Raw genomic sequence first — 934664 nt, 5'->3', positions numbered from 1 at the left:
ATTTTTGTAAAAAAAATATAAATCAAAATATTTTTTGTTGACGCGCCGAACAAGTGAGAGCATTCGTGCGACCGCGAGAGATTTCGCTCACACACCACAATATCGCCTTGACACGAAGTACATCAGTCTCATACAAGCCAACAGTAAGCCGGCCTAACGAACCGTTCGAGACGAGTGCTTTCGAGCCAAACCAACTGTAACGGCATATACGACCGCATCAGCGCAACAAAACACACTGGCGCACACACTCAGGCGCTCACACGCTTTAGCTAAACGAATTTTTCAGCATATAACTGTTAAAGCCGACAAGTGCTCCTACATGTAGCGCATATAAAACGTACATATGCCTAGGGCTCACAAGCAATTTCCAATGTCTTCCTCTGCTCGCTCCCTCAAAACGAATGGTTGTGATGTTTTTTGCTTGCTACTGAAATAAAAGCGCAAATAAGATTCAAATAAGAAGAATCAAATAAAAAACTGAGATGCCGTATGTGTATATGTATTGGGATTGGAATTTTATACCTAATAGATAAATTTAATGGTAGAATTTTTTAATACGTGGAAACAATGTATAGACACGGAAGCCGTTTTGAGTCTTGACGGTTTATTAAACTTTGCTTTGTAGTTCTGCAGATTTAAGTTTAAACTCAATCAGTGCCATTAACCTAAAATGATTCGCAGTAATATTCAACTCAAGACCCTGAAGACCATACTTTTGTTATTATTGTTGTGACAGAAAATGTTCTTCAAACAATCCGGAAGAATGATGCCGAGTTAACTGTCCTTAAACGAATCAAAAATCCGGGTCCGTTCCGGTTATGTAGACCGACCGGACTTTCGCTGGAACGTGGGACAAGTATGCGAAAGAGAAATACTTCCTTCGAGGTAGGGTTGTTAGGTGGAAGCGAGATTGTAAGAGCTCTTGTTTCGAAAGCCGACAAAGTTCTCACGTTAGTGGGGTCTAGGAAAATGTAACGGGCCCGGTTAATATCTGATCAAATACTGTCGCAGTGTCGGGTCCGTTCCATTTATGTAGCCAGTATCGGGTCTATTCCGTTTACGTAGGCCGATCCGACTTTCGCTGGAACGTGGAACAAGTATGCGAAAGAGGAATACTTCCTTCGTGGTAAGGTAATTAGGTGGAAGCGAGACCGTAAGAGCTCGTGTGTCGAAACCCGACAAAATGTTCACATCAGGGGAGTCTAGAAAAATGGAAAGGGCCGGTTAATATCTGATCAGACACTGTACCCGTGTCGGGTCTATTCCGGTTACGTAGACCGACCCGACTGTCGCTGGAGCGTAGAACAGTATGCGAAAGAGGAATACTACCTTCGAGGTAAGGTAATTAGGTGGAAGCGAGATCGAAAGAGCTCTTGTGTCGAAACCCGACAAAAGTTACCCCACTAACTAGGAAAATAGAACGGCCCGGTTAATATCTGGTCAAACACTGTCGCAGTGTCGGGTCTATTCCGGTTACGTAGACCGACCCGACTGTCGCTGGAACTTAGAACAAGTATGCGAAAGAGGAATACTACCTTCGAGGTAGGGTTCTAAGGTGGAAGCGCGATCGTAAGAGCTCTTGTGCCGAAAACCGACAAAGTTCTCACGTTAGTGGGGTCTAGGAAAATAGAACGGGCCCGGTTAATATCTGATCAAACACTGTCGCAGTGTCAGGCCCGTTCCATTTATGTAGACCGACCCGACTTTCGTTGAAACGTGGAATAAGTATGCGAAAAAGAAATACTACCTTCGAGGTAGGGTTGCTAGGTGGAAGCGAGATCGTAGAAACCCGACAAAGAAATGGATCGGGCTCGGTTAATATCTGGTCAAATACTGTCGCAGTGTTGTCTCTTAGGGTTATAGGGGGACAGTTTTTAGCAGAATATTTAAGAAACCTCATTATTTTACGAGTAAGGTTAAAAATTAGGATGAATCAGAGCCAAGTACAGTTTTTATACCCGAATCAAATAGCACCTTTCATAAACCGTATCACTTAACTACTATTTTATCCATTGGTTAGATGACTACCAACAAAATAAGAGCATGTCTGTATATGTATATTCCCGCGACGAGAATGGCTCCATAGTAGCAAAAAAATCAACGAATAAAAGAAACGGAAATACGCTGAAACAGAGCAATTGCCAAAAAAAAACAAAAATAAGTATGAGTAATAAAAAAATTAAGAGGAAAACTTGCAGAAGCATAGACATAGCAGAGCTGGCAAAAGACAACAAGTCTGCTGCTTCAAAATTAAGAGGAATCTTGCAAACTGTCTGCGAATACTTACGCCTGACTGACTGGCGGTGTGAGTACACAAACTGGTGGCTGGATGACTTGCTGGCTGTATGGCAGCTTGATTGGCGAAAAAATAGTAAATTACAATGTAAGTCCATATATAAGTGGCAGACAGTGACTATGCAGAGAAAATCTTAAATTGGTTGAACTATTTATATAACAGTGTATATAGTATTTGACAATTGTCACTCAATCCAGGAGAAACGAAGAAAGCATTTCTTGGTATTGGCGAGTTCAAAAAGACGTTGCCGTAGATACTACCGTGCGCTAATTGATGATTTCGATAGCTTGATTGTATTGCTTATAATGACGCAATGCGAATCGAACAACGCCATTCGTACATATTTAGATATGTATGTATGTAGGAAGTAAGAGAAGCAAGTGAGAATTTAAAGAATATTTATGATACTTTCGCAATTATCTGTTTCAACACTAAATTGTAGAGTTTTTTTCGCGTCAAAGCTGTTTACGTCTTTCGAATTCGATTTGAAAACATCCGTAATGTTTTGTCTTGTGATTGACATAGGCACCTGGTCCTTGCAACGGAGGTCTTCCGCTTCCTCGGCTTTCACCAGCGGGTACTGCATCAAACACTTTCAAAACTGTCGGACTTTTATCCATTCGAGTTATATATATATAACATTCGAGTATATGAGTTAACCAGTCGCTGTCTTTTTTTTTTTTTGCTGAACTATGTCAATGGTGGGGTTATACATATGTAGAAGTTCAGGCAAGTGAGGAAAGTTTCTGATTACCATTCAGTTGGGAGTGGCCAGGAACGACTCTTTTGCATATGGCTCAAGCATCTCCCGACTTCCGGTTTTAGACCAAATATCCTCTGGGTAGCCATGAGACACCCATTTGGAGGAAAACTAAAGTGAGAGGGCAAAGCCCGCTTTTGCTGTTATGTGTAGGGTTTGAGACCGACTACATAAAAACGAAGTACCAATGAAAAATCGACGGAAGCCTCGGGTGAGAAACCACCCTTTTGATAACGACGCCTGCAAACGTTTCAAGGATCATAAATTGAGGGCAAGTACCTGGAATGTCCGGACCTTTAATTGGGAAGGTGCCTCTGCCCAGCTGGTTGATGTCCTAATACGACTAAACACTGACATCACCGCCATCCCAGAAGTGCGATGGATGGGACAAGGACGGCAGAAGACATCTACTGTGACATCTAAAGGAGCGCAAATTTGTTGTTGGATTTGTGGTGGGAGAAAGACTCCGTCGCCGAGTCTTAGCATTCACCCCAGTGGATGAACGTCTTGCCACAATTCACATCAAAGCGAAGTTCTTGAAGATATCGCTGATTTTTGTCGTCGTATAACTCATCGTTTCATCTTCTGTAGCATTCGCCCATTTCAAATGTTCAAAGGAACATGAATCTTTTGCAAAACCTTTCTCTCGAAAAATGCTAGTCCCGTCTCATCGGATGCCGACATCGTTCATGCTTCTGCACCATACATCAGGACGAGAAAAATAACATGTGGAGTTTGATTTTGGTTCGTCGAGAGACCAAAATAGCCCCTGTTGTCAAGAGTGATTCTGTGTTGAATTTCGAAGCTGATGTTGTTGTTATTGTTGGTTCCCAAGTCGACGAAATTACCCACAACTTCAAAGTTATGAATGCCAACAGTGACGTCGGAATCAAGACGCGAGTGCGCTGACTGTTTGTTTAATGACAGGAGGTATTTCGTCTGGTCCTCATTGTGTTTCTTTTCTGGAGAAACGCCGCATCTGTTAAGGCCAAAGATGATCCATATTGTAAGCTCGAATAATCCGATTTTTAGAATGTCTCTACAATAATCCAAATGTTAAAATCTTTCTAAAGGGTTCTGAAATCTTCTTAAATACCCTTCAATATTTTAACGGTACATCTTTTTTCCAGTGAATCTCACTAGTATTAATACGGCACTCACCCCACTAATTGATCAAAGTGACATCTTTTACCAAAGCATATGTGTTTAAAGTCTTATTAAGTGCACACACACACACACACACACACTGATATAGCTAATTTATGACTTAATCAGGTTAATAAAATTTTATTTTGTCATACATTACGTATTTTAAGCACGAAAGGAGGCTTCAGCTCTTCTTTAATGCTCACCTATGTATGTGTGTGCGAAGGACTAATAAGTTTTCGACAAGTAATTTACCTTCAATTTCCATTTCCGCTTGCAATTACTCTACCTTTACATTTACACATACACATATATGCGTGTGTATTAATGTACCGTATGTAACAAAGGCAAGCCACCTGCTACACGACGCCGTTACACAAAAATCAACATGTGATTCCAGTCAATTAGATTGCGTGCCTGAGTGGCTAGAGCCCACCGGCACTTTCGAGTAGACGCTTCGCACCTATTTCTCCGCAGCACACACGCACACACACACATCTAAGCTTGATGGCAAGTGAAGAAAAACATGAAAATATTATCAAATACAATTACGAGTAGAATACACCTTATAAATAATAAATTATCAACACTCATACGACCGGGTGCACCCACTAACTAGCTGCCGTCGGTTTGGGTTTGTAAGTGAGTGAATGCGAACGGGTAGGTGGTGAGTGTGGGTTGCGTAGACTTTGGCAACATATCATAAACACAAAGCACTCAGACTTTCATGAACTCATGAACACAGCGCGAGCGGCAGCGGCGGCAACACGCCTTTGTGGTAAATCGCCGTAACAGCCGAAAATGGTCGAAAACAAACCTTGGCGCACCTTCGTTCCAACTATATGTACATATATACGCATATTTATGGCATGACACCGTTCATAATAGAAAGCAACGTTTCGTTTGTGCCACTCCCAGCTCATTCTACGCTCAATTATCGTTCGTTCGCCTTTATTGCTACCATTTATCTGCTACTTCTCCACTGCTATTAGCAGCAACTCTCCTAGTGCTCTCTTTCACCTTCACGTGCCAAAATCTAATAAAGTCAAATGCCTGCAAATGGTTCAAGCACTCGCCTAGTCCAAAAAACTCGCAAAATGGCACTCCGAAAAGCTCAAAAGGCCAGCGAAATAGCAAAAAGTATTGAGTACTCGAAATAAGGAAAAAGTACGCTAATGAATCCACTAAGACTGAAGTCATGCGTTCATTAGCACACACACACACACGCTAACCTTGTGTAAATTGACCAGCGTTCTCGAGAGAGAGAGACGTGGGGGCACATGCAACAATTTTAACACTTCTATGCCAGACCCAAACTTCGAGCACTACAGTTCTAGTGTCGCGGCGCCTTAAAGTAGTCTAAAGCAAGTTGCATGCTGCCACAAAAAATGTCATCGATTAAGCAAAAACTGCTAGCACTTTAATGCTTTCTTTTCCATTCTTTTTTCGCTTTTTTTTTGCTGAAATGGTTGCTCTCTTTCCTCTCCATCCACTTCTGAAACTACTACCAATGGCTAGTGGCTACACACAGGCGGCGTGGTCATAAATTGCTATTTCCGGAGTGCGCTTTTTGCGCCGCAGTTTTTGTTGTAGCCATCATGGCAGGCAAAGTGTGAAAATTGTGCTTGAAATGTAAATGTTTCAACATTTTTTATTGGACAGCATTATTTACGAAAAGTGTGAAGCATATTTCGTATACGTTGATCGAAGTTTGATGGAATTTTAACTGCTTGAAGGGAGCTCTGAAACATATACACACATACTATATTCTTCGAAAATTTTAAACACGAGTAATCAGAAAATAAATAAATGATGTAATCTCTTTCTCGAAAAAATCCAGTTCAGTTCAGTGCTGACCATGTGCTTGTGATTTCGACATATCAAATGTTATATATATGAATATAGAGTCCTATAGCTCCACATGGGAAGCAAAGGACCACAATGAGGTCCTCCATTTATCACGATTTCATGCTAGTCTAGATTTGACTCCAATTTTTTTGGACCTTAGATATATCGATGTCCAAATTTCTACTCCAAGTTAGAGTGGGTCGGCCTTTTCTTCGGCTACCTTGTGGATTCCAGTCGATCGCGTTCTGGATGATTGTATCTGGGTCTCGTCTCAGAACATGTCCGAGCCAGCTCCATTTTCTTTTGAGGATTTCGGCCCATAGGGGTGTTTGGTTTGTGTGTGACTATAAGTCCGTACTAGATTCTGCGAAATTCCATTTTTCGCCACCATATAGAAGGGTTTACTTAACGTTGAAATTGGCATTTTGGTACACGCATAATGATGGATGAGCTTCCAATTTGGGGTGTCAAAAGCTTGCTTGGCCTTTTTATATGGTTGGTGATGTCTTCCTTTAATCCTCTGATTCTCTGTTTGCAGATATAATACTACCCAAGTAACAAACAGATTTCACGTTTTTCAGTTTAATGCCATCGACTTGAAAGTGCTGTACGCTTGATACACATTCTTTGGTTTTGTCTATAGCGACGGCCTTCGAGCCGTTTATTTAGACCCCGACTAATTCCTTTCGTTTCGCGTGTAGTCTTTTCCATTACGGTATCCAATACGATGTTCAATAGAAGCGGTAACAGAACGCAGCCCTGGCCCTCTACTTTCAAATGATAACTGAGCTCTTTCTTGTACAAAATGCGACAAGAGTATAACGCTAATTCTTATTAATTTCCTATACAGAATAAACGATTCCAGATTTCATGATGTTGAAGTGTATCGGACGACTTTTGGAAGACGATAAAGATGTGATAGAGAGTTGAGCGCCATTCAACTGATTGCTCCACTATAACACGTAGGCTATTTATCTGTTCTATGCAGGAGCATCCTGGACGAAATCTTGCTTGTTCTCTGCTCAATCTCCTTGACCTTAAACTTTGGCCCACCGTCCGCAACTATGGGACCGATCAGACGAACTGTGGTTTCATAGTCCGCCTTTAAAAGTTCGGATGAGATGTTGTCTGGTCCAGCTGCTCTATTATTTTTTAATGCTTTTAATGCTTTAAGTGCGACCAAATGCCCCTGTACCCAGACCTGGTATTGGACAATAATTCGGACCACTCGCTGGTGAGTGGATAACCTTAAACCAGGTAATACAGTTTCTTGAACTTACTGGTTGAAAATTCGGAAAAGGATTTTCTCCTCGATTGGACAGTCAGTTGAGATTTGCTCATCTACAAAGTGCGCTGGTTCAGGGTATTCATTGGAGTATTATTAAAAAAAATGTCAGTGCAAAAGTGAGGTTAAATTGAATGTATTCCGACAGAATTTCTATGAGCAACTCCATTCGAAGCAGCCACTGCAACACAGCGTAAATCATCAAAGATCTAAAACTATTTTTATAACCACATTTTAACGTGACAATTTTGCATTTTACACGCACACAGTCATACTGTGAACAAAACATTTAGAACGTTCCATGCATGCCACATTGCTGGCGTATAGCTGTGGGCATACAAAAAATGCCAACTATTCAACACAACAACACAACGCCAAAGGCAACTGCGTACAACTAGAAGTGAGCAACTACAACACCAGTTTAATTTAATTGCAAACCAATGCAGCAAAGTGGGCGGTTAGTAGTGGCGTTGCGAGTATCCGGTCAGAGGCAGTTGCAACACGCAATTATCAGGCAGCCAGACAGACAGACAGACAGAGTCAGTTTGTCGCGACAGTGACGATGGCTGTAATGGAAATTCCGAAAAATTCAATTGCAACGCTCCAAAACTAACAGTTTTCGCAGAACTCGTTTGCTCACTGAAAGCGCCTTCGGTGTCTGCCACAACATGCACGCCGCTCACCGACTGCCACCAACTACTGCCGCAGTCTCCGCATGTCTGTCGGTCTATTTGTCCAAGCGTCTCGCAGCTGTCTGTTCATGCAGCCTGTCTGGCATTTTCGGTGCTCGAAATGTTCAACCGTCCACACAGTCATGGGCATAAATATAGAAACACATATGTATATATGTCTGTGTGCACCCACGTTCTCAGCCATATGTAAGTGTGTGTGTTTTACATATTGTCACTCACATACTTATATATGCTTGTGTGTATGTGTATATATTGGATTGTTGACGCTGTTAAGGTTACATGAATGCCATGCACCAGACATTGCCACAGACAGCACAGCCTCGTTCCGCATTTTCGTCCATTCGCCTATTTGCCTTGCAGTCTGCTGGTATATACATATGTAAGTACATGTGTGCTTTGGTTTGGCTTGCTCGTCTGCCACGAATTTGTTTGTTTATTTTATATATGGATGTATGTATATGTATCTCTATATATGAGTGCTCTCAGGCACATAGACACATATGTAAGTACCCTAGCATATTTGTTTGTAATACTCATTTGCATGAATTTAACCAGAGCATACATTTAGGCGCACGAACTTGGAAGCGCGCAACAATTGCATGCTCAGCCACGCTCATGCAATCAAAATAACGGTACATTGCGAATTTAATGCAAATATTTAAATATACAAATGTATTTGCATGGATTTACACACACACTCCACCAGCTCACAAATGTACATATCTATGTATGTATGTGTGTACATATATACCAAATATACATACATATATGTATGAAGTAATGTGTATTCTGCTTCGCTTCCATATGTTTGTGCATTTAATGCCTAGGTTTATGTTTCGCTTGTCATATTCGCAATGAATGTAATGGCCTTTTCCATTAGTCCAACTACTTGTAATTCTGTGGGTGCCAATTTAATGTAGATATTGCATTTCAGGAATTGCCACTGATATTTGAGCTATTTGAAGATTTCAAAATATTTTGCTTCTCTAACCCGCAAATACTTATTTACATTCCTACAGAATATGTCTTTTTACGAGAAAGACGGAAATCCCACAATTCAATCCCATATATCCAAAAGGTAAAACCATTAAGCTATGTAGCTCCGTTAAATTTCTTGGGATTATCCTGGATAAATAACTAAACTGGAGAGAACACATTGAGTGCAGGGCTTCCAAAGCTCTCCGAATATGGAACTCCTGCAGAAGAGCTATTGCCTTAAAGTGGGGCCCCTTATCTCCAAGGGGTAAAACTCTCTAAGCTCCGTTAAATATCTTGGGATTATCCCGGATAAATCACTAAGCTGGAGAGAACACATTGAGTGCAGGGATTCCAAAGCTCTCCAAATATGAAACTCCTGCAGAAGAGCTATTGCCTTAAAGTGGGGCTCCTTATCTCCAAGGGGTAAAACTCTCTAAGCTCCCTTAAATATCTTGGGATTATCCTGGATAAATAACTAAGCTGGAGAGAACACATTGAGTGCAGGGCTTCCAAAGCTCTCCGAGTGTGGAACTCCTGCAGAAAAGCTATTGCCTTAAAGTGGGACCCCTTATCTCCAAGGGATAAAACTCTCTAAGCTCCGTTAAATATCTTGGGACTATGCTGGATAAATAACTAAGCTGGAGAGAACACATTGAGTGCAGGGCTTTCAAAGCACTCCAAATATGGAACTCCTGCAGAAGAGCTATTGCCTTAAAGTAGAGCCTTCGGCGCCAAAGGCTCTAGAGCTTATTCTAGATATCAGGCCAATACACATTCAAGTGAAGTATGATGCAGCGCTCACAGCATGTTGGCTAAAGGTCTTGGGCTACTGGACACAAACACTGCACCAATGGGGCCATGGTATCATACTAAATCTTACTGAACTCGGATTAGATTGGTCGTGTGACCGGGTAACTGAGACTGTTAGAGAGGTAAATTAAACGTTTTCTTTCCCCAGCAAGGAAGAATGGACCAACGATGCAATAATCGATAGTACCAATGGTGAAATATATATTCACCGATGGATCGAAAGATACAGGAGCCTTCTTCTTCTGTAAAAACTCACATACAGAAACAGCTTATCCGAGATTGTCGGATTAAGGAAAGGCAAAGAGGCAATTAATAGACTAGCAGGAGAACTCTCAGTTAATATCACCTGGGTACCTGATCATATAGGTACAGAAGGAAATGAAAAGGCGGACGAGTTGGCCCACTCAGGAGTAATGTTGACAGTGGACAAACCAAAAACCTTCTTATTTTGAGCAAAAGAGAACTAAGCTGTATCACCGGGGTTATGACGGAGCACTTATCTCTAAGAGGCCACATGCAGAAACTTGGTATAGTAGAATAGGCAGAATGTAGGGCGTGCGCAGAGAATGACGAGACGCTAGAGCATTATCTTTGCGAATGCCCAGTCTTCTGTCGGCTAAGAAGGGACGCTTTCCATGGCTCCCAATACTCAAATATAAGAAAAATTGGGCAGCTCTGATGGAAAAAATTTAGAAGCTTCGTTAAATCGACCTAGTTGTTTAAGTGATGCTTATCAGGGGAGCACAATGGGCCTAATGATAGCCTAAGTGCGGCCGCTTGCGGCAGGCTCTCTTTGCTTCCCTTTTCAACCAACCAACAGTTTGTAACATCTAAAACTAATCGAGATATAATAGATAAAGACTTAGACCGGTTCAAAAACTCAATATGGCTTAGCGTTAAGTACAAATTAAATCGATCCAGAGTTGGTTGAGATTTTATCGCATATATCTCGATTGAAGGTGTTGTAGGTAGCTGAGGCTATAGACATATCATATAAGTATACGCTCGCAGCAAGCTGCACAAGAGTAAACAATAAGGGCACTTTGCAATTGATCGGAATCGGAGAATCGGAGCCCACAAGAAAAGCTGCCTTTGTTCACTCCGGGCAGCAAGGGCAATAGTCAAACCATTTCATAACAGTTGTAATGCTGTTGAAACTCTGTCCGAAAGCGTTTCAGTGTCGTTTCGTAACCGTCCACGAAACATGGATTCACTGGTACACTACAGACTCCTAACAGTCGAAAAACTGGCCTTCACGAGGAGATCCTATCCATACTATCGGTGGGAAAGTTGATGGCCACTATCTTCTGGAATTCACAAACTGTCGACTCTTTCTTCTCTTTCTCTCTTTCTTTCTTCGACTACCTGGACAAGGGAAAACCGATCCGAAGTCGAATTACAGAAAAGACGTGCCATTTAACCGAGAAAAAAATGCTCTTCCACTATGACAACATATCGGCTCACATTGCCCCGTCGCCTTCGGTTAATGTATTCACAACAAACATAATTTTTCTCTAAATTATTACACAAGGGCAGAGGTGACAATCTAACCAAAGCGTTATCGGTCAATCTGCATTTTTTTTTAATCCGAACTGACAACATTTAAAGTTTTTATAGCTGTTATACACTATTTCCCCTGCTATTACATCTTAAACACTTGACATTTATTATGTTATAAATAGCGCGCTTTAAGTTGAAAAAGTTCAGAAACTGAGATTTGATCTTTTCACACATGGCCGCTTGGTGGAATCAAATTTTAGTACATCGTTACGTCTATAAAAAATAAACAAGCAATAAATGCCTCCAGCTGGTTGCAATTAATTGTAATTGCTGGAAATGTAAACACTAGGTCTAAGCAATAAAATAATTAATATAAATACTACAAAATATGTTACTTACTATTATGTATTAATTGTCATTACTTCTCGGAACTAATTTGACAATTTTTCATAATTATTTAGCAATTTTACGCTTTAACTAGATATTTAGCGACAACTAATTACATTTTCAGTGTACCAACAACAACTCGACAGACTCAAAAAGGTTAATGTAATTTAGCTTATTAATTACTTTACACGTCACTTTGACTAATAGCAGAACGTTTTTTTTTTTAATTTAGTAGCAGATAAAATTGTTATAAAAATGAGAGCGTATAGTGGAGAAGAGAGAAAAACATAGAACATATGTTTAATCAATTAAAAGCAAGAATCACGGCTCGGTCGTTACTAATCACTGGATACTATCGGGCATTTAGTAAAATATAGCTGATTTAAAGGGTGTTCTTTAATGATTCAGCACCCTTTTTTTGAAATCAAACACAGAAAAATAAATTACTTGAACAATATTTGTGCGTGAAGGATTTTTTTAAGATTTTTAAGATTTTTTTTTAAGTAAGTTTTTTGTTAAAATTTTGTAAGAAATAAAAATTTTAATATTTTTTTCTTTGTTCACTAGATTTATCCATTTTCTATCGAAATATTTTTGGTTTATTAATTTTAAATATTTTTTTTAAATATCCGCGGCAAGAGCGTTTTTTTGACAATTCATGGGATATGAGGTACTAAAGAATGAGTTTAAATAAATTGTTTACATAACCTGTTAAAAAAAATAAAAATAAATTTTCCTCTTTAAAAAAAAAGAATTATTATTCATTAGTCCACATTATTGTTGTCGCCTTAAAATAGTCCCCATCCGATATGAGGCACTTATACCAGCGCTTCTTCGAATCGTCGAAACACTTCTCAATCTCGATTTTTGGAATAGCCTTTGGCTCTTTTAGTGATTTCTCGTTTGCTTGTAAAACGACGGCCCTTTAAGGCATTCTTTATTTTAGAAAATAGGAAAAAGTCACACGGAGTCTGGTCTGGTAAATATGGACGCTGTGGCATCGTTACAGTATTGTTTTTCACGAAAAAGCAACGAACCATAGTTTAGTTTGAGCTTTTAACAAAGAAATATTCTAACGGTGTCAAATCGCTCAACCGAAGCGGCCATTTCGTGAGATAACATGTTCACCAAACTTGGTTTTCAATAAACCGATTGTGACATTCGCCACACAGCTTGTGGCGCCGTTCTATTGGAACCACATATTGTCCAAGTCCATATCATCCAATTCAGGCCAAAAATATTCGGTTATCATTGAGCGGTAGCAATTTCCATTCACAGTAACTTGCCGTTACCGTAATATACCTAATCCGTAATTTTGTCAGGATGCAATGGTATTTTGCTTATTGACGAAGCCATTCATAACGACCATAAATTGGACGTAGCGCTCTTAAAGTTGAGGCCACTAACTCCGACTTTCGGTAGTAAATTTTAATAATTCCGACTCGTTGTTGGATCGTATATCTTTCCATGATGAAATGGCAAACCTTACTGAAGAGAAATGTCAAAAGAGCGGGAAAAATATGGCGACGTTTGCTGTCCCTATCGGTTTACTTTTGTAGCGTCCCTTTTGAAAATCCCTTTAAAATCGAGTAGCTCATAAAAACACGTCTAACATTAGCGGCTGTTACAGACAACATAATAAAAAAAAAATGTTTTGACATTTTGACTCTTCAAACTAGAGCTCTTGGTATTCGACTAATCGAATTAACCGAATAGGCAATTATTCGAATAATAACATTCGGTTTGCACTATTCGGATAGTCGTCAGTCATCGACATTTCGGGCATTTTGGGCAAAACTTCGACGAGTGGGTAGTCGGTTTTCTGTGAAGAACCGTTTTTTTTTGTCGGTCAGTGGTCGGTTTTGCTCGTGCCCTTCTGCCCGAACACTTCTCAACCGATTTATACCGCACATTGTATATATCTGGAAAATACGGACATATATCTGGAAAATCAAAGGCTTTTAGACTTCAAACAATTTTTATTTATTTGAATAGTGACAGTTCGTACGAACGGTTACAAACCGGATGTTCGAATAATCGATTTTCAGGTTAATCGAATAATTTTAAGAGTCCTACTTCAAACCCTTTGTGAAAATAATTGCTATAAATCACCAAAATTTTATAGCAAGAAGATTCCATCAAAACTTAGTCAATCTTTCGACGAAAATCTTTCCAAAAAAATTACATCACAACCATTTTTTAAAGAAGCGATATCTTTCTGTATAACTAGGATCTAAGTTGTTCCCAACATTTTCATCGATTCTCTTTCAATAACACAGTACAACAAACTCTCAAGAGAAAGACAGAGAGAAGACTCCCTGCTGTATATATTTAGTTAAATTTATATTTGCATTTTGTACTTTTCGCAAACAACCAAATTACTTTAAGTGTTATTAAGTATTATTGTTTTAATTATGTTAATAATAAATAATATTGCTCGTAACAAGGTTGAATGCGTACTTAAATGTTTACGTTCTTATGTACTTGCTGGAATTTACATATTTCAAACGTCGAAAAGTGGAGACATATACATCCGTAAGAATGTACATAAAAAAATTTTATTGTATTTTATATACTTGTTTTGTCAAAACAATTTCTACTGAAATTTCTTTCGCATTTTTATACCCGCACAGCATGCGGCACAAGAGCATAAACGTAGTGTGAGTGGTTTTAAAAAAACTGCTTTCATATTTGACACGGACGTAATTGAATCGGAGCATTGTCACCACACCCACAAAACAAATACATTTCAACTAAACAATATAACCAAATAACCAGAGAAACTCAAGTTCGGCTCGAAAGACTCTAAATTCAACGGATAACTCAAATATAAGAAAAAATAATAACGGGTAATCCAACTAGAAGTACTTCTTTCAATAGCCTTTCAATTTCACGTTCTACAAATAATGAGTTTCGCTCGGGCTGGCGTATGGAACGACTTGGCACATTTCACGTCGAGATATGAAAGCGTACAAAATACAGCTTGTGTAAGAACTGAAGCCGCGGGACCTTCCCAAGCGACATCGCTTCGCTCTGTGGGCTCTTGAAAAGTTCCAAGAAGATCAAGAACGTTTTCGTGCCAAATTCTGTAAAGCGATGAGACCCATTTCTAGCTCAATGGATATCTAAGCAAGTAAAATTGCCGCATTTGGGACGAAGACCAACTTGAAGAGATTCAAGAGCTGCCATTTCATCCCGAAAAAAACAACGATTTGGTGTGGTTTGTGAGTCGATGAAATCATCGGTCCATACTTCCTCAATAATGATGCCGGTGAGAACTTAACCGTCAATGGCGATCGTTATTACGCCATGACAACCGACTATTTGATGCCTGAAATAGAAGTTCGTGATTTCGGCTACATTTGCTTTCAACAAGAGGGCGTCACTTCCCACACTTCGCATCAATCAATAGATTTATTGATAGAACACTTCGGTGAGCAGATAATTTCAGGTTTTGGGCCGGTCGATTGGTCACCAAGATCTATCACACTATCTCTCACATCGTTAGATTTTTTCCTGTGGGGATATGAAAAGTCTATGCCGAGAATTCCGCTTCGATTCAGGCCTTATAGCAAAACATCACGTGTATCATTCGACAGTAGTGTCCGACCGATACCAAATTCTTGGCCGATGCCGATGCCGATGCCGATTAATCGGCCAGTTGGCAAAGAATCGGCCGATGCCGATGCCGATTCTTTCATCAATAACTTTAATTAGTAAATTAGTATAGTAACAAAAGAAAAACAAATACAAATAACATCACAAAATAAGTAAACAACTCAGTTCATATGTAAATATGAAGTTGTTTATTCATTTAATTAATATTCGAAACTAAATAAATTATTATTATAATATATACATATATAAAAATAAATAACATGTATAATATAAATACATATAGAAAAAATAAGTCATTCACGTTTTTCAAAGCAAATCAGCAATATAGCTTTTTTCCTTTAAGGGGTGACATGAGTTTCGTGGATTCAAAAATTCTTTTTTTTTTTGTTTTTTGCTTATTAATTTCTACAGCATCTCAAGAATATTATCCTAAATTTTCAAGTCTATCCGAATAATAGTTTCGGAGATATAGCCTTTGGAAGGTGTGCGCTCCACGTCAGTTATTATTGCTCCTCGAAACGTTTAACGCGTTTTTCTCGGAACCATGCTTTCAAAGTCGGTTGTCAAATCTTTTAGAAAACTACTCAACCGATCTTGATGAAATTTTGCATAGGTGTTCGAGATAAAATTTACTCGTGCTTGAATGAGTTCTTTTTTCAATTACAACTATTTAAAAAAAAATCAATCAAATTTGACCGAAATTTGTATTTTTAATTTTTTTGTTGTTTTTCTGTCTTTCCTTTGTTCAAGCACGAGTTTATGGTCTTACCTAGAACACTTATTTTTTTTTTCATTTTGAATGATCCTGGCAAGAGTTGTGCTGACGACGCGGATGCACCTTTTCTCCGAGGGGTCACCGCAAATGACGACTCAATGAAGGAGTTTTAATTTTTTTTTTAATTTCAGAAATTATTCTTTAAATATGTATATATAAGACAGAAAAAAGTGTTTACTAGAAAAAAATTATTGAAAATAGGACATTTAATTCCTTAAATAAAATAAAAATGAGCATTAAGGCCAATATTTGAAAATAGTATAATAGGTCTAGTAAAAATAATCCGTTATTTTCAAAGAGATGACTTTTGTCATTTATATCTCGCATTGTGAAAGGCGTCATATAGTGATAGTGACTCGATAGAAACTTTAGAATCTTGTTTGGCAGGCTCTTTTGCAGACACCTTATAGTCCAGGACAGCACCAAGTGATTATTACGTGATCCTGTCTATGGCGAACTTTTAAAAATAGACTCTCCTAGTTACGAATGCTTCTATAATAGTGGCTTTATGACATTATCTTCAAAATCTCAACCAGTTGTTAAACAAAACTGTGAATATTTGACATAAATCGAATCTTTCTAGCAGTGCTAAATAAAACCTTCAATTTAATGAATTATTATTGAATTTCTTTATACTAGACTTAAATTATCATCGTGGAATTTATTAGTTTAGTCAAATGTGAATCACTGTGTTTTATATGGTAAACAGTAGAATTCAAATTTTATGTTTTAAAGAAATCAAAAAAGTAAGAAAAATGTATTTTAGTGTAATCCGAAAGAAGTAGAAAGAATCGGCTAAGAATCGGCCAAATATGGCCGATGCCGATGCCGATGCCGATACCAAGGCCGATTAATCGGTCGGTCTCTATTCGACAGTTACCAGTCGAAATGCTCGAACGAATCATCAAAAATTGGACTCAACGGTTGGACCATCTGAGTCGCAGCCGCGGCCAACATTTGAAAGAGATAATCTTTAAAAACTAAATTGCCAAGAATCTTCTTTCGAATCATAATAAACACTTCCCATTAAATTTGAAATTTCTGTAATTTTTTCTCGATATGGAGGAAATCATATATGTAAAACACTTGTTTATAATGAAGCTTTTCGCAAGCGTAACTAACGTACGATAGCGCCCGCACTTTACACTTCCTTACTTATTCTATTCTATTTGTTTTGTTTTGTTCGCAGATTACGCTCAGCGTACAAAATCCGATTTAATTACTCAATAAAGCATTTCTCAATTCCACAGCAGTGCTCATATTTCAACGCATATAACAATGAATGAATAGACGCTGAACTGTTTATTAGTTACGCTGAAACCGTTCGGAGTGTTTAAAAAATATATTTGAGTTCCGAAAAATCGTTAAGCGTAAAATGTCGTTAGTTTTGGAAAATATATTTCACGAACGCGGTAATATAAAATGAAATTTAGTTTCAAATATTATTTTTAACATGTCTACCTAAATTCTATACCGTACAGATCCTGTGGCCGAGCAATTGCCGCTTCTCGGTTCACCTATACCCATCATCGCGCTTACGTTGGCCTACCTCGCCATCGTGCTGGTCATCGGACCGGCTTTCATGCGCAACCGTAAGCCGTATAATTTGAAAAAAGTGATTTTGGTGTACAATTTCCTGCAAGTAATCGCCAATTGCTGGCTGAGCTATAGTGTGAGTTGAGCGACAAAGCAGCGTTTAGAGATCCTTTGAGAAAACATATATTTATACCACTTAACTTCATTGTCACTCTTACAGTTCATCGTCTCATTCTATGCGCATCGCGCGGAAGTGCCCGATTTCGGTTGTCTTTCGAAGTACGCACACTCGCCGACGCTGCAAAAGCTCAACATTAACGGACTCTACGCCTTCTACCTGTTCAAAGTGATCGACTATGTGGAGACGGTCTTCTTCGTGCTGCGCAAAAGTTTCAAGCAGGTGTCATTCCTGCATGTTTACCATCACATCATGATGAGCACGTTCGTCTACTATCTGGGCTCGTATTATGGCGGCGCGGGTCAATACGCCAGTGTCGTCATTCTGAATTGTGCGGTGCATGGCTTCATGTATACATATTACTTTGTGTCGGCTCTGCGTCCGAATATGAAAATGGGTTTGTGGTGGAAGAAGTACATAACAAGATTACAGTTAACGCACTTCGTACTGGTACTCCTACATCACTCCTATCCGTTGATCTTCCGGCCGCAGTGTGACTTTCCCAAAGGTTTGCTGTGGTTTGCTGTCTGTCAGTCCATCATAATGTTGTGGCTGTTTGGCAATTTCTATGTGCGCACATATTTACGGAAGAGCAACAAAGTGAGCGTATCTGATGCCAAAGATAAAACGGTTAAAACTGAATAGTATAACGAATTCTATCTATAAAAAATGGATCGAATATATAAAAAAGAGCAATTCAGTTAAAAGTGTTAATTTATTTCAATCTATGAAGGTTCCAAAAAGTATTCCTAATATAATCTTCAGTGTTGACTGCCTTCGGATAAGCCTTTCTATTGCAAAAAATACATGTCTAAGTGTCGTTCTTTCCTCTCTACGTCAACTGCATTGATGAATATATGTGCTGTCTGTAGCAAATCATTTATCTAATTTATAATTAATTATTTGCGTCATAAAGCTTATTGTTGCTGTAGCTACGATCTAAGCCACCTTTGATGACCTGGTAATGTCATCGACGTCATCTAACGAGTTTCATATTAGTTGTAATGTAATTAGAATGAAACCTGCAAGTGATTTGTCAGTTGACATTGTTGCTCTAGGTTCTCTTTCTGTAGCTGCCTTTACTGCCGACTCTCTTCTCAGAGGTCTGTAAGCAATGCGCATACGTCGAGTGTATAGTCAATATTTTTAAAAATTTTTCCTAAATTATACTACTGACCTCTATTTTTTTAAATGATTTTTTTTCTCTTCTTCTTCTTCTTCTTCTTCTTTGGCACTACAATCGTTAGTCGGTCTGCGCCGAGAACACAAAACATCGCCAGTTGCCTCTATCATTTGCGAAGCCACGCCAGTTGTACATTCCAAGTTCAGACAGGTTCCTATGAACTTCTCCGTTGGTCCTTCCATTGTATACGTGGGCGCTCTTGCTTCCGTTGTCCACGCATGTGTCTCAAATCGAAAAGGCTTTTCACTGGAACATCGTCTTCCATACGACGACCAGCGACTTCGCTGGATTAATATGCTCTTAACTATATCCACGTCGCCATAGAGCTCATACAATTCATGGTTCCAACTTCTTCCGTACTACTCGCTCACGCGGACGGCTCGAAAGATCTTGCGGAGCACAGTTTTCTCAATCGTTCCAAGTATTCTTTTACCTCATGTTGTCATCGTCCATATTTCTGCGCCGTATATTAGGACTGGAGTGATGAGAGACTTATAGAACGTAATTTTTGCTCGTCGAGAGAGGGATCGGCTTCTCAATTGCCTACCGATCCGAAAGTAGCATCTGTTGACAAGAGTTATTCTCCAGGCTTCGATTGTTGGTTGTATTTATGCTGGTTCCAAGATATACAAAGGCCTTCACATTTTCAAATGTATAGCTCATAGCCCGTCTCACTCTGCAGAAACCTACCACCACTTCCTCATCTGTAAACAGAGAACGGTATTTGGAGCCCTACTGTTTGTATATGTCCTCGCGATGGGAGTGGCTTTGATTAAGTAGATTGGAGAGTCGAGTATAATCTAACTTCTCTGTGAACTTGTTTAGAACTGGGTTCATTAATATTCAAAATACATACATATAAAGTAATTTCTGAAATTAGAAATCTGAAAAATATTCTTTATACTTACAATTTGCTATTTTGTAGTAGATATATGTCCGTTGACGGTTACTGTCAAAATTCTATCGGTATGAAAGTCGTAGTTTTTGTCACAGAGGCCGTGAAGTGAAAACGCGAAATGAAATCAAAGAACGCTGATCGTTATACCCACGCTCCGCTGCCATGAAAACGGGTGCCACGGAGAATAAAGCTGAGACAGTAGACATCTCGAAAATCCTCGTGGAACCGTGATATATGTTCGTGTCTACATGGAATATTGGGCTTGAGAAGTTGTCTGCGTAATGGATGCGATGGATTGCAACCGCGATACGAAAGTATTTCGTCGTCCATTCGTCGAAGAAACTTGGAACCAGAGACCAAAAAAAGCATCGAAACCTGCACTGAGAAGACGAAGAGTATCTTATCGATGTCAACATGAATTGGAATTGGTCAGATTAGGCTGCAAGCTGCTGTCTTATTCCGTCATATTCTCCAGATTTTGGTCTTGCGCAACAGCTTTTTTATTTCCAGGTTTAAAAAATTCACACACCGTGCAGAAATATGAGTTGAATAAGAAACTTATTACCACCACAGACCTTTGCCACTTTTGCAGACATCCACAAAACTTATCTTTTAGACGGTTTAGAGAATTTGAAGCATCGATGGATCAAGGGTATCAAGCCAAAACACGACTATGTTAGGTTAGGTTAGGTTAGGTTATACTGGTAGGCCAATACGCCACACATAGACCTATTTAGGTCCTTTGCGATACCAGATGGAGTGCCGTCACGTTGTCCACGAGGAGTAGTCATCCTTTAGGATGCCTGCGCTTGACCCGAATTTTTAAATTTTTTGTGCCTTCACTTTCACACCTCTTCTAGATTCTCATATTGTGAGGCACCCAAGTAGCGAAGCCGTTGTCTTGACAATGCAGGGCAGGTGCACAGAAGATGCTTCATTGTTTCTATTGCACCTTGCTCTTAACATTTCCTGCAGTCATCTCGATCTGTAAGTCACATTTTGTAGGCATGTGTCGCCACCAGACAGTGGCCTGTGAGTATTCCCACCAAACCAGTCTGCAGTCCCTTCTATAGAGTGACAGAATGAGTTTGGTGTACTTTTGGTCTACGGTTTTACACCCCGGTATATGTGTCCAACGTGTTAGGATTTTTCTTTTCATGCCCTTGTCCAGATCATCGTACAGACAGTGCATAGGTTTGCCAATATCGGTCGCGTTTCCGGAAGACGGTTTTACACTATTCTTGGCAATTTCGTCTACAATCTCGTTGCCTTCAATGCCCATATGTCCTGGCACGTGTTCCTAACAACTCTCTCCACTGCCACCCTGGTATCCAAAACACTTTTGCCCGAAATGCAAACCGAGGTTGTTGCCTTGATTGCTGCTTGACTGTCTACGTAGATATTGACTTTGGAGTAGCCGGCTGCTATATTCAATGTGCTGCGTGAGGTTATCATTCCCTTACGCCAGCGAGTTCACTCGGAATCTTCTTTTCCAGTTCATGAGTGGGGTTAAGTAGTCGGTACTTGCCAAAACTCCCCTACCCACCGAGCTGTGCCCAAAAGTTCTATACCAAAATTCTCCTACCACCAGTAGTCGCCCCGCAGATTTTGCCGCATAGGTTTCGGCAAAAAGATCCATCGGCGGCAGGTTAAGTATCCATTCAAGAGCTGCCGTAGGGGTGGTTCTTAGAGCTCCCGTTATACAGAGCGCTGTGAGTCGCTGAAACCCTAACGACTACATTAATAAAAACCGATTTTTGTTTTTTTTTTTAATCTAAAAAATAAAAATTATTATACAAGCTTAGACCTTTACCTGTTTTTTATACTGCACATACATTGCATATATAAATTGCGGTTAACAATAATACGAAAACTCGAACTTGTTTGAGTTATTCAAATCCCAAAGGATAAATAAAAAGTTATAGTATAAACTAACAAGTACAATTGAAGGCCAATATAAGTGGCAATGAATTCATATATACCAACAATACACCAAAGTAGTTATTGGCGAGTTGGTATGGTGGCAAAGCAAGGTTGCATATCGGTTCTAATAAATCGTTTATTGTATTTGTATTAGGGTGTCCGTGGGATATCAATTGAATGAGTTCAAGTCTAGTACTAACTGCTTGCTTATAGCATACTGAATACTGCATTCAACAAGAACTTGATTCCTTCGTTTAAAATGTGTGTCGCTTGAAAGTTAATGTAACATTTTCTTTACCAAGTTTATTTAACAATTCCCAAAATTAGTTGCACTTGAGTAAGGCACACCTTAATGTAAGTTGTCTTACATACATATGTAGTTCTAAGGAAGAAATTACTCATACGCCACAGTGGCCGGCACAGCAACATCATCAACTTTAATGAGGGTAATAGCAATAGTAATAAAGTCGATGGACCAAAAAGCACTACCCACTACAACTTGAAAAGCCAAGCAAAGCATGAATGAGTGCCCAGTTGGAAACAGGTGCTATAAGAGTCTGAAATATTTTTTTTATCAAGTAGTGAAAATATTTTTCATAGTTTTGGTTTTCAGCATGTGGTGTACACTTGAAACTCTCGCTTTACATATTTTAAAAAAAAAAAAAAAACTCCTCATGTTACTATTTTTTTTATATGATTATTATTACGAGCCACCCTGTAGCCACATGTAAGTGTGTCTCAATGGGAGCTCTGAAAAGTTTCGAAAATCCAAGCAAGTGGCTGAACGAAGGTGAATTTCGTGTATAGGCTTCTATCTATTTATAAGCTTATAAGGAAGCAAAAAAGGCATAACTACATATAACTGTACATGCAATATGATAACGGAGTGTACTCAATAAAAATTCGTTTGCGCCCAAAAGGCAAGAAAATTGGCAGACAACAAAATTCTGAGGAATTTTTATTATTTTTCTATTATACATACGAGTGCGTCTATCAGGCATATATGTGAGTGCTCATACATACATATATACATACATACGTATATATGTCCAAGAAAGAAACTGATACTACCACTAGCGTATATATATATGTATATACAAGTAGATATGTATATCTGAAGTAAATGTAGTCTAATAAGCAGGAAAATGCGAGAAATCGAATTGAACGTTGAAAATTCATAACAATAACAACAACTAACTAACAATAGAAATCTCTAACGCCCTTAACAAAGGACATGCACATAAATGATTACAAACAAGAAAAAACGTTAACTTCGGCTGTACCGAAGCTAATATACCCTTCACAGGTGCATTTCTTTTAGTAACTATGTGTTTAAGCAAATCTAAAGACGTATGAAAAAGTAAGTAAAAAAAAAATAAAACATTTTACTAATTCTTTTTAGCCGGGTCGTTTGCTAGAAACATTAAGGTTATATAGTTAACCGATCTGAACAATTTCTTCGGAGATTATATTATTATCTTAAGCAGTAATCCATGTCAAATTTCGTGAAGATACCACGTCAAATGCGAAAATTTTCCATACAAGCCCTTGATTCCGATCGTTCAGTTTGTATGGCAGCTATATGCTATAGTGAACCGATCTGAACAATTTTTTTGGAGATTAAATTATTTCTATGAACAATAACTCACACCAAATTTCGTGAAGATATGTAGTAAAATGCGGAAGTTTTCCATACAAGCCCTTGATTCCGATCGTTCAGTTTGTATGGCAGCTATATGCTATAGTGAACCGATCTGAACAATTTTTTCAGAGATTAAATTACTTCTATGGGCAATAACTCACACCAAATTTCGTGAAGATATGTTGTAAAATACGAAATTTTTCCATACAAGCCCTTGATTCCGATCGTTCAGTTTGTATGGCAGCTAAATGATATAGTGAACCGATCTGAACAATTTTTTTCGGAGATTAAATTATTTCTATGAACAATAACTCACACCAAATTTCTTGATTCCGATCGTTCAGTTTGTATGACAGCTATATGATATAGTGAACCGATCTGAGCAATTTTTTTCGGAGATTAAATTATTTCTATGGGCAATAACTCACACCAAATTTCGTGAAGATATGTTGTAAAATACGAAATTTTTCCATACAAGCCCTTGATTCCGATCGTTCAGTTTGTATGGCAGCTATATGCTATAGTGAACCGATCTGAACAATTTTTTTCGGAGATTAAATTATTTCTATGAAAAATAACTGACACCAAATTTCGTGAAGATATGTAGTAAAATGCGGAAGTTTTCCATACAAGCCCTTGATTCCGATCGTTCAGTTTGTATGGCAGCTATAAGCTATAATGAACAGATCTGAACAATTTTTTCGGAGATTAAATAATTTCTATGAACAATAACTCACACCAAATTTCGTGAAGATATGTTGTAAAATACGAAATTTTTCCATACAAGCCCTTGATTCCGATCGTTCAGCTTGTATGGCAGCTAAATGATATAGTGAACCGATCTGAACAATTTTTTTCGGAGATTAAATTATTTCTATGAACAATAACTCACACCAAATTTCGTGAAGATATGTAGTAAAATACGAAATTTTTCCATACAAGCCCTTGATTCCGATCGTTCAGTTTGTATGGCAGCTAAATGATATAGTGAACCGATCTGAACAATTTTTTTCGGAGATTAAATTATTTCTATGAACAATAACTCACACCAAATTTCGTGAAGATATGTAGTAAAATGCGAAAGTTTTCCATACAAGCCCTTGATTCCGATCGTTCAGTTTGTATGACAGCTATATGATATAGTGAACCGATCTGAGCAATTTTTTTCGGAGATTAAATTATTTCTATGGGCAATAACTCACACCAAATTTCGTGAAGATATGTTGTAAAATACGAAATTTTTCCATACAAGCCCTTGATTCCGATCGTTCAGTTTGTATGGCAGCTATATGCTATAGTGAACCGATCTGAACAATTTTTTTCGGAGATTAAATTATTTCTATGAAAAATAACTGACACCAAATTTCGTGAAGATATGTAGTAAAATGCGGAAGTTTTCCATACAAGCCCTTGATTCCGATCGTTCAGTTTGTATGGCAGCTATAAGCTATAATGAACAGATCTGAACAATTTTTTCGGAGATTAAATAATTTCTATGAACAATAACTCACACCAAATTTCGTGAAGATATGTTGTAAAATACGAAATTTTTCCATACAAGCCCTTGATTCCGATCGTTCAGTTTGTATGGCAGCTAAATGATATAGTGAACCGATCTGAACAATTTTTTTCGGAGATTAAATTATTTCTATGAACAATAACTCACACCAAATTTCGTGAAGATATGTAGTAAAATACGAAATTTTTCCATACAAGCCCTTGATTCCGATCGTTCAGTTTGTATGGCAGCTATATGATATAGTGAACCGATCTGAGCAATTTTTTTCGGAGATTAAATTATTTCTATGGGCAATAACTCACACCAAATTTCGTGAAGATATGTTGTAAAATACGAAATTTTTCCATACAAGCCCTTGATTCCGATCGTTCAGTTTGTATGGCAGCTAAATGATATAGTGAACCGATCTGAACAATTTTTTTCGGAGATTAAATTATTTCTATGAACAATAACTCACACCAAATTTCGTGAAGATATGTAGTAAAATGCGAAAGTTTTCCATACAAGCCTTAATTCCGATCGTTCAGTTTGTATGACAGCTATATGATATAGTGGTCCGATATCGGCAGTTCCGACAAATGAGCAGATTCTTGAAAAGAAAATAACATTTGCAAAATTTCAAAACGATATCTTACAAACTGAAGGACTAGTTCGTATATATACAGACAGACAGACGGACGGACAGACATGGCTAAATCGACTCAGCTCAACATACTGATCATTTATATATGTACTCCGACGCTTCCTTCTTAATATAGCCTGTTCAGGGTATAAAAATGGAAGGAAGTGACTCCCACTCACACACACACACACCAAAATATCACTTGAAATATAAGCATTCAATTTATAGGCTGTAGTTGCCATTCTACGCACACACATACATGCTTATAGTTACTACTATAGCACTAGTAAGCTCTAAGCGCCACTACAACTACAACTTTAATGTGATGTAGTAGAAAACACCGGAAGCCGGTAGAAAATCAAACAACAAACTAAACAAATACATAAAACGACACAGAGCATAACTTAACTTCTGCCTTTGGAAATGAAGATGCTCTGCTGTGCATGACGAAGAAGAAGAAGCATGCAGAAGAACACTACCGTAGGCTGAAGTTTTGTACGCAGACCGCTTATCACAGCTCAACGCTAGAGCGAGCGATTATCCACCGACACACGGAAGTAGGCAGTCTTGTGCCGTTATAGGCTGATGCTTCCATTCACCGTTGTAAATAATAATAATAATAAGCACAAAATACAATAAAAAATGGCGTAGAAGAGAGACTTGGCTGAAATATTAGACTTATCGATTGACGAGGTTTGTGGAGCGCTGGTATATTGGGATATTGAATATATTTATTTGTATATTAACATGACCATTTAAACTATCAATTACCTATTTCACTGGAAGACTTTGATAATAAATTGTTTGCAAATATTTGCGGTCAAATTGTATATAGAAGTGAAATAATTCAGAATTGTATTTGCCATTATTGCGAGAGTTGCTTAGTATAATACATCTACAATTCGGAATGCGATTGATTCTAATATTGCTCGTCCCGAAAAAGGGTGGGGTTAACAAAACTCTTTCTTTATGGTTTAGTCAAGTATCGTAGGCAGCCCAAAAACGAGATGTTATTCTGAATTTGGCGCCAATTGGTAATAAAAAGCGAAACCTGATCATTCCAATGCAGTGGAGGTCTTCCGTTTCCTCTACTTCCCCCGGCGGATACTGCATAGAACACATTACCGGCTGGAGCGCTTTCGTCCATTCGACCTTGGACTTGACCTAATCAGCGTAGCTGCTGTCTTTTTTTCGCTGAACTATGTCAATCTCGTCGTATAACTCAAACAGCTTATCGTTCCAACGTCTGTGGTATTCGCCGTTGCCAATGCTCAAAAGACCATAAATCTTCCGCGAAACTCTTCTCTCAAAAACATCGTCGACATCGTCAACGCTTATACATACGCCATAAATAAGAATAGAGATAATGAGCGACTTCAAGAGTTTGGTTTTGATTCGTCAGGAGAAGGACTTTACTATTCAATTGCCTACTCAGTGCAAAGTAGCACCTAATGGCAAAAATGGTTCTCGGTTTAATTTCAAGGCTAACATTGTTGGTCTTGTTGATGCTGATTCTAAGTTAGAAGAAATTATTTAGAACTTCAAAGTTATGACTGTCAACAGTGACGTAGGATACATGAGCCGACGACACTTTGGAAATCATTTCTTTGTTGGTTGTTGTTGTAGCGGTTACCCAGGCCTGCCTGAAACGTCAAGCCTAGCCTAATTGTCATCGAATTTATCTAACGGGAGGCCCAGGAAACGAGCTGTTTCGATAGGATCGGAGCAAAGGGAAATGGGTGTTAGATGAGTTGGGTTTGTTGAGCATACAAAGAGATAGTTAGTGTTATGCGGGGACTCTTTGCATGCAGGACATATGTTGAGTATGTCAGGATCTAGTCTGGATAGGTAGGAGTTTAGTCTGCTACAATATCCAGAACGAAGTTGCGCGAGGGTCTCTAGTTTCGCGAGGCAACTCGAGCTCTGTGTCGGCAACGGTGGGTGTTTTTACTCCAAGTACGCCATTCACGGGTAGGGAGTCTATGAAGGTGTTAATAGCTCCTCTGTGAATGGCGTTCAGTGCTTGTCTATAGTTAGTCGCGTCCGAAGTCCTGTCGGTAGAGTCTTTTCAGTCGTCGACATATTTCAGAAAGGTACTCTTGATGGCTCTGGGAGTCGGCTCGCTTGGTAAGCATTATGCTATGTTCCTTAACAGGTAGCATGTGGGCCTTATTGTGAAGGTGCGCGACCATAGACATCAGGAAGCAACTTGTTGCTGTTCGGAGGGCGGTATTTTGACAAATCTGAAGCTTCCCCATCTGCGTCCTACTGCATCCAGGCGACCCCACAACAGCCGGTTCTACGTCACACCGGGATTGACTCGGATTTTCGGATCCGACCAAACGCTTTTATTTCGGCGACCCAGACCTGTCTGGATCGTTCTATTTCTTTGTTGGTCCTCTAAATCCACGCTTATCTTAAAGCAGAATCTTTGGATATATTTGGATATACATATTCTTTAATTTTGATTCTTAACTGTAATATTTTCGAACAATCACATTGATAGTAATAGGGCACGAAAACTACGTACTCTAGTAAGAATTCTAGTAAGAATAAACCAATATTAAAGCTTAACTATGAAAAAAATTAAATAAAAAATTTGAATAATTTAAAAATAATAATTATTTGAAAATACCATTTTGAATTCCTTAAGTTATAATTATTTAATTCTCTGTGTCACCCTATATTTAACGCATGCTTACGTGATTGCGTCAAATTATTTGCCAACAACGTAACTAAACTTCAATCAGTTTTTGGACGGTCGTGGGGATTACATTTTTCGATTGTGGAAAACATAAAAATACGTGTTGTTTTCTGATTATTCCATGCTAAGCTTAATTAGCATAACTTCAAACGCTAAAAATTTGCATTTACGATAACGAAAACCGGAAAGTATAACAGTCTGGTTTAACTAGTGACTGATAACAGTCGAAGAATTCAGTGTACATTAGCAAAAAATACCAATACACAAAGTGGTGGTGGGGCAGAAGCCGATGACAGGGAGTTGCAGTAACTGGTAACACTCACCTGTGCCTGGTTTGTGAAATGTAACTGACGGATGTGGCAATTGATTTACACAACATTATTACTGCACTCAATTACGTATAAAAGTCTAGAAACGGCAGCATTGAAAAATGTTTGCTTCTTTAAAAAATAAAATCAAAGAAGAGACAGGTTCAGACGTGGCCACGACAGCCACAAATACAAGGCACATCAACCATAACAACAATCGAATACGTAGCCGTTTCTCATCAACATTAAGTGTAAATTCCACTAATGAAGACACCGGCGGTGGCGGCGGCAGTGTGGACTCCCAGAGTTATGGGGTAAGCGTATAAAACAAGATCAATAATAAAAAATACAATTGTAATTTTTAAATTTTTTGTAGGCGGAACAGCTCTCCACATTACGTAGTCAATGTAATGAGCTGACCACCAAAATGACAGATCTAACTACACGTTTGCAAACAATGCAAGAGGAGAAGACGCGCATTGAAAAAACAAACGAAATCCTGCTAGAGACAGTGAAAGTCGCGCAAACGCAAAAGGATATCTACTGTGAAGAACAGGAGAAGATACAAAATCTACAACAAAGTGAAATCGAAAAATTGAAAAATTTATTATCATTCCGTGAACAAGAAGCAGTTGATCGGCTGGCAGCTATGCGACAAAATCAACAGCAAATTGAGAACTTAACCACAGAACTTGAACGACTGAAGCAATATGAGCCCATGGTCGAGGATTTACAGGTGAATAAGTGTGATTGTGATTGTGATTGTTTGCAAGCAAATCGTATGTATGTTTCAGCTGCGTACTTGTGCTTTTAGATATATGCTTATAAACATGTGTATCAACACGCACACATTTCATTTTTTTAATACCACTGTGCTTATCTATCGCTTCAATATTTTGTTCATTGTTTATTTAGGTAATACACATTGACTTAAATAGTAAATTATTTGCTTCATATTTCTAATTATAAGCTGTACATACATTTTTTATTTTTAGTTACGTAGTTACGTGTTAGTTACGTTCTGTATTATTTAAAAAAAAACTTTTTCACATTAAAAAATAATCACATAATTTTAGTTTGCAACACCGTTATCTACTTTTTTCCATTTATGTTATTTCGTCAAATTAAAAGAAAACTCACTGTGCTATATACATTTCGGTGTACAGTTAGAAGTGACGCTGACTCATGCTAGGTACGTATATAATTGTTAAGTCGGTGCGTGGGTATGTGTATAACTACGTTAGCACAACTACACCTTAAGCTATTACAAAGCAAATACAAGCGTTTGAAAATAATTATTTTTTCTCTTACAGGATGAACTGGAACGTCTGCGGCATTCTTCCCAACTGGGAAAAAACAACTTAACAACTACATTGGCTGCTATGGAGGAAGACAACCGGCATTTAAAGATGCGTCTGCAAATCATGGAAAAGGCACGTTTGGATGCGATCAATACATTTAGTACCGACGAGAAAATGCAAGCGCTTGTGCAGGAACGTAAAATGCTCGAGCAGCATTTAGAAGAGGCACATCTACAGCTGTCAGATATAAAGAGTACATGGAGTGGCCAGAATTTGTCGCTGGAGACGCAAGTCAGTCGTCTGTCAAAGCAAGTTGCCGAGGAGACCACTGAAAAACGCAAGGCGCTGAAGGCACGCGACGATTTAAATGAAAAAGTCAAACAATTAGAATTCGAAATGTTGAAACTAAAGGACGATATGAAACAGCGCGAAGATAAGGTAAGTTACAGTATGCAGCATTTGCTCGCCGCTTTATAAGACCGTGCACTTTAACTGGGTTGTGTTTAAAAATGCTGCGAATGCGAATTTAATTTAGATAAACATGTGTGCGTGTGTGTTTGTTTACATAGATATTTTTAATAAAATGACAGAAAGGAAGGACGCATTAAAAAAACGTAATATCAAGTTATTTATGCTTTTATATTGGTGTTTATAACAATTATATTTGCAGATAAAACTGCTCGAGGAGGAGATAGACGAATTGAACATGGCGCTAAAAGAGTGTCGTGAGGAGAATGAGCAACAAATTATTTACGAACGCAATAAGGCTGTGAGTATAACCGCCGATGTTGATGATTTACAATGGGATAGCATGTAACTAACCAAGCAAAAATGTTTTAAAAATTGTTTAATACAATCAAACACAATTGAAACGCTTAAATTAACCCAAGCACGCCTCACTAAACCAAATGTATTTTTTATTTTGGCGCCATATACATTTAAATTAATTAAAAAGGCCAACTAACGCATATTGTTTTTATTATTAATTTTATATTTTTGTTAAGTTTAATATATGTTATATACGTATTTGTTAAAAATTGTAACATTATTAATTTTGAATAAAGATTTATTTTTTGACAAAAATTGTGATTTTAATTGCAATACAAGTATTATATTTCGTATTATAATATTATTATCAGTTTATATTATTTTTCAAATTTATATTCACACATTATTAACTCTTTGTTTTTTTTTTTCTTTATTCAAATATTTTTTTTTTATTAAAATAATTTATTTTTTTTATTAAGATATTTTTTTTTTTTTGTTTTATTAAAATAATTTATTTTTTTTTCTCAAAATATTTTTTTTTGTTTTATTAAAATAATTTATTTATTTATTTTTTTCTCAAAATATTTCACACTAAAATCATTGTCTATTAACCATTTAGGAGACATTAGAAAATGAAACGAAAGATCTGAAGTTGCGCATTAGCACGGCCGACGAACGTTTTAGTGAATATGCCACCAATGCGGAACATGTGGCGCTAACGCTCCGGCAGCAAAATTCCCAATTGCAAGAACAGCTAAACGAAGCGCAGAACCTACTTGAAACCGAAAAGGAGGAAAAACTCACTGCATTGCTGCGTAATGCGGAAATATCTCAGAGCGAGGAGATACTGCGTAAAGAGTTGCGCATGGAACGAGTTGAAGCCAACGAGCTGCACGAAAAGAACGAGCAACTGACAAGTGAAATGGCGACCAAAACGCAAGAAATTAAACAATGTAAAATCGAAATGGAGGAACTAAAGACTGTGATGTTTAAGAATGATGAGAAGCTGAAGGAGATCGATGAAATGCAACGCGAAATCAGCGAGAAAAATAAGGTAGTTATTGGCGAAATGTGTTAATATTTGTACTTTTGTTATACTTTTTTTTTAATTTTTACTCACACACACCTTAGACAATAAAAATCTTAAATCAACGTTTGGCTGATCTCAAGAAGACACTGCAGAAAGAGTTTCAGTGCGCCAAATCATTTGAAGCTGAGAAAGAGCGCAACGGTAACTGTATTGCTGTGAAACCGCCAACTACGACACAAATGGTTGCCGCCAGTGTAACGGTTGCGACTGATACGTTGGCCTGTGACCACTGTGGCATGAGTGCCGCCTCAAGCAGTAGTATAGTTATGGACGAAGTGAATTTTAAGTATTTAAAGCACGTCATTGTGAAATTTCTAACCAGTCGTGAGGTCAGTGCAACAGCATAAGTAATACGTATTTAATGGACTTAAAATGAAATTGTTTTATACACAGGTGGAAGCGCGTCACTTGATACGTGCCGTTGCAACTTTACTGAAGCTTACCAAAGATGAGGAGAAACTGCTGCAGGACACGCTGAATTGGAAAATGAGTTGGTTCGGCTCGAAACCAAATCATGGTAGGGGTCAACATTCCTTCTCTATACCACCGAGTTAATACTAAAAAACCGCCTACACACTTCATATGCTATACTATTGTACTTACATATACTAGTATAATTTAAAATCCAATTGTTGCTGGTTAGAGGAAACTAGCCAAACGACAAATAGACTTTTGAAACTTCTGCAGCCACGAACGCGTTATTGCTCATATGCAGCGTATAATATAGGTAACCTATTGACTTCAATTATTTTATAGGCCACAAATTGGAATTCGATTCAACACTACCAGCACCCTATCTTACCTAGAAAACGAAAGGAATTTATAAAAATTTAATTATATGCTAATATTAGTTGAAATTCGCCAAATAACTCTCTATTTACATTTGTTTATTTAAAAGTACGCGGAAGAAGTTTAATGAGTTACGCATGTTGTCCATTAACAAAATCCAAATTGTATTATTTTTATTAAAAGACTATGTAATTTTCGGTTATTTATGTTTAAGTGAAAATCCTTAGTAGGTTTTAATGTTGATTTATTTAACGTGAAATGTTTTTTTTCCTGTTAGCTTATCATTCCATTTTGTATGTATAAGCATTTTGATACATATTTATTTATATATATGTATATATTTTGTAAAATTTGTTAATTTATTTTGTTGTAAAATTTTATATATTAAAAGAAGTTAAACACAAAAAGCATTAAACGCGTTTGTCTTTCTATGGATTTGAACATAAGTAATGTAAGTTTTGAGAATTTTCATAAAAAATGTTAACGGTATATAATTAATTACATATATTTTTTATATTATACACGTGAGGGGTATAAGCATTGTTTAATAATCTCGCCAGAATATATTATTTTCTGCTTTGCAATAAGTGTGGCAACGTATTTTCGGCTTAGCAGCTGTCAGCGACAAAAATATTGAGGTTATGTCAAAACCAGCTGAGATTACATCGTTGCTTCATAGAAATTTCATGAGGGTCATGTCTTTGGGTTCATTTGGAAAAATTGCAATTTGTTGGTAAGTAAAATATGGAATAGTTATGCTATTAAAATACAATAATAATAATATAATTTTGTTTTGTTTTTTTATTCAAAAATCAAAGGGGTGTCATTACATTTGTTGGTGTGTCTGGATTTATTTTGTCGAAGAATTCTGTAGATAAGCGCCGTTATCAGGACATGCAAATACGTGAACGCATGCGAAAATCGAATACTGGTGAATACGAAAAAGTCGGTGATAGAAGCTTCACTGGTTAAGTTAAATAGCCAACCATTTGCAATACAACTTTGTTGCCCGGCAACTACCAGCTCCTTGAAACTAGCACGTATAGTGTGTAATTAACAACAAACTCTCCCTAATATAAACAAGTTCCGCATAATGGCCATGCCACAGATCAGCCAAGCCGACCAGGCTAAATTGCAGCTAATGCAAGAAATGGAAATTGAAATGATGTCTGACTTATATAATCGTATGACAAATGCCTGCCACAAGAAATGTATACCACCACGTTATGGTGAAGCTGAATTAGGTAAGTGATAGTGAAAAATTGCTAAATGGACAACTATTTGAAAGAAGCGAGTACAATAAAAGTTAATGAGAATTGTATTTGTAATTCGGCATAAATTGTACTGAATAACAAAACGATATGGTAGTGATAAAAGATAGATTCATATCTTATTCTTCTAAAGATTCAGTAGTGTGATCTCTCTAACGATTTAGTATAACTCACGGATTTCTAAATCATGGATTTAGGCGCAAGTATGAGTTAAAAAATGCACTATCAGGATAGTAGTAAACTCATGTCCTGTTATGGCTTCAGATTAGTGATAATGGTTTCGAAATAAGCCTTGTAATAAAAGAAAATCAAAATTAACGTGATTCACTCCTTGTTTATAGTAAATATTTCTATATTACTGCGAGAAAATAAAAGTACCCAAATATTTTACTTTAGATAAGTAATAATAAAGCCTTATTAATAATAACATTTTCTCACAGGTAAAGGTGAGATGGTCTGTATTGATCGCTGTGTGGCCAAGTACTTGGATATACATGAAAAAATTGGCAAAAAGCTAACCGCTATGTCTATACAAGATGAGGAGCTAATGAAAAAGATGTCTGGCTAAGCTTCACAAAAAAAAGCCAACAACAACTCAGGCCGCAAAACCAATTTAAAAACAAACAAACCAATAATTTTTACTGAAGTAGTTTTAAGTTTGCTGGCATTAAGCGCCAGCAGTACGCTGTTTCCAACTTCCTTTTGTTGACGTTTTCCTCAGTATGACTGTCGATGGTGCAACTTTTGACAGAGCATCATTGCAAAGTTTTGCTGTGCAAAAATAACAATATGTGAATGTAAATGTAAATGTAAATGTGATTGCATTTCATATGAGTACGCATCCTACTCTTCTTATAGTTCAATAAAAAAACATTTTGTTTTTTAAAATAAAGTTAAAATGTTTTTTTTTTGTTTGTATAGTTTTAAAATTGTAGAAGTTATCACATAATTTCAATACCAACATTGAGTCATATGAATATATTTTTTAGATATGTATGTATATATGTACGTTTGTGAGTACAGCGCGTCTAACAAAAGTACGCTTAAGTCCTTTAAGATATACACGATTCATGTGAAATTTGTTATGTACCGTGAAAGTTCAGGTATTAGCATGGAAATATCCTGCAAATAATGAAGACGTTTTCAGTTATAACATATTATATAAATTTACCAGCATATTTACATACCTCAAAGTCATTTTCGGGACCACTCTCATCTGTTGTATCCAAATCACTAGTTGCTATACTATTCTCCCAATCGGAGTTCATATCACCATCATCCTCGTCGTCATCTTCACTTTGCTCACGCGTTGCCAGACGCTGTTGCTCGCCTACATCTAAATACTCTTCACAATGCACATGCATATGCTCCTATAAGAAATGGTATATATATATAAAGTAAAAACATTTTCCAAACTTTCTACAATTGCAAACTTACCCTAAGCTGTTGGCGTGCTTCCGCTGAGTTGCATATTGGATTTTCACTAAGATTCAGCATACGCACAAAACGTGTGCTAAACAGATCTTCCTCAGCGGGCATTGTCTCTATGCGATTTTTATTGAGAAAAACATATTGCAATTTATGCATATGTGACAGGCAAGCGGGCACGGTGGTGAGCAAGTTATTCTTGAAATTCAGATGCACCAGCTTGGAGAGTGCACCCAATGTGGCGGGTACATCAGTCAGTTCATTGGATTCGAAAGTCAACCAACGCAAATTCGTTAGCAAACCCATACTGTTTGGTAAACACTTTAACTTATTGCCACGTGCCCCGAACGTCTCTAGGCGATGGCAATTGCCGATTTCCTCGGGAATTTCTAAAAGACCCGTATTATTGCACCAAAATACTTGCAGCTGTGTTAGATGTCCGATTTCTGGTGGCAGTTTGTCTATTTCATTACAACTAAGATTTAAACTATGCAGGTTTGTCAGTTGACAGATTACCACGGGGAAGCTATCCAAACGATTGTAGTCCAATGTTAGCACCTGCAGCCGTGACAAATTGGCAATAATGGGAGGCAACTGTAATCAGAGAGAGTTTACATTGTATTAGAGAGTTAATCAAATTAATAAATTTCTTATCGCTGATAGCGTAAAAATTTTAAATAAATAAATTCATAAATGTTAATGCATATATACGAAAATAGACAGAAATAAATGTTACAAGCTATATAAGCTGTACTATCGGTATAATAATAATTTGAACTCTGGCTTCAGATTAAATATGCTGCATTTAATTAGCAGATGATTTTAAAATTTTAACGTATAAGCATATGCAAAAAAAAAATAAATAAATAAAAAATAAGGTATGTATATTTTATTTATGTTTTATAAATTTCACATATTTTTTCAATATTTGCATTTCATATAGTACACCATTTTATTATTCAATTTTAGGTAACCAAACTATAAACCCCCGAGTTAGCTTTGTATTTTGGTCCAGCGTATTATTCAATTTTTACTACGTTAGATAAACTAAGTTTCACATCTTTGTTTACTTTCCGTTTCGTTTCCAATCCATTCTATAAGCCGTGACCGTGACCTTCTCAACAAAAAGATAATTGAAATAGAACTCACCCTCTTAAGAAGATTTGAACTGCACTAAAGGTTTTGAAGCCACTAAATGTAATAGCGTTTGTTATCTATCGCGCATGAAGAACTACATATGTAGCCATTACATATAACAACGTAAGACACATAGAAATTGCATTTGAAATGCACGTAACTTTTCAGTTTTCATATTACGAATTATAATGGCGGATTTTTTAAAACTTCTAGTAAATATTTTATTATATTAAAGCACACGGAAATGTTCTTAAATAACTTTTACAAAAATTCACACTAAATTAAATTTACACAATTTTATAAACACCAACAGACCTTTACACAGGTGTGCTGTTATATTCACCATTCATCACGTAAACAAATCAACATTACGCATAATGTTATTATGCTGTCAGACAAATCAAAATGTCTACTTTTTCCACGCGTATGTTAATTAAGCACTGTTATATATGTATATATATAAATATTTGCATACAATAATGTTTAATATTATTAGCATACTAAGCATACGCACCTTGGTCAAATAATTATTATTGAGGAAGAGTTTCAGCAGTATTGGACACTTTGCCACCAAATCAGGCACATCAGGCATCTCGAAACGTGACAAATTCAACGTAAACGATTTGTTGTCAATGGCATCCTCGCATATGGCCAGGACGTGATTGTGACGAAAGAACTGGTAAATTCTATTCATGATTAACATTTGCGAAAATTATGCCAATTGTTTATGAGTACGTAGTATGGTTATATAAATTTTTGTACGTCTATTTTGTAATTTGGCCTTTGTTTTGTTTTTTAAAAGAAATTGCTGTTATGTATGTTTCCCCTTTCCGCTTCCCAAGCGATTTGTCGCGCTGCAACTTACGTATGTATATATGTATTTGTTTTCGCTTTCTAGTAACGTACGAAGAAATGTTTCAGTCACACACGTCAATACTTTTTGATTACTTTTGATTAAGTTTTATTAAGAAATTCCATGACATTCACAAACGTACAACAGTTGTGTAAAAACAATTGTAGAAATGTATTATTATGTTTTTTTTTTTTGCCCATAAGTACGTACGTAAGCCAAAAACAGACTACGTATTTATAGCCACCAACGAACTTTGCCGGGTGAAAAGTCAGCCGCACAACACACGAGCGCAGGTATTCTACTGTAACAAAAGCAATAGCAGATCTGGGCAGGCAGTGCAGCTATGAAACAGCTGGTCGTTGAAGCACAGATTATGCGAGCACACTAACAAAATATGCACCGAAATCGGCAAACAACTGCTGAAATATCTTATGCATAAGAGTGTACATATGAAGTACAAATGTATGCCGTGTCACTTGTATGTGTTAACTTGATTTATTTTTTTGTGAATCGTGTTGCTTCGTCTGCATTTTTAGCAAATACTCGTATTCTCTCCCAGCAGCATGCATTGATTATTGTAAATCTTGTAGTTTTATTTTAAAAATAGTTTCAGATATTATATGCATTTGTATATATGTTTATATGTAATTTTTGCGTAAAACACACGCGTTCACTTCAGCTGCTCGCACAGGTGTAAATGAAATTTCAAACTGTTTCACTTCATAACTACTATATGTACATATGTGTAGGTACGCTATTTACTAGCACGCAACGCGACTACTTGGCATGTGCGTGTTTACATTTATTACGGCGTCGAACGACAAAAAGGCACGTCGTTTCAGTTTCAGTAGCGAAATAGCACACTAGCGCCTACGAGAACTCATTTTATACCTTCTAAAAATATAAGTAAGCTCACAGCGCTTCACCAACACGTCACTAACCACTAGACACCTCTAGACACATACCACAAACATGCACACTCAAATACTACGACTACCGACACATTCGCTGTGTCTTATGAATTTCGCGAGCGTTGCTGTTATCATTCTCCCTCCTTTTACTTATTTTTTCATAATTTTGTATTTTTAATTTTTACGCAAATTCATTTTCGCGACTTTCAGCTGCGATTATGATTCACAAACTAACAAAACAATAAAAAAACCGCTTGTGAATTGACACTCTCCAGCTATTTTTGAAACAAACTCAAAACGTGATGTTTCTGCTCTCCAACCGGTTTGTGATCGCTCTCTATTTTAAGTGCTAACGCACGTGAACAACGGTATTACTAGCACAACTCGTGGCTGTTCGATGGATTTTCCATTCAAACTTATAATCAGTGTGTATAGAAATATTGGGGGAGTTCATGGTCTGCAGTATAGACTCAGCACGATCGTGTGCACACACACACACAAACAAATATGCATGAGTACAACAATGTAATGGGTTGTCCAAATCATGTTTATTTTTACAACTAAACAGTGTACTTTTCTTTCTCGCAGTAAACGAATGATTATATTGAATCGAAAAGAAAATAAACCCGACATAGACTTACTGCCATAAAGAATCGTTCGGGAGCTGCCTTAACTTGCAGGCATTACTACAAAGCTGTTAATATCGAGAATATAGAAATCTACGGCCTAAGCATAAGAGAGCTTTTAAGTATTTCATCTCCACCGAGGGTTCAAGAATCTCTGAGCTATTAGAAACTCGTGTTTGTGAAATCTTTGGATTACGCTTTATAACCAATAATTCCAAAAGTATGTTTGTTACCTTGTGTTTCGTTCTATGTTTCCGGAAGAACGATCCTACCAACAACACGCCTCCTAAAAATGTGTCAAACCACCCTGTTTATATAGGTACAGTATCAATACAGATGCATACATACACACATACACCATGCAGCCACAGTTGGTAAAAAATCTCGTGCACGAAACATGCTTTCGATTACATCAATATGTACTTGACTTATTGTCGTTGATCTGCCATGTCCGCTTATCACCGAACAGACCCCGATTCTGCTGACCACATTATGCACACAAGCAAGTGTAAAATCCCGACTTTGGACAGCGTCAATAATAAAGCGACTTCGCGACGATTGACTTAATCAGAGTTTTACTTATAACGGTCCAAGCACTCGAATGCTGATTGTAGCCGCGGCGCGTAAATAATATGTACATATGTGGATGTGTATGTGTTTCGGGTAGCGATAATATTTGAGGGAATCTCATTGTTTTTAGTATATTAATTATATTTATAGTTTTCTGTTCTATGTATTTTTGGCATTTCATTCTGTACAGTTATTTGGGGGGTTCAATTGGAGGTCGTTGCTACTCATGATAATTTTGATAATTTTTAATTAAGCTGATATTTTCAAGAACGCAAACCATCTTAATTAATCTAAGAAGACGCTTGGTTTCCGCTTCCTCTCCATTTAATTACATATAAACCTCTTTGGTAGTGTAATGTCTTCAAAAATGTAAAAAAGCAGGTCAAAGGTCACAGTCTAAAGACTGGAATATAATTGAATTATAAGCATAAATTTGTATATAAAATACATGCATATGAGTGGCACTAACTCGTGTTAAGAGTTCATAAAATAACAGTAATTATTTATCCCCGCTTTATAATTACAGGCCTAAGCCCTTTGTTGTGCTAAAAACATAACGACCTTATCGGAAATGTCGTTCGAAAACATGTTTTGAAAATGTGATCAATTCTACATGTGAAGTACGAACAGCGTGAATACAAAGTTATAGTAGTATACAGTATGACACAAAATGCTGCACTACAAAAGAGTTTGTTCAAAACACAACACAATTTGGATTTTCTACAAAGTAAATACTAGAACTGATAAGGTGTATGTATCAGCTTCTTATGGTCGGACGAAAGCTTGCCCGACGATTGGAATTTAAGCGCACTATGCCCAACCCACAAGAAGAGGGAACCCCACCATCACCGTCAATTATCATGAGATAAGTCTCCTCAATATCGCATATAAGGTTCTGTCGAGCGTATTGTGTGAAAGACTAAAGCCCACCGTCAACAAACTGATTGGATCTTATCAGTGTGGCTTTAGAAATTGAAACTCTATAACTGACCAGATCTTCACCATGCGCCAAATCTTGGAAAAGACCCGTGAAAAGAGGATCGACACACACCATCTCCTTGTCGATTTTAAAGCCGTTTTTGACAGCACGAAAAGGAGTTGACTCTATGCCGCTATGTCTGAATTTGGTATCACCGCAAAACTAATACGGCTGTGTAAACTGACGTTGAGCAACACAAGCTTTTGGTGTCAGAATAGGGAAGGACCTCTCCGAGCAGTTCGATACCAAACGAGGTTTCAGACAAGGTGACTCGCTATCGTGTTACTTGTTTAACCTGATGCTGGAAAACATAGTTCGAGCCGCAGAGCTAAACAGAGAATGTACAATTTTTTATAAGAGTGTACACCTGCTGGCGTACGCCGATGATATCGATATCATTGGAAGCAATACCCGTGCCCTTTGGTCTGCTTTTTTCCAGACTGGATGAGGAATCGAAGCGAATATGTCTGATGGTGAGTGAGGACAAGATGAAATATCTCCTGTCACCAAACAAAGAGTCGGCGCATTCGCGACTTGGCTACCACGACACTGTTGACAGTCATAACTTTGAAGTTCTAGATAATTACGTCTATCTTGAAACCAATATTAACAGCAAGAACAATGTCAGCCTGGAAATCCAACGCAGAATCATCCTTTTCAAAAGGTAAAGGCATTGGAAAAATAAAGTCCTCTCTCGACGAACAAAAGCCACACTCTACAAGTCCCTCATTATTCGCATCCTGATTTATGGTGCGGAAGCGTGGACGATGTCAAGATCCGATGAGACGACTCTTGGGGTTTTCGAGAGAAAGGTTTTGCGCAAGATTTATGGACATTTGAACATTGGCAACGGCGAATACCGCAGACGATGGAACGATGAGCTGTCGACGACATCGACATAGTTCAGCGGATAAAAAGACAGTGACTGCGCTGGTTAGGTCTTGTTGTTCGAAAGGACGATGCTTCCAGCTTTGAAAGTATTCGATTCAATAGCCGCTGGTGGAAACCGAAGAAGAGGAACCGCTCCACCCCTCCGTTGGAAAGACCTGGCTACACTTGGTATTGCCAATTGACGCCAAACTGCGAGAAGGAAAGCGGTGTCTACGCCAATTAAGAAGAAAATAATCTACAAACTTTTGACAGATACTGTTTGCACGTAAATCATCCAACACAATTGTTTCAAATCTAATCTCATAATTATATTATTGAATTATACAATTGTGACAAAGGTATGTGCATCTTTGGCACGCATGTGTCCAGATGTACTACGTTCTACTAAGGCCAAGCATTCACATGTGGATCTAGATGAAACTAAATATTCACTTGTCTGTAAGTACTCGTGCTTATGTATGTAGAATTAATTGCTTAGCTGGACAACGTGCTGACTATTAACACTCCTCAAACACTAAACAGCACGGGCAAGAGATAATTAAGCAGCGCTTTGGATGGCAGTGTGATTGAGTAGACAGCGACCACATGCGCTAGATGTGATAAGCCGGTGCGAAATCTGCCGGGGCCTTATAATGGACCGGCGCTTAAGCCACTTATGAAAATAATAAGCAAAATCTGTGTATAATTCACGATTTGTATTCACGTTAAAGCTTTTATTTTATTGTATTGCATTTTATAAATATTATTATTAGTTTTAGATTAACGCATATTACAAGAGCATCGAATTTGTAATTTATGCTAAAAAATACTTCTGTAAGCATTTTCGGTTTTTTTTAGTATTTCAAAATTTATATTTAAGTAATTCATATTGTAAGATTCAAGTGCAAGTGGTATTAAATATATGGATATACTTATGTTTAGAAGAGCTTTTTAAAGTTCACCTTAAAGGATGTAAAGCTGTAGTGTTCAATCAGACGCATTAGCAGATAACTATTGATTAAAAAGAATAAAACGCCTTGCGCGCCAATCCAATAGAATGTATTCCATGTCTTGAATTCCAACAGATAGGCGGGCAGCAGCCATAGCGCTTGCCCCAACAACCATATACTGAAGTAGATGACGGCACGCAACAACGAAATCGCTTGTAGATTGTTGAGGCAAAGCGGTAGCAGCGCCAAATACCAAACGAAGTATTGCGACGTCACCACCGTATTGAAAGTGACCATAACGAAGGCCAAGGCAAACACACAGAACGTTAAGGTCTGACGAAACTGTCCAAAACTGAAGCTCAAATAGAGCAGTAAGCACAATTGTGGCGCCAAGATGAGCAGCTTCTCTACCAGCGAGGTCTCCGTCGCATTGCCACTTAGGTATTGCAATAGGAAGTATAGCGAAAAATTATGTCGCACATCGCGTCGCACAAAATGATATAAATACGCTTCGTATATGTACTGCCAACCGTAGAGCGAGTAGAAGAAACCGGTGACTGCAAAGAGCGCAATACACGTGCCCATAACTAATAACAACTGTCTGTATGAGGGAAACAGTAGTTGTCGCAGCAGATCGCGTGCGCTGCGTGTTAGGCTCATCGACAGACAGAGGTAGTAGGCGAGACTGAAGAGTAGCGGATAGAGGCGCAAATGTATGGCAAAGCCATGTGTCAAGCCGGCTGCGAAAATTAACCAATTTGCACCGCGTTTCGTATCCTCGGATTTGACGAGCAGATACACTGTTAAGATGACAAAGAAACTGGAGAAGCTATCACCATTACCTCTGGTCGATATGATCGCCGTTAGTGGATTGTAAAGCCAAAAGCAAGCGGATGCACGTGCGATATTCTCTGGACGATTGCGTGCATCGGTTTCATTGTACTGCTGCGCCGATCTGATTTTCCCGAACTTGCTCAACAGCGCATGCACCGCTTTGCGGCATTGCACTTGTAATTGCAGACGTACCAATAAGTATATCAATAACGCCACGAATATATCGAATGCCGCATAGATCACTTTGCCGACGGCTGGATGTAATAGCACATTTGGTATTTGCATGTACGCCAAAATGGGACTGTAGCGGTAGGTGTGCCTGTTGAAGGGGCTGCCGGCTTGCAGCACATGTCGCGCGCCATCAGTGACCACTTTGTAGTCAATGTCTGTGTAAGGCAACTCAGAGTGTGCGTCATGCCAATGGCCGTAGGTGATAAGCAGCAGACGCAGCAATATGGATATGAAGATATGTGTGCGAAAGCTAAGCTCTTGTAGCAGCGTGCCACAGCGGCATACAAACGTTTTCGTTGGTTGTATGTTGTTCTTCGCTGCAGTGTTAGACATGGACATGTTACAGTTGATTTTTGGTTAGATTTATGTACAAATATATGTAATTTATGGTTAATTCAAGTATATGTTATTATTTTATATTTTATGTTTGTGTTTGTTTATATTTTTGCATCAACTATTTTCTCGGATTTTTACTAACCCGTTCAGTTATTTCCATTGCACATGCCAAAAGCAATAAATAGATCAACAGTTTATATGAAAATTTTCCATTTATAACAATCCAGCAACAATAAAAAAAAACGGTTTACAATTTAGTTTTCATTTCTTTTGCTGCTTTCTGTAAACATTCATTGAACTGTTTGAATTCCTTATCGCAAATATGATGCTGCACATTTAAATCTCGTGTCACACATGCCGCGTAAACAGCTGCCTTATCAGCGCATTTGCCCAGTAGCACGGGATAATTGCGTAGTCTTTGCTTAGCTTTGCGCACTGATTCCATTCCTTTAATTATATTACACAAACTGCTGACTTTATTCGTTGATAATATTTGGAATTATACTGCTTCTTAGTTGCTTACTTAACGTTTATGACCTGGAGGTGCGCCGCCTATTGGTGGCGGTACTGGATCCGCAATGAAGGCGTCGTACAAAGGCCGCGAGAAAAGTACCAACAAAGATGTGGTGATAAAGGTTATTTGGAAAAGACGTGGATTGCGTTGAATCCAAGTGCGTTTTGGCAGCACCGCTGTACGACGACGTTGTCCACTTTCTTGTTGTGCTTGTTGTTGTAGCTGTTGTATTCTTTCTTGTATTTCGGGTGACAATTTGTAGGGTGGAATAGAAGGTTTTTGCATCATTCACTGAAATGGAAATACCTGCAAATAAATTTTTGGGTTAGAATTAATTCTGACAAATTATATTATACACAGCCAAATTAAAAGATAATACAAAAATTGATGTAGATTTTTATTTTATATAGTCAATCGCTCTTAATCAGCGTTTTAATCGAGCAGAGTCCGGTTTATTGATCAATTAGTTCTTATGTAAAAACGCTATTAGACATTCATTATATTATATCCTAAGAGTTATTCGTAAGAAGAAAACACATTGCTATGAATGAGTCTGTTGGAATTTGAATCTTAAATCCTAAAATCTTAATATTTTGATTTAGCTGTTATTCGGCTAATATTTAGTGGTAGGTTTCTCAAGCTACCGGATTTTATACTGCCAAGGGATGTTATTTCGGTGAACTGAATCTGATTGTATCGCCAATTCATAAGTCAGGAATACATTTTAGATTTAATATCGCTTTTACAATTATAACTAATGGGATCGGTTGCACATAGTGCTCGAAAGTCGTTTATATGTCACCGGAAAAAAAGTTTATAATACCTCACCTTAACCTTAATCCAATAATGCATGCCCTTACACGCCCCTACACATACATGACTTCTTAAACGTCTAATTAAGTATATTCTACTTTAATTACAAATCATATAAACTTCAACAAAATTATAATCTTTATTTAAACTAATATTTGGTAAACATACCTTTTATTACAGTAAATTTGGAAACTGGTTCTTATGACTTCTGTTTCTGTTCCTCTTTGTCGACGAGGTAACTTCTTTCTAATATGATTCCTGAACAGCAATTGGATTCCTTATGCCACTTTAGGCAGCATAGACGCATTTGCTCCAAGACCTCCAAACACTTGCTCTCTTGATAGTGGTTTTCTTTGGAAGACAAACATAATTATATAATTAGTTTAGTACTCGTATGTACATGCTTTAAAAATCAAATTATGCTCACCGCTTAAGCAGGCCTGTATTTTACATGCGTTTGCCTTACAAGGATCTTTGCGCTTACTGGACATCAAAGAAGAAAATATTTTTAATATTTAAAGTTCATTTATATTTTTTATTTACAATTTTTATTCTACTGTCGGCTTTTTTGCGGTGCGCCCTAACAAGGATGCCAGGTGTTAATATTAAATAATTAGATTTTCAAAATTGTGACATTTGAGAGAGTTTGAATATTTATGTGCATTTCAAAGCAAATCTAAACAGTTTTTTTAATCAAGGCTTAGCTTATAAGCAATAATGCAATTAATTAGTGTAATTTACTGTGAAAAAGCAAAAACACAATACATAGCTACTAATGCTTCTCATGGCGCTCATAATTTCCAAGTAAATTTAAAATTTTCAATAATTTTGCTGGTTATTTGCTTTATATTTTTTATCTGGGTGAAGATGAGGTTTTCTTTAAATTAATGTGCGCTTTTCGAATTTCGCATTGACAGTTTTAATTCCTTCATAGAGATTATTTTAATGTAATAACGTTAATCGTTTAACGTCAACATAACGTTTACATATTTTATTGGCGTTGTACTAAAAAGTTCCTCAATACAACTCTGTTAGGCAGTTTGACAGCTGCTTTGGTCGTCATATCAAATAGAGGAAAATCTAAGCCGTGTCAATTTTTCTTGTCTAGAATTTTTAACTATTGAGAAAAACAATATCCTAAGTTACAGTTTTGCACAATTGTGCGTTTTAATTTCGATTAAGTGTCGGGGAAAATAGTTAGTTTATTCGTTAGAACAAAGTGGTGTATTTTTTCAGTAACACAGTATAAACATCAACCCCTCCATTTAGAATTAGAACAACAAAACCAAAAAAAAAAATACACAAGCAAAAAGCTGCTGTCGACGCTAACGCCAACGTTGTCATCGGTAACGACTGTATTGAGGAAGTAGTTAACGCAGATATTGACGAAAACTAGCTATAACGGCAGTAAAGATAAAACAAAGCACAACAGGGACCAATTGGAAATATTAATAAAAATAAACGCATAAAAAAGTGTTTGTTTTTAATAAATATTATAAAATTTGCGAAGCCAATAAATTCATCGCTGCAGCATGCCTTCAAAGAAGAAGAAATACAATGCGCGTTTTCCGGCGGTGAGTGCTTTATTGTGAAAGTGAATGGAAGTGCGAGTGTGTTGCAAAAGAAACCGCGGTATCTATCAAACAGTAAATACGATTGTTTCTGTTAATGTGTTCCCAAAGCGTCGTTGATTCTCAACGCCCCTTGCGTTTGATTCGTACGAAAGTAGCGCGAACAAAACTTACACACACACACACACACTCGCATTCGCTTTCGTTTCGAACAGCGGAAATATCTGATAAGATTTGTTTTTGTGTTGCAGGGTCGCATCAAGAAAATAATGCAGAGTGACGAAGAAATCGGAAAGGTCGCCCAAGCTGTTCCCGTCATAATTTATATCCTTTTGAAAATACAAAGCATATTTACATGAAAATATGTAGCGTTTATGTTACACTTCGTGAAAATTTTGAATTTCAATATTTATCATATTTAAGAGCATATTATTTTCTGTGATTTTCAATGATAAGCGCTTAAAATTAACTTAAAATATTTAACATAATTAATCCATCTCAATGCACGCAAATAGTTCGCAATTATTGACATTAATTTTTCGAATTTACTGTACTTCATAACACTTTATTACTACTCCGCGTATTTTTCTAGTGATCATATTTTGTAATATACAATATGTATGTGTATAACAATATTTCAAATAAGCAAACGTGACTAGGAATTATATCTTTTGGAATGACTTATATTCACCGAGCATACATTGTATGTACATATATAAATCATTTTTAGCGAATAATAATTCGTACTTGCATATACATGTGTAAATCACAGTATATGTATATATATATGAACTTTTTTTAGTAGCGATTTTTACGTTATCTAACGTTATGTAACAAAAGCGAGGGCGAATTTTCTTAACTGGTACAATGTATATTTTTAATTTCCTTATATATACCTAGGACATTGGAACTCTTTGTGGAATCACTTTTAACGAAAACATTGAGAATTACAAATTCGCGAAATGCAAAAACCCTATCCACTTCCCACATGAAGCAATGCATCATGTCGGAGCAGCGTTTTGATTTCCTGCGTGAATTGGTAAAGAATGTGCCCGATATAAGCGTGGCAGAAGAGGCAGCCAACTATAACGAAGAGGACGGTCAGAGTTCACCGGATGATGTTTATCCCGATTCGGATACACCATACGATCTGAGTATGCCATCCACATCAGGCGCACGCAACCAATGTCGCATGATTCCCACGCCAAAGGTCAATGGCGGACAAACACATTTCCAGTACAAACAGCAGCAACAATACCAATTATCACCGCAAAATGGCAGTGTTATTGACAACACAGCAGCCACTGAAGCAGACTTAAGGCAACGCATACGTCAGCGCCTCACACCAAGTGTTATCGTGCACACGGCATCTGTGGCACATGCTGCAGCAGCAGCCGCAAGGCCACCACCATCCTCACCTGCAGCGTCAACAGCAACCACAGCGCCATCGACACCAAGAGGTGCCTATGGCAATTATGTGCAACCCTTGAAATTAATGCGTTCCGAATCGTCGCCTGCCAGTGCAGCGCAGCATATGTGGCAAGTATCGCCTCCAAATATAGCTACACATCAGCAACTGGGACATAAACGTCTACGACATCAGGCGCAGTCAATGCCGAGCAGCAACAACAATAATGACAATTGTACCGGCACATCGCCCACCAAGCGACAAAAGCCCGAATCACACATAACACAACAAACACATTCACAAACTGCCATACCCGCGCCTGTTTTCAGCTATGATCTCTGCAATAAGCCCGTCGTCAAGATCGATTACAGCAATCTGCCGCTAACACCTGCCGCCATGGGTACCAATGAACAGCTTAACACAAAAGCTGGCATGAGCAGCAGCTTACCGTTGAGTGCGCCTGTAACAAATGCGAACTTCAATTTCACTGCCGCATCGCCCATTATCAACATTGATTTGTCCAATATTGTGACGAATAGCGGTGGCGGTGGCAGTGGCGATGGTAAATCGTTGAATACAGGCAATAATGCGCCTATGCCTGCTGTTGCTACCATAAGCATTGGCGCCTTGCCGGCTGAAATGGCCAATGTGATTACAACACCACCGGCCAGTGTGTGCAGCAGCAATATTGGTGCGGTGGCGGCGAAAGCGTCAAAGGCGTCAACTACGTTCAGTACTCCGCCCACAAATCAACTATCTGACTGTAAAATAGACTCCAATACCATAGTCGTTGAGTCCACATCATCCTCATCGTCGTCGTCCAGTTGCTCACCATCGTCATCATTCGCATCGACGTCGGCTAACAACCAGTATGGTAGCGGCAGCAAGAGCATGTTGAAAGCTTCAAGCGAGATTATGGCAAAAATGACTGCACCAGAAACAAAAACACTCGCTGCAACGCGTAAAAGTTTGAGTACATTTTTCGAATTAGACGAAGACTATGACAATATTTGAATTTAATTTTTTAAGTTTTAAATCTTAACATAACTGTTAAGGATAATTTCCTTTTTTTTTAATAAATCAGACTACACCAAAAAAACCGATTTGTTATTGTTTATGCAAAACTAACGGAAAACAAGCACCGTCGGATTGACTCGTGGCAGTTAGAACAACTATTTACAAAGGCACATACAGTTTCAACAAACAAGCATTTGTCTAACATTTTCGTCTGGAGTTTACGATGGCTTTGCGACTCCATGCCACATATCTAGTCTAGCATTCGGACATTTGGAAAATATATACGCTACTATTCATCATCCTCTCCATTATCGAATTGACAACATTGTAAACATTATTCAGACAGTTCCGTGAAACTAGCAAAAGTTTCGACATTTGATACTTCCGTGTATAAATATAACCGGGTGATCGCGAAATTTATAAATTTCTGAACAAACGTATCGACAGTGTACGAATATATGGAAAGTGGCATCTAAGAGGAGTAACTAAACTGTAATTTCAACCACTAGATATGGAATAAAGTTTTCAGCTAACTTCTTGATGGTAGCCAAAATTCAATAAAACTGCTTATTGAGCTCACTGGCAATATATAGAAGCTATGTATATCCTTATCCACATATAGCCCACTCACAAAACCTTGAGCCTGTATAATTTACGGAACACTCTCACGAATCGAATAAAAAGGGTCAATTAAATGTGAAACCCTGTGTAAACTTAAATATGGCTGTCTACAACTCCAATAATATGTTTTACATAATTGAAGAGAAAATAAAAATATGTCCACCAAAATTGTTTTAAAATTTTGCATAAATTATTAATGAATTGCCTGTTGTATCCAACCTTTCGGAAAACATGAAACATAAGTCGAAAATAAAATTAGTTATTCCTAAGAAGTGTCCGTTTTGTTTTTGCATTGAACCAATTCGATTATTGTGTGGTTATGTAAGTAAAAGTCGTGTTATTTCCTTGTCAGTAGAGTCAATTGCGGATGTCCAGGATGCAAACATGCTTTTTGTTCAAACTTATTGAGACGAGAAAATCGGATCGTTTTGCATGGAGATGGGAAGTAGTTTGCTGTGTTTGAAAGTCCGCTTCAAACTCATATAGAGACCGAAAAGTAAGGTACTCCGAAATCAATTTAAATGCACCAAATGTTGCTACCAAGCTTGATAAGTGATATTACAATGGCAATTACATAAAAACTCCTTTAAGGGGTTAGGTGGGTTTCAGAGGTTGTAAACAAGAGAATTTTTAATTTTTTTTTGAATAAATACAATCACATATTTCATTTAAACAATTCAGCATATCAAAGATATATATTTAAGTCGTATTTTGTGAAGTTTTTATTGAAAAATTCCGAAAACTCAGCCGTTGGTACCTCATCTCCTACTAATCCAGACTGAACCCCGACATACAAAATACATGTGCTGCATGCAACGAGTCCCCGCATGACACTAATCACCACTTTACATGCCCAACGAGCCCAACTCCCCTAACACCCCTTTCACTTTGGTCCGACCCCATCGAAACAGCATTTTTCCTAGGCCTCTCGTTAAACGACCTCGACGTCAACTAGACTCACGCTTTCTGTTCCGGCAGTGCTGGATAATCGTTACTACAACAACAACATCTGCATTACGTGTCCAAAAAAAAGGAGTTGCCGTGGACAGCAACATTATGACCAGCCTACTCAATACTGTCCAAAATTGGGCAACACAAGCAGGTCTAGGGTTGAATGCTGAAAAAACTTATCTGCTTGTTTTTATAAGGAAATACAAAATCCCTCAATGGAGGTTCCCCTCGCTAAACGGAACAGAAATATCACCAAAGGATCGCACTAAGTACCTAGGAGTCGTCTTGGACAGTAAGTTGCTGTGGAAGCACAATGTGGAAGAAAGGGTAAGAAAGGCCAGTAATGTGCTTTATGGGGGCTTTCTCCCTCTCATGCACTGGTGCTACACAGCAATAGTGAGACCAATTCTGCTCTATGGTGCTATTGTGTGGTGGACAGGCATAAAGAAATCAACTTACCGAAAGCCAATGGAAAGGGTTCAGCGACTCGCAGAGCTCTGTATAACGGGAGCTGTAAGAACCACCCCTACAGCAGCTCTTGAATGGATACTTAACCTGCCGCCGATAGATCTCTTTGCCGAAACCTATGCGGCAAAATCTGCGGGGCGACTACTGGCGGTAGGAGAATTTACGTATAGAACTTTTGGGCACAGCTCGGTGGGTAGGGGAGTTTTGGCAAGTACCGACTACTTAACCCCACTCATGAACTGTGAAAGAAGATTCCGAGTGAACCTGGAAAAGGACGGCTGGCGTAAGGGAATAATAACCTCACACAGCACTTTGAATATCTACACGGATGGTTCGAAAATGGAGGACGGGGTTGGTGCGGGAATACACTGTCAGGAGTTAGGTGTAAGGCAGCCTTTTAAACTTCCGAACCACTGCAGTATCTTTCAAGCGGAGTTGCTTGCTATTGGGAAAGTCGCAGAGCTAGCCCTCAATACAGCAGCCGGCTACTCCAAAGTCAATATCTACGTAGACAGTCAAGCAGCAATCAAGGCGACAACCTCGGTTTGCATTTCGGCCAAAAGTGTTTTGGACACCAGGGTGGCAGTGGAGAGAGTTGCTACGAACACGTGTCTTCACTTCTACTGGGTGCCAGGACATAAAGGCATTGAATGCAACGAGATTGTGGACGAAATTGCCAATAATGGTGTAAAACTGTTTCAGGAAACGTGACCGACATTGGCAAACCCATGCACTGTCTGTACGATGATCCGCACAGGGGCATGAAAAGAAAAATCCTAACACGTTGGACAAATATACTGGGGTGTAAAACCGTTAAAGCCATGTGCCGTTGACCAGACGTACACCAAACTCATTCTGTCACTCGATAGAAGGGACTGCAGAAGTTTGGTGGGAATACTCACAGGCCTCTGTCTGGTGGCCGCACATGCCTACAAAATAGGACTTACAGATCGAGATTACTGCAGGAAATGTCAAGAGCAAGGTGCAATAGAAACAATGAAGCATCTTCTGTGCACCTGCCCTGCATTGTCAACGACTTCGCTACTTGGGGGCCTCACAATATGAGAATCTGGAAGAGGTATCAAAAGTGAAGCCACAAAAAAAATTAAAAAAAGGACCTAAATCGGCCTATGTGTGGCGTATTGGCCTACCAGTGTAACCTAACTCATTATGGGTTCATCTAAAATCAATAAACCAAAAGTATTTCGATAGTATATGGATATATCTCGTTAATGAACGAAGGAAAAAAGAAAATATTGAAATTTGAATTTTTGGCATATTTTTTTTGGCCAAATTTTCGTTTGCTCGAAAAAATATTTGTAATAAAAATAAAAAAAAAAAAATACTTCGTTCCTTAACTAGATAATGTTATTTCAACTTTTTTTCACTTCATAACTTTTCGAAAAATCGTGTTCACCGACTTAAAAAATCGAGTTTTGTGATAAACACGTTTAAAGTTTTACGTACAAACTGACGTGGCCTAATCGACGGAACTTCCAAAGGTTCTATCTCATTGCATTTTACTCGGATCGATTTGAAATTTACAGAGAATATTTAAAACATATTGTACAGTGTGATATTAAACATTTTTTTAAGTTATACTTCTTATAAGACTTCGGAAAAGGTTGCGATAATTGTTTAACGCTTCAGTGGAGAGGGAATAGCGTTGAACAATTAACGCGAGAGAGAGAGAGAGGGAGAGTGAATGAGAGTAAAGCAGAGAACTTAAAGCACTTGCCATGCTTATGCTATTTGAGCAATTCTTGTTTTTGTAGAACAATTGTTTAAATTTTTGGTTGGTGACATATTCACATGTTTACGCATATGTATGATTGTATGCTTGCGCATTATTTTTCTTTCGTTTCTGTTTCATTTCGGCGAATTCTCAACTATTTTGTGTGACTTTTGGTTGAAATACTCTGCGTTGGCCGTTGAAAAGTTAAGACTAAACTTCACAGGATCATTTCTGTAGTGAGTCTTCATTTACTTTCTTTGCAAATCGAAAGTATTAGGACCCGCGATTAGGCGATGTACATCGTTTTATCTGACAGCGTGAGGTTTATGAACTTCATTTCTAATTTTGTCTTGTGGCATATTAGAACTGATGTTTCTTCGATGATCGCTCGGTTACAACGGATAAAACGATTTCTGAGTGGTGATTTTAATGAATAAAATCCAAGGTTTTATACAAATAATTATATATAATAATGCGGTAATAATTGATGCGGTATTCGCGAGAAATATAGATAAAATAGATGTAAGACATTTCATATCGTATTTTAGTTATCATAATCCAATTATAAATATTATAGATATCAAACCGTCAGAACCCAGAAATGATAATTGATTTGGACTTTACTTTAGAAAATGTGCATAATAAATTTATAAAATGTGAATTAAAGAAAGTGTCTCTCGCTAGTTTTCTTTCATACAAAATGATATGCATTCCTTGGAATATCACTAAGAAGTATAACTTCTTCCGCGCGTAGGGACTCCACGTATCTTTTTTTTTTAATTTTGAAATTTTAAAACCCACCTCACTCGGTATATTTCAGAGTAACTTCGCGATTTAAAATAAAAAGAAAATATATTCCTAACTTTGTAAGGTTATGTCCTCAAAATCGTGAATTCGAAATTGTTAGTATGGTCGCATTGTAACCGCTTACTTTAAAATAAAAAACAAATTGAAAAACCACTGTTTGCAATATATATATAAAAAGATTTTATTTAACTTTTCAAAAATATAATTTGATTTTTTTTTCCTTTCGTCATCTGGTGATTTTCTCGCATTTTATACTAAAAATAAATATTGTTGCAAATTTCAAAAATAAGTGTCGTCTGCACATGTGGTCGTCGATAATATTATAATGTTGTGATTGTATTGGGTGTAGTTTATTGAAGACATAGTAGTTGAGTTTACAAAATGGACAAGAGCGTGTGATTGCTTGTTATGCTGCTTATGGGCTACTACAACTGTCGGACTGTACACGAATTTGCATAGAATTGCAGGGAAAATAATAATGTTTTTTTTTTGTGTGTTTTTCTTTTTTAAATATTTAACAATTTCTTTCACAGTGTTTTCATGATAGTGTATATATTATTGTTTAAAAACAAACATATGTAAGTATGTATGTATGTATGTATGACAAAATAGTGTGTACATTCTTTAAAAATCTTAATCTTCTTCTTTACACGTTACACATGCGCATTACGCATTAATATTATTATCTCTTTTTTGTTTAAATTTCTTAAGATCATCTCTTTTAGTTTAAAAAATGGAATAACAAAGTAGTTGTTGGTTTTTTTTTGTTTTCTTTTTTTTTTTTGTAATTTCTCCTTTTTGCATTTGCATTTTTGTTGTTGCTCACGGTTCGGTGTCGTTTTTGTACTTTTTGCCGCAGTATTCTTAATGAGTATGAGTTTGTTTTTTTTTTTTCATGTTTGTACGCATACACACAATTTGTGGAGTGTTTGTGTGTGTGTGTGTCTGTGCAAGTAAAGTTCTTTTTTTTGTGCATTTCATTTACATTAATGAGCATGAAATCAAATGAAAATTTTCTGCACTTTGCTGCTTCATATACTTAGATCAAACACCAAATCACCCACACACCAATCATGAAATCATGCCTATCCTTACAAACAGTCCATACACACATCCACACACAATCGTTTGTCAGTCGTCGTTCGCGCACGCGTCGATAACGCGCCCACTCGTAATCACTCGTTTTCAGGCACTTTCCATTGCAACTGCTTGCCGCGATCGTACAGATTCTTCAGTGCGCCAGTGAACTTCTGCTCCGCCATCAATTTCAGGTAATGCTTGTATAGTTGCAATGTGGTGCGCGCATCCTCGACGGAGTCGTGTGTTTCCGATTGGATTTTCGTACCTGAAAAATATGAAAAAATTAATTTCTATAAATGAACGCGCTGAAAATATGCAAGTGTGTGTTTATGTTTACCCAAAAAGTGCCAGGCGAGAAATCTCAGCGAGACCATGCGATGATGTGGCAGATGGAATAAATGCACCGTGTCGATTATTTGCTCTGACGGCACGTAAATATTTATAACTCTGAAAAGACAAAAACAAAAAACAACAAAAGCAAATATTACGCATTGTATACACATAATATTGAATGTCCATAGTTGCACAGAGGCTACTGCAAACGCCACTCCGGTGAAAGGTAGACAGTAATTGGCCACAAATCAGCAAATGTTTGGTGGATGCCAACTCAAAGAGCGTCCAACCGCAGCAGCTACAAACTACATACATATATATTTTTCAAGCTATTCGCGAGCTAATAATGTTAATATGAAATTATGCAAACGTAACGTTATTGAAACACATTAAACGGCAGTAAAAAAACATATAGAAAATACAAAATTTTTAAGCGAACCAGCAATTTGGCACACCTGAAGTCATTCTTCAATCCATGTCCCACAAAAATCACACCAATGTCCACTAAATATTTCAACTTTTGATATGAGTTTTTCAGCGCGGTCAGTCGTTTGCTGCTAAAGTTCGCATCCAGATCGCCCGGTTTTATGCCCGAAAATTGCGTTAGATAATCGACCACTTTCTCTTGTGTTGATATGTAATCGTCCATGAAGGGTACACCCTCATCGGGACCTTGGCTGGTGGCAACAAAAAATATGCAAAACGGTTTTTAACAAGATATATGTAAACATACATATAAACAAAATGGTTGCAATTGAAATTTCAACATAAATGGAAATAAAATTAATTATTTACAATTACAAATAAAAATTCATTAATTAAAAAAACTAAATTAAATTAAAAAAAAAATAATAGTTAAAAAATAAAAAATTTAATATAAAAAAATGAATTAAAAAAGAATAAAATTAAATTTATAAAAAAAAATAATTAATGAAAAAAAATTATTAAAAAAAAATGAAAAAAAAAAAATTTTAACAAAAACATAAAATATTGTTGCAGCAATTTTGTAGCTGCTAGCGCATATCACATAGTTGTTGTGTGTATTAGGGTTTGGTTTTTAGCCAATTGTAATGATTTCAACGTTTTACTTCCAAGCACACCCGCACACAACAACTACATTGCCAGCAACTTCACATTTGCTTTGCACGCTGGTGCATACATATATTTTATGGTTTTCGTGACGACAGCGCTGCTTTATCCGCTTACCCGCGTATGCATGAAATACGCGCCACACTCATGTGACATGGTTTTATGGTTGCTGTTTTGCCATCCGGACGTATTTCGTTCTCTTCGGGATTCAATGTGACAAATTCAGCATCCATAGCGACCAAATCACCTGCCTGTGGCATTTCATTCGCTTGCAATGGCTTAAATATAACATCGCCCATGCTGCTTGACGCTGGCGCTGGCGCTAGCTGTACAGGATTTGTTATATCCTGCAATAAGGGTATAAGGTAATAATAATCATAAATAGTAATTTCAAAATGCTTTTGCTTTTGCTTTGGCAATTACTACTAACAAAACAACAACAACAAAAAACATTTTTTTCAACTTTTGGATTATTGAAGTAAAATTAAAAAAAAGGCAAATCACACTTATGTAGTTTACTTGTATGAATGGGTTATGATGGCGCATTTCCGCTTCCGTGCTGTTTGCGGGCATATCACCTTTGGCAGCTGCACCAGCAGCCGACGTCGCCGCTATTGTGTCCATATTTATGCTGCTGTAGAAGAGTACGCACGGCACTTTCCAGTCCAGTGTGAACCAGACGGACTCCTGTATCGAAACTGGTGAAATGCTGTGGTGAAAACAAACAACAAAAAACAGAATTGATTAACGCTTCATGAATTGCGTAAGTTGTTATTCACTTGCCTGAAATCATTAAAAATGTACCACTGTTGTTGCTCTTCACCACTGCTGCCACTAGACGCCATTTTCTGTATATGATATTTTTTACTTACATTAATCAGCGAGACCAAGTTCTTTTGGTTGCCATCGTCGATTTGACAGACCACCGCGTGTAGCGCATATTCACGGTACGATTCGTGGCAAGTTGCTGTAGAAGCGAATAATGAGAGAAAACACAAATTCGATCAGAATATGTATGCAAGTTTGGAAAAATTTAAAAAATAAAAATTTAAAATATCGCTGAGATTCTAAAAAAAAAAAAACAAAATATAGAAATAATCTAAAAGGCTTAACGGTAAAGTTTTAAATACCATTGAGTTAAGACGAAAAATATGACAGTTGTTATAAGGGGTCCAATTTTTTTCGATTTAAAAATATTTAATTTTTTTCGAAGATCAAACTTTGACCTTTCTGTCATACAAGCTCGACAAAAAAGTTTGATCCTCCATTGAATTAAGAGGAAAATGTAGATTATATCCATATTTTATATAAAAAACAAAATGTGTAATTAATAATATTTATTAAATGTCCTTTTTTCGAACTTCGAATCCAAATATTACGACTTTGGAGACTAGCTTCGAAAATCGGAGAATATAACTTCTTTGAGTCAATCTCCTAGAAAAAATTAATTTAAATAAATGTGCTTTTTTCGAACTTCGAATCCAAATATTTCGACTTTGGAGACTAGATTCGAAAATCGGAGAATATAATTTCTTTGACTCAATCTACTAGAAAAATTAATTAAAATAAATGTCTTTTTTCGAACTTCGAATCCAAATATTTCGACTTGGAGACTAGATTCGAAAATCGGAGAATATAATTTCTTTGACTCAATCTACTCAATCTACTAGAAAAAATTAATTAAAATAAATGTCCTTTTCTCGAACTTCCAATCCAAAGATTCGAAAATCGGAGAATATAATTTCATTGACACAGTCTCCTAGAAAAAATTTGATTGGTCTAATAGCCAGAAATAAATCGATTTTGTCGTATACTCCTGTTATTTATACTTTTTTTAATGTCCTTTTTTCGAACTTCGAATCCAAATATTTCGATTTTGGAGAGGCTAACTTCGAAAATCGGAGAATACATTTTATTAACTTATGACTCAAACTCCTAAAAAAATTAGATTGGACCAATAGCCACAAAAAAAATCGATTTTGTCGTATAATCCTGTAATTTATAATATTTTTTAATGTACTTTTTCGAACTTCGAATGTAAATATTTCAATTTTGAAGACTAACTTCGAAAATCGAAGAATACAATTTCCTTACTTGTGACTCAATCTAATGGAAAAAATTAGATTGGTTTAACAGCCAAAAAAAATTCAATTTCGTAGTACAGGTTATGTACCACATTTGATTGAAATTGGAAAAAATTACATCTGATCTAAGGAAATGACTTATATGAGAATTATAGAAATTTAGGTATTTTTCTAAGAACTTCTATGAAGTCATGAAGGTCTTAAGGGGTAGGTGGGTTTTAAAATGTTAAAATTTTCAAGCCACGTCAGTTTCAATTTAAAACTTTAAACTTGTTTATCTCAAAACTCAATTTTTGAAGTCAGTGAACACGATATCTCGAAAACTTATGAAGCGATTTTGATCAAATTTTGCACACATCATTGAAATAATCTATTGATGAACAACACTATCTAAATGTAAAAATGAACGAAGTATTTTTTCTTATTTTTATTACAACTATTTTTTCGAAAAAGTAATTTTTTTGATTAAAAGTCTGCCAAAAATAGAAAATTTAATATTTTCTCGGTCATTAACTATATTTATCCACGTACTATTGAAATATTTTTGGTTTAAAGTTTTTACATCAACCAATAATGAGCTCTTGCATGCCTTTTTTTGGACACGTCGTGGGAGATGAGATACTAACGACTGAGTTTTCGGAATATTTTAATAAAAATTTCAGAAAATACTCTTTAGATTTATATGTTTGATATGCTGAATAGTTTAAATGAAATTTAAGAATTATATATTTTAAAAAATACCCTTGTCTTAAACCACTGAAATGCACCCAACCCCTTAATATAAATTACTTACAATTCGCAAATCGTTTCTTCTCATATTCTGTAGAACGACCGACTGCATCGCTCGTCTCATTAATGCTTCTGCGATTCTCCTTATTTTCCGTGTAATTGTGCTGAAAATATATAGAAGATCAACTCTACAATGTCGACTCCACAATAGTAGCATTCAGCTGACAATTACTTACCTCTTCCGTTTTCGTATTACTCTGCTCGGTTTGCACACTAAGCTCACCTTGTTGGCTGATGGACATTGAAAAGCTCAAAGGAAACCATGAATTCTGACGCCCATTTGGCGAATTGTTGGTTTGGAAGGTGATGTTGTTGGAAGCGGGCGATTTCCTAATTGCCATTGAGTTAATACAACTCTACTTTATACAAACTGCAAGCCAACTCACCTATCGGGATGCACAAAATGACAGTCGCTGCGCGAGCAGTTAAGACCATAGCGACAGGGTTTACTTGTATTCAATATTGCTGGACTCTCGGATGGTGTGTTTAAATTACGATTCAATTGTCTGCGTAGGAATCCCAAATCTTTATCATTGCTTAGACCGCAATTGATTGCCAGTATTTGTGGAAGACAAGTAACCTGAAATTGCGTTGCATATATGTATTTGTCACTTTATATTGTATATAAAAATATAACGGGTAATTCACCTTAACACTTTGCTTGGTAGGTGAGAACTTTTTGCAACTTTCACAAAATGCTTGTATATGCTTTTCCGTGCTAAGTGAGGCTTTGAGTATGGAACCAAAATGAAATTGCTCTCCTTCTTTCACTTGTAGTGGATAAGTGAGGTTACACGCTAATAATATGTTCTGTTTGGTTTTCTGGATAAATAAAAATAAAAATAGAAATTTCATTTTTTATTATTAAAAAAAAAATAATTTTCTTATTAAAATTTTTTTAAATTATTTTTTTAGAATTTTTTTTATTAAAATTTTTTTTTTCAACTTTTTTATATTTTGTTTTTATAATTGTTTTATTATTAAAAAAAAGTATTAATTACCTCATCATTACATTTGAGACAACGATTAATGCAATCTTGTCTTGTGCCAAACAGACGACTAACTTCCGTTTCTTCGTTGATTTTACTACGTTCGCGATCATCGTCTGTTAAATATTTTTTCGCATAATAAACAAAGTACACTTAAGTGGCTGATTAATGTTAACTTACTATCTTTCATGTCAATTGTTTGAAATATTTCGCCTGCTTTGTTGTTGATGTCCACGGCAGGTTTGTCATTGCCAGCTGAATTTTCATCTATAAAAAAATAATTTTTTGTTGCACATAGTATATAATATATAAAGTATATTTAATAATATAACAACAATAATAAAATAAAAAGAAAAAAATACTAAAAAGAAAAGAACAAAAATAAAAAGATGAAAAAGAAAAAAAAAACGAGAAAAACAAAAAAATTAAAAATTATCAAAAATATTATTAAATTAACAATAAAAATAAATAAATATTAAAGAAATAAAAAATAACAACAAAATATGAAAAAAAAAATTAATAATAACAAGTAAGGAAGGGCTATGTTCGGGTGTAACCGAATATTTTATACTCTCGCAATATATTTATTAAACTTTATTAATATTATATAATACACAATCATATATATTGTATAAAGTCCTTTCAAAGTTGGAAACCCTAATATTAGGTTAGAAGCACCGAGGTCCTCATGTTCGATATATGGGGCCTTGAAAACCTATGGTCCGATTTCGGCGATTTTTAGAATGGGGCTGCCACACTATAAACGTAGTATTTGTGCAAAGTTCTGCACCGATAGTGCTTACTTTATATATTGTAAAGTAAACGATTCAGATAGTCTCCAAAGTTCTGATATATAGGAAGTAAGCGTGATTGTGAAGCGATTTGGCCTATTTTCACAACATATCATTGGGATGTAAGGAAACTATTACAAACCAAGTTTCATTGAAATCGATCGAGTAGTCCCTAAGATATGGTTTTTGACTCATTAGAGTGCGCGGCGCCACGCCCATTTTCCATTTTGTAAAAAAAATCTAAGTGCAGCTTACATCTGCCATTTCTTATGTGAAATTTAGTGTTTCTGACGTTTTTCGTTAGTGAGTTAACCCACTTTTAGTAATTTTCAACCTAACCTTTGTATGAGAGGTGGGCGTGGTTATTATCCGATTTCAACCATTTTCATGGTGTGTAGTGCGGTACATAAGAGAACCGACTGCAGAAAGTTTGGTTTATAAAACTTCATTGGTTTGCAAGATATATACAAATAACCGATTTGGGGAGCGGGGCCCCGCCTGGTGCGATCCCCTCTTCCAAATTTTACTTTTAATACTTTATTTATGACTTAGTTATGACACTTTATGTGTCATTTCGTGGCCCGCCTGGTGCGATCCCCTCTTCCAAATTTTACTTTTAATACTTTATTTATGACTTAGTTATGACACTTTATGTGTCATTTCGTGGCTGTGGCAGTAGTCCGATTTTGCCCATTTTCGTAAGCAACCTTCATATGGTGCCAAGAAATAAGTGTGCCAAGTTTCATCAAGATATCTTAGTTTTTACTCAAGTTACAGCTTGCACAGACGGACGGACAGACAGACATTCGGATTTGAACTCCACTCTTCACCGTGATCACTTTTGTATATATAACCCTATATCTAACTCGTTTAGTTTCAGGCGTTACAAACAACCGTTATGTGAACAAAACTATAATACTCTCTTAGCAACTTTTTTGCTAGCAACTTTGTTGCGAGAGTATAATATTTAAAATTCGTAAAATATGCGTATTTTAACAAAATTCCAGTTATATACTCAGTAGCCAAATCAGAAATTTTTGCTGATTTTTCTAATTGGAAAAGATTCTCACTAACAGCAAAATCAAATGTCACTTGTCAGCTTACTATTTCCATTTCTCCTATTTTGTCTAAGCGTACAAAAACAAAACCGAAAACTGTTAATTTCTGTTATCCACAATTGCTGACTCATTAAAATTAGAATTTAAGCAAGATGACATGTTTGTAAAGTAAAGGGTTAATTATTTAAGCTAGCCTCATACCATTCACACACCTCTACTAAGCTCTAAATAACAAAGTAAACCATACCAGAACTACTTGTGCTTGTGGCGCTGTTCAAGCGACTTTTCTTCTCCGAATCCACCATCTCATAATGCATCTGATGTAGAATAAAACGGTTCCAATTCTAGAAAATGTTATATTTGCAGTTAAATTATTTTTTTATGATTCATAATTTATGTATTACTGACCTGTATAAGACTTATTAAATTAACATGGGACGAACGATCGGACAGTATAAGACCCAGGGCTGAAGCTTCAGGCACAGTACGAAATGAACGTAGAAAATTGCTAGCTTGGCATGGGGAGGCAGCTGACAATAAGTGCGAAGAAAAGGTTATTTGAATGTTTTAGATATATAGCAAGATTTATATATGTATGCATACCGGAGCTTTTGTCCAACATATTGAAGAGAAAACCGAGTTCACAGGACAAACAAAACTCTTTCTTGCAAGAATGTTCAATTAACTTTTGACGCAGTGGCTCAATAAAATATAAAATCTGTGAAATAAAAATAAAAGTGTTGTTTTTGAAACTATCGATAACATTTTAAATGCATACGTGCAAGTTCGTATTTACCTGTAACATGGAATTACAATAGGAATTTGGTAATGTTGCTTCCAGACCAGCGAATATTGTCTGATTGTGTTGCTCGAAGTCGAAATCTTGCGTACCCAATTTGGAATATTTCAGTTCCACTTTGCGATAACGTCGCGGTATGATTTTCACGCCACTATCCGTTGTTTTCGTCGAATTACTCATGCCATTGCTGTTTGACGCCAAATTATTGGGTGAGTCCATTATGTATGGAATTTGATTGCGTCGTGCAGTGCGTGGATTTGGTGAATAACCGATGGGCCCTTGCATTTTCATATTATTCAGCACTTCTGCTTCGATAGGCTTCGGTCGTCGATATTGGTAACGCAAGAGTTCGGCTGGCCAGTCGGAAAACCAATGTGCGCCTGTCACCAAATGCGGCAAGACGATCGATGACAGCGGAAATGTGGTGTCTGTGATGGGTACGAAAGGCAACTGCGGACCTGGATCAGCGAACTCTGTATTCCGTGAGAAGGCATTGAATTGTGGTTGCGGTGTATTGACAGCAGCGATAACACTAATATGTCCAGATTGTGCGCCAAATGCCATTGCCTGCGATGAGGAGCACACATCGAAACTCAAACACTGACTGCCAGTTGTGTTGATCTGGTACATGGACACCCGCGGTTCGCTCAACTCAACCGTGTCTACCAACTGTATTTGGCCATAACTAGAGACCACTGCCAAACGTGACGTTTGGGATGGTAGGAATTTTAACAGCTGTGGATCAATGAGTACTTGTATTGGCGATATGGAACGTAACATACGTAGATCGTACACCATGAGAAAACGATCGGCGGCCAAGGTGCCTTGTCGGCCGCTATAACCACATGAGATGAGATAATTGCCTTGTACATCGAAATCGGATAAGCTGCCAGTATGAGTTTTGATGGTGTGCTCAACATGTAACGTATTCAAGTCACGCAACGTCACCATACCGAATGGATCACCAGCGAATAGAAAACGCGAATTTTTACGTAGAACTGTACAACCTGTTGAACCGACACGCTCCTGAAACATATATAGGAAATATTATTATTCATTTCGTGAATACCATAAAAATGACAGATCTTACCACTTTCGTTTCTTTCAATGTACGCAAGTCAAATTCTATCATTTCATCTTGTAGACCAGCCATGACCAGACGATGTGGAGTCAGCAGTTGCATACACACCATTTCTGACATGCTCTTTGATCGATGCGTGAATTTCGGTATGCCACGACGTATTTGATGTCGCAACGATGTTTGCGTTAGTACTAAGATACCAGCGTCGATACTTATAATCTGACGCACAATATCGCTGGCATGCACCTGAAAAGAAGTGTACTTTTGCATTGTGCCGCTGTAGTACGAGGTGACGTGGCCCTATAAGACACAAAAAAAAACATTTAAATATATTTAATCGATGAAACTTGTACAATTTTATTGTTTACCCCTTGATTACCCATCCAGAGCAACTCCTCATAATCATCAAATGCTAGTGCTGATACACCAAAATTTTCTCCGCCATCTGCCAAAATGGGTACCAGTTCCATGTAGCCTGGGTCCCCGGAGCTAATATTGAAACCATTAAAATTTGGCGAAAAGTGACCCGTGGCGCGTTGGCCGCCGCCATCATAGACATCTACGTAAGAGCAAGAACAAAATCGTATATAAAATTCAGGAGGCTATGTAGCGTTATCCGCAAAAGCGGTGAAAGCTACTTCTTTTTCACAACAACAATTTAATTGTATATTTTCCCCCCAACACTTACTTAAAATGTCCTCTGGCGGTTCAGCGCCACAATAAACATAATCCATAAATTTTCTAACTCACGCAAAAACACTGTTGAATACAAGTTTTGTACCCACACTAATCGTTCTTATATGTATAACTGCGGTATTATTAGTAGAAATTTCTTAAATTTAAAGTGAATTTGTAAAAATAAAAAGTTGCCCGTCTTTTGTCGCATCCGTGAACCCGAAACCAGAGAATTATTTTAAGCCTACGTTCTCCGCCGAAACTTTCTCAACAAATTTTCTTTGATTTCCCTTTTTTACTGTCTTTCAAATTGGGTTCATTGTTTTTCCAAAGATTTTAGTGCTGCCACACTCAAGAACTAAAACAGTCGTATTTGTTAATAAGAGTTTAGCGAAATTATTTATATTTCACAAAAGCAAAACATATGTTTTAATATTTATAAAGAAGTTAATTGGTGAGTATTAAAAACATTGCGTTAGTAATAATATACCAATTAACGTAATTGCGTGTTTACGTTGCGCACATATTTGGCTTTCTTGATAGGTATGGCAAGGCAATGACTCAGAGATAGAACAAATGAAAACAAATTGGAGAAGTTAATCAAATAGGTGTGAATTTTCAATTCTTTGAATATTTTTGTTGTCATCGAATACGAAACGAGAAATAAATTTCTTATTGTTGAAGATTAACTAACATTAGGAACCAACGAAGTAAATTTAGCATATAAAATTTCAGTCACTAATGCCAGTCAAGGTTTTCCGAAATATGTCGCTGAACGATGAAGTTAATCCTGGACAGGGAGAGCAAAATCCAGTTATTATTGCCGGTACACAAAATGAAACAAATGACGTACGTGATGCTGCGCAGGAATCGCAAGTAACCCGAGAACTGACACAAACAGATCGCATAAATAAGCATTTGCTAAAATCATTTCTCGATCGTATAAATGCTAGTGGTCAAATGATCGAACAGTTTTCAACAAATACATCCCAAACAACACCAGGTCCAAACGAACATGATGACTTTGAGGAACAATTATTCATTGGTACTCAAATTATGTAGTTTTGCAAAATGTTTTGTATATTACCATCGATGTAAAAATTCCAATTATTTTTTGTTTTGTTAAATAAATTGCTTATGTGCAATTTCGCAACATGTGGTTTATTTTATCTTATGCTTTTGAATTGTTTTCATACTACAAACAATTGATTTGGTAAGCTCTTGAGTATAACTTAATATCGTAAAACAGTGAACAGTGTAAGTATTAATATGAGATTAAATTAGGATGAACTTAGGAACTACACATAAAAAACTTATGCAAATATATTTAAACGTAAATATTTCAAAGGATAAATTCCAGTAGTTGCTGATTTCTCCAACACTAATCTAAGTATAATTGTTATGCTAACACAATTTTTGATTAATATGCTTAAAAACTATTTTTGTTTTTGGTATTTATATGCGCCGCCTTTTATTGCTTTGCACCGGTGGCGGTGTTGTGGATGGACTGCTATTAGATTCTAAAGACATTGAACCACGCGTACGTTTTGGTGCACGTTTCGGTATATCAGTCAGCTTTGCTGTTATCTTTTTGTCCATCTCCTTTGTATTGTGACTACTCGCATTAGCTTTGTGTGTTGTAGTTTTGTCTGCATGTAAAATATATGTTTTTTCTTAACACAATCAGTTCATAAATGTATGTAAAGGCAAAATATACCTGAACTACCGCTCTTTGTGGTATTATCAGTAGCAACAGCGATAATAGAGGGCGGACCACCACTAGAATCCACACTACTAAGCCTCTGCTTCTCTTCGCTCTCAGCACGCTTTTTTGAAAGCAGTGCTGAGAATTCGGTCTCCGGCAGTGAAAATTCCCTTTCTTCATTAGGGAATGGCAGCGGTTCCAATTCGTCTAATACATCCAAATTGTACATGGTACGTAAATGCGCCCATATTGCTTCTGCTGGTACCTCGCGTTGTAGATTTTTCGACAAGCGATCAGCAATACAAGCCATATAGAAATGTTTATTTATACCTACAGGCTTCAAACCTTCCAATGCAAAAAACAATTGTATTTCTTCTTCGGCCGACCATTCGATTTGTTCACTATCGCTGGGAGGCACCACAGCTATGGAAGCCTTTTCCCGCGAAACTGTCATATTGGAAAATATTTAAGAATTTCACAATATTTCACACAAACACGTTTCCGATTATATTGATCTAAATTCTTTCAGCAGGCGAATAGATGCCGGCCGAATTGACAAAAACTTGAGAAATTCTCACTCGAACTCGTGTTTTTTTCTATTTGCAATAAAAAATGTGCACAAAAGCACAGAGTCGCATTCAGCTGTTGTGAAGGCAATGTGTTCAATTACAACCAATAACTTGTGTTTACAGTGGCTGTCAAATGTTTTTGCACCTTTTTAAATAATTGAATTATTGCAGTATTGTTGAAAGGTGATGCATTTTCAAAAAAAAAAAAGAAAAATAAATAAAAACAAGTGGTTAAATCACATTGAAATATTTCAAGTTTTTTCTGAATATCGTAATGAAACGTAATAGAAATAGAATATAATTGGTATTCGATATGTTAAATGTTAGATGACATGCCAAGGACATGAAGACCATCAGGAATCAAGGTATTATTAAATGGCTTTGATTAAAACACATACCCAAACCTGCTTAAACCGGCAAGCCTTAATTAATTGTCATCAAAGTCATCTAACGGGAGGCCCAGCAAAAGAGCTGTTTCGATAGGGTCGGACCAAAGGGAAAGGGGGTGTTAGAAGATTGGGGATTAGGGGGCATTCAGAATAATGATAATCGAAAACTGTTATAGCACAAGTCAGCCAGTGTATCTAATATTTTTCCCGTGCCGTACCTAGTGTGAATGCAGATGTAAGAGTAAATGTTGGAGCTGTTTGGAAAATGTGCACAAAAACAAGGACGGACTAAAAGTATGGAGCAAAACAAAAACATGGAAATAAGGTAGGTATGTACATAAATGGGCTTTCATACACAAATTTGATTACATGTACATATATAAATACGTCTCTACTGCGCAGATGTCGCATATGGCACGTTCCGTTCCCTGCCGCACTGATTAATTGAACATTTCGCGACACCAATTCTCATCTATACTGGAGCACAGACAAAGGACACGAACAGATGATACCCATTCGTGGCGTTTTGTCTATCTGCCGAATGCGCTGGGTGCAGTTGAGTATTGAGTTTTTCCCGTGTCGGACGCATTGAAACCGTGAAGCGCATCAATCAGCGGCGTTGCAAAAAAAAATCAGCAATTACACAAGAGTCCTTCTGGTTGGATAAAAAAGGCAGCACATTTATTAATATCGTTTTTTATACAATATATTGCATGTTTTGCAAAATCAAGAGTATAAATAATTTATAAAACAAGAGAGCATAGCAAAAAATCGATGACTACAGGCTTTTTGCCGTTTGTGGCAAATATTTGAAGGGATTTAAAAGAGCATTGCACAATACAATTACCCACAAGCAGCGCTGGGAAGAGCGAAATCACATGAAATTTCACGTATTCAAAGAAAAAACTATGCAAATTATTGTATACTTATAGGAAAATATTCAAGCAAACAAAGAAATTGATGCCAATTTGACACTGTATCAGCAAATTAATTTCATAACGTGCCGTGCGTGGAGTGCGGCAGAAGGGAAAATATCGATTTGTAACATAAAACACATTCGTTGGCAGATAGCAGAACAAAGAACTAGGCATCTATACGGCTAGAAAGGATCGGGAACATCAGCGAACCCTTTACGAGTTGTCACGAATGGACCCAGCTGAACGGTGAAGTGAACTGGAACGACAAACAGTCGGAAAAAGCAAATACAGTGAACTTTAACTATTTATTTAAAAAAGGCGATAAACACAGCTGTTGAAACAGTGGAGAGTTGCGTACTCAGTGCTTCCGGTAAAGCGTTGACCAGGCACGAGAAACACCGTTACTTAAAGCGAAAAAACGACATTTAAGTAGAAAGAGTGCGGAAATAGCAAAGTAAACGTTAGAGTGCAACTGAGAGAGTGATAATACAGAGAGATAGAGAGAAAGAGCACAACTACTAAGGCAACATTGCATTGGAGCGCATCCTCAATCGAGCGCAGAAAATACAGATTTTTGTACCGTTAATTAGTGCAACAACTATCCTACAACTTACTAGTGCACTTTGTGTGTACGCCGCTGTGATAGTATACGCTCACCTTGACTCAAATTCAACTAACGTGTTACTGTTCGTCGATTCCAAACATACATAAATTCTATGCCAAAACCAGCAAAATGTTGCCATAAATCAAACGCACAACGGTTAACTTGGCCAAGCGCAAGTTGAATTTCCTCGACGATATTCTTCAATTTTTTTTAATCCTTACAAATTTACATGCAATCAACTGCGAAACAAGAAAAATAAATAACCACGTTCTATAAAAGTAATTAAATTAGCGTGAAAATTTTGTGCCAAAGGCTGTGCCTAAAACGTAAATATTTTATTAATATACAAACGTTTTTTTTCTAATAGTGTTACTCACATTGTCTTTTTTGTTTTGTTCTTTCATTTCTTTTATAAATTTGAATTTTTCAATTTTTGCTGGGTAAAAATTAACGGTAAGACCGCACATCAGCAATTGCAATAGCAGCTGTAGCAACAACTACAACACTAGCAGCACATTTTCGCCGTTGCCGTTGTTGTTGTCGGTGTCGGTGTCGGCATCGTACGCTGCTTGGTGCCGTCGCTCGCTTCGTAAGTCAAAGTAAAAATTCCGCCGACGTTGGTACTGTCGCCACTATTCGCTTGCATCAAAAAAAGCCGATTTAAACCAATGCATTTAGGTTTCAAACGTGCAAAACGCCAAAACCAAAAACGTTTTTCGATTAGTAAAAAATGTCTTTGCCCCGAGAATGGAATTTTCCGGTGAGTACAAGTAAAGCAGTTACATTTTTTTTTTTTATTTTAAATAATTTGAAGATTATTTGAAGTTACAATATTAAATAGAAATAAAAATTTATAATAATGCTACAAAATTACAAAAAAGAAAACTTTATGTTGCATATAATCCAATTAATTTAAGTACGATTGAGATTAAAATTTTATTTAAAGAAAGCTTTACATTCACTAATCTCAGTTTTACAAAAGCAAGTTTCTTCTAATATTAATGATTTGGGTTTAGGGGTGTGAATTTTTGATTCAAGCTGAATTTTTGCTTGCTTTATAAACAGATCCACTAAATATTATCGAAATGGTTTAAAATTTATAAGGTTGACAACTTTATGTCACTTTCCTGGTTTCCCGGAGGGTTGTAAGTAGCTAAATCTCGATTTAGTAATTAGATTTGTTTGCCAACAGATGCAACTCCTCTGAAAGTATTTTTCAAAATATTTTTTTTTTGAAAATCGTAAAATATTAACGACCTGTTCGAAAATTGTAATTTTTCTTATTTTACTTTGAAATTAAACGAAAATTATTTTAAGTATTTTTAAAAACACTGAATTTTTAAATAAAAAAAATAATAATAAATGTGTCGTTGGAATGAATCATAGCAAGAATGTCTAAATAGTTTTGTGCATAAATACGTGAGCGTGCAGAAATCTGTGTTAAGGTCCTTACAGTCATGCAGTCCCAATTTGCGATGACTAAGCGTTCTTTTCGCATGCAGTTCTTATATTTGAATGTTTGTATTTGCACAAAAAGCAGTAATTCGCAGAAATATTTGGCTTACTTCAATTAACTTTTTATGTTGCGAACATTTACGTGGAAAACATTTAGTGGCAACAAATTGCTTGGCTATTATCCAGCGTATTTTTTAGTTCGTTGTTTAAACACGAACTTTTAAAACGATTAACATTTCCAAGGCGAAGTTTAATAATTACTAGTTGCAAGAATTTTTGAAATACGGTGGAACTTCCATAACTCGAATTTCTATAACTCGAAGATCTCTATAACTCGAACTTTTGAATTGGCAATAGCGTTTAGATATCAAATTTAATACAAATTCTCTTCCATAACTAAAACTGTGGGTATATCTATATTTTACCGCTTTTTGAAAAATTGTATGTTTTAATGAAAATTCTATAATTCGAAGTCTCTCTAACACGAAGTTTTTTTGTGGATGATGGTGATTCGAGTTAAAGAAGTTCCACTGTAATTGTATTTAAATTATTTGACATTGGTTTGCGGTGATATGTTATATGTGGAAGGATATTGATACTATTTCATGGTATATTATTTAAAGAAGATAGAGCTCAGATATGTATACGGCTTAAATAGATTAGGCGAGGGTTTATAGGTACATACATATATGTATGTTTTGGATAAAGAATCGATATAATACATTTAAAATCTATTTTAGAATTTTTAAGTCCATAAAAGCGATTGAAGAATTAATATCTTTCTTGATATTATTACACTATACAACAATCGGCTGGGTATTATATCAAACTTACTTTTTCCGGGAGATTGAGTCATAAGTTAAAAACGTGTGTTCTTCGATTTTCGAAGTTAGCCTCCAAAATCGAAATATTTGCCTTTTGGAGGCTAACTTCGAAAACGGAGAACAAACTTTTTTACTTACATACATATGTATGTATGACTCAAATCACGGACAATTTGTATTCGATTTGGTCGTATAGTGAGTGTTAAGATAGAATAATCTATCTAAAATAAATTAATGAAAATATATTACTTTATATTAATATAGGTGAAATTACATTAAAGTTATTTCTCTATCGCATAAAAATGCGATATATTTGTTTTACCGAAATGTAATTCCATTTGTCAGTTTAGAAAACGTTAAAATATAACTTAATGTTTTTAGAATACTAGTATATTAGTTTTAGTATTTGAATCGTTATTTAGAGGTTATGTTTTAATTAAAGAAATAAAATCTTTCGAAAATTGATAATGTTACTAAAACGGTTTGTTACATTGTATTTTATGCCAGCAAATCTCGGCTCTGCTTCTTTGAGATATATTTAAATTTTCCGCATCAGGAAAGCTCTTAAAACGGAAACTCAAATTATTTTCTCCTCATTCTGATTTTATTTAAGTTGGTCATCCCATCTCACAGTTTGTTGGAATTATTTAGAATTTTTTTCTACGACCAGTAAATAGTTAGAGCTTTAAGTTTATTATCTTTTATTAACGTATATTTCGGCAGTATAAATATAAATTTTAAGTTAAAAATATTGTGTAGAACATGAGTTACAGCGTTCTGAACACCTTCGTCTCGAAAAAATGGGATCGCACTTCCTCCGCGACTGATTGGGTTACCAAAACAAAAAATTGCAGGCCTTTTAATTTGTAAGCTCAAATGCATGGACTCGACTATTAGCTAATGAATATATAGTAGAATCCCGATTATCCGTATCAAATAAAACCAGGAGTATGCCGGATAATCGAAAATCCGATTAATCAATCTCAAAGCAAAACAATATTTTATTTTAATACATTTTTGTTATGTAAGGGATTTTACATGCGTCGTTTAGATAATACGATATATAAAACACGAGCTATAACGATACGTGTTAGGTCTACAACCTTGCTTCCGCCGTTTTCCAATAGATATCTCTAGGGTCAAGCACTGGTAGATTAAATCGATTTTTTTTATATCGATCTTGGACATTTGCGTCAACATTAACCCAACAAAATATTTGTAGAGATCTGTTTACATCCCAAACTTATTCTCAACTGAAAATGTCACTTTTTGAGCCGAATTCTCGACATTTGCGGGAAATTTTGCTTTTCTTTTTTAATTCCAAGAAAAGTGCGGCTGAGGATCATCGACATTTGTAACCGTTTTTATAAAAAAAACTTAAATTTACAAAAAAAAAAAACGGCGGAAGCAAAGTTGTAGACCTAATAATTTAAAATATTGGTTGAAAATAACTTGTGGTTGATCTTTTGACGTAATTAATCACATTTCATTACGGCTGTGCTTCAACTGTAACAACTGTATAGGATCTGATTTGTCTTGCGTTTCTAATCACTTAAAAATAACATCTAGAGCTCCAAAAGCTTCTGCCTGAGATAACATACATTCCAAGTTTCAGTCTATTCATCATCTTCTCTCTCCTTACTGTTCCAATCGTCAATGATTTCTTCATCAGTTAATATTTGGAATGCAGAGCCTTCATTATCGTAGTTCAGCCACTCCCTAATATTCTATCATCATCACACCTTTCACCAATGCTAAAAACTTCCATTGCTTCTGTTATTTCTTGAAACTCGTCGTACGGTTCAATTGAAGAATTTGATAAAGTTAATTTTAATAATTTATTCCATGCCGTTTGAATGCCCAAATTCGTATAGATGTTCGGATAATCGGATAATTTGGAAAACATTGTGAATTTTTCGTATTGTTTGTTGCCATTTTGAAAATAATTGATAGATAATAGTCCATTCTATGCGTTTTCGCGTGTTGAGTGTACCCTATAAATTGCAAGTCATTCGGTCAAGTCGTTTTTGAGATGGAGGAGAGATTGAGAAGAACACGCTCAAAATTTCCAAAACTCAACTCACTCAAAATTTCCAAATTGCCAACGCAGCGCTTCGAACAGATCCTTCTTCTAAATGCTGTATCTTTAATACGACTTCGAATTTTTAAAAATCTCCTTACTACCCTATTATAGACAGGTTAATAAAGCCATTTGTGAAAGAAACAAATATCGATTTTTTTTAGCCCATCACATGGGGTGACCCCTCTAAATTTTTTGTAATGACAAAATTGAAAAACAATAAAACTCAATTGTGAAAATTGTCCTGAAGTTCTTTCTGTTGTTCATTTCAAAAAGTTAGACTTCCAAAAACCCCTTATTTTTTAATTTTGATCATAATTCTATTAGCATGTCCTAAAGAAAATTTGTTTTTTAAAGTATATCTATCTTTTCTATGCCAGTAACGATATCCAACGTTAACCAAAATTTATTAATACGAGTTTAGGAAATAATAAGGCCCTAGCTCTTCTATCTGCATTTTATTATAACTAACACTTCCTCCCAAGTGAAAATAATAAAAACATCAATATACGTACGAAACGAACAACCAAACAGACATTAATAATTATACCCTGATCAGGGTATATTAAGTTTGTCACGAAGTTTGTAACAGCCAGAAGAAAGCGTCGGAGGCCCTATAAAGTATATACAACTGAGTCGATTTAGTCATGCCCGTCTGTCTGGATATATATATAGATATCGTTTTGAAATTTCGCAGATGTTATTTTCTCTTCAAGATGCTGCTCATTTGTCGGAATTGCCGATATCGGACCACTATATCATATAGCTGCCATACAAACTGAACGATCGGAATCAAGGGCTTGTATGGAAAACTTTCGCATTTTACTACATATCTTCACGAAATTTGGTGTGAGTTATTGTTCATAGAAGTAATTTAATCCCCGAAAAAATTGTTCAGATGGGTTCACTATAGCATATAGCTGCCATACAAACCGAACGATCGGAACCAATGGGTTGTATGGAAAACTTTCGCATTTTACTACATATCTTCACGAAATTTGGTGTGAGTTATTGCTCATAGAAATAATTTAATCCCCGAAAAAATTATTCAGATCGGTTCACTATAGCATATAGCTGCCATACAAACTGAACGATCGGAATCAAGGGCTTGTATGGAAAACTTCCGCATTTTACTACATATCTTCACGAAATTTGACATGGATTACTGCTTAAGGTAGTAATATAATCTCCGAAGAAATTGTTCAGATCGGTTAACTATATAACCTTAATGTTTCTAGCAAACAACCCGGCTAAAAAGAATTAGTAAAAAGTTTTCTTTTTTTTACTTACTTTTTCTTACGTCTTTAGATTTGCTTAAACACATAGTTACTAAAAGAAATGCATCTGTGAAGGGTATATTAGCTTCGGTACAGCCGAAGTTAACGTTTTTTCTTGTTTTATATTAAGATAACACCTTCTTGGTATAATATAAAAATAGAATTTATTAAGCTGAAATACCAAGAAAAGGAAGAAAATTAATAGTTAACGTTTTTAACAGTAAAATGATATATTATTTGATTCTAGAAACCCAGGAAACATCATTATTCGTCAACATTGAACATTGTCAAGTTGCATGATTCATGAGGATGTGAGTGATAGATGACGTCAGTGATTGCTAAGTGCAGCACTTATTATTACACTATATAATTATATTTTCGTGTATTCAGAAGTAATAATGATTAATATAAGCAGTTGATAGTTGTTGTGTTTCATGTGATATTCCATTGTATGAGAATTATCACGTATACGCCCTGTAGTACCCTTATCACTACTTAAAGCGAGCATTCATAAGCCTTGCAAATTTATTTTCTATCGAAAATTCATGAACAATGAAAGCGCTTTAACAAAAATAACAACAAATAGAGTCTTATTCAGTATACATACATCCCGACACGCACACACATAGTGAGTCGCACAAAACAGTTTTACTTTCAATACGAAGCCATTGCGTCTAAGAGAAGCCAACATGCACGTATTTGGAGCACGAAACAGATGTTCTTGAACTTTTACAGCTTCCTGCATGCCAATAATAGTAACAACTATACATACATACAGAGTAAAAGAATAAAAATAAAACAGTTTATTCACAATGGCACCCTCAATACATATGTATGAAGGCATTTGCGCGTCGGCCGGCAGATTACCTCACACAACTACAATATGGTTAACCAGGTTTACTTTGTAACAGTTGCTATTTTATTACTATGCATTTCTCTCTCGAAATGCTCTCTTTGAAACACATTTAGGGCGCATGTTCAATGCATGATGCTCTGCTTTGTAAATCGTTCTATTTTCGTTTTTCATATTTATTTATTTCCTCCCTTTGTTAATGGCCTGACGTTCAGGTCCATTGACACCGCACAACGACGGCATTACCGCAATGGCTTATACATATGTACATATATCTACTAATGCTTTCTTCTTGACCTTAAGGTGTCATGGGGCTGTGCGTACCATTTTGAGGTTATGTTTTATTTGCGTACGCCAAATGCATATATTACTACATAAGTACATGTGCAAGAATACGGTTACTCTTATTATTTATATATCGCTTATGCATTTACATACATAAGTACATATGAAGTCCAAATATATAATATACAAACAGTTTACACTTAACCCCAAAAGTGTAAATAAATCAAGTGTGAAGTTCAGTACATGGCAAATGGATTCAACGGTGTCAGTTGGAGTTCATGTGACCTCAAATACCGAATACTACCTTACACAGTCCAAAAATGGAGGAAATCGGATTATAACCACGCCCACCTCCCATACAAAGGTTATGTTAAAAACTACTAAAAATGCTTTAATTCAGTAAGGGAAACCACCGGAAACCTTAAATTTTATTATAAACATGGTACAGAAGAGGTGCACTCAAAATGGTATACAAAATTTTAAATGGGCGTTGTTCCGCCCACTTATGGATCAAAAACCATATCTCAGGAACTACTCGACCAATGATTCCTAATGATATGTTGTGAAAATAGTCCAAATCGGTTCACAACCACGCCTACTTCCTATATACCAGAACGTTGAGGTCGACCTGAATAGTTTACTTTACAATATGCCAAGTAAGCACTAGTGAAGATATCGGAACAGAACTTTGCAAAAATACTACATTTTAAGAAAAGCATCGTCCTTCTAAAAATCGTTGAAATTGGTCCATAAGTTTTCAAGACTCTATATATCGAATAACATTTTTTTCTTTTTTCAAAACTATAGGTAAGCCTCTCAGATATTTTGAAGAAATTCAGAGGGAATATGCTTCTTCTAATAATATGTCTCCGTGCCTAAAATGTGTGAAATCGTGTCTAACTTCACCTAACTTCCATATACATAATATTATGGTTTCCAACATTTAATGGACTTTATACCATGTGGGTCAAATTGTTTGTAATATTAATAAAAGTCAATAAATAAATTGCGAGAGTATAAAATATTCGGTGACACCCAAACTTAGCCCATCCTTACTTGTTTTATACAGAGTTCAGTCGAATTTTGAGAAAAATCTGTTTATAATTTTGAGTGAGAATATCAACTATGTTAGTGAGAATTTATATTATTTTTATATTATTTCAGTGAGAATTTAGCTATTATTTATTAAAATTTTAGGACAATATTCCAGAGAATGTACAATGTATTATGATAATAAAAAATACGTGAATCTCAGGTAATCCCATAAAACAAAAACTGTCGATCTTTGATCTTAGTTAAAAGTAAAAAAAAACTGCAATATAATTCCTCTTACTCTAACTACTGGTTGCCAGGCCATAAAGACATCGAGGACAACGAAATCGTAGACGGGATTGCCAAGAGCGGTCTCCCGAAAACGGGATCGACATTGGTAAACTTATGCATTGTTTGTACAATGACATAGACAGGTGCATGATAAGGAAAATCAAAGCGTGTTGGATTGATCTACCGGGTTGTAAAAACGCAAAGGTCATGTGCAAAGCGTTAGATCAGAAATATACAAGTTTCCTACTGGCACTCGATAGAAATGGCTGTAGGACCATGGTTGGCATTCTTACTGGTCACAGCCTAGTAGCAGCGCACGTCTATAAGATGGAGCTGTTAGATCGGGGTGAATACAGTAAGTGTCAAGAGCAGGGCACCAAGGAAACAGTGGAGCATCTCTTGTGCGTTTGCCCTGCGTTAACAAGGCAACACTTCAATTTGTTAGGGACCTCACGGTACAATAAGTTGGAGGAGATATTGTTAGTGAGGCCTTATAATCGCTTAAAATTCGCGTCTAGCGCTGCCAACCTAAACGGTGACTACTACTCAGGGAATACGAGAAGGCACTCCATCTGGTATCGTAAAGGACCATAATTAGTTTATGCATGGCCTGCTAGCCTACCAGACTAACCTAACCTAAGAACACACTCACTATTCATAACATAACGGTAGTAGAAGTAGTTTTTATGAAAGTTCATACTCAATTATTAATTATTGAGTAACTTCGTCGAATTAAGTGTCACTTTAAAAGTAAGTGTTAGTTGCTAAACATTCTCTCCGTTATTTAGCTTATTTTATAAGATGAATTCGTTGATGAATTTTACTGTTTGAAATTTCGCTTGAAAATACGAGTTAAAATCACAAAACCTTGCATCTGAAATATTCTCAGTTATTGTTAAAACTGAAAGTCTCTTAGAATGTTGTAGAATTATTTGTAAGACTTGACTTCGCTTACCACTAAAAAGTAGTTTTGCTCGACATTTGTTCATATACGATTATTTTATTGTTCTCTTACTGCAACTCTGTATACTTGTACAATACTTGTGTCCTTGAATAGCGAGTTCTATACGTTGACCTTGACTACTATTTTATAGAGATTGTATTTGGCGGGTGCGAAGGGGTTACACTTAAGTTCATGGAATCTTCCTGAACGCCGTCATTTGCCTGTATTTATTTACTTTTTCTCCATTTGATGAGTTCATTTATTTATTTGTTGATTCGCCGAGTTGCACTGGCGGCGCTTGTTATTAAATCGATTAAACAAGTAAGGTAAATTGTAGTTGCAATTTAAGTAATTGATTGAGTGCGGAAAACTATTTATGAGACGATTTCTTGTATATATAGACATAAATGGTGCATTTATGTAGATATGTAACATACATTATGAAGAAGTAGTGTGCTTTTAAAGCAATAAATTGCTTTATGAAGAAAACCAGCTATACCTATGTCTATATGTATATCGGTATAACGGTGAAAACAATAAATGGAAATATTACTTTGCGTGTTGTTCGCGCTTTCCAATTTATTTATGTGTAATAAATAGCAGACTACTTGAAATAATTAAAAGCTTATTGGCATTATAACTTGTGCTTTGTTGTCTGTGTAATAAATCTGGATGCGAAGTAAAAGTTATATCTTCTTTAAACAATCAGTTTGTTATTACACCAATAAAGATCTGGGCGATTTTTACTGTCAGTTAATGGAGTGTAATTATAATTGGTACTAGGCACTAATCTAAAAAGCCGTTTCACAATTTTAACTTCATATCTAAATATTAGTTTTCGATTATCATGATTTTAGTCACACAGAAACCTTCAATTAAACATATAGTTGAATGAGAAAAAATACAAAAAATTATAATAAAGATATATTTTAGTGTCGACCTTTCTATGAAATATTTCTTAATACTTAATTCTACTAATTAATATTTCCTAAAATAATTTAGGTCTGGTATGGTAGATATCGTATAACCATAACTATTTTATATTGAGTTATAATATCCCACAATCATATTTGGAATTCTGGAATAATTTGTATAAACTCTTGGACACTTTCAGAATTCACGGGGACCGTTATACGGCACGAGTGAATCGTACCCAACTGGTGGAGTCCAGCACCAGTCGGGAGGGCTCATTCGCACATCGACGGACAGCGATGGAAATTGTGGCGTTTACATTACCGATCGGCATAATCATCACGCCGCCACCGATATACCACCATCGCCGCCTCCATCACTTGTCGGCACATCGTGTGAACTGCCGACAACGGTTGCTTGTTCTCAACCTGCCCCACCATCATTGCTCACCGAGTGTCAACAGTCGACGGGTTCGCTCTTCTCAGTCGTGTCGGCGCCACCAGTACAGCTCGCTGAACTTGACGTCAAGCAAGCGGATGCGTTCAATAGCGGTGGCTTCGCAAAAGTCATGGGCATTGCCGGAGGTGTTGGACTGCAAGCAGGCGTCGGTATGGGTTTATCAACGATGGGTGGGAGTGCGCAAAATGCCTATTCGACCACATCAATGGATGCAACAGCTACCGCGACAGCTATGGCTGCAGGCACCGCGATCAATTGCGCAATGGACGGTACGGCCACGATCGCTGGCACCACCACACATGGCATACAACGTCGTCCGGCAACGTTGCCCATTAATACGCCATACTGTCCGGCACCGGTCAGTCGCACTTTGCACTCCAGCCTCTTGGAACATCAAATTACCGAAATTGAGGAAGAGGATAATGAAAATCTGTTGACTGTCTCCAGTATTACAGCGCGTCCATTAATCGCCAAATCGCGTGAGATACGTTCGAATCGACAGCTACAGCTGATCGAACAATCCGCGAAACGTGGAGCTAAACAAACGCGACGCGCTAATGTGTCCGCACACGCCGCCGACGGCCGGTCAGCCGATACGGATCAGTGTGTAGTGGGCAAGCGTACAACCTCTGCTTCATCACGTTCCTCAGTTAATGCTGATCCACCGGACGGTGGTTATGGCTGGTTGATTGTTTTTGGCGCATTTTCAGTGCAATTTTGGGTTGCCGGCTTGGTGAAGTCCTATGGCGTATTGTATGTGGAAATTATGGAAACCTTTCCGAGTTCAACTGCAACCGTTGCCTCTTGGATACCCGCCATACTATCAGCGCTCTGCTTAGTTTTAGCGCCCGTCTCCAGTGCGTTATGTCAGCGGTTTTCTTGCCGTTCGGTGGTGTTCGTTGGTGGCATATTTTGTGCGTTAGGTCTTACGCTGAGCTACTTTGCAACTAGTCTGCTACATTTACTCATCACCTTTGGAGTGTTGACAGGTAAGATTTTTGCACCTTTCTCTATTCTATCCCACTAAAATTAACTCATTCACACAGGCATCGGTGGCGGCCTCTCTACAACACCCGGCATCGTTATTGTGTCGCAATATTTCGACAAACATCGTGCGCTAGCCAATGGCATCTGTGTTTCGGGTACCGCTGCTGGCAGTTTTATATTGCCAGTGCTTATAAAACATCTGGCGGAAAAGTTCGGCTTTCACGGCACTATTTTAATTTTGGGCGGTTGCATGTTTCATGTTTGCATCTCAGCCACACTTTATAGACCCATAGAGGATTACAATAGTGAAAGCGGCAAGTTAAACGAAGAGGAGGAAGAATCGGCGAAACCGCTGAATGACATCAACCCCAGTACAACGGGTATGCTTACTGGCTCTACATACTTGGACACATGCGGTTCTACGCTCAATAATAAGTTCATAGAGCATCTGTTCCTTGAGGAATCGAAAAATCGTCTCAATGATCTATACTCTGGCAAGCAAAGTGGTAAGTAGCGTCAAAAAATCTATTTGAAAACTTTGACTAATATGACAACATTAGCAAACGAAAAGCAAGCCGCTGCCGGCCAAGAAAGTGATGATGAGGTAAAGGATGTTATTGGTGAAACTACATTTATCAAGCCAATGAAGAAGGTGCGCAGTTCGGGTATTATGCATTCCGTTGAGGATCTCAGCACCGACTCCACTTGGGTGTATCGCAAGAATTCCGGCACGGATTCAAACCGTGGTAGCCGACGACGTCGTAACGTCTTCGCGAATGACGAAATCATCTCGAAAATACAAGCACATCTGGAGAAACCACTTTCGCCACCCGCCGTGGTGACACGTGGCCTCAGCAAAAGCATGGAAATACCCACACCAGTTAGTAATTTTACCGATTTGAACAAACGTGGCGAGCTGCATGATCTCAGTGGTGCCATAGTAGCGCAACCACCCATAGACGCTGGTGCCAGTGATGGTGAAGATGATGATGATGACGATGTCCCACGCACCTGTTGTGAGCGCATCGAAATGTACTTGGATATTAGTTTATTGAAAGATACTACATTCATATTGATGTGTTTGTCGGTGACATTAATGTCGGTTGGTTGTCCTTATATGCTTTACTATCTTCCGGCACATGTCATTTCAATTGGTGAGTAAAAAAAATTCGAAAATACTGGAAGTTTTGGTATACAAATTTATTTTAATTTAGGCAACAACAAAAGTCAAGCTGGTTATCTAGTGGCCGTGAGCGCTGTGTTGGATTTATGCGGGCGTTTAGGACTTGGCTGGTTGTCCGATTTGCAGCTTTTTGATCGCAAAAAGACCTATATATTTTGGTGAGCATTCATCTTTCAATCAATTAACTCTATACTTTTATGATGCTAAATGTATAAACACTTCCATTTTAGTATACTAGGCGCTGGCATAGCCGTACTCACAATACCGTCAGAGGACACGCTTTATTTAATTGGACTCTCCGCTGCCGTTTATGGTTTCTGCTTGGGCAGCTGGTATGTTTTGATGCCGGTGCTGTTGGCCGATATCTTCGGCACAGATCGTATTAGTTCCAGCTATGGTTTGGTGCGTATGTTTCAAAGTATTGGCGCAATTTCGGTGCCACCGTTAGCGGGTTTTCTACGTGATCTTTCTGGTAGCTACGAGATCTGCTTCTATTGTATGGGCGCTTGCATGGTGTTGGGCAGCATACCGTTACTAGTTTCGGCATTGCTTGAGAGTCGCGAACGAGATCCGTTCGAACAACCCGATGAAAGTGATGAGAATTCCACAGTATCTTAAGCGGTTTTGGAAGAAATATCTCTTGATTGCAATCCCTTAATGACATTGTGGTTTAAATAGCACATAACGTTTACGATAGATTGGTATCCCTGTGCTAATACTATCCACTAGTAGTTATTGTACACTGTGTTGATGTTGTTGATTTAGTATTCCAATGTGTTTTGAAATTCCTGTTCGAATATATAGTACACAATTTACTCAGTAAAGTAGTAACACAATCCATAGTAATTACATATTTACACACATACATAAAGGTATGTATTCCAATATACACTAAGTTGCTGTACTAGTACTAGTAGAACGTAGATTTCTGAAACATTGCCAATCAAAGTTTTCTGACAAAGATCATTTGCATATTATAGTAGTCTTTAGGAAACGCGTTCCTGACTCAACTGAAGTAAAACGAATTTATTTTGAAAAAATAAAGTTTAAGGCAGTACACACACAATTATCACTGTTCATACTATTAAACTGTTAAAGTTCAATAACTGCTTTAAACTTAGTTTTTAGTGGCTATGTTCTTCTGTATGCGAGCGGCAAACGTATACACGCTACCTAACAAACCTTGCAATCCGCTTACAAAAATCCGCTATCTATATAAGTTGAAATAAAAACGGTCTAACCGTCGATTATCTGAAATTTCATTAAATTCTGCGGAAACGTTTATTTAATCATATAAAGTTTTGATAGAATGTACTCGTATGAGGAAATTTTAAGAGAAAATTTTGATATCTCCCTTTCACATACTATATTTTTTTATTATATACAGTTTCGAGCAAAGTAATAGCAGTTCATTGAAGAACATTTTATCTAACAATTTAGTTTTGATATTTTTGATTTTTATATATATTTCATTTGTACTTACTTTTATGAACTACAAGAATGAATATTAAGTTTCGTATTGTTTTTGACCCTATTGACATCATGAACCAAACGAGAGAAAATAGGTTTTCTTTTTACTATATCTATCAACCCTATTGCGTATCTGTAATAGACCGAATATAGTCGACAGATAACTGTAGACCAAAGAATACATTACGAGTTAGTATCTGAGAATATGACAGACGACTGAATCGCTAGTGATCATTTTATATTATATATTTTAGTATAAAGAAATGTCAAATTCAGACAACTGCTTCAGACCAGTTGCCAACAGTATTTTACGACTTTGAAGTTTGGCACGAAGAGTTTTATACTTGAATGCATATTAATTAAGTAATATATGATTTTTAAATACATAGTTAAGTTGAAAATGTTTAAATATAATTCTTGGTACAACATTTACCCAAAGTATATGTTGTAGAATGTGTATGAATGAATCTAGCGTGTGGTTTTACGCTTTCCAGCTTCACAATTTTGACAACGAACAGGGTGCATAGGTTCAAAGTCGTTAGAAATATCAGGCAAGTGGTTCGCAGTAGTACCGGAAACAAGAGAACTACCGAGTGCCGTTTCAATAGGATTTTCAGAGCGCTGTTCAATTGCTGGCATGAAAAGCTGTTTTGCAAGGCATCGCAGGAACTTTCGTCGTTTGTCTGTTTGTTGGATATGGTCGTTGTTTTCGGAGTATTTAATGAATCCGGCTAGAGCGCTTATATATAGCCATTGCATCAACGCCTCCTTTGGTAGCGTTGTAGTCAAGGATATACTGTGGCTTGTTTTTCTTCTCAGGTACAATAGCATTTGTCAAGAGCGTACTGGATAGATAGATAGTATAACAGCTCTTCCCTTTTTTTTTGATTCGAGAAAGTCAAAAATTGTTGACAGTTCTGCTCGTTTGCGGTCTGATTTCATTTCATTTGGCACAAATGTTTTGTTTTGACGAACAGTACCAAGAAGAGAGAGTCCTTTCGACATCAAATGCCTAGCCAGATTCAATGAAGTAAAAAAGTTATCACCGATTATGGTTCTTCCGGTGTTTTGCCAAGGGTAAACCAGTCTTTGCACGACATTCTCTCCAAGCAATACGCCTTCTATTTGCTCATCGAATCGAATATCGTCTTCTTCCAGTATCATTTCGTTTTCAACATCAGATTCTTCGGGATTTATACCAGGTGGTACGTAATCATCAGTAGAATCATCAAAATCTAGGCCCTCTTCTGCTTCTTCATCAACCTCACTCAATGGATTCTCAATATGGTTTTGAAGCTCTTCGTACCCTAGCCTGTGTTTACAATTTTCTTTTATATCATCCATATCATGGAAAAAAATACTCTTACCGTTTAACGAGTCGGTTTGAGGCATGCCCAGACATATTTATTGTTGTTTTTCCAAAAAATTACGAGTTGAGTGAAAGAGTGATGTGAATTTTCATACATTTTATATGTTGTCTACATTTGTAAACTAACCGCCAGGAGATGATCATTTTGAAAAATAGGGTCTGGGGGGTGCTGTAAACTATTTTTTTTACGTGTTAGTGACCAAAGCTGCTTAGTCTTGATTTTTAGGAAGCTACTGAACATTTCGGACCATGTTGTTATGAAAAAAAATTTTTATTCAACTTTTTCTGCAAAAATGCTACAAATGTAGACTACCGAGCACATAAAGTTTAAAAAATACGATCTCATAGAGTATTTAATGAACATCGTTCGTTTTGGATATCATTCGTAATAATTGTCAATAGATTAATTCACGAGTTCTTTCACAAATCTGTGCAATATTTCGTCATAGCTTTCCAAAAATGTAAATACAGAATTGTCATCTGTGTATTTTTGTATACTGAGTAAAGTAGCCTAACGTAATGTGAAATCCTGTTGCAGCAGCCGGTCAATTATATTGTCGACTATACTACCGCGGCCTTACAAAATTGAGATGTCATAAAGTTTAATAAGTGGTTTCCTTTATGACTTTATGAGGATTGTAATATTTTCTGCATCATTTCAATATATTTAAATCAAATAGCTCTAGTAAATACAACAGACCTCCACATAAATAAATATGACTTTAAGCTCAGTAGCTCATATATTATGGTTGGAGCTTAAGCTTTTCCATGCGGAGCTATTCCGAATAAGGAATGACACTCAAATGAATAATACAAGAAGAAAACTAGTTGAAAACTAGTTCCAAATTTTGGCCGATGCCGATTAATCGGCCAGTTGGCAAAACTGAAGGTAACAATTGCTCAGAGACGGTCAGTTTGGTACTATAGGAGAAGACCTGTGTACCATCAGGACAATGACAGGCCTCACATATTGATAGTGACTTGATAGAAACTTCGGAAGCTTGTTTGGGATCTTCCTTTGCATGCACCTTATAGTAAAGACCAGCATCAAGTGATTATTACCAGTACCTGTCTTTGGCAAATAATGTTAATTGTAAAAATCAACGACTGTTTCAGTGTTTGTCAATAGCAACAAGGGCTTCTATAAGAGTTGTTTTTAAGACATTATTTTTATTATTTGACCGATACTGACCGATGCCGATTCTAAGGCCAGACTCTATTAAAATGTCATAGTAATTGGGAGAAGCATGGTAGAATACGCAATCCCATTGATAACTTGTCCTCTTATTACTAAAAAACGGTTCGTGAGGCAAGAAGAAACAGCAAGTAATTAAATGTTATCAAAAATTAGATTAATAATTCAAAGCAATGATTTTTGTACTCCTACTAACGTTTACTGATTAAAATTTAAATTAAATATTTACGTTCAAATTGAATTTAATTGGAAACGAGCACTGCTATTATTTTGTTTAATTTTTATGTAATCCAGCAAATTAATTCTTAAAGAAAAATATTTAAAATTAATTAAAAATATTTTACTTAAACTGTTGTAATATGTACTGTGTCAGCTGCTATAAAAAATCACGCAGCTGTATAAACTTATTCATTATCGTAACTCTGGGTTATGATTCACGATGAATAATTTGCACTCTGTTTTGATAAATACTTTGCTATTTTTTACCATAAGCGCACTAGTTCCAAACTAGTTCACTTTTATGCGTTAATAGAGCATTCAAACTTTACATTAAATAAATTTAAATAATTATTTATTTTTCAAAAACATAATGTTTAGTTGATTACATAATTTTTAAGAAATATATAATATTTATTTATACATAAAGTACATAAATATATTTAATTTCAATAATTGTAGATTGTTTTTAATGCATAAACAATAAACAAATGCATGTAAAGAGTAAACTGAATGCAAATCGAGTTTTCAAAACTCCGCATAAAAAATAGTCAAACACCATTGTTGTATTTGTATTTAGAATTAGACCATATTGTGTAATTGTTATCATCGCTCTTGGCAAAATATTTGTACCCACTAAACACTAAATGCTTTTGAAGCAAAAATGTTGTAAAACTAACTGAATTGAGGCATTAAATGTAATTTAAAATAATTAATAACTCAAAAACAATTTATTTGCAACTCAAATTTGGAAAAAAAAATCTTTTAAACATTTTTCTCATTCACTAAAATTTATAAAAACAACTTTTATACAGACTTGAACGCAACACTGAAAAAAAAAATATCGAAAGTCTACACTTACAACATCAATATTCGACCATTTAGCTCAAGTAAACTATGAGTTTTTGTTGAAAAATAATCTTAACTTAAAACACAGAAATTAGTTATGTTACAGACGCTTCCTGGGTTATTAGAAAGTCATACCGGGTAGGTAGGTAGTAGTGCTGCCCTGTTATAGTTCGGGCTCAATTAGCACTATCTGTGCCATTTTGATGCACTAGTCGTTGACCTTTTTTATTTGCTATCAAGTTTAACCTACTCGTTCAAACCATTTTGTGGTTTCGATGAAGCTGCTAATATCTGTTATGCTTTTTGTAGACATCCATTCGAGGTTTGATGCTTGATGGATTCCCAGTGTTCTGTGTCGGATCTGCAATAGGACTGGGCAATCACAGCGGAAGTGGAAAATTGTTTGCTTATTCCCTGTTAGTTCGCAACTTCGGCATATGTTATTGTAGGGCATACCCATTTTCGACGCATGTTCTCCAAATGGCCAATGCCCTGTTATGGTAGCAGTTAGTCTGAAGATACTGTTCCTTGACTTATTTAATAAGTCGTTAGTTCTCTTCATGCCGTATTTTGGCCATATCTGTTTGGTTATTTTGCATTTAGTTGTATTTTTCCATCTGTTGTTTGCTAATTGTTGAAATTGTAAATTAAGCTCTCTTCTGATCGAGCCTAGTGGGCTTGGTATTAATTCTGCCTCCGATTTGTTCAGATAAGCTCCTGTCTTAGGCAGCTCGTCTGCTTTTTCGTTGCCGAAAATGTTCCTGTGGCCGGGAACCCAGATCAAGTTTAGGATGAGTTGAACCCTAGGGTAACTTTCCAACTTGCGCTTCTGTGACATGGAGGCGGAAACTCCTATACATCTGTTATTAGGGGCAGGTGCAGAAGTTGTATTTTGTCGTCAGAGAGCTGGGACTTCTGGTAACCACTTTCAGCTTTTTATATTAGTATCGAGTTCAGAATTACAAAAGGAACGTATCAACTTTTTTAATACTAATCTGTAGACCTGCTTCGATCGCAAATGTATTCCCGTTCTTAATCTTATTATCTTCCGCAGACACTGATTAATATAAATGTGTAAATAGTACTCGAAGCGTATCATAAGCCTCCAAAGTACCAATATTGGATGTGTAATGTTGATAAAAGTTTCTGTAATTTACCATTACGACACACGACTAGAGTTCCACCTTCGTTTCGCGCAAACTTCGATACATTTTTTTAATAGTGGCCGACTCATGGCATGGTTTTTGTTACAGAAACAAAGCTTCTCATAGAATTTATTCAATAATAATCTAGAAACTTACTAAAATGAATCGGTTTACACTTAGGTTTACACTTACATGCAGGTCTTAATTTTAATCCGACCATCATTTGTCCAAGATGGCTTTGACATCGTCCAATTTTGAGATGTCATCAAAAAACTAAAACTAATGACCATCGTGATTCCTTGTCTCCAAATAAAAAACATTGGACTCAAATGTTGAGAGCTCATTTCTGCATATTTCTGCAACTCACTACTATGGCTCTTTCCCTTTCTTTTGACTCTAGCATTTAAAATGTCTCGCAATCTCTGGCAAATAGTTTGCACACTTGATCTACTTTTAGTTCTTTCCCCAATTTCCAATTTGTAAATAAACAAGTAAGAAAGGTCCAACTTCGGGTGTCACCGAACATTTTATACTCTCGCAATTTATTTATTTAATTTTATTAATATAATAAACAATTTGACTCACATATTCGGCATATATATGGTATAAAGTCCATTGAAAGTTTGAATACCCTAATATTAGTTATATGGGACATAAGGAAGTTATGTCCCGATTTCACTAATTGTTGTCACGGAGACATATAATTAAAAGAAACATATTCCCTTAAAATTTCTTCAACATATCTGGGAGTCTTAACTATAATTTCGGTAAATAATTAGTTAGAAGTACTGAGGTCCTTACTTTCGGTATATAGGGTATTGAAAACTTATGAACCAATTTCGACGATTTTTAGAAGGGCGATGCCACTCTTTAAATACAGTATTTTTTTAAAGTTCTGTGCCGATATCTTCACTAGCACTATCTTTATATATTATAAAGTAAACTATTCAGACCGACTTCAGAGTTCTGGTATATGGGAAGTAGGCGTGGTTGTGAACCGATTTGGACAATTTTCACAACATATCATTTGGAAGCTTGGAAGATTTATGAACCGAATTTCATTGAAATTGGTCGAGTAGTTTCGGAGATATGGTTTTTGACCCATAAGTGACCTTTATATGGGATGTGGGCGTGGTTATAATCCGATTTTCTCCATTTTTTGACTGTATAAGTGCGATCATTCATACCAAATTTTACCTCAATAGCTTAATTTATGGCTGAGTTATAGCTTTTTATACTCTCGCAACAAATGTTGCTGAAGAGAGTATTATAGTTTTGTTCGCATAACGGTTGTTTGTAACACCCAAAACTAAACGAGTTAGATATAGGGTTATATATACCAAAGTGATCAGGGTGAAGAGTGGAGTTCAATTCCGAATGTCTGTCTGTCCGTCCGTCCGTCCGTCTGTGCAAGCTGTAACTTGAGTAAAAATTAAGATATCTTGATGAAACTTGGCACACATATTTCTTGGCACCATAGGAAGGTTGCTTTCGATTTCGGTTATTGCCATTTTGTAGGCGTTGCAGTGGTCCGATTACGCCCATCTTCGAACTTTACCTTCTTATGGTGATAAGAAATACGTTCCAAGTTTTATCAAGATATGTCAGTTTTTATTCAAGTTAAAGCTTGCACGGACGGACAGACAGACATCCGGATTTGAACTTTACTCGTCACCCTGATCATTTTGATATATATAACCCTATATCTAACTCGTTAGCACTCTTCGTAGCAACTTTGTTGCGAGAGTATAAAAATGTCTGAAGGAGAATAAATCTGCAAACAAAATTTTTTATAGTTGGAGTCCAAAGAAAAGTACAATCCATATTAATATTATAAATGCGAAAGTAACTCTGTCTGTCTGTTACTCTTTCACGCCTAAACAGCTGAAGGGATTTTGATGAAATTTGGTACGGTGATAGATGATAACCTAGAAATGGTCATAGGCTATAAATAATCACGCCATCGTTCTTAGGGGGTAGGCAGTAGGCAGATAATTGAATTGAGTTAGTGATTTTCAGTCGTTTTTCTTGGGACTTTTGCTCTTTCATGTCGGCTGAACGGATTTTGATGAAAGTTTGTAAGGTAATAGATGGTTACCTGAAAATGAATATAACATCAAAATTATTACGTCATCGTACTTAGGGGTTAGGAAGTAGGCAGAAAACTGAATTGAGTAAGTGATTTTTTATGGTTTTTGCTGGGAGTTTTGCTCTATTATGTTCCGGACGAAGTCGCGGGTAAAAGCTAGTATTTATATATTTTTTATGAATAAAAATGGATTTCAACGTTGGTGCTATTTTTATAAGAGGCACTGTACTTCATCAATAACTTCCGAAATTTATTTATTTAATTCATAATTTTTGTAACTGCATTCAAATATGTATATACGTACATATATTATATTTATGTACATATATACGAGTATATGTACATATACTGAATGTTTGAATGCGAATATTGATGCAATTTAAATATTATTATCATCGTAAATCAATATTGGTTCAATTTCGAGACGTGACCAGATTTCCAATGCAGCAAGTGCGGGAGCACAGCAAACAAGATTATGTCATAATTGTACGCGTACGACGTCGAATTTGTTAATGCAAAACAAAAAAAAAAAAAAAAAAAAAAAAAAATGATTCGAAACCCATTATTTTTAGTAGTTAAATGCAGTTGTTTCATATTATGTAAATCGACTGTTTTTATACAAATGTATACATATGTGCTTACAAGTAAGTGGCAAATACAATTGCTCATCTGAAATACTCGTACAGTTATACTCGTACATACATATATAATTGTAATATGCATATAGTATTTATTACTAGCTCATTCTCATTCTTCATCAAAACGTTTAAGCCTATTTTGAATATAAAATATAACAGAACTGTGCGAAGCAAACTATTTAATTTTGTACCTACAAACATACCGATGTATGTTTATTTGTATACGTGCCGATTTGTATGCATGTATGTATGTGCGTATGTACTGTTAGACATCTTCTGAATTTTAAACATGAATTAATGCAATTTAATTTGTATTAACTCATTATTACATATTTATTTACTTACATACATGCGCATACATACATACATATATACATGCGCACTGCAATACACATGCTAATGATATTTTATAAAAAATAATAATATTAAATTAAGTTGTAAATATTTACTTACAAATGCAATATTAAGATATACAAACAAACCAAAGCGATAAACCATATTACACTATACAATATTATAAACTACATACATACATACATACATACATATATGTAACTATATATTACGTAAATTTATGATATCAGTAACTGAGCTAGCGCAGCTAATTAAATAAAATTTAATGTCGAAATGTTAAATTTGTTATTTCATTTACCTATTTTTAATACATTTAGTTGGTAAATATGAGCATATCTAAGTTTCTTTGTTTCATACAAAAAATGTGTCATACATTAATTGTATCAATAGGCAAAACCACATTTTATACTCTCGCAAGATATTTATGTATTTTTATTACGACCACACACAATTTTACCCACATAGTCGGCATAAAGTCCAACAAAATAGCGTAAAGCATTATATATAATATATGGAAGCTGGAGGAAATCCGCGGCTGTTTTCATTCATTTTTCGTCACTAAACTACAACATAAATCGACTTTAAAGCTGCTTTCGACAGCACGAAAAGGAGCTGCCTTTATGCCGCGATGTCTGAATTTGGTATCCCCGCAAAATTAATACGGCTGTGTAAGCTGACGTTGAGCAACACCAAAAGCTCCGTCAGGATCGGGAAGAACCTCTCCCAGTCGTTCGATACCAGACGAGGTTTCAGACAAGATGACTCACTATCGTGCGACTTCTTTAACCTGATGCTGGAAAAAATTATAAGAGCTGCAGAGCTAAACAGAGAAGGTACAATCTTCTACAAGAGTGTACAGCTCCTGGCGTACGCCGATGATATTGATATCAGCGGAAGCAACAACCACGCCGTTTGTTCTGCTTTTTCCCGCATGGATAAGAAGGCGAAGCGAATGGGTCTGGAGGTGAATGAGGACAAGACGAAATATCACCTGTCATCAAGCAAACAGTCGGCGGATTCGCGTCTTGGCTCCCACGTCACTGTTGACAGTCATAACTTTGAAGTTGTAGATAATTTCGTATACCTAGGCTCCAGCATCAGCATAATGTCAGCCTTGAAATCCAACGCAGAATCACTCTTGCTAACAGGTGCTACTATGGACTGAGTAGGCAATTGAAAAGTAAAGTCCTCTCTCGACGAACAAAAACCAAACTCTACAAGTCTCTCATCATTCCCGTCCTACTTTACGGTGCAGAAGCGTGGACGATGTCAACATCCGATAAGACGGCACTAGGAGTTTTCGAGAGAAAGGAAGATTTATGGTCCCTTAAGAATTGGCAACGGCAAATACCGCAGACGATGGAACGATGAGCTGTATGTGTTATTCGACGACATAGACATAGTCCAGCGAGTAAAAAAACAGCGGCTACGCTGGCTAGGTCATATTGTTCGAATGGATGAAAGTGCTCCAGCTCTGAAAGTATTCGATGCAGTACCCGCTGGTGGAAGCCGGGGAAGAGGGAGGCCTCCACTCCGATGGAAGGACCTGTATTCACTTGGTATTTCCAATTGGCGCCAAACTGCCAAAACGAGAGATGTGTGGCGCGCTGTTGTGGACTCGGCTATAACCGCGTAAGCGGTGTCTACGCCAGTCAAGAAACTACATCATAATCAAGCATAAAGTTTATGGTCTATGCCAACAAGCCAGCGACGATTGATGACCTGCGTTCGGATATCGAACGTGAAAATGCAGCAGTATCGGCCGATTTATGCTGGAAAACCGTGGAAAATTGGATTCATCGTCTGGACTTCTGCAAGCGTGCCCGTGGTGGCCATGCAAAAGAAATCGAATAATATCAAAACTTTAAGTCCAGACAACGATCAAGTATTAGGTTGGCAAATATCTCCCTTCCGCTTTTTTGCTCTTTATTCAATGCCTTTATTCAATACTTTATAAAATTGTTACAGTGATCGGATTGAGTTCAAATATGTGCCGTTTCGTTCGATAATCTGTTTCCATCTAGACGGCAACTTCATAATACCCCCCCTCCTTATTTGCGAAGAACTCGGACAGCCACTTTTCACAAGCCTCTTTTGTGTTCAACATTACGCCACCAAAGGCGTTCGCAATGGACAGGAACTGGTGGTAATCACTTCACGCTATGTCCGGGCTATATGGTGGATGCGATAAAACCTCCCATCCGAGATTCTGACGAGTCATCAAAGAAGTGTATGGTCTGTCGTTGTCCTGGTGGAACACTACTTCCTGGCCAATTCTGGACGCTTCTGGTCGATCGGCTGCTTCAAGCGGTCCAGTTGTTCGCAGTAGATGGTAGAATTAAGCGTCTGGCCATATGCGAGCAACTCATAGTGGATTATTCCCTTCCAATCCCACCAAACACACAACAAAACCTTCCTGGCCGCCAATCCAGGCTTGGCCTCTGTTTGGGACGATTCACCGGCCTTCGACCACGACCGTTTTCGCTTGATATTGTCATATGTGATCCCCTTTTCGTCGCCGTACTTATGTTTACTTAATTGTTTGCACCATTTTTGTTTTTATCCTCCCTTCCTCCCTCCCCCTTGTTAAAAAATGTTGAATCTTTTAAATGGAATCATAATTTAATGGGACATTTAGTACAACAAAACAAAAAATAACAGAAATCAACAAATAATGAAATATAAAAAGAGTTTGTCTGAAATAAGAAGCTTAATACATAAACTATAAATGTATGTATGTATGAATACATCCGTCTAACGGAGTGCATTAAAAATTGTACTAATTCGAAGCACTAAGTACTGGTAGGAGGATTGATGAAACCTATTTACAATAGCGAGCGCACTGATAGTAGCGCCACGTCATCCACACTAACTAAGCCACATGAAAGTGCTAGTTTAAAATTTCTCCGCCGCTGGTGGACCATACTCGGCGGCTGGTGCCGGTGGTGGACCGTATTGTGTGGCTGGCTTTTGTTGTTGCTTGTATTTGATGAAGTAAACCTCTGGCTTGCTGGGCTCAGTTGGCGCTGGTGATGGCAATATCAATGGCTGCTGTTCCTCTGGTTTCTTCACCAACACATAGACGAGTGTCTTGTGTTCATCCTGCACTGGAGGTGGCAACACCTGTTGTACGGGTGCAGGTGGGTTTGGTGCCTTGATGAAGATAATCTTGTAATGCTTCTTTGGCACAGCGGTTTGGATGGGCTCGGCTGGCTGGTAGACTTCTGGCTCCTCTGGTGGGACATGGACGTACACATTCTTGGTGACAATCGTCTCAGGCGCTGGTGGACCATAGAAGGGTGCGGGTGGACCATAAACTGGCAATGGCTGAGGTGGCTGTGTGGGTGGTGGGCCATATTGTTCCGCTGGCGCCGATGGTGGTGGGCCGTACTGCTTTTGTGGCACTGGTGGTGGTCCATAGCGGGATGATGGTGGCTCTGGCATGGCCATAGCCATGGCGATGGTGCAGGCGATCACAAATACACAACGCATTTTGCTATTATTTTTGTTTTTATTGTGGTTATACTAGTTGTAGTACGCGGCGTCTGATGTATTAAGCTTTAACGTTGCTTTGTGTTACGCGTTCGGGGAATCGGTTTGAATTGACATAATGTTTTGGGTCAGAAAATGCTTTTATATGCATGCAAAATGTGGCACTCGCAAATAATGTGTGCGACGGCGGCACTCGGAATTTCAATTTCATTCGTTTAAAGATGGCGTAATTTTGCCAGAATGGCTGGTGCGTTGTAGACTTCGTTTTTCGGCTTTTGCATGATTTTATTTCATTTTACTTTGTCCACACGGTGTGCCCAATTAATTTTATTGATATCTACCTGTGTGTGTGTGTGTGCATTTAATTTTTGGCATAGATTTACAAATCGTTACGATGCGCGTACGCACGCCCGCAATTCGACTGCGTCAACGAACGCGGTGCGCCAACGCCGCTGCGCGAATTACGCGATTCAAGACAGCCAGCCAGCTAGCCAGCTCGTCGTACGCTTCGCGCATACGCAATGCGATTTCCGAGTTGCGCCGCGCGTCAAAACAATAATAAGAATAACCACAGTCACAATGCAACCGACGACAATTAATGAGCGCACACGAACACACACATACTTATAGAGGTGTGGGGAGTACATTTAGTGGTAATCGAAGTACCAACTTCCATTACAAAACCTATTTCACTTACACTTGATTCGCAATTTTTTCGCAGCTAACATATGTATGTATGTATTGGCTTTAGTCGCTGCGTACTGTACACGGTAGCACTTGTTCGCCCGCTCAGTCACTTTCGTGTCGACACCTTTTTGGGCTTCCCGGCTGTAAAGCCTACGAACCGCCAAAATCGCCAGTACTTTTGGTCACATTACGTAGCTGTATGCATTCTCTTGCTTTTGCTGCGCGTGTGTCTGTCTGTGCGTTCACTAGTCTTACGGGGGTCCGGCTTCGGTCAATGCATTACACAAAGTTATGTAATTATGCAAAGTAAGGTGGCGGTGTTTGATTGTATGCGCACATACATGTATATATGTATGTACTTACTTCGGTCAGGGCTATTAAATACGTGCTGAAATGACGTGCTAATTTTTTATTACACATTCCGTTGAACATTCACCAAAATACATAAATATATATTTGTTTATTATTGATCACGTCCCTAGCCTCAAGGACGAAAAAAGTAAAAATGTCCTCGACGATATCAATTTACAACCACTTGCGATGCATGGAAGCATTAACTTACTTCCGATCACTCGACGAAATATTATATACAGCTACTGGCGTCCGCCGATGATATCGATATCATTGGAAACAACACCCGCGACGTTGGTTCTGCCTTTTCCCGCCTGGATAAGGAAGCGAAGCGAATGGGTCTGGTGGTGAACGAGGACAAGACGAAATATCTCCTGTCATCAAACAAACAGTCAGCGCATTCGCGTCTTGGCTCCCACGTCATTGTTGACAGTCATAACTTTGAAGTTGTAGAAAATTTCGTATACCTGGGAACCATTATTAACACCGATAATAATGTCAGCCTTGAAATCCAACGCAGAATCACTCTTGCCAACAGGTGCTACTATGGACTAAGTAGGCAATTGAAAAGTAAAGTCCTCTCTCGACGAACAAAAACCAAACTCTACAAGTCTCTCATCATTCCCGTCCTACTTTACGGTGCAGAAGCGTGGACGATGTCAACATCCGCTGAGACGGCACTAGGAGTTTTCGAGAGAAAGGTTTTGCGGAAGATTTATGGTCGCTTAAACATTGACAACGGCAAATACCGCAGAAAATGGAATGATGAGCGGTATGTGTTGTTTGACGACATAGACATAGTCCAGCGTATAAAAAGACAGCGGCTACGCTGGGTCATGTTGTTCGAATGGACGAAAGTGCCTCAGCTCTGAAAGTTTTCGATGCAGTACCCGCTGGTGGAAGCCGAGGAAGAGAGAGACCTCCACTCCGATGGAAGGACCAGGTGGAGAAGGACCTGTCTTCACTTGGTATTACCAATTGGCGCCAAACTGCCAAAAGGAGAGATGCGTGGCGCGCTGTTGTGGACTCGGCTATAGCCGCATAAGCGGTTTCTACGCCAGTCAAGAAGAAGAAGAATTATGATTAAAATTGGTCATATATGTCCTGAGTAGACTAGATAACATTCAACTAGTCCGTCATTCCGCGTATAAAAGTATTCTGTCACTGGAGGTAGAGGCGATGACGATGGCGATGCTTTTGCAAAATGACCAATTTTTGTACGGCATACTTATCGAAAGCATATGTATGTCACTCACTTCAGCTCTTCGAACAAATCACGATATATTGTTTAGATAATTCTATTGAAACACCACAGTACCTTAGGCTACTGGCTACCGCTTTTTCATTCAGGTTTGTAATACGAATACAATACTACTAGGGCTCTTAAAATTATTCGATTAACCTGAAAACCGATTATTCGAATATCCGGTTTGTAACCGCTCGTACGAATATTAACCGGTTAGCACTATTCGATTAGTCGCAATGTTACGACTATTCGAATAGTTAATCTACTGCGGTTATTCGAATAGTTATACTGTCACTATTCGAATAAATGAAAATTGTTTGAAATCCAAGCAGCCTTTGATTTTTGTTTGCTTTTACTTATGAAAATGTCAATTGTGCACATTTTTCCTGTGTTTCACATTTTTCAATAAAAATAGAAATTTAATGAACTTACACTATTCGAATAGTCGACAACGAACGGTTAACCGAATAGTCGGACGTGAGCGGTTAATCGAATAGTCGATGACTGACGACTATCCGAATAGTGCAAACCGAATATTATTATTCGAATAATGCCCTATTCGGTTAATTCGGTTAGTCGATTAGTCGAATACCAAGAGCGCTAATACCTACATGAAATTTTAATTATTTGAAATTGACTATAAATGGACTTTGGGCATTACTTGCCGTATTACTTGAATGAAAGATATATAACTGGAATACCAATCATACGGTCTATATTCGTGCATAACCCCATGGGTCCGTTGTGGCATATTTGGATGTATTTTTTTTCACTGGGCGTGGCCCCGTCCCCAAATAGGTTTTTTGTATGTGTATATCTCGCAAACCAACTCACTAACGCACAATATTAGAAACACTAAATTTTTTAAAATTTTTCCATTAAAAAAATGGAAAATGGGAGTGGTGTCGCCCACTTATGGGCCAAAACCCATATCTCAGAAACTACTCGACAAATTTCAATGAAATTCGGTATATAATATTTTCTTGACACACTGATAACACGGACAAAAAATGGGCGAAATCGGTTCACAACCACGATTACTTTCCTTTTAACTCAATTTTGAATTCCATCTCATTCGTTCGCTTTATAATATATACATTAGGCACCAATGATGATAGCGGAATAAAACTTTTAAAAAATACTGTATTTGTGTAGGTGTGGCATCACTTGTGGAAAAATTGTCGTGATCGGACTATAAATTTTCAACGAACATGAAGAACTCAGTGCCTAAGGATAATTTTACCTGAGATATTTAAATTTAATTATTTTTCTCTAATAGCATGTCCTGTATCAAAAATGGTTAAAATTGGCTCTCATATACCTAATTATATGTTTTTCAAAAAAATGAGCCTAATACCTTATAAATCGGTAAATATGTAAATATCCAAATTAAGTGAGGATATGTTTTGGCCGAATATATGGGTCAAATTGTGTGTTATTTTAATAAAACGGTATCAAGTTGTGAGAGTATAAAATGTTCGGTTGCACCCGAACTTAGCTTTTCCTTACTGGTTACCATTGTGAATAGTCTAAATGTGGAAAACAAAATTTGGTAGCACTAACGCAAGCGGCGATAGAATTGTATGTGAGGAATCGGCGTTTTCTCTTGTGCGAATTCAACTAGATAACATTGTTGTTGCTTTCACATGTAAATTTTATTGATAAACGAGCAGCGCACAATCGAATTTCATCAAACAAGCCAAATGCAATAGGTCGCTCATTGCTGTGGTAATTCAGTTTGCACTTTCTCGTTTTACTACGTTTTTAGTTTAATGTTGTGCTCATTTGGAATTCAGAGAATTCTGATCGTCATTGATTCACCATTTCTTCGCTCTCGTAATCATTGAGCGCTATTTTGTATACACTCGCAACATGTTGCACAGAGTATAATAGTTTTGTTCACATAACATGTTGTAACATATACAACTAAACGAGAAAATTTTATATACCAAAGTGATTAGGGTGACGAGTAGATTTTAGAGTAATATCCTAATATATTTGACAACCACGCCTAATTCGTCTATAACCATCGTTCACTTTACAATATATAAATCACGAATCCAAAAAGCTATCGGAATAATACTCTGCACTAATAATGCATTGGAAGTGTGGCAATGCTCATCTAAAACATGTCTAAATTGGAACAAGGCCAGAGATACTGAACATGAGCACCTCAACAAATTAGCCACATGCACCTTTTTAACAAAAATATCGGTAAAATTCTTGCATAATTTATTGAAATTACCTTTAAATCATTAACTACCCTAGTTCCCATATAGGTCGTTGCTTCCGCCGTTTGTTTTTTTTTTTTTTGGTAATTTAAGGCTTTTTTTGTATAAAAACGGTTACAAAAATGCTATTCAAAATATTGGCCGTCGCTAGCTACTACATTTGACCATCTTTCTGGCAGCATGCGTATTCCGTGCAAATGTCGAGAATTTGGCTCAAAAAGTGACATTTCTTCAGTTGAGAATAAGTTTGGGATGCAAACAGATCTCTACATATATTTTGTTGGTTAATGTTGACACAAATGTCCAAGATCGATACAAAACGATTTAATCGATTTAATCGACCATTACTGGACACTAGAGACATTTATTGGAAAACGGTTGTTGTAGACCTGTATTAAAAAACTTCCGCTGGGTTATGCCGTCTATGTCAGTTAATGTTTGAGATTTTTTAATAAAATTAAGTGAGCGTATTGTCGTGGATATAATGTAACATGGAGGTACAAATGGTTGAGATCGGTCCAGGAATTATACCAGCACTCTTATAATATAAATATATTGTATAATGATTTTCGCTACTCCAGTGGACTTTATGTCGAATATAAAATAAATATATAAATAAATAAGTAATGAGTATAACATTTTCGGTTGCACCCGAACTTAGCTCTTCCTTACTTCTTTAAAAAATTTACTCTTATAGCAGCAACTCTCTCACTCACTTCAAGCAAAGCATTTCACTGTAAATACTCAGCTGATCGGTGACTAATAAATATCCATAAACAAGAGCTGATTAATAAAAGCGCAAACGGCTTTAGAATTTTCTTTTTATAAAAATCGCCGCAGTCAGTAGAGAGGAACAACACGTTGAAGTTCACAAAATTACTAGATATAAAGGTGATATAGTCTAAGATAAATACAATCCACAAATTTAAAAACACGTGAATTATTATTTATGTGAATATGTAAGTATAAGTATGTAAAAAAACAGTTAATCAGTTAGAGTGTGCGCGTACTTGCTTATGCGAATAAAACGGAAATGCTCACTGGAAATTACGGTCAACTTACAAAAGCAAAAATAAGTCTATGTTCATACGGTTTTCCGTACTTTTTTCTTGTTTATTAACGGTAACTTATCCTTGGTGTTAGCTATTCCGTTCAACTGGACAAACTTTTTTCTCTCATATATGTAATATTTTCAAATTTTGTTATGAAAATGAACACAAAGTGTGTTGCCCGAGCACAAGCAACTCGGAGCACTTGCCTTTGCCCTTTCCGCGTCGCTCTTTCTAAACATTTTAGAGACTCAGATAAACAAATAAGCAGAAACTGTACATATCTACACAAACGAGTAAATAAGTAACAATTAAAAATACATATACGGTAAATAACAGCTGTTTCGCCAAGCGTTGACGCTGAAGAGTAAGAAATCATGCAAACTTTTATTGTTGACAGCATTTTCAACCATTCACAATAGAATTGTTATAACAATCCACAACTGGCTAACTTTGTTGTTGCTTTTACATGTAAATACCAATAGTAAGATACGCAAATATAAATAGCTGTCATCGATTGGCTAACTGCTATAGACAAGCCAATCGAACAAACTTTCCAAATTTTCATACAAACTGGCAGCACTGAAATCGAATTGTATATACTTGGTCGCATTGAACTCTTCAACCATCTTCTATCTCTAACGTTTTCTGCAACAAATTTAATTTTTATTAAAGTTTTTTATTCAATAAATTCAATACAAAAATACTAACGATTTATCTTCGACTGCCCTTTTCAATTTCAAATTTGTGTATAACAATTTTTATTATTTTGACATTATTTTGTCCTTTGAGCCGTTCACAATAGTAAAATGGTTCTAAAATGAGTAAAACAAAACTTGGTAGCACTCAGCAAGCGACTATTGAAATTTTAATGAGGTATTCGCATACTCTCCAGCACGAATTCAACTAGATATCTTTGTTGTTGCTTTCACATGTAAAATTTTTGACAGGCGATCAGCGCCCAAAGATAGCGAGCAGAGAAGTGACCAATCGATGTATAAGTACATAGAAATTAGAGCTCTTGGTATTCGACTAATCGGAAATCGGTGTTAGATTAACCGGATAGGGCATTATTCAAATAATAATTTTCGGTTCACAGTATCCGGATAGTCGTAAGTTGTCGTCTTTTCGATTAACCGCTTATGTTCGATTATCCGCTTAACAGTTCGTTCTATCGTCGACTATTCGGTTAGGGAAAGTTCATTAAATTTCTATTTTTATTGAAAAAAGTGAAGCTCCCAAGCATAATTGACATTTTCACAAATAAAAAACAAACAATAATCAAAGGCTGCTTGGATTTCAAACAATTTTCATTTATGTATTCAAATGCTCGCAGCAGAGCAACAATTCGAATAGTTGCAGCAGAACTATTATTCAAATAATCGTAGTAGATCGACTATTCGAATAGTCGCAATGTTACGACTATTAAGGGACCTTGTGTAATGGCCTAAAAAAAGGTGATGGGATTGGGAATTTTTTATTAAAAAAAAAATACTTTATCAATTATTTCAATTAATAAAATTTAAAAAAATTTTAAGAATATATTTATACATGTTTAAAGAAAAAAATTAAATATTTTTTAAGTTATAGTCGATCTCCAACGGCGCGAAAAAAAGGTCCTTCACTGCTGCAGTGATTCCGGCCTTCTCCGTGGATGAAATCTAAAAAAAAAAAATCTCGTTAAACTAGATAATATTGTCTTTACAATGACCTACGATAAAATTGACAATATCCGTTTTAAAAAAAATTCTTGAATTTTACCCAAAATTTTTTGATCAGATCAAAAATCGATAGGTCATTGCACGGAGAACTATATATATATAAAACATGTAAAACAAATTCGATAGTGATCGGATCATTTGTTTTTGAGTAATCACTGCAGCAAATTCTGAAAATGCTGTTTCGAGAAAAACGCGTTTAAAGATAAAATTATCGTTTTCACTGTTATAAGTGGATAGTGAAAAATTTCTAGAAATTATTATAATGATATATTTTAGTATACCTGAGAGCCAACAATAGAAACCGGAATCGTGTTATAGGGGCTGGAAGGGACAGTAGACTCTGAACAATACCTCAGGTACGTCTCGTAGCTAATGAGACTCTCTAGCTGACGAGCGGCTGCTCTTTAAATTGCTATAACGCAAAAACTATTTGAAATATCGATTTGAAATTTTAATATGTTATTTTTAAAGGTGTAATCTACCGAAACATTTTTTTTTTTTTTTGAAATTTCACACTTGGTGTGCCCCTTAATAGTATTAATCGGTTAATATTCATCCGAACGGTTACAAACTGGATATTCGAATAATCGGGTTTCGGGTTATTCGAATAATTTTAAGAGCAAATAGATATTTGTACTTTAACAGTTTGTTCTTAACGGTTCACTAGTTCTTATTTGAAAAAAAAAAAAATAATTGAACACATTTTCATGAAATTGATGACTAATTCATTTCAAAAGTATAACAAAAGTGATAATGTGTTAGCAATATATATATAAGGAAGAGACCATAGCGTTAAAGAATTAATAAGATACTAACGGATATATTTTTTTAGACGTGTGGTTTTCAATGAAGCAAAGCCTTTTTCGTAGTTGGTCTTTTTGACAGCTGTTACTTGATTTATACTCAGTTTGGTTTGATTTTCAATTTCATAATTTCAATATGTGTTGTTAATATAGGGTGCCAATTACGGCAAAAAATAGACGAAATTTTGGCTTTCTGGGTTGGAATTCGAGTCAGCCGCGACCGAAGTTATTTTTAAAACATAATGGCAAGCCCTTATCTTTATAATAAACTTAATTCTTGGCTAAAACATTAAATTATATTCGTTTGTTTGTGTTCTTTAAAATCACATGTCTAAAAAAAGCACCCTTTATTTAGCCTATACTTAAAATGAACAAATTTTCAAATATATTAGGTCTACAACTTTCCTTCCGCCGTTTTTTTTTTTTTGTAAATTTAAGTTATTTTTTGTATAAAAACGGTTACAAATGTCGATGAGCCTCAGCTGCACTTTTCTTGGAATTAAAAAAAGAAAAACAAAATTTCCCGCAAATGTCAAGAATTCGGCTCAAAAAGTGACATTTTCAGTTGAGAATATGTTTGGGATGCAAACAGATCTCTACAAATATTTTGTTGGGTTTATGTTGACACAAATGTCCAAGACCGATATAAAAAATCGATTTAATCGACCAGTGATTGACCCTAGAGACATATATTGGAAAACGGCGGAAGCAATTGTATGTACAGTTGAACTTCGCTAGTTCTATTCATGTGATTGATCCACAACAAAACTTAGAACTTTTAGAAGTTCGAGTTATGGAAGTTCAACTGTATATAGAATTTTATAATAACTTGATATTTAAATACATTTTATAAAATCATTAATCATTTCTTTGAAAAATTTTGAAATTTACACCAATTTTGACCTTTATAACATAACTTATAATGAGGTTAGGTGATACCTTATTTTTTTCTTGATAAAAAATGCTAAACAAAACAGAACATTTTTCTAATATTGTATTGCTATCGAAATGTAGTGTATCAATACACCGAATACGCTTCTTTTATGCTTATAGATAACATGAGCTCTTATCTTTTCTTATCTTTCAGTACTTTTGTGTTGTGTATAAATAGTTAGTTAGTGAATTGAAGTCATTCCTTTGCAACAGCTGTGAAAAATGTTTAAAAAGAGTGCAAAAAACGAAAAAAACAATTCCAAAGAAGCAAATAACAATGCACTGGTGCGTCAGGATCCACGCTTGAAAGTGCGTACCGCCACTGCGCATTCGGAGACAACAAATACGACCGAAAAAAGTGCAACAATTTTCGACAATGAAAGAGGCAAAGTGACTCATCAAACGGTAAGGCAAACGGTGACGAATCAAAAGACCGCTCGCATCACTGAGACTTTAATACGTCGCACGCCCACAAAAGAAGAATTGGAGGAATTGTTAATGACGTCTGGTTCCTTTACAAATTTTACCAAACCCTCATCGCAGTGGACCAAACAGGAGACTACAGTTACGCAAACAAATGGCCGCACGCAAACCTCATTTGTACAACATCAAAAACCGACATTTCCACAGCCGACAACAACGACGATGGGGTCGGGGTCGTCATGGAAAGGCATCACTAATAGTAAGCCATCATCAACGTTAGTTGTACATGCCGACAACTATGACCCAAAGTCAATGCTTAGGGCTCTGCCACCACTTACCACCTCTACGCCAGTAACTACCTCCTCACTATTAAATAAACCAATTCGCAATACAACAAGCATCTCTAGCGGAAGTAAGATTACGGCCTCAAAATTAGGTACGAGCTCTAGTGACAATAGTATTGCCAGCAAGAGAGCAGCATTTTTTAATGTAAAACCAACAACAACACCTACCACTTCAACGTCTATAACTAGCTCATCACTATTGAATAAACCAATACGCGCTACAACAACAATAGGCGTCTCTCCTCTGCTAAGCAGTTATAGTTGCAGTCAAAATGGTAGCGGAAGTAAAACGACTCTCCCAAAATTAGGTTCGAGCTCTAGTGACAATAATATTACAAGCAAGAAAACATCATTTTATAATGCAAAACCAACGACAACAATCACACCATTGTCCAACACAGCCACCGGTTATGTTTCACCATATGCCAACAGGCAATATAGATCACAAGATGCGGTTGGTTACTTCTCAAGTACGAAACCCACAAACTCAGCCAGTTCAACATATCTCTCAACGGGTTTGATCACTACAATCCCGCCAACAACAAAGACTTTGCAGCAAAGCAGCAGCTCTATACTACCGAGCAAACCACCGATACCAACTCTGTTTCAGCCTCAAAAGTCACTAAGTGCAAGTGAGGTCAAAATCAAGTCTAATCTAAATCCAGGTTACGCTGTGATTTTCAATACTGTGGACTTTCAGGATAAAGAGAGATTTGGCAAGCGTGATGGCAGCGATTATGACGCGAAACTTCTAAAAGAAACGTTGGAGAAGTACAAATTGAATGTGAACACTAAAAAGAATCCCACTGTGAATAATATTAAGGATACTATTAAGAAATGTGAGTAATTGCAAAAACTTTAAAGATATAATTAATTTAAATTCTTTGTGGAGCACAACTGACTTCACTGACTCTAATACAACCCCATAGTTGAGCTCCATAGTCCCAAATTGGCTTTAGTACTTGATTATATATAAACAGCTTGTTTTCCATTGGAAGCGTGGATCTACTACCGACTAGATGGTAAAACTTAGCAAATTTCCTGATTTGAGGTGAAGAAAGAAAAAATTTGTTGAGACCCGAACAAGTAATGGTTCGAACGTGCGAAGTCTGGAGATTATGGTGGGTGTGGTATGACATTCCATTTAAGCTGCAAAAGCTTTTGTCGAGTCATCAATCTTGTATGAGGTCTCGCATTATTCTGGTGGAACACTACACCTTTTATATTGATCAATTCTGTCCGCTTCTGTTTGAGTACATCATTCAATTTGTCCAGCCATCACAATACAATACAGAATTAATCTTGGTATTGTCAAGCTAAAGTTAAAAATAAACTTCTTCTTCTTGGCTGGCGTAGACACCGCTTACGCGGTTATAGAGGAGTCCACAACAGCGCGCCACGCGACTCTCCTTCTGGCAGTTTGGCGCCAAATGGTTATACCAAGCGATGCCAAGTCCCTCTCCACCTGGTCCTTCCATCGGAATGGAGGTCTACCTCTTCCTCGGCTTCCACCAGCGCATAAACTATCCCTTTGAAATCTCACCAAACAGACCACATAACCATTTATTTAGGTGACTATCGACCTTCGAAATGGTTTGAGCTGGTTCATCCCTTTAAGACCATGATTTCTTGCGATTTACAACATACTTCGGCAGTAACAATGCGCGAAATCAATCCTAGACGACCGTTACCTAGACGGTCGCGTCAGACAAATTTATTATTTTAGCAATCTCTTAGGTTATTATTCGACAATTTGCAGCGATCAACGATTTTATTTTATCCAGGACATCTTGATTGAAATTGCCGGAACGAAACGAACAGAAGGGGACGATTTCGTCACCCCAGGTGCCAAGCTCCGACCCGAGACCGGGATGGATCCAGGTGTCGGTTCCGACTTCCTTTCACCTTCCATTGTACTGCTGTCGTGTTTGTTCTCGTTCGTTTTATTGTTTTTGTTGTTAGATTTAGTGTTCATGTTAAATGGGTTCCCACTCAGAGCCGGTATCCACTCTCCGAGAGGTAGTCGCCTTTGATGGCCCCAATGTTATCTCGTAAACGAGACCAAAGCGAGGGTTGACGCACTTCCTTATGAGGCTATGCATTCAAAGCCGACCAGCGTAAAGAGAGAGTCTTCTCAACCAACACCTACCACACCAACTGAATGGTCACGGGTCACGGTCACGACATTAGCCCGTCAGCCATTTCTGATGTGTGTCACCACATCATACTCAGGTGACAGAATGCCGCACCCACCAGCCCAGGGTTTAACCAATTCATACTAGGTGTTCCTACTCGTTGTCCGAATTCGTGCCTAAGGTAGTTAATCAAGGGGGGTTTGTTAAGGCCATGAAGGCCGCAGGTCATTTAGCGTTACCCAGGGTGCACCACACGGAGGCGACCTGCATTACACCCCTATAGGTACATATGAATATCTAAATAATTTTTAAAAAATTTACTTCGAAATATTTTATGGGTCTATGTCGATAAAATGGCTTCATAAGCAGAAACTGGTACTTTCAATAATTTTCAGTGAGAATCATAATAACATTGTAAATTTTTTTTCATTCATTTCTAGTGACAACTAAGAATTTCAGCAAATATTCTTGCCTAGTAATTGTTATACTAAGCCATGGAAGTGCAAATGATTTGATTGCGGCCACCGATGGAGTATACAATATGAACGAAGTCATACTTTATCCAATACTAGATATACCAACTTTGAAGGATAAACCGAAAATATTCATTATACAAGCCTGTAAAGGCGACCTAGTACCAGGTGAATACAAAACGGATGCGTATACGACACGGGGACCACCCACTGAAATACTAAAATGCTACAGTACTTTTGAAGGTATCACAGTCATAACTGAAATTGCGAATCAACAAATCAATTTATATATCCATATTAAATATTTTTTTAAGGTTATGTCTCATACCGCGGTGAAACTGGCAGCCCATTCGTCCAAGCCTTATGCGATGAAGTAAAGCTTAAAGGAGATAATACAGATATAGAACAGCTCATGAAGAACGCCATAGAAACTGTGAAGACTAAAACTAGGTAAGTAATCTTTTATCGTCGTGAATTTGCGACATTCAAGTTACGATTTTTGTGGGAGCTTCACTTTAATTTGTAATATACAACAAGTCACCTGTGAATTGTGTAAATGTCAAAATTAAGACATTTACAACCTTTCTGAATGTTTGTCTTGAGTTTTCCTCCAATTAGTTGTTTATTTGTTGTAAAAGTTCAAAGCGGTCTGAAATCCATTTTTGTTTTTGTGTGGGATCCCCATCTGTTAATATCATATTTCAAACAATAACATTAATAATGTAGATTGCCTATTAAACTGAAGCCAGAATTTTTATATTCTTAATTTTTTGAGTAAAAATAAACTAACTTTCGTTTTTTTTCTTTAACAGTTCAAAACAAGTTCCGTGCATGACTACTAACCTCACAAAACCATTTGTTTTTGGACATTATGTATAATTAAAATGTAATCTAATTTATATAATATACATATGTATGTAAGAGTATATAGTATAGATATATCAGTAAATTCGTCTTTAAACACATTGTATTTGTATCTGTTAAAAAGGCTGTTACTATTTTTAAACATTGACTGCTGGCAACACTGCCTTCTCTAACAAATAATATTGTTCAATATAATCCCATTTATACTTACAAATATTTCTATAAGAAAAACAATAAATGTACTTGTTTTACTGAAATGATAAAAAATATCTCTTAAAACATTGGAAATACACGCCTTTCATCAGCATCCACAATAATTAGAAGAGTTTGAAATACTACTAGCCGTGTCTTCTTTCAAAAATATGTAAAGACTGGGTCTATAAAACGCAAAGCTGGTTCCGGACGCCTGAAGAAGACTACCGTCAAGGATGACCATTCGGAACACATCCAAAACAGTTGAAGACATTGGAATCGAAGTTCGGTAACTGAATGGAACCGAAATCAGCATGCGGATTGTACGACGGTGCCTCCAAACAACCGGACTAACTGCCCGTCGGCCAGCCAAAAATCCACTATTGTCGGTAAAACTGCGAAAAACACCTCCAGTGGGCTAAATTGCACAAAACTTGAACCAAAGAGGATTGGAGAAAAGTCATATTTTCAGATGAATCCAAAATTAACCACTTCGGTTCAGACAAAATGTCGCACGTTCGCCGAAAAGTTGGTAAACGTTTCTATAATGCGTGTGTCAGACATACCGTTAGGCAGGGGGGGAGCCTAATGATGTGTGGTGGTGTTTTTCTCAACGTGGTGCTGGAAAGTTATATGGACAACGTAATTTTTCTGCACCATGCTATCGAGCGAAATCTGTAAGTAATATTTCAATATGATTAATTCACAATATATGGTTAATTTAGATAAAAATAATATTTAGCAGAATTTGGTGTTTTATCACTGGACTGACCCGGGAAAAGTGCTAATATAAAACTAATAGATAACCTCTGGCACATCATGAAAGTGGGGATAACAAAGAAGAGACCAAGGACTTTTCCAGAACTTGATCGAATAATTGAAAACGTTTGGTATCACTGTTTACCGGTACAAATTGTGCAGGACATGCCTGAACGAATAAAAGCCGTTAGAAAAAATTAAGGAAGCTACGAAATATTAAATGCAGACATTTTGATATCTCTATCAATATTACTGATTTTGAAAAAAAAAAAACAATTTTTTCATGAAACTAGATAAATAAATATACATATTTTTTTAAGCTCCCAAGAGTACATGGGGCGTAAACTCAACACAGTGCTTTAAAACTGAAACTTACTACCGACGGTGAAATACGGAGGTGGACATATTATGGTGTGGGGGTACATATCATCCAAAAGCGTCGGAAATTTTATTTTTTGTTGATAGGATTATGAACCAGACCACTTTTCTGTAAATTTTGAGAGATAGTTTGGAAGAATCCGCCACCAAAATTGGTCCAAAATAAAAAGCCTATATCGTAAGGTCTTGGTTGCTTGAAAATTGTTCCAAAGTTATAGAAACGCCGACTCAATATCCTGACATAAATCCAATAAAAAAATTATGAAGTTAATTGGACAGCCGTTGCGTCAAACCCCGGTTTCATCTCTCACCGCACTAAAAACACGGCACCAGAAAGAATGGTATAAATAGGCGATAATTACATTCTGAAAATTATATCGAATTTGTCAAATCGCTTTAGCGAAGTTATAAAAAACCAACTTAATAACACAAAGTACTTAAAACTGAAAAAAGTTAGTTTTTGAAACGCTTTTCTATTAATTTATCAAAAAAACCGAATATTAAAGTTACTCACTGTATAAGTTTTAACATATCATAACAAGAAATATCCACACATTTACGCTGAAACTTAATCTACTTGCTTGAGTATACATACATACATACATATATGTACATAGATGGAAATTGATCAAAATATCTTCAAAAGAATACTGGTTTGATTCTGATAAAGCTATGCGGAAAATATCAGCAAACACGGTTCTATACTGCATGTTCTGAAAAGTCTAAGGTCGACAGAAGCTGATGAGAAAAACACAGATAATTCAGCTTGTGATACGACCGATAAATTATTCATTCAAACGCAAAGAAAAATACTAGATTCAGGACGGTTAATTGGCGCGAGATTTCACTCAAATGAGTAAGTCAAGATCGGTTGTACTGTCTCACTTTAACAAATAAGTCACAAATCCATTAAAATGCATTCACAAACAATATCTCAAGAATCAACTATGTATGCAGAATTGATTTTTTTCTTGAACTTATGGTTTTCATATTGGTTATAGTTATACACATAACATAAAAATTTTATAAATACATAAATATAAATAGAAAGGAAGCAACTTCAACCAAGTTGTGGATATTGCAACATTCTAATCTTCGAGTGGAAAAAGACTAATGAGATTTAGAAAACAAAGAAACCAAAAGCTTTGAATATACGTAAGTTTATAATTTATACAGTATGTCGATTGCTCCAAATTATTATTAGTATACTCATATTATTTTTAGTCATGTACTATATAGTTATATAATAAATATTAGCCATATTTTCCAAAAGTCACACGGGTTATTTATGTATATCGATTAATTCACCCACCGAATGGTCAGTTAAAATTCATGACCGTGGGTACAAAAACACCTGTTTGACACAAATAGAAATGTATACATATGATGATAATATATGGAGGATGGGATCATGTGTAGAAGTTCACGCAAGTGAGAAAAGTTTTTGATTGTCACTCACTTGGGAGTGGCCAGAAACGATTCTTCTCCACATGGTTCAAGCAGCTCACGACTTCCGGTTTTAGACCAAGTATCCTCTGGGTAGCCAACAGACATCCGTTTGAAGGCGAGCTAAAGTGAGAAGGCGAAGCCCGCTTATGCGGTTGTGCGTAGGGTTTGGGACCCACCACATAAAAACACCCCCCAATGAAAAATCTACGAAAGCCTCGGATGAGACACCCCCCTTTTGATGACGACCTCTGCAAACGTTTTAAGGATAATGATATAAGGGCATGCACCTGGAATGTCCGGACCCTTAATTGGGAAGGTGCCTCTGCCCAGCTGGTTGATGTCCTCATACGACTTAAGGCTGACATCACCGCCATCCAAGAAGTGCGATGGACGGGACAAGGACGGAAGAAGGTGGGTCCTTGTGACATCTACTACAGCGGCCATATAAAGGAGCGCAAATTTGGTGTTGGATTTGTGGTGGGAGAGAGACTCCGTCGCAGAGTCCTGGCATTCACCCCGGTGAATGAACGTCTAGCCACAATCCGCATCAAAGCGAGGTTCTTCAACATATCGCTGATTTGCGCCCACGCCCCAACGGAAGAGAAGGACGATGTGACCAAAGATGCTTTCTATGAGCGCCTAGAACGCACCTATGAGCGCTGCCCCCGCCACGATGTAAAAGTCGTGCTTGGTGATTTTAACGCCAGGGTGGGTAAAGAAGGTGTCTTTGGCACAACAGTCGGAAAATTCAGCCTCCATGACGAAACATCGCCAAACGGCCTGAGGCTGATCGACTTCGCTGGGGCCCGAAATATGGTCGTCTGTAGTACCAGATTCCAGCATAAGAAAATACATCAAGCTACTTGGCTGTCTCCTGATCGAAACACGCGGAACCAAATCGATCACGTTGTGATAGACGGAAGACATGTCTCCTGTGTTTTAGACGTGCGTACGCTCCGAGGACCAAATATAGACTCGGACCATTATCTGGTCGCAGCGAAGATACGCACCCGCCTCTGTGCAGCAAAGAATGCCCGTCAACAAACACAAGGAAGGTTCGACGTCGAAAAGCTGCAATCGCAACAGACAGCCACGAAATACTCTACTCGACTTGCACTCCTGCTCTCTGAGAGCACTCATCAGCATCTCGGTATAAGGGAACTGTGGAACGGCATCTCAAACTCACTGCGTACCGCTGCAGCCGAAACAATTGGTTTTCGGCAACGACAAAAAACAAGCTGGTACGATGAGGAGTGCCGTCTCGCAGCGGAGAGAAAACAGACTGCCTACCTCGCAACATTGCATACGACCACAACACGTGCGGGATGGGATAGATACCGAGAGCTGAAGAGGGAAGCGAGACGCATTTGCAGACAAAAAAAGAAAGAGGCCGAAATGCGTGAGTACGAAGAGCTTGAGAAGCTGGCAGACAGAGGGAATGCTCGAAAATTTTATGAAAAAATGAAGCGACTTAACGAAGGTTTCAAGACCGGAGCATCCTCATGTAGAGACCAAGGTGGTAATCTGGTAACCGATGTCCAGGGCATACTGGGATTATGGAGGGAACACTTCTCCGACCTGCTGAATGGCAGTGAGAGTACAACACCAGGAGATGACGAACCCGATCCCCCAATCGATGACGATGGAACAGATGTTCCATTACCCGACCATGAAGAAATTCGAATAGCAATTACCCGCTTGAAGAACAACAAAGCAGCGGGGGCCGATAGATTACCGGCAGAACTATTCAAATACGGCGGCGAAGAACTGATAAGGTGCATGCATCAGCTTCTTTGCAGAATATGGTCGGAAGAAAGCATGCCTGACGATTGGAATCTCAGTGTGCTCTGCCCAATCCATAAAAAGGGAGATCCCACAATCTGCGCCAATTACCGTGGGATCAGCCTCCTAAATATCGCATACAAGGTTCTATCGAGCGTATTGTGTGAAAGACTAAAGCCCACCGTCAACAAACTGATTGGACCTTATCAGTGTGGCTTTAGACCTGGAAAATCGACAACTGACCAGATATTTACCATGCGCCAAATCTTGGAAAAGACCCGAGAAAAGAGGATCGACACACACCACCTTTTTGTCGATTTTAAAGCTGCTTTCGACAGCACGAAAAGGAGTTGCCTTTACGCCGCGATGTCTGAATTTGGTATCCCCGCAAAACTAATACGGCTGTGTAAATTGACGTTGAGCAACACCAAAAGCTCCGTCATGATTGGGAAGGACCTCTCCGAGCCGTTCGATACCAAACGAGGTTTCAGACAAGGTGACTCACTATCGTGCGACTTCTTTAACCTGATGCTGGAAAAAATTATAAGAGCTGCAGAGCTAAACCGAGAAGGTACAATCTTCTACAAGAGTGTACAGCTCCTGGCGTACGCCGATGATATTGATATCATCGGAAGCAACAACCGCGCCGTTTGTTCTGCTTTTTCCCGCATGGATAAGGAGGCGAAGCGAATGGGTCTGGAGGTGAATGAGGACAAGACGAAATATCTCCTGTCATCAAACAAACAGTCGGCGCATTCGCGTCTTGGCTCCCACGTCACTGTTGACAGTCATAACTTCGAGGTCGTAGATAATTTCGTATACCTGGGAACCAGCATCAACAACACGAACAATGTCAGCCTCGAAATCCAGCGCAGAATAACTCTTGCCAACAGGTGCTACTTTGGACTGAGTAGGCAATTGAACAGTAAAGTCCTCTCTCGACGAACCAAAATCAAGCTCTACAAGTCGCTTATCATTCCCGTCCTGCTTTACGGTGCAGAAGCTTGGACGATGTCAACATCAGATGAGACGACACTAGGAGTTTTCGAGAGGAAAATTTTGCGCAAGATTTATGGTCCTCAGAACATTGGCAACGGCGAATACCGCAGACGATGGAACGATGAGCTGTACGAGTTATACGACGACATTGACATAGTTCAGCGAATAAAAAGACAGCGGCTACGCTGGCTAGGTCATGTTGTCCGAATGGACGAAAACACTCTAGCCCTGAAAGTGTTCGATGCAGTACCCGCCGGAGGAAGCCGAGGAAGGGGAAGACCTCCACTCCGTTGGAGGGACCAGGTGGAGAGCGACCTGGTTACACTTGGGATCTCCAACTGGCGCCGAACTGCGAAGGAGAGAGACAGGTGGCGCACTATCGTCGATTCGGCTATAACCGGCTAAACGGTTGCAACGCCAATCACATACATACATGTGATGTATATGCAACCGTTTAACCAGTTATAGCCGAATCGATTATAGTGCGCCACTTCTCTCTTTCCTTCGCAGTTCGGCGTCAGTTGGAGATCCCAATTGTAACCAGGTCGCTCTCCACCTGGTCCCTCCAACGGAGTGGAGGCCTTCTCCTTCCTCGGCTTCCACCGGCGGGTACTGTATCGAACACTTTCAGAGCGGGAGTGTTTTCGTCCATTCGAACAACATGACCTAGCCAGCGTAGCCGCTGTCTTTTTATTCGCTGAACTATGTCAATGTCGTCGTATAACTCGTACAGCTCATCATTCCATCGTCTGCGGTATTCGCCGTTGCCGATGTTCCGAGGACCAAAAATCTTGCTAAATCTAGTGTCATCTCATCTGATTTTGACAGCGTCCAAGCTTCTGCACCATAAAGCAGGACGGGAATGATAAGCGACTTGTAGAGTTTGTTCATTAAAACATACATAAAATATAGATTTACCCACAGTTTTAGTTATTTATTTCGCAACAAGTTGTATTTAAATACATTAAAACATGTAATTTGTAATTTTGTTTGTTGCAGTTTGCTATTATTTGGCTCTTGACGTCTATATCTCATGCCTTTGTTACACGATTTAGGAAATCTATAAGTATAAAATCATATTTTTTGTGTGCCTCCATACGATATAGAAAGACTCTTTTAAAATTGTTCCCTGATAGTAAAATTTTAAATTTTGTATAATGTCCTGGTCGAAAAGTTCGATTTATGGAAGGAAATTTGTATGAAATTTGGCTTCTAAACGCTATTGCCAATTCAAGTGTTCGAGTTATGGAGATCTTCGACTTATAGATGGTTCGAGTTATGGAAGTTCCACTGTATATACAAATTCATTATAATACATAGATGTATATATATATATTTTTTATTTTAAGCAAAATGTAGAGTGTCATTGATTTAGTTTCGGACGAAACAGCTGACACTCTGAACATATTAAAGTTATTGAATTTCTTTTAATACACAAATATCGCCGAAAAATTGGTAAGTAATCGATGGATTATAAAATTATCTTTTGCCAAAAACTATGACTTTATTTAAAACAACATGCCCTTTTGTAGATACCTGTTATGTCTTAATGTTCAAGATTAGAAAGAAACTGTTTGTGGACGAGACAACTGATCACTCCTGCCTAAAACCATTCGTCTCTTCATCCTAAACAAAATCGCAACCTTACTTTTGATTTGCGTCTTACTCAGCCAGTATCGCAGGATTACAACAAGCTTAAATACTGCTTTTATATGGAAACAAATGGTGTTTACTAATTGCAAATTCTCATTTCACAATTTATATAATTTTGTGAAAATCTGCATATTCGGTATATGGTCAATAGGTATACGTAATTTGGATACTAACTTATGTGGGACTTTTTTTTGTTGATTTATCTTCTAATTTCCGCGTCAAATAGTTCAATGATCACTTGACATTTTTATCTTGAATTTTCCAAGCATCTGGAAACTACAAAGCGCGCATACAAACTATTGCATTCACACATGTATGATTGCAGATTGCAGTGTTTGTATATCTAAGCTCAACTGTTGAATTGTGATTGACATCAACATGCACATTTCTATTAAACATCATCATCAATAACAATTTGTGCAATTACAAATGAATTAAATACTTACGACCTCAAATATTTGCCATTGCACATGCATATAGACTTAGATATGTATATTCATATGCAGTATATATGTACATCGTTGATGGATGAGTTATGCTCGTCAACTTTGACATGTCTAAGAACAATTTGTTGCACGCAAAACACTTTACATTTAATTTAACTGCATTGACATACATTGACGCATTTATTCATACATATAGACACACATCAGAGTCGACACTATAGAAGCGCGTCATTGAAGAATTATTCCACTTGAATTGCGGTTTTTAGAATTGTTGATTTTATATCTGCCATAAAAAACACAGTGCCTCTAACTTAACAGAACTATCAAAGAAATGTGAAGTTGAAACCTATTGCAATTCACTCGACGGAGTTTATGTGAGCCTTATGTGTCTAACAGTAGACCAAAAATGTAACACGTGAGAACTTTGCCAAAAGTTAAATTAGTGACATTACAACTTACAAAGTTTTAGAAAATTATCTCCTGATCTCCTTAAAGACCTACTTTGTATTGAGCCCCTTGAAGTTGATTATATCAACTAATTTCCGATCACAAATGGGTTTCAAACACGCCGATCCCGCAGACACCGGATATCCGCCGAAATGAAAAAAAGCTTCCTAGGAAAGCTTTCGTTTCGTCTGCAATAGTAAACGAGTAAGAAAAGGCTAAGTTCGGGTGTAGCCAAACATTTTATACTCTCGTGATTTTTTTATTTAGCTTTATTAAGATAACACTCCCATAAATTCGGCATTAAGTCCACTGGAATAGCGAAAATCATTACTCAATATACAGTGGAACTTCTCTAACTCGAATCACCATAATCCACATAAAACCTTCGAGTTAGAGATACTTAGAGTTATAGAGTTTTCATTAAAACATAGAATTTATCAAAAAGCTGTAAAATATAAATTTATAAACAGTTTTATTTAGAGAATGCTTCAGCATTTGGGGGCTACACATTAAGTTAATCTGGAAGAGATTTCGTTGGTGAAGCCACAAAGCCTTTTGAAATTCGCAACAAACGCTGGCAACCTAAAGGTTGACTACTCCTCATTAACCAAGTGGCGGCACTCCATCTGGTTTCACAAAGCACCAAAACTGGTCTATGTGTGGCGTTGTAGCCTGCCAGAGTAACCTAACCTAACATAACCTTCATTTAGAGGGACTCTTTGAAAATTCTGCCTCAATAGCAACATTTTAATTTTTGAGCTTTGAGTTATAGAAGTTCGACTTATGGCAGGAAATTTGTATGAAATTTGATTTCTAAACGCTATTACCAATTCAAAAGTTCGAGTTATGGCGATCTTCGACTTATAAAAGTTCGAGTTATGAAGTTCCACTGTATATTATAAAGGGCTGGGGTAATTTCTGGACGTTAAAACATATTTTCCACAAAGCTACATCATAACCAGAATTACACGCTCACTTAATTTTTCTCTGATTTCTCACATAATAACCGATATGTATGTTATAAAGCCCACCGGAAGTTTGAAAATTCTAATATTAGGTATATGGGAGCTAGGCGAAATTTTGACTTTACCCATTTTAGGCACAAGGGCCCAATATTATAAGAAAATATATAAGAAACATTTTCCCTCGAATTTTTATAAAATATCCGAGATACTGAGGTATTCATGTGCTTTGTGTGGGGGCCTTGAAATGCTATAGTCAAATAAATTCACAAATTTTCATTGAACGATGCCATTAAATGCAGTATTTTTACAAAGTTTAATACCGATATCAACCAAAGATCTACAATACCAACCCTATCATGGTGCCAAGTTTCATCAAGGTATCCCCAATTTTACTGAAGTTATCGCTTGCACGTACAGACGTATAGGACGACATCCGGACTTCAACTCGTCTCGTAATCCTGATTTTTTGATTTACATAACCCTATGTCTAACTCTTTTAATTTTAGGACTTACAAACAACCGTTATGCGAAAAAAAACTATAATACTCTTTGAAACATGTGGCGAGTGTATAAAAAACGAATGAGGAAATATAAAGTACATGGCAATACAATATGAATTTTATTGAAGGTCTAGGTGCATTTTAATAAAGCTGTTACCACTTGTTCTTATCACAGATTTATATTTTTGCTGCTTTCTTTGTTAATCAAAACAGGTGTTTAGTGAATTTAATTTACCCGACTGTTTGCCGTGGATTACTTCACGGAAAAGTGTGGGATTTTTAATCTTTGCAATATATATCCGAGTACTATCGGAACAGCTTCGTTATTTTGGCGTGTTCGATAGTAAAGTTCAAACATCAAATCTTCACAAACTATCAATCCATAAGTGTAAGGATGATGAGCAAACAACTAAATAACAGTATACTCAATCAATTCATAAATTTTGTCATCCATTAGTCTTTCATCAAAATCATTCGCTTATTATTCTCCTAATTTCTGCTACATCTATTAATATTTGTATGCGCGCACAGGTAATACGATAATTTGTGATCTTTATCAATAATTATCACCCTTGCAAATGCAATTATTAATGACTGATTCAATTTTTTTTCATTTCAAGCATAAAGCTGTGACACTTTTGCACCTATTGCCACAGTGGTTCGGCTTGTATGAAGGCGCGGTCATAAATACTTCCCGTTGAGATATCGTTATGAAATTTTCACCAAAAATCTAGAAAAATATTCTAAATATATATTAAAAAAATTGGCCCCATCGGACTACTAGGTCCTATAGCTCCCATAGAACAGTAATTGCCATTATATGGCAATGATGCGCAAAATACTTCTCATGGTCCTAGTTGGAGCGTCAAAACTTTCAGTAAGGCTTTGTAAAAAAATATAAGAAAGCGATACACAAGCTGAACATGATTTGTCGTTATAGTTTCCCTTATCCAACCCCCACATTCAACCTTTTCCAAGAATATCATGTAGGAAAAAAGCAAATTATCAACCAATTTAATACAGTTCATTTTTTCACTGCCATTCAACAGCCATTATAATTAGAACAAAAACTTAAAATGTCTCATCTAGTAAACGGATTTAAATAATGACGATTTATCCTTCTTACCAAGCTTTTTTAGCCCAATTAAAATGAGTTAGAACTTAAAAATAGTTAATTCAAAGGGCATTATTATTTTGACGATTGCAACAACAACTTTCCGCACCCAACTTTAACACTTTTATTACCTTAAGACTTTGCTAAATACTATATAAAATATAATTAAAGGAGGATCGCGGGGGAACACGATTAAAACTTTATGTAAACCAATAGAAGACCCAACAAAAAAGTTAAAAAAATAATTGATATAAAACACTTATTTCACTAAAAATACAAATCACGTTAGACTTAATTAATTTCACAAGTTCAAATATATACCTTTAACTTCAAAATCCATTAAAAATAATTCTGATTCGTTACCCTGATCAATTATCAGAACAAATTGAAGTTCGTTGTTGCTGCGATATTAAAAAAAATTTTTTTTGCTGTGCTTTAAAAAATACAGGTATTCATGCGTTTAACTCTGTTTTTAGAAAGTACCGTTAGATTTTTAGGAAAACCCGGTTTGCAAATATGAAGTTTGGACAATTGATAAGACATCTGTATACATTTAGACAAAAAATCGTGAGATTAATTTTTTGATTTTCGGCCTATGGCGGAACCACTGTGTATTGTCGCTTTGCTCTTTCAATTTTTCAGCGATAAATATTTTTTATGGAACTTTCGAAAATTATGAGAGATTTTTTAATAAAAGGAAATTCGTATTAGACTCAGAGGTACTTATTACTTACTCGATCCTGAGTAGCAAGGATCTCTAAGTCTAATACGGACTTGATTTTATTTAAACGAATCCTAGCCAATTTTCGAAACTTTAATCTGATCTTCGTCCTTGACTTTGAATACTAACCTTAAAAAATACTACAATAACAATCCAATATCCATTCCCAAAGTTATTGATGTCATAGTGACGCTAACTCGACCATTTTATTAAAATTTATTTGGTGACCGTTAAATGAAATTGCTGTGTGTCCCGTTTGTACATCTTCGGGTTGTGATATTACTACTAAGTTGTAGGAATTACGCGATGAAATAGTCTCTCATCAACATCAATCGCTGTATTTTGCATTCAGAATTCTTAAAACTCAGAATGTGACTCGCTGGAAAAAAAAAATAAATTAATAGAGTTAGTTGAGTTGGAAGCTAATAGTATCTATTGCGAGTGACATCAAACTGGTTTGGAAATGTTGGAGAATCGCTTCAACAAAATAGTGGAAGTAATTAGTATGTCAAAGAAAAAATACAAGTCAATAATAAAGAAAATTCATTAAATTTGGTCTTTAGTAGAGCAGAAGGCATTTGAATTCTTAATAGTTTCGTAGGAAAATGTTGATTTTAACACGACCTATAAAAAAACTTTTTTATTAATTATTATTATTCATATGAAATGGTGAAACGTAGCCTCGTTCCGCTCTTGAGTAGTCAACAAAATATACGTGGCGTAAACGTACTCACTGCTTAGTTAATGACGATTTCTTCTATACACTATTACTTACAGATAATATAATTGAAAACTAAAGTGCAATTCTTAAAACTAATATAATTCCAGATAAAATGTTGAGTGTGGTAAATGCGAAAAACATAGAGGCAGGTCATGAATTGGTATTCAAGTTCAATTTAACCCATTTTATAGGGTAAACCAATTAGAATGCAACAGAAAAGGGTGTACATAAACAAAAAATACTTTTTAAAAGGACAAGCTAGTCAAAAGTATTAGGTAAGATTAGGTTTGGTCAAGGGGTAGATCTCCGCAAAAGCAAAGAGTCTCAATTATACAGCTGCGACTGTCCTTTGTGCCAACCAAAGATCAAACGTAGTACTAAACTTAACACTAAATTTTACAGAAGAAATCGCAGAAGGAAGCTGCACTCAGATTTTTTTACAAAATGGCATAGTCCTGGCATAATACTGTCCATGATCCGTGGCATCATTTTTGAAAAAATTGTTTAAATCTTTTCAATGTCCCAGATATCGAATATGAAGAACTCAGTGCCTAAGGGTAAATTTAAACCGAAAATGTGGGTAAATCTCTTAGATAATTTAATGTAATTCAGAGGAAATTGTTTTCTTCTAATAGTGTTCTGTTCCAAAAATTATTAAAATCGGGTCATAAAATCTCCTAGCTCCCATATACCTAATTATAGGTTTTTCAAAAATACGGTGAGCTTTATTCCGCATATATGTATTGATTAATATGTGAGATATCTTAGCAAAATTAAGTGAGCGTATAGTCTTGGATAAAGTGCACCTTGCTGGTGAAAATGAATGAAATCGGTTCAGGAATTACCTCAGCCCTCATATACTATATATGACGATTTCGTTATTCTATTAAACTTTATGCCGAATTTATGGGTAAATTTGTGTGTTATCTTAATAAAATTTCTTCAACAAATTGCGAGTGAATAAAATGTTCGGTTGCATCCAAACTTAGCTCTTCCTTACTTGTTTTCTTTACAGATATAATGATGTCCGTTGTTAGTTGAGGCGTATACATATCTTTTATTAACTGCAGGCAACACTAAATTTATGAGTGCCTGTTGGAACACCCGTTAATTTTTTTAATGAGAAAATGTGTAAGGCTGCATTTAATCGGAAAGCAGCGTTTTAAATTGCAATTTAATTAAATAAGGGTCTTCGAACAAATTGTATAAACACTCATATAAACATTTCATTGGCATACATATGTACATGTGTATGTGTGTTTGTACAGTTTAGAAAATATCTAGGTATTTACGCTTATTGCACTTTAATAACTGAACGACTGTCTAGAATTTCCTTTTATCTTATCCGGGTTGCACTTTAAAGTGCAAATTATTCACTCATACTCAAGCAAACATTGTGAGACAACAAAAGAAAAGAATAACAAGTAAGGAAAGGCTAGGTTCGGGTGCAAACGAACATTTTATTCACTCGCAATTTGTTGAAGAAATTTTATTAAGATAACACACAGATTTACCCATAAATTCGGCATAAATTTGAATAGAATAACGAAAATCGTCATATATAGTATATGAGGGCTGAGGTAATTCCTGAACCGATTTCATAAATTTTCACCAGCAAGGTACACTATATCCACCACTATACACTCACTTAATTTTGCTAATAGATTTCACATATTAACCAATACGGAATAAAGCCCACACTATTAGAATAAAATAATTTCCTCTGAATTAAATTGAGATATCTAAGAGATTTACCCATATTTTCGGTTAAAATTTACCGTTAGGCGCTGAGTTCAACATGTTCGATAGCTGGTTCCTTGAAAAGTTATAGTCTGTTTTCGACATTTTTTTTCACAAATGAAGCCAGAGATGATATACACTATTTGTGTAAAGTTTTATTCCGCTATCTTCATTGGTTTCTTATGTATATATTATAAAGTGAAGGAATAAGATAGAATTAAAAATTGAGTTATAAGGAAAGTAGTCGTGGTTGTGAACCGATTTCGCCCATTTTTTGTCCGTGTTATCAGGGTGTCAAGAAAATATTATATACCGAATTTCATTGAAATCTGTCGAGTAGTTCCTGCGATATGGTTTTTGACCCATAAGTGGGCGATGCCACGCCCATTTTTCATTTTGTAAAAAATTCTGAGTGCAGCTTTCTTCTGCTATTTCTTCTGTAAAATTTAGTATTTCTGACGTTTTTCGTTAGTGAGTTAACCCACTTTAAGCCATTTTCAACCTAACCTTTGTATGGCAGGTGGACGTGGTTATTATCCGATTTCAACTATTTTCATGGTGTGTGGTGGTGTACGTAAGAGAACCGACTGCAGAAAGTTTGGTTTATATAGCTTTATTGGTTTGCGAGTTAAATACAAATAACAGATTTGTGGGCAGGGCTACGCCCAATTCCCCAAAAAAATTACACTCAAATATTCCCCTTCCTAGTGCGATCCTTTATTCCAAATTTAACTTCATTTATGGCTTAGTTATGACACTTTATGTGTTTTTGGTTTTCGCCATTTTGTGGGTGTGGCAATGGTGCGATTCCGCCCATTTTCGAAAGCAACCCTCTCACGGTCCCAAGGAATATTTGTGCACAGACGGACAGACATCCGGATTTCAAATCTACTCGTCACCCTGATCACTTTGGTATATATGACTCTATATCTCACTCTTTTAGTTTTAGGTGTTACAAACAACCGTTATGTGAACAAAACTATAATACTCTCTAGCAACTTTGTTGCGAGAGTATAACAAATGTTTCTACTATAATTTTTTACCGGGTAAAAAACCAATTGTATATCTATCGCAAACACATCGTGTGTTACCTGAGCTCCAAGCAAGCTGTTGACCATTTGCGCTGGGATTTTCGCTTGAAAATGCACGTGTAACCAATCAAACGACTATTTTTGTAAACAATTGCAAATGACTGTGCTACAAATAAAAATAGAACGAGCGAGTATGGAAAAAGAAGGAAGATTGACCGCTGACATACACACAAGTATTAAGAATTGCAAAAACAACAAACAAATTAGGAGCACTTCAGCTTCTGCACAGCACAAACAAAGAGAGGGTGCATTGAGTAGCACTGCAACAACACAGTGGATCAGCTGACTGGGGACCATTTGTACATTGCCACGCTCAACGTCGCTATTTACCTAGAAAGTTCACACTTGTCTCTTTGTGTGGGAGCATGCATTCTTACTCTCTTGTGCTCAACGCGCGCTGCAATGAAGATTTGCTCCATAAATTGACATTCAGTGTGGCTCTTCGAGACGAAACTTTCAATTTCATTCATGCACAAAGCATATTTTCTCCAACATTATTCGCATTTTCCGCAACGAAAAGATTTTTCACATTTCATTTGTCAGTTGAATACACGCTGCCATTGCGTTAAAACGTAGACGACTTGCATACTAGTAGCGCACCGGTGCGACGGACCGGTTAAAGAAAACACAGTGAGTGTACGAAAGCAGGCAGAACAGCCGCGGTTGGACTTGTCGCGACGCGTTAATCATCAGCAAAACAAAACAAAAAAAAACAAAGAAATTTTGAAAAATAAAAAATTAAAATAAAACAATTCAAAAGATAATGTAAAGCTTTTAAAAATGTGTTAGTGTTTTATTAATTTTTAATTAATGTCAAGTATGTTTTGAGGAAGCTAAAAATAGCTGATTGTTAAGTAAATAAACATAAGTGTCGCTGTAGTGATAAACAGTGAATTTTAATAACAATACAAACAACAATGGATTTCGACCAAATATTGGAGGAAATCGGCGAGTTCGGTCGCTATCAAAAGACCAACTATCTGCTCATATGTTTGCCGGTAATGTTTGCCGCAGCGAACAGTTTATCTTATGTGTTTACTGCTGGTACGCCGGCCTACAGGTTAGCGGTCATAAGCAATTAACTTATATTTTTAGAATTATTTATTTTCCCTGAAAGTATGTATGTTTAATACGGGGTTGACAGGAATGCAAGTCGGAAACTCGATTTTCTTACTAAACACTACTAACAAAACCCATACACCGATTTGGGCGATATTTAAATTTTCAAACTCATATTTATTGTACGGTTGGTATTTTGCTCTCGTCGCGACTTCCTTCCAACCAGCATTCTTTTGAGGTCTGATAATTGATAATAGAAAATTGTGGATACGGAAGCACTTCATATAATTAAGCCATCACGATGGCATCGTTTTCAGTGATTTGTGACACGGTGAATCGCTCAATTGTGAATTCGAAGGAAACTCACTTACACACAATTACTCATAAAAACCACATCCTTATAGTTAGTTACTCCAATCAACTTCATTTGACGGTCATAATTTTGATAATTTGTTTAAGCTTTCGTTCACTATATTCGTCGTTTCCGGTACTCATAACATTGTACAACACTCGGCTGGGTATTGAACCAAACTTACTTTTTCCCGGAGATTGAGTCATATGTAAAAAAAAGTCTTCTCTTTTCAAAGTTTCAAATCCAAAATCGAAATATTTGTTTTCGAAGGTCGAAAAAGGGTTCTTAAAAAATAATTAATATTAATTACAGGTTACAAAAACAATCCAAAACATGGATACAATCTAAATTTTCTTCTTAATTCAAAGTTTTATAAAATGTTTCGGTCAAGCTTATATGACAGATGTTATTAGAGGTTATAGTTGGATGTTCGAAAAAACTTAACATTTCAAAAAATGCTGATCCATTTTTTTGACAATTTTTCGGTATAATACTTCCGGGAAAAAACACTTAAATAAACATGTAAGGAAAGGCTAAGTTCGGATGCATTTTATACTCTCGCAATTTATTGAAGAAATTTTATTAAATTCGGCATAAAGTTGAATAGAATAACGAAAATCGTTACATATAGTATATGAGGGCTGAGGTAATTCCTGAACTGATTTCATTCATTTTCACCAGCAAGGTACACTATATCCAAGACTATACACTCACTTAATTTTGCTAAGATATCTCACATATTAACCTTAACATATAAGCGGAATACGTATTTTTGAAAAACCTATAATTAGATATATGGAAAGTTATTACCCGATTTTAATAATTTTTGGAGACACACTATTAGACGAAAACACTTTCCTCTGAGTTACATTAAATTATCTGAGAGATTTACCCATATTTTCGGTTAAAATTTACCCTTAGGCGCTGAGTTCAACATATTCGATATCTGGGACCTTAAAAAGTTATAGTTCGTTTTCGACATTTTTTTCACAAGCGAAGCCAGAGATGATATGCCCTATTTGTGTAAAGTTTTATTCCGCTATCTTCATTGGTTTCTTATGTATATATTATAAAATGAAGGAATCATATGGATTTCAAAATTGAGTTATAAGGAAAGTAGTAGTGGTTGTGAACCGATTTCGCCCATTTTTTGTCCGTGTTATCAGGGTGTCAAGAAAATATTATATACCGAATTTCATTGAAATCTGTCGAGTAGTTCCTGAGATATGGTTTTTGACCCTCAAGTTACAGCTTGCACGAACGGACAGACAGACATCCGGATTTAAACTCCACTCTTCACCGTAATCACTTTGGTATATATAACCCTATATCTAACTCGTTTAGTTTTGGGCGTTACAAACAACCGTTATGTGAACAAAACTATAATACTCTCGTAGCAACTTTTGTTGCGAGAGTATAAAAATTATATATATTAGAAACAGTATGCATACAAACAAAAGGGTAAAATACCAAATTCTCATAAATTATGGTAGTATTTTTAGAAATACAATTTTTTAAATTTTTTTGTTCAAAGATCCAACTGAAAACTGTTATACTAGCATTGAAATAAGAAGAAAATGTTGATTATGCCTTTGTGTTTACTTTTTTGCGATTATACGATAATTAATAATAGCGTTTCCAGTAAGCTAAATTTCGAAATTCGAAAGCGAATATTTTGATTTTGAATGTAACTTCTAAAACTTCGATTATGACTAAATCTCTAAAAAAAGAAACATTTTATTTGGTCCAATGCTCAGAAAAAAGTCGATTTTTCCGTATAGTGTTAGGAACGGAAATTTCGCTTGACTCCAAGCACTTTTTATCATCGGCTGTATTTGCTATCGCAATACACAGAATTCTATATCTCAAGAGGCTTTTGAAGGTTAAGTCTAACAACAAAACATACATACATACATATGTATTCAATTCTGATGGCGCCTGGTACATTTGTGTTAGGATTCGATTCTTTTCGAATACCACAAATGTAAGATAAGCGAACATAGTCGATCAAGTACTGTCTGTCTAACTGTTTGCTTCCTTCTTACGCTATGACTTTCTAAGATATTAAGCTGTAAATTTTGACTAATGGATTTTCCGATTGCAAAATAAAATGAAAGATTGTAATGAAAAAAAATTCCATGTCAGAAATGTTCGTCATAAATAGTGTAGCACTTAAATATTTGTAAGTTCACTTCTAGTGCAATAATTCCATCCTCATCCTCATAATTTCACTACATTCTCGCAAACTATTTAAGACACCTCTTAAACTCACGCAATCTTCATGAATCACAATTGCGATTTGTATTACGTACATCAATTATTATATCATGTGTAGTACATACATATCTATGTGTTTGTTATTTCACGAAGATGTCTGATACCACAGTGTGATTATCCAATCGCACCGCAACTACACGCACATTGGTTGGCCAATGCAACACCGGGCTCATATGATAAACGGGGACATTTCACACCGGAAAATTGCTATCGTTATAAAGCTATCGAGAGCAATGCATCCGATGAAAGGCATGTCAACGAATGCCCGAAAGATGCCTTCAATCATAATATACGCGAGCGTTGTAACGCGTGGGTGTATGACGACGAGGAGCGAACCATTGTGCAAGAAGTAAGTCAAAGTTGAAATACGAATATTATTCGATTTGTTATAACATTGTAAGAATACAGAAAAAAAAATAAAAACATTCAAAAATTTGGAAATCTGGAAAAATGGGGGTCTCCAAAAATTGGCACGTGACAATACCCACAATTCCAAACCACCTAGTAAATTGACAAAAAAAAAATATTAATCTAGAGTAATGTCGTAATGGCTGGGACTACGGAAAAGTTGAAAAAAATTCACAACTGCCTGAAAAAAAGAAAAAAAAGTAAGGAAGGGCTAAGTTCGGGCGTCACCGAACATTTTATACTCTCGCAATTTATTGCTATATTTTTATTAATATAACAAACAATTTGACCCACATATTCGGCATATATATGGTATAAAGTCCATTGAAAGTTGGAAACCCTAATATTAATTATATGAGAGATAGGGAAGTTATGTCCCGATTTCACTAATTGTTGGCACGGAGGCATATAATTAAAAGAAACATATTCCCTTAAAATTTCTTCAACATATCTGGGAGACTTAACTATAATTTCGGTAAAAAATTAGTTAGAAGTACTGAGGTCCTCATATTCGATATATAGGGTCTTGAAAACTTATGTACCGATTTCGACGATTTTTAGAAGGGCGATGCCACTCTTAAATACAGTATTTTTGCAAAGTTCTGTGCCGATATCTTCACTAGTACTAACTTTATATATTGTAAAGTAAACTATTCAGACCGACTTCAGAGTTCTGGTATATGGGAAGTAGGCGTGGTTGCGAACCGATTTGGGCTATTTTCACAACATATCATTGGGAAGCTAGGAAGATATTATGAACCGAATTTCATTGAAATTGGTCGAGTAGTTTCCGAGATATGGTTTTTGACCCATAAGTGGGCGGAACTATGCCCATTTAAAATTTTGTATACCATTTCGAGTGCAGCACTTCTGTGCCATCTTTATAATGCAATTTAAGGCTTCTGGTATTTTTCTTACTGAATTAAAGCATTTTTAGTAGTTTTCAACACAATCTTTGTATGGGAGGTGGGCGTGGTTATAATCCGATTTCCTCCATTTTTGGACTGTATAAGGTAGTACCTAAAAGAAATGACTCTAGGATATAGCTTTAATAGTTTGCGAAATGTCTACAAAAAAACTTAGTAGGGACGGGGTCACGCCCATATCCCCAAATATTACATCCCCATATGCCCCTTCATAGTGCGGTCCTTCATTCCAAATTTTACTTCAATAAGCTTAATTTATGGCTTAGTTATATGTTTTCGGTTATTGCCATTTTGTGAGCGTGGCAGTGGTCCGATTTTGCTCATCTTCGAAAGCAACCTTCCTATGGTGCCAAGAAATATGTCTTCCAAGTTTCATCAAGATATCTAAATTTTTACGGACGGACAGACAGACATCCGGATTTGAACTTTACTCGTAACCAGATCATTTTGATATATGTAACCATATAACTAACTCGTTTAGTTTTATGACTTACTGCAAACAACCGTTATGTGAACAAAACTATAATACTCTCTTAGCAGCAAAAAATCGATATCATTTACAGAAGTTATAATAGAATGGGTGTTCATTTTATCAATTTCTATGGAATTTATTCATAAATTTTAAACATTTTTGGAGATATTCACCAGAAACCTACGAACAAACGCACTATAGACCTCGACAGCCACTTCCAGGTGCTCCCCTTTATTTCGTCTTGAAAAACATATATCCATTCATTTTTGTACTTATATAGATACACATCCTCTATATTCTATATTCTCAAATATATCTAACAAATAATATTCCCCACAGTGGCAGCTGACTTGTAAGGAAAACGTTTGGAAGCTCGCGTTTGTAGGCACTATGCATTTTGCGGGACTCGTGGTTGGGACAGCAATCTCCGGATATCTTGCCGATCGGTATAGTAACAAAAAAATATAAATTTGGCATTGCATTAGAATTAAAATACATACACCCTACAGTTTTGGGCGTAAAAACATTTTCATAATCTGTAGCGTCTTCATGGCCGTCACAGGCATTGCTCAGGGACTCGCATGGGACTATAATAGCTTTTTGATTTTCGCATTTCTCAATGCGGTGGGTACCTCCGGCGTATACCCGTTAGCGTTCATTATAGGCGTGGAAATGGTGGGACCCAGCATGCGCGAGATGTCCTCGATAGTGCTCAACTACTTTTACGCCGTTGGTGAAGCGTTGGTGGGTGCAACCGCTTGGCTACTGCAAGACTGGCAGCTGCTACAATACGCACTCTCGGTGCCGCCGCTCTTCTTCATTGCCTACTATTGGTTCGTGCCGGAATCGGTGCGTTGGCTGATTGCACGGAATGAGCGTGAAAAGGCCGGGGTTATCATAAAACGCGCTGCCGCGATTAATAAACGCGAACTCTCGCTGCAACTGCTGGCCAGCTTCAAGACCGAGAATTGTGTGCCACCGCCAACACCAACTAAAGCGAGCGATAACTGTGCGAATGCGTTGGCAAATGGAGATGGAGGCAAAAATGAGATCTGGCGAGCTGTCTGCGATATATTCAAGTCCAAAACTTTACTAATACGTTACGCAATCATGCTGTACATTTGGTATGTAAGCAGTGAAATTGATTTATTTTATTTTATTAAATGAGGTGTCATTTTTCTCTTTCATTGATATTGTAGGGCTATAAATGCGGTCGTTTTCTACGGACTCTCATTGAACTCAACAAATCTGAGTGGGAATAAATACTTGAATTTCGTTTTAGTCTGCCTGATCGAAATTCCCGGTTACACGCTAGCTTGGGTGAGTTTGAGTTAATTAAAGTACAGTTAAATTGAATTTTTTTCGAAAACTCAAATTTTAATAATAAATTATTGTTGCAAACATTTAGATATCATTGCGCAAGTTTGGTCGCCGATACGCGCTGTCCGGTTCGCTCTTTCTTTGTGCCGCCACTTGCATAGCAGGTGGTTACATAACAAAAGGTAGGCAGTCGTCGTTTTATTTAAATATAATAAAAAACTGACAAAATGTTGAATTTTTCTCTAAATTTAAGCGCTTAGTTGAAAGAAGTATAATGAAATCGGGAAAGTCATTCAATACTCATATATTATCGCACTTATAGTCTTTTTTGAAAATACTCAATATGTTCAAAATTTTGTCAGTTTATGTTATCTTACATCAGTATAATGAGTACGCCTTATTAATATATTTGTGTATATATTATATATCTGCTCGTTGTTTTTTCTTCAAAATCTGCTTTCCAAATGTAGTGCAAACTAACTTGGAGACACGTAATGCAATGATATTTCAATCAGCTCAGTAGTTGATTTATTGCCTAATTTGAATTGTTTATTAATTTTTGCGAAATTTTTTAAAGGTTCAACTGGCGCTATAGTGACACTTTTCCTAATCGGAAAGCTGGGGATCACGTCTTCATTTGCTGTGATTTACACATATACGGCCGAAATGATGCCTACGGTGAGTTGAACACTGAGTAATTATTGTATAAATTATCACTTGAAATAGATTTGATTACTTTATTTAATTTAATTTAATTTTACTATATTTTATTTTATTTTATTAATTTAATTTAATTAATTTTTTTATTTTACTTTATTTAATTTAATTTTACTTAATTTTATTTTATTTTATTTTACTTTATTTGATTTAATTTAATTTTACTCTATTTTATTTTATTTTATTTTAGTTTATTTATTTAATTTAATTTATTTTTTTTATTTTACTTTATTTTATTTTATTTTATTTTATTTTATTTTATTTTATTTATTTAATTTAATTTATTTTTATTTTACTTTATTTAATTTAATTTTACTTTATTTTATTTTATTTTATTTATTTAATTTAATTTATTTTTATTTTACTTTATTTTGTTTTATTTTACTTAATTTTATTTTATTTTATTTTACTTTATTTGATTTAATTTAATTTTACTCTATTTTATTTTATTTTATTTTATTTTATTTTAGTTTATTTATTTAATTTAATTTATTTTTTTTATTTTACTTTATTTAATTTTACTTTATTTTATTTTATTTTATTTATTTAATTTAATTTATTTTTTATTTTACTTTATTTAATTTAATTTTACTTAATTTTATTTTATTTTATTTCACTTTATTTGATTTAATTTAATTTTACTCTATTTTATTTTATTTTATTTTATTTTAGTTTAGTTTATTTATTTAATTTAATTTATTTTTTTTTATTTTACTTTATTTTATTTTACTTTATTTAATTTAATTTATTTTTTTTTATTTTACTTTATTTAATTTTACTTTATTTTATTTTATTTTATTTATTTTATTTTATTTATTTTTATTTTACTTTATTTAATTTAATTTTACTTAATTTTATTTTATTTTATTTATTTAATTTAATTTATTTTTATTTTACTTTATTTTATTTAATTTAACTTAATTTTATTTTACTTTATTTGATTTAATTTAATTTTACTCTATTTTATTTTATTTTATTTTATTTTATTTTAGTTTATTTATTTAAATTAATTTATTTTTTTTTATTTTACTTTATTTTATTTTACTTTATTTAATTTAATTTATTTTTTTTTTTTTATTTTACTTTATTTAATTTTACTTTATTTTATTTTATTTTATTTATTTTATTTTATTTATTTATATTTTACTTTATTTAATTTAATTTTACTCTATTTTATTTTATTTTATTTTAGTTTATTTATTTAAATTAATTTATTTTTTTTTTATTTTACTTTATTTTATTTTATTTTATTTTATTTTATTCTATTTTATTTTGTTCTATTTTATTTTATTTTACTTTATTTTATTTTATTTTATTTTACTTTATTTAATTTAATTTAAATTTACTTTATTTTATTTTATTTATTTAATTTAATTTATTTTTTTTTTATTTTACTTTAATTTATTTTATTTTATTTTATTTTATTTTTTTTATTTTACTTTATTTTATTAAATTGAATTGAATTTTATTTTATTTCATTTTTTATATTTTTATAAAAGGTATCTCGTATTTTTTATTTATTTTATATGATTAATTTGTTTTTTATAGCGACTGAATATTTTTTTATCTTAAATTTTTTCTATTTTAAAAAATAATTTTTTTTTATTTAATATTATTAATCTATTTAATTAAATAATTTAATATGCTTTGGAATTATTATTTTTTATTATTTTTTCTTCATTCAAATTCATCTTAAACCTATTTGTAAATAAAAATATCAATATTCGTAACGGGTAAATGTATGTACATACATTGTATGCTATAATTTTCTAGGTTACAGTTAAATAACCGTTCGCCATAACATACATATGTCAACACATACATATATACAATAAGAGTTAAAATTACATATTTTCCAATTATTGCCTTTTTACAATTTTAAAATGGTTTTCTTATATTCTGAAAGTACTAAACAGCTGTTAATTATTAATTTCTACGCCGTCTATTTACAGTTAATACGCAGTGGCGGAGTCGGTGTTATGTCTACGTTTGCTCGTTTTGGTGCTATGCTCGCACCTTTTGTGCCACTCTTGGTAATGCACAACCAACTATATACTTACATACAAATAATCGTACTTAAAAATATATATATAAACTAATTTTCCTTGTATATTCTTCCATAAAGGGTACATATTACGAAGCCTTACCGCTATTGCTTTTTGGAGCTGCATCCTTCTCAGCAGGTATCTTGGGGCTGTTGTTACCAGAAACATTTCGTAAGAAACTGCCTGACACAGTGAGTATGCAACTCTACTTACATATATATTTATGTACATACAACTGTATATAATCAATATTTTACAAATTCACTGACACGTTGTAGTGCAACAAGTGTTTTTAGCAGTAATTTCTGTTAAATACAAACATTTATCACCTTACGCATTTCAATTGCAGGTCGCTGAGGCAAAACAACTGGGTAAAGATAAGTCCAATAAAAAACCAGCCAGTGCAGATGCGTTGGAGGAGCCAGCCACTGTGTGTATTAATGCTGACGTAGATGGAGCCAACAGTGGCGATGAAATGCAGCCCAAGTATATAGCGCGACAAGCCGATCCATAAATGTGTTTTTTTATTACTTTATTTATAGGAAGAGTCTTTATATAACTTAGAATTTATACAATGCCAGTACATAATATATGTATGTATGTTTTATGTGTAGATATAGATTGTTACGTTATATTTTGCACTACATATGCAATGGCGCAAATATTGTTATTAAATGTTATTTTATAAGCACTTTATATGTAAGTAAATAGAAAAAGTTACCTATTTATATGTGACGAGAGTAAAATCATATTTTTAATACAACTATGTATATTTTTTCGGCAAACTAGAATGTGATAGCAATGTTTACAAAATTACGCATGTAATTTGAAATTAAACTAATTATAGATATTTCTTTTATTTTAATGAGTTTATTATCAAGAATTTAAATCGATTTAGAGGGGGATGTGTTATGACAACAATAACAACAAATACATGATGCTATATCAGAAAATATGCTTATTTGACAGTAACCTTAATTACGCGTTCTACATACAAAGCCTTTTAGAAGCTTATATGTAGATTTTATAACTTATGCTACCGCTTTTTACACATATGATCACACAAACTGCGCTGTTCATTCTCCAAATATGCCTGCAAAAGTTTCCGGCTCCACAATAACACCATAATTAAGCATCAACTTAAATGCCTTTGTTTTGTCACTGTACAAACGTATCTTCTGATAGAGATTAAATGCAGTGGGTCGCAGTTTTGCCCAATCAACGTTCAAATCATCAATATCCACAATGGCATCAGTACGTTTGCCCCAGAAATCAACATAAGCCAACTTCACTTTGTTAAGCTCATCATTAACATAAATGAAACCGACCACATTTCGCACAAGTAAGCTAAATAGTGTTAATGTCATAAGTCCCGACACGCCAATGACTCCAACAATAGCAACAGAATTTGGTGTAATCGTGCCAAATTGTGATAGTGTAAAACTAATTGGTAATGCCAGCGTTGTCAACAATCCTTGATAGATTTTCAAACGTTGAAAACCGGCAGCAAGGCGTATAAGTGGCAGACGGTATATAGTTGTCCATTGCGGCGTGACGCCTGCAGCGCTTGTTGTGGCAGTTGTGGCGTAATTTAAAGATGCAGGTGTAGATTTACGCGCAAATGTGGTTGATTGCGCAAGTAGCGCTGTGCTGGCGCAAGAGGAGTATGTGCAGGAGAAATTAATTTGCTTCGTTATATGGATGAGCGATTTTCCTATCGCGTGTGTACGCTTTAATAAGCTTATACTCATCTGTAAGAAAATATACAATATATGATTTATGCAAATATAAGCCAACACACAGCACTTACTTTTAATTATTTGCTAAAATTTGTAAATAATACGCACACCGGCACTACAACAGCTGATTAAGTTCGAAAACACGCATGTAAACAAATACAGCTGTTTATTTTGACAGTTGTTACGAGTAGATGACGATTTTCGTTGATCGAATATAAGCGGATATCAGACTGCCGTTGGCACATTTAAATTTCAAATGTGTTTTGAAGATATTAAGTAATAATAATAATTAAAGAATTTAAAATGTAGTATAAAGTGGGTTTCCAACATTCTAGGAGATTACATGTGAGCGTTTGAGCAATGTTTAGTGGATAACCTAGAAATATCGAAAGTAATAATTATTTCAGTCGTCTCTTTGTTGCAGATGAAGAACAGAAAAAAAACTGACATTTTCATGCCGAAGTAATAGTAATACTTAAGCCTTAGTTTTTTAGTTTGTAGCGCCTATGCATACGAATATGGTCAAACAACACTTTAACCGGCCCCATCAGACTTTACTGACCTTACTGCAGATAAGGCAAATTTAATGTAATTATGTTAATTACGTGAGAATTATGTTTTCTATCATAACATATTTTAGCAGTGTTTACCATCCGTTAAACAACAAAAAATTATGAGTTAAAGCAATATAATTGGTTATAACATCGTTTATATAAAAGAGCATTGGCTCTTGTACCTCAATTTTTTCCATTTTCTTTCAGGTCCTCTATGTTCAGCCTTTATTTGTGTGAATAATAACAAAAACAAATAGCTAGCCTCGGAAAACAACATAATTCTCAAACGATGATGCGGTGAGTGTGCCAAAAGCAGAGTTGTCGTCAGATCGGCAGGCGACCAATAGTCATCTCTCGTCCAACGGCGCGGTCACAACAGTTCTAACGGGTAAATTTGAGTACAAATTATAAAAGTGTATAGTATTTTTTTTGATGAACTACACCTGCATACATTATTCATTGATTATGCTATGCTGATCAAGCTCAAGATCAAAGATTTACGTCGCGATCGTATTGTTAATTGATGTTACAAGTGCTAGTTGTAGTCAATTTGTTGTTGCATAAAATGTGTTAATTGCAGTAAAATATTTTGCAAATATTTAGTAGAGACCAATAATAATGTGTTAGATATACATCGGCGATCTTGGCGATGTGAAAATTCAAATGTCATACTATTTTTAGTATCGCCAGCAAACTGAACTAATTCTCTCAGCAATGAGTGATGAGCAGCTGAAAATCCTCAAATACGGGGCATGTGTAGACAAGAGACATGTAATTTTGTGCATTCTCAACAAAAGCGTGTGATTGAATATGATTATTATATGATTACATTGCGAATACAACAACTGTAGTAATTTTAATATGAATGAGAGAAATGGATAAAAATTAGTAAAATCGTAATAACATACATACAAGCATGCATAGTAAAAAATAATAAATAAACAAATTTTAAGTGAAATTTTGGGGATTATGACGTATTATTGTGTAGAACATTATACGATAAATACTTATTTGCGGTACAGCTCTTTAAGATGGTGCCTTAATATTATTGCCGACCTTACTAGTTAGCCTTTAGTATAGTTTATGGAATCTATATCTTGTTCGAAAACGTTTTGTAAAGTCTGAATAGTTAGTTAGACCTTTTGGTTAACGCAACCGTTCGATATTTAATATTAAATACCAATGAACCAGTTGTTCGATGAACATATATCTCATTTCTTATCTCATAAAAAAATATTTTTGAATAAGTACAATATTCAATTTTACCTTAAAAATAGAAGCTTTAACATAATGTAGCCACTGAATCCCACACTGTAGAAATTTCAAACAAAATAAACTACAAAATTCTCATATAAAGATATTTCATAATTTGATATTTTATTTTTTACATTTAGGACATCTATCTCTGGAGGTACTCCAGTACAACCAAACCAATCTAGTCGTAGATTTAAGGATAATAGTTTAAGTAAAATCGTATACCAAATCGAAAATGTCCATGACATCGCTGGGTATCAGTACCGGTTTCATGATCGGCTACTGTGCGCTTGCCCAAACAGCACGACGTCTCGCCAAGCGTTTTGTCGATCGCGAAGGCATAGTGCCAGTGCTCGTCAATGAAGCGATCGCTGCCGCTGAATTGTGTGCTTGCTGCTTCGAGTTAATTATTGGTAAGTGTTTAACTATATAAATTAATTTGGAATTTCATGATAGAAATATTAAACATACTCTCTCCTTTGTCCACTTAGTGGCTGACAACTTCGGCGTTGCTGCTTACGCAATCTTTCTATTTATGTTAACCGTTTGGTGGGGCAAGGTATGGGGTGATGCTTCCGCGTGCCCATACACACATATGGAAGACTTGGTGGAAGGCAAGACATCGTTCAAGGAAGTAGCATTGCGTACATGGGCCGAATTAATGGGTGGTTGCTGTGTTTATCGCATTGTTCAGGTTTTCTGGTGGTTCGAATTTGCCGAAACACATAAGGGACGTGCCTTTGAGGAGTGCAATGCGGATTTACAGGTGAGGAGTCGTTTTTTACAATTTCTTCGGATGGAATTTCTTAGAATGGGAGGACAACAACGTCAAAAATACTAGAATATCACTAAGCTTAGGGGAGATAAACTAAATTTTTTGAAAATCTTTATTTTGAAAGAATATATGCGATGTGTCGATCAAGTTGAGAAAAACTCGCACTTGTACTTGATAGAAGGAAAATTTGTATTCTATTTGAAACGCTTTCTATTTTGATCGACCCGTCTTTCCCCTCCTTTTCTCCTCTGATATTTCCTTACTAAAAAAATCATTTTAACTTCTTACTTTTGCGGAATTTCATGAGGAGTCAGGTTTTACATTAGAATTTACGGAGACTACTTGTAATTTAGAGGTTAAATTTTCCGTCGTGGAGATTTGTGATTCAAACGAGCAATCAATAAAATGTAATTTTCTTTCACCTCTCGATTTTACTTTGCCAGGTACACCCCTATCTGGGCGCCGCTATCGAAGGATTCGCCACACTACTTTGCCGTCTCGCCTCGAAAGCGCTCAGCGAGAAAGATCCGAAATTCTGCAGCTTTATTGATTCGTTCATCGGCACCAGTTTAGTGGTAGCAGGTATGTTGTAGAGTATCAAACAGTTGACACAATTAGAGATTAGCTCAGTCCATACATAATCATGGAACACGTGAGATCCGTCTCAAGAAAAGTTTACGCTTTTAATTATGTGATGTTTTCAGCGTTCAACTACTCAGGTGGCTACTTCAATCCTGTGCTGGCAACCGCACTCAAATGGGGCTGCCGTGGACACACCAATGTGGAGCACATAATTGTCTATTGGATTGGTGCATGCGTTGGCGCGCTGTTGTCGGTGCCGATATATAGGCTACCAGTGGTGAGGCGATACTTGGTGGGTGAACGTAAGGAAAAGGAGGAGTAAGACAGTCTCGAAGACACGACGGAAAATTACGGACCAAGCGTATATGCCGTTAAGTATATACTTGTGCTCATCGAAAAATACTCACACAAACTTTATAATTTTAAGAATATTTACTGCTGAAGCAGAATGATTGGCTCTTTTCATTTTTAGCGCAAAAAGCATTTTTAAAGACAACTAAATGTGCACTTTGTTATTGTTATTGTGTTAATTATTTTATAAAAAATTTATCTTACAAATATATATTGTAAATACGTTAAATAAGTACAAGCGTATGCGAAATTATAGATAAAAAAAAGAAAAAAAAAAACAAATACAAATCTCTTTTATAATTACATAGTATATATTCGAATATACAAGATTCGTGTTGTGCTTACTAGCTAAGTTGCCGATACTGTATTTGTTGTTATTGTGGCAGTCGACTTTCGCTTGCCACGTCGTTTACGCGTTATAAATAAATTCACAACATTCTCCGAAACCTTTTCAAACCGATAATCACTTGAGCCGAGTGAAATATGCTTCGTGCTCACATTACTGTCGCTGAACGACGAATTCGCATTCACGCCGCTGTGATTGGTTTCATTAATAGTCACATTCATATCGGACGCGAGGTAAGAGTTGGCGCTGATGTCGCTGAGGAATGTGTCTGTAACGCTAAAATCAGCCGGTGGTTTGGCGTCGTCAACTGGTGCCTTAGTGACAGGTAAACCAATTTCGGCAGGCACATCGTTGTCAGTTACGTCTATTGCTACTGCACTAGTTTCCAAAGTTGGCTGCAGTAGTTGGACCTTCACTTGGCTGGCGACCGAAAGCGAACTGTTAGTCGAAGTTTTGTCTGCAGGTTTGGGCGAAGCGAACATCAATTGTAATCGTGTATCGATCTCCTCATATGCTGCATCGTGACTGATATTAGCCGGTAATGATGTCGGTGTTTGAGGTGCAGGAAGATTATCGTTCGATTCATTAGGTCGGTCATTCTGCAGTATATCGATAATATCTTCATTTTTTCGTTCTGCATCAACGTGATTAATAGCTGGCGGATGTGGCATTGTGGTGGGCACCGTGAAGGATACACACTCATCGTCATCATTTTCTTCAACACACATTTTACAGTGTTTGCGTCTGCGCGGCTTAGACATAACTTCCGAATCATCGCTGCTCGTATCCCCAGCGGTTCTTCGACGTTTCGGTGTTTGCGCAAATGTTGCAGGATTATATTTCGTTGTTGCCGTGTTAGAACCACTTGCAATTGTGATGTCTTCCAGCATATCATGTGCTGCGGTAGCAACTTCCGTTATTTCAGTAGACGAAACTTCGTTTACCGTTACTTTTTGTACAATACAATTTTTACCTACATCTACATCAGATTTAGCTCTCTTTTCATGGTTATCAGTCTGCGCTTCGTCCTTCTCGATTGATTTTCTCTTCGAAACAAAACCATTTCCATCGCATTCTTTCTTTTGATTTGAAGTGTCTGCTGACTCTTTTGAACACTCACTTTTTACTTTCGTTATTTTCGAGGAAATTGTACCGTCAACCAGTGATTTAGTGGTTATGTTTTCCGTGTTGGAAGATTTCTTAGACTTGTCCTCCAACTCACGAATCTCAACCTCTTTCTTAACGTTATTATTTTCATTTTCAATATTCGTGTGGAAAATTTTCTTGGATTTTTCTCCTAACTCTCCACTCACAGGCGATTTCTTAACGGTATTATTTCCATTTTCACCATTTCCTACCTTTCGTGTTTGTACTTCACCACACTGAGTCTTTGTAGCAACCGTTTCTTCACATTTATCATTGTTTCCTCCATTCGTTCGACTCTTTTCTTTATGAGTTTCATCAGTAGATTTTACATCTCGGTGTTTCGAGCCATGAGTGTGATCCACGTCTTCAACTTTTGAATGACTCTTTCGGCGTTCTTGAATTTTTGTATTCTGCCCCTTCGTATGTGTTTTATCGCCTTTATTACAAGGACTTGTCTGTTTTTTTGGTGACTTCTTGCATTCCTGTCGATTTTCGGGAACACATTTTGAGTCATTTGAAGAGCATTCAGTGTTTGTATCTCTATGGGCCTTCTGTTTATCACTCTTTTGTTTTATATGTGTGTTCAACACTTTCAAGTCCGTTGGTATTTCCGCTTTACCATTCATATTTGTTGGAACTTCAGCTTTACCATTCATATTTGACATAATTTCATGTTGGCTTGAAGACTTCTTATGCGTTTGCGCAGTTTCTATTTGAATTTCAGTTTCTAAAATTTCCGCTTTTTCCCCCACCTTCCTTCTTGCCCAATTATCAATTTCTTTTATAATACGCTCACTTTTCTTTTGATCCTCGAACAATGTTTCAAGCACCTTTTTTTCTTCTGACTTTTGTTTTGATAGTAACATTGTACTCTTTTTCTTCTTATGTGGATTTAACGGTGTTTCTGCATTATTACAAAGTTTCTCTCTTTTAACTGCCTCGCTCTCTGTGTTCTTACTCTCTTTGGAGCTTGGACTATCGACGCTCTCTTCTCTTTTTCTTTTAGCAGAAATTTTAGGTATTTTAAATTTCCACAAAACTTCAGCACGCTTCATATTCTCAACAATTACATTCCGTTCGGCTGAAATATTGATGGTTTTTGAAAGTTCCTTCGGTTTACTTTTTATATTTTTGCTCATACATGTTGTCTTAGTATGTAACTTAATTTCTTTTGATTCCGCCACACTTATTGGCTCTGTCTTGGGCACATTTTGTACTGCAGGTATTGTTTCCTTTTCCTCTAAACAGTTTTCTATCGGCGTGTCCTTGTTATTAATTAAATAAGGCACCGCAACTTCACTCTCATGCAGCTCATTTTCGTTCCTCCCCGCAATTTCCGTTACAGCACAAATAACTTTATGTATCCTACTCACTGATTCCTCAATAGCAACGGTATTTGTATCATTTTCTGTTATTGCAGAAAGATCCTTTGCAATGATAATCGAGTTATTGTCATTTGACAGTGCTACATTTGTGCTACATTCACTACTTCTTTCTGTGTTACTTGACGTCATGGAGTCAGGTATCACAATATCATTGCTCTCCGCAATGCAATTTTCAATTACACCAGTTTTTGCAATGCTAGCTTCTGCAGTTTCAAGTAGTTCTTCTGATTTATCTACTGCTGATTCAATGACCTCCTTCGTTTCAGTAATTTCAACCTCAGTTTGCTCGAGAGTTTTTTGCTCACTAACAACGACGTGCTTTTCAAGTGTACTTTCTTCACTCAACACCATGTCACACTTGCTCTCAGTATTCTCCGGAACAACTTGTGTTTTGGTCATAGTTTCATTCGCAGTTTTTAGCGGTTCAATGCGTTTTTTACATGCCTGGCTATCCGCTTCCGGTGTAAGAACTACTTTTTGCTCATCCACTTTTTGAAGTTTAGCACTTGATCCTTGAGTGTCAACATTTTGCTCACACGATTTTTCTGACTCTTCTGCTACAGCCGCGATGACGGTGTTATTTTCAGCCTTTTCGCTGCACTGCGAATCTTCGTCTTTACTCTCATCAGGGTCCTGTGATTTTAGTATATTTTCTTTTGACTCTACTATTGATTTCAGCTGTTCACTATCATCTGGTAATACCTTCGTCAACAAATTGCTATCTGGCATATCCTTGTTTATCAATGTTTGTCCACCTTCAGTAGTAGAGTTTAATGTTGGAATGTTTTCTTTTGACTCTATCGATGTGTCCTTCCTTTCACTATCATCTGACATTACTTTTGTCACCAAATTACCATCTGGCATATCCTTCTTTGCGTAAGTTTTTCCAACCTCAGTACAGACTTCTTCAGTTTGATTCTCTTCACTTCGGCTATCAGGTGTTGGACTAGTAGCTGATTTTATATTAATTTCAATTGAAGTTTGTTCATATTTCGCTTCATTTTGGATATTCTTCTCTTCTGCAACAATTTTACGAGTATTGTTGACATCTGTATTAACTTCATTTGAGTTGGTTTCCTCAGTTTCCTTTTGGCAATGATCATCAACTTGCTTTAATTGAATATCTTTAACTTCCACTGCATTTGGTATCGCTTCGGAGTTTTCAATATTATTTGAGCTTATAGCTACCACAGATTCAGTTTGTTGATTAGTGCAAATTGCATCAGATTTCATTTGCTTCAATACGGCATCGTCTGCAGCAGTGTTGCTATTTACACATTTTTCTGCATTTTCTATAATTGCAGCAGCTGCCAAAAGTGACGAAATATTTTGATCAGATAACGTCACGTTTCCAATGCTTTGCTGCACTGCGGTGTTAGATGTCTCTGTTCCATTTTCTTCCATCGTTTTTTCGTTATTGAATGTAATAGTATTCAAATCAGCACTAACACTAACATTTAGCTGTGGTGAGTTACCAAGTGAACATTCTTCATCCTGTTTGTTTTTTGTTTCGACACATCCATCTTGTAGACCAACACCTAATACATTAATTATAATTTTTAAATTATTTATTTTTCTTTTAAATTGATATAACTTGATTACCTTTATTATTTTCCGTGGCGGTAGTTGGTGTTTTCTCTAGATCTTTACTGGTGTCTTCTGGAACTGGAACCATCTTAGTTGTGTTTGCATTTTTTTGTATATCTTTTGCTTTTGCAGTCAAAGCTCGTTTGGCTTTTTTAGCAGCTATGGCTTCAAGCAGCCGTCTTTGTTGTGCGCGTATTTCATATATATTGGGTAAGCGTATGTTCTGCAAAATTTGTATGCCACCTAAAACATAAATTTTAATAGTACATATTTATCAACTAAATTGTAGCTCAAATTTACCCTTATTTTTATTGCCATTCGTTTTTTGTTCGTTATAAATCGCTGCATCATTATAGGTACTAACAGTTTCAACTGCTTGTTCAACTTCAGTCTCGTCTTCTTCTTCTTCTTCTTCTGATAGCATACTTGTTGCTAACTTAGCATAATCTAACGTTTCTTCACTTGTTTTCACACTATTCCCGAACTTCGTAAATGTACTTTCATCTGCAGTTTGATTTTTACTCGTGACACTGGAAATAAGTTCCTCAGATTTCGCCTCAACGGTCAAATCACTATTAGTTGCTGTATTATCGTTTTTTACGACGACACGTATATCATTTTTATTATGGTTGTTTTGGTCTCCGTTTATTGGCAGATAATCTTCATCAGACTCAGTATTCTTCCGATTGTTTGTGTAAGCTATAGTAGTTGACTCGCTGGTATCGGTATAATTGCTTGGAGAGGTTGTTACTGAACTGTTGTTACTTTTTAGAAAACCAATCGCATTACTCAATGTATTACTATTGATATCGCGCTCATTGGTAGGTGTGCTTCCGAAGAGTTTGTCAAGCATAGCAGTTTTCTTTGGCGTTGTCATGCCGTTTGCAGGCATCAAACAATTTGCATTTGTATCAGTTCTCGTACGAGTACTATCACTTTCTGCAGATAGCAATTTTTCCTTGTTCAACTTTTCTTCTGCCAGTACTTTTTCAAGATTTTTTGGGTCTTTGGTAGCTGGCAGATTTTTGCCTAAAAAAGCAAGATCCTCAACAGTTTCAGTACGCTTGGCTTCTGTATGACTTCCTTTACTTAGTTTGTGTGATTCATTAAATTTATTTTCTCTATTGCTTTCCGAAGGTTTCGATGATTTTCCACGTATATCATCATGTCTTTTACGGGCATCTGAGTTCTTTGCATAAGTTGCAACTTCATTTTTATTGATATTATTCACTTCCTCACAAGCTTTTTCATTTTTTTCTTTAGATTTTTTATTAGTATCTTCGTGATATTTTTTGAAATCGCTTCGCCTGTCATGACGACTGTCGTAGCTTTCAGACTTGGTTTTTTCCTCTTTGCGATCGCTCCGCCTGTCATAACGACTGTCCTCTTTGCTGTGATGCCTAAATTAAGTAAAGAAGTGTAATCCTTCATTTTATAAATAAACAATTCTGAAACATACCTTGAACGATCACTCAATCTATCATAGGAACGTTGTCGTCTACCATTATCTGTGTTGTTGTACGACTCTTTTTCCTTTTCGGTCGTATAAAGCTTATTTTTATGTCTAATGTCGCGTTCGTCCCTACGACTTCGATCGGCTGTTCTGCTATCATAACTGCGACTATAATCTCTTCTAGCGCTACTATCTTTGCTATGCGCTCTTTGCCTCGACTCATGCTGATCCCTCTGGCTATTAGCTCTGTTGTATTTTTCACGCTGGGGATCACAATCGTACTTACGCTCAGACCTTTCATCGCGAAGTTCAGCCTTTTTATATTCATCGCGCATTTGTACAAATTCACACAGACTTTTAGTATACGATGTTGTGCACGGTTGTTCATTGTTCATGGTTTCAACCGATTCTTTGCCTCTTTGTGCATTTGCATTAGTATTTGCTTCAAAATCATGTGCAGGTAAAACTGATTCGTCTCTAAACCATGAATTTGTATTTTGCGACGAGCTTGCGAAATCTGTATATTCCCGTCGTGGTTGCTTACGTCTGAAGCATATATCATCCTTCCTGTTGTATGAAAATTAAATCATATAATTTATGCGAAGTTAAGCTTTCTCTACACAAACTTACTCTTTGCGTATTTGGTCGATCTGTTTGTCCTTGCGTTTAATCTCTGCTTTTGCTGTGTCCAGCAGGTTTTGAAAATTTATACCTATGCGTCTTATTTGCTTTTTCAACTCAGCATTTTCCACCTGTAAAGTTTCAATCGTTTTCTGGGAATCATTGTACTTGGCTTCAAGCGAAAGAAGTTCTGCTGTTTTCTATGAAATAAATGTTTATTGTTATTGGAATGGATATACATGGAAGCTTAAACCGTAAATATAACTCACCTTTTCCTCCTCTTTTTGGAATGTGTCCAAATCTTCGTAGATATCCAAATCATTTAAATCCATTTGAATATATTTTAAACACCTCTCTAATATTTTAATCACTGCAGAAAATAATAATTTGCTTATTGAAAAGTTTGTGGAAAATGTACTCTGTCACTAATCTAACAAAAGTAAATTGTTTTCGCTTTATGACAGAGTTGCTGCAAATATGCTATTATGCATTGTACCTGCCGCAATAAAGTAGTGAATGAAGAAATGGCAGTAACAATTTTAATGCAGATATTACAGATTGGAAAGAATTATGTTATGAAATTTAAATGATTTCATATTAAACAAAATATATTTTCAAAAGTTTTCTTTTATTAATTTAATTTAGGCTTCATTTTAGAAAATACAAATTAAAAATTTGCAGTAGACATTTAAATACGCAGTAAGAACTCCTCGGCAACACCGGCATCAGCTGATCAATTGGCGCGTAAAATCAGATTCGAAACTTCAGTTGTCAGGGCAGCTGTTTATTTATTGTATTTATCGCATGCGATTTATTTTAAACAACAATTTCATGCCGCATTGATTGCACTTTTTATGATTCTTGTAAAGTGAATAAACTATTTGTGGGTCGGTGCAATCGTAAGCATAAATTTTCAACAGCTCATTTACAATTCAGACAAAAAAGACTCAACACAACTATTCATTATGGCAGACGTGATGGATCCAACTATTTCAGTGTCCAAGGTTTGTTTGCTTATATTTCGTTATTCCATCATAAATAAAAATATTTTACTCTCCTTTAGGGATGTTTTGTTTTCAAAGGCGCTGCTGTCGCCAAAACCAGTGGAGCTGCGAAACGGAAGCACAGCGACGATAATGTAAGTGCTTTGAGGAAACAAATGAATAGTCAGCCTTTCTACTCAACTTATGCTGACACTTGGCAAAAATTAGAAAGTCATATTGAAGAACTACAGTCAGAAAGCTATGCTAAAACTCTCGAAGATGTGGTAAATTATGTGAAAAATGAATGTAGTACAGGTGGCAGTATGGATACATATGACATGGAAGAAATAGTACCTGCGGCAGCGCTTTTAACTGGTGAGTTAAGTTATGTTTTAAAATTATAGGAATACTGAAATTTGCTTGATATTATTCATTTTAAAGGCGTAAACCAACCGGATCATTTGGAACAATTCTCCACACTAACACAGCGCCTTCTGCAAAAAATGTCGGCTTCGGTTTGTATGCTGCAATCTCGAGATTGCGCTTCACTGAAATCCGCTGTGGAGACAATGGTGTATAGTTTTATAGAATCATCGGAACGTGCACCTTCAACAGGACTGCCAGATGAAGACACGGAACAGCGTGAAAAGAAGCGTCTACGACGCACACAATGCAACATGCGACAATTGTTACATTGGTATCGTCGCAAATACATAAGACCACAGTTGGATGCGGATAGTGAGTTAGACGATGAAGATGATGAAGTCTTAGAAGAGTGTGGTTCACCAACCAAATGTATTTCAAAGCGCCCACATGCTTTGGTTGTTATATTGCCAGATTTCGAATGCTTTAATACAACGATACTTCAAGACTTTATACTAATGCTGAGCGCTTACTACACACATTTACCATTTGTATTAGTCTTCGGTGTAGCGACAGCTGTCTCTGCTGTGCATAACGCATTGCCCTATCACGTAACAAGCAAGATAAAACTTTGCGTGTTCAAAACACAAACGGCGCCAGTTTGCCTAAATGAGGTAATGAGTCTATACAAGGTCTTCATGTACATTTTTCTATTACTAATTTCACTTTTAATTTTAGATTCTGGAACACGTTATACTTTCGCCTCGATATGCATTCCACCTTTCCGGCAAGGCTTTCAAGTTCCTTACACACATTTTTCTTTATTACGATTTTTCCATTCACGGTTTCATACAAGCCTATAAATATTGTCTAATGGAACACTTCTTTCAAGGCAACGCGTACGCGCTGTGTGCTAATTACAACACTTCTTTGAGCCGCATCAAAGCGCTTACACATGAAGATGTTGAAAGCATACGTCGTCTGCTTTCTTTTCGTCCGTATGTGGAGAACATCAATGATTGCAAGCGTATTATCGCCATACTCACCGACGATAGCTACTTAAAAAAGAAGCTGCCACAATTACTGCGGGACTGTCATATACATTTTATGCTATTACGAATATTTCTGGAATTTGTCACTGTATTAGTTGGTGATTTACCAAAATGTCCGCTGGGTAAGCAGCGTCGTGAACTCTACGCATTTTGTCTCTCGAAAGAGCTGCGCGACCAGCCGGAATTTAAGGAATGTTGGCAGATGCTTGGTTTTATGTCAAAAGATGAATTTGTCTCAAAAATCTCCAAAGCAATTTCGGTGACAGAGGTATTTATGCACACCGAAATCGTTGATTTAGAACTAGGTGATGATTGCATGACCATCGTCAATTCCAAGTTGCAAGCGGTGAAAGATCTTTTAACCAAGGTTGTAATGGCTGGTACGGAGGATAAATCACCGACCAGCGCTGCCGCAAACAACATGCAGACCACTACACCAGCTACTCCAGAAACCAACAAACAGAAATTCACATCTCGTCAAGATCTGAAAGAGCATTTATTGCAAATGTCCAAACAGCAAAATAAACCGACTTCGGAATATGCACAAGCTGTTGCACAAACGTTGTTGCATATACAAAATGAAATTGTAGTAACACATTTGGCGCCGCTTATGCGAGCGCCGCCCCTACATGAGCTCTTTGTTTTCAGCGATGTGTCCACAGTGCGTCGTAATATTATTGGCGCGCCACGTGCGGCACTCCATATGGCACTCAACAATCCCAACTACTACTTACAATGCAAATGTTGCCAATTGTCTGAGTCCAATCAGCTACTGGCCACGCTCCCCGATTTATCAGTTGCGTATAAATTGCATCTGGAATGTGGCCGCATGATTAATCTCTTCGATTGGTTACAAGCTTTTCGATCCGTCGTGGACGATATCGATAACGAGCAGGAACAGGTGGATCCACAGATTCAGTAAGTGCATTAAAATTAAGGCTTATGATACATATTCACATATTTATATACAGTTAAACTTCCCTAACTCGTATCACCATAATCCACAAGAAAACTTCGAGTTAGAGAGACTTCCGAGTTACGGAAGGTAATTTGTATGAAATTTGCCTTCTATTGCCAATTCAAGAGTTCGAGTTGTGGAGAATTTCGAGTTATAGAAGTTCGAGTTATGGAAGTTTCGCTATATTTTATAAAAAAAATTTTGTCTATATAGTTTATGCACACCTTTTCTTATTTACCTATTGCACTTACTTTATTACAGAGCTCGTTTTACTCGTGCTGTAGCCGAACTCCAATTTCTGGGTTATATTAAGATGTCCAAACGCAAAACGGATCATGCTACGCGATTGACATGGTAGTCAATCAAGGTAGTTAGTATTGTTATGTTTTGGACTAGAAATAAGGTTTAAAGATTAAATAAACTTTGTAAGATAAAAAACTAAAAAAATAATAATTTAATTATATTTTTGTGGTTTATTTTGTTCTCAATGATTAAGAGGTTATTTAACTGATGGTTAACTCAAGTTTTTAAATTTATAAATTATAACAAAACTTCAAACAGTTTCTGCAGTCATTTACTGGAAATCGACCCCCACCCATCGCAGGCTCAGCGCTCGAGTTGCCTCGGGAAACTAGAGTGACTCTCGCGCAACTTCGTTATGGAGACTGCAGCAGGTTAAACTCCTACTTACAATGACAATATACATACATATGTATCGCATGCAAAGAGTCCGCGCATGACACTAACCAACTCTTTGCATGCCCCAAAAACCAAACTCATTTCACACACCTTTCCCTTTGGTCCGGCCCTGTCGAAACAGCTCGTTTCTGAGCCCCCGTTAGATGACTTCGATGACAATTAATTTAGGCTTGTCGGTTCAGATAGGTTTAGGTAACCACTACAACAAAAACAACATGGAACTATGAACTGTATGAAAACTACGAAGACATGTATATAGTTAAGCGCAAAAAAATCCAATGAATGCGCTGGTTGGACTATGTCGTACTTATGGAAAACGAAGAAACAATGGAAGGAACCACGGTTGTGGTGCCAAAGATGAAGAAGAAAAAGTTAGCAGCAGAACATATTACCCAAAACAGCCGTATCGACAGTACTGGTCAGGCCGGACGAAACCAACTTTGAAAAAGAAGGTGAAAAGAACAGCCATTTGAAGGTTAAGTGCATGTAACACAGTAATTAACAAACACTTTTGTTGTATTTTCTCACTTGTTTTTGCATTTTATTAATAATTTAGTTATTTTCATATGTTTATCATTACAATATACACAAATCTATTTGCATTGTGCTTTGTATGCAATTATAGTATAACATTTATACTTTGTATGTATGTACAGTGCATGCTTGTATACGTATGTATTTATGTACTGTTATATTATATATAAATAAATTACTAATTGTATGTATGTAATATGTAAACGCCAGTTAGTTTATATTATATTGTCTTAAATAACTACGCGAAACAATATTGTTTATTACAGGTTTTGGTTTCGAAGTAACCTCAATCTTTCTTATAATGCACTTTTGTTTAGTATTCTACAAATATACATATATAGTATATTTGAAATCAAGGCAAGTTTTGCGTTGTATGTAAACAATAAGTCTTTCGTTGTACATCTACTTGCTAATAGTTTATGCTTTTATTCATTTTGTTAATACATTTGTATGGACCTTAGGCGTTTATGCATTCAAGTATACATACATATATTTCTGCACATTTGACGCTATAATATTTGATAAATAATGCACATTGTAGTAGTTATATTTCAGTTCTTGCTTAAGATTTTTAAGTATGCAAAATTGTGTTTTTGTTTTTGATGAAATTTTGTAAGAAAAGAAATTTGAAAAAAGAAAAAGAAAATTGTTATTGAGCATCACCCAATTGAAGTTCCGCGAACTAGTTAGATAACTGTTTATATGATTACTAAAAGCTGATTGATATTACAAAATGACTTAATATAGTTCAATAAAATTTTTAGTAAAGAAGAAACAAATATGAATAAATTTAATATTTAATGAACAAGCAAAAAATATAAAAAAATTAAATGTATTTTCTCTAATTTGAATAAAGATCACTAGACACTTTTGTTAAGATTTCTTTGAAAAGATATGGAGTAAAAAAAATTAAATATTTAAGTATTTGATTTCAATAATTTTTCATGTCTCAAATTCAATTTTATAGGCTAATTCAACGCTCAGTTTTGTTTTAAAATTAAAAATGAAATGAAAAAAAAATATAAAACAACCTAAACAAATATGTAAGAAACAGAACAGAACTATTACAATTTCTTTCATAAAAACTAACCTCAAATTTTTAAATTGTACCTTCGGTAATTCGGAAATTTGTTGAAGTCGAAGTTTTTTTGTGGATTATCGTGTTTTGAGTTAGAGAATATTCAGCTGTATTTCATTGCAAAAAGTTTTTTTTATTCATTTTTTTCGAACACTAACTAAATGCATACTTCTTTTATTTTAATTAATTTCAATTACAATATATTATATAATGGTAGGCACAATTCCAGACATTTTTAATAAATAACATTCATATAGTATAGCTTAGAAGAAAAAACGCTTGCTGTCTTTATGATAGTTAAGCTAGGCACGCAATTTATAATTCTTGGAAGCTTGACTTCTTTGGCTGCTTATGTAAATATATTTTTTTTTTATATAAAAAGGCAGCTTACGACAAAGCACTTGTGCATTTTATATTTTTCATATACTTTCCATATATAACTAAGCATTAGTCATTATTGTTTATAAAGTATTTATGTAATTCGCTGTGTATAAATATCGGAGGGTTTGCAAAATAATACATTTTGTTTTTCGTTTACTAATAGTGTGCGGGGTGAGTGATTTAACTTTCTTGAATAGAAGATGGTTTGGCATAACATTTAACTTAATACAAGGTGGGCCGATTTGTTTTTTCTTTTTGCTTTTGACAAATTAATTTTGGATTAATTCATTTTCGAATATTTTTTCACGAACGCATTTTAAGTCATATAAAATCTAGTAGTTTTCAACCAAAACAAAAAAATAAAAATAAAAAAAATTCAATATTTAATTATTAAATTGCGCTTTTAGTAGTTATAAATAGCGCTACAGCAATAACAAATACTGTTTAGTATGAATATATGTATTAAAAAATCTTAGTTTATTTGTCAACAAAATCCCATTGTATACATGTGCATTTAAGAGGCTAGGGGTAGTCACGATTTTCAAAAAATCAATTTTCAAATTTTTTTGCATTTCCGTTTAAGGTAATATCTTCAAAATATTCTCTGAAAATTTGCAGTTGATCCGATAATTACTTTTCGAGTTATTCGACAAATAACAAAGAGCGCTCGGGCACACCAAAACGCTAGTGTGAAACTTTAAATGCGTTTTTCTCAAAACTATGTTTTTTTGTACTGCTGACAACTGTAAATCGAAAACCGCTCAGTAGATTTTAATGAAATTTATACAGCGGATTCTGGGCCTGATCAAAGCTTTTTCTTTTTTCAAAAATTTCGATTTTTTAAGACCAATTGATTTTTTCTCGAAAATTTAGAAAAAAACAAAAATGCTTCGACCAGTCTCAGGATTATTTATTTATAAAACAAATTTTTGTTATTCGATTGATTTTATATCGATTAAGCTTCGATCAGTCTCAGGATTATTTGTATATAAAACTATTTTTTTTTTATACGATCGATTTTAGATTTTTTGGAACTTTGAATATTATTAGGTCTACAACTTTGCCTCCGCCGTTTTCCAATAGATGTCTGTAGGGTCAAGCACAGGTCGATTAAATCGATTTTTTTTATATCGATCTTGAACATTTGTGTCAACATAAACCCAACAAAATATTTGTAGAGATCTGTTTGCATCCCAAACTTATTCTCAACTGAAAATGTCACTTTTTGAGCCGAATTTTCGACATTTGCGAGAATGTCTCTAGGGTCAAGCACAGGTCGATTAAATCGATTTTTTTTATATCGATCTTGAACATTTGTGTCAACATAAACCCAACAAAATATTTGTAGAGATCTGTTTGCATCCCAAACTTATTCGCAACTGAAAATGTCACTTTTTGAGCCGAATTTTCGACATTTGCGGAAAATTTTGCTTTTCTTTTTTAATTCCACGAAAAGTGCGGCTGAGGTTCATCGAATGCTTTCGGATACGTACGGTGAGGCTGTCCTAAGTGAAAAAGGCCTTAAATTTACAACAAAAAAAAAACGGCGGAAGCAAAGATGTAGACTTAATGCAATTTTTTTTTTCAAATTTTCGTGACTTCAATTCACAAAGTAATAATGCCATATTACAAACAAAAAAAAATTACTGAAAATTCGCATTTTTTTGTGTCTCTGACTACCTCTAACCCTTTAATAAGTTGTAAATCAACTCTTCGCACACTATTTAATTTTAAATTTTTCGCTGGCGCAAAAATACTAGTATTGTAGTGTAATTCAAAGCTTGCTTGCATATAAATAGTTAAACTGTAGTTAGGTGGTTCGCTTAGACATATGTGCTACTCCGCCTAAAATTATGTTTACTTTCTTAAAGCAATGCATACAATGCGTGCAATTAATTAGGTGGTTTGGCATAACTTTCAACTTAACAAACTAGTTTCTATACGTTTATGCTTAAAATTAACTATGCTAGCTACTAATAGTAAGTATTAGCGTTATTTTATTGTTGTAATAGTGATTTGCATACAATGTCTATAGCCATTTTTTTTCATAGTATATAGTATATAAGTTATTTAATATGTAATTATGCAAAGAATAATTTAAATTAGCGTAATAAATAATATCACAATGAAATGTTTAGCTGTAACTTATTTATGTATATAAAAATTGCTATTAATTTAGCGTAAAAATAAAAAAAGAACAAACAAAACACTTAGACAAAAACAAAAACGTCACAACTGTCGGCATTTTCAAATATACCACTTGCCTAGTTGGCGACTTTTACACTGTTGTGCACTACTTCCTGGCAACACAGCGGCATATCGACGTGCTTACTTATTTAGTTTCGATAGAAATTTGTACTACTCGCATAACGCAACACAATGCGGCGAACGTTTACGCTTATGACACTTTGTGAGCACACTCGACCACTTCACTTGGGAGTGCACAGTATATATATTTCTGGTATCAATATGATACTTTGCTAGACAATGCACTACATCCAACCATTTGCAACTTTCCCAACAAACACTATGACTACATGTATGTATATATTTGTTATGGTTGTATGTGTGTGTGTGTACTATAAATTTTATGGACTACAGTCTTATTTTTTGGTGTACTCATCACTGGTTGAACATATACGCTGGCGTGTATATGCAACAACTTTTCGCTTTTTCGTTTCAGTTGCGTAAGTTAAATATCAACGGTTTGCGCATGCGCCGCCGTGCTTGTGGCATTTGCTGTAGTCAAATTCTTTTTGCAATTGCCACTGTACGCATTTCGACTATTTGGCACTTCGCCTCCGCCATCAAAATTATTGCCATTGTAGATGGCAGGAAAGTGCAACTTCGTTGGTAAACGTGCGCAGCGCTGCTGCTCGCATGCATTGTCATTGTTTGCATTATTGGTACGGTGTAGAAACTGTGTAAGCTCACTGGTCGTGTCAGTGTCCGCGTCTGGATCGGTTTCGATTTCGCCGCGTACGGCCTGGTCGTCGATGCGCATCGTAGCTGCTCGGTGTCTTTCGAAATCCAGCAACTCAACATCACACTCTGAAACGCCCAGTGCATGTGTCGCCGCGTAAAGCAAGTCCGCGTCGTCCAAATCGCCGCCATCGTCCGTTGGATAGGAATCGCCTAAACCGTCGTCTTGGTAAACATTGACTCGCCGCACGAGTTGTGGCTTGTCGCCATTGAGCGGTGTTGTGGCGCAATCAGTCGTGCGTTGTAAGCTTCCTGTTGCCGTTGGCGCTAAACCGGTCATTGTGAAATCATCGATGCTACGTTTAACCGCCGTGTCAGAGCCAGTGCCGGAATCCTTACTAGACAGATGATCTTGATTGTGGTCAGCGGCAACGCCAGCGTTGTCGGCCAACGAGATGCGTTTCAAGTACGACAAGGTAAAGTGCTCGGCATCGTTGTCAATATCATCCGCAGCTTGTTGCTGCAATAGCTGTTGATAATTGGGTGTGTGTGTGATAATCAAATTTTGGTGTTGTTGTTGTCGCTCATTACCATCTGCCTCAAAATCACCCAGACTGTTTGGCCGCTGTCGCTGTGCGTCCATTTGCGTCTTATGCAATAATGTGCGATTCAGTGTGGTGAGTTGCGTTTGATCTAAGGCGCTACCACGACTGCCGCTCAGCAGCTGAGTGCTGGTCGAGGCGATACGCGTGCCACCAACTATCAGACCCGCACTATCCGAAAGCAAACCGCTTGGCGCGCCACTTGTGCTATTAGCGTTTTGGCAAGCCGCTCGCTGCCGCCGTTTGAATGCTTTACGACGCTGGTGCAGACACAATGCAAATATTACCAAAGCAATAATTAGCACGCAGAGCGCGGCAACCAGGACCACACCGAAAAATATCATATTTTGACTTAGTTCTTCCTTCACCACAATCAGCTCTGTTTGCACGGTGTACGTCTTCGAGTTGTCACTAATCTCGCAGCGATAATGTCCGGCGTCTGTCGACTCCGTATTGACAATGACCAATAGTTCATGCTCGGAGGTGAAAAAGTAACGCTCCGTATCGGCGCTCAGTGTGCCCAGATGGAAAGGTTTGTTGTCCTTGAACCATTCACGATGTGGCTGACTTAAATCGGCTGCCAGTTCGCTCAGGCATTGCAGGACACTGGACTCACCCACCACAGTCTCTTTTCGCACAATCGGTATAACAGGTTGCGGTTTGTCTGTGTTGAGAGAAAAGCCCATTGAGAAAAAAGTATGCAATAACGGTAATTACTAAGCTCACCATTAACAATTAAGGTGGCATTGACCTTAATTTCACCCGCTGCGCTTTCAGCTGTGCATGTATAAATGCCGGTGTCAATCGGTTTCGCATTGGTGATTACGAATGCATTCTCTTCGCGTATGACTTGCAAACGACGCTCCGTTGCGGCAGGAAAGTCACTGCCACCGAACTTTTGTAAGGCAATTTCCGGCACTGGGTCACCGGTCGCTGAGCAAACCAAACGTGCTGTTTCACCCGAATCTATGGTGAGATTTGAGGGAACTTGCAGAAAGGTTGGATGAACTGGAAGTAAAAAAATATTTCATTTAATAAAAAATACTTAGAAATAAAAAAAATAATCAAAAAAAATTTTTTTAATTGAAATTGTTTTTTTTTATTTATTTATAAACCAGCGAAATTGTGCTGCACTTTGTACGTCACTTACTTCCAATGGAAATTTTGAATCTTTGCGAGTAAGTAGTGCCAAAAGCATTGGAGACAACACATTGATAGCGCCCTGCATTCGCATAACTGACATTGTACAGCCGCAAATAACCGATAACTGTGGTCTCATTGGTGCCTTCCTCTTGGCGTATGCGCGTTTCCGTTGTGCTGTAACTGCCGCTATTTCCGCCCGCACCATTGTGTTGAACTGCGAATGCGTGTCCACGTTCGCGTTCACGTATATTTTGGTTGTCGTGCCGCCATTTAATTTTCAGCTCATCTGCGGCCGCTAAGGATGCCGCCGTTGGTGAAATGGCAATGCATTCCATGGTTATGTTCGCGCCGCGCACAGTGAGTTGGCTAGTTGGTTCCTGTATGATGGTGGGCTTTGGCGAGTTCACTAGATATTAAACAAAAAAATATTATTATTGTGCCGTTATATGGCATGAAATTGCAAAACTCACCGCACGCCAAGTCGTTGTTGTTCACAGCTAACAGCTGATGATCGAACAATTCCTCCGGATAGCCGCAAACTGCATTTTCCAATTGCACTTGTGCGCCGTTACTCGTTTGCTTGTAGCGGCGCAACCAACGTTGGAACCACGTCAACTCACAGTCACATATGAAGTTCAACGACTTAAAGCTCAGCTTTTGCAAGTGTGGCATATGATCGAATGCGCCAGACTGTATGGTGGCCAAGGCATTGCCGCCCAAGTTGAGTGACTCTAAACTACCTAGACCGCTTAGCGATTTACTCATGATCTGCTTCAAGTTGTTGCCATACAGATCCAATTTCTTTAGCTTGCGCAGCACCTTGAAGGCCGGTGTTGCGCCCGGATCCTCGATGATCCAAGCGAGTTTGTTGCGCCGTAAATTCAGATCCTCTAAATTTTTCACACAATCAAAAGTATTATCGGCCAGATATTGTATTTTGTTATGACCCAAATTCAAGTGACGCAAGCGCTTGAGACAATCCAAATGCTGCGGTTTGAATTCACTGATGTTATTGTGCGACAAATCAAGCGAAATGAGCGATTGCGTAAACTCCCAGGTGTCCGACTCAATGCGCGAAATGGAGTTATTCGATAAACTCAGATGATGTAATTTGGTGAGATTGTAGAGGCCATGACGGCTAAGCGAGGTGATGCCATTGTGATCCAATTCGATAGTTTCTATCGCATGCATCACATAGAAAACGCCATCTTGCAGTGTGCGTATATTATTAGATTTGAGGAACAGCTTTTGCAGCGCTGAGAGTCCACGAAATGTGGACCAATTGATTTCTAAATGGTTGTTGTTCAAAGAGCTGCAAAATAAAAATTAGGAAAATTAGAAATTAGTCATTGAAAAGTTAGAAAAGTTGATTTCTGTTGTTATGCCTAAATGTACTCACAGCTTTCGCAATTTTTGCAATGTACGGAAAACCCCACCGGGCAAGCTCACTAAGTGATTGTTATTCAATTCCAAGTCTAATAAGTCACCAAGTTGTTGAAAAGCGTTCTCATCAATACTGCTAATCTCGTTTGAGTTAAGTATGCTTAAAAGTAAAGAAAATATTAGTCATTAATTGTTAAGTCATCATTCATTATTCATATGCGCAATCATACGCTCAATGATGCATACTACTGTTCTTAATAAATAAAATTGTGATATGAGTTTTCATGAAATTAATTTTTATACTCTCGCAAAAAAGTTGCTAAGAGAGTATTATAGTTTTGTTCACATAAAGGTTGTTTGTAACACCCAAAACTAAACGAGTTAGATATAGGGTTATATATACCAAAGTGATCAAGGTGAAGAGTGGAGTTCAAATCCGAATGTCTGTCTGTCCGTCTGTGCAAGCTGTAACTTGAGTAAAAATTAAGATATCTTGATGAAACTTGGCACACTTATTTCTTGGCACCATAGGAAGGTTGCTTTCGAAAGATCGGACCACTGCCATGCCCACAAAATGGCGAAAACCGAAAACACATAAAGTGTCATAACTAAGCCATAAATAAAACTATGGAAATAAAATTTGGTATGAAGGATCGCACTATGAAGGGGCATATTTGGATGTAATTTTTTTGGGGAGGTGGGCGTGGCCCCGTCCCCAAATAGGTTTTTTGTACATATCTCGGAAACCAATAGAGCTATATAGACTAAACTTTCTGCAGTCGTGTCGAAAGAAATCGGGTAATAACCACGCCCACCTCCCATACAAAGGTTAGGTTGAAAATTACTAAAAGTGGGTTAACTCACTAACGAAAAACGTCAAAAACACTAAATTTCACATAAGAAATGGCAGATGGAAGCTGCACTCAGATTTTTTACAAAATGGAAAATGGCGTCGCCCACTTATGGGTCAAAAACCATATCTCAGGAACTACTCGACCGATTTCAATGAAACTTGGTTTGTAATAGTTTCCTTACATCCCAATGATATGATGTGAAAATAGGCTAAATCGCTTTACAACCACGCCTACTTCCTATATACCAGAACTTTGAAGACGATCTGAATCGTTTACATTACAATATATAAAGTAAGCACTAGTGAAGATATCGGTGCAGAACTTTGCACAAATACTATGTTAATAGTGTGGTAGCCCCATTCTAAAAATCGAAATCGGACCATAGGTTTTTAATGCCCCATATATCGAACACGAGGACCTCGGTGCTTCTAACCTAATATTATGGTTTCCAACTTTCAATGGAATTTATACAATATATATGACGAATATGTGTGTATAATTGTGTATTATATAATATAAATAAAGTTAAATAAATAAATTGCGAGAGTATAAAATGTTCAGTTACACCCGAACTTAGCTCTTCCTTACTTCTTTTTTTTGTTTTTTTAGAATATTACAAATTATAATTATTTTTAATATAATTATTATTAATATAATTTATGAACAAGATGATTACATTTCATTTTATATGTAAGACCTCTAGTTATCATATTAAGAGTATTTTATGGATTTACTTAAAAATCTATAAATCACATTTAATTATACAACTAAATTAAAATTCAAAAAAAGAAGAAAAAAATTTTGTAAGCAAATAAAAAAATTGCCACTTACAGATGCGCCAAACGATTGTTGTTTGGAAAATAACTGGACTCCACGGCATGCAAAAAGTTTCTGGACAAATCTAATGTCTTCAACTTCGGTAAGGCTTCCAATGCCGCGCTGCTGATGCGCTGTATGCGATTATTAGCTAAATTGAGCTGCTTCAAAGCGGTGAGTCCAACGAATACGGGAACACTTTCCAGTTGGTTGCGTTTCAATGTGCTAAGTAGGTAAGTAAGTAGATAGATGAGCGTGAAATGATAATGTACGAGTTGAGCAGTGTGGGGAAAAATAAGTAAAGAAATATAGAATAGGTAATTGCATTAATACTAAATTATTATATATTGTATTCATAGTGTTCGTGAAAGAAATACGTGATCAAATACGTGACTATGATATCGTAGTGATATATATAATTTAAGTTTTTGTGGCCAGACAATTTATTAGGGTGCAATTTAATGCGCATTTCATAATACTTACAGTTGTATTAATTCCGTTAGATTATTTATTTGCAACACACTCGTATTGTTTAGTTTATTGCCCACTAAATCGCTGAAAAGAAAATAAAAAAAGATATATTTTTTTAATTTCTTATATTGTTTTTTTTTTATAAAATATTTTAATTGCAAATTAGTAAAAAAAATTATATATTTTTTTGCACAATTCGTGTCAAAATTATTATAATTTATTAGACACTATTTAAACTGCATGTTTTCATTTATTTGCATATTTATTACGCTATTTTTTATATTAGTATACTAATTTTTATGATGTGAGCAAAGCGATAAATAAATTAATTAATTCAACTATAATAACAGTTGCAATAAGGTTGGCATTTCCTATTATCACAGCAAGATAATGTTTTCACATATTGTTGTATTTAACACTTACAGTCTTTGCACGTAGCCCGGCAAAGCAGGCACACGATCCAGCTGCTTATCATCACAATCGAAATATGCATCCAGGCATTTGCATTCTTTTGGACATGCGGATGTTGCGGCTACGCCAAATAAACGCCCACCACCGTTACTATCATTGCCCAAACCACCAACGGATCTGCTATTGACCGCAGTCGCCTGTGCTTTCACTGCCTTCTCATAGCGTTGACCATCATCGGCCACGAAGCCAGCTGTTTCCAATGACGTGTCGGCTTGATCCACCTCAACGTCGGCTAGAAAATGGTTGGGCACTAATCCTGCAGTTAAAGCGGTTGCAATTGTGGCATCATCGCCACCGCCACCGCCACCGTCGCCACCACTAGTCATTACCTCATTGCCAGCTTTGCCTGGACGATTTTTTGTTAGCATCGCAAATAATTGCTGCTGTTGTAATTGTAGTTGTTGCTGCTGCGCGGATAGCGGCAATGAAGCGGGCACGGCGGCTGCTGCTGCGACTATGCTTTGCATGTGACCAATTAGCGACACGGGTGATAGCAACACAAACATTGTTATTGTCATGCTGTTGCTGCTGCCTAATATGCTTGTCGTTGTTGTTGTCGCTGTTGTTAAAGCGCCTATCATTATTGCCTTGCTAGTAGTGAGCGTTGTACTTGTAGTTGTTGTCACAGTCGCTGCCGCTAGCGTTATCAACAAACCGACGGCAGCGACAATTAGTAGTAGTCGATTGATTTTATGCAAATTACAATAATTAGTACTGTTATTTTCTTGTTTTATTTGCGCTGCAATTGGCATTTTGCTCCTTCGCCGCTGTTTTGCGAATTTTGCTTGCCAATCAATACAGCTGCACGCAGTGCTGCTATCGCCATTGCTGTTGTTATTGTTATGTTTATTGTAGTTGTTGGTAGTCACGGTATTCGCATCCGTTGTGCACCAATGCACCGACAAATGCGTCTGCTCCGATCGGCGTTGAATTTGTACATTCTGATACTGTTGTTGTTTTTGTTGCTTTTGGTGCAGTTGCATTTCTGTGCAATCACAATCAAATGCGTTGGTTCGCATTTTTCTGTTTATATAGAAATGACTTCGCCAATTTGTTTTGCTTAATTCAAGGAAAGATTTTAGTAGCCCATATCGCAAGGCTTAAAATCTCTCACAGTGGTTGAAGTGAGTGAATTATGACATATTTCTTCAATCATTTACAAACGGGATGTGGATGACATTTCTTTAGCTTTTAGCTGTTCAGTAAGCTGCAATGAAAGAAAACACGTATTATTGAGTTGAAATTAAAATTTTATTTTATATTTTATTATTTTTAATTTATTAACTCTCACACGGATGTGTTTTTCAATAATTTTAAAATAATCAGTAAGGCAACTTCGTCATTAATCTTTTTAAGTATCCTTCTATTTTATTATTTCTTAACATTCCCCAAATGGTTGTACAAACAATAATAAAGCTAAAGTAGCAATGTATCAGCAATAACAATACACATAAGACCGCCCAAATGGATCAAAGCAAATTAAGTCGAGCTTGAGAGATCATTGTAGAAGTCAATAAAATAATGAGAGATCAAATTCAGTTCGATGGAAGTACAACAAATAAATGAATATGCAAACACATACAAATACAACACATTTAGCAACAATAAAAAAATAATAAAAATAAACAATAGCAAGTGCAAAAGTCCATGGAACTAAGTGGCCGCAAGCAATCAGCAGTAGAGCACGTTAGAAGAATAAACAACGAAAACAATCAAAATAAATAAGATCAATGCACTTGACGCGATCGAAGTAATTGGCGAATTAAGAGCTTAATGTCATGTGAGTACATTCTAAAATATCTACAAATGTTGATATGTATGTATATATGGGATTTGAGTGTAGAACGATGGTCATTCAAACAATGTAAAATTATTTTTTAAATTTTCCCTATTAGATATTGTAAGCGTGTAAAATGTTTAACAAAATTTTTTTATGCTTTTCTATTAAATTCGTATTGAAGTCAATGCAACATTGCATTTCCAAAATGCACAACAAGTAGAATGCAAGCATTCATACAACTCAACTAAGAAAACTCATTATTTACTAACGCTTACATACGTTTTTTTTTTTTTTGCTGGCGTAAATCAATTATGGTGTTTCTAATTATTTGCTAAAACATTGTTGTAATTGTATTTGAAGTTTTTCCCATATCCACTATATCCACTGTTGAAGCCGATTTGGTTTTCTTCTCTTCATTTTTGCTACATACATGTTTCGCAGCATCCATTTAGGGCAATGCCTACTTGCGGCGACTGTTCACTGTGCGGTCACAGCCTTTCTAAAAAAGGTAAAAACTTATTTTACACTGCTCTGCTGCTGGTTCGCTTAATTTGGCGATTTGCTCAGCATTCTTGTCGACTGACTTGCGTCTTCTATGGACCGCCCGTCTTTGTCGTGGCATATTTCCGCGTGTCAGCCACCTTTGTACGTTTAGCTAACTACTACTATCGCTTTGTACTTTTCTTGTTGCCACTAGCTTACTAATAATTTTTATTTGAGCAGTTTGGTCTGTGAACTTGTTGCCGATGATTGGCATTTATAATTTATAATGCCAATTTTAATTTGCTTCGTGTTGCTTAACTTAATTATATAAGATCGAATATCTATGTATATGTGCATATCTGCAATCTATGTATGCATTAGAGCTCTTGGTATTCGACTAATCGACTAACCGAATTAACCGAATAGGGCATTATTCGAATAATAATATTCGGTTTGCACTATTCGGATAGTCGTCAGTCATCGACTATTCGATTAACCGCTCACGTCCGACTATTCGGTTAACCGTTCGTTGTCGACTATTCGAAGTGTAAGTTCATTAAATTTCTATTTTTATTGAAAAATGTGAAACACAGGAAAAATGCGCACAATTGACATTTTCACAAGTAAAAACAAACAAAAATCAAAGGCTGCTTGGATTTCAAACAATTTTCATTTATTCGAATAGTGACAGTATAACTATTCGAATAACCCCAGTAGAACGACTATTCGAATAGTCGTAACATTGCGACTAATCGAATAGTGCTAACCGCTTAATATTTGTACGAGCGTTTACAAACCGGATATTCGAATAATCGGTTTTCAGGTTAATCGAATAATTTTAAGAGCCCTAGTATGTATGTATACAGTGTCGCAAATTAAACATAAGTTTAACTAATTAAATACTTATTTATGTGGATTACAAGCTTGTATTTCTCGAGTGGGTGATTGCATCGCGAAAAATTATTATGGAAAGGGAAAGACTATTGGAAAGGCTTCTCTTATATTTTCAACAATATTTCGAAGGTATCTTTCCCTGATTTTTAGAAAGAGAATTTAGGCCCTAGCTTTGTAAACATGCAGCTTCCACATTATTATTATAATTAGAGGGAAACATTCTCAATATATTTGAAGCTCTTATTTCTTATAAATTTTAAAGTAAAAGTTATTATTGCTATGAAGTTAAATCGATACAAAATAGTATGACAATATGTAATTAAATTTGCGCAACTTCCGTCAATCCTTCGCAAAATGATTTACGGTTGGTTATGCTATTCACCACACTTCAAAATAATATTGTATAAATGTATGTACGTCAATATTTTATTGAAATATTTTTGGAGCAATAATTGGCGATATATTTATAATGACATCGAGCAACTCAACTGCATTGCAGCAATTTACTTTCGTTCCTTAAGTTTGAGCTTTATAATTAATCTTTGACTTAGAATCCGCAAAATCCTTACTATTCACATTAATGATGGAGTAAAATCCATGTATTGGAGTGTATTGAGTGTTCTCAATAAAAGAAATATTGTCCACCGCTTTACAGCCAAAAATAATATACTTTTTTACAGTTGTGCCTTTTGCTCACGTCACATTCTGTTTCATTATTATACTTTCAATTTATTTTTATATTTTGCTTGCTTAACCAAAAATTCAGCCCACCACACTTTCATCTGCGCGACACTTTTGTTTGATTTTTGTTCTTGTTTGCTACGCTTCCATTTACTTAGCACATTTCGATATTCTAACTTTCGCTTGTTGAATTGAATGCTTTAAAAAATATATTTTCTTTTGAGTTCGCGCAGTAAAATAAATTGAGAGCTAATACATATACATACATAATGTATGTAAGTATGTACATACAGGAATACAATTCTCAAATTGCGAACAGCACTAACAGGAGACCAACCCCACCTCCTCTTTCACCCGTGACCTTTTAATATCCACTGACTAAAGAGAATAAAAACTGCGAAAGCAAACGTGTGAACGAACCAAATGGCGGTAAGTGGGGACAAAAGCAGCAGCCGTAGCGACGTAAGCAGCAACGTAAACCTGTGGCATTTTTTTCTCTACAACTAAATATAAACAACGCGTGTGTATGTATTTACTATATATGTATATACATTGTTTTGTTCTTGTTTTTATTACGATTTTGTTTCATTATTTTTTTTTTTTTATTTTGCATTTATTTCTCGCGCCTTCAATATGTTTGGTTATACGCGTGTTGTTGCATTTGTTGTTGGTCGATGTTTTTATTATTATTCATTTCGTTTTTTGTCGTTTTGTGGCGAGTTTTGCCTCGGCTTGCCCCGCATTGGTGCTACGTTGTCTGCGACGACTAATTAGGTAACCGAGTATTTACAAGAACAACTGCAATGTGTACAATAATAGCAACAATAATAAAAGCAACAACGTCATAACATAAACTAGCTCATGATAGCCACAACGACGACGACGACAACAACAACAACAGCAGCAACGAGAACAACTGCAACAACAGAGCATTCTACGTAATACCACTTTATTTGCTTAACGTTTGTACCTCTATGCATACATACATATGTATACGTATTTAGAATTGAGTGAAGCATACGAACAGTTGCGTTCGTAAAACGGACAGCGACTTGGCCTTATCTTATAGTGTAGATAGATGCGAGCATGGTATGTTAAGTTCTTATCAAAAAATGTTTAATGACAGACAAATGCATACGCAAGTACATATGAAGAAACATACATTTTCATCTTCTAAGTTGTTAATTACCATAATTGAGTTAGCTGTTCAATTGATTTTTTTAAGTTGAAATATACAACATGTTTCGTATCTACTATCTGATCTAATCAATCAATGAATTTATAGAATTTTATGAACAAGTCAATTATTTGAAAACATTTCTCTTATTAGTTCCATATAGAATTCATACATGCATACAGTTAAACTTCCATAACTCGTACTTCTATAACTCGAAGATCTCCAAAACTCGAATTCTTGAATTAGCTACAACGGTTAGAAATCAAATTATATATAGGGTTATAACTTAAACTTCCATAACTTGAACTCTTGAATTGGCTAGAGAAGTAAAATTTCATACAAATTTCCTTCAATAACTTCCAAACTTTTCTACCAGGCCATAATACAAGATTTTAAATATTACTATCGAGGCAGAATTTTAAAAATAGTCCCTCAATATTGAATATTCCATAACTCGATGACATTCTAACTTGAAGTTTTTTTGTGGATTATGGTAATTCGAGTTAGAAAAGTTCAACTGTACATATGTAACGAATATACTGTCGTTAAATTTACTATAATGATTTAAAATAACACTCCTCCAAAATGTACTTTTAAAACTTTTTGGTATTTCTTGTCTTATTTTTAAACATATTCAACCATTCAAACGTGAATTTTAATTGAAAATGTTAAATTTTAATGGATTCAAAACATTGTAAGGTTCCTTTTAAGAAAGCATTGTGCAAAAATTATTTTATATGATTTCTTAGGATTATTCTAATATTAAGAATTTTATGTATTGAATTCTCAAATTTTAGATTTTCATGAAAAGTATCACAACACAAAGTTTAATATGAATTTCTAATTTTATATATTTATGATACTGTCATACAGCATACTCTCGAAAAGTAAATCGATTGGTATTTTAGGTAATTTAGTTTTTCGAATAATTTACTTTTCCAAATATATACATAAATTATCTGTTTTTATAATATTGAATGAATTTTTAAACTTAAAAAATTCATTAATTTATTTGCTTCAATAAAACATATGGATTTACATGAAAAACATATTTACATTTACATACATACATATGTATTTACTATGAAGAGAAAAAATCTTGATATTCTTTTGTTTTTTTTTTTCTTTTGTAATATATTTTCTGACCATTTTGTACGACAATTCAAAAAGTCTGACACCTGATTTGCATCGTTTTCATTTTTAAACCAGTGGATTAAGTAGGAGAGTTTATTTACTAAAAAGACGCGATAAACAAGAGAGTAAGTGTTTTTGCAACATCGTAAAAAACGCTGCTTGCTTCGTTTCGAATTTTTTATCACACTCTCTGAAAAGTAAATTAAAAAATTTACTTTTTCGAGGTGATTAACTTTTCCGCGATTATTTACTTTCTGAGAATTTACTTTTCGAGAGTATACTGTATTTCTATGTAATATGTTACAACACTCTGCATTTTTTATTAACGTCACTGTACCTATATACGTAGTAGCTTAAATAAAAGAAAAAGCCATAAAAGTAAATAACAAAACAAAATAAAACTGAATTGAAGGGAAATTAATACGAAGAGACAGGCATTTTAGATACAGAGATATAATATTTTAAATACACACACATTCATTTGAGCATATGCACGTACATAAAAAATGAAGAATAGTTGCTGTCAAACAGAAAAACCTATAAAAATAATTGTATCCTAAGCAATGAACAATTCAAACAATATCTATTATAAAGTTTAATTTTTACCAAATATAAAATCAAAAACATTTTATAAAAAAATCTTAAATGGCATGCCGAATCGCATTGGGAGTGGACAAAAAAAAAAGAACACCACAAATAATTGATATATATAATTAAAACGGATTGTTTATAATTAAAGCCAAGCACAACTTGGCTGGCTTGACTCTGCTAGGACCGCACAAGTAGTCTGGGTTATGGAATATCAAGATTCTGGGACATTTTTTTACAATTCTTCTTGTCGCAATATTTTTACATTTATCGACCCATTCCATTCGGCATGCATTTTAGTGAAATCGATGCGACCGCCTCGATATTTCTGTATCAACACCGGCGCTTTTCGAACTGTTCTTCAATAGAGTTTATTTAAAACCAGACTAATCACTTGCTTACTGCAACAGTTGGCTTGAATGTACGAAGCACCAATACGAATCTGAAGAAAATATCATCTGCGATTGTAGTTTAGCGAAGCCTACCCTCTTTGAAATGAGTTTTTTGGGTAATAGGAATTGGTGCACAATTGTGGAACAGATGCTAATATGGAGAAGCTGCTAAGGTTATACGTGTTTTTATGAGATTGGAGATTTTCGTTTGATTGACTGAATTTATTTGATTTCACTGAATTCTTGGCCAAAAAATATTGTAACGATTCCCTAGCCTCCATATTCGCCAGACAAAACTCCGCATGACCTTTTTCTATTTCCAAAAATAAGAAAAAGAGCCGTCAATTAAAAGCAAACGGGAAATCGCAGAAAGAACGGAGTTCTTAGTGGTAGCTCGACGTATTGCCTGTCATCTGTATCATGAGTATCTTCACAAACCGGCGGTTCGCATTAAAGTTGACGATAAAACTGTCTAGTTTCACGCTGCCCGAAGGTCAAAATGAAAACCCATGATTAAGTTGTATAGAAAATATCACGTAGAAATGTTGAAAAGTTGTATCAAAATAGCTTCTCCGGCATACGATACATTTAACAATCAGCCAACAAAATTACACATACACAAGCGCACTTTCTCATAGCTATTTATATATGTATATATGTATATCTGTGCATTTATATAGATAATTCGACTAAATAAAGACTGCCGTGTATGTGTTTTTTTCGCAAATGTCACATGCTGCACACCGACAACTCGAACTATCTGTAGACAGGGAGGCAAAACTGGCACAGACGACACGCCGTCAGACATGACATATACGAGGTACACGCTTGTGTAGAAGTGTTCAAATATTTGGATATCCGTGTGCATCGACACTTTTCGACTGGGCGGCACTAGCTAGCACAAGACGACAGACGGCAGTTGTGCCAAAAGGCAGCCAGACGAAAATGTCGTCAATCAAAAGTGAGCGCGTGAAAGTGTTTTATTTATAAAGTTAAATGAAATTTGCGCACATTTCAATTTCGTAAAAAATCAAACGCATGAGACAAATCTTAATTTAACTTTCGCTTTCGCATACTTCCTACGGTTGTCTTTTATATTCTTGATTTTATTTTTATATTTATTTTTGATTTTATATTTATTTTTTTTTTTTTTGTATTTTCTAAGCACATGCCTGGTTGAGAATTTTTAAAACACACGCGTATTCTACTTTGTATGAATGTATGCATATATGAGTACATTTTATATGCTTTCTATTTTCGAAACTCGCGCTACAACATTGCGACGCGACGAGGTGCCCAGAATAGGCGTTTGAAAAAACAACGAAACTTTTATGAATCAGTTGCAATTATACTGCAATTACATTATTCGCTAATTACAACCCGTTTTGTTGTGCCACAGCCAATGAACATGTATATAAAAGTACGTGCGGACCTTTGTTCGATTAAACGCAAACATATGTACATATATACAGGCAATTTATTCATGCGAATCTCCAGTGATTCAGTCACAAGCTTTTATCGTGGATCTAAAAAATCCCAATTTCCTGTCGTGATTTACTTGCTTTACACACATATACATACAAATGTACTTATAGAAAAACACATGCGGATAATTAGAAAACCGATTCTACAGTTTGCAATATTTTAAGACCCATTAGAACACGTGCTCTGCGAGAAGGAAAGTTTCTTAATTATAGTTGCATTATATTCATGAAAAAGTGTGTTGTAACGGATTAGATGACATCGTGACACATACATACTTATAGAATTAACAGCAAAAAGTCTGAGAATTAATAGTTTTTAGAAGAATATAGTTAGATAGATAACCCTTTATAAGTACAGAATTTCCAGAGTGAACGAAACTGGTTTGCAGTGATCGTGAGGCTGGGTTTTCTTGCAAGCAATTAGTACAAGAAATCTCGTTCACTCGGATTCATATTGTTTTGTTGTTGCTTTTACTTGTATATTTCCAAATCTTTATCACATACTACAGTTACAAAAACAGTTTGAAAACATTGAAACATCGACAGTGTGGTGTCCCATCCCCTCTACTATTCAACTCCTATATCTCGAAACTCCCTCAAACACCAGAGGGACTTTCTACTATTAAACTCCTCTAACTCAAAACTCCCTCAAAGGGAATCTCAGTCACCTCTTACGCCGATGATGGTACGATAATGACGTCGGTCTCAATGGAATCAAAGGTATGTGTTCGAAATTAAACACCTACCACCTCAACGTTGCTCGCTTCTTTACTGCTAGGAGCCTAACACTCTCCCATACCAAATCTACATCGACCATATACACAAATGGGGCCAAGGAGTATAGTCTGGACCTAAATATTTCTTTCGATGATATCAAAATTCCGACTGTAAACAACCCAAAACATTTGGATGTTACACCCCACACACCGCGATTGTTACCAAGATACAGAGCCGCAACAAAATTCTCAAGTCGCTAGCCGGCAGCACTTGGTGTAAAGACAAAGAAATGTTGTTGACAACTTATCAGGCTATCGGTCGGCCGGTCATAAACTACGCAGCTCGTAGGACGCAGCTAGGGAAGTTTCAGACATTTCAGCGAACATCGGATGCGACAGACTTTCGACAAGCACTGAACACCATTCACAGAGGAGCCATTAATACCTGCATCGCCGACCTCCCCGCCGATGGCGTACTTGGAGATAAAACACCACCCATCGCAGACACAGAGCTCGAGTTGACTCGCGAAACTAGAGCGATCCTCGCGCAACTTCGTTATGGATACTGCACCTCTTTGCATTTCCACTAAACCTCACTCATCTAACATCCCTTACCCTTTGGTCCGATTCTGTTGAAACAGTTCGTTTTCTGGACCTCCCGTTAGCTGATTTCGATTACAATTGATTTAGGCGTGTTGTTTCAGGCAGGTTTGGGCAACCGCTCACTATTGGATCGAATTTGAAACAGTTTTATTTGTCAACACTTCCATACAACTCATCAATTTGACATTTTTATTTTCAATATCCAAGACAGTTTGATTCAGTATGTAACGGTAATGGGGCATAATCACATCTAAGGACTTACCAACACTAAATGCTGGCATAAAAACAACAACAACACATGTCTATCAAGTTTGTAAGTACCACATAAGATTTCAATAGTACAAATGTAATTCGCAGTGCTACCCTAATGCGAGTATAAACACACATATATGTATATGTTTGCGCGTACGAATTCAATTGTTTTTACCTTAACTAATTAGTTATAATTACACTTAATGCAATTTAGTTGACGTTTTTTACTTATTTGCATTTATTTGTGCCATGATAAACACAAAAAGTCACTGCTATACAAACCCACACACACCAACACAAACTTACACATACATACATACATATGTACTTCATTTACAAACACATCAATATTGTTTATGAAAACGTTTTGGAGATGAAAATATTTGTATTTGTTTAGTGTGCACTTAGATATGACAATGCATACAAACATACATACATGCATTTGTACGTGGGCAGATAGCTATCTGGGTGACAAACAATTCGTTCTCATTTCATTGGTTTTGCATTTTCACTTAGAGCATTAGAGCCACTCATTCTTTCCACCATACTTGTCATCTGTTACAAGGGCCTTTCGGTGCACAAAGGCACTAGGCAGATACATACATAAATCAACATATATATATGTACATATGTTTCCATGTATGTATGTATGTACTATGTAAGGTTGGGTATTGAAATATGTTTTAAGTGCTAGCCATAAAAGTTAATAGGATTGAGTTTTGCCCTGATTTATATTAGCATTATTGTTTGCTCGCATATTTCTAATGTTGAGTAAAACGAAATGGGAAAAAAGTGGAATGGTATTACAAAAAAAACATAAAAAATAAAATTGCTTGAAAATCAGTGATACCGGGTGCTTGGGTTTTTAAAAAAATCAGCCCGCTAAGCGAATTTCCAACCATAAATCATTAAAAATTATTAGTGGATTTTATCGATTTGAAATGGTATACCGTTTAACATTGCTGGTGGTATAGCATGTCTAAAATATATATTAAAATATATATTTGGTTTCGATCTATGATCTCTTGAAAAATTGCAAGAAGATCTGACCTTTTCGAGCCAAATTCTGTTCAGCGTTGAGGCCCATTTCGGGCTCAATGGGTTGTGGCATTTGGGATGAAGAGCAAAAAACAACGGTTAGGTGTTGTTTGTGGACCGCTAGAATCATCGACGCCACTGCCACTGCCCACACATCGCAACAATCAATGGATTTATTGAGAGAAGACTGTGATAAGCAGATAATTTCACGTTTTTTTGTCCGTCAATTGGCCACCAAGATCGTGTGATATCTCATCGTTAGACTTTTTCCTGTGGGTATATGTAAAGACTACAGAAAGTCTATGCGAACAATCCCGCTTCGATGCAGGCTTCGGAGGAAAACATCACGCGTGTTATTCGCCAGTTACCAACCGAAGTACACGAACGTGTAATCGAAAAAAATCCTTGCGCAACTTCGATCTGGATATTGTAGCAGGTTAAACTCTTACTTATCCAGACTGAACCTCGACATACAAAATACATGTCCTACATGTTATGAGTCCCCGCATGACACTAACCACCTTTTTGCATGCCCAACGAACCCTACTCATCTAACACCCATTTCCCTTTGGTCCAACCCGTCGAAACAGCATGTTTCCTCGGCCTCCCGTTAGATGACCTCGACGACAACTAGATTTATGATTTCCGTTCCGGCAGGGATAGATAATCGTTACAACAACAACGAGTCATCGAAAACTGGTCTCAAGGGATCGACCGCGGCCAACATTTGAATGAGATAATCTTTAAAAAATAAATGCCAAAGAATGTTCTTTCGAATGATAATAAACATTCCCCATTAAATTTTAATTGTCTGTGTTTTTTCTCGAAACCCCTTTAGAAGATATAATGAAATAGAATTTCTTAAGAACATAAAACAAGTACAAATATTAATTTTCGGAATATTGAAAGTGAAGAGGAAAATATTTTGTCTAAATACAAATAAATCCCGTTACAATTTGAGGACATATTATTTGTCAATACTACTTATATATAGTATACCAACCACACCCAGCGTAAAGCAGAAAAACAATATTCTTATCAATTTATGAGATTTTTTTTTTGGCGTTCCAATATTTTGCGCAATCCAATAAGTAGATAAGATAATAAATATTTATTTTCGTAAACAAACTGTTCGAACTTGCGCGATGAGCGACTAGAAGCATATTTGAGAGAAGGACGCGAGAGAACGGGCCGATAAAATAGCTAATATTAGGACAATATCTAAGAAAGTGCGACAGTACGACACCTTATTGTTGTTTTTTAATATGAAACATAAAATATTAGTAAATATATGCAACAGTTAGATTAGGTAAGTGGATTTAATAAATGGCATAGGAGAAATGCGAGTATCTTATCACTTATCAGTCGAGCACAACCAAGTCACAAATACTTGCGCCATTTCGTTATCATTGTTGGCCAACACTCGAAAGAGGTGTGATTCTTGAAAATCGACAACAACAAAAATAAAAAAATATAATAATAAATACAACACTTACTCCACTTATGTCGCTCTATTTACGACTCATATCGATATTTTATATTTGCGAGCAATTGCCGGTGTGTTATGTCGAAAAACACTAACTTTGAACTAACCGTAGACGCTAATCAAACGAAGCGTTTGTAAATAGACGTAAAATAAAGATGTGTAACACAGTAAAATTTTATTGAGGTTATAACCGTTCTTCTTCTATGAAATTCAATAAAATAGTTTGTATGTTTCTATACCCATTTTAATATCTAATATATATTTATGTATGTGAGTGTGTATAACTTAATTACGCGATTGTACATACTTTTTCAATTTACTGCTGTTTGCTTGATAAAAAAGTTTGCGAGTATTGATAAAGCGCCATCGATTACGAATTGCTTTTAATTCAATAAATATTGGAACGCAAAATGTTTATGCGTTTTGAAAACAGAAAATACTTTATGCAACAATTTATTGAGGTTAGGCCAGACAGAGTACGAGTATTCGTGGCAAAAAACATTTGTGGCCTTGAAATTTTAATTCAAAAAGGTTTAAATTTTAATAAAAACAAAAAAACCTTAACTTCGGCTGTACCGAAGCTAATATACCTTTCACAGGGAAGCTACCCTTCTTTCCATACAAGCCATTGATTCAGTTTGTATGGCAGCTATATGATATAGTGAACCGATCTGAACAATTTTTTCGGAGATTAAATTCTTTCTATGTACAATAACTCACACCAAATTTCGTGAAGATATGTAGTAAAATGCGGAAGTTTTCCATACAAGCCCTTGATTCCGATCGTTCAGTTTGTATGGCAGCTATATGCTATAGTGAACCGATCTGAACAATTTTTTCGGAGATTAAATTACTTCTATGAACAATAACTCACACCAAATTTCGTGAAGATATGTAGCAAAATGCGGAAGTTTTCCATAGAAGCCATTGATTCCAATCGTTCAGTTTGTATGCTATAGTGAACCGATCTGAACAAGTTTTTCGGAGATTAAATTACTTCTATGAGCAATAACTCACACCAAATTTCGTGAATATATGTAGTAAAATGCGGAAGTTTTCCATACAAGCCCTTGATTCCGATCGTTCAGTTTGTATGCTAGCTATATGATATAGCGGTCCGATATCGGCAGCTCCGACAAATGAGAAGCTTCTTGAAGAGAAAATAACATCTGCATAATTTCAAAACGATATCTTAAAAACTAAAGGACTAGTTCGTATATATACAGACAGACGGACGGACAGACAGACAGGCGGACATGGCTAAATCGACACAGTTCAACATATTGATAATTTATATATATACTTTATAGGGCCTCCGACGCTTCCTTCTGGGTGTTACAAACTTCGCGACAAACTTAATATACCCTGTTCAGGGTATAAAAAAGCTTCCAAAAATCCTAGGAATGCTCTTTCTGTATTATATATACATATATGAATTTGTTTCTCAAATTTACATATATTAGAGGAGACCCAACTAAGGTTTTTGTTGCTGTTGTAACGGTTACCCAAGCCTGACTGAACTAATTATCATCGAAGTGATCTAACGAGTGGCCCAGGAAACGAACTCGATAGGGTCGGACCAAAGGGAAAGGAGTGTTAGATGAGTAGGGTTTAGGGGGCATGCAAAGAGGTCGTTAGTGTCATGCGGGGACTCTTTGCATGCAGAACATATGTATGTCGAGTATGCCACGGGGTCTAGTCTGGATTAGTAGGACTTCAACCTGCTACAGTATCCAGAACGAAGTTCCGCGAGAGTCACTCTATTTTCACGAGGCAACTCGAGCTCTGCGTCTGCGTTGAGTGGTGCTGTATCTCAAAGTACGCCATTCGCGGGGAGCGAGTCGTTGGAGGTGTTAATGGTTCTTCTGTGATTGGCGTTCAGTCTTTGTCGAAAGTTAGTCGCATCCGAAGTTCTGTCGATATAGTCGTGTAAGTCGTCGAAGGATTTCAGTAAGGTCAGGAAGAGACATCAAGAGGCAACCTGTGGCTGTCCGGAGAGCGGTATTTTGACAAGTCTGTAGCTTTGCTATCTGCGTCCTACTGCATCCAGGCGACCATTTTTACAAACCCCCTTGTAGAGGTTATAGATTTCATTAATTGATAGCCACCTTAGTGTCAATTAAAACGAAGACCCACAGAAAGCAGTCTGAAAGCTCAAGTTGTCGTATTTTGATGTTACTATCGACTTGAACCAATTTTCTGTTCTGTTGGGTAGATTTAAGTTCCAGTTTGGAACCGTCATTAGAAAAAACTTTTAAATATTGGTCGGAACTAGAACTGTAACCATATTTTGCACACTTATAGTACATAATATGACGAATTCTCCACATTTAAATTAAAATCTATTTCATTCCAGTTAAATTTGTTATTTCGCAAATATGTACTGCCTTACTGCTTTGAATTCTAAAGCCAACATTGAATTCCCTTACTACAGTGATTCTACGCATATTTCTAGCCGTAGAAGAATGTCTATGGTACTACTACAACAACAACTATGCGATTTGTGGAAAATACCAAAAGGAAATGATGCGTACAGTAAGAAAATGGCAAATATTGTGGACTTAAATATCTTTAAGCCTTTCCATAGCCATACAAAGCAAGCGGTTATGAGCAAAAAAGGCAATGCGATAAATTATCGGCTGGCATGCGAGTGTGGCAAACGGTCGTTAAATGTTGTCCGCAAAGCGGTAATGATCACCGCCTTACCAAGAACTGAAAAATGGTCAAGAGTTGTGGTGGTGATGCTGGCTGTTGTTGGGGCACACAGCCAACGCTGCGCAACGATGACAAGGCGTATATGATGTACATATGTATGTATGTTTGTGAGGCGGCAGAAAAGTACCGACCCAACTGAACGATTGCGCGGCAGTATGAGTATCCAATTATAATTTTTTTATACCGAAGTCAATGCAGAATCACGTCGCATCAAGATTAAGAATTCTTTTCTTCACACCTTCAAGTGACGCTTACCAATAACAAGCAGCGCACACACCGCCAACCAAACACAACCATCAGCTGCTGGGGCATCGAAATAAAAAGCGTAGCTAAAAAAAAAATAAAAATCAAAGAAAAAGAATTTATAAAGAAGGTATCAAGATCCAGCACGGAAAAGAAGTTAAGCACTTCGGCAATAACAAAAACCAACAACAACAATGCCAACAAAATATAACCAGATCTGAAAGGAGCCAAATAAAGCTGACAGCTAACAAAAGGTATAGTGAAAAAGTTGAGAAAAGAATTCGTTCGAAACGAATGCAAAGAAAATGTGATCAGACACACAACCAACACTCCAGCAGTCAGTCTCATTGTCCGCCATACCATTGTATAGCACATATTCACATATGTTTGTGTGTATACATATGTATGCCTGCACACATGTAAGCGAAGGTTGAAGGCATTGTGGATCCATTGGTCACGGAACAAATCAAACCGAACCACACTTAAATCCAACGCACAACAAATGGTCAAAATATGCTCATGTTATGTGCCCGTATGCAGCTACAACAACAAAATGCAATAACAAAACAAAAATACTGGATTATATTGTCTTTTATTGGGACATCGGTACGTAGGCAAGGAAGCGGCGACACAGCTGAACAGCTGAAACTACAGCCATCAGGCCAAGTATTCTAGTACTATACAATGTAACACCAAAAATCTGGCGGCACAATGAAATGCAATTTATAAGTGAACGTATGTATTTCTGTGTGTTTGTAGGTGTGTAGATTGTATGTATGTATGTTGTTATAAGACGCTTGGTATAAGTTGACATTGATTGTGATACATAGACAATTAGAGATTATGCCGACCCAACAGATACAAATAATAAATAGTATTCATTGTCAATGAAGAAGATTATCAAGCAAAATAAAAAAAAATCATGCTACTAGAATGCCCTAATGACTCTGAAGTTTACAAAAGACTCTCTTTAATTTTTCAGGCATTTTTAAAGAGAAAAGTCATATATGTTCAGTACAGTGTTCTCGTGAAAACTCGAACTAATAAAAACCGTACTAGTTCGAATTAACTAATTAATCCAGTCTTCGAATATTATGAATTTTAATTTATTTATTCGTTTTTACACTTACAATTGTTCAGGATTGGTATTTCAAAAGGTAAAATGGTCGCGCACTCGCCTACTAATTGATCAAAAACCATAACTCAGGAACTACTCGACCAATTTCATTGGTATCTCAATAGTACAGTTTAAAAATGGACGAAATCGATTAACAACCATATCAACTTTCCTTACAAAACATTTTGAAGTCCATCAGATTCTTTCACTTTACAATATAGCTAAGAAACAGTGAAGATATCTGTTATTTCAGGTGCATCAAGAGGTCAATCCTACAACACGCCGACGAACTTGAACAATACACCGACAAGACCGCGGACGCAGACAGTTTTAGACAAGCTCTAAACGCCATTCACAATGGAGCTATTAACACATTTCCTTTAGCAAACGAAGACCAGCAGGTTAAACTCCTACTTATCCAGACTGAACCTCGACATACAAAATATATGTCCTGCATGCAATGAGTCCCCGGATGACACTAATCTCCTTTTTGCTTGCCCAACGAACCCTACTCATCTACAGCATTTTCCCTTTGGTCCAACCCCGTCGAAACAGCATGTTTCCTGGGCCTCCCGTTAGATGACCTCGACGACAACTAGATTTATGATTTCCGTTCCGGCAGGAATAGATAATCGTTACAACAACAACAATAATATCTGTTATTTTTGTTTAAACATTTTTGTTGGCTTTTCGCGCAATGATTGAAGCACATTCATTTTTTTGTTTGGTAACTCTTCAGCAGTTGCCCATTGTATAGCTTTGCTAAAAATTTATACCGCTTCGGATGAACTTACGCATTCTCGTCTTTTTAAACAGAGATTTATTCTCTTCTTATAATATTCTCAAGCAAATATTGACAATCGAGTTTTTGTTAATAACTATAAATTTGATGATTTGGGCTATAGTCCTTGTATTAACAGTGAAATAATAGCAAATATTTATAATTTTGAAAATCAAATATTTTAGATTTATGAGAATGTATCTAATTTGTGGGTTCTTTTCGAATACGGGACGGGATATAAAGTGTGTATGGCCTTTTGAAACACTACATCTTGTTGAAACACATAGATACAAGACTCGGCCGCTTATGGCGGCTTGCGTTAAACAACTTTTTATTCAATTTTTTCTAAATATTATAGTAGACAAATCCGTCACAGCTGCAGGCGGGTGACGGGAATCCAGTTTGACCGCTCCTCGTACCCGCAGAGGATTCGTTTCTATTAATTTTGTAGTATCTACCTACATACAAACATTCATATGTAACATGCGGGTTTCTTAAGCCAAGAACATATAGACAAACATGTGTGCTACAAAATAATGTGTTTGCCGGCCAGCAGAACTCCGCACATCACACCACACACACGACAAGCCGCTCTTCAATGCTCTTCCCACAGCAATCCCGCTGTTCTGAACTCGCAACTCGTACTTTTATTCTTATTGCCGTGAACTCCGTTGTTTTGCTTTCTTTTGTTGCTTCGCACCTTTCAAAAGTCTTTTACCAAGGTTTTTATTGAGCTACCTTCTTTGGTTGTCTTTTTTTTTTTTTTGTTTTTATATGTGCAACGTGTAGGTACAATCGCACATTCGAACTTATTTTGGTGTTTTCTTCACACCTCCATTGCAATTCACTGGAAAAGACCACTATGGAGAAGTTCTTTTTGTATGCCTATTTGTATTGTAGTCATTGTTAAACTTGTTGTTGTTGTTTTTAGTTTTCTTGAAGCTCGGAATAAGTTTTAAAGGTACGAACTTAAAGCTAAGTCTACTTGATAGTTATGTATTTACCATATTTATATATATGTATGTGTGCAATATGTTCATACATATGTAAGTATGTTTCCACGTGCTTTATATTAAGCTTCATATGAAGTTCAGCGCTGAACCCAACTCCACACAGATAGAAACGAGCTGAATGGCTCTCGGCTTCTGGTCGGATGTCTTTGGCGTTTCACACTTTAAATTTCCGTTGTTTAACTTGTCTGTGTTGTAGATGCTGTAGTGAGCTTCAACCTACAGACCATTGAATACAACTTTACACTAACAATTTTCATGTAGGAAGGTACATGATATGAAGATATGTACACGCAAAGATAGGAGTTCCGTAAGCACAATTATTTAAATGGAATATATTTTATGGACCCGTTATATGTATATATCATGGACCAGTTATAATCTCAAAATATTCATTTGCTATTTTATATCAATTTTTTACATTTTTTAAATAAATAATTGCTTGGCTTCTTTGTCTAACACTTTATTCGTGGTTTTGTTTTATTCAACAGTTCCCAAATTCAAATAATTACAGATAAAACAGTTGTCAAGACTGTATAACTTAGTTTCTGAACTAGATATTTATAAAATATACGAAACCGGGATTAATTCTGTAACTAACTTTAAACTCTCTACTTTTCATTTAATATATACACATTTCATCGTAATTCAAGAAGTAATAATCGCATCACTCTGAGGAAATAAATATGTATACTCAAATACTATTGTATTTTTGAATGTACCATTACTGATTTTCCCTAAACTTCAAAGCACATAAGGATGTATGTGCTAAAAACTTGGATTATGTATGGGTATACCGTTTTGGGGTGGTTCCACCCCCATATCTATCAACCATATCACTTTTCACAAACTAGCAAGCTATATATTTAGCATAAAACATATTTGCCAAATATTTTATGTACAAATATATGTATATATGGTACTCACCATCTATCCAATAGCGGCACCACTTAATTGTTGGCTCCTATAATTGCTTTGCCTCTAAGGAAATAAAATACTTATTGCACACTTTAAACGGCAAAACGATTCAGTTATCAAGTTAAAGCTGCTCACTGATTGTTTATTATTTTCAGTATAATGTATTATATTCACAATTTCTTCGCTTTTGTATATTTCTTTTATAACAATTTTAGCACAAATTTCACATTAATTTAAAGCACTTTTCATTTAATATTTCCATAAATTTTATCCGTTTCTCACACAACACTTAAGCATAGTTTGTGGTGATTTCTATGCGCAAGAAATTACATTTGCGCCCAATTCGTTATAACGATATTAATGTATTAAACAACAACGCCACACTGACTGCCGCAGCCTCAGTGTCGTCGACAGTGTTTGCCCGCCCGCTTCGTAATCATTTTCATTTGCCTGATTTTCAGCTCGCTGCTGCTGCACACACACACATACTCCCACCGAGTTTGTACACTCAAAGCAAAAAAGAATAAAGAATAGCAAACTGCTATTCTCTCACTACACACCACTTAATAGTATGTGTTGTTGTGTCGTTGTTGCTATTGATGCCACTGCCGCTACTTTTATTCTACACAGCAGTTGCACACCCAAAGTGTGAATGCACCACAGACGAGTACAACAAAAATAGCACCTCACATTCAACCATTTAATTTGATTTGATTTCGTATTTTCTTCTTTTCTTACACAAGTGTGTGTGTGTATGTGCACTTATGTGTGTGTATTTTTGTTCTCCTCTTTTGGGCACTTTCTCGTTTAAATCTGCTTGTTCGGTATTGCTGCCGAGGTATTGTATTTGCTAGCTGCCCACCGCATCCGCTTGGTGCGAAAACAAAAACAACAATACAACATAAAACGAAAAACAATACGTGACGTTGACGCCGATGCCGACGTAAGCAACACTGCGAGATTCCGTTTTTCTTACTACGTTGGGATTGCGTTCTTTTTTTACTTGCTTTTGCTTTTGCACTGATTTTGTTTTTTTATAAATTGCTTTTGCCTGTACACTTTTTGCTTTACTTTTCTCAATACACAGACGTAGACAAATCTTGGCTAATTTTATTGAAGATTTCACTTCTTTATACTTTCTATTCTTAAACACTTACAAAAGAATCAAATAATTTTCATTTATTTTGTATATTTAGACACTTTTATTAGTTTATTTCTCATTGAAATATTCTATAATCAACAAAATAGAGGGCAGCAAACTTTTCACGTAAATCTAAAATCAAAGAACGAAAATTACTAACTGTAGTTGCCACGTTGTTGAGTTCAATAAAATATAACACATTGTTTAAATTTAGGTCTATGTTGTAAAAGTAGCAATGTTTATCAGTTTAAATTGTTAACAAACTATATTTTCTGGAAAAGTTTTAATAATCTTTAAAATTAAATTTGTTTTCAACTTCACGACGGCAAATGTTATGTACTAATAGTTGCGCAAATACGGCAATGTTGATAAATCAGTGTTGTCTTATTTACAATTAGCTGCTTTTAAAAGTTTCTTATTGGATGGGGAACTATAATTTAAATTCTTAGATATAATATAAACATTTTAGCAGACAATCTAAACACTTTTTTGATTTAATTCAAAACACTTAGTGCGAATTTAAACTAAATTATATTCCTTAGAGTTGAAACAAGTTTGTATCACATATGAATGCACAGTTCTTATAGTTGGTAATGCAATAGAATCAAAACAAACAAAAATAAACTTATGCCATATGATTTTGACAATCAAGTTACAAACATATATGTTCATATTGCATCAGTTATTCAGACAAAATGTTTATTTTTCAAACAATTTCCAAACCACAATTAATTATTCAAACTCAACGTGCGTTTAATAGTTTTTCCGCAATCAGAAGCAATAATTTACTAAACAAACTTAAAACCGCCAATTTGCAGAAACGTGCGTTATGGGGTTACGTAGCGATTGCGTTCAACAAAGTTGACAGTGAACGGCTATCCAAAGTTGGACCGGATCGACTGTGCGCAGAATGGATGCTGAAAAATGGTGGTGCAGTTGGATTAGTAGGCATGCAAAATAGAGTGCTTAAGGACTATAATAGCCTACCACCAGAGTCGGTAAAATTCAATTTGCAAGTCATTGATGCCACAAATGCATCCATTATGAAGATGGGACTTGATCATTTTGCCGGTTGTCGCCATATAGATACTGTTGTATTTCACAACTGTAAACATCTGGAAGATGGAGGTCTTGCAGGTCTAGTACATTTAAAGAGCACACTTAAAAGACTACAAATTTCCGGTTGCTATAATCTGAGAGATAGTTGCTTTGATGTAGTGGCACAGTTGAGCGCACTAGAACAGTTACGTTTGTTCGATTTGATATACGTGAAGGATATACAAGGTGTGGCTACTAAACTACGACAAGCGCTACCAAATTGCAAAATTGAAGTGAGAACATCACAATAGATCGTTTTTCAAAAAGTTCAACACTTGAAAATGTACATAGTACTACATACATTTAATAGTTTGAGAAATAAAATTGTCTTAAACATTATGTTTGAAAAAATTGAATATTTTCCAGTATATTTACTGCACTTACTCTCACAATTTGTGTAAATAATTATCTTTCTGAGGACTAAACGTCAATAAGGATATACTTACAATATAATTCATGCAAACATATGAAATTATTTAAAACTGTTATTATTTATTTTCGACATTTCTGTATTTGTATGTTAAGTTTTTAATAAAGTCAACATTGAGTAATAGCGATTGCTCTAAAAATTATCATTCATTGAAAGCACCAACAATCTCCTACACCAATCATTACAATTTATGTAAAAAATAAATAAAACAAAAAAAAACATAAATGTAGGAAATAAAGGCGAAGATATCTCTAAGCGGTAAGCATAAATGCATAGTGCCAAGAACGTACTTATGTGCAGCGGCAATACGAGCAATAATGCAAATTTACATTAATTTCAAGGTTTCAATTGCGGCAATGATTCGTTGAACTTCACCCTCGGATTGTTGAAGTTTCTCCGTATTGGCTGATTGCACTTCAGCCGGCACTTTTGTTGCATAATCAGCAGCCTGCATGGCTTGCTTCAATTTATTCACAGTTTGATCTAATTGTTCCTTGCGCTTTTGCAATTTCGTAATTTCCTTCTCAGATTCAATGAGACCCTTAAGTAACAAGTGCACCTCGCATTGTGCACTAACCGTGAGTATGGCGCAACCCGCCGGCGGTTGAGTGTCAAATTCGAGCTTGGAACAGTAAGCAATTGTGGTCAAATCGCTTGCATATTTCTTAAGCGTTGCGTTGGGCTGCTCATCGGTGCAAACAATGTACGCCTCGGTCTTCACTTTATTGGGCAGATTGTAGTCGGAACGTGCTGAGCGTATGATGCGTGCGGCCTTTTGCATGAACTCAACATCTTTCTCCACCTTCTCATCGTGCCAAGTAACGTTATCTACAATAGCATATAATCAAAATAAAATTTAAGCTGGAAGCAGACATTTCAACTTACCAGGATATGCGGCCACAGAAATACTGGGTATAGTATCGGCACGTGGTAGCCGTTGGAATAATTCCTCGGTGATGAATGGCATAAATGGCGAAAGTATGCGCAAACCCAAATCTAAACATGTGAATAACGTACGGCGCGCGGCAGCCTTCTGTTCGTCAGTGCCATTTTGGAAAATCGGCTTCACACACTCCAGATACACATCACACAAGTCGTACAACCAAAAGCTGTAGCAAGCGCTGGTCGCAGCTGCGAAGTCATACTGCGCAAAACCACTGTTACATGTCTCAATAGCGGTGGCAAGCCGCGATAACACCCACAAGTCCATATTGTTTTCGTTGCCACTGAGCGGCAGTTCCGATGTATAACGTTCGTCGCCGCTGAAGTACATCAAAGCGAATTTCGTTGCATTCCACAATTTGTTGCAGAAGAAACGATAGCCTTGCACACGATTAATATCCAGATTAATATCGCGCGCTTGTGTGATATAAGCGCAGAGTGCAAAACGCAGCGCATCGGAACCACATTCTGGTATGCCATTGGGGAAATCTTGCTTTTGGCCAGCCTTGGCCTTTTCAATTTCACGTGGATCCAAATTGGAATCGTAGAGCAGCTTATGTAAGTCCTCAAGTGCAATTCCGCGAATAACATCCATGGGATCGATAACATTACCCAAGGATTTGGACATTTTTCGGCCATGTGCATCACGCACCATTGGATGCAAATACACCTCCTTGAACGGCAGCTTGCCGAGCAGCTTTTGGCCAAAGAATACCATACGCGCAACCCAGAAGAAGAGTATATCATGTCCAGTTTCGAGCAATGTTGTGGGATAGAAGGCTTGCAAGTCTTCGGTGTTGTCTGGCCAACCAAAGACAGAGAAGGGGAAAAGACCGGAACTGAACCACGTGTCCAGCACATCTTCATCTTGATGTAGCACGATTTTGCTGGGATCCACATTGAATTTCTCAGCGGCTTTTTTAAGCGCCTCTGCCTCTGATCTAGCAACGATCCAGTAAGCCTCGTCGTCGGCCTGTAAGGCAACACAAATAATTTATATATTTTTATTTTAGAAATTTTTAATAATTTCTTTCAGTTTACCAGGCCATCCGCATTGGTAAGCTTTCATTAGTAAATGAAAATCGATAAATAATACTGAGATAATACTAAACTCATTAAAGTACTAACCGTGCCGCCTTTAATGCTGTCATCATTGAAGCTCACGTGATAGGCTGGAATACGATGTCCCCACCACAGCTGGCGTGAGACACACCAATCGCGTATGCCCTCCATCCAGTGATACCAGATTTTAGTATGATGTTCTGGTATGATTTTTAACTCGCCCTTGCGCACAGCTTCGGTTGCGTCAGCGGCCAATTGGTCGCACTTGACATACCTACATACGCAACAAAAGCGAAAAATAAATAAAATTTCATTGTACTCAGCGTCATATGTTTGCAACATACCATTGTGGCTTAATCATGGGTTCAACTACGTCTTTAGAGCGACTGCAAAACGGCACGACCATTGGATTATTGACGGTCTCGCGATAAAGCCCCAATTCCTTCAGTTTTTCTAGTATACGCTTGCGACAATCGAAACGTTTCATACCCTTAAATTCGCCATAATCGCCGATAATGTAACCATCGTCATTGAAAATTGTGATAAATGGTAAATTGCAGCGTTTGCCAACTTCATAATCATTAGGATCGTGCGCGGGTGTAATTTTCACGGCGCCAGTACCGAAATTCATATCAACAAAGTCATCCACAACGATTGGTATACGACGATCACAGAATGGATGTTGCACGAATTTGCCATGCAAGTGCTTGTAGCGTTCATCTTGCGGATGCACAGCCACGGCAGTATCGCCCAGCATGGTTTCAATACGTGTGGTAGCCACTACAACTTCTTCATTGGAGTTCTCAATTTTATAGGCAAATTTGATTAGCACACCAAATTCAATCTGTAATGAAATATAATGTTTAGTTTTTGTAACGTCTTCTGATTTACAATAACTATACCTTTTCTTCATAGCCGGGTATAGAGAAGAATGTTCTACCAGGTATGTCTATTTTGTCGACTTCAATGTCCGATATAGCTGAACGTAGCGCACAAGACCAGTTAACAAGACGCGCGCTGCGGTAGATACTGCCATCCTCATGTAGACGCACGAAAGCCTCTGTTACAGCTTTACATAACTTCGGATCCATGGTAAACGCCACACGTGTCCAGTCATAAGACGAACCCAAACACTTGAGTTGATCGTAGATGCGCACACCCTTTTCACGACGCCAATCCCATATTTTTTCAATGAACTTCTCACGTCCCAAATCGTGGCGCGTCAACTTTTCCTCGCGCCAAAGTTTCTTTTCCACAACTACTTGCGTAGCAATGCCTGCGTGATCACAGCCTGGCACCCATAGTGTAGTGAAACCCTTCATACGATGATACCGCGTAATAGCATCTTCAATAGCATTGGTTAGGGCATGACCCAAATGTAGTGACCCCGTCACATTTGGTGGTGGAATTACCATAACAAATTTGCCTTTGGGATTCGGTTCGGATATGCTTGCACGCTTTAGGAAGATAAACAATAAAAGTTAATTTAATAAAATAAAAATATTGACGTAGCACGAACGTGCATATAAATGATAAAATTTCAACTCTAATTTCATCAGCAGTAATGGTAGGCTAGCGTTCGGCGCCTATATAAAGCTGACTCACAGTCTCTATTTCTAACATCTATGTGTTTGTAAGATAAGTAGCTAATAAATTATATGTATTTTAGAGACTACTTACACCATATTCTGGTGTGAAAAATCCTTCTTTCTCCCACCAACTATACCACTGAGCTTCAACATAACGTGGACTGTAGGCGTCTGGTAGTGCGCCTGTAATATCTTTTTTCTCGCCAGGTGCAGTATTTGCCGTATATATAGCAACCTCTTTGGTCTCCTTAACTTTTTTCTGCAATATTGAAGAAATTTTAATCGGTAAATAACGTACAACTCCTAATTCAAAGCACAATAACAAAGGGCCACACAGTAATTGTTGATTTTACTTTCACTTCTATGCCAACATTGCAATTGAAATATGTATGTACATACATATGTACGTATTTACTTCTTTCACATTTGGTAGGTTATTGTTTTGTGCACTTACCTCTGGTTTGTCTTTTTTCTCCGTTGCTGCGGGAGCCGCTGCTTTTTTGTCCAATTTTGCTTGCAATTTGGCCAACTTTTCTGCCTTTTTGGCCTCTTTTTCCAATTGCTTGGCTGTTTTTGGTGGACCAGCAGCAGCATCGTCGCCGGCTACAGCTCCCGATTGTGTCACAATTTCAGCATTTGTATTGGCCTGAGACATCTTAATGTAGCACGTAACTTCAATTGAGTATTTAGAAGTACCGACCTATGTAATTATTATGTTTGCGGACGCAAATTTGTGTGATTTATATAGGTTTGAGTGCCACGAGGTACTTCTGCAATACCATGCAATGTTCCACCAAGTATTGAAATTCGTTCAAAAATGACAATTAAAGTGAATGCAGTGTTGTTGTATTATGCCGACCATAAACCATAATTGGCTGTGCTATAAAGTTGTAGCAATACAAATTGCGAGCTCTATTGACGTGTTGAATGTTAATTTAGCGTTTCCAAGCTGTTTCAATATTTACAACTTTTTATTGTAATATTTACAGCTATTTATTTTAAATATGTCTAATGGCAAGACATATGGTTAAAGTTTTCAGATTATTTGTCATGCTAATTGCTGTTCGATATTTTTACAATCGATTACATGCACTTGCGGCAAAGTCAATAACTGCCATCTTTATCTTAGAATATTCACTTTTCTTTATCATTTTCGTTCTTTCTGTTTGTAGATTTTTCACTTTTATGGCAAATAAGTAGCATTTAAATCATTAAAATGTGCATGAACGTTTAGAAAATACCAGGTGGTGTAAAAAAATAAAAAACCCAAACAGAAAAAGTCGTGAATTAAACAAATTGCAAAAACCAAACTAAGCAGTTGCCAAGAAGCTGAATTTTACCCCCCCGTCCGGTGTTCGATTATAAGGAAATGTCTTCCGAGTTGAAAAAACTTTCAGAGGAATCCCTTCTGCAACCGCCAGAGAAGGTTTTCGACATTATGTGCAAACTTGGTGAAGGTAGCTATGGGTCCGTTTACAAAGCATTGCATAAAGAGAGTAGCTCAATAGTGGCTATCAAATTGGTGCCTGTAGCGTCCGATCTCCATGAGATTATTAAGGAGATCTCCATAATGCAGCAATGCGATTCGCCGTATGTGGTGCGCTACTATGGTTCCTATTTTAAGCAATATGATCTGTGGATATGTATGGAGTATTGTGGTGCTGGAAGTGTTTCCGATATTATGCGCCTACGTAAGAAAACGCTAACCGAAGATGAAATAGCAACGATACTCTCCGATACATTACAGGGTTTAGTGTATTTGCATCTGCGTCGTAAAATACATCGGGATATAAAGGCTGGAAATATATTGCTCAACACAGAGGGCTATGCCAAACTGGCGGACTTCGGAGTAGCAGGCCAACTCACAGATACGATGGCTAAACGAAACACAGTGATTGGCACACCATTTTGGATGGCTCCCGAAGTAATCGAAGAAATTGGTTATGACTGTGTCGCCGACATTTGGTCATTGGGCATAACAGCTTTAGAAATGGCAGAAGGTAAACCACCATACGGTGACATACATCCGATGCGTGCCATTTTCATGATCCCACAAAAACCACCACCGTCTTTTCGCGAACCCGACCGTTGGAGTGCTGAGTTTATTGATTTCGTTAGTTTGTGCCTAGTAAAAAATCCCGATGAGCGTGCTACTGCTTCTGATCTGCTCAACCATGAATTTATACGCAACGCAAAGCCGCGTAGTATACTCAAACAAATGATTGAAGAAACTTGTGCAATACGTGAGCAACAACGAGCAAGTAGAACCGGTGGCATGAGCCAGGCTAAAAATTTGCCAACACAGCAAGAGGAGTTGCTGCACGAAGAGGAACACGAATTTCAAGCGGAGACTGTTAAAACATTTATTGATGATCCGGGCACTTTAGTGCCGGAAAAATTTGGCGAATATCAACAGGCGTCTGGCAGTGATGCCACTATGATAGCACATACAGAAGACAGTGGCACACTGGGACCTGGTAATCGAGCAATGGGTGTAGCAAGTGGCGCAGACAATGCAGGCGGCAGAGCCGATGTGAGTGCCGCCGCAGATTCTGGCACACTCATAGAATTGGAATCGAATTTGGGTAAGTCAAGTGGTAAACGCAATAGCAATCAATATTTTCATTATTTGCTTATAGGTACAATGGTCATCAAGACAGATTCGGATGACTCGACCACAAACAACAAGCGCAGCGAATTTAACAAACCACGCTATCGCCCCAAATTTCTCGATCACTTCGAACGCAAAACGCCTGGTGATGCGGGTGTGCCAACACGATCTGGTGACGATTTGGAAAAATCTACAAATTTTGGTGCTAATACCGAACAGTATCAATCAAATACACCACAACAACAGCAACAGCAGCAACAACAACAACTAATGCAGTCACAACAGAATCATACCAATTCGAATGACACGAACTGGGAGAACAATATGGAAATGCAATTTCAGCAAATCTCTGCTATCAACCAGTATGGCCTTCAACAGCATCAGCATCATTTGCAACAGCAGCAACAACAACAGCAACAGGCTGCCGCTGCAGCAGCTGCATATTATGGTCATCCGCTAGTTAGTGATCATCACTTGTTGGCAATAAATAATCAACAAAATCTATTGCGTAATCAACAACAGCAACAACAACAACAACCACAACCACCTGCCTATCAGCAACATCACCTGCACACACAATCGCACAGCTATGTGGATGGTGAATTTGAATTCTTGAAATTCCTCACATTCGACGATCTTAACCAGCGTTTGAATAACATTGACTCTGAAATGGAGAAGGAGATCGAAGAGTTGAACAAGAAATACAATGCCAAACGTCAGCCAATTGTCGACGCTATGAATGCAAAACGAAAGCGCCAACAAAATATTAACAATAATCTCATTAAAATTTAAATACACAACACAAGTGGTATGTTACACAGAGATAGAGAGAGAGCGAAAGAACAAAAATTGTTACACAAATGTGGTAACAACAACAACAACAACTGCACATGCGATTATGTAAACCAATAATATTAACAATTAGATTGATTCTCTGCTGTTTGTGTTTAAGGTGCAACAAATTGACAATTTGTTTATCGAATTGATTTATGAATGTTTATTTGTAATTTAGTTTAGCAATAGATTCATTTTTTGAATTTTTAAATTGTAATAAAACTCGAATTGCTATTAGTATAATAATAATAATAGAAGCAACGCAATTATGTGGTCATTTAGTAATACAACAGTAAAACAAACCGAACAACCAACATAACGCCTACGATTACGATTATGAGGCGACATTAGCTTTACAATTGATTATTCAATACAATGTTATAAATTATAGCAATGAGCGAATGTGGAGCAACAAATTATTTAATGGGTGTAGCAAAAATTGGTATTTGTAAACGAATGCAGCAAAGTTGTAAGGTGCTGGCGCAAATGCATTGCATATCACAGCAAATGGTATAGCCATATATATATACAATACATATGTATGTAGAATTTATATTGAGAAACATGAAGAAAGCTCACATTTAGCATAGGTTAAAAAAAGTTTAATTTTTGGCAAACTGTATGAAATTGTATGCAAATGTGCATTACAATTCTTCTTTAATGCCATAACACTCTGCCCTCCTCCTGTTAACAATAACAATAAGACCGAATTGTATTCTAATTATGTATTCAAGAAGCAAACAACAACAAATTTGGTAAGAACGCATATACCCAGTTGGAATAGTACAGCATAATATAAGTTGTACGCCAAAAGTAAATTCTCAAAAATATCATTAATATATATAATATTTTCGTTTTCCAATTTAAGTTTTTTTGTTTTGTGACTTTGTGTAATGAGGCTAGTAAAAACCAACTCGCGTTAAAATATTGTTCATTTACGCTTTAATCACAAATTATTTACTTTAAATAATTTCAAATATTATATTTCATAATATTGTTTTTTAAATTTATGTTTTTTTCATAATTTCTTCTCATTGTTTGCGTAGTCCGACTGGGTGTTGCGTCTAAATAATATATATATATATATAAATTTTTTTTTAGTTCATAAGCAGTGGTTCAACGACATTAAGCTTTGTAGTTTTCTTCTCACTTGTTCTTCCGTTTTTTGTGCTCAACTCGCGTGACTAAAATTCTTTGTCAGCGTAAAAGCATTTCATAAATTTTGTATACACTGCGTGAAAACAGCTCATTACAGTCATATACACACGACTACATAAGTATATATATACACATATAGTATATATAAATATACAAAATTAAATATACATATACATATATGCAACATTTTTTAAATAAAGAAAAAATGTAAATAAGATTTTTAAACTTATTTTGGCAGCTTATTATTTTATGCGAAGGAATTTAAATTTACAGCAATGCGAATAATATTTCCTTTTTACATGACATTCTGCAGGTTTCGATCACGTATTTTAGCGGATTTAAAATGTTCAATTTCTTCAAGTAAATATACCAATCCAAAAAATTTTCATGACATTTAGCGAATTTGGTTAAAAATCGGGCGAACGCCTTAATTTAAATACTTAGAGACGTTTTTTAGAAATAAAAGATGCGCAAAACATTCGTTGTGGTGCATAATTTTAATTTTATGTGCGTGTCTGAACATTTCGTAAAAAAATTATACAAAGCAAATAAGTATACATTTCTTCATGAATGCGTTTGCCATAAGCATTACTTAAATTAACGTTTAAATAACTACATATATGTTATCGTGAACGCGCTATATTTTATATTATACTTTAAAATTGTATGTTATCGTTGAGGCATTCCTTTGCACTCTCTCTTTTTGCGCGTGTCTTTTAATCCGCATCCATTTCTTGTGTTTCCGTGTCTTCTAGAGCTCGTTCACCAGGTAGCGTTGCATCTTCTGCGTCTTCAATGTCCATATTCTCCGCTGAGTTTTCCAACTCACGTAATTGTTCACGCAAATCATCGGGCAAACTGTTTTCACTCAGCGCACGCGGATCTTCGCCCTCAATCACAATTTCTTCTGGATCGGGTGCGCGTGGTAGGAATTCCGCATCTTCGTACAATTTAGCGAAGATCTCACGCGCATTTATTATTGATTTATCATAGTCCAATTCATAATGGGGCGCGCTGGTGCAAAATATCGGCGTTGCGGCATCTACGTTCGGTGTAGTCGCACCACTTCTTCGTCCCATAATTGTGAAGTAAGCCGAGTACAATAGCTTTGGTGCATTTTCGGTTTCTGGGTTGAATACTTGTGCAACAAAAGGCGCCAGATCTTGCTCAGGTTGATCGCTTTGCGCAGTAGTTGTGATGTGAAAGAGAACTGAAAATTAAGACAATGTTAATTTATAATTTTGTATGCTATGATTTTCCACTTACACACTCCTTTGGGACAGGTGCCTGAGAAATGTGATAGCTGTATGAGTATAGCTTCATGCGTGCCGTATAAAAGCCTAAGTAGATTTACGCCTCCACCACCGGCATTCAACTCTTCTGAGCCCAGTGGCGTAGAAGTCAAGAAAATGCCTCTAGAAAGTGAATTCACTAAATCGCCTTGTCCGTACACACCCACATTTCGTTGTAGGAACGCATTCGGTAAATGCCCTGGCGCACTAACTACATATTGTGCTTTTATGGTTTTACCTTCCAGTACAACACTCGCAATATTAGTATCCGCTTCCAAGGTTATATCGTCGATTTGCCGCTTTAAACAGTAAATGCCACCAAACACAGCACAGAGTCGGCAAAAACATTGTGGTATTTCACCACAACCATACATGGGAAATAGAAACGGCGTATTACCGTAACGGCCGAGGCTATTGAGAAACTGTTGCGTGCGGGCCATGCCCTCCTCGAAGGCAGTTTCATCGGTGCACATTGCAATAGCTTGCATTACACAAGTACTTATTTTTTCAGTAACCTTCTGCTCTTGCAAATATTCTCGGAATGTTTTGCCACGAAATATTAAGGAATCTTCATCGGTTTTATCTTCACCATAGGTCATGCAGAGTGTTAAGAATTTCATGAGCAAACGTTTTTCCACAATATTCAAGTCCTTAGTGTTGAACACATCGCTGCGTGAGCAAGGCACATTGATTATATTATTTTGAAATCGTGTGCATACACGGTCCACTGCACGAAACTCGGCGTAGCGACAAATATTCGAAGAAACAAGCAATTGCACCAAACGACCAGCCGAATACAGAATCTTTGGACTTAAATCTAAATTGAAACGTCGCGATTGTTTTAGCAATGTTTCACGTGACCAATCTTGAGTATTTTGTTTGGTCGCATCAGCCTTTGTGTCGGTCTCGTCTGCTACCTCAGAATTGACAGTATCCAATTCCACTTCCTCTCGTTTAAGTGTCTCAGCCACGTGCCATTTCTGACTAGCATTGCGTAGTTCACTGTTACTACCTTGCTCCAGCAGTGTACAAAACGATTCCAAATTAAAAGATGACCAAACACCGCCATAATATTCATTAGGATCGATATGTAACACAGTTTTTCCTACACGACTTGCAGCCGCAGCCACACAACTTTCCGGAAATCCAGTGCCAATAACGATCAGATCGAACTTGTCTGGTAGATCGTCAGACATTTTTACAACTAATTTAATTTTTATTTATTGGAGAATTAAATATACAATATTTTCGCGAAAAATAATTTTCAATGCAAATTGTACGCTGACGTATGAGTAATGGTCGCAACAGCTGTTCCAAGTAAGAAAGATGAGAGAAAAACAAAAGTAAAAAGTTGCATGTTTTGTGTTTTGTCGACATTCGCAAACAGTGTAAACAGAATTTTCAAGGGATGACAGAGGTATTTAATTCAAATGATTTTAGTGCTTCTGAAATATATTTAATTAAAATATTTCATGATAATGTGGGTGGTGATAATCATGAAATTTAATCAATATTTCCATTTGCAAAAAAAATATTAATCATTGCTTTGTGTAAAAAAAAATAAATAAAAATTATAATTTGTAATACATATTTAGGCCTCATCATTTAGTTATTAATAATAAAATTGTTTAAAACATATAATGTTATTACTAATAATTCAGTTTTAATAATTAAATTGTTTGTAAATGAATAATGATAAGGCGTTATAGGGTTAATGAATTCACATTTTTTTCTTGTTTCTGTTCTCAACATTTCTTATAAAAAATAACTTGTTGCTTAGCAACCTCAGCGTCAACAGAATGCGCGAACAAAACAAACGAAAAAAATTTATTTAGCACTGTGTATTTGCGAACTATGGGGGAGTTAAATTCAGTATATAACTAATATTATTAAAATAAATATAATAAGTATAAGTTGTAATAAAAATACATAAATAAATACAATAATTGTGCAGCTTTATTCCATCGTGTAATATGCATGAAATAAATAGAAACAATTTTTAATTAGAAGATGCTATACATACATACATACATATATCTAATAAGAAAATTTAAGTGCTGCAATTGACAAAAATGTTTAATTACACTCGAAAGGAGCAAACGTAAAATGTAAGTAATGTATATATGTATGTAATGTAATATACATATCACTTTAATATTTCTCAGAAGCCTTCAATAGGAGAGTAAATCTTTTCGGAACACGGCTTGCCTAACATTATATACCATTTTAAGGACATTCGGCGATAAAGCGCTTTGTAATGTCATTCGACAAATTGCTGTATAAATATGATGACCCACATGGACCTGGCGACGTCTATTTTATTTGGCAAAAGGGTACGCTGGGTGGTCTATTGGCCACCACTGGTTCGGATGGCTCAGTGGCGATATTCAATCGTCAAGGACAATTAGTTGAACGTTTATTATTGGCTGGGTAATAATGCTAACGTTTTGTTTATTAAATAATAAATAATATTTCTCCACCACTGCAGTTTATGCTCTGGTTTTGCTTGGGATAATTGCGGCGATTTGTTGGGTATTATTAACGCCACAACACCAGTGATCACTATATGGGATGCTAGCACACAATTGAAAACGACCATCGAATCGGGCCTACGTGATCCGCTAACTTGCATTGTATGGTCCAAACAAGAACAAGTGCTAGCTGTGGGCACAGCGCGTGGCAATTTGGCTATTTATAATCATCGTTCTGGCAAGCGTACACCGATTTTGGGTAAACACAATAAGCGTATCACGTGTGGCGCTTGGTCGGCACAAAATTTATTAGCGCTCGGCTCAGATGATAAAAGCTTCTCCTTGAGTAATGAGGCTGGCGATACGGTGCGTGTGGTGCAATTGCGTGATGCACCCACTGATATGTATTTCGCACAAATGGCTAGTGAAGAGCGTGTCAGTGGCAGTAATGGTAGCCTGGGCGATGCTACTAGTGCTAGTGTAGGTGGTGGTGGTGGTGAAAATACCGTTAGCATGATTATCGGCAAGCGTACTTTGTTTCTGTACTATTTACCCGAACCTGATGCGCCTACGGAGCTGGGATTTCAAAGCCGTTATGGTTCGTTGTTGCAGCACAAATGGTTTGGTGATGGTTATATTTTGTTGGGTTTCTCGAATGGTCACGTTGTGGCCATATCAACGCATCCACGCGATGTCGGACAAGAATTGTGGCAGGTAAAAAATCATAAAGAAGAACTCACTGGATTGGCATACTGTCCAACATTGGATATAGTAGCTTCATGCGGCGACGATACGTGAGTTAATTGGTTGTCAATTTTGTAGGAACGCATTTAAGTGTTTTTTTTTTTAATGTTTCTTTTAGCATAAAAATCCATTCCATTACCAACTTGCAAGAAACCGAAAAAATCATAACCGTACCCGACCATTCGGGTGTGCAAATGATAGACTGGTCCAGTGATGGACAGTTACTAGCTGTTACCTCTATGGCTGGCTCAGTTTATATATATGTGACCAAGCTTTCGGTGCTATACGCCGTATCACCGCCGCGCATTGCCATTTTGAGCAGCTTATCGGAGGTATCCATATACGTTTACTCACCGGAGAAGGTATGTGTCTCTTTTTTAAATATGCTACCTTAATTTTTAAACGAAAAATATATTTTAAGTCGTCCAAACCCATACCTTATCGGCTGAGTCTAGTTGACGAACCAAGCTTCTTGGCAATCGGTCCATTTCATCTTGCAACAGGACTCGACAATCATGTTTGGTTTTACGATCTGGGCAAGACGTTGGGTGATCAGCCGCAATTACTCAGTGAGCGTGATTTCCCTGCGCCAATTGTGGATTTTAAACTGAACGCCGATTACTGCGCGGCACTATGTGGTCCACGGCTCTGCTTGCAAGCAGTTGCAACGGATAATCCAAATGTAAAGGATAAACTCTCGCAAACATTCCCAACCGCGTTGGCGGCGCTCAACGAAGCAGTGATAACGTGCTTCTGTTTGACGCAAGAATTCCTAATATTCGCTACAGATGTGAGTACAAATAAGCAGGTTATGTTATGTTTTAATCCTTTTTTACATATAGCTCGGCCATCTTATATATTTTTCACTGGATAAATGGGATGTATGCACGAAATATTGTCACAATATGGGCATACGAAAGCTATATTCCGATACGGAGGGCACAAAATTAATATTTGTGGATGAACATTCTCAAGGATATGTATTTCTGCCGGTAATTATTGGCTGTACACACAGGGTTATAATAATTAATAATCTCACATTTCTAGGCTTTAGAGGAAGCTATCATCATAACAGATTTTCCTAAAAAATGTGAGGGCTGCCTATGGGATGTGGCACAGCAACACATATTTATTACGTTCGACACTAAATTAGTGACTACACACGTCTTCGTGCGTTACTCGGTGAAAGGTAAACTACAGCATATTATATATCATATATCCCTCCTCAACTTCCCCACCTTTCGTTAGGTAAACATACGTTGAAGATTGGCGAAAGCAAATTGAATTCTGTTCAATTGCCGTTGATGTTGTGCGACGGTGAAATGGTGCTACACATAGACGGTGGTCAATACGCCACCCAAACGCTATCCACACACCTAGTTACACCGAGCATAAGTCCCAGTGTAAACCTAAAAACACTTTTAAATCTCAAAAACTACGTAGAGGCATACAAGACTTGCGAGCGTATGAATGCGCGTACCGGTTGGTTGGAATTCGGTGAGCAGGCGATAGCCGATTTGGAGCCGGAGATCGGTAAGTTGTACTCGGTAACTCGTCTTAACTGTGTTGCCCACTTATCGTTTACATTTCAGCACTGCGCGCTTATCGTCATATCGGCGATGCTGCCATGGTCAGCGCTTTAGAGAATATGCGTTACATTGAGGATGTCACAATGCTGACCGGCTTCTGTTGTCTGCTTTTGGGGAAATATGACGAGGCGAAAGATAACTTTTTACGTGGCTCATACACCAAAGAAGCGCTCGAAATTTGCCGTGATTTGTTGCAGTGGGAGCAGGCATTATTGTTGGCGCATAAATTCGAACCGGATGAGGTGCCGTTTATTGCTAGGGAATATGCTCAGCAATTGGAATTCACGTAAGTCGGTAGTTGTTGTTAATGTTACCCAAACCTGCTTGAACTGGCAAGCCTAAATTAATTATCATCGAAGTCAGCGGTAGGCCCAGGAAACGCGCTGTTTCGACAGGTTCCGACCAGAGGGAAAGGGGATGAGAGTAGTTTAGGAGTCATGCAAAGAGATAATTAGAGTCATGCCGGGTCTCTTTGAATAATGGACACATATTGAGTATGTCGGGGTCTGGTCTGGATTGGTAGTGGTTTAATCTAATACAAAATCTAGAACAAAGTTGCGAGATGGGCACCTCGAGCTCGGTCTCTGCAATAGGTGGTGTTTTATCTCCAAGCATGCCATTCACGGGGAGGGAGTCGATGAAGGTTTTAATGGCTCCTCTGTGAAAGGCGTCGAAAGTCTTTCGCATCCGAAATCCGGTCGGTATAGTCGACGTATTTCAGGAAGGTGCTCTTGCATCGCTAGCTGAGTTCTACTGCATCCAGGCCCATATAGGGACTGTGCAGTTTTTATTTATATATAACCAGCATTGATACACTCCAACTCAAACATTACTTAATTTTAGCCGTTGTTTTTTTCTAGTGGCAACTACGCCGACGCATTGTATCATTATGAAAAGGGCTACAAAGAGGATTTGATTAATGACAATGACGAAGAGCTGCTGAACGCGTCGCCGGAATATGAGGAGCATGTACGCCAATGTAAAATGGGCATATCGCGCACTTCTATACGTGCTGGCGACTTCCGACGCGGTGTAATTATTTGCAAAACACCCACCACAATTCTAACTGCACACTTCATTTCATACAATTTCTTTATTGTTCCACAGATACAATATGCCGTTGAACTGAATGACAAACAATTGCTATTTGATTGCGCCGAGCTGCTAGCCACCGTGGGTCACTACACCGAGGCTGCTGGTCTGTATGAGCGCGGCGAATACTACGATGAGGCCTGCAACCATTATATCAATCTGAAAATGTGGCACAAAGCAAACCAGATATTGCCACAAGTGCAGAGCACGAAACTGCACGCCGCCTATGCCAAGGCTAAGGAGGCGGACGGGCAATTTGAAGAGGCTATCAATAGCTATCGCATAGCTGGCGATTTGGACGCATGCGTGCGCATCTATCTGGATCACTTGTGTGATCCGCATGCGGCCTCCGAAATTGTGCTTGAGTCACGCTCCATGGAGGCGGCAAAGATGTTGGCGAAATTTTATCAGAAAATCGGCGATATTGAGCAGGCGCTACAGTTTCTAGTCATTTGCGGTTGTTTGGAGGAGGCGTTCGCACTGGCGCAGCGCCACAACAAGCTCAAACAGCATGGTGAACTGTTGCAACGCTACGAGAATGCCAAGTCTAGTGATTATCTTGCGCTTGCGCATTACTTTGAGGCGGAGAAGTATACGCTGTTGGCTGGCAAGTATTATTTTTTGGCGCGCGAGTTCAGCAAGGCGCTGCGTTTCTTGCTTAAAGCGTCCGCCTTCAGCAACGAAGAGACGCAGGCACTGTCACTGGCCATCGACTGCGTGGCCACATCGAATAACGAACAGTTGGCCACACAGTTGATTGAATTCCTGCTCGGCGAAGTGGATGGCGTGCCCAAAGATCCGCGCTATCTCTTCCGCTTGTATATGGCGCGCAAGCATTACAAGGACGCTGCCAAGACCGCGGTCATTGTGGCGAGTCAAGAGCAAATTGCCGGTAATTATAAGACGGCGCGCGATATGCTCTTCTCCATGTACCAGGAGCTGCGTCGCAACAATTTGGCGGTATCGGCTGACATGCGCCACAACCTCATACTGCTGCATCGCTACACTTTAGTGCGCATACATGTGAAGCTCGGCAACCATCTGCTGGCCGCCAAGTTGTTGGTGCAGGTCGCCGCTAACATCTCACAGTTTCCGGAACGTAAGTGTAGCGCTTAAATCAATATGTGTTGTTGGTATTAATTAAGTTCTTACAGATATTGTGCCCATTCTCACCTCGACCGTTATCGAATGTCATCGCGCTGGCCTAAAGAAGTCCGCCTTCCTGTACGCTTCGATGTTGATGCGTCCCGATTATCGGCACCAGTTGGATGCGCGTTATGCAAAGAAAATCGAGTCCATCGTACGCAAAGCACCGAAGGGCATCAAAATGCTGAGCGATGACATCGAGGCCGAGACAATGGAATGCCCGATTTGTGGTGCCAACTTGCCGAATATGGAGGTTACTTGCCACAGCTGCAAGACGACGCTGCCCATTTGCATAGCAACGGGTCAACATATTATCAAACAGCAAATGACTTCGTGTCCGGAATGCGATTTCCTTTGTTTTCGCGCCGAAATGGAGAAGTACGTAACACTTTGTAAACCAGTTGAAAGCTATACTTATTATTCTAATATTTATTTAGAATACTTTCTGAGCTGAACGCATGCCCGATGTGCGGAGAACACGTTGCGCCCGAGCAGTTGCTCGATGTCGAGGACATACGTCCGTATATATTGGCCTCGTCCTAGTGACACCTGTTGGTTGTATTGTGTCTTATTTTAAAGTTAAATTGGATTAGTCATTGTATATAGTAATAAGCATGCACGTTTATTTGCACCGTTATATCTATTTATGTAGAGATACAAAGAGATTTTGTACATACAGATTTAATAAAATCGCTCACCTGCAAGGATTCAGAATTTTATATTTGAACGTTGTAAGATCGGGTTTGAATCCTGCTGTGGCAGTAGTTCTTGGCCGACGTCAAGTCTGTTAGTATGTAATTAGCGTAGAAACCGTTATCCGATATTAGCGTGCCATTATTCTCTTTTCCTCGCAATTCGGCGGCAGTTGGAAATCGCAAGTGAAACCAGGTTACTCTCCACCTGATCTTTCCAACGTAGTGGAGGTCTTCCTCTTCCTCCTCCTAGTGTCGTCTCATCGGATGTTGACATCATCCATGCTTCTGTATCATAAAGCAGGACGAGAATGATAAGCGACTTGTAGAGTTTGATTTTGGTTCTTCGAGAGAGGTCATACTTTTAAATTGCCTACTCAGTTCATAGTAGCACCTGTTGGCAAGAGTGATTCTGCGTTGGATTTCAAGGCTGACATTTGACTCTTGAAGAAGATTGTATCTTCTCTATTTAGCTTTGCAGCTCGTATTATTTTTTCCAACATCAAGTTAGAGAAGTCGCATGATAGTGAGTCACCTTGTCTGAAACCTCGTTTCGTATCGAACGGCTCGGAGAGGTCCTTCCCAATCATGACGGAGCTTTTGGTGTTGCTCAACGTCAACTTACACAGACGTATTAGTTTTGCGGGGTACCAAATTCAGACATCGCGGCATAAAGGCAGCTCCTATTCGTGCTGTCGAAAGCAGCTTTAAAATCGATGAAAAGGTTGTGTGTCGATGCTCTTTTCACGGGTCTTCTACAAGACTTGGCGCATGGTGAATATCTGTTCCATGGTGGATTTCCAGGTCTAAAGCCACACTGATAAGGTCCAATCAGTTTGTTGACGGTGAGCATTAGTCTTTCTCAAAATACGCTCAATAGAACCGTATACCCGATATTTAAGAGGTAATTGACACAAATTGTGGGTTCTCCCTTTTCATGGATTGGGCAGAGCACACTGAGTTTCCAATCGTCGGTCATGCTTTCGTGCGACCATAGTTCTGCAAAGAAGCTGATGTATGCACATTATCAGCTCTTCGCCGCCGTATTTGAATAGCTCGGCCGGCATTCTATCGGCCCCCGCCGTTTTTTGTTCTTCAAGCGGGTAAGCTATTCGAATTTCTTCATGGTCGGGCAATGGTACAGCTGTTCCATCGTCATCGATGGGATAATCGGGTGCGTCTTCTCCTGGTGTTGTACTTTCACTACCAAGTCTTTCAGCAGGTCAAAGAAGTGTTCCCTACAGCATCTCAATATGAACAGGTTACCACTTGGGTCTCTACTTTCACATCTGCAGTTCAGTAATCATAATTTCCATATCCTTAAAGAAGTTACACAAAGGTTACAGGTTGCATCAAAGAGGTAAACTCATAGCAAAAGTTGAAATTTTATTATTTTAGTCGTAATAAAACTTGAACTAAAATGCTTCTTAGTCGAGTCCCAATCAAATTTGATTTGAATTTCGATTCTTCAGATTTTGAAATTTTCTGATTTACAAATATAATTAATACCCAAAATGTACCAATTCCCTTTGAATTAAATGCAAAAGACCGTTATATTTTTTGTTTGATTATTATTTGTTTAATTGTTTTTCCACTTTATTTTCATGTTTAGTTTTATTATTTATTAATTACAAATATATAATATATATATGCATGTATATATAAATGTTTTGAATTGTATTTGTAATTTACGTTTGTGTATGTGTGTGTGTGTGTGTGTGTTGCTTTTATCGACTAAATTGGTACATACATTAAACATATCTTTTTGCCTTTTCTCTAATTTTATTTAATTTTTTTTTAATTTTTTTTAATTTTTTTTCTTTGATTTTTTTTATGTTATACTCTCTTGCTTAAACGCTTATATACGTTTGTATATATAACTGCATTTTCCTTGCGTTCTTCAATAATGATAATATTTATAATAATAATAACATAATAATTGTATTACTAATAATAAAAATAATAAGGGGTGTATACTATGTGTTTTTTTTTTAATTTTTTATTATATATAATTTGTCACAAACATATCCATCTGCATAATCATTAATAGAAAATGGTCACAAAAGAAAAAAGAATAAAGAAAATTCGTATTTTTATTTTTTTTTTATTTGTTTCACAAAAGTTTGCCAAATCGCGAATTGTAAGTATGTATTTACATTGAAATAAACTGGTTTTTAAATGTCTTGCTATTTTAGTAAATTTTGTCGGGAATTTCACTTTTTGCTTGCATAAAAAATTTGTGTAATTAAAATGGGATTGTAAAAAGGCCTCCAAACTTATTAGCATTAGCTTTCAATAATTTCCCAATAATGCTTGCGGCGTTTTAATTGAATTTATTTTTATTTTTTATATTTGTATTTTAATTTTTTATTTTTATTTTAATTTTTAATTGTTTATTTTTATTTAATTTCAATTTTAATTTTTTTTTAATTTTAATTTTATTTTTTTTTTTTAATTTTAATTTTACTTTTTTTAATTTTTCTAACCATCCCGCCCGTTTATTTGTTAAAGCGTTCGCTTCTAATACCTTTATGTTGTTTAGTACTTTACGTGAGCGCAATAATTTAATTGAAGTTTATTGTTAAGTGAGTTGTTGTTGTTGGCTGCGCGTAAAGTGTGTGTGTGTGTTTTATGTGAAACCATTTTGAAATATGGAAGCAGCATATCATACTTATATTTTAATATTTCTTTAAGCGTATGCATTATTAAAAATGTCATTTCAATTATATTTTTATTTTATATTTTATTTTATTTTTTTATAATTTTGTTATAATTAATTTCATGAAATTTTTATTATCAAAAATTTAATATTTCTTTAAGTGTATGCATTATCAAAAATGTCATTTCAATTATATTTTTGTTTTATATTTTATTTTATTTTTTTATAATTTTGTTATAATTAATTTCATGAAATTTTCATTATCAAAAATTTAATATTTCTTTAAGTGTTTGCATTATCAAAAATGTCATTTCAATTATATTTTTATTTCGTTATAATTAATTTCATGAAATTTTAATTATCAAAAATTTTATTTGAATTATTATTTTGTTCTATATTTTATTTTTTTGTTTTTTTTTTATTTTATAATTTTTGTATAACACGTTTCTTGAAATAATTTAGAGAAAAATTGTTAATATGAAATTTTAAGTTAAGCAATATGTGACGTAATTTTAAGCAAATATGTATATTGATAATTTGTTAAAAACAAATTATAAATTATTTAATTTTTAGTGTTTACTTTGAAAATTTTATATTTTGGAATTGGTAACGCAATTTGGTTTGAAATATTATTTGCTTTTAAAGTGGAGGGTATAAAAAAGTTATATCATGAAAACTAGATACAGATTTGAATTCAGCGCACTCAAATTAACTAGAATCAGTTGTTAGATTCAAAGAAGCAAATTGAGTGTTGGCCTGTGTTATTTGAAGAAACTATACAATTTTATTTTATTAAACTGTCTTTTATTTAACAAGTTATGTTTGCATTTAAATTAATTTAAGTTAACATTTTTGATGGTTTTTGTGATTAGTTTAATTACCAATTTAAAGAAATTCATTGTTATTGTGGCATCAGAAACAAACGAAGAGCCGCAGTTCTGACAGATTTGAAGTTTGTGTTCAAATTTATTTTGATTTACCGTTAAAGCGCCATGCACAAACCTTTAATTATTATTAAAAGAGAATATACGAACGCTAAATGACGTGTAATTATTGAATTTAATGAAAAAAAATCAAAATATTCTAAGAAGTTCACAAAATAGATAATTCAGTATAGATCGTTGATTTATCTAACTTTTTACATAAAAATCGAATTATTGTGATTCGTTAAAATTTTATTTTATTTTTTTTTCATTTCCGCTAATTTCATTTTCTAATAAAATAAAAGCTGAAATAACTTCTCATTTTAACTTCATATTTTACGGGTTTAAAAAATATTTTGTAATATAATAATTGTTTGATAAAAATTCCAAAAATTGTCTTTGTTAATTTTGCCCGATGAAAAAATAGTGTAATAATGATTCGAAAATTGGTTTTGTTTATTTTCAAAAAGATGAAAATCCAATCAGATTCCGTGACACCATGGAAAATCAAAAAAAAAAAAACAAAATTGGTTCGTCATTTTGACATGCAGCAAAGTCTTGGATTACACAACACACTTGATTGAAAAAACATTCTCTATTTAATTGTTTATTAATTATTTCTTTCTTTGGACAAAAAAAAATATAATTGCCTTATTTATAATTTATTTTTATATTTTAGTACCAATTTATTGTTAAATAATAATTGCTTACTGAAATTGAAGAAAATTATATATTTAGTTAAATTACAATAAAATTTTAAATTTAATTTAATTTAATTATTAAAATGGTTGTCATACTTTTTTGTCATTCTTTTGTATAAACGTGCATATTTATTTGTGTTTTTTTTATTTATTTGTGTTTTTTTATTTATTTGGTTTTTTTTTTAATTTGCTCAATTTTATTTTTAATGTTTTAAGAGCAGTTTTCTACACAGCTATTTGTTTTTTAACTTACTTTGTTATTGTAAATTTATTTAATTTTTTTATGATCCGAATTTCGCAGTGCTTATTATAATATTTATCATATTTTTATTTATATATTTAATTTTATTAATCGTTTTTATAAAATAATTTTAATTTAATTTTATTTTTTCTTTAATTCAGCTACTTAAAGTCTTTATTAAATTATTATTTTTATTATTATATTATATTTATATTTTTGAATTATTTCAATTTGAAAAAACACACACTCAAATTTGCGCCATGTGCTCACTTAACAATCGCTTTCAAATCGTTTGGATATTACGCGCTCAACAAATCAAAAAATAAAAAATATAAAATCGCATTTAACAGCTACGCTATAAAAAAGCTGCATTTTAAATTTACATTTATATATTTCCAACTACCCAAAGTAGTTTACAAAAAAACACACACAAAAATTGTTTAAGTGCGCAGTCTAGTAGTGCAAAAGTCCACCGAATTCAAAATTACAAAAATTTACCTAACCGCATGTTTACTACGTAAACACCATTTCAACGACTTTACTGGCTTTATAAGGACGCTATAAAATTTCCAACAGCGCCAATCCAGTACTTTTTTCTACGAAATTCGACATTTTTTTCAGCTTTCTAGTACATTTCAAATATTGTACAAGCGTTCAAGAGCGCTTCAATCTTTCGAAAACACCCGCTACTTTTGTGCTATATATGTATACCCATATCAAAGAAGTACCACATTGTTGTTGTGTTTGTTTTTTAGCTTGTATTTCACTCAAATAAACATATCACTTCATGCTAAGCTCTCTTCTATCATATATTAATTTACAATTCATTTTAGCTACAAAAATTCACTTGGATAAGCGTGACCATCATTAGCACTTAGCCTACTAAACATATACATACATATGCAGGTATTTTTGTATGTTTCATCGACGAAAACTTACAGCAGTTTAGTATTTCATTTAATTTTGCGCTTTTTTTTGTTTTTGTTGTTTGTGAATTTTATTGCAACTCACATTTGCTATAATTGTGTAAAAGTACATGTTTGTATGTATGTGTATATAACGCCTTGCTGTCACAACGTTATATGATTTTTGTAAAAAGCTTGTGTGTTGTGTGTGTATAAATTCAAAAATACTGCCACGTAGAAATGCTGCTCTGTCCCGGTGGTGGGGTGGTCCGTTGATCGCGCCAAGATTTCATACCGGCATCATCGGCTGTGAGCTGCCGCACATGCGTTTGGTCAGCCTTTCAAAAAAAAAAAAAACACCAATATCAAAATTGTATAGTAAAATGCTACGGCGACAATTCAATTGTCGGCTAAATGTGGCGGCTTCAATTACAAAAGTAAACAAAGCACGTAAATTCGCGTCATTTCATAATTTCCTTTAATATGCACTAGATGTACTATTATATGATGTATGTATGTATTATATTTATATACATAAATGTATTGTAAAAAGTTGTTGTTGTCATGGGCGGCGGTTGTTGGCCAATTACATAAACACACCGTCGAGAAAGAAATACTTTTCCGTTTAAACTGAAGTAGTCTTCAGAGTTGTTGTTGTTGTTGGTACAATACCGTTATTAAGCTCACATTGCAATGACGACTGCAAGCCTGTGTATTTATGTACATATATATATGAAACACATTTGTATTTTGTATAATAATTTTGTGCCACTTTACTTAATAAACAATTTATACGCGTGTTCACATACATAATGCCTGCTTGCTTGCTTGCTTTTGCTAGTAAAGCAGAGTTTACTTCTTGCGTACATAGAATATTTATTTTTTTTTTCTTTATTAATATAGTGTGTGTGTATATATATAGATATAATTGTTATCATTATTGTTATTGTTGCTGTTGTTGTTGTATAATTTACTTTTACAAAATGCATTGTCATGTCCTATTCAACCAAGTAGGTACATATATACGAATGCGCACGCATGTGCTTACGAATGGGCATTGAAGGCCACGACACGAATACAATATTATATGATTAACAAAATCAGCTTACTATATATGCATATATGAAATAACATCGAGTAATTGAAATCGTGCAACAACTATTACACATGCATACATCCATTGGTATATGTATATTTTTTATATATATAATGTATGTATGTATATCTACAAAATTTTCTTTATACTTATTTAGTCAATACTCTAATTGCTTTTGCTTTTGCATTTGCTTTTGCGTTCACTTTGCGCCGCTTTCCATCCTTCAATTGTCACACTCAGCGCTTGTTGCAGTTGTTGCCTTTGTGGTTGTGTCTGCTGTAACTGTTGTTGCTGGTGTTGCTATGTTGTTAACTGCTATTTTCGGTGGCTCACCGCTAACGCCTTCGTGTGCTGCTGCACTGCTGACACCTGTTGAGGCGTTGGTCGTCGCCGCTGCATCTGCTGGGGGGTTGGACTGCATTTGTGGGGTTGAGGAGTTGCTGTTATTGACGCCATCCGTTTCATCGGCTGTTGCTGCATCGCCGCTGCTGATAACTGCCGTCGCATCAGTTGGAGTTTCCTGCATAGATGAAAACAAGTTGGTGAAAAGTGAGGTTAGAAAATGCAATGTAATTTAGAAACTTTTAACAAAATCTGAGCAAATAGTTTATAAATATTGTATAATGGACTGTGAAAAAAATAAAGTAAATTATATTATAAAAAAATAAGTGAAAATCATAAAATTAAAAAAAAAATTATAAATATTTTATGGGTGATTTTTTCCTTATTATTTTTTTACTTTAAATTTTCAAAAAAATAAAAAATAAAAAACAAGCCAGGAAGGGATAAGTTCGGGTGCAATCGAACATTTTATACTCTCGCAATAATTTATCGCAATTTTTTTTATAAGAATAACACACAGTATGACACATATATTCGGCATAAAGTTCTATAGAAAATCATATATAGTAAATGAAACCTAACGTAATTCTTGAACCGATTTCACTCATTTTCACCACCAAGGTACACTATATCCAAGACTATACGCTTACCTAATTTGGCTAATATATTTCACATATTTAACCGATTTATAAGTTATTAAGGCCATCATAATAATGTCAGCCTTGAAATCCAACGCAGAATCACTCTTGCCAACAGGTGCTACTATGGACTGAGTAGGCAATTGAAAAGTAAAGTCCTCTCTCGACGAATAAAAACTAAACTCTACAAGTCCCTCATCATTCCCGTCCTACTTTATGGTGCAGAAGCGTGGACGGTGTCAACATCCGATGAGACGGCACTAGGAGTTTTCGAGAGAAAGGTTTTGCGGAAGATTTACGGTCCCTTAAACATTGGCAACGGCGAATACCGCAGAAGATGGAATGATGAGCTGTATGTGTTGTTCGACGACATAGACATAGTCCAGCGAATAAAAAGACAGCGGCTACGCTGGCTGGGTCATGTTGTTCGAATGGATGAAAGTGCCCCAGCTCTGAAAGTTTTCGATGCAGTACCCGCTGGTGGAAGCCGAGGAAGAGGGAGACCTCCACTCCGGTGGAAGGACCAGGTGGAGAAGGACCTGTCTTCACTTGGTATTACCAATTGGCGCCAAACCGCCAAAAAGAGAGATGCGTGGCGCACTGTTGTGGACTCGGCTATAACCGCGTAAGCGGTTTCTACGCCAGTTAAGAAGAAGAAGGCCATCATACTTTTGAAAAACCCATAATTAGGTCGGCATTATGACCCGATTTCACCAATTTTTGGCTCGGAGACATATTGTTAGAAGAAACAAATTTCCTCTAAATTAAATTAAGATATCTGAGAGATTTACCGATATTTTCGTTGAAAAATTACCCTAAAGCACTGAGTTCTTCATATTCGATATTCGGGGCATTGAAAAGTTATTGCCCGATTTCGACAATTTTTTCACAAGTGATGCCACAGATCATATACAGTATTTGTGTTAAGTTTTACTCCGCTATCTTCATCGGTTCCTGATGTATACATTACAAAGTGAAGGAAACAGATGGAATCCAAAATGGAGTTATATGGGAAGTAGGCGTGGTTGTGAACCGATTTCACATATTTTCCCTACGTGTCATCAGGGTGTCAAGAAAATAGCATGTACATAATTTCAATCAAATCGGTTGAGTAGTTTCTGAGATATGATTTTTGATCCATAAGTGGGTGACGCCTCGCCCATTTTGCATTTTTTATAAAAATCTGAGTGCAGCTTATTTTTGCTATTTTTACTGTAAAATTTAGTTTTTCTGACATAAGTAATTTTCAACATAACCTTTGTATGGGAAGTGGGCGTGATTATAATCCGATTTCAACTATTTTTATGGTGTATAATGGGGTACATAAGGGAAGTGACTGCTGTTTGGTTTTTATATAGCTTTATTGATTTGCAAGAAATATATAAAAAACTTAGTTGGGGGCTATTTTCAATGGCAACCCTTCCACAGTCCCAAGGAACATTTGTACCAAGTTTCGTAAAGATATCATATTTTTTACTCAAGTTATCCGTTGCACGGACGGACGGACAGACATCCTGATCAAATTTGATAAATATAACAATCGTTTAGTTTTATGACTTACAAACAACCGTTATGTGAACAAAACTATAATACTCTCTTAGCGACTTTGTTGCGAGAGTATAAAAAGTGATTATGAGTATTTTAAGACTTTAAAGTAAAAAAATATAAGAAAAAATCGGTTTAGTATATATGTACATATACCCCACCACAGCTCTCAAAATAAAATTGCGTTAAAAAAACAGAACTTAAAAAATAAAAGATAAACAACAATAACAACAAAAACAACTGTCAAATCATGCTCACCAATTTTGCTTCAACTCGCTGACGTTCATGCATCGCATTTAATAATTCACGCAAATGCTGATTCTCCTTGCGTAGGCGTTCACGTTCCATGTCGCGTTCATTGATCTTTGGCTAAACGGAAGAGAGGAGAGGAGAGGAAATGAGTTGCGGTACAAATCGAATTGTCATTTAGAAAATGTGGCAATTTGCGTTTAACTGCCTGTCAAAGCATCGTTATATACGCGTGCTCATTAGCCACACACACACACATGCACACGTGTACACTTACCAAAAGTAGTGAAATTTGCGAATTCAACGAGCTGACAATCGCATTCAGCGCATGACATGGCACGCTTGGCTCCAGCGAGTTGGCGTGCTGTATGCGATTCGGTCCACAGTGTACCACAGTGGGGGAATTGGCGCTCGTGTTTGTGATTGCGGCATTTGTGGTGAGATTGGTGAGGGTGGTGGCTAAACTCATTGCCATTGGTGTGGTTTGCGTGGAGTTGTCGACCATGGCCAAAACGCTGTTGAGCTTGCTGTTCAATGTTGACTGTGAAGAAAGTAGAAAAACAAATGTTTTAAAGATTGATATACAAGATAGTGAGAGCTTTGATTTTTGTAGGAAAATCGCTTAATCATACCAGTGTTTCGTAGGCGTCATTGACTTCCATGTGCTCATCGGGGTTATTGGTATCGTTGGTGCTTGTTGTTTCTGCTGTTTCTGGTGCAGTTGTTGTTGTTAGTGTTGTAGCTATTTCTTGTTCACCACATATTGTGTTTGGATCCTCTGCTGTTGTCTTGTCAACCGTTTCTTCCGATTTTTCCGATACGCTCTGCTCTTTTTGCGGCTGTGCGGTGCTCACTGTATTGACTGCAGTTGTGTCTGTTGTTGCATCGCTGGCGCTTGTTGTTGCTGTTGTTGTCTCGGCTACATTCTCAACTATTTTGCTTTCACTCGTCTCCTTGTTATCACCTTCGCTAGCCTTCTCTTCATTCAGCTCTAATTTAACTTTATCCTGTTCCGTCTCCGTCTCCGTCTCCGCTGCAACCTTCTCCTCAATTTGTGGTTGCGCTGATTCGTTATCATTCGTGTTTACAGTTTCTTCATTATGCTTAACATCCAGCTGCTCGGCAGTCACCGGCTCGCTAACGTGATCTTCATTAAGCGCCTGGGTTACCTCATCGGCAGATTCTTCCGGAATGCTATCAGCGCTAATGGTACTCTGACGTTTCACCAACTCTGCCATGCTCGCTTGGGCCACAGCAGAAGTGGCGATCTCCTCTGGAGCTGTCGTATTTGTAGTCGTTGCCGGGAGTGCACTCTTTTCCTCCTCCTGTTGTTGTTGTTGTTGTTGCTGCTGTTGTTGAAGAATTGCGGCCGGCGGTGGCGGTAGTGGTGGTGCTTTAAAACTGCCAGCCGGTGGTGGCAAAGGCGGTGGTGGGGTTGAAGCTTTTGGGGTTTTCGAAGCGAGTGTCGGTGGTAGCGACGGCAGTCGCAGTTCGTCGATCTCACAATAGCCATCGTCATCTTCATGTATATCCTCGTCGACCAACGCATTTTGCAGTACGGCGCGAACGCTGGTCGCCGTTTTGGCGGTGGGTGTCTGCTGTTGTGCAATCTGCTTGTTAGGCGGCGGTAGTGGTGGCGGTACATCCGCAGCTGATACGCTACCGTTTGCTGCTATTTGTGTTGTGGTCGAAGAGCCGGTTGAATTCATGGTTGACGTTGAAGATGAGTTCGACGAAGCGGCCGTCAACGGCGTCAACGGTCGTTGGCTGTGGTGATGGTGATGCTGCTGTTGCTTCTCATGACATTGATCGCAAACAGCTGTTGACACAGCGGATATCTCCTGTTCGGGCGTCACATGCATGTACTCATTGAGTACCTCAGTTAGCGATTGCACCTGTGCGTACGCAGCCAATGCAATGTCGGCGCTGTCTTTAGGCGCTTCGGGCATCGCCGCAATGTCGACGATCTCATGGAAGTGCTCCACCGGCAGCCGGAACATATCACAAATTATCTTCTGCTTCTCCAACAGGCCGTCGCGTATGGATGCGTCCAAACGACGCAACCGCTCGGCTGGGGTGAGTACCGGTTCGGCGGTATGCGCCGGACTAATGCTGATCTGTATGGCGGTGGGTTCGACCAATGGCGGCGACGACTGCATTAGCGTGCGCGTATTGTTCGAATTGTTTGAGTAGACAATGCTGGCACTGTCACGCTTCGATCCGCTGCCAACACCACTGGCATTTGAGCCGAACTCATCAGCGCCGGCGCCCGCATTATGACCGTTGGCTTGACGTGCGGACTGTGTGTGACGTAGGGTTACGCTTGCATTCTCATAACCACCGTTATTGTTGTTCGGCTCACCACAACTGCGCGTCGACATGGTGCGGTTAACGGCAGCCGATGATGACGATAGTGATGCTGTGGAGGCGGACGATATGGCGGCCGACGATGAGCCAATCGAAGGTGACAGCTCATTGTGACTGAGACGCATTTTGTGGTCGGCACTGCCTGCGGTTGATGTACTCTCACGACGTCCATTGCGTAACTGTACATTGTGATGATCGTTATTATTATTATTGTTGTTGTTGACATTCACCGAAGTCGCTGTAGCGACAGGCATCATTGGCGCCAACGGTGTGGTCGTGACGGTGGCGATAGCCGAGGCGGGCGGCGGTCGCTCCGGTGTGAGTTCAAGTGACTCCTTTGTATTGGAATGCGGTAGGGTGACGATCGCTGGGTCATCGACTGGCTCATGGTTGGCGTTCTTCGAACGTGGTTTGTACTGTTCAGCGGCGTCGGAAATGTGTTTGAACCACCTGCAGGGGAGAAAAAAAACGGTAGAGTTGAATTAGTGAAAGTTAAAGTAAGTTGTGGGAGTAAAATTTACAAGTTCTTTGGGAAGGCTTCAAAAGTAGCAGAGCTATGTAATCGTGTAATTATATTTTGGGATTACTTAAAATAATTTTAGATTGTCTTATGTATAAGAATAAAATTTAAAATGGTTTTTCACGTTGTTCATTTGCTCTACCTCGACACCAACGACGCACGTCGTCCGCCGCCTGTGCCACTGGTGTTGCTGCCGCCATTGTTGGTGGCCTCATTGAAGCTGCCACGTCGGCGCTCCTTCTTGCTTTGTCCCTTGCTCGGCGTCACATTGAGACTGTTGTTGTCGCCGTTGTGATGACTGTTATTTTTATTGCTGGATAGTTGCAGCAATGAACCGTTACAGAGGCTCTTGCGACGTACACCGCTGAAAATGTCATCGGGCGAGAGGAAATTCATTTTCATCCGTGCTGCGGTCTAATAGCGGTGCAGAGTTTTCGTTTACCGAAGTTATTTGCTTTTCCAGAGAAAAGCGTATAATGACGAAATCTACAGCGAGTGCTGTTTTCTTTTTCACTTTAAAACACTTTTAGCGCGCATATTTTACGGCATTTTTATTATTTTTTTTATTTTTTAATTGTAATTTAAAAAGTTCTCTTGTTTTTAAAACACGGTTGTATATCTGTAGTGATTTGAGGGGGTTTAGAAAGTTTAGAAAGTTAATTTTTCTTTTGTTGCAATTAATAGAAATTAAGCGAATTAGCGAAAGTTCGTGAGTAAGTTCTCAAGTATTTTTTTAGTATGACTTTCTTGTTGATTATCGAGAATATACTTCTTATACAATAATATCTCGTCACTTGTCTAAAAACACCATTAAATAATCAAATACTTTCAAGAAAAAAAAATCTACTTTCTTAACCACTCGAGTTTTGTTTTACTATTAACTTTCGTTGAAAATTTAAGACCCAAAAATTAAGCACATCTCGTATATCAAAATTGTATCCAAATTGTTGCCTACATTTTGGCGCTTTCTAAAAAAAAATTCGGCTTACTCTCTGTAGAGTTAATTTTAGTATGAATTTTTCAACAATTCATTCTTTACAGCAACAATTTGTGCCTTTTAAACCAAACGAAAGCTATTTGAATTCAATCGGAGATGGATTAGTTTAAAGCTGGTTTAATTCAATTCGGGAAATAAAAAGTATTGCCTACATCCCGGGGTTTTCAGAACAGATTCGGACTATCTCTTAAATACTACAATTATGTATGGATTAATGTACATTCCTCAAGTGCAAATGGGCGTAAAACGAACACTTTGGGATAATAAAATGCAAAATTAATTTAAACTTTCTGTTCGAGTAAAAAATAGGTAAAATTTCTAAAAGGAACCTCATAGAAAATGAGAACATAAATATTAGTCCAGACAAAGCAAAGCGTAGTGACATTAGTCACGTGTTACCAAGCGATTAATCCTGGGCAGGTGCCGGAAGTTGTTTCAATAGAGAATGTAGACCCCAATGAATTATTTTTATTGCTTCATATGCAGAGCTTCTTTCACACCAATGCCTTCAAAGTTCTTCAAAATAAATACATTTTCTGTCAACTCCAATAGTATAAATATTGAGTTTGGAACACTATACAATCCACAAACCCACAAAAGCACCAAATATACCCAACATAACAGCCAACCGATATCCACTTCAAATGCCTTTTAAATTAAATGTGTGCAAGGTTGCCAGCTGTTCCAGCAGCTATTACACAGCTCAGTCGCCGCGCGCGCTCTCTCCCGCTGCGTGTGAAAGTGCCAAAGCCAGCGCATCGATGAATGCGTCCGTTGAACTGCGACATCGCTAGTCAATAAATGAATGAATGGACGAATGAATACGTGAATTAAGACATCTGCGACATAATTCGCGCGTTAAATTGCTATTTATGCATTTATAATTCGCAAACAAATTAACGCAAATAGCCGAGAAAGTAAAACGCATATATAATAACTGTATAGAGTATCTAGTATTTATAAAGATATAAAATATTATTATAGCAATTAAAGCCATGTGCTGTGTGGGTGAATTACGTGTGCATTGCATTTCGAACACTTCATTCTTCATTCTTGCGAGTGCCAGCAGCAAAACAGCCAAATATTCAGCGATTCTTTTGGAATTAAATTAAATATTCTTTTTGTTGTTAGTGTTTTATTAAACACATTTTCCATATTTCACAGAAAATTACTAAAATTATTTATTTATGTTTCCATAAATGAATTTTTCCGTAAAGAATATTTGATTCTGTGGCAATGGCTCGATATAGAGCAACGAAGAAGGAAGTAAGAAAAGTACTTGCGTGTAATTTTAATTTTGGTTAAGAAAATAGTCCGTAAAGGACCTGATTTCTGGGAATTAATGAATTATTCTTTTGTATTTAATTTTCACTATTTTTATACTCTCGCAACAAAAGTTGCTAAGACAGTATTATAGTTTTGTTCACATAACGGTTGTCAGTAAAGTCATAAAACTAAACGAGTTAGATGTAGGGTTATACATATCAAAATGATCAGGGTGCCGAGACGAGTCAAAATCCGAATGTCTGTCTGTCCGTCCGTCCGTGCAACGGATAACTTGAGTAAAAATTGAGATATCTTAATGAAACTTGGAACACATGTTCCTTGGGACCGTGAGAGGTTTGCTTTCGAAAAATCGAACCACTGCCACGCCCGCAAAATGGCGAAAACCGAAAACACATAAAGTGTCATAAATAATCCATAAATAAAGTTATAAAAGGAAATCGGACTATAACTTTTCGAAGCCCCGAATATCGAATATGAATAATTCAGTGCGCCATGGTAATTCTTCACCGAAAATTTCGGTAAATCTCTCAGGTATTTTAATTTAATTCAGAGGAAATATTTTTCTTCTAATAGTGTGTCTCTGTACCAGAAATGGTTAAAGTCGGGTCATAACTTCCCCTAGCTCTCATATACCTAATCATAGGATTTTCAAATTGGGTCTAATTGTGTGTTATCTTAATAAAAATATATCAATAAATTGCGAGAGTATAAAATGTTCGGTTGCAACCAAACTTAGCCTTTTCTTACTTATTTTTATTTCAAACTATACTTTTAAGAATAACTTTCAATTACACTATACGGCAAGATCGACTTTTTTCTGAGTTTATGAAATCGGATGATAATAATTTCTATTTTAAACAAACTTCCTTTGATTCTGAATCCATTAAAATTAAAGCAAAAATCACCGAGCGACATTTGCCAATAATGTTTATTATGTTTGAGGCCACTCAGTGTAAACTACAATAGTAATTGAATTGCATTCCTGTAAATACATTAAATATATGCATTTCACACAATATAATTTAACACAAATAAGGCAAATGGCTGCAAATGCAAAAACAAACAAAAGCAAATGAATGCCATGTGTCGGAAGCACTCATACAATTAAAATGCAAATGTAATGAGTACAAGTGCGCAAGCACGCTTCTACGATGAGTCTTTCTGTGCCACCAATTACTATACTAGCTGCATACATACAAACATTCGAGTGTGTGAGTGTGCGTATTCACGTTTATGCGAAGTGAAAGCAATATCTGTGTGTAAATAATTTTGCGTTCGCTTCCTTAATTAAACATGAAAAGGACAACGCTCAATAATAATTGCACAATATGCAAGAGAAATAAAATCAATACGGCAACACTGCATGAATGTTAAACGTTAATGCATACAATATTGTGCTTTGCAGTTGTTGTTAGAGAGAGTTAGCGATATATGGAGACTAAAATGAAAGAGTCGATGAAAAAAGGATCTTCCTCTTCTAGACTTTAAACAGCGAACGAGAAGCAACTGTATAGAAATTGATTTATTTTTTTAATGTTGCCAATTATACGAGGGTTGCTATATATATTTCTGACCAAGGCTACACTAAGTGTTGCCAGGTGCAATCTGATATTTCCATTGGAAAGTTTCACATTTTTTAGCATAACATCACTCAGAACGTTTTGTCATTTAATCGTGAATTGTTTTATTTACAGGTAATTAAAAAATCATCTCGGCCAAAAAATGGAATTAACTCGTGAACATTTTCGTGCGATCATTTTTCACAACTTTCGACGAGGATTATCGCGACAAGAGTGCATCGATGTACTAAAATCTTTGTATGGCTATGAAGCACCATCCTATAGCATTGTGAAAAACTGGTACAACGAATTCAATCGTGGCCGACGCTCGCTCAAAGCCGAATTCCGTGAAGGTCGTTCAAAAACAGCCGTTATGCCAGAAAATATCGATGCCGTACGTGAACTGATAATGCAAGACCGTCATGTAACATACCTTCAGTTAGAGGCATGCCTATGCATTTCTCCCACCAGCATACATTCGATATTGCATGAACACCTGGCCGTAAAAAAGGTTTGTTCTCGTTGGATCCCGCACAATTTGACAATCGCTCAAAAAAAGGCTCAAAAAAAGTGCTTCGAAAATTGGTTTCAGCGCATGCAAAAGTGTATAAATCTTGATGGAGAATATTTTGAAAAACAATAAAACCATTTTCGTTGATAAATATTCCTATTTTCATTATTAGGCCAGAAATATATATAGCAGCTCTCGTACTAGAATTTTTGGGCAAGATTTATGGTCCTCAGAACATTGGCAACGGCGAATACCGCAGACGATGGAACGATGAGCTGTACGAGTTATACAACGACGCTGGCTAGTTCATGTTGTCCGAATGGTCGAAAACACTCCAGCCCTGAAAGTGTTCGATACAGTACCCGCCGGTGGAAGCCGAGGAAGGGGAAGGCCTCCACTCCGTTGGAGGGACCTGGTTACACTTACAATCTCCAACTGAAGCCGAACTGCGAATGAAAGAGAGGAGTGGTGCGCTCTCATCGATTCGGCTATAACCGGCTAAACGGTTCAACGCCAATTACATACAATTATACTAGAATTACATATGATCATATGCAATACTGTAGGTATTAATTCAATCCAATAAAATAAAAATTGAAGCGCAGAACGCCTCTGTTGAGCGAAATTACGGCTCTTATATACGTTTCTGACATACCGTTAATGCAGTCAATTAACAAATTATAACCAACATTAATTTAGCCAGTTTAGTGAATTCATTTATCGATATGAACAACATTTTTATAAGCGGTTTTAAGGAGAACAGCGGTTCTGTGGCACGTTTATAAATCCACGCCGTCATTTGCGTGTCTTACATGTCATTAACGTAGTCAATTAGTAAATACCTTTTCGATTAAAGCGCTGATTTAGATCGCTTTATCATACAAAAGAAAAATCTGATTTTTCTACATTAATTTTTAATCGAATACGAATCGAGTTGAAAGTGGAATGCAAATATGCGAGTTGTTGTCCACGCTTTAAATTTGGCTGTATTTATTGATAAAATACCAATCAGCTGATGAAACTTGCCAACTTATTCTGAACAGCAAAAACAGTAATGTATAACAGCTGATCGTTAATCGAGTAGCCGGTAGTGCGAAAGGCAAAAACTTGCTTGTCAATTATGATCTTAAGTACTCAATTAATTTGTGTGTGCGAAAAGGCTGGAATGCAATATGAGGAAAAGTCTAATTGAGTCAATTAGCAGTCTGCCGGAAACTCAAATGAAAAGTCAATATCAAATATCATAATTTTATGCCACCATTTCGAACTGAACGCCTCTCTACTATTAATAAATCTTGTGAATACGATTTATTTTAGATTCGCAGACATTTGATATTCCCTTGGAAATTTTAATTGAGTGCTGTGTAAATGTTTCGACAAACTTTCTTATACTACATGATTGCAAGTTTCGCAAGCTTTAAAAGTGCACTTGCAACTTGCAGTTTTCATTTCAAAATTAAATTCCTTCATTGCGGGAGAAAGTTTTAAAGTGTGAAGGAACTGTATGCACTTTTTTAATTATTGAAGGTTATGTGTGCGTTAACAGTTATGTGCGATGTGTTGATTGCGCCTGCGGACCAGAAGAAGGTCAATTCGACATTTGATTGTCTGAACTAATAAATTATATAACATTGCTCGTCAAATAACTGTCAAAAGTTGCTGTGAGTTGCGAAGGCCACAGTGGATTATTGATAAGACATGTCTACGTGCCTGCAATTTTAATGAAATTAATTCGCAGAGACAGTTTCGCTGTTGCAGTTTCGAGTTTGTAGAGATTCATTTGCCATTTACGCAAAACTTGCACTGACCTAATACAAATCTATATATGTATTTTTGCAGCAATTCAGTTCAATCTTCAGCGTTGAAATTTGGTATTTTCGCGCAAACAGAGCTCCAGCAGCGTAATCAAAATACAAATCAAAACCATTATTTCAATGATATTCGCATTTTACATTGTATTTGTATTTATTTGTACGAATTGATCTAGCTAATGGGGCGCGAATCAGGTCAAATAATTTGCACTGGTGTTTCAACATTTCAATCAAATTTCAAAAATATCCGAATGCATGAAAATATTTACAATTCGAGTCTACAAAAGACGTGGAATTTCCAAATTATTTGCTTAAAAAATGCGCACACCACATGCTAGAATTTGCTCAAAAACACTATACACAGTCAATCAACTTGATACAGGATTTGACGATAAAACGGAAAAATTAAAATTATGAATATTTAAAAATACTGCAAATCGACAAAGGCGTTGAAAAAACAACAAAAAAATATAATTTCATTTCATAATATTTTGAAGTTCAAGTGGAAGCAAAATCAAAATCATCAGCGACAAGAACGGGCGATAAACTGCCACAACTACCGATGGGTGGTGTTGAAAGCGAAATGTGGGCGTCAATGTTGCTGCTGGAGGAGCGCGCAGGTTATTATTATTATTATTAACCCAAACGATTACCCTCCTCCCGCCCAACCGACGCGTGGGGCGCAGCCCGCATACGAGCGGAATTTGCCGAGTCTAGAAAGGCAAGAGATTTTTAAGCGTCCGGTTCTCAAACTGCTCAGCTACAGAAAGAAACATTTCAACAGCTGAGATTTAAAAATTTATAAAAACAAAAAGTTAAAAATTTCTGAATATTATTTATTAAGAGAAGACAAAATAGTTTTTTTGATGCTAAATATTGAGTCAGATGGATCAAATGTGCTGGAATGCGAATTAAAATCATGACATATTCGGCAGAATGGTTCATTTAACTCAAAATTTGTTCTAGAAGATTTTAGAAATAATGGTCTAAACTGCCTGGATGAACGCAATGGGACATTAAACTTAATATCAGACAAAAGGAATGAACTACAAACTAAACCATTCAGAAGTTTTACTAGAAAAATTATACCTAGCATTTCTCTGCGACTAGTGAGTGTGGGAAGATTTATAAGTTTTAAACGACTAGTATACGGGGGAAGATTCAATCTTGAATCCCAATGTAAGTGGCCTAAAGCAAAAAGTAAAAATTGTTTTTGAACGGACTCAAGCTTATCAGAATGGGATTGATAGCTAGGATTCCATACCACAGAACCATACTCCAATATAGGCTTTACCAATGTTGTAAAAAGAATTTTAGTAATATACGGATCACTAAATTCTTTAGACCAACGTTTAACAAAGCTAAGAGCACCTTTAGCTTTTAAGACAATTGAATTTACATGAGAATTAAAATTTAGTTTAGGGTCCATATTAACTCCTAAATCAACAAAGCTAAAAACTTGCTCTAAACTGAAGTTATTTATTACATAGGGGGAAAGATCAACAGTTCTACGGGAAAAGCACATCGTTTTACATTTTTTAAGATTCAGTGGCATATCATTTTTGTGACACCAAGTAACTAAATTATTTAAATCCGATTGCAACTCAGTCCTTTCGTTATGAGAAGTATATGATTTAAAAAGTTTTACATCATCCGCATATAATAAAATTTCTGAAAACTTAATTACTGAAGGTATATCATTGATGAACAACAAGAACAGAATCGGGCCGAGATGACTACCCTGTGGAACCCCTGAAGTGACACTAATTGAATCGGATAAAGTATTATTAAATAAAACTTGTTGTTTTCTGTTAGTAAGATATGAGGATACCCATTCAAGAAGTCTTGGTTGAAAACCAAGAAGATTCAATTTTTGCAAAAGAATTGATTGGTTTACTCTATCGAATGCTTTACTAAAGTCTGTATATATAACATCAGTATTCTTATTATCCCTAAAACCCATTGACACATGGTTTACAAATTCAAGCAAGTTAGTTACTGTAGATTTCCCTTTACAAAATCCATGCTGAGAGAATGAAATTAAAGGAGAGATTAAGAAAGTTATTTGGTCAGTGACAATAGCTTCAAAAAGTTTGGGTATAGCTGACATTTTAGCTATCCCCCTATAGTTCTCAACAGATGATCTAACTCCACTTTTATGCAAAGGTAATATAAAAGAGTTTTTCCACATTGACGGAAAAATACCTTGTTTAAGAGATAGGTTAAAAAGCTTAGTTAAGGGCAGATAGATATATTTTGCGCAATTTTTAAGAAAGCTTGAGGGAATCATATCAGGGCCATATTTAAACGAATCTTTTAACGTAACTAAATAATTTAAGACATCTGTTTCAGAAATAATTGGTGTATTAATTACAGTACTCGGACATAACACTTGATGATATGGCACATTCATAGGGTAGTTTGAACAATAATTGGATTTGAAGAATTCTGCAAACATATTAGAAATAATATAATTGTCACATGACATTGTTGATTTATATTTCATCGCGGACGGAAAATTTGAAATCCTGCGTTTGGAGTTAACGAAACCATAAAACAATTTCGGATTACGAATAATATTATTTTTTACTTTGATTATGTAGTTTTTATAACATTTTTTGTTAAGTTCCTCAAACTGACGACGCAATTTAGAATATTTTAAATAATCAACAAGAGCTCCAGTTCTTTTATAAAGTTTAAAAGCACGAGCTTTTTTATTTTTTAATTTACATAGCTCATTCGAATACCACAAATTTGAACTTTTTCTTTTGATAATAAAACATTTCGGAACAAATCTTTCAAAAATATTAAAAATTGTTTCATTAAAATGTGATACATTTAATTCAATATTACCACTATAATCAGGCCAAGTCAATTTAGAAAGTTCACAATTAATCTTTTTGAAGTTAGCTTTCGCAAAGTTGAACCGAGAACAAAGGTCCTGTTTGTTGCATACAAGTAATTCGTCTATGATTTCGATATTAATTTCCAAGGCAGGGTGATAAGAGTCCTCTGGCAAAACTAAAGGATCAGATCGGACCACAGAAACTGTTGAAGTATTATCAACATAGACCAAATCCAAGAATTTACCAAACTTGTTCGGTATTAAGTTAATTTGGTTAAGACCCATCCCAGACATTTCTTCCAAAAACTCATTAAAGCTTAAACGAGTGCAAAAAGGGGTAATGCAATCGTCAACAGATTTCCAAGATACACACGGTAAATTGAAATCGCCTAGAACAATTATGTAATCAGTATTCTTAGCAATTGAAAAAACATTATTTATTAAAGAAACATGCTGCGTATATACAGATAAGTCCGATTGAGGCGGAATATAAGATAAAGTTAGATAAATAGAACATTTATTAATACAAATTCGTATGCACTTAAATTCAATAAAGTCCGCATGAGGAACTTCTACTTCTTCAGATGGAATTGAAGAATGCACAGCAAATAATACACCCCCCCCCGACTCTGTTCAGTCGATCGCATCTAAAGATTTGAAATTCACTATTTAATATTTCGTTATCAAAGATATGAGGTTTAAGCCAAGTTTCAGTAAAAGCGATGACTTTAAAATTACAATTAGTGCTGTTCAAATACAATTCTTTTAATTTTGTATTTAAACCCCTTACATTTTGATAGTGAATTTGTAATGAATTTTTTATAATTAGTTTTTTGAATCCGCGGCATTTTTTGGAATATGAGCAATTACAGTTTGTTTTTGTTGCTTTTGCTCGAATTCGCGCACGAAAGCACCAGGTGGCCAAAATGATTCATCAAGTAGCAATTGAAAATTAACAGCTGAAACGCCAATCTTGAAAGAAGATATGTTTCTTTCGTATTTAAAGTTAAATTTTCTCACATCAATATCAATATCGTTAATTTTTAATTTCGACGAGATGTAAAACTTTATATCTTCGATTGTGGTATCCGAAGCGAATCTCGAAACGAAAATAGATTTTCGTTGAGGTATTACTACCAAATTTTTTGCCACAAACTCAGAGTTAATAGGAGGCGGATCCTGAATAGTTTTCCGCTTAAGGTTATCGTTAATTGTTTTCGGAGGATTAAGCACTTTTGAAGAGGAAGGCTTCTCTCCTTGAGGGCAAGGAGATGAGAGATTAATAAGGTCTAATTTCACCGGTGACATACTTTTCACGGACAAAGTGGCAGGTTCCTCATTAGACGGACGTTTACGTTTTGATGAAGGCTTAGCATTATCATCTTGATCATTTAGGCATTTAAATGATTGAAACAACACTTCATAATGCTTAAATTTTTCTGTAAGGTTTTGAAGTTCTCGACCGATTTCTTTAAAATTATTGCGCGCCTGTTTAAAAACTTTAAATAATTCAATATCTGTCGGTCTACACTTTAAGCACGACCAGCGCAGACCCTTTCCATCGAGAATAGAATCTAAGATTCTACCTGTCAATCCAGCACATTTAAGATGGGCAAGCCCGTCACAAAGCCAACAAGAAACAAAACGATCAGAATCGCCTTTAATAGTACAATTCGGAAAATTGCAAGTCATTATGAAAAAAAAAATTTAAATTGAAGGAAAAAACAGAATAGTAAATAATAATAAAAATTAAAATATGATATAATAGTAAATAGAAAAACAATAATAGTTATGCTGAATTAGCCGAGATCACAACCAATATAATAGTGAGCAGTTTGAGAAGCACTGAGCCACTTAAAAATAACACGCAAACAGCTGTGAGCAAAAATGAAAGAAAAAAAGACGAATCAAAAGAAAAAGAGCAAATTAAAACAAAAACAATATGCAATCGCACAAACAATTGCAAAGTAGGAAATAAAATTGATAATTGATAACAACAACAAATGATTTAAAAGACTCGGCACCAGAATTTAAGAAAATAGTTAAAATACAATTAAAATTTAAATATAACACAAAAGCAAATTAGCACAAATACTTAGCTTTAGATTACACTTATTAAAAGTAAACTTTCTTTAATTATATTAATAAATTTAAGCACAAATTCAAGAACCGAGAAAAAATTAAACTTCACAGTTTGACGTGTGCCAGATTTATAGCAATAATATCGCAAAAGAAAATAATAATATGATACAGTGGAAATCAGAAGAAATTGTGGGAAATAAAAAAAATAAGCAAACAAATTCGCGGCTATTTGTTTTTAGGTTAGGGTGGTTCTTAAATAATGAAATCAACTTTTTCCAGCAAAATTAATATTAATATGGCCAAATATATATGGCCATTTTCCATCACGATACTTTGTATTATTAAACAATTAAATTACTTCTTTCCCCGAAGTTTAAATACTCTTTTCCAACCTAATGCCCATATACAACGACGAAAGAAAACCTTATTTTGGCAAAGTGTTGACTACTGGTGACGTACGCCAAAGTGGAAATGCGTCACTGAGGTTAGATGCGGCAGCAAATAGCTGGAGCAAAATAAGTTGAGGCTGACGGAATTCTAAAAAGTCTAAATTAAATGAAAAGATAAATAAATATGCGAATTTGTTGAAAAATATCTAGTTATAACTGCAGTAATGTGTGAATGGCAGAATTGTATGATAAACAATTGATTGTGCATTCGCATCCTCTTCTTTCAAGTAATGTAAATTCTTGGCGCTTGGCAAATACTGATTGGTCACGTACCTACTTACTTTATTTACTATGTCGCAAATCAATGTGGCTAATATGCTGTGAAGAATTTTAACTTTTTGAGGACACTCTCTGCTTCTTACGTTTTTTCTTCTGATTGCTAGGACCACCGAAAATCGACGGTCAGAACTTGCAATAATAACCGAGAGTAGGGTATACTTTACTACTAAATATTAAATACATAGTTGCTAAATCCAAGATTGCTTTGAAGAAAATTAAATATTTTACATCACTTTAATAGTCACTTCCGTTCAACAAGGACTACCACAAACAAAAATGTTGCCTACTTTTAGGCAGAACGCTTAATTATTAATTACTCTATCGAAGACGCGCACCCAATGTGGTATTGAAATAAATTTGAAATTTATGAAAGCAGCGAAGTTTTTATAATAATTTTTTTTTTACAAATTTGTATTTTTTTTATTTATTTTTTAAATTACTTTTGAGAAATTGACTGTAAAAGCAAATAATATTTACTTATGATGAGGAATGAAATTATTTTGGAGAAGCATCTTATTTAATATTCTCTTTCAATTGAATTAGTGAATCTTGAATAATTTGTATGGTTTGTGGATCTATTCAAAATTCTATAATTTACTGACTTTTTCGAAAATTAAATACAGAAACAAACAAAATTAGTTCAAAAGCAATAAAAAAAATTAAAATTAAAAAATACATATACTTTTTTTTGCATTTGATTTTTTGCATTTTATTTTACTTTATTTTATTTTATTTTATTAATTTTTTATTTTTTTATTTAATTTAATTTAATTTAATTTTATTTATTTTATTTTATTTTATTTTATTTTATTTTATTTCATTTTATTTTTTATTTTATTTTATTTTATTTTATTTTATTTTATTTTATTTTATTTTATTTTATTTTATTTTATTTTTTAATTTTTTTTTATTTTATTTCATTTGATTTGATTTCATTTTTATTTTATTTTATTTTATTTTATTTTATTTTATTTTATTTTCTTTTATTTTATTTTTTAATTTTTTTTATTTTATTTTATTTTATTTTATTTTCTTTTATTTTATTTTTTAATTTTTTTTATTTTATTTCATTTGATTTGATTTCATTTTTATTTTATTTTATTTTATTTTATTTTATTTTATTTTATTTTATTTTATTTTATATTTTGTTTTATTTTACTTTATTTTATTTTATTTTATTTTATTTTATTTTATTTTATTTTGTTTTATTTTATTTTATTTTATTTTTTTTTGTTTTATTTTATTTTATTTATTTTATTTTATTATTTATTTTATTTTTTATTTTATTTTATTTTATATATTTTTATTATACCTTTTTTTATTGGAAACTGAGGCAAACATCTGCTTTGGAAAGCAAATAAAAAAATATAATTTTAAACTTCTGCGTAATTGAAATGATGTCCCAAATAAATAAGCTTAATTAATAAGCAAACAAAATTTCGTCAAATTAGAAGCTACCATATATCAATAATTACTAAGCGAATACACAGCAAATTATTGCAGGATGTGTGCATATGTGTTTCACGCCGAATGTGAACGGCCACATGGCCGTCTTGGCAGTCACAAATTATGAAAATGCCGTCATGGCTGTCACGCCAACGCTTTAGTCATGCACGCACTCACACAAGCAAACTTATAGGCGAAAGCTTGTGCTGCGCAGCTCGCCAGCACATAAAATAAATTTCTTTTAAATATTTTTCAAATAACAATTAGTTATGCCAAAGAAAATATAAATAAAACACTTGCTTATAAATATATAAGTATTTATATATATATACATATGTATATGAATATATGTATGTATAAGTATATATGTACGACATGATGCAGAAAATATTTGAGACTTCCGCTAATTGGACCCTGAACACGTTCAAAGCGTAATATGCAATTTGCCGGCACAGCGAACAATCCAATGCTTATGAATATGCGGTGGGTCGTATGCGCTGGGTACATGGCGTATGAGTAATCTTTGATTTTTTGGGTTTGACTGAAGCGGCCACCAACGTACATGTGTATCAGGAAAATAATTAAGAGCGCACTATATTTATTAAATATTAAATATTTAACAACGCAGCGTGTACTTAAATACTACACACACACATGCTATTGTATATATGAGGTCGTGTGAGCTTTTTTTGATTTATTTGCATAGTTGAGTGTGCCTTTAAGCAGGCAAATGTCGTGCCATCTGTGAGAGTGTGCGTGTGCTGCTTTGTTGTTTTTTGGCCAACGAATTCACAACAATTTAGCAAACATACATACATACTTATATACTCGTTTTCATGTATTTCTATATTATCGTTTTTTGTGGTTTTTATGTGTATATAAATATGTCACATACGCTTTATCGCTATTTGTTATAATTTTTTGCGCGTATTCCACTTATTTTGTTTTGCTAAAACTTAGAATATATTAAGTGCTTTCCTTTTGGTTTTGAACGCGCCCAAATTTGACGGACTGGCCTTCAAGTAACAAGCGACAGAACACTTTACACAACATAAATAAACATATGTTTGCGTTTTGATGTATCTACTCATGTTTTATTTACTTATTTCTTTTGTGAATTGTTATGTGTATGTACTTTAAGCGATAAAATTTGAAAGTATTCAAAGTGACAAGGGTGCCGCACAACAAAGCAAAAATAAAAAATATAAAAAAAGAATATATATAAAATTTAGCTATTTCGACGGCAGGTGTTGGAGGTTAATGGACCGGAAGAAAGTGTGACTACCGAAGGGTGTTATGGTGGAATCTCAGCGGTTGTTGGTTATTATATGGATATTAAAAAAATCTATACGAAGTACTTGAAGCATATGATATATAAGAAGCTGACACATTAAATATATTAAAAAAAGTGGGATTTCTGTGGAATTTATTTGAATTTTATATGTATTAAATTTATGCGAAACTTTGAAACCGCAAATTTCAAGTTAATCTGGTTATTTTTGAAGTTACACGCATAATTGTAACGACGCGTCAGAGCATTTGAAAGTAGTAGGCCGGTGTGGCGCTTTGTTTCTTACAAAACTGTGTTTTGAAAGCCAAAATTATGGCAAAACATCTATTTTTTTCGAAGCCACCGTTTTGTCAAACAAAAAATATTTTGCGTATTCCTTCGATTATTTACAAGATTATGCATTACTTTCACGAAATCCATTTGATTTTTATACCCTGAACGGGGTATATTAAGTTTGTCACGAAGTTGGTAACACTCAGAAGAAAGCGTCGGAGGCCCTACAAAGTATATATATAAATGATCGGTATGTTGAACTGAGTCGATTTAGCCATGTCCGTCTGCCTGTATATATACGAACTAGTCCTTCAATTTTTAAGATATCGTTTTGAAATTTTCCAGATGTTATTTTCTCTTCAAGAAGCTGCTCATTTATCGGAACTGCCGATATCGGACCACTATATCATTTAGCTGCCATACAAACTGAACGATTGGAATCAATGGCTTCTATGGAAAACTTCCGCATTTTGCTACATATCTTCACGAAATTTGGTGTAAGTTATTGTTCATAGAAATAATTTAATCTCCGAAAAAATTGTTCAGATCTGTTCATTATAGCTTATAGCTGCCATACAAACTGAACGATCGGAATCAAGGGCTTGTATCGAAAATTTTCGCATTTGACGTGATATCTTCACGAAAATTGACATGGATTACTGCTTAAGGTAATAATATAATCTCCGAAAAATTGTTCAAATCGGTTCACTATATAACCTTAATGTTTCTAGCAAACAACCTGGCTAAAAAGAATTAGTAAAATTTTTTCTTTTGTTTTTACTTACTTTTTCTTACGTCTTTAGATTTGCTTAAACACATAGTTACTAAAATAAATGCACCTGTGAAGGGTATATTTGCTTCGGTATAGCCGAAGTTAACGTTTTTTCTTGTTTTCATTTCAGATGATCCACTTCAGAGTTATAGTGGTCACCGCAAAACGCGTTTTTTGGGAGTGGTTTCTGTTATTTTCACAAATAAAAAATTATTCAATACTCTTCAAAATTACCATAATATGCGTACAAATTCTTAGAATAATAAAATTAGAAGTTTTCTCAAGAAAAATATTTGAAAAATCTAATTTTTATCGCTCTTAACTAGATGTAACCTCTAAAAATATAGTTACTAAATAGCATGCTTCTTCTATTCATAACTCACTACTAGTTTTCTTAGTGCTATAGAACTATACCAAAAAATCCTGCCAAAGTAGACAACATCTCATCAGACGACTTTATATTATCGCCAACACTTCATACGAAACAATTTCTGACTTCCACCAATTGCACAATATGCCACAAGAAATGCAGGCAAAAATGCAAATTTCACACTAAAAAATTAGCACTGCCAACGCAGAAGCGCCATGTGTCTACGCATCACTCGTTGGCGGCTCAATTCACCTAAAGCTCCGTCAATTTTCGCATGAATGCGGTCAATAATGCGCCTTGGCGCCGCAAACAAAACAATAACAAGCTAGCAAATGTGCTCCGGCCAAGATAAACTAGACGCTACAGAAAGTAGTGCCAGTGTGGATGATCCATATTTCATAGCGCACAAATTAGTTCTTCGCTTGTCTTCTTGCCTCCTTTTTTGATAATTGCATGCGAGAAGCTATAAATATCTAATAAATGAAAGCGCGAGTGCAAACTGGAGGCAACTCGTATATATGTATGTATGTATGTTTGTGCCTGTTTATAAGCGCTGTGCGAATACTTATGCAGACAACAGATTTTACTAATCACCTTGACATCAATTTCTCATAATTAAGTTGTCGTGAATTTCATATATAAAATGAGAACTTATTAATACATATATATATATAGTATGTATATACACAAGTGTGTAGAGATAAATATATATGTATATATCAATAACTGAAGAATTTACGAGAGCGTGAACATGCTTCTAGCAGGCACGCGTAATAATAGTCGCAGATTAAACTAAAAATTTTGTCTGGCAGTATGGAAAAATATATGTGTATGTAGATACAATATAAAACAGCAGAAAATATCATGAAATAAAAAAAATATATCATGAGATTTAATAAATAGTGCAGAGTCTAGTCTATTAGGGTGAATATTTTGTGGATATTTTCCAAATCAGCAAATCAGGCACATGAAATATATGTTCATAAATACATATCGTATATATAGACACGAAAGGAACTTAAAATTTAAGATTTAATTTAAGCACACTTTTGCTACTCCTCTCTAGGTTTGTTGTCACATTTTAATGACTTGCTACTTTTTAATAATATTTTTTTTTAATGATTTCAAATAATTTTATATATTTTCACAGTAGACAGTTTGGTTGCGTGGGTGTTTATTTATATATAAAAAAAAATTACGATACAACTAGCTATTAAAAATGCTGAACATTTGTGCGAGAAATATTTCTTTCTAAAATATATAAATTTTTGATGCTAGGCGCCATAAAATGTATTTTCTATGAGTCATGATTCTTGAAGCAACAAATTTGCAGAGGGAATGGGTGAAACGAGATGATAGTGAAATTTAGTAAATTTCAAAGGAAAAGCGATATAAATAAACTAAAGCTTGTCTGCGTTTAAAGAAAGCTACAAAATGTAATAAAGTAGCCACGTATAATTCTGCCAATGCCCATGGTAAACTTTCCCAGTATCTTTCAGGCTGAGGTCTATGCTATTAGCAAATGCGCTGAAATAATATCAGACAGGAACCAGGCGGCTCTCCAGGCACTATCATCCTTCGAAATAAACCTGGTGTTGGTCCTGGACTGCATTGGAAAACTCAATAGAGTGTGCAGCAACAACAAACTGACACTGTTCTGGGTACCGGGACACAGAGGTATACAAGGCAACGAACTCGCAGACCAGCTAGCTAGAAAAGCCGCGACCACCAGACCGGTGGGGCCGGAGCCCTTCATTGCCGTTGGTCCGCAAGCTCTGAGAAATGGACTACTCGAAGGCGAATTAGAAAGTAGAAATCGCTACAGGATGCGGCTGCAGGGACTTCGCCACTCGAAACTGTTCCTAGGGGGGTACAACCGCAAAAGATTCAAGCAACTTATTGCGCTCCCAAGAAACAAAATGAGACAACTAGTGGCACTCTACACTGGCCACTGCAGACTAAGGTGTCATCTGAACAAACTCGGGATCTGCTCTACGGACCTGTGCAGATTCTGTGATTTGAAAGCGGAAACACCTGAGCACCTACTCCTGAAATATCACGCGATTGCGAGTTTAAGGAGGAAGGAAATGGGGTCTCTATATCCCCAAAGGGAAAGTATCGCGACCACCAGCCCTGCTGCGTTGCTAAGTTTTCTTAGAGCTACAGGACTGGACGGTATTCTGTGATAAATAGGAGAGGGCACAATAGACCGTGGGTCGCAGTGCGATCCTCTAATAAATCTAATCTAATCTAAAAGTGAAAAGAAAATGCAAAAATTTTAAATGGACCCCATGCGAGCAAAAAAAAAAAACAAAATCACTAAATACCGATGTATTCTTATTACAACGAAAAAATAAAAATTACAATCTACAACTTTGCTTCCGCCGTTTTCCAATAGATGTCTCTAGGGTCAAGCATTGGTCCATTAAATCGATTAAATCGTTTTATTTACTATCTTGGACATTTGTGTCAACATTAACCCAACAAAATATTTGTAGAGATCTGTTTGCATCCCAAACTTATTCTCAACTCAAAATGTCACTTTGTGAGCCGAATTCTCGACATTTGCGGGAAATTCTGCTTTTCTTTTTTAATTCCAAGAAAAGTGCGGCTGAGGCTCATCGAATGCTTTCGGATAGGAACGGTGAGGCTGTCCTAAGTGAAAAAAGCCTTAAATTTCCAACAAAAAAAAAACGGCGGAAGCAAAGTTGTTATCAAATAGATGGGTTTCAAAATTTCAAAATTGGAAAATTTTTGTTTGTCTTTTTTTGTAGTAAAATATGTTTGAAATATTATCCAAAAGTGTCGATCACTGTAAAATTATAATAGATAGATACTTTGAAAGTGCCGCCCATCAAGCCAAGTCAATTCGAATGTGAAACTTTAAAATCTCAAAACTCGATTTTTCAAGGCGGTGCTCACGATTTCTCGAAAAGTTATGAAGCGATCTTGTATAAATTTTGCACTCATCTTTGAAATTACATTATCTATGGCATGAACGCAGAATTTGTTTTTAATTTTTATTACAATTATTTTTTCAAGCCCATATAAGGCGAAAAATTTACCAAAAAAAAGTCAGTTTTTTCTTAAAAAATCTGTAAAAAATCAAAATTTTAATATTTTAATATTTCATTTCCTTCGTTCATTAACTAGATTAAACCATGTACTAACGAAATATTTTTTTTTTTTTGATGAGCCAATAATGTGTTATGCTGTCCACATTTTTTTTAGACATCATGGGAGTTGAGGTACCAACGGCTGAGTTTTCGAAATTTTTAAATAAAATTTCACAATATACTGTGTAAATATGTAACTTTGATATGCTTAATTGTTTAAATGAAATAAAATGTAGAAAAAAATTAAAAAAATAAATATAAATAAAAAAATAAAATAAATAAATAAATAAAATAATAAAATTAAAAATATAAAAAAATGTAGAAATACGCCTGTTTTCAACCTCTGAAATCCATCTAACCCCTTTAATGGAAAATGTATAATTCAAATATAGGGTTTAACTAATGAAACATTTAAGCCATAAATTTTAAGAATATTTAACAAAAATGCCTTTGTATTAATAATTTAATTTAATTTCGTTTTTATATAATAATATTTCAATTTTATTAATATATAAAGTTTATGTTTCACTAAAGTGTTTAACCATTTTTTTCTTAAATAATTATTTTTTTTTATTCTAGGAGACAAGTTAAAATCGCAGTGAAAACAACAACATAAATTATGCTCAACAGTGAACAATAAGTAAAGAGTAAAGGGACCGTCCTTGTGACCGCTTTAATAATTTGGGATGCCAGTGCGTATGATTAATCTCATTACGAGCCAGCAATCAATGGCTGAAAGCAACATACATAATTCGATTTGCAATAAATGTCAAAAGCCAACTCTTGAATGTAACAACAGCAACAAAGCAATTCCACGAAGTAGCAATAAAAATCAGCAGAAAGTGAATTACACAACTGTGGGACGACGAGAGTACTTTGTTGGCGCACACTCTATGTATATACTTTGCTGCTGTATATAACATATATACATATAAGTCAGTAAAAATTTATGTATATTACCATTAAAAAGATTTCACTTTCCTGCCACTATCGTTGTAATTCACAGAGCAAATCATCACAAGACTTAAGTGCCACATACAGATTTCGATTTCCAGCATTTTGTATAATTTCCTTTCAACGGAACTCGAATTCAATAAAGTCGAATGCGGGCGCAGGCCATGTGAACGGAAGGAGGCGGGTGTTGGCAGGTGCTTCCTGCTACACTCTATACTTATATATATATGTATGTATGTATATATGTATTTGCGTGCGCGTGACAATCTATTTATGTAAGCAGCAGCTCAACCAGTTCAGTGCACATTACTAAAGCACTTAGCACGTTTGGCAGCAGGCAGAATTGTGTAAAATAAAAATATACATATGTACATATATTAAAAGGGTGAAAAACGCCTTCAAGCAAGTTAGGCAAGGCAAGGAGTTTTATGATTGAGTAAGTATAATATGGATGTATGGATACAAATCCAAAGGTCGCCGGCGAGTGAAGCGCGCTGAACTACTCGTAAGCATAATTCGATTCAAAGCCATACTCTTTGTTGTTAGACACTCTACTACTTCCATTATACACTTCTCTACTTCTACTTTCATCCACACACAATTCCCAACATCCATTACGTTGCAGCAACTGCTTTAATTTTATTGAATTTGATTTTTTGAGGTTCCATTGACATAGTGGCAGCCATGTTGACACAGGCACATAGTAGTTGTTATGCCAAATGTGGCGACGACGCGCCTCAATGGATGCGTTCAACCTTTTCAACATCTCTTTAGTAGACAGCCAACGCACACACAAGCTACCAGCTTTTGCAGGGATTCGTGTTGAATTCGAATTCATTGACAGTGCCTCAGGCAGCAACGGCACGAAATGGGTCAATTTCATTGGAGCCCACATGGCTTGCTTCGTGGCTCCACATTTTCCTTCCATTTACCTATACCTACACCCCCATATATATATATATCGATTATGACTTTACGACCCTGCCTGCTTCATATAATCGCACACTATCTCTTGATTCTGCATGTGGCAGCAGGTTATGCAAAGCCAAGTCTTTTGTGGTTGACTATACGGCTATTGGTTGTTACTGTTGTTACTGTTGTTGGTATTGTTGTTGCTGCTGCTGTTGTTGTTGTTGATAATGTTGCCGATGAGTAGTCGGTGAAGTGAATCGAAGCGCTTACTCGCTTTATTTACTACACTTACAATGGCCGCTGTGATTGCGATTGTGTATGCCAGCTTTATTTATTGCTTTATTATTATTGCTACAGTGCATTGTTGCTGTTGTAAATTTGGGTTTTGTATGCTTATCCTTGTATGTTAATGCGCGTCCTTGTTATTTGCCTTTTCTTTGAGTTACAATTTTATTGTTCAACGCATGGCTTTGACTAGGTTAGGCACATACATATATGTATGTGTGTCTGCCTGCCTGTGTAGTAGAAGTACAAAATGCGTGTGTGTACATTTCTTTATTGTTATATAAGTGGCTGTATGTATTTCGTCGACATTGCCAAAGCGACCCTGACAACAATGGAGTATTCATAAAAGTAAGTCAGCAAGGTCTAACTGGGAGAGAGAGAGAAAATGGAGGAAGGGAGGCGTATGAGAGTTGCAGAAAGGTCACACAATAATTGCTTAGTAGTCAATAGTTCAAGCGAAGGCTGGAGTTGTGTGAAAAGCTGGTGAGTCTTAGATAAGTGCAGTGTAATTGAACAGCTCAAATGAATTGCGAAAGGATAAATAAAGATTTTATTTGTTTCGTGAATGTGATGATTAACTGTTTTTTGTTATTGTAACGATTTTCATGTTATTCATTTATTATTATAATTTTATTGAAGACTAAATTGCAATATTTCTATTATTTTTAGTGAGAATTGAGTATAAAATCATTCTTATTTGACAGCGCAGTTTAATTTTTTTCATTTTTTTATTAATCTTAATTAATTAATTATAAATCTTTTAAATTAATTTTTATTAATTTATTTTTTTAATAATTTTAATTTTTTTTATTAATTTTTATAAATTTTTTAAATTAATTTTTATTTTTTTTATTAATTTATTTTTTTAAAAATTGATTTTTTTTATTAATTTTTATTAATATTTCTAATTAATTTTTATTTTTTTTATTAATTTATTTTTTTTTAAATTGATTTTTTTTTATTAATTTTATAAATTTTTTAAATTAGTTTTAATTTTTTTTAATAAAATTTTTAAATTAATTTTTATATTTTTTATTACATTTTTTTATAATTTTAATTTTTTTTATTAATTTATTTTTTTATTAATTTAAATATTTTTTGTTAATTTTATTTATTTTTTATTATCAATTTAATTTTTTATAATTTTTTTAAATTAATTTTTTTGTTCATTAGATTTTTTTTTTATAATAATTAATTTTTAGCTATTTATATTTTATTAATTTATTTTTTTAATAATTTTAATTTTTTTAATTAATTTTTATAAATTTTTCTAATTAATTTTTATTTTTTTTTATTAATTTATTTTTTTAATAATTTTAATTTTTTTTATTAATTTTTATAAATATTTCTAATTAATTTTTATTTTTTTTTATTAATTTATTTTTTTAATAATTTTAATTTTTTTTTATTAATTTTTATACATTTTTCTAATTAATTTTTATTTTTTTTTTATTAATTTATTTTTTTATTAATTTATTTTTTTATTAATTTATTTTTTTTTTTAATAATTTTAATTTTTTTATTAATTTATTTTTTAATAATTTTAATTTTTTTGTTAATTTTATTTATTTTTTATCATCAATTTATTTTTTTAATTTTTTTTATATTTATTTTTTATAATTTTTTATAATTAATTTTTTTTGTTTATTAGTTTTATTTTTTTATAATAATTAATTTTTTTTATTAATTTTAATTTTTTTTAACATATAATTTATTTTTCACTTTGGTTGGGATTTTTCCTCCATTGTATGATTTTCAAAATTTTTTTTATTTAATATTATTTTATTGTTAAGTAGCTTAGGTCGACTTAAGTTAATAGAAAAATTAATTTTTGTTGCTTTGATCAACTTCTTTGGTAGTTGAAATTGTCTTCAATTCTAAATAATATTTTAGAAAAAACATTTAAATATCCCTTGAATAAGTGAAAATGGATATACTCTGCTTTTTACCAGAAATAAAAATACAAATCTTCATTTAAGTCGACTTAAGCGGTTTTACATTTATTTTTATTTCTAAATAAAAAATTAAAACCATTCCGCCGTTATGAATCTATGTAAAAGTTTTAATCAACCGTTAAACGTTTGTCATTTAGTAAACTGAACAGTTTATTATTATTGACGTATGCAAAAGCAACGTCAACTATGCGTCTAATTTATTAAGTGAGCTGTCAGAAAAATGATAAAAACGCTCGCCAATGTTAACATTTTGATTTACAGGTAGAGTTATACATACAAACATACATATACATGTGTCAGCCAAACAACAACAGCTTAGCAAAACAAAAACCAAAAACGTAAATAAACAATTTCAACAAATTACGCATTTTCGAAGTCTGCTTTTAGGCGCTTTGCATAAATATACACGTTTATGTATGCTTGCTGTCAACGTTTGGCACTGACTCATTCATTACTTTGATAACCACTCACATTTATATACATATATGCAGATTAATTGAGGCACAAGCAAATATTCCCGCAAACTATTATCTAATCAGTCAAATGACAATGGCGCTGCAGTGGAGTTAAGCGTTAATTTATATATAATTTAGTTGTAAAATTTACATGTTCAGTGTTATAGTCTTTTCGCACAGCTAAATTAATTAAAATTATAATTGAGAAATCATTTCATAAACACCTTTCACACAGCCCGCTACTCGATTAACGATCTGTTATACATTTTTGTTATTTGTTACTCTTTATAAAAAATTGGTAAGCTTCATCAGCTGCTTGCTATTTTATCAATTAACGCATCTAAATTTGTAACGTAGATACCAACCCGCAGAGCTGCATTCCAGTTTCAACTCGATTTGTATTCGATTAAGAATTAATGTATAAAAAACAAGATTTTTCTTTTGTATGGTAAATCGATCTAAATCAGCGCGTTAAGCGAGCAAAGGCTGGTTAATTGATCAATTAGCTCCTGTGCGAATAGGTTATTAGGGTTTTACGAGGGCTGCTATATATATTTCTGCCCTAGGCAACACCAAGTTTTGCCAGGTGCAATCTGCCATTTCCATTGGAAAGTTTGACATTTTTAGCATAACATCACTCAGAACGTTTTGTCATTTAATCGTGAATTGTTTTATTTACAGGGAATTAAAAAATTCGTCTCGTGAACATTTTCGTGCGATCATTTTTCACAACTTTCGACGTGGATTATCGCGACAAGAGTGCATCGATGTACTAAAATCTTTGTATGGCTATGAAGCACCATCCTATAGCACTGTGAAAAACTGGTACAACGAATTCAATCGTGGCCGACGCTCGCTCAAAGACGAATTCCGTGAAGGTCGTCCAAAAACAGCCGTTGTGCCAGAAAACATCGATGCCTTCAGATACCTTCAGATAGCGGCATGCCTATGCATTTCTCCCACCAGCATACATTCGATATTGCATGAACACCTGGCCGTAAAAAAGGTTTGTTCTCGTTGGATCCCGCACAATTTGACAATCGCTCAAAAAAAGGCTCAAAAAAAGTGCTTCGAAAATTGGTTTGAGCGCATGCAAAAGTGTATAAATCTTGATGGAGAATATTTTGAAAAACAATAAAACCATTTTCGTTGATAAATATTCCTATTTTCATTATTAGGCCAGAAATTTATATAGCAGCCCTCGTATACACATACATAATTTCCAATTTAGAGGAGAAATTTCAAAAATAAATCAAGGAGGTAATCGGGCATTGCATTTGGAAATTGCTTGCGAAAAAAATTTTATTTGATAAATTGTAACGTACATACATAGGGAAGGTGAAGTGAGTATGTTTGAGTTTATGGGATCTCATAGTTAGGGAAACTTTCTTACTAAGAGTCTAACAATTAAACGCTTACATATATAGATAATTCATAGAAATGCTAATGTTGTTCAATTTTTACGATCCTGAAATATTCGAGGCTTCATTGTGATAATCTGAGAATCATAAGTACCGGTCAGGATTATGAAGATCAGGATCATAGTAATAATAGTATTCTTGACTTCAATGTTTCACATATTTCGCAAAAATACTGAAAATTCTTCAAAATAACGATATTAACATCTCCACTACTAGATGTCTATATATGCGCCGGAAAATTACATTATATAGGAATGTATGTATGAAGAAAAAAGGCGAATTTATATAAATGGATAAAATGTGCACCATAAAGTACAGTATGTTATTGTTGTTGCTGGATGCTGCACTTGTAAATGCAACCAACCACCTGTCACTAATTCAATGCACAATTCTTCAAGCGACTTTTTATTTAAAGAAAATAACATATTATATGTGGGTATATGTGTATGCATGTATTTAAATGCATTTATGTGTGCATTAATGATGTTATTAATAAAAATGCCGCTGCGCAATTTGCATGCTTCTATATTAAATTACCGCATTACAATGAGATATCGCTTTCATTATGCGATGCGATGCACTCAATATCGGGACTGCATATATAGCATTTCATATATAATACATATGTATATAACTTTACATATCTACATGTATGTATATAAATAAGTGTAAGTGTGTGCGCACAGTTATTGGTGTCACAGTATTAGTGAAAGTATAAATAGCGTACATTGTGCCACTTGAGGCATGTCGTTCTTCATTTTATGCACACAATAAGGGTAACTGTACAATAACGGTAAAATTGTGCTTCAAATGTAACTGTTGTTAGCACAAAATCTGTGTAAAAAGCAAGTGACCATAATGTAATTATGCTCAAGTATACTGCCGTAGGGCTAATGATTCGATCTATTTTCTATACAATCTATATTTAGTCAAGCATTTGCTGGAGTCAATCAAACTCAACTCAACTCAAAAGGGATAAATGAACGCTTATAAATAGCCACAATGAATCGCCTGGCTTCAGGCGCAATGCAGCTGTAATTAATACCGTTATTACCGTTAATATTACGTCAATGACACAAAACGGTGTGAGTATTGAACAGGAGAGAGTTGCGATTTGGTAGAGTAGAGTAGTGAGAGGGGTGTGTGTGTTCTGAATTATATATCGCATAGATATGTATATGTGTGAATTGTTGTATATTTGTATGTGTGTGTGTGTGTGTGTGAAATTTATTATACATTCATAGCATGCAGTTATGATGATAATAATAACAACAACACAAATGTAAAACTATGCAACGGATTTTCCTACGCATTCATCATATTTTCAAAGCAGCAGCTGCTGCCCGTGCAAAGCTTAGCTAATGCTAAACTTTAGTATAGCACCCTCAAATGGGGATGCATAGAATAGATAATAGGATAGACAAACACTCACACACACACAATCATACTTATATAGCCAGTAAAAGTTTAACAGGCATTATGCATTATCTGCTGCTGCTGCTTGCCACCAATGAGTGCTGCAGGTAACTGCAAGCGATGGAGATAAATATTTCAGCTCAGCTGAGCAAACGAATTGACTGACTGCCACATGATGAACTCTGGTAGTCAGTCAGACACATACACACTTGCACATACGTAAATAAATGCATATATAAGCACCTTTACTAGTATGTGCATGTATGGATATATGTACTCCTGTGTGGCACTTGCATACAGTTAATTGAATATTTATGCATGTTTGTGCATGCGGCGCCGGAGGATATGCAAAGCCTTTGCATGCTTGCATAATTGAGCGCCTTTGGTGTATATATGTGTACATATGCAAGTGTGTAAGTAAATAGTGCACAGCATAGCAGATAGCTGGCGTTGGCAATTGTTTTATGTAAACAGTGTATAGCTCGCATGTATGTGCATATGTGTGTGTGGCTGAGTAATTGGGGGAAGCCATGTTAAGCTCTCGCCCAGCTGTTAAGTAGATATGCCAGTGAAATATGGCGGAAGTCGAGGGATGACAAATAATAAATAAAGCTACACTGATTTAATCAATAATACATATGTTGTTAACAAACGATTAAATGCGATAAATGCAAATTTAATTAAAATTAATGAAATGCAAATAAAGATACAAATGTGATTAAAAGAAATGGATGAAAATATATAAAATAAAGAAAGTAATGCATAAAGAACAAGATAAGAAAGGGCAATGAGAATAAAATAAAATTAAATTAAATAAAATACAATAAAATGAAATAAAATAAAATAAAAATAAAATAAATTAAAATAAAATGAAATGAAATAAAATAAAATAAAATAAAAAAAAATTAAAAAATTAAATTAAATTAAATAAAATAAAATTAAATAAAATAAAATAAAATACAATAAATATAATAAAATAAAATAAAATAAAATGAATTGAAATGAAATGAAATAAAATAAAATAAAATAAAATATAATATAATAAAATAAAATAAAAGAAAATAAAATAAAATAAAATACAATAAAATGAAATAAAATAAAATGAAATAAAATAAAATAAAAATAAAATAAATTAAAATAAAATGAAATGAAATAAAATAAAATAAAATAAAAAAAAATTAAAAAATTAAATAAAATTAAATAAAATAAAATAAAATAAAATAAAATACAATAAAATGAAATAAAATAAAATAAAAATAAAATAAATTAAAATAAAATGAAATGAAATGAAATAAAATAAATTAAAATAAAATAAAATTAAATAAATTAAAATGAAATAAAATAAAATTAAATAAAATACAATAAAATGAAATAAAATAAAATAAAAATAAAATAAATTAAAATAAAATGAAATGAAATGAAATAAAATAAATTAAAATAAAATAAAAAAAATTAAAAAAAAAATTAAATAAAATAAAATAAAATTAAATAAAATACAATAAAATGAAATAAAATAAAATAAAATAAAATAAAATAAAATAAAATAAAATAAAATAATGTAAAATAAATAAATAAATGAAATAGTTAACCTAAAATATTTACCATTCGACGGTTCAGAAAGGGTTTGTTTTCGAAAGTAGAACATTTGATTTATTCTTTTATTATTTTTAAGTTTTTTATTTTTTTTTTGTTAATTTTTATTTTTTTATTATTAAATTTTATTTTTAAATAAATTAAAATAAAATGAAATAAAATAAAATAAAAAAAATTAAAAAAAAAATAAAATTAAATAAAATAATATTAAAATAAAATAATGTAAAATAAATAAATAAATGAAATAGATAACCTAAAATATTTACCATTCGACGGTTCAGAAAGGGTTTGTTTTCGAAAGTAGAACATTTGAACAAAATTATCAATGAACTAACATGAAAGTAATATATAAACTTAATTTTGATACAAAGCGTGGGACCGATAACGATGCATAAACATCAGCCTAACACAATACGCCGAATCTTTGCCAACTCATCATATTTAAGTATACACATATGTATGTATTTATATAAAAAAAAATCAGCATGCGACGACATTGATGGATTAAAAAGCCCAGAAGGTTGTAATGGCGAAGGCACCGACTGGCACCACACAAAAAAAAAATGTTATAAAAATAGCAATCATAATAAAAGTTATATAGAAAATTGTTGCCGACCACAGACAAATGACAAAAGCTTAAGAAAGGAATTTAGTTGCCGGGTCGCTACAATTGTGAGTAACCCACAATAGATTGGAAATACTGCGGTTGCATGCCACACTTGCAACAACAATACTGTCTGCAAACGCCGTCGCTATAGAGTGTGGCAGAGAGGTACAACATATGAATGCAGCAGCCAATGAAGAAGCTGCACCGCACGGCTATTAATGCTGTGACTTGCAATGACGGTGCCGGGAACTTACTTTGAATATACATATGTACTTACAAACATACAAGTGAGTAAATGCAAGAAACAACTCATCTTGTGGTAAACGCGACCGAATTGAGCAGCTTTGCGCATAGACAAATGAATATCACAAGTAATAATGCAACAATGTGCGAAAAGTGGCAGTCACCGGCATAGCGCTGCTGAAGACCCGCAACTGAAGTGCAAAAACACAGAGTGAAGTGTGGTGTGGTGCCCACATTGTCATTGTCATTGTCATTGCCACCGATGGCTCGCATGCTAACCACAAAATAGTAATGCAGCAAGCAAGCAATGGCAACACAGCAACAACGGTAATAAGAGCAATGCAAGTTGGCAACAACAACAGCAGCAGCAATACTACCACAATAATTGGCGACAACGGCACCAGCAACGGCACTGTGAAGTGGCACACACCGAAACAATAGTAATTGCAATGTCGGCTAGCATGTTGTTGTTGTTGTTGCTTGCTGCCTGTTGGTGCTGCTGCATCATTGAGTGCCTACAATGTGTGACAATGAAATGGAGAAATGTCAATAAACGTCTGAGCAGCAACAACAGCAGCAGCCGCAGCCTTTGTGGAGGAAAGTTATTAAAAGCTAAACAAAAAAATCTGTTTATAATAAAAACAATGGCCAAGAATAACAACAACAATAGCAGCAACGTTGTATATTTTCTTTCGTGGCAAGAAAACAAACACATGCCATCACAATTAAGGCGACACAAAGATTTTTAATACTGTTGCAACAATGAAAAGTGCTTGCAAACTGTGTGAAAGTGTATGGGTACTTTCATTGAATTATCACACATGCGCACACACATACATACTATACCTATACATATGCATGTACTCATTATTTGAGTGATTATACAAGAAATAAAAATTAATAAAAAATAAATAAATAAAAATAAAATTTAAAAAAATATAATAAAAAAATCAAAAAAAAAATTTAATAAAAAATAAATAAATAAAAATAAAATTAAAAAAAATATAATAAAAAAAAAATCAAAAAAAAATATATAAGAAAAAAAAAATTAAATAAAATCAAAAAAAAAAAATTTAAAACTACATAATTTTCATTGGATGATATTTTTTTGCAAAATAAATATTAGCTCGCACCAAATAGCAAAATATTTATTTAAGTTTGTTGAATTTCACATATTGCCGGTGGCAATCGAGCCACTTAAGTAAGGTGCAGGCGAGACGAATGTCACATTTCAAGAGATCAAGTCGAATCAACTTAAAGAAGTATTCCACGTTGAAAATTAAAAAGAGCTATCATCTGAAGTTCTGGTGCGTCTAAACTCACTCTCTGTTGGCCTTAGTCGGACGTAATATCGGTACGTTCTTAGACCCCCCCCCTTCTCCAATTATAGGATCAAATTAAAGTAAAGAAGGCTTATAGTTAAAAATGTTTCTGAAACAGTGTTGCCAACTGTTTAGATATTTTATTCACAGACAACTAAAGAAATGATCAATTGTAACATTAATCAAACTGAATTAGTTTCAGCAGGTGGAATTTAAGTTCGAGTGGAGTTGCCAGCTATTTCAAATATTTATTAAATAAAATTATTAAAATATATTATAAATAATTAAATAAAATTTTCTTCAAAAATATTCATGTCGAGCATTGACATCACAAATTTATTTACCCAACCGTACACATAAATTTGCGAGCCTAGCCCCAAAAACTCGCCTTCAGTGTCACATTCACTCCACTGAACTTTCTATCACCTTTACGAGTTCACTAATTTCAACATTTTGCAATACTAATGAGTGCCAGTGATCTGCTTTATACCGTTCAGAAAACTTGTTTACAACGCGTACCAAATAGGCATAAATTAAATGAGTTGTCGATGCACTGCTTTAGAACGCTAAAGCTACAACGAGTATTTACAATATATTTTATCGCCGTAAAATTATTACGAACATTCAATTGGAAAACAATAACAACAAAAAACAAGTTCAAATTCACTAAATGCAATGCCGAATGCAAACAGCAAATGGCGTTTAACGCTTAATAACTTGCCAAAAACGTATAAATATCTCATATACTAATATACTTGTATGTATATACATATATGCTTTTTGTTTGCTGCAAATTTTCAAATGAACAATGAATTTTTGTTGCAAAATAAATATTAGCTCGCAGCAAATAGCAAAATATTTATTTAAGTTTGTTGAATTTCACATATTGCCGGTGGCAATCGAGCCACTTAAGTAAGGTGCAGGCGAGACGAATGTCCAAGGAAGTGGCTGGCAGATTTTCGAAAACAACAACAATAACAACAAAAAACTACATACTAGTGAAAACTGTGAAAGAAGCTGGAGCAGTTGCTCGCGCAAGTGGCGAAAGGCGAACGCATATTTTTATTTAAAACAATATTTAAATATATACAGAGGTGTGTGCGTACAATAACAAATATATATAAAACTAGGTAAGTAGTTTAATATATATACAAGTATACAGTTAAACAGGCCTCTCTCGCTCTGTGTTTTAAGCATTCTTCAATGAAGCAGAAATAAAAATTTGAATTTATGATGCTGCCACATTTGTATATTATTTCTACTGCAGATATGTTACATATACAAATGTATGTCTGTATGTGCATGTGTCTGTGTTTTAAGCAAACAATAGTTGTACAAATAAATTGTGTGTGCTTTCGTGTTCTGTTTAGCCGCAGCGCAACAACAGCAATTGGACTGATATGGCTTTCATTTGGTTTATGTTATTTTCTAAATACAGACTTACATACATACAGAATTATATATATTGACATATACATATATATATATGTATATATATCAACTTGTAAGCACATTTTAAAATTTGCTATTTGTTTTTCGAGAATTCTTCCAGTCTCAAGCGGCGCGATTTGCGGCACATGTAGCGTTATACCACACAGATAAGCGCACTATTGAAATATGCATACGAAGTTCGCTTGCTGCTGCTTATAAATCTGCTCAAATTGATATTTCATTATTTCATGTCCAATGTTTGCTTGTTTTTACACACTTTAACTGATTTAGTTGTATTACAAGGGCGTGAGACTTGACTTTATTGTTGTTATTAGTGTAATTATTTTAATTTTATTTCTTATTTCAGTTATTACTTGGCGTACAAAATTCACTTTATCCGTAATTATTTGGTTTTGTAAAATTGTTGTTGTACAACAAATACGCTTTACACACTCTTTCACTTGAATTTAGTAGCGCACAAACACTATATAATTTTCTTGAATATTTATTTTTATGTACGGGCTCAGTAATGATATGGTAATTGCTGATTTGTTTTTTTTTTTTTTGGCAATTACTGGCGCGACGGCGACAATAATGAGGCTAGCGGGCGGCAAACACGCATTAAAATATAGAGACACGGAGTGGAATGTGAAAAGGGTTAAAAAAAAAAACTTTTTAGAAAATTATGTGTAAATTTGAGATATTTTAATTTCAAATTTTTAAAATCAAAATTTTTTCAATTTGGTTTTTATTACATTATTTTATGTCCAATTTATGCGATTTTTTATATATAGTACATTTATTTTTTATGGCATTAATTATTTCACTTTTTAATATTTTTACTGTTTTTTTTTTTTAATTTAATAATTTTTTTAATTAAAATTTTTTAAATAAATTTTTTTAAATTATTATTTTTAATTAATTTTTTTTTAATTAAAAATTTTGAAATAAATTTTTTAAAATTATTTTTAATTAATTTTTTAATTAATTATTATTTTTTAAATAATTTTTTTTTTAATTCAAATTTTTTAAATAAATTGTTTTTTTATTACAATATTTCATGTCAAATTTATGCGATTTTTTATGTGTAGTACATTTATTTTTTATGGCATTAAATTATTATTTCACTTTTTAATATTTTTACTAAGTTTTTTTTTTAATTTAATAATTTTTTTTAATTAAAATTTTTTAAATACATTTTTTTAAATTATTATTTTTAATTAATTTTTTTTTAATTAAAAATTTTGAAATTAATTTTTTAAAATTATTTTTAATTAATTTTTTTTAACTATTATTTTTTAAATAAATTTTTTTAATTCAAATTTTTTAAATAAATTTTTTTTTTATTACAATATTTCATGTCAAATTTATGCGATTTTTTATATACATTTATTTTTTATGGCTTTAAATTATTATTTCACTTTTTAATATTTTTACCAAGTTTTTTGTTGTTTTTTTAGTTCTAATTAATTTTTTTAATTAAAATTTTTTAAATAAATTTTTTTAAATTATTATTTTTTAATTAAATTTTTTTTAATTATTATTTTTTAAATAAATGTTTTTTAATTACAATTTTTTAAATAAATTTTTTTAAATTATTATTTTTTAATTAAATTTTTTTTAAGTAATATTTTTTAAATAAATTTTTTTAATTAAAATTTTTTAAATACATTTTTTTTAAGTAATATTTTTTAAATAAATTTTTTTAATTAAAATTTTTTAAATAAATTTTTTTAATTATTTTTTTTTAATTTACATTTTTTTTCTTTTAATTATTATATTTTTATGAAAATTTTTTTAATCTTTTTTGTTTTGAGTTAATTACAATTTTTTATTTTTATCAGCTGATTCAAAAAACCTGTTTCATAATTTCATAATTTTACATTATATTTTCACTATACAATATTCTTGTAGCAAAAATATTTTTATTTTCCATAAATAAAAGCCACCTTTTCACCACATTTCTCGCATAATTTACATACTTTTACTTTTTTAGTAAAATAATTTCACTAAAACCCGAAAAAAGGATTCTGTTATCACTTCATTAATGCGCGTAGTTAATTGTGCAAACTCTACCGCGTAATATGCTCCGCAATTGCTCTCGTGTACGCACAGCGAATGGCGCGACAACACTGAGTTGAGGCAAGCTTTTGACAGTTGCTTTTACAGCGACGCTGCCTCCAGCAACGCCAACGTCAACGCCAACACCGACGCCACAGTCGCAGCCGAAGTCAATGTCGGCGACTGGCAAGGTCGATACGACAACGGTAACGAGCGGCACAACAACAGCGTACGACGAGAGTCGACTGCACGCCACATGCGTCTTCCTAAAGCAACACAGCTCAGAGAGGGGTGGGAGGAAGTGCTGGTGGGTGGTTGGTGGGTTGTTTGGGGCAGTCAGCGAAGCATCCTAAATGTAAACAAACAACAACGGCTGCAGCACTCGGGCGGCAGCAAAGCGCAAAGCGTCGTGAAATGAGCAATCATTGTGGCGAAGCGACGACGACGAGCTATAGGCAGAGAGCAGCACATAGAGCGGCGTTAGTCGCGTCTAACCGAAACGTCCGACAGACTGTGCTGTTTCGCCGACGTTGAGAAGGTTAAGTTGCTCGCTTGCTGCGTTGCGGTTATGAAAAATTGAGCTCCATCAACTGGCGACTACCAGCGTTTGCCAAATGCGGCGAATTTCGTGTGAGCTGCAGCATTGTTTGCGGTCGCGTAGCAATTGTGTTATTGTTGTCATTTGTTTTTTTGCTCATTCTAAGTGTTGCGTTGGGTAAATAAACAAAAAGTAACAAATAAATAAACAGAAGAGAGGAACAAAATTAGCAATTGCAAGTTCATGCCTCTTTTTTTTGCTTTTTTGCTGATTGTTTGCAGTTGTGTTTGTAGTTGTTGATGTTGGTTAAAGAAAACACTTTGCTTTGACGAAGCTTATCGCACTTTTGGAGATGTATTCATATATATATATATATGTATATAAATACATACAATAAAAAAAATAAAATAAAATAAAAAAATTAAATAAAATAAATAAAATAAAATAAAATAAAATAAAATAAAATAAAATAAAAAATTAAATAAAATTAAATTAAATTAAATTAGATAAATTACAATAAAATAAAATAAAATTAAATAAAAAATTAAATGAAATGAAATTAAATTAAATAAATAAAATAAAATAAAATAAAAATAAAATAAAATTAAATTAAATAAATTACAATAAAAAAAATTTAATTTATTCATGCCAATTCTCAAAAAATATGTGAAAGAAATTTTGCTTGAAAGGCAATTGGAAAAGCTAGTAAGTGTTTACCCTTTTGTATCCCCAAAATTCCCAATCAATAATCTTCCATTATATAAAATAATTTGGAAATTTAAGCAAAACCCGCTTCTATGCTTTCACAGTCTCTCTGTGAAACCTTATCATACCATATTCAAGGCAATTTGCACGTACATGTCGTATGAGTAACATTTCGTTATAACTAAAGTAGTGAATACATACAAATGTTACGTATACGCACTGCCTTACACTGCTTGTGAAAATCAAACTATGCATTGTATGGAAAGCATGCAATTATATTGAACACAATAGCAATGAGTTTATATAAACAAACAATAAACTCATTTCACTGCTCAATATAAGTAATTATCAAAGAGAAATTATAGTTTTCGTGAAAAATATATATATTAGTAACAGTAACAGCCTACTTGCCGTCAACTCCCACTAATTCCAGCAATCGCCCACGAGATTATAGTATTTTGGGCATTTAATTGCACGCTAAACTCAAAAGCACCGATTGCTGTGTGTGCACACTGAGGTACAGGCGGCAGAAGCAGAGGTGAAAAAGTACACGAAATTTGTTGGTGGAGGGTAAAGGCAAGGCAACGGGCGAGAATTGTAATTATTTCTGCCACATTTCATTGCTCGTTTAATATCACCTGCAAAGTTACAACATTTTCTTCCAGAATTTTTCTTCTACGCAAAAAAAAATCCCCACAAAGCAAGGACGCAAAGTGGCAGATATAAAGAAGAAGTAACAGAAAACAATTTCAATTATTATTGTTTTAGGCCCGTAGGCGCATTCAATGGAAAGTCTGACTAAGTCGCTGCCATTGTGATTGTTTTTCAGGCACACATACACACATACATGCACGTGGGCGAGTTAAACGAACGATTTCGTTGATGCTGCTGGACTGCTGCTCTGTTTGCGGAGGAGCGACTGGGCAGAAGCTAATTATTTTCCACTTAAAACACTTGAACGCTTGCGATGGGGTGACTAGCGGTAATACAAAAATAAAAAATAATAATAAAAAACAACAACAAAAACAAACACATTGGTGGAAAAGTTACAGATACAGACACACATACATACAGGTGTATCTAAGCCCGTGCACGTGTACTCAGCAAAGTTGTGCAAATACAACGGTTGAGCAGAATTACCGTTAGCAAATATTATTTTGACAGCGTTCAGTGCTGCGCTTCGCATTAAAAGGAAATCTAAAGTTGCGTAAGAGCTGACGAAATATTTAAAATAAATAAAAAACTGGCGGCGCTCGCATGTAATCGTTGTTATGCAAATGAGTTGCAGCTACGACGTTTTAAAAGGAATAAAACAAACTTAAACAGAATTAGATTGCTTGGAGACATTTTTTTTGTTTGTCGAAAATGTGCGGTAACTTTTGCGTGAGTTTTTAGACTGAGAGTTGAGAAATAAAAAAAGCAAATATATTCATTTAGTGGATGTAGTGTTAGTTAGGGGAAGTGATTAGGAATAATTTTAAAGCTTTCTTGAAAAAATTTAATAACATTTACTTTTTCAAAAAAATTATAAAGATGTAGATCTAACCACGTAAAATATTTTAGATTATTTAAATTATTAACTATACGGACGATTCGAAATTTTAATTAAAATTTTCGCAAAAAAATTAAATAATTTGTATTCAATTATATTTCAATAACCTTAATATATATGTTAGAATCCCAAAATAACTTGATTTAAATTATTTTAAACTAGTTGAGAATTCAACGTCAAGTATAATGGCCTTTTCGCATAGCCAACTTAATTTAATACATTAAAATTATAATTGAGAAAGCAATTTTGGCCTTTCACACAGCCGGCTACTCAATTAACGTTCAGTTGTTATAATTTGTATTCAATTAAATTTCAAAAACCTTAATAGATATGTTAGAATCCCAAAATAACTTGATTTAAATTATTTTAAACTATTTGAGAATTCCACGTCTTTGCCTTTTCGCACAGCCAAATTAATTTAATACATTAAAATTATAATTGAGAAAGCAATTTTGGCCTTTCACACAGCCGGCTACTCAATTAACGATCAATTGTTATACATCTTTGCTGTTCATAAGTTTCATCAACTGATTGCATTTTATCAATAACCACAACCAAATTTCTAGCGTGGATAACTGGAACTCTATTTTCAACTCGATTTGTATTCGATCAAAAATTAATGTAGTAGAAAGCCACTTTTCTTTTGCATGGTAAATCGATCTAAATCAGGACTTTAATTGAACAAAGGCCAGTTAATTGTACAATTAACTCCTGTGCGATAAGTCTATAAGAGATTAACGTAACATTTAGTTAAAAAGCATAAACTAGCAAATTCATAGTTTATATTACTCCAGAAGGTACTTTAGAACACCCTGTTGTTTGAGATTTTGCTGAGCTTCTAAAAGCTTTAAAGATGTTGAGAGTGTTTGAAAAAATAATAATTTAAATTTAAGGATTGCAACATTTCACACATAAAAATATAAAATGTTTTGCAATTTAAGCTACAAAATTACAAAATTGAAAATTAAAAAAAAAATAAAAAATTGCAAAATTGAATAAATATCATTCATCCCACAAATATGCAAGAAATATAGCACAAATGAAAGTCAACAAAAAAGGAAATAAATTGGCAACAAAAGCACACATACACGCATAATTAGCCCACATATTGAACGCTGTCTTGGTAAAACGGATATGGGGAACGTGGGAGAATGCTCAAACATACAAAGAGTGTGGCATTAGCCAATGAGTGGGTTCATTGAATGGCGTGCGAGCGTTCCAGGTGGTGGTGGCACGCAACAACAAAGCATAAAATGCGAAGTACAAAATATTTGTAAACAAATTACTGTAGAGCAATTGATGATTGAGTGTAGCTTATTGGCTATGAAATGGCAGATTGCGATATCATAGCTATTTAATAGTTGCAATAAAGTGCAAGAATGGACAATTAAAAGCGTGATATTCAATGATGAAAATTATATACAAACTGAGTGTGTGCAGCACCAAAGCAAAATCAATTTGTCTGTGCTCAATCCTCAACAGTCTTCTACTTACACTAGCCACTATGCACTAAGCTTTAGATCTTGTATATATATAGTCATATAGACATATAATATACTTGTTGTATTTATTGCCTTAACCCTCGCTGGCTGCTGAGTTCAATGTGTCATCAGCATCGTTCAATATTTTTATTACTTTTCGTTAGTATTTATTTGGTTCGAATATTTATTTGCATTGGCGCAAGAGAAGAATTCATGACTAATCTCAAACCTTTGCTGCTACGTGACACTGGCCAAATGTAAGGGCTAATAAAATTTGTAATGCAAATATACAAAGGAAACGGCTACGTGTGGCGGAAATAACGTCAAATTACTGACTGTGCGATTTATATTTGTGTATTACCAATTTTTTGAATTTTCTTATTTATTTTAAAATGGCATGATGCTATACAGTAATCAATGACTACTTATTTACATGCGCTTTTCATTAATTAATTTGCAATTAATATAATATTTCTTGTGGGATAAATTAATACTTTAATTTAAATTTATTTAATTAGTCAGTTGAAAATATAGATTTGTGTTTTCACTCATAACATTGTAAACAACTCGGCTGGATATTAAACCTAAAACTAACTTTTTCCGGGAGATTGTGTCTTAAGGCGAATATTTTCGATTTTCGAAAAACGGAGAACATACATATGACTCAATCTCCCGGAAAAATTTTTGCTTCCGCCGTTTTCCAATAGATGTCTCTAGGGTCAAGCACTGGTCGATTAAATCGATTAAATCGTTTTATATCGATCTTGGACATTTGTGTCAACATTAACCCAACAAAATATTTGTAGAGATCTGTTTGCATCCCAAACTTATTCTCAACTGAAAATGTCACTTTTTGAGCCGAATTCTCGAAGTTTGTGGGAATATCTCTAGGGTCAAGCACTGGTCGATTAAATCGATGAAATCGTTTTATATCGATCTTGGACATTTGTGTCAACATTAAACCAACAAAATATTTGTAGAGATCTGTTTGCATCCCAAACTTATTCTCAACTGAAAATGTCACTTTTTGAGCCGAATTCTCGACATTTGCGGGAAATTTTGCTTTTCTTTTTTAATTCCAAGAAAAGTGCGGCTGAGGCCCATCGACATTTGTAAACGTTTATATTAAAAAAAAAAAAAATGGCGGAAGCAAAGTTGTAGACCTAATATTTGGTCCAATACCCAGAAAAAAGTTGATTTTGCCGTATAGTGTAAGACATCAGCCCTTTTGGTGGCAACTCTTTCTAAAATAACTAAACTCATCAACTATTACAAAAATGTTGCTCAGTGGTTTCGTGGTCTTCAGGAAGCATATATACATAAATATTTATATCCACTTTTATACATGTTTTTATATGTATATACATAGTTATATAGATAAAAGATCTAACATAATAAAATATGTCATAATGTTATATATACGAATATAACCGTAATTATAATTTGTATGAAACAAGCTACTCATCTACTCATCAACAACAAACAGTTACAAGTGTGTATATATGTAAATTGTTTCGTCAAGGAGTAAGCACTACAACGTTCGAGCGCCGACAGTGGTAATGGCGCGTGAAATTAGAAAATTAATTTGTCAATATTTATACATACAAACATACATTTTGGGGCATGTCTTACAATTTCAAAGGAATTATAAAAATAAATACGTGTGTAACCACAAAGGCAACGGGGAAATATTTCAAAGAACGCATAGCCTAGAAATGTGCCGCGTTATTTAAATACTCAACGCTTAGAATTCACTCAGCTTAAATAAGTTTAAGAAAACGGAAATTAATATGTCTACTTTTAGGCGCAGCAACCAGCATGAAATTCATTTAAGTAGCGTTAAAAGATTATATCCAACATCAAAACGTGCGAAACCAACTTTTTCACAGCAGCTCTACTGTTAAAAATAAATCAATAAAGAAATATTGAATAAAATCTCTGTTGCGAGAGTTAATCGATGAAGTTTGAGCGCAATGTGACAATAGAGTACGCTGAAGACACGTTTCTTAACCTTTGAAGGCGATAAGCGAATGACCAAAATGGAATAAACAGTTAAATATCGAAAAAGTTATTGAACTTGAAATAGTGTGCGACTGAGAGAAGCGTATACGTGACACATGAATAAATGTTTTGGCAGAAATGCGGTTGCATACGTGAATTGGCTACTTAAATAGTGCGGACTATCACTAAATCACAGGCTGAGAGCAACAGCCTCTGTTAATTCGCTAAAGTTTTAATCATGGAACTTTAACCCTTTAAGGCACACATATATATCTATTCAGGAGATCTACGTAAATATGTGCAAGAACAGGTTCATAGTTTTCTATATGAGCATTAGAAATTTGTGTTCGAAAAGCGAAAATCTCTAATTTATGCTGGAGAAATATACATTTTACTGTAGACATATGGTTGACACACTTTTCGGGTCTCCCATTCGTTTGAATTATGGAAATCTTCTTGCTCCTCAGCTATACAGTTATCGTATTTTTCATCAGCATCATTTAAAAGCAACAATATCTAAATATCAATGACTTTGGGGAGCACAACAAGTAACTTTGAGATTACAATCTCGTGCTGAGGCCGGAAGCAATGCAATAAAATGAAATTCCACTTAAATATGACAAAAAGGGAAGATTTTTATCAAGCTAACAAGTTTGAATGCGGGGAATAATAAAGATTAAGAAAAAGCATGAAACAAAATAAAAAATATAAATCAAAAAAAAATAATAAAATAAAATAAAAATAAATAAAAATTAAATTAAAAAAAATGAAATGAAATGAAATGAAATAAAATAAAACAAAACAAAACAAAATAAAATAAAATAAAATAAAATAAAATAAAATAAAATAAAATAAAATAAAATAAAATAAAATAAAATAAAATAAAATAAAATAAAATAAAATAAAATAAAATAAAATAAAATAAAATAAAATAAAATAAAATAAAATAAAATAAAATAAAATAAAATAAAATAAAATAAAGTAAAATAAAATAAAATAAAATAAAAAATAAACAAAAAAGTAATATAAAAAAATAAATAAAATAAAATAAAATAAAGTAAAAAAAAAATAAAATAAAATAAAATAAAGTAAAAAAAAAAATAAAATAAAATAAAATAAAAAAAAAAATAAATAAAATAAAATAAAATAAAATAAAATAAAATAAAATACAATAAAATAAAATAAAATAAAATAAAATATAATGTAATAAAATAAAATAAAATAAAATAAAATAAAATAAAATAAAGTAAAATAAAATAAAATAAAATAAAATAAAGTAAAATAAAATAAAATAAAAAATAAACAAAAAATTAATATAAAAAAATAAATAAAATAAAATAAAATAAAATAAAATAAAGTAAAAAAATAAAATAAAATAAAATAAAATAAAGTAAAATAAAATAAAATAAAATAAAATAAAATAAAATAAAATAAAGTAAAATAAAATAAAATAAAATAAAAAAAAAAAATAAACAAAAAATTACTATAAAAAAATAAATAATAACAAAATTAAAAAAAAATAAAATAATTAAAAATTTAAAATAATAACATATATATTAAAAATTAAAAAAAAAAAATACAAAAAAAAATGTTTAAACTCAACAAAATACAAGGCACTTAAGTAACTGTCAACGATTTACAAATTCATACAAATAATTTGTTGGTATTTTTTTTGCGGCACAACACACGTGAGGGCGTCAAAAAGTCCGGCGAATACATTTCAAGTGGAAGTGTCAGTGTTTATTTAGAGAAACAAAAAAAGATTTTTCGTTAGCTTTTTCTTGTCTTAAAATACCCAAAGCATTTCTTTGTCAGCCTAAAGCACACGTTTTCGACGAGCAAATAAATATTGTGCAAACATACATACATACATATGAATATATGCAGATATATATTTATAAATACTCAAGTGCATATGTCTTATTTACGATGCTGTGCGACAATCAATCATTAGTGCCGTTAAATAAATGTGCATTCATATATTTCAAGTGTCGCTTTAAAGGCAATTTAACCTTAAATTTGATTTGTTTTGTAAATTACAAATGAACGTACGACTCTTTAGGCTGTGCGGCGGCACTGCTGCACAGCACCCGCTAGTCAACCGCCGCTGTCGACAAGTGAGCGGCATGACAAATGATTCTCACGTCAGCATACGCAGTAGTGCAACACATGCCAACCCTGTAGGAAATGTAGCGCACAGCAAGTTGCGAATAAAAAAATCTTTGGGAGCGAGTGGTTGTCAAGAGAATGGAAAATTTGTACGCTTTTAAATTGTATTATAAAAAATAAAAATCTGATTACAACAATTCAATTGCACAACAAATTTGCTACGATAAGTAACTCAAGCTAACATTGATTTGTATATAAAACAATAATCTAAATTAGAATCAGCGTATTTTGTAATATAGTATTTTATACATATAATCTATATTAACTAAGCATAACCTTTTTGCACAGATAATTTCCACTGCATTATTGAGTAGTTGTCAGCGCTTTGTTTTGCGATTTGAAATTCAATTAATTTTTTATTTGAGCTTTATTTATGTTTTTTCATTTTATTTTTGCCATATGTCATCTCTAGAAAAAACAACAAAGCTGTGAGGGATGCTGTATAAGGAAATTATTACACATGTACTTGGCATTGTTTTTTGTTTTATAAAAAAAAAAAAATCATTTAATTTCATTACCAAATTAGGAAAAGTACAAAGTTGATTTGTAACCGCATTCGAATGCGTGAGGAAAATAGCGTTTACATTCGATTTGTGATTAGATTAGTTGTGCGCACAAAGTGGGTAAGACAGTTAAAACTTGCGTAAATAGAAAATTAGTAATAGTAATTTAGTTATTTTTTAGCTTCGCGTCAATATCTTTAGCAAAAAGAATAAATGTTCTCATATTTTATTTAATTAAAATTTCAAAATAAATATTTATTAGAATACAAGAAACGAGAACAATAAGCTCTTTTTTGTAACGATGTAATACAATATTATTTTCCTTTGATTTTGAAAATTGTTAATTCTTCATACATACATTGATATATAATTTTTTAATTTTTTCAATAATTCCATTTTAATTTTTACAATATTTTATTAAATTGTAATAATTTTTTTTTTACTATTAATATTTAGCAAAATTTATTATCAATATTACTCGTTCTCTTTCATTTAATTTATAGAACTTCAAGTATAAAATTTATTTGTGTTATGCTATTTTTCAGCTTTTTGAACTTTATAAAGTAAATTATTTTATATTGTTTTTTTTTTCAGATTTTTCCACTTTATAAATAAAATTATTTTATATTTTTTTTTATAAATTATTGAATGTTATTAAAATTTATTAAGGATATTTTATATAATTTTTTCAGATTTTCCAACTTTATAGATAAAATTATTTTTTTTAATTATATGAAATTTATTAAAATTTATTTATGATACTTTATATTATTTTTTCCGATTTTTCAAATTTATATATAAAATTATTTTATATTTTTTTTATAAATTATTGAAAAAAAAAATAAAAATGTCATAAATAAATTTTATATAATTTTTTCAACTTTTACAAATTTTTATGTTCATTAAAAATATTTTATGGTTATTTTATTAATCATTGAAATTGATATGTTTATATTTTTTTTTTTATTTTTTTTTATAAGTTATTGAATTTTATTAAAATTTATTTTTAATAGTTTATAAAATTTTTCTAACTTTTAATTTTTTTTTTTTGGTTATTTTATTAATTATTGAAATTGATATTTTATATATTTTTATTTCGCTATTTTTCTTTATTATACTCTCGCAACAAATGTTGCTAAAGAGAGTATTATAGTTTTGTTCACATAACGGTTGTTTGTAACACCCAAAACTAAACGAGTTGGATATAGGGTTATATATACCAAAGTGATCAGGGTGAAGAGTGGAGTTCAAATCCGAATGTCTGTCTGTCCGTCCGTCCGTCTGTGCAAGCTGTAACTTGAGTAAAAATTAAGATATCTTGATGAAACTTGGCACACTTATTTCTTGGCACCATAGGAAGGTTGCTTTCGAAAATGAGCAAAATCGGACCACTGCCACGCCCACAAAATGGCGAAAACCTAAAACACATAAAGTGCCATAACTAAGCCATAAATAAAGCTATGGAAATAAAATTTGGTATGACGGATCGCACTATGAAGGGGCATATGTGGATGTAATTTTTTTGGGGAAGTAGGCGTGGCCCCGCCCCCTACTAAGTTTTTTATACATATCTCGCAAACCAATAAAGCTATATAAACCAAACTTTCTGCAGTCGTTTCTTTTAGCCGTTTCCTAATACAGTCCAAAAATGAAAGAAATCGGATGATAACCACGCCCACCTCCCATACAAAAGTTAGGTTGAAAATTACTAAAAGTGGGTTAACTCACTAACGAAAAACGTCAGAAACACTAAATTTCACATAAGCAATGGCAGATGAAAGCTGCACTCAGGTTTTTTTACAAAATGGAAAATGGGCGTGGCGTCGCCCACTTATGGGTCAAAAACCATATCTCAGGAACTACTCGACCGATTTCAATGAAACTTGGTTTGTAATAGTTTCCTTACATCCCAATGATATGTTGTGAAAATAGGCCAAATCGCTTCACAACCACGCCTACTTCCTATATACCAGAACTTTGAAGACGATCTGAATCGTTTACTTTACAAAATATAAAGTAAGTACTAGTGAAGATATCGGTGCAGAACTTTGCACAAATACTATGTTAATAGTGTGGTAGCCCCATTCTAAAAATCGCCGAAATCGGACCATAGATTTTTAAGGCCCCATTAATCGAACATGAGGGCCTCGGTGCTTCTAACCTAATATTATGATTTCCAAATTTCAATGGACCTTATACAATATATATGACGAATATGTGGGTCAAATTGTGTATTATATAATATTAATAAAGTTTAATAAATATATTGCGAGAGTATAAAATGTTCGGTTACACCCGAACTTAGCCCTTCCTTACTTGTTTATGTTAAATATTTATTTATAATTTTTAATTGTAATTTCTGAAACTAAAATTCATTTCTATAATATTTTGAGGTTATCTTTTAATTTAATTATGTTATAGCATAAATAGTTGAGTTATGGAGTGTTTTAAGATGATTGCGAACAATTTGAATCATTTACTTTTAATTTATTAATAAATTACTTTTAATTTATATAAATAATTTAATGAAACTAAATGATCGGAAATCATCATCAGATAAAAAATATATAGATATATATATCGCAATAATATTATAAAAATCTTCATCTTCTTATATACCAATATATATATATATACTACTTAACAACAGTTTAGAATAATTATCAAATACAATTTCAAGTAATCGGCATATAAAATTATGCACAACATTCCAAAAGTTATGTATAAGCAGTCATACGGTTATCACAACGCCAGATCAGTGCGCTAAGCACAATGCCCTGAAACTCGGCGACCAAATATGAATGAATGAATGAATGAATGAAAAGCTTAATGTGTTTACAAAAAAATGCTACACCGTAGAACTTTGACCCTGTGACAATTAGCATACAAATATATTTTCTAGAGCAATGAATGACAAAGGTAGCACATAACAATAGGCAGCAAATGAAACGGAGAAACTGACGCGACACTAAAAGAACGGGAACAAGGAAAAGCAAAAGCGCACATATTTGTACTAAAATCAAAAAATATGTAAATAGCGGCAGGTCCAGCGCAAATGGCAAGACATACATACAGACGCAATACATCATAAGTATGTAGCACAACAACAAACACTACAAAAGCGCTGTCAACCGCGCACTTTGCTGCTTAAATAAGCGAGATACGAATTATTGTCACCAACAGAGTAGCCTTCAAAGCTGCTGCTGATATATGAGTGCAACAGTGCGTTATAAATGTTGCATACATACAAATAGACAGACAGACATATGTAAATATTTAATTGTTAATGACTTTTGTAGTGGAAATCGAAATTCCTAAAAGCAATTACATACATAAATACATAATTTACCGTTATAAAATATTTTAATATACGCTAATGACAACAGGAAAATTTAAACAAAAATAGAGGAAAATCTGGTCGCACTTTAATTTGAACCCAGCAACTATGATATTATGCCGTCAACTTATTTGCCGGAAAAAATCATAAGACATAAAAATTTGTTATGGCTAGTTTGCTGGTAATGGCGTGTGACACCGCCTTTGATAGCGGAAAACAAGCACGATTCGTTGGCGTGCCACCACTGCGTATGAGTAATGCTGAATGGAGGTGGGTATTCAGAGGTAACTCATACGCCATGTGGCACCACGGGCAGAAAGGGTGGAGAATAGCATTCCAATAAAGGTATGTATGACGACATAGAATAAAAAATATAATTTGCAATGCATGCGAAGGTCAATGTGAAGCGCATTATTAAGTCACTTTGTCTTAACAATAATCGTTGGATAATTCGATGGGAGTAGCATGCAATAATGGCAATGCACACAATTGCAATTATTTGCATGAGTTAAACGGTGGAAATATAGAGAATTTGTAGGCAAACAAATATATTTATATACATACATACATATATGAGGTACATATGTATATTGCAGGAATTTAATTCAATGCAAAACTGTCTACTCATACTATATACAGACCAGTAGACTCACATAAATTAAATATTCACATAAATAAGTATATTATATGACCGCACAGAATTTATTTTATGCTCATAATTATTTTCGTTTTAGTCTCTTACAATAAATACCACATTCATGTCTCTCATTTCGACACTTCAATGTTACAAAAACAAGAAAATCATAAATAATACTAACTAGAAACTAAAAATAAAATATTAAAATGAAAAAATAAAAATAAAAGAATGAAAATAAAAAACATTTAACTAAAAATATGCGCGTAAATAAAACTAGGCGATAACAATAACAATAACAATTGCATTTGAAAATATTTCGCATTTATATGCCAGCACATAAATAATACCGTTCACAATCCGTTATTTACATGCAACCGCAATGATTCCACGGAAAGTGCGTAAATTATATGAATGCTTAGCTGTTTGCGGTAATAAAGAAAATAACCATTGTTGTGACGTACTTAATTGCGACGCTGACAGGTGAATTGTCTGGCGTGTATGGCGAATGCGCACGCAAGGAAAATGAGAAAACAGGTATTCATAAATACATTTGTATGGAAGAGCGACAATGCCAATTGCAGTGATGTGCAACGAAATTGCATTTTTGAACATTAAGTCGAGGGAATTTAAAAAATAAAAACTAGTTGACTCACTATTACTATTTAAAGCTATATATCCAAAAACATATTTAAATTCAGAAATAAAAAAAAATATTCTAAACCTTTGTATTACAAAAACAAAAAAAAAATATAACACCGTTAACATAAATTGATTTTTTTTTTGCAAATTATGAATCATAATTTTGGCTTCATATAAAATATAGTTTGCTTTTATGTTTTTTTCTCTAATACAAATATTGTTGCAAAATCTTGATAAATAAAAATAAATCTTGAAATCGCTTGATAATTACACTACACGGCAAATTTTTATTTTTTTCTATGAAGGTTCAAAGTTTGATCTTCGAACAAAAAAATAAAATTTTTTATATCGAAAAATTCTGGACAAAAAGTTTTATATATCATTGAATTTGAGAAGAAAATTTAAATTTTATCTATATTTTGGATTTTTTAGTAGCAATATCCTGTAATTAATATTTTTTTAATCCCTTTTTCGAACTTCGAATTCAAATATTTCGATTTTAGAGGCTAACTTCGAAAATCTCTGAATAATTTTTTTTACTTAGAACTGAATATTTCGGGAAAAAAAAGTTTGGTAGAATACCCAGAAAATTTTGGTGTTTAGTGTTCTGAATGACTGAGTGATTCAAATTTAGTGAAAAATAAAGATATTTTTCCGTTGCAACATCTTCTATGTGGATACAAGGCACGATTTTTTTGACGATGTCTTCGAAATTACACTTATTAAACTTTATCAAGACCATAGCATGGTCTGAGAGGACATGGGGGGATTCTAGTCTTGGTGGAGTCACAATGGGCATTCTAAAGGCCTAAGGCGTCGTATGACATACACTTTACCTACTTACCTAACCTAAGTAAGGTTTAATCAAGGCACATTACGTTACGTTAGGTTAAATTAAGTTAAGTGAAGTTAAGTTAAAAAGTTAAGATCAATTCAATCCATACGATGAGATGACATAAAAAATAATTTATGAATTAATAATGAATTGTAATAAATTATATCAATTTATTAAATAAATGTATTACCCAAAATCCAAGAAAATTTTTGAAAAATGTTTTTTTTGTCAAAACTACTTAGACTCTTATTTTGCTGTTTTCTTAGCAAAAATAAGTCAAAGAATTTGACAGTATTCTCTATTGAAGATCATTGTAATAATCAATTCTCCAAATTTTTCAACTCAAAAATAACTGTTGACTTCATTAAAAAATCAACTGTACGACAACTTTAAGGCAAAATTTTAACTTTTCCTCAGTATTGGTTAGCTAAGAGAGAGTTTGGTTAGGTTAGGTTAGACTGGTGGGACAACAGGTCACGCATAGACTAGTTATGGTACTTAGCGATACCAGAGATAAGAGAAAGTTAATGCAATTGGATGGTATAGGTTCTTCAAACACTAAATTGAAAAAATATTTCATCGAAAGCTTACGATGTAGTAAGCTCCGCTACTTTTGAATACCTTCGTAGCTTAAATAAAACCATTTTTGTTTAAATAAAAATGCTCTGAGTACTCACGTTTTACACTCGGAACTGCTGGGTGCGCGCAATTCCAACATTTGTGATGTTTTTGTCTTAATCAAAAAAAATGAATTCTTGTCGGCTGCCTCTTGTCGTACCAGCGTCTCTGAATCGATGCTCATGATGGGGCTGACGGGCTTATTATTCACCTCCGTGTTGCGTGTGGCGTGCAAATATTTCAATGAATATTTATCGTCCTATATAGTGGAGTAGCAAAGCAGTGGCGATAATTGTTATAAATGAAAAAAAATATATATGGAATGAGTCAAAAGTACCTGTTTGGTTAACAACACAATCATATCTTCAAAGAGTAGACCGTGCAATTGTATGCTGGGATTCTTTTTCATTGTCAAGCTACCGTCATGTATGAGACGGTACTGCGTTAAGTCCAAATTCTGTGCACAAAAAACAAAAAAAAAGAAACACATTATAGAATTCATAACACGGATTGTAGAGTGCCGAGTCACCTTAAATTCATCCTTATCAAAAGTTGACTTGTCTAGCTTCCGCTGAATGTTTTGCAATCTACAAGAGAGAGGTAAGAGATAGAAGATTTATTTACATGAGACATGTGTTCAATAGTTGTAAAATCGCGTTACTCACTTGTGCGTGTCTTCGGCGGTCTTTACAGCCTGATTTACATCGACGAGTATCTTCTTCGACGACTCGAGCGCACGCTGTATAGCCTCCGCTTCGGACGGGTCATCGGGCACCACGCGTATCGTCACTTTGTATAGATTTTCGAAGAGCAGCGGATACTTGGTTAGGCGCTGCAGCACCGCCGGCAGCAAGTCCTTCAACTGTAGACGTCGGCAAGCCTTATGCGATTCGGCCTTATTCAATAGCTTCTGCAACTGTTCGTCCTTGCGACGTTTCTCCTTCAGCGCCTCCAAAGCGATTTGTTGACGCGCACAAAATTGTTGCGCATACTGGCACAGCTCATCGCCCGACTTGCCAAAGAACATGCCGGAGAGCAGATCGCCAATATGTGTGACCACATGATTGTGTTCGACGCGACGTTGCTTCAATTGTTGTTCGAACGTTGTGTGGATTTCGCGCAGCGAGAGTAATGCAGGCGGGAAGAGGAGCATTAAATGTTCGGCCGTAAGTAGATTGCTATCCTGCAGCGGTAGGAGGAAGAGACGCTCCAATAGTTTGAGAATGCGCACGTGACTGCGCTCGGTTTGGTAAATTTCTGCAAAACAATTGAAAATTGTATTATAATTGTGCAACGTGCTTATGTGTTGAGCTGTACTCACCATTTATAATCTCCTGTCGCTTCTTCTCCGCATCGGTGAGCGCGGCCAATAGCTCCGCTGTAACATTTGAACTCCAATCGGCCTCGTTGAGATCATCCTCCTCGTCACTCTCGAAATTCCACTGTCGCTGACCGGGTTGTCCGGTGCCGACACCACCAAAACTGCTGCCCCAAAAACTGGTATTCATCGAGCCGCCACCCATGCTGCCATGGAACGAGTCCTGATGGCTGTGCTGGTGCATGTGATGATGCGGTGTGGTGTGGTGGGCGTGCATGCTGTGGTGATGTGTAATCGGATGGCCAGTGGCGGTGGCAGTTGCACCACCGGCGCCACCCATTTGTTCCATTGAGGTGCTGGGACTCTCAGAGCCGCCACCCGAGGAAAGACTAGAATTGGAACTTGCGGTAAAGTTGGAATTGGACAGTCCAACATCGGCTTGCTCATCGCTATAATGGGAGGGACGGGAAAATAAAAGGAGAGTAATTAGTAAAATTATAATTATTTTTTGATGACAGTAGAGGTTTATATATGTAAATGTATATATATCGATGATCAGAAAATATTTTGGAATTCTTATTTTTTGTTTGAAAATTAAATGGATAATTTATTTAAATGATCTAATAAATATTGACTATACTATATAAAATACAAATATTTCCTCTTTATAATAGTAGTATAGATGTATTTTAATTTAATGAACTAAAGTAAATAAAGTTAAATAAATTAATTTTAATATTTGTTATAGTATTTTCGCACTGCTAAATTAATTTAATACATTAATAATATAATTGAAAAAACAGTTTTTGCTTTTCGGTTAACGATCAGCTGTTAGAAATTTTTATTTTTATTGTTTATAACTAACCACAACTAAATTTCCAGCGTTGACAACTATCGTAGATTTGCATTCCATTTTCAACTCGATTTGTATTCGATTAAAAATTAATGTAGTACAATAGTTGTCTCTTATGTATGGTCAATCGACCTCAATCAGCGCCTTAATCGAGCAAAGGCAGGTTTATTGATCAATTAAAGCCTGTGCGGAAAGGCTAATTGGCTGACTAAATTAATTAATCAAAGACAATTCAATTGAAGTTTAATGGGATTAATATTCATTCGATGAAAGGCCGGTTAATTAATCGCCTGTGCGAAACTACTAATAAGCTGACTAAATTAATTAATAAAGACAATTAAATTAAATTTAAATGGGATTAATTTTCATTCGATTAAAGTTTAGTTAGTTAATAAAATATTGTGTGAATTCAAATATACTAAATTGGATTAATGCAATTAATCGAAATCACTATATTAACAAAATGTATAAAAAATTATGTTACAACAATAAAATTAGAAGGTATTGTCTGAAATTAATAAAAATAATTAAATGAATTAATATAATTAATTAATTAATGTAATAAATTAACTCTCTTAAATTATAATGAATTCACAAATTAAACGATATAGCACTTATTTAATTTTTTTAATTGATCTTAATTAACTAATTTAATTCACATTTATGAATAATATTATATTAATTGGAGTAAAGTTGTTAAAGAAAAGTTAATAAATCTCACATAAGCCTGATCTAAATTAAGCTAATTAACTAATTAAATTAAAATATTTGAAATTTTCCATTACACAGTGTTTCGCTGCTTTTGAATCGTTCATTGCTGCGCCAAACTTACTTGTCATAATTATAGCCGAGTATTTCCTTAAAGCTTTTGCTACGTGTATAACGGATTTTACTCTTCATTTTGGCGTTGGTTGATTTTACACTTCACGCGGGCACATTGAGTTCGCTTTGAAAAGCTACAGTCTTTTTTTACAGTTCTAACACTATTTTGTTTGTGTTTATTAGCACTTTGTTGTACTACACTGTTTACTTAATTTCATAATTGCGCTGTTTTCATAATTTCAATACCAAATTGCACTTAATATTTTGCTCTCCTAAAGTATAATTCGAAAAAAGTTATTATGTGACCTTGTCTAGAATCAAACAAAAAATATATTGCACAACCGCTATATTACTACGAGAAGTATTACCGTTACTAGCTTTACACGGCACGTCGGTAACCTGTTGCTAACAATATGCGATAAGACACTGCCAGCAGAAGGCGCTTGCATAAACCTGTCAGTGGCTGTGGTCGATCGAATTGAGGACTTCGCACAGCACGGCGCAAGCCAGTAGCCAATGACGCTGCGAGACTGCGCCTGTTTTGATGTGAACTTGTCAGTGACAACAACAACAATAGCAACACAAGCACACAAATTACATGGAATTTATGCTCTATAATCGTTGCAGCTACCGCAGGTGGCGAACCGGTGACCCCGCTATGTCTGCGACGGACAACTGTCGCCATGTCTGCTCTGACCCAACGCACCTAGGTCACACACACACACATACACACACACTGTTACTCGACATACATAGTATAGCACACATACATACAGACTCTCATACACTTGGCACTGGGTGGCTCTGTGACTCTAATGCGCCGTGCAATAATAAGTGTCAGTAACAAACGTAATGCAAACATAAGCTTGGCATTTATACAACAAGTCTGCAAGTCTGACTAACTGACTGACTGCTTTGCTTTCGCCATGTGTTTGTATGTAAATCTATACATATACATATGCATAGGTATTGTTGGTAATTCAAGACTGTTGGCCTACTTAGTGGCGCTAGAGCAGACGGCGCACTGTTACTTTAACATTTATTGGTTTGAGTATGTATGTGTGAGTGTATACATACATATAAATGAGAATTGGCAAGCGCAAATAATATGATATGTGGTTTATAAGGATAGAGCAACACACACGCGCAGCTTGACAAACGCACACACACACAAACACCATTGGCGCTAAGGTTATAATGTCAAGTGTATTGGCTTAGCTGCTTTCGTAATGAAATGCATACGAAGGAAGCTGAAAGTGATATAAATTATTATGTGACAAACACACAGACACACGCACGATCTACCCTGTAGATTTCCATACTTTTCAAAGCGCGCACACTCCTACCTAAACTCCCTGCCCACCACTGCCTTCCACAACTTCGTGTGCAATAATTGCCTGAGCGTTTGTGTAATGCAATCAGTTGCCTGGCACATTATTATTGAAAGCGTTTATTGTGTTATTGTTGCTACTGTTGTTGTTGTTTTTTTGCATGCATATACATATTACTCTTCAGTGGCATAATTCCGGTTAAGGTCAACTGCGCAAGAGTAGCGCACCTATAAGCGCTTTCCTTCCGCTGAATTGCAGTTGAGTCAACATTCGCACTTTCCTTTTCGCCATTTTTACTCGCGAACTCACTAGTATTACGAAAATAGTTTTACGCCAATAATGTCAACTACTTGTTGCATTTATGCTAATTGGACACAGTGAAGTAAGTTTTGTTTCAATGCGAAACTGAAGTGTGTTTGCTAGAGACATTATTTTTGAAGCGAAAGAAGAAGAGGAAGACAGGATTTGATTTTATGAACTATAACTCATAGTTGCAAGAAATTCAATAAAAAAATGGCTTTACTCTCATGCGATTTAATGCAATTAAATTAAATTTAATTAAATTAAAAAAAAATAAATAAATTTCTTGTGTGAATTAGGGTAATTTTTACCATCTATGGGTATCAAATTGATTGTTGATAGAATTATAGACACTACTAGCCTTTTCATACAGGAACTAATTGATCAATTAACCGATTAAAACGCTGACTAAGATCGATTTACCATACAAAATAAAAATCTACATTTATTTTTAATTAAATTTTAATCGACTTGAAAATGAAATGCAACTCTGCGACAAATACCGTATTTGTAATTATATGTACGCGCTTCATCTGCGAGTTGTTGAACAACACTAAGTGTTGCCAGGTGCGAGTTGTTGAACAACACTAAGTGTTGCCAGGTGCAATCTGACATTTCCATTGGAATGTTTGACATTTTTTAGCATAACATCACTCAGAACGTTTTGTCATTTAATCGTGAATTGTTTTATTTACAGGGAATTAAAAAATTCATCTCGTGAACATTTTCGTGCGATCATTTTTCACAACTTTCGACGTGGATTATCGCGACAAGAGTGCATCGATGAACTAAAATCTTTGTATGGCTATGAAGCACCATCCTATAGCGCTGTAAAAAACTGGTACAACGAATTCAATCGTGGCCGACGCTCGCTCAAAGACGAATTCCGTGAAGGTCGTTCAAAAACAGCCGTTATGCCAGAAAACATCGATGCCGTACGTGAACTGATAATGCAAGACCGTCATGTAACAGACCTTCAGATAGAGGCATGCCTATGCATTTCTCCCACCAGCATACATTCGATATTGCATGAACACCTGGCCGTAAAAAATGTTTGTTCTGGTTGGATCCCGCACAATTTGACAATCGCTCAAAAAAAGGCTCAAAAAAAGTGCTTCGAAAATTGGTTTGAGCGCATGCAAAAGTGTATAAATCTTGATGGAGAATATTTTGAAAAACAATAAAACCATTTTCGTTTATAAATATTCCTATTTTCATTATTAGGCCAGAAATATATATAGCAGCCCTCGTAGTTATTTCTATACTCTCGCAACAACGTTGCTAATAGAGTCGGTGGACACGATTTCTCGCAAAGTTATGCAGCGATTTTCCTCAAAATTTACATAATTCTTTGAACTAACATTATCTAGTTAATCAAGGAAGGGTTTTTTTGTTTTATTGAGTTTTTAACAACTACTTTTTTCGTGGCGTTTTTTATGGCGAAAACTTGACAAAAAAAGTGAGTTTTTTGATTAAAATTTTGTCAAAAACACAAATTTTGGTATTTTCTTTTGTTCTTTAGTTAAATCACGAGATTTAACCATATGCTATCGAAATATTTTTAGTTTATTGATTTTGGATACAACAGTACTAAGTTATGCTGTTCACGGCAAGCGCATTTTTTTTTTAGAAATCATGGGAGTTGAGCTACCAACACTGAGTTTTTGGAATTTTTAAATAAAAATTTGTACCTTTGAGAATTGTTTAAATGAAATACGGCTGAATTTCCCTAACTCGAATCACCATAATCCACAAAAAAGATTTGAGTTAGAGAGACTTTTATGGAAGTTATGGAAGGTAATTTGTATGCAATTTGACTTCTATTGCCAATTCAAGAGTTCCGAGTTATAGAAGTTGAACTGTATATTACTGTATGTATACATATATATAAAAAATGTAAAATACGCCTGATTTCCACATCAGAAACCCACATAACCGCTTAAATATAATAATTTTGTACGACTGGCAACTCTTTTATTATAATTCATCCATGGTTTTCCACTGATTACAAAAAACTATGTGTTAAAGACACAAGCTAAGCAAATAGTTGAAAAGTGTTTAGCAGAAACTCCAAAATAACACACTGTTCTTGAGTCTTCCCATTCTGAAGTAACAAAAATCAAGTGAAACAGTTGTTCTTCTTGTCAATTTTTGTTAACAGCAGTAGAGCAACAAAAGTTTTGCGAATTTTCTGTCAACAATGACCGAACAACGCGAGCAAACATACACAAACAAACAACAACAAATAACATTTTTTTTCGTGCTCAACGATAGGCCGGCTATTACTTACTTGTACTTATGTATTGTTATTCTTTTTTTTTTTTTTGTTCTCATTGCTGTTGTTTTTGCTATTGACTGTCTCTCTCTTGTGCGTATTTGTATTTGTCTCTAGCAATATTTGCTACAAATGCAGTTTAAGGCTTTAGAGTGTTGTGTGCCCTCTGGCTGTTGTAACTAATATCCGGTCAATAGCATTTAGTGTTGAACAAAATAAAGAAAAAGCGAAGTAAATGACATTGAAGCGCTTAGCTAGGGAGCGCCCACAGCGCAATGATAACAACAAGAAGCAAGAGAAGTTGAGCAGAAAAACACTAACAATAACAACAAGCGCTGCTAATGTGGTGATGAGCTGAGTACTAATTGTACGCGTGGCTGTTGGGAAATTTTTGCAGTGTCTACCTTTGCCTTTGTTTTTTTTTCACTTTTCATGCTTGCCACATTAGATTTTTTTTAGTTTTATTACAAAACGTTTGCAGTAAAATGAAAATGGAAAAGTTTTCATAATTTTCCATTGCGGTGACGTGACATTGGCACTATGTACGCTTTGTGGATCTAGGTCTCGATATACATATGTATATACATATATATGTGTCGGTTTGAGTGTATGCGTGTATGAGTAACAGCAGTTCTTGCTGTCTGTGGCTTTGCTAATAATTTAATTACTATGTTACTTGATTAGATAAGCTGCTAATGCGCCATAAGGTATGCTACATATTTCTAAAAAAAAAATCAAGCACACAAACACAACAACAAACATACCTAGGCCTGCCACTGTGTCATTGACCTAATTTGCGGCGCGAATGTAGACAATTAAATTTTTACCGCGATTTTTGCAATTGACAGCACATACACCTGTGTTTATATGTATTTATATATGTATATGGGTAGGCGCCAAAAATCATGCCTCAGAGTCAGCGAACCGTATCTCGACTGTCTGTCTGTCTGCTGAGCGCACTCAACTCCACTCAATCTGTTTATACAGTGCAAAAATCGCACAGCAGACCACACCAGACATGTTTGGTGTGAGTGTTGCCTACCAATAGGCGCTTAGCGTATGTTGCATAAATTATGGCCTTATTATGGATGATGACCACGTTGATAATGGAATTATTTTGTTCAAATAATCGCTTTGATTTTTGCTACTTTGCTGCTATGGCGCTTGTGTATGTGATTGTAGCTGTTGGTGTTGGCGCGCCTAAAAGCATGCCTTGCCCTCTCATCTTATACATTTGTATGCAGTTTAATTTATGCGCGCTTTTGGCAGCAACATAATTTGCGCGTTGAAATATTGTAAATAAACAGAATAAAATGATATTTAAGTGTGTTAGAGGTTGTTACTAAGAGCTGGAGAGAGTGGTAGAAGGAGAAATGGAAGTGTTTGGTTGTAGTGCCTTGGCATATGCTTGTCTATATATTGGGTTGATTGTGCCACAAATTTAGGCGTGCGAAAATTGTTTTCTACAAATGACCTGGTAACAATTGTAGCATTGCGTTACTAAGTAGCTTTATTGCTGGAATATTTACACTGCTGAAACCGTGAGTATACCTTTTGAGGCATGTGTTTGACCAGTAAAGACTAAAGGGCTTAGAAGACGGTTGCATGACGACAAAAGAAAGCTTTTGGTATTGTACTGCTGGGCAAACGGAGGATAAAATATATTGCACGACTTTTCTGGTGAACCATAAGTTAAGGCATTTCCTATTTGAATAGCTTTATTACTTCTTGACTTGATAGTCCGAAGTAAGTCCGAAGAATATGCTAGGGTCTTCTAACATTTATTTTTAGTTTTTTTTTTCTTCTAGAAAATCATACATCTTATCTTATCTTATTGTTTACAGTGAATCGAGTAGCCGGTGCCAATTTTTTTGTATTATGTAATAATACTATTCGTTTTTATAGTATACAGAAATATTAAGTTCAGCACTATATTGCCTGTTTTGTTGATTGTATACGTTTTCTCTAAAGAAAGTAAGAATGTACACTTTATTGAAGTTATACTTCTTATACGACTTCGGAAAAGGTTGCGATAATTGTTTAACGCTTCAGTGGAGAGAGAATAGCGTTGAACAATTAACGCGAGAGAGAGAGAGAGAGAGAGTGAATGAGAGTAAAGCAGAGAACTTAAAGCACTTGCCATGCTTATGCTATTTGAGCAATTCTTGTTTTTGTAGAACAATGTTTAAATTTTTGGTTGGTGACATATTCACATGTGTACGCATATGTATGTTTGTATGCTAGTGCATTATTTGTTTTTCTTTCGTTTCTGTTTCATTTCTGCGAATTCTCAACTATTTTGTGTGACTTTTGGTTGAAATACTCTGCGTTGGCCGTTGAAAAGTTAAGACTATACTTCATAGGATCATTTCTGTATTCAGTCTTCATTTACCCAGAACCCAGAAATAATAATTGATTTGGACTTTGCTTTATAAAATGTGCATAAAATTTATAAAATGTGAATTTAAGAAAGTGTGGGTCACTCCACCATATTTGTATCCCTTCCCTCTCGCTAGTTTACTTTTATACAAAATGATATGCATTTCTTGGAATATCACTAAGAAGTATAACTTCTTCCACGCGTAGGGACTCCACGCACCTTTTTTTTCATTAATGAATGACTGGATGAAAAAGTCTTGTTATAGTAGTGAGTGTGACTAGTAGTCTGGCAACTATACGAGAGTACATAATATGGTTGCGAGTAAATTTTTTTTAAATTATGTTATGCATAGATTTAACTGTACTTTCTGATTTAAATGTACAAAATCTCAGTACCGTGTATATAGTATGCAATATCAAAAATATGGACATGAACATATAATTTTTAGCCTAAAAATTTAATGCGGTTACTATAATATTTGTTATTCGAAAATATTACAGACGGGCGATGAAATTTTTAGAGGGAAAATTTTTTTTCTTTTCAGGAGAAATTCAAATAAATATGCTTTTTAAAATATTACTTAAGGGGGGAGCCTGCTTTAAAGGCTTCAAAAAATCGATTTTTTTTTTGCGAGCAATTGGCCGAAAACCAATATTTTTAAAAGTCCGAAGGGCAGTTATATGGAGCAGGAATCGCTGATTAGCATATTAATAGGGTAAGTTCAAGAAATTTACGATTTTTTGTGAACGAAACGAAAAAGTAAACGTCTAATCGAAACAAATCAAAATGCGTTGTATTTGGAATTAAATTTTCTTCTAATCTAAATTAATCCGGTTTTTAAACGATTTAAAGTAAATTTTTTTTAAATGCATTTTTTTTTATCTGCGAAAAATTGCCGAATTTTCCACTTTTTGTTGAATTTTCTTGGTTCACCTAGGAATTACACTATTGAAAATTAAAAATTTCGGATGAAAATTGCGACCTTCATCTTGCTCGCCACACAGAAATTGCACACTCGAGGCGCCTCCGTAAATTTCTTCAAACATGAAGAATATCTAATGTATAATTATAAAAAAAATTTTGAGAATACTCTTCAAATATATAAGAATAAATCCTAAAAGTTTCATTTCAATCAGACATTTCTTTCCTTTCCAAAAAAATCCTTGAAAATATAGATTTTTTGAAGCCTCTAAAGCAGGCTCCAAAAATATAAAGCGCCGAAGTCAAGTTTTAAAAGCCGTGAAGAATATATATACAGTTTGATAAACTTAAACATTAGAGAAGACATATTCCTTCCAAAAAAGATGAAACTGTTATATTTTTTCAAATTCAGTCATTGTTGTTTGTGCAAAATCCCCATCAGTTTTAAGTAATATTTTTTTGCTCTCTGTTATATCTATTGAAAACCTTAATCCTGTGGATTTCCCATAAGCTTTTATTTCGGAAGTTGTCGCTCGTGGCAACCGCATTAAAAGACATGGCCAACGCCAAAAACAACATTTCACACAGGCAAGTGAACTCAAAATACAAACATACGCTTTAACGGAATAAAGGAGGAAAATCGAATTTTTCGGTGGAAATTGAAAGCAGAGTACTTTTTTTCCGCAATGAGATAAAAATTAAAACATAAAACGAAACAGTGCTTTTATAAATGTGTATTTTTCCAAATTCGTTGCGCATATAACGGTACATAAATGCCGCTGCATTATATGGTCACACATGCCATATAACAGTTTATAAAAGCAAATAAGTTCAACTCACAGGACATGACACACAAGTGAAGATGCAACGTTAAAACGGGAAACAGGAGAGTAAAATAAAAAAACAAATGCTCCTGAATTTCCAGCAGCAAATGCCAGAGTTGCAGTGCTTTTAGTTGAGTTTAGTGACAAAATTTTTATTCCATTAGATCTTTTTTTTCCGTTTTTATTTTGCACTTTTCTGCTTCAACGCAATAAAATACGAAATCTTACCATTCGCTTAGAGATGGAGGCGGGGATTTTTATGAGCCACTTTGCTTTGGTGTGACATTCTCTTAAAGTTTTGCCATCATAAGACAGTGTGAGCTTCAAAGCAGCCTTTTAAGAGCATTTACGATTGTCACTGAAAGCGGATGAGGAAGTGTGGTGCAAATAATATTTTAAAGAAAACATAAAAAAGTTTCAATTATTGGCGCGCACTTAAGAGATGGTGTGCCAGAGATTGTAGTAGAGCACAGACTAGGGGGTGTAGAGTGGCGCTTATTTATTGCTAGTTATACAACTCATTTTGTCTTTAAGTTCAATAGGGGAGAAAATAATTTAAAATCTTTAGAAAAGAGTATTTCAGCAGGAAGTAAAAAGCATGACAAGTGAGAGTAAGTGCTTGAACTTATTGCAAATACATTTTGTAGACTTTATCATATTGTATGTTTTGAAATTTGGTTACCAAGGTTGCCACTTAACTGAAAATTTAAAATTACAAAGAAATATATTTGAGATAATTAAACAATAAATATTGAAGACGTTTTGGTAGGATTGTAATGGAAAATAATTTTTTGAAAGTGTTGCCACCTATTTAAGTCTATATAAGGGTTGCCACCAGTTAAAAAATAAAAAAAATCAAACAAAAATATAAATTAATCATTACGAAATGAGAATACAACTAGAAATAATTAAACGGTGATCTTTCGAAAATTGTATCACATTTTGAAAAATTTTGTATAATTCAAACAAATTGATTAAAATCAGAGCAATATTATAGCCTTTTCACACTGCTATTAAATTAATTATACATTGACTTTATAATTGAGAAGTCAGTTTTTGCTTTTCGCACAGCCGACTACTCGATTAACGATCATCGTTATTTGGCTGTTCATAAGAAGTTATAAGTTTCTTCAGCTGCTTGCTATTTTATAAATAAATAAAGCCAAGTTTACAGCGTGGACAACAATCCACATAGTTGCATTCCATTTTCAACTCAATTTGTATTCGATTAAAAATTAATTTAGTAAAATAAGTTTTTATTTTTGTATGGTAAATCGATCGCAATCAGCGCTTAATCGAGCAAAGGTCGGTTAATTGATCAATTAACTCCTGTCCGAAAATGCTATTACATTTTTAATGCCACGAGAAAGATATTTTTGAATTATTTTTTGGTCGACTTATCAATAATTTCGTTGCATTTCCTTATTAAAATTGCTATTCATATTACGAAAAGTAGTTGAGCTTGCTGACCTAACAACTCGGTATGACAAATGCAACTTCTTCCAAACAAATTGAGTAATTTGCTCTATTCGGTCCAATAAACTATTTATGCATTTCCACTTTAACGTTTTGACAGTTTTAGCACAAATCTTTGCTTAGAGCACGCACTCTTTTTATAAGTAAATATGTATGTACCGTTACGAGAGTGTATAGACTTCCAGTAATGCTTGAATATTTATCACTTATCAGGTCTTCACATACAAAACTTGGTTTTGAAATTCCTTCTTTCGAAGTTCCACAACTCTATAAATGTATATTTTGCCGAATGAATGTCTCTGTTTCTGTTTCTGTTTATATTTCTGTTTCTGTTTCTAATAGTCACGAGGCAAAGGAAAGCACTTGCCAAACTATTTATGCCACAAGTGCGGAAATTCGTCCTCAATAAAAAGTGCTGCACCACTTTTAGAAACCAATACATACAATCATTCAAGTGCCTGAAAGAATTGTGGTCATGTTGAAATGGAAATTATTGGAAGATCTACATGTTACCACAATTCGTTTGAGGTGTTGCAAACCGACTAATCGAACGTCGAAATTTATGTACAATTTAGTTTAATTAAAGCGCTTAATTGGGCACTTGTGTTAAGTGGGTGAGTAGGTTGTGTAATAACACATAATTTTCGGAACTACCGCAAGTTGAGAATTACGCCGAAGAGTCAAACATTAAAAACCAATGAAATGTATGCATAAAATAGTGGGAGTGAAATTAAAGAACGAAACACAAAATAAATCATGAAGAAACACTAAGAACATATTTGTTTGTTGTATGAGACCAAAGGAGCCCCAAATTCATAGTATTAGCGAAGAGCACATGTGTATGAATAAACAAAAAAATGATCGAGTGTAAATCAAAATCAAACAGAATTCAGACAGGTAGGCGAACTAGTTGTAATGTAGAAGAAACAAAACAATGAAAAAATTAAAAACACTAACAATTAAAAACAACTAACAAATAGCAAACGAATCGCGCGAGAGCTGAGCAAATCAAACAAAAAAATAATGCAGAAACAATAGAAAACAATGTTTACAAAGTGAGCGGTGAGCCAAAGTGTGAAGGCTGTGCAGCAGCTGTGCCGGGTCTGCGTGAGGTACATAAGTAAGTGTAGCTGCGTTGCGGCAACGAATTATGGGGGCTGTGAGACAATCCAGCCGGGTTGTTCTGCAACATGTCCAGCAAGAGCAGACGCACGCCGCAGCGCAACAATGTCGAAATCGAAATCTAAAAACACACATATGGCCACAGGTACATGTGTGGAGAAAAAAATAGAATTCAGCGGAAAAAATCTTCAAATAAACAATGTGCTACTGAGTTATTATACATCTTCAAATGTATGTATATATGCTTGAGCAATTGTGTCTGTGCTAATGCAAAGTAATGTTTTCCCAAATGGCGATGAAGAATGTGGCAAGCACAATAATAAAGGTAGCTCATTCATATGCAAAACTAAAGCGGCAAATTGCAAACGACAGAAACAGAAAAGTAAAAACAGAAAAGCAAAGCGAAAAGCAACATTACAAAAACTAAATGAAAGGAAAAACTGACATGAAAAATCAGCTGGAAAAAAATAATAAAAAAATATAAAGAAAATTCAAGGTTAATGGGCATTATATATATAAATGATTCCCATTGGAAAATAGTACGATGCCATGTTGTTGAATGCAATAAATTATAGCGATCGAGTTTCAGCGACCGTGTCTCGTCACGCGTTAGTGACCCATATTGAGCTAGCAAGTAGACGCTATTTCAAACTTTTATTTCGAAAATATTTTTGAAAAACTTTAATCGAGTCACTTTTTCTTTTAAGCGAGTGCCAAAAGAACAGCCGCTAAATAACAGAGTTCATAAAAAAGACAGCAAAAAACTGTTATTTGTTTGGAATTGAGATTGAGAATAGTTAAATATCACTTTCGAGGCACAAGATGTGTTTCATTATCTATTGGGTTCCCGTCTAAACATATTTACATCCACATGGGACGTATGCTCGTTTGATAATGTCACGGCTGAGTTAATTTGATGTGTGCGATTTGTCATTAAATAAATATAAAAAATAACAAATAAAAAATTAAAAAAAAAATAAAAAATAACAAATAAAAAAATTAATTAAAAATAAAATAAAATATAAAAAATAATAAAAATAAAACAGTGAAAACAGTCAAGCGTTGTTAATGAGCAAGTTGACAGTTGCTTTTTCAATAAAATAAGGCTTGCGTGAATAACGGTATTTAAATACAATAACAATACAATACAGATTGGACATTTCGTGGGAAATTGAAACACTTAAAAATAATACTATTAAAAAAACATAAAAAAGAAACCAGAAATTTGAGTGACAACAAATTGTTGACAAACAACTTGAGTACATTGCGAATTCTTGGTTGAGGAATCATTAGAATATGTTTCGAGTATTTTTAGAAAAAAAGCACAATAAGAAAGGTAGCTCATTCATATGCAAAACTAAAGCGCCAAATGGCAAACGGCAGAAACAGAAAAGTAAAGCGAAAAGCAACATTACAAAAACTAAATGAAAGGAAAAACTAACATGAAAAATCAGCTGGAAAGAAATAATAAAAAAATATAAGGAAGATTCAAGGTTAATTGGCATTATATACATATATAGACGATTCCCATTGGAAAATATTAATTATTTAATTATTTCTTTAAGAATTTCTTGAAAATGAGAAATACATATTAATGCGGAGTACCATAATAAACAATAAACTCGAGTTTTTGAACAATATTTTCAATTGAGTATCAAAATTTGGTTTTATAACAGAGTTGCATTTCCTTATTCACGACACTCAGAAATAGATTTTTAGTATAGTGAACTTAAATTTCATGTTTAAATGTTAAACTTCAAAATGGATAATTTTCCAATTTTCATAATAACTTATATAATACAACTCTTTCTGAAAGCCAGTATATTGTTAATTTATAGAACGGCAACGTTTTGGATTCGAATATTACCGAACAGATGTTGAGTTAGGCTCTACTTCTTAGGTTGTTGTGTGTCTCCACTTGGAGACTCCTTAGGGGTAGGTATAGTGGATGTCGAACACACACACTTAGGCTTTAGGCGGCATATTGTGATATCACCGGGACTGGAATCACCTCGCACTGCTATGTCCTCATTAAACCACTCAGTGGTCTTGATGAAATTAATTAATTCAAAAAGTTTTAACTGTGTAACTTCTGAGATATCGTCGTGGAAACCGCGATTGATAGTTACCATTCTTTTGCTATAAAACGCTTTGCATCCGCGTAGCAAATTTTCCACAGTTTCTGCTTCTTCTATTTCCCTATAGCTTCTGCAGTAATCATTCTATGTTATACCCAACCTGTAGGCATGTCTACCAATCAAACAGTGTACCGTTAGAACTCCTACATACTCCTACCAGAGTTCTTATGTCGTTCGTTTTAAATTTCACCAATCGGTCACCAGCGGTCTATATTCCATTCAGGCTTCCACTGATACTCAGCCAACTCTATGGCATATTCGTCGAATAGCTGTTTCCAAATGGCCAACGGGATTTAGTATGTATACTCCTTCTTTATCGGGTTCTAATTGTAACGTGGTGCCTAATCTGGCAAGTGCATCTGCTTTACAGTTACCTGGAATATCGCGGTGTCCTGGTACACATTGGACATTTTTTTATAGTAAAATAGGAAGTTAGTTCTACTAACAGCTCAAGGCATTCTTTCACGAACTTCAAAGAAACCCTTAGAGACTTTAGTGATTTCAAAGCCATTTGGCTGTCTGTGAATATAAATTTGCTTCTTGTTGTAAGCACCTACTTTGTCAGAACCAGAAGGACTTCTTTAATTCCAGTAACTTCCGCTCGAAAGACACTACAATGAGCTGGTAGTCGGAAGGCGATTCTGTTATCCACCTTTGGTGGAAAAAATATGGAAATTTATCCAATTTGGATACTCCCTACATATCTTATAGAGCTTTAAGGATTTCAGAGCTTTTACAGGCAATTTCAACCACTGTCAGTTATTAAAACACCCTGTAAATTGTTGTTATTGTGTATATTCGTGGCACACTGTGTAAATGTAAGCACATGTAGAAACCTATATGCCGCATACTACAAGGACTGAAGCGCTCCGTCAACACCTGATCATTTACTTGTGACAGTGAAATAGTAAAAATTTCGGCGATTGCAATTTTTCGAAACAATGCGAATCACCTTGGCCTCACTTGCAATGGCGCACAAGCACACATTTCAGTCTCAGAAGCGCAGTTGCAGAAGCGTTTGCAATTTTTTCTCCTCAACCAATTTGCTGTCAACACTATGGTCATAAACCAAGCAGCCATAAATGGATTGTAGGACAACCAAGGCGCGAAATCGCACAATGAATTCTTATAATTATTTTCATTTTAGTTTTGTTTTTGTTTTTGTTTTGTCGATTACTTTGCCAACAAGTTCATTGCTTTATTACTTGCATTTGTGTACAATAACAATTGTTTATTTGCCTGCACACCGCCGCCTTGTATCAACAAACATATGAGAAATTCAATATTTTGCAGAAAATCAATTAAATATTTTTATTATTATTATATGTATAAAATGATGGAATATTATTTTTCCCCATACACACGGTATGTTGTTGTTTTTAAGCAAATACACGTGTAACAATAATAAAAACATCCTGGTGGCAAAGTAAGTACTTGTGCATTTAATTCATCATTCATTTGTACATCGTAGGATAATGGCTTGCTGCCAGTCAGAGCGCTGCAGATTTATTACAAATAATATTGCGGATGCTTTGTGCGCGCGTTTGTGGGCAAGCGATAAATAAAAATTTAATATATTATTTGTGGAAAATTCTTCGATTAACATAATTACTTTTTGGCGTCTTCGATTCGTCACTGGCCTACACGTAATAAGCTCTGCTCGCTTACCAATTACAACAAACAAGTTCAGTTGAATTTATGCCAATCGCATGGATAACTCATTAAAGTGGAGCAAAATCTTTCTATTGGAATATTATACCAATCAATTGAATTTATACCAGTTGTGTGCTCGATTCCCCTCTCTCTAAACGCTATACAATATAAGATAGTTATATTAATCAATTCTCCACTCTCTAATGGCTATATAATCTAAGAGAGTTATAGCAATCAATTGTATTTATACCAGGTGTTTGCTCGATTCCACACTTTATTGGCTATATAATCTATGAGAGTTATACAAATCAATTGAATTTATACCAGTTGTTTGTTCGATTCCACACTCTAATGGCTATACAATCTAAGAGAGTAATACCAATCAATTGAATTTATAACAGTTGTTTGCTCGATTCTCTACTCTCTATTGGCTTTACAATCTAAGTTATGCCAATCAATTATCAATTTATACCAGTTGTGTGCTCGATTCCTTACTCTCTAATTGCTACACAATCTAAGAGAGTTATAACAATCAATTGAATTTATGCCTTTACTCGTTTTCCAACTCTCTAATGCCTATATAATCTATGAGAGTTATACAAATCTATTGAATTTATACCAGTTGTTTACTCGGTTCCCAACTCTCTAATGACTATTCAATCTAAGAGAGTTATACCAATCTATTGAATTTATACCAGTTGGTTGCTCGATTCCCAACGCTCTAATGGATTTACAATCTAAGAGAGTTATACCAATCAATTTAATTTATACCAGCTGTGTGCTCTCCTCCCTTCCTCTCTCTAATCGCTATGCAATCTATGAAGTTATAAAGTTAATTGAATTTATACCAGTTGTGTTCTTGATTCCCTACACTCTAATGATTTTACAAGCTAAGAGAGTTATAACAATCAATTGAGTTTATACCAGTTGTTTACTCAATTCTCCACTCTCGAAGGGCCTTTCAATCTAAGAGAATTTCTAAAGATTTGTTTTATATATTCGACACAGTTACATAGGACATAAAATCGATTTCTGATTAAATGATGCACAGAACTTTCCATCGTTCCTGTGATATTGCTAGTTCTATAAGTTCCAACCAGACTAAGTTGAGCATCAATATATTTTCCTTTGTATTTCCTCTAGATTTCTGAAACATGTTCGATGTTTCCGAAACAGAATTAAATACAAAACTACGGTTATGTACACAGATGGTATGTACCTAAATTATTAGTTTCACCTGATTTTAATGTACACCCCCACACGGGAAGCAAGCTAAATTATTACGTTTCGAAAACTTTCGCATTTTGAATTTGAAAAATTGCACAATGATATTTCCTCTTATTGCCAATCAAGTGAAACAAATGGTCGGCGTGTATTGTTTACCAATTGACCAGTGGACTGAAAGGAAAGGAGAGAGGGCATGAGAGCGACAGTGGGAAGCTGAAGAGGAAGGCAACAAAAGCGTGTAGAACATGCAAGATTTCTCGTTTGAAATTTGGAAAATAATAACAGTAAAGACACTAACGCTAAATGCGTAGAAAATTCAATTCAAAGAAGATACAAAAAAAAAGAAAATTTTGGAAAAAAAATTTAAAATTTTCAAAAAAAAAAAAAAGTATTTACAAGAAAAAGCAAGAAATAATATTTTTGCCATTTCGGAAACGTTTGTTTACACAAACCAACATTAGCCAATCGGTACTCTTCCAGCAAATCATTCATAATTTTCCGCGCCACAAATTGTTTGAAAATTTCATTCATTTTTCGAAATTTTGTGGTTTGAGCTTTCGCTAATGATCTTTAATGCAAAGAGAGGTGAGAAGAGCAAGGAAGTGTAGCAAAAAAAAGTAAGGCATATAAATTTTAATTTTTACGATGCTGTTTAAATAATAATTAAAAAGAGTAAAAAAAATTAAAAAAAAAAAAACAGAATAAAAAAAATTTGAAAAAATATTAAAACATAAATCAAGATTTGCTTTCAATATTGAAATAATTAAAATATAGACAAAAATTTCGTTTGGAAAATTAGAAGAAAAAAAGCAAAAAAACCTAAGTAAATAAATCACGCCGAAAACAATTTAGCAAATGTGCACAATGGCTGCAGGCTTTTAAAGTAAAAATTTCAGTTTCAGTTGGGAAAGTGGGCGTTGACAGCGTAAAAATTTGCGTTTATTAATGCGGAATGCGTTGTCATTATTGTATATATTAAAAAAAAAAATAGCAGGAAAAATTCGAATTATTTTTTCATGTTTTTTATTCACTACAGCATAATAGTTTTCGAATCAAATACAATTATTATACGTATTCTGCAAGTGGGGATAGTTACTTTTTATTGAGGGAGAGAGAATTTGACGTTACTTTTTAAAAATTCAAAAAGGCGAACCAATATTGGGGACATTTTTAAAAAATTCGACATATTGCATTCCGGCATTTTGAATTTTGATAAACAGACACCGGATTCGTAATTAGCGAACCCGGAAACCTCCGAGTTACGATATTCAACCGATTCCGATGAATTTTTTATAAAAGCGCCAATCATATTGCATCCGACATTTTGAATTTTGAAAAACCTATACCGGATTCGTAAACAGCGACCCCGAAAACTCCCGAGTAGCGAGTTTCAAGCGAATCCGATGAATTTTTCATAAAAGCGACCGCCATATTGGATCCGCCATTTTTAATTTTGAAAAACCAATACAGGATTTCTAATCAGCGACCCCGAAAACCCCCGAGTAGAGAGTTTCAAGCGAATTCGGTGAATTTTAATCTCGAATTCGGAGAAATCTCTAAACGCCGATCTGATGGGTATGATAAATGGACCTCGGATTCGGATTCAGCGACCCGTAAAACATGTAGCATACATAGTAAGACCCCAGGACATAACAAATTTTTTTTGTGTTGTTGCAAGTTGTTGTCGGATTAATAGATCGGATTCTAAAATTATAGAAAGTCAACACCAAATTAGCTAACAAGATGTCAAAATATATATATGAATTTGTACAGTGGAGGTTCTCAGCAGTATCTCAACTAAAGAAGGATTTCTTTATAAATCAATAACAACTTTTCTTAAGTTGAAAGTATTTTATGTCATTTTTCAAATATTACAGACAGTTTAAGTATAATTTTGGATACAATTTTGAGATTAAAATTTTTTAAAATTTTAGTAAAGCGGTTTTTGCCTTTTTAATGATTTTCTATGATATTTCCCCTCAGAAATACCGGTATGACCATATTGAATATTTCAGTATTAACTTCTCTTCAAATAAATTCCCTCAAATGATCCATCTTTGCTCTTCGACATAAAGGATTATAGTGTATATTTCAGACTATAATGTAAATGGCTAACTGAAGAATAATGATATAAAATACCGAAAATATCTCAAATGGGTTTGAAAAATCGACTGCAATTTCTTCTGTAAATTAGCAGGACTCCGAGCAGAACAGAGTAAATTACTTCAAAATAACGTTATTCGCACACTTTAAGCTTCGAAGAAACTTAGAATACTATGTTTATAAACATTACTTTTAAGCACTACTGAGACAGGTTTCAATTATAATTCCCCACAGCATAGAAAGCATTCTGCCTTACTTGCTTGGCTATCAACAATTTATTTGCACCCTTCTGCTGCCCAGCAGCGTCGCCTGTCTCCAACGGAAATGAAAAATTTTCTTATATCATGTTCACCAACACCTATACACACACGCATATTTATTTTATTTGCATATCAACACATTTTAATTACTAGCAAATTCCAACGCCCTAAGGCCTCACATGCGCTATGTGCATAGCCATAGCTGAATGGAGTGACCGATCAGTACGATTCTCAGTTAAAAGTACAATTGCAGTCATTTGCAGACGAATTATAAGGGTATTATAAGGCGAATTGAAAATTGTTTACAGGAAAATATTCCTATCCGACAACAACAAAAAGAACAACAGCAACATCATGGCATACAGGCGGCTGTCATCCGGCTGTCAGTCAGACCAGCGCTCATGTATACAAACTTTAAACACACACATGTGTTAATGTTAATGTGTGTGTGCTTGCGTATGTATCTGTATCTGTATCTGTAAGTCAGTGAGTCTTGGCGCAGGTGAAAACTAACACCTCACCCTCCCGCCACCACACACCAACAGCTGTGTCTTCTGTGCCATTTAATTTATTTGATTGATGCACCGTTAGTGGGCAGACTCACACACACACACACACACACAAGCACACAATTATAGTGAAGGAGGGAGGCGGTGGGAGACTGTGGACATAGCTTAAATTGATGGCGGCGGCTGTGTGGTGGTAGGTCGATTGATTTTGCCTAAAGCAGGTGATGAAATTTTATTTCCATTAATTTGTGGCTTTTTTATGTTATTCGCCAAACACACTCGCACACACACATTCACATACAAGCAGTAGTAACTGTGTAATCCTTTTAGCGTCGCATATAAAAAGAAATCGAATTGTTTATTTATTGCCTAGACATTTGCGCTGAGAGAGTTGAGTTCGTATATGTTGCTGGTTGCGTTTCTTCACTCTTTTATTATTTCGTCTATAAAGTAAACATTTAGAGGTGTCGAATAACTGTGTTCAATGCGAGAGATGAATAAGAAGCTGTCGACTTTACGAGTTCACAGCCATTACACATTCAACTTGGCCTTGGCTTTGAAAGTCGGCGGATGATGCATTGGCCGATGGCACGTTGAAGTGCTCTTGAGCACAACGGAATGATGTGTTGCTGTTGAGTGACGGAAGAGGAATTTGTGGAATGCACTACTAAGGGTAGGCCACTTGGTTGGAATTAGTGAAGATATAGAAAAGCAATTGCAGTGAAATTCATAAATATTATATGAGGCCTGAGGTAATTCTTGAACCGATTTCACTAATTTTCACCACCAAGATATACTATATCCAAGACTATACGCTCACTTAATTTGGCTAAGATATCTCGTACATCAATCGAAAGCCCGCCGTATTTTTGAAAAACCTATGATTAGGTATATGGAAGCTAGGGGAAGTTATGGCCCGATTTTAACCATTTTTGGTACAGAGACTCAATATTAGAAGAAAAATATTTCTGAATTCTCTGAATTACATCAAAATATCGGAGAAATTTACCGACATTTTCGATGAAAAATTAGCCTCAGGCACTGAGTTCTTTATGTACGATATCAGGGACCTTGAAAAGTTATAGTCTGATCTCGAAAATTTTTCCACAAGTGTTACCTCAGACCAATAGATTATTTGTGTTAAGTTTTATTGTGCTATCTTCATTGCATCATTATATATTATAAAGTGAAGGAATCAGGTGGAATTCAAAATTGAGTTATATGGGAAGTAGACGTGCTTGTGAACCGATTTCGCCAATTTTCATGTTATCAGGATGTCAGGAAAGTATTATGTACCGAATTTCATTGAAATCGCTCGAGTAGTTTCTAAGATATGGTTTTTGGTCCATAAGTGGGCAAAGCCACGCCCATTTCCAATTTTTTTTTTAATCTGAGTGTAGCTTCTTTCTACTATAAAATCTAGTGTTTCCGACGTTTTCCGTTAGTGAGTTAACGCACTTTTAGTAATTTCCAGTCTAACCTTTGTATGGCAGGTGAGTGTGGTTATTATCCGATTTCACCTAATTTATGGTAAGCAAGATGACAAGATGCACTCAACCGTAATTTCCATGAAAACAAGTTTGAAATCTCACATAACTTGAAGATAATAAAAACTGCTTGAAACGTGTGCACCAAATGGACTCACAGCCGCTGCCAATCACCTCTCATCTCTTACAATTCCTAATTGCGAAATCTAAACTAACCGCACTTTGTGTAAACTCAACACGCACAAAGCACAACGCCAGTGCAAAGTTTTTCGATCAAACTTTGCCCGCACACAATTGCATTGTTGCCTAGAATTGCACAATTGAATTGAATGATAGCGGCTTTAAGAATAGCGAGTAGAGTCACAGTCACGCCGCAATTAAGAGAGTGGCAGGCAACTTTGGCGCAAGGTGAATCCTTTTTCACTTCCAACGAAATTCAACTAAATCCCAAGTTACACTGATGCACACAGACACAAGCACTGAAGCTAGAAGCAGCTCTACAAGTTGAAGACTTGCGCTGAGTTAAATTTTTGCTTCATTTTAAGCGCTATTCCGAAGAGGTTATGAATTACTTTGTTGCTATTATTGTTGTTGTCATTATTCTATAACTGCGTGCCAAATTGAATGAAAATCAAGAAAACAAAAAGGAATAAAGGAAGAACATATAATATTTCCGCTTTATTACAGCCATTTCCTCCACGTGCTCATCTAACTGTCATGCAGCAATAATATTTTTAAATTGAAAGCGAAGTGCCAAGCCGAGCGGAGGGTGTGGTGTGTGGAGTACTCGTACTGGCAGGAAGCGTGGAAAAGGTGGATTGTGCGAGTGATGAAATGTGGGTCGCACAGGATACATACATAGATACATATAGTCAGATGACAAATTTGTTGTTGTGTAACGGACATGTGGAAGCAGTGAATGTGAATTGCAATGACAGGACACGGCACAATAGTTGAGGCGCCAACTCCTTGTTAAGTGTTGCGGAGGAAGCGTCACAGACGACTACTTTAATTGTTGCCAACACCATGGAAATATAATAAAAGCTGAAATCCATTAAGTTACTGTGTATAATTTTGTTGCTTTCGAGATTTCAAAAGCGTCGTATTTAATTTTGACAGTTACAAATTATAGCTGACAGCTATTTCGAGTGAACAGTGTTGTATTTTGACAGCTGTCAATTGAAGTGCTGATATTTAGACAATATTTGACATTTGGGAACCCAGTTTAAGATAATTTGAAGGGGTACCTACTATTTAGAAACAGTTTTCAGACAAAAAATGGTAGCCTTCAAAAAATTTGAGATTCGACGAAATATTGAAGCTTTTTGTGACCGAGGAACTTAGAAAAACTGCAAATTTATATAAAGTGGAAAATCCTAGAAGTGGATCTCCTTTCAAATATATCATAAGCCGGAAACCGGTATTATATAAAGGTTTTCCAATAGACAGACAGGGACAGCAAACGACCCCATATTTTTTCCAGCTCTTTTGACATTGTTTTTCAGTAAGGTTTGCCATTTAATCATGGAAAGATATACGATCCAACAAGGAGTCGAAATTATTAAAATTTACTACCGAATTTCAGAGTTAGTGGCCTCAACTTTAAGAGCGCCAATTTATTGTCGTCTCATTTCTGGCTGAATTGCTTCGTCAATTAACGTTATTGGTCAGACAGCAATCCACACGTACTCCATGAGTGGTTTGTTGCGGTTTATAGGTCGGCGGCGTCTTTGAGTCGTACTTCTTTCGTGATGATCAAGACCGGCACGTTAATGTGAATGGAAATCGCTACCGCTCAAGGATAACCGAATATTTTTGGCCCGAATTGGACGATATGGACGTGGAGAATATGTGGTTCCAACAGGATGGCACCACAAGCCACACAGCGAATGTAATAAACGATTTATTGAAAACCAAGTTTGGTGAACGTGTTTGCTCACGAAATGACCCAGTCAATTGGCCGTCTCGGTCGTACGTTTTGACGTCATTAGACTATTTAGTGGGGTTACGTCAACGTCTATGGTCTATGCCAACAAGGCAGCGACGATTGATGAACTTCGTACGAATATCGAACGTTAAATGGCAGCAGTATCGGCCGATTTATGCTTGAAAACCGTCGAAAATTGGGTTCAGCGTCTGAACTTCTGCAAGCATGCCCGTGGTGGCCAGGCTAAAGAGAACAGAGTTGCATACATAATGGCATCGAATTGTTTTTTTAATAAAACTTGTGTAGTGCTCTTATTGAAAACCACTTTATGTATATAATAATTATTATAATCTCTATTTTACTTTCCGCTGGCAACTCTATTCGCATGTATGCCGTTTGCTGAATGCACCGGCTCGATATATAAACTATATGTCGCCATATAATAATAGTAGAGATATTCTCACGTTGTCTTTGATGTTGGCATACATACTTACACACACACACAGTCACCAACCCCACATATAATACATATACTGCCGTAGACATCAAACAGATACGCATTTTGGTGCGTTAAAGTTTGTTTGTCCCACTTTGGACGCAGGAGTTAAAAGGAATGACAGTAGTGGCAATATGCCTGCGCCAACAGATAGATAACGGGCAACACACAAACACAGGCCGACAATAGTGAGCTGTCATTTCTATTTTTAAATGCGCTCCATAGACTTCCACAACCCCACCGGGCAACCATCAACGCGTTTGTTCAAAAGGAGTAGAAAATGAAGCGCTGGAAAGTTATAGTTATATGCAAAACGCGGAGAATAAAGCCAGCCAAGCAGGCAGGCAGGAAAGGTAAAAATGACAGCGGAGATGGGCCAACAATGACGTCGAACTTTGTGATTGTGCATGAATAGAAAAGCAAAGTGAAGGCTTGCATAAAACGGTTAACTGCAAATAATAAAAAGAAAAGAAGATCGGAAAGGAAAAGAATGGAGTGCGGAGCCAAAGGAGGAAAGGAATGCAGTGGAAACGAAAGTACAATTGGTGTAAAGTATTGCATTTTAACACGTTCTCAGTATTATGTACTATACATTTTTGTATGTTTGAGGGTAATAGTTTAAAGAGAACATTATTTGAATAGTATAACTCAAGGAGTGGTTTTTTAAGTCCTAGTGTTCTCAAGATCGTTTTGAAGTTAAAAAAGAGTCTTATTATTTCTTCCTTACCATTTTATAATGTTAAAAAAACAAAAAAGGGGAAAAAACAGCTGATGAAATGATTTTGACCTTTGACCCGACTTTACAATTGGGTTAACTAAACATGCGTATATTATCTCAGCTACGACGGGAGTGTACACGAAGACCTTCGAGAGAAGGTCGTAGCCACTCGCACTGACATATGAAATAACTTGGCGCATTTTACGTCGAAATCTTAAATTGAAAGCGTACAAAATTCAGCTTGTACAAGAACTGAAGCCGTTCAACCTCCGCAAGTGATAACACTTCGCTCTATCGGCTCTTGAAAACTTCCAAGAAAATCAGACGTTTTCGAGCCAAATTCAGTTCAGCGATGAGGCCCATTTCTGGCTCAATGGATATGTTAACAAGCAAAATTGCCGCATTTGGGACGAAGAGCAACCTGAAGAGATTCAAGCGCTGACATTTTATCAAGAAAACACAACGGTTTAATATGGTTTGTGTGCCTTTGGAATCATCGGTCTATATTTCTTCCAAAATGATGACGATGAGAACGTAACCGTAGCACGTGGTCTCGGCGACATTTGGTTTCAACAAGACGGCGTCACTTCCCAAACATTGCATCAATCAATGGATTTATTGAGAGAACACTTTAGTGTGCAGATAATGTCGGGTTTTTGGCTGATCGATTGGCCACCAAGATCGTGTGACTTTTTACTGTGGGAATATGTACGTAAAGTCTAAAGTCTACGCGGACAATCCCGCTTCGATGCAGGCCTTGGAGCAAAACATCGCGCGTGTCATTCGTCAATTACCAGTCAAAATGCTCAACTAGTCATCGAAAATGGGACTCAACGGATGGACCAACTTAGACGTAGCCGCGGCCATTCTTTAAAAATATAAATTCCAAAGAATTTTCTTCTTTCGAATGTTAAAAATATTCCACAATAAATTTTAATTTTCTGTATTTTTTTACATTAAAAAACTAGGGAACCTTGAAATGGATCACCCTTCATAATACGACAAATCTTGTGTTTGTTTTCCCAACTTTTCGGGGTTCGGCGAAATCAAGAAAGTTTCACAGAATAGCGCAATCAATAGCTTATGCAAAATCATTGTCATTAAGACACACCCATATTCACCTGCCACCCTGTCTCCTACTACTTTTTCTTTCTATTTTATATATACTCTATGTATATTTGCTAGTTCTGGCAACGCTTTCAATGTCATAAGACAATTTACGCATTTCTCGCCACATTCAATAACTAAATTTATCTATTTGTAACTTCATTACAACGCAGTAGCCTCTATATTTTTTTGTAGTTTTTGGCGCTACCTTTGCGTTTTCCAAATGGTCACCACTCCCTAAACGTTGGAGTTGGCCGTCCATCTGCGGTCTGCCTGCATGTCTACGGCGAATTTGAACTGTAATATTGGTATTGGTTCCTACATTTCGCGCTTTCGTTTATTTTTGGCCGACCTTTCGATTATGACTTTTATTGCTGTTGTTGTTGTTTTTGTTGTGATCGATGTTTTTATTTTGGTTACAGTGACATGCTTTATTTGCCATTGTGTCAACAAACTAATCTTACTGCGCTTTGTCGATCAGCCAAGACCAACCAACCACCCATACAACGGTGCTTGCTCACTCACTCACCGACTGACCCACCGCGCTTTGTTTTCATAGACATTTTAATGGTTTGCCGTATTTTAGGCGCAGTTTTCTAATTTATTACAATTTCGTTCAGTTGGCTTCAGTTTCCAAATCAATTTCAATATTTAGCGTTGTCGAAATAACGGTATTTATTTGTACGATTTCATGTGTTTCGCTCGTAAAAAATTGCAATTTCTTTCGTAATTTCCATAACGCTCGCAATTTGCCTGTTACACGCCTGCACGAGGTGCACTGAGGCGCGCACACATTACAGCAATTCGTATACGGTTCGCAATCAAAATACAGTAATTAAATATTACATAAATATCAAAATTTGGTATTTGCAAAATGCGAAATGTGCGAGAATTTCAATGCTCACGAATTGCAGAATTCTGTGGAATTGCAGCGGTGAAAATGAATGTGAAATTATTTGAGTATTGGTGGGATGGCTGATGACGTAAGTGTGTTGCTTTCAATTTGCTTTAAATTTCTTTTGTCATATTGGACGAAGCCAGCTGTCTAATAGAGGTTTTGATTTCCAAAAAAAAAGTTAAAGTCGAATTAGAAACTTTTTGAAGTGTTGTTTAGCCTAAGCCTTGGAAGTAAGATGCGGATATGCTATAATTCTAGTGTTAAAGCCATATTGCAGACTTTCTGCCTTGTATATCTAATCTCCGAACCTTCAATAGTAGCCTCATAGTCTTTTCGCACAACCAAATTAATTTAATAAATTAAGTTTATAATTGAGAAACCAGTTTTTGCCTTTCGCACTGCCGGCTACTCGATTAACGAGCAGCTGTTACACATTTTAGTTTTGCCCTTCGTAAGAAGTTGGCAAGTTTCATCAGCTGATTGCTATTTTATCAGTAAACACAGCCAAATTTACAGCGCGGGCAACAACCCGCATAGCATAGTTGCAATCCATTTTCAGCTCAATTTGTATTCAATTAAAAATTAATGTGGTAAAATAATAATATTTTTCCTTTGTGTGATAAATCGATCTAAATCAGTGCTTTAATCGAGCAAAACTTGGTTAATTGTTCAATTAACTCCTGTGCGAAAAGGCTATAAAATATTATATTTAACTTTATTTACGTTTCCAGCGAAAAGTGGAGCCTATAATCGCATTCTTCTTGATAATATGTGCTGTACATTTTAGAGTATTATTTTTTAATGTTTCTTCGATGAAATTTAAGATTGAACTGCGGTTTAGGAAATGCGACATCATAGTATTTCGTCTGAAGAGAACTTCTATAATATTCCCAAAAATCGAGAATCGTTAAAGGGTATAGAACAAAGCATAGTCGTTCTCCTACGAAGTCTGTCAATAATTATTCTATGATATATGATATATAGTAACTGTGAGTGAAAAGAAACATATACTATATATACATATATACTATATTATCACAAAGCAGTCACTTTCAATTGCCTCTCTCTATCTCTCTCATGTTAAAAATTTAGATTTTAACCCAAGAGGTGGTTGGATCTCATTCATACTATTCAATCTCTTTTTTATGATTCACTCAATTGGATTTTTGTCAGTTGTCTGTTGGATTCGTCAATCTAAAATATCTATATCTATTACCTGAGCGCTTTTACAAAAGTATTTATTATAATAACAAATTGCTTGTTATCTTCCTCTATTCAATTGTGTGGGATGTTTTGATAACAAAGTTCTGTGTGAATTGTTTATTTGCGCTTAGTGAATGGTTTTTGTTTTTGTTTTCCTATTTAGGTATATAGAATCTCTGCAGAACATATGTTTAGTTTGTAATTGCTAAGGCTTGCAATATAATTGCTGATAAGGTAATTGAAAATGGAATTTCTTTGATAAGTGATTACCGGGAAAATTGCAAGCGGTTTTATTGATGGGAAATATTTGTAAAATCGGCAAAGTAAGAGTGATGTGTGGATGGAAAATGTACTCAAAAACATATAGAAAAAGTACGAAGAATTTTAATATACAGGGAATCAGTTTATTGGGAACCAAAAAATATTTTTATAGCAAAAATAAAACATAATATGTTTATTGGGACCGGAAAAATATTTTTTTAATAATAAAAATAAAAAATAATAAAAAAGAAAAATAAAAAATAAATAACTAGAAAAAATGAAAAAAAATATATATATTCAATAAAATTCAATATATATTCATAAAAATATTCAGAGTTGTTGTGGAATCAGAATTGAAACCGAAAAATAAATTAAAATAAGCGATTACTATATCCTGTGTAAAATCAGATTTCAAGCGAAACTCCTTTCTTTTGTCAATAGATGTAACAAAATTTCCTATTTAACCTAGCAAAATTAAATTCGAAGTTTTTATATATAACACTAAACGACACAATCGAATTTTTTTCTAGACATTGGACCAAACTAATTTTTTCCAGAATTGATAGAGTCATAAGTAGAAAAATTGTATTCTCCTATCCTCGGAGTTAGCCTCCAAAATGGAAATCTTTGGATTCGAAGTTCGAAAAAAGGACTTTTTCTAAAAATTATTAATAATTACAGGATATAGCAACTAAAAAATCCAAAATATGGAAAATTATACATTTTTCCTTAATTCAATGGTGTATAAAACTTTTTCAAGTTTCTATGACAGTTGTTATAAGTGGTCCAATATTTTTCGATATAATACTTTTTTAAAAATTTTTTTTTCGAGGATCTAACTTTGACCGAACCGTATACAAAAAAAAATATGTAAACTAAAGTATCATTAAACGCAACCAAAATATTTAAAAATATTAATTTCCATAAAATAAAAAAATACCTCATTTTTATTATAAATAAAATATATAAAAATTATCTAATTTAGAGTTAAAAAAAAATTATAAAAACAAAATGTATTATTTCAAAATATTTTTGTTATAAAAAATTTTGAATTTTTTTTAATAAAATTTTTTTTGAATTTTTTTCAAATAATATTTTTTTATTTATTTTTTTAGTTTTATTATAAATAAAATATATAAAAATTATCTAATTTGGAATTAAAAAATTATAAAAACAAAAGGAATTATTTCAAAATATTTTTTATTTGTTTTATTTTGAAAAAAAATATATTTTTTTTTGGAATTTTTTTGAATTAAAAAAAATTTTGTTTTGAATTAAAAAATTTATTTGATTTGATTTTTTTTTAATTAAAAAATTGTTTTATTTTTTTTTTTAATACATGAAACATATAAACATTATCTCAATTATAATTAAATAATATTTAAACAAATTTTAAATATAAACTGAATTATATTTGAAATATTTCATAATAATTTTGTTTTTCATTTTATTTAAAAAAAAAAAAAATTCCAATGAAAAGCACACAACAAATACTTAGAATAAGAAAATCTACAAAAAAACAGCAATTAGTTATTAATTCGCGAGCAGACGCTGAAGGGTGAACATGGCTGAATTTGTAGCACCAGCGCCAGTGCCAGTGCCAGCGTAAAGAATGCTAAACGCTAAAAATTGGAAATGTCTATTTTTCATTGGTATGAAGCGATGAAGCGCCAGCGATTATGCTTTTCTTTTACTTTTTGATTTTTCTAAACAAATAAAATTTAGGGCAAGCAAATACAGACATGCATACGCACATGGACACATACATTTGTATGTAAATATATGTTTGTATGTAAGCTTAGGCACATGCTGCATAGTGGCATAATAGAATACGCATGTATAATGGCAAGAATATGCACTGAATCTGTGTGGGTTGCTAGGCGCGTGTATGCAAGCCACAAACACACACACGCAGAGAGAGATACCAGTCAAACATAGATTTTATGTGCGTTGCAGCAGATTTATGACAGCAACAAATTTCGCTGGCATTCACAGCAACAAAAAGAAAGGAACAAATTTTGAAAACGAAGCTAATATATGTATGTATAGCAACAACAATAAAAAACACAAGCAAAATGCCAAAACATGCACACGGTTATAGACCTTTAACCCACTTCCGTGTCAATTAAAAATTTATGCGTTGGAATAGAGTGCGAAATTGTCGAAATCCATGGATTTTCGCAAGTCTCCCACCAACCAAAGCAATTGTGCAATATTTTTTTTTTGTTTTGTAAGTCAATATGTATTTATTGCTGCATACTGCATATACAGATGTACATATGTGTATATATTTGATTAAGGAAAAAGCAGTCCTGTGGTCACATTTCGCTCACCAAATGCGCTGCAAAGTCCATTAATTGTGTATTAAAGAAAATTTATTAAGCGAAAATAATTATTTTTCACACACACACACGCGCACACGAGTTTAATAATTCAAATTTATGTTAACTGAATTTTCCACATATCAACTCTGCGTCGTCTATAGTATAACAGCACATTCCACAGGCGACAGCGATTTTAAAATTCGCGCTGACACATCATTTATTAAGAATTTGCAAAAAGACAATGGCGACAACAAAACACCGGCTACGGCTAATCTTCGCAGATAGCAGCACAAGTATATTGACAGCAATGGCACTTGAAAATCCTTAATTTTTCAGCACCAATTTGCCTGGTGAATTTAACGAAAAACTCACTTCACAGCAGCACGCAAATTTGAAATGCACTCTATTTTTGTATATGAAAATATGCAATATTTGTATTTGTTGTTGTTTTATTTTGTTTCGCGAAATTCAAATCACACGCGAGCACACGCCAGCGAATAATACGTACGTTTACGGTTAGATGCTAAAGCAAAACAGCAGCGTTTGAGTGAACGCCAGATTTGTAACTGAAGAATTTTTGGAGGACGGCTGGCTGAGTTTTCGGCCAAAAAAAGCGGCTACAACACAAAACCAATACAATCACACAAGCACACACAAACATACACAGTGTGAAATAAAAATCCCTGTATACAATAACCCAGTATTTTCAAGGAAGCTGGAAAAGCGTGAAAGTACGCAAAAAGCTTTAGCAGATGTGCTAGAGTAAAAAGCATGCGTGGAAAAGCTTTAAAAAATTAAAAAGCTTTTTGGACCTCGTATGTGGGTGGTTAGTGGAACGTAAGTTATGTGGACGTGCATAAAGCTTTTTGGTTGTTGAAAGCTCTGCGAGAACTGTAGCGAAAGCTTTGAAGCAGGTATAAGTTAATATATGATGAGGTTGACAAAGAAGGACAAATAAAATATTTTTTTTTATTTTTATTTTTTTTTTATATTTTAAATTTAAATGAAACGTGTCGAACCAAGATCTGCCATCTTCTAATCCACGGTGTTATGCAACCTCCCACGGATGATAAGACAGCCAGGAAAAAAATCAGGCTATATTCGAACAGAGTCTTCCCAACACAGAGCCCACTTGGGAAGTAATGCCGGCCTTATAACGTCATTGGGCTCTGGTGTGGAGAACTTATTGCTTCCCTACAGTAAATTTTTACCAGGAGACTTCACTTTTCGAGACAAATGGTCGTACGACACAGATGGACAAGAATACAAATAAAAACAACAACAAAAACAATAGAGCTGGGGTTACGCTCAGGAAGAGTGAGAACACGCTTCCTAGATGCCCTAACGGCAGTGCAGCGTTCGATGTTCGAGGAGTTAGCAAGAGACGTACACTCAACGAGCAGCGACATCCCAGACAGGGGACAAAATCCTAAAGGAGGATCGGGCAAAGACGTACTCCACAAAAGTACCCGTCAGGAAGGACAGCGGCGAAGAGTCTGAGAGGCAACGGTCAGTGCAGGGGCTCACAGGAAAAAGAGGCACTGGAGTGGTAAATATCCTCCACTACCTGAGACAGGCTGACCAGGTGGCACCAACGATCCCCGAAGGGTAGGGATGAACCACTATAAAGTAGTACCTCAGGCATCTGGACGAAGAGAAGTCGTTCGCAGAAGCCAAATAGCTTGTTGTTGACAAAATAAGAGGAGATAGCGGTACCAAAGAGCCTGCAACGAATGTACCAAGGAAGAGGCGTACCGCTGACACAAAGCGGCAGTATAGAGGGGACAGAGCTGGTAAAAGAAACAGCAGTCAGATAACGCCACAGCAACTGCCAAACTCCAAACGGACTTCAGGAGAAGAGCGGACAAGCACGAGACTTTCTATGCATTTTGAGAGTTCTTCTGAAATAGAAACCAGCATAGTACTCGATCACTTGTACTAGATTAGCTAGTGCTTTCGACACTTAGACACTAAAGATTGAAAGTCTCCAGATCTGTTCCGAAAATTCAGCATATCTTGGCATTTTGAGGTTATTAATTTCATTTTTTGTCAACATCTAATAATTAACCGTATTTTATTGTTGTTGTTTGCTTACGCATTTCCTTGAATATCAACTATGCCACATGTCACAAGTAATACAGGGAAATTTCAGTGCCTCAACGCCTCCAATGCCTACCCTTTGTATGAAGAAGCGCATTGTTTACCGGAAACTTATTTGTTTACATTGCGAGGCATTACAATTACGAATACGCACACACACACACCTCAACGCATAAATAGTATATTTTACGCGTTTCTGCGCACACTGTGTTATGAGGGAGTGACAAATTTTCCAGCAAATTATTAAAGCTGCGGCACAGTGTGGCAGCACCAAAGCAGCAGCAGCAGCAGAAAATGCAAAAATATCAATTTTACCGTTACAGTGTGTGTGTGGGTGCACCGGCGTTTATTAGATTTTGTGGTTAAACGGCAGCAGCAACAATAACAAAAAACGGCAAAAGTGCAAAACAATCAGTGCGCAGGCAGGCAATAGCTCAATGCATTCGACGGCGTTGCAAAATGTGTGTGTCTGCTTTGGCTTCTTTCGCTTCCGACTGGTGAGCTTGGCGCATAAACTGCTGCAGCTTGTCTTCCATCATAAAGCGACAGCTCACAGCAGCCGCCCGCGTCGTTGCCTTGGCATTGTGCCGCCGTTGCGGTTGTTGCCACGTTCGAAGTGGAAGACGAAGACGAAGAGTCTGCAAAACAGCGGCATATACGACGCAAGCACTTGTGGTTTATGGCGGAAGCAAAAAGTCTGTTTATGATGCGGCACATATGCTTTTGTGGCTGCGAATTGAGGTGCCAAAGCTGGCAAAGAGATTTTGTCTTTCACAAAAATTGCGATAATGCCATGAATAGTTTTTGAATGCACCTCTGTATATGTGGGTGTGTGTGTGTGTGTTGAACTGGAGCAGTAACTTTGCATACAAAAGCAACAAATTACTGTTGGTTTGGTATTTGGGGCGAATATGAACTTAGAAGAGCTCATAAAAAACTATTTATTTTTAATAATTTTTCTTTTGTCACACATTTTTAGTGCTTTCAATTACTATCAGTCCAGTATTTCACTCTTCTTGCATTGTAGGAGAGAGTATATTCATCTACATATCCATTATACTGTGCAACACAATACCCAACAGATTGGACCAAACTAATTTTTCCAGAGAGAGTGAGTCATAAGTAAAAAAAAAATGTATTTTTCGATTTTCGAAGATAGCCTCCAAAATCGAAATAAATGGATTCGAAGTTCGAAAAAGTGCAAAAACAGTGTGTTTTTCGATTTTCGAAGTTAACCTCCAAAATGGAAATATTTGGATTCGAAGTTCGAAAAAAATTATTAAATATTTATTACTATAAAATTATTATTAATTATAGGAGCAATTAGCTTTCAAATTAGAAATATTTGGATTCGATGTTCGAAAATAAATATTATTAATTACAGGATATAGTGACTAAAAATCCAAAAAAATTATATAATCTACATTTTCCTCTTAATTCAATGATGTATAAAACTTTTCGGTCAAGTTATATAGTGAAAAGTTTGATCTTCGAAAATAATAAAAAAGTTGAGAATCGAAACATACTGCACAGCTTAAGTTAGATTACATTTTAGTATAGGTGTTGCTTAAAAATACCCACTTTAATTTACTATACTCTCTCTCTCTATCTCTATGCCATTCTCGTTCTTTATCGCCCTCTCACTATATCGTGCTGTTTCTTTTTCTCTTTTCATATATTCGGTTTTTATCGAAGTACCGTTAGATTTCGAGATTGCTTAAAAATATCCACTATAAGTTACTATACTCTATCTCTTTATGCCTCTCTCGTTCTTCTCTCCCCCTCCCTCTACATCGTTCTGTTTCTGAACTTTAAATATATTTCGATATTAAAACCGAATCAAAAGCTCGTAAATTGTCAGTTCTCTCATCAAGAAAACATCTCGTCGTTCAAGATCAATTCAATTCATATAAAACAAGTATGAATCTCTTTCAGACGGAGGAACACTCGCAATATGAATTTTGAATATACACCAATCATCTAACCTTTAAAATCAACAAATTTATCTTTGGTTGAATACAGTTATGGCTTTACCTGGAGATATTTGTCACCTCAGTCTCAGCTCAAAAATTTCACTCTCCACGGAAACTTAGAAATAATCCTTCTGATATCTAGAGCACTGTTAAGTTCAACGGCTAGAGAGCTCATGAATGCTCGAAACACTTCCATGGAGTAATATAAGGAGTCATGTTCTATAACAGCGCTTAAGTTTGGTTAGATCTTTTGTGCTCTTTGTCGCTTCCTTTTTCCTTATAATCCTTCTAGTATCTATAGCAATGCTAAGTCCCTTTCAAATTCACTCAAAAATATAAGAATTCTCACAATTCACTTCTCGTATGAATGGCTATTTATTGCAAGTAAACAGTAAGTAAACTCGCAATAACAAACATTTTCTGATCATCGATATCTTTTGTTTATAGGTCTATATATGTAAATATGTACAAACGGTACTCACTTTGGCCTTGACGTCAGACTAGGATCTGATGTTTTGCGTCGACTATTGCGATTGCGTTTTTGCGATAAACGCTCCTTATACGATTCGGAGCGATTTACTGAGACGGGAGCGCTTTTATTTTGATGATGTTGATGTAAACTGCGCACACGTCGCAATCAAAACAAATGCAATTTGTTTGGATTTCGATTTCCGAAGATGTGATGTAAATTTTTGCATGCCGAGTAGCGCAGTTTGTGTTGTTGTGTATGAGGGAACAGAACATAAAAGAAAATCATTATTACAAAACAAAAAAAAAAATGCATCAACCGAATGCAACTCACCGTTCTCGTCGTGCATCTTTCCCTTCTGCTGCGTCCTGCGCACTCGTATCGGCAGCAGCTGTACCACCCAAGTCGCCTGTGGCATCGCCCGACAGCGGCACGTTCGATTCGCGTGTGCCGCCGCGTCCTCCCGATGCGCCCTTGCCGACAATGCCAGCGCCGGTTTCGCCCGACCCGCCAGCTGGGTATGCACCGCTCGTTGGCAAACGTAGCTGTACGTCGTCTGTGTTGTCGGCGGACGTTGCGGCTGTGCCGTTGGAGCGCAGCGCTTGGTTGGCCGCATCCGGTCTGCGATCGGAGGGTTGCCGTACTATGGATGATGTGTGCAAGCGTTCTGTAAATGAAAAAGGTAGAAAGAACAAATTAGTAATGGATCTAAGATGTAAAATGCAAAAATATTTCAAAAAAAGATATTTCTATTCGGAAAAGTCTTAAAATTTCAGCTCCACCGAGCTCTCCCTTAAAAATTGTCTAATGGGTTTGAATCCCCAATTTCATAACCGAGTAGATTTAAATGACATAAATCTCAATAGTCTCTACTAGAGTAAAGAGATCGATCCATATCCGAGGGAAACTGGACTAAGATCTGGAACATCTATTCCATAAGAAAAGTAGTCCCGGACGAAAAATACTATAAAGAGAACAGAGAACAGACCGTGATATGTTTAGAAAAATGTGTCCCTTTTCTGTCGAGATGAAGATGGAGACTTATTTGGAACGACACTTTAGTTTAGCTAGATCTTATGTGTTCTCTGAGCTCAGTATTTCTCGACCTAAACTAATTTTTCCACACAAGTTCTAATATAATTATCGCTCTTTTCCGGCTTATCTGCCGAGTTCTTTTTTTTTTTTGGACTTTTGCTCACCAACACTTAATTGTTTGTAGTATTCTGCACGCTTTCCAGCGCCAGCGCCTGCAGCTACATTAACACCTCCGATGGCTGTCGTCAACGACACTTGCCCTTTGCGTTGCTTCTTGGCCACTTTATTGGCTGCCGCAGCCGCAGCAGCTGCGACCGCTCTCCGATTACGATAGTTATTCGTCTTCTCGTTAATCTTGGCCGCAACTCTCGATGTGAGAGATGGGGAAGATGTTTTACGCTTGATAATTGTACTTGTTGTTGCTGTTGTTTGCGTCCCCGTCTCATCAGTCGTTACAAAAATCGTCGGCGACAAGGTGTTCGATGTGGATGAAATCGAGCCAGACGTATTGGAGTTGGGTGATGTTTCCACGCCACTTACACTGCCACCGCGACTACTGGCACTACCAACACCGCCAGCACGATTATTTCGCGCACGCTCCTCACGTTCCAACTCGTCGCAAGAGTAGAAGGCTTCATCTTCAAAGTTGCCGCTACTTTTACTACTCTTCGAACTGTTTGAGCTGTTGCGCTTCACTTTGGCATCCAGCGCTTTCTGTGTGTCCTCCTCCGAAATGTATTTGTAGATTTCACGATTGGCGCACTCCTCTAGCTCAACTGATTTCTTCTTTTGTTTCTTCAGTTTCTTCTTTTTATCCTTATCACTAAGCTGCATGCATTCGTCATGACTTTGGCACTCATTGTTATTGTTGTTATTAAAGTGATCGCAAAATGAGTTCTTGAGGTTTTGTTTCTTCACCAACACCACATTGCGCTCCGCTTTGGCATCGTGCTCTTTCGGCGCATCAGCGACCACACTTTCGGGCGCATACTTCAACGCAATCGGCATGGGTTTGCATGTGGCCGCCACAGTGACAATCGTTGTGGCGGCCTCTGAGATTGACTTGCGACGCGTCAGCGTAAATTCTTCACTATTTAAAAACTTCTTATTACTCATCACGAATTTGACAAGCGCATGCAAATTAAGATTATTATGGCCACGTGTATGTTTCTTGGACGCCTCCTTCTCCGCGCGTTTATCCTTACTCTTCAGCGGGCTAGTACCCGCTTCCTCAGCACTCGGCATTGCCATAGCGCCCGCCTTTGCCGCTGCAGCGGCAGCCACACGCTCAGCTGCTGCCAGTTTGCGTGCACTACGCGAACGCTTCAAGCTTTCACGTTTCTCCAGATCACTCATCTTCGTTTTGGATGAACTCTTCTCGATGCGGTTATGCTTATACTTCGGATCGGTGAGCAGTATCTTCTTCTCCTTACCATTGCCACGTTTGGGCGATAAATTGTCAGCGTCAGCATCACTGCTCTCGTCATCCGTATCGGTAGAGTCGGTGTCCAAGTCATCATCGTAGTCCTCATCATCGCTGTACTTTCTAGCAGCTGCAACCGACGCGACGCTACGTTGCTTCTTAGCGCTTTTCGGTGTGAACTCACCCAAGGAGGAAAGTGCCGGTGGCACTTCGGCGCTCTCCAATGAACCCTGCCGACGCGCCGTTGATGAGGTGAAGTGTTTATAAAACTTGCGTTTGGGTGGATCCGTTTTAATGGACTTAAGTGTCGCTTTCTTATGCTCCGGCTTAGGATCGCTAAGTACAAGCAGTGTGGACGTTGCGCCCTCTGGACCATTCAACACTATATCCACATCATTGCTGTGATCCAAGGCTTTGGTCGTTGCATTCTCGTTTGGCGACGTTAAGCGTTCTTGCGCCGACTCTGCATTGCGTTCCCTCTCCGCATCCTCGTCCGCTTCCTCCAATGATGTGGATTTGTCCGCTTGTAATATGAAATGTGGTGATTTGGAACGCTTGCGTGTCGGCATTTGACCGGTGGATTTGCGTCGAAAGCTGGCACGTCGAAACTTCTCAAAACGCGATGGCTCACTGCCGCCTGTCGAACTGGGCACCGCCAGCGTGTGGTTGCTGTTTTGTGTGGGTGATGCATCATCGGTGGAATCTGCACCGCTGCCAGCACTAGTGCCGCCACCGCCACTACTCCCGCCACCCGAGAGGCGGAACCACATTTTATCGCGCAGCTTTTCCAGCGTGAGTTATGCTTTTTCAAAGTAACTGCAAGTAACCACTGTTCTTATGCTTCTCTTTTTATTTTTATCAACTTTTTTTAAGGCAACAACTCTTTCTTATATGTATATATGTATGTATATAAGTCACGCGTACGAATATATGATTTTAACGCTTCGGTAAATGTTTTGTTTTTGGTTGACACTTCACTACTCTTATTGCTATTGCACGCATTCCATTGGCGGCTGTGTTAAACTGTAAGTAATTTTATCAACTTCAAATTCATATATTTCTTGTCGTTGTTGTTGTTTAGTCGCGATCTTTGTGAATTTTGCGATATTCGTCGTATTGTTTCTGTGTGATCGGTTCGTTTTGATTTTCGTTTCAATTCTAAGTTCGTTGCAATTGCGCGCGGCCAAATGCATTTCCTAAACACAAACATTTTATAATTTAAGGAATACAGTTGATCTTGTATAGGAACAGATCTTGTATGGAGCACTCGCGTTTAGTCGCGTCGCGTCGTTTCGCTTTGTCGGCGCGTTCGGTGTGTGCGTTGTTCTTGGCAATTTCAGCTGCACTGAACAACACATTTGGCAAGCCAATTTTATTTTGGTAGCGAGTATGTCTCTAAATTGCAGTTGTCATTTTTGAAATTGAAAAAAAGAAAACAATAACAAAACAAAACAAAAATATTAAAAACATAAAAATACCTCGAGCAATGCGGGAAGCAAGGAAAGCTTGGCAGGAAAATTGGCAAAGCCCAAAAAGCATGTGTCATAACTGTAAGCAACAAAATGCTCAGAGTGAACTCACTGAATAAGAGAAGAACTCTGCTGGCAAAGAGAGTGAAAACCACAAAAAGAGCGTGATTTATCCAGAGCCCACTCTGCAGAAATATATGGATACAATGCTGACTGATAATTATTAATGTGGAAGGTCAAGGTTAAATAAAATAAAATGCTATAGGGGCACTGGAGCACTGGTAATGACCTTAAATTTTTTTCGAAATGAAAGCTTTATAAAGTAATATAATATATTGGAATCATCAAATAGTGCGTAAGTTTACGTTCGATCAGTAACTTGAAAGATTCTTAGACTCTCCGATTCATTGTAGGCTAAGGATATGTAGACTATAGAGAGGAGGTGCTGTGAGTTGTTTCATTGATACATAAAAGGTCAGTGGGAAGGTGGGTGAGCGAGTTTTCTGTCGGAAGCTCTCAATCAACTCCAGCATTAGGCAACCAGACCACTGCTGTGTCTTTCAAGCAGCGGTCGCTGCGATCAAGGTAGCAGTGGACACACTGTTCCGTAGGGTGGGATCCTTTAGAGTGGAAGCATTCACTCCGACAGCAGAGCGACAAGACTAGCATTGAAATTCTAGGCTAGTTAAGGAGTGCCTAACATCCTTATCAATATAGTTGTTTTGCTGTCCGGCTTGTGTGAGTATCTGGTAAACACGGAAACGGTGATAACTGACTGAAAGCGAACAAGCTTGCAAGAGAGGGTACTCTAGCAACTTTGACGTCGGAATGGAAGCGGGTTGGCAGTCCATGGTCCACTTGCGCAAGAGCGTTGGACATACAGACATCGCTTGAGCTCGCTAAGTGCTGGACAACAACCAGCATCTGTGCAGTTCGAGGTCTTTGGGCCTGCAGTGGCGCGTAAAAGGTTCTTCGAACTGTTTTCTCGCAGCAAGGTACATCTCGACGCAATCATTGGTGAGTTTGCTGGATATTGTTCGATAGGCATGTATGTATTGTTACTAGTGATCCTGGCAGATGCAAGTTGCTAAAACTGTTTGGAGAAAGGCGAGCTGGAATCATTTAAGCACTTTTTCTTTTAATGTCTAGCTTTTGACAGACTGAGGTTGAAACCCACATTGGAAAGCGAATTGACTATAATAGACATTAGCCGACTCAAGAACTTTGTAACAGATTCCAAGCGTTTTGCCGAACTATAAGGGTCTTTTTGAGCCATTAGGAGTTTATTGGTATAACAAAAGGACAGTATTCAAAACTATCTAAGTAAGATCTCTCTGCATATGCAGAGATCTGCCTACTAGCCTAACCTAACATAACCAAGGGTATGAAAAGCCTTTAAAAGAGACTTAAAAAAAACCTCGGGAAGCTGTATAACCACTGTATCAGTTGAATAGATCTTATATTCTGTAAGAGAAAGCGCATTTGCGTTATTTAAAGCGAATTTTGTTTCTTGTACAGCTCGAGCAGACTATGCAATCTCACTAGATTCACGTAGACACTTTTTTCAATGACGTTTGGTCAACAGCTGCACTATTCCAATTGATATTGATTCAAAAATAATGATTTATTACACAAAAATATTGCACTTCATATATGTATAGACATTTATTTGCCATAGATCATTAGTGATCTGCAGAACACTACAGGCGAACTTTGCACTTCGTTGCAGATGAATAAGTTTTGCTTTCTCACAAGCGTAGCGCGCTTTAATATTGACACTATTCTCTGCTCTCTTGGTTTTCCAAACTTTCGTTAGAAAAATTAATAATTAAACAAATTTAATTGCCAAAAATCACACGCACACACACGAAATCAGTTGATTAATAAACTTTATTCGACTAAACATACGTTATTCGTTTCGTTGTTTCGTGAAGACTGAAACGATTGCGCACTCACTATATTTAACATGAAAAATTGCTTTTACACAAAATTACTAATAAGCATTTTAATATGGAAAAAAGCACTTTCGTTATTCAATTACTGCTCGACTCGCAGTGGCGATAAGGTGGACACAACAAAAACAAAATACAAAAATAATTGAAAAAAAAAAACGCGAATGCGTTATCTCTACACGAAGTGTCACAATCAACACACACGAGAGTGCACGGGCAAGAGTTAAAAATACAACTAATTGATACAAATAAAACCCAGAAAAGCGCATGAAAATCGGTGCAATCGGTGAAAACAAATGTGTCGCAAGCAAATGCAACAAACAGACAGCTGACTTTGAACGGTACATGGAAATTATGACAGTTGGCGACTGAGCTTTGTTTCGGCTGCGCGGAATGCGAATGGCTGGGCAAAAACAGAAACTAACGAAATTGAGGAGGAAGAAAAATTATAAAAAAAATAAAAATAAAAATGAAGAAGCAAGCAATAGACAAAATTCGCTAGCAAGCAATATATATACATATATAAATCAATATGTAAGAGAATTTATGTAAGAATCTATGCGCATGATTTAATGGCCCGCGACTCAATGCTTGGCAGCTCGAAGCGATCAGTCATGTGCAGCCATTAATATATAAGTGCATGTGTGTAGTAAGGCACTGTGTTTGCCGTTCAAGTGGAGGTGTAGTTTTTGAGCAGCAAAAAAAATCAAAAAATACGGTAAATAACTACACAGGTATGCATTGAGCCGAGCTCTGCTCACTACTTACTCTTTGTACATACGTATAAACACAAGTATTTGTAGTTTTTGCAATGATGTCATCAATATTCGTTTTGATAAATATTTATGACAAAGATAGTTTATAAATCAGCAAGAACGAAACGAAAACGTTTTAGCGGAAACACAAAAGCAATCGAATTACAACAACAACACACAATGTAAGGTAGGATAAAAAAAGTTATCGAAGGTGTCGCATAGTTCAGCAGGCGATTCACGTTAGAGTTTGGCACTCCAAGGTGAAGTGGCAAAATAAAGAGAGAAAAAAAAGTGTAAAGAACAATAAATTTCGGAAGAAAAAGTATGCGTAAGTGGTGTAAAATGAAGAGGGGGGGATAAGTTTGTAGGCTTATGTAAATATGTTGTTGAATAGTGGACTTTGCTTAATTTCTGTCAATATTAACTCCAGTATAGGACTTTCTGTTTAAGAACTACGGTTAAGTGTTTTCATCAGACTGTTTCGAAAGAATATTTCTCCAAAGATTATACACGGTACAGCAGAACACTTACTTAATAATTACTTAATAGTTTGGAGAATAAGAAGTAGTGTTGTGCAATTTTCCTAGACATTCAGCAAGCTTTTGACAGAGTCTAGAACTCGGCTCAGCTGTATAAAATCAAAATTCAAGATGAAATTTCAGGCATATAGGAAATGAGGGCTGGATCGAGTCCCACAAGGTAGTGTCCTTGGACCAACTCTCTATAAATTTTTCACGGCAGAGGAAAATTTTGCGCAAGATTTATGGTCCTCAGAACATTGGCAACGGCGAATACCGCAGACGATAGAACGATGAGCTGTACGAGTTATACGACGACATTGACATAGTTCAGTGAATAAAAAGACAGCGGCTACGCTGGCTAGGTCATGTTGTCCGAATGGACGAAAACCCTCCAGCTCTGAAAGTGTTCGATGCAGTACCCGCCGGAGGAAGCCGAGGAAGGGGAAGGCCTCCACTCCGTTGGAGGGACCAGGTGGAGAGCGACCTGGCTACACTTGGAATCTCCAACTGGCGCCGAACTGCGAAGGAAAGAGAGGAGTGGCACGCTCTCATCGATTCGGCTATAACCGGCTAAACGGTTGAACGCCAATCACATACATACATAAATGGTCATACCATAAAATCCAATAGAGATGTGATTCAAATGTATCAGTCAAAAACACTCAAGGTGCACATCAAGTTTAATTTTAATCATCCCAAAAACACACGCTATAGATCGTAAGAATTATCTAAATATAGTATCAAATGGAATAATGATAATAAACGTAATTTTGAAAATCAGAACTATATTTATCTACATACATCTATACAAACTCGAGTTTAAGGTTTTAAGATTAATAACAAGAAGTATTCTCACACAAAATTTTCTTGAAACTCGATCCATAAACTCCAAAAAGTGAAATTTAAAGCGAGTTACGATTAATAGGTAAATTATGAAAGCGTTAGGTGGATGAAGATCCATTCATTTAACCTTAATTTCTACTACTATTAAGGGGTTAAATACAAGCAACAGTTCATTCAGTATTGTTTGATCAATAGAAGATTGTAGAATTGGATCAACAGAAACAAGAAAAAAAGAAACAAAGTCGGGTCTATATGACAGAAAAGAAGATTGAGAATTTAATTAAAATTAATCAGTTCAAAGCAGGTGTCAGAGTACATAAAATAAACAAAATCTTCAGGTTTTAAATTGTGTTTGAGTCTATATAGACTTGAAGCACTTATTCATGAATTAACCCCATTAACAGATGATAAGACAGTTTGGAGTTCAAAAGAAGCATTTGTGCATGTATTAATACGAGTGATAATGTACAAATCCGACAAGAGTTATTACCTTCTTGAGCGCTTATCACTGATTGGAAAATTGCAAAGAAAATTAACAAGAAATTACTCAGAGAACAACAATTATTGATAAAATAACAGCACATTATATATTAAATAATATTTACAAAAAATAAAATAAAAAAACCTCTACAAATTCTACAGCTCATACACGGCTTTGTTCCAACTGATGTCATGTCATTGAAATAGAGTTAAAACAATTCAATCAAGCGATATCATCCACCTACCAACTACCCGCACACCACCTTGCCGCTGTAACAAAAATTGTTACACACACCAATAAAAACAAAAGCAAAAAAAATATTAATAATAAATAATTGAACGATAACAATAAATAGAGTGCAAACACAAAAGCGAAACGAAAAAAAAAAACAAAAATTGAAGCCATGAACTTCCGCGTGAATTCACGAACACGCTCGTACTCTATTACGACAAAGTAAAGCGCCACATGGGCTGCTGGTGGGGTGGTAATGGCGCACAAATTGAAATGCCAAGCATTTAACATGACAAATTTTGAGGGTAAGAGGTGCGGAGATAAGAGGCAGCATGGAAGGAAAAACGAATATAACGCTTTAATAACGGGTGATTTTTTTGAGGTTAGGATTTTCATGCATTAGTATTTGACAGATCACGTGGGATTTCAGACATGGTGTCAAAGAGAAAGATGCTCAGTATGCTTTGACATTTCATCATGAATAGACTTACTAACGAGCAACGCTTGCAAATCATTGAATTTTATTACCAAAATCAGTGTTCGGTTCGAAATTTTTTATCGACAAATTTTGTTCAGCGATGAGGCTCATTTCTGGTTGAATGGCTACGTAAATAAGCAAAATTGCCGCATTTGGGGTGAAGAGCAACCAGAAGCCGTTCAAGAACTGCCCATGCATCCCGAAAAATGCACTGTTTGGTGTGGTTTGTACGCTGGTGGAATCATTGGACCGTATTTTTTCAAAGATGCTGTTGGACGCAACGTTACGGTGAATGGCGATCGCTATCGTTCGATGCTAACAAACTTTTTGTTGCCAAAAATGGAAGAACTGAACTTGGTTGACATGTGGTTTCAACAAGATGGCGCTACATGCCACACAGCTCGCGATTCTATGGCCATTTTGAGGGAAAACTTCGGAGAACAATTCATCTCAAGAAATGGACCCGTAAGTTGGCCACCAAGATCATGCGATTTAACGCCTTTAGACTATTTTTTGTGGGGCTACGTCAAGTCTAAAGTCTACAGAAATAAGCCAGCAACTATTCCAGCTTTGGAAGACAACATTTCCGAAGAAATTCGGGCTATTCCGGCCGAAATGCTCGAAAAAGTTGCCCAAAATTGGACTTTCCGAATGGACCACCTAAGACGCAGCCGCGGTCAACATTTAAATGAAATTATCTTCAAAAAGTAAATGTCATGAACCAATCTAACGTTTCAAATAAAGAACCGATGATGCAAATTTTATGCGTTTTTTTTTTAAAAAAAGTTATCAAGCTCTTAAAAAATCACCCTTTATTTGATGTTGACTAATTGACAATGGCTGGCAACTAAGCTCACTAATGTATGACATTTATAGACAAGTATGTGGCCGACTTGTGTGCGTGAATGGAAAAAGTATAATAATTAAAAGCGTTGTTGTGGAAAAAGAAGAAATCGTATTCAGTGAAATTAAAAAAATAATAATAATACAAAAATTAAAAAAAAAAAATATATAAAAAAATATTAAAATAAAAATTTAAAAAATTAAAAAAAATAAAAATTAAAATTAAAAAAATAATAATAATAAAATAAAAATTAAAAAAAAATATATAAAAAATAATAATAATAAAATAAAAATTAAAAAAAAATTAAAAAATAAAAATTAAAATAAAAATTAAAAAAAAATATAATAAAAATTAAAAAAAAAGAAAAAAAAATTAAAATAAAAAAAAATTTAAAATAAATTTAAATAAAAATAATAAAAAAATTAAAATTAAAATTAAAAAAAAAATAATAATAAAATAGAAATTAAAAAAAAAAATTATAAAAAAATTAAAAAAAAAAATTAAAAAATTTTAAAATAAAAATTAAAAAAAATTAAAATAAAAATTTAATAAAAATTAAAATAAAAATTAAAAAAAATATAATAAAAATTAAAAAAAAAATAAAAAAAAATTAAAATAAAAATTAAAAAATAAATTTAAAAAAAATAAAAAAAAAAGAAAATTTTAAATAAAAATTAAATAAAAATTAAAAAAAAATTAAAATTGAAATTAAAAAAATTAAAAAATAAAATAAAATAATGACCGAACGAAATTTTGATTATATACAAAAAATCATACATACACACTGAAAAATTAATGAAACAATAAATTTTTTTCTTCCAACACTTTTTGAAGAGCAAATTGCCCCGAAAAGGTCTCATAAAAATTTTAACGGTATTATTCATAAAACTATTTATTAGGCATTTAAATATGAAAATGACTAAATATGCGCCTTAAAAGCACACATTAATATTAAAAAAAAAACTATAGAAAATTCTTGGACAGCTTCCAGGCATCGTGGAATTTTACATCCCCCAATGTTTTGAAAGACACAAAATGTAAGACAAAATAATGTAATCTAAAAACTGTGCATAGCCACACGAAAAGTAAACATTTTACGACGGCAAAACTAAAAACAAAACATCGCTGAGTCATGGGGACGCATACTAGCAGCCTTCGCGCAGAATAGAATATACTAATGCTTGAAGAAAGAAAAAAAAATACACTCGCAAAGAATTTGCGCAATATGCGCTGAGAGGAAAAGAGTATTTGTCGTAGTATATTTTGTTATTTTTTTGTTTTTATTATAATTTTTGCGGGCGGTGTATGTGAAGCGGTGTTGCCACTTTGACCTTTGACACTAAAAAAACAAAATTATATTAAATTATTTTCTAAAATAAAAAAAAAACTGAAATTGGTTTTGCTAATAATTTCGTAGAATTCTTTGGGATCTAAAAGAATTTAAACGAAATTAATTTTTTGACTTTGAAAATATTTTTTTTTTTTTTTTTTCAAAACGATCGTGCAGTGATTATTTTCTTATACCGTATAATCACTTTGCTTATATTGAAATAAGAAATATTTTAAAATTGATTGTATTATTTTTAAGTGGCAACATCGTCGCACTGTAGTAAGAGTATTGAAATATACAAAAGCGCCCATCGAGAAATGTGCTTGACGCATTGAATTCGTGTTGGCTGTAGAAGATGACAGAACAGCTGTGCATATTTTTCGCAGAATACTAAGCTATAATAAAAACAGACGACAAGCCGAAAATAGAAAGACGCAACTAAACGTTGCTAATAAAATTACAAAGAATAAATAAAGAGCGAAAGTCGGTTGAAATTAATTGCAAACGGAAGGGTTCAAAGTTTGGATATGATAATATTTATATTTCTACAGTATTGTATATATATGTATCATACAATAATTAACATATACAGAAGGTAAATACAGGCAGCACAACAAAGCATGCCTCCGCATGGTTCGGGCTAGCAGCTCATGACTCTATGGCGCATATCAATTAGCTCTTTAAAAACTTAGGTAGAAATCACAGCGTTAAATGACCGTTAAATTTGAATGAAAATCTTGCCAACATTAGCTAAAATTGTTGTTATTATTATTACTATTGTTGGTTTTGTTTTTGCTCATCACTCTCGTGCGTGAGGCGTTACTAAGCCGCTACGGCTCAAGGTAGTCAGAAGACGGAATGAAAAACAAACAAAAACTAACAAATAACTAAAATAATTTTGAGTACCGACACATGTCGGCTGATTGGCGGGTAGTTTTGTACGTCATTTTTTAAACACAAGTGCATACATACATACCTACACACTTATACTACAAGGAAGAAATAAGAAATTCTTGTTAACATTTTGCAAATCATACAACCTTCACAGTCTACAGTTTCAAGAATTGTTTGTAATAATTTTAATGAGCTTAATTTTTTTGTACACATTAATCGCGTGACGTAAAGCGACAATTACGTAATTGTTATAAAAGATGAGAAATGTGCATATAAAAAGCAGAAGTAGAGTTTGATTTTTAAAAATAATGTGAAATGCATACAAAACGATTTAAAAAAAAATTATTAAAATATGTAATGCAAATGATTTTTACAAAAAAATAAAATAAATTAAATTAAATTAAAATAAAATAAAATAAAATAAAATAAAATAAAAATAAATAAAATAAAATAAAAATAAAATAAATTAAAATAACATAAAATAAAAGAAAATTAAATTAAAATAAATAAAATAAAAATAAAATAAAAAATAAAATAAAAAAATAAAATAAAAAATAAAATAAATTAAAATAACATAAATAATAAATAAAATAAAATAAAATAAAAATAAATAAAATAAAATAAAAAAATAAAAATAAATAAAAATAAAATGAAATAAAAAATAAATTAAAATAAAATAATAATAAATAAATAAAATAAAATAAATAAAAATAAAATAAAATAAATAAAAATAACATAAAATAAAATAAAAACAAAAATAAAATAAAATAATAATAAATAAATAAAATAAAATAAAAATAAATAAATAAAATAAAATAAAAATAAAATAAAAAAATAAAATAAAAAATAAAATAAAATAAATAAAAATAAAATGAAATAAATTAAAATAACATAAAATAAAATAAAAAATAAAATAAATTAAAATAAAATAATATTAAATAAATAAAATAAAACAAATAAAAATAAAATAAAATAAATAAAAATAACATAAAATAAAATAAAAACAAAAATAAAATAAAATAAAAAATACAATAAATTAAAGTAACATAAATAATAAATAAAATAAAATAAAAATAAATAAATAAAATAAAATAAAAAATAAAATACAATAAATTAAACTAACATAAATAATAAATAAAATAAAATAAAAAATAAAATAAAATAAATTAAAATAACATAAATAATAAATAAAATAAAATAAAAATAAATAAATAAAATAAAATAAAAAATAAAATAAATTAAAATAAAATAGATAAAAATAACATAAAATAAAATAAAAACAAAAATAAAATAAAATAAAAAATACAATAAATTAAACTAACATAAATAATAAATAAAATAAAATAAAAATAAATAAATAAAATAAAATAAAAAATAAAATACAATAAATTAAACTAACATAAATAATAAATAAAATAAAATAAAAATAAATAAATAAAATAAAATAAAAAATAAAATGAAATAAATTAAAATAACATAAAATAAAATAAAAAATAAATAAAATAAAATAATAATAAATAAATAAAATAAAATAAATTAAAATAACATAAATAATAAATAAAATAAAATAAAAAAATAAAAATAAAATAAAATAAATAAAAATAAAATGAAATAAATTAAAATAACATAAAATGAAAAAAAAATAAAATAATAATAAATAAATAAAATAAAATAAAAAATAAAATAAAAAATAAAATAAATTAAAATAACATAAATAAATAAAATAAAATAAAATAAAATAAAAATAAATAAAATAAAATAAAAAATAAAATAAAATAAAAATAAATAAATAAAATAAAAAAAAATTAAAACATAAAATAAAATAAAATAAGTGAAATAAAAATAATTGAAATAAAATAAAATCAAATCAAATCAATTAAAAAATAAAATAGAATAAAAAAACAACAAAATATCAAAAGAAATACTGACTTTAAAGGGTTAGTTGGGTTTCAGTGATTGAAAACAAGCTTATTTTTAATTTTTTTTTTAATGTATATACAATTATGTATTTCATTTAAAGAATTCAGCATTTTGTATTTTATCAAATTTTTATTTACAAATTTCGAAAACTCTCCTTGGTACCTCTTCTCCCATAGAGTTTCCTAAAAATGAGCTCTTGACGTGGACTTGTCATTAGTTCAACCAAAATCAATAAACCAAATATATTTCGATAGTAAATGGATAAATCTAGTTAATGAACGAAGCAAAAAAGAAAATATTAAAATTTGAAACAGATTTGACAAAATTTTAACATAAACCTCAATTTTTGAGTAAAATTTTCGCCACATATTTTGTCAAAAAAAAATAGTTGAAAAAAATCCTTCGTTCATTAACTAAATAATGTTATTTCAAAGATGTGTGCAAAATTTGAAAAAAAAAAAATAAATTCATAATTTTTCGAGAGATTTGAAAAATTTATTTTTGAGATAAACGCGTTTAAAGTTTTGAATTCAAACTGGCGTGACCTGTTGCGGCAGAACTTCCAAAGTGTATGTTTCTTAGAATTATACTTGGATCGATTTGATATTTTTAGACAATAGTATTTTAAACATATTGTAGAATTAAAAAACGCATTTTTTTTTCAAAATTTTAAATCTAGAAACCCACCTAACCTTATCATATGTTTAAATATTAATAAAACATAAATTTAAACAGCGAATTAGGACAAGGCAAGTTATTTTCGAATCCCCCAAAAACACCCAACCCAAAGTCATAATTTTTAAAGCAATTCTCCATATTTACAAAATAACGCTATATTAATTTAAAAAAATATTCTTCTAATTGCTGTAAATGATTCACAGTCGGAAATCTATAAAAGAAAATATGCAACTCATTTGCACGACAAAAATTCAATTTGAATTATTTACTTTAATTTTAAGTAAAAAGTGTTTATTTTAACAAACGTAGGTGTAAGTAAATAAACAGAATACATACCTATACAATTATATATGAATGTATATACATTTCTATATTACAGATGCCAACAAAGCACTCGCAATAAAGTATAAATGTGAGATAATAAAGCAGCGGCAATAGCAAATGAGCTCATATTTTAAAAGCAATAAACGAAAATTATTGCAAAGAAAATATAAAAAATTATTTTTAAACCTTTTATTTGCATATATGTACATACATATTTATCGCAGAATTATAAATATTGTTTACAACTGACTTTGAAGCAAATTTCCACTAAAAGTGAGCGCACAATAGATCAGAGGTCGGTCGCAGTGCAAACTTCATTTTTAAATTATTTCGAAAAAATGTTTTCGAATAAAACTCAGAGTAGTGTCACTACACTATTGGCTATGGACTACTTGACAGCATCAGCTGTTTACTATTTACATTTTGTTTGACATTTTGACCGTACTCAATTCTTCAAAAATTAAAATTTTTCACTGTACCCGGCTTTTGGCTTTTCACCCAGCCAAATTAATTGCTAAATTAAAATTTTAATTAAGAAACCAGGTTTTGCCTTTCACACTGCCGGCTACTCGATAATCGATCAGCTGTTATTTTTATTTTTGCTTTTCATAAGAAGTTGTAAGTTTCATTATCAAAAAGAGATTTTTATTTTGTATTGTAAATCGATCCAAATCAGCGTTTTAATTGAACAGAGGTCGGTTAATTGATCAATTAGCGCGTGTGTGAAAAGGCTTTATGTTTTCATTTAAAAAAAATCAATAAGCGATCTCGGTTTAGAGAGAAATTGAGCGCTGAAACTTATATACTTTAAGTATGAACTGAAGTACCAACGAGATTTGCTGCTAGTTTAAGAGTTTCTCGGAAGCTTTCTCTTTAATAAGTAAGTAATGGGTGTCATATTTTTTTTTCAAATTTCAACTATGAGATAATGAAAACACAGATTTTTTTTGCGAAGAAAGCCACTCAAGCCAATATTGAAACAGAAGTGATAAGATATACAAAATAAATAGCCATAATTGCAGCCATTTTATGTGGCCACAAAGCTTTTCCTGGGAATGGGGGAATTTTCACAAGTGCTCGTGCTCGTGCTCGTAAAAGACAATTACTTATAGAAAGTAAAATATGTTTTCACATAAATTTCCATGTAAATGCAATATTTTGTTGGCACCTATTTATGTACATATGTTTGTGTTATACATATGTACCACATACTAGCGAAGGGGTGTGTAGGCCTTCTTAATGGTAGCGATTCTTCGTCTGTTTAGTTTTCAATCACCCACACATAATTACTTGGAATTTTACACATGTTAAAGGGTGTTTGAATATGTAAAACTAAGATATATGACGGTATAAAACGAAGCATTGGAGATTTGTTTGTTGAAAGAAGAGATCGATCCCACAAATGAATGTATGTATATGGACTTTTGCATTATGCGCGTAACATTCTAAATAAATATGAAAGAATAAATGTTTGAAGCCACAAGGAAATACATCCAAGTAAATGCCGCGAAGTTCAAGTGTTACTTCGAAAGTTTTGAACTCTAACAGCATATGTATTTCTTTTACGAAAGATTTTTCACTCAAAAAATTTTTAAAGTATAATCGTAATGCGAATTTAAATAATAATTTTTTAAATAATATATATATACGTATATATAATATAAATATAACAAATTTAATGGTACTTTTTCATGAAAATATTTTGTTGCAATTAAAAAAAATATAAAAAATGATGTTGATAAAAAAACAAACAAAAAAATATACATATAAATGAAAAACAAAAAAACACAAATAAAAAAACAATTTTATTATAAAACCAAATAATAATATTTAAATAATAATAATAAAATATTAAAATAATATAACAAATAATAAAAAATTATATAAAAAATAATAAAATATATTATAAATAAAATATTATTTTTTTTATAATAAAGCAAAATAATAATTTTAAAGAAATAATATTAAAAATCATAAAAAATAATATTAAAAAAATAAAAATAAAAAAAAAATATATATATAAATAAATAATATATTATAAATAAAATATTTTTTTTTATAATAAAACAAAATAATAATATTAAATTAATAATAATAAAAAAATATAAAAAATTTAAAAAACATATTAAAAACAAAAAAAAAATACAAAAATAATATTAAAAAAAAAAACAAATAAATAAATTATATTAAAAAAAAAACAAAAAAAAATATTTAAAATCCTTAATTTTTTAAAAATCCTTCAATTAGAAAAAATTTATTCTAAATATTAGAAAATGTTACATTAGAAGATCGGTAATTTTTTTTCAACATAACCTAAAAACATACTATACAACATTTTTAATACAACAAACCATAATTAGCGAAATTTGTGCATTATCATTTTTAATTTGGTGAAATGAGTACACACACGACAATTTTCATATGCATTGAAAGTAGTTTCTTATTAAATATAAGTACACAAGTTTTAAAGAGATTTGACAGCTAATGCTGCTCTAAGAAAATAAGCAAACGTAAGATTTGTTGTTACTAATGTGGAGCTTTAAAATTTTAGAAATTTTTTAATATTTACTTGTAGTAATAAAAATATTAAAATTAAAAAAATGTTTTCAAATATTAAATTTACTTTTAAGAATATTGAAGTCACCACTAAATGCATGAAAGCAAATATTAATTATACGCTCCAAATACGAGTTAAATGTTTTTCGTTTATGAACAGATCTACAGTGTTCTCAATGAGGTTTTTCAGGAACTCTGTTTAAAAAAAAAAATTCTGAAATTTTGAATTTTCAAAATATTTTTTTTTTAACTATATTTGGCCTTTTAAAACCTTTGTCTATCATAAATTGCGAATTTTGGCACTCCGCTTGTTTATTTTCATTTGAATTGTCATAAAAAAGATATTAATTAAACAATATTCCCTCAAGCAATAGCAAACTAGCAAAAATAAACAAAAACAAAGAAAACAAAAATATAATTAAATTAATCAAAATTCGGCGTTTTTGCAGAGAGATAAAAAAAATAGATAAAATTTGACATACATATACTTATATATGTAGATAGATATGTATATGTATTTATGTTTACAACTAGATACATTAGTATTTAAATCTATAAATAAAACGACGCACTAAATACCGCACCGAAAATCGCTTGACCACCCTCCCCACGTCGCCCACTCGCCGCTCCGCCGAAGCGAATTTGTGCCAACTAAAGCAAACAAAATTTGCAACCAGACAAACTGGCCATTCCGCGGGGCGGCTGTGGGCACGTGTGTGTATAACAAATGGGCGGACCGACGGACGACTGGCGGCTAGCGGCTAAAGCGGCATACAGTTTAATGAAACGACAGCGACGAAAGACGCCGGCATTAGTAAGCAAATAAATCCATATCAATACATTTGTCTGCTTGTCTGTATGTATGTGTCTGTATGTGGTAATAGTCTACAAGTGTAAGAAATGCCAGCGAAAAAATTCAAATTTCAATTTTTTAATTGAATCTAATAAATGCCGCGAAGGCACGAACAAGTGATATTTTTGCTGGAGGCAAAAGTAAACGAAATCGGTGGGTTTTGAAATTTCAAAAAAAAAAAAAATATAACATGCCTCAATACATATATGTATATACATAGGTGTTTAGGTGTGTGTGAAACCGGCAGTTAATCAACTAGCCGCATTGACACACAGCCATACATATGTATCTGGCACATATTTTCCTGTCTGTGTAAATCGACTTAAAGAGTTCGAAATATTTTCAAGTACTTAATATTGGGAAATGGCATTTTAATTGTTGTTGTGCGAAGAAAAATTTTCGATAAATATTTGAAAAATAGAAAATTTGGAATTTATGCAGAAGAGCAAAACTTCCGGTGAGCTGATTTTATTTGCTACTCAAGCAAATTGGCACACAAAAGAAGGAACTGTAAGAGATGTTAGGTTAAGTTTAAAATTTAAGATTTGAATTCAATTTTTGAATTTTCGAGTGAGAAATTTCGAAATAATTAAAAAATAATTAAATTAAATTTTAATGAATTCTATAAAATAAAAAAAAAATTAAAGAAAAATTAAAAAAAATTAAATTAAATTTAGCATGAATATATGAATCCACATAGAAAATTTAAAATTTAAAACAGTAAAGCAGAGATCAGTACAGTTTTTTCATATAAAAAAGAAATTGATATTTTTTCGGTTAGTTAGGTTCAAAATTAAAAAAAAAAATGTAAATAATGCAAAATGTTTAAAATATTATTATTATTAAATATTAAAATATTAAAAAAATTTCAATTTCAAAAATTTTTAATTTAATTTTCAAGTTTTGAGAAATGCTCAAAAATACTTTACAGTAAATGTTTAACTAAAAGAAATTTTAAAATTTTAAATTTCGAAAATTTTTTAATTTAATTTTCAAATTTTGAAAAATGAGAAATATTTAACAGTAAGTGTTTGACTAAAAAAAATTTAAGCTATTTAATTTCAGAATTTTTTAATTTAATTATGAAAATTTTAAAAATTTTAATGTTTGACTAAAAAAAATCAGTTTTTTAATTTATTTTCTAAATTTTGAAAAAATGCTCTGTAATACTCTACTTACATTTTTAATTAAAAAAAAAACAATTTTAATTTAATTTTCACATTTTTAAAAATGCTCAGAAATACTTCACAGTAAACGTTTCACTAAAAAAATTTAAGTTTTTTTAATTTCAAAATTTTTTGAATTTAATTGTGAAAATTTTAAAAATACTCCGAAATACTTTACAGTAAAAGTTTGACTAAAAAAAATTCAGTTTTTTAATTTAATTTTCAAATTTTGAAAAATACCCTGAAATGCTGTACTTACATTTTTAATTCTTTTAATTAAAAAAAATTTAATTTAATTTTCACATTTCGAAAAATGCTCAGAAATAATTTACAGTAAATATTTGACTAAAAAATAGAAGTTTTTTAATTTCAAAATTTTTTTTTAATTTAATTTTTAAATTTTGAAAAATGCTCAGAAATACCTTACAGTAAATGTTTGACTAAAAAAATTTAAGTTTTTTAAATTCAAAATTTTTTAAATTTAATTTTCAAATTTTGAAAAAGGCTCAGAAATACCTTACAGTAAATGTTTGACCAAAAAAAAATTTAATTATTTTAATTTTATTTTCAAATTTTGAAAAATACTCAGAAACAGTAAGTGCTTGACTAAAAAAAATTAAAATTTTTTCATATCCAAAAGTTTTTAATTAATTAATTTTTTTTTTAATTTGAGAAATGCTCAGAAATATTTTACATTTAATGTTTGACTTAAAATTAAATTAACTTTTTTAATATCAAAAATCGTTTAATTTAATTTTCATATTTTCAAATATTTAAAAAAGATTAAATTTCAAAAAATTTTTATTTCATTTTCAAAATTTCCATTTTCCAAAAAAAAAATATTATTTTTGTGCAGTATAAAAGTTATAAAAATATTAAATTGACATGAAATTGTTGTTAGGTCTTTTCCAATAGATGTCTCTAGGGTCAAGCACTGGTCGATTAAATCGATTTTTTTTATATCGATCTTGGACATTTGTGTCAACATTAACCCAACAAAAATGTTTAGAGTTTCAACGTTTTAAGAAAGGTGATTATGAAGTCGAAGACCGGCATGGTGGTGGAAGGGAGAAGATTTTCGAGAAGATGCTGAATTGGAAGCATTAAGACATCACAGGAGATCGATACCGAACGCAATTGATGCGTTTGCGAAAGACATGATAAAGTCATTCTCCAGCATGACAATGCTCGGCCTCACGTCGCAAAGGTGATCAAAAAATATTTGGAGACGCTGAAATGGGAAATCTTACCCCATTCTAGACGTTGCTCCATCTGACTACCACTTGTTCCGATCGATGGCACACGGTCTAGCTAACGAGCACTTCAGTTCTTATGAAGAAGTCAAAAATTGGATTGATACTTGGATCGACTCGAAAGATGAGGAGTTCTTTCGTCACGGAATACGCATGCTGCCAGAAAGATGGTCAAAAGTCGTAGCTAGCGACGGCCAATATTTTGAATAGCATTTTTGTAACCGTTTTATATACCATATAAAGCCTTAAATTTACAAAAGAAACGGCGGAAGCAAAGTTGTAGACCAATATATACTCAAATAAAATAAATTTTGAAAAAATTTCGAAAATCGAATTTCTTTTGGGTTTTAGAAATTCAATTTTCGAAATTTTAAATTTACAAACTTTGTACAAAAAGTTGTGTATACCTCAATTGAGCTCTAACTACAAGTTTAATTCAATATTTTAGGGTTTCAGCACAATTTATTGGAATCCAAAAATTATATTTTAAACGGTATGTTTATAAACACAGAAATAATAATAATAATAATAACTCAGTAAAAAATGCAAAATATTTGTTCAAAAAAAAAAAAAATAAAAAAAATAGTTTCCCTTATATTTTTCTTTTCAACTTTGTTTACTTCCATGCTCTAGTTGTACATAGCACTTCGCCAACACTTCTGATGGCCAGCAATTAAAGCGAATTCCAGATTCCACACATGGCAACATGGCTGCAATGCAGTAAACATTCAAATATATCATAAAAATTTTTAAACGCCGCCACAAAAAGCATGCACCAGTCGAAAAAAAAAATGCACTGCCATACCATACAACAAGAACAACAAACAAAAATGAAAAAAAAAATAAATAAAAAACAAAACATCCTTTAGCGCTTGAATGCACAGAAGCTGTTAGCAAATTGCGTTCCTGTTAAAAAACAACAACAAATAATAACAAAAAATATACATAAATTCAAAATGCCAATTGCAGCAAATGAGCGCAGAGGGGGCAGGCAGGTGGAGATCAACGCCACAATGGATAAGCTGCAGCAGGCAGGCAGGCGAGTGAGTGCATTGAGTACATTGAGCAATGATCGGCGCAAAAGTCAACGCCAAATGCAGATTCCTGCGAGGAGAACAGTGCTGGCCAGAATGTGTTTGTGTGTTTGTATGTATAGTGTCCAATTAACAGTTGCGTAACTTACCAACAGCAACATGAAACAGGCTGCGCGCCAAGTCATTTTGTGCCATAGCAGCTGCAGCTGCATCAGCTTGCCGCCGACGGGTGGTGTTGGCAGAGTGTGTTGAAGCGGATGAAAAGAAAAATGGGCCAATAAAATGCGTTAAGCAAATATACGAAGAATTTCGGCATTTCTGGGAGTATTGTTGAAGTGAAATTAGGGAAAAGGAAAAATATTGCAACATTACTTTACAACAAAAAAAAAATAAAAAAATAACAACAAAGCGAGCGAATGATGCAACATGCTCAATAAAGATGCAGTGCAATTAAGCGCAGCAGCACTACAATAACAATAGCAATAACAATAACAATTACAAAGGCGGGTGGTCCGCACACACAAGCGACGCCAACCAGTCAGCGTGTTAAGTAGCACATTGCTGAATGCGTTGCTGCAACTTGCAACACGTACGCGCCATTTGCATTTTATTCGTTTGTAATTAGGGCCAAATTGAAATATGCCAATTTTTCGAATTAACACAAACAAAAAAAAATTATTTGTGCTCGTTACAATTAAGGCGGAAAAGGAAAGGAGCAATTGCAACAACAACACAAGCAATAAGCGCATGCCACAGACAGCATCAAAGCGCACAATAATGGCCAGAGTGCGAACTGCGTAAGGCTGCCGGCAACGCCACTTGACTTTTTAATGCCGCGATATTTGCTTCATTTGTTTTTTTTTTTTCTTCAACTGAAGAATTTGAATAAATAGCTAAGCGGCGTCGCCCGACAAAACAAGTGCATTGTGCTGCGGGAGGCACATTTTCCACGGCATCAGCGTGCTGTTGAGGCGTTTTTGGAGGTGGCGTGTGCCAAGGATTTTTGCATTTTTTTGTTCTATAAAATTACCGAGCGGACAAGTAGTGTGTAGAAGGCAAGAATTTGATGTGTTGTGTTGCTTTTATTGTATTTTTATCGAAATTCTTGATTTATTGAGGCATAAAGAGGAGCATATTTCAGTGAAGTAAATTAGTGGCTAGTTTGTAAGGAATGCAAGATTTTCTTCTTTAATTTTCAATTTGTTTGGTAAAAATATGAGAAGATATGTTGAAACTACTCATTATCACAAATTCATTCCAAAACGCATCAACACTTACTAGTTCTCTACAACTTTACATCATTCAAAACTTAATCCTCGCATAAGGAATAGAAAATTGTTTTCACAAAAGATCATTACAATTTATTCAAAAACTGTAGCAACCGATTAAAAAAGTCACTTTAAAAAATAACTTTAAATTGAGATCTTAGATTAGCATTCATATAATCATTACACTGTACAACACTCGGCTGAGTATGGGACCAAACTTGTATTTTCCGGGAGATTAAGCCATAAATAAAATAAATGTATGCTCCGATTTTCGAAGTTAGCCTACAAAACGAAATATTTAGATTCGAAGATCGAAAAAAACTCCAAAATATGGATATAATTTACATTTTCCTATTAATTCAATGGTGTATACAACTTTTCAGTCAAGCTTATATGACAGATGCAATGAAGGCTTGAGTCAAAGTTTGATCTTCGAAAAAAAAAAATAGAACAAATTTATGTCTTTATAAAAATTTATATGAAAATTTTCTGTTTTTTAGGGATTTTTTAGAATTTTTTTCTACGACCAATAAATAGATAGAGTTTTATGTTTATTATTATTTATTAACATATATTTTGACAAATTTTAAGCTAAAAACATTGTATAGAACATGAATTACATGCCTATGAACACCCCCGCCTCGAAAAAATGGACACACACTTCCTCGACAATTCCGGCTGATTGGCTTATCGAAAGCAAAAAAATAGCGCCGTTTTGATCTGTAAGTTTAAATGCATGGAATGAACTATTATCAAATGAATATAAATACATAAAAAAATGGAATTTTGGTAGAATTTTGAAAAAAAAAATCGATTTTTTGCGTTTTTTTTTCTTGATTTTTTGGCTATAATAATTTTGGAAGTTATAGATAAATAGTAGTTCATTCAATGCGTTTACGAGTGCTGAGTGTACACTACAAATTTCAAGTCATTCGGTCGAATTGTTTTTGAGGTACATACAATGGAGGAACGGTTGAAAATGCGTTCAAAGCTCCAGTTGCCAACTCAGCGCTTCGAACAGCTCCTTCTTCTAACTGCTGTATCTTTAAAATGACTTCGTATTTCTGAAAATCACTTTATCACCGTATTCTTGACATGTTAAGAAAGCAATTTATGAAAAAAAAAAATAATAGATATTTTGCATATTATATCACATGGGATAATCCCCTAAATACTTGCACTATTGTTTGAAGATAAAAATATGTGCACGAACTGGCTCAAGATTTTATGGAATGCTGAAACAGTTGTTGAAACACATAAGGAGTGGAAATGATATCAAAATAATTGAGTGTAAATACAGATCGTTTTTAATTGACCGTTTCTAAGTCATCACCCTAATATCGAGCGCTGTGAGACTAGATCAGTAAACGGAAGGGTCTTAATACTAACACCACTGTGAAGATTCAAGTATTTATAAGAGCTTCTACTTTTAAAAATCTCTCTACAAAACAACTTTATAAAACGAGTTTTATTTGGATGTTACTTTTTCAAAGTCCAACTCAAAAAACCCTAAGTTGTACTTCAAATAATGAGGAATTTTATTGCTTTTACAATAAGTAATATTTTGATAATGTTGATCAGGCAGTACATATTGACATTTCGTGGAACAATTAGTTTTTACAGAGCTGATTTCGATCGATTTATAGCTTATAACCGGTTTACACAATAAAGATTTTCAAACCGTTTATAGAGTGGTTACAGTGTGATATTATTAATTTAACAGTATTAAAAATAATTACATTTTGTAAAATATACATTGAAAGAAATATTTTATTGAACAATTAATTTGTGAGTTCCCCTCATAATTAATATGAAAATATATATGTATGTATATATTAATAAACACAATAGCAAACTTGGGCCGCCACATTTACGGCTTCACAGCTGCACATTTTTGCTTCGATAGACAATTACCAAAATATTTCAGAATTCAGATGGTTTAAAACAAAAATGTTGGTCTAGAAGAAAACTGCCAAATTAAAAGAGAATTTATGGAAAAATTTTGTCTGGCAACAGCAGAAAAGTGTAGAGAGTAAATTAGAAAAAGTAAAATGATAAGTGGTAGGAAAGCAAAAAAAAATTATAATTGTAGTCACTTTAGCTGTGTTGTGCTGTTAAATAAACAATAAATTTGAGGCCACACGATAAACAAAATTTTTTTATTATGTTAATACAAACAAAGAAGCAAAAGCGCATAAAAAGGTGAATAATTGAAATATGGAAATTTGAAAATGAGCAAAAGTGAAAAAAATAAATTTAAAAAAAAATATGGATAATAGATAAAACAATTGCCATATGTCTTGCTTTATTATTTTTTTTTTTTTATTTTTTACTTAATTTTTGCCACGGAAATTTACGATCAACGCAATTACGATACATGAGCATGACAATGATGGATCATGTAGCAAAGAACAACAGCAACAAAATAAAAACCTGATAGCAAATTAGCAACAATGTGCGAATAAGCAAAGCGGCACAAAAGAAGAAGAAGCACAACAACATATTGTGGGAGGAGAAGTGAATGAATGAATGAATAACAAACAACGAAAGTGCGTTAGATGAACTGCGCTGAACAAGTGGGGAGAAGAAGTGGAATGTTGAGTGTGAACACATTTTTTTGGGCGGAACTATTAAGCACGTATTGAACACGCAACTTAATAGCTGCTGGACGTTGGTTATGTGCATATTAAAACCTTTTTTATAGATATGTGTGTTTGGCTCTAGGCAAATATTTGCTTAAGAAACGAAAGCAGGCATACAAAAAAAAAAAAAAATTAAAAAAAAATAAAGAAAGAAAGACAGTAAAAATGGAAGCTGCTACTGGAATTATGAAATCTGAATTTCCACGCTTTACATTTGATTATCTTTCCTTTTAATGCCTTTGCTTAGCATATGGCAACTTTAATGTGCGCCATTAAGCAACGGCAAAAAGAACTAATGCGAAAGCGTAAACTTGGAAGATAAAGTCTATGGACGGCTTTTAAAGACAATTCAAGTTTAATATCCATAAAACAGACAAGCGAACACAATTATTTTTCATTTACGTACAATTGTGGCTAAAATGGCAAAAAAAATTGACGTTTGAATTGCACAACAGCCATGTGTGTTTAAAAATAAAAATGAATTCATTCAACTACCAAAGTAGACAGACACACACACACACACAGAAATGTACAAAAAAGCAAATATGCACATGCGAGTATAGTGGAATTACTGCAATTATACTCGTAATGTAGACTTGTAGCATTGTACTTTTCTGTTTAATCTTTTTTTTTTTTTTTTATTCACAACAATAACAACTGGTTATGCCAAAATAAGTAAAATCTTCTAAGCGAACGCGAAGGTGTCACTTTAAGTACTTTTGCGAGTAGCAGCGCGCCGCTGTGGGCTGAAAGCTCATTAGAAACGGAGAAATTAGAATCCGTATGCTATTTAGAAGCGTTGTAGGCACAGGCGAGTCAAAAAAATATAATAAAAACACGCCACTGCCATTACAAATTCATGCAAATGAGCACATTACACGCGGTTAAGGCAAATGACGCCAATGAGTTTTACAACTATCTTCCATTTTCGTACGAAACAGTTATAAAAATTATGCATTTTTGCATGCAATTGTAACGTTTAAGAGATAAAAACTGCAATAAAATAAATTGCATATAAAAATAAAACTTGACAAGTTCTCAATGGATGAGCTCAGCGAGTCGATAACAATGAAAATCGATAACTGACAAATACAAGTAGCAGCTATTAAGCAATGTACACACGTTGCTTGATATAAATTTTAATTTAAATATGAAACATTTTTAAGTAGTTATTATCCTTTTTTATTCTTATTTTATTATTGTAATTTTATTTTATTTATTTTTATATTTTTTTTATTTTTATTTTTTTGTTTTTTTTATTTTATTTTATTTTATTTTTTTAATATTTTTTTATTTTTTTTTTTTATTTTATTATTTTATTATTTTAATATTTTTTTTATATTTTTTATTTTATTATTTTTATTTCTTTTTCATTTTATTATTTTAATATTATTTTTATTTTATTATTTTTATTTTTTTTTTATTTTATTATTTTAATATTATTTTTATTTTATTATTTTTATTTATTTTTATTATTTTTATTTTTTTTTATTATCTTAATGTTTTTTTTTTGTTTTTTTATTTTATATTAATTTTTATTTTTTTTTTACTTCAATTACAACTAAACTTCCCCCCACTCCAACAACCAACAATTAATGAGTTGTTAAATCAATCGCTTTAGAAACTCGTAAATATCTCAAAAATTTAATTCCTAATTACGGCGCTGAATTATGCACTTTTTGTAGCAATTTTCATTAAATTCGTTTATTTTGTTAATTCGTCTGTTTGGAAATTTGCATGCAATTAACCGAAAATGAAGACAATGAACTTTTTGTGCTCGTTTTAAACGCTTTTAAGCGTAAAAATGTCATAAATTTTGCGGGAAAAAATTTATAACGCAACAGGTTTGGAAAAAAAATTAATAAAATAAAAAATTAATAAAATAAAAAATTAATAAAATAAAAAATTAAAAAATAAATAAATAAATAAAATAAAGAAAAAATAAATGAAAAAATAAATGAAAAAATAAATGAAAAGATAATAAATAATAAAATAAAGAAAAATAAATAAAGAAAAAAAATTAAGAAAAATTAATAAAAAAATTTTGCGTGAAAAAATTTATAACGCAACAGGTTTGGAAAAAAATTAAAAAAAAAAATTTTTTTTTAAATATTAATAAAAAAAAAAATAAATAAAGAAAAAAAATAAGAAAAATTAATAAAGAAAAAAATAAAAGAAATATATCAGAGCGTGAAAATGTTATTTGCATATATTCGTACAAAATGAAAATTGCTTTGGAGTATGAAAATAGCAACAATATGAAAGAGAAAAGCATATTAGAGATCTAAGAGAAAGTATATTTTAAATTAGTATGAATATGGAGGGTGTATTTTAGGGAATAATACTTGCTTGAGAGACGGAAGGTAATTTGTATGAAATTTGACTTCTATTGCAAATTCAAGAATTCGAGTTACGGTGAATTTCGAGTTATAGCAGTTCAACTGTATGTTTGTATAGTAATTATAAAAAGTATTGAACAGATTGTTTGAATTTGGAACACGAAACACCTGTGGACATAGTCACGTAACAGATATAACAGTTCTCTTGAAACATGTTTCACCATATTCAACAAAAGTGTCAAATCAATCAGAGTACAATTCTAAGAAATAGACTCTTTGGAAGTTCCGCCCATCAGGCCACGTCACTTACAATATAAAACTTTAAACGAGTTTAACTTAAAACTCAATTTTTTAAGTCGGTGTACGATTTCTCGATTAGTTATTAAGCGATTTTGTTCAAATTTTGCACACATCATTGAAATAACATTATCTAGTTAATGAAAGAAGGATTTTTTTTATTTTTATTACAACTATATTTTTCGAGCCAATTTATGGCGAAAATTTGACCAAAAAAGTGAGTTTTTTCGTTAAAATTATGTCAAAAATTCAAAAATTAATATTTTTTCCCTCGTTCATTAACTAGATTTGTAAAATATAATTTTTTTATAGAAATAACCCTTTAATTTATTCAGAATTGTTTTATACTGACTGTTACCGACTACTTGGAGAAAGCTTTTTTTTTAACTTGAAGCCAAAAATTATCGATAATTAATTAACACACATCACAAACAAGTGCAAATAGTAAAAAACCCAGGAACTCAAGAAGGAGCCCAATGAAAGTTAGGATACGCAGTGGTTTAGAAATCTATTTGAGAGTAGGATATCCAGGAAACCAGAAAAAAAGGGACAAGAAATAGGGTTTATACCTCGAATTGATTTTATGCTAGAATAAGGAAATCGCAAAGGTCACGATGAACACTCTGATGACAATCATAAAATTGGACCGATAACAAAATTGCTTCCCTTTACACACTTTTACCACCAATAACAACAACAACAACCAATAATGTAGGGGAAATTGAAAAGTTAATTGCATTGGCTGAGCTTTAAAAGATTGCTACTGCGTCAGCAAGCAGCAAGTGAATGCAGCAAGAAAGTAATCAGTAAATATAACCTCAATTTGGCATTACCTAACCTCACTTAACTTCAATGCACACATTTTTATATACATACGAATAGGTATTATACACAAGTGAGACACAGTGAATTGTGCGCATTGGACAACCCTTGCCAATAACTTTTGATATTTTATATGCGCAACATGTGTCATGGGTGTTACATACGCTTATATATCAATTTGTATATACATCGTATATACTGGTTCCAGTAGTACTGGTCTTATTACTGGTTATATACATATATTAATGTGCACATGTGCCAGCCAGTATGTGGAAGTCATGCCACAGCAAGTGTGAAGGCTGTAGAAAGCAACAAGCGGCAAATGACAAAATAGCATAACAACAATAACAACAACACATTGGCAGTCAGTCAGCACAGGCGAACACAAAACAAATTGGCATTTTGACCCATTGCGAAAATGCAATAAGCACGCACGGCACACATACACAGACATCACACATACAGCGAAAGAAAAACACCTACACACACACACGGTGAACATTCGTCAAAGTTTATGTGCATGAAATAAGAACGTTGCAACGCCTCGAAGCGTGAATTTGCTTATTCTCCTAGTATGTGTGTGTGTGTGAAATAATGAAGCACACATACAGATACAATTTTATATATGTATGTAGTTGTGATTTTTGTATAAGGAGCAACGTCATTAGGGTTTCCTGCTATTACAATATACAAACAGACAAACATACATATATGTATGGAGGGACTTACTTATATGTACGGGGATTGCAGCAAAAAACGAAAAATAAAATAAAAGAAAAAAAATTAAAAAAAAATAAAAAAATAATACAAAAATATAAAAATTATTAATAAAATTATAAAAAATAATTAAAAAAAAATTATAAAAAATAACAAAAACAAAATTATAAAAAAATATAAAAAATAATACAAAAAATATAAAAAAAAATAAAAGTAAAAAATAATGAAAAAAAAATATAAAAAAATAAGGAAAAAATTATAAAAAACTAAATAAATAAATATAAAAAATAATAATAAAAAAAATTAAATTAAAATAAAATATAAAAAATATATAAAAAAATATATAAAAATTATTAATAAAATTATAAAAAATAATTTAAAAAAAAATATAAAAAGTAACAAAAACAAAATTATAAAAAAAAATATAAAAAATAATACAAAAAATATAAAAAAAAAATAAAAGTAAAAAATAATGAAAAAAATATAAAAAATAATGAAAAAAATATAAAAAAATAATGAAAAACATAAAAAAAAATTAAATTAAAATAAAATATAAAAAATATATAAAAAAATATATAAAAATTATTAATAAAATTATAAAAAATAATTTAAAAAAAAATATAAAAAGTAACAAAAACAAAATTATAAAAAAAAATATAAAAAATAATACAAAAAATATAAAAAAAAATAAAAGTAAAAAATAATGAAAAAAATATAAAAAATAATGAAAAAAATATAAAAAAATAATGAAAAACATATAAAAAATAATTTTAAAAATTATAAAAAATAATAAACAAAAATTATAAAAATAATAAAAAAAATTATAAAAAATAATAAAAAAATTATAAAAAACTAAATAAATAAATATAAAAAATAATAATAAAAAAATTAAATTAAAATAAAATATAAAAAATAATAAAAAAAATATATAAAAATGAAATGAAGCGAAATGAAGTAAAGCGCAAAAATGCTGAGCGCCTTCACAAAAGCGTTGTTTTGCTGCTGTTCGCGTTCAGCACAGAGTCGAGACACGTGAGTTGGAGAGACACAGTTATGCGCGTGCAAAACAAAAAAATGCGCACGAAATCACGTTGAACTTAAATCGACGAAAATCGCAAAATTCACAAAATGAAACACCCTTTGCAGTGTATGATATTCAATTTTAGCACTTACGCCTGTGTTGGCTTTTCATTTAATTAAATATTAAATACTTTGCTTTATTAACACTTTGACACTAAGACACAGAAAAAAATATCAAAAGCCGTCCAGCGACTTTATCGTTTGGTTAAATAAATATTTATTTTCTTTTTTTTTTTTGTGGGGTTTTTGTTACTCAAAGCAACGCTGCTTTTTTTCATTTGCTATTTACAATGCGATTTGCACTGGCATCTTGACTGGTTGCGCTTTAACAACTCATTTTGGTTTAACTAAATTTTATTTTTATTTTTATTCATTTTATTTTTTTAATTTAATTTTTTTTTTAATTTTATTTAATTTATTTTTTTAATTTAATTTTTTTTAATTTTATTTATTTTATTTTTTTAATTTTAATAAATATTTTTTGCTAATTTCGCACACATTTTTCACTAATTACTTTTGCATTTGCTCCACAAACACATGCAAATGTACAGTTATGGCTAAGAAGACACTGCCGTTAAAGGTTTAGTGAGTGGCTGAGCAGCCAGCAGGCAGCTAGAAATTTTGATTTTTTTTGTTAGAACTTTACAAACATTTGGAAAAAATTATATTTTTTTTTTGTAATTTTCACTTTCCACTTCACTTCAAACCAAACAACCCTTCTTCCTTCCTCTCTTTCACTAACTTCCGTGTTGTTTTTGTTATTGCGCTGTTAATCACACTCGCGCGCCGCACGGCAATTTCGAAAGAGTCACAAACTAATATTTATTTTATTTGCCAGCAAAAGTAAAATTTGGTCTCTGTGACAAGACAATTTCCGTCTTTAAACAAATATCATGCAATACAACAGCTTGGTGCACGCTTAATTAAAGAGCTTTTGATCACCGCGCACGATCGCTGTGCAATCCGAACTGAACGGAACGGCCTACAAGTGGATCCACAGACCGATCGGCTGGCAAGCTGCAAAGCACAACAACAATAGCAACAGCCGCACGCATATAATCCGGCTGGGGTTGTTAGGCAGTCATACGGACAGGCACACATAGGGCGAGATCAGAGCATGCGGACCTTTAGCGACATCAAATGAGGCCGAGAAGAGTCACATATACAACAACATTTGAATTATATTTGTATTGGCTGTTGATCACTTGAAAAAATAAGTCGAAAGTAAAGGGTTGGTAACGGGGTAGAGGGTCGAGTCCAAACAATAGAGAGTCAGACAAACGAGCACATTTGTGGGATGTATGCGATTAGCGTGCTAAACCAGCTGCAAACCAGAGAGCGCGTGTAAGTGAGAGCGAGCGAATTGAAGTTAAAAAAGTCACAGAAAGCTAACACCAAAATTGAAATTAATCACACGCACTTTAATTATTTAAAATACAACAACTTTATTTTGGCTCACTGTTAAAGAGCTTTTCGAGGTTTCTCGAAAGCTTTTCACCAAATTGTATGCTTTAGTAAAATTGTGTTGAAAATACCGATTTATCATTTGTACAGCCGTTCGGGATTGGATAATGCACATGTATTTCCATTACATTACATTTATAGAGTCCAACTTAATAAACTTAAGACATCAAGACTTAATTGTTAGAGGTCCCCAAATAGATAATCGCTTAATGGGATAAGGAGTTTGTCAAATCAATTTCTACGATTTTTGAATTTAACTTAACATAACTTGACTGCCGATACACTTGATCTGACTTTCAATACAGAAGTACTATACTACCTTATTCGTTCTTATCGGATTATATAATATCTAAAATATCCAAAAACATTTTATTTTACCCACATTTATTTGTTCACTATCTTCGGTTCTATATGTTTGAGGTGTATCTTGTTTATGAATACCAATACCAATATTCCATACTTAGTGTTGAGTACTTCTGATTTCGAACATTGTTTTTTAAGCTTTGAGTTTTTTTTTTGAGTACTGAGAAAATTAAAATTCTGAGTTTCAAGTCCTTGGAATATTTCGAATGAAGTCTACATTATTTTAAGAAAATGAAATTAAGAAATATACATATATTTGTATGTAGCATATACAGTCTAGAGTCTAGACAGATACCACTGAGAATTTAAGAAAATGAAATTAAGAAATATACATATATTTGTATGTAGCATATACAGTCTAGAGTCTAGACAGATACCACTGAGCTTCCTTTGCAATATGAGTCGAAAATGCGCATAAGAATTTTAGCTGATTTTAACGAAACACAAAATGGAAAGAAAGGAAAAATATATACAGTCTTTATTGGCTAAATCCAACTAACTCGTTAAGGGAACAATACAGTCTTTTTGGTGGTCCAATCCCGAAAAAATGTTCAAACAAAATAACTAATGAAATCGGTTTTCAACACTACGCTTTCAGAGAGTTTAATATCACCATACTACAGATTCACCAATTAAAAGTGCTTAAAGAAGAATCCATTTTCACCACTCGAACCATTAAAATTTCACCAACGCCAACCTACACTAGTGTTGAACTTATCTTCACAACAACAGAACAAAATTTACCACAAGCGAATGATGTAACTTTTCATCAATTCACCCACAAATAATTATGGGTTTGTGTCTCTACTGATGTTGAATATAAGTGAGGTGAGAATTTCAGACTGAGTTGGGTTTCTGATAAATAAATTTTAGTCACCACGAATTATACACTGCAAAAAATTTAAATTTAGAATTTTTTTTTACGGTTATTTTTGAAGTTACACGGATAATATATATAACATATAATTTCTCAAAACTGTGTTTTGAAACTCGATGTCCAAGATTTCTCGGAAATGGCAGAAGCGATTAGTTTCAAAGTTTTATACAGGCTTCTGCACTATATTTTCTAGTATTTAATCGATTTTATTACCGATAAAAAATGTTAAATTATACACAAATTAAGGCCAAAATTATGGCAAAATATCGATTTTTTAGAATCTGTCATTTTGTCAAAAAAATGTTTGGCGTATTCATTCGATTAATCACAAGATTATACATTACTTTAACGAAATCCGTTTGATTTTTTTCATTTCAGAAGATCCACTTCAGTGATATTGTGGTCACTAAAAAACGCCTTTTATAAGAGGGATTCCTGAGATCTGCAGTAGCAGCTTCAAAATTGTTATTTTAACTAATAGGTTAGGTTATACTGGTAGGCCAATACGCCACACATAGACCTATTTAGGTCCTTCGCGATACCAGATGCAGTGCCGTCACATTGTCCACGAGGAGTAGTCATCCTTTAGGATGCCTGCGCTTGACGCGAATGTTAAAAGTTTTTGTGGCTTCACTTTCGATACCTCTTCCAGATTCTCATATTGTGAGGCCCCTAAGTAGCGAAGTCGTTGTCTTGACAATGCAGGGCAGGTGCACAGAAGATGCTTCATTGTTTCTATTGCACCTTGCTCTTGACATTTCCTGCAGTCATCTCGATCTGTAAGTCCCATTTTGTAGGCATGTGCCGCCACCAGACAGTGGCCTTTGAGTATTCCCACCAAACTCCTGCAGTCCCTTCTATCGAGTGACATAATGTGTTTGGTGTACAAATAAAAAATTCTTAAATAATAAATATAGAAGGAAAAATGTTTAAAAAAACCTTATTTTTAGGGCTCCTAACAAGACCATATATTAACAATGACAATATAATGAAGCAAATCAAATATATTTTTTTTACAAAAAAAAACTAAATAATTTGTATTGATCATAATTTTTTTGTTCGAAAATTCGCGTAAAACACTGTATTCACTTTCGGCTCATTTTTCTAGTTTTTAGTTTAAACATATTTGTGCATACATATGTCTAATAGCCCATTTTACATATACTCTTATGTACAAATCCATATAGGCATAGCACAATGTTTTGTTTATATTCGAATTAAGTTCGCCCATCAATTGTGCTTACATTAGGCCGCGCCATTAAAATATGTATGCCGAAATGAGTTAATTTTTTCTTGAATTTTTTTTCTTTAAACATGAAAGGAAATTGCGAAAAATATTTATTATTGAAGGAAGGGCTGCAATTTGCAAATAAAAAAAATTGAAAATAAAATAGTAAAAATGAAAATTAACAGTATTGGAAATTTCTTATAAACACAGAGCTTGAGAAGAGGTGTAATAATAAAAACAAAGAAATGAACAAATAAATAATGAAGGAAAATAATCAGATGATGTTTGGGTGGGTTGGAGATTTTTTAGAATTTCAAAAACAGAAAAAAAATTAGTAACAAATAAGTAAGGAAATAAACAAAAGAATATGTGTGGAGGTCAAAAAATGTTATGGTATTTAATTTAGAAAAATAACATTTTAAGTTTTATGTTTAATAATTTTTTTTTTTTTATTTTTTTAAATTGTTAATTGAATAATTTTAATTTCTTCATTTAATAATTTAATTTTTTTGCATACAAATAAAACCCTAGAATGTCAACAGCTAACCAATAGCATTTTCGCACAGCCAAATTAATTTAGTGCATTAACATTATAATTGAGTAACCAGTTTCTACCTTTCGCACAGCCGATTACTCAATTAACGATCAACTGTTATAAAATATAGTTTTTGTTGTTCATAAGAAGCTGGTAAGTTTCAACAGTGGATTGCTATTTTATCAATAAACACAGCGAAATAGCCTGGATAAAAACCCACAGAGTTACATTCCAATCTCAACTCGATTTGTATTCCATTAATAATTAATGTAGTAAAATTAGATTTCACTTTTATATGTTAAATCGAACTCAATCAGCGCTTTAATCGAACAAAGGTCGGTTAATTGAACAATTAACTGCTCTCAGTTAAGGCTTTAATCGGTTATGGTTATTCGGGCACACTATTATGATTATTAGCAGTTCTATCGTCAAAATAAACTGGCTTTCAAACTAACAACTAGCAATGATAGACAAATAATACAGTAATTCCCGCTTAAGTGCCCCCACTGAACATGCAAGACTTTTGAGACACTTAAGCGGGAAAGGCACTTAAGCGGACGCTCTTAAGCGGGTAATTTTATATGTAAATTTAGAGAAACGATGCCGCAAAATATGGTCACTTAAGCGGGATACGCACTTAAAGGAGGATCACTGTATATCTGCGTCTCCGCTTTCTACAACTCATTCTATATGCCTTCCAGCACTTCCACAGAATTCAATCCATCAATTTCCAAGTGCCCAAATTGAAACACAAATCTATCAAAATTTGCAACCAAATTAACCTCAATTTCGAGAATAAACAACAACAACAACTATAAAGCAAAAGTTTGCTACGGAAATCCGGTGAATTGAAGATTTACGAGCATCAATGCGAGATTCGCCAAAAAAATTTCGAAAACAAAAACTTCAACACTTCTTCACTCCTTTCGGTGGAAATTTTAATGGCGTTGCTAAAAAATCTCGCGGCTGGTTCCAATGTACTGGTGAATACATACACACATACAATTGTAGATGTGCAAAAAATTCTGTACAATTTTTTAGCGATCGTGCGAGAGATTTTCCATTCATACAAACATAGTACATAGCATCTGCTTTCCAACTTTCCTGCTTCCCACCACACCACCGCCAAAGGAGAACCGCAAAAATTTGGTTAATGACGTCTCTAAATTGTGGACCGCTTCTTGTTGTGGTGGCCTTCTGGCAGTGGCCATGTGTGCGTTCACTGGCTGTCTACAATTCTGCGTATGTATGGATTAGTTTGGGAGCCCCAGACGCACCATAGGCGGTGAGGCCACTTGGTGGCTTTTTTGCTTCTGGTTTCCGTTCAGCAGCGATTTTCTTGAGTTTTTCCATGCTCGGCATGTATGTATGTATGTCTCTTTGTTTTTGTTTTTGTTATTGTTGTTGCCCATTGATTGGATCTGCTGGCGAATTCACCAGGTTATTACGTCGCACCACATGCGAAGATCACGCGCAATTAGGCAACAGTAACAACAAAAATAACAACAACTACAATAATAATTGTGTAGTTGTTGTAGTGTGCAGTAGCAAATTAATTTTCGTAACTAAATTAATTTTTATTCGTATTTTTGATTTTGTTTAAATTTCAATTGCGTCTGGTATTGTAAATTGACGCGCAACAAATCGAACTGCTGGTGTGGGTTCCGCTGTGCTTTCTGCCATTTTGGCAGTGCCTTAGTGCTTACTCTTATCATTTGCGGTAGTACATACGAGTGTGTGTGTGCGTGGGCATGTTTATCAAGTCAATTATTGGTAAAATTTTGCAGTGAAAAGTCGGCGGGCGGTCTCAGTTGGGGGAAGTGAAATGTACAATATTGATTAAAAGACTAATTTGTAATTTTCTATCAGTTGGCAATGAAACTAGCCAAAGTTTCGAGATTAACAAATATACATACATACATTTCAAACGGTTGTTCCAAGAGACAATATGTTTTCCGTTGCTGGTAAAAAAAAAAAACAAAAAAATATAGTAAATTTAAGACTCTGAAGATACAGTTGAACTTCCATAACTCGAACTCTTGAATTGACAATAGAAGACCAACTTTCATACAAATAACCTTTCATAACTCGAAGTCTCTCCAACTCGTCTTTTTGTATTCGATTGAAAATCGGACAATTGCCACACCTACAAAATAACTATAACTATATAACTATAACTATGCCATAAATAAGGTTATGAAAGTAGTATTTGATATAGAGAATCGAAAGAAGGGGCAAGTGTGCGTGGCCCCGCCCCAAATAGGTTTTGTGTATGTATCTCGCAAACCAATAATACTATATAAACCAAACTTACTAGTTACACCCCATTACATATCATGAAAATAGTTGAAATCGAATAATAACCACGCCCATCCCCCATACAAGGTTATGTTCGAAAATACTAAAAATAACGTGAACTCATTAACAAAAAACAAGAGAAAACACTACATTTTACAGAAGAAATGGCAGAAAAAGCTGCACTCAGTTAAAAAAAAAAAGCAAAATGGGCGTGGCGTCGCCCATTTATGGGTCAAAAACCATATCTCAGAAACTACTCGACCCATTTCAATGAAATTTTGTGCATACAGTATTTTTTAGACATCCTGACATTACTGATAGAAAATGAGCGAAATCGGTTTAAAACCACGCCTACTTCTCATATAATATAATACAATTTTGATTTTCATCTGATTCCTCTACTTTATAATATATATACATTAGAAACCAATTACGATAGCGGAATAAAAACTTACACAAATACTGTATTTCAGGTGCGGCATCACTTGTGGAAAAATTGTTGAAATCGGATTATAACTTTTCAAGACCACAGATATCGAATATGGAGAACTCAGTACCTAGGGGTAATTTTTCACCGAAAATATCGGTAAATCTCTCAGATATTTAAAAAAAAATCAGAAGGAATCTTTATCTTCTAATAATTTGTCTCTGTATCAAAAATGGTTAAAAGCGGGTCATAACTTCTCCTAGCTCTCATACATATATCTAATTATAGGTTTTTCAAAAATACGGTGGGCTTTATACCTACATATAAATCGGTTAATATGTGAAATATCTTAACCAAATTAAGTGAACGTATAGTCTGGGATATAGCGTACCTTGGTGGTGAAAATAAGTGAAATCGGTTCCGGAATTATACTATGTGATGATTTTCGTTATTCTAGTGAACTTCATGCCCAATATGTGGGTCAAATTATGTGTTATCTTAATAAAATGACATCAATAAATTGCGAGAGTATAAGCTGTTCGGTTACACCCGAACTTAGGCCTTCCTTACTTTTTACTAAAGGGTGATTTTTTAAGAGCTTGATAACTTTTTTAAAAAAAAAACGCATAAAATTTGCAAAATCTCATCGGTTCTTTATTTGAAACGTTAGATTGGTTCATGACATTTACTTTTTGAAGATAATTTCATTTAAATGTTGACCGCGGCTGCGTCTTAGGTGGTCCATTCGGAAAGTCCAATTTTGGGCAACTTTTTCGAGCATTTCGGCCGGAATAGCCCGAATTTCTTCGGAAATGTTGTCTTCCAAAGCTGGAATAGTTGCTGGCTTATTTCTGTAGACTTTAGACTTGACGTAGCCCCACAAAAAATAGTCTAAAGGCGTTAAATCGCATGATCTTGGTGGCCAACTTACGGGTCCATTTCTTGAGATGAATTGTTCTCCGAAGTTTTCCCTCAAAATGGCCATAGAATCGCGAGCTGTGTGGCATGTAGCGCCATCTTGTTGAAACCACATGTCAACCAAGTTCAGTTCTTCCATTTTTGGCAACAAAAAGTTTGTTAGCATCGAACGATAGCGATCGCCATTCACCGTAACGTTGCGTCCAACAGCATCTTTGAAAAAATACGGTCCAATGATTCCACCAGCGTACAAACCACACCAAACAGTGCATTTTTCGGGATGCATGGGCAGTTCTTGAACGGCTTCTGGTTGCTCTTCACCCCAAATGCGGCAATTTTGCTTATTTACGTAGCCATTCAACCAGAAATGAGCCTCATCGCTGAACAAAATTTGTCGATAAAAAAGCGGATTTTCACATTTCGAACCGAACACTGATTTTGGTAATAAAATTCAATGATTTGCAAGCGTTGCTCGTTAGTAAGTCTATTCATGATGAAATGTCAAAGCATACTGAGCATCTTTCTCTTTGACACCATGTCTGAAATCCCACGTGATCTGTCAAATACTAATGCATGAAAATCCTAACCTCAAAAAAATCACCCGTTATTTACTATTTACTTTTTTCAATGAATAGATTGGATAGATAGATTATTCTTATTGTCTTCAGACTTCGGTTTTTATTTACTAAACATTTCTTAAGAATCAAAAAAAGCCTAGAACCGGCTTATGAGAAAGTAATAGTAGAGAAGCCAAAGAAGAAGACTAGAGAAGCACACGTGATAAATATAAACTAAAATTAAAAAAAATCGATTTTTCTTTAAAAATTATTACACGCTCTTATTTATGCCTCCCAACTCCGCTGCACTTGTGCGACAAAGCAACTCATGAGTCTTACATCATCTTTCAAATTCTATGCTGCAAAAGTTCGCAAGTACTTAAATCTTGAAGCATAACTTTTTAAGCTCCGTGAAACACACGAAAGCGCATTTGCTTTTCAATTAGCGTGTTGTTTTTTGTCTTTCTGGTCCACAAAACCAGCGCAGCCAATATCCGCAAATAGAAATTAAATAAGGAGGAAATGGAAATATTTAAGATAAATTTATTTGAACGTTCTTTCCGCAGCTCAAAATAATGTACGCGCCCACAACGAGGCTAAAGCAGTCGCCTTTAAACCGACTTGTTGTGGGTCGGCAGTAGGACCCTGTGCGGCGCACGTAATTTATGCAACAACTCAAAGCTGTCATGCGCCTAATTTTCACAACTGACTGTGTGCTGGCTGAGATTTTCTACGGCTAACTGTAAATGTGGGCTTGTTTTTGCCTTTTCAAGTGATTTCATTGACCTCTGTGTGCTGTGGCGACCACAAATCCGTTGCACGGTCAAAGCGGTAATCTTGCCAATTTTGAGATGGTTGGAAAAACTGAAAGGGCTGCTACTAAGCAGGGACACACATTCTACAGCTGCTCACACATATACTCGCACAAGAGTTGATGTAAAGCTATGCTTGTTCTTTTAAAGGATGTCCGTCCTTTCTATGCAGAATCCGTCTATAGTTTCTCTTTTATATTTATTTTTTGTTTGTTTTTGTAGCCAGTGGCGCTCAACTATGTCTTGAATGGCTATATTATTGTACACACATTTTTTTCTGATCCCCATCCTGAATCAGTTTTATTCTCTTTTAAACTTCACACGCATATCCGTATCCGCATACGCCGAGTTTACCAACTCATTTCCTCACATTTGCAACCACATTGAGGCTCCTCGTCATTCATGTAAATTGTCCTAAATTGACGGCTGTTGACTTTAATGCTGAGCTCCGTGAAAAAAATCTTCTTCTTGCTTTTATTACTTTTTCTTTTTTTCTACTCCTACTTTTTCCACCATTTAATGGCTTGACATTTTTCTTTGCTGCTCATGAATGCTTCGCATACAAATGTAAATATGTAAATGTATTAGGCCTTATATAGCTATATATATATATATATATATATATATATTTATGTACATGTGGCAGCATATTTGAGACATTGATTGGTCGGATGCTTGTGAGGTAGACAACGCCTCAAAGCGTCGTCTTTTATTCAACTTCCGTGTGACAGCGCTCACAGCCACACCACAAATGCGGCGCACGAACCACACACCGTTCGCTGTGTAAAGCCTGTTCGATATGTTTGTAGTCTTAAATGATCTTACAGTTACTTCACAGTAACTTTTAAGTAAATTGAGCAAGTACGTGATGAAAGAAAGAAAGTTACGTGTCACACAAGGGATGGGGGAGCAGGCGGTTTTGCACATACAAACATACTTCGCACAGCAGTTAGAAGGGTCGGGGGGAGGCTGTGTATAAACAGAGCGGATGTCCTGACTTATGTTTGTATGTATGATATGTATCCAGTCTCTTATCCACCTCACAAGCTTGCTAATTCTGGCGTGTCTAAATTGAGTTATACTTCTAAGTAAATAGCAGCAGGCGAGTTAAGCTGGTTTATTGTTAATGGTTCAATAGCTTAACTTTTTGGTGTTTCGTATCTATTTAGACCTTAGAACCGCCTAACGCTACAAGAATGGAGCACATCTCCTGATTTTTATGACATCTAAGACCCGGGTTCTTACATTTTTCTTTAGAACACCACTCTTCAGATTCCATATTAGCAAACGAATTCATTCGATATATGTGGATTGTTTGCGTTCGTTGATCTTTATATCGTGTAATCGCCTTTTCGCACAGCCAAATTACTTTAATGCATTAAGATTTTAATTGGGAGATCAGTTTTTGGCTTTCGCACAGCGGCTACTCGATCAGCTGTTATACATTTTTTTGCTTTTGATGGGTATTCATCAGCTGATTGCTATTTTATCAATAAACACAGTTTCAAACACAGGGCAGTTTCAGCTCAATTTGTATTCAAGATTTTTCTTTTGTATTTTAAATCCATCTAAATTATCGTTTTAATTGAGCAACGGTCGGTTAATTGCTCAATTAACTCCTGTACGAAAAGGCTATGAGAAATCGTTAAGTTAATAGTCCCACTTTATTCGGCACCATCATTTCCCATTCTGATGTTCGTTGTAACAAACTCGATGAGACCCTGCAGATACAAATTTTGAATACAAAAAGTACGCAATCCATTTCATATCAGTTCGACTTGAGTCGAATGAAGTGAAGACACATAGTAAACACATGCTTTCATGATGAAGTTGAGATTTGAGGCGAAACGTTTGTTATCAAGAGAGATAAGATAGATAGAGAGAAATAGAGTCAATAAGACTACTTACATATAAACAGAGCCATAGTTACATAACTTCGGAAATAGTTCAAAATGTGCCGTTTCGATCAAATTTGATTTTAACTCTCAAAGTACGGATACTATAGATTATAGCTCTGTACAGATTTCCAGCACATCACATATATAAAAAGTATGTTCAAAGAATTTAAAACAAATTTTCAAAAGCTGGTACAAAAAATTATTTATACATATACCATAGTTATGAACCGATAAAAACTGCTTCAAAGGCAACTTGATTCTTGAAATTGGATCACTTGATAAATCGATTTCTAGATGAGAAAAGAGGGTTCATACAGTGCTCTATTAGAACTCCTCATACAAGATCTTCTTCTCTTCAGTAACATAGAGGATTTTTAATTTTTTTCTATTTATTACGCGTCTGAATTTCATGTTCACCATCATTTTATTTCCCAATTTATGTCGGTATTTTGAGAATGTTTATTTAACTTACCTTCGTTAGGAAATCGATTATCTATATATATCTATGCGTAAATAATTGAAATAGTAAGACTCACCTGAAAAAAGACAAAATTTAAGAAACATTATTAGACAAGCTTAGATATTAAAACTCTTGAAGTAAATATTCATTATTTTTCTTATATCTAAAATTAAAATTAAAATAAGATAATAATTCTAAAATAATAAAAAAAAATATAAATTTGAGTGGAACTCGGTCTCGGTCGAAACCGTTCTTTATATAAAAGATTTACACAACAATGTTTGTAAAATGACGGCAAATTAGCAAAGTTCTGAGAGAGAAAAATAGAGAGAAGAAATTTGTCTACCACTGAAGATATATACACTCAATATGATGGCGTTTCAATAGTCTATTTATTCCAACAGGTACTGGGATTGGATCACACCAAGTACTGTCCGCTCAACAACGCTACTCTAAACTATTTTGGAGATTTAATATCAATAATGTTGTGGTATAGTATATTATATCACAAATGGAGTTGGGGGTCAACTGATAATTACCGACTAAATATAATACAGAGAATTCGGTAGTGGATACCGCGGTTTCAAAGATACAACGGACGAATTTCAAATTTGTGAAGTCGTACAACTTGAGCCACAATGTCTATTAGAAGGTGAGATCACTATGTAACTTATTCCACCGATTTAAATAAAAAACTGTATGGTGAACCTGTAGATCTATTGCAATATTGTAATGTCATGGTTTCATTTCGAAACAACTTTAATTATTTCAGTACCAATTTGAGCGCAAACACCCTCACCTTTCCCCGTCGTTGACGCCTTCGTCGTGGTTGTCGTCGTTGTGGTCGTTATTGCATCGGCACGTCGCCGCCGACTACTGTAACGACGCACAAAAGTCACCACATCACTAAATATCTTCTTCTTCTTCACAATCGTATGCGACCGCGTATTTTCCGCCAATTTTTTGCAATTTATTTCAACTTGACTATGTTTAGTATAGAAGGTATATGTATAGCAGATATTGGAAGACCCAAAACAATGCGCGCCAAACTAAAGGCAATTCTAAATTCTCACTAAGGGAAAATAAAACTAAAATGCATGGAAAATGTGTTCGTGTCGATTAAGAGCTTTTGATGGTGCAATGAAAACGCGATTATCTACATACATACATACATTTTCATTTCGTGTATATGAATTTCTTCTGCCAATAACACAGCGAGCTACTGCTCAGCGTGCATTTCTATGTCTATATCCCTATATATGTATGTGAGTATGTGGGTGTGGAGCTGTGCATGAAAATAAATCGTTTGGCTGAAAGTAATTAGCGATGGCATGCCAAAATTTGGAGGCATAGTTTAAATACATGAGATGGAGAATAAAATACAATAAGCGACAGCTCATAATAGTGGCTAGCGCGTTACAGTGTGTCGAGTTTGGTAAAAATCATATACATTTTTGATCGCCAGTTTTATAATAGCATAAAAATTTTTTGTTGTTTTCAGATCCCTGACATTTGCAAAAAGAAATGTTGATCTTTACATAGTGAAAGAAATCGTACGTTTCCACAATTTTCGGAATAGTTCTCTTAAATAATTTTTTTTTAATTAAGTTACAACGAATGAATCCCTATAGATACTTCTCGAGACAGTGTAAAGGCTCTAAAGTACGAATTTCGAACACAAAAAGTCCGTAATCCGATTAATCGCAAGAAGTACATTTTGTCTAATAAAGTAAAGACGCATAGTATAGTTAAAATAGTTCCGAGAACTTGATATTTTTTCCTCGTCTTTTGTAATCATGCTATTTTAGAGTGCAACCTTTGTACTCAAGAGGAACAAGGTCAAAAAGACTTACAACTGAGTCATACTTAGCTTCGGAAACTATTTAGAAATGTCCAATTTCGATCAAATCTGATTTTGTCACTCAAAGTGCGGATATAAGTTGTGTGAGTCCTGTGTTTCAACCGACCAATTCCGTAAATATCGTTCAAAATGAATGTGATAGCCAATTTGAACATTTTCTAAGCAATAAAACACTGTTTGAGTGATCGTGTATTTAACCATTTGCAATCTGCTACAGATAGGGAACGGTTTTCCACCAAATATAGCACAGATTAAAGAGTCACCCGATTCTTTTTTATGCTAAGCGGTTACATCTAGTAAGAATCGATTTTCTTTTATTTTATTTTAGTACATGTATTCAAGTAATCAAGCATTTGAAAGTAGTAGGCCGGTATGGCGCCTTGTTTTTTCTCAAAACTGTGTTTTGAAAGTCGAAGACCAAGATTTTTCGGAAATCGCTGAACCGATTATTTTCAAAGTTTTATACAGGCTTCTGAACTATATTTTCGAGTACATAATCGTAGCTTTTTTATTACCGATTTTTATTACCGAATTAAGGCCAAAATTATGGCAAAAAATCGATTTTTTAGAAGCTGTAAAAAAAATGTAATGATTAATCACAAGATCATACATTGCTTTAACGAAATCCGTTTGATTTTTCAGTTCAGTTGAGCCACTTCAGAGATATAGTGGTCACCGCAAAACGGCTTTTTTGGCAGGGGTTCCTGGAGGTCTGCTGTAGCAGCTTCAAAAGCTGTTTTTACAAATAGAAAATTATTCAGTACTCTTCAAAGTTACCATAAGATATGTACAAATCCTGAGAATAATAAATATGGAAGTTTTCTCAGGAAAAATGTTTGAAACCTCTGATTTTTTAGAGCACCTAACTAGATGTAACCACATAAATCAACTACTTCATTTATTTCATAGTTTTATGTTAATAAAAGTAAATGTATAGGTAACATTGGGCATGAAAGGGTTAACACATTTTTATAATATACAAATTTAATTCTTGAATTGATTTACACACTAAACAGTTTTCTTAAAATTTGTATATAAAAAAATGTCTGAAGTTGTACCACTGTGCGCAGTAGCAGTCGTTTTAAGAAGATTATACTTACAAGCAAACGTCGAAAGTTTAAGTACTGCAAAATATAAATTCGAAAATATTATCACTGGTTTTCTAAAAGCGAAAATGAAGAAACTTGAGTAAGTGAGTGACAGTGTGGCCATATAATTTTATATATGAATTAGCAAAGCAGTAGATGCATAAGAACAGAAGTATTATAATATTAGATCTACAACTTTGCTTCCTCCGTTTTCTAATAGATGTCTCTAGGGTCAAGCACTGGTCGATTAAATCGTTTTAAAGGGTGATTTTTTAAGAGCTTGATAACTTTTTTAAAAAAAAAAAAAACGCATAAAATTTGCAAAATCTCATCGGTTCTTTATTTGAAACGTTAGATTGGTTCATGACATTTACTTTTTGAAGATAATTTCATTTAAATGTTGACCGCGGCTGCGTCTTAGGTGGTCCATTCGGAAAGTCCAATTTTGGGCAACTTTTTCGAGCATTTCGGCCGGAATAGCCCGAATTTCTTCGGAAATGTTGTCTTCCAAAGCTGGAATAGTTGCTGGCTTATTTCTGTAGACTTTAGACTTGACGTAGCCCCACAAAAAATAGTCTAAAGGCGTTAAATCGCATGATCTTGGTGGCCAACTTACGGGTCCATTTCTTGAGATGAATTGTTCTCCGAAGTTTTCCCTCAAAATGGCCATAGAATCGCGAGCTGTGTGGCATGTAGCGCCATCTTGTTGAAACCACATGTCAACCAAGTTCAGTTCTTCCATTTTTGGCAACAAAAAGTTTGTTAGCATCGAACGATAGCGATCGCCATTCACCGTAACGTTGCGTCCAACAGCATCTTTGAAAAAATACGGTCCAATGATTCCACCAGCGTACAAACCACACCAAACAGTGCATTTTTCGGGATGCATGGGCAGTTCTTGAACGGCTTCTGGTTGCTCTTCACCCCAAATGCGGCAATTTTGCTTATTTACGTAGCCATTCAACCAGAAATGAGCCTCATCGCTGAACAAAATTTGTCGATAAAAAAGCGGATTTTCTGCCAACTTTTCTAGGGCCCATTCACTGAAAATTCGACGTTGTGGCAGATCGTTCGGCTTCAGTTCTTGAAATGTCAAAGCATACTGAGCATCTTTCTCTTTGACACCATGTCTGAAATCCCACGTGATCTGTCAAATACTAATGCATGAAAATCCTAACCTCAAAAAAATCACCCGTTATATCGATCATGGACATTCGTGTCAACATTAACCCAACAAAATATTTGTAGAGATCTGTTTGCATCCCAAATTTATTCTCAAATGAAAATGTCACTTTTTGAGCCGAATTCTTGACATTTGCGGGAATGCCTCTAGGGTCAAGCACTGGTCAATGAAATCGATAAAATCGACTAGAGATCTGTTTGCATCCCAAATTTATTCTCAACTGAAAATGTCACTTTTTGAGCCGAATTCTCGGCATTTGCGGGAAATTTTGCTTTTTTAATTTAATTTAATTCCAAGAAAAGTGTGGCTGAGGCTCATCGACATTTTATATACCAAAAAAACTTAAATTAAAAAAAAAACAGCGGAAGCAAAGTTGTAGACCTAATAGTATAAAATCGTAAAATTTAGTGGAGAGAATCGGAAATTTTTGAAAGGATTTCAACGATTTCTGTTTGAGATTTACATACAAATCGTCCAAAGAAAAAGATAAAATTATTTTCAGACATAGGAAATACATATAATAACCTATGTACCCAGTAAAGTGAGCCAAAAACAATTGGGTATTACCAACAATAACAATGAATCCATCCATGAATGAAACATTTTCACATTTGCATTTTCACGGCCAATGTCACGGGTATTTTCAAGTATGCGCTGCATAAAGCAACAGCAACAGGGGAAAAAGCGACATGAATGACAGCTCAAAGCGCGCCGATTTCGTCGTTGACACAACATAAACGACAATTATGCACAGCGCCAAGAAAAGCGAAAAAAACAGTTAAAAGCAAAACAAAAAGTGCAATTAGAGAAGCGAAAAGCAAAACGGAGTAAAAAAATAAAGAAAGAGCAAATAATTTTCAAGTGAAGTTATGTATGCTCGAGCGGTTGGCGTGACAAATGACAATGACGCGATGCATGTGAACACGCGAAAAACATAAACAAAGCGCAATGAAAATATGAGGTAAATAAAACAAAAAAAAAATATAATAATAAAATATAAGTAAAGGCAAGAAAGCAGCAACTTGTTACCATTGAGAAATAATGGAAAATGAAACCGAGCGCTGACGACATTTTCCACAAGCAAAATGGGGTGTGTGTGTGTAATGGGCAAGCGGTCAGACTGACTAGACAACTGACAGCTCGCAAAAAAAAGAGTCAACGAGACAGTCATTAACTCAGTTCGGCACGGTTCGACGGACGTATACTTAATTGTGCTGAAATCGTTGTGAATATGTCGTGTGGCTACGCAGTTTGCATGAAAGTTGATTACAATCAAAAGCGTACAATGCGAGCTTACGTATTTGCTTAGAGCTTATGTGCTTGACGCTCAATGATTATGTTAAACAAATGCCATCATCGCTGTCAGCGCCGTGCGGAGGTTAGCAGGCACACACATGCGTCTCTGTTTACATGCACAGGAGCTGTGGCAAACGAAGTGTAAGTCGAGTGTTCGGCAAACATATAGAGACCTCTGGCTGACAGCGGAGTGACATAAACAAACTTGCTTTCACTAAGAAACTGAGACTAGTCAATCAGCTGAGCGGCTAACTGACACTAATGAATTTGCGCTGAGTGATGTAATGCGAAGATGCGAAGATGAGTAGACGAGAAAAGGCATAATGAAGATATAGTCAGATGAAAACAAAGAACTGCTCGAAAAGTGACATTCTGATGCTGGCAGGTATTCAATGGTCTCCAAAATAGTATATATAATCTAGCTGACTAAGAAATATGAGTCAATGATGTAATTAAATAACAATCAATGACGTAAGATAAATATGAATAAATGAATTTGACAGAAGAGAACATATTTTTTTTTTTGCTGCGGTAAACACAGCATTCTATTCTTTAGCTCAAACAGATCAAAGAATGAAGTTATTTATATAACTTAACTCACGAGAAACTGAGAATGAGAAATATTGGGTAATTCCAGTCGAGGTAATTTTTTCAATAGCCTTTTTTACTTGTTACTTTTGTTCAGTCTTAATTGGCATTCCATCAGGGAAATCACCATCACCCATCTTGAGACCCAACATTAATTATTGGATAATATTCGACCGAGATGGACGTGGTCTACCAGCACGCAGTGAAGAAAATATAGCAGCCGAGAGCTGCGAGTGTACACGTGGACCGTGGAGAGTGGGAACTGACGTATCGACTTGGCGCATTTTATGTTGAGATCTTAAATTGATAGCATACAAAATAAAGCTTGTGCAAGAGCAGAAGCCGATCGACCTTCCCAAGCGACATCGCTTCGTTCTATGGGCTTTTGAAAAGTTCCAAGAAGATCTAACCTTTTCGAGCCGAATTCAGTTCAGCGATGAGGCCCATTTCTGGCTCAATGGGTATGTTAACAAGCAAAATTACCAAATTTGGGACGAAGAGTAACCTGAAGAGATTCAAGCGCATCGGTCTATATTTCTTCAAAAATGATGACGATGAGAACGTAACCGAAGCTCGAGATCACGGCGAGATTTGATTTCAACAAGACGGCGTCACTTGCCACACCTCGCATCAATCAATGGATTTATTGAGAGAGCCACCAATGTTGTGTGACTTTTTCCTGTGGGAATATGTAAGTAAAGTCTAAAGTCTACGCGGACAATCCCGTTTCGATTCAGGCCTTGGAGCAAAACATCACGCGTGTCATTCGCCAGTTACCAGTCGAAATGCTCGTTTAGCCGGTTATAGCCGAATCGATGAGAGCGCACCACTCCTCTCTTTTCTTCGCGGTTCGGCGCCAGTTAGAGATTACAAGTGTAACCAGGTCGCTTTCCACCTGGTCCCTCCAACGGAGTGGAGGCCTTCTCCTTCCTCGGCTTCCTCCGGTGGGTACTGCATCGAACACTTTCAGAGCTGGAGTGTTTTCGTCCATTCGGACAATATGACCTAGCCAGCGTAGCCGCTGTCTTTTTTTCGCTGAACTATGTCAATGTCGTCGTATAACTCGTACAGTTCATCGTTCCATCGTCTGCGGTATTCGCCGTTGCCAATGTTCTGAGGACCATAAATCTTGCGCAAAATTTTCCTCTCGAAAACTCCTAGTGTCCTCTCATCTGATGTTGACATCGTCCAAGCTTCTGCACCATAAAGCAGGACGGGAATGATAAGCGATTTGTAGAGTTTGATTTTGGTTCGCCGAGAGAGGACTTTACTTTTTAACTGCCTACTCAGTCCAAAGTAGCACCTGTTGGCAAGAGTGATTCTGCGCTGCATTTCGAGGCTGACATTGTTGGTGTTGTTGATACTGGTTCGCAGGTATACGAAATTATCTACGACCTCGAAATGGATTATCCTTTATTAAACTCCTCTCGAAAACTCCTAGTGTCCTCTCATCTGATGTTGACATCGTCCAAGCTTCTGCACCATAAAGCAGGACGGGAATGATAAGCGATTTGTAGAGTTTGATTTTGGTTCGCCGAGAGAGGACTTTACTTTTCAACTGCCTACTCAGTCCAAAGTAGCACCTGTTGGCAAGAGTGATTCTGCGCTGCATTTCGAGGCTGACATTGTTGGTGTTGTTGATACTGGTTCGCAGGTATACGAAATTATCTACGACCTCGAAATGGATTATCCTTTATTAATGGGTTATAAATGAACTGCGACTACTAATTATTGAAATTGCAAATTGTATACTACTTACTGCTAGGAAACAAACTGGACAAACTGGAACTGGACTGGAAAATATGTATGTAAACATAATTATTTTTACCAAAATCCTCATTTAACGAAAGCATAAGCGCCAACTGAACTCACTGTCAAAAATTTTCTAACAGCAATGACAAATACAAAACTTGTCAGTTGTCAAGAAGAAGTCAGACAACGGATGACAGCCTCAAAAAAGTTTGTTCTACATGCAACAACAAATTCTAAGTAACTGTAACAGTGTGAGTGCACACACATATGACTTAGTAATGAGACTTAGTAAAAACAGGAATGGCAAATCAATATGACGTGCGGCGAAAACGCAACGCATACACGCAAGCAATAACGTAAACTGTAAACTGCTGTCATAAAACGTAAAGACAAAGCAAACGGAAAGCAAACGGAAAGCAAATAAACAATGCATTTACGAGAATGAATAACACAGAAATTACAATACAGTGATTGTGCGAAAATGTGAAACATTAAAAACGCATTTAATTTAATTTGTTTTAACTGCTCAACTACTTAATAAGCGTACGCGATTTGTGAATGCAAACGCATAAAACAATAAATAAAATGTGCAAATAATTTAAATTAATAGTTATATATGTATGTATCGGCGCGATTTGCTGGAGAGTAGAGAACTCCATTATTTGATACATATATGACAATTTGTATGCGCTTTCCGGTTTTCGCGCTTTTTACCAAATCCGGCTTGAGTCATACATCACAAACATGAAATGAGCAATTCAACTTGAAAAATTGAACTTATGTTTGTTTGTATATTTTGGGGGTTATTTACGGGATTAATTCTATATTGTCATTATTATTATTTTTAAATACCATATACGTTATGTTTATGCGTCAACGTGGGATGCTGGTTATTTTTTTGGTAGTAATAAACACATTTAAAAAAAAATAAAAAAAAATAAATAAAATTAAAAAAAAAAAATAAAATAAAATTAAAAATTAAAAAAAAAATAAATAAAATTAAAAATTAAAAAAAATCAAGAAAACAATCTTTAGCAAAATCCCATTTCAAACGCTTACTTTGCGGTTTTATTTACACAGTTTCGTTTTCAACAAAAATCACAATAGTGCTCAAAATATATAAATGTGATAGAAGACATATTTGCGCTTAACTAAAGATTTACAATCGCCGCATTAGCGTGGAATAACCAATTCTAATTTTACCTGTCAAATATACCAACAGGCATTATGTGGCTTGTAAATCTTTTAAATGCAGAAATCCCCAGTCGTTTAGTGAACTGAGTTCAAAGCGCGTGGGCGTTGTATACTAAGAGTGTGTTGCCAAGTATTCAACAAGCGAACGAAGAATTCATCGTAATTTAATTAGTTTTGTTGTAGCAATTTGTTGAATATTTCGCTGACAAATAGACAGTAGTTTTTGTTATAATTTCAATTAATTATGATTTGATTTCTAATTTTTTTTTTATTTTATTTTATTTTATTTTATTTTATTTTAATTTAATTTAATTTAATTTTATTTTTATTTTATTTTATCTTATTTAATTTAATTTAAATTAATTTCATTTCATTTAATCCATTTTAATTTAATTTTTTTTAAATTAATTTAATTTTATTTTTATTGTATTTAATTTTATTTTTATTTTATTTTTATTTTATTATAATTTTATCTATTTTTTTATTTTTATTTCTTACATTATTATTTTATTTTATTTTATTTTTATTTTACTTTTATTTTATCTATTTTTTTATTTTTTCCATTATTATTTTATTTTATTTTTTATTTAATTTAATTTAATTTTTATTTATTTTATTTATTTTTTGTTTTACTTTAATTTTTTATTTTTTATTTTTAATTATTTTAATTTAATTTAATTTTTTTTTAATTATTTTAATTTAATTTAAATTTTTTTTTTACTTTTTTATTTTATTTTATATTAACTTATTTTATTTTGTTTTATTTAATTTTAATTTATTTTATTTTACTTAATTTAATTTAATTTAATTTAACTTTATTTTATTTTATATTATTTTATTTTATGTTAATTTATTTTATTTTACTTTATTTATTTTATTTTACTATATTTTATTTTATTTTATTTTATTTTATTTTATTTTACTTTATTTAATTTAATTTAATTTCACTTTATTTATTTTATTTTATTGTATTTTATTTCATTTCATTTCATTTCATTTCATTTTATATCATTTCATTTCATTTCATTTCATTTAATTTCATTTCATTTCATTTTATTTTATTTTATTTTATTTTATTTTGTTTTATTTTATTTTATTTTATTTTATTTTATTTTGTTTTATTTTATTTATTTCACTTCATTTTATTTATTTATTTTATTTTATTTCATTTTTAATTTATTTTATTCATTTACCTTATTTAATTTAATTTAATTTTTATTTAATTTCATTTAATTTTATTTAATTTTATTTAATTTAATTTTATTTTATTTTATTCTTATTTTTATTTTTATTTTTATTTTTATTTTTATTTTTATTTTTATTTTATTTTAATTCATTTTTAATTTATTTTATTCATTTACCTTATTTAATTTTCGTTTAATTTAAATTAATTTCATTTAATTAATTTTTATTTTATTTAATTTTATTTTATTCCATTAAAAATTTAAATAATAATATTTTCCAGTTTTCAATTTTTTACAAATATTTTATAGTCTTACCTTGCCCACCCCATGGGAATTTCAGCAAACGTTTTATGCTCGGATTGCGACGTACTGTGGGCGCCACTATCGGTTCGCCATCCATTTTATGTTTATGCTATTACTTTGGGTTGTGTTGTTGCTGCTTATATTTTGTATGAACCTTCGTTAAACACTTTTTTCATGTAATTTCAAGGCAAACACAGTATTACATGTTAGTCGTATTTTTTGTGTTGTTGTGGTTTTTTTTTAATAATTTATATTTTTGTTATAAACAAATCACTTTTTTCACATGTTTCCTTTGTGTATATATATTTTTTTTTTACTTATTTTGTTCTTTGGTGATAAGATTTGGTTGTTATTATTGTACAAAAACTGTAAGATGAAACAAAAATATTTAATATCGTTGCAGAGTAGTATTTCGAAACACAAATCACTTGTGGCACTGAAAACTACTTTTAAAATTGCGTCTCTGCTAAGTTCAAGTACGAAAAATTGTTATCGGTGTTTCAAATTTTTTTTTTTAATTTTTTTATATATTTTTTTATTTTTCTTATTAATTTTTATTTAATTTTTTTTTTTAATTTTTTTTGTGTGTTCTCATTTTTTTTTTGGATTTATCACATTTGTATGATTGTGTATATGTAGGTATGTATGTTCATTCGCGTTTTAAGTCGCTGCTGCCATAGTACAACTACCGCAATCTCTTTACGCCTTTGGGGGCACATAACCCCCCCACAAGGTCAGGGTTAATGTGTGCAAGTGTTAGTGGCGACAAGCATTACTGATAACTTTTTTTATGTTTTTTTTTTTGTACTCCGGACCGCTTGCAAGTTTGCCTTTTAAAAAGTGAAGTAAACAAAAAAACTAAAATTGATTGCGCGCACAGTAAGAATTGAGCTTATAACACAACTCACTGCCTGTGGCATCACACAGAAGCGATTTTTCTTTACCGCCAATTTGTTTACATTTAGTGGCATGCGGCCTTTTCGAGAATACCCACAAACTGCTTCTTAGTTGATTTCAGTGAGCACAAGTACTCGACCTTTATCGATAAATTTAATTAGTGGCAATGGTCGCTGAATGAGCACAAACGAATGATGTGTATAAGATCAATACAGCAATGACTGACAATTTGAGAAACAATAAACCCAGAAGGTGGAAAACTTCATGAAACCACACAGTTGTCAGCCAATCTGAAGCTTAACTGTGACAATTACAACAGGACAATAAAAATCCTTATGCTAACAACTTTTTTATTTGATAGAAAAGGCATATGAATAGCATAAATTTTAAAGATAGGCGTTAAGAAGTCAATTTGTCTAATTATGAGAGTATCGAGCTTAAAAAGCCTCTGATTGGGTCTTCTAAAATTCTAAGAACTAGAAATCCGCGATAGTAAGCTATCTCGACTATCGATTACCCATGAAAGTGGGTACTCAATGGGACTATACACCAGGAATGGAGCCAAATATCACTCATTCATTAAATGTCGACAACTTATGCCTTCATGGATGGGGTCATGTGTAGAAGTTCACGTAAGTGAGGAAAGTTCCTGACTGCCACTCACTTGGTGGTCAGGAGTGATTATTTTACATGCGCCTGAAGCGGCTCACTTCCGGTCTTAGACCAAATATCCTCTAGATTGCCAACGGACATTCGTTTGGAGGCGAGCTAAAGTGAGAAGGCAATGTGGACAAATAAGATATCCTCGGCACAACTGTTGATAAATTCAGCCTCAATGACGAAACATCACCAAATGGGTTGATGCTGATCGACTTCACAGGGAACCGAAATATGGTTGTCTGTAGTACTATTTCAGCATAAGAAAGTTCCTTAAGCTACTTGGCTGTCCGCAGATCGAAAAACCAACAACCTGATCGATCTGGTTGTGGTGGAAGATTACTTAAAAAAAGAAGAGTAAATAATAAGTCCATTACGGACAAACGACCACATCATTTATGAAATGTCGGCAACTTCATGTTCCCACTTTTTAAGAACAAAATGTTTTGTACGTGGTTTTGAACCTGAAGCTACCTATTAGAAAATGAATATTTAAGACGATGGCTGTAAGAAACATACTTACAAAATATATTTTATACAAGTCAAGCGTACTTCTGGCGACTCTTCAACCTTAGAGTCACAGCACTCATAGATTTGAACCAAACTAGATCTATCTTGGTATTCCTCTGAATAGCTGCCGGTTTTTTTGGTAGGCTACTTAATAGTTCTTAGAATAACGCCAAGTCAAGCACTAAATGTTGTTCTTTATTTACTGAGTATAAACTTATTTTGTAAATAAGTGGCAGCAAAGTCGACACTTAGACTGAGGGAATACTAACTACTAGTTACCTGTAATGAGGGACATTCGAGTATACTTAGTAAGTTTGAGTTCATAACTGATAATACGGATTTTCATAATCCAGTAGAATTAAATCTTAATTTAGCTCTCAATATTGCGTTCCTCTCTAGAGAGGAATAGGATAGGAGCGAGTTGGATAAAGACGGAGGTTACTGCAATTAAAAAAGGCCTTATTGTTCTGACAAAGAAGGTGCTTACAAAAAGAAAAATATTTATATTCACAGGGAGCCAAACAACAAGGGTTTCATCGAAATTGGTAAAGGAATGCCTTGAGCTGTTAGTAGAACTAGCTTTCCTGGGTTCCCGGACACAGCGATATTCCAGGTAACTGCGAGGCACATATACCTGCCAGATTGGGCATCACGTTACAATTAGAACCCGATAAAGAGGGAATATACATGCCTTTAGCCACTTGTAAACAACTAAGCGGCAAACCGGCCGCACTTGCCGATTGTTGAAATTCAAAAGGAACGAAATAAGAACTCTGGTAGGAGACGGGACACTGCTTGATTTATTAGCATGCCTGCATATTGGGTATACCACACAATGATTTAATTTATATGTTACCCAATTCGAATGAAGCTTTAGACCTGGTTTTTTTGTGAGTAAAAATTATTTTTCTGAGAACTTCAACACCTCTATTCGGTCGAAAAATTCTTTCGTATTTTATTTCATATGGAAAAAACGTATGTATTTATTTAAAATGATTTTCTTGCTACAATTTATTTGTAAAAAAAATTTGCTTCTAATTATTACAGAAGTAATACTAATAATGGCAGATTCCAAATTCCAAAGGGTATTGTATGTACATACTACATAATAAAATCTAAATTCCTATCTATTGTTATTAATAAATCTGCTCGTGTGTACATATGTATGTATGTAGGTATGTACATTTGCGTTATCAACAAATTAAATAGTCTTGTTTCCCCAATATAGACAATAATTTGCAATAAACTCAAATAGACTACAATAGAAATATTGATTTTCGATTACATAGAGGTATATACTTACAAACATATGTACATATATTTGTAAAATAGTATGTAACCTTGATTATGTAATCAGACTTTGTGCTGCTGACATACAAAGCTAATTAATGTTTTGCAGTCGGATTTCCTCACATTATTTATTACATTTAAACAAAAATGAAAATAATTTTTCTGCGGCTTTTATAGGTTATGTTATGGAAATTTACACAAATATTGCATTTAAGCAAAAGTAATAAATGGCAGCACAGAAAAGCATATATTACAAGCATATATTAGAAATATACACATATTAAGAGAAAGATAGTCGGATTAAAAACATAATTTGTCGAAATTGCCGTAGTGGCGCCATGTGCCCAAAAATATTTTAAACGCACAATTTGCGAACTGTCAACTTTATGTGGCCACTACAGCGACGGCACATGCAAAAATATTTGAAACAAGTAAGGAAGGGCTAAGTTCGGGTGTAACCGAACATTTTATACTCTCGCAATTTATTGATGTAATTTTATAAAGATAACACAAGTCGACCCATATATTCGGTATAAAGTTCAATAGAATAACGAAAATCATCATAAATAGTATATGGGGACTGAGGTAATTCCTAAACCGAATTCACTCGTTTTCACCACCAAGATACAATATATCGAAGACTATACGCTCACTTAATTTAATATTACTTATAATTAGGTATATGGGATCTGGGGGAAGTTATGACCCGATTTTTACCATTTCAGGTACAGAGAGAAACTGTTATAAGAAAAAAATTCAGAGAGAATGAATTACATTAAAATATCTGAGGGATTTACCTATATTTTCGGTGAAAAATTAACCTTAGGCACTGAGTTCTTCCTGTTCGATATCAGGGGCCTTGAAAAGTCATGGTCCGATTTTGACAATTTTCCCACAAGTGATGTCACAGCTCAAATACAGTATTTGTGTAAAGTTTTATTCCGCTAGCTTCATTGGTTCCTTAGGGAATACATTATAAAGTGAACGAATCAGATGGAATTCAAAATTGAGTTATATGGGAAGTAGACGTAGTTGTGAACCGATTTCGCCCATATTCCACCCGTGTCATCAGGGTGTCAAGAAAGTGTTATGTACCGAATTTCATTGAAATCGGTCGAATAGTTCTTGAGATATGGTTTTTGACCCATAAGTGGGCGACGCCACTCCCATTTTCCATTTTGTAAAAAAATCGGAGTGCAGCTTCCATCTGCCATTTCTTATGTGAAATTTAGTGTTTCTGACGTTTTTCGTTAGTGAGTTAATGCACTTTAAGTAATTTTCAACCTAACCTTTGTATGGGAGGTGGGCGTGGTTATTATCCTATTTCTTTCATTTTTGGACTGTATAAAGAAATGGCTAAAAGAAACGACTGCAGAAAGTTTGGCTTATATAGCTTTATTGGTTTGCGAGTTATATACAAAAAACCTATTTGGGGGCGGGGTCACGCCCACTTTTCCAAAAAAATTACATTTTGAGAGCGTGGCAGTGGACCGATTTTGCCCATTTTCGAAAGCAACATCCTCAGGGTGTCAAGGAACATGTGTTCCAAGTTTCATTAAGATATCTTAATTTTTACTCAATTTATCGCTTTAACGGACAGACGGACAGACAGACGGACGGACAGACATCCGGATTTCAAATCTACTCGTCATCCTGATCATTTATGTATATATAACCCCATATCTAACTCTTATATTTCTTGGTGACACAAACAACCGTTATGTGAACAAAACTATTATACTCTGTGCAACAGGTTGCGAGAGTATAAACAAACTTATATTTATTTTTAATACTTTAGCATAAGACAAAAATGTCAGTTGGCCGGTACATGTGCACCAAACGACTCTGATATGAGCTTATTATTAATTTTTTTTATGTATGAACAAATATGTGTAAATATGTATAGAGCACAACATTAATGTGTGTATATGACGCGTTGGTTTGTGTAAATTTCCATTTTATTTCTATTGCTAAAAAAATAATCACGAAATTCGGCTAAAAAATCTGGCAATGGCCACTCTGTGCAAGTATTCATTCATTCATAACAAATTAATTTTAAACACATTCTTTTGCCTCATATAAATCTAATTTGGTTTAATTGTTCTTCGCACGGATTTTTAATGTTGTTTACTGTTTGCCTTTAATTTGTTGGTTGCTAATTTTTAAGCAATGATTTTTAAGTGAATTTCCTCTGCTGCCGCCGGGATTTTATGTTATTTAAGAAATGCTTTTTCATTTCATTTAATATGTACTTATGTAAAACGATTATACATAAATGTGTATATACGATTTCTGTATATAGTATATGCATAGCAATATACAGAAAAAAAAGATCCAAAAAGATAACATATACTTTGGATATACAAAGCTGTTTCTTAGTGAGAATCTTCTTCCTTAAGGGGTTAGGGGTAGTGAGGATTTTCAAAAAATCAATTTTTTTTTCGTTAAGAGTAAAATCTTAAAAATATTCTCTGAAAATTTGAAGTTGATCCGATAATTACTTTTCGAGTTATTCGACAAATAACACAGAGCGCTCAGGCACTCCAACACACTAGTGTCAAACTTTAAATGCCTTTATCTCAAAACTATGTTTTTTGAACTGGTGACAACTGTAACTCGGTAACCGCTCAGTAGATTTTAAAGAAATTCATACAGCTTTTAGAATACATAATAAACTCAGGCCTGATCCGAAGGATTTTTTCTTTCAAAAATTTTGATTTTTACTTTACCAATTAACTGTCGTTTTTCCCCGAAAATCTAAAAAAAAATTTCCTGGGACCGCCATTTTGTTAATTTTTGAAAAAAAAAGTCCGGATCAGGCCCAGGATTATCTATTTATAAAACTAATTTTTTTTTATCCGATTGATTTTAGATGAATCTCCAAGGACTTATGATTGTTACCGCAAGGACCTTTTTTGAAACTGGGTCAACACTGACAGCTTATGGAAATTATAATTTTTTTTTAAATTTTCGTGACTTTAAGTCAAAACATTGTGTGGTAATAATGCCATATTATTACTTTTGTAAAATAAATTGATTTCATAGCAAAAAAAAAAAATTACTAAAAATTCTCATCTTTTCGTGTCTCTGACTACCCCTAACCCTACATGAGAGTTAAGTGGATACATCTTCCTTAATAGTCTAAATCGTCTATAGAATATTGTAGATATAAACCTGAAGAAGTTCCGGGCTCTATTATAGTCACTCAAAACTATAAACGCGTCTTTCTCAAAATTGTATTTCAAAATTTGACAAGATTTCTTGAGGTTTCTTGATTTCAACCGATCTATATGAAATTTTAGACAAGTCTTCGGTATACAATTAACAAGGATATGAACGGTCAAAGTTAGATCATCGAAAAAAATAAAAATTTTATATATCGAAAAATACTGTACACCTTATAGCATCATATAAGCTATGCGGAAAAATTTTACCATTGAAGAAGAAAATGTAGTAAACCCTTATTTTAGATTTTTTAGAAGCCATATCCTGTAATTAATAATTATTATTTAAAAAAAAAACTTTTTTTCGAACATCGAAACCAAAAATTTCGATTTTGGAAGCTAACTTCAAAAATCGGAAAATGCAATTTTTTCACTTATGGGCGTATCCATATCTCAAAAACTATTTGATCAATTTTAATGAAATTCGGTATATAAAATGTTTTTAACATTCTGAGATTGCCGATGAAAAGTGGGCGAAATCGGTTAGCAACCATGCCTACTTCCCATATAAAAAATTTTGGAATTCCATCTCGTTCCTTCAATTTATAATATATACATTAGGAACCAATGAAGATAGTAGAATAAAACTTTACACAAATACTGTATTTACGCTGTGGCGCCACATGTGGAAAAAATGTCGAAATCGAACTATAACTTTTCAAGGCCCCGGATATCTAACATGAAGAACCCAGTGTCTAAGGGTAATTTTTTAGTTGATAGTTTATGTAATTCCGAGGGAATCTTTTTCTAGTGTGTCTTTGTATCAAAAATTATTAAAATTTGCTCATAAATTCCCCTCGGTCACATATACCTAATTATAGGTTTTTCGGAAATACGCTGGGCTTTATACGTTATAAAACGGTTAATATGTGTGATATCTTAGCAAAAATTAAGTCAGCATGTAGTCTTGGATGGTGAAAATGAGTGAAATCGGTCCAGGAATTACCTCAGTCCTCATATACTACATATGATTATTTTCTATTGGACTTTATGCCGAATATGTGGGATTTCAAATTTTTTTACTTTCACTTTTCTCACAATTTTCAATACCAAGTTTATGCTAAAAAAAACGTTATGCATTTATAAATACAAATTGCAAATAGTAACGGTAATGCCTTATTTACAATCCCCATACAAACATTGCTTCATTATGCCACACACAAATGTCTATAATTGTCGATTGGCCTCAAAATAGACGCCATTTGTCGTCCATATTTATTATTTGTGCGCGCTTTTATTATTATTATTCTATTCTATCGATGACGTAGGTATTGGAATTGAAATTGCTTTCGTTGTTTGACAAGCTGCCGCAAGTCTTCAACGCTCTATTTACATACCTATTGTCATGTTCGGTTAATATTTTTACTTGTAAACACAGTAGAACATTTGTATATTTCCTTCCTTCACTACACTTCACTTCACTTCACTGCCCTCACCTGACTGCCCCCCACACCACTACACTGTTGACTGACTGCATTGATTGTCTAATTTTAGACTGGCCAGTGTTGTATAGGTATAGGTTGCTCGGGATTCCAGCGGAAAATGTCGATTTCAGTTTACACAATTTGTTGGTGGTTAAATGTTTATTGAAGATTGTAGGAACATTTGAGATGCTTTGGAAAACCGTTCGATAGAAAAAATGCAGTAATGAAATTATTAAATTTTGAGATAGAGTGCAGGGTCTACTTTCAAAATACTACCGAAAGTTAACAAATTGTTCAACTTTATTATGAAAATTCACGTTCTGTAAAGTATGTGTTTCGCGTGCTTCTCTCAACTTATTATCAACATAATCGGCCTCTGAGCGTACTATTCGCAATACCATCACTATCTTGAGTCCCAGCATTCATTATTGGATAATGTTCGACCGAATAGACCACGTCCAAGTAAACAAAAAGTAGCAACTCTACCTGAAAGTGTACAAAAAGGCCGTGAGGAGTCGATTCGGCGCCATTCGCGGCAACTCGGACTGACGTATAGAACGACTTGGCGCATTTTACGTCGAAATCTTAAATTGAAAGCGTACAAAATTCAGCTTGTCTGAATCCGATCGACCTTCCCAAGCGGCATCGTTTCTCTTAGCGGGCACTTGAAAAGTTCCAAGATGATCCGACGTTTTCGAGCCAAATTCTATTCAGCGATGAGGCCCATTTCTGGTTCAACGGATATGTAAACAATCAAAATTGTCGCATTTGAGATGAAAAGCGACCTGAAGAGATTCAAGAGCCGATATTTCATACAGAAAAACAACGGTTTGATGTGGTTTGTGGACCTGTGGAATCATCGGTCCATATTTCTTCAAAAATGATGCAGGTGAGAACGTAACCGTCAATGGCGACCGTTAGCACGATAGGATAGCCGACTATTTGATGGCTGAAATTGAAGCTGATGATCTCGGCGACATTTGGTCTCAAAAAGACGGCGCCACTTTCCACACATCACATCAATCAATGTCTTTATTGGGAGAACACTTCGGTGAGCAAATAATTTCACGTTTTGGGCCGGTCGATTGGCCACCAAGATCGTGTGATATTACACCGTTAGACTTTTTTCCTGTGTAGATTTGAAAAGTCTAAAGTCTATGCGGACAACACCCCACTTTGACTGAGACCTTGGAGCAAAACATCACATCATTCGCCAGTTACCAGTCGAAATGCTCGAACTAGTCATCGAAAACTGGACTCAACGGATGGACTATCTGATACGTAGCCGCGGCCAACATTTGGAAAAGATCTGAACAGTTTTTTCAAGCCTCTTCAGTTACCAACTTCAAGTTATTAACACCTAAAAAATCCACAAAAAAAAAACATTCATCAAAAAATGGAGTCAAGGCATGGAAGCAGGGGTTTATTCTAGCATTAAAGTAACACTGAATTCTGTTCTCTATACGACTCCACATATGGTTCCATACGGAAAGCTATAGCACGTAACACGTAGATATGCCAGATAAACACACCGATATCCAGCATGCCATGAGTGTATCGCCCGTCGGACACATAGTATCCATTTATTTTGATCAAAACAAATTGACATTTAATTAAATTTCCATTAAAAAAGGCAATCGACAAACGACAATCGATGGAAGCTGATAAGCAAAGTGATGACTGAATCACGTTCAAACTGACTGAGTGACTGATTGAATGGCTGACTGCCGTCATAGCTTTTCGACGCTTGGAATGTGGTTTTGTAGTGTAGAAAAGCGCTGTGTAAGCTTTCGATATTTAAATATAATAGCGGTGGAATATTAGCGAGGGGTGAAGGCTGGAGGTCGTTCAGTCATACAACCACAAAAAGTATATTTGACCAAATAATTGTTTTCCGACTCAACCCCAGCTCAACTTGTAGTATATATGAAAATATACGAAATTATTGAATCGCGTGTGTCGGCGTATTTGAGAAAATCAATTTCGACGATTTGAGGCGCCAGCGCGACAATAACAATTAAAACTTTTTTTGTTTTATTGATTTTCAATATAATATTTGTGGCACGACGCTTCATCTTTTTTTTAACTTGCATAAAGTCAGTCAAATGGTTTTCAAGTGAGAATTTATTTATGTGTATATGGTCACTAATGAAGATTGCAGTAGTGCGCGACTGCAAAATGTATACTTTATGAGCGTCAAGGACATGCAATATACGTCAACTAATGGCGCTGCTGATGTACGCTAATCCAATGAGACAATCAATTCATGGTAACCGTAACAGTAGCCATGAAGCTATTGCAAGAGTTATTTCTATATATTGTGCTAGCTAAAAGCTTCGAGGGAATGAAAGCGCGCACATGAAAGCGATTTATGAAATTGTCTTGATAACTTTGAAATGAAATGTGTGGCATTCGAAGGAAATGCATAAATCGAAAATGAAATGGAATTATGGTAAAGTGGTTAATGCTGGAGTGAAGAAACGATACACATACATATGGAGGTCCATATATACAGTTATATATAGCTATATACGTTCGCAAATTTATACACATGAGCGATGGGAAGCGCTAAGACACAGCAGGTGTTGGGCAATAGCATACAATACATATGAAGTATATACATACATACATATATATGCATCCCACACATTGTACATAGGAAAATTATGAGCTTCTAGTAGCATTTATTAAAGCTATAGCCGCTGGAAATACTCGCTTTTGGTACAACATACCTTTATTATTAATTATATATATATATACACAAGTACTATGCGCATCTGTATGCGTGTTATGGCAACAAAAACAAAAAAAAAAAACAACAATTTTATTGCCCTGCTGAATATTGGAAAACGTATTGACTATGAGTGACGACAAGGCGGAAAATTATGGCGATTGCGTGTACAAGCTATATGATGGTAGGTATGTGGGGTAATCAATTTGGACAGCTGATTGACGGCAGCAAAAATAAAAAAAAAAAAACAAAAAAAGAATACCAAAAGAAGCACGAAAATAAATATGTGTGGAGCGGTGGAGGTGGGCTAACTATGTTTGTTTATGTTTATTAGCACGCAAAGCTAGTGAAAGTTTATAGATAAGAATCGGTAGCGGCAAGATGGGCGCAAGAATGTTGGTAAGTAAATAAATCGAAATAGAAAACAACAACTACAAATATAGAGTTATGCGAAAAGACTAAGGCGAAAATATTTTGGCTAAAAATAAAAAAAAAGAAGAAAAACAACGGAGCAACAGGCAGATATTAATGCAGAAAGAGGCGTTAATGTACATATTCCTCAGTACATATGTATGTATATATTAAATGCCAAAAATTTGATGGATTAGTGCAATAAATAATAGAATTAATAATATTTAGTAAGATATTTGCAACGATTAATGGCAAAATAGACGGCAGACTTCATAAAAACATTTTTTTTTTTAATTACTCGTCAAACATATTGAGCTTAACTTAAGGAGTTAGATGGGTTTCAGAGGTTGAAAACAAGGAAAGAAATTTTTATAATTTTTTTTTTTTAATATATACAATCATATATTTCATTCAACCAATTCAGCATATCGAAAATACAAATTTAAATAGTATGTATGTATGTGATTGGCGTTGAACCGTTTAGCCGCAGCCTCTCTTTCCTTCGCAGTTCGCCGCCAGTTGGAGATTCCAAGTGTAACGAGGTCGCTCATCACCTGGTCCCTCCAACGGAGCGGAGGCCTTCCCTTTCCTCGGCTTCCTCCGGCGGGTACTGCATCGAACACTTTCAGAGCTGGAGTGTTTTCATCCATTCGGACAACATGACCTAGCCAGCGTAGCCGCTGTCTTTTTATTCGCTGAACTATGTCAACGTCGTCGTATAAATTTAAATAGTATTTTGTGAAATTTTTATTTAAAAATTCCGAAAACTCAGACGTTGGTACCTCATCCCCCATGACGTGTTCAAAAAAATGTACTTACTGTGGACAGCATAGCTTATTATTGGTTCATTTTAAAATCAATAAACCAAAAATATTTCGATAGTATATGGCTAAATCTAGTTAATGAACGAAAGTAAAAATAAAATATAAAAATTTAATTTTTTGACAGAATTTTAGCGAAAAAAAAATCACTTTTTAAGTAAAATTTAAATTTTTATATTGGTTCGAAAAAAAAAATTTTAAATATTATTTATTAAAAATTAAAAAAATCCTTCGTTCATTAGGTAGGTAATGTTATTTCAAAGATTTCCGCAAAATTTGAACAGAATTGCTTCAATAACTTTTCGCGAAATCGTGTCCATCGACTTGAAAATTTGAGTTTTGAGATAAACGCGTTTAAAGTTAGTTTTATATTGAAACTGACATGACCTGATAGACAGAGTCATCCAAAGTGTCTATCTATTAGAATTTCACGCGAATCGATTTGATATGTTTGAATAATATTTTAAACTTAATTTAATAATATTTTTTTAATTTTGAATAATATTTTTTTAATTTAATAGTACAAACTATTTAATAAGTCAAAAAAATTAAATTTTCATATTTCTGTAATATTTTCTATTTCGATTTTTTCAAAATATGGCAACTCCATTTCATAGTTTGTACAAAAAAGATTTATCAGTTGTCAGTTGTCAGTTTTTGAAGTATTTTCATAAATCTATATAAAAATAAATATTTTCAGTTTTATTTATTTTTTGATAAGTGGCAACTCTAACCCAAAATAATTAATAATAAGTTAAACATTGTCCAGAATACTTTTCGTTGTGAGCAAATATGGAATTATTTTTTCTTTAAACTGTTCGAAAACTGTCATTTTCATTCCAAAGATCGCATTTAGTCCATAACTTGAAAAAGCTATAGTTGACTATATCTCGAAATATACTATATAATATAAACCTATATACTAACTTAAAAGTAAAAATTCAATAAACTTATGCATCGGGGGATTGGAAAACCGTTTAACCTATGAAGTTAAGGGAGGGGTCTGGGTTTCAGCGCAAAAAAAAACACTTTTTTTGTGATTTTTTATCTCAAATAACGATTAAGCAATTTTATTCAAACCTTCTATACAATATTAAGCCTAGTTTTGACTATGTTCTGTAAATTTTTCATGCAAAAATATTAAACCATTAGCTCTAGGACGTCTTGAAAAAAAAACGATTTGCGGTGTTCACTGTAACTCGGCCGGAAATTATCCGTAAATGAAAAACCATAACAATTCAGTTAAATTTTAAACAAATCTTCCCCCCAACGTTCTCTGATTATTATTTTTTTATTTAAAAACTTTTGGCGGCCATCTAAAGTGTGAACCGTTATTTTCGACTAAAATTTCCGCCATTTTCAGGGCGGGAAACACCCTTAATGTTAAAAAAAAAAATTTTACTAAACGTAGGAGGAGAAAATGTGTACCAAGTTTGAAATGAATCGGTCGAGTAGTTTTCAAATGGCGGTGAACACGGACTTCAAAAAAGTAGTTTTGAGAAAAACGCGTTTAAAGCTGCACTGCAATCCCAACCGCCCGTAGCGGTTCGAGTTAGAGCGTTAAAGGCCCCGAGACTAATTAAACAATAACTTCAAGAATATTGCTTAGATCGGATTAAAAGTTTGAGGACATATTCTTGAAATGTTAAACAAAAAGATAAAACAAAAAAAAATTAGATTTTTCGAAAGTGAAAATCCAGACCCCTCCCTTAAGCACACAACATGCATCCATGTGCTGCTTTGGCATCACAATAGATTGGCACCCTCAACTGCCCATGTGGGACCAAGAGCGACTCCTGTCGCGAGGTTCCGTCTTTGAACCTAACCTAATGTTTGCACTTAGACCTCATATTATCTGTCTAACAATGTCCAATTTTCCTGAAGACTTATGAACAACAATAAAAACTGAATCATCGAGAAGTCAATGCAATTTGAGAACTTTTGATTGGTACGTAATTGCAGTCCATTTTGCTTTTAAAAGGCTGCTGGGAACCACAGCAACTCGGCCGGCAAAATCTCGACATGAAAGACACTTGGAATTGAAGACGTGATTTTGATGACCATGCGACCTTCTTTATTGGATTCAGTTAAGTCTTAATGTTATCTCAATTGTATAATGATTGGAACAATATCACGAAGCTGTCAATAATATCAAGGACAATTTAGTTATAAAACAAGCGAATAAAAAATGATTATTGTTGAGGTTTCGAGTTAAAAAATACCAAATTTTTTAACGAATTTACCAATCTATACATGGTCGTCGCTGCGTTTGACAGATGATTGCTACCACTTTACTTTTTGAAAAACTCCGAATTGTGTAAAATAAATAAGAAGAAGCATCAGCAGCAATACAAAAGCATATAAAAAATAATAGACTCGTATTGTAACCCGAATTTCCGTTGATTTTCATACATGTCAGAGCAGAACAGTTATTGACGCACTTTTTCGCATATACTCGTACACTAGAAAAGACTCAACATCTGTCAGCATTTCACTCATAATTGTAATGGCGATAAATGCAATGGCAAAACATATGCAATAATTACATAAGCGCTTCATAAACGCCTATTATGGCAAGGATTTGCCAGACAAATCAGTTGGTATCGATAACAATAACAACACCAACACACACACTCCAATGCCGAAATGGAAGAAGGTAGCAAATTCTGGCAAATAATGGCAGCAAATCAATGGCGGTACGGAAGTAGCGGATAACGGTGCTTATGATGTGAATGGGAACGACAGCGTATGAGGCACGTGCCCACACTCCATCCATGACACAAACGACTACTTTCCGTAAATTTCGAACACACACACCGATCTATGAATTTGATTGTGTATGTGACATTTTTCGATGTCAACAACAACATTTTGGCAACGATATTTGAGTATCCATTGCGGTTATGACTATCAATGCAAACCCCCCACTCTCTCCCTGCCTCCTGCTCCCTGTGAACTTATGGTTAGAAAAGAAATAACGAAATGAAAATGCAAATAGACGAGCGAATGTGTAAGTACATAAATATTTAACGGTAAAACGAGTGAGGGAAAGTCATTGTCGGAATGCCGAATGTGGCGCATGTGGCCATAAAGAGTAAAATTGTAAAAGTTTATTTACAAAGAACTTTTTTCGTTTCTTCTTTCTTTTTTCTACTTGTTGTGCCCATTAAGCGTTGATTGTTGGCGAAAATTTTGGCACTAAACAAACTTGAATAGAAATGACACAATTGGCGGTTATGTTATGGCGCGTGTGGGTCCAAGGCGTTCGAAGGTTGGCGCTTCAAATGACATGAAAATATTGAAATTGATTTTAGAAAGTAATGGTTTAGCGAAAATGTGGCTGCTAGAGCGTTGTCTAGAGTGTAAATAGAACTAACTTAAATTTTACAATTCGCTAAATCTAAGACACAAAAAGATCAGAGTAGATAATAAAATGAAATGGATTATGTAAACCATCTTGATACCCAGCATTCATTATTGGATAATATTCGACCGAGATGGACGTGGTCTACCAGCACGTAGTGAAGAAAATATAGCAGCCGTAGCTGAGAGTGCACACGAAGACCGTGGTGAGTCGATTCGGTGACGTCGCAGCAACTCGAACTGATGTGTGGAACGACTTGGCCGAGATCTTAAATTGGAAGCGTACAGCTTGGGCAAGAACTGACGCCGCTCAACCTTCCCTGGCGACATCGCTACACTCTATGGTTGCTTGGAAAGTTCCTCGAAGATCCGACGCTTTCTAGCCAAATTCTGTTCAGCGATGAGGCATGGGCTCATTGGGTATGTAAACAAGCAAAATTACCAAATTTGGAACGAAGAGTAACCTGAAGAGATTCAAGCGCATCGGTATATATTTCTTCAAAAATGATGACGATGAGAACGTAACCCAAGCTCGAGATCACGGCGACATTTGGTTTCAACAAGTCGGCGTCACTTCACACACATCGCATCAATCAATGGATTTATTGAGAGAACACTTCAGTGAGCAGATAATTTCAGGTTTTGGGCCGATAGACTGGCCACCAAGATTGTGTGACTTTTTACTGTGCTTCGATGCAGGCCTTGGAGCAAAACATCACGCGTGTCATTCGTCAATTACCAGTCGAAATGCTCAAACGAGTCATCGAAAATTGGACTCAGCGGCTCAACTTTGAGACGTAGCCGCAACCAACATTTGGTAGAGGTAATCTTTAAAAAATAAATGGCAAAGACAGTGCTTTCGAATGAGAATAAACATTCTCCATTAAATTTGAATTTCCTGTGTTATTTTTTTCTTTAGAAAAGTAGCGAACCTCGAAATAGATCACTCCTTAGGGTCCCATATTTTTTCAATCCCGAAATGATTAAAGACTTTATATTTTCTATGTTTTTTATGGTAGAAATACACTTGGTAGTTTATCAATGCTTGAAAGGGAATATGTTTATTAAAAAACTTGTCGATGTTGGTGAGAAGAGGCAGTGAATCCAAGTTCTGCATATTTCTACCCACCACACCATGGTGAATACGATTGTAAAATACGTATAGAAATACATTGCACCATGTTCCTTAATTGCGAGTACTCGGATTTCGAGAAATTTCAGTCAAATACACTACTAATAAGGACCAAAATCCTCAATTCTCTCAAGTGACAAGGCTGAAGGACAATCAGCCGAAAAGTATATGCGTGAAATCTAGCAGCACCACTAATAACGCTAACTCATTACTTTTGAAACGCTCATCTGAAACGCTCAGCAGATTTTATGAACGATTTTCTACTCGACTTGCACTCCTGCTCTCTGAGAGCACTCATCAGCATCTCGGTATAAGGGAGCTGTGGGACTTCATATCAAACTCCTTACGTACAGCTGCAACCGAAACCATTGGTTTTCGGAAAAGTCAAAAAAAACAGCTGGTATGATGAGGATTGTCGTCTCGCAGTGGAGAGAAAACAGACTGCCTACCTCGCGATCGACCGCAACACGAGCGGGATGGGAAAGATACCGAGAGCTGAAGAGGGAAGCGAGAGGCATTTGCAGACAAAAAAAGATAGAGGCCGAAATGCGTGAGTATGAAGAGCTTGACAAGCTGGCCGACAGGGGTAATGCTCGAAAATTTTACGAAAAGATCCGGCGACTAACTGAAGGTTTCAAGACCGGAGCACACTCCTGTAGGACCCCCAGAGGTGATCTAGTTATTGATGACCAGAGTATACTGAGTTTGTGGAGGGAACACTTCTCCAGCCTGCTGAATGGCAGTGAAAGTACAACACTAGGTGATGGCGAACCCGATTCCCCAATCGACGACGATGGAGCAGATGTTCCATTGCCCGACCGTGAAGAAATTCGAATAGCAATTACCCGCTTGAAGAACAATAAGGCGGCGGGTACCGATGGATTACCGGCCGAGCTATTCAAATACGGGGGCGAAGAGCTGATAAGGTGCTTGCATCAGCTTCTTTGCAGAATATAGTCGGAAGAAAGCATGCCTGACGATTGCAATCTCAGTGTACTCTGCCCAATACACAAAAAGGGAGACCCCACAATTTGCGCCAATTACCGTGGGATAAGCCTCCTCAACATCGCGTATAAGGTTCTGTCGAGCGTATTGTGTGAAAGACTAAAGCCCACCGTCAACAAACTGATTGGACCTTATCAGTGTGGCTTTAGACCTGGAATATCAACAACGGACCACATATTCACCATGCGCCAAATTTTGGAGAAGACCCGTGAAAATAGGATCGACACACACCATCTCTTTGTCGACTTTAAAGCTGCTTTCGACAGCACGAAAAGGAGTTGCCTTTATGCCGCGATGTCTGAATTTGGTATCCCCGCAAAACTAATACGGCTGTGTAAGCTGACGTTGAGCAACACCAAAAGCTCCGTCAGGATCGGGAAGGACCTCTCCGAGCCGTTCGATACCAGACGAGGTTTCAGACAAGGTGACTCACTCTCGTATGATTTCTTTAACTTGATGCTGGAGAAAATAATACGAGCTGCAGAGCTAAATAGAGAAGGTACAATTTTCAATAAGAGTGTACAGCTACTGGCGTACGCCGATGATATCGATATCATTGGAAACAACACCCGCTCCGTTAGTTCTGCTTTTTCCAGACTGGATAAGGAAGCGAAGCGTATGGGTCTGGTGGTGAACGAGGACAAGACGAAATATCTCCTGTCGTCAAACAAACAGTCAGCGCATTCGCGTCTTGGCTCCCACGTCACTGTTGACAGTCATAACTTTGAAGTTGTAGATAATTTCGTCTACCTGGGAACCAGCATTAACAGCAATAATAATGTCAGCCTGGAAATCCAACGCAGAATCACTCTTGCCAACAGGTGCTACTATGGACTAAGTAGGCAATTGAAAAGTAAAGTCCTCTCTCGACGAACAAAAACCAAACTCTACAAGTCTCTCATCATTCCCGTCCTACTTTACGGTGCAGAAGCGTGGACGATGTCAACATCCGATGAGACGGCACTAGGAGTTTTCGAGAGAAAGGTTTTGCGGAAGATTTATGGTCCCTTAAGAATTGGCAACGGCGAATACCCCAGCGATGGAAAGATGAGCTGTATGTGTTATTCGACGACATAGACATCCAGCGAATAAAAAAACAGCGGCTACGCTGGCTAGGACATGTTGTTCGAATGGATGAAGGTGCTCCAGCTCTGAAAGTATTCGATGCAGTACCCGCTGGTGGAAGCAGAGGAAGAGGGAGACATCCACTCCGATGGAAGGACCAGGTGGAGAGGGACCTGGCTTCGCTTGGAATAACCAATTGGCGCCAAACTGCCAGAAGGAGAAATGCGTGGCGCGCTGTTTTGGACTCGGCTATAACCGCGTAAGCGGTGTCTACGCCAGTCAAGAAAAAGAAGAATTAATTTGAACTGCCAATAAAAAATCATAAACAAAACGCAAACTAATAACAACAAAATGAAATAAATTTCACAAAACTGGTGCAATAAACCGTTAAATTATAGTTTAAATGAAAAACACACAGATAAATTTAATAATTTAATTTAATTTAAGTTAATTTAGATTGGCATAACGCATACGCCGTGGAGGACAATGAACGCTTAATGCAAGAGGCGGCGCTGAAAGCAGGTATTAGTGAGTGAAACATATTTAAATAAGGGGAAGGTGACATATGCATATACTAAGTAGGCGTACATACAGAAATATAGTTGAAAATGCGCTTCCTGAAAAGCGTGACAGTGAAATGTCATGCGATTAACGAAATTGAGTGAAACCAGGCTGACAACAGACAATTGACAGTGTGTGTGTCACTAACATTTTATGAACATTATGATATTAAATAACCAAGGCAAGAGTAAATGAAGGCAAAATTTGATGAAGAAAAGTAAAATTTGTTGAAAAAAAAAGACAAAGTGGGCCACACCTTGGCCTAAACAATGAAAAGGAGCAACAACGCAAAACAATTGAGAGCGCTAAGAAACCACTGTTACAATGGGAGGAAAATACGCAAAAAAAAAGTTGAAAACAAAGGTAAGCGCACGCATAATAACTGTAATAATAATGATAACGCTAACAAGTGTAGCTGCACGTAGATAATCTATGTAGATGTAACGGTAAGCGGCAGAATGACAAAATTAAATTAATGTTGTTATTGTTGTGAGAAAGCCAATGACACGAAAGTGCGCAAGCAAACAACAGTAAGCAAAACACTTGCAAATTTAAGTGTATATATATATATATAGTGTGTGTTTGTAGATCTGGAAAGCATACCAACAGGCGCAACAACAGCAAATGCGCTTACTTTCACAGCAATCACTAGGCAATAGTCAACCCACTCAAGCGCTGGAATCAGTTTTCAATGTCTAACTATGCCAGGAACTGGTTGGGGGCAACAGAACAACAAAAGGATGGTTAGCCAAACACACCACACACACACCTTACAGAGCAAATTGGCAAAGAAAGAAGGAAAAAAACTTGTAGGCAAACTACAATAAGAAATAAGAAATGCAAAAAGGATGTCATGAACCCGCTTAATGTGTACAAATAAGGTTAATGAGTAAACCAAGTGCTCGCACAATGGAAACTGCAAACACAAACAGGAGCGCGGCGGAAAGCTTTCGGATAGCGAAGCGTGTAATTTAGCTGGGTTGACGGGTAGTATGAAGATGATAGTGGTTACCAAGCAGAAAGCAGCGCAAAAGTGAGGTTGCCAAAGAGAGTAAAGGAAAAAAGGTTTTTAGAAAAGTAAAATAATGCGTTGTTGGGGTAGCAGAGCTAAAGAAAGCCACAAGGAAGTCGGGAAAACAGCGAAAAGGTATAAACGCAATCAATTTCTAATGCCAAGTACTGTTAAAAAGCGGTAAATGAAGTGGTCGTGACTGAAGTACCTCAAATACAGTAGAACAACTGAAGAGTTTTACTTTTGTAGTTGATTTCAAAATTTGATAACGGAAGCTGAAATCAAAAAAAATTGTATTTAAAATTTCAAAACATCTCCATCTCCATTCACTTTCCCACGAGGGAAGTCCTCACTATACTTCACGAAGTCGCTGGAGAAGAGGCCCAGCTAGCTTTTTCACGGATGAATCGAAAAGTGAGTGGAAGATTGGAAGAGGAGTATTCTACAAGGAGCTGAGTCTTCTGTAAAGAGCATTCAATAAAACTTAGTTTTAGGTTACCAGACTATTGTAGTGTCTTTCAAGCAGAGGTATCTGTATACGAGATGCTCCGAAGTGCAGCCTCCTTCATCGAGGTGAGCATACACTCTGATAGTAGAATGGCAATTATGGCGCTGAGCTCGTTGAATGAGTGGGTCAGGCTATTTCACAATCAGACTCGTGTGGGCGGAATCCCTGGGAACTGCAGAGCGGATGAGCTCGCAAAAAGGGGCACCAGTCGTCGGGTTTCAGCTCATGCTGGGAACGAGTCAGGGCCTCGTTGTCCTCGTGTACTCTAGCACTGGATGACTGGACCCCACGCGTGTTTAGTAAGCGCTGGTTAACAAACTAAACCCTGTTCGCTCGCTAGATCTTTTTGGCGCAAAATAGAGCGCAAGATCGGCGGAACTGCGTGCACTTAAGAAAGGTTCAACTTGCCGCAACGGTGGAACTACATGCCATGAGGCTTGGAATTCGGCCGGACGCAAACAACCATAACTGTTTGGAGGAAAGCCAAGTCATTTCCTGCGGCACTGTCCAGCGTGCGCAAAAGTGTAATTGGAACATCTCTGCAGCTGTACTTTAGGCGAATAATTGAACTTGCCGGATTAGACATTCATCATAATATTTGGGATAAAATAAAATTTGGGATAAGCTCAGAGCGCTTCGGCGATTCGTAAGGATCTTCTTGGCGATGTATACCTATGAGTCTACTGGTATCACAACGGACTGTCCCTTTTAAGCTGTCCAAGTGGAATTTATCGCCAAACCTTTCCCGACCTTTTTTTATTTAGACCTTTTTAACCTATTCTTAGTGAGAACTACCGGTTGATATGCTACCAGCTTAATGCTTTCATTTTGTATCACTCAAAATTAAACTGGGAATTTTCTTATATCCTCTCAACTATTTATAATTTAAAAGTTATACAAATACAATTTCATCAAGCTTTCATTCATCATTCTCTATATCTCTTGAAAACCATTTAACCCTGAAAGCCATTTCTCACTAACCGATTGCTCATATCAAGTGGTCTACTTATTCATGCGACAATAAGACAATTAATGCGCTGCCAAATGACCACTCATTCGACTAATTATCAGGAGCTGCAATCAAATTGTGGTGGCATAAGTTTCATGCATAGTTAAACCGCGTTGACCACAAGCCGATGACCAGCGGCAAGGATAGCTGGCAGACAAATACAACGTTTGCGGCAAAGCGCCTACACAATGATGCGCATATTAGAAAACGGGGATGGATATACATACATACATATATATATGTATCAATCCATGTATGAGCACAAATACATAGTAGGTAAGCAAACTGTACTTAGTAGCCATGCAGCACTCATATATGCATATAATTTGTATTTACATATATATATTATGTGTGTATGTCTACACGTGTTCATTTGAAATTTCAGTGAAAATCATCACTGCGGACGCAAAATGTCAACTCTCTGCCAATATTCTGGAAAATTAATTACACTGATGCTGATAGGTCGACACACAATTCTGGAAGTGGGTCATGGCAGTGGTCAGCAGCAAACATGCATACTTATATAAATACATAAATATATTGATATGCATAGATACCCTGTAGGAAAAATTAGAAACATTTTCAGTTCAAAAAAAAATTTTTTTTTCAGTTTTCAGTAGGACATTTTAACGCGATTTCTTACAAATTTGTCCAAAATGACATACAAAAAAATATTTAAAATCCTGAATGCATTCACATCCCTACAGGGTCTCTGTGGAGGCTTGTATCCTAACCTATTTATAATACGGCACAAGTTTGACTGGTAGCGGTTAGATTGGGTTAGTTGACCGCACAGCGTCCTCAATGCAATCAGCAGTGGTGTTGCACAAAATACCGTTAACTCAATTGCAACTGAGTTTAATGAAAAGTCAATTAGTTGCGCACATGTTATGCATTTAAGACTCGTTTCACACGCTGAAATGTCAAATGACGCGGGCATTAATGATAATGATATTATGTGCAAAATTGCTGTTATAAAATCGCATTGAAAATTCCAGTGTGCTCTTTGTGACTATTTCGTATATTTATCTATCCATTTATATAGGAGTTCTCAGCGATATCATCGAATGATACCTTACGTATCTCGGTGGTACCTTCAATACCTTGGTATATCAGAGTCTAGGTTAGGTTAGATTTGGTGATTGTTTGTCGAAACACCTAGGCTTTTGGGAGACCCATAATGATACCAGCGGCACTGGAATACCCTAATATCAGAGTCTCATATAGAGCAATAGTATTTAAGATTTCATCCTGTGGGGACTGAAATATCATAGGTTAAACTAGACTTCGATATAGTAGAGGAGAGATTTTGCATGATTACAGAAAATAAGCGATAATGATAGGACTACTACTCAGAGTCTCATATAGAGCATTAGTATTTAAGATTTCATCCTGTGGAGACTGAAATATAATAGGTTAAACTAGACTTCGATATAGTGGAGGATACACGTAGCATAATTGCAGAAAAGAAGCGATAATGATAGGACTACTACTCTTTTGGTTTAGTAGTAGTGAGGTCTCTCTAGGCCGCGGTGGAACGAGAACTTTACTTCCAGCTGCTGTCGCTTAAGAAGGCTCATCTCGCCGCAATCTATTACTGCTCACTGTCCAATGGGTTCACATGCGATGAGATTAGGGATCAAGCCAGACGCTAGTTCGAGGAAGGTGAAGAGGAATCATTCAAACACTTCCTCCTTCAATTTCCAGCATTTGCCAGACTAAGGTTAAAACACCATTGTAGGCACAGCTTCGGCGAACCCAGCGAAGTGACTAGAATCGGTTTTAGCCGACTTAAGAACTTTACCTTCTCTCTTTAGTCCATGCGCTTTGTCGAATCGTAAGGGTCTTGGTGATCCGTCGGGAGTATTTGGGTGTCACAAAGGACAGTCGATGATGTCTAATAGCGTTTTTAGACAGGAGACAATTGATCAATTAACCAGCCTCTGCTCGATTAAAACTCTTATTAAAATCGATTTACCGTACAATATAAAATCTACATTTATTTTTAATTGAATTTTAATCGACTTCAAAATCAAATGCAACTCTGCGACAAAGACCTAAGAGGTTTCTCAATAAAAATTTTAATTGATCAATTAGTTTGGCTATGTAAAAACGTTATAAGCGTCAAAATGAGATTCGCTGTAGTTTCTGAGATATATTTGGTTTCTATTTTCAAAATTTACATACGAAATTTATTGAAATAATATAATAATAATTTTTTTTTAATTTTTTTTTTTTTTTAATTTCCAAAAAACACTTTTAACTTTTTCGAATTTTTATTTAGAGTTTTGAGCGAAGTTGGTTACTTTGAATTATATGATTATTAAACAATAGTTAAAAATTCGAAATCGAAATTTGCATTTATTTGGCCAGTGTTATACATAGGAGTATATATATATATATTTATTTATCAAAAATTGAGGGGAGAAATTTTAATTAATAAGAAAACACAATTATCTTTATGGAGATCTACAAAATGTTGTACGTGGCAAAAAGTATGTCTTTCTTCTATATGATTAGATATTGATTTTGTACTCGAGTATGTGTGAGTAAAAAAGTATAAATTATTGGCAAAACTAAGAGTAAATAAATATCGCAATTTATTAACAAGAATTATTATTTCCAGGAATCGGAAAATATTAAAACACATATGAGTTGGTATGTATGAGTGTTTAAATAAATTTATGACTGAACCTAATTCCGGCAAAGAGCAGTAAAATGTGCAACGGAAACTACTCGTATACTATTTTTATTTTTATTTTTGTATATATGTAGTATCTTTAAGCCTTATAAAAACATAAAACGGCAGTTGAAAAAGTCTATATCGCAAGCGAAATTCAAATATATACCAATTTTACTTGTTTTATTCCATTCAAATACATATATATCTTATGTATGTACACTGTATTAACGAGGCACGTGCTACAAAGGGGATTTTCAACTGCAGCAGCAACACTTCTCCATTTAAACATTTTCAACTTGAAAGTTTTGTGCAAATATGTATAATTGAGTCTTCAGCTGCGCAAAATGCAAATAATATCAAAATTTATTGCTAAAAATGATGATGACAATTTGATGGCCATCAATTCATTGTTAAATGCAAAAGAAATATTTTTTGAGGATTGGTAGAACTGCTGCAAATCAAAGTCAAACACAATTGTGATAAGATTAAATTTGCACTCGAGATATTGACAAACAAGGTATAATGAAAATATACGCACTTGATAAAAAAACACAACAAGACAAGAAAAAAGAGACAAAAAAAAACATAAATAAATGCAAATAACGGTAACTTTTTATTATATCGATTTTTCGTTGATAACTCAAGATGAGTGGATAACAAACACAAGTTCAAGTCGAGAGGGTTAGCGTTAAATCTTACTTTAAATACATATATTTTTGACAATGAAGGTGTGTTCAAAAAATAACAGTAATTTTCTTTTTTTGAAAAACAAAATTTTTTATTAATTTGTCTACACTAATGTTATCGGCTTTCTTCTAATCGTCGAAACATTGTTCCAACTCGATTTTTGAGATAGCTCTAAATTAGCTCTTTCAGCGATTTCATCTATATTATATATTGTAAAACAACGGCTTTAAGGTTCTTTTTATTTTTTTAAGTAAATCAACAAAATAAAAATTTTTTAAAAAATCCCGTTATTTTTTTCAAATTAATTGGGAAAGAGGAAAATGTTTCACTCTCCAGATATTGTTTTATTGGAATCTCATACAACGAACGGAACTCCATAATAATAAGTTAACATGCAGTTGAAACTTTACAGATCATAATATTCTTATCCGAAGAACTCAAAGCCATCATATGAAGAAAATATAACAGGCGTAGCTGAGAGTGTACACAAGAACTTTATGGAAATCAACATCACTCATCTTGAGACACAGCATTCATTATTAGTATTCGACCGAATAGACCACATCCAGCATGCAGTGAAGAAAATATAGTACCCGATAGCTGAGAGTGTACACAAAGACCGTGGGGAGTCGTTTCGGTGCCGTTCACAGCGACTCGGACTAACGTATGAAACGACTTGCCACATTTTACGTCGAGATCTTCAATTGAAAGAGTACAAAATGCAGCTTGTGCAAGAACTGTAGCCGCTCAACCTTTTCCAGCGACATCGCTTCGCTCTATGGGTTCTTGAAAAGTTCCAAAAAAAAACCCGACGTTTTCGATCCAAATTCTAGTCAGCGATCAGGCCAATTTATGGCTTAATGGGTATGTAAAGAAGGAGAGATTCAAGAGCTGACATTTCATTCAGAAAAAAGCGTTTTTTTTGTGGTTTGTAGGCCGGTGGAATCATTGGTCCATATTTCTTCAACAATTATGCCGTTGAGAATGTAACCGTCAAAGATAACCGACTATAACCGATAACCGTCATGATTGATGCCTGAAATTGAAGCTCATGATCACGACGACATTTAGTTTCAAGAAGAAGGCGAAGGTGGACAATCTCGCTTCGATTTAGACCCTGGAGCAAAAAATCACGCGTGTCATTGTTAGCAGTCGAAATGCTCGAGCGAGTCATTGAAAATTGGACTCAACGGATGGAGAAAGAGATAATCTTTAAAAAATAAATGCCAAAGAATGTTCTTTCGAATGTTAATAAAAATTCTCGATTAAATTTGAATTTTTCGTATTTCTTTCTTTAAAAAAGTAGGGAACCTCAAAATAGATCATTCTTTATAATAACATCAATTACAACAAACTTCCTGCCTTCAAAAGCCTAACAATTTGCGGTCTGGAAGCGAGGGGATTGTGATTTTATTTATAATCACATCTATTTATTTTCAAACTTTTTCGTTTTCGTTTTTCCTTTTGTGTTTTATTTTTATCTTTGATTTTATTTTATTTTACTTCTTTTAATTTCATTCTTTTATCACTTGGATGCCTTAATCTCTGGCCAAATTTATTTGCTCCCACTACAATATTTCAAATTCAATATTTTTTTCAAGGTTATTTTCTGTACTCCCCGACCAACTCCAAAGTCATAAATATTCAAAAGTATCACAAATAAGCCACCAAAAGGTCTGCCCTTCAACGACGGTGTATGCAACAATTGACGCCCTTGTCAGGTTAGACGTGTAAATTTAAGCAAATATATGCGTTCGCTCGCTTGCGCTGAGCAGTTGTTGTTTGTTTTTATTTTTATTTTCGTTCTTATTTTTTATTTTTATATTTTATTCCTCGTTTTTTTATGCATATTCCCCCACATTTCACGTATGTTTGTTGTTTTAATTTGTTTTTGTAGTGGCAACATGCGTGCGACATTTATGTGGAGCCTGTCTCCTCTCATGAGTGATTCCCCCTCAATGTCGATGTATATATTTCAGCAGCTTGCAGCCATCAAATGGGGCCGCTATTATCCAGCTTCCCTCGGACATAAACTCACGGCCTTTGTCTAAACTTTTTATAGTTTTCTTGTTGTTGTTGTTTGTAGAAACATATGTTGTTTTCTTTGAGATTTTTGTTGTTGCGTTTGGAGGGGGTTTGTGTTGCTTTTGCGCCCAAGTTCATTCCCCTCAATTTTGCTGTATTCTCTCCCTCTATCTCTTTCTCACTCCCTCTTACTCTCTGTGTGTGTGTTTAATGCATTTATTCTTGCTTTGCTGTTGAAAAGTGTGTACTTCCGGAGATTTGAGGACAGTTGTTGATGCTGCCGTCAATTTAAATATATGAGCGCAGCAGTTGCGTATGTTTAGCTTTGCAAGCTTTGCTTATACATATATGGAACGATGTATGTAACTCTGTGCCTATTTCTTTTATCGTATATCTCACACATCACCCAACCAAATTGGGGTAGGACAGCGGCAATCGGCGCTGGGTTTATCACAAGCTGGTACATGGCGCTGCATGCCGATACCACAGTGATATTCAAACATACAGACCCTAGTGTATTTGTTGTAAACTACAACAATGCATGTACTTTGTATATTTATCTAGCTGCCACGGCCGCCTGTCTTTATCTGTTTGGGTCGAACTGCGCCCTACCACACACCTACTTTACACTCCCCAACAAACGCAACAGCAAGAAAAATAACCGCAACAACAATAACTACAACAGAAACAACAACATAGAACAGCAGCAGACAACAGCCAACAGACATTGACATTCAACTTATCTCGCAATTCCGCTTTGAATAAATAATCGCAGCGAAGTTTTGAAGATGCGGCACAAGCGCTTGGCTCCAATAACAAAAAAGAAAGTCTTCTTTGATAGTTACGAGTTGTAAGAGATGCTGTAACAACAACAGATAACAACGCTGGCATAGATAGATAGAGGCTTACACAAATGCATATAAGAGTCTTACAGAGAGTCTTTATATAACATTGAATATACATAGATATGTATGTATGTATATATACTTTTATATATATTTATGTATGGATCTTAGTTGTTGAAAAGCTGCAAGCAGCTGATGCAACGCTCAGCTGTGTCTAGCTGTGACTGCTCAGTCAAATAAATACATATAGGCATGTACTTTTACAAGCTACATACATAAATATGTTTATGCAAATTGAACGCTCTGTTATAAGTGGATTTACTTGCAATTCGTTTATGCATGGCTTTCTCTGATGCAGTACTTTGATATAACGGTAATTTTTTTGCATTTATTGCTTGTGTTACCTCCAGTCAACTGCAGGGTTGTGTTTGCAAAATGTGAAAGTGTGATTTATTGATTTTTAAATTTTTGAATTGTTATAATTTTTATTATTATTTTTATTAATTTTGTTATTAAAATTTATTATTTTTTTTTATTTTTTTATTAATTTTTATTTATGTTTTATTTATTTTTTTTATTAATTTTTATTATTTTTTATTTATTTTTTATTAATTTTTAGTATTGATTATTTATTTTTTTTTTATTTTTTATTTATTTTTTATTAATTTTTATTTATTTTTATTTATTTTTTATTTGCTTTTATTATTTTTCATTTATTTATTTTATTTATTTATTTTTATTTAGTTTTTATTATTTTTTATTTATTTTTATTTATTTTTATTTATTTTTATTATTTTTTTATTTTTTTTTATTTATTTTCATTTAGTTTTTATTATTTTTTATTTATTTTTATTATTTTTTATTTATTTTTATTACTTTTTATTTATTTTTATTTAGTTTTTATTATTTTTAACTTATTTTTTATTATTATTTATTTATTTTTTATTACTTTTTATTTATTTTTTATTTATTTTTATTTAGTTTTTATTAATTTTTATTATTATTTATTTATTTTTTTTAATTTTTTATTATTATTATTTATTATTATTTATTATTTTTTATTAATTTTTATTATTTTTTATTATTTTTTATTAATTTTTAATTATTTTTAATTATTTTTAATTAATTTTTAATTAATTTTTAATTAATTTTTATTTATTTTTTTGTCAATTTTTAAATTTATTATTTTAATTTATTTTTACCGAAAAATTTATTTATTATATATTTATTTATTTTTTTTTTACATTTTTGATATATTTGTTCATATTTTTTTTTATAAAATTTAATTTATTGTTTTTGTTATTTTTAGTTTCTCACACGTCTTTATAATAATAGTAAATTACTTAGGTTAGATTAGGTTGTAAGGCTGTTCCCCGAGAGAAACACACGTAGATTGTGAAATACAGTTGAACTTCCCCAACTCGAATCACCATAATCCACAAAAAACTTCAAGTTAGAGAGACTTGCCGAGTTACGGAAGGTAATTTGTATGAAATTTGACTTCTATTGCCAATTCAAAAGTTCGAGTTATGGAAGTTCAACTGTACAATCCTTTGTGAAGCCAAGATCCCCCACTGGATTAGGCATTAGGATTCGACAAATCGCCTTGAACCTACTACAAAAAGAGATTTTTCACTTCTATATCCGTTATTTCACGCGGTTGTACGAGAAAGTGAGATACAAGAAATTTTATCTGATGATCTCGCAAAGGCCGGACAATCCAGAAGAAATTTATGAGATTATTGTCATCCTCCTCATCCCCCTCCATGTAATATTTTTAACCTTACAGCGTGAATCCCGATGGCACAATGGCCAGTTGAAAGGATTCTAACTAAGATGAGGTAAACTTTAATGAGAGAGAAGAGATCGGTAGACCTCCTGCGATTCACTTGAGGCCAGAAGTATATGGCGACTGCCCAAGTGATAGTGGCTGACCAGCGCATGCATAGCTTGGCCGAAGTCCATCTGTCCTGTAGTAAACCTCTATAGGACAACAGTACTCTTATAAGTTTTCATGCTACTAATAGTGAGACTGACGTTCCTGACCTTGCAAGCTCATTAGCCTTATAATTTCGCGTGATTCCGCTGTAGCCAAGAACCGATGCCACTGATATTGAAGATAAGCATTCCTTAACCAGCCTTGAGCCCATAGCCACTGAACCGAATTTTTAACCTCAACTCGAGCCAAGATTTGGAGAATAGATTATAAATCATCACCACTGAAAAGAATATAGCACTATCTATCAAAAGACACTTTGCCGCACTTTTCTCAACGTGTCTCAATGGGTCTTCATTACATAAAGATAAAGAATTACTGAATAGTACGAGCAAATATGCTTGTTGTAGCCTCGTCTTCATTATCAGTTTCCGCATTATCATTGAACAGTACAAAAGTACGAGTACTAAAGACCAACAGCAAACAACAGAAATACTAAAACAATGGAGCACACGCACTGATTATCACTTTTTATAGCAATTCTTCAACAACGTTCCAATTCCAGCGACAGCGATGCAGCAGTATATTCATTGAAAAAGAAAGATTACAAGATTCAACTATATGAGTGTGTCTTTGTATGTGTGTGAAACAAGCAAAAATATGATTTTATGTGGTCGGTAATAACTTTAACTTGCACTTGATGTAAAAAAATCCGGAAAAATAACAAAACAAAGTGAAAATAATGCGAAGAAAAATCGTTTAGAGGACGAACCAAACAGTCGAGGACGTACAAATGTGAGGTTATGTATAAACATTTATGTATGGAGAGAGGGAGGGGACCAAAATGCTGGTTTGGTGTAAAGTTCAAACTTTTATCGCCCACAAGGGGTTGACTGTAAACGAGTATGGAACTGCGCTTGTGTGTGACATAATTGCGAAGGACAATGAGATCTGCAAAGATTTCTTGTGAATTTCGAATGCTTTAACAAGCTTTCAATTTTGCTTTAAGTGAAGTTAAACTGTGAAGACTCAGAAGTATATAGATGAGTTCGCTCATATATAGACCGATGCATTAAAGACATATGTATTAAATTATGAAGGTTGAACCAGTACTTTTCCCTTACCTGACAGATCACACGTAATCCGTGTTAAGCTGTTATGTAATTTTTATTCAGGACTGTTTGGCATTTCATAATGGAAATCACCATCACCCATCTTAAGACCCAACAGTCATAATTGGATAATATTCGCCCAAATAGATCAACTCCAGCACACAGTGAAGAAACCAAGAAGCCGCCGTAGCAGGGTGTACACGAAGACCATGGAGAGGCGATTCGTCGCCGATCACAGCAACTCGGACTGACTTATGGAAGGACCTGGCGCATTTTACGTCGATATCTTAAATTGAAAGCGTACAAATAGCAAGAGCAGAGCAGAGCCGCTCGACCTACCCAAGCGACATCGCTTCGCTCTATGGGTTCTTGAAAAGTTATATGAAGATCCGACTTTTTCAAGCCAAATTCTGTTCAGCGATGAGGCCCATTTAAGGCTTAATGGGTATGTAGACAAGCTACATTTTATCATTTGGGACGGGGAGCAACCTGAAGAGATTCAAGAGCTGACATTTCATTAAGGAAAAACAACGGTTTAGTGTGGTTTATGGGCCGGTGGAATCATCGGTCCATATTTCTTCAAAAATGATGTCGATGAAAACATAACCGTCTAAGAAGACCGTTATCGCGCCATGATAACCGACTATTTGATGGCTGAAATTAAAGCTCGAGATCTCGGCGACATTTGGCTTCAACAAGACGGCGCAACTTCCCACATATCACATCAATCAATGGATTTATTGAGAGAACACTTCGTTTAGCAGATAATTTCATGTTTTGGGTCACCAAGATCGTGTGATGTCACACCGTAAGACTTTTTCCTGTGGGGATATGTAAATTCTAAAGTCTATGCGGACAATCCCGCTTCGATTCAGGCCTTGGAGCAAAACATCACGCATGCCATCGTCAGATACTAGTCGAAATGCTCGAACGAGTCATCGGAAATTGGTCTCAACGGATGGACCATCTGAGACGTAGCCGCGGCCAACATTTGAAATAGATTATCTCTGCGAGATAATAAACATTTCTCATTAAATTTGAATTTTCTGTATTTTTTTTCATTCACAATTAAATTTCAAGATTTCTCCATTTAATTGAAAAGCTTTTAAATACCGAACAACAGTAGAGTTTTCCATTGTTCACAGTTCACTCTTCACTCTTCGAGAATACACTTCCTTTTAGGCAGAAATATTCGATTGCCAATCAATATTATTTATTTTATAATTTGTCGAGCTTTAAAGCTTTTAAGCTGCTTTTAAAGTGCGTCTTTTACAAATAAAATTTTCTACACACAATTTCAAGCGAACAAAAGCGTCGAACAATCACTTATGGGACCGCACTCACCGCCAATTTATACCAGGTTTTACACTGCACTCATCATAACCAGACCGTTGGAAGTCCTTTTTTTTAATGGAACCCGCCACGCACACAAGTCTTAACAAACAGCAAACAAATGACAAATTTTAATTGGTTTTAGAAAAAGCAGAGCGAAAGGAAATACAACAAATAAACCGAATGAAACGAATAAAACGAACGACTGACTGCGCGTATGTGCCTAGGTCCGACTGCTGTAACTGTTGAATAACGGTATTAACTGTAATTTTATTACACCACTTTCGAGTAGGAAGAAGAAAACGGTTGGCTAATTTTTGCCACGAGCCAATACAAATCAAAACAAATTCAATCAATTGCCTGTTGGGAGAGTGAAGGCAGAATGAAGCATACCTATGGGCGTAGTGAATTTAATTGAATTGAACAGTGTTGGTAAAGGGAAAAAATAGAAAATGTTAGAAGAGCGAAAAGGTGACATAGAGAAGGTAAAAGGCTGCTTAATGACATTTGAAAATGGTAAATAGAGTAAAAATTAAGAGAAAAAAACAACAACAACAACAACTGATTGTTTGTGTTACCACATATAAGAATGTACGCATTGGAGTCGGCTTGCAACACTAAATGCAATCATTTCAAATTTCATTGCAACTAAGAGCTCTCTTTACAGAATGGCAGGCACTCAATGCGAATTGAATGAAGGTAATCAAATGAAAAAACAATATCTATGTGGTTGTATTTGAATTTTTGCAATCTTAATAAAAGGTGGTTTTTAAAAGGTTGCCAGCAAACAAACGAATTCAATTATGGCCACACATAATAACCAATCGAGCGGAATGGAAGGCAAGGAGCAGCAGAATCTAATACTAGCGACCACACAGCTTCAAAGACACACACACACAACACATTCGCACTAATGACGAGCACCAGTCGCTGCTCGACTAGGCTGAGGCAACATAATTGAGTGAGCAGTTTTCTTCCTACAGAGCGCCAGAGCCAGAAAAGGTCAAGGAGTAGGCAAAACCAACGTAAGAAAGGACCAGATGATGATGGCAAAAGATAAATGCGAAGGATGCACACGGCATAGACAACAACAACAGTAGCGCCGAGCGTAGATACAGCAGATAGCAGTATACATATAAATGTAAATGTGTGCAACTCTTGACAGCAGGTACCGTTGCGTGCCGAAACCTTTCTGCGAACCACTTTGCCCCGGCTTGCTTGCTTCCTTGCTTTCCACATTTATGGCTGCAGAAATACAATCAACGCAATGCAGTTAGAACGTTCGAGCGGCAAACGCAATTGAGTCCACAGGCAAGCACGGCACAGCACAAACAGCCTACCACAGGACATGCCGAGCATTCGCTCTTGGCGTACGAGTGTGCGTGAGTACCTAAAAGCAATTGAGGCCTGATAGTGCAGCATTGCAATTTTCTCCAAGTATAAATGTGTGTATATGAGTGTGCGACTGTGATTTTATTTTGCTGCTCTATTGCTGTCTGCCTGCCTTCCTGGCGTGCTAGCATAAATAATTAAATTACAATAACAACAAATGCATTAATATTCGGTTGTGCAACAAGTTTTACTCTCCAACTCAATATTATTGAAAATAATCGTAGAGTTTCTCAGAATTCCGGTGGGACTTTCCAAAACCACAGACGATAGATTGATGAGCGATGAGTGTTTTTAAGACGGAAGTGGCGGATTACGTACACACATAAAATAGCATACCGGTACTTTTTGCAAATCTAAAAATTTTGTATGTGAGTTTTGGTTGAAATTTTAATGTTTTAGTGTGAAAAATTATATAAAAAAATTATATATTTAACATGAAAAAAAAAAATAATTTTTATTTTCAAGGCAAATGTTTGTAAACAATTTGAATAGTCTAGTTTGAACACTATCTATTCATTTATTAGAAGTATTATACGAAGGTGGCATTTTAAGGGAGCAAATTTTACCCTTTCACTACCAAAACTATATTTTTGAGTTTTTTTTTCAAGAATTTTCGAGAATTTAAGTTGTAACCAATTTTTAAAATATCCAACAACTATTCTTAGCAAAATCCAAAAACAAATTTAAAATGTATAGAAATAATGTCGAAAATAAATATGTGTCAACATTTTGATTTAATTTTTAATAGACTGTATCGCAGCAAAAGTCATAAGTAGCCTGAAAGATCTAAATATAAAAATGGCACTTAGAAAGAATCAGTAGTGGATGAGACTAGATCTTCAACAATTTTTTAGGAGCATATGTGAATCGTCTACCAATAAGAACGACGTAATTTTAGAGGCTTTGAAACGCATGAACTTGCATTTGACTGGGTCATTTCGAGTCCCCAAACTTTGCTCGTCCAGTGTCTATGTTTAAACGTGACATATGAGATACTTAGGCGTGAGACGGTGCGCCGCGTCTTTATCCGCGATTTTATCAAATACCGGCTGCAAAAAGTCGGTCAATATCGTGTCGTGTTATAACGCTCGCCTTTGATGGTCCTGTCTCATTTCGAACGAAATAAGGGCCGCCATACCACAATCCGCACCAAACGGTAAATTTTTGGGGATGCAATTTCGTGTCCTGAATCACACGAATTGACTCACCCCAATAGTGACAATTTGACGAAGCCACTAAGCCAGAAATGGACCTCAATGTCTTTTGCGTAAAGAACTCTTATAGTAGCCACCGGAGAACTTGAATTGCTATAATTTGATAATTTATTAGCTTTTAGCCTTTTGTTAAAATTTAGAAGAAGGCATTCGACAGAAATCGACTATTTAACAGGGACGAAATCATGTATAAAATATTTGGAGAGCAGAGTCAATAGACAATTGTGTAGTGTCACAATTGGATACGAGCACTTGAATACTTGAATACTCCGTTCCCACGACAGTCGGTTCTACGTAACCCGAACGGACCCGGATTTTTATCCGGCCAAGGACTGTCAAATCGGCAGCATTCCTCAAAATTATTTGGGGAATGTTTTGTGCCGCTACAACAACAACAACAACAACAGCACTTGAATACTAAAATCTATTAAGGGATTACATCTAGTTAGAATTTTCAAAAAATCGATTTTGTATTTATTTCATATTCGTAATGTACATACATATATTCAAGTAAACACTCTGAAAATTTCAAGTCAATCCGAAGGTTATTTTTGAAGTTACGCGCCAGAGCATTGGAAGGCAGTAGGCCGGTGTGGCGCATTGATTTTCTCAAAACACAGTTTTGAAAGTCGGTGACCAAGATTTCTCGGAAAGAGCTAAACCGATTAGTCTCAAGATTTTGTACAGACATCTGAACTATATTTTATAGCACTTAATCGAAGCTTTTTTATTACAGAACAGAATTGTTTTTATATACAATTTAATGCCAAAATGATGGCAAAAAATCCATTTTTTAGAAGCTCCCATTTTGTCAAAAAATAGTTTTGCGTATTCCTTCGATTTATTAGTAGATTATACATTACATGAACGAAATCCGTTTGATTTTTCATTTCAGATGATCTACTTCATATATATAGTGGTCATCGCAAAACGCCTTTTTGGGAGGGATTACTGGAGGTCTGCTGTAACAGCTTCAAAAACTGTTATTTTTACAAATAAAAAACTATTCAATACTCTTCAAAGTTACTACAATATGTGTACAAATTCTTAGTGTAATAAATTCAGTAATTTTCTCTGGAAAAATGTTTGAAAAATCTCATTATTTAGGGTTCCTAACTAGATGTAACCACTTAAATAACCGCACAAATTGTAACAGTAAATTGGAGATTCGTTTGGAATCAAACCAAAAATGTCATAACTGAGACTGTTATTGCTTTTTAGCTAAATTATTTCATCGAAATTTATTCAGAGTGGATTTTTATTTCTCCTTCAACAAAACACTTGCTTTGATTAAAAACCGCACAAGAGCTTAAAGAGCGTTTTCTTATCTAAGCGCAAAATTGCAAATCCACACTTACACAGCCGAGCTACGCGAGAAGTAACTGTGTTTTAGGGTTATTTTACGCTGAATAGAGGAAATATGATTTTGCACGCGATTTATAAAGTAATTAAGGAGAAATATATGTATGAAGACGAAGTAACCAACAAAAAAAAATTAATAAAAAAAAATTAAATACAAAAATAAAAATAAAAAAATCAAAAAAAAAAAAATAAAAAAGAAATTAAAAAAAAAAAAAAGAAATTAAAAAAAAAATAAAAATAACAAAGTTTGAAAAAAAAATTTTAATAAAAAATATAAAAAAATAATTAATAAAAAATATAAAAAAAAAATTAATAAAAAAATAAAATAGTTGTATAAATATAGAAATTAAAATCAAAACTAATTTGTGCAAACATTGTAAAAGCGTGAAGCAGAAAAAGAAGAGTGTGTATAGAAGGCAATTGCCAACAGCTGAGGTGGGTGCAATACATTGAACTCGCGCATACAGTTAACGCTTACGGCATTTGAGGTGTGAAGACGACGAGGCAGATAAGATGCCTGCTGGTGCAGATTGGAGGTGATGCCTGGCTACAGCGCGCAAAGAAAACTAAACTATAAGGAATTGGAAGTAGAAAATATGCAAAAAAAAAAAAAATAATAAAAACTAAACTGCTGACACCATTAATCCACTTGAGAGCACAAATTAAACCAAAGCGCAGCTAAAGATGCACTGCACCAATGTTTCAATAATTCACGCCACCATAGCCAACGACCGATGCACAGTTACATTAACGGGCAGCACAATCACACACATACATATATACATATATATAGAGGCACACAGTTGCATACAAATTGCAAGCGGAGAGCAGGAGCAGTGGCAGGGAAGTTGGTGTAAGTGGAGAAGCCGCGCCGCGCTGTGTGGCAGCCTGACTGGATAGTCAGTCAGTAAGCAGTGGAGTCGGTGCATGAGCTATATGTTTATGTATGTATGTATGTAGCGATTGGGATACACAGATGCTGGAGACTGACTGATTCACTGGCGCTGCGCTGCAGCGTGCAAATTTCGCTCAGCTGTGTGCATTTCAAAGCGCAATTATGCACATACATACATGTACATATCTGTGTTTGTATGTAAGGTTATGTTTGCGTGTGTTATTGTAGGTGCATTTCTTTCGTGACGCTGAAGGCGAAGGCAAACGAGATGACTTTATGTGCATGATATGCTCGGCATGTATCTGCTGCAGCAGCTATACTTCACTATACGCTGACTGTGTATACAATTTATGATATGTTATTGTTGTTGTTGTAACACTGATATTTTTATTAACATTGTATGATTGTTGTTGTTGTAAATGTTTGCAACTTTTCTATTTAATTTGGCAGGAAGGAAACGGGTGCGGCAACAGGAGAGCTCAACGCTGCTGGCGTTAGCAACAATAATAATAACAACAATAACAAGGAAACATAAAATATATGAACTCTGCACTGTAAGCAACACTGTAACACTGTATAATTCATTTTTTATTTTATTATTATTTTTTTTTGATTTATGTGAGCAGCACTAACAACAAGCGCCGCTTTCACATGCAGCCACATATACACAATCACACACAAATGCACTAAAATGTATTTTTATTTAAAAAATGCAGAAAATATTTGCATTTAATTTTAGCAATTTTAGCAAACACTTGAAAGCACTTTAAAAATATATTTTTTTTATTTTTATTGAATTTCGTTTAACGGTAGTTTTTTTATTACATTCCCCACTTTATAGTTGCACTTGAAGTGAAGCAGAAAGCATTCACTGATTGGAATACATTTTTTTATTTACAACAAAATTTCGTTTTTAAAATTTATATTTTTTAATTTTTTTTTTTTTAAAAATATAATAAATTAAACAAAATTTTTTTTCAAAAAATTTTATTAAAAAAATAAAATTAATTTTCTTTATAAAAATCACCAATTACATTTTTGCAAAGCACACAAACTAAGTTAACACTCTCAACAAATATATTTCTTTTAAATAATTACTTCAAATTTTTTTGTATATTCTTAAAACACTTCTTCTGCACCAAGTCTGACGTACGTCGCGTCGCGCGCACCCTTTCTTTACGGCAGTGCTACAACTCAAACCGTCGAAGACGCAAGCCACCGTCTCACCAAGCGTGCAAATAAAGAACTAAACCGCTGCGAATGAATGGACTCGCCTCGCAAACAACAACGTACAACTACCAGCTTCGTCGCCGTTTTGGAAAACACTATTTTAGCGCTTCTGACATTTGTGCCTCCATTCGCTTTGCTGTTGCGATTTTGCTACTTTGCCGGCAAGCAAATCAGCTCGCTCACCAGCTGTTCGCTCACTCGTTGGAGCACCCATTTGAGCGAAATGACTGAGTGAGCGTGTGCTGTGCTGAGTGCGTTGGGAATGTTTTGGTAAAGAAACAAGAGCGCAATTGGAGTAAAAAAATTTGTCTGCACTCAAAATACTAATGTAGAGGACAGCCTAGTAGGAACTGCAACTGGTATATGGATATGTTATTGTATTTAAGTGAATGAAATATTTCAGCATAGACCACTGCTGTTTTCCAATTCGAATCTTTTTAAAACAAAAATTAGGTGTTTAGTATCAATATCAAGCCGTGGAACCGTCTCCCAGCGGATTCTTTACTGCGCACATCCCTTAAAGAGTTATATGGCAGAGGAGAAGGCGATGAGGAGATGAAGAGACGCAGTGAGCCTTTTCACGGATGCATAGGAGCTCAGGGGGAAGGAGGGAAGGGGAGTCTTCTGTCGGAAACTCTCAATTAAATCCAGTTTCGGCTGCCAGACCATTATTAGATTAGGTAGCAGTAGGCATACTGCTCCGAAGTGCAACATCCTTCAGAGATGTGTGTATACAATACTGATCTTGGATTCGTCGACAGTGAGATCTAAACTAGTAAGCGGGTGTCTAACATCGTTATCAGTAGCTGCGAACTACTTTGAATTCCGACTTGTGTGAGCTCGCCAAGCGCTGGGCAACAACCATTACCTGTACAGAAGAAAGGTTTTTCTGGTCGCGGTGGCTCGAAAACGGCTGGAAGGTCCGTCGCTTAGGAGGTCTCATCTCGTCGCAATTAGTGATATGCTTACTTGGCGAGCTCACACTGTCCAATAGGCAAACATGTGCTGAGGTTAGGGATCAAGCCAGATGTTAGTTGCCAAAGATGCTTAGAGGAAAGCGAAAGGAATCATCCAAGCACTTCCTTCTTCAATTTCCAGCATTTGTCAGACTTAGGTTAAAACACCTCGGCGAACAGAGCGAAGTAACTGGTATCGACATTAGCAGACTTAAGAACTTTATCTTATCTCAGTAGTCTAAGCGCTTTGTCAAACAAACAGGTCTTGGCGATGCGTCAGCAGTATCTGGGTGTCACAAAATACAGTCGAAGATGAACAAGTGAAGGTTAAAACACTACGGCGAACCCAGCGTATCAACTGGAAACGACATTAGCCGACTTAAGAACTTTATTTAGTAGAGTCCAAGCGCTTTGTCGAATCACAAGAGTCTTTAGCGATACGTCAAGAGTATCTGGGTGTCACAAAATACAGTCGAAGATGAACAAGTGAAGGTTAAAACACCTCGGCGAACCCGGAACTAGGAACTGTTGAACATTTCATTAAAATTTTCATTTTTGTAGTATTTTATTTTCAAACTTTTCTCATATAGTCCAAGATGGAATATCTATATAATAAAATTATTTTATAATTTATTTTCTTTATAATTGTCTTGTAATATATTAAAATTGTATGTGTTAGAAGGATCTCACAATGATCTTAGGCAAATAGATTGACATGGAACTGGAATGGAGACCAAACGAGATAACACTGTGATAGGCGCCAAGACACTATAATTTCGAAAGTAATGGGACCGTGAAGAAATTATGGTGAATTTATAGATAATAGAGGCGTATGCTCATCGTCCAACTTTAAAAGAGCGAGTCAGTAGGAATATTACTCAACTATCGATTCTTAATTTGATAGCCATGAAGGGTAATAGATATCGGGGGTACAGAATCAATACAAATGAATCCCGTTTCCATAAAAGTCAGACGCGAACATTATTCAGCTTCAAGTTATCGTATATCGATTATTTATTTTACACATAACAAATTGAGTAACTGTTTAAAAAACTGAGTAGAAACTGTCGTGTGAATCAACTCAAATCGGGTATATGCAACAAACACAGTAGGAATTTTTGGCACAACAGAAGATAAGTGGAAGAAAATTATTATACAACAACCACAGAAAATCAAAACGAACAACAAATAAGAGAGCGCACGTGGCAACAACGCCAATATGATATGAGAAAATTGAGACGCAGCTTATAAAGCGAGCTACCGCAATCAAGTAAAATCACACTCATCGGAAATAAACAACGAAAAAGTATACACGCATGCGACACAAAATAAAAACAACACAAACGTTGACAACAAGCAAGGGCTAAACAGGAAAATGCAGTCCGGTCCTTACCTATTAAGGTATGACGCAGCCAACGACTGCTGCAACTGTGACGGCGACTGCGAACAAGAACGCAACGCGAACGACAGCCAATGCGTCAACTGGTGAACCCAAGTGCCGAAATGCCAAACACGTCACGCCAGAGCGTAACCAAATGTGTGCAGCAAACCTGTTTAAGGCCAAATAATGTGTCGAAGAAAACAATGGACAAATTGCATAGCGCGAAAAGGGCAAGGAGAGCGCACGAAGACGGCGGTAATAACAAAAGCAAGGAGCAGTGGCAGGAATCGCGTAAAACCAAAAAAAAAAAATAGCAAAATATTCAAGTGGAAATGCTTGCATTCATCAAAGCATTTCTGGCGGCAAGGTAAGTCGCAACGCACGAGGCAGACTTACAGGCTGTCAGCGCGACAAGCAGGCAGGCAATGTAGTGTAGACAGCGACTAGTCGTTGCAGCGGCTGCTGATGAGAAAGGTGGCAAAACGGGCGCGGTTGTTAAACCGCCACCACTGGCACAGCGCGCAACTTTCGACATTCGACAACTTCGGAACGACGACAGTGTCTAGACCAAGAAGTAGCTAACTTTTATTTTCTTTTTTGTTTTTGGAAAAGGGTACTTTCTTCGCTGCCTTTTCGTTGACTGGGAATGAGTGATGGAGTAGTTTTTTTTGCTTATAAGAACGAAAGCAAAAAAGCGTTTGCATTAAAGTTACCTTTAAAGTGAGTATACAGTTGATAGAATAAGAGAGCAGAAGCTTTAAAGTAAGAAGGCGCTTCGTTTTAAACTTTTAGAGCAATCAAAAATCATTAAAGCATTTTAAATTGAATCAATAAAGACGAAAGATATCTTAAAAAGGAATTTAGAAAATACATTTGCATAACACCATAAAATAAGCCAACTTCTTATCCAGCTTGCTACCTTCGAAAAGTTTTACCATTCACAAAAAAAAATCAAAAATTTTTCCTGCGAAATCAGCATTTAATCCTTTTCATTAACAAGTAATGCATTGCGCTGCAGCGTCCTTGCCCATCTACATTTTTATTCATTAAAGTTAACAATAACAAGAATCCAGCAAAAAAAAATCAACAACTTTTGGGGTTGTTATTGACGCCACTTAAAAAGCCGGTAAATCATATGATGCACACCCATTTAGTGTTGTAATAAATGACGTTGCGAGAGCGCCCATTTGGGTGCGTGAGCGAAATAACGATGCAAGAGATATAGAGAGCGTCATTTGTTCGTGAGCGTGCGCCTATCTAGTGAAAATACTCAGCTTGAGTGCGTAAGGTGAGAGAATATCAACTACTTCAAAAACACTCAACACTAGTTGCGGCAGTGTGAGAAAACTCGCTTAGTGACTACGTATAAGGAAAATGATTGAGTTCTTCAAGCACTCCAATAATGCCAGATTGTTTAATAATAGCATAAAAATTAAAAAATTTAAATTTTTATATCATGTTTGGTTTGATAAAAAAAATAATATTATCATAAAAATTAAAAAAAAAAAATTGAAAACTAAAAAACAAATATTGAAAAATATAAAACAAATATTAAAAAATAAAAAAAATATTAAAAAAAATATTAAAAAAAAAAATATTAAAAAATAAAAAAAAAATATTTAAAATAAAAAAATATTGAAAAATAAAAAAAAATATTGAAAATTAAAAAAAATATTGAAAATTAAAAAAAAATATTGAAGATTTAAAAAAAATTTGAAGATTCAAAAAAAGTATTGAAAAATAAAAAAAAAATATTTAAATAAAAAATATAATTTTTAATTTCATATTTTGTATAATTTGGTATCATAAAAATTAAAAAAAAAATATTGAAATCTAAAAAAAATATTGAAAAATAAAAAATATATATAAAAATAAAAAAATATTAAAAAAAAAAAACAAAAAAATATTGAAAAAAATAATATTGAAAATAAAAAAATATTGAATAATAAAAAAAATATTGAAAAATATACAAAACATTGAAAATTAAAAACAATATAGAAAAATAAAAAAGTATAAACAATAATTTTAATTGCTCTGGAGCTCATTTTCAGCAACGCACATGGAAAAAAAATACTACTAAGCACTAAATTGTTATATTATTTTCGATAAAAAAATGTTTATCTCTACGGAAATTGTATAACCATTTTACACTCTCGTAAAAAAAAATTAACAAAACCGTTACTTGAGTCCGCTGATTCATAAATGAAAGGCTTGCTATTTTCTGGATACAGGAAAGAAAACTTTTCACGTCTTTTCAAATTACTGTACCACACTCAAATTATGTAGGGATTAATTCAAAAGTACAAAAAAAAAATACTATTGCGATACCCCCATTTAGAATATATTGAAATCTAATATTTATATTATTATAAATCCGAAAAATATTATAAATAAATATATAAATCGATGAAAATTTGAAATATTAAGAAATATATAATATATATCAATCAAATAAAACTTACCACTTGAAAAATCTGGATCAAAGTCTTCCTCATGACGTGCACGTTTCTCCGCTGAAAATAATATATAAAAAATTAGTATTTTATTATAACACATTGCACAAAATAGTGATTTTATTAACTTTTGAAAGAATTTAAATTGAAAACACTGTCTTCATCCAAAATGTAGGCAACAATTTTTTTTGTGATATTTAATATAATATAATGCGAAGATGAGCTTACTGTAAACAATCGACATCAAAATGCATATAAAGGGTTTTTCAAAAGGGACGCTGCAATAGTAGACAGATAGGAACAGCAAACGACGCCATATTTTTCCCGCTCTTTTGACATTTCTCTTCAGTAAGGTTTGACATTTAATCATGGAAAGATATACGATCCAACAACCAGTCGAAATTATTAAAAATAACTACCGAAATCCGGAGAAATCGAGTTTCATGCATAATGGCATCGAATGTACTTTCACAGGAATAAAGAATTTCATTGAAATCCCGCGCAGCGCTCTAATTGAAAAACCCTTTACTATGAATCAAATTTATATAATTCAAACGTTTCTTGGTCAAATCGTTGTAGTACTATTAAAGATATGCTAAAATCTGAAACTTTTTCTAGACTCTAAAAAAGGCTGTCATACATCTAATATGTCCAATTACTTTAAAATAACCCGATAAATTTAGGCTGCAGTTACTTCGTACAGGCCCTCTGTTAGCGTGAAGTTCATACGGCAATATCGACTTATTTGCAGGACATTGGAGCAAATAAATATTTTGCAGGAGATTGGGTCATAAGAAAAAAAAAGTATGTAACCTGTTTTTCGAAGTTAGCCTTCAAATTCGAAATACTCGCCTTCGAATTTCGAAATTTAGCTTACTGCTCACAAAATTTTAAAAAATTGGACAAGAATTTTTCGAAATATAAAACTTTAATTTTTTTCGAACATCCAACTTTAAGCCCTGATAACATCTGTCGTATAAGCTTGCCCGAAATATTGTACACCATTGAATTAAGAATATAATTCGAATATTTTTAGTAACAAAATTACGTAATTAATTATATTTTCTTAATAAACGTTTTTTCGAACTTCGAAGGCAAATGTTTCGTTTTTGAAAGCTAACTTCGAAAATCGAATAAAACACGTTTTTGACGTTTGGCACAAGCTCGCGGAGAATGTTAGTTTGGTTCAATATCCAGTGTAATTAATAAATTGTATCGGTTTTTGGACTAGCTCAGTTTTTTCGGAATTTCGAAGATTTTTCGAAAATGCTCGAAATAAAATTTATTTACAATTCTTCACAAAACTCACATGAAATAAAATCACTCGAGGTCCGTGGACGTATTTTCCCCATAAATTTGCTGATTTTGTTATCGTTGTGCGGCTCTTTTCGTTTCGACTGCGGCAACGGGCCGGGGCAATTCTCATCTAACACTTTCGAACAAGGACGGTGAATATTTAATTTACAGTCTGCAAAAGAAAATGAATAATTAGTAATGGAAATAAGAGCAAAACATAGATATAGATCAATACCTGTACAATGGTAACCTTGTGGACTGACACCCCAGATTATTGTCTGACAATGATTACAGTGGGTCACTTCGTAGTATTGACGTAATACCAATGGATGACCACGAACAATCATCTACAAAATAAGAATACGTCATTTAAATCAGCCTTTTACATTTGAAAATCCATTTTAATGCGACTTACTTTCCGATTTTTGCCCATCAAACGCGACTTAAAACTCTTTTCACGACTCACAAAGTGATGCACACGATCAACCATACTGTTTGGATGCGAACGCGTTATGAATATGCGATGTATAACGGTTGATAAGGCCGAGCAAAGCGCTAATTTCTTGGGATCCTCCAAAGGTGAGTCTTTTTCATACTCCTCACTGCAATAATAAAAGCAGATAAGTAAAGACTTAAATAACACAATTAAATATTCATTTCACTCACATCAACACCTGCAACTTGCGCATCAGTGTATCCTCGAAGATGTGCTGTTCTCGTTGCTTGTCGCCACGAGCCTCTGCCAATTGCGCATCGGTCGGTCCATAAATTGTGCCCAGACCTTCGGTGCGCGTCTGCTGGAATTCACGCAATTGCGCGCAGATCGTGTATCGTGCGCATTTTCTGCTCTTCCAGAAGACTTTACGCAGAATTTCCACTTTATCAAATTCGCTTTGCAGCACATTGTCTACTTCACGCGCCAAGGACTCATCCTTGCGATACCAGGAGAGTGGCGCACGTGGCACCAGGAATGTCGAGTGTATCTCATAGGCCCACTTACGCATATCCTTCGCAGTGCCCTCCTTATACAGGCCAGTGATTAGGTAGAAGAGTAGCGGTGCCGGCTCCGAGTTCGATAGCACATAATTGAGAAAGACAGCCAAGAAGGCGACATTTTCCGGCTCCAGCAGGCGTTGCAAATGATTGAAGGGACCATTTTCGTCAATGAACGGGCCCTCCTGATCGGACGCATCTTCGTCCTCCATGGAGATGATCTCCTTCTGGGTGATATTGGCTTGTGCGGCTAAAATGCGACTGGAATGTGTAGTGGGATTGTTGGTGATGCCGGCGTTTGCAGTGAGTGGTGGGGTTGGTGTGGGTGAAGCTGCGCTTGCTAGTGGTGTAAAGTGATGTGATTCAATGAAAATACCACCACCGCCGCCACTAATGACACTATCATTTGCCAACTGTGATTGCTCTTCAGCACCAGACATGGTTAGGTAGGGCGGCGGCGGTGTGCCGGGTGGTGTTATTTCGCCATCCTTCTCAACGAGCTCCCAGGAACCAGAGGTTGTTTTATTAATACGATCTGGAAAATTTGAGAAAGAAAATTAAACGGTAAATATGTAAGCTGTACTAATAAAGGGTGATTTTTTAAGAGCTTGATAACTTTTAAAAAAAAAAAACGCATAAAATCTCATCGGTTCTTTATTTGAAACGTTAGATTGGTTCATGACATTTACTTTTTGAAGATAATTTCATTTAAATGTTGACCGCGGCTGCGTCTTAGGTGGTCCATTCGGAAAGTCCAATTTTGGGCAACTTTTTCGAGCATTTCGGCCGGAATAGCCCGAATTTCTTCGGAAATGTTGTCTTCCAAAGCTGGAATAGTTGCTGGCTTATTTCTGTAGACTTTAGACTTGACGTAGCCCCACAAAAAATAGTCTAAAGGCGTTAAATCGCATGATCTTGGTGGCCAACTTACGGGTCCATTTCTTGAGATGAATTGTTCTCCGAAGTTTTCCCTCAAAATGGCCATAGAATCGCGAGCTGTGTGGCATGTAGCGCCATCTTGTTGAAACCACATGTCAACCAAGTTCAGTTCTTCCATTTTTGGCAACAAAAAGTTTGTTAGCATCGAACGATAGCGATCGCCATTCACCGTAACGTTGCGTCCAACAGCATCTTTGAAAAAATACGGTCCAATGATAGAGTCTACGATCATCGTTGTAATAAATATAGTATAATACTTCTTTAAGGACGATATTGAGCTTTCAACAAAGGCTGAACAGATTCGACAAATTCACTAGTTGGAGGATGGAGTCCTGTGTAGAACTGAAGGAGGGAGTAGAAGTTCCCATATGGGAGCTCCTCGCTGTCATTCACTTAGGAGTGGCCAGTTTAAAGCCGGTTTTAAACCAAGTATCCTCTGGGTAGCCAACAGATATCCGTTTGGAGGCGAACTAAAATGAGTGAGGGGAACCCGCTTCTGCGGTTGTTTGTAATTTTGATGACGACCACTACAAACGAACAAATGATTTAAGGGCATGCAACTGGAATATACGGTCCCTTAATTGGGGAGGTGCATCTACCCAGCTGGTTGATGTCCTCGTAAAAGTAAAGGCTGGCATTACCGCAGGCCGTTACTGCGACGGACGGGCCAAGGACTGAGAGGAGTAGGTCCTTGTGGCATTTACTACAGCGGCCATATAAAGGAGCGCAAATTCAGTGTGGGATTCGTGGTGGGAGAGAGACTCAGTTGTCGAGTCCTGGCATTCACTCCGGCGTATGAACGTCTAGTCATAATCAACATATCGCTTGAGACTGTTCGATTTGGCTGGGGCCAGTATAAGAAAATATATTAAGCTACTTGGATGTCCCCAGACCGAATAACTAAAAACCAGATCGATGTTGTGATAGATGTCCGAAGTCCTGACATCGACTCGAACCAAACGGATATCGAAAACAAGATTATACCCACACAACTTAAATGATCAAACGAAACGAAATCCCACAATGCCAAAATACACTACGAAATAAAAAAAAGCTTACAATCACAACAAATCTTCGTCCAAACTGTAACAACCAATAAAAAACTGAATGTAAATTTTTGGAGTGCAATAACTTTGCAAATTATTAAAATAAAGCAAATCCACAACACAAACCGCCTAATTCGTACAAAATCAATGGGAAAACTAAAAGCGAAAACACCACAAAGTGGAGAGAACAGACATTTGGAGATTTCAATAAGAGTGCTTATTACAATGCATTCAAGTATTTTTTCCACGCGTATGGGAGAGTATAAGTATGCTGGAGCAATAAGAAAAACAATTGGCCGCAAAAGTAAGCAGATGAAAAAATATCACTTTGAATGCGAGAAAAGCATATTTGCAAAAACAAAAACAAAGCAAATAAGCAGAATCCGTTGACTTGCATATTTTATAGTGGAAAATGATCAGTGAATAGAGCAGCCGCTTGAGCAATGACACAATGTGGACAAAACACACAAGTGGTTCTAAAGCACACAGTCGGTATTCATTCATCAAATTCTAGAATAGATATCGAGTTACACTTGTTGGACCAGAATTACGCTAAGTCATTTATGTGTGCTATCCTAGGGTGCAACGAAAATTGCTGCAGCGATTTAATTATCATCTCGTACCGACATTATCTTGAGACAACTACAATTTGCCTTCTAAAGTAGATCCTGATCTAAGTAGAGATACTTTTTTCAATAGCCCGTGGAGAGTCGAGTCGAGTCGGCGCCGTTCGCAGCAACTCGGACTGACGTATGGAACGACTTGCGCATTTCACGTCGTGATCTTAAATTGAAAGCGTACAAAATTCTGCTTTTTGTAAACGACATCGCTCCGCTCAATGGGCTCTTGAAAAGTTCCAAGATGATCCGATGTTTTTGAGCCAAATTCGGTTCAGCGATGAGGCCCATTTCTGGCTCAATGGTTATGTAAACAAGCAAAATTGTCGCATTTCGGACGAAGAGCAACCTGAAGAGATTAAAGAGCTGCCATTTCATACAGAAAAAACAACGGTTTGATGTGGTTTGTGGGTCGGTGGAATCAGCGATCCAAACCTGAGGCCAGTGAAAACGTAATCGTCAATGGCGACTGTTATCGCGCCATGATAACCGATTATTTGATGTCTGGAATTGAAGCTCGTAATCTCGGCGGCATTTGGTTTCAACAAGACGGCGCCACTTCTCAATTGATTTATTGAGAGAACACTTCGGTGACCAGATAATTTCACGTTTTGGACTAGTCGATTGACCACCAATATCGTGGAATATCACACCGTTAGACTTTTCCCTTGGAGGATATGAAAAGTCTAAAATCTATCTGGACCGACAATCCCGCTTTGATTCAGTCCTTAGAGGAAAACATCACGCGCCAGTTACCAGTTGAAATGCTCGAACGAGTTATCGAAAATTGGACTCAACGGTTGCACCATCAGAGACGATGCCATTTTTTTAATTATTTTTTAAGTAGGGAACCTCGAAATGGATCACCCTTTTATAAAGCTATATAGTTTAGTAGTTTAGTTTAGTCTTGCTGGGTTCATGAACCACAGCCCTATGGTTTAGTGAGAGATTTTCTATGAAAATACATATCTAAGATTATATATTTGTTTCACGAATCTGTTCAGATTTAAGTACTGAAGCTCTAAGGGCGATGTTACGTTCCTAAGATATGGATGCTTAAAAATGCTTACTTCTACAAAACACTCGCGCACGTGCAACTTATGTACATATTTACATATTTTCACTGCAATATTATTCCGCAACCGCACAGATTTCAATAAACTTGCACACCGACTGGATTTACTATGACCACTGACAAAGTAGCAAAACAGATGGCGCCTCACTTTAGTCTGCAACTACCACCGGGACTCCCAGCCGATCAGAGAATGCACGAATTGTGTGCTGATCGGTCAGTTTCATGTCGCATTTGTTTGCTTTTACATGCGGTGGAGAGTGATTTGCTTTGCTTTGCTTTGGAATGCACAGATAAGTTGGTTGTATCAAGAACATTTGTGTGTTTAATTATTGCCAAATGGAAACGAAGTGAAGCTCAAAAAAGTGACAACAACAAATTAAGTTGATTTTAAAGAATTCATAATGCATTTTTATCGCGCCAAACGCATTATAGTTGTAAATAGAGGCAGATAGTAAATAATTGAGGGCGGAGGTTCGCAACCACGCCTACTCCTAATATAACTCAATTTTGAGTTCCATCTGATTCGTTCTCTTTATAATATATGTATACATCGGGAAGCAATGAAGATAGCGGAATAAAAATTTCAGTGTTTGAGCTGTAGGATCACTTATCGAAAAATTGTCGAAATCGGACTATAACTTCTCAAGGCCACCGATATCGAACAAGGAGAACTCAGTGTCTAAGGGTAATTTGTAAACCGAAAATATCGGTAAATCTTTCAGATATTTTAATGTAATTCAGAGTGAATCTGATTAAATTGTATGTTATCTTAAAAAAACAAGTAAGGAGAGGATAAGTTCGGGTGCAACCTAACATTTTATACTCTCGCAATTTATTTAGAGATTTACCTATATTTTCGGTGAAAAATTACCCTTAGGCACTGAGTTCTTCATGTTTAATATCAGGGACCTTGAAAAGTCATGGTTCGATCTTGACAAGTGATGTCACAGCTCAAATACAGTATTTGTGTAAAGTTTTATTTCGCTATCTTTATCGGTTTCTTATGTATATATTATAAAGTGAACGAATCAGAAGGATTCAAAATTGAGTTATATGAGAAGTAGGCGTAGTTGTGAAGCGATTTCGCCCATATTCCACCAGTGTCATCAGGGTGTCAAGAAAATATAATATACCGAATTTCATTGAAATCTGTCGAGTAGTTCCTGAGATATGGTTTTTGACCCATAAGTGGGCGACGCCACGCCCATTTTCCATTTTGTAAAAAAATCTCAGTGCAGCTTCCTTCTGCCATTCCTTATGTAAAATTTGGTGTTTCTGACGTTTCTCGTTAGTGAGTTAACGCACTTTTAGTCATTTTCAACCTAACCTTTGTATGGGAGGTGGGCGTGGTTATTATCCTATTTCTTTCATTTTTGGACTGTATAAGGAAACGGCTAAAAGAAACGACTGCTGAAAGTTTGGTTTATATAGCTATATTGGTTTGCAAGATATATACAAAAAACCTATTTGGGGGCGGGGTCACGCCCACTTTTACAAAAAAATTACATTCAAATGTGCCCCTCCCTAATGGGATCCTATGATCCAAATTTCATTTTCATAACTTTATTTATGGCTTAGTTATTGCTCTTTATGTGTTTTTGGTTATCGCCATTTTGTGGGCGTGGCAGTGGTCCGATTCCGCCCTACTTCGAACTTAACCTTCTTATGGTGCCAAAGAATACGTGTTCCAAGTTTCATTAAGATATCTCAATTTTTACTCAAGTTACAGCTTGCACGGACGGACAGACGGACGGACGGACGGACAGACAGACAGACATGTGGATTTGAACTTTACTCGTCACACTGATCACTTTGGTATATATAACCTTATATCTAACTCGTTTAGTTTTAGGACATACAAACAACCGTTATGTGGACAAAACTATAATACTCTCTTAGCAACTTTTGTTGCGAGAGTATAAATATAGCAATAAATTGCGAGAGTATAAAATGTTACACTCGAACTTAGCCCTTCCTTAACTGTAATACCCAACTCTATTTAATACTTAAAATAGTAAATATTTATCGAATAAAGCTCTCAAATTACCTGGATGCCTGGAATGCATATGCTCGGAGACTACACGTCGATGCTTGTTGAGGTGATTAGGCGGCGTTTGTCCCAAAGCCTAGAATGTGTATGGAGAAACGCAAATAAAATTAGAAATACATTAGAGATTATTATTCAATGAGAAAAAAACTATTTAAGCGCCAATTACCCAAAATACAATTACAAAAACAAGAAATGTATAATATATATACAGTGCATGCAATTAAAAGCTAAGTAACAAACACTAAATAATAAAGGATAATGGAATTAAGGAGGTGCAGAAGGGAATTCCTGCTGGGGATCCAGGAACAGTGTGGTGCAAAGTGCCGATTGGAATTGGAACATGCAGTCGGTTTTGATTTTGTGCTCGTGCTAAAGATTCATTTAATAACTGTGCATAGGGTTTTTTCTGATTTTCGTTACTTCTATGCAGTAAATATGGTTTGATGCACTCGTAACTATGTAAACATGCCAAACGAATACAACTCTTAAGTGCAATTATAAAATTTTGTATACTAAGTAGCGGTGACGATGCACGACGAAAGGGGTTCCAAAGTTTTTGGGGGCTATAAATTAATAATTTCTTATCAAAGCAGTACATTTAATGCAAGAATATGAGAACTAGGAATTCATAAGGTGCAGAATTGTGGGAAAATTTGTGGTTTTAATGAATTTTGCTTGTCCATTATAAAATTTGTGGAGTGTGTGTGAAAAAGGATGTTGTGTGGATGGGTGTGAGGATGGTTTGGCGTGCTCAATGTGTCCATATATGCTAGGGTGTGTATGAATAAGCTTTACGAGTTTAAGTAATCTATTTCGTATTAGTAATGTTTATTATGGTTTTGTTATTATTTTTTTGTATTCCCATCGATTTTTTAATGTATTAAAGGGTTATCTCGTGAATAGAAAGTTGTATTTTTCAATAAAAAAAAAATACTTCCTTCTTTGTTATGTTTTCAAATCGGTTAGGTTATGAACCGCTCATTTCATCGAAGTTCGAATTCGGTAAAAATTAGTGATTGTGAAAAGTTTGAAATTCGAATTTGATAAAAATGGTGTGAGACCTCACATTTGAATTGTGAAAAGACTTCACATTTAATTTGATCGAAGTTCGAAATTCGAATTTGATAAAAATTGAATTTGAAATTCGAATTTGTTAAAAATGGTGTGAGACCCGCCATTTGATTTTTGAAAAGTTCGAAATTCGAATATGTTAAAAATGGTGTGAGACCTACCATTTGATTTGTGAAAAGTTCGAAATTCGAATTTGATAAAAATGGTGTGAGACCTACCATTTGATTTGTGAACAGTTCGAAATTCGAATTTGATAAAAATTGAATTTGAAATTTGTTTTGGTTAAAGATTAGCGATCTTTGATTTGATTTGTGAAAAGTTCGAAATTCAAATTTGATAAAAATGGTGTGAGGTCTGACATTTGATTTGTGAAAAGTTCGAAATGCGAATTTGTTAAAAAAGGTGTGAGACTTCGCATTTTATTTATTCAAAGTTCGAAATTCGAATTTGATAAAAATGGTGTGAGACCACCCACTTGAATTGTAAAAAGTTCGAAATTCGAATTTGATAAAAATTGTGTGAAACCTCACATTTGATTTGTGAAAAATTCGAAAGTGGAATAAAAATAATGTGAGATCTCACATATGATTTGTGAAAAGTACGAAATTAAATTTTGATAAATATGGTGTGAGACCTCCCATTTAATTTGATCGAAGTTCGAAATTCGAATTTGATAAAAATTGAATTTGAAATTTGTTTTGGTTAAAAATTAGTGAGACTTTCCATTTGATTTATGAAAAGTTCGAAATTCGAATTTGTTAAAAAAGATCTGAGACCTCGCATTTGATTTGTGGAAAGTTCGAAATTCGAATTTCGAATAAAAATGGTGAGATATCCCATTTGATTTGTTAAAAGCTCGACATTCGAAAATTTGATAAAAATTGTGTGAGATCTATCATTTGAAAAGTTCGAAATTCGAAAATTTGATAAAAATTGTGTGAGACCCCCTTGATTTGTGAAAAGTTCGAAATTTTATAAAAATTGTGTGAGACCTAACATTTGATTTGTGAAAAGTTTAAAATTGGAATTCGTCCAAATAGTGTGAGACGTCCATTTGGTTTTTGAAAAGTTCGAAATTCGAATTTCGAACAAAAATGGTGAGACATTCCATTTGATTTGTTAAAAGCTCAACATTCGAAAATTTGATAAAAATTGTGTGAGATCTACCATTTGAAAAGTTCGAAATTCGAAAATTTGATAAAAATTGTGTGAGACCTCACATTTGGTTTGTGAAAAGTTCGAAATTAGAAAAAATGGTGTGAGACCTCTCATATTATTTGTGAAAAAAAAAATTTATTGTTAAAATTGGAATTCGTCAAAATAGTGTGAGACGTCCCATTTGATTTTTGAAAAGTTCGAAATTCGATTTTCGAATAAAAATGAGCGAAACTTTAATGCATTACCTCTATGTGACAAATATTAGTGTTTTGTTAGTAAAAAAATATCCCGATGTATAATATTATACAACATGTATGTAATATGTATGTTATAGATGGGTTTTAAGGTTATATTCTTTTATCAATTGTAAACTACTGAGTGTTATTTAGTTAACTACATTACGTACAAATGTTTGCCAATCTGCATTGCTGATTAAACAACGCTACGAGTAGATACAAAATATTTCAAAAAACCCCAAGTTAGTGTTTCAAAACTACAGCCAACAAATACGATTATTCAACAACTGCTTGTTGTTGTTGTAAGTTACAAAAACTACATTCAAAAAATTCAAAAGAAAAGTCCACCAAAGCCGCAGTTGCTGTTGTTGTTGTAGTAATAGTAGTAGCAATATAGTAGTAGTGATAGCAGAGTATCAGGCCGCAGAAGCACACAGCCGCTTTTAAAGCAGTGTAAACAGGTATGCGTGAGTTAGAACATAAACCGAGTAGCAAGAGGCGGTTGTGTTGTTGTACTTAAGCTACGAGTACCATCCCAAATCAAACCAAAACAAAACAAAGGTCCCAGTGACCTGACTACGTGCAGCTTTCTTTCGGCATTTGGTTCTAGGCTTTTACTTTCGAGTTTATTTACGCTACGAGTACTTTGCTTGTGCGCATGCGCCGCTGCGCATGACTACTTACAGCTGCTGTGGACGCCGTTCCCGTGCAGCTGTTGCTGTGCTGCAATTGTTGCTGCTGCTGCTGTTGTTGTTGGTGTTGCTGCAGTTGTTGCACGATGTTGGGGCGCTGCGAGAGCGGGAATGCCGCCGCCATGTTGTCGCGATGCACGGGCGTGCAAGTGGACACGAGCGGATAGTTGAGCAGCGTGTCGATGCTGTTGGGCGGCGGACGCGCCCCCTGTGCGGACGCATTCAAATTTGAGAAACTGCCTCTGTGCGGCGACTCCTCCAGCATGCCAGGTTGCCGTGGCGGCAAAGGCGGTGGTATGCAATCGGTTTCACAGCTACCGCCATCAGCGGCTGCATCCGTCGCATTCGCACCCACCGCCGACGACGACGTCTCCATTTGTAGAAACATTTGCGTTGACATCTTGGGGTCGGAAAGCGCTTTCGTCTTGGTCTTAGAGCGTTTCTTTTGCGCTGATGATGCGCCGCTGGTGGGGGTCGCGCACGACGGCGGTGGCGGCAAAGTGGGTTGTGGTGATTTGCCGCGCGGACTACTGGCGCCCATGTCCAAATCGGAGATTGGTGCGAATAAAGACGCATTGTTGTTGCCGCTTGTGCTCATGACACCTGCGGCATTGCCGTTATTGTCCAGCTGCAACTGACGCGGCGGATTGCGTTGCGGCAGCGGCGGCGGTGTATCCTCTTGTATGCTCTGAGTTTTCGTTTGCGCGCCGAACTTGTTTTTACCCTTGGAGTTCGATGATTTCGGCGTCTCTTTGAGACGCGCCTGCTGTTGTTGTTGTTGCGGCTGATAGAAAAGCGCCTGTTGCATGGAGTTGCGATGCTGTTGCTGCTGCTGCTGCGTCTGTGGTTGATGTAACGATTGTGACATATTGTATGGCGGCAGCGCATTGTTGTTCGCATTGTGTTGTTGTTGTTGTTGTTGCAAATGATGATGATGTAGAAAATCCGTTGTATTATTCAATGGCGCAGTAATTAAATCTTTATCAATCTTATTTTTACGCGTGCCCAACGACAGCGAGGACAGCGAACGAGGCAATAGAGAGAGGAAAGCTGGAGAGGATTGTACTTGTGGCTGTGGTATTATGGTTGGTTGTTGTAGTTGTGTTTGCTGATGTGGGTGTAGGTGTTGGTGATGGGACGTTACTGATAGATGGTGTAATTGAGCGGGCGAGAGCATTGCGTTATTCTTATTGTTGTTGGCAGTTGGTTGTAATTTGATTGTTGGTGCATCCTGTTGAGAGTGGTGAGACAGTAGAGACAGGCAGTTGTTGTAGTAGTTGTTTGTTTTTTGTTGTGTTTTTGTTTTATTATTGGAAGTTGTGTGAGACTCGATTCTCGTTAAAATTTGGACTAAAGTTTATTCGTGTGTGGAAACGTGTTAAATATTTTTGTTGTTTTTTATAAATTAGTTTCGGAAAGAGAATTAGGAGTAGTGAAACTTGAAAGTTTATCAAATCAGTAGTATTTTTACTCAGTTTTAAATATGTTTGAACAAATTGGTTTATCAATTTCAAATTAATTTTTGACAATATCTCCAAGTAGCCTTTTCGCACAGCTAAATTAATTGATCAATTAAAACTTTAATTAAGGTTATACGTTTATACATTTTTGTTTTTGCTTTTCATAAGAAGTTGGTAAGTTTCAACAGCTGATTGCTATTTTTTCAATAACACAACCATTATTTCCCACAGCGACATCTACCGTCGAATAGTATCACTAACAAATACGTTCTTTGTCGCAGATTTGCATTTAATTTTCATTTCGATTAAAATTCGATTAAAAATAAATGCAGATAATTGAGATTTTTATTTTGTATGGTAAATCGATCTCAATCGGCGTTTTAATCGAACAAAGGCCGGTTAATTGATCAATTAGCGCTTGTGTGAAAAGGCTATAAAGTCAAATAGAGTTAATGGGATAATTTGGTTTATTGTGGCTATCTCATTCGATAATCAATATTGTGTTTTATCATAAAAAATGTTTTACGAATTGAAAGCAGCGAATTGTGATAAATTACGACATTCGTACCACTTCAAAATCATGCCCAGATTTTTATTTTAAATAAATAACTTTCTTTTAGTCGAAATCGATTTAAGCTACTTAAACATATTGCCAAAAATTGGTTTGTTTTAATTCACTGCAAGTAATTACATATTTGCATATATTTATGTTTTATTAGTACATATTTAATATTATTAAACGTTTTAGTTCATAATTGTGCCTATTTTATATTTTAAATATAGCAAAAGCATTATTATATTTTATTTTATTTTTTTTTTCATTTCAGAAAGTCTTTTTATAGGTTTATATATACACTCGCGCTCACTGAATTAAGCCACTGCATTTCAAAATTAATTTCGGAAAAAAAGCTATCGAAATAGCTTTAAAATCTTATAATGGTATGAAAAAACATCCGTTATGTGTCGAAATTACAAAGAGCATTTTCAGAAAAATTAAAATGTGGTTTTCAAAAAAAAAAAAAACAAACACCACGATCTGAGCGAAGAAATGAATTATGAGAAATGACCGAGAGAAAAAAATTATTGAAATGTAAAAAACGGTATTGACTTATGTAATTTAAAAACATTTTCTGAAAGTTTTTTTTTACCCTGGACAAAAATAAGACCTCTGCTCCTTTTGAAGGAAAAATCACCTTTAATCTAAAAATTCAAAAACATTGTGAAAGTAATGGAATATTTGCCTTTTCTAGGGGAACTGGATACTTTATGCTTTACCATATTTTAGGAAACATTGGAAAGGTACACCGAAAAAACCGACAAAGACAATACCTTGCGACGATAGGTAATTACCATGAATGAACAAGATGTATAATTTTTTTACTTCACCTGAAATTAGAGCTCAAATGGAGCATAGACAAGGTGTAAGTGCATTAACACACAGTATCCGCCATAGATTGCATGAAAATTTCCTAAATAGGTCAATTGCATGACGCTGACCAAGCGTATTAAAGTAGAACATCAAACGAAGCATATCATTTGCAGGGGTGTACCAGTGAAAGGACTCCAAATTCTGAGATCTAGTGGTATGCAGTGAACAATTCATGTTTAATCACTTCGAGAATGATGGTAAACCCTATGTCAGACAACAAGAATAACAAGAATTATGCCCACGATATGCAAAAAATAATATTAACTGGTGGCTAGAAGCTTTCAGCAAAATAATGACCTGAAGGACTGAGTTTGTTCCTAAAAATGTCATTCTTCGTTGTCATTTATGGAAATTATGGTTTTAGTACATTATTTATTACTTTGTAATTATTATATTTTTTATTCATATTATATATTTTTTTTACTCTAATTAATTTTCCTACTTCTGTTTTTTTTATATAGCCTTTCGTGATTTTTTCACCTCATTTTTTATTATACATATATGATTATTAACCTTTTCATTTAGTATATTTATGAATGTGTACATAAATTATTTATTTATTTTATTCTTCAATTATTTATTTGATAATTTAATACATTTTTATCTGAGTAAATTTTTCATTAACACTTTATTATAATTTATTTCATCTGTTTATAAATTATGTTTCCATTACATTTTTTATTTTATTTAATCATATTTTTCGTCGATAGTGTTTTTTATAAATTTTTAATTAATTAATATTTTTAATTTTCATTCTTCTTCTCCAAGCTATTTTATCAATAAATTTTTATGTGTGACAACTTTTGCTACGCTTTGCAGTTAAATCACAACAAGGATAGTCGATTAGGCACGAATGGAGACTATTTTGTAAACTCAAAACACGCGCCAATAAAATTCGAAATTTTGTAAGTATAAGTTTCGAAAACAAAAAGAAAAAAATTATAATTTTAGTTCAGGTTAAAACATTTACAATTTTTAATTTGAATTTTTAGCAAATGCACAATGAAAATTATCAAATGTACGAGCGAGCGAGCAGCGGAATGGGACGGCAAGCAGAGCAATATTTAGTAACGATAATTTATGAGCAGTCTTTTATTATTATTACAAATTATTAAATATTATTCGCTTTAGTTTCGTGTATAAAATAAAATAGTTTTATTAGGTGCTGCGGTAGCATCATTAGAATTGTGTATTTTAGCGCGCTTGTGTGAGTGTGTGTATGTATATATATGTATATGTAACTGTGAATTTTATGACAATGCAAAAATGCCACAATAACTGCAGTTCATAAAAATGCCGTCATTCTCAATCTGTTTGCGATTGCTCAATCAATCTGACATATTTTTACAACAAAAAGTGTATTAGACCATTTCATTTGTTGGTCTTCAAGTTGGAAATCAGGGTATTTTCAGTTTTGGATGTGTAGATGTACCGCATTTATGTATGTATGTATGTATATGTTGAGTACAAAATGTTCAGGATTTTTAAAATATTAAATACAGTGTTGTGGTTTCTTAGAAATGTGTGTTTCGAAGGTGAAGAAGACGAGGTACACAATTTATATATAAGTAATATATTATGCAAATTTAATTCTTTAAATTAATTAAAAGAAGGGTGGCGGCATAGATATGATGCCTAGCAAATGATTCCATTTAATATTTAATCATTTAAAAAAAATTATATTTTTTTTTAGAAAAAAAATATATTTTGGGTTAAGTTTTTAGGTTAGGATCGAGCTACGGTATGGAAATTTGATCATAAAACTCAAAAAAAAAATTGGCAAAATTATAAGTACATAAATTAAATTCAGAAATTTGTAAAAAATGCTGTAACCAATGAAAGAACTATTCACACATTAAAAATTAATAAGATGCATACTATGGAATCAGTTGCCAGAATTTAAAATATGTATATGTATGGGACAAAAACTCATAAAAAAAATTGAATACGAAATGTTTCGCAAAAAATATTCGACAAAACTTGTACGGACAACTCACAAACAACAAATTTGCAAGGGAGAATAATAGTTAAATCGAACAAAAAAGTATAATTCACATACTTGATATTGCTCAATATGAACAATATATTTTTTAAAAGAGAATACAAACATACATACATACGTACATATGTATATGAATGTGCATACATATGTAAGTTTATATATATGTATGTATGCAAAAGGGAACACCGGCGGAACATCGGCGATTCCCACAATTTCCCCCCACGCACATACCTCGGCACCGATTTTTCGCAACTGTTCGCGCAGCTTTCGTATATTCGCTTCGGAGAGTTTGTAGCTCGGATCGTTGGTGTCACCTTTCAGACGTTCCAAATTCAGTTTTTCCTGTTCCAACATCTTTTGTAGCGTTTGTATTTTATACGTTTCCATTTCACGGCGTTTAATACTCTGCAAGTAAGCGATTTTTAGTTAAGCGATTTGCGAAAAATAAAATAAATAAGTTTATTTGCAAATTTTCAATTTACATCAACCGGTTGTGGGCCCGTTATGGATGCAGTACGATCCCGCCCAGATAGTATGGGTGTAGAAGGCACAATGCCCACTGATGTGGGGCGTGTTAACTTCTGGCTGCGTTTCACCGCCAATTCGACAATTGTAGAAGCTGCAAGAGAAGCAATATTCTATTAGTAAAGGCAGCAAAATATTAATATATTTATTTATAAAAAAAAATGTATAAAAAATAATAAATTAATAATAAAATGGCTAACTAACTAGTTGGTTCACAGTCAACTGACTATATAAGAATAAAAAGCATAACTCTCAATTTAAATATGTATATATCGTCAATTAGTTAATTGCCTCATTTTATGGTAAATTGAGAGCAATAAGAAGTTAATTGATCAATTAACCTCACTTTGCTCGATTAAACCGCTGATTTAGATCGATTTACCATTGAAAATAAAAAGCTTATTTTAATCATTAATGCTTAATCGAATAAAAATCGAGTCAGAACTGGAATGCAACTCTGCGGAATGATGTCCACGAAGTAAATTTGGTTGTGTTTATTGATAAATAAAATAAAATCAGTTGATGAACTACAGATCGTTAATCGAGTAGCTGGCTGTGCGAAAGGCAAACACTGATTTCTCAATTAAAATTTTAATGTACTAAATTTATTTTGCTGTGCGAAAAAGTTAACATTATAAACAATTAAGGCTATATTTGAAGATGGTATAAACCAATTGACAAATAGTCTTTGCATATACGCTTCAATTAAAAATGTTAATTGACTAAACTAAGAGACTGTTTGAAATATTAAATGAGTGAATTAAGAGACCGTTTCAAATATTAATTGACTAAACTAAGAGACTGTTTGAAATATTAAATGAGTGAATTAAGAGACCGTTTGAAATATTAATTTACTAAATTAAGAGACTGTTTGAAATATTAATTGATTAAATTAAGAGATTGTCTGAAATATTGACTAAATTAAGAGAATGTCTGAAATGTTAATTGACTAAATTAAAAGATTGTTTGAAATATTAATTGACCAAATTAAGAGATTGTCTGAAATATTAATTGACTGAATTAAGAGACTGTTTGCAATATTAATTAACTAAATTAAGAGACTATCTGAAATATTAATTGACTAAATTAAAAGACTGTTTGAAATATTAATTGACTAAATAAAGAGACTGCTTGAAATATTAATTGACTAAATTCAGAGACTGTCTGAAATATTAATTGACTAAATAAACAAATGTTTGAAATATTAATTGACTAAATTAAAAAATTGTCTGAAATATTAATTGACTAAATTAACAGACTGTTTGAAATATTAATTGACTAAATTAAGATACTGTTTGAAATATTAATTGACTCAATTAAGAGAATGTCTGAAATGTTAATTGACTAAATTAAAAGATTGTCTGAAATATTAATTAACTAAATTAATAGACTGTTTGAAATATTAATTGACTAAATTAAGAGACTGTCTGAAATATTAATTGACTAAATAAATGAATGTTTGAAATATTAATTGACTAAATTAAGAGATTGTCTCAAATATTAATTGACTAATTAGGAGGCTGTCTGAAATATTAATTGACTAAATTAAAATATTGTTTGAAATATTAATTGACTAAATTAACAGACTGTTTGAAATATTAATTGACTAAATTAAGATACTGTTTGAAATATTAATTGACTAAATAAACAAATGTTTGAAATATTAATTGACTAAATTAAAAAATTGTCTGAAATATTAATTGACTAAATTAACAGACTGTTTGAAATATTAATTGACTAAATTAAGATACTGTTTGAAATATTAATTGACTCAATTAAGAAACTATCTGAAATATTAATTGACTAAATTAAAAGACTGTTTGAAATATTAATTGACTAAATAAAGAGACTGCTTGAAATATTAATTGACTAAATGAAGAGACTGTTTGATATATTAGTTGACTAAATTAAGAGACTGTCTGAAAGGTTTGTAATTTTAAATTCATTAAAAAGGGGTGTCAACGAACATAACAAGCAATTTCCTAATGGAGTTAATTCAATAAAAAGTGAATTAAAAAATTAAAGAAAAACTGTTTATTGATTGCATTTCATGTGGCAAGGAATTTGAGTCAAAACTGCATACCACTTGTGCGAGTGTAAGCTACTTGAAAACCATATGCATTTCTGAAGACACTATTCAAAAGCACTTCCCGCCACACCCGTTCGTTGCCGCGCATTGTAGCCACTGCGGAATGAATTGTGCGAACTAATTAGTTGGATTTCAGAGCCCATCATTCAAGTCATTCAAGAGCTTTGTCGGCGCACTTGTATGCACACAATACAAATCTACATGTTTCATATACATTTATCTGTGTGTGTATGTAGTGCACGTAAATGCATTTTATGACTCTATTGGCGTTACAAATTTCTCAATAAAACAGCAATTTACAATTATAATCATTCATTTCGCCCAAACATACATATACACACTGAAGTTGTATGTATGCAGCATATGCTGTAATGTAAATATGTTTGTGTAGGCGAAACATAAAAAAGCATACCGCCACATTTTCTTCAAAGTCTATAAATTTCCCGTTCAACAGACACTATCTAATACTAATGAGTAGAAACGGTCGCTTTTAAATGCAAAACTTCATCAAGAAACACTTGCTGGCTGACACAGACGACAAATGATTACATAATTATCAATAAAACAGATAACAGCTGAATAATTTAATTGAGTTAAACGCTCAGAAAATGGAATTTATTAGCGCGATGAATGAGGGGAATCAATCTAGCCTCAGAAGCGCAGTAATCAAAATGCAATCTTCACACTTTGCTTCTGAATACAAAACAGAAGTAAAATGGGAGCAATGAAATGGAATTAAAGGGGGACCGAAGTGGAGTCGGAACCGAATGGAAAATGTTATGGAAATACTTATTTGTCGGGTAAAAACAGTTATATTGTTTGACGTGAATGCGATGAGACAGACACTGAGAGTCCAACTATCTATCGGAAGCCATGAGTTTGCTCCCACAATAATCAGGTATGAATTACAGTAACAGTCTCAGATTTATATCCGGGCAATAATATAAAAATCAGCAGTATCCCAAAAATTAATTGGACGGTTGGTATTATAACCACTACAGTACGACTAATCCAATGTTTTAAGAGCTCAAAATGTCAATAGACAGATAATCTGAATTGTCCAATATACTAACTGAGACGATAAACTCGAATCTATATTTCAAAATTATGTAGCTTAATATTCTATTATAAAGGGTTTTTCAAAAGCGACGCTACAAAGGTAGACCGATAAGAATAGCAAACGACGCACCATTTTTTCCCGCTCTTTTGACATTTCTCTTCAGTAAGGTTTGTCAAATCAAACTCTACAATTCGCTTATCATCCCTGTCCTGATTTATGGTGCAGAAGCGTGGACGACGTCAAAATCAGATGAGACGACACTAGGAGTTTTCGAGAGGAAAATTTTGCGCAAGATTTATGATCCTCAGAACGTTGGCAACGGCGAATACCGCAGACGATGGAACGATGAGCTGTACGAGTTATACGACAACATTGACATAGTTCAGCGAATAAAAAGACAGCGGCTACGCTGTCTAGGTCATTTTGTCCGAATGGTCGAAAACACACCAGCTCATGAAAGTGTTCGATGCAGTACCCGCTGGAGGAAGGCGAGGAAGGAGAAGGCCTTCACTCCGTTGGAGGGACCAGGTGGAGAGCGACCTGGTTACACTTGGGATCTCCAACTGGCGCCGAAATGCGAGGGAAAGAGAGGAGTGGCGCGCTATTATCGATTCGGCTATAACTGGCTAAACGGTTTCAAGGCCAATCACACACATACAAGGCTTGTCATTTTATCATTTCATGGAAAGATATACCATCCAACAACGAGTCGAAATTATTAAAATTTACTACCGAATTTCAGAGTCAGAGTTAAGAGCGCTACGTCCAATTTATAATGAGTCTGGCTGAATGACTTCGTCAATAAACAAATTATGCGTTATTGGTTAGGCAACAATCCACACGTACTCCATTGCGTCCCGAAAAATTACGGTTTGGTGCGGTTTAGAGGACGGCGACGTCATTGGGCCGTACTTCTTCCGTAAGCCACGTTACTGTAAATGCGAATAGCTACCGCTCAATGATAACCAAATATTTTTGGGCCGAATTGGATGATATTAACTTGGAAAATATGTGGTTCCAACAGCACGGCGCCACAAGTCACAATCGATTTATTGAGAACCAAGTTTGGTGAACGTGTTATCTCACGAAAAGACCTAGTCAACTGGCCGCATCGGTCGTGTGATTTGGCAACGTTAGAATATTTCCTGTAAGGCTACGTCAAGTCTATGGTCTATACCAACAAATCAGCGACGTTTGGTGAACTTCGTACGAATATCGAACGTGAAATGGCAGCAGTATCGGTCGATTTATACTTGAAAACCGTCGTCAAATTGGATTCAGCGTCTGGACTTCTGTAAGCGTGCCCGTGGTGGTCATGAAATCGAGTTCCATACATAATGGCATCACAGGAATAAAGAATTTTATAGATATCCCAAACCGTTTAAAAAAAAAACTTTTCTGCCGCTCTTATTGAAAAACCCTTTATATATGCATATGTATATTGCAAGCTGTTTATAAAATTGAATTCAAGCAAATCAGAAAGTATCCATATACCCATTCAAAACAAATCCATAATACTCTTGTGCGTAACATTATTTTGCGCGGCTATTGGCAACGCTGCAAGTGTCTCCACATTAGCTACATTGTATCACAATAAGTTTTGCATTATTTATTTGCCCACTTGTCTAATTAGCAAAACAGCAAATGGCCTGCATTGAATGGATAATTCGAAAAAAAATCGAGTAGAATATATAAAAAAAAAACTTTACAACAACACAAAGCAAGACTAAAACAATAATAAAATCGCCAGTGAAATGGCAGACAAAGAGACGACAGAACGCGCTGGAATGCTGATAGATACAAAATGTGGCGAATAGAACATATACATACATATGTATATATATGTATGTTGTGTGTATTGTTGCAATGAGTAATGAAAAGAGGCAAACAACAGACAAACCTAGGTTGTTGGGTAGTGTCGGCAGTGAAGCGCTGATTGTTGAGCCTAGTTGGAATGAGTGCAAGACAGCGCGTCGCACGCAGCAGTCCGTCGGTCAATCGAGGCAGAGCGCAGAGTGCAGGCATTGCAACAAACAAGAGTACATCTGTATGTGTGCGTGTGTGATATTTTGCACAACACCCGATTTTATTGAGTGGCCGATTTGCATGCTGTCGCGCCGGCCCAATCAAAGGCATAAAAGCACGCGGACGGACAGTCGAACTGCCGGACAGCGAGCGGTGATATGAAAGTAGTAAAGCAGCGATAGCCAACACATACACTCGCAGAACAATAATCTTGCGCTCGTTTGATGGGTGTTGTGGCATATATTTGCACGGAAAGATTGCGACACGCATCCGAGACAAATAAGACAAACAAACGGAACGGAATGGAATGGACGAGCGGATGAACGAACAACAGACGTGGCGGGTCACTCAACTGGACTGGACTGGCACTTACCACTGTACAAATGTATATACATATATACAGACAGCACAGAGGAATGTGTCTCCATTCAAGTAGGAACTGCAGGAGGATTGGCCGGCTTGGTTGCTGGGTCGTTTGCTTTCTAGGTGATTGCTGGTAGCTTAAGTAGTAAAAATTGATTTATGTCGCGCATATACAGTTATTAAAATATAGCGATGTTTTGGAGACGGGGAACGCAAAAAAGAAATCATTGACCACTACCAAAGGAAAATGGAAAACAAATGGAATAAAACAATATACTTATGAAAATAAAAAAAAAGTGAAATAACATCTATGCAAAATAATAATAATAAAGTAAGGAAGGACTAAGTTCGGGTATAACTCAAAGTAATTCCTGGACAGATTTCAAACATTTCTGCCATCAAGCTATATTATATACCCGATTATACATTAATTTAACTCTGCTAACATATATCAACTGATATATATGGTATTAAGATCACCGGAAGTTCGAAACTCTTAATATTAGCTACATATATGGGAGCTAGGGATCATTAACAAAAGGGGGTCCAAAGCATCATCACTCTTGCCAACAAGTGTAGCACCTTTGAACTAAGTAGGCATTTGAAAAGTAAACTCCCATCTCAACAAACCTAAACCGAACTCTATAAGTCACTCATTATTCCCGCCCTGATGTATGCTGCAGAAGCGTGGACGATGCGACATCCGATGAGACCACACTAGGAGTTTTCGAGAGAAAGGTTTTGCGAAAGAATTTAAAATATTGTCCTTTGAATATTATTGGCAGACGATAGAATGATGAGTTGTAAGAGCTATACACGACATTGACATAGTTCAGCGAATAAAAAGACAGCGGCTACGGTGGCTCGGTAATGTTTTTCGAATGGATGGTAGCACTCCAGCCCTGAAAGTGTTCGATGCAGTACCCGCTGGTGGAAGCAGAACCACTCTATTACAAAGATCAGGTGAAGAGCCACATGGTTTTGCTTGGTACTTCCAATTGGCGCCAGATTGCTAGAAAAAGCGACGAATGGCGCCCTATTATTGATACGGCTATAATAATTATAAGGAAAACATTCCTACTGACTTTCAATAGAATTCACATATGAAAGATTTAGAGATATTGTCGATAGAAAATTAGCCACAAGCACTGAGGTCCTCATGCTCGATATCACTAGGTCTTGAAAAGTCAAAAAATCCGAGTACGAGAACTTTTAGAAGAGCACTTCCAACGCTTGATTCATAAATTGCAAAGTGAACGAATAAGACGGAATGTGTTATATAGAAAATACAAGCACTGAGGTCCTCATGCTCGATATCACTAGGTCTTGAAAAGTCAAAAAATCCGAGTACGAGAACTTTTAGAAGAGCACTTCCAACGCTTGATTCATAAATTGCAAAGTGAACGAATAAGACGGAATGTGTTATATAGAAAATAGGCATGGTTGTGAACCGATTTCGCCCATCTTCAAGAAATAATCAGTGTGTCAAGGGAATAATATGTACCAAATTTGGTTGAAATTGGTCAAGTAGTTCCCGAGATATGGTTTTTAACCCATAGGTGGGCGGTGCCACCCCATGGTCCATTTTTTATAACAATCTAATCACAATCACACTAACTGAACGTAATATGCTCAAATTTCATTATTTACTCCGGTGTGACCTAAAGTCCCAGGAGAGTAGAAATAGGAGGCCAAAAATATAAAAGCGATCAAATGTTGGTAAAAGGCAAGACCAATTTGAGTGAAATTTTTTATGTGTCTTCAGGTGGAATCGAGATTGGTTAGTAGTCACCATTCCTGTCCTGTCCATTCTGTCGGTTCCGATAGTATTATAAAGGGTGATTTTTTAAGAGCTTGATAACTTTTTAAAAAAAAAAACGCATAAAATTTCATCTCTCATCGGTTCTTTATTTGAAACGTTAGATTGGTTCATGACATTTACTTTTTGAAGATAATTTCATTTAAATGTTGACCGCGGCTGCGTCTTAGGTGGTCCATTCGGAAAGTCCAATTTTGGGCAACTTTTTCGAGCATTTCGGCCGGAATAGCCCGAATTTCTTCGGAAATGTTGTCTTCCAAAGCTGGAATAGTTGCTGGCTTATTTCTGTAGACTTTAGACTTGACGTAGCCCCACAAAAAATAGTCTAAAGGCGTTAAATCGCATGATCTTGGTGGCCAACTTACGGGTCCATTTCTTGAGATGAATTGTTCTCCGAAGTTTTCCCTCAAAATGGCCATAGAATCGCGAGCTGTGTGGCATGTAGCGCCATCTTGTTGAAACCACATGTCAACCAAGTTCAGTTCTTCCATTTTTGGCAACAAAAAGTTTGTTAGCATCGAACGATAGCGATCGCCATTCACCGTAACGTTGCGTCCAACAGCATCTTTGAAAAAATACGGTCCAATGATTCCACCAGCGTACAAACCACACCAAACAGTGCATTTTTCGGGATGCATGGGCAGTTCTTGAACGGCTTCTGGTTGCTCTTCACCCCAAATGCGGCAATTTTGCTTATTTACGTAGCCATTCAACCAGAAATGAGCCTCATCGCTGAACAAAATTTGTCGATAAACACATTTCGAACCGAACACTGATTTTGGTAATAAAATTCAATGATTTGCAAGCGTTGCTCGTTAGTAAGTCTATTCATGATGAAATGTCAAAGCATACTGAGCATCTTTCTCTTTGACACCATGTCTGAAATCCCACGTGATCTGTCAAATACTAATGCATGAAAATCCTAACCTCAAAAAAATCACCCGTTATAGCAAAAAATGTATTTACATCGGACAAATAATTGTGAGGGGTTTGTCAGAGGTTAGCGAGGACCACCACAAGAAAGTTCCAAAAAAAAATATAAGACAATGAAATACAAATATAAAAAGGTTTAGCCAAATTTATATTTGTCAATTTTATCATTTTATAATGTCACTTCTAATGGTCAACTCACAAGGTTCGTTTTGATAAGGTTCTTGGTTTGATAAATACTGTATCGGTTTTTGAGCAAGATTTCCAGTGATAGCGACAAGTTTATCAAAAACACGGGCAAAAAACGATTAAAATATTTTCTACTCCAATGGTCTACACATATTATACATAAGTATGAACCATAAAATAGCAACTATCGAACTTCGACCAACACATTGAACCTAATGAAGTGGCAAACTTTTGACTCTTACTCATAAATGACACTTTACACTAGCGCAATTGCTGCATAGAATGCTACGAGAGTACACAATACTCGTTTAATCCACTTTATGGTGGCCATACAAGTATATAAACACAATCTTATATATTATATACATGTATATAATTGTGTGTGTGTGTAAATTTATAAGTACCCGACGCGACTTGACTCGATTTGTTTGCTTGAATTGCGGTGCATTGCCACACCCACCACACAGCAACAGTCAAGATTGAGTACAGCGGGAAAAAATGTAATCATGCACATATGTAAGTATGTATGTATGTCTATCAAAACTACAACAACAACAAGAGTAACAACATACCTTTTATTAAGCCAACCACAGTTGGATGCTTCTCCATACGCACTTCTTGTCCATTGACCTAAAAAAGCGAAATAACAACAGAGAAAACGGTGAATGGCACAGTTGGCGAAAAAACAACAACAACAAGTATAATAATAATAATAAAATAACAAAAAAATAAAAATAGTAGATAATGCAAAAGCGAAAATAAAAGCAATGAAGAAATAAATTATAAATAAAAGAATATAAATAATTATAAGAATGTGTATGTGTGTGTCTGGAGAAAAAGCTGCGCGTACACATTATTATTATTATATTATTGCCCATCAAGTGTGACTTGTCTGTAAAAGCAGCAACAAAAGTAACAAAATCAGCCCAACATCAACATGAAAGGGCAAAGAACTGGGGCCGCGAGACGCTAGAGGGGCGCGTGTGATATTTTTCGCTTTTTAGTTTTCACAGTCATATTCATACATATGTATGTATGTGTACTTATGTATTTTATTGCTTACGCGCAAAATTTAAAAAAAATATAAGTATAGAAAACAACAACAATATAATATACAATAATAATAATAACAGTGTTTGCGCGGTCGGCCTTTTTTCTCTCGCTTTTGCATTGTTGTCTACAATAATAATAAGAACAAGCATAAACTTAAGTATTACAAAAAAAAAAAAACAAAAAACGACACAAATAAGTAAGAATGCCAAAACAACAAACCTTTAAGATCATATCGCCGGCAACTAAGCCAGCAATTTGTGCCGCTCCACCTGGTTTAACGCTTTCAACAAAAACTGGATTGTCGCCGGAGACCTGCAATGAAGGAGAGTTAATAAGTAAAAAAATGGTCTAAATGACTATAATTTCAAAAGAAACATTTGCAAAAAATAACCTACTTTTATAAAGTCAAATGAAAAAAAGCGAAGAAAAATCAAGCGCAAAATATTTAGTTAAAAAGAAATAAAATAGAAACAGAAAATATTAAAAGTAACACTGTTACTTAGACATAGTAGCTCTAACTTTCTTTGAAAACATTGTTTTAAAAAGCTTCTTTACAACTACATATATCGGATGAATTTGTAAAATATGTTACGGATGTTCTATCCGCTCTTATAAACAAAACTCATGCCTAAGTACTGAAGACTAGGACTGGGTAGGTATGTAAATATAGTGGACGCCGCGCCTAGGCCTTAGGAGGCCCATAGTTAAACCATCAGGACAGGAATCCACACGCGCATTGAAGACAATCTCTTCTTCTTCTACTTCTTGGCGGCTTCTGCAATAATCATTGTATGGTATCCCCAATCTGCTGGCATGTCTACGAATCAGACAATGTCCCGTTAGTAATCATACACGAGTTCATATAACATTCCTTTTAAATTTCATTAATCGACATGTGCGGCCCATATTCCAATCAGCCCATGTTTGTATGCTTGTTGAGCAAGTCAGGGATTGTTTCCAACGAATCGCTCAGTTATTCATGAAATTATCTCATATTTGTCTCAGGATTTTTATAATCTTCAAAAAGTCCTTAACTTCTTGGCGGAATAAGATCAGACAAAAGCATGCGCAACGATTGGAACCTCAGTGTGCTCTGCTCCATCCATAAAAAGGAAGAACCCACAACGTGTGCCAATTTCCGTGGGATAAGTCTCCTCAATATCACATTTAAGGTCCTGTCGAGCGTATTTTGTGAAAGAATAAAGCCCACCGTCAACGAACTATGTAATTGGAACTTATCAGTGTGTCTTTAGACCTGGAAAATCTACTATGCGCCAAATCTTGGAAAAGACCCGATAGAAATAAATCGATACACACCACGTTTTAATCGATTTAAAAGCTGCCTTCGATAGCACGAAAAGGGGCTTTATGCCGCTATAACTGAATTTGGTATCACCGCAAAACTACGGCTATGTAAACTGACGTTGAACAACACCAAAAGCTCCATCAGGATCGGGAAGGACCTCTATAAAAGTGTACAGCTGCTAACGTACGCCGATGGATACAACAACTGCGTCGTTAGTTCTACTTTTCTAGACTGAATGAGGAAGCAAAGCTAATGGGTTTGGTGGTGAATGAAGACAAGACGAATTATCTACTGTCATCAAACAAACAGTCAGCGCATTCGCGTCTTGGCTCCCACGTCAAAGTTGACAGTCATAACTTGGAATTTGTAGATAATTTCGTCTATCTCGGAACCGGTATCTTCAACCCCAACAATGTCAGCCTCAAAATCCAACGAAGATCACTCTTGTCCACAGGTGCTACTTTGGACTGAGTAGGCAATTGAAAAGTAAAGTCCTCACTCGACGAACCAAAAGTGAACTCTATAATTATGTGTGATTAGAAGTGTGAATTTTAACGAACCGAAATGGTCAAAATTGTCAGGAACTGATCAAATTAGAATCATCTCAACCGTTTCTCCTCGCTTGGAGGTCATAGCTTTAGTAATTTCGGTAAAATCTTCGAAATTTTTGATCTGCTGGCGGCTGCGAAAATGGATCTATAAGGTAAAATCATCAATGCTGAAATCAATTACCCTTCCAAAATTTCAAGCGATAGTTGAAAGAAAACGGTGTTAAAAATAAAATTCAAAAAGTCCCGGAAGGTCTATTATTTCTCGTGACTTGTTTTATGCGAACGATTATACAAAAGTATAGATCGAAACAAGCGGACTCGTCTATATTGTGTAGAAATTCTAATTACAACTGAGAGATATAAGAAGCTAAGGTGAAAACTTTGGAACTCTTCGTTCCCACGACAGTAATTGCAAGGTAACCGAAGCATACCCTTTTTTATCCTCTTTGGGGAATGTTGTTTATACCGCTTCGATAGCAACTTCGACTCTCTATAGAGTATGGTTTTAAATAAAACAAATGTTCCAACAAATTCTTAAAAATGCAGCGTTTCCAAGACCACACTCTAACAGCTGCCTGAGTAAGAACGCACATGTTCAAGAAGCACAGAAACTTATAATACATCATCACCGTCATCAGCAATAATCCACACAGTCTTTATTAGCTGCAAGACGGTACGAAATTTCACAGTTATGACTAATGCAACAAAGCTAGAAATTAACAAAATTTATTTGTTTATATTTATACGCCAACAGCAACACCACCACAAACCGCAAAAGAATACGCACACACAGCCGCACATCCGCACGGTGGAGCTGCGGCAAATGCTGGACAAATGCCAACAAAAACCGAAAAGTGAAAACCAACGAACGACGAATGTACAAATGTATATATGTATGTATTTGTGGAAAAATTGCACATACTGACATCTCATGTTTTCGAAAACTTTTCTAAGCGACGACAGCAAGGCGTGTATTATTTTTAAACTAAGCAATGACAGGCTGTCATCCGCGCGTACGCGAGACCATAAAAAATCTTCGATGCTCATGAGTAAATATTGATGGGCTCCGCCGCAGCAGCAGCAGCAGGAGGCGGGCATCACTGACGTGTGCTGAGCTAAATGCCAGCTAAACGGTTTGTACTACTGGCGGCGGAGACTTCGTGGATCACCGATTGTTGTTCGTGTACTGCATTTCTAATGGTAGCACATGCGGGTATGTTTGTCTGTTCCTCTTGTTAAACAGAGAACTCATGCGCTTTTATTTTGCCCCAAACGCATATGTATCGCACACAAGGCGCTGAATATTGGCCATCGACGACTTATTGACAGTGTGGCAAGTTCAAGTGCAAGTGTAATGGCGCATCTTCGCCGCGCATACACTGCCTACATTGTTTCTTGTTAATAATTAGCCAACGCACCTCTGCGCCGTGTGATGCTAAATTTAAATTTACTTTTTATTGTTTTTGTTTTTGTTTTGTTTTCAATTTATTTCTCAATTTCAATACAATTTTTTGTTTAATGGAGTCAAGCGGGTGGGCGTCTGAGTATTTTATTACCAGTTTATTTACATGCAGCACATTGTTATTGTTTGTGTAATGAACTTGAATATGTACATACATATGTACACACAAGTTTATGTAAAACGCCACGATAATACGGACTCACCTCGAACTATACCTCAGAGAACCACTCACTCTACTAGTACTGGTCTCTATCTTATCATTTCTATGTGGATTAGTTTAAGATGTTGAGCATCGCACTGCAACCTATGGTCTATTGTTACCTCTTCTTTTATCACAGTATATCATTTAACCCCATCGCGTCAATAAAGCTTAACAGTGTACCACGGCTGATGGACGTGATACTGTCTCTTTGCAGATACAAAACCCCCATTACATGACTCTTTTTGCTCGCGATCGCGGAACAGTAGTAGATCCTCAGGAGTCTCCGCTTCTAGGACACAGAGTCGACATTGACCCGACGAGCAGTTTCCTAGTTTATGCAGATGGCTCTTTAGTCTGCTGTGTCCAGTATATAGTGCCACTAGTTGTTTCAGTTTGTTTCTCAGGAGTTCCATATCGTGGGAGTTCGATTCCTCACTTCTTTGCTCGCCGACAAAGCAATTAGAACCTATCACAAATCTGTCTAAGCATTTAATTTCCATTCCAGCTGGGTCATCATCTTGATTGACGATTTCAGATCTAAAGTATCTTGGTCTAGGTACCGGAAAAACGTAACATTCAATAAGGGTATGATGTGAAATGATTATAACTCGTCTTCTTCCAAAACTTGTATTCAATGGCTACGCGGAAGAGCAAAGAGCCACAATGAGATTCCTTCATTTATTACGATCTTGTCTTAGTCTCTTGATTTGACTCCAACTTTATTGGACCTTATATATTTCGATGTCAAAATTTCTTCTCCCGGTTAGAGCGCGTCGACCTTTGCTTCGGCTACCTTGTGGATTCCAGCCCATAACGTTCCTGGTGATTGTAGGATGATCTCATCCCAGAACATGTCCGAGCCAGCCACATTTTCTTTTTAGGATATCGGGCCTTAGGGGCGTCTTCTTCCACAAACTTCTACAACTTTACGAGCAGTTGTTGATATTACTATGGTATTGAATACGAAATAAAGCAATTTGCTATTTAAGTATTTCCGATATTAAAAATAGCAAAATTTCATTGCTTGTTTAGCCAGTCTTTATGGAGAATTGTTCGACAGGACTATGTAAATATACATTTCTATTTTGATGTACCTTTGTATGTACATTTTTGACGATCAGCACCCAAACCCCTAAATGCATCAACGGAAGTTGCTTTTAGTCTCACAATGCACAATATTTTCAAGCAAATTCATAATTGTGTTTACAACAAAATTAGACAGACAGCTTGAGTAATAATCAAAAGATTTATTGTATTTTTATCGCAAAAATAACATCAACTAGATATGAAATTCGATTTATACATCGCTTTGTGAACTAATAAATCTATTCTAGTTTTCCTTTGATGATTAATGGATGCAGAGATTTCAGTTTATAGGTTATGTTGGGTATCATTTTCAATACAGATAGGCTTGAACTTGAATTGGGAAAATATTTAATATAAACAAACCCGAAAAATCGTCTGCAAAATAGTCGAAAATATATACTCGTATATTTACTTTTTTCTGATCTCAAATTTGCAACCTATCTTTGGTCGATCAAGAGTTCCAAAACGAGAATTGTTGTATTAAGTACCTTTGTCTGTGTTTCCCCGAGCAGAAGAAGAACATGGTTTTAAAGAAAAATCTCATCATTTAACACATTGCATCATTAGCAAATCGTTTATGTGGAACTGTCACATTTTCCAAGCAATTTTAGCATGTCTTACGAAGATTACATAAGACAAATATGACACATGAAAATATTTGTCCAAAAATCAGAAAAATCAAATTTGAGTTGACATTGACGCTGCGACACATAATAATTTATCATTTTTAATTACTTGCGACGATCAGTTACATCAGCTAGCGAAATGAGCGTAAAATACCAGCTGATTGGCGGTGAGATAATTTGCCAACAGTACTCGCATACGTATGACATGTACAATTGTGCGGTTATGTGAGAGTATTCTGAGGATCTGAGATCTTACTCAGCATACTCTGATCGTGTGGATTGCAGAAGAAGACGATCGGTAAAGAGAAACATGTATTCAAATGGTATAAAAATGTGATGTATGGTCAAAACTAAAAATATTGACATTTCGCTAATGTTTGGACTGTTGTAAAATTGTTGGACATTTATGAAAAATTATAAAGTATAGTCTTAAACTTGCAATAGATATTCTTCGACAGAACTAACTAATTAACTTGACACAGATAGCACAAATATAAACGATTTATATTGATCTCCATTCATTCGTGGAGGTGAGTATCCACTCCGATAGCAGAGCGACCGCTGAGCTCGATGAATGTGTGCTCAAAGCTAATTAAGGCATGTCTTAGGTCAATATCGATAGCGTCCAGCTAATTCACTATCAGACTCGTCGGGGGCACCCGTCGTCCTCTTTCACCCCGAATAAATTGTCAAAGGTGTGGCTTTTTCTAGATTGCATGTGACTAAGTAGCTCACGACTTCCGGCCTTAAACCAAGTATCCTCTGGGCAGCCAATAGAAATCCAGAGGTTAGAGGTTGTGCGTAGGGTTTAGGACTCACCACATAAAAACGAATTACCAATGAACATGAAGCAACAGCTTCGGATGAGAAACCCCATTTTTGATGAAGACCACTACAAACGTATTAGGGACTACGATTTAAGGACATGCACCTGGAATGTCCGTACTCTTAATTGAGAAGGTGCCTCTGCCCAGCTGGCAAGGACGGAAAAAAGTGGGTCCTTGTGACATCTACTACAGCGGCCATATAAAGAAGCGCAAATTCAGTGTGGGATTCGTGGTAGGAGAGAGACTCCGTCGTCGAGTCCTGGCATTCACTCCGGCGGATGAACGTCTAGCCACAATCCACATCAAAGCGAGGTGCTTCAATATATCGCTTATTTGCGCCCACGCCCCGACGAAAGAGAAATACGATGTGATCAAAAATACCTTCTATGAGCGCCTAGAACATACCTCAGTACTCAAAACGTTCAGTTTACCGATCGGAAGCTACACAATAAAGCCCAGTAGGTCATACTTGGTGCAAAATCAATTTAATCAATTACGCACTTCAAAAAGTGTGTCGCGGTACACTGACCAAACAACAGGTGACTACCATACAACAGTATGATGAAGTACGAAATGACATGGGGACAAATGCAAATGCAATTCATTTCTCGTAAATATGTATAAAAAAAGCGCAATCTGCATTCTCGGCCGACACCATCATCGTCAAAACACACACGAACACAAACACACACCAACAACGACACTCCCCCGATCGTGTCGATATTTGCAAAGTTGCATGTTCGTTATATTAGTGCGAACGAGTTTATTTTGGCGACTAGTCGAAGAGCGACAAAACGAACGATGACTTCATTTTCAATTTATAAACAAATATCTCAACTAAACGCTGACTTAATCGCCATCGTCACAACAAACCAAATGTAAATAGAAAATAACAAAATCACAAAAGAACGCAAACAAAACACGTTACGAAAACAATAATGCAAATGAAAACGAAACGAAAATAATGACCAAAAAACGAAGCAAATAAAACAATCATCATCGGCGTAAATAGTGAGTGGGTAAAAACGATTTAACTTCATACATACAGATAGTATGCTATATGTAAGTAGATATACATATACAACTATATGACTGAAGTTAGAAATAAATGTGTACGATCAGCTCTCATCTCTTACAGCAGACTAATGACAATAATTAAATTTAAGAAAAAATAAAAACGAAAACCTTATAAAATTACATGTCGTAAAATCGCATGCGATCATTTTGTACACGAAATCGCAGCGGCAACGCTTCGTAACTTTCCATTGAATATAGTAGTTGTATTTGTACAACAATTATAGCTTTAGCTTAGAAAATTTTGGACGGCGAAACAAGCTTCGTCCCTAGGTGCGCCGATGAAAATTGTTTCAACATATTTTTTCTAGTTTGAATACTCTACAACCCCCGAGACCTGAAGCAGAAATCTGCGAACACCAAATTCTGTATATACAGGAACTCAGATCGGGAATTACAATCTGAAGATAACACAAGGCAGAACTTAGGACCCTACGATGTTGGCAAAAATCCCGCGCTGAATCCTCCCCGACTGAGCAGGCTGGTAATAGATACCACAGAGTCTCGACTGGGGTATGAACGGACTGTAAGCAGTTCGCCCATGTTGCAGTTGGGAGCTTTCTAGCTACAGTTTGGCTCTATCATTGTATCATCAAAAGTGTAGTCTTACTATGATGGGCCTGGAGCAAGGTATCATGTGACCCGTTCCGATGATTAACCTGGCTGGGGACCGTTAAATAGATCAGTCGCGTACGGAGCTTACGGATACCTGACGCCTTCCGTAATAAGATAGCCTTATTTGCGCAGCGAGGGATATCTGCAAGTGTACCTACTTTACCCCACACTCTTCGGTCCAAAATATGAACCAAAATATTAAAATAAATAAAAAATCAGATGAGTCCGGCGCTCTTTCGAAAAAGCTGGAAGGAACGAGTAGTTCAGTTAAAAGAGCAGCGTTTTTAACGAGCTCTAAGAATATCGCAAGGACAGGGGTTAAGCTTGGTCTGGAGACAAAGGCAAGCACTAATACTGGCGCTTCAGCTAACCCTAGTTCCAGTAAGGCGACAACATCAACGGAATCAAGCCGAGTATCCAGAGTTTAGGAGAGGAAAGGAGATGCCAAAGATGATGTTGCAGATGTTTCCTATGCCAAAGAATGGCCGATGTTCAAGGTGGAAGACACAACAAAGGCTAGATATACAGAGAAGCATCGTGCTTTCTATTTAATTAGTAGGGTAGAAACGCAACTCCGGAATGAACTCCCGAGTTCAATCGATTGTGCTAAATCGGTTCTACCAAAATTCAGACTGTAACCACCGATAGTAGCAAAGAGACAGAGGTCAACTGAAGAGGCTAAACCGTCAGCGAAAAGACCATAGGCAAAGGGATATACCGAAGAAATTGTTTGCCGACGTGGCCCGGAATCGCATCATCATTGGTGTCCTGGATGTGATAGATCCCGAAGGAAAAATCCACAGGACCCAATGGAAGTGAGGTCACCCTGTCACTCGCTAAATATTTATGATTACAGTCAGTTCACTTCTTTGACAGACTGTACGTTTTTCTCATTTGATTTTTATGTTTCGTTTTTCATAAATTTTTTTAGGTTGCATGACAAATTTGTCACAGTTTCTGCGTATGTAAATCTTTGCGCTGCGGAGCATGAAATTTCAGCGTTTAAGTTGAAATAAATTTCAATAGTTGATTTTAATCTACGATTTGCGAAACCTGTAAGGCGGCATTGCAAAATGATTTCTTGTGGAAAATTTACGACGGAATATGCTCAATTTTTATAACTCATAAGTGCACAGATAAAAGTGTAAAGTGTGGAGAGGTACGAATTTAAGAATTTGGTGCATTTTGCATAACATTTTAGAAAAGCTTACAGTGAAGGTACAAATAATTTGGAACCCGATAATTGAAAACCGGTTTAACTGAATATAAATATATAGCACAATCCAATTATTTTAGAAGAGTCGGACCTGGAGTTGAATGAAATATTAATATACGGACGATGTTTATTAACGTAGGGAACCACCCATAATAGTCGGGTCAGTCTAACTGGAACAAGCTTGATTTCTAGTTCGTCCAGAAAATATGTATGTATGTAGGATACACCATCAGTGATAATGCAATTTGCTAATACAAAACAAAAAGTCAACATCAAATACTCACCTTCATGCCATAGCCATTCTCGTCCTTACGCACCGTCAAGGTCAAATACTGAAAATTTTTTGGTGATTCCGGTATCGGAGAGATTTGCAATTGAGGACGTCGAGCTGAGGCCATATTAACGCTGCCACGTTGATTACCCGTACCAGCCACACCTACACCGCTACCCGCGCTCGTGCCGTTAGCACCGACAACACCACCACTAAGTGGCACACTACCGCCACCCATCACTGCGACTGCACCAACACTACCACCGGTCGGTGTGCTAGCAAAAGCAACATTATTGCCACCAACACTATTGGACACCAGTATTGTTGGTGTTGTTGGCGTTACTGGTGAGAAACCGGCACCGAAGTTAGCTAGTGGTGTTGTGGGTGTTCCAGTCGGTGTGATATTGCCACCATTCATATGTTTCAGTTTACTTTGTTGGTAATTGAGTGGCAGCGGTGGTGTCTGTGGTGGAATAGGTGAATACGAAATTCCACTACCAAAATTACCGTTGTTATTACTTATATTTAGATTACTACTGTTGCCGGCGTTACTGGTAGCGGCGAGTGAGGGTGAACGTGGAATTTTCGATTTTGATTTATTTTTCTTGGAATTTTTCAGTTTGTTTTGTTTTGGTGGTGGCAATTCGGGTGGTAGATCCGTTGTGTTTGTGTTGTTATTGTTGGCGTTGGTGTTGTGTAAAAGTGGTTGCTGTTGTTGTTGTAGGTGTAAATCTGTTGTTGTGGTTGCAATTTGTGGATTAATATTTGATTCGTCTGGTAATTCCTGAACCTCGTCATACTCATGTTCATCGATACCAAAATCAATTAATCTGTAAAAAAATGAGAAAACAAATTTGTAATTTTGATTTTTAAATAAATTAAGAGATATTAATTAATTGAAGATGTTAAATAATTAAAGATAATATATTGAACCTATAATACATATGTAATGATCTATGTCATACGAGCTTCAACCGCGCCACTGAGCGCAAATTAATGATTTATACAACAAAAAGATTAGCTTAAAGTCAGACACAACAAACTAACGCCTTTTCAGACACTCAGACTCCCGCAAGTTTCAATTATCGAACCTAGACTAAATTTTTATTAAAACTTACTAATAATTTGTGGAAGCTAAGACATACTACTAGCAATCCCGGTGTCTTCACTATAATCAGTCTGGATTTGGCTAAGGTGAAGAATGAGCCTCAACTGAATTAAATTTCATCTTCCTAACAAGTAAATGAGTTGTCGTCTTACTTCTTTGGAATAACCAATTGTATTTGCGGAACAACTTTTCGACAAACAACCCACATTCCAAGATACACATATATTATGTAAATGATGATAGCTGCTCAGAAAGGTCTTCAATCTCTACTTAAAGCTGCCTTGACTAAGACAAGAACCAATCTAAATCGATTAACAGGTGATGATATAATGGTTATAAGCCTTAGAGTACTCAGCAGACATGGCACTATTACCTTACACAAATCCTAGATTCGATCGCAGTTCCGAACAACAAAAGGCTTGATTATAGCATAAAATCAATGTTAAGAATGTTGTTGAAGGAGTTGACAGTTCTTAGCGTGGGTAGGTTTTGGCTACATACTCGTAGACCGGGCAATTCTCGGTAGAAAATTTTCGGTCGGGAATTCTTTTAAAATCGGAAAATAATCCTCGACAAATATGCAAAGCTTAGATAGTATTTCTATCAATTAAGATCTTCAGATTTGAGCAATTTTAAAATGATAAAAAGGATGATCCATTCCAAGGTTCCCTACCTTTTTACAGAAAAAAACACACAGAACTTTAAACTTTACATATCCCCACAGAAGCAACAACCGCCGTTTGTTCTGCTTTTTCCCGCATGGATAAGGAGGCGAAGCGAATGGATCTGGAGGTGAATTAGGACAAAACGAAATATCTCCTGTCATCAAGCAAACAGTCGGCGCACTCGCGTCTTGGCTCCCATGTCACTGTTGACAGTCATAACTTCGAAGTTGTAGATAATTTCGTATACCTGGGAACCAGTATCAACAACACCAACAATGTCAGCCTCGAAATCCAGCGCAGAATCACTCTTGCCAACAGGTGCTACTTTATACTGAGTAGGCAAATGAATAGTAAAGTCCTCTCTCGACGAACCAAAATCAAACTCTATAAGTCGCTTATCATTTCCGTCCTGCTTTATGGTGCAGAAGCTTGGACGATGTCAACTCAGATGAGACGACACTAGGAGTTTTCGAGAGGAAAATTTTGCGCAAGATTTATGGTCCTCAGAACATTGGCAACGGCGAATACCACAGACGATGTAACGATGATCTGTACGAGTTATACGACAACATTGACATAGTTCAGCGAATAAAAAGACAGCGGCTACGCTGGCTAAGTCATGTTGTCCGAATGGACGAAAACACTCCAGCCCTGAAAGTGTTCGATGCAGTACCCGCCGGAGGAAGCCGAGGAAGGGGAAGGCCTCCACTCCGTTGGCGCCGAATTGCGAAGGAAAGAGAGGAGTGACGCGCGTGTGATATCACACGGATCTGGATGGCAAATCGACCGGCCCAAAACGTGAAATTCACTGTTCACTAAAGTGTTCTCTCAATAAATCCATTGATTGATGTGATGTATGGGAAGTGGCGTCTTGTTGAAACCAAATGTGACCGAGATCACGAACTTCAATTTCAGGCATCAAATAATCGGTTATCATGGCGCGATAGCGGTCGCCATTGACGGTTACGTTCTCACCGGCATCACTTTTGAAGAAATATGGACCAATGATTCCACCGGATCACAAACCACACCAAACCGTTGTTTTTTCTGGATGAAATGACAGCTCTTAATCTTATCAGGTTGCTCATCCTCCTAAATGCAGCAATTATGCTTGTTTACATACCCATTGAGCCAGAAGGTCTCATTTCTGAACAGAACTTGGCTCGAAAGCGTCAGATACCTCTACTTGGATCACCCGATATATCCATTTTTTAAGCATATCTTAACTCGAATCAGAAGGGAACTATCACATCATTGAATAGACTATATTTATCTCATCGAGTTGTTTCTTATTATTTTATTGGTTACTCTCATTCACTGTGTCCAACAATGTAGTAGAACATAGTGAATACCACAACTAACTGCTTTCGGACTAATTACATTTTAAGACTCATCTAACAAATGCTGTAATGTAAAATTGCAATATAACATTTCTACAACAACAAAAACTAAAAGTTATAATTTCATTAGGCGGTTTATGATTATAGTTTTTATAGTTGTTTCACATACGAAACTTTTCACATAATTCACATTTCACATAACTTTTTCCTACTCATTTCGCCCATTAAGGGTAGTTTCGCTCATTAAAAATGCCAGCACATATTTTTACAATTATTCATATACATCAGTACATATATATTTACTCACAAATAGCTATGTGACTTTGCAATTATTTAGCCAACAAATCCGTGTGCCGCCGCTTTGGGTGCCATATTGAGTTCAACCGGCAGCACGCTTAGCGCTTAACTCATCATTTGCTCATGAAATTTCGTTCAAGTATTGTATATATGTATTCATGTAATAATATAAATGTGTGTTTGTGTTATAGTTGTTGTTGTATGTGTGCATTTAATCATATTCAACGAATGCATATGCGAGTGGTTTGCCATTTTCTTCCTCTTCCGTTGATTTCACTAATGTGGGAACTTTGCGATTTCACTACTTGCCAGCGCGAACTGCCAGCCTCCTTGCTTGACTCGCCTTGCCGCCTAATTAATCCAATTGATTATGAACATTTTGATGGGCACAATCTTTTCCGGATTTAGGCATCACAGAATACATTTTCAAAGTTAACATAAAATTTTTAATTTTGAAATTTTCTATAGCGACCTGAGAGTAGTGCAATTCCTATTCCGAGTGCTTCGATCATCAAGGATATATTATAGGTTAGGTGGTACCGATTAGATAAACGCCTACCTCCTCGACCTTTCTCGCTTCTTTACTGCTAGGGGCCTTACAATCTCCCCTACTAAATCTGCAGCGATCATATTTATCAATTGGACGAAGGAGTATAATATATACCAAAATATTTCTTTCGATGGCATCAAAATTCCGACTGTTAACAACCGCAAACATTTGGTTGTTTCTTTGCATAGCCTGTACTCTTCACTCTATATATGGTCAACTGGTTGCAGTAGGACCCAGCTAGAGAAGCTACAGACTTGTCAAAATACCGCTCTCCGGACAGCCACAGGTTTTCTCTTGCAGTTTCCGGTCGGTACACAATGAGGCCCGTATGTTACCTGCGAAGTAGCATAACGAAATGCTTTCCAAACAGTTTCTTTTGGGCTGTTTTTGTAGAAGCCATCACACTGGTCACTTGCTGGCATAACAGAGCCATCAAGAGTACCCTCATAAAATACGTCGCCGACTTACAGAACTACGCCGACCGAACTTCGCATGCTACAGAATTTCGACAAGCTCGACAGCTCGTTTCCTGGGCCTCCCGTTAGATGACTTCGATGACAATTGACAAAATTGCCACATTTGGGACGAAGAGCAACCTGGAGAGATTCAAGAGTTGCCTTTTCATCCAGAAAAAACAACGGTTTGGTGTGGTTTGTGGGCCAGTAGAGTCATCGGTCCATATTTCTTCAAAAATGATGCCGGTGAGAACGTAAGTGTCAAGGGCGACCGTTATCGTGCCATGATAACCGACCATTTAAAGCCTGAAATTGAAATTCGTGATCTAGACGACTTTGGTTTCAACAAGACGGCGCCATAGCAGAGCAAATAATTTCACGTTTTGGGCCAATCGATTGTTCACCAATATCGTGTGATATCACAATGTTAGACTTTCGGCTGTGGAGATATGCAATGTCTAAAGTCTATGCTGACGATACCGCTTCAATTCAGGGCTTGGAGCATAATATCACGCGTGTCATTCGCTAGTTACCAGTCGAAATGCTCGAACGAGTCATCGAAAATTGGACTCAACGGATGGACCATCTGAGACGTAGCCGCGGCCAACATTTGAAAGATATAATCTTAATAAATAAATGCCAAAGAATGTTCTTTCGAATGATAATAAACATTCGCCATTCAAATTGATTTTATTTTTTAATCGAGAACCTCGAAATGGCTTACCCTTTAAAATAAATTAGTACTCAGCTATAACTAGCAAATAAAACTCATCCATTTTTAATTTTGTTAATTTCATAAGTTTACCACTTCGTACTCAATTATTTAAAACTTCTGTCCGAAATGAAATACACAAATCAGCGTAATAATTACTAACTGTATATGCACATATAATACGCCTTCAGCGAACCTGAGCGTAGTGCATTTTATATGCACATGAGTATATATATGTATGTAAGTTGAACTAAATCACTTAACGGATTTACGAGTTGGCCGAGAAATGTTGCAACAATGCAAATGCAACCACAATAATCAACAAAACAAAATGAGAACAATGGTTATAAAAACAGAAGGAAAGCTTAAATTTAAACGAGAAATAGCAACGCAACCACATTTATGTGACTATTTGCCGCCTACGCAAAAAATGCAGTATTTACTTACAGTGAAGGGCATATAATTGGGACAGTGTGTGTTCAGTTTGTCAATTAAATGCAAAGAACATTTTGAACTTTACCATGTTACCAGTTACCAACCAGTTACCAACCGACAGTTACCGAGTGACATGCCACATTTGAACGAAGACGTTAGCGGAATAAACCTGTATTTTCATCATGCCACGAATAGACAACTCCGATAAAATAATTTCCCAAAAACTATTTAACATTATTTACAGTTTGAATGGAAGAAAACATAATTCTTATGTCTCACAACTTCAGTTCCAAAGCAACTCTCAAGAGACTAAGACTACCAAATTAATGCGACACCACTGTACGCGTGTCCAATGGAATTAGTGGAAACTTGCCGTAAAATCAAATTGCTTGCAGTTGACTGCCGACGTTGTTTACTGACTTTGCTGCATTGCAAGACTGGCGGCGCACATTTTTTCTCTCCATTCTATTCACAATGATTACGGGCGGCTCAATATGATGTGGACGTTATGGCATATTTCAGTGGCTTTGCTTTTAAAATTCATACACAATTTTGAACATTTCATTTATTATCAACTCAGCCACATTTGTTACCCTTAAAACGCATAGGCAGCGAAGCTCAACACAAAAAAGGCGACACAAAAGGCAACCGAGAAGCAGCGGTATGAGCGCTAAGCGTGGGGTAAAAGTAAAAGCTAAGAGTGGAGTGCGCACCACTCACCACTGTGTTTTTTGTAGATCCATGTTTGATGGGATGGGGGTATACTTTGGGGTTGTAGTTTCTGACGGACGAGGTCATTTGTTTGAGCTCTTATCCGGCAGTCCAACAACGGGCACCCTCAACATTGTGGCGCAACGGTGGCGTTGGCCACAGTGACGACGTCATCGACAACGATTCCTCCGGCCAGTCCAGTTCTACTGTCGGTTGCAATAAAGCACGCGTCACTATTAACGGGTTTTATGCCGCCTTTATACATAATTTAATACATACATATGTCTGTGTACCAGAGTTTTATGGCTTTTAGACGGACGACTGACTGACTTTGTGGCGGTTAAAACGCGTCAAAAACAAAGCACCGCCAACATGGCCACCGCGGCGCAACCATAAAAACAAAGCAAACCACCACCAGCACCAGATCAGTTAGCATTCCAATATCTATGGTGGGGAAGTTCAAAATTTACTGCCGAAGGCTCATAATGAAATGCACGCGAATGCAATGAACGCGGCAGCAACGCAGCCGTATTTATGTTGGGGAACGAAAACAGTTATGGAACGGGTAAAGTTGCATGGGCTATTTGATGTCGCTTTGGTCAGTTTTTGATGGAGTTGTTAGCGATAATGAACTGAGTTATTCCCTAGGTTGGCTAGTAAGTAGTGGTAAGAGTGGCATGTTTCTTGAATTTGAATTTGAAAGCACATGCTATTCCAACACGGATATAGATATGCACGGATATATGCATTAATATAAGGGAGGAATTGCGAAGTCCAGACGCTAAGTTTTGAACTTTGAGGTTTGTAATTCATGACATAAAATAGCCGTACGTAACTGCGGCCGATTATTCGACGTTTGGATAGGATGGGAAAGTATCATGCCTATTATGGTTATAATAAATCCAAGGAATTTTTGGACGGAAGAATTTAAATTAAAATTCAGAAGACCGAATGAGACCTATCCTCTACTGTGCTCTCGTCGCTTATCACAATATCTTATTTGACGGGGTTATCAAGTCAATAAAACTGAAGAAATGTTTGTTTGACAACACCAACAATGACAGCCTCGAAATCAAACGCAGGATCACTCTTGCCAACAGGTGCTACTTTTGGACTGAGTAGGCAATTGCAAAGTAAAGTCTTCTCTCGACAAACCAAAATCAAACTCTACAAGTCCCACATTATTCCCGTCCTGATGTATGCTGCAGAAGCGTGGACGATTACGACCTCTCATGAGACGGCACTAGTAGTTTACGAGGGAAAGGTTTTCCAGAACATTTACGGTCCCTTAAACATTGGCAACGGCGAATACCGCAGACGATGGAACGATGAGTTGTACGAATTATACATATACATAATCAAGCGAATATAATAACAGCGGCTACATTGGCTAGGACATGTTGTTCGAATGGACGAAAGGGCTCCAGCTTTGAAAGTGTTCGATGCAGTACCCGCTGTGAAAGCAGAGGAAGAGTAAGACCTCCATACCATTGTAAAGACCAGGTGGAAAGCGTACTGATTTCATTGATTGATTGATTTTATTTGTATGATTTTGGTTCTTGCGAGCATGGTGATACATATACATAAATATGTATTCTTTTTACTCCAAGAAGATAAGATAATGGGCTGATAAGCCTTTGCCCTAACAATAAACGAACTGTTTTTAAATAAAAATATGACTTAATTCGTGCGTATAGTTTGTTGTTCGATACTGGTTCGATAGTGCTAATTTTTGAGGCCTTCAAAGTAGGCTTCTAAGGGTCTTAATCCCTCCTTTTGAGTGGGATCTTTTTCTTTCGTGTTTCAAGTCTGGAAAAAAGTTGTTGGTGGGGACTTGTTACTCTCGAACTCTCGATAAAGAAAATGTATTTCACTTATGTTATGAACTGACTTTCACCAAATACAAATAATTTAAATTGGATATTTGATTTTTTGTTTGTAATTCAAGTAGCCACTGACTCTTCCCACCCATTAATCATTTCGTAAATTCTTCATAAATGCACTTCGCAATTTCATCGTAAATGTGAGTTAATCATCTAATTTGCATGCTAAAATTCACTTTTCAAGTTTTTACTTTTTCTTTTATTCATGATGTGAAATATGAAACTTTTAAACGCCGAGTCTTGATGCAAAGAAAAAAAGATGAATTTGCAATAAAGCAAAAAATGTGTGTGTTCCGTTTTTTATGTAAAATGTGCACGTACTTAAATATGAATATAATGAATATATGAGTGAAAATACGGGACTGTTTCTGAACCCTGTTGGAATTGCTTTCTTTGAAGAAACAGTTTGTTTGCCAAAAAAAAAATTGAAAATACCCTCGAACTATTTCTTCTAAATATAGAGATCTCTTTTGCTTATACCTCATCCCTTATGATGTCAGGTGATCCAAGTAGAGGGTATTTTTCAAATAGCCTCGGGTGACTCGTGTCAAGCTGTCATGTTATTTTTGTTCAGTTACTAATTGTTCAAGTTTATTACGAAAATTCACGCTTTGTAAAGAAGGGTCAGCATAATCGGCCTACTCAGCTTACTATTCGTAAGACCCAAAATTTATTATCGGATAAAATCCGACCGAGTAGAACACGTCCAGAAAATATTGTCGCCGAGAGCTGAGAGTGTACACGAAGACCGTGGAAAGTCGATTCAACGCCGTTCGCAGCTACTCGGACTGGCATATGGAACGACTTGGCGCATTTTACGTCGAGATCTTCAATTGAAAGCGAATACAAAATACAGCTTGTGCAAGAACTGAAGCCGTTCGACCTTCCTAAGCGACATCACTTCGCTCTATGGACTCTTGAAAAGTTCCAAGAAGACCCGACGTTTTCGAGCCAAATTCAGTTCAGCAATGAGGTCCATTTCAGGGTCAATTGATATATCGTCCCGATTTGGGACGAAGAGCAACCTGAAGAGATTCAACAGCTGACATTTCATCTAGTCTGAGGGTCGCTGGAATCATCGGTCTATATTTCTTCAAAACTAATGCCGATGAGAACGTAACCGTCAATGACTACCGTTATCGAGCCATGACAACGGACTATTTAATACCTGAAATTGAAGCTCGTGATCTCGGTGACATTTGGTTTCAATAACTTCGATCGCCACTTCGATGAGCAGATAATTTCACGTTTTGGGGTTTTGGTCAGGGCTAGGTCGGTGATCCTCAACATTGTTGATTGGATTATTTGGAGAAATATTTATTAGTAGGGCATGTGGAAGCATACAAACAAATTAGAGACTAATATATTGTTATTCTTCATAAACCTTGTCGCGAGAAACAGCCTAAGCTAACCCAAACTAGTTAAAAAAAACCGTGTTCATCGTACGCCGAGTAATTCCAACTGGTCAACAAATTCTATACACGATACATACACACCTCACATATGTAGCTGTAAAAGCTGTGCACAAATCGGTAACAATGAATTTCACTTGCGTCCGCTTGTCCGGTTAGGCTGGGGAGCTGGTACGATGGCACCCCACCAATGACCGACGTTGACGTTCCATACAATACGCCGGTTTCTACAAGTTTTTTGAACTTATGTAATCGACCACAGTACGTGCCTACCTTCGGTTTCTATACATTTTTTCTGATTTTATTTTCGTGTGTTTTCTTCTGAGTGCGGCGCAGCTGCCACAACGCCAATGTTTGCACATTTTCGTTGCATTTTTAACAGTAATATTTCAGCATTGTATTTATTGTTGTTGTTGTTATTATCTTAAAAGTGTTCGCTTTTCATTTTGCATCATCATAACAATAACTGTACTTGGTTTACTTGCGTACACAGCTGCTGCTGCTGTTGATGTTGTTGCGATTTTTTTGATATTTAATATTCGCCAAGTTAATGAAGTGCGCGTTGTTATTATTGTTGTTGTGGGTACATTGCCATAGCACAAATGCGCATTCAAATCGGCCGTTTCAGAGCTTTGTGGCCTCCTCATTTAACTATTTATATATTTTATATTACAGTTTATTTTTTTTTCTGTTTTTGTTGTTTTTATCTACAAGTAGCTGGCTGTGAATAGTCGTCTCCGATCTCCAGTTGTAAAAAGTTACATACATTGTAGTACTTCTGACGCATCAAAGAAAGTATTTTATTTATACACACACACACACACACACATACATTCCAACGAGTAAATGTATCTCCACCTTTATACATATCTTTCTCTTTATAAATCTACTCATACATAACTGTAAACTTTTCCAAACATCTTTGCTTCACATGACTTTCTTTCACGCTTCTTAAGCCCATATGATTACCCCACCACATTTATTGCGTGTGTGTGTATGTATGTATATGCGAGATGGCGCTACCACTCTTCACAGCTTATTATTTCGCAATAGAAAATGTTGCACAAACAGATTATCTGTTTTCAGATATATCCGAGTTTTAATTATTACTATTTTGGCATTATTCATGAAGTTGCCTAGACAGAAGAAAACACTCTTAAATCGTCGAAAAGCTGTTATGACATTCTCGCCTTCCTGCTTAAACCCATTTTTGATATTGGTTGTGTATCGGCAGAAAATATATAATTTTGAGGTATGCTACCGAATTAAAAGCCTTAGCTTTGTATTCAATAACACAGCACTAACATCGGTTCCTCTCTCTGGTGATACGTGCACGTGTGCAACTACAGCATTGGAGGCAATCCTGAACTTAACTTCACTTCATATGTTGGTACGCATTATGGTCAATAAAATTTTACTGGCCTTGGCGAGACGAGGACTTGGAAACAACAGGGTGCTATGCGCCCGGGAATTGGGGATCATCGGGGGAAAACTTCAAATGACTCTCCTTCCAAGGGACGATATTATCAAACGGGTACACTTTGAGAGACGATTCAGAACAACTCTGGGCAATAAGCGGGAATAGGAGGATTCCTCTCTTAAGAAATTCCTAAGCAGAAGCACCCAGCAATTGTAAACGAACGGGTCATCGGATGGTATAAGTGCTGGGATAACGGGACTACTCCTCAAGTTGTCTGTGGCCATGGAACAATTCCCCAGTTTATTTCAAGCTGAGATCTTTACCATTGGCAAATGTGCTGAGGTCATATTGGACAGGAACTACCACGATGAACGGATAGCCATCATTAGTGATAGTCAAGCTACTCACCATTTGAAATGGATTTGGGAGTGGTTGTGGACTTCACTGAAAAACTTAACAGGGTCTGCAACCTGGATACCAGGACAAAAGGAATGCGCTAGTAGAAATCGCTGCTGGCTGCACTTGCAGTGATTTCGCCACTCTAAACTGTATCTCAGGGGTATAACCAGGAAAAGATTTGAACAACTAATAGCGATCCCAAGGAACAAACTGAGATAACTAGTGGCACTTCACATTGGCCACTACAGGCTTAGGTGCCATCTGCGCAAACTAGGAATTTGCTTGTCGGATCAGTGCCTATTCTGTGATCTACTACCGGAGAAATCTAAGCATCTACTCCTTGACTGTCCGGCGATAGCGAGGAAAAGGAGTCTTTCTTAACGCGACGAGGTTGGATGGTATATAATAGGAGAGGGTACAACAGACCTTACAAAACATATTATATACATCCAATGAAGACGCCAAACAAAATCAGCTCGGCATCCCAATTATTTTAACGAACCAAGCACAAATACATACATACATATTGTACTTGGCTATTAAGAACCCACACCTTAAATTGCAAGCTGGAAAAATATATAGAATAATTTTCACAAGGAAAAAGTGCAGAAACGAAAAATTAATGCGAACATTCGTTTGTAAACAACACGGCGGCGGAAAACCTGAAACTGAAAGTGTCTTCAACGCATACACACTCCGCACAGGCAAGTACACCAAGGCACGAGTACACGATATGTATGCAATGCATGGCTTTCGTCATGGCATGCTCGTCTAGCATACACACGAGGTTGCTGCTGCAGTTATTGTTGTTTTGCAAGTTATAACGGTTGTTGTCGTTTGAACCACATTTGAAAGCCACAACACTGCAGCAAAGCCGTCAACTGAAACAACACTCGACAGTAGTGTGCTCGGTGTCAACGTGCTCCGCAACAGGCGCTGCTGCAACTGTGGCATATTTACCTAGGTGGCAACGCAGTGGTGTATTTATTCCATCCAGGTGGTGTATTCAGTGACTTAAATATGGGAAATTGAAATGATTCCATACATCGCTTTAAGTGAAAAATGTTAAGATTCTCGAGTTGTTGACCGACAAGTGGTTCTACTTTCTAAAATTATCAGGTCTACTTACATAACTGTAACAAAACTATTCAATGATCTTCCAATTTTCACGGAATATGATCAAGACGAATTTAATCCATTGATTCCCGAGCGAGTTAGAGAAGTTTCCAAAGGTGTTGCTGAGGGATGCATTTTAGTTTGATTTGACCCACCAACTTGTTCTCGCCCTAGATCAGCACCGATGGGTCCCGGGTTCATCTTTTAACAAGACAACAAGCATTCTCATTCATCTCGTGATACGACCGATGAATTGAAGGAATTAAGCCACGAACTAGCTCCAGGCTCAAAAAACTAATCGATCTACTTTAAAAACCTTGAAGTTTCAAACTATCGAACTTTTGGAGAGCAAAACAACAAATGCATTACCCTAGATGAAGATTATATCAAATAATGAACCCACATTTTCATTCCAGAAAACAAAAAAGTTCCTCATTGTTAGGTGAAAAACTGTATCTCACACAATTCTAGTGGCTTGGTAAGAGAACCCATTTACTTTGGAGAGACTACAAAATCGATTACAAAATTAGAGCGGAGAGAAGATATAAACTGTATTTCAAGACGTTAGAGGTTTAGAGGCGACATATGCAGGGCTACTTATAAACTAATTACTATGACAGTTGATACAATATGCTTTGGGAAATCCGAAAAGCTCCACTCAAGCCACGAATTATAATGTATCTCTCCAATATTGTCCTTTAAAGGGACAATTCTACAAGTACTTCAAGTGTGGCGCATAAAAAAATACAAATAGCAGCAACAAAAACAATATGCAAAACAAATAAACAAACAAATTTACAAAAACAACAACAACAACTTATTGTAATAACCCCAACAAAATTGTAACGTCAAATTTTAAAGCCACTGAAAAATGCTAGAAACCGTAAACCACAAAAAAACTGACCGCTGACAGTGCATGAAGTGGGGGGAAAAACAAAGACACCTCATTGGAGCGATAGAAAAGAAAAGCCATAGAAGTTATGTAGTGCCAACAAACAAAAGAAAACACAATATTATTTTCATTTTGTTTTTTTTTTTTTGTCTTTCACTCGACCCACGCAAAATTGTGGACTTTATGGCTTTGGCCGCATAACTAACTGTTGGAGCTTTGAAGAGAAAGCAGCAAAAACAGCGGAGAATGGAAAGTGTATGAGCTTACAAAACAAAGACACATATGTTTGCCTTCATATATACATACATACATATAGAAGACAGACATAAGTAAATACAGCCAAAAATATTAAAAACTATCAAGTCTCCAAAAGCGGCTTTCGCCAGCAGAAGTGGCTGGACGAAATTGGTATAACCTAAACCAACGACTTAGAAAAATATATAATTATAAACTACAACCAGGTTGGTTAAACGATTTAGGTGGAGTATCTCACAAGCTTAATGTCACCACGAAACAGCGGAAAGCGTATTTGTTAGCCTGAAAACTATTAAAACAAACCTTACTCCAGACACTCTATTTAGAATATAATACAAATATGTTATATAGTTTACTTCACAAGATGATCTCCAGAAAATAAATTGATGCAGCTATTGTTGAGGCCGAGATGGAGTCTTATGACTTACCAAACCAAACAGATTCAGATCGCCCAGATAACAGCCCTTGGTCGGCTAAAATCCGGGTCAATTCCGGTACCGCAGAATCGACTGCTGTGGAAAGAGTCCTTTATGAAATACTTCGATGCCCTACAGTACTATACCGACCGAACTTCGAACGCGACTGACTTCCGATAAGCGCTGAACGCTTTTCTTAGTGGAGCTATTAACATATTTCTTGACTCCCCTCCCCGTAAATGGCGTACTTGGAGTCAAATCACCACCAATTGCAAACACCGAGCTCCAATTGCCTCGCGAAACTAGAGTGACCCTCGTTCTACTTCGTTCTGGATACTGTACTAGATTAAACTTATACCTATCTATACTAAACTCTAACATACATGACTCCTTTGGTCCGACCCTGTCGAAACAGCTCATTTCCTGGGCCTCGCGTTAGTTGACTTCTATAACAACTGTCTTGTGTTTACCGGTGCAGGCAGGTTTAGGTATCCGTTACAACAACAACATGGGGATGGAATATATCTATGGGAATTATATTATCCTTACATTCTCCGATCTATGGACGAAGTATACATACATAAGTCGTAAAACATAAAAGACATTTCTAAAGATGCTAAGTAATCTCATCAGATAAGGTCAAATAAATAACAAAAGATATACAGTCAGAAGAGCGATTTGAATTCTTTGAACTTAAGCTTGTGCCCACCATCGGAATATGGGCACGATCTGACGTTAGATTAGTGCACCTTTTTCGATATTTTGACTTCTACACTTTCCTTATAGAGATGACATTATTTTCTAGAAAGAAATAGTATAAGTTGTTGTTGTAGCGGCATAAAACACTCCCCAAATAATTTTGAAGAATGCTGCTGATTTGACAGTCCTTTGGCGGATAAAAATCCGGGACCGTTCCGGTTACATAGAACCAACTGTCGTGGGAAAGGAATGAATGAAGAGCGAATAGTTCGGAATGATTGACATATTAAACAATTAGCGTTCCCATGCTTTATATGAGGACTTTTCGTTCACGAAGTACTTATCCAATCTTGTTCCTCTATGCATCTAGTAAGGTTTACACCTTTCGTTTCGTTAGCGATCGCTTCTACCTAACCTAATCTGCATTATTTCAAGGTAATCAACATTTCAAAACCCCATTTATTAAATGACTAATTGACAGTGGAAGTGCTGAGCTCCATTAAGCGGTAAATTGCTCTATGCACGAGTGTGTGTATGTATATCTATTTATAAACAGTTTGAAATAGTTTGATTCTAAAAGAATTACATTCAGTGCTCATTTATATAAATACAGTGCTGAGCTGCTACTTACAATTGGTGTTCTTCAGCGGTTACCGTATACCCGCCCGCTTAAATTTAAATGTTACTCATAATTCTTAGTTTATATGGGTGTGTATGTATCTGTATAAATGTCTACATACATATGTATGTACATAGTAATAATAACGAAACAAGTGTACATACAATTGTTCAATAAGAGCAATCTAAATTTAAGTACTCATATCATGTTTGCAGATAAAATACCGTTATCGTTAATGGAGTTGCTAAAAGCGTACACTCAAAAGCTGTCGGATTCCCATACAAACCGTTGTCCGATATACACACAAATGCACAAAGATTTCACTTTATCTAACCTCAAATAGCATGTTTATATGTAAGTTTATTAATAAAAACAACAGCAATAATACAAAACCTAGACAACGAAAGAAAAAAACGAACGGCATTTTAACAAATGTAAAAAATATACATAATTGTTGATATAGCCAATTAAGAGACGGCAGAAAAAATTAAAAAAACAATAGTGTGTACATACAGTAGAAACTTGGAAACCCAATTCTAGCTCAGTTGTAAAGGGTTTTTCCATAGGACGCTACAAAAGTAGACCGTCAGGAACAGCAAACGACGCCATATTCTATCCCGATCTTTTGTTATTGCTATTCAGTAAGGTTTGGTATTTCAATTATTAAAATTTACTGCCAAAATTCGGACTCAGTGACCTCAACTTTAAAAGCGCTACGTCCAATTGATGGTCGTCATAATCGTCCTGTCAGATCAACAATTGAGTCTAGTGGAAAAATTTGAGTCCACAGGTACGGTACAAAATGTTCCCGTGCCAGTGAGACAAAGAAGCTCCCATAGTGTCGAGAATATTGCTGCCGCTAGCGCATCAATTGAGGAAGATCCAAATCATTCTCTCACACGTCGTCCTCAAGCGTTGGGCATCTCTGTGACGTCGTTGTGGCGAATTTTACGAAAAGATCTGGGCCTACATCCTTACAAGATCAAATTGACGCAAGAACTGAATCCCCTTGACCGCCAGAACCGTCGTATGTTCTTGAAATTGAACTGAACAACAACTTGAAAATGATCCGGATTTTCTTCGACAAATCATCTTCAGCGATGAGACTCATTTCTGGTTCAATAGCTTCGTCAAGAAGCAAAATATACGTTATTGGTCAGGCAGCAATCCACACGTACTCCATGAGTACAGCCGGCGGCGTCACGCTTCTTGCGTGATGATCAAGACCGGCACGTTACTGTGAATGGGAATCGCTACCGCTTAATGATAACCGAATATTTTTGGCCCGAATTGGATATAGAATAGGACAATATGTGGTTTCAGCAGGACTGCGCCACTAGGCACACAGCGAATGTCACCATCGATTTTTTGAAAACCAAGTTTGGCGAACGTATTATCTCACGAAATGGCGCAGTCAATTGGCCGGCTCGGTCCGATTTGACGCCGTTAAACTATTTCCTATAGGGCAACGTCAAGTCTATGGTCTATGCCAACAAGCCAGCGACGATTGATGAACTTCGTACGAATATCGAACGTGAAACTGCAGCAGTTTTGGCTAATTTATGCTTGAAAACCGTAGAAAATTGGGTTTCTGCAAGCGTGCCCGTGGTGGCCATGCAGAAGAAATCGAGTTCCATACATAATGACTTCGAATGTACTTTTACAGGAATAAATAATTTCATTGACATCCCAAACCGATTTTTTTTTTCGTTTGTAGCACTCTTACTGAAAAACCCTCTATTAAAATTCTTTGACATGCCGTAAAACGCAAGCATTTTGCTTGATAGAACTCATTTCGTGGTTCTACTGTACGTATATGAGCATACTAAATGTGTTAATTGACTACGTCAGTACAACAACAATGTACGTAGGCGCAATGTGCTCTTAGCAATATGGAGCTAAATGCAAAATCAACAAAACAAAGTGAAATAGCATAACAAAAACAACTAACTCAATTTCACAAATATTATTCACATAATATAAACAACAACAATTGTTGTAGATCGTAATAATTTACTGAGTAGAGCGGAGCAGCAGCAATCGCAACGATAAAAATAATCAATCCATCGATAAGTGCGCGAATATTTGAGTGAATCAAAAAAATTCTGTATTATTGGCAAAAAACCATTGTTTTTGGAATAATGAAAAAAAAATAATAATTTTTGTATTATTTATATGTGTGTATGTATGCATATAAGTTAATATAAATGTCAATTTCTACGTAGAGCGCCCAAGTCTAGCAGCCTATTGATTAAGTGCGTTTGTTTTTTCGCAGACAGTCAGTCTTTTATGGCTGTAGGTATGAATTTGTTAGTGTTTTTTGTCTTCTGACTTGATAACACAAAACTTAAACACATGGAAACAACATGGAAGAAATCACATGCCTGCAATTATCGAAGTAGATTCGAATGCATAACCGTATTTTGTGGCAAGAACTAGAAAACTAACTAAAACAGAAAACAAAGTTACCTTGATAATTCTGAAAAATAAATTTTCTCTATAAAGGCTATTGGCTTTTAGTGAATTGCTAAAGTGACGTCACACTAAAATTACCCTCTACAGTTTCCCGTTCAATCATTTGTCGTTATAACAATTAAAATACACAGTTTTTATATACAATGTCCACAGTTGAACATACATACATACATTTGTACTATTTAACCAATGCACAATAAAACATACACAAACAATAATAGAGTAAACAATGAAGTAAATATTTTTCAGTTTAATCAGTCGAACCCCGGAAAATACACGCACACGCATTCATGCATTTTTTCCTTTCATTCGTAAGTAATTGTGCTAAATTGTCAGCAGACCGACGATAGAAATGTGTACGCCGTGATCCACGCGATCGTCAAACAATCACACACACACAAATACATACATGTACCGAATTTCATAAATAAGCAAACTGACTGACAGTTTTCTGACGTTTAACCACCATTATGCCTCTTATACTCTGTTTCGCATTTACACATTTCCTTTATTGCTCTTCGTTGTCTCCCTTTTGCAGTAAACGCCACTTCTCCATAGACGTCGTTGTCTTCCTGCCTTTATAGCAGCGTCTTCTCTGGTGCTATGCCTCATCTTTTGACTTCAGCTTTCTTTGCACATTTGTGTTTAGCGCAGTTTCTAGCCTCAAACACTCATTGCGGTGATTCTTTTCTTTTTATACATTTTCTAGTTTCTGCTCGTTGATACGATGAGCTGATGACCTCACCTTGATTCTTGTTTACATTTCGCTTTCCTTTTGCCGTCTCTTCTGCATTATTCGTTGTTTTGTATTACCTAGTGCCGTGTTTGTCACAATGTCTATGCATATGCGGATATGGGTGTATGATTGCTTTTGTTGGTATCAAATTTGAGAATTTTGAGATTTTGTTGTTGTTGATTAAAATAATTCATAGACTGATAAATAGAGGAAAACACTGCGACTTGTGGTCTTCTGTGCTCTCACAATGTCTACATCAACTCCATAAGTTTCAGCATCTAATGTTGGGAGTAAGGAAGTCGGTGCGCTCCTCAGTTGGGATGGTATCTCACAAAATTCTGCTCCTGCTTCTCAGAAGTGCTACACATTCTAATTATAGGTATAGTCTCCATGTCACAGAAACGGGTTTGCTTACAGTGGCCCGTATATAGTCCCACCAGTACCCTTAGTTTGCTTCTTGGGAGGTTTGTTAGAAACTTGAATATTTTGGTGTTGTCGCCACCTCTTTTCATTCGGCCGGAACATCTCCCGGATTGAATTGGGACCCACTGCCAAAAAAAAAGGTTGGGCCCGCGATGGCTGCACCAATACCAGACGGTTGAGAGCCATCCGTGTTCCAGTGCAGCGAGTACCCCTTGTAAAATTTATCCCTTTAGTGGTATCGTCCCTAGGAAGGAGATCTAGAGGAAGATTCTCATTGATCTTCATCATGTTTTGGCATAATATCACTTCTTCCCTACCACAACCATCTGCAGAATGGTTTGGTTGGCACAGTGCTTAATCACTATATGCAGTGGTTGAGGTCCAGTATTGCCTCCATCACCGCAGTGGGTGATTATAGGTATCACTATCATGGTGAACATTCATCTAATGATGTGAGGGCTACATCCCCATTTCATGTCCGCCAGACGTTTGTACACCATGAGTGTCTTGGTAACCTTCGCAAGGTGAATCATCTCGTCCTCCAGAGATTTCCGGACTTCAGTCGCCAACTGCTACAGGCAATTAATGAAGAGTATAAAAAAATATATTGTAAAGGGTTTTTCAAAAGCGTAGCTACAAAAGTAGACCGATAGGCAGAGCAAACGACGCCATATTTTCTCTTTGCTCTATTAACATTTCTCTTCAGTAAGGTTTGCCATTTCATCATGGCAAGATATACGAAAAACGAGTCGAAATTATTAAAATTTACTACCCAAATTCGGAGTCAGTGGCCTGAACTTTAAGAGCGCAACATTCAATTTATGATCATTTCTGGCTGAATGACTTCTTAAGCAAAATATGCTTTATTGGTCAAGCAGCAATCCACAAGTACTCCATGAGTCACCATTGCATCCCGAAAAAATTACGGTTTGGTGCGGTTTATGGACCGCCAGCGTCATTGGGGCCTACTTCTTCCGTAATGATCAAGACCGACACGTTACTGTGAATAGGAATCGCTACCGCTCAATGATAACCAAATATTTTTGGCCCGAATTGGATGATATGGACTTGGACAATATGTGGTTCCAACAGGACGGCGCCACAAGTCACAATCGATTGTTGAACTTTGTACGAATATTGAACGTGAAATTGCAGCAGTATCCCGATTTATGCTTGAAAACCGTCGAAAATTGGGTTCAGCGTCTGGACTTCTGTAAACGTGCCCGTGGCGGTTATGCAAAAGAAATCGAGTTCCATACATAATGGCATGAAACCCTTTACTAATTGTTTGTTCGATTCGCCCCAATCAAAGATTCGCGAACGAAACCAACTATCTATCTATGAATCCACAATATTAACAGTTAGCTATTTTCAGTATATTTCAATTTGATTTCATCATCAGTCCCGAAGTTCATTACTCTAACACTTGACAGTAAACAAATTTTATAGTAAAATGCCAGACAAATGGTCCATTTCGTAGCCATTCAATAAGGCAACGAACCAATTGGCAGTGCATAAAAAGACAACAGCTCATCACACCATAATAATAACAGAGAGCCAATATTGAGAGAAAGGTACTGCTGCTCCACTATGTTATTGACATTCAAAGCACAGAACCGCGACGTTCTGGCTGCAGAAGTAGATATGTTTATATATATTTTTCGCCAGCGAATTTTATTATGGAACAGCATTTAAATTTACTCGTGTGAAACGAAAAGGTCCATTATTATTGCTACTGAAGCTGGAGCTAGAACTGGAGCTGTCAAGAATGCGGCAGACAACGATGTGCTGCGGCTGAGGAACAACTTCCACCAACTGCGTATACTTGGCTGCGTCATTTTTAGCTAACAAAAGAAAAACTAAACATTTTATGTTGGAATTCTCTTCATTTTAGCACACTCAGTGTGATTGGAATGCGTGCGCTTCCATTAAGAGGAGGCGGCTACTGTCTACGTGGTATGTATGCTTGTGCGTCTGTATGAATCTTTTGTACAGTGCACAAAACAAGATCACAGCATGATTTTTGAAAATTTTATTTTATTTTTTGTTTTTAATTTGAATACAATTTTTTACACAAGAAGTAAGTAATTAATTAGCTTACCTGGTAACCTGGAGACATAGTAAGAATCCGGGTAGTAATGGTGGTGCACTAACCGATACTATGGGGACTAACTATAGAGTATGATTAATTACCAAGATGTCTCGGGTTGAGCAGAGCTATGCTATCGCATATTAGACCTAGAGGGCAAGGTAAACAGTTCATGACAACCACATGCCGAAAAATTATTATTACATGTCTTCAATGTCAAAGAAAATTTTCTTTGCTACGCCTCACAACAAAGTGCAGAGATTTTAATTTAATTCAAAATTTATTTACGGGACATAAAGGGATAGCAGGAAACGAACTTGTGGACGAATTAGCTCGTACAGCAGCTGAAACAAAACTGTTAAGCCCAGAACCTTTATGGACTGTGGGCCCCCATGCAATCCGGGAAATGTTCTGGACGGAAGAAAAGAGGGACAGAGAGGAGTGCTGGCAGAAGACAGCGGAATTACGCCAATCAAAATGCCTTTTGAGTGGCTATAACACCAAAAGATTCAAGTGTCTAATAAACCTCCCAAAAAGCAAAGCTAAGGGTAGTGATGGGAATATACACGGGCCACTGTAAGCTCGGGAAACACCTACACAATCTGGGCTTGGTCTCGTCGCAAAACTGCCGTTTCTGTGACATGGAGACTGAAACATCCCGTCTCCCTTACTCCCATTAAGAGTGCTGGGACTAATAGTTGTAGACATTGAGAGAGCACTAAAGACGACAGGTCGCAGTGTATTCCTCTATTTATCATTATATTCTATTCTATAACTTATTAACAAATTTCTTTTCCTTTCCGATACACTGTGCTTTAGCGTGGTTTTTACTGAGAGCAGCAGTACAACAACGCATTGGCATGACTTGATGGTATTGTTTGATCTGCATTTGCTACGTTCTTGTGAGATGCGTCATTTTAAGTTTAATATCACATAACCTTAATTGTATGCAACAACAAAGATCTTTGATGTACATATATAAATGCATATACATATATATAGTTGCACTATATGTAAGTATATCGGATCAGATGATGTGATAGCATGTACTGTAATATTAACAACTAAAAACTATTGCATATTTTACAATATTCAACTTTTTTTAATTTAATAAAAGAAATAGTTTATTCCACTGATAAATTTACAGCAGCTTACCGTTACGGGTGAGAGAACACAGTTGAAGTTTTGCAATCAATAAAATGTCAAGCATTTTCCGAGATGGCGTCACCACACTGTGTTGTTGTTTGTTTAACAGAGTAATATTGGAGAGGAATGGCTGCAACAGCTGTTTCTTTAAGTAACTTTAACTCCATATGGTCTGTATTTAAAAGAAAGTTCAACACAGATCTTTTGCAGTTACCGTAACTGTTTAGTTACGGCCAGATAAATTCCATTGGGATTATAGAGTTTATTTTTAAAGAAATGAGAGTAAAAGCATATCTCCCAGGTCTCAATATCTCCAAATATATTCTATCAAAATCAACTATCAAAACAATTTATTCTAATAGACACTGTTCTTGTTGTGGGCAAGCGTTAAACGTAAAATTAAAAACCGCTTAATTTGCCAATATTTTTTGTTAAAATCTAACACTAGACACGCTTATCAGCAAATTGCTTATAAAATAATAAACGTTACACTCGTAAATGTTTTAATTCTGCGAAGCGATATCTGCTGTCATGCTGAGTTTCAATATGCAAGTAATATGTATTGAGTGCCCAGCCCTATTGTATTTTTGCAGCCGTCTCAGCCTCGTTTATCGTTTGCTACTCGTTGATTGTTTGTTTTTGTTGCTGTTACTGTTCTGTTGATAACAACCCCCCGATATGGGCTGTGACATGACCTGCTGTAGATTGCGACTGCAGCGATTGCAAACGTTGATCGTAGTCACAATTAAATGCGGGCGGGTGTTTCACTACACTCATCTGTACATATGTACATACATACATTTATACTACGTGCTTACTACACATTGTGGCCGATGAATATGTATACCCACTGTAACCCCATTATCCCAGTGTTGGAATCCTGCTTGGCGTTGATATTCATGCTTGTAGCATGCCTTGCTGCATAACACATTCTTCGCTTGACGTTAGCTCAATTTCCGTAGACAAACTGCGACCATGCAACGGACGCATAGCGGGAGAGAGTGTGAGTGGGGTGTTATTTGCATTACTGTTGCCGCCGTTATTGCATGTTTTATAGAGTTTGCCAGCAAATGGGGTTATTCACGCTGTATACCCACGTTGCCATGCATAATGAACGAATGCACATATGTTTACTTGTAATGTACAGTTTTAGTCTAAGAAACGTTAATTATTTTATTTCTCCTTCATATTTGTAAGCAAATTTACACTTTTACTAATTGCATTTCATTTAATTAATGTAAATTTGATTTGAAATCATATGAGGCCAGACGATTATTGGGTCTGTATCGCAAAATTCAGCAAATTAAAGTACAAGGAGACCAACTTTGCCAAAATACCAAAGGAAACCTTACAAAAAACACAAACAAAAGGTCATAAGTGATAGCATGAGGTATTGATTTTCAATTAAATATATTTTTTATATTTTTTTCACATACACACATCCATACAAATGTCAAATATTGTATATGATATGTGTTTGCGAAAGCCCTTCCCATAAAAGCGCACAGAAGAAATCGCTGGCGTGAATGGATACGATTTACTTTGATTTTTTTTTCGATTTGGAACGATTCAAGCGATGAATGAAACGATTCGAATAAAACAGTCGAAAATCGGCAACTAAATAAGGCCACAAGCCACAATGAAATGCCGCAAGTATAAAGTGGAAAACAAAGTGGCCAAAATCAAAGTGAAAACGAAGGCACTTCCATACATATATTGAACATATGTATATACATGTGTATGTACATCCATATATGTGTGCGCATACAAGTCAAACCAACCGCTCCCAACTTTGAATTTATTAAGTCATCAGTTAAGGCTGAAATTTTTGCGAGCGATTAAAATTTGTATGGTAAGCGTGTGTATTAGGTATAGACAAATATTTACTAGCTCAAAAACAAAGCCAATTCAGTGCATAATTACATGTAGCAGGCATGTCAAAAAATATAAAAACAATTTCTAAGTTGTAAAATATCACTGTTCGTCGATGACTAAGCGCAGTCCAGCAAAGCGATCACACCCTTTTACCTTGACAATGAATTGATTTGAAGTGATATACCTAATGAATGTTTGTTTTTGGTTTTGAAATCATACATTCATACTCATTTATTTATTTAGCGGATTGTGAATTGGAATTCATTCGAAAAAAACCGCCCACGTCAGATTACCCATCATGTCAACATATTCGATTTCTATGGTTTATTTGACTCGAATTCGAATATGGACGGTAACAGTTATGCGAAAAAATTTAAATTTCTGTCATGGAGAACATTTTTTTCCTTTCGCATAATACTTCTATCGGAATAGAATATAAAGAAGATTTAACAGAATCAGAATTAATAGAAAGAACACATTAAAAAAGGAATTTTGGAATTTTTAAACTGTGTTGTTGGAAATGGACTCTGATATCTGAAGGTTAGAGATAGAAGTAAGAAATTTGAAATTTTCATAGAATCCTCCTAAGCCGTGGACCTTAAGACCAAAAAATTCAATGCTACCGAAGAGAGTTCAATATTTTCATATTGAGACACAATATACTATATCATTATTATCCACATATCCACTTTAAAAGATCGCCTTATCACCATATATACATATTTAGATTTTTTATATACATATTATGCTATTTCAGTCCTTTCGTGCTGATTTTAGCGAATTCAGTATTACATTACAGAGAAACCGTTTTATCTTTGAATCATTTGTAGCTTAAAATCGTATACGATACTTAGTTTCTTAAAGATGGCATGCAAAGTCACACAACACAACCCATTTCGATGCTAGGGGCACAATTAATTCACAATTCAGTTCGATTAACAAAAATTATTGCAATTTTTACAAAATAATCAAAAAAAATTGTCATATTGCAAAACCAGTCAGTCACGTATTTTAACACAATTTAACACACAGGTCATAGCCGATACAAATTCACAAAGGAAAGTAGTCACAAACCGCAGAATCTTCCAGATCTTCGCATTGACGGAAAGGCCATGTATTTATGTATGTTGTTGTTGTTATTGTATATTCCCCAAATAATTTGGAGAAATGCTGCCGATTTGACAGTCCTTGGCCGGATAAAAATCCGGATCCGTTCCGGCTACGTAAAGGGTGATTTTTTAAGAGCTTGATAACTTTTTAAAAAAAAAAAACGCATAAAATTTGCAAAATCTCATCGGTTCTTTATTTGAAACGTTAGATTGGTTCATGACATTTACTTTTTGAAGATAATTTCATTTAAATGTTGACCGCGGCTGCGTCTTAGGTGGTCCATTCGGAAAGTCCAATTTTGGGCAACTTTTTCGAGCATTTCGGCCGGAATAGCCCGAATTTCTTCGGAAATGTTGTCTTCCAAAGCTGGAATAGTTGCTGGCTTATTTCTGTAGACTTTAGACTTGACGTAGCCCCACAAAAAATAGTCTAAAGGCGTTAAATCGCATGATCTTGGTGGCCAACTTACGGGTCCATTTCTTGAGATGAATTGTTCTCCGAAGTTTTCCCTCAAAATGGCCATAGAATCGCGAGCTGTGTGGCATGTAGCGCCATCTTGTTGAAACCACATGTCAACCAAGTTCAGTTCTTCCATTTTTGGCAACAAAAAGTTTGTTAGCATCGAACGATAGCGATCGCCATTCACCGTAACGTTGCGTCCAACAGCATCTTTGAAAAAATACGGTCCAATGATTCCACCAGCGTACAAACCACACCAAACAGTGCATTTTTCGGGATGCATGGGCAGTTCTTGAACGGCTTCTGGTTGCTCTTCACCCCAAATGCGGCAATTTTGCTTATTTACGTAGCCATTCAACCAGAAATGAGCCTCATCGCTGAACAAAATTTGTCGATAAACACATTTCGAACCGAACACTGATTTTGGTAATAAAATTCAATGATTTGCAAGCGTTGCTCGTTAGTAAGTCTATTCATGATGAAATGTCAAAGCATACTGAGCATCTTTCTCTTTGACACCATGTCTGAAATCCCACGTGATCTGTCAAATACTAATGCATGAAAATCCTAACCTCAAAAAAATCACCCGTTAGAACCAACTGTCGTGGAAACATCTGAATTTATATATATCCAAGAATGGTCATCTTGACAGAAATCAGCAAACCTATCTGGGGAATTTTTTTATTTACTACAGTGACAGACAAAAAGGGAGACCCCACAACATCGTATTGTGTGAAAGACTAAAGCCCACCGTCAACAAACTGATTGGACCTTATCAGTGTGGCTTTAGAACCTGGAAAATCAACAGCAGACCAGATATTCACCATGCGCCAAATTTTGGAGAAGACCCGTGAAAATAGGATCGACAGCACGAAAAGGAGCTGCCTTTATGCCGTGATGTCTGAATTTGGTATCCCCGCAAAACTAATACGGCTGTGTAAGCTGGCGTTGAGCAACACCAAAAGCTCCGTCAGGATCGGGAAGGACCTCTCCGAGCCGTTCGATACCAGACGAGGTTTCAGACAAGGTGACTCACTCTCGTATGATTTCTTTAACTTGATGCTGGAGAAAATAATACGAGCTGCAGAGCTAAATAGAGAAGGTACAATCTTCAATAAGAGTGTACAGCTACTGGCGTACGCCGATGATATCGATATCATTGGAAACAACACCCGCGATTATCCAGACTGGATAAGGAAGCGAAGCGTATGGGTCTGGTGGTGAACGAGGACAAGACGAAATATCTCCTGTCGGCAAGCAAACAGTCAGCGCATTCGCGTCTTGGCTCCCACGTCACTGTTGACACTCATAACTTTGAAGTTGTAGATAATTTCGTCTACCTGGGAACTAGCATAAACAGCAATAACAATGTCAGCCTGGAAATCCAACGCAGAATCACTCTTGCCAACAGGTGCTACTTTGGACTAAGTAGGCAATTGAAAAGTAAAGTCCTCTTTCGACGAACAAAAACCAAACTCTACAAGTCTCTCATCATTCCCGTCCTACTTTACGGTGCAGAAGCGTGGACGATGTCAACATCCGATGAGACGGCACTAGGAGTTTTCGAGAGAAAGGTTTTGCGGAAGATTTATGGTCCATTAAGCATTGGCAACGGCGAATACCGCTGACGATGAGCTGTATGTGTTATTCGACGACATAGACATAGTCCAGCGAATAAAAAGACAGCGGCTACGCTGGCTAGGTCATGTTGTTCGAATGGATGAAAGTGCTCCAGCTCTGAAAGTATTCTATGCAGTACCCGCTGGTGGAAGCCGAGGAAGAGGGAGACCTCCACTCCGATGGAAGGACCAGGTGGAGAGGGACCTTGCTTCGCTTGGTATAACCAATTGACGCCAAACTGCCAGAAGGAGGGATACGTGGCGCGCTGTTTTGGACTCGGCTATAACCGCGTAAGTGGTGTCTACGCCAGTCAAGAAGAAGAAGAAGGTGACAAGATCAAAAACAACAACAACAATCATGAGTTGTCAAATTAATACATTATAATATTACTATATTCAGACCTACACATTTCGAAACTGTAATTTCCCTAATAAAATTGTAAATAGTAATATTTTTGCATTAGTTTGAGTGAGTATTAGAAGTTCTTAAAAGAGTGTTTATAAAAGTTCTAATAAAATTTATTAATTAACCTCACTTTTGTGTACATGAATACCAAATGTAGTGAACCCCTACAATTTATGTTGAACTTCTTGCATCCGCACACATTTGCACCAACATAATTAAGTCTACAAATGTATATGTATATATGTGTGTGTATATTGTTTACATTTTATCATTACATACATTGTACAATACCACACCCGCTCCTTCTTTTTATAAATTTAAGCAACTTCATTTTTGCTGCCCTTTTATGTACATATATAAGTACATTTCTGTACAATTTCCCTCTCTGCCCGCTTCCGTTTGAATGGATACTGAATACTGCACTCTTTGGATTAATGCATTCAATTGCATTCAAAGCAACGTACATACATATATAAGTGCGTGCACAGGCACACTCGTTCGTATATACATATGTACAAACTTATATGTATGCATAATTCTGATAACTGAAACAAGCGTGCAATCGAAAAAGCGCAAAACAATTGACAGTGAAGTTAGATAAAATAAACAATAGCGCCCAACAACATATGAACGCAATAGAGAGAAAAAAATTATCTTTTCCTTTTAACATTATCTTTCCTTGTTTACACTAGAACCATATGCGCATAAGTTAATGCGTTTGCAAGTCCGTTTTCTTTGCTTGCTGTCGCTATGTACTAAATGTCAGCAAAGCAGGCAAATTGATGGCGTAAAAGTCAACATTTTCATTATAAATATGAAATTTAATGTGTGCCAGAAGCAATTTTGAACTTTGCGGGATATAAAGATTGATTGCGAGAAAAATAATTAATGCTTCAACAATATTCTTGCAAATTAGCCATTTGTTACCCCCCTGAGCGCAAATTCTTTCGAAATTTAAAAGATGTTGGATATTTCTCTTGAAGTAATGAAAATAAAGGATAAAGGATATTTCCTTGATCGAAAAGTTAGGGAAATTTTAATTTTTTTTCTTGAATTAAATAAAATTTTTGCTTCATTGCTGCAAATATGTAAATATATGACAAGATAAACAGAGTTTTACATAAAAACAATGCATATAAGTGTATTTTTAAGAATTTGCATTTATAACATACAACTTTCTTTCCGTACAATAGCAGTATATTATTAATATTTTTAAACTTGTGCAACTAATTTTTGGCTATCAACACATATGTAAAATTCGTAAAAAAGAATGAGAATAATAAAAATGTATTCCGTAAAGAGTTTTACTTAAACTTACCGCTTTTTGATTGACGGGTCTTCCATAGGTTTTCAAGCGAATGGCGAAAATTCCGATTGCAATAGAAGTAGTTAGAATTGTATGGAGCCACACATTAATAATTTTATTTCTCACTTTTAAGTCACTTTTCGGAGAATTAGTGTAGGTATGTATGCATATAATTTAAGATTACAATTTTATTTAAAAAGCTACAAGACACTGCACATTATGATTAGGTAGCTCTTCAATGTTTATCAATTAATAAATCATATATATTTCACTGATATTGAACGTTGTTAACAATTTTATTTCAATTATTACACAATATACACACACAGCTGAATAACTTTTTACACTGAATTCTTACGGTTGGATTTCACGTTTTCTTTAGAATGCTCTGTCAATTAAGTTGTCTAAATTTGAAATCGTATATTGAGTAAAAATGCGGAAACCGTGAACGATAACTATAAGAAGATAATAAATATATATTTTTTTATATTATGTTGCACATGTTTAAAATTTGATGTTTTGAAATTTTCTTTAGCATACATATATTTTCTTATATTTTATATAAACAATTATGCACATATGTATGTACGTATTTTATTATAATTTGCAATTGATTGTTGCACTTTTATTAAATTAATTGATTGATTTTTACAAGCTTTCTCACTTTTTCACATGAAGCTGTTGCTATGTAACTGCAAGCGAATAATTTGTTTAATAGTACGAGTTGTAGATATTATTTATGTGCACATATACATATATTTATTTATTTTATACATAAATAACATATGTACATTAGGTTTAACGAAATTATACAATTTTATTAAATTGTCTTAATTGGAAACACATATGACCTTTATTAATTATTGAATATTTTAAATGTGTGAAGTAAATATATATACATATAAACAAACTGCAAAACTAAATCATTGTAAACATTAGATATTTAATCATCATGCACTGGTCATCATCAGTGATTGATACTGAACTTTTTTCTAATGGCAAACATATATTGTACATACTTTTTCGTTTATATCTAGTAAAAAATATTAAAACAAGCAATATTTTAACAGCGCAAACTTTTGAAAAATACACTTTATCTGCATTTTGTGCATAGTTATTGTGCTACTCATGATCACGATTGTTCTCATTTCTGCCAAAGCGCAACCAGTCTGCTACCCCAGCCCCTATGCTGTACCCGAGCGAGCCAATGTGTTACCGTAAGACTACGTCTTTTCTCATATTTCTTCTTTTCTGGTCTCCTTCATGAGCAGGTTTCAACCGCCGTTTTCTGTTGGTTTTGTACTATATGAATGCTTGCGCGCTTGCCCACCTCATATATACTGACAGTAGAAATATTAAAAGATAGGTGTGTGTAAAAACACAAAAAGGTAGGGAGGAAATATGTACTTAAAAAACTGGTCCCCGAAATACAAACGATGTAGAAGAAACACTGGTGGACAAAATGTTTGGTACACCCACTCAATTAGACTAGAATAAGTTTCTAATGAAATGACTAAGAACTTTTTTACGATGAATCTCAACAAATTTACACAATTTTATGCATTTTAGTTGAATAAAAGCTGAAAGTCTAAATATTTTAATGATCTTGCAATATTAAAAATTGTCATAAACATATGTGCACACACATATAAGTTATATTAATCCTAATAGAGCATTAGCTGTACAATGCAATCATAAAACTTTTGTTCCACCAATGAATTCAACCTATTTTAATTATTTTCAGTAATTGCTGTGCAAGTACAAACTAATTATATGTACGTTTTATACCGGCGATTTAAAGTGAACACAATTCAATAATGCCACACACGAATATAAAATAGAAAGCAAATCACCCACAACAAAAAAAAAAACTGAAAACTGACTGACGAAAATCAACACGGTGTACAGGACGGAAAGCAATTCGCGCAGATCACCTAACAGCACGCAGCAAAAACGCCAAAGTTGAACTTTTCACTCTTTTTTTCTATCTCCCTTTTACTTCTCGTTTATGGTTATCTGCGCACCTTTTTCATAGCTTCGATTGTGTTTTATCTACAATCGTTTTTAACACACTTTGCACATTTATTTTTCAACACTCTTCTATATTAATAATTTTCTATTTAATTTAACACAAACTCTCTGCACTTGCGCGTTTCCTTCTTTTCCTACTTTCGCACTTATTTTCTTTCTAGTTTTACATTATTCATTCTGTGATCTTCCATATTTTCGTTGTGCACTTTGAATTATCCATTCATTTTTTCACTCTTTGGGTTTTATTTTTTTGAAAGAAAACTCATATTTTATTGTATTAACTTATTTAAACCTTTCTAATTGTACACACATTATCATTTACCAACGCACTAACGAATTTTTACATACTTTTCTCACTTTCCGTTCATCAAACAATCTTCATCATCCAACAAGTGGCGGCCATATTTGCTTTTTTGTGCTCACAGATCACAACCGATCAATATTCTTTATTGTTGCTTTTTATATGTAAATGGCAATTACTGTTGCTGTACTACAGTAGGCACTGTGTTCAATGTATAGCGTCCAAATACCGCACAAATTCACTTCACGAACGAACGAACGTATGTTTATTCTGACGACCGAATGAATACTGGCAACTACTGTCCACTGGCCAATACAATGCAATTGGATTACAAGCACCGATTTCGTATTGGGTGCACAGAGTTGTATTTGTATTGCATGTGTATTAATTCAACTAATAAAATTATATATAATCACATATAGGATATATTGCATAAATTCCAAACTAATTGATTGTGCAGTTTTTATTTTATATTTATAAGTTATTATATAATTATTAAGAAAAGTTCAAAAAACTCTAATTCTGTCGTTATATCTCTACAATTGATGAGCGTTGAATGCAGCCCTAATTGTAGAAATGATTTTGACGTTTAATCCAAATTTACGTCAAATAAGTTTTTGATATTTCTTGCATGTTCGTAATAAAATAATCTTTCTAAAACTGCGACATATAAAGATATTAAAAAGTGTATTATAATAAAAAAAATTGCATGAACCATGAGTTCGGGTTTCGTGACAGAATCTGAAGCTGCAGAAGCACGTAAACGGCGTCAAGAAGAATGGGAAAAAGTACGCACACCCGATCAGCCTTTGGGTACGCACATTGCAATGATTATATACAAATGCGTTTATTTTTAAATAAATAAATTTTAAATAATAAATCTTAGAACGTCCTGAGGAACCATATGACGGGCGATCGCTTTTTGAGCGCTTAAAGGAACAGAAAATGAAAAAGGACTTGGAATATGAGGAAGCACACAAATTAAGTTAGTGCAAAATGATCACAATAAAAATTACTGTACATAGATTAATCCTTTAAAACTTTTAGAAAACTTAATACGTGGTTTGGATGACGATGAAGTACAATTCCTGGAATTGGTTGATCAAAACAAAATTGATGCTGAAAAGAAGCAGATACAAGAGGAACGAAAAGAATTGCAAGATTTCCGCGATCGTGTAGCAACCTTGCAAGAAGAAACTGCTGATAAAGTATTTACAATTATACACATATATATGTTTATTAAAAATTACTATATTTATTATTTCCTTTAGAAACTACAGTCGGAAATTAAAACAGGAAAATTGACGAAAATTTCAACAGCTGCAACTAGCGCAAGACCCACACAAAAGTCTTTACTTGGTCTTGGTATTAAGCGAAAAAATGGTGAAATTGCCGGTTCTTCTAACGCAATCAGTGCCAAAGTAGTCAAAGATTGCCCTACAACAGATGCTATCAAATTGAATGCACTAACCAGCATTAATACAGATCAATTCAACAAAGGGCAACTGAAATGTGTCGCGATACTTCCAGGTATTGGACCATATACTGAGTCCAGTGATTCTGAAATAAGTAGTGGCAGTGAAGATGAGCCTGATAATTACAATAATGGCAATTACGATTTGATGGGACGTAAAAAACAAAAGAAGAAGGGTTGCCAAGACGATGATTGATTAAAATATTGCTAGAATTAAGTAGTAAGAGTATGTTTAATCTGGCTTATGCTATCATTGTGTTATACAAACTTATTACGCAAATATGTAGTTGCTATCATATCATTTTAATGAATTCACACTTAATTTTCGCAATGTTTTGGAACTTTTTTGTAACAGCAACGACGTGTTTACTTCACATTAAAATATTTTATTTTATTAGCAGTAATAAAAGGAAGTGGCACTTGCTTAAGCCATTTATGAAAGTAAAAAACCAATATACATGATAAAATAAAATTTATTCTGTATTTTGTAGATTTTAATAATATGTTACAGGCGTAATCAAAACTTGCACATTTCACTCATATCATGGTTCATGTTTCTTATTTCTATTACGATTCTTCACATTGGATACTTCATAGAAATTACTGCCGATCTTTTTGCGTTTCAAACTGCGCTCCAAAGCACGTTTCTCTTTGGCGGTTAAACGCTTTTTAGCTGCAGGTTGTTTGCCTTCACTATCACTTTCATCGCCCATATCAGGTTCGACTTTAAACTTTCCAGACGCCGTTATCGCCACACTGGCTTTACGTTTGATGCTGGCTTTTTTGTGCACCACACGTCCCAGATCCTCAACGTATTCATCTTCAGAGTAGAACTCGCTAGCGCCGTCGCTTGACTCTTCCTCGTCATCGGGATTTTGTGAACGTTGCTTTTTACGTTCCAAACGCTCGGCTTTCTGTTTTTCAAGTAATTCCAAATCGATTTTGTCCAGCTCACGTACATCGTCTGCTTCGAAATCAATGCCAACTTTAATTTTGCGGAAATCTTGTAGCTGTTTGAACTCTCTCGCCTTTTTAACCGACTCGCTAACGAATGTAGGTGCCTCCGATTTGGCATCATCGCCATCTTGAACGGCTTCGGCGGCGGTGGTTTCTGTTTCGTTGGTGGTTTGTGGCTTATTAGCTTGGGATCTTGGCATTTCATAACCTTCGGGTGCGACATAAAATGGTAACTTTCCACGCTGCCAGTCATTCAGTACCATACGTGAAGTGACAGTTATATCAGGCTCGCCACCTTTTAATAATTTTCCGGATTTTTTAGCTAATTGCTCCAAAAAGTCCATTGACGAAGTCCAGCTTTCCACTTTATATGTTTTCTGTATATATTCCCTACGCACACGTTGTAGAACCGTTTCTGCATAATCTTCAGGATTTGTCACCAATTCCACACGTACCACACCTTTCAAAACCTTTTCGGTGTCGGTTTCGGCTGAGGGATAAACCACACCGGGACAATCGATGAGGAAAATACGTTTCATCAACGTAATATACTGCCAAACTTTTGTCTCTCCAGCGATGGGTGCAACGTTGCACACTTTTTTGGAACGCAATGCGTTAATAACGGAAGATTTGCCTACATTCGGATAACCAATGAAACCAACACTGATTTGTTTTTTGTCCATATGCAGTTTGCCCAACTGGCGGAAAAGATTTATAAGCGCACCTATTGGAAAACAAAAACAAAGGTAAAGTTAATAATAAATAAAATATTATAAATATATATAAATAAAATAAAAGTTAATACTAACCTTTGCCGAAAGGATGCTGCATTGAAGCGTGGAAGGCAATCGTTGGATATTCTGCACTTAATATAGCCACCCAGCGTTGCGTCACCCACACAGGCACCAAATCTACTTTGTTCAAAATGAAGAACAAGTGCTTGTGCGGTTTTTCTTTGCGTAAAAATTGTTCAATGTATTTCGAACGTGTGCCCATGGGATCGCGCGCATCAAGTACTTGGAGTAAAACATCAGAAGCATCAACTACTTTATGCAATTCATTCCAGATACGACGACTCTGTCCGGCAGCAAATATCCAATCGCGTTGCGCAGCTTTTTCGCCTGTGTCTTCACGTATCAAATCAACATCTTTGGTTTCATCATAATTATCGGCTTGTGCCTCTGCGCTACGTGTCAAATCTTCTAAATCGCGTACTTTCAAATTGACACGTTTTCGTTGTTTTTTGGGGCCGAATGTGCTATCGAAACTTTCTGTATCTAATAAATGTACGCGTTTATACTTGCTGGACTCATTGAGCAGTGTAATTGGCAATTGTGACGGCTTCATTATCACTTGATATGGATCTTTTACTGCTTTACCAATCTCATCCTGGAACTTTTGCAAAGCACTTTGCGATATCACCCTGGAATTACTAAACCATTTTGGTGAAGGCTCCACTCGTGCCATTGTGCCAGATGGCAAACGTCCCTATAAAGAAATGTGTGAGCAATTGTTTAAAACAATATATAGGATTTAATTTACCTGGAATGGCGCTGGTGTTATAATTTTTCCTCTGCGATCACGCTTTGCCTTGAAATTGCGATACATTTGCAATCGCTTTATTGTTGCCTGAGTACGAGGATTGGCTACCCCTTTCAGGCCAGATTTGGGTCGCTCTGGGTTCATCGAGTGATTGGAGTGATTAAAGCCCTGCTTTCGCGGTGGCCCGGTGGCGCTTCGAACTTTCGGCATGTTTCTGCTTTTTTATGCCTTAAATATTTGCTAAAATATGATTTTTAAACTGGATATTTTGGAAAATAAACAAAAAATTAAGAGCGCACTAGAAACACAAACACGACGCAGCGTGTGTAATATTTTAAAGGAAACTTCTAGGTTATGTTTTGATCGCAGCTGATTTTGAAGCTATGCTGCTTTGGAGACTTTTCCCAATTCTCTTTTGATATATACAACGTAAACAGAAATCAGTGATGCAAGAATCATTGACTTTTGTTTTAAATCTATAAAATATTCTATACAGAATTTCAATAATATATATTTTATAATTTTACTACAATCATTTGCATGTTTTATTGTTGTGCTTATCATTTCGAAATGTAAATGCATAAGTTATTTTTTTTAAATTCACAATGTGCATTGGTTTTCCATTTCATTATTAAACAGCTTTCACTGAACATACCCCGATTTGCATAAATTCCAATAGTTTTCCTATTTGACATTTGCATCATGGCTTGAAAACTGAATTGTGACTGAATTTTGCTTATTAGATTAGTGAGAAAATGTATTTTATGTAAAAAAATGAACGAATTGGTAAACTAAATGTAGTTGTAATTTAAAAAATATTTTATTTGCAAATAGTTTCTTTGAATTGTTGCGCATCAGAAGTAATGCAATAAGCTAACAAAGTTGGCTGAAGTAATTTCACAAGTGTGTGTATATTTTCCGCCCATTCACTTGACTCGATGTCGCGGAATGCATTTTTTCAATATGTGGATATTTTGGTATAGGGCAATTTGTGAAGTGCTAGGTGTCAAACGAAAACAGCAATAATGTTGCGCATCGGAATGCGCTGCGATCAGTTAAATTTCTTACAATGCAACGAAATGTACTTACACCTACTATCCTTGAAATAGTTGCTTAAATATACATATATGTAAATGTATTCATATGCATACGCTTTGGTAAATACATACATAAATTAATGAAATCATATTTGTTAAATATGGAAACATTGCACAGTTTTAATTATTTGATAAAAGTTTAAATATAATAATAACAAACAGTGCCTAAAATGGATGAACATACACTTAATGACTTGTTGGAGTGTTCTGTGTGTTTGGAACGTTTGGATACTTCATCGAAGGTGTTACCCTGCCAACACACGTTTTGTCGAAAATGCTTAGAGGTAATATGAAGATAGTATTATTTTAATATTTAACAAATACTTCTTAGTATGTATTCATATAAAAATGAATTGCTACAATTTCGCAGGTGATCATGTCCAGTCGGCAAGAGTTGCGCTGTCCGGAATGTCGTGTATTAGTTGAGGTAAAAATAGATGATTTGCCACCAAACGTTCTCTTGATGCGGATACTAGAAGGTGGGTAGAAATACATACATATATGCTTTGCATTCAATTCTTGTAATATGTATAAATATATGCACACTTTATAGTGTAAGTATGCATGTTAGGGCGCTCATTTTAGAAAAGTATCGCAATATCTGCATGTTAAAATCAACCCACGCACAACCAAATTAGATTGGTAGTAACAACAAAATATAATGTGTAAGAGTTTGTATAATTAATATGTCTTATATTCAGTGTGCATAGCTGAAGTATGTTGTTTGCATTAATTGACTTATAAAGTAATAGAAAGCTAATGGACGTATGCATATGCATTATTAAGAAATTAGTACCCAGTAACAAACATTTAGTAACATAAATTCATTTGATTTTACTGTAGAGCTATGCAAAAACCAAAATTAATTTATATTACTATTTTTTTATTAAAATAATAATAATTTATAAGTAAATCATTTATGAGTATATATTATTATATATATTTATTATTTATAACTATATTTATCCGTATTATACATTTTTCTATTAAAGATTAAAATATTTTAAGTTACTTGTCAAATCTGAAAATATAATATATCACTTATAACCTCAATAAATTGCAGGTATGAAAAATGCAGCTGCCAGTAAGACACAACAACAACAGAAATCGCACACCTCTAAATCTAGCCCGGATATTCGAAATATCAACGATTATGAGCAGCAACACCAGACAAATGCACCAACTCAAACCCAACAACAACAACAAAATATACTGCCCATCAGTAACAATATAAGTGCTGGTGTCCAACAACTGCCACAACAGTTTTTGCAACAACGCCGTTGCTTGTTGCCACACGCTTACGCACTTTATGATTTCGAGTCAGCCGAACCGTCCGATTTGCATTTTAAGAAGGGCGATTTGGTGTTGCTTAAGCGTAAAATCGATAGCAATTGGTACGTGGGGCAGCTCAACAACGGCAACGGCTTCATTTCGGAGGGTACTTTCCCCATAAACCACGTGCAAGTTGTTGTACCGTTGCCAACACCGCAATGCATTGCGTTGTATGATTTTAAAATGCCGCCGAATGAGGAGCAAGGTTGTCTCACTTTCAAAAAAGGTACCATTATACATGTTTTGCGACGCGTGGATCATAATTGGGCTGAAGGTTGCATTGGCAGTGCAATTGGTATTTTTCCAATCGCTTTTGTAGAATTGAATGCACTCGCCAAACAGGTGCTCGAAACAACTTACGTAGTTAACAATATGTCAACGGCAACAACGTCTGCCCCGCCAGTTGTAGATCTAGCCACATTGGCCGCGAACTATCCTGCAGCAGCTGCAGGCAGTGCTAAGCAAGCAGTACCGCAACAGTTACGCAATCCACCGCCAATGCCACAAATCGATACAAACAATAGTGAATCCAATACTTCATCGACAACTGCATCGAATTCCTCATCAAGTGCCACTAGCCCACATTCGATTAGCACCACAACAACAACGACAGCGTCTAATAGTGGCATAGCTTGTGTTGTTAATTCAACATCGATGCCGAGCAGTCCGAACCAGTCACTGCCCGCATCGCCACAGCATGAAAGTGCAAACCTCAATATAGTTAGTGGCTCCAGCTCGGTGCGTTTCCGCGATAAACGTGAAAAGCGCCATTCCCTAAATGCTCTACTCTCCGCTGGCAACTTGCACACAGGCTTGGGCACAGGTGCAATGCTAAGCATTTTGCAATCGAATCGTCATTCAGCGGAAATCCTAAGCGTGCCAGCAGACACCAATTCTGCAGATATTGTACGTCATACTTCGTGTGGCAATGGTGTGGAAGTGGAAGAGAGCAGCAATGCTGCTAACGTGGCGGTGCCGCAAAGCACAATGGCACGTGAACAGCAGCAACAACAAATGCATCCACAACAGATCCAACAAAAGCAACAACTGAATGCGCAACAGGCGCAGCAACGCGTCAACGTTTTGAAAACCAGTGTTGTGGGGCAACATGTGCCACCAAGTTTACCTTGGGGTTATCTCGCACTTTATCCATACAAGCCACGCAAAAGCGATGAGTTAGAGCTGAAAAAAGGTATGCGTTTTTAGTTTTAATAAATATTTCGAAAATAAAATATTTTCATTTTTTTTACCAAATTACAGGTTGTGTTTACATCGTAACGGAGCGCTGTCTGGACGGTTGGTTCAAGGGTAAAAACTGGCAAGATATTACCGGCGTTTTTCCAGGCAACTATGTGACGCCACTAAGAAGCCGCGATCAACAACAATTGATGCATCAATGGAAGTATGTGCCATTGCAGAGCGCGCCACACGCCAATCAAAACACTGCAAAAGCCGGCCAAAACCTTATTCCCATTGTGCCGTCACAGCCAGTTGTTACTTCAACATCACAGAGAATACAAAGTTTACATCAACCGCCTGATTTGCCGCCGCGTCAGGTGAGCAGTGCACCCGTACCAGTGTCGTCAGTTTGGACAAAACCTCTCGGTCACACAGTCGAGGCGTTTTTCAACCGCTACAGTAAGACGCATGATAATACGAAAGAGCACAGCGTTAAGGAGAAGGATAGTGGCAAGCAGAAGGAAAATATAGCGCATACAAGCGCGCCAGCAGCTTCTTCCTCCACCACATCCAGTGCGGTGCAGTTAATGAAGCGGTTAGCGCACATCAAATCACGTTCGAAATCACCGAGCAGTGCAAACGCACGCCAACAACAGAAAAGTCCACACTCACAAGCCGCACATGACACGACGGCATCGCCACCAGATGACTCCACCCATAATATGAGCAAAAATACCGTATGCAACGCCATACAGAAAACCAACCCACATTTTGCAGCAGCCAATGCACATGCGCAAATGCATCCGGTACATGTACGGTGAGTATTCAATGCAAACGGAATGTGAACAGACAATTACTGTCTGTTGTGAGAACAATCCCGTTTTGGATAGTGACATTGATTGAACTTCTATTAATTAAAATCACCGTGTACCAATCATATTTCCCTATTTTGTCGATGACTACTCTTAACATACACGACACGTTGAAAACCGGAAGAGTGGTACACTGCTGAAACTAGGGAAGCCAGTCTTATCGTCCGATAACTCTCCTTTCCCCAGTAGTGAAAACACTTGGGGGGCTTCCTTGCTCAGTCACCTCTTACGTCGATGATTGTACGATAATGACGTCGGGCAAGGTATTCGATGACATGTGTTTGAAATTGAACCCCTATCCTCGACATTTCTCGTTTCTTCACTACTAAGAGCCTAACCCTTTCCCTATCAATCAAATCCACAGCTACCTTATTCACCAATTGAACGAAAGAGTACAGTCTAGATCTTAATATATCTGCCGATGGCACTAAAATTCCGTCAATAACCCCAAAAATTTGGGGGTTACACTGAATAGCCTGTACTCTTTCACTCCCCATACGACCGCGATTGTTACCAAGGTACAGATCCACAACAAGATCCCGAAGTCGCTAGTCGCTAGTCGGCAGCACATGCGGTAAAGACAAAGAAACATTGTTGGAAACATACCAGGTTATCGGCCGACCGGTTATAAAATACGCAGCCTGTATATGGTCACTTGAGTGCAGTAGGCTCCCAGAGCTATCAAGAGTATATTCCTGAAATACGTCGGGGACTTACAGAACTATACCGACCGGACTTCGGATGTGACAGACTTCCGATAAGCACTGAACGCCACTCATAGCACCTCTGCGCCATTAACACCTTCTTCTGGATATTGTAGCAGGTTAAACTCCTATCTATTCAGACTGAACCCCGACTCAATATATGTCCTGCATGCAAAGAGTGTTGGCATTACAATAACCACCCTTTTTCATGCCTCTAAACCCAACTCATGCAATACCCCTTTCCCTTTAGTCCGACCCTGTCGAAACAGCCCGATTCCTGGGCCTTCCGTTAGATGACTTTGATAACAATTAATTTAGGCTTGCCGTCAACCTGGATGCATTCCTTAAATTATATGAGGAAGACACTTTTTGATTGTTTTGAGTTTTATGCCATGGCAACATTTCCTTCTACTAGCTGCTCTCACCAGATGTAATCTGTATATTGTATAAACGCAAAATAATATATGTATTTCCACTAATAAAATTTTCCGCACAGTTCTGGCTCCTGCCCTAGCCAATTGTTGCAGAGTCTGCCAAATGATCCAACAGCGGTCGCTGCATCGGCTGCAAATACACCAGCAATGGCACAAATTCAAGAGAATATGCTCAAGGCACAGCCACATTCCACGCAACAAAAACATCAACAACAACAAACACATATGCAACAAGTCACTGCACAAGCAGCTGTGGGCTATGGATCACAGCAATTGAGAGGCCCAAAAGAACGTCCACACTTGCATAAGTAAAACACCAATTCAGATAAAACTTGATATTGCATATTTATTATAATTAATTTAATTTATTATTTTTTTTTATTTAATTAATTAATTTATTTTTATTTAATTAATTAATTTTATTTTTTTATTTAATTAATTAATTCTTTTTTTTCCTTTGTTTTCAGCGCACGCCAATCTATGGATAATGCTACCTTGCGCAGCATTTATAACTCAGTGGTGCCACAACAACAACAACAACAGACACTCTCTAATACGCCTAAAAGTGCTGGCGAACAACAACAAATAATTCCAACAAACACAATTCTGTCGAATCACCGCAAATCCCATAGTTTGGATGCAGCAGCCGCTCTATCTAGCTCCGCCAACGATTATGGCGCAGTTAGCGGCAGCAATAGTGGTCTCACAGCATTGCTCGCGCCCTGCAATATAACAGCAGCCGCAGTTGCGGCAAGTGCCACCACCAAGTCAACACAGTGCTCACGCGAAAGGTACAGCCAGTTACATGTTTTTTTTTTGTTGTTTCTGTGGTGTATGATTTATATATATATCGTATATCTTTTTGACAGCCGTTTCAGGTGTGTAGTGCCATATCCGCCTAATAGTGATATAGAGCTGGAACTACAAGTAGGCGATATCATTTATGTGCAACGTCGTCAGAAAAATGGCTGGTATAAGGGCACGCATGCGCGTTCCAATAAGACCGGTCTGTTTCCAGCATCATTCGTTGAGCCAGATATATAGAATGGTGTAAGGAAAAGTGGAAATCAAGGTTATTCGAATTGTTAATGTTTTCATCGAAATGACATTACCTTTATACTGCGGTATATTGTTAAAAATAACATTAGCGTGTATGTATGTTGATTCAGGAAGTTTAAAGTTAGTCTCCCATATTTCGATTATACTTTCTTGTCCAATATGTAAATACGAGTGCTACCTTTTTGAAACGCAATCAAAACTTTTCATTACTTATTTCAAACTATTACCTTTACGCTTTAAACGATTGCAGTACTTTTACGTTTTTCTTGTTTGATCCCAGTTAGTTTGGAGATATAGTGCAAACTCATTGATTGCAAGTATGTACTAGTACATACGGTTTACCTTATTTACATTAATTGTTGTTTTATCAATTGTCTTCGAAAATTAGTATTTAATCGCTGGTCGATGACCGCAGCATTCATTATGCATAGTTTTAGTTTTTTGTTAAAAACCAAAATTGCAATAAACTTTTCAAAAGTGAATTATTAAAGCGACATAAAAGACATACGCGCGCACTTTTGATATTGTTAGTATTTACGCAATAAAGTAAAAAAAAATTAGTAGTGGAAGAAAAAATTATGAAATGCAATCAAATTGTTCAAACAACAAAGTTATTTTCCATACATTTTTTCTTAACAAATATCGTGAAAACTCTAAAACAATTTATAGGTTATAATTTATACATTACATGTATGCATAAGCAACTAATGAATCTGATTAGAATAAGTAAGAAATTATGCAGTTTTTGTAGAACTACATTTATTAGATACCAACTTGGTACACATTGCACAAACTAAAAATTCAAATCGCACAATTTTAGTTAATAATAAGCGTAATTTAAGCGAAATGTAGGTGACATACATGCACAACATGAACATTTTTTATCATTTAAGCCACTTCAAGCAGGAATAAATTCAATACAGATTTCAAAAACAAAATATTTTGAAAGCACATGCACAAATCCGTTGGAACTTGTTTAACTAAGTGATCAAACAAAATTGTACTTTAAAGAACTAACACACTCGAATAAGAAAGTATCCTGCCATTTTTATACTTTTTTATGTAATTTTATACAAACGAATGCATACGTTACACATACATATGTATGTGTGTTTATATGTATGCAAATACAAATACATAATGCTTTTACATCACGTATTAGCTTAAATTACAATTTTTATGTAAAATAGTTAGTTAGAATTTTTATTACAGATATTCCTGTTGTAGGAAAAATAAAAGATTTACTAACAACGAGCATTGTTTCATTTACAACTTGGAATGCTATATTTGCAAATATCAAATGTAGGCAGGAATAAACTCTTACGAATGGGAACGCATTTTCTTTCGGTTGCAGAAACTGTCAAGTATACTCATAAGTGCTTTCCAAAGTGAGATTTTTTTTTTTAAATTGAGAGCTGGATAATACAATTAAGGTTAAGTGGTTCTCTATCGACGCACGCAGGCCTTTGGTAGACCAATTGTGACTTGTAATACGGTAATATAGTTCTTATTTTTAGAACTGTAACAACCACAGATAAGAATCGTGTTTATTAAATCGAATTATCCATTAGAAATCGGTACAAAAATCTCACCACTTCAGTGTTCCTTTTTATTTATTTGCGCCAATGTTGAAGTAGGTACAACAGATGCCAGGATTAACTAGCTGAATTTAAGCTGTGGCACTTTTACTGTCATTTTTTGCAGACAAACACATGCTTAAGCAAATAAATAATAATAAAAAAACATTTTTGCTCTTTCGTTGAAATTTTCACACTACTTTTATTTAGAACACATTAAGTGTAAGCAAAGTAACTTTAAATTTATGAACAACATGAGGATAGAGCGAAAAATGTAAATGTTTTTCCCCAACGTATCGAGCAAATCATTCGGATTTGTCAAATTTCGTGTTGTAGATTGGCATGTATTGCAGCACCAATTTCCAATCTGTCAAGTAGAGTAGAGCAAGCCCCGCTGCGCCGCCAAATCCTGCCGCTGATGAGACACTAAAATAGGTAAAATTAAAATTGTTATAATTTAATACATTTTTGTCGTATTGATTATGCAATGTGCAGACAAAACTGGATTGTGGCACAAAATTATATGGCAAAAATTTTATTTCCATAAAAATAAATGTCTTATGTGATACTTACAAGGAAGTGGCAATTTCAGCATGCTTTTTACCAAATGGAATCCTCATTTTGTTAATGTTGAATTTAAAGGAGTCAAAAACTATAAATTTTTAGATCACGAAAATCTACGACTGAACAGATGTTCAGTCAAATGTAATGTCATACATAAATTGTGATTATTGACATCTATTGTGAATTTTAATGTTGTGAACGGGTAACAATAGAACTAACAATAACACCTAAATAGTTTAATTAATTTTGTATAAGTTACAAGTTCGCTAAAATTTTATATAAATTTAATCATATTGAAAAACTAAATGAAATAAATCGTTATTTAAAATTATATTTTTTTATGACACATTCATTTTACTATTGTGATCGGTCGCTTTTATGGCAATCAGCTGAGTGATGACACATTTCATACAAATTTAATCTGTCCTCCCCCTCAAAAGAAGTTACACATATACTAATTGAATTGAAATTGTAAGTGTACCTAATAACATACATTTACTTAACTAAGCAGCAAAATGTTGAAAACATTCACCAATTTTGAATTCGCGCTCGTTGTCAGCGTTTTACCTGCTGCTTTCATGTATTTGTGGACATTAATAGCCGGTGATTTAATTGTAAGCACACAATATTATTGAAATATTTTAAAATACTAAAATACATGATTTTCCATAGAATTTTCCCGGTAGTCGCAAGAAGCTACTCAGTTACACGGCGAAAGATATGGTGAACTGTTATCAAAATTACGCTGCAGACACAAATGGAGATGTGAAAAAAGTTAACTAACTAACAAGCAACAATATTAGTTAAACTTTTTATACAGTATTTGTACAATTAGGTGCTGCTTCGCACACATTTACCTAGCTTTTGAAATATATACAAACTATTTTTAAAATCGAAAAGTAAGTGTAATATTTTCATTGCAATGGATTCAAATCAACATTACCAAAGAAATAAATAAATTCCATAACTCTATATAAACTATATATTTCTAAAGTATGGCAACAAAATCCTCGAGTAAACAAAATAATTTTACTTTGTCCAGGTTTGGCCATAATTTCAATTTCGTTTATTCATGAAGAATTTGTATAATTTTTCTTATTTACAAAAAGTTTACTTAATTTTCTATTTTCTTAACATTATACAGTTGTATATGTGCAATTAGTGTATAAATTATAATAACAAACCAATATATAAAACAAAGAACTGTCGTGAGATTCCGAATTTTTAATTGGCATAAAACTGAGTAAATCGGGAAATCAATAAGTGTCTTTCTAAATCCGATTATATAATATCAAATTAATCGAGTTTTTGTAAAAATTTTGAAAATAGGCAAGCAATGCACTTCTCAAACACGGAATGATTGTTGTTTTAATTGTTAAAGTATAAAAATTTACCATAAACGAAAGTATAACAGTGAGCATTCAAATGAACGGTTATTATACATACTTTTCGCTTAGCTTACAATGCATATATAATACAAATGTATATAATGCTTACACCTTCCGCTAACTTATTATATACGTTTAAGTTTTACACTTGTTTTCAACTCTTACACGTTCTACATATAATAAAGTTTTAATATGAGATTATGTAGATAATTTTACGTTGATCACGAACATCCAATTAGACACGGCAACCACAATCTGGTTTACTAATGCTGCGCTGTCTTGTTTGTAGATTTCGTAGCGCGGCGCCACCATATTGTATGCCACTGCCTATACGTTCAGGATCTAATTCACCACTCTCGATCTTTGCTAAAATAGTTTTTGAACATTTCAAAAAAGCCTCTTCGACATTTTCACCCGTTTTAGCGCTTGTCTCAAGGAATATTAATTCTGTAAAAAAAAAGAACTTTGCTGCATACAAATATAGATATTTATTTAAGTTGCCATACCATTCTCCTGTGCAAAAGTGCTTGCTTCTAAGAATGTAACATCGCGCTCATCTTCCAAGTCTTTTTTATTGCCCACCAGCAGTATAACAATATTCGGACTGGCCAAGGTGCGCGCATCGTTTAACCAATTGCTGAGCGCATTAAAGGAGTCACGCGATGTGGTGTCGTACACTAGTAGTGCGCCGGCGGCACCACGATAGTACGAACGTGTCACCGAACGGAAACGTTCTTGACCCGCTGTATCCCATATTTGCAGCTTCACTGATTTACCACCAACATTCACAATGCGTGAGCCAAATTCAACACCAATCGTATGCGAACTGTCATCTTTAACTGGAATCATGAATAATTTTGCATATATTATACAAGTGTACAAAAATTAACACAGTCATGCATGTAAATATAGGTTCAGTTTTAAACTAAATTAACGATCAACTTAGCAATCGCAAAACCTTACACTTATTCTCGATGAAATGATGTAGCAAGCAACTTTTGCCACTTCCCGCACTACCGATAATCAAGAATTTGAAAAGATAATCTGTAATACACGTAAATTAAGCATTGTATTTACATATGTTTATATATATATTTTTGTATATGTACACATATATACCACATTGAAGTACATATATGCATGAACTTCACAATTAGAAATTCAATGCCAAACAACATACCATAAGATTCAGACATTTTGTTTTTCGTTTAGTTTGTATAATATTCTATGCAAATAGTTTTATTTCCACTTTTACACCAAAAAATGTTTCGTTACACTTGATTTTCTTGCTATTGTTGTCGCTGCATGTGTTAATAACTTCGATTAAACAACTACTACGTTGCAACTGCACTGCATGCAACTATATCATATTTTAATTAGAGTATAGCTGTTACTTATAACATTTAAACAAATAGAAATTTATTAACAACTTAATTTGTATGATAATTATATAGGTACTAAAAATAATGCCAATATTCAGCAAACAACAAAAAACGAAACTTTTTTCACACAAAAACTTGTAAATCTAGCAGTGAGACTAATTGGTTGGAGACTTCATTCATTTCACATTGACGTCTACGAAAGTCTACAAAACGCGATAGTTCACAATGAATACTGTTGGCTTAAAATTTTCTTATTCAAAGGAAGGAAGACACTTAAATTAATGAAAGTAGTTTTATATTTTCCAATTTTTGTCCCATCTATAAACTAAAAAAAACAAGTGACAACTAATGCTCACGGGTTAAGTTATTTAATCGAGTAATAATTAAATACTTTCACTAGAAGTTTCTTTGATTAATAAAATCTTACAAATATATTTTCGTGAAACATGAATATTTATTTTCATAAAATTTTATTTCTATAAATATAAGATTCAACAATTTTACACAATCCGGTGATTTCTATGTTTGTATGAGAATATCGCCAAATTGAAATCAAAATCGAATTGCTTTCATAAAACTCTCCAATAACCAATTTTCAGCGCAAACGGAAGTTGTACAATTAATTACGCAAAAAAATTACTAAATAAATTTAAAATGGTTCACTGCAATAAACATAACTGAACATGTCTGCTTAACTAAATAAAATATGTCTTCATAACTCAATTATTATTTCGCAAAAAAATGTCTTTATTAACTCAATTATTGTAGTTATTTTTATATTTCTTAAACCGCATTTTTCCGAACCGTATTCATACCTGATATATACTTATGTATGTATGGCCGCAAAAATTACACGAAATTTAATTTTACCACTCAAGTAATATTATATTTGTTAAAATATTGCTGTGATTTCTTAAGAGTATTGTGAAACAAGTTTATTTTGTAGCAACAGTTATGTTTTATAAAGGCCAAATAATTTATAATTACCAAATAATAAAAATATGTAAAAAAAGGGAAATTCAAAATCAGTTCCATTAAGCTGTTAATAATACAATTATACAAAAAAAAATTTTGCACATCAAATATGTAAAAAAAAAATTAACGTAGTATAATTTTTACAATTCGATTAATACACCAGCTATTTCACAATAACCGTATCACCATCCTGCACACTGTAGAAATCTAATGTTTTGGCGCTGTTGTCCATTGGTACCATTAGTTCGGGATATTTAGCATCAATGTAGGTAAGTTGCGGCAAACTGCCATTCGCATTCATTACCGTTTGAAAACGTTTCGCCACTAGACCCTGTAAGGTTTGTACTGTAATCATGCGCGGTACACGTTTCTCCCACACTTCGCCGGTTTGTTGGTTGAGTACACGTATCTTAATTAAATTTGATTGCTTAACACTAGGACGCACAACAAACTCTGCTGGTGAACCATACTCTGTAAATATTGAGGTTTAAGTTTAATTGTTGTATGTATAAGTATATATATACCGCGCTTACTTTGTATTATACCCGCGTACGAACGGTGTTTTTTATAGAAATCATGCAAAAGTTCCGGCTTATCAGCTGCCTGCAGCCATTCCACGGCATAACGCTTCCAAATATCATAGCCGGCATCTCGGCGTGCCTCAGCGGTTACTTCAATTTTATTAAGCATTTCTAAATTGGTAATCATGCCGACAGCTTTAGAAAACATTTCATCGAAATCCGATTTTAAATGTGGTGTTTTATTCAGACGCTTCAAACAAGGCAACTTATCCAACTCATTAAATGTTTCTGCCTCATTCCATATGGGATTATAGAGTAAATTGAGCTGTTCTAAAGCTGCAAAAATATGCAGTTTTGCATTCGGTTCACATTCAGGTAGCTTAATTTCTTCAATGCCATTCTCCATAAGATTTAGTGTTTTCAGTGTTGCGATATTTCCTAATTTGCATACTTGGTCAAAATCCATAATTTTTGTACGGTGTAAATCCAGTTCTCTATAAAATTGATTTTTTTTTTTAATTATAAAGGTAAATGTGGGACTTAAGCTTGTTTACTATTGTCATACGGTGCATGAATAATTCCGTTAAAATTTACCTTAAGTTTTTGAAGACTTCGTTGCAGTTAACCTCAGCTAGTTCGGTTAAAGGATTCTCTTGAAGTGCCAAAACTTCTATTTGTGGCCACAACTTAGCAGTCTGTATCACTTTAGTCCAGTCATTGTAGCCACAATTGCGTAGATTAATGCATTTCAAATTTCTGAAGGTAGGTTCTAGTTCTTTAATTTGTGCATCCAACGGCAACACGAGGCGATTGCAACTGTTAATTAATAAATGCGTATATAATATAAAAAACATTTTCAATAACATTATTTTTTAGAAATACCTTAAATTCAAATCGATTAAAGTCGGTACTTGTTTGCAAATATCAGCAATAATTTTCCAATTCCAAATTAGTGTCGAACTGACATTTAATGTGGTGAGCACGTTAAAGTCTTTTAAGTAGCCGGCTTCATTAATCGGACAATTGTCTACACTGACTTCCGACAGTTGTTCAAATTTACTTTGCTTACGCGCTATCTTATCCATGCCCACTACTTCAAAGAAACTAGCTTGCATTTTTTGCTGTGCTTCACGTATCAACGACAAATCTACGCTACTTTCAGCTGAGTAATCTAAATAACGTTCTCTAGCTGCTTCTTCAAGTGATTCGAAAGGTCCCACTTTACCGGGACGCACGAAGCTACCAGCATTTGGGTACTGTGTATGGAAGTAGTGCCTGTCATTGACACTGCCATTGTGCTTGCCGCGTTGAGGATCATCCCATTCTACTCCCAACCATAAACCATTGTAGCCTGTTACCTGAAAAAAAAAAATCAATTTGTGAGCGCAGTGCATATAAATTATATAAATATTACACTTACTTCACCAACATATCTAATTGTGCCATAATTTTCACCAACTTTAATACGACTGCCAATGGGATAGTGCAAATAGGTATCGTCAATAATTCCAACCATTGCGGAAAAAGTTGTACGGGGTATACGCCCTCTTATACTCCACTCTGCTGCTCAATTTGATTTTTCGAACTGCTGTTTACAAAACCTTGCACACTTCTAAAGAAATGGTAATTATTTTGCCTCTGTAACTTAGTTTGTAAATATTTTCGTATTACACAATTTTGCGTCACTGAAATGATATATTTGTTAGTTTTCAGTGATTTATATTGTCTAATTTAGTTTAATTTTATATAAAAACATTAACTTTGTGGATTGTTTTTGTCTCTTACCTTATTCTCACGATATCGTAAATAAGTCACTTTACATGACTGAACACCGCGATGACTGTCAATCAACGATATTAGTCAATAACAGAGTTGCATTCGGTAGAAAACTAAGGTTAAAACATTACCTAATATGTACTGCTTGAATAAATTTATAAGAAATTAACAATTTTATTATGTAACAATTATTTTAGTTTGGATTCAATGATTTTGAGCGAAAATTGTAAACTTGCTATATATACATATATATCAGCTGTGACTTTTTCATTTGATTTCCGCAAACACATTGAAGCAGTAAGCACTGGATACTGTTGTTAACAAAATCTATATTTTAATATACATAGAATTTATTGTATTTTTTATTTTTTTATACTATTTCGTCAGAAGACTCTGTTCAAATGACAGTGAATATTTCGTTTATTCGAATTTTATCCCAACCTGGTGATCAGCTGTTAATTGAAAAATATTGTTTACAGAAACAACCGTCTGGTAACATAAATTTTCCGACTTGTCAAAGTATCAGATTTTCTATTAGCAAATTTTTGTAAATAGGGAATTCACCAAACACTTTAATTTATATATTTACATTAAAGCAGTGAGAATGCCTAATACAAAGGCAATCCCATAAACACAATCAGTCGTCCTCCCAGTTCGTAAACGCCACGTAAGTCGATCAAGTTACTAAGCTTCAGCTTCGGCGTTTTGTATGCTGTATCAGAAACGCAATTTCACAATATATGCGGTATCAGCAGTATCAGAGCCGATTATTGGGTCGTGAAAAAATATATTGAAACAGTTAAAGAAAGTTAAATAATAATTTTGGAAAATAAAAATGGCTAATCTCAATGATAGCGTAAGTACTTTATCAGTTGAAAAGCAAAAACAAACATTTAAAGCAAGAAAAAATCTTTTCACAGGCTAGCGAAGATAACGTAATGGAGCCCCGGCGCTACCAAATGGAACTCCTAAATTATGTAATGCAACGTAATGCTATAATCTATCTTCCCACTGGGGCGGGTAAAACTTACATTGCGATAATGGCGCTGAAACGTTTTTCGCATCAAATGCAAGAGTGAGTCATTTGTAATATATATGTAATTGTATTTTCTATAAACAAAGCTAATTGACAATACATTTGCCCATGTATGTTTGTGCCATAGAACAATTGAAAATGGTGGGAAAAGGGCGATATTTATGTGCAATACTGTTGAATTAGCACGTCAACAAGCTATTGAGCTGAAACGATGCACTAACCTAAGAATTGGCTTCTATGTAGGAGAGCGCAATGTAGATGAATGGTCCTCAAGGAAGTGGGATGAAGAAATCAAGACCAATCAAGTATGTTAGCTGACTTTTAAGAAATCTATTTAAATACAAATAATAACATTATCAATATTTAGGTACTTTGTGGCACAGCGCAAATTTTTGTGGATATAGTTTCACAAAATTATCTGAAAATTTCTGACTTAAGTGTTGTTATAATTGATGAGTGCCACCATGCCAGAAATAATCATCCTATGCATGAGTTCATGCGACATTATAGAAAGGTGGTTGACAAAACGCAATTACCGCGTGTGATTGGCTTGACAGGAGTCTTATTAAAGGGTAACAAACTTAACAACATTCGTGAGGAACTTGAAAGTTTAGAAGCAATTTTCCATGGTAATATCGTTACGGTCAACTCAATAGAAGAATATCATAACGTAATGACGTAAGTAGCACATATGAATGTAAGTATAATTATTTAAAATTTTAATTACGTAACAGATATTCAACAAAACCCACTGAACAACTTGTAAAATATGGCAGGCAAACTCATAATTTTAAATTAGTTGATATTATCACGACGACTATCACTGAATGTTGTGCCGTTGTCAAACAATGGGATTTAGGTGCAATAAAAGAAAAACAATCAAAAAATTTGGCCGTTATGCGACAACCCAACAAAAAGGTTTTTATAAATAATCTCTTGACTGATTTCTTATATCAAATGAATGAATTCGGTTTATACGCATCGGCTATAGCCATAATGTCGCCTGTAATTGAATTTGAACTTAAAAAACGTGCCGCCGAAACTATGGCTTTGCGTAATCTCTACCGTTATGTAATCAGTGTATGCGAAAAAATACGTCATATGATTATAAATGAAATAAAGGAAGAAACTACTGATCCAGATGACGCATGTCACACCATAGATATTATACTCAACTATTCAACACCTAAAATGCGTTCACTACTGCTTTTAATTAAAGAATTATTCGCTAATAAAAATCCAGCTGACATACGTTGTTTGATATTCGTCGAGCGACGTTACACAGCCAAATGTGTATATTATGTGTTGCAACAATTTGTGAATTTAGAGCCAGTTCTAGCTAAAACTTTACGGCCACAATTTATGGTAGGACGAAACTCGATTGTACCAAGCATAGAAAGTCTGCTTTATCAGAAATGGAATAAAACGGTAAGTTTATAATTATGCATTCAAAATATATATATATAAATATTAATTATAATAATATTTTAAATATTATTTCAAAAGAAATTGCTTTGAGCTAATAGTATGTTTACAAATTAAAAAATTAAAAAAAAAAAAAACAAAAACAAATTACATGATAAATTCTACATTCTATTCACAGGCTATCGAAAGCTTTCGCTGTGGCGAATGCAATTTACTCGTTTGTTCGAATGTGCTTGAAGAGGGTATTGACGTGCAGGCGTGTAACTACGTTTTCTCTTATGACCCATTAAAGACTTTCAATTCCTATGTGCAGACCAAAGGTCGGGCTCGTTCAAGTGACGCCATATATGCTATATTCGCAGAGCAAGCTAATGAAGCAAGTGTGATACAAAAAATCAAAGGATATCAAGCAGCCCATAGAATTATACAAGAATTTTTGATTGGACGTATTTTGGATCGCGATGAACCAAAAGAAACAGCAATCGCTGTACAATTTGAAGATCTGATACCACCATTCAAATCGCGTACAGGCGCGGTACTATTGGCTTCGAATGCGCTTCAACTATTACATCGTTACTGTGTGCTATTACCAACAGATGCATTTGGCTTGGCCGCGCCGTGGTTTACTAAAAAACCAATTGACGCCAATAAGATCCGTGTCGAATTGCAGATGCCGTTACAATCCTCACTAAAAGAGACAATAATTGTGCGTAGACAATGTATACATACATATACAAACAAACAGTTATTCTTAAAGCTATTGATTTTATCTTATATTTCATCTTGTTACTTTTTATATTATAGTTATTTTATTTTTGTTTTAATTTATATATTTATTTATTTTTTTGATATGTTGTATATAGAGCGACGTATTTCCTACGACCAAACAGGCAAAAATTTCAGCAGCTTTTAAAGCATGCAAGATATTGTACGAGCAAGGCGAACTTAATGAACGGTTATTGCCGGTGACCAAGATTGAATGCGTTGCAAAAGTCTCCGAAGAACTCTTCAATCATTGGAAGAAATTTAATGACAATAGTAAGTGAAATCTATAACACTGTATAACACTCGGCTGGGTTTTGGGCCAAACTTGTTTTTTTCCGGGAAACTGAGTCATAAGTAAAGAGATAGTATTCTTTGATTTTCGAAGTTCGAAGCCTCCAAAATCGAAATATTTGGGTTCGAACTTCGAAAAATTTTGATTTTTAAAAACTGGTACATACAACTGTATATACCATCCTGCAATTAATAGTAATTTTTACAAAAAGTACTATTTTCGAACTTCGAATTCGAATATTTACATCATTCGGCTGGGTATTGGACCAAACTATTTTTTTCCGTGAGACCGAGTCTTAAGTAAATAAATAGTATTCTTGGATTTTCGAAGTTAGCCTCGAAAATGGAAATATTTGGATTCGAACTTCGAAAAAATTTGAGTTTTAAAAACTGATACATAAAACATTTTCGTCAAGCTAATATGTATGACAGATGTATTTTGCGATACATTTTTTTTTTTTCGAAGTTCAAACTTTGACCTTTCATAGCATCTGTCATAGAAGCTTCACCGAAGAGTTTTATATACCATTGAATTAAGAGGAAAATATAGATTATATCCATATTTGGGATTTAGTAGCTTTATTTTGTAATTAATAATAAATTTTGTTCAAAAAGTACTATTTTCGAACTTCGAATTCAAATATTTACAACATTGGGCTGGGTTTTGGGCCAAACTTGTTTTTTTCCGGGAAACTGAGTCATAAGTAAAGAGATAGTATTCTTTGATTTTCGAAGTTCGAAGCCTCCAAAATCGAAATATTTGGGTTCGAACTTCGAAAAATTTTGATTTTTAAAAACTGGTACATACAACTGTATATACCATGCTGCAATTAATAGTAATTTTTACAAAAAGTACTATTTTCGAACTTCGAATTCGAATATTTACAACACTCGGCTGGGTATTGGACCAAACTATTTTTTCCGTTAGACCGAGTCTTAAGTAAATAAATAGTATTCTTTGATTTTCGAAGTTCGAAGCCTCCAGAATCGAAATATTTGGATTCGAACATCGAAAATATTGATGTTTTAAAACTGGTACATAAAACATCTTCGTCAATCTAATATGTATGACAGATGTATTTTGCGATAAATTTTTTTTTTTCGAAGTTCAAACTTTGACCTTTCATAGCATCTGTCATAGAAACTTCACCGAAGAGTTTTATATACCATTGAATTAAGAGGAAAATATAGATTATATCCATATTTGGGATTTAGTAGCTTTATTTTGTAATTAATAATAAATTTTGTTCAAAAAGTACTATTTTCGAACTTCGAATTCAAATATTTACAACATTGGGCTGGATATTGGACCAAACTATTTTTTTCCGTGAGACTGAGTCTTAAGTAAAAAATAATATTCTTTGATTTTCGAAGTTAGCCTGCAAAATCGAAATATTTGGATTCGAACTTCGAAAAATTTGATGTTTAAAAACTGATGCATTGAACTTTTTCGTCAAGCTTATATGTATTACAGATATATTTTTTTATATAATTTTTTATTTTTTTCGAAGATCAAACTTTGACCTTTCATAGCATATGTCATAGATGCTTGACCGAAGAGTTTTATATAGCATGGAGTTAAGAGAAAAATGTATATTAAATCTTTTTTTGTTTTTTGGTAGCTATATTCTGTAATTATTAATATTTTTTTTTCAAAAAGTACTGTTTTCGAACTTCGAATTCAATTCGGCTGGGTATGGGACCAAACAAATTTTTTTCCGGGAGACTTAGTCATAAGTAAAAAAATAGTATTCTTTGATTTTCGAAGTTTGAAGTCTCCAAAGTCGATCCAATCCAATTCGTTGTCGAACAACTGGTACATACAGTTTAATAATTTAATTCTGTAATTAATAATATTTTATTAAAAAAATATTTTTATTCGAACTTCGATTATTTCTCAAACATACTTAATATCTAGCATATTTAAATTATGACATTTTTAATAAAATAAATTATTTCATATCTTCAACTACAGTCACTGCTAAAACTGCGGGAAAACAACAACGACGTCTGTACAATCACAAATATCCGGATGAACTGCACAATGCTATGCCACAGATCAACGAACTTTGCTATGCGTACGAGATACGCGTTTGTCCCCAATTTGAAACCGATAGCTATACAGAGCATATCGTAACGCTCTTGAATACGAATTGTAACTACGCAATTTTGACACGTAAAGGCATGCCGGCGCTTGCTGAAATGCCGCTCTTCATGAATCAGGGTAAAGTCTCCGTACAAATAGCCGCACAACCGATCATATTGAGCATTACCAGTGAGCAGCAATTAAAGCAATTGTCGAAATTCCATTTCACTATATTCCGTGATATACTGGAGTGCTGGAAAAATTTCCTGGTACTGGATCAGCGCAATCAAGAGAATTCATACCTTATAGCACCATTGAATAACGGCAAAATCGATTGGGAGTTGGTGCAAAATTTCCAACGCCTCTTGCCACAACGTAGATACAGTGTGAGCGAAAGGCAAAAAAAGGTGCATAAACCTGAGGATTATATGGGCAAAGTGGTTAATAAATGGTACTCAGGCAGAGATAACCAAAGATTTGTTGTAACCAAAGTTCTAACACATTTAACGCCACAGAGTCCATTCGATAACAATCAATATTCGAGTTACAATGAATTTATCGATTGCAAATATAAGAATGAGGTGGATTATGTAGTACAACAGAATCAATTTATGCTGGAGGTACGTGCGCTAACTTCACGCAGAAACTTTTTTGTAAATGCGATTGGAAAATCAGCAAAATCGCATCACAACAGTTCAAATATACGCCTCATCCCAGAACTCTGTCACAACTTTATGTTTCCCGGCGACATGTGGCTGAAAGCTTTGCTGCTGCCGAGTATTTTGCATCGCGTTCATTTCATGCTGCATGCGGAAAATTTGCGACTACGCGTTAATACATTCCTGGGGATAGCATGTAATGCGGCTTATCAGCCGAAGAAATTAATGATCGACGAGTCGTTATCGCGTGCTATTGACAATGATGGCAATGCTATGGAAGAGCCGCAGGTGAGTGTATTTAACAGTTAATTTTCAAAAAATCACTTTAACATTACTGGAGTTGAGGAGACCTTCAACAAGGCTAAAAGGTTCGATAGCGCAAAATGTTGAGACGAATACCAGACCCCATTTCGTAAATATAAATACAAACTCAGAACAGCAAAACCTAACTCGTGGCGCTTGTTATGTGAACAAGTCGATAATGTGAGCGGCACAACAAAAATTAAAAGATTTTTTTTTGAATCAAAGAACCACATGCAGACCCCACTATTGGTTGATAGATAGCCTATGTCGCAGGGCATTAGACAGAAACACATTACCCACAGTCCATCGCGGAAGTTCCGCAACCTTTCGTTCAATCTACTCAGGTTGAAGACCTTGTGTTTACTCTTGGGGCTTTTAGAAGTTTCAAACCCTTCAAAGCAGCAGGTACCAATGGGATATTCCCTGCGCTTTTAAAAAATGGGACAGACCTACTATAAATCCGCATGGCTATACACATATACACCGCTTGTGTCCGTCTAGCGTACACCCCATGCAAATGGCAGGAAGGTTATCTTCATCCCCAAACCGAGAAAAGAAAATTATTCCTTGCCAAAACGTTACAAACCAATCAGTCCAATATTCTTCCTACTAAAAGGTACGGAAAGAATCTGTGCCGATTTAATCAAACCACAAATTCCATCCAAGCGTCTAGCGTTCAAACAGCACGCGTAGGTCCAAAGTAAATCGGTTGATACCAGAACAAACTGGCTTGATTGAGTCATATGTTAAGCAACAGACACGCCATATATGATGGGGAAGGAATAAAAATCTCTCATCAGATTACTTGTGGAGGAATGCTGTCCCCCTTGCTCTGGATCACTCTGTTCAACAAATTAATACTCCTACTTCACCGGGAGAACTTTAATGTTGTCTGCTATGCGGACGTTCAGGGAAAAATCTCACTCGTTTATCCCGGCTCTTAGATAATGCCTTTGAAATCTCCTCTATTGGGGCGGAGAGACACGAGATAAGTAACTAAACTGGAGAGAACACATTGAGTGCAGGGCTTCCAAAGCTCTCCGAGCATCACAGTACCCCTGAAGAGCACAATGGCCCTCCCATTTCTATTCAACCAAACCAAGTCTTTTCTCATTTCATTTATTGACTTACTCATAGTTTCATTTCAAGTTATTAGAAGGGAAAATAATACAATGATTCTTAATAATTATCTAGATGCCGAAGAAGGTGCTTCCCGCGCTCCCCACTCTGGCCAATGAAACAGTTTTTACGGTGACTAATTTAAATGATGTGATGTGGAAGGATTACCTGGAACCCGAAGATATATCTCGAAAGGAACAATCAATGTTTCCCGTTGAATTGGACTATTACTACAAATTTGTAAACGGCACAATATTGAACAATCTGACACTGAGCGATGAGGAGTGGTCAGAGTCACAGTTGGATATGCCCAAGCCAGATGTGATTGAACCATCTGGAAGCACTCCGAATATCGACCGCTTGAAATTGTGTGATGTTTCTTCGACTGAAAAGCGTCATTTAAATATATTGGAGCTAACGTTAAGCGGCCAAATCTTGCAATCTGCCGAACAGGCCGATTTTTTGGCAGCCATCACAACAGCCGGCGCTAATGACGTTTTCGATATGGAGCGATTTGAGTTTTTGGGTGATTCATTTTTAAAATTTTCCGTTTCTCTATATTTGGTACATAAATATCCGAAATGGCACGAGGGATTTCTAACCGAAATCAAGGGAAAAATGGTCTCGAATCGTAATCTTATCTATTGCTTGCTCGACACAGATATACCGGAAAGAATTTGTGGCTATCTATTTAAGCCGCCACATGAATGGTTGCCACCGTTAGTCAGCTTACCGAGTAATCTACTAGAACTCATTTGCAACAATGAAAAAATTCTGCAAACACTAACACCGAGCGATCTATATACAATCGAATTAGATGATGATGAGATTATGAGTGGTGCTTGTACGAGTGAACATCTAAGCCAAGTCGCTAGTAGTGGCCAAAGACATAGCCTTGACGTTGGACCAGCCGCAGATGAAAGACGATTCGACAACGAACTAAATTTGTTTATTTACAAAGAGGCATTGCGCGATAAAGTCGTGGCCGATACATTGGAAGCTATACTTGGTGTTTGTGTGAAGAATTATGGTATATATAATACCTTCCGCATGCTGGAATTCTTCGGCATATGCAAACCTGAACCAGGTAAATCTTTCTCAAATTTGATGGATCTAAAGTTCACCAGCGCACTGCTGCAAACGAATATTTCATCTAAGGAAGTCGATAGTTTTCTTATAAATCATAAACAATTGGAGAAGAATTTGGGTTACCAATTCCGCGATCGCGCATTTCTCTTGCAGGTAATACATCTGATATCACATAAACTCAATGATAATAAAATAGGGTTACACATACATACATACATACATATTAAAGTGTTAATGCCATCAAGAGACGACCATCTGCCCATAATTATCTCGATTGAGGAACCTCCTGACTTTATTTCTGCGGTCAACCGCACCTATGTTAACTTTAACAAAATTAACTGGCACGGCTTCGCCGAATTCACTGAGAATGCCTTCACCGCGCTACCTGTTCCTACTGACGTAATTGTTGGCAAGCATCAATTCCGCAAGCGGTGATAAGACGACCGAGTTAAATTCGATAGCCAAGCCTCGCCGGACCCGGAGAGGTACGCGAGCTATTTTAGCCGTCAATTCATACTGTACCCTCCGGTTGACAAGGCTAAAAGGCGTGTCACCAGACGGCTCCGCAAAATGACGAACAATTGTGTGCCACTTACTTTCACCAGCGGGAATGTTCAGGAAGGCCAAGTCCTCCAAAGCCATTGGTTCTGACGGAATTAATTCTTTCATGTTACAACAGCTACGTCCAACGGGAGTAGAATTCCTCAACAAGGTACTCAATCTGTTGCTGAACACTGTTTAAATACCCGAAATGTGGAAAATCGGAAGAGTGGTCATACCGCTGAGGCTTGGAAAACGCGCCAACCAAGGGGAGTCTAATCGCCTGATAATTCTCCTTTCCCCAGTAGTGAAGACACCTGAGGCCTTGCTACTACCGACATTAACGTATCACCTGAACTTAGCGGAACATCAGCACGGCTTCCGTAAATTGCACATTACCACCACGCTCGAATAGTTCATGGCCTTAATCAGAAACCACTCTGTAAGAGACCGTCCGGAGTTGGACATGTCAAAAGCTTTTCACACGGTCAACCTTACAACGCTACTAGAAGACATAGAGCAAACAAGACTTTCTCCGGTGCTGAAGAGATGGCCCATGAACTGCTTGAGCGGTCGGCAATCGAGGTAAAACGTCGAAGCCTAGGAAAATTTAACAGGGGGCTTCACAGGGAGGAGTCCTCTTCCCGCTACTATTTAATTTCCTTATCTTTAGGCACGTCTGTTCGTCTTTGCTAGTTTAAAGCTAGCTGATACTGTTTTTCGTTGTAAGATTTTCGTCGTCGTAGTTTTGTTGTAGATTTTGTTTTTATTACTTTTAGGCATTAACTCATCCCTCCTATCCGACCAATCGCATTACGGGCTGTTATCAGGAACTCGAATTCATCGGAGACGCCATACTGGACTTTCTGATTTCATGCTATATATACGAACGCTGTCAACATATGACACCCGGCAAGCTGACGGACTTACGTTCGGCTTTGGTTAATAATGTTACACTGGGCGGTGTGTGTGTACGTCATCGCTTCCATTTATTTTTACTCGCGGAAAATAGCGCATTGGCTGAGAAAATCAAAGAATTTGCAAAATATCAAGAGAAAAACAAGTACATCATCACCGACGAAGTGCAAATATTAATGGAAGAGACTGCAGTGCCTGAAAACGAAGAAGCGAACGGCAGTACTTTCAATATGGCGGCCAATGTTGAAGTGCCCAAAGCGCTAGGTGACATACTGGAAGCACTCATCGCGGCCGTCTATCTCGACAGTCGGGACTTGCGTACAACTTGGCATGTAATTTACGGTTTGCTGGAACAGGAAATCAATCAGTTCACTCAGAACATACCGCTTGATGCTGTACGCCAATTGATTGAACATAAGCATGCTAAACCGACATTCGGCGATCCGGTCTTTGACGAGGGCGTGTACATGGTGAAATGTCAGTTCACATGCCTAGATCGCACCATGGAGGTAAATGGCTTTGGTGCTAATGGGAAAATGGCGAAAAAAGCGGCAGCCAAGCATGCTCTGCAAATATTGTCGAAACGTTCCACTTAAAATACTTCCAAATATTTTTTTGTATTCAATGCATATTTCAACATACATACATACATCCATACAATGTTACGACTATTCGAATAGTATTAATCGGTTAATATTCATATGAACGATTACAAACCGGATATACGATTAATCGGTTTTCGGGTTATTCGAGTAATTTTAAGTGTCCTAGTGTATACATATATACATGCATACATACAGACATACATACACACATGCATACATACATACATTCAAGCATGTTGCATAGAGTATAATAGTTTTGTTCACATAACGGTTGTTTGATTGTGTTAGGAAACTCAAAATTTTATTTTTAGCGAAATTGTGATTTTGTGAAAAAGAAAAACCAAAAAGAAAAATATTTTAATTTGTCAGCATCCTAAAATCTGTTCTATGAGTTAACGTTTGCTTGTAGAGCTATGGTTCAGTACAGCTGTTTTAATCATTAGATAAAGTTTTTAAAACGAGTTCGAAACACTTCAGCTTTTATTAGTACACATATTGCACTCCATATAAACATTGAAACATATAAAATATTAAGTATTTTTGATATCGCGTGGCGTTCCATATCTGTTACTTATACTCATATGTACATGTATTATGTATGTACATACGTAAGTAAAACTTTATTTTATCCAAAATGGTAAAATATACGCAATGAAGTTAAAAAAAATATTGTTATTGTTCTAGTAGAGTTGTGTATATGGAGGTTTCGTCGTGAGTAGAGGTTTTCAAAAGACAAGTTCGTGACAATAGGATTATGGTGTGTAAGTGGGAAGATTTGATGTAGAATCCGCAGGCAAGGGAGTTGTTTGTAATGCCTTCAGACAGTGACGCTGTCGAATTATCTATTCTGTTCATGTTGACTTCGATAATTTGATAACCTAAGGTTCTTGGGTTAGGATGATGCTCAGATTATCCGATGTGAATCTCCGCATGATGCAGGTTCAACGCTATACTAGAACCCCATCACGTGGGAAGAATACCTTAACTTCGCAAGGCGGTCCACTATTGAGAATGCTACGTTCGAATACAACCGGATTTAACTTCTGCCTGCAAATCATCTAATGGGCACAGGCGTCGCATAACACTCTAGATTAGGAGGTGGGACCTCGCACGGCCAATGTTAGAACCACCAGAGCGTACCTACTGGCCGTATAACTCGTACAGCTCATATCGTTCCATCTCGGTCTGCGGTATTCGCCGTTGCCAATATAAAAAGGACCATAAATCTTCCGCCGTCTCATCGGATGTTGATATCGTTCAAGATTCTGCACCCAAAAGCAGGACGGGGATAATGAGCGCCTTGTAGAGTTTGGTTTTGATTCGTCGAGAGAGGACTTTACTTTTCAATTGAATTCTGTGGTGTGTATCGATTATTTTCTCTCTGATCTTTTTCAAGATTCTGCACATAGTAAATAACTGGTCCATTGTGGCTTTGCCAGGTCTAAAGCCACACTGATAAGGTAGTCAGTACGTTGACAGTGGCATTTAGTCATTCACATACAAACGAGTATGGACATCCTTGGTTCCTACATGAGAATGCCCCAATATTTAAACTTTCTGTAATTGTGATTGGAGCTTTTCAACGTCGAATCTTCCTTGTGTTTTTGGACGGACGTTATTCGCTACACAAAGGTGTATGAGTATCTTCGCTGCTACCAGATAGTGATCCGAGTCTATATTTGGTCCTTCGAACGCACGCACGTCTAGAACACTTAATGAATATCTTCCATCTATCACAACGTGATCGATTTGGTCTCGCGATTTACAATTAGCGGACTGCCATGTAGCTTGATGAATTTTCCTGTGTCGGAATGGTACTAGAAACAACCATATTTCGAGCACCGGCGAAGTCGACCAACTTCATGCCGTTTGGCGAAGTTTCGTCAAGGAAGCTGAAGGCTTCGTAGCATTCAAATCGCTAAGCACGATTTACACATCATGCCGGGGCAACGCTCTTGAGTTGTGAGCACAAATCAGTTCCAAAGCTTTGCTTTCATGCGGATTGTGGCTAGACGTTCATACACCGGAGTGATTGCCAGAACTCGGCGACGCAGTCTCTGTATATAGTCCACAAATCCAACACTAAATTTGCGCTCCTTTATATGGCCGCTGTAGTAGATGTCACAAGAGCTCATCTTCTTCCGTCCCTCGTTCCGTCCATCGTACTTCTTGGATGTCGATAATGTCGGCCTTTAGTGTTATGAGTGACCATATTCAGAAACTGAAGAAAAGAGCATGGACTTAACCTCAACATATCAGTCGATAGCCACAAAATTCCGACTGTTAGTAATCTACTCCGCATATAATTGCGATACAAAACGAGACCCTTCGACAGATTTACTATATAAGTCTGATATTAGACTGATATATAAATTATGCAGATCGTGCGTTTTTGTAGTTCTTTTAGCTCTAACGGTAATTTAATTAAACTGAAATGTGCTTAAATTTGGTTCCCAATTTCTTAGATTGTACTGTAATCACATGGTACATATGGAACGAATGAGCTTAAAAGGAATCAAAAAACAGCTGATTGCAGTAGAATGAAATTTGCCTGCAGCAATTTACTGAAACTTCGTTATATCACTTAAATGATAACTAATTAATTAAAACAAACAGTATATTAGCTGTAACTTATTTCCGAAAATAATGTCGTCAGTCCCTGCCACCGCTGCGCTGGAAACTGAAGATCCCGTAGAGCTGATGCTTAAGAAAACTGGGTGTATACAATTGCATTACAAAGTACAAGAGTGTATTTCCGAAACAGGCGATTGGCGCCGCTGCCAAGAGGTGGTAAAAGAGTTCAAGCAGTGTATGCAAAAATATACGGAATCACAAATGAAAAAATACGCACAAACAAAATAAATCATACATACTGTATACAATTATTTTTATAGTAAAAAATGTTTAAACAATTCTTCAGTGTCGTGACTGCACCGCGTACCAAACTGGTATTAGTAGTGCGTGGCGATTTAAAAATGTCTAAAGGAAAAACTGCGGCACAATGTGCACACGCCGCTGTACTTTGCTACCAACAATCCCAAAAGGATAACGAGAAGAAGAAAATAGCAGAAAATTGGTCAATTATGGGACAACCAAAAATCGTATTGCGTGCGAATAAATTAGAAGAAATTACAAATCTACAAAATCGTGCGAAAAACGCAGGTGTAGTTGCAGAATTAGTAAGAGATGCAGGACGCACGCAATTGGAAGCTGGTACGGCAACGGTTTTGGGTATTGGACCGGACATTGAAAAAAATGTAGATGAATTGGTATCCAATTTTAAACTACTCTAGTTTAACAACTTAAAACATAAAAATAATTTCTTACCGAAAAAAATAAATATTTTATTATTATTAATATATTCAAAGTTGTAAACAATTATTAATCAGTTTTCTTACTTCGTGTAGCAATGGTTAAGGATATTGGTTTGCCAAATGTCTCTACTAAATCAGATGTTACACGCTCTGTAATTTGTCTTAATTTTCCATTCGATTCGCCACAAATTAAACGTTCAATACGGGATGAGGGACAAGTCACCTCTACTGACGCATAAATGGTACCTGTTTGTATATAAAAATATTGATTCAACGAGTATTATTATAAAATTATATTTATGTTATACCATTCTCTTCGGAGAAGTATTCAATTGCACTATGCAAATTGTATGGTATTTCTTGTGGTAAGTAATCTAAGAGCCTGGCGCGTACGCTCTCTACAATAAGTACCTCGGGTTTCTCATCAGTAAAGGAGCCTTTTGTATATTCCCAAGCTCTTTCTTTAGCGGTTCTTACGAGATAATCCTAGATAATAGGCCAATGAAATAATGTTAATTATATAGTCTTGATTTTACTTTAATTAATTTAGTTGATATTGCTACACTTACTTGTATATCATTTAGACCACTACCAGTAATGGATGAAACTAGAAAAACTTCCTGAAAGTTACTCCAACTGACATCTTTCTTCTCCGCTGGATTTTCTATCGCTTTAACATGTGATTCTTCGATTCGCTTGGACTGTTGTCGTTTCTGCATTTTATTCCAAAGCGATTGTGTAGTGCCAATAGTAGCATTGGTTAGAACGCGTATCAATTCAAGCAGTACACGTTTTGATTTTAACGCATCAATCTTATTCAAAATCAAAAAACTTGGTAAATGTTTGTATTCCATCAAGGTTTCGATGACAGTGGAATGTAAAGCGTTACGCGTCCATGAATTGGATACATCATGCATACAGGCGATAATATCCGCATGTTGTATCGCATGTTTGTAGGCGCTTTTGAAATTTTGCTCTAAATTATGTCGTTTCACTTCACGTGGTGTCACTAAACCTGGTGTGTCATAGAAGACGAGTTGTGTTTGCCCCGTTGTATATATTGCTTTACTGGATTTTCGTGTTGTGTGTACTTTAGAGGATGTAGGACATACCTACATATGAAGTAAAAATTAATTACAAAATTCAATTACATTTGTTTCTTTACAACACTCACCCGATGATTAATTAAATTGTTAATGAATGTACTCTTCCCCGCATTTGGTACACCAATCACAGCTATATGCAATGAGTTCTGCGTGCGCTTGTGTTGTGTTTTCTGACCCTGGCTAGCAAGTTCTTTTGCCGTATCGGATGAGACAGGCGACTTCCCAGTAGTCGAGTTTTCATGATTTGTTGCTAAACAATAGCTACGTATATTTCCGATTCGAACTTCATGGATTTTGCTGAACCTCAGCAAATTTTTTGTCACACCTCCAAAGTTACTCAACAATAATTCCATGATCTTATTAGAACTGTATGGTTGGTTACAAAATATTCGTCAGATTAATTGCGAAGAGTGAAGCAAAACAAAATAAAAGAAAATGCCAGATGATTAAAGTGATTACCGAATACATTCGATAGTGTACATTCCTGTTTATGATATCGATACTTATTGTGTTGAGAATATTGTTGCAGTGAAAAATTCCAACATTTTGTATATAATACTTATATTCATAAATACATATTCCTTCAAAATTGTATACATAATTTTTTGAATAATTAGTTATAAATTCCGCTGATTCATAAAAATTGTTTTTTTTTTCAGAAAAAATATTCGTTACATTATTATCGGTAAGAATAGCATAATCGTGCATATCATCGGTTCTATTAGCTGGTATCGGTCGTTTTCAGATAGTGTTTTGCATTCAATTTCGTTCATTTTTGCTTTAGCTTCCTTTCGTTTGTCTGTCACAAACAGCTGAACTGAATCAACGTACTTCTCCTCATTAATAATACTTATATCAACAAGAGAACTTATTAAAAATTTACAGTATTTTCTGTGTTAATAATTAATTCTATTGTTAAAAACAGTAACTAAAACTTAGATATGTCGGAAGTAGAAGCAGTGCAGATAATTGCGGAGTCTCTAAAGGAGCAGGTAAAGTATTTAGAAAAGGCTAGATCTTATTGTGTTTTAAATTGCCGAAAGATTTGAATAATTAAAATTTTAGTTTTTTAAAGTAAAAATGCATATTATTTCATGCTAATATGACAATCATACGATGTTCCCGTTATATTTTTTACACGATATTTTTTCATGGCACCCTAGGTACTTTTTTTTATCAGCAACAAAGTTCGTTGTTCAAAGTGCACCTGAAAAATATTGGTAATCACATAAGAAAATATCAATATATACTTGATCTTTGTGATCTGGATTAATATGGCATATATGTGTAATTGAATCACATACAATCAGATTAAGTTTATTTAATCTTCGCACTGCAGTGGTTATCAAAAAATTCGATGATAAAAATTGAAGATAATTACACTGAAAAATATTTCTAGTCACACATGTAATAAAAAATGTTATGAGCCGAAACGAAATAGTGGTAAAATTCCAAATTCTGCTATTTGAATGAGTTGCAATTTCGAGTGTTTCAGCAAGGTGTAAACACCATTAGCGTTTCTAACATTATTTATTCTCTTTACAGGGTGTAGAATATGTATTCGGTATTATCGGCATACCCGTTATTGAACTGTCGATGGCTTTTCAAGTTGCTGGCCTTAAGTATATTGGCATGCGTAACGAGCAGTCGGCTTGCTATGCCGCACAGGCAATTGGCTTTTTAACTGGCAAACCTGCTGTATGTCTTGTTGTTTCCGGACCAGGATTGCTTCATGTAACCGGTATGTTATAGTGCAATATATTTTGGTATTATAATAGATATTTTGGTACTATAACAAAAAATATTCTTTCCCATATAGGTGGTATGGCTAATGCGCAAGTCAATTGTTGGCCGCTGTTGGTTATTGCTGGTTCGACCAGTCAGGATCATGAAGGTATCGGCGGTTTTCAGGAGTATCCACAAGTGGAAATTTCGCGTCCCTACTGCAAGTATGCGGCTCGCCCACCTACCGCAGCGCTGATACCATTACACGTGGAGAAGGCTGTACGTTATGCGACTTACGGACGTCCGGGTGTCTCTTATCTTGACTTCCCCGGCAATTTGTTGCAATCACGTGTGCAGGAAGATAAGATTTACAAAACGCTACCACAACCAGTAGCGCCACTAGTATATCCAGCTCATGACGATGTTATAAGAGCCGCCAATTTGTTGAGATCGGCAAAGCGTCCACTTGTAATCATTGGTAAAGGTGCCGCCTACGGACATGCCGAAAATATTTTACGACATTTCATTGAGAACACCAATCTACCTTTCTTGCCAACACCAATGGGCAAAGGAGTTGTCTCGGATACGGCGCCACAATGTGTCTCCTCTGCGCGCTCATTGGCATTGCAAAACGCAGATGTCGTCTTATTGTTGGGTGCACGTCTAAATTGGATACTGCATTTTGGCAAGCCGCCACGCTACAATGCCGATGTCAAATTTATACAAGTATGTACTTTTTTTAATGTAATCTGCGTTTTTTCTAAATGCTTTTTGTTTCCTGCAGGTGGACATTTGCCCCGAAGAATTGCATAATTCCGTGCAAGCCGCTATCGCCATACAATCGGACATTAAGCCATTTGCTGAGCAAATTTTCGAGCAAATGAACGCTGTCAATTTCGAGTTCCCAAGTGAGAACCCCTGGTGGGAGGAGTTAACCAACAAATGCAAACATAATCGTGAGCAAGTGCGTAGCATGGCAATGGATACTACCGCGCCGCTCAACTACTATACCGTTTTTCACCATCTACGCGAGTTGATACCACGCGATGCGATTATTGTCAGCGAGGGCGCCAACACCATGGATATTGGACGTTCGATGCTTTTCAACATACTGCCACGTCATCGTTTGGATGCTGGCACTTTCGGCACAATGGGTGTGGGACCCGGTTTCGCCATTGCAGCCGCGCTCTATTGTCGCGATCGTTACCCGGGCAAGCGTGTTATATGCGTGGAAGGTGATAGCGCTTTTGGATTTTCCGGCATGGAATTGGAAACCATGGTGCGCTATAAGCTGCCAATTACTATTGTTATTGTGAATAACAACGGTATATATGGTGGTTTCGATCAGGAAACATTCGATGCCATAAGAAATGGTGGCGATTTGTCGCAAGTGTAAGTTGGCTGAGCGCCTTTTTCTTTTTTAACATATATATGTATATGTTTGTTTACACTTTCAGCACACCACCATCCGCTTTGGGCGTACAAGTGCACTATGAGGAAATGATGAAAATGTTCGGCCTGAACGGTTACTTCTGCAAGGAGATACCAGAACTACAAGCCGCGCTGAAGGATGCGCAAAAGCTCACGGATAAGCCAACCATCATCAATGTCGCAATTAATCCCTCATCGGACCGCAAGCCACAGACTTTCAACTGGTTGACTGAGTCGAAATTGTAATTTGTAGTTTGTGTAAATGCGTTTTGCCCGTATATTAGTTCGATCAGCGACTTGTACTGCACAATTGCTTTCATAACGCACTATATATATATAAATTTTTTTTTTAAAGAGCATTGTTACCAAAAGTCGTGTAAATTAACGAGTTTTAAAGTGACATAATTTCGTGTAATTGCTAATCACAGGAATGTAATTCCTTTTTGTTTAAGAAAAATCCGTTTTATATATTATATTTGTGTGTGTATACTTGTAGTAATGTGAAAATATTGGTTGTGGTCACTGTGGTAACAATGCTCAAGTATTGCATTTTATAGTAAAGTTAAAAGTTTTTCTTTTTTCGCGCACATTCCAACTCTTTAAACAACACTTCGGTGTGCTCTTAATGTATGTTTCTTAATATGAATTTGTCTTTTTATGTACGCTATGGCTTTAAGTGAAAATCACATGAAATTTTTGAAAAACTGTTTTTGGCAGAATTTATGAATTTATATACATACATATTTATATGCTTATTAAACTTTATATAAACGCTTTGAAACAGCAATTTTATTTAATTTAATTTACTTGAATATTCTGCGCAATATTCGTGTCTATATGTATGCGCACACAATAAGCAGTGATACGATATTTTTAAAGAAGCTTTTATATAGTATTTTCGTTGAAGTTATGTTCAAAAGGATTTATTTGTAACGAGAAGCGTTTATTTGATTTATTTTTTGTGGTGGTGTAAGTGTGAGACAGTTTAAAATAAAAATGTATTGACAGAAAATTTGAGTCTTATTAATATTACAGTGCACGTCTTGCTAAGTAAGTTCTATCCTGCTCCTCGATTAACTCGCCAGCTCTTCTTTCGGTTTTGCCTCCTCATCTAAGCCCATGTATTGCAGGAAACAGCTGATATTCACCAAACGTCCCTTATGTAGGAACGGTATCTTGGGGCATAGTTCGAAATTGATATTCATTGGCGCTATGTCCGGCACTTTGCCGCAACCCATGTCGATAAAGTTGAGGAAATCGCATACCTCCACCTCGCCACAGTCATTGTGATTGAGTACGCTGAGTAGATCATCAATTAGTTCCGGTATGAAGGGCAGGCGACAACCCTTCATTGTGGAGCGCAGTTTTGCCTCGGAGAGGAAAGGCTTGTTTAGCGGATTGATGTGATGCAAATGTTCCTTGAGCTCGTCCATTGCATTCCACAGCGAACGTTTCAACTCCAAGTGCACGGCAGCGCGCACCGTCTCGCGATTGCATGCCTGTGGTGGCGCCTTCTCGGCCGAGAAGTAGCGACAGACAGTGATGATTTCATGATTGGTGATATCGTCACCGAGTAGATTGATAAGTGCACGCTTCAGTGAATCGAAACCAATGAATTGCACATCTTTGACGGCATCCGCGCCCTCGGGTAGGCAACGGCAGAGGAAGCCCTTGTAATCAGTCTTCGCCGCCTCGCGTACTTTCTGCATAATTATCTTGATGTCGGCCATTGGATACTGCAACAAACAAAAATTTATATATAAAAAAATATTTATATACCGTTATATTGCCGCTGAAAGCTACCTCATATGGATGATGCTCCATGTAAATAAGTGTATACTCATCGGCGGAAACAATGTGAAAGATGTGATCCTTAAGACTCATGGTGGCGCCAATATAAAAATTGTACGGCTGATAGTATTGTGGGCGTTTCGAGGTGAATTTCTCTTGACCCGGCAGTGGTATGCGCGTACGTTTCATAAATTCGCCACCCAAGAAACCGGAATTGCGTTCCGCAATCTCGAAAATTTGTATGGTGTCATCGGAAAGGTAGTAAGAGATGATAAAAATGCGTTCGCAGTTCTCGCGTATTGTCGATAAAAGTTTCGCACCAAACCTTAGCACGTAGCGATCAAGTTTGATGAATTTCTTAAAGTCTGTTTGCGGTGGCTTGGGCTCGACTGAGATGCAATTACCCTCAGAATCCTCATATGAACCCCAGCCATTGTAGGGTGGCAGTATGCGTTCCTTTTGTTTGATCGGCGCACATTCGTCGCCACGTGACGGTATCGGCGCGGCGGTAAAGTTCTCGATACCATACTGAAATCAAAGCGTTATAGAATAGAAAGTGAAGTGAGCAAATGCATTCCAAGTGTTACAAACCCGTTTTCTATAATATTCCTGTGTGTATTCATCACAATCCGTGAGCACAACAGCACGTCCGTATACATTGAGCACGGTACCGATTTGTAGATCACGATCGGCATAGTAGAGCACCTCTTTTTCGCCGATATTCAGTGGATCAATGGTGTAGCGTACGTTTCGCATGCTTGTGCCGAGCACATTTAACAATGTTTGTGGTGTTTCTTGTCCAGGTAGCGGAAGTCCACTGAATTCCTTTTAAGTAAAATTTGTCATGAAGTCGAGGTTGTATTTAATCTTGTTTCAGAAAACTATATAAGATATATTATCTGCCACAATGTCATCTAGACATCTCCGACCTTCTTTGAGGACTAACCTGAGCTTTCGAACTGTATAAAAATCTAGTTAATGATGTTGGAAATGTCTGTGTCTGGAATATGGTACATATTGTGTTATTCTCCGGCTTCTGTCTTAAACATTAGACTTTAAATGGACTAAATCGATTAACAACGGACTGATCTATCTAAATATAGCGCATAGAGCCTCGTAGAAGGCATGTTGAATACCTCCAATTAGACAATACTTGCAGACATCTAGACGAAGCATGAATATACGAAGTATATCTCGGTAACGAAATGAAACGAACTTATAAATCTGACTATGGATTTAGTCTTTACATGTCTATCATTCGCCAAGTGGAAGCAGGTGGTCCCCTTATAGATTTCTACATACGAGTATATTCTCATAATCAAACCTAATGAGTATGGTTAATACACAAGGAAACGTGGACAATATTCACTATTGAACTCTACCTCTATCACAACTGATTTCTATCCATTACTTACCCTTGGTAGTTTACCCCGTTTAAGGAATAGCGATGGACCTTCACGTCCTGAGTTTCGTGGGAAATTTTCCTTTATATCTATTGTGTCGTCAGCCAAATAGTAACATATCTCTAAACGACGCACATCACCAAACTCCGAACGGTCATCCCAATAGCCATGGAATTTCAACACTTTCCGATCGAACGCTAAAAATTGTGCGAAGGAATGCTTTTTTGGTGGTTGATTGTGTATTTTCCGCGCAGATCTCTTGCGCATTTCTGTTGTGGGATCACTGAAAAATAGAATTTAAAAACTTTAAGCGGCGATCACAACACATAGACCAGTAACATACACTGGCATATCGACCGGATCTGGCACGGCTATGCCCGAGCGATTTAGGAAATGTCGCGTAAAAAGGTCACAATTTGTAATGTGATAAATGCGATCGAATACTTGTATGCTCGTATCGACGTTGAGGTCCAATATCGAGATGAATTCATTTTGGCACGGCGGTGGTTTCGGTATACGTTGACGATGCACCAGACAACCTTGTGGTATGCCAGAGTTGTCCACTTTCGGTTCGGTGATTTGCATGGTACCATCTTCCAGGTAATACATAATCTTAACTTTACGCACTTGATATGGCGCATTGTAGACCTCGTGTAGTGTCTCCTTGAAGAATGCATCAAAACCAAGTACTTTCTTGTCGTAAGCAATCCATGGCGGCAGTCTGGGTCCAGTCTTTGGCGGATACAGTGAAGGTGTGGCCGTCGGTGGGCAATTGATGTCAATGCACATGCCGCCAATGTCCACCAAGGCGGGTGGTTGCCGATCATTTAACATACTGATGCCCTGGAAATTCATAAGGCTCTGCGGCTTGGGGAAATTAGTGCGAGACATCTGAAAATGTAAATATGTATATGTATTGCTTTGTATATGTATATGTTGGGTACCGTTAAACGTAACACTTACGTCCCGGAAGGTGGTGCCTGGCAGAAACGGCATTCCTGGTATGCGCAGCATCTTTCTTTTGTTTTATTGAGCACTTTCGGAATGAAAATTGTATAAATTGTATAAAAATATGTGGCTTTTCTGTAAAAATCAATACAAAATAAATGCGTATGTTTAAAATTTCTTTCTTTACAAATTTCGTAAAATTTCACAAAAAACAACGAGCAAAATTCTGTAGTTTTAGTAAATATTTTTTCGAAAAATTTTCCGTGTGTTTTTTATTATTTTAAAACGCTTTGTGTGTCACTTATTTGTATTGCTTTTTGTGCTACTTTTTTCCCCAAGTGTTTACTAGGGTTTTGCAACGACAAACTGCATAAACAGAAATATGTATGGCGCGTATGTAGTGAAAAAAATATGGACTAAACAATCCGGCAGACACTATAGCAATGGAAGTGCTGCAAACAGACATACATCCTTACATATATGTTACTACTTGTATGAGCTAAGCGCGGCTGGTTGCTAAGGTCTGTTTTGGTTGGTCGGACGAGCAATATAAACATTCCTCTACCTCATTAAACATAATGACCGGTATATTTAACGAGGTTATTATGGAATTCTTAAAAGGTTCCTTAGTTAGAGGTGAATCGTTGTTGCATGTTTTTAAAGCCGTCCTTTCGGATGTTCGGAGTTCTAGTAAAGGATGATCCAATTCGAGGTTCAATACTTTTTAAAGAAAAAACACAGAAAATTCAAATTTAATGGGGAATGTTTATTATCATGCGAAAGAACATTATTTTTCATTTATTTTTTTAAAGCTTATCTCTTTCAAATGTTGGGCGCGACTATGTCTCAGATGGTCAATCCGCTGAGTCCAATTTTCGATGACTCGTTTCGAACATTTCGACTGACAACTGGCAAATGACACGCGTGATATTTTGCTCCGACTCCTGAATCGAAGCGGGAATCTCCACATATACTTTAGACTTTACATATCCCACAGGAAAAAGGCTAACGGTGTGATACGACTAATGGTGCGTGACACGATCTTGGTGGCCAATCGACCGGCTGACCGAAGTATTCTCTCAATAAATCCATTGATTGATGCGATGTGTGGAAAGTGGCGCCGTCTTGTTGAAACCAAATGTCGTCGAGATCACGAACTTCAATTTCAGGCATTAAATAGCCGTTTATCATGGCACGATAACAGTCGACGGTTACGTTCTCACCAGCATCATTTTTTAAGAAATACGGACCCCTAATTCCACCGACCCACCAACACAGCAAACCATTGTTTTTCCTGGATGAAATGGCAGATCTTGAATCTCTTCAGGTTGCACTTCGTCCCAAATGCGGCAATTTTGCTTGTTTACATACCCATTGAGCCAGAAATGGGACTCATCGCCGAACAGAATTTGGCTCGAAACGTCGGATCTTCTTGGTAACTTTTCAAGAGTGCAAGAGTCACTTGGGACGGCTTCGGTTATTGCAAAAGGTGTGTTTAAGATCTCGACGTCAGATGCGCCAAATCGTTCCATACGAACGGCGCCGAATCAACTCACTGACCTCTAAAACTACTACTACTGCCGCTCTAAAAAGTACCTTTCAGAAATCGGAATCATTCCCATTCAGGTTCAGATTTTTCTTATTCGTTGAAGAAGTTCCTTAGATTCGCTTCCCGATCATACTATTTTTGGATCAAATTTTTGACATTTAAAGTCCCTCAAAAAAACAAGGGTCAGACCACAGTTGAATTTTGGAGAGTCATAAGTGAGTATAAGTATCTTTGACCTGAAGACGAATTTTCCTTTTTACTAATGAAAAATGAATAAACATGTGAGAGAAGGTTAGACTATTGGGAACCGTGGAAATTATCTATTAATCTTAATCTACTGAAGGAGATGGGGTTAGAAATGATTTTTTGAGCATTTGAGAAAAGCAAAATCTATATTGCGTAATTGGTACAAGCGACTACTACTCTCATCTGATATCCTTTCAAATTGAAATTGATAAAATTCTCTTTTAGAGTACCAAAATATATTTCAACCAAAATTATCAAATTCATATATGCATGTATATTTGCAATAATAATATTTATTCTTCTAAATTTGCTTTCGTAGATATCAACTTGTACGTGTTCACAATTTCGATTCAATATGTATAGCCAACATGCCATCTTCTTCATTTTGGCCGATCGATATGTTAGCGCGTCCATCCGAGTCGACAACTACACGCTTACCGGTGCAACTCGAACCAGATTTTTCACCGGAAATGATGTCACAGTAGGTGCCAGCTGACAAGCAGGTCTGTAGCGAGTTATTAAGGTCATAAGAATCACCATTAATTGCCACGAAAGCTTTGTTGCCGCGACAGAAGGCGATTTGGTTGCTGCCATTGTCCCACCAGTGCTGCAAATTTGTACCGGACGCGATGTTCCTGAAGCCAACCATATTGTAAATTTGACGCCAACGATGTTCACAAACCCAACCACCACTGCAGGAATTATCAGCATTGAATATGGGTGTGGCAATGTTGTTACCATCCGTTGTTGGTGGACCTTGATCGGAGTTGTCGAATGCAAACGAAGAAATGACGCGCGTGATACCGAATGGATGCGCCAACATGAAAGCGCTGGCCATTTTATATTGCTTCGATGTCTTATAGTTGAGAATATCAGCACCACCAGCACCATGTCCACGTTGATTATCGTGGTTGTCTACGAAAATCAATGCACGATCCGAGTTGAGGAAATTCCACTGTGGACCCCAGTTGACTAGCCAACGCATTTGATCCTTGCCACGAAATACTTTACCTATAGAGTTCGAGTGTGCGAATTCGGTGACCACACCCATGTGTGTGTACTCATTTTTGGATACAGCCTCACCGCCCAAATCTATAACTTCTTGGAATATGAAAGGACGTGCACCTGAGGGGAAGCCATGTGTAGTGCTTAAATTACTAACACGATTGTAGATTATCTACCATAAATGTGAAAATTAATATGTGACAATAAGCTTCACCAGTCCAATTACCTCTAAATCAGCCGGCCACATGTGCTTGGCAGCATCGACACGGAAGCCAGCAACACCCAGACTAACCAGTTTGTTGAGAAAGTCAACAACGCGATCTTGCACCCACGACTTGCTTTGATCCAAGTCCTTCAAACCGGCGAGTTCGCAATTACGCACCTGATACTTATCATTATAGCTGTTAATAGTGCATGTGGCGTGGAAATCTGTGTACGAATAAGGCACGGCCGGGAAGCTTTTGTTACTAGGATCGGCTGTTGAACCACCGGTACCACGCGCATTAGCATTATCGGCAGCCATATGATTGAATACGACATCCACAAAGATGCGTACCCCCGCGTTGTTACAGCGCCTCACCATATCCGCAAACTGTTGCTCGTTGCCCGAACGTGTGGTCAGCAGGTATGAAATTGGTTGATAACGTTCCCACCACGGACGATTGCCGACAACGACATTCTCGTTTACAGGAGAAACCTATTGTATAGGGTTTTGTAAATGAAAAATATATTTAAACACGACGAAGCTTAAAGCTACGCTGTAAGAACGTCATTTGATGTCTATGGACTTACTTGTACACCCGCATAGCCTTTAGGACCCAGAAAGTTTTCGCATTCCGCGGCGATATCATCCCACTTCCACTCAAAAAGATGAACCATAGTCGTCCTTCCTGCCACATAGTTCGGATCGAATTGCGCATTGATGTTTTGAAACGATATTGCTAAGATTAGCGCCAAGCAGAAATGCGCTTTGCTCCGATACATTATTTTAGTTGATAGCTTCTATTAGACGGTATTAAATTATTCAAAAATTCTCGTAGCCCTCTTATATAGACTATGAAGTGAACGACTATGTAGCATCGCTTTCGACGAGGTCTCTTTTATAGAAACACATTCAGTTGGAAATGTTTGCAAATTGTTGTGAGTTTGTTTGATTAATGAACTGGTGAATGCTGTAACTTTGGTTGAACGGGTTTGCCTAAACGGTTATCAGTTGCTGAAAAGAAATCTATGAGGTCCATTGAGAACTCATTAAAATTTTCCAGATAGATTTGTGGGTGAATCTTAAAATAGACAGCACCTAAGTTGATTTGTTCAGTTTTGAGAACTCTTAAGCATAAAAAACCGAACTCAATCTGTTGTTTTTAATATACTCTTCAATTAAATTCATTCATTCGTTAATTGAGTTACCATATCTCTTCACCTGGGTACTAGTTAACCAAAATGTATCACTAATGAATACTCAGAAACACTTGTGTATGCATATAGCTTTTGAGTAGTAATAATTTGCACCTGAGTTTATCGATTTGATTGTTAGTTTCGAAAATAGGCATTATTCATTTGTATTAATTTGTTTAGAAAACTCATCACAATGCAACAGTTGACACTAAAAATTTCCGTAAATGAACAACAACGTAACATAGCTGTAAATGTTGTAATTGATAAACAACAGTGAAATATATAAGTGACTAACTTTTTTTCAAAAACAAATTTTATTTCTCGATATATGATATATGAATATATAAATGAATTAAAAAATATATCAAGTAGGTCCTTAGGGCCAGATCAAGATTTGCGATACAAAAGGATTTATGTATACAGCATTACGTATGTTACTAGAATATGGTGCAAAATAGGAAAATATCGTGGAATTGGTATCTGAGTCGATCTCTGTAAAGAACATTAAACTTAATTTCATTAACTTGACAATTAACAAGCCTAAGGACGGTTCTGGTGTCTGTGAAGCAATGATCAATAGCGATTATGATAACGGTTGGACCGATATTTGAGTATGATTCAGTAATTACAAAGCCAAAGTACCAAATTTACTAAGTCAGCATAGAGATCGTGAAACACAAGACAAGAGCCTCGACAGATCACTATTTTGATGACGACCACTACAAACGTATTAAGGACTATGTTTCAAGGACATGCTCCTGATATGTCCGTTCCCTTAATTGGGAAGGTGCCGCTGCCCAGTTGGATGATGTCCTCGTTAGAGTAAAGGCTGACATCACCGTCGTCTAAGAAATGCGATGAACGGAACAAGGACTGAGACGAGTAGGCCCTTATGGGATTTACTACAGCGCCCATATAAAGGAGCAAAAATTCGGTGTGGGGTTCCTGATGGGAGAGAGACTCAGTCGTCGAGTCCTGGAATTCATTCTGGTGGATGAACCACAATACAATACGCTTGAAAGCGAAGTTGTTGTATATATCGCTTCGTACGTACAGCTGCAAACGAAACTATTGGCTTTCGAAAAAGTCAAATGAACAGCTGGTATGACGAGAACTGTCGAGAAAAAAGACCTCTCACCTCGCAACGTTGCGAGTGGGATGAGATAGATAGCGAGAGTTGAAGAGGGAGGCGAGACGCATGTACACACAAAAAAGAAAGATGTCGAAATGTGTGAGTATGAAGAGCTTGAGAAGCTGGCCGATAGGGGTAATCTCGAAAATTCTATGAAAAGTTTCAACGAATAACGGAAAGTTTCAAGAAAATGGTACAAGAAAATAGGATCCCCAGAGGTGATCTAGTGGTTGATTGAAGCCCAGAGTATACGGAATTTGTGGAGGTAACACTACTCTAACCTGCTAAAAGGCAGTGAAAGTATACCACCTGGAGATGACGAACCTGATAACCCAATCGACGATATTGGAACCGATGTTCCATTGTCCGACTATGAAGAAATTCGAAGAGCAATTACCCGCTTGAAAAACAACAAAGCAGTATAAGACATATATGGTCCTATCGAGCGCACTGTGTGAAAGGTTAAAGCCCACCGTCAACAAACTGATTGGACCTTACCAGTATGATATTCACCATGCGCGAAATCTTCGAAAAGACCCATGAAAAGACGATCAACACACACCACATTTTCCTCGATTTAAAGCTGCTTCGACAGCACGAAAAGGATATGCCTCTATGTCGGAATTTGTCAACCCCGCAAAACTCATCAATAAGCTTTTTCCTTTAAGGGGTTACATGTGTTTCGTGGATTAAAAAATTTTTTTTTTTTTGTTTTTTGCTTATTAATTATATCCTAAATTTTCAAGTCGATCCCTATAATAGTTTCGGAGATATAGCCGCTCCAAGTCAGTTATTATTGTTCCTCAAAACTTTAAACGCGTGTTTCTCGGAACCATGTTTTCATGGAATGTTCTCGAAAACTACTCAACCGATCTTGATGAAATTTTGCATAATGTGTTCCAGATACAATTTACTCGTGCTTGAACGAAGGATTTCTTCTTTTTTCAATTACAACTATTAAAAAAAAAAAAATGTCAATCAAAACAAAATTTTTATTTTTTTGGAAAAATGTTTTTAGTTTTTTGTCTTTCCTTCGTTCAAGCACGAGTTAATGATCTTACCTAGAACATTTATTTTTTTTTTTTCATTTTGGATGATTCTGTCAGGAGTTATGCTGACAACGCGGGCGCAACATTTTTCCGAGGGGTCACCGGAAATGATGTCTCAATGGAGGAGTTTTAATTTTTTTTTGAGAATTTCTGAAATTATTCTTTAAATATGACAAACAGAAAAAAGTTTGAATTATATAAATAATTGTTTACATAGAAAAAAAATTATTGAAAATAGGCCATTTAATCCCTTAAGGACAAATATGACCATTAAACAAATATTCGAAAATAATAGGTCTAGTAAAAATAATACTTTATTTTCAAAGAGATGACTTTAGTCATTTATATCTCGCATTGTGAAAGGCGTCACATAGTGATGAGTCGATAGAAACTTGTTTGGAAGCTTGATTGCCAGGTTTTTTTGCATGCACCTTATATTCCAGGACAGCACCAAGTGTTTATTATGTGATATTGTCTATGGTGAACTTTTAAAAATAGACTTTCCTAGTTACGCATGCTTCTATAATAGTAGCTTTATGACATTATCTTCAAAATCTCAACAAGTTGTTAAACAAAACTGTGAATATTTGACATACATAAATCTAATCTTTCTAGCAGTCCTAAATAAAACCTTCAATTTACCGCAAACTTATTGAATTTCTTTATACTAGACTTAAATTATCATCGTGGTGATTTATTAGTTTAGTCAAATGTGAATCAATGTGTTTTATGTATATGGTAAACATAAGAATTCAAATTGTATGCTTTAAAGAAATCAAAAAAGTAAAAAATGTATTTTAGTATAATCCGAAAGAAGGAGAAAGAATCGGCCAAATATGGCCAATGCCGATGCTGAATTTTGTGGCCGATACCGATACCAAGGCCGATTAATCGGTCGGTCTTTACTTGATACCCGCTTCATTGGAACTAAAACCAAACTCCACAAGTGAGCTAAATCGATTCGATCAAGTATTGTTGATAGCTACGATACCTTTTGTATGTTAAATATTGTTCTTTAAGTGTTGTTAGCACCTAATTAAGACCACAGTGACTGCACTTATCTAAAAATTGAGAAAAATATTTTATATTTGGAGTGCTTCTTCTTCTTCTTAACTGGCGTAGAAACCGCTTACGCGGTTATAGCCGAGTCCACAACAGTGCGCCACGCATCTCTCCTTTTGGCGGTTTGGCGCCAATTGGTAATACCAAGTGAAGACAGGTCCTTCTCCACCTGGTCCTTCCACCGGAGTGGAGGTCTCCCTCTTCCTCGGCTTCCACCAGCGGGTACTGCATCGAAAACTTTCAGAGCTGGGGCACTTTCATCCATTCGAACAACATGACCCAGCCAGCGTAGCCGCTGTCTTTTTATTCGCTGGACTATGTCTATGTCGTCGAACAACACATACAGCTCATCATTCCATCTTCTGCGGTATTCGCCGTTGCCAATGTTTAAGGGACCGTAAATCTTCCGCAAAACCTTTCTCTCGAAAACTCCTAGTGCCGTCTCATCGGATGTTGACACCGTCCACGCTTCTGCACCATAAAGTAGGACGGGAATGATGAGGGACTTGTAGAGTTTAGTTTTTGTTCGTCGAGAGAGGACTTTACTTTTCAATTGCCTACTCAGTCCATAGTAGCACCTGTTGGCAAGAGTGATTCTGCGTTGTATTTCAAGGCTGACATTATTATCGGTGTTAATGTTGGTTCCTAGGTATACGAAATTATCTACAACTTCAAAGTTATGACTGTCAACAGTGACGTGGGAGCCAAGACGCGAATGCGCTGACTGTTTGTTTGATGACAGGAGATATTTCGTCTTGTCCTCGTTCACCACCAGACCCATTCGCTTCGCTTCCTTATCCAGGCGGGAAAAAGCAGAACTAACGGCGCGGGTGTTGTTTCCGATGATATCAATATCATCGGCGTACGCCAGGAGCTGTACACTCTTGTAGAAGATTGTACCTTCTCTATTTAGCTCTGCAGCTCTTATAATTTTCTCCAGCATCAAGTTAAAGAAGTCGCACGATAGCGAGTCACCTTGTCTGAAACCTCGTTTGGTATCGAACGGCTCGGAGAGGTCCTTCCCGATCCTGACGGAGCTTTTGGTGTTGCTCAACGTCAACTTACACAGCCGTATTAGTTTTGCGGGGATACCAAATTCAGACATCGCGGCATAAAGGCAGCTCCTTTTCGTGCTGTCGAAAGCAGCTTTAAAGTCGACAAATAGATGGTGTGTGTCGATCCTTTTTTCACGGGTCTTCTCCAAGATTTGGCGCATGGTGAATATTTGGTCAGTTGTTGATTTTCCAGGTCTAAAGCCACACTGATAAGGTCCAATCAGTTTGTTGACGGTGGGCTTTAGTCTTTCACACAGTACGCTCGATAGAACCTTATAAGCGATGTTAAGGAGGCTTATCCCACGATAGTTGGCGCAGATTGTGGGGTCTCCCTTTTTGTGGATTGGGCAGAGTACACTGAGATTCCAATCGTCGGGCATGCTTTCTTCCGACCATATTTCGCAAAGAAGCTGATGCATGCACCTTATCAGCTCTTCGCCGCCGTATTTGAATAGCTCGGCCGGCAATCCATCGGCCCCCGCCGCCTTGTTGTTCTTCAAGCGGGTAATTGCTATTCTAATTTCTTCACGGTCGGGCAATGGAACATCTGTTCCATCGTCGTCGATTGGAGTGCTTGGCTCAAAGTAATTACCGGTGCCGTTTGTGGTGCTGGTCTTATTGGTAACAAAATTGATTTAAAATAGTTTAACAATACAATATGTCAAATATTTGCTTATTTATAACACATTAAGTGCCTAATTGCTGGCAACTATATATCATTGTCTTAATTCCCTTCGGACGCTTGCTTGTTTATAACTCTAAGATATTATTATTTGATTTTATTGCAAGTATATATACATATGTATATGTATATATATAATGACATTTGTAAAAATATCACACTCTTGAGCAAAAGGCAGAGCAATAAATACTCGCTAGAGATAACAGCGCATGCTCTCTAAATGAATCGGTTGCTGTCAAAACGTATGAGTACCTTTGTATCACCTACAAACTGCAGACTCACGCCGCCACTAGCACTTTCATCAACTATATATAAATGAATGTGAGTGCGTGTTAGTATTACGTCAGTGAGTATAATACAGGAGTAGTGAACGCTTATCAATTGACTTAAAAAGTCCCCAGTAGCTGCTCAACGCAGAGAATGGTATACCGCGTTATCATTAGATATTGCTACGTAATAAATTAAGACATAATCATTGTGCTAACCAGGGAGTCCGGTGTGGTAAACCAAGTTATCAGAAAACATAAATATCTAGACCTACGCATATAAAGCGTCTAATTGAATATATGAGCGCTGATAAAATTATTCGCGTATATACATATGTATGTATGAACGTTTGTTGTGTTTCTTCTTTTCGCTCAATGGAAATTCCGTTTCGAAAATGTTTCATTAATTTCACTAAAAATACGATTCTCTCGCGCACTGCTTCGCTACGACACCGCACAGACTCTACTGATCTAAATTGCTGACTGCATTTAATGTCAATATAAATATATGCATATACACCATATAGTATATATATATGTATATATACTCGCATATAAACAAAAGTGAACTGGCAGTGATTTCGGGAAAACTTTCGTACTAGCCCCGTAGGAAATTGAGTGTAATAAATTCTTCTCAAAACCTTCAATATTTATAGTAAAAATAAATAAATTGCTTGGTCCGTCTGAAAAATCGGATGATAACTATTATTGACGTAACGGTGTATTTTTAAAGAATTGAACAGAAACGGTAAGCCCTATATCCAAATACAATTGATTTCGACAGATTTCTTGACTTGTAATGGGGCAGAAATGTCTATTTGAAGACTTAACTTGCGCAGGTCTAAAATTCGTTTATCGATTATTAGCTCAGTTGTAAATGATATGGATGCATTTGGAAATGAACGAATTTGAAATTATGTGACCCCGTAGGGCAAAGCCCCGTTACAAAGGCAACCAGTAAGATCAATTGGTATACCAAAGTCTACACAGAGATATTAGGGGTATACTTGGGAATGAGAAATATATCAAGATAAGAATAATAACCATAAATGCAATAAGAATAATTAGAAGAATTCGAATTCCCACAACACATGCGGTATTCGCATAACCGCATTTCCCTACATACTTGTGTATATTTTCAATCAAAGAAAGTATTTTCCTTTCTAGTGTATAAGTGAATATATGCAGTATATTAGTTGACGAGTATTTTATTTTATAACAGTTCTTTATGGTCGTTTACAATTTGGATCCAACGTGAATGGCCAGCACTCCATCATCCTCATTACGACGAATTGAAATATGGGCACGTCCATCGGAGCCCACCACAACTGATTTTCCTGTACAAGATGAACCAGACTTTTCACCGGAGATGATGTCACAGTAGGTGCCGGCCGATAAGCAGGTCTGCAGGGAGGTGTTCAAATCGTAGTTATCATTGTTGAACGCTACGAAGCCCTTATTGCCACGACAGAATGCGACTTGGTTGCTACCATTGTCCCACCAATTCTGCAAATTTGTACCGGACGCGATGTTTCTGAAGCCAACCATGTTGTAAATTTGACGCCAACGATGTTCACAAACCCAACCACCGCTGCAGGAATTATCAGCGTTGATACGAGGACTAGCAATGTTGTTACCATCGGTTGTTGGTGGACCTTGATCGGAGTCGTCGAATGCAAACGAAGACATGACACGCGGAATACCGAATGGATGAGCCAACATGAAGGCATTGGCCATTTTGTATTGTTTCGCATTTTTGTAGGTGAGTATGTTACTACCGCCGGCACCATGTCCACGTTGGTTATCGTGGTTGTCGACAAACACAAATGCACTAGTCGAGGGTAACAAGCCCCATGCCGGACCCCAATTGGTTAGCCAGCGTAGTTGATCATGACCTCTGAACACCTTGCCAATAGAGGCGGAATGCAGAAATTCGGTTACCACACCCAGGTCGGTATATTCGTATTTGGAGATTGCTTCACCACCCAAATCTATGACTTCTTGGAAAATAAATGGACGAGAACCAGCGGCGAAACCGTGTTGAGTGTTCAGGTTATTCAAACGATTGTAGATTTTCTGAAATTATTCTGATTTAGATCGACTGCGTAGCCTTTGAGGTTTCCAATTTGTAAATACCTTTAAATCAGATGGCCACATGTGTTTGGCGGCATCAACTCGGAAACCAGCAACACCCAAATTGGTAAGTTTGTTGAGGAAGTCAACAATCCGATCTTGCACCCAAGATTTACTTTGATCAAGATCTTTCAAACCAACCAACTCGCAGTTGCGAACTTCATTAACATTGTTATAGTTGTTGATGCCACAGGTGGCATGGAAATCAGTGCTGGAATAGGGTACCGCAGGATAACTCTTACTACCGGGATTAGCTGTTGAGCCTGCAGTTCCACGAATGTTGGAATGATCCGCGGCCATATGGTTGAAAACCACATCCACATAGATACGAACCCCGGCGTTGTTACAACGTCTCACCATATTAGCAAACTGTTGCTCGTTACCCGAACGAGTGGTCAATAAGTAGGAGATCGGTTGGTAACGTTCCCACCATGGACGATTGCCCACTACAACATTCTCGTTTACAGGAGAAACCTGAATAGTTTTAGTAGTATGTTTTAAAACACTGTTAAAATATATGTAAAATATAACCTAATTTCATTCAACTTACTTGAACACCAGCATAACCTTTGGGCCCAAGGAAATTCTCACACTCGGCAGCTATATCGTCCCACTTCCACTCGAAGAGATGCACCATTGTCGTACGTCCCGATGCATAATTGGTATTGAATTGGGCGTAAGCTTGTTGACTCGAGCCGAAGATGATCAGAAGTACACAGAAACTGATTTTCGTCAGAATCATGTTTGCGATTTGTATGTCAGTTGGAACTTGGTAGTAGAGCGCGTTAAAGTGTTCTTGGGGGTGTTAAATAAAAACTGATTGTGTCGCTATAATACAACTCTTTATATACGAATTCGGTATGGGTAAGTATCCCCGCTTGTGGTACTTTATCTGCAAATGCATTCATAAATTAATTAATTTGCCACTGAGGGTGGCGGAAGATTGTGATTAGCGATATCGATGAATTTAAAGCATTTTTGCCACGTTATGATTTGTGGTGTTTTTAACCATGCATGATAGTAAAAAGTTAATATAATCGAAAATTTGACTCAGAAGTCATTGTGATAACAGATAAGCGTTTTTAATTTCATTAACAGTTTACAGTTTGGTGAGAAAGTTTTACAGTTACGAGCACCTCTAATGTGGTATACTATGGACAGTAAATGTTGTAAAAGAAAACCAATTATAATCCGGTACTTCAGTTTTAGCCATCGAAGTTCGTCTTTAGCTCTAAATTTAATATTTGATGAACAATGATTATGATCGAAAAACTGTCCAATGAACAAGTGATTTGTGATGTTTTTACAGTTTTATTGTTATCATTTATTTTGGGATCAAATCCACGACGAATACCTGCAGTTTCAGTTTAGTTTAACGGTTGTGAAAAGCTCACATGACAAATTTCGGTCAACAATTAAGGTTAGTCCGGGCGTCCGCAAAGCCAGCCATAGACCAGTTTTGGGCTTAGCGTTGCCAGGTGGAGTTCCGTCACGGAGTCAATGATGAGTAGTATCCTTTAGCATGCCAGCGCTTAACGCGAATTTAAAAGGTTATTTTGCCACACTTCCGATACATCGTTCAGTTTTTCATACTATGGGGCCCCAAAATGGATAAAAAGTTGTCCTGCTACTGCTGGACTTGCACACAAGGGATGATCCATGGTTTCTTTGGCGTCTTGTTTTTGACATTTACTGCAATCATCCCGATCCGACAGCCCCATCTTAAAGGCGTGCGCCGCTACCAGACTGTAGACACCCAATGCATCTGCCTTCGTTTGACCATACATAAGTAAAGTTTCTGGCCGTTATTAGTTAGAAGCAAACATCAAATGAAGAAAATTTAATATAAGGAAAAAGGTGGCCAATAACAAAGATCTGGAAGTCCTGCGACTCTATGAAATATAACAATAATGTTTATTTGTAGATATAAAGAAAACGTTAACCAAATAATTTAAATTTTTTCACAATATTTATTTAAACTGGCCATTTATAACCACAATTCTGATTACAATTTTGATTCCACATGGATAGCTAGAACTCCATCATCCTCATTTTGACGAATCGAAATATGGGCACGTCCATCGGAGCCCACCACAACTGACTTTCCTGTACATGATGAACCAGACTTTTCTCCGGAGATGATGTCACAGTAGGTGCCGGCCGGTAGGCAGGTCTGCAAGGAGGTGTTCAAATCGTAGTTATCATTGTTGAACGCTATGAAGGCCTTATTGCCACGACAGAAGGCGATTTGACTGCTGCCATTGTCCCACCAGTTCTGCAAATTTGTACCGGAGGCGATGTTTCTGAAGCCTGCCATGTTGGCAATTTGCCGCCAACGATGTTCACAAACCCAACCACCACTGCAGGAATTATCAGCGTTGATACGAGGGCTAGCAATGTTGTTACCATCGGTTGTTGGTGGACCTTGATCGGAGTTATCGAATGCAAACGAAGACATGACACGAGGAATACCGAATGGATGAGCCAACATGAAGGCATTGGCCATTTTGTATTGTTTGCCATTTTTGTAGGTGAGAATATCACCACCTCCGGCACCATGTCCACGTTGATTATCGTGATTGTCCACAAACACAAATGCACTGGTCGAGGAGAGGAAACCCCATTCCGGGCCCCAATTGGTTAGCCAGCGTAGTTGATCGTGACCTCTGAAGGATCTACCAATTGCAGCGGAATGACGGAATTCGGTTACCACACCCAAGTCGGTGTATTCGTATTTGGATATTGCTTCGCCACCCAAATCTATGACCTCTTGGTAAATAAATGGACGAGAACCACCAGCGAAACCGTGTTCTGTATTCAAGTTATTCAAACGGTTGTAGATGTTCTGAAATTGTTCGGAATTAGACCTACTGTATACCATTTGATGATTTCATGTTCTAATTACCTTTAAATCGGATGGCCACATGTGTTTGGCGGCATCAACTCGGAAACCAGCAACACCCAAATTGATCAGTTTGTTGAGGAAATCAAGAATCCGATCTTGCACCCACGATTTACTTTGATCAAGATCTTTCAAACCTACCAACTCGCAGTTACGGACTTGATTAGCATCGTTGTAGTTGTTGATGGCACAGGTGGCATGGAAATCAGTGCTGGAGAAGGGAACCGCGGGATAACTCTTGCTACCGGGATTAGCTGTTGAGCCTGCAGTTCCACGGACGTTGGAATGATCAGCGGCCATATGGTTGAAAACCACATCCACATAGATACGAACTCCGGCGTTGTTACAACGTCTCACCATATTAGCAAACTGTTGCTCGTTACCCGAACGAGTGGTCAATAGATAGGAGATCGGTTGGTAACGTTCCCACCACGGACGATTGCCCACCACAACATTCTCGTTTACAGGAGAAACCTGAAAAGAGTCAGTAGTAGGATTTGAAACACTCTAACAAACAAAACAATTAATAAATTCCTTCAACTTACTTGAATACCTCCATATCCTTTGGGTCCAAGGAAATTCTCACACTCGGCAGCTATATCGTCCCACTTCCACTCAAAGAGATGCACCATTGTCGTACGTCCCGATGCATAATTGGGATTGAATTGGGCGTAAGCTTGTTGGCTCGAGCCGAAGAGGATCAAAAGAACACAGAAACTGATTTTAGTCAGCAACATTATTTGGCCTTTCTTTTATTGAACTACAATTGACAAGCTTCCTTTAGATTCGGAAATTCAAAACTGAATGAAATACCTCAGAATTCTAGCGCTTTTATATCAAATTCACGCTTACCAAAACAAGAGCAATTTTCTGTGAATGAGTCCCATACTCAAGGAGGTATATAAATAGCTCAGTAGGTGCGGGTGGCGGAAATACAGGTACTTCGATCAAGAATGTTGATAATGCAGCGAAAAGAATGCATGAATGATTTGTGATGTTTTTACTAATTTTCGTCTCTTATCATTTATTTTGGAAACAAATCAGTGTGAGTTTCATTGAAGATATGTGTTATCAGCGATTCATGGGTGGTTTAACAACTCAGAGAACATTCTTCATACGAATAATCGGATTTTAATATATATAAGTCTTCGGATTAGATTAGATTAATGTATTTTGGAATGTTAGACAAATGAGTGGCACGAACTTCCTTGATGATCAAAAAGGAATTTTCTTTGATATGAATCGATTTAACGGAAAACGATTTGCTTATGATAACGGTTGAACTTTTTTAGAAAAAACAATAATAAAACTGAGAAGGATTCCCTTGGATCATAGTATAGATTTTTTTCTGATGGCAGTATGGTACATTGAAGCTAATTTTAAAGGTAATTGACCAACAATTGCGGATACCACGTCAGATCGAGATGAGTTTATGATTTTTGTAAGTATTACGTTCGCAAATATCTCCTTTACTTGGAAGCGGAAGCACCTGAGCATCTACTTCTTTATTACCTTGCGATTGCGAGTAATAGCAGTCAGGCCATGGGGCTCTTTATCCCTTGAGAAAACGTGTCAAGTCCATTAGCCCGGGAACACTAGTATATATTAGATTGTCAAATATTCGCCTCTTTGTCTTTTCTATTTCGCGGCTATGTATAAAGCGTGAGATTAATGGTGTTTTAGGGAATGGTACTTCGAACTGTAGAGGAATGGTTTCGACGATTCAGAGCGGGTGAAAACGACACCATTAGTCACCTAACCATTTTAAACCATCTGCAAAAGGCTGGATACACAAAAAAGCTTGATGTTTGAGTGCCGCAAAATTTGATTTAACGCATACAACAGTATCAAGCGAAAACGGTCATTGTCGAAGGCCGGTGAAGCGTCCCAAACAGTGAATCCGGGATTGACGGCCAGGAAGGTTTTGCTGTGTGTTTGGTGGGATTGGAAGGCAACCATCCACTATGAGCTGCTCTCATATGGCCAGACGCTTAATTCTACCATCTACTGCGAACAACTGGACCGCTTGAAGCAGGCGCTCGTTCAGAAGCGTCCAGAATTGGCCAACAGGAAGGGTGTAGTGTTCCACCAAGACAACGCCAGACCACACACTTCGTTGATGACTCGTCAGAAGCTACGGGAGCTCGGTTGGGAGGACCCCCGGACATAACGCCAAGTGATTACCACCTGCTCCTGTCCATGGCGAACGCCCTCGATGGCGTAAAGTTGAACTCAAAAGTGGTTAGTGAAAAGTGGCTGTCCAAGTTCTTCGCAATTAAGTAGCGGGCTTCTACGAGGGGGTATTATGAATTTGCCGTCTAGATGGAAACGAAACGGCGAATATTTGAATTAAATCCGATCACTGTAATAAAGAGCAAAAATGCGGACCTAATATAAACATTCATTTAGCCGTTAGTTAAATTTTAAAAAAAGGTCGCAAGCGTAAATGTTTTTTGTTTTAGGTTACGTTGAAGGTGGTTCTTGGATAAGTTGAATTTAGTTGAGCAGTTTTATAGGACTAATTTCTGGAATATGAAAAACAAAAATGATTAGAGAAAAGAGAGAAATATGTACATAACTAATGTTGGTAAGGGAGGATATTGATTAAAAAAAAAATCAGAAATTCACTCACCATTAGAACAGCCAAAGTTAATTCTACTAAGTTTTGACCTGTGTCAGACTTAAACAGTTCATAGGAATATTTCACAACAATTTTATAAAATACCGGAATATTACTACGTATATTAATCATGAAAGAAACACGTGCTATAGATAGGTATAACATTCTTAAAATCGCTTAATCTTATCTATATCTTGTATTAAAAATCGATTATACCTATAAATAAATAAATCTTCGCCTCTTAAGTGGTTAGACCACCAACGAATCGCTGATAACTAAAATGAAAGTCATTCTGATTTGGTCCCAAAATAAATGATAAGAGACGAAAATTAGTAAAAACATCACAAATCATTCATACATTCTTTTCGCTGCATTATCAACATTCGTGATCGAAGCACCTGTATTTCTGCCACCCGCACCTACTGAGCTATTTATATACCTCCTTGAGTATGGGACTCATTCACAGAATGAATTCATTGCTCTTGTTTTGGTAAGCGTGAATTTCATATAAAAGCGGTAGAATTCTGAGGTATTTCATTCAGTTTTGAATTTCCGAATCTAAAGGAAGCTTGTCAATTGTAGTTCAATAAAAGAAAGGCCAAATAATGTTGCTGACTAAAATCAGTTTCTGTGTTCTTCTGATCATCTTCGGCTCGAGCCAACAAGCTTACGCCCAATTCAACCCCAATTATGCATCGGGACGTACGACAATGGTGCATCTCTTCGAGTGGAAGTGGGACGATATAGCTGCCGAGTGTGAGAATTTCCTTGGACCCAAAGGATATGGAGGTATTCAAGTAAGTTGAAGAGATTTATTAATTGTTTTGTTTGTTAGAATGCCTCAAATCCTACTACTAACTCTTTTCAGGTTTCTCCTGTAAACGAGAATGTTGTAGTGGGCAATCGTCCGTGGTGGGAACGTTACCAACCGATCTCCTACCTATTGACCACTCGTTCGGGAAACGAGCAACAGTTTGCTAATATGGTGAGACGTTGTAACAACGCCGGAGTTCGTATCTATGTGGATGTGGTTTTCAACCATATGGCCGCTGATCATTCCAACGTCCGTGGAACTGCAGGCTCAACAGCTAATCCCGGTAGCAAGAGTTATCCCGCGGTTCCCTTCTCCAGCACTGATTTCCATGCCACCTGTGCCATCAACAACTACAACGATGCTAATCAAGTTCGTAACTGCGAGTTGGTTGGTTTGAAAGATCTTGATCAAAGTAAATCTTGGGTGCAAGACCGGATTCTTGATTTCCTCAACAAACTGATCAATCTGGGTGTTGCTGGTTTCCGAGTTGATGCCGCCAAACACATGTGGCCATCCGATTTAAAGGTAATTAGAACATGAAATCATCAAATGGTATACAGTAGGTCTAATTCCGAACAATTTCAGAACATCTACAACCGTTTGAATAACTTGAATACAGAACACGGTTTCGCTGGTGGTTCGCGTCCATTTATTTACCAAGAGGTCATAGATTTGGGTGGCGAAGCAATCTCCAAATACGAATACACCGACTTGGGTGTGGTAACCGAATTCCGTCATTCCGCAGCAATTGGTAGATCCTTCAGAGGTCACGACCAACTACGCTGGCTAACCAATTGGGGCCCGGAATGGGGTTTCCTCTCCTCGACCAGTGCATTTGTGTTTGTGGACAATCACGATAATCAACGTGGACATGGTGCCGGAGGTGGTGATATTCTCACCTATAAAAATGGCAAACAATACAAAATGGCCAATGCCTTCATGTTGGCTCATCCATTCGGTATTCCTCGTGTCATGTCTTCGTTTGCTTTCGACAACTCCGATCAAGGTCCACCAACAACCGATGGTAATAACATTGCTAGTCCTCGTATCAACGCTGATAATTCCTGCAGTGGTGGTTGGGTTTGTGAACATCGTTGGCGGCAAATTGCCAACATGGCAGGCTTCAGAAACATCGCCTCCGGTACAAATTTGCAGAACTGGTGGGACAATGGCAGCAGTCAAATCGCCTTCTGTCGTGGCAATAAGGCCTTCATAGCGTTCAACAATGATAACTACGATTTGAACACCTCCCTGCAGACCTGCCTACCGGCCGGCACCTACTGTGACATCATCTCCGGAGAAAAGTCTGGTTCATCATGTACAGGAAAGTCAGTTGTGGTGGGCTCCGATGGACGTGCCCATATTTCGATTCGTCAAAATGAGGACGATGGAGTTTTAGCTATCCATGTGGAATCAAAATTGTAAACAGAATTGTGGTGGTTCTATTTGGCCAGTTTAAATAAATATCGCAAAGAAAATTGAAATATTTGGTTTACGTTTTCTGCATATCTATAAATAAACTTTATTGTTATATTTCATAGAGTCGACGATATTTTAGAAAGTCGATTTTTGAAAGATGCCCTTTCCCCAATATGGCATCTAAAAAATGATCCACTAATTGAATATAATTCTCTCATTGCCGCTTTTTTTATACGATAACTTTAAACATGCTTTTGTATATAAAAATAATAATCAGGATGAAATTAATTGATTTCCGATTCCTAACACGGGACAAACCTAATATTAGTGTGCTAAGAAGTTTTTATATTCGATAGTGATGAAATAAATGGGATTTTCGAGGGAAATAACCAAACATTTTGAAGGTTTGATAATGCAGTTTTAAAAAAGTTAAAAACCAATTGAATACTTAATTTTACGACATAGACATGGTTGAAGTATATCCGTCTTCTGGAAATTGCAAATGTGTTATAATAATCTTTTTTTGATGTTTAGGTGACATCCTTCCTTTCCTTGCGTATACTTTTTCACAGTTTTATTTTTATTCAGCAAGGGCGAATATGTTACCAGCCAACCATTGTCAATGTCTGTGATATTGACATTTTTAACGAACGATTGTCCGCCGTATCGCGGATTCAGCGATCCCAAAAACATATAGCACACATAGGAAGACCCTCAGGTCATGACAAAAATATTATTTGAGGGACCTAGAAATTCTGTAGAAATTTTTCGCCGTGATGAACAACATATCTCGACTGCTTCATTTGTAAATGTATGTGCACAACATGTTACTTTGACCAATAAAAAATATAAACAAACAAGTAAGGAAAGGCTAAGTTCGGGTGCAACCGAACATTTCATACTCTCGCAATTTATTGATGTAATTTTATAAAGATAACACAAGTCGACCCATATATTCGGCATAAAGTTCAATAGAATAACTCAAATCATTATAAATAGTATAAGGGGACTGAGGTAATTGCTGAACCGATTTCACTCGCTTTCACCACCAAGATACACTATATCGAAGACTATACGCTCACTAAATTTTTATTACCTATAATTAGGTATGTAAAGGGTGATTTTTTAAGAGCTTGATAACTTTTTTTAAAAAAAAAACGCATAAAATTCAAAATCTCATCGGTTCTTTATTTGAAACGTTAGATTGGTTCATGACATTTACTTTTTGAAGATAATTTCATTTAAATGTTGACCGCGGCTGCGTCTTAGGTGGTCCATTCGGAAAGTCCAATTTTGGGCAACTTTTTCGAGCATTTCGGCCGGAATAGCCCGAATTTCTTCGGAAATGTTGTCTTCCAAAGCTGGAATAGTTGCTGGCTTATTTCTGTAGACTTTAGACTTGACGTAGCCCCACAAAAAATAGTCTAAAGGCGTTAAATCGCATGATCTTGGTGGCCAACTTACGGGTCCATTTCTTGAGATGAATTGTTCTCCGAAGTTTTCCCTCAAAATGGCCATAGAATCGCGAGCTGTGTGGCATGTAGCGCCATCTTGTTGAAACCACATGTCAACCAAGTTCAGTTCTTCCATTTTTGGCAACAAAAAGTTTGTTAGCATCGAACGATAGCGATCGCCATTCACCGTAACGTTGCGTCCAACAGCATCTTTGAAAAAATACGGTCCAATGATTCCACCAGCGTACAAACCACACCAAACAGTGCATTTTTCGGGATGCATGGGCAGTTCTTGAACGGCTTCTGGTTGCTCTTCACCCCAAATGCGGCAATTTTGCTTATTTACGTAGCCATTCAACCAGAAATGAGCCTCATCGCTGAACAAAATTTGTCGATAAAAAAGCGGATTTCACATTTCGAACCGAACACTGATTTTGGTAATAAAATTCAATGATTTGCAAGCGTTGCTCGTTAGTAAGTCTATTCATGATGAAATGTCAAAGCATACTGAGCATCTTTCTCTTTGACACCATGTCTGAAATCCCACGTGATCTGTCAAATACTAATGCATGAAAATCCTAACCTCAAAAAAATCACCCGTTATATGGGATCTGGGGGATGTTATGACCCGATTTTAACCATTTTTAGTACAGAGTCAAACTGTTCAGAGGGAATGAATTATATTAAAATATCTGAGAGATTTAGCTATATTTTCGGTGAAAATTACCCTTAGGCACTGAGTTCTTCATGTTCGATCTCAGGGGCCTTGAAATGTCATGGTCCGATTTTGACAATTTTTCCACAAGTGATGTCACAGCTCAAATACAGTATTTGTGTAAAGTTTTATTCCGCTATCTACATTGGTTCCTAATGTATATATTATAAATTAAACGAATCAGAAGAATTCAAAATTGAGTTATATGTGAAGTAGGCGTGGTTGTGAACCGATTTCGCTAATATTCCACTCGTGTCATCAGGGTGCTAAGAAAGTGTTATATACCGAATTTCATTGAAATAGGTCGACTAGTTCTTTAGATACGGTTTTTGACCCATAAGTGGGCGATATTTCTTTTGTAAAATTTAGGGTTTCTGACGTTTTTCGTTAGTGAGTTAACGCACTTTTAGTAATTTTCAACACCAAAGGTTGAGAGGTGGGCGTGGTTATTATCCGATTTCTTTCATTTTTGGTCTGTATAAGGAAATGGCTAAAAGAAACGACTGCAGAAAGTTTGGTTTATCCCGCTTTTTTGGTTTGCAAGATATATACAAAAACGCCCCCTTTTTTGGGGGAGGGGGGGTGGCACGGCCAGTTAACAAAGAAAAATTACTTTCAAATGTGCCTCTCCCAAATGCGTTCCTATGTTCCAAGTTTCATTTTCATAACTTTATTTATGGCACTGTATAGGTTTTCGGTGTTGGTCATTTTGTGGGCGTGGCAGTGGACTCATGTTATCGTTTGCACGGACAGACGGCCGGACAGACATCCGGATTTCAACTCCACTCGTCATCATATCTAATTCTTTTATTTATTGGTGACACAAACAACCGTTATGTCAACAAAACTATAACACTCTCTTAGCAACTTTTGTTGCGAGAGTATAAAATTGTGGCGCGTGGCTGATACATAAGTACTTCGATCAGGAATGTTGATAAATGCAGCAAAAAATTCATTTAATGATTTGTGATGTTTTTGCTAAATGTCGATCATTATCATTTATTTTGGATTGTATCAGAGTTGTCAGAATCAGAGCTGAAAAAAATGGATGAAAATTCCTTTCCGAGTATTATGGAATTTTAATTCAATATTTTAGATTAGATTAAACTATTTTCGGAGTATTGAAGCGATCGCTGACACGTATTTTCTTCATGACTAAAGAGGAATTTTGTTTGATATGAAGCGATTTAACAGGAACCGATTAATTTTTGATAACGGCTAATGCGCTTTAGTTATACCAAAGCAAATCAAAATTTTATAGCTCAAGGCTGAAAGAACATAAAGTGAGTTATAAAAATATAATGCAAGGTACATACATATGATCAGTATAATAAATGTATATAGGCGATCGGGAATATGAAAAAAAAAGAAATTAGATTACTCGGCTTTTAGAATTGCCTTTCATTTGATACCAGTATTGTAATATTGAATAAATATGTTTAAACTAAATTTTTAAAGACCTTCTTTCTTCATAAATATTTAACGCAGGCTTTACTGTTTTTCCTTATTTCGAGTTCCGTTGCCAATGTAGTTCGCAACGCCCCACAGATGCTAATGGAAGCTCCACTCTTTCCTCTCTCCAAACCTCTGGAGCATGAGGCAATCTAACAAGTTTGCGAAAACCAACCAGCTGCATGAACCGGACACTAACGTAAGATGAAGGACTTACACCTATCAGTAATCACAAAAGTGGGGAAACTCTCCTGATTTGAAATTCATAGATGGTTTCTCTTGACCATCGTCATGAAGGTTGTGGAAATGGCTACATCAAGACGTTTTCATTCTTCAGGGATTTTACCAAAGAAGTTACTCCTTCATGCTATCTCTGCCGCTTAATCGAGTGCTGGGACTTAGCTGATCCCGCACTTTCGGCGTCACCGCCGCACAGTACTCTGTTGTCATATTCTATTAGATACCACTCAGATTCCGATTTCAGCTACTGAGCTGCTGTCACAATTCTTTCTATCGGAATTTGTGTTGATTTTCGAAGTTCTTGATCCACCGGGCATATCTCATTTCAGTCCCTTATGAAGCCGTACGTTCAGAGCCGAACATACATATATAGAGAGAGAGTAGTTTCAACTTACGGGACGGGCCGGAGACATTCACAGCATTAACCCTTCAGCTATTTCTGCAATTTGTGTCCTACATATACCGGGGTCGGAATACTTGAACCCCCAACTCAGTGTTAAACCAAAATCATCTAGATAGTCTCGTGCACAGTTCGTGTCGATTCAATTATCCTGCTAACCTTTCTTTCGAAAACTCATAGCGCCGTCTCATCGGAGGTAGACATCGTCCACGCTTTTCCACCATAAAGTAGGACGGGAATTGTAGAGTTTGTTCTCTGTTCTGACTTTTCCCTAATTCAAAGAATAAAGAAAACCTTAAAGGGCCGTCGTTCACAAGCATAGGTGAAATCACTGAAATTTTGAACATCTGGACAGTCCAATTTTATGGGAACTACTGGCAAGGATTTTACAATCCTCGCCATAAAATTACACCTTTTAAATTTGTAATTATTAAGATTTTTTCTACAAATACATTGCGTATACTTAAATTTATTTTCCTAGGAGTTTACAGTTTAAATTACATAATTCTTTGACCATTATATGTACATATGTATTTACAGGTTTACAGCAGTTTCACTGCGAACACATTAGTCCTCACACACCTCCCACTCCAGCTGATAGTATTTCTTGCCATTGCTCATCAGCCATAAATTCGCACAGTGATTCGAACAAAAGTAACAGGTGAAAATTTGTTTCGACGAGCTGCCACGCCTATGCAAAGAGTGAAGTGAAGGAGTGAGAATATAAGAAAATGGTGAGCAAACATTTACATACCGTTTGACAGCCATGAAATAGTAAGTCGTGTACAACGGATTCGAGCAATGTAATAGTGTACAGCGGGCGGTTGGACCATTCACGATGTGATCGTAGATGAACTTTTCCGGTAACATTTGCTTGAGCGCCACATTCTCCCATAGTGGCATGTAGCGACTGAGATATTGCACCGCTCTTAGACAGTCGTCGTACAGTGTGACTTGGTTGTCTAACGAGGGTACACAAAATATGCGACGCGTTCCGAAAGGCAGTAGTAGTCTGGTATTAGTCTCCTTTTCTAACACCCAGAAGAAACTCTGATGAGACACAGCCCTAGAATTATAGAATTATATATAGAATTATATTATGTATATATTTGTAAATAAGTCATTCTTAAAGCTACGCGGACTTACAGGGGTGTTGCTTTCGAGCGATTGTCATAGAAAGTTTGGAAGGCCTTCTCATAGATCATGGGCACGTGCGTTATGGATGTATTGTGAAATATGCGTACGTGATTTATGAACTTAGAAAGTGCCACAGGCAGGTAAAAGAGTGCGCAACCTAGCGAAAATTTAGCAGAAAATATAGCGAAATTAAGCTTGTTAGAAAGTCAAATGAGTGAATGAATGATAAAAGATAGTTACGTACGATCCGCTGAGAGTGATTGTAGTGATGGTAAGTTAGAGATTCGCTCTGGTATATGCCAGATGTTGGCATTGTCACTGAGGTTAAGCACGTTTAAGCGCTGGCACTCGCTTAACTGTATAGGCAGTCGTTGAATGTGATTCTTGGATATGTTGAGCTCTTCGAGCTGTTTCAATGCACCAATTTCTGAAATATGAAAAGAAAATAATATGAAAGAAAAATAATATTGTAATTAATTAATATCTAATGTTGTTAAGTGAGAATATTAGTTCTCGCCACGATACTATCCGAAAAGGGATTTTAGTGTAAACTTCTGAGTTTAATAGTTCAAAGAAATATTTCACAATAATTTCATAAAATACCTCAATATTACTACGCTTATTAATCATGAAAGGAACACGTGCTGTGTATAGGTATAACATTCCTAAAATCGCTTAATCTTATCTAAATCTTGTATTAAAAATCGATTATACGTATTACGAAATAAATCATCGCCTCTTAAGTGGTTAGACCACCAACGAATCGCTGATAACTAAAATGAAAGTCATTCTGATTTGGTCCCAAAATAAATGATAAGAGTACAAAATTAGTAAAAACATCACAAATCATTCATACATTCTTTTCGCTGCATTATCAACATTCTTGATCGAAGTACCTCTATTTACGCCACCCGCAGTAACTGAGCTATTTATATACCTCCTTGAGTATGGGACTCATTCACAGAGAATTGCTCTTGTTTTGGTAAGCGTGAATTTGATATAAAAGCGGTAGAATTCTGAGGTATTTCATTCAGTTTTGAATTTCCGAATCTAAAGGAAGCTCATCAATTGTAGTTCAATAAAAGAAAGGCCATATAATGTTGCTGACCAAAATCAGTTTCTGTGTTCTTTTGATCCTCTTCGGCTCGAGCCAACAAGCTTACGCTCAATTCAATCCTAATTATGCATCGGGACGTACGACAATGGTGCATCTCTTTGAGTGGAAGTGGGACGATATAGCTGCCGAGTGTGAGAATTTCCTTGGACCCAAAGGATATGGAGGTATTCAAGTAAGTTGAAGAAATATAATAATTCTTTTGTTTGTTAGAATGCCTCAAATCCTACTACTAACTCTTTTCAGGTTTCTCCTGTAAACGAGAATGTTGTAGTGGGCAATCGTCCGTGGTGGGAACGTTACCAACCGATCTCCTACCTGTTGACTACTCGTTCGGGTAACGAGCAACAGTTTGCTAATATGGTGAGACGTTGTAACAACGCCGGAGTTCGTATCTATGTGGATGTGGTTTTCAACCATATGGCCGCTGATCATTCCAACGTCCGTGGAACTGCAGGCTCAACAGCTAATCCCGGTAGCAAGAGTTATCCCGCGGTTCCCTTCTCCAGCACTGATTTCCATGCCACCTGTGCCATCAACAACTACAACGATGCTAATCAAGTCCGTAACTGCGAGTTGGTTGGTTTGAAAGATCTTGATCAAAGTAAATCGTGGGTGCAAGATCGGATTCTTGATTTCCTCAACAAACTGATCAATTTGGGTGTTGCTGGTTTCCGAGTTGATGCCGCCAAACACATGTGGCCATCCGATTTAAAGGTAATTAGAACATGAAAACCTGAAATGGTATACAGTTGGTCTAAAACAGAATAATTTCAGAACATCTATAACCGTTTGAATAACTTGAATACGGAACACGGTTTCGCTGGTGGTTCTCGTCCATTTATTTACCAAGAGGTCATAGATTTGGGTGGCGAAGCAATATCCAAATACGAATACACTGACTTGGGTGTGGTAACCGAATTCCGTCATTCCGCTGCAATTGGTAGATCCTTCAGAGGTCACGATCAACTACGCTGGCTAACCAATTGGGGTCCGGAATGGGGTTTCCTCTCCTCGACCAGTGCATTTGTGTTTGTGGACAATCACGATAATCAACGTGGACATGGTGCCGGAGGTGGTGATATTCTCACCTACAAAAATGGCAAACAATACAAAATGGCCAATGCCTTCATGTTGGCTCATCCATTCGGTATTCCTCGTGTCATGTCTTCGTTTGCTTTCGACAACTCCGATCAAGGTCCACCAACAACCGATGGTAACAACATTGCTAGTCCTCGTATCAACGCTGATAATTCCTGCAGTGGTGGTTGGGTTTGTGAACATCGTTGGCGGCAAATTGCCAACATGGCTGGCTTCAGAAACATCGCCTCCGGTACAAATTTGCAGAACTGGTGGGACAATGGCAGCAGTCAAATCGCCTTCTGTCGTGGCAATAAGGCCTTCATAGCGTTCAACAATGATAACTACGATTTGAACACCTCCTTGCAGACCTGCCTACCGGCCGGCACCTACTGTGACATCATCTCCGGAGAAAAGTCTGGTTCATCATGTACAGGAAAATCAGTTGTGGTGGGCTCCGATGGACGTGCCCATATTTCGATTCGTCAAAATGAGGACGATGGAGTTTTAGCTATCCATGTGGAATCAAAATTGTAAACAGAATTGTGGTGGTTCTATCTGGCCAGTTTAAATAAATAAAATGAAAAATATCAATATGGTTTTATGCATCTCTGCCGAGACAAAAGGTTTCGCTTAAAAAAAGAACTACTCGACTTTTGCCGTGAAAACCTTTTCTCTTATTTTAGTGTTATGGAATTAAATTAAAACAGATTTCCAGATTTGTCACATTTTTTATTTGATTTCATTACCTAATATAACTTCATTCCAACATATTCCATTCCCATAGTTTGTGGGACGGTGAGACTAAAATTTTCTAAATTAATTTCATTTATGTATTGATAAATAGGCTGGTGGTCCTTGTTCCAATAGTGGAATTTCGACGAAATGGTTATATTTCCCTTATCCATAACTTTTGTAAAGTATATCATTTTGTACTGTAGTTCTACTGACTAACTGATGGTGGTTTCTCTGTTGGCTCAGTTGGAGGGTCTTCCTTTCCTTCAGGTGCGGGAGCGGCCTCGTCTATCTCAGTTATAGCTCCTAGCGCCAATACGGTTTCATCCGTTTTAATTGCTGCGATTGTGACAACTACGGCTGACTCTCCAGTTGCAACAGGTACTGGCATCATATCGTTCGGCGTTAGATTGGGGGGTCGACATATTTCATCATATCTAACACAATCATCTGGTAGCGGATCAGGTTTCGTTTTCAAAGCTTTAAAAACTTTTTTACAGTAACACTGATCGGCTAGAGATTTCATCGAACCGGGTACATAAGCGCCTTGGGCAGCCTTGGAGAATGCTTCCAGCATTTTTAGAAACTCTTGCTGTGCCTTCTGCGTGTTCTTGGTTTGACCTCCCCAAGCCATCATAATTGATGACTGTAATATGCCATCGAAGCTGTATATTATGGGCCACGGTTTCGGCGATGGGTCACTTACTATGGTGTTTAGCAGACACAGACTCTTATCTTCCGTCTTGCCATCAACATGCAAAATTATACCTTCAAATCGATAATATTTAGTTGCAACAACGAAATATGTTTGTTTTTTAAAGAAAGTTGAATAAACTCACCACTGACCGAAGCAGGCACGACGTGTCTCAGTAAGCGTAATGTTGCTTTTGAAATCTGACCCGGCGAGTATCGTTTGGCGCACTTTGGACCCGGATTTAATGCTGGGAATTTTAGTAAAGTGCCCTCAAGATTGACATGATGATCGCAAAGTGACTTATAAATAAATATTAAAATTGTCTCCGCGACTTTTTCGGCACGTTCCATATCATTGTCATCCGAGGGCACTACATCCACTTCTAAGATCGGCAGCATGCGTTTCGATTGTGAGATGGCGGCGAATTTGGCCAAGTTACTTGCATTATCCATTATGGCCTGGTAGGAAGGCGAATACTCGCCAATATTGAACTGTGCGCGCCACATGGTGAAATCACAACCGCAATCCTTATATTCGGCACACCGGTCAGCCAAACCATCTAGTCCCTGCGTGGTGTACTCTCCATAGGTACATAGTAACGGCACAAGCCCTCTATCCACCGTGACACCAACCAGTACATTCTTACGCCGCAACTGACAGTGTAGTGCACAACCGTTGGCTGTGGTTTGATCCAATACCTCCGGGTGCACAGCCACACCAGACACGTACTCGTCGAATTCTCCCTTAACGGAGAATAATAGGCTACGGTACTGTATGCGCATATCTTTTGAGGAATTCATACCAAATAATTCCATTAAACGATCCAACTGTGATGGAGATTCGTCGGTGACGACTATGCCATGGCCCGGTTTCATAAGATCTGAAGCTATACGACGTAGTTCATCAATTAAGCACCGAGAAAGATAATTAAAATACGTGGACATTGCGGATTTCGAGGAGTTTGCAGTGAAATGACAGTAGATTTGTGAGATTTGACTTTTTATAAGAAAATTTAAAGAAAAGTTCCAAATAAGAATTTTGTTTTGTATTTTTATCGAATGTCTTTTTATATTTTTGAACTTTTTATTACAAATTCATATTTGATCATCCACAAATTCCAAAGTATACTGACTTGAAAGCATTGATAAATTCTTATTAGAAACAGTTATAGTCATATAAGTAAGCCCTCTGGATCTAAAAAAAAACACGTCTTGTTGAAACCGAATGTTGCCGAGATCACAAGCTTCAATTTCAGACATCAAATAGTCGGTTATCATGGCAAGAGAACGGTCGCCATTGACGGCTAAGTTCTCACTGGCATCTGTTTGGAAGAAATATGGAGTGATGATTATACCGGCCCACAAACCACACCAAACCGTTGATTTTTCTGGATCAAATGGCAGCTCTTGAATCTCTTCACGTTGCCAAATGCGGCGATTTAGCCGGAAATGGGCCTCATCGCGGAACATAGTAGTTTGGCTCGAAAACGTAGGAACTTCTTGGAACTTTTCAAGATCCCCTAGAGCAAAGCGATATCGTTTGAGAAGGTCGAGGGGCTTCAGCTCTCGCTCAAGGTGTTTTTGTACGCTTTCAATTCAAGATCTCGACGTAAGATGCAGCTAGTCGTTCCTTACGCCGGGACGAGTTGCTAACGGCGTCGAATCGACTCTACACGGCCATCGTGTAGATTCTCAACTGTATGTATGTGATTGGCGTTGCAACCATTTAGCCGGTTATAGCCGAATCGACGATAGTGCGCCACCTCTCTCTCTCCTTCGCAGTTCGGCGCCAGTTGGAGATCCCAAGCTTAACCAGGTCGCTCTCCACCTGGTCCCTCCAACGGAGTGGAGGCCTTCCCCTTCCTCGGCTTCCTCCGGCGGGTACTGCATCGAACACTTTCAGTGCTAGAGTGTTTTCGTCCATTCGGACAACATGACCTAGCCAGCATAGCCGCTGTCTTTTTATTCGCTGAACTATGTCAATGTCGTCGTATAACTCGTACAGCTCATCGTTCCATCGTCTGCGGTATTCGCCGTTGCCAATGTTCTGAGGACCATAAATCTTGCGCAAAATTTTCCTCTCGAAAACTCCTAGTGTCGTCTCATCTGATGTTGACATCGTCCAAGCTTCTGCACCGTAGAGCAGGACGGGAATGATAAGCGACTTGTAGAGCTTAATTTTGGTTCGTCGAGAGAGGACTTTACTGTTCAATTGTCTACTCAGTCCAAAGTAGCACCTGTTGGCAAGAGTTATTCTGCGCTGGATTTCGAGGCTGACATTGTTCATGTTGTTGATGCTGGTTCCCAGGTATACGAAATTATCTACGACCTCGAAGTTATGACTGTCAACAGTGACGTGGGAGCCAAGACGCGAATGCGCCGACTGTTTGCTTGATGACAGGAGATATTTCGTCTTGTCCTCATTCACCTCCAGACCCATTCGCTTCGCCTCCTTATCCATGCGGGAAAAAGCAGAACAAACGGCGCGGTTGTTGCTTCCGATGTTATCAATATCATCGGCGTACGCCAGGAGCTGTACACTCTTGTAGAAGATTGTACCTTCTCGGTTTAGTTCTGCAGCTCTTATAATTTTTTCCAGCATCAGGTTAAAGAAGTCGCACGATAGTGAGTCACCTTGTCTGAAACCTCGTTTGGTATCGAACGGCTCGGAGAGGTCCTTTCCAATCATGACGGAGCTTTTGGTGTTGCTCAGCGTCAATTTACACAGCCGCATTAGTTTTGCGGGGATACCAAATTCAGACATCGCGGCGTAAAGGCAGCTCCTTTTCGTGCTGTCGAAAGCAGCTTTAAATTCGACAAAAAGGTGGTGTGTGTCGATCCTCTTTTCACGGGTCTTCTCCAAAATTTGGCGCATGGTGAATATCTGGTCAGTTGTCGATTTTCCCGGTCTAAAGCCACACTGATAAGGTCCAATCAGTTTGTTGACGGTAGGCTTTAGTCTTTCACACAGTACGCTCGATAGAACCTTGTATGCGATATTTAGGAGGCTCATCCCACGGTAATTGGCGCAGATTGTGGGATCTCCCTTTTTATGGATTGGGCAGAGCACACTGACTTTCCAATCGTCAGGCATGCTTTCTTCCGACCATATTCTGCAAAGAAGCTGATGCATGCACCTTATCAGTTCTTCGCCGCCGTATTTGAATAGTTCTGCCGGTAATCTATCGGCCCCCGCTGCTTTGTTGTTCTTCAAGCGGGTAATTGCTATTCGAATTTCTTCATGGTCGGGTAATGGAACATCTGTTCCATCGTCATCGATTGGGGGATCGGGTTCGCCATCTCCTGGTGTTGTACTCTCACTGCCATTCAGCAGGTCGGAGAAGTGTTCCCTCCATAATCCCAGTATGCCCTGGACATCGGTTACCAGATTACCACCTTGGTCTCTACATGAGGATGCTCCGGTCTTGAAACCTTCGTTAAGTCGCTTCATTTTTTCATAAAATTTTCGAGCATTACCTCTGTCTGCCAGCTTCTCAAGCTCTTCGTACTCACGCATTTCGGCCTCTTTCTTTTTTTGTCTGCAGATGCGTCTCGCTTCCCTCTTCAGCTCTCGGTATCTATCCCATCCCGCACGTGTTGTGGTCGTTTGCAACGTTGCGAGGTAAGCAGTCTGTTTTCTCTCCGCTGCGAGACGGCACTCCTCATCGTACCAGCTTGTTTTTTGTCGTTGCCGTTGCGTATCTTCGCTGCGACCAGATAATGGTCCGAGTCTATATTTGGTCCTCGGAGCGTACGCACATCTAAAACACAGGAGACATGTCTTCCGTCTATCACAACGTGATCGATTTGGTTCCGCGTGTTTCGATCAGGAGACAGCCAAGTAGCTTGATGTATTTTCTTATGCTGGAATCTGGTACTACAGACGACCATATTTCGGGCCCCAGCGAAGTCGATCAGCCTCAGGCCGTTTGGCGATGTTTCGTCATGGAGGCTGAATTTTCCGACTGTTGTGCCAAAGACACCTTCTTTACCCACCCTGGCGTTAAAATCGCCAAGCACGACTTTTACATCGTGGCGGGGGCAACGCTCATAGGTACGTTCTAGGCGCTCATAGAAAGCATCTTTGGTCACATCGTCCTTCTCTTCCGTTGGGGCGTGGGCGCAAATCAGCGATATGTTGAAGAACCTCGCTTTGATGCGGATTGTGGCTAGACGTTCATCCACCGGGGTGAATGCCAGGACTCTGCGACGGAGTCTCTCTCCCACCACAAATCCAACACCAAATTTGCGCTCCTTTATATGGCCGCTGAAGTAGATGTCACAAGGACCCACCTTCTTCTGTCCTTGTCCCGTCCATCGCACTTCTTGGATGGCGGTGATGTCAGCCTTGAGTCGTATGAGGACATCAACCAGCTGGGCAGTGGCACCTTCCCAATTAAGGGTCCGGACATTCCAGGTGCATGCCCTTATATCATTGTCCTTAAAACGTTTGCAGGGGTCGTCATCAAAAGGGGGGTGTCTCATCCGAGGCTTTCGTAGATTTTTCATTGGGGGGTGTTTTTATGTGGTGGGTCCCAAACCCTACGCACAACCGCATAAGCGGGCTTCGCCTTCTCACTTTAGCTCGCCTTCAAACGGATGTCTGTTGGCTACCCAGAGGATACTTGGTCTAAAACCGGAAGTCGTGAGCTGCTTGAACCATGTGGAGAAGAATCGTTTCTGGCCACTCCCAAGTGAATGACAATCAAAAACTTTCCTCACTTGATTGAACTTCTACACATGATCCCATCCTCCAACTACGGCTGCAATATTTTCTTCCCTCCTTGCTGGATTTGGTCTATTCGGTCGAATATTATCCAATAATACTGGGTCTCAAGATGGGTGATGGTTTTGCGAATAGTACGCTCAGTAGGCCGATTATGTTCACCATAAGTTGAGCGAAGCGCGGAACATATTCTTTACAGAACGTGAAATTTCGTAATAAAGTTGAACAATTTGTAAACGTTGTTCAGGCGTAAGTCTTTCCATGATGAAATGCCAAACAATACTGAACAAAAATGACATGACTCTCGCGTGATCTGTCAAAAAACGGCTATTGAAAAAAGTAACTCTACTTGGATTACCCGTTGTATTTACGAAAGAGGTCACACACTTCGTCGAATCAATAAGACCTTTAGCGGCTTTATATCATTGAGACTTTTACTAAAAGCTTGGCCGAGCTTTATATCCTATTTCACATATTTTATATAACAGTAAATAACGAAAGTCTATTCAAATAATTAGTCGATACTACTGCATCTAAGAGATTGAACTCACCGGCGGGCAACTCTGTCAGCTCGTTGCCACTCACATTCAAACGTTGCAAACGGTCCATCAGTCCAACAGTTTTCGGAAGTTCGCGTATTTGATTATTTGAGACATCGAGAAATTCCAGATTTTCCAGCAGATACATCTCCTCGGGTATAGCGCTCAAATTATTACCAGCCAAGTGTATGAACTTGAGAGTTGTTACATTCAGCAGCCATTTGGGAATTGTGGTGATGAAGTTCTCCTTCAAGTACACCTTTAATACAATGAATTGTTTATGTCTAAAGTGGTTTTATGAAGCAAAAAATCGTTTACCTCTTCGAGGTCCTCATAGAGGTAGAGATCCATAGGCACATCTTTGAAGTTGAGATAACTCCAGTGTAGAGTCGTCTTGTTCATGGTGGTGTACCGTGGTATGGGAAAGGGTAGACGCGTCTTTTCTTGAGCAATTTTCGTTGTTGTAAGGCCACGGAAGGGCGACGAGTGTGAGCAAAAAAAAGAAACGATAAGTGCCGTCACTTTGGTGACGTTTACTATACACTATTATGCTATATAGAGCGCTCAATATCACGATATATACTATTTATGGCTATTTATTACACAATTTTTATTATAGCACTGGATTAGTATTATTTTAATTTTTGCACTAAAAAACTACACTTTCTTCAAATTTGTTAAATTATATCACAGCTGAGCCTTCGTGTGTACTACCGATACTACAAGAAGACGAAGATCAACAAAAAATTTTCTAAAAAACGCAGCCGAAACAGTATCTGTTGACGTCTTATCGAAACGCGAGCGCGGCAAAGCGATCCAAAGTACTAAACAGACTGATGCGGCGCTGTCGATTCGGTGGTTTTTGCAACACTGTGGCACTAAAACAGGGAATGATGCCTTCACCTGCGCACCGATGTGCATGCTAATCGAACATGAAAGTTACACGAAATCTAAAATGCGACAACTCAGTGAATATACACAATCTCACGTTGCACTCTCTTCGAAAAGGTTCCAATAAACACAATAAATTTTGAAAATTGAAATTTCGTTAAAAAAAAATTGAGTTTTTTTCTTCGTTTGTATTTACATTTTTTGCAAAATCTATTTATTCTTCGAAGAGACTATTTTTATTCTAATAAATATTATTTTGGCACACGGACAACAATTTTTTTTATATTAGTTCAAGTACGATTAGCGAAAAGCGATTTGCTTTGCGATCTCACTGTGTAAATTTCGTATACAAAATTTCACGCAAATAAACAGAAAACGTTCAAAAAACGAAGCGAAACAAACACAGTGAGAAAAACATGCGACAATTTTTGAAAAGAAAATGAGCGACGCACGCAAAAAAAATAATAAAATTAATTTGTGTTAATGACAAGTTTTGATTTTGGATTTTGTGTGTTTACGAAGACTACAGTGTGTTCAAAAAGAAAGTAAAAAAGAAAGTTGAGATGCTCGTTTTTGAGAGCTATATTTATTGTCATCGTTCTGGTCTCTCATTGATAAGAAAAGAAATGCAAAAACAAACCAAGAACAACAAAAAACAAGTATCATTCAATTCTGTTAGCGTCAAGAAACTCTTTACACAATTCTTTTTTTTTATTTCTTTAGCAGTACTTTACCGTTACGATACGAATATGCGTATATTTGCATATAAATATAAATTGAAAAATTAAAATTAGTATTAGAATTTCAATTACAATTACAATTAGAATTACAATTACCATTACCATTACCATTACAATTAGAATTACAATTAAAATTAGAATTACAATTAAATTACAATTACAATTAGAATTAAAATTACAATTACAATTACAATTGCAACTACAACTACAGTTACAATTACAATTATAATAAAAAAAAAAAAAAATTAGAATTATAATTGAAATTAAAAATGAAAATTAAATACAAAATATATAAATTTTTTTTATTTTTTTCTCACAAACGATTCCAATTACAATTACAACTACAAGTACAATTACAACTACAATTACAATTACAATTACAACTGCAATTACAATTACAATTACAATTACAAATACAATTATAATTAAAAACAATAAAAATTAGAATTTTAATTAAAATCAAAAATGAAAACTAAATACAAAATATATAAATTTTTTTTTAATTTTTTTCTCACACACAATTACAATTACAATTACAACTACAACTACAAGTACAATTACAACTACAATTACAATTACAATTACAATTACAAATACAATTACAACTACAATTACAATAACAATTACAATTACAATTACAAATACAATTAAAATTAAAAACAATAAAAATTAGAATTTTAATTAAAACTAAAAATGAAAATTAAATAGAAAATATATAATTTTTTTTTTATTTTTTTCTCACACACAATTCCAATTACAATTACAACTACAACTACAAGTACAATTACAACTACAATTACAATTACAATTACAATTACAATTACAATTACAATTACAATTACAATTACAATTACAATTACAATTACAGTTACAATTACAAATACAATTATAATTAAAAACATTAAAAATTAGAATTTTAATTAAAATTAAAAATTAAAATTAAATACAAAATATATAAATTTTTTTTATTTTTCTCACACACAATTCCAATTACAATTACAACTACAACTACAAGTACAATTACAATTACAATTACAATTACAATTACAATTACAATTACAATTACAATTGGAATTACAATTACAATTACAATTGCAATTACAATTACAATTACAATTACAATTACAATTACAATTACAATTACAATTACAATTACAACTACAACTACAGTTACAATTACAATAACATTAAAAAAAAAAATTAAAATTAGAATTCTAATTAATTTTAGAAATGAAAATTAAATTTAACTACGTCATTACAAAATATATTAAATCGTTCTGAATTTTTTCTCACACACTGTACGAGTATTATGAAATTTTGGACACCCAAGCGCTCACTCTCTGTTATTATTTTCATTTTGTTTGACACACTAGTATTATTTTGTGCATTTTCGTATTTTGCATGCAAAAAAATGCGTATAACTGCACATTCAAAGAATCCGTAAACATAGATTTTCAATGCCAAACGCCGCAGCGTTTTACGTCACAAAAAGAAATGCACGAAAAAGAACACACAATATTATCGAAAGAGAAAACCGTCTACGCTGACGCGACCTTGACACACACGAGGCGCTCTCATAACAATGCGTTGCATACTTTGCGGCGGCGACAAATGTTCTTCATACGCATCAGCATACAGTGGGACACACAGCAATGAACCGGCTATTTTTTCACTTCCGTTTTCGTTTAAAATTCATTTATTTTCAAAAGTTATCACATTTCTATTTTTTAAAGCTTACATAAAAAGCATTTACATGCCAACGCTACTTGGACGAACTGTTCACACGCGATAATCAGCTGCAATGAGTGTGGTGAATTTAAGGCGCCGCAGCGCTGCTTTGCACGCCATTGGCATTGACATTGCAATTTGGCTGACACGCAGTCGCTGCATTTGGCTTTTGTTTATGTGTTTTGCACGATTTGATCGATTTTCTTCTCGCTGAGAGCTTTGTAAGTGCATGTGGCGGCACACGCTCCCACATATATACATGTATTCACCATATTCTTGCATACTTGTTTCTCTTCTCTTACATTTTCACGGTCAAATTGCAACCTGTTGGCTGCATGCAGTTGTTGTTTTTGTTCTGGAAAATTTTTGGTGGGAGCGTGCATTTCGATGTCCATGCACTTTGTGAGCTTTTTGTAGAACTTTCGAAAGCTTCGTGGACTTAAAACTTTCTCTGCTGAAAGTGAGAGTGTGCAACTGCACTTCTTTGCACACATGCTTTTGTGTATAGCGATTATGTGATGGTTAGAGAATAATATAAAATATAATGTACAGTTGCGGCCACTGAGATGGTTCACTTCGGTTTAAATATCTATAAATTAGTCGTAAATTAGCGCTTGGAATCTATTACAAATTTCTTGAGTCGGCTAATGTCGATTCTAGTCTGTAAGGAGGCCACACAATGGGTCAGTATGAATACTGCTACCTTGAACGCAGATACTTCTACCTGGAAGACACTGCAGTGGTCTGGTAGTCTAAAGGTGGTTGATTGAGAGCTTCCGACAGAAGATTCACCCCCACCTTCGCTCTGATTATCGATCCATCCGAGCAGTGATAGCCAGGCGGCTCTCCAGGCACTACCATCCTTCGATATAAACTCGGGGTTGGTCCTGGACTGCATTGGAAAACTCAATAGAGTGTGCAGCAACAACAAACTAGCACTGTTCTGGGTACCGGGAGACAGAGGTATACAAAGCGACGAACTCGCAGACCAGTTAGCTAGAAGGGCTGCGGCTACCAGACCGGTGGGGCCAGAGCCCTTCATTGCCGTTGGTCCGCAAGCTCTGAGAAATGTACTACTCGAAGGCGAATTAGAAAGTAGGTATCGCTACTGGCTGCAAGAAACAAAATGAGACAACCAGTGGCATTTTACACTGACCACTGCAGACCAAGGTGTCATCTGAACAAACTAGGGAGGGATCTGCTCTACGGTCCTGTGCAGATTCTGTGATTTGGAAGCGGAAACACCTGAGCACCTACTCCTGGAATGTCACGCGATTGCGGGATTAAGGAGGCAGGCAATGGGGTCTCTATATCCCCAAAGGGAAAGTATCGCGACCACCAGCCCTGCTGCGTTGCTAAGTTTTCTTAGAGCTACAGGACTGGACGGTATTCTGTGATAAATAGGAGAGGGCACAATACACCGTAGGTGCGATCCTCTAATAAAATCTAATCTAATCTACTGTATGTATGTATGTAGTATGGTCTCATAAAGCCATAAAACCACTTTTGGTGAGAGACTTTATCTTTTCCCAATAGCTCCACTGCAGCATTATAGAGCTACCGAAGCTCTTTGCACTTTCTCCTCAATGTATGGCTTTCACGAGAGCTTTTTATCTAGGACATTTCACTTTGTCCACTTAAATAGGGAACACCGCAAGTGGTGAACGACCTACTGAAGGAACTGGAAAATCAAGGCTGCCGAGTGATAGCCTATGCTGACGATGTAGTCCTTAAAGTAAAGGCCAAAACTCCTAAACACCGTCTATGAGTTGATCCAGGAATACTTAAATGTGGTAACCTGCTGAGCGCACAGAAGTGGCTTACCTATAAACCTAAGTAAACAGGACAGGACAAGGAAGTATTAAATTCCTAACGCCACCCTTTCTTCATTGGGAGGCTGCAGTCTGCAACCCGGTCTGAAGTGCACATGTACTACCCAACTCCGCAACGAAAGTTCTATGACAAAGCAGACTGTAGATGAGATGTTTGCTGAGTTTGTAACTGCAGTCAACCTCAACATTATTTAAGATGAATAGTCCTAGTCCTTGTCCGACTGCCAGGTCCCCTACTACTGTCAATTACCACAGTTTAGTTTGCACTGAGTTGTCGTAATATCGGTTCGGTGCCACCTTAGAAGGCATTGTCCCACTTAATTGGATATGTCTTACCGGTCAATTCCAAAAAAGTAATACCGGATTATATGTAAATGTCTTCGATGACAGCACTATATATTACATCTAACTAAGTAGAATTTTACACACAAAACCATAAGACCTTATTCAACAGACACAATAGTTTGTGCTGTAAGGTTAGGTTAAGTTAGGTTGGTCTGGTAGGCCTGCAGGCCACACATAGACCATTTATGGTCCTTTGCGATACCAGAATGGAGTGCCTTCACATGTTCCCTGAGTAGTAGTCATCGTTTAGGATGCCTGCGCCTGACGTGAATTTTAATAATTTTTGAGGCTTCACTAACGATATCTCCTCTAACTTATCGTATTGTGGGGCCCCTAAGTACCTAAAACGCTGTCTCGCTAACGCAGGACAAACGCACAAGAGATGATCCACTGTTTCCTTGGTGCCCCGTTCTTGACATTTTCTGCATTCCTCCCGATTTGACAGCCCCATCTTATAAGCATGTGCCGCTACTAGACTGTGACCGGTAAGAATGCCAACCATGGTCCTACAGCATATCGAGCTCCAGTAGGAACCTTGTATATTTTTTATCTGCCGCTTTACACATAACCTTTGCAGTTTTACACCCCGGTAGATCCTTCCAGCAAGATATGAATTTTCTTGCCATGCACCTGTCTATGTCGTCGTACAGAATGACCAGGGGTTTACCGATGTTGATTATGTTTCCGGGTGACAGCTGTACACCACTCTTGGCAGTCCCGTCTACGATTTCGTTGCCCTCGTGGCCTGGCACCCAATGGATGTGTAGCCTATTCCTGGCGACCCTGTCCACCGCTGCCCTGCTGCTCAAGACACTTTTGGCCGATATTCGACACGAGGTTACTGCCTTGATTGCTGCTTGGCTGTCTACTGTACTGTTAGGTACTTCAGACGTATTTTTACTAGATGAAGCGAGTTCAATTGAGCGGTATTTTGGTAACTAAGAATTCACTTAACATATTTTGAGAACATATTTTTCAAATACAAGTATATTTATTTTTCTTCATCTAAATTAGAATAATGACAGTAATTAAAACCTTCCATCTCACAAATAACAAATGAGATTCTTGACATAATACTTAACTAGTAGCACTTAATAGTGATATCCGCCATAACCTCCCCAATAGCCGCCATAACCGCCGTGATGATGATGATGGTGGTGGTGATGACCGTGATGGTAATAAGGTATCGGTGGTGCTGGTATGGCGTAGTAGCCCACCCACACTGATGGCAACGAAATCGACATTCCAACGAACGCGACAAGCAGAAGGATCACAAGTGCGACGAACGACTTCATTTCCCACTTAATTTTATACGAGTCTGTTTGTAGATTGTATGAAAATTCCCGAATTGTGTGCTCAACTCTGGCTAGGTTGTTTGCTAATAGTATGCGAATCAAGTGATTGCAGCATTTTATAGAAATTTTGAAATTTATATGCTTAGGAAAACTGGTATTAAATGCTTGTTGTTGTTGCGCGTTGATAACTAAATACATCAGTACAGACAGTAGTACGTGGGTAATCGCTTATTGACTGTTCTGTCGATAACGCTAACAAATGATATAAACAAAGTACGTTGGCGGTGATTTTTCGTAGATTTGCGGAAAATATGAAATAAGAGTATACTTAACGTTGGTTAGGTACGAAGGATGTTTCCTTAGAAAGGGAAACCCACTTAGACTATCAAAAGCAGTCCTTTCTGATGCCATAAAATTCAACACCCTTACTTATTTATGAATCGACAAAGCGCTTAGAGCCTATCACAAATTTGCAGAGGTTTTAACTTCTGTATCCGCTAATTCGCGGGGCGCCCAAAAAAGTGAGATCCAAGGATTTTTTGTCTAGATCTCACAAAGCCGGGACATTCCAAAAGGAAATGTTGGGTGGATTCTATCTCACCTTCTGCTTGGCAGCTTTTGCAGCTTGCATCCGGTAAAATTTTTAATTTGACCGCGTGAATCCCGATGGGACAATCGCCAGTTAGAACACCTATAACTTGGGAAAGATTGACACTGTTTAGGGCAAAGAGTTCCCTTGACCTCTTGCGATTTACTTTGAGCCAGAATAATCTTGCGTCAGAACAGGTGCTAGTCACTGTCCAGCGCCTGATCAGTTCAGTTGAGAGCCATTCATCCAGAAGCAAGTTGCAAGCGAACAGCGGCGCTCCTATTTGTTGCCATTCCACTGTAAGTGAGACCGAAGTGCCTAGCCTAGCTAGCTCATCAGTCTTGCAGTTTCCTGCAATTCCGCTGTGGCCAGGCACCCAAACTAGTATGATTGCGAAGTGTTCCGATGCAACCGATAGCGAGGACTGGCAATTCTTTACCAGCCTGGAGCTCACAGTCATTGAGCTTAAGGCTAATATTGCGGCCCTACTATCAGAGTGCATCGTCACCCCTCTGAAAGCAGCTGCACTCCGCAGCTGTGAATCCGCTGTAACCTTTATGGCCGCCACTTCTGCTTGAAACACGCTACTTAACGTTTGGCACAAGCACACATCGGATACAATGACCGAAAACGGCGAGTGATTTTGATGACTGAAGTTAGTCCTAGACAAGAGTATAACTACTACTAGTATAAATAGTTTCGAATCGGCCCATCTTAAAAAAAAATTAAACCAAATATTCATCTTTAAAAATGAAGCTTTATTTCTAAAAAGTATAATTGAACGCTGAACCAATTCAACACCTTTACTCCTATGAGCATCGTTAAAGGTACTGAATGCTTTCCAACAAAATAATTTTCCAAATTATAATATACTTATATGCCACTTATAAACTATGAACCATAAATTACGAGCACTACGAGTTATTTTCCAACATTTTGATCATTGATCCGTCACCGTCAAAAATGTGGATAGGAGCGATAGCCATTGAAGCCACCATAGTATCCGTAAGGGTAGCCTGAATAGTGTCGATGATAGTACGGAGCGCCATAGTAGATCGGTACAGAACGCACAACTGGAACACCAACACCGACGCCAACGCCAACTCCCACACCAACTCCACCAATTCCAATAATCGGCGACGTGTACACTTGCTGCAGCACAAGTGCGAAACACACAAAAATTGCCAAAAGAAACTTCATTTCACTGCTGAGACACAACTAAACGTCGTTCGATGGACACACTTTGGACAGCGTCTGAAAAGCGATTATGATTGCGAAGAATATGGGTAAAGCTATTTATACAAACCATCTTAGACATTATTGTGAATCACTTCCAATTACCTTATGTTGATCTAGAAACTTGAAACTTGGCTTAAATGAAATGCAAATAAACATAAACACGACTTAAAGGGGAGTTAGCAGGGAGCTAAGCAGAAGGGAAGGGTGGTGAAAGAATATTTACACATAATGTTTGTCTTTTAATTTTTATTGACTTTATTGATTTATAATTATTTATGTATGTATGAATTTATAGGGGGATTATTCGGTGTGAAAAGGTGCGCACTGATAGTCATAATTGGCGGAAAGAGTAAGCCAAAACAAATTAATGGGGTTATGAATAACCACTTACTTCTTAAATGATACACCTTTTTTCTGAATATATATTTTGAAATTACACTTACAACATATTTTGGATTTACCGCGAATTTTCAATAACAGCTTGTAACTCTTTGCTCAAACCTTCAAATTTCTTCACGAAATTTTTATCCGGATTTTGTTCTTATTGTTGCTGTTAAATATCTATTTACCACCCTGTAATTTCTTTTATCGAATTGTCACTATGGTTTGGGTAAATCAATAAAAGGGGGTCATCTCAAGTGACAGCCTCTTTTTTGGGGATTTTTATAGTCTCGCAACAAAAGTTGCTAAAGAGAGTATTATAGTTTTGTTCACATAACGGTTGTTTGTAACATCCAAAACTAAACGAATTAGATATAGGGTTATATATACCAAAGTGATCAGGGTGAAGAGTGGAGTTCAAATCCGAATGTCTGTCCGTCCGTCTGTGCAAGCTGTAACTTGAGTAAAAATTAAGATATCTTGATGAAACTTGGCGCACTTATTTCTTGGCACCATAGGAAGGTTGCTTTCGAAAATGAGACCACTGCCACGCCCACAAAATGGCGAAAACCGAAAACACATAAAGTGCCATAACTAAGCCATAAATAAAGCTATGGAAATAAAATTTGGTACGAAGGATCGCACTATGAAGGGGCATATTTGGATGTAATTTTTTTGGGGAAATGGGCGTGGCCCCGCGCCCTACTAAGTTTTTTGTACATATCTCGCAAACCAATAGAGCTATAGAAACCAAACTTTCAGTCCAAAAATGAAAGAAATCGGATCATAACCACGCCCACTTCCCATACAAAAGTTAGGTTGGAAATTACTAAAAGTGCGTTAACTCACTAACGAAAAATGTCAGAAACACTAAATTTCACATAAGAAATGACAGATGAAAGCTGCACTCAGATTTTTTTTACAAAATGGAAAATGGGCGTGGCGTCGCCCACTTATGGCTCAAAAACCATATCTCAGGAACAACTCGACCGATTTCAATGAAACTTGGTTTGTAATAGTTTCCTTACATCCCAATGATATGTTGTGAAAATAGGCCAAATCGCTTCACAACCACGCCTACTTCCCATATACCAGAACTTTGAAGACAATCTGAATCGCTTACTTTACAATATATAAATTAAGCACTAGTGAAGATATCGATGCATAACTTTGCACAAATACTACGTTTATAGTGTGGCAGCCCCATTCTAAAAATCGCCGAAATCGGACCATAGGTTGTCAAGTCCCCATATATCGAATATGAGGACCTCGGTGCTTCTAATCTAATATTAGGGTTTCCAACTTTCAATGGACTTTATACAATATATATGACGAATATGTGGGTCAAATTGTGTATTACAGAATATAAATAAAATTAAATAAATAAATTGCGAGAGTATAAAATGTTCGGTTACACCCGAACTTAGCCCTTGCTTACTTGTTTAGAATCATTTTTCTACGACCAGTAAATAGATAGAGCTTTAAGTTAATTATCATTTATTAAGATGTATTTCGACAGTATAAATGTAATTTTTTAGCTAAAAATATTGCGGAGAACACAAGTTACAGCGTTCTGTACACCCCCATCTCGAAAAAATTGTATCGCACGATCCTTCACGATTCCAGCAGATTGGCTTATCTGAAACCCAAAAAACTAGCAGCGTGTTGAACTGCCAAATGAATATACCCAGAATTGATTATTGGATAATATTCGAACTATAGCAGCCGTAGCTGAGAGTTCATATTTCTTTAAACATGATGTCAAACATGAGAACACCACCGTCAATGGCAACGCCGTGATAACCAACTATTTGATGCCTGAAATTGAAGTACGTGATCTTGGCGATATTTGGTTTCAACAAGACGACACCACATCCCACATATAGCATTCAATGAATTTGTTGAGAGAACACTTCTGTGAGCAGATAATCTCACGTTTTTGGCCAGTCGATGGGCCACCAAGATCGTGTGATATCACACCGTTAGACCTTTTCCTGTGGAGATATGTAAAGTCTATGCGACAATTCCGCTTCGATTCAGGCCTTGGAGCAAAACAACACACGTATCATTCGCCAGTTACAAGTTAAAATGTTCGAACGAGTCATCGAAAATTGGACTCAGTGGATGGACCATCGAGACGTAAAATAAATACCAAAGAATGTTCTTTCGAATGATAAGAAAAAATCCTCATTAAATTTGAATTTTCTTGTCCTTTGGTAGACATTTGTGACAATTTTGATCTCTGATATGATCTCTTCATCAAGTGTCCCTTTGAAGACCATACTGGAGCCATTTGGAGGCGGCTCAGGTTATGTAGAGTCACAATTTGTAGAGGAACCTCTTGAAGTATAAACTTACCCATAGAAATCTTACAAGGTTCCGTTTGGAAAGCTATATGTAAATTAATTTTCTATACCTAACTATTAATTAGTTCGAAAAAAAAAAATATTACAATCGATTTGGGGAGTTAACTAACCGTTTTAGGCAAAAACTACTAGTAACAAGTGAAGAAGTAAATCGAAAACTTCTTCTATTGGCTCGAAATTATTACAAGATTATTCAATGTATTTGCTGGTGGACCCTTTTTAAATCATATATCTATCTTCTTTTCATTCTAAATAGATGAGAGAAGAAAGATTCGATTGCCACTACTAAAACCAGATGACCGGCCCTTTGAATCTATATAACTATACTAGTTCTCGAAATTGAAACCCTTGGATTTGCTTATTTGCATTGTCAGAACGGGTACCGATTCCCTAGATAGACAGTTTTTCGGTTAAGTTGGTCTTGATATTAAGTAATTCTTGACCATTATTGTCAAATAAAATAATTGACCAATAATTAAACAGATATTAATACGATCAGAGCGGTAGCATAACTCTTAAAAGTACGCATCTTTTGGAGAAGAAATTTAATTTTTTAGTGATTGCAATTATGAAGCTTTTTTTAATTGTAAAAAAGTGTCTTTTCGGTCTAGTTTTGTTTGCTATTAATTTGAAACACAATAGAGCTGCTGAATTAACAGTTTTATGGAAGTAAATAATTATCGGGAAATTATGAGAGAGAAAATTGTTTACTATATCAATCAGAGAATGTGAAAGTTTTCTGTTTTTTGGTTTGCAGCCTCTGGTGTGTTTCAGTACGGTACAAATATATGCAACACCCTTTAAAAATTCATTATTAATACTATTTTGAGCTTGTGATGTGTCATAAACATATTCGAAAGACCAGCTAAAGTGATTCCCCGACACAAATTTACCGAATTTGAGCAAATATTTAGCAAGTAATGTTTACTTATGTCGAATACTGTAACGCTGACAACGAAAATATTATTTGAGATGTGAGATGCGAGATTTATTTGCACATTTAATTTAATGAATTCATTAGTAGGTTGTAGGCTTATCGACTACGTCATTTAATAAACAAATATATACAAATAAATATTTTAGAAGTGAAGTTGGTTAGTAAATAGTTTGAGTTTATTTGTCATTAATCACTATTTAATTAATTTATATGATTGAGGGAAAACCCCTCATCTATTGACAAAAAGTCATTGACTAGGGCACTTGATGTCACTAGTAATTAATTTGCATCACAGCGTTAATTGCTGAAAATCACATGGTATTCTTTAACGGGAAAATTTTTCGCAAGATCATGCACCTTTAAAAACAACAAATATGTCGAAGTGAAGTCCCACTCTTTACTATATAAAAACGCAACTTAAGTTTTCAACAATTTTATTGTTGTATTTTTTTTGTTAATAAATTAATAAATAGAAAACAATTAACAGCTATGCGTATGCATTTGAGCAAGCACTTCGGCACAAACACACACATACACATGTATGTATGTAACTATGTACATATGTATTTAATATCACACTTTCTCACGTCTCGCAACTCACGCCGCTCTTTGTACATCCACCTGCAGCTGCTTGTAGTCGCTGTCGCTTAGGAAATGCCACTCGTAGCCGAGCATTTGCGACACTTCACGTTCCACCGCCTCATAGGAACGTGACGTGTGCCGCAGCCATAAATAGAACTCATCGGTCCATTCGGGATGTCGTGGCCAATCGCAGCGTATGATGACCGCAAAGCGACGCACATGGAGGCGACGCAGATTCTTGGCGGTGCGCGCGATCAACAGCACAGTGGAGGTGGACACTTTCTCGCGTACGTACTGTGGAGAAGATAGACATACATATGAAGGATAAGTTATTGCAATACCGTTATTTGCTTAGTATTGTGCGAGAAACTCACCAGTGTATGCAGATTGAAACACTGACGAGCGATCAGCAGCATCAGACTGTCGACACGATTGTGAAATGGTTTGGGGCAGGTAAAACGCGGTAGCATTTCGTATCCGTAAACGCTGAGCTTGTTTTTATAGTGGTCCACCATGCGTAGTACGAAATCGGTTTTGATCTAAAACAGAATAGAAATAAATCATTTAAGTATAGCTTGGTAGGTTGGTTTAGGTTATTAGGCTAGTCCAAACTTATATCTTATATCAGAGTTTCTGTTCAGTTGACCATGTAACATGAGGAGACCGAAAACTTAAGCTATCTCTCTCTTCAGTTTCATTGCAGTATGTTCTTATATCGGGTGATCCAAGTAGAGGTACTTTTTTCAATAGCCGTACGCAGCAACTCGAACTGATGTATGAAGGACTTGGTGCATTTTACGTCGAGATCTCAATTTGAAAGCGCAAAGAATACAGCTTGTTTGAGAACTGAACCCGATTGACCAAGTGACATCGCATCGATCTATGGGCTCTTGAAAAGTTCCAAGAAGAACTGACGTTTTCGAGCCAAATTCTGTTCAGCGATGAGGCCCATGATAACCGACTACTTGCTGCCTGAAATTGAAGCTTGTGAACTCGGCGACATTTGATCACAACAAAACGGCGCCACCTCCTATACATTGCATCAATCAATGGATTTATTAAATACCAAAGAATGTTCTTTCGAATGATTATAAACATTCTCCATTCAATTTAAATTGTCTGTGTTTTTTTCTTAAAAAAAGTAGGAAACCTCGAAACCCGCTTTACCACTTATATTCTCCTTGAGTATAGTTAATACTGGAGAGCAACTAACCTTTGATTTTGGCGATTCGTAGGTGACACTGTGTACTGGCGCTTCTGGCTGGAACACAACTTCGCCTTCGCCCATTGATTCTACGCGCAGATGCACCTTTAGCCGCGGATTGTCACGTTTCAGCTGTCGCCACGCCTTCACGCTACAGGGCGAAATCGAGAGGTAAGTGGAAGTATAACGGTTTTGTAGCAAATGTAAATGTTTCAATTTCGTATCGGCTAAAAGCAACAGCGCATCATCATCGATGTTTTGCGGCGAAATCGTCAGAATCTGTAGATGAAATAAAGTATATGTATTTCTTTCGCAAAAATGGTAAAATATTTTCACGACTCACCTGCAGATTGATAAACAGCCCCACGTGCATTATGGGACAGTGTGTGGTTGTGACATTCACCAGATTCAGTACACGCATTTTCGTGCAGCAAGCTTCCAGCACCTCATCGAGTAAATGTTTCGCCTCGAAACGTTCCAGCACAAAATCGATTAATTTCAAGGTACGCAGATTACGCAATTTGGACAGGAGTTCCTTGAGACCTTTGAGCAGTTGACCGCCAGTACCGAACAGCTTAATGCCCTCCGGATCGTTGGCTTGCGACATATTGCAGGGGAATACGTAGACAAGTGAGCGTATGCGCGAGCCAACATTCTTGAGATCCGTTGGCGCTTTCAACTCAGAGCCCTTTTAAGAAATGTGATTGAAAATATAATTCAATTAAATAATAGTAATAAGGCCGGTTCTCACCTTGTCCATACTCCATGAAAGCATTGTCATAAATTGAAAGATATTATTGAAGCTATGCTCCGGTCTGAATTCCAAACCGCGCAGATATTTACCAACTCGTGACAGACAATTCTGCGTACGTATATGGTCCAAACAATATTGCCAGCCCGAGTAGTAGTTGTATTTGGCGCGGGTGAGTGTACGATCGTCTACCAGAAAGTTGTGCCACACCAGGGGTAGATAGAAAGCATTGTACCATTGTTTACACACCTGAGGCGAGGGTTAAGAGAATAATAGTTATTCAGAAATGAAATTATGATAATAAAGGGTGTCTCAATAACTAAAATAATATGAGTTTTCGAGTGATTTCGAAAAGTTTGGTTTTGAGTTCTATTTCTAGTTAGTATACTCACCAAACTAGCATAGTACCGTTCTCTGTAGGTTAAATATGAAAAAATTTCCTCCAGCAGTATATCCGGTAAAGTGTGCCATTTCGAAAAGTTATTGTCATTTTCAGTCAATTCTTCATCTTCACTTTCATCTATGTCTATATAGCAAGCTAAGAGCGGAATATGATGATTAATATTGATCATAACAAGAATAAAATGTTGCTACATCTATGCTGCTGATGTGGCTTTATCGGTTAGAGGTAAATTCCCAAATACCCTCTCCAACCTTAAACAAACATTATTAAATGATATAAATCGATGGAGGAATCATGGAAATGAAAAAGAAGCAGTATACATATAGATCCAGTGAAGCTTTTAGAATGACTTCAGACCACTTTTATTTAATGCCTTCAGACCACTTGGACTGTAAAACACTTCCCTACTAGTTGGTTGCAATAAGGGGTTTCTAATATACTTAGCAAGTTACCGTTTCTACCAAATATCATGGACTATGGTAGCCCTTTTAGAAGTAAATCTAAATTCACCATTCAACATTGTCTTTCCCTCTAGAGTGTAGTGGGATTAGGGCGAGGTGGACAAAGATTCAGAGATAATTATCTATACAAACGGATCCAGAATCACCTTCCGGCTACCGAATCACTGCAGTGCCGCTCGAAACATGTTGTAGATATAGCTGAGTCTTGGAGAAAACAATCCCCGATTTGATCAACAACGTTTGAATGGAATAAGTGCCGCACATGCCGAATTGAATTAAAAAAGAAAGATATTTAAAACTCTAGTAGGGGTGTTATTGGAAGATACGCCAGGAGACTAGGACTGATTACAATAGAAGTTGCCAAGAAGTAGAAGAAGCAGAAGAAACTATAGCAAATCTTCTATGCTGGTGCAAGGCTTTTTATAGTAAAAGAATGACAACTATCGGTCGTGGTTTCGGAAGTTGTACACTCAAACTTTGTGAATTATATATCAAGACCCTAGGATGGTTCAGATAGAAGATAATAGTACAAAGGCTTCCCAAAGACGTAGTCGTCGGCAGATTACCACTGTACTTAATGGATTAATTTAAATAGGAAAAACTGAAGGTGGTCTGTCTACCTTATGTAATATTACGTTCACAAAATGAATAAAGAGCACACTGACAAGATACATACTTAACTGTGGATAAAACTACGGCGTGAAAGCACAATACAATTATCCGACTCTGGACGAAGTGAATTGAGGATGATGAATTACTCTTATAATAGATTAATTACGCGAACGACCAATTAATTAATTTTCTTCAAAATGCGAAATGAACTAGTTCCATTGTAAACAAAATTATCAAAGTTAGCGTCACTTTGAGAGCAATATATTTAGAATGATTGGATAAAATGACATAAAAGTATTTAAGTACTTGAATACAATTATCGAGATCGATAGATTTTTTGTTTCTGGCGCAATATTTCGGCCAAGTCAAAGATTTTTTTTAGCCCATTTAGCATGTACATAAGGTAACGAGATAGTGGACGAGATTGCCAAACGAGGCGTAAAGCTGTCATCCGAAAATATGATGAACGTAGATAGACCTATACACTGTCTATATGATGATCTAGACAGAAACTTGGTAAAAAAGTTGGAAGAATATGCCGGGATGCAAAACCGCAAAAGTTATGTGCAAGGCGGTAGATAAGAAGTACACGAAAATTCTATTGCGCTCGATAGAAGCAAATGTAGGAATATGGTCGGCATACTCACTGGTCACTGTCTCGTGGCGGTGCACGCCTACAAGATGGGGCTGATAGATCGTGACGACTGCAGGAAATGTCAAGAGCAAGGCACCAGAGACACAATGGAGCCCCTCTTCTGTGAATGTCTTGCATTATCAAGACAACGGCTTCAGCAATCTGGAAAAGATTTCGTTGGCAAAGCCACAAAGCCTTTTGAAATTCGCAACAAGCGCTGGCATCCTAAACGATGACTACTCCTCATTAACCAAGTGATGGCACTCTATCTGATTTCACAAAGGACCAAAACTGGTCTATGTGTGGCGTTGTAGCCTGCCAGAGTAACCTAACCTAGCATGTACATATATCCACAAGTATTATGAAAATAAAATTCTTATGTAGGATATTCTCTTATCCCGAGTTTTACGAATCACTCAGGAAGTTATAATAATATTGCCCAAAGTTCTATGCAAATAAAATACTAAAATATTCTCTGTAACAACAACAAACGAAGCAATATACATGTATAAGGTTACAAAAGGAGTAGAGTGGGTACCTCTAGTGGCTTGCAATGTGTAAAAAGATATATTAATATTATTTGTAAAATAACATGAAGTACGATTTCGCTAAATAATTTATTTTTAATTGTTTGTACAATATAACATAAATGTACAGATGTAAATACATATATGTATGTATGTACATGTTATAATTTAAATCAAAAATAGCTACAAAATTGCGCGTCCGAAAAGACAAGTGAAAATCAACAATAGAAAATTGAATAAAACAAATAAAACACAGCAGATGTACACAAATATAAGTATATACAAGTTTTAATAATATTCATTTACATACATACATACCAATAATCATATGCACGTACATACATATATACCATATGGATATTTCAAGATTTGGTTAAATCTTTGCTCAAAATTATTTATTAATATTCAAAATACAATTATTGCCTATAAATGTGTATAATTTCTAGAAAGTGTTGAAAATATAAATAAAATGAGAACTTAAATGGCGAAGTAGAAATTAATAACATTTCGTACGTGCATTTCAATGTGTCCAAATATCTATGAGTATATTATATACGCTGTACAGTGGTGCACAGAAATATTTCACAACACAGCTTGCATATACAAATGCCAAAATTTTGATAAACACAATCTGGGAACATGCTTTTTCAATATTTCTATTTACTATGTTTGAACATATTTTAAAGAAATCGAAATTGTACCGTTATATTACACTGTACAACTCTCGGCTGTGTATTGCACCAAACTTTTTTCCGGGAGAAATCCGGGAGATTGAGTATCACGTAAAAATATTATACTCTTCGAAGTGAGCTCCCAGAATCGAAATATTTGGTTTCCAAGTTCGAAAAAAAGACTTTTTAAAATAAAGTATTACTAATTACAGGATATAGCTACTAAAAAAATGAAAAATATATATATAATCTAGATTTTCTTCTTAATTCAATTATAGCTTATATGACTGATGTTATAAGGGGTCCAGTATTTTTCGATAGAATTTTTTTTTTCGAAGATTTCGAAGATATAACTTTGAGCCTTCATAACATCTGTCATATAAGCTTGACCGAATTTTATATACCATTTAATTAAGAAGAAAATTAATATTATATCCCGGAAAAAAATTAGTTTGGTCCAATACCCAGAAAAAAAGTAGATTTTGCCGTATAATAATATAATTACTGATATGACAAGCTAAAGAGGAATAAAAAATCTCAAATCAACGTTAAAGTACCCTCCGCTGTATTATTATTGTTAGAGTCACCACTGCACCACCACCGTTTCGAAAAATCTTACTTAGTTTAAAAGTTATTAATTAATAAATACCATGAAATCGGCCAAATTCCCCATAGTGCACTGCTTTTACTCAATGCCTATAAACCGCGCTTTTCATTTCAGCACTATTAGAACTCGAAACCTAGAAGGCATGAAATGTTCATACAATTCATCTTAAATAATATATGGCGGTGGATTAAAATAACATTGAATACAAATTCTTTGGACCTACCACAACGATAGAATGTAGGAAAACAAGTAATCTATAAAAAGATTTTCTCCAAGAGTGGACCAACACAGAACAGAAGTTTGTGAGTAAAAAATCGAGATGTAGCCGCCATGATTTGTTGAGTTTTATGTTATTGATTTGAGTAAATCATATTGTATACCAATAAGTTAGAAAACAATTAATTAATTAAGCAAAGAAATGACATGTCTCCTTTTATTCATGACATCATTAAATATGTCACTTTCTTCCTGTCAAATGAACTCCAGTAATGTAACGAGATAAGTGTAATTGGCAAAATTCAATATAAGAAACACTGTCTGACGAAACAGAAAACGTTCCAAAAATACTTATGAAGAATGCGTTGTAACCTTACCCAGGTCGGATACAAATCCAATTCAGTTCGGGTTACATATACCCTACTTTTTTTCGAAAGGGAACATGTAATTTTGACTTGTAGGTTGGGTAGTAGAAAACCATTAATTATTTTCTGAAACTTAATATGCCTCATCCGGTATATAAATTGAATCTGGAAGTGTACTTGAATATACAGTGGAACTTCTCTAACTCGAATCACCATAATCCACAAAAAAATTCGAATTAGAGAGACTTCGAGTTATAGAACATTATAGAACATTAAAACATACATTTTTCAAAAAGCTGTAAAATATAGATTTACCCACAGTTTTACTTATTTACTTCGCAACAAGTTGTATTTAAATATATTAAAACATGTATTTTGTAATTTTGTTTGTTGCACTATGCTATTGTTTGGCACTTGTCGTCTATATCTCATGCCTTTGTTACACGATTTAGGAAATCTATAAGTATAAAATCATATTCTTTGTTTGCCCCCATACGATATAGAAAGACACTTTTAAAATTGTTTCCTAATAGTTAAATTTTAAATTTTGTATTATGCCCTTGTCGAAAATTTCAATTTATAGAAGGAAATTTTTATGAAATTTGCCTTCTATTGCCAATTCAAGTGTTCGAGTTATGGAGATCTTCGACTTATAGAAGGTTCGAGTTATGGAAGTTCCACTGTATTTATTAAAATCGCTCCTTTGACAGTTCAAGGGTAATGTTTTAGGAGCTTTTCATATGTAAATACGTTTATTAAATGGTAAGAAGTAGTCAGAATTTTCAAAAAATCAATTTTCTTTTTTGCATTTTCGTTATTATATTCTCTGAAAATTTGAATTTGATCCGGTAATTATTTTTCCGAGTTATTCGACAAATAAAAAAGTGCTCGGGCACTCCAAAACGCAAGTGTGAAACTTTAAATTCTGGGCCTGATCAAAGATTTTTTTCAAAATTTCGATTTTTTAAGACCATTGATTTTGTTTTCCCCGAAAATCTAGAAAAAATTGCCTAAGGTCGCCATTTTGTTGATTTTTGAAAAAAATGCTTCGATTAGGTCCAGGATTATCTATTTAAAAAACTAATTTTTCTTATCCTATTGATTTTAGATGAATCTCCAAGGACTTATGATTTTCACCGCAAGGACTTTTTTTTGGAACTGGGTCACCACAAACAGCAATAACTTTGGAAATTCAATTTTTTTTTTTTTAATTTTCGTGACTTCAAGTCAAAATATTGTGTACTAATGCCATATTATTATTTTTGTAAAACAACATGATACTGAAAATTCTAATTTATTCATGGCTCTGGCTACTCCTAACCCCTTAAACAATTCTAAGAAGATTATTTTGTACTTTTCGTGTCACATTATTTTTGGAACAATGTAAAATATTTTTTTGGATCTCACAGTATACAGTTGTATAAATCTTGTCTCAATTAACCCTAAATACCAGAGCTAAATTGAAACTCTTTTTAAACATGTTGGAAAATAAAACTTATATAGGAGGCACCCTAATGTACAAACATACAGATATATATAATATAGATATAAATATGTATATATGTAAATATTTATTTTACACACTACCGTTATTGGTTACTATTCGCTGCTGCCTTACCCTCATCGTTTTGGTCGATCTTCCAACCGGCTTTTTGCATCACCTCCCTACGTCGGGATACCGTTAGCGCGGCCATTTTGTCAGTGCCGCACTATAACTTATGTGTAGTATATGCAATATTTTTTGGTTTATTTAATAAATATCACATCACCAAAGTATCAGAGTATAAACACGTATATAATGACCACGAAAGTAATATAACGTTGAAACACGAGTAGTTTGAAGAAGTCGCAGCAATTTTCACTTGCTTGTCCTATTTTCTTACGAATTTTTTTTTTTTAAATTTTGTATAAATATTCAATCGAGAAATTGCACAATTGGGTCGACAAATAGTTTGCTTTCAATATTACCAAACAGTTTCGCGACGTATTTTCGACTAGAACAACTCGGTTGCGAACCGAGTGCCGATGGCACAGGTACACACGAATGGCAAAGAAGTGCGCGCGATTTGTATTTTCGAAATTGTAGCAAATTTTTGAAATCTCTATTTTCTAGTTTTCGTTGTACGCCACAGCCGTTGCTGCTGCTCACACATAAACACACAACTTTATGTTTGCGGAAAATAGAATCGAATTAAATAACAAAAAAGAATTATTTAATCGTTACGTTCTCTGTTTATTTTTAAAAACAGCAGCAAAAAAGATTATTTAATCTTCGTGTTTTCTTTCAATGTTTCACATTTCTATTTTTTATTTTTGTTTTTGTTTGTGTTCGTTGCTTTTTGGCGTTTGTTTTTTTAGTGATTTGTTCGTAAACGTCCGTGCGACCACTGACACATTTCACTTTTTGAAAAACGACGCACGAGTGTTTGCCGATTGGTCCTCTCCCAGTGATTCGAAATCGTATAATTGCTTCGCCGAATTTTTAACTTCCTTTTTTGTTATTTTTTAGTTGTTTCATCGCATTGCTTATGCTTTCTGATTCTAAACACTATTTTGATAGCGATTTTTTTATATATTCTTAACGATTTATATATACATATATCGGAGGTACTTATACGTCTGGGTATCGCATTTGCCTTTGCCCATACACACAGTTTTGTTTTGCTTTGCGGTTTTTGGTTTTCACGTGTCGTTTCATCCGTAATTTAAATCGACAAATTATTATATTTACAATAAGAATAACGAGGAACAATAGGAAATTCGACAAGTGCGACGAAAGGTGCGCGCCCCGCTTTGGTGCATATTATCTGCCACAGATGTTGAGCAGATTGATTGTCGCCACAAAAAATAATGTTTCTAATATAAATAAATATTTACATACAATATATGTGTATATATAAACCTGATTCTGCACATAAGCAACAATTTGTTTATGCAAATGATCTGCTCTGATATTAATGTGAATAGTTCGTTGTTTAGTTGGGCACGCGACTAATTGTGTAATTATGGATATGAAAAGATAATGTTGACTTTAGTATGTGTTGGGTCTGAGGGGCGTATTTTCTAAACAGCTGTGATATCCAATAGTTACGAGTGCAGTTTGATAAGTACATAAGTCGACTTTTAAATTTGTCTGTCTTTCATTAGCTCAACGTTAGAGAGTAACGAATAGAACAAGCTGCACCAAATATTTAAACAAACGAAAAAATATATACAGAGAAAGAAAGTAAAAATCTGTAGAAGCTTGAAGGCAGTTGAACTTATTAAGGGATTAGGGGTAGTTAGGATTTTCAAAAAGTATTAGGTCTACAACTTCGTTTTCCAATAGATGTCTCTAGGGTCAAGCACTGGTCGATTAAATCGATTTTTTTTATATCGATCTTGGACATTTGTGTCAACATTAACCCAACAAAATATTTGTAAAGATCTGTTTGCATCCCAAACTTATGCTCAATTGAAAATGTCACTTTTTCAGCCGAATTCGCGACATTTGCGGGAAATTTAGGTTTTCATTTTTAATTCCAAGAAAAGTGCGGCTGAGGCTCATCGAATGCTTTCGAATATGTACCGTGAGTAAAGAGCGCTCGAGCACTCTGAAACTTTAAGTGCGGCTGAGGCTCATCGAATGCTTTCGAATATGTACGGTGAGTAAAGAGCGCTCGAGCACTCCGAAACTTTAAATGCGTTTTTCTTAAAACTATGTTTTTTCAACTGGTGACAATTGTAACTAGAAACCCGCTCTGTAGATTTTAATGAAATTTATACAGCTTTTAGAAAACATAATAATCCTGGGTCTGATCGAAACTTTTTTGTTTTTCAAAAATTTCGATTATTTATTGTTTTTTTTCCGAAAAAAATGTCTGATGCCAAAATTGTGAAAAAAAAAAACAAAAAAACTTCGATTAAGCCCAGGATTATCTATTTATAAAACTAATTTTTCCTATCCGATTGATTTTAGATGAATCTCCAAGGACTTATGATTGTCACCGACCTTTTGGACCTTTTTTTGGAACTGGGTCAACAGAAACAGCTATAACTTTGGAAATTATATATTTTTTTTTTAATTTTCGCGACTTCAAGTCAAAATATTGTGTACTAATGCCATATTATTATTTTTATAAAATAACATGTTTTAATAGCAAAAACAAAAAAACTGAAAATTCTCATTTTTTCGTGTCTCTGTCTACCCCTAATGGGGGTTTCTGAGGTTAAAAACAAGGTTATTTATAAAAAAAATTAAATATATACAATCATAAATTTCACTTCTACAATTCAGCATATACAATATAGAAACTTATTTAAACAGTATTTGGTGAAATTTTTATTTAAAAATTCCTAAAAATCCGTCGTTGGTACCGCCGGACGTGTCGAACACCTCTTGCCGTCGACAGCATAACTCATGATTGGTTCTTCCAAAATCTTCAAATCAAATATATTTCGATAGTAAATGGATAAATCTAGTTAGAAAACGAAGGAAAAAATAAAATATTAAAACTTGAATTTTTGTCAGAATTTTAACGAAAAAACTCACTTTTTTGGTAAAATTTTCGCCATAAATGGAATCGAAAAAAAAGTTGGAATAAAACAAAAACAAGTAAGGAAAGGCTAAGTTCGGGTGCGACCGAACATTTTATACTCTCGCAATTTATTTAGAGATTTACCTTTATTTTCGTTGACAAATTACCCTTAGGCACTGAGTTCTTCATGTTTGATATCAGGGGCCTGGAAAAGTCATGGTCCGATTTTGACAATTTTTCCTCAAGTGATGTCACAGCTCAAAAAAAGTGTAAAGTTTTATTTCGCTATCTGTTGCTTATGTATACATTATACAGTGAACGAATCAGAAGGATTCAAAATTGAGTTATGTGGGAAGTAGACGTAGTTGTGAACCGATTTCGCATATTCCACCCGTGTCATCAGGGTGTCAAGAAAGTGTTATATACCAAATTTCATTGAAATCGGTTGAATAGTTCTTGAGATATGGTTTTTGGCCCATAAGTGGGCGACGCCACGCCCATTTTCCATTTTGTAAAAAAATCTCAGTGCAGCTTCTTTCTGCCATTTCTTATGTAAAATTTGGTGTTTCAGACGTTTTTCGTTAGGGAGTTAACCCACTTTTAGTAATTTTCAACTTAACCTTTGTAAAGGAGGTGGGCGTGGTTATCATCCGATTTCTTTCATTTTTGGACTGTATAAAGAAATGGCTAAAAGAAACGACTGCAGAAGGTTTGGCTTATATAGCTTTATTGGTTTGCAAGATATATACAAAAAACCTATTTGGGGGAGGGGCCACGCCCACTTTTATTTTCATAACTATATTTATGGCTTAGTTATGACACTGTATAGTTTTTCGGTTTCCTCCATTTTGTGGGCGTGGCAATGGACCGATTCCGCCCATTTTCGAACTTAATCTTCATATGGTGCCAAGGAATGCGTGTTCCAAGTTTCATTAAGATATCTCAATTTTTACTCAAGTTACAGCTTGCACGGACGGACAGACAGACATCCGGATTTGAACTTTACTCGTCACCCTGATCACTTTGGTATAACCCCATATCTAACTCGTTTAGTTTTAGAACTTACAAACAACCGTTATGTGAACGAAACTATAATACTCTATTTAGCAACTTTTGTTGCGAGAGTATAAAAATCGCTAGTTCATGAACTAGACAACGTTATTTCAAAGATGAGTGCAAAATTTGAATAAAATCGCGTAATAAATTTTCGAGATATCGTGTCCAACGACTAAAAAAATTGAGCTTTGTGATAATCACGTTTAATTAGTTACAATTACGTTCAAACTGAAGTGGCCTGATGGTCGGGGGTCTATATGATGCCCAAATGGCCTATCTCTTAGAATTTTACTCGAATCGATTTGATATTTTTGGTTAATATTTTAAACATATTGACTATTTAATAGGATCAAAAAAAATTTAATTTTGAAATTTTGAAACCCACCTAACCCATTAACTAACTAACTTATCTTCTCATAAATATTTTTTGAACTTGTCCGGACCCTGACAAGGAATCTCTTAAATATTTAAATATTTTGTTGGGTCTTTTTATTATCCGAAGACAAGTAGACACATTGACTACAACTAAAAAGCTTCGCCAAAGTTCATGTTTGTATAGTATTTTGAGCCAGCTGCGATCACTCCAGCAACAGTGTAAATGCGCTTGGCACAGTGCCCTGAACTCATGTGGTCGTATTTTTAGAGCTACTAAAGAAAACTCATTTTCTAATATTATCCACGTCTATAGACAAAATGTTGTATATTGGTAAGCATGTATTTATGTGCAATCATTACACGGGTATTTATAGAGGGAAGCAGTTTTTTGCGCCTCCTCATAGTCTACAGCATACATACAGACATGTTGAAATTACGTGCAAGACTCCTATAATAATGTATGTATATATTTTGTAAATATCATGTGGAGCAATTCCAAAATACACAATGATTTATTATTACAGCTTATGACGTCACGATATGTTCTAAACGCATTCTTTGATTTGTAAACAAACAAAAATGGTTTAAGGCCAAATCGATAAAATCCATAAACAATTAGTGTTTTTTAAAAGTAAAAAGAAATTAAAAACTTATTGTTGGTTCGTTGATTTGTTGGTGTTTGGGATTCATTTGATTTATACTATAAAAGACAATGATTAGTCTTTACGGGAATATATCTTGAAACACTTGGAATATGCTGACAAGTGGTGATTCTATATTTTAGAAGCAAGCTTGGCGGTTTCTCTACCATTGTTATCTTTAAAGCAGCAGTCGTCAACCTAGTCTTCCTGACCAATGGCTAATCTTAGATTGATTAAACTAAAAAATATGTAAGGAAGGGATAAGGTCGGGTGTAACCGGCCATACTTTCAAAATGTATTTATTTCATTTTATCAGATTACTAGCTGACTCCGCAGTCGTTGCACTGCGTGAAATTATTTGTTTTGAAAACAAAGTGGAATTTGTATAGTGTTGGAAAACATTTATTTGCGATTTTTCTAAATTTTTTTTCAATGTAACTCAGCTTAATAAACAACATTTTTTGTTTTCTCTTCCGGTGCGTAAATGTACAGAGAAGATGGTTTTTCAACTCGTGAATAAAATTTATGCCACACTCCTCCAGCGACTGTCTTTGAGACCTGTTGATTGTCATCCCAAATGCAAGTCTCGTTGGGAACTGAATACGTTTGAACTGAAATGGGAAATCGTTGGAACTCAAAGAAATTCATGGAATCAAGCATTCTGCCCCCATGTAAGTCCCTTTAAAAAATTCTTGCAACTATTATATTATTCGATAGCTGCTTGAAGATTGCGAAGCATAATAAATGACAAAGCATTATAATGACAAAGCATTTAGAAATTTCACTGGATAATTCACAGCTTCGTCTTCATTTTCAACATGATCGATCGATGTGTATGAACACAAATCTCCCGGAAGTTGACTTTAAGTCGTATAGATTAAATAATCGACATCGGTATTTTTGACATTTAAAAATCTGCGTGCACTCAACCAATCGTAGTTACGATAAATTTGGCTACTGTTCGGATTGATATCAAACCATTAGAAGTATTAACCAGAATTTGCCCAGTTCTTTGCAAATCTTCTGCGGTGCTTACCTGTTGCAGGAAGACCCGCATATTCATAGTCAATCATATGGTTTTCGCGTGACGCCACAAGTACGATGACTTGAGACATGCGTTCAATTCCAAAGTAGAGGACAGCAGATTGAAATATATATCTAAACTCCGTGGTCACCCAAACCCATTGGCTAATGCTTTAGTACATTCCTGCGATCAAACACGCCTAAAAAGAAGGGATATGCCTGCGTACTAAAGAGCAACGTTTCACCAATACAGCTCAATCACTTGGTTGAGCTTGTCTAGCTTTTAAATAGATTTAAGATTTTATAACTTGTTGTTAGGCTTAAAAACAAGCAGATTCAATAAATAAGGAAATATTGAAAAAAAAAAAAAAAATTCCTCCGCCGTTGTTGATTTCGAAATAACAGAATGTGTTTGTCAATAACAGTATCATTACGCCACCAAAGCGACGATTATTATTCCACAGATCTTTCATTGTTCTGTCAAGTGCTTCTAGAAAATTGGGCTCATCTCATAGATGTTTCATAGATTTGCATGTTTAACTGATTCGACATTGTAGAATGTGCCGTTCTTCCAACTTCAAGTAGCGTTGCTGCAATTCCAGTAGATGCGAGAGCCAACGTAATGCCATTTTGAGATCGTATTGTTGCCAAAATCAATGATATCAGAATCAATCAGGATTCCCAGTTCCACTGTGTGTATCAAGAAATAAAAGTCCACCATTTCCATCATGGACAGCCTTAATCAATTCATCATAGGTTGTCTTTTGCTGCTCATTAAATAATGGAACATTTCTTTATACTTGTTGTTCCAAAGTTATTCTGTCGTATGCACATCTCTAATTTGACGATTTGGTGATGGCATATGAATTTCAATGCTTCATTGTAGATGTCACCGTTCATTTGCAAATCTGAATTCTCTGTTGCCACTTGCCAATTTACGACTTTTCTGAAATGTTTTTTTTTATAGATAGATTGAAAAAAAAAATGTATGGAAAAAAGTCACTTTTTTGGAATTTTACAATTTTCCGACTAAACCTTCCAAGATCCACAACGAACAACCCCTCAACATTTCATCAAGAATGGTCCAATCGTTCTCTCAAAGATAAATAATTTCCCTCGTTTTTTACACATTTACCACTGTTTCTTCGCTTCTGATGCTATATAGCCTATAGCCTTCCTCGATAAATGGACTATCCAACACAAAAAGAATTATTCAATTCGAACCAGTAGTTTCGGAGATTAGCGCGTTCAAACAAACAAACAAACTCTTCAGCTTTATAATATTAGTATAGAAAAGGTAACGAAAATTGTTGTATTTAACGTATGAGAGATCGGGTTTTCCAGGACTAATTTTAACTATTTTCACCACCAGCCTACAGTATATGCACGACTATAATATATACGGTAGAATGCTCACCGAAAGTTTAAAAATCCTTAAACGCGGCATATGAGGTCTAGGCGAACGTAATTACCAGATTTTAGAAATTTTTGACATAGAGTGACACTATGATAAGGATAATATGATATTCCCTCTTAATTTACTTCTAACATTTTAGAGATTTCTTAATGTTTTCGGTAAAAAATAGCTACATGTACTGGGTTCATATGCTCAGTATCTGGGGCCTTGACAAGTTATACATATTTCAATTTCAACAATCTTTCGATGAGAAACACCGGATCTCCAATGCAGTATTTGTGTAACGTTTTACTCCAATATCTTCATGGGTATTTGATTATATACAATGTAAAACAGTAGGATATGGTAAGTAGGTGAGATTGTGAACCGTAATATCATAATGTCAAGTTAATATCATGATCATTCGTTTCGCGTTCGGTATAATCCGTGTGTTCTATTCCTTTGCAAAATTTGATCTCAACTTACAGTGATTTATCACTATATTTCACTTTTGAGGTATGCATAACGTGGCTCAATCATCAAGCCATATAAAATAGACTTAATGTAAAATATTACCATAAAATTAAATTTGAAATTAATTTGAAAATAATATTACACATATGTACCGGAACTTTCCGCTTGGCAGAATCGCACCAGCAACCTAATGCGTAAGCCTAAAAGTATGCTCCCCGTTTTCAGTTCAGAAAAATTTGTCGTATTTTTCTAATTTTATTTTAAGATTAAACATTAAAAAAATGTTGGGTTTACTTATTTTGCATAATTGCTGGTCCATCTCCAACAAGACCATGCACCTGCCTTTACCAAAGATTCATATCATATGCCATTCATTTTCTATTCGCTGTCAAAGGCAAATTTTGGTCTTCGTTAATATTTTTCACAGTTTCATGTTCACGATTTATCTCAAATTTTCAATCGACTTGAGATCAAGACTCTTTTTGGATAAGCAGTTTCAAGTGGTTTGTTCTCAAAAATGATTTATGCACTTTTTTAGATATCAAGAGTATAGGGTATGGATCAGGAGAGCCGTACTTAATAGTAGTAGAAGACTGGCAGAATCAACTTATACATATATCAATGGAGATTTGGTACAGAACTTAGTGGTATAACCATGAATCTGCTGAATGTAGAAATGAACGATAACTATACCCCGATGAAATTATCAAGATACATATGTATAAATTATATTCGATTTACTACAGGATTTATTTTGACGGGAAGATGGCACACTGTCCTGGATGTTATAGGGTGGATTAAGATCTTTCACATTAGCCACCGGTGAACATGAATTTGCGTAATAATCTTGGACAATTTCCAAGCGTTGTACCAAAGGGTAATATGACATGATGAAATGACAAATCTTACTAAAGAATTTGCCACAAAACCGTGAACAAAGAAGGCCGCCACGAGCAGTCAAAATCACGTCATCCCTACTTGTAGTTGCTGTATATAAGTGGTCGTCAATCATCCATAATATTTCAAGGTAAAATATCCAAATTAAAAATAGTTAAATATGATGTTCCGTCTACTACTGTTTAACTTCTATATCTCGAAACTCCCTCAATCACCAGCGGGTGTTTGAGTCATCTCTTACGCTGTTAATTGTACGGGCCAATGGAATCGAATTTGTACTCAAACTGTACTCCAATGAATTCAAATCTGGACTTACAGGCGACCAATCTTTTGCAGCTATGAAACCAGTAACTTAATTTTATATTACCTATAATTAGGTATATGGGATCTGGGGGAAGTTATGAACCGATTTTAACCATTTTTGGCACAGAGAAAAACTGTTATAAGAAGAGAGGGAATGAATTACATTAAAATATCTGAGAGATTTACCTATATTTTCGGTGAAATATTACCCTTAGACACTGAGTTCTTCATGTTCTATAACAGGGGCCATGAAAAGTCATGGTCAAATTTTGATAATTTTTCACAACTGATGTCACAGCTCAAATACAATATTTCTGTAAAGTTTTATTCCGCTATCTACCGCTACTGAATTTCATAGAAATCGGTCGAGTAGTCCTTGAGATATGGTTTTTGGCCCATAAGTGGGCGACGTCACGCCAATTTTCCATTTTGTAAAAAATCTCACTGCAGCTTCTTTCTGTTATTTCTTCTGTAAAATTTAGTGTTTCTGACGTTTTTCGTTAGTGAGTTAACGCACTTTTAGTCATTTTCAACATAACCTTTGTATGGGAGGTGGGCGTGGTTATTATCCGATTTCTTTAATTTCTAGGAAATGGCTAAAAGAAACGACTGCAGAAAGTTTAGTTTTTATAGCTTTATTGGTTTGCGAGCGTGGGGGCGGGGCAACGCACACTTTCCCAAAAAAATTGTATGTATGTAGGTGATTGGCGTTCAACAGTTTAGCCGGTTATAGCCGAATCGATGAGAGCGCGCCACTCCTCTCTTTCCTTCGCAGTTCGGCGCCAGTTGGAGATTCCAAGTGTAACCTGGTCGCTCTCCACCTGGTCCCTCCAACGGAGGGGAGGCCTTCCCCTTCCTCGGCTTCCTCCGGCGGGTACTGCATCGAACACTTTTAGGGTTGGATTCTTGTCGTCCATACGTACAACATGACCTAGCCAGCGTAGCCGCTGTCTTTTTATTCGCTGAACTATGTCAATGTCGTCTTATAACTCGTACAGCTCATCGTTCCATCGTTCCATCGTCTGCGGTATTCGGCGTTGCCAATGTTCTGAGGACCATAAATCTTGCGCAAAATTTTCCTCTCGAAAACTCCTAGTGTCGTCTCATCTGATGTTGACATCGTCCAAGCTTCTGCACCAAAAAACAGGACCAAAAAAATTACATCCAAATAAGCCCCTTCATAGTGGCTCTTTTGTGGGCGTTGCAGTGGACCGATTATGTCCATCTTCGAAAGCAACCTCCTCAGAGTGCCAAGATGATCCAAGTTTCATTAAGATATCTTAATTTTTACTGATATCCGGATTTCAACTCCACTCGTCATCCTGATCACTTTGGTTTATATAACCCCATATCTAACTCTTTTATTTCTTGGTGACACAAACAACCGTTATTTGAACAAAACCACTACTCTGTACTACATGTTGCGAGTGTATAACAACAACAATGGTTTTCCAAGGTTATCCAAGCTTCATATAAACATAATGAGGAATTAAATAAAAATGCCTTTTGCTTTAATTTTATTACACTCCCAACTCACTTCCTTTATTTCGCAAGAATTATACAGTTTACAAGAGTCCATTATAAAGATGGCATGTAAATTATGTGTATTAGATACGCATTAAATACGATTTATTAGTAGTATTGTAGTTATGTTTGTTTTAATATTAACTGGCACTTAAATTCTAAACAAATCATTAATTAAATTAGCTTGACAATTTCAGTGAACACACTACATACATACATACATAGATGCAATCGAGTACTAGACAGAGATACAGAGGGTACGCATGTATTAATAGCATTAGTAGTTGTTTAATTAATACATTCGATAAAGTAACGATATCTCGTATTTACATATCTAAGTTTATAATATGCAACTCTGCAATTACTCGTCTATCTGTATGCATGTATGTATGTGTGTGTGATTTATTGGCCACTGTATCGTATATATTGCATAGATTAACTTGTGTGCGCACTCATTTACATATTTGTGCTTAAAAGCTATGTAATAAGCTTTCATTGTTAAGCATAATGATGATTAGGGTTTTTAGAAGAAGAAGTCACTTAAAACAACTAAAAATATTAGAATTATGCGCGCTTCTCGCTTAAGCTCTTTGACATGCGCGCTTTTGTTAAACGAAGAGCACCAATTGCTACGTACGGCACACAACGGAAAGCTTTTAAGCGCTCTCTCTTACATTGCAAGAACATTTCATTATGTGTGTGTGTGTGTGTGTGTGCGTGGATTATTTCAATTGAACGTTTCGCAACATTTCAACTCAAAGCTAAAATATTTCCTGCAGTTAAATAATTCTAGTTTGGTTAATAATACGCCCTCGCGCTCGTACTATCGCTCTTCACCAAGCGACACATGTGAGTCGCTCCTCAACTACGCCGCACATTGATGTGCTTTATTTGAGCTTTCGTCGTCCATCGCCGCTGCGTATGTTTGACGAAAGCGCCGACTTCGAGGCGCTTGTGGTGGATGAGTGTCGCAATGAAGACTGATCGTCCTTGAGATGATCGTGTCGCCGTAGTGTGCGCGTAGTGGGCGTCTCTGATTTTTTACTGGTACGTGTGAGCGTGCTCGTGCTGCTCATGTGTGGCTTTCGGGGCATTGTTGCCATCTGTAATGAGTCGACAAATGCATAAATAGTTTGCACTCTCTTAAAGATAACTAGTAAATAAAACTCACTCGTTTATTTTGCTCTTGCGAGTAATTGATTTCGTAACCCTCGCTAATGAGCTTCGGTTTCCATGGCGCCAACATCGACACCGAGCGTGAGACGGTGCGCGTCATCGGCTGTAACGGCTGAGGTTTGCTCTTGTTCGAGCGCAGATCGTCACGTGATATCGAACGACGTCTCAAGTGATATGGCTGTGGTATGGCACCGACTGTTGTGGCATGCAAATAGACAACGCTGCGCTGACTGTGTAAACTGGACTCGCCTTCAGTACCTGAACTCTCGGCCGGAAAGCGATCACGTTCTCTGTGTTGGTACACATATTAAATTACATACTTGCAACCTATATATATTGTTAACTCACCTCGAGTAAGCAGATGTGCCACGGCGTTCAGCACTACGTGCCGGTTTTGGTGGTCCCATCAAGTGGTGATGATGAGTTCGTCTGACTTCTCTATCATTGCCACCCGCATCAATGCCATTCGGCGTTGAAGTGGACATTGCCGACGGCGTGCCGTGGCGATCGTTGCTACGTCGATAAGTGTGATCATCATACCGATGCGAACGATCCAAGCGCTCACGTGATAAGGTGCGCGCACCACCTACGCCACCGTTTGGACGTTTGTGTTGATCTTCGGTTTCGGAGCCACTCTCAGATATGTCATCCAGATCACGTGAGCGCGAGTAGTGTCGACGTTTGCGAAAATCGACTTCATCGCCACCCACCTCACCACCATTCTCCAAGTTATGCATCGAAGAGCTTTTGTGGCGCGAACCGCCAACACCGCTCGTGGTTTGTGTGGCGGCAGAGAGGTTGCGGCGGTAGTCGCTTTGTGTCGGATTCGCATTGAGGCGGTCCAAGTGATAAGCGCTCTGTGAGTATTTTTGCGAACGATTCAATGTGGATGCTATTGAGGGGCGTTGTCTACAACAAAAAACAAATACAGATAAGTTAGAAAAATTGTAGAGTTGCGGTTTCTAATAAGGTACTTACTTGAGTGTAGTATTGGCTTTGGTTATAGTCGGCGGATTCGAGTCTATATCCGTATCGCCAAAGAAACGCAAATTTTTGGGTGGTATCGGTGGTGGCGCTGTGGTAGTGCGTGCCGAGTTTTTAGTACGTTTCATTGTTGAGGACTCGCTCTGGCCGTTAACCGAAACATCAAGCTGTAGGGAAGAGGAAATTATGGTCAATATAACTTATGTATAGTATAGTAAATAGTAAATCAAAATAACGGTTCAGAAACCGTCCAAGAACATATCACTTCTGTTGTGTCTGATATTAAATAGTTTCTTAATTTAACCCTACTTTATTTGCCGTATATCACTGCCGCAACTGGGATTGCCTGACAATGGACTCATATACAATAATTTCTATCAATATAGCAAAAGAGACGAGTTTTCTTGTAAAGCTCGCAAAAAGTTTGGTTAACAACCAGCACCTACGCAGTAGCGAGGTCCTTCTGGCCCGCGGTGGACCGAAAACGGTCCTTCCAGCTGCTGTCACTGTCCAACAGGCACACATGTTATTAGGAAGTTATTGCTTATAGGAAGGCGAAGAGGAATCATCTAAGCACTTCTCCTGCAATGTCCAGCATTCACCAAATTAAGGTTAAAACACCTCAGTAGGCACTTCGTCGAACCCAACGAAGTGACGGAATCGAGATTATCCGACTTAAGAGCTTTATAACAGAGTCCAAGCGATTTGTCGAATTCTGAGGGCCTTGGTGATCCGTTAGGTTGTCACAAAGTACAGGCTTTGCTGTCTAAGTGAGATTCTCTGTAGATGTGTAGATCTATCCCTCGACCTAACCTAACCTATTAAGATACTCTTGAGTAATAACATTATATCTAGGTCCCGATGCTGGAATGATCGGGATCTGAGGCCGAATATATGATGTCGAGTAGAATCAGTGTTTCTTTATCATTCAGTACCAATGTCAACCCCATCTCAGATCCTCCTTTGTGAAGGATGTACAAATTCCTAAAAGCGCGTACTTAGCAAAGGAAGAATCTAAGCTCGGATATATTTGGGAGCATTTCTTAGGCGACAATTGGTTTATCAAAAAGTGTTGTTGTTGTGGCAACAGTGCCGAGTTATCCATTAATTTTACCTAGACTCAACTGTAGGAGGACTGAAGCTCGGGTTTTATCTTTTGCAAAAAACCTCTACTTACTAAGACCTCTAAATACATCTATAATTTTCATATTTTTTCCGAGTTATGTACATCTTTTTATCGGGGAACCCAGTCCTACAAATTAGAAACCCATTACCGATGTAAAAATGTTTCTAGTTCTTAGAGTTATAAAGTGAACTGAACACATGGGGTCTCGATATCAGAAGACCTTTTCGATGTTTTGATGTAGAGAATTTACTTTTAGGACTACCCATCAAGTAACGAATTAAACTCGGCAAATCGTGGTTAGGCACTTTCAACGGTACTTATAGATATGCATTTGATTCGCCAACTCACCTTTTCTTTTGATTTGCTCTTCGCACGCCTATCCAGTGACTTGAACCAGCTGACCTTTTCGGGCTTTGCCAGTGGTGACTCCTTCTTCGGCTTGTCGGATGAGGTACGCTTAAGCAGCAATGGACTAGCTTTGGGTGTAGACAAACGTCGACGCATCGAGATATCGGTGGCCTAAATAAACGAAACGAGCCAATTAAGTAATATGTTAATTACAAATAGAATATAAATTATATATTAAAAGCGCTAGAACTAGTTCTTAATTGACTGTGTGGCTGGCGACGCGTGGCACAATTCCACGCCCATAAAAAGGAGTGACATACATCTATGTAACCGCATATAAAGTAAGAAAATAATGGCTTGCAGCGACGGTGGAAATATGTAGCAACCTGTTACCTAGTCAACAACAACAACAATAGTAATTCTGGTTGGCACACAGGTGCCAAAAGCTGAAATGGAATACTGAAATATGTCTGCATTTGCTAAAACTACACAATGAACCCATAGATCCATATATGTAAGCATATGTGTGACTTGGTCAACAACAACAATAACAACCGTTTCTATGCTCTCTCGGTTACTGTGCCACACCAACAACAACAACAGCAAAGACAACAAAGCAAAGCTATAGACACGCTTAAACCAATTGGCGCACCTCCACCAGCTCCCTTCGCTCAATGCGTATGTGTGTGTGTTTGCATAGCTGCTGTTGGTGTCCCTTGCCTGTGGCCTAATAAGCGAAACGTGAGTTCACATGCTAACAATACCTGTTCGCTGCACACAGCCCCACAGACGGCCAACAACCACAACCATAACCACCACCATCACAAGCGCAACTGCAAAGGCACAGCCGCACAGTGTGCGGTTAACCAAAAGTACCGTAAATGCACTGCAACAACGACAACAACCAGCCATGGTCGCAACTGTCGTTGGTGCAATAATCTGTATAACAAGTGCAACTTGCGGTTTACGTCTGAAGGCAGCATGCCATAATACACCACCAACAACAACAACCCCGCATAGCGGCAACGCCGTATATGTTGCATGCAACAACATCGTTCACCACAAACCGGCGGTTGACCACACGAGCTCGGCGCATTGGCAATTGATTTCTTCAGGCTGCAAATTCGGCTTTATATAACCCACTGTGTGCGGCGCCCGCCAATTGCACGCCCTGTTACACTTTTGTTGTAGCCAGCGAGCGACCGCAGTGAAGTTGCAAGCAAACGTGTTTGCCTAGTTTGCGGTGGTGGCAGTGTTTTTGTTGTTGCTTTTTGCAGTATTTTTTCTTTTTGGTCTTTTTGTTGTGTGCCGCTGTTATTAGACCTGCTTGTTGAGGTGTTTTGTTGTTGTTGTTGTGGTTACATTTGTTGTTGTTGTTGTAACTTTTTGCTCCAATTGCGGTTTGTATCGATTTAAAAACAAGCTACATTTGGGCGCCGTGACTTACTTTCATTTCAAGCATTTTGTTCCCCCAACCATCTGCTCCACCCCCTTCGCATTGGTGGCACCTTGCATTTGGCGCATTTGCAGCCTGTTGCACCCATACTACTCGTGTGTGTGTGTGTGTGCATTTTCCTCGAATCAGCTTTCAATTAGTGTAAATATTTATGCAGACAAGCGCCAAATTTAACTTGTCACCCCCTCACCCTAGTCTCCGTGCAAGCATTACAGTTGTGAATTGCAAGCCAAGCGCTGAGACTGCGACTCGTAGAAGCGCTAGCATCTCCTCGTCTAACAACCTTACTGGCAACAGCGTCGCCTACCTGCACCCTCACCGATTGAGCCCAGTCGTACAAATTCTCAAAAACAGAAAAGCGTTAAGTCGGCACTGCACTGCTCTCCCACCATTTACTTCTTTTATTTCTCATTTTATGTACTAATGAATTTGTTAAAAAGGTCAGAGGCTCCGACAGCGTCTCGCTACAAGTTTCGTTCAGCCTTTATGCTTGTTGTTGCAATGCAACGCTTCGAGGAACACACTCCTCTAACAACTAATTCAATTAGCTACAAATATTTACAATAATACAACAGTAAAACTGCGAACCATACAACCAATTTAATGTACGAGTATAGTTTCCGAATCTTTACGGGATCTCCTTGTAAGCGGGATCTCGCGAAAACAAATGTCGGGATTTGTAAGTAATTCCGAAGTGTAGATCCAGAGTAGAGGTACTTCTTTCAATAGCCATTGTCATCTCAAGTTGTCATTTTATTTTTGTTCAGTATTTGGCATTTGGCAGTTATTTGACATTTCATCGTGGAAAGACGCCTGAACAACGTTTACAAATTGTTTAACTGTATTACGATTCATATTCACGTTCGCAAACCCATAATATTCGACTGAATAGACCACGTCCAGAACGCAGTGAAGAAAATATAGAAGCCGTAGGTGAGAGTGCACATGAAGATCGTGGAGAGTCGATTCGGTGCCGTTCGCGACTATTTGATTCCTGAAATTGTAGTTCGTGATCTCGGCGACCTTTAGTTTCAAAAGACGGCGCCACTTCCCACACATCGCATCAATAAATGGATTTATTGAGAGAACACTTCGGCGAGCAGATAATTTCACGTTTTCGGCCGGTCGATTGACCAACAAGATCATGTGATATCACATTGTTATACTTTTTCCTGAGGGGATGTGTAAAGTATAAATTTTATGTGGACAATCCTGCTTCGAGTCCTGACTCTTGGGTCAAGGTTACTAGTCGAAATGCTCGAACGAGTCATCGAAAATTGGATTGGGCCTGCGGTCATCATTTGAAAGAAAGAGTGTTTAAAGATAATAAATATTCCCCTTTTTTCTTTAAAAAAGTAGAAAACATCGAAATTAACTATTTCGGGATTCCGGTATTAACATCACAGTAATATTGTATAAATATAAGATTGCTAGTAAGCATAAATAGTGTACCGATTGAAGTGAGTGAATTTTTTCGCTCGAGTGAGGTCAAAAAGTTAATTGATTTTCTCAACTATTCAGTGCAATTTTCCAAGGAATTATAGGCGCAGGCAATGGCAAATTGACTATGTATATTGAAATATGAAAAATATGTCGAAATCAGAGCGAGTATGCTAATTAGGGGTTTCTTGACATCGCTGCGTTGTTAAGAGACTTTAAAAATTGTCTGCTGAAATTTTTTAGATGGCGGAGTAGTTGCTATTGAACCAATAAGACGAAATGTCAGTCTTCAGATCTATTCAATTTATGGCGCTAATTATCACTACTCAGTCAGAGAAAACAGGGAATGGCTACTTTTGGACACCTGCCAATTTATATTGTTCTGTCCTCAGATCACTTTTAGTGATATGGTATCTTTCCAAGAGTATAAAACCTTCTCTATAACAGCTGGGCGTCAATTTCATAGCCCTTTCATTTATGTATTCTTCTGTAATGTGTCCGTGATCGTGAGAAACTCTGTTGAGCTTTGAGAACTATTGTAGAAAATATTTTGTGAATGTCAAACGTAAAACTTTAGTTAAGAATTAGAATATTTACATGCGTTTCTTTTTTTAATTATTTCTGAAGACCAATCATATGTAGGGAGTTTTGAATTTTAATGCTAGTATATTAAAGCTTTTTGGAAGGTACTATAATGTAGCCTAACACTCCGTAGAGGTTTAGTTCTCGCTTTAAGAGCCAGTCTGGAATTAATCCTTCCAGATGATCATTTAATAATCAATAAATATTCGCTATATTTGTGGTGGCACTGCCAGAGTACTATCTACTGTGAGCAGCTCTACCACTGAGCTCTTAATTCGGACCGGTATTGTTAACAATTGAGCCGCCTGAGAGAAGCAAACGACCAGAAGTGGTCAGCTTTGGCCAAAAGGAGATTAACTGTGGTTCATTAGGACAATGCACATCGATAATGATTCGCCAGAAACTCCGAACCTCCAGGAGATTGATGACAGGTTATTATGCTACTACCTTATAGACCGTACCTATACCAGGTGATTAGTACCTGTTTCTTTCTATAGCGATTGATGTTGCTTGTGAAAAATTCACCTCAAGAGACACTTGGGTCAAATTTTTTTTTGAAATAGGGATAAGGGTTCCTTTTAGAAGGGCATTATGAGAAGACCTTTAAAATGACAATAAGTTATCGAACAAAACAGTGCATATTTGACTTAAAACGGATCTGTCTAGCTAAGCTTAATATAACCTTAATATAGGTCCTCACCTATCTTATGAGTATTTGCATTGCAAACTAATTTTTATGTGGTTGTGGAAGAGCCAATTCAGCGTCGCTAGAGATAAAAACTCAGAAACAATAAATTGTAGGTAAATCTTTATGGACTTAAAATATTTTTTTATAATGAAAGAAGTAATAAATTATGAATTGCTTGGTATTCTATTGCAGTTATTTTTAGGCTGTATTCCTGAAATTACACATACACTCTAACTTGTACAATTCTAACGAATTCCAAAGGAGAATTTATGGACGAGGGCGCGGCACACCCTTGTAGGTAAGGTATTTGTAATATTCACGTTCGAAGTGTGTCGCTTTAGTTTCAGCTTATTTTAGCATTTAGGTTTTTGTGACACAACGCGAGGTGATAAATATCTAGATGACACCGATACAATGACCAACAACAACAACATGAGGAATTTTAACGCAGCCACGAGTGTGGCAAAAACAGAAAACGATTAAATTCATCTGCTTTCTTTTTTGCCTTTTAGTAATTTTCGCCACTTTGGAGATTTTTATCACTGAGACGGCCAAGAGTCGAAAGAACTGTAGAAACATGCTCGCCAAATATGGACGGCGATCTTATTACGCGCTTTTTTTGGAGTTATTCTCATTTATTCTCATTTTTTGTGTTCATGCTAAGCACTGTCGCTGCGCTGTTTACATAATACTCGGCGTGTATTTGCATATTTTAATTAGAAGCCAATAAATTTGTTTAATGGCTCGGCCATTTCATGTTGGCAGTTGGTTAAGGTAGCCGATACGATCGTCGTCTTTCTACGCATTATGCCTCTTTCTTTTCGTGCTTCATTTCTGTTTGGGGTGTGTCAGGTCCAAATGACGATACGTTGAGTGGTTGGCCGCCTTGTGGAATTTCAATCAAATCAGATTTAAGCTGCTTTGTCACCTACACACACTTGCCACCTGGCGCGCACCAGTCGGCACATAAAACTAATTGACCGCTGTCCGATGACACATAAATAATAATACATTTCGTAGAAAACATAAAAACGAAATGAGTGGAGGTGAAAGAATCAGAAATGTGAAGTATTCAAGCGATCGCTGAAGAAGTGTAGGAGTTGCATGCCTTGGAATGGTTTATAGACCCCGGTAGTTAGTTTGAAGTTTTTGAAAAAAGAAGAACAGCGGTCGATAGTGACAGCAGAACTTTTTAGTAGCGGCATCACAATTGGTATACGACTGGTAACGACAGTTCTTTGTGTAGTCTTCTAGTTGGATATTTGATCTTCACAAAGCTACTTGAATCCAACACAAATCTACTTCAGTTTTTTATTTTTATTCCCGCTCGTTCATATTCATGTCTGAAGGAGATATTGCGATGTTTCTACCTCGACTTCTTCCAAGCAATTTCTACAACTATCATGCGACAAATGGAATCAAATGTTGGCCGCGGCTACGTCTCAGATGGTCCATCCATGAGTCCAATTTTCGATGACTCGTTCGAGCATTTCTACTGGTAACTGTCGAATGACACACGTTATGTTTTGCTTCAAAACCTGAATTGAAGCGGGATTGCCCGCATAGACTTTAGACTTTACATATCTCCTTAGGAAAAAGTCTAACAGTGTGATATCACACGATCTTGGTGGCCCATCGACCGGCTCAAAACGTAAAGTTATCTGCTCACAGAGGTGTTCTCTCAATAAATTTATTGACGCGATGTGTGGGAAGTGGCGCCGTCTTGTTGAAACCAAATGTCGCCGAGATCAAGAGCTTCAATTTTAGGCATCGAATAGTCGGTTATCAGGGCCCGACAACGGTGGTCATTGACGGTTGCGTTCTCACCGTCATCATTTTTGAATGAATATGGAACGATAATTCCTAAATACGGCATTTTTGCTTGTTTACATACCCATTGAGCCAGAAATGGGTCTCATCGCTGAGCAGAATTTGGTTCGAAAACGTCGGATCTTCTTGGAACTTTTCAAGAGCCCATAGAGCGAAGCAATGCCGCTTGGGACGGTCGAGCGGCTTCAGTTCTTGCGTAAGCTGTATTTTGTACGATTTCAAATGAAGATCTCGACGTAAAATGCGCCAAGTCGTTTCATACGTCAGTCGGAATTTCTGCGAACGGCGCCGAATCGACTCTTCACGGTCTTCGTGTACACTCTCAGCTACGGTTGCTTTATTCTCTTCCCTGCGCGCTGGACGTGGTCTATTCGGTCGGTCAAGATGGGTGATGGTGTGGTGAAGAGTACGCTCAGTAGGCCAATTATGTTGATCATAAGTTGAGCGAAGCACGCGAAACACATCCTTTACAGAACGCGAAATTTCGTAGTAAAGTTGAACAATCTTTAAACATTGTTCAGAGGCTTAAATCTTTCCAGCAGCGCAATAATGATGTAATAAGCATAAAGGGACAACCGTTATGGCAGGTCTGTTTATTCGTTTTAACTCTTTGATACATAATTCATGCTTTCTCAAATACTTTAGAAATCAGCACAAACCTTTTCTTATTTATAAGAGAAGAAAAAAGAAATGTATCTAATTGTAGTTTCTCATTAGCAATTCCAGCCCGTTTTTATAATTCAATATGAGTACTTTATTTTGACACCTTTTCGGTCATTAGGTGCGGCCGGTAAGCTTAATTGGCTCTTACAAAGGCCGAATAAAATTATGCTGACTCGCAAATTGTTTTGTTTGCACAATTCCAGTTGAGATTTCTGCGCATTCAAAAGGCGTACTCCCCCGCCGCTTACCGGCGCTCTTCGTGGTGCGTCTACAAGGCGTACATCAAAGCGATTATCGGGCAATCAAGCATTGCAATGCAATTTTCACGCTCAACCGAGCAGCAACGCGCATGCGCGCCGTGTCCGCAGCGTAATGCAACATCCGCCGCCAATTGCGAAATCCGACAACGCCGCAACTACTTGATATGCGAATGCCAACAATTGGCGAAGAAACTGAGCGCGAAGATGTGAAAGAGGAGAGTACGGTGTGGTAGAAGACGGCACGTTCTAGTGCATTATAATACCAAGGCCGAATGCCAAATGCCTACAAATGCATGAACCAGCCGAACAAGCAGTGTAACTGACACTCGCTCAAGAACAGCGCCGCCATCGCAGTGACTGGCAGACGTGTTGGCTTCAATAGCTATGTATGTATGTACGTCTGTAAGGTGGCGGCAGCAGTGGTGCCAAAAGTGAAGGAAGTGGTAGACGTTGGGTAAAAAGTAGAAAAAGCGCAACGCCAGTCTTGTAGACGCGCGCGTTAGAAACTTCACGTGTTGCAGTCGAACGCAACCGTGTGGCATACATGGGTAGGAGACATGCAAGTAGGTATGTGCAGCGACATTCTAACGAATGCGTTGCAACGCCTCGTCTCAGTTACAGTGGCGCATCCAACCGACCGTCGCTAATTATGCGCCAGCAGACGCCGCAGACAAAGACGCGCCTCGGCACAGCAGACAGCAGTGTTTAGTGCCACCGTCGCTGCATACCGAAACGGTAAGAAATGTCGTTCGGTGTGGCGTTGTGTGGCAAGTAATGCGAGTAAGTGCCGCCTATGCGTCTCTTCGGGCTGCAATGCATTTGCAATTTTCTACGGCGCCGCTAATCGCCGCTTCCAGTTGTGGCTTCCGTTGCCGTTGTCTGCAGCAACCTGCCCACTGCTATTTTTCTCTTCTTTTTTTTGCTTTGAAGCTAACGGTGTTCGTTTGTGTGGCACCGCCTCAACTGGCTGAAGTGTGGACTTCGCGCTTTTGAACAGTGGCTTGTGGCATTGGCTTGTTAACATTTAAAGTAGTTTGATAATTTGGTATTTCCGCTTTCGTAGTCAATGTGTAAAACGCCTGAGGCTTTGAAAAATCTATGTGTAACTAATGTACTCGTACACAAATGTTCTCGGTCACTGCATAACTGCCGTTCGAACGTGCCACTTTGTATTCGCGCGCGTGCGCAATCACACTGCATTAGTGGAAATCAATCACACTGTGCGCTAAAAGTGTGTTATATTATACTAGCTACTTAATAATTGCTTACACTTTAAAGTGTTACTTATTAACGGAGACCTCTATAAAAATTTAATCAAACACCGCATTCCCAGTTAGAGAGTGTCTAACACCTTTATCAGTAACTTCGAACTACCGACTTGTTCCCCAGATTCGCTGGAAACTGCAAAGCGGACGAGCTTGCAAGAGTGAGTACCCTAGCAACAATGACGTGGGAGTGGAAGCGGGTAGGTAATTCGTGGTCCACTTGCGCTAGAGCGCTGGACACACAGACTTTGAATGAGCTCGCCAAACGCTGGACAACAACCAGCATCTGCGCAGTAGCGAGTAGTCCTTCTGGCCTGCGGTGGACCGAAAACAGTCCTTCCAGCCGCTGTCATTTAGGAAGGCTCAACTCGACGCAATCATTGAGGTTTGTGACAGGCCAGCTGATAGTTGCCAAAGCTACCTAGAGGAAGGCGAAGAGGAATCATCCAATAATTTCCTCCTTCAATGTCCAGTATTTGCCAGACTAAAGTTAATACACCTCGGTAGGCACACCTTCGTCGAACTCAGCGAAGTGTCTGTAATCGAAATTAGCTGACTTAAGGACTTTATTACAGAGTTCTCGCCACTGAAAAGGACTATGAGGTTATCAAGACATACCAAGAAATGTACCATTAAATTCAAGTTGGCAGAAGTCGGTTTATGAGGAAATCGAGTTTCAAATGGGATCCCAAGGAGGATATTAGAAGAACAAAAATGAAAAAGCTTTTCACATGTTTCATTTTAATATAAAGCTGTGAGATTTAAACTAGAGAATGACCTATGTCTACTCTTTTTCAGCCATTTTAAGATTCCAGAATTGGTCGATCATTGATCAGGGCAGAGCATAGACTCCGCATTGTTAACGAGCTCATCCATTTCATGGTCTTATGGTAGTAACGATCTTCCTTAATCAAGAAGGGTATTAGAAGAACAGAACTGAAAAAGTGTTTCACATGTTCCATCCGAAGAAAAGGCTGTGAGAACTACCTGAGCAAAAGCGAAAGGTCGAATCAGAGAAGATCGAATCAGAGCTGATTATAGACTCCGCGTTGTCAACGAGCTCATCATGATCTTACACAGTAGTATAGATCCTCCTTAATCTTTTTGTCCAGAATAGTGTGTTTCTTTCTCATTTTGTCCGTCAGACATTATATTTGTGTTCTCGCATGTATGCGGCCAATTCAGTTGGGTTGGCATTTTGCAGCAGTTCAATAGCCACCGTCCGAAGACTTTGGCCTACTCTGTGGGCGTTTTGGCATAATACTCGTATTACAGCAGTGTTATGCAGCGCAGTTTAAAAGACATTCGATGTGAGTATGTCTGTCTGTTTATTCTTAGCACTTCACGCCAACTTAGCGATTTTTATTTAAATTGATTTTTTACGGATTCACCTATGTAGAGTACACTGTACATTGGGCGAATAAAAACGGCAACTCACTTCCAGTTATTCATACCACATTTGCTTTTGTTGTTATTACAAATGTAGATATAATCGATACCACGCATTATTGATACTTTACATAAATTTATATCACAAAAAAACAAAAATAGAAACTGAGTAATGTTGTATGTCTGCGGAGGCTGAGACTTGTACAAAGAATTGTTTTGTGTGTGATTGATTTTTTTTTCCGTGGGACTGTTAATTCTTTTTTGCTATTTCATCTCATCATATAACCATTTCGCATTCTAAATTCTATGCGAGAACTAAGTGTAGACTTATGGAAATTTAATTATGATGATCTGGAATTCTCCCACGCTTTTTTGTTTCTTTATGTGTTTCTAAGTCCCTTTTTTCACTTAATTTCACAGCGAAAAAATGTGCTTGGAGTTGTCTATGTGCTCATCAGGAATGTAGAGCGAGAGTTTGTGATCTTGAGTTGAGGAGATTTCAAGATTGGGCTAATAACTGTTTACAATAATATACTTGAAAGCCTTTACGAGTACTTATTCTGGTTTACAACACTAGAGCGGAAACACTCGTAGACTTTTGAAGCCAAGTTCCCCCTACTTGGTTAGGTATTAAGTTTCGACAAAGCGCTCTACTACAAAACTGCAGTGGGTTTTCATTTCTATATTCGCGCGGTTGCTCGAGAAAGTGAGATCCAATAAATATTTTTCTTGGTCTCGTAAAGGCTGGCCATTCCAGACGAAAATGTTGAGGTAATTCCACCTTGTGTTATTCCATGAAGCTTATACAGCTCTCATCCGGTAAGATTTTTAACCTTACAGCGTGGATCCTGATGGAACAGTGGCCTGTTAGAACCCCTACGACTAAGGAGAGCTGAACTTTACTGAGTGCGAAGAGCTCGATAGTTCACCATAGGCCAGAAGGATCTGGCAACTACGCTAGTGCTAGTGGCCAGCGCTTGCCCAGCTCAGCCGAGGCCCACGTCTCCAGTGGTATACTTGTATAAATGTGGGTCGCAGTAGGATAACGACCCACATTTCCCACTACATGTTCCCATGCCACTATTAATGAGACAGACGTACTTGAACATACAAACTCATCAGCCTTAAAATTTCTCGCGATTCCGCCAGGAATCCATACCAGTCTAGTCGAGGATAACGGTGCCACTGCCTTAATGGCGTAAACAACATTTGGAGGTTCTTGAGTAAGAGCTATCGTCCGACTGAACTGAGGCTCGATGACCGAACTTTTAAACTCATCTTGTATTACTAAGAATTCGGTTAAGGCTTTACATAGAGAAGTACATCTCCAATTAGTGAAGAGGCCTTGCCAAACAATAATTGAGGTTATGAAATTTGAATATTGAAGAGCATTGTCTATGAAAGGCAGCAATATAAGTTGTCGAGCTCCCAAACACATCATGATACAAATTGAAGTCAGACATTTCCAAATTCAAATTCAATAAGAAACGAATTGATTGAAAATATTTGATGTCATCACTTCCAACAACAATTCGTTCACATGCTAGGCATCAATTGCATTCACATATCATTGCCCAAGATACATAACTACATATGCAGCGCCGCATAACCGTTATACTCTTCTTTTTCATCAAAAGCCTAAGAAAAAAAACGAATCAACCACTTGCGTAATAGTGGTGTCTTCGTTAGTTATGAGTGTACAGTAATAGTTGTGGCACAATAAGTTGACCGCAACGACCTTTCCCAAACAATTCACGGCTCACAACGAGCGTCTACTAAGCGCACAACCAACTGTATTTAAATGTCGAAGCCCTTAACTAGACAAAAGAAAAATTGCATACAAATGGTAAAGTAAAAAAGAAAAAAGGAGATAAGAAGATGCAGTAATGTTGGAAAACTGTAGTGGAAACGGTGATGCTTTGCTTTGTATTGTTTTGCGCGTTGTTTGGTTAGGTTAGTTGGTTGGGTTGTAGGTGCGACATGCAACATGCGGCAGGCAGCGCCACCTACATACAACCGCACAATCATCATGCCGCACGGCATTGCAACACGCTACCAGCTAGCAATTTGCATGCCACTTTATAATAGGCTGCGGAAGTGCGATAGGCGGCAGGCGGTGAACAGCAAAAGTCTGGCGCACAACAATGCCAATGCATCGTCGTGTCGCAAGTAGCACCTCACATCAAGTGCTGTCGGTCAACACACAACGGAGGCTGTCTGCCCAGCCAATGTGATGTGCGTCCAGAGCGCCAACACGGCATGAGGAAGCAATTTGCCGCTATTTCATCTCTCTGCTAGCTGCTTACATACAGTGGTGGACATGTAAATGGGTAAGGGCGGACTTAAGGGGAAGTTGAGTACCTAGTAGTACTATATAAATGGTTTTTCAATAGGGCTGCTACAAAAGTAGACCGATGACGCTAGCGGCGCCGTCGGCGTCTTTGGACCGTACTTCTTCCGTGATGATCAAGACCGACACGCTACTGTGAATGGCAATCGCTACCGTTCAATGATAATCGATTATTTTTTTGGCCCGAACCGGATGATATGGACTTGGACAATATGCAGTTCCAACGGTACGGCATCGATTTATTGAAAACCAAGTTTGGTGAACGTGTTATCTCACGAAATGGCCCAGTCAATCGGCCGCCTCGGTCGTGCGATTTGAAGCCGTCGGACTATTTCATGTGGGGCTACGCCAAGTCTATGGTCTATGCCAATAAGCCAGCGAAAGTTGATGAACTTCGTACGATTTCGTACAGCGTCTGGACTTCTGTAAGCGTGCCCGTGGTGGCTATGCAAAAGAAATCGAGTACCATACATAGTAGTATTGAAGAACCCTTTGTAAAAATGTAATTGAGGAGTGCCTTTGATATGGATCACTATCACTTGAAGGCTTATTGATCTCAAGAGTTCTGTAGTAAAGGTCAAAGATTTAGAAAATGATTTAAAGACATAAACTATTGAGGTTTGTAAGTTAAGATTAACACAACCATTTCAAATCTTCTGGCAATATCCAGCAAGTGTCCGAGATCTATGATTTCATTACACTTTGGTTCCACAAAGTAGACTCAAGTAAAAAGCTGTAAACATTTTGGTGTCCACAACTGTACCCAAATATTCATGTTTACTTGTAGTCGTCCGACTATTGTCTGGCGCTCACATTCATGTTGCATGTTTGCGTTGCCCGCCAACAGCATGAGCAGTCAATGTGTAGCCGTCGAAGAAGCGATGGCTGTTACGTCATCCAAAACACTTGAATTGCTTGAATAGTTTCAAAAGTAAACTTCATTATGACTACGAGTATTACGCAAGTTACAGGAATTCACACATTGACAGTTGTAAAAAAAAGACAGACATGCGAGTTGTTATTTTCATTGAATAGGCCAAATAAAAAATGGCCAAACAATAGAATTCAACACACGCAGGCGGGCTTTGTATCGAGTCTGCGGCACTGTTATAAATGAACGCTCGTATTTAATGTAAGCGGAGTTGATAGCTCCGCAGATATTCACAATTCCCAAGTGTTCCATTGAATTAAAAATCAATAAGATAATAATTACAAGCTACGCATATTGGTGCGGACAGTGAACTTGCCGCCACAGTCGTCGGTGTAAATGATTTTCTAATTAGGCATACACGTTTTTTCACCAACTTAGTTTGTTTGCTACTCACCTTTGGTTCGCGCAACGCGTCTTCGTGCAGCATTGCTGCTAACGCTGTGGCGCCACCACTTCCGCGATGCTCACTGTAACGCGAACGCATCTCCGCCTCCTTCACCATGTAACGTTCGCGTTCCTTCTCACCGCCGCTGCTGTCTTTGTCTTTGGCTGTGCCCGTTCTTGTGGTCTGCACGCTGCTGCTGGTGGCGGTGCTGCTGTTGCCACGCGCTTGCCGGTCGCCATCCTTTTTGCCCGACTTGCCACCCTCGCTACCGCTGCCGCTACCGCCACCGCCGCCACTGCCGCCGGTGAAGAGCTGTTTCACCTTCTCGAAACCGCCGAGCTTTTTGTTGCGCTTCAGCGTTTCAGTGCCGGCCGTCTGTGACTGCTGATCCTTGCGTCGCAGCGTGCTCGTTGCCGCAGGGTACTTGTCTAAGTGTGGGTCGTAATGTGAGCCATCGTCGATGGAGCGTTCACGGTAGACGTAACTATCTCTGCGTCGCGCCACATGCAGCTGTTCGATGTGGCGACGCTCCTTGCGCAGGAACGCCTCGCATGCTTTTATGTCGTCGGCAATGGTGCGTTTGCGCCATCTGTATGCAAGGTAGGAATATGTTGAAGATAGCTTTGTATCGATAAAACATTTGTAACTTACCTGGATGTGAGCTCGCCATTGAAGGATTCCTTGCGAAAGTCATTCTCAATACCGGAGTCACCCTTGTCGAAGCTACGCTGTTGTAGCTTGTCGCGCTTCAAACTGCTGCCATGCCAATCCTGTGTGTGTGCTGTGCTCATTTCATAACGTTTCATATTCTCAGGTGAGGAGCGATATTGATCCGTGCTCGTTAGTTGTGAGTCTAAGCTTTTCGGCTCATAGTCCTGCAGTTGCTGACGTTCCAAGGAGCCGTCCATGCGTTCGCGATGTCGTGTCTCGCGCACATGTGGTTTACCGTCAGCGTCCAAGTGCGTCTCCCGTTCATATACTTCCTTTACCCCGCCACGTCCGTCGTCATAGTATTTCGTGTGCTTATACCGCGACGTTTTCTCCATCATTGGTGTTGTAATTGGCACGGTTGTTGGTGCAATAATATCCAGATGTGAGCGTTCTGGTGAATATTTATTTAGTATTTCGGACGTTTCCATTTTATGAAAGCGCGGTTCATATGACTCTCGCTCGCGTTCGGGACTGAGGTAGCGCTGATATGCGGACTGCTCGCGTACTTCCCTATTACGTTCGGGTGATGCGCCCGCTTCACGTTGATATCCATTGCGTTCGAAACGTTCCGGTGAGTTTTCCACTTCACGGTGGTAACCGTTGCGTTCCAATGTCGTCGGCTCACCGAAACGTCGTGTTAGTATGCGCGACTCAAGACGTGCACGTCTGTAACCAATGTCATTCATCGGCTCATCTCGAGTTGGCGATTGATAGCCACGCGTGTCATAGCCGTTTTCGATTGTTGGCGTAATGCTACGTATGACTGGTACAATTGGCGGCTCAGCGGGAGACTTGCTGCTGCGTGATTGTGTCAACGCTGGTGACTCATCTTCGTAGTACTTACGTGTTTCAACACCCAAACCCTCGTCCTCATCGCTCAAATTACGTGGACTGAGTTGCTGCCACGGCGATGGCGAGTGCGAGTTTGTGATGCGTATGGTAGTAGGACCTACTTGGCCGTTAGGCGAACCATATGTCCCTGGTGAACCACGCGTTGTCGATTGCTCAATAATAACGCGACTGCCGTTACCGTTTCCGATACGTCCATTGTGCGTATTGTAGTTGTAGGCGTTCTTTATGTTGTTTTGACTAGTAGTGAAGTCAGTGCGATCGACTGACTGGCGGCCCAGTGTCATTGTAGATGGTGGTAGCTCACGTTCCGGTGAGCGCATCTCACGTATATCGCGTGCTGGTGAACGGTATTCACGTAAGGGTGTACGTAACTCCCTGTTGGGTGAGTGTATGTACTCGCGACGATAGCGATTTTCATCGTCATTGTGTTCCAACTGCGCATACATGATACCTTCGTTGGGGCGTATATATGAGAAGGCTGGACCGGATAGCGGCGGCGGTGGCGAGAAGCGTTCCATAGACAAACGCTTCGCTAGGCCATTCACGGTGACACCTTTGGTAAGCGGCAACTTCTGTGCCGGTAACTGTGAGCTATGCATATTCTCTTGTGATTTCGACTGGAGGCTGATTATTTTATCACGTATCGCGTGTGAAATATGGCCTTTGCCTAAAATATTACCGTCCTCTTCAGCTTGTAAGCGACTGCGTTCGAGCAGCTCACTCAGACCACTCTCATGCTTTTCACGCTCGGTTATCGCCTCCGATTTGCGTCGCTCCCTATTGAATTGCTCTGCAAAATAATCCTCCTTTTGTGCGTTCTCAATTATAGGACTCAGTGGTGTATTGATCAACTGTTGCTTGCTTGAACTATTTAGTGTTTGCAGTCCACCGGGAGTAGCAGTCGCTTTTGGTTCCTTTAAAGATTTCTTGTATTTACGCTCTTCCTTGTTATATGAGCCAACATCACTTTTGCTGCGTACTAAACGTCGACCGCCGCTGTCTTCAAAACGTGGATCGCGGTCCACCTGATTCACGTTCGTGTCGCTACGTCGACTAAAGATATTGAAAATCGATGGGCGCTTTGTATTCTTCTTGGCGGCTGCGTCACTTACACTGCGCGAAACCGGTTTGGCGGGCGACTTCTTTTTGCGTGTGGGCAATGAATGGAACTTCTTTGGGTTCGGTTCACCGCTACGTTTGGTGCGTACCTTAAATGTGGGTATATTATCGCCGTTCTCGGCTTTGCTCTTGTGACGCTCGGCTTGTGCTAGTACCAAAGCGGCTTCTTTGCGTATGCTCTCTGCGGAGAGGTCGGCGGGCAGTTGGTGATATGATGGTACGGTCTTTTGTGGTGGTTGCAAATTAGTTGTTTCGTAATTCGTTAATTCGTTTGGATGTTTTCCTGTAATTGAAAGAGAGAAGAGAGAAATGTTACGATTTTATTACTTAGTTATAAAATTCAAGGGTTTCTGTTCTTAAATAAATATATTTCGGTTTATCGTGAAACATGTCATGCAAGTCTCAGTCTGTTATAATGGATTTATTGAGAGAACACTTGGTTGAGCAGATAATTTCACGTTTGGGCCGGTCGATTGACCAACAAGATTATGTGATATCACACCTTTAGGCTTTTGCCTGTGGGGATATGTGAAGTCCGAAGTTTATGCCGACAAGCCCGCTTCGATTCAGGCTTTGTAGTAAAACGTCACGTGTATCAGTCGCCAGTTACCAGTCGAAATGCTCGAACAAGTCATCGAAAATTGGACTCGACGGATGGACCATCTGAGACATAGACGTGGGCAACATTTGAAAGTGATAATCTTTAAAAAGTAAATGCCAAAGAATGTTCCTTCGATTGATAATAAAGATTCTCCATGACATAAATTTTAATTTTCTGTGGTTTTTGTTCTTTAAAAAAGTAAGGAGCCTCGAAATAGATCACCATTTATTAAAAAAAACACACAGGTAAATACAACTCTGATCTAAGTAAATTGTGCTATAAGAGAGTTGATATAGATCCCGATCGCTTTTTAGATAATCTAATTAATTTTTTGTGTGATAAGTGTCATCGCACTACCGCCTTATCCTTGTCACCCTGTGACCACCCTCAGCTAACGAAAGAGCGTTACAAAATTGCTGGAAAGGTGTTATAAGTCCAAGCTAAGTAGAATAATAGGAGTAACAGGTAATTTATTGCACAGTCTCTGTTGACCCTAAATGAGATTTATGTATTTTTTCAACAGACTGGGTTAAATGTTTGCTATTTCTACATACTGACATGATTGTATTATAGAGGTTCATAAGCTCTATTTTTTATCCAATTAACAAGCTTTGATCATTGGAAGAAGCTGTCAGAACATGATTTATAGGAATTAATTATATAATTATTGTATTTAATGCTAACCAATGCTAGTTGCAAATGTCAAATATCAGCGAGTCAGTAATTTGCTCGGTGACATAAGACAAAATTGCGAACACTCATTGGCAGTAATTTTTTCCGCAGTTTTTACCTTTTGAAAACACGTAATTCACTTGCAATCAACTTTTTTTTCCTTTTTAATAAACCAAATGATGCAAATTAACTGCGCAAATTCATATAAGTAAATACGTTTAAAAGTATGTATGTATGTACATATGTTTTAAATCTAATTAAGATAAATTTTCAGGAAATAAAATATTGCACTTAATTGAATAATACTCGAATACACGTACATACAATACATACACATTCATACTACACACTCGTACTCATACATATATCGTACTACATTTATAAACAATTAATTTGCGTTGGCACATAACAAGTGGACGTAGCGACATTTACGCTGAAACATGAGCAAAAAAGCGCGTAAAAAGCTGAAGATTATACGAAATTAAGGCAGCAAGCGAGAGAGAGCAACATACCGAAAATCGCCATGCACGATTTCAAGGTTACAAGGTGTCGGCGAGAGGCTTGAACGACTACAAGTGAGGAAGCGCGTAAATAAAAGTAACAAACAACAACAAAAAAAAAAAATAAATAAAAAAAAACCAAAAACAAAAAAAAAAAAACAAAAAATAAATAAAAATACGCAAAAAACTAAATTATAGTTAATATAAAGCAAACATGATTTCCAGCGGTCGCAGTGAAGGCAAATCTCGCTGGTAGTGGCGTCTAGTTGGATAATAAAATGTAGCGCATTTTCTATGCCATAATTCAGTATAAACATGAAATCTAAAATAACCGTGTAAATTTGTATTAAAACTAAAAAGTTAAAACTAAAAACAACAGCAATAAAAATAATCGCGTTAAAATTAAATTATAACAATGAACTAAGGCAGGCAGCAGCAAATTAGCCAAAGCTGAAGATTCTAAGCAGCGATTAGCAGCGAAGTGCCCTCGAGAGTTGACGTAGAAAAAAACAAAACAACACGTAAAATTAGCGGTTAATAATGCGGAGCAACAATTTTAATTTATTTATTATTAATATAATAAAATCATTATATAATAACGTGTAGCAAGTTCAGCTAGATGAATGATTTTATTGCCGCATTCGTGTGGAGATAATCTTTCGGTGTACCACATACAGCTGTGGTTATCTTTCAGCTATAAAATTTCAAGAGATTTTGTTTTATAATGTAAAATGAACAAGAGATCTTAGAATGTCAATAGTTGTTAGAAGCATTTGAATATATTGTACCAAATTTTAAATGTCTTTAGAGTGTCAAGTAAGTTATCTGAGCTAGAGGGTGATCGAGAGAGAAAGAGAGAGAAAAAGAGAGAAAGAGATAGAAATAGAGAGAGAGAGGTGCTACAAGAACCAAAAAAGTTCGGCTTTAGCCCAGAGAATTAGGATCATTTGTTGGCCCTGCCTAGTTAACAATACTATATCATCAATCCCATAGAGAATCTGTCCACATCATCTGGATTGATGAAGTAACTTATCAGAGAGAGAGGGAGATGGAGAGAGAAAGAGAGAGAGGGAAAGAGAGAGGTGCTACAAGAACTAAAAAAGTTCAACTTTAGCCCATAGAATTAGGATCATGTGTTGGCCCTGCGTAGTTAACAATACGTTATCATCAATCCCATGGAGAATCTGTCCACATCATCTGGATTGATGAAGTAACTTATCCGAGAGAAAGGGAGAGAGAGAGAAAGAGAGAGAGGTGCTACAAGAACCAAAAAAGTTCGGCTTTAGCCCAGAGAATAAGGATCATTTGTTGGCTCTGCCTAGTTAACAATACTATATCATCAATCCCATAGAGAATCTGTCCACATCATCTGGATTGATGAAGTAACTTATCCGAGAGAAAGGGAGATAGAGAGAGAAAGAGAGAGTTAGAGAAAGAAGTGCTACGGAAACTAAAAAAGTTCGGTTCTAGCCAACTTTAATTGCCATCATGTGTTGGCCCTACCTGGCTACCTATTTTCAATCTCATAGAAAATCTGTCCACAAGCATAAAAAAGGAATTATGGTTTATATTTTTTTAAATATTTTATCTTATTTAATAATTGAACTAAACTTAACTTGTGACCCCTTTGAGTCAACAAGGATCTCTACAATTATATATACTTAATTGGATCCACCACAGTGGATCTTATTATCAAATATACAACTTACGATCTCATCCATTAAATCTATTATATGATTTAAGACTCGAGTAGCATATTCTGCAGTTGGTAAAAGCTCAACTGAGATCAGCTTCAAGAAAGTGTGATGTATCCAGATTCATTCGAGGATTTTAATAAGCGTCTCTTAATATTCATTTCTTTTTTAATTTAATTTTCGTTTTTAAAGTTAGATCAAAATGAGACTAAATTATACGCATATTATCACATAACACTGTCTGTTTGTTTAAGTGAAAGGCGAATACAAGTATACATAGTAAGAAGACGGTAGAACATTTTCTTCGATATCGAATTAATTAACGACAAGCAAAAAACTGATTCAGACCAGAGAACTGCAATTATTCCCTTTTTTGAGTCATTGGTTGAGTAACACAAAAAATAGTATTAGTACATATAAGTCAAAAATCATCAAACACAAAGATCCAATAAAACACATTTACGCACAGCACACAAAGCGAGAGAATGAAAAATGAGTAAGTTTCTCTTCATACGTATCGTTGAAGTGCTCAATTGTCTCATGAGCCAATAATTTAGTCAAGTTAAACAAAAATGAGCCATACCACCAAAATAACACCAATAGTATAGCTAAATAAATAAAGTGATACGAATAGGATCAAAGTAAAACTGACGAAGGCTGTGCCGCCGCTAGGCAAAAGTGCCCTGCGGGAAATGACTAACGATGTGTTTTGTTCTTTGATGTCGTGTATTACATTTGATGTTTTAAGTTAATTAATGACAGTAAAGTTACTTTTAGGTTCTAATATATTTTTTTTAATAGTAATGTATTGAAAATAAATAAAGACGCACGAAAATGCATGTTCAATGAAATAATGAAACATGTAATGTGACGAAGTTCTCACTGGGTATCTTGACTTTCGTGCTCAGCTACGAAGTCACAATTCCACTCATGCCGATCAGTGTAGCGAGATCATTCAAGTTTATTTTCATCGTGACCAATGAACAAGTGAGTAAAATGAAATTTTTAATATACGCTCGTTTGAGTCATAAATTGACGGCACATATAAGTGTAGAATTACTATGAGTTTTTTTTGGTTTGGTGGAAATGAGTCTTTGTCATTTTTGATATTTGTATTAGTACTCATTTACACCAATTTGTTTGGCTCATGAGTTTGTGCACTAATTTCATTATTACTCAATGCAGATCTCTGATTCAGACTGAGTCGCTGAGGACAGTGAATAAGAAGCAGTGCGAGGAGTATTCAGGGGATACTTGAAGTTTAAGTTGAAGCTGAATTAATTTCAGTTTCTTGTTTGAATAATGATTGTGAGGCTGATGAGTGGAACACCAGTACAAAATATATTTGAAAAAAATATTTGTAAAACATGTTGAAATGACTGAAGGAAGGAGGGAGGGTGAAGCGTGAATATTGAGCTAACTACCAGATTAGGTGTTAAAAACTAATTGAAATACCACACCTATATAAGGATGGTTCGAAAGGCATTAATATTTTTGCATTTCCTTACGTCTAAATTTTTTTTTTTAATATATAGAATATATAGTAAAGCTTTCTTATTATTACTATGAATTCCTATTATTTGATGAAAGCTTCAATGCAAAAAAGAAAAATCTTCAACGGTTCCTAAGTAGTCAAAACTATTTTCAAACCAAACTAATACAGGAATACTCGTACGAAAGTAAGAACAAACTGCCTTTTTTGTCGTCTCAAAGTCATTATTCGCTCATTATTGTGTAGCTCTGAATTTTTCACTTTTTCCACTTTTTTTAATTTTGTAAAATAATTTCGACTGTGTGCACGAGTATATTCGCTGTTGAAGTGTGGTAATTAAGGCTCCATCCACATTACCTTTGAACTGTATGTTTGTGTGCTTGTGCACTCATTAGTGTTGAGTTGCGCGATTTGTAGGTTTTTTGGAATTTTGAGAGTGTAAATTTTGGCTCATCAACAATTTGAGATAATTAATTACCATGGAGACGAGAAAAGGTGAACACGTGTTTGAAAGATTCAGTCATAGTCATGGATGTACTTGTAGGTATGGGTTCAAAATAAATATTGGTGTTTAATATTAGTATTGGTAATGTAATTGGAATTGGTAATCTTTTTAGTATTTGTATATTGCTGTTACTCTTTGTATTGTAGTAATTTAAAGTGATTATTGATATTTGTAATGTAATTTGTTTATTGGTAATGGTAATTGTAGAAGTATTGATATCTTTAGTATTGGTGAGGGTAATTGTAGAAATATTAATATTATTAGTATTGGTAATGGTAATAGTAAAAGTATTGATACCATTAGTATTGGAAATGGTAATTGTAGAAGCATTGTTACTATTAGTAGTCGTAATTGTAATTATATAAGTATTGATATCACTAGTACGGGTAATGGTATTTGTAGAAGTATTGATATCATTAGTACTGGTAATGGTAATTGTAGAAGTATTGATATTATTAGTACTGGTAATGATAATTATAGAAATATTGTTAATATTAGTATTTGTAATGGTAATTGTAGAAGTACGGATATCTTAGTACTTGCAATGGTAATTGTAGAAATATTGATATTATTAGTATTGGTAATGGTAATTGTAGAAGTATTGATATTATTAGTACTGGTAATGGTAATTATAGAAATATTGTTATTATTAGTATTTGTAATGGTAATTGTAGAAGTACGGATATCTTTGTACTTGCAATGGTAATTGTAGAAATATTGATATTATTAATATTGGTATTGGTAATTGTAGAAGTATTGATATCATTAGTACTGGTAATGGTAATTATAAAAATATTGTTATTATTAGTATTTGTAATGGTAATTATAGAAATATTGTTATTATTAGTATTTGTAATGGTAATTGTAGAAGTACGGATATCTTAGTACTTGCAATGGTAATTGTAGAAATATTGATATAATTAGTATTGGTAATGGTAATTGTAGAAGTATTGATATCATTAGTACTGGTAATGGTAATTGTAGAAATATTGATATTATTAGTATTGGTAATGGTAATTGTAGAAGTATTGTTACTATTAGTAGTGGTAATTGTAATTATAGAAGTATTGATATCACTAGTACTGGTAATGGTAATTTCATTGGTACTGGTAATGAAAGCGGTATTTTTTTGTTTCTGACAATGACATTGCTCTTGACATTAGTAGTAATTGTGGTAGTGGTAATGGTATTGATACTGGTAATTGAAGTTTGGTTTTAGTACTAGTTTTGTCACTAGTGTTATATATAAATTTACGGTTGTAAGTCAATTAGTGACAGCATTTATATACACTTTTTTTGTCTAAATTTATTTTACAATGAAGCTCCGATAAATTAAGCGAGATACACACTTAAAAAGGCGATAACCAGACATTGGTAAAAAAAGAAGAACCATTTGAGGTGCTAATTGATACGACCCTAATTTATGCACAACTCAAATGCTTATAAATGTCTACATAGAAAGACGACACATTTGCCCTTAGGGTGCTGGAAGCACTGAAGTAGCGCTTGCGTTCGACGCCTTCTAATAAGAGCATTCGTGTTCAACTTACAGCAACTTACATGCTGTACTAACTGAAGATTTATGTTAATCTAAAACAACAACACTAACAAACATAAGTAATATGAGATGTGTAAACAAGTTTGTATTTGCGCCTAATCCACCGCGACGCCCTACGAATTTCACAGCGCCAAGTAAATGAAAAAAAGTGCAAAATGGCAAAAGAAAGCCGTGAGGAGGCGTTGCTGGAAGAATCGCTTATAAATAAGCGCACATATGCGCGCGTACGCATAAATTAGGCTGCTCAAGCGCCGGCGGTGCAAATTTATCAACTTGTTGAGAAACGCCGCCGATGGCGCGGTGACGTATGTGAGACGGCGCGTTCAATTGTTTGATATATGAGCGACAATATTGTTTATCGCATGAGCCCTTGCTAACGCAGCGCACTATTAACAACAATAGCAATAACAACAACAGCACACAATTTATTTAACTGTCAGCGATCGTTGATAAGAATAAATGAGCGCGCGTGTGCGCATGCGCGGCGCACACAGTTGAATGCGCTACCGTCCCGCGTCGGCCACATGACAAAGCCAATCAACGGCTACAAAGTACATGTAAAATAAACAAAACAGAACAAACGGCTCAAACAATAAAAGGCGCTAACAAACACGACTACTGCAGAAATCAGCAAATCATTTTTTATACAACAATTGCGAAAACAAAACGCGCTGAGCTCATAGTGAAAGTCTTCAATTTCAGCTGGCGGCGCACATAAGCGAATGACCGGCATTAGCGGTGTATGTGTATGTGTAGCCATACAGTAGCGTTGCCGCCTCCCACTGCTACGTGATCTTGCGGTGCTTTCGACCCATTGGCATTGGCGATTTCGTGCATGTAGAATAGCTTCCGCTTTGCGGCGCGATAGAAAAACAATTTCGGCAATGCGAACTAGAAAATCATAAATTCATATATGTATGATGACAGCATGAAATCGCACAAAACTCGTTGTTGGCGTTAATAGCAAATGCGGCCAATGGAAATCTATTGGATATGCGGTTGACCGAAGGAGGGAGTGCGTTTACTCTTGAAAATAAATCTCTTGAAGAGATTTTCATAAATTAGCGTTTTGTTTTGTTATTACTAAGGCCATTCATGCATGGAGAACGATAAGCGTCTAGCATCGTGTACAACTAACTGTGCTGCGGCTTAAACATCTCATTTTGTATAATTTAATACAAATAATCAATGGGTGAGCTACTTGTACAGCTCGTGTAAGTGTAAGTGTTTGTGACCACCGATGATAACACTTTTCGGCGAGAAGGAAAATGAAGTTGATTACTTAAATTTTTTTGAGTGATTAAGAGAAGTCTTCAATTTTAATTTAGATGCACAAAAGTTTTAGAAAATATTGGGTTAGTATTGTCGTATAGTCGTTAGCTTATGATGCTCAACATCGATACCTCGATTACGATTACTTTGTATTATTTTCTGAAATATATTACTTTGTTCGCCCCTTGTCATAAACTCGAGTTTATGGAATAGTTCGGTGTTTAAGATTAAACACTACTTTAAACAAAGAGTTTATTATACTGTGCAACACTCGGCTGGGTATTGGACTAAACAAAGTTTTTTCAGTCATAAGTAAATAAAGTGTATTTTTCAATTTTCGAACTTAGCTTCGAAAATCGAAATTTTTGGATTCGATGTCCGAAAATAGGACAAGTTTATATGGCAGATGTTGTAAGGGGCCCAGTATTTTTCGGTATTTAAATTTTTATTTTGTTCGAAGAATAAACTTTGACCTTTCATAGCATCTGTCATATAAGCTTGACCGAAAAGTTTTATACACCGTTGAATTAAAAAAATTATTATTACTAAATCCTGTAATTAAAAATAACTCGAATAATCGAATATCGAACTTCGAATTTCGATTTTGGAGGCTAACTTCGAAAATTGAAGAAAACAATTTGTTTACTTATAACTCAATCTCCTGGAAAAATATTAGTTTGGTCCAATACCAAGAAAAAAATCGATTTGCTCGTATAGTGTTACACAAAATTTTGTTGTTAGATACTTTTAAACACAATTTTGAAGGGTTGATTGAGACAAAATAATGTTTTGCAATATAATTTTAAACTTCTTTGCTTTTTCAAGTTCAAAATTTGGAGTTTCTTAAACATCGGAATTAATACACTTAACATTTGTTAAGAAGCGAAATACCTACAGCTCAAGTTTGTGAGTTTACATAGACGATTATAATATACGGTTTCAATAGATAACGAGACTGCGCTTTTGTTATTTAATTAAGTCAATTGATTTTATAATTTTATGAGGCCTAACAAATGACTAACCATTATATTAATTACCATTCCATTGAAATTTACTTTCAACTGAAATATTCTTGTTCCGAAATATTTTTTTAGCAAATCTAACGTTGCTAAGCCTTTTTGCACAGCCAAATTAATTTAATTAAATTAAGTTTATACTTGAGAAACCAGTTTTTGCTTTTCGCACAGCCAAATTAATTTAATTAAATTAAGTTTATAATTGAGAAACCAGTTTTTGCTTTTCGCACAGCCAAATTAATTTAATTAAATTAAGTTTATAATTGAGAAAACAGTTTTTGCTTTTCGCACAGCCAAATTAATTTAATTAAATTAAGTTTATACTTGAGAAACCAGTTTTTGCTTTTCGCACAGCCAAATTAATTTAATTAAATTAAGTTTATAATTGAGAAACCAGTTTTTGCTTTTCGCACAGCCAAATTAATTTAATTAAATTAAGTTTATAATTGAGAAAACAGTTTTTGCTTTTCGCACAGCCAAATTAATTTAATTAAATTAAGTTTATAATTGAGAAACCAGTTTTTGCTTTTCGCACAGCCAAATTAATTTAATGAAATTAAGTTTACAATTAAGAAACCTGTTTTTGCTTTTCTCACAGCCAAATTAATTTAATTAAATTAAGTTTATAATTGAGAAACCAGTTTTTGCTTTTCGCACAGTCAAATTAATTTAATTTAATTAAGTTTATAATTGAGAAACAAGTTTGTGCCTTTCGCACAGTCGGCTACTCGATTAACGATAAGCTGTTATACATTTTTGTTTTTGCTTTTCATAGGAAGTTGGTAAGCTTCATTTGCTGATTGATATTTTATTAATAAATACAAGCAAATTTACAACGTAGACAACAACACACATAGCTATACTCCATTTTCAACTCGATTTGTATTTGATTAAAAATTAATGTAGTATAATACGATTTTTATTTTCTTATACATATTAAATCGATTGACATAAGCACTTTAATTGAGCAAAGACCGATTCAATTCATTATCAATTAATCAATTGATCAATTAATTCCTTTGCGAAAAGGCTGTAAGCGCTTACTCCATCTTAAATGAACTCAATTAATTAATTAATCAATTTAAAATTTCCAGTGAATTTTGCACGCAATTGGTAAATTTTTTGAATGAAGTAAAGTCACACTTGCCACATAAAAAAGGTATAATATTATGCAAGGCGTTGCAAGTGTGTGTGTGCATGCGAGTGTGCCTTAGATTGAGCACAAAACGACCACGCCTGCAATTTGTTAAAATGCCATCAAGTGGCTGGCTGTCAGCGTGCAGCTTGCAACGCTTGTGAATTGCAAACGTAAATAAAAAAATCGCAATTTCCCTTTATTTATTTCAGCCAAATGGGCGATGAACTGCTTGGCACTGCTTATAGCGGCTTAACCACAGCGCCCAAATGATGACTGCATATGAATTGAGTGCGAATTTGATAAATGTACGAATTTCGAATTTCGAGCGCGTTAAATGGCCAAAAAGTGTATATAAATATTCTTAAATGACGCGCAGACGAGTCACGAACAAAAGACTTAAGCAACGAACTTGGCCGCTGACTAAGCCGAGTGACACCACTACTGCTGCTGCTGCTATGCGTTATTGTACATATAATTAAGCAGCCACGCAGCAGTAGAAACGATTTTTAGTTAAACAAATATACAAATACAAATATATACAAACACAACAACTCGTTTAAAATCAATTACTTCGATAACTAGTTTCTTTCAATACCATTCATGTGTGAAATAGTCAGAAAAAAAATCAAAAAACGCGTTTAAAATAAATAAATGTTCGAATACACACACACACACGCAACATTTTAAACATACACGCTTAACAATCACTAAGCTGCTCAACAGCTCGCCTGCTCTCCTATCCGCTTGTTTGGCAATTTGTTGTAGCCATTGATCAGCAGCGTGCGCAGAAAAAATAAAAGTTGGTCAAAAGTGTAATAACTGTCGAAAATTTGCGTCAAGTCGCGTCAATTCATAAATAAATTTTTAAATTTGGTGTCAATTTGCACCAGGCAATCATTAAACTGCAAAATTTGTTGTACAACAAAATAACAAATGGCAAAACAAAACGCAGAAAATGAAAGAAAGGCGAAATTGAGCGTTGGCATGCATTTAGTTTGGCTTACATGTTCATTTGAAAGGCGGAAAAAATAAAAAAAAAATAAAAAAAAAATTAAAAAAATTAAAAAATACCAAAAAAGAAATGACTCGCCAGCCAAAGCACACGTACAACTCACCCGCTTTTTAATTGCGCTTTTACACCATTTTCGCCGCACTATTATTGATACAATGCGCTGATAACGGCTTTATTGCCGCCGTCGCAGGCTTGCTTTGTTTCCTGGTGTTTTGCTTTTGCTTTTGCTCAAACTCAAATCTGCGCACTTAAGCGGCTTTATTGGCGTGTACAACAGCGCCGATAAGCGATCTTTGCTCCAGTTTCCCTACAATCCGCTATTTTTTTCTATTTCTCATTTGGGCTTTATTTTTTTATTTTTTTTATTTTTCACTAACAAGTTTCTGCTTTGTAATACACGAATGGGCCACGGCGCCGCTGGGTTCGCAAATCGGTTAGATCGCTGAGGTATTATATGAAGCTTAACACCTTTTTATACTCAAATCAAGTATTCAAATACGTCATCGTAATGCTAGCCTAGTCCACAAATGTAGTAATTCCAAAGAAAATTTGTTGAAGAAGACAGTAAAAGCCTGTTTTTATCACTCATAGTAACGAGTAGTAATAAAGACAGAGGCTATTAAAGAGCACGTGCCGGGTCTTTAAAAAAGTGAAGTCATTCTAAATATACATTTAATAACACAGGTGTTTACGAAAAAATAAAAAAAAAACTAAAATACTTAAATTGTTGGCAATATGAACGACAACGAAAGCTACTAGCGCTCTTACAGATCCTTAAGAACTGAAATGCTTTATGCGCGAACTTATCTTTTATGGAATTGAGACACAGACAATGAATGGTGAACCATATGAAAAATTAACGTTTTTCTGCGAATCATGGTCACCACAGAAGCCTGCGAATATCTGTGAGTATGGCTGCCACTGCTGTCCTATGCCATTTTAGAAGACAGAGAAGTGAAGAGTAGTTCTGTTTCTCTCTTCTAGTCAACTGTAAAAAGAAACACGCTCTAATATACTTAGCTAGTTCCCATTCCTACCTCAATCAATATCTCCACCAAAGGGGAGTGGAATAGAGACAAGGTTGATAAGAACATATACAGTTGGATCGAAACTAGTGGAACAAATGGGAGTTGGTGTCTTTTCGGAAAAATTAGACAACAAAATCGCCTTTCGACTATCAGATCACTGCAGTGTTTTTCAAGCAGAGATTACTGCAACCAACGAAGGCCTACTCTCTCTAACAAAATCAAATCTCTTGAAATCACGAAAATCTTTTAGAGTCTTATTGAAGATGAAGATGAAGTGAAAGAATGCCATGAGCTGCCAATGGGTTCCAGCACTATCTTACTACATCACGCTAAACCTACAATGTGTTCCAGTAAATAATGTCATTCCGGGAAACTGTGTAGCGGTTGAAATCGCCAGACTACTTTAAAAACTTTAGCAAGACCACAGGATAATTCAGAGCGGACATGAAGTGTGGTAATATACGGGACTAGTATCCCGCCTGGATAAGGAAGCGAAGCGAATGGGTCTGGTGGTGAACGAGGACAAGACGAAATATCTCCTGTCATCAAACAAACAGTCAGCGCATTCGCGTCTTGGCTCCCACGTCACTGTTGATAGTCATAACTTTGAAGTTGTAGATAATTTCGTATACCTAGGAACCAACATTAACACCGATAATAATGTCAGCCTTGAAATCCAACGCAGAATCACTCTTGCCAACAGGTGCTACTATGGACTGAGTAGGCAATTGAAAAGTAAAGTCCTCTCTCGACGAACAAAAACTAAACTCTACAAGTCCCTCATCATTCCCGTCCTACTTTATGGTGCAGAAGCGTGGACGGTGTCAACATCCGATGAGACGGCACTAGGAGTTTTCGAGAGAAAGGTTTTGCGGAAGATTTACGGTCCCTTAAACATTGGCAACGGCGAATACCGCAGAAGATGGAATGATGAGCTGTATGTGTTGTTCGACGACATAGACATAGTCCAGCGAATAAAAAGACAGCGGCTACGCTGGCTGGGTCATGTTGTTCGAATGGATGAAAGTGCCCCAGCTCTGAAAGTTTTCGATGCAGTACCCGCTGGTGGAAGCCGAGGAAGAGGGAGACCTCCACTCCGGTGGAAGGACCAGGTGGAGAAGGACCTGTCTTCACTTGGTATTACCAATTGGCGCCAAACCGCCAAAAGGAGAGATGCGTGGCGCACTGTTGTGGACTCGGCTATAACCGCGTAAGCGGTTTCTACGCCTGTTAAGAAGAAGAAGAAGTAGTAGTGTAGTCACAATGGGTCTCCTAAAGGCCTAAATGCGCCCTTCGTACGACTGCTATTTCTTAGTAGTGGTTTTAGCCATTTGCCTGTACCCAAATATCAAATGAGAAATTCAACGAGTCTAAGAGAGGCATTTCTAATAGGTACTTTTATTATCTACCAATTGTCCTTTTTGTCAGAAATACAATATAATTATAATCCTACAACAACTTTTTGCTCGCTCCTTTGGGATCTTGTTTTGAAGAGGGCCTTTCTATACATACATAGGTGAAACTCAATATCGAATTAGAACAATCCCAAAGAATTTCCCAACATGTTTCGAGAGATTCTCAAGGCTCAGTACAAAGGTACTTTTATTTCAAGCTAAAAATGAATTCTATGCTATTTTATTGATCGTGAATGCGGGAATAAATATATTATTATTACATTTGGTCGGTTATCTGCATAAAGCGCTTGACCCAGTTATCTGAAAATGACCTAGGCACCAGAGAGTTATCCCACGTTAACTATGAAATAAATGATTACTTAGTGCTCCTTCTATACTATTGAGATACTCTCTATATACACCAACATATATGTATATTCTCTCAGCTCACATTTCATTTAAGACTTTATAACTCAGACACCACGCTCACTCCCGTATGCCCTCACACCCTCTATATGGCACGATTCATGACACCCAGCGCAACGAAGACAATTCTATTTAATTTTATTAAGTGTTGAAAAACGACAGGCAGCAACTACAACAAAAACAACAAGAGCAATAGTAGGCAACAGTGATTGCGAAAAAACGCAACATTCCAGCGAGGCACATTACATTTACCGTTATTTAGCATATAAATTTCAGTTTCACTTCGCCAGATCGCTTTGGCAAAGAACTGCAGATAATGCAACAATGCAAACAACAACAAAAGCAGCTGCAATGGTAGCAGCAGCTAGAAACAACTGTTAGCGGCAAGCTGTCGCTTCTTTGATGGATTTATGTTTTCCTGCTTCCACATTTAACTTTTTCACCCAACGATGACGATGACAATGACGTTGGCGGCGGCGACGCGTGTATGCCACGTTTTGCTCTGCAACTTTCTTGCAATTCTCGATTGTTGCAAGAAGACGTGTGCGGCACACCAACGCGCTAGAATGGCTGCGCGGCAGCAAACGCTCACACAAGCGCTATACTAGCGAGCATCGAGCGGAAATCTGTGCGCGCATGTCAGCAATAGCAATAACAAAAACAATAGTAACAGACAACAACAATAGTAACAGCAACAGCAACAACAACTGCTGTCAAAGCCAAGCAACAGCAAAGCTTCGCCTTCGCGGCCACAAGCAGCTACAATGACATTGCAACAACAATGCACACGCGCATCAATGATCGGCAACAACAACAGCAGCAATGAAGTTAGTGGCAACAGCAACATGACACGCATAGACTCTAGCATCCGTCTGTCATTCAGTCACTCAGTCAGTGAGTTAATGTGCGCGACAGGCGAGAACAAATGGGGCAGCGGTGGCGCAACAGCAACAGCTACAACAACAACAGCAGTAGCAACATTCAAGTCTAAAGATGAATTGTCAGCAATGTTATGCATGAATGTCAGCCCGTTGCCTTCGCACTGTTACTTTTCTTGTTGTTGTTGCTGCTATTTTTCTTTCTTGCATTGTTGCTATTGTTGCTGCTCACATCCGCTTACCTTGTGTGCATTTTGCACCACCACGCGCTCGCTCTTCTATCGCATTCCGCTTTCCCACATTGTCTTCCGCCAGCCACCACCAGCGCTTCGTTGTGTTGGCTCGTGGATGCCGTTGCATGTCAACAGTTCGCCTTGACACATTTCCCGACATTTTTTGCCATTTTAACCACTTTATTTATGTCTCTTCATCTACTATCTTCTATTTTATTTTTAGCTGACGTTCGGTGTTTTTCGTTAACGGCGTCGCGGTTGTACGTTGCATCAATATATTAGGTACCGTTAGAGTGCATTATCAACTATATCTAGTATTCCATATAATTTTTCAAAGCGTGAAATTTATTGCTCTACTCCCTTTATTTATCGTTACAGTTATGAAGTGTTTGTTTTATTATGAAATATGTTTTGTTGTTGTTGTGATCGCCGGTTTCTCAGCATTACTTAACAGCCCACTAGGTCAGTGTATGGTTCAATGCTGACCTAGTGCGTAAACTAATATGAGATTGGCTTGTGAAGAGCGTCCGTTTAGCATAAATGTCACATCGCTGTGACTGTTAATCAAATTTGACTGCGGTTATTGGATGGTATCTGGTTGATGCAACTTTTTTTGACATTTTTCAAGAGTTTGTGTGAAATGTGATAAATAATGTGGCTTGACCCTCATTTGTTCATATTACGATTTGTGGTCTAACGAGTTTTGCAATTGATCAAAATGATTTTATCAAGTTCTAGTGGAATTTTTGCTCTGGAATCATTGAATATATTATTAGAGGGATATAAAACACTCGTTGAAGATGGCAAACTTATATAAGCAATCCACTCCCCAAATTCTCACTATCTTTATAAAGGGTGTTTCAATAAGAGCGCTTTAACTAAATAAAAAAAACGGTTTGGGAAATCAATGAAATTCTTTATTCCTGTGAAAATACATTCGATGCCATTATGTATGGAATTCGATTTCTTTTTTGTGACTACCACAGGTAAGCTTGTAGAAGTCCAGACGCTGAACCAATTTTTTGACGGCTTTCAAGCATAAATCAGCCGATACTGCTGCAATTTCACGTTCGATAATCGCACGAAGTTCATCAATCGTCGCTGGCTTGTTGGCATAGACCATAGACTTGACGTAGCCTCACAGGAAATAGTCTAACGGTGTCAAATCGCACGATCGTGGCGGCCGATTGATTGGACCATTTCGTGAGATAACACGTTCACCAAACTTGGTTTTCAATAAATCGATTATAACATTCGCTGTGTGGCTTGTGACGCCGTCCCGTTGGAATCACATATTGTCCAATTCCATATCATCCAATTCGGGTCAAAAATATTCGGTTATCCTTGAGCGGTAGCAATTCCCATTCACAGTATTGTGCCGGTCTTGACCATTACGGAAGAAGTACGACCTAATGATGCCGCCGGCTCATAAATCACACCAAACCGTAATTTTTTTCGGGATGCAATGGTGACTCATGGAGTACATGTGGATTGCTGCCTGACTAATAACGCATATCTTGCTTATGGACGAAGTCATTCAGCCAGAAATAAGCCGACCATAAATTGGACGTAGCGCTCTTAAAGTTGAGGCCACTGACTCCGTATTTCGGTAGTAAATTTTAATAATTTCAATTCTTAGATCGTATATTTTTCCATGATGACATGGCAAACCTTACTGAAGAAAAATGTCTAAAGAGAGGGGAAAAAATAAGGGGTCGTTTACTGTCCCTATCAGTCTACCTTTAGCGTCCCTACTGAAAAACCCCTTATTATAAAATTCTTCTGTACGTGTTTATGCCACTGAACTCCTCTTAAACAGCTGAACTGTTGTCAATGAAATGTTTTGCGTGTCTTCGGCTAGATTTGAGAATCGTTTTAATTTTAATTTCATAATTTTTTTTTATGTTTTATATTTTTTAAAAATAGATGGCGCCATTGTTACTTTATAGAAACCGCCAAAAGGTATATACAATTGATGCTGGGAAAATTTGTTTGGGAAATGTTTTTTAATAATATGTCGCTACTGTCGTTGTACCAAATCTTCTATCCAATTATATGTACATATATTAATTGCAATTATTTTATATCTCTGTGTAGGCTCAAAGTCCTTCCGTTCTGAGGTAAAACGCCAGACATCTAATTAACTCTTCACTCTATGAAAGTGTTGCCTTTAACTGGGCATTGTCTCAATTAAACTGAAATCATAAAAACCTTTTCGGATATCTGTTCTTGTTGCAAGTGATAAAACACCTATACAGCAAATTAAAGCTAAAATACATTGGATCTCACTCCTTCATCCATATAGACATTCATATAGAAATAACCTAAAATGTATACTTGTGATGGGTACACGGCTGGCATCAAACTAAACTGTCTATATCCACAATCAGCCATAAAACTTAACCTGTCACACCCACAAAGTGTAACTTAAGTAAGAAAATCAAACAGTTATGAAATATATTATACACTAAATTATAAAAGAATCCAACAATGATTTGTGGTTCGGAATTCTCAAACAGACTATTTGTTGTTCTCATTAAAAATAAAAAAATTTCTAACTTCTATTGTTTATCTATGCAGTTAAACAGAATATACCTATATATTCCCAAGCGAGTGTAAGCAACATGTCAAACTCTTTAAATAACTATGAACTCCAAACCCAAATGCGACGCGTGCGCAACAAAAGACTTAAGCAACAAACCCAAAACAAGTGTAGCGCTGTGAGATATGTGGGCGCGCAATGTGTCAATTCGCAATAATTGTGCTTTGTCTGCTGAAATGTTCTGTTCTGTTCAGCAACACAACAGCGCATAAAGCATTTCTTTCCAAAACTATTAAAATTTGCGTGTTTTTTTGTCTATGCCACAGCGTTGAAGACAAAGCAAATTAGCGCAGTGAGCAGCGCACAGCAAAGATAAATCGTTTAGAATGGCGAAATATAAGTTATGACAACGACAAGCGAGCGAGCAACGCCCTAAATGCTTGCCGAATGATTTGTAAACAAAATTAACAAATTTACTAAATTTGCGCGATTTGGCCGCGGGCCACGGGCCGCAGTCGCACTGACAGCCGAAAATTCTAATTTGAAATTGAGCACGAAAAACAGCTAAACGCAATTGAAATGATTAGTGGCAAGAATAGAATAAGCGGCAAAATATATCTAACGACGGCCCACCTGATTTGCGCGGCGCACACTGAGCGGCGCTGTGGCATGAATGGTGGCGCATGCGCTCGATTGTTACATGTGGAGTTTACATGTTTGAGTGGCTGAGACTGAGCTTTGCTGATGGAATTTTACCAAACGACTTAATCGTGTGATTTCGTCTTTTGCGTTTTATTTTTGTTAAATGATTTGCGCTCTAAAATTTGAGTTTTCAACTTGTGAGTGACTGACTGACATGCCACGAGGACCAAGTGTGTGAGTGTTGTAGTATTGAGTTGCTCATTTGGACGCGCAAAAGCAATAATAAATGTCAGACGGAATGACAAATCAATTACTTCAAAAGCAGGGGCGCTTCAGAGACGCACACGGCCAAACACGCAGACGCATTCCCGCGGCATATAACTCACGCATTCATGCAAATGTTGTAAATTATCTGCTGCGTTTAATTGTTCGTCTTTAATTGTTCCATTCATTTGGCAACACGCACGCCATTGCTTTTGGCGACACATCGTAAATTCTTACCCGCATTTATAGTTGTTGTATGCCGTTTGCTTTATTGTTTTACTTAGAGTCTACAAAAGTATCTTTTTTGTTGTTGTTGCTGGGGTTGTTTAGTTGCTGTCAGTTGGCTCATGACGCAGATCACCCACACATACATATTTGCATATATTGTATAGACTCTTTTGTAGATTCTTGCCTTGAGTGACAAAAACGAAAAAGCCTTCTTGATTGAATGTGCCTTGTGCGCGATTTACGTCTTTAATTATTACTCTTCAATTTTTAATTTTTAATTTTTTTTTTTTTTAATTGCCCACATTCCAGTGTTTGGAGTTCATAGCTTCAGTTTACACAAATACATATATCTACATATTATATATCATTTTGAAAAATTCGATTTACAATTTTATTGTCACAATTAAATATCCACTTGATTAACGGCAGATCCGAAATATATTTTTTTTATTTGTTGAATTCTGAGTTGCTCAAAACGAACGGCCCTATTCCCTCGCCTCAATAAAAATTTTAGCGCTTTCTGACAACTCTTAATCACATATACTGGCTTTGGAGTAATCTTTACGTGGTATTTCTTCAAGTATTATTAATTAATAAAATCTGATTCTGAATAAAGCACATTTACTTAAATTGTATTGATAAAATCATAATTATGCAAGCACTTGTTAAAATTATCTGTTTTTAGTACAGACTAAAGGGACGCTACCGAAGACCGATAGGGACAGCAAACGACGCCATATTTGTTCTTGGCATTTCTCTTCATGGAATTATTAAAATTTATTACCGAAATTCGGAGTAAGTGGCCTCAACTTTAAGAGCGCTACATCTAATTTATGGTCATCATAATCATCCTGTCAGATCAAAGTTGAAAAATTTGAAACCACAGGCACAGTACAAAATGTTTCCGGTTTCAGTGAGACAAAGAAGTGCCCGCAGAGTCGAGAATATCAATTGAGGAAGACCCAAATCAGTCTGTCACACATCGTTCTCAAGGGTTGGGCATTTCTGTCACGTTGTTGTGATGAATTTTACGAAAAGATTTTGGCCTACATCCTTACAAAATCAAATTGACGCAAGAACTGAAGCCGCTTGACCACCAGAATCGTCGTATGTTCGTGAATTTGGCTGAGTAACAACTTGAAAATGTTCCGGATTTTCATCGAAAAATTATCTTCAGCGATTAGGCTCATTTCTGGCTGAACGGCTGCACGTACTCAATGAGTCACCATTGCATCACGAAATAATTACGGTTTGGTGCGGTTTATGAGCCCTTGGAGTTATTGAGCCGTACTTCTTGAATAGGAATCACTACCGCTCAGTGATAACCGAAGATTTTGGGCCCGAATTGGATCATGTGGACTTAGACAATGTTGGCCGCCTCGGACGTGCAATTTGACGTCGTTAGACTATTTCCTGTGGGGCTACATCAAGTCTATGGTCGAGGAACTTGAGGAGCTTTGTTCGAATATCGAACGTGAAATTGGAGCAGTATCGGTATTTATTTATGCTTAAAAATGGCCATGCAAAATAAATCGAGTGCCAAACATAATGACATCGAATTTACTTTCACAGGAATAAAGAGTTTCATTGATTTCCCAAACCGATTTTGTTCGTTTGTAGCGCTCTTATTGAAAAAGTTTTGAGTTGTTTGCAATACATTTTCAGTACTGCGAATCACTCTTGGGCCATTTCTAGATGTTTTTAATGAAAGCTCATTTTTATAACAGCTTTAAAATTTGACCACAAAGCTTAATTTAATAGGAAATCGAAGATGTATAGCTTATTTATATAGATTTGCGCTATAAATCTCACACATCTCATTATATTCAAAAATAAGTTCAAGGTGATCGAAGGCATAAATTTCCGTCTGCATATCGGCGGAGATATGTTATTAAAACTGGCGCAGATGCAATAACAGTAATCTAGCACACATGGGAAACACGGAAAGCCATGCAAAGCGTTGAACAAACATATATACACATGTATATATGTATATAATCGAGTGAATCTATATTAAATATGGCAAAATAAACTCATAAATTGCGGGTTTGCAGATTTCAATAAAAAAAAATCGACTATTTATTAAAAATCGCAAAATCCAAGCGAAACCAGTGATTTTAAAAGTGTTGCGTTGATTACAGTTATTTTGCCGTTAACTACAGCAATGAGGTGAGCAACACGTACAACAAATGATGCGGTGCAACAACAACAATATTTATGTTTAATAAAAAACAAGAAAACACGTTTACTTCGGCTGTGCTAATATACCCCTCACAGGTGCATTTCTTTTAGTAACTATGTGTTCAATCAAATCTAAAGATGTAAGAAAAAGTAAGTAAAAACAAGTAAGGAAAGGCTAAGTTCGGGTGCAACGGAACATTTTATACTCTCGCAATTTATTTGGAGATTTACCTATATTTTCGGTGAAAAATTACCCTTAGGCAATGAGTTCTTCATGTTTGCTATCAGGGGCCTTGAAAAGTCTTGGTTCGATTTTGACAATTTTTCCACAAGTGATGTCACAGCTCAAATACAGTATTTGTGTAAAGTTTTATTTCGCTATCTTTATCGGTTCCTTATGTATACATTATAAAGTGAAGTTATATGAGAAGTAGGCGTACTTGTGAACCGATTTCGCCCATATTTCACCAGTGTCATCAGGGTGTCAAGAACGTGTTATATACCGAATTTCATTGAAATCTGTCGAGTAGTTCTTGAGATATGGTTTTTGACCCATAAGTGGGCGACGCCACGCCCATTTTCCATTTTGTAAAAAAATCTCAGTGCAGCTTCCTTCTGCCATTTCTTATGTAAAATTTGGTGTTTCTGACGTTTCTCGTTAGTGAGTTAACGCACTTTTAGTCATTTTCAACCTAACCTTTGTATGGGAGGTGGGCGTGGTTATTATCCCATTTCTTTCATTTTTGGACTGTATAAGGAAACGGCTAAAAGAAACGACTGCAAAAAGTTTGGTTTATATAGCTTTATTGGTTTGCAAGATATATACAAAAAAACCTATTTGGAGGCGGGGTCACGCCCACTTTTCCAAAAAAATTACATTCAAATGTGCCCCTCCCTAATGCGAGCCTATGTTCCATATTTTATTTTCATAACTTTATTTATGGCTTAGTTATAGCTCTTTATGTGTTTTTGGTTATCGCCAATTTGTGGGCTTGGCAGTGGTCCGATTCCACCCATCTTCGAACTTAACCTTCTTATGGCGCCAAGTAACACGTGTTCCAAGTTTCGTTAAGATATCTCAATTTTTACTCAAGTTACAGCTTGCACGGACGGACGGACAGACAGACATCCGGATTTGAACTTTACTCGTCACCCTGATCACTTTGGTATATACAACCCTATGTCTAACTCGTTTAGTTTTGGGACTTACAAACAACCGTTATGTGAACAAAACTATATATAATACTCTCTTAGCAACTTTTGTTGCGAGAGTATAAAAAAGAAAACATTTTACTAATTCTTTCTAGCCGGGTTGTTTGCTAGAAACATTAAGGTTATATAGTTAACCGACCTGAACAATTTCTTCGGAGATTATATTATTACCTTAAGCAGTAATCCATGTCAAATTTCGTGGAGATACCACGTCAAATGCGAAAATTTTCCATACAAGCCATTGATTCCGATCGTTCGGTTTGTATGGCAGCCATATGCTATAGTGAAACGATCTGCACAATTTTTTCGGAGATTAAATTATTTCTATCAACAATAACTCACACCAAATTTCGTGGAGATATGTTTTAAAATGCGGAAGTTTTCCATACAAGCCCTTGATTCAGATCGTTCAGTTTGTATGTCAGCTATATAATATAGTGGTCCGATGTCGGCAGTTCCGACAAATGCAGCTTCTTGAAGAAAAAATAACATCTGCAAAATTTCAAAACGATATCTTAAAAACTGAAGGACTAGTTCGTATATATACAGACAGACAGACAGACGGACATGGCTAAATCGACTCAGTTCAACATACTGATCATTTATATATATACTTTATAGGGCCTGCGACACTTCCTTCTGGGTATTACAAACTTCGTGACAAACTTAATATACCCTGTTCAGGGTATAAAAACACCTGCAGCCAAAGAGAACGTAGCAAACGATTTTGCTTTTGATATCAAATTGCATTTTCTGAAATCAGAAATAAGCCATAATTATTTGTGGGAAACGCCAAGCGATTTATTATTTTCATAAATGGTAATTTTGGTTACGAATATGAATTTTGGTGACATCATCATTCATTTGAAGCAAGAAAATAATAGCTATTAAATATTTTAATTATGATTTTGTTTTTATTGTTTTTTTTTTTTTGTACTCATGTTAGCCACTGCCCGCTGAGACGCTGTCATTTCATTTGATAAGTTAATTGGTCAGCGCAACATTGACAGCGCGCTTTTTGCTGTTGTTTTTGTTTTTTTTCATATTGTTTTGCTTTTGTTTTAGAAAATCAAATAGCTGAACGCTTAGGTTCGTAAGTAGAAGTTGAAGAAAAGAAAGGTGAAAGAAAGAAGAAATTATGCGAAACCCAGCCAATTATTAGTTGTAAACAAATTGGATGGCGAAAGAAACAAAAATGAAAAAAAAAAAACAAAAACAACGCGAAATCAAATATATGACACACAGCTGTGGGTTACCGGTGAAACCAGACACCGAAAATAGATTTCCAGCAAACTGTTGACACCATTTTTGCATAATAAGCGAAGAAAGAAAGTCCGTTAGAAATACAAAAGGCAAATATATATTTCAAACATAGTCTGCCGGCGCTGCGCCCCCCGCAACGCGGCGGTCACTGTGGCGCGCTTCAATCGAGCCAAACAAGCAAACGCGTTGTACAAAATATTTACTTTAGTTTAGTGCGCGCTGGCTTACTAAATATTTACACAGCGCTTTGCCACATAGCGCTGGCAGCACAGCATGCCACACGCTTTTGTCAAATAAATTAAACAAGTTGGGAAATTGTGCGCCGCTTAAGCGTTTTCTCTCCAGACTGCTTTAAATGAATCAATGAATTAAGGCGCGAATTAACGGTTGTGTTGCATGCAACCATTTCGGTGCTGTGGCACGCATCGCAGTTGCTACACACAGCTTGTCGGAGTTTCACTTTCCAACTTTTCCTTTATGGGCAACGCCGTATTTGGCGCGACCCAGCATGTACCATTCCGCACAGTTGCAACAGTTGCAGCATGGCGCGCCGCTTAGCCGCTAGACAGTCAAGCGGCCAGGCGACCAAGCGACCTACTAACCAGTCCGACGCGTTTGTGTCCCGTTTTGGTCGTCTGCGTGAATCACAGACGCAATCTCGTCCAGCTATGGCGATTGCACAAGCGCGCTTTGCATTTGGCTGCCAGCGCCGCGATTGCCACCAACTGCTGCCTGTCGCATAAATCAGTCAGCAACATGTTGCAGCGCAGCTAGCTAGTAGCAGCACAATAACAAAAAGTTGATTTATTTTTGTGAGTATTTTGGACAATTCCGTTTTGGCGTATTTATGCCTGCGGTTTGGTTTGTTGCCGTTGGTGAGCTCATCTTCAACTTTAACATCTCTCTTTCGCTAATCATAATTTGATGGGTTTTTATGGGAGTTTCGCGTGCTAAACTCAGTCAGCAGTGTCTGACGTGTTCTGTGCATTTTGCATGCGATCGTTCATTATATGGAGTCATGGTTTTGATTTTAGATGGAATATGACACTTAACACCTTCATGCTTTTCGGTCGCATATCTGTTTATGTGAATAATATATATCGAAACTTTGGCACAGATATGTTTTTAGACAAGTTTCTCAGAAATTTTGTGTGCTCGTTGATGATAATCGAGAAAATAAGTAATCCACATACAAGTTAAAAGCTGACTTAGCAAAGAAGCTACAGTCATTCTAATTTTGGAAAATATATACGTAGGTATGTATATTGAAGTACATACATTTCTATAGAAGTAGATGGTTATATATAAAATAAAAGCACTAAATCTCATCAAGCACCGCGAACTAATGAAATTGAAAGTAAACCAAATTGCGCATTGAGCACATTCCGCGAACCGCGCCCAACACGATTTAACAGAATGACACCCAAGGGGGCTGGATGGTAGCTAAAGCGAGGCGAATACCATGGTATGCGAGAGGAGAGAGAGAAGCCATAAATGAGTTTGCCTCAAAAACAGTCATTAAAATTGTTGAAATACGTGGACAACGGACAGACACACTTAGCTAGACTTGCAGACTGATCAAAACAAGTAGAGAACAAAAGGAATTGAATGAAAAAAATTAATCGCATAGCAAACAGTGGTTCTTAGAACACAAACAACGCCTCAATCATGGAAAATTGTCAAGCAAACGAAATCAAAAGCACTGACAGAAAATGTCACGATTTTTCTTATTTTGTGCTGTGACACAGGAGCCTGTCCGTTACAAAAACATATATAGATTTCCAAGTGACACTCTTTTTGAGTGATTTCATGTGGGTTTTGTCATAAAATGAGTTCGCTGTTGGCTACAAGAACGGGTGTGAAAAGCGAAAGTCAATGTGCTTTCAAAAAGCATTTCGAATTAAAAAATTTACTGTTGGTAATAACATTCAAATAACTTTACTCAAGGTTACGAAAAGCAAAAATTCAAAACGGAGCTTAAAGCTCAGTGAAGAAAATGGCATATTCTTTATGGAAGTATGGCTACAGTTTAGAATAGTTTTTCAAGCGAAGGTTGGAAATATATTTTAACGCATATTTCATAACTTTTTCCAAAAAAAAAATGTTGATTAAAGTCTTATTATTCTTTTGTATACCGGGGGTCGTGTGTAGAAGCTCCTGGCGTATGCCGATGATATTGATATCATTGACCTCAACAAACTTTTTCGAGACTAGATAAAGAAGCGAAGCGTATGGGTCTGGTTATGAATGAGAAAAAGACGAAATATCACCTGTCATCAAACAAACAGTCAGCGTATTCGCGGCTTGTCTTTCACGAACTCAGTTATAACTTCGAAGTTATAGATAGTGTCATCTTTCTTGGAACCATTATTAACAGCAATAACAATATCAGCCTAGAAATACAACGCAGAATCATTCTTGCCATTAGGTGCTACTTTGAACTGGGTAGGTAATTGAAAAGTAAATTCATCTCACGATGAACTAAAATCAAACTCAACAAGTCACTCATCATTCCCATCCTGCTTTATGGAGCAGAAGGGTGGACGATGTCAACGTCCAATGAGACGGCGCTAGGAGGTTTCAAGAGAAAGGAAGGAGGACGAAATATTTATGGTTCTTTGAACATTCAATACCACAGACTAATAAAAAGACGGCTGCTGCGCTGGTTAGGGGACCTGACTGGACTTGGGATTTCCAAGACATCAATTCCGTTGGAAAGACCAAGTGGAGAAGGACCTGGCCGGACATGGGGTTTCCAACTGCCGCCAAACAGCGAGAAGTAAGAACGAATGACGCGCTGTTGTTAACTCAGCTATAACCGCGTAAGCTGTGTCTACTCCAGTTAAAAAGAAGAAATCGATGAAAGCTTGTTGTTGAAAATACAGTTTGAGGAGTATAATGGAATGATTATCAAATATTCGTTTACTGTCTGGTCAGTTATTTATCATTTTAATACAAAAGTAATATGATGTGGTTTTATTGAAAACTCATTTTGAATAAACTTCATTGAGCATTAGTTCAATTGTAGACAATACGCAGGCAAATATTGCGTGGAGTAAACAAATAATGGCAAACAATCATTGCCTTCATTTTCCATTTCATTTATTAGCTCATCCATTCAAGGCGCACACAAACAACCTACTCAACGGTGTGTTTCGAAATTTCGCACAACGCGAGTTCACAGCGAATTGGCTTTCAGAGTTGCACAGAGCTGCATACACTGGCGCTGAGTTTCATTTTGTTTATACACAAAGTCAGCAAACAAATCAACTCAGCCAAACGCAAAGGCGAACACAGTGAATGAACAATCGATCGAGTGGTCAACCAGTCAAACGACCGCAGACGGTCAAACCAACGAGCGCCCCACCGCCCGACCTAGACGGTGCTGCGACCGGCCAGTGAGCACAGGTTGAGGCGCTGCGCTATCGCGACGGCCACTAAAACGCATGTCACATGTGCGCCTGTCAAAGTTGATGACATCTCTGTATGTGTGACCAAACGCATTGCAAAAGCAAACGCAAAAAAAAAAAAACAAATAAAAATAGTGGTCTGCAAGCGCAAGCGCAGCAATAACAAGCCCAGTTGCTTTGATCGCGACGCAACAGCGCGACGAGTAAGACAGACACGCGACACGCAATTATTATTGGAGGCCTGATGTCTAGCGCTGGCGGCATGTGACTAGCTGGCTGAAGGCGGCTTGCAGCAACCGTGTGTCGCGCTAATCAGCTGCAACCACTTGGCATATCAGCCAAAACGTTTTAGCCATTAAGAACGGCGGCGCAACGGCGCTGTGACGGCACAAACCATTGTCAAGTCTATGCAACCACGCACACACACATACATACTAATATGCAACAACTCAGTTGGTCGTCAGCAAAAGTTGCGCTGCGTAATTGTGGCCCAGCTTGAAAAACGAGAGTTGCGCGTTGCGCTTGTAAGCGCATTGAAGCGTCGCATATGCCATGTGCGGCTGTGTGTGTTCGTGCATGGAAATGAAGTGGAAAAGTCACAGCAGCTTAATGGATAAATCGATTAGGGTCTCCAGTGACAGATTGTGGGAGCCGTGCAGCGCAGACAATGTGGCATGCAAGAAATATCGCAATGCAGACTGAAACTGGAAATTCAATTTGGAATTCCATATGACCACATATAAGTTCATGCATGTATATACATATAATCGTATATATAAAGTGTGGCTGTGAACAAAAATATGAGAAATTGCAAAGTAATAAATGAAGTCCCCATTATTCAAATATCGATTAATTGTTTGAATATAATAAATTTATAGAAAATAAAAGAGAGTGCATAATTAAAAAAAATAATCAGAATATTACAATTCTGAAATCCCGAAAATTTCGTTACAAATTATTTTCATTTCCATTCGTTGGCTAACACGAAGTTGGACTATGCAGAATCCAAAAAAAAAGCTATTCAGAACAGCTTAATATCCTTTTCGCACAGAAGTTAATTGATCAATTAACCGGTTCGATTCGATTCAAATCAATTCGATTGAAGTGCTAATTTAGATCGATTAAGCAAAAAAAAAAAGGAAAATCTTATTTTACATTAATCTACATTAATTTTTAATCGAATACAAATCGAGTTGAAAGTGGCATACGGCTGTCTAAGCTAAGAATTTGGCTACGTTTATTGATAAAATATCTATCAGCTGATGAAGCTTACCAACTTCTTATGAACAGCAAAAACAAAAATGTTTAACAGCTGATTGTTAATCGAGTAGCCGGCTGTGTGAAAGGCAGATATTGGTTTCTTAATAATAAACTTAATGTAGCTAAATTAAATTTGGCTGTGCGAAAAGGCCATAAGGAAGTTAAGAGATGCTTTTCATCATTGAAATTTTGATAGTAATTTGACTGGAAGCAGGCCTATATATGATTGAAGCATAATGTGAATCTCTACCCTCGACAACACAGCAGTTTGGCAGCATAATAATCCACTTTGTACATTTCTTTCAAATAAGAACTCTCTAATCAATTTGTGTTCAAATAAAGTTTCTAAAGCTACTCTCAGATGAAGCGGTAGGGGATGCGTGTTACTTTTGATAAATATATAGCTATACTAGACTGGTTAAGGACTCAGGCAAGCATAACTTAGTATAAACGATTTATTGGCATGAAGCATTCTCTGATATGGAACTGTGTAGAGAGTAAATATTACTGAATTAAATTATAATTATTTGAGCTGTTCTATTTTTTATTATAGATGACAACCATTAAATATTTTTATATTAATCCCTTAGTACATCTTGGGAGGTATTTTTATATTTCATGTTTAGGTTAGGTTAGGTTGTAAGGCTGTTTCCCAAAGGAAAAACACACGTAGACTTTGAAATATAGTCCTTTGTGAAGCTGGTTCCCCCCTAGATTAACAATTAGGAGTCGACAAAGCGACCTGAACCTACTACAAATCTGCAGAGATTTTTAATTTCTATATTCGCTATCTCTTTCTTGATCTCGCAAAGGCGGCACATTCCAGAATAAAGTGATGAGACGATTCCACCTCACCCTCTTCCATGCAGCTTCTACAGCTAGCATCCGGTAAGATTCTTAACCTTACAGCGTGTAACCCAATGGGGAAATGGACAGTAAAAACCCCTACGATTAAGGAGAGGTAAGGTTTACTGAGGGCGAAAAGTAGTAGACCTACCGCGGTTTACCTTAGGCCAGAAGGATCTTCCGACTAAGCATGTGTTGGTAACTGACCAGCGCCTACCCAGCTCAGCCGAAGCCCTTCTGTCCAATAGCAGACCACAGTAGGACAATCGAGCTCCTACATGATTCCATGCTTCTAATAGTGGGTCCGTCGTTCCTCACCTTACAAGCTCATCAGCCTTACAATTCCCAGCGATTCCGCAGTGGCCAGGAACCCAGACTAATCTAATTGAAATGTATAACGATGCCACCGACAGTGAGGATAGGCATTCCTTAACCAACCTTGAGCGCATGGTCAATGAACTCAGGGCTAGTATCGCCGCTCTACTAGCCGAGTGGATCGCCAATTCATGTTTGGCAGGGCATTGTAAACATTTATTCTGTTGGATATGTGGCAACTCTGTTCAAATATTTATAAGTAAAAGTATTCTTAATACGTTTCTGAAGGCTTTCATATTTCATATTTATTTGAGATTATATTTTTTGATTTTTGATTTTGATTTACTCAGTTTAAATTTTTTTCGATATATGGCAACTCTATATTATAAAAAAAATTAACTGAAGACTTCCCTACTTCGTAGCAGTAAGCTTAATTGGAAGTCTCAAATGTCACTTTGGTTAAATTTTGATTGGTTTTACTATGTTTATAGGTGGCAACGCTAATTTTAATGTTTGTAAATTATTATTAATATTTATTTATTGTTAATTATTTACCAGATACCGTTATTTAATTATATGTTCAATACCATATTTCTTTCAATAATGATTTATTATGTGCTACTCCATTCGATAAGTGGCAACACTTTTCCAAATCTTATTGAATTCTAAACTTTTTTCTTCTTTTAAGAAAGTCTCGCCATTTAAATAAAAGTAAATAATTTGACTTTTTTAATTATTACTGCAAATATAAATTGTAACTGCCATCGAATTAATCACTCCGTATGCACTTTTCCACAACAATGTCACTGAGCATGCGTGCGCTTGTGTGTATTTGTGCGCGACGTTAATGCAGCGTGACATTTTCGTTACGCAAATATGCAATCGAGCAAATGGGTACGCCGCCGCGACGTACGTTAAGCCGCCATTGTGGTCAGAGAAATCTAAATATTTGCGCTCATTGCGAATTGTTTATTGCCGCTGTGCCGACGCACCGCAGCATACGCTTGCCGATCAGTGGCTACTCAAAGCTGACACAACGCCGCCACAACTGCCTGCCACAACCTTGACTTAAGGTCGCGGCGCTTTGCGGTCGCCGACTTGCTCGCGATCTTGCCCAAACGCCGTTCCCCTCCTCTCTCTATAAGTAGCAAAAACAAAATACTCTAGTAAGTAGCGCTAGTCTTTAGGTAAAAATAAAAAGGTTTGAAATTTCAATACAATTTCGAGCGGAATGAGGCGGCTTCTGTCGCGCCGGTGATAATCCTAATCACAGCATGTGCGCGTCCGTCCCGCAACTGATGCCATGTCAGTGGGGTGGCTGTCGATAGCGGTGTTAATGGCTGTAAGTGCAGCCGCGGCTTATTATCAGCCGCGCCAGTTGCACGCATGCGCACGCGTTGCCAACGAGTGGCATGCGAAAGGCGCGCGCGCATGCGGCACGCTTTGAAACCTCGCACAGTGACAACCGCTGTTTTGCATCCCGTAATGAGCTTATAGCCGCTACATGGCACGCCAAGCGATTTGCAACATTGTATCAGTAAGTTGTCCGCGCTTTTGTTGCAAATGTCCTTGGCCATTTAAATATGTGCTATGTGCAATACGTGTGTGAAGGACCTTGAAGGTTGTTTAGCTACTGCCAGAAGCAGCAGCGGCGAAAACAATAAGATATAAATAATAGCCAAGCGCATGCAAATATTTATGCTCATAGTTGGTATTTTCATTATGCACAGTGGGAGATCACCGTACTGATCATTTAGAAAACTTAAAGGAGCGATGTAGTATAGATGTAAATATTCTACATTATATGAGTATAAAGGTGGTTTATCAGATAGTAGAGACTTGGATGGAAAGGATGCAAATTTTTAAAACTATAGACTCTTTTTAAGCTCAACAATAAAATATTCCATTTCTCCGTATAATCTAACTAGAACGTAGAAAACCTTAAGTTCCGACATTTCTGCAAATCGAATATCTTCTAGTAATATGAATAATATATAGAAATATAGAGTGTTGGAGGAAGGGAGAGGGTAAGAGAAAAGGCGTGAGCGAAAAAAAAACTCAGAGATAAAAGTATTTAAATTGTTCGAAGAAATATTCCTCTCTTAGAATTGGAAGGATTTTAGAGTTGCTTATAAATCGGAATGATTTAAGATCATTATATTGAATAAGTAGAGAATGTGTAATTTGGACAAAATATTCAGCAAGATCTAATATGAAACAAAACTGTTAGCAAGTAAAGTAGTCAAGGAGAAGTAATAAAAAAACTGAACTCCCTTTGATTTTCAGGAGTTAAATACGGTTAGTTTTCAACTACTTTGAGTAGCGATAAACTAAGGTTTAAGTTATGGATTTAATTTATATTGGATAAGGAAGTGTTCTAAAACGCCATTAGTTTATTAGAACGGTTATATGAAAACGTGTGAGCAGCTTACATAGTAACAATAATTCAGCAACTCAATCCTAAGCGAAGAATTACTAAGAAAAACGATGATATTGATTAGGGCGCATTTTCTAAAGGAATATTAAATTTTATAAGGTTCCCGTTGGGTGGTACCATAATGGACTAAATTATACAGGTGTCTAAATTAGGTTAGGTTTAGTCAAGGAGTAGATCTCCGCAACTGCAATGAGATTCACTTATATAGCATAGACTGTCTTTTGTGACACCCAGATATTCTTGTCGGATCGCCAAGGCCCATATACTTCGACAAAGCTCTTGGACTCTATAATTGGACTCTTTAAATTGAGTCGGCCTAAGTTGTGCCTAAGTCTGGCAAATGCTGGACATTGAAGTAGGAAGTGATTGTATGATTCCTCTTCGCTTTCCTCCAAGCAGCTTTGGGAACCAGCGTCTGGCCTGATCCCTAGCCTCAACATATGCGTGCCTATTGGACATTGACCAGTAATCACACCAAATATTGCGGCGAGTTGAGCCTTCCTAGACGATAGCAGCTGGAAGGATCGTTTTCAAACCACCCCGTGACAGAGAGACCACTTTACTGTACAAGTGCTGGTTGTTGTTCAGTATTTGGCGAGCTCCCGCGAAGTCAGCGTGTTCAGGGCTCTAGCACAAGTGGACCACGGAGTACGCACCTGATTCCATTACGACGTCAATGTTGCTAGACAGGGTACCCACACAAGTCGGATTAGAAAGTAGTAGTACAGGTGTCTAACTTAACCTAAAAATTATTCCAGTAGATAAAAAAAATATGTGTAATACAAAGACCACTCTACTGCTATAATCGATACATTAATTTGTTGGAATTGAACACTGACCACAATTTAGAATTGGTTTTAATCTGAAAATCATTAACAAGTGGTTAAATCGTTATACACCTTAGTTTCATTAAAAAAATGTTAAAAGTTTCTAGTTGAAAATCAAGCATAGAATCTTCTGAAGGCCTTATATGTATAAAGTAATAAAATATTTTATTAATTTTAATGGATTACTGATTTTCATTATGTTTAAGTCACAAATTTAATAAACTTTGTTGATACAACCTTCGCCAAAACTGGCCAACGCTTCTTCCTAAACTATCTCCGCGATGTGGGTGTGCACCTTTTAGTTCAACAGAATTTCATAAATATTATTTATTTCTAATTTTTATTTCTAATTCTCGTGAGCGCCATTTGTGGTAAATTCTAAAGATGCGCACCATAAGTGGCTATGCGTGAGTCGGCCAACGCGCTGGAGCTAGAAGACGGCATTCAAAAAATGCCAAAATGTTGTACTGCCAATAGCTAAATGGCTAATATAAATGTGTTGTTTTGCCTACGATGCTGTGTTTGGCGACAAACTTGTTCTTGCAAATCACAATACAGCTACAAGCGCGCACACATACACATATATAATAATTGTATATGAGCAAGCGTACAATCGCGCTCCACACCAAGCAAAGCCAGCAGTTCGCGCGCACGCAATTCGAAAACAAATCGAGTATCAATAAATGACGCAATCATTTAAAAATTACCAAAGACTCAGCGACGCTGGCGATTACAAGGAAATTTAAAACAACGCAAGACTTAAGCCACAAACCTGCTAACCGGTGTGTGAACTTCGCAATCAGCACGGCGATTGTGACTAAAGCGTTGAACAAAACGCAGATAAATGTAAATGATAGAAATGAATTTGCTAAATGCGGCAAACGTTTCTTTTTAAGCTGATTAAAGTGTCTTAAGCTGTTTGAATGCAAAATTGCGCAGCGCCGTGCAGCACAGCGACAATCGAGACGCTCGGTCATTTCGGCATGAATGCCGCTTGTGTTGACAACAGAGTTGCTCAGTGTGTGTGTGTGTGTGTGTGTAATTATGCGAGAAAGCCTTCGTGGCAGCTGCGAAGAGAGATAGTGACAAATATCTGGCCAATTAGGCGATAAAACGGCATATAAAGCCGGGAAACTATATATACATACATATATACTTATAAGATAAAAATAAGAAAATAAAGATAAATTGTTGTAAATGAGAGATATGTATATGCACATCACGGCAGACATTTAACGGTAAATCAAAAGCATAATTTATATGCTTGTCGCGGCATACCTGTTGTTTAACTATTACACAGACAGCACTGTTGTTGTTATTATTGTTGTTGTTATTATTGTTGTTGTTACAGCTGGCTGTCATCACTTCTGGTTGCTGTTATGCAAACGCGTAGGAAACACACATTAAAATGACGCCCCTCAACGCGCAGAGATGTTGAAAGGTAGTTGGTGTACAAGATGGCACTGCAACTGCAGCAAAGGTTCGCGGCGATTTTGGTATGAGCGTTTATGCGTTTTATGATTTATTGTCGGCTGTCAGCGCTTCAAAAATTTTGTTGTTTCTATATTTTTAGAAGCTAACACCGTTCAGTTGTTTCACTTTTTCTCCGACGTTTCCGCTAAGCACGATTTTGTTGCTGTACCCACTCACTATATACTCTTCTGTATGTATGTAAGTAAGCGTCTGTGTGTGTGTGCTCTCAAGCGCATCTGTATTTAATGACTTGTGTTTTGTACTGGGAAAAGTGAAAAGTTCAAGGTCATATATTTCACACTCACTTGCCGCTTTGATATCAGCACGCAAAGACAGGTTATAAAATTATAGTGTATAACGGCGTTTATTCCACACTATACATGCACGCCGTTATGCATATGTATGTACGAATATTTAAATTTTCTGAAAGTGAATGCTGACGTTGAATTTATTTTGCACAAATCGCAATTACTTGATGCCGATACGTATTTAAACCGGATATATATTTATATAGTACACACTGTAGATCTGAAAATTTATATATTTTTTTAGTTTATTTTTGATATTCAACGTTATATTGGGGGATTTTTATTTATTTTAGTCATTTAATTTTGCTGAAAGATTTTATTTTTTTTATGTTTACTATTTTTTTTAATTTTTTAATTATTTAGTATAAAATATAAAATATCTTAAGAAATAAATTATTTAAAAATATTCTCATTGTTCAAATTATATGTTTAATTTACAAATCAAATATTTCCTTAAATACTTTCTTCTGATGTTAAATAATAATATGTATAAGAGGTACAGCTATATTTAATGAATACATTATATATGAATGTACATATAGTTATATGAATATTAATTTTCAAGACACTCCTGATTAAACCACTGAAGTATAATCACGTTGCTTTCTTTATTCTGTCGGTTCATTCGCGTAAGTACTCATTACAAATTATGACAACACTCATAGCAAAACAAGATTTAACTTGTTTTTTTTTTGTATTATTTTTCAGTATTTTGCTTATTTTTCTCACAATATTATTACCCTGATTTTAGAAATATTTTTTTCCAAACTTGCACAAAAATGTTTGCTCAAAAATAATATATTTTAAATAAAAAATATTAAATTTAAAAACTAATTTTTAAATATTTTATTTTTGAAATATTTTTTTTAAGTTTTCAATTTAATTTTGAATTAAAAATTCTAAAAAGAAACTGGCGGAATTTGGTTTTACTTGCACTATATGTGACGCAAGTTTCTATTTTCATATTTTTTTTTTCTTAAAATTAGAAAAATGTTTGCCCAAATATAATATTTTTTAAATATTTTTTTTAAGTTTAAATTTAATTTTGAATTAAAAATTCTAAAAAAACTAGCTGAATTTTGGTTGATGTGCCACACATTTCTCTGCATATACATATATTTAAAGATGTATGCAAGGAGAAAATACCAATTAAATTAAATTAATAATACCAATTATTTTAATCAAATATTGAATTTTCACTTATAAGTTGCTTTAATTTTAGTGAACTTGTTAATAAAATCCTTATTTTTATTCATGTTTACTAACAACTTAGTTTCATTGTTTAATTAAATTAAATTAATTTTATTTTATTTTTTTGTTTTTTTATTTTTTTTTATTTTAGTTTCTTTTATTTTAATTTATTTTATTTATTTTTATTTATTTTAATTTAATTTAATTTAATTTAATTTAATTTAATTTAATTTAATTTTATTTTATTTTATTTTATTTTATTTTATTTTATTTCATTTCATTTCATTTCATTTCATTTCATTTCATTTCATTTCATTTCATTTCATTTCATTTCATTTTATTTTATTTTATTTTATTTTATTTTATTTTATTTTATTTTATTTTATTTTATTTTATTTTATTTTATTTTATTTTATTTTATGTTATTTTACTTTATTTTACTTTATTTTATTTTATTTTATTTTAATTTTTTTAAATTATTTTATTTTATTTTATTTTATTTTTTTTATTTTATTTTATTTTTTTGTTTTTTTATTTATTTTTTTATTTTAGTTTCTTTTATTTTAATTTATTTTATTTATGTTTATTTATTTTAATTTAATTTAATTTAATTTAATTTTATTTTATTTTATTTCATTTCATTTCATTTCATTTCATTTCATTTCATTTCATTTCATTTCATTTCATTTCATTTCATTTCATTTCATTTCATTTCATTTTATTTTATTTTATTTTATTTTATTTTATTTTATTTTATTTTATTTTATTTTATTTTATTAGGTCTACAACTTTGCTCCCGCCGTTTTCCATTAGATGTCTCTAGGGTCAAGCACTGGTCGATTAAATCGATTAAATCGTTTTATATCGATCTTGGACATTTGTGTCAACATTAACCCAACAAAATATTTGTAGAGATCTGTTTGCATCCGAAACTTATTCTCAACTGAAAATGTCACTTTTTGAGCCGAAATCTCGACACTTGCGGGAAATTTTTCTTTTCTAATTCCAAGAAAAGTGCGGCTGAGGCTCATGGAATGCTTTCGAACGATTCGGATAGTTCGTACGGTTACAAAAAAAAACGACGGAAGCAAAGTTGTAGAACTAACATTTTATTTTATTTTATTTTATTTTGTTTTATTTTATTTTATATTATTTTATTTTATTTTATTTTATTTTATTTTATTTTATTTCATTTTATTTTATTTTATTTTATTTTATTTTATTTTATTTCATTTAATTATATTTTTATTTTATTTTATTTCATTTTATTTAATTTAATTTAATTTAATTTTATTTAATTTAATTTAATTTTATTTAATTTAATTTAATTTAATTTAATTTAATTTAATTTAATTTAATTTTATTTTATTTTATTTTATTTTATTTTATTTTATTTTATTTCATTTGATTTAATTTAATTTTATTTTATTTTATTTTATTGAAAATTAATAAAAATTAATTCTTGAAAAAAAAGTTTTAATTTTGTTATTTGGTTTTATAAAATACATACTTGTTACTTAACAAATTTTGTTAAATACATTTTTACAAATATATATTATTATACTTCATTTATTATTATTTATTTTCTGTGTATTTTTTTTTGTATTTTTTTAAATTTTAAAGGAATTTTTATAATTTTTTCCTCCATTCATTTACTTTAATGCTTTCAACTTTATTATAATTTATTTACTTTTTTCTCAGTTTTCATTTATCTTTTATCTTTATTATTTTTTATACACGCACTCAGTACCGATTTAATAACTTAATTAATTAAATTAAATTAGTTTGCAAATTAAAAATTTATTTTTCGCCGCACTCAAAGTCTAATTCGTTTAACACAACTCGCGCACTACACAAATATACGCGTATATACCACGACTCGATTTTTACTTTCGAAAATCAAGCGTAAACTCTATTGAAGCGTACGCGTTCAGAAGCCACCCAAAAAGCCGTCAGCTCAAAAGAACCTGACTTAAGCAACTGAAAGCCGCTGAGATTTCAGCCGGAGTGGCGTTATTATTTGCGCTGCGGCCTTTAGACAACGTCCAGCAATAAAGTCAACAATGAATATAAAACTTGTATAAAACAACAATAGCAACAACAACATGCACGTATGTATGTGCATACATAAAAAACTGAGCTGTGAATAACAAGCCACTAAGCTAGATATAGCGCTCGTATTTAGCTAGCAGTCAGTCGACCACAGGCAGCCTCCGTTGGAGACGTATTAGGCCGCGCTCTGTCACAACCGCAGAGCACCAAATCCAAGTACGAGCTCATATATGTATGTATGAATCTACTGAATGTAAGCAAGTGTGTACTCTCATTTAAATAGATACACACACACACACACACACACATGCGCATGCGCACATAATTTGCATGCTGAATTCGCGAGACGCTGCGCGGCACAGCAGTACTTGCTCTACGCTTTGAGCGCTTAGAGGCTGGAAACGCGCGTAGTCGCGACAGCAGCAGCAGCTGCTTAACACCCAAATGAATTGTGCCAAAGGCAAGAAAATAACACCGCAGCAACATTTTATGAGCCACTGACATCTATACTGGCCACAAAAATAGTCATTTGCAGTAGTCATCATAATAAAAATAGTCAAATTAAATGGCTGAGCCGATGCGTCGACAGCGACGCGCCAGCAACAGCAGCTGTTGAAACGGGGCGGTGGCGTGTAGACGCGAGCGCGGAAGGTGCGTACGCTGGGAGGAGCAGCTTGAGCTGAGCTGTGAGCGCTGGGTGTCTGCGGCCTCTGAGGTGGTAGAACCAGATGAAGGCAAAGCTGGCAAAGGCCGTCGCGCACAATGGCAAACGGCGGCGGCAGTGAAGTGGAAGAATGAAGCACGAGAAGAGGCAACGCAGAGTGTGAACGCAAACAAACAAAGGTGGAAGTTAATGAAAAGCACAGAAACACAGCGGTAAATACATGTAGTATATTAATACAAATCGTGGCAAAGCAAAAGAATATTTTAGCACAACAACAAAAACGCACATAAACTTAATTAATTATAAACAGAAATACATAAACACATATATATTGTGAGTGTGTGCTTGTGTGTTGTGTGTATTTGCGAAATCGAGCAATAAATATGAATATTCAAATGTGTTTGACTTTCTAAGCTAATAGAAGCGACTGCATTAGACTGCGACTACGACTGAGACTGCGGCTGCGCTAAGCGCGTTGGTGGCGCGCACGAATAAATCAAAGCATTTAAGGCTAAGTCAAATTACGATTTAATTAAAGCACAGCTCTTGGCTGAGATTTGCCAAATGAATGTGGAATGAAACGTTGCAATAGGAAGTGTTGGCGGGCAGCTATGTAGACTAGCAGCGCTGAACGAGTAAAATTGGCATGTAATATAACATTAGGGTGGTCCATTTGCTATATTTTATATATTTTATTAGGGTGTGTATACTAGACATCAAGTTTATATTCACTGCTATTGTGAGTGTCGACTGACAATAGATAATCGACTACTGAGCGATTGTCGTTTACATGTTCTATTGTAAGTGTCGATAAGTTGCTCAACCATCGACTGTGAATGCTTTTTAATCGCTTATTTGTCGACAAAAATTTTTCAATCACTAGAAATTTTAGAATTTTGTCGATCAAGTTACACACCAGCAAAATAAAATACAATCGACTCAATCGACTGGAGTCTATTCTACTCCCAGTCGACACTCTCAATAGAGGGGATTGACTTTAATTTAGAAAAGTAAGAATTAAAATTTGAGTCTTTTTACCATTCGAACGTTTTCTTAATATAGGAAAGTCCTTCAGTGGGAATCAATTCTTTTCGGTTATAAATTTATTAAGAAATTTTAAGAAATTTCGAAAAATCAATTCGTATTATAACACTGTACAACATTCGACTGGGTATTAAACCAACCCAATTTTTTTCCAGGAGATTAAGTCGTAAGTAAGATTTTCGAAGTTATCCTCTAAAATCGAAATATTCGATTCGAAATTCGAAAAAATGACAAGCTTATACGTTAGATGTTATAAGGGGTCCAGTATTTTTCAATAAATTTTTTTATATTTATTTCGAAGATCAAACTTTGACCTTTTGACAGATGCTATGTCATATAAGTTTGATCGAAAAGTTTTATACACAATTAAATTAAGAGGAAAATGTAGAGTATATCCACATTTTTTTAGTAGCTACATTCTGTAATTAAAAATTTTTGTTCGAATATAAATTTTTCTATTTTGAAGGCTAACTTCGAAATTCGCAGAATACAATTTGTTTACTTATGACTCAGTTTTATGAAAAAAAAATAGTTGTGTACCAAACTCTGAACTTCGAATCCAATTTTTTCGAACTTCGAATCCAAATTTTACGATTTTGGAGGCTAACTTCGAAAATCGAAGAACACAATTTGTTTACTTATGACTCAGTTTTCTGGAAAAAATAGTTGTGTACAAACACAGAACTTCGAATCCGATTTTTCGAACTTCGAATCCAAATATTACGATTTTGGAGACTAATTTCGAAAATCTTAGAATATATTTTTTACTTATGACTCAATTTTCTGAAAAAAAAATTAGTTTGGTACAAAACTCAGAAAAAAAACATCGATTTTGCCGTATAGTGATATTATTGCAATTTTTTTAAGAAAAAGAATTTTCAATAAAAATAATTATTTAATTTAATTATCATTCGATGTTTATTTTTAAAACTAGGGAACTTAACAAAAGTTTGATCAAAAAGTTTTATACACCATTGAATTAAGAGGAAATTTTTTAGTAGCTATATTCTGTAATTAAAACAATTTTCGAATCCAAATTTTTCGATTTTGGAGGCTAATTTCGAAAATCGAAGAATACAATTTATTTACTTATGACTCAGTTTTCTGGAAAAAATTAGTTGGGTCCAAAACACAAAACTTCGAATCGGATTGTTTCGAACTTCGAATACAAATATTACGTGATTCGAGGCTAACTTCGAAAATCATAAAATACATTTTTTACTTATGACTCAATTTTCTGAAAAAAAATTAGTTTGGTACAAAACTCAGAAAAAAACATCGATTTTGCCGTATAGTCATATTATTGCAATTTTTTAATAAAAATAAATTGAAATAAAAATAATTATTTAATTTAATTATAATTCGAAGCTTATTTTAAAAACTAGTGAACTTAACGATATTAATGTGGAGTTCATTACCTGCATAATTAGATCATTTATGTAGTATTATAGATTTCGAAAATTCTGACACTATTAAAATAAAAAGAGACAACCCTAAATAAGCAATAGTGTTCGCCTGCACATATACTCAAACAAATTTTCACAGATCAAGATATCGTCAATTTAAGCTGCTAATTTTAAATCTGTATGTGTGTGTAAATGCTCCCTCACCGCATATTAAATTAAAATGTTGCATTTATTATTTAGTATTATTTTTTTGTTGTTGTTGTGATTTCATTGTGATCTCTCGCCTTAATTACCAAACGTGTAGCTACGATCGCATGAATGGCGAAAAATCGCTTGGCCAATTATTGTCATCAAAAATGACGACATTTCCTTGTGAGGCGACGCCGCGCTGCGTGAATGTCTCGAAACACGGATGATCTCATTCATGAAATGGCAATAAAACGGAGCTGCTTTAGTAAAGGCGCCTTCGCGACATCTTGCAATAGTCAAACACCCACTAGTTTAGCCAAAAGATGGCAGTAATTAATTTGGTTTTTTCAGTAAATTTCTTCAATCGCGTTTCATAACCCATATTTTCGCACAGCTGGAAATGTATTTTTTTGTGTGAGCTTGTACTTAAAAACATTTTCGCAGAATTGATTGATTTGCACAAGTTGTTAGAAGATACACAACTCTCGTTTTGTTTCTCACACCTTTGTTGGCCATAAAAGGCAATCAAGTTAATGCTATCGTCGGAATTAGCGTGTTGTTGGTTAATGGCGGTGCGATATGCTCTTAGAGTGGGTGATAAAATTTTATTTGGTACTTCGATACTTATGTTCAACTAATTCTAAGTAAAGACAGTAAAAGAAGTATTGATGGAATTTTGTAGAGGTGGCAAATATATTTTAAATTCGAAGAATAAAGCTACTTTCACTAACACAGAGATTTCGATAGTCATCCAAACAACAAACTTGTTTTTTTTTTCATATATAAAATTAATATTAATTTGATCCGAAGAGAACCTAAGAGCAAAGCTTTGGTTAGAATCGTATCAACCATGATGGATTAAAGAACTTTACATTTACTTGCAATAAAAGAAAGTTTCTTCTTGTTGACAAAGGGGACGCTTGCGACGAGAAACATATGTATATTTTTTTACAGACAGTCAAGCGACTTTGAAATCACTATGAAAATAGACATGGGCTATTAATGGAACTGACTTCTTACTACACGACAAACCTGCAGTAGGTTCCTGGTCACAATGATATTGCAGGTAACTGCGAAGCAGATGGACTAAACAGATTAAACACAACCTTACAATTGGATCCTCGTAAAGGGGTAATATGCATGGAGTTGGCCACTTGTAGATACTGAGTTATTAAACAGGTCATAGATTGAAAGAATCTATGCCTTGCTCAACAAACATGCAAACGTGGGCGGATTGGAATAAAGGCCGTACGTTCTGGCTATAGAAATTTAAAAGGAAGGACATAAGAACTCTAGTAGGTGTGCAAACAGGTCTGATAGGAAGGCATGCCGCCAAACTGGGGATACCATTCAATGACTACTGTAGAAGCTGCCAAGAAGTAGAAGAAGGAGACTGTTGTATATCTTCTATGCGAATGCAAAGCTTTGTTCTGTGCTCGACAGCATCTCGGAGGTTCTACACATTAAACTTTTTGAGTTGTTCAGCTTCATAAGGGTTCCAGTTATCCCAAACTACACCTATGATTTGTACAATAAGCAATCCTAATATATAGCGCGCTGTGTTCAAATGTTTAAGACGAAAGGGGATAGAGAAGAGTCGCTTCTAGGCTTACAGAAGCCTAATTCTATATCTTATACCTTTAAAAAAAAATTATAAAATTTGGAGCCAAGTGTCAGAAACACTTTTTAACGGCAATTACCAAAAAAAATCTAATTTTTGTCAGTCTCGAGAGGGTCGTTATAAAAGATCTCCACCCCTCGCCGCTAAAACTCTTATATAATTTATTGATGAAAAACGTAATTTGATTAATTTTTTTATTAATATTTTCAAGAGAAGAGAAAGAAAACATTGCCTCCTGCATTTCTCACCAAAGCATCTCAGTTCCAGCATTTCTTTAACCATACTGACCTTCATAAGCCAACCAACTGCTCAACTAACTCAGCTGTGATTGCAAAAGATATTACACAACGCCAAGTTTGCGGTATTTTCCCACGCAGGTGTTTATTATTATCAACCGTCACACAAACATACGAACATACGAACATACGAACAGACAGACAGACAAGACATGCATATTTCACATTGCGCACAGGAATTTATATCCTGTTATACCACGGTTGCACCACAAAAACAATAATAACCAACGGTTTTAATGCAATTAAGCATAATGCATAGCAACAACAAGCACAATAAACTCAAATGATAATTTCTTAGATTAGACACATTCACAAGATTTGCGCTTGGAAATTTATGCAAAACACCTGCAGCACAGCGCTGAAAAAGCATTGCACTTGCAGTTGCATAAAAACCATTGCATTGCATTACATTATATTACACTGCATTGCATAGCTTAGCATGACATAGCATAGCGATTGCAGCGATTATGCCCCACTTCTGTGCAGTTCGCCAGTGGTGCCATGGCTGCTTGTGCTGGACAGCGGAAGAAAGTTGAACGAGACAACTATTTCGGCATGCACAGCGTGCAGACATACATACGGCGGTATGTTTGCAGATAACAGTACTTTTTTGGTGATTTTAAAAAGGCATGATATTGCAGGGTTGCATTTCGAATATATATTTTTGTACAGAAAAAGAATCGCAACTATTGGACGCGGTTTTCTCGAGGATGTGGGCGAAGTTGCTCATGTCAATTTGTGTGAACTCTTTCACTTTATCAGGACCACAGCGTGGTTCAATGATGACTCGATAGTGTGAGGGATCCCAGTGGTATCACAACGGGCCTCCCAAAGGCCGTCGTTTGACAGCCACTTAACCTAACCTAACCTAAGGAGTTTTTATCATGCTCCATTTCATAAACAATAGTCAGTTTCGGCTATTCGGTAAAATTCCAATATTAAATAACCAAAGCGGTATAAGAAGGGTTATAAGTAGTGTCTGAATGATACCCAAAAAACAAAAGAAGTTAATCGCATTCTCTCCAAGCAAGTTGCTAAGGACAAATAAGAGCTTTGAGGCCAATATTCGAAAATAGTAGGTCTAGTAAAAAGTAATTCGTTATTTTTCGAACAGAGGACTTCGGTAATTTGTATCTCGCGTTGTATGAGTGCGTTCAGTATTTTTGATGATGGAGCTAGACATATGGCTGTCACACGAGTTTACCCCTAAAACTCAAAAACCGATTTTTCAACTGGGAATAACATTTTTTATTTCTTAAGTGGAAAGTTACTGTTGATGAAAGGCGGTTCAGTAACGAAAAAGTCAAGTGAAAACTGTCGTAGTGGTATCGCGGTGAAACGGCACAAACGGAAGCCAAGCAATGATTTGTTTGGTGGATTTTGCAGAGAAAAATTAAGTTTGAGCTACCACTCTACCTTCAAACTGAATTCGAACCTGTACTGAAAACAATGAGACCGTCTGAAGGCCGCAATTGAACAGAAGCGGTCAGTTAATAGGAGAAAAGTTGTATTCCATCAGTACAACGACAGGGCACACATATTGATTGTTATTGAAGCTTCGAGAATTTGTTTTGGAGGTTTTTTTGCATCAAAAAAGTGTAAACCAAAACATTGATTTAAGTGACAATCTAGAGCAGTTTGTTAATGCCCCTGACAGACAGCGGCGTTAACTCGGAATAACTGCTTTAATCGGGGTTAATTTGAGAGTTATCTCAGTTAACTCCGTTTGCTCAAAATTTCCTCAAAATTTTAGAGAGTTAGTGGGAGTTCTTGGCATTTTCGTTGGCAACATTGTTACATGGCCTCTTTTTATCTATTGTGAATGAAAATATGCAATACTGACAGATGTTTTTCAATTAAATATAAACAAAAACATACGCATGCTAATTTTTTCTAAAATGGAAGTAATAATAATAACGTATTTATATCTATTTTTTTTAATAATTAGTGATTTTGTACTATTTGTGCGGCTAACAACCGCAATAATTGCTTTCTATCCAATTTAATCGGGGTTAACTTTGCCGTCTGTCTAGCGTATAATATACCCGATGTCGATGCTTGTGGCCGATACTGACCTATGCCAAGCTGAATTAATCGGTCTGACTCTAATTACAAATGAGCAAGTTATTGAGAAACGTTGCACATATTTCAAAACTGTATATAAATAAAGCCATAGAGCAAATTTCTATAGTATGAAATGAATATTTGAGACAATCTATATATGTAAGTACATGTGTCGACTGACAGTAGAATAGACTCCAGTCGATTGAGTCGATTATATTTGAATTTGCTATTCTGTAACTTGATCGATAAAATCCAAAAATCTCAACCGACTGAAAAATGTTTGTCGACAAATAAGCTAGTAAAGAGCATACACAGTCGATGGTTGAGCGATTGACCTACACATACAATAGGACCTGTAGTCGATAATCGCTCAGTAGTCGATTATCTACTGCCAGTCGACACTCGCAATAGGGGTGATATTTAAAGTTAAACACCAAAGTAACCAATGAGCTCGAGTTTATGACTGCGGCGTAATTTTCAGAATTCGTTTAATAGCAATTCTGACCTTTTTCTGTCGTTAAAATTACAATAAGCAAATATTTCTTGCTTGAAATTGTTAATTGTGCTTCAGTATCCAGCAAGATAGAAATTTTTGCGTCGCAATAAATGCAAATTTTCACTGTTTAATGAAAGTTAAGCACAACAAACGCATCTCTAAATCGCATTACAGGCTTACAGTTACTTACGGACAACAACAACAAAGTTTAAAGACAACTCATATAATTTAAGACGGTGTAGAAAGGAAAAAAAAAATATTGAGTGCAGTGCAAACAAATGCCAGAAACGTCATAAACAGATTAATGGATACATTTAGGGACTGAAATAAATTTATATACATACATATACATGTGTATTTGATATATGTAAATTATATGCATATTATTTCAAATCATTTTTGATTGCAATATACACGGGGAGTGTGTTTAAATTGCCGCTTATTGTTGTTGTTGTTATTATATATATATATATATGTAACTGTGTCGAGTGCTGGAGTGCAGATGATTTACATAACGTATTGAATTGTGGCAGCAGACACTTGTGTCTGTTGCTAGCGGTGCAATAACTGGTTCAACAATTGCATCAGCCGCTTATGCCCCACTCGCTTGTCAGCCGGTATGCATTCGCCAGCCGCGTTGCTATGCACTTGCACAAATGCATACATAAATCAGAAGGCATAAAAGCGGTGGTATAATAGCAACAAAAAAAAAAAAACGATCGTTAACAGCCCATTGCAACGTTTTTACTACATAATTTGAAATAGTTTTTCATAAAATCTATATAAAAAGTGTATAAAACAGACATAATGGTTATCAAATAAGTTATACAAAAAGATTATTACTTTTTGTTTAATTGTAATATGTGCATTTTTGTTATAAGGTGTGAATAGCTTGCGTAATTAAAATTTTGCGTAATCTATTATAAGTAAGTATGCAGATATTTAATAGCGGTACATTTATATCTTATTATGTGACAAAGTTTTTTTTTATCTCTATTGAAAATAATTAAAATAAAATAAAATGGCCGGAAACTAAAAAAGTATAAATGCATCCAAAGGTAATCTCATAATAAGTAGGGAAAGGAAACGTAAGAAAACTCTAAATAGTAGAGCAGGATTTATGAAAAATATTATAGTATCCGCGACCGCAAGAAGCCACGAATAACGAGTTTCAAGTGATTCCGGTGAATTTTTCAAAACAGCGTCCGCCATATTGGGTCCGTCAATTTGTACTTTAAAAAATCGACACCGGATTCGTAATCAAAGACTCCGAAAACCCCCGAGTAACGAGTTTCCAACTAATCCGATGAAGTTTAAAAAACGCTATTGGTTTTGGGGGATTATGTCAAAACCCTGATCTGATGGGGTTAAATAAACCTCGGATTCTGATTCAACCCCAAAAACACATGGCACACAGAGTAAGATCTCCATGTCATGACAAAATTTTCTATTTGTGCGTCTGTGTTATTTATTATAACATTGGATACAAAACCTATACTGAGCGGACGCGACCATCTTATCAATGAACAGAGAGATTATTTTTCAGAAGATATCCAACCAAAACCTATGTCCACCTCACCGTTCAACCTGAAACCTTAAAAAATTTTTTAAAAAATCAGGATTTGACAAAGCTATCAATCAAACACCTGAATTCGAGCCCGAAGATGATTTGCTTCAATTTTTACAATATCCAAAAACTTCGGAGAGTTTAGTTTGGATGACCGAATGCCCTGAAAACGTAGACTTCGAGCTAGATGTTGTAATCGAAGAATATTTAGAAACTGTTGACGATAATAGTACAAAGAAAGTAAAGAAATTTCCTCTAACGAAACAGCTTTTAATTGCTGTTTCCAATTTAAAAGATTTTGAACCATCGATCCATTGAAAAAGTTGGAAAAGCAAAAAATCTTACTGCAATTGACATTTTTCGAATTTTTTGAGTAATAAATCCAATAATTTTGGTTTTACGTTATTTATAGTTTGAACTGGAATTTTTTTTCGCGAAAAAAAAATCGCACGACCGTGAGTGTCCTTCAAAGAGAGGTTTTTATGGACTTTATATTCATGTTGTCTCCAGGAAAATTCAAAATCTTCTCAATGTATAGAGGGATATCCCTGTAATAAAATATATTACCGGATATGGTACTACTTTAATAATTCAAGATCGAAGCAGAAGAAGAGTTTAATATGCAGCTCAGAGGTGAAAAGCGAGTTCCTTAGAAACCCGTTCAAGGTCTGAAATTGAAACGTGCTGATTCCTATAAAGAACCTGAACTCAGATTTAGAATGTATATACTACTCAAATACTAAATTAGTATTGTCATTTAATATGAAAAATTTGAATAAAATCACAATTACTGTTATTCAAATACTTTATGCCACAACATTTATACCAGTTGAATGGAGTTCAATGATCAGCACATTCACAGAGTGAAATTTGAAATATTGCACTCTTTGTAATTCCAGGTGATTGTAATTCAAAAAACCCGATTTTTTACTACGCATCCGACTTGTTTTGCGTTCGCGTAAAAATGTAAATTAAATTATTGCTGGGGATTTCTTAAAAACGTAATTTTTTTTTAGATTTTAATTTTTTGATTTTCGAAATTTTACAAAAAATTTCAGTAACACAATATTTTATAAATAATCAGATAGGCTTTTTATTAAATTTTTATACTTATTTATATAATAATTAGTAATTTTTTTATTATTTTAATGGTATTGCTTGGAGTAGAATTATTTACTTCTTGGAAATATCATGCCCGATAATTAAATGTCACGAAAATAGACTTACAAAGCAATGTGATTATTGCTCACTAGTTCTACCTAGTATCATTGGCTTGAATCTGCAACGACCGAAATATGAAGATCATGTGCTTTCCCGTCGCCCATGACTAATTCAAGAATTGTCCTAAATTGCAAGAAAGCACTGAAGTCGCTAGATCTTGATCTGGGTTCCCGACCACAGGCACATTTTCGGCAACGAAAAAGCAGACGAGCTGGCAAAGACAGGAGCTTATCTAAACGAATCGGAAGCAGAATTAATACCAAACCCGCTAGGCTCGATCAGAAGAGAGCTTAATTTACAATTTCAACAATTAGCAAACAACAGATGGAAAAATACAACTAAATGCAAAATAACCAAACAGATATGGCTAAAATACGACATGAAGAGAACTAACGACTTATTAAATAAGTCAAGAAACAGTATCTTCAGACTGACCGCTACCATAACAGGGCATTGGCCATTTGAAGAACATGCATCGAAAATGGGTATGCCCTACAATAACATATGCCGAAGCTGCGAACTAACAGGGAATAAGAAAACAATTTTCCACTTCCTCTGTGAATGCCCAGCCCTATCGCAGATCCGACAAAAGAACACTGGGGATCCATCAAGTATCAAACCTCGAATGGATGTCTACAAAAAGCATAACGGATATTACTAGCTTCATCGAAACCACAAAATGTTTTGAACGAGAAGCTTAAACTTGATAGCAAATAAAAAGGTCAACGTCTAGTGCATCAAATTGGCACAGATAGTGCTAATTGAGGACGAACTATAACAGGGCTGCACTCCTAACTACCTACCTACCTCCCGAGGCTATAGCTGGTCTCAGCAGCTACTACCACGGACTGGTACGAAGTTGATGAATCTTTTCATGTTTGGTGAGAGAAAATTGTTCTTGTTTTGATTATAATGTGGTTATACTTTCAGAATTTTGAAATTGTATATCGTTTAAATATTTTTCGAAAATCGAGTAAAAAGTAATAGGTCAAACCCCTACATAAAGGTAAAAGTATTTACAAATATAATCAAATTCTCGTCAACGGCGTCAAGCAAAGGGATTAACCTGCTTTTGTAGTACTGATCATATACATAAAGGGGTTTTCAATAGGGACGCTACAAAAGTAGACCGAGAGGTACAGCAAACGACGTCATATTTTTTCCGCTCTTTTGACATTTCGCTTCATCAAGGTTTGCCACTTCATCATGGAAAGATATACCATCCAAAAACGAGTAGAAATTATTAAAATTAACTACCGAAATTCGTAGTTAGTGGACTCAACTTTAAGAGCGCCACATCCAATTTATGGACGGTTTATTTTTGACTGAATGGCTTCGTTAATATGCAAAATATGCATTATTGGTCAGGCAGCACACCACACGTACTCCATGAGTGACCATTGCATTCCGAAAAAATTACGGTTTGGTGTGGTTTATGGGCCGGCGGCGTTATTGAGCCGTACTTCTTTCGTGATGATCAAGGCCGATACGTTACTATGAATGGGAATCGCTACAGCTCAATGATAACCGAATATTTTTGGCCCAAATTGGATGATATGGACTTGGAAAATATGTGGTTCCAACAGGACGCCGCCACAAGCCACACAGCGAATGTCACAATCGATTTATTGAAAACCAAGTTTGGTGAACGTGTTTGCTCACGAAATGACCCAGTCAATTGGCCGCCTCGGTCGTGCGATTTGACGCCGTTAGACTATTTCCTGTGGGGCTACTTCAAGTCTATGGTCTATGCCAACAAGCCAGCGAGTATTGATGTACTTCATACGAATATCGAATGTGAAATTGCAGCAATATCGGCCGATTGATGCTTGAAAACCGTCGAAAATTGTGCTTAGGGCCTGGACTTCTGTAAGCGTGCCCATGGTGGCCCATGGTGGAGAAATTGAGTTCCATACATAATAGCATTAAATGTACTTTGTACTTTGTACAGGAATAAAAAAATTCAATGCTATCCCAAACCCTTTTTGGATTTGTTTTTTATATATATGTACTTTCTTCTGCTCTTATTGAAACCCCCTTTACATAGAGTACTCTTATTTGTTTTAGTTCACCGCAGCAGGTGCTCGGCGAAACTATTGCGTCATCGTGTAGCAAATATCTTTCGTCCACTTTCATGTAGGCGTTGTCGCTAATTATTTTACATTTCACATTTTTCTGTTTTTGCGAGTGAATGTGTATATGACTGTGTGTATGTCTATGCATACAAATGGCACTGGAGATTGTGGCTTAGAATTGCAATGAACAGCGGTTGGTGGTTGGCGATTAGAAAAGCTTTGCATCATTTGCAGTCAAACGAGTTTGTTTACCTTACTGTTGTTGCTGCTGTTGTAATGTCTAAGTTGCAGTTGAAGCGATAGACACTGCTGGACGTCGGCACATCGCAAACCAAAAGCTGTGGGAAGCGCTGCTATCTTCAGCGGCCGCCACCGAAGGCAAATGAACGAAAAGAAATGCGGCAGGGGATTTCGTCAGAGATTATGAAATGAAAATCTCGTCGAAAAATGTCCCGAGGTTGAAGCCAACACGGAGCCGGCTAATAAAGTTGTCGCGCCAGACAGCGATGTTGTTTGCGCTGATTGTGTGATATTGTCAACATTATAGCGACCACGCGGCTGACAAGCATTACTCTCTGTGTATATATACATATATGTATGTGTGATTGTGTGTGTCCAAAAGTAGCATTGTGCATACAAATTGTATTGAGAAATGCTCTGGAAACGCGCTTGCGCCAACAAATTAGCAAATTTATGCAATCACAATCGCCACACAGCGGAGATGCCATTTTTGCCAATTGCTGTAAGTAGCACTGTTGTTGTTGTTGTTGCGCGTGTGTTTGTTGTAATGTCAGCTACCCACTTATGTACGAGTCATTACGCATGACTCTCACGGCGCCCGATTGCATGACGCAACTCCAATTCATTTCACTTTATTGAGTTGATGTTTTTCTACTTTTTCCCTTCATTTCTTCTGCACCTAAGTCTTTTTTTCTCTTGCTGTCCGCAGAATGCCAAAAACCTTTCATAAATTGGTAAGAAATTGAGAAGAGTGAACACTGATTGCTCAATACCATAAAATAGGAAAGAGACTGTCTGCATAAAGTAATCAAGCGATCGAACGAGCCGAATTCAGTGCTATCTTGTATGTACATATATACGAGATGTGCAGGTGTATGCATGTATGCCTGAGTGGGCGACTTGCTGTTTGCTGTACAAGGCGGTACGACAGGTGTTTTGGTCTGTTGTGCAAAAAAAAAAGGCAGACAATGTTGTCATTCTGTTGTCTTAGATATATTTGATGCAATGCTTTCAACTTTGAGGCTTTGATGTAGACCTTTCCCAGTTATTTTGAAAGGGTTTACTTAGAAAATAATAAAAATTTAACTTTTGGATCTGTATTTGTAGTTTTAAGACCTTTGTCCATTAATCATAAGCTTTAGAAGTTAGAACAAAGAGCTGCTCTCATAAGCATATGCGTTGCACTAAGGACTACACCGGCACTGACACTCAATGCCATTCAATGTAAAATTTCCAATTCTCGACCACTTGGACTGCATCTCTGGAGATCTGATCTATCCTCTGTATTTCTATAGAGGCGCGGTGACCTTGTTCAAAGATGGATCTAAGTTCAGAGGGAAAGTTAGAGAAGGGGTCTTCTGCAAGGAGCTTGGCGGCAAGTACAGCTTTAGGCTGCCAGACCACTACAGCGTTTTTTAAGCGGAGGTGGCTGTCATAAAGGCAAAAGTGCTACCTTTGTCAGGGAGGTAAGCATTCACTCGGATAATAGAGCGGCTATCCTGACCATTTTCTCGCTGACTCTTCGCTCAAAGCAAGTCAAGGAGTGCTTATGCTCGCTATCAATATCTTCAAGCTACTTTAATATAAGATACGTTTGGGTTCCAGGTCAAAGTGGTATCGCTGGGAACTGCAAAACCGTTAAGTTTGCGCATAAGGACACCCAAGCTGCAATCTCATCAGATTGGGATCAAGCTAGTGCTCCACTATCCTCCTGTCTCACCGCGTTGGATCAGTGCTCGTCACGGAAATGCAAATGAACACGGAAGGCATTGGACAACGAACAGTACTTGTGCGACAGCGAGATCATTTTGGCCTAAGTGGATCGCAGGAGATCCTGACCGAGTTATATACTCTTAGTATGGTTCAGCTCGTAATGAATAATAATAAGAGTCCTTACTGGACACTGCCAGAAGGGACTACATGCTGTTGGACTAAATACCCTGACGCATGCAAATTGGCAAAGTTGCATGGAAGAAGGGGAGATTGAAACATTGAGACACTTGCTCCTGCATTGTACAGCTTTCGCGGCTGAAACAACTTGTCAAAACGTGCTTCGGAGAACTAATTGAACTATCCCGATTACAAATTTGTTGCCTGTACGAATGCGTAAAATGCTCAAAGCACTTTTTCTTCACTTGAGTTTGTCAGGCATCCAATTTGTGGAGTTTTCAACATCACAAAGGACTGCCTCTAGCTGTTTCAGGCCTATAATCTAACCCAAGTATTATTAAATAGTTTAGTATCTTCTTAGGTAAGGAGCTTGACATACTGTTAGACCATAAGTAGAAAAACTATTGGAGCTAAATATTGATTTCCGAATTAGCAAATGGGTCAGAAATGCATATCGATTTATTTAGCGTTTGTAAAGGCATTATTATTATTGTCGCTGATTGATATAAACGAGAATAATGTTTTTCAGTCCTGGTGTGTCATTTGTAGCGCTAGAACATTGTTGCCAAGAATTCAGTATTATTAGAGTGAGCTAAAGTCTTGATATAATAATTCCATGGAGGCAACAAAAAATAAAGAAAAATGAAATAATAAAAACGTCTCGGGATCTCCTAATTGATATATGCATTTCGAGAATGGCAATATTTCTTTATTGAGCTTCCAGTAGAATATTAGGTTAGGTAAGGTATAGGAGTAGATCTTCGTAAATGCAGAGAGTCTCACTTAGAAAGCTACGACTATTCTTTGTGACACCCAAATATGCCTGACGGATCACCAAAATCCTTTTGATTCAACAGGGGGGATGTCAGGCGGGTCGCCGCCGCGTGGTGCATCCTGGGTAACGCTAAATAACCTGCGGCTTTCACGGACTTTCACGTTACAGTAGATTGTACTTCATTTCGAATATATGTTGTTGAAGGTTTCAAACTTTAAGACCTTGATATTCACAGATATATGACGTGATTCTAAAACTATATCTCCCCTTCTTAAATACACTATATAAAACGTCTTTTAGTAAAAAAAAATTATTTTTTATATAATGTATGTATATATGAATGATTCAACGCAATTTTAGACAAATCCACCAAATGAGGTTCCGCAAATATTATACTTCTGCGATAAATCATTCTTTTTATAACACAACTTTGTCGAATAAATTACAACGCCGACCACCACCTTGTACTTGACCCCATACATTCATTCACTCATTCGCTCAGCATACAGCTTTCAGTATTCGCGTGAAATGAAATTCGCACACTCGTCATTCTCCGCATTGGCATCAGAAGTCGCATTGCCAAGGCGATATTTTGCCGCCCATTGTTAACAAAGACCGCTGAATGTGAAGTAATAAAAATAATTAGAAAAGTAACAAGTGCAAGTTAATTCAACACACATGTGTGAGTACGTGTGTCTGTGTGTGTGTGGCATGATGGAGGGCATGCATGCAACGAAGACGCAACCAACAAGGCCTTTCAAGGTGGCACGCAATGTGGTAGAAGACAAAAGACGCCAAGCGACAGACATCAGGCAGAAACAAAAGACTTAAGCAACGAACTTGTTACTTGCATTTCACTAAATATGCTATGCTTGACACGCAATAAAACAATAAAATGCTGTCATGCAACAACAACAATAAGTTGAGGCTTTTGATTGTCGATGTAGCTGTAGTTGTAGCTGAGGTTGTGTTTGCTGTTTGTTGTTGTTGGTTATTCTTGTTGTTGCCGCTGCAACTTGGCAATGTGTGAAGTGTGTAAGTGATGCTGGGAACGCGCGCACCGCCATCAAACGCCACATTTACTCCTATTTCATTTGCGGCGAAAATTATGTCATCATCAACTGGCAGGCAGCGGCTCAGCAATGCTGCGGTTGCATGCAACACACATGAGTACGTCGCTCAGCCCCACCCAATAGACACAAATCGCATTTTAATAATCACTTTGGCGCACACATGCGAGTGGCATATGCACTTGCACTCCTGCGTGCGTGCGTGTGTGAGTGTTGCTTAGGCAATTAGCGAGCGTGCAACATGCCAAGAAACCAGTTATAAATAGTGCCAAGCCATAAAAAAAGCTTAAAATATGACGCATGCCTGCATGTTACGTGTGGCTTCTGCGGCTTTTGTTTTCATTTTTCTTCAGCTGCTATTATAGCATAAACTTGTCAATTTTCAGCACATATGTACAAGCATGCAACATTTAGCAGCTGATTGCAAGTATGTCTGTATGTATGTGTGTGAGGTGTAATGCGCGAATTGTAGTATTTCCGAATTTGTCGTTGGCAAGGTTGACAGGTGGCACAATGCAAGCAAGACGAATACGAAACTGAATTTTTATTTTTATTTTTTAATTTTTTTTGTTGTTTTTGTTTTTAGTGTTTTTAGTGTTTTTTCTGTATTTTAAGTATTTTTTTATTTTTTGTTGTTGTTGTTGTGTTTTCGAAATGACATTGAACCGCTTGTATTTCGCACCAGCCAACACAACAATACATTATTCATATAATTGGCAGTTCAATTTGATGTAATTTCAGCTAACTCCTCCCACTCCTCAGTCACTTGCTGCAAGCCATTTTCCATGCCACCTTCAATGTGCTCTTAATTGCCTAATTTGTTGTTCTAACGGGTGATTTTTTTGAGGTTAGGATTTTCATGCATTAGTATTTGACAGATCACGTGGGATTTCAGACATGGTGTCAAAGAGAAAGATGCTCAGTATGCTTTGACATTTCATCATGAATAGACTTACTAACGAGCAACGCTTGCAAATCATTGAATTTTATTACCAAAATCAGTGTTCGGTTCGAAATGTGTTTCGCGCTTTACGTCCGATTTATGGTCTACATAATCGACCAAGTGAGCAAACAATTAATGCGATTGTGACCAAGTTTCGCACTCAGTTTACTTTATTGGACATTAAACCAACCACACGAATGCGTACAGTGCGTACAGAAGAGAATATTGCGTCTGTTTCTGAGAGTGTGGCTGAAGACCGTGAAATGTCGATTCGTCGCCGTTCGCAGCAATTGGGTTTGTGTTATTCGACCACATGGAAGATTTTACGCAAAGATCTTGGTGTAAAACCGTATAAAATACAGCTCGTGCAAGAACTGAAGCCGAACGATCTGCCACAACGTCGAATTTTCAGTGAATGGGCCCTAGAAAAGTTGGCAGAAAATCCGCTTTTTTATCGACAAATTTTGTTCAGCGATGAGGCTCATTTCTGGTTGAATGGCTACGTAAATAAGCAAAATTGCCGCATTTGGGGTGAAGAGCAACCAGAAGCCGTTCAAGAACTGCCCATGCATCCCGAAAAATGCACTGTTTGGTGTGGTTTGTACGCTGGTGGAATCATTGGACCGTATTTTTTCAAAGATGCTGTTGGACGCAACGTTACGGTGAATGGCGATCGCTATCGTTCGATGCTAACAAACTTTTTGTTGCCAAAAATGGAAGAACTGAACTTGGTTGACATGTGGTTTCAACAAGATGGCGCTACATGCCACACAGCTCGCGATTCTATGGCCATTTTGAGGGAAAACTTCGGAGAACAATTCATCTCAAGAAATGGACCCGTAAGTTGGCCACCAAGATCATGCGATTTAACGCCTTTAGACTATTTTTTGTGGGGCTACGTCAAGTCTAAAGTCTACAGAAATAAGCCAGCAACTATTCCAGCTTTGGAAGACAACATTTCCGAAGAAATTCGGGCTATTCCGGCCGAAATGCTCGAAAAAGTTGCCCAAAATTGGACTTTCCGAATGGACCACCTAAGACGCAGCCGCGGTCAACATTTAAATGAAATTATCTTCAAAAAGTAAATGTCATGAACCAATCTAACGTTTCAAATAAAGAACCGATGAGATTTTGCAAATTTTATGCGTTTTTTTTTTTAAAAAAGTTATCAAGCTCTTAAAAAATCACCCTTTACATACTAGTTGAAGATGCTACAAGATGTTGCTATGCATTTAGCAGTGTGTGCAATTTATTGTTGTTGTTGTTGTTATTGTGTTTAGTTGTTGTATTGTATGTGATGTGATTTGGCGGTTGGCTTGCAATCAGCGACTGGTGTTGAAGTGGTGATTTATTTGATGCTGCAGCAATTCCACGCTAATGATAATGTCACAAACACATAAACACTCACATAAATACATACAAATCTGCCATCACGAATATGTAATTATTAGAGACTACCGTAATATTAGTGCAGTTTTTCAGAGCCACAATGATTACCAACACTTGTTAATGACGCTGACTTTTTGCCATGGCATCCGCTGTCGATGATGCACGCTTGTGGATTATTTCATTAACTACTTAATATAAATGCCAAACATAATACATAGCAATTTGATTTGGCGTACTTGAGATTGTCTTCGGAGGGTTGGAATGCTTTCGCGTAAATTTCGAAGCAACATGAAAGCGTTTAAAAGCGTAAGTACACATATAAATGTAAATACACTAATTCCGAGCACACGCAATTTGGCGATTACTTTTCTTACCCGCGTCTGCCGATAGGATTCTAGGTTATTCTTCAACAATGTACATACCTAAAAATAAAAAAAAAATTTGAAATAAGTTTTGTGAATGAAGAATTTATTGTATTATTAAGAAATTAATAGTTTTCGAAGAAAAAAAAATCACTTTGAAAACAAGAAACTGATCATACATTAAGGTATTAAGGAATGAATTAGTCCAAATTTACTAGTTCAGTGGATTCAAGAAGCTTCTAAAGTCTTAAATAAAATAAAATAAAATTAAATTAAATTCAACGAAATTAAATTAAATTAAAGAAAATTAAATTAAATTAAATTAAATAAAAGAAAATTAAATAAAATAAAATAAAATAAAATAAAATAAAATAAAATAAAATAAAATAAAATAAAATAAAATAAAATAAAATAAAATAAAATAAAATAAAATAAAATAAAATAAAATAAAATAAAATAAAATAAAATAAAATAAAATAAAATAAAATAAAATAAAATAAAATAAAATAAAATAAAATAAAATAAAATAAAATAAAATAAAATAAAATAAAATAAAATAAAATAAAATAAAATAAAATAAAATAAAATAAAATAAAATAAAATAAAATAAAATAAAATAAAATTAAATAAAAAATAAAATAAAATAAAATAAAATAAAATAAAATAAAATAAAATAAAATAAAATAAAATAAAATAAAATAAAATAAAATTAAATTAAATTAAATAAAAAATAAAATAAAATAAAATAAAATAAAATAAAATAAAATTAAATTAAATAAAAAATAAAATAAAATAAAAAATAAAATAAAATAAAATAAAATAAAATAAAATTAAAATTAAAATTAAAATTAAAATTAAAATTAAAATTAAAATTAAAATTAAAATTAAAATTAAAATTAAAATTAAAATAAAAATTAAAATTAAAATTAAAATTAAAATTAAAATTAAAATTAAAATTAAAATTAATATTAAAATTAAAATTAAAATTAAAATTAAAATTAAAATTAAAATTAAAATTAAAATTAAAATTAAAATTAAAATTAAAATTAAAATTAAAATTAAAATTAAAATTAAAATTAAAATTAAAATTAAAATTAAAATTAAAATTAAAATTAAAATTAAAATTAAAATTAAAATTAAAATTAAAATTAAAATTAAAATTAAAATTAAAATTAAAATTAAAATTAAAATTAAAATTAAAATTAATTTTAAAATTAAAATTAAAATTAACATTAAAATTAAAATTAAAATTAAATGGCGCCAATTTGCTAAACTGATAAATTAATGGCGCGCTCTGATGTATTCGGCCATAACCGGCTAAACGATTTCTACGCCAATAACATACATACATACATACAATTATTCTGAGTCGAATCAAGGCTTTTTATTAAAAAATTTTGTTTTTTTAAGACCAATTAACTGTCGATTTCTTGAGGCCACCATTTTGTGAAAAAAAGAATGAAGCTTCGATCCGGCCCAGTATTATCTATTTATAAAAGTAATTTTTCTTATTCGATTGATTTTAGATGAATCTACAAGGACTTAGGATCGTCAGCGCAAGGACCTTTTTTGGAGCTGGGTCAACACAATCAGCTATAACTTTGGGAATCACAATTTGTTTCAAATTTTCGTGCCTTCAAGCCAAAACAATGTGTTATAATGCCATATTATTACTTTTGTAAAATAACACGATTTAATAGCAAAAAATTACTGAAAATTGACATTTTTTCGTGTCTCTGACTACCCCTAACCGCTTAAATTAACTATTACATTTGATTTCGAAAAACTTTTATTTTGCATACAACATTTTAAGAACGGGGTTTTTGAAGCCCATCTCCGTCCTCTTCCTCTACCCTCCTCCATCCGCACTAATAAATGTATGCAATCTTTAAACCCAAGTACTAATTACATGTGGGTAACAAATTTAATACAGTCGCTATAAATTAAACGGCATTTAACGCCATCAGCGCTGCCACCAACAACCATGAGCGTCAAGCAACGTCGACGGAGCATAACGAACAGCGCAGAATGCCAACGAAACAGCTGTTATTAACCCATTAGCAGCATTTACATGTGTAGGTACCCACACATGCCGCACCGTTGCACATGCATACATACGTACACACAAATGCAAAGACTTCAACTAACAACAACAATAACAAATTCGCCTATTGAGTCTATGCTTATGACAGCCAAATTAATTGTCGTTTTGCCAATTTAATGGTGTTTAATGACTTCACAGAGGTAATCCATACACTTCACTCCTCTAAACGACGCGGTCATACGTACATTTGTATTCACATAATATATATGTTTATATGAGGGTACATAGACTAGCTCTACGCACACATTCAATTGTCGGTGGATTTGAAAAGCGTTTGCTTCGTTAATTCACCGACACTTGACACGCAATGTCACATCGTTGTTGTTGTTGTTATGTGTAAATTCCAAATATTATTGAATCTGTTTGCTTAGCTCTCTGGGTAGGTGTGACCGTGTGTAAAACAGAGTGTACAAATATTTATAAGCAAACAGTATGGAAAAAATAAATATTTGAAAAAAGCCGAGCCGCCTCCCAGAGCCAATAATGAAGTACGTCGACAATATTCAGGATTATACCGACCGGAGTTCGCTTGTGATAAACCTTTGGATAAGGACTGAACACCATTAACACCTACATCGGCTCCCTCTTCGTGAATGGTGTATGTGGAGATAAAACACCTCACATCGAAGACACAAAGTTTGAGTTGCCTCTCGAAACTAGAGTGAACAGCGCGCAACTTCGTTCTAGATACATCAGCAGGTTAAACTCCTACCTATCCAGACTAAACCCCGACATAATTCTACATGCAAAGAGTCCCGCATGACACTAACCACATCTTCGAATGTGGCCTAAACCATAATCATCTAACACACCTTCCCTTTGGTCCGACCCTATTGTAAGAGCTCGTTTCCTGGGGCTCCCGTTAAATGACTTCAATGACAACTAATTTAGGCTTGCCGGTTCAGGCAGGTTTGGGTAAGCGTTACAACAAAAACCCCGGCCATACTTTGTCTCTAACATATCGCTTTACTCTGCGAAACCCCCGAATTTCGTCGACATATTGCCTCAATTTCTTAAGCTTTAAATAAATTAACAAATATAAAATACACTTGAACCTTTTAAACACAGCGGTGTGTTTCGCACGCCACAAAGACGCCAAACAAAAGGTGAGGAAATCATGTTATAGTGTTATGTTGGCTTTACAAGGCGATTGTGTTCGCTGGACTAAAACAAAGAGCGAAGTATTTTAAATAATTTATATTACCGTGCGCATTTGTCATATTCAATTTTAATTTCTTTTGCTATTGTCTGCCATTGCAGATGCAGTCAACTGAAACAGCAGGCACAAAAGCAAGACAGTGCAAGAGGTCGTTCGCAGCGAACGAATTGGACAGTTTGCTTAGAAACGGAGATTTGTTGATGATTTAAGACCAAACATGACATAAATATCATCATCCAATCCAGTGTCCAATCAAGGGCTTTGAGGATATTCTTGTAAAAAGAAATCTCTGAAAAATTATGTTTTGTAGAGAGAAATATTATAGATCCATTCGTGAAATGCGGGTTTGATGAGGGTTTTATAGTATTGGGGGGATCAAATTCCCTGTTGTTTGGGAACGAGTCGCGTACCTTGAGCCCAGAGCTACAAAAATATTTCGATATTCTACAGCTGATTTCATTATTAACAGTTAGACAAATCTAACTAGCACATTGAGTGCAACAATTTAGAATAGTGTAAAATATATTTAATTATTCGCTAACAACAGTTGATGCGACACGGTTTAGATTGTCTTCGCTGCAAGGACATTCCACATACGCACCGCATTCCAACAAACAAATCAACGAAACGTTACCGATATGTCGGTGTTTTTAGTGCTGTAGTTAATCAAGCTCGACTGAAGAATGTACGCGTGTAGCAGCTCAGCCGTTCAGCCGCTCAAGGTGAACTTCATTCTATGTTATGTGTGATGTACCCCGCTTCATTAGCGCTATCAAGATATGTTGACAAACGTTGCGCCTTCAGCTCATGTTGTGGCATTATTTACTTATGTAATCGACTACTAATGCGTAAGTAGCGCAAACAGTTTAATTGACAGCTCAGTTAGCATAATGATATCATTATACAGTATTAGTAAGTAAAGCAGGTCCAAGCGAATGTGTGTTAAGCAAACAAAACAATTGAAGTATTTATGGAAATTGATATAAATAAATAATATCTGAAGCCGATGGAAAACGGCGGTGTGAGCTTTTTCACGGATGAATCGAAGCTTAGGGGGTAAGTGGGTGGGGGAGTCTTCTGTAGGAAGCTGGAAAATAAATCCAGTTTTCGTCTGCCATTAACGTAGCAGTAGACTAAAGTTCGGAACAGCAGCCTTCTTCAAAGAGGTGTGTATTCAAGCTAGTTAGTTACATACGAAGTGTCTAACGTCTTTATCAGTAGCTTCGAACTACTTTGCAATCCGACTTGTGTGGGTAGCCGGTCACACCGGAATCGCTGGAAACTGCAAAGCGGGCCCGCTGCAAGAGAGGCAGTGGAGTGGAAGCGGTTAGGTAGTCAACTTGCGCTAGAGCGCATTCATTTGATGCACACACTGACTTCGAATGAGCTCGCCTAAGGCTGGACAACAAGCAGCACCTCCGCGGTGGACCGAAAACAGTCCTTCCAGCTGTTGTCGCTTAGGAAGTCTCATCTCGCCGCAATCATTGGTATGCTTCCTGGTCACTGTCCAATAGACACATATGCATAGGTGAGGTTAGAGATCAAACAGACAGACGCTAGTGGCCAAAGTTGCTTAGAGGAAAGCGAAGAGGAATCCTCCAATCATTTCCTCTTTCACTGTCCAGCATTTTCTAGACTTAGTTTAAAGCACATCGGTAGGCACATCTTCGGCGAACCCAGCGAAGCGACTGGAATTGACATTAGCCGACTTAAGAACTTTTTAACAGAGTCCAAACCCTTTGTTGAATCATAAGGGTCTTGGAGATCGGTCAGTAGTATCTTGGTGTCATAAAGCACAGTCCAAGTGAGATTCATCGGAGTTGCCCAAACTATCATTTTTAAAGATATCTCTTGGACTTCTTCCATCATAACAGCCTAATTTCATTTAGAATGGCACATTTGTCAAGGAATTTCAATCGCAGAACCAATGGTTTAATGTTTCTGAATTCATATTCTACTATATCTCTTTAATTTAAGTTCCTGAGATGGAATCTCAGCGACATTTTTTCTAACAATAGCAGTTTTATCGCCTGTTCGCTATCCACTCTAAATCAGGGATCGCTGCTTAAGAATATTTGTTCGAGTAAAATCAGATATTTCCAAAATAGTTCAAACACAAAGCGGTTTATTTCGATTCCTAGACACAATTTTGAATTTGAGTTCAGGTTTTAAGTGGTTAAAGCTGACTTGTCAATTAAGCAAATAGTGACATGGACAGAACTGTTTCCATGACAGAAGTGTCTGCATAACTGTTACGAATCTGGAACTTTTTCGATCGAAGGACTGTGAGCGTATTTCAAGATATTATTTTCTACGTTACAACAACAATAGCAACAAAAGAGATGTTACAAATACTTAATTAGAATTCCTCAACTTTTCTTTCAAATATGGAATATTCAGTAAGTCACGTCAACATTTTTCCAAATAGTCAAGTAAAGCAAAGCAAATGCCTTAGAAAACATTTATACTCTTGAGTGCAACAACACACTCGTCGCAATAAAATGGCATTTAATTAAATTGTAATTGCAAATTATTTGCACATTCCGCACTAATCAATAGTCACGTTTTAATTTTCGAATTTTCGAACTTCCCTTGCACTTCAAATCGCGCATAATGAACTCCAACCAACCAACAAATGGCGCACTAGAAATCTGCCGACAAAAAAAGCAAAAATTGCAAAGAAATAGAGTTAATCAATGCTGTGTGACCTTCAAACAATCAACAATTTTGCAAAGAGTAGCAACGTCTCGAGTGGTGACTAAAGAGGATGCCACACTACTACAAAATCATAATAAATCAACGAACTTTTATGTGCGCCAAAAACTAGTTGAACTTAATTTACATAAAACACAAATTAATTTCGCAAATTAACAACGGTATTAATGGAATTAAATGAAATTCGAAAATAAAAGTTATTTACGGTCACTTGAACTCACGGTGTTTACACTCGTGTGTTTGCGTGTGTGTGTGCCATTGAGTAGACCAGTTCGACTGCTGACCACTTGACTTGTTGCCTGACTTCCTAAGTAGGCGTCGATATTCGATTTCCAGAATAAAAAAAAAAATCATTCCGCGAAATAATAAAACAAACAAATGACAAGTAAGGAAGGGCTAATTTCGGGTGTCACCGAACATTTTAAGCTCTCGCACTTTATCTATTTACTTTTTTTTAATATAACAAACAATTTGACTCACATATTCCACATATATATGGTATAAAGTGCATTGAAAGTTTGAAAACCCTAATATTAAGTATATGGGAGATAGATGAAGTTATGACCCAATTTAACTAATTGTTGGCACGGAGACATATTATTAGAAGAAACAAATTCCTTCTGAATTTCTTCAAAATATCTGAGCGACTTACCTATATTTTCGGTAAAAAATTTCTTAGAAGCACCGAGGTCCTCATATTCGATTTATAGGGTCTTGAAAACTATTTCGACGATTTTTAGAAGGGCGATAACACTCTTTAAATACAGTATTTTTGCAAAATTCTGTTCCGATATAATCACTAGCTCCAGCTTTATATATTGTAAAGTAAACTATTCAGATCGACTTCAAAGTTCTGGTATATGGGAAGTTGGCGTAGTTGTGAACCGATTTGGGCTATTTTCACAACATATCATTGGAAAGCTAGCAAGATATTATGAATCAAATTTTATTGAAATTGGTCGAGTAGTTTCGGAGATATGGTTTTTGACCCATAAGTGACCCATTTAAAATTTTGTATACCTTTTGGAGTGCAGCACTTCTGTACCATCTTTATAATGAAATTTAATGGTTTTCCTTACTGAATTAAAGTATTTTTAGTAGATTTCATCATAACCTTTGTATGCGAGGTGGGCGTGGTTATATGGTTATAACCCGATATCCTCCATTTTTGAACGGTATAAGGTAGTACCTAAAAGAAACGACTCTAAAAAGCTGCCTTGATATAGTTTTAGTAGTTTGCGAGATATGTACAAAAAACTTATTTACTTACAGCTTGTACGGACGGACGGACAGACAGACATCCGGATTTGAACAATACTCTTCACCCTATCATTTTGATATACATAACCCTATATCTAACTCGTTTAGTTTTAGGACATACAACCAACCGTTATGTGAACAAAACTATAATACTCTCTTAGCAACTTTGTTGCGAGAGTATAAAAATAACAACAACAACAACAACAACAAGTAATACAACAATCTAATTTCTATTTGGCGTCAAATTAAAAAAAAAACATTCAGCGATAAAATAAACAAATTGAAAGCACTTAAAATCGGCCACATACATAATGCCACTAGAGACAAGTGGTTGGTGAAATAATAACAACAACAACAACAACAGCATACAATAATAAAGAAATAACAATAAACAATTCAAGAACACAATAACAGTGCGAGCGCAGGCAGTAGTAAACACATAGAAAAAAATGCACAAAAACAAAATATTGGTTACATTCACAGTAATCATGTGTGTGTGTGTGTGTGTGTGTGTGTGTGTTAAAAGTCGTTTACGAATTGGCATGCCAAATGTGGGGGCTTCAAGGCTGCGTGCAATACCAACAAGTATCGGCGAAAAGTAGACTCAACTCAAATGGCATGAAGCCAACACAAATGAATGACAATAAAAGCACACACACACACACACTCATACTTCAATTATAGTTGCAAAAAACGGCATAAACAAAACACATGCATATATACATACATACCAAAGTCGGTTGATATTTGATCGCGAAATTTTTAATGAACGCCTAACTTTATGGTTTCAAGTTTGATTTTTTTTTTCGCACAAAAACACTTCTTTTCAACACCAACTCGTAATACAACAACGACAAGAGTCGACATACATACATAATTACAAAATACTTAATTATTACTGCTTGCGTTTAATTGCGAATACTAGTTGCGATAATTATTTAGCCATAAAGTGCCGTTAAGTGTTTTGAAAATACTCCAGCATTTGTAGTTTACTATGTTATCAAGGTTGGCTAAGAATAATAAGATATAACGGTATTATATTCTAAGTATTTTATAAATACCAAGCGGCTTTTTGTAGTTAAACTCATTATTCTTTCATTACCAAGAAATAATTATTGTTAAACTGCTAACTTTGTGGTTAAGAAGTGTTTTGAACTTGTTGAGCTTCTATAAGGAAGTATTTCATTTGTCCATACTTTAAGGGATTACGAAAAATCGATCATTTCTTGTCTTATTAGATTCTACAGAATTTCTAGAATATTGTGCTAAAATTTTTGGTCGATCCAATTAATTATTGTAAGAAAGTTAGCACTGCAGACTAGCTATACTGTCACTTAAAAACTTAAGCGCCTTTTTTTCTTCAAATTCGGTTGTCAAGATTTCTCGAGAACTCCAAACCGATCTGGATAAAATTTTTGACAAACCTTCGAGATACAATTTATAAAGATGGATTGGAGGATGAAGGATTTTGTTCAGTTGCAACTATTACAAAAAAAAAATCCCGCGAAAATTTAGTCAGTTTTTGTTCGGAAAAACGTCTGCAAAAAAAATTAATTTCTTTCTTCGTCCATGTTCCAGTTTATGCCTTCAACTGAACTTTTTTGCATGTAACCACTTAAGCGTGTCCGATCGAGTCTTAATAACTGTGACTATAATGATATTCATATAAATAGAAACAGAAGTTTATCATAAGAAGTATCTTTTCGAATTCTGTATACAAACTAAGTATACTTGAAATCTTAATCTCTCCGCGATCATTGGTGTGCTTACTGGTCATTGCCGAATAGGTAGACGCTAGTTGTCAAAGCTGTTTGGAGGAGGACGAAGAGGAATCATCCAAGCAGTTCCTTCGCCAATGTCCATCATTCGCCCGACTAAGGCTAAAACATCTCGGTAGGCACATCTTCGTCGAACCCAGTGAAGTGACTGGAATCGACATTAACCGACTTAAGATCTTTATAATAGAGTCCAAGCGCTTTGTCGTATCATAAGGGTCTTAGAGATCCGTCACGAGGACAGTCGATTCTGTCTTGGTGAGATTCTCAGCAGGTGCGGCGATCTACCACTTAACCTAACCTCACACAAAATTTCATGTTAATCCGAATAATTGTTGTGGGAAAGTCAAATACAGTGTAGCTTTATTGTCACTCAAAAATTTAAACGGATTTTTTCTCAAAGCTATGTTCATCAAAGTCTGTTGTCAAGATTTCTCGCATTTTCGAAAATGCTCAACCAATCTTGAAATTTTGTTCAAATTTTAAACAGGTCTAGAGATACCGTTTACAAGTACTTGGACGAAGGATTTTTTTCAGTTGCAAAAGAAAGAAATTGAAGAAATTCCTCCAAAATTTAGCTAATGTTTTTCGTAAAAACTTCTGCCAAAAATCCAATTTCAGTTTTTCTTTCGTCTAGTTTAAAATCTTCATTGAACATGTATTTTACCCGAACATAACCCATAGTAGCCACTTAAGTGTCTCCGATCGATACTAACAGCCCTATTGCGAGTGTGGACTGGCAGTAGATAATCGACTACTGAGTCGACCAAAGATGCTATTGTAAGTGTCGATCAGTCAACCTCAGCTCAACCATTGATTATGAATGCTTTTAAATCGCTCATTTGACGACAAACAGTTTTCAGTCGTTCGAAAGTATAATCGGCTCAATCGGCTGGAGTCTGCCAGTCGACACTCGTAACAGGGGGGTAAGTTTTAATTGAAATAGCTAATTTTTACTGCTGCTGGCCATAGTTTAAGAGAAATACTCGTAATAACATCCATATCTCTGCTTTTTTGTCTAAAATATTTAAATATAGAGGTTGTCATTTTAGAAGTAAACTAGCCCTTTGTAGAAAAGTTGTCAAAGCAATTTCAAGATTATATGTTTACTTAATTTTGTTAAGATATCTCACATATTATATATAAGTATATGGTATCATGTCCACCGGAAGTTCCGTTTGAAAATCCGTATATCAGGTATATGGGGGCTTGAGGACGTATTGACCCGATTTTGTCTAATTGTGAGACAGAGGCTATCTCCTCTGAATTTCTTTAGAATATCTGAAAGATTTACCGATATTTTCGGTAAACAAAAAATTAGCCCCAAGCACGGAGGTCCTCACGTTCTATATCTGGGTGCTTGAAAAGCCCGATTTCGGAAATTTTCATATTTAAATTCAGTATTTGTAAAAAGTTATATGCAATATCTTCATTGACATTAAATTTATATAAATTAGAGTGAACGAATTATATGGACTTCAAAGTTATGGTTTATGGGATTAAACTGTAGCATTCCGATGCAAAAACAAGGGTTATGAACCGAATTTTGACGAAATTAAGTGGGTGTCGTCGCGCCGTTTGTCCATTTTCTGTAGCAGTCTGAACGCAGCTCTTGTATGCTATTTTTATTATAAAAGTTGGGATTTCTTATATTTTTCTAAAGATTTATAGGTTTTCTGTCATGGCCGGCTCCATCCATCTACAATACCAAACATCTTATGGGACACTTTTTCTTAAAATCGTACAGCATGCTCTAGCCATTATAAGCAATTAATCAAAAGTAAGTATTTAAGCCTACTAACCGATTCGTTTAACATGCACATCCCGATTGAATGACACGCGCGGACCACCATTCGGGACTGCCGCCGGCGTCGTTGCTCCCGCTGGCGATGGCATCATCGTAGAAGCAGCGCCGCCCGCACCACCCGTTATTTGTGTATTATAACCCAATTCGTTGGTGGCTCCAGTTGTTGTTGCTGCTGCTGTTGCGGCTTGACCGAATTTCGTGCGTGTTTTCGCCAACGGTTGTGTGGCGTTCGAATTTGTTGTTTTTGTTGTTGCGCTTGCTGTTTTTGTGGCTGAATACGGTGATTTTGGTGGCAAGTTCTGATTCTGCACAGCCATTATAAATTTGATTGTTTTCTTATTGATGTTTTTGTTGTAATTGTTGCTGTTGCTGCCACTTTTGCGCGTATTTTCGTTTTAGTGTTGCGATTTATTTGACACTGCGCATGCGCACAAACACAACACAAAATCGCCACTTTCGCACCGAGCGCGTGTAGTCGTCGTAATTACCGCTTGTTGCTGGCTCAATAGCAGCGCTTGCGCGAAATGGCTGGGTGGCACGCAATCTGCCAACTCGTTCGGTTGATTGGGCGGAAGGTACTAAATGCGAATTTCGCCCGGTCGACGCACGCGAAAGTGTAGCTATCTAGGTACTAGGTACTGGTTACTGGCAAGATTGTGCGGCTGAGTTTTTGCCTCTGGTTTTTTTGTCGTTTTTGTTTTCGTTTATTTGTTATTTTGTTTTGTGTTTGTCGTTCGTTTACCCTTTCAGTTGCGTGCTTTTGGGGCCAGCGCATCCGTTTCCTACTTTTTTCTAATCTGCAGTCGTTTTCGCGCGCACTTCTTAGTAGCCCACTCGTGTTTTTGTCGCCACTCGTTTATGCGTAATCACCGGCAACTGTCTATTCATCTATTGCTGCGCTCAATTACACTTCACTCTCACTCATCTCATCGGCGCATATTCGTATGCAAGTCGGGTCATTACAGTGTCGACTGCTTTGTTTTCTGAATTTTTTCCTTATTTAACTGCAGTCAATTTGACTTTTTTTTAGTTTTTTGGTCTCTGTTAGCAATGGTGCACCTTGTCATGTCATCATTACAACTTATTGGTCATTTTGACAGCGTTCAATTGCCGCTTTGTAGTGGGTCGTTATTGCTCGTGTGGCCAAATGTCGTCGGGCGCTGAAATTTAGAGAATAAATTTCAACTTTGAGTTGCTGACATTCTCTCGTATTATTGGTTATTAGCGGTTTTTAGTAAGTGATGCGTTAAGTCGGTGAGTAGTACAGTTACTTTGCTTCACTTTTTCTCTCAATTATTACTTTTTTACTTTCGTTATTGTTATTGCTATTGTTTGCTTGTTGGTGAGTAATTAGTTGACTGAGTGAGTGGGTGAGCGTTGCCATGTTGTTATTAAAATTCGCTTAATCAAAGCGTTTGTGTTCAGCAGCTGATTGCATTAGCTGAGTATTGAATTGCAAATGAGGCGGTGAAGTGTAATGATATGAATTAGTCTTGAAAACTTAATTAAAGTTTTTGTCATTTCCGGTGTTTACGAATATTTGGACAACGTTTCCGTTTACGTCTTAATTGCAATGATTTCTTGATTTTAAGAGTTTCATTGATATTGTTTTTATTTAACTTTCATAAAGCGTAAAAAGCAAGAGTAAACACTTGTTGGCGATTTGTATGAGACTTTCATTGCATTTTCATTAAGTTTTAAAAATATATTTTATTGATAAATTATTATAACGATTTTTTTAAATGCAGCCAAGTAGTTTTGTATTTTTCCATAAAATTTATTTTTTTATTTTTTTTTTAATTTTTTTTTAATTTATTTTTGTATTTTTTTTGTATATTTTTCAATTTTTTTGTTGTTAGCTTTTGATTATTTTATGTATTATTAGATGTGATGTTTGCTTAGCGATAGATAGACTCTTGCAAATTCATGTAGATTAGTGCATAAACTATTGAAATATTTGCTCATAACTAGAAGAATAGCGCATAGAAAGAAAGTTACCAGGCGTAGACGAAAGAAGAGATTTGTTAGCTATTGTAAAGATATTGGTTATAAGTTGTGAATAGCATAGAGGACTGCCGAAAATATTTAGAAGAAAAATATATGGGTACTCATTATATAATGAGAATTTTAAACAAGTTATGTTAATTTATGTTTATTTTTAAGAATAAAATTCTTATATAAATTAAAATATATTTATTTAAAGAACATAAAATCATAAAAATATAAAATAGTTATTAAAACTATAACGTTGGAAAAAATTTGTATACTCAATCTCATATATATTTAGTGGCTGCGACATTTTTGCTATCAGTTAACTAGAAAATATTTTTTTTAAGGCAGTAGCCTGCTTTACAGGCTTCAAATAATCGATTTTTTTGTTTTGTTTTAAATCTCTTCCAAAACTATCCAAGAATATGTCTTTAAAATTCCAGAGGACAATTCGACATATTTTCAAAGCTAGAGCAGTTTTAGTGGCCGAGCGTCGAGCAGGTGCGAATGCTCAGGCAGACCCGACCCGAACTTCAAAGCGCGTTTTCTCGAGTTTTCATTTTCACTAGAGTTAGAAAACGGTGCCGGCGATAGCAAAAAGAATATATGTCCGATGGAAAAAAACCAAAGTGATCTAGCTTCAGTATTAAATTATCTTCTATTTGAATTAGACAAAAGTAGTTGAAGAGTTAAAGAAAATAAACTTATAAAAAATATAAAAAAAATCGGTTCGACTGTTTCAGATGCATCGCACGATCTCCATCACCGGCACCGATTTACAAGTGCAGACTCCAGGCGCTCCAGAAAAATACTTACAACTTTGAAAATATTTCAATATTTTTTAATAATAAATATTGGTTTTTAAGTCTTAAATATAGTACACTATCGTCTTAAAATTCCGTTTACCGCAATCATTTGCTTCCGTTTCAAAAAAAATTGCAACAAAAACGCTTTTTTCGACTTCTAAAGCAGACTACTGCCTTAAACATATATCTTGTAAATATGACCTTTTAACCTTTTGCCAAAATGTTTGTGAAACTTTATTAAAGGGAAGTAAAAAGGAGCTAGGTGCTGAGTTCACTAATTTTTATTACCAAAACTGCTTATACTAAACCCAACCAAGAGACGAAATGGTGGGTATACGAGGACTTGGAAAAATACTTCACCAATATTACACCTTCTTTGTCCCAAATTATATACAAATGTCTCGAAAAAATCTCCACTTTATTTCATTATTATGCCTTGCTTATCGGTGGGCCCATACAGTTAATACCAAAAATGGGCAAATGGGGTTGCTGAAGAGAAAATATAACTTATCCTTTCCAAATCTTAACCTCACCTTTGCGCGGTACCCACTATTCACTGCGGACAAGGCTCTAACGACCGAGTAAAGGTGGTATAACCTTAGTATCTGCAAGGAGGAAACACATACGCCATTGCCCGTCTAGAGTCAAAACCGATAGCACCGGAACTAGGCTCGGATGCTCGGACCTACTCACCTTAGTAAACACTCTGATTACCGAAACCGGAAAGCCCTATGTTCCACCTAGGAACTATGGGAAAAAATACACAAATGTATTAACCGATATATATTTATAATGAGTATAAAAGCCCATCCGGTTGTCGAATATCAAATATTGGATTTAAGGAACTGAATCAACTTTACTATTTCTTATTAAAATACGACATTATATCCTGGAGAATATGTACAATAAGTTTCTATAATATTACTTACAAATCAATCAATATTTCGGTATAAACCCAATCGCTGTCGGAAAGGCTCTAATCTCCCGAACTTAAAGTAAGTTATATTTATTAGATTAACGCCGAATTATGATAATCCAGTTAGTGGTTGCACAGGCGATCGAACGGACAAACAAATATTCTAAAATGATCGTCTCTTAAAACTGATCACTGAGAGCTTATAGCCACTCCATTTATTTTTAGGTGTTACAACCACCAGTTAAGTGAACAAAACGGAACTATGTACGTTCGGAGATTTGCAATTATCTGTCGAGAGTCGACTTAAAACTATTTTTTAGGTTAGTTAATTCTAGACAAAATTAATGTTAGTGATCAATGCTAACACCCTTACAACAGAGTTTACTTAATATAGTGAATAATATTATTGCTTGATCGATGTCCAACCTAAGTTTACGTGATCAATCTATTTCTAATCGCTTTATAATATTAAAAAAAATATATTATATATCTAATAAAATCTATATACTATAGGTATATGTATAACTTTATACACAAAAATCCAGTTTTTCGCTTATTCATCCATAATTTATCTCGGCATTATGCAAAACTACCTGTCTTTAATAACCGAATTTCAGCATTATTTTGTCTGCTCTGCTCGTGCGGCTAGTTCCTGTTCTGTATGCGGACAATTCTCACTATAAAAATTATTTGATAAATTGCGTCGCAAACAGATTAATGAAATGACTACCCAGTGGGAACGTTAATGCCCAATTTTAACTGGCAATTAAATTATTTTTGCCATTTTGCGATTATTATTGACAATTAGAGATACAAAGTTCACAAATGTTATACCGATGGGACTTGAGGAAGCTTATACATTTGTACGTACATAAATTTCGTCATTAAATTCAAATTGTATAATACTTAATCGGTGTGGTTGAAGAGCAACTAAGAACTTTATAATAAAAATTAATTGCCAAAAGAGTTTAAAAATAAGCAAAAAATTCTAGAATAAAACAAAAAAAGTAAAAAAAGTAAAAAAAAAAATGGATTATTTCGCATAAAAGTAAGCACAAACGCCATTAATCGAATTAAGTAGTATAAATGGGAAATCACGTTTCAGTATAGAATTAACCAAACAGAGCGACTGTGAGTGTTGGCGTTGTTGAATTGTTTTGCCAGTGAATATAAACAATAACAATTTCGAAACGCCAACACCCCCGTTTTTATTGCCACAGGTGTGCTGTTGGTCGCCTCATTAGCTATGCTTGTTATGGCTAAGACAGCTATGTATGCGAGTGTGCGCATATGTATGTATTCGGGGCCATTGAGTGGATTTCTAGGAACACTATTTTATGTTTTCAAGCGAATAGTTCAATATGACGCAGATTTCGTTTGTCAATTTTCTCCACTTTTTCTCTCGGGATTGCGTTTTAAAAAATCGGATTCCGGGATTTGGATTTTTACTATTTTTTTCCCGGACCAAACTAAATTTTTCCTGGAGATCGAGTCCATAAGTAAAAAAATGATTTTCCAATTTTCGAAGTTAGCATTAAAAATCGAAATATTGGTATTCGAAGTTCGAAAAAGATACTTCTTAAAAAAATATTATTAATTACAAAATATAGCTACTAAATAATATAGGCAAAATCTAAATTTTCTTCTTAATTCAAAGGTATATAAAACTTTTTCGTCAAGCTTATACGACAGATGCTATGAAGGGTCAAAGTTTGATCTTCGAAAAAAGGTCTACAACTGTGCTACCGCCGTTTCCAATATCCAATAGATGTCTCTAGGGTCAAGCACTGGTCGATTAAATCGATTAAATCGTTTTATATCGATCTTGGACATTTGTGTCAACATTAAGCCAACAAAATATTTGTAGAGATCTGTTTGCATCCCAAACTTAATCTCAACTGAAAATGTCACTTGTTCAAGGTATACAAAATTATTCGTGGCGGAAATATAAAGCCAAATAACCAGACCTTCAAGCCTTGTTGAAGAAATAATAATCCCGAAGATTTTTCGAGTCTCAATAAACATTGAAGTCAAGAGACTAACCAACATCCCTAATGTATGTATAAACAACAATTTGCTGACGACTTTGTATAGTCTAACAAAACACATTCTTACTATTATGATCTCAGTTTCGAATTCGAATTAATGCAGACAGACATACCTATAAAAGTCGACATGACATGCCGGGTAATAGAACTTGAATTAATTATATTAATGACTCCGTCATGCATGTAATATAAACGATCAGATGAGTTAGGAATATTCTATCGAAACAAAAAAAAAAAACAAAAATAGCAAACAATTAAAAAACTTTAATTTGTAATGCAATACCCAATTCACAGCGAAACTATTTAGTTCAATTAATATCGGCACTTCTAAAGCATTTCACAAATTACTCACCATCGCAATGTGTGAGTAGTCACTCAAGGTCGTTGCTTTAGATTTGTTTGTATACATTTATTTGTACATATGTATAGCTCAACGCAAATGCCACCCAACCGTGAAAGCGTAAATTACCTTCGATTCATGAAAGCAATCAAATTAAATTAAGTACGAATTGAAATCAATTAGCAACCCAACGGCATAGCAACCAGTCATTCTACAAGTGAATAACACCTTTCATTTCGAAAAACAAATTTCAAATGCAACTATTTGTTTGTTTATGGATATAAAATTAAATCACAAGTGAGAAAGTTTCAAAAATGTTTTTCACAAATTCATACTTTTTAATCTAACTTTTCAGAAAGTAGGAAAAACATTGAAACTCATTACAAATGAGCGTTGAAATTAGGAACGCAAATATGCGTACTCGGAGGTAAAAAATAATTTCGAATGGACGAAGTGAAAAATGTACAAAAATCACATAAATCACGACAAATAAATACTCCTGTCAATTACTTTTGCTGTACTTCATTTTTTGACAGATGTCAATGCTCGCCGCTGTCAATGGATCAAATGTGAGGCTAATACAGAAATCTTAATTGAATCATTTAAAACATTCGTAAAGAGGTATATTCCTATAATATTGATGTTTTCGTGATCCAAATATAGATAAATTGCACTTATAAACTTCATCAACGTCAACTGATATCAAAACAATTTATTTCGTTTTTTGATGAGATTTGAACCTAAAAACTCTTCATTAATAGATAGTTTTCTAAAAATGTGTTGTCAAAAGTCAATCATTGATTCCTATACACATCAACACTAAAAGTTTGAAATCATACAACCGCAAGGGTGCGCTGGGATCGAGATATTTAGAAATATTGAATTTAGGGTTTCTTTTGGATTAATTTGTGAACTGATAATAATGAAGAGTTTAGCATAAAATATTTGTTTATAACACTAATGTGAAGATCAGTGTTATAAATGTGATAAATCGATTATGTCTCAAAAGCATTAAATAAATCATGATTGATAGATGATGTACTTCAAAATTTTCTGTATCATACCTTTGAGTCCAACCATGATATAGCTTCTTCAAATTGGTTTCCCAGACACAAATCTAAGTCTGGTGCGTTATTAGCTAAATTGACCATTTATGAAAAGTAGTAGTATTAGATCTATACCCGTTTATTTGGAACGAATTTTATTTCATTTTGTATTTTATACTTTCGCGATTTATTTACCTAATTTTATTATGATAACACATAATTCAAGCTGTATACTCAACATTAAATTCACTAGATTAACGTTAGATTTTTATCAATTTATATAGTATATGAGGGATGGAGGTTTCCCGGACTTATATCTTTGCTTAAAAATGAATTGTATTGGCAATGCGGCCCCGAACTCTCAGCAGAAATGTAATTTATTTTAATAAAAATGGTTGAATTTATAAATCAATTTAAAAAATCTACAATCTTTATTTGATCCGGGTTGGTCAAAATAAATATGGATAAAGTTTTTATTTGCCATTTTTCATATCGATAGAATTTAAAATTTTGGTTTGTTTACATTTTTTTCTGTCAAAATTGAGTTTCCCGCTATTGCCAACTACTTTTTTTTGGAAAAAACCTAACTATTGTGAATGAAAAAAACGCGATGAACTGACAATGCCTATAGTTCAATATGCAAGCTATTGTAGCTTATGACAAGCCAACATATTTATGTTGACTAAGTCTGCCATACAAAATAAGCTAATAGTTTAATTTGCTGGTCAAATAAAACACGTCTAATATATACGGCACAAATCTCACCGAAAATTTGAAAATCCTTAAATTAGGTATATTAGGGCTTAGGGAAGTAATTACTCGATTTTATGAATTTTTGACATAGAGCCCCACTATTTTAAGGAAAACATTTTTTTGTTTTTTTAGGACATTTAATAGATTTACCGATATTTTCATTTAAAAATATGCCAGAAGCAATGAGATCCTCATGTTCGATATCTGGGGCCTTGAAAAATTATAATCCGATTTTTAGATGGGCGATTTTTAGACGGTTAGAATAGTTATCTTTACTGGTGCTTAACTTATACAAGTAATTATTTATTACTGAAAAGTTAACGAATCAGTTGGACTTCAAAATTGTGGTAAAGTGAAAGTAGGCGTGGTTGTAAATCGATTTTGCCCATTTTTATATTCTAGCTTTGGAATGCCAAAGGAATATTATGACCTGAATTTCGTTGAAATTGGTCGAATAGTTTCGGAGATATGATTTTTGACCCTTAAGTGAGCGGCGCCAGGCCTATTTTCCATTCTTGTACCAATCTGAATGCTGCTTTTTTGTACCATATTTACCATAAAATTTATGGTTGTTGGTATTTTTCCTTACTGAATTAAAGAACTCTTAGTAGTTTTCAACATAACCTTTGTATGGAAGGTAGGCGTGGTTATAATCCGATGCCATTCATTTTCGTATTAAAAAATTGTAAAATGCATTAAGTAAAAGCAACTTGAGATCGGTTGATGTGAGATCGAAGTTTGCGTTTAAGACTAAGACTAAGCTCTTCACTCTCTTAAAAAGGCAATAACACATTTTTTAGTTGAAGTTAATATATGTAAGCGATATACCGGCCGACTTATAGAGTATTTGATTTCAGACCAGTTTTTTCTTCGATTCGCCAATCTGCATGGTTTAGCAAATCGATCTTTACTTATATACGATTATATATGTAGGATTCTCTGCATATTAGCACGAAGTTTGAAATGACATTTCGTTGGATAACATGATTCAATATTAAATAATTTGAAAGTTGTCAACGCCATCATTCAGCAAGCAAATGCTAATCAGGTTAGCCACTATACGCATAACGATATATGAATAAGTACATACCTCCACCCTCTAATATATTATTCGCAAACTAATAAATCGTGCTCCCAGTCACGTTTGCAATATTAAATATTGGACGATGGTTTCTAAGACTTTCTACCGGCTTTTTATGAAATTGAGTATGTGATCAATTAAAATTCAGCGCAGCAAAGGCGCTTGGGCGCAAACACACCCAAAGCACGCAGGACACATGCAGACCAACCGTCGCTCCTTAGCGTTCGTTTTGGACACATTTCGAAGAAAAAATAAATAAAATATGGTTTGAAGCAATAAAAGCGACAATTTGGCGTACGCAAGTTCATACAAATGTATTAATATATAAGTAGTACGACTGTGCTCTACAGCGAATTATTTTTACGAGCTCATGTCCAAGTGAAAGAGTCGCTCGTCATAAAAATCAAAAGTTTATGCAGCAAATCAAAATGTAAAGTTCAAGCGAACCTCAAGAAGGCAACGCTTTCGGCGTTATTAAACGAAACCACCATATATACATATCTAAATATGTATGCAAATTCCTTAATGCCAGGCGTTGGCCTTTAGTAAGTGATTTCGCGGTTTTTGACGGAGTGAAAAATTACAATTCACTTAACATTTTATGATCCCTTACTTCGCGCAAGCATAAAGTGTAAACATTCGATTAAATGGGAAATGAAACTACATCTTAAACAGCACTGAAGACAAGTAGGAGATGGCGACATTTTTATGGGTTCGGTTGGTAACCGAGTATAAGCGTTAATTAGTTTGTCGAAATTGAAGCAATTAACTTCCTTGTTTGTTGCGTGTAAGAATATAAAGCGACTTTTAGTGAGTTGTGATAAGAAGACACGCCTTGATGCATTAAAAAGAGATCGCATCTTCAATAATGAATAAAAATTTTATGAAAACCGAATTTTAACCAAAATAAAGAGTTGACAAATCCGACATATCCATCTTACAAACATTTTGAACGATCGATACGGTTCTACAAAGCCACGAAATTAGTGAACAACATCACCATATTACGTAATGTGAAATGGAAATATGCTTAGGCATAAGTATACTTTAAATCTAAATGATTTTGTATGATTATCTTGTGACAAAAAATATATCCATAGAATTCAAGAAAAGTACTTTACGAAGATTGACGGAAAAGATCGATCTACACATCAAAATTTACGATAATTTTCTAAGGTATTAAATAAAAAAACCGTTTGAAGGCAATAAGGATACTCATAGATCCGAACTGGCTCAAAGATTCGGTTTTCTTGTGAGTTTAAACAGAGTTGAAACCTATTTCCGACAACAAATGAAACAATCTGAAGGACAGGGACATTTTTTTAGAAGGAGAATTAATAGAACATAGCATAAGCAACTCAGCTATAAGCGGCCAACGCCAGCTAAGAAGAAGAAGTATAAGCATAAAGAGATACAACAAGCATACTATTAAAAATCTAGAGGTTCCTTCAGCAATAAGACATGTTCCTCACAGCTCTAGGTTCCCCAGCAAATGAGGAAGAAGATTTGGGGTATGATGATGTAGGAGAACTAAATAGTACAGAAAAAAATGAACCACATTTAATCGCACAAGCTGAATTAAACGACTTAGTAAGAGGAATTCAATTGTTCAGTACCATGCGGAGCTTTTTTTTCCTAAGCTAAGCGATGCCAATGTTAAAGAAGGCATATTTGTTGGACGTCAAATTAGAAAGAGATGAGAAATTCCATAAAACATTAAATAATGTTGAGTTAGCTGCGTGGAAGGAGTTTTTAGGAAGCAAAAAAATATAAAAACCTACGTAAAACTTGTTAAAGAATTTCTCGAGCACTATTAAACAATGGGCTGTAGCATGTCCCTTAAAATCCACTTCCTCCACTCACATTTTAACTACTCTCCCGAAAATGTGGGTGTGGTTAGCGATGAGCAAGGAGAAAGGTTCCACCAAGACCTCTCTACAATGGAAAAACGATACCAAGACAGATGAGAACCGGCAATGATGGCAGATTACTGTTGGTTTCTTATGAGGGAAAGCGATCAGCAGTATATAAGTCAGCATTTGCGATAAAAATCTCTACAAAAGATTTAGTATTAATGTATTTTGGATCCGTTGTAGTAAATAACGGGTGATCCAAGTAGAGGTACTTTATTACGAAAATTCACATTTTCTCAAGAATGTACTATTCGCAACACCATCACCCATCTTGAGACCCAGCATTCATTATTGCATAATATTTGACCGAATAGACCACGTCCAGCACGGTTTGTGGGCCGGTAGAATCATTGGTTCATTTTTCTTCAAAAATGATGCCGGTGAGAACGTAAAAGACAATGGCGACCGATATCGAACCGAGATCTCGGTGACATTTGATTACAACAAGACAGCGCCTCTTCCCACACATCCCATCAATTTATGGAGCAAAAGTACATTGCGGACAATACCGATTCGATTCAGGCTTTGAAGCAAACCATCACGCAAGTCATTCGACAGTTACCAGTTGGAATGCTCGAACGAGTCATCGTAAATTGGACTCAACGTATGGACCCTCTAAGACGTAGCCGCGGCCAACATTTGAAAGAGTTGATCTTTAAAAAATAAATGCCACAAAATTTTAGTGAACAGAAAAGTTGCGAGTCGACTGATTGACATATACCAGGAACACAAATATATTTATCTTGATTAAGAGCTTAAAATCGACATTAATGATGGAAGTTTTTGTAGTATATAAAAGGACATATGTTATGAATATCTATCAAAAAATTGGATAATGAATGATCTGCAAAATCTAGTAAAAACACATGTCTCAAAGTCTTGCAATATTTGAAGTGCCTCAAGAGTAGCAAATGAAATAACAAATGGATTAATAATTGAGTATACAAAATTTCCATTACAACTAATACACCAATTTTGGAAATGTCTTTATACATATATAGTGGACCTCTCATAAATATTTACTTTACTGCGCATAAAAATAACAATTCACCAGAATTAGAGTTCAGGTATTGTCGCGGCAAGTGGCATGTTCTTATTAGAATAACATAGGTATATAGGTATGTATGTATATCTAAACACTTGTGCGCCTAAGAAAACAAGCGACTTACACTAATTCCCCGCGGAGTTGGGGCGTCTAACCTTTTGTGGTGCGCATGGGGACACAGTCAATGAAACGAAACAAAATCATATGAAATAAATTGAATTGAAATGAAAAATTCAAATCACGCGACGGCGGCGGCGGCGGCGGCGTTAAAAAGTACTTTTGCTTTGGCAATAACAAAACACGTAACACGAAAATATAAGTCGGCAAGTAAATGAAATCAGCAAAAATGCAAAGTAAAAAGTACAGAATCTGGCAAAAACTTGTCAATTGTATACAATCCCCGGTGGCAGTTAGGAACAACAATAACCACACTCAACTGTTATAGAGTTGTTGGGCAACTACTGAACTTTGGAGATCGCGCCGCCAGCTTTTCAAGTACTTGGACGCATACAAACATATATATACAAAAACAAAATATATTATATATATATATATATAACAACAACTCGCTTGTTTTGGCTTATTTTCGTCAACGCAGTGCGGCCGCTTCGTTTGAAGTGGTTTAGAATGCTGGACGATTTTGAAATGAAAACCAGCAGCCAGCAGCGACTCATTCCCCTCATTTCTACTCCTATTTATTTAGGTAGTTATTTATTTATTTATTTAACTCTTTTACTCTTTATGCTTTGGCATTATTATTGTTATTGGTATCGCGCCTTGTTATGACTCCTATGGCTTACAAGTCGCCACTCCGCCTGCTTGTTGTTGCTGCTGTTGCGTGCTGCCCATACACCGCGTTTGAGGCGTTGTATTTTCGCCATGTCCAAATTAAAAAAAAAAAAATATGGAAATGTCGTGCCTCGGCCACCGAGAGATGATTTATTGTAGGCAAATGCGCAAAGTGGACAAACCAACTTTGATTGATATGCCACAGCGGCGGCGGTGCTGTCTTCAAATCGCCGCCGAGCAACGAGTGATTGGGAAATAATGCGCGCGGCCATAAATAAGTATAAATAAACAAACAAACAAACAACAGGTTGGTGCGCTTAGCAATACAGAAGCGTCAAAAGCGTCTTGTTGATTTGTGATTGAAAATCGGCTTTGCTTTTCAAACACAGAGAGACACACATACACACTATCTTCTCTTAGTTGGCTTAATATTATGCTAATTCGTGTTATGCACGGCAAATGTAAATTAAAAGATTTGTGTGCTAAGCGATAGCCTCGTCTAAGCCGGGATCTTGAGCTAGGCAAAACACCGCCGTGGGTGCAAATTACAGCTAAAATGCGATTAATTCTCTTAATTTACATAAGTGTAATTAGGCGATTGGCCAACGCTGCTGAAAGCCTTTAAAACGCGTTAACGAAGACAACAACAACAGATCAGTATTATTGCGTAGAAAATGCCCAATGAAATAAGCATTAATAATAAAATACAATTATAATAAAACCAATGAGCCAGCAGTAAGGAGGAACGAAGCTCGTGCGGTACAGCGTTACGAATGATTGTCTGTATATCAATGTAAATGCATAAAGCTTAGAGAAAAGTGAGCTTGAACCGGTAAAATCTATCTTTCCAATTATCAAAGCACTGTTTCTTTGGCGCAAATTATCAAATATTAGTTGTCTTTGATTCGCCAAGTGTTAAGAGAGTAGCGTATCGAACACATTATACTCGTACTAGTTGTTCAAACAGACTGACTGAAAAAAAATAAAGCCGAATATGGTCAAGTGTTTGGAAGCATTCAGCTATTTGATAGCTCAGAAAATAAGAAAGCTTCAGAGAGAACCCTTACATGGAAAGTTAGTGTAACCGTTGGTTAAACACAGAGCTGCATATTCAATATCTTCATATATCTCCAATACTCTCAGAGTATTTTTGTAATTTTGTAATAATTTATATCATACTCAAGTTTCTTGTTAGTCTTTCTTTTGCAAATATTTTAGAAATAGTTGCAATGTAAAATAAACAATAAAAAAAAAAAATAAAATAAAATATATCGGGTGATCCAAATAGAGGTACTTTTTCATTCATTATTGTATGATATTCGACCGAATAGACCACGCAGTGAAGAAAATATAGCAGCCTTAGCTGAGGATATACACGAAAACCGTGGAGAGTCGAGCAGACGCCGTTCACAGCAACTCAAAATACAGATTTTGCAAGAACTAAAGTCGCTCGAACTTTCCGAGCGACATCGCTTTGCTCTATGGAACCTTGAAAAGTTTCAAGAAGATCGGACGTTTACGAGCCAAATTCTGTTCGGGGATGAGGCCCATTTTTGGCTCAATGAGTATGTAAACAAGTCAAATTCTCGCATTTGGGACAAAGATTCGAAGTTTCCGAGCCAAATTCTGTTCAGGGGATGTGACCCATTTCTGGCTCAATGAGTATGTAAACATTGCAAAATTATAAAAGCTATGCAGACAATCCCACTTCAATTCAGGCCTTGGAGCGAAACAACACGCGTGTCATTCGCCAGATATCAGTCGAAAATTGAACTCAACGGATGGACGGCGAAGTCAAAAGAAAGCCTGACCCGTAGTGCCGCGGTATTTTTTATTCCAAAATATTAAACCCAAGAAACCCAGCAAAAGCTCGATTGGATTGATAAAGAAGACTAGGCATTCGCGAGGAGTAAATTTCTAATGTTTCATCAGATTATTCTACATTACAAAGTTTACACGTATTACTACTTCCCAATATTCTAAAGTATCAGCTTTTTGATTTGCCTACCTTTCACGCCGTCTCAAAATAGGTTTGTGCTACGCCAGATATTAGTGGTAAATGAGGAAAATGAGATTCAATACTTTCATATCCAGTCCTAAGCCACAATTACTTAACACTTTGAGGTACGAAAGACCTAAGCTTGGAAGCCATTTACCGAGTACAGTGAAACCTCTCTTAGATGGACACTCACCGTCGAGCGACTTTTGTCTGCCCAAGAGAAGTGTCCGCCTAAGAGAGGGTTATTTGTTAAACAAATTGTTCTAAATTCTTAACTCGAGTAAACATTGGAACTATCATTACATACAATAAGCGATTTCTTTACCTCATCTCACTGAATTCAAATTCGGAAAAAATCTGGTTCAGCAATAGCTAATTTTAGATAAACTTGCTGCTGCTTGCAAGCTTTTTTCTAATGCATAGATGAAAACTCTACAGTACCCAGCGCCTGCTGGACTCCTCAAAATGAAGGGAAACTAAGTAGATAATGTCGTGACTTAAGTGCGTAAAGCTAAAGCTACTACTAGTGCGTTCTTTTTTATTTGGGTCTGCAATAATTAAGAATTTTCCAAATAGATGATAATTTCAACTGTTTTTTAGTAAAATAATGGAGTCGGTGAAATCAGCATTATTTCAAATTCATAAGAAACATTGCACTGTCATTTCATAGAAAATTGAAAAGAAGAAATTAAAAGCTTTTTGCAACGTCAACTACAACAATAACAATAATTAAACAGCGAGACGAGTGGAAAGTAAAGAAAAATGCTTTAAACTCCGGCGAGACCTACAATTAGTCGATTCTATGTAAACATAAGCGCAGCAAGCAGAAATGTCGAAAAAAACAACTACAACAACGCCTCGACACAGCGGGAGTAGACGTAGCGGAGGCTGCCACCATGGCGCGACAACGCAAACGAAGAGAAATGAGTCTGCAATCGATTTGTAACCAACCGAAAGCCGCCTCTTTTGTCCATGTCGACTCCAAGTGGCGTTAGCGGCTTTGATGGCGCTGGTGGCCGAGCAACCGCAGCCATGTGACGGTGCAGAAGGTGGCGACCGGCAAACCGGCAAACTGGCGAATGTGCGCACATTGAGATGCCTCCACATTGATAGCGAAAATGCAATTAACCGTTTGTATGTACGCGCATATATCTACATACTCGCGCATGCGCAAGTGCGCATCGCAGTTGTACGCTGCATTGGCAGTGAGTTCGTTCTGCAAGAACGGCAATATTTTCAAATCGATATAAAAAGCGGAAAATAGCGAAAATGCCATCGTCGGTTTGCTAGACAAGACAAGTGCGCACATGCGCACACTCCCATAGCGGCGAGCAGGTATGTATGTCGTTGCATGCGCTCAGTGGTCATCAAGGAGACCGCCGCCGCTACGGCCAACGGCAGACTGCGAGCGCATTCCAAAAACGATGCAGCGTCGGCAATCGAATGCAAAAAGTAATGAAGTGCACTGCGCTTTTGAATGACTAAATATGCGATCGCGAAGCTGTGAACTCTCCGCCCTATATTGGCGTGCCGGTCTCTGTACAGTGGCGCGGAAAGCGCGAGCATTTGTTTTGTGTCTGGATTTGCGATCGAAAAGAAACTCAAAGCGTTACAATTATTTCATGGCGAAATATAATTAATTAAAATCCATAAAGTATTAATTAAAAGTAATAAATAAATAAGAACTAGAAACAGCTCGCCAGGCTGCAGTTTTCGCAGGGAGGTTTCTAGCTAATAGGTATGACTCTATCGTTGAATGTTCGTTGCTCTTCAATAAAACAGAGTACAAAAATGTAGTCACACATACCATGGTAGGGGGTAAGGGCTGGATCAAAGTGTCATGTGATCAACCTGGCTGGGGGCCGTTAAATAGTCCAGTCTCGAACGGAGCTTACTGATACCTGGCGCCTTTCGTAATAATATAGCTTTATTTGCATTTCGGGGGTTATACCCACACTCGTGGGTCCATTATATATAAAAGCGAATAAAATAAAAACAAAAACACCAGCGGAGTCCGGCTCTCCTTCAAAAACGCCGCAAGGCAACAGTTGTTCCGTGAAGAGGGTAGCGTTTGTAACGAGCTGTAGAACGGGGAAGTCAAAGACAGAAGCTAAGCTTACTTAAAAGGGTAAATTTGGTGTCAAAGCAAGGAGGAGCTCACAAAGGAGTCAATCGACGGCGGTGTTAACAAATTTCAAACTGGAACCGCCAGAAACAGCGGTAAAAAGACAAAGGTCTACTAAAGAGGCCAAGCCGTCAGCTAAAAGGCCGAAGACGAAAGGCGAGCTACCGTAGGTACCGAAAAAGTCTTTCGCTGATCTGCTGGTCCGTAACCAAATAATCATGTCCTGGTGTCCTGGATGTGGGTGATCCCGAAGAAAAAACACCAGGCCCAAATGGAGAAACTTCCAACATCTTCTAGCACACCATTCCTCTTGGGTGGCAAATTTATTTTTGAGATTCTTTAGCGTGTTACTCAGCTAAGACCCAACTATTTCTTTACTTCTTTTAGTCTAACTGTAAGCAGTGTACATATGTCCAGTCGAAAGTAAGCGAGCAGGCACTTTAAACGACCAATTTACAAATTGAACTGCACCCACCAAAGCAGCACCAAGTTGTGGCTGCTGTCCACCACCATTGTATGCCACCATGTGAGCAGTGGTGACCTCTAAGGTCAGCAAAGTTAGAATTCGCCCAAAGCCAGTGCAAAGCCAGAAAGGGAGTGTGCACTCACCTTAGCGCAACACAATTCAATTGATCTGACGACGGCAGCGAGACGTCGAGCCGCTTTAGTTCGAGTGCCATGGCGTACGGAGCGCCACTACACGCACCACACACAGTGTATATTGCCACCAGCAATGCTAACAACAACTTGCAATCGCAAAAAATAAATAGACAAATGTGTAAACATTTATTAATACATAATACTCTTACTTCTAAGCAGTTTGAAGTTGTTTTTTGAGACAGAGACTCTTCCTGCTACTCATTATGTAAGGAAGTAAAAGTAAGATATCAGAATATTTGGCAATTTTTTCAGCTGCAATGTAGGCACATTTGGAACTCACTTAAATTTTATAAGTTTGGAGCACCTTACATAAGATCAATATATAGACATTTCTCTCATTGTAAATACTTCACCTCGAAACAACAACTCAGTAATACTTAGTTTATTGGACTACCGAATATTATACATTTTATAGTTAAAACCTTTCTAGTCTTAATAAAGTACACTCTCTTCTTCTCCTTTACTTCTGGAGATACTTTACTTCGAGTAATTTCAGTCCTTAAATGGCCATTCTGGCTTATGTGAGGTCACTACCGGGTGGATAGCCAAGCATTAAGACTAATCTAATCTAATAAAGAGAGTGAAATTGAAGCACTTGAGTTCTCACTTATACTGGGATTATATCAACACCAGGAAGCAGAGCAAAATAACTCAAACTGAACAGTCCTAAGAATCGTTATTATTTGCATTATTAATATAACAACTTTGCGGGAGCACTAGAACTACACTGGTAAACACAAACTACGTGTTGATTTTTTATTTATTTATGTTGTTGTACTTGTCACTATTGGATTTCCTGTGAAGAATCGAGATAAATCTTGGGTTCCTCATAAATGTTGTATAACGCGCCTGAGAGTGATAATAAGTTGGGCAAAACAAGAACCCAGTTTGATGCAAACAAAAGGCCTTACAACCGAGTCCAAACACACTACTCAATATCCATCTCTTCGGCCAACAGAACCATACTACATAGTGCCGATCTGCCTGAGCCAAAGCCTCCAAATCGTTTAGAAAATCTGTTTCATTCCGGAACTTGTTCTGAGTCAGCACTTTGAGATATCTGAAGATCTGAATTTGAAGATCAGGAAAATTCGGCTGAATTTGTTTCCCCACAGAAACCATTGACCACGATTCTTGAGCCAACAAAAACAAACAGCAGCGGCAAGGGTACCCTCAGCTTCATGGATGTCTTAACAGCAGAGGAACGTACGTTGTTTAAGGAGTACGCGAGATACGATAACGTGCCTTCTACGAGCAGCGACAGGGTAGTCAAGCCACTACCTCTGGCATCTCAGACAGGGACAAAAGAGGAGTTCGGGCAGAATCGAACCCTACTAGAGTAACCGAAAAGAGAGATAGCGCAACAGAGCCCGATCAACAGGCCCACCACAGAGACCCACAGAAGCAGGAGGCAGTAATATCCCCAACTTGAGGCGAGTTGCCCATGTGGTCCTGACGACCACCGAATATGTATGTGTACTTTTTAAGAAAATATACGTTTTGATGTCATAAGAAAAACTGACGTGTTTATTTTTTTTTCATTCAGGTGACAAAAAAGTTAAAATTTTCTTGAACAGAGAAATTTTGTTAGCAGAGATGATCTGTTGTAAAAGTATTTTGAGGTGCTTAAAGAGTGACTCTTCTAGAAAAACAGATCTGGTCAACTTGGTTTGAATAAAAACAGATTAGAAATTTATTTTTTTCCTTCTGCCTATCTTTGGACCTTTACCTTAAAAACTTTTTGGGCAACTTAAATATCTTGCCTGATATTTTTAATACTTTTAATATAGCTAAGGAAGTATAGTAACACTCATGTATGTCCGCTGAGCATTTGCTGACCAAGGCTTTTAACGCTTTCCTTAAAATAAAAATAGATTTTATTATACATTTGGCTTTTATCTAAACTATTTTTTTATTGGCCACAACATTTCTTTCGAAAAACATTCGATTTACTCAAACAGATCGCCAGTAAAATTGGGTGTGCCCAGGCCAAAAACAGCAACAAATAATAGTTAAAGACCCAACCTACCACAGACCGGCTTAAAACGAAACGCAAGAAAACAAAAAAAACACAAACAAATACACCATATATGGACAGCACATATCTATGCGCAACTGCGTGTGCATAGAGCAAAAATATTTGACTATGAAATTTGCAATAAAAATATTTTATGAGCAACAACGAGTTACAAAAACAAAAATAAAATTATGATTAAGATTAAACAAACGCGATAATATGTATATTTGAATGGTCATTAAGTCTATATAAACAATGCAGTGCACCGCAGGCTAAGTCCGTGGCATGCAACAAACAAACAAAAGTTGCAATAAAAAGCAAAACAACAACAACAACGTTTACTGCATTTGTGTGGTTTGTGTGGTCAGTGGAGACGGCAAATCTTTGCAGCCTCACCGACTAACTCACTGACTGACTAACTGAAGTGTCGCAAAACAGGCAACGGACGGGCGGGTGGGCAGGCGGTAAGCTGGTTTGCGCTGCGTTAATAGTACATTGGTAAATCCAAAGAAATTTAAGCAAATAAAGTGGAGAAAGAGCGCACAATTTGGGTGACCAGGTGGCTGTGACAATTTCAAAATTTATTTGAAAAATTCGTTAACGGTACTTTAGTGAAATTTGACGGAATTTCATGCTTCACAGTGTTGGGTGATGAGAAAAAAATATATTTAATTATTTTCCAGAGCAAATCCTTTCAACTGGGCACTCTAACCCGCACAGCACTCACCCACCCAAACACATGTGGCGATTGTCCGTCCTTAGTATAGAGTATAGTATAGAGTCTCCATACATACTACGAATAATCACATGTTGTCATGTAAATATGTATGTTGCAAGTACATTTTATAAGTGCACCAATATAACCGCTTCACTGGATTTGCACTTTTGCGCCATAATGTGGCACAAAGTGATCTGCTATTATGGCACCTCTTGCCCGGAGTCCATCACACAGTGACCGGCAGTTTATTCGCCTTTAATTCGCTATACTTGAGTCTCTTTTCTGCTTTCATAAACCCTAGAACTGCCAATACAATGTAACGCCTTATTGGCATCATTGTTGGCATCAATAGCCCAGCAAACATTTCGTGTTGAACTTAGTGGTAGACAAGTCGATCTACTTTTATTTGTATTGATTAATTGAGGATGAAAAAAACATCTTATCTTGACATCTTATCTTGACGTAAAAAGTTTCCCAATCTACATATGTTCAAAACATTGAGATTATATTACACTCGACTCGACCGGATTTATGGCAAATCATTAAGGTTAAAACTCATGAAGGGTAAAGTTATGAAGAAATCGAAACAGTTATAGTACTTGAGCTAAGAATTTACCTCATCTTAGGTTGAAATTCGCCGAACTATGTGATCCACTTCTCCAACCTGCTAAATGGCAGTGAATGTAAAACATCAGAAGATGACGATCCCGATTCCCCAATCAATGACGATGGATCCATGATGCATTGCCCGATCATGCAGAAACTCGAATAGTAATTACCGCTTGAATTGCCGGCCGAACTATTCAAATAGGGCGGGGAAGAAGTGAAAAGGTGCGTGCATCATCTTCTTTGCAGAATATGGTCGGACCAAAGCGTGCTCTGCCCAATCCACAAAAAGGGAGTCCCCATAATCAGTGCCGTCTGAAAAGTCTCCTTAAAATGTGTGAAAAACTAAAGGCCGCCGTCTACGAACTGATTGGATCTTATCAGTATGGCTTTAAACCTGAAAAATCAACCATGGACCAGTTATTCACCTTGCGCCAATTATTAGAAAAGATCCGAGAGAAAATAATCGATACACATCACCTTTTCATCTATTTTAAAGCTGCTTTCGATAACACGAAAAGGAACTGCCTCTACACCGCTATGTCTGAATTTGGTATCCCTGCAAAGCTTAGTATTCGGCTATGTAAACTGACGCTGGCTAATATCAAAAGCGCAATTAAAATTGGGAGAAACCCCGCCGAGCCCAAACGAGGTTTCAGACAGGGTGACTAATTATCGTGCGACTTCTTCAATCTATTGCTGGAGAAAATAGTAAGAGCCGCCGAACTTAATAGAGATGGCACAATTTTCTATAAGAGTGTACAGCGCCGTTAGTACTGCTTTCTTCAGACTAGATAAGGAAGCTAAGCGAATGGGTCTGGTGGTGAATGAGGACAAGACGAAATATATTCTGTCGTCAAACAAACAGTCAGCGCATTCGCGCTTTGGCTCCCACGTCACTGTTGACAGTTATAACTTTGAAGTCCTAGTTAATTTTGTCTATCTTGGAACCAACACCAACATTGTCACCCTCGAAATCCAACGCAGAAAAGTAAATGCTCATTATTTCCGTCCTTCTTTATGGTGCAGAACCGTGGACGATGTCGACCTCCCATGAACCGCCACTGGGAGTTTTCGGTAGAAAGGTTTTGCGGGTATTTATGGGTCTTTGAACATTGGAACGGCGAATACCACAGATGATGGAACGATGAGCTGTACTAGTTATACGACGACATTGACGCTCTGATGGATTGGGCGGCGTTCTTCTCCTCTTGGTTGGCGTAGACACTAAGTTCAAGAGTAGATCCATTCCATTTAGCATCACTTTTGCTTATCATTAAGAATTTTGGTACTCACTGGGTATTAGTTCATAATTGCTCGAGAAACTCCTATATTGCTTCTACTTATTTATTAGAATCGCATTTCTCGGCAACGCACTGCTGGTTAAACGAAAAGTGAATCCAATGAACGCAATAATAACTGTTAAAAGGTCTCCAGAATACTCTACATGGAACATATCTTTTTTTGAAAAATATTTGTGGTTCAGGATTCAAGCTTTCTTCGATCTCCTAATATGTTCTTCAGGGATATGAAGACCTATCAACCAACATAAAGATGGAAGTTCTATTTAAGCACGTTGTGTTGCCCGCTGCAGTGGCGCTCTGCAGTAGACAAAGAATGTTGAAGAAGAAGCCTAGAAATGCATAGAGCAACGCCGCCAGCTGCCAATATACAATAAAATCCAGCCACTTTCTGCACACTTATTGCGCACATCAACCTATAATTTGTTTTTGTGTAACGCGTGCGCGTGCGCATGCGCAGACACAGCCGCAGACGCAATGCCATTATAGCCAACACGCAGACGCAGCCACCAGGCGCAGGCGCAGTCTCAGTCGCAAATTATTGGCGCACAAAGTGCCAAAACAGCAGACGCAGCGCCAATGATTGTCGGCCACTGATTGTGTAGACGGCGCGCGTGAAACAGTGCAACAAGTGGGGGCGCAGCGGCGCGGTTGACCAGCGCGAAGGTAGAAAGTGAAAAGGGTAGCGTGACCGGCATGCCGCAGTGGAGATGGACGGACATGGACGCGTTTTGTTTGTAAACACGCGTTATTAAGGCGCAATAAACATAAAATTTGTAGCGCGCACGCTTTATACGCTTTATTGTTGTGTTGTTGCAGCGCTTCATTGCCGCTGCGCTCCCTAAGCTTCATATTCGAACGCCTAGAGTTACAACTAAATGCGGCTATGAATGTACATAGCTGTATGTGTGTTTATGCAAAGGCCTGGTGTTATTATTATTGGGCTTATCGCTCACTCGCTCGCGGCGCGGCGTCTGTGTACACACAGGGCAGGGCTCCTTGGAACGCTTTGCCGCATGCGCCCATTGTTGCAGTTGTTATTGCTGTTGTAAACCGATAATTTTCACATCAGAGATTAGCTGCGCCACTTATCGCCAACCATATTGGCGCAGATGGACAACGTCAAATTACGCCAGGCGAATGGCAAAAAATAAGAGAAACAAGCGCGCTAATAATGGACGAATGAGGCAAAGTGAAACGCCGAGTGGCCGCGACGCGCAAAGTCTTCAATGAATTTATGTAGTACGGTGTCTCTACATATGTACATATGTATATGTATGAAGCAACAATAATAAGTGTCTAAATAGCAAAAGCACAACAAGCACACACACAGTGTCGTGGCGTGGCTTGGTTGTCTCCCCGCTTATGTTGCTGTATATGTGCGGGAGATGCTGCGATATCGCAGGATCGCACAAGTGAAACTCGCTGCCTTATTTAAGTAGTTAAAAATATGTGAACAACTGGGCAACTGGTGCAGCAAATCGTGTTTCGTGCCGGAGCTGGTTAAACTGGAAAGGGAAAATTCATGACCACTTCGTGTTGCAATTGCCCGCAATTTCAGGTGAAAACTTGTCAGCGCTCGAAATTAATGAAACTTACCTGATTTTGGTGCAAGTATATAAGATAATGCAGGCAACAACAAAAATATATGAAATTGTTTAAGTAGTTGTTGTTAGAAAGTTATGAAAATTGTAGAAGACATATTTGATAGAAAACAAATACTTGCTGGTGAAACCAAAAAATATTAGGACTGATTTGCTTCCGCCGTTTTCCAATAGACATCTCTAGGGTCAAACACTGGTCGATTAAATCGATAAAATCGTTTTATATCGATCTTGGACATTTGTGTCAACATTAACCCAACAAAATTTTGTAGAGATCTGTTTGCATCCCAAACTTTTTCTCAACTGAAAATGTCACTTTTTGAGCCGAATTCTCGTAATTTGCGGGAAATTTTGCTTTTCTTTTTTTAATTACAAGAAAAGGGCGGCTGAGGCTCATTGAATGCTTTCGGATACGTACGGTGAGACTGTCCTAAGTGAAAGAACATGTCGCGAATGGTTTCAACATTTTAAGAATGGTGATTATGAAGTCGAAGATGCTGAATTGGAAGCATTACCCAAGTGAAACCATCACAGGGGATCGATACCGAACGCAATTGATGCGTTTGAGCCGAGCACTAAAAGAAAAACAGCCACAGTACGTGGAAAGACACGATAAAGTCATTCTCCAGCATGACAATGCTCGGCCTCACGTCGCAAAGGTGTTAAAAAAATATTTTTAGTTGCTGAAATGGGAGATCTTACCCCACCCGCCGTATTCTCCACACCTTGCTATATCTGACTACCACTTGTTCCGATCTATGGCACACGGTCTAGTTAACGAGCACTTCAGTTCTTATGAAGAAGTCAAAAATTTGATTGATACTTGGATCGACTCGAAAGATGAGGAGTTCTTTCGTCACGAAATACACATTCTGCCAGAAAGATGGTCAAAAGTAGTAGCTAGCGACAGCCAATATTTTGAATAACATTTTTGTAACCGCTTTTATACAATAAAGACCATTTACAAAAAGAACGGCGGAAGCAAAGTTGTAGACCTAATAATAATTTCTTTCCAAGAGCAAAATATATTTAGGACACTGCTTAAGCTTCTAGGATCATCTTCAATATATACAGACGAGAATGTATATTATTTTGAAAAATCTAATGTCGCTTATCAGCTTCTTTGTAAAATATGGTCGGAGCCTGCCCGATGATTGGAATCGAAGTGTACTCTGCCCAATCCACAAAAGGGAGACCCCACAATCAGCGCCAATTACCGTGGGATAAGTCTCCTCAATATCGCATATAAGGTTCTGTCGAGTGTATTGTGTGAAATACTAAAGCCCACCGTCAACAAACTGATTGGACCTGATCAGTGTGGCTTTAGACCTGGAAAATCTACAACAGACCAGATGTTCACCATGCGCCAAATTTTGAAAAATACCGTGAAAAGAGGACCGATACACACCATATCTTTATCGATTTTAAGGCTGTTTTTGACAACACGAAAAGGAGCTGCCTTTATGCCGCGATGTCTGAATTTGGTATCCCCGCAAAACTAATACGGCTGTGTAAGTTGACGTTGAACAACACCAAAAGCTCCGTCAAGATCGGGAAGGACAAAGGCTGAGTAGGCAATTGTAAAGTAAAGTCCTCTCTCGACGAACCAAAATCTAACTCTACAAGTCGCTTATCATTCCCGTACTGCTTTATGGTGCAGAAGCTTGGACGATGTCAACATCAGATGAGACGACACTAGGAGTTATCGAGAGGAAAATTTTGCGCAAGATTTATGGTCCTCAGAACATTGGCAACGGCGAATACCGCAGACGATGGAACGATGAGCTGTACAAGTTATAGGACGACATTGACATAGTTCAGCGAATAAAAAGACAGTGCCTACGTAGGATAGGTCATGTTGTTCGGATGGACGAAAACACTCCAGCTTTGAAAAATGCAGTACCCGCTGTTAGAAGCAGAAGGAAGACCTCCACTACGTTGGGAAAGCACTTGTTATCACCGATTGGCGTCACTTGGTACTGGTAATTGATAAATGGAGCTCTGAGAAGGCTAACAGCATACCGAAAAAAATTCAGAACTCCAAAAAAGTATCTCCTGGCGAAATCCAGCTACTTGTAACCAGTAACGAACCCTTTTAAATTTGTTCCTCCATTCGGAGCTTCACTTTGTTGCTGTATTTACCCACTGCAAATATGGGTCCTAAGTTCTTGGTACCCACCACGGACCCACCTTATTGGTCAAACTTATTGGAATCTGTACGGTATTCCATGATTGTCGAAATAATTTTAATATAACATTGGTAAACTCAAAAAGATACACCACATAAAAAATTTGAATAGACTAAAGTCCTTCAGAGAAAGTTCTAGTTTCATTACATCTTAATAGCCTTTCTGCACAGCCAAATTGATTTAATACATTAAGATTATAATTTAGAAACCAGTTTTTGCCCTTCGCACTGCCGGGTACTCGATTAATTTCTCAATTAACTCCTATCCCATAAGGCTTTTATGTGCTATTGTCGTTTAACATATAATTTTTATACTTAAGATCTATAAAGGACCATTTTTTTTTGTAAGCGAACGCCAACAAAATACTGGCTAAAATGACAAAGTGTTTATATTATATTAGCGAGAAAACAAAATCGGCTAGTTTCCCTTTCTGAAAGAATTTTCAAACTCACTTTGTGTTTATTTACTTTTGAAATACTAATGCATTCGATTGAATATTCTATTAAGCACAAATTGTATCGACCTTGACAAATCACGAACCGAAATCATCACTATAAAAACACAACTACGTACTATCCGATTTCATTTTTTATAAACGACTAAAATATAAAGCAAGCTTGTTGCAGGTTTAAATACAAATACTGATGCTTTTCTTTTCCTCTATACCTATATATCATATGCATGTCTGAACTGCTGATGCCGTCGCATTAGATAACCATTGATATAGTGGCCACATTAAATAAGAGTACATTAAAGAACATTATAGACATTTAAGCGATTCCTGGCTAATTAAATCGCCGAGACAGAAAACTGAAAAATTTTATTTTATAGCTGAAACATTTTAAATTATTTCGCGAAAAACAATTAATTTGCCGGCATTTTGGAAAGTCGCTGCGCTTAGAATTCAGCTAAGATTTAGTGCTCGTTAAAACTAATTATTGCATAATGGCTAATAAGTGCATGAAAATTCCAATACTTGAAGAAAAAGTAAGAATTTAAAATTAATACCTACTAATGCTTGATAAAATTGAAGACAATCCATAAATTAATGCAAATACAAAGATTTATGGTTTTTCAATAACTTTTGTAGTGCATTTGTATAAGGAACTAAATAAGCGCATTTTAAATCAGTATACATACCATATTATAGCGTTAAATCAAATAAAATCCCATAATGAAACTTATTAAATAGTTTAGCGTAGTTCATGCCGCACTTTACCAGCCATCAACATGTTGCGCAACAATGTTGCAGAACGAAAACTTCTGATTTCTATGTACATAGTTATTTGACAACACTGGTAGAATATCTTGTCACTAAATTTGACAGAAAAATTACAAACAAAAGCAGCACTCAGATTTAAAAAAAAATGGAAAATAGGAGTGACATCGCCCACTTTTGGGTCAAAAACGAAAAATCAGCAACTACTTGAGCAATTAAAATGAAATTCGGTACATAATATTTTTTTGTCTTCCTGATATTAAATATGAAAAATGGGCGAAATCAGTTCACAACAACGCCTACTTCCCATATAATACAATTTTAAATTTCATCTGATTCATTCACTTTATAATATATACATAAGGAACCATAGAAGATAGCAGAATAACACTTAACATAAATATTTTTCGTATTTTCGGTGTGGCATCACGAATGAAAAATTGTCAAAAGCTAACTATAACTTTTCAACGCCCCGGATATCGAACATAAAGAACCCAGTATCTAGGCGTAACTTTTTTTACCGAAAATATCGGTAAATCTCTTAGAAATTTTAATATATTGGTCTACAACTTTGCATCAGCCGTTTTCCAATAGATGTATCTAGGATCAAGCACTGGTCGATTAAATCGATTAAATCGTTTTATATCGATCTTGGACATTTGTGTCAACATTAACCCAATAAAATATTTGTAGAGATCTGTTTGCATCCCATACTTACTCTCAACTGAAAATGTCACTTTTTGAGCCGAATTCTCGACGTTTGCGGGAATGTCTTTAGGGTCAAGCACTGGTCGATTAAATCGATTAAAACGTTTTTTATCGATATTGGACATTTGTGTCAACATTCTCGATATTTGCGGCAAATTTTGCTTTTCTTTTTTAATTCAAACAAAAGTGCGACTGAGACTCATCGACATTTGTAACCGTTTTTATATAAAAAAAAACTTAAATTTACAAAAAAACGGCGGAAGCAAAGTTGTAGACCTAATAATTCAGAGGGTATATTTTCCTTCTAATAGTGTGTCTCTGTACCAAAAATTGTTAAAATCGGGTCATAATTTCCCCTAATTCGGTACAGGTTTTTCAAAAATTCGGTAGGCTTTATATCTTATAGTTAAATGCGAAATATCTTAGCCAAATTAATGGTGCGTATATTCTTGGATATAGTGGTGAAAATGAGTGAAATTGGTTCAGAAATTACCTCAGCTCTCATATACTATTTATGATGATTTTCGTTATTCCATTGGACGACCTTATAGGTAAAATTGTTAGTTATCTTAATAAAATTAAATAAATAAATTGCGAGAGTATGAATTGTTCGGTTACACCCGAATTTATTTGTTATATAAGGAAATTTTTTAAGTATCTATAATATGAATTTCTTATTTCTTAACCCACGAATCTAGCAAATAAATTCTAAACACTCAACAAATTATAATTTTAGTCATTAGATTATTTAAGCACACAAAATTTACATTACTTTACTGCTACTTTAGTCATTCGACACGCTCATTTGGCGCGGCGCTAATAAATTCATGTTACTTAACCTTCTAGCACAATGAATTACTTGAACAATTCAAAAGCATTTACCTCTTGTAAGCTGATTATGCTGCGTCTTTCTCCTCGTCTCCTCGTTTCACTTTGTTTTGCTCGAAGCGCCAAGTAACGCCTTCTCTACTTGAACGCTTTAGTGGCTGAAATGAGTAAAGAGCGTTCTTTTTTTATTAACAATAACAAAGCATAAAACTGTCGTTCAATTATAACAATAAATAAAGTTTACAATGAAAATGCAAAGGCAGGAAAACTGCGAATAAAAACTGTGAAAAATGCAGCATCATGTTTCCGCAAACAACCGAACAATTGAGAAGGCGACTGGAGGCAAGGAAAGAAGAAGCGAAAATAAATACATTGTACTGCTGTATGCGGTGCATTGCCACTCAGAGAAACAATCTGTCAGTCGATTATTGCTTACAATTTAAGAACCAAGCTCTTCAGTGAAGTCAACTTTTGTAGAGTTTCTCTCAGTTTCAAAGTGTTTGTCATTGTGCGCTTAATTATCTTATAAACACTTCATTAATATAATGTAGTTGTTGTTACTATTTGAAAATCCATTGTTTTCGCTTGAGAATCTGCAACAAGGAATTTTCTTCCAATGACCTTGCCAACTCACATAGCGTTACTCTTTTAGACATAAATAAATGCCTCGGTTTGTTGTCTATACATTTGCAGCACTTCAGCGGTGTCTCATAAAACCTTTATATAAAGAAACACAACAACAAAAGCAAACCGCAATATCTATTGTGAACTGTCATTGAACGTCACTAAAAAGTGGAACATTCTCAGCATAAATATGGGTATGTATGTATGTATATAGAGAATATCACTGTAGTGCACATTAAACTAGTCAAAAACGTACTAATTGATCACTGAAATGGGACTAGTAAGTATAATAACACTGTATAACAGTCGGCTGGGTATTGGACTAAATTATTTATTTCCGAGAGATTGAGTCATAAGTAAAAAAAACTGTATTCTTCGATTTTCGAAATTTGCCTCCAAAATCGAAATATTTGGATTCAAATTCTAAAACAGAAATTTTTCAAAAAAAATATTAATTAGAGGATATAGCTACTAAAAAATCCAAAATATGGATATGACCAGAATTTTCGTCTTAATTCAATGGTCAAGCTTATATCAAGATATTATAGGGGTCCAGAATTTTTCGATATATTATACAATTTTTTTATTTTTTTCGAAGATCAAACATTGACATTTCATAGCATCTGACATAGAAGCTTCACCGAGAAGATTTATACACCATTGCATTAAGAAGAAAATGTAGATTTTAAATATTTTGGATTGGATTTTAGTAGCTATATTCTGTAATTAATATTAATTAATATTAAAATTAATTTTCAAAAAGTATCGAATTTCGAATCCAAATATTTCGATTTTGCAGGCTAACTTCAAAATCGGAGAATATTTTTTTTGTACTTATAACACAATCTCTTGAAAAAAATATTTTGGTTCAATACAAGTTATATGGAGTTATAAAATACAGTTGAACTTCCATAACTCAAACTTCTATAACTCGAAGTACTCCATAAATCGAACTCTTGAATTGGCAATAGAAGTCAAATTTCATACAAATTACCTTCTATAACTCTAAGTCTTTCTAACTCGAAGTATTTTTGTGGATTATGGTGATTCCAGTTTGAGAAGTTCAACTGTATGCCAAAACGACGACAAATTATTGTTGCATTTAGCGCAGCAGAATCAAAGCTCTTAGTGAATATCGAGCTTTGTGGGTCACAGCAAAACTACAGTAGCAGATTACGTAAAAAAAATCGGGAGACGGGTTGTTTTGCACGGAAAAAAGATCTGGAAGAGTCCCAAAGACGACAATTGCCCAAGACAAGCTCATCTGAAGGTTTTGTCTATTGGATCGCTTTAAATACTGGACAGATATTAAAAAGAATCTTAGTGATGCGATAGAAGTGGTAGTGAAGGCATAAACAATTCTGCAGAGACTCTGAGAGGCAGGATTTAACAGTCGACATCGTTCAAAAACCGTTTTTGAGCCAACGAATGTAGAAATAGCAATATGTATAGGCGAAAGAGCAGGAAATTGGTCGGTGGATCAGTGGCAGACCGTAATTTTCTCGGATGAATATAAGTTTAACATATTTGGATCAGTTGGTATCCACCTTGTATGGAGAAAGTCAGGCGAACGGTTCAGTGGAGAATGCCTACAAATTGAGATATTTCCCAATAGATAGTGTCAAATTATGAAATAAAAAAAAAAAACAATTATTGTGATAGTACTAATTTAATGAATTTTGTGATTTTTTTATACTCTCGCAACCTGTTGCACAGAGAATTATAGTTTTGTTCACATAACGGTTGTTTGTGTTACCAAGAAATAAAAGAGTTATATATAAATGATCAGGATGACGAGTGGAGTTGAAATCCGGATGTCTGTCTGTCCGTCCGTCCGTGCAAGCTGTAACTTGAGTAAAAATTGAGATATTTTAATGAAACTTGGAACACATGTTCCTTGGGACCATGAGAGGGTTGCTTTCGAAATCGGTCCACTGCCACTCCCACAAAATGGCGAAAACCAAAAACACATAAAGTGTCATAACTTAGCCATAAATAACAGTAAAATTTGGAATAAAGGATCGCATTAGGAAGGGGCATATTTGGATGTAATTTTTTGTACACTTCTCGCAAACCAATAGAGCTATATAAACCAAACTTTCTACAGTCGATTCTCTTACGTACCTCACCACACACCATGAAAATAGTTGAAATCGGATAATAACCACGCCAACCTCCCATATAAAGGTTAGGTTGAAAATTACTAAAAGTGGGTTAACTCATTAACGAAAAACGTCAGAAACACTAAATTTCACATAAGAAATGGCAGATGGAAGCTGCACTCAGATTTTTTTACAAAATTGAAAATGGGCGTGGCGTCACCCACCTATGGGTCAAAAAACATATTTCAGGAACTACTCGACCGATTTCAATGAAACTTGGTTTGTAATAGTTTCCTTACATTCCAATGATATGTTGTGCCAAATCGCTTCACAACCACGCCTACTTCCTATATACCAGAACATGGAAGACAATCTGAATCGTTTACTTTACAATATATAAAGTAAGTATTAGTGAAGATATCGGTGCAGAACTTTGCACAAATACTACGTTTATAGTGTGGCAGCCCCATTCTAAAAATCGCCAAAATCGTACCATATGTTTTCAAGGCCCCATATATCGAACATGAGGACCTCGGTGCTTCTAACCTAATATTAGGGTTTCCAACTTTCAATGGACTTTATACAATATAAATGACGAATATGTAGGTCAAATTGTGTATTATATAATATTAATTAAGTTAAATAAATAAATTGCGAGAGTATAAAATGTTCGGTTACACCCGAACTTAGCCCTTCCTTACTTGTTTTTAAATTAATGTGTCGGGTATTCCTAATTGTAATATTTTAACCAAATTTGAGAAATTAATTATAAAAATATTATAACGGTTTCTTTTCGTTTACTGCTTTCATTTAATTAGTATTCTGAAAGAGTCTTTCCAAATTGAAATATTTAAACCTTTTCTACACATGTCTATTTTTCGAATTAATGCATTCTATGTTCTAACAAGCCATATGTACATGTCTAACATTTTCAAAGTCACACTTTTATATATAAATTATAGTGTATATGTATACACAAATGTGTGGGTGGGTGCATATCTCATATGTTAGCAATACGTTGAAATGCAAATAAAAGCTTGTTTTTAAGTTCCCTGGCGGCATTTTATAGTGAAAATATTAGATTTTTACAGAAAGTTGAAAGAAAATATTTTTTGTTTTCATAATTTATCGTAAATTCTCTTTATGTCACTATTCGGTTTACTAACTCTCAAGGTGGTGTTGATTTGATGTCTAACATTTTGATATTATAATATTGAAACTACCTTGAAAATTTGTATTGAACTTATATTTGATATGAATTTTAGTAGATTGTTTTGAATAACAGTGTGAAGAATTTGAAGAACTCTCTAAAGCGAAAACATGAAACTTCTGCCATACGAAATTACGAATAAATATATATAGTATATAGTCTTGATTGAACAATTAACCGACCTTTGGTCGATCAAAGTGCAGATTTAGATCGATTAACCATAAAAAAGAAACATTTAATTTAATTAATCTACATTAATTTGTATTCGATTAAAAATTAATGTAGATTAATTGCGGTTTGTTGTCAACGAGTGGAAATTTGGCTGTGTTTATCGATAAAATATCAATCAGCTGATGAAGCTTACCAACTTCTAATGAACCACAAAAAAAAATTATAACAGCTGATCGTTAATTGAGTAATCGGCTGTGCGAAAGGCAAACAACTTCTCAATTATAAATTTAAAATATTAAATTAATTTGGCTGTGCGAAAAATATCCTCTGTATTACAGATAATATGTTGTACACGCCACAAATTAGAAGGAAGCTCGGACAACTTAGTCCGACTTGATCTATATATTGAGCCTCTGCCAAATAGGTTAATCGACTCCATGAACATATAATATTTAAGTTCAGTCGTAAATATATAAATATATTGAAAACAAAAACAAAAAAGTGTGAAAGCAAGAAGATAAAGCCCCGTGTCTGACCGTTCTTGGAGATACCATCTTTGAATTCACCAGTACCAACGACGACAATCAACACAGCACAATCTGTCTCTGAGGTGCCAGTGATCATGTTCCTGATGAAATCTCTGTGGCCACGGCCGTCGATGGTGTTGACGTAGGATTTGGAGGTTTCAAACTTTCACAGGGCAATATCGATCAATATCGGCGTTGGGGATACCACGCTCGGCCTTAAATTTATCCAAAGTCGGGGCGTATTTGAAGGAACCCTTACCCATTTATTGAGCTTTCATATCGAACTTCTCAATTGTAGATCAGGTGATGGTGGTGATGGACAAAAAACAGAAAAATAATTTTCATTAATTAATTAATATTCGTAATATGTATTTTGTATATTCTTTCCCGCATGGATGAGGAGGCGATGCGAATGGGTCTGGAGGTGAATGAGGACAAGACGAAATATCTCCTGTCATCGAGCAAACAGTCGGCGCATTCGCGTCTTGGCTCCCACGTCACTGTTGACAGTCATAACTTCGAAGTTGTAGATAATTTCCTATACTGGAAACCAGTATCAACACCGATAATAATGTCAGCCTTGAAATCCAACGCAGAATCACTCTTGACAACAGGTGCTACTATGGATTGAGTAGGCAATTGAAAAGTAAAGTCCTCTCTGGACGAACAAAAACTAAACTCCACAAGTCCCTCATCATTCCCGTCCTAATTTATGGTGCAGAAGCGTGGACGATGTCAACATCCGATGAGACGGCACTAGGAGTTTTCGACAGAAAGGTTTTGCGGAAGAATTATGGTCCTCAGAACATTGGCAACTGCGAATACCGCAGGAGATGGAATGATGAGCTGTATGTGTTACTCGACGACATAGACATAGTCCAGCGAATAAAAAGACAGCGGCTACGCTGGCTAGGTCATGTTGTTCGATTGGACGAAACTGCCCCAGCTCTGAAAGTTTTCGATGCAGTGCCCGCTGGTGGAAGCCGAGGAAGAGGGAGACCTCCACTCCGATGGAAGGACCAGATGGAGAAGCACCTGTCTTCACTTGGTATTACCAATTGGCGCCAAACTGCCAAAAGGAGAGAGGCGTGGCGCTCTGTTGTGGACTCAGCTATAACCACGTAAGCGGTGTCTACGCCAGTCAAGAAGAAGAAGATAATCCACAAAAAACTTCGACTTAGAGACTTTCGAGTTACTAAAGGTAATTTTGAGGAAATTTGAATTTTATTGCCAACTCAAGAGTTCGAGTTATGGAGAATTTCGAGTTCTTGAATATTCGTCAAAATAAAGAAAACTAAAAAATGCAAATAGCCACTATAAATCGTGTCACCCTTTGGCCAAACAAGTACATTTTTCCTACAAGGTCGCTTGATCGCAGCACTTTAATAAGTAACTCAAGTGTACTCGTATTGTTATGTTTCACGACTTTGCATTTCTGCATAATTTACACCCTCACGCGCGTGCGCCACGTAAACTCATGTTGCTTTTGTTGCTATTATTATTATCTCATGTAAAACCCATTTGTGTTAGAATTATGGGTTTATTTAGTTGCGAGGCGAACGTTTTGAAAGGTGCGCGTGTACACAATGGCCCTGTCACTTCTGACAACTGAATGATGTAAACGCAAGTAAAATGTCAACAATTCAATAATACTAAACTATTGCGCTGTGTGGTGGTTTTCTAATTTTTTCGAATTGTCATTAAGGTGTTGGGCCACGAAAAGAATGGCATGCTAGGCAGCTAAAGCAATATTATGCTTATAGGCGTCAACTTGCAGGAATGCGAACACATAATTTCTAGAAATAACTTTAAAAATATTTGTGCGTGTTTGTAATCGCATAGCTAACGGTAAATTGTCGAAAAAATACCATTTTTAGTCAACGAAATGCAATTGACTTCATTTCACACCAAGTAATCAATATTTCTGCACTCATTACCGTTACGCGTATTGCCATTACGCAAGTCAATGCTTGTAAATATGTGTTTCATGCGTTACATAATCTTCAAATTGCAACGCTCACTTTTATTCTGCCGTTAAGGAAAGCGCGCTGGCGACTGCATGGCTTGATTGGTTGCCATAAGCGTTACAGAAAGCGTTTATGGCCACAAATATTTCACTTGCCAAGTCAAAAACTGCATACTGCACACACAAACACCTGCGTTTGCATGTTGCTATATGGTGTAATGCGCCATAGTCCACTGCCTTTGGGCAGCGTGCGCTCATTTTACATGCGTCTTGCACCGAATTGCGTGTTGCAAGCAAATTGCCCAACTCACTGCTCCTTGTAGCGCTAAATGTATTAGTTGCACTTTTGAATTTCATGCGAATTATATCACCCATCGATTAGTTAATTTAATGCAGCACTGTTTTGTGAGGCATTTGAAAGCGTGCTGCAGCTTTTCTTCTGCAGTTATGTCATCAGTTGTATGTAAGCGTGAAATTCCAGTGGGAAATCACACAACAGCTTTACTTGTTTTTCGAAAATAATAACGAGAGTATTCTGTGAGAGCGAATTATGACTTCATTATTAAGGGGTTATATACAGTTAGAATTTTCAAAAAATCGATTTTTTTTATTTCATTTTCTTAATTTACATATACTTAAGAATACACACAGAAAATTTCATATCGTTCCGGTGAATATTTTCAAAGTTACAAGCAAATTTGAAAAGGCGTTTCAGAGTGCTTGGAAGTACAAGGTCCGAGCGGCAGCGCGTTTTTCTCAAAATGGTGTTTTCAAAGTCGGTGACCTACATTACTCGAAAACGGCTAGACCGATTAGTCTCAAATTTTAACACGACCTTCTTAAATATATTTTTTAGTACTTAATCGAAGATTTTTTCTCTCCGATAAATATTTTTTTTTATAAACAATTTAAGGCCGAAATTTCGGTGAAGAATCGATTTTTTTTTTGAGAAACCGCCATTTTGTCAAAAAAATTAATTTTGCTTATTCCTTCTATTAATTACTAAATTTAACATTATTTTAACGAAATCTGTTTGGTTTTTAAATTTCGGATGATCCAGTTCCGAGATATAGTGGTCACCGCAAAACGTCTTTTTTGAGACGAGCTCCTGGAGATCAGCTGTAGCTCTTTTTCAAATAAATATTTTTACCAGTACTAGGTCTTAAAATACAGTTAAAATATACCATAATATGTGTATAAATTTTTGGATCAATAAATTAAAAAGTTTTCTCAGAAAAAATTCTGGAAAATTCACTTTTTTTCGGCCGTCTAACTGTATATAACCCCTTAATACTTCATAACAAATAGTAAATATGCTGAATTTGAAGGTGCTGCAGGATCTTATAAAGTGGGCGTGGTCCCTCCTCCAAATAGGTTTTTTGTATATATCTCGCAAACCACTAAAGCTTTGTACTGCACATTCTGCAGTAATTTATCTTACCTTTCTCCTCGCCCAAAATGAAAATAAATGAAACAGGATAATAACCACGCCCACCTCCCAAACGAAGATTATGTTGAAAACTACTAAAAGAGCGTTAACTCACTAAAGGAAAACATCAACATTAAATTTTACCAAGGAAATGGCAGAAGAAAGCTGCACTAACATTTTTTTAATGATAAATGGGCGTGGTGTCGCCCACTTTTGGTGTCAAAAACTATATCTCAGGAACTACTTGACCGATTTCAATGAAATACGGTACATAATATTTGTTTGGCATCCTGGTATTAACGATTGAAAATGGGCGGAATCGGTTCACAGCCACGCCTACATCCCATAGAACTCAATTTTGAATTCCATTTGACACATTCACTTTATAATATATATGTTTGGAACCAATGAAGATAGCGGAAAAAAACTTTACACAAATACTGTATATCATCTGTAGCTTCATTGTGAAAATTTTGTCCAAATCGGACTATAACTTTTCAAGGCCCCGGATATCGAACATGAAGAACTCAGTGCCTAAGCGTAATTTTTCACCGAAAATATCGGTAAATCTCTCAAATACTTTAATGTAATTCAATTCAGAGGGAATCTTTTTCATCTAATACTGTGTCTCTGTACCAAAAAAGGGTTAAAATCGGCTCATAAAATCTCTAGTTCCCATAGATCTATTTATAGGTTTTACAAAATTACGGTGGGCTTTATACCTTATAAATCGGTTAATATGTGAAATACCTTAGTCAAATTAAGTGAGTATATAGACTTGGATATAGTGTACCTTGGTGGTGAAAATGAATGAAATCGGTTTAGGAATTACCTCAGCCCTCATATACTATATATGATAATTTTCGTTATTCTAGTAGACTTTATAAGGGATATAAGGGTCAAATTGTGTGTTATCTTAAAAAAAATTTCATTAATAAATTGCGAGAGCAAAAAATGTTCGGTTACAACTGAACTTAGCCCTTTCTTACTTGTTTTTCATTTAACTACAGAAACTAACTGTCATTATTTTAAGCCTCTTTAATGTGAAATTGGCACGTTTCTTCCCATTTCCTTGAGATGCTAATTGAAGTTATTTGAAAAATGGTGCTTAACTGCCTTCGAGCTAAATCGGCTGGTGGGAGATAGTTTTGTTAAATGGCATATTTTTTTCTATAATTTGTGAAAAGATTTTTAATATTATATGAAATATTTGTAAAAGTTCGCCACTGTGAAATATATAGAGCTAAAGCTAAATTTGAAGTTCTATATTCATAAATCTTAGTTAAAAGTCAATCAAATTAATAATGCTTTTGAAGCTGTTTTCTTTCCTTCTTAATGGCAGCTGGAAAATAAGCTTATCAATTGATGTTATTACCAGCTCAAACACGTGGCAGAAATGTGGGAGATTATATTACCAGTCATTTCTGATTAGGTTTGGTTAGTCTGGTAGGTCTGTGAGCCACACATAGACCAGTTATGGTCCTTTGCGATACCAGATGGAGTGCCAACACGTAGTCAATGAGGAGTAGTCATCCTTTATGATGTCAGCGCTTAATGCGAATTTCAAAAGGTTCAGAGATTTCACTAACGATACCTCTTCCAGATTATCGTGCCCAAAGGCTGAAACCGTTGCCTTGACAATGCAGAACAAGCATACAATATATACTCCATTGTTTCTTTCATTTGATTGTGGCAAATTGAACGCATTAATTCCCTGTACATTATATTATATCAATTTTCCACTTATTGTTATTGTAATTTTATTTAAATGAATAATTAAATATAAACCAGCATGTATCATCTTCTCAAACGCTTACTATTATCTGCCATTATTTTCTCTACCGAAGTGATGTTACCTGCCGTAATACATATAATTACCACAAGCAGGTGTAAGAAGTGGTTTAACAAAAAATTCTAAATGCTAAAAAATCCATTAAGACCCCACCAACAGCCTGCTCGCTTACACAAAACTTTATGCATATTATATGCCATTCAATTTCAATTCATTTAAATATTTCATATTTTTGCGGGAATCATTAAAAAGTCATTGGCACATTTGCATATCATTTTTTTCTTTCTGTATATTTGAAATCATTAAGCGAAGACTTCTATGCGTTCGCATTTGCCGACTGCAAAAGGCGATCAGTCAACGATCTTTATCTGCGCCGCTGACACATTCAAGTTCGTCGCTTCAGTCTTTTGTTGCGCTGACACATTTCGCGCGCATACGAGCATACTGGTATTTAAATTATATTATGAGTGTCTCCCTAGCATGTCATCTTGTTTATGACACCCACATTTAAGCGCGCAAATTTATTGATATGTGGAAAAATGAGAAATAATAAAACTGAAATTCCCGGCGTTGAGGCGGTCAGTTGACGGTGACGTTTACGCCTCGAATTGATTTGTTCTCAACGCCTCGTCGTCCGCGCACTTAACACAACTCAGCTGAGTTGAGCGCCTTATTAGGTAGCCGCAATGTCAAGACAAAAGGCAAGAACAACAACACCAACACAATTAAAGAAATTCATTTGCATCAGAGTTACCTGAATACATATAATATATATGTTATATATAATATATATGTTATATATAATATATATGTTATAAATAATATATGTATATGTGTCATAAATATATTAATAAAGCAACAGCACTGTAAAGCATATTAGCCGCTATGAGATTATCAAGAAGCAACGCTCCAACTAAATGGCTTGAAAGCTGCTAACTTGCAAATTGACGTCAACAATGCTGCTGACGCTCGTCAAACGTGATGATATTGCCAGCGTTGAAACAAAAACAAAAAGACAACAACAAAAAAACAGTACCAAAGCATTCATCATTTATGGCTGTGGCACGCCAACGCGCCAGAATGGGACGAGGCACTATTCGCTGTCATTTGTTTTCCATTACTCAAAAGTAGATTTTATTTATGACATTGCGTTTCGAAATGTTATTGTGTTTCGAAATCATTTTCAAGCTATTCTAAATTTAAATATATGCATATCTCTTGCTGATATTGTTGTTGTGCTGCATTTTATTTTTAACACCACATAAAGCAGCCGTGACAGCCAACGGCCAGCAGCAGCGCGCACTTATTTATTGCTTGAAATAAATTATGACATTTGCCAGCGCTATTGAATATTGAATATTTCATGCCTGGCAACTTCAGAAAGTGCTCGCAATCAACGGCGTTCAGAATGAAGATCGTCAAGAATTAAATAAAAATTGACGGCAATTACACCGCTACCCACTACAGCTTGTGCTTAAGTTTGTAGAGAGCAGTGGTTCCCAAATTGTATTAGTTCTCAGATCCATTATTTTGGAATTCCAAATAAAACAAAATGGACCTGGTTCTATTTAACCGTCAATATAAATGTCAATATTAAAAATATTAATTTACTTTATTTAATAAATTTGATTAGGGCAGTAGTCTGCTTTACAGACTTCAAAAAATCGATTTTTATACTCTCGCAACAAAAGTTGCTAAAGTGAGTATTATAGTTTTGTTCACATAACGGTTGTTTGTAACACCTAAAACTTAAAGAGTTAGATATAGAGCCATATATACCAAAGTGATCAGGGTGACGAGTAGATTTGAAATCCGGATGTCTGTCCGTCCGTCCGTCTGTCCGTCTGTTCAAGCTGTAACTTGAGTAAAAATTAAGATATCTTGACGAAACTTGGCACAAATATTCTTTGGCACCATAAGAAGATCAAGTTCGAAAATGGGCAGAATCGGACCATTGCCACGCCCACAAAATGGCAAAAACCAAAAACACATAAAGTGTCATAACTACGCCATAAATAAAGTTATAACAGTAAAATTTGGAATAAAGGATCGATTCGAATGAAATTCGGTATATAATATTTTCTTGACACCCTGATAACACGCACAAAAAATGGGCGAAATCGGTTCACAACCACTACTACTTTGCTTATAACTCAATTTTGAAATCCATCTTATTCCTTCACTTTATAATGTAAACATAAGGAACCAATGAAGATAACGGAATAAAACTTTACACAATTAGTGCATATTTTCGAAAACGGACCATAACTTTTCAAGGCCCCAGATATCGAACATGTTGAACTTAGCGTCTAAGGATAAATTTTAACCGTAAATATGGGTAAATCTCTCAGATATCTCAACTTAATTCAGAGGAAATTGTTTTCTTCTAATAGTGTGCCTCTGTTTCAAAAATTATTAAAATCGGGTCATAACATTTCCATATACCTCAGTGTAGGTTTTTCAAAAGTATCTTCTCCTAGCTCCCATATACCTAATTATAGGTTTTTCAAAAATGCGGGGAGCTTTATTCCGCATATATGTATTGGTTAAATTTCTTCAATAAATTGCGAGAGTATAAAATGTTCGGCTGCACCCGAACTTAGCCTTTCCTTACTTGTTTTGTTTTGTTTTAAATCTCTTCCAAAATTATCCAAGAATATGTTTTTAAAATTCTAGTGGTCAATTCGACATATTTTCGAAGCTAGAGCAGTTTAAGTGGCCGAGCGTCGAGCAGGTGCGAATGCTCAGACAGACTTTAAAGCGCGTTTTCTCGAGTTTTCATTTTCACAAGTGTTAGAAAACGGTGCCGGCGATAGCAAAAAGAATATATGTATGTCCGATCGAAAAAAGCCAAAGTGATCTAGCTTCAGTATTAAATTATCTTCTATTTGAACTAAAAAAGTTGGACAAAAGTATTATTTAAACTCCTTGTTTTGCAACTTAAAATCAATTTTTATGCTTAAAAAAGTGAATTTTTTGGATTTGGAATTTTATAACTTCTTCGGTATTTTTTTAGTTCATAAAGAAAAGAAACTAATAAAATTAAAAAAAAAAAAATTTGGTTCGACTGTTTCAGATGCATCGCACGATCTCCATCACCGGCACCGATTTACAAGTGCAGACTGCAGGCGCTCCAGAAAAATACTTACAACTTTGAAAAAATTTCAATATTTTTTAATAATAAATATTGTTTTTTAAGCCTTAAATATAGTACACTATCGCCTTAAAATTCCGTTTACCTCAATCATTTCCTTCCCTTCAAAAAAAAATTGCTAAAAAACGCTTTTTTTCGGCTTCTAAAACAGACTACTGCCTTAATTAAATTTAGTTTTAAACAGATGACAAGGTAGGTAGTAGGTAAAGTGGATGTTGTACGACGCACTTAGGCCTTTAGGAGGCCAATTGTGACTCCAACGAAACTAGAATAGCCTCACACTACCTCTCTGAAATATCAATAATCCTACCAATCAGAAAATGAACAGTTAACAATTCTACTAGAGTTCTTAAGTCGTTTCTTTTACAATTCAAAAAACGGCATGTGCGGCCCTTATTCCATTCAGATCACGTTTGTCTTCTTGTTGAGCAAGCCAGAGATAGTTTGCGCCGAGTCTCGGCTATGTCTATTAAATATCTACAATATTCCCTCTTTACCTAGTCTGGCTATTTCATCTGCTTCACAGTTTCCTGGAATCATTGTGTCCTGAACACACATCGTAGGTTTATCGTAAAATAGTCAGATTGTCCCATTAAAAACTCAAGGCATTCCTTCACTATCTTCGAGGAGACTCAAAGAAATTTTATTGATTTCAAGACCGCCTGGCTGTAAAAAGAAATACATTTCTTGTTGTTAGCACCCCCTTTCTTAGAGAGAGTAGGCCTTCTTTGTTTGCAGTAATCTCTACTTGAAAAACAATGCAAACAGGTGGCAACCATTTGTATAATTTTAAAGTGTTTCTTTATTTTATCAATTTGTCTAATACATGTCCATAACAGATATTTTCATATATATATCTCAAGTCCAAAATTTTTTCTTGATTCGAGATCTACTCAGAAAACACTATCACTCTAACCGCTTATGCTTCGTTCGGAATTAGCCTATTTTAGTTAGAAATGATTTTGTCTCTCATGCGCCAACCTACTAGAATAACTTCATTCCACCATCTTAAACTTTAAGAGGACAAACATTTAGCCTTTCAAGATTAGACATCTGCCATATATGTACATATATTGCTCGCGGAACATTTATCTCAAATAAAGTTATTCGAAGTTAACAAATTTCATGGTGTCTTTTTTTCTTAAGGTACGAGTCTCAAAAGATCTCAAAACAAAGTGAACTACTGCCTGTTGTCTCCATTGTTTTTAACAAAAATAATAAACAAAAAAATGCTGTAGGAAACACCACGGCATATTTCCACGCTCAAAAAACGCCTCAATAACACTTAAGCGAGTAACTTCGTGCGCTTGTAAGCAAATTTTTAATTCATTTTATGACCGTACTGCATTCGCATCAAGGCAAAGCTAAAAGCGTTTTGGATGTGCAATGAATTTTAAATAATCATTTTTCCTATTACTTTATACACTTGTTCTTTAACAATAAATTTCAATTACTAACAATTTTCGTAGTTAATTTCTAAATCTGCATTTATAATTTTGAGCACAGCAAGTAGCAATGGGCAATAAGTCTTCGGAATATGATGGGTTACAAGTAGTCGCATGAAGAAATATGTAAGCATCTAAGACAAGGCAATTAAAATGAAGCTTAATGTATTTTTCTTAGAACAACCAAGACTGCTGGCAATGTGATGACGATGTGATGACGATTAATAAAAAAATCGATTTTATTCGATTGCTTTCTTGTGTTTAATAGATTGATTATTGTAATGTTTTTCAATTTCGAAATGATTTTCGAAAAAAATGGTAATCTAAAATGTTCACTCTTAATATCTAATTATATTAATAACCTTGAAGAAGGTTTAGTACAAGTATATTAAAAATTAAAAATATGTAATTACCCTAAATGCTCTCAATTATATCCATTTCACACAGCCAAATTAATTGAATTAAGTTTACAATTGGGAAACCAGTTTTTACAGTTCACACAGTGGCTACTCCATTAACGATCAACTGTTGTACATTTTTGTTTTTGCTGTTTATAAGCAGTTGGTAAATTTCATCATCTGATTTCTATTTGATCAATAAACACATCCAAATATATAGCGCGGATAATAACCCAGAGAGTAGCATTCCAGTTTCAACTCGATTTGTATTCGATTAAAAATTAATTTAATTAAATAAAATGTTTCTTTTGTATAGTAAATCCATTTAAATCACTGTTTTAATTGAGTAAAGGTCGGTTAATTGATCAATTAACTGCTGTGCGAAAATCACTAACCGCGTTGAGTTGAATTCCAGTTTTAACTCGATTTGTATTCGATTAAAAAATTATTGTAGAATAATTAAATAAAATATTTCTTTTGTATGGTAAATCGATCTAATTCACTGCTTTAATCGAGTAAATGTCGGTTAATTAATGTATCAATTAACTCCTGTGTGAAAAGACTATTAATCACTAACCATGTAGTAAATTAATCAACTATTTTCAATTTTAGTTGCTGGCATACTCTCGTTGTCCGTTAGTCGTTTTCCTTCTCAATTAAATCGAATTCATCCGATTAATTATAATTAAAGTTTATTCATTTCATTTCTTGTCACTAATTTAGATACTAATCAAAGTCGGCAGGTCACATTAATAGGGTAAATCGTTATGATACCTTGGAAGCAAGAAACTATTTCTTTAATTGATTAATTTGATTACAATTATTTGATTAATCGGTAATTTAACTAATTTACAACTAATTTAGAGAGTGGTTATATAGTTGTATTTATTTATGATAATTTTTTAGACTTCATTAAGGAAACATTTAATTAGCTTTAAAGGCTTAATCGAGCATTGCATTTCGGATTATTATTTTTCGCTCGTTCAATATCATCCAGAACTAGTAAGAAGGCTTCTGCGTTATTTTTTTTTTAATCTTCAATGAAACAATTTTTAAGCGCTTAAACGAAATGCTACTTAAAATCTCAACTACTTCAGCTAGTAATTTAATCAGTTCATCGTTCAAGTTCCCAAGTTAATTATTTGGCATAACAAAATTAAACTGATTTCTCATTTAAATATATATTTTTTATCTTTACATATGAGAGCTTAAGAAATTTGCCTATAAGAACGCCTTTCATTCAACTATTTCTTGTTGTTTATTGCCTATTCTTGACTCCATCTGTTGGCGGCTGAGCAGTGTGTGGGCTGTGCTGGTTGGTGATGTCATTTCTAATGTCAAGCATTAGATTCATACTTGAAAGTGTATTTATATGGAATATATGTGATAAATAATAAACAAAATGTAATAAATAACAAGTGAGACATCTACATATCTAAATATAAAAGCCGCATAAGATGAATATGTAAATATGTAAGTAATTCTACAGAATGATGCCCACGTGGTTTTGGACAAAGCTTTGCAATGGAAATGGATATTGTTTGTTAGAACTTACTTACTTAGTTACTTAGTGGGGAAGACGGAATGGATTTATAAGTGAATTTCAAAGATAAATATAAACAGTTTTTAAATTGTTGTATAATAGGTTGGGAGAATTATGAACAAATTACTCGAAACATTCGACGGTCTCATAAGTTTACTATATGTCATTCAGTCCCTATCTAGTAGGCTTCAAATCGATGCCATAAACACAGAGACAACAGAGATACAAAAACTATATGCAGAGAACCTTTGGTTAGGTTAGGTCACGGTGTTGAAACCACGACGGAGGTCATGAGAATTCCACTTGGACAGTTCAGGCACCAATGCCATGAGCTCCTAAGTAGAAATAAATATTTACCCGTATACTGCGAGGTGCTTTGTCCTTATGAAATATTCGTCGTTTCTAGTGACTTACCCGGATCACCGAAGGAGTGTTATCGGATTATTTCAACTTCTATCAACCGAAGACTGAACAAACGAGGAGAAAGGATTTATAAATTTCCACCTCATTTCTATTCTACAGAGAACTTCAAAAGTTTATAAAAATAGAGGCTTAGAACTTTATCAATACTCTCTCGCTTCTCTAGACTTTACAGAACATTTTGGCACTAAATTCAAAACGAATTCCAAGTTAGGTATCTAAAATTTAAACAAGAAATATCTGACTGAGCGAATAACCGATCGAGTGGACTAACGAAGTACGTTAACACTGAGAATTCAAGAGCTCACAATGGATCAGGGTCCGATATTTTTTACCAGAGGCAGCTTTTCTTCACGGCTCCTATTAGAAATCGTATCTCTATTCAATAAGACCTAGCGACCAAACAAATCGAACCGGAAGCATGCTACTACTTCATTTTAGCAATCCGCAAAACCAAACCGTCACAAATGGGGTCAAATGGTAAAGAAAGAAATATCAGCAATAAATTGTGCAAAATAAACGCCAAAGTGATGTTCAAAATGAACCACTTTTTTTTGGATTTTTTTTAACAGCAAAAACGAAGCGCTTCAAATTATGAATAAAACATGAAATTGAAAATGTTCAGCTACCAAAACTGAAAGATGACTGCAGTCAGGCCAATAACATTAAAATTAATTATGAAAACGTTGTAAAGCGGAGTGCAGTCATATTTTGTAAAGTGAAAAATTTGAAAAAAAAAAACAGCTACAATCCACTCGAACAATCAATCATAATGCTAACGATCGACACGAATTCGCCAAACTGAAAACTGGAGACTGAAGAAGTGGCTAAAAGCTGCTTAGCGAGTGAAAAACCGAAATGCCGAAAAATTTGTGTTGTTGTAGCAGCAGGCAAGATGTGAGACACTTAAATTGATTACAGCTCAATAATGGGTGAATTACAAATAGCAACAACAGCGAATAGTGATTTCATAATATTGTTGTTGTTGTAAATAGTTATTAGTACAGCAAACATATGTAAATAGTTGTAATGTTGTTGTACAACTCTATGTGATTATTTATGAAATTAATTAATAATAAATTTACTTGGCAGTGCATTGTAGATACATATTCCCACGATTAGTTACGCTGCAAGTGAAATTCCGGCAGGCGCTTACTTAAGGCATGACTGCGGCATTGATGAGCTATGCGTTTCTATTTTTTGTAGACCCGAAGCATTCGATTCGCCAATTAACTGGATTTTATGGTAATTGAAATTTGCGGGCTAAACTTTGAAGAAGTCGCTAAGCAATTAGTTAGTTTTGTTAGTCTAGACAGAGATTAGTCTGATCCTTAGTGTTCTGTTATCTATAGAAATTTCAATAATCAAAAAATTAAGAATTTTGGGGAACCATGACCTCAGTATTACTAGGATGTCATAACAGAGGGTTCATGTCAACCAATGTCACAAGAGGCTAACTAAAAATTAGTTGGAAAGCATTTTTTCAAGTAGTCGTTAATAATAATTTTAATAATATCCGTTATAGCCTTTTCACACAGGAGCTAATTGCTCAATTAAACGGCCTTTGCTCGATTAAAGCGCTGATTTAGTTGGATTTACCATACAAAATAAAAATCTAATTTTTCGACAATAATTTTTAATTGAATCTTAATCGATTAAAAATGAAATGCAACTCTGCGACTAAGACCGTATTTGTAAATATATATAAACGTTATTTATCTGCATCAAAACATTAAGAATTTTGGGAAACCATGACCTGTGATCAGGTTGTTTAGGTAAAAAGACAATGTTTCATTATTTTATTCACAAATTGAAGTCTAATCTTCTTTTATTTTGGGCCATAACATTTAAAAACTCTTCCTCCGTCACGTATACAGTTAGAATTTTCAAAAAATCGATTTTTTTATTTCATTTTCTTAATGTACATATATTTAAGAATACACACAGAAAATTGCATATCGTTCCGGTGAATATTTTCAAAGTTACAAGCAAATGAAAAATTTGAAAAGGCGTTTCAGAGTGCTTGGAAGTACAAGGTCCAAACTTTAAACGCGTTTTTCTCAAAATTGTGTTTTCAAAGTCGGTGACCAACATTACTCGAAAACGGCTGGACCGATTAGTCTCAAATTTTAACACGACCTCCTTAAATATATTTTTTAGTAATTAATCGTAGATTTTTTCTCTCCGATAAATATTTTTTTTATAAACAATTTAAGGCCGAAATTTGGGTGAATAATCGATTTTTTTTTGAGAAACCGCCATTTTGACAAAAAATTTTATTTTGCTTATTCCTTCGATTAATTACTAGATTTAACATTATTTTAACGAAATCTGTTTGGTTTTTTAATTTCGGATGATCCAGTTGCGAGATATAGTGGTCACCGCAAAACGTCTTTTTTGAGACGAGCTCCTGGAGATCAGCTGTAGCTCTTTTTCAAATAAATATTTTTACTAGTACTAAGTCTTAAAATACAGTTAAAAGATACCATAATATGTGTATAAATTTTTTTTTTGGATCAATAAATTAAAAAGTTTTCTCAGAAAAAATTCTGGAAAATTCACTTTTTTCCGGCCGTCTAACTGTATATAACCCCTTAAATATGTTTTAAGCCTGCGAAGTGAGGAAAACGAGCGTTCACTTGAAGCGACAGATATAGGGATTGTTGCTCCAATCTTTAAAAAACGATGCACTGTTTTGAAAATTTTTGCATCGCAACAATTCAACGCGTCTAAAAAAGTTTTCTCTTTGTTTGATTTAATCAGTTCCTGAAAATATATTCAAAATTTTAGTTAGAAAATATAATCTGAAGAAAAGATTTTTAACATTTTTCACATTCTAAATTCAGCAACGAAATCATCGGGATCTTCTACATCAGCGGACCATTGCTTTTCTAAAACACGAACAGTCTCCTGCATCTCAATAACGTCAAGATTTATGCATTTATTTGGCAAAATGTTTTCAATTTTGGAAAGCAGCTTTCGATGTTTTAAAAATCGTTCATTGATTTGGTCCAAAAAATGATCTAAAAACGGTATATAAATTGATCTGCGGTAATATTCTACCGGTTCGCCTTCGAATGCAAAAATATAAGGAAAATGCAAAAACGGCACAAGAACAAAACACACGTACGCACATAATTCATTTGTTCTATTCTCATTCACGCTCTAATCATTAGTGACAAGTGTTGCCGCGAGCTAAAAAAATTAAGTATATGTTACCAAGCAAAAAAGTATCAAAAAGTATCAAAAGCACAACCGTTGTTTTAAAAATTTTCATTTGAAAAACAAATAATAAGTAAAGTTGTGTATCTAATTCAGACCATTTTTTTCTGGTTGTTTTTATTAAAAATGTAGATATTTTAGTTAAGGCACTCAAGTATTTTTTTGCAATTAGCATAATTTTTTTTAATTTAATTTATTTCACAACAGTTTGCTCATGGAACGAAAACTGAAAGTCATAATAAATGAGTTTTTATTTTTCCTGTATTATGATTAACAATAAACTCTAAAAAAATAATAGAAACCTTATTGGTGACTCTTCAGTTCAGAACTAATTTTCAAAAGAAGTCCATTTTCGACTCACAATTCCCCTTAAATCTAAAAAAATCCAGTTCAGCAGCCACAGAGTTATAAAGCAAACTCATTACTTTGAAGCAAATTAAAAAAATGTCTCTGTCCGGTTTATATTTTTCTGGGTTTTTAATTGGCCTACATTCCCACAACTTTTTAATACTATCCAGATACAATAGGTTTGTTTTTAGTTTAACATTTTCATAGTTTCAAAAAATTAAATTCTATCAGCAGAAAAGTATCAAATCACAAAATTTAGAAAAAAAGTATCAAAAAAAGATAAATTGTATCAAAACGGCAACGCTGTTAGTGACTAATATATTCATTTATTTTACATATTCATACATCGTCGGCAGAAAGATTGCTTTGAAAACAACAAATTACAATTTTTCAAATGACTATGTAGAATTAAATTCTATTATTTAAAAATTTAATTACTTTGGGGGGGGGGGGATTTTAACACCCCAAAACCCCCCCTGCGTTCGCCCCTGAATTAGGCTGTGTGAAAAGGTTATTATAATTTCAGAATCTTTCGAAATAACAAACTTTGTAATTTTTTATAACAATAATAAATGTTTCTAACTCATCAAAGTAACTGAGACACCTGTATTTTATACAGCGAATTCTTCCCATATACCAACAGCCTCATGCCAGTAGCCATAACAACAAAATTGATCGTCACTAGTCTTACAGACTATTGCCTCTTAATTCTCTTAATCATTCTCTCTCCTCTAACGCCTCTTCCAAAACCCAAAATCAATTTACATCTACATATTTCACACTGTTGATTAGTGCAAGAAGACGAAGTTCACTTTAAATTGAATTCTATCGAGTCAAAAAAAAAATAATTTGCATAAATTTTCGGTTCTTAGTAAAATTTAATTAGAAGTCGTTCTGCGCCATTATCGTGCGTTATTATGTGTTGGTATTTATGTTTATCGCATACTTTTCCACACATAAGCTCGAAGAAGTCACTCCCTGCACAACAATAACCACAATAGCAACAATAAGCGCTTTATGAAAAAAGGTGTTAGGCCAAGTTGAGAGAGAGTGCAAAAAACCAACACGATTAGCTGCGATCTATCTAATGTGTACTTCAACGGCGTATCGATCACCGGCCTGACCAATCGATTCATCAATCGCGCATGCGCCACATGCCGCAACGAATTGTATAAGTACAAGTATATGTGCTCGGACACGCATCCGCGCTTCATGCGCACTACTGAAATGCCGTATACGCGTCTTTATATACTACATATATGCTATTAGTCCAGCTTCTAGCGCTTTATTGCTGCACATTGTGATAACCCTCAGGTAAAAATCGCCAGCATACATTTGAGTCTGTTAGAATATTGTTTGCTTTCACCTTTTTGACATCGGATTGCGTGTGTGGCTGTGTGTGTTCGTGTTGCCACGACATCGTCTGCCAATTTATCAATTTAATGACTTTATTGAAAAGCCGTATTGCCAATAAAGCTTTAGCTTGCCCATAAAAGACGCACACACATTTCAGTGGCTTCGCCGCATTTCACTTTATTCCCACATCTTTTGTTGTGAAATTAGTGGCTCTGCAGCGTATAATTTAGTTCATCCGCCGCTCGGCTGTTCTTCATCTCTGTGTTGAGATATTAATTATTGGTTTTGTCGAAACAAGTCCTTTGGTTGCGGCGAGCCGCACAAAAACACAATCACAAGACTAATTTGACTGCGCCATTTCTTTATTTTCACCCAGCAACATTTAATTGGTAGGCATAGAGGACTGTTGAAAGGTGAATTTGACAGCGTTTAGTTGTGTAAAATCAAAGTTATATTTTACATTATCTAAAATACAACAAATATATATAGGTATTTATCAAATTCATATATCTACCTGTACCGCTTGCTCTCGAGAAAAGAAATGGTCAGTAATACCCTCGAAGAGCTTATCAAAATCGAAGCAATCAGAGGCTGATTTGCAAAGCAATTTATGGAAATGATACTTAATTGTGTTAAAGTATGCATTTATAGATCAAAATGAAATAAAATTGTTTACAAATTTCATCGAAAAAAATGAAATCATAAAATTTTCATAAAAATGATCTATAGAAGGTTTAAAACCCAGAGGGCGAAAAGTAAAGTGGAATTATGGAGGCTTTTTAATTAGTAGAGCACTTAATTTATTTTATGTGCTAAATTTAGTATATTAAAACATCAAATTTGTTGACTCAATTAACTGCTTAATTACCGCGTTAATTAAATAATTCAAACGGAGCTTACGAAGTACTATATAGACTTGTTTTGTAAGCAAATTATATTAAGGGAATCTTTCCTACTAGTCACTTATAACCAGGGGTATTCTAATATCCTTAGTAAATTCCTGTTACTACCAAACACCACGGATTTCCGAATTAAATCTCTCTCGAACGTCTCTCAATATTCCTTTCCGCACAAGAGAGATGTGGGACAGGAGCGAGGTAGACAAGGAAACAGAAATAAGCATCTATACGGACGGATCTAAATTAGATAAACGAGTGAGAGGTGGTGTCTTTTCAGAAAAATTAGATACCATAATCGCCTTCAGATTAGTGGAATAAAAGAAAGTCTTCTCGCGTTGTCAAAGAGGGTGCTTATAACGAGAAACATACAGATTTTTACAGACAGCCCAGCGGCTTTGAAATCAATCACGATAAACCTGCAATGGGTTCCTGGACACAGTGATATTCCACGTAACTGCGAAGCAGATGAACTAGCCGGGCACAACCTTACAATTGAATCCGTACGTGCCGGATAATGAAATTTAAAAGGAAGGACGTAAGAACTCTAGTAAGAGTGCTAACAGAGTAAGAGTGCCAGATAATGAAATTTAAAAGGAAGGACATAAGAACTCTAATAAGAGTGCTAACAGAGTAAGAGTCTGATAGGAAGACACGCCAACAGACTGGGGATATGATACAATGACTACTGGTGGCTACCAAGCTACCAAGAAGTAGAAGAAGAAGAGTAGACTATCGTACATCCTCTATGCGAATGCAAAGCTTTGTTCAGGAAACGAATCGCAACAATCGGTCACTGTTTTCTCGGAGACATCTCGGAGGTTATACACATTAAACTTTTTGAGTTATTAAACTTCATAAAGGCCACAGAGTGTTTCAAATAGAACACTGTAGTATAAGGGGATTCAAGTATCGGTGGTTTCACAATGAGCCTCCTAAAGGTCTAAGTACGTTATCAGACATCCATTATACTTATGAAGTACTATATTGAGAAAAAAAAAATGGGTAGAGGGAGATTTTGGGTTCTCTTTCGGTAAAAAATCGAAAAATATTGATACGAAATACATAAACTATGATCAGCGAAGCCCTGTCGTTCAGAAATGTGTTTTAACATAGACAGTTCAGCTACCAATTCAACAATATTTTGTAGTCTACGAATTTTCTATTAGTATTTTTTGAGATATTAAGTGGCTTCGGATAGCTCTTGAGCCAGTGGAAATACTTTATCTGGATCTTGTTCTTCTTTAAGGTCATGTTTTCGAATTTCGAAATCGAATTTTCGTTTTATTTTTTCGAATTGAGAAATCTTGAAGCATTTAATATGTCATCAATTAGTCCAAAAGGTAATGGTAATATGGAATAAATAATTACTTCAATTAAAGTAAAATTTAGGAGAGTGAAGATCTCCATTAGAATATATGTATGTCTTTTAAGCATTTATGATTTTTCTTTTAATAGTACTGAAACCGATGGACCATCAATTGTCGACTTTATATGTGAGGCTTGAACTTTAAAGCCGATAACTAAGATAAGTCTAGTGCAACGACGCCGGGAAGTCTTTGATGTACTCTAAATGGTAGTTACGCCTGCGCACGCAGCTTTTCATGGAATAACTTATCTACCAAAAATTTTTTTTAAGCAACAACAAACGTCATATCAAACAATAAAATTTAAATTATGCAAAAATTCACAAAAATATATTATATATTTTATTTTTATGTAAATTGAGTTGTAAAAAATAATTTTTTATTACACGTACGCCAATGATATGTGCAATGAATGAAATATTGAGATACACATATGAGTACAAATGTAAATATGTATGTGTGTGTGTGCATTTGCGCTCACGCGTAGGTATGAACTACGGCTGCCCTGACCAAATTTGTCCAGAGCCATTGACGACTGACACACTTGACTTGTACCCACTGTTGGCTTGTTGGACCTTGCAGTCGTTCCACTTCCGACATGTTCTGACCGCTCAAAAAGGAAAGGCGGTTGAACAAAAGTAAAATATGTAAATGCAAATAAAGCAAAATACTGACAGCTGAGTTTAGTATAGAAAAAAAAACTGGCTTACTTACAATAACATTAAAATGGTATTAAAATAGCGAAACTTGGCTTGGCTCGACTATATGGAGATATGTATGTATGTAACTATATATGAATAGCACTACCTCGACGCGCCCATGGTAGCAAATGTAAGACGGGGTATGAAAATGTACAACGAAATTTATATATCTACATTATGACATGAAATTCAATACAATCATATATTACACAACAATAACATTACACATATGAGCCAATGTAATGATATTTTACTGTGTACGAGTATGTATGTATGTATGTATGCACAGCTAGAACCTTTTTGTTTTTGTTTTAAGCTTTTTAGTGCGATAAAGTTTAAAATGTGTTTATGTGCTTAGAATGGAAATAAATTTACGACAAATTAACAGCTGCACACAAGCACAGACACACACATAAATACTTAAATATATATATATATATATATAAGTAAGCCGATATGCAGCAGCTCCTGAAGAGTTTTAAGACATAAATCACAACAACAAAGAATGCATTGCTCACATACACTGCATGTGTCGTCTGTTAGCGAAGCAAAATAACAACAATAAATACAAAAACAACAACAAATACAAATAAACAGCAACAAAATCAAATGCAATCGAAAGACACGAATAAGTAGCACACAGACATCATAGAAAAAACAACAACAAAAAAATATATATTTTTTTCAAATCATTATCCTACACTTTTGCCAAAATTTATATATGCACAAGGTATAACCTTGAACCTGGCCCCATCGCACGCAGCCGTAATATACCTTCACACCAACACAGCAATACATTGTGCGCAATGACGTCAGCCAACGCCACAGCGGCTATTTAAGGATCAAACCGCTTGCGAAAGGAGACAGACAATTAGGTCGACTATTCGACTGTCGACCGGCATCAGCCACAGCTCCTCTGCTTCTCTGCTTGTTGTTGACTGAGATTCGGCTTTTTTTCAATTCAAGTTTGACTGACCTTTTTCACAGAGGACAGCCAGACAGCCAAATTGAACGCAAAATGCCCAAATTTGTGGCTCATTAAAAACGAAAAAGCAATGCGGTTTGAGGCCATATTGCGATGCAAAACGAATGTATAGAATGATGCGTAAATACGCTGCAGGAATTGTTTATTATATAGGTTAGGTTAGGTTGTTTCCCAAAGGGAAATATACGTAGACTTTAAAAATATAGTCCTTCGTGAAGCCTGGACCCCCCTAGATTAACAATTCGGAGTCGAAAAAGCGCCCTGAACCTACTACAAATCTGCAGAGATTTTTAACTTCTATATTCGCTATATCGCGAACCTGTTCTAAAAAGTGAGATCCAAGAAATCTCTTTCTTGATCTCGCAAAGACGGGACATTCCAGAAGAAAGTGATGAGACGATTCCACCTCATCCTCCTCTATGCATCCGGTAAGATTTTTAACCTTACAGCGTGGATTCCAATGACGCAATGGCAAGTAAGAACCCCTACGACTAAGAACGAGCGAAAAGTTCGGTAGACCTACCGCCGTTTACCTTAGGCCAGAAGGATCTTGCGACTAAGCATGTGTTGGTAACTGACAAGCGCCTACCCAGCTCAGCCGAAGCCCATCTGTCCAATAGCAGACCGCAGTAGGACAATGGAGCGCCTACATGATTTCATGCTTCTAATAGTGAGTCCGTCGTTTCTGACCTTGCAAGCTCATCAGCCTTACAATTCCCCGCGATTCTGCAGTGGCCAAGAACCCAGACTAATCCAATTGAAAAGTATAACGGTGCACCTGATAGTGAGGATAGGCTAGGAGAACTCAGGGCTAGTATCGCCGTTCTACTATCCGAGTGGATCGCCACCTCCCCTAAAGGTTTATTATATAATATTCACAATAATTATATATATTTTGAGACAGTCTATAATAGCACCTTTGGACAAAAATTTTAGTCAGTTCCACATCCATAATGAAGCTTGCATTAGTAGTGTAGTTAGAGCATACTCATCCCAGTCTAATCACCTAACTGGTGGTGATAGTCCATAGTAAAAACTTCTCTACATTTCTCTCTCAGTCCATCTCCCGAACACAACCAGCTTTTTGAACAGAAGCTTTAAGAAACCAGGAGCTTTTAACCAGGTCAAAGTCCTTTTTAAAATAAGAGAAAACAATTTTTCTTAAAAAAGTTATTTTTAAGAATGTCTTTTAATTATTTACATAAGAGACATACCTTCTTCTTGTTGGCGACTACCCTAGCCTCTAATAATCCACTGATAAAAACACTGGAAGGTTATAAACTTCTTCATAAATCTTTCAGTCTAGTAAAAGACCTTACTGTAGACCTAGCATATCCGTAGCCTTATAAAAGTTTAGTAAAAAGCATAAATTCATTCTCAAATAATATTAAACCCTCAAATCAAACCCTCGAAAGTCGTTGAAAAATCCAGAACAACTAGTAGACACCATTACTTCGATGATTACATCCGCCAAATTTCCCACTGGGTCCGTTAAAGTTTTGTACACCTCTCAATCCAGTGGACAGGAGTACATAAATTGAACGAAAAAAAAAAATATTTTTTAATATTTTCAGTTATTCTTTTTTACACTATAGTCAGCAATCGGAGATAACACTTATAAGCTCCTTTTAAGGCGGCACATATTAATATATTAAATTGAAGCACTTAAATCGCAATAAAATGCTAAAATGTGTGGTCAGGCAAGGCCGACGACATGCGTGTATTAAAACGTTAAGTAACCAAAATTGGAGTTCGACCGCGCTAAAGGTTGTCGACTTACAAAGAAACAGACATTTCAGAATGGATGTGCAAAATATTTTTGGTGTTTTAATGAGTTAAGCATTTCACGCTTTACAAATAATTCTGAGATTGTCGACTTGAAACTATTTGTCAATATACAATTGACGAATCGAATGTAATACGGTTTATGAGCACAACTTCACCGAGTTAATATGGATTAAGGGAGCGTCATATAATGTTTAAGCTGCTTTCAAAGTCTTCAAAGATTTTTATTACAAATTGGTTTGAGCTATTCATGACTTTAACAGCTTCAAGTTTGCTGCCCAGGACCCACCTCTTCCTTGACTTCGGAATAGAAACTACAACTCCCTGAACCGTGAGTTCCGAATCAAGAAAACTAATTCCAAGTTAATTAATTTTGTGGTATCCTTAAATTGCAGCTTTAAGAACTTGATACTATTTTTTTAGGCTTTAGAAGGCAACCGATGATTGTTCTAAGATTTTGATTTACTAGAAAATAGATGTGTATAACTCACTAAGTATTAGGTGGATATCGGAGGATAGGAAATGACCTAGTAGTAGTAACCTATAACTCTCCAATTTCATATGTCTATAACTGACTGTCTACATGTGACGTGGCTTCGGGCACTATTCGAGCAAAATAAGCCTCATCAGCCTCTTATATTTTCATATCAATTCCAGTTCTGGTACCACCAGTGCGAATCGCTTAAGCATATTTTTATCTTCTCATAACATAGCGAAATTCCTAAGAAATATTTACCTAATACCAAGAAATGAACCGCAGCACATAAAACCACGGACGTATATGACTCAGGTCCCTTGAGGCAAAGAAAACATACACTTTCGCAATCGATAAGCGATAAATATTTACTTTATGATTGCGGTACTAAGTCGCTTTACTATGATCGCATAAGTATTCCTAGAAATTTTCACACTTAACAAATCAGAATGATTTTCGCTTAAACTCACTATCTCAAATAAAGCTCCGCGTGGTAGTTGGGTACTTAGTATTCATACTAGAAGCGGTCACTTAAAAAGCAATTGACGTTTACGAATAATTTCTAAAGGCTGTCGCAAAACATTAAGGCGCATGTACATATGTATGTATTTAGTGGCAAAGAAAGACAATAACGCGCGTCTCGGTAACGATTCACCGCACTCAATTAACAAATCGTGTTCACAGAACAATTAAACCGAGCCGTAAGTACATAAATGAATAATTGTACATTTGCGATAACAACAGTTAACTACGACGACGTTGCAATAGATGATTATTTCATTTCTGAAGTGCCAACAAGAAATGTTTCGAAAAATTTTCGAAAAATATTAATTTTTTAACGGTGAGAAACCAGCCAGCATTAATCGAAATTCGAGAGAAAAAAGATAGAAGAAAATTAGACCGATAGAGAAGAAAAGTAGACCGCTCTTTTGACATTTCTCTTCAGCAAAGTTGGCTGTTTCATCATGGAAAGATATACGATCCAACAATGAGTCGAAATAATTAAATATTACAACCGAAATTCGGAGTCAGTTGAAGCCACTTTAAAAGCGATTGAATGGCTTCGGCAGTAAGCAACACATCCGTTATTGGTTAGGCAGCAATCCACACGTACTCCATGAATCACTGAGTCTCATGAGTTCTTTCATGATGTTCAAGACCGGTAAGTTACTGTGAATGGCAATCGCTACCGCTCAATGATAACCGAATATTTTTGGACAGAATTGCATGATATGGACTTGGACAATATGTGATTCCAACAGGACGACGCCACAAGCCACACAGCGAAGGTCACAATCGATTTATTGAAAACCAAATTTGGTGAACGTGTTGAATGGCCCAGTCAGTTGGCCGCTTCGGTCGTGCAATTTGACTCCGTTAAACTATTTCCTGTGTGGCTACGTCAAGTCTATGGTCTATGCCAACAAACTACCGAAGATCGATGAACTTCTTACGAATATCGAACGTAATATTGCAGCAGTATCGGCCGATTTATGCTTGAAAACCGTCGAAAATTGTGTTTACGGTCTGGACTTCTGTAAACGTGCCCGTGGTGGCCATGCAAAAGAAATCGAGTTCTATACATAATGACATCGAATGTACTTTCACAGGAATAAAGAGTTTCATTGATATCTCAAACCGTTTTTGTTATATTTAAAAACTATTGTAGTTGTCCAAGATTTCTAGGTTTTAAAAGTTGTTTTTTAGACGATCTAACCTTGCTTGGATTGATAAGTTGTAAGATCTCTGGAACTATGCATGAAAGCGGTACAAAAAGGTAGAAGAGACTTTTGAAGAACCCTAGGATATATGTCAGAACGACTAAAAGAATATAGAGTCTTCCAAAAACAGGTGTCACATGTTCTTAAGATCCACAATACGAAGTATATACGAGTTTACACGAGTACAGCATTACATTATGTTCGGCGAGTAAATCTGCGCTGCGCTTTCGTTTCACTGCATTACGCAATAACTAAACTTCTTCTTGAATTACGAACAATGGTGTTCTCAGCGTATACAATTACAATAAAAGACAACTCTTCGGTATACTTACGATGAATATTTTAGCAGCAGAATTGCAGCAAAAACATGGGTGAAAAGCGTATTGTAAATCTGAAATTTAGTGGAGTCTCCGCGCACAAGTAACATTCAAAGCTGAGCGCGTCGCTTGTGTGCTCTTTCAAGTTCAAGTTTAAGTGTACCGTTGTTGCGCAAAGCTAATGAGGCGTTAAAATGTCATTCGATACCCGATAGTCGCACAGCGCTCGCAAACAAAACACCTACAAATACAAAGCGGGCAACAATAACAAAGCGGAATGCGTCTCTACCAGAACATGAGTATGTGTGTGTATGTGTCTGCAAGTGTATAAAAAAAAACGAAAAACAACAAGTGACGTGAAATGATTTTCAAAAAGTGCCAAGTTCAATTTATAAATACAATTTGCTCGATGATTTGCACATAAATAAACTGACTTATAACACGGATATATTTGTATGTGTGTCTCTTGAAATTTCATACAAATTTGTCATAAGGACAAACACGCATACTTTTTAGCTGTTCCACAAGTTCACTTCTGGTGTTTGTTTGCCATGTCAACAAACAAATTATGTGCAAAATGAGGCGAATAGTTCAAAAAGAATCGAAATTAATTGCAAAGCTATTAAGCAAAAAAAAAAAATACACTGTAGCATAATACAAAGTAAACTGTGGCCACATTAAACGTTAAACAGCAACACACTTCCCCAAAGTAAACAAAATAAAAATCGGTGCGACTGCAAAATCAATGTCAACCTTCAGCAAGGTGAGCCAGTCAGCCGACGAGCAGCAGTTCGCACAGTTTAAGACAGTAAGCTTGGGGAGCTTTAGAGAAAATACGAGTGCAGCGCGTCGAACTGCGTTTGTAGCTTCGTCAAAATTATAGAGATTTATAACTAAAATTAAATGGTACTTAATCAGCAGCATTATTTAACACTATCCCTATAAATTTCCTGGATCAACTCCGAGATATATACTTTGATTTTAATCATAATCTCAAGGAATATATCGTATATGTATATATTCTCAAATGGGATGCTCAAGGGTCTATAGATCCCCAAGGTTATCCTCCCCGTCTTATGAAACATGGAGTCAATATAATAATCGTAATTCGAAGCTCGTTCTCAATGTAATATACTCTCAAGAGATATATTGTATATGAATATATTCTCAAATGGGATGATCAAGGTTCTATAGATCCTCAAGGTTATACTCCCTGTCTTATGAAACATGGAATCAATATAATAATTGTAATTCGAAGCTCGTTCTCAATGAAATATACTCTCAAAAGATATATTGTATATTCTTAAATGGGGGGCTCCAGGGTCTATAAATCCTCAAGGTTATTCCCAGTCTTATGAAACGTTTTCAATGTAATATACTCTCAAGAATTATATCGTATACGTACTATATATATTCTCAAATGGGATGCTCAAAGCCCTATAGATCGTTAAGGTTATTTCTCCAATCTTGTAAAACGGAAAATCATTTAGTTATAGTCTATCACCATCTATTTGTTAATGTAGATTAACTCCGATATTGTTTCAGTATAGGAGAAAACATGGGGACTGCCATGAGTTGGATTCATGATAATTGAAATTTGATCAAATTTCTTTATATATTATTATATTAAGAGAGATCTACACATTAAACTTATTCATATCCGCTTACACTTTAAAATACTCTATTTGATTTAAATTCATATTTATTCGCATTTAAATAGCTTGCGACAATTTTTATAATTTTCGACGATTTTTTCGATAATTTTGTCTAGTCGAAAATCATAAAAGCTGTCGCAAGCTATTTAAATGCGAATAAAAATCCTCGATTAATTATAAACAATTGATAAGAGTTGTCCATAAACTGCATAATTACCTAATAAAATATATAAATTAAGTGATTTATATGCAAGCAAAACTCATTAAACAGACTCTTGCATATTCATGAAATCATACATATTTATAAACTTATTTTTCAACTTCCCAATAAGGTTTTTTTTTGTAAAAAATTAACACATTAAAGCTATAATCAATATAAATACATATGTAATACAAAAATTGCGGGGAGTAAAGTTTCATATAAACTGCCTTTGATTCGCCACTACTCCATTGACGCTTTTCAAGCACTGATATCTTGTCAATATATGAAAGCAACCAGATAGATATTCGCTATATTTGATATGGAAGATTATGCCACTCTATTTCATTTATGACAGTTGCTTCTTCGATTCGCTACTATACACGATTTGGCGAATTAAAAACATATCTTGGCGAATTAAAGACATATCTTGGCATTCCAGTAGTATAGTTTGATAATGGGCGAAATTGGTTTACAACCACGCCTACTTTCCTAATAACACAATTTTGAAGTCCATCTGATTCGTTTACTTAGCAATCTATAAATCAAGCACCAGTGAAGATATCGAAAAAAAACTTTGCACAACTATTGCGTTTCTAGTATGACATCACCCATCTTAAAATCACAGAAATCGTCCTATAACAATTCAAGGTCTCAGGAACCAAACATGAGGACTTCTGAGGTTTTGAACTATTTTTTACCGAAAATATACTTAAATCTCTTAGATATTCTAAAGAAATTGAAAGGAGATGAGTTTTTACTAGTTACTAGTGTGCCTCTGTAAGAAAATTGGGCAAAATCGTGTCAATACTACATGTAGCCCCCATATACATACCTCATATAAGGATTTTCAAACTTACGGCGGACTTTTTATCGTTTTTATCGGATAATATGTGAGATGTCTTAGCAAAATGAAGTTAACATATAACCTTGGATATGATGTAGGAGGATGGTGAAAAATTGTAAAAACGGTCTAGGAATTACCTCAGCCCCCATATAGTACTACATATATGTATATGTACATATAGTGATTATAATTATTCTAGTGGACTTTACGCCGAATTGTGTATTATTTTATTAACAATAAATAAATAACTTGCGTAAGTATAAAATATTTATTCCAAATACTTCTAAATCGAATTTTACTGAAATACATATTGGACGTCTTTCTAAAATCACTGCACGGATTTTTTAATATTTTCACACAATGAGATTCTTCAATATAATACGATCTTGCCCTAGCCTCTTGATTAGACTCCAACTTTTTTGTACCTTCGATATTTCAATGTCCAAATGTCTTCTCCAGGTTAGAGAGGGTCGGACTTTTCTTCGACTACCTTGTGGATTCCAGTCGTCTCAGAACATGAGCGAGCAAGCTCCTTTTTCTTTTGAGGATTTCGGTCCATAGCGGTGTTTGATTTGTGCGTGACTATAAGTCCGTCAACCGTTGCTTGAGTCCTAAATATTATTAGATAAATTTTAAAATATTCAATTCACAATAGCAATCAATTTAGTTTCATTATCTGGTGTTACTCCGTCTTGACTTTCTTGATTTCGAATTTTAAATTGAAATGAAATTTAGAGTTTCCAATGCATTACATAATCAATCCCGTGAAATATGCCAATGATTTGCTAATCAAAGAAACTTTCAAAATTCAATTCTCGCATTTTAATGTAATTAAGAAACCCGATTAACCAAAATAAATCAATAAATCAAGCGATCCACCAAAGCGCTCTAAGCGCCAAGAAAGCAAAATTATTTTAATCAACACTTTGCAAGATTTCTGTGTAACGGTGTGTGTATTCGACACACGTGTATGGAACGTGGAACGGGGTTTGGCGCATAATTCGCAACACTCACTGAAATCGTGCCAACACATTTGAATTGCTAATTGGCGAAAGAACAAACTAAACGGACAATCGCTTTTGATAGCGCTAGAATATCTAGAAAATGTATTTTCCATATTATTTAAATTATGCTAATACCTGGAACTAAATTAAAGGCAAAAAGCATACCTTTATTTTTAAATTCAAAAACACAGAAAAAAAGGTTCAAATTTTGAAGCTTAACTTCCAACTCGTGTCTGTAGTATTTCTATTTGTGTGTGCGTAAATAAATATTGTCACATATTTGCAAAAATAATTAACAAGAGCTTTGAAGGCCACCGCGCCTCTGACTTAGAGCGATGAGTTATGTTCGCTTCTTGTTTAAACTTTCAAACTTAAATTAGTAGACGCTAATGATTGTACGCTGAAAATGAACAATGACAAAGCAAAGCACTCATTTTTCAAAAATTCTGTGCTTAATATACGAGTTGAGTGTATTTGTTTAGAAAATATTTAAATATATCGGTTTGCTTGTGAAGTTCTGCTGGAAACACTTATTCTCAAAATCTAGTAAGTCGCTGAATTTACGGTTTAATGTCGCTCGTGAGTCAATTGAACTTCTAAATCGACTGAAACGAACCAGATAAATACCAAATTACTCATTCTGAGATTTGATCTTAACAGTGTTACATCTAGCATTGTGATATCACAACCTAAAATACTCGCTGAGTTAATATGTAGTTGATCTATAACATCTGTAGAGGCCTTTTCGCACAGCTACATTAAATTATTATATTAAGTTAATGATTGAGAAAACAGTTTTTGTCTTTCGCACAACCAGCTACTCGATGAACGATCCGCTGTTCATAAGTAGTTGGTAAGTTTCATCAGCAGATTGCTATTTATCAATAAACACAGCCAAATTTACAGCGTAGACAACAATAACCCGCTGAGCTGCATTCCAATTTCAACTCGATTTGTATTCGATTAAAAATTCATTTAGTAAAATAAGATTTTTATTTTGTCTGGTAAATCGATCTAAATCAACTCTTTAATCGAGCAAACACTCCCTAATTGATCAATTAACTCCTGTGCGAAAAGGTCGAATAGCTTTTATAAATCACATTATGAGATTTCTCCCTCTTCGTCTTTCACTTTCTTCATTCAAAGTGTACTTCTTTTGATTGTATTAGCCAAAAAATAGTCCTTAAATTTTAAAATTTTCGGATTTTTTCGGTATCGAAGGAGCACGATTACAAGTCAAGACAAGACAAGTTTTTGAATTCGGTCCAGTTACTAAGCAAAGAATTTTAAGAGTGAAAGGGAAAAGAAGACTCCTAATGAGTCACTATAAGAAAATTACAAACTAATCAGCGTCTTTTTGTTTCAACAAATCCAAAATCTAAATATTTGTGCCAACAACCCTCCTGTAATATTTTCACTTGGTTCATCGGTCATTTAAAGTTCTTTCGAATGCCTGGGCAAACTATATTTATCATGTGGATATTTCTACACCAGACTGCAGAGATCGTGTCAGCTTTCACACCACTATTAAATCATCTAATAGTTGAATCTAAAAACATTAATATTTTGCTTCACACCCCTTATATTTAATGAAGAAGTGTTTAAATTTAGAAACAACTCCATCAATACTTCAGAAAGAACACAGATTTATGAATTTGTGTGTAGATTTGTGAGTATGATATATCAACCTTAATTATTACCCAAACCCGAAACACCGAACCCAAACTGATTTTAATTAATTAATCGAGCCTTAGCAGCTGTCAGCCAAGAGCCAACGGCCAATGGCCAACAGTAGCCGAATTGAGGACGCGCAGACGGTCTAATGTGATGTGAGCAAGCTATGATATTAAGTTTCCCCAAAATGAAACCCGTGTGATATTTTTTGCTTCGAAATCATGATAACTTTAACAAAACGGTACACATTTGTATGCACAACAACAAAAACAAAATATACATAATTATCATAACATTTTGTTATCTCTCTCAAGAGTACAGTAACAGTAACTGAGACCGTTGAATGATTGTTTGTGTAATAATTTATGGGTTGTGGATTCAAGGAGAGTACAAAATTTTCTCTTAGCATTTGATATATGATTTCAACAAGATTAAACTAATACTAGTAATTACAGGTGCACATCCATAAATGCTATAGTTATAGGACTCTTTCGATATTACTTTTATACAAAACTGCTAATAGCACTAGCTTCCTTAGTTGTAGATACTCCTTTATTAGAAGATTATTAATATTCTTTCATTTAACGAGTAATGGAAACTTTAGCACGTCTTCACAATTACTCAGGCTAGTAATCAAAATGTAATCAGGATTTCAAATTCTTTACAAATTATTAAATATACAGTAATCAGAAATGGAATGTAATTGTACTTCTTGATAATCAAAATATAATCAGAATTTTAATCTACAGTAATCACATTACCTAGTAATCAAAATGTAATCAGGATTGCAAATTCTTTACAAAAAATGAATAAATATACAGTAATCATAAATGGAATGTAATTGTTATTCTTGATAATCAAAATATAATCAAAATTTTAATCTACTGTAATCAGAATTGTAATGTAATTGTACTGATTGACAAACGAAATGCAACGGATTTCTAAATGACTATTTCTAATAAGCATAAAAAAATTTTAATAATACTCTTTTATTCTTTTTTCAACTAAGTCAATCTCTTCTTCAAATATTGCTTTCACTTTTTACACCACACAAAAAAGTGAAGATTTCATCCCATCCAATCTTCATCCAATCACTTCATTTTATTAATCTTCAATTTCCGTTGGTCACCGGATTTGAAAACGCACAAAAAAAACACACGATTTCCTCAAGTGCACAGTGAAAGTATGGATGATCCCAAGTATGATTTGTGTTAAAAGCTTTTGTTTTGTTAATTACTTTTTGCCCACTATTCTCCCGCAAAGAGTCAAATTGAAAACGAAACGCGTTAAATCGACGTTTAAATAGAAATCTCTTACAAATCACGCTCAATTATGAAATGCAACGCAGGCAGCCGGTCAAAAAAAAAACTATAACAACCAAAAAACACATAGATATTTCTGTTCTTTGAGCTTTATTAAGCGATTACACGATTACTGTTATGCGTTGTACGAATAAAAAATTCAAGGCATACTGTAAATCAATAAACTCTTAAAGTAACTCAAGACTCAAGAAAGCCTAAAAATTAATTTGATAAAAGGCAAAAGAGAAAAATTGAAATGCTCAACGCTACAATTTAATTAGTGGCACACAAAAAAAATAAAAAATAAAAAAAAAAACAAAAAACATTTTCATTCAATATCCACAAAAGTTGAACAAATCGAAGCTGAAGTGCTGCCTTAGACCCACCACTCAGCCAGTCAAACAAAGCTGGTCGCACAAAAAGCCAAAAAAAAAATTATATGGAAAACGCTAAATAAGGCAAGCGCACGAAGCGTCAGCGGCTAGTGAGTTGTTAAGACAATAAGTATGTACAAGAACAACAACAAGAAGCCCCAAAAAAGCAACACAAATAATCAATGGCGGGAAACAGTAGACCATTTCGACAAGAGGTTGGCAATTTGGAGCGCTGAGTGGGCTAACAAAAGAATAAACGCTACAAAATTTGGCAAAAACTTGTTAATATAATGCAACACACACAAACACTTAATTTAAGACTTTGTGCTAGCTTTCTATATGCATAATTTTGAGCTTGTTTTTGGTTTGAAGAAGCGCGACTTGAGAGTGAATTATATATATATATATATATATATATATATATCTAGGCAACTATATGTATATAATATAGAAAAAAAAAATATATATATGTGTACATATGTGTGTGTGAAAAGTAGGTGAATGTAGCAGATGGTCAAGCCAGGTTCGTTGCTTAAGTCTTTTGTTTGCTAGTTGATATTATTATATTTGGCATTTGAATGTCTAAAACAGAATTAAATCAGTAAATCATAGCACTCTATTTTGCTAAAGCTTTACGTTGTGTTTAACTGCAAAAATTGTCACAAATATTTGCCACAGTATTTGGCGCTCAATGTGTGAGAAAGCGTTCGATTGAATATCAAATGACATAAATTATTGTTTTCAAAGACTTTCGGAATTCTTTCGAATTTAACAAAATCTAGTGCTTGTGCTTTTCTTATGGAAATCAAACGCATTTTGAGCATTGAACTCAAAAAGTGTTGCCCATAAAGATTTATAAACAAACACATTTAAACTTTTGTAACTATGTGCTGCCAACACAGCCTGCCCTTCACCAGCGCAACGCCATTCATTTGCTTTGTTATAAATATTATGGAGTTGCGTTAATTTGCTATTAATTAGCATTTCAATTGATACACAGCGTAAACAAAACGTGCTACGCATAAATTAAGCATATGCATATCGCGTAGAATGAATTTGGTGATATGACCTGGGGAATGCTTTTGTTCGTGCGCTCATGTGTAGGTATAACCATGTACATATACAACAAGTTAGATGTATGTATGTAGTTATAAATAAATTAGAAGATACTTGGTTTCATATATTCATCAACCGACTAGACAAATCACTTAAATTTGTATAATTGAAAAATAGTCCTCAGTAAGAAAATATTTTTTTATTCCAATAAAAGCCTTTTGAATGTCCTTTTGATGTACAATATTGAATAAATTGAAATATTATTATACCATGAACAGTTTGTCACAAAGTTTGTAACACCCAGAAAGAAGCGTCGGAGACCCTATAAAGCATATATATATAAATGATCAGTATGTTGAACTGAGTCGATTTAGTCCTGTCCGTCTGTCTGTATATATACGAACTAGTCCTTCAGTTTTTAAGATATCGGTTTGAAATTTTGCAGATGTTATTTTCTCTTCAAGAAGCTGCTCATTTGTCGAAACTGCCGATATCGGACCACTATAGCATATAGCTGTCATACAAACTGAACGATCGGAATCAATGGCTTGTATGGAAAACTTCCGCATTTTACTACATATCTTTACGAAATTTGGTGTGAGTTATTGCTCATAGAAATAATTTAATCTCCGAAAAAATTGTTCAGATCGGTTCACTATAGCATATAGCTGTCATACAAACCGAACGATCGGAATCAAGGGCTTGTATGGAAAATTTTCGCATTTGACGTGGTATCTTCACGAAATTTGACATGGATTACTGTTAAGGTAATAATATAATCTCCGAATAAATATTTCAAATCGGTTAAGTATATAACTTTAATGTTTCTAGCAAACAACACGGCTAAAAATAATTGGTAAAATGTTTTCTTTTTTTTACTTACTTTTTCTTACATCTTTAGATTTGCCTAAACACATAGTTAGTAAAAGAAATGCACCTGTGAAGGGTATATTAGTTTCGGTACAGCCGAAGTTAACGTTTTTTCTTGTTTTTAATTGTTTCTTGGTTTTTTTTTCAGCCACAATCTAAAATTACGCCATAACTGGCACTGTTAAATGCACTAGTTGCTAACGAGTTCCACAAGCTGCATGATTCATTTCCTCCCCCGATTGCAAATTAATTAATTTTGGTATTTTTTTATGTATTAACAACCTAACTTAGTGTTCACTGAAGCCAGCAAATATACAAAAACATTTGAACGGGTTGAAATGTGGATCAAAAATATGTGGAACTATTGCTAGGAGCATCGAGTGGAATTGTTATAAATACTACTCGTATGTTAGAAGTGCTTTACGTTCTTAGGCTATTAGGTCTACAACTTTGCTTCCGCCGTTTTCCAATAAATGTCTCTAGGATCAAGCACTGGTCGATTAAATCGATTAAATCGTTTTATATCGATCTTGGACATTTGTGTCAACATTATATATATATATATATATATATATATATATATATTTGGCGTAGGAACCGCTTTAAGTCAACATTAACCCAACAAAGTATTTGTAGAGATCTGTTTGCATCCCAAACTTATTCTTAACTAAAAATATCACTATTTGAGCCGAATTCTTGACATTTGCGGGAATGTCTCTAGGGTCAAGCACTGGTCGATTAAATCGATTAAATCGTTTTATATCGATCTTGGACATTTGTGTAATATTAAAAACTTATATAACGAAGTTTTTGAAAAAGAGAAAAGTAGGATTTGAAGTCCAATAAATTAAATAACTATATACGTAAAGAAATTGGGATAAAATAATATTTGAAGAAACATAACTAATATAGATGGAGAAATCGTAAATATTCAGCTTGGTTAATTTAAGGGTTTTAAGGATTAGGGGGTTCTAACACTAAAATATTAGTTGTAGGAAGTACTTATGTAAATTAGAAGAATTTTTCAATGACACGAGCAGTGATATTATTTTCGAACATATGAAAGTATTCGAAAATATAGAATAATGGCAAAATCTTTCCATTCCAATGAAATTTTAATAATCGATGCTAGTCTAGTCTAGATTCAAAGTAGTGCTAGACTAAAATCTTAAAAACTCGCCAAATGGCGCTTTAATCAAATTATATGTAAAAATTAGAACGATGAACAAATTTGAACGAAATTGAAAATGACTTAAAACACTTTACAACTGCTGTACCGAGTTCAATATTACAGAAGTCATTTTGAATAATTTTAGATTTGACAACAGGTTGTAGTAAACTCGAAGAAACTTCTAAAATAAAATGTTCCTAAATATTTAAGTAACTGTTGTCTAATCCCTATTCGATAAACACATTGCATTCCCGGAAACATAATTTTTTATTAATTTTTAAAGTTAATAATTTAACCCTTTCCCTATGGACTTTTTTTTAAGCAAAAATCTTTTTTTCCATGTAGATTGGGTCATTATGGCCCAAGTAGTGTACCATAGGGTGGGTTTGGGAAAAGGATAACCAGGACATAAGAAGAGTCATGGGACAAGAATATCTCATCAGTAACTGGTATTGGAACATATGCGTTTCATTATTAGCATAAATTTAAGGAAACAAACTAAAAATATTTGGAATTTTTTTTTTGTATTTTTTATATTTTGTTATGAATTATAAAAGTTAAAAGTAGTTTAATGAAAACAATATGTGGGACACATGCGTCCTGCCAGTATTGAAAGGGTTAAGCGCAACCACACAAAAGAAGAAGTGTTACTTAGAATTGAGCAGCTAACTATTTTAAGGGGTTAGGAGTAGTCAAGATTTTCAAAACTTCAATTTTTTGTTTTTCGCATTTTCGTAAAGCGTAATATCTTATAAATATTCTTTGAAATTTTGAAGATGATCCGATGATTACTTTTCGAGTTATTCGACAAACAACAAAGAGCGCTTGGGCACTCCAAAGCGCTAGTTAGAAACTTTAAATAGGATTTCTCAAAACTATGTTTTTTGAACTGTAACTCGAAAACCGCACAGTAGATTTTAATGAAATTTATACTGCTTTAGAATATATAATAATCCTGGGACTGATAGAAGCTTTTTTGTTTTTCAATTTCGATTTTCTAAGACCAATACAGAAAAAAATTTCCTGAGGTCGCCATTTTGTTAATTAAAAAAAAAAGCGTGGATCAGGCCCAGGATTATCTATTTATAAAAATAATTTTTCTTATCCGATTGATTTTAGATTAATCACCAAGGACTTATGATTGTCATCGACCTTTTGCACTTTTTTTCGAACTAGGTCAACACAAACAGCTGTAACTTTGGAAATTATAATATATATTTTTTTTTCAAAATTTCGTGACTTCAAGTCAAAACATTGTGTAATATTGCCATATTATTAATTTTAGTAAAATAACATGATTTAATAGCAAAAAAAAATACTGAAAATTTTAATTAATGCAAAAAGTTTTTTAACTAACATAGATACTTTTTGAACTATAATACCTAATATAACCTCGAAAATACAAAGCTTAAGCTTATAAGTCAATAAACAAAACGCAAAATCATTAAATACAAAATTTTCTTAAAAACTGGTGATTCACACAATAACTTTTATGAAAACAATTACGGAACATGAAGTTTTTCCAATTTGCATATACATATGTACATATATACTCATCATTTCTACTCACCTTTTAGTAATTAGTTCGGTAAACACACACACGCAAACACCTGCATACAAGTCAACAAACTGACACTAGCACTTGTGTATGTATGTTATTATAATATTGTTGTTGTTGTTGTCAAAAAAAATGTTTCACTTTGCACAGAAATTGCACGGAGACCAGTATATCTGCGCTTATTTGTTTACAACAACACACAATTGCGCTTCAGAATATTTCAAATATAAACTAAAGATATTTATTGATTATTATAAAACTAGCGCTGTCGTTAATCCATAGAACAAAAATATTATTTGAAGCACTTTTGTTTTTTTTTTAATTGAAAATATTCAACATCAGTTTTTACAATAATTATGCAATAAAAACACAATTTTTTTAATTAACTTTTTTTTTATTTTTTATTATTTTTTTTATTTATTTATTTTTATTTTTAATTTCGTTTCGTTTAATTATAAATATTTCAATTTTTATTTAATTTAATTTTATAACTTTTTTTCGCAATTTTATTTCGCAAATGCAATTATTATTTTATCTTTTTTTCTGAAAAAGACTTTCGAATGATTTGTTTACATTTATTTCACACTTTTCGATTTTTTATATATTTCTTACTTCATTATTTTGTACACATTTGCAATCATCTTACACTTCGCAATCCACGAGATGAGCTATTTAATTGCGCTTGTGATCGACGATAACTGCAATTGGCCGCCTGGCGTTGTGCAATATTTGTTCACTTGTTACGTTAAAAGCGATAATGCACGAATAGCTGCACACAACACTGTTGTTGATTTTGTTTTTATTTTTTTATTTTATTTTATTTTTCGAAAACTCGTCAATTTTTTTTTAAAACACCGTTATTATATCAGATAATATTATTTTTTTTATATTTTATAACGTTCGTTTGTTCGTTTTGTTGTTGTAATGTATTTTAAGTTTTAATTGCATGAATTGTTGTTACTATTTAGTTATTTGCTGCAGCTTAGCTAGAGTTGGTTTGGCAACACCACACGCAACCCACAATTCAACCGCAACGGGCAAGATCGAGCGAGCATACTATATCACGTCTGAGCTGAGACTGTCGCCAGCAATATCAAATCGCCGCAAAACTCACCATGCAAACAATTTGAATTTGCTTAGCCTCTCGCTGCCGCCGAGCTTAACTAATACTCACCACGACGGCCGCGCACACACAACCTGCTGTAGCAATGCCTCATAGCAGTGCAAAATTTTTCCAACACAGACACACACACACACTCTACCTACTTATAATAACAACACCCAAAAGCCGGCCTTTGCATTCATCGATTCTCCTACATTCGATTTGAGAATGAATTTCGCTTCGAGCCTCGTTAATGAAGCGGTCAGTTGGTATGTACTGTATATGTATATAAGATAGATATGTATTTAGCTAAACCCTGCAGTAAATTGTGCTTGCGCATAGACTAGCGCTGATGTCACCCATAGGAATGACGTACTGGTACACTTTTAAGAATCTCTTTTAAGGGGCTATATCAGTGTGACATTTTCAAAAAATCGATTTTTGTATTTTTTGCTTATTCGATAGTTTATACATACTTTCAAAAATATCCTGTAAAAGCGGTAGCCGTAGTATCTTGAAAAGTTTTTGAATGACAGCGTTCTAAAGAGCCACCGCAAGCAGGTATAACCCGCTATAGTCGAAACTATAAAAGCAAATTTTCTCGAAACGGCATATCTCAAAATGGCTTACATCATAAATCAACGAGAAATTGACTGATCGACTTCCAATTTAAACTGAGTATTTTTGGATATATTTACTATCTACGATCTTTTTGATTGGTTGATAAATGTAAATTTGTAATTAAAAACTACAATTTTTTTAATCTAAAAACACGATTTTTTTTCAGAATTACGCCATTTTGTTAATTTTTGATCTTTTTCAAAAATCGTAGGTCATATAGAAAACATCTTCAACTTTAATAACCTTTTTGAACTTTTTTTTCAGCTATTCATTCGGCCGGAATCATGTCAGCAGTTGGGAAACTTTTTGGCACCTCCCAAGATAGCACATAACTACTTTATTTTTCAATAATTTTGTTAAAAAAATCTTAAAATATGTCCAAAAAACTGCGAAACTCGTACGAGGGCTGCTATATATATTTCTAGCCTAGGCAACACTAAGTGTTGCCAGGTGCAATCTGACATTTCCATTGGAAAGTTTGACATTTTTTAGCATAACATCACTCAGAACGTTTTGTCATTTAATCGTGAATTGTTTTATTTACAGGGAATTAAAAAATTCATCTCGGCCAAAAAATGGAATTAACTCGTGAACATTTTCGTGCGATCATTTTTCACAATTTTCGATGTGGATTATCGCGACAAGAGTGCATCGATGAACTAAAATCTTTGTATGGCTATGAAGCACCATCCTATAGCACTGTGAAAAACTGGTACAACGAATTCAATCGTGGCCGCCGCTCGCTCAAAGACGAATTCCGTGAAAGTCGTCCAAAAACAGCCGTTGTGCCAGAAAACATCTTTGCGGTACGTGAACTGATAATGCAAGACCGTCATGTAACAGACCTTCAGATAGAGGCATGGCTATGCATTTCTCCCACCAGCATACATTCGATATTGCATGAACACCTGGCCGTAAAAAAGGTTTGTTCTGGTTGGATCCCGCACAATTTGACAATCGCTCAAAAAAAAGGCTCAAAAAAGTGCTTCGAAAATTGGTTTGAGCGCATGCAAAAGTGTATAAATCTTGATGGAGAATATTTTGAAAAACAATAAAACCATTTTCGTTGATAAATATTCCTATTTTCATTATTAGACCAGAAATATATATAGCAGCCCTCGTAATTCAAGTAGTAGAACAATAAAAAATACCCTGTCTAATCCTCTGCAGTATCAAAGCATTAGGATCAGTCAGCTTAAACACTTAAAACTTTAAAGGCATTTTTCTGGAATTAATATTTCAAATCGGGATGGTTACTTCACGTCGTCTCCTAATTTTTTTACAAAATTTAACATTTTTTATACGTATTTGTGGAGTGAAAAAGGTCCTTCGAACTGTTTTTTCTCAGCAAGGTCTATTTCAACGCGATCATAGCTGGGCTTACTGAACATTTTCTGAGAGGTTGAAATATCTTGGTACGCTCACCTTCAGCGAAGCTATCGAATTTGCTAGAATTAATATTAGCCAACTTAAGAAGTTTGTAACAGATTCCAAGCGGTTTGCCGAATCATAAAGGTATCTCTTATCACAAAGTACAGAACTCAAAACTGTTCACATGAGAACTTCCTGTGCCTTCCTGTGACCTATATACATGCCTGCTATTTTGAGAAAAATTGATGTATAACCGAAAACAGACTACAAAGTTTTAAGTAGAATAAAATCGCGGTTTTTATTTTATTTTAGATAGCAAGAGTCTCCATTTAATTATAATATGAATATACAATTTTTTTTATACACAAGGACTAAACTGACATAAACCCCTTAAAAACCTAAAAAAAGCTACGAAATTCAGTTATAACCTTTTTTGGAAATGTGGGCGTCTCACCACCCCTAGTAAGGTTTTTGCACATTTCTTGTAAACTGCTAAAGCTATATCCACCAAACTCGGAAGAGTCCTTTCTATAGGCACTTCCTTATACAGTCCATATATGGAGGAAATCGGATTATAACCACGCCTACCTCCCATACAAAATGCTTTAATGCAGTAAGACAAAACACAAAAATATGGTACAGAAGGGCTGCACTCATATTGGTATGAAATAAATTTTGAAATGGGTGTGGCTCCGCCTACTTATGGTCAAAAAACCATTTCTCACAAACTATACGACGAATTTCAACAAAATTCGGTTCGTAACATTTTCTTGGTATCCCAATAGCATAGTTATAAAATGAGAGAAATCGGTGCACAGCCACGCCTACTTTCCTTAACCACAATTTTGAAGCCCATCTGATTCGTTCACTTAGCAATCTAGAAATTAAGCACCAGTGAAGATATCGGAATAAAAATGTGCACAAATATTGCGTTTCTAGTGTGAAATTAGCCATCTTAAAATTACCGAAATAGGATTATAATTTTTCAAGGCTGTAAAGCCAGATACCGAACATGAGGACCTCGGTGCTTTTATCCTATTTTTTACATAAAATATACTTAAATCTCTCAGATATTCTAAAGTAATTCAAAAATTATCTGTTTTTTTCTACTAATGTGCCTCTGTGTCAAAATTGGGCAAAATCAGGTCAATAGTTTCTGTAGCTCCATATAGGTAATATACGATTTTCAAACTTACGGTGGAGTTTATACCATATATATCGGTTAATATGTGATAGCAAAATTAAGTGAGTGTATAATATTGGATAAGGTGTAGGTGGTTGGCAAAAAATGACTGAAAACGGTTCGGGGATTATCCGAGCACCAATATACTATATAGACCTAAAACACCCCGCTGCTTACAATATACTAATATGACTGTACCAATACGCATCCGTTTCAGACCAGTCCTCAAATAGTTACGAAATCCGTTGTACTGTTGATAGTGTGGAGCAATCGTTTGGCGTTGGTTCACGTGTTACCAACACCAATTGCTGGTGGTGTTGTTTGGGGGAAAAGGTGAAATGTACATTGTGTGGTGAGTTGTGTGAAAACCTGCTCGCCCAAACATTCTTCAAATTTTTTGCTCTTCACCGTATACACCACGAATTTATGCATTAACGAATTTCTGACGTTAAAGCTTGTTTATCTATTATAACTAACTGCCTTTGTACGAAGTCAATTCTTTCTTAGCCAACCAAAGGTGAACTCGTTTTATTACACAAATCCACACCGCTTTTGTGGTATGCTCAGTTATGTATGATGTATGTTTGTGTAGCTATGTATGTAAATAATATAAACGATTCATATATTTAACTAATGCGATTCTGAGTGTTCTGTGCGCATGTGTGTGTGTGATTGTTTTTCAACTTCGGAAATCGCAATAACTCAATGAAGTAATGCGCAGGTGGACTAGTTTGGCTTCTATGTACATATATGCATATAACAGAGATATGTTTGTTTGTATACAAGTGTACGTGTACAGAACATGCTTTGAAAATCTAACCATATTATTGATTTATGCTTTGTTTCTTAGCAATTAATTAAGTTATTTCAAGTAATTTGTGAGTGTTTTGATTGCAAAATATGTTTTATTAAGTTTTATTTTCATCTCTCTAATTAAGATATCTTATTTATTTATATTAAGATATTTACCGCATAAAGTCAACCGGAAATATAAAAATTATTATATTAGGTACTAATGTATATAGGGATGCCGGGAAAGTCGCTAATCGATTTTATCCATTTTTAACACCATGCGAGATAATTATAAGATAAAGTCCATTTCAATTCATTAAGATGTCTCACAATTTATTGATATTTACGGTATAAAGCCAGCCTTGGAACCGGAGCTTCTGGATCTTTAAGGGGATATATAATTACAAAAAATAGATTTTTTTTGTTTTGCTTATTCGACAGTTATTCTTAAAAAATATCATGTGAAAGCGGTAAGGTCGTATCTTGAATAGTTTTTTAATGACAGCCTTCTAAAGAGCGACCGCTCTCAGGTATACAACGCTATAGTCAAAACTTTAAACGCGTTTTTCTCGAAATGACATTTCTCAAAATTGCTAACATCATAACTCAACGAGAAATTGACCGATTGATTCAAATTGAAACTGAGTATTCTTTAATATATTTGCTATACAATGACCTACGATCTTTGGTTTAACCTACGATCGATTGGTTGAAAATTGTCAAATTGGCATTAAAAAAACGATACGTTTTTCTCAACTTCGCCATTTTGTTAAAATTTGATATTTTTTAAAAAAATCTTAGGTCATTGCATAGGAAATACCTTCCACTTTAATAACCTTTATGAATTTTTTGTTCCAACTACTCATTTGGCCGGAATCATGTCAGCAGTTGGGGAACTTTTTTTGGCACCTCCGAAAACGGCACATAACTTCGTTATTTTTTCAATGTTTTTGTAAAAAAAAAATCTTAATATATATCGATTGGTTGAAAATTGTCAAATTGGCATTAAAAAAACGATACTTTTTTCTCAACTTCGCCATTTTGTTAATATTTGATATTTTTTAAAAAATCTTAGGTCATTGCATAGGAAATACCTTCCACTTTAATAACCTTTATGAATTTTTTGTTCCAACTACTCATTTGGCCGGAATCATGTCAGCAGTTGGGGAACTTTTTTTTGACACCTCCGAAAACGGCACATAACTTCGTTATTTTTTCAATGTTTTTGTAAAAAAAAAATCTTAAAATATATCTTAAACTGGTATACCCCCTTAAGAGTTTTTGGCCAATATCGATTAAGTTTAGAATAATCAAGTACTTGATTTAGGCTAAATATTAAAATTTGTAGATACTCGCAAGGTTGGAAAGTTAGGTGCTTCCCGGTCCCAAATCACAACTCTACCCAAAGCACATATGGTATTTTTGTTATTTTTTCTTTTTATATATTTATGTGTTTTTCTTTTCCTCGTATATTTCAAAAGGTGATTTAACTGACGTATCTTTACCCAATTTAACTAAAATCACAACCAATCTCAAGCATATATACTTTTAAGAATAACACTTCAGTGTTAGTTCTGAGAATAATAAAGATTACCTGAATATGGCCAAAATAATATCACTTAGGAATCGAAATAAACTAAAAATTCTTATTTTTTGATAAATCACCAACTCACTATCTTTGTGAGACAAATCAATCACTAACATAAATATTTGTATATTGATTTAATCAATATATGTGACTGATCTACGGAAAGGGGGCTTAGGTGTCAAAAAATCAATTTTCACTTTTTAGTTGATTCGGATGGAAGATGAGATGCTTTTTTTAACAGTTTACTGTAATAATTTTTTAAATTGCTGTGGTTCCAACATTGATTTTGCAAATATAACATTTCATTCGAGGATTTATCATAGGAGGCAACTAGCTCCTAGACCAAAAATTCAATATCACTTGCTTTGGTTTTATACCCTGAACAGGGTATATTAAGTTTGTCACGATGTTTGTAACACCCAGAAGGAAGCGTCGGTGGCCCTATAAAGTATATATATAAATGATCAGTATGTTGAACTGAGTCGATTTAGCCATGTCCGTCTGTCTGTCCGTCCGTCCGTCTGTCTGAATATATACGAACTAGCCCTTCAGTTTTTAAGATATCATTTTGAAATTTTGCAGATGTTATTTTCTCTTCAAGAAGCTGCTCATTTGTCGGAACTGCCGATATCGGACCACTATAGCATATAGCTGTCATACAAACTGAACGATCTGAATCAAGGGCTTGTATGGAAAACTTCCGCATTTTACTACATATCTTCTCGAAATTTGGTGTGAGTTATTGTTTATAGAAATAATTTAATCTCCAAAAAAATTGTTCAGATCGGTTCACTATATTATATAGTTGCCATACAAACCGAACGATCGGAATCAATAGCTTGTATGGAAAATTTTCGCATTTGACGTGGTATCTTCACGAAATTTGACATGGATTACTACTTAAGGTAATAATATAATCTCCGAAGAAATGGTTCAGATCGGTTAACTATATAACCTTAATGTTTCTAGCAAACAACCCGGCTAAAAAGAATTAGTAAAATGTTTTCTTTTTTTTTACTTACTTTTTCTTACGTCTTTAGATTTGCTTAAACACATAGTTACTAAAAGAAATGCACCTGTGAAGGGTATATTAGCTCGGTACAGCCGAAGTTAACGTTTTTTCTTGTTTTTTTTTTATTATTTGCATTTTTGTTAAGTGTAATATCTTAAAAATATTCTCTAAAAATTTTAAGTTAATCCGATAAATACTTTTCGAGTTATTGGACAAATAACAAAGAGCGCTCGAGCACTCCAAAACGCTAGTGTGAAACTTTAAATGCATTTTTCTCAAAACTATATTTTTTGAACTGGTGGCAACTGTAATTCGAAACAGCTTTTAGAATACATAATAATCCTGGGACTGATCGAAGCTTTTTTTTCAAAAATTTCGATTTTTTAAAACCAATTAACTCTGGATAATTTTCTAAAAATTTAGAAAAAAAAAATTTAGATTTTTAGAGCCGCCATTTTGTTAATTTAAAAAAAAAATAAAAAAGCTGCAATCAGGCCCAGGATTATCTATTTATAAAACTAATTTTTCTTATCCGATTGATTTTAGATGAAGCTCCAAGGAATTATGATTGTCACCGCAAGGACCTTTTTTTGGCACTGTGTGAAAAAAACAAAAATTATACATTTTTTTTTTTTTAATTTCGTGACTTCAAGTCAAAACTTTGTGTAATAATGCCATATTATTACTTTTGAAAAAAACATGGTTTAATAGCAAAAAAAATACTGCAAATTTTCATTTTTTCGTGCCTCTGACTACCCCTAACCCCTTAATCGATATATTGAATACAACATGGATTTTAACCTTTTACTCATATTCCAAGAGACGGACTTAGAGAGCCGTGACTTGCTATAATTTTTTTACCTCTCCTTATAACAGCAAGTCAAAAGAAGAAATTAGCTACTTAGTAGTCATTCATCAAACCTTCTACATCTTACAATATAAAAATCTCAGTATTTCTATCTGAGAAAATTGATTTTGATTCCAGTAGTCAGTCCAACAGTAGCGACGGGGACGAATAACATGACAAACATCCGGTTGATACCACCTATTGGTGATGATGACTGATGTTGATCTCAAGTATATTAAGAACGAACTTATTAGAAGTATTTGAATTAGAATAGAATATGATACACTTAAACTTTCCAAAGAGAAATTATTTAACGAAATCATTGCATAGCCGAATTATTTTTTAATAATAATTTAAGGTTTCTCTTGAATAGATCTACATAGCTTTATAAAGCTCTGATAGATGGCCGCAGAATAATATAGAGTTCTCGACCTAACAGTATTAGTTGGGGAAGAAACTCGGTATTTAATTTGAAATTTTTAATGATGGTGAACTGTGAAACCGCTCAGCGGTCAGACCAATCTTCTTATAAAAAAACTGAAATGTGTGAAACTTTGATGATAACTGGTGGATAAGTGCCTCATGCCCAAAAGTTCGACCACATCTATCCAATCCGAATTAATACTCTAATAAGTAATACTTAGTTGTTTAGTGTAAACTGAATTCCGTACTCAAAATTCTAAATCGAAATTGTACCTTCCAAATAATGGCCTAGAGTTATTGGAAGCAAAATTTTGGTAGTTGGCGGTCATGGTTTTGAGAATGTAGTCACCAATCGCCCACATATTGTGAAGTGATGTGAATCGAAGAATTTATTAGTTGAGACGAAGGCAACAGGTGTTCAAACGAAACAATTTTGTATGTGCTTAAATGTACATATACATATATATGTACATAAGCTGAGCTTTGAATTCATTGATATAAACAAAAGGAGCTTTTCACCACATTTGAGACACCACAGACCACATCGTGTGTACATGTGTATGTATTAGTAAGCATGAATTCAACAAAACTTGAGCACGAGATGAAAGCTCGAGGAGAGTAAAATGTATGCGCTTGCGAACACTAGTCGTCAACAAAATGACTGCAGCCGCGAGTATACTTATATCAAAAATAGGTTACTAATTAATTATTTATATCAGAATTAAATTTTCGGAGTTCAATTTCGACAGCGTGTGCAGTAATACACCTAAAACTCGAATCTCGAGGGAGTTTTAGATGCAGCGACGCTAAGTTCTCCAAAGTACTCATAATGCGAAAACCTGGAGTACATTCGAGTTTTCAAAAAAGGACCCCATGATTATTGAAAAAAATTCTGATCCACAAGCGCAGTACAAAATGTGACCGTGTCAGTGAGACAAAGAAGTGCCCGCAGTGTTGAGAATATTGCTGCCGCTAGCGCATCAATTGAGGAAGACGCAAATCAGTCTCTCACATGTTATAATTCAGGGCAGGACACCTCTGTGACGTCGTTGTGGCGAAGTCACAAGTCACACAGCGAATGTCACAATCGAATTATTGAAAACCAAGTTTGGTGGAAGTGTTATCTCACGAAATGGTCCAGTCAATTGGTCGCCTCGTTCGTGCGATTTGACGCCATTAGACTATTTGCTGTGGCGCAACGTCCAGTCTGTGGTCTATGCCAACAAGCCAGCGACGATTGATGAACTTCATACGAATATCGAACGTGAAATTGCAGCAGATTCGGCCGAATTATGCTTGAAAACCGTCGAAAATTAGGTTCTGCGTTGCAAAAGAAATCGTGTTCCATATAGCTCTTATTGAAAACCCCTTACCATTTCGTCGAATAACGAATATGGAATTTGTTATCAATATTTTTATACTCTTGTAACAAAGTTGCTAAGTTTGTTCACATAACGGTTGTTTGTAACACCCAAAACTAAACGAGTTAGATATAGGGTTATATATACCAAAGTGATCAGGGTGAAGAGTGGAGTTCAAATCCGAATGTCTGTCTGTCCGTCTGTCTGTGCAAGCTGTAATTTGAGTAAAAAATAGGATCTCTTAACGAAACTTGGCACTTGGATGTAATTTTTTTGGAGAATTAGGCGTGGCCCCGCCCCCTACTAAGTTTGTTGTACATATGTCGTAAACTATTTGAGCAATATCAACCAAACTTTATGGAATCGTTTCTTTTAGGTACTACCTTATACAGTCCAAAAATGAAAGAAATCGGATAATAACCACGCGCACCTCCCATACAAAGGTTAGGTGGAAAATTACTAAAAGTGCTTTAACTCACTAACGAAACACGTCAGAAATAATAAATTTTACAGAATAATTACCAGAAAGAAGCTGCACTCAGATTTTTTACAAAATGGAAAATGGGCGTGGCATCGCCCACTTATGGGTCAAAAACCATATCTCAGGAACTACTCGACAGATTTCAATGAAATTCTGCATATAATATTTTTTTGACACCCTGATGACACGTGTGGATAATGGACGAAATCGGTTCACGCTTAGCCTTTCCTTACTTGTTCAAATAAAGTTTTGTCACAATATCTCTCAGATAAAATATCCGAAATATAACGTTAATTCTGAGTTGATATGTTTGATCATTTGCGCTTCTTGCCATGATAAATTTACTTTCCAATTTTATTTTTATATTTGAAAAACACATTATCCTTCTCACGCTCTATCCAAAAGTTCTCTGGCTGTTTGACGAGTATTCAGTCAGCCAGCTGGAATCAATAGGCTTCGACACTTTGTAGAATCACTGGAGATTACACACACCATTATAAGACACTAAAATTGACAGTATATTAGAATAATTGAGAGCTTATTTTATTGTCTAACTATATATGTATAACATATCAATTAAATTTACATTTTCGCCATTACGCCAAACACCACCGAGTTAAGCGCCTCCAATGTTAGTTTGATGTACCTAAGCAAAAGAAGAGCATATATTTACTATAGTCGAACACATGTACATAGTAGAGATATTTACTGTTATATACTCATATTATATGTAACTTACGCATCCTCGTCAATTAGAGCAAATTTTTTCAATTTTATCGCCAAGTACATTAGAACTTGATTGAAGTGTTGAGGCTGTGCATAAGCGTAAATCAGCATGCGCTTCAGCCTATTAATTTTTAAGCCCTCATAGGGATTTCGTGGATAAATGCCGTTCACTAAGCGTTTGTAGCGCGGTTGGAAAATATGCCTCAACTTCATTTGTGGCGAACTTTAAGTTGTAAGACTTCAAATTCAACTGAACTGAAAGTGAGTTTCAGTTTGAGTTAGCTCTGTTGGCGCACTTGTAAGGAGGTGCTTAGGCCGAGCGCAACCGAACTTTACTTACGCACTTATCAATTCACGAGAGCGGTTCGATGCAGCAATATCGCAACAGATCCAGATCGCAGATTAAATGCAAAATAAAATCGGACTCGTAGTAAACAAAAAGCACAACCCTTTCTGCGCCATTTCGTGGCCATCGATGAAGCTTAGACCCATTGGTCCAGAGATCACAGGTCACTGACATCAAGGAGCAATTGAAACAGGGGAACCCCGCGAACTTACACTGAAACATGCACAGAAAAAGGCGAGTAGTGTTGTATCTGAAGCGTTTTCCGGGAATCGTAAGTTGTGATCTACATCAAATATGTGGAGAAAGAGGTCACAAGGCTTTACTAGGCCTACGGACTAATAACCGTTTCTAAGAGACTATGAAATAATTCACTGTTTTATTTCTAGATTTTTACATAAATAAATTAGCTCAGTTTTCATTATCGTCGAATTTTTGGGATTTCAACGACAATTTATACAACTATTGTAGATTATAGATATTTTAAGAAGTTTTTTTATAACAGAAATACCTTCGGCGTTTTGCCCTTGTCTATCAAGAAGCTGATCACTATTTGAAAAAAATAATTAAATTTTTACCAGCACTGGCTCAGAACCCGTGACCAGCGTAGTGATATTGCACACTCCTAAAATGACACCACAGTGAATACGACACACATCTGTAATCTATACAAACATAGCATATAGAATATAACTGTATGAGAAGTTTATTATTTAAGAGTGTTTAATTACATCATAAACGAAGACTTAGTATATGAATGAAAACATATGTAAGGAAGAGTCAAGTTTCTATGGAACAGTAAGTTCTATACACAGCATACATATTAATATACCGCACCCACAAAATGTCGTTAGTCCATAATAACAATATATAATCTCGAGAACACTGAATCGATTTCGTTAATTTGATTTTTTAGAATATTCCTTGAAGTACAAGGGACGGTTACAAAACTCCCTCCCATGCAAACAATTTGTAATCTATATATCTAAAAGAAAGTCGTGTTGTAACTAACGACATATTTATAACTCAGAAACTTACGAAGTCTCAATGCATCAGATCATGCAAAGAGGCAATTAATAGACTAGCGGGAGAAAACTCATTTATAATTATCTGGGTACCCGGTCATATAGGAATAGAAGGAAATGACGGAAGATGACGAGACACTAGAACATTATCTCTGCGAATGCCCGGCCTTCTGTCGGTTATGAAGAGATATCTTCCAAGGCTCCCATTACTCTAATCTGAGAGAAATTATGCAGCATAGGGGATGGTATAAACTCAGTAGCTTCGTTAAATCGACAGAGTTGTTCAGTTGATGCTTATCAGGGTACCTTCGGGGAGCACTATGCGCTTAATAATGGCCTAAGTGCGGCCTCTTGCGGTCAGGCTCTCTTCGTCTCCCTTTTCAACCAACCAGCCTTAGGACCGTGAAAAGGATATGGGATACTTTTTATCACGTTCCCGTAAGACATATACAGGTAGAAATTTCTAAATTTTTATACGATGGCGAATGGCGAAAACCGGCATTTCCTTATACAGTCTAAAAATGGAGGAAATCGGATTATAACCACACCCATTATTATATTATATTGAAAATTACGAAAAGTGCGTTAATTCAATAATGGAAAACATCAGAAACACTAAATTTTACAGAAGAACTGGTAGAAGGAAGCTGCACTCAGTTAAAAAAAAAATGAAAAATGGACGTGACGTCACCCATTTATGGGCCAAAAACCATATCTCAGGAACTACTCGACCGATTTTAATGAAACTAGGTATATAATATTTTCATGACACCCTAAAGACACGTGTGGAAAATGGATGAAATCGGTTCACAACCACGCCTACTTCCCATAGAACCCAATTTTGAATTGAAGGAACCAATGAAGATCTCGGAATAAAACTTTACACAAATACTGTATTTGAGCTGTGACATCACTTGTGGAAAAATTGTCGAAACCGGACTATAACTTTTCAATGCCCCGGTTATCGAACATGAAGAACTCAGCGCTTAAGGGTAATTTTTTACCGAAAATAACGGTAAATCTCTCAGATATTTTAATGTAATTTAGAGGGAATCTTTTTCTTCTAATAGCGTGTCTCTGAATCAAAATTGGTTAAAACGAGTCATAATTTCCCCAAGCTTCCATATACCTAATTATGGGTTTTTCAAAAATACGATGGGCTTAGTACCTTGTAAACCGGTTAATATGTGAAATATCTTAGTCAAAGTAAATGAGCGTATAGTCTTAGTCAGTGTACCTTGTTGGTGAAAATGCGTGAAATCGGTTTATGAATTACCGCAGTCCCCATATAATATATAGGATGATATTCGTTATTCCTTTTGACATTATGTCGAATTATGGGTCAAATCTTAATAAAATTAAATAAATAAATTGCGAGAGTATGAAATGTTCGGTTACACCCGAACTTAGTCCTTCCTTGCTTGTTATATTATAGATATAACTCTTCCATCCTTTAATTTTCATAAATTCCAGCTAAAAGGTTTACTGGGTAAATACACACACAAGCACACACATTCTCTCCATACAAGAATCTCCATATTTTGCCAGCTGACTTCCAGAGCTTTAACCATATGACCTCTAAAGCTTTTGTTATAGAAACCGAAGCCTTAAAAATACCGTAGAGCTTTGGTGCAAACTGCATTTAGGCGTTCAGTCCTTATTGAGTGTCGTGAAAAATCGGTAATCAAACCCTAATAAAAAGCGAAAAAAGTGAGAAATTATTGTGGAAATTTTGTAAAAATTAACTGTTTATTGCTTAAGTGGCACATGTCATTCAAAGAAGCATTCTCCAATGCTATTACACATGTGCTGGTGTCTGTGAGAAGGGGGTGAGAGTGAAGTGTATAAAAACGTGCACTCCACACTTGTGAGATTTGAGAAAGTGCCACCAAAACAAAAGCAATTACATAAATAACAAATATTTTAAGGTGACCGGCGTAAAGTTTGGCAATAAAATATATAATTATCGGAGAAATTAACTGACGGAAAACTGTATATTCCAGGTATATAGAGGTGGTGTGGAGAGGTAATGACGGGTTTGTAGAAATTTTGGTATAGTTGGAGGAGTTTCTTAGAAAGTGCTTTCTTATAATTGGATAGATCCATTGCAAACAGACGACACACATTTATACTCACGTTCTATGGAGATAGGGAGAGACCTAGCCTTAGAAACAACTAAAAGTAGACGAGAAAGAATATCCTTCATCATGCCCTTAGGCCAACGTGTTGCTAAAATCGAATATGCTAATATTCATGTCCTCACACTTGATGAAAAACTGTATAACGGTTTTATGAACAGTTGAACTGCTATAACTCTGTAACCAATAAAGCTTCAAAATTAAAATGTGGTTCAGAGTTCCACTGGGGGAAAAATATGACATGTTAGGATAGTATCTTAGACATAGTCCTGCTTTAAAATTTATATTTCAGATCCTTCATTAGCTATTAGAACTATCTGAGAAACTCGTTGAACATTGAATGTCTTTCCCATACGACTCGAGAGGAAGAAAAATAAAAAAAATTAATAATAACAATATCCACCTCTCGGTATTATTGGGAACCACTTTAAGGGCGATGACTCTGTAAGGAATTAGAACAGAAACGCAGACTTTTATGAAGGATATATCTCAAGGAGATTATAAATATCATCACAGTTCTCAAAAATATAATTTTTTTAAATTTTGAATGCTGACTTATTGGGAACCACTTTAAGGGCTATGACTCTGTAAGGAATTAGGATAGAAACGCATACTTTTTTGAGGGAAAAATTTCAAGAATATTATAAATATCATTGTAGTTCTCATAAATATAATTTTTGAAGATGCTGAAGTAAAGCTCAAAAGAAAAATATAGAGTCCATTGAGTATCTCGTCTTTCTACCTACGTTGAATTTATTCAAACTCAATTTGGTTAGCGATCGATTTGTCTTACAATGTGAAATCGTAATTCCAGAATAATCCATTGTCATTAATTCAAACACATCTTGGAGACTATAACGGACATCGTTCCGTCTCCGGAAAGGTAAAACGAATGGCGTTAATACGTTGCTGTTTCGAACCAGTTGAATTACCGGAATTTTTCGATACTTTTGTGCAGAAATGCACAGATCCAACATGTAAGTAACAAGTTTTCTTCTACTTTAAGCCAAAAATATTATATATAAAAATATTAAACATCAATATGGTATATTCCATATAGAAAACAGCAAAAAAACAAGTAAGGAAAGGATAAGTTCGGGTGCAACCGAACATTTTATACTCTCGCAATTTATTTAGAGATTTACCTATATTTTCGGTGAAAAATTACCCTTAGGCACAGGAGTTCTTCGTGTTTGATATCAGGGGCCTTGAAAAGTGATTCAAAATTGAGTTATATGGGAAGTAGGCGTAGTTGTGAACCGATTTCGCCCATATCCCACCAGTGTCATCAGGGTGTTAAGAAAATATTATATACCGAATTTCATTGAAATCTGTCGAGTAGTTCCTGAGATATGGTTTTTGATCCATAAGTGAGCGACGCCACGCCCATTTTCCATTTTGTAAAAAAATCTCAGTGCAGCTTCCTTCTGCCATTTTTTATGTTAAATTTGGTGTTTCTGACGTTTCTCGTTAGTGAGTTAACGCACTTTTAGTCATTTTCAACCTAACCTTTGTATGGGAGGTGGGCGTGGTTATTATCCGATTTCTTTCATTTTTGGACTGTATAAGAAAACAGCTAAAAGAAACGATTGCAGAAAGTTTGGTTTATATAGCTTTACTGGTTTGCAAGATATATACAATAAACCTATTTGGGGGCGGGGCCACGCCCACTTTTCCAAAAAAAATTACTATTATAATGCGATCCTATATGCCAAATTTTATTTTCATAGTTTTATTTATGGCTTAGTTATAGCTCTTTATGTGTTTTTGGTTGTCGCCATTTTGTGGGCGTGCCAGTGGTCCGATTCCGCCCATCTTCGAACTTAACCTTCTTATGGTGCCAAGGAACACGTGTTCCAAGTTTCATTAGGATATCTCAATTTTTACTCAAGTTACAGCTTGCACGGACGGACAGACGGACGGACGGACAGACAGACATCCGGATTTGAACTTTACTCGTCACCCTGATCACTTTGGTATATATAACCCTATATCGAACTCGTTTAGTTTTAGGACTTACAAACAACCGTTTTGTGGACAAAACTATAATACTCTCTTAGCAACTTTTGTTGCGAGAGAGTATAAAAATAATTACACCAAATGGCCTTGCCAGTAACTTTTTGAATGTAAATCACTCTTAGAAGTTACTTCGTTAACGAACTGCTTCAACAATCGTTTTTCTAAATTTCTCTCGTATAATATATGATATGCCAATAAAAAAAAAATATTTATTTAAAAATTGCAATATTGCTAAAATTTTATATTATACTTTTCATAATATTTGAATCACCCGTTGCTTTTCGTATAATGAAACAGAGTGGCAACTTTTAATTGTGGATACAAATTCGTCATTCTTCACACCAGCTGATTCGTTTGGATTTATCGAATAAACATTGTGAAGAAATTGTAAATTAGTGAAGTGAACTTTGGAAAAATATAAGCGAATTTGTGTGTTTTTGAATATATATATATATACTAACGTTGAGCACAAAATGCCTGGTAAGCAATCTTATTACAAACTGCTGGAAACACAATTTTAAGAGAGAAAATTATATTGAGTCATGGCAAGATTGCGATAAAATATTTGCAAAACAATCACAAACATACCGACTGCTCATAGCTGTTACTACATACGTCTATACATTTGTGATTTTGTTAGAACTATTCCTACGATTCACAACTAAAGAGCAATTGTTAAAAATTGCAAAGTCTAATTGGAATACATATACACTTACTTACATATAACGATAGTTAATTTAGTGCACTGAAATGTTTCGTAAGTTTTGTTATTTATTTGAAGCTCAAAAAATAAGCTTGAATTATTTGCACATTTAATTTAACTGTTTCAACAATTTTCTTCTAGGTTGTTGTGGTTGTTGCTCAGCACTACGGCCGCGCTACAAGCGCCTGGTGGACAACATTTTTCCCGTAAATCCTGAAGATGGTCTAGTCAAATCAAACATGGAGAAATTAACATTTTATTCGCTCAGTTCACCAGATAAGCTGGATCGAATTGGTGAATATTTGTATCAAAAGGCTAGTAAGGACATCAATCGTAAACGTTACAAGTGAGTATTTTAAAGACAATATAAGTAGAAGTTATTAATACTTTTTTTACACAAATAGGTTTGTAGAAATCGCCATGGAAGCAATGGACTTACTACTGCAAGCTTGTCATGCACAGACTACATTGAATTTATTCGTTGAGTCTTTTTTGCGTATGGTACAGAAATTATTGGAAGACACTAATCCCAATCTACAAATTATGGCTACCAATTCGGTAAGATAAGTCACAAATACTAGTATAAATTAGTGCTTATCTTGATATTCTACAGTAGTTTTATTGATATTGATATACAAATAAATATTGTGTGCACAACATAACACTACGTAAGTTTAATAGACGTGAGCCGTACGATAGCAATAGCAGTGTTTAATATTATGCTTTCAAAGATCGGTTCAGTATTCTTGTAAAAAATTAAGTGTAAAAAGTGCAGTTTTAATACAAAAAACTTCTAATTTTAAAGTTCAATATTTTTTAAAAAATTAAGTGTAAAAAGTGCCAATATTTTTTTATTACAATTATTTTCAAATTTTAAAGTTTCAAAAATTGTGAATTTTCGTATTAATTCCGTTACAGTTCGTTAAGTTTGCAAATATTAATGAGGACACGCCTTCTTATCATCGCCGTTATGATTTCTTTATATCGAAATTCTCTGCTATGTGTCACGGCAACCATGACAATGTCGAATTCCGCGATAGCATACGCCTAGCCGGTATTAAGGGTCTGCAGGGTGTCATACGTAAGACGGTCTCCGATGATTTGGTTGAGAACATATGGGACAAAGTGCATATGGAAAAAATAGTACCGTCATTGCTGTTCAACATGCAGGTGAGTTTAATGTCAATATTTGATAATTAAAAAAGGCGTTAATTTATGTTGTTAATATGTTTTAATGAAAAAATATGTTTTCTTAATTTCGAAAATTGCATGCCGCTGAAAAAGTTTTGCGTGAACGTTTTGTTTGTGAAGAAAAATTTAATAGCGGTAAAATTTATTTTGTTAATATGAATCATGGTATTTATTCGCCAAGACTTAGTTTGTTGTTGTAGAAAAAATATTTAGTTTTTTTGTTGTTTAGAATAAAATTACTAATATTAACATTTCCGCAGTCCGGTGACTTAACACCCGTTGAAGACGCAACACATGTCACACCACCAGTGCTGGCCGAAGAAGTGCTACGCGAACTTGTTGGACGCGCCTCATTTGGTCATATACGCAGTGTCTTGAAGCCACTTCTCACGTGAGTAAATTCCTACAAAAGTCGGAAAGTACTTCTAAATAACACATTCTCTGCCAACAGTCATTTGGATCGTCACGAATTATGGGTGCCGAACACATTCGCTATACACACCTTTCGCATTGTTATGATCTCCATACAGCCGCAGTATTCATACACAGTTGTGGAGACTTTAATGCAACATTTGGATAACAATTTCAAGTCATCACCGAAGACGCGCACATCTTTAGCTGTTGTACTCTCGAAGATAATCGCAATCGCCGCTGGCGAAAGTGTTGGTCCCTCCGCCTTGGACATTATTAATAATTTGCTTACACATTTGCGCACCAGCGTCAGCACAACAACAGAAATCACCGCCGAAGAATCTCAATATCAAGAGGCACTCATTAATGCGCTTGGCGAATTCGCCAATCATCATCCGGATTATCAGAAAATTGAAATAATGTTATTCATTATGAATACTGTACCCGATCTGTCGAAGAAAAGCAAAAGCGATCAAATGCTACAGAATATACTTTTGAAATCCCTTTTGAAAGTTGGCACACAGTACAGCACAGTTTCATTTGAGAAGGCCTTCCCGGCATCCTTCTTACAGCCCTTATTGAAGATGGCACGCGCACCACACGACCCTACACGTGTCATCGTTATGCAGATCTTCCAGGCCTTGCTCGATCGCCACCAGAACGAAAAAGTGCTCAGTCATGTGACTGTGAAGCCCTATGCAGCATTGTCGCAAGAGCCACCATCGCGCTCTGACATAATATTCACGCATAAATATGGCGCCAATATAATGCAGGCGCTGATCGATAGTATGGCGCTGTCGGATCGCATTGACTCGCTTATATCCAGCTACAATACGGCAGCTTTACTGATTGTCGAAATGGCTTGTGGCGAAACCGTACAAGAATTCTTGCTATTCATTTTGGGGTGAGTATCTCGTATTTATATATGTGCTTTATAAGAAATCTTCAATTACAAATTGTGTAACGGTGAAGGTGACTTCTCAGTCCCCTCTTACGTCGATGATTGCACGGTAATGTCATCGGGCAATTCAATCAATGACATGTGTTCGAACGGCTGCTTCCTCGACTTTTCTCTCTTCTTCACTGCTAGGAGCCTAACAGTCTCCTCTACCAAATCCACAGCGTCTTTTTTGACCAACGGGTCGAAAGAGTACAGTCTGGACCTGAACGTTTTTGTCGATGGCATCCGACTGTTAAAAACCCCAAAATTTTGGGTGTTACGCTGGATAGCCTGTACTCTTTCACTTCCCATATGACCGCGTTTGTTACCAAGGAGCAGAGGCGCAACAAAATCCGCAAGTCGCTAGCCGGCAGCATATGGGATAAAGCTAAGAAACGTTACTGGCAACTTACCAGGCTACGGGCCGGCTGGTCATGAACTACGCAGCTCCTATATGGTCGCCTGGATGCATTAAGGCGCAGCTGGGGAAGCTTCAGACTTGCTACCTTCCTGAAATACGTCGACGATATACAGGACTATACCGACCGGACTTCGGATGGAAGAGACTTTCGACAAGCACTGAACGCCATTCACAGAGGAGCCATTAACACCTTCATCGACTCCCTCACCGAGAATGGCGTACTTGGAGATAAAACACCACCCATCGCAAACACAGAATTCGAGTTGCCTCGCGCAACTTCATTCTTGATACTGTAGCAGTTTATACTCCTACCTATCCAGACTGAACACCAACATACACAATATATATCCTGCATGCAAAGAGTCTCCGCATGACACTAACTTCCTTTATGCATGCCCCCTAAACCCCACTCATCTAACACTCATTTACCTGTCGATATAGCTCTTTTCCTGGGTCTCCTGTTAGATTACTTCGATTTCAATTAATTTAGGCTTGCTGGTTCAGAACTTTTATCGTATTTGGTTTAGGAGGGAGTGAGTCTCATGCCTTAACAAGAGGGCCGACGTTATGTTCTCACTATGGTCAGACACTCGATAAACGAAACCCCTTTCTTAATTTTCTAATACTACAGTCATTCTACAAAATTTGATTTTTGTTTCCCGCAGCATTCAACAGATCGCACTCACAGCCGATTTGGAATTGGAAGCCGTGCATAAGTGCAATTTACATTGCATTGCCATCGCATTGATGTCGTTGATTTCACGCGTCACTGGCGTAAATAACTTGCTTGAATATGCGCAGAAGATAATCGACGCAAGAAAAGAGGAGGCACCATATTTTCTACCACCACTTTTGGATCCGAAAAAGACGACAACTTCGAAAATGAACCTAGGCTTACCACATCTGACCATCGATAAAATCGCACTGGCCGAAAATCTACAAAATGCCGGCATGGACTCGAACCGTTTGCAAACCGGTACACCATATGCACTAAATCAAACCGATAACCCGGCACACCGCCACTCCTGGGTGGACACAGTGAGCAATCCACAGTTACCGCAGCGTAATAGTTCAGCAGATTTGACGGCATATAATGCCGATGGCGATAGTGTTACGAGTTCACCAGGCGTTTCGAAGGTTGTAACAGAAACAGAAATTCAAAGAGGTCAACATTTGATGTTTCTAAATTCTTAATTGCTTTTGCAGAAAATCCTTGCACCCGAATACAATTTTGAGGCCATGAAACGTGCCTTAGCTGAACCCTCCGAGGCGATGAAGCGTGAACAGCGCGAAAAGCAATTGCAGATAGTGCGCACCTTCCGTGAGGGTAATTTTGAGGACTTGGTACGACGCACAGAGCCCAAAGTAAGTGTCTTTCTAGGAAATATGCAGAAAATATTAATAAATAATTTAAAATTCTGTCTTCATAGCATGATCTTATACAAAATCGCCTAAATGACCTATTCAATTCGCTGGCAGTGGAGCGTCAGATAACCCAAAGCGATATTAAAACGCAGCAGCTGCAAGCAGAAAAACCGATTTACGAGACGAATTTCCCCGAATTGTTCTATTATTAATTAATTATTTGTAATCAAGTCCATTACACTCGAATGGCAATTTGCTAATCGCTAACGCTGGGCAGCTTCAAAATGCTCCTATTGAATATGTATGTAATAAATATGTCTTCTTGCTTGCAAAAAACGTTGTAAACACAAAAAAATGTTCGATGTTGTTATTGCAATATATACAGTTAAACACAGTTTTAATTATTAAACAAGTTTGTAAAAGTATTGGCATAGTTTAGATATTGAAAATATTCAAAATGTTTGCTTATAATATAGATATTTATATTGTATTTTAGTTTTTGGCATTCCATTATTACAAATAGTAATTATTTTAATGGAATGTAGTTATAAAGAAACTGTGTGGAATTAAATTGGAATATTAAAATGTTGCAGAACCCCATGGAACTTTCTTTGACTTCGAAAATATTTCTAGAAAAACCAATATATAACCGAAATTGATTAAACAACGCTCCCCGTTATTGTTAAATTTAAATACTTCGTAATTCTGTTGTGTTGTAGCGGGTCCGGGTCCGTTCTGGTTACGTAGAACCGACTGTCGTGGAAACGGATTTCGAAATTCTCTTAACCAACACTGGGATTACATTAATCGCTTTAAAACCAGAGATAGGAAATGAGCCAAGTAAAAAACGACCTCCTAATCTTTTCTTGCTTGCACTGCCTTCACAATAACAAATCCATGCGATCTGGTTCACTCAAACTTCACTTTTCAACCCTACTCCATTTCAGTTGAAATTCGCTTTCTCGATATTATCGATAACAACTTAACCTGTCAAACGAATGATGACTACTACTCAGAGAGACTTAGTCTGGGTTCCCGGCCATAGGAACATCTTCGGTAACGAAAGGGCAGACGAGTTGGCAAAAGCAGGAGCCGTTCTAGACGAATCCGAAGCTGAGCCAATTCTATGCCCTCTAGGAACGATCAAAAGAGAGCTCAACATTTAATTGGAACAATTAGCAGAGAACAGATGGAAGAATACAACAAAATATAAAATAGCTAAACAGACATGGCCAAAATATGATAAGACTAGATCTACGGTATTATTAAATAGGTCCAGGAAAAGTATTTTCAGACTTACAGCTACTCTAACAGGTCATTGGCCATTTGGAGAACATGCAATGAAAATGGGTATACCCTATAATAACATTTGTCGAGGCTGTGAACTGGAGGGAAATAAGGAAACAATTTTCCATTTTCTCTGTGAATGTCCAGCCCTATCGCAGATACGACACAAGACACTAGGAAGCCTTCAGGCATTAAGCCTTGAATGGATATCAACTAAAAACATATCGGATATAAGTAGTTTCATCGAAAACACAAAGTGGTTTGAACGGAAAGATGAAACGGGACAACAGTAAATTATAAGGTCTGCGAACAGTGTATCAAAATGGCACATCTAGTGCTAATTGGGCCATAAAATGATATGGCAGCACTCATACCTACCTACCTACTACTCAGAGAATGCGTGAAGGCACTCCATCTGTATCACTGGTATATATATATATATATAACATAATCTAACCTAACCTGTCAAACAATATTAAATTTAACAGTTTTCACCCGCCCCCTATTCAGTTTTTTGTACCTATTTCGTAAACTATTAGAGCTATATCAAGCAATCTTTCTACTGTCATTTCCCTTACGTACCCCATTACACCCCATAAAAATAGGTGAAATCGGTTAAAAACCGATAACCACGCCCACCCCCCATACAAAGGTTATGTTGAAAATTACTAAAAGTGCATTAACTCACTAACAAAAAACATCAGAAACATTAAATTTTGCAGAAAAAAGCTGCCCACAGATTTTTTTTTAATGGAAAATGGGCGTGGCGTCGCCCACTTATGAGTAAAAAACTATATCTCAGAAACTACTCGACCAAATATCTCCCTTTTTTATCTTTATGTAATCTGTTTCCATCTAGACGGTATCTTCATAATACCCCCCTCGTAGAAGCCCCCCTCCTTATTTGCGAAGAACTCTGACAGCCACTTTTCACAAGCCTCTTTTGAGTTCAACTTTACACCACCAAGGGCGTTCGCCATGGACAGGAACAAGTGGTAATCACTTGGCGCTATGCCCGGGCTATATGGTGGATGCGATAAAACCTCCCATCCGAGCTCCCGTAGCTTCTGACGAGTCATCAACGAAGTGTGTGGTCTGGCGTTGTCCTGGTGGAACGCTGCACTCTTCCTGTTGGCCAATTGTGGAATCTTGTGGTCGATCGCCTGCTTCAAGCGGTACAGTTGTTCGCTGTAGATGGCAGAATTGGATGATTCCCTTCCAATCCCACCAAACACATAGCATAACCTTCCTGGCCGTCAATCCCGGCTTGGCCACTGTTTGAGACGATTCAGCGGCCTTCGACCACGACCGTTTTCGCTTGATTTTGTCGTATGTGATCCATTTTTCGTCGCCAGTCACCACTTGCTTCAAAAATGGGTCCAGTTCGTTCCGTTTCAGCAGCATATCGCAGGCGTTGATTGGGTCCAGAAAGTTTTTTTGCGTCAAATCATGCGGCACCCAAACATCAAGCCTTCTGCAGATGGTTTAAAATGGTTTGTTGACTAACTCCCATCTCCTGAGCGATGTCATCTAACTGGTTGTTTTCCATGATTTGATCGGTATTCCTCGTCACAGGTCTTTCATCGGCTGGCTTATTCATGGTGTCGTTTTCACTCGCTCTGAATCGGCGAAACCATTCCTCCACAGTTCGAAGTGATAGAGTACCAACCCCCAAAAAGCAATTAATCTCATTTGCCTTTAACGAAGGAAATCTTTAAAATAACGCGAACTTCCGCGTTAGTGAACTCCATGTTTACACGTCTCTTGACTCTTGAACGCAATATCCAAACTAAACATGCATAGCGTCGTTTTGTAGGTTATGTCAAGACCTTTTAAAGATGTATAGTATTGCCAGATAAGAACGCTGGAGCGCTTTTTACAAAGCCGCGAAATTCAAAAGACAACAAGGCGGAAGGGAGGTACTTGCCAATATAATATTTTTTCGGCATCCGGATATTACCGATAAACAAGAAAAAACGTTAACTTTGGCTGTATCGAAGCTAATATACCCTTCACAGGTGCATTTCTTTTAGTAACTATGTGTTTAAGCAAATCTAAAGACGTAAGAAAAAGTAAGTAAAAAACAAGCCCTTGATTTCGATCGTTCAGTTTGTATGGCAGCTATATGCTATAGTGAACCGATATGAACAATTTTTTCGGAGATTAAATTATTTCTATGAGCAATAACTCACACCAAATTTCGTAAAGATATGTAGTAAAATGCGGAAGTTTTCCATACAAGCCCTTGATTTCGATCGTTCAGTTTGTATGGCAGCTATATGATATAGTGGTCCGATATCGGCAGTTCCGACAAATGAGCAGCTTCTTGAAGAGAAAATAACATCTGCAAAATTTCAAAACGATATCTTAAAAACTGAAGGACTAGTTCGTATATATACAGACAGAAAAGACGGTCATGGCTAAATCGACTCAATTCAACTTATTGATCATTTATATATATACTTTATAGGACCTCCGACGCTTCTTTCTGGGTGTTACAAACTTCGTGACAAACTTAATATACCCTGTTCAGGGTATAAAAATGGTAACGAAATCGGTTCACAACCAAGCATACTTCCCATATAATATTATACTATTTAGAATTCCATTCCATTCAAAATGCAGTTAGAATTGATTTGTTAACGCAGTTAGTTGTATATTATTTGTGCGACACCATTCATGATTATACATAATATAGTATGTATGTATGTACAGAGTAAAAAAAAAAACAAGATAGTATATAAGTATAAAAAAGTTTGGTATACAACTATATATAAATTTTAATTCAATACAAATATATTTACATAGCGATATTTTATATGTATGTTTCCATGTACGTATTGCGAGAATTTGACATTCTAATACGATATTATCTTTTGTAAAATCATGATTTATAAATTGTGAAAGCTGCAAAGCGAGTATTACTAATGTAAATAACTTCAAATTTCATTTGTTATTGAACTTAAACGAAAATGCAAACTCAGCAGTACAGTGTAAACTCTCGTTCCAGATCGTATGCTTTCTTAAAATCAACATACATATTTTAAGCATAATTTGGTTTCTACATAATATTTATATGGATACGATATTGCAATGCATAGCCTGAGCGGAATTCACTTTTCATTTTTCCCCCACAATGTACAAACAAATATTTAGACAATTGAGAATTCTTCTTAATGGATGAAAGCATTTTCCATTTTTGCTGTTTGTGCGCGTTTGTGGCAGAATTTATATTGCAAAAGTATTAAAAAATAATATTCAAATGTATGAAAAATATGAACACGATTTCGTTAGTAAAATAATCACAAAATATATGGAACGTCTCCATATTATACCTATGGCATTTAGCTAATCTACTTTATACAAAGTCGGACGCCGACGAGGAGACCGACACCGCCGAACCAACGGATGAAGCCGTCGACACTGTAGACGTTGTGGAGGCAGCGCGATGTGTGGGCGGCGGTGTTAGCGGCATTGACGGTACATTTGGCGGTGAAGGCGGCACTACACACACCGCCGAGTCATCGGCCGACAACATTAGACGCTCAGCGGCTGCAATGCTGTTTGTTGGCGTGCCTGGCCGCTGTACGGACGCCGCATCGCCGGCCGGATTGCAATTGGCACCGATTTCTGATATAGGAACTGTCGCCGTATTTAGTGTGTCTTCATTGCTGTACACATGTTGCTTAAAGTGCTGTGACGCCGGCGGCACAACCAACAGATTCACCGATATGAGCAGTGGATGCACCAGCATGGTGTCCATAAGCATTATCGTCACTTCCTGATTCTTTTCCAGACTGAGCGAAGTTATTTCGGTCTTTTGCGTGAACGTTGGTTGACGTTGTGAATTGATCGAGGTCACCGAAGTGCTGTTGGATTATGAAAATATATTATATTCCATTAAACTAAGTAACGCGCAAATCTAGTTAGATTTAGTTTTTCCCCTCACCGTATCATAAACTGCCTTTTCGTTTGTAGACTCAATAAACGCTCATGCTCATTACGATGGTGACGACGTATGCTAAGTAGCCGTGAATCAGCGACCAGCACAAGATCTAAGCCGAAGTTGAAACCTGTCCAACGCCACTTCTGATAGCCGGGCTCGAGTAGTACGCGACCACAGCGCATACAATTCTTATAAAAGACATCGGCATCGAGGTTTTGCGGTCTGCGAAAAAAAATGTGCAAAGAAGATTTTTACTAACTACAAATTTATGTTCTCGAATTTGGAAGTAGTCTTTTTATAGTTCTCAATTTTACCTCGGCTGGTATAAAAATATAATTATTTTCAAAAAAGAATAATTTTTTTTTGGTTCGTTTCGTAAAGTGTAATATCTAAAAAATATACTCTGAAACTTTGATACGATCCGAAATTGATCTGATAATTACATTTCGAGTTATTCGACAAATAACAAAGAGCGTTCGGGCACCCCAAAACGCTAGTATGAAACTTTAAATGTGTTTTTCTCAAAACTATATTTTTTGAACTGGATGACAACTCGAAAGCCGCTCAGTAGATTTTATTGAAATCTATACAGCTTTTGGAATACATAATAATCCTGGGCCTAATCGAAGCCTTTTTTATTATCAAAAATTTCGATTTTTTAAGGCCAATTAACCGTTGATTTTCCCGAAAAACTAGAAAAAATGTAACGGGGCCGACATTTTAATTTTTGAAGAAAAAAAAAACAAAAAAGCTTCGATCAGGCCCAGGATTATATATTTAAAAACTAATTTTCCTTATCCGATAGATTTTAGATTAATCTTCAAAAAAAAAGCCTGATCAAAACTTTTTTGTTTTTAAAAAATTTCGATTTTTTAAGACCAATTAACTTTTGATTTTTCCCGAAAATCTATGAAGAATTCCTGAGACCACCATTTTGTTGAATTTTGAAAAAAGGCTTCGATCAGGCCCAGGATTATCTATTTATAAAACTGATTTTTCTTATCCCATTGATTTTCAATGAATCTGAAGACATATGATTGTCACCGTAAGGAACTTTTTTTTTGGAACTGGGTCTCATTTTTTCGTGTCACTGACTACCCCGAACCCCTTAATATGGAATCGGCCATAAATATAGCCTAACCTGCAAACTCATACTATACGTATACATATCTACTTCAAAATGTATTGTAATAAGAAAGTTATGCACCCAACCAATTGGAATAGTGTGTTGATATATTGTTTATGATAAACATACAAACTACATAAAAGATCTGACTAATTTGTTGCAGTTCCCCCGTTGCATGCAAACTGCACTTACCCCTCCTCCGGCAGGTGGTCAACCTTTAAAATAGAATGCCAATGCGTCAATACATGACTATGCAGCCAATCCTTTGGTATAACATTGTCATTAAGTACGATTTTCAAATCCGTATGATGATTGGTTAAGTACTGCGTGCGTAACGCTTGGAATGCCGGCACAAATTGTTGACCCTCAGCTGTGGCCAGGAATGAACGTTTCTCACTGCGATTTGCAAAGTAATCTTTCACCAGTTCTGCAAGACACTGACTAACGCTGTTGCTGTTATTGCTGTTGGCATTGCCGGCAACGCCACTTCTACTGCCATCGCCCTCACCGGCTGTAGGCGGTATATCCGCAGTGTTTTCGGCATCGTAAAGTGGATGCAGACGCAGATACATCCAAGTACGCAGTAATGTGTATAAGGAAAACTCCGTCTGCATAACGTATAAATCGGGGCTGGCTACCAGTTTTGTCATTAACTCTACGCTGATCTGTCGCAGCAGTTGTTCGTCTTTGGGATAAATGCAGAGTAAATTTGTTTCCAAAAACACCATTGCGGCTTTCTTAACATTCACGCTGCCATAGAGACAAGCAGCTTCGTAGTAACTAATGGCAGTCTGCAAATAAGTTGAAGAATTATACGAACACCAAAAAAAAGTTCTATAAATGAGACACACACCTCCGCGTTAATGGTTTCAATCATCACTTCAGCGCATTTGTCAATAATGCCCTCTAAATGGAAGAGTGTCGCGGTGGCCAATACCGAAATCACTGCCTTTGGATCAATTTCTATCTCATCGGAGTACATGGAACCAAAAACGGCATCCAGCGCTAAAAACACGTTATGAAATCAAGATTTTTTATATTATTAGAAATTTTTATATTATTCTAATTTTTTTTTATTATTTTACATTATTTATGCTTACCTTCCAGCGTTATGTGTTCATCTAAAATTTTAATGTGCACAAAATCCTGACAGGATTCCTTCCACGAACCATTGAACATGCTGTAAAAGTACGGGCTCTGACATAGATACACCTTGTGTAGATTCCACACCTTGCCCAGCGCCATAACGGCAATATCGGAATTTTTCTGCTCCTTAAAAAGCGCCTGGTAAATGTATTGTGTGGTGGTGAGTAGTCTTTTTCTGTGGGCGGAAAACGGGAAATGTATAATTGAAAATTGAAAGTTGAAGCACCAAACTGGCATACATACTTCTTTGGCGATTGCGTTTCGCTATTCTGTAGCTCATCTGAAGTGCTGCTAGAGTCTAGCGAACGTTTTCGTTTGCGGCGTCCAGCTAATATATTGACGACATTGTCGCTGCAGTGCTGTAGCGGTACGGCCAATTTTGCCATAAGCTGACCCATTGCTGAGGGTTGTGGACTTTTTCAAAAATATTAGTTTAGTAGCAACTTTGGAACTGTTGTCGGCAGCTTTTGTCTCTTGCCGCCTTTTCAGCACAACGTTTTGTTTATCTATAAATAAAACAGTAAACACATGAGAAATGTCAAGTTTCGCACACTAGTCACCTACACTAGCTGTTCGCTTTGTTCTTTAGGCATTGTGTTTGCATTGAGAAATTCCATTAATCTTATCAACTTACTTAAACACGGACACATATGAACGTGTATTTGCAAATATAGCCACATATATACACATGAATACAGTAAAACTTATAAATTTAATTAAACAACATCAGATTGCTGTTTTAATTGCGACTCACACACTCACAATGTTAACTCTTCGATTGATACTCGGATATGTTGCAGAGAAAATCAACAATCAGTGCAGAAAAAGGAGAGAAATATTAAAAATTTATGCTTGACAAGATTTATTTTTATTTATGTTTTTCAAACGTTTCAAAGTAAGGAAATGCGAAGTTCGGGTGCAACCGAACATTTTATACTCTCGCAATTTATTGATGAAATTTTATTAAGATAACACAATTTGACCTATAAATTGGTCCAATGGAATAACGAAAACCTTCATATATAGTATATGAGGACTGAGGTAATTCCTAAACCGATTTCACTCATTTTTACCACCAAGGTATGCTATATCCAAGACTACACGCTCACTTCTTTTTGCTAAGATATCTCACATATTAACCGATATACGCGGAATTAAGCCCACAGTGCTTTTGAAAAAACTATTATTAGGTATATGGGAGCTAGGGGTAGTTATGACCCGATTTTAACCATTCTTGGTACAGAGACATACTATTCGAAGAAAAATATTCACTCTGAATTAAATTAAAATATCTGAGTGTTTAACCCATATTTTCGGTGTAAAATTACCCATAGGCACTGAGTTCTTCATGTCCGATAACCGGGGCCTTGAAAAGTTATAGTCCGATTTCGACAATTTCGCCACAAGTGATGCCACATCTCAAATACAGTATTTGTGTAAAGTTTTAATCCGCTATCTTCTATGATTCATTATGTATACATTATAAAGTGAAGAATAGATGATGGAATTCAAAATAAACTTATATGGGAAGTAACCGTGGTTGTGAACCGATTTTGCCCATTTTTCATCCGTGTTATCAAGATGTCAAGAAAGTATTATGTACCGAATTTCATTGAAATCTGTGGAGTAGTTTTTGAGATATGGTTTTTGACCCATAAGTGAGCGAAGTCACGCTCATTTTCCATTTTTTTTTTTCATTTTCATTTTAATCTGCAGGTCCCCTCTGCCATTACTTTTGTAAAATTTAGTTTTTCTGACTTTTTCCGTTAGTGAATTAAATGCTCTTTTAGCAATTTTTAACCTAACCTTTGTATGGGATGTGGGAATGGCTATTATCCCATTATAAATATAAATTTTTATGGTGTGTAATGTGGTACGTAAGAGAAATGACTGCAGAAAGTTTGGTTGATATGGCTTTATTGGTTTGCGAGATATTTACAAAAAACGTAATAATGGGCAAAGCCACGCCCACCTTAAAAAAATTACATCCGGATATGCCTCTTCCTAGTGCGACTCTTTATAACAAATTTTAATTTTCTAGCTTTATTTATGGCTTCGTTATGACATTTTATAGGTTTTCGGTTTTCGCCATTTTGTGGGCGTGGCACTGGTCCGATTTCGCCGAATTTTAAATACCCAAAGAACATATGTACCAAGTTTCGTCAAAATATATTATTTTTTTCTCAAGTTATCCGTTGCACGGACGGTCCAACAGACAGACAGACATCGGACGTAACTCGTCTGGTCATCCTGAACATTTTGATATATATAACCATATATCTAACTCGTTACAAACAACCGCTATGTGAACAAAACTATTATACTCCCTTAGCAACTTTTCTTGCCAGAGTATAAAAATTACTGCTACTAACACATTGTTTCCAATTGAAAGGCTGTATATACTATAGGCAGATATACATATGTATACATAGATATGTACATAATAAACAATTGAAAATGATATCAAAGCGCAACAAAATTAAACCTGTTATGCTGTAATATTGTTAAGGTAAATATGTCAAGGTCGGACGCTATGTTTGGTGGAAATATGCGAAAGAGGAGATTGAAAAACATGTTTAATGCTCACAAAGAAAATGCTTAGACGCTCAAAATGGAAATGCTACTACTTACTATATAGGTACTTAAATTGTATTGTGTTTAATTGTGCTAGGAGGCATCTCCACACAGAGGAAGCTAAATATAAAAATAGCAACAATGACGAAAGCAAAATGAATGTTGAGAAATTACGGTATATTTTTGGAGTTCACACTCAATGAAAAACAAGCTGCCATGTAAACTTTTTTACATTGACGACTGGCACTGATTTTCATTATTTTCTCGGTTTTATAGAAAGTCATTAAGTATTCTTAGATAAAAGTACCATTACTTGTTAAAAAAAAATAAATACTAATTTTCCAGCCAGAATTTACATAAAAAGTATTTGAATTTTTTAATGATTTACGCGCTCAGTGGATTCGTGAGTCATCAGACATGCACTTGGAGTCGCAGCACGTTTTAAACCCTTTTCACTACTTCCGTTTTTATAAGAATGCACGAAAAAAGCTATTTCGTATAATGTGGCACAGGAATCGAATTTACTATAAGATCACAAATTTAAATTGCATGTCTTCAACTTCCGGCTTTAAAGAAATTTATGACGCCTCAAATTTAATTGGCGATAAACTGGAACTGTTGTGTTGCAATAAAGTACAACTCCCACTTTTTTCGTTTTTCATTTTTTATTTTCTTTTGATAACTGCATTGCGTGGGCTAATACGAATACCAACCGACTTTAAAAGTGCGGTATTTCAAAGCGCTTAAAAAATAACACGAACTGATTTACACTTTTCTTAGCAGACGGCATACAAAGCATGTTTAATACACGATTTTTAGCGCTGAGCATGACATAAACGTTCGGGGAATATTAATTAGAAATTCCTTTTAAACTAGTTTAAACAAAATGCAACGAATATTTGAGCACATCACATTTGAGCTGATCACAATAAATGAAACAACAGACAAATGTCTGGATAGAGAATTCATTAGTAGCAAATCATATGGTCCATTCGATTTGTAATCATTTTTAATTTTGTTAAAACCATATTTCTTTGTCCTGTGCATTTATATTTGTTTATATAGACAAATAATAAATTGAGCTTATGCACCGTGGTGGTCTATTGTGCCCTGTGCTGTACCTACAGCGATTTAAGCATTCGCAATTTTTTTATAATTTAAAATTATTTTTAAAATTTTGCGTTAAACCAATATTAGTGCAGGAACCACAAAATACTTATAAGTATCGTTCTTTTTGATTGACGTTTGACATAAAGTGAAGTCATGAAGGAACGAAAAACTGAACAAAACAAATTAAGAAATAAATATGTTTGTATTTGGAGTTTCGCAGAATTATCATTAAAAAATATTAATTTTATCTACATATGCAAGCACCTACATATATAAATGAATCGAACAGCGAATAATATGCATATGAAAGCTTTAAATTACAAACACGAAACTAAACGGCTTTTACTTATATCTTTTACATATCTCTTCCACTTATAGACGGTAACTATTTTTCCACTATTAACAACAATAATTTCAATTTTTACTTGTTAAAGATTACATCATTGTTATTATGGTTTATTTTTACACATCATTCATCGTTAGCACTTTTTAATTGTTTCCTATTGTTGAACTTCATTCATTACATTACTGCCGATGCCGCGGCGTGTTTTTGCCACCAAGCTATTAGTGCCTCTTTAACATACATAATATTTGCGCTAAAGTCATTAATGTGTGCACACTTAATTTGTAATAATTACTGAAATCCATGTATTTTAAGAATTGTACAAAATATTGTAACTCAGGGAGTTTAGACTACATAACTACATAAATTCAATAACGTTACAAACCTACAAGCCTGAGCCGAATTGCATTTAATTTCACAGCCAAAGCTAATGCTAAACAACGTGGATGAATGTTATAAAGTTTAACCAAAACCCACAGTTGATAGGCTGTTCACAGAAGTAAGCCGAAAATTCCATAAATAATTATTATATTACAAATTAAATATAGTAAACAAGTGAGCAATTATAATGAATAAATGGTAAGCAGACACAACTTAACGCCGTCAGGTTTTGAACCGCCGAACATTTGTTGGCCCAAGCTAAGAATATATGAAGAAACGAAGCATAAACGCGCTACACCACGCCGGCAGCCCATAATAGATGGAATAAATGTGTAAGACAAGCAACAAATTCAATAAACATTTGCGGAGAAAAGCAAAACATAATGGAATGAGTGGCGTACATTCATGGGTACCTACAAACCTACATATATTTGAGTCTTTGTGCGCACATACGGACCGACGACCATGTGTAGAATGTGAGTAGAAAATGTTTACCAAAACAAAAACAAGATGTTGCGGTAGGGTAGTAAGGATCAGTTCGACAAGAAGAAACTACATACATACATAAAAAAATAATAAAAAGAAATATCTCACACAAATGTATGTGCAAGATTGTTAGAGACACGTTCAAAATAACAGGTGAATAAACTTTTTGAAATTGAAAATATAATGTAAACACTGCAATTGTTAAACTATATATTTCGCAGCATTAAAAAGATAATTAAAGAGTTATAAACTTATTTAAACATTTTATGAATGTTATGAAATATTAATTGTGTTTTGAAATATGAGTTATATGAATACACAATTAGGAATTAGGAATTCCAAAGTGACAGTGAACTTATTATTTCGCCCAACGTTTTACTTGCACTCGCGCAGTGCAGAATGCCCCATTGATGTTAAAGCAATGATGTCATTGCTTCTGAAGTAAAAATAGTCAAAGACGTTTGTACAATAGATATATACACACTATAGAAATATCATTATGAATGTATATGTATGTACAACAGCATGCAGATAATATGTATGGCAAAATCAACTGAAATTCATAATTAATTCAAACATACATAAGTATGACTAATTCAAAACAGACGTAGTTATTAGATACATTTTATCGCACATACTTTAGCCCATTCGTATATTGGGTAACATTAATAAACATTGTGGTGAACATATGTTGACCATAAATAATCTAACTGCAATGTTCGCAAAAGATTTGGAGTTCCAATAATATGGATATAATAAGATCCATGGTATAGGTAATATGCTTTTTTAATTTTCCTGCGTTGTGTGTGTTGGGAGCGTTGAGCACAGACTTCTTAATAAGCTAAGGTGATATGTGATATTTGTGGATCGCTCAGTATCTCCATTCAGTTCGCCGATTTCTTTACTAATGCCGCGTGCATCAGATAATACAAGTGTTATTTAGAAGTAGTAAGGAAACCAGTGACGTTATATTTGCGTTTATTTAAAGCTGCAAGTGTACAGATAAGCGATGCATTGTTTACCAAGATGATGACTTTGTAAGTAGGAAGATGTGATTTTTCAATGACGAATGTTCTGTCGACGAGTTAAGTTAAACAATCTTGTAAATTTGCAATTTGAACACATATAGTTTACGGGAGTTGTTATGAATACATATGAAACACATAATATTTGGTTTTGTCCATGTTGATTATTCTCATCTGCAACATGCAAACGTTTTGTGAAAAATAAGACAATATTGAAAAACCAGAAAATCTCATATACTCTGCTCTACAAATCATGCTTGTACTCTAATTGGATTTTTTTAAGGAAAACCAAGCGAAACATACAAACGTAGTAGAGAGTGGGTGGTAATTGCTTGTATGCTGTGTATAAAATCAATGAAATGTAAAGCTTAAATTTATACTTAAAACAAAACAATTGACTACCTATTTTATTTCCACAACTTTTTATGTTGATAATAATTTAAGAAAATGCAATAATAATACACTTACTATTCCTTAAATAGATTATAATTTTACACTTACTTAATACGGGGAAACTTTAGTATAGTATCCCCCGATTTCAGGGTTAAAATAGGTATGGTTGGAAAGAGGACGATCTCCAGATTACGAATATATATAATAGTTGCCGCAGGAGACTTATAGTTTTCGAGATATTCGCATTTAAAGTTGAAAATTTCACAAATTTTATGTGGCGATATTTCGATTATTACTTAACTTTTAATTTATATAATACGCTTATTATACACTAACACTTCACTAAATTGTTTCCACATGCTTATTTTATATCAATTGGTTTAATATTTGCTTTAAATAAGCATTTTAATTTTTAAACAATTTTGTTTATATGCACAATAACCAGGTTGACAGATATCAAGTATTGCCATAACCAAACAAATGAAAATAAAAATAATAATCTTTCGCGTATTTCTTTTTTCTGCAATTGCGGCCTTCGGCCGCGCTTTTGAAAAATAACTCTGGTCCACCCAATATCATGGGTTTTCAAGAAACAGGAATAAATGTATTATAAATCATGTAATTTTTTTATTAACTTTTATTCGTTTGTAAAATATGTAGATTTGGCAACACTTGATATCTGTCAACATGGTTATTGTGCATATAAACAAAATTGTTTAAAAATTAAAATGCTTATTTAAAGCAAATATTAAACCAATTGATATAAAATAAGTATGTGGAAACAATTTAGTGAAGTGTTAGTGTATAATAAGCGTATTATATAAATTAAAAGTTAAGTAATAATCGAAATATCGCCACATAAAATTTGTGAAATTTTCAACTTGAAATGCGAATATCTCGAAAACTATAAGTCTCCTGCGGCAACTATTATATATATTCGTAATCTGGAGATCGTCCTCTTTCCAACCATACCCATTTTAACTCTGAAATCGGGGGATACTATACTAAAGCCGACCCCTTAATACTCTCTGGATATGGATATTACAGAAATTTTCGAAATTACCAATAATTTCTTATAAATTTTAGTAATTCTTGACGGAATTTGTTTGTGATATGCAGTCAATTGCAATTCGTAATAAGTAAACACCCGCTTCAAGTTATCTACGCATTTATCAGGACATTTAACTAGCTTATAAAAACACTATTTTTCACTTCTCACCATAATATTTTACGTTTTATGATTTTTTTTCTAGAATTGTAAATTGTTTTAAAACCAAAATTTTTCAATGCGAATGAAATTCAACAATTTTATTATATATTTTATTATTTTGATCACAAATTCATTAAAACCCGTGAATATGAACGAATGCACAAAACTTCATATACGGATGAAAGTAAACAGCGAAATAAACAAAATAAAGTTAACAAGTCGATTTTTTTAGCCGTGGGCAATGTTGCCAGATGTTTACTTTTTCAAATCGCCATAACGCATTTGAACGGTTCGTGCGTTTGACAGCAAAGCGTCACGCATGAAAATAAATACATCAAATTACCGATTCATTTTGATATTTATATTTCGAATACAAATACAAACATTTTTAAGTAAGATTTGAATATCATTTCCCATTCTTATACTATTTCAAAGAGGAGGCAGTGTTTTTGTAGTTTTTGAAGGGCTTAAACCATACAGGGTACTTCATATAATTGAAATTTAGCATCGTTACATCTCATTTTATGAATATGTGTCATTAGAGAACAAAAAAAGTTATACAACTCCTATAACTATGCTTCGAAAACTTTAAGTTAACTTTGATTAATTAAATTCATATTTATGAATGAACGTTGAAAAAATGAAAAGGAAAATCCCTTGACCGGATAAAACACGCGACTATTTTGAAATTTGGTCGCCTGGATGCAATAGAACGCAATTAAGGAAGCTTCAGACTTGCCAGACACCGCCACCGTCACAGTTTTCCTCTTGATGTTTCCGGACCAAACCTCTTTCGCAGAAACCATTACCGCAGTCAATTGCTGGAAGACCGCTGGAAGAGCTATCAAAAGTAGTTTCTGAAATATGTCGTCGACATACAACACTTTATCGACCACTGTATTGCACTGTAGTGGATTAAAGTTCTACTTATCCACCATATGTCCTACATGCAAAGAGTCCTGCTCGACACTAGCTACATGCGTGCTCAATTAACACTACTCATCTAACAGCCCTTTCCCTATGCTCCAACCTTATCGAAACAGCTCGTTTTCTGGGTCTCCCGTTTGATGACCTCGATGACAACTAAATATAGGCTTCCCGTTTCAACCAGTCTGTAAAATCAGTAGAACAACAACAACAGTATACATAAACCATTAGACCATCATACCCGTTACTATAGACAATCTCTGGTGGTTAAGACGATCGCGGAAGAACTATGAACAAGAGAAACTTCTTCCTATACCCCATACATCTCCAATTTTGTTAAGTTTTTTAAATTCAATATTTTATTAAATTCAAATTCATATTTACATGTTATTGATTAAAACACACACATATACAATATAATTTATAAAATTCTAATTATATTAGTGTTTAGGGCTTGAAGAGTTGTTGTAAGATTAAATGGTTGAGTTCGTAACGTTTCTGGTAACTACCAGTCTGTTTTAGCCAACTTGATTTGAGATTTCTCCACTTAATCAAATGATCCGAGAGTAGTTCATTCTTGTTCAACGTATTACTGCCAAAAACAACTTCATCAATTTCTTTTGTACTCGAAATATCACGATCCAGTACCGGTATTTTTGGGGCATCAGTGCGTTTGGGTGCCGGCATTGACGTTACATTTCGTATATCACCTCTTTGCAACTGTTCAAGCATCTCAGCGGCATTACTTTTCCTTTCGACTGGCGAGGGTGATCTCCTATCTCGATAACTGCGAATATTTGGATTACGTGGTTGATTAGACATCCACGCACGACAAATCGGATATAATGCTGTTTGTTCCGTATACTTGGAAAGATCAAGGCTACGATCAAATAATTTCATAACAAAACTCTCTGCTTGTATTTTTTGTGTTGGTTGTGCCGCTGACTTATCGTCAGTTGGTTGCTCCTCACGCTTACGTCGTTTAGTTGGTGTAATGTATTTGCCAGGTGAGAGGCTGTTATGACGAGAACTACGTGGTGACTGGATTTCACGTTGCATTGTATTAGCTAAATGTTTGGGTGGACGTCCACGATGTGGTAAATCTTCCTCACTAGCGTTCTCATCATCATCATCTGAATCGGCCATAGTATCATTTAGTACATTCCTAAAACGTCCGCGGGCTTGTTGAATATCATTGTGGCCTTTTCTACGTTGTGGCGGAGTCTTCATGCTGTTGCAGCTAACAAATTAAATTTATTCGCGTATAAATTCTTTAAAGTTTAAAGAAACTTTCAAATTTGTTTGGCAAAGAACGAAATACTAGTAAATTTTTAATTTGACACAAACGCACCAGTGTTGCCAGTATTTACAAATAATGTAGTAAAAAAATACAGAACGTAACGTAACCATAACACAAATAATTGTATGCTACGGAATTACCTGACATAACCTTAGCATCCGAAGTTGAAAGCAAAAGACCACAGAAATATCTAACGTTACTAACTCCTATAGATATCAAAGGATCTGGTTACATCTAAGATTTTACTGTAATTTAAGAAAAAGTGTATATTAATGTAGTTGACCATAATTTCCTGTTCTTGGAAACTGTTGTGTTTTAAGTGGTATTCAGCACTAATGAGAAGGTTTTCCAAAATTTTTATTAATTCAAATTATTTTTTATTCATCGCATATATAGAAAAATAAAGCATATGTTAAATTCCACATATATATTCATTCCAGTGATTCATTTATTTTCAGCTTTTATATTATACCAAGTATTACAGACATGCTTGTCTGCCTAGACAGGCGAAAGGAAGTGTCGAATTGGCATTTGCAAAGTGTATTTAAAAATTGATAATTTAATTGATATTTACAAGTTTTTATTTTGTGTTAATTTTTATTAATTTTTTATTGAAATATTAGCTTTAGTGATTTTCTGGCAGCATTTTTTTGTGCTTAGCCTAATATATACTTTAGTTAATTCTTTTAATTATTTAACGCTAAAACAGTGAGAAGAGAATAAAACAATTTGTTGCCTTTATTAATTAATGCTTTTCAGATAAACACACTGTAAAATTGTGTAGAAGAAATGAAGAGAAGTTCAAAGAAGACATTCAATTTAATGTTTGACAATGTATGCACATTAAGTCAATATATTAAATAAAAATTATAATAAGACCATACACACTTATGTATTACAATATTCTAACCATACAATCGAGTTATTTTCGCATAAATGTATGTTTATATATATATATAATTAGCTTTATTTCATAAATATACCATATTTACCTTTAGGATAACAACTTAAATTATTTCGCGCGGCGCGCTTAGGAAATGGACCGAGTTCGAAACTTGATGCGTTATCTCACCAAGAGTTTCTTTATGTACACCTCCGAATAATATCAATTCACCGTGTCCCGCAACCATAGTAGAGAGTATCAATCTTTCCGGAGCTCCAGGTATAACACCATAATTCTTGTACTCCACCCATTGTAAGTGAGGATCATCTTTATCCATTGCTGCCGAGAGATCACATACGAATAAGGATAGCACGTTCCGTTTAATACGCTTAGGAGATGGCTCTTTGATGGCTTTAGGTTCTCCCACCATTGCGCTACGCCTTGAATTTCTTAAAGCATTCATCTTTTCCTCCATTCGACGTATACGTTCATTATGATCCTTTGAAACGCTACGAGGACGGCTTTGCACATTAAACGCTGCCATACGAAATGGGTCCTGCAAATTGCAAAGATTGAATTATGTTCCATTGTTATATAAACCAAAGTTTTGTTTTTATATTATACATGAACGATCACATTCATACTCACTTCATACAATTCGTCGAAACGTTTGGGCAATAACGGTTCGTTGTCCCTACAACGTAATGCTAAATTTCGCTGCAAACGGTTCGCAGCTTCAATATCGTTAGAGTTGTTACCGCCGGCAATAACTTCATTACCGTTACGTGGCGGCGCAGTACCATTTGTACGAGAACTGGATGAGCTTGACGCTGACGCTGATGATGACGTTGACGGCGACGGCGACGGCGAGCGTACAGTAGGAGCAGCATTTGAACAAGATGGACGGTTTTGGTTACACTCCTCTGCAGCATTTGCATGCAAGTTACCGAGACGACCACGTCTTGGTTGAAGATTGTTGTTATGGCTACCATTAATATTGTTATTATATATATTATTAACTTGTTGCTGTTGATTTTGTTGTAGTATTGCACGTCGATTGGCAAAATATTGTTCATCGGGTCCGCCTAAACGAGCATTGTCAAGTCGCTGCTGTGGTTGTTGTTGTTGTTGTCTTTGCATAGGTGGTTGAGGATTTGGCGGAACTGCAGCCATTTGCACGCCACCGCCCAAAAGTCGCTGTCTATCAAAGAGATTATTTTGATTTTGTTGTTGTACTGCACCATAGCGTGGTGCAGGCATTTCGGCAGCTGCAGCGCCTATGCCATCATCTGCTTGTGCTCCACCTGGACGTCGATATAGCCTAACAGGCACTCGCATCTGCTTCATCATTTGAAAGTCTTGTGGCATATTTGGCGTGGGGCCAAGCACAACCAATTTAGAGCCAATCTTACATGCAGGATTACACCACATATGTGTCGCACCGTATTTTTTATTACGTATTGGTATTGCATGCCAAGACCATAAATCTTGCGACATATCCAAGAGCCAAGCATCCGAGTATACACTATTGGGGCCACCACAGCCCCCCACTATCAACAGGTGATGCTCGTCCAATACCAATTGAAATTGCCCATACCGCGGAGGAGGTTTCGTATTACCCATAAATCGTGGTTGCCACCACTTCAACTCTTTAAGATTTAAGCACCATGTTTCATTTGAGTTACTATTCACACCGTCTGCGATTTGATATCCACCAAATATAACCATACGATCGCCATGCACACTAGCTGAGTGTCCAGCCATAGGAGGGGGACTTGGCAAAGTAATACGTAATGTCCAGCGATTACTGTTCAAGTCATAGAAATGGAGTTCGTCGAACAGGCACCATGGTTGATATGGTGGATGCAGTGATGGGTATCGCCATCCTCCAAATAATACCAGTTGATCTCCCCAGCAGACAATAGAAGCACTTCCTTTTGGTGACGGATAGGAACCCATTGACAATGGTCGCTCCCAACTCATTTCGGATAAGTCGAAGCGCCACAAGTCATTGAACGTAGTATCAGAGGATGAACCCCCACCAAAAACATACATCGAATTTCCATGTCTTACAGCTGAATGAGAAAATCGTCCAGCGATAACTGGTGGTGGACTGGGAGGTGTTGCTAAATTTGTTGTTACATTTTTACATTCTGCTACATTCGCAGCGGTCTGCTGTGAAAATATTTCCCATCTTAATCGATAATCAATTAATCCTTTATGTAAGTTTAATTTCGAACGCCGAATTAAATCTTGAATAGAAAAATAAATTGTTAAAAATGTCTATGCATATGAATATGTAGCATGACACACACACAAATTTTGCCACTTACTTTTTACTACCGAATTCCAACGTTTACAAACTAGTCTACAGCTTTCCAAATCTCTATAAGGTGGTAAATAGGTAAGTATGAACTCTAATATCTCATCAGGTAAAGCGTCCAGTTGGACAGCACGTATTTCGTCACGAGTGGCATTAAATTCTGTCATTGAATCATTGTTATCCCTCTGCACTTTATGTTCGCCAATGAAGGTGTCCTTGGTGACTAAATACACATCCTTGACTACGTCACTTTTTATTGCTGGCATTCGCGATTCAGTTGAAGCCGCCACTTCATTTGCAACACCTTCCATAACCCGCCTTACCTTGGCGAAATTCCGATTAATGGTCCAGTGTTAGTTTTTATATTAGAGCATATATTTATATCCTGCTACTTTTTTACATTAACATGTGCTCTACAAACTTTTAGCAAACTTTCTCATGCCAATACAAATGTTATATTGTAAATTTAATATACTTCAATACTTGTTTTGTTATTTTTAACCATCAGCAAATCTGAAAATTTATAAACTCAAAAAGCTTGAAAACGAATGAAAGTGTAAACTACAAAAACGCAAAAAAAAACCTTCACTCTATTTCACCACATTCTATTCGACATATGTTTAGTGTTGCCACTTTATTCAGTGGTTAATACGAAAATAAACGGAAAATTGCTTAAAGTACTTAAAAAAAAAAAATATTGCGTTCAAAGCAAAATAAAACAATATCAGAAAAAAAATTAAATATGTCCTCAATGAAAAAAAAACAAAATTTATACAATTTCCAATAATTAATCGTTTTCAAGGCAGTCAATAAATTGCGCATAACGGGAACGGACCCAAATATTTATCCGGCCAGATTGCCCTGCCGAAATCTGAGTTGACCTTGATACTTCAATTTTTTTACAATGTTGACGATGATAACAGATTTCCATATTTGGTATTAAACTTCATTAGAAAGTCGATGTTTATAATGAACTACATTAAACCAGTTAAAGGGGTAAATTTGTAAACTTCTAAACCAAAATTCTTTTTAGCTTACAACTATTTTTACTTCTTATCAATTTTGGTAGCAATAGAAGAAAGTTTAACCAAGATTTCTTAACTAATGGAACGAGATCAAAAAAGGTTCAACGAAATCAAGTTGTCTTGAGAATCGTGATATGTTAATACAGTTAAATACACAAAATTCTTTTTAGCTTACAACTATTTTTACTTCTTATCAATTTTGGTAGCAATAGAAGAAAGTTTAACCAAGATTTCTTAACAAATGGAACGAGATCAAAAAGGGTTCAACGAAATCAAGTTGTCTTGAGAATCGTGATATCTTAATACAGTAAAATATACAAAAAAAACTTCGAGTTATAGAGTCTTCCGAGTTACGGGAGATAATTTGTATGAAATTTGACCTCTATTGCCAATTCAAGATTTCGAGTTATGGAATTTCTACTGTATATGTTTCTCAACTTTTCCCAAGTTTTTATAATGTTTAACAAAACACGAAATTGATAAGGAAATATAAAGCTTTCGATGATTAATAATAATTTTTTTATATGATATATGTAAGGAGGAATACACATGGATGACCTTGTTGCTGTACCCCAAATAAAATACCTTGCTCCAATATTATGTACATACAAATAAATGCACACACCCTTATTGTTTTATAGATAAAACATTCCACAAATATTTTGGGGATGCTGCCGTAGTGATAACATTGATGAATACAATACACTGTCCGCTTAAATTACCCAGTCCGGCTGTGGTGAGAATGGTATACATGCCATTTACAAATTCCAAATAGTTGCTTTTAATTAATTTATTTAAGTTTCTACAATTATTTTTATTCAATTCATCGAAATAATTTCATTAAGTAATATTGAATGCAGATTTAATAACACTACAAGTATGAGAACATTTAATAAATAGTAAAATTCAATTCTGGTGCGTTAAATGCATTTTAACAGATTTCTTCACATTTTCTCCCGACTGTGAGTAATTACAATGGAATGCACTAATTTAGATGTCACTTTAATACGAGTCTTTTGTAATCGAACTTATATATTTATCAATTGTGCAACGCATGTCCATACTTTTGTGATATTTCATACTACAACTCTATTTTGTGTCTAATTTGTTTGAGATAAAATTCTTGTTTTACTATTTCTAACTAGCATTTTTTGGGATGATTATAATCTTTTTTTGTTCTTACTTGTTTATTGTATTTATAATTTTAGCGTACTTAGTTACTGGACCTGTTTACTCGACCTTCAATAACTCTACATCGAAAGTTAAAGTAGCATTTGGTGGAATAACGCCTGGGTGTCCCCGACTACCGTAGGCATAATCCGGCGAGCAGATGAGTTTAGCGCGTTGGCCGACAGAAAGCTGTGCAACTCCTTCATCCCAACCACGAATGACTTCGCCTCTGCCAAGTGTAAACTTGAAAGGCTTATTGCGATCACGTGAAGAATCGAACTTAGTGCCATTATCTAAGGTTCCAGTGTAATGGACAGACACCACCTGTCCAGTTTTAGGGAATGTACTACCTATTTTAGTATATATATATAGTTACACATATACAATGTATTAATAATCGCATAAAACAGGTTAGAATTACAAGTGTTTTTTTTTTATTTGCATTATGCTTACCATCACCGGGAGAAATTGGTACTACTTGCACGCCCATTTTACTTAATAAATTTCTTTTTTTCAATGAGCTAAATTCCCACTTCTATTAAAAACACTCAATTTGCGTCTAACACCGGCGGTGAAAAAATGAGAATGCGGAAAATTCTTGTAGAGAAATTACGGAAACCATCAATATGGCGTTCGACCACAATATTGCCAGATGTAAGAAAATCGCACATTTGCAACAGGGTGCAACTGTGCGAGAAAAGTGATTTTCATCAATTCGTGCTTAAATTTTGTATAAATTCAAAGTGTTTTTACAATTTTGTGAACGTATATAACGCGCCAGTATATAGAATATATTATCAGTGGTTCGTGACATTTTGTACTCCAATATTTGATCTGAAGGTGAAGCTACTAATTATGTTTAAAATTCGAATTTATTATTTTTTTCCCTGATAATAAAAATTCCACTTTCACAAACCAATAGTTTGTTAAGCCTTACGGCAAATCTGCCCCAAAGGTCAAAAACTGGTTCGCTGAGTTTTGTAGTAACTCTATTTCCACAAATAATGTAGCTCGCTTATTGGGGAACCATAAAATGCATGCATAGGTCATATCGTTTAACAATTTGTACAGAAAAAGCACGCATCTGCCGGATCTGAAACCCATCAAAGACGTTTGAGCCCATATATTATAACTTTCCAGTAGTAATCTCATCATATATCATATCATATTTCCCTGTCTGGTTAATTATAGTTACTGGGATCAAGTGTTAATATTAGTTAGCGTTTGTAATAAGTAATTAAATTTTACCGCTTCACAGTACAAAATTATATAGACTAGAAGGAAGGATTTAATTCACATATATATTTATTATACACACTTTTTTTAAATAACCTAAATATAAAATTCATAATTTCATTATATTTAATGAAAAGCGTAGTTATTTTTCTTTACTTTTAATGACACTGGTTGCACGAATCTCGCAAATAGTATGAACACAACAACTACAACATAGTACAAAATATTGGTTTACATTAACAGCTGGATTTGTTTAAATTTTTCAATTTTCTACATTAAGTGATGGTATATATATATATACATATTCATAAAATACACTAATCTCTAACTTTATTTAACTACAATTATTTGAAAACATACACTTACATATATGTAACCTTTGAAAATTAAGGTTGCACATTTCAGACTTATTGAACTCGATCTCAACTCTTATTGGTCCAATAACCACATGCGACAGTTCAGTTAAAATAAGTCGAAGTATTTTTCACAATAAATTAAGTAATTTGGTGGTAAAGTTGAATTGACACCACACGCGCTGTCAATATGTTTAATGTACAAAAATTTGCTAAATTGATTTAAAACCACTGAAATTCAAGTCCAAAAGAATTTGCACAAAATTATAATTTAACTATATGCTTTAATAACATAAATAACAATATTCAATTTGAAATTGACTTTAGCAAACATTACTGCGAAATTATTTCAAATATGTTAATAAATAAGTTCAGAAAGAAAATAAAGGAAAGTTACACAATAGTTGTGCAACGAAAACTCTTTGTACCGTAATTTATTTGGTTTATTTTATGTACTCGCGTGTTTTGTCGATTTCCCATTGACATATCACAGGAGAAACGCAAAACAATTGAACATTGCTCCCACGCGTGTCGGCACTATTTACAACTACAACAGTTTGGATTACGCTCATTTTCGAATTCTATAACACCAATACGACGGCGGTATGGCTTATGACCCGGTAATTCTAACGGACGTTTTGAAGGCATATACGGTAGCCGCATATTGAGTATTTTAACGGTGTACTTTTTACGTTGTCCACCATTCAAGGACTCGATTTCGTTGTTCGGCCGCGTTGATGCGAATGTAGCCTTACTTTGTATACGTATTACATGTTTTTCGGTTTCATTACTGTGTTCCAGCTTCATATGCTGAAACAATTTCTCTTCCGTTAGAAATTCACATTTACATTTATCACACATATGATTCAACTGTTTTGAGTGGTATATTAGATGTAAATCCAACTGATGTTGAAACATAAATTGTTCATTGCACTTGTAACAAATGAATCTGCCTCCATTCTGGCGGTCCAAGTGGTAATCCAAAAACACTCTGAAATGTAATACGGTAAACCAATGTGTATTAAATAAAGAAAAATCGCAACGCACAAAAAACACTTGACACTTACTTGCTTGTGAAGACGCTGCCACATTTTGGACAGTAGAACCATGAGCTTTTAAAATGATGTACATAATCGTGCAACATTAAATTCAATAGCGTGTCAGTGAAGAAATCACAGTCGTCGGCTAAGCATGTAAACTCTTGTGCTTTGATCTGCGCCTTCAGTCTTTCCAATAGGTAAAGATCTAGAAGAAGAAATGTGGGAAATGTGAGAAATGCAGCAATACTAAATAGAAAATGCGTTTTCAGCTACATACCATATTCTTTTCGACTATCAATTTGTATATCGGGCAGTTCGTAAACCTCACTATCATTCCGTCTATCTAGCCAATCACCAGTGTATACTCTACGCCTCGAATCCATCGAATCCGCAACTGAAACTTCATCGTCCTCATCATCCATATCACTATCTTCACTATTGCTGTGTTCGTGCACATATTGTGAGACGCTGGTTAAAACAGTTAGACGACGTCTTACTGTGGGTTTTTCCACGACATCGGTTCGCACTCGACTTTGAGCACGTGTCACGCGACGACTAATTGTAGATTTTGCGGCTGAACGTTCGGACCTAACCACCGATTTCTTGTCATCATTCACTGTATCTACTCCGTGCTCACCAACAAGTTTTTGCTCTTGGCAAGCTTCTTTTTCGGCCAAACAAACAATGCGATGAAAATCGTGTTCATACAAAGTGTTAAATTTTTTATAGCACATATCGCATTTGTATTCGCGCAGATGCGTTGCACGGTGCTCTCGCAAAAGTGTGACACTATCCATTGTTGCTTGACATTCGGTGCAATGAAACTGACGCGTGCGCTTCGAGGGTTCAACAGTTGTGGGGCTTGCACATTTGGTTACACCATTCACTCGACTGCGTTTGGCACTTGCACTTGGCACTGATGTCTCCAGATTATTCGTAACATTGGCACTCAATGATGGTAAACTCCGGGAATATTGATTGCGACAGCGTCGTATATGTTTATTATAGTGATCTTTTCGTACATAATTATTACCACAATATCGACAAACTCTTTGTGGCTGTGCACGTGAAGAACTTTTATAGTTGTTGATTTTCCCACCTGATTCTGTTATTAAAACTGATTCAGAACGTTCACGTATAACCTGTAACATTGATTGATTCATACCGATATGTGAATGGGTTGAATTTGAACACGATGATGGCAATTCAGGCACATTTGTTAATGACAATAATTCTATTCTTTCTGTGGATAAGAGCGAACTGTGTACGGTGGGATTTACTTCCGATCTCTTCGCTTCCAGTTGTTGAATTGATTTCGTATCTGTTATTTCGGTCAATCTATATTCTGTAAATTGTAGTGCATTTTTATTGTCTGCTTCGCCTATTGAGTTATCGAGCACAGTATTTATACCTATGCATTTACTGAGTGATGTGTATTGAAGATGATTAAAAGTTGCATTATTTGTTTCAGTTGATTCAACGGACGCCGTAAGTGTAGCAGTAGGCAGGCGTGAACTCGTATCACTTGTTCTTTTTGGCTCTGGAGACGATTGCATAAATTCACGTACACCATTAGTACGTGTTTTAATTAGACGGTTTTGTCTTTCCTTTCTAAGCGTATTTGCTGCTATATCAATATCTCCGTTATATTCTTCTCTATCGTAATTCACTTCTTTTTTGGTAGGACAGGGGGACGTTTTTAAAATTTGCCCATTTCCAAGGCTTTGCAAGCGCACTTTGATATTGTTCTGTACTTCTCGTACAGCTCTCGATTTAAATACGCAAGTGATGCAGAGTGATGATAAACAATCATCCAAATTCTGTAAAAAATAAATTAAAGGTTTTTAATTTAATATTTATACACAATTTAAATTCATAAGGCCAGCTTTGAAAACTTAATACACCATTCAACTTTTTAATCTGTATTTAACTGCTTAGTATATATATAAGCGATCTGATAAATTAAAATTATTTTAATATAAACATAATTAATAAATATTTTACAAGTATATGTAATTTAATTAAGAAACAGCTATATTCCCTTGTAACGAATACTAGGTTTACGTGAAAATGGAGGGGAAATAAAAGTAAAAGAGATTCCGTTATGCAGAAAAAATCGCAATATGCCGCATAGTATCAACAAAAATTTATGCATTGATGTATTTGGACTTGCTCAATGGTGTAGGGGATAATTGGATTTTCCAGCAAAGCAATGCTCCGATTTTATAAATTTATGAATTTACATTTATTTCAATGATTTTATGCTTCAAAGTCATGCATATATGTTTTCTTTACTAAGGTATATAATGTATTAAACAAATTTATGCTATTTTTAAATTTAATACTAATAGCAATTGCGATCTCATTACTCACCACACTATCGTCTTCACAGTAGGAGGCCATTGTCTTCTTCATTATCGGATTAGCTGATAAATCTACTATTTCTTGACTATTTCCACAAATTAAACATAATTTTTTATTGTTTAATGTGTGTTGTTCCTCAGCCACATCCTCTTCAACGCTTTCTGAACGTCGTTTCTTCCGTCGCGCCAATCCTTTTCTTATCCTAGAGCTACCAGCTGATTTGTTACCATTTTGTCCTGTGTTAAACACGAAATTTACCAATATAGTTTACAATTGCAGATATATTATTTTATTAAAAGATTATACTAGGATCGAGGACAAAGAAAGGTAATTCTATTTTTTCTTACGATGGGTGCTACGAGTTTGATCGCCACCGGGAAATTTGTATACAGTACCAGAAGCATCGTCTGCTTCCAATACATTCACTTTGTTACTCTTCTGCATCATTGTTGTGACGTTTTCGAGCTAATATTAAATTGTTATGTGTTTGTTAATTCAAAGATGGTATAAGCTATCACTTTTTATTAAAATATATTAATGTTGTGGCACTGTTTTTTATTTGCAATTTTCCTTGCATTTGTATTATAATTTATAGTTGGTATTATTCGGTGTGTTTATTAAGAGTTGCCACATTAATTTCGAAATTTTGTTATATAAAACTTTACAATTGCGAAAATTAAATTTAGAAAAGACAATAATGCATTTTATTTAATTTAACTATATTATTATATTGTTCTGATTATTAAAATAATTAAATTATTTTATTTTCTTTTTCAATTTGAAATTCAAAGAAAATTAGGTAGGTAATTCAAAAAAAAAAATTGTGGCGTTGCTTTGATCCATACTCAACACGAATAATAGTTATCATAATAAAACTCTAACAAAATAATAAAACACATGGATATTTTCTGAAAAAAAAAAAAATTGTATACAACTGGCAGCAATTTTGTGTACAAAACTTTGACACCTTCAATAGAAATTCGAAAAGGTGGTGACACAGCTTTCAAGTGAATCATGGTAATACCAGATGTCACAATTTATTGCTGGTTATTTAATTGTTTTTTACTTAAATTAGGAGGATTGAATGTTAAAGTATCCTTGTTTCGAGATTGGCATAAATACATTTACCATAAATATATGTATCGAGTCAATGGTATTTCAAACGTCAAAATATTTCGAAGTTAACCTCAATAAATTCATGCAATTTACATTCTGCAAAATATGGCAACCTTTTACAGTGCTATATAGTAGGGTATTTTAATATACTGCGTTTAGAATGAATTTCCCAGGTTTTGTTCATTAATAACTGCTAGGGCTTTTTAAAAAATCCGTTCTTTTATATGTTCATCTTCTATTGCAGCTATTTTTTTCATCATCATCGTCCAATGAGTCAGAAATTTAACGCTTTTTAATTTTATTTAACTTATGGCAAATCGTGAGAAGAGGAACTTTGAGATTTTAGCGGACAGGAACATGACCCGAGACTTTTATTGGAAGATCTCACGCCTAACTAAAGTATTTAAATCTACGCATAGTCCTTGCAAAGACAATCAGGGCAATATGGTGATAGATGCCCAGAGTCTACTGAAGATATGGAGGGAACACTTCTTGCTTGGAAATAGATCTCGAATCTGCAGTCGTTGACGACAACGCTGTCGTAGCACCACCTGACCCTAACGAAGTTCGAATAGCAACTGCTCGACTTAAAACAACAAAGCCGGCGACGACGGCCTACCGGCTGAGCTTTTTAAACATGGCGTCATGCATCAATGCCTCCGCCAAATATAGCCAACGCCTCAAAAGGGAATATGCTCATCCCAACCCACAAGAAAGGTGATCCCGTAATCTGCGCCAAAATCAGTCTTCTCAATATCGCGTATAAAGTCTTATCGAGTGTTCTATGTGAAATATTGAATCCAATCGTCAACAAATTGATTGGATTTTATCACTGTCGATTCCGACCTGACAAATCAAGAATTGACCCGATAAAAAAAACGATCATACAACTTTGTAAAATAACATTGAGTGTTACCACCAGCTCCGTCAGAATAGAGAAGGAACTCTTCGAGCCGATTGATATCAAGAGAGGTTTCGGACAAGGACAAGGTGACACCATATCGAGCGATTTCTTTAATCGTAAACCGTGCAGAGTCGATGTCCTTCGCAGCAACTCGGACTGACGTAAATTCGACATCGAGATCTTAAATTGAAAGCGTACAAAATATAGCTTTAGCAAGCACTGAAGCCGCTCGACCATCCCAAGCGGCATCGTTTCGCTCTATAGACTTTTGAAAAGTTCCAAGAAGATTCGACATTTTCGGGCTAAATTCTGTTAATTTCTGGCTCAATGGATATGTAAAAAATCAAAATTGCCCCATTTGGAACGAAGAGTAACCTGAAGAGATTGAAGTGCTGCCATTTCATCCAGAAAAAAACAACGGTTTGGTGTAGTTTGTGGGTCGGTGGAATTATCGGTACATATTTATTAAAAAATGATACCGGTGAGAACGTAACCGTCAATGGCGACTGATATCGTCTCATGATAACCGACTATTTGATGATTCAAATTGAAGCTCGTGATCTCGGCGACATTTGGTTTCAACAAGACGGCGACACTTCCCACACATCGCATTAATCAATGGATTTATTGAGAGAACACTTCTGTGAGCAGACAATTTCATATTTTGGGTCGGTCGATTGGCCACTTAGATCGTGTGATATCACATCGTTAGACTTTTTCCTGTGTGGCTTTGTGCAGTCTAAAGTCTATGCGGATAGACAGCTTCTTCAGGCCTTTGGAGCAAAATATCACATGTGTCATTTGCCAGTTACCAGTCGAAATGCTCGAATGCAGTGTCAACGATAATTGGACTCAATCGATGGATCATGTGAGAAGTAGCTGCGTCCAACATTTGAAAGAGATAATCTTTAATCGAGCGTACTGTGTGAAAGACAAAAGCGCACCGTAAACAAACTGATTGGACCTTATCAGTGTGGCTTTAGACGTGGAAAATCAACAACTGACCAGATATTCACCATGCGCCAAATTTTGGAGAAGACCTGTGAAAAGAGGATCAGCGTACGCCGATGATATTGATATCATCGGAAGCAACAACCGCGCCGTTTGTTCTGCTTTTCCCGTATGGATAAGGAGGCGAAGCGAATTGGTCTGGAGGTGAATGAGGACAAGACGAAATATCTCCTGTCATCAAGCAAACAGTCGGCGCATTCGCGTCTTGGCTCCCACGTCACTGTTGACAGTCATAACTTTGTAGTTGTAGATAATTTCGTATACCTACGCACCAGCATCAACACCGATAATAATGTCAGCCTTGAAATTCAACGCAGAATCACTCTTGCCAACAGGTGCTACTATGGACTGAGTAAGCAATTGAAAAGTAAAGTCCTCTCTCGTCGAACAAAAACTAAACTCTACAAGTCCCTCATCATTCCCGGTGCAGAAGCGTGGACGATGTCAACATCCGAAGAGACGGCGCTAGGAGTTTTCGAGAGAAAGGTTTTGCGGAAGATGTATGGTCCCTTAAACAATGGCAACGGCGAATACTGCTAAAGATGGATTGATGAGCTGTATGTGTTACTAGACGACATAGACATAGTTCAGCGAATAAAAAGACAGCGGCTACGCTGGCTAGGTCATGTTGTTCGAATGGACGAAAGTGCTCCAGCTCTGAAAGTGTTCGATGCAGTACCCGCCGGTGGATGCAGAGCAAGAGGGAGACCTCCACTCCGATTAAGGTGGATAGCGACCTGGTTTCGCTTTTTATTTCCAATTGGTGCCAAACTGTCATTAGCTTTTAAGTTAATAAAAAATCGCTTTTTTTTATTTTGTAGAATTGAATTTTTTTTTATTTGAATTTGTGTGTGTTTGTTTCTTTTGAAATTTTCAGTCAAAAATTGTACTAAACTTATATTTCGAATTACGAAACATTACAAACTATAAACTATCAAGTGCTTACACGAATTTTTCTTCTCTTTGCAAGCAATGAAATATTACAATTAATGGAATTAACACTTTTACTTGAGTACACTAACAAAATACATAAATTTAATAATAAAAAAAAAACATAAGAAACATAATAATATTTAAAACTAAACTTTGTTTAAACTACTTACGCACACTTGCAAAAAAAAAACAAAACACATACGAATTTGTATAAATTTTAAACTTAGCGCTTATGCCTGGTAATTTACTAAATTAAATTTAAATTTTATTTACAATTACATTAATTAATTCCACTTATTTGAACTTTTGTTGTATGCTAACAACGATCCATAGTTTAATTGCATTGCCCCCAGCATGTTTTCTATTACGTCTATTACATCTAAACTTATGTTTAAAATTACAGCTTATTTATGGTTTTTCAGATTTTTGTTTGCTTTTTTCTGTTTCTTTTACATTGCATGTTGTTGTGTTTTTTTCAAAATTATTGAAGTGTGTGAATTTTTAAATTTTTTTATTCATTAATATTTTTTTTATTAATATATTTTTTTATTAAAATTTTTTTCATTAATATTATTTTTTATTAATTTTTTTTTATTAATATTTTTTTATTATTATTATTTTTTTCATTAATATATTTTTTTATTAATTTTTTTTTTTTTTTTTAATTTTGTTTGTCATATTTTTATTTATTTAATTTATTATTATTTTTTAATTTATAATTATATAATTTATACATTTTTATTTTTCATTATTATATTTTTTTTTATTTTGCATGTTGTTGTGTTTTTTTCAAAATTATTTAAGTGTGTGAATTTTTAAACTTTTTTATTCATTAATATTTTTTTTTATTAATATTTTTTTTATTATTATTATTTTTTTCATTAATATATTTTTTTATTAAATTTTGTTTCATTAATATTTTTTTTATTAATATTTTTTTCATTAATAGGTATATTTTTTTTTTAATTTTGTTTTCATTAAATTTTTTTTAATTCAATTTTTTTTTGTTAATATTTTTATTTATTTAATTTATTATTGTTTTTTTAGGTTAAAGTTTTTTTTCATTAATTTTATTATTAATAATAATAATTTATAATTAATTTCATTATTATTTTTTTTATTAAATTTTTTTTTAAATTAAATTTTTTTATTAATATTTTTTTTATTAATATTTTTATTTATTATTTTTTTTTAAGTTAAAGTATTTTTCATTAAAATTTTTTTCATTCATATTTTTTTTCATTAATATATTTTTTTATTAATTTTTTTTTATAAAAATTTATTTTATTAATATTTTTTTTTATTAATATTTTTATTTATTTAATTTATTATTTTTTAATTTATTATTATTTTTTTTAATTTATTATTATTTTTTTTTAATTTGCTATTATTTTGCATTTCAGTGTCAGTCTTATAAAATTGAACTTATTTTGTGGCGAATTTCGAAAATAATAATAATACATAAAAATCAATAAATTTATATGAATTACAAATATAATGTCTATAATGCGCACACAACTGCAGTACAACATACACACACACACACTCAACCATGTGTGCATACATGTCTGTCTGTCTGTTTTGAGGTAGTACTGTTTCAATTGTTATTGTTTGGTATGAATCCTCTCCATACTTGAGCCATACACACATACATATTTACATATGTATATATATACATATATATTTATATACATATGCGTTATTTGTTATTTATGTATTAAGTCTAAATTAAAAGTAGACAGCTAAATAGTGCTTTATCGCTTTTAAGCTTAATTAGTAAACTGTGTTTAATTTTTTTTTATAAACAAATCACTGGCATACAAATGTAGTTAAGTTGTACGAATACATTTTAGTTTTAGTTTTGAAAACTATTTTTTTCTCAATTTTTTTGTGGTTTTTTCTCCATTTTTTGTTGTTGTTCTTTTCTAAATTTTTTTTTTTGTGACATACTCATTACATTCTAAAAAAAGTTATATGACAATTAGTAGCTTCTAAAGTTAATTGATGGCCTTTAATTTTGAAATTTTCTCAAATGCATTGTTTGTTGTTGCTCTCACTGAACATTTTTAGGACAAAATTCAGCACTCTTGAGTTGCCCTTTGCACTTTCACATATGTCATCTGAATATTTTGTTGCTTTCTAATGCACTCGTTTATCAGTTCTGCATTCCATCCCATCAGTCTTGTGTTTGGACAGTTATTTTTGTTTTTGTTTTTATGTTTTTTTGTCTACAAATACACCCACCGCACAGCTGTGAGCTAGCATAGTGTGATCATTGTGATCCACATACAAATTGCTGCGTTTAACTGTGGGTTTATTTATCAACTATAGTAGATACATGTATGGACTCTCTTAGCTAACTATTTGTTACAACTAATTTCATAGCTTTCTTTTTTTTTATTACTAAATTTAACTTATTTGTAGTATTTCACTCTACATTTAGGCACAGGGTGATTCTGACAACAGTAACTGCCGCTTGTTGCTCCTTCCTCCTTTCACAGACTACCGTTTTTCGTAGCAAAACAAGCGCATATCAAGGAAAATTATTTTGCATATTATTATTATTTTTTGTTAATTAAACCAATATTAATGTTGTATACAATTAGTGCGAATTGTCACATTTAAAGAATTTACAACAATAACAAGTAATATTTAATACATATATTCACTGAGTTCACTGAGTAGACCGACTGCGACACCGGCTTGTCTAGTCTACATTAATTACTATGCGGCGCTTAAGGCTGCCACTGAGACGCTATAAAATCAACAACATTAGAGCACTCAATTAAAGCTAGTTTTAGTGCCGCCCCCCACGCTGATACGCCTATTTCACCGTTGCACATATATACTATATACATATATATAGATATCAAATACGCATGCGTTCTTACAAAATTTTAGCCGCAACTTGCGCACTGCAGTTATGTTGACAGCCTTATTGTAAGCGTCGTAAAATGGCACGCATAACGGACAACAGTCAACGGCCCCAAAACAACGAATCGTAACAGGTATCGGTTGCGTAGTGCCACGCCATGGAGAGCATTAATCAGTCGTTGCGTCCGTCGTCGCTGCTAATGATTTCACGCTTGATCGCTGTCATTGTTGTTGCGGCTTCTAAGGTGGCGCTCGTTTCGTTGTACTCGTCGTTGCTGATGTTGGTATCAGCCATGGTTAAACCGTTACTGCTGCGGCTCGAACAGCGACTAATGTCGGCTGGATTGATGGCAACCGCGGCGGTGGTTGCGAGTTTTATGACGCCACTGCCGCAATCGAGCGCTGCCGGTTGTGTTGCTGGTGGTGCTGGTGGCGGTGAGTAGGATGGTGAACGCGTTCGCCTGTGTGGTGACACTGAGTTGGGTGCTGGCGATATGCATTGGCGGCGCGCTACAGACAGATCTTCAACTTGGCCGTTAGTTTCCTCATCGTCGTGCGAGCGTCGTCGGCTGGCACGTTTACGACTACGTGCATGCTCGCGGTCCATGTCACGCTCATGTTCGCGCTCGTATTCGCGCGCACGCTTCCTTTCACTTTCGCGTTCTTCGCGCTGTTCACGCTCATACTCGCGTTCGCGTTCGCTTTCACTCGCCAGCTCACGCTCATGTTCTAACTCATGCTCCAGCATGCGTCGTTCATTTTCCCGACTGCCATCCATATCGCGTTCTCTGCCGCGTTCACGTCTGCGTCCGTCCCGTTCCATGGCGTAATCTTGCTCACTTCCACCACGTCCGTATTTACGACCATAATTCGGTGGACTGGGCGAACGCATGGCGCTGGAACCGTTAGGTCCGGGGCTGGTTGAGATACGGTTGGCGGCGGCGTGCGCTGCAGCTGCTAGCAATAGTGCACCGCGTCCTGCAATGTCTCCGCCACGACTCTCCAACGCCTGCTGTAGCAATGCGTGATCCAGCAGCGAATGCGGCAATTGTGGTGGCATGTGATGATGTTCGGTGCGGTGGTGGTCTTTTGGCTCGCGTTCATCACTGCGTCCTTCATGCATTGATGACATTAAGGGCTCGGCGCCATAACCGTGTGGATAGGAGAAGGCAGCGGTTGAGTCCACATTACTCGGACTACGTTTCATGGTGCGATTCATGGGACGACCGGTGGTTATACCCAACTTCTTGACTTTGTCGTAGAGTGTGCGTGACGGTACACCGAATTTTCGTGAGGCTTGCAGTGCGCTCATACCTTCCCGTACACATTGAATGGCGGACATGATATCGCTGCGTGTGTATTGTTTATAGCGTTTCCATTCGGGTTTCTGGTTCGCGTTAGAGCTGAATCCGCCACCATAATTTCCCTTGGCATCATAACCGTCGTCATCAAACGAGCGATCTGTGTAAGGCGAATGTGGTTCATCGTGATATTTCTGTAAAAGTGAATTAATTATGAGTTCCATGTACAGTTACAAATAGGGCTATTTTAACCACTTTTATTGCATTATTTCAGTATTAATATATAACGGTGTTTTATACTGACCTTATCACTGCCATATTCGGTGCCGTTAAAATGTTGACCATGATTATTGTTATGTCCGCCATGTGGTGAGTTTTTGTCGGTATTCGATTTGTTGTCGGCTTTGCTGGCAGCGGGCATTGAGAATGATATTGGCTGAGATGAGTCGGCGGGATTAGCTTGGGCCAAGACGTTGCGTAAAATGGGGGTGTCGCGATTCATTAGCATTGAAGTCATTGACGAGAGCTTTTTACGTTTGAGTGGATTGTCGGGGACAGAGTCATAGACTGAACCCAACATACCGACAGCTGCCGACGGCGATAACGGCCATTGTGCATGATCTGCATTTGGCGCCTGAGCTTGTGAATGTGTTGGTGTCTGTGGTGTATTGGCAGATTTTGTTTGTCCTAAGCCAGATCCATTCCCAGTGGGTGCACCACCATTGGAGGGACCGGGGGATTTGGAATACAGATTGGTATATGGCGATTTATAATTTGTGTAGGGTGGCGAGGACGTGCTCGTAGCTGCAGCTGATGGTGATATGTGCGATGACGTTGAGATCACGGATGAGGAATTGTGTTGTGAAGGTATTGGTAAATCGGCGGCATGGTGATCCTTGCCATTGTGTACACCCTGTGCAGAGGACGAACTTGTAGCCATGGCATACGGTGCTGTTAGACTCGAAGTACTGGCTGCTGCATACGGGTAACCGTGACTGGCACGATCCGCATGTTCTTCGCTCAGTTTGTTGAATTTCTCCTTCAGATCGGCCATATCGAACAGTCCTTTCACCTCCAGCTCCTCGGCAATACGCATTATAGTCGGTATCTGACTCTGCGTTACATTCACTTCACCGGTGTACATGTAATCCAGTAGTGCACGCATTTCGAACGCCTTGACACCGGGAAATATAATGCTGCAATGATCCATGGGTACATCCTGCAGTATGGCCTGGAAATATGGCGAGTTGGCGGCTAGAACAACCCTGTGCGCTTTGAAATGCACCTGGTCATCCACAACAATTGTGCAGTCCACATAGCTCTCGACCTTAATTAGAGCATCAAGAATCTCGACAAGATTTGATTTGTGATTATTCCAACGTAAACAATATGTCTGACCCTCGATGGTCGGCAATGGCGGGTGTGGGCCACCCATGGCTGTGTGCGTTGGAACTGTTGTGTGTGGACTGGAATCGGCACTGCTAATACCAGTGTTGGGGCCGCAGCTCGAAGTCGCTGGCGTCGTTGGCAGTGACGACAGTGACGATGTTGGTGGCAAGGGCGGCGGTGGTGGTGGCAGCAGATTATGCGGTCCCGGCGCTATGCCTGCAATGGCGTATGGTATGAGATTCTGAAATGTCGTACTCAGCAATGATGCCGGTAAGAGGGCAGATGATAAGGATGATAGGGTGATTTCAGGATCACTAGCCGATGTGGTTGCGTGAGCGATGTTTGATGGGGTGGATGATGAGGATGTGGATGAGTTATAGGTGAGATTCTTGCGTATTTTGAGAGCCAGCTTAAAGCTTTACAAACGTCTATGGGACCTGCGGAGAGTACAGATAAGTAGGGATATAAGCTTTGATTTAAAACGAATTACTATTGAATGCAATATTTCAATTTATTTCGGACGTGTTGATATTGCGAATATTCTTTTGTTTTGTGGAAAATTGAACTGATTTTTTTGATTCGAATTTGAAAATTTCTACATCATTGCGAATATACAATCCAGGTTGCCTGCAGTTTTCATAATGGAAAAAATAAACAATAACAAGTGCGCAAATTGCACAGTTTTTTGTTCGACTCTAATTCACATACATACATGCATATATGTATTTGTGTGGCTGTATGTATTTTCTCTTTATGTGTATGTGTGTATTTTATTATATATTTATGCAAATCTATGTATAATTGATGCTTCAACTTGACTGTTAACGGTATATAACGCACTCATACCATTATGTTAAACGTTAATAAGATTTACAGTTACCTGTGGACACACACACAATCATAAAAGCTTGTGGGTTCATTGGAATTTTTTATATTTTTTTATCAAATTGTATAGAAAATTCTAAAAAATTATTTGCATATACATACATACTATATGCATACAAAATATATAAGATTGTATAAATTTACAGCGGAGGGATGTAGATAGCCAAGCAACATATGTATGCATGTGTACATACACATATGCAAATTGATCTCCTTTTTTTGTATATTTTGTCTTAAATGTCAGTTTTAACGCTTGCTTTGCTATATTTAGTTGCTGTTTTTTGTTGTTTTTTTTTGTTGCTTGCCATTTTATGCACTCAAAAACGGTGGTGGAAATGAGAGTCACCGAATTATGTTCATCAGATATGTATGCGCTTCTAATTTTTTTGCTAAAAGTGCCGCTTTTTGGGGGTGGACATTTTTAATTCTCTCTTTATTTTGTAACTGTATATATGTACATATACACACATAGCTATGCCTTTATGCATTACATACTGCATGTATATAATTTTTTTTTGTTACGTATGTATATATGTACATATGTATCTGAGTTATTGACTTAAACGTATAAAAATTTTACAAAATTTTAATAAAAAACTTATTTAAATTAAAAATTTCGGTGAAAATCAATAGAGAATAAAAATAAAAAGAATTAAATTACAAAATTAAAAAAAAATAATAAAATTTAATTTCAAATAAAACAAATCAAAAATGTAAAAAAAATTAAATTACCAAATTTATAGAAAATATTTTAATTAAAATTTAGTTTCAAATAAAAAAATAAAACAGAAAATAAAATTACATTATTAAAAAAAATTAATTTAATTAAAATTTAAATAAATAAAATCAAGAACTAAAAAACATAAAATTACAAAATTCAAAAAAAATATATAATTTATTTAAAATTTAGTTTCAAAATTTCAAATCAATCAAATCAAAAATTAAATTACAATATTAAAAGAATTTATTTTAATTAAAATTAAGTTTCAATTAAATCAAATCAAAAATTAAAAAAATAAATAAAAAGAATTAAATTACAAAATTAAAAAAAAAAAAAAAAAAAAATTTTAATTAAAATTTAGTCAAATCAATCAAATCAAAGATTAAAAAAAAAAATTAAATTACAAAATTAAAAGAAAAATATCAAAATTTAGTTTCAAATCAAAAATTAAAAAAAAATACAAGATCAAAAAAAAATATATATATTTTTATTAAATTTAGTTTCAAATAAATCAAATTAAAAATTCAAAAAAATTAAAAAAAAAAATTATTAAAATTTAGCATTTGAAACTAAATTAAAATTAAAAAAAAAAATACAAAATCCAAAAAATATATGTATATATTGTTTTTTTTTATTAAATTTACTTTCAAATAATTCAAATCAATAAATAAAAAAAAAATTATTAAAATTTGGTTTCAAATCAATCAAATCAAAAAATATTGGCGAAATACAAAAAACTCTTAATTTGCTTGAGGTGGCTATGATACTTCAATAGTGATGTGTTCACTCTCAACATAAGCTGACTAAAGTCTAAAGGTTTTTTTTTTGTACAATTTTTTTGTGAATTTTTTTTTGTAATTTTTCTTTGTATTTTCTTATCCTGCGCCACTTTTGTATGCATTGCATGCACACATGTGTGGAGCGAGGCATGCAATTAAAACTGTTATAATACATATTTCAAATGCAACATGTGTCCAACTACTTGACAGTTTCAAGTACGCGCATACAAACATACATATAAACATGCTGGCTTGTGAGTGCAACTGCCAAGCAATCGAAGAACGCCACATGTGAAAGTCATGATAGCCAAAGCAAGGACTAGAGTAAGGAGCATCATTTATTACCGAGGTACAGTTTATACTTGTTAAGTTTATTTAAAAATACGCATGTGTAAGTGTATGTGTTTTTCAAAATTTTTGAAAACTGTTTTGAAGTACAAGCTGATCCCTTGAGAATGCAACTGTGAGTACGTCAATTGATTTCGAACAATTTTGAGTCCAAAAATAGAATTTTTTTTTCTTATATAGTTGCAGTTATTCTGAAAATATTTAGTTTAGAAATTGGCAGCATAAAGCAAAAGTCAAAAACGAGTTGTTAGGCGATAGCAAAGTCAGTAGAGAGTTTTAGTTGATTTATGCCAGCAACTGCTGTTAGCGACCACTTCATTTTTGCTGTAAATTTCTAAACGAACTGTTGAACTCTTAAATATTTTCATATATACTTATTTACTATATGTTGTATATATATATTTTGGTATATATGTACTGGTTGAAGATAGCCTTAGCAATTCTAAAACTGCATTTAATTTCTTATCGCTTAGCGTTTACTCTTTGTAGATATGTACCAAAAGCGGCAGGCAGGCAGTCAGTCAGCAAATCCCATTACATCTGGTAGTGCGCCTGAAGGAAGGCTTCGATAATCGTTGCTTATCGCATGCGACAGTGAAATACTGCGCTCATATGCGTGTGTGTGGGTGTGCAAAAAGGCATAAAAAAGTAGAAAGAAAAATATCTGCTTTCGAAGGCGTACATATTGTGGAAGCGCACAGCAATTTTGTGGAATCCACACATATATACATATGTGTGAATGCATTACTGCAGTGCATGACCGGAGAAGCGAGCTCAACTTGAGCGGCGATCCGATCTTATCACACAATATGAACAATAAGCAAATATGGATTGCTGTCACGCGGTTCTCCATACGCGAGTTGATATTGAGACGTCTGTGAGGGGCGCAGACGTGATTGTGGCAAGCAAATGCGCGTGGTTTTCCACAAAAGAAATTTGAGAAATTGCACGTAATATGCGGCGTTTGTATTTGGCAAACAATTAAACTTCAATTCGCATAGCGCTTTTGTTGAATGCAAAGGAAATGCATTTAAAAATGTCAGAAACTCAAAGAATACGTCAAGCAAAGATATTTATAAGAATGCGCAAATATTCAATGTACTAGACATGCTTCCAAATCGGCAATTCGGTGTGTGTATGTTACTACGTTTTTCATTTTTCATTTTTCATTTCTCTACTCTTCTTTTTGATTGCGATTTTCACCTACTTTTTCGTTGTTTGATAGCTATTGTGCGTGTGCATGGCAATAATTGATGGAGGGTGCAAATAAAGAAAAGACGGACGCCAGCAAAATGAAAAATGACAAAAGGAGCATACAAAGGAATACACGCACTTGCAACAGCACACACAGCGACGAGTGTGCTGTCAGGTTGTCAGTTTATCAGGTTGACTGTTCCCAAGGATCTGCTCACACACAAAAAAAGACGAAAAAAAAAATTGAAATAGAAATAAAAAATTATAGAAAAATGTGCAAGATCTCCTTTTGTCTTTGTGGCGTAATGCAATTTTCTTTGTCTGCATTGTTGGCATTTTTGCGCAATAAATTGCAGTAGCGCATTGGCATTGTTCTGCTTGGCAGTGACCTGCTGCGAGCGATAGTTTTCGTATTGCGCATGCGTCTCGGCCGTTGCACAGTGTGTTCGTTGCAAACGTTCAGCGTTTAAAGCGGATTAACTTTTGCGTGTTACTGATCGAATTATATATAGTTTTGAGCGATTTTCGGCGCTGAGAGACAATAGCAACGATTATGTGTGTTAACACATTAAACGTTACGTACATATGTGTTATTAATAACGGTATGCTTGTATATGTTGGACTGACAACAGCAGGTAATTGTATATTATGTATAAATTTAATTAAAAAATTAAAAAAACATTTACAAAAATTAAAAAGAAAAATAAATATAAAAAAAATGAATTAAAAAAATTAATGCAGAACTAAATTGATTTGAGTAAATAACGCTATTATTAAATAATTATAATTAAATCATATAATATTGTTTTGATTCTATATAACTGTGTGTTTAAAAGAAGTGAGTTTGCGATCAGCAAAAGCTACAAGCGCAAGCTCGCCTCGCTGTATGTGTTGGTTGCTTATCATTTACGTTTCCGGTTTGCGTATAAGCTTGTTGTATGTATGTAAGTATATGTGTGACAGAGAAAAGCTGCAGCAAATGAGCTTTTTTACATTTTATAGCAACACCAAATAAACAATTAGACAAAAATTTGCAGAAATAAATAATAGTTGTATGCATGCATGTATGTATGTATGTATGTAGGTATTTGTAGTTATCATCAATTTCAAGTAATTACGATATCACCGAAATTAATTGTGTAAAGCGCTAATGTTATTTTACAAACAATAAAATTGTATTAAAAGAAATTACGTATGCAACTCATATACTTGTAGCCCTTGAAGGTCTAAACGCGCGATATGCTATTATATTTCGGTTGTATATAAGCGCGTATAAACATGAACGCGAAAATTTGTTTATTTTTTTAATATAATTGTACAAAATATTTATTTCTAAAATTTTTTAAAGTATATAAGGGGATTTTTAATAAAAAAAAATATTTTTTTTTTTAATTTTTATAAGTAAAAAAAAAATTATTTTTGTTTTTAATTTTTATAAATAAGAAAATAATTTTTTTTTAATTTTTTTTAAATAAAAAAAATGATTTTTTAATTTTTATAGATAAAAAAATGATTTTGGATTGAAAAAAGCTGACAATTATTATTTTTTTTCTTTTTAATTTTTATCTATTGAAGCTTAAGAAACGTTGGTATGTTAAAAAAACCAATAAAACAAATACGGATTATTAGAAATCACAAATAAATATATTTTGAATTTTTCAAGTTGAAAATAATAGCGAAAATATGGCGCTTTGCTATACATAATATAAACGCAGTAAATATATAATAATATAAGCGTTATATATCTATGTAAATACATGGGGAAGCACATGTAAGCCGCTATGTGCACAAGTGTGTATTTGCAAATTTTCCTGATGCTCACTTTGCAGGTAATATTTAATGGAAAGCGCAAAAGCGCGGTGAATCCTTGAGCGATGGCCGAGTGGTTGGGTGGTTTTCGCGCAAAACATTATTTTAGGGGGATGGTTAATGTTTTGAAAGAGCGAGAGAAAGAGTGTTGTGACGAAAAAATGTATGCGCGTTGGTGGGCGGCCATACAAAGTGGTAGGGGGGCGTAAGCTGTGCGTAAAAAAATTATTGCGTTGCGTAGATTTTCGCAACATTGTTTTGGTGAAAATATTTGCTATTGGAAGCTAGTTTTTAACTGTATATAACACTAATATAAGTTGCTGGCGGTTATATACATGCATACACACATACACAATTGTTTGTAACTAATTGTTGGCTACTTGAAAATTTGTATGATTTTGCACTGTTTTTAATAATTTTCTAAAAATTAAAATGTCACTTCGCTTTTGCATAAGTTCGTTTGTAATGCATTATTAAAATTGCACTTCACACTTGCACTGAGCGCCTGTATACCACGCTCATACTGTTTGTGTTGTGTAGGTGCTGCTGTTCAATTGTTCAATTCAAAGCATATTATATATAGTTCACAAATCAGGAGTTTCTCATTTTTTTTTTGCATAAAATGTCAAGCAACACTGTGTTTGTTTTTGTTGTACAATAAATCGCATTAATGCCACTGCAATCATAATCAGTTCAAGGTGTATGTACATATGTACTTGTATGTACTTAAGCTTAAGTATATGCTTATATGCAAACACTAAGTCGCTTGGACCAAGATATAACTTGTAGCCACGTACACTTCTTCTTGTATATACGTAGCACAAATAACTGTATATTTTGAATTTTCCAAAAAAAAATATTTTCGCATTTGTCAAAAAAAAGCAGTAAAATTTTCCAAAACCAAAAAAAATATATATTTTTCTAATTAACAATAGTAGTACACAAGTATAAAAAAGAATTTTGCTCACTTTAAAAATGTAGTTTATTTCGTTCCGTATTTGTTGTACACACTGCAATTTTCACTCAACGCAAACGCATCAAGTTTATTGCAATTATTTTGCAATTGGTTTTATTATTGTATTTAGTTATTTTTAAAATTTGTTGTTATTTTTTTATTTATGTCACAGTTAAGTTTCTAGTTGTATTATTATAGTCTTGTGCGGAATTTTGTGTTTTTCCCAATTTTTTTTTTTTAATTTTTCTGCGTCACGTTGCGTTGTTGCAGATCCGAGTGCTCAAACTTGAATAAAAATGCGCTGTCGGTGCACGCGGCAAGTCAATCCAAAATTTTCATACTTTGCTTCGTTTTCCCCGCTCTCAAAATATGGCAAACACACACACACGCTACGCGCAAACACCCTCCCTCCGATCCGCACAGTCAAGCCAAATAGGACAAACCAAGCGTTTGATATGAGAAAAGCGGCGCCTCAGCTAGCGACCGACCGACTTCAGCATTACCCCTGCGTGTTGGCTGTCCAAAGGGACAGCGTTAGATACTCTCTGCTCGCTGCAGGAGAAATGACTGTGAAAACGCAAGCAAAGAAAATTCACTAACCCACGCTCTCACACACACACACACACACATTTGTGTATGCTTGTGTGTGGTGGTGACCGTCGGCAGTAGAAAATGCATTGATTGTGTGTGTCTCAGACCCTTTTCAAATGCGTGCGCATTGTGCGGCGGGGAAATTCTGTGCTATTAGACTGTTATAAAGTAACAAAAACACCAACAACAACAACAAATTAGAGCTCAGCCCTTTTTAAACAACGCTCACAGCGTTTCTGCATTGCAACGCATCGCCTGCACTTTCCCCTTACTGCACTCACTCGCTGTGTCTCTGCAGCAGACAATCGCACCGCATTTTTATTTGCCAATGTCGCGCTCTCCTGTTCGCGTATAACACTTATTTACTGCATTGCACATTGGCACTTGTATGCTCGCATTCGCTGTACATTCGCACGCGAGTGTGAGTGAGTGGGAAGACAAACGTTACAATGCGTTGTGTGTGTTGCACTGGCGACAGCGATCATTGGCATTGGCAAATGAATATATGATAGACAACAACAACAACACCAAGCGTGCATTTCTGTTGCGTTTTGTTGTTCTTGTTTTGTGTAGTTCGTTCAATTGTGCCATCGGAATGCATGATGGCAAAATGCGAGCGAATGAGCGAGTTCGCGATTGAAGGGACTGCCGCGAGTGTGCGATCGTCGTTGGATCATTACGCGGCCATTTACACATTTCGCTGTGTATTTGTTGTTTGGATTATTTGATTATATTTCTTTTCATTTCTCATTTTTGTTGTTGCATGCACTTTTTTGCGGCTGCAATTGCATTTTCCACGTATTTTGGTGGGTGCGTTTACGCAAAAGAGACGTTTGCATTCGCCATCGCATACGCCATTTTCGCGTTCATGTTGCCGTTGGCGCTCGCAGTGCGGACTGGTTTGCAGCTAAATGCGTGTGCATGTGTATGTATGTGGGTGCAAGCCCAATTGACTTTTTGTAGTAGAAATGCATGCATTTAAGATTGTATGTATGCGTGTGTGAAGCGTGAAACTTCTGTAACTGCATTCGACAAAAAGGGCAAAAATTGAAATCGAATAAGAAATTACATTAGAAATTTGAAAATATTTTGCAATGGGCGCATACATATATAAATTAAAAACTGAATTTAAATTTCAATTAAATTATTAAAAATAAAATAAGAAATGAATACCATGTATTCCAGAATACATGTTTTAACGTATTTAAATAAATTTTTTAACATATTTAAATAAATAACGTATGCGAAGTAAATAAATAAAACTGTGTATAAATCTATATTTTACAGCTTTTTGAAAAATGTATGATTTATTGTAAATTTTTATCACTCGAAGCCTCTCTAACTCGAAGTTTTTTTGTGGATTATGGTGATTCGAGTTAGAGAAGTTCAACTGTATATGAAAACATATAGGGTAAAGTAGGCAAATATGGACCACGTGAGTAAAATGGACCACCCAGTTATCTTAAATTCCAGTTGTTAAATCCTACGTTATTGTCGTTTGATTTTTTCATATATTCGCACAAACTTCGTCAGTTTATATTAATCGTTCAGCCAGTGTTGATACTCAAGCAATTGTGATTTTTGTAAAATCGCGGTTGCTGATAATTTGTGAATTTAGTTTTTATTTAAAATGTAATGGACAATGAATAAATATGAATAAATGACAAATAGCGTGTGTTAAATAAATATTTTTTTGCTAATTTTTAATGAATAGAGTTTAAAGAATATAGTTGAGATTGGAATTAAACTCATACCCATTATATACCCAGCACATGTTGAGTCTAATATGGACTACCACGGTAAAGGCTAATATGGATTAGTGGATATTAGGTACTTAGCCTATCAACTGGCAGAAAAAATTAATATTATGCACCCATTGGATGGGTTTCTTTTTAAAGAGGAACCCAAATTTGGCTTTCCGCTCCCCAATGGGAGCTTCATTGGCAAGAGCACGAGGTTTCACAAAATATTACATATGTGAATATCATTTTTGATATCTTTGAAAAGGAAATCAAACATTTTAGTTATTCAGCCAACAAAGTTTTCCTTCAAAACCAACCCAAGTATTGTCAAGGGAGCGTAAAAGGAAAATTGGGAGCCCTACAACTAAATGATCCATATTACTCTCCAATATGTTTTTTCGTCTTTCTGGGTATTTTTATGGTTTTCCACTTTATAATATATTTGCGTTTGTAGTTATGGTTTCACAAAATAAATATAAACTAATTGTTTTTTAAGTTATTCAAATTAATTTTATTGTATTATTGCATTATTTGGTGAACTATATACCAAAAAAGATTGGTGGTCCATATTTGCCTACTTCCCTACATGTATGTATATACAGTTAATTATGTGCCGAAGAAACTCATATATCTTTAATTTATTGTCTTCTACATATTTATAGAGAGTTAATCACGTGACGAAAAAACTCGTATCATATAGTAGAATATCTATAATTGACTGCCTTCAACATCAGCTTTGATCTTGTCAACTTTTTTATATAAATAATTAGAAATCTTTTTAATTTTTTTTTGCATTTACATGATAATTTTTTCAATCCAAAGCCAAGCAAAGTATTGAACATGGGACTTGAGAACATTTATGCAGAATTAAATCTATGAGTATTATTATGAAGTGGTTGCTTATGACCCTTTTTAAACAAAAATATAATTGGAATATCGTTAGGTAAGCTAAAAGTGCTACTAAGTTTTACTCGAAAATGTCTCATATAAAAATTAAAAAAAAAAATTACAAAATAAATTATTAAATTTAATTATTATATATTTAACTGAATTATATTAATGTATTTTTCAATATATAGATATACATATGTATATGCCAATTCATATAAATATATTTAATTTATTTCAAAATTTTCTTCTTTAAATGTAATAAAATTAAAAATGCATATTCAATGTTAATCCTCAATGTTTGACGAAGTCCTGCCATATATATTTGTGTAAAAATAAGTATATGAGGTTGTACATATGTATGTATCTGTAATATTATGTGTCAATATGTCCTTACATAAATCTCTGTTTGTCAATTAAATGTTTCACTTTACAATATTGCTCATAAGTAAAAATTCATTGAATAATAAAAGGCGCCAGAAAATTAGCGCATATGCATTAGTAGGAACATACTTACATACACATGTGAGGTCAGGTATATTGCATACATATGTACATATGCATGTTAATTTCTTTACGTCCCGTTGCAAGTATGCAATGAAGGGTAAGGGAAAATGAGGTGTTAGAAAAATTTGCATAAAGTAAATTGGAAATGAACATTACAACAGTTCTTATGCAAATTTCTTTTAAGAAATCTTACAGTTTCTTGAATGCAGCCGTTACTTTAACATCCCAAAAGTAGATTTCTAGCAATAATTTTACCTTTTATGTTTTCGTTATACCTTTTAAGCGTTATTATAAAGCAACCACTTATATGTATATGTTTGTGTGTGTGCGTAAATCAAATAAACGAAATGAAATTACTTTTTGATTTTATTATTATTTCTTTTTTTTTGATATGCACTATGTATATATGTATGTACTATGTGTTTTGCTGTTGCTAATTCCAAGTATAGAATATCCAATCAAAAATTGATTCCCTTTGATTTTGATATCAAACAAATGTTGTTGTTGGTATTTTAGTATGGCATTAATTTCCCCTCTTTTACCAAAGGCTCTGTCGTAGGCTCTCATCTGTGCACGCACGCATGTGTACATATGTCTGTGAGACCACGAATGCAATTGTGTGTGTTTGTGTAAATTTTATGATTTCTTATACAATTCACTCTTCACTTATTTTCTTCCATGCTGTTACACTGTTCATGAAATTGTTGCATTGTCAGCGTTCTTGGAGCGGTGCATATAAATATTTATGCAAATATAATTTGTGTAAAAATAATAAAATTATATTAATAATTAAAAAAAAAAAATAATTTGATTTTAAAATTTATTTTTTGGAGTTTTAAATATTATTTATTTATTTAATTTTTTTATTTTTTGTAATTAATTTTTTTTTTATTAAATTAATGTATCAAAACTATATAAATGTTTAAATATTTTTTTAATTATTATATGTAGAAATATATTTTTAAAATTTCTTTAAATATTTTAAATTAAAGTTTTTTTTAAATAATAAAAATTTCTTAAAAAAAAATATCTTAAAAACCAAGCACGTGAGCACTTCAAATATTATCGCTGACATAGAAATTTTCATGAGTATTCATCGGATTTCTCTTCAACAGCTTCACTTTTTAGTAATTTATTAACTATTGTATGTTCAATTGCATACAGTTTTGGACTCTACTACATACTTATAGTGCACTTTCAAACATTGACATATCAATTAATCATGCCACAAATTGTAGCATGTTTTATAGCATAGAATTGGTAGGCACAAACGCCAACTGACCGAGACGTCAGCTGGTGAGACAAGTACCATACCAGAGCCAGAGAGAGGACGGCCATGCGAGCAATATTTTGTTCAATAAAATTGTAGTTTTTATTGTAAAATTCAGCATTTGTACTGCACATGTACTTAAGAATATACGTATGGATGTATGTGCATATGTATGTATTCACATTAATGCATATGTTCGCATATGTAGAACGTGTGGCTGCCCACACAGGGTTGCTGGGCTACGTGTGGCATGTTCTTTTTATAGTGAGTGTAGTGTGCAGTGAAAATCTAAGAAAAGCAGACTGAAATATAAAATTCTAACAAAATTTTAGCAACATATGTATGTCTAAGAGTGTGCAATTCATAAGCGTACTAACATTTCAACTGATATTCATAAAATTTCCTTGAACTCCATATGGATGTATGTCAGTGTGTGTGCAATCTGCATACATACATACACATGCAACAAACAGTGAAGATAAGCACTTATTGCATTGTTGCCAATTTTCATACGCATTCGCATTACCTTGTCAAATTAACCCTTTGCCGACGCTTCTTCACAGATAAGCAAAGATTTTCCTTAAGGAAGTGGCACTTTTTCCAAAGAAGTTTTTTCTTATGCATATATTAGGCTCATAAAAAGACAAAGAGTCACAACCCTTTTAATTGGCAAGGAAATTGTGCTCGGAGAATGGTAATGCAACCTAGAAAAAGTGCGAATTGTTAGTAAAATATTAGAAGCAGTGTAAAGAATGGTATTCGGCCTTGAAACTGTAAATAGCGTGAAAACTCAGGTAATTTGGCTGCCGAGTTCGTGTCGTTTGACGAAACAATCAAAAGGGTTAATGGCGTGCATGCAGTGCAAATTTTTGCGAAATGTCCGGAAGACCACGATCATTAAATTTTATTGAACTTCGTAAACTTATTAACTAAACAATAGTGAAAGGAACTAAGTGTAATATTTGTCAAAGGTTTGACATGCTGGAAATAACTGAAATACGTATGTATACTATAATACAAATTTGACAGCTAGCTATTTAGGCAAGGTTTTTGGTTTTTTGTATGTACATATGTATTCTTTTCTTTGCTTTAAGCAAGATTTTGAATTCTTTAAGGAAATTAGTATTTGCGTCTAGTTGAAACAACAAGAATTAAATTCATATATTTTATAATAAATAATAATCTTTTTTTCTTTAAATTTTATTTCTTTGTTCTCGAATTTGTCGGAGATAATTCTTAAAAAAAAAACGAAAAATTAATCTTTTACAAAAACAAAATATAGAAGATCTTAAAAAACAACAAATTCATATAAGAAAATTAAAAAAAAAAAAATTTACAAAAAAAAATAAAATATATATTTTTATATTTATTTTCTCCTTATAAAATCTTATATATTTATTTTTTACAAAATTTTTATCCTTTTATTTATGTATGATTTTTGGCTGATTTTTTTTATTTGAAATATATTTTGAAAAAAAAAAATATTAAACTTATTTTTTAATTCAAGTTTGTTTTATTAACCTCCACAAATAAAAAAAAATCAATTATATAATTTTTATATTTATTTTCTCAATGTTATTGAATTTTTTTAAGAAAATTCCAAACAACTAATTTATTTTTTACAAAAAAATATTTTTTTCCTATATATTATCGGTTGATTTTTATTTTAACATAAATAAATTTTGAAATAAAACTTATTTTTTTATTCCTTCACCAATGAAAAAAAAGCAGTTATATAATTTTTATATTTATTTTCACAATGGTATCGAATTTGTCTGAGTAAATTCTTAAAAAAAAAAACAAATAATTTATTTTTTACAAAAAAAAAAAAATAAAATATATATATTTGTATATTTAAAGATTTGTCTGAGAAAATTCTTTAAAAAAATTTTATATATATTTTTTACAAAAAGATACTATTTTTTAAATACATATATTTAGTCTATGTAACCGGTTGATTTCTATTTACTTTCCGTCAATATAGTTTAATACACTTTGAAGAATAAAAAATTAGACTTGTTTTTATAGTCAAATTTTTTTTATTATCCTTTTCAAATATCTCTTTTAAAACTTATCTCTTTAAAAACTTATACGAAAATTCACAAATGCACTAACATTACACATCTATTAATATTACAGTGCATTTCTTATCTCCTATTTGCAATAGCACGAAATGAGTGCATAAATATTCCATAATCAAATTTTTGCAGATAGCAAATAATCAAGTTACTTAGACGAGCATACATATGTATGTATGTACGTGTTTACAGGCAAAAATAAAATCTTGCAGCGACAGTACAAGTAAATATGCAAATATTTATAGTTTTGATTTGCGAATGTTTTTGTAGTCAAAATAAAATATTTCACTTTGAAACGGTGATAAAATAACATTTGTCTATGTGTCTAGTGATTTTTGCTATGAGTCAACATACTGGTACATACTCATTAGCTGAGTTTTGAGATTGCAAAAAGTTCACTGTACGCACTAAGTAATCCCTTATATACATAAGCGCAAATAAACACACATACACATATATAATTATCATCATTTATATATATAAATATGCATTTCTATGCACAAGTAAGAAAATAAGATTGCAGTTTTCAATCGCGATTGCTAATAAACAGATAATCGCTCAAACAAATGTCTGTATTTATGCATGAATATACCTATTTATATACATATGTATGCTTGTGTATAATATTTTAAGTGGCAGAGGTATCTTTGAAATATTCCATGCACATAATTGCCGGCAAACAGCTCAATTTTCGCACAGACGACAGCCAGACAGCGGGCACGATTTGCATAGCTGCATTTGGCATGCAGGTAGCGGTGCACACAAAGGTGAGCGTAGCAGCATCGTAGGAGTGTCGGTAATAAGTGAGTATGAGGATTTGCGGTTTTGCGGCACCAGCAACATAAGTCACTCTAATGACTTTACATATCGGATTATAATTCTGTAGTTATTTGCGAAAAATCGTCAAATGCCAAAGTAGTGGATTATCCGGATGGGAAAGTCAAAAAGTCAACACTCGTTTGTTGTTTTCAAATTGGATTTATTTGATGGAAAAGGAAGTGAATTCGACGTAGAAGTACGAAAACGCAGCGGGGAACTGAGGGTTTCAATGTATGCTTCAGTTGCTTTTGGCAGACTATGACTTAATTGAAATTTGATGGCATAGAGATTGTGGTACCGTTATTTTTTCGTTGTACTCTTCTGCAAAATGTTCTTGAAAACTAAAGTAGATCGATTGTTTTTTATTTTTTCAAATTTGAGCCTAATGACGTAATTATAATATTTTGGAATATGTATGTATATGTATTTTATTTTATTTTATTTTATTTTATTTTATTTTATTTTATTTTATTTTATTTTATTTTATTTTATTTTATTTTATTTTATTTTATTTTATTTTATTTTATTTTATTTTATTTTATTTTATTTTATTTTATTTTATTTTATGCTGTTATTATCACCGTCAAATTCCGCCATTTTTAATAAGTCTTCACTACTTTAAAGTGCATGAACCAAACTGTAAACTGAGGGGGGAAAGTGGCGCGGTCGCCAAACGCTGATTAGAAGAACGATGGGGTTTTCACAAATATACGCATAAATTATTATATATAACTGTATGTACGTGTATAGATGCACGCAAGTGTACTTAAGAAATGTGACAAATAATGAAAAGTAAATAAAAAATTTTATTTTGTAATTTACTTAGTCTGCTCTTTATGCACTAAAAAATACATATAGTGAATGTGCAGTGTAGTAAACAATGTGTGTATGTCTGTAAGTATATTTTGCTGCTGATAAGATTAGAGAATTATTTTTTATGTTTTCATTTGTTTTACATGCGCTGGTTGATGGTTGCAACATGCAACACAAAGTTGTGCCATGCGAAACACAGTAGTGGAGCAAAGGGTGAAGGTGGTGCTGAAAAAATAGAGTTCATTGTACTTTATATTAATTTAAAGATTTGTACTACGCGCATTTTTGTGTATAGAGCAATGCGATAAGGGTGCAATAAATCAGAAGCTCCAAATTAAATCGCTGTACAAATACAAATGTGTTTAAAATTGAGATTGTGAACTATTTTTTCAATGTTTTTTTTTTTTGTTTTTTTGCATTTGTGTATGTATATTGTGATTATAGCAGATCGGTAGAAAAAACAGCGATTTCGGTATCATTGAAATATTTAATATTTTCTGGAAATATTTAAAAAAATATTTTTGATTCAGTATTTAAATTTAGCTTTCAATATTATAATCAATAAATTTAGTATACCATATGTTGCTATAGCTATTTACCATTACATAATTAATTTTTTTTTTTCAGAATTTTAAACCAAATTATTATGTGCATATGTACTACTTACAAATGCATTTAATATTATATGATTTCAATAAACGCAAAGAGAAAATTAAATTTCTGCTATGAAAGTTTCTTTGCCATCAATCTCACTGAATAAGTATAGAGACATATGAAAGTATGTAGATAATTAAAAACCCACATACACCATCACAAAGGCGTCACAAATTGCACTAGATTGCGCCATTTTGTTGTCTCCCATAAGCTGTGTACGGGCGTTGCAGCAAAACAGCAAAAAAGGGAAAAGACAAAAATAGACACAAATATATGTACATAGTTGCAACCGCAAAATGCACATTTATGCTTTGCTTTTAGTTTTTGTACATTATAACAACAACCATTGCCACTTCTATGCATATGTGTATGTATGTTTCACGTATCTATATTGCATAAACGTGGTTGTATTAAATAATTGCAGTCGTAACTACAAACATATGTGTGTTTTGAGCGTATAAATGCATGCAATTGAATATTCCCCTTCACCTACACACACCGTTTTCGCTGCAGATAAGCATTTAGATATTTGTAGATACGTATGTATGTATGTTCATACAAGAGTACAGATACAAGCGTGTAGTTTGGCAAGCGTCTATTTTGTAATATTTGGACAATAATATATGTACATACACTTCAAATGCATATAAAGTACAGAGTGAGCTCATTCAAAGTGGACAGACTAATTAATATTCGCAGAATACAAAATTATATGTGGAGATCACTTATAAAGGAAAATATAATATATTTCTCATTTTTCGGTGAGACTCAATTTAATATAAATGTCATAAATTCGTCACTCTCTGCTCGATTATTACAAATGTGTACCTAAAATAAAAACAACAACAAAATTAAATAGTTTAATCCAATATAAGAGTACATGTGTATGACTCGCAAAAATGGTTGTTTGTTCGATTCGTTCTCACAAAGATTTGAAAAACCGACTAAAGTTGTTTAAAACTGAAACTACTAAAAAATTAAGGGGCTAGGGGTAGTCAGATACTCGACAAAATGAGAATTTTCAGTAATTTTTTTTTGCTATTAAATCATATTATTTTCAAAAGTAATAATATGGCATTATTACACAATGTTTTGACTTGAAGTCACGAAAATTTAAAAAAATAAAAAAGTTATAGCTGTTTGTGTTGACCCAGTTCCAAAAAAAGGTTCTTTCAGTGACAGTCATAAGTCCTCTAAAATCAATTGGATAAGACAAATTAGTTTTATAAATAGATAATACTGGGCCTGATCGAAGCTTTTTTGTTTTTTTTTTAATCAACAAAATGGCGACCTCAGGAAATTTTTTTCTAGATTTTCGGGGAAAAAACAACAGTCTTAAAAAATCGAAATTTTGAAAAAAAAAAAACAAAAAGCATTGATCAGGCCCAGGATTATTATGTACCCTAAAAACTGTAAAAATGTCATTAAAATCTACTGAGCGGTTTTCGAGTACAACTGTAACTCGTTCCAGTTCAAAAAACATAGTTTTGAGAAAAACGCATTTAAAGTTTCACACTAGCATTTTGGAGTGCACGAGCGCCCTTTGTTATTTGTCGAATAACTTGCGAAGTAAATATCGGATCAACTTCAAATTTTCAGATACTATTTTTAAGATCTTACACTTTACGAAGATATAAATACGAAACATTTATGTTTTGAAAATCCTCACTTAAATACAGACTTAATTTTCTATTAATTAATTGCATGTGTGTTTGTTTATTTACATTTATATACATACATATATGTATATATATATATATATACATAGATACATACGTGGTCCATAAATGATAAATTTATAAAGGACTCTTCAAGCAAAAATAGTTATTATGAAATTATATTGGCAAAGTAAAAATATTTTAATCTTTAAGAACATCCTTATGGTGACCATGCACTAAAATTCATATGTACTCATACTTATGTATATACATAATTTCTTATCTACTTATATTTCTCTCGCTAGTGTCAAACTGCTAATAATATGTTCGCATTTCATTCGCAACCGGCTACAGTGGCCAAACTGCATTATGTGTGTATCAGTATCAAAATATAGCTGATTTTTGTTTTTGCTGTACTTTCTCAATTTTAACGCAGGTTTTTCACTGTTTTATGCCGCTTTCCCCTTTATATGCAGTTTTGCAGCACCAACAACACCTTTACTTTTAATTTATCAAAATATTGGCTTGCACAACAACTTGCTTTGAAACTTTTTTTCGGCTGAAATGTGTTACATATACAAACATACATACTCTATACATATATACATTTGTATAACAATGAGTGCGCTTGTGTTGGTGTTGCATTCGGTTGGTGCGTTGTTGGCTGTGTGTGTGTTGCCAAAGTGCAATGACCCATCGAAAGTCGCTAACACCAAATAAATGCCACACACATATACACACGCACACATAGCCACATGCACATGTATGGGCGTTTAGACCCATACATACACATACTTACATACAATCAAAATACATTTTCATAGTTATAAATGTATTTTTTTCGTAAATATTCGTATTTATGTTTGTCTGTATGTGTGTTTGTGCGTGCAACGCAACACACGAGCATTACTATTTGTTCAGACAGCAGCGCATTCGTCCAACCAAGTGGCAGTAAAGCTAAAACGCACACCAAAACGTCGCGACTCGCCACTAGCGACGTGCCACTTTCCACTCGGTTTGGGCTCACACTGTGTTAACTGCAATAACACACACAAGCAACAACAACAGCAATAACAGCGATAGCGAATAGAGAAAGACTTGCTCGCTAATAAAGGCAACAAAAATTCTAGACTTGCACAATGCTAACTAGAAATTTCTCTTCAACAAATTGTTGTTGTAATTTCTGTTTTGACGCATTTGTTTGCTTGCTATTTAAATGTTTGATAACAATTATTGCTTTTTAACAAGTAAGCAAGGCATTTATATATTTTTATGTGTAATACCTTGAAAATATTCTTTGAAAATTGGAAGTTCATCCGATAATTACTTTTCGAGTTATTTGAAAAATAGCAAAGAGCGCTCGGGCACTCCAAAACGCTAGTTTAAAACTTTAAATGGGTTTTTTTTTAAACTATATTTTTGAACTGGTAACAACTGTAACTCGAAAGCCGCTCAGTTGATTTTAATGAAATTTATACAGCTTCTGGAGTAGATAATAATCTTGGTGCTGTTAGAAGCTTTTCTTTTCAAAAATTTCGATTTTTAAGATCAATTAACTGTTGATTTTTTTTCCGAAAATTTAGAAAAAATTTCCTGAATTTTGAAAAAAAAAGCTTCGATCAGGCCTAGGATTATCTATTAATAAAACTAATTTTTCTTATCCGTTTATTTGCGATGGATCTCCAAGGACTTAGGATTGAAAATACTTCGGAACGATGTTGAGTTCTTGCCATTAGAGACTATTTTAAATAAAAAAAAACGCGTTTCAAAGATATTATATTGGATATAAGTCTGCTCTCGACGTTTTCCGACTCATAATAGTGACAGATTTTCTTCAAAAAACTTTGTTGCAACCCGAAAGGTATGCTTCGAATTATTATATGAAGATGGAATTCTTACTTAATTTGTTTTAATATTTAAAAATTAATATAAAAATATTTTTCATTTCCATAAATTAAAACAAAAAAAAATATTATAAAAAAAATATAAAAAAATTTAATTTTTCATTAAAAGAAGGTACTCAGAATTCCACTAAAGTTCATTAGAAGAACGATTAGTTCCTTGCAATTTTCAGAAAAATTTGTCTATATGTTTGACAATATTTTGGCATTACGCCTTCTGCACTAAATACATTTTTATTATTCAAGGACAAAAGCAAAAACAAATTGTCTTGGTCTACTGTAAATATGTAAGTAATTCTTGGCACTGCGTCGTTTACAGCTAAGCGAATTATTGGTGTTGTTATTGCTGTATATGCGAACGGTATTGTTCAATTGTACAAATTGGGTCATTATGAGCACAGGGGTGCACAAGGCAATAACGGCGACTACTGTCAAAAATATGCATACAAATTTATGCGTGCTATACATATATACATATATATGTTTGTGTAAGTGCGAAATCGCAATACGTGAAATACACATACATGAATACATACATATATCCTTATATACACAAGGACTGCAAAATGCCACCAACGAGCACAGCACAATGCCGTGCTTTCTAAGCAACAAGAAGAACAACTCCATTGAAACGTTCGCATAAACGCCGGCTAAGGACTCGAAATTTGGTCCATAAAATCTCCCTAGTCTATTGAGCGGCGGCGGCGGCTCCTTTCATTTCCACACACACTTTTTGCATTGCAATTGTTATGGCACACAAAGAGCGAAATCTAATTTGTGGTGGTAAGAGCCACTCTCAGCATTGAATGGGTCAGCATGCGGTGGTAGCCGGTGAAAATTGAGTTACCTGCTGCGTTTATTTTGACACCTCGCTAGGTGCCATTTCTCGGCCAAAGATCTACCCTTTACCATGGCTGTTATTCATGTCGTTTTCATTGCATTCGAATCCTTTCGTTTAAGCACGTCCTGTCGACGTGCCGCCATTTGAATGTGTCGGCCAAAATGCACTTTGATTACTGTTTATTGTTTTTTTTTTTTATTTTTGTTTTTGTTATTTTTTGTTGGTATGTACATATGTATGTATTCATGTAAATGCAATAAATAACAGTAATGTGCTAATGCAGCAGCAATTCGTAACTGAAATGCCGAAAATTTGCAAATTGCATGCGAGTATGTAAATATGCATTATCAACAGAAATGAGCGGCAAATAAATACAGTGAAACCTCTCTTGGACGGACACTCATCGTCGTGCGATTTCTGTGCGCCCAACGGAGGTGTCCGTTATAGAGCACCAACGGTAGAAATTGTCAAAAATCATTTAAGAGAAATATTACTGTGTTGGAGGATTTCTCAGAAGAAGCCACTGCGGCCTGAGCGAAATCGTAAACAACGAATTCAATTCACAAATACCGTCATTGGACTCTAAAGGAGTGGAAAAGAGTCCTATTTTCGGATGGAACTAAAATAAATCACCAGATGGAAAAACTTCCGTTTGGCGTCCACCAAGTAAAGGGTTTTACCACAAGGACAGTCGCCCCACGCTGCAGTACGGCTGGGGTACTATAATGATATGTGATGTTGTGTCATGACGGGGTGTTGGGCCTATAACAAAAATTGAGGGTCATATGGATCAATATTTCTATACTGAGAGATGTAATATTTCGACGACGATATACGTGTTACTTGGCTGTTACAGCAAGATAACGACACCAAACATACCGCGGGGTCAACTAAACGATGGATGGACGAAAATATAAGAGGCCAGACCTGAACTCTATTAAGAATCTCTGGTGGCAATAAAAGACGAAGGTTCGATTGAACAAAATCGGAAATTTCATCCATCAATTAGGAAGGGTAAAGATAGAATGGAGAGCAATTTCCAGAAGCATATGTGAGAATTTAATTGAATCAATGCCTCGCAGATGTCAAGCCTTTATTAAAATAACGGTTTTTCCACAAAATATTAACTTTTCAATAACGAACAAAAATTTTTTTTAACAAAATATCAAGGTTTTAGTAGATATTATTATTTAATTACATATAATTAAAAAAAGCAACGAAATATCGCTTAATTAAACTCAAAAAGTCTCAATTATTCTAGTCAACTTTTCGACATATGAATGATTACATGACTCAAACAGCAGCGTTGCTAATTAGTTGACCGTAGCTGAATGTAACTCGAGTAATCGTTTAATTAATTGAATTTATTAATTCGGATTATAATCGCGGTAATTTGTAAAATAACTGTAAAAAAATCTCTTACTTTTAATATTATTTTTCATCCAAACAAAGCACGTCCTTACTCAATATAAATTAGCCTATTACTATTTGTAAATATGTATATGTATATGTAGGTGTGTATATACATATGATACGCGCTAGCAATATTTAGGTATGTGCATATATAATCCATTATTCGAAGCTCAAACGCTGCTATCAGTCATCTATCAACTATTAACATAAATGCTGCTTATGACCCATTTTATCTGTATATAAATATGTCAGCGGAAGAAATTTAATTTTTGTAAAAATATGTCCTTGTCAACCACAACACTTTGACTACATACTCGTCTGTAGGTTCCATCAAAGGTACTCTTGAGACTTCGCAATTTTCTTTCAAAGGGTGAAAGCAAAGATAAATCAAAAATAAATAAAAAATCTGCATAAATTGCTGCATTTAAATTTACATGACAAATGTAAGAACAAACACTTTTTTCATATTTGAATTTTCGCAAGGGAGTTGTAATTAGGCACACACACACACATGTCTGAGATTTATTCCCCTACAACTCGGCAACTTCTTGATTTGAACACACATTTATCACTTTCGGCCGTATTGGCATTTAACTACAAACTTAGATAAATACGCACATATGTATGTGTATGCTTGTTAATGCGCTCCCTCCCAGCAGTACATTAACCCCTTTCCCTCGGAGACAAACCGTGTGAGGCATTTTTCGTCTTCGCTTCTCTACGCTCTTTATTATCGTGTACCTGTCGTCTTGTCATTCTGTCCAATCAACCTTTTTTGTTGTCTGTCAGCCGTTCTGCTTTGCATATTAATAGCATTTTTTTATCCGATTTTCTACAATCAAATTTATCAAGTCGGTTTGCCGGCTTCATCGCCGTCGTTTTGGCAATGAAACGGAAGTTTGGTTTGGTTGAGTCCTTTCGTATTTATCGCGTGTGTGTGTATGTGTTAAAGTTGGAAAATATGGTTAAAAGATACTACTGAGTATTGCAATAAGTAATGAAGTTTTATTTTGGCAACAGAGAATAATGCTTTTAAAGCTTCTTCTTCTGCTTGATTATCCTATTACAACTCATTTCGCCCTGACAATACGCAGAATCTCATAAGTTTTGGAAATCGGAAAATTTGGTTTAATTAACATGATTGTGTAGTTTATGTGTGAATATACTATGTATAGTGATATGTAATGATTATGGATGGGATTATGGTTTATGAAATGGAAAAAATGCGCATTTTATATAAAAAAAAATATTTACTTACTTATTTCGATTTCCGCCATGTTGAAATTTATTATTTTTGTTTCCATATTCAAGTCTTAATTTTTTTTTAAATAAACAAAGATTTTTAGAAAATAATTTTGCAAAAAATTTATTTATTTTTTTTTTTTTTTAACAGAAAGTACACGATGGTTCTTATAATTTTGGTAGATTTGTTGAAAATGTAATTTTGTAATAATTCGACATTTATAAACTTAAAGTTTTTTGTAATATTTAGAACAAACAAATTGTTTTTGTGTTTTTTCGTTAATTTTAGTACATTTCTCGTTTTTTTTATGGAATTACACTTTGCTAATTTACGCTATTTATATGTATATAAGAAGTCTTATTATTTTTTTTGTTATTTTTATGTGATGAAAATTTTGTTTAAAAGAAATTATACACTTTAAAATAAAGTAATTAAAATTATTAAGAATTCGTAAGTGAACAGTCTTCCAAGTTTTATTTTCAAACTTATTTTATTTTTAAAAATATTTGTTGTTGCAATTCATTTATTTTTTTATTATTTAATTCTGCAATTTTTGTTAAACTACATATTTATATAAGAATTACACTTCCATCTGGTGTACTACTTGCGGCACTTTTTGTTAATAATATTAAGTAAAAATACACAGATTCTTTATGCATTTTGAATCACACTATTATTAGTGCAAAAGGAGTGTCAAATTTTTACAACGGTTGACTTAAACATTTTCACAAAAATATGTATGTATATACCAATACATCATACAGTTTTAAATTATAAATAAATTTTAATGTTTTATTAATTAATATTTATGTTTTATTTTTTACATTTTTTTTTAATAAATCATATAGTTTTAAAGTGTAAATAAATCATTTTTCATATTTTCGGTTTATTTTTTTATAAAATTAATTTAAAAAAAATTTAAATTTTTTTATTTTATATTTTTAGTTTTTAATATTTTCAGCTTGCCACATATTATGCCTCTCCAACTCACTTATTACAATTCTTCGCAACACTAGAACAACGTTTTTGCAAATTTTTTGACTCGTCAGACTTTTTTGTAGTTGTAGTATGCTTCGCCATTTTGCACACTCTACATGTTTTGCTTACGAACTACATTACTTTTCACACGTTAAGGGCATTTAACAAACAATAGTTTTAATTCATTTAATTTTATTTAACTTTTAATTATTTTTTTTTAATTTCTAAAGTACAACATTTAAATATATTATTGTTATTAATAATTTCTAGTATTTTTTTCCGAATTCCAAAAAAACTAAGAACTCATACGCGCGTTCGTCGTTGCGTTTCGTCAGCTTGTCAGCGGTAGACTTGGATGCCCAACGCAAAGCGAAAACTTTTTGCCCGACGCTTATGCTTTTTTCAACTACATACATAAGTGAATTTGCCAAACCGCCGCTCCCCACACACTCCTAGAACGCGCCAACAGCGTTTCATATCTCCACAATTGTGCATGGCAAAGCCCTTCAGATGCTTACACAATATACATACATACATATATATGTATGTCTGTGTGTAAAAAGGTAGTTCGATTTGGTGGACAGCATATTTCCGGGGGGCGCGAAACGTTCAGCAAAATTGCGAAAGATCGGCAAAAATGCTCAAAAAAATAACAGTTCTAAGGCATATTTGTTGTAATGGCGCGCAATGGAGCTAATCGGCAGCTGTTACAACATGAAAAAGCGAAAAGAATACGAAAAGTACGCATAAATAAGTGGAAGAGAACCAATGCTGTGTAAGCTTTTTTAAGCTGTAAACAAATGGCAGACAAAAGCAAAATGGGGAAAACATGATGTTGTAATACACAATGGAATAGCGGTGTGTGTACGTGCAACTGCTAAAGCAAAGAGAGTGTGGGGGAGAGAGAGATAAGGAGTGAGTGAACAATAAAAAATATGCCAAATTTTAATAATAAATAAAATTAATTTATATGAAATTGAAATAAGAACGAAGTATGCAAGTATGGAAAAACAAAAGCAATGCTACAACAAATTTTTCGATATTTTTTATTGCTGCCACAAAAACATTAGCTACAAACATACATACAGACATATGTACTACATAAAAAGCTGGCTTTTAGCGCGCTGACCTTGAATATACCCGCCTATGCTCACCGAGTCAACCACACTGACTTACAAAAATAAATGCAGACACACATACGCATTTACATATCTACAAGCTGAACTATTTTTTACTTCATTGTCAGTGGATTTCTACAATCTGTTGTAGTTTCAACGGTATTTTAATATTTTTGCTGAAATTATAGAATATTCTAAATTCAATTTTGCTTGCAATTCGTCTATATCAATGCGTATTTTCCAATTCAAAAAACGTGGACGCAGAGCGAAAATGTCAAAAACAACAAAAAAACTAATACAAAGATAATTTTTAGTTTTCATTAAATTAACAGCAAAAAGTCAACAAGAACTAAAAGCAAAAAAAAAAAGAAATACAAACGAACATGCATTCATATACATATATATATATGCACATATGTATGTATGTATATTTCTCTATATATATATATATGTATGTACATCTCAAGGCACTGAAATTCAAAATCACAAAATTAGAACAAATGTAATGAAATTTATTTGTGCAAACACTATGATTTTACAAGCATTGTGAGCATAAATATATATCTACATATGTATGTAAGAATGTATGTATATATAATATGTGTCTATGTATGTCAGAGAAAAAGCTTGTCTTTTCTATATATGTATGTATGTATATGTTAGAATTTATTATGGTTATGCTCTATGCTCTTTTATTTTGTTGTTGTAAGTTTTGATTAGCTTGATTAGAGTATGCGCTATATGTATGTATGTATTTTATATATAAAAAAGTAAGAAAATGCTTAATTCGAGTGCAACCGAACATTTTATACTCTCGAAAATTTATTTGTGTAATTTTTTAAAGAAAAAAATTTTACCCATATATTCGGCATAAAGTGCAATAGAATAACGAAAATCATCATATATATAGTATTTAAGGGCTGAGGTAAATTCTAAACCGATTTCACTCATTTTCAACACCAAGTTACGCTATATCCAAGACTATATGCTCCCTTAATTTTGCTAAGATATCTCACAAATTAACCGTTATATGCGAAATAAACATCAATGTATTTGAAAAAAACCTATAATGAGGTATATGGTAGATAGGGGATGTTATGATCCAATTTTAAAAATTTTTGGTATAGAGACAGACAATTGGAAGAAAAAGATTTCCTCTAAATTAAATTAAAATATTTGAGACATTTACCGATATTTTCGGTGATAAATTACCCTTGGGCACAGAGTTCTTCATGCTTGATATCCGGGGCCTTGAAAAGTTATAGTCCGATTTTGACAAATTTTCCACAAGTGATGCCACATCTCAAATGCAGTATTTCTTTGCTTACTTATGTAACCATTATAATGTGAAGGCATCGGATGGAATTCTAAATTGAGTTATATGGGAAGTAGGCGTGGTTGTGAAGCGATTTCATCCATTCTCCACACGTGTCATCAGGGTGTCAAGAAAATATTATATATCATTAAAATTGGTCGAGTAGTTTCTGAGATAGGGGTTTTGACTCATAAGTGGGCGGCGCCACGCCATTTGCCATTTTGTAAAAAATCTGTGTGCAGCTTTCTGCTATTTCTTCTGCAAAATTTAGTGTTTCTGATGTTTTTTCAGTGAGTTAACGCACTTTTAGTAATTTTCAACTTAACCTTTGTATGGGAGATGGGCGTGGTTATTATGCGTTTTCAACTATTTTCATGGTGAATGGTAGGGTACGGAAGGAAATTGACGGCAGAAAGTTTGGTTTATATAGCTTTATTGGTTTGCGAGTTATATACAAAAAATCTATTTGGGGTCGGGGCCACACCCACTTCCCCAAAAAAATTAAATTTTATTGTTTTACAACTTGAATATTTGACTTTACGACAACCATTTTCTTTATTATATTTTTTTTATATTAGCATAATAATCGTTACTGGAATTTTATACAAAAATTTTAATATATTTTTGATAAACTTAAAATAAATCGTAGCTCTAAGATACACTTTCACAAGTACCTGCATTTAACGCGAATAATACTGCATATTATAATTTTACTTACACAGCAAATATATATGCTATGTATTCTATTTGTATCTTAGCGCTAATTGACTGCTGCAAAGCACAAAATGACGAAGTCAAGTGTAGCGTTTTTGTTATTTATTTATTTTTATTTCGACATTTATATCTATCCATCATATGTACGTATAGTTCGCATTTACATAAGTAAATACTGTCATACATACATACACATGTTGATACCGGAAAAGTTGTTTATTTGTTTACAACCGAAATTGTAATCTCGTTACATACTGCTCATATCAATTCCAATACAATATTCGCCAGTTCGCCAAGAATTCGTTGTTGTTTTGTGTTGATTTTTGCGCTGACACACATTTTTTTGCCCACGTTGCTGTAAGTGATTACATATGTACATATATATATGTACATATATATGTTTTATATTATATTAGTGTGCTTCGGAGCACAAACATACTTACATATATATGTATATATATATTTGTAAGTCCGCCCGAAGTGTTTGGGGCTGCTACTTTAACGCTGAAGGTCGCTAGTAAAAATATTACAATTGCTGCGCATACACACAGTTGCTGTACATACATTAACAGCTGTATATATTTACATAAACACATGTATGTATGTACATTTGTGCAAATATAGTTGCCAATATGAAAATGTTCTACGTGAATTTTATTAGTGAAAAAAATATAAATTTCAACTTCAAGGTTTTCGCTTAATAAAATCATGCAAAACAACAAAAACACAAATATTTGTAAGTATTGTAAATATTTTTGTAAACTTTATGCTAAAGCAACAACAATGTGGTACGCTAAAATTTGGCAATGAAACTTAGATACTAGTGTAGATAAGAATTTCTGTAAGTTTGTAGACTTACTTTGGTATACCTAGAGGTACATATGCACTTGTATGTCTATTGTAGAAATATTTTTTTTTGTAATTTGATAATTGTATACAGGGATTTTTTTTATATAGTTTTCAAGGGCGCATGCATACATACTAATATATGTGCGTCTGTAGATACATATGTACTCAGAATCCAACATATTAAGCAACAATTTTAGCATAATTTAAGAATATTTTTTGCTATTAATATTGTTTTCTATTTAATAATAGCTATATATAACAGTAATTTATGAATTTCTGAAAAAAATGTCGGACTATAATATATTTATTATAATGTTATATATTTAATATATAATCAACCAATTTTGGAACTAAAATACTTGCAATTCATATATTCCGTGTACATAAAGTTGAATTTCCATAACTTGAACTTCTATAACTCGAAGTTCTCCATAACTCGAACTCTTGAATTGGCAATATAACTCAAATTTCATACAATTTCAAATTGTACAAATTTCCTTCCGTAACTCTGAAGCCTCTCTAACTTGAAGTTTTTTTTTGTGGATTATGGTGACTTAAGTTAGGGAAGTTCAATTGCATTTTCAGTCTTCTAAAAACTTTTTTCCTTCTTCGGTTAAAAAATATAAAAACTTTAAATTATATTTTAAAAAATTAATTTATTTAAATTTGAATAGCTTCAATAAGCTCCTAGTTTTTGTAATCATAAAAATAGCAGTTCTTTCGAATTTGTGACATAATTAATATTTATAAATTTATTAAAAGAATATACATATGTAAATACATAAATATTCCCGTTACAAAAAGTACTCCGAATTAAACGCTAAAAATTATGTCGATGCCTCCAAAGCTGTTCCAAAATGTGCATACTTTCCAACGGAATTTAGTTCACATTCTTAAATTAATGCTACAAATTGACTTAGAAGTGTGAGCTATTTAACATCAATTTTTGATTTGCCTTATTGAGTACCTAAAAAAAAAAATAAAATAAAATTTAAACAATTAAAAGAAGATAATTTATTGCAACTTAATTTTAATTTCATATGCCTAAATATAGAACATATAAATATAAATATTCATAAATATAATGGTGTACGTGCGCTTTCTATCTTTCTATTTAAGCCAGGTTCCAGTTAGAATCAGGTTGCCGAATACATTTTAGCAAAAATGTTTCTTATTCTTCTTTTAAAGATGGTTCAGCGCATACGTAGCTTCCAGCCTATTTTAGCATTGAATAAATTTTACATACAGACATACACATATGTATGCAAAATTTCTCTCCCAAATGGCCTGCTATTATCTTTCCCTCTTAATGAATAATTCCAACTAATTACCTGTTTCGGATTTTTTCTGCAAATTTGTCATCTTGCGTGCCAACTCTTTATGGTTTCTGCATAAAATGTATATATTTACTGGAATACAAGCGGTTCCCGGCCTTAGAGACAAACGCTAAAGAAGTTAAAATTAACATCCAGACAGAAGCCAATATTCGTAACAGATATTTATGGATGTTGAATTCAATTACACACTTACATATATACATATGTGAAGAACTGTGTGTCTAATAAGTTGTCGCCGTGCGACCGGTCAGCCAGCTCCACGTGTGCCCCAAGTTTTGTTACTCGTCATGTATTTAATTCTAATTTTGCTGGCGTACATCGGTATACATATGTATCTGTGTGTATGTGTAAGAGCTTGTGAAGTTTTGCAAAAAGTCACTCACCACGCCTTGCCTCCGGCTCAGTATGCAAAAACCAGTCAGAGCCTACCAAGATGGCGTAGCTGCCTCCCATTACCAAGCACGATTTGTGCAAAACCAAAAAACAAAAATAAAAAACAATAAAAGTTCTAAGAACTAAATAAAATAATCATAAATTAAGCCGTTGAATGCTGAAAACGATTTGGCGAAGAAGAGGTCGTAAAGAACATTTACATAAATTTCTTACATGCATGTAAGCGCCGATACGAAAACAAAGATAGCAGAAAAGCGCATAAATTTTTGCTAAAAGTTCTATGACAATTACATATACATATATACTGATGTAGATACATATATATGTTTGCATGTATGTATGCGTGAGCGTTAGTTACTTGCGTTAACAACAAAATGATTAATTCTGTACCAAATGGACAAGCAGAATATAGCGGACTGCGGCTGGGCGGAGCGGGTTCCGCTGGATCGGTGGCGGTGAAGAAATGGCGAACACAAAATGAACTTTACAAAAATAGAACAGCCATCATGAAAAAGCACTGACTACATATATATATATGTACATGTGTGCGAAGACGGTGCGAAGCGTATGGATGAAGAGCAAATGAAAAAGCACAAATAAATGTGATAATTGTGCAAAGCCGAGAACAGCAGAAACAGCAAAAATTTTCGACATAATATTATTTTTATATAAAATTAACTAACTAGTATTTATTAAGTAGAAAGGGCTTAAATAATGCATAAATCCCATATTAAATAACTACTTAGTAACTCCACAGTATTAGAAATAACAAAAACAAACAATTTCTTACAAATATAATTCGCCATCGCAATCGTAAAAAATAGCGAACCAAATCGCTACGCAAAAAAACAATGCGCGAATTCAAAGCCACGGCCACTTTACTGCCGCGTCCATAAACTTGAACTTGAAAACGCAATTTCAAGAGCAACAACAACGTAATCGCACGAAAACAAATGCCGAAAACAGCAAATAGTAGATAGGCAAAAATACTGAAAATACAAAAAAAAATCGCAACAACAGCACACATACGAGCAAACACTTACGCACATACATACATACGCAAGTAACTATTGCTCCACCAGTTGCGTGAGAGTGAGTGCGTGAGTAAAAATCAACAGACAAAATAGCAAATAGTTGGCAAAAAAATTAAATAATAAAAAAAAAATTAGCACACTTGCGCGCAAAATGTTTGCATAACGGTGGTGGCTTCAAATCAAATTAACCCTTTGTGGGAAGTAGTGGTTATAAGGATTTTATGAGAAAATTTTTTATTATAAAAATATTTGGTTAACAATTTGTTTTAATCAGTAGCTGACTAAATTACCATTTACTCAAAAATCGAAATTAATACGTTATATTTCAATCCAAAAGTATTTCATAAATTAGTTTATACTTAAAAGTAAACTCTAGCACTTCAAAAGCTTCGAAGTTAGATTGTACTTGACATACATCCTCAGTTTCAGTCCCTTCATCATCTTCTCTCTGCTTACTGTTCAAATCGTCAATGATTTCTTCAACAATTAAGTTAAAGTAGGCAAATATGGACCATGTGGGTAATATAGACCACCCAGTTATCTTGAATTACAGTTGATAAATCTTCCATTCATTGTAGTTTGAGGTTTCACAAAATATTATGTGAATACCTTTTTTTGATATTCATGAAAATGAAATGGACCGCTTTAATTATTCAGCCAACAATGTTTTTAACGTTGATGAAACAATTATTGTCAAGGAAGGGTAAAAGGCAGATGGGGATCTGGGTATTTTTATATTTTTTTCGGTTTATAATATATTTTGCGTGTGGAGTTATTGTTTCACAAAAATAATTAATTAATAAAAATTAATTGTTGGTTTTCAACTTAATCAAATAAATTAGATTGTATTATTGCATATATTCGGTGAATTATATACCAAAAAAAAAGATGGCGGTCCATATTTGCTTACATTACTATAACGAGGAAAAATATTTTTACCTTTTTTTATTAAAAAAATTGGTGGCTATACTCTCAGTGTATTACTTCGAATTTTCTAATAATATCCTATATTGGCTAAATTTATATAATATATTTTTTATTTATTATACGATTTGGCAAAACATTAAATATATTGTTAACTATGCGGTCACCAATAGGTTAACGAATAACCCACAAAAAAGCATTTAAACACGTAAGCTGAAGTGTCGTCCAACAGATAAATATACGCACTTATGCACATACGTACATACATTTGTATAGTCAGAACGCCACATCGGGAGCACTTCCAAAAACGAACCAACGGGTAACTAACAAACCAACACGCAGCGCTCTCCTAAAAAACTCAGCATAAAATAGAAAAATATATGCACACATATCCACATACAAACCTATTCGCACACGCAAAAAATACAAAAAAAAAACAACTTTTGCGCTTCGTTGCCGGGTTCCTAACCTACCTCATACAACTACAAGCGGCGCGCCGTGCGGGAGGCAAACAACGATTCGCGAACAAAGCCAACGGCCACCTATCAGCAAGCGGCGTCACATCGCCCGAACTTTTGGCACGCTGTCACGAAGTTTGTGACAAAGGCGAAGCTGTCTGAACTACGACACGATGCCGCTACGAAGTGCTGTGCAAAAATTTTATTCGCTTTGAGCTTTCGCAAATTTTTGCCGAAGTTTGCACGAGCTGTGCGATTTTGCACAAACGACCAATCAGCAGTTTGCCAAATGCGAAGTGCGGCGATAGGGAAACAAGCGAATAACAGCAACACACAAACGTGCGTAGGAGCTGAGCGAAGTGATAGTAGCGTATGTTTGTATGAGTGTATGTGCTTTTATGCGCGTCGTGCAAAAATAAAACAAGCAAACATGTGGTTGATTTGCTTTGCGGAGAGTGGTCATATACATATTTACATGTATACAGGTACAGTGGCTTCAAATCATATGCGAGCACATTTGTGTATGGGATTTCGTCTGATTTCACGTGTATTTATTTTTAGTTCTTGCTTGCTTGGTTTAGTAAAATAGGTGAAAATACTTAAGTTTAAATAAATTATATATACTTATTCCTGATTTAAACACTTTTAAAGCCTCATGGTTAAATTTTTTATCACAGTTTTGTATTTAATGATTATTTATATATATAGAAGTGGTAAATAAATAATATATTGAATAAAAACTAAAGCATTTGGTTTGATTTTGTTAGGTTATGAAAATATTATTTTCTTAAAGTGTTGAAATTTAGCAAATGTGGTTATAACAAATAAGCAAATGATCGAAATATATACGGTATGTGATGCCATACATATGTACATACATATGTATATACAATTATTTGGCACATTATATTTTGCTTAACAGACATTTAACATTTTCTCATATTCTTTCATTATAGGCATTTCAACCTTTTGCTGATCAAAAGCTTTTGTTTTTAAGCTTAAATGATAAAAATTGTATTTTGCACAGATAAAGCTTTTCAAGCTTTCCGGTTTGCGAATTTATTATATTTTTGCTAGCTGCTTAGTAATGGCTTTTGCATTTGGTATCTGACATTATGCTACATGTTGGTAATGTCTTAATAGAAGATTCGATTAATATTTGACACACTAAGTGCTGTATATATATTTAACTTCTAACTGAGTAATAAATGGAGTAAGAGCGGTGATGGTTAAGTATTTAAGCCCTGTTTTTGAGCTTCGTATTCGTGTAAAATTGATTGATTGACACGTTTCTTGTGAAAACGTGGTTCTTAGAAATTTTATGTTCTCAAGAATATATATAGTTCTAAGAGATAGCCTCTTTTTAAGTCATCCGTAATTGCAATCATTCAAACATCAGCAATGGTGGTCCTCAGTCTTCTATGCAATTTCTTAAAAAAATTGCCAGAAAATTGACAACAAGTAAACTGGATTGACAAATATTATTTATTACCATTTGACGAAGGCACTAAATAACGCAACCGTCCGTTCAGTGCCGAATTAAGCCAGCGCGGGGCCTAGAGCAAATACTGTCAAGAGGTTCTTGGTTTGCTCAAGTTAAGATTATTAAATAAAACAAAACTTTTACAAATAAAATTTTTAATATCGTAAATAATTTGGTCCAGTAAATAGTTGCCATTGTGGGGAACCACCGAATTCGTTAGTACTCCGAAAAGATTATGTGAGAAAAAACATTTCAGGAGTAGCTTCCAATTTTTGCGATAAATTGAAATTTTTTTCGATCGATATTAGGTGTTGGATCGCGGGACCTTCTGTCGTGGGGCCCGTAGCATTTGCTACTTTTGTTACGTGACTAGTCCGGCACTGTGTCCTTTCGGTGACGGTATCAATAACTCGATTATATAGTTGTACAATCTTAAGAGAACTTAAGTAACTTACCATGGCAAAATGCTCAAATTGGTCATATGAGAGAATCTTTAAGTAAAAAAGCATCTGAAAATACGAAACACACATGTACTTACATAATATACAATTTGTCTTTAGTTTTTCAAAAAGAGAACTGCTTGTTAACTTTTTTGAGAACTACAACAAAAATAAAAATGCATCAAACTCCTCTACATCTTGTTCTTATTATCAAATATGTGCTTATATAAATAATGATCAAATATTTTAGTATTTATAGCGTCTTAAGTACAACTTAACCCATTAACAACATATAAAATCCATAAAACCGAAATTTTATTTAATCTCTTAAAGGCTTACCTAAAGACGCTTTGTATGCCAGCAACCACAAGAGTCACAAAAGCAAAAAAGCGAAAAAAGGACTAGCAATACTATAAATTGCCTTTTCCCACTTCCCTCCAACATTCGTAATTTTGGTGCCAATAAAAGATTTGACTGTGACGCAAAAAAACACCTGCAAATAAAAAAAATCCAACCAAGTCGATGGGAAAATTGCTGAGAATAGTATTAACAAAACAATGCACCATACAAACGCAACGTAACGAGGTAAACATTGAAAGGAAAGGGCGAAAAAAATACAAAAGGTAAAAATCAAAGATCAACAGTTCAATAACCCAACTTAATAGCAATGTTGCAACACCTCCAGCATGCCACAAACGGCAGTGCAACATTAAATACAACGACAAGTGAGGGGAATACGGCAGGTCGCAATGCAGGACCTTCTTCGGTGTATTGCGTGTTGCTTGCTACCAATTCAGGTGCATAAATGTATAGGTGATATTGTGTGTGTGTCATTTACTCACATACATATATATTTAATTATTGATAGCTCCAGTTGAATAATAAGCATTATATGCATGTAATTCTATAAAAGGGAAATTGGAAATCATTAAAAGGGAAATATAAACAAAATATATCTTGTACATATATATACATATATGTATGTATGCATGTACTAAGCTTGTGCACATGTTTTGCTGAGAGAAAAAAAACGGTTTTTAATCGAAGTTAAAAATTATTAATTTATATGTAGTTTAATCAAATTTAATCCAAAACGCTGGAAAAAAGACGGCGTTTCAATAAATTCTATTTTTTTTTGTGTTGTTGCATGCAACATTTTTTCTCTTTCCTTTTTTTGCAATTAGAAATTTATTTCCTCGACATTCTTTCCCATGACTTTTTGTGCCGTCATGCTGGATACATCTGCGCTTCCTTTCTTTCAGATACAGACATGACAAGATACACATGTGTTTATATATTACATTAAGGTTTTGGCAATATTTTACCTGATGCGCCGGAGAGTGTGGGAGAACTTAAACGCATTGTAAGGAGCAGTTGGTTGACATAACAAAAAAAACATTTTTATCACAAAATAATGCTATATTTTATTGGTAGATATTGCACTACTTTTTTCGTTTGCACATATATATATATATATATACATATATATTTCTACATATGCATATATATATACTCACACATGTACAGCTTACAGCTTTTCCCACTATTTTCTCAAGTGCAACATAGAAGCTTTGTTAATTCTCGCTTACTGTTTGCTCAACTTGTTTACTACTTGCTTCCGAGACGTGTTGGATGCTGTTTGCGCTGCCGGTAAGTCAATTGTATCTCGTACGAAGAAGTGAGTTTTGACGATTTTCTACTTGCCAAGATGTGACAATTGTCATTTTGACAGCGTCATTTGTTTTGACAAGTGGTTAGTGTGTGTGTGTGTGTACGCGAAGAATGGTAAAAGTTGAGGTTTAAAGACAGTGAAACTCGTTTGTAGTAAATAGAAGCGTGTGTTTTTCTTCTTTCTTCACTACTTACTACACTCGTATATGTTGTTGTTATTTTTGCTTTTTGCATTCACTTCTCATTTTTTTACTGTTTCTACTGATTAATTTGACACTCTTGACAATTGAGTAAATGTCATTAGGGGTTGACAATTGTTCGATACTTAATTGCCGCGTATTGTCGAGCACAACTTCGGGTTGATTTAACTGTATTATCTAAATGTTTCAATAGACACAATAAAGCAGCGAAATAAATTGCAGCTCATTAATTAGAAATTGGTTAGAGCTCTAAGAGGTCAAAAGTTATTGTAACTGCAAGCATATATGTATGTATGTATGTACATGTTTAGTTCAAGAACTCTTCAACTTTCAAAGGCAAAGGAAAGTTGGTTTCTTGTGAATATAATAAATATTTGATGTATTGTTTTTTATAGATGAGAAATTGTCTGTTTGGATTCGACCTTGTCTTTATAGGGCTATTCAACAGAATTATCACAGAATTTTTTTTCAGTGTTTCACTGCTCTTGTTGCTTCTTTTGCGTGGGATCCACATAAACTCTGAAAACAGTATCATGCTTGAAATCCTATTTAGAATCTACTTTTAACTAGAGATAACGATGTGTACAACTTGTTTTGGACGTTGAAAGCGTAACCTTACTTCAACGACTGGATCAGCTAGGTTTGACGTTTCGTAACTGAATATACCATAATCCTGCTAAATCCTGTCCGCTTGATCAGACCATATAAAACATTAAAAACATGTTTTTAATAAGACATGTTTTGTGAACTGTAGTTTCGGAGTAAAAAATAGATACCTGTAAAATAGGTAATACATAATTTTTATTTGATGAAAATGCTGAAAAAAGAAGTAATTCCTTGGAAGAGAGAAAAAGATCTAGATATAATTATCAGGCATAGTGTGATAGGTTTGGTTAGGTCAAGTGGTAGATCTGCACGACTACAAGAGAATCTCACTAAGGCAGTCTCAAACATGCTTTGTGACACATGAATATTACTAAAGGATCAAAAGACCCTAGCAACTCGACAAAACGATTGGACTCTTAATCTTGGATATACATACATATCGCCGAAGGTATGCTTAACGAGGTGTTTTAGTTCAATATGGCGAATGCAGGACATCGAAGGAGGAAGAGAGATAATTTCTGCTCGCATTTCTCACAACAGCTTTGGCTACTTGGGTCTGGCAGTATCCATAATGTCACCGCATGTGTACACATTGGACGGTTAGACCATAATTGCGCCGAGTTGAACCTTCCTAAGAGGAAGCAGGGTGAAGGTCTATTTTCGGTTCGCTGCTACTGCGGAGATCAACACCTGTTATCCAACGTTTGGCAAGCTCACATAAAGTTTGTATGTCCAGCGCTCGAGTGTTAGTAGATGACGGACTGCCAACGCGCTTCCACTCCGAAGTCAATGTTAGCAGGGTACCCTCTCTTGCAAGCTTGTCCGCTCTGCAGTTTCTAGCGATTTCGCGGTGACCGGGTACCAACACAAATTGCATATCAAAGATGAGCGTACTAGAGCGTACTGCCATGAAATGTAAGGCCAGTGTTGCTGCTCTGCTTCGGACTGAATACACACCTCTCTGAGGGAGTACATACATATGAACATAGTTTGATTGTAAAAGCTTAAAAAATAATACTGAAATATAAACATACATTTACAGATTTGCTAAACTGTATCCAATTCGAACCCCATTTTATTACTAATAATTATGTAAAATTTACCAGAAAGCATTGGTTTCTTCGAATCGCGCATGGGGGCGCATCATCACGCTCTTTTTACTGGCTGCAGCGATATGTGTGGCGTATATGAATTATATATATCCAATCCACAAATACAACAATGCAATTGTATATGTATGTGTGCTGAACCAGTATGCGCTGTAACAACGCGAACCGCTGCAATCAACTCGCCAATCGAGTTTCCTGTACAGATTTTCCAAAAATTCTATTCTCCACACATAATTTCGTTTTGCCACTCTTTTCGGCGTGAAAATGCATTTCTGCGTGGGGGTCATTAACCCGCCGCCGCAGCCGCCACCCGAGTGGAGTGAAGAATACACAGCAGTGTAGACGAAAATTCATGGTCACATTGCCACATTGCATGTGCAACAAGCCGGCACGCACAAAAATGGGCAAAATAGCGTAGCGGCGCAACAAGACGAAGACGGCGCACAAATTGTTGTAGTCGACATAGACGGGAAAGATACATAGAAAAAGCAAAAATGCATACAAATTACCGAAAATAGTCAACAATCGCGCATATCTATGTAATAATGTAAACACTCGTGGCGTGCCACGGTGCGGAGCGGAGCATGCAGGAGCGCAAAACTATGCTGGAATTGCGCCTATACAAATATCAAGTGCTCAAGAACTCACGTATGAATGTATGTATGTATGTGAGTATAGCTATTTGTACCCTTGTAGATAAGTATGGAGGTATATGCGTGGATACTTCACATTGGATGCACACGTACGCATTTCCCAACGCAGGAGGAGTAGGAGGAGGGGCAGTGGGGAGAAGGCTAATGATTTTTGAGAAAATCATAAAGTCAAATGTTGGCCGCCTGTTGCTCGGCATTTCGACGCACGGTTGTCAGGATGAAATTACAAGGGGACAAACGCTGAAATGCGCCGTTGCAATGTGAATGTCCTATTTGGTTATTTATATTTGTGCGAGTGCACACGCAAACACACATACATATGTGTAGATGACTACATTTGAAACTGACATCTGCAAGCGTTTTTCGAATTTTCAGTTTTTTCTGTGAATTTCCTCGAGTTTGGTGTAGTGAAATTTTATGCTAATGCAAAGAACAAGCATAGCGATACACGCACATACATACATACGGACATACATGCATACATACAGACATACATACATATATTCTTCTTTATGCTTCAGTATATATGCACACGTGCACTTTTCTTGGGAGCAATTGCAGCGAATTTCGTCCTGATTAGCAGCAAATATGTAACGTATACACAACTGCTTGCGCTTGTTTACATACAGACATTTATACTTATGTACTCGTACAGTACATTTGCTTGTGTCAGCCAATAGGGTGCTGTCTAGTATGCATGCGGCAGAGGAAGTGAAGATTATGCAACAGATACGTTAGCTTATCTTTGTCCTCGATTTGTGCGTAGAAGTCAAGGTTGCATTGGACGGAGGACGATATGTGCAACAGTTGCATTATGTGACACTAGCGTCTGCGTTTCTGAGGCCTACATGCATATGTAAACTATTATCTAAATTTGTAAATATGCAGCGTGATAGAAAATTCGCTCTAATGTAATGTATGAAACGTGTACATCGATTGCGATTGAATACTTAGAGGGTGTGTTTTTGAGAGATACAGACATTTTAGTTCAAATAAAACATTAGACCTCATGTATTGTAATATATTTGAGAGTTTTCTATGATAAAATGCTAGAGTGTATGGAATTCCATAATCGGTACAAACTCTTTAGAGTTATAAATCTGTAGGTTTTGTGCTGTTAATGGGGAATAGAATCTTAATTCCATTGGATTCCAATGGCTGACCTATAAATAGAAAACAAGAAGCCACAAATAAAGCAAATATCCTATTTATGATCCTAGTCTGAATCAAGCGTTTAGTGTGTTCCTAATTATTTTTTGAAGATCTGATAACATGTTTTTGTATTAATGGGAGTTAAGGATTTCTCACATTTCAATAAGTCAACCAACACCTTGCCGCTTTGATTATTGTATGTGATTGGCTTAGAAACCGTTTAACCGGTTATACCGCGCCACTCCTCTATTTCACTCGCAGTTCAGCGCCAGTTGGAGATCTCAAGTGCAACCAGGTCGCTCTCCACATTGGTCCCACCAACGGAGTGGAGGCCTTTTCCTCCATCGGCGTACGCCAGCAGCTGTACGCTCTTATAGAAGATTGTATCTTCTCTATTTAGTTCTGCAGCTCGTATTATTTTTTCCAGCAATATATTGAAGAAGTCGCACGATAGTGAGTCGCCTTGTCTGAAGCCTCGTTTGTTATCGAACGGCTCGGAGAGGTCCTTCCTGATTCTGACCGAGCTTTTGGTGTTGCTCAACGTCGGCTTACACAGCCGTATTAGTTTTGCGGCGATATCAAATTCAGACATCGCGACATAGAGTTAGCTCCTTTTCGTGCTGTGGAAGGCAGCTTTAAAATCGATGAAAAGGTGGTGTGTATCAATGCTTCTCACTCGGGTCTTTTCCAATATTTGACGCATAGTGACAGGACATTATATGCGACATTGAGGAGACTTATACCACAGTAATTGGCGCAAATTGTGGGGTTTCCCTTTTTACGGAGGATTTAATTGATTATGAAGAAGTAATCATTTGGTAGTACATTTTTACGGCTGATATACCTTTGTAAAAAAAAAATTGAAAATTTGCGAAAGCAATTACAAACTTCATTAATCTTCTTAGTTGATAGAATAATAATCGATTATATAAGAATACAGCAAGAACGTTTATCTTAAATAATTTATTATTCGAAATTGTAAACTTAAGATACCTATATCTGTATGTATATATACGCAAACCAATACAAATGCAATTAGAATAAACCGAATCCCCATTTGCCTTCTAATTTCCAGCATCGACAAAGAAGACTTCACAATGCGTTTCTGAAGATTGCATACAATAGTAAGAGGTCAAGTGCGGGTCACAAGTCGTATAATTCTAAAAGAATCGAAATGTAAGCGACAAATAAAACAATAACAACAACAACAAGAATGCTGTATGACAAAAGAATTATAGCCACACACACAGCAGGAATTTAATTAGCATTCCCGATTGCCCGATTGCTATTCAATGCAGAACGAACCAAAAACCAACAACAAGAAGGTGGACAAGACAACATGGAGAGGTACAATGTTGTCATGACAAGAATAAAAGACACAAAAGGCACAAAATTTGTTTGAAAATGGTAAGAACCTCAAATGGCAATCAGATTTTCCATTTTCAGCTAATAAAACAAAAAAAAAAAAAAATAAGTGGTAAAACAAGAAAATTTGTTAAAGGAGTAGGCGACACAAAGTGACAACACAATAGACAAAGGAAGAAGACGAGAATGCAATGGATGGAAATGCAGTCGCATACAAATGATCAACGAACACAACAAACACACATACATACATATATATATATATATATATATATATATATATGCATATACCACGACAAAGCCGAGAGGGTAGTAAATGAGGAGGAATCACATTAAAAAGTCTCATATACAAAATAATAAAAAAACGACGTTGATTCGCTTGCGATGCGCTCGTCCTGGTCTGCCGCATGTGGCGTACTTCGTATGCTCTCTTATGTACTCGTTTGTATGTCTATTCGTCTTTGCTGGATCGCTATTTGGCGACATTGGCGCGAGTTGAACGTGTGTTCGCGTCGCATTTGCCTTGAGGGTTTCGATTCCATACGCTTCGAATTGGTTGTGAATCATTTGTTTTGAACTCTGTAAATAAAATGCATTGTTGCGGGGGGAAATTCGAGATGTTTTTCAGACAATGCAATAAAAATTCGTGTCAATAAAAAAGTGCCAAAAACTGAAATTATTTACAAAGTACTCGCGTTGTTGTGGTTGGTAATTTGAGCTGAGAAAAATAGACATAGATATACAATCATAAGAAGGCATTAAGCAATTCTATTGAGCGCTGAAGTTGCGTGAGTTACCTACACGTCCACCACTTAAGTGGTTTCGAGTCCTAAATCCAACATCGCGAAATTTTGAAAACAAAAGCATTTGTCTCCGAATCTCCAAATATGTGCGATGATTCTAAGCCTCGTTTAATTTATTAAAAAATATTAAACAATAAATTTTAAACCTTAGATTTCGAACTATATTTCAAAACTTTTCAAATAATTTTATATTCATATAATTATTTCCAGGCGAACATCGACGAATCCATTGTTATGGTGCAATTGAGGGTTGCAAAATTTTTATTTCAACTGCTCTATAGGTTCCCAAGAATTTTGAAATCTTTATATTAATCCTGGAAAATACTTCCTTTAAACCTTTGTCCAAAGTTAGAGCTGAGGGTTACATTTTCAGAAGATAAAATAAGAAATATAAAATAAGATGTACAAAATAAGTGCTACAGAGCTAATAGATAGGGTGCATTTTTTTACAAAGTGCACAACTGCTGACGTATGCGGATGATATCGATATCATTGGAAACAACAACCGCGCCGTTATTTCTGTTTTCTCCAGGTTTGACAAAGAAGCGAAGAGAATGGGTCTGGTGGAGAATGGGGACAAGACATATCGATATATCTTCTGTCCTCAAACAAAAAGTCAGCGCATTCTCGCATTGGTTCCCGCGTCATAATTTCTTATACCTAAGAACCAGCATTAACAACAACTGAAGTCCTCTCTTGACGAACAAAAACCAAACTCTGTAAGTCGCTCATTATTCCCCTCCTGATTTAGGGCGTAGAAGCGTGGACAATATCGACATCCACTGAGACGGCACTAGGAGTTTTCGAGAAAAAGGTTTTGCGGAAGGTCCTTTAAACATTGACAAAGGCGAATACCGCAGACGATGGAACGATCAGCTGAATGAGTTATACGACGAAATTGGCATAATTCAGCGAAACCCCTCCTGCTTTGAAAGTGTTCGATGCAGTACCCGCTGGTGGTACCAGAGGAAGTGGAAGACCTCCACTCCGGTCGAAAGATCAGGTGGAGAGCGACCTGGTTTCGCTTGTTATTTCCAATTGGCGCTGAATTACGAGAAAAAGATACCAATGACTATACAATTGCCTACACCAATTACATATGAACAAGAGTAGGCTTACTACTTGCTTAGAGTGCAACTCCTAATCGGACCTTCGGTGCATTGTCAAGTAAGTACATTAAATAATATGCATGTATTATTCACATAAGCTAAATAAGGTGCTGAAAGCTCCATTTGGGGAAATGAGGCAAACGGAACCGCAAATTGGGCATCCCGCAACCGGAATGAGTTAACTGGAACCAGATATGGGAATGATGTTCCCGGAACCGGAAATGAGATACCCGGAACCGGATATGGGTAATGCTGTTACTGGAACCGGAAATGATGTTACCTGAACAGGAAATGAGGAATCAGGAACCGGATATGCTGTTAACCGAACAGGAACCGGTAGTAACTGAACCGGAAATGAGGTAACTGTGACGGGATATTGGGTTATGTATGATGATATCGGAACAGGAACCGGAACTGGGGGATTCGGAACCCGTGTTAACTGAACCGAAATGAGGCAACTAGAACCGGAGATGGGGCTACTTGTGAGTTAGGTAAAAGTCGGTGACACTCCTGAGATTTTCATGTTATTCTACTTATTCCACACTTGAAGACAGTTCGTATGCAATGCAGTAGGCCAATGCAACTTCTCTTCCAGTAGTGCAAGTAGACGGAATATAACTCAGAGACTGTTATAGACTCTTCGAGCACCTGTCGGCTGGCAGTGGAAACTTGCTAAGGTAAGCTTAAAAACCTCTAAACCGTTTTACTTATATCCTCATTCAAAAATAAGATGAAGAACAAGAAATTTTTTCATTTATTAAAGGATAAGAAAATAAATGACTTGAAGGTTAAGGAGGTAATGAGAAGGAAAATACGTTACAAATTGTGCGCTACAAAAGTTTCGTTTTTTAATTTCGGTCCAATAAAATAATTTGCATTTCAATGACAAGCATATAAATCTTGGAGAACATTAAGAAACGCAAACGCTTAAACTCTTGCCATAACCCATTTTCAATTGCAAGCTGCAGTGCGAAATTGGTGCTCAATACAAATGATTAAAAATCGATCGAGATTTATTGGCAGCACAGCTGATGCACAGTTGGATCGGCGGCTGATCAAAACACAAACCAACGCAGTGGAGAAATGCAACCAAAACAACGCATGTAAATGGAATAAATTAACATTAAAGAGGCCACAGCGATCAGCTCAGGAAGGATGCGTGCAGCTAAGAAAGCGTGAGAAAGTGTGAGAAAGTTTCCCACTGTCTGTGCGAAGACAAATAGTGAGCATTCGCAACTAATTTGCATAAGAAAATTGCACTGTGGAAATTTGCATATTATCAGGCGTTGAAGACCGCAGCGTGATTACGACAATGACAGCGCACAACAGCAGCGACCGTAGGGGTCAGATGCTGGGTAAGAAAATTGCTATGCAAATTTTTTATTATTTTCTTACGGTCGACAAGCCGCCGAGTGCATCTTTGGGTGAGCGTAAGTGAAGGGTGAGCCTCTTTGAATGCGTGCGCTCAAAGACAACTTGCGCTTGTTGCTCACATAAGGGTTAATTGGAAGTTTGTTTGGAAAGTAGGTCCGAAGATGATACTCTCGCGCTCTCATTTGCGAAAATACTCAGCATAAATGCATGCAATTCCAAGAGAGCGAATTGCATTTACCTTTTATACAAAAGTCAGCTTCCTAAATTCTCAAGGCATATTAATTAACCCCCGACGGCGTCTTGGCTCACTTTCGCTGAGCAAAAAATTCGCTTTCACGGCAAAGTAGCGTCGATCAACGCCTCTCACCCATTGCGAACCTCTTGCACTTTCACTTTCTTTGCATTTGCCAAATCGTAGTCAAAGGATCAGAATACTACAGAGAGTTGTAGAGAGAGAGAGCGAAAGGAAGCGAAGGAAAGAAAAAGGGGTGAGAGTGAGAAGCTAATAGCATGCATTAATATTCACATGCAACTTTTTTTTCTAAGGATTTTCGTACGCGCATATGCAAATGAGCTTCGCACATTAACCCTTCTGCATACATACATACACACACACACACCAACTGGCCGAAGGGTTGTCTGTGTAAAAGGGAAAATTATGCAAATTTGATAGAAAATTTTCACGATCTGTCGCTTTGTGAGGGCAACTTTGCGCATCGCTATCTTGCAATGCGTGCAGATCGTCGCATAGCTCGGATGGCATTAATAAACACACACACACAGATGCGCACCTATCTTTGTTTGCGCTTGGATTTCCGTCTGAATTTTCTTTATTGTTTGCTGTAGGTTTTTTGCATATGAAATTCGCTTGCCTCATTAAAAGGGAAAATCTTGCACTCGCTTCTTCGCTTTAGAGGCATTAATACTCGTATGACAGGTCGCAGGGAAATGTCTTCGGTGTAGCGTCGTGAGAAAATTTTCAAATTTGCATAATTTTCGTTTGCACAGATCAACTTTGCACTCTTTTTTTTTTTGTTTCCTTTATTTTAAGTTTTGATGAAGATCATAAAAATTGATCCTTTGTCTGGTATTGCGGAAATGTTATGCCTCTGTATATGTTTTGTTATCTTCGCTTATCCTTTTGTCACATGTTAGGGACATTTACTGTCGTCATTAGAAAGCATTCGCATTTATAAGAATACCCAAAATTCAATTGAAGACTTTTTAACGGCTAAAATTTTGCAGACACTCCTTTTGGAGATGGAAAAATGTAAATGATTCAGTCCCTTCATTTGCATTTGGCTTAGAGTTTCAATGATTAACCTGTTCAAAATCGAAAAACATTGCTACATATTGTTTTTTCCACACTTATTCCATCGAAGGGCAAAATCTAACAGATTCAATTCACAAGGAAGCAAAACAAGTGTGACTTTATGATACCACTTGATTTTTCAAATAACGCCTGGATTTTTGAACCACCTACGTGGACGTAAATGCAAAATGTGAGCAATCCGATAACGAGCTGCGGTGACGGATTAGAGTGGCACCTTAAGACAAGACTGAAAAATGTCTTACAGCTTCCCTGAAATCGGTCATCCGTGAATCGTACGTCTTTAATCCAAATGATCATAAAATTTGATGCTCGTGCTGATGAAATAGAACTTTAATTTTGACGGATTGTTGATGTTTTCTGGCTGACGTCACAGCCATGCAAGAGGATCCCACACCATTCGAGGATCCTAAAAGGATCCACAAAACCTGTGTTGTATATTTTCTGTCACTGCAACAACAACAAAGTAAGAAATGATGAATGGTACTTAAAAGGCCTAATTAAATCATCTTGAATGAATACAAGGTGTTGGATAAATACTTGACGGAGAACCCGAGAGATAAAAGATAAACAATCTCTAGATACCAACTGTTTCTGGGTTAGCGTATAGTACATTATGAATCTCATGTAGAAGATAAATCAGAAATAATAACCAGACCAACGTTACTTAATCCGAAAAGAATCAGTACCAAGTTTTTATTTATTGATCAAGTAGCTGTACATCTCAAGTGCAGTTATGTAGGTCTCTATGCACATGGCCCTTCCATTGAATGCGGTGCCCTTGCTTCCGCTGTCCGCCCATGTGTCCCGAATCGAAATAGCTTTTCAATGGAGCATCGTCTTCCATACGTACGACATGACGCGACCAACGTAATCGGTGGATTTGTATGCGTTTAACAATATCCATGGCTCATTCCGTTTATGATGCTATATTCTTCGGTACTCCTCGCTCACGCGGACGGCTCCAAAGAACTTGCGAAGAACAGTTCGCTCGAATGCTCCAAGTGCTTTCTCATCTCGGTTTGTCAGCGTCCATGTTTCTGCACAGCATAACAGGACGGGATGATGATGAGAGCATATTTTTTTCCGTCGAGAGAAGGTATTTCTTCTCAATTGCTTACCGATCTCAAAGCACCTATTGACAAGAGTTAATCTGCGCTAGATCTCCAGGCTTCCATTGTTAATGGTATTTTTGCTGGTAAAGTACTTCACTTTTTTCAAATTTATTGCTGCCAACTGTGAAGGAGTTCTTAAGGCTCCTCTCTTTGTATATGGCTTCTAGGCTCTCATTCACCATAAGACTAGAAAAGATTGCACTGACGGCTCTGTTAGTAAGACCTAAGAGGTCAATGTCATCATTTAGTATTCATATTTCTAAAATCTCGTCTGGTATCAAACGGATCTGCGTTATCTTACACTAATGTAATTCTGGTAAGACGTTTTATATGCGAAGAACACGTTATTTTATACATGCTAAGTCTAAATTGCAAATGGAAAATTTCATATAGGCTCTATATCAAACCTTTTCCAACAAGCTGTATAACGTCTTGTAGTGTATATAATACAATAATGAGGAGAATTAGAGTTCAGGGCCTGATTTTCGCACCAATTATCTATGGTTATTGATTTTATTGATACTAACCTTTATCTCTGTCTGGTTCACTTGATTGGTTTAAATAAAATGGTCTGAAGAAAGCACTTATTGATTTGGATAAGCTCATGAATTAATTTTTGATGCCAACGTCAATATTGGCTCTATGTACAAGTTTATGTAGTTACACACTACCAAAGACGACTCTACTATCAAACTCAGTTTCATCGCCATCTTTCCATACACAAAAATGTATATATTTTCAAGTATATAACAGCATCATACATTCATATGTAGTTTGCCAAAAAAAAAATATTCGCAAATCCACCCCATGATATAGCGAATCACAACTGAATAATCGAAGGAAACAAAATAGTTGCGAAAAGATCGATGCTTATTGCTCCTCCTTCGCGGGGACGGAGGCGCCAGACTAGCAAAAAGTTGCATTAGCAACCCCTCGTACAACACACACGTTTCCAATAAAATGGAGAATGCCAACCCTGCTCACTTACAGTTCCCTGATTTTGGCATAGTGGTGGCCATTTGACAGTAGCAAATTCGCTGTGATTGCAGAATCGCCAAGCCAAAAGCAGTCGGCACAAAAGTGAAACGAGCATTGTATGCCTGAGTATACGCCATAAATTGCAAAGTACCCACCAATCTGAAGTCTAATGCCAGTCGAACGGTGCATTTTCAATGAGTTACGCTTATGTGCTGCATGTCACAGCCGCATGCCACATGCCACGCACGTAACGCTATGCGGTTGAACAACCCTCGCGAATGAAGTTGACGAAAAAATCCGCAATGTTGCCGCAGGCTTTGGGGGTTGGCATTCGGGGGTTGGAAACTGTCTCGCTTTGACAGTTCGCCCCTCATACTTTGCCGCGGCCGTTGCATGCGCATGTATCTCTTTGGCTTTTTGCTTATGCGTATGTATGTATGTACGAGTATGTGCGGCGGTGAGTGCTTCCTCGATTCGCATGTTTCCCTGCATGCGATGCAAATTTTCCTTCACCAAACCCATTTCTGTGCCGGAGGGTTGAAATAATTTCATTTATCGCCGTTTTTTTCTGTTGTTGCTATTGTTGATATTTATGCTAAAAACGCGTCTGGCAGAAATTATGCAGTATATACACGCATATCTGCTATTACCATATGAGTGTGCGTACGAGTGTGTATGTTTTTTTATGAATAAACACAAACAACTTTTTTCACTTTCTCTTACTGCCTCCATCCCTCTGCTGTTTTGCATGTGAGGGATGGATTTTTTTGTTCCAAACAACAACAAAGCCCGTTATTTTTTCTCAACTGTCTAGCTTTTTTGCTGCAAGTGAGTTTGACAGGCGAAAGCGTAGGACAGGGGCAACGGCAACGACAACCAGACGAAGCCACTTCAAATGTGGACCACTTTTGGCATTTTGCATAACACGCGGCTTTGCTCAGCAGCCCCCTTTCAGGTTAGAGTGTGTGTTATTAAATTTAGTCCTACGCTGGTCTGGAAAGTTCACTTTGGCAGCAGTGAAACCTGATAGCAAAGTGTTTGGCTTTATAAACTACCCTTCGAAAGCATCAAATTGCTTGTTTTGGTGGAAATAATAGTTCAGTTGAAAAGTAATCGGTTCCAAAGAATGACTCACGCTATTGCTAGACAGAAGAAAACACACGTAGACTATGAAATATAGTCCTTTGTGAAACCAGGATCCCCCCTTAATTAGGTATTAAGATTAGACAAATCACACCGAACCTAATACAAATCGCAGAGCTATTCGAAAAAGTGATCTCGCAAAGGCGGGATATTCCAGAAGAAAGTGATGAGATGATTCTACCTGGTCCTCCTCCAGGCAGCTTCTACAGCTCTAGATTTTTAACCTTACAGCGTGGGTCCCGATGGGACAATGGCCAGTTATAACCACTACGACTAAGGCGAGGTGGACTTTACTGAGTGCTCTGTAGACCTCCTGCTATTTGTTTTAGGCAGAATGATCTGGCAATTGCGCAAGTGCTAGTGATCAGCACAGCCGCGGCCCACTTGTTCAATAATAGACAGATCATAAAGGACAAGTTTGTTTCCAAGCTACTAGAGAGACGTACCCAACCTTGCAAGGTCATCGGCTTTACAAGACCAGTCTAATCGAAAGGTATAACGATGTCACTGATGTCCATAACCATGTCCTAGCAATATATCCGCTTAAAAAACACTGCAATAAATGGGAAGCAAGAAACTAAGGTTGATGCGAAGTTCCTGACAGTAAAATCCCCCACCTACCTTTCCCGGCATCTTTGACTCATCCGTGAAGAAGCGAGGCAAATTTGTATTTTTAGTCCATTCCACAAAATCGTCTGCCCTTTATTCCTAACTACAAATTGATCTGAGTGTTGATTTTACCAGCAATAATATTCTGCGCTCCCGAAATTGTTAATTGAAGCTTTAATTCTTCAGTTGTATCCTACACAACCGATCCATGATAGAATATTTATTAAAGGTATAGTCCCAAAGATCATAAGAGCCCAAAAATCATTTTTTTCAAAATTTCTTTCTAAATCATTTAATAATTCACAAAATAGAGAATAGGTAACATATATATAATAATAACTATGTGTGTTTAGTCCATCAGTTTTACGGATCTACCATCATCTGAGCAAGAAGTCTCTAATGAGATCGCACCCGAATCTAGTTCCAAACCATGTCTTTACGAGTACAAGCAGGTATTAATTTAGTTCGGTTATTGTCAAATATAGTATAATAGTTCTTATAGAACACAATTCTAAATCTAATATCTTATTTAAGTGGTTTCAATAGATATCTAGATAATAATTGAACCAATATTTGTTAGGTTATTTACTCGCGTGGAGTTTCTAAAAAAATTTGGGATTCGAAGTAAATTATTGCATTAGTATACCTTATAAAGTAACCGGTTTTATGTAAATTCAAGCACATCACTAGCCAATGCTGTCCCACTTGAGGCAAAGGTAAAAAATGTGTTTATAGTTTTTTTCATTGAAAATTCATTTGTGTGTGAAATCAATTTTGGTTCAATACTTGTACAACAACAATGAAGTGTCCTGCTACTGCTATATATATGTACATAGGTATACCTGGGTTCATTTGTGTACATAAAAGGATCTAGTTGTTATAGAACACCAGAGATGGGGAGATGAATATGACAGTTTTGGGCCCTGATTTTCGCCAATTTTTACACTTTATTAACAAATATTATATTTTGTTCTAGAAGAATTTTTCGAATTTACTAAGTAGATCATACTGTCTTCAATAAGAAGCTCTCTTAGGACAAATTGGAAATCGGAGGGATTAGTAGTCACTTGAGTCTGAATTCTTAACTAGGAATAATGAACTTTTTGGTATTTTGCAGAGTTTGAAATTTGAACTGCTAAACATGAGACTCCGGCAATGAACTGATATTTGCACATAGATACTCATCTGTGTTTAGTATGGACGTATGCGAAGTGGGTACGCAAATTTGTATGTGTGTGTGAGTCGCGTTCTGTCTATTTAGATTACACACTACAAGCAGAATACACATTTATTTCGTTTTTTTTTATCCTTGTACGTGTTGTATTTGATCTAAGGACGCACGTTGGTGGAAACGGCAGACTCTGCAACAGCCTCCCCCCACACTATGTCAATCACAAAGGTGTTTTTCATCACCTCGCGGGAATATTTTAAGTTCATTTCTGTGTAGGTACGAGTGTCAGCTAGCAGAATTACGCAATTTTTCCACCACCACCATCAGCTTGCCCCATGCACGGATGCGGTTGATGGGCAGGTGAGCAATTATACTCACACATATACACACACAGACAAACGTAAACGCATGCAGACACATAAATATTTGTTGCTAAAATCACAGAGCTTGCGAAATGGTTGTAAATTGAGTGTGTGTCTGTTTGAGTTGGTGTTGGGTGTGGGTGTGTGAGCCTGTATGGGACATGGCGCTACACAAAATGGTTGGTGGGTGGAGTTGATGTAGTTGTATGTTAAAGTGAAATGAAGTGTAGTGTTCGAGGCGAATGCTTGAGCAGGCGAGTGTGGGGATTCGTTAAGAGGCAAACTGGTATTTAGTGACGAGTGTCTGCACCGGGTAAGGGTGTGTGACTGAGGCTACATACATACATGCGTAAGTGTGACACCTTCATAAAGCATACTTCATTTGCACATACTCATGAAAATGGTCGCATATGTGTGCCCATAGATACATTATAAACGGTTATATATGTATATATATGTAGGTGTTAACCCTCAAACCCTTTTAGTTATGCCCTATTAGACGCTGTGTTGCTTGTTTTTCGTCAACAACAACAACAATGTAATTCGCATTTTAACACCACATTTGGTGTCTTATAAATAAACAAATTATTTTATGAAAGCGCTTATATGTAGATACATTGTACTCGTATATATACCTAGCTACATGTGAGTGATGTGCGAGGTGGCATTTCTAATGGTGGGGCAACAGTTGTGTTTATAATACCACTTTTAAAAAATGTTAAATCTCTTTTGTCTTGTTTATACCTCAGTCCCAAATTTCTTTAGTCACATTTAAAATGGATATGCTGATTTGCATATTTCATGTTTGCGAAAATATTTTTTTCCACACTGGTGTGTTTTTCCACTTTATAAGGTGTTTTATTCACCAAACGATTATTTTTATACTCTCGCAACAAAAGTTGCTAAGAGAGTATTATATTATAGTTTTGTTCACTTAACGGTTGTTTGTAAGTCATATAAAACTAAACGAGTTAGATGTAGAGTTATACATATGTATATATAAAAATAATCAGGATGACGAGACAAGTTGAAATCCGGATGTCTGTCTCTCTGTCCGTCCAACCGTCCGTCCGTCTGTCCGTGCCACGGATAACTTCAGTAAAAATTTAGTTATCTTGACGAAACTTGGTACACATGTTCCTTGGGACCGCTTTACTTGCTATTGAAAATGGGCGAAATCGGACAATTACCACGCCCACAAAATGGCGAAACCCGAAAACCTGTAGAGGAAGAGTGTTATAACTAAGCCATAAATAAAGCTATACTAGTAAAATTTGGCAATTTTGCACTAGGAAGAAGCATATCTGGATGCAAAAATCTTTCCCATTTCCGGTAACATCATATGCGGTTACCCCATATCCGGTTCCGGTTGCCCCGTATCCGGTAACATCATTTCCCTTTCCGGTAACCCGACAGAGCAGGGCAGAGCTTCAGTGTGCAGCGCCACAACACTTTGACTAGTCATAACACCAATTTGATAATCTTGGTGTTATATGAAAGTGAATTTTCATAAGTATAACATTAGCGTATTAATTTTAAAGTAAATTTCGCTCTACTGTGTTGAAAGTGGATTTATAGTTAGCGTTAATTCACTAACGGAAAACGTTATCTCTCAAATTTAAACAAAAATAGAAAATGGGCGTGGCGTCGCCCTCTTATGGGTCAAAAATCAAAAACTGCTCGACCGATTTCAATGAAATTCGGCACATAATACTTTCTTGACACTCTGATGACACGAATGGAAAATGAGCGAAACCGGTTCACAACCACGACTACTTTCTATATAACTCAATTTTGAATTCCATCAGATTCCTTCACTTTATAATTACACATTAGTAACCGATGAAGATAGCGGAATAAAACTTGACACAAATACTGTATATGATACGTGGCATCACTTGTGAAAAAATTATCGAAAACGGACTATAACTTTTGAAGGACCCGTATATCGAACATGAAGAACTCAGTGCCTAAGTGTAATTTTTCACCGGTATTTCACCAAATCGGTAAATATCCAAGATATTTTAATGTAATTCAATGGAAAGATTTTCCTTCTAATAGTGTGTCTCTGTACCAAAAATGGTTAAAATCGGATCATAACTTCTCCAAGCTCCCATATAGCTAATTGTAGGTTTTTCAAAAACACGGTTGGCTTTATATCGCATATATCGGTTAATATGTGAGATATCTTAGCAAAATTAAGTTTAGTCTTGGATATAGGTATTTAGGTGGTGAAAATGAGTGAAATCGGTTTAGGAATTCTATTGGCCTATGCCGACTATATGGGTCAAATTGTGTGTTATCTTAAATAAAACTACTACTAGGACCCCCAGAGGTGATCTAGTTATTGATGACCAGAGTATACTGAGTTTGTGGAGGGAACACTTCTCCAGCCTGTTGAATGGCAGTGAAAGTACAACAACAGGAGATGGCGAACCCGATTCCCCAATCGACGACGATGGAGCAGATGTTCCATTGACCGGCCGTGAAGAAATTCGAATAGCAATTACCCGCTTGAAGAACAATAAGGCTGCGGGGGCCGATGGATTACCGGCCGAGCTATTCAAATACGGCGGCGAAGAGCTGATAAGGTGCTTGCATCAGCTTCTTTGCAAAATATGGTCGGAAGAAAGCATGCCTGACGATTGGAATCTCAGTGTACTCTGCCCAATACACAAAAAGGGAGACCCCACAATTTGCGCCAATTACCGTGGGATAAGCCTCCTCAACATCGCGTATAAGGTTCTGTCGAGCGTATTGTGTGAAAGACTAAAGCCCACCGTCAACAAACTGATTGGACCTTATCAGTGTGGCTTTAGACCTGGAAAATCAACAACAAACTAGATATTCACCATGCGCCAAATTTTGGAGAAGACCCGTGAAAATAGGATCGACGCATACCATCTCTTTGTCGACTTTAAAGCTGCTTTCGACAGCACGAAAAGGAGTTGCCTTTATGCCGCGATGTCTGAATTTGGTATCCCCGCAAAACTAATACGGCTGTGTAAGCTGACGTTGAGCGACACCAAAAGCTCCGTCAGGATCGGGAAGGACCTCTCCGAGCCGTTCGATACCAGACGAGGTTTCAGACAAAGTGACTCACTATCGTGCGACTTCTTTAACTTGATGCTGGAAAAAATTATAGAGCTGCAGAGCTAAATAGAGAAGGAACAATCTTCTACAAGAGTGTACAGCTACTGGCGTACGCCGATGATATCGATATCATTGGAAACAACACCCGCGCCGTTAGTTCTGCTTTTTCCAGACTGGATAAGGAAGCGAAGCGTATGGGTCTGGTGGTGAACGAGGACAAGACGAAATATCTCCTGTCATCAAACAAACAGTCAGCGCATTCGCGTCTTGGCTCCCACGTCACTGTTGACAGTCATAACTTTGAAGTTGTAGATAATTTCGTCTACCTGGGAACCAGCATTAACAGCAATAACAATGTCAGCCTGGAAATCCAACGCAGAATCACTCTTGCCAACAGGTGCTACTATGGACTAAGTAGGCAATTGAAAAGTAAAGTCCTCTCTCGACGAACAAAAACCAAACTCTACAAGTCCCTCATCATTCCCGTCCTACTTTACGGTGCAGAAGCGTGGACGATGTCAACATCCGATGAGACGGCACTAGGAGTTTTCGAGAGAAATGTTTTGCGGAAGATTTATGGTCCCTTAAACATTGGCTACCGCGAATACCGCAGACGATGGAACGAAGAGCTGTATGTGTTATTCGACGACATAGACATAGTCCAGCGAATAAAAAAACAGCGGCTACGCTGGCTAGGTCATGTTGTTCGAATGGATGAAAGTGCTCCAGCTCTGAAAGTATTCGATGCAGTACCCACTGGTGGAAGCCGAGGAAGAGGGAGACCTCCACTCCGATGGAAGGACCAGGTGGAGAGGGACCTGGCTTCGCTTGGTATAACCATTTGGCGCCAAACTGCCAGAAGGAGGGATACGTGGCGCGCTGTTTTGGACTCGGCTATAACCGCGTAAGCGGTGTCTACGCCAGTCAAGAAGAAGAATAAATTGTGAGAGTATAAAATGTTCTGTTGCAGCCGAACTTAGCCTTTCCTTACTTGTTTTCAATATAAGTTCGACATATGAGTTTTTGCAATATTTATTGCTTCGGCACCGCTTATATTGGCTATGAAATAAACTTATATATTTTTTGCATAATTAATTTAATTTAATAATAATTTCTATTTTCATTGCAAAGTGAAATTCTACAAAATGCATTTGAAACTTTCATGGAGGAAAACAAAAAAATATTTCGTTTAAGCGTTCAAATGTACAAACATAAATGTATTTGTATATACATATGTACATATGTATACGTCTTTTAAAAACTCAACTTCATTAAAGCTAGTCAATTTTGCATTTGTATATTTTTTCTTTCACACCAAACAGGAAATTGCCACTAACCACAGGCGACTGCGAATAATATATGTATGTATGTAATACGTAACATAAATGTGTATGTGTGCGTGGCAAACATTCGCTGAAGCTGCATTATGCCGCGCTGTAAGCTTGCGAGCGTCTAACTTGTTTTGTGAAAACCACCATTAACCCAATATGGTAGATAACATTTTCCACACATACAAACACAAATATGTACATATCTGTACTTGTACAGTTTGCACTCGCATTTATATAATGACATACATACATACGCATACATTTTTGGAAATTTTTGAATGCATGTATGTATGTATGTATGTTTTCAGCTAAATTATTGCGCATAACTTGCGTTTCCCGCCTTCGTGCTTCCTCTGCTATGATTAAATTATGTTTTTTTTATTTTTCATTTTCCCGGCTTTTTCACTTTTTCACAGACCGAAAAAAACAAGAACAACACAATGAAAAAATTGATACTAAAAACTGCGCTCTCGTTTTCCGCTTTACTCTGTGTCATTTACCCAAAAATTAGGCAGCAAAAAAAAATTCACGCACTCTGGCCTCGGACCCACCGGATATGCGGCGTGCTCGCCTGCATTGTGCGTGCAGCGCTTGAGGGTTGGGTTGGCTGGCTAGCTCGCTGGCGAAAAGCGCGGGTGAAGCAAAACAAATGCCATTCGCTTGCGCGTTCAAGTGCAACATCAACAACAAACTGCCATGTAGATATGAATATTCGAATGTACAAGTATTGTTGTACTCGTATGCAAAAAAGGGCAGATAAAGCAACTGACGAAAAGCCTATTTTCAGGCCACTACTAGATTTTCATTAGAAAAAAAAGCGACTGAATGGTGACAAAAGTGCCCGAAAACTGCTCTACTTTCCGCTGCTGCTGCTGCTGTTTGCCATGTTTTGACAGTCAACGACCGCGCGGGCCGCGCCGAGCCGCGCCGAGCCGCAGTGCACAAACGCTGCCGGAAGTTCGCACGCAGCGGCGACTGCATTTTCCCCTCGGCTCGTCACTTCGCTCGTTTGCATTTTCAATGAATAATGAACAGCGCGCTTCACTATTTCATTTCATTTCATTAACATGCGTATAGGCACATGTGTGCGTGTGTGTGTGTGCAGCTCTGTATGAAGTATGTAGTTCATTTGGCTTCCCCTTTCCACGTTTCGCGACCCATGCAGCGCGACAGCGTTTTTATTGTGATGCCTCATAAACTGCCAAAATGTCATTAGGGAAAACTCAGCAAAGCAGGTCGCACAAAATGCCGAACAATGCAGAATAGAGCGTAGCGCGAAGAAAACTCAACGAAAGAAACGCTATAATAGGCATACATACAAACACACATACACTTACATGTACAACTGTAATAAAATTTTAAATTGTTGTATTTAATTAAATGAATTAAATGTTATTTCGTGAAATTAGAGCAACGCGCGATTCTCGATGAAAATTAGCATATTGATATTTATTATTAATTTACACACATACATACATGCTTTGTGCAGTGAAGCAGACAGCAATACGCTGGCGCAACAATTTTTCTGATCAGCGACTGTTGATAAGATTACATACATAATTACAAATTCTATTAGACTTATCTAGACTTTTTTAATAAATATCTCTAAAAATTCCGCAGGTTTGAAAATTTTCTTAGATCTCTAAAAGGCTTTTGTTCGGTTTATTATATTCCACTTGTGGTAATCGGCCATTCTTCTAGATGTTCCCAACCTGTATAATATTCTCGAGAAAAATACTATCATGAAACTGAAATTAAAGTCATTTAATTTATGAGTAGCATTAAGCTAAGACACCCGAAAATTTTTAGTTCAGGTCCAACATAAAAACCCCGGAGTAAAGATCACGGAGAGAGTTGAATGCAGCTGTGTAGCTGTATTAGTAGAGACTCATGTGGAATTGTACCAACTTGTATCTATGCGAAATCTCTTTGCGCCTAATTTTAATTCACTCGGTTGACCGAAGGTATGTATGATATCAGAAACATGTCGAACTCAGTCTAGCGAAAGCTGGGCAATCATGGAGAATTACTTTGAAATGTAACTGCTTTGCTTTCTTTTAGACTTATTTGACAGTTGGAGAATATCGTCTTAGATTCCGTATAACTTTAGGAAAAAGAATTTTGTTGAGAGCAATTCGTGTAATGGAACTCATGCTTCCATGTGTGGAAGGTACCTTACATCTACGAAAGTGGGATCAGTAAGACTATTATATCTAAGTGCGGGGTACATTTTTCTAAAGTTCAAAAGGTTTCTCAGACCATTTTAAACAAAGTAATGAGTATAGGTGGAATCTGTACATTTTATTTACTTATATTTTATCAATAATGCTCACATAGCATTTTTGGGTTTTTAAGTTGGATTGATATGATTTTCCAAGAATGTGAGCTGTGTGTTGTCCGCTAATAATAATAAACACTTAATCGATCACATATTTTGATTTATTAATCCTTATATTATACTAAGTATTTCAAATATGTATGTACATACCTCTCAGTATAATGGAGAATAAATGTTTAGCTACTAAGAATCTCCAATTATGATTTACGCTTAACAAGGAAAGAAATTAAGGAGAGCTTTGGTGAAAAAAATACTGGTTAATAGAGAGGTTTGATCGGCTGAACCGAATCAATTATATAAAGCAGATTAAATTTAAAACGATTGGAAGCGGGAGACTCAATTTACGCTTCCAAACTTCCATTCCAAAAAGAGGGACTTATTGGATTTTATTATGATATATTTTAAATTCATTTTATAAAACAAAGGTAATAAAAGGTGATTCATTTTCAGGTTCCCTACTTTTTTTTAACAAAAAAACACAGAAAATTCAAATTTAATGGAGAGTGTTTATTAGTATTATCATTCGAAAGAACAATTTTTGGCATTTATTTGTTAAAGATTAGCTCTTTCAAATGTTGGCCGCGGCTACGTCTCAGATCGTCCATCCGTTGAGTACAATTTTTGATGCATCGTTTGTGCATTACGACTGCTAACTGACGAATGACACGGTGAGGCCTGAATCGAAGCGATGACTTTAGACTTTACATGTCCTCACAGTGTGAAGGTGTAATATTATGATGACGTGAAATTTTCTCCTCAACGAAGTGTTCTTTAATAAATATATTGATTGATGCGATGTGTGGGATGTGGGTGCCACATCTGTCTGTTGAAAGCAAATCTCGCCGAGATCACGAGCTTCAATTTCAATTTTATGGAGGAGAGCGGTCGCTATTGACGGTTACGTTCTGACCGGCATCATTTTTGAGGAAATATGGACCGATGATTCTACAGGATCACAAACCACACCAAACCGTTTTTTTCTGGATGAAATGTCAGCTCTTGAATCTCTTCAGGCAGAGAATCTCTTCGTCCCAAATGTGGCAATTTTGCTTGTTTACCCATACCCATACCCATTGAGCCAGAAATGGAGCTCTTATGTTGAAATGATAAGTTGAGCGAAGAGCGCGCGAAACACTTTCTTTACAGAACGTGAATTTTCGTAATAAAGTTGAATAATTTGTTAACGTTCTTCAGGCGTAAGACTTTCCTTTCTTTGATGAAATGCTAAACAATATTAAACAGAAAAAATACTCATAATTGGATCACCCATTAAATATATTTAAAATTGAAAAACCAATATAGTGTTAAGTTGGGGACAGTCCACGAAGTTCCCTAAAAAGGAAACACACATAAACTTTTAAGCACAGCCCTTTGTGATGCCAAAAAATTCAACCCTCTCATTTAAATTTAAAAACCAACAAAGCGGACTTTAGATTTTTTAAAATAGTATTAAGAGAACTTTCATAGTTTAAACTTGACAAAATGTAATCAATAAAGTTTGAATTAGAAATAATTGTATGCAATTACGGAAGCGAAAAAAATAGTTTTCAAAATTAAGTAAGATCAAAGATATTTCAATTCAGCGAACTTATTCAATATTCGATAAGTTATATAAATATTTTTTGTTTTCGAAAAATTTATAATAACAGTTTAACTCATTAACTACAAAAAGTTCCCAATTGCTCTTTCTAGATAGAACATACTCGGCTGAATGAATCATCATTTTAGTGAACGTCATTATTATATACGAATTTACGAAAGCATGTGTGTGTAGAATATTCTTGCGCTGGAGTAAAGCGAAATATCGCCAGGTTTATGATCGCCAACAACTTAATAGAAAATCCTATAGAACTATTTTTGGGAGTTTTTATATCTTCATACATGTACAAATGTATATGTATTTAATTTTAAATGTACTGCATATGTGTCGGCGTATGAATGTTAAGTATGTAAATTAAGTGCAATTTTTGGCCTCTGTTGATTACGCATAAAAAATTCAAACGCACTTCGGTTGTATTATATTATAATCCACCCCTCCAATAAAGATGCAAGCGCATACAAATACAATAATACGTTTGCTTGTAAATATAATGAATATATGTAAGTGTATGTATGTATGTATGTTAGTGTTTTTGGAAGAAACTTGTATAAGCGAAAAATGCAAATGTGAACGCAAAATTCAAATAGGAAAGCGTTGGAAATGGAAATTAATATCATTTAGCTTAACATAATTATATATATGTATTTGTTCATATATTTAAGTATTTACATACATATATAGGTGTGTATGTGTTATAAAACTGTTATACACTACGCTTTCGACCATATTGCAGTTTCCCCACCATTGCAACGGCCATTTTCCCCACTTTTTTACACTTTTTATTATCTCTCGCTCAACGAGCTTATGCACTACATACACACACACACATACATACATACATATGCATATACTCACATACAGTCGTGTTTGCATGCCAATGCTCAAGTGTTGTTGCTTACAAAAACATATGTGTCTATTTATTTGTATAGGTGCTCAGGCAGTAATAAGGCCCCTTTGAAGACTTGTGTAAACAAGGCAATTTATCTGCAAGCGCACACACATGCATACGAACAAGTGTATGCGCTCGCTCCCCACTCGTACTAAACATGGCGCGTAGTGAACGAGGCGGCGCTCTCGCTGCAACGCGACGCATACATACACTCAGTACCGAGTGAGAAGTGATCGTTGAACTTTGCAAATGAAGTGTAGCGAGCTTTGCGTGCGACGGTGAAGTGAGAGTGAGGTGTAGCGAATAACCGGAATTGCACTGCAGCAGCGCACGTTCTCTCTCTCTCTAAGTAAATATAATAACTGTGAGTGTGTTTGTGAATTGGCGTTGTTGGCGGACATGTTGCATTTGTTGGAGAATTGTCGATCGTTGCGTGTGTAGTGGGGGGACGCGGCGCTGGCATGGCACAGCGAAACAGCAACAACAAACACACACACTCACACACATAGACACGCACTCGTTTGCGCCTACAGTTGGAGCTGTTTTTGTATTTGCAAGCGCTTTATTGCCGAATTGTCGAATTTCTAGTTCGTGTGGCGCCATTTTTTAAAACTTCGTTGCTATTATCATTTATTGCGGCTGTCATCGTTTGTTGTTGTTGTGGTTTGTGCTGCATTTGCGCTCGCCTGCAAAGTGCAATGAACTTTTTAACGCACACAATTGGTGTGTTGGTCTAGCAAGTCAGCAAGTCAGATAGTCATTGTTATTGTTGTTGTTGTTATCATTTATGTATGTAGTTTTGTCTTGTTTGTTTTTCGGTTTTTCAGTTTTTCAGTATTTCGTTCGAGGTTTTTCGCTCGAACTTTTTTCGTATGTACGAAAACAATTTGACTCGTTCGCTTTTTGGGCATTTTTCGACTTTTTCGGCTTTTTCGTCTATTTAGACTTTGTATTTGCTTTACCACTGATAAATGTTTATTTGTGTGCTGCTGGTTGGTATTGCATTTGTTGTTGTTGTTAGTGTAAATATTGCAGTGCTCGTGTGCGTTCGGTGTCAATTGTAGTTGCGTGCATTCCTCTACCGCGCTATTAATGATCACTCCACAGCGTCGCTGCTGTTGTTCCCTTCACTTTTGCTGGCCGGTTTGGCTGGTACTAATGATGATGCTTGTGAATGCTATTTTTGTTGGTGGGAGGGTAGTAGCGACACATATGTATGTTTGTATGAATTTTCTTTTTGTAATATGTGGCGAGCATATTGCTCGTGCAAACGTCCATTCTCGACCCTCCACACAGCGATCGATCTGCGCACAAAGTGTGGCGAAATGGTTTTAAGGCAAATTTAATGTAATTTTTTGTTCGTATGTTGGTATTGAACACTGTATTTATGTATGTATGTGTGTCTTTTCTTATAAATATGTGCTTTATATTAGATATAGCCGCATATCTGAACTTCCACTGCTTATCGTTTCTGGTCATTTTAACCTCATTCGATAACTTTTCGATGACTAATTAACTTTTTAGAAACCAAAAAATACAACAATCGCGATTCTTTATTGCACGAAATTAACAAACATACATATGTACATCATAAGTGGTATTCACACCCATTATTTTTTCCGGATACTATTTTATTCTTATTTCTGCTGTTGCTGTTACGGTAAATACTTCTTTATCATGATATGACTAATAATCTAGGCAATATCGTTGCACTGATATGCAGAAAGTTCTAGTTTAACAATTTAGATAACCGTGTGGGAAATTGCAATGGAAATAGCGTTTTTGGAGACTCTTTGAAGGTTTGCCTTTGTAAATCGTAAATGATATACTTAAGTTACGTTGCAATAAAGTCGATTATGAAGGTCATCAAATCAGCATTACTTGCGAATATTTGGTTATTAATTACTAAAGAACCCCTGCGAGAAATATTTTATATGTAATATGTGGGGTAGAAAGTTTTCATAATTTCTTATAGTAGAAAAAAAGGACGAAAAACCAAAACAGACCTACGCCTGAACAACGTTTACAAATTGTTCAATTTTATTACGAAAAGTCACACGTGATCTCGGCGATATTTGGTTTCAACAAGACGACACCACTTCCCAAACATCGCATCAATCAATCGATTTATTGAGAGAACACTTCGGTGAGCAAATATTTTCACGTTTTGGGCCGGTCAATTGGCCACCAAGATCGTTTGATATCACATCGTTAGACTTTTTCCTGTGGGGATATGTAAAGTCTAAAGCCTAAACGGCTCTAAGCCTTATGGTAAATGTCTGAATATTATTCGAAAGCTAAAAAATGTTTATCACCAAATTCATTAGGTCTCGGAAGCAGCTTAAAGTTTGTAGGTCCTTCTTCTTGTCGACTAAAATTTAAAAAGCGGGTTTTCACACATAAATATTTCTCATTTGTATATATCAAATTTTTCTTTAATTTTTAGCTTTTCATATGTCCACTAACTGCATTGCTTGAAGTGCCTATAATAACTCTGGGACATGCACATTAAATTTCTTACTGGGATGCTTTTCTTTTGCGCTCACCAACATCAACTCAATTTATCTCTCGTCGACTTCCGAAATAATTTCAATTAAACCACAAACATATGTAGTTATTTAGATGCAAATACTTAAAATTCTGTTACTTCTAGTATAATTATTCAAAATCGTAATTCAAATTATTCCAAAATTAAAATATGTTGACATTTTTAACATAATTGTTATACATCATACATACAAACCGAAGCACGTCGCTGTGAAATATTGAAATAATCAGTTAATCAGTTTTTCTTTCCATATTTTTCATGCAAACTCGTACATATGTATGTATGTATATATGAATTGAAGTAGCTTTGCATGTGAATCGTATACTTGTGAATGGCCAAATGGCCCCAGCGCCATGATTATCCGCTCATAGCAGCACGTACGCCAATAATTTGTATAAAATTTGTATCTATTTTGTTTGGCTTGTTAATTAGTTACATAATATTGCATTTTCGAGCACGCACTTATGCATGGAATTCTCACATTTTTGCAGAGTGACTAGCCGAAAAATAATAAACGGAGTTATTGATGGCAGAAAGAGTTTCAAACGGGAAGGACAAGAAATAATAAGGGGAGGGCTAATAATTCTTAACATATTTTAACAGAAAGTAAACGAAGTTCCAATGATGAAAAAGTAGCATGCAAGAAATTCATTTAAAAAATTATCGATTATTTTTTCGATTAAAATTTTTATCGATTCTTAAAGAGTCGAATACTTTCAATTGATCGAAAAAAATTATAACATATCTGAATGTCTGAAATTAAAAGAATCTTAACCACTTAATTTTTATAAAAATTAGATCCATATTAAAGTTATCCCACTTTAATGAAAAATTCACTTACTCTTTGCATTGTAACCTTTTCTGCATGACTGATAATAATACGAAAAGTTTTTATGTGACTGAAAAATACTCGGAAACTGTTAAAAATTTTTTATGATAGTTTGAGAAAATGATAAATAAGCAGAAGATTAATTAATTAATTTGAGAAGATGTTGAATCAAAATAATCGATAAATTTGATCGTTTCTTCGATAGTAAATATACGATAACCGACTTTGTCATCACTAATTGTGCTGAAAAAAAAGTCGATAAATGAAATCGGAATACATAATTTCTAAAAAGTAATAGTTAACTATAGAAATTTACCGAAATAACATTTCAAAAATTTCATATGGATCAATACACAAAGTTTTATAATCGGTAATGTCGATATTAATCTTATAATACAATAAATACAAATATATCGATTTTTTATACCAGCCAACAAATCAATTTGGATTGAAACACTCAACGTGACTTTTGCGAGAGACTCATTTTAGCGGCGCTCTCTGCTACTGGCATTCAATTTGCATATACATACATATGTAATTTGAAATGATGATATTTCACTAATAACTATTGCATAGCTAGTGTGTTTGTATTGTTGGAGTAAAAGAAATAAGCGATAATTATAGAAACCCCATTGCAATGCTGCAAATGCTAAAACGTCAAGGAAAATTGGTTTTGACGCAAGCAAAATGTGGTTGACCTTCGCTGCGAGCGCTACTTGAATATTACAACTCTGCCATGCATACTTTTAGTAAGGTATATATGTATTCATATATATTTCATCTTCACCTAGCCAATGCGTTGTCTCAAATCCATCCTCCCACATCAATGGTTATAGCTATTCCCCATCGCCGTCTTCCATCTCCAATAGTGGCTATTTGCTTCACCTTGATGTTCAGTTAATGCACTTCGCATACGCTTGTGAACTTGTTCAAATATCGAATACTCGTTTTGCATATACATATATAATGCATAAGAGTTAGCCACTCTTCAAGGTAAGGTATGCCTCGAAGTGTTGATAGCGTTTGCATTCGACTTTGCTGATAATATAATTTATTTGATTTATGATTTTTAGGCAATTTATGATCTAAACAGTTATTGTTAATAGTTTGCTTAAAATACTAATTTAATTTAAAATAAGAAAATAAATAGAATCTGCTGAATTTATTTAAAAAAAAATTGTTACATTTTCGCGTGCACATGGTCTCATTTCGTATGGGGACATAAATTATAAGACTACAACATATGTACACATCCGTCCGAATACTTCGTTAATGTTTCCAAGATGTTACGCCGCTCCAACAGCAAAGATATGCTTATCATGTGTCACATGTGTGCACAGTGCATTTCTACGTCACTCTTCCCACGCCTACTAATGCAAACAAGCGCTGAAGGATATTCGGAATTTAGCCCTCCACTGCAGTTCCTAACAAAATAAAGTCGAATTTATGATGGGGACATTGTGACATTTCCGTGTTTTTTTCGCCATTAAGTTTACGTTTAGCGATAATGCGTTACAGTCCATTCTAAAAGACATGATGTAACACCCGGTAGGAATAATTAGTATTTTAAAATCTAATTCTAAAAAATGAAATCAGTAATGGTAAATACAACAGTTTCACGATGTTTTTCGAACTGATTTTTTCCACTTTTGATATTAAACTAGTTTAAGAATTGCTTGTCTGCAGATAATTCTTGAGCTGACAGAGTGGTAAAAATTTAACGTAATTTTTCAAGGCCTTCTTTTTCTTATTCTTTGGCGCTAAAACCGTGAGTCAGTCTGTGCAGAGAACACAAAACTTCCCCAGTTGCCTCTTTCCTTTACGAAGTCACGCCAGTTGTACATCCCAAGTGCAGACAGGTCCCTATGCACTTTATTCTTCCATTGAATGCGAGGGCGCATTCGTTTTCCACCCAAGGTTATCGAACCGAAGGACCCTTCCACCGGAGCAATGTATTCCATAATTATGACATAGACTAGCCAGCGCATTGGTTGGATTTTTATGTACCTACTTATCTATATCCATGCCGTCGTAGATCTCCTACAGTAGATCTCATACGGTACTCCGCGCTTACGTGGACGGCTCCAAAGACCTAGCGGAGAACATTTTTATTGCATACACCTCGTTTTAGTCGTCACGGTAGATTGTTGGTACGCGTTCTTCTTCTTCAGTCGCAGCATTGCTTTCGCCATTTAGCAGTGTCCAGAATTGCTCCCTCCACATTTTGAGTGTACTCTGGGTGTCTGTTTCCATTCCTGTCTTTGCAGAAGCCGACTTGAAACCATTTGTTTCGTAGAATTGGTCTTTGGTCTCGTCGTCTTTTTCTTCTTTCGGGGTGTGTACACAAATTAGACTTTTATTGTGAAATTTCGCCGGATTATGGCTATCCTTTCAATTATCGGGGTGATTCTTGGACAAGGTGTCTGGAAGTCTGGAACCATTCTCACGACAGTTGGTTTTACGTAACCAGAACGGACCCGGATTTTTATATCGGGCAAGGACTGTCACATCGTATTCCTCAACATTATTTGAGAATGCTTTATGCCGCTACATTAACAACAACATCAACCAAGAATTTGTGCATCGTTGCGCTGCATATTTATTACAGCCAAGTCCGGTCCATCATATTTCCCATAATGTCGGTGTTATTATATTTTTCGAGGACATTCACCAGCTGCATACCTTCAGTATATACGGTCCGGACATTCCAGGTGCATATCCGTAAATCATGTTCCTATGTGAGTTTATTGTGGTTATCTACGTTCGGGGAGGTCAATATCGGAGGCTTACGTGTTCCTTTCATTGGAACACAACACCAGCTGGGGAGAAGGTTTTCTGGCGGACAGACTCTGCAAACTTGTTGAGCCACCGATCCCCTCGGAATTGTACTAAATAAGGCTCCCTCTCTCTTAGCCGTGACCATGAGTTACACACAGGTTGGTTACCGTATCTCACTCAGGGGTATTCGACGACAATGCAGGAGTAGCTATGTATTTTAGTTCGACTATTGCTAGATAGCTAGAGTAACCACCACATGCCAGAAGCCCAGAGAAGAAGCTCTGACTCCGCTAAAGCAAAACTATTTTTGTTTGAAGAGACTTCTGTAACATTAATTTTAATTCAAACGCAGCCACAAAAATTTCAACATAAACTAATCTACCTCATTCCATTACTTTAAGGGAAAAAGTAGAAAACATATTTAATTTGGGAACTGATCGCAATCGATATACCCTTTCTGGCCATCAATCTTCTCCTATTTCACCGCAGATCAGTTTGGTTGACTGCTGATAAGAGAGTCAACGACCGAGCGCCACGATCAACGTATCCTGCAGGTACCGTTTAGTACTTTAACGCATCCAATGCGTTATCTTTCATAACCAATCTTAATTGCGATTTTTTTGGCAATCAACTATAATTCCCGTTCCCGCTGTTTCCACTAATAATTCAATTCGAAAGCGAAATCAGCGATGAACTTCGAGCTAAATGAAAAGCGACTGAAACCACAAACTCGGTAGGAAAATATTTTCTCAGCTTGGCAACAAACATGATGAGCGCTTAATTAGCAATAAAGCAGAAGTGTGTACTTCCATACATATCTCCACATATTCCATGCAGTCAATAAGCATTTTCCGAATACATTTGTATACCCATTGTGCGATCGCGCTGTTGTTGGTGGTGGAAACTGCGCTTGCGATAGACAATCGTCAACTTTCCACAAATAGCTAAAAAATCGGCATTGTTTTTGGTATTGCAATGACATTTGGCACACGCAATCAGCAAAGCATTTTGTTTTTTATTAATGCTCTCACGCATACACACATACATACGCACAAGCACACTTCTGGTGGAGAGGTCCTTCGTTTGTTGTAATTGTTGTGCTGTTTTTTAACCTATGCTGCCAGTCTTAATTGAAACTCTTAATTGAGCGAAAGAAAAATTTAGCTGGTGGGAAAATGTTTTCGGAAAGTTCAATGCTTAAATTGGCATTAATGTGGAAAATTGTTGAAAAGTTCAGCATTCGGTGTTTATTTTTATTTTTGTTGTTTTTATGACCTCTCATATAAGCGCTAGAGTTTCAATAAGCGCTTGCTTTGAATATTAGAAAATTTGCAAGCATGAAAATTATGTTGAAGGAGACGAGATTTCGCTTAGTTACTTATTTTGGCAAATTGTATTTCCCTGTGAAATTTAAACAATATTTTCAAAAATTTCGGTTGACCTTCTTCTGATTATAGTGTAATTAAAATAAGGAAGAAGCATAAGGAATCGTAGGAACATATTATTCAGACAATTCAAGATTTGTCTATATCGCGTTTGCTCTTAAAATAATCCCGGGACTTTTTTCAGTTCATTTATGTTTCTCCTCGATTCCGATTTCTTCATTGGGGAGAGACGGGAAAGATAGCAAGCTATAGAATCAATAACGAATATATTTTCATTATGCTATGTTCCTAAGGAATTGAACCATTTCGACAATAGTATTTAAATAAGACAGGATTGGTACTGAAGAGATGATGCTTTATTTCTTGGAATACATACTTTACCATTAGAATATTTCAAGGTACTGCTTCTTAATGTTGAGATCAAGTTTACAGCTTTCGTCTTTTTTCGTTAAAAATAAAATGACTTATCACCAAATATTATGATTTTAAAACAGAAAATAAAAGGAAACAGAGAAGTGAAACGGCTTGCTATACGCTGAATACAATTGAGAAAGCCAATCCAATTATGATGATAGGCATCGTACTACTTGGCGGTTCTCAATCGATATGGCGACTTGGTGCCAAAGTCGTATACTCGCAGAAATGATATCAAAGGATTACTAATTCGATAACAATTAATAGAAAAGAGATATATTATCTACTATAAAAAAGATATATATAGGTAAAATGAAGCAACTACTTCCCCTAGCTCCCATATACCTAATATTAGGATTTCAACTTCCGGTGGAGGCTTGGTGGCGAAATTGGGCGAAATCAGTCCAAGAATACCCAACCCTTATATACTATATATAATGAACAGGAATAACGGAATTTATGCCGAATACATGGGTCAAATTGTGTAATATGTTCATACAATTTCGTCGAATCAGGTAACTCAGGCAAGACTATCTCTTAACCCCAATATATCCAATATGGTGATGAAATAAGTCTTGGTTTTGTCCCCATTCCCCTAAAATAATAAACTTTCCCATTCCTTTGAGCGTTGGGAATTGATCGCAATCGAATCGCCCATCAATCTTCGCCTATTTTAGTTAGGTTAACTGCTAAAATAACTGATACGGAGTGAGAAAATAACTCTAGAAACACGCGTTATAATTACTCGGTTACACAGATTGAGTGTATTTTTTGAAGGAAAATAAACAGAAAAGCAGTCATCAGTAGAGCTCTGGTCCTATTTGCAAACAAATTGATAATGTAAAAACCTCCCATAATTGACATAAACTAAAAAAAACTGAAACCTTAGCTATGACATAAATACTTTCGCCTGGTTCGATGGAGGATGGGTCAGGTGTAGAAGTTCACGAAAGTGATGAAATATATTGATTTTCATTCATTTGGGACTAGCTAGGAACGACTTTTTTTGCATGTGGCCTAAGCAGCTCACGTCTTCCGGTTTTAGACCAAGTATCCTTTGGTTAGCCAATAGACATCCCGCATATGAGGTTGAGCGTAGGGTTTGGCACCCATCACATAAAACAAACTCCCCAATGAAAAGGAAACAACAGTCTCGGATGAGGGACCACAATTTTGAAAGTAAAATTCTCCCTCGACGAACAAAAACCAAACTCTATAAGTCCCTTATCATTCGCGTCCAGTTTCAGAAGCGGGGACGATGTCGACATCCGATGACATGACACTAGAAGTTTTCGACAGAAAGGTTTTATGGAATATTTAAGGTCCCTTAAACATTGGCAATGGCGAATACCGCAGATGATGGAATGATGAGCTGTATTTGTTATACGACGACATTGACATTGTTTAGCGAATAAAGAGACAGCGACTACGCTAGCTAGGTCATATTGTTCGAATGGACGAAAGTGCTCCAGCTCTGAAAGTGTTCGATGCAGTACCTACTGGTGGGAGCCGAGGAAGAGAATGACCTACACTACGTTGGAAGGACCTGGCTTCATTTGATATTACCAATTGACGCAAAACTGCCAAAAGGAGGAATGAATGGCGCGCTGTTATGGACTCGGCAATAAGAAGAAGGCTCGGTGCAACAATACCTTGTAACTATAACTAACTATGGAGAATATTAGTAGCGTGCGTACTCCCTGAAAAGTGTGCTAGCTTTGGAGCCATAGGATTTATGTATTATTGTAGGTATAATAGCTGGGTTTACAGCTTTACAGCATCACAACTGAATTTTGGAGTTAGTAACAATTTATTTTAATCGTCGTGTAGGTACTATATATACAACAAGAATCGATCAATCCTATAAGTATATTAAAAGTTGGTAGTACATGAAAAACGCATCTCAAATTTTTAGACAGTTGCTATTGCCACGCCCTGTTGTTTTCAAATCTGACATGAGAGTCGAACAGATCTTTGACAACATAAACATAAGAAATACACTACTTCAGGCGACTTCCAAACCTCATTAACCCTTTTTAAGCGATGACGCATGGGTATTTTAACTACATACATACAAATCTCTACAGGCCACACTGTATGCATGCATATATTTATTTCTATGTATGCATGTATGTATATATGTAAGTATGTAAGTATGTAAATGTATGCTTATTTATTTTGATTCCCACTTTTGATTATGCGTGTACATTCGTGCCGCGGCAGAGGGCACACCTGACTGCATCTACGCCCCTGCTCGGAAAATAACGCCGCGTCGAACGTTTGCATTCCACAGTCAAACGGGCTGTTGCGTATTTCTGATGCTGCGCTTTGTTGCATGCATTGTTGTGAGGGTTCTCAATCACATTAGCTGAGAATGTCGTGTTTTTTTTCTTGCATTATTTATGCATTGCTTCTTGAGAACCCTTTCGCATTTTTGATTTTCTTTTTAATTCCCATTTGATTTCTGGTTGCTTTTTCGATGGCATTGTGTGTTTTCTTTGTTGTAATGCACAGTGTTTGCGCAGTTCCACATGAATGGTGAATTTTTGAATATTTATATGTACGTGGACTCGGCGAAATGTTTGCGCATGCATTTCTGATTGATTGCAAGTAGGCAGTGCGTGCATGCGCTCTTGTGGTTTCCCACATCCTTGAGGCGAACCCTTTGTGCGGCTGACTGTTGGAGGCGGCTTCCCACGCTCCCATTTAATCGACAGCGTGGAAATTGCGCAGTATTCGGTAGTAATGAGGTCATAAATATTCTAAGTGGTTTGGTAATGTTAAAATGCTTATATTTTGCAGAGAGTCTTGCTCATACGAGGATATTAGGGATGCCAACGTATAGGAAGTTCAAGTTAATTGGGACCTTTTGTTGTACTTGTATATCGACTATTAGACTTTTTTAGTGCTGAAACATCTCAAAAATTACTAAAGTGGATAAAAGTCAGCTCTTAAAGAATTCTGGAAAAGCCAAATCTTAAGCGAAATTCAGCTATTTCATCTTCTTTACTGGCGTAGGCACCGCTTACAAGATTATAGCCGAGTTAACAACAGTTCTTGCTGTTTGTAATGGTAATACCAAGTGCAGTCAGGTCTTTCTTCACCTGGTCTTTCTAACGTAGTGCAGGTCTTCTTCTTCCTCTGCTTCCACCAGCGGGTACTGCATTGAACACTTTTTTCCTCCAGTCGGAGAATATGACCTAGCCAGCCTTGGCGCTGTCTCTTTATTCACTGAACTATGTCAATGTCGTCGAATAACTCAAATAGCCCATCGTTCTATCGTCTGCGGTATCGTCTGGTTGCCAACGTTAAAGAGCCATACATTTTTCGCAAAACCTTTCTTTCGTTTTTGATCGTCGAGAGAGGACTTTACTTTTCAATTGCCTGCTCAGTTCAAAGTAGGACCTGCTTTCACGGTCTAAAGCTACACTGATAAGATCAAATCAGTTTGTTGACGGTGTGCTTTGGTCTTTCCCATATTACGCTCGAGAGAACCTTATCCAATCGTCGGACATACTTTCGTCCGAACATATTCTGCAAAGAAGCTGATGCATTAACCTTATCGGATATTTGCCGCCGTATTTGAATAGCTCAGGCGGCAATCCGGTCCCCATCTCTTTGTTGCTCTTTAAGCAGGTAATTGCTATTCGAATTTCTTCATGGTTGGGCAATGGAACATCTATTCGTCGATTGGGGAATAGGATTCACCATCTCCAGGTGTTGCACTGTCACTGCCATTCAGCAGGATGGAGAACTGTTCGCTCCACAAATTCAGTATTCTCTAGGTATCAACCCCTATATCACTTCTGTGGGTCCTACAAGAGAATGCATCGGTCTTGAAACCTGAAATTCAGGCACTGCATGCATAAATAAAACTAACGATTCGGGATATCACATCCTCAAGCGTCAATGCACGTCAAATGTACTGCAGAAGGTATGAACAGCGAGCTTATTCAATCGAACAAAATCAAAATAATCATCCGAACTGTACAAAAAACTGTTTGGATATTTAAACGATTGCAAAATTAATACATTTTTTTACAAATCCAATTAACTTCTGCGGTTCAGATAGTATGAATCCCTACATCATAATTTGAAGAATGAAAATTAGTATCTAGCACAGCATTTTAGGCTAGGTCCCTTATGGTCTGAAAAATAAAGATTTTTGGTGATTAGTTTTCATAATAGTTTGTTGAGTTTAATAAACATTTTCATCAAGCTTTTAGAGTTTTTCCGCTTTACCGCATCTCTTAATCTGCTACTGTCTGAGTATACATACATATATACGAGTATACTATATGAGTGTGCGTTTCAACCCATTCGACTCAACTGATTAATATGTAAGGCCTTAATCTAATATGCAACAGCATGAACTCTTGCAACAATGCTCGACAGCCGTGTGGCAGTTTTATGACCAATTCATACATAAATAGTGCAGGCGACACTCACGGTCATTGGCGTCTTTTCTCAAGCCATAAATCTGCAGATTATCAGCAAAGGACATCATCAGGGCATTCTAATTGCATTCAATGTGCAGCTAATCGCATTTTCACGTACTCACACTAGTCGAATGCACTCACTCTCGCACTCGGACCGCAATCCCAATCACAGCTCGTAAGTAACCTGAGCCCAACCAGCGTAATTATCAGCAATCAAAAAGGGCAAAAGACATAAAAAAGTATAAAAAAATAAAATAAACTGAAAATGGAAATGGAAAATGAGCAGACAGCATTTTTATCGAAGGTGGAAGCTGTACCTTGGCACGCCACGACCAAAGTTTGTCGCACAATGTGGCAATGTGGCAATCAAACGTTCCGCCGATCTGTCGATCCGCCATGGCGGCAATGAACACCTTAAATGCAACAACAACTACAATATAGCAACACTTGAGCACTTTGTTATGCGTTTTTTGGCCTCACGTTTTTTCGTTTTTGGCCAACACTCGAGCGTCTCGGTCTCAACCACAATCGCAGCATCCATTGCCGTTGCTCGAACAGCACGAAAGTGCATTTGTTGTAATAAGAAAGCAAAATAGTGTCGATAAAAAGATCTTTTTATAGCTCAGTTGGCTCGCTTGGGTCAATGTGTGCTTACCTGCTGTGAATTTTTCTTGTTTGTGCACTTTTTGTGCTGTTGTTGTTGCACGGCCTTACAAAATGTGCCTATATATGTACGAGTATATGTGTGTCTGTAGTTGTTGTGGAGCATCGAGTAGTGGCTGCTGGACAGTCGCGTCGCCGGCGCATTGCCAAAGGTAGCAAAGCGCGATCGCGAAGGTGAAGGCGATCGCGGAACTGGTTTTCGCTTGGCATCGCATGGCATTGCATGTGTTTGGCCAAGCGCTGGCGGCGTGACGGCATGGCTGCAGCGCGAATGTCTTAAAAGCGATGCCGGCGTTGGTATGCCAAAATGGCGTCCATTGGCGTCCATTCGCCACGACCACTTGGACAATGAACGGCTTTAAGAAATCGCTAGAAATGCACATACTCATTTGCTTGCTGGTGCGTGTGTATGTGAGTGTGCTGCATTGGTTGAAAATAAAATGGTTGGGTTTATGACCAGTTTTGCTCGTGTTGGTGATGATGCTGTTGCATTTGAGTTTGCACACAAACAGTTTAACAGTGGCAACTTTTCTTTAACGACTTTTCAGATGCTTGCATTTTGCTTTGTTGACTCTTTTCATATAATTTCACTACTTCGTTACTTTTGGAAGGCGTTGGAGAGTAAGCGTGCTAATGTGAAGTTTTAGAAATGAAATTGTATGTGCATAAGTTGATTGAATTTTAAATATACAGTTGAACTTCCCTAACACGAATCAGCATAATCCACAAAAAAACTTTATAAAAAACTTGTATGAAATTTGACTTCTATTGCAGCAGTTTCGATGAGTCTGGAAGCCTCCACATTAACATGATGTCTAATTTCGTTTTTTTTTTCTCCAATAAATCTAACATTTATTCTGCCACGAACTCGGGTTTTCAAATTATAAATGAGCGCTTACCAGCATAATAGGCTTTGCAATTTTGGATACTTCATTTACTACTGAATTCCACCAAAATCACGGTGAAGGTCTGCAGATCTAAGGTACTAAGGAGCATTAACTATACTTCTTAGTATCTTTAATTGAAAGCTTTGACTGGAGCAACCCCATAGTTGAGTTCCATAGGCTCAAATTGGCTTTAAAACTTGAATATATATATATTAACAGCTTGTTTTGAATTGGTATAGTGGATTTCCTACTGACTAGGTAGCAAAGTTTTGCGAATTGTGTATCAAGCTCACCACGATTTTTACCATGCTCTTTGTAGCGAAGCTTAGCATCTAGGGTGATACCAATGTACTTAGCACTGTTGAGATGTGGTATATGTTTAGATTAAGATTTTCTTGTAGACGAGATTTCTAAGAACATGTCAACCAACTGCAATGTAGGGCTTCGGCCCTACCGGCCTGGCAGCCGTGGCCTTTTTGGCCAGTTGGCTTTGTTTATATTTGTGTCCTGGTACCTGATCCCAGATCAAGGTAAATAGTAACAAGTAAGAATAACAGTAAAACTTTGTTCCTATATCCTCATATGACCCCTAAAGTAACAGTAAGGGTTCAATGAAAATCACAAGTTTAATCTGTAGATATAGCAGAGAAAATTTCCTACGCTATAATTGCTCAGTAGTAGTAGCCGGTACAAAGTCAATAGTGAATTAATACTTTTTTACTATTTATATTAGCTCCAAAGAATTTGTATACTCATAAAATTAAACAATATTTCGTATAATATATGTATATACATATATACTTATGTATATATATAATTTATATGTATTTATAATAAATTGATCGCTCGTATGTCAGCTTTATCAATAGAGTGCAACGGGCTTAAGCGCGGAAAAAATTGAGGGAAAATCAAAAACGGCCACTCTGTAGGGTTAGCAATAGCACAATGAAAATTTGAACACATAAAAAAGCAAAAAACTTCAAATGATCAAAATACTCGCTCAACAACAACACAAAGCTGCAGTTGAGCAGCGTCGCGCCAACAAAAAGCCAAATTATCGCTTTGGAGGCAACAAATATGAAATCAATGGTTATCGCGAAAGGGCCGCAATTCCAATGGTGTCTGCCACCGCTACGCCACGCCGCTATCTCGCTGACCGAGTACACATACACATTCACACTCATGTGCCCATAGACAATTGCATTGAGTGCGCGAATCACCCATGGCTCTGACGACGTTGCTCAGCGTTGACGATCGGTGCGACCAAGCGCGAATGTCCACGCACAATTGCTTTTTTACTGTACTCTATTGTATATAATTGTTTTTGCTATTATTGTTATTGGAGCGATAAAAAAATTTTGTGTTTTTATATTTTTTATTGCAGTTTGATTGCTTTACTGTCGATGTGCAACAAGTTAACGCCCTTAAATTGGGTCACTCTTTGATTAGTGTAATGGAAGTTCGCATCCGAAGCATTTATAGCCACAGACCAAAGGCGTGCAATAAAGTGTGTAATATTTAATATTTTCAGTATTTTTTCAAATGTTCTTTTATACATATATACAGATGAATACACGTATGTATGTATGTAAATATGAAAATATTAATATATGTATGACATTTTCAAAACTTCTGAAAATACTAATAGTAAGAAAAAAGTAACAGGATTGACACATATCACCTTTTCGTCGAATTCAATCCAAATACACTGCGCGTAATCAGCATAGCGTCATCCAAAGCATGTTTGGTTGGTACCAAATATTACCCATAGTATTTGGATTAGAGCTACAACAATTGTTTTCTAAATACAGTGGAACTTCTCTAACTCGAATCTTCATGTATGTATGTGATTGGCGTTGCAACCGTTTAGCCGGTTATAGCCGAATCGACGATAGTGCGCCACCTCTCTCTCTCCTTCGCAGTTCGGCGCCAGTTGGAGATCCCAAGTGTAACCAGGTCGCTCTCCACCTGGTCCCTCCAACGGTTAGAGTTATTCTGCGCTGGATTTCGTGGCTGACATTGTTCGTGTTGTTGATGCTGGTTCCCAGGTATACGAAATTATCTACGACCTCGAAGTTATGACTGTCAACAGTGACGTGGGAGCCAAGACGCGAATGCGCCGACTGTTTGTTTGATGAGAGGAGATATTTCGTCTTGTCCTCATTCACCTCCAGACCCATTCGCTTCGCGGCGCGGTTGTTGCTTCCGATGATATCAATATCATCGGCGTACGCCAGGAGCTGTACACTCTTGTAGAAGATTGTACCTTCTCGGTTTAGCTCTGCAGCTCTTATATTTTTTTCCAGCATCAGGTTAAAGAAGTCGCACGATAGTGAGTCACCTTGTCTGAAACCTCGTTTGGTATCGAACGGCTCGGAGAGGTCCTTCCCAATCATGACGGAGCTTTTGGTGTTGCTCAACGTCAATTTACACAGCCGTATTAGTTTTGCGGGGATACCAAATTCAGACATCGCGGCGTAAAGGCAGCTCCTTTTCGTGCTGTCGAAAGCAGCTTTAAAATCGACAAAAAGGTGGTGTGTGTCGATCCTCTTTTCACGGGTCTTCTCCAAAATTTGGCTCATGGTGAATATCTGGTCAGTTGTCGATTTTCCAGGTCTAAAGCCACACTGATAAGGTCCAATCAGTTTGTTGACGGTGGGCTTTAGTCTTTCACACAGTACGCTCGATAGAACCTTGTATGCGATATTTAGGAGGCTGATCCCACGGTAATTGCCGAGATTGTGGGATCTCCCTTTTTATGGATTGGGCAGAGCACACTGAGATTCCAATCGTCAGGCATGCTTTCTTCCGACCATATTCTGCAAAGAAGCTGATGCATGCACCTTATCAGTTCTTCGCCGCCGTATTTGAATAGTTCTGCCGGTAATCTATCGGCCCCGCTGCTTTGTTGTTCTTCAAGCGGGTAATTGCTATTCGAATTTCTTCATGGTCGGGTAATGGAACATCTGTTCCATCGTCATCGATTGGGGGATCGGGTTCGCCATCTCCTGGTGTTGTACTCTCACTGCCATTCAGCAGGTCGGAGAAGTGTTCCCTCCATAATCCCAGTATGCCCTGGACATCGGTTACCAGATTACCACCTTGGTCTCTACATGAGGATGCTCCGGTCTTGAAACCTTCGTTAAGTCGATTAATTTTTTCATAAAATTTTCGAGCATTCCCTCTGTCTGCCAGCTTCTCAAGCTCTTCGTACTCACGCATTTCGGCCTCTTTCTTTTTTTGTCTGCAGATGCGTCTCGCTTCCCTCTTCAGCTCTCGGTATCTATCCCATCCCGCACGTGTTGTGGTCGTTTGCAACGTTGCGAGGTAGGCAGTCTGTTTTCTCTCCGCTACGAGACGGCACTCCTCATCGTACCAGCTTGTTTTTTTGTCGTTGCCGAAAACCAATTGTTTCGGCTGCAGCGGTACGCAGTGAGTTTGAGATGCCGTTACACAGTTCCCTTATACCGAGATGCTGATGAGTGCTCTCAGAGAGCAGGAGTGCAAGTCGAGTAGAGTATTTCGTGGCTGTCTGTTGCGATTGCAGCTTTCTCTCGAATCTTCATAATCCACAAAAAAAACTTCGAGTTAGAGAGATTTTTGTATTTTTGCTTCACAAATAAAACAATTCTTCTTCCCATATTGTACAACAATTTGAAGAAAACTAAACAATTAAGTACCACAAACAATTTGGTGATTGTGGTGATAATTAACATAGCATTTAGGGGACGCTAATCTGATGACGTGCAGTGTATGTCTAAGTTGCGACTATATCTTGCATATTCAGAATCAAAATCATAATTAATCAGAACTAAAGATTCCGAATGATTTTTTTAATGCAGATTTAATAAAATTATTACAATTTGCATATTATTTTTCTCTTTAGTATTGATTTATCTCAGGCCATTTTAAAATTTACATATGTACATACACTGACACGCATAAGTAATTAATATACAAACAATCAAATGCACAGCATTGCAAAGCTCTATTTGCACATTCGATTGGCGCGCAAGCGATTGCGAATGGTATGAAAGAAACGCACAAGTGAAAAAAGCCGAAAAGCTCACGAGGCCATTGCAATTCGTTTGTTCGCCGCTATATCTGCTCACGACTTTGTATTTGTTTTTTATGCTGCTCAAGGATTTCGAAATCCGGTTTTGCTCAACAACTTACATTTTTTTGTTGTATTGCACGATCCATGAATGCGTGTGTGTGTGGACAACCATTTACGGTCGTGGCGACGTTGCTTACAATTTACGAGCGGCGAAAATATTCGCGTGGCAAATGCCAATGCATGCGTGATGGTGTTGTTGTCACTGAATCCGTGCAAGATTGTGAATTTATTTTAATTTTGTTGCTTTGTTTTGATATCCGCTGCTCGCTCTTCGATATTCTTGTTTCATTTTTATTTTATTTATTTTTTTCACATTTTCTGGGTCAAAGCTGCCCATTTGTTTGGTTGATTATTGAAAAGCCCTTCGAAAAAATGGCACATTGTTTTCTAAATACAGTGGAACTTCTCTAACTCGAATCTTCATGTATGTATGTGATTGGCGTTGCAACCGTTTAGCCGGTTATAGCCGAATCGACGATAGTGCGCCACCTCTCTCTCTCCTTCGCAGTTCGGCGCCAGTTGGAGATCCCAAGTGTAACCAGGTCGCTCTCCACCTGGTCCCTCCAACGGTTAGAGTTATTCTGCGCTGGATTTCGTGGCTGACATTGTTCGTGTTGTTGATGCTGGTTCCCAGGTATACGAAATTATCTACGACCTCGAAGTTATGACTGTCAACAGTGACGTGGGAGCCAAGACGCGAATGCGCCGACTGTTTGTTTGATGAGAGGAGATATTTCGTCTTGTCCTCATTCACCTCCAGACCCATTCGCTTCGCGGCGCGGTTGTTGCTTCCGATGATATCAATATCATCGGCGTACGCCAGGAGCTGTACACTCTTGTAGAAGATTGTACCTTCTCGGTTTAGCTCTGCAGCTCTTATATTTTTTTCCAGCATCAGGTTAAAGAAGTCGCACGATAGTGAGTCACCTTGTCTGAAACCTCGTTTGGTATCGAACGGCTCGGAGAGGTCCTTCCCAATCATGACGGAGCTTTTGGTGTTGCTCAACGTCAATTTACACAGCCGTATTAGTTTTGCGGGGATACCAAATTCAGACATCGCGGCGTAAAGGCAGCTCCTTTTCGTGCTGTCGAAAGCAGCTTTAAAATCGACAAAAAGGTGGTGTGTGTCGATCCTCTTTTCACGGGTCTTCTCCAAAATTTGGCTCATGGTGAATATCTGGTCAGTTGTCGATTTTCCAGGTCTAAAGCCACACTGATAAGGTCCAATCAGTTTGTTGACGGTGGGCTTTAGTCTTTCACACAGTACGCTCGATAGAACCTTGTATGCGATATTTAGGAGGCTGATCCCACGGTAATTGCCGAGATTGTGGGATCTCCCTTTTTATGGATTGGGCAGAGCACACTGAGATTCCAATCGTCAGGCATGCTTTCTTCCGACCATATTCTGCAAAGAAGCTGATGCATGCACCTTATCAGTTCTTCGCCGCCGTATTTGAATAGTTCTGCCGGTAATCTATCGGCCCCGCTGCTTTGTTGTTCTTCAAGCGGGTAATTGCTATTCGAATTTCTTCATGGTCGGGTAATGGAACATCTGTTCCATCGTCATCGATTGGGGGATCGGGTTCGCCATCTCCTGGTGTTGTACTCTCACTGCCATTCAGCAGGTCGGAGAAGTGTTCCCTCCATAATCCCAGTATGCCCTGGACATCGGTTACCAGATTACCACCTTGGTCTCTACATGAGGATGCTCCGGTCTTGAAACCTTCGTTAAGTCGATTAATTTTTTCATAAAATTTTCGAGCATTCCCTCTGTCTGCCAGCTTCTCAAGCTCTTCGTACTCACGCATTTCGGCCTCTTTCTTTTTTTGTCTGCAGATGCGTCTCGCTTCCCTCTTCAGCTCTCGGTATCTATCCCATCCCGCACGTGTTGTGGTCGTTTGCAACGTTGCGAGGTAGGCAGTCTGTTTTCTCTCCGCTACGAGACGGCACTCCTCATCGTACCAGCTTGTTTTTTTGTCGTTGCCGAAAACCAATTGTTTCGGCTGCAGCGGTACGCAGTGAGTTTGAGATGCCGTTACACAGTTCCCTTATACCGAGATGCTGATGAGTGCTCTCAGAGAGCAGGAGTGCAAGTCGAGTAGAGTATTTCGTGGCTGTCTGTTGCGATTGCAGCTTTCTCTCGAATCTTCATAATCCACAAAAAAAACTTCGAGTTAGAGAGATTTTTGTATTTTTGCTTCACAAATAAAACAATTCTTCTTCCCATATTGTACAACAATTTGAAGAAAACTAAACAATTAAGTACCACAAACAATTTGGTGATTGTGGTGATAATTAACATAGCATTTAGGGGACGCTAATCTGATGACGTGCAGTGTATGTCTAAGTTGCGACTATATCTTGCATATTCAGAATCAAAATCATAATTAATCAGAACTAAAGATTCCGAATGATTTTTTTAATGCAGATTTAATAAAATTATTACAATTTGCATATTATTTTTCTCTTTAGTATTGATTTATCTCAGGCCATTTTAAAATTTACATATGTACATACACTGACACGCATAAGTAATTAATATACAAACAATCAAATGCACAGCATTGCAAAGCTCTATTTGCACATTCGATTGGCGCGCAAGCGATTGCGAATGGTATGAAAGAAACGCACAAGTGAAAAAAGCCGAAAAGCTCACGAGGCCATTGCAATTCGTTTGTTCGCCGCTATATCTGCTCACGACTTTGTATTTGTTTTTTATGCTGCTCAAGGATTTCGAAATCCGGTTTTGCTCAACAACTTACATTTTTTTGTTGTATTGCACGATCCATGAATGCGTGTGTGTGTGGACAACCATTTACGGTCGTGGCGACGTTGCTTACAATTTACGAGCGGCGAAAATATTCGCGTGGCAAATGCCAATGCATGCGTGATGGTGTTGTTGTCACTGAATCCGTGCAAGATTGTGAATTTATTTTAATTTTGTTGCTTTGTTTTGATATCCGCTGCTCGCTCTTCGATATTCTTGTTTCATTTTTATTTTATTTATTTTTTTCACATTTTCTGGGTCAAAGCTGCCCATTTGTTTGGTTGATTATTGAAAAGCCCTTCGAAAAAATGGCACAACTCGTTTGACAGATGAATGGAAAATTTTTCAGCACACGCCAAGAGTGTGTGTTCGTCAATAAGTATACATATATTCATATTCTTTAGTATTGCATCAATATAAAATATATTTTATCAATTATTGTTTGAGAATTTTCAAAAATTAATACAAAAATTTTGGTCTGAAGATTTGTTTAATTTATATTGAAAAACTTATTATAACTTGAAAAATTTTGTTTCGAAAGAAACGAGAAATAATAGATTTTACAGAAGAAAATGCAGAGCATCTCCTCTACCGCACTCAGAATGTTATACCCGTATAAGGTTTGGGGCAAAAGCTATATCTCAGAGACTACTCGATCAATTATGCTACACAATTTTTTCTTGACACCCTGATGTTTCGGGTTGAAAACGGACGGCACTAGGAGTTTTCGAGAGAAAGGTTTTGCGGAAGATTTATGGTCCCTTAAGAATTGGCAACGGCGAATACCGCAGACGATGGAATGATGAGCTGTATGCGTTGTTCGACGACATTTACATAGTCCAGCGAATAAAAAAACAGCGGCTACGCTGGCTAGGTCATGTTGTCCGAATGGATGAAAGTGCTCCAGCTCTGAAAGTATTCGATGCAGTACCCGCTGGTTTAAGCAGAGGAAGAGGGAGACCTCCCCTCCGATGGAAGGACCAGGTGGAGAGGGACCGGGCTTCGCTTGGAATAACCAATTGGCGCCAAACTGGCAGAAGGAGGGATGCGTGGCGCGCTGTTTTGGACTCGGCTATAACCGCGTAAGCGGTGTCTACGCCAGTCAAGAAGAAGAATTAAGTTAAATAAATAAATCTCGAGAGTATAAAATGTTCGGTTACACCCGAACTTAGCCCTTCCTTACTTGTTTTTGAATGACATTATTCTTTCACTTTGAAATATATAAATCGAGAGCCACTGAAAATATGAGAATAAAACTTTGTACAAATATTGCATTGAAGGTGTTACATCACCCGTTTAAAAATCACCGAAATCGAAATATAACTTTTAAAGGTCCTAGATATCGAACATAAGGACCTCAGCGCTTGTGGTTAATTTTTTACCGAAAATATTGGCAAATCTCGCAGGTTTTTAATGAAATTTTAAGGAGATGTGTTTCTTATAACAGTGTGTCTCTGTGCCAAAAATGGACAAAATCAGGACAATACTTTCTAGGATATATAATTTGGTGATCGTTATATCGGCTATAATGCAGCTTGAAGCTATGAGAATGTTTCATTACAATGATGTCAAGGGATATGGATATATCGACCAGACCAATGACAATACTTATTCCAGTTGAAGAAATGGTCGTCCTCCTCTGCAAGCAAATTCGACCATAAGAACTGTTTGCAAATCCATTTGCAGAAATCACTGCCCTCCCTTAATGAACTGGCCATATTCTAACAACGCGTTTGAAGCAAATTAGACTCAACACATGTGAGCAGCTTTTTCGGTGGCACGCCACGTCCACGGCCTTTAAAGTAACCTTTTTACAGTGAAAAAATATTCACTGTAGAAGATATATTTTATACATAAAACTACAAAATCAAAGCAAAACATGCCAGAGACACAAAAAGGTTATTCCAAGGGTTCAGCGAAGTCACCATCCAGCTGTAGTAATGGTTCGGGGAGGAGTCTCCAGTAAAGGAGTTACACGACTTCACATCTGTGAATAAGGGGTTAAAACTTGGACAAAAGGGTTTAAACTGGTTTTTAGAAGGCGTGGTACAGCAATTATTCAAATCTCAATCTCTTCGATGGAGAGCATTGGATCTTCCAGCAAGATTCTGCTTCAGTACAATAGGCAAAAACCACCGAGCAGCTACAATGTGGTCGGTGCGGGAAAGCATGGCCTGTAGAATAGCCCACAGAAGTTTGGAGTTTTGGTTCAGATCAACAACTAACAGCCGACTATCCTCTGCTAAACAAATCAGATTATAGTAATTTCGAATGAAAGGAAATCGTAAAATCTCCTAATAAAATTCTTGAGAAGACAAATTGGAAATTGTAGAATTCAACATTTCTAGAATCCATGTGAGATCTGCGACTCACTAAGAGATACTTTATGTTCTACTAATTTATCGATTCTTTTAGAACTATCTAATGACTTATGTATACACAAATATTAACTTTCCAATTCCCTTGTGAAATTTTTATACACATTCAACCATGCATGCTTTATGTGCGAGAATCTCAAATTGCTTTCCCGAATTTCTGCGTTTGCGCGGAGTGCGATTCCCATCCAATTGAAGCGTTCGCCATGCAATCTTTGCCTAGTCAAATGGCAAACGAAGGGGGCGCTGTGTAAAAACATGCGTCGACTACAATTAATAGAGCAAACACATAAACACACATGCAAACATACTCGAAAGTGCAACCGAAAATAGGCGCACGCACTCTGTGCCAAAGTCAATGACCCTGCAACGGCAATTGTAGCAACAAAACTAACAAACAGGCCGGCGAATTGATGGCGGCAACAAATGAAATAAACAACTACGAGCATAATAAATAAAATAGCAATAGAACCAGTAATTGAAGTCACACCGACAACCATCACAACAACAACAGCAACAACAACCGCCGTTCAAGCGTGTCGGGTGTGGGCTGCCAAAAATCGCTCCACACCAGCGAAATTCTTATGAATCCCTAACGAAAATGGAAAACAACCGCGTGATGTTGCAATTGCAATTCCTCTACGCTTCAACTGTATGTATGTCTGTATGAACATTTAAAGCGTTCTTGCGTTGAATTAATGCGAAACGAACCCGCATCGTGGGCAACAAACGAAATACTCATCAACATTGTGAAAATTCTCAATGAATTACTGCTGGAGGGTGAGGTGGTCCGCGCGCTGGTGGTGTGTTGGCGGAGGCACTAATTGAATGCGGCACGAACATACATACATACGCGTTACATTCGCATTTGTAAACGTCGATCGTGTTTAATTGAACAACAAAACAAATTTCTGCCAATAATTTGACACTGATTACTAGCAAATACCAATTGATGGCAATCAACGCTTTTCCAAAAAAAAAAACAAAACTGGGAAGGAAAATTCTCAGTGCGTAGCGCACACACTGCTCCTGGTGGGAAGGAAACCCCTAAGGATCATGCGAAAATTTGCGGCATATTTATTAATTAATTGCCGATCCGCGATGATACATGAGAGAAATGATTATATAATTTCTACACACATACATACATGTCAGACACATACAAACGTGGTGTTTTCAATATATAACGGGAATTGTAAAATTTTAAACTTCACGGGTTTGGAGAGTCCAATTGTAAAAATTGTTTTATTACTACAGTTTGAAAATTAGCGAAATCGGTTCACAACAACACCTACTTCCCATATACCACAATTTTGAAGCCGATCTGATTCGTTCACTTAGCAATCTATAAATTGAGCAACCTTGAAGCTATCGGAACAAAACTTTACGCAAACACAATGTTTATAGTGTATGTTTATCCCGTATAAAAATTATCGAAATCTGTGTATAACTTTTCAAGGCCCCAGATACTGAACATGAGAACCTCGAAGGTTGCGGCTAATTTTTTATTGAAATTGTTGGTAATTCTCTCAGTTATTATAAAGTAATTCCAAGGAGATGTGTTCTTTGCCAAAAATGGGTAAAATCAGGCCAAAATTTCCTTAAGCCCCATATCCCCATATTCGGATTTTCAAATTTCTGGTGGGCTTTATACCGTATATGACTATCGGTTAATCTGTAAGATATCTTAGCAAAAATTAAGTAAACGTAAAATATGGGATATAATTTAGCTTAGTGGAAAAAATAGTTGAAATTGGTCCAGGAATTAACCCAGACCCGATATAATTATTTTCGTGATTCTAGTGGACTTTATGACGAATATATGGATCACATGGTATGTTATTTTAATACGATTAAATAAATAAATTGCGAGAGTATATAACGTTTTTTATTTTTAGAAGACTAGAACTTACCGATCCAGACATGTCTGGGTTGCCGAAATAACAGCCCTTGGTCGGATCCGAAAATCCGAGTCAATCCCGGTGCCGCGTAGAACCGGCTGTTGTGGAGATTTTTTGATTTTTATTTTTGGTTTTTTGAATGGATTTTTATTTGTATCTTGATTATAAGATCCGAAGGTGTTAAATCTTCCTCAGCGGATAACTATAGATAGTCAAGACCAGATGAATAAGCAATGGTTGTTGCTAGAGAGAACAACCTTCAACAATTAATTCATAATAGTTATAATTATTTTAAAGCTCCGAATAAGCTTCACTACCAATGCTATATAACTGAGAGAATTGCCAACAATTTCAATAAAAAATTAGCAGCAACCTTCGAGGTTCTCATGTTCAGTATCTGGGGCCTTGAAAAGTTATACTCAGATTTCGATAATTTTTATACGGGATACGCTACATTATAAACATTGTGTTTGCGTAAAGTTTTGTTCCGATAGCTTCAAGGTTGCTCAATTTATAGTCTGTGATGTGCATAGAGAACATTTCATTGACTAACTTTGGAATTGAAAATCATTACTGTCCTCTCATCTGAAAAGAATGTTAGCTGATTAGAAATTTAACGACAACGAAGAGAGAATCCTTAAGACTAAGGCCTAATTTTTCTTTTCTTTCTATAAAATTAAAACTAAATGTTGGAATACACTATATTCGGTGTCTCACTCTGAAAGGCAATTCTGTGGGGTCATAAAATCGTATATTGACATAAAAAGTGTTTTCATATATGCTGATACAAACTTTTCAACATGTCTGTCGTTTTTAATGAACTTTTGGCGGTTACTTGATTGTAAGTCCCTAAATGATCCTGAATCGAATAATCATACTGTTATCGACTATGACTTTTCAAGCGCCAAATATTGAAGAAATAATTATTGAACGGAAATGTCTTCAACATATTTACCTTAAAAGTAGTAAATACAGTGAAATTCCTCATAACCGCACAGCCACCTTCGAGGTATTTTTGTCCGGTTATAAGAGCCGTGCGGTTATGATGACTGTCCGTTTTGAGGAATTTCACTGTATATGTTGCTCAAACTTGAAAAAAGATTCGAAATAGAACTAAGTGATCTTGACGTGGATAGTCGTGATTTAAGAATTTCACCATTCTGGTTGACTTTTTATCACACATTTTTATTTGTCAGTGATACCTCAATTCTTACTTACTAATCATTGTAAAAATGCTACCTCTGACATACGTTCTATTTAGCATAATCTGTTCTAATATACGCCTCCATAAATTTAATACCCTCCACACTTTAACAAAAAAAATTTACCAGCTTTAAACGAACCAAACAGTAATTGAAAGTTTGCTATTCAAGCGAAGTTTCAATTCATAATTGTACCGTAATTTTAACACACTGAGTGGTTACTTATTAGATTCATTAAACCAATCCCCCATAAAATACTTACAAACAAACACATATGCAATTATGTCTGCGTTAACACTTAATCCAAACTCTAAATTAATTTGAGCGATTAACTCAACTCTCAATTTACTAGCTTCCAACTGAAGTGCGTAACAAATGCAACGCTCAGTAATGTTTTTTCAATGCATCGTAAGGCAAAACTTAATTATATTCATAGCAAATGAGGTTTGGTTTTTAAATTAGGAATACCGAAACTATTTAATTATTTACAACATTATACTTTTCAATTCGGGTTCATAAGCGAATTGGATATGTTTGCAGCAAAACTCAAAAATTTTAAAGAATAATATTAAGTATTTTATAAAGATACTAGCAGACCTCTGCGGGTTCGCACGGGTTTGCGATGCGAAGAAAATGACTTGCAAGCGTATTTCAGTTTCAGATTACAATTCTCCATCACGGAGTCTTTTTGATACCCTCACCTGGGAACGATTTCCAAAAAGTTCAGATTCGAGCAATAAATATAGCCTATGTTACTCAGGGTGAACCTAGCTTTTCAATGGTGAAAGAATTTTTGAAATCGGCTCAGAAGTTTTTGAGTTTGAGTTTATTCATTACAAACTTACATACGAATCTTTCCTCTTTATAATAGTAGTATAGATAACACAAGATATGTATGTATGTTCTTCGCAGTGTTTGCTAATATAACTTCGGGGAAAATTTTACTTCTAAGTGATCTGCTGGGAGGATTTAGTAGAACTTACACTTGACATATCACGTTGTGTAAACGTCGTCAAATCTTTACATAATTTTTAGTAGCGAGGAAGTTACACTGATCGGTCTATAAGTTTTCGGTAAACAGTAATTTTTCTCCGGTTTCGGGATAAAGATAACCTGACATTTGCTTGCAGTATACGCTAAACGGGCAGGAAACATACCAACACCTTCACTATCAAACCTCTTAGCCTTGTTATAGACCCTGAGAAAATTCCGTTTTCTAACTTCCACATTCATCCAAGGAGTCCTTCGAAGATGGCTTGCTGTTTCAATTGCATTGATAATACAATGTGTTGTTATTTCCACTTTTAAAGCAATGTCTGACGCAGAGTTCAACTAGTCAAGGAGCTAAAGATCGGCCAAATTAAGCCTTGTTTTGTTAGTATTTGACTTAGTTCGTTTTGGATTTTTGATATACAGTAATTCCCGCTTAAGTATCGCTGCTAAAAATGTAATACTTTTGAGGCACTGAAGCGAAAGGCACTGAAGGGGGAAGTTGTAAATTTAGAGAAATAACAACGATACCGCAAGTATATAAGCACTTAAGTGGACAAGGCTCTTAAACGGGGATCACTGTATATTAATATCTAAGTATTCCCTTGTTCGCCTATTGATAAATGTTTTAAACGAAGATGGAGAGTCGAAAGCTAGACAGAAGTAGTGACTAATTTGCCATCACCGTTACTCCGTTGAAATACTCCCTTCGAATCTACCAATGTCTATGGCTGCGTAGTTGAAGGGACTTCTATGGCTTCTGCAACAGGCCAGTCCCTGAGCTTGAGAGTCCATTGCGGTCCCGCTCCTACGATTCGTTCCAAGAGCTTTTTAGAACCTCAGGAGCTTGGAGTCATTTTCCTTTTAGTTGGTGTTGTTCGCTTCACCAACCCAATTCCCGAGACATATACTATTAACCATTCAAGAAACGCAGCCCTCTCTTGCTGTCTTGTCTTCTTTTTCGCCGCGCATAATATTGTATTTTCCTAACAAAAAATAATCTCCAAAAGAAAATTTCTAGATTGAAATTGTGTTAACCACGAAACAAAACAGCTAGTTGTTGCTAATCGCATTCGAAGAATCTGTAGCAGAAAGAAACCACTGTGGTGCAATAAATTTAGTTCATGCTTCTTCTTCTTTTCTTCTCGATGGTCAGTGCAGCTTTTACTCGGACAAGCGAAAAAATATAACAACCTCGAATAAGCTACTTTACATATGCATATATTACATTATGCATGGATCTAGATTTATAAACTAAGCTCTAAGTTTTCACTGTAAACGAAGATGCAAACCGCTGGCCTGATTATATGCAGACACAATAGTATACATATGGAGATATAAACAGACATACATATATATAAATATCGCTGTTTATTATGCACACTTCTTTCGCTGGGTTCTTGCATTCTTACCACCTCTTTTGTTGTTGTTGTTGAGCAAATGAGAAAATTCTTAACTTGTTTAGGCGAAAAAGGTCAAAAACGCTAATAACTTGTTGGCCAACTGCAACAAGTCATTGACTTCTAAACTAAATTTATTCAACCTTTCCCTACTGCATCCAATGCATCGCTGCGCCAAAGTCATCTCCACGCGCAAGCGCATGCGTAGCCGCCACTGGCAGTGGCACAACGCAATGTGGCATCGTTTGCTCAGTTGCACTCGCTTGATGGCTTATAAATTAAAAAAAAAAAATAAAAACAACAACAAACATGGTTTAATGCATAGATGCTACAACAACGTAATACAATAACAAAAGCGGTCAAGAAGGTTACAGCCGCTACGAAAAACTGTCTAATGAAGCGCGAAAGCATAAGAAGATGGTGGCCCGAAGGCAAAACCAAAAAAAAAAAACACAAAACAACAAATCCAGAAAATGCATTGAACCCAATTAAGCAAAACACTGGTGCAGCGGACACAATAATAGCAAACGTCGCGCTGCGTGAGCGGGAGCGGACGGGGGGGGGGATTGTGACAATGATTGGTGTATATGTTACACATAGCGTTTTCGTCGAAGCGTAGAAGCGCTAATCAGAAAATTTAGAGCCTTCGAGAAGAACAACACGCTCACATACATAGCGCAGCAGCCAAGAATGCGATCAGTTGCTTACCTGTGCAGACCGCCGCCCGCCACGCCTGGGCTCCACATGCACACATGGATCGGCTCCAGAGCTGCAACACTTTCGTTGTAATGTGTACGAGGTAGACTCGACTCTTTGATTGCAGACTTTGTGCCCAAATGTGCGCAAGTCTCGTTTAGTCTCGTATGCTTATATGTGTGTCTGTATGTATGTATGCTGAACTCTATAATTATAGGTATGTCAACATCTACCTTTATTTTTTATATTTTAATTCGTTGCCATCTTTTTACAGCAACTTCTATTGTGATACTTGTTGTTGTAACCGTTGCAGCTCTGCCCTTTTCATGTAATGCATTTTCTACAAGCAAATCTACGTATGAATGAGTTTTATGTACATAAATATTGGAATGCATACAGTAGAGTTCAAAACCTACAGACATTCTATTGCAATGAATCACTGCTCTTAATTAGGGTAACTCAAAGTGATCCCGCAATATCCAAAAGGATTATCCCTTAGAATATCCACAGATCTCTGAAGAAGCTTAAAAGCAATAAAACACAATCCAGTTATCCCTTTACACAAACAACTTTCATCTCCAATAAGTATAATACTAAGCCCCAAGAGCAAATCGCGATTTTTTAGTTGGAATTTACTCATATTTCTTAACTTAGTGTCCTTCAGGTCTGGATCTAGGGTCCCAGCGATGTTCCAACATGTTTAAAGCGTGTGAAAAACTACGATTTCTGGAGGACTACGAAGTTGTAGTTGGAGAATAACGTTGGAAAGGAGAGCCGGTGCGTTATCAAGCTGAGAGAACACCACGCAAATGCGGCTGCTTGTTTGTAGTTTGACTTCGAATCGGTTCAATAATGAGAAATAGTGGAGCACTATAACCGTTTTTCATGTGGTAAATATTGAGATGAAGTAAAGTATAATACTTCGTATATATCGCAAACTACTTGGGTGATCTTGACTTATCGTAATGACACTTGATACCAAAACAGGATAAAATAGGTTCTAGTTGATATCTTCCCTCAACTAATTTAGCGCCTTATATGTCGATGTGATATCGATATAAGGGGAAAGGGAACGGCATCCTAAACTCACTGCATACCGCTGTAGCAGAAACAATTTGATTTCGGCAAGGCCAAAAAACGAGCTGGTGTGATGTGGATTGCCGCTTCGCAGTGAAAAGAAAGCATCGATCGTATTATGTGAGAAATTAATGTCCACCGTCAATGAACTGACTGAATCCTATCAGTGTGGCTTTAGACCTGGCAAATCCACCATGTACCAGATATTCATCATGCGCCAGAGCTTGTAAATGACCCAAGAAAAACCAGTTCGAAATGTACCATCTTATAGTCGATTTTGAAGCTTTCTTCAATAGCAGGAAAAGGAGCTACCATTTGCGGATAAGTCTGAATTTGGTACTCCTGAAAATCGCATATGTACTTAACTTATAGTTAGACTTGGGAAGAACTTCTCCAAGTCTTTCGGTACCAAACGAGATTTCAGACGGGGTGACTCACTATCGTACGACTTCTTCAATCTATAGCCGAATAAAATAATACGAGCCGTACAGCTAAATAGAGAAGGTCCAATTTTCTATAAGAGTGCCCAGCGACAAAAAGACTATGTCTATACTGGCTAGGTCATGTTGTTCGATATAGTACTCTCTGATGCAAACGGAGGAATATGAAGACATCCACTCCGATGGAAAGATCAGGTGGAGAGTGTCCTGTTGTTGTAGTAACTATTACCCAGCCCTGTTGGAACGGAAAGCATAAGTCTAGTTGTCGTCGAGGTCATCTAACGGGAGGCCCCGGAAACATGCTGTTTCGATGGAGTCGGACCAAAGGGAAATGGATGTTGGATGAGTTAGTTCCGTTGGGTATGCAAAGAAGTGTCACGTGAGGAATCATTGCATGCAGGACATGTATTCTGTGTGTCGGGATTCAGTCTGGATGAGGAGGAGTTTAACTTGCTACAATAATCAGAACGAAGTTGCGCTAGGGTCACTCTGGTTTCACGTGGCAACTCGAGCTCTACGTCTGCTAAAGGTGGTGGTTTGGTTCCAATGACGCTACTCACTGGGAGGGAGAATGTCCTGGTCTTACTTAGCACCAAATTGCGAGAAGTATGTATAAAGGAATAATTGAGAAATTTTCCTGGTCCTTTATTTCCTTTTCACTACTAGGAAGGTCAATACAATCTAGGGCTCGCGATGTCAATATACATATAATGTTGAATAATAAAATCGAAATTTGCAAAAAATATTTTTTCTTTAAAACCAAACAAACTTTATAGTTTGCTTGTTAAATTGAGGATTCGAAAACATGCCTAACCACACGCTTACTGCAAATTGGATCAGAACAAATTGGATTGGAACTGAAAGTGAGCATGTTTGAATGCTAATTAGGCCTTCAAAAATTGACATATCAGCTGAAAGAAATCTATTCAGAATTTCTCATAAAAATGTGATAATGCGCCCAATCATTGGCTATCAGATTGAATGCAAACGTAATTTCGAAACGGTTACTTCATTAGGCAGGTTGCAGGCGAGCAGGTGAATTTAAGAAAGACTCTCCTGGGGAACGCTTGCACTTGCGGGGTTATAATTTTCCAAAAAAACGCAACGATAATATTAAACAGCGACCGAGGAATGCGCAATAATGTTGCATGCAACAGTGGGGAAACAGCTGCCAATGCAGTCAATGTTGTTGTTGTTATTACATTCGCAGATGCAGACAAGTGCAAGGGCAACAGTGTGTCTGCATGGCTGGGAAAACCGAAACTGAACCGAAGACCGTCTAATACAATGAGCGGCTATGATAAGCGCAATAACCAGCGCGCGGATCCCTTGCGGAGTCAACCGCGTAAAAAAAGGCTCGCACCATTGCACCTTTTCAGCGTTTTCCGCCGCTGTTTTGTTTACACATGTATGGTGTTGTAAACGCGTAAGTGTATTCTTGCATTGTCACAGGCGAAAAAAAAGTAATAATAATAATCAAAATCAAACTCTACCATTAGCAACAATGGGCGAAAACCTGCTGCGCTGCCCCAACGAAACAACGAAACGTCCAACAAGACACCCCTAAAAGTGCATCCTTTGATTTACAATCGATCGCAGTACAACCTGCGATCCGCCGCGATCGTATCGGCGTGTTTCCCACACACTGCTCAACACAAACACACACAACACATTCGCGTGTGGAGAAAGCAATAGATAGGAGCGAAGCGCGGCGAGGGGGGAGACAAATCTCAAAAACTATCTTCTGCCTTTGTGCGCATCCCTCGCCTTTGTGTTGCATTGATATCAAAGTCGTTAATTTAACAATAAAAGTCATGTGTGTTGCATTGCATTATTATTTTTGTTGCGCACATTGGATTACCTGCTGCAAGGACGCCTGTGAACGCGCTGGAAAATCAGTGAAGAATCAAGTGAAAAAAACAACAACAACTTGGCTTTTATATTAATATTCTCGCTGTGTGAATTTGGCGATTGCTACATCAACACGCAACAACAATGAGAACGCACCGGACGAAGTGGATCAATGGCAAGCGTCCACTGCATTAAGGCGATTGAGGTTTCAGTTTTTATAATCGCATTTCGACAACAATCCGCCTTAGTTATTGTTTGTAGAGGTCAATAAGTCGAATAAAATGTGTAGTTGTTTGTTTTATGAAAGTAATTCGAAGCCAGCGGTATAAATAATACTAAAATCGTGGGAGTATCGCAGTCTGAAAATATGCTCTATGTTTTTAATTAACTACTGTTACATAAAACGCTTTAACTTTCGTACTAAATATAATTATAGCCAATCATTTCGAATTATAGCCAATCCTTATCATAGAATTCTTGAAATATATTTTTATTTAATTTTCGAAAGAGGTTATAAAATCGCTTATCTGAAGGAACAATCTTTCCCCAAACAAAAATATTTACTTGAAAATTTGAGTTCAAGTCCTGCATCATTCCTTAAACGTTCACCTGATAATATTAAGGGAGGGGTCTGGGTTTCAGCGCAAAAAAAAAAACTTTTTTTTGTGATTTTTTATCTCAAATATCGATTAAGCAATTTTATTCAAACATTCTAAACATTATTAAGCATAGCTTTGACTATTCTGTGTAAATTTTTCATGCAAAAGTATTAAACCATTAGCCCGTGACAGAGCTTCCCCTAGGACGTCTTGAAAAAAAAAAAACAAATTTGCGGTGTTCACTGTAACTCGGCCGGAAATTATCCGAAAATGAAAAACCATAAAAATTTACTTAAATTTTAAACAAATCTTCCCCCCAACGTTCTCTGATTATTATTTTTTTTTTATTTAAAAATTTTTGGCGGTCATCTAAAGTGTGAACCGTTATTTTCGACTAAAATTTCCGCCTTTTTCAGGGTGGGAAACACCCTTAATGTTAAAAAGAAAATTTACTAAACGTAGGGGGGAGGTATTTTATGTGAAGAAAATGTGTTCCAAGTTTGAAATGAATCGGTCGAGCAGTTTTCAAATGGCAGTGAACACGGACTTCAAAAAAGTAGTTTTGAGAAAAACGCGTTTAAAGCTGCACTACATTCCAACCGCCCGTAGCTGTTAGAGTTAGAGCGTTAAAGGCCCCGAGACTAATTAAACAATAACTTCAAGAATATTGCTTAGATGGGATTAAAATTTTGAGGACATATTCTTGAAATGTTAAACAATAAGATAAAACAAAAACAAGTAAGGAAGGGCTAAGTTCGGGTGTAACCGAACATTTTATACTCTTGCAATTTATTGATGTAATTTTATAAAGACAACACAATTCGACCCATATATTCGGCATAAAGTTCAATAGAATAACGAAAATCATCATAAATAGTATATGGGGACTGAGGTAATTCCTAAACCGATTTCACTCGTTTTCACCACCAAGATACAACGTATCGAAGACTATACGCTCACTTAATTTAATATTACTTATAATTAGGTATATGGGATCTGGGGGAAGTTATGACCCAATTTTTACCATTTCAGGTACAGAGAGAAACTGTTATAAGAAAAAAATTCAGAGGGAATGAATTACATTAAAATATCTGAGGGATTTACCTATATTTTCGGTGAAAAATTAACCTTAGGCACTGAGTTCTTCATGTTTGATATCAGGGGCCTTGAAAAGTCATGGTTCGATTTTGACAATTTTTCCACAGCTCAAATACAGTATTTGTGTAAAGTTTTATTCCGCTAGCTTCATTGGTTCCTTATGAATACATTATAAAGTGAACGAATCAGATGGAATTCAAAATTGGGTTATATGGGAAGTAGACGTAGTTGTGAACCGATTTCGCCCATATTCCACCCGTGTCATCAGGGTGTCAAGAAAGTGTTTTGTACCGAATTTCATTGAAATCGGTCGAATAGTTCTTGAGATATGGTTTTTGACCCATAAGTGGGCGACGCCACGCCCATTTTCCATTTTGTAAAAAAATCTCAGTGCAGCTTTCTTCTGCCTTTTCTTATGTAAAATTTGGTGTTTCTGACGTTTTTCGTTAGGGAGTTAACCCACTTTTAGTAATTTTCAACCTAACCTTTGTATGGGAGGTGAGCGTGGTTATTATCCGATTTCTTTCATTTTTGGACTGTATAAGGAAATGGCTAAAAGAAACGACTGCAGAAAGTTTGGCTTATATAGCTTTATTGGTTTGCGAGTTTTATACAAAAAACCTATTTGGGGGCGGGGTCACGCCCACTTTTCCAAAAAAATTACATCCAAATGTGCCCCTCCCTAATGGGATCCTATGTTCCAAATTTCATTTTCATAACTTTATTTATGGCTTAGTTATGACACTGTATAGGTTTTCGGTTTCCTCCATTTTGTGGGCGTGGCAGTGGACCGATTTTGCCCATTTTCGAAAGCAACCTCCTCAGGGTGCCAAGGAACATGTGTTCCAAGTTTCATTAAGATATCTTAAATTTTACTCAAGTTATCGCTTGCACGGACAGACGGACAGACGGACGGACGGACAGACGGACGGACAGACATCCGGATTTGAAATCTACTCGTCATCCTGATCATTTATGTATATATAACCCCATATCTAACTCTTATATTTCTTGGTGACACAAACAACCGTTATGTGAACAAAACTATGATACTCTGTGCAACAGGTTGCGAGAGTATAAAAAATTTGATTTTTCGAAAGTAAAAACCCAGACCCCTCCCTTAAGGAGCTATACCAGTGTAACCTTTGATAAATTAGGAATTATTTTAAAAGAAAGTACTCGATCGAATGTTTCAAAATTTTTAGGAATAATGAGTTATATTTTCAGTTATATTTTAAGAATTTTTTTTACAAAAAATATTGAAAAATAACGGAGTTATGGGTGGTCTTGGGAGGTCTTGGGAGGTCCCAAATAAAAATTTCCCATAATTCAAAAGGGTTATTAAAGTTAAAGGTAATTCCTATACAGTGACCTACGAGCTTTTGAAAAGATCAGACATTAAAAAATGGTGTAGTTCTAAAAAAAATGTCGTTTTTTTATGTAAAAAAATTGTTGTTTTTTAATGCAAAATTGACAATTTCCAACCAATCAAAAACAACAATCGTTGGTCATTGTATAGAAAATATATTCAAGAATACTCAGTTTAAAATCGATCGGTCAATTTGTCGCTGAGTTATGATGTCAGCAATTTTGAAAAATATCGTTTCGAGAAAAACGCGTTTAAAGTTTCGAACGCTGTCATTCAAAAACTATTCAAGAAACGACCTTACCTTTCACAGGATATTTTTGAAAGTATAAACTTTCGAATAAGCAAAAAGCAAAAATCTAATTTTTCAAATCGTTCCGAGTAACATTCTAAAAAATAGACCCGTTGAAAGTTTTACCTATCAGGCCTCGTCAGTTTCAATTTAAAACTTTAAAAGGGGTTTATCGCAAAACTCAATTTTTTAAGTCGGTGGACACGATTTCTCGATTTTGTTCAAATTTTGCACATATTTTTGTAATAATTATTATCAAGTCTCTGAACGAAAGATTTTTATTTTTTTTTATTACAACTAATTTTTTCGAGCGAAAATTGACAGAAAAAATTGAGAATTATGGGAAATTTTTTTTTACAACTTGAACATTTGATCCATATAGATTAAACTGTTAGTGAGATGTGACCTATTGATGAACGACTTAAAGAGTAGATTCACCATGCTAACATTATTGAGGCATAGCACCAATACATGGTCCTCTATATCGAAGTGAAGTTTTGAACCGCTTCGTTCGGTCTTTAAACTCTGAATGATTTTGTTCATAAAGCGATCAATTATATTTTCAGTTATCACAATGTCAATTTGTTCAATTGTTCGCTTGGATTTAGAAACGTGATTATGTTTTTTGATGGTGGTAGTCGGTATCAACGAAATATATATTCTCATATACGATTTGAATGCGAATATATTTACTAAAATTAATTCCTTTATAAGTTTTCGCGAACTAAATACCTAATTCCATTTCTAATTAATTTTTACCAAGCACGATCACTAGGGAACGCTTTGTGGAAAGTTGTTGGCAAATGGTACTTTGTTGAAGGAATTATGGAGAAATATCAATATTTAAATATTTGGAAAAATTATATTACACAAAGTGCTAAAAAACTTGTTATAAGGAACACGTATCATTTATAATGATCGCAAACTTACGGCTGGAATCGTAGAAGAATGGCTGCTATATCATTACCCCAGGTTGATCAAAACATCTCCTCAATCACCAGATATAAACATGATGGAAACTTTATTGGAAATTTAAAAAAGGAAAAACAGGATTAGAATCCGTCCGATTAATCGGCATCAATTCTACATTTATGTAGTTCCATAATTTCATTGAGAAATAGTAAAGTTAAGATTTCTTAAATAAGTATAAAAAACTAGGATATTTCTTACATTCTCAACTGACAATCAAATTTCCTTATATACAACTTTTTATGTAATCGTATAGAATTGATCTCACTACTACTTTCTTTACTTTACTCTTCTCTATCACATTTTTGTAGATATTTTATATCAAAACAATAAATTCAAATAATTTCTACAAACTCCTCATTCCCTTAAACGTCACATAAACTAGCATCACAAATAGCAAACGTTAAAAGTAGAATTACCCATTCTTAGGCAAAAAGAAAAACAGAAAACTAAATACAAATGCAAACATGAGGCAATGAACCAACAATGAGATGGGATGAAGTATGAAGAGGAATCAAGAAAAAACACATTACAACAGGTGATAATAATCACTTGCCAAACAACAAAGTCACTTGCAGACAAAGGTAGTAATGCAATAGCAACAACAATACCAATGAAAAATGCATTTTCATCAAAGGAAAAGGAAGACAAAACACAGCAAATAAAAAGGTACATTGATCGAGGTAAGGGAATAATAAGAATAAGAAATGCCAATATATTTTCGGCTATAAAATTTATTCGCATTGATCGCACGGCCGATAAAGGAAAACAAACACACGCACACTCACATATTTATTTTCGACGTATAAGAATAATAATGGGGAACGGATAAAAAGGTTGGCAAGGATGCGAGGGACACACTGTGTACACATGCTCGGCACGCAATGACGCAGCGAACCGTGTGCGCGCTGCCAAAGTTGCGCATGCGTACCACGCACAGCCAGTCGATGGCTAACAATACCCCCAAAATACTTACATACATACAAGAGAATTGATATGCAACACTATGCCGTACAGTGGTACCTTTACCGATGATTTTTTCTATTATCAGTAGTTGAAATTGGAATTCGATTTTCGAATATACGAATAGGTTTTAATTTAGGTTAGGTTTGCAACCTCAAACTTTAAAATTTAGAAAAGGCAAAAGTATAAAATTCCGACAATTTGATCACAGCGGCCTGAAGGACAAAAATTTCTAAATTTCAGATTTGAATCGTTGTTGTTAAAATGGACAATTTGGGTAGTAAAACACGTAAGAACCGGTATCTGTTTGCGAACTAATAACGATCAAAACTTATCAAAAGTAAGGGTAGTATTTGTTATTAAGGACTATTACTAGCAGCACTTAAACCATTTGAATGAAATATTTTTTAACAAAAGAAGAAGGTTCGAACATAGTGAGCAGAGAACAGCAAATTTATTCAGATGTATATTTTCCGGAAATCAATCACTTTTACTTTCTTTAGTCTTTATTTCGCGTTCTTCATCTACAAAATGTTGAATATATTATTCCCAGATTCTAGCTCTTTGCTTCAGCTTCCGTCGACATCAAACCAACTGACTGATAACCTTAAAAGTATACTTCAATGAACATCGCAAAGCTAAGTAACTTTTTTGTACATTAATCAAGAGAATTATTTCAGTGGTCCATAGTCCATTTAGAAGCATTTGTATTTTAATACTATCGGGTGATCCAAGTAGAGATACTTTTCTCAATAGCCTTTATTTGAGGGATCACGTGTGAGTCGTGTCAAGCTGTCATGTTGTTTTTGGTCAGTATCGTTTGGCATTTTACGTCGATATCTTAAATTTAAGGCGTACAAAATATAGCTTGTGAACTGAAGTCGCTCGACCTTCCCTAACGACATCGCTTCGCTCTATGGGCTCTTGAAAAGTTCCTCTAAGATCGTTTTCGAGCCAAATTTTGGGACATGAAGCCCATTCAAGGGGTATGTAAACAAGCAAAATTGCTGGATTTGAGTTGAAGGGCCACCTGAAGAGATTCAAGAGCTGCCATTTCATCCAGAAAAACAACGGTTTGGTTTGATTTGTGGGCCGGTGAAATCATCGGTCCATATTACTTCAAAAATGATGCTGGTGAGAACGTATGCAGTGATAACCGTCTATTTGCTGCCCGAAATTGAAGCTCGTGATCTCGGCGACATTTAGTTTCAACAAGACGACGCCACTTGTCACACATCGCATCAACCAATCGATTTATTGAGAGAACACTTCGGTGAGCAGATATATAGGATCTATTGGGCATACCACCCCTTGTTTTCGGCCGCTTAGCTGACGGCTTAGCCTCTTCAGCTGACCTTTGCCTTTTAGTAGCACCTACTGGCGGTTCCAAGCTAAAGTTGGGTAACACCGCTTTTGCACACTCCAAGGTATCTTGGAGCTCTTTTGTGAGCTCCTCCTTTGTTGGTGGGTGCAGGTGCGCTCTTCGTAGGATATGTGCAGCGCGTTTCCTCTCCGCATACTTCGCTTTTGATGGCTCTTTCACCTTAAAGGCAGGCCATTCTCTGGTTGATACACCAGCAACAACACACTTGGCTACTTCCTTTGCCTTCTGCCTCTGGTTGGTAGGCCTGGCTCCGGCTGCCTTTGTTGTTGTTGCTTTTCTGGAGCTTGGCTTAGCTGTAGTTCCAGCACTGGTGCCAACCTTAGCATTCAGACCAGGCTTAGCCACTGTCTTCGTGCTAACTGTCCTAGAGCTCGTTGCATACGCTGCTCTCTTTTCGGAATAATCCGTTCCTATCGGCTTTATTAAGGGAGAACCGGTCTCCCTTGGGTTTTCCTTTTCTTCTTCTTTTGATGTGTTCATACTTGGACCCACGAGTGTAGGGGAATCTATGTCCCCTTGCGCATAGCCAGTTACCAGCCGAAATACTCGAACGAGTCATCGAAAATTGAACTCAAGGTATGGACCATCTGAGACGTAGCCGCGGCCAACATTTGAAAGAGATAATCTTTTAAATAGTAAATGCCAATATATTTATTTCAATAACGCTCTATATGGTAAATAAATAAATAGATAGATTAAAGATCCATGTAATCACAACTACTAGCCACAGACACTATATATTTATTTTATATAATTTAACTGCAATTCTCCTTCTGAAACCCACTGTGTGCCGTATATCACTTATCATTCCGGGCTGCAGCTACCTGCCCCTGCAATAAGTTGGCGACGCGACGAAGGCACTTGCATATTGCATTGCATTGCTATTTGCTGTTGTTGTTTTTGCTTGATTCGCATCAGATATCAGAAGAAAAGTGGAGGGAGAGGCATTTTCGCTTTTTACAAATAAAATAAAAAAAATCGTTACAAAACTAACGAAATTTTGCGGCGACACGCACTTGAGGCCATGACCCAGGCCGAGACGATGGGAAAATGCCGAGTTCAACGCAAAAATAACCCGCACACACAGGAAAAGCAGGATAGTGGAAAAATGAGAGAATGGCGATAAAGGCAGATTGGCGTTTGACTTCTCTCGCTGTGCCACTTGGCACACACTTGGCGCACTGACCGTCTTTGTTTGTTCTTGCAACGCACTTGTGTTTACACAAGCAACGGTATGCGTGTGTGAGTGTGTTTTATGCAACAGGATGCAATTTTCCTCCCTGCATTTTCCACTCGTTGCACGTTTATACTTTCTTCAGCACGTTTTTCTCGATTTTTTTTTGTTGTTTTTTGTGTAATTTTAAGTGACTTTGCGTTATTTAACTCGCATCAATGCAATTGCAGCAGCCCAAAATAAATTTCGTGTTTTTATAAGAACCTTTTTCACATCTTTCCACATTGTTGCAAGTGTGTTTTGTTGGTTTTTCAACGTTGCGATGCACTTTACACCGTTGCTTCGTATCGGGAATGGTATGATTAGGTAGATTTATTGCCATTCTTTTACACTTGTTTGCCTTTTCTACTGGTGTGTTTGATTTTTCCACTCCGTCGCGTCTTTTTTTGCTGTTTTTTTTTGCTGAAATCAAATTGGATGTCTGTCTCAACAGCAATTGCTATGAAGTTGCATATTGCTGTACATATATGTGTTTGTTTGTATGTATATTATGCGCTTAACAAATTTAATGACGTTTACTGTTTGAATGATTTATTTGTAATTACTCTCTTATATAAAAGATTTCAACGTGTAGAAAGCACTATTCTCTAAATCACATTACTGAGTACAGTTGTTTATGTCTTATGCGTTATAAGTATTTAAATATATACATATCTGTAATATAATAAATGAAATTGTTGAAAATCTCATACGAAATATGTCCGAATGACAAACGTAGGAGTACAATAGATTTTACGGTTAATCCGTGTTAATCAGGGTCCGCCAAACACGTGACCACTGTGGAATAAAGATTTTAATATGGACCATTAATCTTTTTTTGTTATTGTAGATAATTTATATGTTTCATGAAATAAATCATATAAAGCCTTTTCACTCACTTCTAAGTGCCAAAAAGCAATACTCTCAGAATATTCTATCAAAAACCAAGAAAAAAATTGTGTATAGTAAAATTGTAGACTCAATACGATAGGTAGAAATTAAAGAATCGAAATAATATTTTATTAAATAAAAAAGTAAAATTGTAAAAAAGGATAAATTTGCAGAAAAAGTGCCGTTTTTCTTTATTACAATTTGTATTTTCAGTGTCTACTCATATATATGTAATATGATGTTTTTAATTTCACTTATTAACAATAGAGTGGGAAATTGAAGAAAATCGGGGTTAAGGGATTCAGAGACACGAACAAATGAGAATTTTCAGATTTTGTTTGTTATTTTACAAAAGTATTAATATGGCATTATTACACAATGTTTTGACTTGAAGTCACGAAAATTTGAAAAAAAAACTATAATTTCCAAAGTTATAGCTGTTTGTTGACCCAGATCCAAGAAAGGTCCTTGCGGTATCAATCATAAATCCTTGTAAATCAATCAATAAAATCAATCCGATAAGAACTATAAGTTTTTTTTTTTAATTAACGAAATGTCGGGTTCAGGAATTTTTTTTGTAGATTTTCGTGACAAAAACAAATTGAAATTTTTGAAAAAAGAAAATAGCTTTGATCAGTCCTAGGATTATTATGTATTCTAAAAGCTGTATGAATTTCATTAAAATCTACTGAGCGGTTATCGAGTTACAGTTGTCACCAGTTCAAAAAACATAGGTTTGAGAAAAACGCATTTAAAGTTTTACACTAGCGTTTTGGAAGCCCGAGCGCTCTTTGTTATTTGTCGAATAACTCGAAAAGTAATTATCGGATCAACAGAGAGAGAGATTTTCTAAAAATACTTTTAAGATATTACACTTAACGAAAATTCAAAAAACAAGAAAATGGATTTTTTGAAAATCCTGACTACCCCTAACCCCTTAAATGGAATTTCGTCATACAAACTGTTTGCGAACTCATTCGCAGATATCCTAGAAAACAGAGAATTATGTCAAGGCATATTGATATATCGACTAGATCGAGTTGATCTCCAATGGCACTTGTCCAACGGCCATGATATTATTCTTTGTTACAAATGAAAAAATGTCCACTGTTGAAGAAGTTTTAATAAGCAAAGCGACAAAATCTTTGCAAAAACTTCCAAATTTTAACTAAGGATTGAACATTGTGACCATCCCGCTGCAGTAATGGTTTTGGTGGGGAGTCTAAAAGCGTTACACCTCTTCACCTCAATGTGAAAAAGAGTGAAAACTATTGCCAAAGTGTACCTTCAGTATGTTTTAGAGGGCGGGATAAAATAGTTAAGCAGTCCTCTCTTTGCTAGAGAACATTTGATCTTCTGCTCCAGAACACCAAGCATAAATCACCCAGCGGTGGGTTATTTTCTTTTCTTGATAATTACGGTGCAACTTTACGCTAACAAGTCTTCCAAGACCTGCGAATATGTGCTTCGTTTCCTATTTTAAAAACCCCTTGGCTTATAATAATAATAAACCAAACTCTTTGCTGTTCCAGTTAAATTAAAAGTTTAAATATACCTCTGTTGATATGAAAGAATTATAAACTGAATGGACCAGTTTTCAAAATTTTAACAAAAATAAATGAAAAATTTAACTTCGAGTTCAATAGGAAGCGTACTAAAATAAAAAGGAAAAATCATTGCTTACTTATTGGAATGAACTGGGTAACTAGAGTACTATATCACATATGTATGTATGTGATTGGCGTTGCAACCGTTTAGCCGGTTATAGCCGAATCGACGATAGTGCGCCACCTGTCTCTCTCCTTTGCAGTTCGGCGCCAGTTGGAGATCCCAAGTGTAACCAGGTCGCTCTCCACCTGGTCCCTCCAACGGAGTGGAGGCCTTCCCCTTCCTCGGCTTCCTCCGGCGGGTACTGCATCGAACACTTTCAGGGCTGGAGTGTTTTCGTCCATTCGGAGAACATGACCTAGCCAGCGTAGCCGCTGTCTTTTTATTCGCTGAACTATGTCAATGTCGTCGTATAACTCGTACAGCTCATCGTTCCATCGTCTGCGGTATTCGCCGTTGCCAATGTTCTGAGGACCATAAATCTTGCGCAAAATTTTCCTCTCGAAAACTCCTAGTGTCGTCTCATCTGATGTTGACATCGTCCAAGCTTCTGCACCGTAAAGCAGGACGGGAATGATAAGTGACTTGTAGAGCTTGATTTTGGTTCGTCGAGAGAGGACTTTACTGTTCAATTGCCTACTCAGTCCAAAGTAGCACCTGTTGGCAAGAGTTATTCTGCGCTGGATTTCGAGGCTGACATTGTTCGTGTTGTTGATGCTGGTTCCCAGGTATACGAAATTATCTACGACCTCGAAGTTATGACTGTCAACAGTGACGTGGGAGCCAAGACGCGAATGCGCCGACTGTTTGTTTGATGACAGGAGATATTTCGTCTTGTCCTCATTCACCTCCAGACCCATTCGCTTCGCCTCCTTATCCATGCGGGAAAAAGCAGAACAAACGGCGCGGTTGTTGCTTCCGATGATATCAATATCATCGGCGTACGCCAGGAGCTGTACACTCTTGTAGAAGATTGTACCTTCTCGGTTTAGCTCTGCAGCTCTTATAATTTTTTCCAGCATCAGGTTAAAGAAGTCGCACGATAGTGAGTCACCTTGTCTGAAACCTCGTTTGGTATCGAACGGCTCGGAGAGGTCCTTCCCAATCATGACGGAGCTTTTGGTGTTGCTCAACGTCAATTTACACAGCCGTATTAGTTTTGCGGGGATACCAAATTCAGACATCGCGGCGTAAAGGCAACTCCTTTTCGTGCTGTCGAAAGCAGCTTTAAAATCGACAAAAAGGTGGTGCGTGTCGATCCTCTTTTCTCGGGTCTTTTCCAAGATTTGGCGCATGGTGAATATCTGGTCAGTTGTCGATTTTCCAGGTCTAAAGCCACACTGATAAGGTCCAATCAGTTTGTTGACGGTGGGCTTTAGTCTTTCACACAATACGCTCGATAGAACCTTGTATGCGATATTTAGGAGGCTGATCCCACGGTAATTGGCGCAGATTGTGGGATCTCCCTTTTTATGGATTGGGCAGAGCACACTGAGATTCCAATCGTCAGGCATGCTTTCTTCCGACCATATTCTGCAAAGAAGCTGATGCATGCACCTTATCAGTTCTTCGCCGCCGTATTTGAATAGTTCTGCCGGTAATCTATCGGCCCCCGCTGCTTTGTTGTTCTTCAAGCGGGTAATTGCTATTCGAATTTCTTCATGGTCGGGTAATGGAACATCTGTTCCATCGTCATCGATTGGGGGATCGGGTTCGCCATCTCCTGGTGTTGTACTCTCACTGCCATTCAGCAGGTCGGAGAAGTGTTCCCTCCATAATCCCAGTATGCCCTGGACATCGGTTACCAGATTACCACCTGGTCTCTACATGAGGATGCTCCGGTCTTGAAACCTTCGTTAAGTCGCTTCATTTTTTCATAAAATTTTCGAGCATTCCCTCTGTCTGCCAGCTTCTCTACTGGTGTGTTTGATTTTTCCACTCCGTCGCGTCTTTTTTTGCTGTTTTTTTTTGCTGAAATCAAATTGGATGTCTGTCTTAACAGCAATTGCTATGAAGTTGCATATTGCTGTACATATATGTGTTTGTTTGAATGTATATTATGCGCTTAACAAATTTAATGACGTTGACTGTTTGTATGATTTATTTGTAATTACTTTCTTATAAAAAGGATTCTCTAAAACGCATTATTTAGTACAATTGCTTATGTCTTATGCGTTATAAGTATTTAAATATATACATATCTGTAATATAATAAATAAAATTGTTGAAAATCTCATACGAAATATGTCCGAATGACAAACGTAGGAGTACAATAGATTTTACGGTTAATCCGTGTTAATCAGGGTCCGCCAAACACGTGACCACTGTGGAATAAAGATTTTAATATGGACCATTAATCTTTTTTTGTTTTTGTAGATAATTTATATGTTTCATGAAATAAATCATATAAAGCCTTTTCACTCACTTCTATTTGCCAAAAAGCAATACTCTCAGAATATTCTATCAAAAACCAAGAAAAAAATTGTGTATAGTAAAATTGTAGACTCAATACGATAGGTAGAAATTAAAGAATTGAAATAATATTTTATTAAATAAAAAAAGTAAAATTGTAAAAAAGGATAAATTTGCAGAAAAAATGCCGTTTTTCTTTATTACAATTTGTATTTTCAGTGTCTACTCATATATATGTAATATGATGTTTTTAATTTCACTTATTAACAATAGAGTGGGAAATTGAGGAAAATCGGGGTTAGGGGATTCAGAGACACGAACAAATGAGAATTTTCAGATTTTGTTTGTTATTTTACAAAAGTATTAATATGGCATTATTACACAATGTTTTGACTTGAAGTCACGAAAATTTGTAAAAAAACTATAATTTCCAAAGTTATAGCTGTTTGTTGACCCAGTTCCAAGAAAGGTCCTTGCGGTATCAATCATAAATCCTTGTAAATCAATCAATAAAATCAATCCGATAAGAACTATAAGTTTTTTTTTAATTAACGAAATGTCGGGTTCAGGAATTTTTTTTGTAGATTTTCGTGACAAAAACAAATTGGAATTTTTGAAAAAAGAAAATAGCTTTGATCAGCCCTAGGATTATTATGTATTCTAAAAGCTGTATAAATTTCATTAAAATCTACTGAGAGGTTTTCGAGTTACAGTTGTCACCAGTTCAAAAAACATAGTTTTGAGAAAAATCCATTTAAAGTTTTACACTAGCGTTTTGGAGAGCCCGAGCGCTCTTTGTTATTTGTCGAATAACTCGAAAAGTAATTATCGGATCAACAGAGAGAGAGATTTTCTAAAAATACTTTTAAGATATTACACTTAACGAAAATTCAAAAACAAGAAAATGGATTTTTTGAAAATCCTGACTACCCCTAACCCCTTAAATGGAATTTCGTCATACAAACTGTTTGCAAACTCATTCGCAGATATCCTAGAAAACAGAGAATTATATCAAGGCATATTGATATATCGACTAGATCGAGTTGATCTCCAATGGCACTTGTCCAACGGCCAAGAAATTATTCTTTGTTACAAATGAAAAAATGTCCACTGTTGAAGAAGTTTTAATAAGCAAAGCGACAAAATCTTTGCAAAAACTTCCAAATTTTAACAAAGGATTGAACGTGGTGACCATCCCGCTGCAGTAATGATTTTGGTGGGGAGTCTAAAAGCGTTACACCTCTTCACCTCAATGTGAAAAAGAGTGAAAACTATTGCCAAAGTGTACCTTAAGTATGTTTTAGAGGGCGGGATAAAATAGTTAAGCAGTCCTCTCTTTGCTAGAGAACATTTGATCTCCCAGCAAAATTCTGCTCCAGAACACCAAGCATAAATCACCCAGCGGTGGGTTATTTTCTTTTCTTGATAATTACGGTGCAACTTTACGCTAACAAGTCTTCCAAGACCTGCGAATATGTGCTTCGTTTCCTATTTTAAAAACCCCTTGGCTTATAATAATAATAAACCAAACTCTTTGCTGTTCCAGTTAAATTAAAAGTTTAAATATACCTCTGTTGATATGAAAGAATTATAAACTGAATGGACCAGTTTTCAAAATTTTAACAAAAATAAATGAAAAATTTAACTTCGAGTTCAATAGGAAGCGTACTAAAATAAAAAGGAAAAATCATTGCTTACTTATTGGAATGAACTGGGTAACTAGAGTACTATATCACATATGTATGTATGTGATTGGCGTTGCAACCGTTTAGCCGGTTATAGCCGAATCGACGATAGTGCGCCACCTGTCTCTCTCCTTTGCAGTTCGGCGCCAGTTGGAGATCCCAAGTGTAACCAGGTCGCTCTCCACCTGGTCCCTCCAACGGAGTGGAGGCCTTCCCCTTCCTCGGCTTCCTCCGGCGGGTACTGCATCGAACACTTTCAGGGCTGGAGTGTTTTCGTCCATTCGGAGAACATGACCTAGCCAGCGTAGCCGCTGTCTTTTTATTCGCTGAACTATGTCAATGTCGTCGTATAACTCGTACAGCTCATCGTTCCATCGTCTGCGGTATTCGCCGTTGCCAATGTTCTGAGGACCATAAATCTTGCGCAAAATTTTCCTCTCGAAAACTCCTAGTGTCGTCTCATCTGATGTTGACATCGTCCAAGCTTCTGCACCGTAAAGCAGGACGGGAATGATAAGTGACTTGTAGAGCTTGATTTTGGTTCGTCGAGAGAGGACTTTACTGTTCAATTGCCTACTCAGTCCAAAGTAGCACCTGTTGGCAAGAGTTATTCTGCGCTGGATTTCGAGGCTGACATTGTTCGTGTTGTTGATGCTGGTTCCCAGGTATACGAAATTATCTACGACCTCGAAGTTATGACTGTCAACAGTGACGTGGGAGCCAAGACGCGAATGCGCCGACTGTTTGTTTGATGACAGGAGATATTTCGTCTTGTCCTCATTCACCTCCAGACCCATTCGCTTCGCCTCCTTATCCATGCGGGAAAAAGCAGAACAAACGGCGCGGTTGTTGCTTCCGATGATATCAATATCATCGGCGTACGCCAGGAGCTGTACACTCTTGTAGAAGATTGTACCTTCTCGGTTTAGCTCTGCAGCTCTTATAATTTTTTCCAGCATCAGGTTAAAGAAGTCGCACGATAGTGAGTCACCTTGTCTGAAACCTCGTTTGGTATCGAACGGCTCGGAGAGGTCCTTCCCAATCATGACGGAGCTTTTGGTGTTGCTCAACGTCAATTTACACAGCCGTATTAGTTTTGCGGGGATACCAAATTCAGACATCGCGGCGTAAAGGCAACTCCTTTTCGTGCTGTCGAAAGCAGCTTTAAAATCGACAAAAAGGTGGTGCGTGTCGATCCTCTTTTCTCGGGTCTTTTCCAAGATTTGGCGCATGGTGAATATCTGGTCAGTTGTCGATTTTCCAGGTCTAAAGCCACACTGATAAGGTCCAATCAGTTTGTTGACGGTGGGCTTTAGTCTTTCACACAATACGCTCGATAGAACCTTGTATGCGATATTTAGGAGGCTGATCCCACGGTAATTGGCGCAGATTGTGGGATCTCCCTTTTTATGGATTGGGCAGAGCACACTGAGATTCCAATCGTCAGGCATGCTTTCTTCCGACCATATTCTGCAAAGAAGCTGATGCATGCACCTTATCAGTTCTTCGCCGCCGTATTTGAATAGTTCTGCCGGTAATCTATCGGCCCCCGCTGCTTTGTTGTTCTTCAAGCGGGTAATTGCTATTCGAATTTCTTCATGGTCGGGTAATGGAACATCTGTTCCATCGTCATCGATTGGGGGATCGGGTTCGCCATCTCCTGGTGTTGTACTCTCACTGCCATTCAGCAGGTCGGAGAAGTGTTCCCTCCATAATCCCAGTATGCCCTGGACATCGGTTACCAGATTACCACCTGGTCTCTACATGAGGATGCTCCGGTCTTGAAACCTTCGTTAAGTCGCTTCATTTTTTCATAAAATTTTCGAGCATTCCCTCTGTCTGCCAGCTTCTCAAGCTCTTCGTACTCACGCATTTCGGCCTCTTTCTTTTTTTGTCTGCAAATGCGTCTCGCTTCCCTCTTCAGCTCTCGGTATCTATCCCATCCCGCACGTGTTGTGGTCGTTTGCAATGTTGCGAGGTAGGCAGTCTGTTTTCTCTCCGCTGCGAGACGGCACTCCTCATCGTACCAGCTTGTTTTTTGTCGTTGCCGAAAACCAATTGTTTCGGCTGCAGCGGTACGCAGTGAGTTTGAGATGCCGTTCCACAGTTCCCTTATACCGAGATGCTGATGAGTGCTCTCAGAGAGCAGGAGTGCAAGTCGAGTAGAGTATTTCGTGGCTGTCTGTTGCGATTGCAGCTTTTCGACGTCGAACCTTCCTTGTGTTTGTTGACGGGCATTCTTTGCTGCACAGAGGCGGGTGCGTATCTTCGCTGCGACCAGATAATGGTCCGAGTCTATATTTGGTCCTCGGAGCGTACGCACGTCTAAAACACAGGAGACATGTCTTCCGTCTATCACAACGTGATCGATTTAGTTCCGCGTGTTTCGATCAGGAGGCAGCCAAGTAGCTTGATGTATTTTCTTATGCTGGAATCTGGTACTACAGACGACCATATTTCGGGCCCCAGCGAAGTCGATCAGCCTCAGGCCGTTTGGCGATGTTTCGTCATGGAGGCTGAATTTTCCGACTGTTGTGCCAAAGACACCTTCTTTACCCACCCTGGCGTTAAAATCACCAAGCACGACTTTTACATCGTGGCGGGGGCAGCGCTCATAGGTGCGTTCTAGGCGCTCATAGAAAGCATCTTTGGTCACATCGTCCTTCTCTTCCGTTGGGGCGTGGGCGCAAATCAGCGATATGTTGAAGAACCTCGCTTTGATGCGGATTGTGGCTAGACGTTCATCCACCGGGGTGAATGCCAGGACTCTGCTACGGAGTCTCTCTCCCACCACAAATCCAACACCAAATTTGCGCTCCTTTATATGGCCGCTGTAGTAGATGTCACAAGGACCCACCTTCTTCCGTCCTTGTCCCGTCCATCGCACTTCTTGGATGACGGTGATGTCAGCCTTAAGTCGTATGAGGACATCAACCAGCTGGGCAGAGGCACCTTCCCAATTAAGGGTCCGGACATTCCAGGTGCATGCCCTTATATCATTATCCTTAAAACGTTTGCAGGGGTCGTCATCAAAAGGGGGGTGTCTCATCCGAGGCTTTCGTAGATTTTTCATTGGGGGGTGTTTTTGTGTGGTGGGTCCCAAACCCTACGCACAACCGCATAAGCGGGCTTCGCCTTCTCACTTTAGCTCGCCTTCAAACGGATGTCTGTTGGCTACCCAGAGGATACTTGGTCTAAAACCGGAAGTCGTGAGCTGCTTGAACCATGTGGAGAAGAATCGTTTCTGGCCACTCCCAAGTGAGTGACAATCAAAAACTTTCCTCACTTGCGTGAACTTCTACACATGATCCCATCCTCCATATCACATATACCATACAAAATTTTTCCATTAAAAATTTAAAAAATTAATGAAATCATTAGCAAATTCAAAATAAAATTGAATTACCGACACAAATGTAAATTTTTACCTATAACAAATAAAATTTAATTCATATTTTTTACAAAATTTTTAAACTCAAAGTTACATATATAAGGAATACAGTATTCGTATCAAATACCTTACCACTCTTGTACTACATTTTGAAAACGTATAAAATATAATAATATTTTTGAAACCATATCCCTGATCAATCTTGTCATTCAAATATAACCAAATAATTAATGGAAAATAATTTGGGATCGAAAAATTGTATAGTCCATATTTTGCTGATGGTATATAAACTCATTGACAGATCTAGTACATTTCATATATTTTGACGAAAATTGTAGGTAATGTGTTTGTGACTTTATTCGGCTGAAATAGCCATGAGTATATGTTTGCTTTTTTTATTTTCATTTCCGTTCCTGTGGTTCCTGTGTTGATCACGCATTTTGTGATCGCATTTCCGCTTGATCACTTCCTACAGGGTGACTCAGTGTACTTGTTCTCCAACATTTTGGTGCACATAACGTTGCATACTTTTAGGCGATTGAGGTTTGAAAAATCAATTGAAAACTTAATCCGAAGAGTTAACCGTTCTAAACTCATAGGATAAATGCAATGGCGAGTTTTCATTTCAAGACTTTTGGGATATGCATTAGCCGTGAGATTTGATTTATTGCATCATATTAAATGTATAAGCCCGATTTCACAATATTAATTACCATTGAAAAAAAATTAGTACTATGAGTTCGAAAACTAAAACTAAAACTAAATCGATAAACCATCTCAATTATATTAAAAATTGGTCCATAGTTCGCACAATTTATTATTCCATCTTCTCAAAAAAATTATTCTATATACTATGTACATATAAATGTCTATGAAGATTATGCACATTTAAGATAATAACACTGTCCAACAAATGAAGACTCTGAAAGTGTATGTTGAGTAGATCATTTTTGTAGAACAAACTTATGGTCCAGCACGTCTGAATTTTTTTTTACAGTGGGTCAAAGTTTTCATTTTTTGGTCGAAGGGAGCATTATACTATATGAAAAAAATGTTGTAAGTTAATGTCTGAGAGAATTCTTCTGGTCAGCGTTGTATTGTGTAATTGTATGAGGATTATTTTTGTGGAAGATCTTAACCCTCTAACTGGTTTCTTTATGGGTCAATTTTACCATTTTTTCGAGAAAATCAAAAAATATCCTTTAAAAAAGGACATTTAAGGATTAAAATATTCTACGAAAATGTTTGGCGGAAAATTTCAGTAAGGGTCACCAAAGACACCATTGTTGTAAATAAAGCTCTTTACGATTAATTGGCAAAATTACACGCCAACATATACAAAGTAGGTGATAACGTCGTCAAGTTCGGCCGGGCCAAACACTGAGTTCTCGCGTCTAGTCAGCTGTGAATTACAAATTGGGTGTGATAAAATTAAGCATAATTGCTTACTAAGCAGTACATATCGGGTGTGATTTTTACTAAAATTAATATAAAAAAAGAACAATTAATGCTTAAATAAGCATGGCGGATTCTGTTTGCAAATTAAGAGATTGGTTTTGTTTTATTTGTGGACATTTTACTCACCTTCAAAGCAGAAGAAAGATATTCCCTACAATTGAAGAACCATATTTTCTTTTCTTTGGAATACGATTTTTATGTGAAGCTTGAATACCAAAAACTATATGTACTACTTGCGAAAGTGGTCTTTTGACCTGGTACAAAGGCGGTACTAAGTTTTACTGCACAATGGAAATCAGCAACCATCAAAACCGGTTGCGTATTCCACAAAAAAGGAGGAAACATACGCAAATATTTCAAATCTCTTAAATAAAATTTAATACTATAAATATAAATGGGAAGTATGCGCAGACTTCAAAATGATTGCAATATTGACTGGAATGCAAACAGGATACACAAAATATATGTGCTTTCTTTGTAAATGGGATTCACGTGCTACCAGCAGCCATTATCATATTAAATATTTCGAAGAACGTAAAGAAAATATTATTGGTGACTTAAATGTAATCCATGAATCTCTTGTCCCAAAAGATAAGGTCATACTTCCACCGCTGCATATTAAGTTGGGTGTTGGTTGGTGAAAAATTTTATTAAAAGCTTAAATACACAAGGATATGCTTTCAAACGCATTCAAACAATTTTCCCCAGATTATCTGCAGCAAAATTAAAAGAAGGTAAAATACGGTTTTAAGAAATAATTTATTTCATTTAATGTAAACTACCTTTTCTAGGAATGCTCGTTAGACCCGATATAAGAAAATTATTACAAGATGAAGAATTTTATGGTCATCTGTCGGATATGCAAAAGACAGCATTTGACTTTATGCAGCTGGTTACATCAGAATTCCTTGGAAACTCAAAAGCACAAAACTATGCAGAAAATATTGAAAGCATGCTAATCGGTTTTAACAATATTGGCGTTAAGATGTCACCAAAGCTGCATTTCTGCACTCTCATCTCAATTTTTTTAAAGAAAACCTTGGAGAGGTTTCAGATGAACACGGTGAAAGGTTTCATCAGGATATAAAGGTATTGGAAGAAAGATTCAAAGGGAAATCCCAAACTGTAATGCTTGCTGAATACGTATGGGGCTTGTACAGAAACCTTGACACATCGGAACATTCACGTCAAGCTAAATACAGGAAAGCATATTAAGTTTAATCTTTAATCCATTGTCCTACTACTGCTGAAGCAAAAAAATAAATATGTACATACTATAATAAACCACTATTAAAACAAAATTATAATTTTTTTTATCAATCGTAAAGAGCTTTATTTACAACAATGGTGTCTTTGGTGACCCCCACTGAAATTTTCCGCCAAACACTTTCGTAGAATATTTTAATCCTTAAATGTCCTTTTTTAAAGGATATTTTTTGATTTTCTCGAAAAAATGGTAAAATTGACCCATAAAGAAACCAGTTAGAGGGTTAAGATCTTCCACAAAAATAATCCTCATACAATTACACAATACAACTCTGACCATAAGAATTCTCTCAGACATTAACTTACAACATTTTTTTCATATAGTATAATGCTCCCTTCGACCAAAAAATGAAAACTTTGACCCACTGTAAAAAAAAACTCAGACGTGCTGGACCATAAGTTTGTTCTACAAAAATTATCTACTCAACAGACCCTTTCAGAATTATAGGGTCGCTATTCTGTTCCAAAAATGCTGTTGGACAGTGTAATTATCGACTGTAAACTCATTTTGTGAAGTCGATACAATATAAATACATATAGAAATCCGTTAAAATAAACTACTTTCAAAAGCAGTAAAGATATTAATAGTTTTTGCGGTCAATTGAAGATACCAGTATTAAGTTCTAGTTGAAGCATACAAGTTTGCTGCAAAATTTTGATATTCATTTGAAAAAAAAAAATATTATAGATTATTCTAATCTACTTAATTATATAGACGAACAAGTTGTTGTTGTTAATTTTACTACCTCTACCGTTTAAAAAACATTGGTTAGTGCAATTAAGGCCAACAATAGAAAATTAGAGTTTCTCTTTAAGAACACAATGCGACTGACAAATTATGCAAATTAAGCATAAGTAGTAATTGCAAATCAGTGGGTGGTACCACACTCAACATTATTTTCAAAACATAAAAGGCTCAGATAAATGATGAGCATTGCAGTTCTGTAAAGTCAATTAATTATAGTCTGTGACCTGGACAGATATTATTAATTCCAAAACGTGAATAAAAAAACGATCAAGGGAAATATCATTGAAGCAATAATTTTGATTGGAAAATTTAAAGTAGAATCGGTTCTGTTACCACGTGTACTAGGGATACAGTCAGAATCTAAGAAACCGCTCAGAAAGCTATAGTTTACAATTCAATTTTGGCATTCGCTATGTCTATAAAGAAATCACAAGGCCAAACACTTACATCCAAGATTCCATTATATCCAAGATTGTACGTTCACTTAATTTTGCTAAGATATCTCCAATATATGTATGCGCATGGTATTAAGTCCACCGGAAGTTTCATAATTCGTATATAAGGATATGGGCGGTGGAGGATTGACCTGATTTTGTATATTTTCGGCACAGAGACACACTATTATAAGAAAAACACCCGCTCTGCATTTCAAAGATAATATCTGAGAGATTTGCCTATATTTTCGGATTAATATAATGGTCACAAGCACTAAGGTTCACCTGTTCGGTATCTGGAGCTTTGGAAATTAGAAGAGCGATGTCACAAATACGACATTTGTGCAAAATTCTGTTGCGATATCCTCACTGATGCTTACATTATATAGTACAAAGTGAACAAATCAGTTGGACTTTAAAACTGTGTTATAAGAAAAGTAGTTGTAAACAGATTTCACTACAATACCATTTTCAAACTATAGCATTGTTATGTTAAAGAAATGTTGCAAACCGAATTTCGTTGAACTTGCTTGTGTAGTTTCTGAGATATGTTTTTTGTCCCATAAGTGACCCTTCTGTGCCATCTTTACCATAAAATTTAAGATTTCAGGTTTCCTTACTGAATTCAAGCATTTTTAGCAGTTTTCAATATAACTTTTGTATGGGAGATAGGCGTGGTTATAAGCCGATTTGCTCAATTTTTAGACTTTAAGTTCGAATGTAAGTGATATAACTCCAGAAAGTTGAATTGATACAAATGTGGTTCTCTCTAGTTCCACTGTACCAAATGTTGCTTTCGATACATTATAAATAGCTTAGTTATAGCTCTTTATATGTTTTCAGCTATCGTCATTTAGTAGGCGTGGCAATGGTTCGATATTTCGCCCATCAACAATGCCAACCTTCTTGTTATACCGTATACTAAGTTTCATTAAGATATCTCAATTTTTACTCAAGTCATCGTTTGAACTGACAGACAAAAGACAGACATCCGAATTTCAATTCAACTCGTCAGTCTGCTCATTTTGGTATATATAATTCCATATCTAACTTTAGTAAGAAAACTGTTAGTGCAGATATCTTGAAACACTTTTTACGAATATTCGCTTACGCACGAAATTAGCCCTCCAATGTATGTTTATATTTTTCAAAAGACTTTAAATGGAAATTAAATTAGTTTAGACACCATTTGCTACCATAACAAAGCAATAATACCCTAGTGAGCTCGCAATGGCTTTTTTTTGGCACCTCTAACAAATATTGCCGGATTGCCGAATTTTTAGCTTCACGTTTATTGCCACTCGCGGCAATGTACTAAAAACTAGTTACCATAGCAAAGTCCACAAAGTGTGTAGCACAACAAACCAGGGGTTGCCAAGAAAGAATTGAAGACAACAAATATATAGATAGTATACATGCATACAGTTTATTTATATAAAGCTACTAAATAATTTATTAAATGAAACGAAAATAAACTAACGGAATATATACATACATACATATGTATTAACTAATATAATTTAATCGAAGCGCATATTTTCGCATTACAAATCCATTTCGCTGCTAAATTGTTGTGTTATTGCCGCTTTTGTCCCGTCACACGCTTAAATGCCTACATTTTGTTTTACAAGCATACGGATGTAAATATAAATTATGTAAATATATATACATACATATATATGGATTAAAAGCACTTCACTTCAATTAACTTTTATACGCTGGATGACACTTCCATAACTGTCTGTCTGTCTCTCTGTCCGGCCTCATTTAGAGCTCATCACTGCGCTTCACCTTCGTCAGCTTGGTCACACGAAATGCCTCCAGTATGTTGAGTTTACGCTGTAATTCCAATTTCTTCGCATCGGTCACCTTGCCAGCCTTCAGCCGTAGCAGTCGCTTAGTCTCGTCATCCACATAGTCGTAACCCTTCTCATTGATTTTCCGCATATAAATCAGATACGCTTTGGCGCTCGCCGTTTTCGTCTCGTCACCTTCTACACCCTGCGCCATTTGCTCCGCTTTAGCAATTAGCTCCACTTGTTCGGCATCGTCTTTATTGGCATATTTCTTGACCAATTCTTCAAAGTCCTTCAGGCAACCGTCGCGTCCAATATACAGTTCGGTGTGCTGCGTCACAAATTGCTTCAGATTGTCCAATGTGACCTCCAAGTGTGTGGGGAAGCGTTCAAAGCTGTGCAATTTGCCCGCCTTGAAGAGCAAAATGCCGGGGAAATTCTTATCGTCCACCTTAAAACGCAGTCCCAGCTCTCTGTTTTCATTCTCGCCGTAGTCTTTGATGCCGACAGTGGCCACCAGTAGGTCCTTGGTAACTTTGTGTGCCGTTCTCGAGAATGCAGCGAAGGCCTCATGTTTGTCGCCATACGGGAAGGCGATGTCGAATTTGACTAGCGCGTAGGGAAACCGCTCGACGGTCTGTTCGAAGTTCAGCTCGTCCAGCTCCACGCAGCCGGCGCATGAGCTGGCCACAGCCGTGGGTGTCCAAGCGACGAGCAGAAGACTGGCAAGTAGTTGTGCGAAATTCAGGTACTTCGTTGGCGTTTGCATCGTTGTTGCTGTCGTTGAATACTTGCTTTTACTACAAGCGAAAGAAGGTCTAGTATATGCTACTAAATAATTGTATGGCAAGTCAATTGCGGCTGGTAAGCTGTAGCGGTTGGTTTTAGTCGCCCTGTCACTGCCGGCGAATTTTTCTTACTGAATAAACACGCTCTGGTGAAGAAAGGTGGCTTGAGCTGTTGCTATAACCACCGCACAGCTGTGCTCACTAACTGCTCGAGCGCCCTTCAGAGCGGCAACCACACTCTGCAAACTCCACACATTGTCACACACACTGTGACACACAAACAATGTAGTCCACCGGTGACTCTATGGCCATTCATCTACTTTATTTGCATTTTTATATCTCATACATTAACTTTTCATTTCATTCTCTCAGAATGCTGTTTGCCTTTATTTACTCAACTGCGAAATTTACTAGCTGACAGAAGTATAAAAAATTACCTTTCCATCGCCTCTCCGAAGCACCTATGTAAGTGCATATGCTCGCTGACAGGTTGAATGACTTCTGGCAAAAGCTGATTTCCACGTCAGTATCTAGAATCCATATAAACCAAAAGAACACACAAGCATATCAATTTATGTAATACTGTACGTATGTATGTTTATATGCTTGCATATGCTTGGGGACTCTCCTCAAATTTCGCTCAAATGAGACGAGCTCAAACCAGCAAGCCTCTCTGTGGATATTCAGCGCTTAGAACGCTCGTTCTCCGTTCTTCATTCGCTCTTTGTTCTTCTTTCAAATGCTGGCAATAGAGCTGAAATTGTGCTCGTTGTTCTTAGCCTGGCTTTAAGACGCCCTGCTGATGATGAACCGAATCATTTATTTCTCTTAATGCTATTGATTGATCGTATTTGTTTTTGACAATTTCTTCCACGTGGTGCGTGGAAGCAATGTGATGAGGGAAAAATATAAATAATTGTTATCAAACATGCTTGAATTATATTTTTTGTTAAGCGAAATACATATTTACTTATAAACATGGGTTTATGTGACGATTTATATCTATTGCTTCAACCGATACATAGATAGAAAACTTGAAAATATAATATATATAACTCGAATATATATCACTCACTTATCTTCTTGGACAATATTTAATTTATCATTTAATAGTATCTAGAAGAAGTATACAAGAAGTTTATATCAGTATATGAATGTGAGTTTATATAAGAATTAATCAGCCTTAGCATCGGCCAGTATCGTCCAAAAAATGCAGCATCGGCCATTTTTGGTCAATTTTTAGCCGACTCTTTGTACTTCTTTCGCATGTCACCTATATTATTATCTGTTTTTTTTTACTTTTTTGATTTCTTTAAAGTTTAAAATATGAATTCTACTAGTCATCTTATAGAGGATTTCCTAAGGATAATCCGAATAATCTCAAATATGCGCAGTTTCATTCAAAAACTTGCTGCGATTTTAAAGATAATTTCACACTCATAGAAAACCTCGTTACTATTAGCAAAAAACTGAGACAGTTTGTTTTTAAAGGTTTCTTTGGAGGTGTGTTTTTCAGAAGCAACATCATTCGCCATAGACAGGAACAAGTAGTAATCACTTGAATCACTATAAGGTCTTCCACCTTATCCTTCGAATAAGTATTTTCCAACCAAGTTCCCTGAGTTTCTGGCGAGTCACTATCGATGTGTATGAGATATCGTTGTGCTGTTGGACAACAATTTCTCTCGTATTGTCCAAAGCTGGGCCCTTCTGGGCAATTGCTTCCTTCAGACGCTTCCACTGTGGACAGTACATTGTCGTATTAAGAATTTGGCCGAGGGAAATTTCTCATGGTAAATTATTTCCTCCAAAGCACATCAAACCGAAACGCGACTATAACTACATATTTTCGATTCATTACTGTACCACTTTTCATCTACAGTAACCTTCCATAGGAAATGTATTTTTTCATCAACAGTAACCCTTCTTAGGGAATTTTTCAGGAAATCTTATTTTAAATTTTTAATCGGTAGAGCACTAGTTACTATGTATGTACTTTTTCACTTTCATTACACTGCGAGGTTTTCCTTCAATAAATAAAAATGAAATCACCGTCTTAGCTATTTTTCTACACATCGACACTATCCATAGATGACTAGAGTCCGCACGCGGTTAAAATACAACTACGAGCCTGAGTCGGTTGAAAATTTTGTCAGTGGCTGACCACGAGAATGTATTACACCATAGTCTCTTGTGATATTGGCTTGGGCGAGAAACAGAAGTATATGTGGATTATGGAAAGTAGACTTTATAATTTTAAGTCCTCATGAACAATCGCAACCAGATGAAGTTACGATCTTAATTTGAAGTCAAGTCTGTATTAAGAAAAATGACAATATGGATGATCGTTCTTCTTTACAAATACAATGATATTTGTGAATTCATATTCTTTTGAAGTATGCTACTAAAATGGATTTATTTGTAGCATGACTAACCAAAATATACAACAAGAATAGTGAAAGATTAATTTTATTATGAAGAGAAACTAGGCCGGCATGCAATTTGGACCTTTATCACATAGCAAATCTATGGAACAATGTTAAAGATAAAGTTGAACAAAAAATAGAAGAGTTAGAGATTTTTGTGAAGAAATGTTCCCAGCGTTGAACCCTACAATTGTTGAAGGAGTCCTCAACATTTCGATTAACGTTTTATTCCGTTTTAAAATTCTCATTTGAGTGAAGTCTTTTTAATAGAGCCACTTTTTGAAAGAAAACATAGTCGCTTAAGGTCAAATATTGCTAATCTTCTTTAGATGCCATATTGCCAAGATGTTAACTAGCTTAGTCAATTTCACTTTATAGTCACCCAATAATGTTTCTCGGATTTTCGCAAACTTTTATGGTTTTCGAGAATGAAGTTCATCATTTGTGCTTGTAAAATTACGGCGAAATTCGGCAAGCCAGTACTTTGAATATGTTAAAGTAGAATGGTATGAAAAACAGTCAAGCTAAGTATTTCTAAAACCAATTGTTTTTTTTTTTTTTGAAAAAGGGTGTTTGATTTGAAAAAAAAAATCTTTATAGAAATTTATATTTAGGAATTTAAAATTAAATTTCAACTTCGCTAACTAAGATGAGAATATGCTAATATCAAAACAGTATTATCTCCTTCAATTCATCACTGCAGTGGTTGTTAGATTCGATGGTGGCTCTGAGTATTTATTTGAGTATACGAATTAGACACAAACCAATTGAAGTTGAAGTACAACAATGTTCATAAAAATATTCATATCTGGCTGCTTTATATAGAACTCTGACATACATATGTATATATGTATTATATAATATTGTAATTATACATACATATGTATTACATAATGCATTTATGAACATACTCATTACGGAAGCAATTATTTACTCTTTAATCGCTCAGTTCAATGATGACACAATTAAAGTAACGAGGTAAATAATATTACAAAACATGTCACTGCTTATCAGTTGAGGATCTTCCAAACCATTTGATTGTATCACAACTAATTGGGCTAAGAAATTATAGGCAATTTGAAAGTTTCGTCGAGGTAATTTGTAGGGGAAACAGTCGTAAATTATAGATACTACCTTGTCGTATGCGCGTCAAAGCTTATATTTGATTTGACCAATCCTCATTTACTAGAAGTGTAATTTAGTTTTTTTTAATATTTTCTCTATTTGAGCCTACTAATTTTCATTAAAATCTGATATCTTGATAATCCTGTTGCCGCTCACTTGACAGTCAAAATGTCTCCCACAACTATAGGAAAGATGTATGCTTTGAGGTATAAATCATAGGAAGACTTACGGAAACACTCTTTCAAATTAATGAGACTATGAAAATGCTCGGCTGATTGCCTCATTTTAAGAATAATTTGTTGAATTTCTGCCTTCTATGATTCATTTGTATTCGCTTTTGACACTTAAGATTAAAAGGGTGATCCACTTATAAGTACTTTTTTCAATCGCCTTTTTTTGACAGATCTCGCGTTAGTAGTGTCTAGGTGATATGTTATTTTTGTTCACTATTGTTTGACATGCCATCATGAAAATTGTTGAACTTTCAATTTGACGCATTTTACGTAGAGATCTTAAATTGCTCGACCTTTGAAAGAGACATCGCTTCACTCTATGGAAGCTTGAAAATTTCCAAGAATACCAACGTTTTCGAGCCAAATTCCGTTCAGCGATGAGGTCCATTTCTGGCTCAATGGGTATGTAAATAAGAAAAATTGCCGCATTTGAGACGAAGACCAACCTGTAGAGATTCAAGAGCTGCCATTTCATTCAGAAAAATCAACGGTGTGGTGTGGTTTCTTCGTCCATATTTTTTCAAAAATGATGCCGGTGAGAACGTAACCATCAATGGACGTCAACAGACCGTTATCGCGCCATGATAACATACTATTTGATGTCGGAAATTGTAGCTCGTGATCTTGGCTATATTTGGTTTCAACAAGACGGCGCCACTTCCCACACATCGCATCAATCAATGGATTTATTGAGAGAACACTTCGGTGAGCAGATAATTTGCCGTTTTGGCCTGATCCACCAAGATTGTCTGGTATCACACCGTTACACTCTTTCCTGTGGGGAACGATGTAAAGTCGAAAGTCTATGCGGACAATCCCGTATTGATTCAGACCTTGGAGCAAAACATCACGCGTGTCATTCGCCAATTACCAGTCGAAATGCTCAAGACTCAACGGACTCAAGGACTCGTAGACGCGACTAATATTTGAAAGAGAAAGTCTTAATAAAAATAAATGACAAAGAATGTTCTTTCGAATGAAAATAAACATTCTCCATTACATTTGAATTTTCTGTGTTTTTTCTTTAAAAACTGAGGGAACCTCGAAATGGATCACTCTTTATTATAAAAAAAAATACCACGTGATTAAAAATTGACAGAATCTGAAATGCAAAACAAAATTAGGATATTATTATCTTGAGAGATTTTATGAATTGCTTAAGGAATAAGAAAAATTGATTGCAGTCGAAAAAATTGAGTTTGAGGTTTTGTTGAATATGTTGCAGTACCATAAAACGATCTATGGAGGACCCAAGCTTGCTTGCCGTCAATTGCACTAATTTGGAGTCAATTGTAACGGCAAGAGTGTATAAAGGGTTCATCAATATACTCAAATTACAAATTCTTCCTCGTTTAAGTGCCCTATGAGAATACACGCTTATATTTACCAAGTGGAATACGTAGACAAATGGAATGTTCTCTATACAAGAGAATTTCCTTCACTTCTTTTTGAGACAGGTTATACTTTCAGACGAAAATATATGGAATTTAGATAAATTAAAGGAAAAAGCGGAAATGAAATATTCCATAATTCGCATTCAATAGTATTTTGTGACTAGGACAGAGCTCATATTAAGAAATCTGGATCTCAAATTCGAAAAAAATATTAAAAAAAAAACGATGAATACAGGGACCTTGAAAACCAATTTCTTGCTTCAAATGTAATTAACGTAAGAGTTAATGTAAAGTGATTGGTGTTCAAATGGGTCATTGAAAACTAAAAAAAAAAAAACAATTTAATTTAACATTGGTGTGTGATGTTGCATAAAGCATTGCACCTCCTACAGTAGCACCAAAGCAACCCGAATGCGAACTGCGTAAAAACACTAAAGACTTTTACACCAAAAAAAAAAATGTTTTTTTCAATTTTTTTTGGTGTGAGGCGAATGATTTGGTATTTTACTATTCATTAGCCATAATTATTATAGCCAAATTGTTGTAGCTTTTGTCAAAATATAAGCTAACTGCTATGTACTTAGCAAATTGCCAGAACTTTTTAATAATGCATGAACGCCTGATGCGCATTGCCAACGTCGCCCACCCACGACAGCCCACCGAAAAAAGAAAAAACGAAAAACCACCGAATGTTGACTATTTAATGATAGAGTTTCATGTCAACGTTGTAAATACTATTGACTGTATTGATTCACTGTATTAGAGCGCGCATATTTACTATAATATAACTGTGCTGTTAATGATTACTTTTTGTTTTATTTCAGTTTTTTGATATTTTTTGGAAATCCTATATATAAAATACATACCCCACACTGATATTGCCCTAAATCGGCATCACTCATCCGCACTTCTATTATTTATTAAAAAACGATGTGTGCGTGTTGCATTCAACAACCGTTCGAACACCCACTCACCGCCTTAGAAGTGTCATTTAAGAAGTAACCAACAGGCCAGGGATTTATATGAGTACATGAATAAAAATATATATATATGTATACCCGCTTGGTAAAGAATAAAATACGTCGCTCTATCATTAACGCTAATGTCCGTATCTTTTTTGACCCACCCACCACGAAATGTGCGTAGTGGCCATGTTATTGCGTTCCTCAAAATTCAGTGGTCAATATGGTGAAATATTATTTAAATGGCATTTTTCATTTTACACTGACGATAAATATATATTTATTTGACCTGTTTTTTTGATAGCCGATTGAAGAGCAGGCGAAATGATACATAATACCCTATAGACACTTGAAAGAAGTCATTACCTGATATTTGATTAACATAATAAACAACAACCGAAAAAAGTATTTAACAAATATTGTCTTGTACATTGCGGAAAGAAGCAATCTAATAATAGAAGATATTTTTATTTTTTGATTTATATTTAATAATAGATATATACATGTAAAATATAATATAAATTAGGTCTACAACTTTGCTTCCGACGTTTTTTTGTAAATTTAAGGCTTTTTTCACTTAGGACAGCCTCACCGTATGTATCCGAAAGCATTCGATGAGCCTCAGCCGCACTTTTTTTTGAAATTAAAAAAGAAAAGCAAAATTTCCCGCAAATGTCGAGCATTCGGCTCAAAAAGTGACATATTCAGTTGAGAATAAGTTTGGGATGCAAACAGATCTCTACAAATATTTTGTTGGGTTAATGTTGACACAAATGTCCAAGAAAGATATAAAACGATTTAATCGATTTAATCGACCACTGCTTGATACTAGAGACATTTATTGGAAAATGGCGGAAGCAAAGTTGTAAATAATATGTAAAAGTATATGAGAAGGACGTTGTAAATTAACTCAGCTCGTCTCTGAACAGCTGTTGGATTTTAGTAGAAAACTTATAAATTTCGGTTCGATAAGGTTCGTTTCCATGAAGTTAAATTTTGCGCTGTCAGAATGCAAACCTACATTAATTAATTAAAAATAAATTTTAAGTATTAAGAAAAGTCTCTGTAGGAACAATGCATGTAACACTTCAATTATATTTAGTGCTCCATCTTTTTCTTCATGAATGGTGAATGGTGTTGTGTGCACCTAATCAATTTTGGTCTAGTCAACAACTTCCTTTTCCTTTTTTGATTCGAAATCAAGTGTTACCACAAGCTAATCAAATTTATAGTTTTGGCAGCTAGAGACTCAACTTTCTTCTTTCTTTGAATTATGTTACAAAAACATCTCATATTCCATTTTATATCTTAAGTCCATATAAATGGAGTTCTGTCCACAAAATCCATACATTTTTGATAGCAGTTTTCCATCAAGTATTAAGTCTTTAATGACGAAGGTTTAACCATCGAGACAAATTTTTATATAGAGCATTTTTCTCGAGGCACTAAAAGTCTACTGATTTGAAGTCCTCTGCAAAATTGATTTAAATAAAAAAGTAATTTAAAATATTTAAAATGAGGAGAAATTTGATTTTAAAATTACTCTTGCATTCCAGTTCATTAATTATATGCATATGCACTGGCGATTACTGCTGAATATATAATATTGTCAGTCTTGAGATAAGTAAAACGGTTTCGGAAAGCTTTTTGTTCTAGAAAACATATTTATGTCATAAAATATGTATAAACCAGTAAGGAAGGGCTACATTATTTACATTCGAAATGTATTTATTTAATTGTATTGAGATAACAAATAATTTGACACTCATATTCGACATAAAGTCCACTGGAACAGCGAAAACCATTATTTATAGTATTATATATGGGAGCTAGGGTAATTTCTGGACCGATTTCAACTATTTTTGCCACCAAGCTACATTTTTTCCAAGATTATAAGCTCACTTTTTTGCTAAGATATCTCACATATTAACCGATATATAGTATGGGATCCACCGAGTGTTTGAAAATTCGTATATGGCGTATATGAGAACTAGATGACAAGTATTGACCTAATTTTGCTCAATTTTGGCACAGAGGTACACTATTAGAATCCTTTTCAGTTCCTTTAGAATATATAACATATTAGCCACGAGCTTTGAGGTCCTCATGATCGATATCTGGAACCTTAAAAAAGTGTAGTGCGATTTCGTCGATTTTTATACGGGCTATACTACACTAGAAATACAGTAGTTCTGGAAAGTTTTGTTTCAATATCTTCTCTGGTGCTTATCTGACATATTGTAAAGTGAACGAATTAGATGGACTTCGAAAGTGTGTTATAAGGAAAGTAGGCGTAGTTGTGACTCGATTTCTCCCATTATCAAACTACATATAGTATTGGGATGCGTATTTCGTTGCAATTGGTCGAGTAGTTTCAGACATATTGTTTTTGACCTCGAAGTAGTGGGAGCCACGACCATTTAAAATTATGTATAGAAATTTGAGTGCAGCCATTCTGTACCATCTTTGCCATGAAATTAAAGGATTCTAGTGTTATTCCTTACTGAATTAAAGCACCTTTGTAGGTAGTAGATTTCATTCACTTTCATGCTGTATGATGAAGTAGCTAAAGAAATGACCCCAGAAAGTTTGTTCGATATAGCTTTAGTAGTTTATGAGATATATACAAAAAATTTGGGTCCGGGCTACGCTCACTTTCCCAAAAAAAATTTCATGCAAATATGCCCCTCTATAGTGTGATCCCCTGTACAAAATGTTTAGTGGCATTTTAAAAGCTTTCAGTTTTAGCTATTTTGTGGGCATGGCAGTATTTCGATTTCTCCCATTTGCAATACCAACCTTTAAAATGAAACGATAATCTGCTCAGAGACGACTTGCAACCAGTTGGGCCAGGTTACATACAATGTGGAGAAACTCTCTTGAAACTGGAGCAAAAGTGTCAGCGCTGTAAAATCCAACAACTTACACGCCAGAACAATAGTTGTAAAAATTAACTGAAAACCGGAAAACTTCGAAAGTAATAGTGGTGATGGATACAAGCCGTGGTTAGGAGTGCGCGAACCACAAATTGAAGAACAACATGTGTGTCATGCATGAATTATTAATGGACACCAAGAACACTGCGGCCACCACCACTAGCACCACATCTGGCGCAATTGCCACCTCACCAAATCTATAGCCAACGCGGCCAATTGCCAATGACATTTCGTGTCCATCTATCTAACGGTAAGCCATATACACGTATATGGAATGGACATTTGCAACAAACATGAAATTTCCAATTCACTGTAATTTACTTCTCCCACCCACCCGCTTGCGACGCCTTCTTAAGTGCTATAAAGCCACACAATTTTCGGCAGCCACGAAAGTAATTTCGGCCAAAACACACACATTTGGCTAAAACAGCACACATTTGACTGAGGCGGAGAGGGGGTAAGCCAATGCCAATGGCGGCAAGCGAAGAAAGTAATGTTAATCACCACGCATGTTGCTACCACCCCCGCCCGCCGCACACACAATCGCGTCAACATGACAGGTGTACGAGCAGGCTATCGTGCGTGTGCATTAAAGCGGAAGGACAATTGCAAATGACGACATCCAGCCACACATTTATCATATCCACTGCGCCTCCTGACACGCATGTGGTTGTGGAAAAGCACACACATGTGCAGAGCAGGTCCAAAGCAGTGACCCACACCAGCGGCCGACCGTCGTAAGTGCGTATGCAAACACGCACGCACTTTTTGTTTTTGTTCTTGTTTTTTTTGGTAGTGTACAATCATTTTGGTTATTTCCATTTAGCTTGTCTTTTTGTCAACTGTTGCCATTGCCCATTTGCGTTGTCCTTCATTTGCCTTTCCGCTCCGCAATTCGGACAATTAAGTGGCCAATTGTCATTAGTGGCACACAATTGCAAAGCAATCAAAAATGAAAGATAAATACAACAATTGTGTGTGTGTGTGCATATGTGGATGATTGTGCCTATTTGCATTTGCGTATGTTGTCAAATTCGCTGCCTCATGCGCCTGTCACTCAGATATAATCGACAAATGGAATTTTTGGCGGACGGACGGACATGCTAGTACGCATTCAAATGGTTCGCGCTCTATTAGCTACATAGTACACGAGCGGTCACTTGCCTTTTTAAGCGATTAACTGCTTGATTTGAATTTCTGGCAGCGGTTCCAAAATTTTTCGTGCAGGAGCATATCACGCTTAATGTTCCTTATTTAAAAATATTTCGGACACATTTTAAAAATATATTCATATTGGTCCGCCATTTTTGAAAAGTAATCCGTGACCCCGAAAAGCCCCTAGTAGCAAGTTTCAAGCGAATTCGCTAAATTTTTACAAGACCTTTCCACCATATTGTTTTTTTTTTTGGGGTTATGCAAAAACACTGATCTTATAGTTTTAGATGGTACTCGGATTCGAATACAGCGACCCTAACAATTTTTTTTGGGCCGCTGTGTAATGAATAACTAAACAGACTTAATTCTGCTAGAAGTTCCGAAATTATTCAGGAAAACAATTCACTCCCTTATGGGTAGGTTAAAGGATTACATAAAAAATGACACCATGGATAAACCTGTGACGACAAATACCAATCAAATCATGTAAAACATCGAGTTAGACCGACATGTGGTACCTCGTGACATCGCTCAGGAGATGTGAGTTAGTCATCAAACCATTTTAAGCCATCTGCGGAAGGTTGGGTACACAAAAAAGCTTGATGTTTGGGTGCCGCAAGATTTGACGCAAAAAACCTTCTGGACCGAATCAACGCTTGCGATATGTTGCTGAAACGGAACGAACTGGAACCATGTTTGAAGCGTATGGTGACTGGCGACAAAAAAATAGATCACATACGACAATATCAAACGAAAACGGTCGTAGTCGAAGGCTGGTGAATCGTCCCAATTAGTGGCCAAGCCGGGATTGACAGCCAGGAAGCAAAAAAAGTGTGTTTGGTGGGATTGGAAGGGAATCATTCACTATGAGCTGCTCTCATGTGGCCAGACGCTTAATTCTACCATCTACTGCGAACAACTGGACTGCTTGAATCAGGCGATCGACCAGAAGCGTCTAGAATTGACCAACAGGAAGGGTGTAGTGTTCCACCAGGATAACGCCAGAGCACACACTTCGTTGATGACACGTCAGAAGCTATGGGAGCTGGTATAGCAGGTTTTATCACATCCACCATAGAGCCCGGTCATAGCGCCAAGTGATTACCACCTATTCCTGTCCATGGCGAACGCTCTTGGTGGGGTAAAGTTGAACTCAAAAGAGGCTTGTGAAAAGTGGCTGTCCGAGTTCTTCGCAAATAAGGGGGGGGGGGGCTTCTACGAGGGGGTATTATTAAATTAGCATCTAGATGGAAACAGATTATCGAACGAAATGGCACGTTGTTAAAAAATTAACGTTCAATGAGTAAAGAATACCCCACGACTAGCTACTTTTCCGTAAATATTGATATATAAATATTTCTAATTTAGTCTCTTAATATAATACACCTTTTATACATGTATATTAAACAATTTTAGTAATATGTATCAACATTTGAAGGTCATATAGACATAGTTTGTGCACCCATGGCTAATCGGAATAATCGCACAAACACTTCATACCCTAGCTATTCGGGGGAGCACTTAGCTGATTTGTCCACGCGTGCAATAAAAATATTATTTTTTTCGAGTTTGTTTGTTTCATTATTTTTGCTCGATGAGTTACGAATTGTGGTTGCTTATACGCCAGAGTGGCCACCGCACAGATGCAGTCGAAAGCGAATATTATTTGCATATGCAATACACATATTTACTTAACTTCATATAAATATGCATATATACGTACAAATGTGTACATTAATTTATATTATTGCCATATGTGCGTTGTTGTTATTATTGTGTGGGACACATTTGGTACAACAATTAACTCTTATCAATCGAACTAGATCAATTTTGCCGAAATTATTTGGAGCATTTTTAGAAAATTTGTTTGGAAATTACAAATATCTGCAATATAATGGCCTTTGCAGGTTTTTGTTATTGGAATCAGTTGGTAATATAATTGCACAGAATGATCAGCACACAAGTTTACATACTGTACTGTAGCTAATATGGAAAAATATACTCGTACTTGAATCAATATGCAATATGTATCATATACATACATATATCATATAATATGTATCGACAATCTACTATAGCATGAAATAAATTCTGTGCTTCAGTGATTTTGATTTTCCAAATTATTTAAATGAAAAAAAAATATATATTATTTGACTTATACTAAATCTAATATATAGAGTGAGCTGTATCTAAATTCGGGCAAGGACATATTTTCTAATATCCGCAAAACTTTGTATGTATGTATGTGATTGGCGGTGCAACCGTTTAGCCGGTTATAGCCGAATCGACGATAGTGCGCCACCTGTCTCTCTCCTTCGCAGTTCGGCGCCAGTTGGAGATCCCAAGTGTAACCAGGTCGCTCTCCACCTGGTCCCTCCAACGGAGTGGAGGCCTTCCCCTTCCTCGGCTTCCTCCGGCGGGTACTGCATCGAACACTTTCAGGGCTGGAGTGTTTTCGTCCATTCGGACAACATGACCTAGCCAGCGTAGCCGCTGTCTTTTTATTCGCTGAACTATGTCAATGTCGTCGTATAACTCGTACAGCTCATCGTTCCATCGTCTGCGGTATTCGCCGTTGCCAATGTTCTGAGGACCATAAATCTTGCGCAAAATTTTCCTCTCGAAAACTCCTAGTGTCGTCTCATCTGATGTTGACATCGTCCAAGCTTCTGCACCGTAAAGCAGGACGGGAATGATAAGCGACTTGTAGAGCTTGATTTTGGTTCGTCGAGAGAGGACTTTACTGTTCAATTGCCTACTCAGTCCAAAGTAGCACCTGTTGGCAAGAGTTATTCTGCGCTGGATTTCGAGGCTGAAACTTTAGACAAGTAAAAAACAGGTTTTGTCGGGTACGGCAGAACTTTCGTGAATCGAAGCGAGATTATCTGAATAGACTTTAGACTTTACATATCCCCAAAGGAAAAAGTCTAACGAGGTGATATCACACGGCCAATCCAACGGCCCAAAACATGAAATTATCTGCTCACAAGTGTTTTCTCAATAAATCCATTGATTGATGCGATCTGTGGGAAGTGGCACCGTCTTGTTAAAACGAAATATAGCCGAGATCACGAGCTGCAATTTCAAGGATCAAATAGTCGGTTATCATGGTGCGATAACGATCGCTATTGACGATTACGTTCTCACCGGCAACATTTTTAAAGAAATATGATTCCACTGGCCCACAAACCACACCAAACCATTGTTTTTTCTCGATGAAATGGGAGCTCTGAAATCCCCTCAGGTTGCTCTTCGTCCCAAATGCGGCAAATTTTGCTTGTTTACATACCCATTGAGCCAGAATTGGTCCTCATCGCTGAACAACGTCGGATTTTCTTGTAACTTTTCAAGAGCCCTAGAGCGAAGGGATATCGCTTGGGAATGTCAAGCGACTTCAGTTCTTACACAAGCTCTGAGTTGCTGCGAACGGCGCCGAATCGACTCTCCACGATCTTCGTGTACACTCTTATTTCTCGCATTCATAAGCGTTACGCTCGGTTCGACTTTGAACGTCCACTCTACAGGCACCCTTAGCTACGGCTCCAGAGTACCAAGAAACACGTGTATAAAGTTTCATCGCGGACAAACAGATTAGAGCTCTTGGTATTCGACTAATCGACTAACCGGATAGGGCATTATTCGAATAATAATATTCGGTTTGCAGTATCCGGATAGTCGTAAGTTGTCGACTATTCGATTAACCGGCCATTTGTGACTAATCGGTTAACCGTTCGTTATCGACTATTCGAATAGTGCAAGTTTATTAAATTTCTATTGTTATAAAAAAAAGTGAAACACACAAAAAATGCGCACAATTGACATTTTCACAAATAAAAACAAATAAATCAAAGGCTGCTTGGATTTCAAACAATTTTCATTAATTCAAATGCTCGCATAACAACTATTCGAATAATCGTAATAGAACGGCTATTCGAATAGTCGTAACATTGCGACTTAATCGATTAATTTTCATACGAACGGTAACAAACCGGATATTCGAGTAATCGGTTTTCATGTTATTCGAATAATTTTTAGAGCCCTAAAACAGATATAAATATATTTAAGTTAGTTTTAGATCTCACAAACAACCGTTAGGTGGATTACCTTATTATCACTGTGCAACATGTTGCGACAATATAAAAATAGAATGTGAATATTCACGTTACTTAAGAGTTAAACCACCCGCCTTGCCAAATGTATTGGTTCTCACACATTGTAAATTTCGTCAAATATATTACAAGTTATAGCATATCTAATTACTAACACACATGTACATAAGCATTTATATATTACTTACATATATACACATACTTCTAAAACATCAATTGTAACAAACAACAATTGGGTAATACATTTTTAAACTTTGGAATGAGTTCGTAATTTGAAAACCACAAATATATTTTAGGACAGCACACACATACACATTCATTTATGCATATGAATTCTGTTGAAATTGCGTGTTGCAACAACGGCCATAACCACAATGCGTATCACCACCGCGGTTACAACCTGCACGCATCCGAAATTAAAGCAAACGTGGAAAGACGATTGTGTGAAGAAAGGTGTAAATATTACAAATGCAAGTAGGTGGCAAGTACATATATAAATAAATACATAGATATACAGTACCTAGGTATGTGCATGTGGGGTGAAATTCGAAAAAATAAAACTTATAATCAAAATTTTTGGAAAGAGCACACGGGGAATCGAGAGGGTTTTGAAATATGCATAAGCAAATTACTGGATTGTTTAAAGTAAAGACTTTGATGGTGGAAGTGTCTCTTAACAAGGTATTTGACCGTACAAAGTGGGTTAGTGGTGCAAAAAGCATGGGCCTAATGTGATTCATATCATACAAACATGTAGTACATATGTAATAACAAGTAAGGAAAGGCTAAGTTCGGTGCAACCGAACATTTTATACTCTCGCAATTTATTGAAGAAATTTTATTAAGATAACGCACAAATTTACCCATAAATTCGGCATAAAGTTTAATAGAATAATGAAAGATTATATAAGATATAGATATGAGGGCTGAGGTAATTCCTGAACCGATTTCATTCAATTTCACCAGCAAGATACACTATATCCAATACTATACGCTCACTTAATTTTGCTAAGATATATCACATATTAACCAATACATATATGCGTAATAAAGCCCAACGAATTTTTGAAAAACCTTTAATTAGGTATATGGGAGCTAGGGGATGTTGTGACCCGATTTTAATAATTTTTGGAACAGAGACACACTATTGGAAGAACACAATTTTCTCTGAATTACATTAAATTAGCTGAGAGATTTACCCATATTTTCGGTTAAAATTTAACCTTAGGCGCTGAGTTCAACATGTTCGATATCTGGGGCCTTGAAAAGTTATAGTCCGTTTTCGACAATTTTTTCACAAGTGATGCCACAGATCACATACTGTATTTGTGTAAAGTTTTATTTCGCTATCATCATTGGTTCCGAATGTATATATTATAAAGTGAAGGAATCAGATGGAATTCAAAATTGAGTTATAAAGAAAGTAGTCGTGGTTGTGAACCGATTTCATCCATTTTCCACACATGTCATCAGGGTGTCAATAAAATATTATATACCGAATTTCATTGAAATCTGTCGAGTAGTTCCTGAGATATGGTTTTTGACCCATAAGTGGGCGATGCCACGCCCATTTTCCATTTTGTAAAAAGATCCTAGTGCAGCTACCTTCTGCTATCATTTCTGTGAAATTTTGTGTTTCTGACGTTTCTCGTTAGTGAGTTAACGCACTTTTAGTAATTTTCAACCTAACCTTTGTATGGGAGGTGGGCGTGGTTATTATCCGATTTCCTTCATTTTTGGACTGTATAAGGAAACGGCTAAAAGAAACGACTGCAGAAAGTTTGGTTTATATAGCTTTATTGGTTTGCAGGATATATACAAAAAACATATTTGGGGGCGGGGTCACACCCACTTTTCCAAAAAAATTACATTCAAATGTGCCCCTCCCTAATGCGATCCTATATTCCAAATTTTATTTTCATAACTTTATTTATGGCTTAGTTATAGCTCTTTATATGTTTTTGGTTATCGCCATTTTGTGGGCGTGGCCGATTCCGCCCATCTTCGAACTTAACCTTCTTATGGTGCCAAGGAACACGTGTTCCAAGTTTCATTAAGATATCTCAATTTTTACTCAAGTTACAGCTTGCACGGACGGACAGACGGATAGACGGACAGACGGACAGACGGACAGACGGACGGACGGACAGACTGACATCCGGATTTGAACTTTACTCGTCACCCTGATCACTTTGGTATATATAACCCTATATCTAACTCGTTTAGTTTTAGGACTTACAAACAACCGTTATGTGGACAAAACTATAACACTCTCTTAGCAACTTTTGTTGCGAGAGTATAAAAACAGTGCGGCATGTGAATGCAACACTTAAACAAGTATATGTATGATTTTGCAACTCATAACTTCAGTCCGATTTTAGTAAATTTTAATGAAATTAACGAGGTGATCAATTGAGTTGATCTAACTATGCCCAGATGTCTTGTTTGTTGGCGATTTTTATAATTCCTCGGTTTTAAACGAGTATCTCGAATTGATAAACATTAAGCAGATATAACTTAACTGATCAGAACATATATGTACATACATACCTTCTGTACAACAGATTTTTCCAATAAAAATTTTGAACTATAACTATTCGGATTTAGAAGCATACGGAAGGCATTTTGTATCCATACTATACTATACCTATTATTGCCAATAGCTTCCACGGAACCTAAGGGAAGTTAAATACTCCGGCAAGTGAGAATGACAAATTAACTGTCACAAACTTAAACCTACTTTTAAAATTAAGTAGTACTGAATTCGCTGAATCCGAATCCGAAGTCCTTTTACCCCCATCAGATTAGGGTTTTCAGATAACTCCAAAAAATTCAATATGGCGAACAGCGATTTTTAAAATTCATGGGAGTAGCGACTTTCAAGCAATTCCTATGAATTTTTCAAAAAAAACGTAGGCCATATTCGATCCGTCATTTTGAATTTTGAAAAACCGACACCGTATTCGTAATCTGTGATCCCGAAAATTCCCGAGTAGCGACTTTCATGCAAATGAATTTTAAAAATCGCTGTCCGAAATATCCCAACGACCCCAAAAACATATAGTACACCTATGTTTAAGGGGCACTAGGTGTGCCTAATGTGTGTGTAATGGCCTAAAAAAAAGTGATTTTTGGGAATTTTTATTAAAAAAAAATACTTTATCAATTATTTCAAAATTTCAAGAATATACAGTGAAATTTTTGAAAAAAAAAAATTAAATATTTTTTAAGTTATAGTCGATCTCCAACGGCGCGAAAAAAAGGTCCTTCATTGCTGCAGTGATTCCGGCTTTCTCCGTGGATGAAATGTAAAAAAAAAATTCTCCTTAAACTAGATAACATTGTCTGTACAATGAAATACGATAAAAAAATCAAAAATTGACAATATGGCGGCTTTAAAAAAAAATAGTAGAATTTTACCCAAAATTTTGGTCGTTTTTGACCTGCCAAAATTCGATTTTTTGATCAGATCAAAAATCGATAGGTCATTGTACGGAGAACTATATAAAGAACATGTAAAAAAAAACTCGATAGTGATCGGATCATTTGTTTTTGAGTAATCAATGCAGCAAATTCGGAAAATGATATTTCGAGAAAAACGCGTTTAAAGATAACATAATCGTATTCACTGTTACCGAGCGGCTGCTCTTTAAATTGCTATAACTCAAAAACTATTTGAGATATCGATTTGAAATTTTAATATGTTATTTTTAAAGGTAATCTACCGAAATATGAACAAAAAAAATGATTTTTTGAAATTTCACACTAGGTGTGCCCCTTAACCCCTATGTCATAACAAAAAATTATTCTGTGCGGCTGTGTAATTTTTAGATCTGAATCCAGAGATCAAGGGCATGACATCTTCATCTTTGATATCTACAGCAAAAACAAAGCGGGGTTGTAGTATAATAGATCAAGGTATAGCGAATCACATAATTAAATTAAGTTAGTTACGCTGTGTTAATAATGGTGGTGAAAACCAAGTAGAATTAATTATTAGAGGGCTTTTGTCCCGAAGTTCCGGATATTCCGAAGGGAGCTTTTGACCTGAAGTTCCATTTTCAAAGATTAGGTTGGGCTGAAAAGTTCGTATCGTTTAAAGAAAATCACATTTATCTCAGTTTTCAAAAAGGATTTGTAACACGATGCATTGTCTTGATGAAAACGCACTTTTTCTTCTTCAAATGGATCTTGGCTTCCGCCTTCAGGGATTACAAACCGATGTGTTTTTAGAAAATATAGGTAAATCCCGTAATTTCGGATTATTTAAATGATATTGCAAGCATTTATTATTGTATGGGAGGTCGTAAAGAAATTACATTGATTCAGCTGAAAAAAGCAATAACACCAAATTGCAATATAAGAGCTTTAAGTGCATAAAATAGTAATAAATGTAATTTCTCCAACTGAATCCAAAACAATATTAATTTCTTGTAATAATCTCGTAAGTTTTATTAACTGCCCTCAAATGTCAAAACAAAGGCATAGCGCAAATCGCTTAACGCACTTTAACAGCATTATGACCCAGCCAAAATTGACCAACAGCAAGTAAGGTCGCAATCCCACCCCAAAAACTCATCAGAAAACTGTAAACAGTAGTCACATATTGAAAATTATTGCGAAAAGTGGACCACAAACGACAACCCTTTGCAGCCTCAACCGGCGGCGAATTGCCACTCGATGACCTACCAAATCGAATTTTATTGACCACATTCGATTAGAAGAGGGTGCCTGGTGCGATTTTCATATTTTTTTATATTTGCGTAAATGCCGTTTTGAATGATGATTGGAATTTATTGAAATGAAACGGAGTTGAAAGAAAGGGTCAATTTTAGCTTTCTTTTCAAATTGGCAATAAACGCATTTTCGGTAATGCGCGCCACGCACGAGGCAAAGGTGGAAGCTCGTATGTGGTGTGTGAAATTTTATTTCCATAAAGCCTATTGCGGTGCATAGCCGATGTTTAACGAGTATTTACCCTTTAGTTTTGCCGCTGTTATCACTTTCATAAGCAAACCGTTTGCATTTATTGCCATTTTATATGAGTTTAGACAATTCGACCGTTTAGTGTGCTTAGCAAAACGGTCGAAGGCTACAAATTTCACTTATTTAATACACAATATGTGCATTCCGTTGGCCATTTCATTCGGCAACCAATTTGCATGGAATTCGTGATAATCGATTCCGTCCACGTTGGGCTTTTGTAGCTAATCGAGGCGTGCGGTCACTTATTTTTTATGACACCTGTTATTATGCTGATCCTTCAATTGCCTTTTATTGCGAAAACAAAGAGTGTAGTTTTTATTACAAATGAGTTTTCACTTGTACACGCGTGTGGAATTTTAATTATTATAGAAAGAAGGGAGATAGAAAGATTACTGGTTTTCATCTAACACGTATCTGATATTTGTATTATCAAGAAGCAACACACAAAATCTATATATATCTATAGAATACGTATAATAATAAAAAATCTTGCACTTATGAAACTGCCTCCGATTGTTGGAAATACTTCTAAAGGCTTAGTATCCAATCTAGTCTATTAAATATTCAAATGCAATCTCTAATCTTCGATCTACATATATCCAACTTAACTGCAAGTAACTCAGTTCTCACATTGACTAACAGTCTTTCATTTGACTCAGGTGGATTTGAGAAGACCGTTTCCGACCCTTCTTTAGATTCTTGAATATGATAATTCACATTTTCTAACTAATATTTGTAAAAATGTATTCAGTGATCAGCACCGGAGTTGGTGTGTGTTAATTTAAGACTAAACTGCACTTTGTGCCAACGAACCTCTCAGAAGACTTCACAGCATAAGAAAGTATTTTAAGACGTCTCTTCAAATCTATGAAATTCTTTATTCCTGTGAAAGTAGATTCGAGTTCATTATCTATGGAACTCGATTTCTTTTATATGGCCACAATGGGCACGCTTGCATATGTTCAGACGCTGAACACAATGTTAGAGAATTTTTAAGCATAAATCGGCCGAACTTGCTGCAATTTCACGTTCGATATTCGTATGAAGTTCATCAATCGTCGCTGGCTTGTTGGCATAGACCATAGACTTGACGTAGCCCCACAGGAAATTATCTAACGGCGTCAAATTACACGACCGAGGCGGCCAATTGACTGGGCCATTTCATGAGATAACATCAGACATGGTTTTGAATAAATCGATTGTGACATTCGCTGTGTGGCTTGTGACGCGGTCCTGTTGCAACCACATATTGTCCAAATCAATATCATCCAATTAGGGCCAAAACTATTAGGCTATCATTGAGCGGTAGCGATTCCCGTTCACAGTAACGTGCCGCTCTTGATCATCATAGAAGAAGTAACCAATGGCGTCGCCGGTCCATAAACCGCACCAAACCGTTTTTTTTTTCGGGATGCAATGGTGACTCATGGAGTACGTGTGGAATGCTGCCTAACCATTAACGCATATTTTGCTTATTGACGAAGCCATTCAACCAGAAGTGAGTCACATCGCTGAAGATGATTTTTCAATGAAAATCCGGATCGTTTTCAAGTTGTTGCTCAGCCCAATTCACAAACATACTTCAGTTCTTGCGTCAATTTGATCTTGTAAGGTTGTAGGCCAAGATCTTTTCGCGAAATCCGCCACAAGGACGTCACAGAAATGCCCAACGCTTGAGAACGACGTGTGAGAGACTGATTTGGGTCACTTCTTTGTCTCACTGGCACGGGAACATTTTGTACTGTGCCTGTAGATTCGCATTTTCCCACTTGGCGCTCAATTGTTGCTCTGACAGGACGACTATGACGACCATAAATTAGACGTAGCGCTCTTAAAGTTGGGGCCACTGACTCCGAATTTCGGTAGTCAATTTTAATAATTTCCTCTCGTTGTTGGATCGTATATCTTGAATGATGGTCTTCAGAAAATAAAGACCTACGTATACCAAAAAGGCGAATGAGTACAACCCAGCAAACGATATGATATTCGACAATATATCGGCAATTAATGGCCAGTCCGGTGCCCTTGACAATACTTATTTACGCTGACCCGGGCGGACACCGTATTTTAAAGCCAAATGGTAAAGAAAAACTCTAGTTTCACAGTTAGAACTTGAACTTCACAACGAAATATCTAGTAAAATAATGATGTTGGGAGGCTTCACAGATATTGTATAAACATCGAGACCACAAGCCTAGTTCAAGCACAGCAAGTTACATCAAGTTATTTGGTTCTCATTGGACTGAGAAACTCAGTATCACATTAATCAGGCACTGAGATATAGAAATTCTGGGTTTTAGAAGTACACAAGCTCTGATAACCCAAAATCAACTGTATACATACAAACCGCAAGGTAAAAAATTTGCGCTGAAAGTAAATATTATAATATTATACCACACCCTGCCGATCAAAAATATTGATTTCTGTTAAAGTACCGTTATTTGACTAAATCTTACGATGGCCTAGTAACTTTTTTTTGCAATTGGTGTCAACGAGAATCGTCTGACTCAAAGGTTTGGAACTAAAGCGCAAAATACCAGACGTATTACCTAAATTAACAGGTTTAGAAGTAAATATTAGACCCTAGTCTATGTTCTATGGCACCCTAACGAATGGAAGTGTCATACATTTTGGCGGGAAACACAAAAAGTGTTAATTTGATGGATGGGACACCTGAGGGTACTAATTTGGCATACGCGTATAGTGGAGCCGGAACAAAAAAGGGGCAGATGGATATTGGTATATACAAGTATATTCGATTAGTGTTGGGGAACACGCTGAGCGTCACCTTTGCTCCTACGTATAACAGTTAAGTTTATACACTCTTTCGTAATGCGCACGCCTGAGCAACGCTCCAAAATATTTACGCCACACTATAAAAGAGCGTTGGAGCAGAGGAGGAACGAGGGTGTTGATTTTATTGTCATGCGTGTTTGTTGCTTTCGCGCTTTCAAGCGACAATGCCACATCAAAGGGATGAGTTTGTTTACTAACAAAGACTTCGAATGGGAATATAGAAAACACAGAAAGGATACTAACGTAAATAAAACATAACACTGGCGTACCCCTTTCAATGGGCGATGAAGAGTTACAAAGTTATATATGTAACAGGTACATATGTATAAGCAAACGCGCTTGGAAAAAATGCAAATATGTATATTGCAACTTGTTGCTTGGCGCCAAGTGAACGCTGAGGCAAATCTGTTGACAATCGGCAGTTCTAAGTAAAGTTTACAAACTAGGCGAAGGTCAAATACAAATGCATATAAATATATAAAAAAAATTTAATACTTTTCATTTAAATATAATATTCGAAATAAGGCATGAACTATATTTAACTAAGACACTCGAGGGTAATACATATATACATGCATATATATGTAAGTATATAATTTTTATGCTGACTCCACTCATGAACTAATTTACTATTTCTCTACAGCTGTCTTGCGATATACTCGTACATCAATTGACATTTAATTGAAATTCATATGTATGTATACTTGCAGTTTTGAACAGCTCTTCTGATATAATAAGTCTTTAATTTTAAAGTCTCTGGGTTAAAAACTGTCTTACAAAGAATATTCTGGCAAATTTTGTATCAATAGGCCACATAATGTGAGTCTTGCTTCGACTTTGATAGCAGTCCTACATCATAAGAAAATAAAGGGTGATCCATTTCGAGGCGCCCTACTTTTTTAAAGAACAAATACAAAAAAAATTAATAGAGAATGTTAATTATCATTCGAAAGAGCATTATTTGGTATTTATTTCTTAAAGATTTTCTCTTTCAAATGTCGGCCGCGGCTACATACGTCTCAGATGGTCCATCCGTTGAGTACAATTTTCGATGGCTCGTTCTAGCATTTCGGCTGGTAACTGGCGAATGGCAGACGTGATTTTTTGATCCACGGCTTGAATCGAAGCGGGATTGTCCGCATAGACTTTAGACTTTACATATACTCATAGGAAAAAGTAACGATCTTGGTGACCAATCGACCGACACAAAACGTGAAATTAACTGCTCATCGAAGCGTGCTCTCAATAAATCCATTGATTGATGCGTAGTGTGGGAAATGGCACCGTCTTGTTGAAACCTAATGTCGCCGAAATCATGGCGTGATAAGGGTCGCCATTGATGATTACGTGCTCACCATCACAATTCTTGAATAAATATGGACAGATGATTCCACCGGGCCACAAGCCACACCGAACCGTTGTACTTTTCTGGATGAAATGGCAGCTCTTGAATCTCTTCAGCTTGCTTTTCGTTCCAAATGTGGCAATTTTGCTTCTTTACATACCCGTTGAACCAGAAATCGGCCTCATCGCTGAACAAAATTTGGCTCGAAAACATCGGATCTTCTTGGAACTTTTCAAGAGTCTATAGAGTGAAACTATGTCGCTTGGTAAGGCCGAGCGGCTTCAGTTCTTGCACAAGCTGTATTTTATACGCTTTCAATTTAACGCTACACGGTCTTCGTGTACACTCTCAGCTACGGCTGCCATATTTTCTTCACTGCTTGTTGGACATGGTCTATTCGGACGGATATTATGCAATACAGAATGCTAGGTCTCAAGATGGATGTTTTTACAACACTTAATGACAACTTGTTACTTTTTCTATTAAGCCTAAATGTCTAAATGCAGAACTTTCCTTAAAGCTATAATGTATAGGTGGATGGATATGTGGATTTGCTAAAATTCTTGAAAAATCACTTTAAAGTATATTTATTGAACAGCATGTGACTGCATTTCATATCCTAGAGACTAGAGTTCGGCATAGTTTGAGTTGATTTTAGACCACCCCCACCCCACCTTCTTTTAGAACCTTTTAGAAAATGAAGCAATCGTACAATTATTCGAGCAATCGAAATCGTAAATCTAATCTCAATTACTCGCCTGCTGATGGACATGCAAATGTTCCTTGACGACTATTATCCGAGTACATTCCCCACCGGTTTATTGGCTGACTTGCAGAACCATCATAGCACTCCAACCAACGTTTGTTGTTGTCGGCGGCATTTGTTTTGCCAACTTTTTGCCGTTTTTTGCTTTGCCCTCCCTTCCCCATTCCGTCACCTTCTCTACCGGCGCAATGTGTTATTCATCATCGTTGGCATTTTTATTCGTTTGCCGCTTTTTACTTTGTACTTAGGGCACTTTAGCAATTTCTGTCAATTCCTCGAGGGAGCGAGCCATGCCATATACGCGTATACAATGTGTCCGATGGCGTGCGCAGGGACTTGTGGCGTAGGGAGCTGACGTTGGCGAAATTGCATTGCAATGTTTCAAACTCATCTTTTTTATCGTTTTACGGTGCATTTTATTGCAGTTTTTCTGTTTTCAACCGCTTGCACAGCCCCTCAGCGGCGTCAGCAGGTGGGGTTGGTTTTGTTTTGTTGCTGCAATTTTATTGTCAATGCTTGTCGTTGATTTTATAGTTGCCCACTGTTTTTTTGTTTTGTTTTTTTTCTAATTCTACTCATGTTGTTGTTGCTTAATTTTGAATTCAGTGTTTTGCTTGCGTGCCGACGCCAGCGCTAGTGCGCCATCATCGTGACCACTTTCGGATTTTTTTATTTTTTTCATATTCTTTATTTTCGATTTGGCTTTTGTTTTTAATTTTCAATTATGGGTAATTTCGCAGAATTAGCAGTTTCATGCATGTTTGCTGTCCGGCGTGTGGAGTGCGGAGTGCGCGGTGCGGTGTTCGGTATCTGGTGCCCATCGTCGTGGCGAGCTTTTAACCGTCCCATCTCCCCACTCGGTAAATAGCAAAGCGTTTAATCGAAAATTGTTCAAACTGCGCATTAGTGCAATTTTCCTCCATATTGAAAGCGTTTCTGCGCGCTTTGATTTTTCATTTAATTACATTCAATAATAACTTGGTTATTAATTCTTTTTTGATGACCTTATACTGTTACTGAAATCAATACAACTTAGCATTGCGACAATTATGTGAACGGTATTTTCCGGCTCATTGATTTCTGCGATTATTTGAAGATCCGACTAAAAATCTGATAGAAACGTTCTTAAATTAAGCTTCTCGGTAATTTAATATATAATTGCACAAAAAATACTTTCAATTGAACCAACCATCCATTAAAATTAACACACTTGTTTAAAATGCAATTCAGCTCGAAGTACTCCATAAGTATTTCTGGTACTTCTCATATACTGTAGTTTAAGATATATTAAAAACGATCAAAGTGCATCAGTTTTAATCGGCTAGGGGTAGTCAGAGACACGAAAAAAAATAGAATTTTCAGTATTTTTTTTTTTGGTATTAAATCGTGTTATTTTACAAAAGTAATAACATGGCATTATTTCACAATGTTTTGACTTTAAGTCCATAAAATTTGAAAAAAAGAAATATAACTTCCAAAGTTATAACTCTTTGTGTTAACCCAGTTCCAAAAAAAGACCTTTGCGGTGACAAATATAGTTTTATAAATAGAAATAATCCTGGGTCTGATCGTTGCTTTTTTTCAAAATTAACAAAATGGCGGCCTCAGGAAATTTTTTTCCAGATTTTTGATTCAATATTTATTTGGTTTTAAAAATCGAAATTTTTGAAAAACAAACGGCTTCGATCAGGTCCAGTATTATTATGTATTCTAAAAGCTGTACAAGGTTCATTAAAATCTACTGAGTGGTTTTCTAGTTACAGTTGTCCAAGTTCAAAAACATAGTTTGAGAAAAACCCATTTAAAGTTTCACACTACGTTTTGGATTGCCCGAGCGCTCTTTGTTATTTGTCGAATAACTCGAAGAGCAGTGTGAATTTTGATATAAGCAGTCGAAGTTGGAAGTTTGAAAAATTCAAAATTGTTTATTTAAAAAATACTGGCACAAAATTTTGCACACAACTCTTCTGTTTATATAAATATTTCTTCTCATTTACTTGATCGAAAAATGTTATACACCATTGAAATAATAAGAAAATGTGGATTATATCGATAATTTTAATATTTTGAACTGCATCATGTAATCTTTAATAATTCTAATTGGGTCTATTGTTGAAATTCGAGGGCAAATATCTGGATTTTGAAAGCTAACTTAGAAAATCGGAGAATGCACCTTTTTCACTTATGGCTCAAGCTCTAGGAAAAAAATTGGTCGGTTCAATACCCAATCGATTGTTGTACAGCTTAATAATCAATTGTTCCAGGTATTGCTGCTTTTTCAGTTGACTTTATCCCGCATATTTTGGATATTTACGATATTAACCCATTCCCTCCCATTGTACTCGCTTGAGTACAGAAAAAAGCATGTATGATTTTTTTAATCAAGTGAGTACAATGGGATCGAATGGGTTTTCTGTACCCAAGCGAGTAGAATGGGAGGGAATGGGTTAAGTGAACAAATTTTTAAATGGGGTCTATATATTCCCCTAATTTATACCAAATCTATACTAATATTATAAAGCTAAAGAGTTTGTTTGTTTGTTTGAACGCGCTAATCTCCGAAACTACTGCTTCGAATTGAATAATTCTTTTTGTGTTGGATAGTCCATTAATCGAGGAAGGCTATAGGCTATATAGCATCACGACCAATAGGAGCGAAGAAACAGTGGTAAAAGTGTAAAAAACGGGATTTTGGCAACAATTCGATCTCAAAATGGCATTACTTTGGCTCTCGCATCTATTGGAATTGCAGCAACGCTATTTGAAGTTGGAAGAACGGCACATACGACACTGTAGCTTCAGTTATACATGCAAATCTATGAAACATATATGAGATGAGCGCAATTTTCTAGAAGCACTTGACAGAACAATGAAAGATCTGTGGAATAATAATCATCGCTTTGGTGGCGTAATGATACTGTTATTGACAAACACATTCTGTTATTTCAAAATCAACAAGTCATCGTACTTGTGGCGGCACCCGAAAACCATATGATTGACCATGAATATGCGTGTGTTCCTGCAACAGGATAGCACCGCAGAAGATCTGCAAAGAACTGGGCAAATTCCGGTTAATACTTCTAATGGTTTGATATCAATTCGAACATTAGCCAAATTTATCGTAACTACGATTGGTTGAGTGCACCTAGATTTTTAACTGTCAAAAATACCGATGTCGATGACTTAATCTATACGACTTAAAGTCAACTTCCGGAATATTTGTCTTCATACACATCGATCGATCATATTGAAAATGAAGACGAATCTGTGAATTATCCAGTGAAATTTCTAAATTCTTTGTCATTATCATCTTCTCTGTACATTTACGCACCGGAACAGAAAACAAAAAATGTTGTTTATTAAGCTGCGTGTTTTCCAACACTATACAAATTCAACTTTGTTTTCAAAACAAATAATTTCACAGTGCAACGACTGCGGAGTCAGCTAGTGTAATAATATCCGTCTTTCTAACTAATTCTAATCGATTTACTACATATTTCGCCTAAAAAGGAATGCTGAACTAAATTTTTCTTTCTAAAATATTTTGCAAACACCAGCAAATGAACAATGAAATAATAGGTTTATACTAATTTTGGGATCTCCTTCATTATGGATCTTCAAAGACCGGTCATATTTCCATTGATTTAAGGAAAACTTGACGGCAACCAAACAACCTTGAGCAGCTTATGGTATTCGCTTCTACCCCGAAACTTACTCGAACTTAGCAAATAGGGATATTTTAATACGGGTATTGGATATCAATTTTTGTAAGTATTTCGTGAATAATTTTAATTCATTATTTAAATTCACTATAGTTTCCATCTTTTATTCAGAGTATTTCTTACCCAATAATTCCTATATTTATTATTTAAAAATTGGTGAGATTGGTATTGGTCTACAACTTGCCTCGGTTATTACTCCGCATGTTCCATATTGAATCAATTACACGAGAGAAAATTAATTTAATTAAACGAAATCTTTCTTTCACATCATTTGCGGAATATAGATAGAAATTTTTAATTATCTTAATTTTAAATTGTGTCTATAGAAAAGTACGCGGGACTCATAAACATTCTATGGAATACCAGTACAAATGTGTATTACTATCACAAATACATTTAGTTTTCAAAAACCTAACTTTCTTCCATAATATCGAAGAAAGCAGATCTTAATTTATAGCAACATGCATTTAAGTATTGGGGTGAAAAATTCTTATGAAAGCCTGGTGTATTCGAAACCAATAAATGTTTCATTCTCACTGTATCAGAACTCAGGGATTTAAAATATTACAGATAATGCTTAATTCATTCATTCCTTCAGCAATCTCAGAGCAAACGTAAATTTACTTTTATTAAAAACTATTTTCCACTAATTTTCAATATCGAAGAATCGCTACCTCCACTGATGTATGAATATTACCACATGTGACCTGTAATGCGGTTCGCGTGACCGCTAGCCACAAAGCTGAATATTTCGCTCATAAAATGTAGAAGGAAATTTGCAAACGACATCGCAATTCGCCACGATAAAAATACGAAATGACTTACTTGCATAGTCACCAGTTTCGAATATCAGTTACGGAGGGGAATGGTTTTGCAATATAGGCTTCTGTAAAGTTGACCGCAAGGACTTACTTTCCTATACGCATACATACACATATCATAAATGCAGCACACGTGAGACGTGGCGACTAACGAAAAATTTAAATTGCCCTCGTAATTTCTAAGCAACATTGCGTTAGAGCTTTCGTGTGCGGCCAAAGGGCCAATTTTTTAATCCTATTACGATTGTTGCAATTTGTTGAAATTGCAATTCGTGGCCCTTTGCAAATAGCGAAAATCACTCAGCGACAAGCTATATTGTGTCGAGTGCGATAAAATAATTAAAAACCGCAAAGCATGTCCTTGTACAGTGGTCACCTAATTTCTACCCTTCACGTAAGGAAGTGCTAAGTTCGGGTGTACACTTCGGTACCGAACATTTTATATTCTCGCAACTTGTTTATGTAGTTTTATTAGTATTACATCCAAGAATATACGCCCACTTATTTTTGCTGCGACATCTCACATATTACCAATATATATGTACAGACATACACTATAAAGTCTACCGGAAGTTTGAAAATCCGTATATCAGGTATATGGGGGCTAGAGAAAGTATTGACCTGATTTTGCCCATTTTTAGTTCAGAGGCACACTATTATAAGAAATACATCTCATTTGAATTTCTTTAAAATATTCGAGAGATTTACCGATATTAGCCACATGAACTTAAGACCTCATGTTCGATATATGGGGCCTTGAAAAGCTATATTCCGTTTTCGGCTATTTTAAGATGGGTGATGTCACACTATAATTACAGTAGTTTTGCAAAGTAGGCATTCCTCCATTTTTATATATTGTACTATAGGGATGTCACAAAAATGTCATGCACCGTATATCGTTGCAGAGCTATGGGGTTTGGTTATATAGATATCATATAAATAAAGCTCCAGAAGTTCTGGGAGCTTGGTTGGGAGGTTCTTATGTATGTATCCATCTTCTAGTTCGGGCCAGGCACCAAGTGATTGCTGTCCGTTCCTGTCTATGACCAATGATTTTGCTGGTGAAAATTCTCTTCAAGAGTAGCTTGTGAAACTCGACGAAGCACTCTATGAGAGTGACATTCTGAAATTATCTTCAACATTTTCCTGCTGTCGCAAAAATGGATTAAAGAATTGACATCCAATTTTGATCCAAAGATTTGCTTAAAAGGGTCATAACTGGTGTCGTATCATGGGTATATGGCTATGACATCTAAACGAAAGCCCAACCGTCCCAGGAGAGCCAAGGCCAATAAAAGCACGCCAAGTTTGATCAAATGTGAAAGTTTTACTGACTGTTATTTTTTCGATTACCATTGCGTAGTGCATCAGGAGTTCTTATCACATCGACGTACAGTCGTTAAGGAGTATTATTTTAAAATTATGCATCGCTGCCGTTTGTTCAATTCATAACTTTTGCATCACGGCCTTCGACAACTTTTTCCTGCTCCCCAAATTGAAGAAACCCTTGTAAGGACGGTACCTTGAAAATGATTGAGGAGATACAAAGCGAATTGCTATGAGAGCTCAAGGGTATACCAAAGAGTGCATTTCAGAACTGCTTCGTGAATTGGAAAAAAACGTAGGCTCAAGTGTATTATATTATTATATTTGAGGGGGACTACTTTGTAGGATATGAAATATAAATTGATGAATAAATCAATATTTTTTGAGAAATATGGAAATTCAACTTTATATCTTTATTTACTATATATTCAAGCCAATAAGTTTAAAACGCTCTAAAAGCCGACTTTCTATTTAAATGACCTTTAGCTGAAACTTATCTATCTCAATCTTCAATCGTACGTTGTAGAAATTTCCAAAAAAAGGATCTGTAAACCCCCAACTGTTTCAAACGGCCAAGCACCAGCGTCATATTCTAGCTTACTAGTAATCGAAAATCCTTTACTGCAAACTTAAATTTTCCACCATATAAAATGTCTGGTATATCTAACGTTGAGGCTCACGCTAAAGTATACATACATGAACATACATATACACAAAGGCTCTACTCATCGAGGCGAGGCGTTTCGGTGTTAACTTTTATTCCGCCCCTCTTCAACTCTTAACTGTTCTATTCAAGTGACGCCCGTATTTATTGGAGGTTGTTGTTGTTGTAATTAACTTTTTGTTTTACCCTTGATGCAATGACCGTCGACTCCATAAAATATTTACGAACGAAATTCATTTTGCGAATTTGTGGCACGCTTGCGTCGCCCAACGATAACGGCAATAATGCAATAATTGTGGCAATAATATGCACCAAATGCAAAAACAAAAAGCCACGTGTATAAAGTATAATAATTTTGTTGAGTGTTGTTGGTATTTTGTTGATTTTTTATTTTTGTTATTTTCTGAGGGAACATGTACGATGTGTCGACATGCGAGTTCCTGCACACAATCCTTTGCACAAGTGTTGGAGGCAAAGTTGTACACATGTTGGTGCAAACTTTTCGCAAACATAACACAAATAGAAGCTCACACTTGCAATGGGTTGTGGGAAATAATTAATTTAGTATGCACTAAAAATACTTTAAAGTTGACTAAAAACTTGGCCACTCAGTTGCCAAGGACTTTCGAAGGACTTGTGTATATGGCATAGCTAGGTGTCTTTATGCGTGACAAATCTAAACAAAGAAACTTACTAGAACTAACTGTTGGGAATGCAAGATCATCGTAGTTGACTACGCTCTTCATCAAAAACAAAAAAGGTTCCATTTGTGGTATAATCTCAAGCCGAGTGGTTGTGGAGTGGAGTTATAAAATCGAATAATAGGCCCATAAATCAGTTTGGTGGGCCGATATGTGTCAATGCACCTGCAATTTTCCGTTTAAATTCGGTTGAAATCCGTTTATACAAGTTACTCTTTGTAGCACAAAGCCATATGTATCCTAAACCATACCATTTGTAACGTATTCTTTAAATCTATAAGAACACTTTACAACTTCTGCATTTGGAGAATGAGTGTGACACTTTACAATTCTGATATAATAATTCTCATACCCCACACTATTTAACTATTTGAATTTATTGCTGCTTAACGACTATCCCCTGGACTTTACTGGAGATTTCTGAAATTTTTAATGATGTAGATCATATCGCTCATGAAAATTTGAGTATAAGAAAGTCAAAGTGGCGAAATGCAAAGAGCTGATAGATTTCACACTTGCCCCATTTACCATTTCACAAATCATTAAAAACAATGAAAAAACAAGAAAAAACGTTAACTTCGGCTGTACCGAAGCTAATATACCCTTCACAGGTGCATTTCTTTTAGTAACTATGTGTTTAATCAAATCTAAAAACGTAAGAAAAAGTAAATAAAAAAAGGAAAACATTTTACTAATTCTTTTTAGCCGGGTTGTTTGCTAGAAACATTAACCGATAGTTAACCGATCTGAACAATTTCTTCGGAGATTATATTATTACCTCAAGCAGTAATCCATGTCAAATTTCGTGAAGATACCACGTCAAATGCGAAAATTTTCCATACAAGCCATTGATTTCGATCGTTCGGTTTGTATGCTAGCTATATGCTATAGTGAACCGATCTGAACAATTTTTTCGGAGATTAAATTATTTCTATGAACAATAACTCACACCAAATTTCGTGAAGATATGTAGTAAAATGCGGAAGTTTTCCATACAAGCCCTTGATTCCGATCGTTCAGTTTGTATGGCAGCTATATGATATAGTGGTCCGATATCGGCAGTTCCGACAAATGAACAGCTTCTTGAAGAGAAAATAACATCTGCAAAATTTCAAAACAATATCTTAAAAACTGAAGGCCTAGTTCGTATATATACAGACAGACGGACGGACAGATAGGCAGACGGACATGGCTAAATCGACTCAGTTCAACATACTGATCATTTATATATATACTTTATAGAGCCTCCAACGCTTCCTTCTGGATGTTACAAACTTCGTGACATACTTAATATACCCTGTTCAGGGTATAATTACATGAATAGGTTTTCGAATACGCATCCACCATTTTCTGCAGATCAGACCTCTGCAATTTTTTCATGTTCCAGATCTCAAGAGAATGGTTGCTGGAAAGAAATCGCCCTAGGTCCTCTTTTAAAACAAAACATTCATCGAACTTCAAAGATGATGTCGAAATATCGCTATAAGTCACGCAAGCAGCAGCGAACCTTTCTTTTTTCTCGATCTTCCTTCCTCTTTCTTGCTGAACCCTGCTCTATATTTGACCTTGAACATAGTTCATCAATTAAATTTTCAATATAAATAAAACGACTTATTTGTTATTAGCACTAAATTTATTATATAAATGTAAATAATTAAGCTTTCCATGTATACATACATATATAAATGTGAATAAATTTTATTTTTCATTTTTTATTCATTATTCTGTGCAACAAGCATCAGCGGAGATTTATTTTCGTCATAAAAAAATTATAGAAAAATGGATTAATTTTAATTTGTTGCATAAAAAAGTTGCGAATTTTTGGTGGAAATTTTTATTCTCTTTAGTTTTTATGAATTTCCATTTAAAAATTACTTTGTATTTCACAAAATGCAGTAAAACATTTTATTATACTAAACGTTACTATATTTTATATTAGAATGTTTATTGAAAAATTAAAAAATTAAAAATACATAAAAATATGAAAACATGATTTATCAAAAATTTTAAAAATATTCACAACATTTAAATTGAATAAATTAAAAAAAAATATATTTTTGTATTTTTCTTTTTAGAAAAATTTAAACTTTTGAACACATATATATTTTTATATTATAATATATATATAAATTTGAAGTCGATTTATTTATATATATATTTAATTATTCCAATATAATTATGACATTCATAAATTCAACATTCATTTATAAGCTTAAACATTTTTTATGTTAGTTTGTCATTTCGCGCGTATTTCAAAAGCTTAAAAGCTTCGAGTAATTTTTTTCAACAACTTCGCACAACTTGCCGTAATCATTTATTAATGAGTAATGAATATATTATTCAAATACAAGTAGATCTTTAATTTATTTGAATATCAATCAATGCAATAGTTTAAGGACAAAGGGTGTCCTGGTAAGGCTTTGTTCATTTGGTATACATATATGTAAGAGTAACAGGATTTTGTGGTTTTATTTTTTAAATATTTATAAATATTAATTTATGTATTTCTTATGTGTTGTATATCATAATATGATGGTTAATGGTGAGTGGGTGGGTTTATGGTTTATATTTGTGTGTTATGGGTGATCAAATGTATTTAGCATAATTCATATCAAATATATAACTAAAAATTCTTCTTGTATTAGCTAAAACTATTTAGCAAAATTCAAAAATATAGTTTTTAAAATCATATGAAACTTTATAAAGTTTTTTTTATAGTAGAAAAACACTCGGAATAGCAAGCACTTAATCACTTTTTTATGTTAGTCAAAACGAGGATCGAACCAAGGTGATACGAAGTGGGAGTGGCAACTCTAATCAATACCACAGCAGCCAATTGTTTTAGATTTTAACTCGAGTACCACTCTGCCGTGGCGCATGCCGGTAATGGCATGGGGTGTAATTAATTAAGTTCCGGAAACCATTTTGAAATTTCAAGACAAAATTCCTAAAAAAACTTTTTATCTTCGTATTGATGCAACTGTGACCTGTCAAAGTCAACATATTAATGCTATTCTCGATTCCATGTAAATTTGATAATGTTCTCAGAAAAGAGAATTCGATTTTAGAAATATCAACCTAACTTTTTCCAGTGTGAAAAAGCTTCGCCGTACTGGTACCCTTTCTGCTGAGCTTACTGCACAAAATCTCACTTATAATGAATTGATCAGCCATCACTGTAAGGGATCTGCGGCAATTCGTTGATATCGGCATAGATTCGCTATCATACATTTGTATATGAACTTTTATACCAAAAAAAATTGGTAAAGATATTAGACCTACTAAAGAACCGTTTTTAAATCAAATGTGTAGAATGCTGTCGACTGTTATCGTATAAAATTTGATATTGCAGCGATATTTTGATTTATTAAATGCAAGTTTTTAATTGAATCTCTTTTTAGTACCAAATATGTATGTCAAAGAGAACTTTCCTATGTAAAATGAATTTTTGATGCAATTTTTGTATGTTTTTATTACCTAATAGCTGCCAAATTACCAATATAGGCAAATTGTGAATATTTCTGTATAAATACTTTAAATATTATATATATATATATATGTATTGTACGTTCAAATTTTTCATCTAAATTTTCATATTTTTAAATATCTCTTACTTTTAATAAATAAAATAAAATAAAATTAAATTAAATTAAATAAAAAAAAATAAAATAAAATAAAATAAAATAAAAATGAAATGAAATAAAATAAAATTAAATTAAATTAAATAAAAATAAAATAAAATAAAATAAAATAAAATAAAATAAAATAAAATAAAATAAAATAAAATAAAATAAAATAAAATAAAATAAAATAAAATAAAATAAAATAAAATAAAATAAAATAAAATAAAATAGATAAATAAAATAAAATAGAATAGTAAAGTAAAGTAAAAATAAAATAAAATAAAATAAAATGAAATGAAATGAAATGAAATAAAATAAAATAAA

At 35.8% G+C, this 934664-nt stretch overlaps 58 protein-coding genes, 3 long non-coding RNA genes and 1 other non-coding gene across 94 annotated transcripts; 26 read left to right on the top strand and 36 right to left on the bottom strand.

Annotated features, from left to right (window-relative positions):
* The first annotated feature begins 17278 nt into the window (after positions 1 to 17278).
* Positions 17279 to 18636, top strand: LOC105210940 (elongation of very long chain fatty acids protein 7). The gene is made up of 3 exons (XM_011182151.3): positions 17279 to 17507; positions 17577 to 17767; positions 17852 to 18636. The coding sequence occupies exons 1-3, from the start codon at positions 17471 to 17473 to the stop codon at positions 18452 to 18454; spliced, it is 831 nt and encodes a 276-aa protein (XP_011180453.3). The 5' UTR covers positions 17279 to 17470; the 3' UTR covers positions 18455 to 18636.
* Positions 18637 to 28321: 9685 nt separating this feature from the next.
* LOC105210941 (golgin subfamily A member 1) lies at positions 28322 to 32917 on the top strand. 2 transcript variants are annotated; one of them, XM_011182152.3, is made up of 7 exons: positions 28322 to 28922; positions 28985 to 29344; positions 29922 to 30347; positions 30580 to 30678; positions 31297 to 31731; positions 31809 to 32096; positions 32161 to 32913. In XM_011182152.3, the coding sequence occupies exons 1-7, from the start codon at positions 28731 to 28733 to the stop codon at positions 32320 to 32322; spliced, it is 1962 nt and encodes a 653-aa protein (XP_011180454.1). In that variant the 5' UTR covers positions 28322 to 28730; the 3' UTR covers positions 32323 to 32913. The 2 variants fall into 2 exon arrangements, with proteins under 2 accessions (XP_011180454.1, XP_011180456.1); XM_011182154.3 differs by lacking the exon at positions 30580 to 30678 and having other exon boundaries at positions 32161 to 32917.
* Positions 32918 to 33159: 242 nt separating this feature from the next.
* LOC105210943 (uncharacterized) lies at positions 33160 to 33630 on the top strand. Its single transcript, XM_011182156.3, has 2 exons — positions 33160 to 33289; positions 33375 to 33630. Exons 1-2 carry the CDS (start codon positions 33198 to 33200, stop codon positions 33526 to 33528), a joined length of 246 nt encoding a protein of 81 aa, XP_011180458.1. The 5' UTR covers positions 33160 to 33197; the 3' UTR covers positions 33529 to 33630.
* LOC105210942 (mitochondrial import inner membrane translocase subunit Tim10) lies at positions 33580 to 34719 on the top strand. The gene is made up of 2 exons (XM_011182155.3): positions 33580 to 33800; positions 34268 to 34719. The coding sequence occupies exons 1-2, from the start codon at positions 33650 to 33652 to the stop codon at positions 34393 to 34395; spliced, it is 279 nt and encodes a 92-aa protein (XP_011180457.1). The 5' UTR covers positions 33580 to 33649; the 3' UTR covers positions 34396 to 34719.
* On the bottom strand, positions 34378 to 38208 carry Scrib_0 (leucine-rich repeat and death domain-containing protein 1). Its single transcript, XM_011182157.3, has 4 exons — positions 36907 to 38208; positions 35265 to 35849; positions 35015 to 35197; positions 34378 to 34949 (listed from the first exon to the last, which is right to left on the bottom strand). Exons 1-4 carry the CDS (start codon positions 37093 to 37095, stop codon positions 34896 to 34898), a joined length of 1011 nt encoding a protein of 336 aa, XP_011180459.1. The 5' UTR covers positions 37096 to 38208; the 3' UTR covers positions 34378 to 34895.
* A 3699-nt stretch (positions 38209 to 41907) lies between these two features.
* On the bottom strand, positions 41908 to 43558 carry LOC105210945 (GPI mannosyltransferase 1). The gene has a single exon (XM_011182158.3). It carries the CDS (start codon positions 43553 to 43555, stop codon positions 42140 to 42142), a length of 1416 nt encoding a protein of 471 aa, XP_011180460.1. The 5' UTR covers positions 43556 to 43558; the 3' UTR covers positions 41908 to 42139.
* On the bottom strand, positions 43547 to 44216 carry LOC128919713 (uncharacterized). Its single transcript, XM_054235293.1, has 2 exons — positions 44076 to 44216; positions 43547 to 43999 (listed from the first exon to the last, which is right to left on the bottom strand). The coding sequence occupies exon 2, from the start codon at positions 43995 to 43997 to the stop codon at positions 43800 to 43802; it is 198 nt and encodes a 65-aa protein (XP_054091268.1). The 5' UTR covers positions 43998 to 43999; positions 44076 to 44216; the 3' UTR covers positions 43547 to 43799.
* Positions 43799 to 44354, bottom strand: LOC114803802 (uncharacterized). Its single transcript, XM_054235292.1, has 2 exons — positions 44076 to 44354; positions 43799 to 43999 (listed from the first exon to the last, which is right to left on the bottom strand). The coding sequence occupies exon 1, from the start codon at positions 44352 to 44354 to the stop codon at positions 44076 to 44078; it is 279 nt and encodes a 92-aa protein (XP_054091267.1). The 3' UTR covers positions 43799 to 43999.
* Positions 44271 to 45489, bottom strand: LOC105210946 (cx9C motif-containing protein 4). The gene is made up of 3 exons (XM_029039448.2): positions 45307 to 45489; positions 45048 to 45230; positions 44271 to 44372 (listed from the first exon to the last, which is right to left on the bottom strand). Exons 1-2 carry the CDS (start codon positions 45368 to 45370, stop codon positions 45079 to 45081), a joined length of 216 nt encoding a protein of 71 aa, XP_028895281.1. The 5' UTR covers positions 45371 to 45489; the 3' UTR covers positions 44271 to 44372; positions 45048 to 45078.
* Positions 45490 to 45910: 421 nt separating this feature from the next.
* On the top strand, positions 45911 to 48931 carry LOC105210947 (uncharacterized). The gene is made up of 3 exons (XM_011182161.3): positions 45911 to 46453; positions 46702 to 46774; positions 47347 to 48931. The coding sequence occupies exons 1-3, from the start codon at positions 46412 to 46414 to the stop codon at positions 48870 to 48872; spliced, it is 1641 nt and encodes a 546-aa protein (XP_011180463.1). The 5' UTR covers positions 45911 to 46411; the 3' UTR covers positions 48873 to 48931.
* Positions 48932 to 52856: 3925 nt separating this feature from the next.
* On the top strand, positions 52857 to 53072 carry LOC114803805 (small nucleolar RNA U3). The gene has a single exon (XR_003752211.1). It is a non-coding gene; the product is annotated as a small nucleolar RNA U3 (small nucleolar RNA).
* A 541-nt stretch (positions 53073 to 53613) lies between these two features.
* LOC105210948 (PAN2-PAN3 deadenylation complex catalytic subunit PAN2) lies at positions 53614 to 64522 on the bottom strand. 3 transcript variants are annotated; one of them, XM_011182162.3, is made up of 19 exons: positions 64239 to 64522; positions 63919 to 64109; positions 63560 to 63850; positions 62467 to 63495; positions 62274 to 62388; positions 62079 to 62200; positions 61918 to 62014; positions 60002 to 60088; positions 59834 to 59937; positions 59481 to 59654; positions 59219 to 59412; positions 59009 to 59162; positions 58837 to 58936; positions 56743 to 56926; positions 56479 to 56668; positions 56077 to 56306; positions 55326 to 55547; positions 54875 to 54984; positions 53614 to 54802 (listed from the first exon to the last, which is right to left on the bottom strand). In XM_011182162.3, the coding sequence occupies exons 1-19, from the start codon at positions 64282 to 64284 to the stop codon at positions 54633 to 54635; spliced, it is 3810 nt and encodes a 1269-aa protein (XP_011180464.1). In that variant the 5' UTR covers positions 64285 to 64522; the 3' UTR covers positions 53614 to 54632. The 3 variants fall into 3 exon arrangements, with proteins under 3 accessions (XP_011180464.1, XP_028895304.1, XP_011180465.1); XM_029039471.2 differs by having other exon boundaries at positions 61927 to 62014; XM_011182163.3 differs by having other exon boundaries at positions 61924 to 62014; positions 64239 to 64521.
* A 260-nt stretch (positions 64523 to 64782) lies between these two features.
* LOC105210949 (uncharacterized) lies at positions 64783 to 65380 on the top strand. Its single transcript, XM_011182164.3, has one exon. It carries the CDS (start codon positions 64967 to 64969, stop codon positions 65285 to 65287), a length of 321 nt encoding a protein of 106 aa, XP_011180466.2. The 5' UTR covers positions 64783 to 64966; the 3' UTR covers positions 65288 to 65380.
* LOC105210950 (MRG/MORF4L-binding protein) lies at positions 65357 to 66539 on the bottom strand. Its single transcript, XM_011182165.3, has 2 exons — positions 65943 to 66539; positions 65357 to 65874 (listed from the first exon to the last, which is right to left on the bottom strand). Exons 1-2 carry the CDS (start codon positions 66382 to 66384, stop codon positions 65681 to 65683), a joined length of 636 nt encoding a protein of 211 aa, XP_011180467.2. The 5' UTR covers positions 66385 to 66539; the 3' UTR covers positions 65357 to 65680.
* Positions 66540 to 66555: 16 nt separating this feature from the next.
* Positions 66556 to 89710, top strand: LOC105210951 (uncharacterized). Of its 4 annotated transcripts, none has more exons than XM_054232807.1 (9): positions 66556 to 66682; positions 67111 to 67217; positions 67291 to 68735; positions 68880 to 69169; positions 78564 to 79809; positions 79867 to 80313; positions 80368 to 80961; positions 81022 to 81148; positions 81221 to 89710. In XM_054232807.1, the coding sequence occupies exons 4-9, from the start codon at positions 69140 to 69142 to the stop codon at positions 81606 to 81608; spliced, it is 2832 nt and encodes a 943-aa protein (XP_054088782.1). In that variant the 5' UTR covers positions 66556 to 66682; positions 67111 to 67217; positions 67291 to 68735; positions 68880 to 69139; the 3' UTR covers positions 81609 to 89710. The 4 variants fall into 4 exon arrangements, with proteins under 4 accessions (XP_054088782.1, XP_054088783.1, XP_054088779.1 ...); XM_054232808.1 differs by lacking the exon at positions 66556 to 66682 and adding an exon at positions 66707 to 66864 and having other exon boundaries at positions 67111 to 67213; XM_054232804.1 differs by lacking the exon at positions 66556 to 66682 and adding an exon at positions 66707 to 66864.
* A 3206-nt stretch (positions 89711 to 92916) lies between these two features.
* Positions 92917 to 93937, bottom strand: LOC105210952 (uncharacterized). The gene has a single exon (XM_011182170.3). The coding sequence runs from the start codon at positions 93805 to 93807 to the stop codon at positions 93211 to 93213; it is 597 nt and encodes a 198-aa protein (XP_011180472.2). The 5' UTR covers positions 93808 to 93937; the 3' UTR covers positions 92917 to 93210.
* A 5147-nt stretch (positions 93938 to 99084) lies between these two features.
* On the top strand, positions 99085 to 107881 carry LOC105210953 (uncharacterized). Of its 4 annotated transcripts, none has more exons than XM_054233865.1 (5): positions 99085 to 99213; positions 102983 to 104434; positions 106171 to 106446; positions 106518 to 106653; positions 107016 to 107305. In XM_054233865.1, exons 2-5 carry the CDS (start codon positions 103051 to 103053, stop codon positions 107080 to 107082), a joined length of 1863 nt encoding a protein of 620 aa, XP_054089840.1. In that variant the 5' UTR covers positions 99085 to 99213; positions 102983 to 103050; the 3' UTR covers positions 107083 to 107305. The 4 variants fall into 4 exon arrangements, with proteins under 4 accessions (XP_054089840.1, XP_054089841.1, XP_054089842.1 ...); XM_054233866.1 differs by lacking the exon at positions 107016 to 107305 and adding an exon at positions 107373 to 107881 and having other exon boundaries at positions 99133 to 99281; XM_054233867.1 differs by lacking the exon at positions 107016 to 107305 and adding an exon at positions 107438 to 107880 and having other exon boundaries at positions 99133 to 99281.
* A 14695-nt stretch (positions 107882 to 122576) lies between these two features.
* Orct_9 (organic cation transporter protein) lies at positions 122577 to 132465 on the top strand. The gene is made up of 10 exons (XM_054232917.1): positions 122577 to 123084; positions 125806 to 126061; positions 127858 to 127964; positions 128028 to 128642; positions 128718 to 128838; positions 128927 to 129020; positions 129416 to 129516; positions 131508 to 131588; positions 131681 to 131791; positions 131950 to 132465. The coding sequence occupies exons 1-10, from the start codon at positions 122942 to 122944 to the stop codon at positions 132112 to 132114; spliced, it is 1794 nt and encodes a 597-aa protein (XP_054088892.1). The 5' UTR covers positions 122577 to 122941; the 3' UTR covers positions 132115 to 132465.
* Positions 132449 to 133594, bottom strand: LOC105210955 (transmembrane protein 186). The gene is made up of 2 exons (XM_011182173.3): positions 133411 to 133594; positions 132449 to 133351 (listed from the first exon to the last, which is right to left on the bottom strand). The coding sequence occupies exon 2, from the start codon at positions 133349 to 133351 to the stop codon at positions 132677 to 132679; it is 675 nt and encodes a 224-aa protein (XP_011180475.2). The 5' UTR covers positions 133411 to 133594; the 3' UTR covers positions 132449 to 132676.
* A 535-nt stretch (positions 133595 to 134129) lies between these two features.
* On the top strand, positions 134130 to 136826 carry LOC105210956 (aquaporin-11). The gene is made up of 5 exons (XM_011182174.3): positions 134130 to 134281; positions 135288 to 135560; positions 135639 to 135913; positions 136366 to 136504; positions 136627 to 136826. The coding sequence occupies exons 2-5, from the start codon at positions 135383 to 135385 to the stop codon at positions 136824 to 136826; spliced, it is 792 nt and encodes a 263-aa protein (XP_011180476.1). The 5' UTR covers positions 134130 to 134281; positions 135288 to 135382.
* Positions 136827 to 137005: 179 nt separating this feature from the next.
* LOC105210958 (repetitive organellar protein) lies at positions 137006 to 143859 on the bottom strand. Its single transcript, XM_011182176.3, has 6 exons — positions 143663 to 143859; positions 143403 to 143593; positions 142779 to 143339; positions 141620 to 142719; positions 141335 to 141562; positions 137006 to 141270 (listed from the first exon to the last, which is right to left on the bottom strand). The coding sequence occupies exons 1-6, from the start codon at positions 143723 to 143725 to the stop codon at positions 137204 to 137206; spliced, it is 6210 nt and encodes a 2069-aa protein (XP_011180478.2). The 5' UTR covers positions 143726 to 143859; the 3' UTR covers positions 137006 to 137203.
* A 303-nt stretch (positions 143860 to 144162) lies between these two features.
* On the top strand, positions 144163 to 147180 carry LOC105210959 (origin recognition complex subunit 3). Its single transcript, XM_011182177.3, has 5 exons — positions 144163 to 144397; positions 144457 to 144751; positions 144818 to 145413; positions 145478 to 146709; positions 147011 to 147180. The coding sequence occupies exons 1-5, from the start codon at positions 144359 to 144361 to the stop codon at positions 147105 to 147107; spliced, it is 2259 nt and encodes a 752-aa protein (XP_011180479.2). The 5' UTR covers positions 144163 to 144358; the 3' UTR covers positions 147108 to 147180.
* Positions 147181 to 149495: 2315 nt separating this feature from the next.
* Positions 149496 to 178884, bottom strand: LOC105210960 (leucine-rich repeats and immunoglobulin-like domains protein 3). Its single transcript, XM_054232913.1, has 9 exons — positions 177605 to 178884; positions 158056 to 159310; positions 157645 to 157716; positions 157177 to 157386; positions 155508 to 155651; positions 154579 to 155420; positions 154116 to 154514; positions 153692 to 153973; positions 149496 to 153629 (listed from the first exon to the last, which is right to left on the bottom strand). The coding sequence occupies exons 2-9, from the start codon at positions 159120 to 159122 to the stop codon at positions 152134 to 152136; spliced, it is 4512 nt and encodes a 1503-aa protein (XP_054088888.1). The 5' UTR covers positions 159123 to 159310; positions 177605 to 178884; the 3' UTR covers positions 149496 to 152133.
* A 484-nt stretch (positions 178885 to 179368) lies between these two features.
* LOC105210962 (ATP synthase subunit s, mitochondrial) lies at positions 179369 to 180278 on the top strand. Its single transcript, XM_054232922.1, has one exon. It carries the CDS (start codon positions 179432 to 179434, stop codon positions 180083 to 180085), a length of 654 nt encoding a protein of 217 aa, XP_054088897.1. The 5' UTR covers positions 179369 to 179431; the 3' UTR covers positions 180086 to 180278.
* A 28-nt stretch (positions 180279 to 180306) lies between these two features.
* LOC105210961 (valine--tRNA ligase) lies at positions 180307 to 184696 on the bottom strand. Its single transcript, XM_011182180.3, has 7 exons — positions 184312 to 184696; positions 183949 to 184116; positions 183171 to 183725; positions 182613 to 183112; positions 182335 to 182542; positions 181150 to 182179; positions 180307 to 181092 (listed from the first exon to the last, which is right to left on the bottom strand). The coding sequence occupies exons 1-7, from the start codon at positions 184510 to 184512 to the stop codon at positions 180590 to 180592; spliced, it is 3165 nt and encodes a 1054-aa protein (XP_011180482.2). The 5' UTR covers positions 184513 to 184696; the 3' UTR covers positions 180307 to 180589.
* Positions 184697 to 184966: 270 nt separating this feature from the next.
* On the top strand, positions 184967 to 187568 carry LOC105210963 (serine/threonine-protein kinase hippo). Its single transcript, XM_011182182.3, has 2 exons — positions 184967 to 186442; positions 186497 to 187568. Exons 1-2 carry the CDS (start codon positions 185227 to 185229, stop codon positions 187258 to 187260), a joined length of 1980 nt encoding a protein of 659 aa, XP_011180484.1. The 5' UTR covers positions 184967 to 185226; the 3' UTR covers positions 187261 to 187568.
* Positions 187569 to 188938: 1370 nt separating this feature from the next.
* LOC105210964 (rab proteins geranylgeranyltransferase component A) lies at positions 188939 to 191089 on the bottom strand. Its single transcript, XM_011182183.3, has 2 exons — positions 189727 to 191089; positions 188939 to 189670 (listed from the first exon to the last, which is right to left on the bottom strand). The coding sequence occupies exons 1-2, from the start codon at positions 190946 to 190948 to the stop codon at positions 189177 to 189179; spliced, it is 1716 nt and encodes a 571-aa protein (XP_011180485.2). The 5' UTR covers positions 190949 to 191089; the 3' UTR covers positions 188939 to 189176.
* A 461-nt stretch (positions 191090 to 191550) lies between these two features.
* LOC105210965 (WD repeat-containing protein 19) lies at positions 191551 to 197503 on the top strand. 2 transcript variants are annotated; one of them, XM_054232914.1, is made up of 13 exons: positions 191551 to 191860; positions 191921 to 192182; positions 192241 to 193017; positions 193086 to 193329; positions 193389 to 193757; positions 193810 to 193959; positions 194015 to 194156; positions 194216 to 194500; positions 194560 to 194842; positions 195417 to 195588; positions 195664 to 196747; positions 196803 to 197172; positions 197232 to 197503. In XM_054232914.1, exons 2-13 carry the CDS (start codon positions 192010 to 192012, stop codon positions 197335 to 197337), a joined length of 4155 nt encoding a protein of 1384 aa, XP_054088889.1. In that variant the 5' UTR covers positions 191551 to 191860; positions 191921 to 192009; the 3' UTR covers positions 197338 to 197503. The 2 variants fall into 2 exon arrangements, with proteins under 2 accessions (XP_054088889.1, XP_011180486.2); XM_011182184.3 differs by having other exon boundaries at positions 191918 to 192182.
* A 6154-nt stretch (positions 197504 to 203657) lies between these two features.
* LOC105210966 (uncharacterized) lies at positions 203658 to 458527 on the bottom strand. 3 transcript variants are annotated; one of them, XM_054232911.1, is made up of 26 exons: positions 458280 to 458527; positions 456565 to 456592; positions 455913 to 456355; positions 426886 to 427702; positions 417856 to 417948; positions 417156 to 417213; positions 408066 to 408202; positions 407815 to 407988; positions 402685 to 403923; positions 399533 to 399611; positions 393482 to 394343; positions 393231 to 393417; positions 393051 to 393162; positions 392829 to 392987; positions 391529 to 391579; positions 295239 to 295572; positions 294919 to 295056; positions 259752 to 260197; positions 259096 to 259687; positions 258960 to 259017; positions 258768 to 258887; positions 258490 to 258689; positions 207418 to 209602; positions 207063 to 207326; positions 206795 to 206905; positions 203658 to 204531 (listed from the first exon to the last, which is right to left on the bottom strand). In XM_054232911.1, the coding sequence occupies exons 3-26, from the start codon at positions 455936 to 455938 to the stop codon at positions 204235 to 204237; spliced, it is 8739 nt and encodes a 2912-aa protein (XP_054088886.1). In that variant the 5' UTR covers positions 455939 to 456355; positions 456565 to 456592; positions 458280 to 458527; the 3' UTR covers positions 203658 to 204234. The 3 variants fall into 3 exon arrangements, with proteins under 3 accessions (XP_054088886.1, XP_054088885.1, XP_054088887.1); XM_054232910.1 differs by lacking the exon at positions 456565 to 456592; XM_054232912.1 differs by lacking the exons at positions 402685 to 403923; positions 456565 to 456592 and having other exon boundaries at positions 458280 to 458524.
* Positions 337135 to 390604, bottom strand: LOC128922454 (uncharacterized). Its single transcript, XR_008471664.1, has 3 exons — positions 386598 to 390604; positions 348409 to 348762; positions 337135 to 338023 (listed from the first exon to the last, which is right to left on the bottom strand). It is a non-coding gene; the product is annotated as an uncharacterized LOC128922454 (long non-coding RNA).
* Positions 458528 to 458825: 298 nt separating the features above from the next.
* On the top strand, positions 458826 to 460159 carry Fam192a_0 (PSME3-interacting protein). Its single transcript, XM_011182188.3, has 4 exons — positions 458826 to 459045; positions 459119 to 459217; positions 459280 to 459440; positions 459504 to 460159. Exons 1-4 carry the CDS (start codon positions 458949 to 458951, stop codon positions 459900 to 459902), a joined length of 756 nt encoding a protein of 251 aa, XP_011180490.1. The 5' UTR covers positions 458826 to 458948; the 3' UTR covers positions 459903 to 460159.
* A 2-nt stretch (positions 460160 to 460161) lies between these two features.
* LOC105210969 (nucleolar GTP-binding protein 2) lies at positions 460162 to 462559 on the bottom strand. Its single transcript, XM_029039440.2, has 3 exons — positions 462206 to 462559; positions 461473 to 462151; positions 460162 to 461387 (listed from the first exon to the last, which is right to left on the bottom strand). Exons 1-3 carry the CDS (start codon positions 462413 to 462415, stop codon positions 460249 to 460251), a joined length of 2028 nt encoding a protein of 675 aa, XP_028895273.2. The 5' UTR covers positions 462416 to 462559; the 3' UTR covers positions 460162 to 460248.
* A 321-nt stretch (positions 462560 to 462880) lies between these two features.
* Positions 462881 to 469602, top strand: LOC105210968 (E3 ubiquitin-protein ligase SH3RF1). 3 transcript variants are annotated; one of them, XM_054232916.1, is made up of 8 exons: positions 462882 to 463362; positions 463465 to 463586; positions 463673 to 463781; positions 464366 to 465826; positions 465895 to 466630; positions 467886 to 468131; positions 468291 to 468614; positions 468693 to 469602. In XM_054232916.1, exons 2-8 carry the CDS (start codon positions 463473 to 463475, stop codon positions 468865 to 468867), a joined length of 3165 nt encoding a protein of 1054 aa, XP_054088891.1. In that variant the 5' UTR covers positions 462882 to 463362; positions 463465 to 463472; the 3' UTR covers positions 468868 to 469602. The 3 variants fall into 3 exon arrangements, with proteins under 3 accessions (XP_028895251.2, XP_054088891.1, XP_054088890.1); XM_054232915.1 differs by having other exon boundaries at positions 463441 to 463586; XM_029039418.2 differs by lacking the exon at positions 467886 to 468131 and having other exon boundaries at positions 462881 to 463586.
* Positions 469603 to 470636: 1034 nt separating this feature from the next.
* LOC105210970 (uncharacterized) lies at positions 470637 to 471200 on the bottom strand. The gene is made up of 2 exons (XM_011182191.3): positions 471033 to 471200; positions 470637 to 470885 (listed from the first exon to the last, which is right to left on the bottom strand). The coding sequence occupies exons 1-2, from the start codon at positions 471077 to 471079 to the stop codon at positions 470765 to 470767; spliced, it is 168 nt and encodes a 55-aa protein (XP_011180493.1). The 5' UTR covers positions 471080 to 471200; the 3' UTR covers positions 470637 to 470764.
* A 267-nt stretch (positions 471201 to 471467) lies between these two features.
* Positions 471468 to 471922, top strand: LOC105210971 (uncharacterized). The gene is made up of 2 exons (XM_011182192.3): positions 471468 to 471637; positions 471696 to 471922. The coding sequence occupies exons 1-2, from the start codon at positions 471539 to 471541 to the stop codon at positions 471804 to 471806; spliced, it is 210 nt and encodes a 69-aa protein (XP_011180494.1). The 5' UTR covers positions 471468 to 471538; the 3' UTR covers positions 471807 to 471922.
* A 128-nt stretch (positions 471923 to 472050) lies between these two features.
* LOC105210972 (ras-related protein Rab-4B) lies at positions 472051 to 473971 on the bottom strand. The gene is made up of 4 exons (XM_011182193.3): positions 473592 to 473971; positions 473375 to 473455; positions 472918 to 473250; positions 472051 to 472858 (listed from the first exon to the last, which is right to left on the bottom strand). Exons 1-4 carry the CDS (start codon positions 473605 to 473607, stop codon positions 472647 to 472649), a joined length of 642 nt encoding a protein of 213 aa, XP_011180495.1. The 5' UTR covers positions 473608 to 473971; the 3' UTR covers positions 472051 to 472646.
* Positions 473972 to 474652: 681 nt separating this feature from the next.
* LOC105210973 (tubulin-specific chaperone E) lies at positions 474653 to 477284 on the bottom strand. 3 transcript variants are annotated; one of them, XM_054232918.1, is made up of 7 exons: positions 477197 to 477284; positions 477075 to 477129; positions 476710 to 476974; positions 476172 to 476647; positions 475884 to 476105; positions 475302 to 475783; positions 474653 to 475239 (listed from the first exon to the last, which is right to left on the bottom strand). In XM_054232918.1, the coding sequence occupies exons 3-7, from the start codon at positions 476803 to 476805 to the stop codon at positions 474932 to 474934; spliced, it is 1584 nt and encodes a 527-aa protein (XP_054088893.1). In that variant the 5' UTR covers positions 476806 to 476974; positions 477075 to 477129; positions 477197 to 477284; the 3' UTR covers positions 474653 to 474931. The 3 variants fall into 3 exon arrangements, with proteins under 3 accessions (XP_054088893.1, XP_011180497.1, XP_028895291.1); XM_011182195.3 differs by having other exon boundaries at positions 477075 to 477202; XM_029039458.2 differs by lacking the exons at positions 477075 to 477129; positions 477197 to 477284 and having other exon boundaries at positions 476710 to 477065.
* A 305-nt stretch (positions 477285 to 477589) lies between these two features.
* LOC105210974 (endoribonuclease dcr-1) lies at positions 477590 to 488557 on the top strand. Its single transcript, XM_011182196.3, has 10 exons — positions 477590 to 477921; positions 477986 to 478140; positions 478229 to 478406; positions 478469 to 478779; positions 478836 to 479529; positions 479705 to 480232; positions 480390 to 480564; positions 482558 to 483615; positions 484825 to 485991; positions 487158 to 488557. The coding sequence occupies exons 1-10, from the start codon at positions 477901 to 477903 to the stop codon at positions 487890 to 487892; spliced, it is 5022 nt and encodes a 1673-aa protein (XP_011180498.1). The 5' UTR covers positions 477590 to 477900; the 3' UTR covers positions 487893 to 488557.
* A 1846-nt stretch (positions 488558 to 490403) lies between these two features.
* LOC105210975 (cytochrome c oxidase assembly factor 4 homolog, mitochondrial) lies at positions 490404 to 490767 on the top strand. Its single transcript, XM_011182197.3, has one exon. The coding sequence runs from the start codon at positions 490548 to 490550 to the stop codon at positions 490761 to 490763; it is 216 nt and encodes a 71-aa protein (XP_011180499.1). The 5' UTR covers positions 490404 to 490547; the 3' UTR covers positions 490764 to 490767.
* A 34-nt stretch (positions 490768 to 490801) lies between these two features.
* LOC105210976 (peptidyl-tRNA hydrolase 2, mitochondrial) lies at positions 490802 to 491280 on the top strand. The gene has a single exon (XM_011182198.3). The coding sequence runs from the start codon at positions 490802 to 490804 to the stop codon at positions 491192 to 491194; it is 393 nt and encodes a 130-aa protein (XP_011180500.1). The 3' UTR covers positions 491195 to 491280.
* Positions 491087 to 492749, bottom strand: LOC105210977 (GTPase Era, mitochondrial). The gene is made up of 5 exons (XM_011182199.3): positions 492390 to 492749; positions 491785 to 492327; positions 491524 to 491701; positions 491278 to 491461; positions 491087 to 491202 (listed from the first exon to the last, which is right to left on the bottom strand). Exons 1-4 carry the CDS (start codon positions 492672 to 492674, stop codon positions 491283 to 491285), a joined length of 1185 nt encoding a protein of 394 aa, XP_011180501.1. The 5' UTR covers positions 492675 to 492749; the 3' UTR covers positions 491087 to 491202; positions 491278 to 491282.
* Positions 492750 to 493105: 356 nt separating this feature from the next.
* Positions 493106 to 496489, top strand: LOC105210979 (2-hydroxyacyl-CoA lyase 1). Its single transcript, XM_011182201.3, has 5 exons — positions 493106 to 493313; positions 493867 to 494062; positions 494141 to 494772; positions 494831 to 495438; positions 495504 to 496489. Exons 1-5 carry the CDS (start codon positions 493263 to 493265, stop codon positions 495721 to 495723), a joined length of 1707 nt encoding a protein of 568 aa, XP_011180503.1. The 5' UTR covers positions 493106 to 493262; the 3' UTR covers positions 495724 to 496489.
* LOC105210978 (EF-hand domain-containing family member C2) lies at positions 496117 to 499925 on the bottom strand. The gene is made up of 6 exons (XM_011182200.3): positions 499635 to 499925; positions 499015 to 499562; positions 498684 to 498954; positions 497860 to 498093; positions 497281 to 497796; positions 496117 to 497213 (listed from the first exon to the last, which is right to left on the bottom strand). The coding sequence occupies exons 1-6, from the start codon at positions 499683 to 499685 to the stop codon at positions 496551 to 496553; spliced, it is 2283 nt and encodes a 760-aa protein (XP_011180502.1). The 5' UTR covers positions 499686 to 499925; the 3' UTR covers positions 496117 to 496550.
* Positions 499926 to 501687: 1762 nt separating this feature from the next.
* Positions 501688 to 509513, bottom strand: Amy-d_0 (alpha-amylase 2). 2 transcript variants are annotated; one of them, XM_011182203.3, is made up of 4 exons: positions 509339 to 509513; positions 503212 to 503647; positions 502646 to 503116; positions 501688 to 502591 (listed from the first exon to the last, which is right to left on the bottom strand). In XM_011182203.3, the coding sequence occupies exons 2-4, from the start codon at positions 503401 to 503403 to the stop codon at positions 501752 to 501754; spliced, it is 1503 nt and encodes a 500-aa protein (XP_011180505.2). In that variant the 5' UTR covers positions 503404 to 503647; positions 509339 to 509513; the 3' UTR covers positions 501688 to 501751. The 2 variants fall into 2 exon arrangements, with proteins under 2 accessions (XP_011180505.2, XP_028895300.2); XM_029039467.2 differs by having other exon boundaries at positions 509283 to 509512.
* A 733-nt stretch (positions 509514 to 510246) lies between these two features.
* On the bottom strand, positions 510247 to 512018 carry LOC105210981 (alpha-amylase 4N). Its single transcript, XM_011182202.3, has 3 exons — positions 511747 to 512018; positions 511200 to 511670; positions 510247 to 511139 (listed from the first exon to the last, which is right to left on the bottom strand). The coding sequence occupies exons 1-3, from the start codon at positions 511936 to 511938 to the stop codon at positions 510300 to 510302; spliced, it is 1503 nt and encodes a 500-aa protein (XP_011180504.2). The 5' UTR covers positions 511939 to 512018; the 3' UTR covers positions 510247 to 510299.
* A 1069-nt stretch (positions 512019 to 513087) lies between these two features.
* Positions 513088 to 514914, bottom strand: LOC128922452 (alpha-amylase 2-like). The gene is made up of 3 exons (XM_054232919.1): positions 514644 to 514914; positions 514102 to 514572; positions 513088 to 514041 (listed from the first exon to the last, which is right to left on the bottom strand). Exons 1-3 carry the CDS (start codon positions 514833 to 514835, stop codon positions 513202 to 513204), a joined length of 1503 nt encoding a protein of 500 aa, XP_054088894.1. The 5' UTR covers positions 514836 to 514914; the 3' UTR covers positions 513088 to 513201.
* Positions 514915 to 516995: 2081 nt separating this feature from the next.
* On the top strand, positions 516996 to 519026 carry LOC128922453 (alpha-amylase 2-like). The gene is made up of 3 exons (XM_054232920.1): positions 516996 to 517515; positions 517587 to 518057; positions 518118 to 519026. The coding sequence occupies exons 1-3, from the start codon at positions 517324 to 517326 to the stop codon at positions 518955 to 518957; spliced, it is 1503 nt and encodes a 500-aa protein (XP_054088895.1). The 5' UTR covers positions 516996 to 517323; the 3' UTR covers positions 518958 to 519026.
* A 4635-nt stretch (positions 519027 to 523661) lies between these two features.
* On the bottom strand, positions 523662 to 534632 carry LOC105210984 (leucine-rich repeat protein soc-2). 4 transcript variants are annotated; one of them, XM_011182206.3, is made up of 6 exons: positions 533555 to 534603; positions 533249 to 533495; positions 524594 to 524776; positions 524359 to 524506; positions 523967 to 524278; positions 523662 to 523903 (listed from the first exon to the last, which is right to left on the bottom strand). In XM_011182206.3, exons 1-6 carry the CDS (start codon positions 533636 to 533638, stop codon positions 523780 to 523782), a joined length of 1098 nt encoding a protein of 365 aa, XP_011180508.2. In that variant the 5' UTR covers positions 533639 to 534603; the 3' UTR covers positions 523662 to 523779. The 4 variants fall into 4 exon arrangements, 1 of the variants encoding a protein (XP_011180508.2); XR_008471789.1 differs by lacking the exons at positions 523662 to 523903; positions 523967 to 524278; positions 524359 to 524506 and adding exons at positions 525782 to 527101; positions 527293 to 528046; positions 528118 to 528858 and having other exon boundaries at positions 524659 to 524776; positions 533555 to 534632; XR_008471791.1 differs by lacking the exons at positions 523662 to 523903; positions 523967 to 524278; positions 524359 to 524506 and adding exons at positions 525782 to 527097; positions 527293 to 528046; positions 528118 to 528858 and having other exon boundaries at positions 524659 to 524776; positions 533555 to 534632.
* On the top strand, positions 525389 to 527137 carry LOC128922599 (alpha-amylase 2-like). The gene is made up of 3 exons (XM_054233673.1): positions 525389 to 525638; positions 525710 to 526180; positions 526241 to 527137. The coding sequence occupies exons 1-3, from the start codon at positions 525447 to 525449 to the stop codon at positions 527078 to 527080; spliced, it is 1503 nt and encodes a 500-aa protein (XP_054089648.1). The 5' UTR covers positions 525389 to 525446; the 3' UTR covers positions 527081 to 527137.
* An 11364-nt stretch (positions 534633 to 545996) lies between the features above and the next one.
* On the bottom strand, positions 545997 to 555113 carry LOC105210985 (F-box only protein 39). Its single transcript, XM_054234165.1, has 7 exons — positions 554231 to 555113; positions 548509 to 548654; positions 548117 to 548365; positions 547709 to 548053; positions 547375 to 547644; positions 546536 to 546700; positions 545997 to 546455 (listed from the first exon to the last, which is right to left on the bottom strand). Exons 1-7 carry the CDS (start codon positions 554304 to 554306, stop codon positions 546177 to 546179), a joined length of 1530 nt encoding a protein of 509 aa, XP_054090140.1. The 5' UTR covers positions 554307 to 555113; the 3' UTR covers positions 545997 to 546176.
* Positions 555114 to 565157: 10044 nt separating this feature from the next.
* Positions 565158 to 723832, bottom strand: LOC105210999 (uncharacterized). Of its 2 annotated transcripts, none has more exons than XM_054232739.1 (10): positions 722751 to 723832; positions 681130 to 681233; positions 652371 to 653535; positions 582343 to 584656; positions 581701 to 582280; positions 568453 to 568623; positions 566973 to 567145; positions 566343 to 566903; positions 565990 to 566284; positions 565158 to 565921 (listed from the first exon to the last, which is right to left on the bottom strand). In XM_054232739.1, the coding sequence occupies exons 3-10, from the start codon at positions 652690 to 652692 to the stop codon at positions 565706 to 565708; spliced, it is 4632 nt and encodes a 1543-aa protein (XP_054088714.1). In that variant the 5' UTR covers positions 652693 to 653535; positions 681130 to 681233; positions 722751 to 723832; the 3' UTR covers positions 565158 to 565705. The 2 variants fall into 2 exon arrangements, with proteins under 2 accessions (XP_054088714.1, XP_054088715.1); XM_054232740.1 differs by lacking the exon at positions 722751 to 723832 and adding an exon at positions 711045 to 711289.
* Positions 723833 to 733833: 10001 nt separating this feature from the next.
* LOC114803803 (protein EFR3 homolog A-like) lies at positions 733834 to 734528 on the bottom strand. The gene is made up of 3 exons (XM_054234314.1): positions 734259 to 734528; positions 734106 to 734165; positions 733834 to 734023 (listed from the first exon to the last, which is right to left on the bottom strand). Exons 1-3 carry the CDS (start codon positions 734456 to 734458, stop codon positions 734014 to 734016), a joined length of 270 nt encoding a protein of 89 aa, XP_054090289.1. The 5' UTR covers positions 734459 to 734528; the 3' UTR covers positions 733834 to 734013.
* A 4050-nt stretch (positions 734529 to 738578) lies between these two features.
* LOC105210986 (protein EFR3 homolog cmp44E) lies at positions 738579 to 745226 on the top strand. 4 transcript variants are annotated; one of them, XM_029039450.2, is made up of 10 exons: positions 738580 to 738728; positions 740615 to 740819; positions 740878 to 741031; positions 741392 to 741643; positions 741758 to 741799; positions 741925 to 742055; positions 742116 to 742979; positions 744102 to 744573; positions 744643 to 744801; positions 744867 to 745226. In XM_029039450.2, exons 1-10 carry the CDS (start codon positions 738644 to 738646, stop codon positions 745011 to 745013), a joined length of 2511 nt encoding a protein of 836 aa, XP_028895283.1. In that variant the 5' UTR covers positions 738580 to 738643; the 3' UTR covers positions 745014 to 745226. The 4 variants fall into 4 exon arrangements, with proteins under 4 accessions (XP_011180510.1, XP_028895283.1, XP_054091206.1 ...); XM_011182208.3 differs by lacking the exon at positions 741758 to 741799 and having other exon boundaries at positions 738579 to 738728; XM_054235231.1 differs by lacking the exons at positions 738580 to 738728; positions 741758 to 741799 and adding an exon at positions 740092 to 740250.
* A 3493-nt stretch (positions 745227 to 748719) lies between these two features.
* Positions 748720 to 760077, bottom strand: LOC105210987 (protein germ cell-less). 3 transcript variants are annotated; one of them, XM_054235233.1, is made up of 7 exons: positions 759637 to 760077; positions 752550 to 752812; positions 752261 to 752481; positions 752014 to 752165; positions 751353 to 751951; positions 750038 to 750256; positions 748720 to 749957 (listed from the first exon to the last, which is right to left on the bottom strand). In XM_054235233.1, exons 2-7 carry the CDS (start codon positions 752702 to 752704, stop codon positions 749447 to 749449), a joined length of 1857 nt encoding a protein of 618 aa, XP_054091208.1. In that variant the 5' UTR covers positions 752705 to 752812; positions 759637 to 760077; the 3' UTR covers positions 748720 to 749446. The 3 variants fall into 3 exon arrangements, with proteins under 3 accessions (XP_054091208.1, XP_054091209.1, XP_011180514.2); XM_054235234.1 differs by lacking the exon at positions 759637 to 760077 and adding an exon at positions 753069 to 753089; XM_011182212.3 differs by lacking the exon at positions 759637 to 760077 and adding an exon at positions 752941 to 753078.
* A 1047-nt stretch (positions 760078 to 761124) lies between these two features.
* LOC105210988 (protein lin-37 homolog) lies at positions 761125 to 762119 on the bottom strand. Its single transcript, XM_011182213.3, has one exon. It carries the CDS (start codon positions 761983 to 761985, stop codon positions 761203 to 761205), a length of 783 nt encoding a protein of 260 aa, XP_011180515.2. The 5' UTR covers positions 761986 to 762119; the 3' UTR covers positions 761125 to 761202.
* Positions 762120 to 762994: 875 nt separating this feature from the next.
* Positions 762995 to 765859, bottom strand: LOC105210990 (uncharacterized). Its single transcript, XM_029039455.2, has 3 exons — positions 765272 to 765859; positions 763587 to 765190; positions 762995 to 763494 (listed from the first exon to the last, which is right to left on the bottom strand). Exons 1-3 carry the CDS (start codon positions 765570 to 765572, stop codon positions 763063 to 763065), a joined length of 2337 nt encoding a protein of 778 aa, XP_028895288.2. The 5' UTR covers positions 765573 to 765859; the 3' UTR covers positions 762995 to 763062.
* A 22-nt stretch (positions 765860 to 765881) lies between these two features.
* On the top strand, positions 765882 to 767586 carry LOC128922874 (uncharacterized). The gene is made up of 2 exons (XR_008472070.1): positions 765882 to 766257; positions 766331 to 767586. It is a non-coding gene; the product is annotated as an uncharacterized LOC128922874 (long non-coding RNA).
* Positions 767062 to 768065, bottom strand: LOC105210991 (peptidyl-prolyl cis-trans isomerase Fkbp12). Its single transcript, XM_011182216.3, has 2 exons — positions 767910 to 768065; positions 767062 to 767806 (listed from the first exon to the last, which is right to left on the bottom strand). The coding sequence occupies exons 1-2, from the start codon at positions 767944 to 767946 to the stop codon at positions 767517 to 767519; spliced, it is 327 nt and encodes a 108-aa protein (XP_011180518.1). The 5' UTR covers positions 767947 to 768065; the 3' UTR covers positions 767062 to 767516.
* LOC105210992 (zinc finger protein 184) lies at positions 767910 to 773085 on the bottom strand. 4 transcript variants are annotated; one of them, XM_029039459.2, is made up of 6 exons: positions 772797 to 773084; positions 772459 to 772685; positions 771251 to 771905; positions 770363 to 771190; positions 770113 to 770290; positions 767910 to 770036 (listed from the first exon to the last, which is right to left on the bottom strand). In XM_029039459.2, exons 1-6 carry the CDS (start codon positions 772894 to 772896, stop codon positions 769583 to 769585), a joined length of 2442 nt encoding a protein of 813 aa, XP_028895292.2. In that variant the 5' UTR covers positions 772897 to 773084; the 3' UTR covers positions 767910 to 769582. The 4 variants fall into 4 exon arrangements, with proteins under 4 accessions (XP_028895292.2, XP_011180521.2, XP_054091204.1 ...); XM_011182219.3 differs by having other exon boundaries at positions 770363 to 771430; positions 771497 to 771905; XM_054235229.1 differs by having other exon boundaries at positions 770363 to 771905; positions 772845 to 773085.
* Positions 773086 to 778316: 5231 nt separating this feature from the next.
* Positions 778317 to 805242, bottom strand: LOC105210993 (broad-complex core protein). Of its 3 annotated transcripts, none has more exons than XM_054234260.1 (3): positions 805102 to 805242; positions 780893 to 782193; positions 778317 to 780782 (listed from the first exon to the last, which is right to left on the bottom strand). In XM_054234260.1, the coding sequence occupies exons 1-3, from the start codon at positions 805145 to 805147 to the stop codon at positions 779460 to 779462; spliced, it is 2670 nt and encodes an 889-aa protein (XP_054090235.1). In that variant the 5' UTR covers positions 805148 to 805242; the 3' UTR covers positions 778317 to 779459. The 3 variants fall into 3 exon arrangements, with proteins under 3 accessions (XP_054090235.1, XP_011180522.2, XP_028895296.2); XM_011182220.3 differs by lacking the exon at positions 805102 to 805242 and adding an exon at positions 788682 to 788902 and having other exon boundaries at positions 780893 to 782414; XM_029039463.2 differs by lacking the exon at positions 805102 to 805242 and adding an exon at positions 782468 to 782625 and having other exon boundaries at positions 780893 to 782414.
* Positions 805243 to 810859: 5617 nt separating this feature from the next.
* Positions 810860 to 812395, bottom strand: LOC128922798 (uncharacterized). The gene is made up of 3 exons (XR_008471984.1): positions 811591 to 812395; positions 811392 to 811506; positions 810860 to 811027 (listed from the first exon to the last, which is right to left on the bottom strand). It is a non-coding gene; the product is annotated as an uncharacterized LOC128922798 (long non-coding RNA).
* An 85672-nt stretch (positions 812396 to 898067) lies between these two features.
* On the bottom strand, positions 898068 to 899447 carry LOC105210994 (protein windbeutel). 2 transcript variants are annotated; one of them, XM_054234176.1, is made up of 2 exons: positions 898361 to 899447; positions 898068 to 898278 (listed from the first exon to the last, which is right to left on the bottom strand). In XM_054234176.1, the coding sequence occupies exon 1, from the start codon at positions 899229 to 899231 to the stop codon at positions 898434 to 898436; it is 798 nt and encodes a 265-aa protein (XP_054090151.1). In that variant the 5' UTR covers positions 899232 to 899447; the 3' UTR covers positions 898068 to 898278; positions 898361 to 898433. The 2 variants fall into 2 exon arrangements, with proteins under 2 accessions (XP_054090151.1, XP_054090150.1); XM_054234175.1 differs by having other exon boundaries at positions 898366 to 899446.
* Between the last annotated feature and the right edge of the window lie 35217 nt (positions 899448 to 934664).

This window comes from Zeugodacus cucurbitae, chromosome 6 (assembly GCF_028554725.1).
Source record: "Zeugodacus cucurbitae isolate PBARC_wt_2022May chromosome 6, idZeuCucr1.2, whole genome shotgun sequence".
Classification (NCBI taxonomy): Eukaryota; Metazoa; Arthropoda; class Insecta; order Diptera; family Tephritidae; genus Zeugodacus; species Zeugodacus cucurbitae.
Note: the sequence above shows the minus strand (reverse complement) of the source record. Positions and strands in the feature narration are given on the sequence as shown.

What these genes read in the sequence shown, in the direction of transcription:
- LOC105210940 (XM_011182151.3), top strand. Translation starts at nt 17,471, where the DNA reads ATGTCGTTAGTTTTGGAAAATATATTTCACGAACGCG. An exon ending in AAATATATTTCACGAACGCG is followed by an intron (nt 17,508 to 17,576) that starts GTAATATAAAAT and finishes TATACCGTACAG; the next exon opens with ATCCTGTGGCCGAGCAATTG. An exon ending in ATTGCTGGCTGAGCTATAGT is followed by an intron (nt 17,768 to 17,851) that starts GTGAGTTGAGCG and finishes TCACTCTTACAG; the next exon opens with TTCATCGTCTCATTCTATGC.
- LOC105210941 (XM_011182152.3), top strand. Translation starts at nt 28,731, where the DNA reads ATGTTTGCTTCTTTAAAAAATAAAATCAAAGAAGAGACAGGTTCAGAC. An exon ending in CCATGGTCGAGGATTTACAG is followed by an intron (nt 29,345 to 29,921) that starts GTGAATAAGTGT and finishes TTTCTCTTACAG; the next exon opens with GATGAACTGGAACGTCTGCG. An exon ending in TTTACGAACGCAATAAGGCT is followed by an intron (nt 30,679 to 31,296) that starts GTGAGTATAACC and finishes TTAACCATTTAG; the next exon opens with GAGACATTAGAAAATGAAAC.
- LOC105210943 (XM_011182156.3), top strand. Translation starts at nt 33,198, where the DNA reads ATGTCAAAACCAGCTGAGATTACATCGTTGCTTCATAGAAATTTCATG. An exon ending in GGAAAAATTGCAATTTGTTG is followed by an intron (nt 33,290 to 33,374) that starts GTAAGTAAAATA and finishes CAAAAATCAAAG; the next exon opens with GGGTGTCATTACATTTGTTG.
- LOC105210942 (XM_011182155.3), top strand. Translation starts at nt 33,650, where the DNA reads ATGGCCATGCCACAGATCAGCCAAGCCGACCAGGCTAAATTGCAGCTA. An exon ending in TTATGGTGAAGCTGAATTAG is followed by an intron (nt 33,801 to 34,267) that starts GTAAGTGATAGT and finishes ATTTTCTCACAG; the next exon opens with GTAAAGGTGAGATGGTCTGT.
- Scrib_0 (XM_011182157.3), bottom strand. Translation starts at nt 37,095, where the DNA reads ATGTTAATCATGAATAGAATTTACCAGTTCTTTCGTCACAATCACGTC. An exon ending in ATAATAATTATTTGACCAAG is followed by an intron (nt 35,850 to 36,906) that starts GTGCGTATGCTT and finishes CTCTGATTACAG; the next exon opens with TTGCCTCCCATTATTGCCAA. An exon ending in GTCCCGAAAATGACTTTGAG is followed by an intron (nt 34,950 to 35,014) that starts GTATGTAAATAT and finishes CATTATTTGCAG; the next exon opens with GATATTTCCATGCTAATACC.
- LOC105210945 (XM_011182158.3), bottom strand. Translation starts at nt 43,555, where the DNA reads ATGTCCATGTCTAACACTGCAGCGAAGAACAACATACAACCAACGAAA.
- LOC128919713 (XM_054235293.1), bottom strand. Translation starts at nt 43,997, where the DNA reads ATGGAATCAGTGCGCAAAGCTAAGCAAAGACTACGCAATTATCCCGTG.
- LOC114803802 (XM_054235292.1), bottom strand. Translation starts at nt 44,354, where the DNA reads ATGATGCAAAAACCTTCTATTCCACCCTACAAATTGTCACCCGAAATA.
- LOC105210946 (XM_029039448.2), bottom strand. Translation starts at nt 45,370, where the DNA reads ATGTCCAGTAAGCGCAAAGATCCTTGTAAGGCAAACGCATGTAAAATA. An exon ending in AATACAGGCCTGCTTAAGCG is followed by an intron (nt 45,231 to 45,306) that starts GTGAGCATAATT and finishes TGTCTTCCAAAG; the next exon opens with AAAACCACTATCAAGAGAGC.
- LOC105210947 (XM_011182161.3), top strand. Translation starts at nt 46,412, where the DNA reads ATGCCTTCAAAGAAGAAGAAATACAATGCGCGTTTTCCGGCG. An exon ending in ACAATGCGCGTTTTCCGGCG is followed by an intron (nt 46,454 to 46,701) that starts GTGAGTGCTTTA and finishes TTTGTGTTGCAG; the next exon opens with GGTCGCATCAAGAAAATAAT. An exon ending in AGCTGTTCCCGTCATAATTT is followed by an intron (nt 46,775 to 47,346) that starts ATATCCTTTTGA and finishes CCTTATATATAC; the next exon opens with CTAGGACATTGGAACTCTTT.
- LOC105210948 (XM_011182162.3), bottom strand. Translation starts at nt 64,284, where the DNA reads ATGGATTATGTTTATTGTGGCGCTGAACCGCCAGAGGACATTTTAA. An exon ending in AACAATTGACATGAAAGATA is followed by an intron (nt 59,938 to 60,001) that starts GTAAGTTAACAT and finishes AATATTTAACAG; the next exon opens with ACGATGATCGCGAACGTAGT. An exon ending in CATTTTGTGCATCCCGATAG is followed by an intron (nt 59,163 to 59,218) that starts GTGAGTTGGCTT and finishes AATGGCAATTAG; the next exon opens with GAAATCGCCCGCTTCCAACA.
- LOC105210949 (XM_011182164.3), top strand. Translation starts at nt 64,967, where the DNA reads ATGCCAGTCAAGGTTTTCCGAAATATGTCGCTGAACGATGAAGTTAAT.
- LOC105210950 (XM_011182165.3), bottom strand. Translation starts at nt 66,384, where the DNA reads ATGACAGTTTCGCGGGAAAAGGCTTCCATAGCTGTGGTGCCTCCCAGC. An exon ending in CACAAAGAGCGGTAGTTCAG is followed by an intron (nt 65,875 to 65,942) that starts GTATATTTTGCC and finishes TTTTACATGCAG; the next exon opens with ACAAAACTACAACACACAAA.
- LOC105210951 (XM_054232807.1), top strand. Translation starts at nt 69,140, where the DNA reads ATGTCTTTGCCCCGAGAATGGAATTTTCCG. An exon ending in CCCGAGAATGGAATTTTCCG is followed by an intron (nt 69,170 to 78,563) that starts GTGAGTACAAGT and finishes GGACACTTTCAG; the next exon opens with AATTCACGGGGACCGTTATA. An exon ending in ATACTCTGGCAAGCAAAGTG is followed by an intron (nt 80,314 to 80,367) that starts GTAAGTAGCGTC and finishes TGACAACATTAG; the next exon opens with CAAACGAAAAGCAAGCCGCT.
- LOC105210952 (XM_011182170.3), bottom strand. Translation starts at nt 93,807, where the DNA reads ATGCGTTGTGTATTTGTGATCGCCTGCACCATCGCCATGGCTATGGCC.
- LOC105210953 (XM_054233865.1), top strand. Translation starts at nt 103,051, where the DNA reads ATGTTTAAAAAGAGTGCAAAAAACGAAAAAAACAATTCCAAAGAAGCA. An exon ending in TAAGGATACTATTAAGAAAT is followed by an intron (nt 104,435 to 106,170) that starts GTGAGTAATTGC and finishes ATTCATTTCTAG; the next exon opens with TGACAACTAAGAATTTCAGC. An exon ending in ACTGTGAAGACTAAAACTAG is followed by an intron (nt 106,654 to 107,015) that starts GTAAGTAATCTT and finishes TTTCTTTAACAG; the next exon opens with TTCAAAACAAGTTCCGTGCA.
- Orct_9 (XM_054232917.1), top strand. Translation starts at nt 122,942, where the DNA reads ATGGATTTCGACCAAATATTGGAGGAAATCGGCGAGTTCGGTCGCTAT. An exon ending in GCTGGTACGCCGGCCTACAG is followed by an intron (nt 123,085 to 125,805) that starts GTTAGCGGTCAT and finishes TATTTCACGAAG; the next exon opens with ATGTCTGATACCACAGTGTG. An exon ending in AGGTGGTTACATAACAAAAG is followed by an intron (nt 129,021 to 129,415) that starts GTAGGCAGTCGT and finishes AATTTTTTAAAG; the next exon opens with GTTCAACTGGCGCTATAGTG.
- LOC105210955 (XM_011182173.3), bottom strand. Translation starts at nt 133,351, where the DNA reads ATGAGTATAAGCTTATTAAAGCGTACACACGCGATAGGAAAATCGCTC.
- LOC105210956 (XM_011182174.3), top strand. Translation starts at nt 135,383, where the DNA reads ATGTCCATGACATCGCTGGGTATCAGTACCGGTTTCATGATCGGCTAC. An exon ending in AGTGCAATGCGGATTTACAG is followed by an intron (nt 135,914 to 136,365) that starts GTGAGGAGTCGT and finishes TTACTTTGCCAG; the next exon opens with GTACACCCCTATCTGGGCGC. An exon ending in CACCAGTTTAGTGGTAGCAG is followed by an intron (nt 136,505 to 136,626) that starts GTATGTTGTAGA and finishes TGATGTTTTCAG; the next exon opens with CGTTCAACTACTCAGGTGGC.
- LOC105210958 (XM_011182176.3), bottom strand. Translation starts at nt 143,725, where the DNA reads ATGGATTTAAATGATTTGGATATCTACGAAGATTTGGACACATTCCAA. An exon ending in AGATTGAGTGATCGTTCAAG is followed by an intron (nt 142,720 to 142,778) that starts GTATGTTTCAGA and finishes TACTTAATTTAG; the next exon opens with GCATCACAGCAAAGAGGACA. An exon ending in GAATGGCAATAAAAATAAGG is followed by an intron (nt 141,563 to 141,619) that starts GTAAATTTGAGC and finishes TTTATGTTTTAG; the next exon opens with GTGGCATACAAATTTTGCAG.
- LOC105210959 (XM_011182177.3), top strand. Translation starts at nt 144,359, where the DNA reads ATGGCAGACGTGATGGATCCAACTATTTCAGTGTCCAAG. An exon ending in CAACTATTTCAGTGTCCAAG is followed by an intron (nt 144,398 to 144,456) that starts GTTTGTTTGCTT and finishes ACTCTCCTTTAG; the next exon opens with GGATGTTTTGTTTTCAAAGG. An exon ending in TGCGGCAGCGCTTTTAACTG is followed by an intron (nt 144,752 to 144,817) that starts GTGAGTTAAGTT and finishes TTCATTTTAAAG; the next exon opens with GCGTAAACCAACCGGATCAT.
- LOC105210960 (XM_054232913.1), bottom strand. Translation starts at nt 159,122, where the DNA reads ATGCGAACCAACGCATTTGATTGTGATTGCACAGAAATGCAACTGCAC. An exon ending in TTGCAAAAATTGCGAAAGCT is followed by an intron (nt 155,421 to 155,507) that starts GTGAGTACATTT and finishes TTTATTTTGCAG; the next exon opens with CTCTTTGAACAACAACCATT. An exon ending in CAACAACGACTTGGCGTGCG is followed by an intron (nt 154,515 to 154,578) that starts GTGAGTTTTGCA and finishes TTTAATATCTAG; the next exon opens with TGAACTCGCCAAAGCCCACC.
- LOC105210962 (XM_054232922.1), top strand. Translation starts at nt 179,432, where the DNA reads ATGTTTATTTTTCAAACAATTTCCAAACCACAATTAATTATTCAAACT.
- LOC105210961 (XM_011182180.3), bottom strand. Translation starts at nt 184,512, where the DNA reads ATGTCTCAGGCCAATACAAATGCTGAAATTGTGACACAATCGGGAGCT. An exon ending in TACCCGGCTATGAAGAAAAG is followed by an intron (nt 183,113 to 183,170) that starts GTATAGTTATTG and finishes ATTTCATTACAG; the next exon opens with ATTGAATTTGGTGTGCTAAT. An exon ending in CCCATGATTAAGCCACAATG is followed by an intron (nt 182,543 to 182,612) that starts GTATGTTGCAAA and finishes TTGCGTATGTAG; the next exon opens with GTATGTCAAGTGCGACCAAT.
- LOC105210963 (XM_011182182.3), top strand. Translation starts at nt 185,227, where the DNA reads ATGTCTTCCGAGTTGAAAAAACTTTCAGAGGAATCCCTTCTGCAACCG. An exon ending in AGAATTGGAATCGAATTTGG is followed by an intron (nt 186,443 to 186,496) that starts GTAAGTCAAGTG and finishes ATTTGCTTATAG; the next exon opens with GTACAATGGTCATCAAGACA.
- LOC105210964 (XM_011182183.3), bottom strand. Translation starts at nt 190,948, where the DNA reads ATGTCTGACGATCTACCAGACAAGTTCGATCTGATCGTTATTGGCACT. An exon ending in CACCTGTCCCAAAGGAGTGT is followed by an intron (nt 189,671 to 189,726) that starts GTAAGTGGAAAA and finishes CTTAATTTTCAG; the next exon opens with TTCTCTTTCACATCACAACT.
- LOC105210965 (XM_054232914.1), top strand. Translation starts at nt 192,010, where the DNA reads ATGTCATTCGACAAATTGCTGTATAAATATGATGACCCACATGGACCT. An exon ending in CGATTTGGAGCCGGAGATCG is followed by an intron (nt 194,501 to 194,559) that starts GTAAGTTGTACT and finishes TTTACATTTCAG; the next exon opens with CACTGCGCGCTTATCGTCAT. An exon ending in TTTCGCGCCGAAATGGAGAA is followed by an intron (nt 197,173 to 197,231) that starts GTACGTAACACT and finishes ATATTTATTTAG; the next exon opens with AATACTTTCTGAGCTGAACG.
- LOC105210966 (XM_054232911.1), bottom strand. Translation starts at nt 455,938, where the DNA reads ATGGAAGACCCGTCAATCAAAAAGCG. An exon ending in TGCGAAAAATCGGTGCCGAG is followed by an intron (nt 403,924 to 407,814) that starts GTATGTGCGTGG and finishes CACTCTCAACAG; the next exon opens with GATGCACCAACAATCAAATT. An exon ending in TTGTGTTGTTAACCAAACAG is followed by an intron (nt 258,690 to 258,767) that starts GTACTTTTGACT and finishes TCCACTATATAG; the next exon opens with GACGATAAATATTCATTGAA.
- Fam192a_0 (XM_011182188.3), top strand. Translation starts at nt 458,949, where the DNA reads ATGAGTTCGGGTTTCGTGACAGAATCTGAAGCTGCAGAAGCACGTAAA. An exon ending in TGAGGAAGCACACAAATTAA is followed by an intron (nt 459,218 to 459,279) that starts GTTAGTGCAAAA and finishes TAAAACTTTTAG; the next exon opens with AAAACTTAATACGTGGTTTG. An exon ending in AAGAAGAAACTGCTGATAAA is followed by an intron (nt 459,441 to 459,503) that starts GTATTTACAATT and finishes TATTTCCTTTAG; the next exon opens with AAACTACAGTCGGAAATTAA.
- LOC105210969 (XM_029039440.2), bottom strand. Translation starts at nt 462,415, where the DNA reads ATGCCGAAAGTTCGAAGCGCCACCGGGCCACCGCGAAAGCAGGGCTTT. An exon ending in TAACACCAGCGCCATTCCAG is followed by an intron (nt 462,152 to 462,205) that starts GTAAATTAAATC and finishes ATTTCTTTATAG; the next exon opens with GGACGTTTGCCATCTGGCAC. An exon ending in GCAGCATCCTTTCGGCAAAG is followed by an intron (nt 461,388 to 461,472) that starts GTTAGTATTAAC and finishes GTTTTCCAATAG; the next exon opens with GTGCGCTTATAAATCTTTTC.
- LOC105210968 (XM_054232916.1), top strand. Translation starts at nt 463,473, where the DNA reads ATGGATGAACATACACTTAATGACTTGTTGGAGTGTTCTGTGTGTTTG. An exon ending in TGAGTTAGAGCTGAAAAAAG is followed by an intron (nt 465,827 to 465,894) that starts GTATGCGTTTTT and finishes ACCAAATTACAG; the next exon opens with GTTGTGTTTACATCGTAACG. An exon ending in ATGCATCCGGTACATGTACG is followed by an intron (nt 466,631 to 467,885) that starts GTGAGTATTCAA and finishes TTTTCCGCACAG; the next exon opens with TTCTGGCTCCTGCCCTAGCC.
- LOC105210970 (XM_011182191.3), bottom strand. Translation starts at nt 471,079, where the DNA reads ATGAGGATTCCATTTGGTAAAAAGCATGCTGAAATTGCCACTTCCTT. An exon ending in GCTGAAATTGCCACTTCCTT is followed by an intron (nt 470,886 to 471,032) that starts GTAAGTATCACA and finishes TACCTATTTTAG; the next exon opens with TGTCTCATCAGCGGCAGGAT.
- LOC105210971 (XM_011182192.3), top strand. Translation starts at nt 471,539, where the DNA reads ATGTTGAAAACATTCACCAATTTTGAATTCGCGCTCGTTGTCAGCGTT. An exon ending in TAATAGCCGGTGATTTAATT is followed by an intron (nt 471,638 to 471,695) that starts GTAAGCACACAA and finishes GATTTTCCATAG; the next exon opens with AATTTTCCCGGTAGTCGCAA.
- LOC105210972 (XM_011182193.3), bottom strand. An exon ending in TCATTTCATCGAGAATAAGT is followed by an intron (nt 473,251 to 473,374) that starts GTAAGGTTTTGC and finishes TCATGATTCCAG; the next exon opens with TTAAAGATGACAGTTCGCAT. An exon ending in CACTTTTGCACAGGAGAATG is followed by an intron (nt 472,859 to 472,917) that starts GTATGGCAACTT and finishes TTTTTTTTACAG; the next exon opens with AATTAATATTCCTTGAGACA.
- LOC105210973 (XM_054232918.1), bottom strand. Translation starts at nt 476,805, where the DNA reads ATGGTTGGAATTATTGACGATACCTATTTGCACTATCCCATTGGCAGT. An exon ending in TTAATCGATTTGAATTTAAG is followed by an intron (nt 476,106 to 476,171) that starts GTATTTCTAAAA and finishes ATTAATTAACAG; the next exon opens with TTGCAATCGCCTCGTGTTGC. An exon ending in GTACGCGGGTATAATACAAA is followed by an intron (nt 475,240 to 475,301) that starts GTAAGCGCGGTA and finishes CAATATTTACAG; the next exon opens with AGTATGGTTCACCAGCAGAG.
- LOC105210974 (XM_011182196.3), top strand. Translation starts at nt 477,901, where the DNA reads ATGGCTAATCTCAATGATAGC. An exon ending in TGGCTAATCTCAATGATAGC is followed by an intron (nt 477,922 to 477,985) that starts GTAAGTACTTTA and finishes ATCTTTTCACAG; the next exon opens with GCTAGCGAAGATAACGTAAT. An exon ending in TTTTCGCATCAAATGCAAGA is followed by an intron (nt 478,141 to 478,228) that starts GTGAGTCATTTG and finishes TTTGTGCCATAG; the next exon opens with AACAATTGAAAATGGTGGGA.
- LOC105210975 (XM_011182197.3), top strand. Translation starts at nt 490,548, where the DNA reads ATGTCGTCAGTCCCTGCCACCGCTGCGCTGGAAACTGAAGATCCCGTA.
- LOC105210976 (XM_011182198.3), top strand. Translation starts at nt 490,802, where the DNA reads ATGTTTAAACAATTCTTCAGTGTCGTGACTGCACCGCGTACCAAACTG.
- LOC105210977 (XM_011182199.3), bottom strand. Translation starts at nt 492,674, where the DNA reads ATGGAATTATTGTTGAGTAACTTTGGAGGTGTGACAAAAAATTTGCTG. An exon ending in ACAATTTAATTAATCATCGG is followed by an intron (nt 492,328 to 492,389) that starts GTGAGTGTTGTA and finishes CTTCATATGTAG; the next exon opens with GTATGTCCTACATCCTCTAA. An exon ending in GTGGTCTAAATGATATACAA is followed by an intron (nt 491,702 to 491,784) that starts GTAAGTGTAGCA and finishes CCTATTATCTAG; the next exon opens with GATTATCTCGTAAGAACCGC.
- LOC105210979 (XM_011182201.3), top strand. Translation starts at nt 493,263, where the DNA reads ATGTCGGAAGTAGAAGCAGTGCAGATAATTGCGGAGTCTCTAAAGGAG. An exon ending in CGGAGTCTCTAAAGGAGCAG is followed by an intron (nt 493,314 to 493,866) that starts GTAAAGTATTTA and finishes TTCTCTTTACAG; the next exon opens with GGTGTAGAATATGTATTCGG. An exon ending in CCGATGTCAAATTTATACAA is followed by an intron (nt 494,773 to 494,830) that starts GTATGTACTTTT and finishes TGTTTCCTGCAG; the next exon opens with GTGGACATTTGCCCCGAAGA.
- LOC105210978 (XM_011182200.3), bottom strand. Translation starts at nt 499,685, where the DNA reads ATGCTGCGCATACCAGGAATGCCGTTTCTGCCAGGCACCACCTTCCGG. An exon ending in GATCCGGTCGATATGCCAGT is followed by an intron (nt 498,955 to 499,014) that starts GTATGTTACTGG and finishes TCTATTTTTCAG; the next exon opens with TGATCCCACAACAGAAATGC. An exon ending in TGGAGCATCATCCATATGAG is followed by an intron (nt 497,214 to 497,280) that starts GTAGCTTTCAGC and finishes TGTTTGTTGCAG; the next exon opens with TATCCAATGGCCGACATCAA.
- Amy-d_0 (XM_011182203.3), bottom strand. Translation starts at nt 503,403, where the DNA reads ATGTATCGGAGCAAAGCGCATTTCTGCTTGGCGCTAATCTTAGCAATA. An exon ending in AAGGCTATGCGGGTGTACAA is followed by an intron (nt 503,117 to 503,211) that starts GTAAGTCCATAG and finishes CCTATACAATAG; the next exon opens with GTTTCTCCTGTAAACGAGAA. An exon ending in TGTGGCCGGCTGATTTAGAG is followed by an intron (nt 502,592 to 502,645) that starts GTAATTGGACTG and finishes CATTTATGGTAG; the next exon opens with ATAATCTACAATCGTGTTAG.
- LOC105210981 (XM_011182202.3), bottom strand. Translation starts at nt 511,938, where the DNA reads ATGATTCTGACGAAAATCAGTTTCTGTGTACTTCTGATCATCTTCGGC. An exon ending in AAGGTTATGCTGGTGTTCAA is followed by an intron (nt 511,671 to 511,746) that starts GTAAGTTGAATG and finishes AAAACTATTCAG; the next exon opens with GTTTCTCCTGTAAACGAGAA. An exon ending in TGTGGCCATCTGATTTAAAG is followed by an intron (nt 511,140 to 511,199) that starts GTATTTACAAAT and finishes GAATAATTTCAG; the next exon opens with AAAATCTACAATCGTTTGAA.
- LOC128922452 (XM_054232919.1), bottom strand. Translation starts at nt 514,835, where the DNA reads ATGTTGCTGACTAAAATCAGTTTCTGTGTTCTTTTGATCCTCTTCGGC. An exon ending in AAGGATATGGAGGTATTCAA is followed by an intron (nt 514,573 to 514,643) that starts GTAAGTTGAAGG and finishes GACTCTTTTCAG; the next exon opens with GTTTCTCCTGTAAACGAGAA. An exon ending in TGTGGCCATCCGATTTAAAG is followed by an intron (nt 514,042 to 514,101) that starts GTAATTAGAACA and finishes GAACAATTTCAG; the next exon opens with AACATCTACAACCGTTTGAA.
- LOC128922453 (XM_054232920.1), top strand. Translation starts at nt 517,324, where the DNA reads ATGTTGCTGACTAAAATCAGTTTCTGTGTTCTTCTGATCATCTTCGGC. An exon ending in AAGGATATGGAGGTATTCAA is followed by an intron (nt 517,516 to 517,586) that starts GTAAGTTGAAGA and finishes AACTCTTTTCAG; the next exon opens with GTTTCTCCTGTAAACGAGAA. An exon ending in TGTGGCCATCCGATTTAAAG is followed by an intron (nt 518,058 to 518,117) that starts GTAATTAGAACA and finishes GAACAATTTCAG; the next exon opens with AACATCTACAACCGTTTGAA.
- LOC128922599 (XM_054233673.1), top strand. Translation starts at nt 525,447, where the DNA reads ATGTTGCTGACCAAAATCAGTTTCTGTGTTCTTTTGATCCTCTTCGGC. An exon ending in AAGGATATGGAGGTATTCAA is followed by an intron (nt 525,639 to 525,709) that starts GTAAGTTGAAGA and finishes AACTCTTTTCAG; the next exon opens with GTTTCTCCTGTAAACGAGAA. An exon ending in TGTGGCCATCCGATTTAAAG is followed by an intron (nt 526,181 to 526,240) that starts GTAATTAGAACA and finishes GAATAATTTCAG; the next exon opens with AACATCTATAACCGTTTGAA.
- LOC105210984 (XM_011182206.3), bottom strand. Translation starts at nt 533,638, where the DNA reads ATGAACAAGACGACTCTACACTGGAGTTATCTCAACTTCAAAGATGTG. An exon ending in TCTATGAGGACCTCGAAGAG is followed by an intron (nt 533,496 to 533,554) that starts GTAAACGATTTT and finishes ATTGTATTAAAG; the next exon opens with GTGTACTTGAAGGAGAACTT. An exon ending in CGCTCGAAAGCAACACCCCT is followed by an intron (nt 524,279 to 524,358) that starts GTAAGTCCGCGT and finishes CTATAATTCTAG; the next exon opens with GGCTGTGTCTCATCAGAGTT.
- LOC105210985 (XM_054234165.1), bottom strand. Translation starts at nt 554,306, where the DNA reads ATGGCCGCGCTAACGGTATCCCGACGTAGGGAGGTGATGCAAAAAGCC. An exon ending in GATCGACCAAAACGATGAGG is followed by an intron (nt 548,655 to 554,230) that starts GTAAGGCAGCAG and finishes TTCCGCTCTTAG; the next exon opens with CTTGCTATATAGACATAGAT. An exon ending in TTTCATGGAGTATGGACAAG is followed by an intron (nt 548,054 to 548,116) that starts GTGAGAACCGGC and finishes ATTTCTTAAAAG; the next exon opens with GGCTCTGAGTTGAAAGCGCC.
- LOC105210999 (XM_054232739.1), bottom strand. Translation starts at nt 652,692, where the DNA reads ATGGCTGTGCAGAATCAGAACTTGCCACCAAAATCACCGTATTCAGCC. An exon ending in TGTGCATGTTAAACGAATCG is followed by an intron (nt 584,657 to 652,370) that starts GTTAGTAGGCTT and finishes TTTCAATTACAG; the next exon opens with GAAAACATCCAAACGAATTA. An exon ending in CGCAAGAGCAAAATAAACGA is followed by an intron (nt 565,922 to 565,989) that starts GTGAGTTTTATT and finishes GACTCATTACAG; the next exon opens with ATGGCAACAATGCCCCGAAA.
- LOC114803803 (XM_054234314.1), bottom strand. Translation starts at nt 734,458, where the DNA reads ATGAAGTTGAGGCATATTTTCCAACCGCGCTACAAACGCTTAGTGAAC. An exon ending in GCTCTAATTGACGAGGATGC is followed by an intron (nt 734,166 to 734,258) that starts GTAAGTTACATA and finishes TCTTTTGCTTAG; the next exon opens with GTACATCAAACTAACATTGG.
- LOC105210986 (XM_029039450.2), top strand. Translation starts at nt 738,644, where the DNA reads ATGGCGTTAATACGTTGCTGTTTCGAACCAGTTGAATTACCGGAATTT. An exon ending in GAAATGCACAGATCCAACAT is followed by an intron (nt 738,729 to 740,614) that starts GTAAGTAACAAG and finishes ATTTTCTTCTAG; the next exon opens with GTTGTTGTGGTTGTTGCTCA. An exon ending in GTTCACCAGGCGTTTCGAAG is followed by an intron (nt 744,574 to 744,642) that starts GTTGTAACAGAA and finishes TTGCTTTTGCAG; the next exon opens with AAAATCCTTGCACCCGAATA.
- LOC105210987 (XM_054235233.1), bottom strand. Translation starts at nt 752,704, where the DNA reads ATGGGTCAGCTTATGGCAAAATTGGCCGTACCGCTACAGCACTGCAGC. An exon ending in GAAACGCAATCGCCAAAGAA is followed by an intron (nt 752,482 to 752,549) that starts GTATGTATGCCA and finishes TTCCGCCCACAG; the next exon opens with AAAAAGACTACTCACCACCA. An exon ending in TTGAAACCATTAACGCGGAG is followed by an intron (nt 751,952 to 752,013) that starts GTGTGTGTCTCA and finishes ACTTATTTGCAG; the next exon opens with ACTGCCATTAGTTACTACGA.
- LOC105210988 (XM_011182213.3), bottom strand. Translation starts at nt 761,985, where the DNA reads ATGAAGACTCCGCCACAACGTAGAAAAGGCCACAATGATATTCAACAA.
- LOC105210990 (XM_029039455.2), bottom strand. Translation starts at nt 765,572, where the DNA reads ATGGAAGGTGTTGCAAATGAAGTGGCGGCTTCAACTGAATCGCGAATG. An exon ending in TTGGAATTCGGTAGTAAAAA is followed by an intron (nt 765,191 to 765,271) that starts GTAAGTGGCAAA and finishes TTTCTATTCAAG; the next exon opens with ATTTAATTCGGCGTTCGAAA. An exon ending in GTTTCGACGAATTGTATGAA is followed by an intron (nt 763,495 to 763,586) that starts GTGAGTATGAAT and finishes TGCAATTTGCAG; the next exon opens with GACCCATTTCGTATGGCAGC.
- LOC105210991 (XM_011182216.3), bottom strand. Translation starts at nt 767,946, where the DNA reads ATGGGCGTGCAAGTAGTACCAATTTCTCCCGGTGATG. An exon ending in ACCAATTTCTCCCGGTGATG is followed by an intron (nt 767,807 to 767,909) that starts GTAAGCATAATG and finishes ATACTAAAATAG; the next exon opens with GTAGTACATTCCCTAAAACT.
- LOC105210992 (XM_011182218.3), bottom strand. Translation starts at nt 772,896, where the DNA reads ATGATGCAGAAGAGTAACAAAGTGAATGTATTGGAAGCAGACGATGCT. An exon ending in ACTGTGAAGACGATAGTGTG is followed by an intron (nt 771,906 to 772,458) that starts GTGAGTAATGAG and finishes TATTTTTTACAG; the next exon opens with AATTTGGATGATTGTTTATC. An exon ending in TGATAGTCGAAAAGAATATG is followed by an intron (nt 770,291 to 770,362) that starts GTATGTAGCTGA and finishes TTCTTCTTCTAG; the next exon opens with ATCTTTACCTATTGGAAAGA.
- LOC105210993 (XM_054234260.1), bottom strand. Translation starts at nt 805,147, where the DNA reads ATGGAAACAAAAATAATAAATTTCAACATGGCGGAAATCGAAATAA. An exon ending in CATGGCGGAAATCGAAATAA is followed by an intron (nt 782,194 to 805,101) that starts GTAAGTAAATAT and finishes ACGCCATTGCAG; the next exon opens with GCATAGCGCCGGGACCGCAT. An exon ending in CCGAATATGGCAGTGATAAG is followed by an intron (nt 780,783 to 780,892) that starts GTCAGTATAAAA and finishes TCACTTTTACAG; the next exon opens with AAATATCACGATGAACCACA.
- LOC105210994 (XM_054234176.1), bottom strand. Translation starts at nt 899,231, where the DNA reads ATGCAAACGCCAACGAAGTACCTGAATTTCGCACAACTACTTGCCAGT.